The 920413-nt window shown below is 35.8% G+C and overlaps 1 protein-coding gene and 1 pseudogene across 7 annotated transcripts; both read right to left on the bottom strand.

Moving 5' to 3' along the window:
• Positions 1 to 3800: 3800 nt before the first annotated feature.
• Positions 3801 to 776361, bottom strand: LOC150094689 (cell adhesion molecule Dscam1-like). Of its 7 annotated transcripts, none has more exons than XM_090411386.1 (27): positions 775932 to 776360; positions 746198 to 746521; positions 503810 to 503968; positions 434083 to 434235; positions 426380 to 426676; positions 412895 to 413164; positions 384529 to 384936; positions 372603 to 372764; positions 360711 to 360995; positions 343805 to 343924; positions 316633 to 316806; positions 309002 to 309149; positions 279490 to 279638; positions 265783 to 265914; positions 243691 to 243867; positions 227882 to 227952; positions 199839 to 200028; positions 181120 to 181218; positions 163243 to 163428; positions 141515 to 141808; positions 134709 to 134876; positions 126595 to 126842; positions 74091 to 74175; positions 20014 to 20079; positions 11926 to 12022; positions 7759 to 7895; positions 3801 to 4593 (listed from the first exon to the last, which is right to left on the bottom strand). In XM_090411386.1, the coding sequence occupies exons 1-27, from the start codon at positions 776005 to 776007 to the stop codon at positions 4535 to 4537; spliced, it is 4734 nt and encodes a 1577-aa protein (XP_090267512.1). In that variant the 5' UTR covers positions 776008 to 776360; the 3' UTR covers positions 3801 to 4534. The 7 variants fall into 7 exon arrangements, with proteins under 7 accessions (XP_090267512.1, XP_090267511.1, XP_090267515.1 ...); XM_090411385.1 differs by having other exon boundaries at positions 199791 to 200028; positions 775932 to 776359; XM_090411389.1 differs by lacking the exon at positions 141515 to 141808 and having other exon boundaries at positions 199791 to 200028; positions 775932 to 776361.
• Positions 122984 to 123102, bottom strand: LOC150094690 (5S ribosomal RNA; annotated as a pseudogene).
• Positions 776362 to 920413: the final 144052 nt, after the last annotated feature.

The following is a 920413-nucleotide window of genomic DNA, read 5'->3' as shown; positions in this document are numbered from 1 at the left end:
CATTTTAATTGTAACTAATTATATTTAATTTATTATTTATAATAAATCATTGTTATTTAACAGCATAATCACCTCATATGTGACAGAGAAATAGGCGTCGCTTTTCTAGAATAAGCATCCAGGAATTCATGTCACTGTAGAGACTAGTTGCGTTTATTGTTTAATATTACAACAAGGTAACTATGAAAGAAAAGAAAAAAAAAACATGCTGATGATTAAAAACGATCCTCCTCTAATAATCCATGCATTAATCTTGGCCGATATATTTTCATACCTAAATGTTGCACCCAAAGATCTGTGGGGAATGCCTAACTCACTTAGAAGTCTTTCTTTTATTTTTATGGGATTTGAATAAATGCAAGAGCAACAAACATTTCATTTTCAGGGGTAGTAACACTGACAGGTCGATCGCACTTTCGCACATTGCAGATGGGCCCAGTCTGATCAAATTTATCGCGTATTCTGTAAATTGTTAGCCTACTTGATGTGTGTGTGTGTGTGTGTGTGTGTGTGTGTGTGTGTGTGTGTGTGTGTGTTGGGGAGGGTATCAAAAGTTTCGCCCCATTTCTGTAGAACTTTTTAAACATTCTCTGTCTTCCAGTATTATTTTATTATCCACTTTCGTTGTTCGTTGGCTAAATTACCAGCCATAATTATCAGGAAAAATCATTAAAAAAAAAAAAATGCACGCTAAGCTTCTGGTTGAGAGAAGTCACTGATACTATGTCTTGAGTTCCTTTCCATCTCATTTCCATCATACTGTCATTGTTGGTCTCAAATGCTGTATACTCGTACAGTGCTGCAATCACGAACTGAATAATGACTAATATCGTAGCGTATAAGAATCCCATTTTTACTAAGGAAACAACTACAGTCCCTTAACGGGAGTGTAGTTGCATACTTTTGTTAGTATCATGTGGGTTGCAAGTATATGATATTCAGAATAACTTTGGGAGGGTACCTTTATAAATTTTGAAACATAGCATATATCACATAAAGTGTCTTGATGCAAAATAAACTAAATTAGATATAACTTTTCAATCATCAGATTTTTCAAAATATTTTGAAGAAAGAATGTCAGGAGTCTGGCTGACATCTGGAAAATTAAGTGGAGGTAGCTTTGTCTGTTGGTGAAGAGAGAAGAGTGGAGATTTTTCTGATAGGACGAAATGTCAGGTAGAGGCTTTAAAATTTTCGTACCTACTTTCAGATATTCTTTTAACACGGAGCTGTGGAATACGAATGCTTTCTTCTTGAGCAGAAGTAGGAATCCTACTGATGTTGAAAGCTGTATTTATAAAGGCGTCATCACGGAAACCAAGAAGGTTGATTTGACGCAGTGAATCATTTATAATTCACTGCGTCAAAAGTAAGTTATCTGTAAAACATTATTGGCACGATGAATGTATCACGATCATAATAGTACCTTATTTTTGAATAGGATGATGACGATGACTTTGCATTAATATAAAGGCCTGTGTGAGTTATCTTCCTAAACACCGAGAATTGGGAACACCAACCAGTTAGCGAAGAATTAACAGATTAAAAAAAGGCTAATTAGTTGTTTCTTCTTTTTCTAACGTGAATCGCATTCTGGATTGAACTGTATTTATTTTGGATTCAAAATTTTCTAGATCCGAAGAACCATTCCGAATTGTAAAGATGTTGTCGACATATTTGTATTAATATGTTGATAGTTTATGAGATACATATCATTGATGAGAAAGTATTTGATCAAGTAGTTAATAAATTTGGGTAAAAGCCTACTTCTCATTGTCAAATTGTTGGTATAATTTATTTTGAATGGTAAAACATACAGAGCGAATAACAAAATCAATAAAGTTAATATCGCAAGAAAAATCCTGCTTGAGTAATTTAATGGTATCTGATAAAGAAATGTTGGTGAAGAGCAACACCGTATCTACGCTGATCATGATATAAGATGAGCTTAAACGAAGATTACCAGTTTTATTTCTAAAGTTCAACGAGTTCTTAATATGAGAGGAGTACCTTCATACATCATGCCCATGCTTTATGGTCTACAGGTGACTTGCTATATAAAGAATTGCATTACATCCAACCTTATTGAAAAATGGTTTCTCTGAAGTCGTTACTAACAAATTTACTTTACTTTCAGCTGCTATGGGATTCCTACCGATTCTGTTCAAGAAGAAATTACTCGAATTCCACTTCCCTACGTTAAAGGAATATTTGAACGTCTTGTAAAAATCTCCGCCTTTTTTTTTTTTTTTTCTATTCGCAAGAAGACTGGATTCCTTGCTCTTTTGGTTTGACTTATTTTGAACAATCTGGAAGATCTGCCTTTGTCCATCATGAGAAACATCGAATCCCTTGATCATGAACAATTTAGCCTTCTTGAACATACTGTTCCGACTAAAAACAGATATAAAACAAATTCTACATAAGAGCAGATTTCTTATGGAACATCTTTATAAGGAAACTTGTGAAGTGTTAGTACACACATTGTCCAAACTTAAATAGATATGATGGCCTACATTTATCTCCTTTATGGGAGCTGGTATTTCTTCAATCTGCTAATCATCTTTTCTAATTTATTTATATATTATATCTTTTATTTTTTACATTAGTTTTTGGTTGACGTTTTTTAACTTGTTATTTTACTAAAGCTATTTTGGTGCTTTTATAGAATATTTCCTGTTAATTTTTAATTGCAGAAGATGCGTTACAAAGGTGAACAATTATACCATTACAATTCTATATAATGTAAGTCATCCGTTTCTTTTATTTCTAGTACACATACCTGCTACAGAATTAGAAACTTTTAATTTCGTGTTGGATTTCGTTTAGCGGCTTCCACAACCTCAATTTTCTGCGCATAGTTCGTGAGATATGTGTCGGAAACAGCCTTCATTAAATGCTGCACACAAGAAGTTGTGTATAAGCCTTCTCAAAACGGCGATCTCGTTTCCGACAGACTATCTATTAGGACCACAGTTACGCCTCTTAGACAAGCAATGCGGTTATTTTTCCACTGATTAAACACCAGGGATATCTTACATTTGAGAACCCAATCAGTTCTGCTGTTTTCAAAATCATCGCTCCAGTCAGATGGGCACCCAAAATAAGCCCTTATTCCGAAAGATCCCTTTTTTCCCCGTTGTGATTGACACTATTGACGATTACTGATCAGAAGCATTCTTAAATAGTTGCATAGAACACGTAGTTAAGTATTTTGCATATACGCTGCGTGAGATGTTTACCCACATCTGTATAAAGATTTCTAATTCAATGGCCGGTATGTGTATCACAACAAAATAGTCCGACTGTGAAAGGTCTGCTCTGTTTTCTGTTTGCAATATATTTTTCATGATAATTTTTGAGTTCATTCAGACTTCCAGCATCAACGTATTCAGATAATGAATTCCACTCTCCACCATAAAAAAAAAAAACATTCGCATTCTTTTTTTACTCGACATGGCAGCTACAGGTCAGTCCCAAATAGGTCTCTCAGAGATATACTGAACAATTGAGTGATCGCTGCATACATTACAATTTAAAGTATATGTGCGTGCTTTAATTTCACCAACAGTTCTGTTTTATTTTATTTATTATTATTAGTCTATGTATAGTTAAAAATTAATACTGTTTAAATCCTTAAATAACTTCATCATAAATTTTGATGAACTCATAAACTGAATTTATTTTTCAATGAATCATCGGTCAGTATCTTTGTATGCGTGTTGTAGACAACAGTATTAAATACAAAATGACTGACTTGGTCAAATTCTTCTTTTTTATTTATTACAGAAGTCCGTTTCGAAACTTTATGATCAGTCACTCATATCAGTAACTTCAATCATACAGAACCATTGCTTGATGCAATACATATACATAGACATTTTATGAGTTCCTGTTAACATTCTAAATAGTTCAACACTTTAAGATCAAATACGATTATCTGGCAGGAGACCACTTCTGAAAAAAGTCTCAGAAATTCATGATTTCCGATAATTAAAAAAACAGTTTGAGAGTTTGTCATGTGGATATCACTAAATAAGGACCTTGTTGCAAAATGCATTCCACTATAATACGTAGAAGCGATTGTTGGCTTCATTCTGTTAATGTTACCTAGTTATCAACAAGTATAATTAAGTCCACTTGTTACTTCTTCATCCTTTCATAATTACAGTCAGGCTTTTAAAATAGGTAGTTTCCTAATATAGAAGTTCACTGAATTCCAAGCAGTTCATTTTTCTTTTTCTTTTTCTTTTTTTTTAGTTTAAAAACACGAGCACATGCACAAAGATATTTCTTTCGCAATTAACGGAAGATAAACATCCATTATCATCATTGGGACTGGGAATATATTCTGTGGAAAATAAATCTTCTGATTTTGCTACCTATTGGACGCTTAACAGGGCGGTTCATCACGCTGTGATGACACTGGACAGAAGTTCGGCGAAAATTTTCTTGAATATATATAATATATTGATTCGATTAACACAGCTTCGTTGATTCATATCAGGTTTCTGATCTTTTCCGTCAATGGGACTCAAGTAACAAAAATTCTTCCTCCGTCATCGTAGTGCTCAGCCATGTGGAATCGTTTTCCTATAAAGAAATTGAAATACTAATCACATAACATTTCTGATTCATGTACTGTTTTGTTAAAAAAAATTTAAACATAACTTTTGTTTTTATTCATTTTGTAATTAATGGATTTATGTACAATCCTATCAATTCATTTGCACGAAATCATCGTTTTAATACATAACTGTCTCATTTAAAATAATAAATCAGAATAGTGGAGAAAATGAATTCTTTTTTCTGAATTTTTCTTATAAATTCTAGCAATTTATTAGGTGCCGTTCATAATACTACAATTAAAAGCAGCACCAACATTTCTGCCCTTTAAACCTACAATAAATAAAAATTTTATAAATAATAAAATAACATAATAATAATCAATCGGACAGATTCTCAAGCACCATAAAATATTTGGATCTGAATTCCTTGTCATAATTACATCAGACCGTCCGAAGAAGACCACTAGTAGAGTGATCTTATCGAGACTAATTACAGAGGAGCTTCGCAATGTTATATGGTGACTGGGATATTAGGGAAAGGAATGTGAACTATTAGTTTATTTTTAAATATTTTTGCTTTATTAATATAATTTATCTCGATTCTTCCCTTAACACTTATTTCAATTTTTAATTTACATTACAATTTTTAAAAAAAATGTCTTAAGTAGCCGGTGGATTACACCAGATCAGCAGAAGAAATGTTATAAGCTTACTTCCGGTTACTGACTACAGGAATTTTTCCTAAACTGTTTTTATCAGCTGTATACGTGATTAGTAATTAGTTGGTAATTCGTGCAAGAGTTTTTCCCCCCTCGCTTCCCCCCCACGGGAATGAAAATTCTGGCTTTTAATACAGCACTCAGGAAAATCTACCAAAGACCTTATACTACTGCATACAATAAGATCAGTTAAGGGAGGTACACGAGATGATAGCAGTTGTTTACCTACTCTTGTCTCCCGTATGTTTACAAATTGTCAATAGCCTTTGTCACCATCTATAGATGATGACGAAGGCTGGACAATGGCTCCCTACCCATTTCCAAAAGTTAGGTCTAAATGAGTTTCTCCTATTGTTTTTGAGGAATGAAAAACACATTCGGGGATTTATATACATCTTTAAAAATGATTGATCTGTTTTGTTATTTGAGTAAAAATCGTTATTTTGCGTTGATCTTCAGAAGCTCTGCTCATTCTATCGCTCTGTGCCTCTCTCACGAATTCGCTACTGGGTGGAATGAAATGCAGAATGAATAATGATGGGAATTTATACTGTTAGCAATTAAAAGAATGGAAGTAGAATAAATTTATGCAACTTAAAAGCTTGGAGTGCCGTAAAAAATGACGAAAATATGACTGTACGTATTCCTACTCTTATACGACCCTGGCGTTTAGGTCAGGCACTTCAAAACACATTTGAAAGCCATAGCTGAAGTGATATTTTTACATTCATTTGATAATCGTACCTAAGTACCAAATGTGGAGTGTTTAGCACTACCGCCGATATGGCAGGATTAATGAACAACGTGAGCAGAAGCAAAGCCGTATGCCATACTAATCCTTCGTTGAAATACTCGGACACTGCACTTCAAAGAAACCCAGTGAACACTTCAATAGCTTGTGGGCGCTTCTTCAGTTGATCATTTTTTCCACACTTCAAAGTATACTTTGTTGATCATTTTTTCCACACTTCAAAGTATACTTTGAAGTGTGGAAAAAATGATCAAAAGTGTGGAAAATTTGTGATAATATGGATAGATGCTCTGGACCACTTTTCCTTCGAATGACTACGGGTCCGTGAACCGTTGCTGGAAGATGGTTTCACTAGCAATAAAAGTTCCCGTTGGTCACAAAAATATGACTAGCGGGATTTTTCATCCGATGTATATTTTAAGCTAAAGCTTAAAATATACATCGGATGATTATGAAATAACATGTAAAACTTGGGCATATTCTGAAAACTCATTACGAACGTTTCTTAACTTTCTGTGCACAATAAATTAATTGTTTTAAGTCTTTAGTAATGAAATCTAGATTTATTTTGAGGTCACTTTAAGCAGCACTAAGTTATGGGATAGCTATGCGACTAATGGCCATTCTGAAAGCACACATAAAAAAGAGTCACATAAATGCAGGTAACCCACGTTTTACGAGAGGGGATGCGTTCCAAGAAATCCGTGTAAAGAGAAATTCCACATTAAATGAAGGGAATACAGTTTTTTTTCACGTTTTTGATGTTTTTATTAATTTATTTTTCTATTTTTTAAAGACTGAGAGCCTTATTCGTTATTATTTGCGTGTTGACAGGTATCGATTTTTGGTTTCAATCTTCGATCCACGCAATTAACAATTTTTCTAACTCTCGGTTAGTTCCACTCTGAGAATGAGTGATTTTCTTTGCAAAGAAGGGAGTAATATTTTCACCTGCTTCTTTAATTTTATCCTTATCTTTAAAGATTGTTCTTATTGTTAACTCGTGTACGACGTCAACAATCTTGAAACTGGACTCGAGTTTTGGCGGAAAAAACCGCGTAAAAGAGATTCCGTGTAAATTGAAGGTTACCTGTACTTAGTTATTTACTATATTCATAACTAAGAGTGACTATTTAAAGATAGTAACTTTTATTATTTTTCTTGTACCGCAAAATGAAAAAAAAAAAAAAACGTGACATAAGTTGGGCTTTATTCGATACCCATAAGGAAATAAGTTCATTTTTACTGTTCCTAATTCCGTAATTCACCTATTTACGTGGCAATTGATATCTGAGATGTAACGTAAATTTTACGTGCACAACTAGTAAAAATACTGTATATTATCTTTACTAGTTTTCGATAAAAAAAACCCCTTAAAACTGCCTTATACTTTGCATTATGCTCTGCCTACCGCAAGGTTATTATTTAACCTTGCAGTGGGTAAAGCTCTAAAGTGGAACGTATTTAATGCACTTATTTTACTAATTTGTATATACTGTATTACTTATGTAGTAAAAGTATATAGTGCAAAAGTTGATACCTTTCACATTAAAGTTTTCAAGTATTCTTTTCACCGAACATTTGAACACATTAGAGTATATGAGAACAAATAACTAGTCAATCAATTTTGACGATTGATATGCATAAATAACCTGCAGAAGACCATCATTAGGTAGGATATCAATGCAAATTATAAATTCTCCTAAGAAGTTTTGGTTACCTTTTTCACACATTTCACGGTGGTCTCTATCACACTCTGCTTCGGACATCTCATGGCTGTCCAGATATGAACCAGAAGATATTTCCCTACCAAAAGTATAAGTGGTCTCTTCACTTTCACTGTCTTCCGGAGAATGTCTGTAAATGGTTAAAGAAATTAATTTAAATAACCAAGATCAACCTACAGGTAAAAGTAAAGACTTGGTTGCCATTTTCTTTATCCGACATGTTAAATTATTATGACAGTAAAGTATTATAAAAATTTCCAATATACAAACGAACGATTGATCCTTAATATATTTTCATAATTTTTCCTGCAGGTGGCAACACTGTTCCGAATTTTATGGCATTCCAAATGAAAAATACTATATTTTTAACCAGAAAAACAACCAAGTGTTGTGCAGTTTTTATGGTCGCAGAATGTAATATCAAGTCACATATCGACAAATAAACACTTGTATGAGGAGGAAAATGTTTGTCTGACGGTTTAGTTCAGATGCGAAACAGGATGAAAGTGATTTTGACGTTTGGGAGGACAGCAAAAGAATCATTGTGGCCAATTTTACGCTTGTAGTTTAATTATTAATGCTAAATAGTCCGGCGATGTGTAGCACATTTACGTGCTACCACCCAAAAGTAACGTTTACATTTGTTGCAACCTGAAGTATACCCTGTTTTATGTCAACATTTAGTCGCACACACAAATTAATTTAGTAAAAAGTCTTGAAACTGGTGCTCTGAAGCTCCTCAGTGGAAATTCATAACACCCAGCTCTGTGCAAATGGAGATGATGCGAGAAACCAAATTGAGAAGCAGCTTCGCTCGCATTTCTATGATGTTGCAGCTAGCCATCTCAGTGAGCATCGGCTGCTGGTATCTTGTCATATTATAGATTCAATGTTACCTATGAACTTCCATATCTTCAAAATGTTTCCAGAGACTTGGAAATTTTTAAATGCAACGCACGTTTCTTTCTCCCTCCTTCCCAAACGACATCCAACCATCATTTCTCTCCGAAACGCAGGTAAAACTCTTTCCGCGCCACGTCATTTGGTATGCAAAATCTAAATCGCCTCAGAGAAAAAAATGCATACTGCACAGTCGCATTAATTTTCTTGCAAATATTTATTTCACATGATTATTTTATATATTTCTAGGAATCATGTATCGGGGTATATTTAAACTAATAAATGGCCACTATAGATTATTACACTTAAATAAAAAAAAAAAAAAACTGTCAGTGGAAGAGTAGTCAGTCATAGAAACAAACTTCCGGAAAATATTGTAGTGGTGGTGGTACCTTAAGAACAGATAAGTATTTGGAAGTATATGGTGTGTTCTTAGATTCCAAACTATCCTTTTCTGCCTTCATATCCTAAATGGAGTAGTACGATACTCTTTCTGCTGATTTTAGGAAAGTCTGCTGGAAGTCGGTCTCCAACCTTCATCATGGCTGCAGATGAAAATATTCCTAGATTTTGGCGAAAGGAATACGATATAGACAACTGCTGGCTTCTCACATTCCATATCCTAGAAACCAGTATTCCTGTGTAGTCGATCTCATCTACAGTTGATTTTTCTCAATCGCAGAGTTTAAACAGTTCATTTTAAACACACACACACACAAGCTATTTACAAGAATCAAACATCGACTGAATAAAAATTCCACAAAGCTGGATGGATATCGCTCAATGGAAGTTATCACAAGGAAACTTACACACCATTGATTTATTTATATTGGAGCAATACTTATAATGTATTGCTAATAGTTGTCTTCATTTCATGTAACGAGGTGGAGTAAAAAGTTCTGATAAGCACCTAGAACAAATATGATATTAAAGCAACTGATATAACCACAAGAAAGAACATACTAGTAGCAAAGTTATGAAGGTAACTTATGTTCTTATATTCTTGTATGCAGTGGCGCACTCAGGATTTAATTTTTTTTGGGGGGGGGCGAGTTAAGTAGACGATTTGAGAATACACACTTACGCATCGCATACGACCTATGACTGAGCATCTGCAATGATCGCTAATTCATAAGTAGTATAGAAATAGAAGACACAACACGACATAAATAAAAAAAAATGAATTTTAATTAGGAAAAGATTTCTGGAAAATTTTCTAGTTTTTTCCTTTTTCCTTTGGAGAGGGACATGGGAGTCTACCCCCCCTCCCTCTGGGTGCGCCACTGCTCGTATGTTCTTTCTTGTTGTTATACCAATTGCTTTAATATCATTTTTGTTCTAGATGTTTATCAGAATTTTCCAGATCTTCCTCGTAATCCCAATAGAGTGTTAGCCACAAGCAAGCTAGCGCCTCCAACTCGCAGTAGGAACAACCACCCTTGATGGAAACACGAGCTTTTCCTCAGAAACTTGGGTTTATACCCGTGACACATAAACTGAACGGGGGAGGTGACCAGCCCTCTAGCAATTACTGATTTCTCTCTTAGTCCTATTGGTTTCGGACTTCATTCCTAAAGTAATTTTCAGAAAAGAGCTATCGTTCATTTTAAATGATAGTTTTATAGCTTTTTTTCCAATAATCAAAAAGTCCGCGTGGTTAGCCTAGTAGCTGTGCGCTTTGCAACCATATGCCTGGGGAAGGAATGTCCTAGGTTCGATTCCCGTCCGTGACTTGAGGAGCTGAAGGATCTTCCTCAGTCATAGCCAAGTTAGCCGGTCTTGGGCGTGAACAGTAGGGCAGTTTATCCTGGTTTTTTCATCCCCCAAAGCAGGCAAACCGGCCTTGAGAACTCAACACTATGGACATTGGATACACCGGGTCGTAGGGCTGACTACCTTATCTTGTGAACGGCTTGAGGTCTGATGATTAATAAACCCTCGACACCGCAAGGTAAAAGAGGGTAAAAAGAAGATAAGATGAGAGATCAAATCCGCTGAAAGTCAAGGGGAGAGGGATTTTTCCGTTATTCCTCTCTCTTCCTGCAGCTTTTGAACGGAAAGAGAGGATTAACTATGAAACCTTAATCCATAAAGGAGATGAAGCATGTTGAATCTTCGAAATTCAAAGAAATGATAGTACTTTGCTAGTCTGTAATGCAGTTTAGTTTTATAAATAATTTGTCGTATAGAGGAGACTAGTTGTTTGGAGTCATTGTGCAGTCCATGCGGAAAAATAAACATATTTTTCCAGGTCTCGGCTTAGGCGAATTTACGGAAACTTCTGATTTAGGATCGCAAAAGGGACAAAACGTGTCGAAATTATGTTACAATAATTCTGCTCTGGAAAGATAAAAGTTAATAATATATTTAGGATACCGGAAAGAAAACGTTCGTGTGACTAATTTTGGTTTCAATTTGGTGAATTTTTATTGGCAAATATTTCTGTGCAGATTTGTGTTCCAGTCGATGCTCGGAATTCCGCATTGAACGTGTCAGCCGACGAATGGCAGTTTTTACATGTTATCCTTCGTAGCACCCTATAATCACGTTCAGTGAGTGTAGTGAGTCGTCTACTCCGGATAGCACTTGCCTCCCTGCGCTACCATCACTGACTGTTGACCTGGGATTTCCCAATTTGTCAACAATTTGCCGAACAGATAGGCCTGAAACATGGCATCCTATCACAACGCCTGTTTCAAACTCCATCAATTCACTTCTCGCAGCCATTTCACGTGCACACAGTTGCACTGATTTGGGAGCATCACATTCCTCCAATTTATACCGGCTACAAACACGTGACTCGTTACATGAGGATATCCGTTGACTTTTTTCTGAGCAGTGTATGCTTAATTCTGATAATGAAATGATGCCAACTTACACAAAGAATGCGATTACAAAACGAAACATTTTTATTATAATGTACACGAACACTTCCTTGTTTAATGCAGTACTGTTTTTTCTTTTATACAAAACAGGAAAGGGAAATGCATCTACTTATGTGAGAATATATTTAGAATGTTATGCCAGCAACATTAATGCAGGTGTAGAAGTGTATACCTAGCTTATGTTCTTCAAGTGGAGCCACTGCACTAACGATAACTAATGTCTATATAAAAATCCTGATTTTTTTTTGTTGTTATTAGTTAATATTTACATGCTCAGTATGAGTAAATAAAAACACCTGCTAACAATTAAAAACAACAAAACTTCTACAGTAAAGATAAATGACATCGATGCATTTTCAAAAGTAGACTATTTACCCGTCAGAAGCTAAACTGGAAGGCTTGTAACTAATTCTCTGGGAATTTCGTCTAGTTGGAAGTCGATCTGGAGGCAAGGGTGGGCCATGCTGACCACCTAAACATAAAAGATAAATAACGTTTCACTAAGACACTGGTTTCCATAAAATATACATTAATATTTAGACTAAATCCAATAATTCATTTTCACTTAATTTTGTTTCATAATGTTTCTATTTTTGACATTCTAAACACAGTTATACAGGTAACTTTATAGTAGAAACTTAATGGAATTATCCGAAAATAGTTTCGGATAATTCCAAGGTATATATCACATTAGTATAGGTCATATACTCGTATACGTCCATTACTCCCGTTTCACAGAGAACAGGACAACAATGGCCAATCCATAGTTCACGTATGATCACCCAGTTCTCTTAATGTAGCCCTGAAGTAAACTTCAAAATTAAAAAATACGTATTAAAGTTTAAAAAAAGATTTCTCAGAAGTTAAAGATTTAAAAATTTATTTTATAAATCTGATTATGAGTTACCGTCAAGGCACTACATCCAACAAATCATAGGTTGGTGAAATCCCACTAAGCATGGCTGCTTATGTAAGTCCTCAGAAAGTACGATTTTCGTCGCCTGGTGTGAGGTCCTTCACTCTGCTTACTGGAGATCTAATATAATTTGACTTGACAAAAAGTCTCTAGGGACAGGGAACCGGATTATCTAACCTTTCATTACAAAAGGGTGGTAATGACAAAAAAAAAAAAAAAAGTGACCAGGCACACCAAGCTAATAGTGCATAGTTTACTATCTCCGAATAACCACAGCTCATGCAGCTATAGGCTTCATAAATTGTTAAAAGCGCCCAAGAAGGATGCTACTGCATGCGGGTCCGATCTTACAGGTCCTCAGTTTTCTCTTATGATGTAGCGGATTTCTGCTATAAATGGCTAGTCGCATTTCATCCTACTAATGCTTAAAACTACTACTCCTGAAAGTTTCCTGCATTTTATATTCCCAAACGTGTTGGTGGTGACAACACTCTTTGGTTGGCAAGATTAGGTTCAATGCCTGTCAGAGTACGAGGAAAATATTTCCAAGGAATTCTTACTGCAGGTTCCCCACTAAGCTCAGTGACGACTGGAACTTGCTTTCTAGTCCTAGCGCTACCCACTGTATGCAGTTAATAAAGTTCAGTAGCACAAATAGAAAGTTGGATTTCCCAACAGAATTTGAATTTTACAAAATTCAAATTTTCTATTTTAAATTTCAAATTAAGGTTATATTTAGCCAATTATATTTGAACTTTGAAATAAAGTAACATTATCTTTCTACTCGGCGATGTAACAAGTGTTAAGGCAAAATGTGCCTCCCCCCCCAGTGATTTTTTTACTATGTATATTATTTCTAAGTCAGCAAAAACAGAGGGAAAAAAAAGGAAAATGACTTTCTTCCTTCTTCAAATAACAATACATTCTCATTATTAATTCGATTTATTGACTTTCCCCATTCTTCAAATGATTACTTTCTGCGGTGAGTGTCAATCAAATTTCTTGGAACTTAGAATTACTTTTTTTTTAGTTTGCTTTCTGTTAAACTTCATAAAACATAACAACACACAATATCAGAATTGCTCTTCTTATCAAAAATAAGAGGAAACAGCTTATTTTAATGTACCACCACCACCATGTAAAAATAATTTTTTACATGGTACAATAAATAGAGGACATATATGATAAATAAGCCTTTGGCTCTCTATTTCAGTAATATATGATGGTTTATTTATTTCCAGTTACAATCTAGAAATTATTGAACAAAGAATAAAAAAAAAAAACCTAAACCATACTATACTGATATCGGAGGTTGCGGTATATCTCAGATACAATTTACTGTCAAATATCATAAACCTTTCCATAACATGTGTTAAACCAAACTGACAGCAAAACACAGTGCGGAATATCACCCGTAACATATGAATGCACCGCTACTCATGACCGCCAAGCTATACACTGAATTGTGTAAGAATATTTATATTAAACATTTTGCATGTATCTGTCAGTTCAGCTGCAAGCTCCGAAAGGTTAAATACACGCAAATACTATTTATATTTGCGTGATTAATAACACGCTGGAAGTTATTAATATGTAGGCCAAGGTTACACACACACACACACATACGAAAGAACGTCCAAAAGCGTTCAAAGTTTCAGAATATCGCTAAAACATTTACAAAGATTGTTGACATGTATACAAAATAAGAAATAATCGGAAAAAGAAATAACAACATAGCTGCGGTAATTAAGACTCTCCCCCCCCCATTCATGCTGAGTGAGTACTCGAGGAACTTCCTTTCTGCTTCCCTTCGCTATCTCACTGAATAGATTTAATAAACTGACTCAAAACTTTCTGTTCTAATTTACACATATTTGTTGATTTTGCAGAATTAAAAAAAAAAAGAAAGAAAAAAACTATTTAGACTGGAAGAAAAAACAGTCTGCTATTTCCATTATGAGACTTCAAATGAAAAAAAAAAACTCTCATAAAGATTCTTGCGTCATGACGTGACAATTTCAAGTTGTCTTCTAACAGCACTCAGAGAAGAGTAACATCACAGCTAATCTTTTTATTTTATGGGACTGTATTAATACAAAGTGCTTAATACGCTGATGAAGTTTTTGCTGCTCCTTAATTATGTACAGATCGCCCTGGTTTATGGTATAATTATCACACAATATAATTATTCATTTTGTGTAAAGTATAGTCAGCCTTGCATATTATGGATCGTGTTATGTTAGTGTGCACGTATTCTAATTATTACTTTCATACACCCGTTTCCATGGTGAAGTACGAGTACTGTCGAGGAGTGAGAAGCTGTTGAGTATCGCGTTGATTTCTTTCTTTCTTTTTTTTTTTTTTTTTTGTGAGTTTTGCAAAATGCGTAAGCGCATATCAGATTCATTAACTCCACGCGTCAGTAAGCATGTTATTCCAGAACTCAGACTAAAAGGGATTTAATTTAAACATGGTTGTGGGAAACCTTACAAAAATGTGTTGAACAATCCCATTTTTTTATTTCACTCGAGCTATTTGTAGAAGAAAAGACGGAAAACGTGTCGAAATTACACATCACAGTAGTTCTGCTCTGGGTGAATGTTATTATGTGGCACACTCTCCCTCGATGAGTCTTTGGACTAATCGAGGGAGAGTGTGCCAACAGCATGGAACGATTGAATCCCTTCCAATTACTAACCGCGCTCAAACTTGCTTAACTTTTTGCGAGCCATTAGTAACAGAGGTTCTACCAATCGCGAATGAAACGCGGCGTCACCGCGGTTCGCAAAGTTTCGACTGCATCGCATCGGGGTGCTCCGTCTCGCAGATCTGAGATTTAATATAATTCTGGATTTAGAGTGCACACGAGAATATATTCATGCGATCCAATTTCAAACAAAACGATTCAAACTAATATTAATAAATTCGTGTTACTACAGTAGATGGAGTTTAATGAAATTTGCATTTAACATCTCATTTAAAATATATCTAATCATTTCAATTTTAGTTACAATTAGACCATTTGTAGTGAGCAAATTTAATAGTAATAATATCATGTAACACCTCAAGGAGTCCAAGGACCCATGTGGGAAGGCACTCCACACACACAACCCATCGTCTACATTAATCCTTCATCCACACACTGCATCATTTATCCACCATCTACATACTACGTCATCACCCACGAGTAGTATTTCTGTTTGGTAATTGCATGTGTTCTCTGGAAGATTTGCCAGTATGATGATGAAAACACCGAGTTTCGAGGGGGGAAAAATCTACGAAACAAAACAACAACAAAAAAGGATCTACAAACTCATCTTCACTTGAAAAAGCTCATATAAAAGATTCCCCTAATCGGGACGATAATCGAACTGAGGTCTTTTCCAATCGAAGGTCGCAGTCTCCTGTAGTTCTTCCTATGTCTAACATGAAGTCACAGATCGAAGTGCCACAGACGGCAATGACTTTTGATACATTCGTCGGATTTATATACATGTTATATACCATATAAAATACCGCAAACACCACTAGTTAAAGTGACTTGTAGAGCAAACATGTACCATAGACATCATGATAGTTCTCGTGAAAACAACCGAAATATCGAAAATCAAAAATTTAACTCTGAATTTCCGCAGTACGAGACTGTTGTATGTCTAGTAAGTTTCTGCGAGAAACTTAAAAAATGAAATGAAATTTGGTATTCAGGATGACCATTAAAATTTGTCAATTCCAAAATTAAGCAAAGCAAAATCATGGTATCACTATAGAAGAATGCTATTAGGAAATGCCTTTTTCATGACTGTCTGTGATAATTTCTTATTTGTTTGATTACTGGCAATTTGAATTGAGATGTAGTACAGAAAATCTGTAATCAAATAATCAAACACTGCAACGCGGAAGTTACGTAGTCATGATAAGCTACGTTGTATGAAATATTGTTCAAGGCGGTGGATTCATCGCAAACTAAGATAACAGATAGCTTTTTGGTATGGTATAAAAGGAAGCTAAAAATGTAAGTATAAAGTCCATAGGCAACTAGAATTAACCCACTTTATGCTAATTTAAGACGCTACTCGTTCCGATTTTGTCCTTTTTTTTTTCTATATATATATATATATATATATATATATATATATATATATATATATATATATATATATATATATATATATATATATATATATATATACAGGGTGTTCGGGATAAATTTGACATATTTATAATTAATTATATCTTTCCGTAAGTTACATGTATTAACACACACTTCTCTTCATTTAAAAGTTTGGACCCTTCTTCATTCATATACAAGATGTCAGAAAGGATGGATAGCTGGAACCCACCTGAATCATGGAAGAGAATAACTTGTATCATGATGATTCGTGCCCGCCATCAAAATAAGGATATTACGACTGCTGCCCAATGCTCCCTGAATACAGTAAAAACAATCAGGCATGAACTAGAGACTTGCAATGGTGACTACGAGGATGTAGCAAGAAGAAAGATCCCTAGCAGACGATCTGATTGCGTTCGTACAGCAGAATTCCTCGCAAATCTGCAGGAACAGGTGTTGAAGAACCCTGGCATTGGAATTCGGGCTTTGTTCGTGGAGTTGCTAACTGTAGTCAAGCCCTGGATAACAAGGGTAGCCAATGGTAGGCCGTATGTATGGCAGCAGGATTCGGCCCCTTGCCACACCTCTGGGAAAAGTCAAAAATGGTTGTCTGAAAATTTCTACGACTTCACCAGTCCAAATGTTTGGCCTCCAAACTCCCCAGACCTTAACCCCATGGATTATTTTGTATGGGGCGCAGTTGAAAAAGACACGAATCGCACTTCCAGTAATACAAAAGCCCAGTTAATGGATAAAATTAAAACAGTTTTTGCGGCCCTTCCCAGGGAGACTGTAGCATCAGCTTGTTCGAGGTTCCGAAGCAGAATTGAAGCTGTGATCGATGCTAATGGTGGTTATTTTGAGTAAATCTTGTTGATAGTACTGTAATTAACTCTGCCTGTAATGTTTTTTGTCAATTCATTAAATTTAATAGATACAAAGAAGATTTTCTTTTTCCTTACGAAACTGTCAAATTTATCCCGAACACCCTGTATATATATATATAATAGCCTTCGGGATTACATTCGACATTATGAGCTATTATAGCAGTTAAAATAAATATCTACTTATCTTGTGATACATTCAGTCAAAAAACTTGCAGAAAATTATTGGGGAAGATACATTCCTTGCGGGGGGGGGCGTGATTTGTACCTTGTATTAATTAAAGCACCTAGTTAAGTGGTGCAAAAATATGTCTTTTGCAAATCAGATATGCAGAAATAAAACATTGGTTAAAATGTATCATGTATCGGGCATTTCCACGAAAAAAAAAAAAGATTACCGGAGTAGGAGAAAATCACCACTTAAATTAAGAACTCAGAAATGATTTGGCAAAATAGAAAGAAATTTAAAATGTTTATCATTAAACAGAATTATCTGAAATTTGCATTATTTTTCTGCTTAAGACTACACTGTTTATAAAACGGACATATTTTTCAAACCTGTGGCGATTATCTAAAATGGACCAAAGTTATAGAAGTTAAGAAAATAAGCGGGCGCTATACTCACATAAATCTTGTAATGCTGATAACCAGATTGTAAACTTAACAACTATCGTGACACTTTGCTTTGCTAAATTCGAACTATTATGCAAACTGTATGCATAAAAGAAAGAAAGTTAAGATTCCCCCTCCGAAAAAAAAAACAAAAAACAGTACGCACTTCTCTGCTATTAAATGAGTAAAAAATCAGAAAAAAATGCAATAAACACGTTTTCAATCTAGGAAAATCGGAATAAAACATTAAATTAAAGATACCAAGAACTTATATATTTAGTTTAATCCTTTAATCAAGTGTAAGCAAACAAGTTTGCGCCTGAACTATTTTCAGGACTTCGGCAACTCGTATAAAGAAGCTAAGACTTCATCACTTGCCTTAGTATCCCATAATGTAAAGCACATCTCCTTGCGGACATGTATAATGCTATGCATTATGGGAAGGGTCACTACCCAGACCAGTTCTAACCTTTATTGAGGTCTCATCGGTGGGAGCCAACAACTTTCTCTAATCCAGGAATAAAACATTGTTCATTTCTAGTAAAAAATAAAAAATAATAATAAATAAAATAAGATAAATTAAATAAATGCGAAGAAATTTTGAAATAATAAATTGTTCTGTAGCAGAATACATGAGAAAGAACGAAAGCTAATTTTATTTTATCGAAAACTAATACAAAATCAAACAATATATTAATTCACTGCTTATAAAAAAAAAACGTGTACGCACACCGAATGCCGTAACTCGGCCTAGGTGCAGCAAGGTCATGGCCGTATACTAAATGGGGGGGAGGGGGAGAGATTAAGCTCAACAGTTTATGACGATCTCCAAAACATACAACAGATCTCCAAAACATACAACAGACATACACCTCTAGCCTTTCACGGCACAAATACATCCAGAGCTTTCTAAGCCATCGAAAAATTGTCTTTTCCTTTCTAGTTACTACTTTCGACCTATATACATCTCCTAACGCTATATAAATTCGAAATTCGCTCAATCTTAGACTACTGGTCCCGCATTTGGGGTGGAGAATAAAAAAAAAATCTTTCAAAAATTACTGATGCTCTCCGCGTAAGATGTATTTTTTTTTTATGGAAGCTGCTCCATATCGGTTTGGCCCCCACCATTCCTCCATTTTCTCCTAACTGCTCACATCCATACATAGTTCAGTTTCGAACTTATCGAAACCAGCTTCTAATCCTCCCTTTCATTTCAACTGCCTCTGTTCTTTGGAACAGACTTCTTATACTCCTTTTCTCAACTACAACCCCCAATTATTCAAATCATTTGTCTACAACACACATTATCAAGCATACAAAAGCATCCGAGTTCATTTCAATTAGGAATTACTGGGGATTTTCTCGAACCTGGAAGTAGAATGGACTTTGATTTGCGGAAAGTACAAGATACATGACTCAAAATTATCGAGCTGAATATAATTAAAAATAAACAGCCCAGCTAGATCACTGATAAATTCTATTTATCAGTGATCTAGCTCATGAATAATAGAAGTTATCAGTGTCCTGAAAATGATTCGACTCGTCTTGAATACTGATAAGCAAAAGAAACGAAAATAGTTGTTGCTTTATGCACTTGGAAGTTACAAGTTTCAAAAAACAAGTAGTGGTAACTGAGAAACCAGTACTACTCTACTTACCAATTAATTAAAATATTAATCAAGGTACACATTACATACACACTAATGGAAATCCTATCCCGAATAGCCAAGGAAGAGACCAATAATATCTGCCAGTTCTAAGTGTTCGCAATATGGTGTAGGGTATGTAAGTGCAATAATAACAATGGATTTCTCTCATTTTTAATTATTATTTTAAGTTTTTTTTTTTTTTTTTTTCAATAAGAAGTAAACAGTCTGGAACACAGAATATATTTTTGAAGGATAGGACAAGAGAATGGAATATGGGAATGTTCTTACCTGTGGCAGACAGTGTGAAGATCGGCACTAGCAGTAAAAGAAGCACAGGTGTGTGGATTCCTTGGGCTAAATGAGAGATAGAGAAAAAATCGCTAAAGAAAATACCACAAAGAAAAGAAGGAAGTCATTATGCAGATAGGATATGTGTACAGTTCAAAGAAAGAAAGGTTTCAACTCTTTTATCATTAATGAACTAAAGTGTGAACTCCAGATATTACAAACACTCGCGTTCCTGATTAAATTAATGAAAGTATTAATGCTGTAAATTCTAGTTAGTTAAGAATATTTTCGTTTAATACTATGTCTTTGACAAAAGCCTCTAACATGAATTGTATGGAAAGTGAGTCAACCGGTAGTTTTGTAAAATAAAGATATCATGTTTAAAAATAAAATTAAAAAAAAAAAAAGACGACATAGTATTCGCTGACAGTACATTAACCGAAATCAAGCGAATGGTTAAAAACAAAGCATGGCTATAGAAAGCGTAAGTTACAAGCTGAAACCATGAACCCGTAGATACACGAAATTTCACTACCACCGCACAAAAGAATACTAGCACAGCTTTGCCTAGCCATCTATTATTATTTATTTTATATTTGGGAGCTGTTCCTCTGGGATAAAGAGGAACCAGTACTTCACCACTCCAATTCATTTCGAAAAGTAGAGAAGGATAAAAAAAAAATACAACTTTTATAAAAATTAAAAAAAAAACATCTTTCTTAAAAAAGAAAATTTTAAAGAATTTTTTTTTTTTTGTCATACATGTTTGAACTTGTGAGAATATGATATTCTTCGTCTGTATTATGAAAATAAACACATCAAATTCAGTACTTGAGCGATATAGAATGTAACAACACTGTAGGGTTCTCTCTGGCCTTTTTTTTTATTATTTATTATTATTTTTTAATTATCGGAAGATGGGGGAATATTAAGTAATTCGATGCATTATATCTACTAATCCTAGCTAAATAAAAGCTAGCTACATAAATTATCACGCATGATATGCTGTACAGTCAAGAATATCTACCTCACAGGAATTAGACCATGAGTGAATAAATTATTGGTTGGGATTGTGGATGTTCCATTTAGTGATTTATTCGATCCTTTTCGTGGCATCACACGATATGAGAGAGGTGATAAACCGATACAGACTTCTAGAGATTATTTCCAGCAGTATGTTAATCACAGAAAGCCTGTGAAAATAACCTCCCCTCTGTCTAGGTGATATCATGTAATTATCACAACTACCATATTTCGAAACCTAGGAATGAAAGTATTTTCTTCTCTAAGTTTTGATGGACTCACTAATACAGAAATTCTCACTAAAATAGAAAACTAGTTAGAAGATATCACAAAAACTGTAGTTATGCTCTCAACTAGTTCTGTGGTAAGAGCAGCTATATTTTCGTGAAAAGAAGGATAAGCAGAGGAGAGGCGCTTACAATAGCAAGACAAGGTCAATTTATTTTATTGGAATGCTGGATCATTCAATTTTTTTTTTTCTTCCCTTCTACTGTTTCAAATATTATTTCCAATATTTTGTCTGTCAGGATTATTTTTGGTTTTCACAAAGATAAGCACTGCACCATTCACGATGATGGAGTATTAAGGTGACCATATTTTCGTTTAATCAGTTTAAAAAAAAAATAATAATAACTATTTGGCTATAGTCGCTGTGAAATAAGCAAAAGCATTTAAAAATGTTTTAAATAAATTACTTTATAATTACTAAACATACAAAGATACTACACTTTGCGATTATATATCGATTATGCTGTCACTCGTAAACGAACAATCTTAAACAATAAAATAAGAGGTAAGGAAATTGATTTGAGAGAGAAAAAAAAAGTACGTTCTGCAGTAATAGTGACATCATTCACTATCATTATAACCAGAGGCGGCTCGTGCATAGGCACTGCAGCACTCCCAATTTTTATTGCTATATAAATATATTTATTAATATTTGCTTGTAATATTTATTTTATCATCAACAATCCTATACAATTCTCTCATTTTGTATAAAAAATAATAAAAATTCATCTTGTAGCACTCAGGAGGGCGATGGAAGTTAGTAGCACTGTATTCACCACAGTTCATGTTGCTACGTGCGCAAGCATATGCACGCCATAGTGAGATGCGGGCTATTGGCGTAATGCGGCACTGTCCGTCGCGCTATTTCACTGTTGTTTATATACAGTTTGCGCCAGTAGAGTGTTCGTAGTACTTATCGTGTCTCTTTAAATATTTGGACATTACAATTAAAGATATAACATTTGTTATAGTTTTTATTTTAGAACATTATTAATATATATATATATATATTTTTTTTTTAAGTAATTTCGAATTATACCAAGCTGTATAATTTTCTCGATAATAAACAACATTTTTTCATGTTTAATTTTTTTTTTAATTTTTACCATAATTTTGATATTTTATCCAAACACGTATACACTGTACTTACAGTGTGTATGTAATTTCGAAAGTCGGAGCACCCCCACTGATTATAACTGATAACAGATATAATTTCTTTTCGCCTAATTTTGCTACTAAAAATGGTCCCACTAAAGTCAGAATCGAAAAGATTTGAGAATTTTAGTCGATATCTAGATAAAAATTTAATTAAATTTCATCCATCTAAGATGGAATTACAGGGACAGTGCCCTCATTTCGGGGGGGGGGGGAGATAGGATTTTTTAGGGGAAAAATGAAGAAAATAAGAAGATGACATTTGTAAAGATAATAACGGCAATTGTTACTATTCTTTCGACTTCTTTTCATTAACACCGGGAGTTTTTTAAGCGTCTTATATAAATCTTTAAAAATTAATTTACTTCAGAGAACATAAAACAAACTTTTATGTTCTCTGAAAATAATACCGGTTTCAAACTATAATCTCTGAAATATTAAAGCACAATGTTGCAGGAAAACTTTTCAATAAAATTTTTATTTGTGGTTTCCTAAATACGTAGTGAGTCGTGCTTCTACGGGGCGTCTGGAAAAGTTCTGATAAACACCTAGAACAAAAATGATATTAAAGCAATTGATATAACCACAAGAAAGAACATACGAGGATCTAAGAATATAAGTTTACCTTCATAACGCTCCTACTAGTATGTTCTCGAATATAACTATGGACCTTAAAGCTCAAAAGAACAGTTAGTTGTTTAAATACATAGCTTAATCTCCCCTATATATATATATATATATATATATATATATATATATATATATATATATATATATATAATGATAAGCCTTTTTATGTCACGTTTTTTGAAACGTTTTGAAACTCAGGGGGATACCCTGAGTGTCGAGTCTTCAAAATTCGAGTCATCAGAATTAAAGGAGAACCGGCCTACCAGGCCGGAACACGGGGTGGGGCGTATTCTCCCTAGTATTCTATAAGAATTTTAACTTGGCTTAGGAGGTTGGTAATCGACATACAAGTATATTTGTAGTTGGCTTCTGAGACACATACATAATATACTATATTTTAGTTGAAATTATTTCCCTTCTATCAAGCCCCCAGATGTGCTCTAACAATAAAAAATTAATAATTAAAAACAGCTGGCTGGGTGGATAGTGTCTCTGCTCTTCAACCGATAGGTTGAAGAGCAAGGACACATCGGTTTGCATCCCACTGCGGGTATGAATGGGAGATTATTTTGATTGCCCCTCTGCTATACTGAAGGGATGAAGTGGTTTGAAAAGTTCCATGATTGGTCTCTAGAGACTGGTTTCCGAATTATGTAATAAAAAATAATCAAAGTTAAAAAAGAACAAAACAAAAACAGCACTCACACACTATTAATGCCCATAAGTTTATTACATTTCATGAGGAATCACATAAAAAAAGGGGAGGGGAAACAAAAACTAATGATTTCACTTTCAAGCACGTTTTGGAAGGCCAAAAACTTAGAGTGAAGGATTTCGGAATTAATGTTTCTATATAACCTTGGGGAGGGGCAGGGTCATACCTACGTACAGGCACTTGTGGCTCTAGCAGGATGGGAGTACAAAAAATTAGGGACAATTTAAAGGTCCCAAAGAATGAGGAGGAGGGGGGACGAAAAGTGTAAATTGGGCATGGGGAGTGGTTCTTTGAGCACTTTGCATATATTTCTAATGTACACAAGTAAAAGAGAATGTACTATTTTCCCACAAAGTGGTGGTTAACTTGTAGTAAAAAATATTGTCTAATAGTCAGTAAAAATACTAAATTTTAAAGGCATTCTAATTTATTTCTTTTTTTCTGAATTAAAAAAAAAATTTCATCAAAGAAAACGTGACATTACAACTTTCGACTGGAAACAACCTGAGTTTGATTCTCATCGTGACGAGAGGAATCATTATATCGCCTTTTTCATTTGAAGATTAGTCAGCCTATCTCATACGGATATATCAGTGTTTTTTCTAGTGGAAAGTCGGTTTTTTTTATCCCACATACATATTGCCATGAAACTATAAGTCAGCGCAGCACCTAGAGGGGGGGGGGACAAGGAGCCCTTCCCCCCAAAGAAAAAGGAAAATAGCAAGAACATTTTCCGAAAATATTTTCCTAATTAAAATTCATTTTTTTTAATTTATGTTGTGTCTTGTCTTCTATTTCTATACTATTTATGAATTAGAGATCATCGCAGATGCTCAGTCACAGGTCGCATGCGATGCGTAGTGTGTATCCTGAAATCATCTACTCAACTCGGTTCCAAGATTAAATCCTGAGTGCGCTACTGCCATAGGTAATTTACAGACAAAAAAAAAACAAAACTGTTAGTGGCCGGGATGGTGTAGTGTAGCTGGAGATGTGTAGAGGACTCCTTGGAGGTATAATAATAATCAAAGGCATTATTTCTTAATTTATGCCTTAAGTCAAACTTGCAATTTTAACCCAGTTTTACTTTTCCAGTTTTTTTTGTTATCTGGCTGTTAATTTAATGCTATACACACCCTCTAAAACCAACCAAACAAAGCTTGATATGCTTCTATGCAGTAGGGCACTCAGGGTTTAATCTTGGGGGGGGGGGGGTGAGCAAGTTGAGTACACGATTTGAGAATAACACTCCGCATCTCACACGACCTATGACTGAGCATCTGCAATGATCGCTAATTCATAAGTAGTGTAGAAATAGAAGACCCAACACAACATAAATAAATACAAAAAAAAAAAAGAATTTTAATTAGGAAAAGATTTTTTTTGTGGAAAATTTTCTAGTGTTTTTTCCTGTTTCTTTAGAGGGGCAGGACCTCTTGGCCCCTCCTCTGGGTGCACCACTGCTTCTATGAGTCTTCATTAAGCGATTTTATCATATTTAAATATCTGAATGTTGACATGTCTTCCATTTAAATTTCCTACACTGCTTCTTGTTTATTCTGTTTTTCCTTTTGAGCTTTAGAATCGCATTATCGAATTAACGTTCAAACTGTTTTAAATGGGTATTGCCAACTTGTACTGACCAAACAAAAGTATTATAAATATTGTTTATTGCAAATGTCATTAAACTGTCTATGACTAAGTAGTGCTTCGTCCAGCAATGGACAGAAAATAGCTGATGGTAATGATGATACTTCACTTGGAAGTACGAAAACTTTAATGGAATTTCTTTGCTGGAATAATACTATTCTATAGTAAGCAGAGTTTGACAAGTAAATTCCAACCATGTTTTTTTTCATTTTTTTCTGAACAGAACATGACCATATTTATAACACTAGTAGATACTCATGTTATCTATAAGAGTTTTTGTCAACTAGAATAAATGCATTTTTACTTAAACAACAAGTACACAAACCCCAATTTGTAAATGCTTTTACAAATTTTTTCTTTCTTTCTTTCTCTCTCTCTCTCTCTCTCTCTCTATATATATATATATATATATATATATATACCTACAATGAAACCACCACTAGTGCAATGGTTGACAATTAGTTTACTTTGCACTTAAAGTATTATGGGTAAAAAAAAAAAAAACTGGATTCCACAGATGCTGAATGTTATCATTGTTATTTTTCACTTCTATGAAGTTCTATGCGGAAGGCTACTTCATCCACAAGCCATCAAATGGCTTGTGGCATCAAATGCAGTGTCTGTTAGCTGTGTACATTCCCAGACCAGTCCGTATGCTTTGCAAGATGAAACATGCATGGAAAAATCCTGGCATCTCTATATGAGACTAGCTAACTCATATTAGTAGTCATTTATTAATTTAGTTATATTATGACTGAAGTAAATAAGGTGATGAGAGCAGTATATTATGTTTGTTAACTAATCAGCTAACTTACCTTCAGTTGGAAAGCCATAAAGTTCTTTATGTTTGAACCCTATTTTTTCAACTGAAGGATAAATATCATGACAACCTTTAGAAGGATGAAAGAGGAGAGGGAGAGAGAGAGAGAGAGAGAGACTCTGGGTAAAGAAAAAAAAGCAGAAAGAATTGATACAGCTTAACAGATCATTTGGTTAGACTGTTTAGAAATCAGTTGCCACAACTATGCTGTCAGTCAATGTTAATGCATGCAGTAAATTCATAATTAAAATATCATTATGATACATATAATTCAATTATGATACAATATAAGTGAAAGTTAGATGTTTCATAAACATGAAACATCTTTTTCCCATTTTAGTAGTATTTCTGCATATTGCTGAGAGTTAGGGGATTATTTCTTTCTTTCTTTTTTTTTATTATTAAAATTCTTGAAAAGTTTCAAAATGAAAGTCTTCTTTCAAAAATGAATATACATTTCCATAACATCATGGAATGGTAATAGCATTGTAGCTAAAATTTTAAAAAGTTAGTTTGTTTGCACAGAATATTGTTTAAAAATGACACACATACATACATACACACAAACTGTACAAAAATATCAAATAAACTAAAAAAGTATGGTAAATATTTTAAAGAAACACTGAACTGAGCATGAAGAAAATAAGAACCAAGCATTCTGAGCAAATAGCATGTCACTCACAACACACTCATAAAAAATCCACCCCCCCAACAAATGCTCCCTTGGACTTTTTATACAAAATTCAGCTGTACAAAGAACAAAAAAGATAAAATATATAGAATATTACACTAAATGTACATAAAATGTGTGTGAAAGTACAGTGTGTGTGTGATGCATGCAGAGATCAGAAGAAAGAGATGAAGGAGAAGTGAAAAATCAGGAGAGTGGTACTGAAGAGACAGAAGTATTTGGCAGTGGAAACAGTAGTATGGGAGATGAAGAGAGAATAGGAATGCAGCAGGTACAGGGAAATGAGGGGGGGGGACAGAGCTTGGGTGGACAGGGAGACATAGCATAGGGAGAGTGGACATTGAAAGTGGCAGTGAATGTGTGTATGAAGATGGAGTATATTGTGATGTGAGTGGTAAAGTTGAGACTGAGCAGATATATATGGTAAGTGGTGATAAAGATGACTGGGTGGGTGTGGTGGAGAAATCACAACCAACACATGACTTAGATAGGACTGGCTATAGACTAAAAATGAACTGCTCTGTTTGTTTACAAATGCCAGAAGTATCAGATGTAAGGGGGATGAAACGGTTTCAGTGATTGAGTCTATTAATTCCAAAATCATTGGAATAAGTGAAACATGGTTGGAAGGAAAATGATATCTTAACGGGAATAGACAGAGACATCACGAGGAATTTTGGCGCCTATGGCCAGGAAAGAAAATTGCACCATTGATGCCTATAGCCAGGAAAGAAAATTGTGCGGTTCTAAAAAAAAAAAACTTTAAAAATCTCAATTTTTACACCTATGTAAAATTAGCACCTATGGACAGGGCCACATTGGCCATAGCCTCACTACGCCTCTGGGAATAGAAATGGAAGGATACAGTATTTTTTCAGAAGGATAGAAAAGGCAAGAAAAGAGGGGATGGGGGTGCTGCTGATGATAGTAGGGGAATTAAGTCCACATAAGGTAGGTTGAGAGGAAAACATATTTAGGTGGATGTTGTTATAGGCCTGAGAATGTGGAGGGTGGTGATGAAGAAATGTATAAACAACTTGGATTAATGAACAAAGGAATGGAATTATTATGGGTGAGTTTAATTATGGCAGTATAGATTGGAATGAAGAGACAGCATCTGAGAATAAGGAAACTGAATTTCTCAAGTTCTTGAAAGATAACTATTTCAGGTACCATGTAAAGGAGGGCACATGAGGATCGAGAGTTCTAGATCTAATCATTTCATCAGACGATGTGATGTGAAAGGGGTTTCACATTTTCCTCCAGTTAGTGAAAGTGATCAGGAAGTAATTGCCTGTGCTGTGGCTAGTTATTTGCAGACTCTTGTAAGGAAATGATATATGTGGAATTATAAGGCTGATGATTATGACAAGCTTAGGAGACCAATTGGAATCATAATATGGAACGAGGAGTTGAGTGGTAAGGAATTAAATGCTGCATGAGAAATGACAAAGAAATATACAACAGCATCAATATGTGAATATATTCCGAAGGCCAAAAGGCTGAATAAGGTAGGTGTAAAAATGGATGAATGTGGAGCTTAAAAATGAAATCTGAAAAAATAAAGTACTTTTGGAGGAAGTACAAGATGAATAATAGTAATAATCAGTTACATCAGGGCGGTCCAAAACAAGGCACCTGGTGCAATTTTGTGTGGCCCTGTGGGTTTTGATTTTCACGAGCAAAAAAATAAAATAACAATTTGAATCAAATGCGCATTAATTCTATCACTAATCGATAATCTCGATGTTGGTAATTTTATTTGGTGTTTTTACATCGCTATATACCCACGTGTTTTTCAAATATTATATATGTCAAAGAAGCATTTTTACACTGTTTTGCTCTAATGCACATGCTCCAGGCGCTTACACAGAACGTGAGCACGCGATTAGTGCGCAATTAGTGTTGTTCATTTGTTTTCAGCTATCGAGGTTGTGTCACTGCTGCTCACTAGATTATTAGATATACATTGGATGCTGTCCTCGGATAAATCTTTTTTTTTTTTAATATGGCCCTCGGATTACCTAAGGTTGGACAGCCCTGAGTTACATTACTATTATTATTATTATTATTATTCAGGCCTCCATGGAGTCAAAAGACTCATCGTGGGAGGTCCTTTCTAAGAAATACGTCTATCAAGACTCATCAAGGGAGGTCCCTCCTAAGAAACACAAAGTCTATCATACCACTCCTTAAAAGCATTGACCGTTCTCGCTCTCACCACTCTATCAGGCAATGCATTCCATGGTTCAACCACCCTCCATGCAAAGAAACCACTCCTCACCCTCTTTCTCACAATTTCCTTTCGTAACTTCCAGGGATGGCCCCTTGTCATGACTCCTTCCCGCTGTTCAACCAAGCGAAAGAAGAGTATAAAGAACAAGCCAGTAGAGTAACTCAGTTAGTAAGGAAAATAAAAGCGATTATAAGCAGAAATTGGCAAATCAGGCAAAAACCCTAGAGAGTTTTTTAGATATGTGGCAAGTAGAAGGACGAATGATCATTGTAAGATGAAGTTAATGGATAAAAGTGGTAGAATGGTAACTGCTGCAGAAGACAATGTTGAGGTATTCAGTGATCAATTTATAAGGGTGTTTCATCCTGATCATGAGGAACTTGCGCGTAGAGGACACAGGAGAGGATGGCTTAATTGTGAGGGAGCAGGTGGTATTAAAGGAAATAAATAAACTTGATGTCAATAAGGTGATGGGATTTGATGACATATCACCACATATCTTAAGGGAAGGTTCCAGGTAATTGGCAGTAGCATTTGCATGCCTGTTTAATAAGTCTTGCAACAGCGTAAGTTCCAAGGGAGTGGAAAGAAGGTAAAATTGTTCCACTGCACAAAACTTGTTAGGTTGTGGCTACAAATCATAGGCTAACCTGTATATGGTGTTGTGGAAGGTACTAGAGAGATTGGTGAGAACTAGGATACAGAAATGTGTTTAGCAACCCGTTTCTCTATCCTAATGGCAAACTGTATAAGGATGGTATGAGCAGAGGAGTGAGGAGAACGTTCTTTGCATGGTGAGTGGTTGGTGATTGGAATGCATTGCCTGAGTGTGTTGTGAATGTAGACACATTGAATCCATTTAAATCATGGTTGGATGAGCATTGTGTGCAATAATGTGTACCTCCCATGATGAGTCTCTGACTCCATGGAGGTTAGATGTTAATAATAATAATAAATGTATGATGTTGGATCAATAATCCACTTCTTGTACACAACACATATGTGTGGGGGAGGGAGAAGAAAGAGAGAGAATTATTCTATTCATTGTTTATAAATGAGCACCAACTGGTTTTAATCCTACTCTCGGGGACCTCATCTGATGCACAAAAAAAAAAAAAAAAAAAAAAAAAAAAACAGAAGAAAATATTCAGAGCCTGAGAAACATTAAAAAATACAGTAACTGTCATTACATTAAGCACAGATTGCTATCAAATGATACCATTCTGGACATAATGGTACTGTTGAATGCACATGTAGTTGTCTCACATTTACCATAGCTGAAATGCAGTTATTCCCACAGTGCATCCCCTAGATGAGTCTTGATAGACTTTGTGTTTCTTAGGAAGGACTTCCCATGATGAGTCTTTTGACTCCACGGAGGCCTGAATAATAATAATAATAATAATATAAGACTGGCTAACTCACCTTTAGTAGAAAGACTTCTTCTATTGTTCCTCACATTTAATGGAATTTGAATCTGGGTTTGTCTAACCAATGGACAAATATCATGACATTCTTGCGAATGCACTGTGAAGGTACTTTTGTAACGGTTTACTTGCATTGAAATATTTTGATTATACAGTGATTGATCTATGCAGTTCATAATGAAATTTGAAATAGCATTAATAAAGATCTTTTCTTTCAAATAGAAATGTAATAAATTTACTACTTCAGTTATCATAACTGTATCACAGCGATCTCATCTCCTCTTTTATTAATGCATTAGCTGAATGGACTACTAAAATAAAGTAACTTGGCATTCATAAACTTATTTTTTTTTCCCCTAGAAGAGAGGCAGCTGATCCCATCTTCAGCTGAATCTGGTTAGTTTTTTACAGGAGAAAATATCCTGCACCTCTGTATGAGACTGGATAAATCAACTTCAGGTAAAACACCTTTGCATCTTAGTCAGGACTTGAACCCAAGTCTTTCCAACAAAACAGCATATCATTCTTCCTAATATGCCACAGAGGCATGTTAATGATATCAGTAAGTCACACAAATTTTTGTATAGTAGTAATACTACTAATAGGATTATCACTCCACTTATTATAATTATTGCATCTTATTAAGAAAGAAACCAAACCATTGACTAATGACTACATTAGTCAATGGTTTGGCTTAATTAAATAAGTTTTGCACATCCCAAGAAACAAGAGATAAATGCTTTTAAAAGTTTCACTGACTGGGAATATTTCACATTTCTTGCTAGAATTATGCATGAAGAAACAATCTTGCTAGGGATTTGGAGTTTTAGTAGATGGGAAGTTGAAGTTCAGGGATCATACAGCAAAGATTGGGGAGAGGATGCGATGATATCTGTGAAATTTGAGAATGAATACAGACAAGGAGAAAGGAGTGAAGGATATATTTTTCAATCATGGAGCCGTGTGTGATTGGAAAGGCTTGCCATTATAGATGGTAAGTGCTGATAGTGTGAATGAATTCAAGAGAAGGCATGTCAGGTGGTGTGAGTGATGTCTGGCCTCTTCTTGGTATAATTATTATTATGTGGCTCAGTTGGTAAGGGCAGCCAAAGTGCAGAATGAGCAATAATTAATCCATCTGGTGAAGAAAAATCCTAGAGAGTTCTGATATGTGGAAAGTAAAAGAAAGGATGATTATGGGAGGTTGGTATTAGTGGATAAAAATGATAGGTTGGTAACTGTTGAAAAATATAGTCAAGTTATATCATTAAAGTAATTCATTCTCATATGTGGGATATCACAAGGAGCTTGAAAGTAGAGGATAATATGGGTGGAGGAGGAACTGATGGCAAGTGGGTAGGAGGTATATGAGCAATTACGAAAACTTTGATATTAATAAGGCAGTATGACTGAATGACAAATTACTATGTGTCTTCAGGGACTGAGCAAGTTAAGAGCAGCTTTAACATACCTAATTAACAAGTCTTGTGACAGGAAAAATACCAAAGAAGTGCAAAGAAGTTAAGAGTTCTACTTCACAGTTGGGATGAAAAGACTAATGCTATGAATTATAAGACCAATCTGTATGTTTGGAGTTGTGGGTTAAGGTGTTGGAGACTAGTGAGGACATTCAGAACTGAGTTGACCCGTGTTATTTTTGAAATCCGTCTCTAGTAAGCAGGGTGGTGATCTGCCACCATCCCCTCCTTACTGGAGGATGTCACCTAAGACATCTATTTCCATAGTGAGATTTGATTGAACCTAAAACCTGTTGGTTGAAGAGTAAACATGCTGTCCACTTGACCAACCAGACTGGCAATCTAAATATATTGGTATCTAGATTTTGCAAGGGCCTTTGATAAGCTGTCACATGATATATTCATAACTAAATTCTAATGGATGGGTTGGATAATAGATAAGTGAATTGGTTAGGTGGATGATGCAAAATTGGAGAGAACTATTAGGAGTATGGCAGAAGACATAGCCTTAGAGGAAGATCTAAATAAACTATGTGAGTTGAGTGGGAAAGTGAGTGGAACCATCAGTTCAGTGTAATGTTATAAGGTACTGAAATCTGGCATGCAAAAATAGGATGCAGAGAATTCAATTGGTGGAAAAAGTTTGAAGCAGATGGAGTGGTGGTGCACCTGAAGATCACGGGTTATACTGCTAAAATTGTGAGGACATTACAAGATTATGATAACGACGAGGACTTTTTAACATACAGAAGTAAAGAACAGCGCTATTGTATAAACTCTTGATCAAGCCATACATGAATTACTGTACATATGAGTACATCTGGTCATCCTGTTTTCAAGAAGATATCGTGGGGAAGGACCAGATGTAACTAAGTTTCTAGTTTCTGAAATATTGGGCATGAGGACAGATTCAGAGAGTATCAGCTAATCCCTCAACATCCATTGCATTAGTATGGTACTATAGCTTTCTGACCTTTCATGAAAGGGAAATGTAGACTTTAGGTTTGGCAAACCAACAGAGAAGAGGATGGGGGGGGGGAATAACAACAAACAATTGTTACCTGAAGAAATTTGGTAGATACAAGATACATTTTTATATCCCTAGATGATGAGTATGAGAGTGGGTTAGAAAGGGCATGAGAGTGGTTAGATTTTTCTACTTATAATTAATAGACCTTCATGGAGTCAGTAGACTTATTGTGGGCAATCTTACTCAACCAGCAGCATATTATCATACTGTATCTTAAACTCATTCAAACTCTTTAAAAATTCACAATACATTCCACTTATTCAATATTATTCATGTGAAAACTTTACTTTTTATCGCTCCCTTGCAACAGTCTTATACAAGTTCGAGAGATGACCTCTTATCCTCATCCCCCCCCCAACTTTGTGAATAATCCATTCTTTATTTATCTGATAAATCCTTCCCCCTCTTCCCTTATCAACATGAATGCCTATAGCATATCCTCTGTTTATTCATTAAGTTCTTAAATTTGACATTTACTCAAAACTTTCTTTATAACCAACATTTAGGATACTGATATTGCTTTAATTCTATTCATGGCAATTTATATTCAAGACAGTTTTTTTTTTTTTTGATACCATACATAGTGTTTCCAGATTCTAACACTCTTTAGAGTTTCTTGATTACCACAGAAATCAGGTTAACAAATAAGTGTGGCTGTGCTGCCTCTTCCTCCCTTATTTTCCCAGTATTCTTCCTATTCAAACAGCCATGTCCTTTTTTGGCACTAGCAGTGTGCCATCTCAGTTTCAAGCTTCTGTCGACTATTCCCTCCCACCACACACACACACATACCAAGAAACCAAATGTCTTTCACATTTTAGACTAGTTTTACTAATAAATAAAGAACATAGCATTATATTTCTGCACTCTGAAGTGCAAAGTTCTTGCACTAAAGTGGCAACCTCATTCATCTGTTTATAAAAAGTCTATTTAAATCTTCCTGAAGGGACTATAGCCGGCAAAGGTTGGTCGATTGGTAGAGCCTCTGCTACTAATGGCTCAGTTAAGTAAGTTTGAGTGCGGTTAGTAGTTGGAAGGGACCAATCGTTCGATGCTGTTGGCACACTCTCCCTCGTTGAGTCTTTGGACTCCCTGGAGGTGTCAAATTATAATAATAATAATAATGATATTATTATTATTATCAATTCCTATCTCTCTCTCAATTTTGCATTATCAGTAACAACAGAACATAGTGGCACAAGAATAGACCTGTCACATGCCACTGGTTACCTTTCATTTTCAGGTACAAGTTGCTACTCTTATAAATAACTTGCTGGTATATCATTCAGATAACAAATCTCCTGTCCATTCACTCATCCTTACCATCACCTTATCTTCACCCATGAAATGAATTTAAGAAGCATTATGATATGCAATGTGCAACTTCTCTAACTTATTTCTTGTGATGAGTCCCAGAAGTTCAATCAATGTATTGAAGAATAATATTTTTTGAGTACCTCATACCTTAACCTCCACAGAAAGTTGCCTCAATATTTCTTCAGATGAAAGTTTTATCTTTCTTTAGAATATGTTGTTCACAAGTACGAAACATATCAGGAAATTATATCCATGACAGGATTATTTTTTTATTTTTTATTTTTGATACCAAAGCTATAGATTTCATTTAAAAAATGCCATCCTAGGTTGGCTATTACAGTATCCTGGGAGGAGAGATATACATTTTGACAACATTACACTCATGATGAGCCTATGAGTATGCCATATATTTTTGGCATACCATTGATCTATGTAAAGAAATTATACTTTATCTGCAAAGTGTAATTTCTTTACATAGATCACTATATACAACACTACAAAGTCAATTTAACTTGGTTTGAAAGTAAGAACATCTTACAATACAGTGAAGACATCTAATATTCGTATATATTCATAGGAAGAAATTTTTTTTTTTCATTTGGTTATGAAGTATATCATATACTTGACAAGAAATTATATTCTTGTTTTAATACTTATCCAGGTGTAAGAAAAACAAAGTCTGAGCATGAAATATTTTCACAGCAAGTCTACTTGTATGGAGGATGTTGACATCACATCAAATGCTTTAGTATTTGATGATGTCTACCCCATAATGTAAAAGAGTACACTTCTTTTTTGGAGGTGTTTATTGCTATATTATGGAAAGAGCCACTAACTGGATTGCTTTTGACCTTTATTGAGGTTTTGTCAGTGGGAACTAGTTATGTACATCTGAATAAGGAATATAGTAATGGTATATAACATGGGTGGCCTGGCCACAATGTGGCTCGTGAGTCGCATGCGGCTTGCATCCGTGCATCACATGGCTCTTCACGATCTACCAGGAAAAAATAAACAAAAAGAGAATAGGAGATAACAAAAAAAAAAAGAGGAACAAAATTTAAAAAAAAAAGAAAGAAAAGAGAGAGAGAGAGAGAAACAGGTTAATAAAAAATTATTGCAATAAAAAAGTTTAATTCGAAATACATTAAATGAAGTTTACTTTGAACAATTAGAATAATTTTAAAGTCGAAACACAATAATTTTAGTTACTTATTTACTAGAAGAGCCCTTCCTTGTATCTATTTTCTTAGTAAGCTCCTTAAAATTAGGTGCTTACTAAGTAATTACTAAGTGTAATTAGTCAAAGCAGTTCTTACAAGCTCATTACAACCTCGCCATGTGCATACTCACTCCCGTATCATCGCATTGGTCAAAGGTTGGGGTTCTTCTAAGTCTTGCCAGAATTATTTTGGCTCCAACGTACTTGGCTACCCCTGGTATATAATATACTATATACCATTACCGTATAAAATGGAATATAGTAATATATCATTTTACTATATATCTGTAAGCTGTCCTTGGGAGATGACCTTCCTGTGCTCTTGCAGAACAGTGTTTTCCTTTGTGGGCTTGCTTGCTGCCATGCCAGATGCTTGACACATAGCAGGTTTTTGGTTGCTACTATGTTGAGCTGCAGCTTGGTGCATCAGTGGACTTGCTATTGCTGCTGTGTTAGGCTGAGGTATGGCTCTGTATTTAGGGAGGAGCCAAGAGACTACTAAGATTTTTGAGAATTTTTTGATTTATGTGAGAGAGGGGGCTTTTTTTTCTTTTAGATTACTCTCATGAGTATTTGGAATCCTGAGGATACTGAACTAATGAAATCCTCAATAAAGATTGAAACCAGTGTGGGTAGTAACTCTTCCAGTAATGAATGGCAATAAACACTGAAAGGAAATGTGCACTATGTGACACTATTTGGGATACTAAAGCAATTTATGTGAAGTCTACAGTCCATATAATAGACTGTAGAAGGTGTCATGTAATAATAACTTGTATTATATAGTCTACAGTCTATATAATACAAGTAGACTTGTTGTGAAGATACTTCATGTGCAAACATTGTTTGGCACTTGAGTAAGGATTAAAACAAGAATACAATTTTTTATTTCTTGTCAAATAAGCACCTCCACAGCCCAAATGGAAAACCAACAGTACATTGTGTCATTCCATTGAAAAAGAACCAAGTTTAATTCTTATCTTGATGAGAGGAATCATTGTATGGGCTTTTTTCAATTGAAAGTGGAAGTAGTAGGGTTTTTTCCTCCTGCATATAGACAAATCATCCATGAAAACACACACACACCATTTATAGACATGCATGTGTATATATACAGCATGTGTGTGTGTGTATGCGTGTGTGTGTATATACATACACTGGTGGTGATGGTGCTGTGTGTTGATGGTAGTAGTGTCATGTAATGGGAGGATTAAGTAAGGGAAATAGTGAGTTATAGTGAAGTGGCATGACCTGCCATGATGAGTCCTTAGACTCCTTGAAGGTGTCATGTAATAATAATAGAAATTACATCCTGATTTGACATATATTTCGGAGACAAGTGTTTTATCCATTAAATATAATAAAAAAACATTAAACCACTGGATGAAACTTTGCAAGACTTTTTCAAAATACTGAATAGTTAAGTCATGAACAATTACATAAAAAAAGCTTATATAAACAACCCATTCATCATATTAATTCCTTAAGATGCATAGTGTGATGGCAATCTTCACTTGCACATTAAATAGTGAGTAAAATATTTACATACGTGCAAAAATTTAGAGTTTGTTGTTTAAATGAAAAACAGTGGGATTATAGCAATAAAGGAAGGTGAAAATGTGGAAGATATGACAGACTTGAAAGGCAGCATGAAGAGGATGGCAAAACATTTGAAGTCAGTAATAAACACTGTGTAACAGAAGAGCATGACAAGAAGACACTGTGTGTGCGTGTTGTACAGATATGATAATACAGTTGAGGAGAAAAGCAACAGATGAATAGTAATGAATGGCACAGCAAGAATGTGTAAGAACAGAGATCTTAAATATGTGGATGGCTGGAGCATATTTGATGACATAAGAGAGTTGTATGAAGAGATGGGATACATGTGAACCCACAAGAATGCAGGCATTTATTCTCTGAGGCAAGTGAGTGTGTTAGGGTAGGGAAACTAGAGTTGTCAGGGTGGAGGGTAGCAGAGAGAAATGGGAGGATGTATAGTATATCATGGAACCAACTGGAATCTTAGGAAAGCAATAATAGGTATAAGAATATTGGTTGAATGTACTGTGTTTTTTCTAGACACAAATTCCAATGCACAAAGTGGTGCACTTGCTAAATCATTCTGTAATCATTTAGCAAGAATGATGATTATAAGTGATCATTATGGGATGACAATAGCCAATATAAATGGGCAGAATACTGCCAAAGGATAGATGTCTTTGGCAGCATGTGGTGGAGGAAATATGAATACTGATAGTTTTAGATTTGATTTTAGAAGTAAGGAGATTCATGTTCCATCATATAAGGCCTTGATTAGACTACACATATGGATTAATGTGCACAGATTTGTTCACCTGGTTTTCAAAAGGACAAAGAGATGTTGGAAAGCATCCAGAAGCGATTAATTAAATTAGTTTCTGATCTTTGGAATGTTGAATATGAGGAAAGGTTGAGAAGATGCAATTTACAAAGTCTAGTGAATAGTAGGATGAGTGGTGATATAATAAAGATGTATGAGTTGGTATGAGGTTGTTATAAGATCAATGTTGCCAAAGTTTTTCATAAAATGGTTGGGAATCAGGGGGGGGAGAACAAGAGGTCATCCCCGGAAGCTATATAAGGAGGGTGTGAACAAGGGAGTGAGAAGCAAGTTTTTTGCATGCATAGTTGTGAATGATTGGAATGCCTTGCCTGAGAGTGTGGTGTCTGTAGAGAATCTGAATGTATTTAAGATGCAGTATGATTAGCTGTGTGTATGACAAAGGGACCTCCTAGACAAGTCTTTGAATTCATGGGGGTCTAACCTACTGGGAGTTAAATGGATGAGTTACATCATATTGTAGGCACTACATAAAAATGTATACAAATGTTATGGAAGGAACATAAGGAGAAATGTGATATATGATGAACAGACCCATAAGCACTACAAAGCAAAAGTAACCAGCAGGGTTTTTTTGTTTTCTTTTTTCTATAGGTTGTAAACCTAACCTGTTCTATAACCAACAGAGGTTCAGAGTGGTACACTAACCTACTTGGCCAACTAAGCTAGCATAGGAATAAAAATCAGACTATTAGAGGAAATTAGACAACTCCAAGAATTCTTTGCTGTGACTGGTAGAGAGATAAATGATTACAGCAGGACAACTCTGAATGCAAAATGTGATGACAGCAAGGAAAACAAAAAGTTGCATTAAAATGCTGTGATCACGTTTTCAGGGATCAGCCAGGTGTCACAATAATACAGTGACTGATGTGACAGAAGTGAGAATAGATGTACTTGAACTACAGGTGCTCAGGGTATTGTAAGATCTTAATGTGAATATAGAAACAGGATTAGTGGCATGTGATCCAGTTGTGTAATTTAAGTCCATTGGAAAGGTCCTAAGTGAGTGGGAGTACAGAGAGAGAGAGAGACTGTGTGTGTGTGTGTGTGTGTGTGTGTGTGTGTGTGTGTGTGTGTGTGTGTGTGTGTGAGTGAGTGTTATAGTTCCATTACATAAAAGTGGCTGCAAGAAAGATATAGTAAATTATGGAAGAATCAATATCTCAGGTGCAGTATTACAGTACTAGAGAAATTGGTTAGGCCATAATTCATGAATAGATGGACAGAATCATATTCTATGGGGAGAGTACACCTTGACAAAGACATACTTTACAATAGAGCTGGACTTTGCAAAAGCATTTCACAGGATACTATACAGAAATCTATCATCTAAATTGCAGCAAACAGTGATGGATATGAAGTTGGCAAGATGATAACAGATGGAGCAAAATTTTAAAGAAGGTAAGTAACCAGCCATGTGTCATAGAGCTCAGAACTCAGACCATTGTTTTTTAATTATGTTAATGATACTGGGGATGACTACAAGGAGAAGGGCATATCCAGTTCTGTGCTGCTGGTGAAATGCTAGACTTGGGGATGGTAGTAGTCAATAAAGAAGATAAAATGACAATTTGAATAATTTATATTGATAAACCGAGATGATAAGCTGTACTGCATACATGACAGCAGATAGCAAGAACTAATTGTTTTAAGAATTTGGGACTGATGATGGACAGAGCATTGAAGTTCAGAGAATATAGTGTAAAAAGTAGACATAATAACACAAAGGATTACTTGGATGTTGAAAAGAACATGGATGAGTAGCAATAAGGAAGTTATCATCAGACTTTATAAGACTTTGATATAATGACATCTGGAGTGCTATGTCAGATTTGGTTGCCAGTAGTTTGTAGGGATCAGGAAATGAGGACAGAGTGAAGCTCTGCAGATTGAAATATGTGGATGATAAGTAAAAAAAAAAGACAGGTGCCTGCAGTATTCCATCTTCTGATAAATGAAATATTTTAGTCAAACTGGAAAAATAGCCAAAATATTGGACTATATACAGGGTGTTTCAAAAGAGGATATACAACTTTGAATGACAATAGAAGGTAAATAACGATAGAGGAACAATTTTTATTACCGTGCAAAATGTAGCATAACACTTGAAGTTTCAACACAGATAATTCCATATGACTGCCTCCAGTAATCCTGCAGATGTTCCATCTGTAATCAATGCTCTACCATGTGTGGCAGGAAATTTTGGAATGCAACTCATCCAAATTGGCTGGTAGTGGTGGTACAAACACTTGATCTTTTGAAGCCCCACAAGAAAAAAATCTAATAGTGTAAGGTCAGGGGGAAATGCAGTTGCCATGCTATGGGTGCCCCTCTACCAATCCATCTGCCTGGAAAAACAGGTGTCAAGGTATAACCTTATGTCTGTCAGGTAATGAGGAGGTGCTCCAATCTTGCTGGAAATGCAAGCATCTATTGTGGTCATTGTCATCTAATTGTGGTATTAGGTACCCAAGTAGCATGTCCAGATACACACCACCAGTAACGGTAGACTGAAAAAAAAAAAGAAGGGCCCATACACTTTCTTCTTGCTTATAGGGCAAAAAACTGTTAGCCTTTGAGGCACTGCAAACATGTTCTATGATTCAAAAGATATATTTCGGTGATTACACCACATTTTTTTATTATTCAGTTACAACAAGTTTCGTAAATCATAGGATTTACATCTTCAGGGGGTAAATAGTATAACTTAAAGTTTAAACAAGAGAATTAATAAATACAAATCATAACCGTCTAGCTATTCATAAAACTCAAATAACAGAATGCAGATATATAACGTTATTGACGTTGAACAATACTGGACGATGTCATGTGTTCTTGTTCATACAGTCCGAGCTCAGATTGGGGTAGATTTTTTATTAGAGCTGACCATACTTGATGGAGAATTAAACCTTGATTTTTATTGCATTGGTTTGGGTTTTTTAGCATATTAGCAGCTTCTTTACATTTTCTTATATAACTGTTGTTTTCTATGTATGACATCGTCGTTTTCTGCCAGAGAACATCATGTCCAGTGGAAGTGGTATGGAAAGCAAGACCTGTTTTTTGTTCTCTTTTGTATTGTACGTCTTTTTGGTGTTCAGCCATGCGTATTTCTCCAGATCTTCTTGTCTGTCCTACGTAGCAAATCCCGCAAGAGCAATGGATTTTGTAGACTCCTGGTTTTTTAAGAGGATGATGAGGTGGTTTCGGTGGATGTAGGAATCTTGAGATTTTCTCCATAGGAAGGAAGGCTACTTTTATGTTGTGTTTGTTCATTAATTTGGCTAGCTTATCTGTAACATTTTTGATATAAGGAAGCGAGATTGCGTTTTTGTAATCCTGTTTTATTGTGTTGTTAGCTGGAGGCATTTTAAGGATTCTCTTGATGGTTTTTGTTTCATATCCATTCTGTTGGAGGATTTGTGTTAAGTATTTTAGTTCTTCATTACATCTTTCTTGTGTGCTGGAGATATTTATGCTCTGTCTTGAAGAGTTTTAATTAAGCTTATTTTTTGTGAAGAAGGTGGTGTGAGGTTGCAATTAGAAATCTTCCAGTGTTTGTTGGCTTCCTATATACTGAGAAAGAGAGTTTACTTTCTTCATTAACTTCTAATAGAATATCCAGAAAAGGAAGTTTTTTATTTTTTTCTTGTTCTAAAGTGAATTTTATGGTGTTGTGCAAATTGTTGAGATAATCTTTGAAATTGATAAGTTCATCTGTTGTTCCACTGAATATGATGAAAATATCGTCCACATAGTGTAGCCATATTTTTGGTTTTTTATGGTAATTCTCAAGAGCATTGTTTTCAAATGTTTCCATAAATAGGTTTTCTGTATGAAAGAGAACAAGAACACGTGACATCGTCCAGTATTGTTCAACATCAATAATGTTATATATCTGCATTCTGTTAATTTGAGTTTTATGAATAGCCAGACGGTTATGATTTGTCTTTATTAATTCTCTTGTTTAAACTTTAAGTTATACTATTTACCCCCTGAAGATGTAAATCCTACGATGTACGAAACTTGTCGGGAACTATTATTTCAGTGTTTTATATAACTGAATAATAAAAAAATGTGGTGTAATCACTGAAATATATCTTTTGAACCAATTAGCCACAGAAGTCTCTACACCTGCAATGTTCTATGATGCCATGTGGATTTTTGCTTCCCCAAATTCTACAGTTGTGAGTGTTTACTTGCCCACTTATGTGAAAAGTCCACTCGTTACTGAAAATGTCCAAAAAGTCCTCATTTTGTTCTATCCTACTGATCATTTCCATACAGAAATCCTGCCATATCTTCTTATCATATTTCTTCAAATGCTGTATGAGGGTAAATTTGTAGGGCGGGCCTTAATGTAGATGCTGTCATAAAACATGCCACACAGTCACATGTGAAATTCAAATTTGACAAGACACCCATCTGGCACAGAGCAGCCTGTTTCCACAAAATTCTTGTACCACGTGTAGATTGTGTACAGCAAAGAACCTACTAGGAGTTTCTTTGCAGAAATTCCTCTGAACTTGTGTTTTGCAGACTTTGTTTTCTCAAACCAAAACACACAACATGCTCACTCTACGCCATCGAAAGTTGTCATTTTCAAGCGGTGTGATGTATCATGCCATCTAGTGTTGTCAATTGGTAATACAGTTATGTGATCAAAAATTGATGTGTTTCACTACATTATGACACTCATTCAGCTTTTGTACGTGTTCTGAGTTATTCTCTTACCCCTGCAAAGTTGTATACTCTTTTGAAACACCTATATATAGGACATGTCCAATATCTATAGTATAGCTGCTCTAGGGTTGCTTACTATGCCACTGATTCATATCCAGGGGAGGAGGAATGAAGGAACCACACTATTACACAAGATGTGAATATAAATCTGAGAGACTTTTTAGAATCTTCACAGTTCTGTATTTTCCTAACCTGGGTAAATAAGTTCTCATTCCACCAAAAATTTACGAGACTGCCAGTGGAAATGTTCAATTGGAATGCTCACACTGATAAATGCCAGTTAGGATTATAGAGTCATGCCAATTTGAACTCTGTTAGCCTTCCTGCTACAGTGCAGAGGTGCATATTTAATATCCTTGCACCTATGAAAATGCCTTCTGTGATTAAGGCAAAATCACCCAATAATAACTAAATAAAAAGTTAATTATTATTCCTAAATATATATATATATATATATATATATTTTTTTTTTTTTTAATGGAAGAAACAATTTGCGTGAATACAGAGTCCTAAGATTCATGATGAATCTTAGGACTCTGTGGGGATGCTGATATTAATGGCACCGGCATTTGCATGTATCATTTGTAACTTTTTTCATATCAAGAAATTCAATAACACAGTGAGAGATTTATAAAAATTCACATGGCATATTGCATCATATATGTTATTTGTTTTTATTTTACTAGTTTTGGTGGCACTATGATTAGATTCTTTAGGAATAAGTATTAAAGTTACCAGATTAATTACTATAAATATAGTATCATTAAAAACTGGTTATTCATAAACTGGGAAAGCTACCCATTACATGGAGATGTAACAATGCATTGGTATTATTATTAACTGATTAGGATTATAAATGAAGCACAGATTTCAAATGAAGTTATTGCATATTGTGTTAATGTAACTTTTATTTATATCAGATTTTTACTTTTTTTATATATAAACATTTATCTACACCTGGCCTAGAAACTTACTAGAATCCATTATTTCCATTTGTAATTTGCTAAATTATTGTAAAACTACATTTATTGTTTATGGTTTCAGAATAATTACATGCAAAAAAGAAGGACGTCAGCAATAACATGGGTCAAGGGGTTTTGATGTTTACATCAGAGCGTACCATTTTGCCATGCTACCTAATCCCAATAAATATTAAACAGCTGCGAAACAGCACATCTTATACATAACAGTTAATGATATTTTAAATCCAACCAGATTAAATATTTTTCTGCCCACTACAAACAACTTATATCAAATAGAGCAACTATCAGCCTTAAATTTAGTAACACCTAAAATAAAAGTTATCACTTGTCGATGTGACAGTGTATCTAAATTTAAGGCCAACTGATAGCCTAAGAAATCAGTTGAAATGTAGTGATAAACCAAACAGTGCCATCCACTAAATTAATATAAAATACTACATGTTAAAATGAAAAATGAACAAAACAAAACAAAAAGGCATTTGAATATTTAAATTTGTATATATACATTAAAAGAGTGGACGGCAGTGTTTAAGTTATTTTTTCTTCTCATTACAGAGTGAGTAAGATTATATTTTGTAGACTGTATTAAAATGATAAAAAATGAAAGAAACTACATGTGTGTCTCAGTGAAATATTTATTCAATAATTCAATACTAAATATTTACAAGATTATGATTTACATTTTTCATATACAAAGTTTGTGTGATTTTATATTACAAATTTTTTAATGTTTTTTTGACACTGTCACATGGACACATATTTATAAGAAACATTCCTGTTCTACCATACAATTTACAGTATGAAATAAAGGCAACTTAAAGATGAAATATGAATGATTCATTATAAAAAGCTTAGTTTTCTGATATTTATGAAATGCATTTTAATTACAAATGAGTATTTATACTTTAACACTGAAATAGTTATAATAAATTAGGATAAATAACAAAGTTATAGTATTAAAAATTTAGGTATGCACTCAAATTGTGCATAATTAAAAATCATGCTTAAAAATTGTAAACAACATTACACTTACCTTGTTCTTAGCTTATGGAATAATAATTAATTTTATAAACAACATCTCAGCATTATAATTTTGTTTTAGATAAAAGGCTGATATTTAATATTTAGAATTTCCAACAAATATAGAAAAAAATTAAATAATTTTCATGGTGATGTAACTACAGATTTCACAAAAAGAAATTTAAACACAGTAAATTGCAAAATATTCAAGTCTCAGAACTGGAATACAACTGAAGTTCCAAATGTTTGTATTTCTTCATTCTGATAAAAATGATTTTGATGTAGTGTCTGTTCATCAAAAGTATTTAAATAGATTTGCATTGTGACTAGGAAAGATAAAATGGCAGTTAATGTTGACATGTATTCAGGATTTTGTATTTTAGCATAGAGAGATAGAATGCAGTATACTATAGTATAATCCTGAGAACACAGAAGGCACAGGAAAGAAGAAATCTGTGGATAATGATGAATAGAAATTGATGTTCATGTGATAAGTTGGTGAACAAAGTGTTTAGGCTCTGCAATGATGAGGAGGTCGACAGTAGTGATAAAGAAGTGAGGGATTTCATCACTATACATGTGGTTTCATCTAATTCCATCTGGACTATTCTGCATGGACTGGAATTTCAGAAGAATGAAGAAACACTAGAAATACTGCAAAGAATGGGCTGCAAAATGTTTGTTTCAATCTCCCCTATTAGGGGAGATTGAAAGAAATGTGAATTGTAGAATATGGTCAATATAAGGAAATGTGATAAGACTGAAACCTCTGAAACATAAATTTATTGTTATTTCTTAGGGATGAGGAAATGGGAAAGAGGATCCTAAGGCAAGTGACCAAGATGTTTACAGTTCTGTAGAACGTTCTATATTTTTTATTTATTTATTTATTTTGTTAATATCTGACCCATACACACAAAAGGTCACAAGACCTACAGCAGATCAGTGCCATGCATGAGCACAAGGATACGAAAAAAGAAGGAATCTGTTTACTCCTTTTTTTGAATAATTGAAAGTTGTATTCTTTGAGGAAGGTAGACTGAAATGTCTCCATCATATCACATCTTCATTCTCTATCCACCAAACTTTGCAGTTTGCTGGATAAAAAAAGGGATGATATGATAAGATACATATAACTTACTAAAGAAGTTTATATAGGATAGATTATAATTATTACTGAGGATTTCCATGGAGTCATAGGACAAAGATTCATCATAGGACAAAGTTTACCATGCCACAGTTTAATCTGTTCATTGCCTGCACTTTTTCCACCCTATCAGGCAATGAACCTCCCTTTCAGAACTTCCAGAAATGACCCCTTGTCTTTGTTCCTTCTCCCTTGTTCTACCACATGAAAAATCTCCCCAATGTCAATACCTCTCAACAGGTAAATACTTCTTAATAGAAGGTGAAGGGGGCTATATGATTTAGACATTTAATGTTTCCATCATATCATATCTTCATTGTCTATCCATCAAACTATCCATCTGTACAGTCCAAATATCCTTTTTGTTATCAGCCACTGTATCCTTTCCATGGATACTTCATTTCCTTTAAATTTTAGTTACCAAAATGAGCACAATAATAATAATAATGTAGTCTGATTAATGCTTTATACAATGGTATCACCACTCTTTTAATTCTGATGGACAAGGTTCATCTTAGTACTGCAGCAATCCGCTGGGTAACTTTGGTGACCTTCATGATGTGTTGCCATCCATCATCAAATTTCTATTACCCATCACCCCAAGATCCCTTTGCCTACTTCACTTCTTCTAGTGTATTAATTATTCATTTATAACCTCCCATTGGTGGATTCCATTCAAGACATAGCTTCCCAGCACTACTGGTATCTCTCCCTTCCAATTTTTCCACTCATGGAATCGCCTCAAGCTAATTTCTAAGCTTATTATAAGCACTTCTCTTATAATTCCACATAAATCCTTTCTCCATACTTCTGCATATCTAGTCTTCCTCCAGATCACGACTACATGCATTCTTACCAACAGTAGGCAAGAATGATATTTCAGTGACAATCTGATTCTCTAATGCTACGAACAATTCAAAACTCTTGATCCTCATCTTCCCTCTTGTACAGTAGCGAACAAATTAATCTGAACAAGCAGAATTTTCATCGCATTTTTGGTTTGGTTTTTGTTTCAGTTCACAATAATAAAATTTTAGTTTACCATTTTCAGTTTTGGTTGAGTGCTGCATGTTTTAACTGTCTCTACTAGTTTATTCATAATGTTGTGCATTTTTAATAGTGTAAACAAGCTGACATTTGTAATGTTTTATTCATTCTGTGTAGATATAAAATTGATACATCTCCAAGAAGGTGTTCAAAAATATGTACTCTTTCTCAGCACACATTCATGACTCAAAGACAAATTGCCAATGAGTGTGGTGTTGGTTTGGGTACTGTTAATGTGATTTTACAGAGGCTTTAGGTGACAGGTACCTTTTCTCCTGACAGAAAAGGAAAATATGTCAGAAAATAAAAAACTACATTTACTTAAGATCATTCACTAGTTAGGAAAAGCAAAATGAATCCAAGATTGTCTGCTGTAGACTTAAATAGAGACTTGGCAGCTAAAGATTATTGTTTCTGACATGACAAGTCTATCAAAGATTGCTGTTAGCAGGAAGGACTACTCACAGCCTAAAAAAGAAACTGTTGATGAAGGCTCCAGTGGGCAAATGTGTACAAAGATTGCTGAGAAGTGGAAGAAGGTCATATTCTCAGATGACCTCTCGCTCTCCTTGGACAAAGAAATGGCTCCGAGTACCCTATGCTTGCAAATTAGAGGCCGAGAAGACTTCTCCCACCCACCTTCAACACGCTCCTAAACACCCAGCGAAAGAGATGTTATGGGATAGTTTTACACACAATGGTCCAGGATCATTGTGACTGTATGATAAAAAGTGACCAATACACAAAAAATAATGGAGAAAAGAGTGATGCCAGAGATCTAGAAAAAGTTCTTCAAAAATCAAAACTTCCAATTGCTTCAATAGCCAGGTAACTCTCCTGACATTAACTCATAGAAAATTTGTGGGCCATATGAAAAAGAGACTTGGAAAATTAAATTGTGATACAAAAAGGATAACTTAATACAATCCATTATAAAAGTATGGTTTTGAGATGCAGAAATAAAAAAATGTGTTCTACATTGGTAGAACCCTACCAACGTAGAACACACCTAAGAGAATTAATGAACTTATTAGGAACAGAGGAGCACATATAAATTATTAGGTAAATTTGGAGTTCAATTTTTTGTACTTACTTTCTTGCAAAATTAAAATTTTTCTTTAAAATGTGAGTGTTTGGATTAATTTGTTTGCTAGTGTATATGTTGCCTAAGATATCTGTCTTTCAATAATTCCAGAAATTCAGCTGTATTTGTTTGTTTCCTCTGCCCAATTTATACAGCTATAATTAAAATCTCCCATAATGATGTGGATTTGCTTTTCCTGCAAACTTATTTGCCTAAACATTTCCTGCTCATCATTTGTGCTCTTTGGCCTACAGTAGCAGTCCACTAAATATCCTGTCCTACTTGTCTCCACTCTATACTATACACTCTCAAAGGCATTACTGCCATCTCCTAAATTCTCTACTCTGAGAAGACACAAAGTAATCATTTTTCATAAGCACAACCCTATCATCCCATATATACCATCCTTCGCATCCAGTCAAAATACACTATAACCTTCTACTGATATTACTGTTGGACACATCTTTTGTCAATCACATTTCACTGATTCCAATAATCTTTGGACAGAGTGAGGCTATCAACGGCACCAATTCATTCCCTTTATTCCTAACAAATGTAGAAGAAATATTTAAATATATAAAAGGAGAGAAAACAAGGTGCCACCCTAGAAGTTGTGTAAGAGTGTTGTTAGTGACATGAAATGTAGATTTTTTGCTTGAAGAATGGGTTGCCAAAGATGTCAGTGAATGGGTTTAAGGAGAGATTATGACATGCATTGTGCGAATAATTAGTGTGAGATTACCATGATGATTCTTTAGACTCCTGTGTAATAATAGCATTATTATTATTAACAAATCTCCATGGAGTCAACTGACTAATTGTGGTAGCCCACTCAACCAGCAACCTAATTATCATAGTGAGCTTTAAACTGGTAAGGAGCTTACCAGACAGATGTTGAAGACATATTTCACAGGACAGGACAGAAATTGGTAGAAAAACGAGGTCATTTCTGGTGAGGCACTGAAGTGTTCTGAGTAAAAGGAATGAGAAGAAAATTTTTGGCATGAAGAGTGATGGTGGTGAATGTGGAAGAAATCATCCAGTCAAAATTAATATTATCTTAGGCTTCTACTGATATTACCACAATTCAGATGGTTCAAGGTTAACAGGCATTGCAATCATTAACAAGAACTTAGAAAGTAGTCTTGTGATTCCATGGAAGCCTAAGATAATATTAATACTGTTTATAAATTACAGAATGATTTCTTTTTCACACATACAAATAACAATTTTGTTATTTTTATTATTCTCTGTAAGCAATGTAGTAAAAGGAAATTAAGTTATAATTATGGCATATAAGTATGACATGCTACTGTTAAATACATCATTTTGATATGTTTGAAAGCTTATTTGGCAGTACTTATAGACAATAGAGCACAAGCAACATTATTTTGCTGTGCATGTGTGCCATATTTTCTAAATTCATTTCACGAGTGATACATTTGGAAGCAGTTTGTAGAGTTTTATAAGTTGCTATATTTTGTAAAATTTTTTATTAATTTAGCTTAAATAAGTGTTGAGTGCAGGTCTCTGACTTTCGAACATTCTCATAAACTATCGTGTCAATTAAAGGAATTATGCCTTGAACTTAAGTGAAGCATTCATATGTGACAAATGCTTCTCTCTCACACACACACACATACGCACGCACGCACGCATCATGCATAAAAAACTCTTCGAGAAGCAATCTTTTATTACTAGCACAAAAAACTAATTTGATGACCATATAGCATTCTTCTCTTTATGAGTTGTTTATTATCGATGCATATCTAATATGTTCATGTACACTGTGGATTGATTTTCTACCTTGTGTTTGATGCCTCTGTCTGTGATTTCCTGATAGCTATTTAGGAAATCACAGACATATATGAAAATATTTTCATCTGGATTCTTTGGAGATGAGGAGGCTGTGGAGAGGGTTCAGAGAAGAGTGACCAAGTTGGTGAGTGATATAAAAAATGCTCCCTACATTGATAGATTGAGAGCTTGTGGATTGCAGAGATTGGTTGATAGGCAAAGAAGAGGGGATATGATAGAAACATTCAAATTACTAAAAGGTTTTTATAGGATTGATGCAGGGGAAATGTTTCAGCTGTGTGATAGTGATGGAAGAACAAGAGAGGTCATCTCTGGAAATTAAAGAAGAGTGTGGTTAACAAAGGTGTCAGAACAAGGTTTTTTGCCTGGAGGGTGGTAATGAGTGGAATTCATTGCCTGACTTAGTTGTGAGCTGTTCGTCTGTAAATGAATTCAAGAAGAGATATGACAGATATTGTTTTGCTAGTTTGGGTCTCCCGCGATGAGTCTACTGACTCCATGGAGATACCCGTAATAATAATAATATATATATATATGTAGGAAGATTGATTTACTCGGTTGATATACATTTTTTAAAAAATTGAATGACTAGAAACCAAGAAAAGTGAAAACAAAGTTTAATAGCAAAACTAGTTTCAGCTTGTATCAACCTTCTTCAGGTGCACATTAAAAAAGAAATAACCAGTAAAAACATAGAGGAAATAACTATAAACACCATGAAAAGTTAGTGTATATATTTCAAAGATAATGGTTCTCTTTCTTTTTTGGACATTAAACTGACCCGTTTCTTGGAGAAATTAAAAATCTCGATTTACAGAACTACCCACAACAACAGATATCTCGACAGTCAATCCTATCATTACCCTCCTCAAAAGTTTGGAATCATCTCTACACTAGGACATTGTGCTTGCTCTCTTCTTGATGATGAGACAAAACTTAATAAAGAACTCAATTTTCTCAAGACCACTTTTCAACTGAATGGCTATTCACAAAAAACAATTGACAAATTCCTATTAAATCCACCCGCTCGCTATAATGAAGAGACCAATAGTGTGAACGGTAACATTTCTATACCATACATAAGCTCTGTCTCACCCAAATTGGCCAAGGTTCTTAAGAAATACAACATAAGAACTTTATTTACACCACTTCCAAAAATCCGCTCCTTACTAAGCCATTCGAAACCTAGACATCGTAACCTTAATTATCCCACTGTTTACCAGATTTAGTGCAACTGTGATATACCATACTCTGGCCAAACAGAGAAATCGATTGAGTTACGCAAGCCAGTGCTCTGTCTAGTCATGTTCTGTTCTCGGCCAATTCTAATGAAGTAAACCTTAGCCATACAGTTCTATGGGACAAATCTAATAACATTTTCCGTTGCTATGATGAATTAGAAAGGAAGATAATAGAATCTAAAGAAATCATTCTGAACCCCCCCCCCCCACATCTCAACAACAACCTGAGTTACAACCTTTCAGACTGTCATTGTGCTACGATCCAATACTGGTGTTCTTGAGATGCTATACGCATGCATATGACAAACAATGAAGCCAACAAGAGAACAGATTTGAATGTGCAGACTCCAACATTGAAATATATACACTAACTTTTTGTGGTGTTTATAGTTATTTCCTCTATGTTTTTACTGGTTATTTCTTTTTTAATGTGCACCTGAGGAAGGCTGATGCAAGCTGAAACTGGTAGTGCTATTAAACTTTGTTTTCACTTTTCTTGGTTTCTAGTCATTCAATTTTTTTAATATATATATATAATTAACATTTCAAGGGCTTCTTCACAGGCTCACTTTAGTGAGTATAGGAGTGGAAACTCTAGGTATCTGATGGCTAGACCATGCCTTACTTCACATAATATACATCTGTTATATTATCAGTAGACTGGTCCCTAATCTTCTTTTTTTATTGCTCCTACCCAATACTATTATAGTATTTGAGAGCTAGGGATGCATCTTTTTAATTTTACTATTATTATTATTTTATTTTATTTATTTATTTTTTTGTCTCATGCAATATCAATTTGCCTTCTCTACTTTACCTAGCAGGCTCAAGTCCCAAATTGCATGGTCAGTATGGGGTGAGCCAGTTGAATAAGGACCAAAATACCTCTTATTTGCAATCATATGGATCAGATAATAAACAGAGTCCATGGCCATAATGGGCACTGTAATAACCCAAATAAGATATATCCATATCATCATAATTTAGACTTAAGCCATTCATGCAGGCCTGTACTGGATAAGAAAGATGATCATAAAGAAAAAGGATAAACAACACTGTGATAGCAGATAATTTGTTGGCCCTTACAACTGTAGATCTCTTCAAGGTCAAACCCACTTGGAAGAGCTATTGAAAGAGACTAAAAAAATTAAATGTGGTGTGTCTAGTATAGCACATCAGTGCTGGTTTGAATTCATTATCAGATTTAACAGAATTACATCTTTAGGCACCATGCTGTATATAGAACATGCATCCACCACTTGCCTCCTACTATTGCCAGTAACATTAGGCTTGATGTAGCTAACATCCTGGCTGTCAGAGAGATTTATGTGGTAGCACTTGCATAAGGATGTTAGCTACATCAAGCCTGATGTTACTGGCAATAGTAGGAGGCATCCACCGCTTGCCTCCTACTATTGCCAGTAACATCAGGCTTGATGTAGCTAACATCCTTATGCAAGTGCTACTACATAAATCTCTCTGACAGCCAGTTGCATATTCTCAGTAAATCATGCAAAGATAATAAAATAATAGTCAATATAGCTGACAAAGGTAACACTGTGGTCATCAGTACTAGTGATTATAAATGGAAAATGAATATGTTACTTAGAGACCACACTACTTATAAATCTCTGGATTTATGATCCCCACCAATTCTCAGAAAACAACATTAAAAAGCTTCTAAAAATGTCACTTATTGGCCTCTTGAAATTGTTCAAAAACTCAAACCATTTAATTCCCCCTCTCCAGATATACTGATTGCTTAAAATTCATGAATGTAATTATCCCTCTCTGTCCCATAGTAAATGCCACTGATTCCCTTACTCCTCTATTAAGATAGCCAAACAATTAGCTAAATCTTTAACGCCATTTACTCATCATATTAAAAATTCCACTCAGTTCAAATCTTTAATTCAAAATTTAGTTTTGAATAATAATGATATCACAGTGAACTTTGATGTCAACTCTTTATTTACCAATATCTTCCTTTCTAACACTTTCTCTTTACTGAAAAGTGCCCCCTCCCCGTAATATCAATGATCTTTTCAATTTTGTCATCCATGCTGGCTACTTCTCTTGAAGGGTACCATATATAAACAGATGGAGGTTACAGCCATGCACTCTCCCTCTCTAGCCAATTTCTATATAAAACATTTTGAAAAAAGCCCTTTTTTCAAAATGTTTTATATAGAAAATGTTTCAGAATCAAATGAAAAAAAAAAAAAAAAACCTACTCTGCTTCTCTGCCACAATCATAAACTTGATAGCCTTTTTTAGAATTATGAGCAGATTTCTTAATTTAGCCTAATCTTAATAAATATGGTTGTGTTAAACTTTCCAAGATTTGGGAAGGTTTAATTCTTAGGCTTCTCACCAAAGAATCAGCTAAGGCTATCCAATAGTACCTATAGAGGGAGAGCTCCCTCGTATGACTTTAAGCTTTTAGTTTAGTTTTTTTCACTTATTGTTTTGAATGTTTTTATGTGCTTTTACATCTTTGACTGACAAAATATGGGATCTAATAACTAGTACTTTATTGTTCTTCTATGCTGTATTCATTTCTATTAAACTAATAATAAATGGGATGTGCCTGAAGTCTCAGAAGTGCAAAGAGGAAGGGAGCATCTAATTAAATTATAGAATAGACATTTATTATACCACTCCAACTGTGATAACAATTCAACTGGTGTCATAGGATTTCTAATATATAAAAAATTAAAAGATAATATACACTACATGAAAGAAATATCAATCCAAATAGTAAGAATAAGAATTTAAATATTCCTTATTTAATATATTACGTTTTACATGACCGCTGAACCGGATAAGGGTAATGGGTTTACAGTAATACTGCTGGACCTTGCTAAGGCCTTTGACAGGAGACCACATGGAATTCTAATCAGTAAACTGGGGATGGATGTAGGGTTGGTGAGAATGAGAGATATCAGAGAATAGTTTATTCAGGAGTAGAGTCAAAAAGACGGCCTGTGACTAGTGGTGTGCCTCAGGGTTCGTTCTTGGACCACTACTATTTAATTTGTTCATTAACGATATAGGAAAGGATCTGAGAGGAAGTGTTCACTTGTTTGCTGAGATGCAAAGTTGGGTAAAGCAATAGTGAATGCAGAAGATGTCAAAATTTTGCAGGATGATTTGGATAGATTGGAGGTATGGGCTAAGGAGAATGGATGTCAATTTAATGTGGCAAAATGTAAGGTTATGCATTTTGGGGTGAAAAGATTAGCAGCAGTATATCACATTGGTGGAACTGTACTCCAGGAGATTGACGAAATCAGGGATTTGGGAGTGTTGGTGGATAGGGAGTTGAAGTTTAGGGGGCACATTGCAAAAGTGGCTAAATCAGCTCATCAAATCACTTGGTTACTGAAGAATACTTTGATGAGCAGAGACAAGCAAGTTATTGCTCCTCTGTATCGAGTCTTGATAAGACCCCCATCTTGACTACTGTGCCCAGATTTGGGTGCCAGGGTTTCTTCTTGATGGAGAGGAGGTGGAGAGGATGCAGAGGCAAGTGACCAAGATGATAGCAGGTCTATGGAATGAACCTAATGAGAACAGATTGAAGATTTGTGGGTTGCAGAAATTGGTTGATAGGCAGAAAAGGGGAGATATGATTGAGACATTCAAATTACTGAAGGGTTTCTATAAGATTAATTCAGAGGATATTTTTGAGAACAGGACTGGTGGTGGTGGAAGGACTAGGGACCATCTGTGGAAACTGGGCAAGAATGTGGTTAGCAAGGGTGTTAGAGCTTGGTTTTTTACTTGGAGAGTGGTTAATGAGTGGAATAAGCTGCCAAAGTCTGTTGTGGGTGCCATGACTGTGAATGAGTTCAAGGCAAAGTATGATATATACTATGCAAATGTTGAATAATTGTTCTTGACATGATGTTTAGGGCCTCCCTCGATGAGTCTAAGGACTCCTTGGAGTTGCCCGTAATAATAATAATAATAATAAATACAGGAATATACTGTATAAAAATGAAAGATATTAAATTAAAATTGTACAAGTTTATGCTCTAACTTCAGATCACTGATGAAGAAGTTGAAGAATATTATGCCAAACTAGGAGAAACTTTAAATCACAGTAAAGAATTTTAAATAATTATCACAAATGACCTAAATGCAAAACTAAGTAACAAAAACAATAAGTTAAATACAAAAGTTTGGATTGGGGGGAAGAGGAAAGAAAGAGAAAAGCTGCTGGCATTTACTGAAGAGAACAGATGCTTTATTATGAATTCATTCTTTAATAAAAAGAACATTGTAAATGGACACAGAGAAGTCTAAACTGCCAGACTTTTAATGAAACAGATTTTATAACAACAAATAGGAGACATATTGTAAATGTTATAATACATGTAGTGATCACAGAATGGTGATATCTAAAATTATAATTCATAAAACATAAAAAAATAAATAAATTAATTAAACAGAAGTTCAATGGAATAAAGCTGAAAAATTTAAAACTTGAAAAAAGGAAATGTGAAGTTGTTTCAAAAGAGAACTTTCCAATAAATTGACATACCAAAAAGGGAGAAGAAGATAACCTAGATGAGATGAATCAAAAACTAAGTAATACTATAATATCTCCCATGAAATTGGCAGAATACATAAATTTATTAAGAAAATGTAGAGAATTAAAATGAGCTGCTTCCACAAGAAATTCAATATAATACTCAGAATTATGCAAAACAATCAGAAAAAGAATGATACATGAAACCTGATCCTTTAATACCAGAAAAATAAGAGGTACTACTGAAAATAAAAATCTGAAGTTCCGAGAACTTTGGTAATAGGAAAAAAAAAAGAAATTGTTGCTCTAATGGGAAAGGATGCTAAAATAATCAGAGATAGAAATGAAATAATAAAAATAATTAAAGAATATTTATGAAGAACTTGACAGTAACAAAGAAATCAATTTAGAGACAATTAACCTCAAGAAAAGTTGCCAACTGGATGTGTCAAAAGTCATGAGAAAAGAGGTTGACACAGCTTTGAAAACAATGAAACAAAGGGGAATTCCAAGAGAAGATGGAGAAGGACTCAAGGAGATATTCAAGAGGAAATGTTGAAACCTGGATGGAAGAAAGTGGCTGATTATCTGGAAAATCTTCATATTTTGTTTAAAACAGAAAAAAATCTCAGAGACGTGCATTCTGGGATTTTTCTGTTTTCTCTGGTATTTTTCAGAAACAATGCTTTAATAATAATTATTTACAAAAAAAGATGAAAAGAGAATATTAAAAATAATAGTATACAAAACATTTACAGAAGAAATCAATAACATAATAGTGCAACAACTTGATATATACAATCAGAGCAGGAGGCAGGGTTTAGATGTAATTACAGTACTACTGATCATATTCCATTCTTGAGCAAATTAGAGAATAAACAAATCAACACAATCTTTCTGATTAGAGAGGTTATGTTCATTTATTAGATTAGGTTATTAGCCTTCATGGACTTTGAAAAGGTAATTTTTTTTTTTTATTTGATCCACACATGAAAGCCCACCAGACCTATAGCACATTAGTACTCTGTGTGTGGGCAAGAGGAATAGAAGAAAGGAGGAATCTGTTTACATTTTGTTGCTTAAACAGCTGAGGAAGGCAGAGTGGGGAAGACTGTTCCAAAGGGCAGAAGTACATGAGATGGAGGAGGAGGCAGTGAAGTTGGTTCACTGAGTTTCAAGATGAACTGTAAAAGGGTGTTGGTTAGCAGTGGCTCTTGTTTTAATGATTTTGGAGGAGAGTGGAGGAATAATAGTGGCCAATTCAGTAGTGAATGAAAGTATCTGTAGAAGAGATATAAGGCAGAAACTGAATGTCTGTGAGAAAGGGATTGAAGTAGGCATGTGAGAGAGAGAGAGAGGATCACTTATCGTTATATATATTATATATATTATAATTAGCAAGATTGTCCTCTTCTGGATAGAATCGAGCAATCTTAGAGAGGATTTTGGTGCTCTGCCCCAAATATGGGAGCAATATTCCATGGCTGGGTGGATTTGGGCTTTGTATTGAGTTAGCAGCTGTGAAGGTGTAATGTCTTGTGCAAAAAATACACCAAGTACACAACTGCATCTAAACCTCAGCTGTTCTAGAATCACTGTTAAAATAGGCAACAGAAGAAATCTTACATTGGTAGCATACAAAACATTTACAAAAGAAATAAATAATAGAACAGTGTAACGATTTGAGTATATGCCATCAGAGGAGCAGGCAGAGTTGAGATCAGTGGCTGCTCGTGCCTTGAAATCGTGGGGGTGCTGCAACTTTCAAAATATACATACACACTGTAGGTACAGTGTATACATGTTTGAATAAAATATCAAAATTATGGTAAAAATTAAAAAAAAAAAATTAAACATGAAAAAATATTGTTTATTATCGATAGAATTATACAGTTTAGTATAATTCAAAATTACTTAAAAATAAAACACATATTCTTGTTTTGTTTCATGAAAAAATATTGTTTATTATTGATAAAATTATACAGTTTAGTATAATTCAAAATTACTTAAAAATAAAACATATTCTTGTTTTGTTTCATGAAAAAATACTGTTTATTATCGATAAAATTATACAGTTTGATATAATTCAAAATTACTTAAAAATAAAATATATTCTTCTTGTTCTGTTTCATGAAAATGTATTGTTTATTATCGATAAAATTATACAGTTTAGTATAATTCAAAATTACTTAAAAATAAAATATATTCTGTTATTAAAAATAAAAAATATATATTCAATAATGTTCTAAAATAAAAACTATAACAAATGTTATGTCTTTAATTATAATGTCCAAATATTCAAAGAGACGGAGCAAACACGATAAGTACTACGAACACTCTACTACTGGTGCAACTGCATATAAACAACAGTGGAACTGCAGGACAGACAGTTCCACATTACGCCAATAGCTCGCATCTCACTATGACGTGCATATGCTTGCACATGTAGCAATATGACACTGTGGTAAATACAGTGCTGCTAGCGTCTTTTGCCCTCCTAAGTGCTATGAGATGGATTTTTATTATTTTTTTATACAAAATAAGAGAATTGTATAGGATTGTTGATGATAAAATTAAATATTACAAGCAAATATAAATAAATTAATAAATATATTTATATATCGAGAAAAATTGGGGGTGCTGCAGTTCTGCAGTGCCTATGCATGAGCCGCCCCTGGTTTAGATGCAATTACATTATCACCTCTCACCAAAAATTGGTGAGAGGATAAGGAACCATCCACCATCATACAGCGTGTATACAGACAGACAGCTGCAATCCAACTATAGAAGTCTACAAATGATGGTAGTTTACTTAGTAAGCCTTTGTGCCAGATCCAGTGAAAAGCTTTGGAGATATCAAGTGCAACCACTTGAGATTTGCCAAACTTCTTCATGGCATTTGTCCAGAAATGGGTAACATATGTGAGCAAATCTCCTATTGATCGGCAGCAACATAATCCATACTGGCAGTTGTTTATTAGGTGGGTGCCTTCAAGGTAGTGTATGAGTTGGGAATTGATGATTTTTTTCCATTACTTTAGACAGGATTGAGGTAAGCGAGATAGGGCGATAGTTGGATGGCAGTGACTTGTCGCCCTTCTTGGAATGGGTTGAATATAGGCCTAAAATTGGACTTCAATAAAATTATGTCATTGACTTACTAGAGTCCCATTCACATGAATTAACCAATGAAGACCTTATGGAGATAGAGAAGCAGCTGATAGAAACACAAGAACATGAAGAATCAGTAGATCCAGAGCCAAGAAAGTTTACGACAAAAGAATTAGCTGAAGCCTTAGGCTTGAGGAGCAAGATCCTAACATTCAGTGGTTTACAAAGATTTACTGTGAACTCAGATTCCTGATGAACAGGGATCTGAGTTACGTACAAATCCAACTTAGAGACGTTCTCAGGAATGTATCTTGTTCATAACCTGGGGACTGCCTGTAATTCAAAAATTGAAAGTTACCCAGAGAAGAATGGAAAGGAATATGCTCGGTGTGATATTTAAAAACAGGATACCCACCTCTCATTTGATAAGATCAAGAACAGGTGTACAGCACGTCACCAGTTACATTATGGAAAATTCAAAATGAAGATGGACTGGACACATTGCAAGATGGACTAAATTTTTAACAGAATGGAGGAGACTTAAAGATGGCAGCAAAAAAAAGGGAAGACCAAGGAAGAGATGGCAAGATGAAATTGATAAGATTGCTGGAATGTAATGGATGAGAAAAGCTGAAAATAGAATAGACTGGAGCAAACTAGGGGAGACTGTCCAGTAGCAGATTGATCTAGGTTGAAGAAGAAGAATTAATGCTTGGCAATTTTCTTGCTTTTTTCTGTAATTGAAATTTACTTCCCTTGAACAAAATCCTTCAATTTATGCAAAGAATTTAAACCAGGATGTCGGATTTCGATTGTAGGTAGCCCAACAGCCAGATGTTAGGTATTATCACATATTAAGTGGGAAGGAGATAAATGCTTTTTGGGAACTGACCAAGAGATATTTATAACATCAATGCATTAATGTATTGTGAAGATCAAAAGGCTAAATAAGGCAATCAGCCTATAAATAAAGCATGAAATATGGAAGAAGAAGGTACTATGGAGGTAGCACAAGATGAATAATGGTAACAATCAGTTTCACGGTTCCTCACTTGGTAGGGAAAGCCAAAGTGCAATATGAGAAGAAATGAGCAAATCATGGGTTTGTTAAACAAAAGTTACATTCTACAAATTTGCTGAAATACTATAACAAAGTGACGAATGCACTGGAAAGAGGAGATATATGTATACAGTGACATACTTGGATTTTTTAAAGGCTTTTGATAGACTGGCATAAAAAAAGTTGATAACTAAACTGAAATGGATGAGAGATATCAGGATGCACTTAACTGGAGATTTCAAACTGTTTACAAATGATACAAAACTGGGGAAAAGGCCTAGTTTTCAGAGAAAGAGATAGAAATCTATTCAAGTCCTTCTGAAAGCCTATATGGGATGTGAAGTATACATGGCAAGGAAACTTTGAAAGAGGTAGAGAAAATGAAAGATGTGAAAGTGATGGAGAACAAGGACCTGAAGTTCAGGGGACAAGTTGTGAAGTCATCACATCAGATTATGGCAATGATGCAAAGACCCTTGACATGCAGAAGTAAAAAAGTTATAGTTCATTGTATAATGCCTTGATCAGGCATCAAAATGGATTATTGTGCCCAGATTTGGTCACCTGGTTTTCATGTGATGAGGATATATTAGAAAGGGTCCCGAGAAGATTCCCAAAGGTAGTAACTGGTATTTGGAATTTGGGTATAAAGACAGATTGAGGAAATGCAATTTGCAAAGTCTCATGAACAGGAGGAGAAGACGCAAGATTCAGATATATAAGTTGGTCAGGTGTTGTTGAGGTTAACGTGGAAGAAATTTTTCATAGAATGGGAGAAGAGAGAAAGAACAAGAGGCGATCTCTCTAAACTAAGGAAGATGTAAGCAAAGGACTGAGGAGAGGGTTCTTTGCATGGAGAGTGGCTAGTGGGTGTAATGCATTGCCTGAAAGTGTGGTCAGTGCAGACACACTGAATGAGTTTAAGGCACGGTTTGATGAGCTTTCACTTGATAGTGTGTACCTCTCATAAAGAATCTTTGACTCCATGGAGGTTTGGCATTAATAATAATAATTATTATTATGTAACACCTCCAGGGAGTTCAAAGACTCATCGAGGGAGGGCACCTACTCTACAACTCTCCATCTCTACCAACCACAACTACCTTCATCATCTACACCAATGCCATTTACTGCTGACCACCACGACCTAGTATTTTCACAGACAATCACAAACATCCATGTTTGGCAGGATTCGAACCTGCAGCCTTTTGGCTGGAGAGCGGATACGCTGCTAACCACTCGGCCAACGAACAAAGCTTATGCGTAAAGTATCTTTGTAGCCAGATTTCACCAGTTGCTGCCAAATTTACGATATTAATAATACGAATAATAACAAATAGGTTAGCAATTTTTGAAAACTTTTCTCTCTCTCTCTCTCTCTCTTGCATATAGTTTTACAAAGCACCATCATAAATTTTGCTGGATGATGGAGCCTCACTTGCATATTAACAGCTTAAGCATAAATACTTGTTTTCTACCTTATTATATTACCTTATTACCTTTTATACCTTAAGCTTATTGTTACTATGCTCATACAGAGTTTATGGTTGTGTAACTAGTGTCTGTTGGGAATAGATAATTTTCATGCCATATGGTATGAAATACACAGAAAACACTTCTGGACACATTTGAAACCTTCAGTAACTATGTGTTCAGGACAATAGTTAAATAACATTCGCATGACATACAACATGTTAGATAAAGACCTTAGGATTGATATATATGGTTCAAATAGATTATTCCTATATCAGCCTTGTATCTTGAACACAAAAACAATCACAATATCACTTTGAAAGATACCCTAATGTTATTTTATTATAATACATAATTTTCACGCAGCTTGTAAAAAGATCATATACATTACATAACTATATACCTCATATATTATTTATGTAGTGTATAGTAAAATGGTCATCAAAAACTTCTGTTAGTTTGGCTTGTATTAAATGCTGCCATTTTTTTAGAGGGGAAAAAAAAATCTGTCTTCAAAAACTCTTAGTTTAGAGATATTAGAAATACCGGTTGAAAGACTGCTTGTTGTGGATACTATATATAGTATCCCAGTCAGTTGTAATAGAAAATATCTTATCATTGTACTGTGATGATATTAATAGTAATAATAGAAGCCCATTGTAATTTGTTAAAAACAAGTTTTGGTGCATAGATAAATCTGATTTCTTTAGAGTTGCTTCCTGAAAATGATTTCAGATCAGCTAACTGACACTGTATCAAAACTGTAATGTTTAAAGTTATGAACTATACTGGCAGAAAGTAGCTTTGTATTAATGCAGCACAATAAAACTGTAACAATCTTTGCTAAAGTATATCTAAATGATATGCAATGCCCCTTTAAGGACATCCAATATGCTAATACAAAACTAGTTACTATGTTGCTTCTTATTTTCAATATGACATATGTACAAATGAATGCTTTACAAAAATTTGAGATCACACTCACATACACACACACACACATACACACAGATAATCAGTTGGTGAATGAGGGCAGATAAAATTATACAAAAAATATTATGTAACACATTATAAACATTTGTGTGTGCATGTGTGTGTAGACATAACTGTACATATTTTAATGAATGGAAGGATAATTTTTTGTTTATTGTATTTTATAGTATTTCCATATTTGTATTTCTACAATTATCGAACATGTCAAAGTTTTATAAAAAAAAATCACAAGATGGAGCAAGAAATGCAATAATTTAATAAACTAAATATTTACATAGACCAACATTTTTAGATCAAACTACCATTATTTAGGCACCTGAAAGCCAAACTCACCAAAGACAGAAACTGAAATGACCAAGACAAAAGGAAAGATATGCTTGAGCTGGATATGTAAGTGACCCTCCTTGTAATAATCCTGTGATTTGTGCTTTTGGACTGACAGTAATTTAAGGCAGTATACTGAAGTTCTGCAGTACTTTAGCTGCTTTCAAGTAATATTGGCAATTTGAAATATGATTTATGCACTAAGTTAGCTTTCTTTCATATGAAGAGGTGATCATTGCCCTAGCCTGTGCTAATCCATTTAGGGTTTTTCTGTAGAATATGCATTTTTTATGTTCTTTCTTTCTGACTATGAATGTCCGTCCTGCCTGCCAAATACTGGGCACCACTACTATACTCAAATATCCAGAAGAGGAGAGAATTCAGGCAGTCATTCTGATTTAGGTGACTGGAAATTTTGTGTAGTCGTTTGTAACCTGTTCTGATCCATTTATTAAGAAAATGTTGCTAACTTCATGCTTCAGCAAATTAATCTGTTGTTGCACTTTAAGCATGGATATGGTGTATGTGTGGTAATGATGGTGAAGAACTTCATCACATAACGTGAGTGAGATCACCACTATACTTACTGGAGGCTAGAAATGGGTTGAAAATTTTCAGTTTTGGTCACTAGAGGTATATAATATTCAAGCCCTGCTTGAATATTATATACCCCAGCCACAATACTAATACTAATACTAATATATATTTAAAATCTGTTTTTTTTGGGGGGGGGGAATGGGAGGACGTGTTCTTTTTTAAAACATATAGATAAGTTTTTTTTTTAATATATATATATATTCATTTTGTTTGACAGATGTAGAGAAAGTGTTTTTACAGATGTACTATGTAGTTCTAGTCCTGAGGATGAAATCTGCTCTGCCCTGAAGGTTACAGTGTTTAAATTCCTAGTTTCCTGGCACTATGGTTTGAAGTAGCATATAAGTATCTGTTAATATGCGTGGATTTATGGTAAACCAAATACAAGAGATAGAGAGATAACCTTCTGAACTGAAATACCGCCTAGAGAGGATATCCAAGAATACTAAAGGCCTTCAGTTTTAGCTTGCAAACAGAAAAGAACTGGTATAATGAGGTAAAATAGCAACAGCATTATCGGTATACCTCAACCAGACTTTTGGTTTGTGAGAGGACCAAGTTCAGGCCTTAATTTTCCTAGCATCAAGCATATGCCTTTCTTGTTTTCTTGATCACTTCAGTTTCTATGTTTGTTACGTGTATTTTTAAAGTGTCTAGATAATTCTGGCATGAAGCTAGCAACATACACATGGGGAAAAATCGCCTCACGTGGGGAAAAAAGTTACTTTTGACAGAAGATGACACAGTTAGTGGGATTGAATGTGAGGGGTATGGTGTGTTCAGGAGTGACAGGGAGAATAAAATGGGAGGAGGAGTGTTATTGATGATAGTTGGTGAGCTACAGCCAAGAAGAATAGAAGTGAAACTGCAGGATAGAGAAAAGAGCACATTTGAGGCTATTTGGTGCGAGATTGAAACTAGCAGAACTAAATATACAGTTGGGTGCTGCTATAGACCAGGTGATGGAATAGATGGTGGAGATTGTATGCATAAGCAAATAGAAGAAATGAGTGGAAGGATGGTAATTATTATGGGAGATTTCAACTATGGTAACATTGATTGGAAGGAAGAGAGAACACATGGGAAGAAGGAATTGGATTTCATACGGTTATTAAGGGATAACTATCTGTGACAGCATCTAATGGAAAATACCAGGAGTCAGAGAGTGTGCTTGACCTGGTAATTGCATCTGAGAATTTGGCTGTAACGAATATGACCACGTTGTCACCAAATGGTGAGAGTGATCATAGGGTCTTGATTTGGGAGGTGGCTAAAGGTGTGGAATTTACAATTAAGACAGGGTACATGTGGAATTATCGGGCTGGTAAGTATGACAAGCTTAGGAGATTGATTGGTTCAGTGCTATGGCATGTACAACTGCAAGGAATAGAAGTTGATAGTGCATGGGAGGCGATTAAGAAGTGTTTGCATGAAGCAATGGCTGACTGTATACCTAGAGTCTGAATAATAAATCAAGTAGGGGTTAAATGGATGAATAACACCATTAAGCTTGAGTTGGAAAAAAAGAAACAACTATGGAGGGAATTTAAGAAGAAAGGTGACCGGCAGGCACATGAATGGTATAAAGCGCAGGCCAGAAGGGTAACGAGTGTGGTAAGAAAACCAAAAAAGGATTACGAAAGAACATTGGCCATGCAGGCTAAAGAGAATCCTAAACAGTTTTTTCGATATGTTGCAAGTAAAAGAAAAAATGTATATGGCAGAATGATTTTAAACAATGCCGATGGTAGGGAGGTAACCGAATCAGTTGATATAGTTGAATTACTGAGCAAGCACTTTGCAAGAATATATCTTCCAGGTGGTGACATTGCAGAAATGAATGAACCAATAGATTATACTGGAATTGTGGTGAATGAAGTGGAGATGAGTAATCTATTTCAAAACCTCAGTGTCAATACATCTGTGGGATTGGATGGTATACCGGCTCGTGTCGTATGTGAAGCGGCTAAAGAATTGTCAGTACCCTTGACCATTTTGTTTAATTTAAGTCTCGGGTCTGAGTTAGTCCCGAAGGGGTTGAAAGAGGAGGAAAATAGTTCCACTGCATAAAGGAGGTTCCAAGACTGCTGTTGTAAATTACCGACCGATTAGCATATCAGGAATTGTTGTCAAGGTCTTGGAGAAATTAGTCAAGAGAAGAATACAGGATTGGATAGATGAAAACGGGATACTGTATGGGGGACAACATGGTTTCGTGAAAGGAAGATCATGCCTCAGTAACTTGCTCACGTTTTATAACACATTGACGGCTGAACTGGATAAGGGTAATGGGTTTACAGTGATTCTACTGGACCTTGCCAAGGCCTTTGACAGGATACCACATGGAACTCTAATCAGTAAACTGGAGCAGATGGGGATGGATATGGGGTTGGTGAGATGGATAGGAGGGTGGTTGATAGAGAGATACCAGAGAGTGGTTTATTCAGGAGTTGAGTCTAAAAGACGGCTTATGACTAGTGGTGTGCTGCAGGACTCTGTTCTTGGACCACTGCTTTTCAATTTGTTCATTAACGATATAGGAAAGGATCTGAGAGGAAGTGTTCACTTGTTTGCTGATGATGCAAAGTTGGGTACAGCAATTGTGAGTGCACAGGATGTGCACTCACAATTTTGACATGATGTCAAAATTTTGCAGGATGATTTGGATAGTTTGGAGGACTGGGCTAAGGAAAATGGATGTCAATTTAATGTGGCAAAGTGTAAGGTTATGCATTTTGGCGTGAAAAGATTAGCAGCAGTATATCACATTGGTGGAACCGTACTCCAGGAGATTGATGAGGCCAGGGATTTGGGAGTGTTGGTGGATAGGGAGTTGAAGTTTAGGGGGCACATTGCAAAAGTGGCTAAATCAGCTCATCAAATCACTTGGTTGCTGAAAAATACTTAAGCGGAGACAAACAAGTTATTGTTCCACTATATCGAGCCTCGATAAGACCCCATCTAGACTACTGTGCCCAGATATGGGTGCCATGGTTTCTTCTTGATGGGGAGGAGGTGGAGAGGACCCAAAGATGAGTGACCAAGATGATAGCAGGTCTGTGGAATGAACCTATGAGAAAGAACAGGTTGAAGATTTGTGTGTTGCAAAAATTGGTTGATAGGTGGAAAAGTGGTGATATGATTGAGACATTCAAATTACTGAAGGGTTTCTATAGGATTAATCCAGAAGATATTTTTGGGAATAGGACTGGTGGTGGGAGGACTAGGGGCCATATATGGAAGCTGGGCAAGAATTGTGGTTATCAGGGGTGTTAGAGTTAGGTGTTTTACTTGGAGCGGTGAATGAGTGCAATAGGCTGCCAGAGTCTGTTGTGGGTGCTATGACTGTGAATGAGTTCAAGGCGAGGTATGATAGATACTGTGTGAATGTCGAATAGTTGTTCTTGACATGATGTTAGGACCTCCCTCGATGAGTCTGTCGACTCCTTGGAGTTGCCCGAAATAATAATAATAATACACGTATGCAGATAGTTATTGCATTTTTTGCTCCATGCAGTTATTTTTCCAGAAAACTGCAATATGAGTATATTTAAAAATATATGAATTTCAAAGAAAAAACTATTTTAGTGGGAATGAAAAATGACTATAATGAGCATAAAATTAATAAAGAACTATTTATATTAGTATTTTTGTAAAGTCTAAAACAAACAGATTTTTGCTTCAGATAAAAACTGTTTTATCAAATACATTTTTTTTTTCATTAAAGTGAAAATTACCTAACTTCCATCCAAAAATTTGTACTTATCTTCAACCACTGAAAATGAAATGTAGGACATGCACAAGAGCATCGAATGATATTATTTTCAAGATAATGCCTTAGTGTATACACAAAAGGAATTATTTAAAATGATAACATATATATAAAACAGTATGGCTAATTCTTAAATTCTACTATAATCAAAATAATCATATCAGCATGATAGAATATAAAATATGCAGCAACTTAAAATACTCATATTTTATTTTAAGATACTGTATTAATTTTTACTTTTGGTCCAACTACATGATAATCCAAGCGATACTTTATTTTATGCAATTTAATGCACCAAGTGTACAGGATGTTTATATGATGCACTCCATCAACACAAGCATATGAGAATTTGTTTGGTTATGGCAAGACACAAAGCAGGTACAACTGGCAAATAATTAGTACATCTGTCCACATATACTAAAAATATGTCAAGTTATTTGCAGTCATAACAGAGCTGCACTATAAAACATCCTGTAGCAGTAACTAGAAACTATAAGTGGGTAAATTTACCAATGGCAGAGATGAACAGGTCCTTAAGTCTTTCTTTGTATAATTAGTTAGATGGAACCACGTTTTTTGCAAATGGTACAGATTCACTTTTCAAGGCATGGTCATACAAGATGCACCAATCTAATTTATTTATAAAAAATATCATAATTTAAATTTTCATAATAGCATATTAGTTGTATTTCTTACAAGAAAAATATTATAACCAAAAATTCAAAGTAATACCAGAACTGCTAAATAATTAGAAGAGGAATTAAAAATATTCAAAGCAGTTAAATTTGTATACTCTTAGTAAGTCATGAGTTGCAGTCTTGTATAACTGCTCTGAAAGTTTATTTAACTATTTAACCAGCATAACTGGTAAATAATTAACATCCACCTTGAAGAACACAAAAATTACATCTGTGATCTGTATGAAGAGTTGAGATTGGCAGACCATGCTCTGAGTACTCCTTCACATAGGGTCAGATGGAGGAAAACATCTTTATTACATAGAGGTCATTATAGGTCTGAGAGACTATTGCTAGAATCAGTATCAGCTATGAAGCACTCTCCCAACTTCAACGAGTATGTTGCATTAATTTCCAAAGATTTGAAAAACAGTTTATCAGGCTATCAGGTCTTAAAAGTCATTTTAAGACCTGATAGCCTGACTTCTGCAAATTAACCTATGGTTATCTGGCTTATAGAGGGTGCTACGTAAGAACATTAGTTCAGTTTCAGTTACAATTTGTACTGTTTTTCTCAATTATATAGTTTAGTGCTGTGTGCCTATCACAGTTATAATTGTGCTCCGATGAGACTGGTTAGAAAACCAGTGAAATATTAGCAAGGTTAATCTTTTTTTTTTTTTCCCCTCTCTTGGTGTTGTTTATTCTCATAGACAGGCTTATATGTTGGTTATGCATTTCTAAATCACTTAGGGAATTGAACAACGTAGATCCGAATATAGATCCTTTATAGATCTGTAGTATATAGATCCGTAGATCCTTTCTTGGTGTTGTTTATATCATAAAGCATTATTATGAGACATTTCTATGGCTGATTTAACTGTTAATGCTCTAGTATTTGACTGTTTCTAATTACTGCAAATTAGAAGGAAAAAAATTAGACTTTTTTTTGCAATGTATGCATCATCATACCTATTTAATGCACAGACAGACAGACTGTTAAAAAAAAGTAATTTTTCATATGCAGCAAAACCATGATTTTTCAGCATCTCTACAGCACAATCAAGTAGACCTCTGATAACTGGCAGTCTGATTGAATTTTTATGGTCTCCCCTATAAAAGGAAAGTTAAGGAGGTTGTTGAGGCTCTTGAAAACCAGCCAAAGGATAATTAGAATCACTGCAAAATCTGCTAAGTTTTCCTTTGCTTAATGCAACTACTATCAACACTAGCCATTCATACTTTTCTATTATTTCTGATGATTAACAGGATCCTGAGTAGAATTCAATCACCATACGTAAAAGTTATACAACAAATAAATTTGATAAACAGTAACTGAGATTTAATATTTTTTAATTTACAAATCAAACAAGATCTATTTTGCTACCTATATAACTAGCAGTTTTTTTTTTCAAGTTAACAGTTAAATAAGAAAAATTAATCATGCAAGAAAAAAATTTATTTATCAATGATATATATATAATATATATTGCATATACAGGTAACCCTCATCTAACGCGGATGTTAGGTTCCATTGAAAAAACACGTTACATAAATCGCATTATGTGAGACTTAGATCACATAGAAAAAGTGCGGTTATGTTCAGAAATCTTTTAATTTTTTTTTTAATTATATAAACAACAATGACATACCCAACAAAAATGTTTTTATTTAATTCAGGTAATTCATGTAAGTTAAGAAAACATAAACTATGAAGCAAATGCATAGTAGAAATTTATAAAAAATACAAATTTTACGTAAACTTCATTGCACATAATGCATAAATGTTTCAGGCAAAATAAAATGAAGTTCATATTTTAATCTTTATCACTGTCTTCAACACGAGCATTTCATAGATGTTCTTTATTTACGAGTGGCCTGATATCGCCATCACTTGAAATCTCTTGAACATCATTTGTATAATTCTCATTGCATACTTTGGCTGGTTTAGTTATCAAGAAGTCAGTAATAAGACCTTGATTACCACTATGCTGAAAATTTTTATTAAGTTCATAATATGGAGCTAAACAAATATCCGATTGTCTTGTGAATTTTCCAGAGTGCTCCAATGATGGATCATTGTCCGTAAAATTATTTCCTAACTTTCCAATCAAGTCCAATCCTTCTGCTAATTTCTTTAAACTGAATTCTTTAACGGATTCATCACAATCAGAATCTTCGGAAAAAACTTTCCTAGCCATATGGTTCAACGTCAATTGTACCAGTGACTCCTCATTTAAATCTGTTTCCCCATCAATTAATTCACTAATTTCGTTTTCAACCATATCGCAAAAGCACTCTTAGTGGCCATTACTATACAAATATTTTTACATAAAAAAAGCATTCCATATTGTATGTAACTCACCAAAAAATAAAGTGCTCAGCTTGAGATTAACACACTTATGATTTTTAATGCGCTTTCCTGGCAAAAAACGAAGACAATTTTCAACAATAAATATTTCATACGGCAAACAATTGACGTATATGTGTGCTAAAGGCTATTCCCCTAATATAAATTCGCTACTTATAACTACATGCGCGATAAGGGCTGATGTAAATTTAATGAAAATAAAATTTGATTTTTATATCGTGCTGTGAAAAATATTTGAAAAGATAAAGGGTTACTACAATCTGTAGACTGTGTTTTTATCGATACCGCATTGAACAAAGGTTAGTAACAAATTGTAGTAACAAAGGTTACTACAATTTGTAGACTGCATTATATGGAAACCGCATTGTATAAGTACCACATTATATGAAGTTTACTTTGTATTATATATATATACATAATATATTTTATATATTATATTATATTATATAAATATAATATATAATTATCAATGAACAATTGATAATTAAGCCTTGATTCCAATTTAGGGTTCTGGATGCACAGATAATTTTAATTGCCCAGAAATTTTCTTCTGAAGTCCATGATATGTTTGTCAAATATTATTGATATTATTATCCTAAAACCCCATAGAGTCAAAAACTCATCCAGGAAGTTCCTTTGTCATACACACAGCTAATCATACTGCACCTTAAACACACTGAAATTCTCTGTGGACAGCACACTCTCAGTCAAGGCATTCAAATTATTCCCAAATCTGCATGCAAAAAACTTGTTTCTCACCATCCTTATACAGCTTCCAGAGATGAATTCTGTCCCCCCCCCCGATCTCCCACCATTTTATGAAAAATCTCTTCAACATTGATCCTATGAAAACCCTTAGCAACTTGTACATCTCTGTCATATCACTGCTTCCTCCTTCTATCCACTAGACTGTATATATACTGCATCTTCTCAACCTTTCCTCATCTTTAACATTCCAGAGATCAGAAACTACCTTAGTCAGTCACCTCTGACTCTCTTCAACATCAATTTGTCCTTTCGAAAACAAGGTGACCAAATCTGTGCTCAGTAATTCATGTGTGACCTAATCAGTGTCTTATACCATGGAACAAGAATCTCCTTACTTCTACAAGTCAGTGTCTCCTCTGCATCATTCTCAGAATTTGTTGTGTTGTGTTCACAATTCTGACAATGTGCCCTCTAAATTTTAGATCCTTATCCACCATCACCCCAAGATCTCTTATTTCCTCCACCTACAACAATATATCCCCGCCAAGTGTAAATGCTACATCCCATCTTTGTTTCTCAAATTTTAAAACCTTACATTTTTCAACATTGAACTGGTATCCCCACTCTCATGCCCATTCACTCAATCTATTCAACTCTTCTTGTAGGATCAGAACATCTGCTCTACTCCCAACTTTACATAATCTGCAAACAACTGAATATCCCTATCAAAATCTCCTCCAATATCATTAACATACAGGTTAAACAGCAGTGGCCCTAAAACAGACCCCTGAGGCACACCACTAGTGAAGTTTCTCTTACTCCTCCTCCTCCATATGATATGCACAACAGGACCAATTTCTCTTCTCTCTTATATATTGTCTTCTTCACAGACTGTATAACTTTGGAAAAAGATTAAAATCTGCAGTAAGCATCACAAATGCCAAACTATTATGTGGCATATGATTTTCATCACCTGGTGTGAAAGTACTGCCCTGCTTAGTATCTTGGCAAATTTTCCCATATAGTTTTTTAGAGTATAATTGCCTGGTTATCTAATTCTTAGTATAGGTTTACAATCTCTTATGAGTGAGACCAATAAAAACCCTTAAGAAGAACAAAAAAAAAAAAAGGCATCTTCCATGGATTGATCTATAATTACAATGCCTTATTATAGCTCAAGAGACAGCTATAACATGGAATAAGGAATTGGATGGAAAGGAGATCAGGGGCTGCAAAGCCTGTTCAGAAACCCACTGGCAAAGGAAATGCCTTATGCATTCCTGAGGTCAGAATGTCAAATAAGGTAGATGTGAAATGGATGAATGAAGAGATGAAGCATGGAATTTAGAAGAAGAAGAAGGCCTTATGGAGGTAGCACAAGACAAGTTGTAATAGTCAGCTGCATGAAGAGTAAGAACAAGCAAGAAAGGTGACATTAGGTTTTTTTGGGGAGGTTGTAGCCATTGGCTACAACCTCCTCGAAAATCCATGCTCTGCAATGCCCTCCCCTCCACCTTGAGAGCAGAGATTACTTGAGATCTATCATCATTCCATATATCTGGGGCACATTCTAAAAATTGACAAAAATCCTAAGAAAATACAACCTTACAACTACATAAGAAATTGGCATCTCTTATCCACTCCACCAAAGACCAATCACATTTCCTAGACCCACCAGGTCCTTTGCAGTTGCAAACTGTCCTACTACAGCCAATGTTATTGGCTGTCCTGTTATGTTATGCTATGCTGAATCATCGTAATTTTCATTTAATCCTGCAGAGGTAGCAGCTGATCTGACAGATACAAACAAATTGTTTAATATAAATATTCTTATACATATCCAGTGTATAGCTTGGAGGTCATGAGTAGCTGTGCATGCATATATTACGAGTGATATTCCACAGTGTTTATGCGGTCAGTTTTGGTTTAACACGTTATGTAAAGGTGTGTGATAGTTCATAGTAAATTGTATCTGAGAGATACCGGAACCTCCGAAGTCAGTATAGTATTGATTTAGCTATTTTTTTTTTGTTTTATTTACTGTTGAAAATGGCTGAAAAAATATATCAATTGGATAATCCATCAGATGCTGAAAAAGATTCAGCGATTTTGTTACTTGAGTCTGATGATGAGAATGATAGAGTTGAATGCTAAAGTGAAAGTGATATTTGATAATAAATTGTATCTGAGAGATACCACAAACTCCAATGTCAGTATAGTATTGGTTTAGTTGTTTTGTTTCTTTGTTCAATAATTTCTAGATTGTAGCTGAAAATAAATCAACCATCATGTATTATATTTGCAGTTTTTTTTTTTTTTTAAGTTTTATCGCATTTTAGCACATGCTAGCAATGAATGTATATCTCTCAGATACACACGAACTATGCTGCAATTTTTTCGACCGTGACCTCCGCAGGGTTAAATTCGACCATATGTAGTACAAACATTATGAAAAAGCAATTCAAATGCCCACCAGCATTGGCAGAGTGGATAGCGACCCACTCTCCAACAGTTGTAAATTCATCTTCCCTGCTGTAGATGTGGGAAGATGAATTTCTTCACGTTCCTTCAACAACTGTAGATGTGGGAGATGAATTTCTTCACCTGGCATGAGATCATTGCTCTGCATAGTGGAGGTCTAAAGCTGCTAGAGAAGCTTCATGTTTGATCTTTAAAGTAGAGTTCCAAGATTATGTAAAAAAATAAATAAAAAATATAAAAGTAAATAATAAAAAAAACTTCCCCAAAGGGCCCAAAATTTTGATCTAGTACCACCATAACATAGAACTTTGTATGATGAAATTCTATAAAGCAGTGTTTATTCTTTTAAAATTTAATACATATGCTTTATATGAAATAAGACTTTAGCAAGGATCATCATGTTGCTGGTTTTCTATGGACCAAAAGTAAGAATCCTGAATTTAATAAAATGTTTTGCATAAAGTTCTGTACATATTATCAACCATTTATGTTTCTCTTATCATTTTTACTGATAATAATTCTTTGATTGCAAAAATATAACTCACTTTTAGTTTTTTTCCTCTCTCTCTCTCTCTCTCCAATAGAAGCAAATATTTGTTATTAATCACAAAGCTGCGGTGTGTGTTCACATAAAAAAAGCACACTTTCACAGCCGAAAAGGTTCTGATTTACAGTGGTAAAAATAAAATTTTACAATTTACTTAGGGGGCAAAAAAAAAAGTTGCTACATATATATGCTAGTTATATTGTCCATGCTTCCCTTTTCTTTAACTATACTGCCACTACATCGATGTCTGTAGTCTCTGTCCATTGCATACTTACGAGGAGTCTGATACAGATTTGATGAAGGATGAAGAGGCACAGATGATGTCTCCATTATGTGTGAATAGGCATCATCCTCTTCCTCCTATAATTCAAATTCACAATGAGAGTGTGCTATGTAGCATATCAGGCAAAAATAAACAATATAATAATGATAATAATAATAAACAATATTCACATGAGAATTACAAACAATCAGTAAACTAAAGTTATCTATGTATACACATGAAAGCATAATTCCAATGAATAAAATAATGATTATTATGGAATGATATGGTATTATTCTAGAAAGTAAGACAAAACTAGTGAAGCAAGGCAACAACATTACATTTAGTATGAAGGAAATTTAATATACTTAATTATATATTTGCATATTCAATACATGGAGTGTTTTACTTATTAATACTACAATTCAAATCTTCTCTCAAAACATTCTATTTCCATTTTCTTATATTTCCGATGATTATCAATTCTTTAGGAATTCTAAGAAATTCCTTGTCCACTATTATCTCAATATCTTTCTTTTTTTTTTTTTTTTTTTTAACTGATTGTAATATAGTCCTGCAATACAGTATGAAAGTTCTGATCACTTAGTTCAAAAATAACCTAATTTAAGGATCTTCAGAATGTAATAACTGGTTGTAGAACAAAACTTTGAATTAGAGATAGATAAAAATGTCAAGAAAAAAAATTATAGGTATGTCAAAGGATAAGATACCTAAGTAGCCTCATGGTAACTTCCATAATGCTAAGTGTGCAGATGAAAGACCATTACAGTTTAAATTCTAGTCAGCAACTAGAGGTACCTTTTTTCTCTCCTAGATTTATTCAGCTAATTCTAAGATTAGTCCATTTTTGGTGTAGCTAACATCTAGAACAAACTCAGGTTTTTAATTTAAAAAAAAAGTGATATTAAAAATTAATACAAAAAAATCTATAGGTAAGTTAAAAGGATAAGAATCCTATGTAGTTTCAGTCCAGCAAAATCAGAACACACATATAAATACTAATAAACATTAGAAAACACTGCCTCGTACCTGGAATGCAGTTCTAGATTAGGGGTAGTGTTATAGACAAGAGGTTGAGCAAAAATTCACTCAGCCTTGACACCAGCTAAGGAGGAGGAGAATGGCTGTTCACTGATCTCCAAGTGTTAAGACTAAAGATGAACTCCCTACTCATTTTGCAGGGAGGGATAAATGTGATGCTGCTGATTTTATTCTATGTTTTCTTTCTTCTTTTCTTTTCAGCCATTTTCTGTCCACTGCTGGATGAAGGCCTCCTCCAATTCTTTCCACCTCTCTCTGTTCTTGGCAATGGTTGACCAATTTTCCCCAACAAAATTTGACAATTCATCACTCCACCTTATTTTAGGACGTCCTTGGCCTCATTTCCCTTCTTTTGGAATCTAGTTTGTTAGTATGGTGGTCCATCGCTCATTTTCTCTTCTGGATAGATGTTTGGCCCATTTACATTTTAGTCGCTTATGGTGAAGAATGATGTCAGTGATGTGAGTCTGGTTTCTTATCTTTTAATATGATGCCTAGCATCAACCTCTCCATTTTTCTTTGAGTTGTTATTAGTTTATTTGCCAGTGCTTTTTTTAGCAACCAAGTTTCACAACCATATGTGATGACTGGAAGTATACACTGGTTAAATGTCTTCCTTTTTAAACAGTGGGACATCATTGTTTTGAAAATTGTTTTTCAATTTTCTGAATGCACTCCAGGCAAGTTGAACTCTCCTATTTATTTCCTTTTGGAGTCCACAGTTTAGATAAAAAATGACCTAAGTATGTATATGAAGAGACTCTTTCCAAGAAATTGTTTTCTATTATTATGTGTTTTGGTGTTACAAAATGATTAAACATGATTTTAGTTTTTTCTCTGTTTATTTTTAGACCGACTTTTCTGCTTTCATGATATAGGTAGGTCTTCTATCATTATATTAAGGTCTTCTGGAGTGTTTTCAAAAATTATGATATCATCTGCATATCTTTGGTGTGTTAAGCTTCTGTTATTAATTTTTATACCAAGGTTTGTCCAGTTTATATTATTAAATATTTCTTGAAGGACTGCTGTAAAGATTTTGATAGAGTGTCTCCTTGTTAGACACCTTTTTCAATTCTATGTTTATTAATTATTTATTTATTATTTTTATTATTATTATTTTTGTAATGAGGACTAAGAATAACATACAAATTTAGCAAAACTAGGTCCTCAGGATTAATTCTGAATGATTCAACTATAGTTAAGGAGGAATTTAATAAACTTTTTTTGCAAATGCATATATATTAAATACATAAATAATCAGTTAGAAGAAGAAATACTAGTCAAGAATCATGATTTATCTAATGACATATTTCAAGTTGAGCAGCTTGTTGATATGCAACTAATAAGGTTGCAGAGAGTTTGGTGGCAGGTAGATCTATGTCAGGGTTAAAGAATCCACTTTTCAATTATTTTACACAAATTGCTGAGACAGGGAGTAATAATACCTTATGATGAGAAATTTGAAAGTGTTATTCCTTATTCCAATTCATAAGGGTGGATCATCATATAAAGTGGAGAATTATAGACCAGTGAGCCTTATTTAAGCATTATACACTAAGTAAAAAACAGGATATCTTTGACTGAGTTCATGCTAAAAAGGTCTTCTTAAGGAAAGATTGATTATCACAACAATTTGTCACTGTATATGAAGATGCCAAAAGGGAAGATGATCATGGTAATATTGTATGATATGATTTATTTGCGCTATTGAATGTGTCAATATCATTGTTAATGTGTGTCTGTGTAAAATATACACAAGGTTTACAATATACAAAAGATAACTTAAATGTGGTGTGGTGTGGTATGCATATCAGCCATAGTGACTAATTATCAATATTTGGCTTACCAGATGTTTGATTTTTTTTTTTTCTCTGCACTGAGTTGATCAGTCTTGGGCAGTGGCTAAGGTATTGATTTTCCTCACAAACAAACATAAAACTTATCTTGAACATACTGGTAGTAGTGTTCACATAATCACATAATACAGCGTTGTAAAAGCAGGAATTTTCCCTACCAACTGCTAACGGTTTTGCAATCTTTCAGTATTGCAATGCTGTTAAAAAAAGGACAGGGTAATTCATGGATTACCAGCCATCACCATCATTTCTAAATTGACTTAATTCTCCTGTTGGAAGATTGATAATAATAATGTTATCAGTATATAATCAAAATCCCCTTACTCTTGGCCGAGTGCTCTCCAGTCACCAAAAATAACACGATTCTAGATAATTCCAGCAAACCTCAATCAATTAGCTACTGCTGTAATTATTTTTCTTTTTCATCAGGGACCAGGAGAGGCTAGTAAAGCATGTATTCCTGTATGTACACACACGCATATATATTTATTACATTTTTTACACACACACACACACACACACACACACACACACACACACACACACACACACACACACACACACACACACACACACACACACACATTCATAAATGAGCTCTGCATTACTTCAACCTTAGCATTTTCAGATCTGGCTCCCACTGACGAGACCTCAATAAAGGTCGAAACTGGTATGGGTAGTAGTGACCATTGACTTTAATATTTAGCATCATACATCTCTGCAAGGGGATGTGCTTTACATTAAGGGAAAAATACTAAGGAAAATGATCTGGGTAAAGCTCTGACTTTACCATGAGTTGCCTCAACTGGCACTACCAAGAGTTGCCTTGGACTTGCACTACGTGCAGGAGAAAACTTGACTTTCTTGTCTGTTTGCTTACTTGGGAAATAGGATTAAAAAACCAAGTTTAAACCAAGATTAAAAAACCACGGGAACGAATGATTTGAAAGGAGATAAATTTGATATGAGAGAGGACGTGGAGGAATAATTAGAGGTAGCGAAAGAAAAGAGAGTGACAGAGTTAGGATAGCGAGTCTGTTGCTGCGGTATGACAGAGAAGAGTTTAGGAGGAGGGCCATAATCGCAAATGACTTTATGCGCAAGTTATGCAGACAGTGTGGTGTGTAGTTTGTGGATGTGTGGAGTGAGTTTGATGGGCGAAAGGATTTGAACAAGATGGATGGCTTACATTTGAATGGATTTGGTGTGCGAAGACTGGAAAAGGTGTTGCTGAGTGAAATGAGCATGGATGTGTAAAATCAGGGAAACTAGAACTATTAAGGAGGGGAGGAAGTGGATATGCAGACATCAGTGAGGCAGTTGAATGTATGAATGTTTATAATGTGCCCGAGCCAGTACAAAGGACAAGAAATCAGAATGGGATAGTTAGTATAACGCATCAAGATAGGGGTGGGACAAATGGACCTCTGCATTTCATGTATACTAATGCCAGGAGTATTAGGAACAAGAAGGAAGAATTTTTGGCCTTGGTTGGCTCTTCCTGGCCACAGGTTACTGGCATTAGTGAAACATAGCTGACAGAAGATGATATAGTTAGTGGGATAGAATGCGTAGGGTATAGTGTGTTCAGGAGCGACAGAGAGAATAAAATGGGGGGGAGGAGTGTTTATTGATGATAGCTGATGAACTGCAACCAAGGAGAATAGCAGTTGTATTGCAGGATAGTGAAAGGAGCTCATTTGAGGCTATCTGGTGTGAGATTGAGACTAACGGAACAAAATGTACAGTTGGGTGCTGCTATAGACCAGGTAATAGAATAGATGGTGGAGATGGTATGCATAGGCAAATTGATGAAATGAGTGGAAGGAGGATAATTATTATGGGAGATTTCAACTATAGTAACATTGATTGGAAGGAGGAGAGGACACACGTGAGGAAGGAACTAGACTTTATTCAGTTACTGAGGGATAACTATCTGAGACAGCATGTAATGGAAAATACTAGGAGTTCGAGGGTGCTTGACCTAGTAATAGCAATTGAGAATTTGACTATAATGAATATGACCATGTTGCCACCTATTGGTGAGAGTGATCACAAGGTCTTAACCTGGGAGGTGGCTAAATGTGTGAAATTTTCGAGTAAGACAGGGTACATGTGGAATTACCGTGCTGACAAGTATGACAAGCTTAGGAGATTGCTTGGTTCAGTGCCATGGCATGTAAAACTGCAAGGGCTGGATGTTGATAGGGCATGAGAAGTGGTCAAGGAGCATTTGCAGGAGGCTATGGTAGACTGTATACGAGTCCGAATAGTAAATCAAGTAGGGGTTAAATGGATGAATAACACCATTAAACTTGAGTTGAAAAAAAAGAAACAGCCGTGGAAGGAATTTAAGGAGAAAGGTGACCCACAGGCACATGAACAGTATAAAGCGCAGGCCAGAAGGGTAACGAGTGTGGTGAGAAAGGCAAAAACGGATTATGAAAAGAAATTAGCCATGCAAGCTAAAGAGAATGCCAAACAGTTCTTACAATATGCTGTTAGTAAAAGAAAAACTGTACAGGGCAGAATGATTTTAAGGAACGCCGATGGTAGGGAGGTCACTGAATCAGTTGATATAGTGGAATTACTAAGTGATCACTTTGCAAGAGTATATCATCCAGGTGATGACATTGAAGGAATGAAGGAACGATTAGTTTATATGGGAATTGTGGTGAATGAAGTGGAGGTGAATAGTCTATTACAGAACTTTAATGTGAATACATCTGTGGGATTGGATGGTATATCAGCACGGGAAGTGGCTAAAGAATTGTCAGCGCCCTTGACCTTATTGTTTAATCTGAGTCTTGGGTCTGGTTTAGTCCCGAAGGGGTGGAAAGAGGGGTAAATAGTTCCACTGCATAAAAGAGGATCCAAGACTACTGTTGCAAATTACCAACCAATCAGCATATTAGGAGTTGTTGTGAAGGTCTTGGAGAAAGTAGTCAAGGGTAAAATACAGGAATGGATTGATGAAAATGAGATACTGTATGGCGGGCAGCATGGTTTTGTGAAGGGTAGATCATGCCTCAGTAACTTGCTCAGGTTTTATAACATAGTGATGACGGCTGAACTGGATAAGAGTAATGGGTTTACAGTGATGCTGCTGGACCTGGCTAAGGCCTTTGACAGGATACCACATGGAAGTCTAATCTGTAAACTGCAACATATGGGAATGGATATAGGATTGGTGAGATGGATAGGAGGGTGGTTGATGGAGAGATACCAGAGAGTAGTTTACTCAGGAGTAGAGTCCAAAAGAAGGCCTGTGACTAGTGGTGTGCTGCAGGGTTCTGTTCTTGGACCACTACTTTTCAATTTGTTCATTAACGATATAGGAAAGGATCTGAGAGGAACTGTTCACTTGTTTGCTCATGATGTAAAGTTGGGTAGAGCAATAGTGAATTCAGAAGATGTCAAAATTTTGCAGGATGATTTGGATAGATTGGAGGTATGGGCTAAGGAGAATGGATGTCAATTTAATGTGGCAAAATGTAAGATTATGCATTTTGGGGTGAAAAGATTAGCAGCAGTATATCACATTGGTGGAACTGTACTCCAGGAGATTGATGAGGCCAGAGGCTTGGGAGTGTTGGTGGATAGGGAGTTGAAGTTTAGGGGGCACATCGCAAAAGTGGCTAAATCAGTTCATTAATTCATTTGGATGCTGAAGAATACTTTGACGAGCAGAGATAAGCAAGTTATTGTTCCTTTGTATCGAGCCTTGATAAGACCCCATCTTGATCACTGTGCTGAGATCTGGTCACCTAGGTTTCTTCTTGATGGGGAGGAGGTTGAGAGGATCCAGAGGCAGACTGACCAAGATGACAGAAGGTCTATGGAATGAACCTTATGAAAACAGGTTGAAGATTTGTGGGTTGCAGAAATTGGTTGATAGGCAGAAAAGAGAAGATATGATTGAGACATTCCAATTCAAATTCAATCCTATAGAAACCCTTCAAATGCTGAAGGGTTTCTATAGGATTAATTCAGAGGATATTTTTGAGAACAGGACTGGTGTTGAGAGGACTAGGGGACATCCATGGAAGCTGGGCAAGAGTGTGGTTAGTAAGGGTGTAGAGCTGGGTTTTTTACTTTTAGAGTAGTGAATGAGTGGAATAAGCTGCCAGAGTCTGTTGTGGGTGCTATGACAGTGAATGAGTTCAAGGCAAAGTATGATAGATACTGTGTGAATGTCGAATAGTTGTGATAGACACGATGTTTAGGGTCTCCCTCAATAAGTCTAAGGACCCCTTGGAGTCGCCCATAATAATAATAGTAATAAGAATAATAATAAAAAGTTTATATAAAATTACTTGGTATCTTGAATACATAATATACCTAAGTTAAAAAACTTTCTACATCTATCTCTCATCCTGAGATTTTATTTATAAGGTCAAAGCACCTTTTGGCAACTTGTTTAGGTAAAATTCATAATGAGCTCCGCATTACTTCAACCTTAGCATTTTCAGGTCTGGCTCCCACTGATGAGACCTCAATAAAGGTCGAAACCGGTATAGGTAGTGACCATTGCCTTTAATGTTTAGCATCATATATCTCCGCAAGGGGATGTGTTTTACATTAAGGGAAAAATACTAAGGAAAGTGATCAGAGCTTTACCCACCTTGACCATGAGTTGCCTTGGACTTGCACTACCTGTAGACGCAAACTTGACCTTCTTGTCTGTTTGCTTACTTGGGAAATAGGATTAAAAAACCAAGTTTCTATAAAATTACTTGGTATCTTGAATACATAATATTCCGAAGTTAAAAAACCTTCTACATATATATGTGTGTGTGTGTGTGTGTGTGTGTAATGTAATAAAATTAATTTTACATTATAGTTACTCCTCAAATACAGTAGCGGTCTTCATAGGCTTTTTCCATAATGAATGCTGTAATATCACATTTTCAAAAGGCTGAATATAGAGAAATCTACAGAAATGTTAAGCAGATTGATATCAGATTTCATGAATCACTGTAGTTTAATAAGTACCTGATTTTTGTTTTTGTTGAGCTGTAGCAGTAGTAATGCTTAATAAATACCTATACTGATTTCCCTTTCAAAGATATCCAGAGTCCTCAGCCATTTGTTTGAATAATACAGTCATCATCCTGATTGTATGTCATCCTGTCCTTGCAGTTTCACACACACACACTGAAGAATATGAGCTGGACTATGCAGCAGTTCTAATGAATGCTTTAAGGAAAAATTGCTCTACTGTTTGGACTTTTAGTACTATTTTCATATTAACTATATTATCTTCAAGTTGCATTTCATACTACTTTTATCATATGCATGTATTTCATTTCAGTTTTAAGTTCTTTGTGTTTGTCTGTTGACTGAGTAATATTAGCAGCTATACTTTCCAATCCACAGGCTTCAGGTCAAAAATTCCACTGTAGCATGGTTGTTTATTATTATTATTATTCAGGGCTCCAAGGAGTCAAAAGACTCATTGAGGGAGGTCCTTCCTAAGAAACACAAAGTCTATCAAGACTCATCGAGGGGATTATCTGTTGAATATCTGTAGGTAGTAAATGATTTTCATCACCCAGTGTGAAGCAACCACTCTACTTACCAGATGCCTGAAGTGCTTGCAAAGATACGCTTAGTTTATAGAGTAGGGTTCCCAGATTTCCTAAACCTTATCCACCCATGGTTCTAATGTGCTATACATTTACAACCTTTTGTGGGAATGGCTGTCATAAAAAAAAAAGAAGAAAAAATAAATAAATAAAAAAGGATGCTTTTTAGTACAGAATTTTAATAAGACTGGCCCAGATTAGCAACTGCTACAGAGCCAAGGAGAACATTGGACTTTCAGGATGTTTATTATATTAATTTCAGAAGAAACATTTGTAATGGTGGAGGATACTCGGTTCACTAATTAAAGTTTATTTTTGAATTAATGTTATAGCCTAGAAGCTATACTAAATGTCCTGTCACCAATTTTCTCCTATTTAAATAATGACTTAAATGGTCCACAAAGGAGTGACTAAAATAGCGTCATGTGTTCAGATTGCAGGAATGCCATCTGCAGACCTGATCCATAGGGAGAATGGGGCATACAATAAGTGAAGTACTAGTATCACATTAATACAAAAAAAAAAAAACATTTTTCATAGAGTAGCATGGATAACTGTGCTGGAAGTTAATATGGAGGATGTGAATATGAGAGAGTGAGAAACAAGTTTTTCTGCTTAGAAATTATTTCTTAAAGATATGTAAGTACAGAAAACAGTAAATTAGTTTAAGAACAAGTTTAATGTGCATTGTACTTATTTATTTATTTATATTAGCTTCACCCCTTTCTTCCCTATCCCTCTGGGGTGGGGACAGATTGAGCCCTCCTAATGAGGGATTCTTCTTCTTTGAGTGCCATCTCCTGTCGAAGGTCAGGGACCACCTTCACACATTTTGAGTGATCCTCAGCTACTCTGAACAGTACCCTCAGAGCTCATGCCAGTCCACTGTCTGATGTCTGCCAGCCAAGATTTTCTTTGTCTTCCTTGTTCTCTTCTTCCATTTATCTTCCCTTTTATCTTATATTTTTCATTACGAAGTAGGTGACCAAGATATGCAGTTTTCCTTCTTTTTATGGCATCTAAAAGTTCACATGATTTCCCCATTTGTTCCAGTACTTCCTGATTGGACGTTTTTGCTGTCCATGGGATTTTTAACATTTGTCAGCATAACCACATCTCAAAGGCTTCAAGTTTTTTTTATTGATGTTGTCTTCAAAGTCCAAGTTTATGCACCATACAGCAGTACAGACCATACATAGCATCTAACCATGTGTACTCTAAGCTCTAAATTTAAATTGCAGTTAGACAGTGTTGATTTAATCAGGAGAAAATTTTTTCTTGCCATTTCAACTCTAACTTTTATTTCCATTTCTGGATTGCATTCTTAATTTAACCAGCATCAGAGATATTTAAACTTTGTCATTCTTTCTATTTGTTTCCCATTTAAAGAAAGTGCTGACTTAAAAATTGGTTTCTTTCTTTCTTTCTAAAATGTATAAATTTGCTGGAAAAAAATTTCATCAGAGATTATTAAAATTTTTAAATAAAATATATACAAATGGACAAATACCAATAGAATGGAATACAAGTATAGTAATACCTATATTTAAAAAAGGGGATAAAACAAAACATACTAATTACAGAGGTATTAGTTTATTGAATATATCTTACAAAATATATAGTAGAATAATTAATGATATCTATCATATCACCCCCCCCCCTCTTCCTCTTATCCACTAGACTCTGCAATTTGCATCCTCTCAATCTTTCCTCATACTCGACATTCCAGAGGATAGAAACTACGTTAGTCAGTTGCCTCTGGACCCTTTCCAACATCTCTTTGTCCTTCTGAAAAACCAGTTGACCAATTCTGTGCACATTAGTCCATATATGGGCTAATCAAGACTTTATACAATGGAACATGAATCTCCTTACTTCTACCAGTCAGTGTCCTCTGCATCATTCCCAAAATTCTTTGTGTTGTCCTCACAAATTTGGCAATGTGTCCCCTAAATTTCAGATCTTTATCCATAATCACCCCAAGATCTCTTATTTCCTCCACCTCCAAGAATATATCCCCACCAAGAGTAAATTACATATCCCATCTTTGTTTCCCAAATTTTAAAACCTTACATTTTGCAACATTGAACTTGTATACCCATTCACTCAATCTATCCAAGTCTTCTTGTAAGGTCACAGCATCTTCTCTACTTTTCATAGTTTGTCCCAACTTTGCATCATCTGCAAACAACTGAATATCTCCATCCAAATCTTCTCTAATATGATTAACATACAAGCTAAACAGTAAAGGCCCTAAAACAGACCCCTGAGGTACACCACTAGTGACTTTCCTCTTCTGGAATTTGCTCCCTCATACACAACTTGCTGATACCTATCAGATAGCCAGTCTCCAATCCAATGCGCTAATCTAATATCCAACCCCATTGGCTAGGTTTGACTACCAACTTATCATGTGGTAATTTATCAAATGTCTTTGCAAAATCTAAGTGTACTACTGCGTACCTCTCTTCTCTGTCCAAGGAAGCTGTCACCTTATTGTAATACGTAAGTAGCTTATTAAAACATGACCTCCTTTTAGCAAATCCATGCTGTCCATCAAAAATAATACCATTCTTGTGAATGCAATTCTGGATCCTAGTTCTCACAAGATTTTTCAACAACTTAACCACAACACCTGACACAGAGATAGGCCTATATCTGATGTTCGAGTTCTATTATTATTATGGGCAACTCCAGGGAGTCCTTAGACTCATCAAAGGGGATTCTATCACCTCCCTTATGAAGTGGCACAATCTTACCTTCCTTCTACTCCTTTGGAACTCGACCCACTGCAAGACTCATATTAAAAAATTATGTTAAGACAAATGCCAACTCCCTCGCACAATCCTTCAGAATATGTGGTGATATATTATCAAATCCCTCAGCCTTATTAACATCGAGTTTGCTCAATTCCAATCAATTTTTCTCCTCCCCATCATCAACTGCTCTCAAACTCTATGATATCACATTCACAAGAATGAAAGACCTTTGCTCATTAAGTATCTCCACTATATCTTCTACGGCAGTTGCCCTTATACCATTTTCGGAAATCAATGTCATTCTTCCATAATCTTTTTTTTTTTTTTTTTTTTTTTCTGGCTACATATCAAACGAACTCCAAGGATTCTATTTGGCTTCATTAGCTAACTGCTGCTCACACTTCACTTTTGCTACTCTTAGCAAGCAAGTCATTTTCCTTGTCTGGTTTTTGTAATCCTCATGGAATTGGTTATCACCACTTCTCTTATGCTGCCTCCATAAAGACTTTTTTTCCCCTCTGTATCACATGCTTAATCTCTTCATTTATCCATTTCACACCTACCTGATTTAACCTTCTGACCCTTGGCATATATTTAGACATTGCTTCTACTAGATAGTTCATGAATATCCCCAAGCTGCACTGATCTATTTTCCAACTAACTCCTCATTTCATGCTACAGCTGCAAGATGTCTCCTGAGCTCCTCGTAATCACCAGCCTTGTAGTTCCCTTTTCTCGAGGTCCTCACACTGCCAACCACCTAGGTGATCACTTCATGGTCACTCTCACCAACTAGAGGGTGATTCGACACTTCATTTATAATTACATCCTCTGATGAGATGATCAAATCCAAGACCCTCAATCGTCGTGTGCCCTCTGTTACATACTGCTTGAGATAGTTGTCCCTCAAAAACTCATTTTCTTTACTTCTAGTTGCTATCTCATCACCCCAGTCTATATTGCTATAATTATAATTGCTCATAATGATCACTCTTTTCATATTTGCTTGGCTAATTTGATTATACTTCACATAGTCACTACCATCCACATTACCAGGTCTATAACAACATCCGATTAAGTATTTCATTCTATTCACCTCTATTTCATGCCATACTGCCTCAAAACCACTGGCACTATTTCCCTCTTGCATCTCTACTTTGTATGGACATAACTCTTTCTCTATCATCAATAGCACTCTCCCTCCCTTTTTACCCTTTCTATCCTCATGAAATGTGAGGATCTGCAATACCACATTATATCTTTTTCTCACATAAGCCACAACCAGGACTGTTGTTATGGTATATTGCCATGCCTAGCAAGCACTACTTTGCTTCCCCTAGATTCAAGAATATATGTAGCATTAAAAATAATGATGTTTTTATGATAGAGATAGAATTTTGCCAGTTTTGCACCCTCCAAACTTTCCGTTCCTAGAGACATTGCTTTAGTTGCTTAGTAGGTTATGATAGTCCTCACCACCATACAGCTGGCTACACATGGTTGCCTTCAGGCAGATTCCACATCTCTCATTCACAATAATTTCCTTTAATTATTGACCAAATCCAAGAATATCGATGTTTTGTTACTCTCTGTTATATGCTGTTCACAGTAGCTGTCATTATGGAACTCAAGAAATTCATTATCCTTGCTCCTGAATACTACCTCTTCATTATTTATATTTTCATTTTCCGAATTAAATTTTACCATAATAATCACCCTCCTATTATACAATAGCCAATTCATCCAAATATTTCCTTCTTACCACCCTCCCCACATTTCCAGACCTATAGCAACATCCTACTAAATATTTCATCCTATCACTACCTCACAGTATACTGCCTCAAAATAGTCATTATTTCTCCTTACACTTGAGCAGACACAATTCCTGTGCTATCTCCTCAGTAAATGGAAAACACTATATCCTTCAAGCTCTATTCCTGTCAGTACAGAATCCTAATTCAACTATGGATTTTGTCTATTCTAATGGTTATCATGCCAATCAGCTCAATTAGTACAATGATTTCTTTGTTCTTAATTTCTGATACTCCTGGTATTCAATTCCTTTTTGGGTCTGCAACCTTGCTATTTATGTCACCTACTGCTGTGACTGCTGCAAACCAAACCTCAATCCCTCTCCTTTATCTCAACCTACCCTTTTTTTACTGTCAGATTCAACAGAAGGAGTGATTCACAATCACTCCTTCAATTTCATCTCTCTTGCCTTCCTGTTCTTATACATCTTTCTCAAGATCTCTCATTCACCTTTAACTCTCTCTGCCAGCAACAGCCTCCCCAGATAACCCACACTAAATCCATTCAAATGCAATCATCCTTATGCAGTTCTAACTAACTCAATTCCAGATATTCACAAAAACAGTTTCTGTTCCCATTTTCTCGCACAGTTCTGCCAATACACCATTCATCATCTCTACTCACTATATCAACTCATCACTGTCATAGCTGGTTGTACAATGAACTCACTCTCATCTTAACTTCTAATATCAATCCTCACATCAACTAACTCATTCATCCTTATAACCGGTGCGAAACTTTCCTACCCATGTACTCCTTATATCTTGAACTTTGATCACCTTGCTCATCCTCTCTCACCGGGGAAAACCTTATAATTTCTTATATACTTACCAGCAGTACCAGACAAACTGGCTGTAGAACATACAGAATTACCAGATGTAACAAATTGGCCTCACAGCCTTAATTGTTTCAGCTGTACTTCCCACCAACTCAACTCAATCTAATTTACTGCCATTAATACATTCTTGCTGATTTGTGGGCACTTATGTATACCCTTGCTCATGCTTCTGTTGACTATCACTCATAAATCTGCTACTCTTTTCTCCTTTCACCTTCTGTTTATATTCACTCCTAAATCAGTTGTCATTCACATAAACAGTTCCTCCTGCTAATCTAATCCTTGACATCTACAATGGCACTGCTGTACCATGCATTTTCAAATTTTTGTGAGTGGAACTACTATATACTGTGATTACTGCGATACTGAAAATGATCATTAATAATAAATTTTACAGACAATGGGTATGATCAATGCATCTTGTAGGTCACTATTACTAATCAAGGCTCAATAATGGTAAGAATATATCTAAGAAAGAATTATTACAGCTGTTATTACATATACATAAAACAAAACAAAAAAAATCAGAGAACATAATTAACATCTTGCTAATAATTGTTGATTCTCTTGTAAGGGAAACTGATAACAATGAATATTATGATATGAGCAATGATTATGGATGTGAAAAATTAATTAGTTTCTTTGGAAAATATGAAAGAGTGTAGTCCCCATGTCAACACAAACAATGCTGCCAATAAGGAAACCAAGTGTCGAGTAGATAGTTTTGAAGAAATATTAAGTCACTAACTTATTTTTTCTCATTATTCAGTGAAAAAAATGTGCTCATAACATCCACCTGTATTCGATTCCACACACACACACAGAGACCTGTAGTCGATTCCACACCCTTACTCAGTTTCCAGAAATGATACTGAATTCTTCCCCTCCCACCTGCTACGAGTTGTAAAATCTCACTTGTATTAGATTATTTCCTGGACTTCATAAAATTAGATGACTCACTGTGAATTGAATTTTGCTAACGATAAGTTACCAAGCATATTAGATCCCAGTAAAAAATTTGTTTGGAAATCAGTATGGATGCGAAAATATTATGAGATCATACCTTAAGAACTCATGTTTTTATCATATTTCCTTTCTTCCATCTATTACTCAAACACCAAGGACCATATTCTCTCAGTCTGTCATCACATGCACAATTCTATAGTCCACATACAAATTTGGTTAGCCTCTGCTGAATCTTTTCAACTGTTCTCCTCTAAATCCAGATGGCCGTATCTGAGCCCAGCAATCAAAATGTGCTCTTATTAATGCCCTTTATAACAAAAGAATAACTTTCTTATTTCTACAAGTTAGTGTTCTTCAGCATTGCAATTGTGATATGACTTACCCAGCTTAGCAATATGACCCTTAAGCTCCTGAATGAATGAAAGACCTCAGGTAATGATGTGTCATAATCCGCATCATAATTCAGTGAAGCTTAGCTTCACTGAATACTTCAGCAAATTATTATTATTAATAGAGATCTACAGAAAGTCAGGGACTCATCAGGGGAATTATCATTTACTTTATATCCTGCCTGCAATGTCCTTGGTCCAAAATACATAATCTTATGATTAACAACATTGAACTGACATTCACTGCCATCTGCTAATAGAATCAGTTTGTTCATATTAGCCTACAAGGATTCAGTATCAGAAACATTCCTTATCATCCTCCCTAAATTTGCATCATTGGCAAATAATTGTGTATTACTATCCAGACCAACCACTATTATTATTAATACACAAGTTAAATAACAATAGCTCAAGTACAAAATGTTGAACAAATCTAATAATCCCAAATCTTCTCTTAGACTGGGCACTACCATCTTTCTCTCTGATGCCTATCAGTTAATCTTTGCATTTATATATTAAGTTTGAAGACAAAAATTTGTCTTCCACAACACATAACACAAACCCACATAAGAAGTTGACAACTAAATTGCAAAAAAATAGAAGATAAATCATATCTTCTTTTAAGCAAGTTCCCATGTGATGGGAACTTAAAACTCCTTTGGTTGAGAACAAAGCTTCTTTGATGAGTTCTTTGATGAAAATGTTAAAAACATGGGGAGAGGAGGCATCCTTGCATAAGGTAGTCATTGCATTCCCAGTTATGACAGAGATGAGATGAGACAGAGAGTAGGAATTATGAATGATATATGTTAGCAGAAATGTGTGAAGAAAAAGAAGTGCAGTTTGTTAATGTGTGAAATGAGTTTAATGGAAGAATTGAACTATATAAGAGTGATGAAATGCATTTGAATGATGTTTTCATGTGAGCCATTTGGAGAGACTGCTTCTGGAAAGGAGAGTAATGAGTGCAGAGAATGAATCTGAGCAAGTAAGAAGCGATGTGAAAGAGCAGCAGAGACTAAAGTGGTGATTATGAATGAAGATGTGGGAATAAATGTAGAGAATGAGAGAACAAATGTGCAAGACAAACAGGGAAATAGGGAGACTCATGGCAGATAAGGGAACACAGCATGAGAAAGGTGGATGATCCAAGAGGATGAGAATGTGTTTGTAGACAAAAAATGAAGGGGATGACCTGGGATGTAGAGAAAAAAGTTTGAAAAAGATTCTGGGATGAGTAAGGAGAAAAAGAAGTAGCTTAAAAAGGGCATGGCCACATCATTTGTATTCTACAAGTATTACAAAGAATGAAATGGTTGCATTGATTCAGTTATTTCATGCAAAAATTGCTAGAATAAGTGAGACATGGTTGGACAAGGATGGTATCCTGACATGAATAGAGATGGAAGGGTATGATACATTTTGTGAAGATAGAAAGGTAAAAAGGGAGATGGAGTGCTACTGATAATAGAGAAAGAGTTATGTTCATACGTAGAGATGCTAGGGGAGAAATTGTGGTAGTGGTTTTGAGGCAGTATGATGTGAGATAGAGGTGAATAGAATGAAATACTTAGATGATGTTTTAGACCTAGTAATATGAAGGGTAGTGATCAGGAAATGTAAAAGCAAATTAGCTAAGAAAATAGGAAAAGGATGATTATTATGGATGATTTTAATTATGGCAAAATAGATTGGGATGACGAGATAGCAACCAAAAGAAAATGAGTTCTTGAGTTTTTGAAGGACACATGACAGTAACAGGGCACATGAGGATTTGAAGGTCTTGGATTTGATCATTGTTATTATAAATGAGGTGTCAAATCTTCCTCCAGTTCGTGAGAGTGACTATGATTGCCTGGGTGGTTGCCAACCATGTGAAGACTTCTGTAAGGAAAGGATATATGTGGAACTACAAAGCTGATGATTATGAGAAGCTCAAGAGCCAGCTTGGAGCTGTAGCATGGAATGATGAGTTGCTGGAAAGGAGATCAATGCTGCTTGAGTGATATTCAAGAACTATCTAGTAGCTCACCCAAAAACTGTGAGTAATAAAGCAGATGTTGTGGCCTTACAAGAAGACATGAATAGAATGAGTGAATAGGTATGGGAATGGAGATGCAAGGTCAATGTTGCAAAATTATTATTATTCGTGACACTTCCAAGGAGTCTGAAGACTCATCGCGTTAGGACACCTACTGTACAACTCTCCGTCTCCACCACTACACTGAACTTCTACTACCAATCAACTACATCAGCGCCATCTACTGCCCACCACAATTAGTATTTTTTGTCTGTAAATTGCATGTGTTCTGAAGGACCAATTTTTCTCCCGAGTTTATGGGAGAAAAAACCCTGCTACCTCCATATGAGATCAGCTAACTCACCTTCAATTGAAAAAAAAAAAAAAAGTCCATATAAAGATTCCTCCTGTCACATTGGGAATCGAACTTAGACCTTTTCTAATCAAAGGGCACAACGTACTGTTGTTCTTCCAATTGCTATGTAAGGTTTTAAAATCTGGGAAACAAAATGGGATGTAGAAGTTACTCTTGGTGGGGATAAATTGTTAGATGTGGAGGAAATAAAAGATCTTGGGGGGGGGAGAGGGTGGATAAGGATCTAAAATTTAGAGGACACATTGCCAAAAATTGTGAGGACAACAACGAATTTTGGCAATGATGCAGAGAACGCTGACTTGTAGAAGGAGATTCTGGTTCGAGACTGTGATTAGGACACATATGGACTAACTGTGTATAGATTTGGTCGCCTGGTTTTCAAACGGATAAAGAGATGTTGGAGAAGGTCCAGAGGCAATTGACCAAAGCAGCTTGATTTCTGGAATGTTGAATATGAAGAAAGGTCGAGACAATGCAATTTGCAGAATCTAGTGGATAGGAGGAAGATGGGGGTGATATGATAGAGATGTACAAGTTGGTAAGGGGGTTGTTATAGAATTAAGGTTGAACAGGTTTATCATAAAATGATGAGAGACGGGGGGGAGAGAACAAGAGGTGACCCCTGGAAACTGTATAAGGAGGGTGCGAAAAGCAGGTTTTTTTGCATGGGGAGTTTTGAGTGATTGGAAAGCATGAGAGAATGGTGTGTGCAGAGAATTTGAATGTGTTTAAGGTACAGTATGATGAGCTGTGTTTATGACAAAAGTAACTCCTAGAGGAGTCTGTGATTTCATGAAATCTTAGTATAATAATAATCACTCCTTGTTTTGATTTCAAGTTTTTGAGTTGTGATATTTTTATTTTCAAATTACTGTCAGCATACAAGTGCAGTAGTTCAATATAAAAAATATCACAACTTACTTAAAACAAATCTTAGCATTTCATAGTTTATGCTTTATTAATATTTGACTAAGCTCTCTATTGACAGAATCAAATGATTGTTTAAAATCCACAAAACAGTAATAAAGGTCTCTTCCCTTGTCCCATGCAATTCGACCACGTTATGAAGAGTACAGATATTGTCATTTGTTGACCTGTTTTTTCTAAAGCCAACTTGTTCTTCTTCTATTAGCTCTTTGTAAATGTTATTTCAATGATTCTGCATTATTTAAAAAAAATGTAAGTGTGGCAAAGAAGAGTAATTGGTCTATAATTGTTACATTTTTGAATATCATCTTTTTTATGTATAGATGAGATTTAGCCTATTTTCCAATTATTTGGGATAACTGTAGTAACACGAATGTTACTGAAAGTTTGGTTAATTTGTTTAATTAGATCAGGTCCACAATTGTTCTAGAGCTCTGAGGTTATTTCATCAATTCCAGATACTTTTGATGAGTTTGATTAAGTGAAAGGATTACTTGTTCCTCCAGGATTGTGGGTGCTGTATCTTTCTCACTGGTCAATATATGTTGGTGAAACTTTTACCTTTAAAAATAGTAGAAAGCTAATTGTACTAGATGTATTTCATTTCTATATTTCAATATAGAAATATAACCTTAAGTTGGCCTTTTCTGCCTGGGGTTGCTTGCCAGTCATCTCTGCAGCTGATCATGAGACCACATGGAACTAAAAGGACAGAACCATTTAAAAGCCCTCTCATAATAAAAATAAACAGAATTTTATCTCTCCCTGGTGAATATTGTATAATGTGAGTGGTCTACACAACCCAGCCCAAATTTTGGTATTTCCTAAGAATGCTTCTTTCTAAATATAAAAATCATCAGACAGAACAATAAAATTTCTATAATACAATATTGTAAAGCCTTTGTATGTCATATTGATGGTATTCAAATCATGCTTTTTCCTAACTTTTCATAAATGATATTTGAACTCATTAATTATAAAATCAAAATTTTCTTCCCACTGCTGACAGGCAGGGGATATTGTAAAAAAATAACCTATTCTGTTGTAAGTAATGAAATGCCCAATACATTATATAATCTGTTTCAAATACACAGGGAAAGATTGCTGCTGTAGAATGCATGTTCTACTGTTTCTAATCTGTAACAGATATCACAGATTGGATCTCCAATGTTAAAGTACCTCCATTTGATGACCATATGCAATTCTCTAAGCAAGATCCCTCCTGTTAGGAAAATGGCAGTATATACCTTTCCTTCATCTAATGCTCTTGTAACTTTATCATAAAAGGCTAGTATATTGCTAAAACAAGAGCACCCCTTCACAAATCCATGTTGACTCTCACATATAACATTATCCTCATCTGCCCAATGCTGTATACGGTCCCTCACCACTTTCTCCAAGATCGTACTAATTACTGATGACACACAAACTGGCCTATAATTAGACATTTCTAGTCTGCTACCGCCCTTATGCAATGGCACTATCTTACCTTCCTTCCATTCCATGGGCACCTTTACTGCAGCCAGACTTTCACTGAAAAGACAGGTCAAAGGTACTGCAGTTCCTTAGCACATTCTCTCAAAACTCGTGGTGAAATACCATGCAGTCCCACCACTTTACTAACATCCAGAGTACTCAGTATGTGGAATACACTTGCCTCCTGCACTTCTAAACCTCGAACCTGCCCTATCCCTCTAGTATTAAAATTGATTCCTCCAGGATGAAATACTCCAATAAAGCGTTCATTGAACAATTCCATTATGTTCTCTGCATCAGTTGCTCTATTCCCATTTTTATCCCACAATGTCATTCTTCCACAGTCATTTCTCCTCCTAATGGACACATAGCGAAAATATTCCCTAAGATTTTCCTTGGATCTAAGAGCCGATCTTTTCTCATATTCCAGTTTTGCCTTCCTTACCATACTAGTCACTCTCCTGGCCTCAGTTCCTGTTTAATATTGTTTCTCATCCACTTTACTCCAAATTGTGTTCTCTTCTTCAATTGTGGAATACAGCTTACCACTGCTGCTAACAAATATTCCTTCACAATTTTCCAAGCACTAATGATATCCCATCCTTCCAATTCCTCCCTCCACGAAACTTCACCAAGTTGATGTCTAAGACTATTATAATCACCTGCTTTATAATTCCACATACATTCCCGTCTCTTTGATACTCCTGCATGTCTATTCATTTTCCAAGTCAAAACCATATGATTACTCTCTCAACTGGTGGGAGAGATGTCATCTCAGTTATTATCAACTCTTCTGATGCTATAACCAAATCCAAAACTCTTGAACCTCTTGTTCCCTCTGTTACATGTTGCCTAAGACATTTGCCCCTCAAGAATTCTAGAAATTCCATTCATTTATTGCTACATGCATCTTCCTCTCCCCAATTTATACTGTTGTAGTTAAAATCTCCCATAACAATCATTCTTCTTGCACTTGCCATGCTGAACTGTCTCAACATCTCATGGTCCCCACCCTGTGTTCTCCTTGGTCTGTAGCAACACCCCCACTAAGTATCCTGTCTTGCCCACCTTCACCTCACACCATATGCTTTCAAAATCATTAGTGTCACAGCTTTCCAAAGTTTCCACTATTAGAGGGCATAGGTCATCACTTATCATAAGCAGTACTCCACCACCACGCTTTCCCTTCCTATCCTGCCAAAAAATGCTTTACCCAGCTTCTTCCATTCCTGTTATTATATCCTCTTCTGTCAACCACGTCTCGGCGATCCCAATAATCTTTGGTCAGGCTGATGCTATCAATGCCATCAATTCTTCTCCCTTATTCCGAATACTCCTGGCATTAGTATAAAGCATAAAAATGGCACTGTTTCTATACCCAGCACTATCCCCTCTAGACTCCACTGGGCTCAGTGTTACCTGATGTCATCCCCCTTCTCCCAAGAAGCCACCCCTGCTACCATCCACTCCAAATTGTGGAGTGGATGGTAGCAGGGGGTGGCTTCTTGGTGGCTTCACCAGCAATCTCTCCAGATGCCTACGTTCTTCCTCATTCAAATACAAGCGGTCTCTCTCTCTCTTGTAACAGTTTCTCTCTGTGCTCCCCTACTTACCTGCATTCCTGACATCACTCTATCCCTAGTCCCTGTGCTCCCTTGCATTCCTCTCATTCCCTCTCTCCTGCTGTTTCCATTCTTTCCTCTTCTATCATTCCTATATCTGACACTCATTCCCACTCTTCCACTTATCCTATTCTCACCTCTTCCATCATTCATACAACTCTCTCTTCTTCTACCATTTCCATAACTCTCTCTCATTTCCTTTCCTCTATTGTTCCTATTCTCTCCTCTTCTCTCATTCCCATAACTCTCTCTCACTCCTCCTCTGATTCGCCTTGCATTCGTCTCTTCCATCTGCCTAATCTCATCTTTCACACCTCATCTCATTCCCCAGACATTCCACCTGCTTTTTCAGTTCATCTATCTCTCTCTGTAAGTCTGCACTCTTGTTTGCCATTCATCCTCCCAATTGAGACTATCTCCTAAAACTTCAGAATCATCCAACCTTTCCATACTCCCCACTCTTATTTTATTGTTACTTCTCTCGCCTTCTATCATACCAGTCATCTCTCTCTACGTGGTGGAGAATCTCCCGTCTCTGACTCAACGAGGTCAGTTATAATCTCAACAAGGTCAGTTATCGTCATTTCTAAATCACCAAGTTCTTCCCATTGCCTGCATTTTGCGCACATACGTTTCCCCCTTCTCTCTCCTGCCACATATACAATCGCTGGGACGCATACATTCCGCAAGTCTCGCATGCTACAAAATCCCGTGTGATATCTCACAAAATGGAGTCCTTAAATGGGGGGGGGGGACTTGGCGATTCGCCATTTGTAATTTTAACTGCCGCTGCCACCATTATTGAAAATAGTGTCAAAAAATAAACGCTAATAAGTATTAGGAAGTATAACTATAAAAAAAAGTACAAACAATTACAAACAGAACATTTAAATACACTAGATATAAATAAATAAAATGAAATAACTAAATAATGAAAACTTATCCTTCATCTTGTCTTCCACTGTTACGCATTCGGTTCCAACCCAGTCTTCTCATTAACCAAAAATATACAATATCACGACAACAACTAACTTCAAAAAAAACAACCACTGAAGGACATTCGTATTCTAGAAACAACTTAACACTACAAAAACTTAGAAAAAACGACCTATTTACCGATTAAAAAGCACTTTTTTCTAGAGACAACTGAAAGTTTTTTCATTGCTTACAAAGTAAATTATACTTGAAAGAAATGATATTACTATTTAATCCTTTATCTAAGTGTTGCTTACACTTAGCACAAGAAGTATCTTCATGCTTTATTCATGCTGTGCTGATGAAGCTCTAAATAAATGATAAATAAGTTTCTAGTTGAATGGAACTTATTACAAGCCTATTGGCTCCATACAGGTTTAATAATAATAATAATAATAATAATAATACACAATGAATGATCAGACAGAAAGCTTGTAATGCAACTGTAATCCAATCAAATGACCTGGAAAGGTCAACGGTGACCAAACCTGTTTATTCAAATCTCTTCAGCATGTATCTAAAAGTATGCATGATGGCTATGAAATTCATTGTGATAAGTACAGAATACTGGTGGTCACTAATTATTTGGTGAACATTCAGGTAGTGAAGGAATTAGTTGTTAGAGACAACTGAAGAGAAGGCATAGGTCAATATTTCGATAGCTGAAGCATTTAGCTGTCCTTTTTTGGAACGAGCTGAATACAGTTTTCTTTTTCCATGTTCAGGTTATAAGCCAGATGATAAAATAAAAAGGACAATAAATATGATACAGAATTGATGCTAATTTTTGAACACAAATAAGGTTACTATCAGGACCATAGGGACTTCATATTCAAACTATTTAGGATACTTCTGTCTTTCTAGCAAACTACTGATAAGGCAACAGCTGAGCTCTTTTTTTTTTTTGGCATTATGGGAGGCATATGCAAGAGTTGGAGGAGAAGAATGGTGTATGTTAGAAGAAGTTATGCCCAATAGCATTAGAAAGAGATCAGAAGTTCAAATTTTACATGAGGAAGAGGCAAGATTTCTGCACTTGACCCTTTTAAAGTCTTAGTTAACAAGAGGAAAGCTCATCTGCAGTGGTTAAGAAAGTGTAAAGAATGCTGGAAAGCCGATAAGGATTATCTTGGTAGGTAGATCTGTGATATACAATATTTTGCAAAGAAATCATGAACATTAACCTATTAAAGACTTGTTTAAACAAATGGGATGTCTTTATTTTATTTTTTTTCCCAGCTTCATTCAAATTTTCCCTTCTATATTAAAAATAAATAAATAAATATATTAAATTAAGAGCTCAGCTGCTGTCTTCTCCCCCTCTTATAAGTGGACAGAATCACAAAATTCCATAACCAAAAAAGAAATGACTAACTTTTGTGGAGAAATACTTTGATATACTAAAGTAATGCTAATAACGTAACTGATAGATTAATGACTATGAAGTTTTTAACTTGAATTTATAAAATAAACTGGAATCAAATACTTCATTAACATCTGTCTCTAATTCTTTCAAAATATTTTAAATTTGCAGCTCATGCTCTGTCTTATGCCAAGAAGATGCAAGCTGCATCAGGTAACATGGCATATTAAGACTTTCTAAAAATATATACTAGCAAATTACAAAAAGGAATATATCACACAAGGAAGAATGAGATAAAAAGTTATGTCTCTACTTAACATTTTATATCCTTTTATTTTTTCTTACTCTGTAAACTCATGTATATAGAATCTGAAGCTATCTTACGACACATAACTCTGACTTCTTCATGTAGTTAAAGATTATCCAATACCAGCCCTATATTTCCACCCTGGAAGAAGCAGAGAAGCTTTAAATTTTGAGTTACAGATAAATTTATAGTGTTAAGATATATAAAGTAAGACCAGTAATTAGTATTATTATTATTAATTACAACACATCTCCATGGAGATAAAAGACTCATCACAGAAGAAACCCTAAATGCCACACTTCCTATCACACCACATTTTAAATTTATTCACAGTCCTTGCACTCACTACACTCTCTGGCAATACATTCTGTTCTCTCACATTTCCATAAAAAATCCACTCCTCACAACCCAATTCACCATACCTTTATGTAATTCTCAGGGATGGCTCCTCTCAATTGTATTTCTTCCAAATGTTGAAAATTCCCTTTGATATCTCTATGACAGGCTCCCATAATTTATATTCAATAACTTATGTCTAGCTCATATCACCTCTTCTCCTATTTATCTGGATCAACTATTTACACTTTCTCAATCTGTCATTATAACCAACCCTGAAATTGCTTTTGGTGCTCCAAAATGCAGTCCTGTATTGTGAATACCGAAGTGAAGATGTTGAAAATTTATTTATCACTAGGTTAGACTATAATAGATTTAGTTTAATCCTTTATCCCAGTGAGAGCAAACAAAGTTTGCGCCTGAAAATATCTTCAGGACTAAATATAGTGTTGTACTATCTTATCCAGTAAGTAGTGCAACACCAAGGCAACTCGTGGCAAAGGTGGAGCAAGCTACCAGGCACTTCTAACCCAGTATCTCCCATAATGCAAAACACATTTCCTATGTGGATATGTATAATGTTATGCATTAAAGGGATTGGCCATCTACCCAGACTAGTTTCGACCTTTATTGAGGTCTCTTCAGTGGGAGCCAGGCCCAGAGCTGGAGATACCAGGCAGAAGCAGTAGCAAGTCATCTGTGCCTATGGGAGTTGCCAAAAGGTTTATCACCTTTTTTAAAAATTACTCTGGATTTAGAGAAAGATGTTGAAAATTTATTTATCACTAGGTTAGACTATAATAGATTTAGTTTAATCCTTTATCCCAGTGAGAGCAAACAAAGTTTGCGCCTGAAAATATCTTCAGGACTAAATATAGTGTTGTACTATCTTATCCAGTAAGTAGTGCAACACCAAGGCAACTCGTGGCAAAGGTGGAGCAAGCTACCAGGCACTTCTAACCCAGTACATTTTCAACATCTTTCTCTAAATCCAGAGTAACTTTTAAAAAAGGTGATAAACCTTTTGGCAACTCCCATAGGCACAGATGACTTGCTACTGCTTCTGCCTGGTATCTCCAGCTCTGGGCCTGGCTCCCACTGAAGAGACCTCAATAAAGGTCGAAACTAGTCTGGGTAGATGGCCAATCCCTTTAATGCATAACATTATACATATCCACATAGGAAATGTGTTTTGCATTATGGGAGATACTGGGTTAGAATTGCCTGGTAGCTTGCTCCACCTTTGCCACGAGTTGCCTTGGTGTTGCACTACTTACTGGATAAGATAGTACAACACTATATTTAGTCCTGAAGATATTTTCAGGCGCAAACTTTGTTTGCTCTCACTGGGATAAAGGATTAAACTAAATCTATTATAGTCTAACCTAGTGATAAATAAATTTTCAACATCTTTCTCTAAATCCAGAGTAATTTTTAAAAAAGGTGATAAACCTTTTGGCAACTCCCATAGGCACAGATGACTTGCTACTGCTTCTGCCTGGTATCTCCAGCTCTGGGCCTGGCTCCCACTGAAGAGACCTCAATAAAGGTCGAAACTAGTCTGGGTAGATGGCCAATCCCTTTAATGCATAACATTATACATATCCACATAGGAAATGTGTTTTGCATTATGGGAGATACTGGGTTAGAAGTGCCTGGTAGCTTGCTCCACCTTTGCCACGAGTTGCCTTGGTGTTGCACTACTTACTGGATAAGATAGTACAACACTATATTTAGTCCTGAAGATATTTTCAGGCGCAAACTTTGTTTGCTCTCACTGGGATAAAGGATTAAACTAAATCTATTATACCGAAGTGAAGAAATTGCACATTTAGTGACACAGAACTAATACATCAACATTTCTGATGGGGATAAGGCCAAACAACTAAATATCTTCTGCTCCAAGTCATATACAATACTATTTATACAATTGACTCTCACTACAGAAAATTTGTAAGGACCACAGGAATGATAGTATATGTTTGCTGTAGTTAATTTCTTTTAGCATAAAAGAAATTAACTACAGCAAACATATACTGTGATCAGAACTTTTCAGTATTTTGTTACTATAGGCTACTTTGCTTCAATGGTATGTTTTCTATAAGGAGAGTTGAAATATATAGACTGAATACCATTGAACCAAATACAGGACTTCTCACTCATCTCCCTTCAGTCAGTTCTCAATTCAATCTCTAATTAAAAAGGTGAATAATGTCACTACTCTCCAACAAGTATGCTATGGTTTTGCAATTCCACAGTGAGCATAAAAGTTTGTGAATGTGTTCAGGTGATAGGGAGAACTCTCAACTCAATCATGGTAGTGTAGCAATGTACTATAGATCAATCTTTTATGAGTAGGATTCACATTTTATATATATAAATTAAAAAAAAAAATGTCATCTCAATTGTTTCAGTTTATGTATGCACTAACACCATGAGAAAATATGTCAAATATCTTTGCAGAATCTATAAATATATTATACACATCATCTCCTCTTGTCAACTTCTATTATTACTCTAATGCAAAATTAATTAGATACCTAAAATATAACCATTCCTTAACAAAGATGAAACCTGAAGTTGCATAACTGTTTGTAAACAGTTATAAAAAAAGCTATTTAAATAAAACTGTATGAAATGGAGGCTCCTAAATTACAAAACAAGTACAGCGTAATTTTTGCCTTGGGGATAAGGCCAAAATAGGAATATGTTATGATGAAGAGTACAACTGAGAAAATCAAGAATATCACTTTATATATAGTAACTCTAGAAATGATGTAATTTCACTGGAAAGACCAACCTAGATTTAAATTCTGTCTAGAATGTTAAAATATCTATAAAAAAATTTTCAACTGAAAGTGAATTAGCCAGTCTCAAAGAAAGGTGGAAGAATTTTTTTTTTACTTAGAAAGATGTTGAAAGTTTATTTTTCATTTGGTTAGAGTATAATAAATTTAGTTTAATCCTTTATCCAAGTGTGAGCAAACAGGGTTTGTACCTGAAAGTATCTTCAGGACTCGGGGTAAGGTGGTACAACACCAGGGCAACTCCTTGCAAAGGTGGAGCAAGTTACCAACACTCCTGTCTCAGTATCTCCCATAATGCAAAACACATCTCCTTGCAGATATGCCTAATGTTATGCATTAAGGGAAGGGCCACAACCCAGACTAGTTTCGACCTTTATTGAGGCCTCTTCAGTGGGAGCCAGGCCCAAGTGGAGATACCAGGCAGAAGCATTAGCAGGTCATCTCCACCTATAAGATTTGCCAAATGGTGTGCCACCCTTTTTTAATAAATTACTCTGGATTTAGAGAAAGATGTCGAAAGTTTATTTTTCACTTGGTTATAGTATAATAAACTACTAACTGCGCTCAAACTTACATAACTGAGCCATTAGTAGCAGAGGCTCTACCAATCGACCAAACTATGCAGCTTGTTTTGGGACATTGCTAAATATGTGGAATTCTCCATCAAGAAAGGATTAATGTTGAGCTGTCCATGGCTTAAGAAGCCACAAGGAAAGAAGGAAAGAATGCCAGTACTACATAGGAAGTGGTTAGGGATTATTTGAGAAGAGAAGTATCAGATTACATATCCACAGCCAAAAGGATAAACCAAGTGGGGATTAAGTGCATGAGCAGAGATATAAAGCAAGAGCTGAAAAAAAAAAAAAAAACGTGGAGGGAATATATAAAAAATGATCAGTATACTCATAACATGAGTGATTGAAACAAAGACGACGACAAAACCAGGTGAGATTTTTCTAAGTGACAAACATGTTATATTCTGGCAATAACAATCAGGGAAAAGAGAGAATAGCTATAGTATTCAACACTAAATATGAGGATAATCTTCTAGAATGGCAGGCAATATCAAGTAGAGTGATGTGGGCAAATAATCAGAATGAAGAACTGGACAATGAGACTTATACATGATTATATTTATCCACAGAATTCTACCAAGGAAGAAATGGAGGAAATTTTTTGAGGCATTAGAGAAGACAGTTAACTCAATGAAAAAGGAAAAGTTGGGACTTGTTGGAGATTCGAACAACAAAGTAGGAAATGCTTTGGAAAATTTGGAGTAAAGTGCAAAGCTAATAACGATGGTAAATGCCTACTAGATTTCTGTTCAGGACATGGATTAATTATTACTAACACCATGTTTCAACATACAAATGTGCACAAATTCATATGGAGAGAAGATGCAAGAAATGAGAAAAGTCGCATTGACTATGTTATAGTTGATATTGATGTTTTCCCACTGGTTCAGGAGGATATGAAATAGGAAGTAATCACTATTTGCTTTTGAGCAGGATAAAATTGAATTTCATATTGAAAAAGATGAGTGTGTTAGACAGTTTTAAAATGAATCAAAGTTGAGAAGCTTTTAGAGGTGAACTATAGACTGAAATACACAAACATCACTGCAGAAAAATTGAAAGAGTTTGAAAACAAGAACCAAACCTTTGAAGTTTCAGTGGCAAATCCTGAAGAAAACTTTGAATGATTAAGCCAGAGAGGCATGTGGTGTGAAGTTGTCTGTAAGGATAGAAAAATCAGAACTCCATGGTGGACTCAGGAAGTTAAAGAGGCAGTCAAGGAAAAGAAGAAAGCATATCGAAAGTTCCTGGCAAATAAGTCGTTTGTGCTCTTAAAGAATACAGAGAAAAATGTAAGGAGGCAAATAAATGTAATGGGTAAGAACATAGAAAATAAATATCAGGAAGATGGCAAAATATTCTGGAGGCTATTGAAGAAGTTTAGAAATCGAGGAAAGTACTGTAAAAGGAATCAGAGATGATAAAGGTGACATGAAAACTGAAGATAGATGTCTGGAGTAATTGCTTTGAAAGACTATCAAATGAAATAAGCAATGTAAGCACGATGGTAGAAAACTCCCAACAGAAATGCAGTCAGAAATACATATCCATACTTCAAGTAGAAAAAGTTATCAAAAACCTTAAATGTGGAAAGGCAGCTGGAGAAGATGAAATTTCATCAGAAATGCTCAAATATGGACCTATACAAGTTTTACAGTGGCTACATTGCATAAGTCAGAAGATCTAGTCAGAGGGTCAAATCCCAGATGACTGGAGCACAGTTCTCATAGTACCAATGAGAGAATTACAGGGGTATTTCCCTGCTGAGTGTTCCTGGTAAGATTTATGCAAGTATACTTGAGAAACAGCTAAAAAAAATTGTGGAAGGGAAGCTTGGTGAAGAAAAATCTGGATTCAGGCCAAATAGAGGTAGTCAGGTGCAGATTTTTACTTTAAGATAAATAGTTGAGAAATCTTGGGAATATAACAATTATTTGTAGATCTGGAAAAGATCAACAAAACTTAATTATGACAAGGTGCTAAGAGGAAAGCGCTTCAAAACGCTACAATTATATAGTGTAAATGGAACATTATATCAAGCAATACATAGTCTCTATTTGAGTTGTAAGTCAGCAGTTAGACATGAAGGGGGGGGGGTAAAGGAAGATGGTTTAAGGTAAAATTGGGTGCAACAAGGGTGCACATTACTCCCATTGTTATTCGTTATCTATATGTATCACATTATGTCACAGTAGTGAAGAGGTATTAATTGTGATATCAGAATTGGTGATATTAATCTTAGCTCTTTACTTTATGCTGATGTTATACTTTTAAATAAATCCAGGACAAGTTTATAGAATTCCCTGACCAAATTGAATAAGTGCTGTAATAAATTTGATATGAAAATTAGCATTAAAAAGATAAAGACAATGAAAACAGGCAGAAACACTGAAAACATTGACTGTATCCTGAATGGTGAACTTACAGAACAAGTAAAATATTTTGGCTAATTAGGCAAAATTTTTTAGTGAAGATGGGAAATTAAATATGGAAATAAACAATAGAATTATTAAAGCTGGTATGGTAGAGGAAGCCAGCTGAATACATTTATATGGAATAAGAAAGAAATGAATCAAAACACTAAATTAGCTGCACAAGATGGTGTTCAAACGACTAATTTTAACTTACAGATCTGAGAGCTGGGCTAGAAATGAAACACTTGATAAAAACCGGAGACCTCTGATACGAGGGTTCACTCTACTAATCTGAGAAAGATTAGTAGAGTGAACAGATAGAACAAATGGCATATCACATTAAAAATGAGGATATTAGGCAAGAACTTGCCATTATGTAATGGACTTAAGTGTGTAATTTTGGTATATTATTGGAGCTTTATTAGCGTGGTTAGTGTACTAAAGTGTTTTATAATATAATCTATGTCGGGAAGTCGCCGCTAGATGAATTCGTAATGTGTAGTGTTCGTGCAAGCTCCAGATAAGATAAGTATCATTTTCAGTTATCGATACAAATTACTTAATATTGTGTAGTTTTGTTTTGTTTGCCTTGCGTATTTTAGTGCGTCTGTTTTTGGTGTGTTATAACGTATAATTTGACAAAACATGTTGCAAATAAGTATGGCACCTGTGCGAAGGAAAATGGCGGCCAGTAATGAAGGTTCGCCATCCTTATCAAAGAAGGGTAGTATAAAAGAAATGAGTCAGTGTACTAGCTGTGAAATGTACGCTTTGCGGAGTGCGGTCGGAGTGTGGTTAGATGATAATAAAGGATTGAATGTGTGTAGAAAACGTAGGGAGAATGAGGAATTGAAGTGTATTTCGGATCGTGAGTGTGATATTTTTGTCAACCTTCAGAATGAAGGAAATAGGGATATGACAAGAAACAGCAAGGTTGTACATGAAAATTGTGAGAGTGTGAATGTAGAAAGTGTGAATGATAGTATAAATGGTTTCTCAGAGAATAAAAAAGATGAGATAGATGCATTGAGTGAGATCGCATTGTTGAATAGTGCGATAGAAAGAGCAAAACAGCAGCTAGAGTGCATGAACAAAAATAGACTGAATGATGAACCAACCAATAATAAAAGGTATGACAGGAAAAATAGACGTATGAATGTGAACATGAACAAAATGAAGGATAGAGTGCTGTATGGAGACTCGTTAGTACGAGGTGTGTTAGTAGAGGATTTGACAAAATCGTACCAACCTGGTGCGACCATAAAGGACGTAACTGAGTCTATTAGAGAGCAAAAGGAAAGGGTGAAAGAAATGATTGATTTGGCAGGTACGAATGATTTGAAAGGAGATAAAATGGAAATGATAGAAGACTTGAATGAATTGTTTGAGGTAGCAAAAGAAAAGAGTGAGAGAGAATGATTAGTCTTTTGCCACGGTATGACAGTGAAATGTTTAAAAGGAGGGCAATAATTGCGAATGACTTTATGCGTGGGTTATGTATGACGAGTGGTGTGGAATTTGTGGATGTGTGGAGTGAGTTTGATGGGCAAAAGGATCTATATAAGATGGATGGCTTGCATTTGAATGGTTACGGTGTAAGAAGACTTGAGAAAGTGTTGCTGAATGTAGTGGATGTGCAAATTCAGGGAAACTAGATTTGTTAAGGGGGGGGGAGTAGATATACAGTCCTTATGGAGGCAGTTGAATGTAAGAATGAATATAATATGCCAGAGCAAATAAGGACAGCAAATCTGAGTGGGATAGTTAATATAAGGCATCAAGGTAGGGTTGGGGCTAATGGGGGTCTTAAATTCATGTACACTAATACTAGGAGTATTAGGAACAAGAAGGAAGAGTTTTTGGCCATGGTTGGCACTTCCAGACCACAGGTTATAGGTATTAGTGAAACATAGCTGACTGCAGATGATATAACTAGTGGGATTGAATGTGATGGGTATAGTGTGTTCAGGAATGACCGGGAGAATAAAATGGGGGGAGGAGTATTGTTGATGATAGCTGATGAGCTCCAGCCAAGGAGAATAGAAGTTGAATTGCAGGATAGAGAAAAGAGCACATTTGAGGCCATTTGGTGTGAGATGTGGCTAGCAGAACTAAATATACAATTGGGTGCTGCTATAGACCAGGTGATGGAAAAGATGGTGGTGACAGTATGCACAAGCAAATAGAAGAAAGGGGTGGAAGGAGGGTGATTATTATGGGAGATTTCAACTATGGTCGCATTTATTGGAGTGAGGAGAGGACACACGGAAGGAAGGAACTGGATTTTATGCGGTTATTAAGGGATAACTATCTGCGACGGCATGTAATGGAAAATACTAGGGGTCAGAGAGTGCTTGACCTAGTAATTACATCTGAGGATTTGGCTGTAACAAATATGACCACATTGCCACCAATCGGTGAGAGTGATCATAGGGTCTTAACTTGGGAGGTGGCTAAAGGTGTAGAATTTTCAATTAAGACAGGGTACATGTGGAATTATCGGGCTGGAAAGTATGTGAAGCTTAGGAGTTTGATTGGTTCAGTGCCATGGCATGTACAACTGCAAGGACTAGAAGTTGATAGTGCATGGGAGGTAGTTAAGAAGTGCTTGCATGAAGCAATGGCTGACTGTATACCTAGAATCCGAATAATAAATCAAGTAGGGGTTAAATGGATGAATAACACCATTAAGCTTGAGCTGCAAAAAAAGAAACAACTATGGAGGGAATTTAAGGAGAAGGGTGACTGGCAGGCACACAAACGGTATAAAGCGCAGGCCAGAAGGGTAACGAGTGTGGTAAGAAAAGCTAAAAAGGATTACGAAAGAACATTGGCCATGCAGGCTAAAGAGAATCCTAAACAGTTTTTTAGATATGTAACAAGTAAAAGGAAAGATGTACATGGCAGAATGATTTTAAAGAATGCCGATGGTAGGGAGGTAACTGAATCAGTTGATATAGTTGAGTTACTGAGTGAGCACTTTGCAAGAGTATATCATCCAGGTGGTGACATTGCAGAAACGAATAAACCAGTAGATTATACGGGAATTGTGGTTAATGAAGTGGAGGTGAGTAGTCTATTGCATAACCTCAATGTCAATACATCTGTGGGATTGGATGGTATACCAGCTCGTGTTGTACGAGAAGCAGCTAAAGAATTGTCAGTACCCTTGACCATTTTGTTTAATTTGAGTCTCAGGTCTGGGTTAGTCCCGAGCGGGTGGAAAGAGGGGAAAATAGTTCCACTGCATAAAGGTGGTTCCAAGACTGCTGTTGTAAATTACCGACCGATTAGCATATCAGGAATCATTGTCAAGGTCTTAGAGAAATTAGTCAAGAAAAGAATACAGGATTGGATAGATGAAAATGGGATATTGTATGGGGGACAACATGGTTTTGTGAAGGGTAGATCATGCCTCAGTAACTTGTTCACGTTTTATAACACAGTGACGGCTGAACTGGATAGGGGTAATGGGTTTACAGTGATACTACTGGACCTTGCCAAGGCCTTTGATAGGATACCACATGGAACCCTAATCAGTAAACTGGAGCAGATGGGTATAGATATAGGGTTGGTAAGATGGATAGGAGGGTGGTTGAAGGAGAGATATCAAAGAGTGGTTTATTCAGGAGTGGAGTCTAAAAGACGTCTTGTGACTAGTGGAGTGCCACAGGGCTCTGTTCTTGGACCACTCTTTTCAATTTGTTCATCAATGATATTGGAAATGATCTGAGAGGAAGTGTTCACTTGTTTGCTGATGATGCAAAGTTGGGTAGAGCAATTGTGAGTGCACAAGATGTCAAAATTTTACAGGATGATTTGGATATTTTGGAGGACTGGGCCAGGAAAAATGGATGTCAATTTAATGTGGCAAAGTGTAAGGTTATGCACTTTGGGGTGAAAAGAATAGCACCAGTATATCGCATTGGTGGAACCATACTCCAGGAGATTGATGAGGCCAGGGATTTGGGAGTGTTGGTGGATAGGGAGTTGAAGTTTAGGGGGCACATTGCAAAAGTAACTAAAACAGCTCACCAAATCACTTGGCTTCTGAAAAATACTTTAACATGCAGAGACGAACAAGTTGTTGTTCCTCTGTATCGAGCCTTGATAAGACCCCATCTGGACTTCTGTGCCCAGTTATGGGCACCAGGGTTTCTTCGTGATGGGGAGGAAGTGGAGAGGGTCCAGAGACGAGTGACCAAGATGATAGCAGGTCTGTGGAATGAACCTTATGAGAATAAGTTGAAGATTTGTGGGTTGCAGAAATTGGACGATAGGCGAAGGAGGGGTGATATGATTGAGACATTCAAATTACTGAAGGGTTTTTATAAGATTGATCCAGAAGATATTTTTGAAAATATGACTGGTGGTGGGAGGACTAGGGGCCATGCATGGAAGCTGGGCAAGAGCGTGGTTGACAAGGGTGTTAGAGCTAGGTTCTTTACTTGGAGAGTGGTAAATGAGTGGAATAAGCTTCCAGAGTCTGTTGTGGGTGCTACGACCATGAATGAGTTCAAGGCAAGGTATGATAGATACTGTGTGAATGTTGAATAGTTGTTCTTGACATGATGTTAGGGCCTCCCTCGATGAGTCTGTCGACTCCTTGGAGTTTCCCGGAACAATAATAATAATAATAATAATAATAATTATTAGTATTCAAGAATGTGTTAGCAGAGCTAATCTCAGGTGGTATGGTCATTTAAACAGAATGGGAGAGGAAAGATTAGCAAAACAAGTGTTCTTTGCTAGATTAGCAGGGAGGAGACTGAGAGGAAGACCAAAACATAGATGAATTGATACAGTAAAATGTGACTTAAAAGACAGAAATATAAGATCTAATAATATTGGAATCTTGACAGATAACAGATTAATTTGTAGAAAAATTGTTGATCAGTAGTTAGTAATGGTGTAACTTTTTCACTTAGGACTATCATAATTATTCTGTACATTCTCCCCCCCCGAGGGTACATATCAGGAATTTGATGATGATGGTGTAGGCAAGAAGGGTGGCAGTGTGGTAGGAAAGATTGAATCAGATGATGAGAAGAAAATTAGCTCAGCAGACCGAAGTAAATCCAAAAGTTTTTTTTTTTTTTCATTATGTAGCAAGTAAGAGTAATGATGAGTATATAAGGATAACTTTTGTTACTCTTACTTGCTAGGAAAGCGAGAGAAGCAAAAGAATTAGTTCAGTTGCCCAGTGATAACTTTGAAAAAGTGTATCATCCAAGCAGAGATTATGCAGTTGACGATGTGACAGAAATTAGTTAGATAAATGGGAAGTACTCAGCATATCGAGAAATATCAACATGAATACAGCATGGGACTGGATGGCATGTTGGCCTGTGGGCTGTATGAACGAGCAAGAGAATTCACAGTACATCTGATGAAGTTGTTTAATCTAAGTCTCAGCTCTGGCAAGGTTCCAATGGAGTGGAAAGAGGGCAAGATAGTTCCATTACATAAAGGTAGCTCCAAGAGAAGCAGCAAATTACAGAACAATTAATACTGCAGGAGTGGTAGTTAAAGCATTGGAAAAGATGGTTAAAAATAAAATCTAGCAATGGACAGAGAGGAATATGATATTCTATGGTAGGCAGCATAACCTTGTAAAATGTAAGTCCCATCTTATTAATTTCCTCACATTTAATAATACAGTGACAACAGAATTAGATAAGGGAAATGGCTACCCTTTTACTACTGGGCTTTTCAAAGTATTTGACAGAATATTGCACAGAAAGATATTACAAAAGTTGGAACAAATGGGAATAGACATTAAGTGGGTAGCATGGATAGGAGGGTGGCTGATATACAGACAACAGAGAGTAGTACATGATGGAGTGGAATCGAGAAGAATGATAATGACTAGTGGAGTACCTCTGGATTTTGTACTAGAGCCACTACTTTTTAATTTGTATTTCAATGATAGGGATAGATTAAGAGTGGATATTCAGTTGTTTTCTGATTATGCAAAACAGGGGAGGGCAATATGTCATAAGGGTGATGTAGATATCTTGCGGTATGATTTAAATGAATGTAAGGTTATGCATTTCAGGTTGAAAAGGTTATATACTGTGCATTACATTAATGATATTAGATTGCAGGAAATTAGGAGGCCAGGGAGTTTGGTGGTAATGGTGGACCAAGAGTTGAAGTACAGAGGACATATTACAAAAGTTGTTAAAATAGCTCAATGGGTTACTTGCATGTTGAAAAACAAACTAACTAATAACAATAGGGAGATTATTATCCCTCTTTATAAGGCTATGATTTGGTTGCATCTTACTACTGTGCACAGATTTGATTGCCTAAGTTTGTTGGGGATCAGGCAGTACTGGAGAAGATTCAGAGATGAATGAACAGTCTGTGGGATGTTTGTTATGAAGATAGGTTAAATGTGTGTGGGTCACACACAATAGTTGAGTTGACAGGTAGAAAAGAGGGGACATGATAAAACTTTTAAGATATTAAAGGGGTTTTACAAAATTGATACAAAAGAAATTTTCCAATACATGATGAAATTTTTTCAATACAGGGGTGACCCTAGAGAACTAGGGATCATCCCTGGAAGTTGCGTAAGAGTGTGTACACTAGATTTTTTGCTCAGAGAATAGCAAATGAGTGGAATGGATTGCCAGAATTAGTTATGGGTGCCTGACAGTACATGAATTAAAAGAGAGGTGTGATAGCTATTGTGCTTATAAAGGTTAGTGTGAGTCTCTTGTGATGAGGTTTCTGATTCTATGGAGACACTGTACAATAATAATAAATGCTACTATGCATTAGCACTGTGGATGAATAGGTTGTGTAATAGATAATCTGGAATCTCTGCTCTAGTGATCAATCATGGCTTTTTTTTTTTTTCTCTCATGCCACTTCATGCCTTTAAATTACAGTCTATACAGGACTCCAGAAATAGTTTGAATTTCCTTTAAAATAGTGCTGTGCCTGTAGGAATTTAGTTAGGACTTTTCAGTAGTTTGTAATATTACCATTATTGTTATTATTATTATAAGACCGCCAAGGAGCTGAAGGATTCATCACATCACTTCACACTATCCCCCCCCCCACACACACAATACAATCCTCTATCAATACACAAATCTACTGTAGTAATATTTGCTATAACTGTGTTTGCTATTAGTGAGAATCAAACGTAACAGGGTGAGCACTCATACCAGGAAATTAAATGCATCTATCACTATATACAACACATACTTTCTTTTAAAATTATAAGTACTTTACATAAAAAAAATTGTCAATCTTTTATGAATAACATATGATATTCTTATTGTTGAATCAATTCTGTCAAAATAATGGCTACATATTTTTTTTTTTAAATAAGTCAATTAAAATTTGTATTCATTTTATTTTATTTTTTTTGTGATGACCCCATACATGAAAGGTCACAAGACCCGTAACACTACAGGAGAAAATGTAGCCTGTTGATATGCTTCTTAAAGAGCGGGAAATTGTACTCAGTGGGAAAAACAGTATGGAAGAGATTTTTCCAAAGAACAGAGGTGGATAGAATAAAGGAAATTGATGAGAAGAGGTTGGTGTATTTGGAGCTCGACAATGTATGGGTGTTAGCCAGTGGCTGTTCTAGTTCTTACATGATTAGAAGAAAGAGGAGGAATGGTAGTGGCCAATTCAGAAGAGCAACGCACATGAAAGTACCTATAGAAAAGGTACAACACTAAGCAGAGCGCCTATGCTAACGTGAATGTAGGGAGTCTGTGAGGAAAGGGCCATCTATTAAGCAGAATGTCCTCTTCTGAATATCATAAAGAATTCTTAAGGAAGACTTGGGTGCTCCACCCTAAATGTACAAACAGTACTTCAAAGTTGGTCAGATGTGAGACTTATAAAGTATTAGGAGCTGAGAGGAAGAGAAGTAATGTTCAGAATTAAAAAGAACACCAAGCTTTTTAGAGGCTAAGGAGGCTATTTAAGTAATATGTTTGTGCCAGGGTAAACTGGATGTGGCAATCAACCCAAGAAGAGAAAATTGATCTTGTAAGGAAACCGGAACATTATCAAAAATGAAAGGGGATGAGGTAGGATTTTTCTTGTGGATAATAAGGCAGGCTTGAGTTTTTTTGTAGTGAAATTTACTAGTAATCTTCACCTCATTTGAGGAGGTTAGTGTTCAAGTCACTGGTTATGGAAAATCTTGAGGCATCTAAAATTAGGGTACTGCATGGTTTATCAAATAAGGAATGAAGAGTACTGTCATCGGTGAAGCTGTGAAGTCAAGGAAAGGAGGAAGAGCGTGGGTGAGAGAACAGATCCCTGGGTCACTCCAGCATTGATGGAGAAATCCAATGAGAGGAAGCCATCCACCATAACACAATGAATTGCCAGCTTCCTCACTGGTTGTTTATTGTGTTATGGTGGATGGCTTCCTCTCATCAGATTTCTCCATCAATTCTGGAGTGACCCAGGGATCTGTTCTCTCACCCATGCTCTTCCTCCTTTCCCTGACTTCACAGCTCCACTGATGACAGTAGATGATTGCTCGGGAGGCCTCAGTGCCAGACAGAATTAAATGTCTTTGAAATATCAAGAGTGATAGCATGAGTTTCTCTAAATCTTTCCAGCTTGTGTCTAAGGTGGGTGAGATTAGCTAGGAGGTCAGCTGTAGAACAAGAATGGCAGAATTCATATTGGTGATCTCTAAATGTTGAGTCTCCAAGTAATGAAGAAGCTGGTTGTTGATAACTTTCTTCATCACTTTTGAAAGTACTTTTTCCATCACTTTTGAAAGTAGGAGACAAATCTCCCTTTTTGGGGTACAAGTTTGCTGCCATGCTGTTGGATAGATGCCAGTAGAAAATGACAGTTTATATATTCAGGCAATAAAAGATGTGTGTTAATTCTGGAGAACAACACTGGAGGAATACCATCTGGACCAGGAGCCTTATTAGTATCAAGATTAATGAGAGTTTTTTATGTCCTTTTCACGAAACTTCAGAAAAGGCATGTAGTAGGCAGTTTGCGGAGGAGAGGATTTGGTTTTGGTCGTCCAGGTAGGAGTTGGAGGAAAAACTGATGCCAAGAGGTCTGCCTTTTCCTTGGGTGAGGTTGCCATAATGCCATCAAGATGCAAGAGAGGTGTCAACAGGGAAGGGTAAAATTTATGCCCAAACAGTCGTAGCAAGAGACCAGAAGGCTTGACCAGTTTATTGCATTTCATTCTTATGAAGTCTGCTTTGGAATCCTTGATAACTTTTTATACGTTTGTGGCTGTTGTGTAAACTGAACAAAAAGCTGGAGTTTTTAATTTAAGCCACTGAACATAAGCTGCATTTTTATCATGGACAGCAGAGATACATTTTTTTGAGAACCAGGGCTTGGATACAGATCAGGAGTTTCCAGTAGGGTGGGGAATGAAGGCTCTCATTCCAGTGAGGATTATTTCAGTTATTAGTTCAGTGTGGGTGTTTGGATCGGGAGATCATAAGCAGTAATCTGACCACGAAAAAGCAGCACAAAAATTCTGGAGGTCATCTCAATTGGCACAATTATAGTGCCATAGGTATGAGTCTGAGATTGGCTGAAAGGAGTTTGAACTATAGAGAAGAAGATTTGAATAAAACTGTGGTCAGAATTGCCAAGACAAGAGCAGACATCCACAGTGTCTTTGGAGGGAGAGCAAGTTAAGAAAAATCAAGAATGTTGGTAGAATGATGAGGATTGTCTGGTATTCTTGTTGGTAGATGGATTATTTGTGTTAGTTCATGACTTGATCTGTGAAGTTGGAGTAGGGGAGCCAGTTTGTGTTATGGACATTAAAATCTCCAAGAAGGACAATCTCACAATTTGGGTAATTAGTATGCAAGAAATCAATTTTAAGTGATAGGCAACAGGACTGTCAGAGTTAGGAGAGCAGTAAAGGCTGCAAATGAAGGCTATAAAGTGAGGTAAGGAAATCTTGAGCTAGAGCAGATCAAAAATGGGGATTCCAAGTTGAATAGACTTTGACAGAAGATATCAGATTTCACAAAAGCACATGTTCTGCCCTTTTTTGCACAATGCATCATATAAGATGTTGGATAGTTGAGGTAGACTGTAGTTGTGGAGGATGCCAACTGAGATTCTGTTAGGAAAAAGAGACCAGATTTTGATGCCTGTATGTGATATATGTCACCAGTGTTTGAATTAATGTCTTGAATGTTGGGGAAATGAATATGGAAGTGTTTTTTAATTGGAAAAGTTTTGAGGTTATTTTGGGCGAGTTGGAATATATTTTTATTATTTGTTCCAATTTCTTTTTTGTTATATTTTTCATGCTTTTAGATTTATTTTTTTTTCTTTATGAGAATTTTTTGTGTATGAAGTTAAAATGCCAGTATTTTAATGACGGTCTTTTATGTGCAGGGTGGTTAATTCAATAAACAGTATAGGATGCAGGTGGGGCAAATGACTTTTGTGTACATAACTCGCAAACAGGGAGTGCCCAGACTCCAGTCCAAGTGTGGCTTCAGACAGTGCTTCCTCAACACATTGACCCAGTCTCCTTCTAGGCAGCAGCAAGATTATTCACCAGCTGATGAGGAAGCCTTCAACAGATACATTGCTATCGGGTTCAGTCTGTCTGGTGACCAGTCTGCAGAAAACTGTTTTACGTCTACCCTCAAATGGAGTAGAAACTAACTCCCTAGTTGAATAATGAGTGTAATGAGTATGGCCAACAAGGCCATCACCCAAACTGCATGCATGAAGAAGAGGAGTGGACAGAAACAGAGGCCCCAGTGAAACATGTCCACTGCACTGCTTTTTTGGAGGTGTAAAGTAGTGCACAACTAGGGAAGATATGCATTTAAGACAGCAATACTCACCATTACAGAGTCCCATTTGTGGAATCAGGCCATTACCACTGGTAGGCGGGGATGACTTGACTCTCCGAGTCAAGTCATCCCCACCTTCCAGTGGTATTGCTTTATATTGCTTTATTTTTACTTTTATATTAATTTATATGAAATGAAATAATTTTTTTCTGATTTTAGTATTCTTTTGATCTGTTTATAATGCAAACACACATAAACATGTAGTCACTATTCATTATGCCTTTATATGGAGGAGAGAGAGCAGGATAAGATGGATATGGAATTTATACATTAATAAGGGACAATTACCTGTAAGAGGGGGACTGGCCACTAGACAATGTAATGCAATGTAAAGGGCTTTGGGAATGCTAAATCCAATAACAGAATCAGAAGATGTATCCATAACCAAGATGGTGAATCTGCTACCAATTGGGAAAAGTGACCATTTGGTCTTATTCTGAAAGGCTGTAAACATGTGGAATTCACAGTTGAGAAAGACTATATATGGAACTACAAAGTTCGTGATTAAGACAAGCTTAGGAAGCAGCTTGTGTGGCACTATGGAGTAATATACTACGAGAGAAGAATATCTATACTGGATGAAAAGTGGTCATGGATTGTTTGAGGGAACTAGCACATTACATACCAAGGGTCAGGAGAATAATCTAAGTGGGAGTTAAATGGATGAATGGCAATATAAAGTAGGAGCTGCAAAAAAACAAAGAGAGAAAATATTGTTGAGGGAATATAAAGAAAGGTGATCAGCATGTTCATGAATAATACAAAGTGCAGGCAAGAAGGGGATGGACAAGAATGGTAAGGAGGGTTAAATCAGATTATATAAGAAAATTATATAAGCATGCCAGAAGAAATCTTGGAGAGAGAGATTTTTTGCTGTGTAGTGAATAAGAGGAAAAATGACTATGGATGGAAAACTTTAATCATTGGTAATGGCTGGAATGTGACAGAAGCAGAAGAAATGGTTAAGTTATTATGTGATCACTTTGCAAGTGTGTATCCAGGTGGTGATAATGCAGTTACTGATGTGAAAGAGACTGATATGAGAATTGAGGTAAAGGCACAGCATACTGAAAAATATCAATGTGAATACAGTAGTGGGACTGGATGACATATCAGCCCATGTGTTATGAAAATGTGCAAGAAAACTTGCAGAACCTTGACCAAGTTCTTTAACCTAAGTCTCAACTCTTGCAAGGTTCTGAGGGACTGATAAGATGGAAAGATAGTTCCATTACATAAAGAAGGTTACAACACAGAAGTAACAAATTACAGATCAGATAAGTATCTAAGGAGTTGTAGATAAGATATTGCTCTTGATACTAGGGCAAAAATTTTATACTAATATAAAAAGGATTTCACTTACTATGTACATTTTTGTTATTCATTAATTACATAAGCTGGAGCAAATGGAAGTGGATATGAAGCTGGTGGCATGGATGGAGGAGGAATGACTGACAGACAATACAGAGTAGTTTATGGTGGAGTAGAGTCCAGGAGAATGATTGTAAGTGGAATGCTCTGTATTAGGGCCACTACAGTTTAATCTGTATATTAATGTCAAGGAATGATTTGAAGTGGAGTATTCAGTTGTTTGCTGATGATACAAAGCTGGGAAGAGTAATAGTTAATAAAGGTGATGTAGAAATACTGTGGGATGATACTGGCAATATGAGCAAAGGATAATGATCATCAATTTATTGTGGCTCAGTGTTATGTACCACAGGATGAAAAGATTACATATTGTGTATTACACTGATAGTACTGGATTGCAGGAAATTGATAAGGCTACAGATTTGATAAGGCTACAGATTTGAGGGTGATGTGGACAGATTTAAAGTTCACAGGGAATACTGCAAAAATTGGCATGATAGATCAATGGATTAAAGTTATGATATGACTGCATCTTGACTATATGCACATATTTGGTGACATGGTTTCTTTGGAATGAGGAGGTGAAAAGGCTCCAGAGACAAGGGACCAAGCTGGTCTGTGAAATGCTCCTGATGAGGACAGATTGAAGGTGTATAGGTTGCAAAGTTCTGTTAACAGGTAGAAAAGAAGAGACATGATAGAAACTTATAAGTTACAAAAAGAGTTCTAGAAGATGAACATAAAAGATATTTTTCAGTACATGACAAGTAGGAATCTTCCCTAGAAATTATGTAAAAGTGTGGTTGGTAAGGGTGTGGGGATAGAATTTTTTGCCTGGAGAATGGTGAATGACTTGCCAGGGGTAGTTGCAATTGCTTTGTCAATGGAGTTTAAGGAGAGGTATTGCATGTCTTCTGTGAATAATGGTTAGTGTGATTTCCTGTGATGAGTTTTCTGACTCCATGGAGATACTCATGTAATAATAATATGAATAATAAAACTAACAATGAAAAAAAAAAGTGATTTGTATAATTATTTAAAATTACTTACCCATTATGATATCAATGAAAGTTTTACTTTTGAAACTGAACTTCGTCATTCTAAATGTTAACTTAATTAAGCAAAATTCATAGAATAATTATGCAGTTATGCATTTATGTTAAAAACTATTGCCACATGTGTTTTCTTCATACATAATTTGTTAGGGAATACAGATCTTTACACCTTCTAGCGCTTGAGTTGATTTTGACTAAACAAGAATCTACATAGTCTGTTGCTAATGCAATGTGGAAATCATTTCAAAAAATGTAGCATGACAATAGAGAAGTGAAAGCAAAGAAGTTTCCCTCTAATGTGACAGCCTTTAAGAATTCTGTGGAAAGAAATTGCTCAAGGAAATGCATTGAATTTTATGGAACTACATCTGAATAATAAATTAACAGATTATTTAATTCATATTTGTTAAATTAGGGAAACAAAACACATGTGTTAAAAAGATTATTTTACTGATTAATAATAAAATAATAACTTTACGTTTCGACCCCTGTATTGAGGTCATCTTCAGAAGGATACATTCAGAAGTATAAGAACAAGCTACATGCTGTTGCACTCTATACAACATAAACGTCACATAAAATACCTGCATTTTGGAAAAACTGACCACGCACTCCAAACATACCACAGAATTGACTGGAAAGGTACCAAGTCCCTACACCGCACCAAAACCTGGTTCGAGCGGAAATTCAAGGAAGCATGTGAAATGCTCAAACATGATCCGAATCTGAATAAAAATGACGGTCTAACAATTCCAAGAATGTGGAGGACCCATCTACAACCTTCATAGCAACCACAAAGAAAAAAATCTCAATACAAGACCTAGTGAAGTGTTTTTTTTTTTTTTCCCCTTGAACATTCAATAGCAACCTGTACAAATCCAGAAGATAATCATAACATAACTGTATAATTCCAGAAGAATCCTAGTACATGAGGACTTTAGCAGAGTTTATTGTAGTTTTATTTTATTTTTGTTTATTTTATTTTATTTCATTTATTTAATTTTTTTTTCTCTCACTAGAGGGCAGGCTAAGAAAAAAGATTAGTTAACAACATAGATGTAATTTACTTGTATAAAGAGCAACAGCATGTAGCTTATTCTTATACTTCTGAATGTATCCTTCTGAAGATGACCTCAATACAGGGGTCGAAACGTAAAGTTATTATTTTATTATTAATCATACATAACAGTAAAACAATCTTTTTAACATGTGTGTTTTGTTTCCCTAATTTAACAAATATGAATGCTGATCACATGTAACCTTAAAAGAAAGAGATTATTTAATTTATTGTCAGTATTATTCAATGTGGAAATAATTTCAAAAAATGTAGCATGACAATAGAGAAGTGAAAGCAAAGAAGTTTCCCTGTAATGTGACAGCCTTTAAGAATTCTGTGGAAAGAAATTGCTCAAGGAAATGCATTGAATTTTCTGGAACTACATCTGAATAATAAATGAACAGATTATTTCATTTATTGTCAGTATTATTCAAAAATATTGGCCAATCTACTTTAATGATTTTATGTTTGAGAGAATATTATACTTGAAGAAAATTTACATCCTTGTTTTCATTTGTATCTTTCTTAGAATAAGCAATCAGAATATTATACATAACATTAGAAGATTTAATTGAAAGAACTGAATTATTATTGCCAGTCTGCAGTTCAGTTCGAAAATTAAAAATAACAACTGTTGTGAGGGAAGTATATCGATATATGACATTTTTGTTTGTTGCCAAAGTATTTGATAGCCTATAGTGGTTATGTGGAATGCCAGACCTAATTTATGCATTCTTCTTTTTTCAATGTCTTTTACGTGTTCAGACATGCAGATCTCTTCCAACCTTCCTGTCTGGCCTATATAACAAATGCCACAAGAGCAATGAATCTCATAAATGCCTGGTTTTTTCATGGGGTGATGTGGAGGTTTTGGTGGATGTAGGAATCTTGATATTTTTTGTAAAAGTTAAAAAAGCCACTTTTATGTTGTACTCACAAAGTGAGCTGGTCTCATAAGGAGACAGAGGGTTTTTTCACTTGGAAACTTGGGTTTTTCGTCCCTCAGAACAGACAAACTGGCCCATGAACACAAATGGATCTATAGTCAAAAATAAATACTTAAAATCCCTCATTGGAGGGCTCAACCTGTCCTACCTGATGAGGAAAATTGGGAGAACCCCACATTATTGATTATTTTTTGTCACCTCCAAGGGAGTCCAAAGACTCATCGAGGAGAGGGCATCAACTCTACAACTCTCTCCACCACTCACAATCCACCAACTGACCACAACTACACCAATGCCATCTATTGCTGACCACCGCCACTAGTATTTCCAAAGACAATCACAAACACTCATGCCCACAGTGGGATTCGAACCCACAGCCTTTTGGCTGGGGAGCAGACACTCTAACCACTCGGCCAGCCAAGATGGCAGCAACATGACGACAACAACAACAAACACTTCATGTTCTACCCCCCCCCCTCCTCCTTCCCCTCTTTCCTCCATTCTATGAAGAATCTCTTCCCCATTAATTTGGAACCCATTAATTTGGAAACAATCCCTTATCAACTTGCATGTCTGAATCACATCCCACTCTGTTCTATCCACAAAGCTCTGCAAATTGTATTTCTTCAATCTTTCTTCATGCTTAACATTCCAGAAACATGGAAACCACCTCTGTCAATCATCTCTCTCTCTCTCTCTCTTTGGACCCTTTCCAATATAACATCATCCTGTAAACCAGGTGACCAAATCCAAGCTAGATACAGCATGATGGTCTTTAAACAAAGAAATCATAACCTTTTTTATTTCTACATGTCAGTGTTTTCCACATCACAATGGATGATATTTCTCATTTTCGGGAACATGTATCCTAAAATTTAGGCTCTTGTCACCATTATCCACTGAATCCTTATCTCTTCCACCTGCCTCCATGCCCAACTGTATACTCTGCATTCCAAAATTTAAAACCTTTAAAATGTTTTAAAACTTTAAAAGTTTTTAAAATGCCAGCCTGGCTGGTAGAGTGGTTAGCATATCCACTCTCCAGCCAAAAGGCTGTGGGTTTGAATCCCACCATGGGCATGGATGTTTGTGATTGTCTGTAGTAATACTAGTCGTGGTCGTCAGTGGTAGATGGCATTGGTGTAGTTGCGGTCAGTTTGTGGATTTGAGTGGTGGAGAGAGAAAGAGTTGTAGAACAGGTGTCCTCCCTCGATGAGTCTTTGGACTCCCTGGAGGTGACAAATAATAATAATAATAATTAATTAATTTACTTGCAACTGGTAATCTCACTCACCGATTCATTCAAATTCACATCCCGCCAGTTTTTAACATCCAAGTGTTGTATCCCCTCTCCAGCCAAGAGGCTGCAGGTTCAAATTGTGCTCGGACAAGGATATTGACCTGATGTGAAATCACTGCTCCACTTATTAAAGGCCTGAAGTAGATTTAAAAAAAGTTCAATGTTTGGTCTCTGAGCAACAGAGTTTCCAAACTATATTATCATTATTATTATTATTATTAAAAAAGACCTCATGGAGTCAAAGACTCATCTAGGAGGTCCTTTTATCTCACACACATCTCATCATACCGCGTCTTAAACACATTCAAACTCCTTGCAGACACCACACTCTCAGGCAAGGCATTCCAATCATTCACAACTCTGCACGAAAAAACCTGCCTCTCACTCCCCTACTCACACCCTCTTTATACAGTTTCCAGGGATGACTTTGGTTCTCCCCTGATCTCCCACTATTCTCTGTAGAACTTCTCCACCATTGATCCTATAACAACCCCTTACCAACTTGTAGGTCTCTATCATATCTCCCCTCTTCCTTCTCTCCACTAGACTCTGCAAATTACATCTTTTCAATCTTTCCTCATACTCGACATTCCAGAGGTCAGAAACTACCTTAGTCAGTCACCTTTGGACCCTTTCCAACATCTCTTCATCCTTCTGAAAACCAGGTGACCAAATCTGGGCACAATAGTCCATGTGTGGCCTAATCAAAGCTTTATACAATGGAACAAGAATCTCCCTACTTCTACACGTCAGTGTCCTCCGCATCATTCCCAGAAGTCTTTGTGTTGTCTTCACAATTTTGGCGATGTGTCCCCTAAATTTTAGATCCTTATCCACTTTCACCCCCAGATCTCTTATTTCCTCTACTTCCAACAATATATTCTCACCAAGCATAAATTCTGCATCCCATCTTTGTTTTCCAAATTTTAAAACCTTACATTTTGCAACATTGAACTCACATCCCCATTTGCTTGCCCAGTCACTCAATTTATTCAAGTCTTCTTGCAAGGCCACAACATCTTCACTACTCTTTATGGTTCGTCCCAACTTTGCATCATCTGCAAACAACTGAATATCTCCATCCAAATCTTCGCCAATATCATTAATATACAAGTTAAATAGTAATGGCCCTAAAACAGATCCCTGAGGCACTCCACTAGTGACTTTCCTTTTCTTGGATATTGCACCCCCATACACAGCTTGTTGATACCTATCAGATAGCCAGTCTCCAATCCAATGCACTAATCTAATATCCAACCCCATCTGCTCTAGTTTGACTGTCAACTTATCATGAGGTACTCTATCAAAAGCTTTTGTGAAATCCAAGTATATTACTGTGTATCCTTCTCCTCTGTCCAGGGAAGCAGTCACTTTATTGTAATAAGTAAGTAGATTACTAAAACACGACCTCCCTTTAGCAAATCCATGCTGTCCATCAAAGATTATACCATTGTTGTCAACCCAACTCTGGATCCTAGTTCTCACAAGCTTCTCCAACAACTTAACCACAACACCTGACACACAGATAGGCCTATAGTTTGATGCTTGAGTTCGATCACCTCCTTTATGAAGTGGCACAATCTTGCCCTCCTTCCACTCTTTTTATTATTATGTGACACCTCCAGGGAGTTCAAGGCTCATCGAGGGAGAACTCCCACTCTACAGCTCTCCACCACTTAATTCACCAACTACAATGAACTGCAACTATACCAATGGCATCTATCGCCAACCACTGCCACTAGTGTCTTAACAGACAATCACAAACATCCATGCCCATGGCAGGACTCGAACCCACAGACTTTTGGCTGGAGAGCAGATATGCTAACCACTCAGCCAACCAGGCCAGCAATGCCAGCAGCACCCAGGATTCCCAGGTAGTAACCCTCCCAAGTACTAACTGGGGTCAGGTTTGCTTAACTTCAGTGATCAGATGAGAACTGGTACTTTCAAACCGATCTAGCCACTTTTTTATATATAAAAAATAAATGAAAATACAAAAGTGTGTGTGTGTGTGTGTGTAAAAATAATAAAAAAATGGAAAAAAAAATTTCACTCACCCATGGTATGAATGTACTATGGAAAAATTTGCAAATAAACCTTTCATGGGTTGGAGCCAGAAAAAATCCTGTTAGATTAGGATTTTTTTAAAAAATCCTTTAAAAAAATCCATGCTGACCATCACAGAGACTCAATTCCTAGCCATCTTAGCTACATCTACAGATACTAGCCTATGAAAGACAGGTCTTATCACCTAGTGTGAAGCAAGAACTCCAAAGAGGAATTTGGTAAGTCACAGTACTATAAGATTCTATCCTATTATAAATATAGAAGAGAACTTTTTTATTAGTTGTTATAGTATACACTACAGATTAGTCAAAACTGGCTGGTTTTGATAACATCTATTCTGTTTGGCTTTATCAGGGCAAGAAGCAGCTGACATTAAAAAAAAAAAATTAAAAGAAAAGGTTCTATCCTTGTTATACTATGGTTCAACTTACATCTTAATGACAATGAATGAATGATTTGAAAGGAGAGCATCAACTATAAATTATGAAAAATCTGGAGAGAGTTTTAAGAATCAGTTATTATGGGAGAACCCCACACGACAACATTATCACAGTGAAACACATTTTTTCTTAGCTTTTTGAAGAGGGTTTATTTATTGATCAAACAGTCGAAGCAATTTTATTTTTTCTCAGGTGTATTGTTTCTTCAATCTTTCCTCATGCCAAACATTCCAGAAACTAGAAATTACCTCTGTCAATAATCTCTCTCTCTCTCTCGACCCTCCCATTTATTCTGCAAATGTTGTTCATAATATCTAATAATAAGCATATAAGAGTCATTGCGAAAGACTAATGTACCCCAGTTTAGGCTAGGCATGATAAAAATGAACAACAGAATGACTGCTTAAACAAACTAGATAAATGTGCGCTTCATAAAAGTAATATAATTCTGTCATACGCTCATGTCATAAGATGAACTTCGCACCTATGAGACCACTATCCCACTTATTGGAGACCTGAAATGGTTCCATGTTTGGTCTCTAAGAAATATTTCCGGGTTATGTAAAAAAATAAAAAATACAAAAATATATAAAATTCATAATAGTAGGAAAAAAAATTCTTGGCTCACTCATGGTGCAAATGTACTATGGGTTTGCTAAAAACTTTTTATAGGTGGTAACTTAAAATGATATGTAACAGATTAGAAATATTCTTATTTTTAGCTGTTTAATGATTAACTACTATATGGGCCTCGACGTGTTTACATGTCAGTCCAATATGTAGGCTGCTTGGAAGGATAAAAAAGAATAGTGTGACAAGAAGGTTAGTCAGTGTGTTGCCTAGATATGACTATGGTGAAATGAGGCGGAGAGCAAGGATTATGAATGATATGCTGGCTGAAATGTGTAAATGTGTGAGGAGATGGGAGTATAGTTTGTTAATGTGTGGAATGAGTTTGAGGGACGAAGTGAGCTGTATGGGAGTGATGGACTGCATTTGAGTGGTTATGGTGTGAGTCGCTTGGAGACACTGCTGCTGGAAGGTAGAGAAGTGAATAGAGACAATGAATCAGATCGAGAGGGGAGTGATGTGGAAGAGCAGGAGAGTAAAACAGGAGAGATTGAAGAAGTGGATATGAATGGGGAAGTGAGTGGTATGAGTATAGAAAATGAGAGAATGAGTGTGCAAGAGGAGCAGAGAAACAGGGAGGCTCAGGGTGGACAGGAGTACACAGCATGAGAAAGGTGGATGCTCCAAGAGGAGGTGAGCATGTGTAGGCAGGAAAGGAATGGGATGACCAGGGATGAACAGATGCAATTAGTGCAACCATTTCATCTGCCTTGTTTCTTATACTTCTAGCATTGGTATACAAACACAACAGCTCATTTCTGGATCTACAGCTAGTTCCGCGCTGATACCACTCACTCGATGTGATCTCTCTCCATGCTCGACTGGAAACAGTTGGAATTGAAAAGGGAAATGGCCCCAGTCGAGCATGGAGAGTTCACATCGAGTGAGTGGTATCAGTGGAACTAGCTGTAGATCCAGAAATGAGCTGTTGTGTTTGTATACCAATGCTAGAAGTATAAGAAATAAGGCAGATGAAATGGTTGCACTAATTGCATCTGTTCACCCAAAGATTGTCGAAATAAGTAAGACATGGTTGGAAGAGGATGACATCCTCACAGGAATAGAGATGGAAGGGTATGATGTGTTTCGTGAGGACAGAAGGGGTAAAAAGGAAGGGGGGGTGCTATTGATGATAGAGAAAGAGTTATATCCATACAAAGTAGAGATGCAAGACGGAAATAGTGCCAGTGGTTTTGAGGCAGTATGGTGTGAGATAGAGGTGAATGGAATCAAATACTTGGTGGGATGTTGTTATAGACCACGTAATGTGGATGGTGGTGATAGTGAAATGTATAGTCAAATTAGCCAAGCAAATAAGAAAAGGGTGATCATTATGGGTGATTTTAATTATGGCAATATAGACTGGAATGATGAGATAGCAACTGGAAGTAAAGAAAATGAGTTTCTTGAGTTTTTGAGGGATAACTACCTCAGACAGTATGTAACAGAGGGCACACGAGGATTAAGGGTCTTGGATTTGGTCATCTCATCAGAGGATGTAATTATAAATGAGGTGTCAAATCACCCACCAATTGGTGAGAGTGACCATGAGGTGATTACCTGGGTGGTTGCCAGCAATGCAAGGACCACTGTGAGAAAAGGGTATATGTGGAACTACAAGGGGAGGGTGATTATGAAGAGCTCAGGAGACAGCTTGCGGGTGTAGTGTGGAATGAGGAGTTAGCTGGAAAAGTGATCAATACAGTTTGGGGGATTTTCAAAAACTCTCTAGTAGATGTAATGTCTAAATGTATTCCAAGGGTGAGAAGGTTAAATAAGGTAGGTGTGAGATGGATGAATAAAGAGATTAAGCATGCGATACAGAGAAAGAGGGCATTGTGGAGGCAGCATAAGAGAAGTGGAAATAACCAATTCCATGAGGTCTACAAAGACCAGGCAAGGAAGGTGACTTGGTTGGTGAGGGTAGCTAAAGAGAGGTATGACCTGCAGTTAGCTAATGAAGCCAAAAAGAATCCTAGGGAGTTCTTTCGATATGTAGCCAGCAAAGAATTTATGCTTAGTGAGAATATATTGTAGGTAGAGGAAATAAGAGATCTGAGGGTGATAGTGGATAAGGATCTAAAATTTAGGGGACACAGCGCCAAAATTGTGAAGACAACACAAAGGCTTTTGGGAATGATGCGGAGGACACTGATGTGTAGAAGTAGGGAGATTCTTGTTCCGTTGTATAAGGCTTTCATTAGTTATGAAATATAACAGAGGTCTTTGGATGTTATCATTCCCTCAATGATTCTATTCAAGTTTAGAAAGAAATGCTGCATTCTCATATACATATTTTCAAAAACAAATAAAATATGCTTACCCATTTTGGAGGATATGGAACATCATATATATGTTCATGCCTTCCTAAAGTTCTTCTTAAACTCTGACTACATTCGGACTCTGGTGAACCCTGTTTATGGAACATTGGTACCCGACTCATGGCATAAGGGGAAGGATAATATAATGGATCCTTAACAGGACTCCCACTTCCTGTGCTACCTGTTTGCTTTCTATCTAAGACAGTCATACTCATTCCTTCCATCATTTTTTCATCACGTAGTCTTGATTCTGTTAATAAAAGAATGGGACTGAATTTAATCATATTTAGAATTTAATTAACTTACATTTTGTATGAAATCCTCCATTTACAATAAATAAGGCCTGCAAATAGGTGACAATTAAAATTCTGGAATGCACATGTAAAAACTATATCTGCATACCTGTGGACAAGCAGCTACTATTACCTTCAAAGTAATTCCCTTGTGTGGCAATGAAAATAGTTAGATGATGCTGCCATTCAAAACATTTCTGGAACTTGTCTTCTGAAATGTTCCTTATTACACTCACCATATGACGTTGCATGTCAGAAAATCTGCATCCTTTCAAAGCATTCTTCAGTTTTGGGAATAGTCTGAGGTCACAAGAGGCTAAATATGGATTTTTTTAACTCACAGATAGCTACTGCATCATGTGTGGGGCACTGTCATGATGGTCTCTTTTTTTACAAACAGCTATACATAACTATGCCATGATGAAAAAAAAAGCTTCATAAATGTTGTGACATTTGTCACAACCTTTTTCAGCCTTGGTGTGAGCAAACAAAGTTTGCACCTGAAAGTATCTTCAGGACTGGGGTAAGGTGGTACAACACCTTAATGCATAACATTAGACATATCCGCAAGGAGATGTGTTTTGCATTATGGGAGATACTGAGATAGGAGTGTTGGTAGCTTGCTCCACCTTTGCAAGGAGTGCCCCGGTGTTGTACCACCTTACCCCAGTCCTGAAGATACTTTCAGGCGCAAACTTTGTTTGCTCACACTTGGATAAAGGATTAAACTAAATTTATTATTAGAGTGAAAGATGATAAATAAATAACATGAATAAAGTACCCTAGCTCTTAAATCAGCAAAATTTGATTGAGGCCAAACAAGATCCTTATGCCACTTCTTGAATTTATGATAAGAAGCTCTAAACCAACTTTGGTGATTGTAGTTTATGGTATAAAACTTAAACAGGCTGATAGGAAGAGCTATTAAAATGTAAGTTATTTTTAGTTGAGATAAGAGGAGGCCATATATCAAATTTTATGGAGTTGGTTATTGCTATCCAGATAAAATCAGCAAACAGCTTTAATGACACTAAACAATAAAGAGAGAGAAAAAAAAAAAATATATATATATATATATTACAAATTTGATATACAGAGATGGAAAGAGAGCTATAGGAAGACCAAAGAAATGCTAAGAGGATGAGATTAAAGAAATGGCTGGAACTCAGTTGCATAGAAAACCTCAGATAGGAGAGAATGGAGGTCTTTGGAGAGGCATTCTTCCAGCATTGTACAGAAAACAGCTGATAATCATTATAGTCACTTGAAAACTTTTTGTTTGCAATTTGTAATGGCTTCTAAATAGTATTGTTTGTTCTTCTGTATGAAGCATATCCAAAGCAGATCGTGAATTGTCATAATATTAGCAGCATATGTAATTCTTCAGGAAGGATGCTAACACTTCTTCCTGTCTGATCAGCCTCAATAAGTAAAAAAGAGAATGAGATAGTTCATGACAGAAAAACCAAGAGAGCAATAACCAAAAAAAAAAAAAAAATTTTTTTTTGAATATATAAAAACACTTTAGGAGATCCTTATTAAAATTATTAGTATTTAGTCATCTCTATGACTGATCACATTTAATGAACTAGCTACTGCCAGCTGCTAAATCATCACCACTGATTAGTTGAAGAGATAACTGGTTTTGGAACATTAGCTGAATATAAAGTTGCTAATGAATACTGATGCAAAAATAACCAGAATGACTCAGTAAATCTCATCTGTTAAGTAATTTGCTTAATTGATTTTACTTATATTTCAATGCAAATATATATTTGCATCAATTAAGCAAATTACTTAACAGATGAGATTGACTGACTCGTTCCAGTCATTTTTGCATAGATTCTCTTGCTGCATTATGACTTTTCTAATAGGTATTTCCATGGACACTGCTGCAGAATCGATGACTACAATTCCTTCACTTTCCTCTAATCATGTACAAACATAAGCAGCTGATGGTCAACACCAAATGCAGTTCAATCCCAAACATATCAAGCCAACTTCTAATCCTCTTTCATTCTCCACACCTCTGCTTTTTAGACATATATTAAATTCTAATGATTTTTGAATGATGCCAATGATTAGAAGTCTCAGGTCTTCAATAAACACAAACAAATTTCTTTCTTCTCTTAATATTCTACACACACAAAAGTCACTGGCTGATGTCAACTCTTAATATTGTTAAACATCCCCACAACAATTCTGTAAATGAAACTAATTTCTTCAGTGTGTATGTGTGGAAAATTTTAGATACATGACACAAGAAGATGCCAAAGAAAATGTAAATAATGTCTTTTATTTACTTCTAGACAAATGCAAATGTTAACAATAATAACAGCAATGAAGAACCTTGTGTGACTAATGCAGCCAGTATGACACAACAGAGTGTATCAGTTTGGCTAGAAATGAAGAATGCTAGAATATAACAGATGGAAACAGATAGCATAGACAAAGAGGTGTGAAAAATTCAAAGTTATGGAATAATATGGATTGAAAATTAATTAATAACTCAGAAGTTTTATTAAGAAGTACACAGACAGTCTGTTAATGGAAATTGACAGGCTCATATTTTTAAAATATTTCTTACAGGAATTTCTTGATAAATCATATCATTTTAGTGAATGGGAGAGAAGAATTTATTTTAATATAATATGCTTCCATAATAGTTTGTAAGAAGCATAATTTCTTAACCTTGCACAGAAGTAGCTTTTCTGTTTGATGAGCATTCTCTCTCTTCTACTGGGAATATAGGGCTATTTTGTCTTTTCTGTGAAATTCTCTCTCATTAAAAAATAGGAAAGGATGGCTGAGAAAAACTGATATTTCGGTACAAAAATTGATATAATTTAGCTGCTCTACTTAGTACACCCAATAGAACTAATTGTGTTGAAAATTTATTATTATTATTTTTCAGACATCTATCATGTTTCCTGTTATTCACCTATCAGCTAGTTTCTGAAGTCCACAGACCTTTAATCTAGTCTCACAGGGAGTACTTCAGGGTCCTGGCACAATCACGTCACTCACCTCTAAATCCTCAATACTAGTTCTTCCACACAGAATCGAGAAAATCAAATCTGTATTCAGTTCTGATCACTTGGATTTTATGTGCTGCTTTTGCCATCTTTGCAATATGTCCTCTAAGCTTCAACTTGATGTCTGCAATAACTTCGAAATTCTGGGTCTCATCAGTTTTCTGCAGTTCGTTTCTATTAATATAGTAACGCAGAAGTGATCTCTTCATCCCTAAGTTCATGACATTTGCTAGTTTTTGAAGCCCTCTTATCCTAATCACCAGCTCCATATACATCCCCACTTGTTCCAATTTATGCAACAGAGTTTAATGTGAAATCCTGTTGAATGCCTCTGCAAAAGTCAGCAGTATCACCGAGCAGCCATTTCTTCTACCCTTTACAAACAAAATCATGCTGTCCTAAAAAAGAACAATACTGTTGTCCACTTAATCCTGAATTCTGTCTTTTATCAAATTAGTTTCACTCTAATGTTATGTAGTGGAACTATTTTGCTCTCTTTTTACTTCCTTGGCACCTCCCCAGAACCGAGGCTCAAAATAAACAGCTTCGTCAGAGAAGACAATTCCCTTGCACCTCCAGGGGGCTGTTTGTTTTGTTGATGGGGCCATAAAATAATGAAAACAAATTTTAAATGTTTTAAGACTAAGTAGATATGTTTTTATTTTAAAAGTATTTAATTTTTATTATTTCTTTTTTTTTGTTATTTTTTATATTTTAATGGATAAAAATCTCACATTGGTGTTGGATCACAAATTTTGTTTCCTGTGTATTTCGGTGAATATTAGTCAATATATGCTTATCAGGGCGACTGTGCTGATAGCACAGATCTCATGCATCAGAACTATAAATGCTGAGGATTCCCTTATTCATGTAATACACTAATTTCATATTGTTAGTCTGTGGTGTGTTGGTATCAGTACATAGTGCTATTATTTGATCTATTCCACATTAAATATTTAACCCTGAGATGGATAAGTGGCTGATAAAAAAAGCAAACTAGCGAACAATCAGCAGAAGTTGAAACAGACTCACAAATGACAGCATCTCATATTTTACCAAAAAGTCCGTATCAGCTTCAGCGCCAGACTGTAAGAGGCAAAAAATGTCATATGAAAAAATTCGAAAATATAATCCTTTATCTTATATAAAAATATAAGATAATGTACCATGTCAAATGTGTATGTAAGATGCTAAAAATGTAATATTTATGTGATATTTGGTGACCTTTGCAATTTGATTTTTGCGAATATTGCAAAAATCAAATTGCAAAGGTTGCCAATATAAATATTGAATATAAATACAATAAATATTATAATTATTGAATATAAATTGAATTGAATATAAATACAATAAATATTATAATAATATGTCTGTATTACACATTTTTTTTTCGATTGGGGATGTGAAATATTTTAATTTTTCAAAGGGGCCTTTACATCCAAAAGTTTGGGATGCACTTCTCTAATGCGTAGGCTGATAAGACATCTGATTCCATGACTGTATTTACACTAAGGTACTGCAACTGTAAGTAGATCCAGTTCATCTACTCTATTCTCCCATCAATCAATGTCACATTTGGCACTGGAATATTACCAACTGAATGGAACACACTTGCAAAATGATCACTCAGTAACTCAACCATGAGATACACTTTGACATTGCTTTCTTCAAAAACTCTTTGACCATCTCCCATGCACTACTAATATCTCTCTCCTTGGAATTCTTCTACCATGGCACTGCTCTAAGCTGACTCTCCAGTTTGTCATAATCACCTGCTACATAATTCCACATATGCCTCTTCTTAATAGAAAATTCTGTATATCTGGCAATCCCTTCATTATACATTGTCCGAAGTAATTATCTCTTAGGAGCTGTATAAATTGATTTCATTCCCCTTCCTTCCAATCTATGTGTATCACATAGTTTAAGCCTTCTGTAATAACTACTTGATTTGCACCCAATGTACTAACTTGCCCAATGCATGCTATCGACATTCTCGCTTATACTCTCTGGTGTATGTTAGCAGCCAACTATATATTTAATCTTGCTGGCCTCTATCTCACACTAGATAGCTTCAAATGAATTGCCCTCTACATCCCTGTCCTTGTGATGTACTTCTCTTTTTGGCTTCTTGTGATATTATTAGCAAAACACACACCATCCTCCTCCCCCATTCTGTTTTCTCTGTCCTCTTTCAAAGTACTATGCCCATTGCTTACTATTTCTATGACTCAATCATCTTCCATCAACCAAATCTCAATAATGTCTACAACTTTTGGCCAAGTTGAATGGCAATGCCAAAAACTCCTCTCTCTTATTAAAAATCCTTCTGCATTAGCATACATAAACTGCAATACCCCTTTCATTGCACACCTTGTGTTGATTATTCCAACCATTAACAATCTGGGGGAGCAGCTACATTCAGCATCCTGTGATTACTCTCCCACTCTCACATCTAAGTTGTCCATACCCACACTTATCTGCATACTCTCCCCCAAACAAACAATCTAGTTTCCTTGATTCTGCACTTCCGAACTCTTGGCAAACAATATTCTCAAGACACCTAATGCCAAATCTATTCAAATGCAAACCTTATATAAGTTCTTCAATCCAACAAACTCACTCTACACATCTGGAAATTACACTATCCTTGCACCCAACCTGTACAATGTCATTCGTAATCACAGCCCTTTATTTCAGCTCACCTCTACCATGTATTCACATCTAAGTTGTCTGGACCCACATTCACCTGCATTTCCCTTACACATTCCAGTTTTCCTGACCGTGCACTTTTGAACTTTCACTGGACAATACTTTCTTAAGACACCTAACTCTGAATTCATTCAAATGCTCATAATTGCCTTATGCAAGTCCTTCTATCAATCAAACACTCCATAGATCCACGAAATCTACACCACAAAACCTAGACCATGTCAAGCACTAATGATGAATTATCATATCATTAGTGCTTGGCTGCACTAATGATATGATAATCTCTTGGCCGCACCTTCCCTCTCAGCATCCTTATGGTATCACTAACATTTTTAATCTGGCTCCCCTCCCACCAGGGAAGTGCAACTTCCTCAAGCATTCCTGTTATCATGAATCAACATACAAAATTAGATATTTATTCTCTCTTTCTTTCTTTTTTTTTTTTCACATTCTGCTTTCCCTTCCCTTGTGTCTTTCTCTCTCTCTCTCTCTCTCTCTCTCTGACTCTCATTCTAATTCTGCACTGTGTTCAGCAGAGTTACACTGAACTCTGCATCAGTGTGCACCCTCTCTCTCTCTCTCTCTCATTATCGTCTGGTTATTTTTTCCATTTCCCACTGCTTAATTCTTACTATCAGCAGTACTGCATGCACAGAACTCAACAAATATTCTCGCCCACTCACCAGTGGCAAACAGATTTTGACAGCTAGTGAGTAGCTGCAGATTGGACATAGCAGAATAATTTTTATATATTGAAAAATAATTTTCCAAACAAAATATTTATAATTTTAAGAAAACACTTATGTAGCACAAGAAATCACTTTATGGTCTCACTGACTGGCACATAGAGAAATATTATTAAAAAAAAATGGAGGTAGGGGATCATGGGCAAGTGCACTTTTTTTCATGGTGAGTAGGGTTTTGCATAATTTGTCAAGCCCTGTGCATTTACCTTCACTTGCTTCCAACACTTTACTTGCAATAACAGCCTTGCCAAGATTCAAACTCATATTTTCTTGTCTTCTAATTTATCTCAGTACTATCATTCTTCTTCTTTCTCTCCCTGCACTTCAGCATTTGCTTTTAAAACACTTCCAACATACAAGCTCACAAGGTTCACTTTCCTTTCACAAATCTTTCACTCTATGAAGCAAATATATTTTGCACATGCTGTAGCAAAAAATAAATAAATAAAACAAAATAAAACCACCACACATGGAGTGCAGTTTGATGTATTACTAGGATGTTATTTCTTACCTATATGTTTCTCATTATGAACATTATCTGGTTACCTTTTAGCATTTAAAACAGATAAGCAAAAAAAAAGGTAAATCATCATTTCATCCATAAAATGCTGAGAGAGAGGGTATACTACTGTCTACTTTCTTATTTGATAAAGCATGTACTGCAAATGAACAAAACTTATAATATTATAATATCTATCTCCATAACTTAAATATTGAACTGCAAACTTTTCTTCACTGGGACTAAACCTTGTTAAATTCAATGCCAGTAAACTTCAATCTACCTGATTTTTTTTGCAAAAAAATATGAATTATAAAATAAAAATTACCAAATATTAATATCTAAATGTGTAGACACGAGATTTATTTCATCAGATGGAATGGAACTCCTGTTATTTACACCATAATCCTCAGAAATATATCTATGGGGCAAACTAAGCATCATAATACACTTGTCAATATGTATATATGTAAACAAAACAATAACTAAAAGATATTTGTTTTACTAAGTTAAGGCTAATTAAACAGAGCTCTGAGAGAAAGATATGAAAATGCATTTGTGCAAATAACTATTTATAGTCAATGATGATTTCTGAATTATAATGCTGTATATATCACTAGCAGACTGGAGTTAAGCAAGTTTTATGATACTGAGTCACTTAATATATTAAATATAGTAACCTTCTTTTTTATTTATAATGAAGCTAATTAATTATTATCATGTATATCATATTTTCAAATTCAATTTTTTTTTTTTTTAATTTAAAGACTTATTTAAAGTGCTTTAAAAAAAAAACAGATGTATACAAAACCAAAAGCTAATATATATTACCTCTTCTTGGCATATTATCTGTTTGTCTTCGTTTTCTTACTACAACACATGCAACAATTAAGATCACAATCAAAACCACTACTGCACATGCACTAGGCACCATAATACTCAGACTTTTGTAAAAGGCTGGCCGTCTATCTTCAATGCTTAAGAGAGGTGGAATAGTACCTAATAAGGAAGGAGGGAGAAAATATATTATAACAGTTTGTAAGGAAGCAAACTATTCGTATTAGATAATCACTTTAAATTATTATTATTATTAGAAAAGCTGAGGCATGTTGGAATAGACGCGCCTCTTCACAAAATAGAATGCATATTACACGTATCGGGTCAAACCGAAGCAGAGAGCTACCAGTAACCAGCAGAGTACCACAGGGAGCTGTACTCTCCCCAACTCTATTCAACATTTACATGCACGATATTAATCAGCTACCACTCAAAGGTAAGATATTCCAATACGCAGACGATACAGCAATAATATCCATCCATAATAACGCAAGCATAGCCCAAACAAATATTATTATTATTATTACGGGTATCTCCATGGAGTCAGTAGACTCATCGCGGGAGACCCAAACTAGCAAAACAATATCTGTCATATCTCTTCTTGAATTCATTTACAGATGAAGAGCTCACAACAAAGTCAGGCAATGAATTCCACTCATTCACCACCCTCCAGGCAAAAAACCTTGTTCTGACACCTTTGTTAACCACACTCTTCTTTAATTTCCAGAGATGACCTCTTGTTCTTCCATCACTATCACACAGCTGAAACATTTCCCCTGCATCAATCCTATAAAAACCTTTTAGTAATTTGAATGTTTCTATCATATCCCCTCTTCTTCGCCTATCAGCCAATCTCTGCAATCCACAAGCTCTCAATCTATCAATGTAGGGAGCATTTTTTATATCACTCACCAACTTGGTCACTCTTCTCTGAACCCTCTCCACAGCCTCCTCATCTCCAAGGAATCCAGGTGACCAGACCTGAGCACAGTAATCCAAATGTGGAAGTATCAATGCTTTATAAAGGGGAATAATAACCTCTTTATCTCTGGATGTCAGTGTGTTCCGCAACAACCAAGTAATCCTATGTGCAATCTTGGACACCTTAGCAATGTGTCCTCTGAACTTCATCTCCTTATCTACCAATACCCCTAAGTCCCTAGCCTCATCAATCTCTTGGAGTACCCTTCCATCTATGTAGTACACAGCTGGTAATCTTTTAATCCCAAAATGCAAGACTTTACACTTTTCCACATTGAACTGACATCCATTTTCTTTTGCCCATTTTACCAGCTTATTTAAATCCTCCTGCAAACTTTCAACATCAGCTTGATTTTTTATTGCACTACACAACTTTGCATCATCAGCAAACAACTGAATATCTCCCTTTAAGCCGTTTCCTATATCATTTATATACAAATTAAACAACATTGGCCCAAGCACAGAGCCTGTCATATGCAACATGTCATATGCAACATGACATAAATCTGATCGTAGACTGGCTCAAGAAAAACTCCATACACTTAAACTCAGAAAAGACAAAATTAATGATATTCAGAAATCCACTGACTCGACCAGTTGATAACAAATATATAACCATCCAACATCCACTTTCCAACATAAAAAACACACAGAACAGCAAAACCACTACACAGCAATCACTCAGGTTGAAACAATACGATAACTTTTAATTTACTTCGATGCAGATATGAACTGGAATAGCCACATAAACCATCTACACAACAAACTCCGAACAATACGTGGCAAACTCTACAGGTTAAAAGACATAGTTCCCATACGCCTAAAAGCACTATGCCAAAATATACTAAGATACGCTATAACAACATATGCTTTCTGTGCACCCTACAAATTAAATAGATTAATGTAGCTACAGTACAAAATGACAAAACTGATCTTTTGGGAAGAAAGAGAAAATCACGACCTTATAAACATTGCAATGTCAGAACACAAAATACTGACAGCAAAACATTTATGTCACTATGCAGCTTTGCTAAAACATTATTTCGATGCCAACTACAGGACAGTCAGAAATACATACCGTATAACAAGACCTCAGACTACTAATTATATCACAAAATACAATAATCACTACGGAAAGGCCACGTGAAACTTCTACATCCCAGACATGATAAACAAATTACCTTTTGAATACAGAAACCTCACAAATTACAATAGCCTGAAAAGTGCTCTAAGGGCATACTATGAACAAGAAACATGCACCCAAAATACCATACAAACTTAATGAAACACAATATATTCGTTCAGGCTTCCAGTTCAGCGATGCATCAATACATTCCAAGTTATTGTGTGTGTGTGTGTGTGTGTGTGTGTGTGTGTGTGCGTGCGTGCGTGCGCGAATTTTTCAATCACAGATTTCGTAGCTTCCCAACACAGCAAAAAAAAAAAAAAAACAATTCATAATAACCAACTGGTGTCATCCTCAGATAAGCTTACATATAAGCTTCGAGGATGAAAGCAAAGAAATTAGTTCTCATCCAAGATGTATCATATGTAACCAAATGCATTTAATGTACGTATCGCATGAAAACCAATGTATGTAACGTATGTATTATATGTAAACCAATGTACCTAATGTAAGTATCACATATAAACAAATGTAAGTAATGTACCATATGTAATCAAATGTATGTAATGTATATAATAACTGTAAAAAATGTATGCAATGTAATAAAAAAAAAAATAAAATAAAATAAAAAAAAAATAATAAAAAAAAATATATAAAAAAATTCCCAACACAGCAAAAAAAATGTGTGTAATGTATATAATAACTGTAACAAATGTATGCAATGTAATAAAAAAAATCTTTTAAATGTAAATCATGAGTTTACACTGATGTGTAAACTCAGTTTATGAGAATTAGGAAAATATAATGAGTATGTTTGTGAGAATTAGGAAATATAATGTTTAGATTGCAAATGTGTAAATACTGTTGTATAATCACACCTTTTCAAACTTGAAAAAAAAAAAAAGTAAACTACAACATGTAATATAATACTACTTATGTAACTCTGAACAACATAATTGTAAATTATTATTATTATGATTGTTATTTAAAAAAAAAAAACTGTTACCATCATTACTATTTAAATCTCATTATATGTAGCACAAAGTGCTGAACCTTGTTAAATAATATACTGAATAGATGATCATTGTGCATATGTAAATATTTGAAAGAACAATAAAAAAAAAATTTTAAAAAAATGTTACACCTCCAAGGAGTCCAAAGACTCATTGAGGGAGGGCACCCACTCTATAACTCTCTGTCTCCACCACTCAATCCACCAACTACAGTGACTGCATCATTTACACCAATGCCATCTACTGCCTGCTAGTATTTTTACAGACAATCACAAACATCCATGCCCATTGTGGGATTCGAACCTGCAGCCTTTTGGCTGGAGAATGGATATGCTAACCACTTGGCCAACCAGGCCAGCATAATAAAATAAAATAAATAATCACCAGCCATCTGATGCAAGGCAATTATCAGAAAATATTTGGGTAGAATACTATCATTACATAAGTAATCATTACAGGAGTTTATAAGAAGGAATATATTTAGTTTATTTGGACATTTTAATAAAATTAAATGACACTGACTAGTTTTGCTGCATACTCTTGTGACTTCTTCTTGGTTAGGATTAGGATGAACAAAAAATTACAATAAAGGGATAACATTAACCATAACATTACTAAAATACTGAAACATGTAGGAACCATTACAATAAGTTAAAAACAGGAAACATGTGGACGTGGCAGCTTGCATGGGTCAGCTATTGTTCAGTGATGTGTGCACAATAGTTGGCTGAAAAGTTAAAGCCTGAAATGCAAAAATGTCTAATCAGTGATTTCCTAATATTGCACAGGATCATACCTTAGTAGATTATTTTTTTTGCCAGTTTTTCAAAAAAGTCATAACATAAACCAGTCATCTCTAATTACTTCCTTTCATCTCTCCTTTTAAGGTTGAGAACTTTTTTTATATGAAACACTACAAAAAAGGCAGTCATCAAAAAATTAACCTGCTATATCTTCTTCCACTAAAAGTTGTCCTATCATCATTGTTGTCACATAATTGATAAACTTTGAAAGTTTTTCTTTCTATATGAAAGACTTCATAAATATCTGCTAAATAAAAAAATTCCTCCATTTCTCTCACAACAGTATTAAAGTGTTATTTTTTTCTCCACACATGCTTCACCATGTGTCACACCTCTGGTTTTTGTTTCAGTCATGAAGTGAGAAAAATGAGCTACCACTACGTGTCTGTTATAGTTATTATTATATATAGTTATTATTATTATAGACACATCATGGGAGGCCCTAAACATCATGTCAAGAACTATTCCAACATATGTGCAGTATCTATCATACTTTGCTTTGAACTCATTCACAGTCATGGCACCCAGAACAGACTCTGGCAACCTATCCCACTCATTCACAACTCTTCAAGCAAAAACTTAGTACTAACACCCTTGCTAACCACACTCTTACTCAGTTTCCATAGATGGCCCAGCCCCTATTTCTCCCACCACAAGACCTGTTCTGAAAATATTCCTCTGAATTAATCTTGTAAAAACCCTTCAGTAATTATCACCCCTTTTCCAGTTTTTATGTCAACCAGTTTTCATAACCTACAAATCTTCAACCTGTTCTTGTTAGGTTCATTCCATAGACCTGCTACCATCTTGGTCACTCGCCTCTGGATCCTTTCCACCTCTTCCTCATTGCCAAGAAACTCGTGACCAGATCTGCATGTCATAGTCAAGATGGGGTCTTATCAAGGCTGAATAAAGAGGAATAATAACCTGCTTGTCAAAGTATTCTTCAATAACCAAGTAATTTGATGAGCTGCTTTAGCCACTTTTGCTATATGTCCTCTACACTTTAACTTCCTATCCACTAACACCGAAATCTCTGGTTTCATCAATTTCCTAGAGTACAGTTCTATCTATATGGTAATCTTTTCACTTCAAAATCCATAACCTTACACTTTGCCATATTAAACTGGAATCCATTCTCCTCTGCCCAGACTACCAGTCTATCCAAATCATCCTGCAAAATTTTAACATCTGTATTAATTATTGCTTGACCTAACTTTGCATTATCAGCAAAACAATCGAACTGTTCCTCTCAGATCCTTTCCTCTTTCATTAATGTACAAATTAAACAGTAGCTGCCAAGAACAGAGCCACTGCATATCACTAGTTAAACCCATCCCAACATCATTAGCATACAAATTGAACAGCAATGGCCCCCAAACTGACCCCCCCCCTCTGTGGTACATCCCTAGTGACCTTCCTCTTTCAGGATACTGCATCGCCATATACAACTTTCTGATACCTATCTGACAGCCAGTCACTGATCCAATTCAGAAGTCTGTTATCCAATCCCATCTGTTTCAATTTATTTAAGAGCTTGTCGTGTGGCAGTCTATCAAAAGCCTTTGGAAATTCCAAGCATACCACTGTATATGCATATCTCCTGTCCAAAGTATTTGTCACCTTGTTATAGTACATAAGTAAGTTAGTAAAACGTGATCTCCCTTTAACAAACCCATACTGATAACCACAGGGAACACTGCTGTTATTAACTCATTTCTGTATCCCACTTCTCACCAATCTCTCCACAACTTCAGATATACAGATCAGCCTATAATTTGAAGCTATAGTCTTTATGTAGAACAATTTTATCCTCCTTCCATTCCCTTGGAACCTGCTTTTGTAAGACTCTTATTAAACAGGCATGCCAATGCTACTGCCAATTCTATGGAACATTCCCTTAAGATGCATGGTAATATGTCATCAAATCCTATCACCTTATTTAGATCAAAGTTATTTATTTTCTCAAATACTTCCTGCTCACTCACAATTAAGTCGTCCTCTCTTATGTCCTCTACACTTAAGTTCCTTATAATTCCACCCTGATCAGAATGAAACACCCTTATAAATTGATCACCGAATACCTCAACAATGTCTTCTGTAGCAGTTACAATTCTACCATTTTCATCCATTAACATCATCTTACCTAATCATTCTTCCTGCTACTTACCACATATCTAAAAAACTCGTTGGGATTTTTTTTTTTTTTTTTTTTGCCTGATTTGCCAGTTTCTGCTCATACTGCACTTTCGTTTTCCTTACTGAGTCACTCTCCTGGATTGTTCTTTATACTCTTCATTCAACTGATACTCACCATTATTTATCTTGTACTGCCTCCAATACCTTCTTCCAGATTTCATGCTTAAGCTACTCATCCATCCATTTTACACCTACCTTATTCAGCCTTTTGGCCTTCAGAATACATTCATACATTGATGCTGTTATATATTTCTTTGTCAGTTCCCAAGCAGTATTTATTTCCTTACTGCTCAACCTCTTCGTTCCATGCTATAGCTCCAACCTGTCTCCTAAGCTTGTCATAATGACCTGTCTTATAATTACACATATATACTTCATGATCATTTTACCAACTGCATGAAAATTTGAAACCCCACTCACAATTACATCCTCTGATGAAATGATCAGATCTAAAAGTGTGTGTATGCATCTGTATATATCTTGACATGATTAATTTTATTAATTTTTGAATATATTTTCATGATTCTAAGAAGCAGTATTCCACTTTTTTTTTTACTAATTATATAAAAAAAAAAAAGACTATGGAAATTTATATTAGGTGATTAAATATTATAATTATATTTTACGATTATTAAAATTCAATGTTATAATTATGTTTTAATGCAGTATTCGTATTACCTCCTGAAGAAGTTAATGTAGCAAAAATATATTCAGCTTCGGTTGGTCCAGCATCACTATGTGCTGTCATCAGAACTGTATACCAAGTACCTGGACCAAGGTCTGATATGACTAGTAACTTTTGTTCTGGTATAATGTTATTAGAGACTAGAATCCACTCATGTTGCTGATTGGCTTTGTACTGCACCACAAAAAAATTTATGGAACATCCACTGCTATGCCAAGTATTTAAATGAAGTGCCACAGATGTGGAATTGATGCTTAGAAGTGCTTCTTTCTTAGGTGCAATTGGCACTGCAAAAGAAAAAAAAGGCTGTTGAACTTAAAGATATTACCAAAATAGTTTTTAAAAGTTATATAAGCAAGCAAAAGTGTTATTACTCATAACAGTGAGTAATAACAGTGTTATTACTCATCCATCTAACTCTGTTAGATGGATGAGTAATATCATTAAGCATGAGCTGCAGAAGAAGAAAATGTTGTAGAGGGTATATATAAAGAGAAAGGTGACCAGCAAACTCATGAACAGTATAAGGCTCAAGCCAGGAAGGCAAAATCAGATTATGAGAAGAATCTAGCCAAGCAGGTCAAAGGAAATACCAGAGTTCTTTCATAATGTGGTGGCAAGAGGAAGAATGACTATGTAAGATTAACCTTAATGAGAGATGATGGTCATGAGATGACAGAAGGAATAAAATAGTTGAGTTACTGAGTGACCACTTTTCAAGGGTATATCATCTTAATGAAGTTCCTGCTTTAACCTATGTGACAGACACTAATATGGGAACAGAGGTGGATGAATAAAAGGTTCTTAGGATATATTATTATTATTAAACAAGACCTCATGGAGTCAAGGACTCATCTAGGAGGTCCTTTTATCTCACACACATCTCATCATACCGCATCTTAAACACATTCAAACTCCTTGCAGACACCACACTCTCAGGCAAGCCATTGAAATCACTCACAACTCTGCACGAAAAAAACTTGCCTCTCACTCCCCTACTCACACCCTCTTTATACAGTTTCCAGGGATGACCTCTGGTTCTCCCCTGATCTCCCACTATTCTCTGTAGAACTTCTCCACCATTGATCTTATAACAACCCCTTACCAACTTGTAGGTCTCTATCATATCTCCCCTCTTCCTTCTCTCCACTAGACTCTGCAAATTACATCTTTTCAATCTTTCCTCATACTCGACATTCCAGAGGTCAGAAACTACCTTAGTCAGTTGCCTTTGGACCCTTTCCAACATCTCTTCATCCTTCTGAAAACCAGGTGACCAAATCTGGGCACAATAGTCCATGTGTGGCCTAATCAAAGCTTTATACAATGGAACAAGAATCTCCCTACTTCTACACGTCAGTGTCCTCCGCATCATTCCCAGAAGTCTTTGTGTTGTCTTCACAATTTTGGCGATGTGTCCCCTAAATTTTAGATCCTTATCCACTTTCACCCCCAGATCTCTTATTTCCTCTACTTCCAACAATATATTCTCACCAAGCATAAATTCTGCATCCCATCTTTGTTTTCCAAATTTTAAAACCTTACATTTTGCAACATTGAACTCACATCCCCATTTGCTTGCCCAATCACTCAATTTATTCAAGTCTTCTTGCAAGGGCACAACATCTTCACTACTCTTTATGGTTCGTCCCAACTTTGCATCATCTGCAAACAACTGAATATCTCCATCCAAATCTTCGCCAATATCATTAATATACAAGTTAAATAGTACTGCAGAATCTCAATGTCAATACAGCTGTGGGATTAGATGGGATATCAGCTAAGGTTTTGTGAGAATGTGCAAAGAAAATGGTAATGCCTTTGCCTAGGCTATTTAATTTAAGTCTCAGCTCTGGGGGGTGGAAAGAGGACAAAATAATTCCCTTTCATAAAGGTGGCTCTAAGACTGCAGTAGTAAATTACAGATCAATCAATATCTCAAGTGTGGTGGTAAATGTAATGGAAAAATTGGTCAAAAACATAATTCAAGAATCTGTGGATTAGAATATGATACTGTATGAGGGACCATTGTCAAGGATCAGTCATGCCTTAGTAATTTACTAACTTTTTATAATAGAGTAACAACTGAGTTGGATAAAGGAAATGGCTGCACAATGATTTTGCAAAGGCATTTGGCAGAATACCACATGGAACTTGTTACTCAAATTAGAACAAATGGAGATGGATATGACACTGGTTATGTGGATAAACAGATGGCTACTGGCCAGATATGAAAAAGCAGTATATGGAGGGACAGAATCAAGGCAAAAACAGGTGACTAGTGGTGCCACAAGGTTCAGTGCCAGGACTAAGTTTGCACATAAATGATATAGGAAATAATCTCAAAGGACATATTGAGTTGTTTTCTGATGATGCAAAATTAGGTAGAGTAATAGTTAATCAAGGTGATATGGAGAGCATGCAGTATGATTTAAATAGGCTGTCAGTTGGGCAAAAGATAATAGGTATCAGTTTAATGTGGAGAAATGTAAAGTTATGCATTTTGGGATAAATAGATTAAAGCTGTGTATCACATTGATGGCACTGTACTTGAGGAAACAGATGAAGCTAGAGATTTAGAGGGTGGTCGTAGACAGAGAGTTAAAGTTTAGAGGACATACTGATAAGGTTGCTAAGGTCCATAAGATTACTTCTATTGAAGAACACATTAACAAGAAGAGATAAGGAAGTTGTTATTCCTCTTTACAAGGCCTTGATACACTCACATCTGGATTACTGTGCTCAAGTCTGGTCCCCTGGATTTCTTGGTGATGAGGAAGCAGAAGAGAGGATTCAGAGGCAAGTGACCATGTTGGTGAGTGGACTATGGAATGTTCCCTGTGAGGATAGATTGAGGGTGTGTGAATTGAGAAGTTGGTTGATAGGTGAAAAAGAGGGGATATGACAGAAATTTTTAAGTTACTTAAAGGGTTTTATAGGATAGATGCAGGGGAAATGTTTCAGCACTTGGCTAGAGGGACCAGAACAAGGGAATCATCCCTGGAAGTTGAATAAAGGTGTGGTTAGTAGGGGTGTGAGGACTAGATTTTTTGCTTGGAGAGTTGTGAATGAGTGGAATGGGTTGCCAGAGTAGTTGTGCTTTGTCTCTTAATGGATTTAAGGAAAGGAATGACAGATTGTGTGAATAGTTTGGATCTCCTGGATTAGTCTTTGAACTCCATGGAGGTGATCATACAATAATAATAATATTGCTTCTCAATCCACTTAATCCCTACTTGGTTTATCTACCTGATGCTGTGTATGCAGTCAGATAATGCCTCTGAAACAATTCCTGAATACTTCTCAGGCATTACCAATATTCTCTCTTTGTGGATTCTTCTCCAAGCTGCCTCCCTAGCATAGTTTGTGAAGTTACCAGCTTCATAATTCTGCATAAACCATTTCTTGAGTGAGAATTCCATATGTTGAACAACCTCCTTGAACAAACCTGCATGGTCGCTTTCTATGATCAGAGGTAGAGTTGCTATCGTATTTGATACTATTACCAGATCCAACACTTTCAAACCTCTAGTCCCATCTATTACATGCTGTTTCAGGTGATTATCCCCTTAGTAACTACACAGTTGCCATAAATATTGTTACAACTTCTGCACACACCTGCGCTGCCCACAGAATTGCATGAGCTCGGTTCTATTAGTGGGTATGCAGTCAACATTCATGTGTTTATTTATCAGTAGAGAGAGAGTTGTCTAGTTGTACAGATTAACATGTGGTGGGGAGACTACCATGTAGCTGCAACAGGACTTCACAAGGTTGGAATGCAGCCACCTGTTATTTTCAACACGCTAAACACACTTAGGATCATATTCGTGTATCAGACTATTAACTGTTGCAACAATACAGAAGACATACCAAAAAACAGGTAGACCACACTGCATTAGAATGCAACAGTTTGTAAGGACTGTGAAGGCATACATGATCTGTGAGAATGCAGGAAGTGATGTTGCAGAGAGATGAACGTTTCACAGAGAATGATGTAACATGTGCTAACTGATGACCTGGGGATGAAACTTATTAACATTATACTGGACACTTCCTAACATCACAACTACGCAACAGCATGTGATAAAAGTGAAGGCAGTACACGAACAACAGACACAGAGATACCCTCTTCACAGATTAGAAGATTTACACTACTGAAGAGTAGTTTAATCACCAAAACAATCGGGAGTATATGTCCCGGATGGTTGCATAGCACATGCCATAGCATCCAGAGTTCAGAGAGGTCATCATCTCTGAAGATGCTGGTTATAACACCAGTGAAATATGAGCAATAAGTTAATAAGTTAATAAATTACTTATTTTTCTGTGTTCTAATATATACCGTTAAAAAATAAACAACATGTACGACAAACACATAAGTCTGTCCACACCTGATCTGAATCTGTTGGACTTGAAATTATGGTCAGAGCTTAAGAGAGTAGTCTGCAAGAAATGACACCCCAGCATCATTAGCCTGAAGGTGGATTTGGAACAAGCTGGGGCAACGTTTCAGTTGGATGTTGTGCATGCCACAATCAATATGTGGCCTCACAGACTTTGGGCATGCTTGAAGGCAAAAGGGGGACATTTTAAACATTGAGTACTGCTATATGCATGTTATGCATGTAGTTTGTATGTGTGAAAGCTGGAAACGATTTACTGATAAATTAAAAGTTTATGTACTGTTCAAGTTGTAACAATATTTATGGCAAGTGGTAATATTTATTTCTAAATTATATTTTTATCTTTCTATGTGCCCTTTCCTCCTTCCAATATATATCCAATAGTTAAAGTCTCCCATGATAATTGCTTGCCGTGTGCTGATTATGCTAATCTGTTGATCTATGGCATCCACATCTTCCTCTGAACTGCCTGGTCTATAGCAGCAACCAAGAATATATTCGGGCCTACTGGCTTCTATCTCACAGCAGATAGCATCACACTCAGATCTAAAATCCTCTTCAATAACTATTTTTTGTTGGTTGGAGTTGTTCAGCTATCATTAGTGATACCCTATTCTATTCTCTCTGAAAATATAATATTCGTTATATTCTATAACTGTAACTATCATTTTTTGTCAACCAAGTCTTTGTTTGACAGAACCAGGTCAATTTTTGGTGAAGATGAGCTGACCAATGCAAAAAACTCATCTCACTTATTTCTCATACTTCTGGCATTCATATGCATGCATTTATTTGAACATCATTTTGGTCCCAGAGTTATTTTTGCATAATGTTAGCCAACCCCATTCAGATATGACACCTTGGAAACTATTCAGCATTGCATAATGATTTCTGTACACACACACACACACACACACACACACACACACACACACACACACACACACACACACACACACACACACACACACACACACACACTCCCCATTTGCCCCACTGGTGGCTGAACCATACTTGAATGCAATTCCCCTCAACTCCCATCCCATTATTTCCAGTTTACCTGATATTGCACTTTTAGCCTCTCATTGAACAACACAGTCTCTTTCTCCAAGCATCTAACTCCAAAACAATTCAAATGTATTGAATGTACAAGTCCTTTTGTCCGTCAAATTCAATCCATACATCTTATAAACTGCACACCATTCCTGCTGCACAATCTTCTCACTGATTCATTAGTAATCATGGACATTCTTCTCAACTTTTCCTTATCATACGTGTGTAGAGGCTTAAGTGCTGTGAGGACATAATGTTGGAGGCTTAATGGATTTTTTACAACACTCAAAAAGAATTAAAATAGAATTTAATAGTTCCTATATTTCGTCCTAGTCACCAGGACATCGTTCATCACTGCGAGGGTAGCACGTGTAGAGGCGATTTGCTCACGGAGTAATGCCCGGCTGGCACGGTTATATATACGAAGTGCTTTTTTGGAATGGAAATTGATCTTCATTTTAACGCAGTTTGGTATCACTCTTGTGTCCCGACATCGTTTTAAAAAGGCCAGCCTATTTAGTTGCCTAGATAGTCGTAGTTTTGACTTACCGTATTGCTTGGATTTGCGTGCTAATTCTTCTCCATGGATGATTAGAATACATGTGTAGAGGCTTAAGTGCTTGTGAGGACATCATGTTGGAGGCTTAATGGATTTTTTACAACACTCAAAAAGAATTAAAATAGAATTTAATACTTCCTATATTTCGTCCTAGTCACTAGGACATCTACAGGGATTACAAAAACAATTAATGTAACATATACACAAATAACAAGCAATACTAAGCCCAACCACGTGGGTGACACTAAAGTCGTATCTAGGTAGAGCGCCCTCTAAGGGCAGTAGTAGGTGGCCTGGAATGTAAGGTGGAAACTCTGGTGATGAGTGTTTCCCAAATCTTCGGAAGCTTAATGCAACCATATTTATTGAGATTTGGTTGGTTTTTGAGAGCTGCTGCTGCTGCTTCTAAGAAAAGTCTCTCTTTCTTGAATTTGCTGTGGTGGAGCATGGTGGTTTTCTTCCATGATACCCTGCGGGTGGTGTCCAAAACATGGTCAGCCAAGCCTGAATGGCCATAGTTGTGTTTGAAGATGTAAGACTTGTGTTCCTCTAGACGGATGGTGCTTGACGTAATGGTGAACATCGAACGTGGAATCGGTCGCTTACCGTCGGAGATAGCTAACAACATCAGACTTGATGTAGCCAACATCCTCGCGCATTCTTCGCCGCCGAAAAGTAATTTATTATATGCCCAACGCACGGCTCTACTGAAACTACGTAAAGAAAAAAGTATCGTCATCACCAGAGCGGATAAGGGTAATGCCACAGTCGTTCTTAATACCAGTGAATATAATTGTAAAATGAACATTATCCTCCGCGATCGCACTACCTACATCCCGCTAGAACACGACCCCACAAAAACACAAGTTAAGAAATTAAACATTTTACTCAAAAAAGTATCTTCCTGGTCCCCTGATGTCACGAAAAAACTTAAACCTTTCCGCTCCCGTCCCCCCCGAATATACGGTTTACCAAAAATCCACAAACCCAATTCCCCACTCAGGCCTATAGTAAATGCCACCAATGCACCTTGCTATAGACTATCTAAACAGCTGGCCAACTCTCTGATCCCCCTCACCGGAAGGTCCCCTTCCTATATAAAAACCTCGACCCACTTTAAAGCCCTCACAGAAAATTTAACCTTGAATAAGACAGACATATTGGTAAGCTTTGATATCTCCTCTTTGTTTACCAATATTCCCTTAATTGACACCTTATCTCTCTTAGAAAACGTTTTTCCCTCTGACATCTTAGATCTCTTTTCCTTTGCCATTAACTCTGGGTATTTCTCTTGGAACAACAAAATCTACAAGCAGATAGAGGGAACTGCCATGGGTTCCCCCCTCTCAACCCCCCCTTGCTAATTTCTATATGGAAGATTTCGAAAAACGAGCCATAGACTCAGCCCCACTCAAACCTTCTATCTGGCTAAGATATGTAGATGATGTGTTCTCTATTTGGCCTCATGGTTCAGACACGTTAGACTCCTTCCTCAGTCATCTCAATAGTCTACATCCAAGAATCCAGTTCACTATGGAAAAGGAAAAGAACAAGTGTTTACCCTTCCTAGACACCTTAGTCACACGCCTGCCTAATGATACACTTACCTTCACCGTATACAGAAAACCCGCACACACAGGCAGATACATTCACAAACTCTCCCACCACCACCCCTCTCAACAATATGGCATTATTAAAACTCTTACCAAGAGAGCCCACAATCTTTGTTCCAGTGGAAACACCTCACTACTGAGCTTAACCAAATACACAGCAATTTCCTCTCCAATGGCTACAGCGATCACAGTATCAAAAAAATAATCAACTCCTCCCCCATTCCCCGTCCTTCTCGTCAACAAGATTTTAAAAATGCCATCACCATACCCTACATCCGTGGCACATCCGAAAAAATAGCCAAGATACTAAAACAGTACAACCTACACACAGCATATAAGCCCCACCGCAAACTGGCTACCCTTATCCGTTCTACGAAAGATCAGCTCCCTCCTCTCTCTCTCTGCCTGGAGTTTACAAAGTACCCTGTTCCTGTAAGCTGGCGTAATTTGGACAGACAGGCAGATCAGCATCCATCCGTCTAGAGGAACACAAGTCTTACATCTTCAAACACAACTATGACCATTCAGGCTTGGCTGACCATGTTTTGGACACCACCCACAGGGTATCATGGAAGAAAACCACCATGCTCCACCACAGCAAATTCAAGAAAGAGAGACTTTTCTTAGAAGCAGCAGCAGCTCTCAAAAACCAACCAAATCTCAATAAATATGGTTGCATTAAGCTTCCGAAGATTTGGGAAACACTCATCACCAGAGTTCCCACCTTACATTCCAGGCCACTTATTACCTACTGCCCTTAGAGTGGCGCTCTACCTAGATGGGACTTTAGTGTCACCCACGTGGTTGGGCTTAGTATTGTTTGTTATTTGTGTATATGTTACATTAATTGTTTTTGTAATCCCTGTAGATGTCCTAGTGACTAGGACGAAATATAGGAAGTATTAAATTCTATTTTAATTCTTTTTGAGTGTTGTAAAAATCCATCAAGCCTCCAACATGATGTTTTCCTTATCATAACTAGTCAGCAGACTCATCATCGTCAATTTCCTGATATATACTCCCAAAGGGTGTTTGGGCTACTATGAAAGCACTACATTAAAGATTGTAGTGATGATGAATTCAATTGAAGTCATCATCATCATCATCAAATTCCTGCCATGTACCCTCAAGGGGTGTACAGGATATGACAGTACTACATGAAAAAATTACATCATTACTAACTTCCTATCTACGATTTTCCTCCAAATCAGTCTGTTACTTGTCAAGACTCCAACATTATCAGATCTTATATTTCTATCGTCTAAGGCACTTTGTACCGTATCAATCCACCTATATCTTGGTCTTCCTCTGGGTCGTTTTCCTGCCAACCTGGCAGAGAACACTTGTTTTGCTAATCTTTCCTCTCCCATTCTATTTAAGTGACCATACCATCTGAGATTAGCTCTGCTAACGCATTCCTGGATGCTGACAATGTCAAGTTCTTTCCTAATATCCTCATTTTTAATATGATATTGCCATTGATGCCATCTGTTCACGCCTCTAATCTTTCTCAGGACTCTCACATCTGCGGTCTCTAGTCTTTGGTCAAGTGTTTTACTTCTGACCCAGCTCTCAGATCCATAAGTTAAAATTGGTTTGAACACAGTCTTGTATACAGCTAATTTAGTGTTCCGACTAATTTCTTTCTTATTCCATATGAATTTATTCAATTGACTTCCCACGATACCAGCTTTGCTGATTCTGTTGTCTATTTCTATATTTAGTTTACCATCTTCAGTAAAAATTGTGCCTAAGTAGCTGAAATGTTTTACTTGTTCCACAGGTTCTCCATTCACAACACAGTTGACATTTTCAATGATTCTGCCTATTTTCATTGTCTTTGTCTTTTTATTGCTGACCTTCATACCATATCTATTACAACAGCTATTCAATTTAGTCAGAGAATCTTGCAGACTTGTAGCGGATTTATTTAGAAGTATAACATCATTCGCATAAAGCAAAGAGCTGACATTAACATCACCAATTTTGATATCAGGTTTAATACCACATTCCTTCATAATGTGATCCATATAGATAATGAATAACAGAGGGGATAATGTACATCCTTGTCTCACACCAGATTTAACATTAAACCATCTTCCTGTACTTCCTTCAATTCTAACTGCTGACTCACAACTCAAATAAAGACTAAGTATTGCTTGATATAATGCCCCATTGACACCATATAACTGTTGTGTATTGAATAGCTTCTCTCTTGGCACCTTGTCATATGCCTTTTCCAAATCGACAAAACTTAAATACAGATCTTTGTTATATTCCCATGCTTTCTCGACTATTTGTCGTAAAGTGAAGATCTGATCCTGACAGCCTCTATTTGGCCTGAATCCAGCTTGTTCTTCACCAAGCTTTTCTTCCACAATTCTTCTCAACCGTTTCTCAAGTATACTTGCATAGACCTTGCCAGGAACACTCAGTAGGGAAATACCTCTGTAATTCTCACATTCAGTTTTATTTCCCTTTTTATATATGGGTACTATGAGAGCTCTACTCCAATCATCGGGAATTCGTCCCTCTGTCCAGGCTTTCTGAACTATGCAGTGCAGCCACTGTAAGACTCTTATACCACCATAGTTCAGCATTTCTGGTCGAATATCATCTACTCCTGCTGCCTTTCAAGCCTTTGATGGCTTTTTCTACTTCAAGTATGGATATGTATTCCTGACTGCATGCCTGAGCAGTGTTTCTTACCACTGTGCTGTCATCACTGCTTGTTTCATTTAGCAGTTTTTCAAAGTAATTACTCCATACTTCAAGGATATCTTTTTCTACCATTTTCAAGTCACTTTTATCATCTCTAACTCCTTTTACAGCACTCTTTCTTTCATTCCTAAGCTTCTTCAACAACCTCCAGAATATTTTGCCACCTTCTTGATATTTATTTTCTATATTCTTGCCAAAGTCCTCCCATGACTTTTGTTTAGCTAGTTTTACACAGTGTTTAGCATTCTTGCATTTGTCTCTGTATTCTGTAAGAGTAAAAGCTGACTTATTTGCCAGGAACTTTTGATATGCTTTCTTCTTTTCCTTCACTGCCTCTTTAACTTCCTGTGTCCACCAGGGAGTTCTGATTTTTTTATCTTTGCACACAACCTCACCACATGCCTCTCTGGCAGAATCAATCAATGTTTCCTTCAGAGTTTGCCACTGAATCTCCAAGGTTTGATTCCTGTTCTCAAACTCTTTCATTTTCTTTTCAATAATATTTCTGTCTTTTAGTCTACAGTTTACATCTGAGAGCTGCTCAACTTTTATTCGCTTTAAAACTTTCTTACATGTTATTCTTTTCAATGTGAAATTCAATTTTATCCTGCTCAAGACTAAATAGTGATCACTTCCAATTTCAAATCCTCTGTACACTCTGGTGTCCTGCACCAGGGAGAAAACATCACTATCAACAATAACATAGTCAATGAGACTTTTCTTATTCCTAGCCTCTTCTCTCCATGTGAATTTGTGCACATTTTTATGTTGGAACATGGTGTTAGTAATAACCAGTCCATGTCCTGAGCAGAAATCCAACAGATATTTGCCATTATTATTAGCTTTGCTCTTTTCTCCAAATTTTCCCAAAATATTTTTGTATGTCTCACAATCATTTCCTACTCTACTATTTAGATCCCCAACAAGGACCAACTTTTCCTTTTTCATTGTGTCAGTTGCTTTTTCTAAAGCCTCAAAAAAATTCCTCCAGTTCTACCTTAGTAGAACCTTCTGTGGGACCATAGGCACAAATAAGTCTCATTGTCCAGTTCCCCATTCTCATATTTGCCCACATTACTCTACTTGAGACTGACTGCCATTCAAGAAGATTAGCCTCGTATTTTGTGTTGAATACTATGGCTACTCCTTCTTTTCCTTGATTGTTATTGCCTGAATATGACATTTTGTATTTATTGCTTAGAAAGATCTCACCAGTTTTTGTCTTTTTTGTTTCAGTCACCCCTATTATGTCGATCTGGTACTTATCTAATTCCTCAGCTAGCTCCATTTCTTTGCCATTCAGGCTTCTTACGTTGATAGTACCGATCTTTAACTCTGGTGATGTTGAGTTGGTGTTTGTTTTCAGATTTGTTCCAGTAGCTGACTTTTCACTGTTCGCCCTGGTTCCCTGGCGAAAACAACGGGGGCCTTGTTTAACCAGGCGACGCCCCAGCCGGCATGAAATTTTGTCATGTTGTACCATCATTTTTTATTTTGGTTTAACCAATAAGAATACAATTTGGTCGGCTAAATCCCAAATTGCCAGCCCATCTTCGTTCGTTCAGTATCAAAGTAGATACCCAACAGGGTGCACCACGAGAAGGTGAGGATTGGACATTAGGTCAGAAGCCCTGGTCGGTTCTCCGCATTCCTTTAAAGGCTATGTGGAGGTCTCCTCTCAGTTATACAGCTTTGACCCTTAAGCACCCCAATCAATTGAAGTCTCCCATGATAATTGCTTGCCGTGTACTGATTGTGGAAATCTGTTGATCTATGGCATCCACATCTTCCTCTGAACTGAGGAAGATGTTAATGCATTATTAATCTCCTATCCACAGTTTTCCATCAAATTAGTCTAGTACTTGTAAGTACTCCTATATTGTCATATCTAACATTTCATTCTTCTAAGGCAGTTCTAACTGAATCAATCCACCTAGACTGTGGTCTTTCTCTGGGTCTCTATCCTGCCATTTTGGCAACAAACACTTGTTTTGCTAACCATTCCTCAGCCATTCTATTTACATACCACCTTAGATTAGTGCTGTTCACACATTCTTGAATGTTAATAATGTCAAGTTACTTTCTAATATATTCATTTTTAATATTAATCTGCCATTTATATCATCTGTTCACACCTGTAATTTTTCTCAGAACTCTCATATCTGTGTTATCTAATCTTTAGTCAAGTGCTTTTTTTTAACCCAACTCTCAGATCCCTAAATTAAAACTGGTTTCATCACTGTCTTGTACACTGCTAGTTTTGTGGTCTGGCTTTCTCTCTTGTTCCGTATTAATTTGTTTAGCTGGCTATCCACCATACCGCTTTGATTATTCTGTTGTCTATGTCCAGATTTAACCTGTCATCTTCACTAAAAACTGTACCTAAATAGCTGAAATATTTTACTTGTTCTATAGGATCATCATTCAGAATGCAGTTGAAGTTTTCTATGTAACTGCCAATTTTCAAAGTTATTGTTTTTTTTATTGCTGATTTTCATGCCAAATTTGTTATAGCTGTTATTCAATTTAGTTAGAGAATTCTGGAGACTTGCACTAGATGTGTTTAGGAGTGCAACATCATCTGCATAAAGCAAACAGCTAAGGTTGACATCTCCAATTCTAATATCAGGCCAAATGCCACTTTCTTTCATAATGTCATCCATATAGATGTTGAATTAGAGTGGAGATAATGTAATTATCTCCACTCTAATCACATCAAATCATCTTCCTGTATTTCCTTCAATTCAAACTGCTGACTGTCAACATAACTCTGGATTGCGCTGTATAATGTTGCATTGACCTCATATAATGGTAGTGTTTTGAAAAGCTTTTCTCTAGGCACCTTGTGTTATGCCTTTTTCAAAATAATGAAAGAGGAATCAAAGTACAGATCCTTGTCATAATCCCAAGTTTTTCAACTATTTTTCTTAAAGTGAAAATCTGATCTCAATAACCTCTATTTGGCCTGAACTTTGCTTGTTCTTCTCTAAGTTTCTCTTCCACAATCTTTCTCAACCTCTTTTCAAATATGATTGCATAAATCTAACCGGGAATACACAGTACAAAAATTGCTCTGTAATTCTCACATTCAGCTTTATTTCCTGTTTTATAGATGGATACTACAATTGCTTCAGTACTGTAAAACTTTTATACTCCATACTTAAGCATTTCTGGTCAAATATCATCTACTCCAGCTGCCTTTCCACATTTCAATTTTTCTACCTCAAGTATTGATATGTACTCCTCTTTGCATTCCTCTTGAAAATTTTCTAGTATGGTTCTGTCACTGCTTGGTTATTTACCAGTTTTTCAATGTAATTACTCTAGACATCTAGGATATCCTTATCTTCAGTTTTCATGTCACCATTATCATCTTTGAATCCTTTTACAGTACACTTTCCTCCATTTCAAAATTTCTTTGATAGCTTCAAGAACATTATGCTACCTTACATATTTATTTTCCATACTTTTACCAAAGTCATCCCATCGTTTTTTGTTTAGCTACTTTTACACATAGCTAAGATAGCTTATATTTTTCTCTGTATTCTTTTAGGGCATCTGCTGACTTATTTGCTAGGAATTTTTGGCATTCTTTCTTCTTTTCCAGGACTACTTCATTAATTCTCATGTCCACCATGGTGTTTTTATTTTTCTAGACTTGCAAGCGATTTCATCCATACCTCCATAGTTGAATCCATTGATGTCTTCTTCAGAGTTTTACCACCGAGACTCCAAGGTTTGGTTCTTGTTTTCAAACTGAGCAAATTTTCTTCAATAATTTTTGTATAGTTAAGTCTGCACTTTACCAGCAAAAGCTTTTCAACTTTAATTATTTTTAAAAATTACTTAAATACTGTTCTTTTCAATGTAATATCCATTTTATCCTGCTTAGCATTAAGTAATTGTCACTTCCAATCAAATCCTCTGTACATTCTTCTATCTGAACCATCATGAAGATATCACTATTAACAATGATATGGTCAATGAGGCTGTTCTTATTTCTTGCATCTTCTCTCTACATGAACTTGTGAACATCCATCTTTATGGTGGAATACGGTGTTAGTAATGACAATCTGTGTCGTGCATAGAAATCCATGGAATAATTACCATTATTATTAGCTTTGCCCTTTGCTCCAAATTTTTTCAAAACATTCCTATATGCCTAGTGGGATTCATTTCCTACTCTGCTGTTCAGGTCTCTAGGGACCACTATTTCCATTTTCTTTATCTCAGCTGCTCATTCTGATGACTCAAAAAAACTCCTCCACTTCTTGCTTAGAATAATCTTCTGTGGGACCATATACACAAATTAGTTTTGTTGTCCATTTCCCCATATTGAAGTTTGTCCACATAACTCTATTTGAAACTGCTTTCCATGCAAGAAGTTTAATGCTACTGCTACTACTTCCTTTCTTTGATTGTTATTGTCTGAAAATAACATCCTATTTAGTAATATCTCCCCTGTATTTGTTTTCTTTGTCTCAGTAATGCCAATTATGTTCACGTGGTACTTTTCCAATTCTTCTGCAAGTTCGATTTCCTTTCAATTAATACTCCTTATATCGATGTTCCTATCATCAGTTCTTTTGACATTGGTTTTCTTCTTCTTTATGCTGAGTTGCAGCTTGTTCCAGTAGGTGACTTTTCACTGGTTCCCCGAAGAAAACAGCAGGCACCCCCTTGTTTAACTAAGTGACAACCCAGCTGGCAAGAAATTTCATCATGTAGTACCATTATGGAAATGATTACATTTGTTGTTTAAGGCAATAAAAAGAACAATTTGGTTGGCTAAGTCCCAAATTGCAAGCCAATCCTCATTTGTTTAGCACCCAGTAGATACCTATCAGCAGGATGCGCCACGTGAAGATGAGGATTGGACATTAGGTCAGAAGCCCAGTCGGTTGTCTGCATTCCTGAAAGGCAATGTGGAGGCCTCCTCCCAGTTATTTGGTTTTGACCCTTAAGTGACCCCAGCACATGACACACAATAATTATTTGAAACAGATATAAGAAATAACATAGAGAGTCAGGGAAACTGAATTCTGATGGGAGGAATCATGAGAATCTGTGTGTAAGAGCGATAACGTTAGGTAACTGTGTTAACGATGGGAATGGTTATTATTATGGAAATGATTACAAAGAGAAAACATTCTGTGTTTGTCCAGTTCAGACCTATCAAGCATGTGTAATGATGTCTGCATAAGTAAGGAACTAGATAAGCAAAAGCTATCAACCTGGTATATGCAACACTGAACTCATCCCTAGCACTTCATCGTATGAGGAATCTCACATGGATGAGGAGGAAGTACTAGAGCTATTCCATAAACTGAATAAGAATTCTGCAATAGGAACTGATGGGATATCAACATGGATGTTAAAAGAGTGTTCAGCTAAACTCTACTTTGCAATGAACAGCATGGGTTTATTAAAGGAAGGTCATGTTTTGGCAACTTGCTCACATTCTATAATAATGTAACCACTGAGTTAGACAAGGGGAATGGATATACCATAATACTTTTGGATTTTGACAGAATACAGCATGGAATACTGTGAATAACTGTTGCTCCATAAGCATGGTTCTAAGACAGAAGTCTCCAACTATAGACCAGTCTGTATAACTGCGGTTGTGGTCAAGCTGTTGGAGAGATTGGCAAGGAATAGAATACAAAATTGGGTTGATGGACATAGCATTCCTTATGATGGTCAGCATGGATTTGTAAAGGGCAGGTCCTGTTTCAGTAATTTACTTGCATTTTATGACAAGTGTGTTAGATAAGGGAGAATCATATACAGAGATATTCTTAGACTTTGCAAAAGCATTTGATAGACTACAACATGATAACTTGGTGTACAAGCTGCAGAGGATGGGAAGAGATAATATATTGTTTAGATGGATCAGAGATTGGCTCTCTGAATGATACCTGCAGGTTGTGTATGATGGAGCAGTGTCTCGAAAAAGGAGGTTAACCAGTGGCGTGCTCCAGAGTTCTGTTCTTGGGGCCCACTGCTGTTTAACTCATTTGTAAATGATATATCATGTGGACTGACTGGGGATTTTCAGTTGTTTGCTGGTAATGCAAAGTTAGGAAGAATTATAAGTAGCACTGCTGATGTTAAATCCCTTCAGGAAGATTTGAATAGACTTTTTACTTGGACAAAAGAGTGGGGGTTGTAGTTTTAATATCAATAAGTGCAAGGTGTTGCATTTTGGAGTGCAGAAATATAATGCTGTGTACTATTTCGATGGTGCTACTGCAGGAAGTGGATGAGATTAGAGATTTGGAAGTGATGGTTGACAGTAGACTGAAGTTTAGAGGGCAAATTGCTAGTGTTGCAAAAGCTGTATATCATAGTGCTGCTATGATAAGAAGTACCCTAACATGCAAAGATAAGGAAATGGTTGTGCCACTGTTTAATGCACTGGTCAGACACACTTGGACTATTGTGCTCAGATATGGTCACCTGGATTTCAGTGTTATGTTGTGACATTGGAGAGGGTCCAGAGATGAGTAACTAAGACAATATCTGGAGTTTGGAATGCTGGCTATGGAGGGAGGTTGAAGAAATGTGGATTTCAGAGCTTGCTGGATAGGAAAAAGAGAGGTATATGATAGACATTTAAGTCAGTGAGAGGATTTTATCAGATTAATTCATAGGGGATTATAAAAAAGAGTAGAAGGTGAGAGGGGAAGAACCAGAGGTCATTCCTGGAAGTAAAAGTGCAGTGAAGAGGGGTGTGAGGAGTAGATTTTTTACATAAAGAATTGTCAGTGAAAGGAGAATGCATTATCAGAATGTGTTGTTAATGCAAGAAGTGTTAAGGATTTTAATATTCTATATGATAAATATGTTGTCATTTGAATGAACCTTCCATGATGAGTCTGTCAACTCCATGGAGGGTGTAATAATAATAATAATAATAATAATATAATAATAAATTGGAGAATATGGGGTGCTTAAGGGTCAAAGCTGTATAACTGAGAGGAGATCTCCACATAGCCTTTAAAGGAATGCGGAGAACCGACCAGGGCTTCTGACCTAATGTCAGAAGCCCTGGTTGGTTCTCCTTGATACTTGGATATTGAACGAACGAGGATGGGCTGGCAATTTGGGATTTAGCCGACCAAATTGTATTCTTATTGGTTAAACCAAAATAAAAAATGATGGTATGACATGACAAAATTTCATGCCGGCTGGGGCGTCGCCCGGTTAAACAAGGCCCCCATTGTGTTTCGCCAGGGAACCAGGGCGAACAGCGAAAAGTCAGCTACTGGAACAAATCTGAAAACAAACCCAAACTTAACATCACCAGAGTTAAAGATCAGTACTATCAATATAAGAAGCCTGAATGGCAAAGAAATGGAGCTAGCTGAGGAATTAGATAAGTACCAGATCGACAAAATAGGGGTGACTGAAACAAAAAAGACAAAAACTGGTGAGATCTTTCTGAGCAATAAATACAAAATGTTATATTCAGGCAATGACAATCAAGGAAAAGAAGGAGTAGCCATAGTATTCAACACAAAATACGAGGCTAATCTTCTTGAATGGCAGTCAGTCTCAAGTAGAGTAATGTGGGCAAATATGAGAATGGGGAACTGGACAATGAGACTTATTTGTGCCTATGGTCCCACAGAAGGTTCTACTAAGGTAGAACTGGAGGAATTTTTTTGAGGCTTAGAAAAAGCAACTGACACAATGAAAAAGGAAAAGTTGGTCCTTGTTGGGGATCTAATTAGCAGAGCAGGAAATGATTGTGAGACATACAAAAATATTTTGGGAAAATTTGGAGAAAAGAGCAAAGCTAATAATAATGGCAAATATCTGTTGGATTTCTGCTCAGGACATGGACTGGTTATTATTAACACCATGTTCCAACATAAAAATGTGCACAAATTCACATGGAGAGAAGAGGCTAGGAATAAGAAAAGTCTCATTGACTATGTTATTGTTGATAGTGATGTTTTCTCCCTGGTGCAGGACACCAGAGTGTACAGATATTTCAAATTTGATTTGAAATTGGAAGCGATCACTATTTAGTCTTGAGCAGGATAAAATTGAATTATACTGAAAAGAATAATATGTAAGAAAGTTTTAAAGCGAATAAAAGTTGAGCAGCTCCCAGATGTGAACTGTAGACTAAAATACACAAAGATTATTGAAGAAAAAATGAAAGAGTTTGAGAACAGGAATCAAACCTTGGAGATTCAGTGGCAAACTCTGAAGAAAACATTGATTGATTCTGCCAGAGAAGCATGTGGTGAGGTTGTCTGCAAGGATAAAAAAATCAGAACTCCCTGGTGGACACAGGAAGTTAAAGAGGCAGTGAAGGAAAAGAAGAGAGCATATCAAAAGTTCCTGTCAAATAAGTCAGCTTGCGCTCTTAGAGAATACAGAGACAAATGCAAGAATGCTAAACACTGTGTAAAACTAGCTAAACAAAAGTCATGGGAGGACTTTGGCAAGAATATAGAAAATAAATATCAAGAAGGTGGCAAAATATGCTGGAGGTTGTTGAAGAAGCTTAGGAATGAAAGAAAGAGTGCTGTAAAAGGAGTTAGAGATGATAAAAGTGACTTGAAAATGGTAGAAAAAGATATCCTTGAAGTATGGAGTAATTACTTTGAAAAACTGCTAAATGAAACAAGCAGTGATGACAGCACAGTGGTAAGAAACACTGCTCAGGCATGCCGTCAGGAATACATATCCATACTTGAAGTAGAAAAATCCATCAAAATCTTGAAATGTGGAAAGGCAGCAGGAGTAGATGATATTCGACCAGAAATGCTGAACCATGGTGGTATAAGAGTCTTACAGTGGCTGCACTGCATAGTTCAGAAAGCCTGGACAGAGGGACGAATTCCCGATGATTGGAGTAGAGCTCTCATAGTACCCATATATAAAAAGGGAAATAAAACTGAATGTGAGAATTACAGAGGTATTTCCCTACTGAGTGTTCCTGGCAAGATCTATGCAAGTATACTTGAGAAACGGTTGAGAAGAATTGTGGAAGAAAAGCTTGGTGAAGAACAAGCTGGATTCAGGCCAAATAGAGGCTGTCAGGATCAGATCTTCACTTTACGACAAATAGTGGAGAAATCATGGGAATATAACAGAGATCTGTATTTAAGTTTTGTCGATTTGGAAAAGGCATATGACAAGGTGCCAAGAGAGAAGCTATTCAATACGCTACAGTTATATGGTGTCAATGGGACATTATATCAAGCAATACTTAGTCTTTATTTGAGTTGTAAGTCAGCAGTTAGAATTGAAGGAAGTACAGGAAGATGGTTTAATGTTAAATCTGGTGTGAGAAAAGGATGTACATTATCTCCTCTGTTATTCATTATCTATATGGATCACATTATGAAGGAAAGTGGTATTAAACATGATATCAAAATTGGAGATGTTAATGTCAGCTCTTTGCTTTATGCAGATGATGTTATGCTTCTAAATAAATCCACTACAAGTGTGCAAGATTCTCTGACTAAATTGAATAGCTGTTGTAATAGATATGGTATGAAGGTCAGCAATAAAAAGACAAAGACAATGAAAATAGGCAGAATCATTGAAAATGTCAACTGTGTTGTAAATGGAGAACCTGTGGAACAAGTGAAACATTTCAGCTACTTAGGAATGATTTTTAGTGAAGATGGTAAATTAAATATAGAAATAGACAACAGAATCAGCAAAGCTGGTATGGTAGGAAGTCAACTGAATAAATTCATATGGAATAAGAGAGAAATTAGTCGGAACACTAAATTAATGTATACAAGACAGTGTTCAAACTAGTTTTAACTTATGGATCTGAGAGCTGGGTCAGAAGTAAAACACTTGACCAAAGACTAGAGACCGCAGATATGAGAGTCCTGAGAAAGATTATAGGTGTGAACAGATGGTATCAATGGCAATATCATATTGCCATTGATGCCAATATGATATTGCCATTATAAAATGAGGATATTAGGAAAAAACTTCACATTGTCAACATCCAGGAATGCATTAACAGAGCTAATCTCAGGTGGTATGGTCACTTAAACAGAATGGGCAAAGAAAGATTAGCAAAACAAGTGTTCTCTGCCAGGTTGGCAGTAAAACGACCCAGAGGAAAACCAAGATATAGGTGGATTGATACGGTACAAAGTGCCTTAGACGATAGAAATATAAGATCTGATAATGTTGGAGTCTTGACAAGTAACAGACTGATTTGGAGGAAAATTGTAGATAGGAAGTTAGTAATGATGTAATTTTTTTCATATAGTACTATCATATCCTGTACACCCCCTTGAGGGTACATGGCAGGAATTTGATGGTGATGATGATTGGTGAATATGAGATTGGTTTATAAACTATTGGCATGGATAAGAGGATGGTGACTGACATATCAAAAAGTGGTATATGAGAGGGGGAATGAATCCGTAAGATTCAAGGTAACCAGTGGTGTGCTTCAAGTCCTTGGTTCACTGTTATTCAATTTGTACAATTAATGACATTGGAAAGGATTTGATATTTGACATGCAGCTCTCTTTGCTGATGATGCAAAGATAGATATGGTAATCAGGAGTGCTGTTGATATGCAGTATTTCCAGAATGATTTGAATAGGCTGGAATTGTCGGCATGTGAAAATGGCTGTCATTTCAATGTTAATAAATGTAAAGTCATGCACTTTGGTGTGATCATATATCCAATGTTGTATATATTGGTGGGATTATGCTTGAAGTAATTGATGAGGTTGGGGATCTTGGAGTTTTAGTAGACAGGAAATTAAAGTTCAAGAGTCATATAGCAAAAATTGTAAATACAACTCAGACAATGATGGCAATGCTGAAATGAACCTTGATATGTAAAGATAATGAAGTCATTTTGCCTCTTTACAAGGCCTTGATAAGACCTCACTTGGACTACTGCACGAAGGTCTGGTCTCCTGGTTTCCATAGTGATGATTCTGATACAGTGGAGAGAGTGCAAAGTAGAGTGTCATAATATCAGGATCATGGAATACAGATTATGAAGACAGAGCAAGAATTTATTATAAAATATTAATACCAGAAACACTTACATTTAATATTTTTATTATAAAATTTTCGGCTAAGTTTTATAGCTACTGTCAGTAGTTATAGTCAAACTCAAAAAAGAACAATTTACTTGATAACACGTGATATTATGTGCAATATCAGCTGTAGTAGAATAGCTCCATCTGCATTCATAGATATTCAAAATAAATTACAATAAGTTGATTTATTTTTAAATTATAAAAACATTTAATTACAATTTTGGAACATCATTAGAAAAAAGTAATTCTAGCTTACAGGTGAGGTGATAATAAAAAATAAAATAAAAAAGTAATAATAATAATAATTTCACCAACCTCCTCCCTGAGTTTTGGCAGCAACAACATCACTTGGTTTTCCTTTTCCTACAGTATTAAAGGCTACAATATAGAACTGATAATGTGAACCACAATATAGATCATGGAATGTATAAGTATTCTGGTGAGCTGCAACTTGCCTGTCTTCCCAGGTTCCATACTGTTTCTTGTAGTATAGAAAGTAACCTAAAACAGAAATACAAAGAAAGCAAAATTTTAGTTTATAAACATATTCTTAGATAAATAAGGAAAGAGTCATGAAATTAAAAACTACTGCCTGACTAAACCAGAGATTGCCAATTATTTTTCTTAAAGCTCTCTTGTTTTTTAAACCAGGACAGGTTACATGGACCATGCCATATTCAAATCCAATTCAACAAATAAATACAATCTGTAATATAAATTTAGACTTTATAAATAAGTATTATTATTATTAAGAGACACCTCCAGGGAGTCAGAGACTCATCGAGGGAGGCCACATACTACACACACCAGCTATCATACTTATTCTTGAATTCATTCACACTGCTTGCACTCACAACATCCAATGGCAATCCATTCCAATCACGCACCACCCTCTAAGAGAAAAATCTAGCCCTCACCCCCTTCTTGTGAGGGCTAGATTTTTCTTGGTGGCATTCATTCTCAGCTTCCAAGGATGCTCTCTTGTTCTTTCCCCACCCTCCATAAATTGAAAAATTCCATCAAATGAAATCCTGTATGATCCTTTCAGAAGTTTGTAAGTCTCAATCATGATAATTAAATACTTAAGGAATTGACAGCGTATACTAGAAATATAAATTAAATCAACTTTAATATATACTTTCCAATATTTCGGAAATGTTACGTTGCCATCTTCATGAGAACTTAAGATAAAGACACGTGCATGCAAATACTACATAACAGCAAATGAGAAATGAAGCGAGGAAGCTACCGTTTTTCTAAAGTCCTGATGGTGCCCCCCCCTGGTAGGCTATATTCAGTGTTATATATAGGCTATATTCATAGGGCATTAATAGGTGTTCTTGGCCTTTGGGCTGAAGTTCTTCTGATGTATGTTTCCCAAATTTGGGACAGTCTCATGCATCCAAATTTGTTGAGGTTTGGCATGTTCCTAAGGGCTGAGGCTGATTCCATGAATAGTTTTTCACATTTGAACTTGCTGCAGTGTATTACTGTGGATTTATTCCACCTTATTCTGTGGTGAGTATCCAGAGCATGGTCTGCAAGCCCAGAGTGGCTGTAATGGTGAAATCGGATGTAGTCCTTGTGTTCTGAGATTCTGATATTTGCTGTCTGGCCAAAGTAGGACAATTTACAGCTGCAAGGGACATAGTATACACCAGGTAGGTCTAGAGGAAGTGGTTGGTCTTTAGTGGAGCTGATAAGGAATGCCAATTTTCTATATGGTCTGTAACAAGATGTCAAATCATGTTTTTTTTAGAATTTTGTTGATTTTTTCCGTGCCTCGGATGTAGGGAATGGTGATAGATTTAGAGTAATCTTTTTTGTGAAGGGAGGAGGTGGGTTGTGGATAACTGGTTTTAGTATTTTTTGGATTTTTTTTTTTTTTTTTTTTTTTTTTGGGGGGGGGGTAACCATTGGCTGAGAAAGTGTTAAGGATGTGATTTAGTTCAGTGGTTAGGGCTTTGTCATTTGAACAGATTAGTTTAGCCCTGTTGAATAGTGTTTTAATAATTCCATATTGTCGTGTGTGTATGGGGGGGAATTGTTGGTGAATGTGTCTGCCTGTATGGGTGAGTTTTCTATAAACTGAGAAAACCAAGGTTCCATCAGTTGGTGAGTTGTCTAGGAAGGGGAGGCTATTGTTTTCCTCTTTTTCCAGGGTGAACTTGATTCTAGGGTGTTGGTTGTTTAAGTGTGTTAAGAAGGAGAGGAGTGTATTCGGGCCATGTGGCCAAATAGCAAACACATCATCAACATAGCGAAGCCGTATGGGTAGGTTTTTGTGGGGCAGAGTTTAAGGCTTTCAAAAGTCTGCATAAAGAAGTTGGCCAAGGGTGGGGAAAGTGGTTTAACCCATGGCTGTCCCCCTCTATCTGTTTGTAGAATTTTTCTTGCCAAACAAAATAGCCTGAGTTCATTGTGAACTGAAATAGGGCTAAGATATCGGGAGCAAATTTAGCCTGGATTAGCTCTAAAGTTTCTTTGAGGAGGACATTTGTGAATAAGGAGGAGATGTCAAAACTGACCATTATGTCATTATGTTGGAGTGTAAGGTTTTCTATACTGGCTTTGAAGTGGGCTGAGTTTTTTATGTGTGATGGTGTGTTGCCAGTATAGTGTGAGAGCACTTTGGCTAAATATTAGCAGGTTTGTAAGTGGGGGAATCAATGCCATACACTATGCGATGTAATGGTACATTTTCTTTATGTATTTTTGGGAGCCCATATATACAGGGGGATCTAAAGTTATATGGTTTTAGTCTGTTAATAATCTCCACAGGCCAAGAAGTGACCTTCTTAAGGAGCCTATGGACTTTTCTATTTTGAAAGTTGGTGAGTCGGTGGGATTGTATTCAATCGGGAGGTGAGTAGCTCGATCTAATAGTAAAGCATTAACTTACCTGTGTAGTCAGTATGATTGAGTATCACAGTGGCGTTCCCCATATCTGCTTTGGTGATAACTATTTCTTTGTTTTTCTTCATTTCCTGTAGAGACTTGTATTCACTATTGGATATGTTGGTTTTTGGTGGTCTTGCTTTTGTGAGAACACAGGCTACATCCAATCTGATATCATTGACGATGTGGTTTGGAAGGTGGCAAATCCTGTGTTCAATCTGGATCATTAATTCCTTGGCCGGTAATTTCCTAGGAGCAATGGCGAAGTTGTGACCACGTGACAGAGCGTTGACTGCTTCAGGCTTCAAGATAACAGAAGAAAGATTAACTACAGTGTTGGTTTGGATGTCGAGTTCTTTTTTAATTTATCAAACTTGTTGATATGTCTACTCCGTATTTTTTCGAATTCTTTATTTGCTGCAGTGCACAAGCTGCCATGTAGAATTGACCAAAGTTGATGATTTAGCGTATTAGAAAGCTCTTTCTCTAGCGCTAAAATAGCTCTGTTTATTGTCAGCTAGGGAACCACATATAGCGTTAATTTGCTCCCGTAGCAAAGCCTGGCTCGAGCGGTTATAGATACAGAGAGCTTTCTGTGAAAAGAAACGGTGCTTAAATTTTACACAATTTGGGATTACCTGATTATCCCAGCAGCGTTTTAGGAAGGTCAGACGATTCAGTTGTCTAGATAACTTCAGCTTTAGTTTGCTGTAATGCGGACCTTGCATGCGATGGAATCTCCGTGGATGATAGTAATTCTTGTAGAAAGGCTTATACGCCAGTTAAACATGATAATTAAATACTTAAGGAATTGACAGCGCACACTATAAATATAAATTAAACAACTTTAATATTTCCTATTTAACATTCCCATGAAGATGGCAACATGATGTTGCCGAAATATTGGAAAGTATATATTAAAGTTGATTTAATTTATATTTCTAGTATATGCTGTCAATCATATCACTCCTCTTTCTCCTGTTTACTAGAGTGTCTACAGTCTACAAATTCTCAATGTGTCTTCATAATCAGTATTCCATAATCCTGATATCATTTTTAACACTCTCCTTTGTACCCTCTCCAATATATCAGAATCACAACGGAAACCAGGAGACCAGACCTGCGCACATTAGTCCAAGTGAGGTCTTATCAAGGGCTTGTAAAGAGGCAAAATAACATCCTTATCTTTACATATGAATGCATTTGCAATCTTTACCACATGATCACTGAACTTCAACTTCCTATCTAACATCCCAAGATTCCTAGCCTCATTAGTTTCTTCTAGTCTAATCCCATCAATATATTATGACATTGGATATCTAATCACGCCAAAGTGAATGCCTTTACATTTACTGACATCCATTTTCTCATGCCCACCATTCCAGCCTGTTCAAATCATTCTGCAAATACTGCATATCAGCAGCATTCCTGATTACCCTACCTATCTTTGCATCATCAGCAATTAGCTGTGTGTTCCTTGTCAAATCCTTCCCACTGATACTGGGAAGGATTTGACAGTTTGAATAATGGTGTACCACAAGCATTATTCAAACTGTCAAATCCTTCCCAATTTAAGGTTTAAGGTAACAAGTGATGTCCTTGTGGTACACCACTTATTACCTTAAACCTTGCAGACTCAGATCCCCCCATATACCACTTTTTGATATCTGTCAGTCAGTCATCCTCTTATCCATGCTAATATTGTATAACCCAAACCCATTTTCTCCAATTTAGGCAAAAGTCTGCCATGCTGTATTCTGTCAAAAGCCTTAGCAAAATATTATTATTATTACATATCACCTCCAGGGAGTCCAAAGACCCATCGAGGGAGGGTACCTACTCTACAATCTCCGTCTCCCCCACTCCACCAGCCGCAACTACCTTCATCATCTACACCAACGGCATTTACCGCGACCACCACTAGTATTTTCACAAACAAACATCCATGCCCACGGCGGGATTCGAACCCTCAGCCTTTTGGCTGGAGAGAGGATACGCTAACCATTCGGCCAACCAAAATCCAAAAGTATCATGGTGTATCCATTCCCCTTGTCTAGTTCAATGGTAACATTGTTATAGAATGTGAGTAAGTTGCTAAAACATGACATTCCCTTAGTGAACCCATGTTCATTGCAAACTAGAGATTCACTGTCAATCCATTTCTGAATGTAAGCCCTAACCAATTTTTCCAAAATCTTCACTGCCATTCCTGAGATACTAATTGGTCGATAGTTGGATACATCAGTCTTTGCACCACCCTTGTGCAATGGAATTACCATACATTCCTTCCATTTCTGTGGAATCTTCCCTACTCTGAGACTTGTATTAAACAGCCTGGTCAATGGAATGGCCAGTTATTCCATCAGTCCCTATTGCTGAATTCTTATTCAATTTTTGCAACAGCTCGATATCTCAGCCTCACACACACCTGCGTTTCTTCATCTAGTGAAGAGGTAACAGTGAGCTCAATGTTGCATTCACCAAGTTGATAGCTTTTAACAAAATGGGCACTCATTAACTGAACAACATCTTCTGCATCCGTAATCCTCACGCTATCTGGGTTTAGAAGAGTTATCCTTTCGTATTCATTCTTTCTTTTACTTGCAGCATATCAATAGAATTCTTGTGGGTTGTCTATAGCACGCAGAGCCAGTTTCTTTTCATACTCAGACTTTGCTTTCCATACTTTCAGCAGCAAAGGTTGGTTGGTTAACTGGTATAGCCTCTGGTACTAATGGCTCATGCAAAAAGTTAAGCAAGTTTGAGCACTGTTAGTAGTTGGAAGGGAACTACCATTCGATGCTGTTGGCACGCTCTCCCTCAATGAGTCTTTGGATTCGCTGGAGGTGTCAAATAATAATAATAAATAATAATACAGCTGTTGTGACTATTCTAGCCTGCTGCTTATAACGTTCATAACAGATGTCATCCTTATGCAAACGGTATTCCTTCCACATCGTTTTTTCTTATGAATCTCTTGCTTAATAAGATTACACATCCATTTGACTCCTACTCTATTTATTCTTCGAACTCTCGGGACATATTCTAATATCACATCATTTAAGTGTTGTTTCAATGCTTCCCATGCACTGTCGATATTCCATCCAACCAGCAACCGATCCCATTCCAATGAACTCAATATACTCCTCAGTTGGTCATAATTTCCTGCTTTGTAGTTCAGCATGTAACCTTTCCTGAATGGAACATTTATAAACTTAGTCACTTCCCAAGTGAGTACCACATGATCACTGTCACCAACTGGAGGCAGAATAGTTATGTCTTTAACTGAAATGCCCTCTGACACTATAATCAAACCTAACACTCTTTGCCCTCAAGTTCCTTCTGTCATATGCTGCTTGAGGAAGTTGTCCCACAACAGCTCAATAAATGCATTTTCATTCTTCACATGAGATTCTACTGCTACCCAATCAATATTTGGATAATTAAAGTCTCCCATTATGATTACTCTTTTCGTGCTCATCTTTTGTATTCGGTGATGCATTTCTTCATCACTAGCAACCGATCCACCAGGTCTGTTACAACACCCCACTATGTAATTGATCTTGTTAGATTCCACCTCATACCAGATGGCTTCAAACTCAGTGCCACATGAAATATTATTATTAGTAGTAGTACTACAATCATGGGTCTTAACTTTAACTGGATTCAAGTCATCCGATATCATTAGCAGCACATCCCGCTCCTCTCCTATCCACTCTATCCTTCCTAAAAATACTCCTATGACACTTGATACCAGTTAATAGGTCTGATTCTGATAGCCAGGTCTCACTAATACTACAATTTAAGGTCGCAACATATTAACTAAGGCAACAAACTCTATCCCTTTGTTTCTGATACTCCTAGCATTCATGTACAGACATAATAATCTACCTGTTTCTTCTTTTGTATTGTCTTGTCTGCAGTCTGACTGACACAGTTGGACATAATAATATTATGTTATTTAGTTTTAGTTACACTGTCACCAGATACAAGCTGAATGGTCTTTTAATCTATATATACATTTGCACCATTGATTGTTGATTTGGAATTACAATCGAGGCAGCTAAGGCTCAAATGCCAGTGTCTTATGCCAGTTAACTGTGTGTACATGTGTGTTCACCTGGTCCATTTTCCTGTATTATGGGATAAAAAACCTGAGTTTCTGGGAGTGAAAAATCCTGCTACCTCCATATGAAACTGGCTCACTTGCCATCACATGAAAAGCCTGTATAACAAAGGTTCATAATCCAGATGGGATTTGAACCTGATTTTTTTCTAACCAAAGTGCATCATCTGTATACCACCTGAATGATGGCAGTTCTGTACCACTGGTGATAATTATACTATAGTTGAAATATAAACAAAGCGGTCACATTAAATAAGCAAACAAAAATTTTTTATTAATATCCCACTGTGGAAAAAGAGTACCAAAGCTTTTTTTTTAATAATGTTCCATGTGGTAAGAATATTTTTTTATCTTTGGTTTGGTGTTAAATTTTCTTTTTTTAAATCTTGTAAAATGTGCACTTTAATGATTGTGAAGACTACGAGGACATTATGTGAACAATCTACATTATGTTGCCAAAAGTGTCTGGACAGCAATTGTTTGTATTTTTCATTACTACAGTGTTGCTGTCAATATGAGGTAGGGCATCCTTTTACTACTATTACAGCAATTACCCGTTGGGATAGGTGCTCCAGTAAGTTCTGGTAAACTACTGCTGGAATTTTTTTCCATTCCTCCTGTAGTATGGCAAACAGCTGATTAGTGTTAGGCGAGTAGGTCTGGCATGCAACCTTTGCTCCAGTTCATCCTAAAGATGTTAAATAGGATTGAGGGTTGATGTTAAATAGGACTGGTGTGTTATTGTGCTGATATAATACAGGACCTATTCCAAACTGTTGCTACATTGTCCAAAATGTTATGAGGCATCAGCATTTAAAGATCTGGATGCAGAAAGCAATGGGCTCAGTCCAAACTAGGAAAAACAGTCCCAGACCATTATGTTACTGCCTCCAAATTTTACGGTCAATACAAGACATTCCTGTAAGTATCATTCACCAGATCCAGACACGTCTAATCTATTGTCAGAGGACTCTCTTCCATTGATCCACAGTCCAATGACAGTGTTGTCTGCAGCATTCCAGATGATGCTAAGCATTTTCAGGTGTAATCAAGGGCTTGTGAGCCACAGCACAACCATGAAACCCAAGGGCAAACACCTCCCGATGAATAGTTCTGTCATTGGTATTCATTCCAGAGCTCATTCGGAAGCCATTTGTGGTGGCTGTTAAGGCTGGCTGACAATTGACTGTGACAACACACTTGTGAGTTTGCCAGTTGTGATTTGTCAGTTTCTTGAGCCAGAAGTTTGGAGGAAGGGATTGATGGTTCCATCATATTTCAACTTCATGATAACCTCACTGAGAGTAGACTGGGGTATGTGCATTATGGTAGAAATTTCTCAGACTGAATGACTAAACTTGTGGGCTCTGACTAGCATACCATGTTTAAATGGACTCGAAGCTTTTTGTCCACTCATCCTGATGGCAAAGAATTTCTATAGTGCTAATGCTCACATGTCTATGCTTATATAGCATTGTGGAACATGTATCTGCATCATACGAGTAAAATAATGTAGGGCTATGGGGGTGTCCTGAAACTTTTGGCAATATAGTGCACTTTGTATCCATATGTTAGTTAACAAACAAAATAGCAGATCCTAAGGATTAAAAACATAATAGGAGATTAGCAAGATAAAAAGTTTAACCCTTTCCCAACAATGACCCAATGTTGGTATCACTGAAAACCTAGATATTAAATTTTTTGCTTAGAAGGACCGTACTCCAAAATATTTATCAGAGCATTCTTACCCATATGCATATACTTTTTGATGTGAATATATAATTTTTTTTTATCAAACATTTTGAAGCTTTTAGATGTTATTTGTTTTACATAGGAAAGTTTGCAGTAAAATCAATAGTAAGGTGGAACGAAAAGAAGAAAAGTTTCAATTATTAGGGTATTTAGGACAGCCAACCAAACTGTATTCTCTATTGGCTTAAACCATAAATGCATATAATGGTACAACATGATGAAATTTCCTACTGGCTGGGACTGCCTGATTAAACAAGGGGTCCTGCCATTTTTGTCAGAAACCAGGGTAAACAGTGAAAGTCACCAAGTGGGACAAGCTCCAATGAAAATGTCTCTTATAAAATGATGTCTTGATGTCGCTTATAAAAGAAACATCAAGAAAAAGAAGAAAAAGAAAGCCAATGTCAGAAGAACTGAAGATAGGAATATCAATATAAGGAGTATTAATGGAAAGGAAATCAAACTTACTGAAGAATTGGAAAAGTATCACGTGGACATAATTGACATTTCTGAGACAAAGAAAACAAATACAGGTGAAATATTACTAAATATCTCATGTATTTAGTATTGGATGTTATTTTCAGATAATAACGATCAAAGAAAGGAAGAAGTAGTGATAGCATTCAACACCAAACATGAAGATAAACTTCTTGATTAGAAAGCAGTTTCAAATAGAGTTATGTGGACAAACTTCAATATGGGGGAAATGGACAACAAAAATGATTTAAGCACATGGTCCCACAGAAGGTTCTTCTAGGGAAGAGGTAGAGGAGTTTCTTGAGTCATTAGAATGAGCAGCTGACATAAAGAAAATGGAAATAGTGGTCCTTGAAGATCTGAACAGTAGAGTAGGAAATGAATACCACCAGTCACATAGGAATGTTTTGAAAAAATGTGGAGAAAAGGGCAAAGCTAATAATAATGGTAAGTATTCCATGGATTTCTGTGCAGGACACAGATTAGTCATTACTGACACCATGTTCCAGCATAAAGATGTTAACAAGTTCATGTGGAGAAAAGCCTCATTGACTATATCATTATTAATAGTGATATCTTCATGATGGTTCAGATACAAGGTGTGGCTATTAAATAACGAGACAAGGTGCATTATGAATAGTGTACTCATAGCAGTGGGATGCACTTGCACCATGAATGACCTTGAATCTTCTAGAAGCAGTTGAGATAAAATTGTTCGCTGTCACTCGTGGTTAGTCTGTAAGCACTTATAAAAGAAACGTGTGAAGTCACTTTGCTGGAAACAAATTTGCACTGATATCATGGAATGGTTGACAGTGGAGCTGGATTTGCAGGAGAAGATCATCACATGTGATGAGACATGGATTTTCCAGTACGATCCAAAAACAAAGAGACAATAGATGCACTGGAAAACTCCCACATCACAGAGAATGAAAAAAAAAAAGGCAAGAATGAGCAAGTCAAAACTGAAGGCAATGGCTGATCGTTTTTTTTTTTTTTATATATATCAATGGTGTGGTAATGGTTGAATGGGTACTAGAGGGTCTGACACTTTAACCAACATTATTACCTTGAGGTTCTGGCCAAGCTGAGAGAACAAGTTCAGAAGAGACCCGATCTGTGAAAGAATAATGCTTGGATTCTATAACAGGACAATGCTCCAGCCCATAGTGTACTGTCTGTAAAGCAGTATCTGGCTGATAAGAAGATCCCAGTGTTGGACTATTCACCTTACTTGCTGGACTTAGCTCCATGCTACTTTTACCATTGTCCAAAGTTGAAATCTGCATCAAAGGGCATCCATTTTCAGTCAGTGGATGAGGTAAAGGAGAAAACAGTAGCACTACTGAAGCAAATAACACACCTGATGATTTTCAGCACTGCTTTGAACAATGGAAAATTCATATTCAACAGTGTAATTACAATTAAGTTGTACAATTGTAATCATAAACCACATTTTTGCAACCAGTCTCGTTATTTAATGGCCACACCTCATACAAGAATGTACAGAGGTGCCCTTTGATGCAGATTTCAATTTTGGACAAAGGTAAAAGTCGCATGGAACTAAGTCCAGCGAGTAAGATAGATAGTCCAACACTTGGATTTTCTTATCAGCCAGATACTGCTTTACAGACAGTGCACTATGGACTGGAGCGTTGTCCTGATATAGAATCCAAGCATTATTCTTCTACAGATCAGGTCTCTTCTTCTGCACTCGTTCTGGAAATGACCATTACTTAATGCTAAGCAGGATAAAAATAAAAATGTAATATCCTGCTTAATGCTAAGCAGGATATTACATTGAAAAGAACAGTATCTAAGTAAGTTTTAAAAAGAATTAAAGTTGAACAGCTTTTACACGTAAAGTGTAGACTTGACTATACAAACATTATTAAAGAAAATTTGCAGACGTTTGAAAACAAGAACCAAACATTGGAGTTCTCAGTGGCAAACTCTGAAGAAGACATTGATGGATTCAGCTAGGGAGGCATGTGGTGAAGTTGCCTGTAAGGATAGAAAAATAAGAATCCCCAAAGGTGGGCACTAGAAGTTAAAGAAACAGTTCTGTAAAAGAAGAAAGCATACCAAAAGTTCCTAGCAAATAAGTTCATTTTTTCAATTTACAACAAATAGTTGAGAAAGCATGTGAATATGACAAGGATCTGTACTTGAGTTTTATAGATTTGGAGAAGGCATATGATAAGGTGCCTATAGAAAAGCTTTTCAAAATGCTGCAATTATATGGGGTAAATGAAACATTATACAGAACAGTACAAAGTCTATATTTTAGTTGTAAGTCAGTTGTTAAAATTATTGAAGGAATATAGGAAGATGGTTTCATGTAAAATCAGAGGTGTGACAAGGATGCACATTATCTCCACCCTGATTCATCATCTATATGGCTCGCATTATGAAAGAAAGTGGTATTAGAACTGGTATTAGCATTGGAGGTATTATGCAGATGATGTTCTATTTCTAAACCCAGTCTCCAGGATTCTCTAACTAAACTAAATAACAGGTGTAACAAATTTGGCATGAAAATCAGCAATAAAAAGACAAAAACTATGAAAATAGGCAGAAACATTGAAGACATGGATGGAAAAATCTATAGAACAAGTAAAATATTTCAGTTATTTAGACAGTTTTTAGTGAAGATGACAGGTTTATTCTGGAAATAGACAACAGAATAAGCAAAGTAGTATGGTCGGTGGCCAGCTAAACAAATTCACATGGAACAAGAAAGAAATTAGCTGAAACACCAAACTATCAGTGTACAAGACAATGTTGAAACCAGTTTTAATTTAGGGATCTGAGAGTTGAAAAAAGCACTTGATCAAAGACTAGACAACACAGATATGAGAATTCTGAGAAAAATGAGAGGTGTGAACAGATAATATAAATGGCAGATTATTATTAAAAATGAATATATTAGAAAGGAACTTGATATTATTAACATTTAAGAATGCATGAGCAGCACCAATCTAAGGTGGTATGGCCACGTAAATAGAATGGGTGAGGAAAGGTTAGCAAAACAGTGTTTGATGCCAAGATAGTAGGAAAGAGACACAGAGGAAGACCAAGGTCTAGGTCGACTGATTCAGTTAGAAGTGTCTTAGAAGCATGAAATGTTAGATATGACAATATTGGAATGCTGACAACTAATAGCCTAATTTGGAGAAAAATTGTTGGATAGGAGATTAATAATAATGTAAATGTAATCATGTAGTGTTGTTATAGTTGCCTGAATACTCCCTGAGTGTTCAGGAAATAGATGATGATGGAGAGTTTATTTTTGAAGTTTTCAGAATTTAATATATTTTTAAGTATATCTTGTCTGTGTGTACTGCACTGCAACTTTCAATAATGGCAGGAACCATACATCAATTAGCTTATATGTTATCACCCATATCGCCAGCATTTAAGGACGACATTCCGCATAGTATTCAACAAGAATTTGTAACATATTGTGCCTGTGGCATGCTTGCATCTTGGCAATTAAAAATATGGCAGGAAAGAGATGGAGGAGTGCATGTCTATATAAAATAAAGACAATGAGAATTGCTGTGATACTAATATCAGTATCCCTGGTTTCAGTAGAGGCAGTAACCGTATGTCAGAAACAGAAGTGCTGGCAGAGATACAAGTAGTGTGAGAAAGGTGAGCATGATGTACAGATGGATATAACAATAAAAAGCACAGCAGATTTGAAGGATGGCATTTGTTGGATATTAGTCAAAAGAAAGAAAGAAAGAAAAAGAGAGAGAGAGAGAGAAAGAATGATGCACATGAGCAAGTAATAAAAGAATTATTGTGAGGTGTAATGTATAGAGATTCAGTGATTCATGGTGTACAAAACAGAATTCAAGATGAGTGCTTGCCTAGAGCAGTGCTTCCCAAACTGTGGGCCACGGCCCCCTTGGGGTATGTAGGTTTTGTTGAGGGGGGCGTGAAATAATGAAAACAAATTTAAAATGTTTTAAGACTAAGGAGACTTTTTTATTTTAAAAGAAAAGTATTTAACTTTTATTATTTATTATTTCTTTTTTGTTATTTTTTATATTTTAATGGAAAAATTCACACATTGGTGTTGGTTCACAAACTTTGCTTCCTGCGTATTTTGACGCTTAATGAATATTAGTAAATATTGCTTATTCATATGTTTCCTTTCAAAGCAGTGGTTAATTGTATTTACTTCGAATGCTCTCTCCAGGGAAGCTCCAAATCTTCCTGTCCTTTTCATCACGTGTTCGTAATCAGAGACTGTTGATATTGACTTTATATACATATCAAAACTCGTTTTATATTATCACTGTCATCCGAGCTAGTTTTCTGTTACCAATAAAAGTTTCGCATATACTTCACACATGAAAAAAAGATTAAACAAGTTCATGTGGGGAGATAGTAACTCGCTTGCAGTGGTAAACAACATGCCCTCCCTAACAGCCACTATACTGCAGAGGCAATAAAAACAAGTACTTTTATTATGCCAGTGACTGCTCATATCAGTATATGAGCAGTCACTGGCATATTACACAGACTGCTCATATCAGTATATGAGCAGTCTGTGTAATATATTTCTCAACAAATAGTGCAATTAGAGACAACACTGGGATAAAAACACACTAATTAATGAATCACATGTCCCCTCATACAGAAACTATGCTATATAGACTGAAATAAAACCATATGTTGCATGGGAAAACACAGTATCTAACTAAAAACTATTGTTATTAATTAGATGTGTGTGAGTTCGATTTCCCAAGGCAGCAATAAAATTCAACCGAATGTGTTAAAATTGTAAACGTGCTAAAATTCGTAAAAGTGTTAAAATTAATATATATTATTATTATTATTCAGGCCTCCATGGAGTCAAAAGACTCATTGTGGAAGGTCCCTCCTAAGAAACACAGTCTATCATACCACTCCTTAAACTCATTGACCGTTCTTGCTCTCACCACTCCATCAGGCAATGCATTCCACGGTTCAACCAACCTCCACGCAAAGAAACCACTCCTCACCCTCTTGCTCACAGTTTCCTTTCGTAACTTCCAGGGATGGCCTCTATATAATGAATATTATGGCAGTTTCACATATGGAATTCGGTTAAAGAGAGTTAGCATTTCAACTCAATTGTCAGCTATGCTTTTATCTTTCGGTTGCACGATCTTTTGTTAATACCGCACCAATCATATGCACTTCTTAATATCATTGCTGTCTGTTTCGCGTTAGGCTTAATTACTGTAAAGGGAGAAAAGTCACAAAAGAGAAAAATGTTCCAGGTCCGGGGATTCCCTTATTCACTAATTTCATGTTGTTAGTCTGTGGTGTGCCAGTATTGGTAAGTGGTGCTATTATTTGATCTATTCTATGTTAAAAAATTTAAACCTGAGATGGATAAGTGGCTGATAAAAAAAAAAAATCCCACGAGCAATCAGAAGAAGCAGAAACAGACTCAAAAAAAAATGACAGTATTTCATATTTTACCAGAACAGCCCACATCGTCTTCAGAACCAAACGGTAAGAGGCAAAAAATGTAATATATGCATTTGATTTTTGCAATATTCGCTGTGTATGATTTGTATTGAATATAATAACTACAATAAATATTATAATAATATATGTCTCTATTACGATTTTTTTTTTGAGGGGGGCTGTGAAATATTTTAATTTGTGCAAAGGGGACCCCTGACATCCAGAAGTTTGGGAAGCACTGGCCTAGAGGAACAATAGAGTATGACTATGGCAATTAATCAAGGTGAAAATGTAGACGAGATAACAGCAGCAGTGCATAACAATAATCTGAGAAGTAGTGTGAATTGGGTGGAAAGATCTAAGCATGTTAGCAAATGTGCAGCAGAAGATTTACAAATCACAAATCTGATCAGCTATTGAATACTGCTCCCACATATGGGGTGGGACCCCTAAAAGATCTCTCAAAATGCTCGACTCAATACAGAGGAGAGCAATTAGACTTATCAATGATCCATCCTTTAGCAACTCTCTCTCTCTCCCCCCACTTTCACACAGATGTATGGTCTCTGCAGTATGTATATTCTACAAATATTTCATTGGGAAATGTTCATCCGAAATAACATCAGTAATTCCTCTGCTCAGTACAAAGCTCATTGGAACACGTGCAGCTGCAATCCCTTCACAGTACACCTAGAAACAAACAGAACAAGTTTCTTTTCCTCTTCCTTCATCCCTGCAACTGCTGCACTGTGGAACAGTCTCCCACCTGCTGTGTTTCCCAAGGAATACAATTTAAAGTCATTCAAAACAAATGTAAACAAATTTCTCCTTTCCCAACCCACTACCCATACACGGTACTAATGTACTATAGGTTGACCAACCAAACTCCTGTTTATGGGCTCAACATAAAAAAAAAAAAAAAAAAAAGACTGTGAGAGAGAAGATAGTGAGTGTATGATATGATAATGAAGACTGAAGAGGAAAATCCAGATATAATAATGCAAAGTTCAGGAGAAGAGTAGAAATAATGAAATAACAGGATAATGAGAATATGTTGAAAGAAAGGCTTGGAATGTGTAGATGCATGGAGTGCATCTGATGAGAGAAGAAAATAATCGAACACAGAAAGATGCATGTATGTGAAGAGATGGTTGTTCTCTGGGCAAGTGAGAGCACTATGCCAGGGAAAACTAAAGTTGCTAGGGAAGAGGATGGCAAGGATGACCTCTTGTACAGGATATTAATATTTGCACTGGAAATTTTAACTACAGAAGTAGGCCTGGTTGGCTGAGTGGATAGCTCACCTGCTCTCTAAACAAGAAGTTGTGGATTCAAAACCCACCTTGGGCAGGAACGTATGTAACAGCCTGCTCTAAACAAACATGACAGCTTTTTGAGTTTGAGGATTTGTCTTAACTGTTAAAAAATAAATAAAGAAAAAAATTGGGAAGAGGAAAGTAATAATAATAACAATAATATTATTATTATTATGTGACACCTCCAGGGAGTCCAAAAACTCATTGAGGGAGAGTGTACCAACAGCATCGAATGATTGATCCCCTTCCAACTACTAACTGCACTCTAACTTACTTAACTTTTTTGCATGAGCCATTAGTAACAGAGGCTCTGCCAATCAACCAACCTTTGTTGGCTAAGGGAATGAAATTTTTGAAATTAACAAGAGACAAATGTCTTTGACAACATGTAGTAAAAGGAACATAAGGTTCAAGAGTTTTAGATTTGATCCTAGCATCAGAGGATCGGATTGTAACTGGGATGTCATTCATTAATACCTGCAGTTGGAGAGTATTCATGAAGTCATGATTGGAGTAGAATTGACACATAGAAGTATCAAGGAGAAGGAATTTATGTGCAGTTATTACTAGAAGCAGGGCAGTTCTGTTGGTTTGAGCTGCCTGGGTACAAAATTTTTGTGCCCAAACAGTTCAGTGTATTATTTATTCCCTATTTTTTTATGAACGTGTTCAATTATACCACCCCTAAATTGTGCTGCAAGGGTTCATTGAACCCTTTGCACCCCTGTACGGAAAGAGCCTGACTAGAAGGTTATTATGGTTTTGTTACTAGAAAAGTAGGGAGGGGTTCAAGGTTTAGAACTGCATGAGGAGAATGTGTTTTGAATACTAAGTACTCAAGATGTCAATAAATCAGTGGGACTGGATGGGTTTTGCCATGTATTTTAAGAGAATGTAATAATGAAATGAACCGGGCTTTCCAACAAAAATCTAGCAGAAATGGAAGGAGGGTAAGATAGTGTCATTGCATTATGGTGGTCAGAGAATAGAAGTGTCAAACTGGACCAGTCTGTATTTCTTCTGTAGTTGTTACGATTTTGAAATTAGTGAGAGATCATATATAGCAGGATACTTAAATTTAATACTTAAACATTAACTTATCATATGATAAGTTAATATTTAAGTTACAGTATCAGTTTAGTGAAATGAATTGGAGATTAGCTGTCTGACAAATACCAGAGATTTGTGTATGAGAGTGTGTGGTGTCAAGGGAGTAGAAGGTCACCAGTGGATTTCACACAAGGCTCAGAATGGGAAAATTTACACAAGGCTCGGTATGGGAACATAAAGTTAAACTGCTCGGAATGCAGTTTATCCTTAATCAATGACACTGTCAGTTGACTGCAGGGGATATTTAGTTGTCTGCCAATGATGTAAAGATATTCCTTATATCTTCATTCCTTCTATGCTCTTTCCTTGATGTTCCATTTATCCATCTTAGCATCCTCATCTCTGTTCTTTCCCATTGCTCCTCCTGAGTTCTCTTTGTTGCCCATGTCTGCTCCATACAACAGGGCCAGTATGATGGCTGACTTATATATACTTGTTTTTACTTTTTTTGGTGCATTTTTATCACATATCACTCCTGGCATTTCCTTCCATTTAGTTCAACCTGACCTGATTCATTCTCTGACTGCAGAGAAAGTTTTACTACTGAAATCAATCTCAAGATTAGATATGACAACAGATGAATCTTGAGTGCTTGCCATATCCATATGATAATTAAACACTGCATTGACAATGGCCTCCATAATTCTCCTCCCTGCTTTTAAAAAGGAAAAAAAAATCAATAATAGAAAATAAAAACTTGTCTTTATGTGCAAATAAAATAAAACCTGTAACTATATGGAATAACTACAACCAAAAAAAAAAAGGACATCCAGTTGTCATGCATCTTCGAGAATTGAACTGATGCTGTCTCAAATAAATAATGACTTTCAAGCAAACTGAAACAAAGCATTTAGCATTATTCAGCCAACACACTACTGATTAAAGAAAGTGTTATATTCTTTGAGCATGGAACTTTTTGAGTATCTATAATTTCTAAAATCTGAAAAGTGTGAAAGTTTGTAACTTTAGTTTTGTGAAAAAAACAGAAAAAAAGTTGTAATACTATACAGTAAAGAATTTCACAAAAATTAGAATATTCACCTGTAACTGGACTATTTTCTTCATCAGCTGAATTCCATTTTAGCTGAATAGAAGAAGCAGTAGTGGAAAGAATAGTCAACACAGGAGACGCAGGTGGATCTACAAAGTTTACAATATTTGTAAATAATAGAAAATTACTATCTTCTTAAAAAAAAAAAAAAAAGAGAGAGAGAGAGAGAGAGAGAACTGCCACAAGTTTCTGTCAATTTTGATTCTCTTTCTCTTATTCAATATTCACAGTGAAATGAAATGTATCCTATTATGCTGTTATAAAGATAAATAAATATAACTGTTATACTCTTAAACTTTTATTACTGGGTATTAAAAGAGTTAATATTACTGCAATTACTATTACACTAATATCATCAGTCTTAATTTCACAAAATGGTGAAATTAAGAATGTTCTCATGAAATCCAGAAATGATACAATGCTGAAGCAAAATCAACCAACATTCTTATGTTATCAAATATGCTAGTTAATATAAAGGTAGACAGTTAGAAGAAAGGCAAAATAATTTGTAAAAGTTATATCACTTTTTGAATTTGCTTGTTTGTTAAGATCCCTACAAAAGTAGTTAAATGTTAATCCTTAAATTACTATAAGTAAATATCTAAAGTGTCTGAAATGACTGCACGTTAAGTTGAGTTAGTTTTTACATTGTCTTTTTATAAAGTACTGGTATCCCTTGCTTAACGCGGGATTTGATTAATGCAGCAAAATTAATTGCGGTAATCCCTTGAAATACGTGGCAAGAGTTTTGATTAACGTGCCTTTAACCATGTGGAGCTTGCAGCTGATCTGACAGATACATGCAAAATATTTAATATAAATATTCTTACACAATTCAGTGTATAGCTTGGAGGTCATGAGTAGCTGTGCATTCATATGTTACGAGTGATATTTCACACTGTTTTTTTGCTGTCAGTTTGGTTTAATACATGTTATGTAAAGGTTTGCGATATTCGACAGTAAATTGTATCTGGGAGATACCGCAACCTCCGATGTCAGTATAGTATGGTTTAGTTTTTTTTTTTTTTTTTTTTTTAATTCTTTGTTCAATAATTTCTAGATTGTAACTGAAAATAAATAAACCATCATATATTACTGAAATAGAAAGCCAAAGGCTTATTTATCATATATGTCCTCTAGGAGATGTGCTTTACAATTATGGAAAATACTAAGGAAAGTGATCTGGAGTTTACTCCACCTTTACTATGAGTTACCCATAAGGTTGCTTATGGTTGCATCTGCCGAAACTTTTAGTTTCTATATTCGGCTATGAAACAATGTTGGATTAAATGTCCACTTAATTTGTACCATCTTGTATTATATTTGCAGTGTTTTTTCTTTGTTTTATTGCTTGTTTGCTGAGGTCTGGAGAGTCATTTTGCTTATCATAGAATTCATGCCAATAAGAAAAAAACTAAAACTGTTCAAACGACTCTTGATAACTTCTTTTGATAAAAAAAACTTGCAGAAAATAATGTAGGTACAAGTATTTATTAAACATTTACTTTGCATTCATTTTCTATCTTTCCTAAAATAGTACCATATAAAACAAATTACTAATACAGTAATCAATCAAGGACGATTTGTGATTTTTACCATTCATTATTATATTTGGTTAATGCGATTTTGATATATGCGGTAACATCGAGGGATTAATTAACCGCATTAATCGAGGGATACCTGTAATATGCCAGTGATATAAAATCCAGTGGTGCCATCCTAAGGGACTGTAGTGAGGGGCACTTGATAAACCTAAGACAGATCGTAGAGCAGATCTAATTTTCTAATGGTAAAAGGCAACTTCAGAGAGTTTACAAACAGTACATACTTTCCCAGAGGAAATATCCATAAACAAACTTGGTTCTCCTAACATTAAAGAGTAAAGTAATGCTAAACAAGAGGCAAAAGATATGCATAAAAATCATCTGTGCCTACAGAAGAGTTGATGCAGATACTTATCATTACCTAGTAATAGTACATTTCAGTCTAAAACTTTCTGTTGAATGGAGAAATGTTAACAGAAATGGAATTGCTAATTAATATAATATCAAAAAATGGGAGGAAGTAAACATACAAAGACAATATACAGAAAAGATGAAACAAGAAATACAATATTCAAATTCTCGTGTACCCGAGAGAAATGGAAAATAAAAACTCAAATCAAAAATACAGGAAAACTTCGCTTAACGAGAATTTGATATGCGCAATAATCAGTTAGCATAATTGAGTGAAATGATACTAATGTGATTTTTTTTATGTTACGTGAAATTTTTTGTCATCAATCTGCAACTAGCAGAAAAGCTGGAAGTCATTAAGAGACATGAAAGTGGCGCTAGTAATACAATGATTGTGTGAAAGCTGGGATACAGTAAGTCTATAGTTTCTTCTTCTTCTCTCTTCCATCATCTATGTGGATGATGATGATGAGGCCGAATGAACTCTTTCCACTTCTGTCTGTCCCAGGAGAGTCCGAACAATTCTGTCCAGTTTGGTGTCGCTTGTTGTGATTTGGTTTTCACGTCCTCTTTTATTTTGTCTATCCATCTAATTCTGGACCGTCCTTTGAATCTTTTACCTTCCATCATTGTATTCAGGGCTTTAGATGGTAGTCTTTCTGTTCCCATTCTGGTCACATGGCCAAACCATCGCAGTCTTCTTTCTTGGATTTTGCCTATTATTGTTATTTCTTGTTTTAGTCATTTCCTTATGTCTTTGTTTCTTAGTTGATCCAGCAGAGATACTCCAAGTAATCTTCTTAGCCAACTCATTTCAGTAACTAATAATTTTTTCTCTTCAGCCTTTTTGAGATTCCAGCATTCACTTTCATAGAGGAGTATTGGGAGGACCATTGTTTCATAGATTCTTACTTTTGTTACTTGTTTGATGTCTCTTGACTTCCATATTTTATTAAGTCATCCAAAAGTTTGGGATGCTTGACTGATTCGTCTATTTATATCTTTTATAATTTCACCATTGTACTCAATAACTCCTCCAAGGTAGGTGAAGTTTTCTACCTGCTCTAGATTCTTACTATCAATTTCAATTTTCAGATTGGTGCTTCTTTTTCCTATTTGCATAATTTTTGTTTTGTCTATATTTATGTTTAATCTGGATTAAACATAATAAATTTTCTTCTGTACTTGCAAGTAATGCAATGTCGTCTGCAAATTTTAAATTTGTCACATTTTTCCCATATATTTTGATTCCGGAGTCTTCGTTGTTTAAGGCCTTATTGGTTGCTTCTTCCAGTGTAAGATTGAACAGGTTTGGTGACAGATTGCATCCCTGTCTTACTCCGCTCTCTGTGTGAAACCAGTTGGTTAAGGTGTCCTCCATTTGTACTGCACTTTCAGATTTCTCATATAGATTCTTTATTATTCTTATGGTTTTGTTGGGAATTCCAAATTCTTCCATAGTTTTCCATAGTTCTCTTCTACTGATTGAATCAAATGCCTGACGAAAGTCTATGAAATTTATGTAGCAACTTTATTTGTACTCTAGTGTCTTTTCTATTAGCTGTCTTAAGGTGAATAGCTGATCAATTCACCTTAAGCCAATCACCTCACTTGGAATACTGAGGAGGTTAATGCCTCTGTAATTATTGCATTCTGTTTTATCTCCTTTTTTGTATATAGGAGTTATGACTGATTTGTTCCAATCAATTAGGCACTGCTTTGTTTTTGGTAGAGCCTATCAAATAATGTTTTTAATGGTTCCAAAAGTTGTTCCTTTCCTGCTTTTAAGAATTCTGCATGTATTTGATCAATGCCAGGTGCTTTCCTAGTTTTGAGTTTTTCTATGCTGTATGCTATTATTTCTTTGGTAAAGATATTTGCTTCCATTTCGGTGGCTGGAATCGTAATATGCTGGGAACTGTTTTTATTATATAAATCTTTGAAGTATTCTTCCCATCTGGCCATTCTTAGTTGTCCCTCTTTGTTTTTGATCATTATAATTTTTGTTGTCTGTGTCTTACTAATTTGGTCTATTTGTTTATATAATCCATGAAGGCTATTTTCTTTTGATAGCTTTTCTGCCATTTTGCATTTTAAGTCTACAGTTCAACTACAGTTTAACCAGTTTAAGTCTACAGTTTGGACTATATTAAATAGAGCAAAGAATACAAAGAACAAGGAAAAGTTGCTACTGCTTCTTTAAGCATGCAGTTTATAATCCTTTATAAACTGCATGCTTTATAATATGGTTATAATCCTCAATCCAGATCACTCTGGATTGAGGATTATAACCAAAAAAAGAATACCTCTTAGTACAAGGAATATTCATACAAAACCTCTCAATATTTTTACTTCACTGAAAGAGACCAAATTTCAAGAGGAATGTAAAAGCTTTACTGTGAGTTAGGATGGTCTGACCATTTTAAAAATCAAATTGGACTGCATAATGTAAAGAATAACGAAAATCTGCTAGTGCTGATAAAGATTCTGCAGCTAAGTTTCATGAAGAATTGCAAAAGATAATTCAGGAGGGTGATTATGACGATTGGCAAATATTCAACGTCGACGAAATTGGACTCTTTTGGAAGTGTATGCCAACGGAAACTTTCCTAGCTAAAACTGAAGCATCTCAACCAGAATACAAAGTATCTAAAGATTGTCTTACGCTTTTATTAGGAGGCAATGCAGAAGATGACTTTAAATTCAAGCCTATGTTAGTTTATCATGCACAAAATCCAAGATCTAACATTATTGAAGAAATCAGCACAATTTGGAAAAGAACTTGGATTTAATGAATTGAATAATGAAGATGTGAGAAACTTGCTTGATTCCCATTCAGAACATTTAAGCAAGAATGATCTCCTTCAACTAGAAGAACAGAGGCATATAAATAAGAAGATAAGGAGTGTGAACAAGAAGAGAATGTTAGGACTAAGAAGCTAACTGCAAAAGAACTTGAGCTAGTTTTTCAGTCACACTGAGCATACTAAAGAAATTTTGTTTGATGCTATTCCTGATATGGAAAGAAGCTTCAAAGTCCGCAGAAATCTTGATAAAGTGATCACCAGCTAGCGAAAATTGCATGACAGATGAAAAAATCGAACACAATTCAAACATCTTTACTTAATTTTTTTATAAAAAAGTAGTCCAATCAAATGTTTAGACATTAAACAGAAATTTAAGCAATTGATTTTTACTAACTTTAATGATTTTATCCTCTAATATAGTTTATACTGTAATTTCTTTTCCAAATTTATGCTAACTGATGGTGAATTATAATTATTCCTGTTTATTGTATTTTCTCAACATGATTTCACTTAGTGCACATTAATTGATGGATTAATTAATCACGTTAAGAGAGTTTTCTCCTTATTACTACTCAGTGTACAGAAGAAATACTTCAATTCACAAACAACAGAATGAAAAACAAACGGTACAACAATGTATGTAAAGAGGCTATAAAGAAATGCAATAAGAGAAGGTTAAAAATGATACAGGACTCATCACCAGAAAATACTGAGAATTATACCTGCAGAAATTTAACTAGTAAAACACTGTGTCAAAAGAAAAGATGAATTGAAGAAACTGAAAATAATACAAATAACTCAAAGAGGTTCTTCAGGTGTGGTGAGATTCTTAAATAAAGTTGATTAAACTCATATCTTCCCTGGTTGTGAGGAAATGCCAACCAGACATTTAGGTGGTTGGATGTCTTTCACCCCCCCCCCCAAAAAAAGCAGGATGGTGGTGTTCACAGGGATGTGAAAGGACTACTACTACCATGTTTCATCTTCAGAGTAGAGCCCTCAGCCTCTGTCCCCTCACCATTTTTCCTATATGCAGCACAGATTTAACACCATTTTCATTCAACTAGGGAACCAGTTTCTACTGCATTTGAGATAGTAGTAAAACAGCTTTCCTAAGGTTGTCTGCTAGATAGTGCACAGGTCCAAACACTACAGTAATTCTTCTGTTGGAAGCTTTCTGATCAGCTGGCAAATAATCTTTGTGCCATTTACTCTGCAAGTTGTGTCTGGAGGGAGACCAAATTAGTGGTTTGTGTGTGTAGAGGCCACACTTGAATTTGACTAGTTGAGTAATATGTTTTGCACACATCCCTCACCACAGCTACACACCCCTGTTCTTTATGTTTCCTGAATCAACAACTCTAGCCATCTCTGAGTGAAGTTGAGAATGTTATTAAAGGCTCTAAAAAATAAGGTAACTGGTGAAAATAAAATTACATCAGAACTTCTAAAAACTGGATGAACACCCTTAACAACTGAAATTTATGAACTCATCTAGAGTTGATATGGCAAAAAGAAGAAATCCCAGTTGGGATTTCTTCTTTTGGCCAATGTAAAAGGACTTTGCAACTTTTTTGAAAAGGCATTCATATTTAAACTTGCATCTATGGAAAAGACAAGCTTTATCCCACTGTATATTGTGTTTAGTGTCAATACTATGTTTTCTCAGACCAGACGTTTGAGGTTTCATGTATTCAATATAATACTGATGTTCCTTCATTCTTTTTTCCACAAAGCAGCCTGTTTGTCCAAAGTATGTTAAATTGCATTCACACGGTATCTGGTAAACGCCAGCTAATGATAGAGATGCCAGTTTGTGTTTTGTAGATGACAACGAGTGAGAAATTTTGTTGATAGGAAAATATGTGGGAATGAGATGATATTTCTTCAAAATTCTGCCAATTGGTCCTGAGATGCTAAAAATATAAGGGATTAGAACCCTGCAGTCTGTTGAAGAACCCTGAGGTGTTGGAACATAGGAGTCAATTATCTGCTGGATTTGATTAGGGTTGTAACCATTAAATTCTAATAACGTTTTGATAGTGAAAAGTTCTTGTTGTAAGCTTGAGGGAGAGGAGCACACTTTTATGTACTTTATTAATTAAAGACACGATAACACCAATTTTTTGAGAGGTGTGATGAGCAGAATTTTGATGAATGTATCTGCCAGTAAAGGTAGGTTTTTCGATAAACACTGGTTGATAAATTACCGGAGGCTGTGCATGTAAGAAGGATGTCCAAGAATGGTAAACTACCAGCATTTTCTTTTTCCATGGTGAACTGAATGCATGGGTGAAGGCTATTGATCTGTTGTAGGAATGTCATAAATTCCTCATCAGCATGCAGCCAAATAACAAAGACATCATCAACATAACAAAACCAATGAAAGGGTTGGGGATGAATGGATAAGAACAAGGTGTCTTCCAGATGGTTCAAAAAATTGTTTGCCAAAGGTGGAGACAGAAGGCTACCCATGACAGTACCTTCAACTTGTTTATAGGTCTTGTTTTTCCAGCTGAAATATCCTGAATCTATAACATTCAAAAATCTTTGCAATATCCAGAGGGTAATCATCATATAGTAAATTGACAGTGTCAGATAATGGAATATTGGTAAAAGTTAGTGAAGCAACAACTTCAAATTGTAGTTTATTAGCATCTTCACTAGAAAGTCCCGACAGATTGTGTTTGATGTTATGCAAAAAATCGAGATGTGGGATGCATTTAGGTACTACGGCAAAGTTAAGGCCTTTAGCTAATCACGTTCATTCACTGCCCATACTGGACAATCCAGATCTTAAATCAAAAATTCGACACATTTTCTTGAACAAATCAAGGGAGACAATATCAAAACTGACTAACAAGTCAGACTCTTCTGAACATCCTTGATTTGTTCAAGAAAATGTGTCGAATTTTTGATGAAAGATCTGGACCAGTATGGGCAGTTAATGAATGTGACAGAAATTTAGCAATTCTATAAGTTGGAGAGTCAATACAATTCACGATGGGTCTTACTGGATAATCTTCTTTATGAATTTTTGGGAGGCCATATAAATGAGTTCTTCCAAATGAGTGCACAACTTATCCATGATATTTCGATCCCAAGTGACAACTTCATCAAGCAGCTTATTTAATTATTTAATTTGCAATTGTGTAGGGTTATGATTGATTTCTTGATAGGTGGAGGTATCTTGCAAAAGGCAGCCTACTTTGCTTTCATAGCCAGTCTTATCAATTATCACTACCACTTTTCCTTTATCAGCTTTTGAAATAGATATTTCGCTATTTTTTCTTAATGAGGGTAGCGCACGGGTTTCGGCACTTGATAAATTACGTGGAGGTCATTTGCTTTTAAAAAGTGAAGCAGCAACTTCAAATCGCAGTTTATTAGCATCTTCGCTAGAAAGTCCAACAGATAGCATTTGGTGTTATGCAAAAAATTGAGATACAGGATGTGTTTAGGTACTAGGGCAAAGTCAAGGCCTTTAGCTAATCATGTTCATTCTCTGCCCATACTGGACAATCCAGATCTTAAATCAAAAATTCGACACATTTTCTTGAACAAATCAAGCAGGTTCAAATACAATAGTCTGACTTGTTAGTCAGTTTTGATATTGTTTCCCTCTTTACCAATATTCCATTATCTGACACTGTCAATTTACTATATATTACCCTCTGGATATTGCAAAGATTTTTGAATTTGTTATACATTCAGAATATTTCAGCTGGAAAAACAAAATCTATAAACAAGTTGAAGGTACTGCCATGAGTAGCCTTCTGTCTCCACCTTTGGCAAATTATTTTTTGAACCATCAGGAAGACACCTTATTCTTATCTATTCATTCCCAACCCTTTCTTTGGTTTTGTTATGTTGATGATGATGTCTTTGCAATTTGGCCACACTGCTAATGAGGAACTTACTACATTCCTACAACAGATCAATAGCCTTCACCCACACAATCAGTTCACCATGGAAAAAGAAAATGCTGGTAGTTTACCATTCTTGGACATCCTTCTTTACACGTACAGCCTCTGGTAATTTATCAACCAGTGTTTATCGAAAACCTACCTTTACTGGGAGATACATTCATCAAATGTCTGCTCATCACACCTCTCAAAAAATTGGTGTTATCAAGTCTTTAATGAATAGAGCACATAAAGTGTGCTTTCTCCCTCAAGCTTACAACAAGAACTTTTCACTATCAAAACGTTAATAGAATTTAATGGTTACAACCCTAATCATCCTTCTTACACGTACAGCCTCTGGTAATTTATCAACCAGTGTTTATCGATAACCTACCTTTACTGGGAGATACATTCATCAAATGTCTGCTCATCACACCTCTCAAAAAATTGGTGTTATCATATCTTTAATTAATAAAGTACATAAAAGTGTGCTTCTCTCCCTCAAGCTTACAACAAGAACTTTTCACTATCAAAACGTTATTAGAATTTAATGGTTACAACCTTAATCAAATCCAGCAGATAATTGACTGCTATGTTCCAACACCTCAGGGTTCTTCAACAGACTGCAGGGTTCTAATCCATTATATTTCTAGCATCTCAGGACCGATTGGCAGAATTTTGAAGAAGTATTATCTCGTTCCCACATATTTTCTTATCAACAAAATTTCTCACTCGTTGCCATCTACAAAACACAAACTGGCACCTCTATCATTAGCTGACGTTTACCAGATACCATGTGAATGTAATTTAATATACTTTGGACAAACAGGCCGTTTTGTGGAAAAAAGAATGAAAGAACATCAGTATTATATGAAATACATGAAACCTCAAAAGTCTGGTCTGGGACAACATAATATTCTCCATAGATGCAAGTTTAAATATGAACGCCTTTTCAAAGAAAGTTGCAAAGTCCTTTTACATCAGCCAAATTTGAATCGAAATGATTGTCTCCCCCCCCCCCCCCAAAAAAAAAAAAGTTTGAGAGATTCTTATCTTATGTAACCATCAAAGAAATAGTTTTCAAGAATTATTTAATAATATTTATTAATATTAAATTCTAGCATGCAGCAACAATTTTTAATTGGTAATCCACCGACTTATGTACTTTTGCATTCCATTCCTTCGAAGTGTTTGTTCTACACTGATGATGTACTGTTAATTTCAGTATGAAACATTTGTACCTTTATTTCATTAAATTAATTACTGGGATTATCGTGTAATTTATTATTTATAGTTATGCCACGAGTATCTTTAAAGATTAGCATATAAAATATATATTAAAATGTGCTACGGAATGCTCGGAGACTTTTTAGAATACCATCAAAGTATATAAATACAATTTTGTAATCACTGCACTATGATATACTCTTAAATAGTAACATTCTTGAATAGCTGCTATAATAAATTTGGTATAAATATTAGCAATAAAAAAGACAGGCTATTCTCATATCCTGTCTTTTTTATTGCTGATAGGCCATGAAAATATACATGCACATTGAAAACATGATCTACATACTGGATGAAGAATCTGGAGAAAAGGTTAAAATTTTAGCCACATAGGCACAATTTTTAATAAAAATTAAATATGGAAATAAACAATAGAATAACTAACTGAAAAAAAAAATTATGGAATCAGCTGAACAAATGTATATGGAATAAGAGAAAAATAGGTCAAAATATTGAAGTAGCTATATACAAGACAGTGTTCAAACTAACTTTAACTCACTAATATGAGAGCTGAGTTCAAAATTATTATGTGACACCTGCAAGGAGTCAAGCACTCATCATGAGAAGGTACTCTGCTCCATACAACTCCACTGTCTGCATTACTTAATCCTCCATTTACACACACTGACAATACCACCACCATCTACTGCCCGCTAATAATATTTCTGTCTGTAAACTGTACATATTTTCCAGTTGATATGCCTGTATGTGGGATGATAAACCTAAATTTTTGGGTGAAAAAACCATGCTATCTTCATATCAGCTAACTCACCTTCAACTGAAAAAGCCCATGTAATGATTCCTCTCATCATGATGAGAATCAAATTCATGTGTTTTCCAAATGAAGGGTGCAATATCTCATTGTTCTTCTGATTGCATTATAAAATAGTTGATCAAACTAGAGATCACAGCTATGAGAGTTCCCAGAAAAATTAGTGGAGTGACCAGATGGAATAAATGGCAGAATCATATTAAAATGAAAATATCAGGAAAGAACTGGACACTGTTAACATTCAGAAATGTGTGAGTAGAGCTAATCTCAGATGATATGGCCATTTAAACAGAATAAACATCTGTTTGGTTTAGTTTCATACCAGGAAAATAAGATCCAGAGACCAAGATTTGGTGGACTGACAAAGGTACATTAAGACTAAAATATAATATCTGGAGGAAATAGTAATTACTGATTGGAAGTTAGTAATAATGCAAACTTTTCACACGGTACTATCATAGCATCCTACAACTCCTTGAGGATCCATATCAAGAATTTGATTATGACAGTGATCAAAACCATACATGTTTCTTCTGAATATAATGTGGTGTTAGCCTACATAATACATGGCATATAAGAATTAAAGCATATGGATAAAGAGATCCTAGGGAGAACTCACCTCCTACCAGGCATAGCCCTCATATAACTGATGAGGGAAATTCTAAAAGAACTGCTTTGAATAAAGAATAAAATGCCAATGACAAATATGCATTTTGCAATTTTTATGGAAGGCCTCTTTGACCGTACCACATTTTCTTTTAAACAGTGTGTTCACTCCAAAATCTAATGTCTTATAATGATCTTATGCTGCATTGGGCTGTCAAGCTGAAAATTCAGATCTGCATTCAGGGTAGGAGGCAGAGGATCCTGTCCAAGAAGTATAATGCAGTCTCCAGTACAGACCAATGTTAATGGAGATAAAGGATACAGAAAACAAAGGCCTAACCTGATAGGTAAACTTGATATATTATTATTATTATTCCAATAAGTATATTATTATTCAATATTATTATTCCAATAAGCAATAGATATAAGCAGACAAAATATCTGAGGACTTCAGATGGGTTCACTTAACAATGTCTCACTATATGGCGAGATGGGAGAGGTACAGAAATCACATTTTGGAATTCAAGGTGAATGGTTCACCATTCAGGATGCAGTTCATATTTTCAATGTTCCTGCCTATTTTCATTGTTTTTGTCTTTTTAATGCTGATTTTCATATCAAATTTATTACAACAGTTATTCAATTTGGTCTGGGAATCCTGCAAACTTGTTCTGGATTTATTTAAAAGTATAACATCAACTGCATAAAGTAAAGAGCTGAGATTAACATTGCCAATTTTGATACCTATTTCCTTCATAATGTGATCCATATAGATAATGATTAATAGGAGATAATGTGCACCCTTGTCACACACCTGATTTTACCTCAAAACCATCTTCCTGTGCCTCCTCCTCCATTTCTAACTGCTGATTTATAATTCGAACAGAGACCATGTATTGCTTGATATAATATCCTATTTACACCATATAATGGGAGTGTTTTGCACAGCTTTCCTCTTGGCACCTTGTCATATGCCTTTTCCAGATCTACAAAACTTAAATACAGTCCATTGTTATATTCCCATGATTTCTCAACTATATGCCTTAAAGTGAAAATCAGATCCTGACAACTTATGTTTGGCATGAATCCCTCTTGTTCTTCTCCAAGTTTCTCTTCCACAATTTTTCTTAGCTGTTTCTTAAGAATACTTGCATAAATATTACCAGGAATACTCAGTAGAGAAATTCCTTTCTAAATCTCACATTCAGTTTTATTCCCTTTTTTTTATAGACAGGTACTATACAGTGTAGCCACTGTAAAACTTTTATATCTCCATATATGAGCATCATTTCTGGTCAAATATCATCTACTCCAGCAGTCTTTACACATGTCAGGTCTGTGAAAGATTTCTCTACTTCAAGTAGTGCAGATATATATTCCAGATAGCATTCCTGTTGCGTGCCTTCTACCACAATGTTGTCACTACTTGTTTCATTTAGAAATCTTTCCAAGTAATTACTGGAAAGATTTCTAAATGAAAATTATTGATAGGAAGTTTGTAATGATGTAACTTTTCATGTAATACTATCATAAGATCCTGTATGCATCCTGAGGGTATGTCAAGAATTTGATGATGATGATGATGAAGGTGGAATGGAGAATTGCATTTCAGAAGGCAGAATCTTCAGCTATTTATTTATTCAGGGGAAATTCAAAGTACCATCAGGTACCTGTAGAACTGCAGAAATGTAAGACTAAATTCCTTCTTGGTTTTCAAGGTCCATAAATGACTAGCCACTTTTTTTTTTTTTTAATTAGATTTAAGGCTCACCTGCATAGAAATGTGTCACTTGTGATGATTTATGTACTCTACTCAAATAAGCCTGATGAAGAAAGTGAGGACTATTCAGACTTACAGATTATTTGGAGTTGCCTGCCAAGCAGAGATGTTTTCTTCATTCTAGAACCAGAAGACTTCAAGAGTATGGCAATTAAACCTAAGTGTAGCAGTTTTGAACAAGGCAAAATGAAACATTGATTGTAAAAGACTGTTGGAATTTTCCCAAGATAACAAGATTATTAAAAATATCTACTTCCAGAAGTACAAATGAAGTATACTCAAACATCCAATATACATCAATGGATACATACACCAGATTGATTATATTGTGATGGCTGATTACAGTGAGATGGTTGGGTAGATGGGCAGACTGATGCTGAGTTTTTCCTTGACGTTCCATTCAATAAAACAATAATAATTCATGTGGCATATTACTGAGATATGAAGCAATCATATGACATCTGCTAATGTCTAACAAAATAATGAATGCAGTTATTTAATTTTGGTTAGCTTTCTTTGAAATTCTTTACAAATTTTCTTGTGGGATTCATAACACTCTGACTAGTTCTTAAGTGTCATGCATCTCCGGAATAAGTGATATTTTTTTTGGAAAAATTAACTAACCAGTCTGTCTGTCATTTGAGTATTTCAATTCACTAGTTATTGTGAATCAAGACTGTGCTTCTTCATTCAGTGAGAATGTTTTGGTCAACTCAGCCAAGTCAGCCCCTTGTTAATACCATCTTTGATATTGCCGACCTGGTTGGCCGAGTGGTTAGCATATCTGCTCTCCAATCAAAAGGCTGAGGGTTTGAATCCACGCGTGGGCATGGATGTTTGTCTGTGAAAATACTAATGGTGGTGGTCGGAAGCAGATGGCGTTTGTGTAGATGATGAAGATAGTTGTGATTGGTGGAGACGGAGAGCTGTAAATTAGGTACCCTCCCTCGATGAGTATTTGGGCTCCCTGGAGGTGTTATGTAATAACACTCCTACTAATAATAATATTTTCAAATCTTCCTGTAAAATCATATCTGGCTAATTTCACAATTCACTTCACTTCATCCAACTGATAAGAAATTTGTGTAAAATTATAAACCACCTGAGGTTATAGTTTCTTAGAGTATACATTAAGTGTTAAAAGGATTTATCACATCCAAAGATTCTCTGATACTGGATAGTGTCAGGAATTATATTGTTTCCAACATTCATCAATTCTCCACATTTCCCACTTACAAGTTGTTTGCAGATGCATAAAGTTTCTAATGTATGACAGACCTGATACTAGCAAGTGTCAGGAGAGGTCAATTTGCTATACAAATGTTGTTTTTTCATTTTTTTTGGAACAGCATCATAGCAACTCCCAAAATATAACTTTGAACTTGAAGCTATATTGGAAGCAGTACTTATTCTTATGACACACACACACACACACACACACACATATATACATATATATATATATATATATATATATATATATATCATAAGCCACATGACAGCACACCCAACCTAAATGGGCATCGTGTGATCATTTAGGTTGCTGTCATGTGGCTTATGCAACCTGCACAACGAAATTCACATCAATTTGAATATATGATTGCATTTTTATTAATGTAGGAATTAAAAGTGCATAGTGCTCATCTTAACTGGTCCAGTGCAATTAATTGTAGGATAAGTTTGAATACTTTATCAACTAATATAATTATAAATATGGAAAGCATGAAGGTCAAATGAACAATAGCTATGCTTCATGCGCACCATTTATGTGAGAAGCACAAAGGGTTTATGCTTCATGGTGAAATTAAATTATCATTGGTGAATACCAGAGTGAGACATCGATAATTTGAATTTTGATAAGATTTTAAAATAGAGCCATATAATATGCACAGAAATCGGAAAAAGTAATTAATCACTTGGAAAATTATTATTTTCCAGGAATGATCCAAAGAAAGGCTGAAATAACTTGCTTTACTTATTTATATACAAGTTCCAACCTCCTTGGACTATAATCATAGTTATACAATCAGCAAAAGCTCTGGCAAAAAAATGGGACATTCAGTAGATCATCACTGTTTCCCATTGTAAATAAGGGCAAAAAAGTTATAAATTATTTATAGGAAACTATATATTAAATATTTGTCTATATTGGTGTCCTAAACATGTTAGTTCACATTTCATGCATGCAAAACAGATGAAACTCAGAAAACAAAAACTCATGACAAATGACAACGTTCAACTGGATTGGCTGAGACAATTACCAATCACAGTATGAGGTGTGAAAATTTAATTCCCAGAATGTACCTGTAACAAACCTACATTCAGAACTGTACATTAGTGGCTACCGTTGACTTCAAAGTAGTCTCCTTGTGCATTTATACACTGGTTTAGACAGTGTTCCCATTTCTGGAAACAGGCCTAGAACTCTTTTTCCGGAATGCTCTCGAGTTCCTTTATCACATTATGCTGGATATCAGCGATGTCAGAAAATCTTCATCCTTTTAGCACAGTCTTTAATTTTGGTAACAGCCAGAAATCACAGAGAGCTAAGTTGGTGAATAAGCAGGATGATCATCTGGTAATCGATTTTTTGGCCAAAAATTCTCTCTCATGATGAGCGCACTATGACTCAGTGCATTGTCGCAATGGATGAACCACTTGTCAGGCCACAATTCAGGTCTTTTTCTCCAAACAGAATCTCCTAATCTATTCAGCACCTCTAAATAGCATTGTTGGTTGACCGTTTGTCCCTGTTCGATGAATTCATAGTGGAATATCCCCTTGTGATCAAAGAAACACACTAGCATGGTCTTTGGAACTGCGAATGTCACATGCTTTTTAAGGACGTGGCAAACTTGGGGTTTTCCACTGGATGCTGTGGCATTTGGTTTCAGGATTGTACTGGAAATACCTATGCTTCCAGTACACCCGGAAACATGTGCTTGTTTGCAGAAAGATCAGTCACAACTTGAACTCATCGCTGCTAGGTGAGTCTGATCATCCATCAAGATCCGAGACAAAAACTTAACAGAAATCTTTGTGAAGTTTTCGCATACCCAATTCTTCAGTTAATATTACCCTGACTGTTTCTCGATTCATTGCAATTCATCAGCCATTAATTGCACACTTAATTGCTGTCAGATTGTACCAAATCTTGCACTCTGTTCAAATTTGCATCCATCATTTTTGTTTTTGGCTGCCAACTTGTGGGGTTGTCGTTCACTTCTTCTCGCCCACCTTTGAATCTCCTATGTCACTCAAAGACACTTGACTTTTTCAGAGCATCCACACCATATGCCACTTTCAACAGCTCCAACGTTTCAGTAACAGTTTTGTCGATTTTCACACAAAATTTGATATTAACACACTACTCCAAATTTTCATCCCACATTTTTATGCCAAAGTTTACACCCAGATCTCTATTGTTTTTGCAATAGCCAACTAGCAAACAATCAGCTTGAGGTTTACACCTACATTAGTTAAGAATTGTACAAACATGATTACTCACATGACTCCAACCAAATCACACATGGGTGACACTACACAGCAATTTTGGGAATTAAATTGTCACACCTCGTATTTATCTGGGTACTATTGTCTCAGTGCATACCTGCCTTCTGGGTGGTTGGAACATTAAGAATTTGGCCTGCTGCACCATCTGTACAAAGGGCTCAAAGGTGTCCATATTTGTGACTGCACACATGGGCTATTAACACTAATGTGATGCAATGTTTACTCATCAAAAAGTCTCCTCTTCATGAAGCATTAGTATATTGTGTTAAATTTTAGGAATCATGTGAAACCAGGAAACAATTAGGGAAGTCTTTAACAGGAATAAATGCAAAAATATGATATTGGCAATATCGCTATTCCATAGTGTGCGGCACACACACATAACACACCTTGAATATACACCCCTGATCTAATATATAAATCTAAAAATCTATACATACATAAATATATATACGAGGGTGGTCTGAAAAGTTCTCGGCCTAATAATGAAAAAACAAATTTATAATTCGTTATCTAATCTTATTTTTAATCTAAATCTTATTCCAGCGATGCTCCAGCATTGTCATTACCTCCAGCATCGTCAGCACCATTATCTTGTCCCTACAGGTTCTCAGTAAGATCTGAAAAGTACCCCTCTACAGCTGCAATCACCTCTTGATTGGAAGCAAAACACTGACCAGCGAGGAAGAGTTTTAATTTTGGGAAGAGATAGAAGTCAGAGGGAGACAAATCTGGGGAATACAGTGGATGTTCCAACAATTCATAGTGCAGATCCCTTAATTTTTCCCATTGCCAAAATACTTTTGTGGGTAGGTGCACTGTCCTGATGAAAGATGATTTTTTTCTTCGGCAAACCGGATCTTTTCTCACGAATTTTTTCATCCAGTATGGTTAAAAGATCGGAATAATATTCCCCAGTTATTGTTTTACCCTTTACAAGAGAATTAATAAACAAAATTTAGCATTGCAAAACACTGATGCCATGACCATTCCTGCTGATGGAACTGACTTTGTCTTCTTTGGCGCTGACCTTGACCCATCTATGGTACTAATGCACAATAGACTAAAGTGGCAATAAAAAATAAAGTTTAATTTGGTACTGCCACAAAAGAACTGACATTTGGCTTAATAGGTCTTCCTAACTCAGAAGAAGCCACTAGCACACATATGGTAAAACTAGTCAGTTTAACTATCTATTTATCATGACCAATTAAACTCTGTGTCAGTTATCTTTTGTCACATTTGTTTTTTGGTTGAAAAATCTACATACTCATCATTAATTTGGTACTCTTTCTGAAGAAGGTATAACAAATCCAATGCCATTTGGTAGAGAGTGAGAGAGAGGTATCAAATTTCTGCTGAACTAGCAATTTTCTCTAAGTGAAGAATCTTTTCCCTTCTCTAGATGAAGACTAGTGCTTCATCTGAAGCTGTTAAGCAAAATGGTTTCTCGAGAAAAGATACAATGAACCAACATATTTACATTCCATCACACCAAAATGCATAACAGAAAGAATCCATGTACAAAAGCATCAGAATGGTTTATGTATGCATTTTACTTTTTAAAACTGGAAGGAGTTTGAATATTATTATTATTACATGACACCTCCTGGGAGTTCAGACTCATCGAGGGAGGGCACCTACTCCACAACTCTCCGTCTCCACCACTAATTCCACCAACTCCACGCAACTACCTTCATCAACTACACCAATGCCATTTACTGGCGACCACCACCATTAGTATTTTCACAGACAATCACAAACATCCACGCCCACAGCGGGATTTGAACCTGCAGCCTTTTGGCTGGAGAGCAGATATGCTAACCACTCAGACAACCAGGCCAGCTCGCTGACCCAAGTTACTAGAAGTACATATATGGCATCCTTATAACTTGCAATACTTGGAGTAAAAACTTGATACATGTCCATGCTAAATGGTATTTGAAACTATAATATAATTGGTCAAGGAACAAAAAAACTGTAGATTTGATCCATTCATAAATATATAAGTATAGTACTATTAACAAATAACTTGCCATTTTGAAGAGTTTCAACAACCAGATCTTCTGAAGATGGTCCCGTACCTTTGCTATTGAATGCTTGTACTCTAATGCTATACTTTGTTGCTCTTTTTAAACTAACAAGAATCACCTCTTCCTTTATGTCACCTTGTACATCTACTGTTTTGAAAACATAAGCCTGAGAGGAAGCATGTGGTTTATATCCAACATAATATCCTCTTATCACTCCATTTCTCGATTCTTTTCTGGGGGGCTAAAGAAGAAATAAACATTCAAGTTACTCTTTTTTAAGAAACTTAACAGTTTCTGTATATTAAAAATAAGTTTCAGAGATTAGTATGTAACTCTTTATTTTCAAGGGAGAAGAATATATCAGCTACGTTAAGAAAAGCTCAAAATTGTATATTTTTTAACAATTGAATCCATGAAATTTTACTAATATTACAGTACCTCTACATCTTGAATATTTGTTTTACTTATATCATTCCTACACACAAGAGGTTGCAGAACCTATAGAAAAAATGATACTCTGTGTGTGTGTGAGAGTAAGAGAGAGAGAAGGGCGCAGAGTTAACAAGGAATCTGTTATTTTACTCTGTTTTATTTTCTTGAAGAGCTACAGACTATAGTCTGAGGGATATACCTTCATGGGGAAGGCTGCTCCAGAAAAAAAAAGATGAATGAAATGAAAGATAAGTGAAAGTAGCAAGCTTGATGAGTCAGCAGTGGAACTGTAAATGGATATTGAACAGCTATTATTTGTGTTATTGTAGGTTTAGCAGAAATGATTGATGCCAGTTGTGTTGAATAGTACCCATGAATATATCTGTAGAAAAGAATACGTGGAATAGCAGAAATGAGGAAAGAATGCCAGTTTTGCTGAACAATGCCCATGAAATATCTATAGAAAAGACAAAGTGGAAACTGACTGTGAGACAATGGATGGTGAGAGTATGTATGAACAGGATCATCATTTAGTTAGTAACCCATTTCCTTCATGGTTACATGGTGATCAGAATTCATCACAAAATTATGGAAACAACTACCATGCTAAAGTAAGACTTCAGTTTAACATAAAATAGTTAGCACCCCCTTTTGAAGTGCCTCAAGAATTTCTATAGAGTTTTTTTGGTGCATCACCCCAAATGTGAGAGCAGTATTCCAGGTTTGTTTGGGCAGAGGTTGTAACTTCACAGGTGAAAGTGATATCTTAAGCAAATATGATGGTGGCGACTGAGGATGTTATTACAGATGTGATGTATTTGTGCCAAGAAAGGCTAGAGATGAGTGTCAGTCCAAAAAAGAAAAATCTAGTGAAAACTGAAAATTGAATACAAAGATTGTCCAGTTTAATGTTACTCAAGGATAATGATATACATTTTGGAAGCTTTCAGGCATTTAAAGGTGGATGCTCTAGCACATACTCCTTTTCATATACTTTTTTGTAGAATAGGATATCCTAACTACAACCAGGCTGGCCAAATAACACATGCTTCCTTACATTTTCTCTGTATTTTTAAAGGGTATATACATTTCAAATTTATTGGATAGGAACTTTTTTATACAATTTCTTATAATTTTTATATATCAGTTCCATGAAGTTCTGAATTTTTATTATTGCAGACAATTTTTAATTCATGCTTTCTTAGCTCAATTAATCAATGTTTGCTTCAGATTTTGCTTATTAGTCTCTAAGATTTGATTCTGTTTTCAAATACCTAGACTTTTTTCTCCAATAGATATTTATACAAATCTACAGTTCACATATGAATACTGATTGACTTTAAATTTTTTAAAACTTTCATACATATTTATCTTTTCATGTAACACTCATTTTATCTTGCTCAAATCTACATAGTGATCATTTTGTATATCAAAGGTCAAGCATACTCTAGAAAGGATTCTTATCCATAGATAAGAAGTAGAAAGGCCTACAGCATATCAGTGTCCAAAACAAATCAGAAAATATATAATCAATAATAACAAAATTGAGTCTTTTATTTTTCATATTTTTTCTCCATGTGAGTTTATAAACACTGAATTTATGAATCTATGCTGTAACATAGTGATAATAACCATGTTCTGAGGAGAGTTCAAGTAGTTACTTAACTACCGTTATTAGCTAGCTTTTTCTTAACAACTACACTGGTTTCCATAAATTACAGAATAAAGAGAAAAATCACAATAACTCAAACACTGTATGATAAAGTTTTATGTGATTCAGTGAAAAGTGGTATGATATGAGATGCGAAAGAAAACCCAAAAATTGTAAATAAATAGCTAAATTCAGTAACAAAGGGGTACATGAATACATGAAGACAATAAACAAGAGGTCAAAATGAGGTTGTCAAAGTGCCTCAATAAGGAATGTAGTCACCCCCCCCCCCATACACACACAGAAGAGGACTCACAACAATGCTTCATACTGTTTATAATGGTGTAAAAGAGCTCAGTCAGTAATAACATCCATATGTATGAAAGTCTCTTCTTGAAGATAATGGTCCACAACCCTCACTTGATGAGGATGGGCATTATTGTCTGGTAGGATAAATGTCTTCCCTATTGTATCTGTATACGGACAAACATAAGGGGTCCAGAACCTCATCTCTATAATTCTCAGCATTTGAGGTTCTACTAGGAAGCACATACAGGTTGCTGCATCCGTCGAATGGGATACCTCCCCAAACCATCGCACTACCTCCATAATAAGTGTACCTTTCACAGATATTAGCAGGATGATAACATGTCCCTGATTTCCTTCAGATCAGAACATGCCTAGTATTGCTCTGTAGAGAAAATTGGAACTTGTCTATAAACAATACAACTACCTTCCTTTCTTAGACACACTAGTCATCACCATACCTATATCCCAGGCACCTCGGAAAAAATTACAAAAATCCTAAAAAACATAACTTAACTTCTTGTTACAGACCATATAAAAAATTGGTCCCTTGAAGCTGTAAGCTGTCCTACTTTGGTCAAACAGGCAGGACAGCTAATATCAGAATTTCAGAACACAAGGACTACATCCGGTTTCACCAATACAGCCACTCTGGTCTTGCAGACCATGCACTGGATACCTGCCATAGAATACGGTGGAAGAAAGCCACGATAATATACCATAGTAAATTCAAATACAAAAGGCCTTTTCATGGAATCAGCCTCAGCCCTAAGAAACAATCCAAACCTCAACAAATTTGGTTGCATGAGACTGCCCTAAATTTGGGAAACCTACATCAGAAGACCTTCAGCCCAATCACCCAAGAATACCAACATTGCCTGCTAAGGGGCATCATCAGGACTTTTAGGAGAAAGAATAGCTTCCTGCTCCATCCTCATTTACTGTTTGTTGTGCTTGCATGCACGTGTCTTGTTTTTAAGTTCCTGTGAAAATGGCAACATGACGTTGCCGAAATACTGGAAGTGTATTAAAATTTATTTTAATGTATATCCTAGTATACATTGTAATTTCCTTAAGCTATTTAGTGAAAATGCATAACCAACATCTAAGCCTTTCCACAAGAATTAGTAAAAATATAAACAATACTGATCCCACCATTTGTCTTGAGTCCAGTTGATATAGAGCCTGGCCCATTTCAAATATTTTTTCCTGTGAATGGGGGGGGGGAGGGATAGGGACAAGCAGAACATCTAACATACAGACCACCTTTGTGAAGCATTCTGCACACAGCAGAAACAGATACCAATGTTTCTGTAGCTGTTTAAGGGTAGCATTCCTGTTTCAGTGAGCATTTAATCAGAAATATCAGTCATTCACTGAGGTTGTAGCCTGTGGCTTTCCTTCACTCCAGGATAGTGTTTGTGACTGCTGGAATTGGTTCCACAGTCTGTGAAACATTGAATGACTCACATACAACCATCTGGCTAGCTCTACCTGACTTTGGCTGATCTATAGTTGTATGATGGCTTGCCATCTGAATTCACTAGTTAAATGATATCTTGTGGTATATTCAAGAATTTTGCTATCACAAAATGTTATTCCAGACATGAAATATAAAATCACTCTAAAACCTGCTTTTAGCATATAAAATCACTCTAAAACCTGGCTTATATGCATATACTGCTAACAGTGTCACTTATTTGTATATGATAACCAGATTCGACATTACTTTTTCATAACGTACCTGATGTTGATATGTTTTTCTCCTCTTACCCCCAAGTTATTGCAGCTTCTCTGTTTGTTCCTTAATTTATGGAACAAAGCAAGAGAAATTTACTTAAAGTAAAATTCCAGACACACTTGTAGAATTTTATTTTAAATACAAACAGTCAATAAAACATTAGAATGGAACAAAAATTCTGTGTTTAAGCATATAAGGGTAAAAGCATAGGATAAGAAGTCAAGGAAAAAATTGTTCAAAACATCATTTATTAAAGATGCCAAGAAATTATATTCTAGTTTCATCCTTTATTCCAAGTGTAACCAAACAGAGTTTGTGTGTGAAGTCACTTCACGACTTGGCTACTTGTATATAGAGGCTAATGACTTCATATCAATTGGCTTAATATTCCATAATGCAATACAATGCACATATCCTTACAGACATATAATGCTATGCATTATGGGGAAGGGCCACTATCCAGACTGGTTTCAACCTTTATTGAGTCTCATCAGTGGGAGCCAGACCTAGAAGTGATACCATATAGTAGGGTTACCATACATCAGCATTTATGCAGACATGTCCGCATTTTGATAATAAAAAAATCTGTCAGTATTGAAAGGCTCTTTTCATTAATACAAGCTCAGTGGAACAAGGAAAGAAATAGACTTACCATAGAATCTGTGAAATGACTTGCTATAGTTAAATTTAATTACAGACATTTTACATGTAAAAATATGTTCGACTATTTGTGTTGAAACAAAGAACTGCTAAAGATAATTAGGTCTAGTGAAAAATATGCATGGGCTGCAAAAGTAATGTATGTAGTGCGATAAGTCTAATTCTTTTTCATGTAGGCCTCCTCTTGTTTCATAAGACTTATGATGACACTTAAAATTTCATATTTTTGTGTGTTCTAATAAGCATGCTCATCACATCTAATTAATGAAAAGCTTACAAAGGTAAAGATTTCAAACATATGTATTTATGTTTATGTTAGATGTTTGTGTCCGGAACAAGTTGGTCAGTCAATGGGGTGTCAGCATTTTGGAATATGGTAACCCTACTATATAGTGATATAATTTCTTGGCGTCTTGAGCATGAAATCACTTCACGTGGAAACTTTGTTTGCTTAGCATAAAGAATGAAACTAAGAATATAATTTCTTGGCATCTTTAATTTATAGTAGAACCAAGTGAAAAAACTTTCAACAAATCATTATAATTATTTATTATAAATAAGACATTATATATTATTATTATTATTATTGTTCCGGGAAACTCCAAGGAGTCGATAGACTCATCGAGGGAGGCCCTAACATCATGTCAAGAACAAATATTCAACATTCACACAGTATCTATCATACTTTGCCTTGAACTCATTCACAGTCGTAGCACCCACAACAGACACTGGAAGCTTATTCCACTCATTTACCACTCTCCAAGTAAAGAACCTAGCTCTAACACCCTTGTCAACCACGCTCTTGCCCAGCTTCCATGCATGGCCCCTAGTCCTCCCACCACCAGTCATATTTTCAAAAATATCTTCTGGATCAATCTTATAAAAACCCTTCAGTAATTTGAATGTCTCAATCATATCACCCCTCCTTCGCCTATCGTCCAATTTCTGCAACCCCACAAATCTTCAACCTATTCTCATAAGGTTCATTACACAGACCTGCTATCATCTTGGTCACTCATCTCTGGACACTCTCCACTTCCTCCCCATCACGAAGAAACCCTGGTGCCCATAGCTGGGCACAGAAGTCCAGATGGGGTCTTATCAAGGCTCGATACAGAGGAACAACAACTTGTTCGTCTCTGCATGTTAAAGTATTTTTCAGAAGCCAAGTGATTTGGTGAGCTGTTTTAGTTACTTTTGCAATGTGCCCCCTAAACTTCAACTCCCTATCCACCAACACTCCCAAATCCCTGGCCTCATCAATCTCCTGGAGTATGATTCCACCAATGCGATATACTGCTGCTATTCTTTTCACCCCAAAGTGCATAACCTTACACTTTGCCACATTAAATTGACATCTATTTTTCCTAGTCCAGTCCTCCAAACTATCCAAATCATTCTGTAAAATTTTGACATCTTGTGCACTCACAATTGCTCTACCCAACTTTGCATCATCAGCAAACAAGTGAACACTTCCTCTCAGATCCTTTCCAATATCATTGATGAACAAATTGAAAAGCAGTGGTCCAAGAACAGAGCCCTGTGGCACTCCACTAGTCACAAGACGTCTTTTAGACTCCACTCCTGAATAAACCACTCTTTGATATCTCTCCTTCAACCACCCTCTTATCCATCTCACCAACCCTATATCTATACCAATCTGCTCCAGTTTACTGATTACGGTTCCATGTGGTATCCTATCAAAGGCCTTGGCAAGGTCCAGTAGTATCACTGTAAACCCATTACCCCTATCCAGTTCAGCCGTCACTGTGTTATAAAACGTGAGCAAGTTACTGTGGCATGATCTACCCTTCACAAAACCATGTTGTCCCCCATACAATATCCTATTTTCATCTATCCAATCCTGTATTCTTTTCTTGACTAATTTCTCTAAGACCTTGACAATGATTCCTGATATGCTAATCGGTCGGTAATTTACAACAGCAGTCTTGGAACCACCTTTATGCAGTGGAACTATTTTCCCCTCTTTCCACCCGCTCGGGACTAACCCAGACCCGAGACTCAAATTAAACAAAATGGTCAAGGGTACTGACAATTCTTTAGCTGCTTCTCGTACAACACGAGCTGGTATACCATCCAATCCCACAGATGTATTGACATTGAGGTTATGCAATAGACTACTCACCTCCACTTCATTAACCACAATTCCCGTATAATCTACTGGTTTATTCGTTTCTGCAATGTCACCACCTGGATGATATACTTTTGCAAAGTGCTCACTCAGTAACTCAACTATCTCAACTGATTCAGTTACCTCCCTACCATCGGCATTTTTTAAAATCAATCTGCCATGTACATTTTTCCTTTTACTTGCTACATATCTAAAAAACTGTTTAGGATTCTCTTTAGCCTGCATGGCCAATGTTCTTTCGTAATTCTTTTTTGCTTTTCTTACCACACTCGTCACCCTTCTGGCCTGCGCTTTATACCGTTCGTGTGCCTGCCGGTCACCCTTCTCCTTAAATTCCCTCCATAGTTGTTTCTTTTTTTCCAACTCAAGCTTAATGGTGTTATTCATCCATTTAACCCCTACTTGATTTATTATTCGGACTCTAGGTATACAGTCAGCCATTGCTTCATGCAAGCACTTCTTAACTACCTCCCATGCACTATCAACTTCTAGTCCTTGCAGTTGTACATGCCATGGCACTGAACCAATCAGACTCCTAAGCTTGTCATACTTTCCAGACCGATAATTCCACATGTACCCTGTCTTAATTGAAAATTCTACACCTTTAGCCACCTCCCAAGTTAAGACCCTATGATCACTTTCACCGATTGGTGGCAATGTGGTCATATTTGTTACAGCCAAATCCTCAGATGTAATTACTAGGTCAAGCACTCTCTGACCCCTAGTATTTTCCATTACATGCTGTCGCAGATAGTTATCCCTTAATAACCGCATAATCCAGTTCCTTTCTCCCGTGTGTCCCCTCCTCACTCCAATCAATGCAACCATAGTTGAAATCTCCCATAATAATCACCCTCCTTCCATCCATTTCTTCTATTTGCTTGTGCATACTGTCACCACCATCTTTTCCATCACCTTGTCTATTCAGCACCCAATTGTATATTTAGTTCTGCTAGCCACAATCTCACATCAAATGGCCTCAAATGTGCTCTTTTCTCTATCCTGCAATTCAACTTCTATTCTCCTTGGCTGGAGCTCATCAGCTATCATCAACAATACTCCTCCCCCCATTTTATTCTCTCTGTCATTCCTGAACACACTATACCCATCACATTCAATCCCACTAGTTATATCATCTACAGTCAGCCATGTTTCACTAATACCTATAACCTGTGGTTTGGAATTGCCAACCATGGTCAAAAACTCTTCCTTCTTGTTCCTAATACTCCTAGTATTAGTGTACATGAATTTAAGACCCCCATTAGCCCCAACCCTACCTTGATGCCTTATATTAACTATCCCACTCAGATTTGTTGTCCTTATTTGCTCTGGCATATTATATTCATTCTTACATTCAACTGCCTCCATAAGGACTGTATCTCTACTCCCCCCCCTAACAAATCTAGTTTCCCTGAATTTGCACATCCACTACATTCAGCAACACTTTCTCAAGTCTTCTTACACCGTAACCATTCAAATGCAAGCCATCCATCTTATATAGATCCTTTCGCCCATCAAACTCACTCCACACATCCACAAATTCCACACCACTCGTCATACATAAAATATATAAATATATATATATCGCCATATATAAAACTATATATAGCATATATGTAAGTTAGCAATCAAAACTGAAGATTGTGCATAACAATGATTTCGGTAAAATCAAGTATAAAACAAAGGTGTGCAGTATTGCATTGATATTATTATTATTATTACCCAAGACCTCATGGAGTCAAAGACTCATCTGGGAGGTCCTTTTATTACACACACATCTCATCATACCGTGTCTTAAAGACACGCAAACTCCTTGCAAACACCACAATCTCAGGCAAGGCATTCCAATCATTCACAACTCAGCACAAAAAAAAACCTGCCTCTCACTCCCCTACTCACACCCTCTTTATACAGTTTCCAGGGATGACCTCTGGTTCTCCCCTGATCTTCCACTATTCTCTGTAGAACTTCTCCACCACTGATCTTATAACAACCCCTTACCAACTTGTAGGTCTCTATCATATCGCCCCTCTTCCTCTCCACCAGACTCTGCAAATTACATCTTCTCAATCTTTCCTCATATTCAACATTCCAGAGGTCAGAAACTACCTTAGTCAGTCGCCTTTGGACCCTTTCCAACATCTCTTCATCCTTCTGAAAACCCGGTGACCAAATCTGGGCACAATAGTCCATGTGTGGCTTACTCAAAGCCTTATACAATAGAACAAGAATCTCCCTACTTCTACACGTCAGTGTCCTCAGCATCATTCCCAGAAGTCTTTGTATTGTTTTCAGAATTTTGGTGATGTGTCCACTAAATTTTAGATCCTTATCCACTATCACCCCCAGATCTCTTATTTCCTCTACCTCCAACAATATATTCTCACCAAGCATAAATTCTGCATCCCATCTTTGTTTCCCAAATTTTAAAACCTTACAATTTGCAACACTGAACTCACATATTTATCATCTATATGGATTACCTTATGAAAGAAAGTGGCATTAACCCTGATTTGAATATTACAGTTATTAAAATCAGCTCTTTACTCATGCATATGATGCTAATCCTAAATATATTTACTAGAAGGAGTCAAGATACTTTACCTAAACTAAATAACCTAAAACTTATATGAAAATATAAAAATAAAGCCCATGATGGTCCATGATATAAATAACTGCATTCTCAAAGGTGAAGTGACAAAAAAAATATATATATATATAAAAAAAAATAAAAAACATCTATTTAGACAATTTTTAGTGAAGATGGTAATATGGAATTAAATATTATTATTATTATTATGTGACACCTCCAGGGAGTCCAAAGACTCATTGAGGGAGAGCGTGTGCCAAGCATGGAACGATTGAACCCCTTCCAACTACTAACCACGTTCAAACTTGCTTAACTTTTTGCATGAGCCATTAGTAGCAGAGGCTCTACCAATTGACCAACCTTTGCTGTCATATGGAAAGAGATAAGAGAATAAGCATAATTGGTATGGTGGAGAAGTCAGTTTTATTATTATTATTATTATAGTCATTTCTATGGAGTCAGAAGACTCATCATGGGACCAACAACAGCCATTATTCACAAAAGACTTACCATAGCTCTCGTTAAACAACAATCCCAATGCTGTATTTACAGCAATGGCATTGATATTTCACAATACACAGATTACCTCTAGCTCATCTCTATCAATATATGTCGTTCTCACCAATGAATGGTTATTTTAAACCTATAGTACATTTGTACTGTAGTACATTTTTATCAATTTCATATCTTAATTTACACTCACGCATAGACCTACACTTTTTATCATGTAGGAATTCAGAACCAAAATCCTATGGAATAGGTTGGTTACTCCTTATTCCTGGAGGTATCCTATGACTGTAGCCTGTGTGTTCATGGGGCCAGTTTGCCTGCTTGCAGGATAAAAAAAAACAGATAAAGTGGGGGAAAAACCCTGCTGCCCACGTCCAAGGCTGGCTAACTTGGCTATGGCTGAGGATGATCCTTGAGCTCCTCATGTTGTTGACGGGAATCAAACCTAGGACACTCCTTCCCCAGGCATATGGTTGCGAAGCATATAGCCACTAGGCTAACTGTGCAGACCAATTACATATATATTTTTGGAATTTTTTAAATTTATTTTTACATGTTCTGGAAATCCTGGTCTCAACACCAAACATGGGACTTTTTCAAGCCATTTCAGGCCTCCAATAAGCATGGCCGTGATCTCACACTGGGCAATGAAATTCATCTCCCACCTAAATTTTTACATCAGCAACTGCAATATCTCTATCGGAATAACGCATTCTATTATTATTATTATTGTTGTTGTTCCGGGAAACTCCAAGGAGTCGACAGACTCATCGAGGGAGGCCCTAACATCATGTCAAGAACAACTATTCAACATTCACACAGTATCTATCATACCTTGCCTTGAACTCATTCATGGTCGTAGCACCCACAACAGATTCTGGAAGCTTATTCCACTCATTTACCACTCTCCAAGTAAAGAACCTAGCTCTAACACCCTTGTCAACCACGCTCTTGCCCAGTTTCCATGCATTGCCCCTAGTCCTCCCAACACCAGTTATATTTTCAAAAATATCTTCTGGATCAATCTTATAAAAACCTTTCAGTAATTTGAATGTCTCAATCATATCACCCCTCCTTCGCCTATCGTCCAATTTCTGCAACCCACAAATCTTCAACATATTTTCATAAGGTTCATTCCACAGACCTGCTATCATCTTGGTCACTCGTCTCTGGACCCTCTCCACTTCCTCCCCATCACAAAGAAACCCTGGTGCCCATAACTGGGCACAGAAGTCCAGATGGGGTCTTATCAAGGCTCGATACAGAGGAACAACAACTTGTTCGTCTCTGCATGTTAAAGTATTTTTCAGAAGCCAAGTGATTTGGTGAGCTGTTTTAGTTACTTTTGCAATGTGCCCCCCCTAAACTTCAACTCCCTATCCACCAACACTCCCAAATCCCTGGCCTCATCAATCTCCTGGAGTATGATTCCACCAATGCGATATACTGCTGCTATTCTTTTCACCCCAAAGTGCATAACCTTACACTTTGCCACATTAAATTGACATCCATTTTTCCTAGCCCAGTCCTCCAAACTATCCAAATCATCCTGTAAAATTTTGACATCCTGTGCACTCACAATTGCTCTACCCAACTTTGCATCATCAGCAAACAAGTGAACACTTCCTCTCAGATCCTTTCCAATATCATTGATGAACAAATTGAAAAGCAGTGGTCCAAGAACAGAGCCCTGTGGCACTCCACTAGTCACAAGACGTCTTTTAGACTCTACTCCTGAATAAACCACTCTTTGATATCTCTCCTTCAACCACCCTCTTATCCATCTCACCAACCCTATATCTATACCCATATGCTCCAGTTTACTGATTAGGGTTCCATGTGGTATCCTATCAAAGGCCTTGGCAAGGTCCAGTAGTATCACTGTAAACCCATTACCCCTATCCAGTTCAGCCGTCACTGTGTTATAAAACGTGAGCAAGTTACTGAGGCATGATCTACCCTTCACAAAACCATGTTGTCCCCCATACAATACAATATCCCATTTTCATCTATCCAATCCTGTATTCTTTTCTTGACTAATTTCTCTAAGACCTTGACAATGATTCCTGATATGCTAATCGGTCGGTAATTTACAACAGCAGTCTTGGAACCACCTTTATGCAGTGGAACAATTTTCCCCTCTTTCCACCCGCTCGGGACTAACCCAGACCCGAGACTCAAATTAAACAAAATGATCAAGGGTACTGACAATTCTTTAGCTGCTTCTCGTACAACACGAGCTGGTATACCATCCAATCCCACAGATGTATTGACATTGAGGTTATGCAATAGACTACTCACCTCCACTTCATTAACCACAATTCCCGTATAATCTACTGGTTTATTCGTTTCTGCAATGTCACCACCTGGATGATATACTGTTGCAAAGTGCTCACTCAGTAACTCAACTATCTCAACTGATTCAGTTACCTCCCTACCATCGGCATTCTTTAAAATCAATCTGCCATGTACATTTTTCCTTTTACTTGCTACATATCTAAAAAACTGTTTAGGATTCTCTTTAGCCTGCATGGCCAATGTTCTTTCGTAATCCTTTTTTGCTTTTCTTACCACACTCGTCACCCTTCTGGCGTGCGCTTTATACCGTTCATGTGCCTGCCGGTCACCCTTCTCCTTAAATTCCCTCCATAGTTGTTTCTTTTTTTGCAGCTCAAGCTTAATGGTGTTATTCATCCATTTAACCCCTACTTGATTTATTATTCGGACTCTAGGTATACAGTCAGCCACTGCTTCATGCAAGCACTTCTTAACTACCTCCCATGCACTATCAACTTCTAGTCCTTGCAGTTGTACATGCCATGGCACTGAACCAATCAAACTCCTAAGCTTGTCATACTTTCCAGACCGATAATTCCACATGTACCCTGTCTTAATTAAAAATTCTACACCTTTAGCCACCTCCCAAGTTAAGACCCTATGATCACTCTCACCGATTGGTGGCAATGTGGTCATATTTGTTACAGCCAAATCCTCAGATGTAATTACTAGGTCAAGCACTCTCTGACCCCTAGTATTTTCCATTACATGCTGTCGCAGACAGTTATCCCTTAATAACCGCAAAAAATCCAGTTCCTTCCTTCCGTTTTCACTCCTCACTCCAATCAATGCGACCATAGTTGAAATCTCCCATAATAATCACCCTCCTTCCACCCATTTCTTCTATTTGCTTGTGCATACTGTCACCACCATCTTTTCCATCACCTGGTCTATTCAGCACCCAATTGTATATTTAGTTCTGCTAGCCACAATCTCACACCAAATGGCCTCAAATGTGCTCTTTTCTCTATCCTGCAATTCAACTTCTATTCTCCTTGGCTGGAGCTCATCAGCTATCATCAACAATACTCCTCCCCCCATTTTATTCTCTCTGTCATTCCTGAACACACTATACCCATCACATTCAATCCCACTAGTTATATCATCTACAGTCAGCCATGTTTCACTAATACCTATAACCTGTGGTCTGGAAGTGCCAACCATGGCCAAAAACTCTTCCTTCTTGTTCCTAATACTCCTAGTATTAGTGTACATGAATTTAAGACCCCCATTAGCCCCAACCCTACCTTGATGCCTTATATTAACTATCCCACTCAGATTTGTTGTCCTTATTTGCTCTGGCATATTATATTCATTCTTACATTCAACTGCCTCCATAAGGACTGTATATCTACTCCCCCCCCCCCTTAACAAATCTAGTTTCCCTGAATTTGCACATCCGCTACATTCAGCAACACTTTCTCAAATCTTCTTACACCGTAACCATTCAAATGCAAGCCATCCATCTTATATAGATCCTTTCGCCCATCAAACTCACTCCACGCATCCACAAATTCCACACCACTCGTCATACATAACCCACGCATAAAGTCATTCGCAATTATGGCCCTCCTTTTAAACATTTCACTGTCATACCGTGGCAAAAGACTAATCATTTGAACTCTCTCACTCTTTTCTTTTGCTACCTCAAACAATTCATTCAGGTCTTCTATCATTTCCATTTTATCTCCTTTCAAATCATTCGTACCTGCCACAACAATCATTTCTTTCACCCTTTCCTTTTGCTCTCTAATAGACTCAGTAACGTCCTTTATCGTCGCACCAGGTTGGTACGATTTTGTCAAATCCTCTACTAACACACCTCGTACTAACGAGTCTCCATACAGCACTCTATCCTTCATTTTGTTCATGTTCACATTCATACGTCTATTTTTCCTGTCATACCTTTTATTATTGGTTGGTTCATTCAGTCTACTTTTGTTCATGCACTCTAGCTGCTGTTTTGCTCTTTCTATCGCACTATTCAACAATGCGATCTCACTCAATGCATCTATCTCATCTTTTTTATTCCCTGAGAAACCATTTATACTATCATTCACACTCTCACAATTTTCATGTACAACCTTGCCGTTTCTTGTCATATCCCTATTTCCTTCATTCTGAAGGTCTACAAAAATATCACACTCACGATCCAAAATACACTTCAATTCCTCATTCTCCCTACATTTTCTACACACACATTTAATCCTTTATTATCATCTAACCACACTCGGACCGCACTCCGCAAAGCGTACATTTCATAGCTAGTACACTGACTCATTTCTTTTATAGTACCGTTCTTTGATAAGGATGGCGAACCTTCATTACTGGCCGCCATTTTCCTTCGCACAGGTGCCATACTTATTTGCAACATGTTTTGTCAAATTATACGCTATAACACACCAAAAACAGACGCACTAAAATATGCAAGGCAAACAAAACAAAACTACACAATATTAAGTAATTTGTATCGATAACTGAAAATGATACTTATCTTATCTGGAGCTTGCACGAACACTACACATTACGAATTCATCTAGCGGCGACTTCCCGACATAGATTATGTTATAAAACACTTTAGTACACTAACCACGCTAATAAAGCTCCAATAATATACCAAAATTACACACTTAAGTCCATTACATTGAATCCAAAACATCAATACATCAACAAAAATCACCATTCTTGTAGAGTGATCACTTAATAACAACTCTTTCTTCTGCTTCTCTGATTCCTTCCATAATTATCCTTCCTCCTACTCACTACATGCCAAAAACACTCTTCAGGATTTCCTCTGCTTAGCTAATTTCCTCTGATTTGATTTAGCCCTTCAAGCTGGTCATCCTTCTTGCCTGTACTTTGTATTCGTCATGTGCATGCTGTTTACATTTTTCTTTACATTCCCTATGCAATATTTTATTTTATTTTTTTACAGGTCCTGCTTTATGATGCTATTCATCCATTTAACTCCCATTTGGTTTATCCACATGACCCTAGATCTGATAATACTTCCCTTCAACAATCCCTGACCATTTACCATACACACACACACACTGGTTAGTACAACCTTGCCAAAAGCTATAGGCATTAGTGAGACTTGGCTAACAACAGATGACACAGCTATAGAGATAGAATGTGATGGAATTAGTATTTTCAGAGAGGATAGGGTGGACAGGACAGGGGTGGCATACTACTGATGATAGCAGATGAATTACAACCAACAAGAGTATGAGTTAGCTGGGCAGGTGGCAGTTCTTTTGAGTCAGTCTGGTGTGAGATTGATGCTAATAAGACAAAATATAAAATTGTTTCTGCTTTAGGCCAGAGGATGTCTGGGATGATGTGGAAGACATGTATCAGCAAATCAGTACAATGAGTGCAAGTTAATTATTATGGGGAATTCAAATTTGGAGACAGACTGGAAGGAGAAAAGGATCACATGGCAGAAAGGAAATGGAATTTATAAACTTACTGAGAGATGATTACTTGAAGCAGAATGAGATGGAAAATATCTGGGGTATGAGAGTGTTGGATCTGGTTATGAACCACATTGCTTCCAATTGGGGAGAGTGATTATGTGGTCTTGACTTGGAGAGGTAGCAAAACACGAGGAAATTCCAGATAAAAGAAACATGAGGAACCATGAGGCAGGTGATTATGACATGCTTAGGAAGTAGCTTAAAGCAGTACTATGGTACAAAGTTTTGCAAGGGAAAGATATTAACAGTGCAGGGAGGGGAGTCAAGGGATCTGGAGGAAATATCACACTATATACCCAAAGACAGAAGGGTAAATCAGCTAAAAGTTAGATGGATGACTCCCAGATTTACCAAACATGAGTTACAAAAAAATGTTGAGGAGGGTATATAAAGAAAACTCATGAACAGTGCAAGAGTCAGGCAAGAAAGGTGACCAGCATGGTAAAGATGGCAAAATCAGATTATGAAAAGAAATTAGCCAATGAGTTCTTTTGTTATGTGGCAAGTAAGAAGAAGAATAACTTTAATGAGTGATGACAAAAATAAACAAAATTGTTGAGGTTCTGAGTAACCACTTTGCAAGGGAAGATATTGTTATGGAAAAGATGACAGGGACAGATGTGAGAACAGATGTTGATGAATTAGAAGTACTTAGCATATTGCTACTTTCCTAAGAATGCAAATACTGCTGTGTGAGTGGATGGGATATCTACTCATGTTTTACAAGAATAAGCAAGGGAACTGGCAATTCCTTTGACTAGGCAGTTTAGTTTAAGTCTCAGCTCTGAAATCCCAAAGTGAGTGGAAGGAAACAAAATAATTCTTTTGCATAAAGGAGGATCTAAGTCTGTGATAGCAAATTATAAACCAATCAGTACCTCAAGAGTGGCAAGTAAAAGTACTTGAAAAGTTGGTAAAAAAGATAATTCAGGAATGGATGGAATAAGAATATGATACTTTATGAGGAGCAATATGGCTTTGTAAAGGAATGATTATGCCTTAGTGATCTACTAACTTTTTATAATAGAGTGACAGTTGAGTTAAAGGGAATGGCTCCATGATGATACTGCTGGATTTTGCAAAGGCATTTGACAGGATATCCTATGGAACTCTGTTACACAAACTGAAAAAAATTGGGATGGATATGCAACTGGTGATATGGATATAAGGGTAGCTGATGGACATATACCCAAAAGTAACATATGGAAGAGAAGAATTGGTGGCGCTAGGATTGCTGAAGCACACAGCAGGTGATTTGAGCTGTGGTGGGGAAAAGTGTTTTTTAAACGGTGTATAGTGTGAATTCTTTTGGCATAGTGCTGCATTTTTTTCCTCAGTAACACAAGTGTTATTTAGTGGTTCTGCTTTTGGAGTTTCGTTGTTATATATTGTGTTATTTTTGGGTTATTGAGAAGGCGAGGTCACAGTCAGCAGCATTTGCAGTGAAAGAGAAGCTAAGTTTTCGCTATCTAGTATAGTTGAATATAGCGTTATATTTATATATGTTTTTATTTAGCGTTTATTTATATATATATATATATATATATATATATCTATATATATCTGTGATACAGTGTTCATATATATTTTTAGTGACTAGTCTAGTTTAGTAGGTACTTACTTGGTAATAAGGAATGATAGCGGACGAAGCTGCAATCACAAATAGCACGTCACCAAGTCCTCCACCATTTTAAGAACTCTATTATATGTAACATAATGAAGGCCTTTGTGGCATGCAGTGTTTGCGGCAAGTATGCTTCCCGGGAGTTGGATATGTGGTGGGTGAGAGAGGGAGGGAGGGAGTGCATATATGTGCAAAATTCAGACAGTGGGAGGAAATAAATAAATCAGATATTTTGATAACCGACCTAGTTCCTTCAGGGATGGGAAATGAATGTCAAGAAACAAGGAGTGTGATAGGAGAGAATGATGAGCGAAATATGAATGAAAATAAGAGTTGGGAGTGTGGAAGGCTTGAATGACGGAGATGGTTTTGACTAGGTAATGAATGGCGAGCAAGAATGACTAACTTGCAAAGAGGGATAGATGAGCTGAAAGAGGAGGTAGAATATCTTGTGAACAAGATGAGAAGTATGAATGATGAAATCAGGAGAATGGAAGATATGTATGCAAGGCGAATCAGAGCAGGAGTGAGAGAAAGTTTTGGGAATGATAGAAGAGGAGAGAATAGAAGCAGTAGGAGAGAGAGAGGTTTGGGAATGATAGAAGAGGAGAGTGTAGAAAAAATAAAAGAGAGGGAATGAGAGGTATAGGAATGATAGAAGAGGAGAGAATGGGAACAGTAGAAGAGAGGGAATGAGAGATAGTTATGTGAATGATAGAAGAGGAGAGAATAGGATAAGTGGAAGAGAGCGAATGAGAGAGAGAGAGAGAGAGGTATAGGAATGATAAAAGAGGATAGAATGGGAACGTAGAACAGAGGGAATGAGAAAGAGTTATGGGAATGATAGAAGAGGAGAGAATAGGATAAGTGGAAGAGAGGGAATGAGAGAGAGTTATGGGAATGATAGAAGAGAGAATGGAAACAGTAGGAGAGAGGGAATGGTAAGAGGTGTAATGTATGGTGACTCAATGATCTGTGGTGTGCAAGATAGGATGTGTGAGGAGTGTTTGCCTGGAGGAATGATAGAAAGTGTGGCTATGGCAATTAAGAGGGATGAAAGGTGGATGAGATATTGTGATGGTAGGAACAAATGACTTGAGAGGTAATATAAATTGGGCAGTGAGAGATATGAGATTCTTGCTTGAGGTTGTACGAAGGAAGATGCAGAAAGGAAAGATAATATGCATGTTGCCTAGGTATGATAGTGACGAGCTGAGCAGAAGAGCAGTAATATCGAATAACATAATAGCTAGAATGTGTCAGAAGAGAGGATGGGAATATGTGGATGCTTGGAGGGTGTTTGAGAACAGGGAGGAATTGTATCTGAGAGATCGCTTGCATTTGAATGAGGAAGGATGTAGGCATCTGGAGAGATTGCTGTTCTGAACAAGTCAGTGTGTCAATGCAGGGAAACTAGAATGCCCAAGGTGGATGGTAGCAGGGGTGGCCCCTTGTGGGAAAGGGTACTTGGGAGAAGGGGGATATCAGGTAACACTGAGCCCAGTGGAGTCTAAAGGGGATAATGCTGGATATAGAAATAGTGGCATTGTTATGCCTTATACTAATAAAAGGAGTATCCAGAATAAAGGAGAGGAATTGGTGGCATTGATAGCATCAGCCTGGCCAAAGATTATTGGTATCACTGAGACGTGGTTGACAGAAGAGGATATAATAACAGGAATAGAAGTAGCAGAGTACAGCATTTTTCAGCAGGATAGGAAGGGAAATCGTGGTGGTGGAGTACTGCTTATGATAAGTGATGACTTATGTCCTCTAAGAGTGGAGGCTTTGGAAGGCAGTGACACTAATGATTTTGAATGATTTTGATATGGTGTGTGAGGTACAGACAGGCAATACAGGATATTTAGTGGGGTGTTGTAACAAACCACAGAGGGTGGAGGAGATATTTAGACAGTTGAGCTTGGCAAGTGCAAGAAGAATAATTGTTATGGGAGATTTTAACTACAGCAGTATAAACTGGGGACAGGAAGATGCATGTAGCAATAGGGAAATCGAATTTCTAGAATTCTTGAGGGACAAATGTCTTAGGCAACATGTAATAGAGGGAACAAGAGGTTCAAGAGTTTTGGATTTGGTCATAGCATCAGAAGAGTTGACAATAACTGAGATGACATCTCTCCCATGAGTTGGAGAGAGAGTGACCATGTGGTTTTGACTTGGAAGATGAAGAGACATGCAGGAGTATCAAAGAGATGGGATCATATGTGGAATTATAAGGCAGGTGATTATAATAGTCTTAGACATCAACTTGGGGAAGCTTCATGGAGGGAGGAATTGGAAGGCTGGTATATCATTAGTGCTTGGGAAATTGTGAAGGAATATTTGTTAGCAGCAACAGTAAGCTGTATTCCACAAGTGAAGAAGAGGACACAATTTGGTGTACAGTGGATGACAAACAATATTAAACAGGAGCTACATGCGAAAAAGAGGCTATGGAAGAGAAATAAGGAGACAGGTGAAGAGAAGATGCATGAAGAATATAAGACACGGGCCAGAGAGTGAATAGCATGGTAAGGAAGGCGAAACTGGAATATGAGAAAAGAGTGGCACTTAGATCCAAGGAAAATCCTAGGGAATTTTTTAGCTATCTGACCAGTAGGAGGAGAAATGATTGTGGAAGAATGACACTGGGAGATAAATATGGGAATAGAGTGACTGATGAAGAGGACATAGTGGAATTGTTCAATGAACACTTTATTGGTGTATTTCATCCTGGAGGAGTAAATTTTAATACTAGAGGGATGGAGTAGTTCGAGGTTTAGAGGTGCAGGAGGAGAGTGTGTTCCACATACTGAGTACTCTGGATGTCAGTAAAGCTGTGGGACTGGATGGCATTTCATCATGAGTTTTGAGAGAATGTGCTGAGGAAGTGACAGTTCCCTTTGACCTAGCTTTCAATGAAAGTCTGGCTGCAGTAAAGGTGCACAGGCAATGGAAGGAAGGTAAGATAGTGCCATGCTGTAGCGGATTGGAAGTGTCTAATTATAAGCCAGTTTGTGTGTCATCAGTAGTTGTTAAGATCTTGGAGAAATTAGTTAGGGACTATACACAACATTGGACAAATGAGAGTAATGTTATCTGTGAGAGTCAACATGGATTTGTGAAGGGGTGCTCTTGTTTTAGTAATATGCTAGCCTTTTATAATAAAGTTACAAGAGCAGTAGATGAGGGAAAGGCATATACTGCTATTTTCTTGGATTTAGCGAAGGCATTTGACAGGGTGCGCTATGATAAGCTGATATTTAAGTTGCAGCACATGGGTTTGGATGTCAGGTTGGTCAACTGGATTCAGGATTGGCTGTCCGATAGCTATCAGAGAGTTGTGTATGGTGGGGCAGTTTCAAGGAGGAGGAGGGTTACAAGTGGGGTCCTACAGGGCTCAGTACTGGGACCTATATTGTTTAATCTTTATGTCAATGACATTGTCAGTGGATTGCAGGGGGATATTCAGTTGCTTGCGGATGATGTGAAGCCAGGAAGGGTTATTAGTAATAGTGCAGATGTGGTAGTCCTGCAATATGAATTGAATAAGTTAGACAGATAGGCAAATGAATGGGGATGTCATTTTAATACAGCAAAATGTAAGGTCTTGAGATTTGGGACACATCGATGGGATGCTGCATACTCTATTGGAGGAGCTATACTGGAGGAAGTAGGGGGAAGACAAGAGATCTGGGGTTGATGATTGATAGAAACCTGAAATTCACGGGACATATTGCAAAGGTGGTGAAGGTAACACAGAGGACTGCTGCAATAATGATAAGGATGCTGACCTGCAGAGATAAAAGAGTTATCATTCTGTTGTATAAGACCCTGATCAGACAACACTTGGACTATTGTTCTCAGATTTGGTCCCAAGGATTTGAAGGGGATAAATTAACTGTGGAACGGGTACAAAGGTGGATAACAAAGATGGTTGCAGGACTCTACCATGTTAGTTATGAGGATCGGCTGAGGGAATGTGGACTGCAGAGGTTGGTGGATAGAAGAAGGAGAGGTGATATGATTGAGGTTTTTAAACTGCTGAGAAGTGGTTACAGAGTTGACACTTCTGAGTTCTTTCACTTGGTTGAACAGTGGGAAGGAATGATGACAAGGGGCCATCCCTGGAAGTTACAAAAGGAAACTGTGAGCAAGAGAGTGAGGAATGGTTTCTTGCATGGAGAGTGGTTGAACCGTGGAATGTATTGCCTGATAGAGTGGTGAGAGCGAGAATGGTGAATGAGTTTAAGGAGTGGTATGATAGACTTTGTGTTTCCTAGGAGGGGACCTCCCCACGACGAGTCCTGAGAGGCTTGTGTTTCCTAGGAAGGACCTCCTGTTATGAGTCTTTTTTGACTCCTTGGAGGCCTGCATAATAATAATAATTTGGGAGAAGGCAGGCAACTACTGGTGTGCGTAAGGGTTCTGTGCTTGGACCACTGTGTTTATTTTGTACATAAATACTATAGGAAATAATTTGAAGGGAGATATTCAGTTGTTTGCTAATGATGTCAAATTGGGTAGGGTAACTATTAATCAATGTGATATAGAGAGCTTGCAAGACTGCTTTTGCAAATTACCGACTAATCAGTATTAGGAGTCATTATCAAAGTATTGCAGAAGTTGTTCAAGAGCGAAATACAAGAATGGATAGATGGAAATGGGATATTTTATGGAGAGCAGCATGGTTTTGGGAAGGGTAGATCATGCCTCAGTAACTTGCTCACATTTTAAAATACAGTGAGGGCTGAATTGGATAAGAGTAATGGACATACAGTGATACTGCTTGACTTTGTAAAGGCCTTTGACAGGATACCACACGTAATTCTAATCAGTAAACTGCAGCACATGGGGGTGGAAATAGGGTTGATGAGATGGATAGGAATGTGGTTGATGGAGAGATATCAGAAAGTGGTTTATTCAGGAGTGGAGTCCAAAAGAAGGCCTGTGACTAGTGGTGTGACACAGGGTTCTGTTCTTGGACGACTGCTATTTAATTTGTTGGTTAACAATATAGGAAAGGATCTGAGAGGAACTGTTCAGTTATTTGCTGATGATGCAAAGTTCGGTAGGGCAATAGTGAATACACATGATGTCAAAATTTTGCAGGATGATTTGGATAGACTGGCAGACTGGGCTAAGGATAATGAATGTCAATTTATTCTGGCAAAGTTATGCATTTTTGGGTGAAAAGATTATCAGCAGTATACCACATTGGTGGAACTGTACTCCAGGAAACTGAGGAAGCCAGAGACTTGGGAGTGTTACTGGATAGGGAGTTAAAGTTAAGGAGGCCATAGCAAAAGTGGCTAAATCAGCTCATCAGATCACTTGGTTACTGAAGAGTACTTTGAAGTGCAGAGACAAGCAGGTTATTGTTCCTCTTTATCGAGCCTTGATAAGACCCCATTTTGATTACTGTGCACAGATCTGGGCACCAGGGTTTCTTGGTGATGGGGAGGAGAGAGAGAGAGAGGATCAAGAGGTGAGTGACCAAGATGGTAGATGGTCTATGGAATGAACTTTACAAGAACAGGCTGAAGATTTGTGGGTTACAGAAACTGGTTGATAGGTGGAAAAGGGGTGATATAATTGAGACATTCAAATTACTGAGGGGGTTTTTACAAGATTAATTGAGAGGGAATTTTTCAGAACAGGTGTGGTAGTGGTTGGAGAACTAAGAGCCATCCATGGAAACTAAGCAAGAGTGTAGTTAGCAAGGGTGTTAGAACTAGAATTTTTACTTGGAGAGTGGAATAAGCTGCCAGAGTGTGTTGTGGGTGCCATGACTGTGAATGAACTCAAAACAAAGGATGAAAGATACTGTGCGAATGTTGAATAGTTCTTAATATCATGTTCAGGGCTGCTCTTGATGAGTCTAAGAACTCCTTGGTGTTGCCCATAATAATAATAATAATAATAATATGATTTAAATAGGCTGTACGGGCAAAACATAATGAATGTTAATTTTATGTGGAAAATTGTAAATTTATGCATTTTGGAATAAAAAGATTACAAGCTGTGTACCACACGGAGGAAACTGTACTCCAGGAAAATGTTGAAGCCAGGGATTCAGAAGTAGTAGCAGTAGATAGAGAATTGAACTTCAGAGAGCACGTTGCTAACATTTCCAAGGTAATTTCATGGGATTACTTGGTTATCAAAGAACACACTAACAAGCGAATATAAGGCAGTTATCATTACTCTTTATAAATTCTTGATGCAACCACATCTGGATTACTGTGCTCAGGTCTGGGTTTTTTGGAGATGAGGAAGTTGTGGAGAAGATCCAGAGGCAAGTGACCAAAATGATGAGTGGTCTGTGGAATACTTCCTATGAGGATAGATTGAGGGTTTGTGGGTTGCAAAAGTTGGTTGAGAGACAAAAAAGAGGAGGAATATGATAGAAACATTTAAGTTACTTAAATGTTTAAGTAATAATAATACAAAGCAAATATTTCAGCACTTGGATAGAGGGAACAGGACAAGAGGTCATCTGTAAAAGATGGTTAAGAGTTTGGTTAGCTGGTAAGCAAGGATATGAGGAGTAGATGTTTCACTTGAAGCATAGTGAATGAATGGAATGGATTGCCAGTTCTGTTTTGAGTGCTTTGCCTGTTAATGGTTTCTAGGGGAGATATGATAGATATTTTGTCGATAGTTTGGCTCCCACAATGAGTCTTAGGACACTATGGATGTGCCTGTGCAATAATAATGACACATAAACTGAAGAAGGCCCTTTAGTATCTCTTCACAGTAAGATAATAAATAATATGGATGATAGTAAAAATATCCTCAAGGGCTCACTTTAGTGAGTACGGGCATGGCAAACCCGAGGTACCTGATGCTGGACCATGCCTTACTTCATGTAATATATATCTGTTATATTATTCTGTAGACTGGTCCCTCCTCTTCTTTCTTTGCTTCTTTCTCCTCTCCTTGCTCCTTCCCCCTGATGCTATTAGAGTATTCGAGGGCTAGGGGTGAGTCTTTCCTATCTTGCTAAGTCATTTCGTCTTATGCAGCCACCGAAGGAGGCAAGCTAGCCTCAATAGGTGCCGGTCCCAAGCCCGGATAAATGCGAGGGTTGATGTCAGGAAGGGCATCCGGTCGTAAAACTTCAGTGCCAACTCAAACTATGATTATGAGTCTAAGAGAAAATGATATAAGGGCTAGGGCATACCCCTTAAGCGACGCGCAGCCACATCGCCCTACAGCTGTGAGAAGTGGACGAGGGCTACCGCATCAAGGGCAGGTGCGGTTAAAGAAGCGAGCCCAGCAGGTGGAGAGGATGTTGCGAGTGGGAACACTGAATGTTGGAAGCATGACTGGAAGGGGAAGAGAGGTGGCAGACATGATGAGGAAGAGGAAGTTGGACATTTTATGTGTGCAGGAGACAAGGTGGAAAGGGGGAAAGGCAAAGGAACTGGGAGATGGATATAAATTGTTCTACTCTGGAGCGAATAACGAGGGAAGAAATGGTGTAGGAATTGTGGTGTGTGGCAGAATGAAGGGTGAAGTACTGGACGTGGGTAGAAGGAACGACAGGATCATGCGAATGAAATTGGGTCTTGGAGAAGAGCGGGTGGTCGTATTATGTGTATATGCCCCGCAAGTTGGTTGTACAGCAGAGGAAAAAGATGAGTTCTGGAACGTGTTAGATGAAGAAATGAGGGAATTGGAAGAAAATGAGATGGTGATTGTCGGAGGAGACTTGAACGGGCACATAGGAAGACAGAATAGAGACTGTGAAAGGGTGCATGGTGGCCACGGAGTGGGAATGATGAACCAGGAAGGAGAGAGGGTTGTGGACTTTGCAGTAGCGTTTGATCTGGCAATTGTGAACTCGTTTTTCTTCAAGAGGGAAGAACATTTGATAACATTTAGAAGTGGTAACAACAGCTCACAAATTGACTACATTTTGACTAGAAGAAAACATCTTAAGGTTGTGACAAATTGTAAGGTAATTCCAACAGATCAAGTAGCACAACAACACCGACTGCTGTGCGCAGACTTTAAATTAAGATCGAAGATAAGAACTTCTGGTTGCCATGGGATGAAGACAATTAAGTGGTTTCGCTTAAAAGAAGAGAGTGTGAGGAATCGTTTTAGGGAGAGAGTGTTAGAGAGGATTTCGGATGGACTGGAAAGTGTACAAGATTGGTGGAAACATAATTCAAAAGTAATCCTGAGCTGTGCAATCGAGGTGCTTGGTGAGACATCTGGAAAGATTAGAGAGCAGAAGGAGGGTTGGTGGTGGAATAATGATGTACAAGTGGCAGTGACAGCTAAGAGGAAGGCAAAGCAGAAGTGGGATGAGTCAAGAGTGGAAGAGGACAGAGAGGTGTACAAAGAGAGAAAGCAAGAAGCCAAGAGAGTTGTGGCACAGGCGAAGGCCATGGCATATCAAGATCTGTATGATCAATTAGAAACAAAGGAAGGACAGAGAAAAATTTACCAACTTGCGAAATGTAGAAATAAAGCAGCTAAGGACATCTTACATGTGAGGCAGATCAAAGATGCTGAAGGAAGAGTATTATGGAGGGATGTGGACATAAGACACAGATGGAAAATATACTTTGAGGGACTTCTGAATGAGGAAAATGCAAGGACTCACAGAGGAGATGGGCAGCCTTCTGAGGGGATGGTGCAGAACATCAGTAGAATGGAAGTGACGGAGGCCATGAAGAGGATGAGGAATGGAAAAGCGGTGGGCCCTGACAGAATTCCAGTGGAGGCATGGAAGGCACTGGGGGAAGAGTGAATTGACCTGCTGTGGGACCTGTTCATGAAAGTTTGCCAACAGGAAAATATACCCGAGGAATGGAGGGAGAGTACTCTTGTTCCCATCTACAAGGGTAAAGGGGATGCACAAGACTGTAAAAATTACAGAGGAATAAAGTTGATGTCCCACACAATGAAGATCCTAGAAAGGGTTCTTGATGGTAGATTGAGGGAGGAGGTGGAGATTGCAAAGGAACAATTTGGCTTCATGCCTGGTAGATCAACAACAGATGCTATCTTTGGGTTACGACAGATGATGGAAAAATATCGAGAGAAACAAAGGGAGCTACATCTGGTATTTATTGATCTGGAGAAAGCATACGATAGAGTGCCAAGGCAAGAAGTCTGGAGGTGTCTGAGGGAGAAGAAGGTGCCGGAAAAATATGTCAGGTTGTTGCAGGAAATGTACAGAAATGTGAAGACAAGTGTTCGGACCTGTTTGGGACAGACAGAAAGTTTTCAAGTAACAGTTGGCTTGCATCAAGGGTCAGCATTAAGTCCGTTTCTGTTTAATATTGTGATGGAGGTGGTAACAGAGGAGGTGAGAGAAGCTGCACCTTGGACAATGTTGTATGCAGATGACATCTTGCTGTGTGTAGATACAAGAGAAGAAGCGGAAACTAAACTGGAAAGATGGAGAAAAGTACTGGAAGAGAGAGGTATGAGACTGAGCAGAAGTAAGACAGAGTATATGTGTTGCGCAGTGGGCGGTGGCCAGGAGACAGACCTGGAGCTGGAAGGAAATGTCATCAGGAAGGTGAGAGACTTTAGATACTTAGGTTCGACAGTGGAAGAAGATGGAGGAGGTGAGAAGGAAGTGGGATGCAGGATACAAGCAGGTTGGAGGAACTGGAGGGAGATGGCTGGAGTGTTATGCGATAAGAGGGTGCCGATCAATCTGAAAGGCAAAATTTATAGCACAGTAGTGAGGCCAGCTATGACATATGCTATAGAAACTGTGGCCCTGAGGAAAAATAACATCAGCAGGATGGAAGTAGCAGAGATGAGAATGCTTAGGTAGATGTGTGGTGTGACCAGAAAGGATCATCTGAGAAATGACTATGTCAGGGGAACAGTGAAAGTTACGAACTTAGGAGCGAAAATACAGGAGGCAAGGTTGAGATGGTTTGGTCATGTGATGAGGAGGGAGGACGAATATGTGGGAAGAAGGGTCATGCAGATGGATGTGCAAGGAAGGCGGAAGCGTGGGCGGCCAAAGAAGAGATGGAGGGAGCTGGTAGAAGAGGACTTGAAGATGAAGAACTTGGATGTGGTGACAGCCCAAGACAGGAAGGTGTGGAGGAGACTCATAACAAACAGTGACCCCACTTAAGTGGGAGAAGCTGCAGAAGAAGAAGAAGAAGAAGAGATGATAGTAAAAATACAGTGTTTTTTATTAATTAAAGCATTCCAGTTAACTTGCAAACAAAACTTTTCATCTCAGATCTATAGCGTAGTTCTGAATACAGAATATACCATTTCAGCTTCTGTATATTGACAAGAGACTTTGTTGTAAAGTTAAATAGCAGCATCTTTGAGGGTTTATTTACATATTATTGATGACTCCACTAATCATCAGCACATATTTGTGAAGTCATTCAATAAAAAGGAAGGTAATATATGCTCTTAGTGCATGTGCTTTCTATTGCAATGTAAACATTTTTAAGACAACCTGGTGTGAAGTACAAAATACTGTTTGCAAAGATATAATTTTTAGTGAAGCATACTATATTACTCAACTAAGCTAATAATAATTTTTTATGACTATAATAATAAGAAAACAAAAGATTCATACAGAACATTTTAAAACAATAAGTCGGTTTACCTGCCAGGAAACCCGTATTGAATTAGAAGCTGAAGAAACAGCATGCACTGCTGTTGGTGGACCTTCTGGAACTTTTTTTTAGGAAAAAATAATAAAAATAAATAATATTTTTATAATATGTCAAACAACAACTTGTCATTATATATAACTATAAATTAACTTGTTAGATGGTTTATATGAAACATAAAATATTTCAGGAAGCATATTTACCCAAATAAATCAGTCATATATAAAATCACCATATGGTCAAAAGGTTCATTACCACACCAACAATTATTCACACTATCGTTCACTGACAAAGTGCTCACTAACAACACCACCACCTCTAAACCCATTGCACTCATTTATCACTTACCAAGCAAGAAAACTAGTCCTCCCTCCCTTAAACAAGTATTAGAGGTGTAGGGAGGGACGGGGGGGGGTTACCCATGGTCTTCTTCTTCTTGAGTATTCTGCAATTGAGCAGGTTCTTATTTTAGTAGCAGAAACTTTCCTTTCACTCTCTTCTGTTCTGAGCCTTCTCTTTCAAGGCGGTGTACCTGTCTCCATTCAGCATGTCATCTAGCATCGTTTTCCTTACTCTTCCTCTGAGTCTTTTTCCATCTATTTTCCCTAAGATATCATCTCTGATGATTCCATTCCCTCTCAGAATATGTCCGATCCAGTTTCCCTTACTTCTTTTTATCCTCCTTAACAGACTTCTTTCTTCTTCTACTCTTTTTAAGACCTCTTCATTAGTTATTTTATCTGTCCATTTGATTTTTTCCATCCTTCTCCAACTCCACATCTCAAAGCTTTCCAAATTCTTAATTTCTTCTTTCTTCAATGTCCAAGTTTCAGCTGCATAGAGGATAACACTCCACACATAGCATTTTATTACCCATGGCACCCATTTAAAAATTTAAACAAGTACAATATATTTAAAATTTTCTCCTTCATCTACCTTATAAAATCCTTTATAGCTTTTATGCTTCTATCATACCCCATCTCTCTCTCTCTCTCTCTCTTCCAACTTTTAATCAAATTTTGCTACACATGCCCTTTCTCAACAGTTTTCTCAACAGGAGCATTGCAGTGCTCACCATCTTGCTCACTTGTCTCTGAATTCTTTTTACTTTTTCCTTATTCCCAAGAAATCTCCACAATCAAATCTGTGCACTGCAGACCAGTGCACAGATAATGAAGTTATAATTCCTCTTTATAAAGATGAATTAATACTTCATTCCCCTTTACAGAGGAATTGTAATTTGATTATCCTTACTTGTCAATCTGATTATCAGCCTTCAATTCTACTCTAATTTCTAATTCTACTAAGTGTTAATACAATAATAACTCTTCAATTTTTCCACAATCAATACAAATCCTTAGCTTCATCAATTTCTTGTAATTTAGTTTCACCAATGTAATATAGCATGTATTTTTTTTACATACCAAAGTGCATAAGCTTCATTCAATATCAGCCTATGAAAATCATTTTCTCTCTCTGTTACCTTAATAAATTACTAAACACTATAGTTCAGCCTGATCAGCAAACAGTTGTATATCACTTCCACAATAATTAATGTGTAATGCTGTAATCAAAACCTAAATTCTAGATTTTTGTGCTCCTTGTTACAATAATATTCATGAAAAGTAAGTGTTCCTCAGTCAAAATTAATTTCCTTTCTTTCTAAATGCTATTTCTCTTTTCCAACTTATATTTCAACAATTAAAAATCATCCATGAAATCATCCTTTTATTCACTAAACTAATTTGCCTAAACAGAGCTCCAAATCTCACATGGTATCAATGATGCTCTCTGGTTGGAAAGACAAGTTCACATTCCATTAAGGATGTGAAGAACTTTCATAAGGGCCTTTTCAACTGAAAATAAGTTAGCTGGTATCATATGAAGGTGGAAGGGTTTTCATCCTTCAGAGCAGCTAGAACACATACAATGTGCAGACAAAGTGTTCAACAGACATAAGACTAACCACTCTATCTCCCCCCCCACACACACACACACAAAAAAAAAATTAAGGTTATGAAAGCCACAGATATTTGGCAGATTGTGGGCTGCGAAGGGCTGTAAGTGCCACTGATGAAGATGTCTTTGACAAATAAAAAAACATCTTTGAAAGATGTTTTTTGTCAAAGATTGTTGAAACATCATTGTATCAACGTCCAATAAAAATGTCTTTAACAGAAACAGTGGATATTAAAGATCCAATATTATTTTAAAGCATTTGGATATTTCTATATAATTTATGTTGCCAAAATGAAGCCACATGGCTCTTTCTTTGATAATTATTATTATTGTTTTCCTGACCTCCATGGAGTTACAAAACTTATTGTGGGAGGTTAACACTAGTCAAAACAAAGTCAATCATACCATTTATTAAAATCATCCACAGTCTGAACAATTACCACCCTCTCAGCAATGCATTCCATGCTCCTACCACTCTCCATGCAAAATACTTACTTCTTGCTTTTTTTTCACCTTCTTTTGCAACTTCCAGGGATGGTCTCTGCTCCTTTCTCTAATTCTACTATATGAAAACTCTCCTCAGTGTTAATACGATAATAACTCTTCAACAGCTTAAATGTCTTGATCATATCCCCCTCCTTTGCATTCTGTCCAACAGAATCTGCAATCTGCAAGTCCTCAGTCTCTCCTCATAATCAACATTGTACAGTCCTGATATCATTTTTGTTATCCAACTTTGCACCCTCTACAACATCGTTTCTCAAACTGTCTAATGATACATTACATTATTTTTGATGGTACAATTTTTACACAAAATATTTAAATAAATGTTCAGAAAAATGTATTTTAATATTGTAACGAGTAGACTGTTCCAAGAATTTAGCTTGGTGAATCAAATAAAACGAACAAATGAATTTTATTGCAGTTTTATGTGAATTTTCGGATGCGAAGTCTCATTAGTATGTCATAAGGGTTTTCCATGGAGGTGTCAAATAATAATAATATCATCATCATCAAATTCCTGCCATGTACCCTTAAGGGGTGTACAGGATATGATAGTACTACATGAAAAAATTACATCATTACTAACTTCCTATCTACAATAATAATAATAATAATAATATAATAATAATATTTAATATTTATTTTGAAACAGTATTTTATGGTGGTACATATATTTTTTGATTCTTATTAAGTGGTACAAAATTTAAAAAGTTTGAGAACCCCTGCTCTACAAGGTTACTTCAGCTCCCTCAAATCTCAGTGACCAGATCTGAGCACAGAAATACAGATGTGGTCTGATCAAAGCTTTATAGGATTTGCAAGAGGATTTGAATAAGCTAGATAGATGAGTTAATGAATGGAGATGTCGGTTTAATGCAGCAAAATGTAAGGTCTTGAGGTTTGGGACACATCGATGGGATGCTGCATACTCTAGGAGAGGAAGTAAACTGGAGGAAGTAGGAGAGACAGGAGATCTGGATTTGATGATGGATAGAAACCTGAAATTTAGGGAACATATTGCAAAGCTAGTGAAGGTAACACAGAAGATTGCTGCAATAATGAGAAGAACACTGACTTGCAGAGATAAAATGGTTATCATTCCATTGTATAAGACTCTGATCAGACCCCACTCAGACTATTGTTCTCGGATCTGGTCCCCAGGATTTGAAGTGGATAAATTGTGGAACGGGTACAAAGGCAGATAACAGAGATGGTGCCGGAACTGTACAATGTCAGTTATGAGGATCGGCTGAAGGAGTGTGGACTGCAGAGTTTGGCAGATAGAAGAAGGAGGGGTGATATGATTGAGACTTTTAAACTGTTGAGAGGTGGTTACAGGGTTGACACTGGGGAGTTCCTTCATTTGGTTGAAGAACGGGAAGGAGTCATGACATGGGGGCCATCCCTAGAAGTTATGAAAGAAAATTGTGAGAAAGAGGGTGAGGAGTGGTTTCTTTGCATGGAGGGTGGTTGAACCATGGAATGCATTGTCTGATGGAGTGGTGAGTGTGAGAACAGTCTATGCATTTAAGGAGTGTTATGACAGACTTTGTGTTTCTTAGAAAGGACCTCCCACGATGAGTCTTTTGACTCCATGGAGGCCTGAATAATAATAATAATATTTCTCTCATCTGTCCAATTCTATATATGAGTTGTCACCAATTCCTCTAAAATCTTAACAACTACAAAAGAAATACAAACAGTCCTATAGTTTGATACCTCAATTCTACAACCACCCTTATGAAATAGTACCTTACCCACATTCCACTCTCCAGGAACCTTCCCCCATTGGAAGCTTTTCATTAAACAGCTAAGTTAACCACCAGCTAAGTTAAGCACACTCACTTAAAACACAAAGTGAAATTCCATCTAGTCCATCTGCATTGACATTTAGCATATTCAGTATTTGGAATGCATCCTCTTCATTCACTTCTAACACTTTACCACTCATTATGCAACGTGCAAGGGAACTGGTGATGCATTTGACTAGGCTCTTTAGATCATTTGCAAATAACTGAATATCTCCCTGTGACAATAAGGACTTTAGAAAGAGAGCAACTTAGAAAGAGAGCAAAATAATTCCTTTCCATAAGGGGAGTTCTAAGACTGCAGTAGCAAATTATAGACCAATCAGTATCTCAGGTGTGGTAGTAAATGTACTAGAAAAATTGGTAAAAAAGAGAATTCATGAATGGGTAGATAAAAATATGATACTGTATGAGGGTAAGCATGGCTTTATGAAGGGTTGGTCATGCCTTAGTAATTTACTAACTTTTTTATAATAGAGTAACAGCTGAGTTGGATAAAGAAAATGGCTTCACAATGATTTTGCTGGATTTTGCAAAACAAGGCATTTTGACAGAATACCACATGGAACTCTGTTACGCAAATGAGAACAAATGGGGATGTATATGACAGAGGTTAAGTGGATAAGAGGGTGGCTGCTGGACAGATATCAAAAAGTGGTATATGGAGGGGCAGAATTGAGGTGAAAACAGGTGAGTAGTAGTGTGATACAAGTTCAGTCCTGGGACCATTGATGTTAATTTGTACATAAATGATATAGGAAATTTAACCATTAAACACATCAGCAGTACAAAAATAGAAACAGCCAAGAATATTAACATTTACTTAGAGAACTACAATCAGTACATAATGGCTATTTATAGATCTCATTGTTATATGCCTTATGACTTTACACAAGAACTGGACACTGTACTGCATGACATCGATTATGATAATGTTATCATAATTGTTGACATAAATATTGATCTGCTAAGCAACAGTCATTATTCTCTCGATTTCATACATTTTTTAGCCACGTATGGCTTTGAACATGTAAATGTCGATGAAGGATTTCAATGGCTGTGTTTCATGTATGGATCATGTGTTTGTAAGAACACAAAGTCCGACTAAAGTCAAGACAGCAGTGTTAAAACAGCCAATCACAGATCACTTTCTGATAGCCATAAGAATCCATCTATAGTCAGCATCTACAGACACAAAAGATGTCAATGTTCAGTATCCTAGAATAAACTACAGTGTGCTAAAACATAAATTAAGCCATAACTAACCTGAGAACAAATATAATCTGAAACCAATGTTGACAATGCTTACTGCAAATTTATTAACATAGTAGATACTGAAATACAACACTGTCATACTCCAAGGAAACAGGTGCAAACTAGCGAAGCCATGGGAAATGCAAGACATAAAACAACATATAAAACTCAGAGATAAGATGGATAAAAAACGCACCAAAATATCCTCACAATGAAAACTATGAGAATAGCTTCAGATATTATGGGAACCAAGTAAGTCAAAAATTAAAAGAAGGGAAAAACAAGTATTACTGTAATGAATTTTTGAAATGTGAAGGCAGCCAAAGAACAATGGAAATTTGTAAACAATGTACAGGGCAAAAATATCCAAGAACCAACACTTCCAAGACTTAGTAATGAGGACAGCAATCATATAGATTTAAACAGTGAAAGAATGTTAGCAGACAGATTTAATAATTACGTCATAACTGCCAATGAAAAACTTGTAAATAGTCCTAATAATCTATCTATAAATTGCGGACATAAAAGAAATGAGAGTTCAATGTACTTTTTTTTTTCCTACTTGTGAGAATGAAATCAAAAATATTATAATAAAACTTAAAAACTCTTCTGCTCCAGGCCACGACAGTATTAATGTCAGAATTGTGCAGGAATGCCAGGAATATCTGATAGCTTCTTTGATGACTATCTTCAATCTATCGCTGATGACTAGTGTGTTTCCAACAGAATTTAAGAAAGCTGTTGCAATATCAATATTTAAAAAACTGCACTTAAGAAAAATTTCACCATTCCTTCATCTCAGTTATGTCAACATCAGAAAAGTCTAGCTTGAATCATTCTCACAAATTTATATGATTTTGAATTGCTTTCTAAACAAAAAGGATATGCAACATTAAAATCAAAATGAATATTAGAAACTGATAGCAAATCACAAATTTATCACAGTTCAGAATTTCATGAATTTCTGAAGTGTGATATATACTGCTTGGAAAGAAGTCAACAGACACTCCCATGGGCAAGGTGCATTGCGCCATGTAATGAGTCATGTCAGGGCCACATTTACCATTAGGTGCATGATATGCAAGCTGGGGGCCTCACTCTCTATGGGGCCACATTTCAAAACCTTACTCCTCATAGAGAACAATAAAAAAAAAAAAAAAAACAGCATAGTTATAGTTGGGAGGACTAGTGGTCATCCATGGAAACTGGGCAAGAGTGTGGTTAGCAAGGGTGTTAGAACTAGGTTTTTTACTTGGAGAGTGGTGAATGAGTGGAATAAGTTGCCAGAGTCTGTTGCGGGTGCCATGACTGTCAATGAGTTAAAGGCAAAGTATGATAGATACTGTGTGGATTCTGAGTAGTTGTTCAGGGCCTCCCTCGATGAGTCTAAGGACTCCTTGGAGTTGCCCGTAATAATAATAATAATAGTTGCAAAATAAAATACTTATTTATAAATATTAAATTCATAATATAAAAACTAGAGGCTGCTGAAAAATTTGTGAGGCCTCCCGCTTCCATTTGAAATACATTGTTCTTTCCTTAGAATATAAAGCTAACAGGAACTGCTGTAACAGGAGTAGTGCTGTATTCCATGAAATTGATGTATGTATGTGTACCATTTCTTTGCTGGACGTATATACACGTCCAGTAAACCTGGATAGTTATTATTTTTAGAGACCACAAAAAAAAAAAAGAAAAAAATATATATATAGATAGATAGACTATATAAAGATCAGTGAGTCCAAGCGTAAGCAAATACCTGAACAGTACAACACCAGAGCAACTCATAGTCCACTGGTAGAGTGCAACACAGATGCAACTCATAGTAAGAGTGGAGCAGGCTCCGTTCACTTTTCTTGGTATTTACCCATAATGTGAAACCCAGCTCCTAGGAGCTGTGTTACTCTTTTACATTATGAGAGAAGGTCACTACCCAGATCGGTTTCAACCTTTATTGAGGTCTCATCAGTGAGTAGGTAGACCTAGATATAATACGAGATGGGCTTTTACATTAAGGTAAATATTAAGAATAGTGATCAGAGCTTACTCCATTTTTACCACGAGTTGCCTAGACTTGCACTACCTTGAGGGTCAGTTAGACTCACACTACATGCAGGCGCAAACTTGACTTATTTGTCTGTTTGCTTACTTGGGAAGTGGAGTAAAACCAGGTTTAAAATAGCTTGGTATCTTTAACATATTTAACATATATTATATCCAAGGTAAAAAAACTTTCTACATCTATCTCTCATCCTGAGATTTTTATTTCATAAGGTCAAAGCACTTTTTGGTAACTTGTTTTGGTAAATACTTATAAGCTCTGTATTATTTAACCTTGATAATTCTATGCCTGGTTCCCGCTGATGGGACCTCAATAAAGGTTGAAACCAGTGGGGGGCTATTATGAGTTCGCTCTCTTAAGGTTTTTGCTTTAAGAGAGCAATTTGAGGCTTCGGGGAAAGTGTTTTCTGGCACGGCCCGGTGAGGGGATTTGTTGGTGAATGCTTGTCTTCGGAATATGAACAGTTCTGCTCGGTGGTGGTGGGTGGAAGGCCATCACTGAGTGGAGCCAATGCTGAGATGGATGGTCTTTTGCCCACAATTGAGTGGCCTAGGGATCATCCGAATTTTTAGAGATGGCTTTACTTATTCATGAGGTCCAAACCGGTCTGGGTAGTGGCCCCTTGCCTTTAATGCATAGCATCATACATCTCCACAAGGAAGCTTTGCAGAGATGGGCTTTGCATTAAGGGTAAATATTAAGAATAGTGATCTTATTCCATTTTTACCACGAATTGCCTAGACTTGCACTACCTTGAGGGTCAGTTAGACTCACACTACGTGCAGGTGCAAACTTGACTTATTTGTCTGTTTGCTTACTTGGGAAGTGGAGTAAAACCAGGTTTAAAATAGCTTGGTATCTTTAACATATTTAACATATATCTATACCCAAGGTAAAAAAACTTTCTACACACATATATATATATATATATATGTGATCATAGGCTTTTATAAGAGAGACATCTCTTACAAAAGATCTCATGCAACTGCGTTATCCAGTCATGTTCTTTTTTCAAATAATCCTAATGATGATCAACAAAGCCACTCCGTTTGCTGGGATAGATCAGAAAATATTTTTCGCTGTGATGATGAGTTTGAGAGAAAAATTGTAGAATCAAGGGTAATCCTGCTGAACCCTATCCACTTAAACAACAATTTGAGTTATAACATCCCAGATAGCCATGCTGCAGTTATTCAATATTGGCGTTCACGTGAGCCTGCACGCACACTTGCAATAAACGATGGCACGCCTCTTAGAACAACTTGAAAAAATACGTTTTTTTATGTATCAATTAAGTGTGGCAATTTTTACCTGTAATTTCCAGTTTTTTTTTAGATACTTCAGTGTTAATTACTATTCTTTTCCTTTATGAATACCTGAGGAAGGCTGTTATAAGCCAAAACTAGTTGTATTATTCTCATTAAACTCTTTATAAGTTATAGAATAAAAGCCAAAAGGCTATTTTTCTGGCAACCTTAATAATAATGAAGGGGATACAAATTTGATGTTTATCAGAAAAATAGCCTTTTGGCTTTTATTCTATGTTATAATATACAGGCACACCTTTAAGGCATTCGTATAGTGAAGGTATGTAAGTTCTTTTCACTTAAACCTTGTTATCTTCCAGGTCTACCTACTCACTGATGAGACCTCAAAAAAGGTTGAAACCGGTCTGGGTAGTCACCTCATAATGTAATTATAGTATTACATCCCCTAGGGGCTGTGTTTTTACATTATGAGAAAATATCAAGGATAGTGAGGGAGATTGCTCCACCTTTGGTACGAGTTGCCTTGGTGTTGTACTACCAAGTGGTTACTTACACTTGGATTTGCCGATAGTTTTTCGGTATGAAACTCATAGATCTTAGTCCTAGTTCTTAGAGTTTCGCTTACTGGCAGATAAACATCAAAGGATTTGTATCCCCTTCATTACTTTATAAGTTATCTCGGTTTTTTAAGTCATTAAATCTATGTTTTAAAAAAAAATATATATATATATATATTTTTTTTTTTTTAATGCAAATATATACCAATGTTGTGTTATTTTTAGTTTATTAAAATGAGTTATTATGGAAATATCTACTTTTATTTTCAATAAACTAAAAAAATAAAAATAAAAGCGCATGAATTTGATTAACTGAAATAGACTTGTTCTTTTGGAGCCTTATTATGATGTTGCGCCTAGGGCCTCAAAAAGTATAAATGCGGCCCTGAGTCATGTATTGGTAGCTGGTATAAATTGGAGGAATATGATGCTCCCAATTCAGTGTAAGTGTGTCTGGGTGAAATGACTGTGAGAAGGGAACTGACAGAGTTTGAAAGAAGTGTTGTGATAGGATGCCATGTTGCAAGCCTATCTGTTCAACAAATTGTTGACAAATTTTGCCATTCCAGGTTAACAATCAGTGATACCATAATGAGATACCACATCTACTGCCACCTACAGTAGATGATCCACCGGACTTATTGAATGTAACCATAGGATGCTACAAAGGATAATATGTAAAATCTGTCATTCATCAACATACATTGCATGTGGAGTTCTGGGCATTGACCGGAACGGAATATGAATCTGTTCAAAAATATTCAGAACCGAGACTCACAACATTGGTTTCCATGGTAGGACTGCAATATGTAAGCCCCACATTGCCCAAACCAACATGCAGCATACATATTGTCTTCAATGGTGCAAAGACATGTATAGTGGATGTGGCAGCTTGGTAAGCTGTCACTGTTATTATTATTATTATTAATAACCAGGCCTCCATCGAGTCAAAAGACTCATTGTGGGAGGTCATTTTTAGGAAACAAAGCTTATCATACTACTCCTTGAACCCATTGACAGTTCCCACTCCAACCACTCTCTCAGGCAATGCATTCCAAGTTCAACTACCCTCCACAAAAAAGAAACCACTACTCACCCTCTTGGGCATATCCTCCTTTCGTAACTTCCAGGGATGGCCCATCACTCCATCCCGCTGTTCCACCAAGTGAAAGAACTCTCCGATGTTATGGAGCAACGAATCACACTACACTCTCTACCAATCAGATGGACAGGTGAAGGTATGGCAGATGTCCAGTGGACACCACCTCCAAATTTCATAGCTGGGACTATGGAATTTGGAGGTGGCGGTGTGATGGTATGGTACTTTCGTCTGGTTGGGCCTTGAATAATCTCTGTTTGTGGTATATAAAGAACAATGAACTCTGAGAGATATCTGAACATTCTGGACATGCTTCCTGTTGTGGCATTTCTAAGGAAATGATCATTGGCTCTTTCAGCAAGACAATGCACAAATGTCATAAGGCTGCAGGTGCATGGTTTGTGGAGATGAACGTTACCGCACTTGACTGGGCTTCCACAGAGCCCTGATCTCAACTCTACTAAACATCTGTGGGATGAACTGAAGCCTCCAGTGAGGTCAAGGGATGTATGTCCCAAAACAATCCAGACCCTCATTACATTCGTACAGGAAGAATGGCCCAAATTTCTCACTGATCACTATCGTATGCTTCTTGTTTCTATCTGATCGACACAAAAAAGGCCACGGGACCTATATCATATTAGTGCCTTGCATGAGCAAGAGAAACAGAAGAAAGGAGGAATCTGTTCACATTTTGCTTGAACAGCTGAGGGTTGTAATCTTTGGGAAAGGCAGAGTGTGGGAGACTGTTCCAAAGGACAGAAGTGGATGGGATGAGTTACAAGGCAGAAATTGAATGTCTGTCAGAGAGACTGAAGACGGTGTGAGAGAGGGATTATTTAACTAGATTGCCCTCTTCTGGATAGAATAGAGCAATCTCAGAAAGGATTTTGGTGCTCCACTCTAAATATGGGAGCAATATTCCATGGCTGGGTGGATTTGGGCTTTGTATAGAGTTAGCAACTGTGAAGGTGTGAAGTAGTGTCTTGTGCAAAAAAGTACACCAAGTTTTTTTGGTGGCTGTGGACACTATAGTTAAAATGTGGTTGTGCCAGGAAAGATCAGAGGTGTAGGTCAGTCCAAGTAGAGAATTCTTCTTGTGAGCAATCAGGCAGGACTGCGTTTTTGTGGCATTGACCCACTGGGATATAGCCAGGAGATCTGAGTTCGGATCACTGGTCATGGTAGAGCTTGAGGATTCTAATACTTGAGTATTACAAGTTTGTCAAATGACAAGGGAGAATGGAGTGTATTGTCATTGGCAAAGCTATGGATAGGATTGGAAGTTTAAGAGAGCAGGTTATCTATATATAAGAGAAAGAGAGTGGGTGAAAGAACAGAACCCTCCTAGAGTACTCCCCACATTAATGGGGAAATCTGAGGAGTGCAAACTGTCAACCATAACACGTAGTGAGCGACCAGTGAGTAAGCTGGCAATCCAGTTGCAGAGTAATGAAGGCAGATCATAGGATGGCAGTTTGTTAAGTAGGCCCCTCTGCCAAACCTGATGAAATGCCCTTTGAAATGTTGAGGGAAAATACGTGAGTTTCTCCAAATTTCTCTATGGTTTGAGCCCTTGTTTTCACCACCCAGTCCCCATGGCTGGGTGGTGAAAACAAGAAAACCGGTTGTAGATTGTGAGTGGGGGAATCCATACTGCTGGTATGACTATAGGTGGTTCAAGAGTTGGTCATTGATGACCTTCTCCATAACTTTATAGAGAAAAGAAGTGAGAGCAATTGGATGGTAGTTTGTTGGTTGACTTTTATCACTTTTCTTTGGAATGGGCTGGATGTGCACATGCTTCCATGTTGTAGGGTAGATGCCAGTTGAATAGGATAGATTGAAGAAGCGATACAGGATAGGTGTTAGTTCTGGGAAAAAATTTTTTGACACAATAGGTGGGATACCATCAGGCCCAGATGCCCCTTTTATGTGTTTAGGTTATTGAGGCTTCTTCAGATTTCTTTTTGTTGGAAGACTAGGGCTGACATGAAGAGAGCCATTCTGGGGGTAGTGTGGAGGGAACTTGGCCCAGGTCATCAATGCAGGAATTGAAGAGAAGAGTTATGCCATTAAGTTGACCTTGTCTTTTGGTGAGGTGACCACAGTACCATCCAAATGTGAGAGTAGTGGAAATCTCGGTGGGCAGAAGTTGCACCCAATGGCCTTGGAAAGGGATCAAAAGGATCAACTGCTATTTACAGGAGGTGAGTTTGAAACATTTGTCTCTTTCAAAGTGTGACTTGAACTTGGTGATGATTCTTTTACAACTGTTGCAAGCTCTAGCGTAGGCAGAGTGGACAGCTGGAGTTTTGGTCTTGAGCCATTCGTGGTAAGTAGAAATTTTTTTCTTTTACAGCATTGGCACACTCTTTTAAGAACCAAGGCTTGGATAGTTGCTGAGAATTTGAAGTGGAATAAGGGATGAAAGTCTTCATCCCTTATTCCCTCCAATGAAGCCTGTGAGGATGATTTCTGTAATTTAGTCTGAGCAGGTGTTTGGATCAGAAGAACTGAAGCAGTAGTCAGACCATGAGAAGAAGGAATAGAAGTCATGGAGGTCCTTCCAGTTGGCACCCTTGTAGTGCCCAAGAACACAAGACTGTGAACTGGTGGGTGAAGGTTGGTCTGTGGTAAAAGAGACTTGTATGAGGTTGTGGTTTGAGTTGCTAAGAGGAGAACCGACAACCACAGTATACCTGGAAGGGGAGCTTGTTAGGAAGAGGTCAAGTATGTTGTCAAATTGGAGGGGTTGTAAGGTGTTCTGGTAGGAAGATTGATTATCTGAGTTAGGTCACTGCTGATGCAAACACCTCAGCATCCCTGCCTACTTGGTCTGTGAAACTGGAGAAGGGAAGCTAATGTGAGTTGTGGACATTGAAGATACCAAGAATGATGACCTCACTATTGGGGTATTTCAATTGCAGAAAGTTGAGCTTTAGAGAGATATAGTTGAAGTTATTGATGGAGTTTGGAGAGCAATAGAGAGAGTATATGAAAAGGGCAGGTTGGTTTGGTTTTCCATAGACTCATTTCGATTACTTTTTTATGTTGGCTTAAAAGTAGATTAATATTCTCCATGTTGGGTGACTGGCCTGGTGATGGATAGTCCAGTGGGTCCGCTAACTTAAGGTGAATTCATTTAACTACCTAGGATGTATGATTACATATCAATATGAAAAAGGTATAAACCTAAAAATTATTAAATATTTAAAAATAACAGCCATAATTAACTCTATTTAAACCTAACCTAGTTCAAAAACAAACCAGACTAAAAGTATACAATATGTTAGCCCTACCAGTCCTATTGTATGGAAGTGAAATATGGACAATAAAACAAAAAGACAAAGATTAATAATAGCTATAATGAAATTTATGAGAAAAACTGCAAAGTATACTCTATTCGATCACAAGAAAAATGAAGAAATTATGAAAGAATTAAACCAGGAATCAGTAGTAGAAAAAATTAAAAATATAAACATAAATGGATGGAACACGTTGAAAGAATGAAATCAAAAAGATTGCCAAAACAAGACTTAAATTACAAACTATTAGGAAAAAGAAAACCAGGATGTCCTCTTAAGAGATTCAATGATGACTTAAGAGATTCTAAGCCTAAATCCTTGTTAAGCATGATGATGATGAGGTAGAGAAATTTTTGGTAGAGACAAAGCAGATCAAACAGTGGGGATTCAAGGATGTGCAGCTTGTGGAAAATATGCTCTGTAGGATTGCTGCAGTCATCACGGTGAAAGTAGATCCTTCATCTTGTTAAGGTGGGTGCTATGGCTGTTTGCTCTTCACACTATGGTGTCTATTGACTTTTCTGAGCAGTGTATATTCATATATTCACTTAGAGTGTGGCCATGAAAAACTGTTCTTGGCAACATTTGTTCTTAGCTCAAAAGAGAGGAGTTCAAATCCTACCTAGATTGTGAAGAACTTTTATATACTTTTTAAGTGAAGTTAGTTAAAACTTCACTTAATCGAATTAACCCCGTCCAATGATGAAGTGCATTCATACAAAACTGAGTAATATTTAAAATCACACATCCTTTCTTTTATGAAATATCTGTTCCATTTCAAATTCACTCAATGTTTTGTATAACTTGGCATAAATACACTTTCTTTAATGATAAAAATAAAAAAAAAAAAATTAAAAAAAAAACTATTTTCATGATACTGACAGTGCAATATCATGAAAACAGTTTGGTTTGAATGACGACTAAAGTAACTAAAGCTATGAGGCTACTGTATTATGTCTGTTAACTGCTTACATCCTGACCAGTATGCCTGTTTTGCACAACGCAACACCCAATTTTCTGGGGAAAAAAAACAAACATCCATTTGTATATGAGATGGACTCACTCACTTTCAGTTCAAAAAGCCCTTATAAAAGTTTTTCACATCCTAGACAGAATTCAAACCAGATCTTTCCAACCCAAAGGACAAATGTCACAATGTCCTCAAAACTGCACTATAATTGTAGCTCTGAAACAAGGTGCTTTTATAAAAGCTAATATTGGAAATAATTTTTTTACAATAAGTAAATTTCTTGTAGGTCTTTCAAGCTTTCAATTTCAAAGATAGAAGAAGGTGCAAATAACATTAAGAAGGCCACAATAACCTCGTTCAAGTTGCTGATTAAGGTTCAGATAGTTTCTATCAATAACCAGAAAGAAAGAATGAAGTTTGTTTTCTTTCTTTCAATTCTTATTAATATAATTTACATGTTTTAAACTGCCAATATTTAACTATTCAAATATCCATTTGGATGAAATATCAATGCTATTAAAATTTTAATGGACACTCAGTATCCATGTTTTGATGGACGTAAATATACATCACTGCCAGTTGGGTGGTTAAAATACAAAAGTTTTTTTAAAGAAATCATGCATCAAATTTGCAAGCAACACCACAAACAACATGAAATAACATGAAACATTTCCTTTGAAATACATATTATAATGAAATGCAAAGAATAATACTGATGCAAGATTACTTTCACAGGAGGAAGGGGGGGGGGTCGAGGATCACTGGGCTATGAATGATATCTCAGTGTTACACCCTATATTATTCTTAGCCATCTAGCCCATTTTGATCATTTTAAGAGTTTGTAAACCAACAAAAGGCCTTGATTATCCACACCTAGACTGTGACCCTGAGTATGGAAAACTGTTTAAAATAGTAAATGTTTCAAGAAACCATAATAGTAAAAAGAATTATACAGATACTAATGCTGATAAGAAAATGTCACTGATAAGCAAGTAAATTTTATTAATTTTTACCTTCTTCTCCTGTGGTGATATGTATCACTTGGCTTGGTTCACTCCAGCCCAGAGTATTTTCTGCCATAATTCTAACATGATAGCTTGTCACTGGTTTCAATCCTTGAAGTGAAGCCACAGTTTCTCTTCCTGATACTGTGGATGATGAAACCTTTTGATTGCCATCACTCCAGCTATCTGCATTATAAAAAGGAATTTGTGACAACTAATGCTTTAACTAGAAAAATGCAATATAAATACCATATAAATACTACAGCACAGATGTCTAATAATTTGTGTAGAAAAAAACCTTTCTCTAGATTTGTACACGAGAGAAAAGTAATAGGAAACTATAAGTGCGATATTATACTTTGGCAAGACATTATTTTCTTCTTTTAATGCTTTACTCAAGCATAAGAAAACCTACTTGTAAAAGGCTGTTGACTTCACATCAATAGCCTCAGAATTTCATAATGTAAAACAGACTCCCTTTCAGAGATGTCATGGAGATATTTCATGCACAAGCTTTGTTTACTTTTGTTTCGGTAAAGGATTAAAACAAGAGTACAATTTCTTGTTAAGTATAATATACTTTGTAACTAAGTGAAAAAACTTTCTATAATTAAAAATATGATATGTTTGTGTCAGCAAAGGTTGGAAGTGAATGTCAGACTAAGAAAGTAAATGTGATCTCTGAAGAGATCTGGGTACTATTAAATGCGAGAAAAGGTGATATGAGATTTCATTAGTATTTACTGCTCGTTCATTGAATTCATTTTGTGTGATTCAATAGATATTTAGTTCTATTCCTAAATATTTCAACTTACTAGTTTTGATTTCTAATTTACAACTTATTAAATATCTCAGCATTTTTTTTTTTTATGTTGGGCCCCATACACAAGAAGTTGGCTGATCAACCCATAGTACATTAGTACTATATATGGGTAATGGGTTGGGAAAGAGAAGCTTGTTTACGTTTGATTTAAAAGCCTGTATATTGTATACCTTGGGGAAATACACCAGGGGAAAGACTGTTCCACAGTATAGCAGTAGCAGGGATGACAGAAGAAGAAAAGAAACTTGTTCTGTGGGTTTCAAGGTGTGCTGTGAAAGAGGCAGCAGCTGTATATGTTCCAATGGGCTTAGTACAGAGTGGGGGAATTATTGATGCTGTTTCAGATGAACATTTCCCATGGAAATATTTATAGAATATACAAATTACAGAGACTAAATGTCTATGTGAAAGTGAGGGGAACGAGTTGGTAAGAGATGGGTCATTTATTAGTTTAATTGCTCTCCTCTGTATTGAGTCAAGCATTTTGAGGAGCTTTTAGAAGCCCCACTCTGTATGTGAGAACAGTATTCGATAGCTAGGCTGATTTGTGATTTGTATAAAGTTAACACTGTTTAGAGATGAAGTGACGTCTTGAACAAAAGAAAAATGCTAGTTTTTTGGAAGCTGAGGATGCAATGGTTGTAATGTATTTATGCCAGGAGAGGCCTGATGTCAGAGTAATTCCGAGAAGAAAATCTCATCTAGTCTGGGAATTCGAGTGTTATCAAAAATAATACTGGAGGAAAATGCAAAAATTTTAGTTGCTTTTTTTTTCCTGTTGATATTTTAAGATTTTTCTTTTCTGCTGCATTAAAGAATGCATTTAATAATCTTTGTAAATCATCTTCATTTTCTGCTAGTAAAATATCATCAGCATATCCGATTATTATTATTTTTTTCGTTTTTAATTTGTAGCCCACACTTCCCATTTTGTTTACTTTTTATTTTATCTTTCATTAATGTAAATAAGACAAGCTTTAATGAGTTGCCTCATTTAATTCCTTTGGTAATTATTTTAATGACTTATTGTACCTGTTCTGTATTTCTTATATATTATTAAATGTACATACTCTTCAGTAATTCTGAGAAATATGATTTAGTATTTTTCTGATTTTTTGTGTGATTATTGTCTTTTAATTTTTCTACCAAATACTTTACATAAATATATTGATTTCTCTGTTATTCGATTTAATATAAATATCGCATCAACTATTCTATTTTTTTTTTTTTTCTTTCAGCAAATGAGAAAAGCCTTGCTACTCATTGGGTAATTCAATCATATTATTTATTACTAAAAGAAAGACACTAAGGCTTCATTCTTGCCATGTAAAATTACATAGGCAAAATGGATACTAGATTCAACATTATTTAAAAGTCGAATGTTTGTAGAAACTATTAAATTTTCGTAAGTTGATCTGAGAGCTTACGAGAATACAATCCACAGCATCCCCCGAGTCGCTCAAAGAGGTTCAAAAAAAAAGCAATGTATCGTATTAGTGTGTTGCGCTGCTGTAACATGTCTGGAAGTAACAAACAGAAGCTATTGGTTAATGGAAAAAGAACCAAGTCTCAATGCTTTAAAGGTCTTAGAATGGATAGTTTGCTAGTTCTGTATTATGCCAACAAGAATGCATGGATGACTTCTGTTATTTTTCAGGAATGGCTAATGAGTTCTGATGCAGAACTGCAACAAAATTCAAGAAAAATTCTTCTGCTTCTGGACAACTGTGCAGAAATCAGTGCAAAGGTTATTGTTTTACAGGCAGTACAATTTGTTGCGGATGGCTGGTGAGAAATAAGCAGCAAACAATTCAAAACTGCTTTGCTCATTGTGGTTTTAACAATTCAGACCAGGAAATGCTAGACATGACTGATAATGAAAATGTAATCATTTTGGAACCACAGCATGTCAGAAACTATGAAGAATTTTTATGCATTGACAATAGCCTTCAATATTACAATGAAAATTGTGAGGATACAATTGAGGAAAGTAATGAGGATGACACACCTAAACATGAAGCAAGTGACTAACCAGGAAGCCAGGAAATTTATTGCTGAATTACGATACTACTTTATGCAAGAAGGCAATGAAAGCAGTCCTTTATCTGAATTAGATACCGGAACTAGATATCTAGAAAGGGAACGTGTCAGGGTACACTCGATAAATTTCTCCAAAATAACTGTTAGGGAAAATATGCTTTGATAGATGCCTATGTATAATTAACTCTTTAGGAATACTGACATCTCGTTTTTTTAAATAAAAGCATGGTTAACAGTATACTAAAAGTTTGTCTATTTTTAAACAATTTTAACTTTTTGTGATATTTTAGCTTTTCCCATAAAATTTCACATAATTGGGGCCGTCGCTTAATTGGGACAAAGTGTTCTTGTCCCGATGTGTCCCAGATTAACTAGAATCCACTGTATTTCATTCTATTCACCTCTACCTCACAACAACATACTGCCTCAAAACCACTGCCACAATTTCCCTCTTGCATCTCTACCTTGTATGGACATCACTCTTTTTCTACTGTATCATCAATCTCCACCTCCCATTTTACCCTTTCTATCTTCATGACAGAAAGGTAAAAAGCCAGGTTTGTCCCCTTACCTTCACAAAATACCTCATATCCTTCCATCTCTATTCCTGTCAGGATGCCATTCTCATCCAACATGTCTCACTCATTCCAACAATTTTGGGTGAACAAACTCAATCAACACAACCATTTCATTCCCTTCTTTCTGCTACTTCTAGCATTCATAAAGAAACATAACAGTTCATTCCTAGATCTATAACAAGTTTTACTGACACTACTTATTAGATATGACTTCTTCATACTTTCTTTGAGCCATTTCTTTTTCTTCTTATTCATCCCAGAACCTTCTTCAAATCTAACTGCTTTCCCTAGATCCCAGGTCATCATCTTACCTTTCTGTCTACAAATGCATTCACATTCTCTTGGAGCATCAGCCTTTCTCACAATGTGTTCCCCTATTTACCCTGAGTCTCTCTGTTTCCCTGTTTGTCTTGCATTGTTCTCTCATTCCCTAAACTCATGCTACTCACACCTTCATTCATATGCACCACTTCAATCTCTCCTTCCTTATTTTCCTGCTTGTACTCATTACTCTCCCTTCCAGCAGCAGTATCTCCAAATGACTCACACTGAAACCATTCAAATACAGTCAATGACTTTTATATAGTTCAATTCATCCTTCAAACTCATTCCGCACATTAATAAACTGCACATCTTTCTCCTCACACATTTCTACCAACATATCATTCATAATTCTTATTCTCCACCTCATTTCATCACTATCATACCTGGGCAACATACTAACTACCTTTTCTATCACACTATTATTTTTTATTCTTCTCAACAAGTTCCTGGTGATATTCAATGTTACATTTTTCTTGTTCCCAGTCAAATCATTTTTCTCTATTACCACTATCAACTGTTTTGCTCATATTTAACACCTCAACCACTGCATTGATTTTACCTCCAGAGAAAAACCTTGTGCATCTTCTTGTTTACCACACCTCTAATGATCAAATCCCCATACAAAACCTTGAGTGTTTCGTTACCTCTTTCATAATGGCAGCATTAGTTTTTGTTTTTTTCACTCTTCCATTAATATCTACGATTCTCTAATTTCACTCTACATCCATTTGATCTCTTGCCTCATCTTGAATAATTTTTTCACTATAATTCACTCTCTCTATTTTATTACCAGTAACACATGCTTGTTTGCCATCAACGTCAATTGCCACCTTACTGTTAATTGCACTCCGTTTTTCAACTTCTGCTACATTCATATCGCTTTGGCAATTCTTACTGCCATTGATACACTTTTTAAAAACTTTTTTACTACTATTTCGCTCTCTTTTACAGTGGAAAGTGATATTATCAGATAAGCACTCATCCTTCTCGTGGCATCCTCGCTATTAAAGCCTCCTGTTATTAAATATATTACCACCTATCATATTCATAAGTCCATATTCATATCACACTTTACAAACACCCTCCTTCCACCTGCCTTAAATATCCATAATTAATCGACATAATCTAACAAATACATATCACATCCCTCACATTTCACGCAACAACTAAAATCAAACTCTTGTAAAGACAAAGCTGTCACCATATTTCCTTCACCAGTTACTATATTCTGCTCTAAGTTTAATGATTTTGTAAACAAACAAATCCACACACTACAAACACTGCAAGTTCACAACTTCTACTGCTACACATAAACCCACACTTATTTACAATTAATTAGTCAAGAAAAACTTATTTGAACCAGGAGCTTTCTTCACACAAACCTTCCTGTGAAACACCACCTGGCAAATATATCAAATCAATCTCTCTCTCTCTCTCTCTTCTTCCTTCATTTCATGTATCTCTGCTCTATGGAACAGTCTTCACCATATTTTTTCTTTTTTTTTTTTTCAATGAATACAAACCATGGCCTTGTCAAGACACTTGATAATAGATTTCTTTTTTTTTTTTTTGAACCACTTTTCCACACATGGAGCTATTGTGTTATGCAGGATGTGGTTCAAAAGTTTTTTATACAATATAAAACAACAATTAATAAATACATCATGCTAATTTTAGGTTAAACTTCAAAGAAGACACCACTCTTCCTTGACTGATGCACTTGTTTGTGCATTCAGACAATTTGCTGATGCTATCTAGGAATGCCTTTTTAGGTTGCTCTTCAGCTCCCTTGTAACTGTACTCTGAATCTCATTTAATGTTTGGAAATGATGAACGAAATGAAATGATTAATGAAAATTTTAATTTTGAGAAAAGAAAATAATCAGCTGGAGCAAGGTTAGGCAAGAAGGGCTGGTTGTGAAGGACAGTGACTTTCTTGCTTGCCAAAAATTGTTTCACAACTGCAGTGTTGTGTGAAGGTGTGCTGTAATGAAGCAGGAAACAATCATTGAATTGGTAAAATGCTGGTGTTGCTGAATTCATTCTTTCTAGTCAACAATGCAAAACTTATAAAAATTCTGCATTGATCTTTTAACCATTAGAGACAAACTCAGAATGAAAAAGATGATGAGAATCGTTTTCAACTGAGATTTCTAAAAATAGAGCTTCTTGGATTTTGGTGATTTTTTCCACACCCATTATGCACTCTGCCGCTTCAATGCAGGATCACATGCAAAACACCAAGTTTTATCACTATTAACAATTTTGTTCCAAAAAAGATCCATCTTCTTCTAATATTCTTAAAAGTCTATGACACAAAACAGCTCGATCCTCTTTGCTCTTCCAATGCGTCAGTAACAACACATAAAAATATCGCTCACAAAATGCATGTTAGATCAACAAGCTGAACACAAGCTAATGAAACTTGGTTACATGATAATCAAAGTTTCTCTACAAGTATTTCTGTCAGCCAACAGATGATATGCATAATGCTCATGTTAATATTAGTCTCAAAACTTTTCAGCCACATCTTGTAGGTCTTGTAACCTCTTGTGTGTGTGTTTTTTTTTTTAAATAAAAATATATTCTCACCTTACTCTTAATATATTAGATCAGTGGCCCATCATAATTAAACCGCAATCTATAAACCTGACTAATGGTTTGACAGGATTGTTCATCCTATCTAAGTGGTCTTGCTACATATATATCTGTTGTATGCAAATACAGTAGGTCCCCCCCCCCATATCCGTGGTTCGAAAAAAGCACGTGAAACAGTCGAGCACCACACCGGTTGAAACATGCATAAGAGCAATTTGAAAACTTGTCAAAACACACTTCTTTTGCTGGGCATGTAGACTTAAATGTGCATGTTTGTTCATATTTAGTTTTACTTGAATTGTCAAAGAAAGCAGTAAATTGTCTGTCATTGCAATTAAAAATTGCATTTAAATTCAAGCAAATAAATTGTGAAAATTTTAAAAATGGCTTCAAAACCGAAGAGAAGATGTGAAGCGCTCAGTATTAGTGAAAAATCAGATTATCAATATGATTGAAGTAGAAAAAAATTCGATTGCAACAGCTGCCAAGATCTATAATAAAAATGAATCTTCGATACATGAAGTGTTGAAGAATAAGAAAAAATTCATGCCAGTCTTTCCATTGCACCCAAATCTGCAAAAGTTACAGGTGCAGTGCGTGATAAGCCATTACTCAAGGTAGAGAAAGCTTTGAATTTGAAGACATGACAAGAAAAAGGATTCCTATTGACGGTAACACGTTACCACAAAAGCATTGATCCTATATGAAGACATGTGGTCACAAGACGAAACAGAAGAAGAAGAAAAGTCATTTACAGCAAGCAAGGGCTGGTTGCATAGATTTAAAACTAGGTTTAATCTAAAAAACATAAAAATTATGGGAGAATCTGCATCAGCTGATGAGAAAGCTGGTGTCAACCCAACTCTGCAATCCTCACATAATCTATCCTCATCTGGAGCATTGCACAGACATGTTTTAGAAACAAGTGACAAGCTTGGTCACTTGTCTCTAAATCCTCTTCACCACCTTCTAACACCCAGGTGACCAAATATGTATCACATATTTGGTCACCTGGGTGTCTTGGTCACCAGCTGAATCACAGCCTTAAAAAGAGGGGATAATAACTTCCCCTTTACTTGTCATGTGTCCTACAACATGCAAGTAATCCTTTGAACTATTTTTCCAACTTTTCTTTGAACAATTTTTCCAACTTCAAACTTATAACTGCAAAGAGAACTTCAAATCTCTATTCACCATCATTCTGAGATCCCTAGCTTCATCAATTTTGTGTAATCAATCCCATCAATATGATACAAAGTGTGTAATCTTTTCATTCCAAAATGTATTATCATACATGTTGCAAAATTAAATTGAAAAATAATGTCCTTTGACAACACTGCAAATTTATTTAAATTATTCTACATCACCTTTATCAAATAATGTCCTCCCCAGTTTTCCATTGCACACAAACAGCTGAATATCTCCCCTTAAATCTTTACCTATATCATTAATATACACATTAAAGAGCAGTGGCCCTAGTATGAATCCCCAAAGCATTCCATTAGTCACCCTCATTCTTGTTTACACAAGAATGAGGGTGACATACCATACACCAACCTCTAAATCAGGGTTTCTCAAACTGTGTTCTGCGGAAGGTGAATAGGTGTTCTACTAGAAGTTCTGGAATTTGTCATTTTAGTTTTCCAAGCAGGGAGCGGAATTAGCTGTGTTCTCCTACCAGGATCTTGGTTGACTAGCCATCAGTCATGCTTGTAGCATGTTGAGCACAGTTAAGTCTGGGATGGATTTCCGTGGTGGACTGGCAATCTACGACACGGTCAAAAACCCTGATGGAACTGATATAGATGGCAGTGCCAATATTTCAATGAAGTCTGGAGGGCCATACCCAGGAAGTCTTAGTATCATGCCTCCACGTGGATCCCCCGGGAAACATGGTGTCGTAATGAGCCATGGCAAAGTTGATACTAAGCAAAGAGCTGGCAGAAGGCTATAACATGCATCTCCCAAGACGTTATGTGGCCAGCGTGGGAGATGTTAGCACTGCAATGACATCTGCTGTTTCACCATTGGCGGAAGAATTCATATATCAACAGCAATGATTCTGAATACAGATCAATGGCTGACAGAGTGAGCTAAGTTAGCTGGCTTTAGCTGGCTATTGCAGACGTGGAAGAGATCGAGGCCTCACCACATTACTATCCTCTATTCTACAGTCGACCATGGAGAAATGGAAATATTTTACAAGCTATGCTTTGGAAGTTGGAACCTCTGTAAATAGTTACAAGAAAGAAGACACTGAAACTGTGATTAAATCGAGCACTGCAAGTGCACTCCATGATGATGTCAACTTAAATCCAAAAGGAAAGTTGGCATCTGATATTCCTCGTTTGAAAATAAGAAACAGAGTCTTGAAAATTGGAACTCGGAACGTGAGAACATTATATAAACTAGGGAATTTTGACAACCTTATACAGGAAATAAAAAGACTTAAAGTTGATGTGATGGGAATTAGTGAAACAAGATGGCTTTACATTTGAATATTCTGGTGGAGAGAAGCATGAATATGGAGTGGGTTTCATGATTAAGAAAGATATCTTTAAATGTGTAATGGGGCTGTGGCCCATAAACGAAAGAATAATACTTATTAAATTAGCCGCAAAGCCTTTTAACATCATAATTATCCAGATTTATGCCCCTATGATGACTCACAATGATGAAATAGAAGAGTTTTATAATAACTTAAAAAAATCTATAGAATATGTAAAATCAAATGAGATACTCATAGTGATGGGTGAGTTGAATGCAAAGGTTGGAGAAGGGGAAGAAAATCCAGTTGTTGGAAAATTTGGACTAGGCGACAGAAATGAAAGAGGTGAGAGATTGATACAATTCTACATTCAAAACGACCTACATATAATGAATACTTTCTTTCAACATCCAAAGCGCAGACTGTATACTTGGACAAACCCAGATAACTCTATAAGAAACCAAATAGATTTTATAATGATAAATAATAGATACAAAAATAATATAACCAACATAAAAAAATACCCAGGTGCTGATATAGGTTCAGACCATAACTCTGTTGTGTCCACATTAAAAATTAAACTAAAAAACATTTCTAAAAACAATCATACTGAAAGACTTGACTTCACAGCTCTGAATATATCTGACAACATAATGGTGTTTAACTCAGAAATTAGGAAGAAATTAGAAGAAATTAGGATATAAAACAGAAGACAATATACTTTGTAACACAGAAGAAATTGAAAACAGGTAGTCAAATTTTAGAAGTGCAATATATAAGACAGCTAACGAGGTTATCCCAAAAATTAAATACAATAAGAAAAATCACTGGATGACTGAATCAATACTAGAACTTATGAATGAAAGACGGAAAAACAAAAGTACACAACAGTATAGTAAAATTATAAAAAATGAATGCAGGAAGACTAAAGACAAGTGGCTAAATGAAAAATGTAAAGAAATAGAGGAACTGGACAAAAGTACACAACAGTATAGTAAAATTATAAAAAATGAATGCAGGAAGACTAAAGACAAGTGGCTAAATGAAAAATGTAAATAAATAGAGGAACTGGACAAGAAACACAATAGTAAAGAAATGCATAAATCAATCCAAGCACTGACAAATAAAAAGAAAATTTGCAACCATAATCCTTGTATAAAAGATCAAAATGGAAAAATGCTACTAGAGACACAAGATATCATAAAAAGATCTGTTTGACTCTGATCGCACAGCCGCACCAGATATACAAAATATGGATGTTGAACCAATTACATAAGAAGAAATAGAATACGCTCTAAGTCAAATGAAAAGAGGTAAAACACCAGGCCTTGATCAGATCCCTATTGAATTGTTAAAGAAAGTAAATAAAAACACACTGAATGACCTAAAGGTTATTTTTAATAACATCTATGATACAGGATACATCCCTGATAATCTAAGGAAATCCATCTTTGTTATTATTCCCAAAATTCCAAGAACTTTTGAATGTAAAGAATATAGACTAATAAGTTTAACAAGCCATGTTACAAAATTACTAGAAAGAATAAAAGGCAGTTTGTCAGTAGAAATAGATGACACTCAATCAGGTTTTCAAAAAGACAAAGATACAAAAGAAGGAATCTTCAATTTGAAAACATTATGTGAAAGAAGCCTTGACCAGAAAAGCATATATCTTTGTTTTATTGATTACACCAAAGCATTTGATTCAATAGATCACAAGAAATTAATACATATCCTACAGAATAATGGGTTAAAAGGAAAAGATCTGCATATAATTACAAATATATACTGGAATCAAATGGCCTCAATAAGACATAAAAATGCATATTCTGACAACTTTGAAATCAAAAAAGGAATAAGGCAAGGATGTGTCTTATCACCCTTACTGTACAATATATATAGTGAGCAAGTTTTTAAAAATATTTCAGAACTGAAGGGTGTGAAAGTCGGAGGTAACTTCAGGTATGCAGATGACACAGTTCTTATAGCTGAATCTGAAGATGATCTTCAAAACTTAATCATAGAAATTGACAACAGAAGCTTAGACATGGAACTAATTATTAACCTAAAGAAAACAAAGTGCAAGATTATATCAAAAGAACCAATAAATAAGAAACTGAACATAACTGTTAACAAAAAGAAAATTGAACAGGTTCAGTGTTTTATATATTTGGGACAAATGTTTACAGACAGAGGAAATTCCCTTAAAGAAATAAAAAGAAGAACAGAGGTAGCAAGAAAAGCCTTTATTGATATGAAAACTGTTCTAACATCCAGAGACATTAATATAGACACAAGAAGAAGATTAATAAAATGCTATATCTGGTCAAGCCTTCTCTACAACAGTGAAACTTGGACTCTAAATAAAGAAGCAGAGAAAAAATTAGAAGCTTTCGAAATGTGGACCATCAGAAGAATGCTGAAAATACCATGGACAGAGAAAATGAAAAACGAAGATGTTTTAAAGAAAGCAAAAATGAAAAGAACATTAATGAAAATAATTAAAGAGTGAAAACTTAAATATTTTGGACATCTAACTAGACAAGAAGTCATTCAGAAATTAAAATTAGAAGGGAAACTGGATGGAAAAAGAGAGAGAGAGAGGTAGACCCAGGAGAATGTGGTTTGAAGACATTAAGGACTGGACTGGCTTGAATTACCATAAATGTTCCAGAGCAGAAAAAGAAAGAAAAAGGTTCCGTGACACGGATGCCAACCTCCTTCTAGGTGATGACACTTGAAGAAGAAGGAGCATTTTTCATGAATAAATATTTTATAGTAAAAACATTCTGAGGAGAATAATATTCATGAATATGTCGAAAAGCTCAGACCCAAAGATAATAACATCTGTGTATCGTTAATTTTCACACATCGAAAACTTTCAACATTTGCAAGCAATTATAACAATGGGCGGCATATCCTGTTTTCAAAACTGAAGGAAATGACATCTGTAGCAAATGTCAGTGACCAAGCGGCATATTTTTAAACATGGAAATATTCATGAATTATCATTAGTTTTCACACATCGAAATCTTTCAACAATCGGGAAAGCGAATGCTGCTGTTTATGACCGATCATAAAAATTGCCTGCAAGCCGATTACAACAATGGGGCGGCGTGTTCTCAAAACTGAACGAAATAACATCTGCGTTGCAAATGTCGGTGACCAATCAGCAAGGAAGTATAAAGAAAATTTTTCCACTGAAATTGAAGATCAAGATAGTCTGTATCTAGTTCTTAGATCTAATAATACTGAATACTTTCTTCGCAAGTTCGTATTGCAGTGTGTAAGTGCTTGTTCTGAAACCAGAGTGCTGTGATTTTTTTAAAAGTAATAGGAATACACAGTTAAAATATAATATGAATAAGAGACAAGGGACTTTGTTTAATTTTGGTATTAAGAAATTTCTTATTGAAGGTGTTTGTGATGGAACAGATAGTGAGTCATCCACCTCAAGCCTACAAAGATCTCCAGGATGTACAAAAGGAGGGAAAACTACCAGCACACAGGAGAAAAAGTCTGCAAGTACTTATAATAATATTATAAATATATTTGGTGATCAGAATGGGATATGTCAATGAAAATCAGCACAAATTGATTTGTTGATCTTTGCTACAAGATTTCATTAGTCAAGTGAATGATAACTAATTTAAATGTAATTTATATTTGTCAACATGCCACGCCATATACATAAGTGTACTAATACTCTTTATGATTATGCCATAATTAATTATTAATACTTATGTTAATGTAGGAACTTTAAAAATTTTTGGAAAGGTATTTACGAGTAAATTTGTTGGGACTGGGCCCTCAGGAAAAAAAAAATCAGCTAACGCCTTTTTATTCCCGTATATAGGGAATAGGCGAGGTGGCTTTTAATAAAAGAATTCTTCTTACTCTTTTAACTAATTTTATAATTAATATCTGATTTATTTCGAACTGTTTAATTTTTGTTATTACTGAACACTTTATCAAATCATTCTTATTACAATTGCTTTTACATTATTTGATACGGTTTAGTACTTTTCTTACAAGTATTGTTGCAATTCATATTTACTTTTGTGTGTTGCGGTCTTTTTTTACTATTTTGCATTATTCATTTACTTTTATATTATTCGACATTTCTTATTTATAATCTTATTGTTTTTCATACTAAAGTTACCTTTACAACACAATTCTATTTGTTTTTATTATAGCTCTGACAAATATTGGAATTTGAATATTATTAAAAAAATACCCATGGGTTCTTGTTTAAAGACAGGAACTTGAACACAAGGAGGAGCAAGTACTTCTGCTGACACATCTACTCGTATGGTTGGAGAAGATATGGAATTGCAAACTGTGGTTTCTTCAAAAGCTAATATTAAAGAACAAGAGTCATCTAAGAACAGACTAAAACGGAAGTACCATGAAAGTTATTTAAATTATGGATTTACGTGTATTGGCAATATACACATGATCCTGATGCATTTTGTGTTTTATGTAATAAAATACTAGTAAACAGTTCTTTGGCTCCAGCTAAACTTCATAGGCACTTCGAAACGAAACACACTGATTACAAAGGAAAAGATATACATTTTTTTAAGAGACAATGTGACTCGCTAGAAAAATCTAAACTTCAAATGGCTACAATTGCTACAACTGAAAATGCAACAGAGGCATCTTTTCGCCTGAGTTAACGCATTGAACTTCATGGTGAAGCTCATACAATTGGTGAGACTCTCATTAAGCCTTGTGTGAAAGACATTGTATCGTGCATGTTAAACGAGCAGGTTGCTAAAAAATAGATGCAGTACAATTATCAAATGATACTGTTTCACACCCCATCAAAGATCTTTCTGCTGACAAGAAAAAGAGCTAATTCATCGACTTGGACTTTGCAGTGAATATTCATTGCAAATGGATGAATCTACAGATGTCGCAGGCCTCATTACTAGTGTTTGTTCGTTACATATTTGATAAAAGTATTGAAGAAGATTTACTCATGTGTGAATATCTACAAGAAAAAACTAAAGGAGAAGATATATTCAGCTGTATTAAAAATTATATTACAAAACAGGAAATCGGTTGGGAGAAGTGTATTGATATTTGTAACAGATGGTGCTCAAGCAATGGTAGGAAAGATGAAGGGAGTTGTAACACGTATCCTGCAAGTAGCTACAAGAGCCACCAAAAGTCATTGTGTTTTGAATAGACAAGCACTAGTAACCAAAAGAATTCCTACATATTTAAAAAGTATTTTGGATGAAGCCGTAAAAATGATCAACTATGTAAAATCTCGACCACTTCAATCCAGATTATTTAAAATTTTGTGCGATGAAATGGGTAGTGCACATAACGCACTTTTATTACATACTAAAGTGAGATGGCTACCCAGAGGAAAAGCATTATTGAGGCTTTTTGAACTTTGTAGTGAGTTAATGGTCTTCTTGATGTCACACAATTTAGGACAAAATTTTATTGAATTATTAAGAAATTCTTCATGGTTGATGAGTTGCGTATCTGGCAGATATTTTTACAAAGTGCAATGAAATTAACTTATCATTACAAGGAAAGAATACTACAATTTTTAATACAAGAGATAAAATTGCATCTTTTGATAGGAAGTTGCAATTCTGGATTTCTACAGTTGAACAGAATAATTTTGATTGTTTTCCCACCTTGCATGAATTTTTGACTGAAATAAATTCTAAAGTAAATGAAGAAGTATCTAACGTAATTTAAGAACACTTGAATGACTTCCAATCAAGCCTTTTGCAATATTTTTCAAAATCCAGTGAGGACAATTCTTGGGTTCTGAATCCATTTACAGTGACAGCTAAGCGCAGGCTTCAGTGCAAGTGATTATGAAAATCTAATTGACTTAATTACTGACTCTGATTTAAAACAAAAATACAAGGAACTGCCAATAAATGATTTCTGGACAAATTTAACAGAAAAGTACCCCAGCGTTTCAAAACTAGCTATTCTTGTTTTACTTCCTTTTACAACGACATATATTAATGCGAGACAGGATTTTCATATTATGCTGCAACCAAATCAAAGTCCAGGAACAGACTCGACGCTACACCAAATATGAGAATCCAACTTTCTAATATTGGGCCTGATATCAAAAGAATCTGTAATTCAAAGACCCAAAACACATCGGAGTCATTAAGAACTTAATTTGCAATATACGTGTTTTACTATTTTTATGTTTGTTTTTACTAATTAACATTTGACAATAAACGATTGTTTTTTCTTAATGCTTAGATTTACTTATTTGTTTTATTTATTATTTATATTTACCTACCCTGCAAAACCACCAGCACACAGGAGAAAAAGTCTGCATTCACTCGTAAGTACTTATAATAATATTATAAATTTTTGGTGATCAGAATGGGATATGTTGATGAAAATCAGCACAAATTAATTTAATGATGGTTTAATTGATGGTTAATTAATTAATAATTAATTATAAATCATTAATAATAATTAATTATAAATCATTACTAATTCATAATCAATTATTAATTAACAATATAATAAGCTAAATTACCAATTAATTATTAATTAATACATTACAAAATAACCAAGGTGTTCCGTGAACATTTCAGGATTTGTGAAGTGTTCCGTCGTAGAAAAAGTTTGAGAAACCCTGCTCTAAATCATCCACCATCCATGCCACCAGCCTCATATCTATTCCCATTTGCTCCAACTTATGTAAAATTTTTCCAGGTAGTATTCTGACAAATGCCTTTGCAAAGTCCAGCAGTATCATGATGTAGTCATTTCCGTTATCCAATTCTACTGTCACTTTATTATAAAATATGAATAAATTACTATATTAGGACATAAAAAAGGTAAGTGTTAGCACAACCTTGCAAAAGACAAAGCCATGCTGTTCCCTATAGAGTAACATAATCCTATCTACCCATTCCTGAATTTTACCTTTAACCAACTTTTCCAATACTTTAACTATCAATCCAAAAATATTAATTGGTCTGTAATTTGCTACTTCTGTCTTGGAGCTACCTTTATGCAATGGAACTATCTTACCCTCTTTCCATGCCCATGGAACTTTGCTAGAGCTGAAACTTAGATTAAATAACTAAATCAGAGGGAAAATTTTCTTGCACATTCTCTTAGTATACATGCTGACATATCATCCGGTCCTACTATGTATTCATATTGATATTTTTCAGTATGAAAAATATCAATATGATATTTTTGAGTACTTCCAGTTCATCTACCATAATTCTCACATCAGTATGAATGATACACCCTTGTAAAGTGATCACTTAGTAACATAACTAATTTTTCTGCTTCTGTTACATTCCTACCATCTGCACTAAGTAAAGTCCACAGTATCACCAGATCCATAATCATTCTTTCTCTCACTTGCTATATAACAAAAAATAAATAAATAAATAAAAATAAAAAATTTTTTGGATTTATTTTGTCTGCTTAGCTACTTTTCTCTCATAATCGGATTCCCCTTGCTTACAATACTAGTTATCCTTCTTGCCTGAAATACAGATGATTGCTAATCACCTTTTTGTTTATATTCCTTCCACAAAGATTTTTTTTTTTTGCTGCTATTGCTTATATCCACTTAATCCCTACTTGGTTTATCCTCTTAATCTTGGGTATTCAGTCTAATACTGTATCTCTCAATCCCTAACCAATTCCATTCATTACTGACATTCATTCTTGCAGCTTCTGATGCCATAGTACTGCTCCAAGTTGCCACCTAAGTTTGTCATAATTATCAACTTTGTAGTTCTTCATAAACCCTTTTTTGACTAAGAATTCCACATAATTGAACAACCTCCCAGAACAAGACTGCATGGTCTCTTTTCCTGATCAGAGGCAGAGTTGTCACTATAATTATAGATAGATCCGATGTGATTACCAGATCCAATACTCTCAAACACCTAGTCCTCTCCATCGAATGTTGTTTCAGACAATTATCCTTTAGTAACTATAAATTTCAATTCCCTCTTGCCATGCACCCTTTCTTTCTTCCAATCAATATCCCCATAGTTGAAGTCTCCCATAATAATTGCTCAGCCTGAACTCATGCTAATTTGCTGATGCATGGCATCCACAACTTCCTGTGGACCCCCTCCAGAGGAAGTAACAAACAATATATGTCCTATTGGCTTCTATTTCACACCAGATAGATTGAAATGAACCACCTCCCTCAGATATACAATTCTCCTTTGTTTCTATTTTTGTTGGGTGATGCTCCATCTATCAATAATACTCCTTCTGCCTTATTCATGCTAACTTCTCTGAAAATACAATATCACTTCTCTTACATTCTATTTCTGTAACTATATCATTCTCTTTCAACCAAGTCTCACTGATGCCAATCATTTTTGGCCAAGTCGAGTTGAGCAATGCCAAAAACTCCTCTCCATTTCTGATATGCCTAGCATTCATGAACATGCATTTCAACATCCCCTTGGGCCCACAATTACCCTTGTAATATCATTTCCAGTCCATTCAGACCTGAAACCTGGGAAACTATAGCCAGCTGTTCATAGCATTTCTGCACTCACGCTCATTTATCCCAGGGATGGCCAGACACATTGGGGGGGGGGGGGATTTCATCCATCACAATATCTCTAGTTTCCCTGATTTTGCACTTCCAAACTCTCATTGAACAATACTCTCTTCAAACAAACTCCAAAACCATTCAAATGCAGTAGTATATATCAGACACAACATATAATTCCTTTCTTCCATCAAATGTGCTCCATTCCTCTATAAACTGCACATCATTCCTTCTGCACAATCTTCTCATTGAATCGATACTAATAATTAAGGTAGCAGATTCACAATCTTTACTTTCTTACTCTTCATTTTCACTTCTTTCATATCCTCTCATTGCATATTTCTCAGCTACCAAATTATTTGTGCCTCTTAAAATAATCAACTCTTTCATTTCCCTCACCTGCAAAGTAAGAGCTCTCCTTGATCTCCTTGATCTTCATACCTGGGAAATATGCTTTCGTCACTTTCTCATTAAATATGCCTCTCATCACATTTCCATAGAATATCTCAGTTTCTCACACTTTCATACTTTTTGCATTGACTTTTTCTTTCTCCCTCCTGCTGTGCAACATGCCGATTATTACTCCAGCTACTCAAGCTTGCGCTCTGTCCTGTGAAGGAGGCTGCATAAGTGTGCTGCCTCTCTCTCTCTCTCTGCACTGTCACCTCATCATCATCCACTTCATATTCCCATTTGTATTTCATACACTATCCTTCACTGCTTCCATTACATTCTATATAACACTTTCACAATCCTCCCTTGAATCCTTAATATTCTTGAATTAATCCTTGAATCCAACTTAACTCGCATTTTATCCACCACTCACAAAACATTTCTGACATACACTCTCTCCATTCTTGCTTTCATACCATAAACCATTCACTCTTGGCAATAAATACAAAGTACATCACACTAAATTCTGTTCAGTGATATTATTGAATATCAGAGTCTTGGCTGCCATTTTTGTTGAATGCATTGGTGGCCTAAATGTGGAATGCTTCAGAATATAATAATAGTCATAATTAAATAAACAGTGAAAAATAAAGAGAATACCACTGATAATGATTAACAATATTGTGATTTACTAAAAATAAAGACTTATTCAAACTGCATGTGCACAGCACTACCACTTCTAAGAATGATGCTAGTGCCCTCCAATACCAATTACTATATTATATAGTTAATATTTTTACAACTGTTAGTAACGCTTTTCAATGAACCACAACATCCTCGTGACAGTACTAAAAAAAAATCTAAACAAAAAATGGTAGCCCCTACTGGTTATGTGAGTCTTATACTGAGGCTTGAAATGCTTACTGTTATAGCAAAATTATTCTATAATTTTTGAGGAAGCAGCAGTCCGACAATGAACTATTCAATGATATGAATGTTTTTTTTTTTTTAATATTAATCCACTGCTAAAATAAGAAACTTTTTATTCATTGGTTGACTAGTTTTATGAAAATTAGGATAATTAATTGAATAAATTAATAAAGACTAGAAAACAGAATAATGACAATCAACATATATATTTGAAACAATGGAATAACAATGGAATGCATGCATCCATGTAGAGTATGTTTCATCATTTCAACTGATTCTTTGAATGCTCTTGAGAAAAAACTTTAATCTATGTGGAGCATTTTTGTTGCCATAGTACTTGAGGGTTTGTTTCAGTTATATGTGCTGCCAGTCCTGATTTGTGTTTTCTTTTGTTCTCAACATTATTGATGTGTTCTGATCAGCATACTTCTCTTGACCTGCCTGTCTGTCCTATGTAGTTGAAACCGAAACTATAGCTGATCTCGTAGACACCTGGCTTTCAAAGTTGCAGATGGAGAAGTTTAAGTTTCAGGTGATTGGAGATCTTGTTGATTGGATAGAAGGCAACCTTTTTATTTTTTTAATGAAGTATCATTGCTAGTTTTTCAGTGACTGACTTTATATATGGGAAAAATTACTGCTCCTCTAAAGGCTGTTTTTTTCCGTTCATCTGATCATTTTGGAGGGCTGACATAGCATTTTTTTTTATTAATATTCTGTTGTAACCATTCTTTGGTAGGACTGACCTCAGGTTAGCAAACAAATTCATGGAGTGGTTTGAAAAAAAAAAAAAAAAAAAAGCCTTTCAGTATCAAGGAACACAACCTAATATTTGGGGAGATATGTTGATATTTTCATTGTCTGGTCCAGCTCTATTGCCCAATTAGAAGATTTCGTCATGTACCTTAACAACCTTCACCTGTGAATTAAATTCACTGTTGAATTAGAGGTAAATAGGTCTTTGCCATTTTTGGACACACTATTGAGGTATCCAATAGTGTGTCCAAACACTGGAGGTTACCTACATGCTATGTCCCATCACCATCCAGTACAGAAAATATGCTTCATTTGTTCCTTACATAATAGAGCTTAGAGGATTTCCACTAATATTCATAAAAGAAACAAAGAGTTGCAATATCCAAGTTCATTCCTACCAAAGAATGGTTACAACAGAACATTAATTAAAAAAATCCTACTTTAAGCTCCAAAATGATCAGATGAAAAGGAAAACCAAGACTTTAGAGGAGCAATGATTCTCTATATATACAATCAGTCACCAATAAAATAGCAACGATACTTTGTCAACAACTGGGTTCGATTCCCTTCAGTGACATGAGGAACCTTTATCTAGTCCCTTTCAATGAAAGGTAAGTTAGCCGGTCTCATACAAAGGTAGAGGCTTTTTCCCACCCAGAAACTCGGGTTTTTCATCCTCTAGAACAGGCAAACTGGCCCCATGAACGCATGAGTCTATAGACATAGGACACAGCAGGTGGCATAGAGCTAACCACCTTATCCTGTACACTTACAGTTGCTGTTAATAGTTGGAAAAAACCTCAACACCGTAAAGGCAGAAGAGGAAAAGATTAAGAAGTAAGTAAGTACTTTGTCAACAAAATATAAAGGTTGCCTTCTACCCAATCAACAAGATCTCTAATCCCCTGAATCCTTCTAAACCTCTCTATCCACCACTTAAAAAGTCAGATATTTACGGGATCAGCTGTAGCTATGGTTTACGCTACATAGGATAGACAGACAGGCAGGTCAGGAGAGGTATGCCAATCAGAACACTTTAAGGATGTTGTGAATAAAAGAAAACACATATCAGGACTGGCAGTACATACAACTGAAACAAATCACCAAGTACAATGGCAACAAACAGAAATGCTCCACACAGATTACAATTTTTTTTCAAGAGCATTCAAAGAATAAGCTGAAACAAAAAAACAAGGGATGATTTTACATCAGGTTTGGTTTTCACTAATTCATCATGACATGCACATAGTTACCAGCGGCATACAGCAGTCCACAAACCAACAAACAATGTTAGAGAAAATGCATGCTCTCCATTGTTATTCATGTTCAAAATACATACCTCATTCATGTGCCATATCCTATCCATTTGGTTCACTACCATGATTTGAACTCATGGTTCACTACAGGCGTAACAATATGTGGTGAGGACCCTATCTCTTCCACATACCATTGTAAGTATTCATGGCTGTAAATCCACGTGTGTTCACAGGGCCGGTTTGCGGTTTGCTGTTCTGAGGGACGAAAAACCCGAGTGTCCAGGTGAAAAAATCCTCTCCCTCCATATGACACCGGCTAACTCACCTTTAGTTGAAAGAGACCACCAGATAAAAGTTTCTCACATCATGGATGGCAATCAAATCCATGTCTTTCTGAAGTACCGACTGAGCTACAGAGACTCCAAATATGTATATTAACTGTTATTAGTCTGTTTTCTATTTTATTCAAGTAATTATCCTGGTGAAGTTAAACAAGGGCGTTTCATGAAACTAGTCAACTAATCAATAAAAATAGTTTCTTATTTTACTTCTGGATTAATACCAAAAAGACATTTGCAGCATGTCCTCTCTCCACAATAACGAACTATTCAATTATGAATTCATTAATTTAAGAAATATTCTTCTGTTAGTGGCTTCTGGCATTTAAAAAAGATTTAGGTAAGAGCAATATTAAAAACTATAAAGAATAATAATTCTGAATATATTAATGACAAACTAAATTTAAGATAATCTAATAAATAATTTATTAGTTTTTATAATGGCAACATGACAAACACTTTATAATTATTTAAGTATAATTACAAACTCAAATAATGCTTAGTAAATATCATGTTATCATTACAGTACCATGTGAAAACACTTTTTAATAACAAATATAGGAAAGTTATGAATATAAGAATTAGCTCAAGTATAAGAATTAATTCCATCTTTGATATTCTTTTTCTCATCTGAGCATCCAATATATATTCTTACTGACTTATCCTGAGGTGGTAATGTAAATTGTTTTTTTACAATTAACTCAGTAAACTCACAGCACACTAAAGAAACAGTTTGTTATAGTGTATGGTTGGCTATAACAAAGCTCAAATTGCTACCTCTATTACACTGACTACAGAACTTTTAGTCATTTGCTATAGTGAAAACTGATGATACATCAAGATCAAGTAGTAATACTTATCATATGATGAGCAAACTGATTGTTTTGAAGCCATTCAAATTATTATGAAAAATGATCTGCTTACTAGATGAAACGAATGGGATAACATCTATAATCGAGATAAAATAAATGGTATGATTTAAAATAAATAAATGCATAATAATAATAATAATAAATAAATAAAATAACTGCTTACCTGAGGCAAGTTTGCACTGAATTTTATAAGCAGTGATTGGACTGTTTCCAGTGTATGGTTGACTCCATCTTAAAGTTACAGATCTACTTCCAATTTCCGAAGGCTGTACATTGCTAGGACTATCTGGTTGTTCTAGGGAAAAGATAACAAAAATATTGATTTTCATTTTAATCACACGTAGAAAGTATTTTACCTTGGGTATAATAAATGTTAAAGATACCAAGCTATTTTAAACCTGGTTTTACTCCATTTCCCAAGTAAGCAAACAGACATTTGCTTACTTGGGAAATGGAGTAAAACCAGGTTTAAAATAGCTTGGTATGCTTAACATTTTAATCACACTTTAAATTAGTTAGCTTAAAGCAATCCTATCCATAAAATGTTGAAAACTGATTGGACACCAGGATTGTGGATGGGTTGAGGTTACACAAACACAGAAGAAATGTATTAACATTTCCTTAAGCAATTATAGATCATAGTTTTAGGAAAATATTAATGGATGAAGACTGTTCTATAGAATAGAAATACACAGTTGAGATGAAGAAAAGAGGAAAGAAAATGGTAGTTTGTAGAATAACTTTGAAGAGCAAGTAGTTGGTAGGCAGTTTCTACTTGTGTGTGTTTGACAAGCTTTTATGAAGGAGACAGAGTTACAGATACATGCTGAGATGAATGTGTTCAGAGAAGTATTATGAGATATGCAATCCAGTTTTGACTTTGCCAGACTAGTTACATCAATGCATAGCATTTCTACTCACTAAACAAAAGCTGAGAGTTCAAATTTTCCATTTCAGCATAAATAATTATGAATATCTTTATGTGGTACATGAATTTGATTGTCTAATATAAGTCGGAACCCCCAGCTTACTGCAGGAATGAAGTACCATGTTTAATCTTTAGAACAACATTTCTGGTTTATCCTTAGCCTGCCCAAACTGTTTGTGTAGATAGGTTTAGAATTATTGGTAAATAACATTAGCATTAAAAAAATTCTGCATGATAAAAAGCAACAAGTACGAAAGTGTGTGTGTGTGGGCGATCATCAACTAATCTGACATTCTCTGTTAAAGAGTACTAACAGGGACAAGGACTTTTCAAAAAGAAGAAGTGGAACACTGAATGTGTGGGGAATTATAGTACATTTTGTTTAACATAGTACTGTACTTATCTGAGCTTCAGTCAAGGCTTTTTGGTAGTTTGTTGTAGTGTGTAAGTTGGTTATACAGCATTTGCTATAGTAAGAGTCAACTGTACCTATCAAGCATCATATTAAAAATGTGCTACTATGGGAAAGTGAAAGATAAGAGAAACATAATGTATGTTATCCCTCAATTGTTTCTCTTGAAGAGCATTTTTCAAAGCATGCATCATAAAAAAAAATTAAAAAAAACTCAGATGTTTTGAAATTTTAGAGCAGCAACAATAACCAAAAAATGATTATACATTTACCACTCTTCAACCAAAAAACTAGTCTTCATGACCTTGATAACCAGACTTTTAAGAGGTATTACCTTATTCTTCTTTCCTGTTATGTCATAACTGAAAAATTATAACACTATTTTAATTTATATGTTTTCAACATATTTCCTCTTTTCTCCATATCAATCAAATTCCATGATAACTCAAAAACCTACAATCTACCCTCACAGAGAGCAGATCAACAACCATTTTGGTTTATCTCTAGATCCTCTGCATAATTTCATTATCCTAAAGAAACCCAGACAAACAAATCTATGCACAAGTTCAGATGTAGCCATATTAGTACCACATAGAGGAATAATAACATCCCATTCTCTAATGTCGGTATGTTCTTCAATATCCAAGTGATCCTTTGAGCTTTTCCACTAACTTTTTGCTTACTGAACTTCAACTACCTATCACTATCAACATCCAAATACCAACCCTCATCAATTTTTTATAGTCTAATTTTCTTCAACGCAATACAGCAAAATGTTTAGTGAAAACAACAAATATGGAAACATATAACAGAATAATCATAAGATGGAAAGCCTGCTGAATAAAAAAATACGTTTTCAAGCAAATTTAAGCTGGATTAGAAATAAAACATTGAATCAGACTAGAGATCACAAACCTGATGGAAAAACAGGCAAGTTAAAAGACAACATTATAGGTAGAATCATATTAAAAATGAAGATATTAGAAAGGAACTTGACATTCACCGACACTGAAGAATATACAAGCAGATCTAGTCTAACATAATCAGGACTTGAAAAACTATCCAAAATCCTACTCACCACACAAAACATTTACTCATTCAACACTCCTATTTTTTAATGAGTTTGAATAAGTCAATAGAATATGTCTGATATATCCAAATAAATCAATATTCTACAAAGTGATTAACTGCTCTGTACTGCAAGTGGAGAAATTATTTTTTTTTATATTTAGTTTTTGTCATGGGCAAGCATATTTGTCAAGCCCTGAAAGTAATATTGTCACTTGAATAGAATTGGAGTAGGAAGGTCATAAAATGGGTGTTCAATTACAGGAAACAAGGTCCAGAGAAAGACTAAGATCTAGATTCTATTATCTTATGCTAAGAGCTGGTTTAAGGTGATAGTGTCACTTGAACAGAATGAGATTGGAAAAGTTAATAAAATAGGTTACTGATAATGAATCCTTTGAGTGTACATATTTTTATTTATTTCATGCGATGATTCAACACCCGAGTCTCTTTTACAGGTAGGCACAGCAGCAGCATCCAATTCCCCCCCGCCATTTTTTTCCAAGGTTCGAGACAAGCATAGCTGACGAATCAGACCTATGGCGGAGAGACTGTCTTAAGTATTCTTGACCATAACCTACGTGTGTTCAAGGGGCTGGTTTGCCTGTTCTGGGGGATGAAAAACCTGAGTTTCCAGGTTTATTCGTTTCTGCAATGTCACCACCTGGATGATATACTGTTGCAAAGTGCTCACTCAGTAACTCAACTATCTCAACTGATTCAGTTACCTCCCTACCATCGGCATTCTTTAAAATCATTCTGCCATGTACATTTATCCTTTTACTTGCTACATATCTAAAAAACTGTTTAGGATTCTCTTTAGCCTGCATGGCCAATGTTCTTTCGTAATCCTTTTTAGCTTTTCTTACCACACTCGTTACCCTTCTGGCCTGCGCTTTATACCGTTTGTGTGCCTGCCGGTCACCTTTCTCCTTAAATTCCCTCCATAGTTGTTTCTTTTTTTGCAGCTCAAGTTTAATGGTGTTATTCATCCATTTAACCCCTTCTTGATTTATTATTCGGACTCTAGGTATAGAGTCAGCCATTGCTTCATGCAAACACTTCTTAACTACCTCCCATGCACTATCGACTTCTAGTCCTTGCAGTTGTACATGCCATGGCACCGAACCAATCAAACTCCTAAGCTTCTCATACTTTCCAGCCCGATAATTTCACATGTACCCTGTCTTAATTGAAAATTCTACACCTTTAGCCACCTCCTAAGTCAAGACCCTATGATCACTCTCACTGATTGGTGGCAATGTGGTCATATTTGTTACAGCCAAATCCTCAGATGTAATTACTAGGTCAAGCACTCTCTGACCCCTAGTATTTTCCATTACATGCTGTCACAGATAGTTATCCCTTAATAACCGCATAAAATCCAATTCCTTCCTCCTGTGTGTCCTCTCCTCACTCCAATCAATGCGACCATAGTTGAAATTTCCCATAATAATCACCCCTCCTTCCACTCATTTCTTCTATTTGCTTGTGCATACTGTCACCACCATCTTTTCCATCACCTGGTCAATAGCAGCACCCAATTGTATATTTAGTTCTGCTAGCCACAATCTCACACCAAATGGCCTCAAATGTGCTCTTTTCTCTATCCTGCAATTCAACTTCTATTCTCCTTGGCTGCAGCTCATCAGCTATCATCAACAATACTCCTCCCCCCCCCCATTTTATTCTCCCTGTCATTCCTGAACACACTATACCCATCACATTCAATCCCACTAGTTATATCATCTACAGTCAGCCATGTTTCACTAATACCAATAACCTGTGGTCTGGAAGTGCCAACCATGGCCAAAAACTCTTCCTTCTTGTTCCTAATACACCTAGCATTAGTGTACATGAATTTAAAAACCCCCCATTAGCCCCAACCCTACCTTGATGCCTTATATTAACTATCCCACTCTGATTTGTTGTCCTTATTTGCTCAGGCATATTATATTATATTCATTCTTACATTCAACTGCCTCCCTAAGGACTGTATATCTACTCCCCCCCCCTTAATAAATCTAGTTTCCCTGAATTTGCACATCCACCACATTCAGCAACACTTTCTCAAGTCTTCTTACACCGTAACCATTCAAATGCAAGCCATCCATCTTATATAGATCCTTTCGCCCATCGAACTCACTCCACACGTCCACAAATTCCACACCACTCGACATAATAACCCACGCATAAAGTCATTCGCAATTATGGCCCTCCTTTTAAACATTTCGCTGTCATACCGCGGCAAAAGACTAATCATTCTAACTCTCTCACTCTTTTCTTTTGCTACCTCAAACAATTCATTCAGGTCTTCTATCATTTCCATTTTATCTCCTTTCAAATCATTCGTACCTGCCACTACAATCATTTCTTTCACCCTTTCCTTTTGCTCTCTAGTAGACTCAGTTACGTCCTTTATGGTCGCACCAGGTTGGTACGATTTTGTCAAATCCTCTACTAACACACCTCATACTAACGAGTCTCCATACAGCACTCTATCCTTCATTTTGTTCATGTTCACATTCATACGTCTATTTTTCCTGTCATACCTTTTATTACTGGCTGGTTCATTCAGTCTACTTTTGTTCATGCACTCTAGCTGCTGTTTTGCTCTTTCTATCGCACTATTCAACAACGCGATCTCACTCAATGCATCTATCTCATCTATTTTATTCTCTGAGAAACCATTTATACTATCATTCACACTCTACATTCACACTCTCACAATTTTCATGTACAACCTTGCCGTTTCTTGTCATATCCCTATTTCCTTCATTCTGAAGTTTGACAAATATAACACACTCACACTCCGAAATACTCTTCAATTTCTCATTCCCCCTACATTTTCTACACACATTCACTCCTTTATTATCATCTAACCACACTCCGACCGCACTCCGCAAAGCGTACATTTCGCAGCTAGTACACTGAATCATCTCTTTTATACTACCATTCTTTGATAAAGATGGCGACCCATCATTACTGGCCGCAATTATCCTTTGTACTGGAGCCATACTTACTTGCAACGTATTTTATCAAATTATAACACACCAAAAACACACAAAAAGATGCATTAAGAGACGCATGGCAAACAACACTATGAAATATTAAATAAATTTATCAACGATAACTGAAAATAATACTTATCTTATCCGGAGCTTTCACGAACACTACACACTACGAATCCCTCAAGCGGCAACAGCCCCAATAAAATATGTTATAAAGACACACAAAATACTCTAAAAACACGAAAATCGTTCTAATATACTATAAAACCAATTTTCTAAGGAAAAACACACACAAAAAACACCAAAAATCACCAATTTTACACGAGCTCTAAATTACACCTACCACTCACCATATAACCTCGAACCCCTATAAATATGCTGGCCTTTTATAATAAAGTTACAAGAGCAGTAGATGAGGGAAAGGCAGATACTGCCATTTTCTTGGATTTAGTGAAGGCATTTGACAGGGTGCCACATGATAAGCTGATATTTAAGTTGCAGCACATGGGTTTGGATGTTAGGTTGGTCAACTGGATTCAGGATTGGCTGTCCAATAGGTATCAGAGAATTGTGTATGGTGGGGCAGTTTCAAGGAGGCATGACTTATTTTTCACAGTATTAACAACACTACAAACACTTTTATCAACAAAGATGTTTTATTAATGCTTATATTTCCCTGATTTTCAACTCAGCATCATCAGAGCACAACACACTTGTAAACACGACAGTGAGTGAGTGAAACAATATAATTGCAAAAGACAAAAGATCTAAAGTCCTATTTTTTGGCACCCTATAACAAAAAAAAAAAAAAAAAAAAAAAAAAACAGCAGTTATCCAGGAGTTTTTCTTAGGATAACCGTCCCCCAAATTTTTGGCAAATTAATGCAACCATATTTGTTAAGGTTGGGAGAATTCTTCAAAGCCATTGCTGACTCAAAAAATAATTTTTCAGATCTATAACAACTCCTAAATAGCACATTCGTTTTCCTCCATCTAATCCTGTGTGAAGGAGTGTCCAAAGCATGGTCTGCCAGTCCCGACTTGCCATAGTAATAGTAGCGAATGTATCTTTCATGTTCTTCCAGGCGGATGTTCACTGATCTTCCTGTTTGCCCATAATAAGCCAAGTCACAGTCACATGGAACTTCATACACTCCTGGGTGTGCTAAAGGGTGAAGTTTATCCTTAGGCGAGCGGATCAACGTTGCCAGCTTGACATGAGGTTTGAAAGTAGTGCGAAGGCCATGTTTCAACAATACTTTGGCTATCTTTTCCAATGTACCTCTGATATAGGGAATAGAAATGGTCATGTTGTATTCTTGTGTATTAGGAGAGGGCAGAGTAATGGGCCTATGTAGTATTTTATCTATTTTGTAGAGATTGTAGCTGTTGGCTAAGAATGTATGGCACAGGTATTGGAGTTCAGTGGTCAGAGCTGTATCGTTAGAACAAGTGGCTCTGGCTCTGTAAGTGTTTTTAAAATGCCGTACTGTTGGACTGGATGATGATGTGATTGTTTATGTAGGTATCTTCCTGTGTGTGTGTAGGCTTTCTGTAAATAGAAAAAGTTGAAACTGAAATTGTCCAGAAAATTGAACAGGTTAGCCTTCCTTAAACGATGCCGTGACAACGATATCATTCCATCTTTTCTGAAATTCAAAGAAAAGTTGCAATCAGCAAAGGCACATCGTATTTATCGACGGGCGAGTTTAGTGCTTCTTTGAGAACAAATCGTCGCTACTTGCATAGAGCTTAGTAAGCTAAACAGCTCTATCACAGCTCTACAACAAGAATTAATCAACGTGTTAAATCCTAAAATATGGACTGTCCTACAGCACATCTCCGAAGTTGCAGCAAAAAAAAAAAAAAGAATTCACAAAAGTAAAAAGCAAACACCTAAAGAAATATGAACTCCTACACAGTGCCAACATACGAAGTTCTGACTACAACTTCGACAAGACCACGTGGTCGTAAACCTATCGTCGGAAATACTCACTGAAGAAGCCAAGAACGCGCCTCTCAGTCTAGAGCATAACTTTGCCATCACGCCCAAACAAATTCCTAAACTAGAAATTATGATGAAAGTAGAATGGGATATCCACGATCTTCTGCCAGCAATGGCCAATAACGTGCGACTAGATATAGCAAGTATTATAAAGAAGACTAAACCTCCAAAAAGCAATATGCCACGTAAGCAAATAACTGCCCTAAAAAAAAAGTTATATAATAATAAAAATATTATTATTACAAAAGCCGATAAAGGAAATGCAACAGTTATCATGAATAAAGAAGAGTATAACAGAAAAATGCAAGATCTCATATGTGACAGTTCCACATATCAAATTATACATCGAGATCCTACGATGTCTCAAAAGAAAAAAGTCCGAAAATTACTGAAAAAAGTGACATCATGGCCCAAAGAAATCATCAGGAAAATAAAACCAATTCATGTTAAACCACCCCGTATTTATGGATTACCAAAAATCCACAAAACTAATATTCCCTTACGCCCCATAGTTGATAGCATAGATAGTCCCACATATAAACTGGCCCGGCATTTAGCCAAGTCGCTTGCCCACCTAACTGGCAACTCCTCTGCTTTTGTAAAAAATTCAATCCATTTCAAAACACTGGTTAAAAATCTAATCCTAAAAGATTCAGACATAATGGTTAGTTTCGATGTCACCTCCTTATTTACCAATGTACCACTTATAGAAACTCTTGATTTAATCAAGTCTAAATTTCCTCCAGATATTTTTGAATTATTTCAATTCACCATGAATGCAGGTTACTTTACATGGGGAGGAAAATTCTACAAACAGATTAATGGTACTGCTATGGGTTCCCCCCCACCTCTCTCCCCCATTAGCAAATTTTTACATGGAACACTTTGAAAACAAAGTATACTTACCACAACTACATACAAGCCACAAGTGTGGTTACGCAATGTAGATGATGCGTTTGCCATCTGGCCCCATGGACAAGACACTTTGGATGCTTTTGTCACCTACCTAAACAGCCAACACCCCAAAATTCACTTCACAGTAGAAAAAGAATCAAATAACTGTTTACCATTTCTTGACACATTAGTCAACCACCTTTCAGATGGATCACTATCTTTTTCTATTTACAGAAAGCCTACACACACAGGAAGAAACCTACATAAACAATCACATCATCATCCAGTCCAACAGTGCAGCATTTTAAAAACACTTACACACAGAGCCAGAGCCATTTGTTCTAATGATACAGCTCTGACCACTGAACTCCAATACCTGCGCCATACGTTCTTAGCCAACGGTTACAATCCCTACAAAATAGATAAAATACTACATAGGCCCATTACTCTGCCCTCCCCTAATACACAAGAATACAACATGACCATTTCTATTCCCTATATCAGAGGTACATCGGAAAAGATAGCCAAAGTATTGTTGAAACATGGCCTTCGCACCACTTTCAAACCTCATGTCAAGCTGGCAACATTGATCCGCTCGCCTAAGGGTAAACTTCACCCTTTAGCAAACCCAGGAGTGTATGAAGTTCCGTGTGAATGTGACTTGACCTATTATGGGCAAACAGGAAGATCAGTGAACATCTGCCTGGAAGAACATGAAAGATACATTCGCTACTATTACTATGGCAAGTCGGGACTGGCAGACCACGCTTTGGACACTCCTTCACACAGGATTAGATGGAGGAAAATGAATGTGCTATTTAGGAGTTGTTATAGATCTGAAAAATTATTTTTTGAGTCAGCAATGGCTTTGAAGAATTCTCTCAACCTTAACAAATATGGTTGCATTAATTTGCCAGAAATTTGGAAGACAGTTATCCTAAGAAAAACTCCTGGATAACTGCTGTTTTTTTTTTTTTTTTCTGTTAGATGGCACCAAAAAATAGGACTTTAGATCTTTTGTCTTTTGCAATTATATTGTTTCACTCACTCACTGTCGCGTTTACAAGTGTGTTGTGCTCTGATGATGCTGAGTTGAAAATCAGCGAAATATAAGCGTTAATAAAACATCTTTGTTGATAAAAGTGTTTGTGGTGTTATTAATACCGTGAAAAATAAGTCATGAATAACCATCAACACCTAAGCTTATCTGTTAGAGAGGCAGAGGGTTAGAAGTGGGGTCCCACACGGCTCAGTACTGGGACCTATATTGTTTAACCTTTATATCAATGACATTGTCAGTGGATTGCAGGGGGATATTCAGTTGTTTGCAGATGATGTGAAGCTGTGAAGGGTTATTAGTAATAGTGCAGATGTGGTTAGTCATGCAAGAGGATTTGAATAAGCTAGACAGATGGGCAAATGAATCTGGGTTTCGGTTTAATGCAGCAAAATGTAAGGTCTTGAGGTTTGGGACAGATCGATGGGACGCTGCATACTCTACTGGAGGAGTTAATAAGAATGCTTATTGTAGGATAGCATTGACTGCTGTAGAGGATATAGTTGAGATATTTAATGACCAGTTAATAAAGGTCTTTCATCCTTGTGAATGTGACATCATGGAGAGTGTTTGAGAGCAATGGATGAGGAGGAAGAGAGACTGACTGTGAGTGAACAAATCTGTTTAATATTAGTCTTACACTGGGTCAAATTCCAAAGGAGTGGAAGGAAGGGAGGATTATACCCCCTTCATAAGAGATGTGAGAGTACTCAAGCATCAAATTATAAGCCATTCTGTGTGTCAGGTGTTGTGGTTTAAGTGTTGAAAAGACTGGTAAGAATGAGGATCCAGAATTGGGTTGACAACAATGGTATTATCTTTGATAGAGAGCATGGATTTATTTAGTAATCTATTTACCTATTACCAAAGGTGCCAGCAGCATTAGATGTGGGAGATGAATACTCAGCAGTATACTTAAACTCTGCAAAAGTTTTTGATAGATTACTGCATGAAAAGTTGATAGTCAAATTAGAGCAATAGGGTTGGATATTAGACTAGTGCACTGGATTGGAGATTTGGTATTCGATAGGTCTCAACAAGTCGTGTGTGGAAGCAATATTCCACTAGTGACTAGTCTTGGCCCCTGAGGCATCTGTTTTAGGGCTATTGCTGTTTAACCTTTATGTTAATTATATTGGGGAAGATTTGGATGGGGATATATATATATATATATATATAGCTCTTTGCCAATAATGCCAAGTTGATATGAATTATGAGGATTAGAGCAGATGTTGTGGCCTTAGAGGAAGACTCGAATAGACTGAGTGCATAGGCATGGTGATGCCAGTTCAATATTGTGAAATGTAATGTTTTAAATTTTGGGAAGCAAAGATGGATGTATCATTTATTCTTGGTGGGGATATATTGTTGGAAATAAGAGATCTTGATGTTATGGTGGATAAGGATCTAAAATTTAGAGAACATACTGCCAAAATTGTGAGGACAAGACAATGAATTCTGGGAATAATGTGGATGACACTGACTTGTAGAAGTAAGAAGATTCTGGTTCCATTGTATAAGGCTCTGATTAGGTCACATATAGACTACTGTGCAAAGATTTCATCATCTGATTTTCAAAAGGATGAAGAGAAGTTGGAGAGGGTCCAGAAACGATTGACCAAAATATATAGTTCTGATCTCTGGAATGTTGAATATGAAGAAGAGTTAAGAAGATGCAATTTGCAGAGTCTAGTGGATAGGAGGAAGAAGTGTGATATGATAGAGATGTACAAGTTAGTAAGATCGTCTCTAATGATCTTATGACCTAACGAAAGCATGTACAAAAAGTGCTTTTGTTAACCTACAACTTGAATTATTAGAAAATGTGGTTTTATACTTTATTCAAATTATAGGACATATTTCAGGGAAATTTTACTTTTCCTAAAATTAGGAAAGATTACAAAAAACGAGCATTAAAACAAGGGTTGGGGGGGGGGGTCAAACACTATGAATACTTTCATAAAGTTGCAATTTCCATGACCAGAATACAACTTAGAGAATTATATAAATAGATACATACTGAACCAAAATTTGAAATTAAGGAACACTGCAAAAGCAGCAGAGATATACAAAGGATTATACAATGCTAACACTAATGAAGAAGGAAAAATATTAGTGATCCTGTTTGTATAACACCTTGATCAGAACTCAATGCTATTTCTATGCAGAAATTTTATTTTATTTGATTTCTGGATTTTAACAGTAGAAGGAGAATGTCAGCAACTAGAAAACAATTATGCACATGGATAACCAGAATAACATCGGCATTAAGGACTATTATTATTTACAGTGGAGATTCTGTATAGAAAAGAAGGAGGTAACGAAAACAAAGGCTTATACCTCGTATTTATATAAAGGTAATTACAATTGAATTAGGATTTCACTGTACAGATCTAGTATTTTGTATTCATATTAAAAGAAAGGAATAGATACAACATTGGTGAATGAATTTTAACAGAGAAAACACAGTTAACTAAGCAAAAATATCGTATAGTATGTAGTAATGTAGCACAGGTAGTAGATTGTGTGTTATTGAATGGTCTATTGAAATGACTCCTAGGACTCCATGGATATGTCACATAATAATAATAATAATAATTATACAACCTTTGTAGCACAACTTGAAGAAATGGACAACAGGCTATGTCCCCCCCACCCCTTGACTGGAGAAGACCTGTGTTTGATTCTTGTCATGATGTAAGGACTCTTTATATGGGCTTTTTCAAATGAAGGTGAGCTAGCCAGTCTCATCATTTCACTGGCCTGGTTGGCTAAGTGGTTAGCATATCAGCTCTCCAACCAGGATGCTCTGGGTTCAAGTCCTGCCAAGGGCATGGATGCTTGATTGTCTTTATGTGGTAGACAAATTTTACCACCACCCAGTATGAGACCAATCCCTGTTAACTGATGGCGTGAAATAAAAAAAGTTCCAAATTGGTCCATAGAGTAGGGTTCCTGGATTATATAAAAAGTAAACAAAAATACAAAAAAATAGAAAAAAACCCTTAGCACACTCACAGTACTCATGTACAATAGGTTTATAACCATTCATGAAGGGAAGTTACATCAAAAATAAAAATAAGAAGTAGAAAGTTCTTTTCTATTGGAAAATCAGCTTTTCCTGCTTGAAAAACAGACAATTCAGTACTTGCCAGCCTGGTTGACTGAGCGGACATCAAGCATGTCCGCTCTCCAGCTAAAAGGCTGCAGATTCGAATTCTGCCGTGGCTGTTTGTGATCGTCTGTAAAAATACTAGTAGCAGTGGTGGTGGCGGACAACAGATGGCACTGATGCAGATGATGCAGTTTGCTAAAGTTGGTAGATTGAGTGGTGGAGATGGAGAGCTGTAGAGTAGATGCCCTCCCTCAATAAGTCTTTGGACTCCTTGGAGGTATCACGTAATAATAATAATAATAATAATAATATTAATACACCAATATATTGTATATAGAGTGGTGTGGTGTAGACCCTGGATAATGCAATGTAGTAGCATAGATGATGGGTTGTGTAGGGCAATATAGCGTAACATAGCCTCCCACAATGAGTCCTGAGATTCTATTATTATTATAAAGGGTATCTCCATGGAGTCAAAAGTTTCATTGTAAGAGACCCACACTAGCCATTATTAGTGCAATATCTATCATAGAACTCATTAAACTCGTTCACCATCAAGGCAATCACAACTAACTCTGACAATCCATTCCATTCATTCACCACTCTCCAAGCAAAAATTCTAGTGTGTGCACCTGTACAAACCACACTTTTACAGAACCTCCAGGAGTGACCCCTTGTTCTTTCCTTACTCATCAAGCATTCAAAATTTCTTTTGTGTCAATCTTATAGAATCATTTTAATAACTTATAGGTTTCTATCATGTACCCTTTCTTCTGACTGCCAACTAAACTCTGCAACTCAAACAGCCTCAATCTATCCTCACAGGGAGTATTTCACAGAGTACTGTCACCAGCTTGGTGGTCATCATCCGTGAAACCTCTCCACTACCTCCTGATACCCAAGAAGACCAAATCTGTACACAGTAGTCAAGAGGCAGCTAAATGAGCCATATAAAGAGGATACTGACCACAGTATCTTTTTTTTTTGTCAATGTGGTCTTCAACATTCAAGTAATTCTTTTGCTTTCTGTATAAATAAAAGTAAATCCTTTGAGCTATTTTTCCAAAAGTTGGCAACCATTTCTTTTATCCAATTCTGCTGTCACTTTATTATAAAATGTCACTTTATTATATCATGAAATTACTAAATTATTTCATGTTACATAATAATAAAAATTTAAGTGAAATACAATAACAGTGAGAATATAATAAAAGTTTTTGATTTTTATAGTATAGTAGTGCAGCATTATAGAGTTTAATAATGTGTATATATTATCTGATATATAAATCAGATATCAATTTTCAACATCTGAAATGTGACATTTCTAATGCATTTAAAATGGACAGAATGTTCAGTAAGAATGTATGAATACAGCCATACCTTGCACAATGAGCTGAACATTGGTATCATCCTGACCATAGGCATTTGTGGTAAGGCATGTAAAAAGAGCAGAGTCTCTACGATCCACCGCAAGGAGAGTTACTCTAGATTTTACACTTTCTTTTCGTTCTTCCTCAAGTAACTCATACCTTTCAAAAATACATAATGTTTAGACATGTCAAAAAAGCATATATAGTTATTAATATATATAATTTTTAAAAATATGTTAATTATAAACTCTTTTACTTATATCGAAAAACACTCAAAATTTTAATAGTGAGCACTTCAAGTGAGCACTTCAAAATTGAAGTGCTCACTTGAAGTCATGCACAGCATAACTTCAAGTGAGCACTTCAAACTAGTAGCTTGAAGTGCTCACTTGAAGTTATGCTGTGCATGCATCTATACTACAACAAAATATGCCATGGCTCTAAATTACTGCTTAACAGGAAGCATATTTCTCTGTTGAGAGATTGCTAAGAAGCAGCATGCTGCCTAATGTTATATTCACATCACTGTTCAGTAATAAAAATTCATTTTGGAAAATGTACACCAGGTCTCAATTATTTTAGAATTATGTTTATATATATATATATATATATATATATATATTCATTTTAATATAAACTGACTAAAAATCCGAGGATTATAACAAATTGAGATTTATTTGAAAACGCAACATGTTTCGTCGGGATTGACTTCATCAGGCGTTAAGAACATAGAAAACTATTAAAAGACTGAAAAAAACATCGAGACACTCTAAAGCTATACAATTATAAAGCTATAATATTCGACTAATATAATATTTCAGCTCTACTATCAGATACTGGAGATCGCATGTGTGGAACCACGCGATCTCCAGTATCTGATAGTAGAGCTGAAAGAGTCAGGCAAATTATAGCTGAGATTATTGTTCATATGAAGAGGGTCCAAGGTGATTTCTTTTGATTCAACAATGCGGCATTCTACCTCATCGTGGCAAATGTATACGTTTGAAGTTGTTGTCCAATTTACTTCGTGTTGGCGACTTTCATTGTTCATGTTTATTGAAAATAGAACATGGCCTGATAGGGCAGTAGCTCTGGTTCTCTTGTAAGCAATGTCTCTCTGGTGTTCCTCGAGACATAGGAGGATAGATTTCTCCGTTTGGCCATAGTAAGGTTTTCTGCACTCACATGTGACTTTGTATACACCTGGGAATTGTAGAACGTTGTGAGATTGTTTGTAGTTGATGAAACTTGATCTTATTTTTGGAAGAGTCGAGAAGCATGTTTGTATGTTAAATTTCTTTAAGATTCTACTCTCAGTTTTTTGGATAGTGTGCTGATATATGGCAAGGCGATATAATCTTTGGAGTCATCCTGTGTCTCTACGTTGCTATGTTGATGGTGGGATAACTGTTTGTTGATACTTTTTAAAGAGTAGCCATTGCTTTTAAAGGTCCATTTAAGATGTTGTAGTTCTTTTTTTAGTTCTTCTTCATCTGACAGTACAGATCTTGCACGATTCGCAAGAGTTGATATAATACCCAACTTTTGCGCTGGATGATGATGTGAGGATGCATGCAAATATCTGTCCGTGTGTGTGTGTGTTGGCTTTCTAGATTCAGGTGTCTTGGTGAGTTTAACATCTAGGAAACAGAGGGAACTATTTTCTTCAATCTCCATGGTCAATTTGATAACCTGATGTTGAGAAACCTGTGAAGATTCTCAATACTATGCTCCCATATGAGGAATATATCGTCCACATATCTAAGCCCAATTCTTGGTTTTAAACTAAAAGAGGAGATTGCCTTTTGTTCAAAATCCTTGAAAAAAATGTTGGCTAATATAGGAGAGAGGGGGCTTCTCATAGCTAACCCTTTGACCTGTTTATAAAGTTTACCTTCGAATTCAAAATTGCCAGAGTTTACACAGTGAGATAGTAGAGAGAACATTTTATTTGAAATCTTGTTCTTTAAAATATGGATAACTTCTTGTGTTGAAATGTTAGTAAATAGTGCTACCATGTCATAGCTCACCATGATGTCAGAAGATTTGAGTTTTAAGTCCCTGATTTTAGAGACAAAATCTGTTGAGTTTTTAATATAAGATGAAGATTTTCCCGCATAAGCTTTTAATGATGACACCAGATATTTAGATAACCTGTATGTGGGTGAGTCAATGCTGTCTACTATAGGTCTTAGTGGATAGTTTTCTTTATGTACCTTAGGGAGACCATATAGCCTTGGAATGAGTGGGTGTAAAGAACTGATGGAAAGCCATGTATTTTGTGGAATTTCTGTGGTCTTTTGTAAAAGATTATTCGTTCTATTGTGTATTTCTCTTGTTGGATCCCTCTCAATTTCCGAATAACTATCTGACTCTAACAATGTTAAGATTTTTTCTCGGTAGTCTTTTTTTATCTAGAACTACAGTTGCATTCCCCTTATCAGCTTTTAAGATGATGATGTCCTTGTTAATTCTTAGATTTTTAATTGCAAGTCTCTCACCAGGGGATATATTATCAGAAGGAGGTTTTGCATTGTTGATTGCAAGAATTGCTTCTATGTGAAGTAAACTCGCGTCTACGGTAGGAAGTTACGACGCTGCTTTCTCCATCTTAGTTAAAAGTAGTTCTTTAGGAATGCATTTTGGTGCCAATACAAAATTTAGACCTTTTTCAAGAATTTTCTCTCCATCGGGATTTGTTATATATATATATATATATATATATATATATATAATAAATCATCAAATATCTGTTATTCTACAAAGAGAGTAGGCAGGGCTGTTTAGCCCATGCTAACATTCTATAGATTGTAGAAAGGATTCATAATGGGAAAGACAACCTCCACCCTTAAATGAATGGATCAAAAACAGGGAAAATGGCAGGGAATGGCATTATTCCATCACAATTGCTAAAAGCCATTGTTAGTGCACTTCACAAAATTTGCCAGCAAGTGTGAAACATAGAATCTCACCAAAAGATTGGTACACAGTTATTCTTATTCTCATTCAAAAAGGAAACAGCAAAAAAGTGCAATAATTTTAGAACAATCACCCTTATTAGCCATCCAAGCAAAATATTCTTAGACATTTTATCATCACAAATTGAAGCTAAAATGGAACCCAATTTCTCAGACTTTCAGGCTGGATTTAGAAAGAATAGGAGCACTACAGACCATATATTTACACTCAATATCACTGGAGAAAAAAGTGCCACCTGGGGCAGATCCCCCCCCCCCCAGCTACGCCACTGGCTTAAGGAATGCGCACCACAGTTGGTTATGTCCTTGACCTGGTTATTTAATGAAAGTCTTGCAGTGGGTAGGGTTCCTAAGGAGTGGAAAGAGGGCAAAATAGTGCCACTCCACAAGCATGAGTCTAAGACAGAAGTCTCCAACTATAGGCCAGTCTGCATAACTGTGGTTGTGGTCAAGGTGTCGGAGAGATTGGTAAGGAATAAAATACAGGACGGGATTGATGGACACAACTTTCTTTATGATAATCAGCATGGATTTGATAAAGGGTAGGTCCTGTTTTAGTAATTTACTTGCATTTTATGATAAGGTGACGAGTGTGTCAGATAAGGAAGAATCATATACAGTGATATTCTTAGACTTTGCAAAAGCGTTTGATAGATTACCACTTGGTGTACAAGATACAGAGCATGGGAATAGACAGTATATTGGTTAGGTGGAGCAGAGATTGGTTCTACAAACAATACCAGCAAGTTGTATATGATGGAGCAGTGTCTAAAAAAAAAGTAGGGTAACCAGTGGCATGGCATGTCCCAGGGTGCTGTTCTTGGGCTCCTGCTGTTTAACTTGTTTATAAATGATATATCATGTGGACTGACTGGGGATCTTCGGTTATTTACTGATGATGCAAAGTTGGGAAGAATTATAAGTAGAACTGCTAATGCTGAATCCCTTCAGGAAGATTTGAATAAACTTTTTACTTGGAGTAGTGTTAATATCAATAAGTGCAAGGTGTTGCATTTTGGAGTGCAGAAATATAAGACTGTATATTATATTGATGGTGTCGTACTGCAGGAAGTATAAAAGATTTGGGAGTTATGGTTGACAGTAGACTGAAGTTTAGAGGGCATATTGCTAGGGGTTGCAAAGGTTGTACATCATTGTGCTACTATGATAAGAAGTAGTCTAACATGCAAGGATAAGGAAGTGGTTGTGCCATTGTATAAGGCACTGGTCAGACCACACTTGGACTATTGTGCTCAGATCTAGTCACCTGGTTTTCAATGTGATGTGGAGACACTGGAGAGGGTCATCCAGAAGCGAGTAACTAAGACAATAATATCATGACTTTGGAATGCTGGTTATGGAGAGATGTGGATTGTAGAGTTCGGTGGATAGAGGAAGAGAGGTGATTATAAAAAGAGTAGACGGTGAGAGGGAAAGAACCAGAGGTCATTCCTGGAAGTTATGTAAAAGTGTGGTGAAGAAGGGTGTGAGGAGCAGATTTTTTACATAGAGAATTGTTAGTGAATGGAATGCATTACCAGAATGTGTTGTTAATGCAAGGAGTGTTAAGGACTTTAAGATTCTATATGATAAATGTTGTCAGTTGTACAATGATCATGGAGGGTGTGATAATAATAATAAAATATCTAAGTCGTTGAAGGAGTTACATATTTCATTATTCATTCACCACCTTCCGATCTCCAAGAAATGCAGGTGACTAAATCTGTGCACAGCAGTCAACATGTGGTTGAATCATAGCCTTATAAAGAGGGATAATAACCTTTCTGTCTTTACCTGTCAATGTGCCCCACAGCATCCAAATAATCTTCTGAGCTATTTCTATTTTGCCCACTCTTGCAATATGTCCTCTGAATTTTAAATCTCTATCCACCATCATCCCCAGATCCCTTGTCTCATCAATTTCCTGTAAACCGGTAACATCAATATGATACAAAGTGTGTAATCTCTTCATCCCAAAGTGCATTACCTTATATTTTACAAGTGAATTGACAACCGTTGTGTTTTGCTCACTCTGCCAATTTATTTAAATCATCCTGTAAGATATCTACATCACCTTTATCAACTATTGCCCTCTCTAGTTTTGTATCATTGCCAAACAACTGAATATTCCTCTATTTTCTGCTATATCATTGATGTACAGATTCAAGAGTAGTGATCCTAGCACAGAGCCCTGGGACACTCCACTAGCCACTCTCATTCACCCCGATTCCATTCCACCAGCCGCATACCGATTTCCATTTGCTCCAACTCATGTAATAGTTTTCCATGTGGTACTCTGTTTAAAAAGCCTTTGCAAAGTCCACCAGTATTGTGGTGTAGACATTTCCTTTACTTTCCAATTCTGCTGTCATCTTATTGTAAAATGTGAATAAATTACTGAGGCAGGAGTTACCTTTTACAAAGCCATGCTGCCCCCTATAAAGTACCATATTCCTATCCAGGGGCGAATTCTCCATGCTTGCTATACTTGCTGTGCAAGCTCATTAACGGAGAAAGAAGTAATATTTCTCCGTTAATGAGCTTGCACTTGCATGCATTTATAAGCCTTCCATTTAGGCTTTTATTTTTGTAGACAGAAGACATCTTAACACGTTCGCTGCCAACTACGAGTATACTCGTAGTTCGTATATGAGCTTCACAAGCCAACTACGAGTATACTCGTATGTCGATTTACCGATCTCCTATGCCAAACACGAGTTAGCATAATTACCTTAATTTCGACCCTTGGATTCTGAATAAAGTGGAGAGCACATCTGGGAGCTTGATAGAAGGGAAATAATTTCAACTAAAATATAGTATATTATGTATGTGCCTCAGAAGCCAAATACGAATATACTCGTATGTCGATTACCAACCTCCTATGCCAAGAGCGAGCTTATCTGTAGTATAACACGTAATTTGTAAATCAATTTAAAACTGATAAAAATGAATAAAAATAATAAAATGAAATCAATAAAGTAAAAATCAATTTATTCAAATTACGAATGATACACTTTAAAACAATTTTCCATGCACAATGGTGGTTTTTCCTGGCAAACAGGACAATAATAACACGTTTCGCGTCGTTGTTTGTTTCGTGTACATACTCGGCATGGCTTTGTTGCCGAATATTTTTTCTGTAGGTGGTAAAATTTCCAAATAATGAAGATCCCGAATCCTGCTGATAATCTGTGATGCTGTAAGCTTATCCATTCCAACAAAAACTGAGATAAACTGATCTCTAAATTTTAACACAGTCATTGCGTTTCCAGTAATTATATTATAAAATTTATGCACATTTTGAATGTATATATCAAGAATGCGTATTGCCAATTTCTTTGGCCATCTAATTGTCTTTCGTAAGGGGGAATAGTAAGAAAGCATTTGATCAGAAAGATCGATGCCTGGCATACCCAAATTATAGTCCCTAACGATATTTGGTTTTAATTGAATTTTACCATTCCGATTTTTTGCTTCAACCATTTCAAATTTGTGCTTATTTGAAATGGAAAGAACTTCCCTCTTATCTTTCCATTTGCAATGATGAATTCATTAAATTCATCATCGTTCATATTAGCGTAAACTTCTAATTCTTTATCAGTAAGTTTTCTTTTACTGGTCATGGCGAAACTCAAGATTTTTAGAGACCAGACACAATAAACACATTCGTCAGCACATATAATATATGGGTGGGGTGATACAAGATTACTCGTAGTTGGCGTATGAAACAAAATTCTGTCTGATAAGCCGGCTATGAGATAACTCATAGCAACCTTGACGATGCGAAAGCGCTTGGCGTGCGGGAACGAACTATGGCCGAGGAGCGTGGCAGTGAACATGTTAAGCTTGAGTGGCAATAATTGAGCTTTGCGTTGTGTATCGAAGGCCGATGCTTGCTCGTCTAGTCAAAGCTAGGCTTGCTCAGTTGGCTTGCTCAGTTGTAGGAGCTTCCAGGTCCTTGCAGCAGCACTGTGATTTCATGCGTGCGCATAGCCATTTCACGTTGTCTCACTCTGTTTCATAAACACAGGCATACGCAGTCAAGCTCTAGCCAGCGAGCTTCAGCCAGTCTTGACAAGTGTGTGTGTGTTGCTTGAGAAAATTAAGTTACAACTAACTTTTTATGACGATGTTATTGACCAGTTCATAAAGAAGAACTGTAGGGTAGAATTTGTATTCAAGTAGCTAAATTGAAAAAGATAGAATATCATTTGTAAAATAAATGTTGTATTTGTATGATTAAATGTACATAAATTTCTAAATATATATTTTTAAATGGTCAGTAATTCATTATTCTGCTAATCAGACTTCAATCACACCTCTCACTCCCTGAATGATAACAAGAGCAAGCACAATTTCAAGACCAGCATTCGTCCCTGTTCCTATCCATCCATTCTGAATTTTACTTTTAACCAACTTTTTCAATACTTCAAACACCACTCCAAAGATTGTAATTGGTCTGCAATTTGTACTTCTGTCTTGGAGTGTCACTCTTATGTAATGGAACTATCTTATCCTCTTTCCACTCCCTTGGAACCTTTCCAGAGCTGAGACAGATTAAACAACTTTGTCAGAGGTAGAAAGTTTTTTACGTCTTGGGTATACCATATGTTAAAGATACCAAGCAATTTTTTAAACTTGGTTTTAATCCTTTTTCCCAAGTAAGCAAACAGACAAGTAAGTCAAGTTTATGCCTGAACATAGTTCAGGTCTGTGGCACTTCATGGTAAAGATGGAGTAAGCTCTGATCAGAGCTTACTCCACTTGACTTACTTCAGAAAAAGGATAAAAACCATATTTATAAAATTGCTTGGTATCTTTTACATATAGTATACTCAAGGTAAAAAATTTTCTACATCTTACTCTCATCCTGAGATTTTTATTTAATAATGTCAAAGCACCTTGTGGCAACTTGTTTAGATAAAATTTATAAGCTCTGCATTACTTCAACCTTGGCATTTTTGCGTCTGGCTCCCACTGATGAGACCTCATGAGTGGCTCTTCTTGGTGGTGGGGTGAGCCTACCATGGTGTAGAGTCAACTGGTTCTCAGTGGCAGGGTGAGCCTGTTACTGAAGGGAACAACACAGAGTTTGGAGTTTTGGAGTTTGACCTGTACTTGAACATGCAATAAAGGTTGAACTGGTCTGGCTCCCACTGACGAGACCTCAATAAAGGTCGAAACCAGTTGGAAGCTTGGGTGATGAATGGCAATGCTGTAGCCCATGAAGTTTTAATTGAGGTTCAGCTGTTGCTGCCACCCAGGGTCTGAGTGTGTGTGTGTGTGTGTGTGTGTGTGTGTGTGTGTGTGTGTGTGTGTGTGTGTGTGTGTGTGTGTGTGTGTGTGTGTGAGCGAGCAAGCGAGGGGTAATGAATGGCAATGCTGTAGCCTGCGAAGTTAACTGAGACACGGCTGTTGCTGTTACCACTCAGATAAGCAGCTCTGCTCAGTGGGGGGGGGGAGCCTGCCACGGTGTACAGCCAACCGGTTCTCAGAGTTCTTCTCAGTGGCAGGGTGAGCCTGTTATTGAGGGAAACAATGCTGAGTTTCTGAATTTTTGATCTGCAGTCGCTCATTATTGGGGGATCTCACGAGTTTTTGAAGGGGTTACCCCCACACTTAAACAGGGAAACCGGTCTGGGTAGTGGCCCCTTGCTTTTAATACATAGCATCATACATCTCCGCAACGGGGATGTGCTTTGCATTAGGGGGAAATACTAAGGAAAGTAATCAGAGCTCACTCCACCTTTACCACGAGTTGCCTCAGACCTGAACTATGTTCAGGTGCAAACTTGACTTACTTGTCTGTTTGCTTATTTGGGAAAAAGGATTAAAACCAAGTTTATAAAATTGCTTGGTATCTTAACAACTTTGTCAGAGGCACTGCCAATTCACTTGCACATTCTTGTAGCACATGCAGCAGACATACCATCCATGCCCACTACTGTGTTCATACTGATATTTTTCAATATAATGAGTACCTCCAGTTCATTTACCACAATGCTCACATCAGTCTCTGTCACCTCAGTAACTGCAAAGTCACTGCCTGATGATATCCTTTCAAAGTGATCACTTAACTATTTCTTCTGCTTCTGTCACTTTCCTACCATCGGAACTGAGTAAAGTTTTCTTTCCATAATCATTCTTTCTCTTACTTGCTACATAGTGAAAAAGAACAGTTTCGGATTTACCTTGGCCTGTTTAGCTAATTTTCTCTCGAACTCTGATTTAACATTACCATACTAGTAAATTACTATTTTGCCATGTGCCCTTTCCTCATTCTAATGATAATTGCTCAGTTTGCACTCATTTACTAATCTGCTGATGGATGTTGTCCACATTTTTTTCTGAACTCCCAGGTCTATAGCAGCAATGAACAATATATTTTGTCCAACTGGCCTCTATTTCTCACCAGGCAGACTCAAATGAACCATTTCCATCAGATCTACAATCTTCTGTAACGTTTATTTTTTGTTGTTGAAGTTCTTCAGCTATCATTAATAATAGCCTTCCTCCTGCCCTATTTTTTCTATCTTCTCTGAAAATATGAGTACAATATCCATTAATTCTATCCCTGTAACTACATCATTCTCTGACAGCCAGGTCTTAAGATAAGAGTAATTTTTGGCCAAGTTGAGCTGAACAATGCTAAACACTCCTCTCCTATATTGATGATACTTTAGGCATTCATGTATATGCATTTCAATATCCCCTTGGGCCCAGTTACCTTTACATAATGTCATTACCTGTCCATTCAGATTTGAAACCTGGGAAACTGCATTCAGCTCTTCATAATAATTTCTACATTCACACTTATCTATCCCAGGGGTGGCTACACACATGCTTGATTGCTCCCCCTTTAATATCTTTAATTTCCCTGGTTTTGCACTTCCACTCTCTCACTGAACAACACTTTCTCCAAGCACCTAGCTTCAAAATGATTTAAGTGCAGTTGATCAGGCATATACAGTTCCTTATGTCCATCAAATTCTACTCCACACATCTATAAACTGCACACCATTCTTTTGCATAATCTTCTCAATGACTCATTGGTAATCATGCCCTTCTTTTCAATTCTATCCTATCATACCGAGGCAGCAGCCTCACAATCTTCATTTTCTTACTCTTCGTTTTTGCTTCTTCTTACAACTCTTTCATACTTTCTCTCATTGCATATTTCTCATCTTTCAAATCATTTGTGCCTGCCAAAACAATTAAGTCATTTGCTTCTTTCTTCTGCAAACTTAAAGCTTCACACCTGGAAAACATCTTTTGTCACGTTCTCATTAAGTATATCTCTTATCGTTGAATCCCCATACAATACTATCTCTTTTCTCCCAGTTTCTCACACATTTATGATTTCCCCCACTCACTCTCTCTTTCATTTTCCATCCTTCTGTAACACATGCCAATTGTTTCTCCAGTCATTCAAGCTCACATTTTGTCTTGTGAAGGAGTACGCATAAGCATGCAATTTCTTTCCATTCTAACATCTTATCATTCATATTGTTACTTTCAACCACTTCCTTCAATCTCTCATTCATATTTTGTGCACTATCATTCACTGCTTCTGCTATATTCACCACAATACTTTGATAATCTTGCCTTATATCCATAATATCAGTCACTGCATTCTTTCTTTCCTGTCACAACTCATATTTTTTATACTCGTTTGTGAAACATTTCTGACAAATATTCTCTCCATTTTTCCTCTGATACCACATTTATTATGGACAATGAAGGGAAGAGAAAGAAGATCTCAGCAAGAATAATTTTGGTTATTATATCAGAGAAGGAGCCTCCGTAGCTCAGTCAGTATAGATGAAGCCCTTTAGTCAGAAAGACCTGGGTTCGATTCCCATCCATATGTAAGGAACCAGTCTCATACGGAGATGGCGGGTTTTTCTCCCAGTAACTTAGGTTTTTCATCCCCCTAAACAGGAAAACTGGTCCCATGAACACACACACAGCTAAAGTTATAAATATACTTACGGCAAGGAAGGCAATGGGAAACCACCAGCTCATAATCATCTCCCTGGTTTGTAGCATATGCTGCCCCACCAGCCACAAGGCTGAAGGGAAAATACATACTACACATATCAGAGAAGTGCTTTATTCAGGAGACTGAAAGCAATAATCAGGCCACTGAAAGAGGCATAGAAATCTGAGAGGTCATACTGATTGGAACCACTTTAATGTTATTGGATACAAGGCTCAGATGGCAGGAAGAAGAACAATTTGTGGAAAAAGAAACATGGACAAGATCATGGTCAGAGTTGCCAAGAGGAGAGTTTATATGGATGGAGTATTTGGAGAGAGAGAGAGAGAATATGGCAACAATGACAGTCTTCAAAAATTAAAAGATATCCCCCCCCCCCTAGCAAAGTGATTAGGAATGTAATTGTACTGTGCTTATCTTTGCTGATATCTTAGTTGTAACTTCAGCTGATAGTGCATTAACTTGTTGAATGTCATATTTTTATTCCTTTAATTCCTCTCTACTAGTGTTATAAATTTGAAGCAGCCATCATTATGCAATGTTATATTAAAAATTACAGAAATCATGTTTTTTGGTGTTGCTATCATGAAAAACCATATGATGTGAACTGACAACAGAATGTAGAATGCGTGTTCCATGAACACACATTAATACACAATACTTAAACAATAACATGACTAATAAAAACATTTTTACTATTGCAGAGAAATCTCCAAATTGTGATCTGAAATGCCTATCATCATCATTAGTGGCATGACTAGAAGGTTACAGTTAAGGGAAAGATTGAGCATGCTGGGAAGGCAGATAGGATTATTGGGAATTCAGATGGGTCAGTGCTCATAGCAAATTTGGAGTTGAAGTAGGAGTGTGGTTATCAGGGCTATATTCTTCTCATAAGTGTGCAGTGAATAAAAACAGAATAGATGACCATCAGGAATGTGAGCATCTTATTTGTGAATGAATTTAAAGAGAAGTAAGATTGGCAAATGTAGATCTTCATGAATCCTAAAATAAATGAAGATACTTAAACAATAACATGAATAATAAAAACATTTTTACTATTACTATTAATCAGATTTTCCTTTTCTACAGATTAACTTCTGTAAGAAAGGTTTATTTTATTATTAATATTTACAGGGACAGGGAGACATGGAATAGGAAGAGTAGAAGTTGAAAGTGGCAGTGAACATGTGTATGAAGATGGAGTATATGGTGATGTGGGTGGGGAAGTTGAGACTAAGCAGATATATGTGGTGAGTGGTGATATAGGTGATTGGGCAGTGAGGTGGGAAAATCACAACCAACACATGGCTTGGATAGGACTGACTATAGACCTAAAGTGAACTGCTGTGTTTGTTTACAAATGCCAGGAGTATCAGAAATAAGAGGGATGAAATGGTTTCAGTGTTTGAGTTTATTCACCCCAAAACTCAATGGAATAAGTGAAATATGGTTGGATGAAGATGATATCGTAATGGGAATAGAAATGGAAGGATACAGTATTTTTTACTCCCACAATGAAAGGCTTTTGTCTTTTGTAAACCTATAATGAATTTATGCTGTGGGTGAGCTATGGATTCTTTTTCAATTGTTATTGATTTTGTGTGTGCGTGTGTATTACAAAACTTCGTTGCCCACATTGTTGAGTATGTTGTGCTTAACAATGCAACAGATAATTAGAAATATTTTTCAATATATCATCAGATTCTTGTATGGCTGCTATAGTTGCTGCACTACTCTATTACTGTTTTCTTTGCTAATTTTCATTTTGCATGAGAAGAAATCCTACATAATTAGGATGAAATGTGTTTATTTTTTATTTATTTATTTTATTAAAGTAATTATTAATATCTTGTTTTGATTTACTGCCTTATAAATTCATACACACGCACACATATATATATATGAAGTGTGACAATTTAATTCCTGGAACAGCTGCATATGTCACCCGTGTGGTGATTTTAATTGGAGTCACATGAATAATCATCTTTGTACATGTTTTAACTAATGCACGCATAAACCTCAAGCCAATAGAGCCATTTGCTAATTGGCTATTGTAAAAACAATAGAGATCTGCATAAACTGTGGTGCAAATCTGTGTGATTGAAATTTGGAGCAACATGTTAACATCAAATTTTGTGTGAAAATCTGCAAAACTGCTATTGAAACATTGGAGCTATTGAAAGTGGCATATAGTGCGGATGTTCTGAAAACATCAAGCATCTTTGAGTGGCATAAGTGATTAAAGGTGGGAAAGAAGATGCAAACAACAGTCCCAGAAGTGGGCAGCCAAAAACAAAAAAAACGACGGACACAAATGTGAACAGAGTGTAAGATTTGGCATGATCTGACAGACGATTAAGTATGTGATTAATGGATGATGAATTGCAAATGAATCGAAAAAGTCAGGGTAATTTTAACTGATTTAAAAGATTTCTGCTAAGTTTGTGCTTCAGATCTTAACAGATGAACAGAAGCAGTGGCAGCTTCAAGTTGTGACTGATCTTTCTGCAAATAAGCACATGTTTCTGAGAGTAATTATGGGTGACAAAACCTGGTGCTTCCAGTATGATCCTGAAACAAAACACCAGAGCATACAGTGTAAAACCCTGAGTTTGCCATGTCCAAAAAAAGCATGCATGTCGCGTTTGCAGTTCAAGACCATGCTGGTGTGTTTCTTTGATCATAAGAGGATAGTCCACTATGAATTCATTGAACAGAGACAAATGGTCAACCAACAATGCTATTTAGAGGTGCTGAAAAGATTAAGAGATTCTGTTCAGAGAAAAAGACCTGAATTGTGGCCTGACAAGTGGATGATCACAACAATGCACCAAACCATAGTGCACTCATCGTGAGAAAGTTTCTGGCCAAAAATTCAATTACCAAATTAGGTCATCCTGCTTATTCACCCAACTTAGCTCCCTGTGATTTCTGGCTATTTCTAAAATTAAAGACTGCCCTAAAAGGACAAAGATTTTCTGACATAGCTGATATCCAGCATAATGGATTTAAAGGAACTCAAGAGTATTCTGGAAAATTGATTTCCAGGCCTGTTTCCAAAAAAATGGGAACCAGTGTATAAATGCACAAGGGGGACTACTTCGAAGGTGAAAGTAACCACTGACTTTTCAACTAGAACTCAGTCTCCAAATTAAACTTTTATTACAGTTAATTGTCATGTTCCGTTATATTGGAAATGCAATGCTTTTATGGTCTTCCATTTTACACATTTTTATGCTGTGACACCTGATGAAGTCGGCTTTTTGACGAAACTAGTCATGTTCTATTAAAGTTCTGATTTTAAATCCTTGGCATTCAGTCATTAAAATTTAACTAATATATATACAGGGTGTTCGGGATAAATTTGACATATTTATAATTAATTATATTTTTCCGTAAGTTACATGTATTAACACACACTTCTCTTCATTTAAAAGTTTGGACCCTTCTTCATTCGTATACAAGATGTCAGAAAGGATGGATAGCTGGAACCCACCTGAATCATGGAAGAGAATAACTTGTATCATGATGATTCATGCCCGCCATCAAAATAAGGATATTACGACTGCTGCCCAATGCTCCCTGAATACAGTAAAAACAATCAGGCATGAACTAGAGACTTGCAATGGTGACTACGAGGATGTAGCAAGAAGAAAGATCCCTAGCAGACGATCTGATTGTGTTCGTACAGCAGAATTCCTCGCAAATCTGCAGGAACAGGTGTTGAAGAACCCTGGCATTGGAATTCGGGCTTTGTTCGTGGAGTTGCTAACTGTAGTCAAGCCCTGGATAACAAGGGTAGCCAATGGTAGGCCGTATGTATGGCAGCAGGATTCGGCCCCTTGCCACACCTCTGGGAAAAGTCAAAAATGGTTGTCTGAAAATTTCTACGACTTCACCAGTCCAAATGTTTGGCCTCCAAACTCCCCAGACCTTAACCCCATGGATTATTTTGTATGGGGCGCAGTTGAAAAAGACACCAATCGCACTTCCAGTAATACAAAAGCCCAGTTAATGGATAAAATTAAAACAGTTTTTGTGGCCCTTCCCAGGGAGACTGTAGCATCAGCTTGTTCGAGGTTCCGAAGCAGAATTGAAGCTGTGATCGATGCTAATGGTGGTTATTTTGAGTAAATCTTGTTGATAGTATTGTAATTAACTCTGCCTGTAATGTTTTTTTGTCAATTCATTAAATTTAATAGATACAAAGAAGATTTTCTTTTTCCTTACGAAACTGTCAAATTTATCCCGAACACCCTGTATATATATATATATATATAGAGAGAGAGAGAGAGAGAGAGAGAGAAAAAGGACAAAATCGGAACGAGTAGTGTCTTAAATTAGCATAAAGTGGGTTAATTCTAGTTCGCCTATGGACTTTATACTTACAATTTTAGCTTCCTTTTATACCATACCAAAAAGCTATCTGTTATCTTAGTTTGCGATGAATCCACCGCCTTGAACAATATTTCATACAACGTAGCTTATCATGACTACGTAACTTCCGCGTTGCAGTGTTTGATTATTTGATTACAGATTTTCTGTACTACATCTCAATTCAAATTGCCAGTAATCAAACAAATAAGAAATTATCACAGACAGTCATGAAAAAGATGCATTTCCTAATAGCATTCTTCTATAGTGATACCATGATTTTGCTTTGCTTAATTTTGGAATTGACAAATTTTAATGGTCATCCTGAATACCAAATTTCATTTCATTTTTTAAGTTTCTTGCAGAAACTTACGAGACATACAACAGTCTCGTACTGCGGAAATTCAGAGTTAAATTTTTGATTTTCGATATTTCGGTTGTTTTCGCGAGAACTATCATGATGTCTATGGTACATGTTTGCTCTACAAGTCACTTTAACTAGTGGTGTTTGCGGTATTTTATATGGTATATAACATGTATATAAATCCGACGAATGTATCAAAAGTCATTGCCGTCTGTGGCACTTCGACCTGTGACTTCATGTTAGACATACAATTTTGACGCCTAGTAACACTATCTCCCGTCGTTGGAAGAACTACAGGAGACTGCGACCTTCGATTGGAAAAGACCTCAGTTCGATTATCGTCCCGATTAGGGGAATCTTTTATATGAGCTTTTTCAAGTGAAGATGAGTTTGTAGATCCTTTTTTGTTGTTGTTTTGTTTCGTAGATTTTTTCCCCCCTCGAAACTCGGTGTTTTCATCATCATACTGGCAAATCTTCCAGAGAACACATGCAATTACCAAACAGAAATACTACTCGTGGGTGATGACGTAGTATGTAGATGGTGGATAAATGACGCAGTGTGTAGATGAAGGATAAATGTAGACGATGGGAATATTAAACCATCTTCCTTTACTTCCTTCAATTCTAACTGCTGATTTACAACTCAAATAAAGAGTAAGTATTGCTTGATATAATGCCCCATTGACACCATATAACTGTTGTGTATTGAATAGCTTCTCTCTTGGCACCTTATCATATGCCTTTTCCAGATCTACAAAACTCATATACAGATCTTTGTTATATTCCCATGATTTCTCCACTATTTGTCATAAAGTGAAGATCCGATCCTGACAGCCTCTATTTGGCCTGAATCTAGCTTGTTCTTCACGAAGCATTTCTTCTACAATTCTTCTCAACCGTTTCTCAAGTATACTTGCATATATCTTACCAGGAACACTCAGTAGGGAAATACCTCTGTAATTCTCACATTCAGTTTTATTTCCCTTTTTACATATGGGTACTATGAGAGCTCTACTTCAATCATCGGGAATTCGTCCCTCTGTCCAGGCCTTCTGAACTATGCAGTGCAGCCTCTGCAAGATTTTTATACCACCGTACTTCAGCATTTCTGGTCGAATATCATCTACTCCTGCTACCTTTCCACATTTTAAGCCTTTGATGGCCTTTTCTACTTCAAGTATGGATATGTATTCCTGACTGTATGCCTGTTAAGTGTTTTTTACCACTGTGCTATCACCGCTTGTTTCATTTAGCAATTTCTTGAAGTAATTACTCCATACTTCAAGGATATCTTTTTTTCTTCCATTTTCATGTCACCTTTATCATCTCTAACTCCTTTTACAATACTCTTTCCTCCATTTCTAAGTTTCTTCAACAACCTCCAAAATATTTTGCCACCTTCTTGATATTGATTTTCTATGTTCTTGCGAAAGTCCTCCCATGACTTTTGTTTAGCTAGTTTTACACAGTGTTTAGCTTTCTTACATTTGTCTCTGTATTCTCTAAGAGCACAAGCTGACTTATTTGTCAGGAACTTTTGATATGCTTTCTTCTTTTCCTTCACTGCCTCTCTTACTTTCTGTGTCCACCATGGAGTTCTGATTTTTCTATCCTTGCAGACAACTCCCCACATGCCTCTCTAGCTGAATCAATCAAGGTTTTCTTCAAGGCTTGCCACTGAATCTCTAAAGTTTTCCTGTTCTCAAACTCTGTCATTTTTTCTTCAATAATCTTTGTGTATTTTAGTCTACAGTTCACATCTGATAGCTGCTCAACTTTTATTTGCTTTAAAACTTCCTTACATGTTATTCTTTTAAGTATGAAATTCAATTTTATCCTGCTCAAGACTAAATAGTGATCACTTCCAATTTCAAATCCTCTGTACACTCTGGTGTCCTGCACCAGGGAGAAAACGTCATTATCAACAATAACATAGTCAATGAGACTTTTCTAATTTCTTGCCTCTTCTCTCCATGTGAATTTGTGTGCATTTTTTGTTGGAACATGGTGTTAGTAATAACCAGTCCATGTCCTGAGCAGAAATCCAACAAATATTTGCCATTATTATTAGGTTTGCTATTTTCTCCAAATTTTCCGAATATATTTTTTTATGTCTGACAATCATTTCCTACTCTACTATTTAGATCCCCAACAAGGACCAACTTTTCCTTTTTCATTGTGTCAGTTGCTTTTTCTAAAGCCTCAAAAAAATTCCTCCAGTTCTACCTTAGTAGAACCTTCTGTGGGACCATAGGCACAAATAGTCTCATTGTCCAGTTCCCCTTCTGATATTTGCCCACATCACTCTACTTGAGACTGCCTGCCATTCAAGAAGATTATTTAGGTGTAGACCACATGGGCCCAGGCTTAGAGCAGCAAATTTCAGGGGCGGTGGAAATTTCCAGGCTCTCATTTTTGTAATTATAACATGTTCCTTATATGCTGCATCTACTCACAAGTAGAAAAATATTTTTCTTTTCCTCATTGTAAGTTTAGTCTGCAAGCATACTGGCAATCATTTAATCAGATTCTACATAAGTATACAGACCTGAACATGTGCACAGAAAGCTACTGTATTGTTGTCAGTAACTTGACACAAAGGCAATAGGGATTGCGGTTGGAAGAGATTGATGCTAATTAATTTTGTGTCGGTATTATTCTTACCAACTGTAACAACTTTTCCCTCTTTATTATTTCGAATTCAAATTAAGATTGTTAATTGCTGCCCTTCCTTCAACTCTTTAGTTCAGTATCCTGATATCTTTGTAACAGTTAAGATGTGCTAAATCTGAAATTATTTTTAGAGTTTTCAGTGTCCTTGTCATCAGAGTGGAGATATTACTGTTTTATTGTTTTGCTTTTAAAAAGTTATAAATTGTGTAAATCATTCCAATACTTCCTGCGTGTTTTAAATTACAATTTAAATTTTAAAACATGAGTGACGGTAGAAAGCGACTTAGTGGTAGTGAATATAAGAAGAGGAGAAAAGAAAAGGAAGCGAAAATTAATGGAGTAGTATCAAAGACAAGAAAACTGGACAGTTTTTTACTTCAGTATCTGCTAATAGTAATTGTGATTTGGAAAAAGAACAAGAAGTGGTTGAGGAGACGGAAATTGAATCTGTTTCAAATGACGTGCCTACAACAAATCCCAATAATTTGGCAGCACAGTGATAGAGAGTAACGACCCAGCTGAGCGGTTTCTAAATGACATAAGATGTGAGTATATCGCAGTTAACGGGTTTCCACAAAATTTAGACAGTGATCTTTCAAAATCACAAAGAGCTTATCCTGACAAAGTAAGACATGTTTCTAAGAAACTCATTGAGAGGAATCTGATTAATAGCAAAAAAATAATAAGAGATTTTCTTGTTTATTCTCCTAGTACCAGAAAGATCTTCCGTGTGCCTTGTCACATTTTAGGTGGAGGGGGAGTTAGCGATAGTCACTTTGTCAGTGGATTTAATGACTAGAAAAATGTAGAAGCACAAGCGAGTCATCACGAGAAAACAACTAGTCATGTGAATTGTCTGATAGCTCTGAAACAAAGCAAATCTTGTAGGGAGAATTGACTTACAAATTGACTTTCAGCAACTGGAAGAAGAAATTAAGTACTGGAAGGCGGTGTTAAAAACAAGTAGTTGCAGTTGTAAAAACATTGGCGAGTAGAGGACTTGCTTTTAGGGAAAAGGATGACATTTTCGGTTCTGTGCATAATGGAAATGTAATGATGTGTCTAGAGTTAATTAGTGAATTTGATCCCTTTCTTGCTGAGCACATTGCCAAAAGTGGGAAAAAAGGAAAAGGTTTCGTTTCCTATCTTTCCTTTGCCATGTATGAGGAATTTATTAAAATAATGGCCGAGAAAGTAATCAAATTTATTGTGGAAGAACTTAAAATAGCTAAGTACTATTCCATAAGTGTTGACTAAACACTAGACTTGTCTCGTGTTGATCAGCTGTCCTTCATTGTACAATATGTGAAAGAACATGGAACTCCTGTGGAGCTTTTCTTGCATTTCATTCCTAATGTAAATCACAAATCTGAATTTATTGTGGAAGAACTTAAAATAGCTAAGTACTATTCCATAAGTGTTGACTAAACACTAGACTTGTCTCGTGTTGATCAGCTGTCCTTCATTGTACAATATGTGAAAGAACATGGAACTCCTGTGGAGCTTTTCTTGCATTTCATTCCTAATGTAAATCACAAATCTGAAGAGTTATAAGAGTCAGTTGTGACTTCACTAAACGAGCTTGGAATTGATGTAGCAAATTGCAGAGGGAGGGCATATGATAATGCTAGTAACATGTCAAGCAAGTACACAGAGGACTGCAAGCAAGAATTCTTGAAATAAATCCGTTGGCAGAATTCACACCGTGCGCTGGACATTCTCTGTCTCTAATTGGTACTTGCGCTGTCGAATCTGGTCGGTATTCTTCCTCATTTTTTGATGTCCTTCAGAAACTGTACATATTTTTCACATCTTCAACACATCGGTGGAGTGTTTTAAGAAAGCACCTGGAAACTTCTGCAAAAGTAATCAAACATCCTTTGCCTACTCGTTGGTCAGCTCGTGATGATGCGTGTCGGAGTCTTCGTGAGGGATGGAAGGAAATAATTTCTACTTTGTCCAAAATTGAAAATGACACCACCCAGAAGAAAGTTACACGATGTGAAGCAAGTGGGATTCTGTGGCAACTTCAGTCACTGGAGGTTGAGATCATGACCTGCCTATGGGGTTATATTCTCGCAAGAATGAATGCCACAAGCAAGAAATTAAAAAGTGTAAACATTGATATAGGAACAGTGTCTGAACTGTACGAGTCCCTCGAAGAATATTTCAAAGAACTAGAATTACTCTATGAATCCTATGAAGAACAGGGCAAGAAACTTAGTGGAGCTGACTTGTACAAGGAAGAAAAAGCCCACCAGGTTTTTTGACAACAGCACAGATGAAATTAATGAAAATGAAGACGAGTGCAATTCATCAGTCAGTTTCAAATCTGATGCTTATGACACAATTTTGTACAGTCTCTCATTCGAAATGAATCGAAGAAGAGTGTCGTATGAAAATCTCTTGAAGTAGTTCCACTTTCTCACAACAATGTATGTGATATGTGAAAAGGACGTCATAAAAGGGACATAAAAAAATTCAAGAACACTTTTCAACTGATACTGAACCTGAATTTGTAAACGAATGCCTACACTTCAGAGTGCACCTGAAAGCAAGTGGTCTAGAAATAAATACATTCCTACAACTTTCACAGAAAATTCGACAAGAAGCCCTACAGTGTATATATGTTACCAGCAAAGTGTGAAACATAGGTATTTTATAGAATGCGTGACGTTTTTAGGCAAAGTATGAAAAGTCTGTTTTATTTTAATATTTTACATACTTTCCCTAGGCACTGTATAGAATACCTAGGCATTATTATAGAATGACAAATACTATTTCGGCAAGTATGAAAAAGACTTTTATTGAAAAAATGTAACAATTACAGATTTTTATTACTATTATTATTATTATTATTATTCAGGCCTCCAAGGAGTCAAAAGACTCATCGAGGGAGGTCCTCCCTAAAACATAAAGTCTGTCAAGACTCATCGAGGGGAGGTCCTCCCCCCTGAGAAACACAAAGTCTATCATACCACTCTTTAAACTCACTGACCATTCTCGCTCCCACCAATCCATCAGGCAATGCATTCCACGGCTCAACCACCCTCCACACAAAGAAATCACTCCTTACCCTCTTGCTCACGGTTTCCTTTCGTAACTTCCAGGGATGGCCTCTTGTCATTCCTCCTTCCCGCTGTTCAACCAAGCGAAAGAAATCCCCAGTGTCAACCCTGTAACCACCTCTCAACAGTTTAAAAGTCTCAATCATATCACCTCTCCTTCTTCTATCCACCAAACTCTGCAGTCCACATTCTCTCAGCCGATCCTCATAACTATCCTTGTACAGTCCTAAAACCATCTTTGTCATCCGTCTTTGTATCCTTTCCACAGTTAATTTATCCCCTTCAAATCCTGGGGACCAAATCTGAGAACAATAGTCTAAGTGTGGTCTGAACAAAGTCTTATATAACGGAATGATAACCCTCTTATCTCTGCAGGTCAGTGTCCTTCTCATAATAGCAGCAATCCTCTGTGTTACCTTCACCACCTTTACAATATGTCCACTAAACTTCAGGTTTCTATCAATCATCAACCCCAGATCTCTTGTCTCCCCTACTTCCTCCAGTATAACTCCTCCCATAGAGTATGCAGCATCCCATCAATGTTTCCCAAACCTCAAGACCTTACATTTTGCTGCATTAAACTGACACCCCTATTCATTTGCCCATCTATCTAGCTTATTTAAATCCTCTTGCAGGGCTACCACATCTGCACTATTACTAATAATCCTTCCCAGCTTCGCATCATCTGCAAACAACTGAATATCCCCCTGCAATCCACTGGCTATGTCATTGATATAAAGGTTAAACAATATAGGTCCTAGTACCGAGCCCTGTGGGACCCCACTTGTAACCCTCTGCCTCCTGGAAACTGCTCCACCATACACAACTCTCTGATACCTATCAGACAATAAGTTTTAAAAGAGGTAAACCGTGAGTAGACATAACTATACATAATAAATAACGGAAAAACTCACGTAGAAATATTATTTAATAGTATAATTTTCACAGGCGAAAATTATACTATTAAATAATATTTCTACGTGAGTTTTTCCGTTATTTATTATGTATACCTATCAGACAGCCAATCCTGAATCCAGTTGACCAATCTGACATCCAGACCCATGTGCTGCAACTTAAATATCAGCTTATCATGTGGAACCCTGTCAAATGCCTTTGCCAAGTCTAAGAAAATTGCAGTATATGCCTTTCCCTCATCTAATGTTCTTGTAACTTTATTATAAAAGGCTAGCATATTGCTAAAACAAGAGCGTCCTTTCACAAATCCATGTTGATTCTTACAGATAACATTACCCTCATCTGCCCAATGCTGTATACGGTTCCTCACTACTTTCTCCAAGATCTTAACAACTACTGATGACACACACAGACTGGCCTATAATTAGACACTTCCAGTCTGTTACCACCCTTATGCAATGGCACTATCTTACCTTCCTTCCATTCCCTGGGCACCTTTGCCAAAGCCAGACTTTCATTGAAAAGCCACGTTAAAGGCACTGCCAATTCCCTAGCACATTCTCTCAAAACTCGTGGTGAAATACCATCCAGTCCCACAGCTTTACTGACATCCAGAGTACTCAGTATCTGAAACACACTCTCCTCCTGTACCTCCAGACCTCGAACCAGTCCTATCCCTCTAGCATTAAAACTGACTCCTCTAGGATGAAATACTCCAATAAAGTGTTCATTGAATAATTCCACTATGTCCTCTGCATCAGTCACTCTATTCCCATTTTTATCCCACAATATCATTCATCCACAGTCATTTCTCCATCTACTGGCCACATAGCTAAAAAATTCCCTAGGATTTTCTTTGGATCTTAGGGCCAATCTCCTCTCATATTCCAGTTTCGCTTTCCTTACCACACTAGTCACTCTTCTGGCCTGTCTTATATTCCTCATGCATCTCTTCACCTGTCTCCTTATATCTCTTCCATAGCCTCTTTTTTGCATGCAATTCCTGTTTAATATTGTTTGTCATCCACTTTACTCCAAATTGTGTCCTCTTCTTCACTCGTGGTATACAACTTACCATTGCTGATAACAAATATTCTTTCACAATTTCCCACGCACTAGTGATATCCCGGCCTTCCAATTCCTCCCTCCATGAAACTTCCCGAAGTTGACGTCTAAGACTATTATAATCACCTGCCTTATAATTCCACATAAGTTCCCGTCTCTTTGATACTCCTGCATGTCTATTCATTTTCCAAGTCAACACCATATGGTCGCTCTCTCCAACTGGTAGGAGAAACGTCAACTCAGTTATTATCAACTCTTCTGATGCTATAACCATCTCCAAAACTTTTGAACCTCTTGTTTCCTCTGTTACATGTTGCCTAAGACATTTGTCCCTCAAGAATTCTAGAAATTCCATTCCCCTATTGCTACATGCATCTTCCTCTCTCCAATTTATACTACTGAAGTTAATATCTCCCATAACAATCATTCTTCTTGCACTTGCCAAACTTAGCTGTCTAAACATCTCCTGGGTCTGTAGCAACACCCCACTAAATATCCTGTCTTGCCTACCTCTACCTCACACCATACGCTCTCAAAATCATTTGTCTCACTTCCTTCCAAATTCTCCGCTCTTAGAGGACATAGGTCATCACTTATCATAAGCAGTACCCCACCACCACGCTTTCCTCTCCTATCCTGCCGAAAAATGCTATACCCAGCGACTTCTATTCCTGTTGTTATATCCCCTTCTGTCAACCACGTCTCAGTGATCGCAATAATTTTTGGCCAGGCTGATGCTATCTGCGCCATCAATTCCTCTCCATTATTCCGGATACTCCTGGCATTAGTATAAAGCATATAAACGCCATTGTTTCTATACCCAGCATTATCTCCTCTAGATTCCCCTGGGCTCAGTGTTACCTGACATTGTCTCCCTTCTCCCAAGTATCCATTCCCACAAGAGGCCACCCCTGCTATCATCCTCCCTGGGACACGCTGACTCGTTCAGAACAGCAATCTCTCCAGATGCCTACGTCCTTCCTCATTCAAATGTAAACGGTCTCTTGCATACAATTCCTCTCTTTCCTCAAACGCACTCCAAGCATCCACATATACCAGTCCTCTCTTGTCACACATTCTCGCTATTATGCCATTCGATATCACCGCTCTTCTGCTCAGCTCATCATTATCATACCTAGGCAACACGCACACTATTTTTCCTCTCTCTGTCTTCTTCCATACAGTCTCAAGCAAAAATCTCATATCTCTCGCTGCCCGACTTACATTACCACTCAAGTCATTTGTTCCTACCATCACAATCATCTCATCCACTCTTTCTATTGTTCCTCCTGGCAAACACTCCTCATGCATCCTATCTTGAACACCACGGATCATTGAGTCGCCATACATTATACCTCTTACCATTCCCTCGCTCCTACTGTTTCCATTCTCTCCTCTTCTTTCATTCCCATACCTCTCTCTTCTACTGTTTCCATTCTCTCCTCTTCTAGCACTCCCATACATCTCTCTCATTCCCTGTCTCCTACTGTTTCCATTTTCTCCACTTCTAGCACTTCCATTACAATAATTATAAATTACAAAAAAGGGAAAAAGACCAGTGCTGAACTACTTGTTGCTACAAGATAGACTAGAATGGCATTTTGAATTGCACTTAACTGCCTTTTTGATAAAAAAGCACTTCAAATTTCGGCACTTGGTCTTGCAAGTACACCTCACAAATCCTTAGCCGCTAGCCGTGGACCTGAGCGGAAGCAACTGACCAGAGAGCTATTTCATGGTCAAGCACGTCTCCAACTCTCAGTAAGTCGTTGTGACATAAAGTGAATTGTGATCTGGCATAGAGTTGGTTTAAAATTCCTTCAGCAGTTCCAATTCGGTAAAAACCATCATCTGTCACACTCATAACAACCACCAGGTGATTGCGCGAGTCACCCCATCCCTTGTCAACATCTGGGATAGGAACTCGCACAGTGGCCCCCCAAAGGTGCAGGAGGAAATTTTTTGTTGGAATCCATTTTCATTTTTTTGGCCTGTATTTCCAGATTTAATTTAGACTGAATTTTACCTTCAACAGCATTCTCAATATTGAAGCAAAGAGTACACAAAATATTAACATCATCACCTTCTATTTTCTCACTTCCATCGTCTTTACTCTCATGTCTATAGGTGGCATGAACATTTCGGAGACGGATTCTGCACGTATGAGCACCACTGGTTACCTTCAAACAAACACAGCAGAACTGGAAGCCTCTTCAGTAGGCATGTATTTATCACCATTTCGTTTCTTCCATCGTGGACTACAGTCTCGTCTGTCTTTTGTGCAATAGACTCTTTCTCTTGGATAGGGTGATCTGTTTCTTCTTGTATTGTTTGAATCTTTTCTGTCATTTTTTTCAATTGCTCCTCAGTCTGTATGTCTTATAAAACATCTTGGGGTAAGGAAGACCTACTTTAGCTTTGCAGCCAAAGAGAGTTTCATATGGTGTTCTCGTAATACCAGAATGAAATGCCCTGTTCTTCATAAGTTGCACAAAACGTAGTCCCTCACTCCATCAGTCAGTTATTTCATCTTGCATCCACGTACACAGCATATTTTCAATGTCCTGATTAGCTCTTTCGACACTTCCTTGGCTGTTTGAGTGGTGAGGCTTGCCATGGATGATCTTCAAAGTCAGCCAGTACTCCTTTAGGCTTCTCACCACATTATTAGCAAATTCTCTGCCATTGTCGGATTGTAGAATCGATGGTGTTCCAAGCAATGTAAATATGTCCATGAGGTTATATGCCACTTCTTCCGCTGTCTTTGATGTCAGAGCCTTGAGAACCACAAACTTAGTGAGATGATCTTGGTATACCATTATAAACTTGTATTCCTTGTCAGAATGTGACTGAAATTCAAAGAGATCGACCTGACAACGGGAATTGAACTCGGGAAAAAATCGTAGGCTTCACTACAACACCCTTTTTACCACCTTTTTGTTTTTTATGGCACGGCTCACAAAGGTGAATGTACAGTTCAATGTCATGATGAGTAATGTTCTTGTACTTCTGTGAGATTTCTTTCAACATTCTGTCACGTCCTCCATGGCCAATGGCCAAATGAGCTTCATAAAGTACATTAAATAATTCAGAATCTGTGATGTAAAACTGGATTTCACTGACGCCTTCTTTAACAGGATAAATCAACTTAATTTTGTTTTCTACGACCATCACATCAAAGCAATTCAGCAGCCAAAATTCACGTGGTATCTTCTTAGAAACCATCTTAGCATTTTTCACATCGTTCATTAACTTTTGGTAGGTAGTATCAGTTAAAAAAATGCAGCTTTTAGCAGCATTGGCTCGAACTTTAGATAGTTCTTCGTAGAATCATCATTCCATGTTAACATGCCGTGATTCCTGCCCAGACAATGTAGCTTGCTCAGCCTTTTGTGCAGTTCAGGCTCTCTATTTGAGGCGAGCATCGATAGTCATGTGACTCACCTTGTGACATTAATACTCAGGAGGTCGTATCTGATCTGACATATACATGCTAATTGTTAGCATGAATATTCTTTAACCTATCTATTGTATAGGTTGAAGGTCATGAGTAGCTGCATATGTTACGAGTGATATTCCGCACTGTTTTTTTTTCTGCTATCAGTTCGGTTGAACATGTTTTTTGCATTATCTGAGAGATATCCCAAGCTCTGATGTCAGTATAGTTTAGTTGCTTTTTTTATTCTTTGTTAAATAATTTCTAGATAGTAACTGAAAATAAATAAACCATCATGTATTACTGAAATAGAGAGAAAAAGTATTTTATACTTTTCCGATTTGCCTTTAGGCATTCTATGGAATGCCTAGGAAATGTGTGAAATTCTAAGCGTTTCATACTTTGACGTCCCTCTTTCGGTATTCTATATAATTCCTAATTTAACACTTTACCAGTAACATATACATCCCAATCTGGGCATTGCTTTACAATTTTTCTGTGTAATATGGCAACAAATTGCTCAGCTGAACAATCATTTTCCACCCTCAAAAGGTTGAAGGACTACCATAAAACAACTATGACAAAAGAAAGGCTCAGCAACTTGGCAGTTCTACAAATTGAGAGCGATATTACAAGGGCACTGGACTACCAGAACATGATAAATACCTTCACCGAGCGAGTAGCAAGAAGTAGAATATTCTAGGACATTTTGGGTGAGTTATAATATATATGTATATATATTATGAATTTAAGATATAAATAGGTTATGCATGTAAATCAACATGTTCATTAAATATGAGGGGCGGCACTTTCTGCAGCCTAGGGGTGAGAAATACCTAAATATGCCACTGATCACACATGCTCTCTTCAACTGACCCAAAAGACTTTTTGCAAATGAGACATCAAGTATGGGATAAATAAAAACTATTGCACCATTGCTATGATACAACAGAAAGAAAAATATGGGTATCTTTGGAAATAGGATTAGATCTTAAACATTTAAATATTAATCAAAGTATTAACTTGTCTGAATACATCTTAGCCTTCATTAATACTCTTACCTCTATATATGAGTTGCCTAGTCATGAAGTTACTTCACATGCAAACTTTGTTTGCCTTACACTTTGATGAAGGATTAAACCAAGAATATAATTTCTTGGCATCTTTAATTTAAAGTTCAGAATTTATTGACAGTTCTTTTCAGAAATTGATACAAAGAATAATCATGGAAAGTTGTAGAATATCAAATTATGAATGACTATGGCTTTAAAGTGAATGATCATTCAATCTACATGCAGATCTTATACTTTCAGCATTCCAACTGTAAGCAAGTGACTTGGTTTCATTACTGGCCAACAACAGGATTACTTCTGCTATGAAGGACTTTTTGCACAAATAGGATGAATTTTTACCAAAAAAATAACTAACACTGGGTTTAATAGGTTGTAATAGATATTAAATTAAACCTACTAGGTTCACCACATATGCTAGTGGCTTCAGGGTTAAGAAGAACAAAGAAATATATAATAAGCAGTAAACATGAACCATTACATAACCAAAAGCTGAATATTTGGGAACTGCTACACAAAAATAAAAATCAGAAACATGTGGAACATGGAAGCTGGCATGGGTCAGTCATTGTTCAGCAGGTGTGCATGATATTTGGCAGAATTGAACTGATTGAATGAGTTAACAGAAAAGAAAAAATCAAAATACTCATCAAGATGATGATAAATTTAGTTTAATCCTTTATCCCAGAGATGAGATAAAGTGTGAGCAAACAAAGTTTGTGCCTGAAAATATCTTCAGAACTGAATATAGTGTTGTACTATCTTACCTGGGTAAGTAGTACAACACCAGGCAACTCACAACAAAGGTGGAGCAAGCTACCAACACTCCTATCCCAGTATCTCCCATAATGCAAAACACATCTCCTTGTGGATATGTATAATGTTATGCATTAAGGAATTGGCCACTACCCAGACTAGTTTCAACCTTTATTGAGGTCTCCTCAGTGGAAGCCAGGCCCAGAGTTGGAGATACCAGGCACAAGCAGTAGCAAGGTCATCTTTACCTATAGGAGTTGCCAAAAGGTTTGTCACCTTTTTTTATTAAATTACTCTGGATTTAGAGAAAGATGTTGAAAGTTTTTTTTTCACTAGGTTAGACTATGATAAATTTAGTTTAATCCTTTATCCCAGTGAGAGCAAACAAAGTTTGTGCCTGAAAATATCTTCAGGACTGAATATAGTGTTGTGCTATCTTACCTGGGTAAGATAGTACAACACTATATAGGATTAAACTAAATATGGATAAAGGATTAAACTAAATTTATCATAGTCTAACCTACTGAAAAATAAACTTTCATCAAGATAATGTTTTTGTTAGTGGGACAAAATGCCACTACTATACAACACTTTTAAGAAAATTATACGCACATCCGAAAGGAGCTTATGATGAAAAATAGCAGATGGCATGATATACATTTTTCCATTTAGACTTCAAGTTTTGAAACACCCTGAGATATTAAAAAAAATGAACAAATGACAATGCAATAATAATTTTCATAATTACATTATGAATCCATTCAATATATGATTTCCATTCAATAATATGTTTCATGTATTTTAAATATACAAAATCACCTATGATCAGTAGTTGGATCAAAAGGTTGTCTATCTTTAAACCATGATATAGTTATTGGTTTTTCACCAAATGCCTGGCACATTAAATTCGCACTTTCTCCTTTTTTGAGAGTCTGAGCACTAAATTTGGCTTTGAAGTAGGCAGCAACTATGAAAAAAAAAAAAAAAAGGTAAGTTTCATTCAGACTAATGAAATTGGAAGACATAAAATTGAGCTTTAATTGTATCAATTAATTAAATTTTTAATATTTAAGAAATGCAAAGAAATGTAGGAAATTTACAACCCATTTCATGTCATTTCATTGTATATACAGAGAAAGGTTTAAACATCACACATGAGAAGATAAATTTTTATTAGACTTTTCAAAAAGCACTCATTTAGTCAATCTTACAAGTGGAACAAGTAGAATTTTTTAATCTTGAAAAAGTTAGTCTTGAATTTGCCACAAAACAAGTAAATCAGAATGCATGCATATACATTATTATTATAAGGATACCTCTGGCAAGTGGTACACACAAACAACCGAACACTCAGTGTAGGAGGCCCATGCTAACCATTATTGACACAATACTTGTTATCTTTATCAAACTTATTCACTGACAAAACACTGAGGGCTGCCTCTGGGCTCATTTCAATCATTCACCACTCTCTAAGAAAGGAAAAAAAATAGTCCTTGCACCCTTGTTAACCACTTAACTTCCCTCTTATAATAATTTCAGGAATAATCCCTTACTCCCTCCTGTTCTGTCACAAAACAGTTCTTCAGAACAGTTTTGGACAGACCAGTCACCATTTGAATGACTGAATGCTGTTCATCACTTCTACATGATCAACTCTCTGCACAGCCCCACACACCCCACTTCGGTTGTGTTACAGCCATATAAAAAGAAATAATAACTTCCTTATCTCCTTTGTCAGTGTGTTCTTCCACATCCACATGATCCTTTGAGCTACCTGTCTCAATTCTGTAATATGCTCTCTGAGTTTACTATGCATCATTGTCCGCATATCCCTAGAATCCTCAATTTCCTGCAGTCTAATTCAATCAATGTAATACAGAGCTTGTAGTATTTTCATCCCAAATGTGCATAACCACACAATTTTCTATGTTAAACTTAGAACCATTCTTTGCCCATGCTCTCAGTCTATTTAAATCCACTCATATCTCTATAATACCCTTATTACCCATTATCCCCTCAAATTATTCTGAAATCAGCATTTCTCAACTGGTGGTGTGATGAAAAAAATTTGGTGGTATCTGGATAACAAATGGTTGAATTTTTTAAATTTATGATATTATCAAAAATAAAATATTAAAAATTCTCCTCCTCCAAAATAAATATGTTTTGCCTTTTTTTTTTTTTTTTCAAATAGCAGAAGTCAACAAATCACATTGATTTTCAAATATTCAACCTCTGAGTGGATAGCTATATATTTCTTAGAAAGCTTAAAATCACAAAGGAGTATTTTCTTGCATCATTTTCTCTTCCTTCCTGGAAAACTGTCTTACATGGCAATGTTGCTTAGCATGCATTGCTGCTTTAGTAAATGTCAGCATTAATTGATGTAATTGATGTCTTGCATGCTTGTCCACATAGTTTAATTCACATTAACATTTCCTTTCATTTAACTTCTAATTTCTGTCACTACAATATTACGATTGTAGTGACAGAAATTAGAAGGAAATTTTCTGGAAAATTCAGTCATAAGATTTGTTGCAACAAACATTCCCAGAATTGGAGACTATAAAATCGTTATCCTACTATTCCAATTATCACATGTTTTTCTGCAAGTGTGACTCCTGTTTGTTCTGCACAGCAATCATACTTCACAAATGCAGTGGATTCCACAAACATCATATGTTTGTTGAGATCTCCTTTCTTCTGAAAAAAAACTAGCAACTTTAGAAATTTCTTAAATTTAATGGTTGATTTAAAAAACAACACTTTAATCAACTTTGGATTAAGCATAAGAAACATTTTAAAGAATTTAGAAAGAGCAATAAAATTTTTAATGCCCCTTTTTTTTTTTTTTACATATTTATGTGAAACAGGATTTTCTTTTATGCTGTATTTAAAATACAAACATAGAACAAGACTTGCTTTGGAGTCAAATTTATGTTTGAAATTAAGTAAAGTAATAAACAATATAATAAAATCATATGTAAAGCTATTTACTGTCAAACAAGCTCAAGTGTCACATTAATTAATTAATTTATTGCATTTAATTGTTATCGATTACAATTAAATCACCATGTTAATGCATATTTTATAGTTCATTTTGCATTTTACATATTTCAATAAGTGGTACCCAAAGGTTTTCAATTTTGGTTTTGGTGTTACGAGTATTAAAAAAGGCTGAGAAGTGTTACCCTATATCATTAATGAACAAATTACAGAACAATGATCTAAGTACAGATCCCTGTGGCTACATCACTGGTCAGCTGCTTGTTGATTCTACTCCACTATATATCACTAGTCTTTGATGTTTGTCTATCAACCACCTCTTATCCATGTTATCGGCTTCATATCCATTCCTATTTGTTCCAATTTACGTAACAGAATTCCCACACAGTATCCTATCAAATGTCTGAGTCGGTATAGCAGTATCATGATGTAACTGCTTCTTTCATCCAACTCGATTGCCACTTTATTACAGAAAGTAAGTAAATTAGAAAGACAACATCTACCATTGATTCATGCTATAACCCAGAGTATCAGATTCCTATCTACTCATTTCTGAATTCTGCCTCTAAGCAACTTTTCCTACACCTTAAAAAACACTTATGTCATTCTGATTAGTCTATATACCATAAAAGAGATTTCTACCATAGTCTTGAAATCTCTTTTATGTAATGGAATTGTTTTGTCCTCTTTCCACTATCTATGGCTCATGCCAATGTTGAGATTGAAATTAAAAACCTTTTAATTTAAAAGCCAATTCTGTTACACCTTGTCAAAACACACAGGCTAATATCCCATCTAATTCTATAAGCAGCATCACTTACCACTATTCTCAGATCTGTCACTGCAATATTTCTAACTGAATGATACAAACCTTGCAACGTGATCAACCAGTAATTTAATTATTCTTCTCACCTTATGGTAGAGAGAGAAAGAGATGGTGATCTCTCCAACATAAGCATCTATTAAAGCTATCTTACCATAATCATTTTTCCTTGTTTTTTGCAATGTAGTAAAAGAACAACTTTTTGGGATTCCTTTTGCCCTGCTTGATTATATTTTGCTCATAAACTTGATGACTGCCTTTTGCTTTTTATTTTCCTCCACAACATTTTTTTTTTTTTTTTTTTGAGCTCCTATTTAATGATGTTACTTATCTATTTAACTCCTATCTGGGTAGTGACCCATCCCATAATGCACAGCAATATTAATGCCTGAAAGAAAGTGGGCTTTACATTATGGGATACTGAGGCAACTGATGTGAAGTCGCCTAAGTATCCCTCTATAACAGCCTCTATAAATAAGTAGCCTGGTCATGAAAATATTTCATGTGCAAACTTTGTTGGCTTATATTGGGATAAAGAATTAAACATTAATATAATTTCTTGTATAATTTGCTACTATAATTTACTCCAGTATAATTTACTACTATAATTTACTCCAGTATAATTTACTAATAATAATAGTTATATTGCACATCAATTGAATTTATCAAAACACACAAACATAACAAAGAACAGTTCATCAAAGCAAGTAGTGTGATAGGAGAGAATGAGAATATAATAGTTGATAGTGTGGAAGGTGTGAGTGACTGTGAAAGTTTAGGAGATGGTTTTGTTTGGGAGAGTGAATTTAGATTAAGAGTGACTGACCTGCAGAGGGAGATAGATGAGTTGAAAGAGGAGGTGGAATGTCTTGTGAATGAGAGCAGAAGTATGAAAGATAAGATTAAGAGAATGGAAGAGATAAATGCAAGGCGAATCAGAGTAGGAGAAAGAGAGAATTTAGGGAGTATGAGTGAGAGGTATGGGGGTGCTAGAAGAGAGGGAATGAGAGAGAGAGGTATGGGAATGCTAGCAGACGAGAAAATGGAAACAGTAGGAGAGAGGGAATGAGAGAGAGATGTATGGGAGTGCTAGAAGAGGAGAGAATGGAAACAGTAGAAGAGAGAGGTATGGGAATGAAAGAAGAGGAGAGAATGGAAACAATAGGAGCGAGGGAATGGTAAGAGGTATAATGTATGGCGACTCAATGATCCGTGGTGTTCAAAATAGGATGCGTGAGGAGTGTTTGCCAGGAGGAACAATAGAAAGGGTGGCTATGGCAATTAAGAGAGGTAAAAGGTGGATAAGATGATTGCGATGGTAGAAACGAATGACTTGAGTGGTAATGTAAGTCGGGCAGCGAGAGATATGAGATTTTTGCTTGAGACTGTACGGAAGAAGACAGAGAGAGGAAAAATAGTGTGCATGTTGCCTAGGTATGATAATGATGAGCTGAGCAGAAGAGCGGTGATATTGAATGGAATAATAGTGAGAATGTGTGACAAGAGAGGACTGGTATATGTGGATGCTTGGAGTGCATTTGAGGAAAGAGAGGAATTGTATGCAAGAGACCGTTTACATTTGAATGAGGAAGGATGTAGGCATCTGGAGCGATTGCTGTTCTGAACGAGTCAGCATGTCCCAGGGAGGATGATAGCAAGGGTGGCCTCTTGTGGGAATGGATACTTGGGAGAAGGGAGACAAAGTCAGGTAACACTGAGCCCAGTGGAGTCTAGAAGGGATAATGCTGGGTATAGAAACAATTTTCTATATCCGGAATAAGGGAGAGGTGGTGGCGCAGATAGCATCAGAATGGCCAAAAATTATTGCGATCACTGAGACGTGGTTGACAGAAGGGGATATAACAACAGGAATAGAAGTCGGTCGCTGGGTATAGCATTTTTCGTCAGGATAGGAGGGGAAAGCATGGTGGTGGGGTACTGCTTATGATAAGTGATGACCTATATCCTGTAAGAGTGGAGAATTTGGAAGGAAGTGAGACAAATGATTTTGAGAGCGTATGGTGTGAGGTAGAGGTAGGCAAGACAGGATATTTAGTGGGGTGTTGCTACAGACCCAGGAGCACAGAGGATGGGGACCAGGAGATGTTTAGACAGCTAAGTTTGGCAAGTGCAAGAAGAATGATTGTTATGGGAGATATTAACTTCAGTAGTATAAATTGGAGAGAGGAAGATGCATGTAGCAATAGGGGAATGGAATTTCTAGAATTCTTGAGGGACAAATGTCTTAGGCAACATGTAACAGAGGGAACAAGAGGTTCAAAAGTTTTAGATTTGGTTATAGCATCAGAAGAGTTGATAATAACTGAGTTGACGTCTCTCCCACCAGTTGGAGAGAGCGACCATATGGTGTTGACTTGGAAAATGAATAGACATGCAGGAGTATCAAAGAGACGGGAACTTATGTGGAATTATAAGGCAGGTGATTATAATAGTCTTAGACGTCAACTTCGGGAAGTTTCATGGAGAGAGGAATTGGAAGGCCGGGATATCACTAGTGCGTGGGAAATTGTGAAAGAATATTTGTTATCAGCAATGGTAAGTTGTATACCACGAGTGAAGAAGAGGACGCAATTTGGAGTAAAGTGGATGACAAACAATATTAAACAGGAATTGCATGCAAAAAAGAGGCTATGGAAGAGATATAAGGAGACAGGTGAAGAGATGCATGAAGAATATAAGACAGGCCAGAAGAGTGACTAGCATGGTAAGGAAAGTGAAACTGGAATATGAGAGGAGATTGGCCCTAAGATCCAAAGAAAATCCTAGGGAATTTTTTAGCTATGTGGCCAGTAGTGGAGAAATGACTGTGGAAGAATGATATTGTGGGATAAAAATGGGAATAGAGTGACTGATGCAGAGGACATAGTGGAATTGTTCAATGAACACTTTATTGGAGTATTTCATCCTAGAGGAGTCAGTTTTAATGCTAGAGGGATAGGACTGGTTCGAGGTCTGGAGGTACAGGAGGAGAGTGTGTTTCAGATACTGAGTACTCTGGATGTCAGTAAAGCTGTGGGACTGGATGGTATTTCACCACGAGTTTTGAGAGAATGTGCTAGGGAATTGGCAGTGCCTTTAACGTGGCTTTTCAATGAAAGTCTGGCTTTGGCAAAGGTGCCCAGGGAATGGAAGGAAGGTAAGATAGTGCCATTGCATAAGGGTGGTAACAGACTGGAAGTGTCTAATTATAGGCCAGTCTGTGTGTGTCATCAGTAGTTGTTAAGATCTTGGAGAAAGTAGTGAGGGACCGTATACAGCATTGGGCAGATGAGGGTAATGTTATCTGTAAGAATCAACATGGATTTGTGAAAGGACGCTCTTGTTTTAGCAATATGCTAGCCTTTTATAATAAAGTTACAAGAACATTAGATGAGGGAAAGGCATATACTGCAATTTTCTTAGACTTGGCAAAGGCATTTGACAGGGTGCCACATGATAAGCTAATATTTAAGTTGCAGCACATGGGTCTGGATGTCAGATTAGTCAACTGGATTCAGGATTGGCTGTCTGATAGGTATCAGAGAGTTGTGTATGGTAGAGCAGTTTCCAGGAGGCACAGGGTTACAAGAGGGGTCCCACAGGGCTCGGTACTAGGACCTATATTGTTTAACCTTTATATCAATGACATAGCCAGTGGATTGCAGGGGGATATTCAGTTGCTTGCAGATGATGTGAAGCCAGGAAGGGTTATTAGTAATAGTGCAGATGTGGTAGTCCTGCAATATGAATTGAATAAGTTAGACAGATAGGCAAATGAATGGGGATGTCATTTTAATACAGCAAAATGTAAGGTCTTGAGATTTGGGACACATCGATGGGATGCTGCATACTCTATTGGAGGAGCTATACTGGAGGAAGTAGGGGGAAGACAAGAGATCTGGGGTTGATGATTGATAGAAACCTGAAATTCACGGGACATATTGCAAAGGTGGTGAAGGTAACACAGAGGATTGCTGCTATTATGAGAATGACACTGACCTGCAGAGATAAGAGGATTATCATTCCGTTATATAAGACTCTGTTCAGACCACACTTAAACTATTGTTCTCAGATTTGGTCCCCAGGATTTGAAGGGGATAAATTAACTGTGGAAAGGATACAAAGACGGATGACAAAGATGGTTTCAGGACTGTACAAGGATAGTTATGAGGATCGGCTGAGAGAATGTGGACTGCAGAGTTTGGGGGATAGAAGAAGGAGAGGTGATATGATTGAGACTTTTAAACTGTTGAGAGGTGGTTACAGGGTTGACACTGGGGAGTTCTTTCGCTTGGTTGAACAGCGGGAAGGAGTGATGACAAGAGGCCATCCCTGGAAGTTACGAAAGGAAACTGTGAGCAAGAGGGTAAGGAGTGATTTCTTTGTGTGGAGGGTGGTTGAGCCGTGGAATGCATTGCCTAATGGATTGGTGGGAGCGAGAACGGTCAGTGAGTTTAAAGAGTGGTATGATAGACTTTGTGTTTCTCAAGGGGGGATCTCCCCTCGATGAGTCTTGACAGACTTTATGTCCTAGGAAGGATCTCCCTCGATGAGTCTTTTGACTCCTTGGAGGCCTGAATAATAATAATAATAATAATAATAAAATCTCAACTTTACTTACCATGCACAGTAAGCATTACAACTTTGCTCAATCCAGAACCAATTGCATTAGCAGCCTGACAAAGATAAAATCCTTTATCGCTCTGTTCAGCCTCACGAATGGTAAGAGAACCATTTTCCAGTGTATGGATATGAGAATTACTAATGATTGTCCTATAGTCTCCTGGAGTTGGCCCTACAATGTATCATTTATGATATAATTGAAAATGCTTATTATTAAAAGAAAAATACTGAATTTTAAAGAAATTACTGAATAAAATGCATTGATCACAATATTCAATAATGTGATTATTAAATAATAATCACAAAGAAAAGATGTTGAAAGTTTATTTTTCACTTGGTTAGAGTATAATAAAATTAGTTTAATCCTTTATTCAAGTGTGAGCAAACAAAGTTTGCGCCTGAAAGTATCTTCAGGACTGGGGTAAGGTGGAACAACACCAGGGCAAAGGTGGAGCAAGCTACCAGCACTCCTGTCTTGGTATCTCCTATAATGCAAAACACATCTCCTTGCAGATATGTATAATGTTATGCATTAAGGGAAGGGCCACTACCCAGAATAGTTTAGACCTTTATTGAGGTAGAATGGGAGTTCATGTCTCTCATCATTGGCCTTTGGAGAATAAAGCATGCTGAGGGTCAGCAGACAGTAAGAGAGGAGTATGATGTAAGATAGAGTAGGATAGTAGGAGGTAAAAGAGGCCTCAGTCAACCTGTTTAGCCATATTAGGCTAATTGGTCTGTAACACATAATCTCCATTTATCTGTTCAGAAAAAAAAAAGGTTAAACATAGACTTTTGTCTAGAGTTTGCATATGATTTTATCCAAATTAATAATTTACTAAATATAATATCCTTATTTGTATTCCGGGTAATTAAATTTTACTGCTGTTATTGAAAAACTGAGGACTTATGGTCCGGGCTAAATATATGAATTGATCATAGAGGTCAAACTTAGGGTCCAGAGTGAAAAAAATAAAATAAAATAAAATAAAAAAAAAGGATTTTTTTTTTTTTGAATACATTTAAAATATAAATTTTATTATTTAAATTTAAAAAAATTCAAATAATAAAATAACAGGACTTAAGGTCCGGTGAGTTGAAATGAATAGGGACTTATAGACCTGGTACCATTGGGACTTAGAATGGGGGTAGAGACTGGCCTGGGAGATGCCGCTCGCAAGGAGCGGCACCGCCTCGCTGTAAGCCTTCGCAGCACGGGTTCTCAGCTCTACCCCCCTTATTTGGAGTAAAAGAAACCGTGCCAGCGAAAGCTTTGTGGCTAGGGAAGACAGAGTGGTTATTCTTTTTCCTAGGGGGGGGGGTTGGTTGGGTTTTGTGGGTTCTAAAGAGATATACAGGGCTTGATGCGTCCCTGTATAAGAAAGCATATTGTCTGTGGTTTGCAGTATTTATTCACAAATTTAAAATCTCCTAGTAAGTGCCTTTCTTGCGCAAGAGATTTGGGTAGGTAGAAAAAGAAACCTTTCCTTATTCTTGCATACATTAAATTTGCGTCTCGTACCTGGGATTTTTTCCGTCCCTTCCAAATGTGATATTTTAACATGTTGATTAGGAAGATAGCGAACTTTTGGGTTTTTTGGACTGGTGGGGGGAATTGTAGCCGTACGACCTCTTCTACTGTCAGCATGGGGATTCCCAATGCTGTGCTGAGTCTCCTCCAGATGCTTTGGGCTGGTAGGCAAAAATAAAAGAAATGGTCCACCGTTTCCACGTCCCGGCAGACATCGCAGAAGGGGTCGCACAGGCTAGGTACATACCGGGATTTCACCTGTTTCACAGGGAGCCGCCCGTAGGCTATTCTCCAGGCTAGATCCCGATGAAAAGGCTGTCCCCAGCTGTTTTTGATATTTCTGAAGAGAATTTCATTATTTGTCCTGAGATTGGGTGTATCACGCCTGGAAAGTTGGAAGAAATCCCAGTATACTGCTTTGGGTTTGTGTGTGAGGATTGCTATTCCTCTGTCTCTGAGTGTTGTGATCGATTTAACTAATGTACGGTACCACTTGGGCACCCCCCTTGAGTAGGGTCCAGCATAGTCCGTGATCCCAAAGAGGGGGAGGAAAAGTCCTATAAAGTATCTAATTAGCAGGCCAGAAATGTGGTTGGAGTTTAAGGCCTTCCGTACGGTTTTGAACGTATTTGCTTGTAGCAAGCTTTTGTGATCGGGCAGAGCGTAACCCCCTTCTTTTTGTTTGAGTTGTAGGTATTCTTTCTTTACTTCGTGTTTTCTCCCATTCCAGAAGAAATCAATGAGTTCTTTTGATAATTTATTTTCTTGTGACAGTGTGATGCCTGTGATGTTGACAGTGTGCATCAGCATTGGGGTGACGATTGTTCTTATTACTGTTGCTCTGCCATAAAAGGAGAAAAAGGTTGGTTTGAACAGCCTTATCCTGTCCCTGCTTGTCTCCTGCAATTTTTGGATTGGTAGTGCTAGGGTGTCTGAAAAAGGCACGCCTAGTATTGTTAGGGGCTGTGTCTGTAGCGTTAAACCGTAGGGAAGTCCAGTGCTATGGAAATTTCCAAAACTTTTGATTTTAATTTTTTGTGCGTTAACGCGAAGACCACTGACTATGCTGAACTTTTGCAGCATGTGCAGATAGATATAGATGGACTCAGAATCTCTGAGTGTGGCCACTACATCGTCCGCATATGCTACTATTTTGCATTGTCTGGAGACTTGGGGCAGTGGAATACCATTAATTGCGGGGGTGTTATCAATTCTTTTGATTAGGGGTTCTAATACTAGGGAGAAGAGGAGGGGGCTTAGCGGGCAGCCTTGCCTAACCCCTCTCTTTATGCGGATTGGTTCTGTCAGAAACCCATTAATAGATAGTTGGGTCGTGGCTTCCGCGTACATGTTTTTAATTGTACGCCGAAGTCTCAGGCCCACGCCTGTTTTTTGGAGGATGTTCTGCAAGTATCTGTGGTTGACGCTGTCAAACGCTTTCTCCAGGTCGGTGGAGAGAAGTGCCAAGGGGTAATTTTTTTTCCTTAGCAGTCTGATCAAGTCTCTTAACAAGAAGAGATTGAGTCCCATAGATCTACCGGGGAACCCGTAGACCTGTGAGCTTGTTATTATATTTTCGATACCTCCCTTAAGGCGTGTGCAGATAATTTTTGCAAAGATCTTATAGTCTAAATTGGTTAAGGAGATTGGACGCCAGTTATTCGACAAAGTCCGATCTCGGTCTTTCTTGGGGATAAATATGGTATAGCTCTTAACGAATTCCTCGGGGATGTTTCCCGAAGCGAGAAATTCATTAAAGATGTTTATTAATGCTGCCACTGCAAATTCCCAGATAGATCTATAGAATTCTATCCCCAGTCCGTCTGGCCCTGGGGTCTTCTTTGTTTTCATCGTTTTGCACGTAGCCTTTATTTCGGCTGCAGTTATCGGCCTGTCATGCAGGGCACTGAGATGATCGGGAAAACGTGTTGCGTCCCACTCACTGAAGTCATCTGTGCCTTGCTGGTCAGAGAAGATGCCGATATACTACTGATGAAAGTGACGGAATATTTTGTGGGTTGAGTGTAGAATCTGGCCCTTCTCTTCGATCTGGTAAATCATTTTCTCGTCATTGGCCGCCACCCGTTGTTGGTTGTAGAATGCGGCGGAAGGTGTTTCCAAATTTCTGAGATAGAGTCTCGTTCGAAAATCGAGGTCCTCGACTCTACTCTGCCACTCTTGCTGCAGCTCTATTTCTACTTGCCTGATAAGATGTCCGCAGGGAACTCTGCTCCGTTCGTTTGTCCAGTACCAGCCGAGTTCCCTGTAGAGATCCCTCAGCCGTTTGCATTGTTGGTAGGTCCTTTCGCGCCCACATTATTGGAACAGTTCCCTAGCCTGCCACTTGAAGCTCAGCCAGTTTTCCCAGTCCCAGTTGGTATTTGTCCATCTGTCACAGAGGTTCTGTAGCTGGTCGCTAAAAAGACTGGGAAAGGTGGGAGGAAGCCTCCAAGGCCCTCTGGCTGTTTCCATAACCTCCGGGAGCGTGATTTTGAGTGTGACCATTTTGTGGTCGGTTGTCATGTTGTGCACTGCGGTGTGACGTATCCTCTGAACATATTGTTCCAAGTTTTGGGACACGTACACCCTGTCTAGTCTTGTCACTATCTGGCTGCGGCACCACATAGTTTCTACTTTGGAGGGGTTATTCCGCCTCCAGATATCGACGAGATCAAAATTAATACAGCATTGTTTTAAAGCGGCAATGCCTCCAGTCCCGGTGTTTGGATTCCCACCGATTTTGTCTAGACGTGTGTCTTCCACACAGTTCCAGTCTCCTGCAACTATTAGGAGTTCTGCTCCCAGGAGATAGTTTTCAAGGGCAGAGAAGAGACCAGTTCTGTGGTGTGGATTGTTCGGGGCGTAAACTGCAGCAAGTCGGATGGTACGGCCACCGTACTTCCAGTCCACCGTTACTAGGCGCCCTGTGGCGTCTTTTTGGACGTTGAAGAACCCCCCCCCGCGATTGGGGGGCGAATTAGTATCCCCACCCCTCATGAGTGAGCATCCCCGAAGCACCAGTAGCTGGTGGACGGATAGCTTCTTGAGAAGTTCTCCACATCCCAGTGCTTATAGAAATGGGTTTCTTGTATCAGGAGGATACTGATTTTGTGTGTTAACATTAGCCTCCAGACAGCGCTTTGCGCAAAGGGGTTGCGTAGTCCATTAGTGTTTAAGGTTGCGATTTTAACTTCCATGTTGGTGTTAGTATAAGGGGGGGGGGGGCGTTATCTGTTGGTTGTTCTATGCAGGCCAGTTCTGGTTCCTCGTCGGTGCTGGTTGCACTTTCAGCACCCGAGTCAATGACGAGCCTGTTTGGGGAGTCCCTCTCCCCTTCATCTTCAGAGTCCATTTCGTGGACTTGTGGTTCTGCCAGTTGATCCCTTACTGGGGGTAGGCTCTCTAGCATTGTTACATCATTGTCGAGGGGCTTTGTGCCTATTGTTTGACGTCGACCTGTAGTATGGGTATACTCTGTCTCGTCCTCCGATGACATCAGGCTGCTTTGTTTCGCTTTTTTCTTTTCTTTTGATTCCGTTTCTCTTGTGCGCTTTGTTGGGGTGCTGGGTGTGACTTCTTCCTCTTTCCTGCACGTTTCATGGTTTGCCACTTTGATGCTGGCGATGTTGTCCTGCGTGTGGCAGCTTGCCTTGGGTATCTTTTGGGTTTTTGTGGAGGTTGTGTTTTCCGTTGATGCTCCCTTTTCAGCCTGTTGGCAGAGCTCCGGAAAATCACTCCTTGCTACTGTCTCAGGCTTCCCGATGGGTGTAGCCCTAATCGGTGTTATGGTCCCTCCAGTTGCTTCTGAGACTGTCCTGTTTGGCATGTGTCCACTTTGTGGGTCAGATCCCCACACTTCAGACAAGGTTCCGTACAGCTTTCTATTTTGTTTTGATGCTTTGCAATTTCTGCATTGTATTCGAGGGCAATCTGCCCCAAGGTGTTCCTCCGAGTTACATCTAAAGCACCTTCTTTTCACACCCGGGTAGTTGATCATTACCCTCGTTCCCCCCAAAAAAACGAAGTTGGGGACTTTTTTTTTCATTTCAATCTGGATTTTGACGTCTCCTGTTTTCCATCCTTTATAGTCTGCATGCTCAATTGTTTTAATCTCGTGAATTTCCCCTCCATTGACTAAAGAATTTCTTGACTTCAGGTTTGTTCTCTAGGTATTCTAGTGGAAACCTGGTTATTTTTAGCGTTTTGCATAGGCTCCCTATTAGAAACGGTCTGATTGTTTGTCCCCAACAAATGAAACCCTCTAATAATTTCTTTTTTGTTTGTTCGTTTTTGACCACTATTTGGAATCTATTGTTCCCGTAAGGTATAAAACCGTATATATTTTCAGCCCCTACTGTTTCGATTAGAGCTCTCGCTAATGCCCGCTGATCTACGGGCTCGGTGAGCTCGATACCGAGCGTCCTAGTTCTAGGCAAAAAATGCGACATGGGTACAGAAATTCCTGACTACTGGCTGTAGAAAGGGGATATAAGGGAGGGCAAAATCGAGGAACGTTGGGCGTTCCTCCCCGCAAACAAAGCGATACCAGAATAGACGGATAAAACAGGCAATAAAAAGAAAAAGGTCTTACCAAAGCTGGGGTACTACTGTGGAATCTGAGCATGGAGCTCTCTTCTTTTTGGGACATTGAAACTGGATCTTCTTGAGAGGTAAACATCCACCTTTGGCCGGAGCTTTCTCGAAGGGTCCTTCGGAACTGTCGCTGGAATCTGCTGCATTCTGTCGATGTCGAGCGATGTCGATATTGAGGTCTCTTCAGTGGGAGCCAGGCCCAAGTTGAGATACCAGGGCAGAAGCATTAGCAGGTTATCTCTACCTATAGGAGTTGCCAAATGGTGTGCCACCCTTTTTTAATAAATTACTCTGGATTTAGAGAAAGATGTTGAAAGTTTATTTTTCACTTGGTTAGAGTATAATAAATTTAGTTTAATCCTTTATCCAAGTGTGAGCAAACAAAGTTTGCGCCTGAAAGTATCTTCAGGACTGGGGTAAGGTGGTCTGGGTAGTGGCCCTTCCCTTAATGCATAACATTATACATATCTGCAAGGAGATGTGTTTTGCATTATAGGAGATACTGAGACAGGAGTGTTGGTATCTTGCTCCACCTTTGCAACGAGTTGCCCTGGTGTTGTACCACCTTACCCCAGTCCTGAAGATACTTTCAGGCGCAAACTTTGTTTGCTCACACTTGGATAAAGGATTGAACTAAATTTATTATACTCTAACCAAGTGAAAAATAAACTTTCAACATCTTTCTCTAAATCCAGAGTAATTTATTAAAAAACGGTCGCACACCATTTGGCAACTCCTATAGGTAGAAATGACCTGCTAATGCTTCTGCCCTGGTATCTCAACTTGTCTCAACTTGGGCCTGGCTCCCACTGAAGAGACCTCAATAAAGGTCGTAACTAGTCTGGGTAGTGGCCCTTCCCTTAATGCATAACATTATACATATCCGCAAGGAGATGTGTTTTGCATTATAGGAGATACTGAGACAGGAGTGTTGGTAGCTTGCTCCACCTTTGCAACGAGTTGCCCTGGTGTTGTACCACCTTACCCCAGTCCTGAAGATATTTTCAGGAGCAAACTTTGTTTGCTCACACTTGGATAAAGGATTAAACTAAATTTATTATACTCTAACCAAGTGAAAAATAAACTTTCAACATCTTTCTCTAAATCCAGAGTAATTTATTAAAAAAGGGTGGCACACCATTTGGCAACTCCTATAGGTAGAGATGACCTGCTAATGCTTCTGCCCTAGTATCTCAACTTGGGCCTGGCTCCACTGAAGAGACCTCAATAAAGGTCGAAACTAGTCTGGGTAGTGGCCCTTCCCTCATAACATTATATCTCAACTTGGGCCTGGCTCCCACTGAAGAGACCTCAATAAAGGTCGAAACTAGTCTGGGTAGTGGCCCTTCCCTTAATGCATAACATTATACATATCTGCAAGGAGATGTGTTTTGCATTATAGGAGATACTGAGACAGGAGTGTTGGTAGCTTGCTCCACCTTTGCAACGAGTTGTCCTGGTGTTGTACCACCTTACCCCAGTCCAGAAGATACTTTCAGGCGCACACTTTGTTTGCTCACACTTGGATAAAGGATTAAACTAAATTTATTATACACAAAGAAAAGAATTCAGATCTGTAATGGTCGACCAATTTCTAATGGTTCTGCAATCATCATTAAAATCCTATAGATGATTATGCATTTCACTAAAGACATGGTTCGATCACTTGCATTTGGTTGACAAAGTTGGTTGGAAACCTCAACAGACTTCGAACGACAGGATGCTGCAAACAAAACCTCATCAAATGGAATCAGATAATTGTGAGTGTGTGGGACAACCCAGTCCGTGGGCCACCTTCTTTCTTATCCCCTTCTTCAATCACCTTGAACAAAAGAGGACCTTATATCCTGCACAGAAAGAGCAGCTGATTGTGTAAGATACTGGAAGTAACATCTGATCATATTTATTGTATATAACTTATGTATAGTTTCTTTTTTCTTCATATTTTACTTATTATTCTTTGTATAATTCACCTACCAAATTTAAGCTGTTCTCATTTGTAATGTATCCTAATTTGTTGTAAATAATGTTGTACTACTTATTACTGTACCACTCGTGTTTGGATATGAAATAAATAACTAAAGACATAAGGACCTATTAGATTTGTTCTGTATGTCCATAACTTGGGGTGGCAGATTTTATTAAAGTTTTAGAATTTTACAAAACTTATCAGTTTGATCCATTTGATCAGTTTATTAGTAAAATTTTGCAGAATGATCTGAACTGATATTAATAATTCTGTACTTCCTAAATATAATGTAATGAAATTTGATATATAGGATCTCTATAAAATTTTTGATATTTTCATTCTGGTTACTACTGGACCAAATGTAGCAGCAGAATTAAGCAAAACAAAATCATTTGGGTACATAAAACCAAAAATAGTAATCATTTTATGAACATGCTAAAACTTTGACAAATATCAGATTTTTACAGAGCACTAACATCAGTAGAATTCAATAAACAAATTTATCACAAGCATCATGATGGTTTGTACAAAAACAACAAAAATATTAACTAAAAATTCCAACTTTGAACAATTTCAACCCATGCTGTATGTAAATAAGTATATGAATTTGTTGCAATAACATATTTCACCATGTGTGTATACACACACACACACACACACATTTTTTTTTTTTAAATATCAACCTCACACATGCAAGGTCTCATGACCTATAACATGATAGTACCATGAGCAGCCGAGCAATCAAAAAGAAGAAAAGAATCTGCTTATGTTTCTTGAAGAGTTGGAGGTTGCATGTGTTTTGTAGAAAAAAAAACAGTATGGGGAAGAATGTTCAAAGGGACAGGACCGAGTTATACAGAATGAAGGAAGGGGTTCAAAAGCTGGTTCAATGAGTCTAGAGCCGAACATTATATGGATGTTGACTAGTAAAGGCATGTGTCCATACATGATTAGAGGGAGGTAGAAAAATAGCAGTGGCAAGCTCAGTGCAAGATCCATAGAAATACTCACACAAAATACATAATATAGAAATTCAGCATCTATGGGAAAGCAGTTAGAGGGAGTCAGTGAAAGAAGAGTGAACAGTTCTTTTCTGGATACAACCCAGCATTCTGATGCACCAACCCAGATGTGAGAGCAATATTCTAAGGTCAGGTAGATTTGAAATTTAAGAAGTGTTAAGAGTTGAGCAGAAGAGAATTAACATTTTTAATAAAATTAAAAAAAAAAAATAAATAAATAAAAATAAAAAAAGAAGCTTTTTGGAAGCTGAAGAACCTATGGATATGATGATTTTATGCTAGGATAAGCTCAATGTAAAAGTCAGCTGTCAAGAAAAGAAAGCTAACCTTGGTTGGTGAACAGCGTATTATCAAAAGTGAGAGTGGAAAATAAGGCAGGATTGTGTTTTTGGTAGCATTAAACTTCATTAAATTATATTCATCCCCCTCCTCCTCCTCCCCCACACACTTGAGAATGGCTAGGAGATCAGTGTTGAAAGCATTAGCCATAAAAGATCTTGAAGCCTGACTCATCTAAATACTACACATCCATTCCTCTTCACCATTCATGGTTTTGTGAATGGTGAAGAGGAATGGAGTGTATTCTCATCGGCAAATCTTCAAACAGGACTGATTGCGGTATGCAGTGAAGAAGTTGGCTATCAAGTGGCACCATCTTCTGGTCCCTAACACAATATTTTTTTATATCTGAAAATAGTGTGCATTCGACGGCGATTTTCTTGAGTTTGCCAGACAAAAAAACCCAAGTTTCCGGGATAAAAACCACGCTTGCCAGTGCCAAAGATCGACTAACTCGGGAACAGGTTGAAGGCATTAGCTGATTTTTTTAGTATATCCCCCCCCCCCTGGCTTATTACCTCTGTATACGCACATGTACATACTTCTTGCATTACATAATTAGTCTTGTAATACCAGTAAAACAGTTTTTAGCAGTATCTGATATCGATTAGAGCAACGTGCATCTAAGTCTTCATCTGCTATGTATGAGCACGAGTGTTATTCAATTTTAATAAGTGATATTTACAGTTTTCTGCCGCTTGATTTTATTTTTTATCGGTATATGTCGATTTTCTCCAATAACAGCTCAAAATATCATATGGCAGTCCTCCCTTATCTGCGGGTTCACTTCCTGTGGTTTCATTTACCAGTGGTCAATCACGGTCCTAAAATATTAAATGGAAAATTCCAGAAATAAACAATTCACAAGTTTTAAATTGTGCTCCGTTCCGAGTAGCGTGATCTAATTTCGCATTGTGCCGCTTCGTCCTTCCAGGAACATGAATCATCCCTATGTCCAGCCTATCCACGCTGTACTGTATACACTACATGCCCGTTTGTTACTTAATATCTGTCTCGGTAATCAGATCGACTGTCTTGGTATGCCAAAGAAGCTGTAAAGTTCTTCCTTTAAGTGAAAGGGTGCAAGTTCTGGACTTCATGAGGAAAGGAAAAAATCGTATGATGAAATTGCAAAGATTCCATTCATCGTTTTCTGGTAGCATCCTCTAGCAAGAGGGTTGCAGCAGATGAACAGCTCTTCACCATTTCTCTCGGTCTATCTCCATCATTCTTAAACCAGTCCATTCCGCGATGTCATTGAATCACTCTTTAGTTGGACTTCCACATCTTCTCTGCCACTCAACTTTCCCTTATAATATAGTTCTTGTCAGGTGTCCCAAAGAACCTCTCAGAAGATGTCCTGCAAATCTGGTCTTTCTTTGCATAATGTTCTTAAACAGTGTTCTTTCCATCCCAACTCTTCTTAAAACTTCTTGATTTGATATTCTCTCTTCTTTTCCATCTTTCTATAACACCACATTTCCAATGAATTAATTCTTTCCATATCTCTCTTTCTGAGTGTCCATGACTCACTTCCATAACTTGCAATACTCCAAACTGTTGCTTTAACTATTCCAACTCTAACACCTATTTTAATATTCTTGTTTATTAAAATTCTCATTTCCGTAAATGCCGATTTAGCTTTGCCTATTCTATTTCTAATGTTGAACTTTGAAGTTCTTTTTTCTGAGATCCAGCTACCTAAATATTGAAATCTTTCCACTTCTGCTAAAAATTTTTCCTCCACATCTTATCTTTACATTATCTCCTATTTTTCTGCTCATTATCATTATCTTGGTCTTCTTTGTGTTAATCCTTAGTCCGTACTCTTTATAGGAGTTTTCAATTCTTTGAACAATTCGTTGTAATCCATTTTCACTTTCTGCCAGCACCACTACATCATCCTCATATCTTAAGTTATTAATGATTCTTCCATTTATTTTTATTCTGTCTTCTACATCCTCAATTGTCTCACTAAGCATCTGTTCACTATAAATGTTACACAATAATGATAACTTGCATCCCTGTCTAACTCCTCTCTCTCTACCAGGAATTCTCCTGTTTCCTCTGCATTTACACATACTGACGCTGTTTGTGTCCAATATAATCTCTTTAAAATTTCCAAGTCATAAGAATCGATATCAATATTTTCTAGAATGTCAAAAAGCCTTTATGTTTCACTGTATCAAATGCCTTTTCAATGTTTAGAAATCCCCAAAACAACTTTCCACCGTTTAGTGTTTTCTTCCCAATAATTCTTAGACAAGTTACAGCCTCTCTAGTTCCTCTGTTGCTTCGGAATCCAAACTGTTCCTCATTCATTCCTTTTTCTATTTTACTCTTAATTCTCTCCAAAATTATTTGTGCCAGAATTTTTACTGTGTGAGTTATAAGACTTATCGTTTTAAAATTGTTACAATCTAAAACTCCCATCTTTTTTGGAATGGGGATAAAAATTGATCTTCTAAACTCCTCTGGTAATTCTTGTCCCTCATAAATTCACTTAATAATTTGCCATTACACCTTCACACCTTTTTCACCTATATTCCTTATAAGTTCTATCTGTATACCATCTATTCCAGGGGATTTTCCTTCTTTCATCTTTTGAATTGCTAGATTCAATTCCTCCCTCATGATGTTTGGCCTCTGCCCACTATGCTATTTTATTTGATTTTCTCCTCTTTCTCTGTCTCCAGAAAGTTTACTTACATATTTTTCCCATCTTTGTAATATCTTCTCTTTTGCTATCAGAATTTCACCTCTTTCATTCTTCACTGCTGCAGTCCTTTGCATCTTTCTCCTTCCTGTCATCATATTAATGTTTTTATAAACGCTTTTTATGTCATTTCTTTCTGCCTTTGGTGTTGTATCTTTACTTATTTCATCTAACCACTCTTCCTTTTTCCTTCTTAGCTCTCTCTGTATCTCCCTACACAAGTCTTTATACTGCTTTTTTTTTCTCCTCTGTTTTTTGCTATTAACTTTCTTCTTTGCGTTATTTTCCTCAAAATATTTTCCGTCATCCATGGTTTCTTTCTTTTCTCTCTTTCCTCTTCTTTTTTGACTAAATGTAATTCTGTAGCAGTAATTATGCTTTCCTTCAGAATCTTCCATTATTCACTTACATCATCACTTTCCTGTATATTTCTCTCATTCATTTCTTCCTCTACTTTCTTTGCGAATTTATTCACCATATTTGATGTTTTCGGCTGCTCTATGTTAAATGATTTGTTTTGTTTCCCTGTAGTTTACTTTTATTAGATTAATTTTCATCTTAGTTGACAACAATATATGATCTGTATTACAGTCTGCTCCTGGATATGTTGTCACATCTTTTATAATGTTTCTATATCTTTTGTTTATCAAAACATAATCTATCCGATTTCTTCTTTCTCACAGATAGTTATCCCTTAATAACAGCATAAAATCCAATTCCTTCCTCCCATGTGTCCTCTCCTCCTGCCAATCAGTGTTACCATAGTTGTAATCTCCCATAATAATTCCCCTCCTTCCACTCATTTCTTCTATTTGCTTATGCATACTATCTCCACCACCTATTCCATCACTTAGTCTATAGCAGCACCCAATTGTATATTTTGTTCTGCTAGCCTCAATCTCACACCAAATGGCCTCAAATGTGCTCTTTTCTCTATCCTGCAATTCAACTTCTATTCTCTTTGGCTGCAGCTCATCAGCTGTCATCAATAATACTCCTCCCCCCATTTTATTCTCCCTGTCACTCCTGAACACACTATACCCCTCACATTCAATCCCACTAACTATATCATCTTCAGTCAGCCATGTTTCACTAATGCCAATAACCTGTGGTCTGGAAGTGCCAACCAAGGTCAAAAATTCTTCCTTCTTGTTACTAATACTTTTAGCATTAGTATACATGAATTGCAGAAGATCATTAGTCCCATCCCTACCTTGATGCCTTATACTAACTATCCCATTCTGATTTGTTGTCCTTCTTATTCGCTTGGGCATGTTATACTCATTCATACACACAACTACCTCCCTAAGCTCTGCATATCTACTCCCCCCCTTTAATAAATCTAGTTTCCCTGAATTTGCACATCCACCACATTCAGCAACACTTTTTCAAGTCTCCTTACACCGAATCCATTCAAATGCAAACCATCCATCTTATATAGATCCTTTTGCCCATCGAACTCACTCCACATGTCCACAAATTCCACACCACTCATCCTGCATAACCCGCACATAAAGTCATTAGCAATTATGGCCCTCCTTCTAAACTCTTCACTGTTCACTGTCATATCATGGCAACAGACTAACCATCCTAACTCTCTCACTCTTATATACATATATTGTATATATTATCTTATATATTGTATATATATAATGTGCACCTGACGAAGGCTGTCAAAAAGTTGAAACTAGTTGTGTAATACTAATAAACATTTTTCCATTTCTCTCAGTTTAAGTCATTCAATTCTTTTTTTAAAATATGTATAACAACCGAGTAAATCAATCTTCATACATCTATAGCCCTTATGACAAGGCTTCTCTTAATAATATAAGAAATTTCCAGAAAATGCTGAAGAATATAGGCCTGAACATCAACAGGTTAGTGTTCCTAAAATGCTGTAAGTTCCATGCTGTGTTTCCTAAGTTTATATCCTTTAAAGAAAACATTATAATGGAACGGGCCAAAAGGATTTATTACAAAACAAAGTTAGATCTTCTCGCTGAGAGAATATTCGACACAAAACACACTCTCGGTTTTTTATTTAACATAAAAAGTGCATTAAATCAAAAAATTTAAGAATCTCTAGATAGTGACAGTTGGTATATCTCATTACAATGTGTAGTGAATCTCAAGCAACCAAAATTCAAAATGACAACAAACTAAAACTTATTAGAAAATCTGAAGCCTTGAAAAGAGTACAAAATAATCTGAATTTCTCGAAACCTCACATCCATCCTGACAAAGTTGTGAACAAGTGGTGCTAGAGTTGCCGTAGCACGTGACGGGGAATTTGAGCTGTGCTGAAGAAAGTGCTTATTAATTGGTGGATAGTCCGTTTTTTCTACGTTTTTGTAGTGCTAAGTTGTTTTCTGGAATACGAGTGTCCATCAGTGGTTGTTTTTTGAAGTTAGCTGTTGTCATGATATTGTGTATTTAGGTTACTGAGAAGATGGGGTCAGAATCGAATGGATAATGGTGGAAGACAAGATGAAGGATAAGTTTTCATTATTTAGATATTTCATTTTATTTATTTATTTATATCTAGTGTACTTAAATGTTCTGTTTGAAATTGTTTGTACTTTTTCTTATAGTTATACTCCCTGATACTTATACAGCATTTTTTTTACACTAATTAGCAACACTATTTTAAATAATGGCAGCAGCGGCAGTTAAAATTACAAATGGCGTATTGCCAAGTCCCCCACCACCACCATTTAAGGACTCTGTTGGATTCTGATTATGTAGATATTAGAGTAATTATTATTTGCTCAGAATCCAACATGATCTTCCATCACAAAGGCTACATTTGTAAATATTATTTAATGTAAATAACTTAAATTATAATTTGATATCATGTAATTACCTTAATTATATCTAATATTTAATTGTTTAATCAAAGATATGTGTTAATAGTAATAAGATTCTGTATTAAATATTATTAAGCTATTTTATTTATTGTTATGTCAATATTATAAGAACTTGTATTTGTAATTTAACTACGCATTTATTGAAATGCAAATATTCTATTTATTCTTGTTTGTGAAAGTTTAACGTTATGTAATAACTGAATGTAGTTGTATAGCCTAATGTAACATTCGCGAGAATGTTTACGTTTATCGGTTGTCATAGAGACGTGTGAAATAAACGAACGTGAGTGGAACAGAGCGTGGACTAAATAAAGAGGAGAAAATATATACGTAGTAGGAGAGTTGGGACGGAAACTTGGAAGCGAAAGGAAGCAAGGGCATAAACTAGAGAAGTAGAAGTAAATGAAAGTTCTTAAGGGCAGGAGTTAAGAGGATAATTTTTATAAGTGAGCAAGGACGAAGTGAATTTTATAGTTAGCTGAAAGTGAAGCCAGCAGTAATAATAAACGGGAAATTGATGCTGTAATCGGATAATATAAAAAGCTGGACGTTCGGAAGAATTCTGAATAAACCCAGTTGGTCTAGAATTGCGGCTTATTTCCGATTTGCCCTAAGGAGAACTGCACAGTGTTTTAATTAGTTTATGAGTGGTAACAAGGATAGTTGAAGTACCCTGCAGTCGATGTCTGGATTTCTGAAGCGCGATTGATAGTGTTTTAATTATAACTGTGGATAAGTCTTGTAGATGTGTTCTTAAGTGAAATAAAAATAATTTAAAAGTTTGCTCACAACGTATTTGATGTACTAGGAACTATTTCCGGTAAGGACTATCTTAGTGTATTATTTCAATGCTTGAAGAATTGAGTGTTAATTACGCTACACTTAACCTAACCTCAACTGTGGAAACTCTTCGTGATTGAGAGTTGAAGTTAAGAATTGTTAGAGAGATATTTTCAACTATTAATGCCTGCGATATTTTGAACTTATAGCATGACTGAGAAGTGTGTGAAAACTGACTAGATAGGAAGTTCTATTATATTTATATATGTGTAGAACTTTGTAACTCAGAAGCTGAGAAAGTGTATGTGAAGGCTTGGAAGGTTGAACTAATGTGATTGACTTGGCTTAATGTTTGACTTGTTTTTATTGTTTAAATTAGAAGTAGAATTTATGTATGTGTTATATGACCTATATTAAATGTTTCATTTGTTAATCTAACTATTGTATTTGCCTGAATTTCTTTTTACTGCACCATTCACAAAAATTCGAATCTAGCGGGAATCCCAGAAAGAGAATATATACTTCGGCCTGATTGAATGAAAGACTACTAACTAACTTTGAATTGATCCTACTATTTCATATAGACTTATCTAAGGATAGAGTGGCACAGTATAATAGAAATTTCTCTACCCTTGAATTAGTGATCAATTTACAATTAGTTGTGTTTTATTTTATGAAAGTGACTAGTAACAAGATGGCGGATTAGAACACAACATGAAAATAGAACGTCGCGACAACTCCATTTTGCGCGATATCATACAGGATTTTGTAGCATGCGGGACTTGCGGAATGTATGCGCAGCAATTGTATATGTGGCAGGAGGAAAACGCATATGTGGCAGGGGGAAAACGCATATGTGCAAAATGCAGGCAATGGGAGGAACATCGTGATTTAGAAATGACCATAACTGACCTCGTTGAGTCAGAGACGGGAGATTCTCCACATAGAGAGATGACGGGTACGATAGAGGGCGAGAGAAGTATGAATAAAATAATAAGAGTGGGGGGGTATGGAAAGGTTGAATGATCCAAAAGTTTTAGGAAATAGTCTCAACTGGGAGGATGAATGGCAAACAAGAATGGCTCACTTATAGAGAGAGATAGATGAGCTGAAAGAGCAGGTGGAATGTTTGGAGAATGAGATGAGAAGTGTGAAAGATGAAATTAAGCGAATGGAAGAGACGAATGCATGGTGAATCAGAGGAAGAGTGAGAGAGAGTTATGGAAATGAGAGAAGAGGAGAGAATAGGAACAATAATAGAGGAGACGGACTGAGAGAGAGTTATGAGAATGGCAGAAGAAGAGAGAATAGGAACAGCATAAGAGAGGGAATGAAAGAGAGTTATGGGAGTGATAGAAGAGGAGAGAATGGGAACAGTAGCAGAGAGTTGTATGAATGATAGAAGAGGTGAGAATAGGATAAGTGGAAGAGAGGGAATGAGTGTCAGATATAGGAATGATAGAAGAGGAAAGAATGAAAACAGCAGGAGAGAAGGAATGACAGGAATGCAAGGGAGCACAGGGACTAGAGATACAGTGATGTCAGGAAGGCAGGTAAGTAGGGGAGCACAGAGAGAAACGGTTACAAGAGAGAGAGAGAGTGAGGGATGCATGTGAGCAATCGAGGAATATGGTGGTAAGAGATGTAATGTATGGGGGACTCAATGATCCGTGGTGTTCAAGATAGGATGCGTGAGGAGTGTTTGCCAGGAGGAACGATAGAAAGTGTGGCCATGGCAATTAAGAGAAGTGAAAGGGTGGATGAGATGATTGTGATGGTGGGAACAAACAACTTGAGTGGTGGTGTAAATAGGGCAGTGAGAGATATGAGATTCTTGCTTGAGGCTATACAAAAGAAGACACACAGAAGAAAGATAGTGTGTGTGTTGCCTAGGTATCATAACGTCGAGCTGAGCAGAAGAGCAGTGATATTGAATGGCATAATATTGAGAATGTGTCAAAAGACAGGATTCGAATATGTCGATGCTTGGAGTGCATTTGAGAGCAGAGAGGAACTGTATGCAAGAGACCACCTGCATTTGAATGAGGAAGGATGCAGGCATCTGGAGAGATTGCTGTTCTGAACGAGTCAGTGTGTCCCAGTGTGGATGGTAGCAGGGGTGGCCTCTTGTGAAAATGGGTACTTGGGAGAAGGGGGACAACGTCAGGTAACGCTGAGCACAGTGGACTTCTAGAGGGGATAATGCTGGGTATAGAAACAATGGCATTTTTATGCTTTATACCAATGCTAGGAGTATTCGGAATAAGGGAAAGCAATAATTGGTGGCATGGATAGCATCAGCCTGGCCAAAAATTATTGGGATCACAGAGACGTGATTGACAGAAGAGGATATAATAACAGGAATAGAAGTTGCTGGGTACAGCATTTTTTGGCAGAATAGGAAGGGAAAGCGTGGTGGTGGAGTACTGTTTATAAGTGATGACCTATGTCCTCTAAGAGTGGAGGCTTTGGAAGGCTGTAACACTAATTTTGAAAGCATATGATGTGAGGTGGAGGTGGGCAAAACAGGATATTTAGTGGGGTGTTGCTACAGACCAAGGAGCACAGAGGGCGGGGACCAGGAGATGTTGAGACAGTTGAGTGTGGCAAGTGCAAGAAGAACGACTGTTATGGGAGATTTTAACTACAGCAGTATAGATTGGGGAAAGGAAGACACATGTAACAATAAGCATATGGAATTTCTAGAATTCTTGAGGGACAAATGTCTTGGGCAACACGTGACAGAGGGAACAAGAGGTTCAAGAGTTTTGGATTTGGTTATAGCATCAGAAGAGCTGATAATAACTGAGATGACATCTCTCCCACCAGTTGGACAGAGTGACCATATGGTTTTGACGTGGAAAATGAATAGACATGCAGGAGTATCAAGGAGACGAGCACGTATGCAGTATTATAAAGCGGGTGATTATAATAGTCTTAGAATTCAACTTGGGGAAGTTTCGTGGAGGGAATAATTGGAAGGCCGGGATATCATTAGTGGTTGGGAAATTGTGAAGGAATATTTGTTAGCAACAATGGTAAGCTGTATTCCACGAGTGAAGAAGACACAATTTGGAGTAAAGTGGATGACAAACAATATTAAACAGGAACTGCATGTGAAAAAGAGGCTATGGAAGAGATATAAGGAGACAGGTGAAGAGTAGATGCATGAAGAATATAACACACAGGCCAAAAGAGCGACTAGTATGGTAAGGAAGGTGAAACTGGAATAAAAGAAAAGATTGGCCCTTAGATCCAAGGAAAATCCTAGGGAATTTTTTAGCTATGTGGCCAGTAGGAGGAGAAATGACTGTGGAAGAATGACATTGGATAAAAATGGGAATAGAGTGACTAATGCAGAGGACATAGTGGAATTGTTCAATGAACACTTTATTGGAGTATTTCAACCTGGAGGAGTCAATTTGAATATTAGAGGGATAGAGCAGGTTCGAGGTTTAGCGGTGTAGAAGGAGAGTGTGTTCCACATACTGAGTACTCTGGATGTTAGTAAAGCTGTGGAACTGGATGGTATTTCACCACAAGTTTTGAGAGAATGTGCTAAGAAACTGAGCACTCTCAAAAAACTAGAATGTGCTAAGGACCAGATCAAGCCAGGCTCTTGACCTGGCTTTACAATGCTGCGGGAAAGGTGCCCACGGAATGGAAGGAAGGTAAGATAGTGCCATTGCATAAGGGCGGTAGCAGACTGGAAGTGTGTAATTATAGGTCAGTTTGTGTGTCATCAGTAGTTAGTAAGATCTTGGAGAAAGTCCTGAGGGACCATATACAGCATTGGGCAGATGAGGGTAATGTTATCAGTTAGAGTCAACATGGATTTGTGAAGGGGCTCTCTTGTTTTAGCAATATGCTAGCCTTTTATGATAAAGTTACAAGAGCATTAGATGAGGGAAAGGTATATACTACCACTTTCCTTGACTTATCAAAGGCATTTGACAGGGTGACACATGATAAGCTGATATTCAAGTTGCAGCACATGGGTCTGGATGTCCGATTGGTCAACTGGATTCAGGATTAGCTGTCCGATAGGTATAAGAGAGTTCTGTATGGTGGAGCAATATCAAAGAGGCAGAAGGTTACAAGTGGGGTTCCACAGGGCTCAGTACTGGGACCTATATTGTTTAACCTTTATATTAATGACATTGTCCATGGATTGCAAGGGGATATTCGGTTGGTTGCAGATGATGCAAAGCTGGGAAGGGTTATTAGTAATAGTGCAGATGTGGTAGCCCTGCAAGAGGATTTGAATAAGCTAGATAGATGGGCAAATGAATGGGGGTTTCAGTTTAATGCAGCAAAATGTAAGGTCTTGAGGTTTGAGACACATTGATGGGCACTGCATACTCTATGGGAGGAGTTAAACTGGAGGAAGTAGAGAAACAAGAGATCTGGGTTTGATGATTGATAGAAACCTGAAATTTAGGGGACATATTGCAAAGGTAGTGAAGGTAATGCAGAGGATTGCTGCAATAATGAGAAGGACAATGACCTGCAGAGATAAAATGGTTATCATTCCGTTATATAAGACTCGTTCAGACCACACTTAGACTATTGTTCTCAGATCTGGTCCCCAGTATTTGAAGGAGATAAATTAACTGTGGAAAGGGTACAAAGATGGATAACAAAGATGGTGTCGGGACTGTACAATGTTAGTTATGAGGATCGGCTTAGGGAGTATGGACTGCAGAGTTTGGTGGATAGAAGGAGGAGGAGTGATGTGATTGAGATTTTTAAACTGTTGAGAGGTGATTACAGGGTTGACACTGGGGGAGTTCTTTCACTTGGTTGAACAGCGGGAAGGAGTCATAACAAGGGGCCATCCCTGGAAGTTACGAAAGGAAACTGTCAGAAAGAGGGTGAGGAGTGGTTTCTTTGCATGGAGGGTGGTTGAACCATGGAATGCATTGCCTGATGGAGTTGTGAGAGTGAGAACGGTCAATGCATTTAAGGAGTGGTATGATAGACTTTGTGTTTTCTAGGTGGGACCTCCCTCGATGAGTCTTGATAGACTTGTGTTTCTTAGAAAGGACCTCCCACAACGAGTCTTTTGACTCCATGGAGGCCTGAATAATAATAATAATATTAATAATAAATCAACTTACAATCTTTCAGATGCAGAAAAAAGTATCCTCAGTAAAAGATTAAATTTTATTCCATCTCCCAGATCTATCCCAAAAGAATCACTCCTTACTAAGATAGAAAAAGCTACCTCCTTTCTGACTTCACAAGATGCAAAACTATTGAATCCATTTTTATCATGAACAACACAAAATCCCCTACAGATAACATCTCTTCATCGGAACGAGAGGCTCTTAAGAGGTTACGAAATAACAAAAATATAATTATTCTTCCTGCAGATAAAAGCAACGCCACAGTTGTTCTTAACTTTGAAGATTATAAAAATAAGATGTTTGAATTGTTATGGAGTGACACTTACTCAATCCTCGAGCGAGATCCCACTCATGAACTCCAAAACTGGACCAACAACCTATTGAACACTACCCTAGAAACATTCGCCTTTCTCTTCGCTCTCTTCATCTACTTATTCCATGTTTATATGGAGTCCCCAAGATCCACAAGGAAAATACCCCACTTCGTCCTATCGTCGAAGGTATTGACTCTCCAACATATGATCTTTCAAAATATCTGGCAAAATCTCTCAAATGTTTTTCTGGCAAGTCATCATCTTTTATTAATAACTCTGAGGATTTTGTGTCATATATTAAAGATATTATTGTCAAGGAAGATGAAATCATGGCTAGCTTGACATAGCCTCCTTGTTCACAAATGTTAGTTTGTGAACAAGGAGGCTAAGTTCTGATACTACTCAAGGATAAATTATCTAAAAAGATCTTAGCCTTACTTACTCATTGCATCAAGTCTGGATACTTTAAATTTCAGGATACCATCTATAAACAAACTCATGGTCTTTCTATGGGTAATCCTTTATCTCCTGTACTTGCCAACATTTATCTTGAAGATTTGGAAGTTAAAGCTATCTCTTCCTATCCCTTAAAACCAAGAATTTCGAAACGATATGTTGATGACATTTTCCTAATTTGGAGCCATGGCCGTGATTCTCTCCTCGATTTCCTTGAACATCTAAATGGTCAACACCGAAATATTAAATTTACAGTTGAGTTTGAAGCTAATGGTTCCCTTCCTTTTTTAGACGTCAAACTGACCCGTTCTTCAGAAAAACTAAAAATCTCGATCTACAGAAAACCTACCACACCAATAGATATCTCCATAGTCAATCCATCATTATCCTCCTCAGAAATTTGGAATAATTTCTACTTTGGAACATAGAGCTCACTCTCTTCTTGATGACCTGATTGAACTTCATAAAGAAATCAATTTTCTTATATCTACTTTCAGACTAAATGGATATTCTCAAAAAATTACTAAAAAATTCCTATTTAATCTTCCTAGTCGCCGTAATGAAGAGATGAGTAATGTAAAAGGCAATACCTCTATACCATACATAAGCTCTATTTCTCCCAAATTAGCCAAGGTTTTCAAAAAATACAACATAAGAACTTTATTTACTCCTCTTTCAAAAATCTGTTCTCTAGTAAGCCATCAAAAACCTAGTCATCATAATCTTAAATATCCCGGTGTTTATCAGATATGGTGTGACTGTGACATTCCTTACTTTGGCCAAACAGATAAGTCAATCGAGTTACGCATTGAGGAGCACAAGAGAGACATCTCTTACAAGAGAACATGTGCCAGTACTTTATCTAGCCATGTTCTATTTTCGGCCAAATTCTGATGAATTCCATAGTCATACAATCCTTTGGGACAAATCTAACAACATTTTCCATTGCCATGACGAATTGGAGAAGAAGATTATAGAATCTAAGGAAATCATCCTCAACCCTATACATCTAAACAACAACCTAAGCTACAACCTTTCAGACTGTCATTCTGCTGTGATCAAGACTCACGAGATGCTATACACATGCACAGGTCTAACAATGTAGCCAACGAGGGAACAACTTTGAATACGTTGACTTCAACGTTTTAAGGTTAAATATATACATTTACTTTCCGTGATGTTTACAGTTTTTACTTCCATGTTTAATGGTTATTTCTTTTATAATATGCAGCTGACAAAGGCTGTCAAAAAGCTGAAACTAGTTGTGTAATACTAATAAACCTTTATCCATTTTTCTCGGTTTAAGTCATTCAATTCTTTTTTAAAATATGTATAACAACCGAGTAAATCAATCTTCATACAAACACACACACACACACACACACACACAAATATATATATATATATATATATATATAATACAGTGTTTATATAATGTTTATATATATTTAGCATTTAGTTTAGCAGTTCCTCGGCAGTAAGGAATGATGGCGACCGCAGATGCAATCACAAATGGCGTGTCACCAAGTCCTCTGCCATCTAGAAACTCTATTATACGTAACATAATAAAGGACTTTGCAGCATGCAGTGCTTGCGGCATGTATGTGTCCTGGAAGTTGGATATGTGGGGGGTGAGAGAAGGGGGGGAGTGCATATATGTGCAAAATGTAGGTAATGGGAGGAATTCAATGAATTAGATATTTCGCTAACCAACCTAGTTGTGTCAGGGATGAGAAATGAATGTCAGGAGACGAGTAGTATGATAGGAGAGAATGACAAGCAAAATATGAATGAGAAAATAAGAGTCAGGAGTGTGGAAGGCTTGAATGACTGTGAAGTTTTTGGAGATGGTCTTGATTGGGAGAATGAATGGCGAATAAGAGGGGCTAACTTGCAGAGAGGGATAGATGAGCTGAAAGAGGAGGTGGAATGTTTTGTGAATGAGATGAGAAGTATGAAAGATGAGATTAGGAGAATGGAAGAGATGAATGCAAGGTGAATCAGAGTAGGAGTGAGAGAGAGTTTTGGGAATGATAGAAGAGGAGAGAATAGAAACAGTAGGAGAGAGAGGGAATAAGAGAGAGGTTTGGAAATGATAGAAGAGGAGAGTATAGAAACAGTAGAAGAGATGGAGTGAGAGAGTTATGGGAATGATAGAAGAAGGGAGAATGGAAGCAGTCAGAGAGAGGGAATGAGAAGAATGCGAGGGAGTGCTGGAACCAGGGTAGAATGATGCCAGGACAGCAAGTAAGTAGGGGAACACAGAGAGAAATGGTTAGAGGAGAGAGAGTGAGGGATGCAGGTGAGCAATCAAGGAACAGTAGTAAGAGGTGCGATGTATGGAGACTCGATGATTTCTGGTGTGCAAGATAGGATGTCAGAGGTGTGTCTGACTGGAGGGATGATACAAAATGTGGTTACGGTAATTAAGAGGGGTGAAAGGATGGATGAAATGATTGTAATGGTGGGTATGAATGACTTGAGAGGCAATGTAAATGGGGCAGCAAGAGATCTGAGATTCTTGCTTGAGGTTGTGCAAAAGAAAATGTAGAGAGAAAAAATTGTGTGTATGTTGCCCAGGTATAATAGTGACAAGCTGAGCAGAAGAGCAATAATACTGAATAGCATAGTAGCCAGAATGTGTCAGAAGAGAGGATTGGAATATGTGGATGCTTGGAGGGCATTTGAGGACAGAAGGGAACTGTATGTGAGAGACCACTTGCATCTGAATGAGGAAGGACAAAGGCATCTGGAGAGAGATTGCTGTTTTCTGAAAGAGTCAGTGTGTCAATGCAGGGAAACTAGAATTCCCAGGGTGGATGGTAGTAGGGTGGCCTCTTGTGGGAATGGGTGCTTGGGGGAAGGGGGGATGACATCAGGTAATACTGAGTCCAGTGGGAGTCAAGAGGGGACAATGATAGGCATAGAAGCAGTGACATTTTTATGCTCTATACTAATGCCAGGAGTATCCGAAATAAAGGAGATGAATTGGTGGCACTGATAGCATCAGCCTGGCCAAGAGTATTTGGATCCCTGAGATGTGGTTGATGGAGGAAGATATAATAACAGGAATTGAAGTGGCATGGTACAGCATTTTTCTGCAGGATAGGAAAGGAAACATGGTGTGGTGGAGTACTACCTATGAAAAGTGATGACTTATGTCCTCTAAGAATGGAGGCTTTGGAAGGCTGACACTAATGGTTTTGAAAGCATATGGTGTGAGGTAGAAGTTGCCAAGACAGGATATTTAGTGAGGGTGTTGCTACAAACCAGGGAGCACAGAGGGTGGGGAGCAGGAAATGTTTAGGCAGCTGGGCTTGGCAAGTGCAAGAAAAATGATTGTTATGAGAGATATTTACTACAACAGTATAAGCTGGGAAGAGAAAATGCATGTAGTAATAAGGGGATGGAATTTCTAGAATTCTTGAGGGACAAATGGCAACATCACAAGGTTTTTGAATGATGCACAGCCATACAAACAAATGGTATTCAGAGCAAGATTCTCTACAATAGGTTATATCCATGCTATTAACTAAGTAATAGTAAAAGTAAATGAATATATTTTTTCTGCATATTTAGTGTTCATAGATTTTGAAAAAAAGCCATGGATTCTCTATATCCGTCAGAAATAAAAAAAACAGTTTAAAACAACAAGCCACCCCAATATAATTTTTCAGATTATTAAAAACTGTATATCAAAACTCAACAGCCAGTATAACATTAGAATATCAAGGAAAGGAATTTGATATTGGGGAGAGGAGCAAGTCAAAGAGATCCAATATCACCTAAATTGTTTTCTGCTACATTACAAGACTTTAAAACACCTCATTGGAAAATTATGGAATTAACATCACTTTAACATTAACATCACATTAACAACTGTTTCACAGATGACACTGTTCTTTCAGCAAAAAATAAAGAAGATCTCAGGAAATGCTAAATTACCTTGATAGAAAAAGCAGGAAAAAAGTTTAAAGATTAATCTAACTAAAAAGAACTAATGACAAATTCAGATAAAATTGAACTAAAATTAACAGACAATCGTATTGAAATTGTGGAGGACTATATTTACCTTAGTTAATTAGTTAGTTTTAAGGAAAAACAAGATAAGGAAATAGGTTAGAGAATCACAAAAAAAAAGCATTTTGGCTGTATAATGATTATCTGTTAGGAGAAGAAAGCTCTTTAATATATGAATTATTCCCATGTTTACCTATGGAAGTGAGACATGGGTAACAACTAAAAAACAGGAAGACAGGTGTGTGTGGTACAAAGAGCATTGGAGAGAAGAATGCTCCACATAACAAAGAGATAGAATAAGAAATACTAGAATCAGAGATGATTAGAGTAGAAGATATTGTGAAGTATTGTAAAATATATCAATTGATATGGGCACTCCATAGTAGCAGACTGCCTGACGAAAGGTGGACAAAATTTAGCACTAAGTGGATACCAAGAGAAGGAAAGAGAAAGAATAGTCACCAATGAACAAGATGGAGGGATGATCTATAGCAGTTGGACATGACATGGCAGACATTGGCTAAAGACAGACAGAACTGGAAAGTTAATAGGGAAGTCTATATCCAGCAGTGGATGGAAAGAGGCTAAACAAGCAGATTATACAAAATAAGAACAAAATGGTAAGTGTACTTAAAGTTTTTTTGTTCTTTAAGAGTGTCGCATTTTGTACATGATGATTAAAAAAAGAGCTTAAATCTTATATCCACATTATGTCAACAGAATTATGTCAATAGTAACATATTTAAATGTACTGAAATAGTAACATTTAAATATGTTACTATTTCAGTACATGGAGTGCAGTTCATTCTGCAAATTTTCTAAATGACAACAAATACATGCCTTTGATTTTCTACATTAATTTCAAAAACAAAAAATGATGCAAAAGTTGTATCAATTTCACTTGTCTTTTTTTTTTTATTATTTTTTTTTATAATACTGTTACACACACACACACACAATATATATATATATATATATATATATATATATATTGGTATTTATTTGCCCATGTCATAATCAAAATCCGTATATAATTGTTAGGTATTATGAATGAGTGTCTAAATAATATAAACATTTTTCTCTGTAATGTACAGATTCAGACAAGTGACAGGCTAATAGAATGTAACAAAATAACTAATGTTAGGATAATTATAAAACATGAAACTACTGAATTTTTTTCCCTTGCCACCTGAAGATTTCAGACTCGGTAATAACATGCATTTATACAGAAAAAAATATGCTATTATGTGGACAAACTAGGAATTTTAATTAAGCCATTTACTTCTTTATAATTAGTTTTTAGGAAAATTATTATTACTATTATTCAGGACCTCCATGGAGTCACAAGTCTTATCATCAGAGAGCCATCTTAGACGACACAGTCTATCATAACACTCCTTAAAATCATTTACTGTACTAACAAAAACAAGTTACCTGCTGATTTTTCCCACCAAATTCTTGGCTGAGGGAATCCATCTGCTTGACAGTTAATAATAACATTTTGACCTACAATAACTGCTTTATCTACTGGCGCTATTTTCCACTGAGGTGGCACTGCAATAAACAAAACAAAGAAAATTAAAATGTAGACTTATTACACCTATTTACCTTCATAAATAAAAAGATCTAATTCTTTTATCTTAAAATTACAATTTACACACACATGATATTAAGGCCCTTTATTTTTGTTTTAGAATTTAATTAAACATTAATATATACTGGAAGAGGGTGATAAATAAGTATGTGTAAAATGTGGGAGTGCCACTTGTATACAAATGAAACTGTAGGAGATTCTGGAAAACAGATTTGCATTTCTCTGAAATACACTGGTTAATAACTAAAGTAATGTATGTTATTTTTTGGAGTTTTATAACACATCTCTGCACTGCACAAAATTGATTTCTACAATTTTACCCTACACAAACTATAAAATAATAACTTGAAATACAGTACAAACCCCACCTTAAATAGATGTAGGGATTTGAATAATTTGAAATATGTGTTATCATTCCATGTCATCCAAGATGGACTTACGTCTCTCTCTCCTGGTGAAAAACTAATGATAATTTTACCTCTCCCAACTCCAAAAGCATTATATAGTTGGAGATGAAGGCAAAATCAAATTATAAGAAGAATCTAGCCAAGCAGGCCAACGGAAATCCCAAAGAGTTTGTTCTTTATGTAGCAAGTAACAGGAAGAATGACTGTAGAAGATTAACCTTAATAAGTGATGATGGTCACGAGGGGACAAAAGCAGATAAAATAGTTTAAGTTACTGAGTGACTATTTTGCAAGGATATATCATCCTAGGGAGGTTAGTGCTTTTATCCATATCACCAGTTTCATATCCATCTCGATTTCTTGTGATTAGCATAACAAAGTTCCATGTGGTATCCTGTATAATGCCTTTGCAAAATCCAGCAGTATCTGTAGCATTTCTTTTATCCAACTCAGCTGTAACTCTCTTATTTATAAGAGAGTGACAGCTGAGTTATAGATATAGATAACTAAGGCATAATCATCCCTTCATGAAGCCAGGCTGCCTCCACATAAAGTATCATATTCTTATCCACCCATTCCTGAATTCTCTTTTTGAACAATTTTTCTAGTACTTTTTACCACTACTCCAGAAATATTGTTTGGTCTATAATTTGCCACCACAGACTTAGATCCTCCTTTATGCAAAGGAATTATGTGGAAAGTTTTTTTCACTTGGTTATACTACAATTTAAAGATGCCAAGAAATTATATTCTTGGTTTCATCCTTTATCCAAATGTAAGCAAACAGAGTCTGTGCATGAAGTCACTTCATGACTGGGCTACCTGTCTGGCTCAGGCTCCCAGTGATGAGATCTCAATAAATGTCGAAACCAGTCTGGATACTGGCCCATAATGCAAAACATTATATATGTCTATAAGGATATGTGCATCGCATTATGGGATACTAAGGCAACTGATATTAAGTCATTAGCCTCTATATATAAGTAGCCCATTTGTGAAGTGACTTCTTGCAGCAACTTTGGCTTAAAATTAAAAATGCCAAGAAATTACATTTCTTGGCATCTTTAATTTATAGCAAAGGAATTATTTTGCCCTCCTTCTAATCTCTTGGGACTTTGCCAGAGCTGAGACTTAGATTAAACAGCCCAGTCAAAGGCATCACCAATTCTCCTACACATTCTCTTAAAATGGAAGCCGATATCCCAACCAATCCCATAGCTGTATTTGCATTCAAGAGTCTGTCATATCCTAAGTACCTCTAATTCATCAACTTCTGTTCTCACATCGGTCCCTGTCACCTCTGACATAACAATATCTTCAGATGGATGAAATGCCCCTGCAAAATGGTCACTCAAGTAGCCCAACAATTTCTTCTGCACCTGTTACCTTTCTACCATCTGCACACTTATTAAAGTCATCCTCCCACAATTCTTCCTCCTACTTGCCACATAACCAAAAGAAAATTCTTTCTGTGATTTCCTTTCGCCTCTTTGCCTAATTTCTTCTCAAAATCTGATTTTGCCTTCCTTACCATGCTAGTCACCTTTCTTGCCTGATCCTTGTACTGTTCATGAGTGAGCTGGTCATCTTTCTACTTATATTTTTCCACAACATTTTCTTCTTTTTGCAGCTCATGCTTAATGATACTATTCATTCATCTAACTTCAACGTAATTTACCCCTCTGACCTTAGGTATACAGTGGGATATTGATTCTTTCAGATATCCCTTGACTATTACCCATCCTTCCCCTGCAGATCTTTGTCATGGTACTTTTTCGAGTACACCTGAGTGTATCATAATCACCTACCTTAGAGTTCCACATATATCCCCTTCTTAACTCGAATTTCCATGTTTTGCTACCTCCCAATTGGAAAGTAAAAGTAAAAACCATACAATCACTTTTCCCAATTGGAAGAAATGTTACCTTAGTTATGCAAGGCTACCTTAGTTATGGAGAGGTCTTCTGATTCTATAACAAGATCCAACACTCCCATATCCTGAGTCCCCCTCCATCACACTCTGAAAATACTAAATCTATCCCATTCTATCCCCATAACTATGTCATTTGCTGTTAGCCAAGTCTTACTATTGCCTATAACATTTGGTGCTAACCAATGCCAAAATCTCTTCCCCCTTATTCCTGATTAATTTTTTGACTACCCCATTCAATTTTGCTGAAAAAAAAAAAAAAAGCTAGATTCTGCATTTTTTTTTTTTTTTTTGTTGTTGATTCATACACTCACTCACTTCATGGATACCTTCACACACAGCCATCCACACTGGCCCTAAATGCTTTAGTTTTCCTGACTTTGCATTTCCACACTCTCAGTGAATGAAGCTCTCCAGATCCATCAAACTCTGGCAATAGGTAGGCAAATTCTACATCATTCTCTCTCTCTCTCTCTCTCTCTCTCTCTGTGTTTTGTTTTTTTATTTTTAGAACAGTACACAATGGTACTGATGATAATCTGATGCCATCCATTCAGAAACTTCTAATAGTCAGTAACTTTTAAAATATTTACCTAATATACAAATAAAGTTAGTTATTTAATGAAATTTACATCACTACATCTAATGTTGAAGTGTTTGCTATCTAAAATGTTTAATATATATTTACTACATAAAATTTTTACTGAAAATTGTCATATACCTTTTACTTATTTTTTATATACTTACAATAAATTAATGTTAACTTGCTGTTCTTACTTCAAAAAACATTATCACACTATGAAGTAAAAATATCAGTGACACTTTTTTTTTTTTTGTTTGAGTTTTCTCTTTATATCCTTTTAATTTTCAAATTTTCCTGCTAATAAAGAATGGGTACTTGCACCTGTTTGAAGTCAAAAGACTCATTGCAGGAGGCACAAACTGTCATACACACACAAAGCTATAGGGATGAAGAAAAGAAGAAGCCATTTAAGAACTGGAAAAAAAAAAAAGTAAAATGAAAGTTGACCACACAAAGAGAGTGGACCAGGAAAGATCTAGACAACATGATGTCAATATTATTATTATTATTATTATTTAGGCTACCAAGGAGGCAAAGGACTCATCATGGGAGGTCCTTCCTAGGAAACACAAGTCTATCAAGACTCATCGTGGGAGGTCCCTCCTAGGAAACACAAAGTCTATCGTACCACTCCCTAAACTCATTGACCGTTTTCGCTCTCACCACTCTATCAGCAATGCATTCCATGGTTCAACCCTCCCCCCTCAATGCAAAGAAACCACTCCTCACCCTCTTGCTCACAGTTTCCTTTTGCAACTTCCAGGGATGGCCCCTTGTCATCACTCCTTCCCGCTGTTCAACCAAGCGAAAGAACTCCCCAGTGTCAACCTTGTAACCATCTCTCAACAGTTAAAAAGTCTCAATCATCTCGCCTCTCCTTCTCTCCACCAAAACTCTGCAGTCCACATTCCCTCAGCCGATCCTCATAACATCATACAGTCCTGAAACTGTCTTTGTTATCTGCCAATAAAAGATTAAAAAATGACAATACCTTAACAAGTGAGAAAGAAACTAAGAAAAGACAACAGGTGTGCTTTAAAGGAAGAGGAAAATTATGTGCACGATAAGTTCCTTTTACTTATCGGTTCGTTCAAGCGATAAGAGCATAAAAACTGTGGACAGAAAAAATAAACTGGAATGAAGAACTTTTTAACATGCCATGGAAATGGAGGCACTAACAAAAAAAAATGAATGATGAGAGTTTAAATAAATAAATTTCTAATGCATTTTCATTCCACAAAGGAAACTCGTTTAGTGACTTCGTTTTTTAACCCACACTTTTGGTAATTGACAGGCTGTTGGTTTCCACCCACACTCATCACTAGTAGTTGGAATTCATAACTACTAATGATTTATAGATAACTGCCATCATATCTTGTTCCTAAATTCTAACTAGTATTATTGTCAAAAAAAAAAAAAAAACTTGACTGTGCCAAAGATTAACTAACAGGAAATCCAGAAAAAAAAATAAAAATAAATAAAAAAATTTAAAAAACTTATTGTGGTCAGCAGAGTCCACCTCGCACCCTATAACTTTCTTTTGCTAGTCTGGAATTATGTAAATTATCACAAGGCTGTTTTTATTGTGGTCTTTAACTTTGACCAAAGAAGCTAAGATTACGGAAAATGTATCCTAAGTTTGTCTGGTTTGCAAGATAGAGAACCTAAATTTCTGAGGAAAAATCCTATCACACTGTATGAAACGGCAACCTTAAGGAGAGTATAACAGATATAATTTAAGCAATGTGTGAAAATTTTAATGCTACGAGTCAGGGCAAAGAGGGGGGGGAGCAAGGATTGTGGAACTGGTGTAAGAATACATGCAGCTGATAAGCTGTTGGTCTTCTGCCGAATTCATAATTGCTACTGATTTGTTGTGCCTGTGATAAACTAAAGTGAATATTAGCATCTTACTTACAATTGTTAAACAAACAAAACCACATTCTATGTAATGTCATGCAATCATAATTACAGGGCTTAACGTCATTTAGTCTTCTTGCTTCTTTGTATTCTTTTAAAACCATTATTTTAATATGTTTATTCCCTAATCTTCTCATGTTGCGTGGCCGAAAATAAATTTAAAAATAAACAAATGTGTAAAAAATACGAATCGATACAAATTATTTTTTTTTTTTCCAATATGAATTACTTACGGAAAGTGATTAGTTACAGGCATATTAATACTCTGAGTGGCTATCGGTTGGATAATTCGGAAATGTGATATCACTCAAGTACTAACACCACGAGCGAGTATCATTTAAAAGCATACCAGTGTGATTACGTGCACCTCCACGTAAAGACTGGCTACTGGAGGGCGCTCTGCATCACGCAACACACATACTATACCACGCGCGTTCCTCAAATAGTAAGTCGCGACTTGGCACTGGTTGTAGAAAATGTAACGCTTCAAATACAGTAATCCCCCTCTTATCCGCGGGGGGAATCGTACCAATCCCCTCCCCCCAGTGGATGCCTGAAACCATGGATAATCTCTGGCAGGGGCAAGCGGTGTTTTTCTCCCAGAAACTCAGGTTTTTTCATCCCGTACTCAGGAAAATCGACCGTAGAACCCACATCATTTCAGACAGTAACCCATGCTGTTAGGGTTACCTACCAAGAAATGGCAGCACTTGTTTGCTGCCATCTCTTCATTGGTTGCCGCCTATAATTAGTGATAGTCATGAGCCAGCTATTTCTGCTTGGCTACTTGTGGAGATTGAACTGCCCACTCAGTCACCAAAAAAGCTCAATAAGGTTAAAAGGCCTCCTACTCCCTATAAAGGAATAAAAGGCATTAGCTTATTATTATTATTATTATTATTATTATTATATAAATTTGGCAAAGTTAGAAATTAACAACAGTAGAGTACTCGAGGGCTAGGGGTGAATCTTTCTATGTTTCTACTTTTTTCATTTCTTCATCCATAGAGGACAACGGGAAACCTACTATTCTTCTACTTTTACCTAGTTTGAATGAGCAGCAAAGATCAAAATGACAAACGATGCACAGATCAGGATGGGATACCTGGGTCTGGAACTGTGCAATTCGCTACCAGGGAGGTCACTTGTTCCAGTATGGATATTGACCAGATTGCATGTCAGTCATATGAATCATCTTTACTAAAGCCTGTGGGAGGTGGAGAAGAGGAAAATGGAATATATTAGTATGGAAAAGGGGCTAAAAGTCATTTTACATTGGATCTTGGAATGTGAACGCCTTACTTCAAACTGGAAGATTGGAGATTGAAAAGTTGGAGATCCTAAGATTGAATATAGATGTTTTCGGAATGGCTGAGATGAGATGGAAAGGAAAAGGAAATTTTAGAACAGAGGATAGAATGAGAATAATTTACTCAGGAGGGGAAGAGTAACATCAAGCAGGTGTTGGTATAATATTGAATAAACGAGTGGCAGGGTGTGTGTGGAAGGCTACTGGCAAATCTCAGACAGAGTTTTGTGGTAAAGATGAAAGAAAACCAAGAAACATTCTACTTATTCAGATATATTTACCTACTTGTGATTATGAGGATGAGAAGGTAGAGAGAATTTATGGCAATATAGAACAGGGTTTGAAATGTAGAGAAACAAAAGATATAATTATAATACAGGGCGCTATTGCATTAATGCACAAATCGGAAGAGGAAGAGAGGATGATATTGTTGTTGGGCTATATGGATTGGGAGTGAGAAATGAAAGAGGTGATATGCTGTTGGATTTTTGTAGAAAACATGATTTGGCAATTATGAACACTTGGTTTAAGAAACATCCAAGAAGACTGTATATGTGGAGAGCCCCAGGGGTGGATATAAATAGTAGAAGAAATCAGATAGATTATGTTTTGATAAACAAAAGATATAGAAACATTATAAAAGATGTGACAACATATCCAGGAGCAGACTGTAATACAGATCATATATTGTTATCAACTAAGATGAAAATTAATCTAAAAAAAGTGACTACAGGGAAACAAAACAAATCATGGAACATAAGGCAGCTGAAAACACCAAATACGGCGAATAAATTCTCAAAGAAAGTAGAGGAAGAAATGAATGAGAGAAATATACAGGAAAGTGATGATGTAAATGAATAATAAAAGATTCTGAAGGAAAGCATAATTACTGCTACAGAATTACATTTAGTCAAAAAAGAAGAGGAAAGAGAGAAAAGAAAGAAACCATGGATGACGGAAAATATTTTGAGGAAAATAACACAAAGAAGAAAGTTAGTTAATAGTAAAACAGAGGAGGAAAGAAAGCAGGGAGATACAAAGAGAGATAAGAAGGAGAAAGGAAGAGTGGTTAGATGAAATAAGTGAAGATACAACAACAAAGACAGAAAGAAATGACATAAAAGGCGTTTATAAAAACATTAATATGATGACAGGAAGGAGAAAGATGCAAAGGACTGGAGCAGTCGAGAATGAAAGAGGTGAAATTCTGATAGAAAAAGAGAAGATATTACAGAGATGGGAAGAATATGCAAGTAAACTTTATGAAAACAGAGAAAGAGGAGAAAATCAAATGGCATAGTGGGCAGAGGTTGTACATCATGAGGGAGGAATTCAATCTAGCAATTCAAAAGATGAAAGAAGGAAAATTCCCTGGAATAGATGGTATACAGATAGAACTTATAAGGAATATAGGTGAAAAAGGTGTGAAGGTGTAATGGCAAATTATTAAGTGAATTTATGAGGGACAGGAATTACCAGAGGAGTTTAGAAGATCAATTTTTATTCCCATTCCAAAAAAGATGGGAGTTTTAGATTGTAACAATTTCAAAACGATAAGTCTTATAACTCACACAGTAAAAATTCTGGCACAAATAATTTTGGAGAGAATTAAGAGTAAAATATAAAAAGGAATGAATGAGGAACAGTTTGGATTCCGAAGCAACAGAGGAACTAGAGAGGCTGTAACTTGTCTAAGAATTATTGGGAAGAAAACACTAAACGGTGAAAAGTTGTTTTGGGGATTTCTAAACATTGAAAAGGCATTTGATACAGTGAAACATAAAGGCTTTTTGACATTCTAGAAAATATTGATATCGATTCTTATGACTTGGAAATTTTAAAGAGATTATATTAGACACAAACAGCATCAGTATGTGTAAATGCAGAGGAAACAGGAGAATTCCTGGTAGAGAGAGAGGAGTTAGACAAGGATGCAAGTTATCATTATTGTGTAACATTTATAGTGAACAGATGCTTAGTGAGACAATTGAGGATGTAGAATACGGAATAAAAATAAATGGAAGAATCATTAATAACTTAAGATATGAGGATGATGTAGTGGTGCTGGCAGAAACTGAAAATGGATTACAACGAATTGTTCAAAGAATTGAAAACTCCTATAAAGAGTATGGATTAAGGATTAACACAAAGAAGACCAAGATAATGATAATGAGCAGAAAAATAGGAGATAATGTAAAGATAAGATGTGGAGGAAAAATTTTAGAAGAAGTGGAAAGATTTCAATATTTAGGTAGCTGGATCTCAGAGAAAAGAACTTCAGAGTTCAACATTAGAAATAGAATAGGCAAAGCTAAATCGGCATTTATGGAAATGAGAATTTTAATAAACAAGAATATTAAAATAGGTGTTAGAGTTGGAATAGTTAAAGCAACAGTTTGGAGTATTGCAAGTTATGGAAGTGAGTCATGGACACTCAGAAAGAGAGATATGGAAAGGATTAATTCATTGGAAATGTGGTGTTATAGAAAGATGGAAAAGATTAGCTTTACAGAGAGAATATCATAATCAAGAAGTTTTAAGAAGAGTTGGGATGGAAAGAACACTGTTTAAGAACATTATGCAAAGAAAGACCAGATTTTCAGGACATCTTCTGAGAGGTTCCTTGGGACACCTGACAAGAACTATATTATAAGGGAAAGTTGAGGGGCAGAGAAGATGTGGAAGACCAACTAGAGAGTGATTCAATGACATCGCGGAATGGACTGGTTTAAGAATGATGGAGACAGACCGAGAGAAATGGTGAAGAGCTGTTCATCTGCTGCAACCCTCTTGCTAGAGAATGCTACTGGATGACGACGAATGGAATCTTAGCAATTTCATCATTCGATTTTTTCCTTTCCTCGTGAAGTCCAGAACTTGCACCCTTTCACTTAAAGGAAGAACTTTACAGCTTCTTTGACATACCAAGACAGTCGATCTGATTACTGAGGCAGATACTAAGTAACAAATGGGCATGTAGTGTATACAGTACAGTGTGGATAGGCTGGACATAGGGATGATTCATGTTCCGGGAAGGACGAAGCAGCACAGTGCGAAATTAGATCACGCTACTCGGAACGGAACACAATTTAAAACTTGTGAATTGTTTATTTCTGGAATTTTGCATGTAATATTTTAGGGCCTGGATTGACCACTAGTAAATGAAACCGCTGGAAGTGAACCCGCAGATAAGGGGGGGGACTTCCGTATGATATTTTGAGCTGTTGATAGAGAAAATCGACTTATACCGATAAAAAATAAAATCAAGCGGCAGAAAACTGTAAATATTATTATTATTATTATTATTATTATTCCTGATACCTCCAAGGAGTCCGAATACTCATCGCGGGAGGACACCTACAACTGTCTCTACACCTAACCTCTACTTCGAATCATCTCCATCAACGCCATCTACCGCCCACCTCCAACACCACCGCATCTAGTAATTTTTGTCTGTAAATTGCGTGTGTTCTGAAGGGCCGATTTGTATGTATGCGGGATGAAAAACCCGAGTTTCCGGGAGAAAAAACCCTGCTACCTCCGTATGAGATCGGCTAACTCACCTTCGATTGAAATCGACCTGATAAAGATTCCTCCCGTCGCGACGAGAATCGAACTTAGGCCTATTCCAATCGAAGGGCGCAATGTACCGTCGTTCTTCCAATTGCGCTACGGAGGCGCTATCACTTATTAAAATTGAATAACACTCGTACACATACAAAGCAGATGAATACTTAGATGCACGTTGCTCTAATCGATATCAGATACTGCTAAAAACTATTTTACTGGTATTACAAGACTAATTATTTAATTCAAGAAGTACGTACATGCGCGTATACAGAGGTAATAACCCGGGGGGGGTATACTAAAAAAATCAGCTAATGCCTTCAACCGGTTCCCGAGTTAGTCGATTTCTGGCACTGGCAAGCGTGGTTTTTATCCCGGAAATTTGGGTTTTTCGTCCGGTAAACTCAAGGAAAATCGCCGTCGAATCCACACTATTTTTAGACATAAAAAAATATTGTGTTAAGGTTAAGGACCACAAGATGGTGCCACTTGCTAGCTACCTTCTTCACTGCATACCGATAAATTAGTGGTAGCCTTGGGCCAGCTATCTCTGATTGGAGATAGCTGGCCCAAGTCTCCAAAATTTAGACAGGACTAAAACGGCCTCGCTTACTTCCTATACGAGAACAAAGAAAGGTGTCAGCTGATTTTTTTTTTTTTATTGAACAAAAAGTCCCCTACTACGTAAATTCTGGGAAACTCTAGTAAACGGGGCACACTAAGATGATTAACTCAAATTTGTTATTTTGAGATAAAAGTTCTAATAAAATAAACCAAAATAAGCTACATTTCCCCCTTTTTTTACAATTAAAGCTAGGAGAAATAAACATTAACAATGTTATATAACATATAATATTAATATTAAATAAGCGACTCTAAAAAACCATAAAAACTAATTTTTACTAAGCTTATCTTGTTATATAGCATGTCTCAGTACTTATTAAAAAAATAAGGCTTGGTAAATTTGGTTAAGTTCGGCGTCCGTCATCGTTTTCAGCATAAGATGCAAGTATTCAGACAGTTTTCAAATTGTTTACTGGCAGCATTTTAATGCTGCATCAAGCTAAATCTTACAGATAACAAATCAGTTAACATTTCTGCTTCTATTCTATTTCTTATTTTACATTTCATGTTATTCATTCTACTGAATATTCGTTCTACTTCAGTATTTGCATACTGGAAAATAAATATCGAAATTTCATATTCTGAAAGTTCTTTGAACCAGTTGCATCCTGATGCATCATTATACTGCAGGACCACGCTCCAAACAGCTTTAGTATGGGTGTTACCTTTTCAATCAGTTAAATGAATTTTTATACTTATATTCAGAAGCAGATATGACTTTTTTTAGGATGCTCTCATACGTTCCGTCAAAGTAATCGTTCTTGAATCGAATTAAGAACATTTTCAATAGATAAAAATGACAATTTTTGAGAATAAGCAAATGTTCTGATAATCTTTGTTTCATTTGTTTAAATAAAGCCAAAAGAACCTTTCGACATCTTCTCTTAAAGTGCTTTCTTCATTCAAGCCCTCTTAAATATATATTCCAAATAATATTCCAAATAAGTCTTCGGGTCTAGAAATTGCTCAATATTAAAAGTAAGAGGATCGGCTTTAGTAGATGGAGGTATCATTTTCTCAGCAACTGATTTTATAAGAGTGAGATCATCTAGATTCCAGATGATTCACTTTATTTAGTACTTGATTAATTGTATTAACCTTCTGAAGTTCGTATTACTGGATAAAAATAAATAAAAAAATAACAAGAAAAATAGCAAGGCTAAGTTCTTTTTTTTATCTACATACATTGCATTTATGATTCACTAGATCACTATATTTGGCTATAATATCGCTCTGCAACTCCGCAATGAGCTTTACTAGGATGGTTATTTTAATTAACATTTTAATAAATGATTTGTCAACTGTAATCTTTTAAAGTGTTATTTGTATTTTTTTATTTTTGGCCTTAGGGAAAAGTATAAAAAATGTAAACACTTTGCAATAGCTTGCCCTACACATGCCACATGAATCACAAAGGTAGCACACGCAATTTACAGACAAAAAATACTAGTGGTGATGGTCGGCAGTAGATGGCGTTGTGTGTAAATGATGAGATAGTAGCAGTTATGTGTAGTGGTAGTTTAAATGATGGAGACGGAGAGTTGTAGAGTAGATTGCCCTCCCTCGATGGGGCCTTGGACTCCTTGGAGATCTCATGGCATAATAATAACTGGCGTGGCTAACTTATTGGCCAGTACGTACTCGCGGTCATACCACTCACTCATAATTAGGCATGTGCAATTTCTTAAGGTCCGTGTAGCTCAGTGGAATTGACGCTTTCATCCTCTGATCTAGGCCGCCCGAAGATAGACTTATAGTTGAAGTCTAATCGCCATTGGCTCCCGAGTTAGTCGATCTTTGGCATGGGAAAGCGCGTTTTTTCTCTTGGAAACTCGTTTTTTTTTTTGTCCCGTAAACTCAAGAAAATCGACCGTAGAACCCACATTATTTCAGACAGTAACACACATCCTGTTAGGATTAGGTACCAAGAGATGGCAACACTTGTTTGCTGGTCTTTTCATCAGTGGTCGCCTATGATTAGTGATAGTCATGGGCAAGCTATCCCTGATTGGTTACCAGTGGAGATTGAACTGCCCACCCAGTCTCCAAAAGCTAGATATGGTTAAAAGGCCTCACCTGCTCCCTATAAGGCAATAAAAGTCGTTAGCTTATTATTTATTTTATTTGCAAATAACTTCTGCCATAATTCATCTATATTTTCATTTAAAAATATCAAAAAATGCCAAATTTCAAGTTACATCTAATTTATGGAAATTGGTTTATTCCTCTAAAAAAAAAGTCAAAATCTTCAGATAATTATAAAAGAAAGCTATATTCAAATCTAGTCGAAATATGAGTTTTTTTTTAGCTAGATAGCATTGAAATCCGTAAGATTGAGAGGAAAATAAGCTCAATTGGAAATCCTGCTGCATAGCATACCCAAATCCCTGTATATACACACAATTCAAATTATCAGTAGCAGTGAGCTCACGTAACTTTTCTATATGAAAAAAAAGTTGGGATTAAAAGAGTTCGACATTTAGATAATAAAAGAAAGTAAAGGATTTGATAATTTCAAATATGCATTTCGAAATCAATTAACATGTATATATGAAATTATGAAATATACATATGTATATTATATATCTTTTAATTCAAAATTAACTATTTTAAGAAAGTCCTAGATTGGCGTATGGAAATGGCGTTTGCATCACCGTATCACTAGACCACTCAAAAAAGATCATTGGAAGTTCTGTTCTGTCTAAAAAGACAGCACCAAGTTGAGAAATACTCGACTATTGCCTGTGATGTTGCATTATAAATGAAAACATCGCAGTCTTGGTGTCTCGTTGACAGGAAAATCCATTGTTTTCACCTTGCATATTGGAGTTCAGTTACCAATACATACGAAGAGTCATCAATATATTTTACATAAACATTCATATTTTTAAAGCATTACAAACAAAACTGCACCGTGCATTTGCAGTTATTGATGTATAATTGACTACCCGTTAGGGCAATGTTTCCCAAAGTGTAATACGGATAACCCCCTCCCCCATCAGGGCTACTCACGACAGTTCTTTAAAGGTACGAGGCAGTTTTTTTAAATATTGATTGCCTTTTTTATTTTTATATTTTTGTCATGGATAAGTGCAGGTATTCTATAATTAATTCTTCATAATTCTTCATTCTATAATTAATTATTGGCAAGTATCGACAAACCTCATTTAGAGCTACGTCTGTTGATCACGTTCTAATCACGTGCTTCAACCTTTCTCATTCGTCCATTGACAGGTCAGTTATCTATGAACAAATCTTTGTCATCTGCTTCTATCTCTGGCCATTTCTGTCATCTCTCAAGAGCTCAATAATTGTGACCTTCCGTTCAAAGATTGTAATCAATTACTTTTTTATCTGTTTTTTGATTTCTCCCTCTAATGATCCATTTAAGGTTATATTTGGTAATCTTCAAGAGGGCATTTTCTGTTGGTACGAACTGTTTGTATTAAAAGTTTAAATTCAAATAGTTTGAACCACACGGTTGGCATTTTTCAGTAAATTTAGGATGCATTAGTGTTTTAAACTGTAATGATGCTGAGCGACTGTTTCACCATGCGTGCATCCATACATGTTTAATCTTATTTGAAGTTTAGCGCATATACTGGTTATACGCACATGAACGAGTCTTACTTTTTTTAGCAGATGTATTTTGGGTTATTTAACAAATACTAAAGTGTAGTCAAATAACAATTAACATTAAAATAATTAATTAGTGTTATTATTATCTCTCTTTTGCATTTCTCAAACCTTCTAATATGGATTACTGCCTAAAAACGGGATGTTTCAAACACACACTACAGAAATAATGAAGGAACTAAAAATGATCTGGTAATTGGGAAAGAAAAAAAAAGCATGTTGATGCACCAGGATCAACATGATTGAAAGAGAGTCTGAGCTTAAATAATTTAAATGAAATAAACAAATATGCTAACCTCTTTTATTTCAATAGGGAATATGTGAGTCGGTTTTAGCCTATGGAAATTTTGGAACCTGAGGGGCAGTCAAACTCCATCGATAGCTTCGATAGTCAAACTCCTTCTCCAATCAGCGATAGCTGGCTCACGACTATTACTAATTTTAAATGACATCTGGCGAAGAAATAGCAGACAAGTGTTGACATCTTGAAGTCCCCCGACACTAACATAATATATTATTGTCTCGGAAATAGTGTGGGTTCTAAAGTAGATTTGCTTGCATTTGCAGAAGGAAAGCTTTGAGTATCCAGGAGAAATAAATGCATGCTCATGCAACAGATCGACTAATTCGGAAGTGGTCGAGAAGAGAGGTTAAAAAAAAATTCCTCTAGTCGGCGCTTACTTAGAACCTATTTCTTCGTGCAGCTTAGCCTTATCTCCGCAGGGCTATATAGGCACCAATTTATTATAATGTAGATGTTAAAAATATATATACCTTTATAATTATTTGAGTTCCAATGAAATATTATATTTCTTTCAAATTCTCTTTTCCTGAAAGTGGTGCGCTGATGTTACTAAATTTTTAGAAGGGATACATGGGTACTTAAAGTTTGCCCAAACACCGATTAATGCATAGTGTTATTTGTCACGTAGCAACAATCGAATATTGATCATAAAGTTAATGTCTTCTACTGAACATTCCGGTTTCTCTTATTTCATCACCTAGCATTTTCATTACGATAAACTGAATTGCGGTAGTTTTGAACAAAAATGTCTGCAGATTTCCTCGCCTCTGTTTTTTTTTTTTTTTTGTCTTCTCTTCTTCTTCTGATTATTATTATTATATTGTACGGACACCTCCATGGATTCCGAAGACTCATCGCTGGAGACCCAAACTATCCACAAAATCTATGGTACCTCTCCTTGAACTCATTAACAGACAATGTACTCACAACTTATTCTGGCAACCCATTCCACTCATTCACAACTCTCCAAGTAAAAGATTTAGTCCTCACACTCCCTAATAACCTTATATTTATTCAACTTCCAGGGATGACCCATCATTCTGGTCCTTCTAGCCAAGTGCTGAACCATTTCCCCTGTATCTATCCTATAAAACCCTTTAAGCAACTTAAATATTCCTATCACACGCCCTCTTTTGCTCCTATCAACCAACTCCTGCAATCCCCCCCCCCCACAAATCTATCCTCATAGGGAACATTCCACAGGCCACTCACTATCTTGGTCACTCGCCTCTGAATTGATTCCACCGTCTCCTCATCACGAAGAAACCCAGGGGACCAGACTTGAGCAGATATAGCGTACAAGGCCTCATAAAGAAGAGTAACAACTACTTATCTCTATTTGTTAATGTGTTCTTCAATAGCCAAGTAATCTTATGGGCTACCTTAGCAACCTCAGCAATATATCCTCTAAGCTTTAACTTTCTATCTACCACCATTCCTAAATCTCTAGCTTCATCTATTTCCTGGAGTTCCATTAATATGATACACAGATTGTGCACTACTTTGATTCTTTTGAATGGCCGTACATGTTTTTTTTTTTTTTTTTTTGCAATAAGATATCAATAAAGTGTATCAATAAAGTGACCATCAAAACTAGATGGTCACTTTCCTTTCAAATCCCTGCAATAGTTGTGTGCTGTGTTTCTTAGTCATAAATAGTATTTATAAGAGGCAAAGCGTCCTAATCGTAATCACTATTTATCTGCATGCATTTTGTGTGTGTGTGTGTGTGTGTGTGTGTGTGTGTGTGTGTGTGTGTGTGTGTGTGTGTGTGTGTGTGTGTGTGTGTGTGTGTGTGTGTGTGTGTGTGTGTGTGTGTGTGTGTGTGTGTGTGTGTGTGTTTTCTACGATCGATTTGGCCGAGTTACTGAATTAAAACGCGGGTTTCTTTTGGATCATTGTCTGTGCCTAAGATTGAGTAACTTTAGAATTGGACGGGAAATAAAAAAAACAGGAGAAAGTTTTGCAAAATCGACGAACAGATCGAAAGCTGCCATTCAGGACCTACTTTGAGAATTTTATAGATTACTTTTAATAGAACAGTATAACTGAATTAAAGGATCTCAACGCTTTACATATAATATGTTATGAAGTCAACTACGTGTTTTGCATGAAGGATTGTGACTAATATATACCAATGATGTCCAAAAATTTTTTTTTTAATGTAGGAACAAGAAAGTAGATATTTACCTTTCTTAAATTAGTACAGACAAATATGTGTATATAATGTATATAATCTGTACTCTTGATCTGGTTAACTAGTATCACTCTATATCATCGTTTTAGTCTTTCAAGCAATGACAAAAGAAGTAAGGGAATGAGTTTAGAAATAGCATTTAATACTTCGCGATCAATCATTGAGTAATTGCTAATATATCAACACATCACTTTCAATATGGAAACCATCACTATAAACATTTTAAAACATCGTATGGAAAGCGTCAACAAACGATACAACCATCTTACCTTTAACAACCATTACCGCTGAATGATTGGAGGAAGCTGCAGAATTTGTTGCCACACATGTATAATTTCCATTATTATTATAGGTCACTCTCTTCATAAAGAGGGTGGAAGAGAACTCATTATTTGAATCAATCGTAATATCTATGGTGTCTTGTAAAAGTTGTCCATTTTTATACCACCTTATAGTAATGGGAGGATCTCCTTCAAGCACAGAGCATGTTGTAATGCTCCGCATTCCTTCCTTTAAATTGGATGGGAAGTGGAATGGATTGACAACTGGAGCAACTGTTAAAAGAGAAAAAAGAGCAATTATTAAAGGCAGAAAAGAACATATTTTAAGTACTAAAATGTAAGAAAGTTAACATATTTCCCGCCATTTCTTGACGTTATAAAACATACATTGAACGATTTAAAATTTTCGTTCCCTCCCCCCCGAAAAGAAAGAAATAAATTAGTTATGTGATTTGTTTAAAGATAATTGACCTATGAATTTTGAAGTACAAAATAATTGTATACCAGTTAGCACTTTTTTTTCCATAGGAAATCATTTTGTGTAGAAGCTCCTTATCCATACGTGTATACCTGAATCATAGGTACAGTTTAGTAGAAAAGAACGTGTTTGATCTGTAATGAATAGGGACTATACGACCTACTTGTTGTATACCATTAATTTTTATTATATTGTAAGCTTTTATCTAATTTCTGATAAGAATCGTAAGAAAGTTTGGTGCCAAGGGAACAGATGGAAAAATAAACTGCCCCATATGCCATAAAATATGAGAGTAGAAAACTTTTCTGCTCACCCGTCTCCATCAGCTTTTAAATGTTTATTATTAATAGGCTAAGAAATATGATTTTTTTTTTCATTTTTGATACATAGGAGACATATTAGTCCCGTATAACTGTTACACAAATGGACTGCAGATAGTTTTCAAGATATATGCCCAACCAAAATATCTCCCTAGTTCTAAACAGCGTTTTTTGCCTGCCTAAAAATTTTAACACTGCCTCTTGCAACGATGAAATTCATATTTCCAATTAGGAAAATGAGACAGTTGCTTGGAAGGTACGGATGTAAAGCGAAAATTATAATATGTTACAATTGCAACTAACTGCATAAACGTGTGGCTAGCCAGAGAGTGTATGGTAATTCTGCTCTTGCAATGTCCTTATTTTTAAGTTATTATTATTATTTTATTATTTTTATTTTTTTTTTTTTACATTCTGCAATCGTTTTAAACGATTGCAGAATGTAATGTCTCAAAATAAGATAATACATTAAATATAAAATTCGTAGATAGCGTTTGCAAAAATGTATTTCTGAGTGGTATATATGTTTTTAGCTTTCTTAAATTAAAAGTTGTAAGGTACAAAATCCTCAAATTCAACGATGTGAATACGCACAGCACATTCGTTGCGATGACGATGAACTGTGCTAATCTATAAGTTTTTTTTTTTTTTTTCCTCAGTAAGGTTGAGGTTGTAGAAATATGAATTTAATATGATGATTGTAAATTAATTTATTTTTAAATGTGCGCTAAAATTGTTCGATCACTAGCTATTTAATAAAAAATAGAGTCACTCTGTACAAACATAATAATTACATGAATTGAAGAAAATAGTTTATGTAATAGCTGTTATTCCCCATTCAGTTGTTGTTGTTGTTTTGCTAGGTTACGCGTTAAATCAATGGCAGGGATAACCTTAAATTGAAATTTTAATTGTTATTATTATTATCATCATCATCATCATTACGTTACACCTCCAAGGAATCCAAGGATTCATCGAGGGAGGGCACTCTACTCTACAACTCTCGGTCTCCACCACTTAATCCACCAACGACACAGAACGTCACTACCATCGTCTACACTGAATGCCATCTACTGCCCACCATCACTAGTATTTTTTGTCTGTAAGTTGGTTGTGTTCTCATGATCGATTTGTCTGTATGCGGGATGAAAAATCTGAATTTCCAGGAGAAAACTTCTACTTCCCCGTATTACATCAGTAACTCACTTTCAACAGGTGAAATTTTATCATTTTTTAAATTACTGAAATGTAACAAAACTTCTAAGAGAAGATAAATTGTTGATCATACACATACCGGAACTTAACTAGAATTTTTTTTTGCAGATACACGTAGACGTCAGACACGCATCGTATATGTAAAATACTTGGTCACGTGCTTCACGATGTGTTCTAGGCAACTATGTAAGAATGATGCTGGTCAGTAATCCTCAATAGTGTTAATCATAATGGAAAAAACAAAGTATCTTCCGGAGTTCGATAAGGGGCTTATTGTGGGTGCCTGTCTGGGTAGAACCAATTCTGAAAACAGCAAAGCCGAGATTTCTCAAAAGTGAGATATTAGAGTGTTTATTCAGTGGAAAAAGAACCCACTTGGCTTGTCTAAGATGTGTAACTGTGGTCCTAAGACAGTCTGTTCAGAAACGAGATCGCCGTCGACTGAGAAGGCGTGTACGAAAAAAACAGAACTTCTTGCGCGTAGCATTCGATGAAGCATTTAATGAAGGCTTCCCGATCCATATCTCACTAAACTCTGCGCTGAGAATTGAACAGGATCGGTATTGGCAGTGGCATGCCTCTACGGAAACCACTGATTTCTGCGAAGAACCAGAAAGATTGCAGAACACTGAAAGATTAACACTATTGAGGATTACTCACCAGCAGCATTCTTACATAGCCTAGAACATGTCGTGAAGCACGTGACCAAGTATTTTACATATACGCTGCGTAGCTGACGTCTACGTGTATCTGCAAAAAAAAAAAACATTCCAGTTTAGTGACCAGTATGTATATGATCAACAATTTATCTTCTCTTAGAAGTTTTGTTACATTTCATGTGGTCGACGAGCTACGGTTCACCTTGTTCTATACCGACAGTAGATTTTGGCGCGAGCTCCATGAAACAATGAACCTAGGGTAGCCTTGCAAACACAACTAAAGGTTCTGAAGGTGGTTTCATTGTGTGGGATATCTTCTGCTGGTACCGAATTAGTACCCTGATATTGCTAGAAGGTCGAATGTCCTCCAAGGCATATCTGAACATTGTTAACGATCGAGCGCATCCTGCAATGTTGACTTTTTTTATCCAGCAGGTGACGGTTATTTCATGGACGATAGTGCTACTGTCCATCACGCAAGAATTGTTCAGCAATGGTTCAGCGAGCAACAGCGACCTCCACCATCTTTCCTGGCCAACACAAAGCCAGAATCTGAATCCCATTGAGAATGTATGGGATATGTTAGAAAAACCGTTCCTGGAACAAAGTCTTCTTCCATGAAATCTGAGCTAATTAAAGAACTGTCTGGTGAAGGCCTGATATGTTGTAGATGCAATGTAACACCTTGTGGAATCTATGCCAAACCGCATATGTGCTGTAATTCGGGATAAAGGAGGTCCGACACGGTGTTAAATAAAAGTTTCTAATTCGGTGACAGCTATGTGTACATGCCAAACTTTCTTGAAAAAAAAAAAAAAAGAAGTCAACTTTTGATTTTATGAATTCATAAACTTGATCACTGAATAATTTCAAAGATGGTTATTGTTGATTTTTTTCTCCCTAAATGACACTTTTCCTTGTCTTTTCAAATTGAATGCTTACGCATGCCCAAAAAACATTCTTTGTTTCATCCTCAGTAATTAGGTCTTGCATATGTCAATTTCGAAGTATTCAGTAACGCATTTAATTAATGCCTTGGCTTACTAGTGACTTAGGTCTCAATAATCCTAAACCTAGCCCTTCACTAATGAACTTTAATGAAATTTAATGACGGTACGTTGCGCCCTTCGATTGCAAAAGGTCTAAATTCGATTCTCGTCATCACGGGAGGAATCTTTATATGGACGTTTTCAATCGAAGGTGAGCTAGCCGATCTCATACCGAGGTAGTAGGGTCTTTTCTGACGGAAACTCGGCTTTTTCATCTCTCATACAGACAAATCGGCCCTTCAGAACACACGCAATTTACAGACAAAAAATACTAGTTGTGGTGATGCTGGACAGTAGATGGCGCTGATGTTGTTGATTGGTAGTTGATTCGGTGTAGTGGTGGAGACGGAGAGTTGTACAATAGGTGTCCTTCCGCGATGAGTCGTCGGACTCCTTGGAGGTGTCACGAATAATAATAATAATAATAATAATAATAAATTAATAATGTCATCTCTTAAATCCCTCAAATTTATGCACTGCATATATACGATTCTTAAAACTATGCAGCTGTGAATATGTACGATTTCATCAACAAATCGCATGAAATCAGCTTGCTCTAAAAGTGGTTCAATAATTTTAGTTTATTTTTGCAATTATTTCAGTCACTTATAAAGGCGTGATGACGTATAACTACAGTGCGTAATATTTGGGGTAAGTAAACAATGCTAAGATGGCGCTGTAATTTTCAGCCAAATTTAATAATATAGTGTAAACAACAGGTGAAAAATAGTCGTTTCCCTAAAGCTTGACGTACTATTTTTAAACTACGTAATGTTTTCGTTTGGTAAGAACATTTTGAAAACAATCTATTTAAATTATGAAGACGCATCTTGCCGTTCTTCCGGTCTGTAAAATAAATTTCAAATTGCCTTGATAAATTATTGATTTGATGCACATTTACGGAGAATCTTCACTATTTCGACCTATAAACTTCTGCTTTTCCCGAGAACGCTCTCGTTTCAGATACGACTATATTACAATGTCTTCATAATTCTGAAAAATAGCAACTGTCTTAATAGCGCCTTAGGGAAATGAGCTTTTCCCAAATATCTGGTGGAGCTTTTCGTTGCATTAATTATGAGACATCAAGAGAGCAATCTACGAAACATGGCTATTAGTATTTAATTGCATATGTTTTTTTTTTTTTAAAAAAGAAAATTACCTTACACGGAATAGAAAAAAATTGTGTTTTCAACAAAAGTGGTACATTACACAATGTATATTTTTTGTCAAAAGACGAAATTAATTGTCACTATAGGATAGTGACTTAGGACCTAATAACCTTTGCTAAAGCAAAAGTAGTACAGAGCTTTCGAAGCAGCTGAAACATAGAACATTTCAGAGCAATAAAAAAAAAAAAAAGGCGATTCCAACAATACATTTTCTAGTTCGGTTAACAACTAAAGCATTTTATGACTTTTTGAGAAGGGTGCGTTAAAGTACGAGTTTCTAATTTCACCAACAAGCTACTGGCTTTGAATACAAGCTAAGTCTTTAGACAGTTACTTTTTAAATATATAATTGGAACTATAACATTAATAAGCTGCATTCGACAGGACAGCGTGTTAATTATTTCTCCATATTTTCCTTAGTAACTATATATGGATTGGCTTTCAGAGGAAGCAAAAAGCCAGCGTTTCGAGGACCAAACATCCTTTTAAAATATTTAGAGAATAATATTTCAATTCCTCTTTCTCCCCTCCCGTAAGCTTACTGTAATCACTTAACCTAGAGAATATAAATACAATGATTTTAAGGCAGTGTTTCCCAAACACTGTATACTTCTATGGGTACGCGAGAGGTCTTTAGGGGATACCGAGCACTTTAAAAAAAATGACTTTTATTTATTTTTTGCTTTTATATTTTTGTTGTCATACTATCACAGATAAGTGTGACAACATTATTGATAAAGTAATTCTAGAATAGAATTACTTTATCAATAATTAAAAAAATCTAAAGAATGTTTTAAACAAACTGTGTTTCTTGGTAAATATAGACTGACCTCCGTTAAGGCCGAGTCTGGTTAACGGGACCGTTTTCCAACTGCCTGGTTCAAACTGTTTGTATTAAAAGTTTAAATTCAAAGAGCTTGAACCACGCAGTCGGAACTCTCTCCAAAATTTCATTCTTCTCATTAACTGTTTATTATTATTATTATAGAAAATTTAAAAAATCATTTTATTTCTACTGTATGTATATTGGATTCGTATAACTAATTAAAATGTATTCAATAATTTAAAAAAATCTCATATGTTCGTAATTTATTATAACGCAAATGTTAAAAAATAAATACTAAATTTATTTTTTCAAATTACCTTAGGCTTGAGAGGAGATATGCCGGTGTTAGTAAAATTTGGTGAGAATGAATGCTGTCAAGAAGGGGGATTAGGGCTAGCTTTTTCTCTCATAGAGTAGTGTGATTGGAATGGATTGCCGTTGAATGTTTATGTGCAAGTGTCGTGAATGAATACAAGAACAAGTACGAGACCATACTACTCGCTGTTGCGATTAGTCTGGTCTCCCTGGATTAGTTACTGACTCCCTGGAGGTCTCTCCTAATAATAATAATAATAATAATAATTATAATAATAATAATAATAAATAATAATATCAAATTTACATTCGAATTCATATATCATGTGAATTTAACTAGTTTACTTTATGTGTGCGTTCGACCTAGGTTGGTAGCGAAAAAATTATTGTTGCGTTAGACAAAAAAACCAGCGTGAACATATTTCTGTACTCACGTTTAAGTAATAAATCACTTATAAATTAACGCTCAATTTTTAAACTCTCACTTTTAACTGAGCACTTACTTCTAATTTTTATTTTTTGGAAGATAAAAATTTTGCACGTTAATCAGATCATTGCTTTAAATGAAAATTATATTGCTGTTCAAGAATGAATTAATCAAATTCAAGGTCAAACGAAATACTGTAGTTGGGGTTGCTTAGAATAATTGCAAAGGTAACTAAGGTGCATTCCCAGCCTAAAAATCTGTTTTTCAGGAGAAAAACCTAATTTCAATAAAAAAAAAAAATACTTCGTTTAAAAATAGTTTAATCAGACCCGGTTTAATATGTGCAGGGGAAGTTTATTTCCGATACCAGTGCCGAAATTTTAAATTAGCCTTACTAAAGAAGACATTTTGATCGTTCGTTTTTATCCAGGAAAGCTTTACAATTAAATGGTAAATAGCAATTAAGTGTCTTAACATAGACGATAGCTATTTGGAACAACTTATCTCAAAATACAGTTTTGTGATTCTCTGTATTTTTTAAAGCTTTACTTGTGGCTTTTCATTCTTCCTTTCAAATATATATTTATTTATTGTGGTTTTTTGTAACGTTTATTTCGAAGAAGGCTCCATATATTTGATTGGCTGCTATCCAACTACTAAAAAAACGATGTGAAGATAAGTAAACTATTTATTGTTTAAATAATTATGGGTGCTTGCCAAATTGGCGATAGGAGTGTTTCATACATGAAAAAAAAAAAAGATACTGCACTGATTCTATTTTAATGCAGGTATATTATCATTAATTTGTAATGAAAGCCATTTGACTTTTGTATGTTTTAAAATGTTTTTCCAGTATAAAACTTGAGGTACATGTTATGTATGCGTGCTTTGCCAAATGCATCAATCATTCGTTAACTGGAACCACGAACTAGAAGGGTCTGTGTTTAATGCGTTAGAAGTGCTATTTAGAAATTTAGAAATGGTGCATTAATTTGCATTCACAATAAGGTTGCGCGAACAACTCGATAATAAGAAGAGTCTCGCGTTTATGAACGAAATTAAACCTTATAACAAATGCAAGAACCTAATGTAACGCCCCATTTTACAAGTAATGCACAACTATTTCTTCTAAAGCAGTGTGTGTGTGTGATGAGAATACACAACACAGAGTAGTGATTAGCGAGGCTTAATTGTAAGTACTGTACGGCTGTAGGATAACGGCATACTCAAATCATGTATGAATCACATTAAAATATTTTGTGTTATGAAGGCTCATTTCTGGAACAGCCTCTATGCATTACTTTCATTTTCCGTAGCTCAAAGATTATAATAAGAAGCATTGCACACTCTGTGACTAATGCCATCTAATTCTAAATTGTAAAAGCACTTTACTTAATCCCATTTAAAATGTGAAGTCTGCATTTTCACGAGTTTCTAGGTTATGTTATTGTTGCTATTATTATATTTGTTTGGCTTGTATTTAAAGTCGTAGTTTCTTTGTTGCTCCCATTGCTGTTTCACGTCAATTAACTTTCGCCCTATCAGCAAACGGCTTTTGTTGATCTTAATGCTTGATGTCAAGTTGTGTTGTGCATCATTCTATTTCTGTTGTTGTTTATCCGAGCAGGAATTTTGTTTAATCCTTCTTCTCTTTATACTTTACATTTCAAAATTGAATTTCAAAAGTCAAGACCAGTTCCTATAAAAATCAAAACAATATTATAAAATATGTTCCAAGAAGTTTATTTTATTTTTATCATTAAACCATTTATTCGTCGCGATGATGTACAAATAGGAATAAAATATTTATTTCATATAAAAGGTTATTTATTTAATGACTTCCTGAAATGTGCTTGTGTCAAAAATCTTTTATTTTGTCTGTACTCACAAGAGATTAGATTCCGTATAAATGTATTGTATTACTGAACAATAATAATCTAAAGGCTACTTGTAATTTTAATTTCGTACAGTATTAACCTTCAGTCAAAATAACAAAATAATAATAATAATAATAATTGTATTGAGCGTTAATACTTTCGTCAGTGCCTACTTGATTAGCAAATAAATTTGAAAACATAGTCAAAAAATTTTATTTCATTTTATTTTTATTATTTATTTTTTATTTCAATTTATTTTTATTTTATTTTTTATTATTTATTTTATTTTTATTATTTATTTTATTTTTTATTATTTATTTTATTTTTTATTATTTATTTTTTTATTTCATTTTATTTTATTTTTATTATTTATTTTTTATTTCATATTATTTTTATTTTATTATTATTATTTATTTTTTATTTCATTCTATTTTACATCATTCGCCTGATTTTAGCAAACCCCCCTTTTTTCATAAATTTAATTTTATACTGCCTTTTATATTTACTTGCATTTCTTTTACATATATTAAAAGTTTATACGCAATTAAGTGATTTTAGAAAGTGAGCCTGTTGTAATTAGTTGCATTACAAGCAGAGACCGAGAGAGAGAACTTGTTAATTTATCATGCTTACTGGAATTATTTTTTCATTCTTTCGCTTTCATATTTTTAATACATGAAATATTTTGGCAATAGTCGGACGGAATGCATTTCATATAATATTCTTCAGAAGCAGAAACACTTGGCGAGCGTATCCAGGTCGAAGAATTTTAAAATATCGGCTTCTTTTTGATGCATTTTATATATTAAGTATGGTGGATTTAAATAAAACGCATTTCCATCCAGATCAATACATATTGGAAGTCGTGAGAAATAAGATGAAACATTTCCGACGAAAAGATCCATGCAGAACACCGTAAATTTCGTGAATGACAAATCTACGTGAGATATTAAGCCTCCTTTCAGTGTTGGAAGTTATGAGGAAGAATCGATATTAAAAATCATGCCATAAAGTTTTGCATGAATCCAATACAGCAGGAATACTTTTTATTGGCAGACACGCTTTGTAATAAATGGCGTGTGAACAGAAAAGCACTATATGATTCTTGATTTTTTTTTTTAAATGATTATAATCGTTAAGTTTCCTTAAGTCATGTATAGAGAGAGGGATAACAAATTATTCCTCTATACCGACTTACCTCTAAAATTACTATAGATTCTCATGTTTAGAGATATTAAAGATTATTCACAGATTCGTCATCATCGTATGTTACGTTTTCGTGCAGGCCTACACATTTTATCGCGTAAGCTTCCGTAACCATAATCCCTCGGAATAGGTCGGTTGCTCCTAATTTCCGGTGGTATCCCATGTCTGTCGAAGCACGTGTTGACGGAGCAGCTTTGCGGGAGGAAAAACCCCAGGACTGAGGAAAAATCCCTGCTGTCCACGCCCAAGACCGGCTAATTTGGCTATGGCTGAGGAAAATCCTTAAGATTCTCACGTCTCCGATGAGAATCGAACCTAGGACACTCCTTCCCGAGGCATATGGTTGCGAAGCGCAAAGCCACTAGGCTAACCGGGCGGACATTCACAGATTACGTTGGAAAATCTTTCTTTAATCACTTCAGATGATAAAAGTTGGCCGTGCAGGACTTTATTCGAAGTATGGTATTTAAAGTCCTTCACGATGTATAAAAAGTTCGTAGAATAAATTTCCTCTTCACCATGTTAATCGCCAGTCTCGCAGATGACGTAATATTTCAATATAACTTTATAAAAATAGATGAAACTTGGGATATGCTATATTAATTGGAAGTATCCGCGTAAGATACAGTGCTGTTAATAAGTAACACTTGACTAATCCAGCTAAACTAGTTACAAATACAGCTAGTAATGGAGAAATGTGTATGGCCTGTTGTTTTACGATGTAAATCGAAGGAATCTTTTTAACGGAGCCTTTTTAAAATAATCCTCTTTCTGATTATTAAAAGTTCAAACGTAATTAAATGAAGAAAGTAAATTTTAATTCCTACTGTGACATCTCCATGGGAGAAGTGGAAAATATTATTATGCACATCTACAAATAAAAATGGACTACTTTGTCGAAAATGGTCATAAAGATATACAAGCTGGTTAATAGTAGCTAAATGTAATAACTTCCTTGTTTTCACTAATAATAAATTGATTCAACATATCAATACCAAAATGAGGCATAAACCAAATATTCTTTTCTCCCCCAAAGTAGTTGCAGTTTCAGTGTTTTGGAAAGGATACAAAATATGGTTAGGTGGCAAGTTGATGCCGTTAAGTAAACCAAATTTACCCCCCCAACTGTTTAAAAATATATTTTGAGTTTCTCTTCAGTCAAAGACAGTTCAATCAATATCGACTTATTATGCCAAAAATAAATAAAATAAAATAAAAATTTTACTGACTATAAAATATCAAAATAGATATTACCTGTGACCCCGGAAACGTATCCAGAGCAGATCAATTTCACTAGAGTAGCCAAACCGAAGTCTTTATATTTAATTTTTCCATATGCAAAGCAGTAGATCGGATTATGTGATCCATGCAAAATTTCAATTTGCCACACAGGTGACGTGTCTAAAAGATATTCTATTACTGTGAACTTCACTGGTAAAAGGCGGAGAGTAGGTAAAGTCATCCATGAAAAGTACTTTGATTTGAAATGTTTTATTTGCATCTATGAACCATAGTTTAAATTTTAAACTTTTGATGTTGGATTTATTAATTTATCATCATTGTACATCGTTCTGCGTGCTTGTCATCTTTCCCTCACCCTTTTAGTGTCCTTCAGAGTTTTATTCTGTCGTTTTATCAGCAAATGTTAAAATATCCATAGCAGTTTTAATAGATATGACAAATAGATCTTGCGAAAATGGATGGTAATAATTTCCGTACCTTTCTCGCGTCGTGTCTTACTCAATTGTCTTGTATAGTAGTGTTTTCAAAATTTTAATAGCACGTAGTGAATATTCTCTTCCCTCCCTTACACACACAACACACACACACACACACACACACACACACACACACACACACACACACACACACACACACACACACACACACACACACACGCATGCTGTTTCTCGTTGCTGAGGTGAATGACGTTTCACACATTCTCTGCTACACAGCTCAAGAATTTTTATAAAATCACATTGTTAACGACAGAAATTTTAAACACATTCAACTGCTAGTTCTCATTAATAAAAGAGAAATCTTCTAGATATTTCCCGAAGAAAATAAAATCTTGATGTAATTATTCTTAAAGATAGCAGAGCGAACAAAGTTATATTTAATGAAGCTAGTTAAAAGCATGGAAGCTGTCACTTTGTCTGCGTGCCTCCCAATAAAGTTATTTGCATGGATGCAAGTGCCAGCTTTCATATTTTACTCGACTACGAAGGTGCCCTTTTTAAATTATGACTGAGACAATAAATCATGTTGAAAGTATACAACACGACAGTTATGGGCTCGTCTATTACCGAATTAAATATCTTTTTCTTCATACCTACCAAGAACCTTGACAACTACATCTCTGAAGGCACTTTCTCCCTGTCTGCTTTCCGCTATGCAACGATAAGATCCTTCATCATTCGTCCTATCTACATTTTCAATGACAAGTGTTCCATTAGGGTGGACAATTTGTCTTCTATTCTGGGGAAGTCTTGTTTCTCCTGTTAAAAGATTATTGCTTTTAAAAAAGAAGGTTTGTGATGCTTGTCAAACTCTAGAATTAAGATTGTTACATTCAATGCAATATTTTTATCGATAAAAATGATTAACTTTCTTTCAGAATTACAGATCTGACTTGGAAAAGCTGAGAAAATTGGTGCGATCTTTTATGTATTCCAAATAAAATCTGTAAACTGCTTTAAATGTTTAAAATATTGGGAAACATGAACACAAAATAATGAATGAGGTTTAATATTTCCTGACAATAATTTGTAATCGAATCCAAATAATATTTTTAGACTTGAAGGAAAGATATGGCTTCGCTTTTTTCATAATATTTCTTTGATTGTTTATTGAACTTTTGTATAACGATAACTCTTTTCTCTGAATTAATATTCAGTTGAAGAATTAGTAGTTTGAGGGATACAAATTTCAAACAGCATATAATCTTGTCGTCGCATTTTATAGATGGCAACAGATTGCAACTGCATTTTGATTTAGGGGGTTTACTATGATTTATGTACCTCTCTTCATAGAAAGGTTAATTTTATGTTTAGTAAAGTGATATTATAAATCCTAAGGCAGAAATTTAATCAGTTAAGAATGTAAACTTATATAAACAATCCATTTCTACTCAAAATTCATTTAATTTGTATTGTTCAATTTGAGGTGACGTAATATCAAGTTTTATTTGTAAAGTAGCCAGTAATACGTGTATGACAACGTGCAATCAACGCATACATTACTGTTAATAAATGTCATAATTGTGTGACTGAGTGCTGAATAGGAGATCCAAAAATCAAGTGACCGAATTTTTTTTTCTTGCGATGTAAGATAGCACTCTGTAGGGTCATGCTTGTACATATGAACACAATCACTTCTCATGAAGCATTTCTTGGTAGCATAGCTTAGCTTAGTGAGTAAAAAAACTAGTGTGTGCTTGTTAACTATAAAGCCATGCATTCAAATGCTTGGATGGTTCTAAAAGATTCTTCTGAACGAGCTTGTATATCTGGTTGAGTTTACGTTTGTCTGCTTCTTTCGACTGTAGATCCAGTTTGATTTGCAGTAAGGTGGCTAAGGCGATAAGGTGGGCGTATTATGCCTTGATAGTTGCTGTGCCTCTGTTTGGACGAATGAGGTATGCTATCATTAGCAAAACCATGAATAGCATTACACAACTAAATGCTTTGAAAATGTTAAAAATGACAACACACATTTCTCCTAACATTTCCATGGCACGTGTCCAGCGATGGGTGATGTAGGCAAAGAGGTGAATCTAGAGTAGTCAAATCTGTACTGATGGTTATTAACTGGTAGGCTTATAGGTAGCGGTGAAGTGTTAGATTTCAATTTGCTGATGGTTCTGCTTCAGTAAGCTGAGCATGAAGATGGAATTCTTGTTGTGAGACACCAGCAGTATGCTGACTTTTTTTCTTCAACTGCCTTGGTAAACCTTTTGTTAAACTATGAAATGAGAAGTAACTGGAAATTTTTTATATGGAACTGAGAATAAAAACCTTCATGCAAGAGAGAATAATCTCTCGTCGCCACTCTCGACCTTGTGTCCTTTGACACTACAACGGTATCAAGTGGAGACGACCTCCAAAATTCAGATGTTTCCTTTCACAGAGAGGAAACTTGCACAATATGGTGACCATAGTTACCGAGACAAGAAGGGACTCGGAGACCAATATAATGATCTGGAAGGATATTTGATTAAGAAAAGATCGTGAGTATTGTGAGAGTGGAAAATGTTATCATGTTGTTCGGGTTGTTAGATGCATGACTTACATTAGGTCATTGCTTATAGCATATTCTTCTGTGTTTCATACAGCTTGGTGGTTTTGAAAGAGAAGCCGGTAGGCCAGTTGACCTACATTAAGGTCACTTAGGAAGATGACCCCACTATTCAAATAGTTGGATTGCTGGAAATCAATTGCAGAAATAAATTATTAATATTCTGATGTCACCGTAATTTTCGGAATTTGGAGAGCAGTAAATATAGCAGACGAATGTAATTGAATGTGGGTGTGGAAACCTTAAGACAGAGGAAGTCAAAAGCAGAGGATTTTAAATTTGGCATTCTTTGGCAAGCAATGACAATATCATTAGTTATTGCTTGCCAGACCAATTGTGGCCGGTGGTTATTGTATATGCAATAGGAGTTTCTGTCAAGAATAAATAGAATTCTCGTTCTACATGTCTGTAAATGATGGTGTCGTCATTTATGTGGTAGACGTTGGTAAACTGGATGTTTTATGATTTTTGTAGGGAATTTAGAATGTGTTTTGCATATTTTAATGACATTCGTTACCTGTTTGTTTGTCATATACAAACTATAAATATATGTTACATATTGTTGGAAAGTTATAATTACATTTGTTACAATTAAATTTTTCCAATTAATAACGGACTTGTACTGTATTACTTTATATGAAACTTTATCACCGAATCTCGTATAGTGCAGCTAATAAATAATGTACAAATAAATAAATAAAATGCTTTAATGCGAAACATTCTTAACAGAAAAAGTGTATTGTTAAACATGAGAAGTTTATTATACTCACCTATTTAATAGCTCTTTGAACAACGTAAGCCTTAGAATAGACTAGATAAGTCGGGTATTTGAATCACCAGATTTGAGAAAACACTTTACAGAACAAATTTGCTACCCAAGACCTATATAATGAATACTTAAAGCTCAATTTTATGGTGGTGGGTCTGTGGCGAGAGCATCTTTCCCGATATCTTGAAGATACTCAGTAAAACTGAGATCTAGTGATTGAGGGCACCAGTCCATTAAGGTTAATTTACTATCATGCTTATATAATCTTTCTTGGAAGACACGACAGGAGTACTGTTGTCACGGTAACTTGTTGGAAAGTGTCCATCACATATAAGACAAATGGTCACCATGAATGGGCGTATTTTTCATCAACAACGTTCAGGGAAGTAGCTCCAGTGAGATCTTGCTGTATTGATCGTAAAGGGCTTAAGAAGTGTACCAAACAATGGTCATCTTGACATGTTATGAACAGGGATGATTCGTCTATAATTTTGTGATGGTCTCGCCATATCTCTTGTCCTAACGTCAGCATGAAATAACAATAATCAGGATTAATCATAACATGAAATCCCGCTCCAAATGATTCGGACCTGTTTGTTTTATTAAACTGTTATAGTGTTCTCAATGACTTCTGTTATACCTCATTCGGGATACTGTCTGATCTATGATGCGTTCAAATACATTCGCTCACGGTTCCTTGTTCTATTACCCACGATAAGTCAAAACACGTATATTGGACTTTACGATGCTGTTGGGGCTACATCTGTATATTTCATGTTCACTCGGTGTTTTCTGTTTTTAACACTTTCTTGGTATACCCGTAACACCTTTGCGTGCAGTCCTCTTAGTAAGTTTCCAAACCGTTTCCAAGATAACGGCCTGTATGGTGCGGACTGGACTATCATGTTCAATAAATCAGTGCCGTAGTGGTTTACCCCACGCATACATGAATGTCCATTCCCTGTGAAAATTCATAGTCCGTGCTTTCTGCACGTAGCTAATTGCGTTACTGGTATATTGCTCATGGGTCTATAATATTTTGAATATCGAGTATATTATGAACTGACATATATATATATATATTAAAAACATTATTGTATATACCTGAGTATGTATAGTATTATACTTCTATAAGCACTTTGGAATATTTACTTTTATAAAGTTTTTGGACACTTAAAATCAGAATTAGAATAAATTAAAATGAATTACAAAATGAAATGGTGCGGGCTACAGTTCACCGTAGGACCCCCCCCCCCCCCTTAACCGAGTGGATTCTTATACAGAACTCCAGACTTTGCTCTTTAGTTCCATTAGGATACTTACAGAAAAATCTCTTATTAATATACATGTCTAAAATGAATGTTTTCTATTTATTTCTTAAATGATTTATTGAAATCGCTTTCTATGGCACTAATGACTATAAATACATTCTCACTATGGTTATTTTAATTTCTCTCCGGTCGTTCTTAGAAGAGTTATGAAGCCAGAATAGAAACAGCTATTGTTTTCAAGTGCTAACAGATGGCAGCACTGTACAAAACACGTGGAGCTGGAGGAGCAGATAATTTAATGCTACTTGACATCCCCGGAGCCTCTTTAGATAACGTTTTGAATATATTTTCTTGTAACTGTCTGTCAGCTATTTTTTGCAGAATGAAACTTAATTTCAAGATGTTTAAGTAGTTAATAATTAACTCTAGAAAACTTAACAAAATCTTTGTTAAGTTCTCAAAGCATCTTTAATAATAATTAATGTTTTTAATGAATTACCAAGAACGCTCATTAGGAAGAGGAGGCTTCTTATGAAGTCCTATTTCCGATACTTGACAACAGCCTCAGAGTCTTTATATAGCAAAAGAATCACTGGAGGGAAAATCGCATTGTTAATGACTCGTCGCTCGAATAAGTTTCTGAACAATACGATTAACTCAACATCTCTCTTTCTTACTTTCTCTCTCTCTCTCTCTCTCTCTCTCTCTCTCTCTCTCTCTCTCTCTCTCTCTCCATATATACAGCACTCAAGGTGTTTCTTTTGGGTACCCCCAATAATTGGATCTTGTATTGAAATTTTCAGTTTAGTAATAAAGAAAAAAAATACCCATTTTTGTCGAACTGAATTTGAAGTTTATTTTTGCACGGAATTTGAATTTTGAGCGGATGGAATTTTCCATTGTAAAACATGCGAACTGATTTTCCGAAGTATATGCTTGTAAATAAGTACCTACTTTCTTGGCGGCATGGCTGAAAGACGTAGCCAAAGTACCAGCGATACCTTTCTAATTATATGGAGTGTCAAACTACGCGGGTAAATTAGGAAGCATTCTCAATATTTTATTTTATTTTATTTATTTTTATTGCTCGGGTAAATATAAAATTTACTGTTATTTAAAGAGTGTTTGATCTTAACTAATCAGTTATCTGGCTGAATTATTCGTTGGAACATGCTGGTAAAAAAGCGTTTAATGATTTGATTTTTATGTGTACTGAAAGTTTGAATACGATTATTCATAAATTTAAAACGATTCAGGTCTGAACTCTGTGGAGTTCAGACCTGACTTCGTCGGACTATCACGTGTTTGGCCACTTAAAAGTGCTTCGAAATGTCATTTTATCAGTGATCAAAAGGTGCATAAATAGCATGGAATGGCCAGGTGTATTCAAAATGAAGGAAATAAGTTTAAGAAATGAATCAGTAGTAGATTCCTTAACGATCGAAAATATACAAATCATTAAATTATTTTAAAATGATTGTTCATTTTAATAAATACTGAGATAATGAGAGTCTTCAAAGATAATAGTCACGGCTACAGAGCTCATTGCAATATAAACATCTTAAATAAGCTGATTAAAAACTTAATTTATTATTTAGCGGCTAATTATATTAATTATACAACTAATTCAGGGTTTCGCCAAATTAAGTTACATTTTCAAGGAAATATTTTACACTTTGTTACTTTAGGCGAGATTTCGTAATTACTTTACATTATCTATAGTACTTTTGATATAAAATATGTATTTGGTCTATTTGCAAATTAACAGACAGTAAATGTTTAATGTATGTTTTCTCTTATGATCAAATTATTCAAATAATTAATTTGAATAAAGTAATTCGAGTAATTAATTCTTGCACATTGCACAAGATATAAATAAATACGATCTGGTGATGCTAAAGTCTTAAAATATCAAGATACTGAGATGGATGGTGGTAGAATGTAGCATATTTTTATATCAACACCATGCAAAGCCCTTATACTACTTTAGTGCGATGTGTGTGTGTGTGTGTGTGTGTGTGTGTGTGTGTGTGTGTGTGTGTGTGTGTGTGTGTGTGTGTGTGTGTGTGTGTGTGTGTGTGTGTGTGTGTGTGTGTGTGTGTGTGTGTGTGTGTGTGTGTGTGTGTGTGTTTGCGGGCGTGCAAATTTTTGTTAATAACAGTATACTCCATTCCCCTTCTTCGTTTGGCAAATCTTGTAGTGTGCAATCATTCCATGAGTGAAATTCTAGTATGATGAAAGACTTAACCTCCAATTTCCTTCCATTCCTCGGTGGGATGAGCATTACGCAAGGGAGAATAAATAAGAATTTGTTTTAGTATCACTGATGTTCATGAGATAATACTCATCCTACCGAGGAATGGAAGGAAATTGGGGATTAAGGTCTTTCATCATGGTAGAACTTCGATCATGGAATGATTGCACACTACAAGATTTGCCAAACCAAGAAGAGGAGTGAAGTGTACTGTTATTAACAAACATTTGAAGAGGATTTGAGGTTAGTGAGAGAGGGTTATTTATGTACAGTAGGGAAAGAGAGAAAGTTAGAGAAAGTATGGAGTCCTGGAGTACTCCAGTATACGTGGAGAAATCTGAGGAAAGGAAGGCATCTATTCTAAGATGCAGTGAACAATGAGGGGGAAATGTGGAAAGACTAGAGTACATCCCCTATGCCAGACATGACCAAATGTTTTGGGAATGTCAATAGTGATTTGCACGTTTCTCGAAACTCGTGAGCATTCTTTCTTACATGGCCGGTTCCTTGGTTCCACACTTTCTATGGCTGTTGTCAGAGGAGGGCGGTGATAGCTAAGAGATGTGCTAGGGATCGAAAGTGGCTGAATGCCTCCTGATGGTGAAGGTAGCTGTTAATGACATTCTGCATGATTTTTTAGGAAAGTGAGGTGAGGAGAGCAATGGGACGATAATTTAGTGATTGAGTTTTATCACGCTTTTTTGGAACGGATTGAATATCGGTTTACTTGCTGTCGAGCAGATATTAGACGAGTAGGACAGATTGAAAAGAAGAAACATATACCCTGCCGTATCCCTTTCTGTGCAAGATACTGAACATGCCAGCGAACACATACTTTCTTGTAACGAGGATTAAAGGACGTCTTTTTTTTTTCTTTTTTTCCTTCCCTTACTGTAAAAATTATTTTTGGATGAATTTTGCTTAGTGTGTTTAGAAATCTTTAAGACTTCACTTAGAGTTATATCAAGAACTGCACTCTAATTATCACTTTTGATTATCACATAATACAACATACATTAGCCATTTTATACAATTTAAGTAAACTGGTTTCCTACACAGATTTAAATTTAAATCTCAGAGACGTTTCTTAGAAGCTACCTAGAAACTAAACAATTGTTTGTTTCTAGGTAGCTGTAGCTTCTAAGAATGTTGTAGCAGATCGGATGATTTCATTTCGAACAGGATTTTCCACATATTCTTATAAAATCAACATTCCAAGAGAAAAGCTTAAAAGAACTACAAATGAAGTCGCTTCTATGAACAGAAAACTATTTGCAAACCTCCAGCCTAGCATTTAAGAATGTGTTAATACTTCTGCCGTATTAACAAAATATTTCCTTGGTAATAGAAAGTTATGTTGAATCTATATCTAATCCAGCATAAGTTGAATTAGATGTAAATATTACTCAAGTTTAGAATAATTATAATTATTTCTTGCAGGAAATTCGATAGCAATGAGATCCACAGCCATAGAAATCTTTATAATGAAATCAGAGAGGTAATGTAATTTGCAAACTTATCAAAAGTTTAGATAATGATTTTAGTTTAATGTTTGTACATTTATTTTCATTCTTTAGTTTGATGAATGATAAACTAGTATTCTACTTTTGGTCTTTTTCGGACGTTTAAGATGACCTTGCCAAATATCCTTGGTTTCCTTAACCTTAATTTAGTAGAATAAGGTGAATAAGTGGAATAAGTTTTATGTCCATTAGAATATTTCTAGTCTCTAATGTGTTCTTCTTGTCAGTCTGTTTGTTTGCAAGGATGAAACCAGAAAATCAGAAATGCTATAAAATGATTCTAAAGGTTCAAATTATTTAAAAAAATCACAATTTGAGAGTCTACAAAAAAGTCAAGCGAATCTTGAAGAGATGAGTCAGGATAGGCCGTCTCCGAGCAAGTAAATGGGATGAAATTCTTTCCCGAAGAGGTATTACACAAACTGACTTGTGACTAATGTCTAATTCTGCCCAATGGAAGAATGTTTTTCGACCACGTTTGCAACATCTCGTATATTCACGAGATGTACTTAATTCTGTTTTTTATCAAAGAGAAAGTCCCACCTTAAGCATTGACTGCTTTTGTTTTCATCAACAGAAAAAGGATCAAAAGGGAGTTACGACAGATGCTCTTTGAGATGCCAAAAAAGTGACTTTTTTGTTTTGAGTATGCTTTCCGACGGAAAGGATTTCAAAGGTAGCTATGAAGGAAAGAAAATTTATTAATTTCGTCTTAAAAGACAGAGATAAAGGTAGAGAGAGAGAGAGAGAGAGAGAGAGAGAAATAACAGAAAAAGAAAAAGAAATATTTTTTTCACAAGACTTCTGATTTTTTCACAGAACATCTTTTATAGTCTTTTAGGAAGATTGAAAATCATTGCACATCAAAGTATGCAACTGTTTTTCAACAAATTTTAATTAACTTTGATGATTCGAATTATATTTACTATATTTTCTTCGGAATGCGGGTTTTCTCAGGAATAATATTTTGTGTGAGTTCACTTCCTTCCCCCATCCCACTCTAAAAATACCTTTCTGATAAGAAGTGGATTTATTTTCCTATAGTGTTGCTTATACTATTCAAAACGTTTTTTGAATAGTATAAGCGAGTCGAAGTCCTGACTTGGGAATTTGAAACAATATCTTAGAATAATTAAATTAATTATTGATTATGTTGATTACAAAATGATAACTTCAAACATCCATAAATGATGCGATGAATTAGAAAGACGTATCTTGGAATCCAAAGAAATAGCTCTCGACCCTGCCCATCAAAAATACAATCTCAGTTACAGCCTGCCCGATTCACATAGCACTGTAATCCAGTTTTGGCACACTCATGATATCATTCACACGCACAGTGCGTCACGCCAGAACTAACGCTCGGACTCAATTTCAAACACAACTTTTATAAACTCTGTTTTGTCTAAAGTACAATATATTTTTAAGATATCGTTTTCTCAATGGTACTGTATTCACCTGACGAAGTCGACATTTCCGATGTATATACAGGGTGTCCCAAAATTCACGCAAGATTTAAATTTAGCACCATTTGTGCGGTAAAGTGTTGCCAACGAGAAAAAAAAAAAAAGACAGCGTGACTGCTGACAGTTCAGGGTTATTAAAAATGGAGCGCTACAAGAAAGAACAACGCATTTTCATTGTTGAGCAATATTTTAAAAATAATGAAGGTTTGGCAGCTACAGTTCGCAATTTTCGTACAAAATATGGTCGGAATAGTGATTTAACTTCATCAACTGTGAAAAGATTAACATGTTCATTGCCAATCACGCGATATCGCGCGATGCAAGCCCTCACCAAACGGCCGATCACGCGTTATCGCGTGGGCGTCGCTAACTAAATGAAAAAATAAAAAAATTTGGCCACCACACGAAATTCCAATTTTCAGCTTGGCAATGAAAGTGTTAATTAAAAAATTCAAGGAAACTGGATCAATTAGTGATCTTATACACTCTGGCCGTCCTTCAACAAGTCGTTCAACAGAAAACATCGAAGCGGTTCGGGAGAGTGCTGCTGAGAGTCCAGGAACATCAATTCGGCACCGTGGTCTTGAATTGGGCATTTCGAGAAGCTCTCTATAGCGTATTCGCACGAAAGATTTGCATCTTTATGCTTACAAAGTTCAATTGACTCAAGAACTAAAGCCTACTGACCACACACAGCGAAGAGTGTTCGTTGAATGGATTATGGAACAACAACAAGTGGATGCTTATTTTTCGAACAAAATCATCTTCAGCGATGAGGCTCATTTTCATCTTGATGGCTTCGTTAATCGACAAAATTGTCGCATTTGGGGTTCAGAAAATCCACGAGTGATTGTTGAGAAACAAATGCATCCACAACGTGTCACTGTTTGGTGCGGATTTTGGGCTGGAGACATCATCGGTCCATTCTTCTTCGAAAATGCGGCTGGTAAGGCAATAACAGTTAATGGTGCTCGCTATCGCGACATGATAATCCAGTTTTTTGTACCTAAATTGCAAGATATGGATGTGGGCGACATGTGGTTTCAACAAGACGGTGCCACATGCCATACAGCCCAAGAAACAATTCAATTACTGCATGAGTCATTTCCTGGTCGTATAATTTCCCGTTTTGGTGATCAGAATTGGCCGCCCAGATCATGTGACTTAACGCTGTTGGACTTTTTTCTTTGGAGTTTTTTGAAGTCTAAGGTTTATGCCAACAAGCCCACGACCACCCACGCCTTGAAGGAGGAAATTGAGCGCTGTATCAACGAAATTCAGCCACATTTATGCAAAACGGTCATGGAAAATTTCGACAAAAGAGTGCGTATGTACCAGCATAGCCGTGGAGGCCATTTACCCGATATGCTATTCCATGCATAACCCTATACTGTATACTTTATGAATCAATAAGAAATTACAATTTTTAATTAAAAACCTGTGTTTTCTATCAAAATTACTTCTTGCGTGAATTTTGGGACACCCTGTGTGTGTGTGTGTGTGTGTGTGTGTGTGTGTGTGTGTGTGTGTGTGTGTGTGTGTGTGTGTGTGTGTGTGTGTGTGTGTGTGTGTGTGTGTGTGTGTGTGTGTGTGTGTGTGTGTAAAAACTGTTTAAGCCAATCATAAGATTACGTATAACTCCACTTATAATCTCATGCTCTTTATCCTTTCTGCAAAGTCATTGTGTACCTAGCTCATTTATTACTTTAAATGACCAGATAAACCATATAATTGAATTAAACTGTGATTATCTCGTGCTCGTAGTTCTTTAATAAACGTGTTGCATATTTTCTTGAAGTATCTCTGCATGGGATTGTCATGTAAATTTCGTTTCGCCACTAAAACAAATTTCTGATTGATTAAATGATGAAATCATTTCAACAAATCGGAATATTTTAATTCTTTCGAATTGTTCGCTTTCGCGAAAGAAACAAAGAAGCTATCAAAGTGCAATTATTTTTAACCAAGCAAAGCAATTTTCGGTAAATGAAGATAATAGTTGAACAATGGACAGTACAAGAGGAGTAATTAACTTTATTTCATAATATCGGGTAAGGAAACAAGCGGTAGGCATCTGAGCAGAACTGAAGAGATTAATATTTGCTGCTCCATTAAAGTTTCTAGAAAAATAAATTGTTTCCCAAAATAAGTAATGTAATCAAATTTTCAATTTAACACAACCTACGGAATGCATTGAGGGTATCAGCGTGCCATTAGCTTCTAAAGATGTCTGTTAACTGTTTCTACCGAACAGTAATTCCAAACGTATCAAAACTTTTAACTTCTCTCGCCGCCTGGGCTGTCCTAGTAAAATGATTGTCTAATCCTTAGACATAATTATTATAGCAGAAATGTCAACGAGCGCCCATAATTCAAGAATTAAAAATAATCTCCGACATAATTCTCCCTGTCGGAAGAACCTCATAAATATTGCACAACCGGAAATAACGAAGCGATACAAAACGACATTCAGTTTGATTGGATAAAGCAACCAGATTAAATGCAGAGCACGAGATGAATAAGAAGGGAAAAGAGACAGAAGGCATTTTAATCCTCTTAAAATCCCAATGGAAATCTATTTTATCACACTAGGCGATCTACGATGCATATAATTAAGCAGCTATGAATGGATGCAAGTTAATTAGCGAGACCTCCCTATTTAGGAAATGACAAGATGACATACCTTTTTCCCATGTGATCTTTTCAATTGGATGGCCAGCAACGGGACATTTAATAATTAAACTGTCTCCAGCTAGAACAGAGATGTTTCTCATTGGACGCACAAATGGAGGACCAAATACATTTAGTCTTGCCGTATGCGATATAGTGGCAATGTCATTTGTCGCGTGGCATTCATATTGTCCACCGTCTTCTGTTCGCAGAGAAGTAATGTTTACGAAGCTATTGACGTATCCATCATTCGTCACAAAGTCACCTACACGGATCCTCATGTTCTCGAGAACTGGAGCATCGTCGAGTGTCCACGTGATCTGAGGCAAAGGTGTGCCTGTTGCTGCGCATTTTAAGGAGATGAACGGTCCTGGCTCAATGGTCTGGTCCACGAATGTGTAAGCAAAAACGGGCGGATCATCTGCGAAAGAAAGATACATTATTAGCTTATGAAAAGGCTAATAGATAGTTAACACTTTCTTAATCAATTTAAGCAAAAATGACTGTACTGTTCATATTTTATCTTTTAATTAATTTATTTACAGTTAAACATTGAAACAGTAGCGCACTCAGGATTTAATCTTGGGAGGGGGGAGGGGCGAGTTGTTGAGTAGACGATTTGAGAATACACACTACGCATCGCATACGACCTATGACTGAGCATCTGCAATGATCGCTAATTCATAAGTATAGAAATAGAAGACCCAACACAACATAAATAAAAAAAAATGAATTTTAATTAGGAAAAGATTTTTGGAAAGTTTTCTATTTTTTCCCCTTTTTCTTTGGGTGGTGCCAGGGCCCTTTGGTTCTACCTCTGGGTGCGCCACTGCATTGAAGTAACATTGAATTTTTGTGCATATTTCCTTAAATTCAAATCTCAACTTCTTTTTTTTATCCTTCCCAACATTTAATGCTTCCGGTGGCACCTTGAATCAGTATCGCAAGTAAAATTTATGAACAAAACTACACCGCCTATCTGCCATGGTGGACTGAGTTGAGTAAGTGGAGCAACTGATAGCGCCAATGAATTTCAAAATATTGATAAGTAAAAAAAAAAAAAAAATTAATGTCAGAAGAGGCATTCCTGTTACTTTTTTCCAAGCTACAAGAAAACTTAGTGTTGACCATATATGAATATTGATCATCAATATCCAGTGAGATTTTAAAATAATTTAATCATTCTCAGCAACGTTAAATTTTTATTTTAAGTTGCTAACTTCGAAAAGAACACAAGGAATGGATATTGTGGATGTTAATTGCGAGTAATCTCCGATTCTTTCATGGTTTTGCTTTTGAGGGAGAAAAAAAAAAGAATGAATGAATATACGACTTCTTTTAGTCTCCTTTTTATAGCATAAAAAGGAGACTAAAAGGAGACTAGTCACCTTCTTTGAAAAGCCCTTATAATGGTTAATTATGACCTCAATGGGATTGAAACAAATTCAAATTCAAAGCTCCGGATAAGTAAGTAATTAAAGATAAAGTATGGAAGGAAAGGCTATAATCGCCATACGTAACAATAAGATAGTATAAACAGCTCATTCTTGTAAAGCGTATACACTGCATAAGATAAGTATATAATACAGCATTATTTTTTAAGGATAAAACGAGGAAACTCTAATGCAAAAAATTGCATAAAATATAAATGAAAAATCAAGAGTTAAAAACAAATTTCGATTAATGGTAAATCAGATTTATCCCTATTGAGCAGTACTAGCTTTATCGCGGAGAGGTTACTAGCTTTTAGTCAAATGGAGAAAAAAAGTAATCCACTTAAGGTTTCTGCTTTTCGACAGACATTGTTTGTCACCTTTGATAAGATACCTCACTGGGATGCTAGTCACCTGGGGCTATTATCCTGTAGCACGCCAAAGAACGTCAGCGATGAAGCGATGAAAAGATTTCCCCTTCTGTTTCTTTCCCAATCATGCACCAGTAAATGTAAAAGCATATCCGAGAGGTGAGAAGTCCCAGAATGGGTGAAACTTTTCCAAAGAATATGTTTGGGTTTCCCTTTAGTAGCATTTTGTATCTCCTTCTTTTATACTGTGCGCTTTTTGTATTGCAAATTTCTCAGCTTCTTTTAGGAAGTATGTAATGTACGTTATCAATAATTTGTGTACCAGAGCTGTTTTCCACTCAAAAACTGTCACAACTGTCAGAACACCTTTTAGAACTATAGCAAAAATAATAATAAATAAATAAAAATTACAAACAAAATTATAAATATTATAATTATAAATTATAAATAAAAATAAATAAAGCACGGAGACAGCACGGATGCGATAAAAGAGTATAATGTTATTACCAGAGTCCAAATAATAAATAATAAATAAATAATAATAAATAAATAAAAATTATAAATAAATAAATAAATAAAAATTACAAATAAAATTATAAATATTATAATTATAAATTATAAATAAAAATAAATAAATAAAAATTATAAATAAACAAATAAATAATAAATAAATAAAAATTACAAATAAACTTATAAATATTATACTTATAAATTATAAATAAAAATAAATAAATTTAAAAAAATTAAAAAAATAATAAATAAACAAATAAATATTATAAATAAAATTATAAATATTAGAATTATAAATTATAAATATAAATTATAAATAAAAATTATAAATTATAAATAAATTATTTAAAATAATTATAATTTATAATAATAATTTATATAGATTATAAATTAAAATAATAAATAAATAAATAAAAATTAAAAACTGATCGCGGTGTTTAAATATTTTGATCGTTAGTATAATCGAAATAGACTACTTGATGCTTTTTTGTCTTTAAGAATATCATGAGTATAAACATTTTTTCTTTATTTTCGCTGTAAACTGAAATCTTATTTTACATGGAACTAATCTTCTTCTTCTTCTGCAGCTTCTCCCACTTAAGTGGGGTCACTGTTGATGATGAGTCTCCTCCACATCCTCCTGTCTTGGGCTGTCACCATAATTTCTTCATCCTCACGTCCTTCATCCTCAAGTCCTCTTCTACCAGCTCGCTCCATCTCTTCTTTGGCCGCCAACACTTCCTCCTTCCTTGTACATCCATCTGCATGAGCCTTCTTCCTACATATTGGTCCTCCCTCCTCATCACATGACCAAACCACCTCAACCTTGCCTCTGTATCTTCGCTCCTAAGTTCATAACTTTCACTGTTCCTCTCACATAGTCATTTCTCAGACGATCCTTTCTGGTCACACCGCACATCCACCTAAGCATTCTCATCTCTGCTACTTCCATCCTACTGATGTTATTTTTCCTCAGGGCCACAGTTTCTATAGAATACGTCATAGCTGGCCTCACTACTGTCCTATAGATTTTGCCTTTCAGATTGATCGGCACCCTCTTATCGCATAACACTCCAGCCATCTCCCTCCAGTTCCTCCAACCCGCTTGTATCCTCCATCTTCTTCCACTGTTGAACCTAAGTATCTAAAGTCCCCCACCTTCCTGATGACATTTCTTTCCAGCTCCAGATCTGTCTCCTGGCCGCCGCACACTGTGCAACACATATACTCTGTCTTACTTCTGCTCAGTCTCATACCTCTCTCTTCCAGTACGTTTCTCCATCTTTCCAGTTTAGTTCCCGCTTCTTCTCTTGAATCTGCACACAGCAAGATGTCATCTGCATACAACATTGTCCAAGGCGCATCTTCTCTCACCTCCTCCGTCACCACCTCCATCACAATGGTAAACAGAAACGGACTTAATGCTGACCATTGATGCAAGCCAACTGTTACTTGAAAACTTTCTGTCTGTTCCAGACAGGTCCGAACACTTGTCTTCACATTTCTGTACATCTCCCGCACAAACCCGACATGTTTTTCCGGAACCTTCTTCTCCCTCAGACACCTCCAGACTTCTTGCCTTGGCACTCTATCGTATGCTTTCTCCAGATCAATAAATGCCAGATGTAGCTTCCGTTGTTTCTATCGAAACTTTTCCATCATCTGCCGTAATCCAAAGATAGCATCTGTTGTTGATCTACCAGGCATGAAGCCAAATTGTTCCTTTGCAATCTCCACCTCCTTCCTCAATATTCCATCAAGAACCCTTTCTAGGATTGTCATTGTGTGGGACATCAACTTTATTCCTCTGTAATTTTTACAGTCTTGTGCATCCCTTTACCCTTGTAGATGGGGACAAGAGTACTCTCCCTCCATTCCTCGGGTATATTTTCCTGTTGGCAAACTTTCATGAACAGGTCCCACAGCAGGTCAATTCCCTCTTCCTCCAGTGCCTTCCATGCCTCCACTGAAATCCTGACGGGGTCCACCGATTTTCCATTCCTCATCCTCTTCATGGCCTCCATCACTTCCACTCTACTGATGTTCTGCACCATCCCCTCAGAAGGCTGTCCATCTTCTCTGTGAGTCCTTGCATTTTCCTCATTCAAAAGTCCCTCAAAGTATATTCTCCATCTGTTTCTTATGTCCACATCCCTCCATAATACTCTTCCTTCAGCGTCTTTGATCTGCCTCACATGTAAGATGTCCTTTGCGGCTTTATTTCTACATTTCGCTAGTTGGTAAATTTTTCTCTGTCCTTCCTTTGTTTCTAATTGATCATACAGATCTAGATATGCCATGGCCTTTATATTTATATTTCTATTTACAAGGAACTAATGAAATGCATTAATTCATGAAAATAGAAGTAGCGTATTTATTTAATCGCATTTTCACACAGTGCAGATATATTAGTATTATTTCATCATATGAAGTCAGCAAAGAATCTTTGCTAAAATTATCTTCATTTGAACTTCCTAATTTTTTTAAAGATTCCAAAATTTGTTATATCTTCTTTTGTGCCTTTCGAATATGTAAGCTACCACATTCGAACTTAATTTAAAATTAAATTAATTCATCCTATCGATGCATTAATTTAATCATTCTAAAATTACACATTTCAATAGTTTGCTTCTTTTTTTTTAATGTAACTCGATTGATTTTAAACGATCATAAATTGTGTTGCCCATATAAACAAAACAACGACAGACCTACCCTGAAAAAATATGTAAAGGTTTTACGCTTTCAGTGCTTTTTAAGTTTTCAGTTGCACTGAATTCATTTTGAATATTTTGATAGTAGATACTCGTAGTTTCTGGCACCAACTGCAAACAGTATTACATTAAGAATATTACATTTACAATAAATGCTGAACTTATTACACACATCTACAATGAAGATAGATCACAACTGAATCTATTATTTTACTCCTGTTTAGTATATGGTAGATTTCAAAATAATTTCAAATCTGATATTAGAAGTACAACAACAAAGAAAAACTTTATCAGAAAAAAGGTCTCGGAAATATTTAATCCACCTGAAAAGCTTATATTGGAAATCCGTTTGTCTTTAAATTTCGCAATATGTAGGAGACAGCATGGATGCGATAAAAAAGTATAATGTTATTACCAGATTCCAATGGTCCCTGCTAATTTTATCATGTTTGACATCAATACAAAACTTACTGTATTTTTCAATAGCATTTATCGATAACTAGCTTTTAAAAATGAGAAAGCAATATTTAATATCTAGACGGCGTAGCTATATCCGAAAGTTAACATTCACTAGCTTCAAAACAATAAACGTATTTGAATCTCATAAAAATAAAAATATGACGATAAGCAAAGAGTATAGTTTACCGCCATTCAGGTAGTTTAATATTATATGGTTTAATACTAGGTACTGCACATCAGCGATGTGCGCCAGAAACTCACCTCAGCTTTTCACATTATATCATCATGATGCTTTCTGTATGATAGGAACATGTGCGTTTCTCTGGTCTGATAGCCATGCCAAAAGGTAATCATACCTAGAATTTGTCATTTTTGTTGTCTTCATTCGCTGCCTTTGCTATTGTCCTAATTCTGATGATTATACCAACCTTAGTTTTGATTATTTATCTCCGCTAGTTGTTTACAAACAGTGAGAACATTTTCTCTGGAGATTTTCTCCATAATTTTCTCCATAACAAGACTGGCTCCTCTTCTCTAACTTCACGGAAGAAGATAGAAGAGAAGCTAAATTGCTTATTGTCAGTAATGATCAAATACAATTTTTTCGCCAGTCTTATAAAATACCAGATAATACTCATTATTCTCGCACCACCATCGTCCTGGACTTAAGCAGTCTCTCTCTCTCTCTCTCTCTCTCTCTCTCTCTCTCTCTCTCTCTCTCTCTCTCTCTCTCTCTCCATATAAACAGTTTTAACATTAGCTCTTCTCTTAGAAACTCTGACCATTAGCTTGTCCATGTCCTAGTCCGCTCTCCTGATCCATTACTTTCTCAAAACCAATAACTGAACTTATTCTTGGTGGAAAAATGAGTTTATTCCCCACTCAACTTAAAATCTCCCGATTCCTATTCAACCTCTGGTTCTCGAAGAAATATGTCAAAGGAGCCAAAAATAAAAATTCAGCATACTTTCAGCGGGTCTTAAAAACTTCTGCCTTTTCATTAGCTTACATTGCAGTTCGTAACAACTGCAAAAACTTTCAACAAATACAAAGTAGAGTTTGTAAGGTCCAAATGTACTAAGATTTTCTCTTGTTTAAATGGCAGCGGAGCCTTCTTCACCGTGGCCAAAATTGCTGGGCACAACTTGTGTCCTTCCATGCTTTTACCTCTCTCTCTCTCTCTCTCTCTCTCTCTTTCTCTCTCTCTCTCTCTCTCTCTCTCTCTCTCTCTCTCTCTCTCTCTCTCTCTCTGTCTCTCTCATGCTGGTGGTATAATGATAACATCTTCTAAAGATAAGGTATCGGTCTCTTGACATCAAGATTTTTTTCTATCTCTTGTTTAGATGACCAAAACAAATCTCCTTTTTTTATCCCAGTAACTACCCACAGTGTGCTTTCTGTGTTCTTTTGCCAGAAGACAGTAAAATAATCGCTAGCATTCTTACTAGTAAGTCCTAGTTCGATGTTAATGAGAGATCATCGATGTATTGGAGAAAGAGTGTGGGTAAAACTACAGAGCCTAGCGTACTTCAACATTGATGGAAAAATCTCAGAAACCATGCGCCATGACATGCAATGAACGACTACAGAAGAAGAAGCTGCCAGTTCACTCAAAAAGAGGAGTAGTGAGACCATAAGATGGTAACATGGTAAGAAGGCTGTGATGTCAGACTCGATCAAATGCCGTCGAATATCAAGCACTACTACATGGATTTCTCGAAAACCTTCTCACTTGTGCTGGGATAAGCATATCTAGGCGAACTGCTGTGATGAGAATGTGGTGATCAATAGTTAACTGGTGGGATTCAATGTAGTGAAACAGCTGACTGTAAACGACCTTTTATATTATTTTTAAGAGTAATGAAGCGAAAACAATAGAGTGACAGATGATTGACTTGCCTTTTATTCTCATTTTTGCAATAAACTCTTGCTTCCATATTGTTGGATTTATGAACGATGACTGCAATATCTTGTAAAGGATAGAGTGGAGTGTTGGACTAAAAGTTTGGGCTCCAGGACCAACATTTAGTAACAAATAGGTATATGAAGACAATGATCAATAGGGTCAAAGTGGGATTGTCCAAGTGCCTCACTAAAGAATGTGGGCATCCCTCACAGCGATACAGCGCTCACAAAGATTTTTCATACTGTTTATAATGGTGTCCAGGAGATCAGTTGGTAATAACAACCATTTCTCCTGAAGAGCTCTCCTACGTCTATCAAGGTTTTGGGAAGAAGGCAGCAATACGTCTACCTAGAGCATCCTAGACATGCTCAATAGGATTAAAGTCAAGAGACCTAGCCAGGTATTTAGGTACGGAAGTCTTTTCTTGAAGATATCGATCCACAAGCTTCGCTTGATGAGGAAGATCATTATCGTCTTGTAGGATAAATGTCATACCTATCGTACGCATATGGACGAACATAAGGGTCCAGGACCTCGTCTGTATAAGTTGCGCATTCATGATTCTGCTATGAAGCACATACAGGTTGTTGCGTTCAACCAACGAGATTCCTCCCCAAACCATCACATTGTCTGCACCATAAGTATCCCTTTCCACTTGTAGTATCCACTATAAATATTCATTTGTCCCTGATTCTCTCGAGATTAGAACACACCTGGTATTACTTTGTAGAGCAAATCGGGACTGCAAACAACACCGATTCCCCCCCCCCAATGTTCTTTAGTCCAGTTGACGTGGAGCCTGGCCCATTTCAAGCGTTCTCTCCTGTGGCATGGGAATACGGGCGCGCAGTCTACCGGCTGCCTAGCATACAAATCCTCTTCGTAAAGCCTTCTGTGCGCAAGCAGAAGCCGACGAATCCTCTAGCCGACTCGAGGTCAGATCATAGCTGATTCGTGTAGCATTCCTGTTTTTGGTGCGTAGATAATCGGAAATATCAGTCACCCACTACGGTTGTAGTCCGTGACCTTCCTTCACTATATGTGACCGTTGGAATTGGTTCCACAGTTTATGAAGCACGAAATTTCTCACATATAACCATCTGACTACCTTCGCCTAACTTTGGCCTGCCTCTAGTCTTACGATGGCTCGTTACCTGAATTCATCTGTTAACTGATGTCTTGCAGCCATATTCAAGGGTTTTGCTATCATGAAATATCTTGCATCATGTTCATATACCGCTGATAGCACAACTCATTTGTATACGATAACGACTTTCATATATTTTCCCTTTGCCACTGAATTATCGCGATTTTTTACTTTATTCCGTAATTTATGGAAACCAGTGTATATATCAAAGGTAGTACATTAGTATTAGTACCGCTAGTGGGAAAGGGTTAGATAATTTGGATATCCTATTCTAGAGAACCAAACATGGAGATTTTTCAAGCCACTTCAGGCCTCCAGTGAGCCCAAACGTTTTGGGCAATGCGTGCACTGAAACTATGAAAGCTTTTGCTCTCTTAAGGTTTCTGCCTGGTCTCTGAAGAGAACCAACGAGTTCGAAAGAGATGTCAGGCCAGTGAAACCTTTATCAAATGCACTAATAAAAGGTGAATATATGGACACGCTTGGGGAAGCGCCCATGTCTTTTAAGTAGTGCAAGCTAAGGCAACTCCAGGATGCTGAAGATTGTATTCTCATAAGCTCTCAGGTCAACTTACAAAAACTTGCATAGTTTCTACAAACATTCGGCTTTGAAATCATGGTATATCCACTTTGCCTATGTAATTTTACATTGCCGAAATGAAGCCTTGTGGCTCTTTCTTTTAGTAATAAATAATCAGATTGAATTACCTAATGAGCAGCAAGGCTTTGCTCATTTTCTCAAAGAAAAAAAATAGAACAATAGTTGACGCGATATTTATATTAAACCGAATAACAAAGAAATCAATATATTTATGTAAAGTATTTGGCAGAAAAATTAATAGACAATAATCACAATAAAAATAAGAAAAATACTAAATCATATTTCTCAGAATTACTGAAGAGTATGTACAGTTAATAATTCTATAAGAAATGCAGAACAGGTACAATAAGTCATTAAAATAATTACCAAAGGAATTAAACGAGGCAACTCATTAAAGTTCGCCTTATTTAACTTAATGAAAGATGAAATAAAAAGTAAACAAAATGGGAAGTGTGGGCTTCAAATTAAAAATGAAAAAATAATGATAATCGGATATGCTGATGATATCGTTTTACTAGCAGAAAATGAAGATGATTTACAAAGATTATTAAATGCATTCGTTAATGCGGTTGAAAAGAAAAATCTTAAGATATCAACAGAAGAAAAATTATGGCATTTGCTAAGATATTTAATAAGTTTTAAATTAGAAATAAAAGCTAGTAAATTGAAATATTTAGGAATAAAGCTAAATATCTGTTGAATCGCACAAAATGAATTCAGTGAACAAGCAGTAAATGCTAGTAAAATATCTAAATATCTTAAGAGCCTTATCTGGTAGAACAAGAAACAAAAGATACGAATTCACAAAGGTATTGGTTGTTAGACTAGTACTAACATACGAAAAAAAATCAAGACGTAACAGCATTAAACAATTAAGTAAATTAAACAAGTTATAAAAAAATGTAAAATACTGCTACTAAGTGACTGGATCCATGAAAAGAAAATGGAAAAAATAAAGAACAGGATACCCAAAATAAAAAAGGAAGGTTGGGGATTGGCTTAATAGTGAAAAATATAAAGAAGCAACGGACTAAAAGGAGTTCGAAAATACTATAATTATATTTAAAAAGTACGATATAGAGCGATGTATATCACTAAGTCTTGATTCCTTTAAAGTGGCTATGTACTTCCATATACACCACTGAGCCGGTGCACTAATTTATCACTATCTTCTTGGCGAACTTTTTTTTATCGAATTAAATTTTGTTGCTAATCCATTAGTACAGCTAATTAAAGGCTTCATGGATCACCCTCCGGTTACGTTTCAGAAAATTATATTTTGTTTGGCTGTTTGACCCATAACGTTTCCTACGAGGTAGCGGTAGAACTACTAAATTCAAGGTTGACTTTCTAATATCATAACTTAAAGCAATCTAAGACTTTCGTTGAAACCCACTGATAAGACTTGCCAGCCCAGCTTTGTTGGGAATAGGAGAACCTAGTCTTCTACACAACCTAGTCTTCATGGTGATTTAAAAAATATACTGTGTGTATATGCAGTACTTGTGGAAATGTTGTCATTACACAGTTGAAGGCCATATGAATAAAACAAGAAACAAAGCATTGAAAAACCTATCTGTAGGGTGCTCCCATTAAAGACTTTATATTTAGATTTTCCAATTTTAAGAGGCTATATTTTGTCCTCAAGGGCTCACTTTAGTGAGTACGGGCATGGCAAACCCGAGGTACCTGATGCTGGACCATGCCTTACTTCATGTAATATATATCTGTTATATTATTCTGTAGACTGGTCCCTCCTCTTCTTTCTTTGCTTCTCTCTCCTCTCCTTGCTCCTTCCCCCTGATGCTATTAGAGTATTCGAGGGCTAGGGGTGAGTCTTTCCTATCTTGCTAAGTCATTTCGTCTTATGCAGCCACCAAAGGAGGCAAGCTAGCCTCAATAGGTGCCGGTCCCAAGCCCGGATAAATGCGAGGGTTGACGTCAGGAAGGGCATCCGGTCGTAAAACTTCAGTGCCAACTCAAACTATGATTATGAGTCGAAGAGAAAATGATATAAGGGCTAGGGCGTACCCCTTAAGCGACGCGCAGCCACATCGCCCTACAGCTGTGAGAAGTGGACGAGGGCTACCGCATCAAGGGCAGGTGCGGTTAAAGAAGCGAGCCCAGCAGGTGGAGAGGATGTTGCGAGTGGGAACACTGAATGTTGGAAGCATGACTGGAAGGGGAAGAGAGGTGGCAGACATGATGAGGAAGAGGAAGTTGGGCATTTTATGTGTGCAGGAGACAAGGTGGAAAGGGGGAAAGGCAAAGGAACTGGGAGATGGATATAAATTGTTCTACTCTGGAGCGAATAACGAGGGAAGAAATGGTGTAGGAATTGTGGTGTGTGGCAGAATGAAGGGTGAAGTACTGGACGTGGGTAGAAGGAACGACAGGATCATGCGAATGAAATTGGGTCTTGGAGAAGAGCGGGTGGTCGTATTATGTGTATATGCCCCGCAAGTTGGTTGTACAGCAGAGGAAAAAGATGAGTTCTGGAACGTGTTAGATGAAGAAATGAGGGAATTGGAAGAAAATGAGATGGTGATTGTCGGAGGAGACCTGAACGGGCACATAGGAAGACAGAATAGAGACTGTGAAAGGGTGCATGGTGGCCACGGAGTGGGAATGATGAACCAGGAAGGAGAGAGGGTTGTGGACTTTGCAGTAGCGTTTGATCTGGCAATTGTGAACTCGTTTTTCTTCAAGAGGGAAGAACATTTGATAACATTTAGAAGTGGTAACAACAGCTCACAAATTGACTACATTTTGACTAGAAGAAAACATCTTAAGGTTGTGACAAATTGTAAGGTAATTCCAACAGATCAAGTAGCACAACAACACCGACTGCTGTGCGCAGACTTTAAATTAAGATCGAAGATAAGAACTTCTGGTTGCCATGGGATGAAGACAATTAAGTGGTTTCGCTTAAAAGAAGAGAGTGTGAGGAATCGTTTTAGGGAGAGAGTGTTAGAGAGGATTTCGGATGGACTGGATAGTGTACAAGATTGGTGGAAACATAATTCAAAAATAATTCTGAGCTGTGCAATCGAGGTGCTTGGTGAGACATCTGGAAAGATTAGAGAGCAGAAGGAGGGTTGGTGGTGGAATAATGATGTACAAGTGGCAGTGACAGCTAAGAGGAAGGCAAAGCAGAAGTGGGATGAGTCAAGAGTGGAAGAGGACAGAGAGGTGTACAAACAGAGAAAGCAAGAAGCCAAGAGAGTTGTGGCACAGGCGAAGACCATGGCATATCAAAATCTGTATGATCAATTAGAAACAAAGGAAGGACAGAGAAAAATTTACCAACTAGCGAAATGTAGAAATAAAGCAGCTAAGGACATCTTACATGTGAGGCAGATCAAAGATGCTGAAGGAAGAGTATTATGGAGGGATGTGGACATAAGAAACAGATGGAAAATATACTTTGAGGGACTTCTGAATGAGGAAAATGCAAGGACTCACAGAGGAGATGGGCAGCCTTCTGAGGGGATGGTGCAGAACATCAGTAGAATGGAAGTGACGGAGGCCATGAAGAGGATGAAGAATGGAAAAGCGGTGGCCCCCGACAGAATTCCAGTGGAGGCATGGAAGGCACTGGGGGAAGAGGGAATTGACCTGCTGTGGGACCTGTTCATGAAAGTTTGCCAACAGGAAAATATACCCGAGGAATGGAGGGAGAGTACTCTTGTTCCCATCTACAAGGGTAAAGGGGATGCACAAGACTGTAAAAATTACAGAGGAATAAAGTTGATGTCCCACACAATGAAGATCCTAGAAAGGGTTCTTGATGGTAGATTGAGGGAGGAGGTGGAGATTGCAAAGGAACAATTTGGCTTCATGCCTGGTAGATCAACAACAGATGCTATCTTTGGGTTACGACAGATGATGGAAAAATATCGAGAGAAACAAAGGGAGCTACATCTGGTATTTATTGATCTGGAGAAAGCATACGATAGAGTGCCAAGGCAAGAAGTCTGGAGGTGTCTGAGGGAGAAGAAGGTGCCGGAGAAATATGTCAGGTTGGTGCAGGAAATGTACAGAAATGTGAAGACAAGTGTTCGGACCTGTTTGGGACAGACAGAAAGTTTTCAAGTAACAGTTGGCTTGCATCAAGGGTCAGCATTAAGTCCGTTTCTGTTTAATATTGTGATGGAGGTGGTAACAGAGGAGGTGAGAGAAGATGCACCTTGGACAATGTTGTATGCAGATGACATCTTGCTCTGTGTAGATTCAAGAGAAGAAGCGGAAACTAAACTGGAAAGATGCAGAAAAGTACTGGAAGAAAGAGGTATGAGACTGAGCAGAAGTAAGACAGAGTATATGTGTTGCGCAGTGGGCGGTTGCCAGGAGACAGACCTGGAACTGGAAGGAAATGTCATCAGGAAGGTGAGAGACTTTAGATACTTAGGTTCGACAGTGGAAGAAGATGGAGGAGGTGAGAAGGAAGTGGGATGCAGTATACAAGCAGGTTGGAGGAACTGGAGGGAGATGGCTGGAGTGTTATGTGATAAGAGGGTGCCGATCAATCTGAAAGGCAAAATTTATAGGACAGTAGTGAGGCCAGCTATGACATATGCTATAGAAACTGTGGCCCTGAGGAAAAATAACATTAGCAGGATGGAAGTAGCAGAGATGAGAATGCTTAGGTGGATGTGCGGTGTGACCAGAAAGGATCATCTGAGAAATGACTATGTCAGGGGAACAGTGAAAGTTACGAACTTAGGAGTGAAAGTACAGGAGGCAAGGTTGAGATGGTTTGGTCATGTGATGAGGAGGGAGGACGAATATGTGGGAAGAAGGGTCATGCAGATGGATGTGCAAGGAAGGCGGAAGCGTGGGCGGCCAAAGAAGAGATGGAGGGAGCTGGTAGAAGAGGATTTGAAGATGAAGAACTTGGATGTGGTGACAGCCCAAGACAGGAAGGTGTGGAGGAGACTCATAAGAAACAGTGACCCCACTTAAGTGGGAGAAGCTGCAGAAGAAGAAGAAGAAGAAGAAGAGGCTATATTTTATTAGCAATAAGAATAATCTGAGAATAAATTATACTTGTTTTATCCAAGCATGAGGGAAAAAAGGGTATGCATGAAATATCTTCACGACTAAGATACTTGTATATAGAGGCTGTTGACTGTCCACTTGAAGACTTACACAAACATGGTGTTCCAACTGAACACCATGTTTGTGTAAGTCTTCAAGTGGAATTTCAATCCGGCGTGGGACTGCAGTCAAAATAGGTATGATGTCACTATTGAGTGAGGACTAGAAAATTAAAAGCTTTTCACCAATTTTTTTTGTAACACCATTCATATGCTAAATATTAAGCTTTCGTTTAAGGCATTCGTGCAGGAAAAATATAATGTCTCTCATATTTCACTAAGAAGCTAATGCCTGGAATATAAAATACTATCTTTTATTTCTTCGTTGAACGAAAACTCCCAAGAGAAATAACCTAACCATCACTGATTCTTCATTTGATTAATAGCTTCTGAAATTTGTGTTCACATGATATTTTAATGCTTGTTTGTTGATACTTGCTTGCTTGTTGGTGTAAATTCTGTTGCATGTAATGGGGATGACCCGTTTTATTTGATATCAAAACCTACAGAAATATTGCGACCGTTGTGTTGTTTTCATGTGAACTAAGAAGGGATCGAAGTGTTATCCAAGGCAGTTCTTGCATGAAACTGTTCTGTGTGCGGTCTTCTTTATATACGGTCTTCTTTCTAATAAAAGCATAATTAAATTAATTATCCGTTTTTTTAACTGAGTATTAATCCAAGATCACATAAATAACTGTAAACGGAAAATAGAACGAACCGGTTCGAGAACAAGCACAAACGCATCAAAGATAATTTTCACCAACTCAATTTATTCTCTGTCCAAACGATCCGTGGTACGCAATATAAAACCAGTTTGATAAACTTTGGAAATAGAAATTGTAATTCAAAATCAACGTAAGGATCTCATGGAACTCATTGGAGAGTCAGTTGATGAGAGTTTAGCAAATACATACAGTAGTTGGTCCAGCTGCCTCTATATCATGGACAAAACTACACAGTTCCCTTTTCAATCCTCGTATATTATCTTGGAATGAAAATTATTCTTGAAAGTAGCTGACATTTCGCTGATGCTTCACCGAAACTAAAATTTATATCTGAAGTCGCTGTGGCATGCTATCTTGGTTTCGTACGAACCGAGCTCTTAAGCGGGGGGAGAAAGGGAATCAAATCTCCATACTACACAGACGTCTGTCAGTTGTCAACTACCCATCAAAACTACTGACCAACTTATGGCCGAGGGCAGTGTTTACTCCTGCTTCGATTGCCTGCTTATGCAGCTGAAACTGTCGACAGGCATGAACCCGATCGAATATATATCTATGGTGTCTGTACTCGATTGTATCCTGCGGTAGGCTCATCTCCCGGAACGTTCCTGATTCTAGTTCTGCACCAAAAGCAAACTATAATCTCTCCAAGTCTGAATTTCATAGCAGCGCATGAATTGCTAACAGCAATATCTATCAGAAATTGAATGTTCACTTTCATCCATGCCTATCTCAATGGAGATAGGTCTCTGTGAAGACTTATAGTATGTGCTCTCTCGGTTATGTTTGAAAACAAAATAGCGCATGCAAAGTATACGTTCTGATTTGTTTTCTGGGCATTTTATGTTGGCCGACCTAAGAGAGGGTGGAGGGAGGGAAACTGTTCTTCAACCTTTCGAAAAGCGATTATTCCCAGCCTTACTAATATGCAAATATTTTATATAAATGGAAATTGCTCTAAAAAGACCCGAAAATGTCCTTTAGCGTTTATTTTTTTATTTTAAAGTTATTGAAGTTTGGTTACTTCAATAATTACTATTAAATTAAACGCAAGCGTAATATTCTCTTGAGGACCGCATTACAATTATTATTATTATTAAATATTATAAATGATATAAAAATGTATAGATAGATAGGTAATTGTGTAATCTATCCTGTGTAACTGAACTATAATTGATTACAAACTATTACTAAAATCGTTATTACTACTAATAATCCACGAACTGTTGAACTATATGACTTGCGCACTGTACAAAGTATGAGATAAATTGGAATCTGTATTGAACCACAAGTGAAAAAATTGTAGTATTATCTTTAAATTGTATGTAATTATATTAAATTGTATGTATTATATAAATATGTGTATTATATGCATTATATAAATTGTATGTATAATTAAATTATATGTATATAATTTATTTGACAGGTAATAAAGTATTATTTGACATTTGAAAAAAAAATTATTTAAAAAAACATTATGTACGTGCAAGTATCTGTTATGCACAATTTTTTCATATAATGTATGTAATTTATCTGAGAAATAATTAAAAAAATATTATTAAAAAATTATTATTACCTAACACCTCCAAGAGTTTCAAAGTCTCACACAGAAGAACACTCTGCACCACAACGTGCTATCTATGTAAATATCGTTCGTTGCAGATTGTGTGAAGTTACAGCGGTTAACATTGTTGTCAGAAATAGCATGAAGGGGTGGAAGGTAAGCGAGGGAGAAGAGCTATTCTTTCACGCATCAATATTGTTTTCATTTAATCACTAAATAACTTCCATTATTCTTATTATCTGTATCTCGATTTTGCTATTATTTCTAATAAGTTTATGCTTCATAATTACGAAGTTATTTAAATGAAGTGTAGTTTTATCTTTATCATTAACTTAATCGTGTGAAGCGGTTATTTGCATGTATTTTATAGATTGTTGCTACTCTGAAATTAGTGTTCCTAGCTGTGAGATCTTATAAACCACATCTATTATCATTTTTACTACACCTTTGGTATTCCAGACTACAGGTGATTATAATTTGAATTTTATGAATTTATTAATAAAAGGTCATTCAATTGTACCTTGTAAATTAATTATTTAAACGTACGAGAGAGAATGAATGTACCGCATATCTTCTATCGCAGTTTTCGTTATAAGTGTACACACATTGAACGTCAACGTACATTTGTAGCAGTGAAATATTTAGCTGCATATACTTCATTTAGGTAAATATTTATCTAAATGAAGCGGCTAGGAGCATACTTCTGCTTATACGAATTTAGAATGGCTGTAACATAATAGATACTTTTTTCTCACCTTAATTCATCCTCAAAAATTACAAGTAAAATTGTAATCTAATAAATCAGTCAAGTGGAGTGAAAAGAAAGAAGGGAAAGAATGTTAATATTAAACTTCTTTCATGCTAATTCGTTTTCCATCACGTTTAAAACGTTTTTAAAACCATCCATCCATTTTTAATAAAAAAAAAAAGGAACAATCAAAAATACCCCTTGCAATCTAAAAATGTCATATTTTCAAGTGCTCTATTTTCATGCATGCATTCCACCCCTATAATGAGATTGAACGTTTGGCTTTATAATCTGTATGCATGAAATGCTACCTTTTACGCGCTAGCTTTTTTATGTTAGGAGCTGTCGGTGTGCAGATATGCATTTCTTAAGTTTTACTTGAATCATTATTTTCAAAATTTATATTAAGTCTGTGTCTGTTATGTAGTTCGTTATTTTATATACTTTAACAGTTATGACGTAATGGGTACAATAATATATGCGGATGAATACTATCGTTTCGTTAGAGCAGTCTTTGAAAGCAGAAGACAGTCTGTTGTGTTGATTGTTATTCAAGGTGTATAAATGGAATTTGAATGAGGTAAGAAAAAAGTTAAGTTTGGAATTAAATGCGAACTGTTGCCCTTATTTATTACATTTTTAATAAATAATATTCTTTTAATCGGAAATATGTTTCAAAATATTTTCTATTTTGTCGAGTGTCAAAGGACAAGAGCTCTAAAGTTCTTGTATCTTATAGCCACTATAAAGAAGCTGCATTCCATAGGGAACAACATTTGTGGAATGCAGTTCTCTTTATAGGACATTTATGGCAAATGAGGGAGTGCTGAATAGGGCAAAAACTGGAGAATAAAAAAAAAATCAACTTCCGAAAAAAGAAAAAAGAACTTAAAGGAAATGGTCCACTGATTTTTGAAACAAAATCCAAGTAGTAACATACAGGAAACTGTCAAGTTATATTTTCCTAATATATTATTCAAGCACTGATCATCCAAGCAGCAACCGATATTTTTGCTAATTGTATACGTTACGAACAACATTCAGAACTTGGCTGAGTTTTGATAACAGCCAGCTATTATTATTATTACTTTTATTACCTTTAAATATCGTCCGCCACAGTACAAAATATATGTTTTGAAATAATTATTTTGGACAATGGTTAGAAATTATAAGTCCCTTACATTTACTTTCCTAAATTATCGCATTTTTTTGAGTGTGGTAATACTTCTCGTTATTTATGATGTTAAGCTAAAATAAATTTTGCTTTAGCATCATAAATTACAATTTTAACGACTACACAAATATCCAATAATTGTATTGAGATAAACACGCTATACTCGTAATAATTTTAACCCTCCGCATTTGCTGATAAATTTTACAAGTATTGGAGCACCAATGACAGATATTTTTTTAAAAAATGTATTTAAGTGTATGTAAAAAATTGTAAAAAAATGTAACATGTATCCAATATTAAAAACTGTCAATTGTAAGTCTTCCCATAACCAAACACGACTTTTTTCTATTGTTTATATGATTATACAGTACTTCATCAATCATTTTCTGGAATAAGATCAATTGACCTCTCTTCTCTTTATCGAGAGCATGTTTCTGTCTTTTTTTTTTCACCTATTAGTTTGTAATTAAGCAACAAGATGTGCGACAATTTAAACTTCTGAAAAAAAGATCTCAAGCTTGATAGATTAAATTAGTATAAGGCAAATGAAAAAAAAAACTTGGACTTTCGTGTAAAGCTAATAGCAAATGATGCTTCCCTTTCTTGAAACAAATGCTTTTGACTTTCTCTTACTGCGAAAGTAACTTTTATTTCTGAAGTGCAAATTTTATTTTCGCTTATCTTGCATGAAAGGAAACCGATTTTATCCAGCTTAACAAATATAACCGGAAGATTATTTTTAGTACTATCTGTCATGCAGTTCGGTTTTTTTTACTGCTTGACTTGCGCATTGAGCGACTTGGTTTGCATTGCTTTGCATAAACTAGAAGTAAACATGTTATCACATAAGGTATTCCATGTATCCTTTCTTTACTTAGTGAATATGTATTTCGTTATTAAGTGTTTAACAAAATTAATAAAATACCGGCAAATTAGTTTGTTTACTTCTGGCTGGCGAGAGTAAGTACATGAAAATCTATCATATAGTTTTTATTTTGACTGCGTTTATGGAGGTTATTATCTATAAGGTATAAACTAATTAAAGGACAAACTTACTTTCATATATATATATATGTGTGTGTGTGTGTGTTTTGAATAACGGCAGCAAATATTGCTGCCATTCATACATCTATCGAACTTTTGTTTTGTAATTGACTTCAACGACCATATTAATGCAAAGGCAATTTTGGTGACAAATATTGGCAATTAAGATGAATAATCTAGCCCGACAATGCCATTATGATGCCAAAACTTCACTGATATTAATGATAACGTAAAACAATTGTAAGAAAAGCAATATATATATAGCTCAATAAAAATCAGTCTGATTGTTTTCCACATCTCATACTACGATTATTATTATTTATTTATTTATTTATTATTGTCTGAGACCTACATGGTCAAGGACTCATCGAGGTATGACAGATGATGTGGGTGATTTATAGGAGGCCATAAATCACCCACATCAACTGTCATACCTTCTTTTGAATTCGTTCACACTAGCTGCACTCACTACCCCTAAAGGCAAACTATTTCACTCGCTCACCTGCTCTGTGAGAGAAAATCCTAGCTCTTACCCCTTTCTTGACTGTGAACAAACTTAACTTCATTGGATGCTCCGATGTTCTCTCACCACCTTCCATATAATGAAAATTTTCCTCCTTTGATATCCTATAACACCCATTCAAAAGTTTATAAAACTTTATCATATCACTCCTCTTTCTCCTGTTGACAAGAGTCTGCAATCCACATATTCGCAATCTGTCCCCACAATCTAAATTCCACAAACCGGATATAATCTTTGTAACTCTTCTTTGCACCCTTTCCTCAGCTTCTTTATTCTCTTGGAATCCAGGAGACCAAATCTGCGCACAATAGTCCAGGTATGGTCGTATAAAGGCCTTAAAAAGAGGCAAAAGTACTTTCTTATCCTTGCGATGTTGACGCGAACCTTGACATGTAATTTACCTCTGAGTTGTATTTGCAACTTTTTCTATGTGATTTGAACTTTAAATTCCTATCTGCCAATACGCCAAGATCCCTTGCCTCTTCAGTTTCTTGTAGCATAATCCCGCTAATATAATATGCCGCTGGAAATCTCATCACGCCAAAGTGCATAACTTTACCCTTACTAATATTAAACTAATAGCCATTTTCGTTTGCCCAAATTTCAGTCTGTTCAAATCATTTTGTAATTGCTGAATATCAGTAGCATCCCTGATTGCCCTGCCTATCTTCGCATCATCAGCGAACAATTACATATCACCTGTTAGACCCTTCATAATGTAATTAATGTATAACTTGAACAATGATCCAAGGACTGAACCCTGAGGTCACTTTAAATTTAGCAGATTTACACCCACTTTATACCACGATTTGATGTCTGTCTGGCAACCATCCCCCGATCCAAGTCAATAGATTATGTTCCAATCCCATATTCTTCAATTTATGTAACAGACTTTCGTGTGATATCTTATCAAATGCCTTAGAAAAATCCAATATTATCATAGTGTATCCATTCCTTTTATCCATATCAGCCGTAACATTGTTATAAAACATAAGCAAATTACTAAAACATGACCTTCCTTTAGTAAACCCATGCTACTCCTTACAGAGTATAGCTTGTTTGTTTACCCATTTCTGTATGCAAGTTCTTCTCAACTTCTCTAAAATCTTTACTACCACACCAGAGATACTGATAGGTCGGTAGTTAGACACATCAGTTTTGCACCGCCCTTATATAATGGAACTATCATACATTCCTTCCATTCCTGTGGTAACATTCCTGAGTTGAGACTCAAGTAATACAAACGCGTTAAAGACCTAGCCAATTCGCCTGAACATTCCTTAAACAAACGTGTTCATATTCTATCAGTCCCTATTGACAAATTCTTATCCAGGTTATGTAACAGCTCTTAAACCTCATTTTCATGAATCTCTTAACTCTTCATCCAATGTAGCAGTAGCACTATGTTACATACACCTGGTTGATATATCTTAGCAAAGTGAGCACTCATTAACTGAACAATCTCCATAGCTTCCGACACTCGTGTGCCATCTGCATTCAATAAAGTTACTCTTTCGCATTCATTTTTTCTTTTGCTCGCGGCATGATGATAATATTCTTTTGGATTGTCTTTAGCTTGCATGGCTAATTTCTTTTCATACTCCGATTTAGCTTTCCGCACAATACTCGTTATTTTTCTGGCCTCGGCTTTATATATTTCATAACACTTCTCACTCTTATTCTCACGATATTCTTTCCACATCATCTTCTTCTTGTGGATCTCTTGCTTAATAAAGTTGCACATTAATTTCACTCCCAACCTATTTATTCTTCGAACACTAAGAATACATTCAGATACCGCCTCATTTAAGCACTTTTTCAAAGATTCCCATGCATTGCTGATATTTTTCCCATTCAGTAACTGATACTATGGGACCAAAGATAGTATTCTCCTAAGTTGATCATCATTTCCAGCTTTATAGTTCAGCATGTAACTTGTTTTAATCAGAGTATCAATATCATTAAATGCTTCCCAAGAAAGCACAGCACAGCATGATCACCAACTCGTGGTAAAATAGCCATATTCTTAACAGAGACCCCCATCTGACGCTATGAATAAATACCCACACTCTTTGACCTCGAGTTCCTTTTTTCACATTCTGCTTGAGAAAGTTGTCTCGCAATAATTCAGTAAATTCCTCTTCATTCTTATTACGAGATTTTACGAGATTTCTCATCTACCCAATCAGTGTTTGGATAATTAAAGTCATTCATGATGATCACTCGTTTAGTACCCATAAGGCTAGATTGACGATGCATTTCTTCATCCCCTGCAATTGAGCCGCCAGGTCTGTAGCAACACCCCATAATATATTTCATTCTCCTAACCTCCACTTCACACCACTCAAACTCACTGCTACATGGGACAACCTTCATTGTTTTCTTGTGTTTCTATCCTAACTGGACTTAAATCGTCTGATATCATTAGTACCACTTCCCTATTCTCCTATCGCTTCTGTCATTCCTAAAAATAGTAACCCATTACACTCGATCGCGGTTACCATATCTGAAGCAACGAACTCATTCCCTTTGTTTCTTATGCTCCTGGCATTTATGTACATACATAACAAATTACCATCTAGCCAATTCTTACTTATAATTAGATATGCAATTCTATTTGGCCTCGTGGAACTTTATTTTTCCCTCCACAGACATACTCAAAAGGTCCAAACCCAAAACATATTTTTGGGTTTGGACAAAACATAACCATGTTCGAAGCCATTCATATCTTTATCGCGTCTGCATACCATAGCTGAACTTTCACACACATATAAGAGATTTCTAAATATTTGATGTTACTGTTATAGAAAATGATATATATTTAATATATATGCTGGTTATAAAATGATTTATTGTAAATACCAGAAAATGCAATGATAGATTTTCAGTATATTTCAGACTTTGTTTCAACTCGACTTGTTGAAGCACACAAACATGTATATTTCTAATGACTAACATATTGCAAGTAGACCAGGGGCGAATTCTCCATGCTTGCTGCTCAAGCTCATTACTTGTGAAAGAAGTAATATTTATTTGTTAGTAAATGCTTCATTTATTAAGCATTCCATTTAGGCTTTTATTTTTGTAGACAGAAGACGTCTTAAGCTTGCGCGGCAATAATTGAGCTTTGCGTTGTGTATCAAAGGCCGATGCTTGCTTGTTTAGTCAAAGTTATCTTGGCTTGCTCGGTTGTAGGAGCTTCCAGGTCCTCGTTGCAGCACTGTGATTTCATGTGCGCGCATAGCCATTTTTGCTCCCTTCACGTCGTCTTAAACACGGGCCATACGCAGTCAAAGTAGCTCTAGCCAGTGACTTCAGCAAACCTTTACAAGCGTGCGTGTTGCTTGGGAAAATTAATTTACAACCAACTTTTTATGACGACGTTATTGACTAGTTCATAAAGAAGAACCGTAAGGTAGAATTTGTATTCAAGTAGCTAAACCGAAAAAGATAGAATATAATTTGTAAAATAAATGTTGTATTTGTATGATTAAATGTACACAAATTTCTAAATATATAGTTTTAAATGGTCAGTAATTCATTATTTCGCTAATCAGACTTCAATCTCATCTCTCCTCTCACTTGATGAGATAACACACCTCTCACTCCCTGAATGATAAGAGCAAGCGTGAATTTTAAGACCAGCATTCGCCCTGAAGTTGACCTACTGAACTTAATGCTTAATATTAGCTGTAAGGCATTCGAATATTTCAAAGAAAATTATCGATTCGTTGGTGTTTTTAAAGAAATGAGGAAGAAAAGTTATAATGCATTTAAAGACGTATGGGATTCTATAAATCGAACTTTTGTGTGCAACGAAAGAATGAGAAGTTAGAAATGCATTTGCCTTTTATTCGTTCATTGGCGTTTAACAGCCGCAGTATCATTTCTCATCAAATTCTAACCCGTTTCCTTCTATATTCTAAAAAGATTTCAGTTTAGCAAAGAAATATTCTTGGCTTTTCACCATTTCTTCGATCATCTATTAGAAAATAAACTATTATATAATACAAAAAAAATTAAAAAACTGTAGCACTTCCTAAGTCCGCGTTCCTAGGATGCAAGGAAGTTTTAAATGGCTTTATTCCTAAAGGCGAGTAAGCTGGTCTTAATATGAAGTGACACAACTTTCTTTTCTCCTGAAAGTTCCTTTCATCCTTCTCTTCCAAGTAGACTAACTGACTATTTGGAATAATACAATAATGCACTTCATGCAATATGTTGTGCGATATATACAACATTATAAAACTGTATAACAACTACTGTTAGTCTTTTATAATTATGATTTATTTATTTGCAACAGGCTTATGCGATTAATTTTTAAGACCGAATGCGAAACGTTTTAGATAACAATTCACAAGGGAATTCCAGTACACTCACAGACATCAGTTTATCTCGGTTACAATGGAAATTTGTAACCGAGAACGTGACATTTCCACTATATATTTGAAGGAGTGAGCTAAAGAAGAAGAAACAATTAGACATGAAGGGTATTTTAGTGATTTTTTCATAACATAATGACGATGCTACAAAACCATATCTCTGTTGATAGAATTTTAGGAAGCAATAAGACTATTATAATAGCTGCCGTCAATTCAGCACTAATTTTCAATTAAACGGTTGTAAGCGATATTTATGTGTTTTTCCTCCATTAATAGTACCGTTAAATACAACGAGGAGTTGAATAAGTAATGACAATATATGATAGAATCTATTGAACCTGTATAATGTATTGAAACAGTCATTATCGTGTTCGAAGCATTTACAAAATTGGTTTAAATTATTGATTGAAGCACTTTAGAGATAGACACTGAGTATTTCCTGTGATGCATTTGATCTCATCACTACTATAGAACATTGTTAACAGATCGGTGGAAATGCTGTGTGTTACAGATGGTGGTCTAATAGTAACAGTAACCAAACATTTGACGTATATTCTTGTTATAATATGTGAGATTTCGTTCTTACAGTACGCCATTTATCTATAAGTTATTATTCTGAGCTTGTCAGCCTGTGCTTCCGTTACAGCATTTTTTATGAATTTATGAAGGCTGATAAAAATATTAGACGTTTTCCTATGAAAACCACTAATAGTGCTGACGGCATAACCGTGTAGGGTATTTGGCAATATCCCATATAGCTACCATTTCCTGGTAGTTGAAAAGAAGAGTTTTTTTTTCCTCGAAAAATACATATGTTCGGATATTGTCATATTCAATTAAAATGTTACTTTGGATTGAATTATCCTTCTGCTACTTGCTTTTAAATTTAATGTTTCCGACTATAATTTTGTTTGTTTGTGTTTTGTCCTCTTTTTTATCATTATGATTATGTCAATCTTACCGACGAAAGGTTGTAACAGTAACCTAGAGTAACTTTTTATGTAATGCGCAGTCTAAATTTAAATAATCTGGGAACTCTGTACTAGAAACGAAGCAAGAAGTGACTTATTTTAGCCATTTCAGGCTTTTTTTTTTTTTTTTTGTAAAAAGGGCGGTCTCGCACATGGCGACGATATTCACAAACATCCATTACTATGCCTTAACGATATTCACTTGTCCCTTCTTTCCATCTTGAACGGAAATAATAGAAATAAATCTCATGGGACGTCTTCCATTGAAGATCAATCTAATTCGATGAATAAAAATGTTTACATTTTAATTAATATGCAAAATTTAACATTTAATAAATTTCAGTGTAGTTGGTTGATTGCATAGTGTACTTACTCATCAACCAACAGGTGGGAGCAACATAAAAATAAATAAATGATATAAAAAAAAAAAGATTTTCCTCATCCAGTTAATCCTTAGCCTATCCGGATTACTAAAAATATGCAATGGATTTTTAATAATTTTTACTGTTTCGTAAAGGAATTAACAAGCAAGCAAACTGGGCTAAGTGCCTAAGGCTGGAACTAATAATTTGTCTATTAATTACGTGTTTGTGTTTTCCGACCGGTTGTTTGTTTGCTTTACTGGCTATAAAGTAGGCTTAAGTGTTTCAATTCCACATGCGACAATCGGCTACGAGTCCCTTGTGAAGATTCCTGCAAGTCTACGGTAGTATTAATCCTAGTCTTTAAACCGAAAGGCGAATGTTACAAAATTGCAGAGTTTAAATACTCAAAGGAAATTGGAAATAATGTTTTCAAAAATTCACTATGAATTCAAATGTTTACTCACAAAAATATACTAATACAGTATTTAGATATATACAGGTAATATATTAAAACAATTTTACTTCTTTTAACCTAGTTTAGAATAATTCTTTGTATAGTTATTAATAAACAAATAGCACGGATACCCAGACATAATCTATTTTGCCATGAAAACATTGACAGACTTGTTATGACAATATCAAATAAAACTTTATTATATGGAGAGATCAGCACATGATGTGCAAAAAAGCAATTCATCAAAACTAAAGAGTGTAGAGGATAATCTATTGGTGAGAACCCAAACTGACGACACTTTACTTTTAACAATAATTCCTGTTCGTAGTAAAATCGCCTTAATTCGCGTATTAATCAGAAATGAAGAATTGTATAAAATCCGAGTTAAAACAACCAGCATTCATCCGTCTCTCTTTTCCCTGTAATATTCTTTCTCATTGTCTCTATCTTATCGTACCGAAATATTTTCGTAAATTCCTCATTTTTTTTTTTTTTTAAATTTTTCTTTTCCTGTACAGACTATTTTTTCATTAAGGTTAGTTCCAAACAACAATACATAATATCATTATATGGTAACATTAAGCTTTTGTACTCTCTCTCTCTTTCTCTCTCTTGAAGTTTTATTTTTCCTCTCATTGAACTTTTCTATCTATCAGGTAATTAGCATATTTCCTTTTAAGTAAACTAATTAGTGTTCTGATCAAGATCGATTAAACAAAGTTAACTAAATTTCATTTACTTTTAGCACTTTCTCTATGTAGAGCAGAAACCAGAAGAAACGTTGCATAATTAGCTATTTGCATAACCTACTTTTTTTTCAACCTCTCATGTATGCATGCACAGATAACCTACTTTTACTCACGTAGTTATCTTTAAAAGGAAACTAAGTCATCAAAAAATTTCCCTTAACTTTCTCACTCAGCCAACAAGATATCGTGAATCACACTAACATGAGAAAATATTCATCAGATTATATTTGAATTATAATTTGCATTTTATTCTTCATAGATAGAGAATATAATACAAGAAGTCTTCATAATATTTATTGTATATTAAAGCACAAAGCCTTAGTTAATATATAAATATGAATGTTGTTTGGCTATCGCGTGTATCACATATATAAATTTGCATCACACATCGAATTTTGCATGCCTTCCCAGGATTTAGCGATTTACCCAACGATCAATCTGCCTGTTTTTGACTTTTATCTGAATAAACGTTTTCCGGAAATGTATATTCTTTTCTTTCTTTCTTTCTCCTCTCGTTTTCAATCGCTAAGGGATGGCAAATTAAAAAAAAAATGCATCAACATGACTGCATATTTTATCATTTCGATTTTTTAAGTATATTTTGTTGGCCGAGTGGTTAGCGTAACCGCTCTCCAGCCAAAAGGGTGCAGGCTCGAATCCCGCTGTGGGTTTGGATGTTTATGATTGTCCGTGAAAATATTAGTGGTGGTGGTCGGCAGTAGATAGCGTTGGTGTAGATGATAAAGGTAGTTGTGCGTAGTGGACTGGTGAAGACGGAGAATTGTAGAGTAGGTGCCCTCCCTCGATGAGTCTTTGGACTCCCTGGAGGTGTTATGTATTAATACTAATAATATTTTTATTAATTTTTATGGCGATTTATATAAAAAATACTTGGAAGTTTCACATTTGGAAAAATAATTCATTGAGAACTTTTAGAAACTAACTGTTTTTGCATATTAAGTAACACACAAAAAACCTAACTGAGTTAATAAATTGAAATTATTCAATTTATTAACATTACTGAAAAATGAAGATATCTTTGCTTATTATTATTATTATTATTATTATTATTATTATTATTATTATTATTATAAATCTCCGAACTCTACCCGTAAGACTATAATTTATTAGTGTAAGCGAAATAAGTATTAGATAAACCAGAAAAATACTACTATAAAGAACAAAATTGAGTTTTCTAATTCCAGGCAAAGAGTTCATTGAGAAACAGGGATAAGGCTGATAAAATTATCAATTGCATTAATCAAAATATTAGTATTTTCTAATGAATCATATTATTTATATTAATGATGTGACTTATTAATAATGCCATGTATTATAATAGGTGAAAGTTAGAATAGCGAATCTCTATAACAGAAGATAATTTTTCTAAGATTCTTTCGTTATTAATGTAATATATTAGTCAAAAATTTTATTGTTTACCTCCTAGTGTAAGCTCTGCAGTTCCTTGAGCAGAGTCTCCATCATTCGCTACAAAACACTGAAACATTCCCTTATCTTCTCTTATCACAGGGTTGATGCTAACAATTTCTCTGGGAAGAATTCGTATCCGACTATTAGCTACGAGGGGTTGGCGGTTTCTCATCCATACCACTGACTGTACAGGATGGCCTGTAATGGTGCAGTTGAAGATAAGAGAATCTCCTTCTTCTGCCGTCAGCTGTCTGGGATATAGAGATACGGACAGAGGAGCTGCAAAAGAGAAGAGGAAACACTTAAGACCTCTAGTTTGTTAAGGTATGAATTTCTTTTCTTAATGTAAATGACTTTACAATCTTAAAGGGTTTTTTTTTAAGCTGAAAAATAAACGACATTATTGTCATTAGTCATCGTTCACATTATGACCGACAAGGAGCCTGAAAGGTAACCGCATGGTTAATCCTTCCACTACTTTAATGCGAGCATTAAGGAGACACGTAATTTATTTTGACGCCAGGAATGTGTACTGCACTCCATCCAACTAATGAGGTACGAGATAACGCTCTAGAGAGAGAGAGAGAGAGAGCCATTAGACTACGCAATATTTGGAGAAACTCGTATACGAGGAGGATATGGTGACGGTGGATCGTTTAAAAAATTAATGATAACAAGTTAGTAGAAATCTCATTATCTTTAATAATGGTGATTCTTGGGTAGAGCTTTAAAAATGTAAACACCCCTCTGCCAAGCCCAAAGGGATAAAAGGCTAAAAGAGGGCTTTAGATTTAAATCTTCTTATTTGAAGAACTTTTTGACAGGAAGCTTAAGGACATTTTCGAAAGGTTTATTTAATTTTAACTTTATGGTGGAAGAAATGCCAAAGAAAACGATTTGACAGACATTCAGAAAGTATTTTAGTGGTAAATATAAATGTTCATTATTATTTATTCAGTCTTCTACCATGTAGTCAAATTTACTATTTTTGTCCAGCAGTTTGTAATTTCTGAGGAATACGTACAATTATGTTTGGATATAAAAAACCACCGGTGCTTCTTATATCATTTTAACAGGTCACATGTTAATAAAATATGATGTCTTAAAAGCAGTCTCCATAAAAGCAAATGGAGTGATGTTTCTATTTTTTTCTTTCTGAAGCCGAGAAACTATGATGAAAATGGAGCAATAGCTCGATATATGAAGTTATTACTTACCACGCCGGGTCCGTCTTAAGAATCCCCCCCCCAAACACACTTTTTTTTGAACGCTAATGTGATATTTAAGTATAGAAAACGTTTTTTTTTTTGTAATGAGAACTTTATGTTATTTTTAATGGCATTTTCATTTTGTCATCTCCCAGTGCTACATAACGTTATGCAGTCGTCTCAAAATGAGACTGATAGCTTTATCTTTAATATCAACGCTTAACCACTTGCTATTCTGAATCTTCTGCCTCACACTAGCAACAGTGTTTGTGATCAGTGATCACCAATAATCTCCAAATCTTAACAACGTCAACAACCTCTCATACATATACTAAACAGAACCAAGTACTTACAAAAGCAAAGATGTCGAGGAGCTTTTTATAAGTGTTCGCTTTGCTGGCATTTTAATTAGTGGTATTTGTTGTTCTACTCTAATTTCAGAAGAACCAATTTTGCATTCTAAAAAAATTAAACCCACGCCAGCCAGTAACTTCTCCTAAATTACAAGGAAACAACTTCCAGCTGTCTTAATATTTGCTTTATATTTTTACATCAATGTTTCTATGAGATAGCTCGTTTTTTTTTTTCTTTTAATGGAAGAGGCGTATCTAACCGAAATCGGATGAACACATTAATGCAACCAGCACGTAATTTTATGTTTCTTTCCTCAATTTAAAGGCTGACGAAATTCTCACACTTTACTCAACATCACATATGTGTATATTATAAATTAGATTGAAATTGGTTAAACTCAGAGACTTGAGTTGGACTTCTCACTGAACTTTGAGCAACATAAAGAAAAGGCTATACTCCGAATTTCATCGAAATCGGTTGAATCGGGAGGGTTCCGCTGAGTATGTAGAGAAAAAAAAAACACAGTTTTTAGCTAATTTCTAAACCATCATCCAATTATTTTATTTATTGTATTCGACATTTCAAATCGGTCTCCAGCACGAATGTGATTGTTTATAACCAGTGTTTGCTAAAATGACTATTTCCTGTTATAGAGAGTTAATTTATGCATAAATCAAAAAACAAACATTTTAAAAAAATTTTTACTGTTTTTAAATCCGTACTTATAAATTTCTCTCCCCTCCCCTCTTTGTATATTCGTTTGTATTATTTTCTGAAGCCAGTTTCTGCTTTCCAACTGTTCTTTCTAAACAGTAGAGTAATTACTGCACTATCTCTGCAGATGGCGCTACTTAAATTGAATGTGCCGAATTTAAGAGGCGCAAAAATGTTTAGGTTATCGAAGAGGAATAATCAGATATTCTTTAAAATCGCTTTTCAAATAGTGATGGGTAGTGGGCTGAAGTTTGTAAAGTTTTTCGGTGTTCTATTTGGCGTCAGAAACAGCATCCGTTCTTTCTTTACAAAATGCCATTTTTGCGATACATAATTCAGAATGTGGAGATAAATTATTGAAACTTCTTTCGTGTGTGTGTTTAATGTTATAGTGTGTGTGTGTGTGTGTGTGTGTGTGTGTGTGTGTGTGTGTGTGTGTGAAATACCATGAAATATTACTTCCAAGTGAAAGTGACAGGATAAGTGGAAAGAGCTCAAAGAATAAGAAAGTCTGCGAACATAAACTTTAGAGAAAGCGTAAGAAATTTAAAAAGAAAAAAAAAACTGTTAGCGGAAGACGTGACTGTGTTCAAAGATGAAAACAAGATAAAATACAGCTTTCAGCTATAAGCTTAATTATAAATTACTATTGCATTCGTTTATATTTTATCGAATTATGTTAAATTTCAAACGAGGGCAACATTTTACTGTTCATATAGTTTAGAATGGTTTTATTTCCACTCCTACTTAATGATTCTCCAGCTGCATTTAAATTAATTTCATAATTCAAAACGTGTTATTTTTTTATTCATTTTGAAAGTTATCGACGTACATATTACTGGCATCTACACATAGATATCAAAATATTAACACTTTGTTTTTTCTGAGTGACGCTGTAGACTGATTTTAACTAAGAGATGATGGTTAAAATCATTGATTCATTTTCAAATATTCAATTTAAGCAGCAGTGACCTAATTAAACTGGAAAATCACTAATGAAATATGTAAAACATATACAGTAGTCTAATCTTCTTTTTAATGTGTTTTCCATCAAAGTTTAAATCGGATAACACTCGAGATGCAGCTGAAATGATCAACATCAACCTGAAATAAATTGTATTCCGTGAGAAACTAAACATTCACTTTACCGTGTAATTTTATGGCGTAAGTGGCTCTTCATAGCACAAGTATAATAAAAACTATCCTAGAAAGCCAGGAATATGAAGTCCAAACTGTGGATCAGAAGTCTGCTTAGGCTTTCCTTCTGTTTTCATAGTTATACAGAAATGCATAAATTAAATTTTTGAAGATATAAGTTTCAGTTTCATTATCTGCATGGGTGCGTAAAAAAGAAGACGTTTAGTTCTCAAAATGTCTATTTTTTTTTCACTAATTGCAAAAAAAAAAGTTGGTGCTTGTATGTATTTATTTCAGCAGCTGTTAACAGAATCATCACTTGCATAAGGTAAACATCAACATCTTCTGTTTCTTTGGCTTCTCTGTAAGCATTTTCACGGGGAGTTTTTTACTGAACTGTTTACTACATCAATCCTGCACTATCTCGTGAGCTTCTACAAACATGAATACTGCTGGTCGAGAATTCATTGACAGTCCAGCTGTCTTTCTTTCTCATTCATATTATCTACTTCTACTCTTTGGAACAGCCTTTCTCATTGTTTTCTCCCACCCACTACAAACCTCAAGCTGTTGATAATGCTCAAGAAGTATCAATGGGTTCCTTCTTTCTCTTTGCCCCACACACCACTGTTGTGCTGCAGGCATAATCTGGTGTGGGACTAATGTTAAAAAGTTATTAGAAAAAAAAATCATTGTAATGAGAAAATTCTACAAAATCAGTGAATGTCATTTTAGTATTAAGAAATATGATATTTAGGCAAAGAAGTTATACAGTCTTCTAAAAAAAAGGGAGGACGAGAGTTTTTTATACGACTGATCTATACATTTTTATGACCCGAATCTTAATGTTCCAAAATTTCAGGATTCCAAATACATTTTCGGATAAGCAGTTATTACATTGGATTCTGTGGCCTTAGATGATGTTATAAGGGAAGGGAATTGTTACCGAAGTACAAGACATTTTATTATCTCTATTTGTGTGTGTCTAGAGGGAGGAAATGATTTTTAACATCGTTAATATTATTATGTGTTTCTCATCCCAGATTTAATTTAGTCCATACACATCTCATCAGCATATCGGTGGAAGAAATTCCACCGGTATGCTGATGAGAGAAAAAAAGGGAAGAAATTCCCTCTCCCCGCCCCTCGCACAAGGATATGTGCATTTTTACAAGTCTGTTATAAAATGATTTGCTCTGTTCAACTGCCCACCTTTCACATTCCTTAGAATTCTTAGATTACGCGAGTTCTGTAATTGCATTGTAGATAATATGATCACTGAAAAATATCCAAATGTTTTAAATGTTTATTCGCCAGTAGTGTGGATGGATTTCATTTTAAAATTTCTTTTAGAATAATTGTCTGACATCCACACCTTTTGAGGAAGATATTTTCTAGTCTGTTGTTGGGGGTTAGCCTCGCAACCTATAGTTGAAATCTTACGTTCTTCAGCTATATGCGGAAGACTATATTTGAAGTATTTCGGTAGTTTGTTGCAAAAGCAACATGACTTGAATATGATATCTTTTAATAACTGTTTGTTTGTTTAAACCTTTCTATGTATAAATAAGTCAAGTGTAGAGAAATTGTTGGGCCCATCAGGTCTTTAGACTTCAAAACAGCGGTCCTGATATTTGAAGAAAGACAATTTACTTTAGATGATATTAATGATTTTTTTGTATTTATCTTCTGTTTATCAACCGAGTTTTCTGCTTTAATCGAGATTTGTCCATCTACTAAATCCATAAGTCTTTAGGAAGGCTTCGCACTAAACTTAAATGATATCCATATAGTTCTTTGTCGATTTTTGATAAAACGTATCTCGTAGCGCTAATGAAGCTGTTTTGTAAATAATATTAAATTTTTTTTTGGTTCTGAAGTGATTTTTCTTTCTCACTACACATCATAACAAAATTCAGTCCATTGAGAAATATCTTATACTTAATACGCAGCTTTCTAAAGTTTCGAAAGTCATAAAAAAGACTCGCCATAACTAAGTATTAAGGCCTTAAAATTGCCATGGCTTTTTCTATCTATCCATGTTTTGTAAATTACTGCTGTACGAAACTAGTAATTAATTTATTAAAGTGCTTTCCCTTTTATGTGGCTTTCGCCAGTAATTAACAAAACATGGATACAACAAACCATGGAAATTTTAGCAATTTAATACGTAGCCATGGTGAGAGTCTTTTTTAAGATTCTTGCAAATTTGAAAAGCAGGGTATTAAGCAAAAGGGATTTCTCAACAGATTGAATTTTCGTAAGATGTGCAGAGGTATTGATATAATCCCTAAGTTTCTGAGAATGAAAAATCACTTTAGAACGAAAAAATCCAATATTATTTACAAACCAATATCATTAGCGCTTCTATGAGAGAAAATATCCAGCACCCGATTTGGTTTAGCAGAAAAAAACAAAAGAACTATGAATATCCTTTAAGCTTAAAAGGGAAGCCTTCTAACAGACAGACTAATCTCGATTAAAGCAGTCAACTTGTCTGATAAATAGAAGGTCACTACAAAAAAATTTCGCTAATCTCTTGAAAGTAAATTTAATCAACAAATAACGTTGCCAGTAAACAAAATAGTAATTAATCTTCCCTCATACGTTCTCTACCGAACGGAGCAGAGTATAAATGCCGAAGTATTCCCAAAATTGATATTATAGAAAATATCGGAAAAAAAAAACCTATACCGAATACCAAGAGATTCAGCTGACGTCATCCTCATAAGAACTGTGGCAATTCTAATTCATTCCAAACACTGCATTGAAAGATGTTAGAAAAGCTGAAAACATCTTAATATTCAAAGCCGATAAAGGAAATAACTGTAATTTTTGATTCAAATAAGTATACAAACAAGATGAATTAATTACTTAATAATGTCAACACATACAGAGAATTAGATAATGATAAATGTTGGACTATTCATAATAATACTAATTTAATAAGAGGTCTTTGTAACTAGCCTAAAGAAATCAAAGAACAAGTCACTTCAAAACATCCGGTTTCAAAACAAGTCACTTCAAAGCATATATATAAACTCCAAGGACTTCATAAACAAAATAAGAGACATTAAACTTAGTCTCATCTTGGCTACTTTGGACGTAAAACGCTGGTTCACCAATGTTCCAAAGGAAGAGATAATCTTAATCTTAGAAGACATCTTTCCACCTCATACTGTTAAACTTTTCAAACATTGTCTAGAGAACGCTTTGTTCAAATTTCAGGATCGCTATTTTGAACAGTCTGAATTTGAACAATCTGAAATTGCTTTGCCCATGGCCAAGCCATGGGCAAAGCAATTTATCCACACTCAGCTAATTTATACACGGAAAGGTTTGAATAACTTGGACAGCCATTGGCAAACAATGGCTGAACAACGGGCGAACAGCTAAGGTGTAACAATTTTGCCTCTTGATTTGAAACTATTTATCCAAATAATGGAAAATTCCCATTTACTATAAATTTACTTTCATACGGAAGCTTGCAGTACTTTGAAAAAGGTCTTCACTTTTCAGAGATACGATCGTTTGATTAAGCTCTGTGTACTGCATTTGGTGACCAGATTGTTAGCGTCCTCTCAGAGTGCTTCACCCCGTTGTTCTTTATATGCTGAACTTTTTTCTTCATGCAGGGGATCTTAAGTCATTGCTCTCTTCTTACTATCTAAATCAATGCTCTCCTTTCCTTGTTTTTAGAATTATCTTTGTAGTTTATAAAGACAGTTCACTTTCTTCAGAACCACAGTAAATATTTAAAATACTCACGAAATACGTTTGACTGTTGAAACAAAATTTAAAAACGCAACAAATGCTAAAAAAAATTTCTCAAATTACAAAAACAAGAAAAAACTTTTATTTTTAAATACATATTAGTTAAGTTTCGTGTTTCAAAACAATTTTTGAAATAACTTCTGTCTTTTCTCTTTTAAAAAAAAATTTCCAAAAAATCAAATTAATAAATTCAAGTCGATTAAGCAAGCTTAAGAAGTCCCATTTTGCTCAGCGTTTCGTGATTTATGGAATCAAGTACATTGGGAAGTACCGAAATAATTTATCGGACTCCATTCATTTCATTGTTATGTAAATAAGTCAAAATGGCAGTTGTTTTCCCGTGAGTAATGTCCCACCACCCACCAGTGACAGACCAAATCTCGTTAAAATTTGTAGCAGTTTATGGTTTGCCGAAGTCGTTCTACTTTCGAAATAGTAACGGAATGAGATTAAGGATAAGAAAAGCACTCTATAAATAAGAAGAGACAGATGAAAGAACTCCGAAGCATTAATCAACAGAAAATGATTTAAACATTATGGTAAAAGGAATAATAATTCATTTTGTGACATTAAATAAGGGAAACGAGACTTAAATACTTCCAATTTAAAAACGGGTAAAAAATAGCTACACACTAAACCCCATGTGGTGATGGTGAACACTAAATGTGGTGTATAATCCTCCTGAAAGATCCACTCGAAGCGAATTTACATAACACATCTCCAAAGAAGCGGACTAAAGTTTTGTTTTTGTTACGAGAAAAACCATAAAAGACGATTGGATGCAATTCAACAGTGAATTGTTGCACCTGTTTTTATGCTTCATACATATTCTTTGTAGCGTGGTTCTCCTCGTGTAGAAGGTGGACCGAGGCTAGTTGCTTTGTTCGATTGTTGTTGCCCATGCAAACGCAGCTGTTATGTTTCGAAGATCAGGCAATCTATGTTGGAGTACAAATAATCATTAGGAAAAAGCCAATTTCTTTGAGGACTTTACATTTTAGAAGTTTCCAAGCTTCACTGCATATGAATGACCTTTTTAACATATCGCGGCAGCATTTTTACAGATGGTAAATAGAACATGTAGTTTTCAGTTTAAAAAAAGTTCTTTTCATTTTTTTTTTCCATTCGATTTTGTCCAAATGAAATCCAGTACTACAGTACTATTTCACAAATTCAACTAATTTTAATATCAAAAGCTCAGAGCTAAACAATCTAATAAATGGATGAATTTTGATTGCATAATTATGAATATATTTTGGTACTTGTTAGGAAGAGCTCAGAAAAGTTATTAAATATTGAATATCAATACTTAAATATTTGAATTTAAAATGCATTCATATTTTTGTATGCTTATATAGCAATTGAACATTTCACACTTCCTTTTAAAATGCATTCATAACAAAACTATTGACCATGCTCAACAAACCTCTATTCGCTCTACCTTCCATCTTACCCAGACGCTAGTCTTTTTTCAGAGAAATCTCTATGGGTATTGTCCAAACAACAACTTGTTACTACGTGTAGCTCTTTCAGATTCTTGTTAGTTGTTATTAAGAAATCCCTACAGTTAAGTAAACAGTAGCATAAACATGATTTTCTCACATTAACCCTCCCCCCATAAAAAAGGTTTTGGACCATATCTTGCTAATTCTGCGAGATATTTTTTTTTTATCTTTTTCTTCATCCATACTTCTATCTCACTTCCTTTTAAAATGTATTATTATTCAGGTTACTTGAGAAATATAAAAAAATGTGCCTTATCCTATAATTAAGCGTGTTGTTAGTACGAAATTCCTGCAGTTAAGTAAATATTTGCATAGATGTGATCTTCTGACATTAAAAAAAATCGTTTTGGACCATACCTTGCTGATTCTTTGAGATATTTTATCCAAATACACTCAACTTGTTTATAGAGTAAACCGCTTGTTTATAGAGTAAACCGCGCAAATTTGTCAATCGCAGCCTACAAATACGGTGTATAATGTGTGGTTTTTCATTTCCTTAGGCTAAATAATAGCAAACATAGTATTACCGATTCATATAAGTGAATATAAGGAGTCAGTTGCTTTTACAGTAGGGAGGAGGAATAAAATGTTGTCTCTGACAGTGGTAAATGACCTGTGCAGTCGTAGCATAATCACATGGCCCACTCAGAATACTTTTGTTTTTTTTTAACAACTGATATTTTCTATTTTCAGTTCTCAATTTATAAGAACATTCAAGAATTCAAATTTAAGAAGACGAAAGAATTTACTCTTTTCATAAGCATTGTCACAACTTAATGACAAGTTTTGAATTTGTCTTCTAATGTAAATAAAAATTCTTAATTTGAATGCGATAGCGAAAAATAAAATAACTGTTCCAATAAATATTTCCAAATTTAAAACTTCCTTTTCACAATAATATTGGAGATCATTTTCTGAGTTGTTTAAAAGGCTATTATATTTTTATGTAAGTTTTTTATGTTACGACTTGTTCAGGTAATTTTATTTTTAATTTTAGGAATAGTAAGACTTTAAACTAGTTCTAGTGAATACAAGGGTATTCCACGAATGTAAGTTTTCCGGTGCTTTAAGAAACAAATGTACTTAAGCGAGAATTTTGGGTAGTATCTCTACGCGGACTATTTGTGACTTGAAATCTAGAAAGAATACACAAAAAAACATAAGTCATGTTATATTTAGTTAATTAATCACTATTTAGTTAAATTGATATTATTTCAGGAGGTAAACCTATCGTTTTATACCAAATAACCCAAGTGTGGTGTTGCTGGGCCATATCGCTTGCTTCATTAACAATAACGTTTTTAGTGAATCTTCCTATATTCTAAAGCAATCCTCATATCTTTCTAACCACATGGGTACGCATCATTCTTCTAGTGCGTCACAGATGCGCCAAGGAAGGAGGATATGCAAAGGTCCATTTATTGTTTAACAAAGAAATATCATATAAAACTATCATTTTAAATCATTATATGTGTTTTCGTTCATTAGTTTTACAGATTGCAAATAAATAAAATTGTGAAATGGCGATATTTTAAATATTAAAAAAAGTTAACGAACACTTGGAAGTTTTTAATAAATTACTCTGAGAGTAATTTATTAAAAACACCGGCTGTTGCAAAAATCGATTACAGAAAAAGAAGTATTTGTTCATGATAAACGGAAAGGGAGTGGTAAATGTGGTATGTAGTGAATTGGTGAACATCGCCGCTATTTACTGTCTTAAATTCGGGTATGGTATGCTCCACACATACAACATTTTGTTGCTATATTTTTGCAAGTAGTAATCGAAGATTACAATGATCAAGATTGGTTGCGTCAATGTTGTTACATAGCTATCACTGCTCATGATTATTACTTAAAAGTGAACTTTCTAAAATCTCCCAGGGTTTCTTTATCTGAGGAGAGGAACGGTGAGAGTACTAGTTTGCAAAATCGATGAGTACAGTTTTCAGTTGGTGAAATATATATATTTCATTCTGTCACTACCAAAGGATTATTTGCAACATTATAATCTCACATGCATCTGCTTGTAGTAAAATTTTAATACGAATTTCCATCTTCAGAAATTCTACATTCGAATTTTGGGATCTTCCCACACATTTCACTCATCAGCAGACCATAGGTATTTACATAAAAGTTTAACACTTTTAAAGTTTAACACTCCGACTTTTGACACCTGCGTTTTGAAACCTGATCTTAAGTGTATGCAGTTTTCTCGTATAGTCAGAATGCTTTACGTAAATGCATAGATTTTTTTTCCTGGCCACTTTCGCTTAATTTATGACAGTATCTGATATTTTTAATATTTTTCAAAATCATATTCTAAAAATAGTGTACTTCGTGTTTGCATAAACATTTGAAAATTCGTAGTAAAATAATTTGAAATTTATATATAAATAAATTATTCTGGAAATTGAGAAATGAAGTAAGAAAACCGCCTAATTATGAGTCGTACTTGAATAGTATTTATTTAAAACAAAGTAACGTCTAATTGAGATCAGGACTCGGATCCTCCCCCCGCTTCCCCGTTAATGGGTTGAGTAGTTTTCTTTCTAATAATATATATTTTACAAGAGCTGTGATCGTTCAGTCTGTAATGCAGCGTCCTGCTACGACTTAAACTAATGTAAGATTTTACTTGGGTCCCCTAAGAATACGAGCTTTCTGGAGATTCTTAATACAACAATTCTATTGCCATCAGAAGACACCAGTTTGGTTTTGTGTCCACACTTCTCAGTATGATTTACTGCAAACAAACTTCCGGATCTGTTCTTCAAAGTGTATAGAAGTGGTTTCAAAAGTAAACGTCTTTAATATGAGCATTTTGCTCTGCCAAAAATAAGAAGTATTGTCTAACAACACTCACTCACTCAATGCATTGGAATCGCTTTAAATTGCTGAACATCTTTTATTCTGAACTTATGAAAAGTAAAATATTCTTTTTTTTATTTCATCTTCTTTTTACAAAAATAAAATACTTCAAGGATCCCCGCAAATAAGTCGTAGCAATAAACTATTTGCTTATAAGATTTTACAAAATAGAAAGTATATTTACCTTAATGCCGTACTTTGTACATAGTTGGAAACATTATCGATGGCACTTGTTTTTGATACTGACACAAGGTTCTTTTTCTTGGTCTTTTATGCCCGAGGGAAGTTAATATTTCCATACAGTTGTTTCTACAATCGTTTAAGACTATCATCGAAGGATAATGTTTGATTTTCTTCGGTAGTGCTGACTAACGAATACCCCAGAGACTTTAAAGAGCGCGGAACTTTCTAACAAGCACATGAAATCCTTCGAGTGGAAAAAAATGAAATTTGAGAAAGTGATTTATAAAGAGAAATCTCGACGTGCAGACCGAGCAGTTGCCAGCCGAATGCCGAAAGCTTAAAAAATTGCAATAATATGAAAATGAAATTTCGTTCCATATATTCCATCCCAGATGTTCTGTATTTTAAGAGATTTTTGTTTTAGTAAGTACTCTTACCGACCTTCCAATACCAACTTCATCATTTCGTGATTAACTAGTAAATGCTTTCCTATTTATGATTTAATAAAAACCGATGATTTACTAAATCATCGAAATTGATGATTTAGTAAATCATCAATAATCATTAATACATGGTTTCCCATTAAAGCAATAGATGATTTACTGGTAAATTATTTCAATTGTTTCCTAACCTAAAGATGTTTTTTTTTATTCAACCTTTCGAAAGACGAGGGCTTTAACATTGGCTTAACTGACTGGCTGAGAGCCAATCTTTCCTTGAAATTAATGCAGGAGGATTCGCGAGCTGTAGTATAGTACTGATTAATTTATGGAAATTAAATACTTATATAATTACCTATTGTTAACAACATCTCGGGTAACTGTCAAAAATCTACTTTTAGTTAAACTGCAGGAGAAAATATCAAACCCATTTGTTATAAATATCACGATAGTTACTTTTAATTTAGTTATATTTGAGGTACCGATCTGATCCATACAGTTTGTGAAAGGATCAAAACCTGAGCGATCGGCTGGCTATACTCGGAAAATGGAATCTAACATGTTATTTCTTCAGTAATTGATTCTGTCAGTGATAAGATACGGAGATTGAAATCTCCAAGATTCAAACACAATTTTTGAGATTGCAAAGTTCCTCCAATATTTTCTGTATAAACTTTAATTTTACATTAGCTATTATAATTAATAAAAATTTGAGATGTTTCTGTGACTAAACGGGCAAAGAAATTCGAGTTCAAAAACTAAAGAGTTTTCTTTTCCCTTTTTGAGTTGGACTAATTGGTCAGTTTTAGATTAAATTCGTAGGAAATTCTTTCTGCAAATCATTATGAGCAAAACAGAAAAATAACATGTTAAAGTAACTTTTTGGCATAATTTACGACCATAAATGAATATCCTTCTAAACTTCCATGCTTAGTTAGATTGGTCATGATATAATCTTAATTGCTGTTAATCGCACAATTTAAGCCGGCCATGACCTTGTGCTAAACATTAAATTATTGTATAATTAAATGTGTTAAATAATATATCTTTTCCATGTAATTAGTTAATCCATTCCATCAGCGCGCGATTTTATTTTGTCAACTAATTCTTTGTCCTCCTACTGGGTTCCTTTTATTGTTTCACAGTTGACATTTCCTTCAACGCACTGTCGTCCCTCTATAGTTTGTTTTTTTCTTTTATGGATTTTTATGCCACAATGTCAAACATCGAATCTCACGAAGATATTTTGTATTTAAAAATTATCATTTGCAAATACCTAATAAGCATGAATATAATCACACTACTTACCTGTGATAAGAACTTCAACCTCCACTTTTTCTTGTCCAACAGTGTTATTAGCCACACACACGTACTTGCCGCTATCTTGGACCATAGCTTGTCTTACGACAAGTGTGGTGTCCGTCTGCATATACCTTTGTCCTTTGTATATCGGAATTAGTCTGCCGTTACTTTCCTTTCTAAACCAGGTTACTGACGGAACAGGAAAGCCTTCTGCCACACAAGGTATCTGAATCGTATCTCCCTGCTGAACAGTCAAATGCGGTTTTCTATCCGTCATTCTAGGAGGGAAAGTGGTATGCGGATCTAGAAGAAACCAAATGCATACGCAGTTTAATTTACAGCAAAGAAATGTTATAGAGTATTCCAGTTATATCTAAACACGTCTGTTAATGATAGAGAACTAGTTAATGGCTCGGAATTCGATAATATAGAAATTGAAGGTAATCTATTGGAATATAATGACATTTTAAGATATTAATAAAGAGAGTGATTTCAAGTTTCTTCATCACAGCCAAGATCGCTTACGTTTAATGGCATTGATATGTACGTCTTTGAATAAGCGTGCGATTGGGAAGAAAAAACTAACAAAAATAAAATTATTATTTGGTATGTTAATTTGATACAATGATTGAAGACTGCAAATTGAATGGATACTTTAGAAATGCGCAAGTTCTTATTTTATACAAATAATCTAAACAAAATATTATTCGTGTCATGATGTATTCATATATATCATTCTTCATATCATATAGATACTATATTATACTTATGGGAAACACATACTTGAGGAAAATATTTTGCACGTTTCAGTTCGTCAGAGAGGATCCGTGGAATCAAGAATAAAGACAAACACATAATGGTAAATAGCCAGGGACTGACAAAACAATACGTACTTAGTATGCATGTGCAGCAGACTGCATTGGGCCATTGCCAAGACAAAGCAGACAGTTCTATATATTTTCTATCTCTCTCTCTTTCTCGCTCAGCTATTACCAATTCCTGTTTGGGAATTGTGTGCTGGATGATCAAAAGCATTTTACAGTTAAAGATACTCTAGGCTTCTTCGAGTACATCGGATTTCTTCCAAATAAATATTCCACATTTTCAAAATGCTGTGTTTTTTTACCACAAAATCGAACTACAAATTACAAATTGCTTATGTGCGCAGATCAAAATTCAGAGACTTTTCTTAAACAGCCTACAGGAGCATTGGGTTTTGGAATTAAAACTATGAGGTGAATAGGTATGCCTGTGAACTGTGTGTGTTAGTTCGATGTTTGGTAGGTAGGTACTTGAATTCTACCCAGTGGAATTATATTTTACAGCAAGAATAATGGCTGCCTCATGACTTAAATAAACTGATCGTAATTTAAAAGAAGTAAGAAATACGCATGATTATTTAAGTTTATGAAAATTACCGAAATACAAAGAAACTAGTGGAGGGTTTTTTTTTTCCCGAAAAGTTTCAACATTTGGATAGCTTAATCTATTTTCGTCATTATATGTGACTATGAAGCTGTGCTGAAATTATTAACCTCCTTTGACACTGAATTCTAAAATGATGTTTTACTTGATATCGCCAATACAAGTTATTGTACACTGAGTGGCTACTTTATTAGGAACACCTCCCAGAGAATGTTGAAGGAGCTGGATTTATTGATAACGTGAGAGCATTTTTGATGCCGTTATGGGGATAAATATCTTTATTTTCTACCGTAAGCATTATCGCTGATTTAAAGATTAAATATTTTTGAGTTATTCATCGCTAAGAAAATAAAAATAAAACGAAGTTAGGGAGATTAGATTTTCATCTAGGAGTTATCGTGATTTTATATTTTGATTTGCGTTATTTGTCTTTCTAAAAACCTCTTTGCAGTCTTGGGAACGATTTTTTTCCCATTAGTACTAATAAACTCTTCCTGTGATCTTCAATTTTTTTTTTTTAATGAACATGCTTATTCCATCCATCCGCTGCTATCAAATTGTAATAATATTGTTGTATATTCTCCTTTTGGATTTTTATATTTCCATCCGGGTTTTTATATTTCCATATGTACACGTAGTCATCACTGTTACAAAGTGATCGTATGCGTAAATGCTTCTATTTTTTAAAACCATAGTGTAACTTTAAGTCACTCTGTAATTTCATTACATTTGCCTGTGTGAATGGTTCATCAAATAAACAGCGTTAATATTTCCATATTCGCATATCTGTTTGTTCGCAGACTTTCATGCAGCGAATTTTGCAAACTATGTTTCGTACTGTCACGAAGAGATAAAGACTCACCCGTTCACAGATCCCCCACTATTATTATCCTACAGAAAATGAAATGTAGCCACATTCTATCACCAACCATTTGCGAACAATTATGAAACCGACGTGGGAGATCGAAGATGGCACACGCTATATTGTAATCAATGGAAACATATTTATGGATGATGCTGCCGAGTTATTTTTATCTTCGAAAAACACAACTTAGGTCACGTTGTTTTGCATTTTTATATAAGCTATTACTACACGACCCATCTTCTGCACTCAAACCTAAATATCCTTCGAAATCACTTTTAGCTTCGGCTATATACGCACATTTATCCTGATGCTTTATGGCATGAGAGAAGCATTTTAAAGCAGTTAAGCATAAACGAGATCGCATTCAACTCAACAGAAACACGAAAATAAATTCACTCCAAAGTTTCAGCTGCAGTGCAAAACTAAGCTTGATCGAACAAAGGTCGTGTGATTTTGATAATTTACTCTTTTAGTGCATACATCACAGTCAAACCACGGAAAAACATTTTGCAAGCAAGAAAAAAAATAATAAAAAATGTACCTAACTTCGGAGAACTACTTTGATCATATAAGTTAATCTTTCCTGTATTTTAAATCTCCTCACTCTAAAATTCAATTATTGAATTTTCACTACTAGTTCACCCATTATTTTTCCTGATTGCTTAACTCTACGAATCTTTTTTCGTTCTAATGAAGGAATGCACAAATTCTCGTTTCAGAGAATTTCTGACTCAAAATTACCTCGTACTGATTTTTTTTAGCAATCCAGTCACATGAATCTATTTGCTTTAATTTCCATTTCATCACTCACTAGGAATGTTTTTACTTTCTCCCATTTTTTCTCCCTAATTTTTTTCTGGTCATCATATCGATTTAGATTTCAATCGGGCCATCGTAGCGAACAAAAGCTAACGATTCAAAATAGTTCCAAGTATTTCGCTTCAAATGACAATAAATAAACTTCGCCAGCAAATAAGATAAAAAGCCTTCATTTGTTTCATTAAACAAGAAGATGTAGACTCTCGCTAACTGGTAATCTCTCAAAAAAATTCACTTACCTTACCTAACATTGGAGCTTTAGCGCTGACTACCTATTTTGTACATAGCATAGATTATGTTGCCGATTTCGTTCTCTTTAAATTCAGAATAACTGAGATTTCATAGTTATTCTGAATTTAATTTGATTATTCTGGAATGGTTAACTGACGCCGCTTCTTGTAATGCATGAATTTTCTCGAAACCTGATTTTCTTCAAATTACTTCAACATGATAGCTGTAGAGTTTAAAAAAAGTCGCTGTTCATCCAGGTAATTTCTAAAGTATTCCCTTCCAGCAATATATCTTGTAATATACAAAGCTGTTATTAAAAAAAAGAGAGAGATAACAACAAGCACATTTTTGGCAAGGACTTTGTTCTAATAAAATACATATATGACAACATACGTAACTAAGGTACACATCACTTTCAACATCATCAGGAAAGATGCTAATACCTTTCTTCTCACCATTACACTAAGATATTTATCTTAGCGTTGAAGAAATAGGAAAAGACAGCATACTACACATAAGTCAGTTGCAATCAGTTGCCATTCAAATGTTCCTTTATTAGTCCTGACAGAGAGAGAGAGAGAGAGAGAGAGATGGAAATCACTGTGTGATCTAGAAGATCTCATTACAGAAACATTTTATAATAACTAATTGCGAATTGATCACCGATCCCAAAAGTAGAGAAATTTATAATTATACTGCGCCACCCTATTTTTAGATTAGTCTATATAAAATAGTAGGATCAATTCTTAATTAAGTTAGCAGTCTCCTCATTTATTTAGGAAGAATTATTTACTATTCCACTTGGGGTTCCTGCAAGATTCGAATATTTATGAACGGTGCAATAAAAGGGAATTCAGGCAAACACAATATTTAGATTAACAAAATAAAACATTTAATATATGATATATATAACAAATACAAGAATTCTGCTTTAAAATGAAACAATACAATCAACTTAATACATCTTGCTAAGTCACTCATGCCAATTCAATGTTCTAAACTCACATACAATTCACAGCTTCAAAATCACAAGCTTTCTTAACTCAAGTTAATAAAACAAAACTTCTTATTTAATCAGTCTCCACATATCTATCAGCTGTACTTAATGTTTAAATTCACAGAAAGCACTAATCAAGGTAGACAATATTCCAAGCAATCTTATTTCGGACTTTGAACTTCGAAGATATGTTAATGTTAGAATAAACAAACAAGTATGACTACTCTTACCAGATACAATCTTCAATACATCTATTAATTGTGAGCACACTTATGAATTAACTTATTTACGTTAGCGGAACACATTAATAAAAATTCTTCAACGATTTTAACTGAACTACTGTTAATTGCGCTTCACTACTCAAAAAAAAAAAAAAAAACACATCCATAAGGCACTGATATCTTTCCTTGTTTACTTTTCTGAAACTAGTTTAATTCGATATAATTCTTCTCAGGGCAACATAGAATTAAGACGCAATCCTAGACTAACTGGAACTAATCAGAATTTTTCATTGAATGTCCAGTTCTTTATTTATCCGGATACGACATTAATTTTCCTTTACAACACAGCTGACTTCACTTGCAGCTAAGTATATGATTCACTATGTTTTGGCTCACTTCTAAACGCTATTCTCATGAATTTCTGCCCTAGAGAACTTATAATTTTCTTCCACTTCTTTTGCTTGTATCCTACCTTCCTTCCCGCTCCGCAAAAACTTCCCCTCTCTTCTAATTCAAAATCTTTTCTCTATATATAATATCTTTCCTCTCCTTTCAGTCCGAAGGTCACGCTCTATTCGACTCGTGCTTGTTTATTTCATGCGTCTCCATGACAACAAATAAACGCAACCATTTCGCTAATGTAATACAATGCTCTACTACTACATGAGTGATTACATAACGTTAAATTTTCACAAATAAGAATAAACAGAATATTTGAGCTACTTAATCAGCCTTTTCATTACGTATAGAATTAATTATAATAATACTTTTCGTTACATCATATATATATTTTAGTTATTATAAATTCTGCACATATTATTGTTTAACAAATTAATAGTAGGTTAAGTTTAGAATAAATATTTAAATAGTAATCCTAAATTAAGGAATAATAAATAATTTTTATACAAATCATGATTAATACATAATAATCAATGTTAAATGTGAATGAAACAAAATAAATTACACAACATAGTTTCATTCACAATTTAACAATACCAAATGACAATGAATTTCTGCAGTGCGATATTTTTAACACGTAGAAATCGAATCATACCACACACACGTCCAGTGGACATATTCTTAATCGTTTGCCATCTAGTGCATCAGTACGATGCCCATGTCATGGAATCTCGTGGTAGCATAAGAAAAACGGACGACGCAAGAACATTCACGTTTTCAAGCCTTTTCCGGTGAACGATACATTTTCACACGTGATGTTCTATTTCTATATTTTTTGGAAGCTTTTTCGTCTTTCATTTCCGATCGTACAATCTCCTATGAATACATCCGTGTTTTATTTTACCAGCGAAATCTTAGAATAAATTATTACAGTTTTGCGAACTTCGCCATGCATATGTCAGTATCGAATCAGTTCGCACATGCTACTAGAAATAGCGCTCATTGCTTTTGGAACCATTCTTGTATCTTTTGTGCGTGTTTAGTATCGACGAATACTGGTGTTGTCGTTCTGGAAGCCACTCCTGTTGGAGCATTGCGGTCGTCGAGTGTGGAGTGGGCGTACTTTTATGCTTGGGAAGTTAAACGACCAACAAGAAGCACCACAACACATTGTCCTACGCAAAAAAAAATCTTTTAAAGTTCACCACTCTCAGTTCTAGAGCAATCATGATGTATCCAAACTCTATGTGACGTCGTCTCCAAACTCTACCCTTAAAATTGTTAATTCTTTTAAATTTAAATTTCTTAAAATCGTCAATAATTAGTAGGAAATTTTAGTTCCGTCAACTGCATGTATTAGAACTTCTGCAAGAGATCATTTTTCTAATTCCACCGTAGCCTACCATTCTTTAAAAATCGTGGTTTTAAAAATGTTAAGGAAATTTAACATAAAGATCACAGTAAATAAGCTCAAATTTAAAAATAAAATGTTTGGTCTGCTAAATCTTTCATTCAAAGTATTAATAAAAATTCAAGGCTAAGTTTGGAAACTAGAAAGTTGCAAAGATGCCTTCATGTTTAATGGAAGTAACGTCTCATTAAATCCATTAGTTAACCATCCTTCAAGTTGAAGTAACGTTCCCAGAATTTTCATTGGTATTAATTAAACGAAAAGCCAACTACTTGCTTCATACTTTACTGATAATCTTATCATTTGCAAAATAATTTAATCTCGTACTGCACAATTCACCGCCTTGCTTTGACTTTTTTTTTTTCTAGAAAGAGATCATAAACAGTCTATGATCGTTTTCAGTATTAGGCAGTCTTAGTACGCCCTGAAATCTCTTTAGATCTTTATGATCACCAATATACTTTCTGCCAGAGCCGATTCAAAAGGATTTTTATTATTTACTTACATCCACCTTTGGACAAATGCCAAGAAAGGATTTGATGAAATGCATTTCTGTTATTTCATCCAGCTATTTCTGCTCGCATTCAAAAACCGTCTATTAACCATAAAATCCAAACCATTAACCCTAAAAAGGTTACTTTTAGTAACATTTAATCAGTCTAGTGTATTTTAGTTGTATTAAGATGCTTTATCATTTATTAAAAGTATCACGTAAAATACTGTATCGTTGTATATTTCATTATTTCTCTTGTATTTGCAAGAAATACAAGAGAAATAATTATTTTTATTTTGTTCCCAAAGTACTCGTTTTTCATAAAAAAAATAAACTTGCAAATTTTCGTGCATCTTTATAACAAGAATAAGGAAAATATTAACAAATTTTAATAATTGTCAGCGTGTTTCATCTACGGAAGCAGATGAATGCGCATCAAAAAGTTTTTCTATTAAAAAAAAAAAGAACAACTCAATTAAAATACTGAAGAGTGTTTCCTCCTGCACACTGACTTCGAAGTTTTAACGTTAGGTGGCGCCTATACGTGTAATCTTGTTGTATCAGCTGAAGGATAAGTACGAACATAGTGTGACATGTTTTCAGCTATACTTCAATGCTGCCAAATTCTTGTTAATTTAAATATTCGCACCGCCGTGTCGTCTTCTGACATGACATACTAGCGACACGACAGATGACTACACGAGTAGTAGTCGGTGCTGTCTTAATTCCTTGTAAGTTTTTAAGGAAAAAAAAATGCGAGCATCATTTAATAAACAGACTTTAGCATGCCAGAAGATGCAACAACGAAGAAACTTCATTTCGTGTGCCTGTCCAAGGAGAAATTTTACCTGTTATAATTAGGTGTCCTGGTGTACTGCTCTGCTTCACCTCTCCGCTAATTCGGTGTTTAGTTTGACAGTGATAGTGCCTAGAGCCGTCGCTCGTCTGCTCTGCATGGCGAATGTGAAGTTCACCGGTGGGAAAAACATTGTACCTTCCACCTGATCAAAGAAAATGAGAAACATTGTAAATTTCTGCTTGTCCTAACTTATGTCATTAACAAGAAATAAAAGGCCATACTTTTCTGACGGCAACAGCATTGAAAAGTTATATCTTAAGTTCACTTAATATAAAACATGTCGTGTTATTTTTAATTAAAGTAAAATTAATATATCTTTGTTAATTTCAACTGGCTGTTTCTTTTACTTTTTTTAACTGAGTAAAATTTAACTCATACCTGAATAACATCTCTGCTTTCCAACCTACAGCAGATGTGCTCGGATCTCATTGATGAATTTCATAACTCAGTGTAGGATCACCTTGCTTGTTTGGAGTCTGAGGTGGCTTTAAAAGCGTGTCTGGACAATTCATCGCAGGGAAAATTCGTCACAGAAAAATTCATCGCGCGAACTATTGATTGCTGAAAAAATTCGCTGAAAATGTTATTCGCTAGAAAACTGAAATGAATTGCATTGATACCGATATATGAAAAGTAAATACAGTGCAAGAGAAATTTCACAAATTATAATTTTATTATGTATCTATGTATTAGTCCGCGCGGTTAGCCGAGTGGCTGGTTGTTTCGCAACCATATGCCAGGGAAAGGAGTGTCCTGGGTTCGATTTCCGTCGCTGACATGAGGAGGTGTAGGGATCTTTCTCAGACATAGCCAAGTTAGTCGGTCTTGGGCGAGGACTGCAAGGTTTTTCTCCCCAGTTTATATGGGATTTTTCCTCCCGCAAGCAGGCAAACCGTCCTCGAGAACGTAACTCTTCTACAGACATAGCATACACTGGGAGGCATAGGCCAACCACCTTATCCTCGTATAACGGTTGCAGTTATAAGGATAGAAACCGTCGACACCGTAAAGGTAAAAGAGGGATAGATCTATGTATTATTTATTTAGATTTCCATAATATTTTTATTCTTATACAGTGAAAGTAATATTGTATTTATTGGTGAAATTCATAATTTCTGTTTCGTCCTAAAATGGTATAAATATTCTTTCTTACTTTGATACTACAGATTCTGTTGATGGAATATTAATATTTACAAAATTATAACCGCAACCGTTATACGAGGACAAGTTGGTTGGCCCTATGCCTCCCAGTGTATCCTATGTCTGTAGAAGCGTTATCTTCTCAGGGCCTGTTTGCTTTCTTGCTTACGGGAGGAAAAACCCCACATAAACTGGGGAGAAAAACCCTGCAGTCCTCGCCCAAGACCGACTAACTTGGCTACGTCTGAGAAAGATCCTACACTCCTCACGTCAGCGACGGGAAATCGAACCCAAGACACTCCTTTCCCAGGCATATGGTTGTGAAGAACCAGACACTCGGCTAACCGCGCGGACTAATACATAGATATATAATAAAATTATATTTTGCAAAATGTATCTGGCACTGCATTTACTTTTTTATATATCGGTATCAATGCAATTCATTTCAGTTTTCTAGCGAATAACATTTTCAGCGATCGATAGTTTGCGCGATGAAATTTTCTTGATGAATTTTCCTCGCGATGAATTGTTCGTGAATCCTTTAAAAGTACCCTTTTGTAGTTACAGCAAAGTTTATGGATTATCTAACATGAGTTAGATAAGCCCACCGTTCTCGTGTGATATAGGTTGACATCCTTTCGTGAATAATATCATAAAAAATTAAAAATGGCTAATTTTTACAAGCATAATTATTTGGTTGATTGTTAAAGAAAGGTGCAGACCCTAATGCTTAGCCATAAGATCAGCTGCCTTTTTCTTTCACATGCTAGGCATCATCTTATTCAAGAATCTGAACTTTTCCCTAAATCCATGTTCAGATGTTTTGAGGCTCTAGATTAGATACTTAGTTCAGTCCTCCGATTCCTTTAGGCTAAATTAGTATCCTGTATCCAAGCATCTTATTCTTCTTATCACTCGAATTTCGTTGTATGTGTTCTTAGACTGGTTTGTCTGTTTTAGGGGGTGAAAAGCCTGAGATAGCGAAAGGATAAAACTCTTCCACCTCTCTATGAAATCAGCTAACTTATATTCATTGAAAAAAGTCCGTTTTTACATCAGAATACGTTCCTTTCCTTGAGTCAGTGACAGGAACTGAACACCAGGTCTTCTCCAAGTAGCGAGTGTGTGTCCTCACTTTCTAACTGTTGATATATTTGGGCTAAGGAGCACTTAATATACGAGAGGGGGGGTCTGGAAAGTTCTGATAAAAATCTAGAACAAAAATGTTATTAAAGCAACTGATATAACCACAAGAAAGAACATACAGTACTAGTAGCAGAGTTATGAAGGTAACGTATGTTCTTATATCCTCGTATGTTCTGTATTGTGGTTATATCAGTTGCTTTAATATCATTTTCGTTCTAGGTGTTTATCTGAACTCTCCAGATTCCAATAGTAAATGTCTGTTGCATTCTTCTGTATATAACTAGAGTATGTGAATATTCTGTATTTATTATATACTATATATAAATGCAAAACAGTTATAATGTACTTTTAAAACATCTCGCAGATCCGATCATGCAAAGGTCTTCCCAATAATGACCTGTTCCCCCGAAGCGTGGCATTATTAAATTTCTCTCTTGAATCATCTCACAACAATTCTCATAGAGTTTAATAAATAATAATGATGATGATGCCACTTGTAGAGAAAATTAAAATCAGAAAGCATGATTTTTATTAGATAGTTATTGCTTACTTGAAACTGAATTCTTACTCTCTTATGTAGTCTTCTTATCTTCGTTCCGATGAACGTAGAAATGCGGCGCAAAGGATATTTCTAATTTTTAGTTTTTTTTTTTTTGTTCTTAAAGAACTAAAAACTGACGTTCTAGTTGTTGATCAAAGGCACACGAATTTAAAGAACAATTCATGTCCGGTAATGAACCCTATTCATTCTCAGTTACTTGTACTGCAAGGGTTAAATACTCGCATCGTTATTAAAGATAGTTCTCCCCTATATAATCATTAACATCCCAGTCTTCATTAACAACCCCCCCCCGCATTTATCTGATTTTTGTATTGCGCGTATAATAATTTCCTTTACCACACCTCTACCGCACTATCCTCGTTCCAATATTGCCATACTCGTACTGGAGTCACGATGGATCGTTTCGGTTCTAAGTTGAAAACCACATCGCAGGTTCGCTTTCATTTCCAGTGCTTTATTTATTTATTTTTCATATTTCGTATTGTTAGTGTACTCCTGTCTGCAAATCTTAAAATAATTGACGAGATAGTCATAACAAAGCCAGTCAAGGAATGTTAATTATGGGAAAAGAGACTATGAACCGTGATACTTTTCAGTTGTTTAAGTGGGGAGAGGGATTCAGCACTCTGCAGAAATAATTATACTTATTTAGATACGCATTTTATAAGGATTAAACAACAGAAATATATAAGCGTACTATTTATAATTGAATTATTATTATTATTATTATTTCATGATTGTTATCGTGAGATTAACGAGCGTTATGTGCTAAAATATTGAAATCGTTATTTGGTTAAGAAACACTTAAACTATTTTCTAAAAGTAAAAATACACATATTTTCTAATCACGTGGGAAAACTAGTGCTCTTATACTAAGTAATGACTCAGGAAAATTGATAGAATTACTTTGCTTCACTTTGCTACGAACTGCTTCGATATTTCGCTCCCATGGAAGATACAGAAGAACGACAACGATTGGATTACCAATCGATGGCGAACGATATGGATAGGAAATTTTCGATATGTCTAGTGCAGATTTTTTTTTCCCCTTCCCAGCTAACATATGATAAGAATGGAGTTTGAAACACTGGCATTAAGTTAGTGAAACCCTAAAATACACTAATAAAATGAAATGTAATTCTTTAAGTCGAGTAGTGGTAAGGCACACAATGACTAAGAGAGAGAAAGGACTTCATAATTGTTCTCAAGAATTTTGATTTTGAAACACAAATACTGGTTTATATCTCCTTGTTGACAGACTAGCGAAAAACGTTCTTTTATTGTATTTGGTTGAGAAATAAGGGCATTTTCTTTTTTTCTTTTTCAAAATAAAGCAAATGATTAAAGTAAAGACATGCGAAATAAATCACCTTTTGAGTATTACTTGGTTGCTAGGAGATTTTAAGTTCGTAAGGATTCATTTCTCAATATATATATATACGAGTATTCTAATACATCCCACGTCATGTCATTTAAACCACGACTACTTCAATTTGCTTTATGGGAAAAAAGCAAACAATATTCAGACATATTAATTCCATCTAAAGTGATATTTAAATAGAAAGCTGGACAAGAAAAGTTTAGACAAAGATGCTTTTTTTATTTGCTGTTCATTTCATTTTGTCTAAGCTATTAAGAATTGGTTCATGAGGGAAAAATCAAAGAAAGCACTTTTATTTGATCGTGCAGTAGTATTATAAATATATCAGAACACACAGCTATATAAAATAAAATGTAAAAAGGATATAAAGTTAATTCTTTTGTATTTTTCATATTTTTTTTATCTCCGGAATGATCGAATTTCTCAATCTTTCCATAATTATTATTAGATTCTTCGTGTTTGAATCTTCCTCCCTCAACAATTCATTGTCTTTTCTTGGACCTACTAGAGTGGCGATATGTTTAGAATTCCATAATTAGCACAGTATCACTACCCGCTAGGAAGTTCTGAAAAATTTATCATTCATTTGTATAGTCTGAAATGTTCATAAAACATACTAAATATTATTATTAAAAATATTACTAACATATCAAATAAGTGTTAGCAAAGACCTCGATTTACTCTTCATCTATATTCTGGAATGTTTGCATATCATTAAGCACATTCTTCTCTAGCTCAGTATTTCTGGGTCCAACTCCCATCTCAAACCATATTTCTATGAATTTTTTACCACCATCGTTAGGATACTCTTAACAACAGTATCCTAATGATAGTGGTAAATGAGAAAAGTGCAATTAATATAGTTAATGTTCCATTAGTGTCGTGTTGTCAGGTGTATCCAACATATGAGTTGGATGAGGTTATTCGAAACAAATGCGAATCAATATATTGATGTCATTCTTGACTGTAGTTTACAATAGCTTCGTACATCGATCATATTTAGATTTTTAATTTTCTGGACAGTCATGAGTGACATGTGCAACTATAAATCATTGGAGCCAGAGTAATTGTATTTTAATGTTTATGAATTGCAATTAATGCGGTATTACAACCTTTTAATTAGTTGAGGTCACTCGATTGCGTCATATTTCTACGGTAGTATGAATTCATTGCATACGTTAGTTTTCAAGTTTCGGTTAAGCAAACGATTTTATCCATTTTTCAATTACACAAGTATCGCAACATCTGAAAGAATAATAAGATAAATGGTGTTACTCCTTTGTCGTATTAGCTGTGGTGTCTTCTAATAATAAAATTCTAATACCCATGCTTAATAGGAGGAATAATTAAAAGAATTTAAAAGTTAAAAAATAATACTTCATGAAATATTAATTTACCAATTATACATAATCTTAATGTATTAGAGATCTTGTTCCAGAACGTCGTAAGACGGGGGATTCCTGTCTTTTTACATTTAGGAATTTCGCTTGAGAACTTCAATGTAAAAATAATAATAATCCTTGAAGCATTCAGCGCGAAAAATACTGTATTTATTTATTTTTTTTTTTTCAAAGGAACATTTGCGACTGCCAGGTGGTCAATGGATAGCATACCTATTTTTCAGCTAACAGAGTGTGGGATTCGAATCCTACTATGGGTATAGATATTTGTAACTGTCTTAGTAATTCTGTATGCAAAGGACATCTACGATCCTACCACTTCTTCCAGCAGACTTCATTTCGAAAGATCGATGAGCTACAGAAGTGACCGTACGGCATCCAATAAAAGATGTGAAATATTGAACAAAAAAACACTGACGTAAGTTGAGCTTCGACCTTACAAGTTAACGGGCTAACCAAAAAGTCGTTAGAACTTGCCCATCCTAACAGAGTACCGAGTTTTTTTTTTTGAGGTTATATCCAGGAATGATTGACCTTGGTAAAGATACAGTGGACGTCACATTAACTGGGATAAATGGAACAGAGTGGCAGGAGTTAATCGAAAAGGTGGTTAATCTAGACATACGTTTTGGCCTGAAGAGAAAAAAAATGTAGCATTACACTAATAGTACTTATTAACCACCAGATGAGCAATTACAGATATGCCGTACAATAGTAGTCTTTAATGCCTGTAATGCGAATACACTTAAACTTTAACTATTAAATAATTAAACGTTTTGTAAAAACAAAAAAAGAAAAAAAATTATACTAATTTCTTAATTAGAAGTTTCGTATAGTAAAGAATTTTGTGCTATATAACTATGGAATATCCGAACAACACTCAAACAGAAACTCAAATAATACGTGAACTCCCTTCGATGGCCCGCACTAATGAAGACGGTGCAACATTTGGCTTAGACGGGAAAGACATGGGTTCGAATCCTGTATAGGACGTAACAAATCTTTTTTTTAGAACTTTTTTTTAAATTGGGAGTGAATTAGTCAACATCATGGGGAAGTGTTAGTTTCATCGCTCCTAAAAAATAGTTTTTCATCCTGCAAAATAGACAAACCAGCCGCAGAACATAGCAGTTAATTAACAGAAATGATTCATTGATCTCATATCCTTAGTTGTTGTGGCAATAATTATGATCGAATTAAATCAAACCCGCCTTCGATTTAGATGGTAGTATTCATTAAAGAAAATTCTTCCTTGCTACTGTTTCATTAATCTCTATATAGAAATACGGGATGATCATCAGAAAGATGCGTTTGACAATTACCATTCTGTTTGTATGAAGTTAGTACACAGGCACTGAATCTCGTTTTTCATTTATGCACAGAAAAAGGATCTATTGTTATTCTTAAAACATATTAATTTTGTATGGTTTTAATAGCATTTACTTATTTTGTCCCAAAATGAACCTTACCGAAACAAAAAAAAAAAAAAAATTGAAATAAAAAATTTAAACGATTCTGTAGATTTTAAATTCTTAATGACCAAACTTCGTTAAATTTCGTACATCTACGAGCAAAGGGTATATACGGACTGACTGAAAGAATCTAATAGGAGCTTCCGTATATTGTAAGATTCATCTAAAACAGTCAATATAGAAAGACTAATCGCAAAATTTCATATTTTGGGAATTTCCAAAAGAACAAAAAATTAAAGAGAATTGACTGAGAGAATCGACTATACAAAGATCTAAAGATGGTTGACCTTGACAAAGTTTCAGATTTGTCATTTACTGTGATTAATGAAAATTGATTTTAATCTATTACATCTGTGTTAGGCGTAAAGTCTGCTTCTACACTGTAACAAGGGCAAAAGAAAAGATAAAGTTCATTATGATTGCAGGCCTACGGAAGTTCTAAATCTTTTATTGTAGCTCGTTTTAGAATTAGTACAGGAATAAGAGGACGGAATCCCTCGAGACGTTTCATACGAGGATCAAGTGATCCAAAAATCGAGCCACCTGCCAGCTTTACGGATTTGCCCACTATCCTTATCTTTGTCATTGAACCCTTGGCAGCAGTGGTTGGCAGCACGAGATAAAATGACAGTAATGAGAGTCTTGAGCAAGCAGACGGTCGCCTTATAGATCCGACCCGCAGCTGTCACTTCGCGCCCTTCGTCTCTCCGATCGTGTACTCGTTAATGCTTACTAATTACCTGCGGACGTTGTCAGGTCAGCGATAGGAACGGCAAGAAACTGGCAATTGATTTCGAGACGGCTGAAGCGAAGGTGATGATGGCTTTTTTTTTCCCCCCTTCTCATCCCTTTCTTTTCTTGGTACGACGTTGAGAAGCTTATTTGATCAATGCACGCCAGGTATGATGGAGTTATTGTGATGGACAGAATAGGTTTGCAGCGATTTTAACAGAACTGCACGTTTGAAAGGAAGGAATTTAGCGAGAAAATGGATTTTTCCTCTCTCTCTCTCTCTCTTTCTCCTTTTCTTAACTGTCCCAAACTTTAATTTTGTTCTCTGTTGCTGCCGGCAAAATTTCATGTTCACTTCCTATACTAATATCGCTTCAATAATTTTTAGTTACGGTGGGTAGTTTTGGTAATTGGGGGGTGTCTCCATAATTGCACATTTTTATAAATTTGAAAGGATATTTTTAATTCTTCAAGTCCTAACAAAAGACTAGGCAATATAAGTTGTATTAAAGCGGTCAACCATGAACTATTTTAATGACTAGTGAATTTTCTTTTACAATCAGTGATCTGATTATTCGCGTATTTTTTCATCTGGCCAAGATTGATACAAAAAATTCAAAATTTCTTCCCCGTTCATTTATAGAAACTCACAAAAAGAAATCAAATCCGAATTTGGAAAGGCTAAAGAAGACATGTCTCATGTACGCCGTTACTGGTGTCTTGTTTCGTTCAGAATTTCTGAAATCAAATCGTTGCCGCTTGATTAGCTAATTAGCCGTCTCCAATTTTCAACTTAGACGCTAAAGTTTCAAATCTCACTGTGGCGTGGATGAATTAGTTTCATATTAATATTAGTTCGTGAATTAGGTGATGGATGACTACCTGTATGAGATCACTACCATGCTTATTGCAGGCCCGAAGTGGCTTAAAAAAAGTTCAGGTTTAGTTTGGAGAAAAGAGTGTTCAGAATTATGTAAACATCGGCTCAACTTACCACATTTACACGTTTATGTGTAATAAAGGTTTATAACTTCCTTGGGCGGGATTAACCTAAAGAATTAGCCAGTTCATGAATCATATATACAATTCACTTGGCAGGAACTTCTGCTTAACGTTACTTCGACTTTTCTCGTATCTATCCGGTACCACTTCAACAGTATAAGTAACGAAATTGATCTGTTAGCTCGCCAGTTATAACTAACGAAAAAGTTGATAATTTTCTTCTGCACGGATGAATTACACATTTAACTCCTACGGTACCATGAAAAGAAGCAATGGGCTCCTTTAATCTGTATACTAAAGACTATGGACTCATCTTTGTATTTAAGTATCTTCCCTTCCTAGATAATACTATCTTTCTCAGTTGTGTTCAAATTTTTCACTTACGAATTAACGCAATATTCCTTTATGCACATTCCACCTACGTAGCATGCACCCGACATCTTGGAAACTAGTTCATGTTCACACTAATCCTAAGAAGGGAAATAAAATTACTAGAATTGAATCATCCTCCCGCAGCGCCGACTTTGATGCGCTCAGAATAATGAAAAATGCAAGCAACAGATTTTTTCCCTTTTTGTGACACCAACTGTTATCAACCGTCATCCATATAGATTCCATCACTCTCGTTTGTTTATTCGCTAGTTTAGCAAAATTTTTGCCTTCATTAAAAGAGGGGAGTTCGAGTAATCGATTATTCCTTTACTGGATAACTCAGTTGTGTTATATGGAATGCACAGGACGATTATGTCAAATGGTCAAAAAAACATCTGGGCTCAGTTCCATTATACTGCATGAGAATCTTTTATAAGGTCTTCTCATTTGAAGGCGAATTAGAAAATGTTTTCAAAATGGTGTCCACAATGCTTAGAACTATATGAAATATTCAGATAGTTACGAAATGACGTTTCAAGACATTCTCTATTCGAATTTATTATTATTTTTTTTATTATAGTAGCCATTCGCGGATTCCTGAATGCTTTGCAGATGGAGAGGGGGGGGGAAACCGGAACACATTTTTCACAAGTGCGTTTTAAATTATAAACATCAATAGGCTTATGAACCTCATATTAGTAGACCTATATGTGTAGATGTCATCAAGCAGTTTATATGAGATCTGTCTATTTATGTCTTCCATCCAAGGTTGAGCTGAGTACTTTGGTAAATGCCAGGCATTTTGATCGCAGGTGGCTTTCCATTATTCTTGTAGATCATCTAAGGGTGGGTGTCCGTAGATGTGTGTCTACTGAGTTGTTTTGCGGAATCAAAAACCAAGTTTGTGGAAATGAATTTTCCACTTTCGTACGAGAAGGGATGGCTGAAAGGTAGCATAAATTAAAAATACAATAATGAATTTTTTTTTCATGATATTGACTGATTCAACATCAATTATACGCACTTCTGCGTATCATACACAGTATTGCCAAACTTTTAACATGAGTATTTCACAATATTTATTACACAGTTGGCCAATCTTTTGATCTCGATTAGTGATGGATATATTTTCCACTAAACGTTAAGCGGATAATATAACATCCATTCTTATAGAAGGTAGATGGTGTTAATTTCGCCTTTAGCTGATATTATAACCTTTTTTTACAAAGTTAATTTAAAGGATCGTATAGGACTTTGTACTAGCTACTTTTTCTGCAGAAAAAAAGTGCATTGTTCTATTAACTCCGAACATTCTACTGTATGCCCGGAATTTTCGGAGAGCAGCACAGCTAAATGGTTGGATAAACCTGAGTTCGATTTCTGTCGTGACTAAATCTTCATATAGGCGTTTTCAAGGCGAAGATAATTATCCGTGTTTTATAGAGGTAGGAAAGCTTTTGCTCTCAGATATCCGGGTTGTTATTCCTCAAAACAGGCAATCCAGCAAAGTGAACACGTGCAGTTAATAGACAAAAATACATTTACCAGATAGATGAGTGTCGTGCAGAGCAGCTACCAGTGACTACTTATAGTGGTACCATTTCTTTCTACGCCACAGCATCTTCTCCACCACACCTAATATATCGTATGATAATCTCTGATAAACGTTTTCCTGGCATTTCCATATACAAGCACGTGAAGAGCGTGTATCTTGGCTTCACCACGCCATATAGTTGTCCAATAATATTATGAAATCACAGTGAGCTCCACACAGTATAATTAGAACTGGAGTGTTATTTGAGGTGGGAAGGTAATGTCTAACTTACTGACGAAAATTGAAGCTACGGAGTTCGTAATGCTGTGACAAAATCGCTACATTTGTAGACGCTTTTTCTTCATAACACTGCTTTAATATTCATTCCACCAGGTTAAACATTATTTCAGTTTGTGCATGATATTTGATCACTACACTTTACCTAACATGCCAAAACCACCAGCACAACCATTCAAATATCAACAGGATCTCTGTACAAAGAGATGTAACTGCTTTAGCACAAAACTAAACATACAGCTCACGCAAGCCACATCTAAAGAAACAGCTTCCTTAAACGTTTTCAATACGGTATACTCAACCGTTTTTCCGTTCCAATAGTTTATTTTTTCCCTCAAGGAATATTATGCATTATTCATATCTGTATTGCATTACGAGACGTTACAGTATCGGCGCCTCATATTGATCTTCATGGATTTGCATTGGCATCTATAGATGTAGATATACAGATAAGGAAGAAAATAGATATTTGAACTGATCATAAATTTGAATTTTATTGTGAGAATCTCTTAAACGTGGTACACAAAAGGCCAGTAATAGGAGGCCGATTTTAGAATGATCTAGAAAAAATTGTATGAGATATTTTATATACATGAAAATCTTCCAAAACACCTCATAAAAGCGAGCGAAGAAAAAAAGCTATAGATATAATGTGAAATGTGGAGGTTTAAGTAATAATCCACAAGCTCTAGCTGTGAAGCAAGAGAAGAAGGGGAAAAATACGGAAGATAAAAGACGGTGTAAACAAAATATTAAGATGCTTGAAGAAGACAACAGTTGTCTAGAAATCTCCCCAGAAACAGATGGAGAATGATGGAAGGAATGAAGTAATAAACTAAAACCAGGAAGAGAGTGACAAAGAGGGGAAAAACTGTCTTTAAAGAAGAAAAAAAAACTCGAGTAACATTCATTACTGGGTATATGCATAAAGAAAGGCTGATACGGAAAGGGTGGTTCGTTAAGCCGCTAAATAATGATGCTGGAGATTTGAAGAATAAAACGGAGTTCGCAAAGTGTGGAACGTACGAGGAGAAGATGGTTGGCAAATAATCACCTGTGGGCATATTGTGGAATTACTTGGGAACTAAGAGACTGACAAAATAAGAAGATGGATTGGTTTTTCCTTCGCTGTTGCTTATGTCAGCAAAGAAAAAGTTTTTGAAAACAAATTTTCAACATGGAAGCAGCAGTTACGATGAATGTTTGCATTTTGTAAGGTGACATCGCATCGTGCCTTTCTGTGTCATAGTCATATTTCTTATTAAATTTAATGCAACTCTTAATATTAAAACGTTTAATAATAAATTTTAAAGAATTTATGTTAGTTCGGATATCTGTTTATTATTTTTCATGCCCACTTTAACTTCTTTGTAATTTATTTGTAATAAGAGAAGCAATCTCTACTCGAGTACCTTTTTTTAATGTTCAGTTCAGTCGACTTCTTAATTATATTCATTACACTGCTTTCTTAAGTTTAAAAGATTTTGCTGGGCTTTAATATTATGACATTTGATAGGATTCAGCAAAGTAGCCATTTCTCTGTATAGAAATAGTAGCTATTTCCATGAAATTATCAAATTGCTAGTGCAATCTCTACTCGAGTACCTTTTTTTAATGTTCAGTTCAGTCGACTTCTTAATTATATTCATTACACTGCTTTCTTAAGTTTAAAAGATTTTGCTGGGCTTTAATATTATGACATTTGATAGGATTCAGCAAAGTAGCCATTTCTCTGTATAGAAATAGTAGCTATTTCCATGAAATTATCAAATTGCTAGTGCAATCTCTACTCGAGTACCTTTTTTTAATGTTCAGTTCAGTCGACTTCTTAATTATATTCATTACACTGCTTTCTTAAGTTTAAAAGATTTTGCTGGGCTTTAATATTATGACATTTGATAGGATTCAGCAAAGTAGCCATTTCTCTGTATAGAAATAGTAGCTATTTCCATGAAATTATCAAATTGCTAGTGCAATCTCTACTCGAGTACCTTTTTAATGTTCAGTTCAGTCGACTTCTTAATTATATTCATTACACTGCTTTCTTAAGTTTAAAAGATTTTGCTGGGCTTTAATATTATGACATTTGATAGGATTCAGCAAAGTAGCCATTTCTCTGTATAGAAATAGTAGCTATTTCCATGAAATTATCAAATTGCTAGTGCAATCTCTACTCGAGTACCTTTTTTTAATGTTCAGTTCAGTCGACTTCTTAATTATATTCATTACACTGCTTTCTTAAGTTTAAAAGATTTTGCTGGGCTTTAATATTATGACATTTGATAGGATTCAGCAAAGTAGCCATTTCTCTGTATAGAAATAGTAGCTATTTCCATGAAATTATCAAATTGCTAGTGCAATCTCTACTCGAGTACCTTTTTTTAATGTTCAGTTCAGTCGACTTCTTAATTATATTCATTACACTGCTTTCTTAAGTTTAAAAGATTTTGCTGGGCTTTAATATTATGACATTTGATAGGATTCAGCAAAGTAGCCATTTCTCTGTATAGAAATAGTAGCTATTTCCATGAAATTATCAAATTGCTAGTGCAATCTCTACTCGAGTACCTTTTTTTAATGTTCAGTTCAGTCGACTTCTTAATTATATTCATTACACTGCTTTCTTAAGTTTAAAAGATTTTGCTGGGCTTTAATATTATGACATTTGATAGGATTCAGCAAAGTAGCCATTTCTCTGTATAGAAATAGTAGCTATTTCCATGAAATTATCAAATTGCTAGTGCAATCTCTACTCGAGTACCTTTTTTTAATGTTCAGTTCAGTCGACTGCTTAATTATATTCATTACACTGCTTTCTTAAGTTTAAAAGATTTTGCTGGGCTTTAATATTATGACATTTGATAGGATTCAGCAAAGTAGCCATTTCTCTGTATAGAAATAGTAGCTATTTCCATGAAATTATCAAATTGCTAGTGCAATCTCTACTCGAGTACCTTTTTTTAATGTTCAGTTCAGTCGACTTCTTAATTATATTCATTACACTGCTTTCTTAAGTTTAAAAGATTTTGCTGGGCTTTAATATTATGACATTTGATAGGATTCAGCAAAGTAGCCATTTCTCTGTATAGAAATAGTAGCTATTTCCATGAAATTATCAAATTGCTAGTGCAATCTCTACTCGAGTACCTTTTTTTAATGTTCAGTTCAGTCGACTGCTTAATTATATTCATTACACTGCTTTCTTAAGTTTAAAAGATTTTGCTGGGCTTTAATATTATGACATTTGATAGGATTCAGCAAAGTAGCCATTTCTCTGTATAGAAATAGTAGCTATTTCCATGAAATTATCAAATTGCTAGTGCAATCTCTACTCGAGTACCTTTTTTTAATGTTCAGTTCAGTCGACTTCTTAATTATATTCATTACACTGCTTTCTTAAGTTTAAAAGATTTTGCTGGGCTTTAATATTATGACATTTGATAGGATTCAGCAAAGTAGCCATTTCTCTGTATAGAAATAGTAGCTATTTCCATGAAATTATCAAATTGCTAGTGCAATCTCTACTCGAGTACCTTTTTTTAATGTTCAGTTCAGTCGACTTCTTAATTATATTCATTACACTGCTTTCTTAAGTTTAAAAGATTTTGCTGGGCTTTAATATTATGACATTTGATAGGATTCAGCAAAGTAGCCATTTCTCTGTATAGAAATAGTAGCTATTTCCATGAAATTATCAAATTGCTAGTGCAATCTCTACTCGAGTACCTTTTTTTAATGTTCAGTTCAGTCGACTGCTTAATTATATTCATTACACTGCTTTCTTAAGTTTAAAAGATTTTGCTGGGCTTTAATATTATGACATTTGATAGGATTCAGCAAAGTAGCCATTTCTCTGTATAGAAATATTTCCATGAAATTATCAAATTGCTAGTGGTAAAGTAATTACCTACGGAAGTTATTGATTGATATGATGCTGTTACATGTGTGCTATTCGTTAGTCTTCTTTCGTCAGCGTTTAGGTAAATGAAATACTTACAGTGACTTTAAAAGGGATCTGAACATTGCTGCTAAATACAACAGGTTTAGTTGTCATTACAATTGGAGCCGGAATTTGTGTTTTTGCACTTCCTAGCTGGATTTCGAATACGAGTGTTTCCAACGAAGGGGCAAATGTCACAGGGTCTTCCACGACTACAGAAGTGCTGCAGAAGAGGTAAAAAGATCACTGAAATCGAATTGAACTGCTGCTTATTGTATTCAGAATTTATTTTCCCCTGTAAGATATGATTCTAGGGATGAAGTATTAAGTTCTTTTAAGCAGTTGATCTTTATAAAAGACACATGATTTAAATTTTTTCTCCCTTGTTGATTACTTAGTTGGCACCAACGAATAGCGTTAGCAACACAAAGAAAAGAAGATCCCATCTAAATATCATGCAGCAAAAAAATAATTGCTGACAGATACCAATTGATGAGAAAATGATCGATTGGTCACGTCATGAATTGCATCCTTCAGTGAGAGAGAAATTAATATCAGAAACTAAAATGTACACAGGAAGGAATATGAATTTGTCATTGTTAAATTTGATTGAGATGAGTTGGAATTACTATTGACCAATTGAAATCAAGGCTAGTATGTGAAAGTCCATATAAAGGTTCGTCGTCTACTAAGACGAGATTCCACCCTCGGTATTTTCAACTTAAGAGTAAATGTAGTACTCGGCTTCCAACAAATATCTTCAGGATATTTGTTGGAAGGCGAATGCAGAAATGGTTTCGGGAATACAAGTGAAACTCGCATTTCGGGAGTTAGCTCTAGTATCTGTGATATATGAACTTTATAAATATCTGGTACTCCAAAGTGTCCCAAGTGGTATATCATAGAGCAGCAAATCTCACTCGAACGACTCATCTCTAACTTCTCTTGTGAAGCTTTGAATCGTTATTGCTACATAAGGATTAGCAACGTTTGCTACATACACCTTCTATAATCTTAGAAAGGATGATGCCGATAATTTTGAGAAAGGGTGTGAAAATGTGGAAAGAAAATATTCTGTTCCCTCCTTGCCACACTACGTAAAAGAATATGCTTATGCTGTCTCTGCTAATTTTTATCATCTGTTACGCTGTCTAAAACTGTTTTATATTACTAGAAGGAAAAAAAAAAAACCATCTCTCTTTAAATCTTTATAAAGGTCAAGTAATTTACTTCTGTTTTTTTTTTCCTCTTTCATTACTTAACAACGAACTGTAGCAGTAAAAATGTAAGAAATTGAAGAGGCTTTTGTATTTAATGACTTTAGAGTAAAGAACTGAGGCTTTCTTTCATTAAGAAAAGCATTTTAAAAACTTCTAATTACCTGACCAAACACTAAATCATCCAGCTGCATGGGATTAAAAGATTTCACTTTAACTTCGAGGGCAACAACGAACATTATCCGAGGTAAAGAAATGAAAGGATCAAGACCCATTTTAACATCGCAAAATGATCCGAAAATGCTCTTGTAGAAAACAATATTAGGTAGAAAGTGTACTTTTCCTTGCAAAAAAAAGAATGAAAAATATCTATCTATTCAATCTATTCTAATACTTTGAAGGTATACACGTAAACATTCAAAATATTGCCGTATGAAATAGAAATACTTTAGTAATTACAGAATACAAAATTATTCTATACTGATTTGAATAATTTTTGCAAAAATTAAATATTCATTTATGACCGTTAGTAACAAATTCTGGCATACAAATTGTTACCGAAATCTGTCGTTGGAAAATTTTGCCAGTCGCATTTTTTAGCATTAAATGATCTTCACGTTGTTAGTTCTACATTGTACTATTTTAGCTTCGAATTTGCTACAAGAACATTCACTGGGAAAGGGACTGTTTAATGGGAAATGCAATTAGCTCGGGAACAACCTAATAAAACTTCTTTTTGTAATCTTTATAATAAAAAGTCTAGAAAACACACTTTTGGTAAAAGTGTATAAAAACATATGACAGTGAAGTAAACACTATCAACGATAAGTCTAACCTAATTAGATTTTCCATATGACAATTAAGAATGAATTAAAACCGAGAGAGAGAAAAATGCATCTCATTTACCATCTAAATAAAGTACGTACATCAGTAGTCTTACGCCCATTAATGGAAATACTGTTGCAATGTAATTCACTACTGCGCATGAGCAGAACTATTCATTTTGTGCCAGAAGCCAGATTCTTGTAGCTGCAATAAATACTTGAAATTCTCGCCTCTAACTCAAGTATCATTCAAGGCTTATCACTGATTCCTGGTAAGATGCAGTCATTTTCATAATTTTTTTTTCTGTTTCTCTCACAACATTTGGTTGTCTACAATGGTTATCAAGGAGTACTTAATCTAGTACTAATTTATATTCACGTGAGTACACTGCATTCGTTGGGCACGTCCTACGTGTTTAGCTGCGCTGTTCACAATAAAAATTCTCATTTACTTCCCAGAATACAAGTAATGGCACTCTGAAATCCTTTAACTGAAATTTACCAATAGAATTCTTTTTTTTCGTTAGTCTTTGTTTATTTTTTTTTCGTTTCTAGATTTTACGCTCAAACGCATTTGGAATTTTAAGTATTCTCATTAAGCTTTTTGTATGTCGATTTTGTGCTCTCTCACGATAGCTTTATTTTTCTTACCAGAAAATACTGCAATGAACTGAATTTTAAGCACAGAAGTTTAATCCGAAGTAGTCATTTTTACTTTGAGAATAAAACAATTTAAAAAGTAAACCCTTTTTTTTTCTTTTAAATTATGCTAGAGAGAGAAATTTGTTGGCCAAAAAATTTCATTAGTTATTTACAGCATCTTAACCGCATCCTGCGTCATCAAATATACATAAAGATACATTCTATTTTTGTTGAATTCTATTTTTCTTTCATCTCAGGAAAAGCATTCACGTTTTTAATCACTACAAAAATTTTTATTCATTCTATGACATTAAAATCTTGAGGACAAGGAACTTTTATAAGGGCTTTTCTAGTGAAAGTGAATTAGCGAGATTCAGGATTTTTAATCAAGCAAACAAGCCAATCTAATCCTTGCGAAGGATTCTCCCCCCCCCCTTCTCTCTCTCTCTCTCTCTCTCTCTCTCTCTCTCTCGCACACACACACACACACACACACACAAACACACAGAGCTGAATATTGAAATTTCAGCTACTCCAGTCATCAAATTCTTTCTATGAAATTCATTTTATTTTTCTTTTATTTCTTTATTACTAGGAATAACTATTATGCTTTACATTCCTAAGAAAGTTTGTATATTGATATTTGTGTACCAACTAACATGTAAGTTTTAAGAATTTCATAAACAGAATTTCATAAATCCAGATTTTTCTCAGTTAAAAAGGGACGGTATTTCTTTGTGTATTCTTTACCATTTTAATTTATTTAACAAACCTTTGTATCAGAATTAAAGGTCGGATATAATATGAAATTTACTGTCATTCAAGGATTAAAAAAAGTATTTTCTGAATACACTGATTATAAGGATTGTGAAATTATTTCCCAGATTAAATGGGACTATTATTTGATACCTGCATGCAAAGGAGAAGCGTATTGATGGATACTAGCGTATTCAGAAGGGAATACGCTAATATCCGTAAATTTTATTAATGTTCATATGTCACGTGAGTACGACTTTTTCACTAAAATTTTGCATCTTAAAAAGAACACTCGCAAACGAACATTGCCTTCCTCCGGAGGTGCACCTATAATTTCTCTCCGACGATCTAAAACATACTCAGATGAAAGAGAGCAGTTTTTAGCATGGACATAATGATATATTTTGTCCATTAAGTCCTGTCACATATTGCTCAGAAGTGTTTGTCATGCGAGGATTTTTGTCTCTTCTCAATATTTTAGTATTATTAAATGATTATTTTATATACCCGTTTCGGCGAATGCTCTTTTGTTTGACACTGTTCTGGGTAGTATTCGATTTCCTCTGGTGGTCTCATAACTTTTGAGGTAAGTTACTGCTCTTATACTTATTTTGGATGAACATTAGCGCTGCATGGTGTAGATGAATGAAATGTTGAAGATTATTCTGAGTGACCTAACTAGAATGAATGGCAAACCTCATATGGTGAAAACAACGAAAGATAGCCATGGTATCTATAGGCTAGCACGGATCAAACCAAGGGTCAAAGCAGCTTTTGATATTTGACATTTCCCAAACAGAACATTAAATAAAACTTGCCTTCTCTTGTTTTGTCTAGTTTCCAACAGGATAGGTTTTAACACCTTGGAACAACGACTAAAAGACAAGGAAACTGCACGATACTTCATAATGCCTTGATTTCTCGTGTGCTCATAGCTTCCAGGATGCATTTTCCTTGTCAGATAATGTAATTGAGTGACCATGAAGGCAAGTTGCATTGTTACGAGCACAGCACGCACGTGGGGAGAAAAGATAATCTGATGTTGAATAAGATTGCATAAACTCTTCTGGCATTCTAAGAAGGACGTCAGAAAAGCAGTGAAGCGCCCAACTACAGGAAATACAACACACAGAAATGGTGACAACGACATCTGTTACAGCCATGATTAATTATCAATTTAATTAGTTCCCCAGTGAATAATTTGTCTCTAAAGCACCACCCAGAGCGACGAAGTAGCAAATTGAGAGAAAGATGACAGATCTTTTGCCGGCTTAAATTTATTCCACTTTTAAATCACCCGGAAAGCGTGTTGACCACATGATGTTGTCAACACTGAATGCGGTCTAATTAGTGCTCTTATTAATCAGAACTGGAGGGGAAAAAATCTACGTGGTAGCTCAGTAAGCAAGCTAAAGTTTATGACGATGTTAGATGACAACTAAAGATTAAATATAATTAGCACGCTGACGTTTGCAGACCTATGCCGGGGACTTAGATGTGGCTAGAAAGTGGTAGGACCACTACGTTTTCCCTCTTTCCCTCTGGCGTATTTAACTTTTCCAAAAGCTTACTAAGGATATGTATTTTCACTTTCTTAAGGCATGAGTGATATGTAAACAGCATTCCTGCCTTGGTAAAGCGTATATGACATGGTTAATTCTGTTTTAATTAGGATTCTAATCAAGAGGTAATTAATTCGCTTCTTTTCATTAAATTATTTATGCATCTTATAGTCGCGAAACTATTTATGTCAGTGTATGAATCTATTGATAGAAAGAGAAATTATTTGAACTTTTCCATTAAGTTCTGATTGAAATTAGTTTGCAGTTCGAAAGAAATATTTCTTAGTTTGAAGGGCATGTTAAGTCATATTTTAGACTATTCAAGAAGATCAGTAGTTGCTGGTGCTTTCAGTTTAGCTGACGTCATAGCTTAAGGTCAAAGAAATCTTCCTTTTCACGACTAGTGCAAAAATTGATAATTATGGACGCATTTAACACACACACTAAAGGAAAGCCTTCAGAAACTCAAATATTACACCTTATCGATCATAGAACTGGATGACGTGAACATAAGAGACCTCCCTCAGGGTTTAATATGTAATATTCCGCTGGCATTATGATTTTCCCATCTCTTTAAGGGGATATTAGCAGTGGCTTACACGAACAAAAATAGCATAATAAAGTTGCTCGGAACATTAATGGGAAACATTTATTTTCTTTCCATATATCATTTTCCAAACTTAAACTATAATTAAACAGAAGCAACTTCATTATATTTGAACTGCATGAATATTTTACTATTGTTCTATGGTCCGCAAAGTTTATCATCTGCAAGTAGCTGAAATTTCACAAACCAGAAACACAACAGTACAAATTAACTAATAATTAACGAATGTTTCTTCTTTGCAGATGATAAACTTTGCGGACCATAGAACAATAAGAAACCTACTGAAGTGTGCCAAAGATCGACTTCGAGTTTGTCTTCAGAACTAGCTATAAATTAATCATATATCTTTCAGCTGGTAACACACATACCACTGGTTTGAAAGAGTTCAGAGTTTTAATCAGCAGTGCCGATGTCCTTTGGTTGGAAATATCCGTGTTTGAATCCAGTTAACCTTTATAAGGACTTTTCAACTAAAGGTCAATTATCCGATCTCATAGGAAATATCAGGCTTTTTTCTCCTGGAAACTTAAATTTTCCATCCCAGATTCATCATAGGATTTTTTTTTTTCATCCTCTGCGTAAACTGTATTTTCGGAATTGAGACAGATTTTTCTAGGCATAAATGATTGTACACTTTAGGATCAGTCTTAAAATTTTCCACTTCTTGTGGGAAGGAAAAGAGGAAGTTATCAGAAAATTCGGAAAAAAACGAAAATGCGATATACTGTCTAGGTTTAGTCGACTGGATAGCGTTTTTTCTTTATAACTTGTTGGATCGATTTCTATGGTGATCTCAATGTAAATGTTTCTCTAAGTAGTAGGTAATTTTCATCGTCCGTTGTGAGATCGTCTCCCTTCTTACTGAAGATCCTAAGCGGTTTGACAAAGTAGCATGGTTTGTCTACAGAGTGGAATTCCCAGATTATCTGAAATATTTTGTCCAACTTAATATGTATACTTAATTTCATTTTTAAACAAAAAATAAAAGCCACATTCTAATCCTCTTTCACCGTAAAAGAGATCAGAAAGTCATGAAAAAGTTGACATAATTTAAGTATAATTTCTTCGTTGATCACAGGTGAAACAGAGAGTTTACCCTCAATGGTAATCACCAGCTAATTTTACATTTAAATAACATGACATCTCAAGCTATTTCCTAAACCGGTCCTGGTATTTCCACATTTGGTTAGACAACTACGCCACATACATCTCAGTCTGTATTTAGGATTTACTTCCAAGCAATGTTTATTTCCCTGAAGAGCCCCTTAGGTGTACATTAACGCAGATGAAGAATTATAAAAGACATCAGAGACCTTAAACTGGAGAACATTAATTTTTACAAATTTATTTTTTGACTTTGAGTTGAACCTTTCGAAGTTTGGGAAAAATAAAGTTGCATCTGGAATCAAAGCCAATAGTAAGAAGACGACTGACTCTAGGTGATTAAATATTTCTGATTTTATTCAAAAATGGACATTTATTATTTTTTTTTTAGCTCACCATGGTAATTGACAGAAGCGAAATTAATCTCCACTAACGAGTAATTTTAAAAATTAATGATTCCTCATTACATTGTCGCTGACGCAAGTTGCATCAATTGCTGAGGACCAACCGATCATGACTTTTAATGTATGATAACTTTTAGCTTATTATTTAAATTATTGCAAGTTTAACCTTATTATCGTCCACAGATTTGTCCCACCCCAGTCAGATAAACGTACTGAATCGTTTATATAAAATACATTAGTACTGACAAGAGTATTGGTGACAAATAAAACATAAATTTAATGATGCTGTTCCATGGTGGCACCATTTGAAGTGTTGCGTATTTAAAGCACCTAATACCGAAGATAGATGGGCAAACAGGGTAGAGAAATTGGTTTAGTGTGTAATAGCAATGGCAGTAATCGCAATGATCATTCTCGGAACCAGCTCATAATCTCTCACTATACCTGTAGTTATATGCAAGCGTATAATGCTTTCGCAGCTAGTTTAAAGTGAGGTTTATGTTTCGGACTAGTGTTTACCGTTATTTGCCTTTAAATATGAATGGTCCTCATAGAAGAGTTACTGAATATATTCACATAGGAGAAAATAAATGAACACCTGCAGAGTAACAATAGCGAGCGGATCATCACTGATCTTAATTTACTAAATAAACAAAGCGTCTATTGGGATTAAAATATCACAAGGTCCACGCGATATTGAACTGGTATTATATCACGTAACGTTCCTGTGGGAATGTGTGATATCTAGATGACAGGCTGATTCATTATAGCCATATCTATCGGATTGCAATGTGTAAATATTCTGACATTTCTAGTTAAGAATTTCCATTCTATATTCGCACGTGCTGCGTCTCGCTTAAGTGAAAGCAATATCTTTTTTTTTATTTTTATTTTTTTATCTCAGTGTGTATTGTTTTGGAGGCGAACGTTTATGGTTAATTCTTCAACACTATGTTTAAGTTTCAGAATTACTGGAATGCTCAACAGCTTTTCAGTTTGGCTTCGACATGTCATTAAAATCATCAGCGCTGTTTGATTAAGTAAATTTAGTGGTCTTACTCAGATTGGTCTTTGTAACCATAACCATTATGCTCTTATTATTATACAGATACTTGATTAAATAAGCCTCTAATTATTACGAAATGAGAAGATAATGAAAAATTTCTTTTTTCTATTACAACTGTTGTTCATTCATAATTATTCATGATTTGTTTTATAATATTACTCAAATTTGCAATGTTTCTTCCTTATTTTTTAGACGCGTTTTTAGTTAAAAATTTTGTTTTCTTTCTAAATACGCTGTACTTCAGATTATTTTTTCAGTTCCGTGTTTAATTTGGCATCCAAATTGCAGTATCTTGTTCCATTTTATCTATTGCATTATATCAAGAGAATACGAACGAATGACTCGTCAAGATCTTCCAAATAAGTCATTTTCTTTGCCTAGATTAATGTATTAATTTTATTATTTCTTTGATCTCCTAATCATTTACTTGAAAATCATTTGTTCACTCTATTTTACTAATCCTTTGCTTTTATTAATATTATTGATTAGCCTTTAGATAAGTATTTAGCCTTAGAATTCTTAGACTAAATCGTCTAGATACGTAAAATCATTAAGGCTAAACATGGCTCTGAAGGCAAATCTACTGTTTTACCTTCAGAGATGTATTTAATCTTTGAATCAGTTATCCATTTTAGTTAATCCCGCACCCATCAATTTCTGTAAAAATATGGAATATTTATTTTTTATTTCATTAAGACTGATGACACAATTATCAAAAATAGTGTGGAATGTAAAAAAAAAAAAAACTTTTTTTTTTTTGCACCAACGTTTTCACTGTGGCTCTGTTCTGTTGTTATGGAAAGCAAATCCGACTTTTGCACATTTTTACAGCCTTCCATTTAACTGTTCTGTTGCATATCGATTGTTTTCTGACAACTTTTTTAAAAAAATTCTTTACTGAGGATCATGTTGAACTTTTGCGCCGATAACTAACTAATCCTTCATTAAAGTCATTATTCCGTATTAAATTAACACGTGTCATGTAATCTCTTCGTATGCAGGGCATGCTTCCCTCCTTCAGCTCTGTAACGTCAACAACAAAATGTATAACCTCTGTTAACCATTCCGGTAAGCTAGAGAATTAAGGGCGTTCCGCGTGAAAGGCATGTAGATTACAAAATGGTACACGCACTACATGTAAAAGTCCCGGTTTTGATCCCTGTTACAGAAGCAATTTTAAGCTGCCTGATTTGACAGCTCCTTAGATTCAACTTAATATGTACCCGACAAGAGGCACTTTGAGTTGTTTTAAATGCTCTGTTTAACTTAAAGAGACTGCTGAAGGCAAATTGATTAAACTAACAAGGTTCAAGGGGGATTAAAGTGAAGGTAGTAGAACATCAGAGCTAATTTCTTGATTTTTACGTTTTCTCGCTGGCGAACTTGTACATTACTTGAATAAACTGAGTGTCAGATTTAAAGTGAATTTTCCATCTTAGAAATGGTAAGTTCACTTTAAATCCAAAAGATTGGCCTTACGTAATTTAAGGACAAAAATCGACCATTAAACCATAGTTTTGCTGACCATTATATTATCAACATTTGGTCATTAAGTTATATAATTTTGCTGACTATTATGTAGACTCTAACTTTTGACCAAAACTTTAGATTCAACATAATATTGTATGATTTTAATGAATGTAACTTGTGATTCATGGAAACTTTTGCATAGTGCATAATGATTGATATTCTTCTGCTTAAGAATCAAACCATGCCGTTCGGTTTTTGACAATATAATGAGAATTTTTGACGGACTATCTCATTTAAAAAGAAAATGGCAGGACTTTATAAATTCGGCCGGTAAATCAATGTCCCAAGATTTCACACACGCCTTCCTTATATCTCTTTATATTGTTGGAGTTATAGAAGAAAATCTTTATTTTCATACGGTTCTTTTCGATTAACAGTATATAAAGTGCAACAAATGAAGATTGCCACGTGCATATAAGTTTTGATTCTATGAACAAACTATTTATTTATGCCTTTATAGCAAATAGATAATTTCACACTCGAGAATAATTGCAAGAAACTAGATTCGAAATTCCGACAAAAACTAATGCAAAGGAAAATATATTCATTTTATGTATATATATGTGTGTGTGTGTGTGTGTGTGTATATATACAGGGTGTTCGGGATAAATTTGACATATTTATAATTAATTATATTTTTCCGTAAGTTACATGTATTAACACACACTTCTCTTCATTTAAAAGTTTGGACCCTTCTTCATTCATATACAAGATGTCAGAAAGGATGGATAGCTGGAACCCACCTGAATCATGGAAGAGAATAACTTGTATCATGATGATTCGTGCCCGCCATCAAAATAAGGATATTACGACTGCTGCCCAATGCTCCCTGAATACAGTAAAAACAATCAGGCATGAACTAGAGACTTGCAATGGTGACTACGAGGATGTAGCAAGAAGAAAGATCCCTAGCAGACGATCTGATTGCGTTCGTACAGCAGAATTCCTCGCAAATCTGCAGGAACAGGTGTTGAAGAACCCTGGCATTGGAATTCGGGCTTTGTTCGTGGAGTTGCTAACTGTAGTCAAGCCCTGGATAACAAGGGTAGCCAATGGTAGGCCGTATGTATGGCAGCAGGATTCGGCCCCTTGCCACACCTCTGGGAAAAGTCAAAAATGGTTGTCTGAAAATTTCTACGACTTCACCAGTCCAAATGTTTGGCCTCCAAACTCCCCAGACCTTAACCCCATGGATTATTTTGTATGGGGCGCAGTTGAAAAAGACACCAATCGCACTTCCAGTAATACAAAAGCCCAGTTAATGGATAAAATTAAAACAGTTTTTGCGGCCCTTCCCAGGGAGACTGTAGCATCAGCTTGTTCGAGGTTCCGAAGCAGAATTGAAGCTGTGATCGATGCTAATGGTGGTTATTTTGAGTAAATCTTGTTGATAGTATTGTAATTAACTCTGCCTGTAATGTTTTTTTGTCAATTCATTAAATTTAATAGATACAAAGAAGATTTTATTTTTCCTTACGAAACTGTCAAATTTATCCCGAACACCCTGTATATATATTGAGCTTAATTGGTTGATGGGCTGAGTCCTTGACTCTTCATCCCTTCATCTGGATTTTAGTTTGTGGGTGATGGGATTATTCTGGGTAATTTACCCACTCATTGTGAGCATTGAGGCTGTATCAGCTTTCTCTTGCGATGGAGGATTTGGTTTTTTTATGTTTGAAACGATCTGAGGGCTTGTAGTCCGTTGCCTGTCGAATTAGCTGATTTGGGTGATTATCTGTGATTGTGAAGAATTTCTCTGCAATGTCTGTCATGTAGGTCTTGATATCTGGAAGATTGGCTTCTTGATTTAACTGGATGTTTCTGATGAACCACGGGGCATTAAATGCCATCCTTAGGCATTTATTCTGGACTGTCTGTAGTCTGTTGATGTTGCTTTTAGTTGTGTGACCCCAGGTTGGAGAGGCGCAAGTTAGTTGTGGTCTGATCACTGATTTATGGAGGAGAATTTTGTTGCTTATGCTTAGGAAGCTGTTCCTATTCAAAAGTGGATATAGCTGTGCTATGGTCTGACTTGCTTTAGTGGCGACACTATATGTGACTTGAAGTTTAGACGTCTATCAAGATGAACTCCCAGATATTTGGTAGAATTGTGCCAAGGGATGATTTTACCAAACATTTGTATGCTTGAATTCGGTTCTGTTTTACATCTGGTGAAAAGTACTGCAGAGCTTTTTCTTGGGTTGATTGCGATACGCCATTTTGTGTACCAATCCTCCAATTCATTGACTGCTTTCTGCAGTTTGATTGTAGCCAGATATGGATGGATGGATCTGGCTATAATGATTGTGTCATCGGCATATAGAGGTCGGTGATAACTGGGGACATTTTGGAGAGATCTGCCATGTATATCGAGGAGAGTAGGGGAGATAGCAGAGATGAGTGACTCCGGCCGTGATTTTCCTCTCTGTGGATCTGATCCCGTTGAGTTTTATTTTAAATTTTCAGTTATTCAGATATGATTTGATAAGTAGAACTAGTGGTAATGGCATTTCAATTTCGTGTAGCTTAAAAATTAGTACGTGATGCCACACTCTATCAAAACTGCGCTAGAGTGTTAGTGCCATTCATACCCTTGGGTTATATGTTCCACAACTCTGTAAATTTTTAGCATTGTGGAGTGATATTTCCTAAAGATGAATTGCTCATCTTGAATGACATGGTTGATATCTTCTACCTCTTGAACCCGTGTGAGAATAGCCCGTTCGGCTATCTTACCCACGCACGAAAGAAGGCTGATTAGTCTGTAATTTTCAAGAAACTGTGTATTTTTTTTCCAGGTTTGGGGATTATGAAAACGTCAGCAAGTTTCCATCGCTCTGGGAAATAATTTAGCCGGAGGATGGCATTAATGATGGCTACCAGATGCATAACCCCCTTTGCGGGGAAGTAACTTGTTTGTTATTCCATCTGGACCCGGAGCCGTTTTGTTATTTAGTTTTCTTAAGATCTCATATATTTCTGTTGGTGACACGGATTTGTTGTTGGATTGGAGTGAGGCATTTTGAGTTATTTTACGCATTTGGGTGTGAATTTTACTTATGAATTTTATATCAGTATTGATATAATTGGGGCTGCATTGTTTTTCTAGGCTGTCAGCAAATGCTTCAGCTTTTTCCTCGTCGTTGTAGACAACACTAGATTCACCTTGGATTGGAGGAAGTGTAAAACGCTTTGAAGTGAATGATCTCATCATTCTTCATATTGATTAATCCTCTGTGTTTAATTGGTGAATTTTGTTATTCCAGAGTTGGTTACGGTGATTTAGGGCATACCGAACCTGGTTTGTTGCTCTATTAACTGCTTGTTTATCCGCTGGGTCCATTGTTCTCTGATATTGTCTTCTTAATCTGTTTTTCTCTTGGATATCCTCTGAGAGTTTATTTGATGGTGCATATTTGGTTATATTTGTTACCTGTGTTATCGCTGTCAGTAGTTGTTTTTCAAGAGTTTTCACTGCCCTTTCTATATCTTCGGTGGATGTTATATGCGGTATTGGACCAAGGTTTTCCTAGAAGGCTGAGGGAAGTTGTTTCCAATTTATAAATGTGGCGGTGTTTCCCGTTAAAGCTTGTATGGTGCCTAGTTGTAATATGGTGGGGTTATGATCAGAACTTAAGTCGTTGATTGCTTGTATTTGATAGCTCTGCGCTATGTTTTTTAATATAGCTATATCTAGTACATCAGGACGTCCTGTTGCTCTGTAATGTGCGGGTTCAGTGGGTCCTATCACTGTTATGTTTCGTGAAGTGTTATAAGAGTTGAGTATTCTTCCGTTAATATTTAAGTTTCTGCTATTCCAGATTGAATGTTTGGCATTAAAATCTGTAATCACTGCTCTGCCTGTATTTAGTATAACATATAAGTCAGATTCAAGGAGTTTTTTATTTGGGGGGGGGGGTTGTAGGCTGCGTATATCCTGATGCTATTTGTGGTTTCCATATGTATTTCTATTCCTGTAGTTTCCATGTGTTCTGTTTGGGGTTCGGCTATTGAATTATGTTTTATGTTTCTTTTCACAAAGATGGCAGTGCCTCCACCTCTGGCATAGCGTCTGTCTGTACGGTAAGTGCTATAACTGTTAATTCTGATTTTGTCACTTGGACGAAGATGTGATTCATTTATGAGGAATGATATCTGCTTGGGTTTCTGCTGCAAACTTTTGTAATTTGTTAGATAAACCGTTTACATTCCATGAAACAATTTGTAGCGATTTCGGTTTTCTTTTAGTCTTATCCATTCAGTATTTTCACAATTAGTGACTGTGTGTGCCTTAAGATGATATCCTTGGCTTCTTGAGTTGGGTTGGTTTGTTGGAGTTCAGCAAGCATTTCACCTAAGTGACTTGTTATGTTCAGTAGGATACGTTTGTTGGTTTGCTGTGACTGATTTGGTTTTGAGTCTTTTTGGAAGGTTGATCTTGTAACTTCAGCATACGATCTTCTATCCGTTGTGGAGACTATGGTTTGATGGGAGGACGTGCGTTCTTGAAGAGGTTTACTGGTTTTGAGTTGTGTCTTTTGGTTTTAGGGAAATGCTATACAGCCCCTATAGTTTGCAGGGTGTGGGCCTCCGCAGTTTGCACACTTTGCTGGAAGTGTGCGGGGTTTTTGGCAATCATTTGTTGCGTGTTTGCCACCACATTTCACGCAGCGAAATTCAGCCTTGCAGCATCATTGCGCATGCCCAATCTTCTGGCATCTATGACACTGGGTTGTAGTTCATTTATGTTTCAGTGACTCAACTTTTATGACTAGATCACAGATGGTTTGGAAATTGTATATATGTTTTTGTTCTTTACTTATTTCCACTAGAATTAGGGGATGGGATGTTTTATCAGCTCGCCGCATTCGGCTGACTTTAATTGGGCTAAATCCCTTAAATTGGAGGTCTGCTGTGACTTCTTCTCACTGTATTGTTTCAGTTACTCCTCTTAATACCACTTTTAGATTCTTCTCACTATTGAGCGCCAAAGTGTAGTACGGCAGGTTGTTGTCTAGGAATTTGGTTATTTTTCTGTAGTCTGACGATGTTTTAGGTTGTATACGTATTCCTTCTTCTGTGTTTGTAGCTTTTGTGAAGATGATATCCGAAGATTTCAGTGCGGATGCAACGGACGTCCAGTGCTCCTTGGCCCTCAGGATGACTGGGGGTACCTTTCTTTAAATTCATTATCTGGTTCTATCTCCGCTGTTTTGGGTGTATCTGCAGTAGAGGAGATTTTCCTTTTCTTTTAGACTATTTGGAATTCTGTGTTGGTTTCCAAAAACTGCTGAGTGCTATCTAAGAATGTAGCATCCTCCAGATTTGCAGAGTTTTCTAATTCTGGTTCAGTCAACATACTTCCGTCATTTAAATCATCCATCCTGTCTTCTCTGACTGATGTAGGGGGGGGGATGTCTCGAATAGCTTTACTTTCCCTGGCTAGTTGTCGCTCAGTAATTTTCCTAATCTGAGAAATTCTCTGTATACTTCTTCCAATATGCTTTCATTTAGATGTTTTGACATGTTTGATAGATAGGAGATAATAATCTTGTTAGAATAAAGTTTGAGAAGTGGATCCTAGAACCCAATATAAATATCCCGTAGATCAAATCGATCTACCAGCATAGGAAGCAAAAATTTGCACTTAGTTTTCTGAGTAATACTCCTTACCAAAAAACTTTACATGTATATACTCCTGCTACTCGATTGCGAATTCATAGTTTTATCCAGACATTATTCGTGTTATTATCACTATTTTATGGATAAGCATAAGATGATTAAAATGGCGAAATCTAAACTAGTAATCATTTAAAACTTAACATATGCATATCAAGAGATGGTGTCATTATGATTTTCTTTGCTGTTCTTCCTTCAAATAGATTTCTTTTTCGATCTCTTAGGTTTTCAAAGTTTTTAATTTATTTTATTTTAATTTATTTATTTTATATTTATTTAGGAACGAAAAAAAATCCATAACAGTTTTTTAGATATTTTCTCAACTCATATGTTAATTTTTTTGTTAAGAATATTATAATAGGAAAATTGTACGGTCTAGATTTTTTTTTCTAACCATAAATGAATATTAGCCAATTCTGCACGCCATACTTGTTTCTGTCATATGCAATACAAAACAAAAAGTGTACATCTTTTGTGATACGACAAAGACAATTACAGTTCATGTAAGTTTCGAACTGTGAATGTGTTAACTTAGAGCATTTGCTATTAGATAGCATCATAGTTCACAATGGGCAGCTTTTAATCAGATAGCGCCTTTTTATTCCCTATATATAGGGAGTAGGCGAAGCCATTTAGCCCTATCTAACTTTTGGAGACTGAGTGGGCAGTTCAATCCACACTGGTACCCAATCAGACATAGCTGGCCCAACGCTATCACTAATTAAGCGGCACACAGTGAAGAGAAACGGCTCAACAAGTGCCGCCATCTAGTGGTCCCTAACCCTAACACTCGTATTTAATGTCTGAAATAATGTGAGTTCTACGGTCGATTTTCTAATTGTTAGTTAAAAATGAGGGTTACCAGAATTGTGCATTAAGAGAAAGTTTTCCAACAGTAAACTTTGTTTGTTGGTAAATAAAAATTTTTTTCCTCGTGTTTTAGTTAGGGTTTTGACCCTCATTAGGAAGTTAAGAATGTAAACATTTATATTTACACGAATTATGTAATAATAGACTTAAGAAAGACTCATATACAGAAAATTAAAACTAAATACAAACATTGGAATTCAAGTAACTCTAACCGTTCTTTATGAACATTACTTACAAAAGAAAAATAGAAATGATAACCGGCGACTCCAAACGAATTAAAAATGATCCAATGGCGCATTGCATATAAATCTGAGAAGAATTTCAGCATCTGTTTTATTATTTGCGAACAATGTAACACCATAAACAGGTTCCCTAGGCACTCACTAAGCTGTATTATGCTCTCAGATATCTGCTATTCAATTATAGGTTTATCCAAGTCTTCATTTATTAGTTTACGATTTATCACTTGTCACTGTTCCATTTTCAGTTAATAAAAGTAATAAAAACGATTCTCGTATGCCTTAGATATGTAAATATTCAAAGGATACGGTTTGGTTATGTAAAGAAAGAGTTCACAGGATATCCTGCTGCAATCTGAGAGGTTTTAAAAAAATGATAGTGAATTCTGTTTATCAGATCTCACCAGAGAGCTCTAAATTGGAATCAGCCATAACGAGGTAGACCGTTGACGCTATCTGCAATCAAATTGAGTTCAAGTTCGAGACGTAAGAAAGGGGCTGTTGCGGGGAAGGGTGTTAGAAAATGAAGTAAAAAAGGCAAATGGATAAAGAAACAGAACTGCAAGTCGGAATGTTTATATTCTTCTCCTATTTCTTGACAGCTCATGGAAATGAAATTCGCCTTGTGAAAGTGGAATTCTCGCAAATTCCCACGGGAAGCTTGTGTCGCTCATAGTGTAATTACTGTAAAGCACGGCAAACAAAAGAACGCTGCTCCTTGGGGTGTCGCACCGATGGGGCGGAGGGGGGAGGGGGGAGGGAGGAAGGAGTGGCGTCAGCCAAGCACGGATCGTTTATTTCTCGTTACGTGAGGTTCCAGAGTCCATCGATTTCCGAAATGATGATAAAAAAGATATTAAAAGATATTCTAAGTTTATTGAAAAGGGTCCAGTGTCGTTACAGAACTTGACTAGCCTCGTGCACATAGCGCCTCGGATTTATATTTATTTTATTTTTTTTTTTTTTCCCGAAGAATTTCTTTATGTTTCAAGTAAGGAGAAGTCAATGCAGATTTTTTCGGACCTGTCATCAGCAGGTGCCTGGACATAATTAATAACCGTGTCTGCTGTATTCAGACCAATTATATATTCAAACCTGATCACCAACCACATTAATCCTCAGGGGGTGGGTTAGGGAAAGGTAGTGTAGCTCGTAGCGTTTTTCCTCCTTAGATGTATCTTGACCATTTATCTTCGGATACAAGGCAATAATGGCTATTCAGCTTAATGCCTAAATCAACTCTGTCTTGCCATGACAGCATAACAATGGAAAATTTTCATGCGCTATCTGAACGTGTGTTAAAAACAAGTCTTGCATGTTAGGTCGAACTCTGGGTCCAGAGTATACATTAAAGATTACTTTCACCATCAACAAACAAGATATATTGATTTCACTAAGGTGCATGTTCAAAAGTGTACCATCGTGTTAGAATCACAACACTTTACTTCACTAGAAACAGTTTGTCTTAGAAGAAGAGGTGGGAGGAACCTTCCTTCTGGCTGTTGGAGAATGTGGAAACAATACGGGGGGAGATGCGTTCGAGGCTGTTTCAAGACAACATTTTTAATCTGCACACAGGAATGGGTTAAAAATAGAGTACATATTCGCTACAATTGTTAACTGTTTCGGTTTTATTGTGAAGTACTGAATTTTTTTTTTTTTTTAAGTTACATTTCGTAGAACACAATTTTGCATCTACGGTCGAAAACTAGATTGAGATTGATTGATTTAGGTAGATTTTAATATAAGGAAAAAAAAATCTTGGTTTAGATGCATCGTCTGCGATTTGTAAACTTAAGTTACAAAATAATTAATTCCTCAAGAATTGCAAGACTTTAACTGCATATTTATTTAAGTAAAAAGAAAAGAAAGGTAAAATACCCCAGTTAAGGAATCGAGAATTCCAATAATGTTGTCAGTTACAAGTATTTTACAATCAGTAATTCATTCTCTTAATATGTTTATAATTAACTAAATGCCCCATACGTTCCTTCTTATACGATTTTATGCTCTAAAACAGGGGTCGGCAACCGGCGGGCCGCATACGGCCCAAATGTGCATTTTGGCAGCCCATAAAAGATTGACCATACTTACATAGCCTGTATGTTGAATTATTTAAATAATAGATTTTATAATATGAATAATAAATTAAAAATAATTTTATACCTATACTTTGTGATATCGCCGTGCAATATATTCAATAACATCAACTATTATTATAGTTGATGTTATTGAAATGGGTTTAAGAAAACGTAAAATTGCAGATGAAGGAAGGTTTAATGATGAATGGAACAGTAAGTACTTTGGAAGAGTAAGCCCCTTTGTCTTATTGGTATAAAAGTGTTGCTGTTATGAAAGAATATAATATCAGACTTCATTACGAGAATGTCGTACTTTATCTCGTATTTTAAATATTTCTGTGTTTTTTAAGATTGATATAATAAATTGATAACTCAAGTATTTTTTTTCACTCACTATTTTCTCTTTAATTAAACGCTTGCGGCCCGATTGTTAAAAATAAAAGTTGAATGTGGCCCGCGAGTCTGAAAAGGTTGTCGGCCCTTGCTCTAAAACATAAACAGATGCTTTTTATCAAACACTGACTAAAATTAGTTTTGCTGGGAAAAAACCCAAGGATCAATATTATTAGATAAGTTCTCTAATCAGAGAACTTATTAGATAAGTTCTGTAATCACTTGGGGGGGGGGGGGGGGGGATTTAAATCTAAATAGATTTCTCAGATAAGTGAAGTGTGGCAAAATCAACCCATCTAAAGAGGATATTTTTATAACTGTTTCATTTTAAATATTTTAAATCTGTGGCTTGAAAAAAAAAAAAAAGGATAGTGTAACGATTACTATCAGATGTTTTCGGTTAATATCTGTCTGTGCATTATTAAGTATTATTATTTAGTTGTTCCGAACAATCTATACTATTATTCAGAATCCATTCGTAATCACAGTCTCTTAAATCCAACTGTTTATTTCTTTCTCTGCTTAAACATTATCACAAGAATTTGCAATCGTATATTCTTTTTTTATTCTAAATCCTCGCATACCACTTGTTCACGTAAGCGAATTGCTTTGCAGTGACTTCTTTTTTTTTTTTCTTTTATAGAAAAAGTCAGTTTTTTTGTCTTACGACTTTCTCGATTGCGATCTGATCTATTGTGGACTTTCTTAAAAATGCAAAATAATTTAATCCCAGTGAAGTTAGCATCGGAATTGGGTTCATAAAACAAATCATGGATGAACTGCTTAATTTGTAATTAATCTTATGCCCTCTTAATTACTTGTAAGGTTTTTAATTAAACGAATAGCAATGCGTTTATAGTTGGTTTTTAATTGCATGTATCTGGGCTAATTTCACGGTCATTTAGTTTCCAGCCGGCTTCTGATTAAGCCGAAATATTAATAAATGGATATTTTAATAATAAGTGAAAGTTACGTTATTTGCTGCTTTATTCACCATGAAATGTCTGCGGTCATTTCAGACCAGATGGTTTACAGTAACCTGTTCCGTATCGAGTTCATAAAATCCTATTATCTGGAAAATATTCATTGAGCCAGTGGATGGGGGGGGGGGTTGTCACGTAGATAAAGGCTGACCAGCTGCTTATTAATTAGATCTCGTAGTTATATTTAAGTCGATAATCACCTTTGCATATAGTAGTCATTAAAGGTGTATAATAAAAATTATCTGCACAAGTTTTGTAAAGAAATTTTTTCATATAATCCTTAAGCCTACTTTTCGCGCAAATTTGTCAGTAATTGGCTTATTTAATTACATTATCGTAATAAATGTAATTTGTTACGATAATATGAGATATAATCTATCACCTAATGAGGATTTCTGTATCAAAGATCTATTTAATATTAATAACTTGCATGAATAATTAGAGAATAATTGCGAAATGGGAAGAGTATGATTTTAAATAATTACCGGCAATTTTACACACAGCTGTGTTTGTCAGAATTTTTCTTTTAAGTGATGCTTTTCTTCGTTTAAAATGCTAAAAACCTTTTCTATTCTCATGCTTATCTTAAATATTTGACGATAAGGCGATAAAAGTCATCCGGAAATGAAAGTCAGATACTTTGTACCTTCAATAATATAAATAAATAAATAAATGAAAGAAGTTTTTATATCAAATCGCTTGCTGCTTTGCTTCCAGAATGTTGTTGAAGTGCCTAATGAGAAAAGGCATGATGGATAGCCGAGTTGTTCCGATAAGAAAGAATGCTCTATATTTAAGCTTTTCTTCTGTAAAATTAAGTTTTTCACCGCCTAAAAGACAAACTGTTGAACAGATGCAACCAGTACATTACTTTCACTGTTGATTTGAAATCATCCAACTCAGTCTACCTTCGTAGTGCGATCAATACGATGCAAGTGTTTGAGCGAAAAATTCGAATTTTGTGAAGGGTGCGAGGGAACGTTTATGTAGTTTTCAAGAGAACCTCACTGAACCGCTCACAGATAGAAGCGATTTTTTTTCTCCGATGAAAACTGCCAAACAGACCATTAAAAAAATCAAATATTCTGAAACTTGTAGCTACTTTCCGTAAAACAGTACGAAAACTTAGAATATTTTGTACCTTAATTGGTCCAGCTGAGTCTGACATTCAATAAACAGCTTTAATTTGAAAATTGTCCGGCGGTTAGCCGAGTGGCTATGCACTTCGCAACCATATGCTGAAAGGAGTGTCCTGGGTTCGATTCCCGTCGCCGACGTGAGGAATTTAAGGATCTTTCTCAGACATAGCGAAGTTAGCCGGTCTTGGGCATGGACTGTAGGTTTTTCTCTCCAGTTTATCTGGAGTTTTTCCTCCTGCAAGCAGGCAAATCGGTAAGCATAGGGCCAGCGACCTTATCCTCGGGACGAGTACGGCTTAGAAGGGCTAAAGATAGCTCCGTAAGAGGCCACTAGGTCTAATACGTGAAGAAAAGAAGTTGAAAATTTTGAATTTACCTAAACTGAATGTTAAATAAATACAATTTATTTAACATTCAGAGGTGGAGGATGGATGTAAGTAGTCATAGAACAATGCTAAAAGAACACTATGGCGTTGGTTCTTTTGGGATGGAAAAGATTTGGTTCATTATCATCAATGAACAAACACACAGTGGGGAAGAGTCAAGAATACCGGAAAGTACAATGGGCCTTACATGAATCCAGCGGAGGACGAAGCTAATGTGAGGAATTGCATTGTGGATATAACAGTGGAAGTGTGCTCAAAATTATATAAGGATTTAGAAGATGCAGAATAAGATGGGGGATGGCCAAGCAACTGAACTTGAGACCTGACAGCGACTTGAAGAGCATGCATAAATATCGACTACTGTATTCCTCATTTCATGATATTACCAGCCAACAATAAACAATAACCAATACTGTGTATAACATATTATTTTATTTTTACTTTTTAAACGGTGGATAGCTTGTTACGAATAAATGTCTAACTTACTTTAGCGGATCTCATACAGAGATGGCAGGGTTTTTTTTTTTTTTTTTTTTTTTTTTTCTCTCCGAAAAGGTCCGACGTTTCTTCTCACAAAATGAGCAAACAGATCAAGAGAGCACACAGTTTAGAGACATGATACTCTAGCTTCATAGCTTTGGTTGATTCGGCTGAAATTCTAAACTACGATCACCTACTTACTTTTCTAAAGATAATTTAGCTAGTCCTAATGCACTATTACGACGGACTTCATCGAAAACAGGAAAATTTGCAAATATAAATTATAGAATCTTAATACTTGTTCTTAGTTTTGTAATCTTTAAGATATATTTTCTAAAGGAGAAATCATTTAAGAAAAAAATATAGAAAAAAAATATAAAGAAAATCCAAGCAAGCTAAAAATTCTTCTTTCAAACCTTACTAAACTAAGACTGTTTCAGCCAATAAAAAGTTTTCTTGTGAGTGTGTCTCGCTTCCCGATTATGTACTAGTTCCCCATCATATTGATCACTGCCGATCGATACATTAAAGTCAACTCCCTGCCCAATTTAGCATGACGGTGTAGCGGAACTAATTTTTAGATTAAATAAAACAGTTCCCTTGGCAGTCATTTTGTAATCTGCATTTAGCGGGATGAGACATCAAGTCTATGCTTCTAACAAGAAGTGACATTAGAAGACGGGGGGGGGGTATTTAGGCCGTGTCCTAATTCACAAGAAGTTAGCAAAGTGTTTATGCAGTAATAGCACAGCTGAGAATAATGAAATAAATGTAAGTTGCGACCCGAAGTTTGACAAATGTAAAGTGATCACTTCATCGGAATCATGGTGGAATATCACTTAACACGATTCCTACTCTATTGGTGTCAAATATTGAAATGTTTTGGAGTAGTAGAAGTCTGGCTGTAACAATATTTTTATTATTTTCACCGAGGCTTAGCAGAACGCAGGGAGAAGTGGATTTTTAGAACGATCGCTAAGGAAGACAAGATTATGAAGAATCCGTGTATTGTGTTTGTTAATTGAGTATATTGTTTGTTTTTTTGTGGAAAATGCTGAAATCTGAGACAAAAGATAGGTATGAAAATTATCTGGATTCATATACGAAGTGTGAGCTAAAATTTTCTGAGATTAGCGCTGTAATTTAGAAATGTTTTAAGACTGGATTGCGAAATTATAGCTCTGCTCTCATATATCCACTATATTTAATCATATTTTGACATTGCTTTTGTCTTATTTATGTTTAGCGCCAGTTCAAAATGTCTGTTTTAGAAAAGGAACAAGCGCGCACATTAAATTTTATATATGAAATTTATTCAGACAAGCACGAAAACGTATGATATTTGTGAATATTTAGTCATTATCAGTGTTTTCGATGGATGGTCAAGGAGACGGTAAAAAAACATCTCCAGCGATAATCGCCGGATCAATGACAAATTAGATTGAACGAAATACTTTTTTAAATAAGATTTGGAAATTTAGTGGATAGGAGCAAAATTATGTCCTATAATTTTCAAATAAAATCAAAAAGAAATTCACTGGATACTTCTAGGGGATTTTATTTATCAATAGATTGAATGATCAACGCATAAAGTTGAATTCACTGAAAGGAATGAAATTTGAAATCCCCGATTCAACTAAAGAAAATTAGACGAGGGCCGAACTCCAGGCGAAAAGCTGACTTTCGGTTCTTGCTTCAGGAGATGAAGAGGTTGTCGGAACCAGCGCACTGGTGTGTGTGTGTGTGTGTAAGTGATATAAAGTCCAAAGAGGGCCATACTAAAAAGTCACGTACTTTGTTCAGTCTGCTTTGTTCTATCGCTATAGAATCAAAAGCATTTGAATCAGACCGCTTACATGTCAGTTTACGACTGTAGCCTGTTATTTGTCAGTGAACTGAAAATCTATTTAATTTTCCAATCTCATCTCATCTCATTTTTCCTTGCTTGATAGACTCGATGACATATCACGCCAAGTAACTTGGCTTGTTCGAAACCTAATTAATGCTCAGATAAGGCAATTAATGGCTGTTAATTTCGTGTGTTCCTCTGGCCAGTTTCTGTGTGGGAGGAAAAACCCTTTCAACCCTACGACGAGATCAGCTAGCTCACCTTCAATTGAAAAGTCCCAATAAAGGTTCTTCGTATCCTAGATGGGATTCGAATCCAGATGTTTCCAGCCAAAGGACATCAAAGAAACCGACTGAGTTACTGAGGCTCAGTGCTTAATTTTCAACGAATATCTCAAAACCATTATTTTGACAATAAAGATAATAGTTTTGGCAGAAGTTTGAGTATGTAATACTGCATAACGATCTGCCTGGACCATGTTTTGTAAACGATTTGCGTAACTTTCAACAGCCGATTTGTGAAGTGAGGGAAAGATTAGCCTTCTCTAATTAAACCAGTTGTAAAATTTTTCACCGTGAACACACTTTTCATTTTGTTAAGGGAAACAGGGGGGACGTTGAGTAAATTGCATTCTTCAATGGCTGACGTGTTATACGCCATTACATATACTTGCAACTGTGTAATGTCTGCCATTATCTCCAGGCACGCACAATGCGGTTTTAATTTTAATCCAAACGAGCTAGCGAACAGGAGAAACAAAGTTTGTGCAGACACATTAAGAAAAGAGAAGGGCTGAAAGGCCGCGTTCCTCTATGACACGCGACACCACGAACGCGAGATAGCAATGAAAACAATTGCCGAGTTGCGCACAAACAAAAACACAGCTAAAAGTGACGAAACCGTTACGGAGTAAATGCAGCCTGTTTTGATTATGATGCTCGATGATGAAGAATTTTAATTAAGCTGTTGTTGATGCACAAGGACGGCTATCTGAAATTAAAATCTTACTTGTCAGATAAGAGGAAAACATTTTTAAGTATCCTCTTCAGATAACTATTTACGATTAAAGTGGAAGGGACACTTGAGATGTATTGTCAGACTAAGTAACATAATAGATAACTATAGCTGCCATTTTAGGGTAACTAATATTCTTGAAGTGCTCATTTCACAGATTAGCTGTTCTTTAAATACCGAAAAAAAATCGCGTTTCTCAAGGCTATTATTATAATTAACGGTTTTCTATTTAATCATTTTAACACCCTGATAACTTTAAATACTTAATCACAAGTAAATAATGTCTCGGCGGTCAATGATCATCTTTGCTGTTCTTATATCAGACTGTGCAATGTTTTGAAATTGGCGTTGTCATTTTTTTAAGATAAGCGATCTCCTCTGATTTCCAATCCACTGGGGAAAATGATAGTATCGATATAAGCACGATTATTTAATGGGTCTAATAGATCAATCTTAAAAATAACTGAATCGAAAGAACTGTTTAGATAGACTTTCAGTAAATCAAAACAGACTTCAAGACAATAACTATCCCCGTTCTCTGTAAACGTCTTGTCGCGATTAATTCCTACTTAGAAGATAGTACTGTGTCTTTCCTTTGATGTACCATTCTGCTTATAATAGCATTTTAGTGTAGTGAGGTTATTCGTTATTATAAAAATTGAACCCTGCTATTCATTCCTTCTCTATATTCATAAGGGATCAAATTACAAAATTAGGTTTCCCCCTTTCGATGTATTTCCACTCATAAAAGATTGTGCGCCAATTGTGCCTAGGTACCATGGGTGTTTTTTTTTTTTTAAAGACGTAGATTCTAGGTTCGAATCTAATTTGAGATGCGAGGAACATTTATAAGATACTTGAATTGAAGTTGAGCTTCTACCAGTCTCATAGGTGGCGTTATTTTCCTTTATGGAATATCGGGTTCTACCTTACACTTTATATACACAAATCGACCAGAAAACAACAAATAGGGACTTTAGTTTAGAGGTAGGTTAGCCATTCCTACGCGGAAGGCTGTAGGAACTGGAAACCGATCTTAGTGGATTTGGACTAATCAAAATAGCCATAAAGCTTTTGACTTACTCTCGCCTCAGAACTTTACTTCTGTGATCTGCCTGATCTGTGCATGTTCACCTCAGCTCAAAGAAAAAGTGTTTTCAGAGGAAGAGGGTGTTTCTTTTTAACGAAACATTGAATATCTATTTCATGATATTCAGTGTCTGATGAAAAAAGGCCATTATAGTTTCAATTCCTGTTATCGATTACAGGAACTTGTTCTCCGGCGCTGTTTTCAACCGATTCCATTAGTTAATCTTTGGCGCAGCAAATAGGTTTTCTTGAGGATGAAACTTGTATTTTTAATCCTGCATCGTGGCAAAATAGACCACAGGACACATTGGAATGCATTAAATAAATACTAATTAGACAAGAGGTTATGTTTTCCAATTCTATCACACTGATGGACCGCATTCAATGTCGGCATTGGCGAAAAGTGAAGACCAGCTGCTCGCAGATTTCCCCCCAAATGACTAAACACTGTAATCTACTTCATTTAGGGAATAAAAAAGACGGTACGGGATTTAGTTGACGAGTTTTACAACAGTTACAATTAACAATCAAATAATACATGAGGTAAATTTATAATTTAGCCGCAGATAGCAATGATGACATCTTTTAGTTGGAAAAAAAAATACTATTATAATTTCCGTCCTAGTAGAAGTAACATTAATAAGACGATTAGAGGTGAGTTGGTCTCACGGGGATGATGACAGGGTTCCCTCCTCCTCCTGGAATATCCCAATTTTCATTCTGAAAAACCATGAAAACTGATCTTTGTCGCTTGGAGAAATCGCAACCATGTGGGAGACTAGAAAAGATTCCGTCTCTTGCTGTTTCTCTAATAAATCACATAATCATTCTTATTGGAAATTAATTTCATTGTGTACGCAAGTGGCATATTTTAAATGCATTTTCATAGTATCTAACAGTCACTGATCAGTTATAAAGCTTACTAAGTACGTGCTTAACACGGTACTCTAGATCATTATCGCTTGCAATGTTTTCTAAGCACAGAGTAATGGAGCATTTTTATTCTCCAAAAATATTCAGTTAATGTATTACTTGACTCCTGCTCTCTTATTTTAATTAGTCAATGAAATTATTAAAGGAATTACCGAATAAAATGAAGCATGGTAGCTGATTGATGCTCCGATTCTTAATATCAGGATGCCGGCTCAAATCTAGTCTTCGATGCAATCTTGTCCAATTACTGGAAAGACTGTTGCATTTTATGTAATTCTTCTACATACTTCTATCATAGATTTAGGACAAGTGGCCCTTTTCTGGTCTCTTGATTGATATTGCTTTCTTGTACCATGGCTTTCTTTGTACCCAATATGAAATAGAAACTTTTATTTACCTTGTCGGAACTCCTTTAGCTACTGCCCATACCGATCTACTTTAATTCCCTGCGCATAGTTCAGTGAGATATGGGTTGGGAACAGTCCTCGTTAAATGCTTCTGTCAATTGCTGCACGCAGGAAGTTCTGTTTGTCCGTACAAGCATTCTCAGATGACGGCGATCTCGTTCGTGACAGACTGCCTTAAGACCTTACGCCTCTTAAACAAGCAAGTAGGTTATTATTCCACTGATTAAACATCCGAGATATCTGGCAATTTGAGAAACCAGTTAGCTCTGCTGTTTCCAAACTCGTGGGTCTAGCCAGACGAAGACAACAACAATGTCCTTTATCGAACTCGGAAAGATCATTTGGTTTTAAAATTTACATCTGCAGAAAGGTTTGCAGATATACGTATTTAAAATGAAGAGACCTTCTAGCCTTTCAGGTTAGAGGATCTCTTCATTTTTTTTTGTATTTATTTAGGTAGCGTTTAATTGATTTTATATTCAGATGTAATTTTTTTTATTTTTTGTAGTTCTATATAGTATCTAGTATCCAGATTTTTTTAAAATTTCCTTCTCCTCTTGTTAAAATAACAAGAGGAGGAGGAAATGGTGCATGTTTCGCTTCAATGCAATAAGGAGGTTGGTTTGGACAGGATAGTGTGTAGCCTAAGTCGAGTACCTTCTTGTTACTTTAAACTTTTACTTTAAGCTTAAATATATTTATGATGCTATTTACTTGAAAATTTCTTGTTTTCATCCAATATGTTAAAGAACAACCCAAATGTTCCGAAACTATTTACTTATCTTAATATTTTATCTATCAGTATTTTACTTCTGAGTTTTTCTCCTTTGAATCATTTTATTTATTTATTTATTTCTTCTTTTGGATATATTTGTATTGTAATGTTCTCTGAGGTTTCTTTTAATGATTTCACTGATGGATGTAAATCATCATCAGATGTAGCTGGTACAATCTGATCATCTGCAAATAGTAATGTGTCTGTCTTTGTCTATGGATTTATTGATCTTCCAGACGAGTTTTGCTGTTTCCAAATTGTTATAAGTTTGATATAATTGCTTTTCAGAATTGATAAATAAAAAAAAAACATAAAGGAAATTCTTCCTATAGAAAGGACAAAATAAACGCATTATGTTGAAATAAGTATCGAAAGCACTATATTTAATAAAAGCCTAAATTGTACATGATGATTACCCTTTTCATCCTTCTCTGCATGCATCCCATCCATTTTTGATAATCAGCTTTTTTGGATCACTTCCCCAGCCACCCCCCCAGCATACCCCAATCCATGAACTGATCTAAACGCACTGGTTCAGTCCAGCATGCACAGAACTCTACGTTCCAGTCGTATTTTTATTGGATCTTTGTGTGCAATTAAGGTTTTGTACATAATTGTTGCATGGTTTGAGGACTTTTTGAGGTATTGATATATTAATATCAATATATTAATATATCTGATTTCCAACGCTTTAACAACTCCTAGTGTTCATCAGATCAGGTATAGACTGCGTCGTTGATTTCACAGTCGTTTGGTTTAAGAGCAGCTGCCATTAAGGGCAGCGAGAATCTGCAGCTCTATACGCAGTATCCTCGTCTGATTCCCCTGTAGACTCATTGGGCTTCTAGTCGATAGCTTCGACATCAGCCACTGAGATTTCTATACCAACATTTAGTCCCTTGCTGTTAACTTTCTACTGTTTCTTGGACACTCTGTGGTAACATCTCTTTCGAAGACATTAAGTTAATTCGCACGCACCTATGGAAAAAATCTAAGGATATATTTATTTACTTTATAGCGTAAGCTTGACAAAATGAATATATCTATTTATTATTATTATTTAATAATGGAGTTGTTCCAGTACTTACTTCAACATAGACTATTCTGACACGTTTGCGTGAGTCAATGTGAAGACGTGGGATGATAAAATACAAATTCGATAGTAAATTAAACTTACATTATTAAGCATTTAAGGTTTTTATGTTTATATATTGTTGAATGATGAAGCAGACGATAAAAAACACATCTACCTACAACCGAATAATTATATTAGATACATAAAAAGACAACAATGGGTTGGATTGACTCTATAAGCAAAAATTCATGAAACGTATATAATCTAGTACAAAATCCGAATTCACTCAGAAATTTACTAGGTGTGGTTGCCTGTACTAATCCGCCATTGAAAGTAATTACATCAAACGAAAGAGGGAAACGCTTACAAATTCTTATGTGTTTTGTCTACGACTAGAGCCTTGCACAAGTAAAGTACTTGCTGCCCAGCAGCATACTGTAAGTTCATCTAAGGTTCGTAAAAGGAGTGTTGCTGTCCTCTCTTTATTACCAGCCTCCATCATTGTACGAGCCTTTTAGCTGTTTACTGCCTGTTTATTATCTCAGTAATGGTTCTCAGAATACCGGATTTCGAATAAAACTGCACAAGACGGTCCAGCTGGACATGAGCAAGTTGAATGATCAGGTAAGTAGACCCGGAATTTCGCTAGAATGAGCCCAAACTTCCGTTTCTTTTATTAAGCTAAGTAACAAGAATTTAAGAATTAAAAAGAATCGAACAAGTTAAGACAAATATGCTAAATAAATAATGTTTTCAACTTAATTTAACGTCTTTATAGTTCGTGTTTATAACCAACAATTGCACGTGTTATAGTTTTTTCCCCTTCGTTTTCTGTCGTATAACGACCTCAGCCCAGTTTAATGCTCTCGTTTCATTTTCTGTCTTGGCCTGCATCTTCTTCATGTATACTCTTAGCAGTCATTTTATTAGGAATATCCGTAGATTGGCTATTAAGAGAGTTGCTTTATTTCTAAAATAAACGAAAAGATTTTTTATTAGTCGTTGCAATTTAAAAACACGTACTAACTAGTTTCGTTCACACCCAACTGGTGACGTCTGCAGGATTTATATAAAAAACAAAAAAAACCATCAAAACAGATAAGCATAGAGTTGTTCCAACGCTGAAAAAAAAAAAACGTTACAACTCAAATAACCAAATTCATCCTGAAAAGAATGCGGAGTCGCGTGAAGTTATCACTCAGTAAAGACTGAAGATAATTGTTGTGAAAATCAAAATCTGATTGGTTTTTAAAAGATCTAATGAGAGATCCCCAGATGTATGACTGTTAGTTTAGTCTGACCTTTAATTTAGTGTCAGGAAGATAAAAACTAGGAAAGATAATCGTTGAAATGTCCAAGAATGACTAATAGAACTTTCATATCATATCGAACTTGGTCAGTATCAACGATGTCATTTTGTTGGAAAGATATACACCCTCTGTCCAAAAAGAAACCGAACTTTTCGAAAATAGAAGAACCTAGTGGGGACACCTGTTGTATCTTTTGGTTGTCGAAAGCGTTTGTATCAATTGTTTATGATATTTCAACTTCATTAGTGTTGTGTCAACTTTTTATGACATTTGTTTAATTAGAAGCGAGTTATAGTGAGAAGAGTGAAAGTGTGTTTTGACGAACGGTCGGTTGTCACGATATTCATGCCGCACGCGACGAATTCCCGCTATCAGTCGCTTCAAAACGTCGAGATAAACCTCACCAATGACCGTTTGGCCAGGCGGAACGAATTTGTGGATAATGCCCTTGGAATAGTAGAAACAAATCAGCATTGTCTTTACTTTTGACTTCTCCAAGCGACTTTGTTTCGGATGTCCCTCTTCTGGTGGTTCCCACTCAGGAGAGGAGTGGAGACCACCAGTCGCTATGTTTCTGGCTCTATGTTTCGAGCTCATAGCCAAAACACCACGTTTCGTCACCAATAACGATCATTTCAAGGAAGTTTGAGTCCTTACGATGACCCTTGATGAGACTAATGAGATCCTTGCAGTGTTCAATTCGATACTTTTTTTGGTCGTCGGTCAACTTGTGGGGAACAAATCGCAAATTCAATTTACGAGGGCCCAAATTCTCGGTCAAAATGTTGTACACAGTTGATTTTGGAATCCCCAATTCATCTTCAATCAATCTCACGGAAGATTTCGGGTTTTCTTTGATGAAATCATACACTTTATAGATGTTAACTTCGCTCAGTCCAGTCTTTGGACGACCCGGCATATCGTCGTCCTCAAGCGTCTCACGACCACTTTGAAATCGCTTTAACCACTCGTAAACTTGAGTACGGGATAAGAATTCATCACCGTATGCTTTTTGAAGCATTTGATGCATTTTGTTAAAACCTTTACCAAGTTTAACACAAAAGTCAATCGCAGTTCTCTGTTTGAAACTCATTTTCCGACCGTTCGTCAAAACACACTGTCACTCTTGGCACTATAACTCGGCTTCCAATGAAACAAATGTCGTAAACAGTTGACACAACACTAACGAAGGTTGCCGCTTTCGACAGCAAAACGATACAACAGGTGGCGCCACTACTTTCTTCTATTTTCGAAAAGTTCGGTTTCTTTTTGGACAGAAGGTGTAAGTTGCATTCTTGCCTAAGATGCTAAGAATGAGGACTTTTCCAGTGAAAGTGAGTTAGCCGATCTCATGCGTCCGTGGTGGGGACTTGCATCCTACAAAAATAGTCAAACAGGCCAGAAGAATGGAACAATTACCAGGCATAATACCTCAGTAGCTTTTTATTTGCTTCGTCCATAATTCCAAAATAATCGAACACAAGCTTAGCTCCATTATGTGTTGCTTGGTCCAATTTTTGATTGTTATTCACTTAAATAATAAGAAGCTGGTTTCTTATTATTTACGATACCATGGGTAAACTTTTTCGTATTTCGGCGACTCAAAAATTCGAACAAAAATATCCAAGTAATATATTTTTTCTGCACCAGTCTCAAAATACTGTAATAATAAATATTTAACAACAAACATTTTCTTATTTTCGGTAATTTATTGTTTGCATTAGTACATATTACGTGTTGACTTGAAAATTCCGTCTCTTGTAATGTGAATTTATATCACATTCGTTTATGATATTGTAAATAAAGTTAGTCATCATTAATTTCAGCGTTGAATTCTGGAATGACTTATCTTGTTATTAATTTTTCGTATTCCTCTCCAAACTGTGTTGTCACCTGGATTCTTGAATTATAATATATACACTGGAAAGTGAATAAATAACAACATTTAAAATCCGAAGGATGGAAAACTGGCAAGCAGATTCGAGTTTAATATAAGAAATGTTACAAATTGGCTTTCTCTTTTACTCTTCGAATAGCGAAAAAACAAAAAAAAAAAATAATAAATAAATGAAAAGAGAATTCTAGAGACGTGAAACAGTTTAATTAAATCTACCTACTGGAATTGTTCACAGAGGGCGCTATTTCTGTTCACTGGAAAGAAAGTATGGTCGATAGAGCCTCGGGCATAGCGCGCGGCACACAAAAACCACGTTCGGCTTCAGTGCACGTGCCCTGGAGAGGAGGGGAGGGGGTGAAGGAAACGAAGATTGGGTTAACTTAAAAAAAAAAAAAAAGGTAGAGAGAGAGGTGGTGGAAGAAGCAAAATAAAGAAAGGTATGGTGCGACAATGAAGACCTCCTTGCACTATAAGAAGGCTCACGCTTGATAAGAACAGAGAGAGAAGAAACGCAAGCACGTGGGAATAAGCAACATCACTCCCCAGAGATGGTTTGTTTCTTTGGTTTTTTTTTTTTTGACCGTTAAAAAATGGACTGAAAAGAACGATGAGCAATGGCTTGTAACGGAAGAAACAGCCAGTAGGTCTCAGGAGGACAACGAAGATTAAAGTCCTAACAAGGACTAGAAGAGGAAGGAATTTTAATCGAGGTGGGAGGAAGAAGTTCGAAAACGGCAAGGCCACATTAGCCAGTGTAGTTTTTTATTGGTAGCTGGGGAATAACGGCTATTAGTAATTAGCCCTATAAACAAGGTCTATCTTCTTTACTTCTAATAGCTAGCAATTTGTAGCAATTCCAGTTAAATCGCGTCTTTAGAAAACTAATTTATTTTAATCAGATTCTTGCGAAGGGAGTTAAAAAAAAAAAAAAAGCAAAGCGCTCGAAAGAAAAGCAAAAAAAAAAAAACTTTATAATTTCCTCACTGATGGTAGAACAACATACCGATACAAATATTTCTTCAAGCGTAATTAAATATTTCATCCTTTTTTGATTGAGCTGTAATAACTTTATTTGTATTTTAGTAAGCTTTTTGTTTTTGTCTCATAAATGAGTTGTGCAGAAATAAGAGATTATGTTGGTTTGAATTTCATTCTTTAATAAAGATTTTTATTAACATGTTTCAATAGATGACATTAGCAATATTTACTTTTGAAAATCACTTTAGTTTCGTATATATACAGGGTGGTTCAAAATTCCCCGTACAAACTTTGAGGGGAGGTAGAGGACATCAAAATCAACCATATTCACACAGGAAAGCATAACCGGAAACGCCACCGGAAGGTACTAACAGGGACACAAACATACAGAAATAACACAAGGCAGTAAGTAGTGTAAAAAAACTTTATTAGGTGTAACTGAACAGTTCAGTAGTAGTTGGATACATAATATGGTTTCACATCAGGTGCTCAAAGTTACGACCATTAGCAGTGACGCATTTATTGCCGTACATTTTTGAAAATACCTGGAGTTTCCTGGATATTAGCAGCGGCGATGGCGATTCTTGCCACGAGGTTCAGAAAGAAATCAATGCTCGATAAATCAGGTGAGCGTGGGGACCCATGCGACGGGTCCACCGCGCCCAATCCATCGAGCCCCAAAGGACCTGTCCAAATACTGACTCACAAAAATGCCAAAATGGGCTGGAACCCCGTCGTGTTGGAACCACATCTGCCGACGCACAGTCATTGGAATATTGTTCAGTAAATCTGGCGGAACTTCTTCCAGAAAGGTCCGATACTTCTGGGAGTCCAGTCGGGGTGGTAACAGGTATGGGTCGACTAAACAGTCAGCGACGATACCTGCCCATACATTAATGGCGAAGCGTTGTTGTGCAGCATGTGATCGCACTGCGTGTGGGTTCTCATGGGCCCACACATGAGCATTGTGGTGATTGAAAAACCCCTTTGCAAGTAAATGAAGCTTCATCCGTGAACAAAACACAAGTTGGACAATCCGGGTCTACAGCACTTTTCTGCAGAAACAACTGCGCGAATTCCACACGTCGAGGATAATCTTCGGCCTTCAGTAACTGGACCCGTTGCAGATGAAATGGATCTAAGGATTCAAAATGCAAAACGCGCAATACACTGGATCGAGATACTCCTATAGCAGAAGCAACGGCACGTGTGCTTGTCTCTGGATTATTGTCCATCGCATGCAACACCTCCCCTTCCATGCCGGGATTTCGCATCGATCGTGGCCGCCCACTATCATGCCTGCGATCCCTGAATGATCCATAGTCACACAAATTCTGATTCACATCAAACATTTGGTGATGAGGTACACGTCTGTTTGGGTACCTTTCGCGATCGTACAGTGGCTCGTCCATTACCGTCAGCTAACCCGTAAACGAGGTGCATGTCTGCCATCTCAGCGTTCGTAAAATGACGCATGTTCTTTGTGCGACGTCGAAAGCTTGAATGAGGAAGGCCCCAATTGCTCACCTGGAGCGCTGGCGAACAGTGCCACCTATCACTTTCGGTGTTTCCGTTTATGCTTTCCTGTGTGAATATGCTTGGTTTTGATGTTCTCTATCTCCCCTCAAAGTTTGTACGTGGAATTTTGAACCACCCTGTATAATATAATATGTATAATATTTTTCGAGTGTATAGTGGTACATAATATCATAATAATGCAACGAGAAACCCAATCTTAATTTTCCACTGAAACATATTAAGCTTGTATATGCTATGACAACTACTCCACAGTTTTGATCTTAGAGACGGCATAAAATAAAAATACGACTGATCTGGAAAGGATGAAGTATAGATCAAGTGGGCAGCTACCTGAGAAGTTTGAGAAACGCTACTCTACATAACAGTCAGCTTGAGGGATCGGTATGCATTTATTACATCTGTCGGATAATCCAGCACATTTTACGTCATTGAATGCTAAGTATTAGATACATCTAGAAATCCATTCTTCTGTAAATAAAATATCTAACGGATTGGTCTAAAGCATAAGCGACTTCTATCATATTAACTGTTTAGTGGTTATTTTATAAACCGAAATGCTATTATTACATAAACGTACTAACGAAATAGGCTTAACCTGTTATTAGAGCCCATTTGTTTCTTTATCATTCTTCAAATAAATAAAAGAAAAGAACAGGACCTTTCATTTTAGAGGTGTGTCATGAAGACGCTGATATCAGTCGCACTACTAACCACAAGGTATGCCTTAGCAGACAGGACTAATTGCATCTGTTACTGCAACAACACAACTTAATCTACAGACGGGTGTGCTTTAATTAAAACTTGCCCTGTCACTTGCATGCCCTCTAGTTAACGTTTCGGTAAACATGTCATTTTTCTGGTCGTATAATAGCCCAGGGTTAGCGCTTACTTTAGCAGTCACACTTTAGTTATTAATCAAAGAAGTAAAACAAGGCCCACGTGGTTTGAAAGTGATGAATTAAGTAAAACAAAGTAATTAACACATCTTGGAAATTTTGGAAGGTTGCAGGCTTTTCAGATGACAGAAAACGAAATAAAAATATTACAAATGAATAATATTTCAGGAAATGTTTTCAACGTTTGGTTAATTTTTCTTGTCTGAAAGACAGACGGTTAAAAAGGGTGCTTATTAAAATGAATTTGTCACTTATTTCCACAAGACAGATTTTGTTTTACACGACTGCAGTAGTTGTAAGAATTCATCCGCATTTATTTCTGTAAATGCTGTATATCGAAATGAATAAATGGGGTTTAAGTTTCTCTTTTCTGAGTTCGGAAGCAATGATCCAAATAAAATGTTGGGTTAATGAGAACCTGATTCATTTCACCGGAGTGGAACATCTTTAGCTGTGCTCCCGCAGTTCTCAACAAAGCAGCTGTGGATGACCAGACGCAAGCTAACTTCGATAGTAGCTGCTAATATTCTAGCCAATGCATGGGAAGTTTCATTGCCTGCATTCGATGCTTACTTAAAGATCCAAATAGACCATTGAAATAATGAAAATGCTGTTGCGCAGGTAAAAAAAAAGGCTTCATTGATTTTTCCCGATTTCCTTTGGCTACAAAAGATCATTGACCTCTGTGTTTCAGGACAGGCATTGAGATCAATAGTTTGACAGATCATTTACGAATAAAATAACAGTAAACAACATTGTATCGCAATAAAATGCTATCCTATTCGAGCCTATATATCCAAGCTGAGAAAAGCAAAATGTCCAAACTACCACTTTCAAAAATATACGAGAAACACTTCCGAAGCATTCAACTCGAGCAAATTATATGGTTCAAAGCTTTGGTGCACCTTCTGTGGCTGCCAATTAATTCAGAGGATGCTACTACTTCAATAGTTTCGACAAGGTGACAATTATCTGATAACGAATTTAAGGGAGGAGGGAGAATAGACGACGACAGTTCGTCTTAACATGGTCATATGTACTGATATTATAACAATCCTTTTCTTATAACAGTAATTTTCACCAAAGGTGTGCTGATTTTAAGGAAGTTTCCTTGGTTGGTAAGACCTGAGTTCAATCTATAAAGGATACGAGAAAGCTATTTCAAATGGTGTCATAAACTGATCTAAAGAGGTACTGGTTGTTTTTCTTTTGTGAGCTTGAGAATTTTTACCACACACACACAGAGAGAGAGAGAGAGAGAGAGGGAGGGAGGGAGATGAAGATGTATATTCCTTCCTTCATTTCAAAAACGTTTTAATCAAAATAATTCCTTGCATTCCTCAGGAAGTGATAGAATATATTCGTACTGCTGCTGTCGTGTTTTTTTTTTCTGTTAGGTATCCCCACACGAGTTGACAAGCATTGGACAGGAAACTTGATGTCTAAACTTCTTGTTAAGACAAACAACAATTTATCGAAATAAGGGCTTGGCTGGCCAAGTGGTTAACATATTCGCACTCCAACTAGCAGGCCGCTGGTTAGAATCCCGTCGTGAGCATGAGTGTTTTTGACTATCTTTAGATTAGAGATGAATTTCATCGTCTTACATCATCTTACTCCTCTTACTTCTTACTTTCAAATGAAAGTTTCTTTGAAATCTAAACAGCCGCAACTGCGTATACGACACACATTAACTGTAGTTAGTGTGTTTCGTAAATAAGTTCCCATCGTTCACGGAATCCATCTTTTTATCAGTCTATTACATGCTCGTTCCTTGACGTAAAGCAAGTAGGCGAATATCCAAAGGAAGAGAACATATACTTGTTAAACATCATAATAGAACTGCGCGGCATGATAGTTCATACCAGACCTGCTAGTGCAAGGTTCTGTCGGGGTCGTGCGAACGACCAACAGAAAGTAACAAAAGCCGTGTAGTCTAAGCTCGACATCGGTCTGTTGGTGGTGCATTACAACAGTGGCTGCAAAGGAGTAGATCGAAAATCACAGTTGTTTATCCCTGTCACCGATGTTTTATTGTATGGCGATGGTTACTTTCAACAGGATAATGAGCCGTGCTGTAAGGGACAAATCGTTTAGAAGTGGAATGTCAGCAGAGTTCCATTCCTGTCAACTGAAATGAGCAACTAATGGCACAGTTTGTAAAGGAACACACACACACATACTTCCATTGGACGTTCCGAGAGTAGAGAAAGGTCACTCGATCAACAAATCACAATTTCAGATGTTCCACTCAGACACTAGGGATAGAGAATAACGACAACAGCATGAATCAATTGATCTATCATTCTACACTACTATTCAGTGGTGGTAATGTGAATATACAGATAGGGCACCTAATAATTAACCGGTCCATTATTTATTATTAAGCTTTGGAGATTTCTCTTTCGAAGGACGCAACACAAATGCTAAAATATATTCTAGTGTTCTTTCCAGGTTTTTATTTGCTGATAAATTTAACTTGTGCATTAGTGAATGTGTATATTAGTTTATCTCAACTCCACATATTTACAATGTATTATCGTAAATAGCAGTAGTGAGCATGTGTTTAGCGGACTGACAAGTAAAGTTGAAGATAACAGGCAATAATGCATTGGAACAAACCGAAATCAGGAAAATCGATAAACCATATTTATGGCATCACTGATCAGTCAACTTACAAATTGGATGGAGTTTGAAAGAGGCGTTGTGATAGGATGCCATGGTGCAGGTCTACCTGTTCGGCAAATTGTCGGCAAATTGTTGACAAATTGGGCTATCCCAGATCAACAATCAATGATACCATACCAAAATGAAACGCAGGGAGTCAACTGCAAGAGTTACCCGCAGTGGACGACCCACAACGATCATGTTCGGTGAGTGTATTATTCGGCCTACACGTTAAATGCGGAGTTCCGAGCATCGAATCCGCACAAAACCATTCAGAACCGAGTTCACAGCATGGGTTTCCATTCTGTGAGCCTAGCACCTCATTATATGCCTCCATGAAAAATAGTCCGGAATTCCGATTGATCATTATCTTACGCGTGTAGAAATTATGCCCTGTTGGATCGCAGCGAGAGGAGGTCCTACGTCTTTTAATATGCGAACCCCACATTACCCGAATCAACACGCAGCGTTGTCTTCAGTCATGCAAAGAGCGTGTAGAATGGGAGGCGGAAGCTCTGAAAGTTGTGCTATGGAGCGACGAATCACGCTGCACCCTTTACTGAGCAGATGGACGGGTGTGGCGGATGCTCTATGAACGTCTCTTACCAGAGTGCGTTACTCCAAATATGAAACTTGGATGTGGTGTGATGACATGGTGATGTTTTTCCTAGTTTAGACTTGGACCTCTGTTGGTGGTGTCACGAATATGGATCTCCGAGAGGTATCTGAACATTCTGGACAATACAATGCTTCCTACTTTGTGGGGTTTCTACGGAACTCACCATTGTCTCTTTCAGCAAGACCATGCAAAACAACAGCATTAACTGTTGTAACTGCGTGGTTTGTGGACATGAACGTCACCACACTTGGCTAGCCTCCATAGAGCCCTGATCTGAGCCTTATTGTGTGGGATGAACTGGAGCGTCAGGCATCTACGACTTCATTATATGCATCCGGGAAGAATAGTCCGAAATTCCCATTGATTATTGTACGCTTGCGGAAAATATGCCCCGTTAGGATTGCTGCAGCGAAAGGAGGTCTTTCATCCTATAAAGGTGGGCGCCATGGCTGTTTGTTCCGCCACTGCTGTGGTGTCCGTTGACTTCTTTGCAAACAGTGTGTGTATATATAATTTTTATGAAAAAATAAAATTAACATTTTATTCTTATATTAATTATAAGAATAATTAATATTACTAAAATATTAACTGAGTTATAAAAGTCTAATTATTCTAACTAAGAATATTTTATCATTAATAAAAGAGCGGAGGGGCGGGGAATTTAAGGGAACGTCATGAAAAGAGGGTAGTGCCAGATGGCTCATCGACAATGCTCTTTGGTTAGAAAACCTAAGTTTGAATTCGGTCCAATCATTATAAGGGTTTTTCAGCTGAAAGGTGAGACAGACAATCTCACACGGAGGTGGAAGTGTTTCCCCCTCAACAAAACCCAGATTTTTCATTCCACAAGACATACAAATCCGTCAGTAGGACACATGCAATCGACACCATGATACATAGGCCTCATAACCTCAAGTAGCCAAGATTTAAGTTTTCCAACTTCAGTTATGTGGTGTATTCTATCAACTGTTTCACTTTAAAAATGAAAATGTAAGCATACAGTAGAAGTGTGCTGTGTGGTTTCCCCGCATAGCACACTTGCAGTAGCAATGATGTATTACTTAGCTTCCATAGCTCAGTTTGCTTTCAACGATGTCCTTTGGATGGAAAGACAAACCAATATAATTGCTTAACAGAGACTCCCCTAGTAAAAGTAGAATACATTGCATCGAGGTTATTATTTAAAACTGATATGTAGAGAGAATGGAGACTATTGCTCTTATTGTAGATTACTGGAGAATCCATTTCTAGTTGTTTGGAACTCACCAAATGATAATTATGAAATCTAATTATATTTCGGTTTCTCGTCAAGAGCGTTTTATTCTTTTAACACGGAGAATTCGATGATAAATTTATTCTGGGTGGCACACTTCCAATTTGAATTTCTAATAATTATACTATTATAATTCATAAATAAATTGGGTCAGTTTAATTTAGATCCGATTAGGTTACAGATATATACAACCTCTTTATACTCGGAGTTTGGCAAATGAAATTCTCTGCATTCTCTATGTTTGTTAACTGTTCGATTTCAAACTAAATCATGATTAAAGCACTGACCACTGGGTGTCACTTCCTTCAAAATGAGTAATTGATAGTAAATTAAGATAATTTATATGTCACATTTATTAACTGTTTATGTATTAATTCTGATGTAATGAGAAATCCTTTCAATGCTCTGGTGCGGATCGGTGATATTGTTAATTATTGGTTATGGCCACAACTGCTGTTGATGAGTTTGTGAACGCGTAAATAGATGAAAAGATAAGAATAATTTACCACTATAATTAATAGTATCGTACAACGCTTAACGGATGTGACGTTTATTTGTTTATTGAATTTCTGTAGTAATTACAGAGTTTTACTCTTCGACTGGTAGATTTATTTTACCGGCCAATTGCCCACTGACTGACAGCAACGAAGTAGATTATCAGATGACTGATATGGTTTTTATCTGCACAGTTAAATGCTGTTTCCAGTAATCTTTTGTATGCACACTTCACCATTCAAAACTTAAGAGTGAGAGCTTTTCTGCAACCAAACCACCATGAGTTGAAAGTCTTTCGACTGCTCAAGATATCTTCCACGTATCCAGGATTCAAACACAATAGATCTCGCAAAAAAATTAAGTCTAGCCTCAGTTTTCATTCAAAAGTTTTAATAACTTGTGCTGCCATCTGTAAGTTGATATTTTATAAACGGATACGTCCGTTACTGGGAGTTTTTCCAGGTTCTTCGATTTTTCTTGCTCAAATTAATAACTTTGGAAATCTCTCCCAACATTTGCTGGTGAAGTTATTGAAGCTAAGCTTGACATAAGTGACAGACGCTATAATTCAAGGTTCTTATCTTTGTATGTGTGTGTGTTTCAACACAGTGCTAAGCCTTCCTTATGAGAGTTGGTCCATAAATTACATAACGTTCCTGAGGGAGAGATGTTATAGTTTTGGGATATTGTTGACAATGGGGGATAGGAAAAGGAAAGTTGAAATATCTGTTACGTATCAGAAACTTTCATTTTTCAGAATTAAAAAAAAAAAAATCAGTTTTTGTTTTGTAATCTTGGTGTACATTGGGAGTATATGTTTCGTTTTGATATTTTTACTACATTTAGCAGCATTAAACATTTAATATTACCAAATAATGTAAGTGTATTTTCATATTATCATATAAATAAATTATCTTTTTTTTTTACTCTATTATTATTTATCTATTATTACTCCGTGATAATTTTTCTCTATCTTTGAAATACATGTATTCTTGCTCTTCGCTTTTAAATATAATAAGCATTCTTCAGCACCTTTTACGTCATCACATTCTCCCACTTAGTCCCAATTAACTCAGTATCACTAGTGATTAAGTAAATATTTGTACACGTGTATCTTCAAGCTCATCTTAGTACACCACCAACCCTCGCGGCATGTTATTGCAAAGTAGGTTAGCGATGGAAGCAATTATACAAAGTATTATTTAATTTCATTTGCACCATTGTTCAATAGCCCCGCTTGTCTTTTGGCTGATATCCTTAATTTAATGGAGAGAAGATTGAAAGATCTAATTTGATCGGTTTTGACTCACAATACCTTACACTTCTGTTCCGCGTGTTTCAAAATCTATTAAATACAAAATGCAGTGATTACTTGCTGGGTTACATTTATGGATATTGTATCGGAATGTTCCGAAAGTAATTTACACCATTCCTTTGTTAGTCTTTCTCGCATAAACCTGAGAAAGGATTGTAAACAAATCTGAACAAAGAGACGTAGAATTTTATTATTATGCTAACCAGAAAGATTTAATCTCATTCCGAAGCGAATAGCTCTGCGGTAACACTCCGTTTCCCGTCATCTGAAAATAATAGGTTTTCTAGTATTGGTTAGGGAACTATTAGCATATGATATTTCACTTCCATGGAGATAATTATGCATTTAAAAAATGCTTTTATCAATGAAAGTTTAACAATAGAGCGAACTTGTCCTTTATAATTATGACGTCACTAAAATGGTAAGCTATCTCTGGAAAATGGATTTTTTTCCTCGGATATTAAAGTTATTTTCCAAGAGATTACATGATTAACATTTTAAAACAACTGCAATCACTTTTTTGCGTTAGATGAAAACCTTTTTAATAGCATTAATTGGGGTAAATCGAATTGGATGAAAGGAGGTAATTATTCACTTTAACCAGCTAACCTTTTATCCCATTTTTGTTACACTTAAATGGTTTTCCACTTAAATGTCGTGAGTTCTCTTCAAATCTTTAAACTTATTTTTTCATTAACTAATAGGTTATTTTCTCAAATAGTTTTTCATGTGATGCATTGTGACCATTTTTTTTTTTTTACGAATTTCTTAAGTCGCTTTTGTCTTCCTAATATAACATACTGGAGGAGACATAATTCATTCAACTTTTCTTTCGTAATTATGGCAATGAGAATAAATAAAAATTCCTCATTTATTATTCCAATTCTTTTTATTCTTTGCTTGACAAATCTCTTCATATATATAATATTACAACATCGAATATCTTCCATTATCTTTCAAATAGCATTTATCAAACTAGTTTCTAGTGGTAATCTGATAACTTTTGCAATTTTACTGCTGACGAAACTCGAGGGTGTCTGATTGCTGACAAAAAATAAAACTAAAAAAATCCTTTGTACTTATCTAGAAGACTATCACATTTCCCAACTCGGATTAGCATTCCATATTTTCAAACATCGCATTTATAGCTTAATCAGTACTTTTGAAACCTTAGCTTTATACTGTTAATGCTCTCACTGGACTAACATTTAAATATTCTTTTTCCACTTTAGGGAATAATCCGAATACCTTACAACATTTTCGTACTTTATGCATTCAGATTAACTCAAACTTACCAAGGAATATTATATTCACACTTGGGGGGGGGATGATTTGAATATTTATAACAAGTTCGGACTTCGGTATGAGAAAGATTACTTAGATGAATCCACACTTTTTCTTGGTCTTATTTTCTTTTTGAGATCTTCGGAAAGTGAAAAACAGCTAATAAGATCGTCTAATATGACAGTCTGAGACCACAGAAACCTTTTTAAGGACTTTTTAAGTGAAAGTGAGTTAGCCCGTTCTCTTGAAGAAGTGGGAAGCACTTTCACTAATGTACTTCAAGATCCTAAAATAATTTCCTTTATTCTTTCATCCATTCTATTCTATGGAAACCAACGCCTCAATACAAATTAGCTAAAATTTGTAGTTCTGATATTTAATTATTTCTTTTCGAGTCCTTATCCATCTGTGATACTAAGAATACTAAATATTCTTTGATCACTTGTTTTGGGAATTATTATTTTTTATCATGGAATGTCTTGCTTGGACTGGTTTCGTACAAACTCTTAATAACATTCCATATCTTAATAAGATTTTAGTTGAAATAGAATAAATAGTAATCAATGGTAATCATGCTAATAATATAAATATATGTGTACGCTTTTAATTTAAGTAACTCGAACAATATTAGCACTTATCACTTGGTTAAATAATAATTATAATCTCATTAGTAAATCTTAATATCAGAATATGTTAATGAATATATTGCATAAAATCAGAAGGGAAGATGCTGCTTGATACTTGTTGCATAAACGACATGACAGTTGTTGAATTAAATCGAACAAGAAATTCCTCGATATCGCTTATGAATTAAAATTAGGCTCTCTACTATTTTTAATGAAATTTAGTATACCAATATTGTATGCGGTTGTTTTTTTTTTTTTTTTTGAAAAACTATAGCGATTATTGTAGAAAAATAAATAGAAAAATGTACAAATATTTTATTAAAATATAGGCCAGATCTAGATTCTTGCGATAGCTAGTTTTTCTGAATATTATTTATTTATGTTTTTTATTGCAAAGTTGCAGTATATCCCTCTTCGGAATATGTAACTTATTTTGTTTTAGAGAATGTTAACACGTCACAAACTTAATAATAAAGAATGGGTTTAAAACTTTGCCCCGTAAAAATCATAAGATATAATCTCTATTTTTATATACACCATCTTGAAATAAGTATTGGCTGCCCTCAGTGTACTCGCCGTGTTATATGGCGAGTATAAAAAGGGAAGCTTCATTTCTTGGATGAACATTTAGGTAGTTACAATACATCGTTATATAAGAAAACAGGCAGTATTTATAAACAAATCAGATTAATTTTTTGTTACATAAATTTATTTAAAATATTATAATAGATGTAAGTCTTAAAAAAACAAATAATAATTATTAACCTCAATTTTCACATTAAATTTTCTTCACCATCTGTTGAAAATAGTTCTTCAGATTCATTGTTTAAATGATCGTCATGTGAATCCCAGTTCGAATCCGCTGAATTGATTTTGTTTTCATCGTCATCCATGTCCCACAGCAGATCATCTTCCGTACCATCCATAAGATTAGAGATACCACACTTTTTAAATGATTTTATTACAGTCTCTACTTTTACTTTATTCCATGCTTTGATCAAAACTTCGAACTAGCACACTCTTACTACCTTTAGACTCCACTATTTTATTGTTTATCATATCAAAGCTCATAGGAGTTTCATCCATATTTCCAATATTTGACAGTAGAAATTTATGTTCTTGTCTCAACTGAATAATAAATTTATGGAAACTGGTAAGTTTGTGGTCAAGATCTGCTGGTAGTGTTTAAGCAATTTTCATTTTTTGTCGTATTACCAGATTTTGTCTGTTTATAAAACGATTACACCACCCTGAAGTAACTTGAAATTCTATACTTTCATCCGGATTCAATCTTGACCATTTAATGAATACGCTCTAATCATATTTCTTGTAACAAGATAACCATTCAGCCTTTGTTCGAATATCCATTCTGCAACGTGATTTTCCAGTTGCGGCCATCGGGTGATCCCCGTTCTCATCGCACATTTTTTTTTTTTTGGCAATTTTTTTTAAAATATCTTCTTTCTTCCTGCATTCTCTTACCATCTTCTCGGTTATGTCAAACTTTCTTGCACAAGCACAGCTATTAGTTTGCTTTGCCATTTCAATTATCCTTATTTTAAATCGAGCTTGATACTTTATTCGTTTTGTTGCTGGTTTCATGATTTTAAATGATAACAATTTTAATAATCCTAAAATTTAAAAAAAAAACGCTAAATTAATAATTAATTAAAATTGGGGCTAATCACTTTTAATTAGGGTAATTCGCGCAAATACTAAATCTATGCAATGCAAAAAATAATAACGGATATAACAACAATACCTAACTTTGCATTAATACAAGAAAGTAGAAATTGGGGGCTCGTCTTATACAATCGACATAAGATTAAATCCTAAAACTAGCCTAAAATTTAGGCCTAGTCTTTATACGTCGGTCGTCCTATACGCCGACATATACGGTAATCGTCAAGTACCACTGTACGTTTAAATACTGTCAGCTAACCTGAAGGAGACGTATGAACTTTGAAGGTTTTATCACAGGATATTATATCTATAAACTGATGATTAGAAAGGAAGGACTGCATCATTCTAAATCAACTGTAGGCAACGTTTTCAGCCAATGAAAATGTGAGCATGCACCTCAGTCAAGAAATGCAGCTTGGGAAAATAATAGGAAAGTGTTCTTTCAATAGGAAGAAAACCCAGGAAGTTAATACCAAGAAACAACGTAGTGAGGAAACGATCAAGGAGTTCGAAAAGTATACAGGCTTGTAGTAAACCATGCATCTCTTCGACTACTTGAAGAGATGCATAGTTTTGGTTTTTCATGGAAAGGCAACTCCATATAAAGCAAAGTTCACCATAACAATCAACAGTGTAGACTCTGCTGGTAAAGACCAAAGATCCGTATAGCTGTGGAAGTCCTTGTCATATCAGGGACCTTGTTCCTTAGAACAAAGAATCAGGTTACATCCTTTTCCGATTGGATGAGCGAGTATGTGCGGAGGATGCTTGGGGAATGCTATATGTTGATATGCAAGTCTGGAGATGTTTTTCTACTAATAAGGACTGGGACCTTTTATTTTCATGCTTGGGAGAATAAACGCTGATGGATGTGCACCATTTCTAGATAATGCAATGTTTTGTATATTGTGTATGTAGTTTTACTGAACCTCCCCGTGTCTCTTCAACACAGTAATGCAACAAGTAATACTGAAAGTGCTACTGTGACATGATTATAGGCAGAAAGAGGAGCTTGATTAACCTACAAAAAGTTCTGATCTCAACACTTTCTGGGATGAACTAAGTTAGATTAAGAAAATGAGTCCCTCGAGGAAGTAAGAAATTAACATAAAGTGTTACAAGGAGTTCCGTAGGGGGCCGCCGGGCTTATGCGGCGTTTGGTTGTAAAACATCAGGGTGCAATTCTCGTCAGTGATATAAGAAACGTTAATGTGAAATAAACTGGCATATCAACTGGTCAGTTATTCGTCTTATATGGACTAGCAATGGTTTTATTCTCTGAAGCTTCAGCTTTCTCTCTCTCGTTAACTGTGAACATAGACACTCATAATTATCGTAGAGTATAAGAAACCAGAGTAAAACGTATTATATGGAACTGCAATTTGGATTTTAGGGATAATTAACCCGGGGAAACTTCCTGGGGTTACACTGGTTTAGTTCTTGGAGTTAGGAAGGGAATAATTATTATGATTATTTTTTATTTTACTGATTTCTTTTAGAGCTTGAATACCGCTGTTTTTTTTTTTCTCCAAAACTGATACTTCATATTGCAGAGGCTCTTCAATCGCACAAGAAAAAGAAACCAATTCGGTACAGTTGACAAGAGCTTTTATTGTTTGTTCCAACGAAACTTTAGGGATTATAAGTAATGTTGACGGTTTTGAATTTTTAATGAAAATTGTTAACATCAATTATGTAAAGTGTATTGCGTGCGTAAGTGCATGCGAACGTCGGGTCAAATACTGAACCCTTCGCCAGTTTTTTTTTTTTTTTTGATAACTTTGCACTCAAGATCAGGTATTACATTATTTGATCAATTATTATTATTATTATTATTCCACACTTTCTCTTTATTTGAAATTTATCGATTTCCTAAAATTTCCACCCTTTTAAATATACCCATAAAAATCAATTGTACTGATATTAAGGGTCAAAAGTTCAATAATCGAGTTTATCGTTGCTTGAATGTAGAAAGACATGTTTTACCACAGTGGTTGTTGTTGGAAGTTACGAGTCTGCCGGGGTTATCGACTATAGCCGTAAGCGATATACTGTGTATGTATTGAATGAGTGATTGAACAAACAAAGATGTGTACGTGAAATATCTTCAAACTAGGCTACTTGTACTGTTGACTTTATCAAGTTACCTTAGTATCCCACAATATATAGCAATCTCCCTTCTCAGTTATGTGTAATGCCATGCATTTTGAGGTCACTACCCAGGAAAGTTTTAATCTTTATTGAGGTGGATTTTATAAGAAAAATTAAAAAAAGAAGATTCTCCACCAAGATTTTAAAATTTATAAGAGAACTCTAAGCTTGGCTCCAACCACTGAACGCACGCAGTAATTTACTCCATTATAAGGCTCTCCTCCCCGATGACTTTTATAAGCATCCATCAGTGATGGCTAAATTGGTGGAAATAAAGAGAGAAAACTCAATGAGAGAAGTCGTATTTTGATATCATCAGCAGCAGCCATTATCGATCCACTGCTGGATGATGCCTTCCCAAGATGACTCCACGACTGTCTGTTAAATGAATTTTTCCTCTCTTGCTGCTCCTCCACAGATTTGAAGATTTTCATCAATCCAGCGCGATTTGATTCGGGATTGTGATAGTTTTTACTTCCCATGGTAGTACACAGTGTAGTAATTCTTTTCTCAGTCGTTGGTCATGTCTTCGAACAAATATGCCCAACTGTCACTTCCGATGTCTCATTCTTTCCGTTAGTTTGGTTTCTTATCCGAATATTTCTTTTGCGATCCAGTCTTGCGATACCCGATACCCGAGTATACATCATTCCATTCTAATTATGATCTTACTTTTTTTTTAGTTTCCTCTCCATTTAATATCCATGTTTTTCAGCAACATGTCAGTATAAGGTGAATACAGTGGTTTAAAACTTTACATTTAGGCATACAGGCTTTTGAATATCGACTGAGATTTTGCAAATGCTTTCCAACCAAGCATAATTCGTCTTTGGACTTCTTCATTGGTGTTTTGATCCATTGATATTCATTGTTCTAAGCTAAAGCCACTTGTTCAATTTCATCTTTGATTTTTATTTGAACTTTGAACTTAATTGGGTGATGGACTGAGTCCTTTACTCTTTATCCTTTCATCTGCATTTTAGTTTGTCGGTGATCGTGGGTAATTTACCCGTTCATTGTGAGCATTGAGGCTGTGTCAGCTTTCTCTTGCGATTGAGGATTTCGGTTTTTTATGTTTGAAACGATCTCAGGGGTTGTAGTCCGCTGCTTGTCGAATTAGCTGATTTGGGTGATTATCCGTGATTGTGAAGAATTTCTCTGAAATGCCTGTCATGTAGGTCTTAATATCTGGAAGATTGGCTTCTTGATGTAACTGGATGTTTCTGATGAACGATGGGGCATCAAATGCCATTCTTAGGCATTTATTCTGTATTATCTGAAGTCTGTTGATGTTGATTTTAGTTGTGTAGCCCCAGGTTGGAGAGGCATAAGTTAGTTGCGGTCTGATTACCGATTTGTAAAGGAGAATTTAGTTGCTTATGCTTAGGAAGCTGTTCCTATTCAAAAGTGGATATAGCTGTGCTATGGTCTGACTTGCTTTAGTGGCGACACTATCTATATGTGACTTGAAGTTTAGACGTCTATCAAGATGAACTCCCAGATATTTGGTAGAATTGTGCCAAGGGATGTTGATTTTTATTGACAATTGACATTTATGTCTTTAGGGGTGAAGCAAGATGCTTTTCATATTCCCCGCTATGTGGTTACAGTGAGGGTAAAATTTATGAGCAGTTTTCTCGCCCTGAATGGGCATGGAGATTATGCATCGCTATAGGAAGCTAATATAGCTTTTGGTCTTCTATATTTGAATATGTCCGTTGCCTCGTATGCTGCAGCTTTGTGAACTAAATTTTTGGGATGTGTGGACGTCTTTAGGAAAAACTTGGATGCTAAGGATTATAGAAAAGAGAAAATATAGGGAATATTTGTGTCTCTATGAAGTTGATTGTTTCTAAAATACCACGGGGCGTTCAGAATCATTCTCAAGCACTTGTTCTGCACTCGTTGTATCTTGATAATGTTAGTATTAGAGGTCTGGCTCCAGGCTGGAATTGATTTTTATTATTTTTTATTGTATGTATAGATATTTTTCATATACAAATAATAGAAGGGCTTAACATATTACCACATGATTACAATGCTTCAGATTAGAGACGCTATAGTGAGCTCGCCTCTCGCTCAGAAATAAATAAATTATACCTGGCAACAAGCTATTCTCTTGTTTTCAGTCTTATAATGAAAGCAAAAGATTTCTACCACTGAGTTCTCAGCATCTCCGTGGAGTCTGATTCCCTACCGATGAGTCATCAATAAAGGTGAAAAGTAGTCTGAGTAATAACGACTATTTTCATAATACGTGCAATTATTCAGCACTAAGAAAGGCTTGTGTTGTGCATTATGGGTAGGATGACTTGAAGTTCTTGTCTCTCTACACAAGTAGCTTAGTCGTAAGGATATTTCATGTGCAAATGCTTGCTTATTTGGGCTTGGATAAAATACGAATGCAAAATAAAAATATAATTTCTTGTGAAGTATAATTCGTTTTCAAGGAATATATTCGATTATTAACCCTGTTCTGAAACACTTTTATGATTATAAGAGGGGGGGGGAGTTTTGGGATCAAGGATAAATAACAGCGCGTTTTAAATTCAAATATTGAAAATAAAAAAATAAAAAAGATAAAGCAAATAATAATAATAATAAATATTCTGAATAACAGTTTGCATGTAAAGTTTCGTGTGTGGGTAAAATTTCAATGTGAGCTCCAAGGCTTAGCACACCTTGAACTCAGTTCATTCCAAGTGAACTCCAAATAGAGTAAACTGTAAATTTAATTTTGTCTACCTCTTGTAGTGAATTCGTTTTTGATGTATAAACTTTATCCTCTTCACAGCTCCATAGAAAAGAATGCAAAGTGGCGATCTGTAGACTTATATTTCTTAACATTGCCAGTTTTTGGTAGTTTATTTAAAATAATTTTATCCCCACGTGATACATTTAGCGTTCAGTGAATTAGCCTGATAATTTAGCTTAAATTCTCATTGCGCCAATCACTGACTCAAATAATTTAAATATAAAAGTCACTTTCCAACAGTTGTCAAGATAACAACATGAAGTGAAGTTATCTTGACAACTGTTGCTTAGTAGTATGACGCATGCGCACTAGGTAAAAACAATTATTTTAAGTTATTATTATTATTATTCCTGATACCTCCTAGAAGTCCGAAGACTCATCGCGGGAGGACACTTACAACTGTTTCAACCACTTCACCGAACCTATACTACGAATCACCTCCATCAACGCCATCTACCGCCCATCTCCATCACCACAACAACTAGTATTTTTTTGTCTGTAAATTGCGTGTGTTCTGAAGGGCCGATTTGTCTGTATGCGAGATGAAAAACCCGAGTTTCCAGAAGAAAAAACACTGCTACCTCCGTATGAGATCGGCTGACTCACCTTCGATTGAAATCGTCCGGATAAAGATTCCTCCCGTCGCGACGAGAATCGAACTTAGGCCTATTCCGATCGAAGGGCGCAATGTACCGTCGTTCTTCCAATTGCGCTACGGAGGCAAAAGTTGGACGACCTTTCAACAATTCAACTGCGTATATATCGGCATTTAATTTGCGAAAATGCTGTACGTGTTCGTCAAGATAACGTGGAAACGAAATCGGCTGAATTATTTAGTATTTTATAGAACTATAGAATATTGTTATTAGCGCTTACCAGCCATATAGGATCGTTTTTGTAAGAAACAGCTTCGCCTCATTTTAATGTATATTTTTATTTACGATATCTATTTCGAGATGACCTGAAATGTTTTCTGTTTAATGGACAAGTCCCAGCAAGAAAACGTAAATGGAGAGAAATGAGTTGAGGTTTTTTCCCTCTCTCTCTCTCTCATTTGCTTTTTTTGCAGCACTGCTCAGTCTTTTTTTCTGTGAGAAAAATATATTAAGATTTGTAATCCCCCATCAAAAAGTCTTCCATTTTTCTAGATACTCAGTTGAAGATTCAATAGGACTGCTTAACAAGTAGTCTTTTTAAAGAATTTCCAAGGAAAAGAGCAATAAAAATTTCACGCTAAACTGTTAATCGTTGCTACGGCTTTTTAATGTTTCACTCCGCCTACGTTTGAACAACCTTGCTCCTCCATTACTCAGCGGACCATTAGTTACGGGAAACGGCCGGTAGACTATTAGCTCGTGAACCTTCCATCGTAAACCTGCACTTGGGATCACATTTAAACGCTCTAAATGCTGTGAAATATCCAAGGTGGGATCTACAAACTGTACGAAAGAATTAACGGTTTTGTTTTTGAAAAAAAATATTAGACAAAAATGGCATTTTTTTTCTTTCATCAAACTAGTTCCAAGAAATCATCGGGTGTGTGTGTGAAACGTCAGGTTTCATTTGATGCGATAGCTTTAGGAAACTAAAGTATCAGAACTGGACCGTAGTTCAGCTCAAAGACGATGGAGTATCTTATATACTAGCAGAGATGTAACAACTGTTCTAATGCTAAGGATCCTGCCAATAATGAGCTCTTCGAGACTGGTCTACTTGTACTTATACTCGATTTAAGTTTTGACTCATTAGTCCCATTTAGGGAGAAAAAAATTTTTTTTTTCAGATATTTAATATGAAACAAATATTCTCCATTATTTTTTATTCGATTATAAGCGCCGAACAGTGAAAGACAGGTATAGAGGTCCTTAAGGTACATAAAGATTTAAATACGCATTAAAAACTGAAATGACTAACCAGATTTTAAAGCGAGATTTTAAAGGAGATCTTCAGTGGTAAATTTTAGTGTAGTCAGTATACAAAAGAGTATTTTATTTGAAAACAAAGGTAAGCAATAATACGTTTATACTTCGGAAAGACAATATTTGCTTATTGGATCGAACAGGGCATTAATTTTCTATAGTTTTGTACTTTAAATCAACAGTTTATGTATTATTTTATTCTGTCTCTGAAACCCGGCCTCATGTTTTTTTTTTAGTACGGATTATGTTATTCTCTTTCCTCAGTATAACAGAAAGCTTTTCCAAATAATTCGTCTGCATTTTCCATCCGCGTTGGCTGAATGACTAGTGTATCCGCTCATCAGGCTGCAGGTTTCAATCTTGCCATGGGCGCGAATGTTTGTTAAAGTTTTTAGGTGTGTGTTGGGGGAGGGATTTGCTTCATCGCCTGGAACGAGATCACCTACTAGCTTATTGGAAGCCCTGAAGTGGTTTGAAAAGTTAGTTTGTTTTCTGGATTATGTAACAAAGAAGAAAATGGCAAAAATATATAAAATTAACGAGCCTCCGTAGCTCAGTCAGTATAGATGAAGCCCTTTGGTTGGAAAGACCTGGGTTCGATTCCTGTCAGTGACGTGAGGAACCTTTATCTGGTCTCTTTCGGTGAGTTAGTCGGTTTCATACGGAGGTAGGATTTTTTTTTTTCAACCGGAAACTTGGCTTTTTCTTCCCCCCCCCCCCCCCAGAACAGGCAAACCGGCCCGTGAACATACATCTACAGACATAAGACAGAGATAACCACCTTATCCTCGGAAAGACAATATTTGCACCTTATCCAGGAAGGCATAGAGATAACCACCTTATCCTCGATACGGTAGCATGGTACTAATGCAGATTTACAACATTTTGTGTGTGGGAGCAACATAAAACATGTGTCAGGATGTTTTCATCAAGAAGGATAAAACGTTTACTGATAATGCATTAATATCTAGATTAATATACTTGAAAGACAATTTTGTTGACCAAAATATTTCTCCTTTAATTAGTATGAAACCCTTCTTCTTTCACGGTCATCAACAGGCCTTGAGGCATCTATCACCACCTAGGCCATCCTTGGATTCCCTAATCGTTATCTCAGATAGAGTTGGTTCTCCTGCCTACAGTACTGTATATTTTGTATGCAAACTACGTTCTCGTGACCGGTTTGCTTGTATGCGGATGAAAATCCCCACTTTTCGGGAGAAGACATCCTGGCACCACGTATGAGGCCGGCTAACTCTTCACTTGATAAACCCTCATTAGGGTTCTTCGCGTTCTCGAGGGAATTCGCACGCAGGGGATTTCCAACTGAAGGACATAGTCAAAACCGACTGAGCTACAGAGGCTTTAGTATTAAATCCTTCAGCCATTCTTAATTTTGCTGGAGCTATTCGGAGACCGAGTAGAAACTCAAAATACTAAATAATAGTTTTTGACAAAAAACAAAAAAAAAGTCGTTTGTACTTCCCTATTTCTTGGAGCTAAATAATTATTCTAAAGAAAATAAAAACCCATCAAATCCGCATTGGTATGTGACAAATGTAACTGAATAATATATTTTCTTCAAGAAGAATACTTCAGTGAGAATGTTTGATTTTTTGTTTGGAATAGAAATACATTTTTATCTTCCCAGCGCATATTTTAAGCATTCAGCTGTAACGCCATATAATATTCGGTTATAAAATTTGGAAAAGACTGTCTTTTCAGAAGTTTTTGTTCGACATAATTTGATATCAATATTGAATGTTCATTTGTGAAAAAAAGTGTTTGTCTTTTCAAATGTAAATTACTTTAAAGAATATAATGAGAAATATATACATATATTTAATCAATAACGAACCAGTCTTCTATCTGCTCAATTAATTTTCTCTCTTTAAACTTACCTCAGTATTTATATGTAGAATTAGTGCATTGAACTTAATCAACCTGATTCAGTTGTTCAGAATCACAAATATTTGTAATTCAAATTATTACAAATACCGAAAATAAAATAATTAATAATTTTGATATAAAGACGCCATCTTCCAACGTCTGCGCATGACTATTTCCACTGGTGCTGCCCCCTATTGCCAGCAGATAGAGAATCATTAGAAAACAATGGCATTCATTTATTTGATACTTATGTCCAATTAGCTCCTTTCTGAAGCGCTGCTTGTAATTATTTCTGTATTAATGTCAAATTAATTCGCTAGTGAAAAGCGCTTACCTCCTGTTGACTCTTGTATTACAAGGCCATCATCTCTTCTCCAAGAAACGACGGAGACATATTCCTTGACAAAGCTAGGCACGTGACATCTCATAACGGCTGTGTTGCCCTTGGTAACGAACACATCATAGACTTGAGCTTCATAGTATTGCACCACGGCTGGAAGAGGAACAACAGAAGACATTAATATCATGAGGGTGACAAATTACCATTTAGATTACTCTGTACGTTCGTCTTGTAATCTCACTCTCTCTCTTTCTCTCAACTGAGCTAAATTAATTTCATCTATCTATCACGTTTTAGGGGTCGCGTCGTTTCCTAAATCAACGAGGACATTACCCACTTCTGTGTCAATAGTGGCCGGCATGAAATACGATCTTACGTGTGCACGAGCCAAGTCGCACGACTGTTACTCTTATTAAAAATCAATCTTATCTCATTGTTCACCTCGTAAAGAAGCCCTTCCCCTCTCTGCCATCCCCGTTTCCATCATCTCCGGTTTGCTATCAGAACGATACACACTGATACTCGAGTTGGGTTCGCCATCGCGTTATCAAGAGAGTCTTTTGGCAAAGTTCCAAGTCTGTCACTGATCTGAGATCATATGCAGAAAATTTTAAAGTTTTCTCTGCCTGGCGAAGATTTTTACGTCCGCGCTAAGGAAAACTCCGGCAGGGAAGTGATGACGGTATTGACGATTTACAAAGGCGACAGAGAGCGGAAGCATGGTCGTCAACGAATAAAGACATGCAAATCACGCGGAAAAACGCATGATTTGCATTTTTTTCCTAGAACGGAATAAAAATCTATTAGCTGTACATCATGAATATGTTGGCCAAAGGGAGAGCCTCGAGGTACATTAACTGGGAAAGCACACCCCCTTTATCATTTACATTCAACAGATATGTCGATGTAATTGTGCTGGCATGTGGAATTGAATTTTGAATCAGTTTTAGAAGTTAGAATGTGAGAAAGGGGAGGCATTTGACTATTCGAAGTATCTACATGAGAAAGACAGATATGAAAATCTCATTTAACAGTTACGTATAATAGGTTACAGAACTGAGTCTTGATTAGAAAATACTAATACTAATGATTAAAAAACAAAAAAACCGACCAGCTAAAATCTTTTTTTTTTTTTTTTTTTTTGCTTCGAACTTAACAGATTACTGTTTAGTAGGTTCTTACTGAAGAAGCTGATCATTGTTGCTTTTTAACTAATCCAGTTTATTAGCCGGAAAATAGATGCAATTTCGAAAATGATTTCTCCAAATTTAAATTGTTGTTTGAGAAGCATGCGCTGTTGCATTAATGGCACTGGTTCACAAATTAAAATCTGAAAAAGTGGGCTGTTTTTTTCTATTTTTTTTGCGAAATGAAAAATAATAAGAAGAAAATGCCTTCATTAGTTTTAACATCAGAATTGATGAAAGAACATTAAAACTCTGCACTCAAGAACTCAAGGATGTGTTAAACTCGAATGGTGTCATGATTAATTAAAATGAAAAGGATGGTTTGCATTTCTTCTGCACTTGGTAACCGGAAATACAGAGACTGAGAAATGGAAATCATTTAAACCTTCAGGATTTTTTCAGCACCGAACGGTCCTTACTCTAGTTACACGATAGATATTTTTGTGATGGGTAAAGTAGTGTTCTCACGTGTAGTGACAACTTGGCTCGTTGTCACTACACGTGTCCTTGTGAAAAAAAAAATCTGGGATAATGAAAGCTAAGGGAGTGGCAGAAGCCTGCCTGGTTATTTGAAAATCATACGACTCAATACTATTGATTTGTATCTCATTCGATTCGACACTTGATAGACTTCCATCGTCAAACAAAATTCACATTCTTATAGAATCACTAAAACTGCATTCGCAGTACAATTCACTTTGAACGAAATCGTGTTTTTCTAATAAATACGTGACTTGTATGGGGAATAGAAAATACTTATTGCATGTTTCACTGATCGCACGGACGTAGACTTTATATTAAGTTTCCTGGCAAATCCGACGTTGGCTTTTGTCTGGTTAAATGAATAGTTTCTAAAAATACATCTATGATCTGCTATGGAAACAAGACTTCTGTCACAATAGACATGGTGTCGAAACGTCAGCAGATTGAGAGCAAACCTGTGAAATTTGATACCAGTTATTGAATTAATACCGGAAATCTTCTTATTTATACCATTCAAAACAGTCAAGCTGACTTTGAAAACAATACACACAAAAAAATCTTAGCAATCTTTGTCTTTTTTTTTTTTTAAATGAAGATTTATTTTACAGAACATCCTGCCTATATATTTGACAATTATAGTAACTAAAGATGGTTATTTTTTATTATAGTAAAAGTTTTTAGTAAAACAATAACGAAGATTAATCCATCTCTGAGGTTATTTTGCGGCCGCCAGTTGCCCAAGCAACTGGAGGACATATACGGTCAGTCCGTTAGGAATTTTAGACACTTATTACATAACTGAAGATTTTTTTCCAAGAAAACCTTGCGTACGGTTGTTTAACTCTGGTCATATTTTAATTCGATATTAAATGATTTTAGTTTTGAATTACTTCGGTCGTTAATCTCACCTGTCCCTGGATTAATTGATACAGGAGAACTCCTTCGTAGTTCATTTGGTATCAACGATGCTCTTTGATTGGAAAGACCTGGATTGGAATCTCATCTAGGACTCAAAAAACCTTTATAAGGCTTTTTTTTTTTTTCAGCTGAAGTCTGTACGAAATCGATCTCGTACAGACTTTTTAATTCCATAAAATAGATAAACCTGCTACAAGAACACACGCGATTTGGTGATGGTTTTTCCCTTTTCAGTCGTTTCCGACCGTAGGTGACTTTGTAGGCATTGCCCACAAAGTGTTTCTGGTGAGAGTTGTACAGGGTAGTTCACCATTGCTTTCCCTCAACCCCCACTCCCAATTTTATCCGGGCTCGAGATCGGCATATGGCTGGGACATATTCATGACTGTAATCCATGTGTTTTAACAGGACCGGTTTGCCTGTTCTAGGGGGGGGGGACAAAACCAGACTTTCCTGGTGAAAAAACCCTCTACCTCCATATGAGACCGGCTAACTCACCTTTCGTCGAAAGACGACCAGATAAAGGTTCCTCTCGTCATTGACGGGAATCGAACCGAGGTCTTTCCGACCAAAGGGCTTCGTCTTTACTGACTGAGCTACGGAGGCTCACATGCAATTTACAGACATAATCTATTAGCTTCATAGCAGTTGCTTGGTCATAATTCCAAAACAACTTAACTGATAATGCAGCTCAATTTAACAATGTCAACATTGCCATCGACCACACATACATGATATTGTAACCATGCGACTGGTTTCTGTTGGCGACGGAACATCAGAGCACGAAGAGATAACTAATTCTAAGCATCGAATGGAAGATACAAGTGAATCTGCATGATAATAACAGGATTTAATGTTTCTCACATTTACTTCAGACTATTCTGTAAGCAACGATTTTGCTTAATAGCAATACTATCAATAAAATGAACTAGGAACCTTAAAATATTTTCATGTTGTTTTTTTTTTTCATATGAATTCTATTTCGACTTGACTGAATCATATATGTAAATTTCGCATTGATATCAAAGCAGTGTGGGGATAATAATAATTTCATCTGCAATCGAGAATTGTTCGCAACTGACTTGATGTTGGTTGGTTGGAGCGTATCGACCACAGAAAAAAAACGCCGCTTCCCGGGTAATAAAAAAAAAATAAGCTTAGTTCATCTAAACTGGGCCAAAGTGCACGTTGATCAGAAGAATAGTGGAATATATTAATACTCACTGACGAAAGTAATTTAATTTGCATGGATCCGATGGCCAATATTTTTGTCAGGGCGAAGAAAGTGAAAATTCCATTATGATTGCTGGAGACAGATGATATGGAGATGCTGCGCAGCTAGCGAAGGCTTCATTTTTTTAAATTACACAAGGTGAAAAGATCTAATATGATCTAGTCGTCAGCGCTCTTATTTTCCCAAAGGAAAATTGGAACGTTAGTAGAGCAGTGACGATATTTGACAAAATCTTTTCTGGCTCGGCAAAAATATCCGCGCGGCTCGATTGCATGAATTCTGAAAGAATAAATCTATTAATAAAAGTGAATGCGAAAAACTAATCAGAATTTTAAGGAATGCATTCAGTGGCTTAACTGCATTTAAACTTAGTTATCATAATAAACAAGTATGGCACGAATTACCCCCTTTTTTTTTTTTTTTTTTTACAAATTTTTGATTACTTTGTGTTATATGCAATTTTCTGTTCTTAAAATAAATCTCAAACCAGGCGGTTGACATAGAAAAGTTTACTTTATTAATACTACACACACACACACACACACACGCATATATATATATATATATATATATATATGGAAAGCTTTTTTTACCTTGGGTGTAATATACGTTAAAGATACCAAGAATTTTTATATACATGGTTTTAATCCTTTTTCTCAAGTGAGCAAATGCTTGCAATATATTCACGTCTGAGCTATTTGTATATAGAGGCTAATAACTTCATATCATTGCCTTAGTATGTATCCCATAATGTAAAGCACACCCCCTTTCAGGCGTGTATAATGCAATGCATAATATGACTTCTACATTACTTCAACTTTGGTATCTCTCCCGGATCTAACTCCCACTGAAGAGACCTCAATAAAGGTCGAAACCGGTTTGGGTAGTGACACTTCCCATTATGCATTGCATTATACACGCCTGAAATGGGGGTGTGCTTTGCATTATGGGATACATACTAAGGCAAGTGATATGAAGTCATTAGGCCTCTGTATACAAAGCTCAGATGTGAATATATTTCACATTCAAAACTTTGTTTGGCTCACTTGGGAAAAGGATTAAAACCAATATATAAAATTTCTTCGTATCTTTAACATATATATATGTGGAAAGTTTTATAACTTGGGTATATTATTTATTCAAGATACCAAGTAATTTTATATAAACTTGGTTTTTAATCCTATTTCCCAAGTAAGCAAAAAGTTTGCTCCTGCACGTAGTGCAAGGCAACTCGTGGTAAAGGTGGGTACAGCTCTGATCACTTTCCTGAGTATTTTTCCCTTAATGTAAAGCACATCCCCTTGCGGAGATGTATGATGCTAAACATTAAAGACAATGGTCACTACCCATACCGGTTTCTAAAATAAACTTTTCATTTTCTATGTCTATTATATATAATCCTTTTTTTTTTTTTACGATTTTAGAAAATCTTTTCATGTGATAGTTTTTCAAAAAATACCACACTAAGTATGATTCTTTTTCAGTTTTCAGTATGATCAGAACGTTTCAGATTGACCACCAGATGACGCTCTTGTAGTTAGTAAAAAATTCTCGATTCTCCCTCCATTAGAAATGGCCGATTTAAAAAAAAAATAATAAAATAAATAAATAAAAACGCATGCGCATAAGTTCTGGTTTGGAAAAAACTATCACTCAAACATTTCGTATGTTAAATATTGCTTTTCAAGAAGAATCAATGATAAAATGATTCAGAAATTTGCAAAACTAGTTTCACAAGTTTTCAAAAGTGTATTGACATTTTTGAGTTGCTGTTCATGGACGTTTATAGGGGATTTTCAATAGAAAGCGAATTTTTTTTCCATCTTTCAAACCATGCAAACGGGCCAGAAAAACACCCTTAATTTAAAGACATAACACAATATCCTCATAACCTTAGCTGCTTCAGCCGTAAATCTAAAACAAGCTACCAACTGTTCAACGAACAGCATGCGTTACAAATTCGTCTCAGTGGGTTAACTTCTGACCGACATTTTTTTTTTTTCTCTGTTCAGATGTTCTGATACATCTATGGAAAATTCAGCTGTGAAAATTATCGGAGATTGATTATTCCACCACGACAATGCTCCCTCCCATTCGTCTTTTTCAGTATAGGAAGTCATAACCAAATCAGATAAAAATGACGGGTATTAGTTTCTAACGCGTTTTACTCTCCCTTCCCCATCTCGGATGTGTTTTGAGTCAATCCTCTTAATTAAAAATGCTAACTTTAAAGTGAACGTTTCAGTTCAAGTTTTACGCTATCCGTTACAAAATTATTAAGGCTTAATATAAACTCTTATTTACAATAAAAATAACAAAAAAATATAAACATTTGTACCTTACCTTTAAGATTGAGTTCAAAAATTTGATAATAATAGGGGAGGGAATGAAGGGAGTACTAGAATGTATTTTAATAGTTTTTGCTGCATCCTTTGCAGCAAAATGAAGAATAAAATATCCTCCTTAATTACACATAAATCATAACAGCTAATGTAAGTAGCAAGAAAGCAATTTTTCATTTATTGTCTCTTGATTTAGGCAGAAGTCTAACCTGGAAGCTTTTTTTGTTGCATACATAATATTTAGTTTCGTTTATTCCAGTAATGAAAATCTATCCCAATATCACTATGTAATTTTTACCAGTTCAAAAATTTTCGTTTTACCAACTACCCATCGAGTGGGATGTAGAGAATCATTCCAAGTTTGGAAACACCTGCCTTAGATGAAGAAAGATCATTAAGGAAAAGGTGACATTGGTGTGCTATTGGCCTCATTACGTCGATCTTCAGCACTAACTACTACCAACTTTGTAAACAAGTAAGAAAACTGTCTTGGTAAGACTTGTTCAATTGTCATCGAGGGAAACAGCATCGAACCAATTACGAGTTCGTTCGCATGAATGCATAGCTTTAACATCGACTGGTTGGTTTCTTACGAAGTTCACCTTTATCATATTACCCTTTGGTGCTATTGCATTATTTGAAGATTGGTTCAATCTTTTTTGATATGATATCTGAGTTATTTATCAAGACAAAGTTTCACTTACTCATTACATCAAGTCGTTTTTTCAACTTCAGCTTTCTTCTTTAACCCCATTCTGACTCAAACGTAAAGTTAATAATTCATCGCCAAACGCTCGAAATATTGCGTGAATGCTAACTTCAATTCCGCCGGTTACTTAAAGGGAAATGGTGTGTTACAAAGTCCATTAAAATGTCCTCATCTCGACTGCATATTGCTAGTGATGGCGTGACTAGTTGTAGGGTGGACTAATGTCTTGTGGTAAGCCAATGAGTTATATTTCTGGACATTTAGGACACGCGCAAAACTCGCCATTAATTGACGATTAAAGTTTACATCAACTAACTTTTTTTTTTTTTTTAATCACACACATTTAGTAAAACAGATAATGCGAAAAGGAACACTTAAGGTTAATTGAAATTAGGATCGGCCATTCCTTTTGTAAGCATATTAGGGAGCTCCACCTCTTTGCTCGATTCACTGCACATCCAAATGATGTACAGTGGTAGTGTCGACAATAACAACAACCGAAGATTGATTAATATAAACCACTGTTGTTCAAATCACTTGTTAAAACAGTTTACTGTTCTAATAAGAACAGTAAACTGTTATTGTTAGAACATATACTACAGTTCCCGAGATTAAGCGATTAGCGCCCTCTAACAGCCTGACAAGAATTAGCTCTTAGTGTATTATATAGCTATAGGTAACATATTCGCATTAAAGAAAAATAAAAGCAGGTCTGAAATCATCTGTGCATTCGGAAAGATAACTCCGACAAAATCGATTGAGTCCTCTTAGCGATACTAAAGAACATAATGCAGCTTTCTAATTTCAGGAAACAGCTTAAAGATACTATATTGATCTAAAAGCCATAGCAACTAGTACCCGTGATGCCCGATGTTTTTGAAAACCTGAGTTCCAATAGCGCGTCTCGGTCGGAAGGAGCGTTTCTAAGGTGTTTTTCTACTGAGATGAATTAGTCGGTGACAGGGCTTTTCATTGAAAATCAAACCAACCGATAAGAGCATACACACACACACACTCTGATAGGCTTAGCTAGATACGGTGATAGAATTACCTATCCTATCACAGCATCAATTAGCTTTATGAAAATCTAAATTAGTCTTGACATACCATTAGACATAGCATGTTGGTGGGATATTTTGATCTGTCGATATAAGTTAAACAGGAAAGGGCCAGACTGCAGATCAATTGGGCAATATAGAACAATTGGTTTTACATCCAACAAATACCACACAGGTCCTCTAAATTGTTTAAATACTTATGAATCTAGCACGTTACTGTTGCACGTTTATCGTGGCTCATTTGGAGGGAGGCTTACCACCAAGAGGACCAATATCATATAACTAAGTAATTGCAAAAAAAAAACGCATTTTTGCACATCTAAATACGGCATTTAAATCGAAAATATAATATCTACTGTTCTCACTATTTCAAGTGATAGTTAATTGTTTGGCGCCAAATCTTGGCACAGAGACCATTAATTCATTTAGAATCGCTATTACTGCCAACTATGACAATTCTCTTACAATACGATTTACTGATAACAAACATTCTTTCAAAGTCCTTTATGTCAAAATATTAAGTCAACTTATGTGTTAAATGCAAATGTTTTAAAGTTTTTAAAACAACAGATTCCCGAATAAACTAATGATATTTACAAATATAACAAATATGCATTTTTTCTATTAATATAGATTTGTCAAATTAGGCCTCAAGATTAGATATCAGCGTAACATTCAATGGACCGATATTATGAATCCAGCCATATTTTATTGACAAATAAAATATAAAAGTTTAAAAATTTACCAGAGAGCTTACGGGAATAAAACCTTCGTCATAGGAATTAACTGGGCTTGAACTACTTATAAGAACACGAACTCTACCCAGAAGCCAGTTTATTCGTCTTTTAATAGTGCATTGATTAAGTTCCAGTGGCCTGAAAACTGTTTTGAACTGTTGATTCTCATCAGAGACCGGGCAGAAACCTGAGGACGAAAACCCTCTGTTCAATACCATAGCGAAAGGAAAGTCATTTTGTCTCTACTCTTCATTATCAGTGTAATTTCTGATAGCTATCAGTATAACTTTTATTGTACTAAGCGTACCTTGTAGTAATAGGATAGTTTCCAGAACAGTAGTAACTATTTCATTATTATTTTTTAATATGTTATTATTATTATTATTATTTGATGTTTTAACTGGCCTCTGTTTTGTTGTATTCTATCACATAGACTGTGTGTGTGTGTGTGTGTGTGTGTGTGTGTGTGTGTGTGTACGTACGTACGTAAATATATTTCTCTACATCAATCAATATATATATTAGACGGATACACGAGATGGGATGTTAATGGAGACTGATACGTTTTCCTGTGTTTCATATCACTTAGGAACACACTTCCGAAAACGTACAATTAATGGAAGCTGCTAAGAACAGAGTCTATTTTTCATAGCAGAAACTTTCTCTGTTGCATTCAATCAACGTTTCACCATCTGATATAACTTTTATTGTCGTTCTTGTTTATGTCGTACCCCTTAAGCTTTCTGGATGGTGGAAATATGTTCAACGTGAGCAACTAAGAGTCTCAAAGGCTTCTAGAAGGAGCGCTACTTTAATCGTAGCGGCTTGTCATTTTCAATTTCCGTTATTTCATCAGTTACTGCTTTCCTTCTTCTAGCCAATGCTTCCTCCTCGCGTGATCTTTAGTTCTGTTCACACAGGGAGCAAACAATAGCCAACCCCAACCTATCAAATGTCAATTTAGCGATCCAGGAACCTCGGCGATAGCTATGTAAGCAAGAAATGAAGTGCGAAGTCGGAAATTTTCAGCACAAATAGTATTGATTCTCTGGAGAGCGTGCGAGAGAGGCACCTGAGGGAGAGTGCCAGCCTATATCTCAGCACGCTTATTTAAACAGTTAGCCCCTTTGTTCGCGAGACTCGACTCGAATAAATGTCAACGTCTTAGTTTTCTTCGAATGTGCTATCTGCGTTCGAAATGTGAATTGCAAAATTCGGTGTGCATGAGTTGCCCGAGAAAACAGAAGCGATACCATTTCGTTGTGATTGTTAAAACCAGGTATTGGCCAGTTTACTCTCTAGGTGGCTCTGTATATATCTTGTTATTGTCGAATGTTAACCTTTTAAGGAAACTCTACTTTACTTTTGTTGTTAGGACGGCAACGATTATAAATTCTTTCAAAATCAATTTGAGTGCATGGTTAACATTTTAACAGTTACATTTCTTCTTGGGAGGGAAAGAACAATTAAAGGACAAATTTACACACATTTAGAAGACATTACCAGCAATAAAAAAAGTACATTATCAAATGAGCGTGTTTTATTATTAGTATAGGTGAGACCAGGTCAGAAGACGTGAGCGTTATTCTTTATTCTAGAACAGTAGGTCCTAAACCTTGAAAGTCCTGGGTTCATTTTTGTCATAATATGAGAAGTGCATTTATAATGGCTGTTGATCTAAAGGGAAGTAACTGAACTTATAAGGGGAAAGGATTTCTTTACCGGAGACGGGTTTCTTTATCTTTCAGAAAGCAGTCTTGAGTTGAGTTCTTTACTCGTCGAAATTAAAAATGTTGCAGTAGTGAATTGTTTAGATCACACCAAAGCAACGAAGCAAGTGTATTAATTATGAAACTCTATGTGTTCTTTAAGGGAGCACAAGAACCAAGAACTGATTCTTAAACTGCAGGTTTCATTCGTGAAGCCATTTTTAAGTTATAAACTAAGATCTGTTTAAAGAAATAGTAACTAGATAATACTCGAATTTAGGCGAGCGCAGCTCTGAAATGTTACCTGTTTGATGACGTTATTTATTGACATATGTATACACTGTCTCCCTTAGAAGTGATAGAGTATATTCCATATTTTTATGAAAGTTGTTGTGGATATGTAAATATAGAAGGATAACAACACATTCATCTTATTCTGCTAACATTATAAACACGCATACAGATAAACCGCACATTCGCCTTAAATAAATGAACTATTTTATTATATTTAGAGAGATTAGGACATGTGGAAGTAAAGTAAAACAAATTGTGTAGTCATTTATTCATTGACATAACCTCAAGACAGTTTTATTTTATATTTTTTAACTAGAAGTGATATGAATTCCTCACATTTCTTACATTAGTATACTGATTATCTCTTAGAGCTATCTGAAAAATAATCTTTCTGACTTTTGCTATCAAACTAAGGTTTGAAGTATTTAAATACTTCATTTCGGAAAGTATGAAATATATACTCCTTCTGTTCAACAAGAAACCGAACTTTTGATAGAAAATAAAACACAGGCCAATTATAATTATTCAAATCATTTATTTCAATCAATATACTCTCCCTCAGCTTCGATACAGCGTTTGGCACGGTCAATTAATTCTTTAAATGAGTTTTTTTTTTTATATTGGTTTTGGGATACTGTTGAGGGTCGTGGTTACTGCCGCTTGAACGTTTTCATTGGTGTTGTATCGCTTTCCTTTCATCGGCAAATGAAGTCGGGGGTAGAGAAAGAAGTCACAGGGTGCTAAATCAGGTGAATACGGCGCGAGTGATCAAACACACAAATTTTGTTTTTGCTCAAAGACTGTCTCACAATGTTCGAACGATGAGATGGTGCATTATCGTGCAAAAGTGACCAGCTGTCTGCATCAGAATATTATTGCCGTACGCGACGAATTCTGGCTATCAATCGCTTCAAAACTTCGAGATAAAACTCGCCATTGACCGTTTGACCAGGCGGAACGAATCCTTTTGTGGATACTGCCCTTATAATCGTAGAAACAAATTAGCATTGTCTTTACTTTTGAATTCTCCAAGCGACTTTTTTTCGGATGCCCCTCTTCTGGTGGTCTCCACTCAGCGCTCTGGCGCTTTGTTTCGGGCTCATACTCAAAACACCACCTTTCATCACCAGTAAAGATCGTTTCAAGGAAGTTTGAGTCCTTACGAGCGGTTTTAAAGAGGTCCTTGCAGTGTTCAATTCGATACACTTTTTGGTCTTCGGTCAACTTGTGGGGAATAAATCGCGAATTCAATTTACGAAGGCCCAAACTCTCAGTCAAAATGTTATGTATAGTTGATTTTGGAATCCCCAATTCATCTTCAATCAATCTAATGGACGATTTCGGGTTTTCTTTGATGAAATCACACACGTTTTGGATGCTAACTTCGCTCAGTCCAGTTTTTGGACGGCCCGGCTTTTCGTCGTCCTCAAGCGTCTCACGACCACTTTGAAATCGCTTAAACCACTCATAAACTTGAGATAAGCATTCATCGCCGTATGCTTTTTGAAGCATTTGACGTGTTTCGGTAACACGCTTACCAAATTTAGCACAAAAGTCAATCTCAGCTTTCGGTTTGAAACTTTTTTCCGACCGTTGGTCGAAACACACTGTCACTCTTGGCACTATAACTCGGCTTCTAATGAAACAAATGTCATAAACAGTTGACATTTGTTTGAACTGATGAAGGTTGCCGGTTTCGACAACAAAAAAGATACAACAGGTTGCGCCACTAGTTTCTTCTATTTTCGAAAAGATCGGTTTCTTTTTGGACAGAGGGTGTATATTTCGAAAGATGGATACCAAGCATGTACAGATTTTTAGACAGTAAGTCGATCAAATTTTATGTGACACACTCTCGAAATTAGGAAAGTCTCAACATGGCACCACGCACTGTAAACTGATATGGAAGTATAGCCTATAAAAATAGACCCGTGATGTATTCTATTTTTTACTCACGCTGAGACATAAAAATTTTCTGACAAAAAAGAAAAAAAAAACTACCCATTTCGTCTCAGTTTCCTGATATAAATCTTTCACATATGAAAGATATATATCAAATTTATTTCGTAAAATAAGTTGTTTGACAACTCTCTTTCGTCAAATATTTCTAGCAAAAAATTAAAGCCTCCTCTGCATCTTTCCAGTGAGCTGCCTTTTTTAATGCAACTCATTTGATGTACTTCGGCTCATCGAACTGCCTTCTCCATAGTTCGAAATATGTTCAACAAACCATTCCTTCTGTATACCGCTATTGTTTATACGGTAGTTAGCGAAGAATTTAATATTGGTAGAACAAATTCGTATGATATTCTGTTTTTATATTTAAAGATCAATTCGTTGTTTAATGGATTAGTTCATTAACTGTTCTATTAACGATGCAAATATAAGAAAACAGTAAGTGACATTGCATACAGTTAAGACAGGTCATAACGGATGCTCAGAGAAGTGATAGCTGATGGTAATCTCATGTTACGGACATTATTAGTGGATTTGTTGTCACAGATAGACGGTACTCGAGAGGTTCCAGTCGCGTGTCAAATTCTTGCTTTCTCGAGGACCATGAATTTATAATTTCCATGCAATGTTCAAAAAATAACCACCTTGAAGGTAGCGTCTGAATAAATTCTTTGGTCCGATACTTTTTTAAGAATGGATGCCCGACAAAAACTAATCCTAACATTTATCTGCGCTATTATTTAGTAAAGATGAATACTGAAGGTAACGCTGTCAATTCCATACAGGGAACTTTAGTAATCTTGTGTTTAGTTTAAGATCATTACTAGAAGTGTTATTTGTAGCTTTCTCATAATAATGACACCTCTGAGGTTATGGTGGAACCATATAATCGGCACACAGTGCCCTTTCTAGTGGCAAAATCTAATAATGAAAGTGTGTAACATAAAACTACATTTGATATTTGATAAGTGAAAGAGAAATACAAGCATATGCAAATCGGGTTAATCAGAGGAGGAAGACAGAAAAAAAGTAACACTTTATGTTGGTAATTTGTGTGTGTGTGTGTGTGTGTGTGTGTGTGTTTAAATTAAAAATTAATAAGCTAATTCAACCGATTTTAATAAAGACTAGTATATACACTGCTTGGAAAGCAGTCAACGGACACTACAGTGTGAGAAACAAACAACATGGCGCCCACTTTAATAAGATGTAGGACCTCCTTTCGCTGCAATAACTGCAGCAGTCCTAAGGGAAATATTTTCCACAGGTGTACCACAGTGATCAATGAGATTTTTTGACCATTCTTCCTGTAGGCATATAATGAGGTCCTGGACTATTATGAAGCGGACGTCCCTTGTCGTCATTCGACGCTCCAGATCATCCCACGATGTTCAATACGGTTGAGATCAGGGCTCTGTGGAGGCCAGTCAAATGTGTTGACGTTCATGTCCACAAACTATGCAGTTACAACAGAAACTATATGACATGGTGCATTGTCTTACAGAAGACAATGGTCAGTTCCGTAAAAACGTTGCAAAGTTGCATTGTCCAGAATGTCCGGATATCTCTCGAAGTTCAATGTTCGTGGCACCAAAAACAGAGGTCTGAGGCCCAGGAAAAACAGGACAGGCATACCGTCACACAGCCACCTCCCAATTTCTTAGTTGGGGTTACGCACTCTGGTAAGACATTCAACGAGTCGGCCAAAGAATGGCAGTTTCATATAATATCTTTCGTAGCACCCTACGGTGACGTTCACCGAGTGTGGTGGGTCATTCAATGCGGGTAGTACTTGCAGTTGACTCCCTGCGCTTCCATCTCGATATGGTATCGGTGATTGCTGATTTGTCAAGAGTTTACTGAATAGATATATCCTGGAACATGGCATTCTATGACAAGTCCTCTTTCAAACTCCGTCAGTTCGCTTCTCGCAGCTATATCACCCGGACACAGTTGCACTGACTTGGGGGCATCACATTCCTCCAGTTTATACCGGATACAAACACTTGACCTGTTACATAGCACGATGTACCTTGCCCATGTGTGTGTCCGTTAACTTTTATCCAAGCAGTGTATTTTGTATATTCTATCAGCTGGTCAGTTTCAGGGTCATGATAAAATCCAATATGTAAATGTCCAAACAGTATCCAAATAAATAAATAATATGCTATCATTTCGAATTATTTTTACAATTTTGCGATTAATGATAGTCTGATTCAATCCGAAATTGTGAGATATCCATAAATATAGTAAAGATCTGATCCTAAATACTAAACTGCATTCCATGCTTATCTGACTAGCGCGCCATGATTATTTTGAATCGTTGGAAATATTTTTGTTTAATTTCACTTATGAAAACGTTCCGATTTCGTTGAAGGCCATTTTATGGTTTTCATTGAGTAAACAGTGAATGTGGTGCAATGTAATATGCCTGTTTCGTAATGAAATAATCAGAGCCCTCTTACAGCAACATTCAGAAATAAATATATTGTAGTCCTGGTCATGCAGTGGAAGCCTCTCTCTTTAAATAATTACTATATCCCACAGTAATAGAAAGAAAGAAAAAAACATTAATTCTTGCTTTATTTTAAAATTTTTTGTCGGCATATGTTGGGTATTGACATAATGACTTTCCCGTAACACATTTCTTTTTCGCAACAGTCAAGTTTCGTACGATATAATAAACTGATGATTGGAGAAACACATTCTGCATCATTTCATTTAGTGATGAGCGATGTATTTACGTAGAGTAATTGTATTATAATCTTAATGAAGAGATACGCATTGAACGTTTGTGATATTCAGTTTACATATTCAGCATACAAGACATAAACCGGTTGCTTTCGTATGAATCAAAGTAATCCAAGTTCGTAAGAAACAGGTAAGAGAATGATTAGCGAATATGTTATTATTCGGAGTTGACTTTAAATAATAGCATATCCATTAATCAATCTCGGACTTGTTTCTATAACATGTTTTTTTTTTTTGTTCGTCTAGTGCGAAAACAGGAGACTATTTAGATCTTCCGTATGTTAGTAATATGAGTGATTTAATGGGAGGAAAAAATTATCCTCTAAAAAGATATGTCTAGTTTTTATAAATTTTTAGAAATATGAAGAACGATTAATCAAAACAGTATAAGTAGCGTAGATGAATCCTGAAAGATAAAATTTAAATCAGCGGATTTCCAGTTCAATTATGGATAAAGGTGGATATTGCTGTACATGGTACAAGATGTTTTGAAGAAAATGATAATTCTAGATACCACTTCAGATGAAGTTTGCTCGTGGACATAGCTTTGGGTATTAAGCAGAAACCTGAGGTTCGCACGATGATAAGAAAGAACTCATTGATTATATTTAACTGTCATCTATGGAATGGAATCAAAAGATATTTAAGAAAGGTACTGGGGCTACATAAATGCGAGAAGAACATTAATCGGTGGTAGGATTGATTCTATAGTTTCTCTTTTGCTCATTTTCCAAAAGCAAAAGATTTCTCTTTTGTTTTTGGCAAAAGAAAGCCATTCCTTCCAAAGAGAGATGTTGTTCTAGTATAGAAAAAAATATACATGAAAGAACAAAACTTCGGTTACTTTACTATTAGTGGAAAGTTTGATGAAGATCCTCATACATAATAAATGATCATAAAAAAATACTGACCAACTAATTGCAATAGAACGAAGAAAGATCATGATATTAAAGCGTAATGAAAGGTCTTTATTCCAAACGTGATCTAATGTCGGGAATAACTGCCTTCATTAATCCAAACTTTCTTATGGCAATGGAAGAAAAAAACTGATCTAAAAATAACGGAAAAATCTTACGAATTGCATTAAACTAGAGGTGCCAGGCAAAGTAGAAAATGACTCAATATGGATGTCTCTATAACTTCAGCAAATCTTGAAGCAATGGTATATATTGTGGCAAAGATTTGTGTGACTCTTTAGAAATGGCAGAGTATGAATTTGAATTTCCTAAACACGTGAACATTGCCAGGTAAATACAAAGAAGAAATAAATTGGCATGAAGTTAACTGGAGCGCATGTTATAAGAACCAGCCTTTTTAGTAGTCTTTACTAGGACATTTGCTTAGATGGTCAAAGTATATGACTCGAACGAACAATAAGATACTGGTAGATCAGTTTTCCTCCAGGTAATGGAAAAATGGATAAGGGGAGAAAAAGTGACGCATTTACAATGAATTGTTTTAGCAATGGACTAGAAAGAAGCATACAGTGTTATAGTTTTTTTTTATTTCCAACCAGTTTTGATTCTTCTTCTTCTTCTTCCTATCATGGAATATAGGCCATGTGGCCTGTTCCGGTCTCATGCCATCTCTTTCTTGGTCTTCCGATTTTTCTTTTTCCGCTTATTTTGTATCTGTATAATATTTTTGGTAGTCTGCTGTTGTCCATTCGATTTAAATGTTCTAGCCATTTTTGTTTATACTGTCTTATGTAGTAATTAATTGGTTTGATTTTTAGGGATTGTAAGATTTCTTCATTTGTTTTGTGGTCCGGTATATCCAGCTGTTTTTCTGAGGAACTTCATTTCTGCTGTTTGAATTCGTTTTTCATCTTTCCTTTTCATGGTCCATGTTTCGCTTCCGTATAGTAGAGTTGGTTTTGACAAGACATTATGTAGTCTGATTCTAGTGTGTTTTTGTACCAGGGATGGCTTAAATATACTATTTATTATGCCATTTACTTTGACAAAGTTTGATATTTTAGTGTCTATGTCTTTTTCTTCTTCGTATAATAGATCACATCCCAAGTATCTGAAAGTGTTTACTTGTTCTAGTATTGTATTATCTATCACTATTTTACTTCTTATTGGGTTTTCTACTTTGAATGCCATTATTTTTGTTTTTTCTTTGGATATTGTCATATTATATTGCTTTGAGATATCATTTAATGATTTTAATGATCTTTGTAAGTCATCTTCTGATGTAGCTAATACTATTTGATCATCTGCAAATAGTAGTGTATCTGTCTTCATTTGCGGGGTCATTTGTATACCAAATGGGTTATGCTATTTCCAGATTGTTAATATTTCATTTATATATATATTGAAAAGCAGAGGTGAGAGGGTACATCCTTGTCGTACTCCACTTGATATATGTTTCCATTCTGAGGTGTGTTCTAATTTAACTGCTATTTTATTTCCTGTATATATTTCTTGAACCAGTTTTGAATTTATGCACAAATTCAAATTTGTATAAATTTGTTTATCTTAAATGATTGTCAAAAACAACAACAACTAAGGATTAGATAAAGGATATGAAGGTTAAAAGGAAATAAATCTTTTCATTCCTACAAGTATGATTCTGTGATAGTATCAGTGTAATGCATATAAAGACTGAAAGAGTTAAAAAAAACAACAACCAAACTACTTAAACCAAAGAAGAGAAGAATGGAAGTTACATAGTTAATAGGAGTTTATTTTCTGTAAGTTCAAGAAAAGAAGACTTAAATTATACTTGGAAGGGTGCTCCAGTGGAAGAAGAAACCTATACGCCATTTTATTTAAGATACTGTTAACAACTATAATATATCTAGATTAGTTATTTCACTAAGAAAAGATTGAGTGCGTTGAAAGAGAGCTGAGTGTTATTATCTGGAAGTGAACAAGCCATCGTGAATCACTATGATTGCAAATACTCATTATGTCATCTAGATGAGTCAGGTGCAATTATGTATGTAATTTCCCGAGAAAATTGCTTCCTTTTAAGCGGAGTTTAATTTCGTACTATATAGATTAGTTAAACAAACGTCAAAGGCTGCTGAACATTGTATAAACAATATACAAGTGGGTATCCATGGTGGAATGGCAATTATATTTAACACACGTCATCTAAGTTGCTGTGATGTAAATTATGTAATAAGAAATTCTCAAAAAATATCCTCTTTATCTTGTTAAAAAACTAAAATACAAACTTGCCTCACATGATAGTTATTATACTTAATAAATTTTTCTGTACTCTAACCAGTTTTATTCCTAAATGATTTAGTTAACTAATATTTTTAAAAACTAATCTAAGGCACGCTCCCTTAAATTCGTTTTTAGACTTCGAAACATTTAAAACTAAGAAAAACGTAAATTTAATGCAATTCGATAGCTGATGTATTACAAGAAGATCTGAACCCTTCCTCTTAATCCTTTGTTTGTAATCCCGATTTCTTTCATGGAATGCAAAGTTATAAACAATACAACTATTGCAATAGAAACAAAATTCTTACAGTAATATTTGTGTCGTGATTTGTTACGGTCTTCAAATTTGGGTGTTTCCTCCACTCTCCCGCTGTCTCGGAGCCCTTCGCTACTCAACTGTTTCATACAGCCTCATTTATTCACTCATCTTTCAGCAATGGTTTACTAAATCAGCAATCATTAGCATTGCATGAAGACAGAAAACAGGTCTGCATCGTTCGTTATGATTTGTTCACTAAAATCAAGCCCATACATGTCCGAGGAACTCGCGCTGGTTTAGCATACAACGACGAATAGTTTTATGTGAACTACCCGTAGATGATTTGAATTTAACGGTAAAATGGGGTTATAAATAAGATTCAGACATTGGAAGCTATCTGCATGGACCTGCTCGACTATGTTTGCTATTTGCATATGTATATATATATATATATATTCTGTCTCTCTACCAATCTACCTACCTGTACTTAGTGATGTGTGCGTTTGCCTGAGGAGAATACATATTGTCTAATCGAAATATTCTCTTGAACCAGTAGACCGTATAACGTACCAATATACAGTACAGTTGAGCCAGTGTAACTAGAATACAGCCTGCAATTCCATCCCAGGAGACTACAGTTGCCAGCGTGTTACGCTTCCACTGGTCTTTAAATGTGTACATTTGCAATATGTTTACACATCACTTTCCAGTCCAATAAAGTATCGGGCCAACGGTCATAGCAACCGGAGAAAGTTCACTTTTTTAAATAGAGTAATGACACTTTATGCTTTCGTTTGGCAGTGTTCTTTGCTCTTACCAAATTACGTGTCCGGAAGATGGTGGGAAAAGGAATGGGGGAGGGGGGGTTTATGCTACGCATGATTTTATTTCGAACTCCGAAACATGGTGTCTGATAGGTTCGACGGACATCAAGCACTTGCAGGAAACTTGCCAAGTCAATTTCGCTCGAAGCTATTCTCCCGCCAGACGTACGTGACGTACAATTTAATGAGGAGAATTGTTTAATATATTCTCTAACCCAGCACACTGTTGGAATGATTGTGTCTGTTGAAAGTGCATTAAACCGCTATTTCGAAGCGTCTCTGAAAATTTATCACATGTAAAAACAGTTGAAATGTCTGAAATACGTTTATAATAGAATTACGAATTCCAGAGTAGTTTGCATAAAATGTTGTAGACCCAAATGTTTGAGAGTGTCTGCGGGAAAAGTCACAAAAAGATTTACGGTGTATTGTAATTTTACTGTGATTTAAATAATTATTGTATGGCGTGAATACATTGTTATTTCATTATGCTAAAGGAAACAAAAGGAAAAAAAAAAATAACCAGTTTAATGGGACATTAAATGCACGCGGAATATTTTAAATGAATAATGCATGAATTAATTGAAGCTTTAGAAATGTCCTTGATGATTGCAATCTATCAAATGTAATCATGTATTAAGTGAGGTCATCCACTGTGCAATATATATATTCAAAGGATATTAGTTACCGTGCTCATATTCATTGTTGTATTTATACAGAGAGCTTGCTTACGATGTTTGATAATGTATAGTTTTAAATTCTCAGTTGTTAAACAGAGTCGCGTTTGCATCCTTCCACTCGTCTTATTTCTGTAAGAAAGATTTTATTTCAGCTATTATTTTTGCTAATGTCTAGATTTCCAGACATTGTAACAAGCTCAGAGTTTTCTTGGGTGAACGTAATACTCTTTGCTTCCAAAAAAAAAAAAAAAAAAGAGGCAACCTTTTGTGTTTAACACATTGCTTCTCCCTTCTAAAACTCGTAATACTACGAGTATATTAATCCTAAATTTGCTCAACCTTAGAGTACTATTCTCGCATTTCAGATGGTACACCTAAAAATATATGATACTATTCAGAGGAGGGGCCGTCGTTATGCCATTCTGGCTTATGCCTGTTGTGTTTTTATGAGCAGTATACCGCTGAATTTGACCATCATCATTTTTCCTTTAGGTCTCTAAGAACACGAACAAATGCTAGTCAGCTAATTATTATTATTATTATTTTACACCTCCAGGGAGTCCAACGACTCATCGGGGGAAGGTACCTGTTCTACAACTCCGTCTCCACTATTCAGTTACCAACTGACCCCAACTACGCCAACGCCATCTACCGCTGAACACCACGTATTTCCACAGACATTCACAAACATCCATGCCCACAGTGGGATTCGAACCCGCAGCCTTTCGGCTGGAGAGCGGATATGCTATCCACTCGGCCAACCAGGCCGGCCTATATTTATAACATCCGAACAGTAAATATAAGTTGACTTATATTTACTGTTCGCTATATCGAGCTCAGTATATTCGATATTCGAATATAATGTTCGGTATATTCGAGCTCAGACCTATTAAAGCAATTGCTGTTCTTCTCGTTCCTTTCTGTGTTTTTTGGAAAGCCTTTGTCACTTTTTTTTTCTCAAAGAATACAAACTTTATTTCTTCAAGAAACACATAGATGGGTTCCTTTTTACTCCATGATCTTTCTTCCTTGTGTACACACAACAGTGATGTGTTGTAGATTTAAACTCTGTTAATTCTGAGTGATAAAAATCGTCAAATATGTAGCTTCATCGAATATCGGTTGGTTGAGTTATTTTGAATACGGTTGAAACAACTAAGGTTAAGCGGCAGGTTGCGTTTGTTCTTCTGATCAGCTTGCCTGCCTTGCGGGATAAAAAAATCCAACTTTCCGTCAAGAAAATCTCTGCCACCTGGAACTATCTGTCAGTTTTCTCTCTACCGTAAAAATCCTGCTGTAAGGTCTCACTCACACGTGAATCAGAATGCTTTTTCCCCGATATTTTGCTGATTTTTCAAGATTCGAAAAAAACAACTTGGATAATAATGACGATAGCATCAATGTCAAAGAAGATAACAAGAAAAAATTAAAACACTAAAAACAAGAGATTCGTTGATTGAGCTCTGAGGGGAAATAGAACATCAACAACAAAGTCTGAACGTGTTCAGAATATCTCGTCAAGAGACTGGACATCCCTGCTGACAGCGTGAGCAAGGACTTACCTATGCAGCATTATCTGTCTAGAAGAAAATCAATGACGATATCCAGCCAATACAAATTGACTCTCTGACTAAACAGTGCGAAACTTGTTAAATATTAGTCATTCCCCAAAGAAATCTATTTGAAATTGCTGCCATAATAATACTGCGTAATTGGCGAAAGGTCCTATCAACCTTAAACTGCATTTTTTTTAAATATTATTTGTTATGAATATAGTTATTTTATAATCAAATGTCTACGGACCTTTAGCTCATTTTAATTATTATTGTTCAGTTATTTGTATAAAAACGTAACCATTAATCATTGCATGTTAATTTAAGGTCGAAAAATGTCCTATTTGCTCATTTTTAAAGCATTCCCAGTCAACCTGTAGCTTTTAGCTGAATCTCAAAACTGCTTCTTAAATTGAGTGATATATATATATATATATATATATATATATATATATATATATACTGTATATATATATATATATACTGTATATATAATCTTGACTCAGGTCACTTGGATGTTGTCGGTTATAATGGCTTTTTGTTCACTTTTATATATATTAACAACGTAACTTGGTTAGAATGGTTTGATGGATATTCGTTCTTATTATGCAAATATCGAGAATTTAAGGATGAAAACAGAAGATTTTAAAGACATGTTTAAATCTCTAAAATAAACAGGCAGTATAATTTCATAAACAATTAATCATTATTATAACGAGTGCATTTTAGAAACAATTCTAGAAAAAAAAAAGTTTTTTTTTTTAAAGATCGTTGGTTATCGATTAGAACGTCATGGTGACTGTCTCCTGTATATTGTAATCGATGAGAGGGAAGAATTGGGAGATGAAACTGAGATCATTGAGTGTAAACAAGTAACTAAAGCCACTTGATAATATTTCAGAATTTGAAAGCTTTTACAGTTATCATTCATTCAGTATTATGACTTATGTAAGTCAGAAAAATGCAACGCTAATCTGTATTTTTATTGAGTATATTTTTGAATATACTTTAAGTTGTTAAGGGTTATTACGAAGAGAAAATTATGGCACATATTTCGTCTGTTAACAGCGGGTTTCTTTTCTTATTTTTTAAAGGAAAAAAAAGTCTAATTTTGTTGTTCCTTTCAATGGATTAGTTTTATTTACAGAATTAATCTAAGAGATATCATAAACGAGACTTCGTGTATATGTTAAATGGAAACATAACGATTTCCTAAGGCTACATTCAACTTCATACGCCTCTTGAACCTTCCCCCCCCCCACCCCTTCTCTACAGATTTTATGCCGCTTTAGATCCACCAGTGCGTAGACGGTTACGAAACTTACAACCGGAAACGTTTAACGGCGCAGTGAATTGGGACTTGTCCAAAGTGTTTACACTCTCATCTATGGTTACACTTTCTGGTGATACACTTCGTAAAATTTTGTAATTAAACACGCTTTTACACTTAATCCACGTTCAGCTTTTCCCTACAAGACGATTGCTACGGTCACACTACGGAATTACCCATAAACACAAACAAGCTTCAAGTTGTTGCTTTGCCTATTAACAACAACAACAAGAATCTACACAGCTGCCTGTTCAAACGTTCCTCGCAGGAAGGTTGATTAAATACGTATTTCAGGATCTCGATTGTGAAATTTTTAGAACAAATTACATTAGAATTCATCTTCCTTTTCTTAATTCTCTAAGACGATAGAAACCTTTATTAAGGGCGTTTTCAGGTGAGTTAGCAGGTCTTGTATGGGGTTGTATGAGGATACAGTCAAACCTCACGCTTTATTTATTTATTTATAGCATACTAGGGGACTCCTCCACCTGATGCCTACGACCCCCCGTGTTCCGGACTAGTAGGCCGGTTCCCCTTGAATTCTGGTGACTCGAATTTTGAAGACTCGACACTCAGCGTAGCCCCCGAGTTTCAAATAACTTGACAAAAAACGTGACACAAAAATGTTACATAAAAAGACTTATCATTTTATATATATAGGGTAGATGATTATATAACGGCAGTGAGGCCACTTTTACGGGGAAGTACGGCACCATCTCAATCCTCCTCTCCCAAATTTTATCCAGGTTTAGGACCGACATAGCTGACGAATCAGGCCTATGGCTTGGTCTTAGTTATTCCTTACTGTAATTCGTGTGTGTTCACGAGGCCGGTTTGCCTGCTTGCGGGAGGAAAATCCCCTAAACTGGGGAGAAAAACCCTGCTGTCCACGCCCAAGATCGGCTAACTTGGCTGATCTAAGAAAGATCCTTAAGCTCCTCAGGTCGGCGACGAGAATCAAACCCAGGACACCCCTTTCCCAAGTATATGGTTGCGAACACCGCACTGGACACACGCAGTTAACAGCTATAATTCACTGACCTCATAGCGTTAGTTGCTTCGGTCGTGTAATATCAACCCAATGAAATCTTAGTATAACCATCTCGCTTGCTCATGAGTAAAACAATGTGACTGTTTCTGGTCAATCAGACTGCAGGATTGGCTTGAAACAGGCCGGTGGTGAAGGTATCTTAGTATAAAGATGGTTCTCAATGATTATTGCTTGGTATTTTAATCGCCAGTGAACACATTTTGACCGCTAATTCTTATTTGGGATTGTTTCGGACCAAGTATTCCTGTATGGTAATAATGTTGCCCGATGAATCTGAACTCTTTCATCAGGTCAACGCTCCGAGTCAAAGACTCTCATTTGCAGCCATGGTAATTTGAACATGTCCAAGCATTCTGTATGTTCTCCTTGTTTACCAATTCTCCTGATTTTAACCAAACTGAACATGGGATAATATAGAACGCAGCATCCGCTGTCGACGCTGGCATCGCTCCGTCGCCGACATTCAGGACGTTATTCTGTCTTGCTGGTTCAGGAGTACCTCGAAACATATTCCGTCTAGTGGAGTCATCACCAAGATCTTTGCCTTACTTATCTCACCCAAAGTTGGTTAACGCTACTAGGTGGGGTGGTCATAATGTTTCGGCTCATGAGTCGCATATCACCGATAGATATCCGCTATAGCGAATATTCAGGTCCTGTGTGTGTGTGTTTCAAAGTCCCTTTAGTTTACCAAATAGCCCTGATATTTTGATCAGGCAGTATATGCGAGTCTGCTTTGGTGCGATACAGAAAACAAATTAAGCCTTACGTGAGCACAGCCTTATAATCAGTAACTTTATTAAAATAGGTTCGCTCTATCTTAAAGACAGAAACCATGACATGACGAAGCTTGCACTTAATTTAGTCCTGCACGCCCTTTATTCCTCCATCATCGAAAGGACGATAAAAGGTGATGACACCGACAAAGGTCACTTCTACGTAGAGATGATAAATAATTAGCAGGCGGTAAAAGACAGTGGCGCGAGCACGCCACTGTCATTTCGCAAGCAAAGCTCTGTTATACGGAGACAATGATTACTGCTTTCTCTCGCTTCTCGATGCAGCGTTCCTCGCGAGGAAATGCGTAAACGCAGTAGTTTCAAACAGATAGCGCATCTCTAGTCCAAAGGAACGTGTTTACTTTGTGTAATGTTGAAAGTGCGTGTTTAAAATCTTTAGACCTCATCTTTCCCTAAGTAGATTCAATTTGTGTGGAGTTGGATGATAAGATGCGCTGTGTTTGGTTATCGCCAACTTCAAAGAACTGTAAAGTAAAGCGAGGCGTTCAAAGATAAGTTTATCTGTCATTCATCACACACCAGTAGGTTTCATATTCATCCTCAGTATCTTGCTATTAAAATGTCATTTATTATTCTGCTGTATTCAGTTCCGAAAAGTTAAATTTCACACGTGCGCGTGAAGAAAACATCGTTACACGTGCCTACTAAAAAGAAAAAGATATGCTATTTTGATTTCATATAGTTCAACAATTGAGATTTCATGTATCAAGTATACAACAATGTAAAATGGTTGCGCGCGCCCATTTTTTTTTAAAAAAAGGGGGCAGCACTGATCACAGTTATTCAAACACTGTCCAGTTTGAAAACTAATCGCAATACAGCAGAAAACACAACTGTTGACTTAACGCAATTATCTCAAGCATGCTATTTCTTTCTGTATCTAAAAGATGTTCTGATTGGTTTTCAAACATAAACAAAACGTTCAAAGAGATAACAGAAAACTAGGGAATACAATTAGAATAACTTTAATTCCCTGGAAGCCTCTTACTTCTAATAAAAATGGTCCTCGTCGAATTGCCATAATGAGTTTTCCTCAATTTAATTACAGAAATAATTGGCTCCCGCATCATCTGTACGTTGCAGGACTGGATGTTCTAATTAAGCCGAGCAGATGGTGGGAAAACATTATAAATTTTATAACACCAGAGGTCGCTTTTTATCAAAAGTTCCGTATTTGAGCTATGTAGTGCCTAGAGCGTTATCGATAATTGAATGCTGATATTTGGAGTGCAGAACACTGGGATATCGTTTAACGTTTGAGTTCTGTAGGAACTTCGTTTCTATACTAATGAACATTCCGACGGAAAGTCATTTTTTTTTCCTCCATAGATTTTCAACCGTGGGATATTTCTAGCCATATCTACTAGCTCAGCCATAAAATATTGAAATTGCGAAATCTGACTGCCGAAATATTGGAGGTTAAATTTAGTATCTTTATCACAACCGCATTTCTTGAAATGTACGTTTTCTATTGTTCAATCAGTGCGAGATTTTTAGAAATGACCACTTCCGGAAAATCGGAAAAAGCGCCGTACAGTAAAATGTAACGGAATGTACACTCATGAGTCAAAATATTATGACCAGTTACGTAACGTCTTGCACGTGTCTTCGCATTGACTCCACTAGACCACGGTCACTCGGTCATTGACGTCTCCGAGTTCAATGACCGAGCGAAGCACTGGCATCAACCGGTGGATGCCGTGTTCCACATGAATCCACAAATGTTCGATGCAATTCAAATCAGGAATATTAGGGTGCCAGGGAAACACGAGGAATTCAAGACAACAACAACATGGGGAGTCGTTGTTCTTGCTGCTGGACGAGTTCACATTTATTGGGCCACGTTGTCACAATGTAGGGTAATACTTAAGTCTCAAAAATCCCCATTTAAGAGTTAGTGGTTAAGGTGTGTTTAATGGGGATGAGAGGACCCAATGATGTCCACGAGAACAATCAATCCCCCAGGATGCCATACCATCATCACCACTAGCCTCTTGCCAGCCAACCGAGTAGTCTGGTTGGCCGGAAGCAGGCTGGCCGTAGTGGTGAGCTATAAGGGGCTCGCGCGAGCCCTTTGTTAAATATTTCTCAAATTTGCAAGCCCCTTGTTGTTCTTGTTTAATAATCTTGTAGAACTAGAAAATGCCACCGTGGAATGTAACATACTACTATAATCGCTACTTTAAATTCATATGGATTTTCTGATAACTATATATAAAAATTCATTTCATTGCATTTTGTTCTGATGGAGCTAGTGTAATGTTAGGAAACAAATCGGGTGTTGCAATCAAACTTCTACAAAAATTTCCCCACTTTGTGATTTGGCATTGCGCTCATCGTTTACACTTAGCATTAAACGATTCGATAAAACACATTAAAGAAATAAATAATTTTGAAATATTTATGGATAAATTATATGCTTTTTATCATCAATCAGCAAAAAATCAACGAGAATTAAATACGATTGCAAATGACCGTGGTATCGAAATTTTAAAAATCGTCAGTGTGTTTGGACCACGATGGGCAGCTTGCAGTATACGAACGGCTCTTGCTTTGTGGAGAAATTACCCAGCTTTATGCAAGCATTTTGCATCGAACGATAAATATAAGGGCTTTTTAAGCCGACTTCTCAATTTGGAATTTTTAAAAGATCTAGCATTAATGACTGATATCCTACAGGAATTATCATATCTGTCAGAAGCTCTACAAAGTCGCAATATAAGTATTATAAGGGCTAAGTTAGGCTTTTTTTTTTTTTGCTCGACGATGCGAGCCCTTTGTTAAAATTTTCATAGCTCACCACTGAGGCTGAGTAATTATAATATTTTGGTTCTTGAGTATAATTTATTTCACTTAAAAAATATGCTTATCTGCATTTCACGTAACTTTATCTTGTCCTGTCTTCAGCTTTTAACGAACCATTGAGGTTCTTTAACTGTGGACTTCACAACCGCGACCGTCTCGAGGATAAGGTGGTTGGCCTTATGCCTCCTGGTGTGTCATATGTCTGTCAATGCATGTGTTATGGGGTCGGTTTGCTTGTTCTGGGGGGGGGAAACCCTACCTCCGTATGAAATCGGTTAACTCACCTTTTAGTTGAGGGAGACCAGATAAAAGTTCCTCACGTTACTGACGGGAATCGAACCCAGGTCTTTCCAACCTAAGGGCTTCATCTATTCTGACTGGAGGATCCATGTACTCAGTCGACTTATAACTGAAGTAACAGACAGATTTGCCGTATACTGCGTTGCATTACTGTAGATAATAATGCAGGAACTCGATCAAATAACGCTTAAAAATAAGAGAAAAAATGAAAAACCAGATGTAATTTTTTTACATACGATACAACTATAGATTTCCGACAAGAAAGACAATTAATGTGAATCGATTTTGTCGATATTTAATGTCACGTGCTCCATTTCAGAAGATTTTTGTTCCTGGTTTTGCTTCGTTATGCATTTTATTATTTCACCCGACATATACCAGACGACATGGCAGACAATTGCAGTATCATGCTTTCTGAAACGAACATGTTAAGCAAAAGATACAACCAAACTGTCAGCAGAATTGTACAAAGCAGAAAAACAAACTTGAAATTGATCAAAGTTAAAATTATAAGCAAATGGCATTTACTTTGACATTGATATTCGACAGAAGCATTAACGATGAAAAATGAGTGTTTTAGTTGAATTCGATATTACTCAATATGTTACTCCCATATTGTGCAAATTATACGATTGTTTAAGTTTAAAGAATTGATTTAAAGAATCAATTTTGACAAAAAAAAAGGTTGAAATTGAAGTACCGATATTAAGCTTATTCTACTCTTCATTCGAACCAAAATATTATTACTATAAAGTTTTTTTGCGTTGAATAAAATGTGAACAGAACAAGCGAAAGAAAAAATGACAATAATGGAATTAAATTAAATATTTTGTATTTTTTTTTTTCAAAGTTTAATAGAGAATTTAGTAAATCCATTTCAGTTTTAATCTTCGAAGGATTCAGATTAACTTGCGTTGATTCGAAGAATTTTACCTTACTTGCACCAGTCCCTTTGGGACATCTGTCACCACAGAAAGAACATTGAAAAATCGCCAGACTGTCAAAGGTTAACATTGCAAAAGTGGATGAGAATTGATAAAGATGGAACATCACTTCCGATGCGCGCAGAATACCCATAGAAGAAATACAATGGCATAGAAGAAATACAGGGCGATAGCGTTGTAGGCTTAGCAAATTGAGGATGCATGGAACGAATTAGAACGTAGTCTATGGGAGCGGAATTCACTTTTCCTGTCACTGAATTACTTACAGGCGTTATCTCAATAGGAATGGCTTCAGTTTATCCTTATATTCTGCTTTTACGCTTTCCCGTGAGTAGAAGGAGGGTAAGTTAGATCCGACTGAATACTGTTGTCACTCCTTATTCCCATAGTCTTCTACATCTATATTGCGTATGTTTTTCTGGCCTGTTTATCGAAATAATAAATTAAAAAAACGAGTTCCTGAGAGAAAAAAAACTCATCCTCCTTCGTATGAGATCGGTTAACTCATCTTTAATTAAAGAGACCCTGAGGGTTCACGTTCCAGACTGGATTCGAATATAGGTCTCGACAACCAAACGGCATCATTGAGGCCGATTAGGCTATGGGGGAATCGTTTATTCTTTCTAACAATGCCATGTCAAACACAAGCTCCTAAGAAAGCCCGAGTCCTACACAATACACAAATCGTGGCTCGAATTTTCTGTGGGCAATATTATGGCCAATTCGAATAATACCCAACCATTATCAATCAGTAGCCGCAATCCTAAATTTATGAAATGAATTATTTTAGACAAGCATTAAGAATGCTTAGGCTCCAATGACCAAACGTAATTTCTCAACATACTTTAAGTGCGCCTTTCCAAGCATAACAGAAATGGGAATGAATTGAATATGCCGTCGAGAAGTGAAAGAGAAGGTTTTCTTGGAAATATCAAGAAGTTACTGGAGAGGAAATGTAATAAACACTAGGATATTTCCGAAACATAATTACTGTCAGTTGATAAGTGAAATGACAAAGAGTAAGGAGCATTTATTAAACATTCTGCCGTTTGGTTATACTTTTAACGACGAATTTTGCTATATGATTAAGTGGGCACGTAAATAACCCCGTTGGTTTGGTTGGTTGCGTTAATTCGAATCCACTGACCAGAAGGAGAACATCCATCGATGGACCATCTCTCTATGCAGTAGGTTGGATTTGGATTTCGTGAAAATTTTGGCGATAATGTCAAAAGGACGTTATATTGCATTTGAGGTTTATTTGCTTTCGCCATATAATTTTATTTTGCCGCAACAAATGGTCTGATTAAAACCAAAAGTTAAATTGCTAACCAAATTTTAATTGCTATCATAAATGCTAAATTTCATTACAATCCGTCCGGCCTACTTAACGCTACGTGTGTGTGTGTGTGTGTGTGTGTGGTGCGAAGATCTGAAGATGAAACAGAAGACTGTGTAAAGCAGTGAGTGACCAGAGAACAAACTGGCTGTTCACTTGCCAAGAGTGGGAGCAGATCATAGGATGGTAGATACAGTAGGTGAACAGGACTTTCCACAGATAGGAAGTATTTTGGAACGAGAATAGTGGAATCATACTGGTGGATTGTTAATTAATTAGTGAACCACCAAGCGAAGAGGTTGACATTGATGTTCTTCATTATTTTTGAGAGAACAGAGGTGAGAGAATTCAAGATAAAGAACCTTTATTTACGTTTTTCTGGTGCAGTTAGAATGTAGATTTTCTGTCACATTGTACCGCTAATATAAGTGTGGCGATTTTTAGATAGTCATGGGACGATAATTAAGACAATTCTTGTTAGTATCTCAGCTGTTAAGGTATATATCAGAGGAAGCATACGGTAAATTTTCTTAGTATTGTCAAGGACTGTGCGCTAGTAGCTGGAAATGGAGTTGGCTGGAATTGTGGTCGAAGCAGCTAATGTTATGGGGCTCGTGTATTATGTGTCTTAAATTGATGTGCCTCGGCGTGTTTGTCTGTTTTGGGGTGAAAAAATCTGAGTTTACAGGAAGGCAAACAATTCACCTCCGTATGGGATCAGTAAACTCAAGTTACTTAAACTGTTGGGATGAAAAATCACTGTAAATATTCAAAAATATTCTTCGCATTCTAGAAGTGCAAAGCCTGAGTGGTAAATCAAAACAGGAGATTGTTCGTAAGTAAAGTATTTCCATGTTGTTCATTGTTCCATTCTGAATAAAGAAATTAAAGCTTCAGATATCACAGATAGGCCTTATTACTGTGTTGGACATTTATTCATAGTATTCTTTAAAATAATCTTTACCTAAATATTGGTTGCGCAAATGATCCGGTTGCTTAATTGAGCCTAACAACAAGAAAAGAAGAATGGGAAACAACATGACTGAATAGACACAGTTATGTAATTAGTGATGTTAAAATAATTAAAAGGGTAATGAAATCTAATTGGATTACTTTTTTTTTTTTTTTTGCAAAAAAGAATGTATATGATGCAGTTTATTTTCCTGTGATTCCAATTCTTTAAATCTTCCAATGCTGTTGTTGGCAAGAATTTGCATTTTTCTCCTGATTTATATTACATGTTTTACGTTATTATCCCATGAATTCTTACTCGCGTAAAATATGTTCCTTTTAATTTTACGATTTTTTTTTTATTTTTAAATTAAGTGTTTGTTCTCCATTTTTTTTTTTTTTTTGAAGTCGTTATGTAACGTGTAACCTTTCTACGAAGAAATAAAAGAACAACACAACCTAATGGACTACAGAAGAACTGTTGGAAATATCTTAGAACTTGACGTTTCTTTTTTAAAAAATCTGCGTACTAATTTTTTATAATACTTTTAGTTAAAAAAAAACTAAAACAAAAACAAGGATCATCTTCGAAGGCACTCTGGGAGATGATTATATCTTATGGGAAAATAAGTGCTTAGGAAGCTTTTTTGTTTCGTAGTTTGTAGCCGACGGGAAAACAGAGAAAAATGGCACGACATAACATTTGCATCTGACTTATTTATATTCATTCACCAGCAGCATGTGTATAATGCAGCATTTTTATAACTTGCACGAAGATGCGTTTTAATTAATTTTTTTTTTGTTTTATTTATTGCTGTAGATATATTTCGGGAAAAAAATGAACAAAGTCAGGGTATTGTAATACAGTCATCGTACTAAGCAAATATTTTTATGTGTAATCCCTAAAGTAAAAAGAATAATAAAAAAAAAAGGAGAAAGAAACTTATTCACAAAGATAAAAGACTGAAGCATTAAGACTAAGAAAATATTCTTTATGTTATAGTATAGTCGATATATTAAAGGGAAGATTCGATTGTGACACTAAAGATATTAAATTCTGACTGAATTGAATGAAATTTATAGGATCTATATTAAGAGTTGTCATACCTTTTTTAAAAAAATTTTGTTTGAATAGGACCATTTCATAGTAAAGTTGTCATGTAATGTGGTGCAGTGCTGTTCCTATTAAGTTCATACTTCTTGATGAACAAATATATATTTTGATTTTTGGATGATGAATGATTTTATTGGCAGAACAATTGGAAATGATAATTTCTATCTCGTTGGACAGAATTTAAGGATTTTGTTTTATTATTGAGACTGTCACTTACAAAATGGAATCCTGTAATATAACGAGGGTGGTCTGAAACGTTCTCGTCCTAACAATGAAAAAATGCATTTATAATTTCAAAATTATTTTTATTTTTCAAGATAATCTCCCTTAAGACTAATACATTTATTCCAGCGATATGCCAGCGCCATTATCCTGTCCCTGTAGTGGTTCTCATTAAGATCTGCAAAATACCCCTCTACAGCTGCAATTACCTCTTGATTCGAAGAAAAACGCTGACCAGCGAGGAAGGGTTTTAGTTTTGGGAAGAGATAGAAGTCAGAGGGAGCCAAATATGGGGGAATAGGGTGGATGTTCCAACAATTCATAGTGCAGATCCCTTAATTTTCCCATTGCCAAAACACCTTTGTGGGCAGGTGCATTGTTATCATGAAAGATAATTTATTTTCTTCTGCAAACCGGGTCTTTTCTCACGAATGTTTTCGTCCAGTCTGGTTAAAAGATCGGAATAATATTCCCCGATTATTGTTTTACCTTTTTCAAGATAATTAATAAACAAAATGCCATTGGCATCCCAAAACATCGATGCCATGACCTTTCCTGCTGATGGAACCGACTTTGTCTTCTTTGGCGCTGAACAACCGGCTTCTGTCCACTGTTTTGACTGCTGTTTGGATTATGGTGTGTAATGGTGAATATAAGTCTCACCCATAGTAATAAATCGACGCACAAAATCAATTTCACATGGGTGCTTATGACAAATGTACCAACTTAGAAAAAAAAATGGCGATAGTGTTGCCATCCATGGTCGAGGCCGAGAAATTTTCAGACCCTCGTAGTTTAGTGCCGTGAGTTAAGGTTAGATGATCGATGAATTCAGTGCTAGAGACCAAATGGGTTACTTTACAGTGGCGTTCACAAACAGATCGACCAGATCTACATTTAGAATCTCTTAAAAATTATCGAGTCAGTTTAATTCTGTTTATTGTAGGATAATTTTAATAAAAACTAGGCAGATCAATTTATACCTATAACTAAAATATAACGTGATAATATATCTCTTATTTTACCTCTTTCCCTCCCACCCCCTGATTCAAAAGAATATTTGTGGCGCTGATTTTGACCCGAACGGACGCAAAGTACAGTGATAGTATGCGTTTCCCCCATCTAAATACTAAAAGCGGTACTTATCTTTGTCATGGAAACATTACATGACTTCCATGCACTGTCTAATTTATTATTATTATTATTATTATTATTATTATTACAGAGAACATGAATAATCATTTACCGGACTTCTAGCGAGATATTTTGTTTTAGAAAATGTCGTACAGATCGTAGATGGGAACCCTATAGATATCAAAAACTTGAGTTATAAACTTAAATAAATATAATTCAAAAGAAGTTTCAAACTCAGTACAACACAGTATTAGCAAATTTGTAACTTTGTTTAACCGAACTAACTTTAGTTTCCTAGTTGGAAAATAAACCAAACATTTTATTCAGCGACTTTCCTAATACTAGATGGCGCTGAATACGAAATCGAAACATGGTATAAAGTGAACTGATCCATTGCTGAGCATGGCTTTGCATATTTCACCTCTTAGAGATTGTTCATAAATTACGTAATGATTTTAGAAATTTTTAGACGAAATTTTTAGACCATCCATTTCTTCCTTTTGTTATAAACTATCACAAATTATAATCCCCTCCCCATCAAGAATCAAAAGGATAGAAATTAAATTGATGGGTCTAATTTCCTTACCGAATACACATCAAAAAGTGATAAGAAGCGCCATCTTTTGGAGAATTAAATAAAAAGAAAACGGTACGCCTCATTCGCTTCCATCTTGATTTCACCATCAAGGTTTTCCGAGGATTACCTGAGACGATTCAGTTTGCGGTAGAACTAAATAATTGAGAGAAAAAAAAAAAAGAACAGTTTCGTAAAGAAATGGGTAAAAATCACCATAGCAACATGTTTTTCTTTTCCAGAGAATTTCACTCGATATGTTCAGCCTGAAAGTGCGCAGAGCAGATGACGGTTCTGATTGTATTAATTGAACGAGGTTGCCATTAATGCGATAAAATGACATTTTCAGATTAGATTTTGTTTCCGATCTTGATTCCAACTAAACACATCAAGCTCTTCTAATTAGTTTCTAATGAAAGAGCACTTAAAATTCATGGAGACATCTGCTGTAAATCCATAAGTCTTCACCTCGCTGAACAGCATATAATTATGACAGTTAGGATTCATTAAATATACAGAATTGAAATGGACAGCTTCGGTTACGTGTAATTCATTTTTGTAGCAAAACAGAACTTTAATTTGACTTCATGGAAAAGGCGTGTTGATTTCACAGCAGCGCGTGCTTTATGTAGCGTGTAGTTGAAGTGACATGCAATTCGCGTGCGTTACTATGGAGTTTTGAAAGCTTTCCAGTGTGAAAACTTCATTAGTCTCAAATAGTAAGGGTTGACTTTTAAATGACTTATTGGAAGAAATTCCTAATTAAAGTGTACTTTTTTTAAAGACCTTTTTGGAATTAGGAGTTTTATAATTAGTCGCCTTCTATTTAATTAACAAACATTTCCTTAACACATAATGTGAAAGCTGAAAACTAATTAGTAAGGGAGATTATGGCTAGTTTTATCCTTTTTTTTTTTGCGATGTGTGTGGTCGCCTTTGTTGAGTATCTTATTAATAGTAGTTTAGTCAATAAGTATTTGACATTCTTAAAATAAAAAAAGGTTAATGAAAAATACAATAACTTGTATTAGTAGCCTTGATATAAATTTCCCCTTTCATACGCCAGGTGTTTCTATAATGTTCTTTCTAAAACTTCTGACAAGTAACATTAGCACTTCCTCATGTTGTCGTTAATATTGACAGTCAAAAATAGTTCCGCTTTCTTTTTTTCTTTCCTTTGTGTGTATGTGCGATCGTTAGAGATAGAGAGAGAGAGAACAGATATTTAGCAAGGAATAAACAGAATATGTCACCAAGTGGGAAACGTGATTTAAATAAAAGTTTTTCAGCGCATTAATATAAATCTAGGTTAACAAACAAATATATTTAGCTATCTTTGTTGTCTGATTGTAAATCGGAAACGCAAAATGACAGCTTCAGTAATATTAGTTATAATAATGACAGAAAAAAAAATCCACTTTTTTTTTCATGTTTCACATAAATGCACAACTAATAAATAGTCTCCGAGCAAACACATTTCTAGATGAAAAATTATTTCTAAGTATTATTTGAAGTACTATGTTGTCTGACAACTACAATTCGAATCATAGCTAGGCAATTTTATTTTTATATGAAAAGTTTTAAGTACTTGTTGACAATTTTTCGTTTAGTGCCTTTCTACCAATTTGACTGCAGAGAGCGCAACAAACAGGAATCTACTAGCTAGCATTGCACGTTGCTATGGTAACGCTCAGAGTCAAATTACAAACGCGAAATCTCAGCAGACCATTACTCTAGTTATAAAAATCCTACTCTAATGAATTTTGTAGCAAACGAAAAATGATAAAATAAAAAAAATAAAAAAAGCCTGGACATGTGTGATTAATTCATATTGGGAGCACTGATGCAAACTAAATCTTTTTTTTTTTTTATCGTTCGGAAGCTGATTATATTTGATAAGGGAGCAGTAACAGTGTTATAACAGGAGAACAAAAACAGTTGAAACAAGTGGCATGGAACGATAAATACACACAACATACAGTGCGGTATGTTATTTTCTGAATTTAAATGTCATCGTATGGTGCTGTGAACATAAGTCTAAGATGCCGACTAGAAGTTTAAGAAAAGAGAAAAGCAAATAAATAAATACCAAGAAATGTTTGCAAGTGATCACATTTCATAATAAGAATAGTTTAGAGAAAAATTGAGAAAAATTTAAATGAAAAAATAATTGATTCCCAACTGCATTGTAAACAAATTGTCTATTTTTATATTATTTAACTTTTTCTTTTTATTTAAATTGGGAAATGAAAGTGCTAGCTAGAAATCTGTTCTTCAGGTAAAAACCATCTCCTTTCACAAAAATGAGAAAATAAAACCAACTTGGCTGTAGTTTTTTGGTGATGCGTATAATATATCAAAATGACAACCAAGTACTCTTAAAAACTTGTACTTTTTTTGAAGTGCTACATTTTGCTCTTTGTACGTGCTCATCTATAAACGTAGGAAATTCTAACTACTGGTCTTTTTATAGCTAAGATCAATCTATGGAATGAAGCTAACGGATGTCAAGCTATTAAGAGCAGCTGGATATATGAAGGATTTTTATAGAAAAACAATCATCCATACACCAGTAGCTGGCCGACAGTAAGAAAAGAAAGTGGCTTAAAACTAAAAAAAAAAAAAAGGCATTAGATGGATGTAATCAGAATAACATCCGTCCATGAAGGATGAAAGTCAGTTTCCCTAAAGTATCCATCCAACCAGAGAACTGACACCATTGATGGTGAACAATATTGTTCGCCATCGATGGTGTCAGATGGTGTAAAAAAGAGGCTACACGCTGTATGTTTTAATTTATTTTCGTCCATTAGGAGACTGAAGGTTTTGAAAACTGGACGATGTGATCAAACCGACTGAACCTCTGTAGGAAGACTGCATTCAGACTTTGTTTTTGTCTTTTATTCATTCAATGAACGTCACAGAAGAAATGACAAACCAGAGTAAACATCTCCAAGCAATACCTCTTTGATTGATACCATGCAAAAAGAAGGCAACATCTAATCTTAGGCAATATGTTGCAGTGGTAAAGAAAGGACACAAATGATCAAGTCGAACTAAGATACCTTCCACTGTTACTTGTTAATTTTATTCTTATGGAGGTCACTTTTATTGTTATAGGAATAAGAGTTTATTTCACATTGGTCTTGTTTCAGCTCTTTGATAAGAACTGAAACAAGACCAACTGATTATTTTGGTGGTGGGTGGTGAAGAAACTGGAGAAAGAATGCTTGTTGCACAGACAGCCCGACGCCAGTTAGATCTTGAAAACTCTTTACCTTGGCCTGGAGAGCATGCAAATGGTTAAAAAAAGAGTGAAGCTATTCCAGGAATGGTAGGACAAAACTATTAAATCTTTAACTCCAGTGTTGTCTCACCTCATGTATTCGTATATTCTCATGCGTAATTTTCCATGTTGGATGTGTAAGTAAAGCTACTCCCCCACTTATTCAAATGGATGTTTTCGAACATTTTGGTAAACTTTAACCTAAGAAAATGCAGTCGTATGTGAGCGAAACCTATATTACTCAAGACGAACATAAAAACGTTTGAAATAAAAAAGAAAGTACTGTAGGGATACCTTCCTACACAGTAGTTTAAATGCAGAATGAGATGCAATAGTGAGAATGCATTACTTGACCCCCAGCCTTAGCGCAACTGCGTATATTTGTATCCTAACTGACCTAAATTTTGTGATAGATGGTGCTGTATCAATGCCTTAGTAATATGGTAAGAGATCAGGATTTACTTAGTTTCATTTCATTACAAAGGGAGGATATTGTGAGTTTGGTATTTTGTGTTGTCTGCGTTAGTTCAAAGATCATAATAGAATATAATAAATCTGCATTAAGTGCTGTCTAATAAGTGTATTGGAACTATAAAAGTCACATTAATAAGATGAAAAGTATACTTGAAAATGTTATACATTAAATTTTCAGAATTGAATTTTTAGTTATTCAACAGTTATAGTGTTTTAAAGAAATTGGATTTGAGATATAGCTTTCTCTTGTATTTATTATGAATGTTCGAATTCTGTAGGCGGATTTAAATTATTTAATATTTATTTATTTAGTTATATTTTTCCGCTCTTGTCTGAATCGATGAATATATATATATATATATATATATATATATATATATATATATATATATATATTTGAAACAAACTCATAATAGGGAAAGAGCGACAGTAGTATACCGTGTGATGACGCATCTTTCATAGGACAGAAGGCTAAATAAGTGAACAGAGCGTTTTCATTGTCTCATTCCTTATACAGCCACGAGATGGCATCACTGAGCGATCGTATGAGGGAAACGCAATGTAAAACGCTATCTTTAGCTCTGGATCCACTTATCCTCTTTCTCTTTAGAGGGGCGCAGTTTCGCATTGCATTATTACAGAGGAGACTAAATTTCGATGCCTCATGTGACACTGCAAGCCACACACACACACACACACACACACACTGGATCTACAACTGAAAGGCTCTGAACCCACTTCTACTCAATAATAATCTTAGTGGGACAAATAATTAGGTATTTCGAGTGACTATATAAAAAAAGTGAAGTGTATGAAAGTCGACTTATGTGTCATACATATAGGCATCTGTATCAAAAATAATATAACACTATAAGCTATTTATTGCGTTTAAAACAATGAATTTTAAAGCATTTTTGACAATAGGTTGTATGAAGCTGCAAGGGAATAACTTCAAAAGAAATTGGAATAGCATCGTAGTTATCTTAATGAAAAAAAAACCAAGTTATTTATTATCCTCTTCGTATTTATTCAAAGAGAATTGGGATGCCATTCTCTTACAAAAAATCATAATAAATAACATGCTCTCTAATTTACTTTGGTTTAGTTTTTTTTTTTTTTTCTGAAAAAAAAAATGAAGTGAGTCTTCTCTTCCCCCCCCCCCTCCCCCACCTTTTCTCTTAAACCGAACTGACTAATACTATAAACCGATTATTCAATAGACTTACATTTATTTTTGTTTAAATATCATTAGATCAATCTCTACCCAACTGATTTCTATTAACAATTACAGTGAACAGTCCATTTAATTCAATGTATAAAGCTTTCTCCTCTTAAAGATAATCGGCCAATCTAAACTGCTTTGCGATACCTTTTAGCGCTACGCATGATAGGATCACATACTGTGGCAATTTGCGATGATATATGCTGTTGCAATTGGCTCTGACTTCTGCTTAATGGGTGATAACAACCATTCAACAAGTCAGAGCACATTCCCTGCTGAAGTAGGGATTGACCGATTCGAGTGGCTTGTAAACTCCCGAGACTTCAACACCGTCCAGAGCGGATACTCATGGGACTCGTCTGATCACTTCAAGCGACTCCAAACTCTATTCATGGAAGAAGTTCGTAACGAGGCTTAAGTTTGTTAGTTTAAATCTGCCAAAAAGAATTTGGATGTACCAAAGATAGATTTTATCGTTGTTGAGAGAATGTCATGATCGGTAGAGATCTTAAAGATATTTTTATGCAGTCTGGAGTATTCAAAGAAAAAGAATAGCCGTACGAATATTCGTATTTAGACAGCAGTGATATATTTTAATTTTTATATAAAATTTATAATTAAAATGTAATGGTTCAATGCAGTCATTTTTATTCACTCTGTCAGTGCCCAAATAGAAGAGAATTTTTTTATTTGAATTTTTATCGTGGTCATTAACCTTTTAAAGACAGACTATTATATGTCTCTGTATAAAAAAAAGACCGAATCACTTATCTTCTAACTTCATAAACAACAAGGCTGTCTAAAGCTGTGAAGGTCTTGACACAAATTAAAATCATAAGAGAAAAAAAAGTAGGAGAAGGGGTGTGGGAGCTATGCACGTGGTTAACATCTGTCCTGATTTCTCATGTGTCAGTCGGAATTAATATCCCTTACTGGTGAGAAGGGAGAGGCAATTAAGGGTGTGTCCTTTTATGGACGAATTGGTATCAGAAGATCTGTTCATTGATGAATAATTGAAAAATTACACCGTCTACAAGAAAGGAAAGAATGAGAGAAAGAAGAAGAAAGAAAAGAAGTTTTGCCGGGGTCGGTGGGTGGGTTAAAATGTCGTTCCAGAGAAATTTGAGGGTTATTTTTCAAGAGGAGTTTATTACGGTTTAACTTACCGCCAAACTGTCTCTGAACTTTTGATACAAAGACTGCCATTGTGACCTGGGAAATGAATAAACCTCAGACTGCCAACGAAGTCGAGATTAAATTAAGACCATTGAAAATATCTCCTTTTAGAATTAATAATTAAAGGAAAAGAAAATACTTATTAGTTTTTAAACGGGACTGGAGGAAGTTATATTGTTTCATTCTAAACAACTGACTCAACAGATTTCTCAATGTTTAATTTGGTAAAAGAAAAATTGCAAAGGAGAACTAGCTAAAAAAGTAGTTCTGTGTTGTTTATCACATATTGAAGAAAAACATATTAAGAATATATATAACTCGTATGAGTCCTTATTTTGTGTGCAGAACACTAAAAAGCATAACAGCCATTTAACATTACTATTTTTGTAGTAAATTAAGTAAAAAAAAGGAACACAATGTTTTGTATTGCAGGTCATACTTTCTGGAGGATGCAAAAATGTCAGGATATTACAATCATAAGTAAATCTCACAATATTTCAAAAAAATAAAAACTATTTATGTGCACTCTTTCATAACAGACGTAATCTGAAATTAAAAATTCGTACTAGAATGGCTGTGTGGGAAGATTTGGCTAGAGTGAGGGACGCCAATTAACCTTTCGCCAGTTAACACCCCTTTTTTTAAAAATAAAAAAAAGAAATTCGTGCCACACGACTTTTTCTCTGTTAGGTGGTTTGTAGAATTAAAGACAATTGTACTATAGATTAGTACATTTTCCCTAATATATGTTGATTGAATGAAATCAGTTAACTAAAGTTGCCATTATTGGATATGGTTTATATGGATTCGTACAACAACAACCACAGCAGCGCGAATACTAATATCTATCCATCTATATAATTCGACTCGTTTCTCTCTATTTCTACCAATTCATCGAAAAGCACAACTTTATTCATTGAAAAGCACACTCCCTCTACTATTTTTTTTTTTTACGATTTTAATTTGTGTCAAGACCTTCACAGCTTTAGACAGCCTTGTTGTTTATGAACGAATGTGTGTGTGTGTGTGGGTGGGTGGTTGCTGGCCCGTAAATATGGTTTGAACTGACATATATTCAAATACTGATCCATAGAATATTGTGTTCCTTTTTTACTTAATTTACTAGAAAAATAGTAATGTCAAATGGCTGTTATATACCATTTTAAAGGGTTTTTTAAGAAAAATATCCTACTGGTGGTGACCTTCCCCGTATCCCAAGGTCTCTACATAGTTTTTGTCTAAGGATGAAAGTCTATTGTAAAATTCGGGGAGTTCTTGTTTGCTTCGCCCATTTTTATATTTAATCAATGGCTTAATTTTACAATATAAAGGGACCGTTCCTCTACCACTGACTTGACTCATCAAGTCACATGCCTAATGTAGCCTACAAAGAAAGGTTAACTGGGGTCCCTCACTCTAGCCAAATCTTCCCACACAGTCCCATTCTAGTACGAATTTTTAATTTCAGATTACGTCTGTTATGAAAGAGTGCATATAAATAGTTTTCATTTTTTTGAAATATTGTGAGATGTACTTATGATTGTAATATCCTGACATTTTTGCATCCTCCAGAAAATATGACCTGCAATACAAAACAATGATTAGACAGACTTGCTGTTATATATATTTCAAAAATTATAGGTATTCTTTATTCATTGAAAAGCATCTTTTTCTTTCTTTCATTATTTTTTCCCTTTTTTAATTAAAAAAAAAAATTCGTGCCACACGACTTTTTCTCTGTTAGGTGGTTTGTAGAATTAAAGACAATTGTACTATAGATTAGTACAATTGTCTTTAATTGATTTCATTCAATCAACATATATTAGGGAAAATGTAGATTGAATGAAATCAGTTAACTAAAGTTGCCATTATTGGATATGGTTTATATGGATTCGTACAACACCAACCACAGCAGCACGAATACTAATAGCTATCCATCTATATAATTCGACTCATTTCTTTCTATTTCTACCAAACGGTTATTACTGTTTTAAATTTATCATTTATCAGCATAGTTGAAACTATAAATCTAGTTTTAACAGACTTTGTTTTTAATTATGTAAAATCACACTTTACTCCTATATGCAGCATGTTATTTAATTCTTCTTTTGAATCTAATCGTGCGAAAACATACCAAAGAGTACGCTAAACTTAAATGATCCACCAAACACAAGAGTAATAACAATTACTCTATACGAAATATTTTTCATGTAATAATTCTAATAGTATGATATAATATATTAAAAGGTGTATGCTATATATTCAAAAATTAGAAAATTAATTAAATATGCTAATTTTAGATATTTTAAGTAAAATATAAGTTACAAAATTATTTTTAATGAAAATATAAGTTTTAAACGATACATATAATTATTGAGCTAATGCCTTGAACAAAATATACGTATATCCATTTCCATGTAAAACTGTAAATCACACAATATATGAGAATATGAAAATGATTATTTATTTAATTAATTATTAAATAAATATTATTATTAAAATATTATTATTATTATTTGAGTTCTGTAAATTTATTACTAGAAAAAGGTTTAGAAAATATAAAAGCCAGCTTGGTAGATCTTGTCCAAGAACTATTTGATAAACAGAATAAAGAAATAACAAAAAATATTAGCAAATATGAAGAGTTTGTTAAATTTAATTCAAAAGTCGAAGAAGTCTTACAACGGTGAAAGATATTAAAACCAGCATTAACGCATTAACTGACAGGCAGCACAAATTGATAAAAGACACATCGGAACTCCGTCAAGAATTTAATCCCCTGAAACTACAATACGAAGTTTTAAACCAACAACAATATAAAGAAGACCTTGTCATAAACGGTCTTCCAAAAACTGAATCCACAGAAAATCTCAGAGACGTAGTTTTAATGTTAGGCCATGCAATTGACATCCCCCTAGAGCATAATGATATTCAGACCATAAATCGGTCTCAAGAAGAACAAAAAAACAAGGCTCGCCACGACCCGCACCAGTCATAGTTCGTCTGACAAGCAAGGCTACAAGAGACAATCTCATAAAAGCCAGCAGACTGAAGAAACCAGTAGTCAAGGATTTAAATGCATCGCAAGACAATACGCCAATCTTTCTATCTGAGTATTTAACACCTTTCAATCAGAATCTTTTGAGCCAAGCAAGAAAAGAAAAAACGGGAAAAAGTATCAATTTTTATGGATCAAAGACGGCAAAATATTCTTGAGAAAGTCACAGACTTCAAAGTCTATACAAATAAAAAGCTCGGAATATATAGATAGGTTGCCAGAGTGAAACAAAAGACTCCAACTTAGTTCAATAAGATCTCAACACAACAAAAATGAATGTGAACTATCAGATAGATGTAATTACACCAGAATACATCAGTAATTGTACTTTCGAATCGTTTGATGCATGGAAACAACACACAGTACAAGCGAGAGGTCTCTCAATCTTGCATATTAACATCAGAAGCATCCGAAAACATTGGTTATTGTTACAGGCTTATCTGAGGAATTACACTGATATTATTGATATATTAATTCTTACAGAAGTATCCATAACTAATGACCAAGCGACTGCTTTCCAAATTCCAGGCTTCCAACAACATAGATCATGCCGCCAAACAAAAAGAGGGAGTAGAATATTAATATTTATCAAACAAAAATTAATAGAAAGAAACGGCCTATCAGTTTGAGCATGCTGAAACCCTTTGCCTCAAGATCACTAATACCACCAATAGACAGCGTCCCATAATACTAAATGCTATTTACAGGCCACCAAACCTAAACGTGATAAAATTCTTGCACGAACTCAATTGCTGGCTTTCAAGCCAAGAAATATGCTCAACCGAATACCTAATGATAATTGGCGACATAAACATAAATATTGCAAACGAAAACCAGAACAACACTGTACAATACCTAGACACACTATCCATATATAATCTAATACCAACAATAACATAATGTACTAGAGAAGAAATATTCGGAAATACTATCACTGCCTCCTGTCTAGATCATATAAACGTCCGAGCACCACCAAACAGTTACACTGCATCAGTCATAAAGTGCAAAGTAGCAGACCATTACTTCACCGCTCTAAACCTGCACACCAAGACAATATCCATGCAATGTCCCACAGAAGAAAAGCGACAAAAAAAACAATAATAGACGAAGAAATAATCAACCACGAAATAAGAAAAACAGACTGGGAACACCTAGCATCAGATTCAGCAGATATCTTTATACAACAACATTAAACTCACACTGGAGGAAATATATAAGAAAGCTACAAAGAAAGTCGGAATTCGTTCAAAAACAACACAAAATCCTTGAATAACACAAAACTTAATCCTAGAAATACACAGAAAGGATGCTTTATGGAAAGAATTAAAGCGATATCCAAATAACACAGCTTTAAAAACTGAATATAAGATAACAAGGAATCGCCTTACAACACAAATCAGAAATGCAAAAAGAAGCTACTACAGAGACAAACTAACCTCTGCACAAAACAACATGAAACAAACCTAGCATCTGATCAATGAGATGCTAGATTGTGTTCCCAACACCACCGCCTCCGAAACCATAAAACACAGCTTCATGAAAGACGCAAAATCTATCCAACAACTAGCAAATGACTTTAACCAATACTTTGTAGACTCCATCCAAGAACTGCACAGAAATATTCCCCCAATCACAAAACGAGACCCTCCACTTGGGCCACAATCAAAACAGACATTATGGTTCCCAACCATAAAAGAAGCAGAACTTCTCTCTGCAACACATCAAATCAAACCAAACAAAGGCCTAGGAATTGATGGTATCAGACCTAAAGATATAAAGCAACATGCAACTAGTTTACGTCCTATCCTACTAAAGTTAATAAATAAAATATTTAAAACAGGACAGATACCAAGTATGCTAAAGACCGCCATAATCACACCCATATACAAACATGGAAAAAGAAATTTAATGAGCAATTACAGACCCATAGCAACATTACCCATTATCAATCAAATTATGGAGCGGATCATACTGAAGAAACTCACAGCATACACAGATCTTTCATATTATCCCAAAAACACAATATGGTCTTCATAAAAATAAGGGAACAACATCTCTCTTGGAAGACTTTACAGACGTAATTAATACCGCCTTAGACAAAAACAAAATTGCCATGGTAGTCTTTATTGATCTAACTAAAGCATTCGATACACTTACACATCAAACCTTGTTAGAAAAGCTGAGGCATGTTGGAATAGACGGGCCTCTTCACAGGTGGTTTACAAACTACCTTCAAATAGAAAGCATATCACACGTATCGGGTCAAACCGAAGCAGAGAACTACCAGTAACCTGTGGAGTGCCACAGGGAGCTATACTCTCCCTAACTTTATTCAACATTTACACGCACGATATTAATCAGCTACCACTCAAAGGTAAGATATTCCAATACGCAGACGATACAGCAATAATATCCATCCATAATAACGCAAGCATAGCCCAAACAAATATGCACATGACATAAATCTGATCATAGACTAGCTCACGAGAAACTCCATACACCTAAACTCAGAAAAGACAAAATTAATGATATTCAGAAATCCACTGACTCGACCAGTTGATAACAAATATATAACCATCCAACATCCACTTTCCAACATAAAAAACACATAGAACAGCAAAACCACAACAATCACTGGTTGAAACAATACGATACCTTGGAATTTACTTCGATGCAGATATGAACTGGAATAGCCACATAAACCATCTACACAACAAACTCCGAACAATAAGTGGCAAACTCTACAGATTAAAAGACATAGTTCCCATACGCCTAAAAACACTAATATACAAAGCACTATGCCAAAATATACTAAGATACGCTATAACAACATATGCTTTCTGTGCACCCTACAAATTAAATAGATTAATGTCGCTACAGTACAAAATGATAAAACTGATCTTTTGGGAACAAAGAGAAAAAACGACCTTATATACATTGCAATGTCAGAACACAAAATACTGACAGCAAAACATTTATGTCACTATGCAGCTTTGCTAAAACATTATTTCGATGCCAACTACAGGACAGTCAGAAATACATACCGTATAACAAGACCTCAGACTACTAATTATATCACATATAAACACAATAGTCACTACGGAAAGGCCACGCGAAACTTCTACATCCCAGAGATGATAAACAAATAACCTTTTGAATACAGAAACCTTACAAACTACAATAGCCTGAAAAGAGCTCTAAGGACATACTATGAACAAGAAACACGCACCCAAAATACCATACAAACGTAATGAAACATTAAACACAATATATTCGTTCAGGCTTCCAGTTCAGCGACGCATCAATACATTCCAAGTTACTGTGTGCGAGTGCGCGCGCGCGCGTGAATTTCTCAATCATAGTTTTCGTAGCTTCCCAACACAGCCAAAAAAAAAAAAAACAATAAATAAATAAAAACCAAATTGTGTCATCCTCAGATAAGCTTACATATAAGCTTCGAGGATGAAAGCAGAGAAATTAGTTCTCATCCAAGATGTATCATATGTAACCATATGCATGTAATGTACGTATCACATGTAAAGCAATGTATGTAATGTATGTATTATATGTAAAAAAATGTATGTAATGTAAGTATCATATGTAAACAAATGTAAGTAATGTATCAAATGTATGTAATAACTGTAACAAAAGCCTGTAATATAATATAGAGTGATTATATCCATTGATGTTGTATATATAGAGTGTAAAATTGCAAAGAAACATCTGTAATAATTATCATTATGAATATTATAATAATATATGTTGTAAATAGTAATTGTTATTATTATTATTTAAAAAAAAACTTTATGTATGAGAAAGTATTTGTTATGCATAATTGTGTTCCTATAATGTTTATAATTTATCTGAGAAATAATAATAAAAAAATTTTAAAAAAATATTTGATACAGAGAGCTCAGAGGAGGAATTTGAAAACGATTCTCATTCTCCGCGTTTTCTCCTTATGTGATACCGGTATTTTAGGATATAAAGACAGTCAAATCCAGAATATGACATTTCTAATTCTTTAATAAATCTGATTTGCGTTATAGACTGGATTCAAACACAAGCATTTTTATTCCAAACAGCATATTACTGACTTAATTACGAACTTCTTCCCATTTGTTGCTATATTCTATGACATGACCATGATATTTTAATGTAAGTTCAGAGAATTGTCTTTGACATGCGTGACTTTTTCTGTTGAGCTTTTAATAAAGTGTATGGAGATTCTGTATGGGTTTTTGTTAGTTCTTGCTTTGCCTTTTTTTTTTGCTTTTCATATTGATGATCTTTCCAGACATACTGACGTGTACATCAACAACACTGTCTCAAGAATTTATTCGTTGTTTCCACAGGGGCTAATAAAGTCTGAATTGTTGAATTTTAAAAAGCAGCGGTTTTTGATCAAGGGCCAATATTTCTAGGATGGATTTTATTATTATTATTATTTTTGGCTAAATATTTGTGTGAAGTAGTTTGATATTCACCTAGGAATAAGAACACCTAACCAAGTAAATATTTGTTATTCAGCATTATTTTAAGACTTTGATCAGTATTAAATTGTTAAAGAAAAACTGAGTGTGTACTGTAAATGTGTTTCGTATTGTTTACACTAGCATACTTTTACCATTACATCTGACATAGATAATCGCTATGTCAGATGTAAATAGTGTAAATCCCACACGTAAATTGTGATGGGGGTGGTCATGTTAACCGATGGGCAGAATGGATACCAAGAAAAGGAAAGGTGGTTGCCAAAAAAAAAAAAAAAAAGATGGAGAGAGGATCTGCATAATTTTTGACATAGGATGGCGGACATCAAGACAGAGACAACTGGAAATTTATTGGGAAAGCCAATATCCAGTAGTTAATGGAAAGGGATTGAAGAACGAAAAGCATTATAAAGAGAAGGGAAGAAATTGCGGCAGTTTATAGCGTTATCAGGTGCGAATTACATTTTTGGTGAACAATTAAAATGAACATGAAATAGTGTATGGTATTGCTTTCCAAACTGAATCCCACTCTGGCCTACTCACACATATTCTGTAAATTTATAGGATGTTTATCTTAGACTATTGATTCACTTCCCTCTTTGTGTTTCTTTATACTGCGCTTACGTAATCATGCTCAGTCGGGCCTGTGTGCTAATATGTTCGATGAATTTCTGCTATTAAATTTACTTCTGTGAATCGAGCGCAAAACTGCTGTCAGTAATCGGGACTATCGAATATCACTGAAAATTTAATTAAAATGATTGCAGGATGGATGGAGATAAGTAATAAACTATCCATTATTTTCATGTTCGATTATTAGATTAATCGTTTTTGTCTCCAATTCATTATAATAATATCTTTCCCGATTGCTGTAAACCCTCTTATGGGAGTTTTCTACTTTGTGTGCGTTTTCCGTTCCTAGTATGAGTTTTTATTATGGGCAACTCCAAAGGAGTCCTTAGACTCATCGAGGGAGGGCCTAAACATCATGTTCAATAACAATTCATCATTTGAATAGTATCTATCACACTTTGCTTTGAACTCATTCACAGTCATGGCACCCACAACAGACTCTGAAAGCTCATTCACCACTATCCAAGAAAAAAACCTAGTTCGAACACCCTTGCTAACTACATTCTTGCTCAGTTTCCATGGATGGCCCCTAGTTCGCCCACCATTACCCCTATTCTGAAAAATTTCCTCTGAATTAATCTTGTAAAAACCCCTCAGTAATTTGAATGTCTCAATCATATCACCCCTTTTCTGCCTATCAACCAATTTCTGTAACCCACAAATCTTCAACCTGTTCTCGTAAGGTTCATTCCATAGACCAGCTACCATCTTGGTCACCCATCCTCTCCATCATCAAGAAACCCTGTCGCCCAGATCTGCGTGCAAGTAGTCGAAATGACGTCTTATCAAGGCTCGATAAAGAGGAACAATAACCTGCTTGTCTCTGCTCGTCAAAGTCTTCTTCAGTAATCAAGTGATCTGATGAGCTGATTTAGCCACTTTTGCTATGTGCCTCGTAAACTTACTCATTATCCACTAACACGCCCAAGTCTCAAGCTTCGTCAATTTTCTGGTACGGTTCCACTAATGTAGTATACTGGTGATAATCTTTTCACTCCAAAAATATAACCTTACCCTTTGCCACATTAAACTGACATCCATTCTCCTTAGCCCAGTCTGCCAATCTATCCAATTCATCCTGAAAAAGTTTGACATCACGTGTATTCACTATTGCTCTACCCAACTTTGTATCATCCGCAAATAACTGAACAATTTCTCTCAGACCCTTTCCTATATCATTAATGAACAAATTAAATAGCAGTGGTCCAAGAACAGAACCCTGCGCCACACCACTAGTAACAGGCCTTCTTTCTAGTTTATTCTACTCCTGAATAAACTACTCTCTCCATCAACCACCCTCCTATCCATCTCACCAACCCAAATACTCATCCCCCATATGCTGCAGTTTACTGATTAGAATTCCATGTGGTATCCTGTCAAAGGTCTTTGCAAAGTCCAGCAGTATCACTGTAAACCATTACTTTTATCCAGTTCAGCCGTCACTGTATTATAGAACGTGAGCAAGTTACTGAGGCACGATCTACCCTTCACAAATCACTGCTACCCTCATACAGTATCCCATTTCATCTATCCATGTCTGTATTTTGCTCTTGACTAATTTCTCCAAAACCTTGACAATGACTCGTGATATTCTAATCGGTCGGTAATTTACAACAGTAGTCTTGGACCTCTTTTATGCAATGGAATTATTTCCCCCTCTTTCCACGCCCTCGAGACTAACCGAGAGCTGAGACTTAGATTGGACAATATGGTCCAGGGCACTGATAATTCCTTCGCCTCTTCACGTAAGACTCGAGCTGTTATACCATCCAATCCCACAAGTGTATTCACATTAAGTTTCTGTAACATGCTATTCACCTCAGTTCCCGTTTGCAAGAGTATATCACGGCCTGGATGATATACTCTTGCAAACTCTTCTCCAGCTTAGTAATTCTACTATTTCAGCTGATTCAGTTAAATTCCTACCATCGGCATGCCTTAAAACCATTCTGCATATATATTTTTACTTTTACTTGCAGCATATGAAAAGAACTGTTTGGGATTCTCTTCAGCCTGCTTTACTAACTTCCTTCAATAATCTGCTTTTGCTTTTTTACCACACTAGTTACCTTTCTGGCCTATTCCTTGTACTTTTCTTGTGCTTGCAGGTCACCTTTATCCTTAAATTCCATTCACAAGGAGAGAATAAATAAAAATTAAAAAAAAATAATAATAATTACAAACAACAGAGGTGAAAGATGTTAACATTGAAGTTCAAATGTTTTGCTTAGTGAGATTTTTTTATATTTTTGGAACTAACGGAAGGCTGAAAATAAACTTTGTGGTAATGTTTCTAATGGTCTACCCAGTTATAAGTAGTAATGTCGCATTCGACCGGCAGGGTCATTGCAACTAACGATAACAAGCTGCACAGATACACGTGACTACGAAGGAACTTTAAGGAAGATAAGCTCAATGGTTATAAAGAGAATCTGGAGCTATCAAGCTAAAGCTTCAGGGGCACCTTTTCCAGCAAACCGAAAAGGAAAGTTGGGGCGGGTCAAGACTGGGGTTAGTAAATGCACCAGAAGCAACGGCATCACACGACGCCTTTGTGGTGTACTTGATGGGGGGTCACGTGACGGGGGTAATAGTGACAAGCCAGCGATGATAGATGAGTTCAGCAGGAATCGCTAAGTGTCTTCGGGTTGTTAGACTCTGGGTAATGCGATAGCTTTTCGGTCCGTTCTTCCTTTCCTCTTGTGTGTGTGTGTGTTTCTTTGCGTTTTTCCTTAGTTCTTGATGGCGAGTTTCCGATGCTTTGGTAAAAATTGCCTTTTATCCATTAGCAAAACATTTGAGATTTAGCGAAAAAGGGTTTTAATACGAACAGTAAAATCACAAATGTGCGATCATGTTTAAAGAATTTATTTCGAGCTTTTTTTTTACGGTAACACACACAAACGATTACATATTTACCATTTACGTACATTAGCCATCATACAAAGTTTAATTAATGGAAAATAAACAAAATCACGGCAAGTAGACTATCACAGTTGCTTTTCAAAGATCTACCTTTAGTCAAAGCATACAGAAAGTCCTACAGTTGAATTATTAAAAAAAAAAAAGTTAAATATCACTTAGTATTTAAAAAAAAAAACTCATCCTCATTATGTTGAAATTGAAACTTAAAGAACTCGCTCACTAAAGTAAACCTTTATGAACCTTGTCTGCTACGTTATGAATAACCTATTTTTGCATACGTGGGTTTAAATGTGTCATTGAGGCTGACATATTAATGACTCGAAGCTTCTTGAATATGACTGATGTCCTTTGCCTCCTTTCCTAGTTTCTATATCCGTGACTTCATTGTCTGTTCCGCATTTATTTGTATGGCACGTTTTTACTTCTCTTGTTTCTTTTTACTTGCTATGCTGCTCTTCATATTTCCTAATCCAGCTTTGTCTATTTTTTAATTTATATTTTTTATTTTGTATTTTGTATTTTTAATTTATATTTTTTCGCCAGATCCAATATTCGTGCTCATATAATCTTTTTCCATATTCCATTCTGCTTCTTACTTGTCACTGTTCTCCTTTTTCTGGAGTTCTGTCCACTAATTCCTAAAATCCTTAATGTTTTTCAGTATTTTCAACTATCTGTTTCAATATATTGATTGCCTCCAGCAAGAACTAATTTTTCCCGTTTTGGAGCTGTTACTGGAACTCACTTCGTTCAATCGTTTTGTTTAACACCTCCGAATTAGAATTTCCTTGTAGCATTTCGACTTATTAATTCTTTTACCTTACGTAATGTCTTTTTATCTGGAATTAAGAAATGCCCAATTTCCATCTGTCCATCAGTGATTCTAAAAGGCACTTAAGCGCCCACGACCTTTCAAGTATTCTTGGATTTCTTAACCTTAATTCAAGGATAAGGTAATTAGCCCTATGCCTCCTGGTGTTTCCAGTGTCTGTAGATGCGTGTGTTCATAGGCCGGTTTGCCTGTTCTGAGAGATGAAAAAAAACAAAAACAACCCTACCTCCGTATGAGACCGGCTAACTCACCTTTAGTCGAAAGAGACCAGATAAAGGTTCCTTACTTCACTGACGGGAATCGAACCCAGGTTTTTCCGACCAAAGGACTTCGTCTATACTGACTTAGCTACGAAGACTGAGGGCACAATTTACTCCTCCAATTTCTCAGCTTCATCGTCTTATCGTCATACACATTGGTCGCCTGTAGGTTCCACCAATTCTTATATCCAAGTTCACAGCTGAATTGTGCATTCTCTCTTTCCACAGTTTTGATACAAAGTTATAGAACTCTTGGATATAGCATGGCTTATTAGTATCATACATGACATAGATTCGGTAATAACTGGGTATCACCAAGCACTAAACCGTTTAGGATTGGTACTTCCATTGTCGTTTAGGTTTCCTCCCCGTTCTGTTTATTTTATATTTTTCCCATATGAACATTGGCTTTTCCTGTGTAAGGTTTAAGTCGTCATTACCTATAAATTTGCCACTTAGTCAAAAGTGCATTTGCCTTCTATCTCCAATAAGCATTATTTGAACATAACTTTAAGATGTAGGTAAGACCAACTAGTCTTTGACCACGAATCCATCCAATGTATCCTATTTATCTTTTCATTCTTGTAACACACTTCGTAAGATATCCGATAGTCTATTATATGCTTTCAGTTTAGTTTCGAATATGCTACCTAACGATGTCAGACCCATATCAGTGATTTCTAAAGTATCGAAATGAAACTATGCTTCGATATCCATTCAACCACATACACACAAGTGGATGTCTGTTTGTCTTATGAAACAGTACCAGCCACTCACGACGAATACCACACCAGTGTGTTGCATTCTAAGGCATGGGTGTATCTCAGTGCTTTCAACATAGGGTAAATCGCGAACAGTACTATCGTATTACAGTGAGTTAAGACAACAGCACAGAAAAGCAAGACCGTAGATGTAATATCACCAGTTAACGGAATGTGTTAATTAGAAAACTTCTAATTAACATAAAAGCATCATATCTCCAGACACATAATTTCGCCCTTTGAAATACACATTTCCTTTGTAAATATCGTGTACAAGCTTGGTAATAAAGTAGCAAAATTACACATTTTGTAACTCATCATATTTCAGTGAGTGCTCTAAGGAATTTTCTGTGGGTCGATAATACTTAAAATTTAGACTGACTTCTCCATTTTCAGATACAATATGACTTTAACGAAAATATATCTACTTGATATATATTAAAGAAATTATTAACCCTGAGAGTAAACAGTGGATGCTACCTTTTTCTTCTTGGTCATATGCTTTGACACATTCTTTTAAGAATTGCCGAGTATGGTTGATTTTGAAGACGGAGAAAAACACAAGTACTATCGACTTGATGGGGGGGGGGTTCACAAATACTATTGCTTGAAGGGAGTAATCTCCATCTGGGGGATTACTCCCCCCAGATGGAGTTCGTTTAAAAATAAATTATACCCAAAAATATAGAAAAAAGTACAACAAACATATCTTTATACTCTCTTGCTGTTTAAATTAAAGATTTTTCGATGTTTTTAACTTGCATTTCTTTTTTTCTTTTATTTTGTACTGGGGAGATAAACTGTATGTGAGGGAGAAGTCTTAAACCGTATCTAATTTCAAAGCATTCATCCTTTTCAGAATGAGGGCAAAGAAAGTAAGTAGGGAAAAGAGACACTGATTTATAGACTGTTGACTCTTTATATCACGATATAATTTATTAAGGATTGATTCATGACCACCCTCTCCCCACAACAGTCTCTGAGTAGAGTGCAATGAACGAAAGTTAGAATAGCTAGCAATTAAAAGTTCAGAATTAGTGAACCGCGAAGTGAATTATGTCCACTTGTATGTTCCCTTTAGCAAGTAATTTGAAGAAAACTGTATCATTTGGAAACACTTGTTAGATCTGTACTTAAGACCTGTGTGGATATTACAGTGATTTTTTTACAATATCGCAATGTCAAAAAAAAAATAATAATAACATATAACTTCTACGTAAAAGTAAATTTTAATGAATTAAATCTCCTTGCTATTCTTAAAGTAGTTTGACCTTACAGAGGCAGTTAAATTTGGCACTCTTAATAAGTTACCAGTTAAAGTATACGAGCTAATGCTATCCTGCCTTCAAAAATTATAATCACACTCACAGCGCAACCTCTATAAGTAGAGGTTGCTCTGATTGTAAAGCTCACCTCTGACCAAATGAAGTCTCCGCTCGATTCCGACGATAGCGTAGTCGGATGAAAGACCATTAATGTCCATTAGGAATGGGGGAAAAAAAAGAAAAAAAAAATGTGTGTGTCTGCTAGCTCTTTGAATGTGTCTGTCTCCATTTAATTGGATTTTACTAAGAGCATAGCTAGGAATCACGCGCCACACGGACTACGTATACTTGACAGGTATAGCGAACGAGAAAAAGGAGGAAGATAAAAAGAACGAAATGCAATTTTAATTAGAATCCAGCTCCATATCGGCAATAAAAACAATGCGGACCTTGCCTAACAGCTTGCTCAATCTGGTGGTAGCGAGCGCGTCATTGAAGATTCTTTGTTTTCCTGGACGTCGGTAAATGAAATTCAAATAATATTTTTACTCAAGTGCAGGACGCAAAGAAAGACGGATAGCGAGTAGTAGGAAATGAAAAAAAAAAAAAACTTTATCATTGTTTACATAAAAATTACTGCTTCCATCTAAACGTAAAAAAAAAAGCAACCGGAAATCCTGAAAATTGAGTAAATTATCCTAATGAAGTCTTTCTTCTTCGAATTACAAAGAAATATTAAAGACTCATTCCGTATCGGCTTATCCAACATGGTGAGTCGGTATAATTCGACCATCCCCCACCAGCTATAAAAACTTAAGGAAAATTCAACAAACAATCTCGTAAAGATAAAGAAAAAAAAGATGAAACACCTTCTGTGAGATGGTAAGCGTGTAAGAATAACAGATGGAAATTCGTATAATTTAAACATTGCTTAATGGAGTGTTTTTTTATAGATCGGAATTTGTTGTGTTGTTTAATTTTATTAAATATCTATTTAAGTACGTTGTTGTCAATTCAGTTGTCAGGGGATTTAAGGCATTTTGCAAACACTTCAGACACAGTTTAATTATCTGCAAGTGTTTATTTCGGTTTATATTAATAATATATTAGGAGACTTAATTTTGTAAAGAAAAATATGAATTTATTTTCACACTATCTTGAAGTATAAATACAGTATTCACTTTATATGGAGATTTCGGATATCGCTTTATCCAGTTTGTTATTGTTTTATTTAAATGAACGAATATAAACATAATGACGCGATCATCTTGCGTATAAAGATTAATGTCTGTTTGTTAATTGCTGTTGTCAACGAACACAACATTTTGCGTAGCCGAATGAAGGTGTTGTTTGCAGCCAAAAAAAACTAACTCAATCGCTAATTATTCTCGTTTTACTGTTTAACTTATATCGCTATAAATGGTGAGTTTTTTCCCTTTCTATCCAACGTTATGGTTTATTTCTTTATTTTAACTTCTTTTTTTTTTTTTTATCAATGGCCGGCCTGGTTAGTCGAGCGGTTAGCGTTTCCGCTCTCCAGCCAAAAAGGCTACGGGTTCAAATCCCGCCGTGGGGCATAGTTGTTTGCGATTGTCTGTGAAGATATTAGTTAGTGGTGGTCGACGGTAGGTGGCGTTGGTGTAGATGATGCAGGCAGTTGCGGTTGGTGGAGTGATGGAAACGGCTAATAGGTATCCTTCCTGGATGAGTCTTCGGACTCCCTGGAGGTGTCATGTAATAATAATCAACAAAACATAGCAGACTGAAGGTGGGCGGGGGGGAGCTGTAATCTTATTATAAAGATTTTTTAATAAGAAAATCTTATTAAAACATCTTTTCTTAAAATTTCAAATTTCTTAGAAAAACCCACTTCGAATTTACGCATCATTCCTTAGTGGTATTAATGCAAGGGAATGCCTCAAAACCTTATAATTATAATGGACCATACAATACTAAGAAATGTTTTAAAAATTCACAAATATGGACTGAAATAATAAAACAATATGAAATAAACATCAGCGAAATCAAAAACATAAATAGTCGCATTTTCGAGAGAAAAATATTAAAGAATAGAACATATTTAAATTCCTGGTAAGTAAAATAAATGGCATGGGAATACATGCATACAGATGATCCAACCAAGAAAGTACAGTCATTATTTCAAATTTACTTGAAATATTTTATGGTCTGAAGATATGCCATTTAAATGTAAGAAGTTATTATATAATTCATTCTGTATTTCAGTTCTTACATGCGGGGACTCAAATGTGGTACCTGAGTTAAAATAAAGAAAAAAAAAATGCGTAAGATAGAGTCGATGGAAGTAAAATTTAAAAGACACTGCCAGCTAAACAAGAAAGGACTACATAAGAAGTAGGAGATAAATAGACAAACAGGACTGGCAACTGCGTTAGATAGAGTAGAGGCCAAGAATGGAGGAAAATTCAATGCAAGAAGAATTTGGGAATTCTAAATGAACGGGATGCAGTCCCATAGAGACCAAAAAAGTCAATAGAAGAATAGAAGAAAATGTGAGTAGAAGAGGATTAATGCGAAAGACTGGAAGAGATTCAAATGAAGAGTAAGAAATGGAAAGAACTGGCTCTCCTCTCTAAAAGGCATCGACTAAAAAAGAGAACACGGACATATATTTGGTGCTGCTAAAAGAACAAGTCCTACTGAGAACAGTTTTTTTTTTAAAGAAAATGTTACGTTGAGGGCCAAAAGTGCCAATCAATATAAATAAGCCAAGAAAGAGAGACATAATTTAAAAAAGCAATGTCCTAATGGGGATCATTGACGATAATAAAATAAGAAAATGATTGAAGACACTCATAAAAAGGGGCGTACGTAATAGTATTATTGAGACAAAGTTCATTCTCACACCACAACAATTAAGTCTAGAGTGGTAAAGTTTATTACTATCTGTAACGTAAACATTTATATCATTTCAAATGCTTTTTCCGCTAAAAAGGACCTACAAATTAAAAAAAAAATTGCATTACAAATTTTAGTGAATCTCAAATGCCAAATTTAATTAAAATCTGTCTATCCAGTTTGAAATTATGCTTATATATCAACAAATCTAATAGAAGCTCATATATAATGCGAAATGCAACTGAAATCTTAGGTAAGCGATAGTGGCACTTTTGTGATATCACAGGCCGAAATTAATAAGAAAATTATTAGGTTAATAGATTTCCAGAAAGGTAAAAAATACGTAGTTCTTCCGCCAGTAAAACTGTCACCCCTTCCTAAGGTATTTATCATGGACTTTTTATTTATTTAAAGGTGTAAAAAATCTTTCTTATATATAATGTTAGTAAGAAGGATAAGAACTATTGATTCTATTTTCATTTTATCCAGAACTCTAGGTTTCATTTTATCCAGAACCCAAAGACATCCTTTATTTTCTTATATTTTGTTCTATAAGTAACCATGTAGATACTCAAAAAAATATAAGTGTGGCGGCCGGTATAAGAATAGTCCCACTGTAGCCCATGCATGTCGTATGAGGCGACTAAAATGGATACCCTGGGAGGGTAATGGATGGCAAAACGGTAGCCAGTGAAGTTTTAACTGAGGTTAAGCTATTGCCATTACTCCTTCATGACAAGAGCTTATAGCTTAATAACACCCCATATATTTTCTTCTACAGATAACGGGGAATATGAAAAGCATTCTTGCTTCGCCCATCTAGCCAAAAAAACATAAGGCATGGAGGGTAATGGATGGCAATGTTGTCGCTAATGAAGTTTTAACTGAGGATCAGCTATTGCTGTTACTCCGCCAAGATCAGAGCTTATAGCTCAATAACACCCCATCCACACATTTTCTTCTACAGATAAAGGGGAATATGAAAAGCATTCTTGCTTCACTCATCTAGCCAAAAAAAAAATCCATAAATCTTTATTTCAAATAATTTTAATACGGAAATATGAATTTTTATATAGTAAGTTGTAGAAATAGCATGTTTAATATTATTCCACTTCTGAAAACTAATTGATTAATAAACACGTTTGAAAAAATCAAATGGATCTATGGTAATAAACTTTGTATACTTAGAAGGTATTTTTTTGTTTTAAAACGAAATATTTCGCTGTCCAATAAAAGATAAGGAAAAAGTTCTACCACAGTGGTAGTTCGATTGGCACCAATGCATAACGAGGCCGAAGTGGTATGGTGGCACGCTATGAGGCGTGTTTATTATCCATTGAGTTTTCGTTTTTCTTTCTTTTCTTCACTTGTAATATGATTTTAGTGTGTGCCTGTCTGTGTAAACATGACGACAGCCCATCAGTTTGGTGCATTCCATAAAAAAGAGATCAAATCATCTAAGGAGAATATTCTATGAGGCTTAGAAAGAGAATAAAATCCCTCGTTGAATTCTATAGATGCCCAAGAAGCACGGTATTAACAAAGCAAACTTTAGAAATGCAATTTCATGCGAAAATATTTAGCCGTGAGCTTATAAAATCCACATTATTTTCTCTTCCTTCTCCTTCTTATCATCATATAATAGTTTATCACTAGCTATCAGTTAGTGTGTCTTGCCTGCCTTACATTAAAGGGTAATAAAATCTTAAATGAACTGCCAGAGAGCTCGAGCTCTCTCTAGCATCTTCTAAGAAATTTTGTAACTGGGCATTAAGAAAACAGGCATCCCTGTCGGGTTTTGATTAAAGAACTTTGAGAAATAATGGAAAGACTTCCGGCCATATGTCGTTGACACAAGACAGGCTGTTAATACTTCTTTTTTGCTTAAGTAACTTAAGAACAAGATAAAAAAAATAAAATAAGAGTCTTTGGTATTGGCTGAAGTAGAAAAATAATCTCTCAGACGGTTGTAAAACTTTCAAAAAAGACTTATCTTTAAACTTAGTAAATTGAAGATCTCGGAGCTAAGAGCTGCCGGTAAATTCGAGATTCAGGTCTTTAAAGTAAATAAATCTACAAAAATTGGTAGTGGAAAATGGGGATTCAGTTTCGCACGCACTCTTATTTTATCAAGGGATAAGTGTTTATAAAATTCTCTATAAGAGAATTAAAAGAGTGATTATGAAATAATACTATTCAACAGCAGGGCGTAAATGAATGATATTGTTTAACTCGCATTTACCGCTAGGATAATATACTCAGGTGACAAGCATATGCCAGACATTCTTAATACAGCCGTGTCCATGGCGAAAGACTTAGAATAGAAGATCTCTCTCTGTGTGAGTGTGTGTGTGTGGGTACGCGCGCATCTTGGATAAAAATTACGCGATTGTCTGTTGCTGTTCTCGCCTCCAAACACAGATTCTTTAGAATTTGAATTCAAGTTGACGTAACCAGGTATTCTATTTTCCAAGAAAATTTCTAATATATTGTATTGGTTTCCACTTTTCTGCAATCAGATGGGTGTCTTTTGGTATGATAGTATCTGTGATGTAGAGGCTATTTGGAAGTTATATCAATTTTCCACGCTGAAACCTACAATTGAGAGATTTTTCACGATCTTTCCAATTGATTATGGACGACGATAAGAAACGTTTCAATCTAAAAAATAAACTTCCCCGGTTATTGTCCCTGATTTTTTGTACTGCTTGCTTCTATCAAGAGCGTTAGCCTCACTACCCAAATTTATGTTGCTACATTGAGACCCAACACTGTGATTCCACTCAACTTGGTTTGCCTAACAGTCTTGAGATTTATGGTTTTTGAGTTTTTGCTGGGAGATACGAATTTTTAGATGTGTTGTTTCTAAAAATGTATAAAGAGGTGTAAGATTTGTTTTTTTTTTTCTATCTGTATATATACATATATAACAGGCTGAACCGACTAAATTAAATTTGCAATAAATTATATTTTTGTTCAATCCTTTATCCAAGTCTAAGCAAACAAAGTTTGCGAAGGAAGTATTTTCACTCGACTATTGTATATGGAAGTTAACGACTTTGCGTCAATTACCGTCGTATCCCATAATGTAAAGCACACATCTTTTCAGACGTGTATGATGCTATACATTCTGGGAAGGGTCACTACTCAAACCGGTTTCGAACGTTCTTGAGGTCTAATTAGTGGAAACCAGACCCAGAAAAGATAATTAGGTTGAATTAATGCAAAGGCATTTTCAACTTCTATATACAACTGGTCTAGTCGTAAGGGTACTTCATGCAGAAACTTTATTTGCTTTTACTTTGATGAAAGATTAATTAAAAATATAATTTCTTAGAAAATTTAATTTAGTTTGAAATCAAATAAAATATTTTCCTATATCTAAACTTTTAAAGAGTATTTTAATAGTAACTGAACACACCTTTTTACTATTTGTATATGGAAATATATATAATTCTGCATAGACTTGCCTATAGAATGAGGTTGAGGTGAGAACCACCATACCCTTGGAGGGTAATGGATGGCAATGCTGTAGCCAATGAAGTTCTAACTGAGGCTCGGCCATTGCTGTTACCCTCCTGCCATGACCAGAGTTTTAATTAATAGCTCAATAACACCTTATCCCTACACTGTCCTCTACTGATAACGGGGAAGATGAAAAGCATTCTTACTTCGCCCCTTTAAGCCAGTCCTTATAAGGACTGGCTTAAAGGGGCGAATGATCGGATGAATCAATCCACCGTAAGATGCGGTGATTGATTCATTCAATCCAATACCCTTGGAGGGCAATGGATGGCAATGCTAGCCAATGAAGTTCTACCTGAGGCTCGGCTATTGCTGTTACCCTCCTGCCATGATCAGAGCTTTAATTGCTCAATAACACTTTATCCCTACACTGTCCTCTACAGATAACGGGGAAGATGAAAAACATTCTTGTTTCTCCCCTTTAAGCCAGTCCTTATAAGGACCTGATGCCGCGAGGGGCCCAAAATACTAATCGACCGTGAGATGCAGTGATTGATTCATTCAATCCAATACCCTTGGAGGGCAATGGATGGCAATGCTGTAGCCAATGAGGTTCTAACGGAGGCTCGGCTATTGCTGTTACCCTCCTGCCATGATCAGAGCTTTAATAGCTAAATAACACCTTATCTCTACACTGTCCTCTACACATAACGGGGAATATGAAAAGCATTCTTGCTTCGCCCCTTTAAGCCAGTCCTTATAAGAACTTGATGCCGCTATGGAAACTAGACCGTGTGGCATAGATATATAGGTTTATGTTCATTTTTGCTGTGGTGCTCTGTGTGTGTGCGTGCGTGCGTGCGTGCGCGCGCGCGTGCGTGCCTTTCTGGCCGAATTGCCTATTTTCCTAAATGAAACTTCCTAGTTTATGGGAGAAAAACCGCACAACCACCGCATCAGACCAATCAACTCATTGGTCTCGGATTATTTTTTAATTAATTATTATTATTACGTGACACCCCCAGGGAGTCCAAAGACTTATCGAGGGAGGCCACCTACTCTACAACTCTCTGTCTCCACCACTCAATTCCCCAGCTACAATGAACCCCCAACTACACCAACGCCATCTACTGCCAACCACCACTATCAGTATTTTCACATACAACTACAAGCATCCATGGCCATGGCGGGATTCGAACCACTCGGCCAACCAGGCCGAATTTTCATATTTGTTTCTTATTATCACTAATGGTTTTCAATAGGACCTCCCTTCAACTGGAAGAAGCCATGTTTATTTTCGCTTTCATTTATTAGTTTGTTTATTTAATTAACTTTACTTGGTCCGTCCTCAGATTGATATTCGAAAATTAGACGGAGATAGGCTGCTGTATGAGGTTTGGTTTTGCTTAACATTATAATAAATCTTCATTATTTTAGTTATTTCATCAAATAAAGAAGTCAAAACTACTGCAGCGGTTCCTCTTGTCTGATTTGTTTATCTTGGCAGCAGTAAAGACTTTTTTTTTCAACAATTAGATTCCAACAATATTCGACATCGAAAGTCACCAATTATCATATAGATGTTTTCCACTTTTAGTAATAGATGTGTAGAACAGACATTTTGAAATTCACTGGTAATGTACATCTGCGCCAACTGATTCAGCTGAGTTTGAAGTTGGGAATTCTTGAATCGTAAGCCACTCTGTATTACTTTTTTTTTTTTTCTGTCATGTAAGGAAAGCATTCAAACACGCACTTGTTAATAATGCATTTGTTTACATTTAAGATTTGAAACGAACCGGCCTGCATGCAACGACCCATAGATCTCACGTAAATAAACATGTTTATAATTTATTCTGCTGGTACTGTATAATATACAAATAGGAGAAATCTGTTACCTCACGCCATAAGTCTCGAGCGTGGTTTTACATGTTTAACAATTTAAAAATGCAATTGAAGCTACAACACTGTTGAATATCAGTGTTGAATATCGCTCTGCTTGCTGGGAAAGGAATTTGCGATTCTGAGTACTGCTTTTGGAAGGTTTTAAAAACGAAGGAGTAATTTAAAATTCTGCACCCATTTTTCTATATATTTCTATCGCGCATTTAGTGGCCTGGCTTACCAAGTAGATCCGCTCTCCAAACCAACCTCCTGTTCTTTCAAACTCCACTGTGGAATGGATGTTTACGAAATCGTTTTAAGTGGTAGACAATCTTCGTTTACCTATGAGCCCATGCTGCTAATTGATGGCCTGAAGCCATGAAAAAGATCCTTGTTTCATCTTTACTGCCAGGTTTCTGGATTATCTATCCCCTCATTCCACCTACAGAATCTTTTATGGATAGAGTTCACATAAAAAAAAATCGGTCCACAAAAACTTTGATACATTTTGAGAAATATACTTCATGTGCTGTACCGTATTCATAATATCCTATAATTGACAATCCTTACTATGCACGTTCTACATTTCTCAGTTAGCAGCTTTAAGATTGGTTAGGATTTCTGCCGATGCAACTAAGACCATAGGGTCAGTATAGTACGTTTTTTAATTGCGTAAATTCTCGAGTTGGTATGTCTTTGCATGAGGGAAAAACTCTGCCACAACATATGCGATTTGGTGATGGGGATTTTTCCTTCTTTGGTTTTATTTCCTTGGGATAAATCGCCATTACTCTATTCTCACTCTCCGCTCTCTCACTTTTATTTACTTGCTGGCAGTGGAGGTTCAGAATTCCAGTTGAAAGGGCTGTTGGACAATCACAAAGATCCATGCCCATAGTAGGATTCAAAACCACAGCCTGTTTGGTTGGAGTGCGTGTTACCACTCGGGCAACCCTCGTTGGTCTTATCTCCACTATTTATTTCCTGCTGTACCACGAAAATATTTCATAGAAATACTCTGAAATAATTTATATTTTTGTGAAGTCACAAATCGGCACAACATTTTCTAGGCATGAAAATTAGTACTTAAATTGATATAACAATATTTAATCTGTAGAATGTTCGTGCTTTCTTTTGCATTAAGAACATTTGTATTTTCGTAAAACCATTTTATGTTTCTTTTTTCCATATGTTTTCAAGATATGACTTGTTTCTACACGACCGTATTGATTAACCCAATAGATGATCTTTTTTTTTTTTAACATCGACATATGGGTTCGCCAGTCGTTATACCGATCTTCCTAGTGTTACCATATAATTCCTCTTCCATGTACAATATTCGAGTAAAACAGCTTGCTGTTTGATTCGTTGCATGCTCAGCAATACCTCGAAAATGTGTGTGTGTGTGTGTGCGCGCACACACACACACCTCTTTAAAATAAGAAAAATGCTCATATACGACGTTTCAGCCTGTGTGAGCAAGCGACTTCAGCAACACAACGGCTAAATATTTTTTAACGATTCTTCCAGAGACAAAGATGGAGTTCTTTGTTTTTCTTTCAAATTTCAAGAATCACTGAAATTTCTCTGGAGTGTAAAGCATATAAAATATAATGAAAGATATAATAAAACTATTGGAGCATGCCTTACGTTGGTTTTTATCTTATACTTATCTTTTAGAAGGAAATGTAGCGATCATAGTTTTCAGTCGGTAACTTTAAAGCAACAAATTTTCTTTTTAAATCCTTAGTACCTTTGGAAATATTAATTAGAAAACTACTAAGTAGAAGTAAAATTATATTCACTGTGTATATTGCAAGTAGGATCTTTTTTTTAGCGTTACAAGCACAACCGTCTTATTGCTTTAATACCTGGCTTTACTTATTAAAAAAGATTAAAATCGTGATTTGCTTACCAAAAACACATCTCTTAGTGTCTGCATATAAGGGGAAAAAAAAGAAATGATTGCAGTTCATTGGACTAAAGATGATAAAAATAGAATTCCTTTTTCATGATCTTAAGCACTTCTTGTATTTCTGTAAGACTGTGTAGTTTTACAAGTGTAGATTGATCTGATTCATTACGAACAAATACTCTTTTTCTGATTAAAAAAAAAAATAAACAAATAAAATGGTAACTTATCTCGGCTGAAAAATTTGAGCTTAGAATTTTTCATAAAGAATAGCAAATAAACCGTCGACTTTTATTTATAATTAAATAAAAACAAATGGTAAGAATAAACTTAATTCGAATAAATGAAGATAGTCTGTTTATTCCAAGTTAAGACATTATTATTATTTTTAAAAATTTAGTAAAATAACTTTAAAAGCTATGTATTTTTTGAGAACCAGAATTTGCAGAAAGACACAAGAAAGAAAATTTTGGCGTGCACTTCTGGATTTCTCACGTGATGCGCATGTGATTATATTTATGAAGGAAGGATGAAATCACGCGAATTGAAATTGACAAATATTTTGAAGGTATTACTTTGATGCATCACCTTACGGACCCGTATTAAGTGTGCTTGCGTGCGGGAATGGCTGTGCCTCACACAAATCAGTGCCAAAAAATTTTACTTTTTTGCATAATATTATTAGTGAATATATTTTTATAGATAATAAAAAATATAAAGTGTTTACATTCCTAAGAACTGCTTCTCAATCCGTATCTTTCCCTTGAAACTGAAGTCTGGATACGCTCCTGAATAGCAGTCTGAGAATCCATTACACAGCGGATTACAAATGACCAAATACAAATGTTTATATTCCCATGTTATTCAGAAGTAGAAGCGAATCAAACGTCATATGGCAGAGGACAGCTGAAGTTTCTTCAGCTGTCCCCTTTTGTATAGTCAAGGAATGTGTATGCGCCAAGAAAACTTTATTTATGAACTCATCCCATTAGTAATCGTGATTGTGTTAGGCAGGGGATGGAATTTAGGCTGAATTCTGTTTGCCGCTGTTATGACAGGTGCACAAATGGAATACTTAGGAAAACATTCGAGGTAAGGTTTTATGTGAATTTCATCCGCCGAAATGTTGCAACCTATCGCACCATGAACTGTCTAATGGTTAAAAGTGAACTTTAGATAAGTAGTTGGAAATAAGTAGATTCGAATTTCGTCTGTAACGCCAAGAATCTTTATGCTGAATTTTCAGAAAGCTAGGCAACCAGTTTCACACGTCATTAAAAGGGTTTTCCTCCCAGATACTCGGCAGCATCCTCTAAACAGATAAGAAGGCCATACATGCAGTTAATACGCGCTACCCCCAAAGTCTTCGAACGTAATTCTAACCAAGCCAAATGTGGCAGCTTGTTTGTTCCAGAGACCAAATCGCACTTTTTTTGTAGCGATAAGTATGGCAGTGGCTTCACACCATGAGGCGAAAATCATCTACCACCTAAATAATGTTTGATTGTTTACTCTCCCTATAGATCTAACGAATTGTAATTAGCCATAAAGCGCTCTGCATTGTAACTTAACCGGCATTATGTAATTTACGTAAGAATCACTAGATTAAAAAAAATCTCAGAATCTCCGAAAAATTTCAATCATATATCAACTCCACAGACAGGATCCAACCCAAGGGTTTCAGCATAATGTGATTATTTTCTGTTAGAAAATTTGGTATTATTATTATATTAATTATATAATATTTATATAATTATTAATTACATTAATTAAATATAATTAATTATATAATTTAATATATAATTAATATAATATAATTATTATTATTATTACACAATGGAAGAAGGTGCCATGGAAAGTTTCTATTAAAATAAGAGGCCGTCCTTTACCCGATATTTAAATATCTCAGCCAGGAATAAGCAAAGATAAAAAATTTTTAATACAGAATGGTATAAACAGAAAAGTTGGCTATGTGGGTGTGAAGTGAAAAATTCACTATTTTGTTTTCCGTGTTTGTTGTTTGGAGGTGATACGAAATGGACAAAGGATGGTTTTGTAAATATAAACAAAATGAAAGAAAAAACTCAAAAACATGAAACGTCAAAAAACATATTGAAAATGCAGTTTCTTTGTCGATTTTAAGGAACTGTAGATATTAGCTAATTTTAAGAATAAATTGCCTACAGAAGAAATAAAATTGACCACTGAAGCATGTCCCATGATCAACAAAGAAAAACTTGAAACTGAACTTCGAGTATTGTACAGTAGACCCGACATGCATGATTATTGTAAATTAATTCACTTGTTAAAATTTATAACAGAAAATAATTTAGATTGTGTTCTTAGTGAAATTACTATATTGATAAAAATTCTCTTGACAATTCCCATGAGTACATCAGAGCCTGAACGCTCTTTTTCAACATTAAAGAGAATAAAAACATTTCTGAGAAGCACTATGAATCAGGATAGGTTAAATGCACTTGCGATGATTTCAACGGAGAAAAAATTCTTCACAGTCACACAGACATCAAGGAAACGTTATTGACCTTTTTGCTCGAAACAAAACAAGAATGGATTTTATTTTTAAGTAATTTTGAATTATACCAAACTGTATAATTTTATCGATAATAAACAATAATTTTTCATGTTTAATTTTTTTTTTAATTTTTACCATAATTTTGATATTTTATCCAAACATGCATACACTACTTACAGTGTGTATGTATATTTCGAAAGTTGCAGCACCCCCACGATTTCAAGCCACGAGCCGCCCCTGTTTGTAATCTCAGTGTTATAGTGGATACTTGAAATGGAACACAAAGTTAGACTTCAATGCATAACATATAGGAAAAAAAAGTCACGAGACCAATGAGGGGGGGGGGCTCCATCCTGTTGAAAGATAACATTTGGTTGCATCTCCTGTAGCTGGGGAATGGCATAATTATTGAGCATGTCTAAGTACACATTTCCATTAATTTCTTTTTCAAGAAAGAAGAAAGGGCCAATCACTTACTCATGCATTTGTCCACACCACACATTGAGTTTTGGGCTAGTTCGAATGTGTTCTCTTATGGCATGTGGGTTTTCGGATCCCTACTTGGTGTCTGTTGATTACTTCACTCACGTGAAATGTTGCCTCATCAGAGAAACACTGCAAAAAATTATTATCCTCCATCGATGAGGTTCAAAATGAGATCAGCAAATTATTCACGCCTTGGACGATCATCTGGTTTTAACTCCTGGACAATTTGGACTTTGTACACAAATGATTTCACCCGTTTACGTACCACTTTGTGGACTGTACTCCTTTGCATTTGAAGTTCTAGTGAAGCTCTTCTTATTGACTTCTGCGGTGACCGGGTGAACTGTCTCCTCGGAAACCGATGGTCTGCCACTACTTGTACCCTTATGAACTGAACCTGTTTACTAAAAACTTTGTCTTCCATGACTTAATGAGATTGACATCAGGTGTGTTCTTTCCATACTGTGCCCTAAACATTCGCTGCACTGTAACTGGAGATTTTGTTTCTGCTAGCCACAGAACACATTGGGCTTTTTCCTGTACTGAAGCAATTTTAAAGAATATCAGCAGCAGCGCTCCTGGTGGCAAAAGCAGTATACTGAAGATACCAGTATGGAAACTTTACGAGTGCCCAAGTTTACCTCAACTCAACAAACTTTATTCAGTTAGTTTCATTGTTAAAATATTATAGCCAGTTGAAATCAGGGTAAATATTTGTGAGCACCCTGTATTTTTAATTCGACAAAAATTTTTTTTTGGGAGGAGGAACTTTTAAATTCTTCAATCGCTTTTCATCCTCGTAAATTCATACTGAAAAATAATTCTGAAATATAACCTTTTTTTTTACATAAAATTATTATTCATCGCATTCAGATGTTTTTCTAACGTCAGGCCTTCAACATAGGAGCCAGGAAGAAAAAATATAATCCGTTAATGTTAAATTTCTTATTAGGATATCGTAATTTATTAATATTTAATGCCGTAGTGAAATCAATAGAACATAACAATTACGAGGGTATTTAATATACTGTAAAGCAGGCAATTTGATACTACAGATGCTATTCCGAAGCTTTTTCTTACGGTGTAATTATTTGCTTCCCCTTCCACAGATTGCCATTCACCGCTGTAATTACGAATGAGTTAGATTAGTGATCCCACTGATGTTGAGTGCGGGTGAACACTTACGAAAACCCATTATCGTAAAAATTGATGGTTTTGTTTCTTTTAATATACCAATCATGCTAGCCAAGTGTACAGTCTGACTGTTCTGATGCCAACAGGATTTGAGTTCAGATGTTTTGTAAATTTCTTTCAGCTGTAGACGAATTTCATAGCTTGAAGTGAAACCAGCCCCCCCCCTCGTCTTTCATCAGTGGAATTCATAAAAAAAAAAAAATAAATCTGTATATATAAATCAAATACCCCCACAGCCAAAAGTCATATGGAGTGATGTCTGGGAATCGAGGCGGCCATGCCGTCGGAAAGAACTGACTGATAACCCCACAGTCATTCGAATAACTGCCTGAACGTTCCCAATCCTTTTTTAAGTGGAATTGGTGGCGCTGCTGTCACGTACGCACAGTAAAATTTGCATAATCCTTTTTATCTTCGTTTACTGCAAATATTTGACTGCTTTCGGCTCCGCCAGAGCGAAAATTTCCCCTATCGGCGGCTTTTGGTACTAATCATCTCCCCATTCCTTCAAAAGTCTCAATATAAAATTTGGTCTCAATCCGTTTATTGGTTTCAGCTACAGATGCCTCCAAAGACGGAAAGTTATTTTATGGCCACCCTATATATTTATAGGGGGGGGGGAAACGAAAGTCACCATAATATAGGATAAATTAATGAACTTCAAGGGCTGATTACTAATGTAAAGAGGAAAAAGTCTTTATGCGTGTAAGCAGTGGTGAGCTATGGAAATTTTAACAAAGGGCTCGTCGAGCAAAAAAAAAAAAAAAAAAGAAGCCGTATTTCACATTTCACACCAAAACTTTTATTAATACAGCTTATGTATAAATTCCAATCAAAAAGTATGAGAGGACAATCAACCTCTAAGGGATATCATTTTTAAACAATTTCATGATCTAAACATGAAATATTTGCACGCAGTCATCTGTGTTAATTTATCTTACATAAGAAAAACATTTTTTAGCTATCAAAATATAATAAGAATGAGATCTTTTATAATCTTTCATAAAACATTTGATTGGCTTCTAGTTTTATCATACGATGATTGGCTACCACAATGGAGAAGAGTAAAGATACCGTATGCGCTTATTTTATTTTCAAACTTAGGCGCATTCGTTATAAACAATAATTCCAAATAATCTATACACTGGCGAATAGACTAATTTTTGTTGGGTTACCGTATGAGTTTGTCGCTTAATATGTTTAAAAAAAAAATTTTTTTTTTTTGAAAAAATAAAAAAGTAAACAACAAGAAATTTTTTTCGCAAATTTGAGAAAAATTTAACAAAGGGCACGCGCGAGCCCCTCATAACTCACCACTGTGTGTAATTCTTTTGGTGTATGTACCCAAATCCACAGTGACCAAATGATATAGCCTTCTCTTTCATATAACGGGAAAAAACCGAGAGCTATTTTGAATTTTAAATGATAGAATGAGAGCTGCATTTAAGCTATTTGTAAGTGGAGTAGAATTGGGTGAGTCATTCGTCATCAATTTAAAACTTGCTGCTTGCATTTTTTTAAAACTTAAGTTGTCATCGAGAGTAAGAATACTTGATTACATCATCGTGATTATAAAAAAAAATCTTAAACTATATTTACCAAGTTCAGAATTCAGGAGGAAACATTACAAAACTTGAGGCCAACGCATTTATCTTAGATCAAAAGGAATCGATAAAATTTTGATCAGAATACGTATTAATAATATTATAATCGTTATTAATAAAGCGATTTTATAACTGAAAGGTGTATACTGAAACACAGACTGTAATTGGGTACTTATCTCAGTTTATATCAGCCTAAATTCACTCAGTTTTCTCTCAAAATTACAAACGAATCACTTAATTCTAATTACCGGGATGTTTAGCGCGATAGTACATGATAGTTATCTTGGAATTAGAAGGGAAAATTATATATATAACTTTATTTAGAAAATCTGCTTTATAATAAAATTGCAATAATTCTAAAGTAAAATTAATGATTTTTATTTTAAAAATCTTAAAACACAGAGACACCTTTTAGGTTTTAAAATAACTCAGTTTGAAATAAGGGTGCTGGAGGGTTATGTGTCACAATCATTGGGTGATTGATTCATTCAATCCAATACCTTTGGAGGGTAATGGATGGCAATGCTGTAGCCAATGAAGTTCTAACGGAAGCTCGGCTATTGCTGTTACCCTCTTGCCATGATCAGAGCTTTAATAGCTCAATAACACCTCATCCATACACTGTCCTCTACAGATAACGGGGAAGATGAAAAGCATTCTTACTTCGTCCCTTTAAGCCAGTCCTTATAAGGATAAGGACTATGTGTCACAGTGAGTAGGGAGAAGAAAATGTCCTTTTTAGGACTTCCAGAATAACAAATAGCAATGCTGTAGCCAATGAAGTTTTAACTGAAGCTCGGCTATTGCCGTTACCCAGCCATGACTAGAGCTTTTTAGCTCAATAACACTCCATCCACACAGATTATCTTCATTCAGATGACGGGATAAAGAGTCAAGGACTCAATCCATCGCTCAGTTCTTTTAAGAATTTTAAGTTGTGTCACAATGGGGTTGAAAGAAGAGTCCTTTTTAGGACTTCCAGGGTAACAAATGGCAATGCTGTGGCCAATGAAGTTTTAACTGAGTCATGGCTTGGTAACGGCTATTGCCGTTACCCAGCCATGACTAGAGATTTTAGCTCAATAACATCCCATCTACACAGATTTTCTTCATTCAGATGACGGTATAAAGAGTCAAGGACTCAGTCGATCTCCCAGTTCTTTTAAGAACTGTGTGACACGATCTGATTGGATCGTGATGAGAGTTGTATGTAAGCTATTTGGAAGTGTTGAGTACTGGATCGTTATTATAATCGTAGATTGATTCTGTATGGCTGCTGCTATTTTGAGCACAAATATAAGGAGAATGTTTAAAGGATGCTTTGAGCATAAATGGGCTGCTATTTTAAGGAATTTTTGTTTGAGTTAGATACTTCATTTTCGAAATATAGTGAAGCCTTCCTTGAATCAGTATGTTTACATGGATTTTTTGAAATTATTCTCACTGCAGGAAATGTTGTGTGTGTGTGTGTCTATATATATGATGATGATGAACAGTATTTTTCTACCCTCTGCAGAGTGAAGGTTTCTCCCATTGAGGGAGGTTTTGGGTCTGCTACACCCATGGTGACCCAGTCCATATTGGGAGAATATATATATATATATCGATGGTCATCAAGCCTAATCAAGTGATTTCCAAATACCTGTTCGAATACATTCATTTTTCGTTTAATTCAAGAAACATACGTCTGTTCACCGCAAGGTACATTGATGAGAAGAATTGAAATGTGAAAGTGTGAGTATACAGAATGAACCATGAAAATAACCTTTTACTATCCTTCATGAATTATGAAAATACTGAAAAAGGTTATTAATTGATTTTTGAAGGCTCATGTATGAGCATAATGGTTTCGTCATTTGCTGCCATTTCTGAAATCCTAATTATCAGATTTTATCTCACAAATGCATACGAAGAGAACTTACCATATGTGCTTTATATCACTACTCTGACGCAGTTTGATAATCTTTTGCTTTTTTCTAACTTCGATCCTTATTCAGCGGGAAGCACAGAAAGAAGCACTTTTATACAATTGATGCTCTCCTTTTTTGCAACAGTCTTGCATCCTAACGCAGTAAGAATCTGTGCTATAAAACTATTCAGAAGACTGCACATTTGGGAAAGGGATTAGGATATGCAAAACTGTTGTCTCCAAGGTTACTAAATCTCGGGCAGAAAAAATACTGACTGATTACTTGATGTATGCGCATACACAAAAAGTGAAGCAAAAAGTTTCGAACTTGGATGTCATTTTTTGACATCTACTCGTGCTAAAGACAATATATAACCAAGACAGGTTGTTTCAGGAATAATGAAAGGTGGGGTTGTTCCGATTATATACAAATAAGACTATGAAGTCAAAGGTATCTATGTCCATAAATTGTTCCTTGACTGGTTCGCATGTTATTTGCATTGAAAACTCCCATATCTCGGAGAAGGAAACAAACCTATCACCTCCATATGAAACAAATTGACCCACTTTTCGGGGATCAGTTCTTATACGATTCTACTGAACCACGAAGAATTAAAACCCAGGTCTTTCCAACCAAAGCATATTGTCGTTACCGACTGTACTAGAAAGGCGCTGAAATAAGGTAGATGACGAAACTTTTACAATTACTCGTTTGATTAAATATTTGTGATAACGGTGGAACTTAATGTCCTGAAGCGTTTCTGTGCAAGAGACGAGACGTTACTCTGAGATATCCCCCATACGGTATCAACATTTATGTCTTTAATTTGAACTTCATCGCTCAGCAAATTCATTAAAGCAATGTTAGTTCGATTTTCTGATACAAATACATGATGAGTAATAAGAGCATGTAAGTTTGCTTTTAGTTGTAATCTATACATTTTAAGAAGAATAAAAAAAAAAACGGAATTTTTAAAGATTTCTAATAAAATATTAGCAATAGACATCGAAGCATTATTTTGTATGTTTAGTTTCAATCATGTCTGTAATATCGTCTTATTCATTCCCTAGCAGAAAATTGAAAATTTATTAATTCAGTTAAACAATGGTTGCAAGTTTTTGCCGAAAGCTAGCAACTCTTTGGCTAGAGTTGCTAGCTTGAAAGATTTCCTGAGGGAAACCAGCCCTTGATATTAAAAAAACAAACAAATATATATCCTATATAAGGAAATACGAGGGTGGTCTGAAAAGTTCTCGGCCTCGACCATAGATGCCAACACTATCGGTAAGATTTTTTTTTCTAAGTTGGTACATCTGTCACAAGCATCCATGTGAAATTGCAAGTCATTCTATCAAGTAGTTTGATTTATACTAGACGTCTGAAGCAAAAGTGTTGTCTGTATCCATTGAAATTGATAAAATTGAGTATTGTGCTTGCGGTTATGTTATAAAATTCTTTGTAAAAGAAGGATTAACAGCAAAAGAAATTCATTCGAAGTTCATAAAAGTTTATGGGCACTCTTCTCCTTCGTTTTCGACAATTAAGAAATGGGCTACCGCGTTTAAATGTGGCCGTTTAAACCAGCCTTGACGATGATCCACGTGAAGGACATCCAAAAAGTGACAACACCAGAAATCATTGACCAAGTGCACGATATGGTATTGGATGACCGTCAAATTACTGAGACCATAGGTATTTCAAAAGAACGTGTTGGATATATTTTTCATGAAGAATGGCATATGACAAAGCTTTGCTCAAGATAGGTGCCGCTTGCTCACAGCAGATCAAAAATGCACTCACATGCAAATCTCTGAACAGTGCTTGGAGAGTTTTAAAAAGAATAAAACTGATTTTGTGCGTTGATCTATTACTATGGATGAGACCTGGATTCACCATTACACACCAGAATCCCAACAGCAGTCAAAACAGTGAACAGAAGCCGGTTGTTCAGCGCCAAAGAAGGCAAAGTCGGTTCCATCAGCAGGAAAGATCATGGCATCAGTGTTTTGGGATGCTAAAGGCATTTTGTTTATTAATCATCTTGAAAAAGGGTACAACAAAACAATAACCGGGAAATATTATTCCGATCTTTTAACCAGACTAGACGAAAACATTCATGAGAAAAGACCCGCTTTGAAGAAGAAAAAAATCATCTTTCATCAGGACAATGCCCACAAAGGTGTTTTGGCAATGGAAAAATTAAGGGATCTGCACTATGAATTGTTGGAACATCCACCCTAGTCCACAGATTTGGCTCCCTTTGACTTCTATCTCTTCCCAAAACTAAAACTTTTCCTCGCTGGTCAGCGTTTTTCTTCGAATCAAGAGGTGATGGCAACTGTACAGGGGTATTTTGCAGATCTTACTGAGAACCACTACAGGGACGGGATAATGGCGCTGGAATAAATGTATTAGTCTTAAGGGAGATTATGTTGACAAATAAAAATAATTTTGAAATTTCAAATTCGTTTTTTCATTGTTAGGCCGAGAACGTTTCAGACCACCCTCGTATGTATACCTTTCAGCTTTGTGTTACGCTCTGATGTGTGATTATACTTAGATCTTTTTTTTTTTTTTGCTGATAAAGGCTTATTTGCATGTTATGCAAGGAATTAATCTGCTTCAGCCATAATTAAATTAAATTATAATAATTTTAATTATACATTCGTATCGAAATTTAAGTACAAATTACAACAATTCGTTACCCTGGTTAAGTTGCGATCAAGTCAGAATGCGCAAATGGCAAATACATTTACAATTGCGCACTCTAACTGTGATTGGATATTTAAACAATTGATTACGTTTACCACTGCGCGTTATAACAAGCGAATATGCAGTAATCACATTAAAAAAAAAACAGTAAAAGAAAACGTAATTAAAAATATAAATTTATATATCTTGACAGCAGACACAGTTGACAGTTATAGCCAAGAATCACTTTGAAAAATGTTTACCCTCCGTGTAGCGCATTCTAAAAATCGGTTATTTATTTTGGTAGAAAGCTAAGTAGATGATGTTTACTTTGTAAATGCTATCATTTTTTTTTTTTTTCATTTTCTCTTCCTCTGTTTGTTAAATGATTTTCAGCAAACACACACGCATATACAAATATCCTTTTGTTCGCGTCGATAGAGCAGTTCACGTTACAGTAACATCGCTTGCTTTTTTATTTATTTATTTATTTTTTTTATTAAAACTCTAATTGGCACTTTTGTTAGAGAAAGCTAGTTTATTTAAAGTGGATAAACAAACTTCATACAATTCCCTGGTAATAACACCTGATCAGAAATAATAAACAAAATTCATGTTTCTCGCAGATTTCTAGAACTTTTACACATTTCTATTAGTTTTGAATATTTTATTGCATATCATCATAACAAAATCGTGCTCGCAACTATCAAAGTATTCTTTAGCCTTCTTATATTAAAAAAAAAAAAACTCATCTTTATAGAAATAAAATCCTGATGGAATTCTCGCAATTTTTCACATGGGAACGTCTTCACCTGGCAATACTTTATGAGGTGAAGGATGAGGGCCAAAGAGATTTTGCTAAACCATAATTTATGTTTTATTTATTTTTCTTCTTATGTTTTAAGAAGTAACCATAACAACGTGAAGCGTTTTGTCGATTTCGGCGGCTCTTTATTTGTTCTTCTATCAATAGCGCACAAAGCAATAACTTCATGTTTTACATGGCCAAAATGCATTCAATGGTGGATACTTTTTCCATGGAAGTGGCAATTTAGGCTCATGTGAAACGACCATGCTTTGTTTCGGAAATTCTCAACATAAATTGATCGACAGGCTTCCTTTCCATGATAAAATAAACAACGAGAAATTAATTATACCGACATTTTTTTAAAATTTACGATAATAGCAAAATACGACACCTTCTTCCATAGTATTATTCATACTATGTTACTTAAGGCTAAGTAACATAGAGAATCCTGTACAACCTCATTGTAAACATATCGATCATCGGTTTTAGACCGAATTGATAATAAACAGTGTACAGTATAAACTTCAAGACCTCTAGTCTTGAGTAGGCAGCATTTTCACAGTTGACTCTCGCTGAGAGTCAACTGTGAAAATTTAAGTTTTTGTAGTTCACTTACAGTCACTACTGTTATAGAACTTATTTCTTAAGGTTGCATTTCTGAGGTCATAATTGTCAATAACCCCAATAATGTTCTAAAATAAAAACTATAACAAATGTCATGTCTTTAATTGTAATGTCCAAATATTTAAAGAGACGGAGTAAACACGATAAGCACTACGAACACTCTACTACTGGCATAAACTGCATATAAACAACAGTGGAACTGCGCGACGGACAGTGCCGCATTACACTAATAGCTCGCATTTCACTATGACGTGCATATACTTGAGCGCGTAGCAATATGACACTGTGGTAAACACAGTGCGGCTAGCGTCCTTCGCTCTCCTAAGTGCTACAAGATGGATTCTTGTTATTTTTTATACAAAATAAGAGAATTATATAGGATTGTTAATGATAAAATTAAATATTACAAGCAAATATTAATAAATATATTTATATATCGAGAAAAATTGTGGGTGCTGCAGTACCGCAGTGCCTATGCACGAGCCGCCCCGATTACAAATAAAGTTTATGAAAGACATGCGATTTCTAAAGTCACTTATTCAATTATTTTAGATAAGGTTATTTATTTTGTCACGCCTACTCTACTATAACATGATAACTCAGGATAACAGTACATTATCCTGAGTGTTTATATACACAACAATTGAATTGCAATTTGAGCGCTATGTTTTCAACAATTCAAAGTCTTACACTGAAAAAACAAGTCATTGTTGCAAAATGTGTTATTTTCTTGCTGTTTTTTTTTCCTTTCCCTAAAAAACACTGCCGACTTTTATCACTATGATGATGGTAGCACTTCAAAAAGATATTTCTGAATGCTTCTAATAAATAATTCAAAATTTCCTGGCAGTGGTCTATTCCCTTGGCATAATACGATTCAATAATTAACTCCGTTGAATTCCAAGCTGTATTACTATAAGCCTGCGAAGGCCTAAAGTCTTGTGCTATGAAAGAATGTCATTAAGGCGACTTAGAAAAAAAAGCGAAAATCACAATAATCTTCCAGGTACGTTCTGAAAAGAGAAAAATCATTTGCGAATCAGAAGCTTTCGAAGACGTTTATGTAGCAAACAGTTGAAAAACGTACAGTAAACCAGTTATCATGAGACTAGGTAGTGGCGAGCGAGTGGAAAAGATATTTGCTTTTCGTAACCAATTGATATCGTTTTTCGGTCTGGTATTTAGATCGCTGATATTACGAAATTTGTATTCGTCCTTTTAAGAAAACAGGGAAGGAATCTACTACAAAGCCCTTAATATACACTAAGAATATCTTCTAGTCTAGTATAAAGATGCTTTCTCCTGAGATAAGCTTGCGTGTTAGGGACAATGCATAATAATCCTACAAACGAACACACGAAACTCTATTTTTCCTCCTTCCTGTGATTTGTTAAAGAAAACTTATTATTTCATGCTACTTTTTGGACAACTTTCTTCAGTGGACTTCATCGAGTATATGCACAACCATCTCAATTTCAGCATGAAAATTGCCTCACTCGCCTGAAGAACAGGTAAAGGTCACTTTCCAAATAAGGCCGCATTCCAAAAATGATCTTCTTTGTTGACGAAGAGTTGACGTGACAGAGTGATACTTGGCCGATCTAAAAAATGCATTACATGGTTTCGGGGAGTGGCAGCAGTTGACTGATTACACCACTTCTCGCGTGCTAGAAGCTATCAAGATCAATTTCTGTCTGAAGTAATTTTTTTTTTCTTATTCGTTTGTTTCTATCTGTGTCCTAGATAGTTGATCCTGGGACGTTCCAGAAATTTCTCTCTTGTTGTTTCTATAAACATATAAGCAACCTGTAAACATCAGTTTTCGCAAATAGTTTTACCACTAGGGAATTTGACTTTTTTTTTTCCAATTCATTTTTTTTTTGTTTTGTTTCTTTCGTGTTGTAGGAGAATTTTGTTCTCTTGATTAGAATCGGTCGTTTCCTTTTGAAATTTTCTTTATTTACCAACATAAGATCAAAAGGAAGACCACTCTAAGTAGGAAACTTTGTGTGGATAGCATATCCATTCATAAATTAGCAGACTATCTCGCTCCAATTCCATTTGACATCATTTGTTGTTAATGGTCTTTAACTTATCCAATGTACAGGGCGGCCATAAAATAACTTTCCCCCTTTGGAGGCATCTCTAGCTAAAACTAATACACGGAATGAGACCACATTTTATATTGGGATTTTCGAAGGCATGGGGAGATGAATTCCGCGAAAAAAAGATTTAGTATCAAAAGTCGCCTATAGGGGAAATTTTGGCGCTGGCGGAGCGAAAGCAGTCAGATGTTTGCGGTAACGCAGGTAAAAAGGATTATGCCAATTTTACTGTGCGTACGTGAGAGCAGCGCCACCAACTCCACTTAAAAAGGGATTGGGAACGTTCAGGCAGTTATTTGAATGACTGACGAATTGTGCTCAATATGCGTCCTACCTTCCCTCAGCGTGCTTTACTTGTTAAGTTGTTTTACCTCAAACAGTTCAATGAAATGTTATTTTTCCATTTTATCTGCCTTTAATCTAATTATCCGCTTGTTTTCGGCTCCGCCAGCGCCAACATTTCCCCTATCGGCGACTTTTGGTACTTTTTTTTTTTTTTCGCGGAAATCATCTCCCCATATTTTCAAAAGTCTCAATATAGAATTTGGTCTCATTCCGTTTACTGGTCTGAGCTACAGATGCCTGTTAAGGTTTTCCTACCTTAACTACCTCTTCGTTAAGTGTAAAATAACCATCTAGCTTTGGCTATTAAATATGTAAAACCATTTGATGTGCTACTAACGGTCCATAGTAGTAAAGCAAGGGATGTGGGTGTGTAAGTCTATGGACAACAGATGATTTTCAGTAGCGGATTTGCCACCAATGCTTACTAGAGATCTCGAAGGTATTACGAAACCAAGTTTGGTCTCACGATCAGGGTTTCTGGTTTATCTAATCCTAGCCCACCCACGTTGCGAATGTGCTTTAGGTTTTCAACATTTCGTGGGTGGCATTGCTATAAAAAAGATAACGAATGTCTTTTGTGTTATCATCTTTCGTTCCAAAATACACAGTTCTATCTTTACATGACTACAGTTGCGAAGTATATATTTTTTTCTTTTTCGTTATTATAATCTAACTACGCATATCTTAAAGTACTCAACCATATAGTTGTCATTTGCAGTTACTGGGTATGCTATAGTTTTATATTCCGTTAAGAAGAAATAAGCAATTCAAAGTCCGGGCACTTGCTAACTTCGCTTCTTATGTGAGTTCGTTCTGGCAATCCTTATCAATAGTCCAAAGTCTCGTATTTCGCTTGCAGATGTTTGCGGAGCATTGGCGGGCATTCACCTTTTCTTTTATACAAAACTTTGACGATTTTACTTCAGAAATTTATTTTAAATTGTTTTTGAAATTTTATACAATAACCGCCTCCAATTTCTTTCCAAAATGGGAAGTTTTAACAAACAAGTTATCTTGAATAGTCCAATCATTTGTATTGTCTCAAGTAGCTCTTTTTATTAGCAGTTGTTTTCAATATAGTTAAATTTTGGCGATGTGAACTTTATATAGGATGCAAGCCAAATACATTCAATTTTTTTTTTTTTTTTTTTATTTTAAGAGATCTAACTGTATTTTTATTGACAAGCGCTGTGCAGATATTTGGTGTTTACGGTGGAAACTTTCCGCTTATCTAGCAGCCATTTCCGGTTAATATCCTGTAATTTATTCTTATTAGTAAATATTCAATGAGATTTAACCGGAAGTGAATGAGGACTTTTTTTTTCTAATCTTGTCCCTGTCACTGAACATGCTCCACAATGTAGCAGCAATCAACGATCCAGTTAAGTCTCACTTACGCAGAAGTTAAACTGTTGCTTTATCTTCTAGTTAACAGCTAACATAATGAAAGCATATCGGTGTAGAACTTACTTCTTTTTTTTTTTTTTCTTTCATAACTTTTGGATTTGTTTTGAAATACAAGTACTCTGATACTAGTTGCCTACGTATTCGACGAGAAATTCTGGAGCTTAGTTTCCGAGTAAGACCCATCTTACTTGATTTCTTAAAACTGGGTATGGTTACTCAGATTCATCTAGGCCAGATGTATTGCGGACTTCAAAGCCACCTTTCATTCTATCAAGACGAATAGCGTGTATTTGCGCTGAAATATATGTTAATGGTTTTTCAGCACTAGCTATTCAGAGCGTGTTTCTTCGTTATAATGAGCTCAGATATAGTCTGAATAACCAAAGGCGGCCGACTAAAGTGCTAGTGGGACAGAAAATTTAGAAGGGAAAAAAAACCAGAGTAAACCTAATTATAAAGGCTCAAACACTTTCCCATCTTGTTAGAATAAAGTGCTTTGTGAGCTCTACATACTTTGCTATCACAGAAGCAAGCAAATGGAACTCGAAAATCACGAAAATTCCTATTTATATCAAGAATTTTATTAAGATTTAACTTACTACGATTTTATAATAGTAACTCTTAAATTCTATTCGCAGTCAGAGTGCGATATAATAGATTTTAGGAAGAAAATATTGACTAAAATCTCTACTTGAAAATACACATGATGCATTTTAAATAAATCTTTACAAAACCTGAAATATTAAAATTAGTTTATAAAAAAATGATTTTTAGGCAAAAGAAAACCAGGACGTCCTCTTAAACGATTCCACGATGACTTCTAAGGCCGGAACAGGCCATACTAGGCCTAAATCCTTGATACGTATGATGATGAAAAAAATGATTCTTAAATATTATATTTAAGACTTCAGTTTTCTTAGCTTTATAAATAAACATTTATAAATATATAAAAAAGAGGTTTACAAATACACCTTTTTGTTTTAAATATAGTTCTGATATTATATCTCATGTCTCAAAATAAAGCAAATTGGGATGAATATATATATATAAATAAATAAATAAATAAATAAATAAATATATATATATATATATATATATATATATATATATATATATATATATATATATATATATATGAAACCAGTCCTTTTTAGGACTTCCAGGGTAATAAATGGCAATGCTGTAACCAATGAAGTTTTAACTGAGGCTCGGCTATTGCCGTTACCCAGCCATTACTACAGCTTTTTAGCTCAATAACACTCCATCCACGCAGATTTACTTCATTCAGATGACGGGATAAAGAGTCAAGTACTCAGTCCATCGCCCAGTTCTTTTAAGAACTTTAAGAAAGCAAATTAGGGAGGAAGAAAAGTCCTTTTTAAGACTTCCAGGGTAACGAATGGCAATGCTGTAGTCAACGAAGCTTTAACTGAGGCTCGGCTATTGCCGTTACCCAGCCATGACTAGATCTTTTAGCTCAATAAAACCCCATCCACACAGATTTTCTTCATTCAGATGACAGGATAAAGAGTCAAGGACTCAGTCCATCTCCCAGTTCTGTTAAGAACTTTAAGAAAGCAAATTGAGAAGGATCGACCGTGAGATGCGGTCATTAATGGATGGCATGCTGTAGCCAATGAAGTTCTAACCGAAGCTCGGCTATTCCTATTGCTATTCCTCTCCTGCCATGATCAGAGGTTTAATAGCTCAATAACACCTTATCCTTACACTGTCCTCTACAGATAACGGGGAAGATGAAAAGCATTCTTGCTTCGCCCCTTTAAGCCAGTCCTTACAAGGACCATAAAGCAAATTGTAAATTATATCGAAGTAAAGAGTGTTAAACATTTTTTTCTTATAAAATATTACTGTAAATTTTTATTTGGCATTTCATAAAGAATAATAAGAGAAATTGTATAGAATGTAGGATGTTATTTCTTTTTTTTTATCAAGATGTTGAATCGAATATCATATATAAAAAGTATATATTTTTTATTAATATGGTTTTCATGATATTATTGCATCTTTTAGAAGCTATTGATTGCATTGTTGTTATCACTTTAGAAAAATAAATATTTATATCCAGATATCTGCTTTTATTGAGCAGTTCAAGAAATATCTTTACTTATATGACTTACTGCTCAAAAATATTGCATTTATAAAGATTATACATACACCATTTTGTTTCCGATACTGTATATCTCTGCTGTATATTTTACTCTTAAATGTTGCCATGAGTATATCTCATCGCAAGTGTCCTGTTATTGAAAACTTTGTTAAGTTGCGCTTTCAAAATGATATTTCTTCAAACATTAGATTCTTTTATCAAGACTGTAAGCACACTTTTATTAATGTGCTTTTAATTGTATTGCTGGAATTTTACGATTCTATATTTGATATTCAAATAACTACCGTGTCGTGAGAAACAAATCACGTGACAGGTCTTTGCTTTGGTGAGTTGGAATTTTAGGAAAGAGGTTATTTGAACGAGTGAAATTTTTTTATCAAAAGAAAGGCTTTTTTATTATATTCCTTGAAGAATTTTTGAATCAGAAGTGGGACGAAGAAGAGACAAGCAGTGATCTCCGTATGCATTTTCCGCATTCTAAATGGAGCAGAAAGAATGGGTGGTTGTATAACGTAATCTCCACGCATTATGTTTGTAGTCATCGTATACAGCAGTGATGTCTCAAGTTTTCTAACAAATAATAATATTCGCGAGTGATGAAAAAAACTTAGGAACAAAGAAAAGAAAAGAAGAGATGATAAACGCTTCCAACAGCATATAGTAGCCCATTGAAAAGTAGTAAAATTTTGTATTTTAAAGAATTCTTCACCTGAAGAAATGAAAGCAGTATTATCCCCGGTGAACAACTAGTTAATGGTCTGCCAGGAATTAAAAAAAGTTTCCCAGAGTGGAGATGCTACTGTACTATAGCTAAATCGCATATCATTTATACACACGCGCGTGTGCGTGTGTTGTATATTTATTATAACCTTGCAAAGCTCAACGTTTACCGAAGTATACTTGATGTTAATTAGTTTACTAGCATAACCGGCTTAAGTATTATTTTTGTTAGGTCTCGAGAGCAGAATTTCTACAAAAAAAACAATTCTTAGCCAGCCCACAGTGCTGATGTATTATATCGGTCTCCCACCTATGAAAGGCGCAAAGCCTTTCATAGGTGGGGGACACATGAAAAAATACTATCATAGTATCCCGTACACTCCCTGAAGATATATATCAGTAGTTTGATGATGATGATAATATCAAACAATGATAACAAGTCCCAAAAATTACTCAAAAATGGTTTCCAAAATGTAAAAATGGTTTCCAAAAACCTTTATAAATCTCGTAAAAGCAAAATATATAAATATCTCCAGTCTATATTCTACATATGATATGATATTATATATAATAGATCTACGAAGTAGGATTTTCCAACGGAATATATAGACGCGTTTCTTGCTACCCTGACTTACGGATGTAACTCTGCACCAACATATATTAACAGAAAATTTATTTCCATTACAGGTTTTATAGCGTGGTTCAAAATTCCACGTACAAACTTTGAGGGGAGGTAGAGAACCTCAGTAGTAGTTGGATACATAATATGGTAAACGAGGTGCATGTCTGCTATCTCAGGAATCGTAAAACGACGCATGTTCTTCGTACGACGTCGAAAGCTTGAATGAGGAAGCCCCAATTGCTCACCTGGAGCGCTGGCGAACAGCGCCACCTATCACTTTGGGGTGGAGTTTCCAGTCATGCTTTCCTATGTGAATATGGTTGATTTTGATGTTCTCTACCTCCTCTCAAAGTTTGTACGTGGAATTTTGAACCACTCTGTATACACGGCTAGACAAGGTACAGTTTAGGACATCACATTACAAGGTCCTCCTTATCAGTATGGATAACCTAAAATTACGCCCACTCGATCTTGCCTATCTTAAAGATATTGCTTAGGGGCTACAAAAACTTCAGTTCAGTACTGAGCCTTCACAATAAACAACACAATATTTGATAATTCAGTTGAAATGCAACCACATCATTTACTGCAATCAGTTCGTTTACCAATTGTAGTTGGTTATGAAGAAATAGTTTCATTTGAATTTAATAAACTTGATTGTTCTTTAGTATCCTGCCTTCAACACACACACACACACACACCTTTTTACGTCCCAAAAGTAACTAAGTCCAGTTTAAAATAATAATAATAATAAAATGCCTTTTGGAAGTACTATATTGTTACGCTTATGTGTAAGGCATTTGAAAATTAAAGCCATTTTAGTGATTTCAAATATAATTTCGCCATATTTTAAATACATGGAATCTCTGAAGTATAAGTGATCCGTTCTAACCGAAGTTGACTGTTCTCGTGTTCCAGCGTCATGGATGTTCAGTGCAATACCATTGCATTTCCAACGGGATATTAAATAGAATGATTTGCTCGCGCAGTTACTACTTAAAAGAAGTCTTAAAACTGCAATAATGTTGTAGAATCGCTTTCACACAGACACGCATTCGTATTGAGCGAAACGTCAAGTGGAAAGATGTCACTAATTATTTACGCAAGTCAGACTGGCAGATAAAGTAACGCCATAGGTGACGAATTTAGAAACTCACGCGCGGCTGGATATCATCACTTAAAATTTTCATTGGAAATCACTTCTGATGCACGAGTTGGCACACATAGACAGACCGAAAGAGAGAGAGAGAGAGAGAGAGAGTGAAAGAGAGGGAGCAAAAGTACCCTTTTGAATTCCCCTTCCCCTTGTCTGTCAGTAGCAGGCGAGGTCTCTATCACTGTTATTTCCCAAGGGTCTAATGACGGGATCGCAGCCGTAAAATGATACACCTGATAGTGCTTACGTGCCTTCAACCCCGCTTGCCGATTGGGCATATGCAGGTGAGCGACGCAAGGCAAAGTAGGTAGTAACAGTCACCAAAGAGAGAGAGAGAGAGTGGCTGCCAATCAATAATAAATGGGAAACAATAGATTTAAAAGCCAACTTAACGGAAAATTGGGTTTGCACTAAGCGAAGAGACTTATCTTTAACACTCCGTGATAATATAAAGATAGTGATTCGGAGATGCTCGTGTTTTCTGAAGAAGGAATCGCTTTCCAATCTCGGCGGAATAATCTCCGAGTGAATAAAAGCAGAGAGCAACCCCACGCAAAATATTTCGGATGATTTATTTATCTCGAAGAGCAGTGTTGCTCTGAAATTATCCAATTCTCCTGTCGCACACTGTTTCGGGATTTTGAACGCGTCATCCGGAAATATAACATTGATATTGATCGTTATATGGTCAACAGAGTTCTGTATCAATATTAATAGTTTAAGCAGTTGAGTTCCAAAAAATTGAATCTCTCGATATTTATGGACGACGTGTGTTGTAAGTTTTTTTTTTTTTTTTCCAGACAAGGCTCGGTTGATAGGTCGTAGGCAATAATTGTTGGATTTTTCTCTGCAGCTATGGTCTCCCCCCCCCCCTCCGTAAAATAAGCAGACATGTAAGCACATGCTTCATATTTGGCTAATTTGGTGATAAAACTTTAATTGTGACATTGAAAGGTCAAGACTCAGTGATAAAACTGGTAGAGGGATTGACGCTAAAAAAACAATATTGCACGACCTTTTTCACCAAACTGACGTTAAATTGCAATTTTTTTTTTTTTTTCAAAATCAATCAAACAACAAAATTAAATGGAGGTTGTCAGTTAACGAAATGCTTTAAGTAGAACATTTGCTTCATTATATTTATTCAACTTGGAATGCTAAATATTTTATGCAAACTTTACATGTAAAACATCGTTGCTGACTCCCTCTCCGATATCCCTATGATGACAATCTTATTCCTCATAATCTGTTGTATTCCGCGATCTCTTCTATGGCCCCAATTTCACCTTTTCCATCTCCCCTAGGATGGAATCCCTTGTTAGGTATTTGATTTTGTAATAAATCTAATAGAGAAGTTAATATCGTATTTAATACTAAATTTGAGTCCAGATTGATAGGTATATTTATTCGTTTTTTTTATTTTTATTTTTATTTTTGAGAAGTATTGCTTATGTGCGAAACTGCTAGTAGAAAAATGTTTTATCGTGACATTTTTCCATCCATCGCAAAGGTGCGGGGGGGGGAGTCATCTTCCATTTCTTAAACGAAATGGGGTTCTTACGTTATCCTCCCCCCCCCGTCAGTGTACACGAAGCCCTTTGGTCGGACAGATCTGGGTTCGATTCCCGTCAGTGATGTGAGGAACCTTTATCTGCTTTCTTTCGACTAAAGTGAGTTAGCCGGTCTCATATGGAGGTGGGGGGTTTTTTCACCCGGAAACTCAGATTTTTCGTCCCCCAGAACAGGCAAATCTTCTCCTTGAACACAGATGGGGATTATAGTCATGAATATATCCCAGTCATATGCCGGTCCCGAGCCCGGATATTTTTTTTTTTTTGGGGGGGGGGGGGGAGGGAGGGAAGCAATGGTGAACTATCCTGTAAAAATCTCACCTGGAATACTTTGTGGGTAATGCCTACAAAGTCACCTACGGTCGGAAATGACTGAAAGGGAAAACCAGGAACATTATCCCCCAGCTCTGTTTTGGTTTTCATCGACAATTCTGCATATCTCGTTATGCAAATGAGGTGGAACACTAGTGAGATTCCTATGCATTATTGTAGTATATAATTATGTAATTCCCGTCCGATCCACAAATTCCAATATGAAACATATTCCTATCAAAATGAATTTTTTGAAGCTGAATTTAACTTGATTACTCACATAAATAAAATCCACTATGGATTTAGTCTCAAGAAAGTGCATATATTTAACAATAACAATCTCAATTTATTATTGATATTAACAATAACTTTCAGAAATAGATTTTGTCCCAGTCTTGTACTTTAGTTTTACAAACGGAATGAGAGCGAATTAACTTTTAATTTTTTAAAAAATATAGACTGATTCTTGTTATTTTTCGGTGTTGCTTTTTCGGTTATTATTCGGTGTTGACTGCAATCAATCACTCGATTTTTAATCGAGTGATTGATTGTTGTTTTATGCTTATTTACTTTTTAAGAAACATCTGCACAAACCTTTTAAGAAAAACGTCGACATTGTAAAAACTGACTATATCTTCACTTATTAAAAGTTTTCTTGACGGAAGTATCCATGACACGAAGCATTACGGCAGTCGCTCCACATTAAACAGATGACACCGTACATTGGATGAGACATTTGATGGATTTTGTCATTTAAGCCTCTAATAAAACTTTGCCAATAAACTAATCATAAGGATTCGCACAAATGTGAGGCAACAGAAATTCAGTATTTACTGCAAAAGTTCGGTAATTTCGCATAAGTTAGTCATTATTATGTTTTTTTTTATGTTTTAGTATATTCTTGAATCAGTCATGTAATTCAGTAAACATGATAAAACGGACTTACGAATTTTACAAGGCAGCTCTGGGTTTGTCACTTCTGTGATGAAATAATTGTCGCGAATGTTTTGTTCAATATTTTGTGAAAAAATATTGTCGTGAATATTTTGTTCAATATTTTGTGAAACAAAATTATTTTCATGAAAATTTTGTTCAATATTTTATGTAACAAAAATATTTTTCACGAACATTTTGTCCAATATTTTGAAACGTTTTTGTCATCAATCCTTTCTGACAAAATATTTGTCATAAAACGAGGGCTTTTTTCTTTATAACAGAGTTAAACAAAATTTCGATCATCTGCTCTTGGAGAAGGGAGTTAGGAAATTTTTAAAATAATAAAGGGATATTATGATAATGTACATACAGTTAAAATAAAGTTTTTAGTGCTACGCCTGCAGCTGAATAATTTCACAACTGAACCAAGTTTTTATTCTCATTCACTTGCTCGAATTCCCCTTCAAATAAAGTAATTTTTCACGGATCAAAAAGTTAAAAGTTTCCAACAGAAATGTCTCATAGATTACGCACAAATATCCATCAATAATCGGATATTTGCACATTCTTTGAAGTGACGATGATAAGCCATTGAAACGTTGCTAAAAAAAGAACTATTCCACTTTATCATTTAAAAAAAACGAAAAGAAAAAAGAAATTCGCATTCTCCCAAAAGGAAGAAGACTTGTGACTGCCTTCAGATCTGATTATACAGATCGCACCTCACTAAGCAACAATAAGCACCAGAATTCTTCGAATGAGGCATGGAAAAGGTCTTTGAGTATGTCTAGGAAGATTGATAAGCGCTCTCTACAATATCTCCCGATATACAGAACTGATAAACAGTAAAATGAAGTCGAAAGAAGACTTGAGCTGATAGTAGTTAATGATGTGTATATCATTAGCCTGGCTCTTTTTATTCAATGGCATACTAATTAAATTTCTGATCATTATTTATGCTCATTGATCGTACAAATTGGAAGCATGCGAACTTGATCTTAAATAATCTTTCCAGATATCCGCTTGCAATCTGCAATAAACAGCATACATTAAGTTAAATAAATTGACACCAAAATCACTCATGTCTACGTATTTGTCGTGCTGCTTAGCATTGTGATGTCACTTCAATTGTTGCTGTTCTTTTCTACTTGATCAGTTCAGAACACGTGCGCATGCACACTCGTGTTTGTTTCACTAGTTCATTGTACTTGTTTTTTTATTTTTATTTTTAATATAGTCATCATTGTTGATTTTTCCAACAAAGAAGGTGTTCTTGGGAGGCATCATTACTTCTTGAGGGATTTTGTGACAGGTAATAAATTACTGACATAATAATTTGGCTTCTGGCGATGTCAACTTTTTCCCTCCTCTTTTATATTTTATATGAAACCCTAGTTTACCTATTAAATACACTATATCCTCCTTTTTATTGTCGCCTGTTTCTCTACGAGTGTTAAAAGTAGGACGCTAATGATTCTTCGCTTGGTGGATTCTCATTAATTTTCTTCCTCCCTCTTTTCCTTCTCCGCTTCGCTATTGTTGGCGATGGACAACGGAAGTCCGAACTTAACCAAAGCATCTGTGAATAGTTAATGACGGCATACAAAAGGGTTGCACAAAGGAACTGTACAGAGACGAGGCCTTAGGCGTTCATAAAGATAAGAAACTGGTCCCGCGATTAGACCTTCTCCCTTACATTATACAAACACCCCTTTGTCGAGAGGCTGGGGATTCATCAGAAGGTTAAGCGGTAACAATAGGCATTTCTCTTGCACTGAAAGCTCGTCTTGTTATAGCTGTGACTTAATTGTAATGGCTGTCATTTTCGGCTGCCACAAGCGTATGTGCTGACAACGGCTTTAATTCCAATAACCGCCTCTCGAGAGCGACAGAGCGTTTTTACGATTTTAATGAGAAATGCTTTTTCTTTAACTCTTCGTTGGCTTTTGTTCTTTCGGAATCATAAACACGCTGATGTCTTAAGACAGAAGCGAAGGACAAATTTTCACGACTCGTGTCTCTGTTAACGTTTTTTGCAGTTTACACTTATGCAATCTCTCTCTCTCTCTCTCTCTCTCTCTCTCTCTCTCTCACACACACACACACACACAGGTAAATCTGTTTCTCTAGCCATTAAATTAACTGTTGTGAAGTAGACGCCTTACCATGCTATCACAACTCTCCCTGGTAGCCGTCATTTTCGGCCACCATTACTTCCTGCTACATCCCTCTCTCTCCTCCCCCAAAAAACTACCCTTTATAATGAACACACTTTACAGACAGAAATACAGAAATTTTTTTAAATACGAAATTGCGTTTCTGTTTATGGGGTTCGTCTGTAAATTACATACAAAACCCAATGACGTCATTTTGAGATTTTTGACGGAATCTTTCAGAGCTCCGTTTCTCTCTCATAGCCGACCTGGTTAGCCGAGTGGTTAGCGTATCCGGTCTCCAGCTAAAAAAAGCTGCGAATTCAAATACCATCGTGAGCATGGATGTTTGTGATTGTCTGTGAAAATACTAGTAGTTGTGGTGGGCGGTAGATGGCGTTGGTGTAGTTGTGGTTGGGCGGTGGAGACAGAGCTGTGCCTTCCTCGATGAGTCTTTGGACTCCCTGGAGGTGTCAATTAATAATAATGAAGTAATAATAATATAAGCCTTACGTCGTACTGTACTGTTACAAAAGTTTAATCCACAACCCTTAAAATATTGAAGTAAATAATGAAAACACCTTATCTCAACGCAACAATAAGGAATTGTTGGCTTTGCTTAGTGTAGTCGATGAGTTAAAGCATTTTGTTTTTAACGATTTAAAAAAAAAAAAAAACTCGCTCGCCTATTTAATGTGGTTGTATATTATACCACTGTAGAATGATATAAGGCAGGGGTTCCCAACCCTATGCCCGCGGGCACCATGGCGCCCGTCGACCAATTTGTGTGTGCCCGCCGCTGTTCAACCGTGTGCAGTATAGTTTGAAATAATCACGCAACAATTCATGGCATGTTATATGACGCATGCGTTAATGACACATGGCGAGTATTAAACGCATACAATGTAAAGTAGACGCGCATTCGAAGTTGTTCATTCCAGTTTAAGAACTGGAATATCATCATATTCTCCTAATTATGAAGCACTGGTCAATGAAATGCAATGCCAAAGATCACACTAACTTACATATATATATTTACATTTTTATATAATGTAAACTTTTAAGTAATAAAGCATTTGATTATAATGTAAACTTTGTATGTATTCATTTAACAAACGAATTCAAAAAAATTGCTTGAAAAAATAGATGGTGCCCGTCGCCCTACCGGTATTTTAGAATGTGCTCTAGGAAGCAAAAAAAGGTTGGGAACCCCTGATATAAGGGATTGACCTCAATTAAGCTGAAGTAGACCGCTAGCATCACTTATGATTAGTGTAATGATAACTTTCCAAGCACAAAAGAGTGATGCGGAAATATCTCTTTCCTGTTTATCCACAAGATCTTTTCGCTCCCCATCAATCTTTACGTAGACCTGGATGTCCGATGTTATCTGAACTCAAATGATTTCTTCCTGTAGCACTATTTCCTAGATCCATTCTCACGTTTAGGTATAATAACAAATGTATGATGACTGCTTTCATTTGCAATCTTTTCCTCCTGGTAATTATAATTTAAAAAATGCTATTTTAATATTTTAAATCCTAACACTTCTGATTGCATTAAGCATGTCATTCTTCTTTTGACCACTGACCAATTCGTCTGAATAACTTCTGGTTCTTTTCATCTATACTGAGTTAATCTAGTCTTTTTTTTTTGTTCCCCAAAACAGGAGATGCCGTGAAAAAAAAAGTAATATGCCCCAAAAACTTCCAAGGATAGTAGAAATAAGCGATGATGTGTATCTAAATGAGCTTACAATTAAATATCCAGTCTTCTTTCAGATTAATATAAGCTCTGAATTTTTAATTCCTTTATAAGAGAAAGCCATCCACCACTGAATTTTAGTACTAGTATGTATAGTTTAAAGTTTGCGAGCAAAGAGAATAAAATCAATTAATAGAAAGCTTTTAAATATGTTTAGGTTGCACTTTTAAGAAAATAGAAAACGGAATAAATAAACAAGATTGTAAAAACAAAACCTTTTATCTTGTCCGATAAAAGGTGACACGCTATAGCTATGCATGGATGGTGGCAAATTATGATTCTCTTTTTAATAGACGCGCGAAGAAAGTACCCGGATTATCAAGATTAGTTTAGAAGGGCCACACAAAAGGTACGTAGACGAAGTAGAGACTTCATGGTAGAGAATAAAACAGAGAATTTTATTCTTATTAGTTTTTTTGAAGATTATCGTAGTAGACTTTGTTTATGATAGAGAAGATATTAGACTTTTATAAAACTAATAGCTGTTCAAAAGAAAAATAGTACCGAGAGTGAAAAAACTCTCGATGTTATGCTTATCGATGTTGATAACTACAGATAGGATATCTTTATCCCAAGAGCCGAGGTCATTGCTCTTTCAGAAAAAAATACTGGTCTTGTTTAAAATTTCGTTATTATCAGCGGTAAGAGATGCGAAAGACGCCATATCGTTTCGTTTGCTTTTGGACTCGACGGTTTATTAAATGAATTTTTTTAACTTGAAGAATCAGAGCCTATTAGTACTGTGAATGAGTCATATGAAAGAAAAGAATATCATTGACATTCATTTTTAAATAAATGCTGATTGTAATCTCTGGAAAATCCTAAAATTCTGATTCGGAAAGCGTAATTCATAGAGACAACAACAGTAGGAATCGAAGATCAGTAATCAGTGATTATTCTGACGATTTTTGTTGCTGTACTGTGATTGGCTGCTTGAGTTTGGACAAACGAAAGATGGTTTTCAATTATTTCTTTTCAGGAAGCAGTGTTTTTGAGTATCCCTATTTTGAGTTCGTAATGACTAAAGAAAATTAAAATAATTAATATAATAAGCCATGCGCGGTTAGCCTAGTGGCTGTGCACTTCGCAACCCTACACCTGGGGAGGGGGTGTCCTAGGTTCGATTCCCGTCGGTGACGTGAGGAGCTAAAGGATCTTCCTCAGCCATAGCCAAGTTAACCGGTCTTGGGCGTGGACAGTAGGTTTTTTTTCCCAGTTTATCCTGGGGTTTTCATCCCGCAAAGCCTCGAGAACTCAACACTACGGACATAGGATACATCGGAACATAGGGCTAACCACCTTATCGTGTGAACGGTTTGAGGTCCGATTATTAATAAACCCTCGACATCGCAAGGTAAAAGAGGGGAAAAGGGAGATGAGATGAGATAAGCCATCAAAGCGATCATATAATTTCAATTAAAATTTATTACTCTTCTATTTGTATGAGAGTAGATATAGGGTAATCAGTCCGTATTGTGGGATGAATTATTTATTATTACACGTCGGAAAATTATCTTCTCTTTTATGATCATTGTAGTTAACTATGTTGCTTGTATAACAGTTGGAAAATTTTACCTATAAAGCACGTGATTTGGCGTGTTGGCGACCAATTCGTACGTCCTTCATTTCTTTCTCCCCTTCAGCATGAATCGACTATTCTTGGCAAGACGCCAAGCAGAGATCTACAAACTGTGGGCGAACTATACAAGTGTGTGCGTGTTGTCATCTATCTGCCACTTCGTTAGTATTCTATAGATTATTTTCAAAATATCGAAGCTAATTAAGACATCTGTTTATGCTTTCACTTTTCTAATAAATAATATCCTTTTAATTATTTCCTTCGTAAGAGATAAGAGATGTAAATTTTCTCCATTCATCCTACGTACGTTGTCAATGACACCAAAATTATTCTTAACGAAGGAATAAAGACGGGTCAAGCGTACGTATTCATATACAGACAATATTCTTATTTACATCGTTTTCTTAGCATCTTGCAGATGCTTCCACAGGGATCTATTGTTGTTTTCTACTTCTAACAACGCGTCTAATGAGTTTCTGCTTTCAAAATCTACTCACAACTGCTTTGTTTATTTCGCTTTTCACGTAACCGTTCCTTGTACTCCCTGTTCAAGGCCCTAGGATGCGTCCCCCTTCATGTGCATCCACTGAACTTTCCCACTATATTGAATCTCTACAATTGCCAGTATCTATACATTACGCTACTCTTCACGTAGTTACTTAGGCAACTAACGCGGCGATGCATAGATATCAAAGTTCGCGACTTCATTAACGGCATTGTTCAAAGCAGCTACGGTATGACGAGATGAGAAGAATTTTCTTCCTTTTTAATGCAGATTTCAATCGCCAGTTAATATACAGCCGAGTGCATTGAACTCATGATCGTTTCGCAGATATGTAATAATGAAAGAAGGCATACGCCTGTTTTAAGTATTGTTTCAATAATGACATAGAATTAACTCGTTTCCCCGTGTCACATTATATCATTATTGTTAGGTAAATAGCGTGATTAAATCCCTTGCCCACGCTTGACGATTTCGATATGTAGTTGAACTTTTTTTTTTTTTTTTAATTAGTGCAATCGCAGTTTGACGAAGCGCCATAAAGAGGATGACTGATTGAATGAGAGAAAAGAATCTGCAGAATGAACTATAAGAATGAACCGACAAAGAAGCAATTAATATAGGGATATAATGAGCGTAATTAAGAACCGAATAAAGTTTCTTAAAAATGAAATAATCAACAAATACCATTGTTTACAATGTTTACAATTTGTACACTGTTATATGTGTACATTTTTAAAATATAGATTAACATTCGAATAAGAACGTATTCTCAATACAAATTTAGTCTGATAGGTAAAAATTGATGTGACATCGAGAACATTCATTTTACATAGTTCGCGCATTTTTAACGAATTTTATTATATTTGTCTTAATAATTATAATGCAATTTATATATTAACTAGAATTTAAAAGTAAAAATAAATAAATAATATAAAATACATTCTAAAATTCTAAATATTGAAAGACACCTTTTTAAATCATTTATCACAAAATATTATTAATATAGGGTAAGACAGAAAAAGTTGCATTATTGCATGTGCGAGATTGTCTTCAGCTCATTGTCAAATCCGGCATACTAGAGTGAATGTAATATCGTTTAGTTTGACGAATAATGTCTGTTGAGTTTTGGTTTAGATTCGCAATCAAGTAGCAAAAGTATATAGGGTAAGACAGAAAAAGTTGCATTATTGCATGTGCGAGATTGTCTTCAGCTCATTGTCAAATCCGGCATACTAGAGTGAATGTAATATCGTTTAGTTTGACGAATAATGTCTGTTGAGTTTTGGTTTAGATTCGCAATCAAGTAGCAAAAGTATGTATAAATGAAGTTTTTTGGTAAGTAGTTTTGTTCAGAAAATTAAGTGCAAAATTTTGCTACCTATGCTGGTAGATCGAATCGATCTACGGGATATTTATATTGGGTTCTAGGACCGATTTCTCAAACTTTATTCGAACAGGGTAATTACCTCCTATCAGACATGTCAAATCCTCTCAATGAAAGCATATTCGAAGAAGTTTACAGAGAATTTCTAAGATTAGGAAAACTATTGAGCGAAAACTGGCGAGGGAAAGTAAAGCTGTTAGATACACCCGCCCCCATAGCAGTCACAGAGGATAGGATGGATGATTTAAATGATGGAAGTATGTTGAATGAACCAGAATTAGGACACTCCACGAATATAGAGGATGCTGCATCCCTAGATAATACTCAGCAGTTTTTGGAAACCAACACAGAATTCCAAACGGTCAAAAAGAAAAGGAAAATCTCCTCTACTGCAGATACACCCAAAACAGCGGAGATAGAACCAGATAATGAACTTAAAGAAAGGGTACCCCCAGTCGTCCTAAGGGCCAAGGAGCACTGGGCGTCCGTTGTATCCGCACTGAAATCTTCAGATATCACCTTCATGAAAGCCACAAACACAGAAGAAGGGATACACATACAACCTAAAACATTGTGAGACTACAGAAAAATAACCAAACTCCTAGAAAACAACAATAACCTGCCATACCAGACTTTTGCATTCAACAGTGAGAAAAATCTAAAAGTGGTATTAAGGGGAGTAGCTGAAACATTACAAATAGAATACCTCTCAGCAAACCTCCAATTTAAGGGATTTAGCCCAATTAAAATCAGCCGAATGCGGAGAGCTGATAAAACACCCCATCCCCTAATTCTGGTGGAATTAAGTAAAGACCAAAAACATATATACAATCTACAAGCCATCTGTAATCTAGTCATAAAAGTTGAGTCATTGAAACATAAATCAACTACAACCCAGTGTCATAGATGCCAGAAGATTGGGCACGTACAACGATGCTGGAAGGCTGAATTTCGTTGCGTAAAAAGTGGTGGCAAACACGCATCAAATGAATGCCAAAAACCCCGCACACTTCCAGCAAAGTGTGCGAACTGCGGAGGACCACACCCTGCAAACTATAGGGGATGTATAACATTTCCCCAAAACCAAAAGATACAACTCAAAACCAGTAAACCTCTTCAAGAACGCACGTCCTCCCATCAAACCATAGTCTCCACAACGGATGGAAGATCGTATGTAAAGTTACAAGATCAACCTTCCAAAAAGACCCAAAACCAAATCAGTCACAACAAACCTATCCTACTGAACATAACAAGCCACTTAGGTGAAATGCTTGCTGAACTCCGACAAACCTACCCAACTCAAGAAGCCAATGATATCATCTTAAGACACACACACAATCACTACTTATGGAAATTCTTAAAGGATAAGTCTAAAAGAAAATCGAAATCTCTAGAAATTGTTTCATGGAACGCAAATGGTTTATCTATCAAATTACAGGAGTTTGCAGCAGAAACGCAAGCAGATATCATCCTCATAAATGAATCACATCTTCGTCCAAGTGACAAAATCAGAATCAACGGTTATAGCATTTAACGTACAGACAGATGCTTTGCTAGAGGTGGAGGCACTGCCATCTTTGTGAAAAGAAACATAAAACATAATTCAATAGCAGAACCCCAAACAGTACACATGGAAACTACAGGAATAGAAATACATATGGAAAACACAAACAGTATTACGATACATGCAGCCTACAACCCCCAAATGAATAACTCCTTGAATCTGACTTAGATGTGATACTAAATACAGGCAGAGCGGTGATTATAGCCGGAGATTTTAATGCCAAACATTCAGTCTGGAATAGCAGAAACTGAAATATTAACAAAAGAATACACAACTTCAAGAAATATAACAGTAATAGGACCCACTGAACCCACACATTACGGAGCAACCGGACGGCTTGATGTACTAGATATAGCTATATTAAAAAACATAGCGCACAGCTATCAGATACAAGCAATCAACGACTTAAGTTCTGATCATAACCCCATCATATTACAACTAGGCACCATACAAGATTTAACGGAAAGCACCACCATATTTATAAATTGGAAACAACTTCCCTCAGCCTTCCAGGAAAACCTTGGTCCAATACAGCATATAACATCCTCCGAAGACATAGAAAAAGCAGTGAAAACTCTTGAAAAACAATTACTGACAGCTATAACACAGGTAACAGATATAACTAAATGTGCACCATCAAATAAACTTCCAGAGGATATAAAACGTCTTATCCAAGAGAAAAGCAGATTAAGAAGACAATATCAGAGAACAATGGACCCAGTGGATAAGCAAGCAGTCAATAGAGCAACAAACCAGGTTCGATATGCCCTAAAGGACCACCGTAACCAACTCTGGAATAACAAAATTCACCAATTAAACACGGAGGATCAATCAATATGGAAAATGCTGAAATCACTCCGTTCAAAGCGTTTTACATTTCCTCCAATCCAAGGTGAATCTAGTGTTCTCTATAACGACGAGGAAAAAAGCTGAAGCATTTGCTGACAGCTTAGAAAAACAATGCAGCCACAATTATATCGATACAGATATAAACTTCATAAGTAAAATCCACACCCAAGTGCGTAAAATAACTCAAAATGCCTCATTCCAATCCAACTACAAATCCGTGTCACCAACAGAAATATATGAGATCTTAAGAAAACTAAATAACAAAAAAGGCTCCGGGTCCAGATGGAATAACAATCAAGATGCTCAAGCTACTTCCCCGCAAAGGGGTTATGCATCTGGTAGCCATCATTAATGCCATCTTTCGGCTAAATTATTTCCCAGAGCGATGGAAAATTGCCGACGTTTTCGTAATTCCCAAACCTGGAAAAAATACACAGTTTCCTGAAAATTACAGACCAATCAGCCTTCTCTCGTGCATAGGTAAGATAGCCGAACGTGCTATTCTCACACGGGTTCAAGAGGCAACAGATATCAACCATGTCATTCAAGATGAACAATTCGGCTTTAGGAAATATCACTCCACAACGCTACAAATTTACAGAGTTGTCGAACATATAACCCAAGGGTATGAATGGCACTAACACTCTAGCGCAGTTTTCCTGGACATCACTCAGGCATTTGATAGAGTGTGGCATCACGGACTAATTTTTAAACTACACGAAGTTGGTATTCCATTACCACTAGTTCTACTTATCAAATCATATCTAAATAACAGAAAATTTAAAATAAAACTCAACGGTATCAGATCCACAGAAAGGAGAATCACGGCCTGAGTCCCTCAAGGCTCTCTGCTATCTCCCCTACTCTTCTCCATATACATGGGAGATCTCTCCAAATTGTCCCCAGTTATCACCGTTCTATATGCCGATGACACAATCATTATAGCCAGATCCCTCCGTCCACATCTGGCCACAATCAAGCTGCAGAGAGCAGTCAATGAATTGGAGGATTGGTACACCAAGTGGCGTATCGCAATCAATCCAAACAAAAGCTCTGCAGTACTTTTCATCAGACGTAAAGCAGAACCGAATACAAGCATACAAATGTTTGGTAAAATCATTCCTTGGCACAATTCTACCAAACATCTGGGAGTTCATCTTGATAGACGTTTTAACGTCAAGTCACATATAGATAGTGTCGCCACTAAAGCAAGTCAGACCATAGCACAGCTATATCCACTTTTGAATAGGAACAGCTTCCTAAGCATAAGCTACAAAATTCTCCTTTACAAATCGGTAATCAGACCGCAACTAACTTATGTCTCTCCAACCTGGGGCTACACAACTAAAAGCAACATCAACAGACTTCAGATAATACAGAATAAATGCCTAAGAATGGCATTTAATGCCCCATGGTTCATCAGAAACATCCAGTTACATCAAGAAGCCAATCTTCCAGATATCAAGACCTACATGACAGGCATTGCAGAGAAATTCTTCACAATCATGGATATAATCACCCAAATCAGCTAATTTGACATGCAGCGGATTACAAACCCTCAGATCGTTTCAAACATAAAAAACCGAAATCCTCCATCGCAAGAGAAAGCTGATACAGCCTCAATGCTCACAATGAGCGGATAAATTACCCACAATAATCTCATCACCCACAAACTAAAATCCAGATGAAGGGATAGAGAGTCAAGGACTCAGTCCATCAACCAATTAAGTTCAAAGTTCTAAAAGTTGCTGTGCTCAGAGGAGTTGGGCTATATCGACTCTGAATACTTAAAATCTTTAAAGTAGAACAACATTTTGAGTTCTGGTCATCTTTTAAAGGACGGTATCTGTTTAAAAATGGGGATTGTTAGAAATGTAGGTTATTGAGGATAAGATAAGTTCAGTATAAATACTTAACTATATTATTTATATACATGTAGTTTAAATATGTACATAATGGTCTAAAGAGAATATGATATAAAAATATTAAAATAATTTTCTTCACTGGAAAAAATTAGAGATCACTCCACGAAAATGTAGACACAGAGGTGTTTGATATATAGTTACCATAACTATTTTGATTATTATTATGTATAATAATAATAATAATAGCTTTCAGAGTACTAGTACGACATATCTACATAATTGTGTACAAAGATTTTACATTCTCTTATATGAAATTTAAATGTTAAATCTAATTAAATACTCTTCACTGAAATTCTAAAAGAAGAATAGCGTGCAGCTCAGTCTGAATGTGATCAGACCATCACGTTCGTTGAAACTTGTTTAAATGAGAATATTTTGAATCCTGTTATTGAAGCATTTTGCATGCTTGCTTAGAAAGTAGAATTATTCACTAAAGAGACCATAGGTTTTCTATGAATTAAACCTGGAACAACTGCATGCCATTACGTACGTTTAATTTATGTTAAACTACTGCTTACATTAGTTTAACATAAATACATAAATTCTGCTAATAACAGTCTCGGATTGATTTTGCTGGGTTTCGTTTCGTTTTCTAAGACCACACAGCTGTACCAGAGACAATTAAATTCCATAATTTCCTTAGGGCTAAATCAATATATGTCAATCACATGCTTCTTATTGCTGGTGTAATAATCTTTAAATATTTCGGTTCCCTCCCCCTCTCCCTCCCAGTTTTCTTTCGTTTTTCAGACATGCATTCTTAAAATTTGTTCTCCCCTTTTTTGCAATTAATGCTTCAGATCCTTCTGTTGTCATCATTTGTATTCCTTAAACTGAAACTCCTATGAACCACGGTCATAACTATGTGACAAAATATTTAACTTTTTTTCATTTGTTTGGGTTTGTTTCGGCTTGAACTCTGATGGTTTCTAGAAAATATGAATTTATGCAATTATCTATACTTTGTATTTCCCTTAGATTATTCACTAGTTTTATTTCTAGTTCTTTTTCTTTTTTTTCAAATCATTTACAATTTTGTCTTTAAATTTCTCCGGTACTGTTAAGTTTCTTTAGAATGTGTCTAGAACATATTTTAAGATTCAAATCTTACCTTATTTATTTCTCCGTACATGGAGTGCAGTCAACTTCCCAGATTTAACGAAATTGGATATCAAAAGAATAATGACAAGCGAGTGCGTTTTTAAAACTATTTGTTCTTTCTAATTGATTGTTACTTTCCAAAGTCTTACATTACCTCCTAATAAATCTCCTTCTTCAGGTGTTATTCTGTTAGAAATAAGCTGAGCTAACATCTCATTCTAGTGGGTATTGAGAGGAGAAAACTATGGCGTTAAAAAGTCGTTCTTGTTTATAAACCTCTATAGATAGTTATGTAAGCATATCAGCAAATGCCTTCGTAGTAGATTCCATGAAGCTAAACTAGTCAAAGAAAGACGGTTTTCCTCCTCTCTCCACACACACACACCATATACATATATAAAGAATGCATAATATTAGTTAGGATTAGGAAACGCGAAATGGTACCAATTGTACTACCACATTCTATCACCTTTCGTTTAGCTCTAATTTATCTTCAATTTTTATTGAAATAAATAGGATATTAAATATTCGTTACCATTTTAAAACTAACTAAAAGAAGTTAGTTTTTCAACTAACTTCTTTTAGTTAGTTTTCGAATATTACCAGAGAGTTTATAAAAATAAACTTTCGTCGTAGGAGCTTGTACTACTTAAAAGACATGGACGCTGCTCAGGAGTGTATATATTCGATTTTCGAAGGTTTATTCTCACAAACTCTCTTGCAAAATTCGAAACTTTTAAGTGTTTTTTGTTTTAAAATTATGATGAGCATTTAATATTCTCATTATACATTACTAATCATGGTAAATTGAGATCTTCTGGGCTCTATATCTTGGTTTATTGATGTTTTAATTTCCAAGGAAATAAAAAAGATATTAGAATATTTTCAGTTTTATCTTATCAATGCCATTGGAGAGAGAGAGAAGTAAGAGTACACCAATCATTTTGTTCGTCTTGTACCTCTGGTGGGATGGGGCTTCCTGAAGGGAAAAATTTATGTTTTGCCACATTAAATATCGCATCCTTGGAAAGAATTTTCCTTGCAAATTTCTAAAACCCGTATGTGTTTTTACGCACGCACATGTTGCTTTCAAAAAAAAAAAGGGAGGGGGGTGAGGGGCCGAAGCTAGGAGCAGCCGTTGAAGGCAATAAAATGGTTAATGAAGTCAAGTTACAAATGTGTTACGTTACCTTTAAGGAAATTTAAAGGTCAGTTCACCTTTGGATGTTTACTGCACACCACGTTGGTAATTATTTGCTTAGCAGAGGAAGCATTCGAGTCTATTGATTGAGCAAAACAATTAATTGTTTAAGGGCCATAAGAAGCACGAAAGAAATGTGTATTAAAAAAACGAAACGAATAAAGATCCAAGCAATTTTAATTATGCCATTAGTAATTCACGTCCTGTAAAAGAATAAATTAAATAAAAATAAATATATAAGCGGTTTATATTCTGTTAGGGGGTATAATAAGCAAACATATATGAATCTTCATATACAGATCCTTGTATGATCTGTTCACTGTCGTTGGGATTATCCCTGTTTTATGAGTCGAGCAGCTTTCTGTGTTTAAGAATAATTCTAACATTCTAAGTATTTGAAAAAAAAATTATTTAGTATAATGAAACATTTCTCCACTAATTATTCTTTACCTTTCTTCCTTCACGTTTTTGTTTTAAGATGTTCTGTTAATGTTATTGACAGAAAAGGGTCTGATCAGAGACCAAATTGATATTGAAGATTGAGTTCAATGGTTGCTACGTTTGGTTAGCGATTATCAGTTGGTTTTGGATGACAACGGAGACCATCAACCGTAATTCACGCACCTGCTTTAAAGACAAGTGTTGTCCTTAATACTGAGGATGAGATAATAATAACAGTACTCCTCTGGATGCATTCATAGTAAGAAAAGAATTGCATGGAGAATGCTTGAACGTTAATGCTCAATTTCCGCTCAGGAGGACTTAGCTTCTGGTTCTTAACAGAACCCAATTTCTCTGATGGAATTCAATTTCTTTCTACAGCTTTTATCCCGTATGCATTTAGACCCTTTTGTACATCACCATCATCAGTTTCATTCTAGCATTTTTTAACATTTTGCGCTAGTTTGGAATTCTCTCGCGCGATTGAAGTTAATATATAATCCTCATATGAGTAGGATTATGACTTCAGGAGAAAAATCAGTAACGACTTTTGGTCCAGAGTTCGATTTTGTTGTCTCAATGCAAAACTTATGAAAGAACATTAGCTTTTGAAACTTGAAGTTCAGTTCGTATATAAAGGAGGGTGTCTCTCCCCTCAAATATAATATGCAAATCAGCCTAGACAACAATAATTTCACAGACATAAAACGTTTCCTGATAACCTTAGTTGTTTCTAAGCCTAATCTACCAACAAACGAGCAATAACCTCTTCGTCTTTGGATCCAATTTAACTTTTTATACGAAAAGAAAAAGGACATACCAGAAGATATTCTGCAAGTGTCTTAATACTTCAAAGACGACTCTCCAAACCAACGAAAAGGGAAGTAAGGATATGTAAGCACGCGAGATACGGAAGCGGAGCCCATTACTGTCCCACCTCTCTTAGTGGTAATAAATAAAACCATTTTATATTACATAGAGATAGCAGATACTTATGTTTACAAAAGCATTGCATTCCGGCACTTCCTTTGATAACTGTTATCAGTAGACAGCCAATTAATACTACTGGACGTTGAAATTCCCTGGTTGACTCAGCAGATCGCACTTCTGATCTTCACCTCACACGTTATGGGTTATCTAAAGATATTCATTAGATTCGTTAGGTGGTTTATGATTTTCGTAATCTGTTGTGGGGCTGCAAACTGGTCGTAGTAAAAATAGTGTCTCTGGAGAAATGGTTGGAATGATCTAAACCTTATCATTGGGTACTAATGCGCTATAATTTTCCACCCTTTCGTGGATGGATTGCCATAAAAAGATATCCATTTTGTGTTGTTTGTTTTCCGTTTGTAGTTTCATGAGAGATTGTTTCTAAGAATTGGCAGTGATTGGAATTATTACGGTAGACCAACTTAGGCAATAATACCACCATACTATGTCTCTTAATCGTGTTTGTTCACCTGGTTTGTCCGTTTTGTGGATAAAAAACAATGCCAACTTAAACAGGCTAATCCGATTTAATGGGCCCAAAATGCAAAACTTTATTAAAATGACTAATTTACTAAAAATAAATTATTAGAAATGGGCAAAAAGTGTCAGTTAATTAACCTGGTCACCAGCATTCCCTTTGAGTTCGTCTAGATCGCCGATAGAGTACGTACAGAAGGTCCATTGTCTTTTCTAAAGTGGTTTAAGCGAATGAGCCATTGCTAATCCATTTATCAACAGACATCGCAACAGCTAATCTGAGAGTTCTTGAAGAAGAAGATTTAATCCACACAGGTAATTGCAATTCGGCGTTGAATTACTGATGAGTAATGATAGTACCAGAGATGTGAAGATATGAATGCCTGTTGGAATAACAGCTAATCTCTGAGCAGAACTAGATTACTAATCTCACTTATATAAACGTACCTAATAAGCTTTTAAGGGTCCTTGATTTGGTCTATGCCAGCATGGGATTTAATACACTACATACTGTACCGTTGATTTCGTTTGTATTTCAATCACACGAAACTGATTTCAAATGTGCTGCTTCTTAATGAGAATTAAAAGGCATCAGTTAGATGTTTACCATCAGCCTGCAAGTCAGTTCAGTATTTTCTATATAAAACGGATTTAGTATACAATAATGCAATTAAACAAAATTAAAAGTCTAAGTTCGACAGCCAATCAACAGCATCTGTAGAAACTGTTATAAAATCAGTTACTGGTCCAATGCTGGCTCTGTGAGGACAGACAAACGTGATATGTTGTATAGTTTGATTATCCTCACCACAGTCACAAGACGAGTTTGGTCTTATTCCCCAAGTAAATAAGGAAGCTCCGCACCTACCATGATTGATGCGAACCCTATTTAGGGAGGTCCATATTCTTCGAGGTAGGTCAAACCCTGATGGATTGCTGTTTGGGTTAAAGACAGTCTGCCAGATTACCGGGGCTTTGGCAGTCCATTCCGTCTGCCATGCTATTGTCGCATCATAACCCTCAGTTACAAGTCGCTGTGCCGTTATAATAGGCAGAACAACCTCTGATAGAATATTTTAATAAGATGGTAATACACAATTTTACTACTTATAGGGAAATAATATCACTTATGTTTTGATTTAATTTTAGTATCTTCATGAATCTAGTTCCCACTAATGAGACTCAATAAAGCACTGAGAACAGATCTGGGTGCTGATCGTTCCCGTAATGTGTTTCGCATTATGTCACGTTTACCCATTGTGAAGTCAACAGCCTCTATACAAGTAGCCTAGTGGATGTTTTGACAAGAACATAATCTCTTGTCAAAGCATCTACTAGGAATTAAATGAGGACTTGAAAAAGATCTTCTTACTATCAATTATGTATATAAGGAAGTTTTAAAATCAAACTATTTTTGTTATTGTTATCGATTTCGTTTTTATTTTTGAAGTTCAGAATTATATCCACTGTTATTCTTAACTTTTTTTTTCTGTAACGTGTTGCTTACATGTCTATTAATGAGAGAGTTGGTTGTCGGAGGAGAGAGAGAAAAAAAACTCAACTCTTACATAAACCATATGTGTTTTCCGCACATCATTTACTTAGCAGTAAATATCGTATTATGCCTAATAATAAATGTTGTTTAGGATTTAAAAATCTGCCAACGTTTGCTTTGCTAAGCATTTTACTTCTTTCTTTTTGTGCTTGGCAGTCGTTGGCATTCTATATTGTTAGCGCGTTCTGCGAAGAGACAAATGGGAGTTATTTTTCATATGTCGCTTGGGAGTTAATTAATTTGCTCAATCTCTCCGGTGTGTGGCGTTGTTATCGGATGCGAATGTCATACAGATAAGAGACCTGATGGTAGCGTTCTGCATAACGGAGTTTTAAACTTTTCTTTCTTTTTTTTTTTTAACTGGAAGGAAGGAAATGGTAGAGAGAGAGAGAGAGGGAGAAAGAGAGTATACGACTGAGTGTAGTTTTACTCTAATTGACCTCATCAGTACCGTAGACGACAACGGTAGACTTGTTTATGAGCGCCTTCGTTACCCATGTTCGTCTTCTCTCTCTTTTTTTTTTTTTTTTTTTTTTTTCGGTGAAAGCAACACACTTCGTTTCTCGCTATACACATTACCGACACAAAACTTGTGTTGAAAAGTGCGGAACACACAAAAGAGGAGGACCACTTTGTCTCTAGTTCAAATGTCGATAGCTTCAGCGATGACTGAAGATCTCGTAGCTGCACACAGAAACAACACAAAGCAAGAAAAATAACAACCAAGAAAGAAAGAAAAAAAAAAAAAAGGCGAGACACTAAAGTGGTTAAGTCCACACACACTCGAGTCATTGCTACTAGTGTAGAGGGCGCATCGGTCATTCTATATCTCTTGTTTCAAGTGGCGAAAGGTTACAGTCTTTCCGTAAAGGCTGGACGTTGATTACTTTTCTTTAATCGATGTAACTGAAAAGAAACTTAAGATTAAGAAAGAGGATGATGGCGGAGGCACACAGAAATATGAGCATTTTATCTCTTTTTTTGAGTCTGGAATTTTTAATCCTGCGCTGGCTCTTTTGTTTAATGATCGAAAAAGTTAAAATAGTTCGTGTCTGAGATTAAAGCAATAAAAACACATGAAAGGGGGCATTAAAAGGGGGAATGGGTTGGTCACCCACTTAAAATTACTTGCAAGAATCTGCACAAGATATTAAGAGCAAGACTGTGTGACAAACGCCTTGAATCTTGCCGTATAGATTTCTATATTTATGTATTAATATAAAAGAGAACACAGACAAAGTGGATATTCTGTCATCTTTTTTTTTTTTTTTAGAAATAATAATCTGCAGTATACTTCTAGCAAGAAAAATTATTAATATTTGTGTCATAAAACACGGCATGCGTAATTGCAAAATGTCGTACAAAATACGAGGGTTATTGCTTTCCTTACACCCCCCCCCCCACACACATACACAGTCTGCAGCGCAATGATTGCGAACATTATATCATACTTTCACATGAAAATAAGTTACGCATCCAATTCACTTCAGAATTTGAAGGCAACAACCTAAAATTCCTATTTTTTTAATAAAAGCTGGAGAATCACCAACTTATGTAAATTTCTATCCTGGAGAATTATTTTACGTGTAATATTAAGCGGCCGATGCAAATACGAGGTACTGGAAATGTTAAAGTCAACATTACCAGCGGTTGCAATGACTTCCTATTTAAGATCCAATAAGAATTCTTTTACGATTTTCTTAGACATTTCTAGAGTTCTCGAGCAATTCGGATGATCAAATGAGCCATCTGCATCGCAAAAAAAAAAAAAAAAAAACTGTTCCGTTTGCTTCAAACATAATAAAACAAATCTTCAACGTTTTATTTCGTAACTACCAGTTGAATTGTAGCCAATACTCGTAAAATTCGAAAAGATTCTCTTTGCTAACAAGGCGATTTTTGGCTAATGATGCATATTATTTTCAACCGTTTCACAAACTGCACCTGTTATAGGTAGACACCGAGGATTTCCTGTTAATATTTGATTGCAAATGATTAATTTCACATTAGTTTTTTTCCTGCCAAAATTTCCATATTTTTTGTACCTTCAACAACAGGTCGGATGAAATCAAACGATATAAAAGCCATACGTAATTGTGTAATTTTATTAAGCCAATATTTTTGTGCGTATATTTACTAAGATTAATGTGACGTCATTCAAGTATGTTTCCATGGCAACAGTAGGTTCTATTTGCGTATATTAGTTGTCATAGTGATCATCGCATGTTTCCTTTGTTAAAGGCTAAGACGTCGGTTATGTTCAACATCCATATTTTCATACCTAACAATAACTTGTGATTGCGTATATCATGAGGCACGTTTTTACAAAATTATTAATTTACTTAACCGACACTGACTTGTTAATAATAAGAAAATGCATTTGTTTATCATGTACTTAAATGAATACCTCTTAAGCTGTTTAATCAGGAGATTCAGTTTTGAAAGCCGTCTAGCACAACACGTTTTTGATTTAGTGGTAGTTTCGTAATAACTTCCATTGATTTAGGAGACAGACAAATTAATCATTATGTTGCAGTATATATTGTAAATTATCCTCAACTTAATTCCAGCTAGATAAGAGAGCATTAAATACTTTTAATACCGGTATAAAATTGAAGTGTAGAAATAAAACAATACTTCGTAGGATACTTATTGGTAACTCACGCGTTTAATTAAAATAGCAGAGTGTGTAATTATTTTTCACTGCAAATTACTGATGATAAATAAAAGAAATTGGCTAATTACGGTATGAACTGCATAAATGGTATTGTCTGCAACTTCCTTCTGGTCGATTTGTTCGTTTTATGGAGTTAGTGGAAAAACATTCTTTCTAGGAATGGGAGAGAGAGAGTAAATTCACCATTAGTTTGAAAAGTTCTTAGAAGAAATTTTCTATACCTCCAAGGAGGGATTAATAATTATTCATGGAAGTTGTTCACCTTCTGCTTGATGTTCTGAAACATCCCTACCGTCTTTTTATCATTGTCCAAGTCTGCTAATGGCTATTCGAAACCTATGGACTTAATGTGCTTCATCCACTCTTCATCTATCACGTTCCTAACTTTGTGAACATTGCCTATCACACACACACACACACACATATTCCAGTCAAAAAATTATGACTGCCGTCACATAATACTTCATTGTCTCCCTTTCTTGCTGCCAGAAATTTATCGCTACGCGGCGTGCCATGGACTTCTTAAAATGTTGAACGTTGCTGTACCACGTTATCGGGGTTGTTCCTGGTGATGTTCATATTCAGACGTCGGATTTCTAGATACTACTAATCCCACCGATGTTCTATGGAATTCATTCTGACGAATTCAACAACCGTGGAACACATGGAAGTTGATATCGTGTGGCGAACCACTTTCCAACGATATTGGCATCGTGGCAAAGTGCATAATCTTGCTGGAACATGTCTGCTCCATCCGGGAGCAGACATGTTCCACCTTATATATATGATTCTCAGGAATCGACGTATCTAGAAAAGATATTAAATTCTCAAATTCAAACTGTAGATATACTCGTCGATGGTTAAGAGTAAACACTGACTTAGCACCTACTTCGATGTTCGATGCAGAGAAGGGTACGTTGGATTGTGGACTGGGAAACAGTTCATTCGTCTCCAGGTTAAATTCCATGCTGATCCATTCCACAGTCGTCTATGGGCTTCCACAAGACTGGAAAATTTGCCTACATCCAGGAGCATCCATGAGGTTTCGTTCCCACTATTGATTAGGCAATTACTGTTCTGCTCTTTATCCTTCCACTCTTGGAACACCTGAACTACAGAACTCCGTGAACAGACTACAATACTGACAGTTTCTCGATACTTTCACCATTCAATCGGTACCCTATCATCATGCTTTTTTCGAAGCCCGTCAGATCACATCGCTTGCCAATATCGATGAGCATCTCAAATGAACAGTTCGTCACACACGTTCAGTATCATGTATACTGGCTTTTGTCGTGATACTAGTGTCATCTAGCGGAACAAATTGTGAAATAATAGCATTGGTCATAATATTTTGAGTCGACCGTGCATCTCAATAGCTGCTCCTTTGAAGTATTTATAGAAATTGCATCTCTGGCTATTCTTTTCTTGCTGAATGAGAAAAATGCACTACTTCAGCACTTTTTCCTTGAACTCCTACTTCCTGAGGTCATTTTTTATAGTTTTACCGAAGATTTTTCTGAAGCTTGTAAATCAAAGTATACATTGTGTCAAAGCTACCGAACTCCTTTGAGCATAAAAATAGATTGTTTTTACTTCACCACGTTTAGTCCCGTGAAAACTTTATTGTAAACTCAGCCGAATTTAGGTAAAATCGTATGACTATGAGGAATTCTTTTTATGAGTACGAATTTATTTATTTATTTTATTATTTTGTTTATTTATTTATTTTTGTTTCTTGCTAACAGACGCGCGTATTGCTTATGAAGATGTTTCAGATTGTTATAAAAATCCCAATATGGTAATCTGGATATTATTATTGAAATCATGAAATAGAAATAAATGTAACTAGAATATATAAAAGATAAAAAATTTTCCTACTTTAAATTCCAAAAGAAAAAACTTTTAAAAGTACTCCTTTCATTGTTCCTAAATTCCTGCCTATTATTGCATGTTCCGTGTTATCTGCACGCCATATGTTTGCTTTTAATAACGTTTTTAATGAAGAGAGAAATTTAATTAATTTTCTCTTCATTTAAAATTACAACTTATTTAATTATGTCAAGCGACAAAACAGCAAAAAGCAAAAACTATTTAGATTTCATAACAATGACATTAACTCATCTTTAAAATGAACAAGAGACCACGTGAGCTCGCGTTGTAGATTTCAAATGCTGCTCGCGCATGAAGCAAAGATCAAAACCTTATTAAAGTTATTAATGAAAGTGTTGTAGATATCGCGATAAATTTGGAATTTTAACTGAATTAAATCCTTTATGTAAAGCATTTAATTCAGTTGGCATTTAACTTCATTAAATGCAATTCACAAAGAAATCTTTTTTTGTTGCAGGGAAAATAATGAAGTCGCATTTCATTTATAATTTTTTCGACTGAATTATTTGGAAATAAGGATAGTTTTGCAACCATTAAATGCTGTGTAGCTCATCCTGTTGGTATTATATTTCGGTCACTATTAAACCGATTTAAAAAAAAAACGAAAAAAATGGTTAATCTCTTCATTAGCACTTTAGTTAATTAAAATCTGGGACATCTTAAGAGTTCAATTACTTCGTTGATAATTAATTTTCTCTTAACTTTCAATATGTCTGCTGGCTTGATGTAACAAAACTCTAAGAGTTAGTTGATGAAAGATGGTAAGATTAAATATAGATTTAAAAATCAAGGCAAAATCCAGCCTGATATATCTTTAGAAGCTTCCTAGTGTGCGACTACATTTTTTTTTTCTTTCCCTTTTCTTTGCTAACGATCGGGATAATCATAACGTGTCCTAGTTCCCCTTTCATTCACACAGCTTTCGCCGAAGACGTTTTTTTTTTTTTTAAAAAAAAAAAAAAGAAAAGAAAAAGAACAAATGCTTTGTTATTAATATCGGAAACTGAGATCAATGATTTCTATCTTACTCTACTTTTTTTTTCTCTTTTTTAGAAGAGGATTTGAGAATCTGCTTCTTTAAAAACGACATAGATTTTGTATCAGTATTCAAACTCCATATTACAAGCCTGAACTGGTCGTTTCTCTATAGAATTCAAAAGTCTAGAATAAGTTCGACTAAGATATAACTGTTCACAAGAGATACGGGAAGAATTTTACATTTTACTCAATGATTAGCATCAAGATGCGATTTTATTCTATATTATGTGCACGTTTTTGTGAATACGATGGGGTAATGAATGCCAAATATCAGAATTTTTATCCGGACACACGATATAAAGTTAAAATGACTGTAGAGGTCGAAAATATATCGAAGTAGTAAATCTATTTAGTTTAGATAAAGGGATGAAAATGATACTGTTGAGATCAAGATGATGATTAAAGTGACTTTACCAACAGGAGTCATATTGATGAGTTCGTCTTAAGAAAGTCTGGAACTTTTAACTTAGCACAAAAAATAAAATTTTAATTTACTAAGAAATTAATGTGTGCATCCTTTGGTTTCTCATTTCTTCCGTTTCCCTTTTTTTTATTAAGTTTCATGGGGTGGGATTATTAAAAGATAGACAAAATTGATTAAATATTTTGGTTATGGAAGTGGAAGACACATCTATAATGTAATTTTAGTCTCCCAAATTAATATTTTCATTTTAAAGTTTGATGGATCTAACTTAGCTTTTAAAATTCACGAAGTCTGTCTTTGAAACTTTAATTAATGTGTAGTTTTATTTTATGTTTTTTTTTTAATGTATTAAACTTTGGAAATTAAACTTTCAATCTTTTCCGCTATCGAATTTATGAGGATATAAGAATCCAAAATAAATAAGCTTTTAAGAAGTATTTTATACCTTGGGGTGAAAATCATTGGCATTTATTCAAACGTTTTGAATAAACTCAAAAGTCGATATGGAACGAAAGTAATACTCGACTTTATCTACGTGACTGTCGCCCTTCGCCCCTTAGCAGAAACAGTCCGCAGGAAAGAAAACGAACAGTACAATCCTCTGTTCTGTTTGAATCTTAACGCGTAGACACACACACACCGTACCATGCAGACTTCTGAAAGCAGGTGCCCGGGAATAGGATGGTTAAATCTTATTTCTCTATTATCGTATGTCTGTATACTGCATGTATTCTTGGTCATGGTCGGTTTTTTTCTGATGAAAAAACGAGATTTCATTCGGTCGCTTTATAGTTGACTAGTCTTAGCTAAGAAGTACAATCTCCTTAAGAAGCAAGAGGATATTTTATAGCCAAATATAAAAAGAAGAAAGTTTCGAAAATTTACTTGAGAGTTCATGGGAATTGTCTGAACTTCTACTATTTAAAAAGAAAAAAGAAGAAAAAAAAACTCGCCGAGAAACCCGTATGTTCTGACGCTTATATAAGCACTACGTTAAGGTTTTGGACTTCTAGTTATATATTTAAAACCAAACTCAAAGTTACAAAAATCACCCGATATGAAAGTTTTTTTTTTTTTTTTTTTTGGTTAGCTGGGTGAAGCAAGAATGCTTTTCTTATTCCCAGTTATCTGTAGAAAAAATGTATGGATGGGGTATTATTGAGCTATAAGCTCTGATGAAAGATATGAGGGTATGAAAGATAGTCGAAGTCAGCTTTTTTTCCACTCAGTGGCTCACCCTACCATTGAGCTGAACCTCTCATATTCCTGGGAAAAGCGTCCGCCGACAGGCCCCCCACACACAGGCTACACCGGAAAACACTCTTCTTATACATCTCGATCACCTTACTTCTCTCCACCAAGCTCTGTAATTCTCTCAATTTTTGTTGCATTCTCTCAATCTATTTTCATATTTCACATTCCAGAAACCAGAAATCAACTTATTTAATCATCTCTGAATCCTCTCCCAACATCTCATGATCCTTCTGGGACTAAATCTGTGCATAGTAATCCATGAACAGCCTGATCAAAGCCTTGTGCAATGGAATGGAAACATCTTTACTTCCATACGTCAGTGTTTTCTGTATCATTCCCATAAATCGCTGTGTTGTCCTCACAATTTTAGAAAAATATCCACGAAATTTCAAGTCCCTATCCACCCTCACTCTCATATCTTTCATCTGCTCCACCTCCTCTAAAATATCCCCACAAAATACACTCACCCATTCAGACAGTCTATTTAGTTCTCTTGCAAAGCTACAACATCTGCTCTACTTCTCATAACTCCCCAACTTTGCATCATCTGTAAACAACTGTGTACATTTAAGCCCTTTCCAATGCGATTTACATACAAATTAAACAACACTGGCTCCAAGACAGGCCCCTGGGGTAAGCCACTACTAACTTTCCTCTTCTGAGATATCACTCTACATACTCAACCTGCTGATACTTGTCACACAGCCAATCTCCAATCCAATGCATGAATCTACTATTCAATCCCATCTGTTCCAATTTAACTAGTAGTTTGTTGTGTGTGTGTGTGTGTGTGGCAATCCATCGAAAGCATCTGCAAAATCTAAATATACTACTGGATATGCATCCCCCTTCTTGTTCAATGTATTCGTCCCATTTTTATAATAAGTAAGCAGATTGCTAAAACACGATCTTCCTTTAGAAAAACCATGCTGTCCATAGAAAGAGAATTCTATTGCTGTCCAACCAGTTATGAATCCTGGTCTTCATTAGCTTATCCAACACCTTGACCACAACCCCAGATAAGCAGATTGGCCTATAATTTGAAGGATATATATATATATATATATATAACGAACAGTTTTGCGAACTACGATAGAACAACATGTGTGTGTTCATTAAATGAATAATTTATACTATTTTATTTTAATTCTGTCTTTTAATTATAAAGAGCACAACATAGCTCAACTCTGCTTTCCTCTTTCTATATGGAAATCATCAGTAGTAAAAAAAAGCAATTTTGTAAAGAAACCAATTTATAATTCTTTACATAATTTTAATAAGTTGAAGCTGTAGAGCTTCAACTTGTTAAAATGGCGAATAAAATACATTTATTCAGCTGTAGTATGTCCACGTAAATAACCCATTCCTATGGGAAACTGACTAGTTTTAAAATAAATTTGAAATAAATATGCGTTACGTATGTCTTGCACTTCTCATCAAGAAATCTACTCATTTATTTTTGGTGTTAACGCTTGTGTATCTTAAAGTGGACGTGATATATGGATCTCATATCTCTATTCGTTCGTTACAATTATAAAAGTCTGTACTTTTCTAATTGTACACGTGTGACACCATTATTACAAGTGTAATCAAAGAATGAGAAATCTCGGTATCCCCACGTGAATAGAATCAATCTAAAATTCAAAGCATCTACGGTAGTTATGGTTAATGTCCCACTGGACATTATGAAAAGAGATACAGTTTTGCTTTCTGAATGTCCGTGATATGCTCTATAAATATAAATCGAAAAGGCAATTACACCCTTTTCTGATCTGATGAGCCAATGTAGGTATGAGGTAAACCTGTTCAAAGCCTAATGCGTGAGTGCATCCTCCCAGCTGTGAAGTTTGTTGGCAAAGATATAATGGTCTGGAGTTGTTTCTTCTAGTGTGAACTAAGATCATGGTTTATTGCCTGGGAAACCAGTTATGAAACGTTTCCAGGTTATTTCAACTTATGTAAAGGAGACATGTCTCTGTTAACGCAATAATACACTAGGTCGCGTGCTGTGAGTTATCTTTTGGAACTCTCCATGAACCCAATGAAAAGAGGCCTAGAAATAATTCCTCTAATTGGCGACCAGAATCGAACCTATAGTAGTCTTCCTTCTATCGATCTAGCTGCTAGTGGGTCATAAAATTACCACGAATCGTACAAGCACGTTTGTTTCGCGCGCGCGCGGTGTGTGTGTGTATTAAGTCTGTTTCTAAATAAACAGATAGAGATGCACTTGATAATTAATTCATAATGCATAAAATAACTTTTTTTGTTGTTTATTTCTCACCTATTTTTCTACGTCTGGAATATGTGCATCGCTCCACTTTAATTATCATTATTTATTTATTTGCGATAGATCGAGAATGTAGATTTCCTTAACCATTAAATTAATTTCTAAAAGCAGAACTATGCGTAGGGAAATGCTTAAACACAATAATTTTATTTGTCTAAAAGTAAATAGAAAAATTCAGTTTCTCATCATGTTTGGCATAATCAAATTTTATCTTAAGTGGTAGGATAAAATGAGAAACCCGCTACTTCAATGTTTTAATTATAGCTAAACAGAATTATGAGCACATAAGCAGAGGGGGGGGGGGAATATACTGCTCTTCCCTTCTCGAATATTCTTGAATGCTAACAACATCAAGTACTTTATGACGTCTGTTAACTGCTCTAATTTTTATCAGAACTTTGATATCTGCTGTCTCTATTTTGATCAACAGTTTTATTTTTCGCCCACGTCTCCCATTTATAAGTTTGTATACAGCTATTTTGATGTTGTGGCGAATTTCTCTTTTGGTCGGTGTAAATGTTCATCTGGCTCCCTACCCTACCAGTGTTGCTTATTCTATTGTGTATTTCCAGATTTAATTTACCATTTTCAATAAAAAATATTTCCTTGCTTTGTAATACAGCTAGTTTATTAAAATGTACATCTATTCATACGATATTCTTTTAAATTAACTTTAATTTAACTGATTCAAATAAACGTCAAATTAATTTAATGTAATAAATAAATCAAGGTTAGCCCTGATTTTAGAATAAGTAAAAAAAAAAAGTTAAGAATCACTTGCTAACTCTGTTTTCCCCTCAGAGGGTCTGTTTGCTACTGTAATAAGGCATTACAATTACACAGAAAGAGAGAGAGAGAAAATCACGATCTGAGTTTATCATTGATAGCTGTTAGACGAGAATGGCGATGATACTATCAACATATTAAATATTCCCATCTGGCAGTGTAACTGAAATTAAAAATGGAATGCAAACACAAGTAAGGAAATGAAGGCAGAGGGTGATAACTGTTTGCTAATAAAATCTAATAAATATTTAACGCCTAAACTCCTTCTATATAGTAACCAGAAAAAAGAGCACTGAATATCAAACTGTATAGCTGAATAGACATTAACAAGCCAGCTTGTTTCCATTATTATGCTGTTTTAACCATAAGGTACCCTTTAGTTTCTTAGACGGGTATATTAAAATAATGCTGAGAACTGTTTGAATAGGGAAAATGAATTCATTTTCCTTATTCATTGAAATCGAGAAAATCTATCGAATTTGAAGTTCCAGTTTAGTATTGTTTTTCGTTATTGATTTCCAACATATGGCTTCAACTCTGCCAGCATTTGTCGTAACCGACCAGGTCACGAAAAGCCGATCTATCGACGTTCTTTGGTACTCTACATTCCGGAAGTATCATCATACACCGTTGCAATTTAGATTAATCTGCAAACTAAAAGCAGTCTGTTGTAGAATAAATTAAAAAAAAAATGGCTGATTAATTTTTCTCTAATTCTTCCAGAAGTCATACTGTAATTTTTTTCCCGTGCTTATGTGGTTTCAAGTACGGTATAAAAAATTACAATATGAATCTTTTAGAATCTTAATTCAAAAAGAATTACGAGATTTTTATTTTTTTTTTTTTTTTTTTTTTGAAAATATTGTTCTTCCTCCTCAACTAGCCCATACTGTTTAATTTTCCGTTTTCCAGCAAATAAATACTTACCTCCGGACATTTTTTTTCTTTTTTTGATCAGTGCAGAGAATATGGATCAATAGTGGTAGCAAGTATGGTTTTGATAACAGAATTTGCTAATTTAAAATAAATGCTATAAGAAGTTCGTTAAGTAAATATTCCAACTACTTGGGAATAACAGCAGTAATTGTATTTTTGAAATTAAAATGTAAAAACAAAACTACACTGAAGAATCCCGTGTTAATAAATTGCTTGAAAGAAGAGAAAACAAAATAATATTAATAGTTAATTTTATAAATTGATAAAAAAATTCTTTAAATCTTCTGAAAATAAGTTCGATAGATTTGATTATATTAACCAAATAGGGAAATTTGATTTCTGAGTTTCTCTAGGCCTAGGGCGTCGTCTAAAATTTAATAGATATAATTTTTTGACTTAGCAAAATAATATAACCATCTTTACATAATTTAAGACTTTCATTTTTCTGTCTCAGTAAAATTAAGTAGGTTTGAATTATTTTTACTTAATATGCTAAAGTGGTTCAAAATCTAGAAGCTATAGATTTATTATAAAACTATCTAAAGTGAATTTAAGATAAAAATAAAAGTAACACAAGGTGTGACGTAATGCTACTTTATTGTCATGGCAACCACTTATTTTGCTTCTCTGTTACAGAGTAATGGTCAGTAGACTACTCAACAAGAGAGCCAAAAGGCTTCACTTCGGCGACGCAAAATTATTCAAATTAAGTGGATGTTGAATCCAACATTATTTCAAAGCCGAATAGAGTAACTACAAGAGTTTCGTGCCGAATATAGAAACTATAAAAGTTTCGGCGGATCCAAACGTAAGCAAACCTTTCATGTGGTCAGTGTATTTTTCATCATCATCATTAAGTCACGTGGTTTGTTTTTTTACCCGTTTTATTTAATAAAACATTTCCTTGGAAATTCATCCAACAGTCCGCCGAAACTTTTATAGTTTCTCTATTCGGCATGAAATTCTTGTAGTTTCTCTATTCGGCATGAAATTCTTGTAGTTTCTCTATTCGGCTTTGAAATAATGTTGGATTCAATCTCCACTTAATTTGAATAATAAAACTAGGTAAATATTTTAGAGCGCTACGCGCACCGAGACTCTAGTTTATTATAATAATGTACAGCTTTTCTAACATGTACCTTTGAATTATATTCAAGAAGAAGATACCAGTGTCCTTCTACAACAACTGCGAATGCAACGGTATTGAAAACCATGCTTGTTATAATAACTTTCTAAAGTTTTTGATCTTAATTACTTTAATGTACTCCAGTGTAACGAATGTGCACTTGAAATGATTCAAATATCACTGACATGCTATCTATGTCTTCATTAGCGCACGTTTTGCAATAACGTCACAATTTTGAAAGAATGATGCCGGATAAATATCGTTAATCACTCTTGGCCAACTTAGATCATGACCTAAATCTCAATGAGCCTCTGAGAATTATTAGAACGTCAATTAAAAGCTAGATATAAACCTCTGTAAAGTAGCTCAATCAGAGTTAAGTCAGGGCTTTGTCTAGCCAGGAATCATTAGCAACGTTGGTAATTCTCATGTCTTTCCAGTAAAGTGGCATTATGAAACGCTGTCTTTCGTTAATCTTAAAGAATGTCTTATGGATTTTGCATTAAATGCTATTGGGATACTCATTTCAATGGACTTACACTAAAACCGGTAATATTTAAAGAATGTCATGTAATTCTTCAGTTAGTTTGTTTTGTTAGCAGAGTACTTGACAAACTTTGGCGAATACTTACCTTTTGCAACAACACAAAAGAATGGCTTAATGAAGTGGAATTCTCCAATGTACAAGTATCCCCCCCCCCCCCAAATATGATTGTCATTGAGGCTTTGTTGTTTAAAAACTACGGGAAAGCAACATAATATTTGAAAACAATTTTTTTCCATAGACTGACTTTATCACGCTTTCATTACAGAATACGTCGATTGATTTATTGTTCATTTTAGTAAGACTTTCTTTCTTCTTCATTTATCTTAGACATTTAATTTCACGTGAGCATTCATTTCCAGAATCTAGTTGAGTGCAACAGATCTTTCCAGGATCTGCACGTAAAAAAAGGAAACATGCACCTTCAATGCTACTACTGCAAAATGAAATAGACTGCCTGGAAAGAAGTCAACAGACCCCCACCCCCCATCATGCATCGTGCCATGTAACGAGTCACGTGTTTGTAGCCTATAGGAACTGGAGGAATATGATTCTCCGAAGTCAGTGCAACTATCCGGGTGAAATATCTGCGAGAAGGGAACTGACGAAATTCGAAAGAGGCGCTGTGATAGGAGGTCATGTTGTAGACCTATCTGTTCGGCAAATTGTTGACAAATTGGGTCAGCAGTCAGTGATACCATACTGACATGAGCAGAGAGTCAATTGGAAGTGGTACCCACAGTGGACGACCCACCACACTCACCGAACGAGCTAGTAGGGTACCACGAAGTATATGTAAAAACCGCCATTCTTCGGGCGACATTTTGAATGGGAAGTTTCGCGCATCGACCGAAACACGAATCTGCTCAGAACCGAGGCCCACAACACGAGTTTCAAGGGTGGGATCGCAACATGCAAGCTCCACATTATCCGAACTAACATGCAGGGTCATCTTCAGTGGTGAAAGAGCGTGTGGGACATGGAAAGCTGCGTTATGGAGCGACAAACGACGCTACACCCTCTACCGAACAGATTTACGGGTGAGGGTGTGGCCCTATGCCCGATGAACATTTCTTACCAAAGTGCGTAATCCCAACTATGAAATTCGGAGGCGGCAGCGTGATGGTATCGTCCTGTTTTTTTTTTTTTTTTTTTTTTTTCTGACTTGGCCTCGGACTTCTGTTTGTGGTCCCACGAACATTGAACTCCGAGAGGTATCTGAACATTCTGGACAATGCAATGCTCCCTACTTTGTGGCGTTTCTACGGAACTGGCCATTGTCTCTTTCAGCAAGACACGGTGTCAGACTGCTGCTGTAACTTCGTGGTTTGTGGACACGAACATCATCACACTAGCCTCCACATAGAACTGATGTCAATCTTTTGAAGATTTAGGGACGATCTTGAGCGTCAAGGGAGGTCGAGGGACGTCTGTCACACAGCAGTCCAAGACCTCAGTTCGTGCCTACAGGAAGGAAGGTCCAAAATTCCCATGGATTGCTATCGTACGCTTGTGGAAAGTATTCCCCCCCCCCCTTAGGACTGTTGCTGTCATCTCTGCGAAAGGAAGTCCTGCATCTTATTATTAAGGTGGGCACCATGGCTGTTCGTTCCTCACACTAGTGTCCATTGACTTCTTTCAAAGCATAGTGTGCACACTTTGACAGGTTTGTCTTAGGTGTTTTCCTCTTTGTTTTATATCGTGTGTTGGAACTTCCGACCCTTCTTACTGACATAACACCAGTGAAAATGTCCAGGGGAAAGAAAGAGTTCAACAGTCGTCAGTAAAGCCTTTACAGACACTACTTAAGTTTCTATTAAATAATAACAGTAGTCATTGTTTTAATGATAAGCTATTCACCATTTCTATCGTTATTTGCACTTTGATTAAACTCAAAGCGTTTAATGGTACAAGACCTGATGGCGTAGAGCTGGTGTGTATTTTGGGAAGCATTAGTTACTATGGTTATAGCTTTCATTATCAGAATATTGCTATGCAACTAGCTTTTGTTTATGAAATATCGTGCACAATGGAAGAGATCGAATGGTTGAATGTCACCACTCTTAAAATGCATTAATCTGAAAGAGTCGACACTGTGTGTGTGTGTGTGTGTGTGTGTGTGTGTGTGTGTGTGTGTGGAGTGTAGAATAGCTTATATGCACAGCTCACGGAATATTAATATGAGACTACAGACTGATTTGTTCTGGTTTAAAATAACAAAAAAAAAGATTCTCTTACAGAATTTTGAACTTATAGGAAAAGGACACGAATTTCAATATTATATTCGAATATTGAAATTTAAAAAGGGAAAAATTAAGCTATGAACTATTTATGCCAGTTTTTAAACTAATGATTTTGTGTTATTCATCGATATTTTTGTAAGTGACTTATCACTTGTAGCTTAATTAATTAGTTAGATCACACTTCACTTCTGCATTATTTTGGCACAAGAAGGATTTGAATAAATGATTTTATCACAACTGTCACCCGTAATATTTAATTAAAAGACCGACAGACGTTCATGAAGACTTCATTCGCTGTAATATGTTGCTATTCACGTTCATATTGTGTTGATAGTTTACACTGTCAAAGAGATTTTTTTTAAAAAAAAAGTTCTTATGTAACTCATAGTAACTTATAATTGGGTTCGTGTTTTTATAAACTAGATTTTAGTAATCAAAACAGTAGAATACGTACACGTAACTAATATCTATAAAAAATTATATAGCGAGATATTGAAATGGTATTGATTACAAATAATTAATTATAGAACCCAAAAGCTTCAGTTTAACATAAATAAGACATTTTAAAATGAAGAATATTATGGATGCATCCATGTTTTCTAGAAAAATTAAGAGTTTCAAATTAAGCAGAGTTGGCTTATTTTGCTATTTAAAATGCACGAACTCTGCCCAAAGGTCTATCAATATATTCCCGTTTTATTAGCTCTTAAGTTTTTTTCCAACTATTGGTTCTCATCATAGAACAAGAAAAAACCTTAAGAGGAAAATAATCTACTTATTAGTATAGTTTATCCTTATAAGGACTGGCTTAAAGGGGCGAAGCAAGAATGCTTTTTATCTTCCCCGTTATCTGTAGAGGACAGTGTAGGGATAAAGTGTTATTGAGCTATTAAAGCTCTGATCGTGGCAGGAGGGTAACAGCAATAGCCGAGCCTCAGTTAGAACTTTATTGGCTACAGCATTGCCATCCATTACCCTCCCTGGGCCTGTATCTCCTGCTTCACACTATTACCACCCCTTATTAGTATAACAATCCTATACTAGAAAGTGAAAATCATAAGTGAACTATTGGTAGGTGTATATGGAAATCATGAAGTATAGAGATAAAACGGCTTAATAACAAGGATTAAGAGTATTATGGTTTAAATCACGTTTTATAGATTGCTATGCAGGGTAAGTGTGATGCGACCTGAATTTCGGAAACAGAATAAATCATTCTCAGTTATATCCATAGATTTATTTAGAGATGATAAGACCCCGACCTTCACATCTGCTTTCGTTTCTAGTCTGTCTCTTTATCTGAACGACACACACACACACACACACACACACACACACACACACACACACACACACACACACACACACACACACACACACACACACACACACACACACACACACACACTTAATCAATGATTTTAATATCTGGTTCATGTTTTTATGCAAAATAAAATGACAAAGAAAAAAAAATAAGTGAAGACTTTTGCGAAGGAAATCAATAAAAATCATTTAGATAATGACCACTCCATATTAATATAAGAACTTCTTCAGTTATGTGCGTTTATTATTGATCGAAATTGTTTACATTTATCGGACTATCTATTATAGATGAACCTTGTCCTATAGTCCATACAATTAATGAAACATTTGCAAAGGGATAGTACAGATTTTAGTAATATTAAATTCAATGACTATAATAGAACGATGTCGATCTCAACCATGGAAAATATCCTTCTCTATCTTAAGAGCCAACCCTACTGTATTGAATATGTATTTTACTATGAAATTTATGATGACGTCATATCATTACATTGAAAATGAGGATGATGAAACTGTAGGAAATGTAAGTCGTCTGGGATGTTTTTCATCCCTAATATAAATATAGAAAGCTGTTAAAAAATAAATGCACGTGTAATTTTTGCATAGGATTATATCAAAAAGAAATTTGAATATCTATTTAAAATAATAAGGTTGTAACTACCTTCACTAAATTACTTTAAAAATATATATTTTTAATTTTTTTTTCTCTTAAATATTGGAATGCCTGTGAATATTTAAAAACGTTCTGCAACAGAGCTAATAAAAAGTTTACTTTTTATCTCCCTTCGGTACGTCGGCTTTATCGAATTTGTCTTATCTGATCCTGTGGATCAGATTTTTATAAAGATCTGATCCACAGGATCAGACGTTAGATTAAAAGATATTAAACCGGAACATGTATTACAGCCTAAGCGTCTAGACATAACCAGAAATACCACAAGTATGCATCAAATAACACATAAATGCTGTCAAAGAATTCTGTAAAAACTAACTTATCACCGGTACCACTAAAGTGTATTCCAAATAATGACCCCCCCTTTTTTTTTTCTGTTTGAAAGACAAAGGTTATCTGTGTAGAAGCATTTATAAGTGATTTTTTTAACTCAAGGAGCGTTAACTGCTCTCCTAAGGAACCGCCAAAAATACAGAAAACACACCAACCGAAGAACATATGCTAAGAGACCCAACTGAGCTCCCAGCATAGTCTTGGCTCCTTTGGAGTATTCAACCTCCAACTTCCTTAATAATCCGTCACAAATGGCCCAATTACGATAAACAGAGCGGAAAAACACAACTAAAATACAGATACTAGATAAATCAGCAAGTATAGATCAACACAGGAACTCATCATGCTGCTGAAATTTAAGATTAAAAGATAGGCAAACGCTTTATATAAATATATATAAATATATAAAGATTTTTTTTTTTTTTTTGCGAGATTGGTGAAGCAAAAATGCTTTTCATATTTCCCGTTATCTGTAAAGAAAATGTTACCCTCCTACCATGATCATGGAGGAGGGTAACAGCAATAGCCAAGCCTCAGTTAAAACTTCAGCATTGCCATCCATTACCCTCACTGAGTACCCATTTTAGTCGCCTCGTACGACATGCATGAGCTACATTGGTGCCATTCTTATCCCGGCCACCGCACGGGGAGATAAAGATAATGTTTTATACGGAAAACTGAAGTATTACAAAAATCATATTAATAAATAAAAAGGTTTATTTAATAATATTCTTATGTAATTCAAATATTTTTGAAATAAAATCATATTGTTAAAATATTTCATTTGAAATATAACTTTTTTGCATATTCTATATGAAATATGTAATTCTGATAAGAAAATTAAATCATATTTTACATTTTTAAACCATTTTTACTATTATTTAATTAAGGGGATATTTGATCCCACATTGTTTTAAAACCGAATAAGAAACTCAAGGATCGGAATCGAAGAGTTTCATGCCGAATAGAGTAACTATAAACGTATCGGCGACTACTAGCATGAGCTAAAGCACGTAGTTCAAGTACGTAGTACAAACTAGGGCAACTCGTTGCAAAGGTGGAGAAAGTTCTGATCGCCATTCTTAGTATTTTCCATAATGTAAAACCCATCTCCTAGGAGATGTATGATGTTATATATTATGGTGGGAGGTCACTACCCAGACAGATTTCGATCATTATTGAATGTAAAAGTGAAACAGGCTCTAAAAATAAGACGATCCTGAAAGATCGCGCAGAGTTGCGCGATCTTTCGGGATCGCGCAGAATTGTTCCACTCAATGACAGGCTCACACCGTCACCGAGAAGGACTTCTCAGTATTGGCTCCACTCAGTGGCAGGCTCACCCAACCACCAAGCAGAGCCATAATCTCAGCGGTGGCCCTACTCAGAGACAGGCAAAAAACCTATCCCCAAGCAGAGCCTCACGGAGCCCCCACCGGTTTCGATCTTTATTGAGATCTCATCAGTGAGTAGCTAGACCAAAGTATAAGATCTTATGAATAATTAAAGCCGTCTCTAAAAATTCGGACGATCCCTAGGCCACTCAATCGTGGGCGAACGACCGTCCATCTCAGCGTTGGCTCCACTCAGTGATGGCCTTCCACCCACACGCCACCACCGCTCAGATTCCGAAGAAAAGCATTCACCGACAAAGCCCCTCAGCGGCCGTGCCGGAGAACACTTTCCCCGGAGACTCAAATTGCTCCCTTAAGGCAAAAACCTTAAGAGAGCGAACTCATAATAGCCCCCCCCCCCACACACCGGTTTCAGCCTTTTTTGAGGCTTCATCAGTGAGTAGCTAGACCAAAGTATAATACTAAGGGACAGTAGGGATAAGGTGTCATTGCGCTATTAAAGCTCTGATCATGGCAGGAGGGTAACAGCAATAGCCGAGCCTCAGTTAAAACTGCATTGGCTACAGCATTGCTATCCATTACCCTCCAAAGGTATCATCTTCAACCACACATCTTTATAGTCCGTATATAAAGCATTCTTGCTTCTCCCCTTATATAAAGGGGGAGAAGACTGGGAGACTGGCCTATAAGCCAGTCCTTAAGGACTGGCTTAAAGGGGAGAAGCAAGAATGCTTTTTATCTTCCCCGTTATCTGTAGAGGACAGTGTAGGGATAAGGTATTATTGAGCTATTAAAGCTCTGATCATGGCAGGAGGGTAACAGCAATAGCCAAGCCTCAGTTAGAACTTCATGGGCTACAGCATCGCCATTCATTACCCTCCAAGGGTATAAATTCTTTTCCCCCCACACATCTTAATAGCGAAAAGAACTTATATACTCTGCTGTACGAGTTGTTAAAAAGGTGCACCCATAAATTATTATTTAAAATAAAGAGCCAATAGGCTTCATTTCGACGATGTAAAACATTATTTAATTAAGGGGACATTTGATCCCACATTGTTTTACAACCGAATAAGAAACTCAAGGATCGGAATCGAAGATACTAAGAATATATAATACTAAAATACTAAGAATAGCGATCAGAACCTTCTCCACCTTTGCAACGAGTTGCCCTAGTTTGTACTACGTACTTGAACTACGTGCTTTAGCTCACGCTAGTAGTCGCCGATACGTTTATAGTTACTCGATTGGGCATGAAACTCTTCGATTCCGATCCTTGAGTTTCTTATTCGGTTTTAAAATGATGTGGGATCAAATGTCCCCTTAATTAAATAATGTTTTACATCGCCGAAATGAAGCCTATTGGCTCTTTATTTTAAATAAACATTTTTACTATACTGTAACATTTAATCGATGGGTAAATTACTTTGACATTTTGATGCTGTCTCATGGTCTCAAAACGGTGATAATAAAAGTGTCATAGGCTATTTCTGTAAGTATCGTTTAACAGTTCTACCATTCAATCAGTCCTGGTGATTCAAGTCTTGAGGATTTTGCCATATGTGATAATACTTGACTGATGATAAACACATTATGGTTATGAAATTAAACACTATTCGTTATTCAGTGATTCTAGCACAAACTTCACTAAGAGTATTCGATGTAAAAATCAGATTTCCTAAGGATCTCTCTCTTGCTCACGTATTGAAATATTCGTGTCCGTTTACGAGCTTCCACAAAGGAGAACGGCGCATACACAGCGGCAACGAATGATTACATTCCCGAAATTTTCGGGCTGTTAGAAAACTCATTATACGTACTTCTAATTTCCTTGTATTGGACTCGAATAAATGCACTAAATTTAACCGGTGAATATTTTATTCTGGAATATAAAATGCACTGTAGGCGATGTATAGAGACAACCACACAGTACATGGGTTAGATTGCTGTGTCAGTAGAGGATTCATTACTGAGGTGTGTATGCTTAGTCGGAATCCTCATATAAATGATGCTAATGATTAAACAGGGAGCCTACTTTTCAAGTGAATAGAGAAGTGTGTGCAAAGCGTGTATCTAGATTCTGTGGGATTTTGTTCTGACTTGTTTGAAACCTAATCATGTAATCTGCTCATAGCTGCGCTACAGAGTTTGCAGTTTATTTCCTATGGGATATTTCAGGCTTCGTTCTCCCTTTGTATGTCTTTGCGTGATCATTTAGTAATCAGATAAAGAATACTGAAGGATTACGAACGCATTCGTGATCATAGTTCTTCTGATCATATCTGTAAAATTTTCAGTGCCTCTGTACAACACATTATTATTATTACTATTATACGGGCAACCCCATGGAGTCTATATACTCATCAAAGAAGACTCTAAATGTCATGTGCGCAGTATCTATCGTACTTCGTTTTGAAATCATTCTCAGTCATGGCACTCACAACCGACTCCAGCAACCCATTCCATTCACTACTCTCCAAGCAAAAAATCTAATTCTGACCCCCTGCTAACTACACTCTTGCTCGGTTTCCAAGGACAGCCCTAGTTCTCCCACCACCAGATCTGTTCTGAAAAATCTCCTCTGAATTAATCTTGTAAAAACCAGTAGTTTGGATGTCTCAGTCATATCATCCCTTTTTTTGCCAGTCAACCTATTTCTGTAACCCACAAATCTTCAACGTTTCTTCATTGGTTCACTCCATAGACCTGCTACCATCTTGGTCACTCGTTTCTAGATCCTTTCCACCTCCTCTTCATTCCCAAGAAATTCGGTTGCCCAAATCTGTGCACATTAGTCGAGATTGGGTCTTACCAAAGCGCTCTAAAGAGGAAAAATAACCTGCTCGTCAGGGTATTTTTCAGTAACCAACTAATCCGATGAGCTGCTTTAACCACTTTTGCAATGTGTCCTATCCACTAATACCCTCAAATCCCTGGCTTCATCAATTTCCTGGAATACAGTTCCATCAATGTGGTACACAGGTGATAATATTTTCATCCCAAAATGCATAACCTTACACTTTGCCACATTAATCGGACATCCATTCTCCATCTATTGCTCTACTCAATTTTGTATCGTTGGTTAACAACTTAACAGTTCCTTTCCTATATCGTTAATGAATAAATTAAACAGTAGCGGCCCAAGGACAGATACAGATAGAAGGCCTGTCACTAGTGTCGTGCCACAGGGCACGCCACTAGTCACAGGCCTTCTACTGGACTCTACTCCTGAATAAACTACAGTCTGGTATCTATTGATCAATCACCCTCTTATCCACTTCACCAATTTTTTATCCGCTCGCCCGCCATCTACTGAAATTTATTAATGAGAATTCCATGAAATATCCTATCAGAAGTCTTTGAAGTCCAGCAGAATCACTGTAAACCTAACTATTGTAAAACGTGAGTAAGTTACAGAGGCAAGACCTACCCTTCGCAAAACCATGTTGCCCCCCCCCCCCCAGAAGAGTATCCTATTTCTGTCTATCGATTCCTGTATTTTGCTCTTGACTTAGTGCAGTAATGCCTTGACAACAACAACTAGTGAAATGCTGATCGGTCAGCAATTTGTTACATCAGTCTTGGAGCACTCTTTATGCAGTGGAACTATTTTCTCTCCCCCTTTCCATCCCTTGGGACTAACCCACAGCTGAAACTCAGATTAAGCAACATGGTCAAAGACACTGGCAATTCCCTGGGACATTCTCATAAAACTCCAGCTGGTATACCATCTTATTCCATAGATGTATTCACATGAAGATTCTGTAATACTACGCACTTTCAGTTCATTTATCTCAGTTTCCATATAAGCCTTTGCCTCTCTTGTTACTATCTCCACCTGGATAACACATTCTTGAGAAGTGTTCACTTCGTAATTCTACTATTTTCCGATTCAGTTACCTCCCCCCACGATCGGCATTCATGATGCCATAAAACATTCTTCATTTTACTTGCAACATATCTAAAGAACTCTTCGATATTAACTTTGGCTTGTACTGCTAATTTCCTTTCATACTCTGCTGTTGCCTTTCTTACCACACTAATTACCCTTCTGGCCTATGCTTTGTGCTGCACATTTTCCTGCTGGTCACTTTCCCCTTTAATTCCCTGCACAATTTTTTAGCTCCTGCTTAATGATCGTATTCATCCATTTAACTCCCCACTTGACTCGAGGTATACGGTCTGCTATTACTTCCCTCAAACACTTTTTTACTACTTTCCTTGCACTCCCAACATCCAACTCTTGCAGTCTTCCATGCCATGAGATTGATTCAGTCTCTTGAGTTTATATATTTATCAGCACTGCAATTCAAATACCGTCTCTTAACTGAATTTTTCACACCTCCCAGATCAAGACTGTATTCACTCTCACCAAATGGTGTCAATGCAGCCGTATTGGTTACAGACAAATTCTCTCATGCAATTACTAGAGATAGCACTCTCAAATCCTAGTACATTCCAGCACATGCTGGCTCAGGCAATATTCCTTAGTAACTGTATAAATTCCATTTCCCTTCTTCCCACCTGTGCTTTCCTCTTTCAAATCTATGTTCCTATAGTTGAAGTCTCTCATAATAATTACCCACCCTCCATTCATTGAGCATATTTAACGATGCATGCTCTTTCCCTCTTCCTTTACATCCGCTGGTCTGTAGAAGCAACGAACTGTATATTTTGTTCTGCTGGCCACTATCTCACACCAGATATCCTCAAATGTGCTATTTTCACTGGCCTGCAGTTGGACTTCCACTCTCTTTGATTGCATTTCATCGGCTATCATTAATAATACCCTCCATCCTATTCTTTTCTCTCTATCCTCCTTGAAAACACTGTACCCTTCACATTATATCACACTAATTATACCATCTTTTGTCAGCCATGTCTCACTAAAGCCAATAACCTTTGTCCTAGTGAACTAGCCAATGCCAAACCCCCCATTCCGAATGCTCCTGCCATTAGCGTACATAATATGCAATAGCCCCTTAGCGTACGGACTGCTGTCCGTACGTTTTAAACTAACTATCCCATTCTAGACCAGTGGTACTAACCTAGGAATTTTCTGCACATTCTTACTCATCTACCTAACTGGTATCTGTTTCCGCGCTCAACAACTTTTCCCCGAAAACTCTAGTTTCCCTGATTTTGCACATCCACTTTCACTAATCCGTCAAACTCACTCCACATACATTCACAAATTCAACATCATTCCTCCTGCATAACCTACGCATCGACTCATTCGCTATTATGGCCCTCCTTCGCAGCTTAATTCTGTCACACTGTGTCATCAGATTACCTTAACTCCCACACTATTTATTTTTTGCTACTTTCAGTAACTCTTTCATGTCACTCCTCACACCATACTTTTCTCCTTTCAAATCATTCGTTCCAGTCAAAACAATCAACTCTTTCGTCTTACGCTTTTGCATTTAAGAGCCTCGCTAGCATCATTAATTTTTGCAATCTGGAAGCACGATTTTGTTCTTCTCTCACAAGCACACCTCTTTTGATAGAATTGTCGTACAAGACTCTCTCTTTAATTTTTCCTTCTCGCTCTTAGTAAGGCATTCGTTTCTCCTTTCTCGCACTTTCTTTCTTTCTGTTCTGAGCTGAACTACTCTCCAGACGTTTCTGCATTAGCTTCAGCTCATCCTGTGTATCGCTCTGCGTTTCCTCGCTATTTCGCTGATTATGGCCACATCCGTCATACTACTATTCTTTCGATCATCTCTCTCAATTTGCCACTTTTAATCTATATTTTTCCTATCTTCTGGTACACCCTCACACATTTTCACGCACATTCTCTGTTCCGTCTATCGCTCTCGACCTGATCCGCATTTCTGACACTCGGCTTTCGTAGCATTTTTGACGCACTCTTCCACCACTTTCAAACCAAAGGGCATTCACCTTCGTTTATGAGTATTCTACAGAGTAGTTAGGAAGACCTGAATTCGAATCCTGTTTTGGGTGCAAGAAATTTTATAACAGATTCTTTCATTCGAAAATTATTAGCAGATCTTAGGTGCAGATAGTATATTTTGGGATCTGTAAACTTTTTGTTTTTTTTAATTCACAACAACAACGAGCAGTTAATAAACATAGACGGACTGATTTTCGATTAGGGAACAAAGAGAAAAATCACAATAACTCAAAAACTGAGTGATGAATCTTTATGCAATTCAGTGGAAATCAGTATGATATAAGATGTGAAAGATGCACCTATAAAACTTCAAATAAATAGTTTAATTTAGTAACAAATGTATCCATTTGTTACTTAAATCACGCGTACTTTGTGCATTAATCAGGAACTGGATCACCTCTCACAACTGTTAGCTGTATTGTTAACAGTTGGTAATACCAACTATTGTGTCTGCAAAGCTCTCCCGAGTCCCTCATAATTTTTTGGAGGGGGGGTTGAGACTAGTAACACTTTGCTTAGAGCATTCCAAGCACGTTCAATAGGATTAATCAGGAGACCTGGCTGGCCAGTCCATAGGTAGCCTCTTCTTGAAAATATGAGACCACGAACTTTGCTAGAAGAAGATGAGCTTTATTTCTTCCTTATCTCATACGTATAGGAACGCACCTGGGGGGGCCAAGATCTCGTTTCTATAATTTGAAGCATCCCGGTTCCACTAGGAAGCAAATATAGCTTGGTTCATACATCCAACGAGATACCTGCCTACAGTAAACCATCACACTACACCTCTGCCATGAGTATCCCTTTCATCGATATTAGAGGAATGATAACGTGTCCGTGGTCTCTCCAGATCAGAGTACATCGTTATGTAGAGAGAATTGGGACTCATCTATAAACAGTACCGACCCCTATTTGTCTTAGGGACCACTTGATTCAAACGTTCCCTCCTGTTGTGGAGATAGGGGCACACAGACTACCTTTCGTGAAGCTTCAGCACACACACACACACGCAGTGGAAGCAGATACCTATGTTCCGTAGCCGACGCGAGGTCAGATCGTAGCGGATCCGCTATGGACATAGGTATCTGCTTCCACTGTGTGTGCGTGTGCTGAAGCTTCACGAAGGTAGTCTGTTTCGAAGAGCAGATAATCGGATATATTTGGTCACCCACTGTAGTTGTAGCCGGTGACCTTCCGTCACTGTATCTCCAAGATGCTGTCTATCAATGTTGGAATTAGTTCCACACTCTGGGATAAACCATGGAACGACTTACATGAATACCATCTAGCTACCGCCTTGATGACTTGCATCCATACATCAATACTTTTGCTATCACAAAATATCTTGTTCTCACTCCAGACACGTTATAGAAAACCACTCCAAAACGCCGCCATCTTTTGTGCCTTTGCTCATTTATATATTCTGTTCACAGCGCCACTCATTTGCATATCATAACCGGACTCAGCATTACTTTTTACATAATGTACCTGATTTTCATATGTTTCTTCCCCCCCCCCCCCCGCGTTATCGCTATTTTTCTTACCACCTATTCTATTAGGGTGGTTTCCACGTAACACACCCGAAATAGTCTGAGCGAATGCTTAGGTCGGTTTTAGATATGAGACGGATAACTTGGTAGTGTTAGTGGCCATCAATGGTAATCCAATTACCTGTACAGCGCTTCTACAACGTAGGTCTTCCGTCATCAAGGACAATGTCACGATGAACATATAACTCGATTAGAGAGTCAGAATTCGACTGAAGGTTTAGTGTTACCTATAACTCAATAGTTTGAGTCATGCGCACTGAGAGGATCATTCGGTTCTGCGTGTCATTCGCATTTGCAGAAAAGCTCACCGTTGCTCAGATGTGTCGTTTGCCTTTCGTTTAGAAAGGTCCGAATTCGAATTGCAATTGATAACGCTAGGAACTTTCATATAGGACTTTTCTAACTGAAGATAAGTTTGTCGGTCTCGTGCGGAAGTGGAGGGTTTTCTCCTGATAACTTTGTATTTTAATCTTACTGAAAAGGATTTCGAAGAGAAACCCTTTGGAGAGTCATCACAAAAGGGGATGCCATGCTCACTTCATTAAATGTCGGTAAAACCCCTAAGTAGTTCAGCTGATGGTGAGTTAGCTGATCTCCTACGAGGGAAGCAGGGTTTACTCCCAAAAACTTGGATTTTTCATCACGTGAACAGGCATATCGACTAGAATAATACCCGTAATTAACAGGTTAGTTTCATAGCTATCATGGCCGTATTCAAATTCCCCTCCTCCAAGTTCTGCTATTTATTCAAAGAATTTTCCACAGACCATTGTATGCTTCCCTCTTGAAGCCTAAAAATCAGCAGGGTTTCGACGTTATTCCTCTGAGCAAGAGAGACCTCTCTTGTGCTGAAATTTTCAAGGAGGGATTAATAATTGAACAGTTGTACGAAGTGAAGTGTTCCCGTATTGTATCTCCTACTTAGTAAACAAAAGAAATATTCACTTATAATGCCGACAGGGACTTAAATGGCAGCACGTGGTACAGATGTTGCTTGTTGCATTTTGTCTTGTGCATCTTTTAACAAATGATCTGCTCCACAGTTGGAAGGCTGCCAACTTTTCGTATCTGCTTTGTTGAATAGCGGGGCAATAAAGAAACCGTGAGCTCCAGATGGCCTTCTGGAAGGGTTGCAGTACGACAGAATTGAATTCATGTTTTCGGTCTTCCTTTTAAGTTCCGCACTTTAATCTCCTCTTTTATAATGAACGGTTTAATTTAGGCCTTGTTTTTCTCTCCTACCCCCCTTTTTCGGATAAGACAATTCAATTAAGGAGAAAATTTTAGGAAAAATTGAACCACACTTTTGAGAACAAACATGCGCTTTTATTTCCGTTTTTTTTTTATGTTTACACAACTATGCACTTCGCCCTTCTATGCTCACATAAATATATCTTTGAGGTTGGCATCTGGTTAGAGCCATCTTTTATTTGGTTGGTAAGTACGATAACATATGTAAGCAATCCTTGATTTCCCAAGGGGAGGAGTGTCTTAAGGAAGACTTCTCATAGCACCCGCAACGGGATATATATTCACTCCATTACAACTGAAAATTAAATTGTTAGAATAATCTTAGAATATTATACTTATTAAACGAAATAGTGGGGTATCTTGCATTGTAGTCCGCGCGGTTAGTTAGTCTAGTAGCTATGCGCTTCGCAACCATACCTGGGAAAGGAGTATCCTGGGTTCGATTCCCATCGCCGACGTTGAGGATCTTAAGGATCTTTCTCAGACATAATCAAGTTAGCCGGTCTTGGGCGTGGACAGCAGGGCTTTTCTTCCTAGTTTATCTGGCGTTTTTCCTCCCTCAAGCAGGCAAACCTGCCCCGTGAACACGCGAGATACAACCACAGGATATACCGGGAGGCATAGGGCTTGTTAGCTCTGTAACAGGCCAGTAGGCCTAATGCGTAGAAGGGAGAAGAGGAAGATCTTGCATTGTATCCTCTATATTCTGAATATTCTTATTTCTTTAAGGTACCGAAGATGTCAAGAACCTTTACCAGGTATTTGGAACTGAAGATGAGTTAGCCATTCTCATATATAGGTGGCAGTATTTTCCATCCCGCAAAACAAGTAAACCGGCCAAAGGAACACACGCAATTTACAGACATAATAAACAGGCCTTATAACCCTAGTTTCGTCGGTCGTAAATATAAAATAATCAACCATAATGTCGCAAAGACCCGGGTTCGAAACGCATAAGATTATATAAAATCAGTGGATATTAAATCTAGCATTATTTCAAAGCCGAATATAGAAACCATAAAAGTTTCGTAAAAAAAGTTGACCAGAGCGCTTACAGGATACACTCGCCGGCATTTGAGTTACCCTAGCGCGGACCATATAGAAGACATGATCGCTTGCCAAAGCGTCCATATATTCGCCTTTTATTGGTCCATTTTGATCAGGTTTCACCTGGCTTGACAGCTGTTTCGAACTGGTTTGTTCTCTTCAGAGACCAGGCAGAAACTATAAGAAAGCAATCACTAAGGAACTCGAAGCGTCGGAGAGGTGTATTTTTCGTAAGCGAACTCTCGGTCATTCATAAGATTATTTTTCGTCTGAAGGTAAGCTAGCATGGGGAACTAGCATCGTTTTTAGTCCTCATCACTGGGATTTTTCATACCACGAAACGTGCTAACCAGCTTAAGCAACAACACAATTAACGGGCATTATATATTAACCCCATAGTTTTAATTGCTTCGGTCTTAATTCCAACTATCACCAAACAGCCTCATCATTAATTAAAACTGTTATCTTCTATCTAGCAAATATTTATCAGCATTTTAAACAATATCAAGAAGTAAATATTTTTATTTAACACTGGTCTTCCATGATCTTTTGGAATTAGAAAGTTATTTCACTGTTTAAGAGGCTAATAAACCTACTTGATGTTAAGTATAAAATATTTACATTTTCCGAGGATTACGTGAATAATGCAATTGTTTTAATGTCTGTTAGTGGATAAATTTACCAACTGCATTTTAATCAACTCTCCTTTTCCGAACCGAGAAACAAAATGATGACATCACACGTAAATTCCCTTCGAGAAATTTAGGCAAAAAAAAAAAAAAATCTTAATATCTTTCAAAATTAAATGACAGAGAAATTTCCATATTAATCGATCACTGTATTCTCTGAATTTTTTAGAATACTTTACTGTCGGGGAAAAAAAAATTCTCTTTTGCTGTATTCAAACTACAAAAAATTGGGCAATGTCTTAAGGCGAAGATCCTTTTGCAACACTAAGAAGGCTTTAGCATCATACGTAAAAGTAAGAAGAAAAAAAAGAGAAACGAAGAAAAGAAAATACGCAAGAAACTTTAAATTGAGAGCATGAGTTTTCACAGGAAGAAAAAGAAACAGCAAAAAAAAAAAAAAATCTCCGAGTTCACCTAAGGTGAATAGAAAAACTAATTACACGAGATAAAAGGATTGAAAGAGAAAGAGATGTAAAAACGATGGAGTGGAAGTTGTTTTTAATTTAAAAAAAATTACCAAGTACGCAGTAATAGGAGAGAAAAGCATCAGAAACTAATTATAATACTGGCAGGGGTATTGGATACCTAGTGGACAGGAAAGAGGAAAGTCTGCGAGCTCTGAAAGACAGTTGTAAGCAACATGAAAAGAATTTGTAAAGAAATAAACTAAAGGTAAATTGTAGATGGTTGAGGGTGTGAATTTGACAGGTCCACGGAATCTGACAAAGAAGGAACTCTCCGGTGAGTATTATGTACGAGAAAATCGTTATAAATAATGCGTCTTCTAATTTAGTTCGAGCATTTCTGGTTTAATTCACCTTGAGATTGCCCCCGTTACAAAAAAAGTGTATAAATTAATGATAATTAGGCTACGTTTGAGAGAAATGAATAAAACACACGCCAAACAACATGAAAAATGTTGTTATTGGCAGAATTTATCACAGTAAACGTTGAAAAAAAAAGCTTTTGCAAATAGATTTTAACTTAATAGCATAATAATCACAAAACATCTCCTCAATAGGAAGTAGAGCGTGTGTTAAAATTAAAAATCTTATACGTCTACTTATCTATTAAGATTATTAATTTTTTAATACTTTCCATCCAATGCTCGATGCAATTTTCTCATAATAATAGTGATTGCAGCTTTTAGTGGTAGTGAGCACACAGTATATCTACCAAACGTTCTTAAATTTGAGTGCAGTGACGTCACAATTATTCTTTTGAACTGTGAAAACATCAAGAAATAGTGGTTTTAGGGTACTTTTTTTAAAACGTTTGCATGAACTAATTATTTATGAAGAAGTTGTTCAACTATTATTTTTGTTCTATGAAATGTCCAAGAGTGATTTTTTTTTTTTAAGAAATGCACAAAAATAATTTCGATCACCAATAATTTTTATTTCATGAAACGTTCAACAATGATTTGTTTTATGAAATGTCCAGCAATGATTTTTGTTTCTGTAATCTTCGACAATGATTTTTGTTCTATGAAATGTTCAACAATCGTTTTTATTTTATTAAATAAGCAAACTATTTTTACCAACCTTTTTTAGGTCCGGCTACAAGTGCATCACTGTGTTTACAACTGGTTGGATTTTTTTTCCTTTCAGTCGTTTCGACCGTAGGTATTCCTCGTGAGATTTTTATAGAGTAATTCACCATTGTTTCCCCCCCCCCCCCCATTTTATCCGGACTCGGGACCGGCATGTGGCTGAGACGTTTCATGACTATAATCCATGTGTGTTCACGGGGCCTGTTTGCTTGTTCTGGGGGAATGAAACCCCGCCTACCCCCCATATGAGACCGGCTAACTCACCTTTAGTCGAAAGAGACCAGATAAAAGTTCCTTACGTCACCGACGAAAATCGAACCCAGGGTTTCGTTTATACTAACTGAGCAACCGAGGCTCTGTGTTTATAATAACTAGATCTTGTAGTTATAAATAAATAATTAATATTAATAATTAATAATAAATAAATAAATAGTTATAATTAAATAAATAAAATAACTAGATCTTGTAGTTATTTATAAACAAACTATTCAACAATAATTTTTGCTTTTTGAAATGTTCGGCAATGATTACGTTTTATGAAATGTCAACAAAGAATACTTTATTTTTCCATACACAACATCATACAGCAGTGGTTTCAAACCTTTTCGACTTGCGTACCCCTTTTAAAACCATTTCTATAAATTGTACCCCTTTTTTTTAAAAAAAATAGCTGTTTTTAAATACTGACACTTTTGTTCAGTGCCTATCGTAATGTTTTTCCTCAATTACTGATTATTTTTCGGGTACCCCTGAACGGCCCAGCACGTATCCCTGGGGATAAGGAACTCAGTATATTATAATTAGGATAGAAGTGGAAAATGCAGTAGAAGATCAGATCGATTTTCTTCTGATCGATAAGAGTTATCATTAATTAAAAATATTTTCGATAGTGCATTGAAAGATTTGGCAAACATGCACAATCTCCCCACTAATACAGCGAAAGACGTTACTGATCTAATTCATCAACTGTCTCTTCTTTCTTTTTAAAATTGTTAATTCATTTTATCATTTATTTTTACGTAAACCAAACGAACTTTTCCGATTTTTCGTAGTGATGAAAGAAGTGATTTTTATTTCAAGGGATTAATTTAATGCTAAAACCACTTTTTGGAGTATGTGCACTTAGAAGTAATTGCACGCACTTATAAAAATTTACTACCACGACGGCTTCCTGTAAACGGAATTTACTGTCCCGGTTAGGCTTAAATATTTTCTATCGGCTCCGGTCTATGTGTGCATTTGGAAGTTAATGATGTTCGTTTTACAGACCACGTTTATTTCGTGTGCAAGCAGACTTGTTGATTATAATCGTAAGACACTCATGAAACATGCATTGGAATAAGGAGTAATGGGAACCTCGAGGGCTATATAAAGATCGGAGACGACGATCGTTAAAATGCTTGCTGAGAAGAAGGACCGAATGATTGAAATTAATGGAATGCCGAGAAGAGAACGTATTTTAACTTAACCTTATTAAGGACCATATAACAGGACGGATAGACTGCATGTACGGCAGTAAAATCAATCATCAGAAAAACTTTTTTATATGTTTCCTCTGAAACTTATCGAAAAATATTTAGTTTTATTTTCTTTTCCTGTTTCCTATTTTGAATTAAACTTTCCTGTAGAGTTTTTAATTTTTTATTGTGTTTGATGATAGATATATACTAGTGCCATATGCATTTTCGTAGTAGACTGAGAGAAGCTTTCTTTTTTTGTAACGAATCATCGATAATAATGTAGGAAAGTCGAATGTTTCAGGTATGTAAGGCACTCTGCGTAAAATGAACTTAGGAAAAAAAAAACATCTAAGATGTTTTGATGTGATTTTAGACATCTAATGCCTGAAAAGGGCTCAAAAGTTTAACACGGTATCTTATTTATACAGTTTGGTCGCAGTAATTATATGGTAATACTGTAGGACATTTACTTGCCTCAACTCCGCATGACGCAGACAAGCCCTATTTCTCTGCCCAGAGTGCTGGGGGATAACTCAGAGAACACACATAACTAAATTTAATGTTATTCTTAGTATTTAATGTAATATGTTTACGCGTCTTTTTCACTGGAAGCCACAGCGTCCTTACTTTTAATTTTATCTGCCATTATTAACATAAAATAAAATAACATAATAGTTATGCACAGTTTATAATGTCAGCGCGGTTAGCCTAGTGGCTATGTGCGCTTCGCAACTTTATGCCTGGGGAAGGAGTGTCTTAGGTTCGATTCCCGTCGACGGGAATCGAACCTAAGACACTCCTTCCCCGCAGGGCTTTTCTCGCAGTTTATCTGGGGGGTTTTCATCCCGCAAACAGGACCCGTGAACACACACACGCGAATACAGTCAGGAATACTTAAGACAATTCCTCCAGCCGGAGGTCTGAATTGTCAACTATGCCGGTCCCCCTATTTTTATCCGAGCCCGGATAAAAATAGGGGGGGATTGAGGTGGTGCTGTACCTCCCCGTAAAAATAGGAGCTCACGGCTGTTGAATCACCATACGAAATGAAATGAATGACAGTTTATAACTAACAGCGAAATACCCAAACACAGAGAGACGCAGCGAAGTCGTAAGCAAACATTTCACGGAAACTGTACATCTCGGTTGATTCAATGGAATAATTGAAAAACATAATTCTCATAATTGAATGCATATAATTTAATTGCAAAACATTGCAATTATGTGCATTACGTTACGATGGCCAGTATTAACTGACCATCGTAACGCAGCGCTTTATTCTACAAAAATAATTCATATATTTTAAATATACAAATAATAAAAAGGTGTATTAAACATTGTTAAAATAATCTTAATTTGAAAAAAAAACATCTCAAGTTATTTCTCTTAATTTTAAGCATATTTTAATTGATAAAAAATGATATATTTATCTTTTCCTAACTTTAAGCAATATGTAAAGATCTAAAGCTGTCTATGATAATGACCCATTTCATGATGTGTACACATCTAACAGAAGTGTGCTTTGCTTTAAAGGAAGTCAACACCTTGCACATATAGTCTATCTTGCACAGGTAGATTTTGTGATGATATTTCCCGAACAAACGTTGGTTGTTTATAATACTTCAGTAAGGATTAAAACAATAACATAATTTCTTGTTAAGTTTAATATATTTTATAACTCAGAGGAAAAACTTCGTATGGTGCATATATATATATATCACTGGTTTCCCGAAAATTTATTTGTGCTGTAGAGGATAATCATAAAACTGAAGTTAATATTGATCCATTCAGTAGAAAGCAATATTAATAATGCACGCTTCACAGAAAGTTATTAAATTCATAAATTATCGAGAAACATCATTAATTATCTCTATAGTAACGAATAATGTGTTGAAGGTCGAATGTTTGCTGCAATGACAAACAGCAACTTAAGCGAATTCAGAAAGTATTGACTTCATCTTTTGCCTGCACTGCTTAGGGAAAAGTAAACACATCGGAATGTTGTGTCATGTACGAATAAATGAGCAGATATTCTCCGCAAATGATAACATGGTAGGACATTTACTTGAAAGAATTATTAATAAGGCTTTCTCAAATGCACTATTCTTGCATTACCCGAATATACACGCAAATGCTTTCTAGTTCCAAGCATTGTTTGTGTTGGTGGCTTTCTACCTTAGCTAATTGAAGAATATAATTATACCAAGGCAGGGATGTTCAAGGGTAATCAAATGGCGTTTGCACTTACTCTTCGCATGACGTAAACTCAGAAACACATGCCTACTGAAAACATACGATGCTTGTTAGGCCCTAAGTGAGCGGGTTAGTCCAAGTTGCCACTAGTTAACCAAGGAGACTACGAACGGCGTTTCCGAGGCCCACTGTCGGCTATAAAGGAAATAATCGGATGAGGTAGCAATTCCCTTGTCTTCTGAGCACAACCTAATCGAATTTTCTCTCTTCTGAAGCTGGTGGTAAAACTTCCTGCCTCATCGAAAAAGAATCTTCGTCGGAGTTCTCATTAGCACGAGGTCTTTATTAACTACTCTTCTGTCCCTATCATAAATCTGAATTACTCTTCTCCTGACCGTTCTTGATATTTTCTTTTTGGAAGTAGCAACCTTCTTTCTGTTAATAAAAACCGCAAAACACTTCTGACAATATTTTTATGAATGTGGTGACTTGTTATTTTTTTTTATCAGTCCTTTCTCTTTTTTTTTCTTTCTATCGTCAACCCTTGTTTTTTTTAAAAAAAAAAAAAAATTAAACACTCAACTGTTCTGAATAAGTTACATCTGGAAATGGAGACAATTCAAGAATATAGAAGCTCTTAAATAATAGCCACCGATACATACACAGGTAAATACTAAAATTAGGTATTGTTAATAAAAGTTTTAAGATTTACTGAGTTTTTAACTTTTAATTGTATTTTTTATTTCGTTTTCCAGAAACATCCTTATAACTCGCTGTATGAAATATTTGATTTAAAACAAATCACTTAGTTAAAACACCAAAAAATTACTGATATAAATATAAATGTTAATCCAAGTAAGGGCTATGGGAAGAATTTTGATAATCGACCGTGAGATGCAGTGATTAATACCCTTGGAGGGTAATGGATGGTAATGCCGTAGCCAATGAAGTTCTAAATGAGGCTCGACTATTGCTGTTATCCTCCTGCCATGATCAGAGCTTTAATAGCTCAATAACACCTTATCCATACACTGTCCTCTACAGGTAACGGGGAAGATGAAAAGCATTCTTGCTTCGCCCATTTAAGCCAGTCCTTATTAAGGGAAGAATTTTATACTTTATGCATGACTTATTAGCAATATGGGTTTTTTTTAGAATAATTGGGAGTAGACACTTAAAATATGTTAAGTCATAAAAGTATGTTTTTACAAAAAAAAATTATAAAAATATTTAAAGTTTCATAATATATAAACCCTAATTTGTTCCTAAGATTTCTACCATTTGATTTGAATCGACTGTGTTTTCAAAAGTGTTGACCTGTAAGAAAAGGAAGTACTCCTAGTGCTCTCTCTCTCCCCTCTGCTAGTCAATATTTTTTAAAAGTTTCTAGAACAGCACGTTGGGCAGCGAACGAGAGGTTTCATGCCCAATTTCATATCTTTCCGACCTATAGAAAATTCCCTAAGGCGTTTGAACTATAAGAGCAGGAAGTCACCGTTCTTACAGTTTATTATATTTATATTTAGCTGCCCACAGGCCAAATATTTTTAACCATTTCTTTGAAAGGCACATCGAATGCTGAAAAAAAGTGTTATTCCAATTCTTCCCGACCATAAATTCCTTAGGGCATTTGAACTTAAAGCATATTAAATATACAGAAACGAAAAATCAGAATGCTTAAAAATGCTGATTTTATTTCTCAGCTTGTACTCAATATTTTGAAAACAAATGTGGTATTCGTGGACTGTGAGTAAACTAAAATGTACCAAATTCTGCTTTCTTATCTTAAGTACATCTGGATAAATGACGATCTATAAACTGCTAATTAGTATAGAATGCTTAACTGTTGTTTTAACATGTTTACAGTATGCAGATTACAAGGACATCTAGTGGTAAATATTTTAAATGTCAGAAATAAGTGGTGAGACTACTTACTTTGCAAAGTGAATAGCTTTACCCTTGCTTGGTTCGACTCCAATCTCTACCGATATGTTTTATGAATCGTTAGCCGCTCATCAATAAAGAATTACTGAAAAATGTTATCATTCCTGAAACTTAGGGTAAAAGAACTTTCGAAAAAAAAATGCCATATTTTGTTGATAAGGTGTGGACTAGGCAATGATAGAGGTTACATAGCACACCTCAATATTAAGCCATGATTAAATGCTTCGGTCAATTTCTGCACACAGCAAATTCTGTTAGTCCTTTCATCCTTTCTCTGACGACGGCCATCTCCTTTCCTGACAGACTGTCTTAGACAAGCAATGTGGGTTATTTTTCTACTGGTTAACCACCCGGGATATCTCACCTTTAATAGTTGCCTAGAACACGTGGTAACGCACGTCACCAAGCATTTTGCATATATTCTGCGTAAGTGACGATTAAGTATATTTGTAGAAATGTTTCTAAATCAGTGGTGTGTGTGTGTGTGTGTGTGTGTGTGTGTGTGTGTGTGTGTGTGTGTGTGTGTACATTGTCATTTAAGATTAACGCAAAACAGTTCGAGTGATGGCAAGTTATTTGTGTAGATGTTTATAACAAAACATTCAATGGGTTTCTAGAACCATGCCTGACACGAAGAAACCAATAACTAAGAGATCAATCGAACAATCCATGTTGGATGCATTTGTTTGCTTTTTTCTGGTCACTTGCATTGCAGATTCTGACGATGAACATCCATCTGTATATTGGAAACTTCATTTGTTTTCTTTGTTCTAAAATGCGTCTGTTCTGCTCAATAAAACTGTAACAATAACCTTGATTACGAGTTAACATTATTGCAAGTTGTTAAACTTTGAAGGATCAATATCTAATAAACCAGCCATACATCACACCCCAGTACTTTAGTTGCGTTATTTTTAAACCTCCTTTGAACAGTAACAATTCAACAGATATTTTTACGAAGACGAGTCAGGATGCTATCATCACGATCGTCTTCGTGATGATAGCATCCTGTTAGTTATATTATACATTATAAAGCGCTTCTCTAGAATACCAAAAGCGTTTTTCTACTTTTGGTGTAACAATTCAAATACCTCTAGGATTGCATCCTTCAATCAGAGGAAGTATATATGTATACAAATAGGAAGCTGGTACTTTGAGTTATGTTGGAGCTTGAATGAAATTCTTTTTTTTAATAGAATAGAGTCCATAATGCATGCATAAAAGAGCTTTAATTAAATATCCTTAAACATTTAAGAGAAAATATTCAACGTCCTCTCAAATACTCGACATCTCAGGTTACTAATCAATTCGAAAAAAAAAACATTAGTCAGTTAATGATAAGCTGAGTATATAAAGACATCATTAACAAAATTTTATAGTATATTACCGACTAGAAACTTTAACTTTCTTTAACTTATTTGACAATATGCACACACACTACTGGAGCACAACAAAATTCTTCTTGATTTTATATGGACTAATTAGAATCCATTATCTTTTTCACCTGAGACTCTCCTATGATTGTATTATGGCAAGTTGTTGTTCTCTGGTAAGTGGGAAGTGTAAAAATTCAGGTACTATTTCTCCCTAGAAAGTTTATCATTCTTTTTCGTAATGATCACTCTGTCAACCCAAAATTATCAAATTTCGTTAAACTTTTAAGAAATTCCATTAACGTTTGGTTAAACTGCTACAATCGCTCCCAAAAGTAACCTCCATTAATCATGTGTGTCATATTGTGCATTTTAGAGTTGAAATTCCACTTACGAGTAAGAATTTTAGGTTGTTGTCGAATAACTTGTAAAAAATGTTTCATTAAATGCAATAACGTATGTAATCCTAAGTTGAAGATGTCTCAAATAAATGACGCTTTTCATAGCTCGCCGTTACTGGTGGAACTAGAATAAATGTTAATGGCTATAGTTGTTTAGTTTCCTGTAATAGTGAGAGGAATGATACAGCATTTATTACATTTTTTTTAATTATCATATAAGTTTTCATTTTGAGGGTGGGTTATATATAAATCAGATCAGCTACATTTTGGACATTGGTCAAAATTTGAGGAGAGTCGGTAACTATTTTCGATCTGTGATTTTATCCACTTTAAAACCCGCTTTTGTTTATCCTATAATGGCTATTAAATATGACTTAGTTTGTATAGTTAACATCAGTGCTACGCGCTAAAGATAGCTGCATTTATATTGACTTCCGTTGTACATTAAAGAAACAAACTCTTCATTCAAAAGCCTGTTTTGCGACTAAGAAGATTAAGAAAATGCATTGGAAACAGACGTTCTTGGATAGTTCAAACTTTTAAGGAAATACGGAAAGGTTTTGACCCCCCCCCCCCGATTTTCTTTTTTTTTTTTGTTGAAAACATGATTGTTTACTTGTTACTTGGCTTTTTTGTGCACACATTAAGAAAGAAAGTGGGATTTCAAAGCCATTTACTTTCGCTGTAAAATGTGACGTGAAGATACGAGACAACATCTCAAGAAGGAACTTGTAACCATCTTTGGGCTTTCTTCATGCAAATAGTTCGCTGCAACAATGTCCACCCTCTTGGGTACTATGCCTAGTCTAGCGTGCGTGTATCATCACAGCACTATAACAAAAAAAAAAAAAAAGGGTACGAAGGGAGAAACCCAGCTAGGGACATTAACTTTTGCCTGCAGTAATGCGTGACATTCGCTTTCGTCATGAAAAATGCAAGCTCGTTCCAGCTGCAGGGAGTGACGGCCCGTCAGCACAGGAGTGCCGGTAACAGCTTGTCTAGCAGAGCACGGAACTGATGGCAGTACCTTCTCGTTTTATTGCTTTTTTTCTTTTTAAGAGGGGGGGGAAGGAAGCGAAGAAGGGCTGGCAACAGAGAAAGGAGCCTTCATGTTATCGGCTGACAAGAGAAATGACTCCCGGTGTCGTTACGGAGTGCTGTGTATATGGACGTCCTCAAAGTGACAGCCCCCAACTAACAAACACAAGGTGTCAATACATTTGCCTCCATAGAAACACCTCGGAAAACCTATAAGTGCAGTTATTAGACCCAGGAAGAGATAATCAATCAGTGTCGATTTGGGGGATCCCCCCCCCTTAGAGTTTTACGGATATCTTCATTGATAATCGATTGGAACAGTCGAGCGAACGAAGATGTTGTGGCTTGTTTTTGCGCTCTCGGTCTCGAGAGGATGTCGGGGGGGGTAACAAGGCTGACGAGATTAGTTTGGAAGTGCGTTGACATCAGTTGTAAGTCCGAAGCAGGGGATGGCGTAAATAACCTGAGGTCACTTGCAGTCAAATTGAGAACAAACTCATCCATCAAAGCTCGCATTTAGGAAAGGCCACTCGTAAAGTGAGAGTTATTGGACGAAATATTGGTTCGCGTCGATTGCTTAGCGCACTCGCGCTCCACGAAAGTGCGTCATATGGTCCCATGTAAGGAACACACACCAATATTTTATGAACTCCTCTTTCTCTCTGAAAGAGCTACTGAAAGTGAATTTTCGAATTCTGACAACGTGCCAATAAGAAACCAGGTGGTATTTTCGGAATTAAGGGATTCTAAAAGTGAAAATATTCTTTATAATTTATTAATAATTATTATTGTAACTAATAATTTTATAGTTTTAAATATACTCTCCTCCTCATCCTGAATATTTGTTTATCCCCGTATCCCAAAATGGTCAATTTGTCACTAGTAGGAACTATTATAATGGGACGTTTTGCTCTGTTGTGGAGTCGGATGAGAAATTCAAGTGGATCACAATGCTAGTGAATTTCAAGGTCTCATCTCTTGATCTAGAACTTATTTTTATCGAATGATATCATGCTTTTTATTTCAAGGTCAGGCGCTACGAGAAGGAGAAAAAACTCTTGATGAATTAGAAAACCATTTAATCCTTTCTTTGAGGACCATTTAATGGTCACTGTTGTTGGCTGAGTGGTTAATGTGTCAGCTCTCCAGCCAAAAGGCTACAGATTCGAATCTCGCCGTGGGCATGGATGTTTGTGATGTCCTTCACGCACATTTATGTATACACCATGGTAGAAGTAGACCCAACCCACCTTCACTATTGGGAGGGGGGGGGGGCAAAGCCTTCCTCAGCAGTGAGAGAAAACTGGATGAATGCAAGAACTTTAATATGCTAAACCTTAGTAGCTAATAGTAAATGTGTTATTAAATATTCCTGTGATAAAGTAATTTTAAAGGATGAATAAAATTGAGCAGGTCTTTCAGAAATGCCGACATATGTTGGAACAACTAAGTGTATACTAAAGAAACCTACTTTAAATGGGATTAAATCAGCTGGTTAAGTTTGTAGACAATGAAAGAATGGTGAGTGTGACATACAAAATAAGTATTTATTGTTATAATAAATATAGTTTAATCTTTCATCCAAGTGTAAGCAAACGAAGTTTGTACCTGAAGTATCTTCAGGACTGAGGCAACTCGTGGTAAAGGTGAACAAACTCTCATCACTTGTCTTAGTATCTCCCATAATGCAAAGCACATCTCCTTGCGGACATGTATAATGCTATGTATTAAGGGAAAGGCCACTACCCAGACCGGTTTCGACCTTTATTGAGGTCTCGTCAGTGGGAGCCAGACCCAGAGGTGGTGATACGAAGGTAGAAGTAATGGAGAAGTCATATTTACCTTACATATTTATTTGCTTACACTTGGATAAAGGATTAAACTAAATTTATTATAGTCTAACCAAGTAGAAAAAAACTTCCAAGTATTTATTTTATTTTTTGTTGTTATATATGTGGCAACAGCCTATAAGAGGTTTCAATTTGCGAGTTTAATCTTGATACTTTTGATTAGCCTTTATATTTTTCTATAAATAGCTAATAAACAATAATAAGAAAATAATGTTAAGGGCACATTAGTTAATAAATGAAAACAAATTAAAGCCTTTTACGTAAACGAATTTTTCATTTATTTCAAATACTTATACAAACAGTAGATTTACCGGTTCGCCAATATTTTAAATTACAATGAGGGTACTCAGGTCATTAAACTTTAGCAACCGCTGATGGAGTTGATGGCAAAATGATTCTATACAAAGAAATGTATACAGAAGAAGAGTCAGAGTGTGGCGCGTGCCCGCATAGGCAAAAGTATGTATAACGAGTGTGTTATAGAAAGGCGCTGTGGTGAAAGTAGCTTCGCTGAATGATGTCAATAATCCCATTTTATATTCGACAATGACTTCAAGATCCACACACACACACACACATACACACACACCAGGAGCATTTTTTTTTAGTAAGACACACTCATACATGCGTATATGTTTTTCCTTAACACTAGAACGAAAGCCTTTGAGGCACAAATACGGCTGGGTAGCAAATATTTGTACAAGTAAATATCAGCTCTTTCGATCACATAAATGAATAATTTAAGTGATTCAGAATGTCAGAATTCTGTTCAAGATTTTCACCAACTTATTTTTTCTTCTTTCTTTTCTTTGCAGTGAAACTGCAGTCAACCGAACGATGGAAGTAGAAAGTTAACTTTGATAAATACAACCAAAGGCATGGCCGGACAACCGAATTAGACAGTTAGTCGAAATTACCTTAAATGTACGCTTGCTTGCAGTGGTTAGTCTTCGGGGAACGGTGACTATATCGACTTCAGTGTCCACATTAGCATAGTTATTAAATTTCCCCGGAAGGTAACTAACGACTCTAGCTAACTGCTGAAAGGGGGAACTTTAGTTTCAAACTTACTTGTCACAAGCAAGTCATAATAGGACGTTTATTCCGGTGTTCCTTGGTTGGTTTTCTTAATTATACCTTCATTGCTAACGCCTGTCCTCTGAGGGTCATCGACAAGAGCTAGTTTGTCAGTATTCCAAGCACATCCCAAGAGAAATCAGTGCTAGAATAATAAAATAGTCCTATTAAAGTGACCGAATATTCTTTAGATCCAAGAAAACGGAAGGAATCAATTGTCAATTTCTTTTCCGGTCGTACTCAATATTTTACAATGCGGCGACCATTCTTTGTTGTCCTTGGATTTAGTAACCTTTCCTGACGAGCTCCTATTATGACGAAACTGCATTCAGGAGACTTTGATATACTGAACAAATGATTCTTCTTACTATGTGTTAATACTGCGACCTCTAATGTAAAAATAAACGTATTATCTAAACAAATTGAGTGCATTCTTTATTGTTTAATTAAATAAGAAAACTAAATAATAAAATATTTAGTACAGACATAAATTAATTAGAAGTTTAAATTTGAATATCTTCCATTAATATTCAGAAATTAAAATAGGACACCATAAATTAGTTGAAATATGTCGCGCAGGCGCGATGCAGATAAAAGCTATTGTTGTGAATAATATTCTGCACATTTGTCATACTTATTTAGGATGCACATAGTCATAAATAGTCATCCACTTTCTGAATTACTTTTGACGTTCTTTCTTTTCTTTTTTCTTTTTTTTTTTGCTTTGAATATTGATTCAAGACTTCCTATTTTGCTGTCATATTTTTTGTACTATGTTAGAAGCATATTAGGATTAGTTCTAATATGTTTCAGTTTAATAACATAATGTAGTGCGTCAAACAGAAGTTTAAAAAATTAACAGTACTGCAGCCTACAGTACTGTTATATAAATAACAGTCAAAGTAGTTCTATAAATCGTAAAAGTAGTATGGATTTTTAACGATGCCTACAGGTTGTTTTACAAAAATATGCGCGCTGTATCATAGAGAAAGAACGAGAAAAAAAAATCAAATCAACACACACACACACACACACTTCATTTAAAATTGACTTTTGATTATATGAATAAATTATACATAATAAGAAAGTTACATTTAATTCTTCTGACGGATATGACGTAATGTTACCATGGCAACAGTAAGTTCCTTATTAGTATATCAGTAATATTATGCCCATTATTCGAACTGTGATTGTAATTGAGCCACAACTGTTATTAAAAAATAGGAAAGGGTTACGTAACAAGTCCAAGATATTTTGCGCACGTTCACCTTCCCGTAGTGCCGTTATATTTAATTTTTGACTTCAATATCCATTTGAATTTTCACTTTTTCAGATTTTCAATTATAGTCATTATGAAGTATTCTGACTTCAAAATAATCGATACTTTCTATTATTTGTTATGGGTTAAGTTGGTTTGGTACTTTTAAATTGAAGTGTCTAGACAGGCTGTGAAATTAAATGACTCAGTTGCATCTAAAGCATAGGAATATCCCTGTATGCTCTTTTAAAAATGCAGTTTTCCAAAGCTTTTGGAATTAATGTGATTTGTATTTTCAGATATGTGATGCTAAAGATGAATTTCTTGTTCTAAAAGGCCTCGGGAAGTGCAGTGGAAAGGTCTTGTTTGATCATACTGAAAATCAGATATAGAATTTAAGTGAAGTAGACGAAATAGAAGAAATATCACGTTTAGTTTTTTCAAGTAAACAAAATATGCATAATGGGTTGAAGATGTTTCCCGTAAAAGTATATCTGTCAAATTGGAGCATATATCGATTTATGTGGTGCAGATAGTTGGATAAACAATGAATATTATATTTTCCATTTTGCAAAAAAAGGTCTTGCTTTTGTAAAATGCGCATGTACACGTGCCTTAAAATCATGAAATAATGATTTAGTTTGAGTCAAGATAAATCTTCAAAAATACAGGGTTGGAAAGATTTTTTCATCCTGGAAAATAATCAAACCGATCAGAACATTCACAATTTGCAGACATGATTCGTAGAGACTTTATAGCGTTATTTGCTAATTGCATAACCGTAGCAACATAGATCAATAGAGTTTTAATTTTGATTGGTTTTCCTGTACGAGGCTCGCGTTTGGGATACTGCTAAGTTAGAAGAGATTGAGACCTAGATTTACGAGGGTAAGGGAGTTATTTCAAACAGTAATCGGGGTTGGAAGATGTGAAATGTTGGGAACATTATCTCCGAACAAAAAGTGTTGGCAATTTGTATTTATGAACCTTTAAAATGTCAGAATCCCATCCCAAAATAGAAAAGTGCCTACCTGGGACTAAGAACAAACCTAATGGAAACGCATTAAGTTAAACAGACCTAGCGCGTTTCCATTAGGTATCCCTCCAATATAACAACCAAACAGCTCTTTTATCACAAACTGTCATAGATAATCAAGCCGCTGAAGTGTTTACCTAACAAATAAACGCTATTTTGTCTTTAAGTCTGTAATGATTACTGTTTATTTGTGATGTATTTAAACTATTATGCCGTATTCATCTGACCAAAGTTGGAATAATAAGTAAATCTGATGAATATCCTCGAAAAGTGCCAAGTTCTCCAAAGTTATCCCATTAAGATATGGAAATGGTAAGGCATTTCCATATCTTAAGTTTCCCATTTGTGAGACAGTTTTCTCTAACATGCCTTATTTTAAACTAATTCTAGTAGATTGTCCGAAAATTCTAACTCCCCTACCTCTTCTTAATTTCATATAAGGAAGACATATTTAATAAATGCCCTGCATTAATTGTAGTTTGCGTACCCCCATCTCTACCAGAGGTGGATCAAGATAATTTCGGGCACCGGGCAGATTCCGTGTGTGATGCCTCTAAGTGTTTTAATACTTAAGTACTTTCTAATTTTAAGTATATGTATTTTTTTAAATTATTAATAATTTCTTCATAGCTTCATTATTTCTACTTATCATTTTTATTCACTCAGACTACATAAAAAAGAAACAAATAAAAATGATTACAAACAAAAATCATTAATTTTACACTGTAATTTTAATTTAATCAATTATAATTTACTGTAGTTATTTTTTTTTTCTTGGTTTTAAATCTTCGAAAGCTTTTATTCTTTCACGAATATCTATTTTCTGAGCAGCTGCATTTTCAATAGATAAGAAGGCTAAAGAATTTAATCTCTCACTCCCCATTGTCGATCGCAAATATGTTTTGATAAGTTTTAATTTTCTTAAACCTCTTTCAGCTGTTGCTACCGTTATAGGAATTGTCAGCAAAGTTCTCAATTCGACTCACATATTTGGAACTATATTCTGCAAATTGCTTGTTTTTTTTTTTAAATAAAAAATAAAAAACTGTAACGTTTCTAACATCAAATTGATGTTTTCCGGAAGTAAACTGTTTAGAGATTTAATTTCTTCAAAGAATTTGTCCCGTCAATATCACTACTATTTTAGATAAGAACCATTGGCCTTTAACAAAAAAGAGGATAATTAGTTTAGTTTAGATAACTGTAATGGGGTTGGCATTTAATTGTTTTTATTGGTTATTTTTATTATAACCAGAGTTAATAGTTTTTATTTCTTTCCTTTTCCTTATTTTATACTTTTGTGGAATAATGTACAGTGTTTGATTTCACACTTTATTCTATTTTTGCTTTATTATTGCGAATACATTCGCAATAATAAATACTTGTACATATATAAAGATAAAAAAAGTGCTGTATATAGACAGGATTCTTAAATATATGGCTGTTTCTTACTTGCTAAGTAAACATTTCAATCAATAGAAGATAATCATTTCATGTTCTTTCAATATTTGCATCTTCTCGGAGCGGAAGAAAGTACAGCAATGCTTCCATTGCCAGGTAGTTATTTTTGGAAGGAGCGTAGGCTGTAATACCCTAGTGCTGGCCATAGTTTTGGCGCCCCGAACGGGTGTCCGGTCAGTCCTCCCCTTAATCTGGCACCCCCCCCCTCCCCCACACACACTACATTTAGCACGTCATTGTTTCTGAAGGGCTCTAAAAGAAAATAAGAAGAAATTAAACATTGATTTTTTAATTAAACGTGCTGCGTTATTTTTCAAGCAAGATTTAAATGCAAACACATCTCTCTATTAAGTTGTTCATACTATTTATTTTTATTTTTTGGTCAGCGGAGTATCTGTTGTTCGTGGTAACACGCACGTATGACATGTCAGGTGTTTTGGCTGAAAGGACTGGTAAGTTTATACACTTGAAAGAATTGCTAATTTAATATGATTGTAAACATACAGAACTAAATCTTAATCTACTACAGACTAATAGCCAGAGATTGAATACTTCCTATTTGCTATTCTCCACTTGGATAATGTTCTATACAAACCAAACCTAAACAAGAAAAACAGACGAATGCAAATCTAAGATGGTCTTCTCTTTAGAGAAAGAATTCTTCCTCCTAAACAGGAGGAGGCACGATATATTTGACGTTAACGAGCTCCAAGAAAACTTGAAAAAAAGAGAAAATGCTTGGATCTTTTCTCAAATCCAAGTGAGCTTCACATTCTCGTGACGCAAAAGCATCGAGAAGGATGGAAGAAGGTTCTGAATAAATGTAAATGAAATCTTTGATTCCTCTTGTCGGATGTAACGTCAAGTACATTCAGCATATAACAAATCGACAAATGTTTGAATCGATTTAGTACGAAAAAAAAGGAGAAGTCGCCCGTCTTTCATGAACTTTTTTTTTATTTATTTCTTCCTGTTTACCCACTTTGCTATTTGAGTGCTATTTCGAGATTCTTCGGTCAACTAATAGCAATTCCAAACCGTTCTTAAGTTCTATTGTTTCGTTTTATATTTATTTTTATAAAAAAAGAAAGCGTTTAGACTGACATTTGGGAGTTAGTAAATACTTTTCGTGAACTTATTTCCCGGAAAGTACCTTCGAATCCGACCATATATTCGTCTCTGGTGTCTCAGTGCAAACATACTTCCGTATTTCCCTTGATACCAAGCCCCTGTTTCTTCAAGCTACGAAAAACTAACATTATTTATTCATTTTTTTAAGCGTAAGAGTGTTTTTATTTAACTATTGACATAGCGAAAAGACTATCCATTCGAACACATGGCCAGTTGAAGAAGCCGTAGTGGTGAGCATGCGCGAACCTTGAATTACTAATGCATCTACTAGCAGCGAGTTAGATCAAAGTAGGATTTTACTTGGAGCATGAATGATAAATGCCACCTACAGTTTATGCCCGAATTACTTGACGTACAATCTCTAGCGACGCTCTACTGTTTATCTAAATGCAATTCACAGGTCTGGTCGAGGTTTACTACCAAGGGAGAAAGATCCATCGTGTAGAGTCTAGCGACATCTACGGTAATTGATGAAATATACAATGTGTAACTCTCGAAGAGATGTTGGATGTCCACTTAGAAAACCGCGTGGTCTGAATCGCTAGACTTTCCGACCCGTTCATCATCAACGGTCATGCGTTATATTTTTCGGTGGATCTGTTAAAAGTTTTCTTTTATTGCATTTTATTTTGTGTTATTTTGGAGTTTTGGAGGAGTGGTAGCTAAATGTCTTAAGAAATCTTTTGAATTTTTCTCAAGATTTATTTTACTAAGTTTTCCCCCCAATTTACACATCAGTATAATTATTTTAAATGTCGAAATACCTTTTCGGTTATAAAAACATTATTTTATTATTTTCCTTATAAATTCTTTTGATATTTTCTCCGATTTTGTCCGGTTACTATTTTTTTTTGTTTTTTGTTTTGTTTGCACGTAGGTTAATTTTCATTAAAATCATTAGAGAAAACAATTACAGAAATATTGGTCTTTCAATAGCGGCAGTTTTTTTTTTCTTTCTTTTCGTAACTGGCTATCCTCTGGGTCTTATCTGTAATCCATGGAATAGCTAACACTATAAATGACTAAATATTAATGCAATTGAGCTCCATCCAACCGTTTTGGTAGCAATTTAACACAAGAGAGATCTTATTAATGTAAAATACGATCGTTCTGAAGAGCGATAACTTTGAAAAATGACCCCCCTCACGTTTCTCAAGATAGGGCATTATTGGAAAGAGCTATTCCAAGTTTGGTCTTTGGTTTCAACCGTTTTTTTTATTTTGTTTTTTTTTTCTTATAGTGGGTCGAGCTACAGACGTTTGTGTTGAACCTACAGCTGTAAGGTGCAGAATGCCACATTTCCCCCGACAACCCATTCAACACTTGGGCCGACACGGATCATATATAACAATAAACGGTGTCTAGTAGATGGCGTTGCCTTTTTTTTTTTTTTTTTTTTTTTTTTGTTCTAGTCTCTAAACCTGTGAGTAGTTTGGAGAAAGGAAACGTAAAATCCAAACAGATATCTTCTAGTGCTTCGATGATAAATGAGAAGAGACAAGCAGAGCCTCCTTTAGGAGATAGAAGTGTCGTTCTGCTGACTTTTGGGATCGGCCAGTTTTTTTTATTTTTTTTTATTTCTTTCTTCGTAACAATGACCGATGTCATTTGCTTCGGTGCTTTCTTCGCCTTCGTAGGTAAGGTCAAATGTGCTTTCTTGAGGGAATGGAGGAACTCGAAATCCCTCTTGAAATATAAAGTGGGAAAGTAAGGCATGAAGAATTGTTTTGTTGGTTTTGCTTAGATTTGAAGGGGGCGGGGTATCCGCTGGTGTCTCAATAAATATTAGGAACTCATAGAATATTCGTTGGATGTCATTGCCTGTTTGAATACTTTACACATGTAGCAGATTCAGTTTTCTCTGCACCAAAGTAAAAAAATCACGCTTGTCGCTTTTGTGAAGATGTAATGGGAAAAAATAAATAAAAGAAAACTCAATAAAGGTAATTAAATTTATAAGAATCAGTGTGTTACTTGCAGATTTTATTTAGAAGGAATTTTAAAATAAAATAAAAAAATAAATAAATAAAAATGCGATATTACAACACACATAATTTATTATTATTATTATTACTTGTTTGCCTTTTTATTCCAGAACCTGTTATAATTTTGTTTAACATAGTCATTTCAAAAATAAAATTGCATAATGATTCAGTGGATCTGTAACTCATGACCGATGTCATGAGCTACGGAGCTCATGACATCGTCCGTCTAAACGGTTTAGACGAACCCTTTAGTTGAAAACGCTCTGGTTCGAATTCTGTCTATGACGTGAGGATCCTTTATCGGATGCTTTTAATCAAATGGTGAATTAACCGGTCTCATACGGAGGTAGAGGGGTTTGTCCCGGAAACTCGAGTTATTTCGACCTCAAAACAGGCAAATTGGACGGAAAACACACACAAAATAGGCACACATAGGACACCTAGGGAATACGGATTAACCAACCTATTCCGACAGATTTGGTTTCGAATGCCTGCACGATGAAGGGTAAATCTACGTGTAAGCATAAATCAGGAAAGGATTATAAGAGACTGCGCACACTAAAATGTAGCCTGTTAATGGTTTACGACGTCAGGCCATTTGTTGGTAGTTGAGCTTTTGAAAGAGAAAGGTATACTGACTACAAGGCAACCTGATATACGCAAGCAGAACTTCTTAGCATAACGTCATAACCTATTCATCAGTCAGACAAATGAAACTGTTTTATTATATAGAGAAATCAATAGAAGTTGACATACGTAGAAAATATAGGAAAACTTATCGCTTGACTCAAATATAGCGCTGGTTTTAAAAGATGTTTTTTTTTTCATATATTACCATACAGAAAAAATATGATGGCATGATAATCAAATACAATATTTCATGCTGTCGAAGTCGAGGTATAATTTGTACATTTCTGGACAAAGAAATCCGATATATGTTGCATAAAAAGCACCGTCACGCCACCAAACCATACAAATATTGATGAGGCTATCGGACTGACCCACTTTAGCATGTATATTGTTATCTATAAGCATGCAGGAACATGCAGCATACACAGGTACTTGACAAAGAGACAGAATAAGGTTAATTAGGATGTCCTGTGAAACTCGGCGAAAAATTGCCCTTTACCTTTCATAAGTAAGCTGAGATTGATTTCATTGTCCGTTACCGGCGTGTGTGTGCAATGTCGGTTCATTGAAAATACGTATTCTGGAGTGAGTTATATGGCTTGTCAGCAGCCAAGTCTTCAAAATCGATCTTTGGATAAAAAGAGAAAGACAATGGTGTTTGTGTTGTTGGTAGATCCACGTGACTTATCTCGCGGATCTTCGAGAGGCTTAACAAAAGGATGAACCAGAATCAACATTTAATCCTTAAGTTATGTGCTTCCTATGCTTTCAAGATCATCCATTGCTTGCTTTTCTGTTCTTTACTTGTCTTCCTAATGCATCAAGCACACAGCTTATGGACGATATTGACCAAGTTAATTATAGTGATCAACTGCTTCCACTCCAGCTGGAATGTTGGATCATTTGTTAATATGTATACATTAAAGTCATTTATTTAGTTGACAGACAAATTGATGGGTTGTGCAAGTAATTGAATTATTATTTTTTTTCTTTTGTTTTCTTGTAGTTAGTATTTTGGATCGATTAGTTAGTATCAGAAATAAAAGTGATGGTTGAAATAAAACTGTGGATATTATTATCCTTAAGCATATAACTATAGTTTTATGTTTTGCTGGTATAATTAATATATTCTCTTTTAGAGAAAACATCTGTTACTTAAGCTTTGTGTGTGTGCGTTCGTGCGTGCGTACGTGTTTGTTTGTTCGCCTGATGGTTTGCAAGTTTTGCACGAGAGAAAAAAAATTCAGATGAAAACCATGTCCTATTTCCTCTCTATGTTTAAAATCAGATAACTTCTTCAATTAATAAAAGCCCACATAGACGTTTTTTTTTGTATATTTCTTTTCCCTTCGTAAGGTATTTTCAATCAAAGGCATCGTTCTTCCGACTGCTCTTAGGAAGCGAACTTTGCAAGCGTTCTCTTTTATAAGAGAACGCTTGCAAAACTAGCATATTACACATATGAACACACTGAAAAACTAACGAAGTGGAAGTATATTAACTAGGAAAGACACCTAAGCCTGACCTACTTAGAAATGCGAAGCAGAGAAAGATGATAAGAATATCCAAGCTCGTACATGATAGAAATAGAATAAAAACAAAAGAAAAATAAATAGAAAAAGACAGAACTATATATAGATCGAGAAAGAGTAATTTTAATATGAAACAAAGCCGAAAGAATGTGTGTGTGTGTGTGTGTGTGTGTGTGTGTGTGTGTGTGTGTGTGTGTGTGTGTGTGTGTGTGTGTGTGTGTGTGTGTGTGTGTGTGTGTGTGTGTGTACGCGCGCGCGCATATCTATAAATTAATTCCATATAAGATGTCTGTAAAAGATTGTTTTTTTTTGTCTGTACAGTTTTATTAAGCATCGGAGGTGTTACTGTTGTTGCCATGGGAAACGTCATACTTCAATCTCTCGTAACACAAGTCTCGGAAAGTATTTAGCCCTACGATATGTTTTTAGCATTTTTTTTTCTTTCCTTCTCCCCTTTTTTGTGTGGTTGCGTGACAAAATCTCTGGTTTGTAATTACGTTTTGGATGCCCTCAGGTAGAAAAACATCGCCAACCCAATCCCTCCTCTTTCATTTATTATTTCGACAAAAAAAAAAAAAGAAAGAGGCCAAGATAAAAATGTAGACCATATTAAGAATAAGAACTGAAAACGCGTCTGTTGTTTGTTTGTTAGTTAATTAAACTCCCACATGCTTAATGGTTACAAATATGTGAAGTTCCCAACACTTTTTTTTCCATTACGTATTTCTTTGCTTACCGTTTTCAATATCATCCAGCGCATAGAATAATTCGTTATTTAAATATAACATTTGGCAAAGAAAAGAAAAAAAAAACCCGCAACTCTTTGGGGAATAATAACAGGAATTCAAAGCCTGCAACATTTACGTCCACCGAAACTGTCTCCATAAATCTCTTTTGCTTTTTCACGTTTGATTGCACCCGCGCATCACTTGGCGTGTCCTCACGTCAGACACACGAGGATATGAGCAACTGTTACTGACAGTTTTGACTTGACTTTGGATAAACACACGCAGAAGCGGCCTACCCAGGTCGACCACCAGTCATGGCCGGAGCATACAGAACTCATTCATTTGATAAAAGATACCAAAGAGCAACTTCGTCCTCAACTTATAGACCTTGAGAATCCCATAATGATCGAGAAAGGAAAATGTTCGCTTCGAGAGAGAGAGAAAGAAAGAAAATCTTAACCTAGCAATGCTTTCTTAAACTATCGGTCCTAGACGTATAAATTCTTCTCTTGCGTACAATCTATCATCTCTTAATTAGTTATATTTCTGTATTCCAATTTATTGTTTACTAATACATAATTAAAAGATGCAAATATAAAAATCGGCGGTTTAATAGAATTAAGTTGCTATTAATAACTCACGAAGCCTCCGGTTCAGCCGAGAAGATGTAGCGATGTGCTTCTTTTCGGTTAGAAAGACACGGATTTGTCCTATCAAGGACGCGAGGAACTCTTTTAAACTGAGGAAAAGCCAGACTGTGTCATATGGAAGCAGCAGGGCTTTTTCTTTCATCAGAATGTGAATATTTCTGCAGCCATAATACCCTGGTCTCCGTCGATGAGCCCTGACTACTCCCTGGAGTCTCAGTTGTTGTCGTATGGGGTTCTTCTAATTTTCCTCATCCGTCCCTTAATACTGGTTTGAGGTTGTGCCCCCCCCCCCAATAAGGGACTTCTAAGTATGCATTTTGTGACTGTAGATCCGTTTGTGTTCACAGGCCGGTTTGGCTGTTCTGAGGGGACGAAAACCCCGAGTTTCCTGAAGAAAAAAACCTCCACCTCCGTATGAAACCAGTTAACTCACCTTTAGTCGAAAGAGACTAGATAAAGGTTCCTCCCATCATGGACGGGAATCTAACCCAGGTGTTTCCGACCAAAGGGCTTCGTTTATTTCGACTGAGCTACGGAGGCTCTAGGGGCTCAATTAATAACAACAACAATAATCCGCGCGGTTAGCCTAGTGGCTGTGCGCTTCGCCGCCATATGCCTGGGGTTCGATTCCCGTCGCCAACGTGAGGAGCTTAAGGATCTTTCCCAGACATAGCCAAGTTAGGCGGTCTTTGGGCGTGGACAGCAGGGTTTTTTTTTTCCCAGTTTATCTGGGGGGTTTTCCTCCCGCAAGCAGGCAAACCGGCCCCGTGAACATGCCATGGAATATACCTGGAGGCATAGGGCTACTCACCTTATCCTCGAGACGGTTACTACGACTTATAAGAGCTTAAGTTAGCTCTGTAACAGGTCAGTAGGCCTAACACGTAGAAGGGAGAATAATAATAATAATATGCTTACTCCTCCTTCCATCAACAAAGTTTACTACGAGTTGCAGAACTCATACACGGTTCTGCAGTTTAAAGACAAAATTCTCCTGATTGTAAATGGAAAGGGGAAGAAAGTTCCAGGTTTTGTAAATCATGAAGCATGTCAGAAATTTAAGTGAGATTCGAAGGCACCGGCTATTAATTCCGATAAATAGTTTCGGACTTTGTTTCGTTTCGGTATCAGTAAAGTAACATAGACTTTGTGACAATACGTTAGTAATATGTGGAGAAAAAGAGTGTGAGAAACCGATGAACTCTTCAAGTTTTCTAACAGAAAAATGCAACCAACTTTTAACGAATGCATCGCTGATTTAATAAGCCAAATAACCCGAAGTTCTTTAGTCATTAAATCAGGATGTAAAATATGGTTTATTCGAATTTTAAACAAATACGCCTCTAACAGACTTCTTCAATTACCTACGATGGCTCTCAACAAGTGATTTCTGCTCCTCGGCGATAAGAAAATAAGGTAAAACCATCTTAAACGGTGTGCCTTCTTGCGACTTTTATGAAAGTTAATTTGTTTTGAATAAAGGAAATGCTCTGGTTATTTGATTAGCTTGAGTATGAAATAAATCATCAAAGTCCTTAGGCGCTTTTTTTTTATTATTATTTATTTTTCTTTCCTTTTCACGCGGTTACATGCTACATTATCTTCGTTGGCTTCAAAAGGCATGCGATAGAAGCCTGGCCTGCTCTCCGATACAAAACTGAGCTGGTTTTCGGTGATTCATGGACCTTGAAGCCTTTGGGCTCTATGAATGGCGAGCCGAGCTGTGCGTGTTTGTCTCTTTCCCCATCTTTCATATCTCCTATAATACCAGTCTTGCGCGTGTGGTGTAATCGATTGGAACGTAAAGTCCACGCTGTGGTTTTCCAACAATAAGAGCTGATGGGGCTGTTTACTTTAAGTCTCTGATGGCCCATTGTTTCAATGCAAATCGTTACCTTCAACAATGGAAGACATCTGCGCTTTTCACAGAGTTCGCTTCTTTCATGTCGATTTCAAACCCGACGAGGACAGGTCATTACTTTATTTGACACAAAGAATTTAAGATACGTGGTCTTTGAGAAAGACGAAAATTTTGCTGATGTTGTCAGAAATTTATTAAGCCTAAAGAGTAAAATCATTTTATTGAATATCGAAAACTTATACGTTATAAATGGGAATCGAAGACAAACAAATAAGAAATATACCACGTGTAATAGAAATAACTCGATAAACATGCATGCACTCGTGAAGAAATAATAGTTGAGAATTATTGAGTACAAACGTTTGCCCTTGCATAGTTTAATTATTATTTAAACTGAAAGGTGTAAATCGTTAACCAACGCTATAGTTTTTTATCTACTCTATAATAGTCAATTATATATTATATTATACTTGAAAATAAATGTTATTTTTATTTTTATAAATATATAATAATATATTTTACCTCGAGAAAGGTTCGCGCACGAAGTATCTTCACGACTATTAATGTATGCAATTTTGCTCTTTAAAGTATGCTCAAAATATACCAACTTGATCGATATTTTTTTAGCCCTTATTGAAATATCAAAATCTCATTATTAATATAAACATTTGTTATTCGCAAAAATGACTAATTTTATAAATATATGCTTCTTTGTTTAATGGCATATATAAATATAAATAATAGCATATATCGCATACATGCAATATATGGAACATCTTGAGGGCGATTCGAAACTTATTTCACAGCATTATCACCCATACATTCTAGTGTTGGGGGGAGGGGAACAGAGAGACCAAACCAAATATAACGGAATTGTAGTTGTCAGCTGTTTAGAAAGATCATCCAGAGTTTGACTGTTAACTTTAATGCCGAGATGGACATCAATCCCTTGGATTTTTATCCCTTCATCGCTAGATTGTGATTATTAATAATGAGAAATTTTTGAGTGCCTGGCTCGCCCGAATTAGGGCTGTGTAGAATCGTTTGAAACGATGATCAGAGCTGCCTTCGGGCGTTTGTGTCTCCATCTGTCGTTTTCATCATAATTTGATGAATCACGAATGAGTTGGTTGGGATGGAGTGATGCCTGCGCGAAGTACTTGGCAGCAGTCTGGTTGAGATACGAAGGTATGTCTGGCATGTTTCCGTCTTGGTGGAGGAGAGCATTCCTAACAAACCACGGGGCGTCGAAGATCATTCGGAGGCATTTATTTTGTAGTACCTCTAGTATTTTGATGTTGCTGGGGGAGGTGTGGCTCCATGCCCGCGATCCGTACGTTAGTATGGGTCTGATGATTGTTTTGTATATTATTAGTTTGTTTTCTGTACTGACTTTGCTTCTTCGGTTTGAGTTGAGGGTAGAGTTGAGCTATTGCTGAGTTAGCTTTGTTGTAGGCATGTGAGATGTGGGGGTTGTAGCTGAGTCGGTTATCCAGTTTGATTCCCAAGTATTTTATTTCTTTTTGCCATGGGATATCAGTGTCGAACATCGTGACTGCTCTGTGGTGGGTTGCTTTCCTTCTTGTAAAGAGTATGGCCATGCTCTTGTCGGCGTTGACATCTATCCTCCATTTCTGAAACCATTATTCAAGATTTGTTGCTGCGTCTTGTAGTCGTTGTGTGGGTAAGTGTGACCTGAGTGATCTGGTCAGTATTGCCATGTCGTCTGCATAGAAAGTCATGGTGGTTGATGCTGTGCTTGGTACGTCTGATATGAAAATGTTGAAGAGTAGCGGCGATAGGAGGGAGCCTTGTGGAACACCTGCTGTGATGCTCCTCATGGAGGATCTGAGACTACGTAGCTTAACTTGAAATTTTCAGTCTTTCAGATAGGATTCTATGATTTTGGAGGTTTAGTGGATATTTTGTAGCTATTAGTTTGTGGATGAGGCCTTTGTGCCATACTTTGTCAAAGGCTTTCGCCACATCCAGGAAGATTGCACCTGTGTGTTGTTTCCAGTTGTATCTAGTAGTTATGAATTCTATAAGTCTGTGGACCTGTTGGGTTGTGCAGTGACCTTTGCGAAATCCGAATTATTCTTTTGGGATTAGGTCGATCTTGTACGTTTCGTTTTGTAGGCGGTTCAGAATTATCTTTTCCGCGATTTTTCCCAGATGATAGGTCTGTAGTTCTGGGGGAATTGAGGTGCTTTTCCTAGTTTGCGGATGAGGATTACATCTACCTGCTTCCAGCGAGTGGGGAAGTAGTTGAGTCTTAGCATCGCGTGGATGATAGCCACTAGATGCATAACTGTTTTATGGGGGAGTGCTTTTATGGTTTGGTTTGAAATCTCGTCAGGAACTGGGGTCTTTCTGTTGTTCAGGCTCTTGTTGATTTGGTGTACTTCCTTTGGTGTAGCATAGCTTGTGTTTTCCTGGCTGCTGGTTTGATGAAGTGCACAGCGGACATGGCTGTGTATTTTTTCAATGAAGTGCAAGTCCGCGTGCGCATGGTTTGTGCTGAATTGCAATTCCAGGGCGTCCGCGAAGGCTTCTGCTTTCTCATCGTCTCGGTAGGCTATGCCTCTTTCTTCGTGGATTGAAGTATGTTGGGGGCGGTCGCTGAGAAGGGCTTTAGTCATTTTCCACATTGAGTTGTCTTCGGTGATTAAGGAGCTTATCTTCTTCTTCACAGCTGGTTCTTGTGATATTTGATCGCATATCGGACTAGGTTTGTTGCCCTGCTTAGCTCTTGTCTATCCTGGGGGATAGTGTTGTATGGTAACAGCGTCTGAGCCTGTTTTTGCTGCGGATGAGCTTTAGAATCTCTTCTGGGAGCAGGTTGGCTTGAGCTGGAGCTGTAGCAGTGGAAGCTGCTGCTAGGCCAGCTTGGATTGTGCTTTCCAGTTTTCTGATCGTTGTATATATTTCTTTAGGTGAGGAGATGGTTGGAACGGGTCCTGTGAGGTTGCGGAGAGTAGCGTTCAGCTTTTGAAATTTGTGGAGGACTGCCTGGGGATGATTTCTGTTTCCCCGCCTAGGCTTAGCAGTACCGGATTGTGGTCGGTCATTGACTACCTGTAACTGGTGTGAAGTGTTCCTAAAAATGGCTATATCCAACACATCAGATCTTCTCAGCGGTCCGTAGTGTGTTGGTTCGGCGGGACCTGCTATGATGATGTTTCTTGTCATAGCGAACGTGGGCAGGCTCTTCCCGTTGTTGTTGGAGTTCCTACTGTTCCATGCGGGATGTTTTGTGTTTAGGTCTCCCGCCACAATTGTTGCTTCGTTTGTGTCGAGGAGCTGGGAGAAATCCGAGGCTAGTAGTGGTTTGCCTGGAGGGTTGTAGACTGAATATAGCTTTAGGTTACCTGCATTGTTGGTGTGTATCTCAATTCCAGTTTCTTCCAGGTTTGTAGTCGTTGTTTTCTTGATCTCGTTGTATCTTATGTCTTTTTTGACAAAGATAGCCGTTCCACCTCCTCTGGCATTGAGTCTGTCATTCCTAAGTAGTGAGTAGTTCCTTAGTTTGGGGTTGTCGCAGGGCCGAAGTTGCTTCTCGTTGATTAAGAGGATGTCTATTGCATACCTTGCTGTAAATTCTTGTAGTTCCAGGAGTTTGTTGCTTAGGCCATTGACATTCCAAAATGCGATCTGTATGAAGTTGTTGGAACCAGGCGTATTACTCATTGCTTATCATTGTGAAAATGACTTGAGTGTTTTTAAGAACTTGTTTGTATCACTCTGATTGGGGTTGGTCTTGCTGAAAGCCGTTAGCATTTCCCCTAGGGTGGCAGCTAGGATAGCAGTTGTGTTTTGACTGTTGGGCATAGGTTCTGCTGATTTAGCCTTTGAGGTGACTGCTGCAGCATATGAGCTGTGTGATGTTCGCATGGATTCCTTCTTCAAGGGGTGTTGAACGTTTTTGAGCTGGTGGAGTGCCTGCTTTTCTGTTTCTTGCCAGGTTATCTGGGCGGAGCATCTATAGTTGGCTGGGTGTGGGCCGCCGCAGTTTGCACATGTGGCTGGAGTTGTGCGTGGTTTGGAGCATGTGTGAGTAGGGTGACTGTCCCCACACTTCACACATTTGTACTCCGCTCTGCACAGTTTCTGTGCGTGATCATATCTCTGGCAGCGATGGCAATGTCATGCTGTTGCTTTCTTTCTGAGTGGTTCTGTTTTAATCCTGAGGTTGCAAACTGTTTTTAGATCGTAAATCTCTATTTGCTCCTTACTAATTTCCACGAGAACCAGCGGCATGGGACGTTTGTCTGCCCGGTACATTCTTGATATTTTTATGGTCTCCAGTCCTTGAGATCTAAGGTCGATGGCTATTTCTTCGGACGTGATTTCTTCTACCAGTCCTCTGATGAAAACTTTTAGGTTTTTGTCGCTTTTCAGTTCGAAAATGTGATATGGGGTCTTTAGCTCGTCCATTAACTTTGTTAGCCGACGGTAGTCTGATGTCCCTTCGGGCTGGATACGGACTCCCCTTCGGAGTTTTTGAATTTAATCTCGGAGTTTCTCATGGCCTCCGAGATTGTCGACCAATGGTTTTGTCTCTTAAGATTACCGGCTGGACTCGTTCTTTGATTTGTGCCGCTGTGTCCATTGGCTGGTGTTCCGGTTCTTCGGGTGGTGTCTCTTTTCGTCGCTTTTTTTCTGCTCACCCTTTGGTAGTCGTCCGGTTCTTCCGGAGTCTGGGTTGTTGTCTCGTGTGTCATCTTGAGAAGTGCTGGGGAGAGGTTCTGAAGGTTGATAGTCCTCGGATTCGACTTCCTTGATTTGATGGATCGCTACTTTGCCCGGCCATTTTGTATGTAGCAGGTTTCCTACATGTCGGAAAATTGCAAGCAGCAGTCTAGTTCATCGTACGGACTGTTCATGATGATTAAGCCTAGTCTGTAGTTTGCTGTACAATCTTCAGAATCACTATACTCTGTGATCATCTGTCTCAATCTTTATCTTACCTTTGTACTAAAGGGTGCTAAAAAACCCTCAAGGATCCCGTCTCCCAGCGTTTGACTGTCCTTATAAGGACTGGCTTAAAGGGACGAAGCAAGAATGCTTTTCATCTTCCCGACTGGACTCGTTATCTGTAGAGGACAGTGTAGGGATAAGGTTAATGAGCTATTAATGCTCTGATCCTCGCAGGAGGGTAACAGCAATAGCCGAGCCTCAGTTAGAGCTTCATTGGCTACAGCATTGCTATCCATTACCCTCCAAGGGTATTGGATTGAATGAATCAATCACCGCATCTCCTGAATCAAAATTCGCGTTTGACTGATACATATTTCTCGTATATACTAATAAATAATTGGTGTTTAAGTATACTTTTATTTTTTCATAAACTTTTTGAAATAGTAAACTTTATATGTCTTATCTTTATAGCATATTATATTTGATAGAATATTATAATCTTAGTTGCATCGTATTTTTTATTTAAACATTAGTAAAAAAATAAGTTTGTCCGTGAAGCGTTATACAGGGGTTTAAGGCTTCTCCTCTTATTCTGGGAATATTCGACCTTTTATCCTTGCAAAACAGACAAATTAACCTTCAGAAGTCACACTGTTTATATACATGGAATGACATATGTTATAGAAATTGCTGATGTCTCAAAAATAATAAGAAGAGATTTTCAATATTTGTTTTCAGGGATTTGTTTTTATTGCGCTAGAAGAGTATTTATTTAGTGACCATTAAGATAAAAAAAAAGGATTATTTTATTCGTTCCGATAGAGAATTTTGTTTACGATTTCAGATATGCTTGGAAAGGTCATTCAGTGTACACAAAGGATGCGATGCATTACTCCAAGTTTATAGACAATTCATTGCATATTTTAAACCAAAATGCTGTCATTATGCATTCAAAACTCAGTTCTGTGCTGATACTTGCCTTTTTTAAATTTGAAATTATATAGCACTATTAAAATTCCGAGCAATTTTTATTATTTTAATATTAAGCTTCTATATTTTAATATACGCCATTTAGATAATAACCGAGAGATCACATGACGAATCAGATTACTCCTTGAACTAAGAAAGCTCTGGAGGTCAAACCCCAGTTGTTTATGTCCTTGGAAAACCTTTGTATACACATAATTGTCGGAAGATAAGCTACAATGAGATGGTAAATGCGTTATTAGGCATCTAATTCAAGGAAAGAAAAAAGAACAGAAGAAGTGTGGAAAAAAAAAAGACTGATTTTAATGGTGTAAATCTTATATTTTTTTAATTGTTGAAAAGTCTTTGTAATGTGGATCATTTTCATTTAATACGTTACACCATATAAATCAGAGGTTCGATCGGCAAACTTATTGTTGCCTGCTAACTTGAGGGCTTGAAACCATTGGAGATGGTTAGCAATCATTAACTATACGTTCTATTATGCTACTGATGATAAAAGAAAACCAGTCACGAAACCAATTTTTTATATTTGAGGGAACATTTCGTCCTCCAATGAGAATTTGATGAATATCTCATCAATGAAGTGCAGACTTCAAAAAATGTGAATAATAAAAATGGTTCTAATGTTTTTATATATTTTTTGTAACATAAGAATTATTCCCTAGTCGTAAGAGCAAAGGAAAGACGTACCGTAAAAGATAGATTCGCCATTTACAAAACTCCAATCATATACCATCTCCCGCTCTCGTATTCCAACTGATGATCACTACAAGAAATAAAGTGGCGTGTTGTTTTTACGAGCTCCTTTTCACTCATACTAGAAATAGATGTCTTCGTTTATTTCTTCTAAGAACATCGAATGTTTTTTTTAGTTTTTTTTTAGCATCTCGAAATCATTATACAGGCTAGAAAAGTGTCGCGAGTACAGATTTAAAGTGATTGATGCCTCATTTCCAAGACACAAGCGATGAGAGAGAGAGAAATGGGGAAGAACTAGTAATGATCTTAGTAGATGTTAAAAAAAAATGTGGAGCTATTAAATACAATTGAAAAATGCTTCATTTTAGTGTCGGGGTGTAACAGGATGGAACTAACGTAGCATGCATAACTCTTGATTTATATTCGTTTCATGTCTGTAACAGTTGTAGCTGATAAAAGAGGATTTCTTACCAATAAATCATAATAATTATCTATTTAACATCGCGCTAAAGCCACACCTTATGCGTGTCCCAGAGATACAACCATAGCCGTCTTCATTAAAGTCGTCATTTTTGTAAGCGAATTCTAACTTTTGATTTTTTTTTTTTTTGACGTTTGTGCTACAATTTCAAAGCATTTTCATGGGTCGTATAAATGACAAACTGTCAACACACTCTTAAAATTCAGTGTCAAAACATATGGCAAAAGTGCTTAAATACGTTAAAATAAATCATTGATTTGATAAGTGCGAAATCGTTTCCGTTTGCTTGAGGATTGTGGGATCGAATTCTGTGTTGAAGACGACAGTAAATAAATATTAGTTCTGTAGACACTTCGAAGAGATTATGGTAACAAAAATAGAGAGCCATTTATTGTACGAGGAAATCAAAGTAAAGTTATTTAAATAAACTTTACATTTTTTCTTAAATGTTTTTTATAAACTCTTTAGTTCAATTAAGTTCATTAAGTTCAATCTACGGAGTTTGTAAATTTTTTTCTCCTTCAATTTAACTTGCTTACAGAAGGCTAGATTTTTGTCAAAGAAACTTTGGAACTAATCCACAATCTAATACCGATTAATGAGCTAACAGAGGCAGAATGTGGGCCTTTAACATCCGATGGAAGCATTTAAAACCCGAGGTAAGACGTTAATTGAAAATAAAGATTATATTTTCCTTAAGAAAGATATTTAAAGAATGTTATCGTTCCAAACAGATCAACATATATTTACTTCACATGAAGGATGCCATCCGCTATGAGCCCTTTTAAGGAAAATGCGTTTAGTATTAAAAATTAACCGACATATCCGGAGCTAATTCAAACATTACTCTTCCACATTTTCCAAAATAAACATCTGCTTTCAGTTCCTGCAGATTTCTAATCTCAAAGAGTATATCAGCACGCTGGCAACGAGAGAATTTTAGTGCCAGAGAATATCGTGTTTGTACAGGGAAGATGCCTCCCAATTCGTGTTGACAAATAGCTGCTGTATTACCGGAGTAGCGTGGTGTGGAAACATTTGTGATTTGATTTGTAGAAGAGCTATTGGGAAACACTACATCAAACGTGTTTAGCAATTAAAACAAGCATGCAGTTTAATTAACATTCGGATATATATTATCTGGTTAATTAGTAGACATTACAGTTGGAAGAACTACATTGAAACCACTGCCTACAATTGCCAAACTTTGTGACAGGATAGTTGATAGAAATGTAAATTAGGAGTTACAGTTTTGTGTTCGCTCCAAAACGGAAAAGCAGAAATTATTCTACCACTAAAGATTGTTATTTTGAGTACGAAAACAATAACAGAGAAGAAGGAATATGTATGATTCTGGTTTAGGTTTTCATTCTCATTCAGTGATGACTAAAATTTGGTTTGAAGTTTGCAACATCCTCAAGAGAGGGAAGTTGCAAATATTATTGTATTCATTCAAATTTCAACCCTTAATTCTTACTGTTTTGAGTCTATAAGAAGAAAAGTAACTAATTTGATAGAATTACCTTTGCAAACATAAAACATTTTTACGCTTTCAGAATGATTTTTATTAATGGTTTTAGTTGAGCAACATCTTCATTTATTATTAGCAAATGCAGAAAGTCACTTTTATGACTTAAGTAAATTTAGTTCGTTATTTTTTTTTCTGAAGCCAGAGTTTATATTGAAGTATGGAGGTTGAACCTTTATTTGGGCCGTCTTTGCAAAGACGGCCCAATTTTTTTTTTTTTTTTGGGCCGTCTTTGCAAAAAAAGGATGTGCAAAGAATTTAATAATAATACTGTGCAAAGAACTACTTATAATCAGGTTATGCGGTTCCTCTGTAATTTAGCAATGAAGGACAAACTATTCAGGGGATTTTAACGAAACATGGGTAGGAGAAAAAGTGCTAAAATTCTTTATGAAAATATAAGGCTAAAGTCACACATGTTTAATTAGTTAAATTTTTAAGAGGATTTAATGAATAAAGGGACATTTGACGTTATATAGTCAGTAGCATATTTAATAAAATAACCTAATTAACCAGCTAGTGGCAGAACAGTTTCAACACCTCCCAAATAAGACTCGATTACATCTCATATTATTTACTGTAGACTGAATTGAGGCACAGCCTAATATTAAGGCTATATTAATTATTTGTGTTCTCCGTGCCAGTGTATCTGTTTTCATAGAGAAATCTCCTTTGTCTTCTATATGAAAAGGTCAAAGGTGGTGACGTCATCTGTCCTAAAATGCTCAATTGAGCTGAGATTAGATAACAGGTGAAGGAGGGGTGTAAAAGTCATCTTCTTGCTCCTGGAATTCTTCCAAGTACACCCGCGTCTTGTGATGGATCATTCTTGCTATAGTATCCCATCATACGTAATGGCTGGAAGTAACTATTACTTCGAGCAGGAAGTAATCATTACTAGATGGATCAATTGTGAGCATCATGAAAAGATGTGCTAGGTAACCAAAAATGTTCAATAAAGTGATATTCAGCCTTTATTCTACCTGTATCAGGGCATCAAACGTCTTCCAAACAAATACTTCATCCCATCTTATCGTCACCTATAGCCTGCTGCTTTCTGCAGGGACGATGTGCCAATTAAATTCATTGCTACTGTCATTTTACCTGGTCCCCCCATCGTCGTGGAACAACTGGATTATTCTAATTAGGAGAGTTTTTTTATTTCTCAGTCTGGTGTTTCTGAACCGCAGATTTTTTTGTTTTGTTTTTAGCTAACGGTAGTGAAACTCGGGAAGATGGGGACAAATTATTGTTAATCCCAACATGTTCTTTTGCAAATACCTGTTGTATTGGTGACAATTGTTGTTTGTGGGATTATTCGCATAACTACAATCTCCATCTTCGATTTCTTAAATATTTCTGAATAGGAAGAGGGGATGAGTTTAATGTATTAATAGACATAGTTATACTGGTCTCATCGCCATAGTTGCTTTGGTTGTAATTCAATCTAAACCAAATCAATTGGAAACGGTGCGTGAACAGAGTAGTATACTTTGGGCCTCGGACAAATATGACTAAACGAAATTGCTCAAAAGTTCTTTGTCTTTAACACAATAATAAAAAAAGCGAAATATATCTCGTTGGTAAAACTTTCAATTTAGGTCTAGCCTATATCTCCTATATTTCATAAGATTTATTTACATTCTCACGCCTGTCTTATGAATGTGTGTATTGTGTGTGTGCACGCGCGCATTAGCTCGGTTCTATAAATTCAACAGAGCGAGTTACTTTGTAGAGCTATTAATATTCAACTGTCAGAACAGCCTCCAGATAACACGTTGCGATTATAGAATTTCATTATAAGTGAAATGCTCTAACATCAAGACTCTTTGTTTAGAGCCGAAATTATTAACCATAACATTATAGAAGAAGGATGTGTGAAGTTCTGGAATTGTTCTAAAAGTTTCAAGTTTTTAAAAAAAAAAATCTAACCCGATGAGGGAAACAAATTATATTTAAATGTATATAAGGGGTACAGTGCTGTAGCTAGAGCTTTTGCCGCCCCTCTCAGTACACACCAAAAATACTACAAAAAGTCAAAACGACGTATAGGGAAATAAATTAAAAACATATGCTTAGTATTGAAGTAAAACTTTAATTTCAACATTCTAAAATGTTATTTTTCTTGCTTTTCTGTTAGCAAATTCGTCGATGACATTGGCGAAGTCTATTTCATAGCAATGTAGGTAATTCTTAATCAATTTTATTTAGAAAAATTCCTCTCACAACTAGCAACACTTACAGCAATTGTGAGGAAAATTCGCAGTCGTATTACAATATTTGGAAATGAGTTCTCGAGACTGTATTTTAGAATTAACTGCAAAAGTTCAAAAAGGTTCAAAGTGTCGCCCGGGGCGCGGATCGCCCTCCCCCTTCTAGCTATGCCTCTGAAGGGGTATGTTTTTTTTAAATATCTACAGTCTTATGATACACACACTGAAACGCATATTTGAAACATCAAGGTATCTTTCGCTGTGACTTAATTTTTGTATTTGGCAAGCTTCTTGAAGGAAAAAACGTCTTCTAGAAAACTTAAAAGCTACCTTTGTTGACTTCCATAGGTCATTAATAATTCACCTTCGAAAGTCTTCTTAGGCACTAATGAGATTTCAGAAGGTTAAAAAAAAAAGCTGACATTTAAAATTTGTGTACATTTACGAATTAAAACTTTTTGCATTGACATATATATATATATATATATATATATATATATATATATATATATATATATATATATATATATATATTATAGGAACATTGCGTCGGTTGTTGTGATACATTTGTATAAAGAGAATTGAATGACTGAAACCGAGAATAATTGTAAGGTTTTAATGCTATACACACTACTAGTTTCGGCTTTTGACAGCCTTCTTCAGGTGTCTTTTAAAAATGGGAAACAGCAATAAAAACACTGAAGTTTAAAAAACTGAGAAACACAGGCACAAATTGCAGTACATAATTAACATGAAAAACGTTGTAGTTACATTTAAGTTGTTTCTTTCAATCGTGGCATTGTTTGGTGAGTGAGTGCTTGCAGTCTCTCGTGAACGCCAGTACTGAACAACAGCAGAATGGCTATCTTCGAGGTTTTAGCTCAAATTGTTATTTAAATGTTCATGATTAAGGATGATTTCTCTGGACTCCACAATTTTTCTTTCAAACTCATCATGGCAACGAAAGATAATTTTTGGATCTATCGCAGCAGACTGAATGATCCTGGTATTCATCATCAGGATTGTTCGAGAAAAGAACATGACTAGACAAGGCACTGGCGCGTGTTCTTTTGTAAGAAATGTCGCTCCTATGCTCCTCTATACGTAATTCAATAGACTTTTCTGTTTGACCAAAATAAGGGATATTACAGTCACACCATATCTTGTACACGCCAGGATATTTCAGATTATGATGATGAGGCTTCGGATGGCTTACTAGAGAGCGGATTTTTGGAAGTGTAGTAAATAAAGTCCTGATGTTGTATTTCTTAAGAACTCTAGCTAATTTTTGGAAAACTGAACTGATGTATGGGATAGAAATATTATCCTTAATATTAGTTATTTCTTCAGTGCGGTGGCTAGGAGGATCTAGAAGGAATTTTTTAATGGTTCTATCAGAATATCCATTTTGTCTTAAAGACATATGAGAGGTAATTAATTTCTTTTTGTAGTTCATCCGGGTCATTTAGAAGAGAGCGTGCTCTATGTCCTAAGGTAGAAATATCGCACCATGTAACGAGTCACGTGTTTGTGGTCGGTATAGATCGGAGGAATATGATGCTCCCAAGTCAGTGCAACTGTGTGCGCGTGAAATGGCTGCCAGAAGGGAACTGACGGAGTGGGAAAGAGGCGCTGTGATAGGATGCCATGTTACAGGACTACTTTTCGGCAAACTGACAAATCGGCCCACCAGCTTAACAATCAGCGATACTATACTGAGATTAAAGCGCACACAGAGCGAACAAGTTCTACCTGCTGTGGACGACCCACCACATTCACTGAACGGGACCATACGAAGGATATGTAAAATCACCATTCGTTCGTTGACATGTTGAATGCTGAGTTCCAGGCATCGACTGTAAAAAGAATCTGCACAAAAACATTCCGAATCGAGGCTCACAACATCGGTTTTCATGGTAGGACCGCAATATGAAAGCCCCACATTATCGGACCAACATACAGTGTCGTCTTTAGTCGTGCAAAGAGCGTGGAAAGTGTTATGGCGCTACTAATCATGCTACACCCTCAACTGAGATGATGGACTGGTGTGTGACGGATAGCCGATAAACATCTCTTACCAGAGTGCGTAACTCCAACTATGAATTTCGAATGGCAGTATGGTGCAGCTTTTTCTTGTTTGTCCTCTGACCTCTGTTTGTGGTGCCACAAACATTGAACTCCAAGAGGTATCTGGACAATGCAGTGCTTCCTACTTTGTGGCGTTTTTACGGAAATAACCATCGTCTCTTTCATAAAGACAATGCACTGTGTCATAAGGCTGTTGCTACAACTTCGTGGTTTGTGGACACGAACATCACCACACTTAACTGACCTCCATAGAGCCCTGATCTCAACCCTATTGAACGTCTGTGGGATAAGTTTGGAGCGTCAGGTGAGGTCAAAGAATGTTCGCCACACACCAGTCCAGGAACTCATTACATGCCTACCGGAAAATGATCCAAATTCCATTGATCGCTATTGTACGCTTGTGAAAAGTGTGTCCCTTAGAATTACTGCAGTCATCGCAGCGAAAGGAGGTCGTACATCTTATTAAGGTGGGCGTCATGGCTGTTTGTTCCTCACACTATGGATCCGCTGACTTTTCTCGAAGCAGTGTAGATTGCACATTACTAAAGCGTTGACTTATTTCGAGATTATCACTGTCTAAGATACCCGTAAACTTAATAGGCTTTTTTTATTTGAAGGTGAGTTAGCCGGTTTCATACACGGGTAGCAAGGTTTTATTCATCTAGCAGAACAAGAAATGAGCTGGAAGGACATACACATAAAAGACTCTGGCCGCGCAATTTTAGTTCCTTCGGCCGTAAGCAAATTAATCCTAACTTTCTTCAGAATTAATGAAAAATTTTGAGAATGTAAAAAAAAATAAAGAATATCTCTCAAACAGCATAATTAAAATTTTTTTTTAATATTTATATTCATATTTTAGTTTCATATTTCCTCAATGTTTTTTTCCTGACTTCTAATCTTACCTTAACTTTTTTGTCTGGTGTTGGCTATTCTTTCTATTCATAACTTCATGTTAGAAAATAAAACCGTACGAATTCATATTTTTTAGATTACTTATAAGAGGTAACGATTTTGTTTATGAAATAAATCCTGTAAGCCGTTTTCATTACCAAAAGGGAGTAGAAAGCATTATTTTAGTGCTAGCATTTTGGAAACTGGTAGGCAGCCAGTTCCCTATTACCTTATAGGAGATAATAACGCGAGTTTAAAATATATATATATATTTCGTCTTAAAAAATCTCGTGTCATGGAAGTTAATCGAACACTAACTATTTAACCTGGAGTAGGTCTTGTTTCTAGCATTATTTTCCCACAAATGAAAACCTTTTCACAGATTTGTTTCACTCGTTTGTGGAAGGAACGCAGTAACTGTTTAAGAGCGTTAGGAATCTATTTCAGTCCCAATTTCCAAATGATGAGCAGAAAACTACGCTACCATCTATCGGGTAGAAGCAAGCGCAACTTAAGGTTGTTTTTCCAAAAGCTTTACTCATGTACTTTAACAGACATCTGTTACGTAATACGACTAGTTGCTAATAGCTTAGCTACTGAAAAATATCTCAAAACAAATCCACTTTCACTCTTAAATTTAGAATGATGCTGTCGCTTCTTGAGATGTTATTCGCGCTTTTTGATTGCTCCATCCCTGCGTCCTCTTACTTGTCCTAAAACTTCTTACGCCATCGTAGTATACAATTGATCCTCTTCTGTTTATTTTAATTACAAATATCTGTTCTGGCATTCCTTTGTTCATTACATCTTCAAATAAATCTCACAAACCTGTCAGCTGTCTGATTTATTCGAAGCATTCAGATTCTTCGTTACCAACTGAGCCTTGGTCAACGAGCACAGAAAATTGGATCGCAATTTGCTGTTCTCTTCACAACAAGAAATGAGCTCTTTCAATGCTGGGTTCTAATAGTTACTGTACAAGAGACGCTATGTAGAGACATCCTGATTGTCAGTTAATCGAAACGCCATCACTTGCTTGCTATAGGATGCGTCACTAATGTGCCACTAGCCTCAGTCTCCAGGCTAGCTATTTCGATGTTCTCGTATTGTACATCAATACTCGGGAGAATTAAGGAACGGAGTGTGGCAGCTGGAATAAACATCCTGCTGGACCACTGAATTGTTTATTTGTTCTGGGCAACACACTTTGATGGGGCGTAATATTAGCAATACTTAATATTAGCAAACGTTGATCCAAGAAGTGAAACATGAACTAAAATAGCTTAGAAGCCTTCAAAAATGATCATTGACCTACCCTTAGAAATACAAAAAAGCCTTGTTTTTCGTTTGTACTCCGAACACAAATGATACACGAAATTAGTACAACAATTACGTTTTTATTGTGAAATGTTACTAGCAGCAAAATCTATCCGCATCAATAAATGCGATTAGATATATAACATGGACTTACTACTTAAAGTCCTTATAAGGACTGGCTTAAAGGGGCGAAGCTAGAATGCTTTTCATATTCCCCGTAATCTGTAGAAGAAAATGTAAGGATAGGGTGTTATTAAGCTATATAAAGTTCTGATCATGGCAGGAGGGTAACAGCAATAGCCGAGCCTCAGTTAGAACTTCATTGACTACAGCATTGCCATCCATTACCCACTCTGGGTACCCATTTTAGTCGCCTCGTACGACATGCATTAGATAACATGGAAATTATGAGAATTATTACTATAAAATTCATATCAAGTAAATAAAATGGTGTCCTTCGAAATATTATATTATAATTCTTAATTTTTTAAAACAACTAAAACTTTTAATATATTTAATTTATCATATGATTTTATTTTACATTTTTTATAAATATAATAGAAAAATTGTAAAATGTTTATTATATCAAAGAGCTTTAAAATTCGATTATGACGCCCTCTAATAGTAAGACAGGATTACGTGTGATACGGCTATGCATAATAAGCGATATCTATGAAGTAAGCAAAACCTTGTTTTGACTTTTACAAAGGCGCGCGCGCACGAGCTTTGTGTGTGTGTGTGTGTGTGTGTGTGTGTGTGTGTGTGTGTGTGTGTGTGTGTGTGTGTGTGTCCAAACGCGCGTGATCGAGGTTTATCAAAACAAAATAAAGCATGCTGTTCTATGTTGTAATAGAAAGAAAAATCTAGTCCTTGCATATAGCGTCCTAATGTCATCCCACGTAACACTGAACTTCTTACATTTAATAAAGAAAACTACGTAATAAATCTTCCTTGCCAAAACTGATGTGGAAGTAAGAGCGGAGATCTCCATTATTATCTGTAACTCACTTCAACAAACGGGTTCTTATCAAGTCTTCATTTCCAGTTTTTTTTTCTTTCTTTTTCTTCTTCTTTCAATTTCTCAGCGGTTTTCTTAGAAATCATCGGGACAAATTTATTCTTGATGAGCTACTCTTCGCCTACTTGAGTAGTATGACGTTCCCTAGCGGAAGTCTTGATAATAACCTGTGGCTCTTAAGTCGTTCGTTTTTTTTCCCCTTTCTGAAGCATCCATTCATCAAAGTAATGCGTGTTTAATCAGCACATGTCTAGGAAAACTATATAGAGAGGGCAGTTATCTCTACGTTTTACCTTTGAGTCTTGCCATAAAAGAAGTTTATTGTTTTCTTTAATTATCAACTCATAATAATGGTCCTACTCGGATTGAAGATCTGGTTAGCCCATGTCTTAAATAGGCTATATTTAGAAATAGAAGTTATTGTTCGACAATGTGGAATTAGCGAACCTTATATAAAAACCGGAAGTGAATTGTGTCAAACCGGAAGTGAATGTGTCAAACTGTAGGAAATTTTAGTAAACCGGAAGTGAATTTATCAATGTTGGCTATATTTAGAATAGAAGTGACATTGATCAAACCGGATAAATTTTAGTAAACTGGAAGTGAATTTATCAAAGTTGAAGCTATGTTTAGAATAAAAGGTATTGTTCGACAATGTGGATTAGCAAACCTTATGTAAAAACCGGAAGTGAACTGTATCATACAGGAAGTGACATTGATCAAACAGGAAGTGAATGTATCAAATTGTAAGAAATTTTATTGATCCGGAAGTGAATTTTTCAAAGCTTGAAGTTACCCAAAGGGAAACTAAAGAAATACATATACAGTTCAAAACATCTGAATATATTTAACATTATCTTCCCATATTTTGCGAAGAGTGCTTAATGCATTTTGCATGGCCAAACTTGGTCTTTCAAGGTAGAAATGAAAGTGATTTATTTTCTATTACACTTCAAATAGTTCCTAATAGGAAAATGGCATCAAAACATTTGGATAAAATGACACGTTTCAACAACTACCGTCGTACTATTTCCTACAAAGCTTTTTTAAATATTAACAATAGCTTACCGTGAAAAAAAGCGTCGGCATTTCATTTTTTTAAAAAAAACTATCATCAATGCGAATCTTTTAATATCCACTTCCATCTAAACCCTACTTACAAAAATAAATAAATACTGCTTACGTTTCTCGAACATTGCGATCGTGTGTTTAGTCCGAGTAAACTTAAAGAGGCCACGATTTATGAACGACTCGGCGATAAGCTACAGGACGGAAAATTAACTTTCTAATAACACAGAAGCCATTCTCTTCGCAAAATAATAACAAGATGAAACAAATAAATCAAGTAGTGCTTATTTAATAAGTCAGCTTCGAGAAAAAAAAAATAATTTTATATTGTAGAAGGATAATTAGTTTCTGAGTACATAATTCATCTGAGAGAAAAGGAAAAACCTTTCAGATTGTGCGAAAAATTTAAAACGGTAGGAAACTAAAGAAAGCAAAAAAAAAAAAAAAAAAAAGCGAAGAATGGAAAGAAAAAAATAAAACGGAAAAATAATTAAAAATCTATTTACGTCCAGACGTTATTGTATATATTAAACAATGAATGATATTGATGCTAGATTTAATTGTTAATTTCTTTCTGATTTTTTTTCTGCTAGCATTTTAACAATACAGAATATTGCATTGTTGTGGTTCTGTCCTTGTGTATATCGTTTTCATTCTTAAAATGGGAAGCGATTCTTTAGGAAATTCATTGGAAAAACAGATGCTTGTATTTTCGTAACCAACCGTTGCATAACGTCTTCTATAAAAATGTTAACCGTGCTTTGTCATGCACACAGCTGTAACAAAAAACGGAACTTTTCCAAGTTGTCAAAGTATTTTATATTCTGTCAACTGTAACCTAAACCATGTTGTTGTTTTTTTATTTCTATTTTTTTACATACCTTATAGTGAGAAGACTTAGGGATGTCACTTTGCCTTCGTCAAACAGAATTTTTTTTACTAAAAGTTTACTCCTTACGAATCTTGAGTTGCCCATGAAAGTATTTCTTAGTAAGAACGCATAAAGTCTATAGGATACATTATCCTAATACCTATTGCTTGATACCTGATATTTACCTATTTTTAACATCAAATTGACAGTTGTTAATAGCTCTGCTGAGGCCTTATCGCTACGTGCAGTTTTCACACTCGTTTTCGTTCTATATTAATAAGCTTTTTTTTTTCTACTAAATAAACAAGTCATTTTCACATTCGCAAAGTTTCATCATGATAATAATTCGTTAAACTTTCCCATACTTTACTTGCGAAGTTTCGCTATAGGTTTTATATAGCAGTGAAAATAGCACAGTGCCAGGAGACAATGTCAGCAAATCGAATAGATCGCAGTGATTGAGTTTCTGACTGAAAAATATTTCACAGATTGCCTTAAGTATAGGAATGAGTGTATAAATATTGGTAGCGTTTGATTTTGGAGGGGTGCAATACAAACTTAGATGGGTTGGTATCACTGTACAAGAATTCTTTTAAGAAACGCATATCTTTATTATCATGATTGTATGCCGCCGCTTCCATAAATGTTTAATAAATGTATGACGTTTACAAGGGTGCTTGGGTAGCCTTGTGTCAAAATTTTTTTTTAGTTTCCTAATGCTAGAACGCCAATAAAAGAGGTTACGGAGTCGCTTGTTATGGCCGACAATAGGAATTTTTTTTAGGCTTATATATATACTTGTTAAACAAACAAACATTTGTCTTTGGGTATTAGAAAAGATGGCTGACTAGCGAGCACAGTTTGGAATATAATACGATTGCTATACACGTTTATATGATGTAGAATAGTGTCACTTATTTACGTATCTGCTCTTTTGAACTACTCATCTCAATATACAGTTAAAATCAACATTTTCCATGGCAACAAACTCGCATTTGTAACAATGCCTCTCTTGTCGGATCATTTCAACACCCTTCTTTACCAAAGGATAAAATTTTCCAACTGTATTAAACAATATCAGCGACCTTCCTCAATAAACATCAATAATTTTTATTATTAGCGTTATTATCTGAGAACAATGTATGGATCCGAAATGTTGCTTGCACGACGTAGTTTATTCAAACTGCGATTCAGTGTAGTTGATAAGAGAATAACCCAGCTCTCATTAGTAAGTTTGCCTGTTTATTCATGGAATAGATGAGCAAGATATCACAATGAGCTCAGCCAGCGATGCTGATTACTGTATCATTTATGTTTTGTGAGTTCTTTGACATAAATTATTGCCAGCAGGATTAGATAGATTTCAGGTTTGACTGCATAATGATGAATTCTAGAATTATATTGCAGAAGATGAAATTTGCATAAAGCGACCGATGCCAAAGTCAGTTTTTTAATATATATTTATTAACGAAGGCATAAAATATGTTAAATATTTAATCTTTGCTCACCGGCAGAGTCAAAAAAATGACATGTAAACACGTAAAAAATGAAACTTGATATACAGAGTATTTCCTGGCCAAGAACTTGTTTACTCAAGATGTGTAGTCATCCATAAATAAATCAATTTTTGAACTTGAAAAAAAAATGTATAGAAAATACGTTGAAAGTTTCTGTGTTTATGTTTTTTCCTGTTAGTTTTTTTTTTTTTTTTTGTATTCATTGAAGCATTTATTAAAAACAGGAGTTCATTTGTATTACAGAAATGCCACTATGTTTGCGTAACCAATTAGAGTAGCGCCTATATTAAGATGTAAAAGAAATTATTTTTCTTTCACATAGACAATTTGCATAGATTTACTTAAATACACATTTTTTTTTCCTTTCATTTTTCATATCCCGAAATAAAAATTACCTTTCTAACAAAAAAAATCTAATAATTTATATTAAATTCTACTATTAAATTTCGTATTATTAAATATAAGAAAAAGAAGTAATTATTATTTTCTTTTCCCCTTACTCTCTACAACATTCGAAACAAACCTGAAAAAAAAAAAAAAAAGGGTGGGAAAGAAAAAAAAAAGGAAAAAGTCTCATTCCTTTCAACTAGTCTGGCATGCATAATTAAGTACAGTTTTTAGAGATCATAAATCGCTCATATACATGGCCCATTCACGGTAGAGAGACAGAAAAGTTTCATTATATATTGTTAACTATATAAAGAAGGTACAAAAAAACCTAGTTATTGCTTGTAGATCGAGTAATTCTACAAGATTTCAACTTGAAAAAGAATGTTTTAACTTAATTACCTACGGTAAACAATGCAAAATTGCTCTGCAAGTAGCAATAATTAACAAACGTGCCTCGCGGCTTAATTGTTGAGATTTCAGATTAAAAAAAAAAAAAAAAGCTAGCGCGTGCTGTTCATTTCAGAAAGAATATTCGCGTGCTCATTATTTTGATTTAGGGGAAAAAAAAACAAGCTAAAAGAGGGTTAAGACTTAGTATTGGTTCATTAAAAATTTCAAATATTAATTAAATGTTTTCTTAAAGTGGCGAATTATTTTTAGTATTTCTGAATTTTTGATATAAATGGTTCATAAAAAGTATTATTAAATACGTGCAAATCGCAACGGGACAATGTAGCTGTAAATCGATGTTTTGTTTTATTTTCCTTTTTTGATCTGCACCGTAACTAAATAAACATATCATGAATGTTTAAATTTTTCGAACGTAACCCGTTATACTCGTCTTAAGAGGAGTAAAGATAATAAAATATTTAAAGTCTACGAACTTTTCAATAATCAATCAGAAGAGGATGCATTATAGATTAGAAAAGTTCTCGTCATTGCCAAGAGATCTCTTCAGCACGGAATAGGACTGGGTGTGATCGTTTTGAAGGACTTGGTAATTCGTAACATACCGAATAATATAGAGAATTACTTATTAAATAGAGTGGTAGACGACAGGGCCTAGAAGTGGAATACATTTAACATGTTATATAGGTTACGTGTTATTGTATTTATTTCATAATTGTTGTTTTTTAATTTTTTTTTTTTTTTTACAAAATATATTTAATTTAAGTTTATAAATAATTTTATTAGTATGAAAAACGGATAAAAAAGTTACAAAATAAAACTTTAAAACTTTGTTTTTCAAATAATATTTCTTGCTTTCTTTTTAACTTGAACGGAAAAAAAAAATTGCTTTAAAAAAAATTAAAAAATGTTCCGAAGCAGTCGTCGTCTACCATTTCGTATTCTGTACTATCTGTTAAAAGTTCATTAAGGGTCAACCTCTTTGACAAAAATGAAATAAATAAAATAAATTTTATAGAAAGAAAAGCAAGGTTATCTCTTAGTATGAATAAACAATACCCGAGCAACAACTGAACTGTTGAGCTACCTACTTGAACATTGCAACAATACGTTGCCCAGACAACGATATACAACCTGCTAAATAAAAATGCAGTCTATGGAAATGTATCTGCATTTAATGTGCGTGCAGGTTTATTGACAATTACTAATGAATGCCATTTTTTTATGCGTTCATGTGTTGGTAAAGTGGCAAACATATCTTAATGATTAAGAAATCCATAAAATGGAAGGATAAACACTTTCGTGTCCTTCGTATGGATGGAAGGAAGTTGCAGGATGATTTTTTCATATATTAAACTCTCCATTTATGAACTAGGAATTAAATCAATATCTTTTAGTACTTTTTTTGGTAATAAAACGCAAAAAAAATTTGAATAATTGATGAATTTCAGTTTATTAGAGTCTTGACGTGATGATGTCACATCTTAGGCGCTAGAGGATATAATTTTTAAATCGATATTTAAAGCATATTCAATTTTTTAAAGTAGTTTTCGTCTTTTTATGAAAAAAAAAAGAGTACAAGAAATTCTGCCTTAACTCATTTTTGACAAATATTGAGAAGGAGAAAATTACTAATTAGGTACAAATTGGATTGCAAAGCTAGTTTGAGCACTGGATGATTTACAAAACCTTATTTCTAAATATAGTTTGTTTATCTAACTTTATTACTGAACACACACTGAAGACGTGGCATTTTCATTTACATAGATATCACTAAAGGAAATTCGTCAATAAGGATGATGAATGCTGTAATGAAAGTTATATGGAAATCAGGGGGGAAAATCTAATGAATATAAATAAGCATTAAAATAGTCATCATCTCTGTCATGAAATGATTTATTTAGCGCTATAGAAGTAATAACGTGAAACATAAACAGAATTACTACTTAAGATTTCTCAATTTTTTTTCTATGTAGCGTCTGTTTAGATAACTGAGAAGAAGTAGCAAAAGTTATGGTTTTCTATTTCCTAGGCAACGCCTGGTGATAAGCTAGTTTCATTATTATTATTAAAACGATGATTAAACACTCTCTTCATTGAGTTCAAAGACTTTGTTTTCTAATATTTATTATTCTAAATACTTTTACAAATGACTAGTGTTCACTCTTGTTAAGGATGCGTGGCTGATTCAAAACGATTTTCACTTATATCTTAAACACCTTCGTTGTAATAAACGCACGCTCGTTATTATGCATATGCAAACGTACCTGTTGAAGCAACCCAAACGATTCGATTGCTTCAGTTTTCAGTATTATGAGAAGCAGGCGTTAATTTCATTATTGTGATTTTGAATACCAAAGCAAACAAACGCAAATAGTGTGGTTTAATTGGCGAATTTTCGAACACGGTAATTAGCTGAATTCTTGAGGAGCTTGACACGGTAAAATCGACATGGTGCGTGGAATTTAATTAACACAATCGGAAAAGATGCGTTCGTATACCGTTTGAAATGGTGCATATTTCTGTGGCGAAAAAGTGGTATTCTAATTGCAATGCAAACGAACGACGCAACAATGGAAAACTACAACAAATCGGCTAACAATAGAAAACTACAACAAACCGGGTAACAATGGAAAACTCCAAGTCGCATTTAGCAGACGACAGCAGTAATGTTATGAATGACTATTGGCTGTGTGAAACTACAGAAATTGATCACGTTAATGAACTATAGAAATAGAAGCTTGGAATAGAACTCTTTTTTTTTTTTTAATTTCTATGCACGTTTCCTTTGACTTTGATTTATTGTTAGTGTCCATTGCTAAAATCCATCTAAAATCTAGATGAAAATGCTCGCATTGCCGTGACACGTTAGGGCTAGGGTTCGTGCAGCTTATGCATTATTACGTAAGATATTGACATTTAAGACGAAAGGCGTATCTTCAACGAAGGTCATTAAAGTACTTTTGCTTATTACTCGAGATTTTCTGAGCTTTCGTTTTGGGTTCTCAGCAACCCGCTCGTCTGAAACTGCTTCGGGCTATGACGTTCAAGACAGAAGTCTTGATGTTAGCACACAGATGTTGCTAATGACCATACTTGTGCGGACGTACGTTTTCTTTTCGTTTGGTTTCTTTCTTTCCTTGTAATCCCACATAGTCAGGGGAAAAGAATACGAGTATTAGGTGGACATGGCAGAAGGTCTTTGTTCGATCAATGTAAACCAAAGCATTTGTTCCATCGGTGTAATTATAGAAATATGCGAACACGCCGAAGGTTTAACAGAACTCGGGAACAGAGCTGAAGGCGGCTGTCATATAAATAATAATGAACGGTATAATAGGGGTTGTTTGGTGTTTTCTAAGGAGTACGATTACTTTAATAGCCCTCATTAGTGATTGTGTTGTATAACAGCCCTTCACTGGTAGCAAACTTTTTCCCGTCATGCGCAGTAGTTGAAGAAGCGATGTTAAGGTTTTTTTGTTAGACTTTAAAGTTTTGAATTTGCTAACAATTTTTATAATAATAAATAATGATGACCCCTGTTTAACTGAAACGAAAGAAATAGCGGGCATCAAACTTCGGGACTGTTATTAGGGAATCGTCACTTCTTTATTTATTTTTAAATTCTAAATGACCTTTTGTCCCGAAGCTACCGTCGCGTCTTTCTCCACTCACTTCGCCTACGTTTCGAGTACACTCGAATCCTACATATAAATTTTAATAAAGCAATAAACGCCTTATTAAGTGAATTATGTGCTAGTGACGGCTAAACTATAACCGCTCTCCGATATTCCTCCCTAATCATATCGTTCCCTTGCATTTTAGGTTTACGTGCTGTTCGTCGCATTGTTGTAGTAACTTTTACTTCGTAAAATATATCTTTCTTAAAGCTAATATTTCCCTCGTGTATTATATACCCATTAGTATGTTTAGAACTAATGTAATAACCGTAGAAACCGTTCAAGAATAATGAAATCAAGTCAAGTATATGATGATTTATCTTAGCTAACTAATCTCATTTCTGTACATCTAGTTAGCTGTTCACTCATGATCATCGTTATGCATTCTCTAGCGTTAAGAGCAAATAAAATGATTGCCTTTTTAAATTAATATTGTCAGCGCTGTATTTTTGCATATCTTCACTTACTGAAGAAGAAAAAATTATGACTCTTGTTTGACTAAGATGGCGATTTATGTTTTTATATTCGTATATATCTCATAAAAATATTTCATGCGTTACAAATTGAATGCAAATTCCTTCTAACATTTCGAACAGTAGTTGAGCAATGGCAGTCGAGCATTGTTAATTATTAAAAATAATGTCAGATTAATTATACTTTTTCAGTACTTTTGTACACGTTTTTAAATATCAGACGGATGTTTCTGTGCGATCTCACTTGTGTTTTGAGAACATAAAACATGAAGTACGTAAAACAACAGATGAATAAGGTTCGAAACCGGTTTAATTGCACTGTAGGTTTTTGATATGTAGCCGAAACAACTGATGAACATACGAATAACACAAGCTATAAACAGACATAGTTTTTCCGGAAGGGAAACACTTCGACTTTATTGTAAGATAAGCTAAATCATCTTCAGGAACTTATAAAGATACTTCGCGTCTTAGAGAGAATTCCAACAGAGATCTTTCCATAGAAAGGGTTAATTCCAGTTAATGATTCAGTCGGTATGGACTGAATTGGAATCAATGCTTTACATTTAAAGGCGGGTCTATTCAACAAGTATATAATCGAATAAAAGAACTGATCAATAATATTGAATTTAGAATCAAAGTTACTGCAGGTGGCATTTTGGACCTGATCAGTTTGTAAGAATGGCTGCCACACGCTGCAGTACTCAGCTTAAACATAACTAAGTACATGACGCTTGAGAAAGTGAAGTTGCTACTTGGGCGACAAATGATATCACATAATACGGCGTCTTATTCATTCCTTGTAGTCACGTGACCTTGATGATATTAGGTATAATGAGATTATTTATATTAAGGTTATTTATTTCTCTTTATCCTGGTATTTACTTGATAATGATGGTTTTATTCTAAAAGAAACGTCTCTAGCCAATTTTATGTTCGATGGCGACTGCAAAGTGATACTCTGTTTACTGTTGCTCTCTCTCTCTCTCTCTCTCTCTGGCATGGCCACGAGAATCTTTTCCCAACAGAATAGTTCATCACAGCCATGGGTACCTTTGCGTTTCGCCTTTGTTCCTGCCACAGTTTATTTATTGCAATGTTAATGTTAATGTCTAAGCATAGCTTCATACAAACTGGACAAAAGATTTACATTTTAACAAACGATTCCTTTATATAGTACGTTACTGTATACGACTAAGGTATAATTTACCAGTATGCTTCCACCATTGCAATATATCATTTTAATTCCTTTGAAGGACTAACTAACGAAACACTGTAGACCGGCAAGAATATGAAATCCTCTTAAAGCGAAACCTTGAAGGTGTATAATTGAGTTGAATTTGATACGAATTTCAGATAGGGTTAAATAACGTCGTAATTACTATTGCTGTAATAATAATACCATTAGTCTTTATCATTCTTTCTGTTTTAAAAGGGGGTATTGTTGCCGCTAGCTTTGAATCAAGAAGAGCTTCACGCTCATTGTTAAAGAGGAATCAGGAAGTTCAACATTATTGCGTTAATTGAAATCACACCTCGTTAAGTCGTACTAATGCTTATTGCTACGTCGTTCCACGCGGTAAAATGTCTTCAATGCTGAAGTCCAATTACGTTTCCGGTAAATAACAGAGAAATCCACCTTAATCAATTATTGAACTTTAACCAATGAGGATAATCGTATTGTACGGTTGTTCTTTATCGGACTTAGTTAACCCACGCATTTCGATCGGCTTAATTCTACTGAATAAAGTAGAGAGAATTAATCCACTGCACAAATAATCAAGAAGTTCCTAATTTTATGGGGTCCTTTAATCAATGGGCCATCTGATCCATATTAAGCACTATACCAATGCATAATATAATGTATAATAGGGTTGAAATTAATACTCTTACTGCAATGAAAATTCTTGGTATAGACGAAGCCCTTTGGTCGGAAAGACTCGGGTTCGACTCCCTTTGATGGCGTGAAGAACCTTTATCGAGTCTCTTTCGACTAAAGGTGAGTTAGCCGGTTTCATACAGGGGAAGAGGGTTTTTCCCACTCGGAAACCGCTAGATCAGGCAAACCGACCCCGTAAACACACGCTGCTACAGACATAGGACCCCTCCAGGAATAATTATTAATTAATTAATGAATAGATTTTGCAGGATGCAGTAATTAAAATTAAAATTGTAACTTTAAAAGTTAAGTACTATGAATTAACTTTTACATTTTACGCTGGTTTAGAAAATTTGTCAGTAATTATACTAATTATGAGAAAAGAGAAACGCTATTTCAAATTAGGAATGGGGGGGGCTTCAATGAAACATAAACATGCTCCCTGAAATTCTGAAAAAAAAAGGAAGCTACAGGTCTTTAGGTTATAGAGTTTCTTGTTTGTATGGAGGGAACTGCATGTGTCTATTTATAATATATTGTTTAGCCAAAGTAGTCGAGCTTAGTGCAGGAGCGTTGTCATGGTAACGTCTCTGGTATCCGGATAGAGAAAGCATAAATATGCAAAGGTAGCGTTTTTGAGCTTAAAAACTCTACACTATGAAGTAAAAATATAGGACTAGAAAAACCGTAGTGTGTTTTGTGGCAATTTTTGCTGAATGTCGGGGATGCTTTAAAACTTTTAAGTGGCTTGAAAAATGTATAATGCACTATTTTGTCAGCGAGGAAAAATAATCGATATGACTTGGGTTTTGTTGTGCACTTCTGGAAGAAACAAAGTCGATCCCAATGCTTCTTAAACTGTAAGTAAGGTCTATGACGATACAGGACATCTGGTTCCACCCATACACCTGTATCATTGGTTGTAATAAGAGAGTATTAGAGAGTTTATCGAACTCCATAGCTTCTCCACTATTGTCTCCCTCACTATTGAAGCATCCCAGTGTTGAAATAACAGGTTTCGCTGTTTCAGTTATAACTATCGATTTCTATACAGATAATTCGGTTTTAATGACAGAGATGCTCATTATCCTGATGACAAATATGACAGATGACCAGTTCGCTAAATCCAATATGACCCTTAAAGGGCAAAGGTTGGCTATACCCGTAATGAAAACGGTTTGGGGGATTGCTGAAGAGGATCTTTGAGGGAAAAATGCTTCCCCACATGTACGTTTCGAGGATTATGTTGTGCCTATAAAAGTATTTAAGCTAGACACTCTTCCTCGGTGTCCAACGTTCACAAAGTTGGTTCTTAGGCCATAAATGTGCCTATAAGAGAAAAGCCCCTCAGTCATAACGGCATTTAATCTGGTCACGTGGTGTACATGAATAAGCCACACTCGCTGCATCCTACATCACATACTCTCATAACTATAACAGATTGCTAGAAAGCATGGGGTGTTTCTATGGCAACGTGTTCGAAGTTAAACAGGGTATTCGGCTACTTGTGCTATAAAGATTGTTCCATGCTAGTTATTCGATTTTTCGCTTCAGCAGTTTTGCTCCATACAGTTTTTTTATTATTATTATTATTATTATTCCTCTTCTTTCTTTACAGAAAAGTAGTTTACTAAGATAAACAGTGTATATACACGCCCAGTGCATTGTTTTGTCTCCAATATGTGTGTACACTTCGGCAACTTCTTACAAAGACTACAGATATTTGGACACTTTCCAAACAGGCTGTTATCAAGAGCCGAAACATGACGAGCGAGTTTTTTTTTTTTTTTTTTCTCTTTCTCTCCCGAAGGTAACCTATCAGGTAATATTTATTTCTTGTTTGATATCACAACTATGCGAAGCGACGGCGGATGTCCCAATCTCAACTTTCATAGGTGAAATGGTCTCCAAAAAAAAAAAAAAAAAAAAAAAAAAAAAAAAAAAAAAAAAAGGACCGTGTTGTATTTCGTTCGAGGAAAAAAAAAAAAAAAGTCGGGACACGTGTCACATTCTACGGAAGCGAACGGCAGTTTGCTGGTGGCTGACGAAGATGGAGAATAACCGTCAACTGCTTTCATTAAGGAGCAAGTACAGCCGCAGGCACGTGCTAAGAACAACCGGCTCCTGTAACGGCGGTCATTGTGGAGACCGTAGAAATTTTTCAGGCGTCACTGCAATAAGATCTGTCTTTCTTCCTCCTTTTGCGCGCGTGTGTGTGTGGGGGGGGGGGATGGTTGTTTTTATTGACCAGCTGTATACGGACTTTCACAAGATTCGGAAATGTAATTTAATGAGTCAGATTAGTCGTTGCTTCGCACAGATCTTGAGAGTTGAGTTCTAATTTCTTGAGAGAGTTTCTCAAATTTTTAGAAATAAATAAGCATGCTTTCCTACAGTATATTCATTGTGTGTGTGTCTTTGTATTATTAAGAAAAAAATATTTTTGCAGTAGTTGAGGAAGAACCTTATTCCAGTTGCTTTGTACACACCGTAAATGTGTTGAAAAGAAAAAGTGGGGGATCTTGGCATGTAGAACTGTAATGCAAAGTTCACAAAGATAAAGTGAAGTGGTGTCTACGTGAAGCGATAAAGAATGATCAAGCTAAAGCCGCCAAAGAAAACAGAAGCGTCTTCTCGAAAAGTATTTTTGCGAATAACTTGTTCTACACTAACTTTATATTCATCAACAACTTCAATTTAATAAAGCTGTTAATAGGAATGCTAGTATCTCATAGAGAGAGAGAGAGAGAGAGAGAGAGAGAGAGAGAGAGAGAGAGAGAGAGAGAGAGAGAGCCTTCTAAATTCACAATATACGAATATTGTTTAATATACGAAATTATAAGTATTATTATGAGCAGGAGCGGCTCGTGCATAGGCACTACGAAACTGCCGCATCCCCAATTTTTCTCGATATTTAAATCTATTTATTAATTTATTTATATTTGCTTGTAATATTTAATTTTATCATCAACAATCCTATACAATTCTCTTATTTTGTATAAAAATAATAATAAAAATTCATCTTGTAGCACTTAGGAGGACGAAGGACACTAGCAGCACTGTGTTTACCATAGTGCCATATTGCTACGCGCGCAAGCATATGCACGTATAGTGAGATGCGAGCTATTAGCTTAATGCGGCACTGTCTGTTGCGCAGTTACACTGTTGTTTATGTGCAGTTTGTGCCAGTAGTAGAGTGTTCATAGTGCTTATATAGTGTTATGTTTACTCCGTCTCTTTAAATATTTGGACATTACAATTAAAGACATAACGTTTGTTTTAGTTTTTATTTTAGAACATTATTGGGGTTATGATAATGGATTTTATTTTTAAGTAATTTTGAATTATACTAAACTGTATAATTGTATCATAATTAACAATAATTTTTCATGTTTAATTTTTTTTAAATTTTTACCATAATTTTGATATTTTATCCAAACACGTATACACTGAACTTACAGTGAGTATTGTATATTTCGAAAGTTGCAGTACCCCCACGATTTCAAGCCACGAGCCGCCACTGATTATAAGTACCCTAAACGAGAAGTATGGAACTCAACAATAGACCGTAACGTGAATTTTAGGGTATTTTTTTTTTATTTAGGGTAAGAGGTATTAATATATTAAGAGGAATTTTTTTAGCATTTTTATTTTATTAAATATAACTTTACTTTTTAATTTAGCTTTTAAATAGTATTAGAATATTTACACTATATAGGTCTCCTTCTGCTATTTAATTGAAAATTGGCGTATTGTTTTGAGTCCTTGATGGGAGTGCGCACTTGTTTCTTTCTCTTTCTACATCCACTATTGATGTCACTAAAATGCTATATTTGCAGTCTCTTGGCACAAATGCAGACTAAGAATTTGTTAGTTAGCTGGTTAGACTTTGAAAAGTTAAAATTTTCAAAGTACTACCTGCTGACCACACTATTTCACTCTTTTCTTTATTTTTCTGCTAATTTTAGGCAATTACTTTTCATAGATGGCCCTATCCTCTACACTGTAATAAGGGAATGGTGTTTATTAACAAAGGCATGCAATACGAATTGCCGATAGCCAAATAAGGTGATATGCAATGAAAAATTATGTAAATATGGTGCTCAATACTTTCAGGCTAGTTTCATCAACATTTTAATTAATGTAGCCAGTATTAATTTGTTTACAAAAAGAAATCTACTTGCATTTTTAGTACGGGAAAATAATAAAATTGGCGCAGACTTCATAGCATGCTAATCTTTGAAGCCATAGACATTGTAATTACCATAAACAGGTGGCTATGTTATTATGATAATTACCTCGCTCGAACAAATTCCTGAAGTACTCGGACTGTTCCCAAGAAATACCAAAGCTTTTCACAAGATTGATTAGAATCGCTATGGTATTCATAAGCATTTAATATTTCCTTCAGAACGACTTTGATTTATCATTAAACAGTTTGGTTCCTTTTTTCCTCTAAATTCTACGTTATGTTTAAATACTTTGTCTCTGCTGGAGTTCTTTAATTACTTCCGGTTTTCGATTAACTTTATGAATTGCATGCAGTGGTGAATTACTCACTTTGCTTAATTACTTCCGGTAAACTGTATTTACTAAGCCTTCAGAAATCTATACAAACGATTGTAAATAAATTTGGGGATTTACGTAAACTGTGGTTGTATTTTGTGTCACAGTGTTCACTGAGGGAAATGAAAAGAAGGGAATATTAAATGGCGGGGGGGAGGGGATTCTGGGTTTATTGCAACTTATCAATCATCCAGAAGGAAGTGTATAAGTTTATGGGATAGAATGATTGAAATTTTTCAGTTAATCCGAATAAAAAAAATGTAGATAACCTAATGATGATGCTGTGAGTAATGGGTATAGATAATTCAAAGAGAGAGAGAGAGAGAATGTAAGGAACAGGGGGCGGCTCGTGCATAACCACTACGGAACTGCAGCACCCCCAATTTTTCTCGATACATAAATATATTTATTAATTTATTTATATTTGCTTGTAATATTTAATTTTATTATCAACAATCCTATACAATTCTCTTATTTTGTATAAAAAATTAATAAAAAAAAATTCATCTTTTTAGCACTTAGGAGGGCGAAGGACGCTAGTAGCACCATGTTGCTACGCGCGCAAACATATGCACGTCATAGTGAGATGCGAGCTATTAGCGTAATGCGGCACTGTCCGTCGAGCAGTTCCACTGTTGTTTATATGCAGTTTGAGCCAGTTCATAGTGCTTATCGTGTTTACTCCGTCTCTTTAAATATTTGGACATTACAATTAAAGGATTTAATTGTAATGTCCAAAAATTGTAAATCCATTCCTTTAATTATAATTAAAGGAATGGATTTTATTTTTAAGTAATTTTGAATTATACCAAACTGTATAATTTTATCGATAATAAACAATATTTTTCCGTGTTTAATTTTTTTTAATTTTTACCATAATTTTGATATTTTATCCAAAAATGTATACACTGTACTTACAGTGAGTATTGTATATTTCGAAAGTTGCAGCATCCCCACGATTTCAAGACACGAGCCGCCACTGGTAACAAATAACCTAATGATAATACTGTGAGTAATGGGTATAGATAATTCCCAAAGAGAGAGAGACAGAATGTAACGAAAAGCACAACTTAAATCCCTTATCTCTTTTCTTGTTAACATCCTTTCTCTGTATACTACCAAATCCATTGGTGTGTTTCTCGTAAATGCTACAACAGGTGCGGTATTGATTTTTTTAAGCATTTGAACGTAACAAAATCACTTGTGTTGAAGCTTACGCAGTCCCAGCTTACACTTGCGCAAAGTTGAAAGCGAACGTTACTCCCTGGGGATGACAATTTCAAATGTGGCTCTTGTCTGTTCCACTTGAAATGCAGACAGTTCTGTGTACTGGTCTTGAAAGAGAACTAGATTGGTAAACTTAACTTCAACACGAAGTTTCTATAACATGGACAATATGAGATGGATTTTTTTTTTTTTGGTGCTTTACTGTAATTCAAAGAAAACACGTGATTCCTAGAAGTAGTTTCTTATCAGCTATTACGATAAGTGGAATGCCGACTTGGTTGAATCAAGCAGGAAACATCGAGTTCAGCGAATGCTCTAAAAGGAGGAGGAGGAGGAGGAGGCGGTTTTCAGTAGTCAAAATCTGCTGTTCGAAAACAAAAAAATAAAAACAAGACCAACAACAAAACACAAGGGAATCGGAGAAGAATGAGGAAAGAGACTGTGTAAGATGGGAGACATTCACAGCCTTGAGTTTCACGCTATACAAAGTGATAATTGTTGAACGGAAAAAAATTGAAAGCTCAGGTTTTGTTTTTCATATGTTTTGTGTGTGTGTGTGTGTGAGAGAGAGAGAGAGAGAGAGAGAGAGAGAGAGAGAGAGAGAGAGAGAGACGATTAATGCATCTTACTCTGTTTTTCTTTTTCTTCTTCAAGGCGTAGGCTTAACAGAACGATCTTTTCATCTAAAGACCACGTGGGAGATGATGCATCGTGTGATGAATTGTAATACGAGATGCGTTTCCATTGAGATGAGGATCTATTTGGTCAAAGACAATAACGGAGCTATTAAACGATCTTTCAGGCTCTTTAATCATTACCTAAACAGCGATATCTGGTTTCTTAGCTAATACGGTGTCATTCCATTCTGATGACCTATCACTGAGCTGTTCGGAAGTAATGGATCATTGTAACGGGATGACACACCAAAGAGAGAGAGTTAGAAAGAAAAGAAAATATGGAATACTCATCATGGGAAATAAACACGTTTTATGTGTGTGTGTGTGTGTGTGTGTGCGCGTGCAAACGCTCGTGAGATATTTGATGGATTGGGCGATCAGAGTAAGTGGTATGCGAGATCTATTATCGGCAAACAAGAGAAACCTAAGAATTGAACGATTGCAATATTAATAAAGAACATCAACGTTTTATGGCATAGGAAGTTGCATCTTCGGTATCGAACACTAAGTAAATAAGCATAACATTTACCGGATAGGTTTACACCTTATCAGTTATTAGACCAACCTAATTGTTTTGGTCTTACCGCAGAGGCAACTCAATCTGATGCGAGCGTATTATTGTCTGTTAAATGGTGTTTGTTCTTCTGGTCGGATTTCCTGTTTTTCAGGATGAAAACCCGAGTTTTCCTGAACTGGATTCGAACTCAGATCTTTCTAAGCATCATCTTTTTGTATAATGCGTACTAAAATAATGTTATTAATGAATGTTGAACACCAAGTATAAAAACAAAACTGGGAGAAACAGTAATCACAGATATAATCGAATTTTATTAATGAATAAATCAGCCTCTGAGATCGTTTCACGACTAATTTTATCCCATTTCTATGGACGAGGTGTTACTGCTGCCACAGTCTGTGTTCATTGGTACATGAAAAATAATTTTCTTGAGTTATAGAAGATGTGCTATTTGTCTTTCGGTTGGTTTTAATATGACAAGAACGTAATAGATTAATAAGTCGTCTGGGATGCCACAATAAGTTAGTCTGGCTCATACAGACGTGGCAGGATTTTCCCTTCCAGAAACTTGGGGTTCTTCTCCCACACAACCCCCACCAGAATATACAAATTAACAGATATAATTTAGTGGCTTCATAGCCCTCGTTTCTTCTTCAACCACTCCCATTTAACTCCAAAGTTATTAATAACAGCCAATTATACCTAGTTTAGAAAATTTTTATTCATAAGATATTCTGATTAGTAGAGCCTACTGGCTTAAACCTTTTCATTCTTTAAGCAATAGCCAAATTCTTGAAGACAAACGTTTGCCACAGATATTACGAGTAGATTTCAACCTTATTGTTTTCAACTTTGAAATTCGTATGTTGAAAGCTTGTTTTACAAACTAGGTATTATTACATTTTCTTTACAAATCACTGGGCATGGATGTTTGTGATTGTCTGTAGAAATACTAGTGATCGTGGTGAGCGGAAGATGGCGTTAGTATAGTTACTGTTAGTTGTACGATTTGAGTGGTGGATGCAGAGTTGTAGAGTAGGTGCCCTCCCTCGATGAGTCTTTGGACTCCTCCTAACATGCCAGACCTAGAATTTAAGGCTTAACTTAGCTACACAAAACTAATGTTCCACTCAGACCCGTCGTAGACTGTATTAGCAGTCCAACTTACAAGTTATCAAGATTCTTATCTAACCTTCTCCGTCCTCACATAGGCGACTCAGTCTCTTCAATCAAAAATTCTACAGAGTTTCACACAAAAATGAAAGACATTCAACTGTCAAAAACTGACTTGCTAATCAGCTTCGACATTGTCTCCCTCTTCACGAACATTCCCCATAAAGAAACAATAGAATTACTAACTCACAAATTTCCGTCTGATATAGTTGAATTGTTCAAGTTTGTTATTGCATCAGGTTACTTCACCTGGAAAGGTCAAATTTACAAGCAAGAAGAAGGAACAGCAATGGGATCTCCTTTATCACCAAACCTAGCAAACTTGTTTCTAGAACACCTTGAGGAAAAAATATTCACTTTTGAACCCAAACCAAAAATATGGTTAAGATATGTCGACGACGTATTTGCAGTCTGGGATCATCCTGAACATGAATTACAACTGTTTCTAGATAAAAATAACCTTCTTCATCATCGCATCAACTTTACGTTAGAAAAAGAATCTCCACAGGGTATCTCCTTTTTGGATTTACACACCCAAAGAAAAGAAGACGGTTCCATCGCCACGTCTGTCTTTCGCAAGCCTACATTCTCAGGTCGCTACATTCACAATTCTTCTGCTCATCATCCATCTCAGAAATCTGGCATTATTAAATCACTAGTTTCCAGAGCACACAAATTCTGCTCCTCTGAAGAATCTTTAAACCAGGAATTAGAAGTAATCAAAAATACAGCCATCCTAAATGGATATAATCCTAAAACAACTCAAAAAATCATCAGTCACTTTCCCACACATCAAACCAGACAGGAAGAAGTCCATAGGATTCCCATACCTTACGTTAAAGGCATCTCCGAACGTCTTTCTAAAATTATGAAGAAATACAATTTTGCCACTACTTACAAACCTATCAACCAAATTTACAACTTGTTACCTTCTCCTAAGGACAAACTCTCACCTTTGATGTTGCCTGGCGTTTATGAGATTCAATGCTCATGCAAATTATCTTACTTTGGACAGACAGGTAGGTCTGTTCAGAAACGCATCTCGGAACATCAAGACCACATTCGTCTTTTTAAACCGCAGAAATCTGGCCTCTCTCAACATGGAATTGAAAATCCAAACCATAGGATCCATTGGGAAAAGTCTAAACTTTTACATTTATATAAAGAAAGTTCTGAAGCCCTACTACACAGACCAAATTTAAACCGCAAAGACGTTCTTACTGTTCCTAAAGTATGGGAAATTGTCATACAAAATTGTGTTAATTTTTTTTTTCTGTAGCATGTTACGCACGTTTAATGAGATTCTATTGTAATCATGCGCCCTAACTGTATGTTATTCGTATTATTGTTTTAACTACTGTACTGATGATGTCCTAAATAAATTTCACTGTGGTTAATACGTGTGTTTCTTTTAATTATAACCTTATATATGAAGTTTCTTGTGTATTGGCGAGGGAGGACATGTAGTTTTTAGAAATATTTTTCCTCCTTTAGATATCATTCATTTGTAACGCATAAGGATACTTTTAAGTTCTAAAATTGTTCGTAAGCAAGCAAACAAATGCATTTGAGTGGTACAATATTTCCGCTTTTTTTTTATAATAAAATCATCAATTCATAGTTTTCTACCGTGTAAACAATACTGTGAGCAAGTCTTAATGATTAGGTAAAGGTTAAGCAGGCGTGCCTTATACAGCACGAGATATAAAAGAAAGAAAAAAAAAAGAAGCAAACAACTGCATCCTGAGATATAGTAGATGCCCGACCCCTTTTTAAATTTTCTCTAATCTGAATTTCTTTACAAGTACAAACAGCTAAGTCACTATATATTTTTAAGTAATCTTTTATAATCCACTTAAATCCGTTGCACATGGAAAGATGAAACTCAAGCTGCAAGAAGGCGATTTCGAAAATTTTTTTCTTAGAATTACTGCTTCGCTACTTACTCTTGTCTTAAACACTGTGTGGACATTCGATGTCTCTGTACAACTGTAGACCATAAAAGAAAACAGGAACAACAGGAAAAAAAAACGTAAGACGAGTCTATTGAAAGAAAGCAATTACTGCTGTAGCTATTCGGGATTTGATTTTTTTTTTTTTTTTTTTTTTTGTTACGCAATCGTCTTCTAGCGCTAAATAGGATAAGCCAAAGAAATTATTCTGGACATCACCTGTCAACCTTTAATTAAAAACTTTTATTTTCATTTTACTCGTAATTAAAAGTTTACAATTTCCATTTCTGACCACATCCATTCCTTTCCATTTTTATTGATTACGTCACATACGGCCATATGCAATCAGCGATCACCCATAGTAAGAAAACATCCGTGTTCGACATGTGTTAAACCATTTACGTCACCTTGTCCCGTGCAGCTGTCAATACATCGGTACGAGATGTCCGCTTCACAACAGTTTCTCTCTTTTTCAGTTAATACTCGGAGATAAACTGCCTCGAAGCCAACTAGATCAGGTGATGTTTCCAAGACAACTTAAATAAGTCCACACAATGAAAACTATCTTGCTACAAGCTAAGGTTGCTTCTCTTCTTAACGATTGGAAATATTAGAGATGGTCATTTAATATTAATTTTGGATTGGAAATCTGAGATCAGCGAAAGTACAATGAAAACAGTTCACATTATATGAGAAAAATGAGTATTAAAAACTTCCGCATGTTTGCTATAATATGTGTATGCATTATCCGGGTATTGATTCAGGCTTCACTTCAAATGTATACGCTGTAATGTAACTGATAAAAGCGTGTGTTGTTTGACTAACCTAATAACACAGGAACTTCACTGCCTTAGTTAGTACCGAGGAAATTCGAAACTTCTCCAAACTAATTAGCCGACTTGGTCATAGTGGATTGCATCTCCACTTACCAAGAAATAGATTGTGGGTTCAAAATTCACTCTACAATGGATGCTAGATTAATGTCATAGCCCTTATGAGACCACTACGCTTAATGGAGGACTGAAGTTGCTTAAAAATTATCCGTATTTGGATCACTGGAGAAGGATTCATGGATAGTTACTACTCAGTTCTGATAACAACACTAATTCGATGTAGGTTTACAACATATATAATAAGAAAAACGAATATCTTAAACTGTTAAAACGAGTTGTATCATTCTCACATTCTTTCTGTCTTAGAATACTCCTTTTGTATTTGCAGTATTGCGAAGTATTTGAATTTTTCTTATTTGTTTATAACTTTTATGTTCATAGTTTGCAGAGATCTTTTCTCTTTACTTTTTCGTAACATTTACAACCTACAAGTTCTCAATAAATGTCAATAATTTTTTTTCTCTTCCAAAACGTTTCCCCATAAAACACACAATGACGTTTTAGAGTAACACACACACACACACACACACACACACACACACACACACACACACACACACACACACACACACACACACACACACACACACACACACACACACACACACGACCCTGAAAGAAAGAAATTTAAAATGGACCCATTTTACAAACTCTCCATTGAAAATTTTGACTTCCTCCTAAGACCATATCCGAAGCAAACTTTTGGGCAGTGGACGTGAATCTGCTGGTCGTATAACTAGCAATGAATGGTGTACCGCTAGAGCATCATTTGATAACAGTTGTCCATGAGGATTCAGTTGTCTACTGGCTGCATATCGAGATGCGTTGACTAGTGCGATGCCTTTTGTTTAACGGCTGCAATGCATTATGGCCATTGGAGAAGCCCTTATTGTGTAGATGCCGTGATTGATCGTTGCCTGGTAATAGGAAATGGCTCCATCTATTGAAATAGGATCAATTTTAAATACAATAAGCGAACGCCTTAATGACATATTACAGACCAAAGAAAATAACACTAGAGAGTGAACTAGAGAGAAAGGCAAAAAGGTATATAACCATGCTTGTATTCCTGAAGGAGAGCTAAGAATAAAAAATGAAGAATACGTCTTCCTCCTTTTTTTTTTTTTGCTTTTTTTTATTAGCACCATTCACATTTTTGAGAATTTTCGTAGTTTTTTATATTAGCCAAAATATTTGCAGGTATATTTATACACAGAAAACTACTGCAATGAAATATGCGCATTCTTGAGTATGGTTGATTGTTACATATTTCAAAATAGCACACTATTGTTACGAACTGCACAATAACACTCAGAAATATCGAACTAATTGCGATAGCTCAAAATATAAAAAACAAGCACATGATGAACTTACAGTAAATAATAAAGTAGTGAAAGTAAAACAAAGTGATTATCGTAATCAACTAATACATTTATAGTAACAATTAGGGACATAATGAAAAATTCAAATTATAATAAATAATTAAACATATCATAAAGAATAATCATTAAAGTGCTTTAGTATAAATTATTAAAAAATGCTAAACAACAAACCAGTAAGTTGTTGATGATGAATAAAATTTTTTTAGCGAGCAGCTTCCCGATTTACAAATTCATTACCGCACTATATTGTTAATGTCACCAACTATGATTTATATTATTTTATAAATTATTTTTCGCTAAATATGCTAAGTCCTAAGCTTTAAAATAAGTATATTCAAATTAGAAATTTGATTTTTTTAAAAATTTCCTATTCATCCAATCACGTAGCGTTACTTTACTGTACAGTCAAGCAAGGAACCTCTCACAGACGTGTTGAAATACGCTAAAGTAATTATCATAACCAAAGGATGGATGAATCAATTATGGCTTGAATGTTGCAGATGAAAAACTGAAAATTTTTCCTCCTCTTCCTTCTCCTCTCTCTCTCTCTCTCTCTCTCTCTCTCTCTCTTTCGTTCACTGGGTGCCATGTGACAGAAATACACACGCGTTGCTCATCTGTGATTTATACGAAACGGAAATGAAAAAGAAACCAATTTTGTATCCTAACGAAATAAAAGCAAAGAAAATTTTCAAAAAAAAAAAATACAAGTAGCTAAGAAACAATGATAGACGTTAAAAAACTGGCAGTTGTTATCGGAGCAAATGGTTGTACGTTGACTCGATAAAAAAAAAGGAAATTTTTTTCTTCTTTCATGAAGCGATGCCACCCTAAAAAATGAAATTAGAAAAAGGTACTAGCCTAAATATATAGATAGCGATGAGCGTACCCTGGAAAAGTGTAGTATTCGCGTCTAATTCCCATAAACCACCTGAGCGAGAATGAAAAGAAAACAAATTTGAGCTCTTTCGAAAGATTTTTTTTTTCATTCAACCGCGTGATGTTGTTTAAATTGCACGCACATACAAGTTTCGCTGAATTTCCTAATGCGTTCTTCAGTACAATAATTTTTAAAGTTCATCATTATATGCGATTTAATTATTTATTCTTCACAGTTTTAGTGGTCCAAAACTGTAATTCTCAGTTTTAACACATAAGTTTTTATTACTTCACATTAGCGTAACAGAAGTAGTATTAAAATATTTTGTTGTTTCGGTTTAATCATAACAATAACATATTGAAAACAAAAAATATATTTGTTAATTACTAAGATACAGAGCCAAAAGGCTTTAATTTAGCATAAGTAGGATAGTATAATATAATAGAGTATATTATGGATCCGGTCTTATTTTATAGCCAAATATTGAAAAACTTAAAAACATTTCGTACCAGAGAACTCTTAATGTCTATCGGCTCTACACTCTTGGTAATGGATCCCCTACCTTAAGTTCACTTAGGGTTTGAGAATATAATCTTCTATATATTTTTATCCATCTATCCTTCTAGGACGGGTTGAGTTCCCTCCTAATCAGGAGTTACTGGCGTATTAATGCAGCCGGTTCGCTCCTCTGCTGCATCCCTTAAGGGGGATATTCATGGCTGTATCCGTGTGTGTGTGTGTTCACGGGACCGGTTTGCCTGTTTTCGGGATGAAAAACCCCAAATTTTACATGAGGGGAAAAAACCTGCTGTCCACGCCCAAGACCGGCTAACTTTACTATGGCAGATCCTTAAGCTCCTCATGTCATCGACAGGAATCGAACCTAGGACACTCCTTCCTCAGGCATATGGTTGCGAAGTGCACACCCACTAGGCTAACCGCACGGACTATATATTTTTATGGAAGTATAAATAATATATATTTTATATTTTTATATTTAGCTATAAAATATAACTGTATCTATAAAATACTTTTAAATTCTTTTATTACTAAATTAAACTTAAATTTTTCGCTGTACATCTCGGTAATTAATTATGCACCTACTAGTAGATCACTTAGCATTACTTTATATTTCTGGCCTATGGATTGTCATGTTGGCAGGTTGCGGAGGTTGCTCTGTTTTCCCCATAATCAAGTGTCCTTTAAGCAGTGCAAACCAAAGAATTTGCTATACTGAAGGTTCTGTGGTAAATTTCGAAACATATATATTTTTAAGTTTTCATATTTGGCTACAAAATATGGAGACATACATGATATCCTCCATTTAAAAAAAATAACGAAAGCATTTTTAAATGTTTTTTAGGCTAGTGCATTTTTTCAGTAGTTTATAGCTTTTATTTTTACAGTAGCTTAAAGTTTTTCTCATAATGTAAACATTTTCTTCTTCCTCAATTTAAATATTTTATTTTTCCAGTTTAGTAATAACAAGTGTATCATTTCATTCAGGCAAAAAAACTTTAAATATTCTACATTCGTTCGAGGCGATATATTTATTGTTTGTTCATTAAGATTGCTGAAGATACTAACGAAGAATACAGCGACTCAAAACATCGTACTTAAGTTATTTACACGTTAAACAACATTCAAAGGCTTTTTTTTCCTCTAGTGGAAACAACTTTGGATTTATGTGAAAGGAAAAAAAACGAAACCTTTTGGTTTAACTTAACACCACACAGCCAGGAAAACAGGCAACAATTGGATTACACTTGGGAAAAATCGGTAAAAAGAAAACCTGCCTGCTAGACGCCATTTCTGATTAAGCTACAACTGGCTTCATTATACTTCAGATAATCAATGCTTGCACGCGCTCATTTAACAATTGCTTATGCACTGGAACACAACTAAACGTGGAACGAGACGTTGGTCACACGTGAAATGTCATGTAATTACGCGTGTTGAATATTTGCAAATTCACGGAGACAACAGAAAAAAAAAATTTTTTTTCCTTTTTCTTTTTTTTAATAAGGTGAAAGTTCAGACTTTTCACTTTGTAAGCGTAAAAATGTCCTTCAAAGCTTGAAGGTGACAGAAGTTATAACCCAGTTAAGATTAATGATTTTGGAAAAACTGACAGTAGAGGACAAATATTTAACGAAGATAAGTAATGTCAGATTTAAAAGACTTAACTTCGTGACGCTAAGGGGGGGGGGGGGAAATCCTGTGGGTTAATTTCTCAGTTAAATGCTATTTTGGTAGTGAGTATATAAACAGTAAATTGAAGAGTCCATAAATATCAGTTCAATTTAAAAGCACTTTATTTTTAGATGGATTGAGGTGTCATATTAATCATTTCAATGGATATCACATGCCGAAAAGGATCATTTTAAAACGACACATGAAGACCGACGTTTAATAAGCAAAAATAATTCAGAATTGCGTCAACTTTATTGAAATGTTGATTTAATAATTTTGTACACGTCAAAGAAAAAATATTAATTTAGGATGCATTTCTATCTTCGCTATTTTATACCTTGTCTTTCGAGGACTACAAAAACAACTCCTGTTCTTGATTTGTAGAGGACGACAAGAACGTATGTTATTGTTTCTCGAGATTAAAGAATAACAAGAACTAATCTTGTATCGCTGGATATATCTTTAAAGGATGCTAGAAAACCATGTTGTTGCTAGAGATACAACAGTTTTCTCTTTACTGAGAAAATTGTTGTATCTCTAGCAACACTGGTGCCCAAACCCTAAGAACGAATAATATTTCTGAAGATTACGACCGCAAATTCAGTCGAATGAACTTGTGACAATTAGTATAACTGACGATTTCGAGTGGAAGGCGGGTACAAATTCAAATTTTCGAATCGCCAGCAAAGGGATCACGTGGTAGCACTCAACAGGATAAAGAGCAAAAAGGCTGCGCTAAGCGAATTGTGTTTGAAGGACGCTCTACTCATGAAGGGAATAAAGTTGCAAACGTTGATGTCTTGTAATGTCTCAAAGACATCATCTAGATGATTTCACGTGGAAGAATTATTGGAAAGGTTGAAGAAGGCCGCAGAATTAGTGACATTGCCAGAGAGTTTGGAATCTCAATTGCATTGTATTCAGGCTCTGGGCAGCGTTTCAAACCAATGGAAAGTGTTCCGGACGTTGTCTAAGAGGTCGTCCTCGCTCTACTACGGAGCACGAAGACAGATTTTTGGTTATAATGGCAAAACGTAATCGCCGCACCACGGCAGGTCATCTTGCAAGTCGGCTCCACTCAAGCACAGGTACGCGGATATCTCGATGGACTGTGGCAAGTCGTCTGCGACAAGTAGGCCTGTAGTCTACTTGCCTTTATCCACAGTCATCGTAAAGCACGTTTTTAGTGGTGTTGTATCCATAAACATTGGACAAGAAACCAATGGGCTAATGCACCCTTTACAGATGAGAATCATTTTAGTTTTTTCTTTGATCTGGGAAACAAGACGGCGACAAGAGCCGTATCAATCCGCTTCAAGAACATTCTCGAAAGAGAATGTCTTGAAAGGGTTAGATACGGCGGTGCTGGGGTCCTGGTGTGGGGAGTCATTATACTTAATGGACGCACCGAGCTACAAGTGCTGGAAAAAGGGACTGTGACTGGTAAACGATATTGCAACGAAGTTCTTCAACGTCATGTTCGATTGTTTCGTGGTGCTGTAGGCGAAGAATTCGTTTGTATGGATGACAATGCCACAACACATCGTACAATAGCAGTGGAAATACATCTGGAGGAGGATATTAATCGAATCGCATGGCCAACACTCTCCCCAGATCTCAAACCCACAGAACACGTTCAGAACGCAATGGGGGAGCTCAATGCTGCTCGAAATTCCTCTCCAGTAAAAAATAAGGCCTAATCTTTGCTCTGGAGGAGTGGGCCAGAAGTTTGCCTGAAGAACTCCTGAATCACTTGGTGCTAAGCATGGTATGACGTTGTGAGAGCTGCATCTCAAGATCGGGGGTGGACATATTCCGTACTGAAATGTTTCTCCGCATGGTTTTCTGTAAGCACTGTACATTAATTCCTTAACTACATGCTTAGGAAAAATTTAACTTTTGCTGAAAACGCATTTCAATTTAATGTGTGCGAAATTTACAGCACGTTTTTGTGTAATATAATTCATTAGTATGTTGGCAATAAATTTATGTCGACCTTGTAGTCATGAAAATTTTTTTATGTACAAGTAAAAGTGTAATTCGTCCTTAGCTTTTCAACACCCGTGTATATCTTTAAAGATCACCAATATTTAAATATCAGAGAAAGTACTCTTATCCGTAAAATGTACAGAAATCTTTGCCATAGTAACGAATCAAAATCGCATGAAACTTTAATTTGTCATTTTCTTTTTCATGGCTCTAACAAAATGCATTGTTGATCGATTACTGTTATTGGTGCATGGGTGGTAATGGGATTACACACTGAAAGCCCATGATGCATTGCGTAAGAATAATTTATGATTATCCATATGACGCATTTTATACCTTATCTGTTCTGGAAACATGAAGTAATATACACTAAAACATTTATTTAAACAAATGCACTATCTTTTAATTTCATCAGTGAAATTTCGATACTATAATCCATTATAAGTGTGAGTGCTTTCTCAGTGATTTTTGCACAGAGAAAGAAACACTGATTGACATATACTGAATAGTTTTATCAAAATCGCCCAAGTTAAATGAATGTCTGTTCAGATTAATGGCTCAAAAACGATGACTTCAACTATTAAAAGAAATGGTACTTAACTGCAGTTCGATAAACATGATGACGACACTAGTCTAGTAAAAAAAAAAAAAAAAAAAAAAAAAAAAAAAAAAAAAACAGGAATCTTGAAAAAGCAGTCGTTTTTAGATTTATCGTAATCACAGTTTCTCGAATCGCGGAATCAATGATCAAATCGATATCACAAAAGGAGAACTCTCTTAGTGAGGACGCATACACTGTCCCCTGTAGTGGCATCAAACAATATTTAAAAAAACTGCGATATGTGATAAACACCGATGTGGTTTCTCGACTCTAACAAACCGTTTTGTGATGTTTTTCTATTTATGATGAGGTGCGCGAGTTAGCCGAGTGGCTTTGCGCTTCGCAACCATATGCCTGGGGAAGGCGTGTCCTAGGTTCGATTCCCGTCGACGACGTGAGGAGCTTAAGGGTCTTCCTCAGCCATAGCCAAGTTAGCCGGTCATGGGCGTGGACAGCAGGGTTTTTTTCCACCAGTTTATATGGGGTTTTTCATCCCGCAAACAGGCAAACCGGTCCAGTGAACACACACGGATTACAGTCAGGAATACCGACCCAGCCATAGGTCTGATTCGTCAGTTATCCCGGTTCCGGAGCCCGGGTAAAATTTGGGGGACTGAGATGATGCCGTACCTCCCCGTAAAGGGGACTCAAGGCCGTGTATCATCGTACGATTATTATTATTATTTATAATAAGCGATAATATTTATTTTTCACATTTGTAATGCATGATATATCTGCATATGTGTATTTGAAAATCTCAGTTAAAAATAAGATGAAGCGATTGAGGACTTCTAGGTACGGAATGCCGGCCTGGTTTGCCGAGTGGTTAGCGTATACGCTCTACAAGAGGCTGCGGGTTTGAATCCCGCCAGTGGCATGGATGTTTGTGGTTGTCCTGCTAACTCTTTGTGGAAAAGCATCTGCTACCCTACCACTTCTTTCAGCAGAAGGCTTCACTCCTAAAATCCAGTGAGGTCACTCCCGTACCTCATTGCGTCATAATGACGTCATTTATGAATAAATCACTAATTACGTACGGAAATTATGTAAATACTCTCCAATTATTACTCAGTCTTAGTTCGAACAATATTTTGGTCTCATAAGGAGGTGATGGGTTTTTTTTTTATTATTTTTTTTTTTTTTCAAAAATACACAAACCAGCTAAATGCCGCAAAGTACACACATAACTGACCGTAATTCGAAGGATTCATATAAATTGTTACGTCATTTTTTCTCTAATTATGAAGTAAGATAAAGAAATTGTCTACATTTTTATTGATTTTTAATTATTTTAAAAGGATTTTAAAATATCAAACATTTAATTTTAAGTAATATTTTTACGTAATGTTTAATTCTTGCAGGTATCGAACTCTCATTATATTTAAGTTAACTTTCTAGTAATATGAGGAAAATAATTACCTAATGTTATTAGGTTATTAATATCTCCATATTAAATTGCTTAAAACGAATACTCATTTCTAGATCCCAAAAAATTTAATAACAATGTTAATTTTTGTCCAATGCATTTGCACTAATCAAAACTGAGTAGCAACGTGATTTTCAGTTGTGAGCTTATTAAAATTTCCTCTGCTATAAAAGGAAAAATGTTTTTGACGAAGTCCGATTTTATCATTGCTAACCGAATTTAATAATACAGTTCTTTGGTCAGTTCTAAACCGAGTAGTTGGAGTATCCGTTCTAACCAACAGGCTGTGGGTTTTGTTACTTCCGTGGGTATGAATGTTTGTGGTGTCAGCGCCCAGTCTATTTGGAGCCCTGAAAACGTTCCATGTTTATAGAAAAAAAAAAAAGAAAAAAAAAAGGCTGCAAGTTCTCATGACAACACTTGCATCGTCGGTGGTTCCAAAAAACATTTACCGTCATAACCTGCGAGAATAACAGTGTTCAAAATAACGCTGGAACCCTCCCGATAGCAAACAATTAAGTTGAATGACACCTGAAAGACGCATCCTGTGATCACACGCAGAAAACTGACAGAGCAGCAGGTCAGCTACGAGAGGAGTCGATGGTATCCCGCAGTTACCAAGCAGGTGTTACAGTAAAGCCATTAACCCTCCATTAGAATGTTTGAATTCGGCAGGTGAACGGCAATCTGACACCTGACAAGTTTTCATTCTTCTTCTTATTCTTTTATAAAGTAAAAAAGGTAAAAAAAAAAAATAAATAAATAAATAAAGCGGGGAGGTTGAGTTGCACGCGCCAGGTGCTATAAAAAAACGCACTTAAAAGAACAAGGGCTGGACGGTGCGTGTGTGTGTGTGACCAACTGTTGATACGCTTTTGTTACCTCAAGCCCTCTCATAATGCATAGTTGAGTTCTATGCCAGCGCCAGTTTTATGAGTGTGCACGTGCGGCAGTGTGGTATTCTTCTGGCCTGCTGTTGCTATATCACGATACAAGCCATCTGCTTCTATACAAGTGACGCTTTGACCTCTCGTTACCGCGTTTAGCACATGTCGGGGTATATAAAATTGTTTTTTTTTTTTATTTCCTAGTTAGGAAGGGGAGAGTACAAAATTGATGGGCGTATAGATGGATATAGATATTAAAGTAATATTTTCAAACATTCATGGTGTAACCACAACAGCTTGCGGACCCTGATTTGACTTAATGAATATAACTATAGTAATATGAGGAAAATAATTACATATTATTACTGTAATTAAATGCTTAATCTTATGATTTCTCTTTGTCATATGGCTCTCATTAAACGAATGCAAACCATTTTAATTAAGTATTGTTTGAAACCATATATCGTCCTTTATTTAAACGTGGATTTCAATTTGCTTATTCAGTAAGAATGTCCTAACACTGGGCTTAATTTACCACGAACTTAATATTAAAGAATTTATTCTGGACTACTACAGAAAATAATAATTCTCTTGACTGGATGTTTCTATTGATCCATAGCTTTGGTACGATAGATCATTGCTGACATCCAGATATGAACAACGCACTACATCACATCAAAGAACATCGTCTTCTGAAAGGGGCCAATTTGTGGCGGACTTCCATAGTACTATAACTCATATCATGGAAAAGAATATTTCTATTACTGCGCATGTCGATTTTAGATGTGCTGTTGTTGACATTTCATTTTAATGATGTTTTCAATTCAAATGTCTTATAAATGAAGTTTTTTTTCATGCATGACAATACAACATAATTCGGTATTGAACGCTGTTTTAACTAGACCCCCCCCAACCCCATCCATTGTTCTTGATGCCGTCTCGCCCTTGTAGTTCTAATTTAATCCCTCGTAAATCATCAAGTGCTAGTCATGAGAATTTCATTTAACACGATGACGTAAGATGGATTGAAAGTTTTTAAAGCCACTCTTACGAATGATATGGAGAGCTACATAATCAAAGAAAGAAAAATTATTTTTAGGACAATTGTTTTAGGTAAATAATCAATCAGAATAATCTGCTTTGTATGCAAATAAATAAAGAATGAATTATAGAAGTGGCAGAATAGAACAAAGATTCTTTTTCACAGTTTCATTTAGTTTCAGAAATTAAGCAGTTCTAAAGGATAATTTTCCGCCATCACTATTTGACATCCGCCAAATTCACCTTGACCCGTGACCTTTAATCAGTGAAGGAAACCATTGAACTTTAAGGAGAGATTAATTTGTTGTTGAAAAGACGTATAAATCTCAGGGTAAAGCTCGGTAATCAGCGAGGGTGTTGCGAATATGTAACGCTATGTTTAATGGTAAAGATGATGGATCATACACTAATAAGGACTTGTATTCTGCAATCCATATTGACAGAACAATCGCTTAGTACCCGCTGGATAGGATTTCTCAAATCAAATAAACTACATATTTGCATCTACATATTCGGGCTCTTTACCTTCTTAAAATATTCGCCACTGCAAAACATTTTATGGTTAATGAACAACTGACTCTTTTAGTTTTAAGTGTATTTTTTCTTAGCATGGGTAGTTGCAAACAGCGCCATCTACCGTTTAGAATTCTCATCGTAACAGTAATCTAGAAGAATCCCTCTCTAAAAAATGCCACATTTGAATGCCGTTCATTACATATGTAAATATATATTAATATATTTCACTGGATAATTATTACTTCTATTTATTAGGACATCTTTAGTTTACGTTTATAATGATTAGCTTGAAAATGGTGTAAGTTTTATAACACCTTTTTGCAGCATTCCAGACAAAAGTGGACGTGATGTACTAAAAGTGTGGAGTTAAAGTGGAAACTTATTTGAATACTTGCATGTTATAATTATTGGAGAATGCATATTGCAAAAGGTTTTTCCAACGACTGGCAGAAAAGGAAATTAACTTAGGTGAAAGAAAACTTAGCTCGGTGAACTGCGAATGGATAGCGAATAGTTGCTGCGCTTGGGATAACAAGCTTATGCGAGAGGAGATGACGGAATTATATATGCCAGTTCGGAGGAAATTTCTTTGCTTCGTATAAGCCGTTGCTCATGCCGCTACCGGATGATTACATCCTCAGTTTTACGGCAGATTGCTTCGTGACGTCAACCACAGATAAGCAATGAAATATTCGTAACGGATTAATATTTTGAAGTGAATTGTAATGCTATAAGGAACTGAAGGAGAAGGATCGAAAACTCTCACTGGTCAGGCCTTGGAAAAGTAAAAGTTGAGGAATCAAACTTCGATCTCTGTAAGATGTCTTTCTTTCATACTATTTTTAACGTCCTATACTACTTAATAGACAGCATGCGAGCAAACAGATCGCTCATACAGCGATAATCTTTTACTGTTTTCCAAACTTATCATTTGAAATTCTTTCTTAACTCATTCCAGAAAATCATGAAATTCGATATTTTTTAACAGCTGTGGAATTAAACAAAAAATAGCACTAAAAACCCTGTTGTTCTTTGAGAAGGATTATCTTTAATCCTATCATAACATTTAAACATAATGCTTTAATAATATTGCATCCGAAATTGCAGTTATAAATACGAGATTGTTTTTAATTCCTATCTTTAATATTTAAAGTAAAAACAAAAAAAAATCTTTTTAATTTAAATATTAAATTACCTTATTTTCATTCTTTCAATTCTCTGATTAGTTTCAGAATATACAGTATAAACTTTTTATGATACACATAAATATAAATGAATGCACGCAACTGACACTTGGCATTTATGTCTTTAGGAGTAAAGCAAGATGCTTTTCATATTCCCCGCTATCTGTTGTGGTTATAGTGAGGGTAAAATTTATGAGCAGTTTGCTCGCCCTAAATGGGCATGGAGAGTATGCATCGTTATAGGAGGCTAATATAGCTTTTGGTCTTCTATGTTTGAATATGCCCGTTGCCTCGTATGCTGCAGCTTGCTGAACCGTTGGGATGTGTGTACGTCTTTAGGAAAAACTTGGATGCTAAGGATCGTAGAAAAGAGAAAATATAGGGAATATTTGTGTCTCTGTGGAGTTGATTGTTTCTAACATACCACTGGACGTTCAGAATCATTCTCAAGCACTTGTTTTGCACTCGTTGTATTTTAATAATGTTAGTATTATAGCTGTGGCTCCAGGCTGGAGAGGCATAGGTGATTATAGGACGAATCGTCATCTGGTATAGCTGCAATTTGATTCTGTTGCTGAGCTTGCTATTTCTGTTAATTAGCGGATAGATCTGTGAATGAATGCACGCAATCTTAAAAGAACTGGGAGATGGACTGAGTCCTTGACTCTTTATCCCGTCATCTGAATGAAGAGAATCTGTGCGGATGGGGTGATATTGAGCTAAAAGCTCTAGTCATGGCTGGGTAACGGCAATAGCCAAGCCTCGGTTAAAACTTTATTGGTTACAACATTGCCATTCGTTACCCTGGAAGTCCTAAAAAAGACTTTTCTGTCTCTTCAATGCACGCAATTATAGTCCTTATAAGGACTGGCTTAAAGGGACGAAGCACGAATGCTTTTCATCTGCCCCGTTATCTGTTGAGGACAGTGTAGGGATAAGGTGTTATTGAGCTATTAAAGCTCTGATCATGGCAGAAGGGTAACAGCAATAGCCGAACCTCAGTTAAACATCATTGCCATATTTATTTAACGGTAAAGCCGTCTCTAAAAATTTGGACGATCCCTAAGCCACTCATTCGTGGGCGAAAGACCGTCCATCGCAGCGTTGGCTTTCCACCCACACGCCACCATCGAGCAGAACCGCTCAAATTCCGAAGAAAAGCATTCACCGACAAAGCCCCTCAGCGGGCCGTGGCGGAGAACACTTTCCCCGGAGACTCAAATTGCTCCCTTAAGGTAAAAACCTTAAGAGATCGAACTCAAAACCCTCGAATCTCAGCGCCCAATGGGGTAACTGCAACAGCCGAACCTCAGTTAAATTTCATTGGTACAGCATTGCCATCCATTACCCTCCAAGGGTATGATATGATATGATATGTGCACGTAATTTTTTCTTATAGATTTATTATAAAACTATAATTAGAAATTATTTAAGGTGTTTTTTATTATTATTTAATCTTAAATAATAATAAAAATTATTCAGCTAATTTAGTTGATCGAATTATATTTTATAATAAAATATAACTTACATTATTATTTTAAAGATTAAGAAATAAATTTTAGTGAAACATTTGTGTATGACGTATGTAAAACTTTATATCCTTTTCCAGTTGCAAATGTATTTTAACTCATAAATGCATTTTTATTGGAACGGCAAGTAAACAATAATGGCATTTTATTGCTGTTATTTGTTATATATAAATCTTGGTCTTCGAAACCGGAAATCACTATACAACTATTGATATATTTGAATTGTGATTGGTAAATCTTCTAGAGAAAAATCACAAAATGTTTATGATGACAACATGCATGCAACCGATGCGCTTTTATTGTTGCGGTCTGTAATATACACTGCTTTGTGTTCGTCTTATGGCGTTTTGCTAGCGTTGTAAGCTTTCGTACCTTGAGTTATTTGGACCTTGATTGGATCATTCAGAAGAGAAGAGAATTGTCGGATGTGAATCTTACCGTGGTTTATTGCCTTCAATATCAGTATTTGTAGCGTAACTCCACCTCATGGGGGGTGAAGGGAAATACCAAAGGAAAAGTTAACGACGATCTTGTTTCAAACGTGCTTGCCACCATATATTACAGTTCGTTTTCACCTCACGAAGAAGTCTAACGAATCACCTAATTGCAGTAGGACTGATAAAACGCACGTGCCGTAATTGCTCGTCCACGACTGCTGCTTCGTACGAAGAATAGTTCACGTTCAACACGTTATACCATTCAATATCGCTCATTGGCCGGTCGCTGACTGTTTGTTGGTAAGATGCCAACATTTTCAACTATCCTACAAAACGGTGTGTTCCGTACCAACCTCTCGTTTTTAACCATCATTTCGGTTACTTTATATTGCAAGTAGTCACGTGATCTATCTTACCCTGTTTTTTTTTTTTTTTCATAAGACTGCGCTCTGACAGTTTACTAGAAACAGTGAATGTCTACTAAGCATATTTTTCTAAAAGTTTTTCTAAATTTTCTTCAAATCTTTCCCCAACCGTTAACAGATGGCTTGGTCTGCCAAGGGTGTCTAAAGTTCACATGGCCATCTAGAAGGGGGGAAAAATACAAACAAACAAACAAATAAAAAACGCGGAAGGGAGAAAATGATTGATCGTTTGCTGCTGGAAGAAACGTGGTGCGCGCGCCGCACGTCTATGCATATAAACATTTTCTTTGCTGTTTTTTATATATATTTTTGTTATTCTTCTTTGCTCACTGTCTCGAGTGTGTGTGTCTGATACGGATGTGTATTCATTGCTGTTCTGTTTTGTTTCTTAAAACTTTTTCTTCTGTTGATTGTTGCAGCGTACAGTTTAAAACAATTCATTGTAAAATCGTACAGTTGCCAAGTTGCGTAATAGGAGTGAAGAAGATGAAAGAGAGAGAGAGAGAGAGAGAGAGAGAGAGATAAAAACACATATAGATACATAGAAATAGCAATATACACGCACGCAAAGAATGCACAGTGTAAAAATCTGAACCGGTTGGTTTTTTTACATTCACAGAAAGAATGGCAGCGCTGATATATGCCATAATACGTCGGCTTGCGCCTTTGAAGATAAAATATTTATCTTCAAAATGTGCATCTTAAATGAATAGTCTGTTGCGAGTTAGCTAGAGTTAAGTTTGAGAGAGTTCAAGACGATGGCATCGAAGAAACTAAAGTGGAAGTTTTTTTTTTTTTTTTTTTTGGAGTCCTTAAATATTCGGTTTGTCAAGTGATTACAAGAGTATCTCAGCGCCATCTATTCCCTAGTCAGAATCAGAGAACTCTTCCTGAATGAATATCGATGTATGGTAGCAATATTATTCTTACTTCAACTCAAGATTCTCGAAGATTGTTTGGGAATGGTTATTTTTCGGCTATGGTTCGGGTAAGGATTAGATAATCCTTACCCCAACCAACAACACAGAATATTTTACAAGTTACTTCAGAGCTCCAGTATAATGGAACTCACCATCCTGCTTACCGAGCGATGCTTACTATTACTATTCAATCGGTCAACCAGATTGGATATTGTTGTTTTAAACGAGAATGCAATAATGTGTGTTTGGGTGTCTACATTAATCCTTGAACCCACTCTATTAATAGTAGTCCAGGCCTTGCTTTTGCAACACTGTTTTCAATTGTTTTCTTGTTTCAGCAGTGATTGTATCCAAAGAGCTACCTCTGCAGAGAAAATAAATATTTTATAATGATGGACCTTGAAGCATTGCTTTGATATCTAAGTTTTTTCTGCACTATAGAAACTGGAAATAATTTCCTATAGTTCAGAGATTACAAATTAAAATTACAAACAGGTAATTGTTTACAATTCTGCTAACAAAGAGACAAAACATTTTGTAGAACACGTTAAAACACATTCTGCATTACTATTAACTCATACATCTGTGACAGCTAGTTTTAAGATGTATGTTGCAGATTGTGTTTTATGGATATTTCAAGGCTTTCTGTGATTGTTCATTCCAAGTATCCCCAAGACAAAGGCCAATGGGGGGGGGGATATGGGAGGAAGAGAAAGCATGACAGTGGAGAAGTAGACAGTCGAGTAGGTTGAAGGATTAATGTAAACACCCAAACACACACACATATACGTAGAGAGATCGCTTGATGGGGGATTTAAACATGCGACTTTCTTTGCTAAAACCTGATTGTCTAAACCCAATTTGCACCCCATAATCCACCGTATTCACCTTTAAGTCGAAAGCAGTTGAAGTGCGCGGACACATCGGACCGTAGTATTCTGTTCACTCGACTGTAATCCACCTTGTGATGGAGTAAAAGCACGCTTTCTAACAACCGCGCCAACAAAGTTTTACGGTACTTACAGTACGTCTTCAGTGACGGGTGTTTCTTCTTGAAATGCAGTCTGCAGAGTCGATTTTATACGGCGACGCTTCGAATAATATATTGGCGATTCCAGTGCTGAGTGAAATCTAAACTCTACACTACATTTTTCACCCATGTGAAAGTCAATAAGCCAACTCATGTTTTCAAATGCTCATGTTTAAGTCAGATAAACGGAATTGTAGATTCTCGATTTTAGGAATACGCGCGTGTGTGTGTGTGTGTGTGCGTGTGTGCGCGCCTCTTAGTAGAAGCACACGTGCTCTTTCTACTAGCTGTATTGCCGAAGTCCAAGGCAATTGTGTGCTTCTTAGAAAAGTAAGAAACTAAGCTTGCATTTCCCTTTTGCTCACTAGGCGAATAAAATGCGACTTTACCACTCGTAACTATAAAAGAAACAGACCGACTTGTAGGGAAACAAGCGATGCATAAGGAAAAATTTAATTCGAATTCCTACCAGAAAGCAATTTTCAAAATTGTTTTCAAAGAAAATAAGTTTGTTTTCAAAGTTTTTTTTTTTTTTTTTTTCGAAAGCATAAGTTAACCTTTCATCTAACTTTTCCAGTTTGCTTCAAACTAGGAACTCAGTCGTGTAAAAAGTGATGATTTCAAGGAATGTAGAGAAACCAAACAAGAAATCATTTTAAACAGTTCTAGTTCAAATTAATTACTAAAGAATAGAGTTGAAAGGCACGATATAAAAAAGGAGGATATTATGTATCCATCCCTATTTTATAGCTAAATATAGAAAGCAATCAAAAAGGTTTAGAAATTTACCAGCGAGCTTAAGTAGATGAAACCGTCATCAAGGTTGCCTTCGGATTTATTACTTCAGACACGAGATTTAGACCCTAATAATCGTTTGCACAGTGATAAGATTGCTACATGTTTTTAAAACGGCATCTTTGGTTTCCAAGGTAACAATGTCGTCGTTGTTTTTACTTTGGTACTCTTAAACAGAGCCTTCGTAGCTCAGTCAGTATAGACGAAGTGCTTTGGTCGGAAATATCTGGGTTCGATTCCAGTCGTTAGTGAGGAACCTTTATCTGGTCTCTTTCGACGAAAGGTGAGTTAGCCGGTCTCATACGGAGGTAGAGGGTTCTTCACCGGAGACTCGAATTTTTCGTCCCCCAGAACAGGCAAACCGGCTGTTTGCCTGTTCTGGGACCATGTGGTGGTCCCGAGTCCGGATAAATTCGTGGTTGGGGAAACCAATGGTGAACTACCTTGTAAAAAGCCTCACCAAGAACACTTTGTGGTCAATGCCTACAGGGTCACCTAGGGGTCAGAAACGATGAAAAAGAAAAAAACCACTTCTACTCTTAAAGAGACCAAAAACACTGTTTAGTACCTTCCATACATAGCAGAACGCAGAACGATACTGACTTGATGGGTGAAGCACAAATGCTTTTCATATTCCCCTCCATCTGAAAACGAAAGTTCTTTGAGTGGAGAATTATTGAGCTTTAAGCTCGCCCTGAAAGGACAGTGAGATTAACTGTGTTCAGCTGAGCATAGAATTGATTTGGGTCTCTTTTATTTGCAGAAATCTGTTTCATTATAGTCTGAAGCTTGCTTGATCAGTGGATTCGGATGATTAATTGTCTTGATGAAGAACTTTTCAGATACGTCGTGAAGGAAGGATTTGATGTAGGGAATGTTGATTTCTCTGTGAATCTGGGAGTTTCTGATAAACGACGGGGCATCCAAACTCATTCTCAGACATTTGTTCTGTATTCTCTGCAGCTTTTGAATATTTGTGTTCGAGGTATGACTCCATGCAGGAGATGCGTAAGTGATGACTGGGCGTATTACCATCTTGTATATGAGTGGTTTGTTCTGAGTATCGAATTTACTTTTTCTGTTGATCATGGGGTAGAGCTGCGCTATTGTTTAGACGTTTTTGAACTTATGTGTTCTATATGAATGCTGAATTGTAGTTTTTATCGAGAATTACGCCGAGATATTTGACCGTATTCTGCCATGGAATTTTAACTCCTAGCAAATGTATATCTTGCTTTATTTGAGGCTTTTTTCTAGTGAACAGTATGGCTGAACTCTTCTGTGGGTTGGCTTGGATTCTCCAGTCCATCAACCATTTCTCTAGTGTGTGAATACTGTTTTGGAGTCTTTTGATAGCTAGTTTGGGGATGAGAGACCTTGCTAATAATGCAGTATCATCTGTATATAATGCAGTGATTGTTGAGCTTGGGTTTTGAGGGATATCAGCAATATAGATAGAAAACAGTAAGGGGTCCAAGAGTGAGCCCTGCGGCACTCCCGCCAGAACCTTGCGTCTGGTTGACACAGTTTCGTTTATTTTGACTTGCATATATCTGTCTCTGAGGTATGAGTGAATCATTTTAACTAGATTAGTATGCATATTGAATGTGATGAGCATGTAGAGAAGACCTTGATGCCACACCTTATCAAAAGCTTTTGCAGCATCTAAAATGACTGCAGCTGTATGAAGATTCCGGTTGAAGCCTTCGGGGATGAATTCGATCAACCTGTGAATCTGCTGAACGATCGAGTGGTTTTTTCTAAATCCAAATTGCTCATTTGGGATTATACCTAGTTTATCCGTTTGTGATTGAAGTCTTGTAAGGATTACTTTTTCTGCGATCTTTCCAAGGTTAGACAGAAGACTGATAGATCTGTAGCTTTCAGGAAGTTGGGTGTTTTTTCCCATCTTTTTGATTGGCGTGGCATCTGCTATCTTCCATGTTAAGGGGAAATACTTGAGTCTGAGGATGGCATTAATTATGTTGACTAGATGTTCAATGGCTTTTCTGGGGAGTAGTTTGATTATTTTGTTTGTAATTCCACCTGAACCTGAAGCTTTATTGTTGTTCAAGTAGGTTATGATATTTATAACTTCTGTTGGAGAAGTGGGTGTGAGAGGTTCAAGATCATCTTTTTGTTGTGTTATGGCCTGCCTGACTCGGCGGTGAATCTTGTAGATAAGATTGATGTTAAAATTTTCATAAGAGGGGGGCTGCATTGAGTTTCCAAGCTGTCCTCCAGAGCCTCTGCCTTTTCCTTGTCAGTATGGGCTATTCCCTTCATGGACTGAACTGGGGGTAAAAGTTGCCTTTTAGTGCGGAAGGTTCTCAAGAATTTCCAAATGGAGTTATCTTCTGGGTTTAATTTCATTAGCTTAGATTCCCATTCTTGGTTTCGATGTTTTTGGACGGCTTCTCGGACTTGGCTGTTTAATTTATTCAAATTTGTTTTATCTTGAGGGGCTCTTGTGATGGTACCTCTTTCTGGTTTTGTTTTTCAGTCTGATTAAATCCATGATTTCCTTTGGGATCCGACCACTTGGGTGAAATACTGTAGTTTGGGTAGTTGACTTTATTGCTTTTTTGATTTGACTGGTAAGGTTGTTTGCAGCCAATTCTATCTCCTCTTTAGTGTGAATAGCAGGGACTGGTCCAATGTGATCTGGTAGGATTCTGGAGAGTGTGTCCCAAGATATGAAAGAGTGGGGAGGAGAGAATTGTTCTTGTGTACCGAGTTGAAGCAGAATAGGGTTGTGATCGGACGAAAGTTCATTTATTGTTTCCAGCTGATATTGGTATCTGATGTTTTTGAGGATGACTATGTCAAGTACATCTCAACTTCCAGCTGAGCTGTGATGGGTGGGTTCCGTGAGTCCGGTTACAACAATAGAATGTTGTGTTGAGTAATGATTTAGAGTTCGACCTTTGTCGTTGATTGTGGAGCTATGCCAGGCTGTATGTTTGGCGTTAAAGTCACTAGCCATGATGACGGAGTCTGTGAAGCCGAGAATGGTGTCCAAGCCAGAAACCAGTAATGGAATTCTGGGTGAATTATATACATCATAGATTTTGACACTGCCAGCATTGTTGGTATGAACTTCAATGCTTGTTATCTCTAGGTTCTTGGTTTGTGGATTGGTCAGAACATTGTGGCTTAGGTAGTTTTTAATGTATATGGTTCCTCCTCCGCTGTTGGTGAGTCTGTCTGTTTTGTGCATAACATAGTTCCATAATTTGGGGTTATTAGCTGGCCTGAGATGTGTTTCATTTACCAGTAGTATGTCAGGATTGTGTCTGTGAGTGAACTCTTGTAGTTCTAGGATTTTGTTCTTCAGTCCATTGGCGTTCCATGCAGTGATCATGAGAGAGTTAGGATGGAATTTTCTTTTATTCATTATTGAGGGCTGTCAGAATTGAGTGGGTACCTTGTAGGAATCTTTTCGTGGAGGATGGCGAAGGATTTGTCATACTGAATTCTTGTAACATGGTAGCTAGTGAGGCACTTAGTACTGATGTTAGATTTGAGTTTGTTTGATCATGAGATGGAGAAGCCTTTGTTCATGCTGCCTCTGCATACGTTTTGGGCATTTGTTTCCTTTCCAGAGTTGTCAAGCTGGAGATAATTTGGACCGGGGAGCGACTTACAGGGCTGTCTTGAGCATCGCTGAAATATGTTGGAAGGGTAGTTTTTGCTGATCCTCGGTTATTTGGGTGTGTAATGCATCCCTTGTAGTTGGCGGGGTGAGATCCTCCACAGTCAATGCGTTTAACTGGTGTGGATCTTGGCTTTGTACACATGACAGTGTGGTGGCCCTTACCACATTTTAAACACCTGTAATTTGCCTTGCAAAGTTTTTGGGCATGGCCAAACTTTTGGCACCTATGGCTCTGCCCAGCTGACGACTTTTTCCTTAGTGGTTCAGTAGAAATTCTGATGCCACAGATCGTTGTCAGTTCATAAATCTCTTTCTGTGTCTTATCAATTTCTACGAGTGCCAGTGGCATTTGCCGTTTATCTTCCCTGAGCATCCTGCTCACTTTCACTGGTGTTCGGCTCCGACTGATAAGGTCAGCAGTGATTTCTTCACAGGTGACACCTTCTGTGACCCCGCGAAGTACTACTTTGAGATTCTTTTCACTGGGTAAAGCAAAAGTGTGATATGGAAGACTTTTGTTATCCATTAATCCTGTCAACTATCCGTAGTCAGTGACTGAAGCTGGCTGGATTTTGACTCCATCTTGATTTCTAGCCCAGGAATATGAGATTTTATGTTCCCTAAGGGCTGATGTGACAGTAGTCCATTTGTCCTTGTCCCTTAGTACAACAGGTGGAACCTTTTCGGTGCTTCCTCAGGACATCTGATGTTGGTATGTCTTCATCTATCTGGTCTTTTATAGTTCTTATTCTTTTGTTAGAGTGCTCTTCCTGAGAGTTGTTTGGACAGGGGGGATTTTGGTGACAGAGCAGCAATGAGTTCATCTTGTGAAATCTCATTCTCCTCCTCCTCCTCTCCATCCTGATCATTAGAGTTTTTAAATGATCTGGATCTGTTCTTTGATGTTTTCCATGTCAAAGTGGCGATTTACTGCCAGCAGAAATTGGTTGACAGCAGGGCTAGGGGCCTGCCAGCAAAGTGTCCTGTAGACCTAGAAGGACTACTAGCAGTATATAATCCCGCAGGGCTTTAAGCCTGCCAGCAAGTGTCCTGCAGACTGAGTTGTTCTACTAGCAAATTAAGTCTTGTTGTAACCTACTAATTGGGGAAAAGAAGTATCAATATTTCACTTGGCCACAGTTTAGAAACCTACCTCCCTATAAAACCTTAAATCCTCTACTGGTCCTCATTGTAGGTGGGGCCTGCCGGCCATTTGACCTCTAGCATGTGTCATGCAGAGGGGGAGACAGTAGGAATCAAACTGTGTCAGCGACAGTGCAATGTGAGATTATTGAGAAACCTTATATGCAATGTAATCAGGCTCAGTCTAAAAATCCAAAAGAAGAATCTTTATCTATTATACCTTCCATAGCCCTTATCGTTATAAGGACTGGCTTAAAGGGGCGAAGCAAGATTGCTTTTCATATTCCCCGTTGTCTGTAGAGGACAGTGTAGGAATAAGGCGTTATTGAGCTATAAAGCTCTGATCATGGCAAGAGGTAACAGCAATAGCCGAGCCTCAGTTAGAACTTCATTGGCTACAGCATTGCCATCCATTACTCTCACTGGATACCAATTTTAGTCGCCTCGTACGACACCCATTAGTTACATTGGTGCTATTCTTATCCCGGCAACCGCACGGGGAGACCTTCCATAGTCATAAGGACTGGCTTAGGGGAGGGGGCAAAGCAAGAATGCTTTTCATCTACCCCGTTATCTGTAGAGGACAGTGTAGGGATAAGGTGTTATTGAGCTATTAAAGCTCTGATCATGGCAGGAGGGTGACAGCAAAGCCAAGCCTCAGTTAGAACTTCATTGGCTACGGCATTGCCATCCATTACCCTCCCTGGGTATTAATCAACGCATCTCACGGTCGATTCTTTTTCTATCATATCTACTGGTCACATTCCATAGCTTATAATCCTTATAAGGACTGGCTTAAAGGGGCAAAGCAAGAATGCTTTTCATCTTCCCCGTTATCTGTAGAGGACAGTATAGGGATAAGGTGTTATTGAGCTATTAAAGCTTTGATCATGGCAGGAGGGTAACAGCAATAGCCGAGCCTCAGTTAGAACTTCATTGGCTACAGCATTGCCATCCATTACCCTCCAAGGGTATTAATCACCGCATAGAGGTCGACTATCCTCCCCCACCTTCCATAGCATTAACATTTCTGGCTAGATGGGTGAAGCAAAATTGCTTTTCATATTCCCCTTTGTCTTGTAATGAAAAAACTTTGAATGGAGTGTTTGTGAGCTATATGCTCGCCCATTGAAGGCAGTGAAGTTAGTTGTGTTCAGCTGAACTTAAGATAGACTTTGGTCTTTTATATTTGTTGATTTCTGCTTCATTATATTCCGAGGCTTCCTTGATTAACGGGTTTGGATGGTTACTTGTCTTGGTAAAGAACTTATCAGCTAGATTTATGAGAAAGGAAGAGATATAAGGGATATTAACTTCTCTATGGATCTGGGTGTTTCTTATAAACCAAGGGGCAAACAGAATCATCCTCATGCACTTATTCTGTAATCTCTGAAGTTTTAGAATGTTTGAATTTGACCTTCCATAGCTTATATCCTTATAAGGGCTGGCTTAAAGGGGCGAAGCAAGAATGCTTTTTATCTTCCCCGTTATCTGTAGAGGACAGTGTAGGGATAAGGTGTTATTGAGCTATTAAAGCTCTGATCATGGCAGGAGGGTAACAGCAATAGCCGAGCCTCAGTTAGAACTTCATTGGCTACAGCATTGCCATCCATTACCCTCCAAGGGTATTGGATTGAATGAATCAATCACCGGATCTCACGGTCGATTGATCCATATCCAACCTTCCATAGCCTTATAATCCTTATAAGGACTGGCTTAAAGGGGCGAAGCAAGAATGCTTTTTATCTTCCCTGTTATCTGTAGAGGACACTGTAGGGATAAGGTGTTATTGAACTATTAAAGCTCTGATCATGGCAGGAGGGTGACAGCAAAGCCAAGCCTCAGTTAGAACTTCATTGACTACAGCATTGCCATCCATTACCCTCGAAGGGTATTAATCACAGCATCTCCACTTTCTTTTGCCTTCCATAGCAATCCTATATCAGAAGGTTATATTAATTACAAGTGAACTTTTGGAAGGTGCATGAACAATTACTAATATATAAAGTTGAACAGCTTGATTTTGTCAATTATATGATACTCCAATGGAGAATGTTATGAAAACATTAATATTTTATGGATAAATATATAGTCAGTGAAATCTAATTTAACGATAGAGCTCGTGTCTTTTAAATAGTGGATACCCGGACAACTCTGAGGCATGTTATATTTTCATAAGCTCTCTCTGGTAAATGTCAAAACTTTTAAAGTTTCTTTTTATGTTTGGCTGCAAAATATGGATAAAGAATATCTTCCATTTAATAGTTAAAATTAAATATATTAATTTCTTTTTTGTATTTTAAAACTCCAAAACATTTTCATTTAAATCTTTTCTGTTAAATTAAACCTCTTAATTTGACCCAATATTTAATTCACATAAAGACTTAATTCATAGTTTCCTGAATAGCATTTCATCTTAGTTGATTCGCTATGGTAACAGTTGGGATGAAACAAGAAGATCGCTTTACTGACATGTACATCCTATAATAGCTTGACCCAGGACTACGAAGACCCTGACCTGATTGCGTTTACCGTATTCTCGCTCAAGACATATGCGCTTATGACTGCCACCCTTCTTGTTACGATAACAGACAAATGAAGAAGGAAAAGAGAAGAGGCAAAAAAAAATTCGAACGACAAGGGCCAGAAGGTCGCCGTATTGGGAGGGGAACATTACTAAAATGAGGGATGATGGGATCGTTTCAAGTTCAACGATCTTAGTACATTTTAGACATCACAGTGACATTGTAACGTCCTTCTTTTAAGTGCGTAGCTTGAAACTTCCCTCTTGAAATATACTCATCCGTAATTCGTACGTTTTTTTTTTTTTTTCCAAAGGAATGGCCCATCATTGTCGTAGTTAAATTTTTATTATTTGCAATTATTTCGAAATAAATATATTAATTGGATATTGCCGTATTTTATAAAAATAATTTTTAAATTTAATATTTTCTTAAGTATTTTAAAAACATTACTGGAAAAATTAAAATTAAAATTTTTAGAATGTAAATTTTAAAAAAAGTTTTTAAAAATTTCAGAAATTTTATATTTGACTTGTGCTATTCCAGAAATATTATAATTAATGGAACTTTTCCTTGGCTAAACTCTCGCTTGAACTGTATAGAAATTAATTAAATATCACTGGAAGCAAGAACTCGAGCTAAATAACTTAGTACTGTGTAAGCAAGGGCTTGATAACTAATTAATATCCAAATAGGCTTAATAGCTAAATAACTTATTGTGGAAGCAAGGGCTCAGGCTAAATAACTTATTAATGTGGAAACAAGGGCTCAGGTTAAATAATATATTACTTTGGAAGCTCAGGATAAGTAACATATTAGTGGAAGCAAGAGCAAGCTAAATAATTTTTCCAGTTGCAAGAGAAAGAGCGCAGGCTAAATTTTTTACTCGTAGCAGACAGAGATCAGGCTAAATAAGTTTCTACTTGTAGAGGAAAGAGTTTAGGTAAAACAAGTGTTCTTTATTTACGTCAAAAACACTTATTTTTTGACGTAATCAGGAGTAGAGTTAGAAATTCTTCTGAGGATTAAGTTATCGGTAGCATGAGGCGTCTATAGTTGAAGACTCTCCATCCAGAAGTGGGCAATTTAACGTAGGTTCAATGCATTTTATTACAAGCGAAGTTAACACTAGTTTCATTAGCTAAATGCTAACTGGAGTGTAGAAAACTATACGAGTGCCATTTAAGATTAAACGATTAGAATTATTGCTTCCTCAAATAAAAATCATGTGTGTTAAAAGAGGACTTGAACTAATCCTTTCATCCATCAGGACAATCTTTTCAATGCGACTAATTGCAGCAATAGAAGTTTGGGTCTTTATACTCAACCTAATCCGTCTTTGGTAGAAAGAAGAAAAAAATAAAAGGGAAAAAAAGTCTTCTTTTTTTGTACTGCCTGATTTGCATGTAATTGCGAGTTTTTGCTTATTGACAGAGGAGGATTAAAAGCCATGGTACAATGGCAGTAACTAGAGAGGGTCTAAAGAAAAGGACAATTTTTTTCTTATTGGAATTTTGAGAATTCTCATCGTTTCGAAATGTGTTCGCTAGATGGATCATGGACGTAATGTTCCGCAAAGTCTTTTCGCTGTTCGGTAGTCATATATATCCCCTCGTCCTGAATGACTCGTTACAAGTGCCTGTACTAACGCGATTAACATCCATACATTTATTCACCTGACATCTCCATTTGCGACATCCTATTAAGACAGTTGTGTGAGCCAATTCGCTACGCGCCAGAGCCTACGGCATCGCAAGTCTGTGGTTAGCGATATGATACAAGCATGTAATGTCTATGGTTCATTTATGGCTGCCAGTTTACATGCAGATGCAATCTAAATGTAATATTTATTAGCAGTTCTGTTATACAAGAATTGAATCTACTGATGCTCGCTGCGCAATTCAAAGACAGTGGCTTCCTCTTAATGATAATCCGTTTTAGTACTCCCGATAGATTAATTAAATTAATCAAATTTTCCGCCTCGGAAGTGATGTTTGTGTTTTACTTTGATAACAATGGTCTTGGAGATAGGGGACTAAATGTGAACCCTTTACCAAAGCGCGTATGTTTTTCTTGTTTTAAAACGTGTGTTCCATTGCAGTTTACCTCGTTAGAGTTGGGCAGCTCTTTTGTTTTGTAGATAAAAAAAATCCTCAGATTTCGGAGGTAAAAAACTGCTGTCTCGACTAGCTAATTCATCATCGCTTGAGAAGGGCTTGACGTAGTTTAGAAGCTGTTAAGCTAAATTTGTTGGTTATTATGATCTATTTAAGGTTAAAAGATTTTTGACAACATAATTTAAAGGCAGAAGCAAAATCTAAACTGCAAAATTTTAGATTTTTCATTTTCTTTTGATTGGAACAAACTCACCTGAAGAAAGGTAGATTGGTGGTGTTCGAATTACAGACGAAGCAATTAAAACCATGAAGTTCATTTGTTTGGTTACCCGACTTAGCCATTAGGTGTGTGTATACTCTGAGTATACACTAGTGGCCAAAATTGTGGAAACCTTTTGGAAAAAAAGTGTAGTTTTGAGGTTTGATGGCCCATAACACCACTTTTTTGGGGAGTAATACCATAAAATTATATATCAATGGAAAGATAATTTAACCAAGAATGTAATGAAATAACTTTTATGAAGGATGTTTTATTAGAACAGCAGTTATAAAGAAGAAAAGTGAAACACATAGAAAGAAATGAGATATACAAAAATTCTCACAATGCGAGTTAATACTTAGTTGGGTAACCTTTAGCGTTAATTACGGCCTTACAACGCCTTCCCACGGAGTGACCCAAGTTTTTTAGTTCTGCAGCTGTTATAATGTGAAAACAAAGATTAAATTATTGCTTCTATTAATTGGGTTTTATTGGTGGGTTGCTTCTGACTAACAAGTTGCTTTAGTCGGCTCCATAGATTTTCGATCGGGTTAAGGTCTGGGCTATTCCCAGGCCATTCCAGCAGTGGAATAGGATTATCTTGAAACCAACTTTTGCACACAGCAACAACATGACATGGAGCTGAATCCTGTTGAAATATAAATGCTTCATTATCTTGGAAAAGATCATGTGCGGAAGGCTTCAGTTTGGGCTCAAGTATTTCATTTATGTATTTTGGGGCATTTATATTCCCATTAATCACGCAAATTCTGCCCACATCTTTTGATGTCATACAACCCCAGATCATAACACTAAGTGGGTTTTTCACGGTAGGTTTAATGCAACCAGGATGCAAATCTTCTCCGATTCTTTTCCTTCCATATTTTATGCCAGTCTACCAAACAGGGAGATTTTGGTCTCATCACTCCAAATGACACTGTCCCATTGTTCCGCTGTCCAGTTAACATGGGTTTTAGTCCAGTTTAATCTTTTCAACCATTGTTTGAGAGATAAAAATGGCTTTTTTCGTGGAATTCTAGCATTTAGACCAAATTCCTGCAGTCTGCGCCGAACAGTCCTTGCACTCAACTTCACATTGTATTTCGCCATTTCATCTTGTATACACCCAGATGATTTTCTTCTGTCACGTAGGCACAGTGTCTCAATTCTTCTATCATCACTTGCTGTTGTGCACCTTTTCCTGCCTTTACCAGTCTAGTTTTGTAGTGACTGAGTCTCCTTATATCTCTTCAAAAATTTAGAAATGCCACCTTTGGTTAAGTTTCCACCAATTTTTCTTTTAATTTCTTCATAACTATAGCCTTGTTCACTTAATAGTACTATTTTACATCGCTTTCTGGGTGACCAGTCAACTGTTTGCGCCATTTCTTTAATTTTATTACGTTTTTCAAGCTCACTAAACGAAAGAACACACACACACAAAAAAAAAACCCAACCAACTTGATAGCAATCACATAACACACTGACAAATGTCCTCCTCTCAGCTCCGATACATGACATCAATAGCTGAATCCTACTGTGACCTTATTGGCTTATTGCCAAAACAAAATGACACATGATTGGCTCTCTAAACACGCATGCTTATTGACTACATTCAAATGAAGGAAAGCTACTTCATATCAACCTAACAAAGTTGTGCTTCTTTTTTCTATTTATTTGGCTATAACGTTTTATAGAATACAGATAATTGAACAACCTTTATTGCATTACATTCTTGATTAAATTACCTTTCCATTGATATATAAGTTTATGGTATTGCACCAAAAGAAAGTGATGTTATGAGCCATCAAACCTCAAAAATACACTTTTTCCAAAAGCTTTCCATAATTTTGGCCACTAGTGTATTAACTGCATATGAATATCATTTATAATACTTCTCTGTATTTACAGAAAATTCTAAACGCATAATTAACGGGTTGACAATAAGAAGTTCTGAAGATATTCCTAGTAAACTTCGAAAATGCATTTTATTAAATATTGATAATTGTTAAGTTCATTAAAAGGTATTCAAGTTAAAAGTGGACCGTTAATAGATAGAATTAAATAAATCATTGATAAAAAAAAACATCGCAATTGAAGAATCGAATTATATGTGCAGTGAATATGAAGAATCCATTGCACATCCATAATGTTACTTAACGTATTGTATTTGCGAAAGAATCCGTCTCTAGAAGAAGAAATGGTCAGTACTCTGTCCAAGTGTTGCAACTCATTCTAAAGGATCTAAATATGGATTCAGATCAGGACTCCGTAACGAAAGATCAAAATATCAGTCACGAAGGCTGTCTATTCTGAGCCTTCATGACCTCAGCCTGGTACCACTCCTGGGAGAGTGGTAGCACTCTTCCTGGAGTAAGCCAGAATGTCAGTATGTCTTATTTCGTAACTTTAAAGCCAACAGGTCTAGGCTACATGCTATTCTGACTCCATGAACCCTGAGTAACTTCAGTGGGCATTTTTTTCTCACAGTTCAGGAACGATGGACAAAGTAGGCATTCTTTTCATGTGAACTGCACTGTTGCTATGGAAACAAAATTATTAGTGGCTGTTGACTGGGCATTGAGGTTTTTCTGTTGCGGTTAACTACAAAATTTTCATTTGCAATACGACAACCAAATATCTTTCTGAGAACCCACGTAGCTCAGTCGGTATCGACGAAGCTCTGTGGTTGGAAATACTTGGGTTCGCATCCCTTTATAATGTTCTTTTAAGTTGGAGGTTAGTTAGTAGGTCTCGTACGGGGGTAGCAAGGCTTTTCCTCCTGAAAACTTGGGTTTTTCGTTCCTTAAAATAAAAATCAGAAGCGCTTACGCATGAACAGACATAAATACATTAACGTCATAGTCTTAGTTATTTCGGCTGTAATTCATCCCCCCCCCCAGATCTATTCCTTTCAAAGCAATATCACAAGCATATTTGTGGAAGAAAAAAAATCACATTTGATTATGTTTTACCGACAAGCAAAGACATTTTTGATGAATAAAATCGGACAAGATTCACCCGAGTAGTTTTAATTTCTTTTCGCTTTTACATGAGGTTCTTGATCACAAATTATTTTACATTCTCTATTACTCAAACCAAAACTGTCTAGACATATCGTGTTTTTGACAAATCTCCAACATCATGTATTTGTTTAGATGTTGCAATCAACCACCAGTTAACTTTCACTGAAAATGTTTGTGACTTGAACTCGGTTTTAGTGTTTGGATGATGTATAGACGAGATTTAATTAGTTGACATGACGCAGGCTTTATCATTTCCGGTCTGAGCGCTCTGATTAAAGTTAAAGGTATGAGAAACGAAAGAGGTTTTATATTTATCATCTTTATTATCGTTCTCATTAAAAACTTTTCGTGAATAGAATGCGTCCGAGTTTCCAGTAAAGTTTTCGCGCTAGTCAAAAATGAGGATTTAAATAATTTAAAAGTTTTTCTCCCTAAGGAAAAAGCACTAGTTTTAAGACCCACTTCCTACTCCTAACCGTCTTCCGTTACGCACTTGTAGACACGTGCACATGTAACAAACAACATAGCTGCCCAATCGCGAGCAGCACGTGCTGGCCTAGTTTTACTCGTAATGTAAATAAATGAAAGTCGCGTGTCTTGTTGTTTGTGAATCATTAATATCGAACACTTTTCTTCGTTTCTAGAAATTAAAACGAACGACACAAGAGAATGTAAACTTTTCTCTTTTTATTATATTTTCTTTTTTTTTTTTTGATTTATTGCTGTGTAAAAAATAAATAAATATACGTAAGGAATGCAAGAAGTTCCACGGAGTTAATAAGTGCATTAAAATGTATCAATTATGGATCCAGTTTAAAATATCAATAAATAATTGGTCGGGTTTTGGGGTTTCTGTGAGACAAGCATTCCCCGTTTTACGATATTTCGAATTAACGCTATTCCGTAGCAAATCGTGATATCAGGATACCACAGACGGACAAGCCATTGCTCTAACAGATTCTTTTCGTCATTTCTAAATATTTCAGTTTGTGAATAGCAATAAATACTAAAATTACGTAGTTCTACAACGCAAAAACATTACAATTCAAAATTGGCCCATATGAATACAATTAAAGATAACTGAGTTACAAATGTAACTGAAAGTAAAATAAAAAGCACCGTGAAATACATTAAATTATTGCTTTTCTTCAAAATAGGGTAGTGTAGTTTATAATACGTAAAATAGAAACGCATCGGAAAACTTAAAGACAAAAGCTTCGCATTATATATATATATATTTTTTTTAAATATCTCGTAACGTGAAGGATAGGAGTGTGCAGCTGTGTAACCTAGCTATCATACTTCCTCCTCTCTATATCGAAGCAAACATAGAATAAATTAACAACCGACATTTTGTGTATTTGTATATTCAAAATAAAGTATATCTAATGACAAACATCACTGTCTAATTTTGTTAAGAATTAGATATCTGCTCACGCATAACAAATAAAATATTGCATGCCTCGGACCTTCGGCCCTCTCACAATAACCTGACCTTTTAAGTGAACGAGAGTATATATACTCTAACAAAGTAAAATGTACTAGTTTATAATAGTCGATAAAACACCATGCCTCAAACAGCACAGATAGATAAATTTTATATATACCTTATCCAATAACTCAGCTAATTTTTACTTTGATATTATTTACGAATAACGAGCTCTAATGGAGAAGTTCAAATAATTCGGAAAGCTTAAATGTAACTTCGTATGACGGGAAGTGCTCTCTTTCTCCCCCCCCCTCACTCTCTCGCTTTTTTTTCTCTTTCATTTGACTAACTATGGGTTGTAAAAAAAAAAAAGAAAAAAGAAAAGAAAGAAAAGAGCATTTACTAAAATCAGTTCCTTGAGGCTTTTTAACTAAGACGTAACGGTCTCCGTGAACCGAAAAACATTACGTAAAGAAATCGAATGTGAAACTCGATTCCTTTTGTAAATGCACAGCCGTCACCAAGGCTGTGGCATCATTAAGGGGGCTATCTCCCTTTCTTTAAAATGTCAATTAGTTGATTCCCTGCTGAGATAACATCAAGGAGTACTATGCGTGTTCTTGAAGACGTACAGACTAATGAATGTTCGCCGGAGACCCATCGAAGCGACAGAAAGTGCTAACGGCATTTTACTAAAAGGGTTGAATGCGGTCTTTGCAAAGGCATCCCGTAGCTGTCCCAATTTGCTATGTCTCCCTAGAGAAGGATGGTTAACAGCTGAAAAAAAAAAAAATAAAAAAAATAAGCCGATGATTCGAAGCAGTTTACACCGAAGATGTCGTTGCATTCAAAACGAGTTCCAATCTGCAATTCCGATTTTGGGCTTTCAACTCGGCTGTTGCAGTCCGTTCGATACAGTCATCATGATCAGCGTCTCTTCGCCGAGATGTGGTCTCCCCGTACGTGAGTACGGATGTAGAACTGCCTACCACAAAGAATCATCTGATGCTTCGGCACTGGCGTGCGTGTGTGTGTGAGCTTGCGCGCCTGCTGTAGGGCGCAACATTACTCGCAACATTTCCTGCTTAGCGAAAGGTCACCCGTATGTCAGAGAGTTGGTGTCTGTAAGCACCTGAGGTACATCGTCTCCAGTGACGACTGATAAATGTCCGCCATTTGTCGGCGGAGAACGCTTTGCCAGCTTACGACGACCCTGTACAGGGCACAATTTATTCCAGTGTAACGACACACCGAGGGGTTCGGTAGTACGCTTCTTCTAAAGAACATTTCTTTTCTCCTCCTTTTCCTCCCCCCCCCTTCTTTTTTTTTCGTTGTATTTTCGACCATTCCCTCCCGTCCTCCTTCGGGTATTTTTTTAAGATTTCTCTGGGATGCCTTAACAAGGCTGTTTATTTTGGAAGTATATACGAGTATTGCTTTTCTTGACAGGCCAGTGCCATTTGGCTTCGTCGTCATCCATGCGGACGAACAAATTGCTAGAGAACCCTCCTATATTAAGAAGTTATGTCAGTCTGGTTTCTGACAGTGGCATTGATGTAAGCAGAAATTGCTTTATAAGGCACTGAGATCTGCTGATTTCTCGCGATAACGTAAGCTTCGGTTGAATTTGTGCCGTTGACAACTGTTTTATTTACTCCTATTACATTTATTGCCAGGTTTTGAGTTGGAGAAATCGCATTATTGAAGCAGGTCGAGCTGCTTATTGTGACGGACTACTAAAATATAAAATTTTTTAGAAATAGTAGATAATTAAAGCGAATTCTTCTTCCATCTCCTGATGACTTGTTCGTTATTAATCTTAATATTTTTTGTTTTATTTCATACTTTAAGAAGACAAAGTTTTACGATGCATATTTATTTTACCCAATGTACTAGAGTAATTCCCTCGAAAACGATATGACTTTTATGCTGTTTTTATAATTTCAAAAAGCATACATAAAATAACTCTTTAAACAAAGGAATTAGAAGTATAAGTTATAATGTACACCGTACCCTTTTATAATTTCAAAAACGGGTTTTAAACTATTTAAAGCAGTGATTTAACTTACTTAAATTAAGTTTCTTAAATGTTCTATAATTAAGATTCCCACAGTTTATTCGGTTTCTACGAAGCTCTTTGCTGGAAAGAGCTAGGTTTAAATCCTGTCTAGAAAGCGAAGCACCTTTATTCGAGCTTTTAAACTAAAGTTAGTCGGTCTCATCTCACAGGAGAGGGGAAACGTTTTTCATCATTCAGGCAGGCAAAACAATCAAAAGAAATTAGTTTATCCAGTTTTAACTATCCATCATTTGTTGAGCTACAGATTTTGTCGTCGATAGAAAGAGATGAAGATGAAATTCGCAAATGGCGCTTTGAAGAGAAATACATACATTAATCGATTCCAGTGTTCTCTTTTGTATCTTTGTGAACATGGTTATCAAAAGTTGCTTTAAAATACCTGGTGACATTAAAAAAAAAAACAGTGTATTCGATGTTTGTTACGTTGAAGTTGCCTCATATTAATAAGCTATAATGATTTGAAAGCTAATAAGAGCACTGTGTGTGTGTGTGTGTGTGTGTGTGTGTGTGTGTGTGTGTGGAGGAGACGTTTCGTCCGGTCCGAAACCATCTTTTGAAGGACTCTCCGTATCTTAGGTAACTAATGATACGTCTTATAGAGAATTTATATTTTGCTTTAGAACCAAGAGTCCTATAACGCATGTCAGACTGCACTTTAGTTTCATATTTTTAATAGAAGGCGCCAGTAACGAACTTCTGGTTTTCCCTTTCTACCGTACAGATAAACAGAACCAAAGAGAATCAAAGAATGTTTAAACTACAAGCTCGAATGCTTCCCAGCTATCAGTTGCTAAGCAACAATGTCCATGAAGGTAACACTGAGAAATCAAACACTTTTAGCAGATTCTTTAGAACTTGAAGGGCCGACTGATACAGAAATTCCCTAGCGTTTCGAATTAACCCAAAGGGACAGAAAGACCAGGTCTCGTTTCCCCTAAACAGTGAGAGTTGTCAACACGTTCGTTGTCAACTACACTTCAAGTATTTGTTTAAAGTTGCTCTTAGCTTGGTAAAGGTGACAGGCACGTGCTAAAGATAGACTTCTCTCGGCGTTGTAAATTTCTCCTACCTTCTTCCTGTAACTGTGCGGCTTCTGTCGCTCAGTGGAGCGCGCGCTGTGTGTTACTTCGTGTTGCTACAGTTCCCTGTTTACATTTAATTAACTACCTATTATGAAAGCAAGCCGGATCGCGTCAAGATGGCTTTGGTTCTGACACTCAGACATGAGGCAAGTTTGTTTCTTCTTCCTTCCCCCTTTCTTCCCCCCATCTTCTCTCTCTCTCTCTTCTCGTTCCATCATCTACCGAGTTTGAACTTCCTTCACCAGTTTTCACCGTACGCTAAAGACAAGCGAGAGTCTTCTGGTATTACAGTGCAAGTTTGTTCTAATACTGGAGTTCTAATGGCGAAGAATAAATCGGAATATTTTGGTTCCCTGAAAAATTCCCCTCCAGCCTTTGCATGTCTGGGATTAAGACAAGAATAAACGTCGATATACAAGGAATACGTGCGGACAGCTTTCAAGTTGAACGAAATATGCTCTAATGGATTACGTAAATTCACAATAAGGCTAAGGTGCTTGTGTGCACGTCTCCTTCTCTTTGAATTCGCGCACAAAGACCGCTCCGACTTAAAATGCCGTAACGAATTTGCATTGCGGAGTGCTATTATGGAAAGACGGAATAGTAATGGCGTTGTTTGTTTCTTCCCCCCACCCCCCTCATTGGTCTATCAGAGGTAGGCACTTGAAGACAACAGAGAAAAGCAATGATGACGGGAAGCTGTTTGCTTATTCACCGAACCAGAAATAGGTTGCCGTTGTTAACATTTATTTATTTTAATTCCGTTAATCGGAGACCACTTCTCTGGGATGCCGTGGGGACGAAAAGAAAGAAGAAAGAGCAGTTTGTATTAAACGAATTCGTTTGAATGGAAAACCACTTCCAACAATCTTTAAATATGAGACAGAACACGGTTAGAGGGAAAGCGAGGGTGTAAACTCCAGGATTTTAAAGTACTTTAATGTATTCGTAGTATTTGAACTTATAGAGCAATACTTGATTCAATACAAACAGCCGAACGTGAGTACAGTACAAGTTCCCAGTGATTTATTAGAATGAATACTTTGCTAGAAGAACTCCTTGAAATGCCAGTTAGACAGTTAGATACTGGCTGCTTCTCTTCAGCATCCGACTGTAAATGGATGATTTGGGGCATAAATAATCATCAGAAAGGCTTGTTCAGTAATGGGTGATTTCATCACTAAAGAAAACCACAAATTCTCTGAAATTCATAAGTATAAGACATTGGTTCAGAACAATCACCCCACCCTCCGTGTTTTGTCACTGGCCATTGCTCAGTATTTTGCTCAATAGGTCATAAGTTTCAACTGCATCATACGTTTATGTCAACATCATCGTCTTATATAGCACGATCACCTCAGGTAAAAATGGTCAAAAAACTGCACTCATGAGAAATTTGCTTAGTCAGTAGTCTAAAAATGGAGTTAGTGTGCACTTATGAAAACCGATAAAATACATATTTCCACTCATATGGAATTCATATAACTCGGCTGTTGTGGGAATTAAAACAGGAGAAACTATGATGTTTGTTGCTAATTGCACCTATTCTTCTGTTCTGCTTTGAGATGAAAAACCCTCCACCTTCAATGAAACCGATTAACCCAGCTTTAGTCGAAAAGTCTTTTTAAACGTTCTTTGAATTTTAGACGAGATGTGAACCCTGGAGGATACTTTCCAATAATGTTCATCGTCTATACCCCCCTCTGATCTACGAGAATCCAAATTGCTATCACCGTTGTTTCTGGAAATGCCCTATTGGAAATGATCACTGCACTACCGTTTCTGGAAAAAGAACTTTCCATTAATCATCGTTTATATAATCGGGATTGGATAGGATCAAAGTTCACTGCCTTGAGTGGCTTATCCTTACCGACCATACGCTTATCATCATATTTAGATATTAATCACCTAGATTTGATTTGATTCTTTTTAATCGAACCTTGCCGTAAAAGTCTGATGATCTGTAGTGCACTAACGTCACGGGTGAACCAGTTGTTAGATAAGCTCAAAAATCCTACTTTGGAAACGAAATATAGTGGTGTCACACCGGGAGACAAAAATCAAGTGCATCTTTTTATTTATTGTTCAAAACGAGTATTACATCGATAAAGAATTTGCGATTCTCTCATCCATAATAAAATTCAAATCCCAGTATCTACGGACAATCTCCTTCCGCCGCTAGATCAGGGCATCAAGTCCTCGCCGCTTAGATTAAAAAAAAAAATGTAAGTGTTTAGTCAATTATGTAAAGTTATTATTAACTGACTTTCCGTTTGGTTTCCTGGTGATCTCCACTTACTGGAGGACTGAAGTGGTTATTACTAATCCTTCAAACCTCCAGTAGGTAGAGCAGTTGTCTCACACCAGTCAATGAAATTCCTCTACCATCCAAGGCTCACAGTATGAACCGAGTCAGCAGCTATAGGTTAGAGAGTGGGTACGCTATCCATTAAGTAACCCATGCAAGCAATGATTGAATAAATAGTTTATTTTCTGAATAAATAGTTTATAATCTTCCTTACATTAGGAAAAAGTGAAGTGTATGGAGTTGACCTAAATATATTTCTCCAGGCGCAGTTATAATTAAAAATGACTATTTGATCAAACAGAAAGCACATGAATGATTTTTATAAAAACCAAGATAGTTTCTTAGCGAATGTTATTCTTATCACCATAGCAACAAGCGTGTAATTATTCGCAATATATTACTAGCCTTCGATAATCATAAAGAAGGCAACAGAATGTATTTGAAATCCGATGGGAATTACTATTTGTATTAGTTACGACTTGGAATTTTCAATTTCTTATGTTTTTCTTCTTATCTCCTCTTCGCATCTTTTTTTCCCTGACTTCTATACAATATCGTATTTCCTCAGCTGTTTATTATACTCGAAACCTTTCATTTTAGAACTTTTTTTCTTCTTTTTTTTTAAAAAAAAAACAACAACTCCAGAACTGATTTCCTGGGCGAATATGAAAATCTTAGATGATGAAAATTTCAAAGTTCACTGGACCACAAAGAAAGTAGCGTAATTACATGTTTATGTGCCAAATGTATGAAGAGAATGGAAAGCGAGGATGTGGGGGGAAGTGAAAAGAGCGGGTAAGAAAGGGGAGAAAATGCAATATTTTTCCGACATCAGAGAGAGATGACAGGAAAAGTCTGTGACAGTTATAAATGCAGCTCGATAACAGACAGACACCCCATCAATAATAGCGGAATGATAGTTGCAAATGAAGCTCGAAAGAAAGAATGTAAAAGAGAGAGAGAGAGAGAGAGAGAGAGAGCTCGTTTAGAGCCCACGAGCTTTGACGTGACAACGGTCATTAATAATTTCCATCGTTGGATAGGTGAAGCTGTCCCATCAATAAGACATGATTGTTTACAAAAGGTAACTCATAGCATCTCGATTGGAAGGAGAAATAGGCTTAATTACTATGTCAATTTCTACTGATGTCGATTTGAGTCTTTTAAATTCCCGTATGTACTTTGATTTCAGGGAACTACTGTGGAGATAATACTCTGAACGCTGGATGGATTCCAGTATTTAAATACTTCAATACGTTTGTAATGGTTGGGGTCGATGGAACCAAACGACCAATACGGAAATTACAGATGTCGCTGTTAACTAGCATTAAGGGGATCAGTGGATATAAATTGTCTTTTGTTACCACTTGATACTTGTCTAGCATTGATTATTTGCTATCCAGTTGTTTTTATGTTTCTAATGGACTACTTAATGTTTAAAATTAGGAAAATTAGAAAGAATCCATTCCTCTTTGGAAGAAACATTTCGATTTTCTTGGTGATTTCATTATTAATTTCCGTAGAGGGTCATTCGAACCATAATCAGTTGGACACATTCCAAAATTGGTAGCATTTCTAAAAATACGTTTGAAGTGCTAAATCCTTAATGAAGTCATATAAGGCAAGTGATTGAAGATGCATCTAGCATAATACCAGCTAATCATTTATAAATCCAGAAGCAATGATAGGAAATGTATCTTATCTACATTTTGGCACAAGAACAAAAGATGAACTGAAGAAGTAAAATAATTTCGTTACTGTTTGTGGAAAATGAGCTTATGAGCTGTTGGTCGTATGTAACAGTGATGACATATTGGTGGTTATAATAAAAACATGCTGACAATCTCTGAGGACTTTAGGAATAATCAGAAAGAGATATTTAAAGAAAGAAATTTTAGCTGTGGAAGAGGAGTCATTAGAAAAAGATAAATAGTACCAAAGGACGTTGTAAATTAACAATGTTGCCATGTATATTTAGGCTCGTTGGGCTGTAGAAAAGCTGCTTACTTCGAATCCTTTGATCTTTGGCTAGTGAAACTTGGGACCTCATTATACCGTTGTTAACAGAATAATCTCAGAAAATATATCTCCATGGAGAAAAAGAAACCAGTTAGCTACTAAGAAAGCATGAGGATAGTACACTTTATAAGTTGATATTTGATTGAACTAATTTTATTAGTGGTTTTTCCCAGTATTAATTGTTTCTATGGAATCTTAGAGGGAGCGGATTTTGTGCGTGCGCGTGCGTGCTCTAGCACATTTTATGTTTCAAATTCCAGTTCATCTGAAACGCTCTGTAAGAATTCCTGACTACATCGAGACTGCGCATGCGCTAAAGGCATGCAGAACAAACACATGGAAGGATTATATTCCTGAGCAAATTGTTTTTGTACCCTTTGACTAGAATTAAACTCGCTGAATCTACAGTGAGTGGAGACGGTAATTGTTTCCTTAGGGTGGGGCACAGGGTTTTGCACTTTCTCTTTATTAATCATGGATCAATAAATATTGTGGTTTAATGGAGTTCAGGTAAACACTTGGATACGTGCAAGACGCTATTTCAACTTTTCCTATCAATAATAATAATATTAAAGATATTTTTAATTAATCTCCATGAGAGCTAACAGCGTACAAATATAGACTCTCCTAGTAACTAAGGTTTTGTGCTTATTTCATTCTGTTCTCTTCTTATTTCTAAATAGATGTTTTATTATTCACCAATTTAGTCACTAATTTCTTGTAAATTTTCTTATTTTAGCAGTATTTTTTAGTTTCTCTGTCATTAATTATATTATTAATGAAGCGATAAACATTATTAAAGGTTATCGCAACCTTTTTTGAAAAATGCGTACCTGCTTTATCTAAATTGGATTTCTTTTTCATTTCCTTCTTCTTCTCATAGGCCATTTTCTACTCAATTATGAATTAATTAATTCTAGTTATTGTTCAACAATTTTTCCCTAAAGACTTGTTCCGATATTTTTCTGTTACACGTAATTTGAAGACAACTACGATTACAATACACTACAAGAGAGAAAGTCATCGTATTGTTTTATTTAAAAAATAATAAAAAAAATCGCCTAAGAATTGTGTTATTTATAAGTTTTGCAGTTCATCATTTTAAAATGTCGATTTAAATTTAAAAAATTTTAAATTTTAAATTGACATTTAAAATTAGTTTTGGTGCATTAGCAGACGAGAAACATATCAGAAAAACTTTATTGAGAACAAACTAAAAAAAAAACATAATTGGGACAAAAATCAAAGTTCGTTAATTAGCGCAAACAGAGCTAAATAAAAATTTCTTAAGATGCTTTAGATTTTAGACATGCGTTCAAAGACTTAACGAAGTACTCGGAACATTATTCACAACACTACGAAAACATCTTTGGATAGCAAAGAAAGTGGATTAACAAATGCATCGCGCGTACTTCAGTTTATACGCAAAGGATATCCGGCACCCAGAAGAGTTGAGAGTGCACTTCGTCGAGTCTCCCGAGATCTGATTTAATGAAACTTAGTTCTTTAACAAATCAGAGCATCAACAAAAACGAAGTCGGCACAGCTTTAGATAATGAAATTAAACCTTCTTTCAAGAAACTGTAAAATATTAGTTACGCGAATAGAAAATCCAGTTTAAAACACGGAAGTGCATGCAAACAGTAGGTTTGTTTTGTTTTTGTAAAGTAAAAATATTCGGAATCATTTGTTAGCATTTCTTTTATTCTTTTAAGTGTGCGTGTGCGTAGGTACACAAAATGGGCGATTTATTAAGGCAATCTAATTTCGAATCTTTTCTATCGTTAAACAAAATAGCTGCCGGAAAAGTTTGCTATTATAAAAACAAGATTTCATGGAACATAATTGCCAATATTATCCTTTCTTTTCAAAGTATAAAAGCAGAATTTTCCGCTTCTTTTATACCACCTTTCTTAAGAATGTCCCTTTTCTCCAGTTTCTTTTGTTCTTCATCCGTTTTCCGATTCAGTTTTGTTTACTCTAATTCCTTCTTTTTTTTTTGTTCCGAAAATGTCTTAACTTTTTTAAATTGCACTGACTTTCTTCAATCTCTATCATCTCCATCTTCCGTTATTTTCATTACGTCTTCATGGTTACAGCATTTTTTTCTTCTTCTCTCTTTTCAACCCTTCAACAGTTTTTGCTCTCCCTCACGAGAAGTACTCTCTTCTCTATTATCCCCCTCCTTCCTGCTGTGCTTTGTACTTTTCACCATTCATTTGCAGCGAACCGGGGAGACTTAAGAAAGAGTTTTAAGATTACTCCAACTGTGAGAAGTGCAACTTAAGTCTTTTTATTTGTACCCGTAGTCACTTCAAGGCTTTTTTCCAGACAAACGCGTAGAAACTCTACCAGAACGTTAATAGCCTGCTAGACAGATGAGTGCTAATCCACACCTTGACAGCAACAAAACATGAATAGACCAGAAATAGAAATACCATCCTCAGGAGGAATGTAAGATTCCAATGCCAATTTTCTCCAAACAAATGAAACTTTTTTAAAAAATTGATGTTTACATAAAAATGAATTTTTAAAGATTCTATTCAAAACAGGAAGAGAAAGAAAACGGGAAAAAATTCTCAGTTTATTTTCATTTTATTTTATAAATTCATAACCTCTGTTAGGGAATACGTCTAGAATTGCTATACACCGCATCACATGAGAGATGCAATAAATATAAAGAAGAAACTGTGCATATCTTAATGTAACAGTTGAATACGATTCATAGCAGTTTTCGTTTATACTAAATGACTCCCATTTGTCTTCTCAATGCACCAAATTAGAAAGAAATGATCAGTATATATATACATATCCATTAACCCCGAACTGATCTATCCACGCACATATTTAGATATTCGCCTGTTCTATCGCCACCCTCCCCCTCTCTCTCGGGGAATGAAGGGCAAACCTTAGCGACATTAATAATCCAAAGTGACTATCGTAATATATTTTTAAAGTTAATGCAGTCTACAGTATATTTTTGGCTTTGACACTAATGGTTATATTAGCCGAAAATAAAGTTACACCGTCAGGTTCAAATTTATTGCGTTTTTTTTTTATTATTATTTTTTATTATTTTGCCGTTGCTAGTGGCTCATGCGTACTACACTTATGTGTCTATAATGGTCTGTCTCGAATAAGACGTATTGCAAAATTAAGCTGCTGTTTATAGCAGGCGCTTTATAAATATTCTACCTGATTCGTTGCAATTACCTTTTATGCAATGGTAGTTTTTCTGTACAAGTTTATAGAACGGCCAGCTGTTTTGACAGCGTAACATGTGGATATCAAAATAATGTTTGGAAAGACCTCAATAAAAATCACTCTTCGATTAAAATGTGCCTAGTAAGCTGCCCCTCTTAATAACATACGCTTTATATATTGAGTTAAAGATTATTTTAGCTAAATGAAGCCCGAAAAATGTTACTAATCAATGTCTTTAATGGCAGCACTGTACTCACCTACAACACAGTATTTAACTATTTTTCCAGAGGGCAGAATTCCGATTGGTTGTTAGTTGCTATAGTTACTTGCAACAATGAATACGCAGCTAATTGGCTTTGCTGCGTATTCATTGTTGAAATCATTTAAATGTTAGTAGTAAAAGAGCAGCTGAGATAATTACTATGAGATAATTTGCAGATCCATAAACAAACGTCCAGAATTTGCATCTGGATTTGGCCTATTTCAGATAAGTATCGGTATAAGAATGACTCGAAATTTACAGAACTAAGAGGTATGATAAATTTACGACTTACAGCCGAATGGGCTACTGGTGTTAGAACAAAGTTCCTCAGATAAGCATATTGAATAGAACATGATCGGTCATTCATTTTATTTCAAAGTTGTAGCTTGCGTTTTTGAGACGTTTTATGTGATATATGTTGTGCCTTTTGCGAATCGTACTCTATCACAACTTCATACATCAACGCTTGTGCATCAAATCTTCTTGAAATCGGAATACTGGCAGTTACATAAACGTTCGACATGCTTTACGTGCTGCTAGAGAAGAAGCAAAACGCAAACATTTGATTGGATTTTCCAAGTGACAAAGTGCGCTGAAGTAATGTCTGTTTATGGTTAAAAAATTAGAGAGATGTCCTTTAGTAATTAAAGGGCTGAAGACACTTTATTATTATTTTTTTCATTTTAATGAAACTATTTTCATATTTTATGCCAGATTTCGACCCGTGCCATATATTCATGGAAAAAGACCCTCATTATCGAAAATCAAACAAGAAGTGGAGTATCATAGATTGGTTTTCCAGTCTGTAGTTTTCCGGTCTTACATCATAACAATGCTCCTGCTCATTGTTCTTTCTCTGTCTATGATTTTCTATACAAAACAGATATTTTTTTATTGTTTGAGAACAAAATTAGACTGAAGGGAAGAAAGAATATGTGGTAACGATATCATGGGTAAAAAAATCACACGGGATATACTTGACTGAAATTAAATATATAAAAGAACTTGTAGATGGCATTAATTTATAGAGCAAATTGCAAGTGAAAGAAGTTTGTATGGTGCCATCTATTTTGGAATTATTTTTGAGTAATGATAGGAGATAACCAATGCCTTCTTGTTATTTTAATTATAGAAAACAATTATCTTTACCTTCTATAACAATGAAACGATTTTTTTTAACAAAAACAACAACATTGAGTACTTCCAGTATTATGAATTTGCATCTATATTTTAAAATCAAAAGTCAACTAAAAAGTTAATACATTAAGGAAATTAAAAAGGGTATATGGAGACATATGGCATATTTCTTCATATCAATCATCACTTGAGCTTAATTTATTAATCGCTTTCGATTGATTAGAAATTAATTAATACCCGATATTAATTACTTTATAATGGCTTTGGCTCTGCATCTAAGTTTCACTGGAACCATTTTCATCGTTTCTTTCACAGAGGTCTGCTATCAAGCCTTCCAACGTCTCTTTGGGAGAGCTTACACCTGCTACTTTCTCGTTAAAGGATGTGCTGAAAAATACTTAGATTTCTATGGTAATAATGCGCCTCTTCTATAAAATAGCTGCCTAATAATATTAAGCGAAGAGTGGGTATTTTTATGAATTATCAAAACACAAAAATTCATTGTCTTTAGGATATATTTTTATGCTAATCAATTTAGCTTTTCTCTCTTTCAACTACGGACCTAAGTGCTAATGTAAATGACAGCATTTCGTATGATTACGTATTGAATATCCTTTAAACATTTATTTAAAAAAAAATAAAAATACCATTAAATGAACAATGCTAATGATATTTTATAACCCAGTTTTAATGAAGAATCAGAATACAGGAAATGCTATCTATAAGGATATTTATAGCTTTATATGGATAGACCGTTCGTCTAAATTTTTATCTGTTTTAAAACAGATAGAAATATAGATTTTTTTTTAATATAGAAAAAGTAATATTATTACAGTGGAATAGTTATAAAATTAATTCAACCCAAGGAAAACACTTAAAATTACAATAGAATTATACTCCGCTAGTACTATGCTTTAAGTACCCATTGTAATTATCGATTGCTCAGAAATTGTTCTTGGATGTTGGTTCACGTATTTGGTTGCATATTGTTGAAATCTGACAATCTTCTGTACGCTGGATGAATCTGAGCACGCATTGTTGAAGTATTAAGTGCAGTAGACAACAATAATAACTAAAAGAAAACTACAGTACATACTGGATAAAGAGAAACAACTGTATTTACAAAATGAAGTCGATACCTTTTAACAGGGTGCCTAAACACGACACCATATAATGATTATCATAAAAGCTTTTTGTGCAATCTAACTTGAGAAACTGTAGGTTTGTTCAGTCTCTATTTTCGTATTTAAAGCAAGCAAATTTTAATAGTCGGTATAAAGCAGAAGGCTTTAAAAGTAGCAATTATATTAATGCAGTTAATAATCATCTTTCTATGCGACCTCTTACCTGCTCTCAATTGAACCTCTCGGCTGGCGATTGTGCCCATGACATTTGTGGCCGTGCACCTGTACACCGAAGAGTGGACGTCCTGTCTGTATTCCTCGGCACGAAACGGCGGGAACACCATCGAGCCATCGGGTCTCACGTGCCTCAGGCCAGAGATATCCGTTACGGGGCTACCGTCCTTTTTTATCCAAGAGATGATGGGTGAAGGATTGCCTTGCGCAGAACAAGGGATGACCGTTCCGGAAGTGTTTAGGAAGTCCACACGGCCAGGAGGTTCGACACTAAAGTACGGCCCTTGGCGATCGTGATGACTTGCTGAATCGGCTAGAAGATAAAAGAAAGAGAGAAAAATGAAATAAATATTATATCTACGTGGTTTGCAGGTGAAACAGAGTGTATGCCGGGCATTATCATCATCATTACATTATTATTTTATTTTATTTTATCGTCAAGATTTCAACTTCCCCATCATTATTATGAGTGACGCACCCAGGGGGAGAAAGGGGTCTTTCCCCCAAAAAGAAAAAGGAAAAAAAAAAAAAAAAAACACTATAAACTTTTCTAAAAATATTTTCCTAATTAAAATGATTATTTTTTTTATTTATGTTATGTCGTGTCTTCTATACTACTTATGAATTAGCGGTCACATAAGATGGGAATACCCTGTAGCTCTCGGGAATCACGGCCGCTGTGAACACAAGGCGAACGAAGTAGTGCTCTGATGGACTGCGCGCTACTTCGTTTTCCCGAGCCGGGCCAGAGGAGATCACTGCAATCATAGGTCGTATGCAATGTGTAGTGTGTATTCTCAAATCGTCTACTCAACTCGCCTCCCCCCCCCCAAGATTAAATCCTGAGTGCTCTACTGATCATCATCATCATTTTTCATCCTCTTCCTGCACATGATTGCCAGTTCTTGTCATTGTTTCTTGTCATCCTTTCCTTATCATTTTTTATCTCCTTATTATAATTTTGATCACTTTTCCTTATTTAAAAATATCTAAAAATTAATTAAAATTGGGTTATGTTCTGCGTTTCCATTCATCCATCTTTTTAAATAGGACATCAGGAGTCACTCGCTTCTCTTCTATTACATATTCTGAATGATGATTATTTGTTATCCAGAAAGACCATATTAGCTTAGTAAACTCTTATAAAAATTTAGAAACAAAGATAAGAATTTAGATGAAGGACTCCTCTTTTTGATATTTCATCGTAAATTATCTGCAAAATTTAGGATGATATTCATAAAATTGTTTACCGCTACGACCAGATGAATTCATCTTTCCAATTACCCATTTCGCAAACAAAACAAACATAGAAGATTAAGTTTGATCATGTTTTGTATCACTCTTCGAATATATTCAATTTATGCACTTCATTGAGCAAACAACACGTTTACATCATGAAGTAAAACTTCATTACTGCATCTACATCCTGCATGAATATTTTATTGCTGGCAACATATTAAACCATAGAAAGTATGCGAAAACTTAGTTTCATAAAAAAAAAGATTTCTAAATCGGATTTTGATATTATTAAATCAACAATAAATTATTTTCTTTTAAACTACTTTAATATTTGAAGACAGCGCGTATCGCTTGGAAAATGGATTTGAAGTAAAATATTTTCGGGATTAAATAAAAGAATTCAAATTTATTTTAGGAAGATAGAGGAGTATTTTGTTATATTTCAATTAATCAGTTTACGCATGCGTACGAAAAAAAAATGACGTGTGATTAACGTCACGTTCCCTCTGACGTTTTAGGTTGGATATTTTAGGACAGAGAAAAGTCTGCTGCAAATCCCACTATTGAAAGTGTATTTTTATTTTATTTTTAAATGCAAAACGGTCTACCCGATGAAATAATTATTACAAGTGATTCAGTATGTCTTCAAATAATCTCAACGGTTGATAAATACCGCATCACAGTTTAGTTTTAATGCCCACTAAATGAAACTTGATGCCATCACGCGCACTATACTCCGTGTATTTGTGTTTGATTCCTCGAGTTCTATTGTTGTCTACTTCCAAGTTTTAACGCTATAGAAAAAACATTGTAATTTCGGTTGCTAAACTTATAGACGAAGTATTTCGTCGTAATCAAATTTCCTTAGGATAAAAAAAAGACTTCGGGTGGTCGCATTAAAATCGTCAATACAGTTTAAGAAAAGACCGACCAATCGATTTTTCCTTCTGAAGTACATAAAGGCAGTTGTTCATTAAACATCCCAGAAAGCGTACTGTGGTTATAGTTCTACTATTGACTAATCTACCTCTAGCGTGTACCAAACAGACGAGACACTTTCATTAATGGTATTTTGGACTAGGCATCGCACTAAACCTTATTTGATTGTTGCTCTCTCTCTCTCTCTCTTTCTTTCTTTCTTTTATAGTGTTGAAATTGTGTCTCCAAAAACAAAAGAAGAAGAAGGATATTGATGGAAAAATGCTCTTGTTGTGACTTCCATCGCAACTGCACATGAGCAGAAAAACAAAGGAGAAAGTAAATCTTAACACCACTGGGGGGGAGGTTATACTAGACGTGTCAGCTCGAGTATCTCATGGTTTGAGTTCCGTAGGTGACAACAGACAGATAATAGAAACCGTTTATCTTCAGTTTGGAGTACTTTGGATGAGATCCACTAGATCAGCGCGAGCTCCTAGCAAACACTATCAATAACATCTTTTTAGAAAACATGATATTGCAATCATTTATCAAAAACTTGTTAGTTTTTTTGCATACTGAGAATCCAATGTAAATGGAAAGATTGCTTTGAGGATTACTCCCATAAGTTTTATAGTATTTATGATAACCATTGACATGAAAAACTATCAGTTCCGACCACTACTCACCATACGTTTTTCTTTAAATGATTATTTATATTGTTTGTAACAATCTTTGGTATTTAAAACTATCGTCTATATGTAGTCAATAGTTGTTCTTCTGAGGAAGAAGAGTAATGTGACCATATACCTGGTATTTAGTTGGAAGTGCACTATTGTACTTAACGTTGTCTGAATATAAATAAGGCATTAAATTGCAACACTCATCCCTTGAATAGATTCTGACAAGAAAAATACTTTATCATATTTATTACTTGGTCTACTTAGAAGCTTAAAGATTTTTGCATTCAGATTATTGTTCTAATGTATGCTAAAAGAGCTAGAAAAGACGTAAACACCATTAATTTTCCACTATGGATGATAAAATTATTTTGATGAGCTCATAATACTCTTCTGTGTTAACGAGAATATGCGAGGGATTACGAAAGTATAAAAATAAATACGTTAGCCGGGAAAATATTAAATTTGACTTAGTAGAAAGAAAAATAGTATCTGTCTCTCTCTACTAGATTTTAAGAAACATTACTTATAATCTGACACAAATTACGTACATTATGGAATTTTTAGTGTTGATCTTTAGGCGTATTTCTCCCAGGGATGACTTCCAAAGTGCAATACTGTTTTATGTCAAATTATCCATGAAAAATTAATCCAAGTTGTAGTCGTACAAGATGCATTGTCTCCTATGGAAAAATATCACATCCCCCCCCCCGAATATTTGTATTACGATATACTGTTATTTTAGAAAGAAAAACTAACTCTACCTGAACATTCTTGACGTTTCTTGACACTGGTGCTTTTTATGACTGCCATTTAAGCCTTTCTTTTATCTCAAGGGAGGTCAACGCCATCTGATTGTTCGAAGACTTCAATCAGTCACATCTGTCTCTGTAAAAGCTTTCCCACAGCTGTGCGCGTGTGTTCTTATAGTTAGGAAATACTGCCGCGCTAATGAAAACTAACTTGGGAGGGTTTTGCTGAGAGTATACTGTTTCTGGGATTTTTCTTTTAAAAATAACGAACTCTCATCTATCTTTTCCCCCTATTTTTATGTCAGTACCACCCACGACAGGCTGTTAATTCATAGTATATTAGTATCGGTACTATGAGATGCTTCTTCGGGCCTCTAGTAAGCAAGGCGATGGTGAGCAGTTAAATTCATCTATTCAATAAAGACATTGAAGAACCTTCGTGCGATTCGAACACACATCCCCCTTGCAACGTATGAGTTTAAAAACTATAAAGACTACTGGCTGTTCGTCGCTCGTACTTTGTTCAATCATAATTATAATTCGTATATTGGTTGAAAGCACGATCCGCATTAGAAGCAGTAGTGAGCGAGCACCTTCTTCGTTAGGTTCAGTTGCTTGTGTACTTCGTTCTTGACGACGCAACTCCATTTATTGCCAACATACTGTATACATAAGGTATATCATATAAGGGTATATATGTTATTTTCTGAAAAGTGGGAGGTATGCGATCTATATTCGTGATTTGTGGGATGAAAACTCAGAGTTTCCAGAAGAAATAAACCTAATAAACTTTCTTTACTGTGCCAACGATAGACTAACTCAAGAAACAGTCTTTCTTTTGACTCTAGTGCTTTGAAAGTAAACCATTTTCACAGAGCTATACAGGCATGGTCCGCGCGGTTAGTCTAGTGGCTGTGCGCTTCGCAACCACATGCCTGGGGAAGGAATGTCCTAAGTTCGATTCCCGTCGACTACGTGAGGAGCTTAAGAATCTTTCTCAGTCCAAGGATCTTTTTCGTCCAAGACCTGCTAACTTAGCAGGTCTTGGACGTGGACAGCGGGGTTTTTCTCCTTCACCCCCTCCCCCGCGAACACACGCAGCTACGGCCATAAACCATACTGGGAGGCATAGGGCTAGCCACCTTATCGGATACGACTTAGAAGGGCTAAAGCTAGCCCTGTGATAGGCCAGTAAGCCTAACACGTAGAAGGGAAAAGAAGAAGATTAAGAGTGTATAAAATAACAACATTTTGTTCTTTTCAGACCACATTCCGAATCCTAGTGTGCTAGGATTCGGAATGTGGTCTGAAATGGAATTACCAGAGTGTGCTAGGGGAACATGGGAAATTAAGAGTCCTGTTATACTCTTGTTCTGCGCTTAACCAGTTCACTTTTCTGATCTTCATCCCCAGGTAAAACTCGTTAATAGAAAAGTACGTTCTGTCACGTGCTAGACATGCAAAGTTCAACATTCTTCCATCAAATGTCTTCACTAATCACTCCTTTGAGTGTACTTACAAGAAAACAATGCATAGCAAACAAAATATTAAAGATCACAAAGAAATTACGCCTTTTAATGTAGCATACGTTTGCAGACATCTACTCCATCTTGGGAAAAAACATTTCTTGATAAATAATAGAGTTTTCCCTACAGACATTTTGGCAACCTAAAAACTAGATCTTAGATAGCAGTAAGGTAATGATTGTTGCTTCAGTCAAAACTCGATCTCGTTGTATTGTTTCTGTCTGTAGTTCTATCCATCATTTCCATCCTCCACTTTGCGTTTGCCTGTCTAATCATTTCTTTCCATCGAACACGCTTTCTTTCTTGAAAACATTCTTCGAGTCTTTATTTTTAACTACCTAGCACTATTCCGCTCCCTCTCTCTTGCTTCTTCGTTCTTTTTTTTTGCATTCTCTGGAGTCCTGTTTATTTTAAATTACCCTGTTGCAAGTAAAGATTTCATTAGCATCAAACAGACTTTCTTTCTCTATCCTTAAAAGCCTTAAAAACTTTGTAATGACTAAATGAAAAACGTTTGCTCTCCAAGCTTGAAGGCGATCGTAAAAGTTCTGGTAAGTTTTTAACGTACTTTATGATATCATTTGGTACGTGGATGTACCTTCAGTTGAAATTATATTATCACATACAGCATTTTTCTACACGATATTTATTTTCAGTTCGAGTTTTTTTTTTTACTTTAGAAATGCATTGCAATAGTTTCAACGTGGATTTAATCAAAGTACGAAAATATCAAACGAAGTGAATTTACTCCAAAAGTGTAACTGATTAAAAAGACAGGATGGCACACATTAACAACACTAAATAGAATGGAGAATGTAAGCCATTTTGCAAAATGCCTCGCAAAAGATATTCGTAAAAAAAAAATGAAAGCACACAAGTAATTTCGTTGTGGCTTGTCATCAAGAAATTTCCTTCCTGTTCAGTTTAGAATTAATTCAAAAAGACTTTACTAAGAAGGTAACATAGAATAACGTCTAAGAGGGAAAACTACAGCAGCAGCATGACGAGAAAACCGGAAATTCATGGAAATCAACATTAATTGTTTGTTTGATATAATGCTTCTATGTTTGGGAGGGGACAGTATAGTGCAGGTATGTTTCTACTGTGTTGGCAAGAAATGGCGTGACGTACTCAAGAACGAAATAGGCAAGTATCTGAACCTAAGGGAAATATCATAATAACAGTATAATACAACACTTCATTTATTCGTTTGTTTGAATAAGGCACTGATGATGCAATGCTTTGTGTTTGGGACAATATCTACCAGAGAACTAGAGAATGCGTATACTGTGGGTGCGTGTGTGTGTCCGTCCGTCCACGGAGTCTTAACGGAAAAAGTCCTGATAAACGTTCTTTTTGCTTACTTGGTAGAATTCGCCGCCCAGGTCGTGTCACCCGAAGGGCATCATCAAAACCAACTGTGCTACGAATGCTTCCGTTTCGGTATATAGATTGCAGAAATTAAACTGCAAATATAAACAATCAGAGCAAGAATGGTTATCAGAATTTGGAGAGCGATAAAGACTGCGAAGGGAAGTAAAAAATAAATAAAAAATCGCCGAAAGAAACTTTTGGGCCATAATAGATTACCAAAAGGATAATATTCCACGTTTGACATCTCTGACATGGAATGCTAGATCTGAAAAATATACGAGAACTACTCTGGTAACGAAACTAACAGATGTTAAGAAAGTGGTACGTGAAAGTGTGTGTTTGCGGTTATGTATTGTTTTTGTGGTTTTTGGTAGTATTTTTTAAAGTTTTTTCCTGATGTACAGTATTACTGTATTCATTTAAGATGGCTTTCAGAATTACTGATGAAGAAGTGTTAATAAAAGAGTAGAGGCGTGTAGTTAGGCTTGTCAAAGACGAATAGATACGTCTACCACACACACATAGCATCCGGTCTCATGTCCGCTGCGCGGACTAGTGTCCACCCCCGCTTCGCATATTGCAATACTTGGATTTCTTCAGGTACAATTTGGCCGACTAGATGCAGGATTTATTCCTGAATTTCTTATCATTTACTCTGTAAAATCATCGTCATGATGAGTAACCATCAGAAATAATAGCTGACCAACGCGATCTTTTTAAGTGCTTACATTGTTGAATCAGGATTGATGCATATTTAAATATTCTTGTGTTATTTTCGTTATGAATAGGAGGTACGTATTGTGTTATTTGATCCATGATAATATCATACACGCATTTCGCAAGTCATATATCACGAGCTCAATGCCTTTATCCTTCTAATATTTAATATGAGAGAGAGAGAGAGAGAGAGAGAGAGAGAGAGAGCTTTTGACTTCAATTATAATTGCCCGTTCGCTCTGGCCTTTTGACGCCTGTGTAATTATGCAATGTATGATGTAGCTGAGAAAGGCTTGCCTGAATAATTATATTCCTGTGGGCCTATCCAACAGCGGGAACTGCTATTAATTACAGCTAACAGAGGTTTTATACAGGCGAACTGCCAAGGTTAATGCAAAGATAAGTTGAAAGCAAAAGAAAGAAAAAAAATGTTCTTTCATAAACATGATTATTAGGGGCTCAAACAATAAGAATTGAAAGCCAATAAAAAGCTTAGTTGGTGCGCTTCGGTAAGTCAGACTGTTTTTTAAAGAAAACTCGTAAGACTTTGGGATATATATATATATATATAATGATAATTATTTTCAGGATATTTGTAAAAAATATTTCGTCCAGGAATTCAAAAGTGACTCCTGTTTTTAATTATATCCACGTACTAAGGAAATGGTATTATTATCTTGGCTGACCTTGGAGAAAACACAAATCTTCACTTAAAATTTCTTTGAAAATCGGCGTATCTTAATATTTTTTTATCAATTGACATATTTGAATAGAATTATTGTAAATGAAGATCTCTTGTTTCCATTTGTGATCCAAAGCTAAGCTCGCAAAAGTTTGCAAACGACAATTCCAGTTGTCTCTGGCAATTTAGCTACATGTGTATTATTGTTGAAATCTCACAGTATTTATTTGTTGTTATCTTGCATTCAATTGGTAGTTGGATATTCTTGTTCCTACAAAAATAGCAATTGTCAAACAGCATTAATTGATAAGCAATAATAGAGAAGGGTGACTGATTTTAACAATGAGTTTCATATTAAGCCACAACAATCTAATCCGTTTTTAAAAGTCTGATATAGATGGGATTGAAATGAAATTGCAGAACATGTCATACGTGCTGGACATACTTGAATAGGAACAAAGCAACAGCTATGAATTTCAAAGAATTATTTTAGCTGGTGGGGAGGATAATAAGATGATGTTTACAAAATAAAACGTATTAATAAGAAAAAATATTGTGATTTAGAAAGGTGATCGAAAATTGTACAAATTGAGAGTGATCTTGAATTTCAATGAAAAACAGAAAGGTCATGTTAAAAGAAAGGTGTTAAATTCGCCATACAGAACGGAACGTAAAAGAACTTTACATAAAGTGCACCCGTGTGAGATGCATGGTGCATGCAAATAGATACGTGTTCCTTCTGCATGCAAGTCATGCAATATGTTACGAAAACTTGAGATGGTTAAAACGCAAACCGTATTGTTCACATGTGTTTGCTATTCGGTTGGAATAGGGTTCTTTCTTGTTGAATGAATATCTTAATGAATAATAATGAGATTCGTTGAACAACCAAATGTTTCATTTAGTGCAATTCCCTTGTGATGTTGTACAGCGATCCAAAGCTGTATTTCGCGTGACTACTACGCCCCCACGTAATGAACAGGACAAGAGAAGATCATCAACAGATGGTAAAACAATGCAGTAATGAAGATGGAAGGATTTGTGTGGTTTAAACATCAGCCATATATATGTTTCGGGTATTTCTTTGAAATTCCAATTGTAGTTCAGGAGGGTTAATGTACTAACCCTCCTGAACATTTCAACTAAAAGTGAGAGATAGCTGAAAGGTTTTAATATCGGAATCTTGGGTTTTCCACCGTAAACAGAATATGCATTTACTTAATACCCTTTGTTGTTTTGGGATGATTTGGAAACAACCAACCAATTAACAGACAAAGATTTTATTTTTCAAAAGGGATAGCTCTGGTTTAAATTCTGGAGAACCTATTATGTTCAGAATATTCTAATAAGTAATAATATTTATCAAAACAAAAATTATTATTATTATTTTTTTTGAAACAAAACTATCTTGGTGGAAAAGATAAATGCAATTTTTTTTTTCTCAAGATCTCTTTTATTAACAGTGGGCTGCACTAGTTATTTGAAATGTACTGGTTGTTTAGAAAATTGCTTCGAACAAACAAGTAGAGAACGTGCAGATCCTTGTAATCAATAATAAACGTGCTATCAACAGATGGTGCTTTCTATGCAATATCCTACAAGTATTAGAACCGCAAATGACTGCACGAAATGAAAACTCTGTCAGCATTTCTACAGACGTACACGTCAAGAAGTTGATAAGCGACGCAGATGTTCCTTTTGGAATCCACACCCATTGCTGGGTGTCATCACAGTATCATAACATCATTGAGGCTATCCACCCATTCCTTAACAGAAAGACGCACATAAAGGAAGTAGGCGGCGGTTACTTTAATAACACAACTACATATGACTCACGAAGGTGTTTTCCTAAATATCCAGATTTTAAATTTTTGTCTAGAATTGTAGAGAAGATTGCTTGCTAAAGGGCATTCAAAACTATATTTCCAAGTTCTTTTTATACGCAGATACAAAAAAAAAAATTCTTTCGTTGTACTTAACAGCGAATAATACTCAAGTGTTACACCAACTTATTAGAAGAACGAAACATTTGCTCGCAAATATGAACATATCATAGCTAAAGAAATTTTAAAACGGTTTATGAAATTATATCTTTTAAGATTTTTAACAAGAAAAAGTTTGTTTTAGATCCATACTTATATGAAAAAAATAATCTTCCATCCATATTCATTATGAAAAAATTTTAAAGATATATTAATCGTTAAACGAACAAAAAAAATGTGACGTCATGATGAGAAAATTGAGAGAGTCCTATTTAAAAAAAAAAAAAAAGATTCATAAGCGATACTTTGCCAGTTTGTATCCAAACTGGAATTATTAGGATTAAGAAAAAAAAAGTGCTGATGAACATCAGTTAATTAACTCGAAAAAAATATTTAATAAAAAGTGAGTAAATTAATTAGAAATACAGTACTTAAAACTTTTTAAATGATAACGCCTAAAACTTAAAATGAAAATTAGTATAAAGTTATATAACTACCATAAAATATATACACTGCTTGGAAAGAAGTTAAAGGACGCCATAATGTGGGGAACAAACAGCCAATGCGCATACCTCCTTTCCCTGCGATGACTTAAGCAATCCTACGACGAATAATTTCCACAAGAGTACCATAGCGATCAATGGGAATTTTGGACCATTCTTCCTGTAGGCATGTAATGAGGTTCTGCACTGCTGTGTGGCGGATGTCCCTTGACCTCACTCGACGCTCCAGTTCGTCCTATAGATGTTCAATAGGGTTGAGATCAGACTCTGTGGAGGAGAGTGTAGTGACGTTATGTTCACAAACCACGCAGTTCCTTAGAAACGGCACGAAATAGGAAGCATTGCATTGTCGAAAATGTTCAGATATTTCCCCGAGTTCAATGTTCGTGGCACCACAAACAGAGGTCCGAGACCAAAACAGGAACATAACATCACACTTCTACCCCTGAATTTCATTGGTGGGGGTTACGCACTCTGGTAAGAGACGTTCACCGCCACACTCACACCAATCCATCTGCTCGCTAGACGGGGTAGCGTGATTTGTCACTTCATGACATAGCTTTCCAAGCTTCCACGTCCCACTGTACAGGCTCTTTGCACCACTTTACACACACGACGTTGCATGTCGGTTCGGGTAATGTGGGGCTTGCATATTGCGGTTCTACCATGGAAGCCCATGTTGTGAGCCACGGTTCTGAATGTTTTTGTCCATATTGACCTTGGACGGCCCGATTTTCAACAATTTGTCGAATTGAGAGTTCTACAACATGGCATCCTATCACAACCCCTCTTTCAAACTCCGTCAGTTCCCTTCTTGCAGCCATTTCACTTGGACGCAGTTGCACTAACTTGGGAGCATCATCTTCCTCCAACTTATACCGGCTATAAACACCTGACCCGTTACACAGCACGATGCACCTTGCCCATGTCAGGGCCGTTGACCTCTTTCCAAGCATGTCAATTTAATAACGACAATTCTCATTCCGAAGGTGAAGAAAACTTAAAATATGTCCCTTACTGAAAAGATATTTTGACATTACCAAAAAGAAGCAACCTCTAAAGACCTTCTTTCAATTATAGTGAAATTTATGTTCTGTACTCGTATTTTGATTAAATGAGCTCTTATTGTATTTTATAGTTTTATATTTCATCTAATAACTAACCTAAGGAAATGAATTATTTTAGATTTCTCGGAAGTATGTATATGAATGAAACGGATTTGAAAAATGATGCATTTTATTTATTTGGAGTAACCATAACACTCTACTGTAAACAATTACTCTTAACAGCAAGTTTGCAAAGATGGTGTGCCTGAGTAGCACGGTACTCAAAGAATAATTTCTAAACAAAAATATAATTAATTGCTTCTGAGTTAAAAGATAATCATGTAGCGAGAGAGAGAAAGCTTGCATCCAAGAATAATTTACATATTAATGCTATAAATAAAGCAATGCTCCGTTCTGGACTCGGTAATTATACATAGAGGGAGTTTGGGAATGGGCAACAGTCCTTTCCTATCGTAGGTTTTCCTCAGTTTTTTTAGAAGCTGTGAATCCTATTAAGAACATCCGAAATTTATGAATAATAAAATTTTACGTGATCAATGATTAAACGTAAACCTAAATAATTTTAATTCTGAAAATTGAAGTTGGGATTCGCTTGCATAGGAAACTTTCATTTGTTCACCGGTCCATCTTCTTCAAGGTCACATTGAAAGAAAAGAAGAAAAAGTTAGGTCTTAGCATAGCAGACGTTGAAAACTCAGATGAAGTAATATAAACTTTGCATCTATTTATATGTTAAATTTCCCAAGCTTTCTAAGGTTGGGTAACAGCTTGATATAAAGCTGTTTCTAAAGGGAGCAGAAGAGACTTTTTTTTTTTTTTTTTTTGTGGTTAGAGCTAGGAGAATTTTATATGTATTCCAAATCAGGGAATTGAATTTAAAAGCGGCGCATATGTTTCATATTTCATTCTTGTTTTTGTTAATAAATTATTGGAGGAATTTTGTTTACTTACACCCGTTGGTTTTTTATTTATTATTTTCGTAAAAGCAAAAACGAATGACATGAAATTGAAAATTAGAAAAAAAATAGTTTATTGAACAGTAGAAGTTTTATTTATTCGTGTGGGGTTCCCCCCCCCGCTCTTCAACCGCCCCTAAAGATTGGTTGAGCCCTCCTAGTGAGGGATTAATTATGTATTTTATGACTGAAGATTCGTGTGTGTTCACTGGCCGGTTTGCCTTACGAGGGACAAAAAAACCCGAGTTTCCGGGAGAAATAAATCCTCTACCCTCGTATGAGAGCGACTAACTCACCTTCAGTCGAAAGAGACCAGATAAAGGTTCCTCACGTTGTGGACGGGAATCGAACCCAGGTCTTTCCGACCCAAAAGGCTTCGTCTATACCAACTGAGCTACGCAGTGTCTACGGTAGAAGCAATACGTTGAGATGACAGAATAAAAAGGAGACGTAAGCGATAAATATAAAACAGACTCATTAGGAAACATATTTTGGTTTCAGAGAACAGCGAAAATACCTTATCGACTGAAAAACATGAAATCGTATTATTCAGATATGCTTTAATTACTTAAATATTAAAAAAAAATACTTCTCTAAAGAATAAAAAAAAATAACTTATTTCATGATCTTATATTTCTTGTGAAACACACTTATTTCCTTATTCAGATAATTCCTTACGGAATTATTTTACTCTGTATTGAGCACTTAAGAGTAAACCGATTTGGTTTTAAATTCCTTTCGTTTTCAAATTCTTATTAACAAGTACCATCGTATCGTATGGAGAATTTCCATAATCTCATTTGAATTGCGAAGTTACGCTTTTTACATTTAACAATTATAAATGTCTTTAAAATGTATAAGAAGTTGGACTCTTGAGAATCGGAAGGTGATGAATTGCTAAACTTGAATTGCAAGTAGCGCATGATTTGGCCTAAGGGATAACGAAAGAAAAAGGCTTAAAATAGAACTGATTCTCTGATCCTATTTACTGCGAAGCTGTTTTAGAGAAAAAAAAATTACCAATAAAAACCCAAGAGAATATTTCCCTTCTACCCTTGTCAGTGTTTTCCGGTTTGTTTATACTTTTTCGTTATGGACACTATTGTTTGAAGACTACATTTGGAATCCCCTCGATATTTCTTTTTCCATTGCAAATAGACGAGGATTTTCTTCATTATTAAAATAAGATTATTGCGTTTCTTTCGCAAAAATAAATACACAACGATGTACTCTCCCAAATGGAAGAAGTCCGTCCAATGTTCGACTACGTAAAATGAAGTTTCTGTATGTTATAGCTTAAAAATCCGGTAAAGTTCACTAATAAAAGAAACTCCTTTTCAGAATCGTGTTCACTGAAGTGCAAAAGCGACGTGTTGTTGAAGATTGCGCATGCTCTGTAAGTTTTCCCCATCTTTGTTAGTACGATTTCAACGCGCATGCTCTTTAAGTTTATACTACTCTTCAACTAATGCATTATATATTTTCACTGTTTTAGAAATAGTTTTCTTTAGCTGTGGACGATCCTTTTTTTTTCAGGAGAAACTCTTTTCCTTCTCATTTGATTATGTACATTTATCTTTTACGTGCATCTTATTATAATCCAATATATATATTCTTTCTTTCTTTTTTTTTTTCTTGCATATTTTGATATCGTCTTAAAGTGTTCGCATCAAAAGAATATAATATGCATAAACCGATTTATAACAATCTAAATATGGGATCTGTATTTGTTAATAGACAAAATATCCCACGCAGGAATCGATGGTTAGGAATTCACATCCCTAATGTTAATGTAGAAGTAGACAAATCAAACCTCACGTGCGTTTTACCGGTAATACAGCAATTTTTATTCTTCCAGTGCCAGATAGAAATAAAACTACTTCCGTGAAATTATCAAAATGCTAGTCAAGAAAAATTAACCAATTTTATTGTCCCAGATTCTATCTTATAAAATAACCAAGTTGTTTTATAAACTTGGTTATTTTAACTCCTAATCCCAAGTATGCAAACAATTAAGTTTGCGCCTGAAACAAAGTTCAAGTCTAAAGATGATATAACACCAGGGTAACTCATTGTAAAGGTGGGTAAAGATCTGATCACTATTCTTAGTATTTTTCCATAATGTAAAGCACATCTCACTAGAAGATGTATACTAAGTAATACAGAGCCTTATCAACTTTACCTATTAAAAAAAAAAAAATTATTACATCTATATCTCCTCCAGAGATTTTTATTAAAAATAAAAACACCTTGTTGCAGCTTCTATAGGTAAAGGTGATAAGGCTCCGTATTACTAAAACCTTGGTATTTAGGGTCTAGCTACTCATGAGGAGACCTCAAAAAAGGTTGAAACCGGTCTGGGTAGTGACTCAACCCATAATGCATTGCAGTATACATCTTCTAGTGAGATGTGCTTTACATTATGGGAAAATACTAAGAATAGCGATCAGAGCTTTACCCACCTTTACAATGAGTTGCCCTGGTGTTGTATCATCTTTAGACTTGAACTTTGTTTCAGGCGCAAACTTAATTGTTTGCATACTTGGGATTAGGAGTTAAAATAACCAAGCTTATATATATATATATATATATATATATATATATATATATATATATAAACTGATAATTAATGAGTTGATAAAACTGATAACAATCAAACTAAAGCAAAGTTTGATTGTTATAAGCTTCACCGTTTCTCTTTGGAAGCCAAGAGAAAGCCAGCGTAATTGTCGTACGATTATTGTTCTCATTTGATGTTCTGTTTTGGACTAGCTCAACTTTATTGTTATGTTTTTCATTTGTTCGTCTGCATTGATTCAAATCTCAGATTTATTTCTTTATATATATATATATATATATATATTGCAACAATCGAAATTTTATATGATTGTTGGATCTTGATTAACATGTAATAATATAAAGCTGTTTTTAGAGTTTTATTTCATAAATACTGCATTACGTGAGTGATGATGGCCACCTATCCAAAGTCGCTCACATTAGAAAAAAAACAAAATTACATTACTTTTTTTACTTAATTTGGTGATAAAAAAAGTCAGAAAAATAATATGCACCCATTAGCTTAAAAACAAATCACACACGAAATAGTACATTTTGCAGTTCATTTTACAAAGAATATATGGAGATACCGTTTGTAATGACCACTCAAAAAAAAAAAAAAAAAAACACCTGGTACTGTAAGCTACAAAGGTTAACGATGCTTGTTAAACGACTAATTGAGGGTAATACTGAAAATTGTATGATTAAGAGTTAAGCGACTTCCCGCAAGGTGTTATCATTAGCTGCCATTCTACTAACCAGTCACTTTATTCGATTGCAACAGAATTAAAAGCTCCCCAGAGCAAGCCTCATTCGCTTTATTAAAAGATGGAAACACCATTGGGAAAGAAACATCCAGGGAAATGGAGTGGGATAGGAGAATATTGAGAAAGTCGTGCATTGCTGTATTTGTGCATAATGGGATGGTCTCGACTAGGAGTATATGACGTTCACAGCTGTAGAGAGTTAATCTGATACATCGCATAGTATGTAGCTGCAATTTCTAGGAAGGATTGCTGCATATATGAGACCAATTGGGCAATAAACTGTTAGAAAGCTGTTGTATTACGTAACGAATCACCAACAAACTTTCACATCAGATTAATATATACGTCACATGACAGCTGCCAGGAGTACGCTATTTAATTTTTTTTTTATTTATTTTTAATTTTGTTTTATCGATTGACATCATGAAAAGAACTAGGTATTATGAAAAAATTAGATTATAGCCACACCATGTCGAAAAAATAATTTCAACAGTGTCAGAAAAGATTTAATCCTTCCACAGTAATTTGGATTGAGACAAATTTTATTGTTCCAAAGCTCCTTTGGACTAGACCAGCGCTTCTTAAACTTTTTCCACTCGCGACCCCGGGTATATAGGTATACAAATCACACATTTACTGATAATAAATTTATTTTAAAACATTTCTTTGGTATACATATAATTTTACCATTTACATAAAGAATTACAAACAATAGCCTCGAATCTGAATTAATTTTTGGTCGTTACGCGTTCAGAAACCTTTTACTGTTGACAAATGTTTCGCAACTCCCCATATTCGGTTACGCGACCCCATTTGAGATCGCGACCCACAGTTTCCAAAGCTCTGGACTAGACCAACACTAACTTCTCTCGTGGAATGATTAGTTTGGGGGAGACATGGACCAAAATACTTGCCTTTGTTTATCAGAATTTAGCAGAAATTTCACCTGGGAAAATTTCGTCTGATCGAGGTCAGAGGTTAATTCAGATTTGTAAAAGTAAAGAATATGGAAAACATCGACTTGTTCGTATAATTTTTGCAGTATTGTAAACTCAGATGAGCTTTTGAGATAAGATTCTCTTTGGCTAATACCAAGGTGTCCGAACGTACAGCCTGTTAGACGAAGAGTACAGAATCTATCTACTCGCCTAAACAGGATGGCAAATATGTAAGGATTTTAATTTATGGATTATATTTCTATAATAACTTCGTTAAACAGAGTTCCGTTTCATGACTCATTATTACTTGACATTGTACCATTGTCCTTAAATCCTCTCTCCAGTATATCCGGGCTCTTTACGCAGTCTCTACTAACCTGAGTCCCAGTAAACCCTTGTACTCATGGTTAATGAGTACAAAGAGTTTACTGGGGATTTTTACTAGGAAAAATCCGTACCTGGTTTTAACCAACTAGGAACTGTTGCATCGGCTAAGATGGCTCTTGACATTTCCATTGTATGATAAATTGCTTTCATCGTTTTGAGTGATGTCAATTGTTACCAGTTTAACAAAATAGGACACTGGTATACGTATACCTCTAAGGCCGTAAGTTCTGCATTGATAGTGAGATCGGGGGGGGGGGGGGAGAGAATATCCTCAGTACCATTTCAACATGGTGTATTTCTCATTCCTAAGACTGTCATACTGTAGGAGAAATCTTGTGCAAAACTGAAATAGATTAAGGATAGTTTTCACTAGTTGAATAGCAACTCAAAAGCATTTAAGCTAATGTTCAATTTTTGGTTATTTTAAAATATAGTTTTTCTGTTATTATAAGGTCATGAAGGATCATTTGGAGACCAATCTGCTCATTTTTATCTCCCTCGACCACAATTTTTTTCTCACTGAAATGCTTGCATTGTTACGTAACAATAAGAACAACGCGTGCAGAAATACAATAATTGAACATATATTGCATTGAAATCATGCATGATTTAAGTGCAAATTTCTGAGCTTAATTTTGGCAAAAATTTATTTATAAATAACAATTCTTAATCTAAATATGGAAATAAAATTTTCCTATAGAAAACCGTAGAATGCATGGAGTGAAAAATGATATACATTAAATTTTAACCAGAGAGTTAACTACTAATTTCATAAGCACTGGTGTAATCTGATTTATTTATTTTCTTATTTTTAATTAATAAAAACATTAAAAATTTAACGTTTTAAAAAGGACCTTTCCTTCCGGCAACATATACGAAAATTGATTCTGTAACAATTTTAAGTGAATGTTGCCGACAAAAGGTGTTCCGATGACACATATTTTTACTAAGATATGATCAGAATGCTTTAGGGTGTGTTGGTTATTATTCATGATTGCCTTTCATGCATGATTTTATTATATTAATAATTTTTAGATGAAATTCAACTCAACAATTTGCACCAATCACACACAGATTCAGATTTAAGATTTATGCATATAAATAATTTTTTGCTCAAATTGAGCTCAATAATTTATACTGAAATCATGCATTATTTTAGATTAAGATTTTTTATTTATCAATAATTTTATTGCTAAAATTAAGCTCAGAAATCTGCATTTAAATCATGCATGATTTTAGATTAAGAAATTTTATTTATCAATATTTTTGTCACTAAATTAAGCGCAGAAATCTGCACTTAAATCATGCATGATTTTAAATTAAGAATTTTTATTTTGCTAAAATCAAGCTCAGAAATCTGCACTTAAATCATGCATGATTTCAATGCAATATATGTTCAATTATTGGATTGCCGCACGTGATATTCGTATTGTTACGTAACAAGACCAGCATTTCAGTGGAAAAAAAATTGTGGTCGAGGAAGATAAAAATGAGCAGATTGGTTTCCAAACGATCCTTCATGACCTTATAATAACAGAGTACATTTGTTGTTCAGCGAAATTCAGCGAAATTTTCTTCCATTAACCAAAGATACCGAAACGACGCAATGTATGCGTTTATAATGTTCTTCGTCGATAACCCGTCTGCTCAGTTATCATTAAATGAGAGAATATTCTTTTAACCACGGTCTTTCCGAAACCTTTGATATGATACTTCCCTTGCTTATCTACCATAGGAATCGTAATACCATCCGTATATATTTAGTCTAAATTTGTCTGTTACCATGGCAACAGAACTGTGTTGGTTAAAACATGCATTCTTTTTATTCCTGAGTTAAATCCTTTGTTTGCCATTGTTTGCTGATATTTGGATTCAGCTGTTTTTTTTGTTTGTTTTTTTCTTGATAACTTAACAATCAACCATTACCGTTTTCCTGAAAACAATTAAATAGGAATGCTTTATTTCATAATTGTTTAATGTTGTAGTCATTATTAGATTGAGACTATGCCTAAAATTGTCGTCTGCTAGAAGACTAGCCAAAAGATGAAGAAATAAAACATGCAAATAAAATGAATAGAATTTAAATTAACATTGTTTAGGGAAGAATGCAAAATGCATGGTCGAGTGTTGGATAATAACTTTTAAAGGAAAGGGGTAGTTCTTTGATATGAATTTTGCGAAATTACACTCTGAATTGCTAAGGATATAAGTTTCTTCAAATTAACTCGTATGTTGATACATTGCTCAGATACATACAGGAGTATTGCAGTAGTTTTTATGTAATTATGTTGTTGAATACACACAGAGATGTGATAGACATTAACGGATGCCAGATAACGAGATTTAATAGATAATCGAGTGCTTAGACACGGCATCGTTTTTTTTAATACGAAATTTAGATATACATTCGTATTTCCATGTGATTGAGTTTTGGCTGATTTAAGTTTCTTGTGCCTCATTAAGCAACTCGAGACTTTAATAGCGATCGTAACATTTCAAAGCTTTTAAAAATTAACTACCTTTCCGATGAAAGAACACCTTCTCTCTCTCTCTCTCTCTCTCTCTCTCTCTCCTTATAGTTTCACTACTCATCTCTTGGAAAACTATTTTATTTAATTTTACAAACTTTTATTTTATAAATTTAAATGCGCAATTTCAAAAAATGCACGTTTTAAAATAATTTTGATGCATTTAAGAAGCGACTGTAAAACGAATTCTCGCATTTTGGTAACACAGCAGTATGAATTGGCGATAACTGAATGTACTGATCGTATAGTTGATTTTCTGCTTTCCTTTGAGATTAGCCATCCGCATCCATTAACTAGTTATTAAGCATGGACTGAAAATGCGGGCATCAACTAGCGAACTTTAAATTACTATAAGCGGATGTTAAAATTCATTAAGTTGATCGGTAGAAATTTAGTCTTAAAATATAGAGATATATTTTGACAAGAAAAAAAAAGTTAATAAAATTTTAGAATAAACTTGGATTTCAGGTACAGTTACTCCCAAGGCGCTCTGTAATTAAAAGAATAATTTATCAACAGCGCATTAACATCGTTGACCTCATAAAAAAGAGCCAACTATCGGATGGACAGTTAGCAAACTTTGTTTATAAAGAGATTCGGTTATTAAAATTCTAGCATTGGATAGAGATGCTCACCAAACGATCTTTAATAAATAAATAATCAATAATGCAGTAAAATTGTTGATTTCGTATATAGCAGCCAACAATCGACTGAAAACAATTGCGAACTTTTTTTAGAACACGAACAGATTCAATTGTTAAAAACCCAATTGTTGCGTAGAATAAATTTATTGTGGTACCTGGGAAAATTGAAATATTGTTTGGAGCAAATGAAATCTCCAACTCTCCTCTTCTTATTGGTCATCCAAATCTCTTAGTATTCAATTCGTAAGAGTGGCAATTTTCTCACTGTACATTTACTAAGAGGAAATTTCTAGCCCAGATTTCTTATATTCTGTTGCTCCATTATTTATTTTGAAGTGGGGCTGAACATTACTTCGGAGGAACGGAACTACCTTGCACGCTAAAATGCACCACCTTTTTTCCGGTATTTAAAATTCACCCTTGCTGTTGAACAGGTAGCATTACATTGGCTTAAAGAGAGAGAAGGTAATAAAGTCTTCTGTTGAAATGACTGAAAGGTAAACTTGCAAGCATAAACCCTGGCTGTAATGATGCGAGTATATCCATTCCAAAAAAAAAAAAAAAAGAGTCCAAACTAATGCTTTAAACTCTCCCCCCCTTTTTTTAAACTTCCCTCTTTCCTTTTACCTTTCTACAATCTCATTTGAATTCGAAGCAGCAATCCAAGAAATGACACAGCTAATACGGAAAATATTAAATTCCCTAGCGCTGTATTTCAAAGAACTTCCAACGTTTGCACGCCCCTCTCGTAGTGCTAGCGAAACGGTGGTTAAGCGAGCCGTTTCCGGTGTGAGTGAAAAAAAAAAAAAAAAAAAAATCAATTCTGAAAAGTGCCTTTTAAAGAGTTAGTTTACCTGGTCTTTTGCCAGAAGATTAGAGAAGTTCTAGTGTGTAGAAAAATGCTTCTATTTCTGGAGGGCTGTTTTTAAAATGGTGAGATGGAAGTCGGGGGGGGGGAAGTAGAAGGAGCGTTATCCTATTGGGACCTCTAATTAAGCTCTATTTACATCTTGAATGCAGTTATTGTTCCCATTGTGAACTGCCATGCATTACAATTATGATTACGTTCAGACTAATTTATAATTCGGAATTTATTATTAGTCTCTTTGTGATTTGCTTTGGCAGATCGGAGCTCGATTTTGTCTAGAAAATGACAAGAATTTCCATAAAGGTTTATCCATTGAATTAATTGGTCTTATGCGGAAATGGTAGGACATTTTCCAGCTGAAAGATAAAGCTTCCCCCCACACACACACACACAGAACACACCGGTTGAAGGCCATGACTGCGACTTGAAATCCCTCCTTGGGCATGGATGCTTGTAGATATTTTATACGGAAGATCTTCATCACTCGTTAGGACCCCCCCCCCCTCTTTTACTGACAGCCCGAAATGACTTGAAAAAGTCTCATGTTTGATCTATAGAGCAGGGTTTCTAGGATTATATTAAACACTATAAAAATAAATTTTTAAAAATTAAAAATATATGGAAATACCTCAGCCTCCCCGTTGTGCTATAGATCTGCTATAACCTTTCGTGTTGAGTGAGTCATATAAAAAGAAATTAATAGGCGAAATATATCACTTAAAGTCTTTGTTGCATATTAATTCAACCAATCCATACACACTCTCAGTCACATTATTTTAGGCCGAAATAGTAGAGGTTTTTTTTTTATTTATCGTTTGAACTAAAATCATTTAGGACAAAGTGGAGAGAATAATAATAATCGATTTATACAAATACATTTTGGTAGCATTTCTCCTCATATTTATTACATCTTTGCAGATGCATTCTTCATGTATTTTTTTTGCCTAAAAAGAGCTTCACAATATGACTGTTAATCGTGTAATTAAGCGTATATTCAAATAAAACACTGTTATCCTGAAAGCATTTTGAACTCTGGAGGTTGGGTAATATTTGAAGTCAGTATTGCTAGGAAATGCTACAGCAAAAGAAGGGAATTAATTGGTAAAGAAGATTATTTATCCAGCTAATTGTCCTCTTTTGTATGACTTGGAGAGTTTTAGGGAAAGTAATCTTGGAGGTACCACAAGATGGAGAATACTATTCGACAGTTAGTCGATTTTTGTACAGTTTTTGGTGTTTACAGTTAATTGACCATAGGTAAAATAACTTCCTAAGAGAAACAGACAGCTCAGATTTTTGGATGCTGAAGAGGCAGAAGTTGTAATCTGTTTATGCCAAAAAAGACTGGAGGTTAGAGTTCGCAAAAGTAACAATAGAAGTAAAATGTTTCTTTCTGGCGTTTCTTTTGTAAGTATTTAAGTTAGAAATTACCATCAGATTACCACTGAGTTATTATACTGCTTTGCATGAATTAGAAACGAAGAAAGATTTGCATACTTGAACCATTATTAGGCTGCGTTAGCTAAGCTCCACTAAGTTCAAGACAATTGGTAAAAAAAAAAAAAATGTTCTCTTGGTAAAATTGAAAAATTGAAACATAAAAGGCATAAAAAATTCGTATTATCCTAATCTGTTAAGTGCTCTTTTTTTTTTCAAAAAAATTAATCAAACATTCTTTTCTGATTTTAATATCGGTTCTCTTCCAAATAACTATCTTGTAATTGTTGCATCCATAATTTAAAGGGCAGAAAAAATATGGAAATAATTCTACAAAACACGTACTTGCAAATCAATAATAAAACTTGTTCTGTTTTTTATTCAGAGCATCACTTTTCACCATAGTAACTACCATTATCATTTAGAAAGCTATTTATCGGAATCATGACTAACAACATCGCTCACGCAACAGTGAAAGGATTACAACGATATTTTCATATCTCCAAATGGTATTTAAATGCACAAAACAAATATCCAATTAGAAATATAACCGTGGAGTCAACATTTAAGATGTATTAAGGAAAAATCGAAGAACAAAACAGGTTGTTAGATTACATTATTGATTGTACCGTGGCCTTTGTTGTAGTGTTGTGAAACTACCATATGGAGATAATCTCTAAGATAATCTCCGTATGAAATAACCGATGTTTGTTCGTGGATCGCGCTGCGCTGTTGGTGAATAGCATAAAAATTTGGATCATAATTGTTGATCATAATACATTATGACCTAAAACAACATCGTCATGTTTGTTTTGCATTTTAAGAGTATAGGGAATGTACAGGGTGTGCCAAAAAGAATGTCCCGATTTGAAAATTGTATATCTCTACAACCACGAATCACAAATGAATGCGACTTGTACCATGTGAACGGCCTTGGTCCAGAGTTTGATCATTTTAAAAATTATCAAACTGTAACTTTGTAACTGTACCACATTTTCATTACTAAAGATAATTATTTGAAATCCGGTCATTGTTTTTGAAACACCCTATATTTATACGTTTGTTTAGCACCAGTAAATGTACACTTCATTATTACTGTACTGCTTAACTTTTCTTCTATTATTTGTTTCCTAACATTTCTCTCCATAGAATCTCAGTGTTATGTTACTGGAATTTTCTAGCTCCAAATATGAATCAAGTGTTGTTCGCTCGCGATCTATAAGACGTGTATCACCACTATTGTGACAGACGGTTGCACGCATTTCTCTTTCACTAAAAAAAAAAAAAAAATAAACAAACGAAAAAACGAAAGGAACTTTTTTTTTTTTGTTTTTAATTCCTTGCATTGCAGAAAGGAATTTTCTTTAACTGACAACGTGCTGTCTTGGAAAAGTCAAGAAAATTCAAATTTATGACTCATATTTTATTCAGATGGTTACCGTAAAGAAAAAAAAAATTTGCAACGGCAAGGCAAATCGAAAAATTAAGAGTGGAAGAATAAACTTCACGTGTGCGCAATACTGAAAGTTCGGATCACTCCTAGGAGAGCGATGATAGCATTTTTGCTAAAGACTAAGTTTTCTTCAGTGACCTGTAAACTTGGCACTTCTGTGACTTTTGCCTTGCGCACTTTGTAATACGATGGTTCGTTATGTGTATCTTTGCACTGCGATGTTCGCTTCACTCTGGAAAAAAAAAACTCTCTAGTTAGGTAGCGAACGTCTTGTGCTTCTCTAGCCATCTCTGCACTTATTTAAGAAGGGAAAGAAAAGAAAGAGAATCTCCTCTATTATTCTAAAGATAAGTTACTCATGCACTCAAACTAAACAGCGTATCGAACCAAGCAAAAATAAAGTGAAAACATCAAAGGAAAAAGTATTTTTCTGCGATGTTTTATTTTAAAGAAAAAACACTATCCATTAATTTCTTATTATTTTTTATTAGGAAGATGACGTCATTAATACAACAATGAAGTTTTTGGAAATACTGAAATAAACAGCATTTTTCCAGTTTTTATTGTTAGAAGTTCATTCAGATATTTTTATAGTTCGGATGGGGGGGGGAATACAACGTTTTTCTATGTAATATTCTTTCTTTTTCTTTTTCTTTTTTTCCTTTTTTTAAGAGTAATTCTTTACGCAGCATTAAGTACAACGAGTAATCCTTTACAGTGGTTGAAAATCAACAGGAAATTAAATTTGTAAAATAATTTTAAAAATGTTAAAGGAAAATTTTAATAATGATGAAAAATAATCATTATTAAATTATCGCAGTGTGTGTGTAGGATAATGGTTTTCCAAACTCTCAATATACAACACAGCATTGAGAATCAGCCCGATAACTGTGGCCTTTCTTCCTCTAAATTTTATTGTTGGGAGAGTACGCTACTAATAGTGGGATGTCATTCTCTAAATCTCAACTCTACCATCTCTTTTGAATACCGAGGAGTTGTATTTATTCTGCTTCCATAAATCCTTGGGATTAAGGTTGGGTTAGTGCTCTGTGGTCTTGCGAGCTGCAGCTGTACTATGAAAACTAAAACTATGTAGACTTCCACGAAGATAAATGCACATGTGGATAACCCTGTTGACAATTGACACATAAAGCTACTGTTTAACTATACAGATGTCTTTGGGACAGGTGCGGCCACTACAATGGGATTCGTCTACTTAATCGTATCTCAGAGTTTGTAACTCTTTTATGTTTTCGAAACATCGGTGGTATCTGTTGATTTACCATTTCAAACTGCTTGTCAAAGCATAACAATACATAGAGTATCTAATAATGAATCTATTTGAGACTGTGGAAGCCTCGTTTTGAGCTTATTCATGTAGTTTATTGTATATAATTATGCGTGACAAAATTGACGTAATGCAAATTAACTAGTTTCTTCCAAGAAACTCTGAGCTAAAACAACTGTGCTTTGATTATTATACAAAGAATTCAGATTGCTAACTGGTATTGACTATGTGAAATGCTCAGAATTTTACATAAGTATCAGAAAATGTTTAAGCAAAGAATTCTCAAAAGGCCAAGCAGTTGTGAGCATGTGGCCTAGAAGTTGAGGCTGTATGCATTCGAAATATTGAAACAAAAATGGGAAAAAATACGGGTTTGATCTAGAAATGCAGCTTGCTATTTTGATAATCGAGGCCATATTCAGCAGAATTTTAAGTGAGTTCTGTTTCTGTTCTTCAGCCAAATACGTGCTGATCAGGTTTCGAGCACTTTCCATCTATAAAGATGATAACACATTGTGCATCTGAAAGTTTTTGTTGGCTTTGGTTTCCAGTAAATGTACTTCCAGAAAATAAAAATAACTTCCAAATCCATTGATTCTTTTTTTTTCCTAATCTGAAACGTGTTCTGTTACTTACTGATGCATTATACGTATTCATTTCACACGACTATCTGGATTGTTGAAACAACAATGAAATTGTTACTTGATTGTTGTTTCAGAAATTGTGAATTTCTGAAATATCAAGTTGTTACGTTGATTGTTAATTGTTAAGGGGTAAGTGAAATTCTATCATAAAGGGGTGAGTCCAATCATAAAATGGTCTACTTTATGCTTCAATCAATGTTCCAAAGATGATTTTCTTTTTGCGAAGTCAGTGGCTAGAGTTACACATATGACTTTCGTATGTCAGTTCTAGTTAAAATATTGCTTAACAATTTAAACGTATGGCTTCTTGCATTGTCTTTAAACGCAACAGGTAGAGCTCACAATAAATGAAACTTGAAATAATAAATAGAGAACTAATCTTAGGCTTACGGATTACAGATAGCTTTCCTTTTCTCCCAGTTGTACACCAAATAGTCTCCTATAGTACATATTACTTAGCGACACATCATTTGGCCTGCGTTTCTGACCATCTTTGATTAATTCTCAATATATGAGATTCTGCAATCACACTGTACTTTTGGCCATGGTACATTACTTACAAACCACCATCCCACCCTGCAATCTGCATTATTGTATCCCAGCGTGAATCCATATTCAAAATCATTGATCAGTAATTGGTACTGTTTCACAAATTGCAAAATCCATCCTTTTACTAATGCTCTCCGCTAACAATTCAATGGAGTTTTGCCATGGAAGTGGTTGAGTTATATTAGATATGGGCAAATACAATTTATGATAACCCACTGATTGCATAACCATAGTTAGTCACTTGTAATCGTCACTTATAATTATAGAGTGGATGAACACTTCACAGTCCTATTTCAACAGTGGTATTTAAATGAAACTACAACTGAAGCATCCTTCAGGAGTTTAGATAAAAGCTTTTCCAGAAGTAATTCTAAAGCTGACTTTGCCTATTTGCCTATCCATTCTACCCTGGCTGTTAAATCCAGCCGATAAAGTCAAATAATCGATCGTGTTCGAAATCATTAGTCAGTCTTTACCTCGCTAACGTGTAATGCAACAGAGAATCCTTCTTGATGATAGCACGAGTTGGTGGTAATCTTAGACCTCACCTCGTTTCACACGCAAGCACGCACATCTTCTTTGAAGTTAGCAGCTGCTAGAACAAAATCGGTGTTTCCGTTTCCTGTTATGTATGCGGGACGTACTAATTGGGTAACTGATCTATAGGTCAAGCTTGTAGAAGGGAAAACCGACCATCTTGACTAATGGTCTGAGTATAGTAATTCAATCAATAGGGGGCGTATATCAAGATGTTTACCTAACGCTTTATCAATCTTTGCTAGCAATCTAAACGAAGTGCGTTGGGTGAGGATGTCCATTACTGTGAGTGCTTATCAATATCATAAAATGGAATCAGAGGGCTATCGTTGCTGGGAATCATTGCTGTTTGTTTCTAACCATCGAGTGTAATCCTCCCCTCTTATAAGTGCGTACGAACAGGATGACAGGCTGTTAGTTGCAATGTCGCGCAGTGGATGCTGGGTATTTAATCATGTCTCTGATGTGACCATAGAGGTACTTACCAGCGTTGCCGCATCATTGCAATGATGATTGATTCACTTCGCTGGTGTTTCTGTAGAACTCACTGGTTGCCTCTTATGGACATGACAGATCATTTATAATAAACTTGATTTAAAACCAGTCATAAGCGAATTGGACTTCTATAAAACTAGTGTAATTATTTCCCGATAAAAAGTTTGGTATTTGCAGGTGATTACAAACAATTCATAACCTTTTTTTTTTTTAACTAATTTAGGGGGATGGGCTTAAGATTACATGATTTAAAACAAAAAAACTGAGTCATTAAACTATAAAAGGATGGAGAGAATTAAACTTCTTAAAGTGTTCTAAATACGTTTTGATCCCCGAGGATAGAATAAAATCTTCCAAAATTTCCATATTCCAAAAAAAAAAAAAAAAATGGAAAATTTTCCAAAATATGAATAAATTTTTGGAAGATGGAAATTTGGAAGATGGAAAAAATATAAAAATTTTGTCCATATTTTATCCAAAATATGGACAAAATTTCTTAGTCCACCTTATCATCTCTTTATATAAGCCTAATCTACTGTTTATACTGGGTTTATTATGATATATGTACAACCAGTTAAGCGATGTTTCAAAGTGCCATTTTCTTCCTATACAAAATACATTTAAATCAATGACTAATAAATATCAATAGTCTTAATGACAGTAAAGAAAAAAAAAAACCCTAAAGGAGTTACCTTAGTTATCTGAAGCGCGTTGATCTCACCGCGAGCGAGATACGATTGTATTGCGCGGCGGATATGGCCCGTATTTGATTCTTGTTGACATTGGTTATTACACCTAATGTACACATCCTTCTTATATTTTTAAATAGTTGGGTGACGCCTAAATTTCTGCAGTGTTAATGTCATAAAAAAATAAATCCAGAACTGAAATTAATAAGTTAAACAAACAAACAAATAAAAAAAAATCTACGAAATTCAAATCCCCTTTTGCAGTTTCCGTGACATCACACTTACTGTCTCTATCACTTGTAAGTTCCGTCACCCCATCATTGAGTTGGTGTCGTTGTAATTCATTTCGATTGAGTACACCGCTAGCTTTTAAATTCGACTGGCCATAAAGCACAATTGTTCAATTGACTCCGTAAAAGAGAAAAACGTCTCTGCGCATGCGCACTCACATTGCAAAAAAGTTCGAAGTTTTTGCTTTTATTGCCGAGGATTTTCTCTTTCTTTAGTCATGCAGTTTTTCTGCTGGATATCCTGTTTTAAAGGCGATATCACACATTAGAGAAAAGTGGTGTAAATTGTCCCCAATGAAAATATACGTGTTCAGAATTACGTAGGTTAGATGCGGAACATTAGTATAAGTAAAGACCGACAAAACATGTCTACCGATCATTATCTGAGTGTTGAAGCTATTTCTTGAACAAAAAACAAGAACGTGGGCCTGAAATGACGTCTTCCGTATGCGAGATTGGATCAATTTGAACGTGTTGCATGATGCTATCTCTGTTTCATATTAGAGGGATATTTAACAAGGGATCACTAATTGTCCCTCCCATAACTATCTGAACAGTTAATAAGTCAACATTGCATTCTGTTACTGACATTTTTCTACTTCCGGAAGGAAATGACTAAGTACCCGGATGAGTCACTTTTTCTATTGTCCCACCCGCAAATAAGCATGAAGTGCTGTCATCTTCCAGCACTTGTTGATCCAAATACAAAGAGGTGGAAAGAAACGGAAGAGTGTCATAAAAGAAAAAAGTAAGATTAGCAAATCATACCCTTTTGATAGTCTAAAATATATTGAAAAATATATTTTGTACATTTTTTTCCACTGTACTTTTCAGCGACAAAAATCACGATCAAGTAACGGCAAAGTATATAAAGAAACTACTTGTGCGAACCACAGTTTGGAACAGTTGAAAGGTTCAAAGTTCGTAAAGAGCGAACGGAAAGTAACCACCACCATCGAAGTTGCTACTGCTTTATACCATCATCGAATTACTTTTTCAATAGTGGTATTCGATTTTTTTTCTGTTGCAGTTAGAGAATAAAAACAGGATCAGACATTCTCTCCGAGTAGCAAACAATCGCATAGCACATAAACAAAAGTGGAAAAATGTAACCCAACAATGGTGTTGCTATGGTAACCGGTTGATTGTACATCGAGTTTCGAGCAAACTATAACGTTAGGTCAAGAAGACAAATCTGTTTCATTTCCAATAAATAAAAAGCCAATGTGGGTATAGTTAGCAAACGTATTTACTTACCTGAAGAGACGAAGAAGAGAAGACATACTCCATACACAAGGAACACGCATGTTTCGCCTATGTAAAAGGACAGCATGGTGTTCTTGATCGAAGGATGGAAAAAAATAATAATAAAAGGAAGAGAAAAAAAAAGCAAACTTAAGCGGTCACAGTACACGTAACACAAATCTCACACAGGTAGTTCACCCCCGCTGAATCAACGCCCCCGTTACAAGCATCATTTTCCCGCGTCTCATAACTCCCGTACTACAAGCGGAAGGAGCGACTGCACGACAGACTCCCGTTGTAGCACCGCTGTTTTGTTGCGTCTCCACATGTGCACGAGCGTTCATGCTACCAGTACCTCCCCAAGTTCACAAGGAGGCACGGAAGTTCGTTTGAAACGGCGGAACTGGCGGCCGGGTGTGCGCTAACAACCACCGAGCGAATGCGGCGAGTTCGTTGCGGTGACGCGGGCAAGTCACACTCTGACCTCCCCGGCAGATGGAGTGGCTGCAACCCAAGAGAAGCCAACATCAATAACTCGGTTGCTATGACTACGCCCCCAGCGGCAACGGACTGTCGACTTGCCTGTGGGCAATTATTAACAGATGTCGCTCAGTGCCTTGTCGCTACCCCCCCGTTAATGTCACCCCCTACCCACCACCTTCTTCGTTCGGCGAACGTGCTTAACTCGGTTGACCCTCACTTCATTTCTCCTGTCCATTCACCCCTCTTAAGATAGTTGGCTGTCCCATCTCTTGTTCAAGTCACTTCCTCCAGATGATGTGTCCTCGGATTAAATGCTTGACACTTCGCCCTTGACACTTCAACGTCACCATTAACTTCGTCCCTTTGTTTCAGTGGTGACAAAATGAGTGAATGGTAGCGGGAGTCATCTTGAGTGACTTCTATCTTTCTTGCACGAGGGTTGACGATGCCAGTTGCATTTGCTCCAGACTTGAGTGCATGCATTTTGAAGAAAATGCCATCGTCGATGTATGCCCTGCAGGTGTAGTGTGCTTTATTAAGAGGCAACGCAATAACCTCCGTTGCTTCCCCCCCCCCCCCTTATAGTGAGCGTTCTTAAGTCGTATTGACCCAAGCCACGTGCTTTCGCCCAAGACAGCACACTTCCACATTTCCGCCCGCAGCAAATGAAGCTTTAATGAAATGGCAGAGTTTCAACCCCTACGGAACCAAAGACGATGTACGCTGGTGTTCCCCCCCCCACCCTCCTGCTTACTGAGAAGCTATGCCCTTGCTTCTGTTCATCTCTCCTCTCCCCTCGCATGCAATCGACTTCTCTGATCACTACTGTCTCCAGGACATGAGATGGAGAAGTTAGTGGAGCTTACAGATCGGTGGTTCGTCGCTAAGCCTATTTAGTGGCGACTTAATATCGCCAATTACTATCCTTCTTTATGCATAGCTTCAGTTGGTGGATTTAAGAAAAAAAAAAGTTATTGGGTTTCCATTCTGGTATTTTTCTTTTGCATATAACTAGTACTAAATGCAAATAATGAATTTATTCGGTGTCAAATAATTTTTCGATTTACCCAATGTCTTTTCTTTCTATGTTACGAATATTGTTACGTCAGAATTGTGACGCAACAATATTCATAATATTCATAAAGTTAAAATGGATACAGATATTTAATGAAAAAGCAGATATTTGCAAGCCCTTCGATTCATTTCACACTGCTGGAAAGTAAACTAAATGGATTTCATAAAATATATATTCTCTATCTAATTTTTTTTCTAGCCTACGAAGGTAAACAAATTACATTATCTATATGCTAATAATCGAATAGCCTTTTTTACGTAATCAGGATCACATAACTGCACTCTAGGATGCAAAGAAAATACTCATCATAAATAGGCAAGTATTTGTTTATAGTGCTTTAGTGTTGATCGACTACGTTAAGATGATATTTCACTGTAATGATCGAGTTGCAACTAGATTATCCGTCTATGTACAGGGTGTACTGACATGGAAGTTTAGTTTATGCGAAAAGCATGGCGATAATAATTGATGTACTTGGTTTCATCATGAAAATCAGTTTTATGAGAGGAAGTAATGACTTTGTACATTTCACTGTGAATGATTTATTATCGTTTACTACTCTATATTTTATTGCTTATTTTATCATTAATTTAATGATAAAATAAGCAATAAAATGATAAAAGTATGTTTATTTTATCATTAATAAACAGACATCGCTTGAATTATGAAAATAGCTAATTATAGTGGAACTGTCTGATAGGAATTCTATCGAAAGTGTTCTATTGTATGACAATTAAACGAACCTAAAGTTCTCAACAATACTAGCATAATTGTTGGAAATCACGTGACCGATTATTGTAACAGTGGAATGTTCTCAGTGCTGGTAACGTAACAGTTAAAGAGGCTTTAAAAGTTCACATAATGGAATTTTACTGACAGCCAGCCAGATCGATATATATAGATAGATAGATAGATAGATAATATTTAATAATATTGGAAAAAGAAAAAAAAAAGAAAACACCCTCAAGTAGAGGACATTTCCGTCTTGGTTTCATCCACAAAATAATTCTGAAGTCTTATTTTTTGTGTGACATTTTTTCACGATGTCTTTTCCCTTTCTTGATCAGCTGTGGCTTGATCACAACATGCACTGCTTGTACGTTGGAAATATCTTACTCAGCTTTTTTGCCAATCTACTCTTTTGTTTTTATTACCCTAGCAGTCATGCTGGGGTTGCACTTCGTAAATAGCTGTTCTTCCTCCCCCCCCTGCCACCCCCACCTACTGTTAAGTATTGGATAGTTGCCAAAAGTGTGCAATACAATTGTTCAACGTGATCTTTCCATCTCTGAATCCGAGTATACAATAGTGCGTCTATTAGCTCCTATTCTGGTTTTTTAAAAATGTGCTTTTTTTTTATATTTTGCACGCCATGTAACCTTAAGTGAAGGTTAGAGGAAAAAAGAGCAGAAAAGATAGACAGATAGATACAGGGAATGAGAAGTTTTGACATGACACGTGTCATGCAGGCTCAAATGATTACGTCTCTTATTTTGTTGTTTTGTTAGTTATTTAAGAATGATGGTAGGTTACTGTCATCCACTGCATATGGAGAATTAGCGTAAGTCCAAATGAAAGAAACTTTGTTGGCTTCTTTCGTTCTTCTCCCACCCCTCTATGCGCTGCTTAGATCCCGCTTGTAGTGAGGAATGCACAGATGAGTAGCCAAGCGGGCAATAGTAAGTGATGTGTTACAGGCCGTGGCAATTTAACAGTATTTATACCATCATAATGCATGGATCTCGGAGCGCCTAAAATACCTTAATAAAAATTAACAAAAAAAAAAAAAAAACTAAATGATATTTACGGATTCCTACAGTTAAAATGGACATCTCTTGACACAAAGCTAAAAACCGACATATGGAGCTTTGGTGGAAACACATGATGCAATGAAATCCCTTTAGATTCACGAACAATATTTTTTAGTTCTGACAACCTAGGTTAAGTTATCTGATTTCAGATGGTGTGGTGGATTTCTACACGATAATCAAACAAACTAGCAGATGTATAACTGAGCAGTAGCGGCTAGTGGATTGAAATCGTGGGGATGCTGCAACTTCGAAATATACATACTGTAAGTACAGTGTATGCGTGTTTGGATAAAATATCAAAATTATGATAAATTAAAAAAAAATTAAACACGAAAAAATATTGTTTATTATCGATAAAATTATAGTTTACTATAATTCAAAATTACTTGAAAATAAAATCCATTGTCATAATCTCGATAATGTTCTAAAATAAAAACTATAACAAATGTTATGTCTTTAATTGTAATGTCCAAATATTTAAAGAGACGGAGTAAACACGATAAGCACTACGAACACTCTACTACTGGCGCAAACTGCATATAAACAACAATGGAACTGCGCGACGGACAGTGCCGCATTACGCTAATAGCTCGCATCTCACTATGACGTGCATATATGCTTGCTATCGTAACAATACGACACTGTAGTAAACACAGTGCTGCTAGTGTCCTTCATCCTCCTAAGCGCTACAAGATGGATTTTTATCATTTTTTATACAAAATAAGATGTATAGGATTGTTGATGATAAAATTAAATATTACAAGCAAATATTAATAAATATATTTATATAGCGAGAAAAATTGGGGGGGGGGTGCTGCAGTTCCGCAGTGCCTATGCACGAGTCGCCCCTGCAACTGGCACATAATAGACGCAACTCCTAGAGTTTGATACCTCAGCGCTAATTCCACACAATTCATTCATTTAAACAGATTGGTCAAAGATCGTTACTGATCCCAGGGAAACCATCCTCTTACTCTCAGTGAGTCATCGCTACTTTTGAAACGAGATAGTTAAGCTTGTTATCTTTAAGATTCAAATTATCAGGAGAATTTAATTTTTTTTTTTCTTTTCTGTAAGATCCTAGAAGTAACTCATCCGTACATAAAAACTCAGAAAATACCACATACATAATATAATTGACTTCGCCCGCTGTCACACAAAATAGATTTCAATTAATGGTCGTAATGATAAGATACAGAACAACTTATTTACATAATCACTCAGTGCGACCCACGTGATATCAGAGACCCAAATTTTCCCCAAGACTTTTTTTCCACCAAAGCGTATGTTTCTATATTAAGCTTTGCATCATCAGTTCGTCTAATATAGATTTGAACAAAATAGTAATATAATATTAGAATAAAAAGATTATATAAAATGTAATAAACCTAATAATTGCAAATTTCTTGGATATTTCGATCTTTCCGGATAAATAATATAGGTTTTAGCTGGGAGAGATGCATGCAAAGAATGTAATTTGGTAGCAATAGCATTACCTCGAGATGGTTGTTGATATTTCCATATATGTGTGTGTGTATGTTTGTGTGAGAAGGGCTACTGTACAGAAAATAAAATAGCAACAATAATTAATCTGTTGTGAAGACGTTTTCAACTCATTGCAAAATAATTCATAAGCATGTTAAGTACAAGTGGTGCCATCTAGTGACATGTTACAATTCGTAATTTCAACATGTGTAGATGTGCCTCTGTATCTGTTGCTAATAGTGACTTCGCATGGACTAATTGACAGTGATTTTCAAGAAAAATGTTTGGAAAAGGATGTATGTAATTTACCCAATGTGTCACGTGGTTAAATATAACACGGTAGATTTTATGTCACTTTTTAATTCGATTTCCAAATACCGAAGGAATACAGGATTGTCCTCGTCCTGATGGGAAGAATGTCCATATATGTTTTCTTCTTTCTTTCTTTCTTTATTAAGTATGCTTTCAATTTTCATTTCCTCGTTACTCTTTCCAGTGTACGACTACGGCTTATCTTTTTTTATTATAGACGACGTAACATGCGAGCACAACTAGAACCTGGGAACATTATGTCACAATCGTAAACCCTCAAACTCAACAGTCTTGGTTTAAAGATTTTTTTTGGTTGTTTTTGAAGATTTGTTTCTAACAAATGCAAAAAAGTAGTTATAAAAAAAATCCGACGAAAACTTTTTTTGCAACCTTAAGCAAATGCCTACAATGATTATGGTTTTATAGAAAGAAATGCAAATTCTTTCGTAAAGGTGAATTTTTATTCGTTTTACCAGCGATTTGCATAAAAAAACATGAAACAAAGTTCTTTTTTCCGTTGCAGTGTTTTGATCTTAGCAAATCTAGAAGAGCAGTGAATACTTTATCTGTCAGAAGTAAACCAGATGGCTTGTAAAGACTTCTGAGACTCACGTTAGGACCATTAAAATATATCAGAAATGACAAGTGACCTTTTGATCTCATGTAAATACTTTATAGTTTAAATTAGAACGGATTTGCTAAGTTTAAGGGATTCGTTGTCGCCCCTGGAATCGGAAGCATAGTTGCATTGGAACTCCTTTCCAATTGGCAGGTATCATGAAATGTTTGCTTGCAGTTAGCTTCTCTACTCTTTATTTTCTTAAAGGTGATTTTTATCTACGGCAGCAAACAAACTTCGGTCTCAGGGTTAACTTTCTAACAAGTAACGAACGGAACGCATTAGACCGAACTTTTCGATGAGAAGTGTGGGATAGATTCGTTTAGTGAGTGGGAAGAAGAGGAGGTCGAGCGAATAGTTTCCAGAAAGATGATCAAAGTTTTGACACTTAGATTAACTTCGCTAAAAACTGCTATGAATCATTTCGAAAATGGATGTTCGTCCGTCGTTGAACTGTTGCTAACGGAATGAGTTGGATTCCCCTTTACGAAGACAAAAAAAAAAAAAAAACAGCATTTCGACTTTTGCGATGAAAATGGAAACGAAATTGATAACAGATATTTAACGAGATTTACGCTTTTTTTGATTTAGCGACTGAGTTTTGAACATCCCCGTACAATTTATGTTGATCAGTAAATGTCTGATGTATTGAACATTGTTTGTAATGAGAAATCCACTAGAAACTAGAAATCGTTTGCTCAGTCGTGTGAATAACGACATTTGTCAGGATAGTAGTCATTTGTTATGGATGGTTCAAGTTAACATGCAATAATGTAGTATGTCACTCCAGAATAACCTATCAATCGCACTTGTGCCATCTCTTTTAATAAAGTAAGGCATACGTTAGACGTCCTTTTGATTTTACTCTTTGAGTTTGTTCATCCTACGCCAACTAACTAATGCTCGCTATTCATTCTTCACAATGGAATGCATAATTACACGCGCACACACAAATTTCTACAGATACATCACATAGACGGATCACTTTTTTTTCTGTAGTGTATTAAACCGCTGTCCATACATTCGACGGAGTTTCGACATTACAATTCTAGTTATGCCAATATGATAGTCAAGATAATATTGCATTTTCAATCATTGATATATCGCACATGTCAGAGAGATGATATTTATTGCACTAACAAATTATCTTTCAGCGGAGTCACGCTTTTATCGGAAATTTCTATGCTCAGTTATTTGACTCTGTTTGTCATAACACCAAGATGCGTGTCATTTAAAAATGTTGCGTCGAAAACATTAAAATCATGAGACCAAACTACGAGTTTAATTGGGTAATGTTCATATCCAGTACTTTTACACAACTTTGAAATTAGTTATTTTACGATTGTTAAACGCTAAGTTATCCCTTTTTTTGATCTGAAAAGGCCACATTTTTCCTTAGCAGATACTTAATTCTCTGAAGCGAAAGGCAGAAGAACGAGACGTCTTTTGTTTGAAACCACCTCGGGTCAGTTTTCTGTCTACGCGTCAAAGAGACACCTCTTTTATTCAGACTTTTCAAGCTAGACGTTAAGCATAAACGTGGCAAACCTTTTCATCAAAGAAAGTCAGGTTTCTTCCCTCCGTTTTCAAGACACACAAAACGGGCAAAAGAATTAAGATGAGGTATACGGTGTCCGTACGTCCATTAGAATTTTTAGTTGAATTTTGCCAATTGAATAAATAACATTTGTTGTAATAACTCTGCTATGAATGGATGGACTTAATTCAAATTTATGATTTAAAATCCTTAATGAAATATGCCGATGCAAAACATGTATTGATGATTTTTTTTATCATATAAAGGCAAATTAGCTGATCTCACACGGAGATAGCGATGGGTTTTTCATCCTGCAGACTAACCGGCCAGAAGGACACAATCAATTACGAGACGTAATACACTTACCTCATTACCTTAATTACTATGACGACAATTCACAATAACTCATCTGTGTACAGTATATAAGTGTCAATCTATAGCCATTTTCAATTATGCTACACACACTCGTAACATGTAATTTTTGTGCAGCTTTTACTACTCAAATAATCCAAATAAAACTAAAATGGACATGAGTTCATCAAGTTCATCAGTGTATCTGTATCCATCGGTTAAATTCGTCCAGTCAGTGAAGAGTTATCCTCTCCAATTGTTTTTCCACTTTTTCCTCGAAAAAAAAACAAAACTGACACGATTCGATTGTAGTAAGGATTCGAAATATACCAAATTTAAATAAAATCTATCCATCCAAAGGAAAGTTATTATGTTTAGGAACAGATAGACGGAAATACCAAACAAATTTAAAGGTTGCTAACAACGTATCTTAACAATGGAACTGAGTTCGATCGTTGTCCAACCTCGCGATACAAGAATTTGTGATATTGTCTCATCATTTCCATATTCGTTTCTATAATGTAAGGATTGTTAAAGTTGCCCAAACTTTTGTGTTATCGTGTACTTTCTGCCAAAGAAAATGAAGCGTAGAGACTGTTGATCAAGTACCGATACGTAGTTCATGAGCGTTTTACGGACGGATGATGTAATTTGGTCGCACATTCATTCAAAGAAAATACCTACCGGGGTTTAGAGGGGAAAGGACACATCAACTGCGATATGTAACATTTGAAATGGCTCGTGTTCGGAAGCAAAAATAGCTCGTATAGAACGCGGAAAAAAGGAGTCGAAAGATTTCAGATCGACGGACATACGGAAAAGTGACCATTAGAAGGAATGACTTTTATCTTCGAAATTCCATCAATAATCCAAGAAAAGTAGCTGATATTCCATAGCTACTGCCATCTAATGAGAGAATAAACCTCTGGGTAACGTTCTCCTGGGGTCAGTTACCCACGTCAGAGAACTGGCTGAGTTATCGGGAAAATTTGAAGCGTCGTCTGTAATGTCATAAGCAGTGACATCAAATGAGAAAAAAATGTCGACACAGATAAAAGATGCAAGTATCCTTTTATTGAAAAATAATCCATCATTCCTTAGATGATCTCTCTCTTTATCGTTCAAGGTATCTATAGTGCACCCTACAACCGTTTTTTTTAACTTTCATCCCCTAATATCTTTTAGTAAACCTGGCTTTTATTTCTCGTCGATTTTAAGGTTTTCTTGTCTGTTACATGCTGAGGAAAATAGTTGCTGACTCTGTTCTTAATGGCGCTTAAAATCCGCTCATAAAAAAAAAAAAAATTCTTAAAAACGTTTTGAGTGTCATTACTCAAGTCTCTTCTCCCCTCAGGAAGACACATAAAAAACACTTTCTCTGTATTTCCCCCAGAGGACGCCTCAAATAGCGTTGATATTTTCCCTACTAAAGAATTGCAAGGGACAGTTGATAGCCACCGTTTCAGTGGGAATTTAAGTACTGCAGAGACACCCCATATATCTAACTCTGTACTCGTTTCCAATCCTACCCTTTTTCCCACGCTTCTACTGTGAACGTGCTAGCAGATAAAATCATGAAATTCCTTATGTTTCTGAGTTTATGGGGTGTGGATAATAAAAGTAGTGTAATGTCTTAGCTTTAGATACTTCCTTGTTGTTCAAATGCTAAACTTCATCCATAATCGTTTTTCTTAATTTATTTGAGATGCTGTGCACGTCACTTAGTTGTGAGATTCTTAAAAAATAACAGAGGGGAGTGTGACGCACTTACATGCCGGTGTTTTTGACTCTGATGTCCAAGCCTTTTTTGCTTATAAAATTAATCGGGATAAAAATAATACAGTAAAATAAGATATTTATATTTATGTATATTTTCGTATTCAGTATTATGTCTGATCGCTTTTGAAATTTTATTTATTTTTACCTTCACGAAAAGGTAACCATAGGATTCGGGTTCGTAAAATATTTTCTCACTCTATGAACAATCCAATAAAACTTAGCTGTCGAACAGCCTAGTGAAGAAATACGTATGAAGAGTCAAGTTATTTTATCCAATTAACAGAAGGAAACCATTTGGTTTGCTCTAAATTGATCTAGAGTTCTTTGTTCTCGGCGGTGATGATTTTCGAGCAGTAGTCGGCTGTTTAGTTTCCTACGTAGGTTGCACTTGACATGTTGTTTGGATTTAGTGACGGAGCGATTCTGGCTTTCTCATGTGTTCCTTAGATGAGGTGCTAAAAGCACTATCTATTCACGTGTGGCGATATATTTATTGACAGGACAGGTCACGATAGGTGTGCTCCAAGGTACCTGAGATGTTACAGAAGAGGTCGGATCCGATTTTCAAGCTCGAAAAACCTTCAGAAGCATAGTTAAAATGGGTGATATTTTGTGCCACAGCTTTGTCTGCATCTGGCATGGTACATTTCGCCATGTAGATGAGGTTCCAATGAGACTGAATGGCATGTGTTAAGTATGCAAGTTTGTATGTATGTCGGGTTAAGGACATACTTCAGTGGGGTAGCTAAGGGGGCGGTCCCCCCGGGAGGCACTTTTCCCGTGAGACAAAATTGTATTTTTCGACGATTCTTTCATTTATGTTAACTTAGCAAATTGTATGACTTAATTAATAATTAGTTTCTAACAACTATACTTACAACTAAGATAAACATAAATATAGTGTTTTAATTTATTTCCTTGTACGTCGTTTTGACTTTTTGTAGTATTTTTTGTAGTATTATTGAGAAGGGCGAAAAACTCAGGAACCGTCCCGGGCGACAAAAGCTCTAGCTACGCCACTGACATACTTACGTACAAAAAAAAAAAAAAAAAAAGGTGATGATGATGATGATGCAGGAGTGAGGTGGTGATGGTATATTTTCTTCAATTTCGCAGATAGAAGTGATATATTTTACCAACAGATAAAACAAGGATCTGACGTCTGGGCATCTGTAGTGAAGGATCCATATCCAAATGTCTTCAGGATTTTGAAAAGGTTTTATAGAGGATTTATATTCTGTTCTGTCAGAGTTTTTGATATAAAGGCTGTTTAATGTTGAGTCTTAGATTTGAGCATTTGCGACGTGGATGAGCTCTGAATAAGTAGGTTATGATGTATTGATCTTCCTTGCAGTGAGTAGATTTGACAGCATCCAATAATTAGCATCAGTTGAGTTGCAATTGCTTTGGAACTGATTTCGCAGGCTGTGTTGATTACTGAACTTGGAAACCAATTTCGAAGGTGTGGGTGGGCTTCCATCTAAGGACTGAGGCAGTCTGATGTGGTTTTAAAAACTGTGGAAAGCAAGTTTCGAGCAGTATTTTAATAAGAAATTGTCTGAGTTGATTCCAGAAGATCTGATGAGAATATCTTGGCCTGAAGAATGGTTCTTGGATAGAGATTTGCATACTATGGTCAGTTTGCTCAATGCAGTAAGTTTCCTATGTTGTTGAAGGGTTTTGTTTGTTCCTCTCAAGATTTCACGAACCTTAGCACAGGTAGAAAGATGTCTTTTGAGGCACACTAAATAGAAATCAAGGAATGATCCTCCACGACATCTGGAAATCACTAGTTAACATGTGTAAAATTAAAGACCTGTCCTATGCCAGCAATCAAACACCGAGTTCACACAACAATGGAGAAAATTACACGTGACATGCTTAATGATTCTCGTGATTGGACTATCATTCCAGCAACTATTGTTATTAACTGCTATTGGAAAGAGTTTAATTTTTTTTGCCTTTTTTATTTAAAGAACCTCCCGATGATGCTCTTAGTCATATAGACAGCGACACGTGCAGAGGAAATACATCTAGTATAAATAAAAAATTGCATACGAGTTAAAAACCCGGTTATTATCAATAAATACAGTATTTTTGATCAGATGAGCAATGTATTTCAAAACGTATCTGTTCAGTGACTGGTAGAAAAGCCGATTTGGCTTTTATATCAGCTCATAAATGTTTATCTTTTCTGTAGGGTATTGGCCAGATAGATACCTTTTTTGTTATCTCGAAGAACATTTATGTACTGATTTAGTTTTTTTTTTTATTAAAAAGAGATCCTTCTTAAAGAAGTGTATTCCATTATTTTCCTCTGATTCTCCGTCGTATTTATTAATCCATATCCATTTATTAGCTTATTATTCATTGGCCCTCGGAGTATTTCTGTTACTATTTGAGGAAGTTAAAATATTCATAAGAAATTCATTAACTTTTTGAATATGTGTGAAGCCATAGTAATTCTTTAAGGGGCTAAGATACGTTTTTTTTTTGGGGGGGGGAATTGGTTGCCATGGTGACATTATGCATTTGAGAGGAGGAGACCAACCTTGACATTTATCATTAATCAACTGAGGCGAAATTTGTCTCGGATGATGATGGAGGCAAAAAAACAATAAGAATAATAAAAGAAGTTTCATAAGACGTAGAAGATAAATTCCACTAACAGATGAAAGCATCTAACGAGCATCCCCAGTCGCTCTTGTGTATTAAAAACGCGTGTGTGCCAATAAAGAATTCTCGCTGACGCTTTCTCTGGAGGGTCGTATGTTGATGTCAAAAACCATTATGTAAATCACGCTCCAATAAAACATCTTTTCCAAAGGATACATTCTATCGAGACCAATGTTTTCTTTCACTCTTTATACTCTTCTCTCTCTCTCTTACTAGCGAAGGAAAAAAAAAAAGAAGGAAAAAAATCCGCGAGTGACCTCACTCTCTGGCTAGCATTTTATTAACAGCTTCACCCATTTCGAGAGAGTGAATGAGGCGGTTTTGTTTCCTTGCTACATTTAACCGAAGTCACTCGTAAGGCTGCTCCTAGCACTAGAAAGGCGGAGCTAATTGACAAGGATGACGTGCGGTTTGTAGAAGCGATGGTTTGCTCTTGAATTGTGTGCGGATGATACTGATCCGGGTAATCAGTTTGGACAGTGGCTTATCTCAATAGGGTAAAGTTTAAATGATGCAAGCCGTACAGTACCCAACAGTATGTTTGAAGGGTAGTATTTCATCACTGCTTATATTCCACATCATTAAATGATGTGTTGCAATTACGATAATGAAGTCTGTTCGTTCGCAATGGATTTAATCACTCTAGACCTTCAACGATATATTCATTCCATGACGCTCTATCAATATATATTTCATTATAAATCAATTTCGTTTGTTTATTACTTTTCTCTTGGGTTATAAAAAGTTATGGAATTTTAGTAAGATATTTTGAGCTATTTTTAAAAGCATTTCTATGCTATAAAATCATTCATATGGATGCAGAGACTTGTTTGAGATCACTGCGTTTATTTTTCTGTTCGGCAGTATCTTTGTACGAAAAAAATCAAGAATTTAGTTTGAAGAAATGGGCCGTAATATGCTAAGTCGTTTAGGCCGAAGTGCTTTGGCTGAAAGGACCTGAGTTCGAATCGCTTCTTGAACTCAAAAAAAACTTTATAAAGGCTTTCGTTTGAGGGTGAGATAGTTGGTCAAGTGCATCAGTGAAAGTCTTTTCCATCTCCCAAACAAACCTTATTCTAAAATTACGGTAACAAGCCAACCTGGGAGGTTGTGGGTCTTAACGATCTCTAAGTACCCCAGGTTATTATTATTTATTAGAGTACATACGCAATACAGAACGTCTACTAAAACAGATGCATGTAAGATGGTCTGCATTCAAGTTCAACTTATACAAAATAATCCACCATTACTTATCAAAAATCTTCTCCATTCTTTGTCAGTGAAGAAACAAGAATAAGTTTTCCACATTCTTAATAAATGATGAAGATTTCTCTGATGGTGGTGATGATGATGAACCTAGCCATCTCACCAATTCTGATTATTAAAAGAGCTGCACTTTTAGCAATTTCGAAGAGCTTTAAAATCTGATATTTAATTAACGATCTAATTAACAGGAACAGATTTTGAATGAACAAATTATTAAAGAAAAAAATAAATCATCAATCACTGTTCCTTTCGAACTTCTTAATTTTGAGTCCCTGATAATCCCACCATGAAGATTCTTTTTAAAATTTCTTTCGATTGTTATTAGATATTTTAGCCTGATTTTTTTAGCTTAAATCGAGATTACACCTCTTTTGAAAATAAAATGTTAGCCATTTTTACGACAAATTCTGAAATATTTAGTGGAAGTAGCCTACGAACAACACAAGTTGCAATCTCTTCAGTGTCTTCTTATCTCTGAGTGATTGTCAAAATCTTCTGTTGGACATTTCTGAGATAGTCCTTAAACTAAGATTTGAAGTATTACAGAAAAAACATTAAGGCTAGATAGCCCAATGTCTTTGTTTGTTAACAGTTTGTTATGCAAAAAACACGCTCCATTTAAGTCGTGTTAACACGTTTTAACAGCAGTTTTATAGAAATTCAGGGAAATGCGTTATCATAAATAATTCAACCTATAGGCAATTCAGCAAATTCACTAAAGATAAATAGGTTGTTTAAAGAAGCAATTCATTTGCCATATACTAGCGTGCGATGAAACATATAAGCATAAATGAAAAACAGAATATGGATATGTCGCTTTTCGTTACTTTGTTGTGTATTAACTGTGCTTTTCGGTTATAGGATGTATGACGTTGCTCAATTAAAAGGCTTGTGATTAACCACCAGAACAGTCTTTAAGTATTATTGATCTCCTCTTGTTGTTTGTTTTATTTAAAAGTACTTAATGGCATTAACTGTTTTTTTTCTTTTACTGTGTTTTTAAAGTTGTATTATTCTAAATCTGTATCAATCCAACCGTCTTATTTTCTCTTTGGAGTACAATTTGATCTTTTGCAGTGAGCCTTACTCAATCAAACGATTTGCCTCTTTTCCATTGGAAGAATAGAAATGCATTTCTCTTTCAATTCTTACTGTTATAGTCACTTACATTATCACTTTAAAAGTTCCTGGCTTCCAAGACAAGATTCCAAATGGGTTCTTTCCTGGCGAGACTCATGCATGCTTTATCATGATGTCCCCATTTGACTAAGCATTGTGAATGGAGCAAAGAAAAAATAAACTAATCACACGTGTATGATCAAAAGTGATATATTTTGACTAAAGAAAATTTTCTCTAAGTTGGGATTTATGCAGTATAAACAGTTGTTCAAGGTTTAGTAATATTTGAAACGATATAGTTGACGTTGTTCTTTGGATATTGAAGAACAACAGGCTATGACTAATAAACATATAGAGAAAGGCACGGAAGTAAGAATATGTTCTTGAATATGCCAAGCAGTATTTAAGTAGTGTTCAATACCTCTTGCAGAGGGAGAGTGATCTACTTTGCAGACCATACGAATACTAATAGGCAATACTATTTATTAAACACTGACTTAGAGTATATTCAGATAATATATTTCCAATGATTCTAATTATGCGAAATGTCTTGGAGCATCTGCAAGATGTCGTTTCTTCACCATACATTAATTACCTTTGAATAAAAATTAATTTGTGTTGACATTCACTATTATTATTATTATTAAAATTAAAAACCTACTGTACGATATAGAAACGTTTTCTAGTTTTAATTAGGGAATTTCTCCCCATCGTATGTCACGCAATTTCTTCATCATGAAAGAATTATTTATAAGACGGACCAAAGCACTCAAGAAAGATACATCGTTTCTTATGTTTGCCGCAGATTTCTATCTCCCAGTTTTTGACGATGCTGTTCACTAAGCTGTGGATTTTTATAAGCCTCACCGACATTCTAGATGGCTTCTAATAATAGTTATCATGTCAGCTTAACAGCATCTTGAAGTACAGTATTCAGTAATTGCTCAGATGGCCCAGGGAATATAGATCTTGTTTTGTCATTCTTTGATACCCGAAATCAGTGTTTACTTTTTCGGTCTTTCATCAATATCAAAGCTTATTCTAGCTCCAGACAAAGAGGTGGTTCAGACAACATTGCAATGCCCAGAAAATAAGATAAACAAAATTCGAGCACACATATATGAAATGAGACGTGGTGCAACATTTGTTTTATCTCAAAAAGTGAAAAGGCATCATTCAATCATGAATGCTATAATCATCGATCATTTTCTTATTTCATGAAAATAAGGAACCCACAAGCCTATCAATAATTCACTTTGACCCATCATTTGTCAAAACAAGCAATGCACCTGACTCACAATTTTCTGTTATGTGATCCAAACATTCGAGCATAAATATAAAATTTGTGATCCAAAAAAGGTCATTTTAATAGAAAGAAAAAGAAATTTCCCGTTTCTAAATTTCTAAATTTTTAAAAGAGATATTTTAAGAGTTCATTTACAACTTACCCTTTGAAATGATTGGAATCACAATTCTTTTAACACTTCATTGAAATCTTTTACGGTGATACAGAGTTTTCATGGTCCATTCAAACAGCTCTTTCAGACTTAATACTACAGTGATATAAATTTTAATACTTTTATTAATTTTTACAACTAATCTGTTCTTCTGCAAATCAAATTAAAATTATTTTATTATTCATTTGAGATGAATTTGTGACGAAGAGATTTTAATATAATTTTGAATAATTTATCTTTTTAAATTAATCTAATAAAATTATTTTAATAGTTCACCTAGAACTAAAGTATCCTAAAGTATAGTTCTACAGGGTGTCCCAAAATTCACGCAAGATTTAAATTTAGCGCCATTTGTGCGGTAAAGTGTTGCCAACGAGAAAAAAAAGACAGCGTGACAGCTGACAGTTCAGGGTTATTAAAAATGACGACACACAGCGAAGAGAGTTCGTTGAATGGATTATGGAACAACAACAAGTGGATGCTTATTTTTCGAACAAAATCATCTTCAGCGATGAGGCTCATTTTCATCTTGATAGCTTCGTTAATCGACAAAATTGTCGCATTTGGGGTTCAGAAAATTCATGAGCGATTGTTGAGAAACAAATGCATCCACAACGTGTCACTGTTTGGTGCGGATTTTGGGCTGGAGGCATCATCGGTCCATTCTTCTTCGAAAATGCGGCTGGTAAGGCAATAACAGTTAATGGTGCTCGCTATCGCGACATGAGAATCCAGTTTTTTGTGCCTAAATTGCAAGATATGGATGTGGACGACATGTGGTTTCAACAAGACGGTGCCACATGCCATACAGCCCGAGAAACAATTCAATTACTGCATGAGTCATTTCCTGGTCGTGTAATTTCCCGTTTTGGTGATCAGAATTGGCCGCCCAGATCATGTGACTTAACGCCGTTGGACTTTTTTCTTTGGAGTTTTTTGAAGTCTAAGGTTTATGCCAATAAGCCCACGACCATCCACGCCTTGAAGGAGGAAATTGAGCGCTGTATCAACGAAATTCAGCCACATTTAGGAAAAACGGTCATGGAAAATTTCGACGAAAGAGTGCGTATGTGCCAGCAAAGCCGTGGAGGCCATTTACCCGATATGCTATTCCCTACATAACCCTATACTGTATACTTTATGAATCAATAAGAAATTACAATTTTTAAGTAAAAACCTGTGTTTTCTATTAAAAATACTCCTTGCGTGAATTTTGAGACACCCTGTAAAAGAAGTAATAAATTATTTTTAATAATTCTTTTAGAATTAAAATTATTTTGATAAAACAGTCTTAATAGTTATTTTTAAATGAATATTACTGTGATTCAAATTTAATAATTATTTTTGAGCTAAACAAAAATCAAACTTATCGTATTTTTCATTGAGAACTAACTCATCATTTGTGATGAAACTGATTTTAATATTAATTAGAATTAATTCATCTTTTGAAATTGCTGTCATAAAATATTTGAATAGTTGATGTAGAATAAAATTATCCTTTGAAATGGCAACTTCTGCAAGTAACGAAACATAAGAATGAAAAATATTTTATTACTTGCAGAAGTTGTATATAGCTTTATTATTCAATTTTTTTAAATGAGATTCATTATTTGAAAATGTTATCAAATTATATATGTAAATTAAAACCTCCGAAGTTTTCATAGACAATATGAATTCTAGAAACATTCAAATCAAACCATCGTGTCTGTAAGATGAAAGTTATCATTTGATATCTGAGGACAGAGATCGATTCCGTCTGTCTTTTGTATCAAGGGAACAGGCAAGCAATTTCAAAGAAAAATTATTTCTCTGTTTCTCAATATCAAATAGACATGCAGAATATTTTTGCAAGCCGTATGTCATGGAGATTTATGAAAAGTCTGCGCTCAGCTTCCAAAATTAAAAATAAGGAATAGACAAGTCAACAATTGTCTCAGAACTCCGACTAGAAATAGAAGAATATTTTATTGTACCAATGCACGTCATGCATATCGTTGGGTGAAGCCAGTGTGCTGCAGAACTACAGTGTTTCAGAACTACAGAATAAATATTAGGCGTTTGATAGTGCGCTGGATTTATAATTTTAGCATAAAAGAAGATATTGCATCAAAGAAAATAAGATGGGAAATTTGTGCAGCATGCTGGAATGTTTGATATGTTACTGATAAAGTTCAAATGTATTTTCTACCACAATGCGAACAGAGCTAATGTTATTTTTTGGCATTTTGGGTTAACGCAGGTCTACCAGAAAACAAACCTGAAGCTATAATGTTGTCTTTCGCTTTTTTTCTTTGTACACGTTAAGAAATCCCCTCCCGTTTGTATCAAGGGAGTAGACAGGCAATTTCTGAAGAAAAATGATTTCTCTGTTTCTAAGATCAGACAGGACATGCAGCCTCCGACCAGTGGAGGTACGTTCCTCTTGCTGTCAACAAGAACATCAGCGCCGATCGAAGGTCCTGCATGAATTCTCCGTTCGAAGGCAGGAAGGGGTATCCTGGGAAATACCTCTCTAAAATCCACCTCAATCCATTTCGGTTGATAGATTTTTCGTCTCTTGGGGATTGGGTTGCCTCTGTGATAATTTGTTTACCTGTACGCCCACCTTGTTTAAAATAGTTTCCTTGCAAGGGAAAAACTTACTTTTCTTAATTTAGAATATCTTACAAACATATAAAAAGTTTTCTGGCTTTACACTAAAAACAGAAAAGTTATTTATTTCGATTTCTTAGTTTGCCATAGTAAGTTTTATCATGCTGAAGCTTTAGGAAACTCGTCTTAATATTGTAATGTAGTGCTTTCTCTTAGAGGTTTAACAGGTTAGCAAAACAACAGAAAGTAGAACATATTTAAAATTTTATGAAGCTACAATAAACTATTGCGTACAGACTACAAAATGAACTGTATTTATTTTAATGGAGATCAAAAATAAATTCTAAAGTTCACAAACTTAAATACTTGTGCAAAACTAGGTGATGAATTTTGCTAGCACATCTTCGAAAATTTAATATTTTTGATTACGTCAAAAAAACCCATAGATTTTTAAGTTAGTTCACTTTGCCTAAAATAACATGAATTTTTCATAAGTTGGTTGTCATTTTGCTAAAAATAACATCAATTTTTTTATATGTTGACCGCAAATTTTCCAAAAATAGCTTGCTTTTTCATAAGTCTTGTCATTTTGCCAAAAATAACATGAATATTTCATGAGGTTGTCATTCAGCATGAGAGTCGTTCATAAGAAACTAATATAAGCTTGTTACAAATCTTCCTGAAGTGTCTACTGAGCTCCCATATCACCTTCTCCTATGCAAGAATACATCCTCTTCTTCCGTAGGGGAAGATCATTATCATGTTTTTCCTGTATGCAAATTGAACTACCGTATATAAATGAAAAACCAATGCCCATACTCTACTCTCTTTGTCAAAAAAGCGAAAAAATGTTACAAATCATACAACTTCCCGCAGTATATACCAATTAGCTCCAGCACTTATTAATTGTAGTTGAAGTTAGGCGACTTGCAGATTATTTATTTCAGAAGATGAGAGTATGAAGTAGTAATTTAATATTCATATTTTTGATATATCGTTTTGATGTTTCTTTCCTTAATAATATGACAATTATTAGGATGCTATTCAGAATAAGGTATATTATACAATATTGCCGGATGTCTGATTTAACATCAACCTTAATATTTAGTCATATTTTCATCTATTAAACTCAACTTGAATAACTTAATCTATTTCTATGTCTTCTCACCAATTTATTGTAATCTAACCATTTGACCTTGATGACCTCTATTTGGCCCAAATCCAACTTGTTCTTCACAAGATTGTTTTCGACGCTTTTCATATTTTTCCTCCACGTATTTCAAGTATATTTTGATCAAGATTTTCTGATTTATGCGGTTTATCCATTGTTATTTTATACTTCCAAATTAAGCATTTCGAGTTGAATATCATCCACGCCAGCTGCCTTTGCATATTTCATATTTCTGATGGCTTTTTTTTCCTACTTCGGATACTGAAATGTCACTTTAATCGCCAATATTTCTATCATTGTTACCATTTTCTTTTAAACTGCACTTACGTTTAATAAGCTCAGTAAGTTTAGACGTCATTCAAAGTAAATATATTTTCAATGCAATTAATTTAGATAATCCAAATATTTTCGGCATTTATTATCCCAATATTACAATCCTTCCCATTGTTTTAGATTTCAAGATATTTTGGATATGAGTTTTATAAGTGTCGAGTTTACAACCATATTTTAGTGAAGTTCTCTATATAATTTTTAACTACTTTAATAGCGAGATGCTCTATAGTTCATTCAATACACACTATTTCCTCCGTCTTCTAGTTAAGTCTGAGTGCATTTCTGAATTGCAGTTGGTGAGGAATAATAATTATTAGAACTTTTCTATTAAAGGTAAGTTAGGCAAAAGAGTACACATCGATTCGTATAAAGCTACGAATCTGTTCCTGATAAATTACGATTGCGAATTCAAGGGTACTTGATCACGGGGGGGCTCAGACTGTTCTTATCTTAGTCTTTAAAATAATCCCCGAATGGCAACCTTTTTTTCTTTTAATTTAGTGTTCAGTATCATCGCTTGTTTATAAGCAGATTTATTAGTGACGTCATGGTGTATATTATAATTATTTTCATGAAACCTTCACACATCTGCAATGGCTGCAGATTATGAAAAAATATCATAATTGGTAGTACTTCTTTATAATATTCTGCAAAGTTGTTTTTATAATTTATTTATAGTTTAAACCTTCCCAAAACGAAACCATGTTAATTAAGGCGTTTTGAAGAATTGAAGATTGGATCAGAATACTGTAGCCACCATTTTAATGCGATTTCCTTGACTTTTTGAGTCCATCGTTTATCGTAATAGTCTTTCTCTATAGACAACTTCGTTACATTATTCTCTTGATAATTTTCTTTCAAAGTTTATTAATTCTCCTATTTTGAGGGAGTTTATTTTCTCTTAAGTTTGAGCCTGTAATTCATATTTCTAAGAGTTTTCCAATATTTTATTCTTTTTTATAATTCTAAACTGTATCTTATTCACTCTGCAGACTAAGTTTTCCAAAGAATATAAACTCCAGGGTGTATTTTACGAACGATTTCCCGTCCGTAAGAATGTAATTACATTTTACAACCACAGCAGATTTAGTTTTCAACGAATGTAGAACACTTCTAACCGAGTATCTCAAAATGACTTTTTGGGTTTTATTAGTTCATTATCCAAGTAGGTAATTACTAGGAGCGTGATTTGTTCCAGCTTAGTTGGTTATTACAATCGCCTTTGTTTGGAAAGACCCGGAATTGCTCTGGTCTTTATTTCAAGTAATGCAAGTCAAGTATGAGGTTCCAACGCTTATAAGAATTGCGCTTGGATCTGAAGCCTTGAGTTCACCCTTGTTTTTTTTTTTTTTATATTCCACCCAATACGTAAAGCTTAAAGCAAACTTATGCTACATGCAAAACTCAGGCTCTAGAGATCGCTTCATGTCTCCTATAACTAAGACCACGGTTCTACCCTATGAATGAGAATATCTATCACCTAAATTTCATATTTCGTATCTTTTCAAAGCAGACTCCACTATCTTTTCATTTTGGAAAAGATAGTGGAGTCTGCTTTGGGGGGGAGGGGGTAAAGAGAAGTAAAGACACTTCTGAACTGCTTTGTTTAAACTCCATAGTGTTTATAAAGTAAGTTATCAAAACCTTTAGACATTGTTTCTTTCTTTCCATATTTTAATTTTATTTTTAAGTCCATGTCACTGTCAAGTGGTAAGGCACCATTCTGAATTTCAATCATGTTTTAATCATCTCTTACAGTATGATAACAGTGACATCCTATACTAAATCAAATTTGTCGAACTTATCCAACATCTCTTGTTTATTTTTGTATAAGAGGAACTTTTTTTTAAGTTTCCAACATAATGCACTTTGACTGAAAACAATAGTGTACCAAGGCATGCAAAAAAAAGGCATCAACAATGTATTAAATTGGAAAGAAACAGTTTTGTTTATACTGCTAAAATGCTTAAAACACGTTTGAAGATTTTTAAATGATATTGAGTTTTTTTTGTCTTTATCATGCATTGTTTGCTTCTCAACTCTTTTTGTAAATGACATACTCTTAATTTATCTTTTATTGAATAAATAAGAAAAGAGCATTTTTGTTTAGAATAACACTGTTTACATTGAATAAAATTTATATGAGAGAATGCATTGGTTCATTATTATTTATACAGGAGAATTTATTATGTGTTGGAGATTACCGAACACTTGATTGTTTAGGAATTATAGATTTCGGATGTTTAACAATCTGGTACGATTGATTCACGACAGTAGGAGTTTGCTTTTTAATAAATAATAAATATACCTTATTTTCAGAATAATTAATAATAAAAGAGATGGACAAAGTCTATGATATATATGGTAGTATGTTTCCTTTAATAGTTTTATTAGGACGATGGGATCTTTATGGAATAAATGCTCTGCTGTATAACATTTAATCAAAACTTTGGAATTGTAGATTTATTTTGCTTCTCTTAATAAAACATTTATTATGACAGTTGAGAATATTGACAGAGCTCCAATCTTTAAGTTGTTATACGTGGCTGTAAGAGACCATTCAGTATTTTTCATCTGACGGAAGAATACAGCGTTTCCATTAAGTGTTGTTATTGTATTCAATTTTAAATACCTTTCATGGATGGTTATGTTAAAATAATCAGTCTTAGAATTCATAAAAATGCAGGCTACCAATTGTTCTGAGTCAACAAGTCTTTCATTGTCATTCCCACTGTGACTAACAAAGAGATCAGAGATTGAATTACTGTGGGACGTTTGCGGAATTCTGCTATTGGATCATGCGAGTCCATACATCACACAAGCAATGATTTCCTGTCTTTCAATCTGTTAACGAACGTTCGAGCCAGCAAATTAGGTACGCTGTTTGTTAGTTTGTTTTGAAAGAGTTGTAAGGAGAGGTTGAAAGAAGGCAATAGAGTACTTTGGAAACGGCTTCCTGTGTTGTCTACAGTTAACGAACATCACGTCAAGATGTTCGTTAATCAACAAAGTTCAGTACATTTCTGCTTGATAATTTGTGCCAAACAATTGCACACATACCCAACAAACATACCAATGAAGAATAGAAAAACCGTCTGACTGCAGATTATAAGCGTTTAGAATTTACTTGTGATAAAGTTTTAAATCAACGAATTCCTTAAAGAACTAGATTGATTTGTGTTTAATATTTTAACTTCCGTTCGATAGTTTTAATCGCGATTAAAAAAAACAAAACCAAAAAAACAGCCTACACGTCATTGCACTGATACCAAACACAGACTTTTCAGTCTCTATTGTTAGAATAGCATTTTGTTCACTACGCATGTGCGACGTTGTCTTCAAGCCTTTATTGTAAATACATATTTCAAATGCTGTATTTCTTTTGTTGTATTTTTTTAAAATATTTTTTTTTTTTGTTGATTCAGCTCGTCTACCTGTTGTTGCTAAGAGACAAAGAAGTTTATCCTACGGCATTTTTCAACGTTCTCTGAACCTGCTCGATGAAGTGCTGGCGCGTGGTGACATCCAAAGAAAAAGTACGCTAATAAACGCACTCCTTCTTCTCCCTGCCCAACTGATGTCTCCTGACACGTGGAGGAAGTTCAGAGTCAGCGATACTAGCCCGGTGACGCGAAGGATGTTACCTCTAACAAAGAGGCAGATGATCACCGAAACACGCGCTACGACATGCCTTTCACCTGCAAGTGATTACCATGACGGCAAAACTTGTTAGCTACTGGCACTGACTTGACATTATTTGATGCTTTGCCCACAACAGACAGACACACGCGCGCACACACACACACACACACACACACACACCCGTATGCAGTCACAAAAAAACTAACTACCTTGAAACGTACGACTGTTAGGCTTAGTTAGCCCTAACCTTTCATTATAAATATAGGAAAATTATACACCAGGGTAATTCACTTATCTGAAACTAATATCATTCCGAGATTTGTTTCTTTTTAGCTATTTTAAGTATTTTCTCTTCTAAAAATGTGCTTGTCGTTTCAATTTTTGATAGTGCTATGTGTTCAATTCACTTAATAGACTTTATTTCGAATCTTTCTTATTTTTGATCTAATGCATAGGCTTTCGTTTTAATCGTAAATGAAAAAATAATAATAATAATAAACCTAATTCTGCTGAAAATAAGGAATAAGGATGTAGTTCGAAAAATAAGTTTCGTCTGGAATTTATTATAAGAATTTTTCCATTTCAATTTTTTTCCTGATCATTTTTGAACTTCAAAATAAAATTCTGAATATAAATCAGAAACTGCTTGTATTTTGATTTTAGTTTTTAGTCCTTAGCATGTATTCTTGAACTTTCTAGTATAATCTGACCATTGGGCGCATTTAATACATATAATATACTATTTGTAACTGAAGAACAAAATGTAGACTTAGTTACAGACCATTGTTCTTTCCTTCCAAGTAGTCAGTTGCTGATTTATATATTGAGTTCACTCCCTATAAACTTGGTTGGCCGGGTCATTATCGTATTCGCTTTCCAGCCAAAAGGCTGCGGGTTCGAATCCCGCGTAGGCATGAATGTTTGTGATTGTCTTCTTCTAATATGGACTGGGTCACTATGAGAGAGGCCTTCCCCCTGCAGTTGGAAGAAAAATAGGCGGTTATTTTTTTTTCTTCCTTTAAGATCGTAACGTACCAACCGAAGTTCAGTGCTCAAATCCTTTGATTAGGAGCAATTTTGTTCATGACCTTCTTTAAATGGATAATAATTATCATATTTCTGATATTTAAACGAACCATCCTGCTTTTCTTTATATATAATGATGATGATGTTTTCTATTGAGTTGCTCCTACATTTTGTACACAATATTGAGTAGGTCTTTGAAGCAATTTTATCGAGTTTTCCCTGAGAAAGTAGAGAGAAGTACTAATGAACAGAATATATGTTGAAAAATTCCAATTTCAATATTTCAATTCTTATATGACACCGCAATCTCATCTCATCTTCCTTTTACCCTCTTTTACCTTGAGGTGTCGAGGGTTTATTAATCATCGGACCTCAAGCCGTTCACAGGATAAGGTGATCAGCCCTACGCCCCGGTGTATCCAATGTACGTAGTGTTGAGTTCTCAAGACCGATTTGCCAGCTTTGCGGAATGAAAACCCCCAGGTAAATTAAATTATAAGCATTGAGATTTTTTCCCCAATGCTTTAGGAAACTGAACCAGAACTTGAACTAAATCTACCCGAACCAGATCAGCTTAAACCAGATCTTGCATGTGCAATATCTGGTTCAGAATTGAACCAGATCTTGCACATTTTGATTTTGATTTTGATGAGGGCAATGTTTTTGAAACAGAAAAAACTTTCTAGAATAAAAATCGAAAATATTTTTGGACAATTTGGCGCAATTCTTTTGTATCTTCTACATTTCTTTACTTTCATCTCAAGTATTCGTTATCCTTCTGAGACGGTAAATGGTTTTCTTAATTGACATTTGTTCTCATACGACATATCCTTTTATAAATAACCCTTGTAGCTTTCCGTGGCTTGAAAATATTTTACGTGAATGCCCGTTTTAGAAGGATTAGGTTATTCTCGATCAAATCCGAAAGATTTTACAACTGACAGGTGTTCTGCCTTAAGCGGTGGCTTGTTAGACAAAGTCATCTTTATCAATAAGAAAGAATCGTGTTCACTCAGTTGAGGAGGAGCAGGTGTTATCAAGTCACCGTTAATATAAGAACTAAAAAAAAAAAAAATCCACTATTTTTATAAACTCAGATTTCCTATTTGGAAATACGTGTTGTATCCGTATAAGAAAATATCATGAATTAAAACCATATAGAAGTATTTTCTAAGTAACTGGACCACTCTTTATTTATTCTTTTGCAGTTTTTAACTGAGAATAGAATTATTGTATTATATCGAGATGGATTTTATTTAAGAAGCATTTAAGTGTTCCTTAAATAATAGACGACTATGCACGAGGCATTCTCAAAAAATATTTAGATTATTGGGCTTGTACGAAGAATTGAAAATTCTTCAAAGCAAGTCTCACTTGTAACATCATATTTTCTTATTGTTTAAGATTTAGAAATGTTTATCGATATCTATTTTAGGGATCTTCTAAATGGTTTCATTAAAACGCCATTGAATGTCTTCGATCAATTCTCTCAATTCAGCTTGCAACTGAAGATCCTCAATATTTGGCCAGCAGCGGAAGCGGAAACTCCATTAACTTTTCTGGAGTGCTGTATGTTAGATTAAATTTGATGTTACGATCATGTCAAAAATGCTCACCTGTTCTTCTGACTTACAGTTAACCTGTGATAATTTCTAATTAAACTATACGATTTTTCTCAGTTTCATCATTTCTTGATGGTCGTCCGAAATTTTAAATCATTTACATCATCTAAAGATTTGTACACGTCCAATATTCTTTTACTATTCTTATTTTCTTTTAAGTATATATTATATGCTTTACTAACCATCTCGCTAATTTTAAAATAAAATTGAATACAGTAAATTCCCAATATCTTCCATACATCATCAAAATCTGCCACGAAACAAAACGTCTTGCCCTTCGTTGACTGAAAAGCAGTGTGAAACTACACAGCGTGCCGAAACCTCTACATCTTCCTAGGAATTTTCTAAATCTATATAAACATTTGTGTTTCAAAAATTCTATATTTCTTCCGACCTCAAAACAAAGATGATCTAGAGTTTTGTCCCTAAAATATTGATAGACAAATAAGAATGTTTGTATACATTCCTTCACAAAATGGCTGTCATCATCTTCAATGTTTTTATTTCCACTCAACCGACTTTCTCAGTTGTATTTTTATTTATTTAGGTGAATCCTACCTTCAAAAGATAATACTTGGACGGACTAAGGATTAGATAATCCTAAAACCGTGCTCTAGAGACCAAACATAAACAGAGTAGGGATCTCACTCCAGACAAAGATTTTCATCGCCTACCTACTGTGTGACCACAGATGCGAGACCCCTCGACACTTCTGTGCATGGCAGAAGAAGACGAATTCATTCCGATAATAGGGTAATCAATGCGTGTCGTGGGATGAGTGTTTATTATTACACGTCCGAAAATTAACTTTAATTTTATGAAAATTCTAGTGTTTAAAGTGGTAACTATTTTGCTTGTACAACAATTGGAAAATTTTACGTATAAAGCACGTGATTTCGCGTGTTGGTGACGAATTCGTACATTATCTTATTCGTTTCTCCCCTTCAATATGAATTGACTCTTCTTGGCAATCTGCCAGCGACGGCTCTTGCTTCTGTGGTCGCACAGAAATGGCATTCACAAACATCTATAACCAGCGGAGTATTTGAACCCACAACCCGTTTGTTGGAGAGTGGTTATGCTAACCATTCTAGGATGTTAGAATATTGTAACTGGCTAGTGCTAATTGACTGCCATTTCCTCGAGCTGTGTGCCACACCGCGAACAACAGCCGGGTCATTTTTATAATGTCAGTAGAACATTTCAATGATTTTTTTTATCCTTTATAGCATTCTTTTATTTATTTCCTTCACTTTATAGATGCAAGGACTTCCATTTTTGCCAACGTAGTGTATATTCATTAAGGATTATTTTTAAACAAACGTGTATATTTTTTATCGGTGTTACTTAAACACTTTATTTGCTTCAGCTTAATTTTGCATGCTACAATAACTCCCTCTGGTTCAAGTCGCAATAACTAGTTAGAAAACATGAACCCAACGAGTATATTCTATAAGCTAATTATGAGCTTCTGCTTGAAATTGTTTATTTAAATGAAGTGTGAATTTCATATTCACTCTTGTTTATCATTTCTCAATCCTTTATATCTTTGATCCTATAACATTTTAAAATATATTTTATAACAAGTATCATTCGACCCAAATCTTTCGTTTCCCCGATTTAGCATTAAAACATCAATACGAACGACTACTTTGAATATTTCATTTTTTGTGTGTGCATTATTTATTAGGTTGTTGCAGAAAGAAAATGAACGCATTTGCTATTTACATTTAAAATATGATCGCTCTGAGTATTACGTATTCATAAACGAACAATATTTCAATTTTTTTTTCCTTTCCGGTATAGATGCTAATATTTACCTTATTATGATATCTTCTTCCGAGACACATTCCGTGTTGTCATTGATTACTTGCACCCTACGGAATGGCTGGTCCTTGAATACTTACGTGCTTTGAGACGTTATTACCTTCTATGAAGGCTACATCAAGATTTAGAGACGGAAAATCTTGCTTGCTATGGTAACGTGGTTTATGCGCGATTCTAATAAAAAAAAATAAGAAGAAGAATGAAAAACAGCCAAGAATATTTCTTTCGAAATGACTTTTGGGATTTGTTGTGAAATGTTAAATTAAGAATTAGGCGATTGATAATAGCGATTAGTGAAATTTATAATGGTAATGTATTTTCTCTGTTGTTCACAAGCCTAAAATTATATCGATCTTGAGAGCAGCGGACGGATTATTAAGTCACAGCTTGTGATCGATAATATTGATCTGCTATTAGTATAACCATTTCAGTCTGCTGTTCGTATTTGTTCATTAATTGGACTTAGATACGATATGGCGTTGTTCTGCCTCCTACATTCTAGAAGTTCTTTCTGTGTTTAGTGTAAATTATCGGTAGTCAATAGATCCGATAGCTTAGGCATGTGTTACATTGGTGATGTCCTTCTTTAGCATGTTTTTGTTGTTGAAGTTTGATCAAAAAATGGATTTCATTTGTAGTTTGTTTTTAGGAATATGTATACATTAGTATTCGGAGATGATGGTTGTGTATGATCTGTTACATTAAGCTTGTAAAAGGAAGTAATGTGCTTCTGATTTAAAACAAATATATAAATTTTTCTTTTAAAACTTCTTTATTTTTATATTTATCTTAATTCGCTGGCTGTTTAGAAATTATTACTGAATTACTAAACACATTTGTAAATAAAATTTGCGTCAAGACTTATCCGATTCGTATGTATACAGAGTATTCTTATGACTGAACAGATTTTGTTCCAATTTTATATTTGGAATCAAAATTAGCGGATAGATTTTGTTTGTTTTAGTGGGGGCACTTGGCAGGAGCATAACATGGGACAAAAATCGTGTCGAAATTGTAATCTATAATAACTTTATACATTAGGATGTGCGCAAGAATATGTCCATTGGAATCAATTTTGGTTTCAGTCACATATTCTGTACTGTAATTTGCCATTTCAATCTGACCATTGAGGACATCCCTGCCAAAGCAACTCAGAGTATGAGGCCAGCAAAATGTCTGTTAAGTGCGTGCGTTTCCCCCCCCCCCACTTTTTTACTGGATAGAATAAGTGTCCATAAGACAAAAACCCTGCCATCTTCGTATGAAGCTTGCTAATTCCTTTCCTCGCAAAATTTTCTGCTCTACATGAGTAAAAAAACGGCGCTAGATTCAATTATTGTGAGCGATCTCATCGTTTTTTTTTGATTGCCTACATTATCAAAGGATGTCTTTAAGAAGGAGAGGAGTGAAGGAGTCATAAAAGTTGTTAATAAATCAATTTGCAAAAATGGTTCAATGCGAACATCTCCATTTAATAATCTATCTTATGATTTCAAAATATGATGTGATACGATCTACAGATTTTAGATTTAAAGAGAAATAAATTTACCAAAAAGTTTTAAAGCCAAATCTTAATGAATTAATATACGAATTGCAACACTAAAAAAACACTTTGTTTGGCAATGAAAGGAGGAGTAGAAGGAGGTGCTCTGAATCTCTCTGATATTTTGTGCCAGAGGAGAGGATTAAAATATCCAGAAATGTCATTTAAGAATAATGCACTAGGTGGTTTTCCATTATAGAATATTATGGAAAATATGAATATTCTCATTATTATATAATATATAAAAATTTCCTTTTTTCTGAGATACAAAATTGCTAGTCTTGTAAAATAGTAACACTGCACAGTTAACAGTCAGCACGTGAGATAAAAATATCCGTACTCAATCTTTTCAGAATTTTTATAATGACTAGGTTTACTAGCATTCAAAATGTCCTTAAAATCTGTATTACCAAATACAAATACTGACCTTTAGTGCGTTTTGATAGAACTGTAGATAGTCTATCTACATTTATGTTGATAAATGGAAAATTTCAGGAGGATGGTAAGCGAGTAATTAATTTTAAATTAATCCTGTATGAATGAAATTTCCTTGAGTTTATGGAATGCGTTCCATTTTTCATTGCTAAGGCAATCAGTGAAGAAGTAGAGTGGGAGATGGCGTGAATCGTTTGATTTCCGCTAATGTTTTTAAGTTCATCGTCATGCGTATCAAGGATTTAGGCCTAGCATGGCCTGTTCGGCCTTAGAAGTCATCGTTGAATTGTTTAAGAGGACGTCCTGGTTTTCTTTTTCCTAATGGCTTGTACTTTAAGGCTTGCTTTGGTAATCTTTCTGTTTTCATTCTTTGAACGTGTTCCATCCATTTATGTTTATATTTTTTAAGTTTTTCTATTACTGGTTCTTGGTTTGATTCTTTCATAATATCTTCGTTTCTTTTGTGATCAAATAGGGTATACTTTGCAGTTTTTCTCATAAACTTCATTTCTGCTGTTGTTAATCTTTGTTTGTCTTTTTGTTTTATTGTCCAGATTTCGCTTCCATACATAAAGACCGGTAAGGCTAATGTATTGTATACTTTTAGCCTGGTTTGTTTTTGAACTAAGTTTGGTTTAAATATAGAATTAATTACACCTGTTATTTTTAAATATTTTGCAATTTTTACGTTGATATCTTTTTCATTTTCATACGTGATCGTACATCCTAGGTAGTTAAATGAATTCACCTGTTCTAAGATCTTGTTATCTATTACTGTTTTAGTTCTTGCTGGATCTTGTCCTTTAAAGGCCATAGATTTTGATTTTTCTGTTGATATTATCATATCTTTGGATATCTCATTTAGATCTAAAATAGCTTTCTGTAAGTTATCTTCAGAATTTGTAATTATTATTTGGTCGTCGGCAAAAAAGGAGTGTTTAAGTTCACAGTAGGAGAAAGTTTAATACCTTGATGGAAATTTTTATTCCATTTTATTATTATTTCATTTAGATAAATATTAAAAAAGAGTTGCTGAAAGGGGACATCCCTGTCGTCCTCCTTGGTTTATCTCTCTCATACATGATGGTTCTTAATTTAATCTTATTTGTATCTGATTATTATCATATATTCTTATGATAGCTTTTAGGATATTATTTGGTATTTGTCTTTCTTTTAATATGTTAAATAATATGTTTCTTTTAACTTTGTGAAATGCTTTTAAAAAGTCAATAAATGCAATATGTGTTTCTAAATTGTATTCTCCTCTTTTCTCTATTATTAATTTTAGGCAAAAGGCTGGGTCTATACATGATCGTCCTTTTTTTGAATCCATTCTGTACTTCTAAAATAAAGTTTTTAAGTTCATTTTAAAATTATAAATAAAGAATTGATGGCTGTAGTGTTTCTTTTTATTCTTAAATCGAGTAGATGGGATGGGGAGGATAATCTTTGAAGAGCATTATGGCTCCGCAAGAGAAATAATCTTGTATTATCCTATATAAACTGCTTCACAATTCTTTGTTTATCTATCTGCACGTGCTTCGATGTTTATATGCACGATTATGTTTGTATGTATGTTTTCGTGTGTGTGTGTGTGTGTGTTAAGTTTCTAAGTTAAGGTTGCAATTTCCTTGAAAGAAGAAAGTGCTTTCAGAGCAAAGTGCTCTGAAAGCACGAATGCGACAACTTTTTTCTTTATTTTAATTACTTCACTCCGAAGAACCTGAATGACGAAAGAGTATCGCCCCTTTAACCGCTATTACTCGGTTGCTAACCGACCATCTGCACTCCTGCAATTGGAATTCAACTCCTGTTCTAAGATAACAACCACAGGTAACTGCTCATTATTCTCGCAACTTTCTAACAAACTTTTTTTTTACTCTTCCAGACTGCTTCAGAATGAAATAGCCTCGTCATCAGTTTAATTATTGAAACTGAAGAAAATTGGATTTACGTCTACAAAATATTTCAGTAACTTAATATACTGAAGAATGCTGAAAAATATTGTTCTTCGGTGCGTTATCATGTCATGAAAAGCATGCTCATAATTTTATCTTGATTATTTTCTTTTATTTCTCTTCTACAGTTCTTTGACTTGTTTTTCTCTTTATTCCCCAGAAATAAAATTCTTCTTCGAAGCTGAAACATCAGTGCTTTGGTTTCCTTTAGCAATTTCCTGATAAAACCCTTCCATCAGTTGCATTGACAATAATTTCTGATTGAAAGAAAGAAGTCGACTTCGGCATTTTCAAAGTGATTTCTGGTAATTTTTTTTTCTATTCTTGTTTTTAATATAATCCATCTTTCACTGAAAGTTGACTTGAAAATTCCTAGAACACTGTTGGGTTGCTGGCACTTGTGGACCAGAGGGGGGGAGATAGTAATGATTGATTCTACTAATCTAAGCGATATCAAAGTTCTCTCAAAGACATTCTGCGTCCTGCATTTTTGTAACTAAAACCTCGAAAGTGGCATATGTATTTAGATAAAAAAAATCCTCTCTCTCTCTCTCTCTCTCTCTCTCTCTCTTACTTATACTTTCCTATATCTTATTCCTTATCCAATCAGCTAATAGGTACGCAATTAAATTTCAAGGACTATTTATTAGATAAAATTAATTTGTGGAAGTTGTTAGCTGTACTGCTATAAGTTGAAGGCATGCTGAACTGCGAAAAGGTATTACACATCATTCTTAGGTCATTAATTAATTAATAATGCTAATTTGAGTAACACCGTTGCATGGTCTCGAGGACGATGCGACATTTCATTTTGGCCAGAAAAATACGAGTTCGAGTACCATCTAGTTGTAGCAGAATCTGTATAAGGAGAATTTTCACTTGAAGCGAGTAAGCATGTCTCCTATGGAGATGAAATTATTTTTCTTTCCTTGAAAGACGGCTCTTTCTGTGCTCAAGATGCAGGACACACACACACACACGCACTGCATTGAAATACATATAACTCACTTTCCTCATCATTCGGAAGAGTCAGAGTCAAACATCCTTAAACCATATGTTAGTAAGTATCACCGATTCTGGTTTCTCTTAAAAAATGACACTAAAATTTAAAATAAACATGAAAATGTAAATTTAAAATTACATATTTACTGAAAACTTCCAATCTTCAAGTTTGGCTGTTGAATAAAATACCGTTCATCTCTTGATTCTCCACAAAAATGGAATATCTAATTTTCCCATTAAACTTTTCTCAAGGTACCTGAAAACTGAATCTGTATACCTAATCTTAAGCTTCCATATCTCAGTCGATATAGACGAAGCCCTTTGGTCGGAAAGAACTGGGTTCTTCGATTCCCGTCGGTGAAGTGAGGAACCTTTATCTGGTCTCTATCGACTAAGGTGACTTAGCCGGTCTCATACGAGGTAGGGGTTCATCAGGAAACACTGGTTTTTAGTCCCTCAGAACAGGTAAAACGACCCTCGTGAACACATATGGATTGCAGTCATGAATACCTCCCAGCCATATGCCGGTCCCGAGCCCGGATAAAATAGAGAGGAGGGGGAGGGATTGGAGAAAGCAATGGTTAACTGCCCTGTAGAAAATTAACAACATTCTAGTAATTATCAAACTATTGCTTTGATAAAACGTTGTTACCTCGATATTTTAATATATATGAGTTTGGCGTAGGTACAATTACAAGAGAAACTGTTAAATTTGCGTGATAGTACACCATGTATACTACTTGGAAAGAAGTTAACAGATTGGTAAGGTGCATCATGCCATGTAACGAATCACACGTGTTTGCAGCCGGTATAAATTAAAGGAATATGATGCTCCCAAGTCAGTGCAACCGTATTCGAGTAAAATGGCTGCGAGAAGGAACTGATGGAATTGAAAGGAGGCGTTGTAGACAGGATTCCATGTTGCAGACTTATCTGTTCGCAAATTCTTAACAAATTTGGCCATCCCAAGTCAACAATTAGCGATACCATACCAAGATGAAAGCGATGGGAGTCAAATGCAAGAAATGCCCGCAGTGGACAACTCACCACACTCACCAAACGTGACTGTTGTGTGCTACGAAGGACATTTTGAATATGGAGTTCCGGGCATCGACTGGAATACGAATCTGCACAAAAACATTCAGAACTGAGGTTCATAACATGGATTTCCATGGTAGAACTACAATACGTAATACGTTCGTCGTTGTCCGATAGCATCCTCTAGCAAGAGGGAGGGTTGCAGCAGATGAGCAGCTCTTCTCCATTTCTCTCTGTCTGTCGCTTCCATCATTCTTAAACCAGTCCATTCCACGATGTCATTAAACCACTCTCTAGTTGGTCTTCCACGTCTTCTCTTCCCCTCAACTTTCCCTTGGAATATAGTTCTTGTTAGGTGTCCCGAAGAACCTCTCAGAAGATGTCCTGCAAATCTGGTCTTTCTTTGCATAATATTCTTTAGCAGTGTTCTTTCCATCCCAACTCGTCTTAAGACTTCTGAATTTGATATTCTTTCTGTAACGTAATACGTTACCGAACCAAAATGCAGCGTCGTCTTCAGTGGTGCAAAGAGCGTGTACAGTGTGAAGTGGAAGTTGTTTTATGGAGCGACGAATCACGCTACATCCTCTATTGAGTAGATGGACGGGTGTGGGTATGAACGATGCCCGGTGAACTTCTCTTACCAAAGTGTGTGTAACCTCAGTTATGAAAATCGGAGGTGGCGGTGTGATGGTATGATCCTGTTTTTCCTAGTTTTGCCTCGGACTTCTGCTTGTGGTGAAACGAACTCTGAGAGGTATCCGAACATTCTGGACAATGCAGTACTTCCTACCATGGCGTTTCTATGGAATTTACCATTGTATCTTTCTGCAAGACAATGCACTGTGTCATAAGGCTGTTTCTGAAACGTGATTTGTGGACATGAAAGTCACCACACTTGACTGACCTCCATAGAGCCCTGATCTCAATCCTATTGAACGTCTGTGGGATAAATGGAGCATCGGGTGAGGTCAAAGAACGTCCGCCACACAAGCCCAGGACATCATTACATGGCTATGGGAAAATGGTCCAAAATTCCCATTGATCGTTTTCGTACGCCTGTGGAAAGTGTGCCCCGTGGGATCGCAGCGAAAGGTGATCCTATGGCTTATTAAAGTGGGCACCACGGCTGTTTGTTCCTCACACTATCAGGTCTGTTGACTTCTTTCCAAGTAGTGTATATATTATTGAACTTGCGTGCTCTCTGGCTAGTTTGCCTGTCTTTCAGGGTGTAAAAATGTTTCTGGGAGGTGCAATCCTGTCATCACTGTATGATACTGACTAAACTCTCTTTTACTTGAACATTCCTAATACAGAATGCCTCTCGACGAAATCCTTCATATTTCGAACCTAAGGGCAAATGTCGCTTCATTCTCACGACTAAATTACGGTGACGCTTTGAAATAAGAGCTCTTCAGAATTAGTTTGTAAAGAGATTCTTTCATATATTTTTTGTTTTTAAGTAATTTTTAAAGACAAGGACTAAGTCGGAATTAAATCCAATTAATGTGCTTCCATGTAATGACTTTAATATGCTGGGTACTTAGGCAGGATTTCGTTAGTGTTATTATTTTTGTGGTTGTAGAAGGAAATAGTTACCTGTGTAGGAAGGGCGGGATTATTGTCTTCGTTTACGATTCTATCACAAGCACAACAAGACATTTATCAGCATCCGATCTTTTGAATTAACTCTCTTTCTCTCTCTCTCTCTCTCTCTGCAGAGTGAAAAAACCCGCTAGACAAATTTTAGAAACTGGGATTTACCATTTAATATTCTGAACTCGAGGAGGTTGTATTGAAGACATCATATTTATTTTCAACAAAATTCTTCACAGTATACAATATACAGAATTCATTTCCAGAGCTAAAAGAAAAAATTAGTATCATTAGTTAATTAGTATAATACTGAAGTTATGGTCATGAAGCTAGCATGCTTGATCAGGTTTGAAACTAAAAAAAGTCCCACTTTTTTTTAACTTTGCATTATTTTTTATGACTCACACTCACGAAAGGTTGTTATATAAACCTTCAGTTTATTGTTATGTAAACCTATTTATTTAGTAGAAAAAAAAATGGCATCTATTTATCAAAATATCTTTAATTTTTTCAAACAATCTCCACTTGGCGGCGCTAGTTTCATAAACACTGCTCAAGAGTATATATACAAGTATTGGATAAACAAATTGAGGCTTATTTCAATGCAAATAACTATCCTTGGTCTGTTTAGCTCATGCTGCTTTATCACATCTAAGCGGTTTTTTTTTCTATAAAAAAAAACTAGTTTATATATAGGTAGTCAGCATCAAAATACGCTAACGTTTTAGCGCCTGTAAATATACAGGCGCTAAAACGTTCCATCACTCTAAAATTTTTTTCTAAGAATAAAAAAAAAATGAAGGATATCTTTGTAACAACGCATGAACGTTAGCTCGACATCCACAAACTGTTGTTAAAAAGATTTTTTACAGTCGCTTACCGGAAATAACATATATCAATACATAACAAATTTAAAAATAGGATTTTAGTCATTTTTAACACTTCTAAGGCCTTTTACGAATTTCTGTATCAGCATTTCAGGCATGTTGAGGAAAACCATGTTGGAACTACAAATTTAGGGTTCAAATTAACAACAATCTTTTCTGTTCTGATTTTTCTATTATTTTTATCACATATAAGGACAAATATCAGATTCAAATTTAAATCTTCTCTCGCTCTCTCTCTCAATATTCTGTCCATTAAAGAAATATTGAAATATTTGACACTTCTTATTTCTATTTTCATTAAATAAGTAGAAAAAATAGCAGACCTTGTTTTTTTTAAATAGACAAAATATTCTTATAGAAATAATTTCGTTTTTTTTTCGGAGAAGAAAACAAAAACATCTATATATAAATATCACTTCTGTGACACACTCAACATTTGACACATTTCAAATCTTTAATATGTCAAAAAATCAAAACTTTGTTTTTCAAATATTTTACTTAATATCGAGTTATTTTCTACAAATTTAAGTCATATCAATGACCGTTAGAATCAAAGCTTAATATTCAACCGAGAAAGATAAAATAATGCTGAAATTTCAGGGATATAATCAAAGCGTAATATTGCAGTTCGCAACCAAATATTGTAAAAATATATATATATTATTCAAGATGTTTCGTTGTAAAACATTTAGACAAGCTGATGTTCCTTCTTAATATTCCCATTGATTCAGTTTTATTTTTTACTATAATTACCTAATTCATATAACGCCGCAATGGAGTTGGGAGGTGGGTATCCTGTCCGCGAATCAAAAGACTATTCACTATTTGTGTCGAGGCCTTTTGGATGAATATTATCCTCTTGGCTGCGATCCAGTTAATTAGAGTAGAATTGCTGCATTGGGATGCTTCAGTTACGATCTGTTGGAATTACTTCGATGCAGTTAAGATTATCATGATTTCTTTTTTTTTTTTTTTTTTTTTGCGGTAGGTCAAACAGCGTGTCCAGGGCCAACTAATTTGGCCCTGAAGACGCTTCTTAATTGTCTATGTATCTGTAAATTTTACCATTCCGGACTAAAAACAGAAGTTAATAGGGGTGATAAGTGATGAATATGTGGTGCAGCAGAATCTCTCTGCAATATCTCCAAAACAGACCAGTCTATATCATAGACAGGTAGAATGATCATCTTAAGCGCTGAACAAGTTCTTTCAATTTTACTCTCCTATTTCGCGTTAAAGATCGAACTAATATTCGCACATAACTCTTTGAGTTTGTTCTTCAGTCTACTTCTGCGCCTCAGTAGAGACTGAAGGCGCAGAAGTAGACCATTAGTAGCAGAAGCTCTACCAATCAACTAACACTTTAAATACATTCTTTCAAACTGTGATCTTCCTGATTTGCAGCCCTTCCATCGTTCAGTGCATCCCTTAGAGGCCTTTAAGGCATTGTGATACCGCGGTTGGTATCACAATATAGACATAGTGTACATAAGAGCATTGCAGTTTAGCAGAACGGATTATTGAAAGGTAATTTTTGATGACAGTGCTGAACAATTCCATGTCGAACATTAAATGGATTTTTGGAAAAGAAATTCATTGACTGCACATGGAGAAGAAACCATTCTCTTCAAAAAAAAAAAAAAACACACATATAGCCATGATTTTTGATTGGATTTGCGTCTAGCGTTTAGTCGATCGACTCAGTGTCGTTCATCTGCATTTCTGTCGCCATATTATAGATCCGAAGCATAACATGTTATACAGATGTTGCTTAATCAATCATCATTTAAAATAATCATGATGTCTTAAATATCGAGATCATGATGTCTTAAGATAAAGATTCTTAAGATTTAAGATCACTTAAATATTCTCAGCAGTTTCCTTACAAACAATCTTCCTCCAGGATATTTCATCATAGTAACCACAGTACGGAAAGCTTAGTAAAGAGACGCCACAGCATTTGTTGTACGTACTTCGGTGCAGCGTATTTAAATAGAAAGATTACAGCAGTGCATGGTTAACAGTTAAATATAGAACATTTTAATTATAAATCTCCGAAGTTCTCTTTGTCAGAAAACCCATTCCTAGATCAGTCGTCGATCTCACAGATATTACTTTGTAATTTCTGATTAGTTCATCAGATATTTGTCTCCGCATGACTAATATTGCCTTCGTTATTCATATTCTACTTCTTCAGTGAGGCTTCTTATTGAAATCATCGGTAATGAGGTTCGTTGTCTGTATACTCGTACATCTGTAAAAGGAGGAATGGCTTCAGTGTAAAGCTACTCTTCAGTATCCTTAATTTTTTTCTCTTATTCAAATTCAACTTCTTAAAAAGCACCATTAAAACTATTTTGATATCTTCAACTAGTTCTTTACTTTTCGTACTATTATATACACCATGTCATGTCTTCTATAACGTTTTATTATTTAAAAAACTGAAGTCAAGTAGAATCTAAATTTATCGCTCTTTCGTTTTCATCTTCTTTCTTTCTTTCTAGTGGATGTTGATATCCATTTGAGCTTTTTGGTTCCATCCATGTGCAAAAGTTTCTTTATTTTTTTACCATCCGCATTCTCCTTCCAGTCTACAATGTTTCTAGTCAAATCAGCAATTGCTAAACATCCAATGCAGAACTCAACTGTAGTCGCAATAATGCAGTGTACCACTAACACCTGAGACCTGTATAAAGCAGTTAGATACACGCTTATAATGCATCATTAAAACCATTTCAATTAAGCGCATTTCTGGATAAATTGAAGATTTGGAAAGTGGTGTGATTTTATCATTTATAACAACACAGAAGTTACAGATGTCCGCCATCACCTCTACAGGTATTAACGGATATCCGTTTCTGAGTTAGTCCAAACCACTTCCGGTTTCCTGAGATTTGGGGACAAACTAGTTCAACTCTTTATCAGTGTAGGGGTCACTCTAAAGTTGACTTTCACAGTTTGAACCCATTCGTAGAGTTTTCAGCGTTTATCTAGTTACTCTAACGTTTAGTTTCGAAATACAAATAACAATGTCGTTTACGATATTTGCATGTTCTAATTAAACTGCACATTTTATTTTCCTTGCCTTGATAAATGCATTACATTCAATAGAGCAACAGCATACATATTTGTTATTACATAGTTCTGTTGTCATATACACCCGAAGAAAAAGAATAAATAAAATAAAAGGGCATCAGACACTTTGCTTATTCTCCCAACGAGAATAAGGGATGTCCGAAAATGTATTTTAGCTCTAAATAAATTTTGGAAATCAAATGCTATTATCTGTTAAGAAATATTAATAACAAATATGTTTAGAAGATTCTCATTCTCTTTTATATACATATTTCTTATATATATTATATACATTTGGATTTTAAATTTCGAAGCGTTTGGAGTGAAAATAGAATAGCATTGCACGTATTTGGCTGGGCTTTCTAGATTGCTTTTACAAGAAAGAGTTAAGGATGACAAAGACACACTGTATAGTGAACGCATGCACTAGTTTATCCATACATAGAAAGACTGGTGACAAAAAAAAAATACTGACTAAAAGCAAGAAACGGCTACAATTCCGGAGAAACTAAACCAAAAAAAAAATACATCTACCGAAAACATGTAAAAAACAAGAGTACAAAACAGCAATGCAATAACTCAGACGAAATTCTTCACACAAAGAGGAGGAAAAAAAGTCATCTGGTGAAAGTTATCCTTTTTACTTGGAATGGATGTGTGTGTGTGTGTGTGTGTGTGTGTGTGTGTGTGTGTGTGTGTGTGTGTGTGTGTGTGTGTGTGTGAGAGAGAGAGAGAGAGAGAGAGAGAGAGAGATAGGGGAAGCGATTGCTTCTTTATTCATCTTCTGGAGTTACTGGTGTAAACAAGGTTTCATGTCGATTTTTTTATTCCATTTTCCTTACAAGTGAACCTTCTCAAATGAACAAAAAATACGAGTGTAAAGTAAAGCCATATTTGGAATTGGCTACATAAGCAAATATAAATTTACAAATATCTAATTATAGTTATTATTAGTAAACATGGCCGCACTACTGTAAAATTCTGTCAATGCAAAAAAGTAAAGTTTCGACTAAAAATGAAAGATTTCTGTTTCCATTATATTTGATTGGTATTTTTCGAAAAGCTTGTTGAATTCAATAAAATCATCATCATCATCATCAATTTCTGATATGTATACCCTCAAGGAGTGTTCAGGTTACAAGGACAGAACATCATGTTTAAATTTACATTAGTATTAATCTCCTGTCAATAATTTTTGCATCAAACACCTGTTTTGCTAATCTTTCCTCGTCCATTTTTTAAGTGGCCATACCACCTTAGATTAGCTCTGCTGACACATTCTTCAATGGGAATAATGTCAAGTTCCTTCCCAATATGATTCCGCCATTAATGGCATCTGTTCAAGCCCCTAATGTTTCTAAGAACTCTCATATCTATGGTATCTAATCGTTCATTAAGTGTTGTTAATCCAACTGTCAGATCCCTAACTTTAACTGGTTTTAAGTTTTGAGCACTGTCTTGTATAGTGTTAGTTATGTGTTTTGGCTAATTGCTGTCTTATTCCATATAAATTTATTCATCTGGCTATCCACCATACCAGCTTTGCTTATTCTGTTGTCAATTTCCAGATTTAACGCCCATCTTCATTAAAATCTGTTTGCCTAAATAGCTGCAATAGTTTACTTGTTCTATAGGCTCTCCATTCAGAATGCTCTGAAGTTTTCTATGTTCTTGGCTATTTTCGTAGTTTTAGTATTTTTCTTGCTGATTTTCATGCCAAATTTATTACAAATGTTTTATTCAATTTAAGTAGATAATGCTAGAGACTTGCACTAGATGTGTTTAGGGAATACAATATTATCTGCAAAGAGCTAGTTTGACATCTCCGATTTTAATTTCAGGCCTAATGCCTCTTTATTTCATAATCCAATCCATGGATGATGAATAAGAATGAAGATAATGTGCATCCTTATCTTGCCCCTGATTTTTCATCAAACCAACTTTCTGTAAACAACTATTTTAGTAAACCACCTCATGTATTTCCTTCAATTCTAACTGCTGACTTACAACTTAAATATAGACTGTGAATTGTATTGTATAATGTTCCATTCACCCCATATAATTCTAGTCTTTTGAGAAGCTTTTCTCTGAGCACCTTATCGTATACCTTTTCCAGATCTGCAAAACTTGAGTACAGATCATTGTCATATTCCCATGATTTCTCAACTATTCGTCGTAAAGTGAAACGCTGATACTGACAATATATATTTAGCCAGAACCCAGCATGTTCTTCGCCAATTTTTTCTTCCACAGTCTTTCTCAACCTCTTTTCAAGTATGCTTGCATAAATCTTACCTGGAACACTTAATAGGGAAATACCCCTGTAATTCTCACATTCAGTTTTATTTCACTTTTGATAGATGTGTACTATGAGAGCTCGATTTCAATCATGGGGAATTTTACCTTCTGACCAGGCCCTCTGAATTATTATTAATTATTATTATTATAAAGAGGGTCCTCCAGGGAGTCAGGGACTCATCGAGGGAGGCCACATACTTCACACAGAAGCTATCATGCGTATTCTTGAATTCATTCACACTGCTTACTCATAATATCCAAAGGAAATCCAGTCCAATCCCGCACCACCTTCTGAGAGAAAATTATAGTCCTTACCACCTTCTTATCGGCATTCATTCTCAAGGTGCTCTTGTCCTTTCCGCATCCTCCCTAAATTGAAAAATTCCACCAAATGAAATTCTGTATGAGCCTTTCAGAAGTTTGTAAGTCTCAATCATATTACCCGTCCTTCTCCTGTTTGCAGTCTACAATTTCTCAATCTGTCTTCATAATCAGTATTCCATAATCCTGATATCATTTTTAACACTCTCATTTGTGTTCTCTCCAATATATCAGAATCACAACGGAAACCAGGAGACCAGACCTGCGCACAATAATCCAAGTGAGGTGTTATCAAGGCCTTGTAAAGAGGCAAAATAACATCCTTATCTTTACATGTGAACGTTCATTTGAGCATTGCAATTATCTTTTGAGTTGTATTTGCAATCTTTGCCACATGGTCCCTAAAGTTCAACTTCCTATCTATTAACACTCCAAGATTCCTATCCTCATCAGTTTCTTCTGGCATAATCCCAACAATATAATACGACATTGGATATCTAATCATGCCGAAGTGAATGACTTTACATTTAATCACATTGAACTGTTATCCATTTTCCCCTGCCCACAATTCCAGCGTATTCAAATCATTCTGCATATCAGCAACATTCCTGATTAACCTTCCTATCTTTCCATCATCAGCAAATAGCTCTTTGTCACTTGTCAAATCCTTCCCAATATCATTATTGTACAGATTGAATAACAGTGGACCAAGCACTGATCTTTGTGGTACACCATGCGTTATTGTTTTATTTATTTATTTTTAATTACTCTTTGTACTGGTTATGGGCAGTACTACCCTTATATCACGTCACGTCCAGACTTGATATAGGCCTACGCCTTTACAAATCTTACCCTATGCCTGTTCTAGTTATCATTGTAGTCATTCTCTGGTGGCAACGCCATGCCAACAGTGTGCACTGTAGGGCCCTCAAGGAAAGAACTTTTATATCCTTCTGCGTAAACCCAAGCTGTTTTAAGTCTTTATAACTATCTGCTCTCCATATGCCATGTAGAGAGATGGTGGCGCTGGTAAACCTTGGAGGTGCCCCCATGCTCCTCTCGTATCTTACTAACCAGATCTTGGTTATTATTATAATAATTTGCCTTATTATTATGGCTATAGGCTAGTGGGCGCCCTGGTCCCACCACCAACTGGGCATCAACTATCCAAACATCACCATATCTTTTAATTACTAAGTCTGGCTTACAAACCCACGGAGATCCTATAATGTGGTTCCACCGTGGTCTCCCAACCTTTGTTCTTAAAGCGGCTGTTCAGAATGGAGACCAAGGTGTCATGCCTCCGCACGCAGACCCCATGGGTGAGGAAGCAACACTGGATTATATGAGCAATGTCTCACTGTAGTGGCAGCCAGCCCTAGAGTTTGAGTCATCACTTCCCCGTCGAGCTGTGCGGGCTCGAGTGGGTAGGGCATTGATCCTCGTCCTGATAAGGTCAATATACTCGAACCCAGGAAGGAGTCTGGTGCCATCCCTTACCCAGTCATGCTGGGGAGGCACCAGATATGACTCTTTTAAATGAGCACCATCTACAGAAGCGTGCAGCAGAGATGCTGATCTCTTGTGTTCTGCAGGTGCTGACCCTCCTAAAGTCTTCTTGTATTAATGGGCTATAGAAAGTCTCTCTGCAGATAGGGTAAGAAGATAGTTTTAATTTCGCGATTCTGGACAGCCACAGGCGTGGGATGTGTCAGTCAAGTGATACAACCGAGGTAGGAGATAGTGAAAAAGGAGAAAAAGTGTTTGATGAGGCTTGAGAGGAGGTTTCCTCAAAGAAGCGATCCCAGCTTGTAAGATAGAAGGGACAGAAGACCTTCCCTTTGGGGTGAACATGATGCCGAGGTATCTCCCCTTTTCCAGGATGGCCAAAGCATGCAATGGCCTCCCGTGCAGGGAAAACTCTATAGTCTCGACCTTAAGCTTCTTGTCACGACCAGAGGGGACAAGAGATAAAGAGCAGGACTTCTCTACATTAATAGAAAGGCCTAGAATTGAGAAAAAGTCAAATGCCCGGTCAAGGAGTTCCTGCAAGCCTACCTTAGTAGAGGCTACGAGAATAAGATCGTCCGCAAAGGCCATAGCATTAAAGGAAGAAGCGCCTAGAAATTCATCTATGACGCAATTAAAGAAAAGGATAGATAGAGGATCATCCTGGCGAACACCCCGCACTGCGGAAATAGAAATCGCACGGGATCCCGTAGTGATAGTGATGGAGCTACTCAAGTATAGCTCCATAATATAGGAAAGAAAGGGTTCTGGACATCCAGCAATAGACAGCGCTCGAAGGAAAATAGGAAGGGAGACTCTATCAAAGGCCTTTTGGAGGTCCATAGACACCAAATATAGAGGCTTAAGGCGGCGTCGGGAATCAGAGAGAAAAGAAGAAAGAAGATATATATTCTCGGCACAGCAGTCCGAAGGGACAAAAGTTCTCTGCCTTTAATCGTGCTGTACATATTGCTGAAGTCGTTTAACTAATATTTTATGATAGAGTCTAAGTAACACAGGGGAGATGGTAATTGGTCTAAAGTCTGATGCACAGCCTGAAGTTTCTTTCTTCGGAATAAAGATAGTTCTTGAAGCACGTAAGTATGGTGGTATTGCTTTACTGGAAAGGAGAATGTCCACTAACTCTTGAAGAATCTTCAGCGGAACCTTCCAAAGCCTAGACGCAGGAAAGCCTTAGGTCCGGAGGTGGAAAAATTGTATGGAAGAGCTGCTTTGATCTCCTGGATGGAGACAAGCTGGTATATTTGAAGGGCAAGAACGGACCTTGAATCGTGTAGACTCACATCCCCCGTATAGCACTGTTTGATATCTGTCAGTCCTCCATCCTCTTATCCACGCTAATATTCTATAATCCAAGCCCAAGTTCTCCAATTTATGCAACAGTCTACCACGAGGTATTCTGTCGAAAAACCTTAGCGAAATCCACAATTATCATGGTGTATCCGTTCCCCTTGTCTGTTTCAATGGTAACATTGTTATAGAATGTGAGCAAGTTGCTAAAACATGACCTTCCTTAGTAAGCCCATGTTGCTCATTGCAAAGTAGAGATTCAGTTATGCAGTCTGAATTATGGCTTCTACATTAATGCAATTACGCAGTATTCATTTTTACATTTCCGAGCTTCTTCAATAACCTTCAGAGCATTTTGCCAGCATCCAAATATTTATTTTGTATATTCTTACAAAAGTCTTCCAATGACTTTTCTTTAGCTATCTTTACACATAGCTTAGCTCTCTCACGTTTTCTCTTCTCACTATTCTTTTATGGCATCTACCGACTTATTTTCTATGAACGTTTGGTATGCTTTCTTCGTTTCCAGGACTGCTTTTTTAACTTCTTGTATCCACCATGGTGTTCTTATTTTTCTATCCTTGTAGACAACATCACCACATACCTAGTTAGCTGAATGAATGTAAATAAAATAAAATATGATATATTATTATTGTAAATAAACGCCATCTTTATTAAGTTGGGAAAATTTAACCTCTTCGTATATATTTTAAATGTATTATTATAAAACATAATAAATTTATTTTTTTTAAATATAGTTATTTAATTTTTAATACAAATTTTAAAATTTAATCACATGCACCAATATTATTTTTAGATGATGCGCTTTAAGTAATTTTGAGGCATGGGCATTTATGAGTTGATATTATTCGCTTTCAGAGAAAACTTTCCTGTTAGTTTCATTTGTGTCAGAGAATCTCTGTATGTTGAAAAGATCGCGATTTGAGTCGAATTAAAACTAGCACTGATACAGCTTTGTATTTCAAGTAGTTGACAGAATATTTTTTTCACTTTAACTTGGTTTTTCTCATTCGAAAGCAAAAGCAATGAATGGAATCACAAATAAATCAACCTCTTCTTCCGCAGTATAATCTGTAAATATCATGGATGAATTAAGAAGGCGCTGGTCGATATGTAGACAGGCCCAGAGGAAAGACCTCTAAGTTATTATGAGTTTAAACATACTGTCAGAAGCAGAACGGAGCTCAAAGGCGTAGGAAAATTGCAATCTAACGGGCTGCAGTCAACCCCCCCCCCCTTGATGTGACTCGCAGAGTACTAGGGTGACAAATATCGATCTTTGACCACCGTACTATAAATAGACACGGCTGCCTTTGATGCTCAGCACGTTTTGGCAGTGTCGGGGAAGAAATTTATTCTGAACCCAAGTCGGGAGAGCTAAATACAAGTAGAAATAATGCTAATGGGTCGGCAGTCATTTGTCTGAGTTATTGTATTCACGATTTGCTTGTCCCGACTGGGAAAATTGTTTTAAAAAAAAAAAGCCAATCTATCTGACCTCTCGTATTCGTTTTTTTATTGATGGCTATTGTGTGAATTATATAGGTGGTCTTACGGTTACATGTTAGTCACGTTTCTTGAGGCACATATTCCTACAGACGTGCATGGCGAGCTTTGCCAGCTTTTACTGAGAATTTCCAATGCTAATGGTAGGATTGGAGGGTATGCAGAGTGTTTGAAACAACTGCCAAAATGTCTGGAGTGGGTATAAAAGACGTGAGATGTTTACCAAAATCAATGATATTCTTGGAACATATTCTATTTTCGTAACTTTCTTACAGTATTCGCAAGTGAAATAAAAAGAGATATGAAAATAACACGCAACAAACAGAATTAGCGAAAGATTGGTGTTTTTTTTTTAAATTTTTTTTTATTTTTTAAATCTGATGATTGGATGCAACAGACGGAATTATTTAAAGATTGGGTGGCTGTTTATGAAAAACGTAAGAAATGTAATAGAAAAACGCAACCTGACTGCAAAAAAAAAAAAAAAAAGTTTTTCAAACGCAAAGGCTTTTTTTAAAGCCTTGAGTCTCAGTAAGTTTTTTTTTTTTTTTGCCTGTGTCTATTTAACTGTTGTTTCTCTACAGCTTTTTATAATTTTAATGTTCAGGTTAGATACTTCATTGTTATGAGTAGGATTGGCTCGTTCAATGACTTTGTTTATTGTATTTGCTGAGTTTTAATTCGGATGACTATAATTCAGATGGCATATGTTGCTCCACTATAATTAAAAGCAGACTCAGAATAACACATGTAATGGTATAACATTGAGATTCGTCCAATGTAATAATAATACTAACAATAATAATAATCAGTAATAATTAATAATGAGATATTTCTAATTTTCGTAATGAATATTTAATTAGCTATTTTTATTATTTTATTTTATTATTAGAGTATGATCATTATGGTAGTAATTAGCTTAGTTAAATCAATGAAATAAAGTGATATTTAACTGTGTTTTTATGTTATATCACAACTGATTATTCCATTTCACGTATTTCGACCTTTCTATAACTCCGTCTATATAAACGATACCTTTGTTGGGTATGCCATAGGATAAACCATCCTATGACAAAATTAATTACCTTTTTTTACACAAGTTACTGTTAGTAACAGATCATTACTAACCTTGTTTAAAAACATGAAAGATACACTGCTTGGAAAGAAGTCAAGGGACAGCCCCCCCATGGGCAAAGTGCATCGTGCGATGTAACGGTGGCGGTGTGATGGTATTGTCCTGTTTATCCTAGTTTCGCTCGGACCTCTGTTTGTGGTGCCACGAATATTGAACTCCGAGAGGTATCTCAATATTTTGGACAATTCAGTGCCTCCTATTTTGTGGCCTTTCTAAGAAACTGGCTCTTCTCTCTTTTAACTGCTCCGTATCATAAGACTGCTGCCGTAATAACTGTGTGGTTTGTGAATATGAAAGGTCACCACACTTGATTGGCCTCTTTATAACCCTGATATCCATCCTATTGAACTGGAGCATCGAGGGAGGTCAAGGGACGTCCGCCCGACAACAGTGCAGGACCTCACTACAGGCGGTACAGGATGAATGGTCGGAAATTGCTACCGTACGCTTGTGGAAAAAAGTATGCACCGTCGGTTTTCTGCAATCATTGCACTGAAAGGAGGTCCTGCATCTTATTAAGATGGGTGCCATGGTTGTTTGTTCCTCACACTATGGTGTCCGTTGGCTTCTTTCCAAGTAGTGTATTTTAACTAGTTTACACATATTTTACGATGTTTTAGAAATTAATAGTGTCTCTTACGATATTTTATAAATACAATTAAACCGATTGTCTTAAATTAATCGTAATATTATGATATAAATATATTTAAAGGTGTATAACACATTATTAGAATTTTGTTAATTTAAAAAATACTTAAACGAAAAGCTCTCATTTTTTTTAAAGAAAACCTTCTTTAAAATGCAAACTTATATTTATTATAATTTCCATAGAGATAAGACCAATTTTTCATATTTATAGCTATAAAAAGCAAAAAATAATATGGAAAAAACTTATATAATAAACGAAGTCGTTTTTTTTATTTTATTTATTTATTTATTTATAATATTTTATAATAATAAAATAATTTAGTTAAAGACGTAACTATTCTGCCTCCAGTTGGAGCAGTGATCATGCGGTACTCACTTGGAAAGTGACTAAATTTATGAATGTTCCATTCAGAAAAGGTTACATATTGAACTACAAAGCAGGAAATTGTGACCAACTGAGGAGTGTACTGAGTTCAGCGGAATGGGATCGGGTGCTGGATGGAAAGGATATCGACAGTGTATGGGAAGCATTTAAACAATATTTAAATGATGCGATATCAGAATGTGTCCCGAGAGTTCGAAGAATAAATAGAGTAAGAGTCAAATGGATGTTTAATCTTATTAAGCAAGAGATTCGTAAGTAAAGGATGATGTGGAAGGATTACCGTTTGCATAAGGATGACGTCCGTTATGAACGTTATATAACAATAGTCACAACTATTGTACGGAAAGCGAAGTCTGATTATGAAAAGAAACTGGCTCTGCGTGCTAAAGACAACCCACAAGAATTCTATCGATATGCTGCAAGTAAAAGAAAGAATGAATATGAAAGAATAATCTTCTAAATCCAGATGGAGTGAGGGTTACTGATGCAGAAGAGGTTGTTCAGTTAATGAGTGCCCATTTCGTTAAAAGCTATCAATCTAGTGAACGCAACATTGAGCTCCCTGTTACCTCTTCACTAGATGAAGAAACGCAAGTGTGTGAGGCCGAGCTATTAGAGCTGTTGCACAAACTGAATAAGAATTCAGCAATAGGGACTGATGGAATATCAGCATGTATGCTAAAAGAGTGTTCAGCTGAATTGATCATCCTTTTGATCAGGATGTTTAATATGAGTCTCAGAACAGGGAACATTCCGCAGGGATGGAAGGAATGTATGGTAATTTCATTGCATAAGGGTGGTGCAAAGACTAATGTATCTATCGACCAATTAGTATCTCAGGAGTAGTGGCGAAGATTTTAGAAAAATTAGTTAGGGCCCGCATTAAGAAATGGGTTGACAGTGAATCTCTACTTTGCAATGAACAACATGGGTTTACTAAGGGAAGGTCATGTTTTACCAACTTGCTCACATTCTATGACAATGTTACTATTGAACTAGACAAGGAGAATGGATACACCATACTTTTGCATTTTTCTAAGGCGTTTGACAAAATACAACATGGCAGACTGCTGCATAAATTGGAGAAAATGGGTTTGGGTTAGACAACATTAGCATGAATAAGAGGATGGCTGACTGACAGATATCAAAAAGTGGTATACGGGGGATATGAGTCTGCAAGGTTTAAGGTAACAAGTGGTGTACCACAAGGATCAGTGCTTGGTCCACTGTTATTTAATCTGTACATTAATGATATTGCGAAGGATTTGACAACGACATACAGTTATTTTCTGATGATGCTGATATGCAGTCCTTGCAGAATGATTTGAGTAAGCTGGAATTGTGGGCATGGGAAAATGGGTGTCAGTTCAATGTCAGTAAATGTAAAGTCATTCACTTCGGCATGATTACCTATTCAATGTCGTATTATATTGGTGGGATTAGGCTAGAAGAAACTGATGAGGCTAGGGATCTTGGAGTGTTAATAGATAGGAAGTTGAAGTTCAGGGGCCATGTGGCAAAGATTGCAAATACAGCTCAAAAGATAATTGCAATGCTCAAACGAACGTTCACATGTAAAGGATGTTATTTTGCCTCTTTACAAGGCCATGATAAGAACTCACTTGGACGATTGTGCGCAGGTCTGGTCTCCTGGTTTCCGATGTCATTCTGAGTATGACATTGGAGTGAGTACAAAGGCCAGTGTTAAAAATGATATCAGGATTGTGGAATACTGATTATGAAGACAGGTTGAGAATTTGTATATTGCAGATACTAGCAAATAGGAGAAAGAGGGGGTGATGTGATTGAAACTTACAAACTGCTGAAAGGGTCATACAGGATTTTAATTGATGGGACTTTTCAATTTATGGAGGGTTGGGAAAGGACGAGAGGGCATCCTTGGAAGATGAGAATGAAGGATGCCAAGAAAGGTGTAAGGGCCAGACTTTTCTCTCAGAGGGTGGTGCATGATTGGAATGGATTGCCATTGGATGTTGTGAGTGCAAACAGTGTGAATGAATTCAAGAATAAGTATTGATAGCTGGTGTGTGTAGTATGTGGCCTCCCTCGATGGGTCTCTGACTCCCTGGAGGTCTCTCTTAATAATAATAATAAATTATTATAATTAATTTTGATTATTCGATTTTGGAAGATTTTTATGTCTGGATGCAGAAAAAATGTTGTGAAACTAATATCTGCTTCGTTTTCCCAACAAGCTGATACAGTATAATCAGAATTTATTTCTGCGCATTAGTAGTTATTGTACATTTCTTACTGGTGTGATGAATCAAAGTAATGGATCAAGAAGCCATTATAAATTACAACAGCGGATTTCAAATGTTCTCATCATTTTCTACTCTCAGGAGCATACTATACTGCAATATATTCATGAAATGAGGGTAACGTTGCTGGGAATTATATGAGACACAAGTGTGGAAAAGATGAGGCTAATACCCGCAGACAACGTATCCGTTTGGAAGATGAAACATTGCTTCTAAAGCACGTGATTCCGTATTTATGTGTGGTAAATCAGAAAAATCACATTAGAAAAACAACAACATTTAATTCAGAATAAATTGTCGTATTCAACTGATTGTATAGATTTAAAACCCAAAGGGAATAATAGTCATAGACAGACCGATAAAAATGTGGATGGGGACAAGTGTTGATGACACGGTAGATCTGCATTAGCCATTATTCACATATTTTTACATTAAAATGAAGAAGTGTAGAATGGGCCTGAAAATGTATAGCTTCATAACTAAACACACGGACGTTGAATACTCTCATTAGTTTTTATAAATAATGATCAGTGGCACTTTGAAATAATACATGACATTTACTTGTACGAATAGATTAATGATGTTTATCAATATAATGCAACCTCAGTGGATTTGAAAGGAGTTATTAATGAAACGCTCTATGCATGACAATAGCGAGATCGTCTTTTGATGAGAATAAAAAATGCAAAAATTATAATTGTTAGTATGGTAGTATTGAGAACAAAGCATAGTAACGCTTAATATCTAATATTTTTCTATGAAAAATGGATTGTGGTTTATAAAATTATCACCAAGCGAGTGTATCATTAGAATTTTCAACGATACTCGAGGCTATGTTTCTTATAATGCTGAGATTAAGTGATCTTTACTAATAATTTTGTATTGAACTAGCTCATTAATTATCTTTAGGAAATATCTCGAAACAGTGGAAAAAGTGCGTCTTCTACCTTTTTTTATAGATGATTGAGATGCTGTCTCTTTTATGAGTATGCTATTCTCCCAGTACGGTTTGCTTCTTTGTTTGTATATTTTTAAAAGTATTAATCGTATTATTATTACGGTATTTAATGGGCGAATGAGTACAGTATAATTCTAACTTTATATAATGGCATACTAATTAGATTCTTAAAGAATACTAAACCGGATTGTGTTACCGTTTTGTTTTATCTTTTCACTTCATTATCATTCACTTTATTATAAATTAGGTTTTTTTTACCTATATATAATTCATCTCAGAAACCACGTGTAGGATGGCATTTCCTTACAGAAGAGTCCCAGCTGCTCAACAGAAAAATAACTCCATTACAAGCGGAAACTGGTATTTGAGTTTACCTCAATCGATCTATTGCTTTAGTCATGATGAACACCTACTTTTTCTCACAATCGAATTTAAAAATCAACTGTCGTCTGAGCAATTCAGGTATAGGCTTTTTTCATGTCCTGTTCCTGCTCTGCAGATGAATTTGATCTTTTTATCTTAATCTTTGCACGTCCGTGGTCTCTTCTTCCTGTAGGTTTATATTTGTATGCTTTAAGGGGGCAGCCCTACCACCGACTTCACCCTGCGAAAGGTTGGTTGCTTATCCAGGGAAAATTTACAATTACTCGCAAAGTTCTGAAGAAGAAAAATAGGATGGATTTAATCGGAATTGACAGGGACTTCTCTTTTAAAAATTTGGTCTGTTTGTTAATAAGAATTTTTATAACCATTCAGGTGATAAAAATTCTACATCTAAAAGAAACCAACTTTTTTTACTCTTTATGTCTTTCTTAATTAATTGTTTAATGCAAATTTGAGAGAAGAAAGATAAATTCTGCTCCTCAAACGCCTACTCAGTTTGTTTATTTATAACAAACTCCTTTTTTATTAACTGACAGATTTTTTTATATTCTAATTAGCATCTCGCTTAGGGAAACAACAGTTCCCTATTCTGTCAATTTGGTCTCCGAAATTCAGAGACCCCCGCCCCCTTTGATTTGATGCGTTGTTAATGATATCACACATTTTGACATAAATTAGCGATATGAAGTATTTTTTTAAAACTGTGACTTCGCAGTGTGAATTGAATGATATGTTGGTTATTATTTATGAAACGGTTATCATTATTAAGGAATTTTTAAGCGAACAAGATCCTGCACAAGTCATACATCTCCCACAAAACGTTCCTTCATATTGCATCAATTAAAGGATAAGAACTGTACGAATATTCTGTGTTCCTCTTTTATTAGTGCGTTGGATTTATGATTTCATTGATCTGCCTACACAGCTGTTTAAAACTGTTAGCTTTCAGCAGAGTCCAGCTAGAGCTTTTAAACATGAGCTTATTAATATTTTCTGTTGTTTTGATTCGAACCAACAGTGTCAAATAGCTAGTGAGTTAGAATAACCTTTAATCAAAAGGCACGTAATAAAATACGAATATCTTTATACAGACTCTTGAAGGGTTCGTATCTTTTAAATAGTTCAGTACCAGAGTAATCTGGCGCTTTATATTTACGTATTCTGTCGATCGTTTTCGTAAATAAAGTTTTGAAAATGTAAAGCATGCTTGACTACTTCGGATAAAGTGGATGTTTAACAAATTTCTGATAATTTGATTAGGTTTAGTAATGTCTAAAGGGGCAAGCTGAAACCGTTGAGGATCCTCTGTTTCATCATATAAGAGAATTTTTAATCATCTGCTATCCTTTGCGTTCCCCCTTATTTAAAATATATCGTTACCACTGCAGTGAACATACTTGTGTTTCCTAATTCGTTTGTTTGACGCATTTAATACTGATCCTTCTTCTTGGAACATTAAATTTTAAATCAGTATTGGTCTCATGCATAAAATACTACAAACGAATAAGTAGTTACCGTGAGTAAGTACAAAGAAAATAAGAACCAGATAATCAAGCATCCGTGCTCCAAAGACCAAACGTTAATCCCCCCCCACCCTTGCTTTCAATAAGGATGTTGATCTCTCCTCGATCATTGAAAATAAACTACCACCTAAAAATATTACCTTTTTTCTATCTGACCTGCACACGAATGGTCACATGACCTATATCATATTAGTGCCGTATGGAGGCACGTTACACTACTCTTTCTGACATGATTTTTGAAGTTATTATTTTAAAACTATTCTTGTTATCATGTTTATTCTTTTCTTTCATTTCTATCATGAAAGTAGGAAAGTATTGTAACTTTGGTTGATCGAGATGGTGTATTCATTATCCAACCATGTCGGACTGAATCACATCTAGGGCGTAGGTGTCTTTAAAGGAGGAAATAAATCTGATAGACCGGTGTGAGAACAACATCGTGCTTATTGGTGTCCTGAGGTAGCTTGAAAAAAGTGTTCCGTGTTTTGAAAATTGAGAGCAAAGTTTAAAAGATAAAAAAAGTCTTATAACATAAGGAGCTACACAAGCTCGTATCAGAGCAGACTCTTACAAACATTCATGACCATGGTGAGATCTGAACCAATCATCTGTTAGTTGAAATGCGGATATGATATATCCAATCAGCCACTCATGACATCTCCGATGATACATTCTTTAACTCACTCAGGATAGTACTGTGCATCAGGTTTATTAACTGCGAATAGCTTCCTATTGGTATACCTTTTGTGTTGCAGTTATAAATAACTCATTAGTAAATTACATTAAAACTAATTAAGCTTGTTAATGGAGTGTATTTTCCAAAACTCTGCCGCCTTGCTTGGCCAACTTTGGCAGTGGAAGGAGGACATTATAATATAAGAGGAACAATTTGAGGAAGAATTTAAGGAACAATTAATGCGAGTCAGATTAAATATCTGGTATAAAAAGAATATATAATAATGAAACTGTAGATAATTCATTTTTAAAATTAATGAACAACAAAATTCAAATTATTAATAGTTTCAACTTGTGTATGGAATATGGAAATCGCTTCTAGTGGCATTTTCTTATCATTTTTTCTTCCGATTCTCAATTTCACTTTCATTTTCTTCATTTCTGTTTGCTCTATATTAATGTACTTCGACTTAAGTTTTAGTTTTCTACTTGCTTTGAATATTTAATTTATTTTTCATTATCTATTTACTTTATTTCCTCCCATTTCTCATCTTTCTCTTTCGTTGTTGAACGATGGATGTTGACGTCATTTTCATTCCTCCTAATTCCAATCTCTGTCGAAGTGGTTTAATGCGAAAGGCGTGGATTAAACGCCCATTAACTGTCTCCAACCATCTTTGCATAGAACACCTTTCAACAATGGTGATATATGGCCAACACATAACGTCACGGGTAGCTGATAATTTATAAATAGGGCGCACCATAATGTACTGCTGGAAGTGACAGCTGAATGTTGGAAAACGTTCCACACTCGGAAACAGTCGTCTGGTTTATTCTGCCAAGATCTAGTCGAGCGTATCATCAGCGGCGAGTTGGTACAAGCCAAATTAAACAAAGATGTTTCCACTTGAAGTGTCTTTGCACCGTCCCACAAATAACACACACACACACACACACACACACACACACACACACACACACACACACACACACACACACACACACACACACGCAAGCACAGAGAGAAAGAGAGACAGGAGAGAGAGAGAGAGAGAGAGAGAGAGAGAGAGAGAGAGAGAGAGAGAACTCGTTCAAATGCAACAGAAGCAAAGGAGAAAATAATAGCAAAAACAGATGAGTACAGAAAAAAAAAGTGAAAGATGTAAAGAAAAAATTGTTTATATTGAGAGAAGAATACGAAGAGAAGGAACACGATAATAGAATAAAGGAATTAAAAAAGAAAGAAAGAGAGAGCGAAAGAAAGTGTGAAGTTGTTTATTATGATGCTATGGAAAGTAGCGTATATCTATGGGCTGAGGGCACGAGCTGAGTATGTTGTCTGTATATATATATATGGAGTATACTCTTCCCTCTCTAGGGCGAACAAAAACCCCATAGCGTTTGTGTTCTCCCTTGTTTATCCGAAGGTCTATCTCACCTTCCGATAAACAAGTCCTTACAAATATTCTCCGAGTCTTTAGACGTAAGCGACACGGTAGCTCAGCCGGAAGATACGATGTTTTAGGTTAGATAAGTTTGATTTCCTCGTATGATAAATAACCTTTATTTGTTTATTAAACGAAATAGCATCGTTTGTATGTATAAATGTGTGTTTATTCCCGCACCTAATAAAACCACGCATGTTAAACTCTAGATTAAATTAGGGGTTAGGTTTTTACCACGAGTATCACTTAAGTATTTCTATTTTTTTTTTTTTTTTACAATATATTAATCTACTTAGAAAACAGTTTTTCCTCAATATATTAAACTTCTTGTATTATATTCCCTTATCTTTATCTCTTAAATAAAACAAAAGAATCGTAATACAAAATAAACGTTGTTTAATTAAATATTTAAAATGTACAAATACAATAATTGACATAAAAATTGTAAGAGATACGCTTTTTCTCTCACGCTCAACTATTTAATTTCAGGGATTAAAAAATGGTTTAACAACAAACAAAGGAAGCAAATTCCCTTATTAATCCTCTCTGGGATTAAATAAACTACAGCTTTGAATACAATCAGTTCCAATAAGGAATCTTCTCACTCTGGATCAAAGTTAACACTTCGCAAATAAAGAATGTCATCGTATCTCTGTAGCTTCGGTATAAATAATTCTTAAGAAAATTTCCCTGCTAAAAAGTTAGCATTAAGAGAAAATACTTAAACTGTTTCCTTTACAATTCTCTAGAGAAATCTTCATTACAAGAGTTCGGCCAGCGCCCCCAATTTTTCTCGATATATAAATATATTTATTAATTTATTTATATTTGCTTGTAATATTTAATTTTATCATCAACAATCCTATACAATTCTCTTATTTTGTATAAAAATCCATCTTGTAGCACTTAGGAGGGCAAAGGACGCTAGCAGCACTGTGTTTACCACAGTGCCATATTGTCATGCGCGCAGGCATATGCATACCATAGTGAAATGCGGGCTATTGGCGTAATGCGGCACTGTCCGTTGCGCAGTTCCATTGTTGTTTATATGCAGTTTGCGCCAGTAGTAGAGTGTTCGTAGTGCTTATCGTGTTTACTCCGTCCCTTTAAATGTTTGGACATTACAATTAAAGGATTTAATTGTAATGTCCAAAAATTGTAAATCCATTCCTTTAATTATAATTAAAGGAATGAATTTTATTTTTAAGTAATTTTGAATTATACCAAATTGTATAATTTTATCGATAATAAACAATTTTTTCATGTTTAATTTTTTAAAAATTTTTACCATAATTTTGATATATTATCCAAACACGTATACACTGTACTTACAGTGTGTATGTATATTTCGAAAGTTGCAGCACCCCCCACGATTTCAAGCCACGAGCCGCCACTGGTCTTCAGTATTCTGTAATACATAAACGTGAAGAACATTTTTTTAAATAAAACCTCAAACTTTCTGCCTGAAATTAAATGTTCTGTATTCAGTTTCGTCTGTTAATACGAACAAACTCAAGGTTATACCCGAACATGCTCCTTCCAAAAGTTGACTGCTGTATATTCCTTTACAACAAAAACAATATTCGAGGTCTTCTAGATTTTTATCTTCTAGTGGTCGTACACTGTTTCAAAGAAATAAACACTTTCAAATAAATCCATAGGTCTCTGAATATTTTCGAATAACCCTTTCTCCTTTCAATATGGCACCTCCTATTACGTAACTCATCCATGTTTTCTCACTGTCCAGACTTCACTTCCATCTGCGCATGCGTACGTATTTGCGAGATAAAAAAAAATCTGAAAAACCTCCTCGTCTCTGTAATAGATCGGCTAACTACCTTTTGGTTGAACAAAAGTTCCGAAGTTTTAGATTATAATTTAGATTGAAACTCGTGTGAAAATTTAAATAGTTATTTATTATATCGTCTAAAACAAAACTGGGATATTTAACAAAAATATGAAATAAGCACAATTAGATAAAGTTTAGCTATATTTGAAAACACAGAATTATTTTAATCATCCCTTTTTCTCCGTATTCTAATATCCACCACATTGTATCTTCTCTACAGTAATGATATTCCTAATGAATATTCACCACACAGCTTCATGTTTCAATGGATTTTTCTTCCTTCACTCTAAAGTACTCAAGAAAACGCGTTAGCCGAAATTATGCTTCGCAGTATTCACAGTTTATTTTAGATTAACATAACACCAGAGAAAAGTTCGATTTTATTCGCATTAATAATAGAAAGTTTTCTAATTCTCACATAAGAAATCCGTTACAATAAAAACTCGTCTAAAACAACAGACACAGTTTCGACTTATTATTATAAGTACCTAAACCTTAAAGATTTTAAGACACTTGGCTACGTGCCAGCGTCCATCCTACACAAAACCGTGTCGAGTGCATTAAAACAAAGTGCTCATCGCAGATGCTCCTATTAAATTGCCTAACCCTATACACGATAGCATAATAAGGGTATTAAGATTAAATCAAGATGCCTCATCGTATTTTAACAGGGCCATGGATTTAAGAGTACTCTTTGCCATTAGAGCAACGGGTTTAGGCGAGCGTAATGAATTAAGCAATTAACATACTAATTAGGGTAATTATAAATATCTTGTTACACTCTTCATAGCTGCATGCAGGTTTCCATCATTAGAATTTCCATCCGGTGACCATCTAAACTAGAAAGGTTCCATTATTCTTCCTTTATATTTCAAGTACTATATTCACACCACTGTACCGTGTGTGTGTGTATATTGACGTACCACTATATTAGAAACAATTCCCATTAAATACTTGGAATTATCCAGAGCGATGCGAGTGTAGAATGAAACTAGGCAACCTGTGAAATGCTTTAATTCATCTCTAAACCAATCTTCAAACAGAGATTAAGCTAATCTTCAGGTAGCGATCCGTTATAGTATTCAAATTCAGCGATACGTAGGTGCCTGCATTTCGAATTAGATGAGCGGCGTTGTATCGGATGAGTTATGACACCAAGCAATCAAGAATACGCCATTAAAGTTAGTTGCAAACCTCACTGCATAAATTTAGTAACTGGCAGATGTGATTTCCCTGTTAATGGTACACGCTTATCACTTGGCTCAATGCATCCATTCACAGCTGATCTCAAATTACTCTCACTTGGTGCGGTTTTGTGCAATAAATTTTATTTGTCTATATCAGGACAGCAACATATTTATTTCAGAATAGAAACAAGATTAGTGCGATATAGTTATAATGCATAGCGAAAAGAAAATAACACATCACAGCACAGTACAAGAAATAAAGCACAATATAATGCAAATATGGGCATCTGGAATTTTAATTGAATGTGTCAAGCAGGAAAGATGGCCAATGTGATCAGAGAAATGAAAAGAATGAAGATATCAGTTCTTGGACTCGCAGAGGTTAGATGGAAAGGAGATATATAAGAACAAATGTTTACATTTGAAGAATAATAGGTGGAGTTTTGCAGAAAACACAAATTGATAGTAACTAACACCTGGTTTCAACAACATGAGAGAGGACTGTATACTTGGAGAGCACCTGGACAGAGAGGTGAAGAAATCAGATTGATTATATATTAATTAACTCAAGATAAAAAATGTTATACAAAATGCAAAAACTTATCCTGGAGCAGACTGCAATAGTGACCATAACCTGCTCACAATTAAAATAAAAATCAGACTAAAACGCATAAATAAAGAAAATGCAACTAGAAAAATAAGAATTGATGGACTAAAAAGAAAAGATATTAGAGAGAAATATCAAGCTGAACTAGAAAATAAGATTAGCAGTATTGATACTGATAGACCCCTAGGAGTAATCTGGACTGATCTAAGAGAGAAAATTAAGGAATGTGCTAAAGGCCTTCTAGGTGAGGCAGAGAGGAAGGAAGCCCTGGATTACTGAGGAGGTGATAGAAAAAATGGACTAAAGAAGAAAATGGAAGAATAAGAACAAAGATGAAGCCCAAGTCAGGTATAAAGAGATCAAAACAAGTAAAAATCCTGGCTAAAAAAGCAAAGGAAGTTTGGCTCAATTAGGTCTGCAAGGAAATAGAGGAAAATGATACAGCAAAGGATATGAGAAAGGTCTATGAAGGCTTGAACATGATTTCAGGGAAGAAGAGAAGGATAAAAAACAGTGCTTTGAAGGATGAAAGAGGAAAGATTTTGTTGGAAACAAATGAAAAAATGATAAGATGGAAGGAGTATGTTACAGAACTTTATGGAGATGAAGATAATCTGGAATGTGATCAGACAGAAAATGATGATGCCCCACAAATTAAGGAATGGGACACCGAAGCAACTATTAAAAGAATAAATGATAAGAAAGTTCTAGGAGTGGATGATATTCAAGGAGAGTTACTGAAGGCATTAGGAAAGGAAAGAATACAACTTCTATCCATCATCTTTAATAGAAGTCTGAAGGAGGATATAATACCTAAAGACTTCGTGAGATCTATTTTTATTCCTATTCCCAACACTACAGGAACAATGGATTGCAACAAGCATAGAACTGTCAGCTTGATTAGCCACGTTGCAAAAGTCCTAATCAACATAATGTATAGAAGAAGGGAACAGATGATAGGGAGGGAATTTAATGAAGCATAGTTTGGTTTCAGGAGAAACGGGGGAACCAGGGAAGCTATCACAACACTATGGATATTGGGGGAAAGAATGATCGAGTGCAATAAAGATTTATATCTATGCTTTGTGGACTATGAAAATGCTTTCGATAACGTTAATCACTCTGTTTTATTTGATATTTTGCATAAAATAGGAATAGATAAAAATATTATGAGAGTTTTGTTCAGAATATACAAAACTCAAGAAGCCAGGGTCAGATTTGAAGGAGTGGATACTGAATGGATCGCCATAAGAAAGGGTGTGAGACAAGGGTGTGGGTTATCCCTACTTCTTTTTAATGTCTATAGTGAATGGATGAGATCTGAAGGATGGAATAAGGATAAACGGACACCTGATAAATAAAATAAGATATGCAGATGACATTGTACTTATGAGCGAAACAGAGGAAGGCTTGCAAAGAATTTTGAACAGACTGAACAGGGTTGGAAATGAGAGATATAAAATGAAAATAAACATTCAGAAGACAAAAGTGATTAAGATTTCAAGGAAAGGAAATGATGGGATGGAAATCACTTTGAACGGACGAAGAATAGAAAATGTAAAAAGTTTTGAATACCTTGGGAGTTGGATAACAGAAGACAGTAGATCTAATTATGAAATTAAGAACAGAATTAAAAAAACAAAAGCAGCATTTTTAAATATAACACATATTAGGGAACAGAAATCTGAACAAACAGTTGAAAGTAAGAATCCTCAAGACAATGATCTGGAGTGTGGGGTCAGTCCTGGACGATCAATAAGGAGATGAGTGAGCGATTGAATGCATTTGAAATGTGGTGCTTGAGAAAGATGGATCGTATCAGCTGCACCGAAAGAGTGAGAAATGAAGAGGTTCTTAAAAGATTCAAAATGAAAAGAGATTATATGGCTAGTATCCAAAGAATAAAAATAGTATTTGCATGACATTTGATGAGGGGGCTCTTCTGGAGATCTTCCCAGAATAGTATTGCAGGGATTGGTGGAGGAAAAGAGAGGAAGAGGAAGACCCCGACTTCAATGGAAAGACAGCATCAAAGATTGGACGGGCAAGAATCTTTCAGAAGCAAGAGATAGAAAGGCATGGAAGCGGACTGTTTATCAGCTGCAACCTTCTTAAAGAGGAGGCCACAGGATTAGATTAGATAATGCAAAACAAAATTACATTATAACATATACAGCACAGTTCCCATATTAACATTGAAACAAGCCAGTATACTTGTCTGTTTGAAACCAAGATTTACGATATGCTCACGTCCAAGTTTCAAGGTTACATATCTGTTTAAAATTTAGTGGCAGTGCCACTATGTGAAGTCTCACTGTTAGGCGTTGTTTCTTCAACTTATCGTTAAACTGCGAAAAGTTATTTTGCTTCATATCATTGGTATTTTTATTTTGTATAGACACTCATGGATCTATCTTATATTGCAAAGGTGGTCAGGAGCACTCTATGATACAAATACTACATATTAATTGTTAGTTTGTACATCATAAAAGTGAGGGATTTATCCAGTCAAATACCTTTCTGATATCTCTGAATACTGCACTGTTTTTTTTTTTCTTTTTTAAGCCTATGTAGACTTTTTTTTCTCATATTATTCATTTGCTTTCTGACAGGTAACTTTAATCGTTATTTTTTTGAGTAGCATATACAATTTAATTTGTTTTTGTTATTCTTTGCATATTAATAATCAAGAATGATAACAATGGCCAGAGAGTTTCGTTATAAAAATTCAGTCATTAGATATAAATATGTATATCTAATGACTGATTTAGATATTTATATCTAAAGATAAAAATATTAATACATTGCATTGTTTATAAATATTTTAAGGGCCAAGGACCATAAACTGGTTTTGTAACTTGTGAGAAGGAGTTTAGATTCAAAGACCCTTCTGAATTTTTGACGTATGGGCCGCGTATATATTTTTGATTCACAGGCTCAACCTAGCAACGAAAATAATTTGGTTACTGATGAGATGGGTAAAATAATACATTATGTTACCCATCATATCTCTCATGAAAATATTAGACCCCTTTGCGGGGTCTAATGTATTTTCATCTCAAAATAACATATACCTTTATGGAAGTTTTTTCACCTGGCTATGCTACTAATTTTATATTGGGTTTTATCCTTTATCCAAGTGTTAGCAAACAAAGTTTGCACCTGAAGTACTTTCAGGACTGGGGCAACTCGTGGTATAAGTTCTCATCACTTGCCATCATCCTATATATAGGGTGTGACACCCTTTGGCAACTCGTATAGGTAAATATGACTTCTCCATTACTTCCACCTTGGTATCACCACCTCTGGGTCTGGCTCCCACTGATGAGACCTCAATAAAGGACGAAACCGATCTGGGTAGTGGCCCTTTCCTTAATGTATAGCATTGTACATGTCCGCAAGGAGATGTGCTTTGCATTATGGGGGATACTAAGGCAAGTGATGAGAACTTATACCACCTTTACCACGAGTTGCCCCAGTCCTGAAAGTACTTCAGGCAGAAACGTTTTTTGCTAACACTTGGATAAAGGATAAAACCCAATATATAATTAAAATAGCTCTCCTGATTAGGGGAAAACGTCAACCGGACCCTGTGGTAAAGACCCTCATTTCAAAGTACGCACCACTCTCTTACTTATTTGAGGAATAACGTGACTGTTGTTGTTGTGGTTGGTCTCCAGAACAACGTCTGTGGTTTCTATCCATCACCACCTCCTCTTACATGCCCTGTCTGTGTCAGGAACATCGCTAAACGCACTGCCATTCATCAGAGAACCTCCACATCCTGTATTCAAGAGTAGGGTTCTCCAGAATAGATTTTAGTTAATACACCCAAATGAGCTGGTAAAGCCTCAGGAGGTTTCCCCGATTAAATAACGCATAATCTCCATGGAAGCGTTGCTATTTCACCTTCGCACTAGGCTCCTGCATTTTTAAGTCTTTGATAGTATCCACTATGAAAGACGCCATCAAAAATAAATAACGTTTCATATGTTTTCGTAAAATTAACTAAAATAGCTAAAATACAAGCAAATATTATTAAAAATCAAAATCAGATTTAAAAACTTCCGCATCCACTTCATCAACATTCACAAAATTTATAACTTGCACTATCTCAAGATGCACCAAATTCCGGCCTTTATTCCCTACAGAATCTCATCTGCCCACCTCAAAAATACTGTCCATCTCGTCTATCACAATTAACATTCTGCATAATTTCTTCTATAAGAAGAGCTGAGCATGTGCATTTATCATATCTGCATTCCCTGTCAGATATTACTAATCCTCGAGTTCTTCCATTTATAATCTTATTTGGCTCGAAATATTCTTGCCACACATTTTTGCTTTCATTTCTTTACTACTCTCATAATTCACAAAATCACTATGACCTCTATTTATTTCAGAAGCTTTTCTACCGTAAGATTATCTAAAGTGACTTTATCTTTCTTAGAGACTTCGATGTTCATACACTTCAAACTGGCTTCCCTTCTCCAATAAAAAAGAGAGATCAATGGAAGAAATGCCGTAGTATATTTGCTGTTGTCATCCTCCCAACTCTCTGAAATACTGTACATGTTAGCTCTTCTCTTGGTAATCCACACTATAGCCTTGGCTTCCTTTTACCAGTCTTCTTAGTCACGTGTCCTTCGGTGCCGCATTGTACCAAATACGACAACAACAAACCCCGATATTTCTTCTTCTTCTTCTCTCCATGGTCTGATTACTGTTTCAACTTTCCCGATCAAAACTTGCCCAGAACGAATAACTAAAATAATCCTTACTGGAATGAGGGGGGGGGGCTTTATCCCCATATCCATGATCTAAACTTTGATTCTTCCTCAAGTGTGCCATTGCAGTTAGAGATAAGAATTCTGATGAGTTAGAGATAAGAATTCTGCATATCTGATGCTGCTTCAATCATAAACTTGAGCTTCGCATTTAGCCTAAAAATGCAGCATCTGTAAAAGAATAATAAAGTGCAGTAGAAATATATAGTGTATATACAAAATGTTCAACTTCTCCTTTTATGAACACCATGTTATTAATATACTGTTATAGTGTACTTTGTCATTAATGTACTTTTATATATTACCATAACTTCGTGCTATGCATGCAACAACAGGTGAATCCATTTTGACGACTGTTGCTTTCATGCGATATTATTGTTATTGGCCTCACTCATAACAAGGCAAATTATGGTTCCGAGGCCAGTTTATTACGTTCTGTTAACTGCATGCGATTTTCTGTCTTTGTGGATGGAGAACATGCATCTCTTGGAAGAAACACTTTACCAGCTCCTTATGAGACCTTATAAAGTAGACAGGATTCGACCTCAGTTCTTTCCAAAGGAAAGGCATCGTCAGTACCGACTTAGTCAGTCCGTATTCGTTCGTTCATATTGTTCAGTGTTGGAGGTATTAGCGGAAAGTTTACTATCCGCTATTTGTAGAATCTCAAGGAAAAGTAGAGGGAGATCAGATCTTCCCTTTATTTACTAAGTTGTTATCCACTTATGAATGTATGGTGGTGCTCTTACATGTTGAAATACATCGTTTGTCTTCGTGTAGCTGTGCACTAATACTACAGTGTTGTCAAGGCAAGGGGCCCTTCTCGATAACACACTCAGAAAATATAAGATAGCAAGGGCCCTTCTCGATAACACACTCAGAAAATATACATATGGCTATGTATATTTTCTGAGTGCGTTTATTATGAGGTGTATTTCACCAGCTGACGTGAGATTTCCCCAATCACTACTTATTGGACTCTTGAAGTGGTCGAAAGATTTCAGTGAGTGTCTAGAGTAGGGTTTCCGATTATCTACCCTTAGCCCCCATAGTACTAATATCAATATACTATATGCTAAGATCTTGTCGTAGTTGGAATTCAGGTTGAATCTTAAGTGTTCAGCCATGATAGGAAGCTTTTCTCTTTCCTTTAAGATGCTGTGTATTTTAGGAAAAACTGAACAGCAGCTTTTGTGTAATTAAATGGATAATAGTTTTAAAACAAGTGGAGAACTGTGGTTAACATACATTTTTAAACCATCGGATTGATTTTCATTACACATTGACAAATTACATAAAACACTTTCGTCAGTTCTAGGCATTTGTTCATGGCGTTAACTTTCCTCAAACTAGCTGTTATTACATTGTTTTTAACTCACCATTTCTCTATTAAATTAACCTATTATTGTTTAAACAGGTGTATTGTAATGATGCAAAATCTGCTCTGCATTAGTATTCTATGTACTATTTTAAGACACACCTTCATGCTTCTGTTAGGAGATACAAAGAAATAGATAAAAGTAGCCTCCTTAATTGTGTATAGTCTTGTAAATATTTTTCAGATTCTTTTGTCATTTCTTACGTAATTAATCTTCGTCATAATTCTTCTCATATCAATTTCTTTTGTTAACATTCATAAATGTTTTATTCGCATTTTGTTTAATTGCTAGCATTTATCAAATAGCTATGCTATCACAAAAGTCGTGGTTGTTTGATTTTTAGATTTTTTTTATCGTCAGTAGCTGCGTGTCTGAACATGTATTGGTTTAATTCGTTAATTAAAGTATTAAATAAATATTCATTGAAATCTCAAGAGATAACTTATTACGGGAAAAAGGCGCAACGATATTTCCTTCATCTTCTTCAAGTGCTAACTCCTTAAAAGAGAAGCTTTCACTCAAGCCTTACGTTTCTCTGACATGTCTGTGTTTATCTTATTTAGTCTCTTTATATCTGAATCAACTAAGAGAGAAGTTGATGAAAACAGATAGGAGCGTAGAGAGTGTACATAGCACAGAGAATAGTAAGTGAATTAAGACGATAGAGTCAGCTTTATCCTCGCTTCTTCGCCAACAAAGAAGATTTTTATTTTCTAAATCTTGCTTGGTGTTCACTTCGTCCCAAATAGTATTCATAGGTTCATTATTTATTTTTCCACAGGGAAACTAATATTGGAGACTGTGATTTGGTCCAATAAGCTATAAATTCTTAACCTTTATTATTGCTATTTCTAGAAAAAATAAATAAAACAGTCAATACATCAAACGTAAAGATTCTCCTACATAATTTGCTATTATAAAAAAAATCGGAGGCCTTACCGTTTGCGACACAGTTAAGCTATAATTTCTACTTACTGTCCTTATAAGGAGGACTGGCTTAAAGGAGCGAAGCAAAAATGCTTTTCATCTTCCCCGTTATCTGGATCTGTAGAGGACAGTGTAAGGATAAGGTATTATTGAGCTTTTAAAGCTCTGATCATGGCAGGAGGGTAACAGCAATAGCCGAGCCTCAGTTCAAACTTCATTGGCTACAGCATTGCCATATGTTAAGGTAAAGCCGTCTCTAAAAATTCGGACAATCCCTAGGCCACTCAATCGTGGGCGAAAGACCGTCCATCTCAGCGTTGGCCCCACTCAGTGATGGCCGAACAACCCACACCGAGCAGAACCGCTCATATTCCGACGAAAAGCATTCACTGACAAAGCCCCTCGGCGGGCCGTGCAGGAGAACACCTACCCCGGAGACTCAAATTGATCTCTTAAGGCAAAAACCTCAAGAGAACGAACTCAAACCCATGGGGTAACAGAAATAGCCGAGCCTCAGTTAAACTTCATTGGCTACAGCATTGCCATCCATTACCCTCCAAGGGTATTAATCACCGCATCTCACGGTCTATTTGAAACCATTCACCTCAAAATTTCTGTATGTAGATGAAATAATAAGTTTGGCGTATTAAGACGGACATCATTTAACAGACTCTAATACAAAAAACTCTACTAACTCTTATACAATTCTAACTAATAATAACGTATACTTTTAGATTTTATATCAATTGTACCTTAAATAAATTTCAAAATATGTAATCCATTAGTGTTATTAACTGTCTGCTTGTGTTTTGCTACTTTTGCATTGTAGAATTTAATCTCGTCCAATAGAAATCAATATCAGGTTTTCTACGTAATTATTGCAAAAGATTAAAAAGTAATTTTTGATTCCTTCATATGGAAAACATAAAATGTTACATTATATCCATTAATGGCTTACACTAATTCTCATTAATACCCTTATGCTCTTATTTTATTAAACTATTAGTGACTTTCTTCATTTTCTTGTTTCGGATATTTTTGATAGACATCAGTTTATTTTACTTGTAATAAACTGGTCACTGAACTTTGAAGACCGAAATACTATAGTTGATGGAAATCATGTATTTCGGTATTTTTTTTTAAAAGAATGGAGAATATTGAAGTTTGGAAACTTATCCCGAAATCGGTGTTTCTAGGCTTATTAGCTAAGCTATACGATGCTACACTATAAAGAAATCTGTACAACGCTCTAAATGCGGATAATTTATTAAAAATAATTCATTAAAACTTATAACCTTCCGTTGTAAATTTTATATTGAAGGTGAATTCAGCCTATTGTTAAGTGACATACATAAAAATGCAATATTTATGCAAAGTACAAGATTATGTAACCAAACGATAATTCTTTCAAAACAACATTCGTTGTTCGCGCCCTCTAGTGGTAGTTTCATACACGTTTTTTAAAAAAACGCTATAATAACTGTGTTATCGATTAAATGCAAGGAAATTTTCAGCAAAGTGTCTATTATTATCCACACTTATTTCAAAATGGGGCGAGGGAAGAGAAAATAGAGTGGCTGAATAATCAAACATGAGATGATAATTTTATTAGGCTCGTTAAAAGAAAAATATTTGTTACACGCAGTTTTAAATCTTTCGAATTATTTTCCGTCAATGCTTCTATGTGGAAATGGCTTTTAAGTTCAGTTTGGTCTTTTCTCAATCAAAACAGAGAGTTTTGGTCTTTTTAATTTTGTTTTTCTTTTAATATTCATGCGTTTGCTACTTGTTTTTTATTATTCGTTATAGAATAGAAATCTTTTTACACACACTTCGTAGATGTACACGAAAAAATAATTTACAGTTCTGATTATTATTATTACTTGATAAAATATTCCGCTTAAATTTTTCACCCTACATACAGAAAGGAATTAGCTTTTAAATTAATTACCAATAGTACAGGATTTTATGGAATGTATTACGGGTTAAATGCTCCTCTGTAAATATCACTTTTGTAATAACAACCTTCCGCTATTCTGACAATTTACCAGCTAGTTAGATTTGTTGAATCAAACATTAGGTTTGTTATACATTTCCACGGATGACTTGTTTCTATATTATTTCATGGCCATAGAATAAATAATATCCTTTTTCATTATTAAATGGCACACTAACTTTTCACAGAATATTAAGACAACATCACGAAGTTCTAACTGTACATTAGATAAATAATTGGTAACTTTGTTGTGTTTTACTTACTATTTCTTTATTTGCATTTGCGTAATTGTGTAATTGTACTAAAACTTGCATAAGTAAATATATACTGTATATAAACAGATAAATACCATAAATATATCAGTCTTAATATTAAAGTTATGTACCTTAGGAAAGGTATATAACTTATTTAAGGGTGGATTAATAGAGTCTGGTTGAAGAACACCATACTAAATATCACATATACATTGAATAAATTATTGGATAAAGAGGTGGTGATGAAATCTTGGATTTTTCAATCCAATACCCTTGGAGGGTAATGGATAGCAATGCTGTAGCCAATGAAGTTCTAACTGAGGCTCGGCTATTGCTGTTACCCTCCTGCCATGATCAGAGCTTTAATTAATAGCTCAATAACACCTTATCCCTACACTGTCCTCTACAGATAACGGGGAATATGAAAAGCATTCTTGCTTCGCCCCTTTAAGCCAGTCCTTATAAGGATAAGGTGATGAAATCTCCCCGTGTGGTTGCCGGGATAAGAATAGCACCAATGTAGCTATTCTTATTAGACTAAAATTGGTACCCTTGGAGGGTAATGCATGGCAATGCTGTAGCCAATGAAGTTCTAACTGAGGCTCGGCTATTGCTATTACCCTCCTGCCATGATCAGAGCTTTAATAGCTTAATAACACCTTATTCCTACACTGTCCTCTACAAATAACGGGGAAGATGAAAAGCATTCTTGCTTCGCCCCTTTAAGCCAGTCCTTATAAGGAATATAAGGTGATGAAATCTGGGGTGATCTATAGGGTATACGGTTGTAAGACATAGAATGCAAATGGCGGCTCGCGTATTAGTTCAGTGCGATAGTTTTGAATGATAAATGATATATATAGAGGTAAGCGTTCTTCATTTTCTGAAATTTCATATGCTATTGATTTGCGCATTTAGCTAATCGCTCGATATTGCTGGCAATCCTTTTCATCTGCAATATCCTCTACAAAATTTCTGTTGGCAGGTCTCAAGACCTGCGGGATTTCTAATTGCGATCATAAGCAATTTTCCAATCACTACATACTAGATATAACAACAAATAAAACAGACATGGATAATATTACTGATCTGCTAGAGCATCTAAACAAAGCGCAAGCATTAAAATTGTTTAAATTACTGCTTAAAAAATTTGATACTGAATGGCCAGGTTTCCTAAACCTGTACACACAGCCGGAAGAATTCGATGATATGGAGGGCGAAGTGGAAGAGATCAATGACACATCCATCTCCCTGCCCGAGAGCCCCAGTCAGACGGTCTTCACAGGAGAACAGACGGGCAAGAGACGTAGAATCGAGGATGATCATGTGGAAAACGAAACACCCTCACAAATAGTCCCTGAAAAAAGGGAAAAGGTCCCCCCGGTAATTCTCCGTGAAAAGGAAAAATGGACCACAGTTGCAAGAAACCTAAGAGAACATCAAATTGGGTACTCCTGGGCCAGAAACACCGACGAAGGTGTAAAAATTCAACCGACAACTAGTCTCAGACTACAGAGGAATAACAAAAATGATGGATAACAACAAACTACAGTACCACACCTTCGCACTAAGCAGCGAAAGAAATCGAAAGGTTGTACTGCGAGGTGTCACCGAAGGCATTACCTCCGAGGAGATCGCGGCTGACCTTACCCAGCAGGGCCTAACACCTATCAAAGTCAGCCGGATGTACAGATCCGATAAACAACCGATGCCATTAGTATTGGTTGAGATACAGAACACACAAAGACAAATTTATGACATAACTGCGGTCTGTGGTCTTAAAATATCAACAGAGCCACTCAGGAAAAGGGCATCAGCAGGGCAATGCCATCGTTGCCAAAAGTTTGGCCATGCCCAAAGACTCTGTAAAGCTGAGTTCAGATGCCTGAAGTGTGGCGAGAAGCATCAAACCATTACATGCACAAAAGCAAGAACCACACCAGCCAAATGTGCCAACTGTGGAGGTCCCCACCCAGCAAACTACAAAGGATGCAGCCACCATCCCAGAAATCACGGAACTACAAGACCCGTCCAACCTCCCCCAATCTGGACCACCACTCAAAGCATCTCTGCTGCACAGTCATCAAACCACCAAAACCCAATCCATAAAAGTCAGGAAAGGGCTCAACCTTCCACCAAGACCTATGCAGAAGCAGCCCGCCCAAAGGACACAATACAAAGCAATCAAATAGGCTCCAACATCATAGCAATACTGACTGCTTCGCTAGCCACTATGCTGCAGGAATTCAGCAGAACAAACCCCACTCCATCCTCCACAAAGAGATTCCTGCAAGGAACCCATTCCATACTCACAGCACTCAACTATGAATAAAACAAAAGTAAAACCTAACTCGCTTCTAATTGCAGCCTGGAATGCCAATGGCCTCACCAACAAAACATTAGACCTACAGGAATTCGCACAAAGACACAACCCGGACATAATGCTGATCAACGAGACCCACCTAAGACCTGCCAACAACCCAAAAGTGAGAGGATACACAATATACCGAACGGATAGACTCAGCTCCAGAGGGGGAGGCACTGCCATCTACATCAAACCATACCTCCACCACAATGCCATATCCAACCCACAGACTACAAACCTGGAAACCACAGGAATACAAGTCCACACAAACAATGCTGGAAGCCTCAAGATATTTGCTGCCTACAACTCACCAAGCAATCCTCTACTGACAACAGACCTGGATGCAGTCCTCGGCACCACAGACCCCACCATCATAGTAGGTGACTTGAACGCCAAACACACAGCATGGTTCAGCACCACCAACAACAGAAGTGGTCGCATACTACACAACTATTCAACAGTTAACTCAGTTGTGGTAGCAGGACCCACTGAGCACACTCATTACAGCCCTCATGGCAGATCAGATGTACTTGACATAGCTATCCTTAGAAACATCAGTTATCAATACAAACTAGAGACGCTCAGTGAACTATCATCCGACCACAACCCAATCCTGATCAAACTTGGCACGCAAGACCAACTGGCCCACCAGCATACCTTCATATCGTGGGATAGGCTAGCTAAAATCCTACCAGAATACATTGGTCCTGTACCAATCATCCACAAAAAAGAAGAAATAGATGAAGCAATAAGCAATTTAACAAGCCAAATTAAAAAAGCACTAGAAGCAGTCACCAAAACCACAACCAACCACCCATCCGGTCGGCTCCCAGAAAACACAATGGACCTCATCAGAACAAAAAACAAAGCCAGAAAAAGATACCACAAGACAAGAGCCCCACAGGACAAGAAACCTCTGAACAAGTTGAACAACCAAGTCAGAAAAGCACTTCAAATCCACAGGAACCAGGATTGGGACAATAAACTATCATCACTCAACCCAGAAGATCACACAATATGGAAATTTCTGAAGATTCTGCGCACTAAACACAATCCCCTACCGCCCATGCAAACTGCTCATGGAACGGCGCACACTGATAAAGAAAAAGCAGAAGCAATAGCAGAAAACCCAGAAAAACAATGCAGCCCGTCATATGATAATATAAACATCACCCACATATATAAAGTCCACCAGCAGGTCAAGCGTACCTTAAGTCAGTCCGTTTTGCCTCAAATGTGGGCAAAACCACCCCACAGCAACCTGCTCAAAACCCAGGACCTCATCAGCCAAATGCGCGAACTGCGGCGGGCCCCACCCGACAAACTACAGAGGCTGCAGTCACTACCCTAAGAATAAAACAAACAAAAGGAAACAGATCTCTCAATCCTGCCCACAGGCACCAGAGTTGACGGCTCCCCAGTTGCCTGACACCCAACAAAAGACAACAAAATACCAGCTCTCACAAATGGAAAATACCAACAGTCTGGAAAGCCACCGTCGAAGCAGGACATACGCCGAAGTAGCCCGCTCATCCAAAGACATCCAGCAGGACCAAATTCTTCCAAACATGACAACAGTTATCACAGCCTCATTGGCAAACATGCTTCAAGACTTCAGTAAGTCAAACCCTTCATCAAACTCCACAAAAAGGTTTCTAAAAGAAACTCAAACCATATTATCAATGCTTGTTAATGAATAAAACTAGATTACTCCCAGACTCACTACAGATCGCCGATTGGAACGCCAATGGCCTAAAAAACAAGACACTGGAGCTTCAAGAATTCTCTCACAGATACAACCCTGTCATCATCCTAATTAACGAAACTCATCTAAGACCTGCAGACAATGCAAACCTGAAAGGCTACACACTATATAGAAATGACCGACTGGACTACAGAGGTGGTGGTACAGCCATATTTATCAGGAACTGCATCAGGCACAATGGAATACTCACCGCCTACAACCTAGAACTCACCGGTGTCGAAGTCCACACAAACTCAACTGGAAGACTTAAAATCTACGCCGCCTGCAACTCCCCTGCTAAGACCCTGCTATTTTCTGACTTGGATGCTGTACTAGACACAAATGAATCCATCATCGTCGCTGGGGACTTAAACTCTAAACATCCCTCCTGGAACAGCAGAACCACAAATAAAAATGGCCATATCCTCTTCAGCTAAACAGGATTAAACAACGCTGTAGTAACAGGAACCACTGAACCAACCCACCACAGCCCAACTGGCACAGCCGACATCCTAGACATCGCTATCCTACACAACATCAAATACCAGCACAGCATTCAAGCACTGAACGAATTATCATTATTGCTGTTACCCTCCTGCCATGATCAGAGCTTTAATTTAATAGCCGAATAACACCTCAATAACTGTCCTCTACAGATAACGGGGAAGATGAAAAGCGTTCTTGCTTCGCCCCTTCAACCACTGTAGTCCACCAGTCCTTATAAGGACTGATGGACAACAGTGGTTGAAGGTTATTGAATCGACCATGGGATGCGGTGATTAATACCCTTGGAGGGTAATGAATGGCATTGCTGTAGCCCAGTGGTTGCCAAAGGGGTCGATATCGGCCCCCTGGGGTCGATATGACATTGTTAGGGGTCGATTCGGGCTCAGGGGTCGACAGAAAAATATAAGACATCCTTGTATGGGTAATATTTAATTCGGTTAACTTGGATTACCTCCATGACAAAAGACATTGAGGTAATGACAACACAATTAAGAGTGAATCGTGGGATCAGTACCTTCATCTTACAGGTCCTATTCATTCAAGATGGAGTAAGGTCATGAAAACAGTTACTGAGGCCAATGAAGTAGGCCAAAATTACGTATTTACCAATAAACGGATGTTGTGGTTCCTGCGGCCGGCGCAGGGGAGCGAGATTTCAACACGTGCGTGGTTCTTATTTACTGATACTTACAAGTATTCGATCCCAGTCTCATTTTTGCACATCGACATACAAGTGAGCATTAATGTTCTAAAATTCATCAACATACATATTATAATTCAATCGTTATTCATTCACGAACTAAACTTCTCTATGTTGAAGAGTTGAGCAGCGCTGGTAATAATACCAGTGATATTAATACCAGTAGTTTATTAATATCACTAGTAATACCAGTGATATTACTAGTGATAGTAATAATAGTAATATAATAATATATACTATATTATACATACAATAAACACTGTAACTCTAAAATAAAAATCTAAAAACTCACATAAGCGTCTTTTTTTGCTTGTCCTATTATAATTACGTAATAGTAAAATAGAGGGGGTCGATAACAAGTCAAGAAACTCTTGAAGGGGTCGACGGGCAAATAACTTTGGCGACCCCTGCTGTAGCCAATGAAGTTCTCACTGAGGCTCGGCTATTGCTGTTACCCTGCTGCCATGATCAGAGCTTTAATAGCTCAATAACTACACTGTCCTCTACAGATAACGGGGAAGATGAAAAGCATTCTTGCTTTGCCCCTTTAAGCCAGTCCTTATAAGGATAAGGACTACCGATGGACTAGGAGATTGAGGAATAATACCCTTGGAGGGTAATGGATGGCAATGCTGTAGGCAATGAAGTTCTGAGGCTCGGCTATTGCTGTTACCCTCCTGCCGTGATCAGAGCTTTAATAGCTCAATAACACCTTATCCCTACACTGTCCTCTACAGATAACGGGGAAGACGAAAAGCATTCTTGCTTCGCCCCTTTAAGCCAGTCCTTATAAGGACTGATGGACTATTTGAATTTAAATATAGCTGATTGGAAAGCTCATTCATAAGTAAAAGGGAGGATATTTTATAATCTAATAAAATATAAAAAAGCAAATAATCTTGGATAGGTATTGTATATTTTAAGTAGTGCAAATAAAGACAACTCCGACACCGAATGGGATATTATCATAAGCTCGTTGGTAATTTTTGAAACCATTTTAAAGCTTATTTATATACTTAGCTATAAAATATGAACGGATTCATAATATATTTCATTTTAATATTAATATCTAACGACGACGTTTATTTCTTAGGGAATAAATCTGAACTTCACACTGATGGAATTCAGATGGATAAAACAATGATTTAAATCGAAATGTTTTATTGAAACGGATTAACCAAAATAGGCAAAAATCTCTTAGAAGAATTCTTACTTTTTATGGTAGATAAACAGTATACGAATTATCCAATCTGTACTTTATCCGATGCCGTTCCTTACTTCACACCAGCTAACGTGATGAATAAATAAACCTGTGGAGAAGAATAAAAAAAAAGTAACAGTGCAGATTTCAGGAATATCTTCGCGAAAAGTGCGCGTGCAAATTACTACATTGCGTGAAGCACTTGCACCATTGTTGTTTTTAATCTTCGTCGCTTTTATGAGACGATTTAGTATGTTAATCACTGTTCTCCTCTGCGAAGAAGGGAGGTGGAGTAGAATAAGAGGGAATAAGACTTGCTCCTCATCTTTGCACTATCTAGCCAAAGTTTTACTTCTTTTTCGTTCTTTTCTACCGAACGAATTTGCATCTCATTAACATTCAAGCAACGGCTTAAGAAATGCTAGAAATTATGTTAAGGAAAACATCTTAGCGTGTGTAGGGAATATGGTAGAAGGTGCGAGGAAAGCAGGAGGCAATAGGAATCGAGAAAACTATGGTAACATAAGCAAACTGGGTTTTTCAACACCGATGTTCGCTTTGTAATTAGAGTTGTGACTGACGGTTCATTTGTTTCTCTCTACGAGAATAAGCGGGCATAGAAATGAATGTGATTAGAACTTAAATGTTTCACCTTAATTAGCTGCTGGAATGTCCCCCCCCCCTTTCACTGACTCAGGCAGAGAGAAACGGGCAACGTTTCCTGGTGTTAATAACTCTGTGGTTGCTTCGAAACAATCGCGCCTTTCCGTTAGGACCAATTATGTCCACCTAGAAATGCTTCTCTGCTACTAAAACTTTGTGTTTTGTTCCAAGTTTCCCCATAAAAATGAGCTGAACAGTAAATTTCGGGTGTAAACATTACAAATAACTTCAATAATGAAATTGTTTGTAATTTACGTCAGCCTGGCTTAGGATGACACGAAGAATCTAATGCTGGACTTAATGAAATTTTCGATTATAAAATACACTGACTTGGAATAGAAATAGGACGGCGTATAGTAAATGGAATATCTACAATTTGCTGTGAGGTCTTCAAAGATTTAAGGACTCTTCAGATGACGGTGAGTCATCCAGTCTAATGCTGAGGCAGAAGAGTTTTTTTTTTTTTTTTTTAACAACGAATTGTTTTTCATCCCGACCAGAAGAACGCACACAATATACAAACATAAGAGACAACGGGAATAAAAATTGACCACCCCTACTCCGTCTGATCTAGTTTCGTTTCCAAAGCCTACATGGTACAGTATGAAGACAGACAGAACAAAAACTTCTCCAAAAGGTTCAAACTTCGTTTTGTAGAAAAATGTATCTGAAATAGGATTAATTTTTAGCAGTCTTATGCCAACACTTGAAAACTGGTATTCCACGAAGTGCAGTTCTTTGCTAAGAATCAATTAAAAAAGAATTCTTTAGAATCCCTCCAATCTTTCTTGAAGAAAATAATTACAGACATCTTTAAACTATACTCCTTTGACATAAGTTACGGAATAAATATAGTTGATATGAGATACACTAAGTTCCAAAAATCAAGAACAAAAAGCAGAAGTTACTTAGGAAAGTCGATTAACGGACATGAAAATTTAGTACTTAACAATTATTACAAATGGGATGAATACTAAAAAAGTATGTCGAAGTCTTTTATCTTATTAAATGAGAATATTATTGTTTAAAATAGAGGGCAATAAAAATATTGAGGAGTTTCAAAAAATGAGTTGCCATTGTAGTTGAGAATCTTTAGGTTTTCTTAAATTTAAAAGAATGGTAAATTCTTCAACAAGACAAGGAAACAAAAGCAGTATTTTGGTCCATGTATTTGGATATCTACATCAATACTGTAAGCTCTATTTGGACTTGCCTTCCTCTGTGTTTTTTTATTTTTATTTATTTATTTATTTATTTTGAAATAGCGTTTCAATTTTTTTCCAGTGTAGAACACCAACTTGAAACACGTGAATATACAAAAAATAATAATAATAATAAATAAATAATAAAATGTAGAAATTTTAAACATCATCCGATTTCTAGCTTGTTCCGCTTCATTCTGTAACACTAATACTCTATCCGTATGTTTTAATCACTTGTTTACAATGATTGAACACACACACACACACACACACACACACACACACACACACACACACACACACACACACACACACACACACACACACACACACACACACACACACACACACACACACACACACACACACACAAAGTATTCATAAATAACATCGATGCATAGGATCTAACAGTAATGATTCCCTGCATCACAAACGCTGGACTTAATCCATGCTAGGAGACGCAACCTCCCATTGTTAACTATTATCTTTAAACTTCATCGTTTTTGGAACATCACTCTAAGAAGAAGGCAATACGTGCGTTCTTCTGGTCTTTTACAAATAAATTCCACTTACGCCAGCTTTAGTTGCTTAGTTCATAATTTCTATATGTATACAATGTAACAGAATTTATACGGATACCTTGGTGTTTCACAAACAGTTTATTTTAACAAAACTCGATATTAATTGCCCAACTTTGCTCGCGCTTGCAACGATAGCTCGCTGCTACGCTTCGCTGGTGTGTATTATTCAAGAGACGCAAGAGATGGCAATAAAGAATTCGTCAAGATAATTAATGCTTGTCTTGGCGAGGTGATGTTAGGACTTACTAAAGCTTTACCAAATTCACGTATCCCAGTTTTTACATCTTCCTATTCAGATGTTAACTTCACTTCATTAGCAATTTTATACTATTCAGTAAGATTATTGTAGACGCAACACATGCACTAAACGTATTTTTGAAGTCAGAATAAAAATTGAGAAAAATAAAAGATGTTAGAAATGCGAGCTTTAAGAGTTAATTTTTCTACGTGGATCGAAATTGTCTTTGAAGAAATATTGTCTAATAAAAAGAAGGATCTTAACATCCCATTCAAATGGTATAAACATGGGAAATTTCAGGGGAAATACAAATAATATGCGACTGAATATACACAGCAAACAGCGGGAAGAGTGTGCAATCAATCTGGCATTGAAAGCTAGGATATTAAATGCGTTAAAGTTATTCTGAATTATCTCCTCCTTCAAATACAATCCTCCTGATTGTATGCAGAAATTTCAGCTTTCTACTGATCAGTCCATCTCTAGGAGAATTGATGAATGGTTTATAGTTGCTGTGTTGTACCCAATTGTAATCTGAAATGCCTTAAAATCATTTCCACTTAATAGATTTCAACTTAGCAAAGATATAATGTCACAGGGGAATCAGATTAATATACTTGGCTAAGAATTCTCATCGTATACTCAGGTAAGACAGATCGTATGTGATACCCTTTCTGATGTGTTCCTTATCAAAACTTCCTGCTTCCCCAAACTAACTGTGTGGATGAGATAGTTACTTTGATATTTGACCAGATTCCCTTGTTTCTCTAAAACTTACATATCCTGAAACAACTCAACATTATTTCCTAAATGCTTATAACATTTCTTGTGGTTTATGTTAAAGCTGTCTGTGAGTTTCCATCACGTCACAAGCTACGTTATAAAGCCCTGTGTGTGTGTGTGTGTGTGTGTGTGTGTGTGTGTGTGTGTGTGTGTGTGTGTGTGTGTGTGTGTGTGTGTGTGTGTGTGTGTGTGTTGAAGAACTTCGTGGCAATATCCTACAGGGGTGAATTCTCCATGCTTGCTGTGCAAGCTCATTAATTGAGAAAGAAGTTCTATTTATTTGTTAATAAATGCATGGATTTATAAGCATTCCATTTAGGCTTTTATTTTTGTAGACAGAAGACGTCTTAAGCTTGCGCGGCAATAACTAAGCTTTGAGTTGTGTATCGAAGGCCGATGCTTACTCGTCTAGTCAAACTATCTTGGCTTGCTCGGATGTGTGAGATTCCATGTCCTCGCAGCAGCACTGTGATTTCATGCGCGTGCATAGCCATTTCACGTCGTCTCACTCTGTTGCTTAAACACAGGCCATACATAGTCAACGTAGCTCTAGCCAGTGAGCTTCAGTCAGCCTTTACAAGTGTGCGTGTTGCTTGAGAAAATTAAGTTACAACCAACTTTTTATGACGAAGTTATTGAACAGTTCATAAAGAAGAACCGTAGGGTAGAATTTGTATTCAAGTTGCTAAATTGAAAAAGGTAGACTATCATTTGTAAAATAAATGTTGTATTTGTATGATTAAATGTACATAAATTTCTAAATATATAGTTTTAACTGGTCAGTAATTCATTATTCCGCTAATCAGACTTCAATCACACTTCTCACTCCCTGAATGATAACAAGAGCAAGCGCGAATTTCAAGACCAGCATTCGCCCCTGATATCCTTTACCAGTCATAGTCTCTATTTTCCAGCGCTTGAAGTCGGTGCTTCCATTAAGCATAATGCCTCCCCATACTGTTATTCCGGCAACACCATATCTATCAGTTTCAAGAACATTCTCGAGATGGTAAGCAGTACCACTTTCAAACCAGATCAAATGTCATCTGGAATCGAAGGAAAGACTAAAACGACTCTCAACTGTAAAGAGTACATTAGTGTCTTGTCTTGTCTAGTTTTTATGGATACCATACCACTGAAAACATGGTATTTTCAGTGGTGTTTTCATCGCTGCCGTTGGTGCATCGATTACGTTTTGCAGTTATAACCAAAAATATTTCTCCATGCTCCGTTGTAGAGCTGGGGCGACCTCTTAGCAAACGTCTCGAACGCATTCCAATTTGAAGCGCTGCCCAGAGCTTGGATACAAAGCTATGTGAGGTCCCAAACTTCTCTGGCAATGTCACTAATTCTGTGGCCTTCTTCAGGCTTTCCAATAATTCTTCCCCGTCTGAAATCATCTAGATGATGTCTTTAAGACATCCAAGTTAGCAACTTTATTCCTTCTAAGAAAGCTTCCTTTCAACACAATTCGCTTAGCGTAGCTTTGTGCCTTATACCCTGTTGAGTGCTGTCACGTGATCCCTTTGCGCGCGATTCGAAAATTTGAAAGCGTACCCGCTTTCTACTGGAAATCGTCAGTTTATATAAATTGCCACAATCTGAGTCGTCTGAATTTGCGGTTGTAATATTCAGAAATAATTTTCGCCCTCATGTTTTGGACGCCAGTGTAGAGACCTACAGTATTTCCAATGTCATTGAAAATAGATCTCGGGAACATATGTGTGCCTATATAAACACCGCAACGCCTACAAGGTTTATGAGAAATTCATACTCGCGATCTCGATTTTTGATAGAAACGATCATTAATCTTGCAAAAGCAGACTTTCGTCAAGGAGTAAGGCCCTACTGGGAACAGGTATTGTCCTTGTCGGGCTTTTTAGATTGTTCTCATTATTGCCTAACAAATTAGACGTTGTTGAAATGATATTGTTCACAATTAGATACATTAATCGATATATTAGATCTTGTATTAATAATGATTTTTTTGCAGTTCGAAAGAATGCGCTAATATTTTACGAGGGTGGTCTGGAAAGTTCTCCGCCTAACAATGAAAAAACGAATTTATAATTTCAAAATTATTTTTATTTTTCAACATAATCTACCTTAAGACTAATACATTTATTCCAGCGCCATTGTCCCGTCCCTGTAGTGGTTTTCAGAAAGATCTGCAAAATATCCCTCTACAGCTGCAATCACCTCTTGATTCGGAAAAAAACGCTGACCAGCGAGGAAGAGAGTTTTAGTTTTGGGAAGAGGTAGAAGTCAGGGGAGCCAAATCTGGGAAATAGGGTGGATGTTCCAACAATTCATAGTGCAGATCTCTTAATTTTCCCATTGCCAAAACACCTTTGTGGGCAGGTGCATTGTCCTCATGAAAGATGATTTTTTTCTTCTGCAAACCGGGTCTTCTCTCACGAATTTTTTCGTCCAGTCTGGTTGAAAGATCGGAATAATATTTCCCGGTTATTGTTTTATCCTATTCAAGATAATTAATAAACAAAATGCCTTTAGCATCCCAAAACACCGATGCCATGACCTTTCCTGCTGATGAAACCGACTTTGTCTTCTTCGGCACTAAACAACCGGCTTCTGTTTTGACTGCTGTTTGAATTCTAGTGTGCAATGGCGAATCCAAGTCTCATCCATAGTAATAAATCAACGCAAAAAATCAGTTTTGTACTTGTTAAAACGCTCCAAGCACTGCTCAGAGATTTTCATGCGAGTGGGTTTTTAATCTACTGTGAGCTAGCGCGGCACTCATCTTGCGCAAAGCTTTTTCATATGCAATTCTTCATTCAAAATATATCCTACACGTTCTTTTGAAATGCCTATAGTCTCAGCAATTTCACGCACTTTGACTTGCCGGTCATTCAGTACCATATCATACACGTGATCAATGGTATCTGGTGTTGTTACACTTTTTTGGACGTCCTGTACATGAATCATCTTCAAAGCTGGTACGGCCACGTTTATACTCGACAGCCCATATCTAAATTGTCGAAAACGAAGGAGAAAAGTGCCCATAAACCTTTATGAACTTTGAATGAATTTCATTTGGCATTAAACCTTCTTTTAGAAAGAATTTTTTAACCACACGATACTCAATTTCATCCATTTCAAGGGATATTACTCGATAGAATGACTTGCAATTTCAGATGGATACTTATGACAGATGTACCAACGTAGTAAAAAAATCTGTTGCTGATACGGTTGCCATCTATGGTCGAGGCGGACAACTTTTCAGACCACCCTCGTATATCAAAGGAGAAAGATGCGTAACCGTCTTTCTCCATTTTCACCTATAATAATAACATTGTGTAACTTTGTAAGTATGAACATTCTAATAACTTGAGTGTCGAATTTACGCTTAATGTATAGATTTTTGTACCTACTATTAAAGTTCCTAGATAAAGTAACATAGCAACAAAGATGCGGCAATGTTTTTAATCTATTTCTTGTACTTTACTTTTCATTTCGTGTCTTTACCTATTTTTTTTCTAACATTAACGCAAGATAAGAGATATCTCTACAGTATATGTTTTATGTGTTCTGTTTCCTCTTTAAAACAATCCTTTTATTTCAGAGAAAGTGTAAGGCTAGTCTTACGCGTAGTCATATTTGAAGAAGGAGGATATTTCTCCTTTTTCATAAGTTCGGAACACATTGATAAGCTCCGCCTTACTTGAGGCTGTCGCCTATTTGTTATGCAACGTAATAGACGGTGTATTAAATTTTATAGTACAAATTATGCTGAAGGAAGTAATGTGTGCTGACCATTGCATCATGTAGATAAGCATCGGGGGAGGGGGGGGTAAACTGGCCATCCATAGCTTACGTAATTTAGGTTCTCAGTTGTCTAATTCCTGTTCTGAAAACCGATACCTGTTTTATAAGCTGTTATCACCCTCAATGAGCTTGTGTTTCTTCTGCTGGAAGGCAGATGATTTTTTATTATTTTTTTATGTGGTTCTCACCCACGAAAGATTTTTATAAACATATATTGCATTCGTAGTGGGTTGTCTAAGGATTTATTCTATCTTTTTTTTAGTAATTTTATATATTTTTTTGTATTTTTATTTATTTTTACATTGTTCGACCGCTATGAAGACCAAAGCTGGAACTTTTTCAAGCCACTTCAGGCCTCCTGTATGGTCGCTATGGTCTCACACCGAGCGATGACATTCATCTCCCACCGTCTGTGCTCACGGCGGGATTCGAGCCAACAGCCTGTTGTTTGGAAATCAGCCAAGTAGGCTAATATAAATCTTCCAAGTAGGCCGTCCAATACTAATCACTTCAAAATATGATTCTAAAAATCACTTTTTTACATTTGGAAAAATTATTTGTTGCTCTTGTGTGAAAATTTGCTTGTAAATGTATAAATTTTACTATGATTTGAAAGGGAAAAATGACGTATGATATGTTTGTATTTGCATTGCTAATTTAGAAATGAGATTTTAAACAGTCATCGTGGATTACATTGCAATAGTAAACTAAATATCTTCATCTCAGATGCCTTTCTCAAAACAACATCCACTAGTTTTCTTTCACCAAAAAAAAAGTCGTTGAAGATAAAAGAAAAATTTGTCTCCTCTGACCAAAACGTTCGCTCGGCCATACCAAGGCCAACCGCTGATCAACAACAAACAAGAAGCGGAGATATTTTTAACTGACACCATATAATATATAACTAAGAACTAACCTAGTTTATCAACCATCAGAAAAATGGCAACAGCTCCCATGACCCATTCTTCAAGTTGTACACAGAACCTGTGACACCATCTTGTGTAAAAAGCGCAGACAATTTTGCAAGGAGCAAAATTGTCTGCGCTTTTTAGTGCTGCAGGAAAATTGTAAAATAATGGTGAAAACCAACGAAGAGATCAAAAGTGGCATTCATTTTAATTTATGCCTTAATAAGTTCATTGTGTATGTTCATATTAATTACGTTTACTTTTAGGGAAATTCATTGTAGCTAATATTAAAATTATTTCATTTCCTTCAGGTTTCTATTTGAAATTTCTTGTTTAGCTCATCGGTTTTTGTTTTTATCTATTCTAAATCGTATGATTTTTTAAATTTAATCTTTGTTATTCACGCAAAAAGTTAAGCAAGTTTGAGCGCGGTTAATAGTTGGAAGGAGTCCGATGCTGTTGGCCCACTCTCCCTCGATGAGTCTTTGGACAATCCAAAGACTTTGGATTATGTGACACCTCCAGGGAATCCAAAGACTCATCGAGGGAGAGTGGGCCAACAGCATCGGACTCCTTCCAACTATTCACCGCGCTCAAACTTGCTTAACTTTTTGCGTGAATAACAAAGATTAAATTTAAAAAATCATACGATTTAGAATAGATACAAACAAAAACCTATGAGCTAAACAAGAAATTTCAAATAGAAACTGTGTCCGGGCGAAACAACTGCAAGGAAGGAAGTGCAAGAGTTTGTCGTTATAGGAATGCCGTGCCGCAGGCCTATCTGTTCGGCAAATTCTTGACAATATAAAACTAGGCCATCTCAGGTCAAAAATCAGTGATACAATACTGAGATGGGAGCGCAGGGAGTCAACTGCAAGTGGAACCAGCAGTAAACGACTCACCACACTCACCTTAGGGTGCTATGAAGTGATGATATGTAAAATGATAAGAGGCTAAAAGCACCATTCGTCAACCAATGCGTTGAATGCAGAGTTCCGGACGTCGATTGGAACATGCATCTGCACAAAACTATTCAGAATCGAGGCTCAGAGTATCCGTTTCCATGGTAGGACGGCAATATGCAAGCCCCCCACCCTCACACACACACACATTACCCGAACCAACATGCAGCGTCGTCTTTCGTGGCGCAAAGAGTGTGTACAGTGGGACGCGAAAGCGTGGAGAGCAACGAATCAAGCTACACCCCCTAACAAGCAGATGGAAGGGTGTGGATGCCCAGTGAGCATCTCTTACCAGAATGCGTAACCCCAACTATGAAATTCGGAGGTGGCAGGGTGATGGTATAGTCCTGTTTTTCCTACTTTGGCCTCAAACCTCTGTTTGTGGTGACACGAATATTGAACTCCGAGTGCAATGCTTCCTACTTTGTGCAGTTTCTACGGAACTGACCGTTGTCTTTTTCAGCAATACAATGCACCGTGTCATAAGGCTGCTGCTGTAACTGCATGGTTTGTGGACATGAACATCACCACACTTGACTGGCCTCCACATAGTCCTGATCTCAACTATATTGAACATCTGTGGGATGAGCTGGAGCGTCGGGTGAAGTCAAGGCACGTCCGTCTCACAACAGTCTAGGACGATATTACATGCCTACAGGAAGAATGGTCCAAAATCCCCATTGATTCGTATCCTACGCTTGTGGAAAGTATTCTGCGTAGAATTGCTGCAGTCATCGCAGCGAAAGGGGTCCTACATCTTATTAAAGTGGGTGCCATGGCTGTTTGTTCCCTCACACTATGGTGTCCGTTGACATCTCTCGATGCAGTGTATTTCATTTGATCTCTCTCTCTCTCTCTCTCTCTCTCTCTCTCTTTCTTTCTCTCTCTCTCTTTCTCTCTCTGTCTGTGTCCTTGATGATAAGATGGATTTCGTAGTAATAATAAATACCAAACTATTTCGTTAAATACAAACAGATTTTTCGGCTATTATTGATGGATATGAAGAGACAAACCAATTAGAATAATACTTGAAATATAAGCCGGTATGACAATATATCATATTAATTGCAGGAGAATAACTATCTGCAACTAGAACAATTCAAACAAATACATTTTTAAAAAAATTAAAAAAAAAAAAAACTAATTACCCAACAAAGAATGAGGAGTAATACTAGCATGACTTCACAAAATTACAAGTTTTGTGGAATTTCAGATGAAACGATCTTTCTTGTTCAGGTTCCATGTATAGATTTGGGCTTCACAACTCTCTACGTGCGGTCTTCCTGGTAAAATATTGCTTTTGTGTAAAACTTTGGTTTTATTGCAACGAATTCTATGGCTAGCCGATAAAGCGTGGCTGACCGAACCAGATCAGAATCAAGAAAGCGGATTAAAATCTTGATGTTCTTCTAGACCAGGGGTCGGAAAACTTTTAAGAGCCAAACCTGTCCCTCACAACAATTTAAAAATTATTCGAGAGCCATAAATATATTTTTACAAATAAGGAAAATTTAAAGTAATATTATAGTAAATTTATAGTAATATATAACAAGTTATAATATTAAGCAGTATTTCTCTTGCCTTGTAATTTACGATCGAGCCGATTCAGTTGTGATGTAACGTCCACCATAAAGTACAATTTTCGCAACCACTGATCTTCTGTTAATTCTGGATATTGAACATCCTTGTTTTGCGAGGAATAGTTGGATTTCATTTATGCTAGATGCGAAACGCTTTAACATGTCGCCTCTGGAAAGCCATCGAACCCAGTTGTACTGGAGAAGGTATGAATACTCGCTCTCCATTTCACTTAGCAACTCTTTAAATTGTCGATGGTTAAGTCCCCTTGCTATAATGATGTTGGAAATCTTAATTAACAATTCCATAATTTTACCAATTTCTTCTGTAAATGTTTGTGCACAAAGTGCTTCCTAGTAGAGTATACAATGAAAAGTAATCACTTCACGATTAATTTTTCCTTTAAAATTGAAATGAAACCTTTTTTCGCTCCGGTCATACTTTTTTGCACCATCGGTTGCAATTGACACAATTTTATTGAGTGGGATATGGTTTTTTCCCATGTATTCAAGGGCGACATTTGCTATATCCTCTCCACGCGTTTGGCCCTTGAGTGGCAATAATCCCAGAAGTTCTTCTCTCGAACCCTCAGATGATACATACCGCACAAAAAAGGAAACTTGGGCTGTGTCCTTGATGTCGCAACACTCATCTACCTCAATTGATAATGCTGAAGCTAATTTAACATCTCCGACTTGTTGGTTGGTCACATTTGAGGACATTGTAACTGTCCTGTCTGCTACAGTTTTGGCAGATAACGGTATGTTTTAATTTTATTTAAAATCTCTGCTTTGTTTTTGAAATTTCGAAAAAGTTCTTCAGATGCATTAACAAAACAAAATTTTATGTATTCACCATCTGTGAATGGTTTTACTCTCTTAGCGATCGCCTGACTCACTACGAAGCTTGCAATATTAACATCATTGGCAGACTCTCTCCAATAATTAGATACAGAACTCGATTTTTCAACATTTTTCTGAAGTTCTTCAACTGCTCTCTTTCTCGTGTCACCGACAGGATATTTTCTGGCAAATGTGGCAAGTTTTGTCGTGAAGTGTCTCTCCAAATTTGAATTTTTGTTGTGCGCCAGTTTTTCTTGGCAAATATGATATATATATATATACACCACGCTCGCCAACCACGCTCGCTTTCCCCTCCCTGGCATCGGCATCCTAGTGCCACGAAGTTTTGCGAGACCTATAAAACAAATGAAATCACCATTATGTGAATAAAATCATTTAAAAATTTTATAAATGAAACTATGATTTATTTTCATTTTCAGTTTTACTTCAGAGCCACATGTATGTACCCAAAGAGCCGCATGTGGCTCGCGAGCCACAGTTTGCCGACCCCTGTTCTAGAAAATAAAATAAATAAATCAGCTCACGCCTTTTATTCCCTTATAGGGAGTAGGCGAGGCGTTTATACTCTATCTAGCTTTTTGGAGACTGAATGGGCAGTTCAATATCCACCGGTAGCCAAACAGAGATGGCTGGCCCATGTCTATCACTAATTATAGCAGCCACCGATAAAGAGGGTGACAAACAAGTGCTGCCATCTCTTGGTACTTAACCCTAACAAGATATATTATTGTCTGAAATAATGTGGGTACTACGGTCGATTTTCTTGAGTTTACGGGACGAAAAACCCGAGTTTCCAGGAGGAAAAACCCGCTTGCCGTGCCAGAGATCGACTAACTCGGGAATAAATCGAAGAAAGGCTTAAAAGAAGTAACTTCAGATATCCGCGTACCCTTTCTTAAATTTTCATTATTACCCCCTTATCAAAATAATAAATAAAGTATATTTCATGTAAACATCTATATCAACGTTTTCTTGTTGCTTACAACTACTTGTAATTCTTGTAATTGCTGTATTGCTCTCTTTTGTGCGTTTTATAAATCCAGTCTTTAATCAATGATCCATACTTAAGAATTTGAAGCTAAAAAAATTCCTGTATTTACTTGAATATAACTCGCACTTTTTTCCTAAAATTATAGCTAAAAAATCGTGGTGTGAGATATATTCGGGTGATTTTTGGAAAAAACTAAAATTTCAGAAAAAACTGAAAATGGTATGACTTACCAAGAAGCTCCTACCCACTATCGCTACTTTTGGCATTGAGAACAGTTTCCTTGTGTGTATCGTCAAAGTCATCTACCCAAATAACTTCATCTTCTTTCCCATTATTTCAAGCAAAAATTACCAGCAATTTAGAAGACTTGAGATACGTAATGAACAATCCACAAATGGCTAATGAGGAGTAAAAGCAGAGCGCGAAACACACAGTAATGATAGCCCAGTTGAGATAGAACAGCTATGAAGAAGTACTTATGATTGGTGCGATATTAACAAAAGATCACGCAAACCAAAGACAAAGGAAAGCCAACAGTTGAGTTGAAATGTTAGTTCTCTTCAACTGAATTCCATAATATCTGAAACACATTCACTATATATTTCTTAGGTTTAACACGTTCACGATGGGTGGTGTCAAGCAAAACCGTATGTTACACCATATATGGTTTTGCTTGATCTATACAGCAGTTTCTGTTGGAGAGGAGATGTGATTCATTAGTTAGTGCCGTTTTTATCCCAGTTGTCTCTAATTGCACTATTTCTTGAGAAATATATTACACAGACTGCAAATGCCTCTGTACCTTATTCAGTGATGCAATAAAACTACTTGTTTTTCTTATATCTTAAGTATAGTGACGCTGTTGGGGTGGGCGTGTTGTTTACCATAGGGAGCGAGTTACTATCGCCAGGAGGTGAATGTCCTGGCGAGAGTAACTCGCAATTTGAGTAGGAGAATTCATATATAATACTGTATATAACTTATCGAATAATATATACGTTAAAAATAATTATTTTTTTTCTTAATAATGATTCCGTGCGTTAACGATGCATAGCCGAAAATTCCCAAGTACTCCCCTGAAGACCTTTTACGGACCCCAGGGGGTACGAGTACCACACTTTGAGAAACACTGTTCTACACCAATCTCATCAGAACGAACAAACTACCCATAATAACAAAGGCCTACGAGTACCTGATTTGATAAGCTCCAGGATGAGAAAGAGAGGAGGATATATATATATATATATCTTTCGGGGCGTCTAGGAAAGAATTTTTCAATTCTTTCTGACACTCATATGGAATGGAAATTATGGAAATCTCTTCTAGAGAAGAACTTCAATGAATGGAATAATTATTAAATATTTTGTTTTTGATTTTGGTGTTGTATCCAATGGAGTTGAATGCAGCTCTGATAAAGGGCAGTTCAAAAGAGAATGTAGAACATAGAGTAGAGCAAACCAGAGTTTTAACAACCACATATTTCTAACAAGGATGATGATGTGATGCATCAGTGCTGTATTTTCCAAAAGAAATTGTTTTGCTGTATACAGAGAACTGAAGACTGCCACCAAGCTTTTGTAAGATGAGGACATCCAGAAAAGGAAGACAGTTGTTGTCTTCTACTTCAAGGGTAAATTCAATTGTAGGATGTAATGAATCAATTTTTTAAGACATTCATGACAAGGTAGGATTCTAGGCAACATGAGCATTTCTAAACCAAATAGAAGGCTTAGAAATAAAATGTGCCAAGAATATTTTGTTTGAAATGTTCAATGTAATATATGGCTAAAGTTGGAGAAATATGAAATCCCATCATAGTTCCTTCTATCTCTTTATAAAACTTGATCTGGCAAGAAAAATAGCGTTCTTTGATGACGAAGTCGGATAATTTTACAAGATTCACACAAAGATTATAAAATGTTGATTAGATCTGATCTTCTGAGATTGGCCTCAATCAACAAACTTAATAATCTGCACAAACTATAATCTTAAGACGAACACCCTATCATAAAAGTGAAGATTTCGGAAACATTTTTCATTGGATGGTTGGATATTATTTGCATTATCCGACACTGTTCTTGTGTGACGTCACTGGAAGTGAAAAGTCGAACTTTAGGCCTGCCACTGATATCATTACAAATCAACATCAGGTTATTGTAAAATATTTTAAAAAAAAAATTACCAAAATTTACTAAATCAAGTGGATATTAAATCCACCATTATTTCACTATGTAACCGCGCGGTTAGCCTAGTGGCTGTGCGCTTCGCAACCTGGGGAAGGAGTGTCCTAGGTTCGATTCCCGTCGGTGACGTGAGGAGCTGAAGGATCTTCCTCAGCCATAGCGAAGTTAGCCGGTCTTGTGGGTGGACAGCAGAGTTTTTTCCCCAGTTTATTCTGGGGTTTTTCATCCCGTAAAGCAGGCAAATCAGCCTTGAGAACTCAACACTACAGGATACACCGGGGCGTAGGGCTGACCTTATCCTGAGAACGGTTTGAGGTCCGATGATTAATAAACCCTCGACACCGCAAGGCAAAAGAGGGGGGGGGGGAGATGAGATGAGATTATTATTATTATCCCCGTGTGATGGCCAGGATAAGAATAGCTCCACTGCAGCCCATGCATGTCGTACGAGGCGACCAAAATGGGTACCCAGGGAGGGTAATGGATGGCAATGTTGTAGACAATGAAGTTTTAACTGAGGCTCTCCATTTTTAAATAGAGCTTATAGCTCTATATTTCCCTATCCCTACATTTTCTTTATAGATAACGGGGAATCCCCAAAAGCATTCTTGCTCCACTCATCTAGCCAAAAAAAACATATTAATTCATTCAAGTATCATCCAACTACGATGAGAACGACAGATGGAAACACAAGCGCCCGAAGGCAGCTCTGTTCGTCGGTGCAAGCGCTCTCACACGGCCCTAAATTGGGCGAGCCAGGTGCTTGATATTCTTTTATACATATAACCAACTGCTTAGCAATAAAGAGATTGCCATCCATCTTGCCATAAAAGTTAAGAGTTAACAACATATTAATTATTAATTACAAAAAAACATGCATTCGTTTATGAATATTAATTCACTCCCATCACTGTTCTGGATTTATTTAAAGTTATTTTTATTATATTGTAATTAACCGCAGTTTACCCATGAAATTTGGATATATTGTGGTTACGTAAAAATTATTCAAAGTCATGTATGGTTGGTAATTTAAGTATATTTTGTTTATCCTATCTTTTTCTTTACTTTAGAAGACACTTGCGTCATATTATTGATAAAAGTAGTCAAAGTATTAACTGATGTGTGAATACTCATAAGCTTGTGACTTACTACGTAGTTTAATAAGTATTCATAAATAAGCATTTCATAAGAACAAACCGTTGATGACATGACGTTTGCAGGTATTGTGTGACGTCACCGTTAAAAATTCTTTCCACCAATCAGGATTTATGCCGCTGTTTATATTGAAGAAGGATCTTGAGATTTCCTGCAGACTTACTGGGATGGGAAAAAATGAAGAATGGTTAAGTAGACATTCTTAAAAAAGAAAACAGAAAAAGAACGAAATAAAAAAAAAATAGTTTGACCATGAAAAGAAGAATTTGTTTCCACCAGATGGCGCTGTAGTTGGAATTTAAGTTTATGCATTTCGTGTGAATCGGAAATAATTTATTGCCATTTTTAAAACGTATTAGCTTCTGTAATTTATAGCTTAGTTACTATCAGTTTTATGTTGCTTCCTAGTGAAGACATTTATGGATCAGCTGATACATACTTTATATTTGCGGTAAGAAAATAGTCTTTATGGACAAGTCATTGACACCTATATCCCTTTGTTGTCAGGATACTGTTTTTGTAGCATAAACATTGCAAAAATTTATGTAGCATGCCGATGTTTTCGAATTACATTTATTATAATCTTAGAAACTCATAAATAAGTCATTTGTTTGAAAGACGTTAATTTGGTTTATAGAGGCGTTTAATTATTAAAACAGCTGTATTTGATAAAACACATGTTTCCTATTAAGTGTGATTGGATATGGAATGGGATATTTTGAAGTGTCTAATCCTAAAATAAAATAGTTACTGGCTTATTGTCCGAATAGATAAGCTTAGCTTCTCTCTAATCAGCAGGATTTAAGTTCGGATCCTGTCCAAGTAATGTTTTGAAGTGGTGAATTAATTTAACTGCCAACGATGAGACTCATGCCTCCTTACCACCAATTCCAATTTTGCATCATCTGCATGCCTCATGCTAAGGAGGCATGAAGCGACATAAAAAGTTCCATATTTGGTCTCTTCTATAGAGTTTTTTGGATTATTATAATTATAATAATTATTATTAGAGCCTCCGTAGCTCAGTCGGTGTAGACGAAGCCCTTTGATCTGAAAGACCTAGGTTCGATTCCCGTCCATGACGTGAGGTACCTTTATCCGGTTTCATATGGAGGTGGAGGGTATTTTCGCTCCGAAAATCGGGTTTTTCGTCCCTCAGAACAGCAAACCGGCCCTTGAACACACACGGATCTACAGTCAAATTACTCCTTCATTTGAAGGGCTCAACTAGTCCTAAGGGAAGGTGGAGGAACGGAGGGAACTCCATACGAATAAATAAAATTATTATTATTAGTAGTAGTAGTAGTAGTAATAGTAGTATCGCCATCAGATCTCCTACGATAAGTCTTTGGACTCGTCGTAAGAGGATCCGCTTTCCCCCATGCAGTTCATCATACTGTGCCCAAAATTTATTCGGCGGCTCCGCACTCACCAAGGCAATGTCTTCCAATCACCAACCATTCTCCATACAAAAACCCACCCAACATCCCACCCTGCTCACACATTTCTTATAACTTCCATGGATGGCTTCTTGTCCACAGCCGTCTCTCCCTATTCTATGAAAATCCTCATCCACATTGTTCTGGTAATAATTGCTTACCCGCCTTATATGTCTCAATCATTCCCGCCTCGTCATTTTCTCCAGACTGTAAATTGTATTCCTTCAATCTGTCCTCATGCTCAACATTCCAGAGAGCAGCAATCACCTTAGTCAGGGGTCCCAGGACCCTTTCTAATATCCCTTCATTCTTCTGAAAACCAGGCGACCAAATGTGCACAATAGTCCATATGCATCTTAATCCAAGCCTCATGTAATGGAACAATATCATCTTTACTTCTTCAGGTTATTATCCCAGTCGTCATTCTCATAAGCTGCTGTGCTCTCTCTCCTCACAATGTTAATAGAATGTCATCAAATCTTCAAGTCCTTGTCCTTCTTCACTCCAAGATCCCTTATCATATTCACTCTGATCTATGATCTCTCTGCTCTAAGATCTCCCCACCAACCGCATACTCTGCATTCCATCTGTGCTTCCGAATTTTAAAACTTTACACTTTGCAACATAAAAACTGCTTACCTCGATCGTTAGCCCATTCGATCAATCTACTTACGTCCTTTTGCAACATCCGATCTATTCCTCTTTCCAATTTTGCATCATCTGCAGGCAACTGCATATCTCATTCAGCACGTCACTGACTTTCTTTTTCTGAGACATTACCTCCTCCCAATACACAACTTGCTGATATCTATCAGACAATAAATCTCCTATTCTGAAAACTAATCAGGTATCCAATCCCATCCGATACGATTTAATTACCAGCTTGCCGTGTGACAGTTGTGGATGAGTCTTTTCATAGAATGGGGAAAGACAGGTGTGGACAAGAAGCCATCCGTGGAAGTTATAAGGAATAGGGTGGGGTGTTGGTTAGGTTTTTGTATGGAGAATGGTGAGTGATTGGAAGGCATTGCCTTGGTGAGTGCGGAGCCGCCAAATAAATTGACATTCTGTTAAAAATCAAAGACAATTCACCCAAATCTAATATATCTTTGATACTTCAACGACAACTAACTACAGATACACAGATAGGTGTATAATTCAAAGTCTTAGTCTTAATACCTTCCTTATGAAAGAGAACAGTTTTTGTCCTCTTTCCTCTCCTTTTGAACTTGATCCAATCTAAGACTCATGTTAAAAAGGTATGTCAGTGCTGTTGTTACCTCCCTGGAACATTCGCTTAGAACACAATGCAACAAGTCATCAATCACACGTTCTACAGCCTTATTCACATTAAGAGTAGCCTCCCAGATAGACGGTTCCTTCTTTAACATAGAAAACCATTAAGAAAATTTATATGGAACAGAAGTAGCGGGTTTCTGAGACTTCAGTATGTTTCAGGTATAATAGTTCAGGAGATATAGTGTGACGTGAATGACAATCATTTCACGACAAGAATGTTTCCTGGATAGCCTTCGCCAGCGTACTAATGTAATATAGCTAGGAAAAGTGAGGTTTACGCATAACCTTAGGAAACAATGCACAAGTTAGTCCTTTAAGTTTGGTCAAGCCATTATTCATAGCTGCTATGGACGGAATTACGTTCTTTCCTGTGTGATGGAGTTTCAAATGAAGTATTTCTTTGAGTGTGTTCTCTATTCCCGTTCCACACTGCATGGTGGAGTAGCGATCTCTGAGACAAATATATCTTGCCCACGCATAGATCGATACAGAGATAAGATGATAAAAAATAGCGCCTGTGGATAAATATAGAGAAGTTTAAAACTCTAGGTGGTTTTGTTATACCGAAGATTAAATTTCAATTGATAAACATCTATTTTTAATCATATTCAAATATATTTTAATGATACTCAAACAACTGATTCGCTCCGTTTATTTGGTTGTAAACATGTGTATATTATTTTTCATTCAATTTAAAAATTACAAGCGAGCAAATATTTACATTTGACTGCATTTCTCAAGCTTATTAAAATGAATTCATGCATTATATCTGTTATGTTTGATAAGTACATACTTTTGTTATTTGGCATCCAAGCATTCTCTCATGTAACCTTGGGAAAATATTGAAAACAAGAAGAAATATTGGGAGAAAATCGTTGCGCTGCTCTAAACAAAAATATTGCTGATTATGTATTTATTCAATATTTATATTATATAAAACTATAGGCTGCTAACTTTAGATGGATTACTGTTTTTAGTAAACATAGTCCTTATAAGGACTGGCTTAAAGGGGCGAAGCAACTTTGCATATTCCCCGTTATCTGTAGAGGACAGTGTAGGGATAAGGTGTTATTGAGCTATTAATTAAAGCTCTGATCATGGCAGGAGGGTAACAGCAATAGCCGAGCCTCAATTAGAACATTGGCTACAGCATTGCTATCCATTACCCTCCAAGGGTATTGGATTGAAAATCAATCACCGCATCTCACCTAGTAAACATACCTTATAAGGCCTTATAAGGACTGGCTTAAAGGGGCGAAGCAAGAATGCTTTTCATCTTCCCCGTTATCTGTAGAGGACAGTGTAGGGATAAGGTGTTATTGAGCTATTAAAGCTCTGATCATGGCAGGAGGGTAACAGCAATAGCCGAGCCTCAGTTAAAACTTCATTAGCTACAGCATTGCCATCCATTACCCTCCAAGGGTATTGGATATCCTTAAAATTATATTATTATATTGGATACCCCTAGTAAACATACAAAAAACTAAAACAAATATAAATGTTCTATATTAATTATAATATTAGGTGTATAATTAAGGTTATAATTATTTTAATTATATTTTTAATTACACACCTCATATAATATAATTATGTAATTATTATTTTTAATAATTATTATAATATAGTTATTTTTAAATTACTTAAAATTAAGTTTATATTAAATTTAAATAATTAAGTTTATATGAATTTATATAATTAAATTTATATAAAATTTATAAAATTAAGTTTATATGCAGCGGTAAGTTTTTTTGTTTGTTTTTTTTAGCTACATGGGTGAAGCAAGAATGCTTTTAACATTCCCCGTAATATAGCGCTATAAGCTCCGATCATGGTGGGAGGGTAACAGCAATAGCCGAGCCTCAGTTAAAACTTCATTGGCTACAGCATTGCCATCCATTACCCTCCCTGGGTACCCATTTTATGAGCCTCGTACGACATACATTAGCTGCATTGGGGCTATTCTTATCCCGGCCATCACCAGGTGCTGCAGCGGTAAGTAATAATATATAATCGAATTAATCTGAATATTATGCTATTTAGAATAAGGAATCAAAATAATGATAAAAAACGTTAGATAAAATATTTTTTAAGGGAAATATTATTTAAAAAATTCACGAAGGAATAATATATTATTTGAAAAAACCATATTATATTCTTTGTATGTTGCGATATATAATTGATCTCGTTTCGCTGTTATACCGAAACTTATCATTAGGCCGAAATAGTAATCAAAGTGCTTCCATAAGGAAATAGCTGGGTTTTTCTCCCGCAAAATAAACGAACATATACGGTTAAGGACAAGTTCATTAACTGATGTAGTTCCCTGAATTCTCTTAGTTATTTAGTTAAAATTAGTTAATTTTATAAACTTGCAGCCTGTTTTACGGACTTATTCTCAAGTTACAATATTCCTTAAAAGTATTATATTATCTCTGATTTTCATCGAAATCACGTGCGTGTGTGTGTGGTGTGTGCGCGTGTCTGTAAAAGAAAGAACAAGAGTTATCTAACTGAAGTACCGTGTTTGAAAAAGAATCTAATATTTAATACTCTCCCTGCGAGGTTATGCATGGAAAGGTAGCCATTGATTCTGGTGAACCGAACTATGTCTGGAAGCTATGATAAGGAAGTCCACTCTTGCATCGCAAAGAGATGTTCTTTTGTCAAGTAAATAACCACACAACATACATGCAATAGCCCCAGATGACCGCACACGACATAGTGCCAATCATTTCCACCCACGGGGAACGCTTGCTCCTGGAGGAAGACATCAAAGATAACGTGCATTGTCCATGTGTGTTCCCTATGGGAGAAGCTTAGTAATATGTAGGCAATCGAAAAGATACACAGAGCTTCGCTCTTGTTCTTTTTTACTTTTTCTCTTTTACTATCATTCTCTCCGTCTTTCCCCTGCCTTTCTCTCTCTCTTTCTCTCTCTCTCTCTCTCTCTCTCTCTCTCTCTCTCTCTCTCTCTCTCTCTCTCTCTCTCTATCTATCTATCTATCTATCTTTCTTTCTCTTCCTTCCTCAGTGTTGGTATTAGCGATTCTTCAAAGAAATAATCAAACTTGTAAGTATACATGATTAAGAAAAAAAAAATATTTTTCTACCGCCAATTAATGACATTCGCTTCAGACGTAATTACGACTGGCGGCACGCGAGTTCAATTAAATAGTGACGTCTTCCACGCTAGCTGGCCGTGTCTGTCAGATGAGATTGGGCCACTGGTGATAATGTTTAGGCAGACCCTCCTGTAGCAGGCAAGATCAATAATGCTTATGAAGAATCGTGGGCATAGGCACATTGTGAAATACATTTTTCACCCACTAAGAACAACAGCGTCGCAGATAAGAATGAGGTGCGAAGAAAGCGGCACGTACGAAGGCCCCGAGAAAGTGCATGCGTTTCTTTGCCATCCATCATTGGTGATGCAGAGGGAATTTTTCTTCGAAATGTTTTTTTTTTTTTTCGTTACTTGAAGTGCACCTTAAGGAAAGAGCATTTTTCTTTCAGATTTCAAATGGAGATGGTGATAAAAAGAAAAAAGAAGCTCTATCAAACTTGGGGCGTCTATCAGTTGGCCGTTTAGAATGTTTAATGTTCGATAGGCTGTTAGCTATTATGCAGAAGTGTCATAAAAATAACGTCGGTAAGGTGTGAAAGTTATGAATGTTTTAAAGGGGAATAGTAAACGGCTTGCTTTTACGTTGCGCGACACACCACATACACAAAAGGGGACGGGGGTAGGGAACAGAATGTGAGAGAGAGAGTGATCGAAGTGGGCATTCGGTTATAGCTCCTGCTTTGGGGCAGTTTTCTTCCCCCCCATCCCCAAACAAAACACTATCTCCAAAGTTCCTTTGAGATAGACGTACAGTAGGATATGGGTGAGTAGTCTTCAAAAGAAATGCGGCCAAACCACATTTTTTGAAAACATTAATATTTAATGATACCAAGCAGCGATTCAAATATGAAAACAGAATATTTTCTTTCTTTGTCTGAATACTGCTCGATAAAATATTCACTTCGACGTTTCAGAAAGTGAAGATGGTCAGAAATGCAACGACTTCCATTTATGAAGCAACCATCCACTTTTAACATGTCCCTATTCATTTATTTACCTTATTCTCGGCAAATCGAGATGTGTGCAAGCTTGTGGAGTAAATGCGACTTCAATAGAGAGGATAGACTTCACTTGTTTCTCCATTACTTTAAGTTTGATAGTTCAAATTCGGACTTTTCTCAAGAAAAAGTCCAAAAGAATTTTCTGTGTCATTGCAAATGACCTTATATTATGCGATTCGAAATATTTTCTCATATTTTATTGAGGTTTTTTAACTTTTAATCTAAGATATATAACCATAACCAACGTATACCCCGAATACTAGAAGCTCTTTCTTGCTGACACCTCTTAAAGCTATTTTGAATTTTATAAAGTTCCCTCATTTTAAATAAGCATAAATATAAATGTGTCTTGTGACGAAAGTTTTAATAAATATTGTTCATGGGATTTTACTACAACATACAAATCATACCCAATTTGCTCGATCGTCTAACGATGGTCTCAAACTTCTTTCTGAACTACTTGACGCTCATGTTCAGTAAATCTTCAGCGTTCCAATAGTTCCTTACAATCTGCTTACTTCGTACTTCACACTTTTCTGACTTGAAGGAATAAAATAGATGTGTTCTTGACCACTAGATTGTAAATCACTGGATACTGGAGCAATCATCCTTACAGCGGATATAAACTTTTACAACTGAAGCGTATGTCAGGCTTGTAAAAGTAAAACCAAACGTAATAAAGAATGATATATGTGCTCATGAGAAAGAAGTAATTATATTTTCTTCAAAGTTAATTCAGTCATTTTGATGAAGATGGATCATATTATCATTCCATAACCCTATTTTCAAGCAATTTCCTGGAATTCTGGAGGGACAAGAGTTATCTTTCCAAAAAATTGTTGAGAACTTCCTGGAAGACCGAAGCCATTTTTGAGAACTTTCTTGTTCTCAAAATGAAAATCAAAATAATGAAACCTGTGGAGTATCCATAACTATAGAATCACACGTGTACCACACTAGAAATCTATTTATTATGCAGATTTTTCGTCTTACGTATCGTAAGAATCATCAATACGAACTGCGAACAACAATAAGGATTTGAATAAATAAACAGTAGAGCGCATGCGTAAAATTGGAATCTCTCTATGTATACAGTGGTGCGTTCATGGGTTCATGCGTTTTTAGTTCCTAGAAGATCTTTCCGGATAATTTTTTGGATGATAGTATACTTATCTTTCCGTACACCAATAACTTCCTGGAAGATAGTTTACTTATCTTTCCCAAACCCATTTCAATAACTTCCTGGAAAAGAATTCACTTATCTTGCAGAACCTATTTTCCGGAGAGATAATTTGCGAACCCATTTTCAGATATCTTCCTGGAAAATAATTGTTATGTTCCAAGAAAGTAAAAATGTAAAAAGTGACAAACAGGCAAATAAGAAAAGGAAACGAAGAAAGAAAAAAAAACGAAAAGAATTAGTCGTGTGAGCTAGCAGCAAAACTGCGATATTTTCTTTTTGCACACGATACTGTGTAGCTACGAATTCTCGAGAGGCTGATACGAAATTGCTCTTTCCGTTTTTCTTAAAATCAGTTTACAGAGAATAAGAATGCACAAAAGAAAATGAGCAGATTCTCTTCAAGAAATTGTAACGATGCGCCATTTAGAGTAAGAAGCTTGTTTCGATTACACGTCTGTTCCATTTAGATGTTTGCATTTATTAACTTTCACTAGATATGCCTAAGAAAGCACGCACGCACGCACGCACACACGCACACACACACACACACACACACACACACACACACACACACACACACACACACACACACACACACACACACACACACACACACACACACACACACACACACACACACACACACACACACACACACACACACACACACACACACACACAAAGTTTTCTGTAATCTTTGCCTTCAAATAGCTCTTTCATTTCTTCCAGCATGTTCGCTTTTGCATTTCTTTAGAGTTTTATTATCTTGAAACCTAAACGTCGAAGTTCTAAAAGTTGCTTGTTTTTCAAGGCGCATTTTAATAATGGCAAAATAAGACGGAAGAAAGGCATAAAAAAAAAAAGAAAAGAAAAGCAACGCGAAAAAACGCCCAAGTGAAGCCAAATCCCAGAGTATGTCAGAAACCTTTCAAAGAGATTGCCAAGAAGATGTAGCATAAGTTAAAGACAGTACCCTCAGTACATCGGAATTTAGTGTTTGAGTTACAGAAATCGTGTTAGCTGAAGAAGAAAAAAATGAGGTAAGACTGTTTGCTCTAGTTTAGATAGAACAATCACTTCGGGAGGGATATTTCTAACGGAGACGGCAAGCTGTTAGAGAAATTGAAGCAGTCTACTGCTGTGTGAACAAACATCCAAAAGGGAAGAGGAATTTACTCTTTTTAGAGGGCTTGTTTGTTTTCTAAACTTCGCCTGCAGCTTTAAGGGATCGCGATAATCCTACTTAACGGAAATATGAAGAACAAGAATAAGTATTTCATACGTGTGATGGATTTAAAGTCAAGAAAACCTATTTATGCACCGAAATCTGAGTGTTTGTAAAAAGGATTATGTTTGGTAGTTCCGGTGTGACTTTGCAGTTCAGAACAAGCAGTTTCGTATGGTGTGGGTCAACGGATAAACAATTCTCTATGGATGACCAAAGTTGTGACCCAAATACATTCCAGTTATCCTTTATGTCCTCATAGGTATCGCCGGTGAGAACAGAATATTTTCCAAAATTTGGAAAATTAAAAATAATGCGTGCGTGCGTGCGTGCGTGCGCGCGTGTGTGTGCGTGTGGAAATTTTTTTACCTTGGGTGTAATATACGTTAAAGATACCAAGAAATTTTATACTTGGTTTTAATCATTTTCCCAAGTAAGCAAAACAAAGTTTATCGCGTGAAATGTATTCACGTCTATGCTACTTGTATATAGAAGTTAATAACTTCATATCACTTGCCTTAGTATGTATCCCATAATGCAACGCCCTCTTCCTTTCAGGAATGTATAATGCAATGCATAATTAGAAGGGCCACTACTCAGACCGGTTTCTACCTTTATTGAGGTCTCTTCAGTGGGAGCCAGACCCGGGCTTTATGGGATACATAGATACGTACTAAGGCAAATGATATGAAGTTATTAGCCTCTATATACAAGTAGCTCAGACGTGAATATATTTCACGCACAAAACTTTGGTTTGCTTACTTGTAAATGATTAAACCAAGTATAAAATTTCTTGGTATCTTTAACATATATATATATATATATATATATATATATATATATATATATATATATATATATATATATATATATATATATATATATATATATATATATAGCTCGTTTTTCATCGATCAAAATTTCTATATATTTTTCTCATGTTTATAATTGATATATAATAACATCTAAGCATTATTCATAAGAGTGCAATAGTATTTGCTGGGGGGGGGGACTGTCTAGAACTTGACAGTAGCCAATCTTCAAATATACTGATTCTCCAGTGGTTCTATGGCAATAAGGTAGGTGCATTTTATTGTATTTATTGTATTAAATTTTAAATTTAATATGCTACTGATTGACGTAGTTCTGAGAGCTGGCTCACAAATGATTGCTTACATTGTTTCGATAATGTTTAAAGATATAGATTAATTCTGAATTAAGAATTTTAGAAAACATTCAATAATAATGTAGATGTAAATTATAATATTTAAGTTGTAAATTATAAATTTAAAAGTATGATGTAAATTATATTATCATTTCAGTGGAAAATTGCATCGGCAGGCCATCTAAAATAGTAAGCAGAGAACAAATAAATAGACAGTGCATATAAACATGTATGGACCGATATGTACTTGTATTATTCCATGCTGTAGTTGGATAAGCTACATGTCTTTCTGTTGATAAGTTCTAGATTTACGTCCCATCATAGAAAAGAATAAGTTTAAGCCTTTTTTTAGATAGCAAACTCTGAACTGTATCGTTTCTGATGAGATAGCAGTGCGAGCTTTCTTATTTCCATAAAATTTCGAGGAACATCTTTTTTAACTGTGGTGAAACAGACAAACTGTGCATTTAAAACATACGCCTTTTTTAATTACTCTGTTCAAGATGGAGATTTATGATCAATAACCTCTTATGGGAAAGCTTTTCCCTTGCACTGGTCTCCGAATGACTACGATAGGATTATTACCAGAAAATATCGGTAAAGGAATGCATTTAATAATGCGATATTGCTCAATAATAAAGTTATTATAATCATACTCTCGAAATTTTCTTTATTTATTTTGCTCCGAATATTAACGTGTATCCCTCAAAAGCACGATGAAGTATATTATATAACCGCTTTTTTGAAATCGAAAAACCGTTATGTCGTGCTGTAGATTCCGTGTTTTAAAGCAATACCGATAATAGTTCGAAACAGACTCTTTTTTTTCCACTTGACGGAATCTTCTGTTGTACCAATTGCTCTTCATATAGAGAAGAATCGACCAAACATATTGTCAAAAATGTTTCAAGCAATACGATAAGTTTATTTTTGGACATTGCTACGTTCAGTAGGTTGAGCACATCGGTTGTAGAAAGAACTGTGACCAGTCACTTGGCCAATAGTTATCTTTCCGTTTTCAGCCAAGCAACTGAAACATACGGCCGGTTAAATATTGACCTAATCATGTGGCACATGATTAGATCAATATTTAAAATCTAGTTCAATATGTACTAAATTCTTATTGATTTTTGTTAAAAGCGAATTTATTATAAACTACACAAGGTTCTATTTAATTATCTGTGAATAAATATTGTTGTTTCACAGGTGGTGCTCGCAGTTATTATTATGTATACGTGTACTGAAATATGATGCTTTCTAATTTAATTTTTTTAACTGAATTGTCTTTCCAGAACCACATTTTTACAGTTTCTTGATTCCATTTGAAGTTCTGTTTTGTATCAAGCTGTAGAAACATCTCTTGCTTTCCAAGTCGATCTCTTTGAATCTGCATCTGTGCCTTCATATTTTCTATGTTTTCAAGCACTATACGCAGTTCACGTTTGTGTAATAATCAAGCACGGATTCTAAATACACTAACCTATTTGCGTCAGGGAAACGTGACACGAGTATGAAATTTATCGTATTATTGTTATAACATTAATGCATAATATTTCATAAAGTGATGAGAGGCAGAACAATAAAATTTATTTGAATTTTTTTAAAATTTAAGCTTATTTTAATATATTTTAATATGTATGATATTAAGAACACTAATTTATTGCAAGTAACTGGTTGAAGACAGTTTACGTTGAGTCTGCAACTGAGACTCAATATATATATATATACAGGGTGTTCGGGATAAATTTGACAGTTTCGTAAGGAAAAAGAAAATCTTCTTTGTATCTATTAAATTTAATGAATTGACAAAAATCATTACAGGCAGAGTTAATTACAATACTATCAACAAGATTTACTCAAAATAACCACCATTAGCATCGATCACAGCTTCAATTCTGCTTCGGAACCTCGAACAAGCTGATTCTACAGTCTCCCTGGGAAGGGCCGCAAAAACTGTTTTAATTTTATCCATTAACTGGGCTTTTGTATTACTGGAAGTGCGATTGGTGTCTTTTTCAACTGCGCCCCATACAAAATAATCCATGGGGTTAAGGTCTGGGGAGTTTGGAGGCCAAACATTTGGACTGGTGAAGTCGTAGAAATTTTCAGACAACCATTTTTGACTTTTCCCAGAGGTGTGGCAAGGGGCCGAATCCTGCTGCCATACATACGGCCTACCATTGGCTACCCTTGTTATCCAGGGCTTGACTACAGTTAGCAACTCCACGAACAAAGCCCGAATTCCAATGCCAGGGTTCTTCAACACCTGTTCCTGCAGATTTGCGAGGAATTCTGCTGTACGAACGCAATCAGATCGTCTGCTAGGGATCTTTCTTCTTGCTACATCCTCGTAGTCACCATTGCAAGTCTCTAGTTCATGCCTGATTGTTTTTACTGTATTCAGGGAGCATTGGGCAGCAGTCGTAATATCCTTATTTTGATGGCGGGCACGAATCATCATGATACAAGTTATTCTCTTCCATGATTCAGGTGGGTTCCAGCTATCCATCCTTTCTGACATCTTGTATATGAATGAAGAAGGGTCCAAACTTTTAAATGAAGAGAAGTGTGTGTTAATACATGTAACTTACGGAAAAATATAATTAATTATAAATATGTCAAATTTATCCCGAACACCCTGTATATATATATATTTATTTTATTTTATTTTTATGTCTTTAGGGATGAAACAATATACTTTTCATATTCCCCGCTATCTGTTGCGATTACAGTGAGGGTAAAATTTATGAGCAGTTTTCTCGCCCTGATTCGGCATGGAGATTATGCATCGCTATACAGGAGGTTAAAATAGCTTTTGGTCTTCTATGTTTGAATATGTCCGTTGCCTCGTATGCTGCAGCTTGCTGAACCAAATCGTTGGGTCAATAAATATAAATATGGTCCATATTAGGACTGGCTTAAAGGGGCGAAGCAAGAATGCTTTTCATCTTCCCCGTTATCTGTATCGGACAGTGTAGGAATAAGGTGTTATTGAGCTATTAAAGCTCTGATCATGGCAGGAGGGTAACAGCAGTAGCCGAGCCTCAATTAGAACTTCATTGGCTACAGCATTGCCATCCATTACCCTCCAGGGGTATTGGATTGAATGAATGAAACAATCAAGCCCACACCCAACTATTTTCCATGACTAGGGGAAGTACTTAAGAAAAAAATATTGAAATTTTAATTTACTGTGAATGTTAAGCCTGCTTTTAAGCGTTACAAAAAACTGCTTTTCGTTATGTTATTACTTCTGGTTTTAATATTTTCATTTTTAATTTCATTTTTCTTTATATTTTCATTTTCAATTTTTATTTTTTCCTTTTTCTATTACAAAACCGAACTATGGATTCCTACTTGCTATTGTGTTAGATGTCTTCTAACCTTATCTACTTAATTTACAATTTAATTTCTCATAAACGATCATGGCGCCCTCTCAGATAGAGATTGAGAAAGATATTTAAAAAAATTTTTGAAAAACAATTACATGTTTTATAATTATATAAGAATTCAATATTTTCAAATTAATTTTTACGCTTTTTAAATGAAATTCAGCAATCATAGTTATTTATATATTTGTATTGAATAAAGAATTAAAACATGAATTAAGTTTATAATTTTGTAATTAGTTACAAAATGCGACATTTAAATAACATCTTGCTATTTCAGTCGTTTTCAATTCTAACACAACTAAAGTATCAAATAAACGATCTAAAACTCTCCTCTGAAGCAATAAATCTGATATGAGGTATAAAAACACGAAGTTTTCTCTCTTTTTTTGCGAAAGATTCACTTGCAGTTTTCTTTTTTGGGAAACTCTGGCGTTAAAGGTGATGCTAGGCTGCTAGCAATTGATGTTCTAAAAAAGAAAACCTTAACTGCTTCAGAGAGAGTCTAACAGCACGTGAAGGCTCGTTAAATGAACAAATGGAAGCCCTTACAATATTAACGACGCATCTAGAAAACAGCGATTCGATGTCTACTTCTTAACTGAGTCACATTTTCGACTTTTGAATATTGTAAAAGACTTCGAAATTGTGAGATTTTTATTTGAGCATTTGGATATTCCGGTTTAAGTGTAGCACCATTTTCGAACTGGCTGCATTATGTATTTCTTGTAATAGTTTGGAAAAAAAAAGTCCTTACGTACTTGCCAAAGTCATTTAGATTGATTTTTTACTATGCGCTAAATTACGTGCGCAGAAACGTTTTTATTAACTGAAATTGGTGCATTTAGAACAATGAATTCTCTGGAACTGTTCGGTACTTTGAGATGCCTGGGGAATTTTCTCATAAACAATGCATAATGTGTGGAACTTAAAACATTATCCATTATGAGAATCTAACTTTCCATGTTTTGTGGATATAATAGCATCGTGAAAACTACTAATTTCAACAACAAATGAGAGAGAACTGAAAAACACAATTATTCATATATTTTCATTAATACTAAATTAAGGGGTGTATGCTGTATATAACTAGATGCAAAATGCATTTATTATTTGTAAGGTGTTGTGTAAACAGTGGACCTAATTCAAAATATATAGTTTAGTGTGTCCACTATTTGTCTAGCTGTTTGCTTTTGACATCAACACCTCCCCTCTTTTACCCCCCCCCCTTGATATTTCAATATTAATAAGTCGCGTCGCACCAATAGACAGATATTCATGCAACCCAGTTTTTCACAAATATTCTGTGCACAACACCTTTAATTGAAAAGAAAACAAGAAGAATTTTTATTAGCGTTAAGTGTCGAAATATTAGTTCGTTGTATTAACTTCTAGAAGGACCCACCTTGCTCTCTATTATCGCTCCTCGAGGATAGTGCGATCTACCGTCACACTCGTCAGTAGCATTACTGTTTTATTTATTGAGAGAGGGATGTTTTGCAATGATAATAAATCGATTTGTTTTGTTTTTGTCCACAGTATGAAATTAACAAAACATAAACAAGTTCCAATTTGATTTTAATTTTTATCACAGATAACAATTAATTCTGAGATATTTTCAGTTGGAATAATGCTTTTAAGTAGTCATTTAGTGGCGATAGAACATTTTGTCCCTTTGCCTTGACCACGTTAATGTATTGAGCACATTCTCAAGTAAATTGATGTACAGGGACCGTTATATTAAGTGAAGATGATTAATCATACTGTCATATTTCTCAAACATTGTCAGACTTGTTAATAACCAAATATCTTGATGCAATGTGGAGTCCATTATCACATCGAAGAATTCAACATTGCAGGATGAGAGAATTCATTTATAAGATTTTGCTGTTCCTTCAGTGATATTGATAGGCCCAATTCATGCCGTACACTCTACTATCTGGTAAGTATTAAGAGTATCTATATAATAGATGAAATCCATCCTTAACTATACATAGTAGGTATCGATATAAATAGGGTCAGGAATATCTGAGATCAGGTGTGTGTATAAGTTAAGGGGATAAAAATCCCTTATTGTTTTTCAGCCAGTAAGTGAAACTAAGATCGAACACTACGATCTGTTACGTTTCATGCCGACGAACTGTCAGCGTATCCAAGCGTAAGTGACCACTTGGTAGTGCCACACCACGGCAATTCGTTGCAAAGGTGAAGCAAGCTTCCTCACTGTTCTTGATATTTTCTCATAATGTAAAACACAGCTCTTAAGAGATGTAGTACTGTTTTACATTATGAGGAGAGGTCACTACCCAGACCGGTTTCAACCTTTATTGAAGTCTCATCAGTGAGTAGCTAGACCTAATGAGACCTGATGAGACCTCAATAAAGGTTGAAACCGGTCTGGGTAGTGACCTCTCCTCATAATGTAAAACAGTACTACATCTCTTAAGAGCTGTGTTTTACATTATGAGAAAATATCAAGAACAGTGAGGAAGCTTGCTTCACCTTTGCAACGAGTTGCCGTGGTGTGGCACTACCAAGTGGTCACTTACGCTTGGATACGCTGACAGTTCGTCGGCATGAAACGTAACAGATCGTAGTGTTCGATCTTAGTTTCACTTACTGGCTGAAAAACAATAAGGGATTTTTATCCCCTTAACTTATATATCAACTTCGCCAGGAAAAAAAAAAAAAAAAAAAAAAAAAAAATATATATATATATATATATAGCCTTTTGGCTTTTCATCGTAATCAGGTGTGTGTGTTTACACACACCTGACCTCAGATAAAGAACAATAAGAATATAATGCAAATGATAAACCCAATAAGAATTAACTAGTCCCACAACATATAAAATATTTAATGTACAAACCAAGTTTTTAAAAATATTTATTTATGTCAAATTTTAAATTTAAAAACTAATCCCTCATCTGTATCCCCAAGGGTCGCAAACATCTCTATTTACGAACAGTGTTCTTTAGAACTTGGTTTCTTCCAGCTCAGAGTGACTAACTCACCTTCTCATGAAGATTCACTCAGAGAGTCTTTGAGTCTTTGAATATCTTCAGTCGCTCAGCTACGGATCATTTATACAGCTAAATATGCTGCGAGGAAGTTAAAATTCGAAACATTTTGAAATCGTCCTAAAGATGGATCTGTATCAGCGAAACGAATGCCAACGCCAATTTCCACGGAGATAAAAATTAGTAAAGGAGAAAATTATTCTTTCAAATATGTAGTGAAATATCTGAATCAAAACGCAGGCCTACGAACGCTTTCCAAACTATACAACAACAAGGTTATTTAGTGCATCAGTATGAGTTATTCCTAATGACACGTTTTCATATGAAAACGTGTCATTAGAAATACCTTCTATGAGAATTAAACCAAAGTGTTTTTCTGCCAAAGTCTCATCGTTGCTCCAAACACTCTGCAGAGGTGACAACAGTGACATTTCAGTAGCAGCAGCTGAGATCGAATCCCATTATTTTGATATTCTCTTCAGACTTGTAACGCAACAATCATTGCACAGTCGAGATTTAAGAAAAAATTAAAGAAGAGATTTAATGCCTTTTATCACCACCATTTGCTAGTTTTATTTGTATACGATTGAGTATAAATCTAAATCACTAAAAGAGAAAAGGAGCGCCCTCTTGCGGTACTCATCTCAAAACAGAAAACCGATGTTTTCATTGCGGTGTGGATTGATTTTCGTATCGATTTTGTAAAGGGCAATTGTCTTTTTATGGAAAATGGTTTCCTAATTAAAGATAGTGCATCATTACAAAGAAATTATCATTCCCCTTGGAGAACTAAAACGCATGGGATAGTTTTAATATTAATTATAGCTCTTCAAAGTCTTGATGTTTATTTATGACTTCGATGTATTATGAAATTCTCCGAAGCCTGAAATTAAGCCTTTAAATTGCTGATGAGATTATTATTAGAGAGAGAAGAAGGACGACTGGGGATCTTACGTTATTAAAGAGTGTGTTCAGAGGTTGAATTATTATTGACATACATCGTCGAAGTTTTTAAGAATTTCGACAATTACCATAACTATTCTACACTCCGCCTTGACTTGAAGTCGTTAACTTTCTGTTCTTTCCTACGCAAATACATTTTTTCTGTGTAATTTAAGAAGAGTTTCTTTAGCTGTATAGATTTTTCTTATTTCACAGCGCCGTTTTCTTATGTGTACTGTATGAGAATTAGAGCACGAAATACATCTGCCCTTTCAAATGGTTCAGTGATGACACACTTCGAAACTCCCCATGCTCATGCAGGCATTTACGAGTATTGCAGGTCGAGATTTCGTGTTTGTAGAACGAGCATGCATCGGCTTGCTAAAACAGACCAATGCAAATAGTCTTGTTACTGTATTTAGTTATTATCATGTTAGTTTATTTCATTTTATTTTTTTCTTTTAATTTTTGAAGAAGTTAACCGAATTTCACAACTAGCACATTGTGGTTGCACGATTGCCAAATAAAAAAATAAATAATAAATCAGAAACTTTTGTTAACATTATATGTGAGTGTTATTTATTAAAATGCGAAAAATAAATATGATTTCGTACCTTTGTCTGTCTTTAATTCTAAAGAAACTGACTTCTTTCGGTATGCTTACCGTTAATTATCATATAGCAGTTACCATGGTTCTTACCGATCGTGACGTCATTTCTGCACTCTGTGTAGCGATGATGAACTTCAGATATGTGTCAATGTGTGAGGCGGAGGAGCCTCAGTAGCTCAGTCAGTATAGATAGACAAAGCTCTTTGGTCGGAAAGACCTGGGTTCGATTCCCGCCAAGGACGTGAGGAACTTTCTCTGGTCTCTTGCGACTAAAGGTGAGGTAACCAGTCTCATACGGAGGTAGGAGTTTTTTTCACCCGGAAACTCGGGTTTTTTCATTCCCTCCAAACAAGCAAACCAGTCCCTTGAACACACAGCTACAGTCATAAAATATACTACGGCAAGGAAGACAACATTAAACCATCTTACTTCATAATCATCTCCCTAGTATGGTAGCATATAACTACCCCCACCAGCTCTATGGCTGAGGGAATAGGATAGGATGTGAAGCGAACGCTTCTTTTTAACTGACTGTGAGTGAAGCATTGAAAGCCTTTAAGATTTTACGGCTTTGTTTTATCATTGCTGTACTGTTTATTGATTATGATGAAAAATTACGTATCATGCTTTCCTCACGTTAAAAAGCAGGCTTTTATTTGAAGGATACAAGTCCACATAACTGATATTTTAGACCAACATAGAACTGAGCTAGGCTTCGATTAAAGCTTAATATATCTTTCACTTTTCTTGGGTATAACAGACGTCGATTATAGCGTATGTTTTCAGCTAACCAAGGCGATCTGATAGAGTTGCATATTGATTATATATACTGATAGTTAACGCTACAAATGGGATAGATTCACTGTTTATAATAAGTAGATAATGTTTAATTCAAGTCACATAATAAATAAATAAGTAAATATGTAGGTAAATAATTTAATAAAGGAATTCTTAGCGGATCCTTGACCACAATCTCTTTCATATTCTGTATTATCCTGACTTTCATTATTTCCAAACATCTGAAATAGCATCCACTCCAACTTGATAGAGTACAATGTTCATAGTTTGTGATATCGCATCTCTCCTTCCGTAATCGGAGATAATAAGGAGTTGATGGAACTTATAAATGAACTTCCGTACATTAACACACTTCTTTTCTATTTAAGTGCTTAACTTGTCCTAATAAATTCTCATTTTATGGGATAATTCCGTAAAATATATTGCAGTTTTCAGATAAATCACACACAGCTTTACATGAGTGGCTTAACTTTTTCATTATTGAGATAAAAAAGGACAAACGTCGGATTAGTTAGTTCAGAAGCATTTTTGTTGTTTTTACCTTCCTGTTGTCATTTTTTCCCCAATCTATTACCGTGTTCTTCATTACCTTGCTGCTTATTATTATTATTTTTGATTTTCTAATTTGATTACATCGAGAAGGATCTCATTTATTTTCCTTCTTTATAAGTTACTTATTTCTTTTTTCTCATTTTCTCTGTCTAAGAAAAATCGTAAATATTCAATACTTTTTATTCAGATTTTGTTTTTATTTGTGAACTAACTCCATCTTTGTTGTCTATTTAAAATTCTGAAAGAAATCTGTGTTAAGATTGGAATATAAAGGACTTAATTTCATTTTTGTTTGTTATTAATCCTGTTGAAATATATTTTTTAAAAATAAACTAAAAAAAAACTGTTGATTATGCTTAACATAATCAATTCTCTCCATACGTAGAAGTCCACTTCGATTCTTTCAGTGAATCAAATATTGTAATCACGTTGCTCTTAGGTTAATCTTACAAAATTTGCATAGAATTATCGGCTGGCATGCAGCAAACTTTATAACCAACTTTCAGTCAAGCAGATTACTGTTTACATTGGAATTATTTGCGCGAAATGATAGGACTAAAAATCACACACATTTAAATGTGAGATCTTGAAAGCAGGTAGGCAGAATAATAAAGAGTTGGGCAATTTCGATTACAGAATGGAGTTTTTTTCTTCCTTTTATTTCATAAATAGATTATGGAACTGATGTTATTTTCCTGTAATAAAATTATTTGTTTTGATATCACGTGCTTTCAGATTTCTCATGGCACATAACCAATAATATTTACTTCAATTTGGTTTATGTCTGTTTGTATGCAGAAAAAGTAATTATAACAAGTGCTTTTAAATCGTTTCTATTATAAATTTCCATTACAGTTATAATGCAAGTTATAGTACAATTTTTAGCTGGTTAGATCAGTGCATCTTCAAATTCTGTACAACAGGCTGACATTCAATCCCATAGTTTGGAGAATATCTTCTGAATTTCGTAACTGGTAGATAATTTTCATTGTCTGGTGTGTGAGATCTTCTTACTGCAGACAGTTCAGTCTGTAAGGAGTTTCTGTTTTACTTATCTTTTAAACTATTCTTTATATTAATGCATAATAAGTTTTTAAAATAGACATATTTTGTAAACGCACTATGTTTACAAAATATGTTATTTAGAGTCTAGGATGTGCCTATAAGATGATAATATTTATTAGAAATAGAGAGACTCCATTATAAATAGAAATATTGGCTACTTCTCTTTATTCTAATCAAAGAGATCTTGAATATAATTCATCCCTTTGCTAAGATGTATTTTAACCAGGTGTATGTAACATGGTGCACAGTGCTACTACATTCGATGAAGAGTTAGAGGTTCATGAAAATGAGGTTGAAGAGCTGTTGCATAACCTGATAAAAATTTGTCAATAGGGACAGATGGAATATCAGCCCGTTTGCTAAAGGAATGTTCAGCTGAACTGGCTAGGCCTTTCACATGTTTGTATAACTTGAGTCTCAGGTCAAGAATGATGCTACAGGAATGGAAGGAATGTATGATAGTTCCATGCACAAGGGTGAAGCAAAAACTGATGTGTCTAACTACCGACCTATCAGTATCTCTGGTAGGGTAGTGAAGATTTTAGAGAAGACAGTAAGAACTCGCATGCAGAAATGAGTAGACAAACAAGCTATACTCTGCAAGGAACAGCATGAGTTTACTAAAGGAAGATCATGTTTTAGTAATTTGCTCATATTTTATAACAATGTTACCGCCGAGCTGGATAAAAGGAAAGGATACATTATGATAATGTTAGATATTGCTAAGGCATTTAATAGGATACTACACGAAAGGCTGTTGCATAAACTGGAGAATATGCGATGGGATTAAAATATAAACTCTTGACTTGGATTGGGGGATGGTTGACAGACAGATATCAAAACGTGGTGTAAGGTGGGTGTAAGGTTGTAAGTACTGGTCACCTTACATCTGGCAGATGTAAGGTGACCAGTACTTCAGGGTTCAGTCCTTGGGACATTATTGTTCAATCCATACATTAATCACATTATGAAGGGTCTAGTAGGTGATGTGCAATTGTTTGCCGATGATGCGAAGATAGGCTAAGCAAAGGGATTCTACTGATATTCAGCACTTACAAAATGATTTGAATAGGCTGGAAAGTTGGTCAAACGAAAATGGCCGTCAGTTTAATGTTAGTAAGTGTCAAGTTATGCATTTTGGCATAAAGAGATTTCCAGCGGCATATTATATTAGCGGGATTATGCTACAAGAAACTGAGGAGGCAAGGGATCTTGGCGTATTGGTGGATAAGAATTTGAAGTTCAAAGGTCGCATAGCAAAAGTTGCAAATACAACTCAGAGGATAATTGCGATGTTGAAGCGAACCTTGACATGTAAGGATAGGGAAGTCATTTTGCCCCTTTATAAGGCTTTGATAAGACCACACTTGGATTATTTTGCGCAAATTTAGTTTCCCGGAATCCAAGGGGATAAAGAAGCTGTGGAAAGGCAAAGAAGAGTTACAAAGATTATATCCGGATTATGGGATTTAGATTATGAGGAGAGATTGCGAGTATGTAGATTGCAGATTCTGGATAAGAGGAGAAAGGGGGGGTGATATGATAGAGGTCTATAAACTTTTGAATGGGTGTTATAGCATTTCGACTGATGAAATTTTTCGTTATATGGAAAGTGCAGAGAGAACACGGAGGGCATCCATGGAAGTTAAGGTTGTTCTCAGTCACGAAAGGGGTAAGAGCTAAGTTTTCCTCCCAGAGAGCAGTGAGTTGGTGGAATAGTTTGCCCTTAGGGGTAGTGAGTGCATCTAGTGCGAATGAATTTAAGGGAAGGTATGACAGTTGGTGTGGGTGGTTTATGATCTCCATCGATTAATCATTGACTCCCTGGAGGTCTCAGATAATAATAATGGGAGACGGTCAAATATTAAATATAATCAGACAGGTAATCTTCATTATACACAACGCAACCAGAGCACCAAGTCTTCAATATAATCAGGCAGAATCCGTGTAGCTAACTTTAGCTGATCAAGAGTTCAGCTAATCTTCATTGTAATCAAAATACGCAGAGCAGCTAATCGTCATAATAAAAAGAGAGACTAATATTGATGAAAATTGAATGCTACCTGCTGCTAATTATAATAATAAAAGCTAAATGAACATTAAAAATTACCTAATTTTAAAAATATGCACTTTTAAACATAAAAAAATGGAATAAATTTATATTTATAAATTGATTCATATTATTACCCTAATCCTTATTTATAGTAAAGTTTCAGTGTAGGATTTTATTCGTAAAGAAATCTGTCCCTTGCCTCCTTGGTATGTTTTCTTGAACATTTTCATTCCGTTGGACTCACGAAACTGTAGAGCGTAAGGAATGTCGTAGAAGCTAACGTCAATTTCTGGTTCCAAAAAACTCCAGCGACGTCTTCGGTGCTATTCAAAGCTTCCTCAAGGGAAATTCTTTTCACAGGTGTTAAATTCCCGCCGGAGTTGCTCTCTTCGATGCTTTTTTTTTTCTCTCTTCTATGAAATCAACTTTTCCTAAGGCTTTTGTAACTACGATGGCATTGTCATTCATCCGATACTCGCCATTGTTCTGTATCTTCTTCATTGAACTTCGCAAAGCCTTTGGCATGTTAAACAACATTAAGAAATGATTGGGATGTTATTGCGATACTTTCAATTGAGAATGTGTCACCGACGGACACACGACTCTCCTCGACCCTTTACCTCAATTTACAGTTGTTGCTATTAACGCTTGGCTTGCGAACAAAAGTAAAATAACGTATTTGATTGTGCACGCCACAATTGCGAATTTCCTTTCAATGTGAAGGATTTTGAGTGTAACGAATCGGTTCCTGAGTCTTTGTATAATGGATGGGAAACGTGCAAAAAAGGGAGATGAATTTCATCTCTCTGTGATGAGACCACAGCCTTTTTTTTACTAGAGGCCTGAAGTGGCTTAAAAGTTCCATGTTGGATCTCTGAAGCGTGGTTTGCAGACTATTTAAATATAAAATAAATAAGTAAATAAAATTTTATTAAAATTTAAAATTTAAAATGAAATTAAAAAGAAAAACAAAAATTTTAAATTAATTTAAAAATAGTAAATAAAATTAAAACAATAAATTAATACAAATTTTTAAAATAAATTAATTAAAAATTAAACAATAATTTATTATTATTATTATTATTAACAGAGACCTCCAGGGAGTCAGAAACTCATCGAGGAAGGCCAAATACTACACACACACACACACACACACACACACACACACACACACACACACACACACACACACACACACCAGCTATCATACTTATTCTTGAATTCATTCACACTGCTTGCACTCACAACATCCAATGGCAATCCATTCTAATCACGCACCACCCTCTGAGAGAAAAGTCTAGCCCTCACAACTTCCTTGGCGGCCTTCATTCTCAGCTTCCAAGGATGTCCTCTCTTCCTTTCCCCACCCTCCATAAATTGAAAAATCCCATCAATTGAAATCCTGTATGACCCTTTCAGAAGTTTGTAAGTGTCAATCATGTCACCCTTCTTTCTCCTGTTGGCTAGTGTCTGCACTGTACAATTTCTCAATCTCTCTTCATAATCAGTATTCCATAATCCTGATATTATTTTTAACACTCGCCTTTGTATTCTCTCCAATATACCAGAATCACATCGGAATCCAGGGGACAAGACCTGCGCACAATAGTCCAAGTGAGGTCTTTCAAGGCCTTGTAAAGAGGCAAAGTAACATCCAAATTAATAAAAATAATAATTAAAATGGATTAATTAAAATTAAAAAATAAAAATGAATTAGTTAAATAATAAATAATGAAAGCAACCCTTAAAATACGAACTGCATAACTCACTGAAAAATATCATGTTTGTGTTACTTTGAATACCTTTTTTTTTCACATTTCATGGTTTCGTACTTCAATGGAGCTAGTCGCTAGTTGTTGAGGAAATTGGATTTAGTATAGATGATTAAGCTTATATGTTCTCCGACTGATTTGGTCTACAAAGCAGATTCCTTATTTTATTATTGAAAAGCACCAATGTTTTCAGTTTCCAAATCAATTTAGTATTCTAGTCGCCTTGTGCTTTCTTCTAATAATAATATATTTATTTATTATGTGAAGCAAGTTTCTAATAACACAATCGAATACGTGCATATGTCGACAACAAATACTGTTTCAAATAACCCATAGAAGAGATAATGAAGAGGCAGTAAATTCTGTTCATGCAGAGCTCAACTGCTCTCCAATTATACACAAAATATTTTTCTCTGATTTTCTTTACAACAATGACCAAAGCAACTACGGCTATGAATCCAGTTTATTAATGGCTGTTAAACGCAATTATTTTCTAGCCAGTGTTATGGGATTAAAATCTAGATTTTAATTTCATAAAGTTGGAAATTGCCTTATCTTGAAATTATCTTAAAATGTTAATCGCCTTCTAGACCGAATTCGAATTCATAAGCGCTATATCAGATGCGAAAACGTATTCTGTGGTGGCATAAATTTAACATTTTCACATAATATTGATCCGAAAAACATAAAAGAGAAAAAAAAACTGTTTTGTTGGATGCCGAGGAGGTGCACGCATGATATGTTTATGGCAGACAAGAGGAGAGATTAGAGTTAAGAGTTTTAATATCAATATTTAATTGTAGAAACAAAAATTCTAAACGTTTTGCTCACCAGGAAAGTGGAATAATTTATATATAGAGACGGTAACTCTGAAGTACTATATGGCATAAGATTTCTATAAGCATGTTGTACCAGATAAAACTATGAAATTGAATACGCTTCAAGTCTCTTATGCACACATATAAATGCACCCTTTTTTCCCTATAAAAACATATTTTCTCTATAAAATCAAAATTAAAATATCTTAAAAGATCTACAAGGGTAGTCTGAAAGGTTCCCGGCCTAACAATGGAAAAATCGAATTTATAATTTCGAAATTATTTATATTTTTCAATATAATCTCCCTTAAGACTAATGCATTTATTCTAGCGATGCTCCAATCCTATCTCTGTAGTGGTTCGCAGTAAGATCTATAAAATACCTCTCTACAGCTGCAATCTCCTCTTGATTCGAAGAAAAACGCTGACCAGCGAGGAAGAGTTTTAGTTTTGGGAAGAGATAGGAGTCAGAGGGAGCCAAATGTGGGAATAGGGTGGATTTTACATCAATTGATAGTGCAGATTCCTTAATTTTCCCATTGCCAAAACACATTTGTGGGTAAGTGCATTGCCCTGATGAAAGATGATTTTTTTCTTCTACAAACCGGATCTTTTCTCACGAATGTTTTCGTCTGGTCTGGTTAAAAGATCGTAATAATATTCCCCGGTTGTTGTTTTACCCTTTTGAAGATAATTAATAAACAAAATGCCTTTAGCATCCCAAAACACCGATCACATGACCTTTCCCTGCTGATGAAATTGTCTTTGTCTTCTTTGACGCCGAACAACCGGCTTCTGTCTCCTGTTTTGACTGCTGCTTGGATTCTGATGTGTAATGGCGAATCCAAGTCTCATCCATACTAATAAATCGACGCACAAAATCAGTTTTATTCTTTTTAAAACGCCCCAAGCACTGTTCAGAAATTTTCATTCGAGTGCGTTTTTGATCTACTGTGAGCTAGCGCGGCACCCATCTTGCACAAAGCGTTTTCATATGCAATTCTTCACGCAAAATATATCCTACGCATTCTTTAGAAATGCCTATAGTCTCGGTAATTACACGCTCTTTGATTCGCCGGTCATCCAATACAATACCGTGCACTTGATCAATGATCTTAGATTTGATCAATCATTGATCAAATCACTGCTACGTTTAAAATCGGAAGCCCATTTCTTAATTGTCGAAAACGAACGAGAAGAGTGGCCATAAACGTTTATGAACTTCGAATGAATTTCGTTTGGTGTTGAACCTCCTTTTACAAAAAATTTTGTAACCGCACGATACTCAATTTTATCCATTTCAATGGATACAGACAACACTTTTGCTTCAGACAGCTGTATAAAACAAACTAATTGATAGAATGATTTGCAATTTCACATGGATGCTCATGACAGATGTACCAATTTAGAAAACAAAATCTTACCGATAGTTTTGCCATCTATAGTCGAAGCCGAGAACTTTTCAGACCACCCTCGTATGCAACGCTGACAGGTTGTTTTTGACAAATTTATGTTTTATGCACCAATTATTTGCTAGTATACGTAATGAATGAAAAAAAAATAAACATACAGACTTTAACACTCCTTATTGTGTGTGTTTTTATTTTTCTTTGTGAAATGTAATGCATGCGAGAACTTCCTTTCTTGTTCCAGTTCGGAAAACAATAGTGTCTACTGTTCTTTTATCCTTTATTACGTTCCCAGTTAATTTATTTCCTGTTCCATTATGCCAGAAACAATGGAATGAATCTTTACATTATACATATCAGAAATGGTAAAGATTTCGCTCACTGTTGATTGCAATTTTTTTTTTTTTACACAAAAGATTCCACTTCTGTGCCACCAGCCAATCGACGATCTCGTAATATGATATTGTTTATTTTTAAATAGCGATGCTTTAAATAATAGTTATGGATCTTAGATCATTAATATAATAGCTCAGTTTCCTAAGCAAAGTTCCATTATTTTCTGTTTAATTAAATCTCAGGAAAGAGACACCACTTTAAAACAGACAAATTTCTAATTTAAGTATATGTAGTTGCAGAATTAACTTTTCGAAGTATTTCGACTGATGAATAATAAACAACCATATTCATCTGAAAATTTTCAAATCATGTAAGAAACTGTCTATGGGATTCATCATGGGTTAGTATTTCACAATGCGATTTAAACGTTCTTTAAATCGCATTGAAAGAACGATGTTTAACTATGTGAAAAAAATTGATAGCAAATTAGTTATTTGATTTCATTTCATAAATTAGCAGGGTTTTTTCTCCCGAAAACTCGGGTTTTTCATCCCGCATACAGACAAATCGGCCCTTCAAAACACACGCAATTTACAGACCAAAAATACAAGTTGTGGTGGGCGATAGATGGCGTTGATGGAGATGATTGGTAGTAGAAGTTCGGTGTAGTGGTTGAGACAGTTGTAGGTATCCTCCCGCGATGAGTCTTCGGACTCCTTGGAGGTGTCAGGAATAATAATAATGAATAATAATAATTTCATAAATTATTTCATTTTTCTTGTATAATTAAAATTTCATAAAAATTGTTTACGAAAATGAAGTTTATAATTTATTTATTTTTGATTTTTTTAAAATGTCTTTAGTTGGAAGATGCATTTCATTGCCAACTGTGAGATTTTCATTCGGCTTAATGAAGACCTGAAGTGACTCAAAAAGGTTACATGTTTGGTGTCGAGATTATCTAAACACCAGTCCACCCAATGTACTGATGTACTATAGGATAACAACTTTCGTAAGGTGAGTCTCACATTAAAAAAAAAGCACGCGCAGAAATCTCTCCATTATAGATACAGTTTGCATTTTTCTAACCAGATGGTCAAGATTATAATTTTAAAACCAATTATCATTCTACAAACCCTTCTGTAAAATAACTTCTTTGCGTTAATATTTTAAATACAATTGAATGGTTTTTATTTGCCTAGTTGTCAAGAAGAAAAAAATAAACAGATCCATTATTATGCCTCCCCTATTTCTAATTTATCAATGGGGTAGTTCTGGGCGCTATGGACAGACAATTCCGATCTCTTTAATAAGAACAAGTCTGAAAATAGCTGACATATTTTCCTAAACATCTTTTGTGATTTTCAGACATCATCCTGACATTCCTAGTTGTTTCTAGACAGCTATCGGCGTGGCAATTATTTGTTACGAAGGAAATAACTGAAATATTTCTATCAAGATTTCCTTTTTGTAGAAGCGCGTGTAAAGTTGTACATAACTACATTCGTCCAAACATCTCATGTCAACTTAATTTCTCCAGCGATTAAAACCAGCGATTTACCAAGCCTACAACTGTCTCATTTAAATATTTACCTCTCTGCATTTCAAATTATATATAAATTAAACTCATATAAGCAACAGAACTTGCAACAGTCATAAACATTAAAATATACTAAACTTTCCATTAACGTAGCAAATTTACAAATATCTGTTTTGGTAACGTACTTTTCTGCTGTTTACCAACCGTAATTGAGTTGTTAATTCTCCATTAAATACTGAATTTTCATATATTAACTCTGATTCTAAATAAACACCGACTTCACATTTTACTACCATTATCAATCACTATAGAACGGATATTACAAGAATTATGATATCGCATAAAGTGCTCCTAAAATGCCAAAGAAATTCTGTTTTCATAGAAAGGTTAAATAAACTTCCGAAGTGCATCAATAACTAAGGCGTTACAACCACACGGATAGATTAAAAGGAACATTTCTTCTCCGGATGTTTTTCTTTTATCCAAAAGCCACCAATTATTTGTTCCTACCACTGCTACCCTTCCATTAACGTATCCATAAAAAAAAAAAAAACGAAACTCCAGCACTAAGCATATCTTTCTATTATTTATCTTCCCTCATCTATATTACATCTCTTCTTCCTTCGTAGATAGCGGCCTTCACGGCCGATGGCTCGTCCTATCAGTTTAGAACATAAATGACGACATTTTCATCGACCTCTTGATCCCTAGTAGCGCCTACGAGTGGGAGAGTGAGCCTGCAACTATTGTACGTCGACGGTGAATTAAGACACTAACGGGTGTGTTATAAAGTGTAAAAAGATCGGAGCTGCAAAAGAAGGTGACAGAATACATTTCCTAACTCATTTATCAACGTCTTAATTTTGTGCACCTCCCGCTCTCTGGAGAAGCAAAAATAAATCCCTTATACGGTAGCAAATTATGATGCTGAGAACGCCAGAGTTTATTATTGAAAGAGTTGGTATAAGAATAAAACAAAAGGATGGGGACGATAATGTGAATTACTGTCTCGTCTCTTTAAATTTCCTAATATTTTCGGAGTGGGATTACTTAAATAGGAGTCTGGATGTTTGTTAAAAATGTAGTTGCACGTTGAGGAATATTTAAATCCATCTTTCCAATTATTTGTTGTTTGCAAGTTATCAAAATAACTTTAAAAATCGTATGAAGCGAGATATTTTCTGTGGTGTATTTTTACTAATTATATTTTATGATAATTTTAAGAACTGGTTGAGGTATCAGACAATGTTATTTCTAATCATATAGTGTTCTAAGAATTATTATCCACTTGGAAATCTATCATAATGATGTCCTAATCCACCTTATTTAAATGAATTAAAAACGGCATTTCTATTCTGTTCATAACGCAGCGCGATCAACTTTACAAACTCTGATAAAACTTTGCCGTGGTTTCCTGTACTGTATTTTTTGTTTGCTTGTAATACTTTTATTATTATTATTATTACTACTACTACTACTCGGAAAGAAAGCAATGACAAATTTAAGCAAGATCTTTAAAGATAAAGATATTAGCCTCGCAACAAAAATCAGAATCGTGAAAGCAATGGTATTCCCTGTGGTACTGTATGGATGTGAAAGTTGGACCCTGAGAAAGAGTGAAAGAAGGAAGATAGATGAATTTGAATTATGGGTTTGGAGACGCTAAGAACACCATGGACTACAAAGCAAAGCAATAAATCAATGATAGACAGAATAAAGCCAGATTGCTCCTTCGAAGCTGTGATCATCAAGCAAAAATTGTCATACTTCGGACATATTATGCGAGTCAAATGACAGTCTGGAGAAGATGATGATGCTTGCTAAAGTTGATGAAAGCAGGAGAAAAGGAAGACAAATAATTAAATGGGTGGATGGAATTAAAGAAGCAACTGGAATGCGCTTGGAAAAAAGACATGGTCAGGGACAGATCTGAATGGAGGGTGTATGTTCGTGGAGTCACCAGGAGTCGAAAACGACTCGATGGAATATAACACACAATACTTTTACTATTATATCTACTTTCACTACACCGCATTAAGTGGGGGGGGGGGGATCTAACCTACCCGATAGCTGTATGTGATTCAGATGGACACTTTTCAGAAAAGTAATCAACCATCTTCGTCTGACCTATCAAAAGCAGAACAGTTCTATATATAACATCGTTTCTTAAACTTTTTTGAGATTGTGGGCCTCTACATCAACATGTTTCTCCTTCGGGAACTCCTATGAAAATTTTCTATAAAATTATCAGTAATTGATTATGACAAAATAGTATTTTCCTCATTCACTAAAGGATTTTTTTTCAGAAATTATATCTAACATAAGTTATAAATCTATACCCTTGGGAACCTCCAGTAGTGTTCTCGGAATCTTTTAGGATTCCGTGGAGGACAGTGTTTTTTTAAAAAAACTCGACTATTAACGCTTTTTTTATGAAAATGTGATGTATTCCTCAGTTTTCACATTTAGAAATGAATAAATACTGTGCGATGCTGCACGGGTTTCAATAGGACATTTGTGCTCAAAGAACCTTAAGAACCCCCAATGATTCAGAGGAGTTATGTTAGGCTTGCGGCTACAATGCTATCATAGAAAACAATGACGTACAACTTGCTAAGGATACTAGATGCCTTTGCGCACATTATCATCGGCCTCAAAAGAAGGCTTTTTTTCTTAACCATTGTGGAACTTTTAATCTTTTTTTTCATTTTTTTAAACGTATAATTGACTATTGTTCACTATGAACAATTCAATTCTGATCTATTGAACAAGAAGACCGCTTATCCTCTCTTTAGCCAGCATTTGAGGATTTGATCCTGCCGTACACAGGGGTGTTTGTTATTGTTTTTAAGATGAAAGATGAAATTCAGTGGCTTGAAAAAGTACAATTTCTGGTCTCTAAAGGTAGAGTTTCAGATCTATGAAATAAATAAATAAAAAGAACAATTGTAAATTACACAAGTCCACCCATGGTACTATTCACTGTAGATTTAAAAATGAGACCACTTTCAGGGAAGGTTTAGAGAAGTCAACGAATATCCCCATCGCCAAGGTGCATAGTGCCATGTAAGGAGTCACATGCTTGTAGCCGGTTAAATTGGAGGAATATGATGCTCCCAAGTCAGTGCAGCTGTGTCCGGGTGAAAGGGAACTGACAGAGTTTTTAAGAGGCGTTGTGATAGGATGTCATGTTGCAGGCCTATCTGTTAGGCAAAGACAAATTGGGCAATCCCAGGTCAACAGTCAGTGATACGACACTGAGACAGAGGCTCTAGGAACCAACTGCAAGTGCTGCCCGCAGTGGCCCACTTACCACAATCACCGAACATGACCACAGGGGGGTGGGGCTACGAAGGAAAATACGTAACAGCCACCGCACGTTTAATGTGGAGTTCCGGCATTCACTGCAACAGGAATCTACACAAAAATATTCATTACCGAAGCTTACAACATGGGTTTCCATGGACGGCCGCAGTATGTAAGCCTCAAGTTATCCACACAACACGCAGCCTGGTCTTCAATGGTACAAAGAGCGTGTTCAGTGGGACGTGTAAGATTGGAAAGTTATGTTATGGAGCGATGATTAACGCTACATTGGCTAACGAACTGATGGACGGGCGTGACGGATGCCTGGTGAACGTCTCTTACCAGAAGGCATAACCGCTGCTATGAAATTCGTGGGTGGCAGTGAGATGGTGTGGTCCTGTTTTTCCTGGTTTGGGCTCGGACCTCTATTTGCGGCGCCACAACCATTGAACTTCGAAAGGTATCTGAACATTCTGGACAATGCAATACTTTGTGGCATTTCGATAGAACTGACCATTGTCTTCTTCAGCACGAGAGTGCACTGTGTCCTTAGGCTGCTGCTGTAACTTCTTAGTTCGTGGGCATGAACTTCACCACACTTGAATGGCCTTCCCAGAGGCCTGATCTCAATCGTACTGAACATCTGTGGGGTGAACTGGAGCGTCGGGTGAGGTCAAGGGACGCCCACCTCAGAACAGTCCAGGATCTCATATGCCTACAAGAATGGTCCAAAATTCCCATTGAAATGGGAATTTTTGACCCTTAATGCGCTGCGTCTGGCCTTTAGTCATATTAAATGCATTTTTGTCAGTATTTGCGTTATGCGCTACATGTCACATTTATGGGTTTTCTCTAATACAGTGCTTCCTTCCAGTTCAATCCACAAATCTACTGGATTCGAAAGAAGTGTGTTCGGGCTAATTCTGATTAATTTCTCACATATTTACATAATTGTTTTGTGATCATGTTGGACGGAGTAAGGACTGATACCATTTAACTGCCGCGTGTATGCCACCCCGCAATTGTCCAAAATACCACTGCAGCATTCCTTATACTAAAACCGAAGGATCTCATCTGCACAAGAGCAACCTCACATTGTTGCACCAACACTTTCACATTTTATCATTCGAAGAACACACTTAGAAATGCACTCTTTACGAATCTAAGGAATGTGGCATGTTTCGTCACTCCAGAACACCCATTAGTCCAGTTTCTGTGTGCCTTGATTCCGTGCTAAGGACCAGTTGTGTTGGTTGTATTGAACAAAGAGTTGTGGACCGCAACTCTTAATTTAAATTTCAGGTCATTTAGTTCATTACATGTCGCGGAACCGCTTGTGATTGTTCGCATCTCCAAACTCAAATTCTTTGGGTCTGACAGCGAGATGAAATCCGTCTTTTAAGGCACAGTTACGTCCTCCAGAAAACTGGAATTTTCATCCCCCAAAATGGCAAAACAATCGTAAGGACCCCACGCAATTAATAGATTGGCTTAACAGCTTTAGTTTCTTCAAGTTTAATTGTAGACAATCGAATCCGTGAGCCATCCCTGTAATCTTTATCAGGTCATATTTTGGACTCAGTGAGTGTCTTTATAGGAAAGCATGATAACTGCGCAGTTGACTTACACACATTTCTGTCAAATGACATTCGACTATGATGTCACTCTGAATCGATGTTGTCTTTCTGTTTACGCATTAGATCTGGTCGACTTCCCTAGTATACTGCTGAACTCCTTTATCGATCATAATATTGGATAAAATGAAACACCTGATCAGACCAAGATATTTTCAGAAATTATTCTTGATGAAATGATTGCGTTCATTCTCCATTTCAAAAATGGAGAATGAACACAATCAAAGAAGGCAGTCCAAGAACTTCTGCACAAATGTCAGTCATACCTTTTGGTCCTTTGCAAAGAAAATCGCTTGCAATTGCTCCTGAGCCTCTCTCTCTCTCTCTCTCTCTCTCTCTCTCTCTCTCTCTGTGTGTGTGTGTGTGTGTGTGTGTGTGTGTGTGTGTGTGTGTGTGTGTGTGTGTGTGTGTGTGTGTGTGTGTGTGTGTGTGTGTGTGTGTCCTCTCTGTGTGTGTGTGTGTGTGTGTGTGTCTTGCAAGCACGCACACACACACACAAACTGGTGCCGCTTTAATAACTGAAGCTGACGTCTAGAGATAATTCTTTTCCACAACTCGTGTGTTGTGTTTTTCTAAAAGTGACTTACGCCAGTCACTACCTGATCATTCAACGCTTTATTCAAGGTGTTTTTAGCAACAATTAAACACGACCATATACGAAATAATGTAAAAGCTATTTCTAGATTAATTCAATGCCAGCCTATCCCGTGATGCCTCACTTCATTGAGTCAGTAGTTTTCTGACAATTTTTTTCACACCTTAAACATTACCAAGTAAAAATAAAAAGCCTAAACAAATGACTTCTCACTCACTGATAAAATTTTAATCCCAGTTTCTTAAATTTATCGGTTTTCTATAAATGCTTACACGATATTATGTTGAGCTATCAGTTTTTGCTTAGTCAATTATTCTTGTTTATCCGAAGATGAGTTACGCTCTGTTTTTCTATTAAAAATAATCAAGAATAGTTCACAGAAGCACAGTTTACTGCGTGGTAATTTTTTGAAAGTTAACAAAAAAAGAAATTATTGTACAACAGAGTTCAACAAAGCAATGATCATAAAAATTTTTATCGAAAAAAACAGTTCACGATTATTTTTTCCTATGAATTTGTTTTTGGAGTTCACCGAAACATTTAATTTCTTAGAAAATATATATTTTTAACATTTTCATTAAATTGACCAAACACTAAGAATCAGTGGCGGTCATCAAAGAATTGAATGTCAATTTCTCAAGTTCTATTTTAGAATGAAGTGTAGTTCGGCTCAGACAATATTTAAATTATACGTTTCTTCTTTTTCCTTTTTTTACGAAAGAAAATGTTATTATTTATATACACGAGCCATGCAAAACTAAGAAATGCCTTTTTTTTTTTTGGCTGTCATCAGATTTCTTTCTTGGATATCTGTCCGCCATATATATTTATTCAAAATCATTTCACATTTAGCTTACACTACTGCAGCCGATTCTAACAGTTTTAATGTTTATTTACATACGTAACCAAACACGATCTATTTCGCTCAGCAGCATTAACAGGTGGGCATAACGTTCGTTTCCAATGTGTTTTTCCTCAATAAAATGTTCCACCTCCCTCCTATTTTGAATTACTTGCATTTTATCCCTGAGTGACGTATTAAAGATTATGCTTCGTCTAGTCCTTGACTTAAATGCAGCCTAGGAGAAATATTTGAGGATTTTAGAATTATTAGAACGTAAATAAGAAACTAAACACAATTGTAACTGGAAATTTATTAGGTTTATGACCTTAAAACGTTCATTAGTTTTCATATGTAATAAATTTCATTCTAAGTAATCAAAGATGTTGTTAAATTCTTTTCAGTTGCTGCCAACAACAAATGAAACTGTTTTAAATATAAAATGACAACTGAAAAGCCTTAGGAATAGAACAAAAGTTTTTAAAATAATTCACAATTAGTTAAATAATACGAGCTACAAAAGTTGATAACAGGAGGTGATTTTAAGGTGTCGAAAATATTTCAATTCTCAACCAGTTTTAATAAAATTGCCATTGAATTAATTCTTCGGGGAATGGATTTCTTCAGTGATTTGCTGTTTAAACAAACTGTGTTTCTTATATCAATTTACAAGTCAAAAGAATCACAAGCAGATTTTCGGCCAATTACATTTCGGTGAAATGTTTTTCCATTTAATTGCTATTCGAGATGAGGCTTTTTTCGATTAATTGTTCCTTGAACTTTTTCCTGATCAATTATTGTTTTTGAATTTTTCCTTATTAATTATTGCTGGATGATTTTTTATGATTAATTGTTGTTTCATGAATATTTTTCTGATTAATTGTTGATTATGAATTTTTCCAGATCAGTTGTTAAAAAAGATTTTTTCTGATTAATTGTAGTTAGATGAATATTTTTCTGATTAATTGTTGTTTGCGAATTTTTCAAGATAAATTGTTACTGGATGATTTTTCTGATTAATTGTTGCCTGCGAATTTTTCCCGATCAATTGTTGCTAGATTATTTTTTCTGATTAATTGTTGTTTCATGAATATTTTTCTGATTAATTGTTGCTTGTGAATTTTTCCTGATTAATTGTAGCTCGATGATTTTTCCGATTAATTGTTGTTTCATGAATATTTTTATGATTAATTGTTGCTTGTGAATTTTTCCTGATCAATTGTTGCTGGATGAATTTTTTGATTAATTGTTGTTTCATGAATATTTTTCTCATAAATTGTTGCTTGTGAATTTTTCCTAATCAATTGTTACTAGATTATTTTTTTATTTTTTCTGATTAATTGTTGCTTGTGAATTTTTCCTGATCAATTGTTGCTGGATGATTTTTTTGATTAATTGTTGTTTCATGAATATTTTTCTCATTAATTGTTGCTTGTGAATTTATCCTGATCAATTGTTGCTCGATGATTTTTCCGATTAATTGTTGTTTCATGAATATTTTTATGATTAATTGTTGCTTGTGAATTTTTCCTGATCGGTCGTTGCTGGATGATTTTTTTGATTAATTGTTGTTTCATGAATATTTTTCTCATTAATTGTTGCTTGAGAATTTTTCCCAATCAATTGTTACTAGATTATTTTTTCTGATTAATTGTTGTTTCATGAATATTTTTCTGATTAATTGTTGCTTGTGAATTTTTCCTGATCAATTGTTGCTCGATGATTTTTCCGATTAATTGTTGTTTCATGAATATTTTTATGATTAATTGTTGCTTGTGAATTTTTCCTGATCAATTGTTGCTGGATGATATTTTGATTAATTGTTATTTCATGAATATTTTTCTCATTAATTGTTGCTTGTGAATTTTTACAGATCAATTGTTACTAGATTATTTTTTCTGATTCATTGTTGCTTGTAAATTTTTCCACATAAATCGTTAATGGATGATTTTTTCTGATTAATTGTTGTTTCATGAGTATTTTTATGATTAATTGTTGCTTGTGAATTTTTACAGATCAATTTTTACTAGATTATTTTTTCTGATTCATTGTTGCTTGTGAATTTTTCCACATAAATCGTTACTGGATGATTTTTTCTGATTAATTGTTGTTTCATGAGTATTTTTATGATTAATTGTTGTTTGTGAATTTTTCCTGATCAATTGTTGCGGGATGATTTTTTCAGATTAATTGTTGTTCCTTGAATATTTTTCTGATTGATTACTGTTCGATGAATTTGTTATTTATTTTCTTCTCGAATTTGCTACGCATTTTCTGCTTAACAGAGTATTTGTTTTTCGGAGTACGTTCACATTCGTTGAGAATTGAATAGCTTCGCATGAGCAAGTCAGATTGCTATACTAAAACAGTCACATGCAGAAAGCTGACCGTTCCATTTCCCTTCCGGATGCAGATTTTTTCCAGCTTCAGATACTTTTATTTGCTTCTGCAAGTTCTCATTTTCACTTCCAGCGAAACATTTTTTTTCTCGCCTTCGCCCCACTCTGCCATGTAAAGACTTCATTTCTATTTTCTATTTCTGAGAATATCAACATTCGCTTGTTTGGACATCCATTTTTCGAACTACATGTTCGTTTGCTTTCGACGATCCTATAGATCCGTTCTTATATTCCATTCTCTCTTTGTTCGCCAGCCATACATTTCTCCTCTTCGCATCCCAAACTCCCTCTTTTCTCTGTTTCTCCACGAGGAAGTCAATTATTGCGCTCTCTAACCTTTCGTCTGGGCTATCGCAGCAGTTGGTCACGCTTAGTTAGATACTTTATCCGTTTTTACGGTCTCCATTCACTACGAGGGTGCTTTAGACAGCGCGGCTTCTTGAAAACTAGCCTTCCTTTCTTTTTTTTTCTTTTTTTTCTTTCTTTTTTTTTTTTTTCGAGCAGCGGCTTTCTTTTCCACTTACGGGCCCGCTTAGGCTGCTGAGTCAGCCGCTGTTCTCACAGAATCTCGCTACAATCTCATGTCCAACCCTTGGAGATAGATGGCGCCTTATCGACAAAGTTGGGTCTTTCTTTGGTTAGTGGACTAAGAAATTCATGCGGAATCTCCTCGTTTCCGTTTTCCGTTATGTGTCGGAGTTTGAACAGGAGGGAAAAGAGAGATTTCTTTTTCCTTGAAAAATGTCATTCCCTTTTCTAGCCGAGATAAACAACACGAAGAAAAATCATTCAGAAATCCACACCAACTGGGATTTCACATAATCAGAGTTTTTCAACAAGGACAGTAAGGACATAGTTTGTAGATAGATTTCAAACTCTGTTAGAAACACAATTCCTTCTTTTTTTTCGGTTTCAAAGCTTTATTTCATTTATTTATTTTATTTTTTTGGAAGTAGAAGTTTTCAGTTGTAAAGATATTTAGTTCATAAGAAGTGGATAAACTTAGCTTCAAATGAACTTTCTACACACAATGAAATTCTCTGTTTCATACTCACTGGATGTAAGACGATCTTATGCAAGCCGTTTATTTATTATTGAGAATTCAAAAGATATTCTGTTATAAAAAGAAAGTCAAAAGACAATATTCTAGCATTGGAAGTACAAAAGTTTATAAAGAAATCTTATAACATTTTTATTTTCCTAGTTTTAATTATTTAATGGTTCAAAATTTTAACTAACAATAATGATATTGCAAATATTTGTACTATATTGCAAGTATAGAAAATATTCAGTACTTTAAATATATTAATAGTAATTATTTATAGTACGCTAATAGCAAATCGGAATTACAAAATTACAGAAGCGTATCGAAGGATTATTTTTATGGTGATGCGAATGCCAAAGTTGGCCCAAGAAATAATGAAGACGAGAGAGCAGTATGTAAAGAAGCATGTTGTCAAAGAAATCGTGAGAATGGTGATATACTGGTAGCTTTTTTAATTAAATGAATATTCTTGTGAGAGGAAAAAGCTTATTTAAATATAAAGACATACATAAAATGACATGGATATCATATGAAAAAAAGCAAATTTGATCACGCTTATATATTAAAGCAAGGCTAGGAGTTGATGTAGGATCACTTACTGACAGCTAAGCTTAAACTAAAGCTGTGTTGAAATAAGAAAATTTAAAATCCAAATTAGAGGATAATATTTCTAAGTTAAATGCAAAATAAATCATAACAGAAAAAGAAAAACATATCTTATAATCTCATATCTAGTTTTATGTCATCTTCCCCTTACGTGTATTAATATTATTTCATATATATGGGTACTAAGAAAAGCTATCAAATAAAACGTGGAAACTCATAGAAGAAAGGCACATAATTTAAATGCTATTTAAATAGGTGTACAGCATGGCAGTAGAAACACACAAGGATGCACTGGAATATTGTATAAGCATATTTTTAATGATGCTCAGGGCAAATTTTCTCTGAAATAAGGAACGAAGTAAATGCTATAAGGAAAACAAATGGTGCATTTGTTAGGTGAAGAAGATACGAATGCTGAAAAAAGGAGAGAGCATTTTGATGATAACTTAAATGTAAAACACAATATAACCGACATAAGAATTTTAGTAATGAAGGAATTTTCTACAAGTATAGATTTAAATATTACATTGGTACCTATCTCTAAACATGAAATATTGAACGTAATAGAAGAAGAAGAAGAAGAGTGGTTAAAGCAGCTAAAGAAATTGTCACACATAAATTGTTAGTTATCTATAATAATAATTTAGACAATGATAATCATAAATCCAAATCAAAGCAAAAATAAATGCGAAGATTGAAGGGGGAATTAGTCTATTCCCCCTCCTAATCATGAGCAAGTCGATTTTAGAAAAGCCGGAAACACGTTCCATGTTTATGTTTATTTTCAGGTTAACAAACTAAGGAACTGATAAGTTATTTATACCTACATTTTATAGATTTTGCCAAATCTTTTGCCATTATTGAAAGAGAGGTATTATGGATTATTATTAGAACCTTTGTCGTCCCTGATAAATATGTGAAAATGATAATAAAAATTTTTAAAGAAAGTAAGTTGTGTTATTTCACAACTTTTATTTTCTTTAACGATGTATTTCGAGTGGAACTATCAAGTTGTAATGCGTCACTCGAGAACAGTTTGGTTTCGATGGAAATAATAAAGGATGGTCAGAGGGATAATTTTTTCAAGAACAACACGTTGTACTTTACGTGAATTGAAATTAACTAGTTTTTTTTTCTATGAGGTTTTACTTTCATAAAAGAGAAGTCTGAATGGGGAGAAAGAAGCAAGCGATCTTTTCTCTGAACATCCCATTGCCATCGTTCAAAGATGTATCATATAGGCAAGCATATTTCCTGTGGATCAAGTGCATCGTAATCGATACTGGCTATCATTGATTAATTACTGTTTCTTAGCAGCGGTGGCCATTCTATTTTCTACTTGTTTCGAGGTTGAAGAAATGGACGACAAGGGATATCGTGGATTTATTTCCCTTGTAAGGAATAAACCGGACATGGTTGGGTATATAAGAACATATTTCACCACAACATTAATTTTACTTATGTATGTTTGTATTTATTTATTTTTGGAACTGACAAAGAATTTAATCATTAGCAGACGAGTTTGAGCAAAAATATGATACCAGTGGGTCGATTTCTTTTTCTCGGAGTGTACTGCAGTGGTGGGAGGACCATTAGAATGAGAAAGAGACAGAAGCAGGAGCGGCCAGTTGCCTTAGCTGAGGACAGGAGGCCCAACGTACTACTATTTGAAGGCTGGTTTCCCACATTTTTCCTTTAAAAGTCAGATTTACCTTCGTTAATGGTATCTACGTTGCTTCGTGGCAATTTCACCACGATAAGATCAGTAGACTTGGTTTCGATTTTAGTAACAAGCTGGGCGAAATTTCCAAGGTCCTTTTTAGGTGAATTAATAGTAACAAAACTGATAACAGAATAGATGCTAGTATATGTATAAATAGATTCTGAATAGCATTAGGAGCACAAGGATTCTCGTCATTGTAGCATCATATTATAAAAGTTAATTTACTAAGACCAAAGATGAAAGTTATGTAGCTGACTAAGCTTCCAAATTAATGACAAAAGAGTATCGCTCTTTTGTCATTACTTTATCGTATTCCAGGTATGGAATCAGAAAGCATTTTAGATGGTTATTTTAGAAGATATCATTTTTGCAGTCAGTTGCTGCAATCTTTAATTAGTTCAGTATGAAGCACATCCAATTTGAATTGTAAAATCTGATGATTTTACAATCCGAATTAGATGTGCTTCCTTTTTTGATTATGCCAAGGCACAGTTGTCAGTGAACTAAGATTTCCTCTAAGGGATGTAAATTTAGGTCGAATGTAGGCAGTGTCTTCATTTCAGTAACAGTTACGTCATTAATTCGATTGGAGCAAATATAAGAATCAGAAGAACAAAATTACTTCCGTTTTTGTGTTCTTTGGAACTTCCGTTGCTGCTGCTCCAAAGAACATAAAACGGAAGTGATTGCGAAAAGAAAAGAACACTGTCAGAGACTCTATCAAACTATAAGTGACAAACGTTATGTTTTTTAATTTATGTAGAGAATTGAAAAATTACAGAATAACTTCAAAAGCGCTGTTTGTGTTGAAGGGTCACGTGAATGGTGTCAAAAGATTGGTGGGCACAATCGGATATTTTGATAAGTTTTTAAGTAGGAGGGGATATTTTTAAATTTAAGAATATCAAAGAAGGGAGATCCATTCTTCTTTCTCTTATATTAAGTCTGAGCGTACAGATATGCAAATACCGTACTCTCGCATCGAATCTTGAGTGTTGCATCGAACGTGAATAGTTCGGGAAATTGAGGTAAGCGATAGTATTGTTGTCTCCTACTCCATTTTTTTCAGTAATAAGAGACAAAGCTTAAATGAATGATGGTACGTCATTTAGGTTATAGAATTGATGGCACATGTGTTTTACTGTTATCATTTAGCCATAGCATTGAACAGTGGTAAAGGAATAGTAAATGGGAGAGATGCAAATAGATTCGTAGTTAATCTGTACACATTATGAACTGTATCAATGCTCGATCTCTCGTGTTTTATCCCTCTCTCTAAGGCACAATTCTGCAGGGTCAGCTGTAGTAAAACTTGCTATAACACGCTTAGCAGAGCAGATTTTACTACTAATACTTACAGCAGACTTAACATGCCTGCAAGCCACCTATTAAATCTGCCGGCTGGTTTTTTTCATTGCCCTCCCCCTCCTCACATACAACGCGTGCTAAAAACGAATTATGATAGTGTATGCTTTCTACTAGTTAAAAACATAAGATTCTACAGGGCCATATTTCACTGTTTTTTATATGCTTTTTTTAGGGTGTTACTCACCTGGCAGCAGCATTTTTCTGAAAATGGGAAGAATCCCGTATTTCTTGCAGTCGTTCATTTCAAAAGTTCTGAAGCTTATGTATTCACTATCAGTGGTAGATTGAAGTGGTCATTTTGAAGAAAGAGTCTGAAAAGTTTTTAAGTAACAGTAAATACGAGATTTTTACCAGAATCATTCATACGTTTTCAGAAAACGTGAATTTGTTTCCAGGTAGGTAATTTGATAATTTAGTTAAAATTGTGGAATGCGGAAGTAATGTGTTAAAACCGACTGTCAAATGCACGTTTAAAACGTGCATTTGATTAATTTTTTGATCAATCATTAAAATTTTGATCAATCATTAAAACGCCAGTTTTAGAACGGACATCCTACCAAGTCTATACGAGGATTGTCATCTAATTTTAACTTGAAACACCTTTATACATTGTCCGCATTATACACCATTTCCAAAATAAATAAATAAAAATAAGAAAGAGGAAAAAAAAAGAAAAACTCAAGGTGTCCGTTCCGAAACAAATGTTCATCTTTCCATCTAAGGCGAATCTTTGAAACTGTTATAAGTCGAACATATTAATGTGATAAATATTTATTTTTTAGTTTTCTTTTTAGGTGTTCAGTACCGTGTTTTTGAATGCAGATCAATGACAGACACCGGAGTTTCTAATATCCAGATGGTGCAAATCTTTTAACCCATGTTATCCGAGTTTCTCTAGAATATTTTTAAGTTTTAAAACCTTAACCATTAACTCTGATTTTACTGTCACTTTTGATAACTCTTCGTTCAATAATATTTTTTCACAAATCAATCTGGCACTCTCCATTATTATAGAGGGCGCCAGTAGGAGATATCCGTCATTTTTTTTTTTTTTTTATGTGTGCTAAGAAATATCCTCGTATAATCAATCATTTCATTGTAGTGGCAAAAGTAGGCCACCTTTCAAGATAGAAGCAGCTAAGGAACGACAGAGCTTGAATACACTGTCATTCAGCCATACCGACATGCGGGATGTATGAATTAGTGGAAAAGGAAAAAAAAGAAAAAAAATTGGAACGATTTTCCTGATATCTTTAAACTCAGTTGTCAATGTGTTGCTTACGAAATCAATCACAAATGATTGCCTTTATTCAGTTTTCTGAAGAAAACGAATTACGAGGATATTCAGAATTTATTTTGCTTCAGATCAATTGACACATATTTGAGCTTTAGTAGTTTTTAATAAATTCAGATTTAGGGAAAAAATGCTGTTTTATCCAAATATGTTTTATATATTTTACATATATATATATGAAATTTATATATATAAATATATATGAAATGTTCTTCTTTTTTTTTTCTTTTTTTTTTGGCTAAGACAGGTGAAGCAAAAATGCCTTTCATATTCCCCGTTATCTGTAAAGAAAATGTATGGATGGGGTATTATAGGGCTATAAGCTCTGACCATGGCAGGAGGGTAACAGCAATAGCCTAGCCTCAGTTAAAACTTCATTGACATCCATTATCCTCCCTGGGTACCCATTTTAGTTGCCTCGTACGACATGTATAGGCTGCAGTGGAGCTATTCTTATCCTGGCCACCACATGGGGAGAAAATGTATCGATGGGGTAATATAGAGCTAGAAGCTCTAATCATGGTAACAGCAATAGCCGAGCCTCAGTTAAAACCTTATTGGCTATAGCATTGACATCCATTACCCTCCCTGGGTACCCATTTTAATCACCATACGACATGCATGAGCTACATTGGGGCTTTTTTTTTTTTTTACAGAGAGGACTTTACTTAAAGTAAAGCCCTCTCTGAAAATTAATACGATCCCTCAGACTACTCCCTACGAGTGGCCGAAAGACCGTCCAACTCAGCGTTGTTTCCACTCAGTGACGCCCCCCCCACCACTGAGCAGAACCGCTCATATTCCAGAGAAAACCATCTACCGACAAGGCCCATCACGGACCACTCCGGAAAACACCATCTCCGGAGAGTGAAAATGCTTTCTCAGGGCAAGTTTCCTCCGGAATTTTGCCCCCCCCCTCACCGGGAGCAAAATTCCGGAGGAAACTTATGAGAGCGAAACTCTCCAAACGTCCATTTTAGTCGCCTCTTAGGTTATGCATTGGTTACAGCGGCGCTATTCATAACCCGGCCACCACACGTGAATATGATAATTTTTTTTGGGGGGGGGGTGAGATGGACTGAGTCCTTGAATCTTTATCCATTCATTTGATTGAAGAAAATCTGTGTGGATGGAGTGCTATTTAGCTATAAACTCTGGTCATGGCTGGGTAACGGCAATAGCCGAACTTCAGTTAAAACTTCATTATCTACTGAATAAGTAAAGCCATCTCTAAAAATTAGGACGATCCCTAGACCACTCCATAGTGGCCGAAAGACCGTCCAACTCAGCGTTGGCTCCACTCAGTGACGGGCTCCCCCCCCCCCGGAATATGAGCAGAACCGCTTATATTCCAGGGAAAAGCATCCAGCGATACAGCCCCTCACCGGGCCATGCCGGAGAACACCCTCCCCGGAGACTCAAAATGCTCTCCCAGACAAAACCCCCGATATCTAACCACCCTCACACGGAGCAAAATTTCGGAAGAAACCTAAGAGGGCGAAAGTCAACGTCCCAGGGTAACGGCAATGAGAGTCTCGGTTAAAACTTTATTGGCTACAGCAGTGCCATCTATTACCCTGGATCAGTGATATATATGATAGTTCTTATAAGGACTGGCTTAAAAGGGCGAAGCAAGAATGCTTTTCATATTCCCCGTTATCTGTAGAGGACAGTGTAGGGATAAGGTGTTATTGAGCTATTAAAGCTCTGATCATGGCAAGAGGGTAACAGCAATAGCCAAGCTTCAGTTAGAACTTCACTGGCTACAGCATTGCCATCCATTACCCTCCCTGGGTACCCATTTTAGTGCCTCGTACGACATGCATGGGCTACAGTGAGGTTATTCTTATCCCTGCCACCACACGGGGGATGGCAATGTATATGATAATTTTCCACTTAAGCAAAATTACAAATACATAAAGTCTACAATAAAAGGTGTGTAAGCATTATTTTGAATTTTTATTCTTACAATGGAAGAACACTTGGATTACTCTTTGCTTGTCTTGAAACTAAATCAGTTGCATTTCTTTTTTAAAAAGTATTGTCTGATTTTTAGCTGTAAATTCAATTAGTAAATGATACTTGTTATTGCTGACTAAAGAAAGTGTATATCGTACTATACGTGCAATGTTGAACATTTGCTATTTCACGTAAATATATTTGCAACAGTGAGCATTTATAAAGGAATACACTTGGAAATACCAAACTTCACTTAGGCAACACAAAGCACATGTTCGTTCAATACAATGTGTTTATTTTATTGATAAATACTGAAGTGTCCTTTTAATAAACAGATCATTTGTTTTTCATAAAGTTCTAGCAATATTTGTTGAGAATGGTATTTATCTCTTGTTGAAGGTAAAACTGCAATTCTTTTCCTAACGTAAATATGTGCGCATTTTAAAAATTCTGCATTCCTAGTTCAACAGTAAATAAAATGATGTATTGTATAGGTGTTATGGTTATTCCTCTAAGTATTTATCTGTTAATTTTTTCATTTAGTTTTAGCCTTTTGTAGTGCGTGCATACTTTGCTGAAATCGTATTCAAATATTGTTGGAACATCAACAATCGGCAGCAAGAAAAATTACTTCATACATCCATTATTTTTAGGTAATTTGCAGCCAACAAACAACCAGTACTCATCAATGACTGTTAGGCAATTCGCATATAAATAAAATAATTTGAAGGATATGCTGTGCCAAGGAAATGACTTATTTATGTAAATAGGAAGATATGGACTGAACTGAATTAGGTTTTTTTTTTTTTCAGGAAAAGTACATTACGAATTACGTGTCTATTCTAAGACCGCTGCACAGCTTCGATGGGGGGGGGAAAGCTCCGTTAATTTCGTTCTTAGAAAAATAAATAAATTTAGGAATAGTAATGGTTTATAGTGCATTTGAATAGGCTGATTAAGTTGGAATGTATTTTCGACAAAAATTGTGCACTTGTTGATAATTTCATAGTCCTTATCCTTATAAGGACTGGCTTAAAGGGGCGAAGCAAGAATGCTTTTCATCTTCCCCGTTATCTGTAGAGGTCAGTGTATGGATAAGGTGTTATTGAGCAATTAAAGCTCTGATCATGGCAGGAGGGTAACAGCAATAGCCGAGCCTCAGTTAGAACTTCATTGGCTACAGCATTGCCATCCATTACCCTCCAAGGATATTGGATTGAATGAATCAATCACCGCCTGATAATTTGCATTAGCCGCCCCCGCAATATATTTCACATTATTAAAGTATTTCATTGGTTTATAATGATATATTTGATTCTTCTAACAGTCACATGAGCAAAATATTTTTTTTTTAATTTTCTCCGATTATATCCTCCATTATTAAGTTTATTACTAAAATAATTAACAGTTTAATTCTGCACTAATCATTTCAATACGGTTAATATTCATTGCTTAATTTGATTTTTTACATTGAGGAAATTATCAAGCGTGTGCAGCCATTTTATCATTCTTTTTCGTCACTTTTTTATTGACTGTCAGGAAAATATCCTGAGTAGCGGACCAGGATAAACGGTCATGTCCTTTGGATGGAAAGATAATTTGAAACTTTTTCAGGATGCGAGCATATCTTAAGATTTTAGGTAAATGCAAATTATCGGGTTCATGCTGAGATAGCAAGGTTCCTGCTCATATCCATAGTTACGCTGTCATAATTCATCGAATCTTAAATTGGTTCTAACTCTACGTACCTTAACAGGCAGAAATAAATCTAAGACGAAACTCAAGAGGTTACTAAACGAACAATTCGGTTCTTCAGATGCGTCCGGTTATTTTTATTATCCGATCGCTAACAGCTACTTACATTTGCTACTGGTTTGCCAGGCACACGTACAAACACTTGACATTATATGAATGCTGTCTCATTCCTTCGTTTTCTCCATATATTTTGATCTTTTCTCTTCTTCTATGTTATTTCCCTCTCTCTCTGTGTGACTGTTTCTTCCTTTGCTTATTGTTTTCTCTACTATCTCTCGCTACATTAGCTTTTCTTCCTTCTTCACTCTTTTCCTATCGCCATGCATTTTTCAGCAGTTGCCTCTGTTAATTACCTCCCACGTGCAATCGCCTCAAGTTTTCTGCTACCTCCTTCTTCAGCTGAGATAACAGAGGAAGGAACTCAACGATCGTAGCACTGTACTTACTGAAATAATGTCGTCAATCCCTGTCGACCCTTCCACTATCATCGACGACAGAGAAGGAGAAGGATGAGTAGATGAAATCTTTCTGTGGTACATCTTCCTTTATCCTCGACAGTCGTACAATTCTGCTCTTTTATTCCTTGGGGGACAATTTGTCCCTGTCACGAGAATTAACGGATATGCGGTCGCTAATATATCGTGGTGCTGTATATCTGAACAAGGTGATACATCAGCTCAGTGCACCTCTAAGATCAATCACAGGAGCCCAGACTTGACGTCTTTCTTCTGTAGTGTGCAAGACAGAGAGGGAGAGAGAGAGCGTCGTTTACTTTGGGAAATCTTATGGTTGGACCATATTGGAGCCCAACATTCCTTTTCGTGTATAGAACGGCAAGAAGCTGTACCTGAACGCTATAAATCTTTCTTTAATTCTATTAAGTTAATCTAATTATCCTTTGAAGTGTTATCAAAGAACGTTTTCAAGTTAATCAAAAGTTACTTTCATAAGCCAATTTTGACGTTGTTTCTGTCGCAGGTTTATCATCATATTCTGATTGATTTTGACTCGGTTTTCTTTCTTTTTATAAGCTCTCATCTCCTGAATCTTTAATTTTTTTACAGTTTTTCTTGCAATGTATTGATAGGAGTAAAATATCCTCAATCTTTATTGTTTTGCAGATATTGTTTATTTTTCGTTTTTATATTACACCTGGAATGTCATTAGTCCGTTTTTATCTCTAAATATTTGAATAAAAACGAATTTATTTATTTTTTATATTAACCACCGATCATCAGACAGTTGTGCAGTGTGCATCGTTGTGCAATTTTCAAACACATTTTCTCTATCTTCATTTTTCTCCATTTATTTCTTTCCTCTTTCAATATTTGGTTGGTTTGTTTCCCCTTCCCAACTGTGAAGTTCAAATTATTATTAAGGAAGATATCCTTAATGCATTTTCAATATTAATCATACGATGGATTTTTTTTAAAAATTAGTCATTGATTTTCTGCCAGCACTTCTTTTAAAATCAGTAACACGGTTTTCCCTTCCTTTCATCTTTTTTTTTTTCCAGAATAAATTTCATCTATTGAAGTCTCCAAACTTTTCTGCTTTTCAATTTATTTTGCAGTGCGAGAAATAATCAAAATCTAAATATAATGTTGATGTTCACAGGTTTACTGTGAATTTTATTTGTGTTTTTTCTGCTTCCATTTGTCTGCTTCGTTTAAAAGTTATTTAAATATTTTCTTATGAACATTATTCTTTTAATGATCAAGTACACAGTAGCAAGCAATGTATATTTCTCTGGAGCAGCATTTTTGCAAGTTGCTCATGCAATTTTCATCCGATAGAAATCGCTATTGCAGCATCTCTCGTAAAAACTGATTCTTGGGGGGGGGGGAACTGATGACAAAAGAAAGTCTGTTTCAGTAATAAACAAAACAGAGATTCTCTCTGATGACAAAGAGAAGTTCTGTACAGTCTGTTACTGACGCTTTATATCCTCACGATGTCTAATACTAAGATGGAAGGGGGATTTTATCTCGTAAATCAAAAACCGACCAGAAAAAACACACTCAATGAATAGACATAATATGATGGCCTTATAGCCTTGTTGATCCAGCAATTATTCAAGATAACTAATCCGTACAATTGTTTAAACGGTAAAACGAGAATAATAAAAAAGTATAAAAATATTTAATGACGTATTTTTCATGAATATTTCTTTATGATGAAGTGCATTTCCTTTAGGACCATATATCTTCGTTCTTACGTAGGGATTTGTTGGCGTGTGATTACAAGACACGTACAATAGAATATTTGAGCTATTTTCTTGGCTGTGATGCTCTGACTTAGGGAGGTTTTATTCTGAAATATCATATGGTCTATTTTACCGTCATTTTGAAAATGGGCAATTCTTATAATAGACCTAATAACTTACATTTGTGAAACGTTTTTAAATGAAATTCGACTATCAGTATTTTCACCTATTTTTGTGTGCTCGCAGACAAAGTCTAGAGAATTGTGGAGATCCTCTTTTCAATTCTATTCTCACGAAATTTACTTTTCAAGCTATTTCTGGTAGGTATTTGACTTCGCATTTGAGGTTTTCCCAAAGCTGCTTTAAAAGAGAAAATGTATGGAAGATAAGAAGCTATTCGAAACACGAAACGGAATATTATATTCAATATAAAAATAGAAAAATAAAATAAAACTGAGATAAAATTTAACCGAAGAATGAATGGAATATTTACTGTCTTGGAATTTTATTCTACTATAAATTTTCTATATCAATGTCAGCTTTTTAGAGTTACCCCTCGGAAGTTCGTTTTTCTGCATAGCACTCAGCTTTTCATTGTGAATTGCTTTTCTCTTTTTCAAATCAGTTAATTCGCTCTTCACATATCTAACTTCCCTTCCCTTTAAACGCATTTCCTTTTTACAAGTGCCATCGGATTTTAAGTGTTCAATATATACATGCAGTGCCTTACACTTTTTAATATGAGGTTAAATATGAAAAATTATTAACACAAGAGAAATTCAATTATACTGTTACTTAAAGTTTCTTATAGACGCTGTACGTATCTAAACACCCCTTTGCTATTTAAAATTTTCTACACAGTAATTACTTTGTATAAAGTAGTACTAGTGGAAGTAAAATGCGAGCTATATATCTTAAGTCAAGTCGAAGTTAGATGGATTTAATCTAGAAAGAAATACCAACAAATTTTGAAGAGATTCTCCAATTTTTCACTCATAAATACAGATGCTATTCTTAAAAATACAAAGCGAGTGCGATCCACTGCCTTCTACATATTTCCCCCACTTTATTCTTCTCTATGGCTTTATATACCGCTTTGAAAAAAGTCTACAGCAAAGCATTGTAGTGAGTGTTTGATTTGCCTTTATACCTATCAGATCTTTCTTTATACATCTTTATGCTGCATAGAAAATACACTGAACGAAACTTGATATTCTGAAGGATTACAGATGCCGCTTCTACTTAACTTCTTTTTCCATGCTTTAAATTCTTCAGCTGAAAAAGACTTTTTGTAACAAAGTTTTCAAAATTCCTTTTTATTATTCTGTTTTTCTGAATAAGAATTCTGTCTCGTTCCTTGTGATTATTCTTTGTGAAATTATACTTGTAAAATAGTGATAAAAATGAGCTTCTTTAAGAGAGAGGGAACCGAGTATCGATTACTATATTTGATAGTAATAAAAACAATAGAACCCGTTTTCATACTTTAAGTCCTTTTGCAAATAACACGTGCATTTTCTACGCATTGGAAGATTTTTATCCTCGTGTGGGAATTCTTAAAATGTTACATTTTATATCTGCACTTATTTTTTTTAACTTTCAATAAAGTTATTTATCTGTGGCCCAAATGATTTAAAATAGCGTCGAGAGAACACTTCAGTATTTTTTTTTAAATATTTGCTCTGAATCTCTTTCTGCATCTTTTCGTTGACGCTGTTCAATGATGGAGTCCCAGGGAAGAGCAAAAATGTCGTTAGTTTGATCATCAACATTAATTTTGTGGAAGTTTTTGATGACACGCTGCCTTAGATAGCAGCTTTCTAACTGATGATAGAAAGAGAAAAAAATCCTAATTTCCATACATCTTTAAAATGAGTTAGGAATCGATTATTTTAATCTTTCTTTTTAAGTAGAATGAGTTAATGAAATAGTGAAATTGTCATCATCGAGATCTTCAAAAAAGACTCATCATATGCACAACTTCTACCTTTGATAACAAGGACATATGTGGTAATGGTGATTGGACAGTGTGATGTTCCCTAGAACCACTTTCTACTGCAAAAGATGGAGTTTCGTTATCATATTAACGTACAAAAAGCAATCAGAAGTAACCAACACGTATTTACCTGATCCAAGTGATAGGTTACTACACGTGTAGAGAATTATCTCTGTTGATTGGTTTCCTCAATGCATCGCCAATTTCAGTAAAAACACTCATTACATAGCGTGTGCATGTGGATTTACAGAAAAATTGAGTTCTACTACTATTCAGCACCTCTGTTCGGACTACACTTGGTATCCAAGCGCATTCCTAAATGGATTCGCGAAAACACTTTTATTTGGATTGCAAGACCACTTTTATTTTGGTTGCAAGAACTCTTTTTTATTTGGAGTCAAGAACACTGTTATTTGGATTGCAAAAACACTTTTATTTGTATTGCAAGAACACTTTTATTTGAATTGCAAGACCACTTTTATTTTGGTTGCAGAAACACTTTTATTTGGATGGCAAGAACTCTTTTATTTGGAGTCAAGAACACTGTTATTTAGATTGCAAGAACACTTTTATTTGGATTACAAGAACGTTTATTTGGATTGCAAGAACACGTTTATTTAGATTTGAAGAACACTTTTATTTGGATTACAAGAACGTTTATTTGGATTGCAAGAACACGTTTATTTAGATTTGAAGAACACTTTTATTTGGATTACAAGAACGTTTATTTGGATTGCAAAAACACGTTTATTTGGATTGGAAGAACACTTTTATTTGGAGTGCAAGAACACTTTTATTTGAATTTCAAGACCACTTTTATTTGGATTACAAGACCACTTTTGTTTGGATTGCAAGAAAACTTTTATTTGGGCCGAGACGACCTTAATGTGGACCGCAAAACTACTTCTATTTAGACTTCAAGAACACTTCTATTTGAACAACAAAAGAATTCTGATTTAGAACTGAAAGAAAGTGTCATTTGTACTCCTGACCACTGACATTAGAGCTACAACAGCAGTAGTCATATTCTGGATTATACTGACTGATATAAACTGGTGTGTTCTCAATGAATGAGGACATTTAAAAAACAACCGAACCTGTGCTTTTCGAATTGGTAATCTGGAGCGTAACCTTTTAGGACATATAAAATATTCTGTGGGTGAAAATAGCCAACTGGTTGCACAGTTATGAGAGGCATATGTAATCATAAACTTAATTAGAGCTAGTTGTTGAAATTCCAATTTCATGAAATGTAAATTCCAAACAACAAAATAGGATTCCTCTTTCGTTCAAGGCGTTACTTTACCTTAGAACAGCTATTCACCCCGAACAAATCAAAATCTACTCGTACATCGGGTACTGCTTACAGATTTGAAAATGTACCCCTGAGAGTTCTCTAAAATACTCGAAGCAATACAGAAGACAGCACTCAGACTGACTCATCCGTTACTAACTCATTTCAACCATTTTCACACATGTTTAGTTTCTGGTGAATGCGTTTCCATCG

The sequence above is a fragment of the Typopeltis vanoorti genome, chromosome 21 (assembly GCF_054136105.1).
Source record: "Typopeltis vanoorti isolate ZY-2024b chromosome 21, IOZ_Tvanoo_1.0, whole genome shotgun sequence".
Lineage (NCBI taxonomy): Eukaryota > Metazoa > Arthropoda > Arachnida > Uropygi > Thelyphonidae > Typopeltis > Typopeltis vanoorti.
The sequence above is the reverse complement of the archived record's forward strand: the minus strand, read 5'-3'. Positions and strand labels throughout refer to the sequence as shown.

Bases quoted from the DNA above. Each gene is read 5' to 3' on its own strand.
- LOC150094689 (XM_090411385.1), bottom strand. From the start codon at position 776,007: ATGCTGTCCTTTTACATAGGCGAAACATGCGTGTTCCTTGTGTATGGA. The intron at 265,915-279,489 runs GTATGGCTGTAT...TCTTTTCCCTAG, and splicing joins TGTTCAGCTCATTGTGCAAG to AACAACCAGATAGTCCTAGC. The intron at 163,429-181,119 runs GTGAATATTCTA...TTTCTGTTTTAG, and splicing joins AGAAAATAGTCCAGTTACAG to GTTACTTTCTATACTACAAG.